At 41.9% G+C, this 864245-nt stretch overlaps 17 protein-coding genes and 1 long non-coding RNA gene across 35 annotated transcripts in view; 9 read left to right on the top strand and 9 right to left on the bottom strand.

Moving 5' to 3' along the window:
• CDC14A (cell division cycle 14A) overlaps positions 1-10613 on the top strand; it is a 69690-nt gene extending 59077 nt beyond the window's left edge. The window contains exon 15 of the mRNA XM_064455597.1: positions 8841-10613. Coding sequence (XP_064311667.1) covers positions 8841-8889 — 49 coding nt within the window. The 3' untranslated portion in view covers positions 8890-10613. The remainder of the gene's footprint in view (positions 1-8840) is intronic.
• A 3177-nt stretch (positions 10614-13790) lies between these two features.
• GPR88 (G protein-coupled receptor 88) lies at positions 13791-14885 on the top strand. The gene has a single exon (XM_064455599.1). The coding sequence runs from the start codon at positions 13791-13793 to the stop codon at positions 14883-14885; it is 1095 nt and encodes a 364-aa protein (XP_064311669.1).
• A 36242-nt stretch (positions 14886-51127) lies between these two features.
• On the top strand, positions 51128-59258 carry VCAM1 (vascular cell adhesion molecule 1). 2 transcript variants are annotated; one of them, XM_064455594.1, is made up of 8 exons: positions 51129-51316; positions 52018-52296; positions 53019-53336; positions 53910-54182; positions 54819-55085; positions 55516-55782; positions 57325-57591; positions 58317-59258. In XM_064455594.1, the coding sequence occupies exons 1-8, from the start codon at positions 51253-51255 to the stop codon at positions 58475-58477; spliced, it is 1896 nt and encodes a 631-aa protein (XP_064311664.1). In that variant the 5' UTR covers positions 51129-51252; the 3' UTR covers positions 58478-59258. The 2 variants fall into 2 exon arrangements, with proteins under 2 accessions (XP_064311665.1, XP_064311664.1); XM_064455595.1 differs by lacking the exon at positions 57325-57591 and having other exon boundaries at positions 51128-51316.
• A 23395-nt stretch (positions 59259-82653) lies between these two features.
• Positions 82654-91656, bottom strand: RTCA (RNA 3'-terminal phosphate cyclase). Its single transcript, XM_064455587.1, has 11 exons — positions 91189-91656; positions 90959-91059; positions 89974-90117; positions 88369-88492; positions 87800-87858; positions 87135-87276; positions 85866-85990; positions 85671-85729; positions 84958-85052; positions 83652-83756; positions 82654-83295 (listed from the first exon to the last, which is right to left on the bottom strand). Exons 1-11 carry the CDS (start codon positions 91231-91233, stop codon positions 83197-83199), a joined length of 1098 nt encoding a protein of 365 aa, XP_064311657.1. The 5' UTR covers positions 91234-91656; the 3' UTR covers positions 82654-83196.
• A 92-nt stretch (positions 91657-91748) lies between these two features.
• Positions 91749-104020, top strand: DBT (dihydrolipoamide branched chain transacylase E2). 2 transcript variants are annotated; one of them, XM_064455581.1, is made up of 13 exons: positions 91795-91854; positions 94357-94480; positions 95164-95228; positions 96226-96349; positions 96517-96592; positions 97512-97693; positions 98055-98182; positions 98871-99114; positions 99891-100057; positions 101063-101140; positions 102065-102256; positions 102436-102507; positions 103375-104020. In XM_064455581.1, exons 2-13 carry the CDS (start codon positions 94393-94395, stop codon positions 103540-103542), a joined length of 1584 nt encoding a protein of 527 aa, XP_064311651.1. In that variant the 5' UTR covers positions 91795-91854; positions 94357-94392; the 3' UTR covers positions 103543-104020. The 2 variants fall into 2 exon arrangements, with proteins under 2 accessions (XP_064311652.1, XP_064311651.1); XM_064455582.1 differs by lacking the exons at positions 94357-94480; positions 95164-95228 and having other exon boundaries at positions 91749-91854.
• A 136-nt stretch (positions 104021-104156) lies between these two features.
• Positions 104157-117340, top strand: LRRC39 (leucine rich repeat containing 39). 3 transcript variants are annotated; one of them, XM_064455593.1, is made up of 10 exons: positions 104157-105219; positions 105976-106032; positions 106572-106618; positions 108836-109036; positions 109946-110051; positions 111126-111282; positions 112032-112168; positions 113689-113834; positions 114212-114364; positions 115412-117340. In XM_064455593.1, the coding sequence occupies exons 4-10, from the start codon at positions 108912-108914 to the stop codon at positions 115608-115610; spliced, it is 1023 nt and encodes a 340-aa protein (XP_064311663.1). In that variant the 5' UTR covers positions 104157-105219; positions 105976-106032; positions 106572-106618; positions 108836-108911; the 3' UTR covers positions 115611-117340. The 3 variants fall into 3 exon arrangements, with proteins under 3 accessions (XP_064311663.1, XP_009498795.2, XP_064311662.1); XM_009500500.2 differs by having other exon boundaries at positions 106572-109036; positions 115412-115551; positions 116581-117340; XM_064455592.1 differs by having other exon boundaries at positions 106572-109036.
• Positions 116704-124470, bottom strand: TRMT13 (tRNA methyltransferase 13 homolog). 2 transcript variants are annotated; one of them, XM_064455583.1, is made up of 11 exons: positions 124320-124470; positions 123846-123892; positions 123691-123757; positions 122781-122843; positions 121858-121927; positions 121294-121400; positions 120175-120342; positions 119800-119872; positions 118754-118828; positions 117439-117853; positions 116704-117117 (listed from the first exon to the last, which is right to left on the bottom strand). In XM_064455583.1, the coding sequence occupies exons 1-11, from the start codon at positions 124437-124439 to the stop codon at positions 116922-116924; spliced, it is 1401 nt and encodes a 466-aa protein (XP_064311653.1). In that variant the 5' UTR covers positions 124440-124470; the 3' UTR covers positions 116704-116921. The 2 variants fall into 2 exon arrangements, with proteins under 2 accessions (XP_064311653.1, XP_064311654.1); XM_064455584.1 differs by lacking the exon at positions 116704-117117 and having other exon boundaries at positions 117444-117584; positions 117710-117853.
• A 22-nt stretch (positions 124471-124492) lies between these two features.
• Positions 124493-138031, top strand: SASS6 (SAS-6 centriolar assembly protein). The gene is made up of 17 exons (XM_064455580.1): positions 124493-124596; positions 125567-125627; positions 127405-127484; positions 128613-128717; positions 129671-129842; positions 130797-130874; positions 131836-131955; positions 132061-132252; positions 132459-132653; positions 133038-133127; positions 133215-133394; positions 133979-134060; positions 134517-134626; positions 135511-135633; positions 135964-136052; positions 136545-136636; positions 136742-138031. Exons 1-17 carry the CDS (start codon positions 124529-124531, stop codon positions 136825-136827), a joined length of 1923 nt encoding a protein of 640 aa, XP_064311650.1. The 5' UTR covers positions 124493-124528; the 3' UTR covers positions 136828-138031.
• Positions 138032-138666: 635 nt separating this feature from the next.
• MFSD14A (major facilitator superfamily domain containing 14A) lies at positions 138667-155428 on the bottom strand. 2 transcript variants are annotated; one of them, XM_064455585.1, is made up of 13 exons: positions 154915-155428; positions 154759-154828; positions 147897-147992; positions 146700-146762; positions 145977-146104; positions 144753-144867; positions 143377-143595; positions 142981-143094; positions 142429-142500; positions 141701-141813; positions 141444-141541; positions 140690-140853; positions 138667-140021 (listed from the first exon to the last, which is right to left on the bottom strand). In XM_064455585.1, exons 4-13 carry the CDS (start codon positions 146724-146726, stop codon positions 139815-139817), a joined length of 1257 nt encoding a protein of 418 aa, XP_064311655.1. In that variant the 5' UTR covers positions 146727-146762; positions 147897-147992; positions 154759-154828; positions 154915-155428; the 3' UTR covers positions 138667-139814. The 2 variants fall into 2 exon arrangements, with proteins under 2 accessions (XP_064311655.1, XP_064311656.1); XM_064455586.1 differs by lacking the exons at positions 154759-154828; positions 154915-155428 and adding an exon at positions 152423-152654.
• A 453-nt stretch (positions 155429-155881) lies between these two features.
• Positions 155882-182930, bottom strand: SLC35A3 (solute carrier family 35 member A3). 3 transcript variants are annotated; one of them, XM_064455590.1, is made up of 8 exons: positions 182653-182930; positions 169792-169996; positions 168751-168905; positions 168547-168669; positions 167267-167438; positions 163956-164074; positions 163320-163453; positions 155882-161068 (listed from the first exon to the last, which is right to left on the bottom strand). In XM_064455590.1, the coding sequence occupies exons 2-8, from the start codon at positions 169976-169978 to the stop codon at positions 160978-160980; spliced, it is 981 nt and encodes a 326-aa protein (XP_064311660.1). In that variant the 5' UTR covers positions 169979-169996; positions 182653-182930; the 3' UTR covers positions 155882-160977. The 3 variants fall into 3 exon arrangements, with proteins under 3 accessions (XP_064311660.1, XP_064311661.1, XP_064311659.1); XM_064455591.1 differs by having other exon boundaries at positions 182615-182870; XM_064455589.1 differs by lacking the exon at positions 182653-182930 and adding an exon at positions 178382-178681.
• A 10900-nt stretch (positions 182931-193830) lies between these two features.
• LOC135314126 (loricrin-like) lies at positions 193831-267238 on the bottom strand. The gene is made up of 58 exons (XM_064455784.1): positions 267125-267238; positions 265734-265839; positions 261121-261416; positions 254788-254867; positions 235095-235290; positions 232767-232903; positions 232369-232460; positions 231181-231289; positions 230523-230549; positions 230131-230169; positions 229452-229496; positions 228012-228053; positions 226576-226617; positions 225657-225692; positions 224765-224800; positions 223508-223546; positions 222835-222852; positions 222240-222275; positions 220777-220815; positions 219761-219790; positions 218832-218867; positions 218454-218495; positions 218134-218163; positions 217205-217240; positions 216769-216810; positions 215454-215486; positions 213941-213973; positions 213648-213686; positions 213487-213528; positions 213122-213160; positions 212733-212777; positions 212097-212126; positions 210421-210459; positions 209754-209795; positions 209514-209555; positions 208572-208613; positions 208009-208050; positions 205677-205718; positions 205537-205575; positions 205086-205127; positions 204944-204982; positions 204583-204624; positions 204442-204480; positions 203992-204033; positions 203851-203889; positions 203681-203725; positions 203181-203222; positions 202298-202336; positions 200706-200744; positions 199977-200015; positions 199667-199705; positions 199337-199375; positions 198960-198998; positions 198179-198208; positions 196864-196905; positions 194984-195022; positions 194204-194242; positions 193831-193914 (listed from the first exon to the last, which is right to left on the bottom strand). Exons 5-58 carry the CDS (start codon positions 235288-235290, stop codon positions 193831-193833), a joined length of 2496 nt encoding a protein of 831 aa, XP_064311854.1. The 5' UTR covers positions 254788-254867; positions 261121-261416; positions 265734-265839; positions 267125-267238.
• A 1010-nt stretch (positions 267239-268248) lies between these two features.
• AGL (amylo-alpha-1, 6-glucosidase, 4-alpha-glucanotransferase) lies at positions 268249-306487 on the bottom strand. Of its 6 annotated transcripts, none has more exons than XM_064455569.1 (34): positions 306334-306487; positions 305647-305784; positions 302907-303117; positions 301823-301989; positions 301183-301386; positions 296665-296846; positions 296324-296435; positions 295903-296023; positions 295618-295720; positions 295430-295527; positions 294711-294850; positions 292079-292266; positions 290891-291014; positions 289664-289827; positions 289031-289132; positions 288641-288793; positions 288410-288560; positions 287153-287277; positions 286941-287053; positions 286681-286815; positions 286043-286173; positions 285425-285561; positions 283831-283964; positions 282529-282704; positions 280645-280747; positions 278949-279174; positions 278395-278506; positions 277890-278025; positions 275930-276042; positions 273913-274124; positions 273474-273571; positions 272844-272931; positions 272619-272752; positions 268249-271429 (listed from the first exon to the last, which is right to left on the bottom strand). In XM_064455569.1, the coding sequence occupies exons 2-34, from the start codon at positions 305726-305728 to the stop codon at positions 271312-271314; spliced, it is 4593 nt and encodes a 1530-aa protein (XP_064311639.1). In that variant the 5' UTR covers positions 305729-305784; positions 306334-306487; the 3' UTR covers positions 268249-271311. The 6 variants fall into 6 exon arrangements, 5 of the variants coding, with proteins under 5 accessions (XP_064311639.1, XP_064311635.1, XP_064311636.1 ...); XM_064455565.1 differs by lacking the exon at positions 290891-291014 and adding an exon at positions 290405-290528 and having other exon boundaries at positions 306334-306486; XM_064455566.1 differs by lacking the exon at positions 290891-291014 and adding an exon at positions 290405-290528 and having other exon boundaries at positions 306086-306449.
• A 100-nt stretch (positions 306488-306587) lies between these two features.
• FRRS1 (ferric chelate reductase 1) lies at positions 306588-338837 on the top strand. 5 transcript variants are annotated; one of them, XM_064455573.1, is made up of 18 exons: positions 306588-307012; positions 307133-307219; positions 317236-317390; positions 323911-324106; positions 324338-324474; positions 325679-325773; positions 327551-327701; positions 328523-328702; positions 329618-329716; positions 330264-330411; positions 330944-331060; positions 331843-331958; positions 332241-332327; positions 333290-333387; positions 333558-333616; positions 334408-334551; positions 335733-335794; positions 335900-338837. In XM_064455573.1, the coding sequence occupies exons 3-18, from the start codon at positions 317340-317342 to the stop codon at positions 335990-335992; spliced, it is 1833 nt and encodes a 610-aa protein (XP_064311643.1). In that variant the 5' UTR covers positions 306588-307012; positions 307133-307219; positions 317236-317339; the 3' UTR covers positions 335993-338837. The 5 variants fall into 5 exon arrangements, with proteins under 5 accessions (XP_064311643.1, XP_064311646.1, XP_064311642.1 ...); XM_064455576.1 differs by lacking the exon at positions 317236-317390; XM_064455572.1 differs by lacking the exons at positions 306588-307012; positions 307133-307219 and adding an exon at positions 311844-311883.
• Positions 338838-341594: 2757 nt separating this feature from the next.
• On the bottom strand, positions 341595-371152 carry PALMD (palmdelphin). The gene is made up of 8 exons (XM_009502192.2): positions 370793-371152; positions 365295-365375; positions 359699-359829; positions 350334-350448; positions 349426-349459; positions 349226-349336; positions 347377-348474; positions 341595-343136 (listed from the first exon to the last, which is right to left on the bottom strand). Exons 1-8 carry the CDS (start codon positions 370835-370837, stop codon positions 343093-343095), a joined length of 1659 nt encoding a protein of 552 aa, XP_009500487.2. The 5' UTR covers positions 370838-371152; the 3' UTR covers positions 341595-343092.
• A 2734-nt stretch (positions 371153-373886) lies between these two features.
• On the top strand, positions 373887-657867 carry PLPPR5 (phospholipid phosphatase related 5). The gene is made up of 20 exons (XM_064455578.1): positions 373887-373973; positions 378005-378120; positions 379679-379772; positions 407047-407167; positions 408355-408500; positions 416874-417031; positions 418370-418515; positions 474177-474356; positions 486768-486858; positions 500793-501031; positions 527830-527924; positions 543718-543792; positions 563619-563807; positions 584570-584702; positions 587118-587368; positions 595760-595936; positions 597590-597709; positions 612717-612818; positions 648537-648604; positions 653869-657867. Exons 11-20 carry the CDS (start codon positions 527853-527855, stop codon positions 653954-653956), a joined length of 1275 nt encoding a protein of 424 aa, XP_064311648.1. The 5' UTR covers positions 373887-373973; positions 378005-378120; positions 379679-379772; positions 407047-407167; positions 408355-408500; positions 416874-417031; positions 418370-418515; positions 474177-474356; positions 486768-486858; positions 500793-501031; positions 527830-527852; the 3' UTR covers positions 653957-657867.
• Positions 466481-500118, bottom strand: PLPPR4 (phospholipid phosphatase related 4). The gene is made up of 7 exons (XM_064455570.1): positions 499647-500118; positions 485622-485807; positions 481275-481404; positions 479358-479553; positions 474677-474734; positions 473211-473384; positions 466481-471268 (listed from the first exon to the last, which is right to left on the bottom strand). The coding sequence occupies exons 1-7, from the start codon at positions 499722-499724 to the stop codon at positions 469931-469933; spliced, it is 2160 nt and encodes a 719-aa protein (XP_064311640.1). The 5' UTR covers positions 499725-500118; the 3' UTR covers positions 466481-469930.
• Positions 643135-673488, bottom strand: SNX7 (sorting nexin 7). Its single transcript, XM_064455577.1, has 9 exons — positions 673000-673488; positions 667215-667397; positions 665288-665398; positions 664713-664877; positions 663547-663748; positions 661402-661601; positions 657865-657951; positions 651696-651848; positions 643135-643539 (listed from the first exon to the last, which is right to left on the bottom strand). Exons 1-9 carry the CDS (start codon positions 673471-673473, stop codon positions 643459-643461), a joined length of 1656 nt encoding a protein of 551 aa, XP_064311647.1. The 5' UTR covers positions 673474-673488; the 3' UTR covers positions 643135-643458.
• Positions 673489-803677: 130189 nt separating this feature from the next.
• LOC135313983 (uncharacterized) lies at positions 803678-847661 on the top strand. The gene is made up of 3 exons (XR_010373501.1): positions 803678-803998; positions 844674-844804; positions 845402-847661. It is a non-coding gene; the product is annotated as an uncharacterized LOC135313983 (long non-coding RNA).
• Positions 847662-864245: the final 16584 nt, after the last annotated feature.

The following is an 864245-nucleotide window of genomic DNA, read 5'->3' as shown; positions in this document are numbered from 1 at the left end:
AACCAGGAACTGAACAACAACTTATACAACAGAAACAGCAGTAGTGGCAACAACCCGAGCAGCCAAACCAGTTTTCACAGCGCCGTGACAGATGAGTTCGCGTCAGCCTTCCTTTATGGGCCTTACAACTCCTCCAGCACGATACCAGACTCAATCAATTCCTGTAAGTCACAACAGCACCTCCAGGCATCTGACCGAGGCTTATCTTGCTTCTGCGAGCAAAGCTGTCGCCAAAAAATCTTAACCTGGCAAAATTCTCTAATTTCCTTTAATGTTTCTGAACAACACCTTTGTCTGTTACCTTTTTAAGCTTTTTTCTGTCTCTCACGCATGTAGATCATGGAGGGTTCGTGAAAATAAATCACTCCTGAACTTATACTAACACTTTTTCTGATATCTTTATAATGGACCTTCTTACCCTTTAGATTTTTTTAATTCAAGTTATCCATAACATACTTTAAGTTTATTATGTATCTTAATCTTAATGCAGTAACAGGTCTAAAGCAGCCTTTGTATGTATCATACTAAACTGAGGGTACAACATTCTTAAAGATAGACCTCATCTGAAAGATGAGTCCACTTGGCTTGAAACCTAGTCCTTTTCTAATACCAAATGTGAAAAGTATTTTAGAGCAAGATATTTTCAATGGTCTCACCATTTTAGTTTTCATTCCTCAACAACTGTGCTGCCTTGGGCTTATTTTGTGCCCTTCTTCTGTGTGAAAGAGTCTGTATCAGGAGGATGCACGGATAAATTAATGCAACTTGAAAGTGATTCTATACAAAATGCAGAGAACACAGAGTAGAGAAACTTCAGTTGTGAAATCAGAAATAACTTCAGTTATTTTAGGGAAAAAAATGAACATCTTTACTACTATAAATCTAAAAACAATTTGAAATATCTGGTTTCCAAGGATGTGATGTCCTACCAATTATAAAGATTAGTGCAGTGTTTTTAATAGAATATATTGCCTACAATTAATTGAACCTGTCAGCCTCTGTTTCGGAGTACTGACACTTCAGATTTTTATTTTTTTAGCTGCTGGAAATAAAATTACCTTCATATAAAATTAACTTCAGAATATTACACCTTTCTTTTCTGTTTCCTTACCACAGATAGTGTTTCAGTATAAGGAAAGCTTTAGCATTATACCTGCTACTGCTTTTGAGCATGGTGAGTCCCCCCTCTTAAAACAGTAAAACGCACATTGGATGTAACGAGGATGTCAACCAAAAGATCTTTCACGGGTGGCGTTTTCTTTTTCCTGAGGAAGTGGGGGAACTACCCTCTTGTTAACGGCTCATATGCGGCACTGCTTACTGTTCGGAAGCCACACGTTTATAGCTTGGGAGTATGAACTGCATTTTCTGAAGATAGATGACAGTAGGAAATAAATTGTCATTGTTCCATTGTGGAACTGACTTGCGTGTATGACTGAAACCTAATGAGTATACAACGTACATTGAAAATGAAGTTACTTGAGGGAACTTTGATTCTGTATTCTCATAAATTCAATAGATGCTTCCACTGGAAAAGGAGTAGAGTTACCGTGTGAGGATGTGCTTGACCAAAAGCAACTCTAAAAATACTTGAGGCTTTCAGACTCCTTGCTTGAAAGTACATTTAGCTTCTTATCCACTACAACTTATTTGGAAATAAATGTTAATATTCTGTCATCTTAAGATCATGGAGTGTTCTGAATTGAGTTTAAATTTTACTTTAAACATCAGCAGCAATTTATTTGCAAGGGGCTTTTTGAATAATGCCACATCCTTTCAGTTTTTTGAAGTTGTTTTACCTCTTTATTTTGGCTGGTTTACCCGCTACATGGGATTGAGGTAAACTCTATATAATTGAGATTTTTCTCAAGTTGGATATAGAAACCATCTCAATTTGCTTCTGATGAAACCAGTTCTAGAACAAGAGAACTGTTTAAGTAATTAATTTGGTTTAATTCCTCCAGGCGTAGAGATGAGGAGGGAGGTGAAAAGCTGTATAGCAAGCTGAGGATGTTTAATTTGAGTAGTATCCGTGAGTCTTTCATTTCTTCATGAATTCTGACAGTTCTGAAAGTCAGCCTTTGTAGGTGTTCCCAGTCTTTTATCCAACACACCTACAGAAGCTCAGTCCTCAGGAGGACTGACAGAGGCTCCAGTTGAGTATACGGGAACAAAGTCAATATACCAGCAATGGTAGAGAGCAGTCAATCATCTGAATAAGTGGTAAAGGGTCTGATTTTTTTTTATTTCTCACCTTCAATATTGTCTTATTTAGCATATTTGAACAATAATTCTTTGGAAGGTCAACCCATTCCCATTCTTTTCTATGGTATGTTCTATAAATGATATGCTGCCAGCAGCAATTCCTAGAGTTTTTCCCATATTCTAGTTACAGCTGCGTATTATGCAGGCATACGTAAAAGGGAAGAAATGCCTTATAACTGTAATGTGGCTCAGTCATGAAAATAAGCTGACATTATTCACAGTAGGCCAAAAGTTACAAGAGTACCAAATGATAATATAAACCTTTAGAGGAACAATCAGCACGTTTCCTCAAGCAGCTTAACAGGTTGACTGAAAACATACATTTCCAAAGGAGATCGGTTTTGTATTTGCCTTACCTTTATGCTACAAATAATTTTTAACAGCAAAAGCAAAGCTAGAGGGCTTGTTCCATAAGCACAGGCTAAGAAATTAAGTAATGGTTGACACTTTGTTTCTTATTTATGTCTTGATATTGACAGATTTCTGGGTTAGCACTATGTTTCTATTTAATTTCCTAAAGCTTCAAGAATTGACATAAAAAATCCCCAAATATATGTGGGGAGAAGGGCTGGATTTACAGCATGACTGTCTCTTCTGATATTGTAGCACATATTTTCTTCTTGGAGAAGGGTGACTAAAATACTTAGGAAAGGGGAGAAAAGCAAAGTGTGTTGATTATTGCTGCATTTAAGAGGGAGGAAAAGGAGCAATTCATGCATAGGTGAACAGCCATCTTGATATCAGAGAGGGACTAGAGCTATTGCATCTTGGTAAAGAGGGAAAGGAATTGTTCCCTTGCAATAAAACTTAAGTGACTTAAAACAGTGACTTAAATGAAATATGTTAGGCATAGTATAAGTTAAAGGCTGAACAGGAAACATTTGTGCAGTAGCTTTCTAGAATGCATATTTCTCCTGTTTTATGAACATTTTGAATCTTCTCCCTACCTATCTTAATGATTTAGTAACCCATTGAAGGTGTGACCTTTGAACAAGTTTCAGCTTTATATCATTTGCTGAGTAAAGGTTATACACAGTCAAATACAGCAAGATCTTTAAATGATATCTATGGCCAGTCTCCTCTGGAGAGTAAAAGAAAAAGGGTTTTATGACTGTGATGTGAGAAGCACCATTTCTTACGAAGAATCATGCCATGCGAAGTCTCTGTAGCAAAATACAGGTTTCTGACTTACCTGCAAAGTAATCTGATTTCTGTATGATAATGGTTAAACTGCTTTCCTGCTTGGGAAGTTGTTTTTCAAACCTGTCCTGAATGTTGCACGGGTTTCTGAAATGGCCTGTACGGCCCCGTGCATCCATCGCAATCACAGGGAGCGCACCGAAGTGTTACCCGTTTTACACCCAACTGAGTCGCGCGCAGTTACTGCGATGTCGTGGTCTTTAAAACAAGAGTAGATCATCTGATTATTTAATCTCTGCATGCTGCCTGGTAGTGAGCCTCTGACTTACTGGCTAATATAGATACATCTTGATGGTGGTTTATTTTGAAGACAATATAATTTTTCTTGATAATTGGTCCCAATGGTTGAATACAGTCATGTTTAAAACCATTTAACTTTTTATCTGAAACTTGCTGGATCTCTTTATTATGTCACTGTTATAGTCCTTTATTGCCTTATTTTCTTGTCATGAAGATACTTCACGCTAGTCATCTCACCTTGATTGTCTTTTTATAAGCTAAGTTGGCTAAGAGAACCTTTTGGAAAGTGTTAAAATCCTTTAGTTTTTTAAAATCCCTTATCAAGAAGTAGATGCAACACTCAACTCATTCATCTTTCAGGCCCAGAAAGCTGCTACTTGGTGCTGTCCTGCTTATAACTCCATAGCTTGTGTTAGGTTCTGTGACTGTGATGCATTGGGAGTTCATGGGGAGGAAAAAAATAAGTTAAAGTTATTGCCATCCAAGATGCTGACTTGTGTTTTAGTCTAATGTCCTGCATTCCCTGTTTTTTTTTAATGTGGAATTCTCCATTTGGGTCTATAAAAGCATCCTCCTTTTTTTCTTCCCCTCTTCATAATGGGACCAATTAACCAACAAAGGAAGATTGTGCTGTCTTACCATTTCAACCACTGAGCATCCAGCTCTTTTGCTTTTGGTGATACTCATCGGTGGTCTTAAGCTCATGAGCAAAAGAAAATATGGAGTAGCATCAAGCCTTAATACCAGTTCTAGCAGAATTCTGTTAAATACAGAATTCTATTTGATTTCCACTTCACTGCTTTAGATGCTGAACTTACTTGGAAGCCTTGTCAGCCACATCTCAGTCTTGTTGCAAGAAGTGTTTGTATTACATTGCACTTTTTTCTAATTGGAGCACATCAGAGAATGCACCTGTCAGAAGCCGATTACATATACTGGTGGTTGTGTTTATTCATTTAACTTATCTCAGCAAAGAACTCTTCAGTGATACGAATGATATTCCCTCTCTTTTTGTTTGCAGAGTCTCACTTACCCGAGTTAGATACCAAGCTAACCATCTGTACTCATATAGGTACTCTGTTTTAGAAAATCACCTTGTCACTCTTATTTCTAAGCTTGTTAATTATCAACATGAGTAGTGCAGGAGCACTTTAAGATGCTCAGGACAGTAAATTTTCGGTTGTAATTAATGTTCTTTAATCTCATTAGTGAGGAGATTGGGAACTTCATTTTTATGCAATGCAAGTACAAAATCCACCCCACCCCCCCAATTAGGAAAAGAAAGTTACTCAATACTTTTTCTCTGTTTTGTAATGAAACTTTTAAGGAGACATTTACTAATCTTACTGTTCCACATTCAATTTAAAACAAACAAAAAATAACCATGACTATGACTCTTGTTGTTGTCAGCCACATATATTTCCCTAATGTTTTTTGTTCTTCATCAGTATAAGCTTATAATCCACTTGCTTTTTATCGTGTTTATGCTGTTGTACGCTGATGAACTAGAATAGAAGTTTGATTTTTCATAGAACAGACAACTTGCCATTCTAGCCAAATAGAACAATCACTTTATTTTCAAATTTTACATATTGGATGTTGGGATTAAACAGAATCTCTCACAGTTATAACTTGCAGAAATATTTGTATCGAGTGTAATCACATTTAAGTTACCACACCAAGATTTTTACTTTGTTCTTACAGTAGTTCAAAATCCAAATATCACTCTTCAGAATGTGTTTTTATTGAGGAGTACATAACTGGGTAGTCTTAAGATGAGTCACCTTTTGCTTCTGTAACTGTCATGGAAACTGGCAAGATGGAAAAATTTAAAAAAATGGAGAAATGTAGCAGTATTTTAAATTGCATATACATGATCTTTATACTTGTAGAATAGTTTTTCATAGTAAGAACTTACCATTAATGAATATAGGACAGCCTTTGCAAAAAGAGAGACAAACACTAGTGCATCTTACTGATCTGTATATTTAGCAGGCTCAAGGATCACTCCGAGTGCGTCTGCATTTCCTATAATATATCCTGACTTATTTTAGTGGGTCTTGAGCATTCACTGTAATTCTGGCCTGCTGCAACACTCCTATTGCGACAATGTTTTGGGAGAGTTGATGCACAATTCAAAAAACTTAAAATACTTTTTGCAGTTATCTGGAAGAAGTGCATGCTCGGAGTCCTCGCAGCTAGCCCTAAATGCTAGAGAGCTGTTTCCTCTTAAAAGTGAACTTACAGCTCACTCGGCCCTGAAGTTGAATGCAGGCGAAAACAGTTCTAGTGCCCGGTCTGATCTGTGGCTTATTTTCTCTTCCAGGAGGCTTTCTGTGCCTCCTGTTGAAGAATAAATGGTAGCAATCAAAGCGGTTGCTTCAGCATGAACTTCATTCAATATCATTAACTCCGGCTAAGCTATCTAACTAGTACTTCTTCCTTCAAATGTCTGATACTTGGGTATAAAACTCCAAGGTTGACACTGCCTGGGACCGGTGTAGGAGTACACGCTGAAGATGCTACTCAATTGATTTTATACTCTTGGTGTTGCAATTCAGCAGTCAATCTTGGTTTTTTCCATCTATTTTTACCTCTCTTTTAAATAAAATTTTGCTAAATACCTGCATATGACTTGTAAAGGTGGATTGGGGCTTTTTATTTTTAATAAAGCTTTCAGAATCACAGGCCATATTTCGAGTCACTCCAGATAGGAGATAGAAATGTAAATTTTAAAATAAAACTTCTCAAAAGATTTTTAAGGGGGGGGGGGGGGGGGGGGGGGGGGGGGAATCACAATCCCAGGCTTTGAAATACTACAGTCAGTCTCTTTGGACAATGTGGAGAGATTTAAAAGCACAAATTACTGAACTGTAAAAGCAACCCTCCCCAGCTATAATTTAATTTTCAAACTCAAAAACCAGCCTGTATACTTTACAACAGCTCAGCTGTTACAGCTGTCACCATGGTTTTAGTGGTAGGAACTTTCTGGGAAGTCACATCAATTAATCTTAATCTGAGAAAAAAGCTGCTTAGATTTAATTCTTCCCTGCATTCAGAAAAGGCTTTGAAACATTAGGAATTGCTGTGTGAAGTAGAGCTATGGTGAGGGTAGGAACGCACTGAAAACCACATTTCTTAATCTGAAAATAAATAAAAGAAACCCTGCCTAGCCATCTGTAATGAAAATTAACAAAACATGCTATCTTGTTTCCAAGCAATCTGTGCTGCGTGGATATTTGTTCTTTTTAGATGTCACCATTAATTTTTTCCCCTATTTTTTTTTAACCTGGCTTCCTAACAATTTTAAGAATTTTAGTTTAAGCTTCAGAATCTTTAATGTATGGTTTGTTTATTTAAATTATGAGGTCGGATTCCTGGCTACTACTGTTTGCTAAGTAAAGGGCTGCTGTTAGTAGTCCCTTGTCAACTTAACGCTAGCCGTTCCCAAGATCACCAGAAGTGTACAGCGCTTTCCGGTCACCTTTCAGCTGTCCAAGCTTAAAGTAATCTATCACAGTACAACATAGGAAAGTATATCATTAAATTTCACACATTGTTTTGTTTGTTAATCAACTTTACTTGGAGTTCAGCGTGAAGGATCCCTTTCAAATACTGCTCTAGTTAAGCGTAACCATCTTTCTGATTGTTAAACTACATTTCTGAAAGTGAGACAGCTTTGAGGATCATTAAGAGAGCAGAAGTTTGAAGTGCTCGTTAATGAAGGGCTGTTCCTTCTGCCTCACTCTTACACGTGTAATAAATGGCTTGACAAATGCTCTCACCAAACCTAATAATCCAGAATGATTATTAGAAAACAGAGTGGGGAAAAATAAACTTCTGTGATTGTGTGTTCCACGGTGATTCTGAGCCTATAATGAAAAAATGCTTGTTACATCTGTTTACTTTTAAAGTATTTTCTATGAAAATGATACCCTTCATGTTGAATCCATTCAGTACTAAAGAGAGACCCTTTAATTCAGTAGTTTTTGAATCTTTATATGCTGACAGCACTTTTTTTTTCAACCTAGGAAAGAATATCCAGATGGTCTCAGATCTTAAAGATGTGAAAATGCATTTAAAATACAACTGTGGAAACATACACTGAGACCTAAGATAGAGAAAAAAAAGGGGGTTTGTGATATCAGAGCTCTAAAGATTTATGGTTCTGGTCTGTCCTTTTAGGACTGGATTTCACTAAGGATGCCAAAGAGCATTTCTACAGTGACTAGTTAGGAATAGTGGGGAAATGAAAGAGATGACTCCAAGGTTCTGAGCTTTCTTGGGATTCATGTTGTTCTCCAATAGTCCTCTCCAACTGATGCGGTTTGAAAATATGGTTTGGGGTTTTTATTTGGTATTTGTTTATAACCATACTTGTACAGTGAAGAGCACTCTCAGATAAGACTTTTTATGCATCAGAATGATTTCCCGAACATGTCTGTATAGGAGGCAATAAGATGTTTGAGTGATGTCTGAACTGATTAATTACTTTATTATAAAACCTTAGACGTCAATAGAACCAGAAATGTAAATAGAGTAGACCAGGTTATGCTTTCCTCTTAATTACACTGACTGCTTGATAATCCAGATGAACAATTTGCCGTGCTTCATTTTCATCTGGTTTTAGTAATCATACATAAATTTATTCATGTGCATAATTGTACCGCTGCAGCGTTTTTCTCAGTAACTAGCTACACCATATATGCTTCCTATGTCAGTACCCGAATGAACATCTGAAGTGTGCTCTGTCTTTTACAGTAGCGCTTTGGTTCTCATTCAGGACAAATGGAAACGATTTGATTATAGTACCTGCAATCATGTTCTTCCAACAGATTTTTAAAGTATTTTAAGGTGGTGTGTTAAAGGACTTGTAATACTTTCTTCAAGAATTCCTAGAATTTGATTTGGAAAAGTAACAGTAGATACAGGAAAGTTGATGGACTTATTGTGTCCAGTTTTTGAGTTTCTTCTATTTTATTCATCTTTTCCTATGCAGAGGTTCGGATCCCCGCCAAGACTCCATTTATTTTTCTTCTTCCTGTCCTTCCTCTACTCCTTAAGTGCAAAATGCATGTTATATAAAAGTGTAACCTCCCCAGTGAGTTTTTAATCCCTTTTTCTTCTCTGCACAGTCCCTTCAGTCTGAGTATGTTCAGTACTAAGGCCTTGCCGCTTTGGTGAAACCTGCTGAGCTCTGAACATCGAAGTCCTTCATGAAGGAGAACTTGAGGAAGGAAGCTGCTCATTCAGCAGAGGAATCTTCAATACAAAATGCATTAAAACCGTAACACCAAGAGGAGACTTCTTAACAGGCAGAAATTTCTTGTTAATGACTACTGCAGATGCACTGATTTATGGGAATTATTTCACCCCATGTTATATACAGATTTAAATTTTTAACGCTGAGACAGCTTGAATATATTTCTAATAAGTTTCATGAAGATGTTTATTAACTTGTGTACAGTGTTAAAGTATGTATTAAGAGAATATTTTGGTAAGCTATATAAAATTATGTAAAAATTAGAATATATTTTAATTTAGTGTTCACTTCTTTGCTACAAAAATGTGTATTTTAAAGAATTTTTACATGTTTATCAAAGATGAAAATTTTTTTATCAACAAGAGGTTTTTCTTGTTTTATGGGTCCATTATTGCTAAAAGCCTAATGTAATTAGTTTTTCACTAATTGATCTTCCGGTAACTTAATGGAAGTCTAACTAGCGAGAGACTAGTTATCACACTGTCAACTGAAAGCACTTGATTCACAGTCTGCTTCCCACTTTCAGCTGCTAATGTTTCGTAAGGAAACACTATGAAAGAAAAATAAAGGGAAAATATTTGTTGAGATGTAAATGTAACTTACATCTTCCGTTGCAAAGAGAAATTTAACCGATGATTCAGTTGTACAATTAACGCTTTATTTCATTTTGTCTTAAAAGGAATGTTTTTTTTCTTTTCAATGTAGAATGTTACATTTTGCTATGCAATATATACTGCAGAAATGAAGGCAGACCAAACTGAGGTTGGTAAGAACATGTACGTACAGTGAATTTCGTAGCGCTGCTCACTTACATGTGTTTAACCTGCCATTGGCAGTATGTGTACAGCTTCACTAGAATACTAAGGTAAATGTTGGAAGTTTATTAAATTTTCACTTACCAGTTGGACGCTTCATGAACTTTTTAATTTGAAAACACTGTTAAACATACAGCTAACATAACCTCCCGTATCACGGAATGTTTTCCAGTAGTAAAGATGCTCTTTAACATACGGTTTAATCAGGCGTGGTTAGGAATGTGACTCAGGATGAAGCGGTATTACAGTGAAGTACTAGAGACCACCTGTAAAATTTTCAGAACTCCACAAGCACATAGCAAGCAAACAAATGTAAGAAGCTGTGGGGACCTGATTCTCCACTAATTCAGATGACAAAACCAAATCAGGTTTGTTGTCTGTGAGTTTTTCCAATGTCTATATGGAAACTTGAAAATAAAACTTGGTTGTCAGCCTTGAATGCTTTATAACTGAAGTTAAGATGAAGTGCTACGGTTATTTTTCAAAAAGATCAGATCACAAGTTGCTATGGAAAGTTGTACTGAAAGTGTTAATAAGCAATACTGAGAGCAGCTGTATAAATCACTGAATAAAAATTACTTGCAATACTGTACTTTTTTCACAACTGTGTATATGTAACATATACACACATGAAGTAGCATATGTGTGTGCATATATATACAATATACTGTATATGAATTATAGATTAATGGTAAGGTAATTCTACCTCTTATAATTTCATCATGTACTTTGTTATAAATAGTTTTTCTTAATAAATACTGTTTAATTTTGAAATGTAGATATATATATACACATACAGCTAATTGATAATAAAATGCCTACATCAGCCAGCTTCCTTGTTTCTTGGCTTTTCTTACTCGGATCCCTTGACGTAAACTAACATGATTAGATCTCTAATTGAAGAGCAGCTCTTCAAAATCACCTTCTTGCTTCTAAAGCACGTAATGGGTTTATAAATAAGATGACATTGCGAAAAGACATTAGCATGACAGGTACCTTTTATAACTGACCTCCCTAGCTAACCTTCTTGTATTGGCTTTGTATAACACCAAATATTTAATTAACGTGTTGATATTATGATGCAAAGGTTATATTTCAAAATATAATTTAAAAGCTGTGTCTGAATTGATGTAACTTTTTTTTTTGCTGGACAAGGACCCTTGTTTAAAAAGGTATATTACACCTTGTCTTTTTCGCACGTGCAACAGGATTCTCAGTCTCACTAGCAGCAGGGTCTTTCTTTGTCCATAAGAACCTAAAAGATCATGCTTTCATTTAGCTTTTTATCCTCCGTTCCATTAAAATCTAGTCACAAATGGTTCTAACATTGTTTAACTCTGCCACTGATTTTCAGCAAATTTGTTGCATTTGTTGCATGATTATTTATCCACGGTGCTCAATATTCGTCTCAGGTAAGTCTGTACTGCAATAGATGAGGTGGGCAGTCTGTAACTGTCACGCAGCCGCTCCCAGGGAACGGCAAAGCCAGGAGTTGAGTTGGATGCTTTAGGAGTTGCCCAAATTCTAGTGACAGTCTAATCTTAAAAACACAATAAAAGGCTTCTGCCACTACACTCAGACAACTAATGGATGTTGCTTTGGTTGGGTAGCGTAAATAGAAAGGAAGAACAGCTAATTAAAACATTTCTAGTACACAGGCCTCAACCTCTCCCTTAGCCTTTTCCTAGACTTAACTTATATGGATTTATATATGAAATCCAGTAAATGCCAGCTAATATACAACACATTTTTTGTTCTTAAAAATGAATGATAAATATAGGTAGTATTCTGTAGCAACTGGCTTCTTAACACCACGTTTGGGACAGAGAAAGATAAGGGAGGTCTTTAGAGCCTTGTAGCTTTTAAGAAATTTGTTTCGTGTCCTCTGCTCATTTATCCCTGAACTTTACCATTTCTGTTGCTTCATATATAAATACACGTTCTGGGAGAACGAGCCGTAGCACATGAGATCTTTAAAAAGAGGTTTGATAAACACGAAAGGATGGATTAAATAAATCTAGAAGTCTCTACTGGGCCCATGATTCTGTGGCTAATGCCTTGTGAAACTGTTAATCATCTCTTTAAAGTAGGCTTTATGAAGCTTTTTGGTTAGGGAGATATTTCTTGTTACAGATTTAGAGAATATTTTTCAATTACAGTACTGCAGAAAGAGGAGGATTTTAGTTTCTATAATAACCGTTCTCTTCTGACAGCTAAACAATGAAAGGCCTCAAAAGGTTTGACACTTGATTAGATCTACACTGTGAAGTGCAGCAGGCAAAAAATATGGTAATTAAGGGCCTGATCAAGTAAATCACTCAGGTTATATCTTCAACCTTAAGCACATGAGCAATCTAATTAATTAAAAAATAACACAGATATTCATGTTTGTAACAAATCCACGCTTGGATCAATAGTCCTGTCAACTGCAAACGTGAGCCTTTCTGCCGAATCAAAGATGAGCCATGTTGCAACAAAATAATCCATTGACCCACACAAATTAACTTCATTATCTTAAAGAATTTACCCTGTAACTATAATTACATCCTAATACATTATTTTCGTATGCTCAGTTGTTAGCATCGCGCTTTTAATAATATCTAAACCCACCTTATACCGCTATCTTTGGTCAACGTACAGATCATACCTTACGAGCCGAGATTGCATACTTCTGTAGCCCACGTACAACCCACCTGTAAAAGCAGCGTTTCTGCTAAACTCACCACAAAATTAATCGGCATTCCTTTTCTGGAAAGCTTTTGAGAGGAAATTTAATTTCTTTTACTCAGTTTCTTATTAAATCTTGTCCGGGATAAGGACAGCTAACATTTTGTCCCTGTTTGAGTAAAGCATGCGAGAGCTCCCGGGAGAATCCCACTGCTAACTCCTCCACTGGGGAAGGGACTGTTAAGCCCTACTCTTCAACCAGCTTTTAGTCCGCCCAAGAACCTGTCATTCACCTCTGCGGGAACTCGTGCGCGGAATTAATTGTGGCGTGAGACCGTTCCAAACGCTGCGCGGCTGGTTCTGATTTATCTGTGTTCTTTCTGGCACCAGCATTTGCCTCCGGCAGGTGGGTGATGCGGGATTTCCTGCGGGCTGAGACGGGCTGAGTTTTATGAAGAAATGCAGAATATGTAGATCGAGGACCAGCTTCCTCAAATAAGAAGTACTGTCTCACCAAGGATCTGCGTATCTATCATGTTTGAAAGATTTCATTTGGAAAGTATATTGTTATAGACCAGTTCTAAAATTAACTTGAAGCCTGCAGAAGCACAGTGCGCTTTCTCTTAACAAAAATGAGAAAAAAATCAGTTTAAGTGAGCATCTAGCAGAGGAGTTTCTACAGTAAATGGATTGCATTTCAGACAGAAGTGACTGATACCGGTTTGAAAGCTTGCTGCAAATGGAAGTTGTGTAAATGGGTTAGAACCAGGAAACGGGTAAGGCAGAGAGAAAAGAGTCAGACTGTAGTTGCAGTATTTCTGGAGCATGATAGGGTTTGGGTTTTTTTTTTTCTTCTTGATTTAACAAGTTGAAAATCTGCTGAATAATTCATGAAGAGTGGAAGGGCTGAATCTTCCTGGAATGATATACAGTGTACGTACTGTGGCACAGGAGAAACTGCAAAGCTTTGTATCAGTTGCTGCCGTTTCTGCTGCCGATTGCAAGGTGCTGCTGCTTTTGGCATTTTCACAGCTACAGAATCCTCAGTCGTGCTCTGGTCTGCTAACAGCCATCTGCTCCCTATGGACCCACCTTCGCTAGCTACCGTCTGTGGGATCTCTCGCTACCTGCCTGCCTTGGACGCTGCTGCTCTTTGGATGCTTACTGCGAACTGCGCTTTCCGGACCTGGCAGCTTGTATGACTGAAACCTGCCCGAGAGTCCCTCAGCTGCACGTCCTCCCTTGTGCTTGGCGGGGGGACTCCTGCCGAGCAGGATCTTCCGACCCAGACGAGGATGGGATTTACAGGGAGAAGTCAGAACTGAGCTGCGTTCAGCGAGATGCCCAACGCCTCTTCCTGGAGTGCTAGCTCGCCTCTGCTGCTGCTCTGGGAGGACTCCTCCGGGACCCGCATCTTCCTGTCGCTGCTCTATGCGGTCTTAGCCATCTCAGGGACTTTATCCAATGTCATGGTCATCTACTTAGTCTTCTCCTTCAAGAAGCTGCAGACGACCAGCAATGCCTTCATCGTGAACGGCTGCGCAGCGGACCTAAGCGTGTGCGCCCTGTGGATGCCCCAGGAGGCCGTGTTGGGGCTGCTGCCCCCCAACTCCTCCTCCCTCGGCTCGGCCGAGTACCGGCTGCTGCGGGGGGGGCTCCTGGGCCTCGGCCTCACCGTCTCGCTGGCCTCTCACCTGCTGGTGGCCTTCAACAGGTACGTGCTCATCACCAAGCTGCCCAGCGCGTACCAGGCCCTCTACCAGCGGAGGCACACGGGCTGCATGATCGGGCTCTCCTGGGCCCTCGCCCTGCTCCTGCTCCCGCTGCTGCCGGGGCTCTGGACCCCGGGCTCTGCCCAGCAGCCGCCCCCGCGGCAGACGGACGGCGGGCCTCGCTACACCGCCCTGCTCCTCGCCCTGGCCCTGCTGGGCCAGACCGCGCTGCTGCTCCACTGCTACCTGGGCATCGTGCGGCGGGTGCGGGGCAGCGCCAAGCGGGTCAGCGTCCTCAACTTCCACCTCCTGCACCAGCTGCCCTTCCCCGCCGCCCCGCCGCCGCCGCGCCGCGCCCAGCGCCGCCTCAGCAGCGTCTCCGTCCTGCTCCTCTGCTGCGTCTTCCTGCTGGGCACCCAGCCCCTCGTCTGGGTGAGCCTTCTGGGCTTCTTCCTGCGGCCGGCGCCGCCGGCGCTGCAGGCCGCCAGCTGGCTGCTGCTCTGCTCCCTCTCGGCCCTCAACCCGCTGCTCTACACGTGGCGCAGCGAGGAGTTCCGCCGGGCCGCCCGCTCCGTCCTGCCCCGCGCCGAGGGACCCGCCGCCGCCCCGCGCCCCGCCGCTGCCGCCGGCCCCTCCGCTGCCTCCGCCGCCCCGCCCTGCCCGCAGCTGCCGCGGCGCCGGGGCACGGCGGGCAGCGCCAGCGCCGCAGCCGCGCCGCGCTGAGGGGCCGCGGGGAGGGCGAGGGACCCCGGGCAGCCCGAGGGGCCCCGGGCAGCCCGCGGCCACGCCGCCGGCCGGGCGGGAACGGCCGCGTCCCCTCAGGCCGCTCCGCCGGCGGCCGCCTCACCTCAGGGAGCCGAGCCGGGCCCGGCCCCCGTGCTGCTGCCACCCCGGCGCCTCGGACCCCCGCCTCCCTCTATACCTCCCCTGTTGCCCCTTTCCCGCTCGTTCTGTCACCGCACCGGCCCGCGGCTCCGGCGCGGCGGGACGGCCGCTGGGCCGGGGGTCTCCCCCCCGTCCGCTCCCCGCCTCAGCCCCGCTCCCTCTCCCCGCTTCCTCAGCTCCCTCGCCTCGGTCCCTCAGCCCTGCTCCCCGCCTCAGCTCCCTCAGCTCCATCACCCCGCTCCCTCAGCTCCCTCAGCCCCGCTCCCCGCCTCAGCTCCCTCAGCTCCATCACCCCGCTCCCTCAGCTCCCTCAGCTCCCTCAGCCCCGCTCCCCGCCTCAGCTCCCTCAGCTCCATCACCCCGCTCCCTCAGCCCCGCTCCCCGCCTCAGCTCCCTCAGCTCCCGCGCAGGACTCCAGCTAAAAGCGGTGGATTTAGAAATCCAGGATAACTGGTAAATATGGAAACATACGTAACTGTTGTTATGCTTTAAAAAATTTCGATGTGAGACAGGCACCTAGACAGCTCTTTCTGAGACCTGCTGCAAGTTCGTTTTTATAAAATCTGTGATTCTTTCGGCATTTTAAGTTATTATTTGATGCGAGCTCCCCGAAAACTGGCAAGTGTCTCCTGACACACACACAAATCCCCCTCAAAATCTACCAGGAACTGCTGCCTTTCCCCAGGTCACCTAACCTCGGTGCTCCATGCAAGACCCCATTCAGCATTCCCCTGGCAAACTTCCAGATGATGCTGTCTGTGGAAACTGTTAAAAAACAGATACACCTTTGTGATGGTCTGGTTTGGATATTTTCTTTTCAAATCTTGTTATATAAGGCCTCTTTTGACAAAGGCCTCTGCCCATGGTAATGCACTCGATAAAATAAAGTGCAATAAGGAGACCACCGTTGTCCATCCAACCTCGTCACCTGTCCGGTTACCAATGTATTGTGTTTCTATTAAACACGTTATTGCTGAAGTGCGATTCCACAGCCTCTTCTAAATATAAAATGACAGATTCTGTGTGGCATTTGGAAAGGCGACAGCTCCTCGCGCTGGGGGAGGCGAGGGAAACAAACTGCGGTGGTGAGCGCTGCAGCCTCATTCCTGCCAGGAACGGACCTAAAATCCTTGTGTTTCCTTCTCTGTTACTTGACCACCTCCTTCCTCTTTTCCAGCGCAGTTGCTGGTGTTCTCGTGGTGATGTTACTTAGCGCTCTGTTTGCCTTTTGCCACAAAAGGCTGGAAGAAGGTGGTTGTTTTCTGAGTCCATGGGTGTTGCTCGTTGAAACAGAGCAGCAGTATTGCCTAAATTGTGCTATCTTGAAAAGAAGAATGGGCACATGGGAACATAGGAAGGATCTTCACGACAAGAATTTCTTGCATTGGGTGACAGGTATTAATACGAGCTCTGCAGCTCTCTTGAGGATATTTGAATGATGGGAAAATAGCAAGGAAAAGACAAGCACGATGGGTGTAACACAAAAGGTCCTATGGCCATGTTCTGTAGTGCTCCACACTTTGCTTGCCTTACTTGACGGGATTTGAGTTTCAACAGAAATTGCTTTAAGAGGAATTAACAATTCCCTTAAGAGGAAGGGAAGAAATTGCCCCAAGCCTAAGACCTGTTAGGCATCTATGATACAATGGTGTATCTAAAATCCCCATACCGATATTTTATTTTTCTAAATAAAAAAAATTTGCAGTCACAACAGAAAAGATTCTTCTTGAGGTCAGGATTTGACAAAGACAAGGAACCAAGGCCTCAAAAGGAAATTATCTTGACATCCTGAAAATGTATCAACATCTTGAAAACAGCTTTAGCCACTTACAAGGACTTGTGGAAAAGTAAGACAAGTTTCCTAGAGTCTGAGGCTTACCGAGAGCTTCTTCCTCCATCTTGGAGACACTGTGAGAGACAGTGTACTACTGAGGGACAGCATCAGAAAGACGGGGAGGACTGGCAAGGGAACGTGAATATACAAGATATGCAAGCTTTATTTTTATCAACACTGTGCACGTATCTTGGAGAGTGGAGGAACCGCGATATCCTTGTTGTAATCTCTCATCCTAATCACAGCGACTGTGCTTTTGCTAGCTTTGTGCAGCAAATGGAGAAGGAAAACTGTTCCAACCACACCTGTACCAATTCTGGAAGATATTCTGGATCGCTGCCTAAACAAAGCTAAACCAAGGGACCCCAGGGGTAAGACCCTGTTCTACTATAAAGTAATCCTTAGGCTGGAATCTACAAAAGGATGCACATCGCCGCATCCCACCATGGCTAAAGGAGCTGAAGATACTTGGTAAAGCTCGGTACTGGGCCCATAAGCAGAAGAACAAACTTTAAAATAAAAAATTAGACAACGTCCCCCCTGGTTTTCGCTATGGAACATGTTAGTCTGGAATTAAAGCAATAACCTGTTTCAGAATTCAATGTCCAAACATCAGATAACTGGAACTTCTGGGCTTCTTCCTTTATGAAATAGCATGCAAGTTAAATCTGAAATGCCTGTATTTTATATAGACTACGTTTTAAATGCAAACATGTATAAAAAAATGCTATCATGTACAAAACTCCAGTCAGCTATCCTTATGCTATGCATTGATTCCAGAGAACAGCTGGAAATCCCTTGGAAAGTTTGATGTAGTTACATCTGACTGTAAACCTTTGACTGTTTTAATATACTCAGGTGACCGAAATAGCATTACGCAGGAAAGAATTTTAAAGTAATTCAAAAAGAGTAATTGTCTCAACTTAAGATGAGTTTCTCAGACAAATTAGTGCTCAGAAAAGTCCTGTATGCCTTGTTCTACAGCCATATTCTTTGTATTCCCACACTGTAAATACTCCACGGTAACTTGCAATGGAAGCTCGGCTTAGCTCAACTCCTCCTGGCTCCGTGGTACTGCTTCTTAGTTGAGAAAATTGATCTGACTCTCAGTTTTTGGCATCTGTGCTTTACTTTTACAGCTGATTCAAATGTGTCCACTGCTAGTTTAATGGTGACTTTTCTTCAATATGAATTTCTGTCATGCTCAAATGACTAATTTACAGATGCAAGGGATATGTTGCCAATCATCCTTTAAAACGTCTCAACCAAACAATCTCTCAGGAGGTGTAAATTCAGGTGGTGGGAAATCCTGTCAGCAGTTCAAGCAAGGTTCTCCTTTGCTCTGGTGTTGTGCCAAGCAAGATGTCTGAGCAGCATGGCCTAAAGCTGCCCTTCCTAGAAGGGCTGGTTAGCTGGCTTCACATGTATTAGATGAGGGGTGTGATCTCATTAAAGCATTCAATTTCTTATACAGTGGTGCAGATCAGACGCGTTATTTGTGTGCAATAGGTGCCTATTCCTTTGCTATTTTCTCAGGGCTTCTGGAAACAAGAGCAGCTAGGAGTTAGCAATAGGCTGGATGGACTGCGGCCAGTTATACTGCCGTGGCCTGACGACAGCTGTTTGGCGTATGATGGCCTAAACAAATCTGCCACCCGGTCTGGGGTTAGCCCATGCAGAAATACGTGTGGGACCTGCTTTCTGAAGGTAAAATTGTGATGCCTCAGAATAACAGTCTGAGGCAGAAATATAGTTATTTGTGAAAATTGCTTGCAGAGGGCATTCGTGAAGTTATAGTTTGGGTTAAATCTTTTGAAGTTACCTGTAATTTAAGATAGGTGTTAAAAGCCATTGAGCTGCTTTGTGGAAGCAGGTAGCTACAATAATATGGGCCTCTACCAAAGCTGGACAATCATTGCCCTAAACAAGGTGTGTAAAAGTACAGGCAGCAAAGTGAAGCTGGGAAAATGGGACAAGAGAATCATAGAATCACTAAGGTTGGAAAAGACCTCTAGGATCGAGTCCAACCGAGGCAAAGGCTAACAGGGTGACCTGAGAAACAACACAGGGAAGCCTGACAGCTGAGAGAGGCCTGGGATTATGATGAAATAAACCATCTCAGATTATTTGATTCTTTATATATGTGAGGAAACAGAATTCTGTGCTTTTCTTAATAAATAAAACCATGCAATTGTATTCTCAATTTCTTCTTTTAACAAAGCATTCCACACACCAGCAAAGTTTCTTTAACCTCTGGAATCAAAAAAAGACTAACGGTATGAATTGCATCGGTGTTCTTATGGAGGCTGCGTTCAGCAGCATTACTGGACTTACCGGCAGGGATAACATCTTAGCTAACCTCCAGATTCAGTCAGCCATGAGCACGCTGTGAATCTTTTTTTCCTAACTACCAAATTGATGCTATTTTTAAAAAAAACCCACATACAGATTATTTTCAAATGAAGACGTTTAAGCGTAGCATTTCATTAAAGAAAAAAGTGACAACATATACTTTAGCTTTCTATTTCATCTTAAATCACATAACTCGATTATTGCAGTTTCTTTAAATTCAGAAGTCCCTTTCCCAAATGGCAGCTAAAATAGCTTTTCTCGTGACTGTTTAACTTCTAAGAAAGCTACTTTTTTTTTGCTTTTTTTAATGTCAATCCTTCCCATGCACTGTCATCATTTTACCAGGGTAAGAGTCTATTTTCTTTCTTTCTTTTTCCCTTTCTTCAGTAGTTTCTCTAATTTCCTTCACTAAGGGAAAACTACTTGACCCTGCTGCTCAGGGCATGGCTCCTGGAGCAAAGTGAGTTTTGGGAGACAAACGCAAACTGAAACTAAATAACTGAGGGACAAATCCCACATGCTTAAATTTCTAGTAGGTTTTGCAGGTGGGTTTTTTCCTGTGTGGAGTAGTGGACAAATACGCTGTCTATATTTACAGACACTTGCATTTCAGTAAGGCTATGTAAATACCAGGGGTAATATAGAAAAAAGTCACAAATAGTTTGAAGGCTGGAGAATAAAAACTTTGTAGCTGAAGAGCTCGTTATGATTAACTTATCAAAAGTGACCTCATTACAGAACACACACCCTGACGCAAGCATTCAAACCTCTCTCTTACCATACAAGGTGAGGTAATGATCTCTTCTGGCTTGGAAAACATGACCTTAAAGGAAAATAGCTCTGCTTTAAGAACATGGGCCACCTTGATAGTTTATTGGCAACGAGTTCAATATGGCAAGGCTTCCTGTCCAGTCTCTGCCTTACACCTGGTCTGGGCAGGTATTCATGAAACTGAAGAAAGAGAAACAAAATAACCCTGAAGAAAAGCCACCTATGGCAGCTTTCTGACCTGAAGCTTTGGGTTTCTGAAGAAATATAACCACTCCAGGAAGGTATATAATAACCACTCCAGGAAGGTATATAATAACCACTCCAGGAAGGTTAACTGTTTCGTGTTTAGGGCAAACTATAGGGTATCTAACCTCAACCCCGCGCCAAGCTTATCATAAGTATAAAGCTGAGCTTCTGAGAGTTGTTCAGAAGAAAAGCAAAGTGCTTGTTGGAGGGGGAGCTCAAGCCAAACAAGGGAGCTGTGTAGCACCGTAGGTCTCACCATGCAGAACTATGCCTTTGTGGGACAACGGACTGAAATAATGAATAACAAAAATGTGCCTCAAAAGTTTTCCTGCTGCTTTAGAAGTGACAGCAGATGAAACCCATATTTAGTATTAAATATTAGAGAAACACAAAGGAAGAAAGAATAAATCTCATTCTCTCTGGACAGGACCAGCTCCCGTGGATCAAGGACCAAGGTACAAGGCACAAAGACGGAGCAGCTGTTATTGAAAAGCTTCACTTAGGACAAAAGACGCCTTGTGTTCAGGAGCAGCCCTACAAAGTGAAAGGCCCGCTGGTGAAAAATGCCGTCACAGAGCCATACCGTAGGTGGTTGTCACATTAGCTGTTTTCTGAATGGACACCCTGGAGGTGTTTGCCTGTGATATTGCCCATAGAGAAGGCATTAGTATTTGTGAAAAATCACTGTGCAGCTTGGGCTTCTCAGTAAGGCCAAATTTCGGTTACGGCAGCAGGACTTGGCCTTTCTGTTCCCTCTCTTCCTGAGGGTTCAGAGAGCAGCTGAGTGGGAAAAGTGAGAGTGCAGTCCTGGGGGGAGAAACAGCAGGAACTACCGTACCTGGAAGAGATATCTTTGATATCTTGTTATTTTGTTCATAGCTTCACAAACCTGCCATCTCAGATGGAAATTTCTTACTAGCTGTCTTCAGGCTGTCTGGAGTCTTCACCTGTCCTGTGACAGTCTCAGGGCAGAATTAAAAATGCAGATATGCTTCAGGCAAGAGCTGCATCCATCCTGATCTGTTCTAAGCTCAGGATGTGATGGAGGTGCAATGCCAGTCTGAAAGCAATGAGGTGAGCACTAGCAACAGAAGGAAACTATGAAAGGGAGAGCTCGAGAGACAAAGTTGATGAATCAAACAACAGCCAGAGTTTTGCAAAGCGTTACACACACTTTGCTTCATGTTTGCTCCGCTGAGGTGTCACAGTGACATGTCCTCTTTGTTTTCTTCTGCCCTCTTTCTCTGCCTTGCCTCAGTGTACCGCAGTGCTGGGATATCCACTTTCTTCTCACCCTAGAGCCTCTGACACTGACTTTGATGTCACTTCATAAATCACTGTTTCTGCGATTCCTTTATAAACTTCACATCTTTCATTCTAAGGTTCAGTGAAATAGCTGTAGCAGTGTTGTAGCTGTGGAGACAGGAGCAGCGAGGTTTGAACAGAGGCAATAACCAGAAATATTGTGAAGGTATATGAGTATCTATGTTCAAGTATTGCTCCTTTGTCTTCTGTTGCATTTGATCTGTTGATATCTACGCATATTGGAATAGCTTCATTGCAGCAGTGTCCTTTTCTGTAAAAATTTCTCTTTCGACTAATCCTTTTTTATAAAGGTAGTGGTAAAATCTTGCAGGATTTGAAATGTGCGGCCATGTTAGCTCCTCCAGTGAGCCTAATTGTCCCTCTTTCATTCCATACAACAACTTCCTTTACTCGAGATTAGTTTTTTTCAGTTATTTGTGGCATTATTTCTCTCAGGCTGATTAAATGAGAGAGTTGGTAGACTGCAATATGGGAAAACAAAAGAACAGCCTGACTACTGCTTCTCTTTGATTTCAAAGCAAAGGCACTTTTTGTAGCTCTGTCTGTGGCTATCAGCTTTTTTTTTTTTTTAATGGTATTAAAACAAGATGGGACAACGAAAGAAAACAGAGATAAATAGGAACACAAACATTATTAATTGTATATGACAAGTAAATGTAAGCTGCCTGGATTCTTCAGCAGATATCTTGCTTGGCTCTTTGCTGTTTATTGTGACTGTTATGTACACGCTAACAGGATTAGGAGTCATACACAAATATAACAAATGATGGCTCTAAGCTGAATTAAAGGCATGAATTAATTTTCTTCTATCTCATGCATCATTAAATATTGCTATTGTACTGTCTACCGATTATCTATATTATACCTGTCACCTGATAGCAACCACGGTCGTTATGGTAATGTCAAGATTATAATTATAGTCCCTTCTGCAATGTAGTCATACTATGCTAAAAAATGTATCTTTGGGATGGTAGTGTCCTATGCTTGGTCTCAGCCCAAACATGAATACATTTTGAGATTTTTGAGGGGAAAAATATTTTGTTTCTGGGTTATTCACATTCAAGGAAAATTATATACTTATTTGTACATATATGTATTTCTATTAAAATATATATAGCCTTTTATTAACATTCAAGGAAAATTATATACTACTATGTACGTATCTGTGTATGTGATTACAAAATATGTAGCCTTTTGAACTATGGTTTTACTTCATTTGAGATAAAACTTGTCACAACTTCTTATCCCTTGCCGAACATCTCTTTGGCTGAGTTTGGCAATTCAAGAACATAAAACAATGCAGTTATTACTCAGAGATCAAAGAAATCCTGTGGAAGCTCGTCTGGCAGTGCGTGTCGGCGTGGTAGATAGGCCCATGCCCTTTCGTGGCACCACGCACGGTGCCCCGGGCATTCTGGCGGTACCTCCCAAGGTCTCCCTCGTGGCAGAGGCTGGTGTCCTCCGACGGCCAGAGGCTGATCCGGGACCCAGAGCCAGGGCTGCTGGGAGACGCGTGTTTGCGAGGCTGCAGGATGAGGGTGGCAGGCCGGGGGTGACTCCCCAGAGAATGGAGATCACTCTTTCAGGGAGTGATCGGATCTCTGCAGAAGGTAAGGGAAGAACTCTGAGAACAAACCTTAAGTCATTATCTGATATCTTCGTTAGGTTTTATTACTATTATTGGTCTATTTTCTTTTAGATTTGGGAGACAATAGTTCTTTTAATTCTAAAGAGAAATATATTGTCTCATAAGTATACAAATGTATAAAACAATTCTCTTCCCAAATGTAACAAAGTTCTCGGGAAACCATGTGGAGGAATCTGTGACCGCACTTGGGGAGCAAATAGTTTGAAATGAAAACCCACTGCATGTAGAACTAAGAGTCTTGTAACCGTTACCTCATTTAGTGACATCTAACACTGTAAATATTATGTTAACCTAATGAATAAAATAGCTGATTATATGCTGTTCTTAACTGTAGTTTGAAAATAATTATGATCACCACAATCAGGATAGAATGGCACGTACAAGTCTTTAGCTTTAGATGAGATATCTGCAGAAACACTGCAGTGTTGTTTTGTTTCCTCTTCTCATCACTTACATAGTACTGTATTGAAATACTGCTTTTTATTAAGTGATTTTGAAAACAAAGTTGGTGAGTTGTTGTGACATATTTGTGGTAATATTTTGATGTCAATATTTGGTCTGAAGCATGAGCGTACAAAGCGGTTTATGTGCCAGCCATTCCTAGGCTGGCATGGGTACTCATTGTGTAAATACCTTTATTCAGACAGTCTGTGAACAAACTGTTTCCAAGAATGTCCATTAAAACATCCAGTGATGGCAAAGCTGTCGGTAGATGTTAGGCAAGGGTGTCTGATGCTCGTGGGTGCTGTCGGCTGTGCCCATACACTCTCCAGGAACAAGAAGGCTGCTAGACTGAAGCCTGCTCTTTTACGATGGCCAGTGCTTAGTAGCACATTTATCCTCATTTCTTCACAGCCTTGAAGTGGTTTATGTGAAATGGAGTAAGGGCTGTGGAATCTCAATTAGTTTGTTAATTATTTAGGGATTAAGGCCTTATTATACCCTAATCGTTTAAGAAGTTTGGTTGATTAGTAGAATTTCATGGAAAATCTTTATCTTGCTATTGAGCTTGAAGTGAGAGTTTGTAGACTCGTCTGTTTTACTAGTGGACATTTGTGGTGAGAAGTTCGTATAATGATGCCAGTTGATGGAAGCAAACCATGATCGTGAGACACAGCAGGAAGTAGCCCTCCTAGCAGTAAAGAGCATAGCACTGAATCTGAAGGAAAGATTAAGAAACTAGACTGCATCTTGTGTAGTCCTGGCTCACCAGAAGCTGCCAAGGACGTGAGCCAGGCTCAGATGTGGAAGAGGCTTTATCTGCTCTTCTGCTGCAGCCTTTGTTACGAGGTTACACCTTTGTTAAGGGGTCTGGATTGGTTGTATGCTTGCATATACGTAAGTCCTGCATATTTTGTAAAAGCAAATGAAATCCAGGCATCTTTGTGTGGGTCTCAGATTCTGGGTGTATACAAGGAAATCTGTTACCCAAAAAGGGTTCCCATTTCACACAGCTTTTTACAAGGAGTTGTGGCAGACCATTTCATGTCTGCTCTGCTCTTCTCATAAAAAAGCCTTTGTTACTAAAGGAAGAGACACACACACACCCCCAGTCATGTGAATGAAAAGTATCTTTTTCTAGCTTTTTTCCTTTTTTGGCACTTCAGGGAATTTTCCATGTCTTTTCAAATATTGCTCCTTTGAGAGTGGGTATTTTTCTTCAAGAGACAAATGCCTTCAGCAATGTGAGAGGATTTAGCCATGTTGCCCCTGATGTCCTGAAGTGTGTATGCTTATTGGTATGGTGCCAGTGCTTTCACAAAGGCACAGGTAGCTTGCCTAGAGCATTGGTATGGATCTCGATCTTCCATTTTGGAGGGAAGGAATAAGACCTGTTCCAAAGGAAAATATGTACTTTTGTCTCCCATTTTTGAATGGATGATCCAAGAGGAGTTTCTTGCGAGGCTCAGTGAGTAATTACTTCCCCTTATTCAGCTGTATGTGTAGATAAATAGTCAAGACTAGCTTATATTCACAATAGCTTCTTGGACCTCCTTTTGCTACATCACACAATTGTGTTCAGCACACAGAATTACAAAGGTCAGGAAAAGAGAAGCTAGGTGGCACTATGGTCCAAAGAGATCATGTGCTGCTGGTGAACGAGATGAAGCTGTGCAAGTCATCTAGTCTAAAAAGCCTGTAGAATTTGATAGATATCAGCAAAACCAGGGTAAGAATTCCTGAAGTAGAATTACGGAGAGAACAGGCTTTCCACTCGTACCATTATTTAGCTGCATTTTTTTTTTTAAACACTAGCAGGCTTAAACTTAAGCATACAGACGTGAACGAGATTACAGATGTAAAATGGCTTTAAGATTGCCTACACAGATAAAACTGTAAGAAATAGGTTGTGCATCATGGCCTCCACATATCTTAAAAATATTTATGTTTTTTAAGCATACACTCAGATACTTCTGCTCAAATATGATCATACATATGAAAGTAGATAAGCAATACACCACATCTGTGCAGTTAAAGAAAACCAATGCCTTCATCTTATTGGGTCCAGGAAGCCAGAGGGGAAAAATTCCACCCTGGTCCACTCATGAAACTTTTCTTTGCTGATTTTTTAAGGATGGAAGTAAAGGGACCTGCACTACCAAAGTATTGATTTTGTACAAGCAAATGTCTGGGGTAGTTATTGTATGACACTCCTGAAGTTATCTCTATATACAGGTATTTCAACTTTCATATGTCAGTTTTCCTCATCTCTATTTTTAGAAAAAAATCTTGTTTTACTCAGTTATGTTAGTTTTTAGTTAACTAATATATGTAATTAATCTATTTTTATTTTTATCAGAAATAAAAGTCAGACGAGAATATATTGATATAGTTTTTATTAAAACTATAAGGCCAACCAAAGCCTTTACTTCACCAATAATTAGTATTTAAGAGTACAAGTAGTCAATTTAAGCTTAAGAATTCCTTAGAAGAATGTCAAAGTTATTCAAACACAAAACAAATAACCAGAAATATCCCTAAGCATTGGAAGTCTGGGGAGGTCTTATTTAATAATGAGTTTAAAGAACAGAATTTGAAAGTAAATAAAATCCAAGCAGCCAGACAACTTGGGGTCTGTAGTGAAGCCAGCCTCTAGGCTTTTTCATTAGTGTACTTTGCTCACGCAGCGAAGGGGCCTGCATCGCGGCATGCTGTGTTTGAACCAAGGCCTTCTGCTAAGGGAAGAGCCCCCTTTTTTGAGAGGACTTCAACAGTCGTTGGTTCAGAGGGAAGGTGTTGCTGTACAGCCTGGCAAGTTACAGAAACACGCGTCTGTCACAAAACAGATGCAATAAATGGCTGATTTTGTAGTGTTTTGTCATGGCAGAAGGTAGCCATAGAGTACTGTACTACTCCTTTGGGCTTCGGTATGTCATTAATGTGACGGTAAGGGTTACACATGGGCATGTCACTAATCTGGAAATGCCAGAAGAGTTTCAGGGTTAGTGGCTGGTAGGCAGACACTTGAGGCACTTCTGGGGAACCTAACAAAAAAAGCTAGTGAGATGAGATGAAAAGCGTAATATAATTTGAGGATTTTAATACTTACACAATTGCAAAATTGCATATGAAGAAGGTCAGCGAGGGAAATTCATAGAATAGCAGTGCTATGAGGACAGTGTTAAGGCAGTAGCAGCTGGAAAAGAAACAGAGCCTATGAGTAGGAATGAAGTTGAGAAAATGGGGTTGGAAGGAACAGGAGAACAAGACACCTCCTTGGAAGTAGAAATGAGGTAATGGATACAGCCAGGATGAAATACTGACAAGGAACTAGGAAGTTTATCAAAGATCCTTTGAGAGAGGCTAGAAGAGAGGCAGTCTGTGGACAGAAGGCATCATGGAAGAAGAAGGTCAAAAGTTTTGTAGAAAGTCTGCAGAGTAGCAGGTCCATATTAATTGGCACCGGGACGGGAAATCTGAAGAACCAGGCTATTAGAAAAACCATCCACTGGAGCAGCAAAACAAATTTCCCTTGGGCTAACAAAGTCAAAAAATCAAGTGCTTTTAACATGGCACTCTTTTTAAAAATAAGGAAAAAGTGAAATTAATTTCACAGCAATTATTTTTGAGCTCTACCTCCCATTTCAAGATACACTGAATTTGCCAGCTCCTGCTTTATCATCTATTTGATGATTCAGGGGTCCTTTTTAGCTCCTGTGTTTAGTACCAGTATGCTAGGAGGGCATACTTCAAGTATAAATGGGAAAAATTACGCTTCCCAAGAGGTGGAAAACAGAAGCCCTCCATGACCAAAATGGCTACGTGGAGGGATTTAGGAAGAAAATTCAGAATAAATTATAACAGATTACAAAAACTTTGCTTTCTCTCAATCACACATGAAAAACTCTAGCTCCTGTTAACACCTTTTAGAAACACCAGCTACTTGCTGCTCTGCCCTGTTTGTGTTGAATGTGCAGCTGCCATAGATTACCCAGAAAAATGAGCAGCAGCCAGTAAGTGGTATCGTTCCTCCAATTTACATTAAGACAGATCATGAGCCTTGTCCTTAATTAACCATGGATTACTGCTGTTTTATTAAATGCCAGTCTTTATGGGTTTTATTTCTTTTTAACCTTATGGGAATTGTACACAGTTTTTTCCATCATTGGGGCTGGCCTGGACAGTTTGCCATTTGGCTCTGGGCTTCTGAGAACTCTCTATAGATTTCAGGCTCCAAAAGCCCTAAGAAACACGGTAGTCCTGATACTGTACTTGTATAGCTGCGTTTTTTGCTTTGTGCCGCCTCAGCAACAAGGAGGAGGACAGTCCACAGAGTACTGTCTGACCTAACGACGTTTCTGTTCTTTCCTTTTTTTGCCGTTCAAGTGCTTTCCCCCTAGAATTCAAGGAAACTCAGATTTTCTTTTTTCTGATGATGTATCAAATCCTTTTAAAGTAGCGTGGATGCTGGCTGAACCTTCTGCAGGTTCAGTCTATGATGGCTAAACTGAATGAAAGCCAAGACGTTCTCCAATGTCTATTATAAGTCAAGGGTCATGTTGTATATGGAGCAAAATGCATGTATAGTGTCAGGAAGCAGACTTTTCCCTATGTTTTAAGTAAACAATAGCATGTACAATTTCTAGTTATTGGTGATAGGAAGATCTCCTTGTTCTATCAGATTTCTGTTTCCTGTGACACTCCGTAAGGTACATCTCCTTCATGTTTGCTGGCATTATTTGTATTTTCTAAATGTGTGATGCAGCAAATTCTTAAAAATAACCATCAACTTTGTATCTGTTTTCAAGAAAGTGCTGATGTTAAAAAAAGTACTAATTTTGGATTGCAGCAGCTACCCTAAAATGAGCACACTCAGCAAGAAATCCAACATGACTATGTTTTGGATTTAGTGTCATAGGTGAACTGAAGAAAGCACGAGATGATAAATTCAATGTACTTTAAATCTGTGAGAATGTTTAAAAATAATTTCTCTAAAAATTAATTTTTAATTTTTAAAATTGCTTACCACACATTGAAAACATTTATTTTACTTCACCGTCCTTGGATGACTTTATCCACAAGATGGTTCATCAAAACAGTATATTTTAGGGGAAAACTGCAGCATATTTGTATAATACTAAAAGTAATAGGGTAATTAAATTTTGGCTGGTGACTGTTCACAGAAAGTCCAAACAGGGCTTATGAAACATTGTGAGTCTTCTAGAGGAAGATGCCGACAGTACATGAAAATATTAACAATTCTTAAAGGTGTTCATTACAATGTACAATGTACAATTTACATTTGTACAATGTACAATGTACAATGTCTTCCAGGCTACCTGCTGCAGAAGGGAGGCTGGAGAACAGAATAAGAGCTGAGGTTGAAAGACCATTTTTCTTCTTGCCCCTGCTCAGGATGCAAACCCCAAGCCTGCTACTGCATTTGCAGATAAACAGACAGCTTGTGGGAAGCTACACATCTTTCTCTTCATCTCCTGTTGAAACTCTTCCTTTTGCTGGCTGTGGTATTAGCTTCTGTGCAAGTGACACCAGACTGTCTGCCCAAGCTTTTCTTTCCTTTACAGCTTTGAAATCACCTGCAGCTTCCACAGTTACTCCCCACCCGCAAGACACCTTCCCAGGAGCATCAGCCTTCCTTCCAGGGCCGGCGGCGTGGGGGAAGGACAAAGGTTCCCGCTTGCTTCTCACTTGTGCACCACTCTTTTGCTTTTCTTTCTCTGTTTTCTCTCTGAGTTTAAGCTTTAAGCAGTAATGCAGCTCTAAACTACAATATTTCTATCAGGAGCAGGAATGCCTAAAAGCAACTTGCTCCAGCACAGGTGAGGTCTAAAGAAAAAAAGATGAAAAAATTCATAACCAGTGGAACAAGCCAGAGAGAAGAGCCTCACCTCCATGCATCTGCTCTGCTATCTGCAGCATTTGGGTGGAGCAGGTGTTAGTTTGACCATGGATGTTCCTTTTCCTTTTCTTTCTATTCTAGTCTAGTCTTGCGAAATATGACAGTTGTTCAAAAAAAAATATGAAGAAGGGACTGATATCTAATAAAGGCGAGGGTTTTACTGGGAAAGAATAGTTATGAGGAGGAGATTTTTGGAACAACACAGGCCGCTGCGAATCTTCACAAAATATCAGGAATGCAGGAAGATTTTTCCATATACCTAAACATTCAGCTTCATCCATGACTTGGATATTAATTTTATATAAATAGATTGTTGAAGTAATAATGGTATGTGGGGGGATTTCCATTTCCTCTCTTTACAAGGGTATTTCCACAGCTTTCAAACCCTCATTAAACAGCTGTCTGCTCTTAGTACATACACACAAAACATGTTCAGAGCTATTAGGATGGGAGCTATAGTAAAAACTTGTTCAAGTTTTTTTACACAAAGCCTATGAGCCTCTGAGTTCCTTGATTAATGCTCTGCCACCTAAGGGGAGTGTCTTCTAACATTTTTACACCTTCATTTACACTTATTTAAGGATGGTAAAGGCTCTTTTAGCAAAGCTCTTAAGCATATATGAGAGTTCAGTTACATGGTTAATTGGAACTAGTGCCCTCACTAATGTTACATATATATTTCAGTATTTTGGCGAACTAATAAACAAAAATACTTACCTGCAGAGTAACATCTAAATAATATTTTTTTTGGTTTTGAGAGTCTGCAATGTGCTGAGAGCCTACACTGAACTTAGCGCGAAGAGTATTAAGTGTTTTTTTTAAAAGCCTCCTTTGTTTTGTTTTGCAAGTAAGAGGAATTGCTTTCCCATTTTTTTTTCTGTTTTATTCTTCTACAGAATGTTTCAGTTTCAATATCTCAGAAATTTTTTTTCAGGTTTCTAAGCAGATGGGGCATTTCCAACAAGATAACTGAAAGAAAGAATAGTAGGAAATCTTAATCAATTTAATTCTACTATTTTTGTACAAATGAACGGGCTAGAATGGCAGCAGGAACTAGGTGGGAAAAGAACAATAGCATGGTTACACAATACTAGCGGGTAATATGAGGCTGAATTTGGGAAGGATTTGGAAGCAGTGAGTTTGAGAGTTCAGCTAGTATTGGAAGTTATAAGAAATGTAATCAGGTTAAATGCCTGCAAATATTATGCTACAAAACATTTAACAGTTCTGCTAGTTTTAGCTATCAGAGCCATTGCAGTCTACATTCCATAGTGACTTGAACCATTAATGGCTTGTGAAAAACTAGTCGGCTGGTTGGAGTGCTCGTTTTGGGCAAGGATAAGAGATCTAGCCATAATTCAAAATGTTAGAAACTGACTTTTGGTAAGGCAAACCAAAGAAATGGAAAAGAAATGAGAACATTTAGCCTGTGATCTTGAGAGGACTGGAAAAGGCAGAAGAACAGTTATGGTGATAGAAAATGTGAGAACTGTCATTTTGGAAGAGAATCTTTAAAAGAACAGCAGGTTTTTGAAGTTACCCTCTGCATAAATGAGAAGAGCAAATAAATACGCAAAGGGAAACTGGATGCGCTGAAACTAGTGTGTAAAGTTGCAGATGATTTCCTAATTAAAGAGAAAGATACTCAAACTGAAATCTTGAAAATAAGACGAAAAATTAATTACCAGCAAGAAGAGTTTTAAAATAACTCTTAACTTACTGATAACTGGAAGGAAATTGAAAGAGGAGAGCCCAGGTTCTTACAGAGGCACTTCTGCAAGAAAGGTTCATACACCTGATGTAGATTTAAATGCTAGCACTGGCAACTGTTCTGTCACAGTAGAATAGCCAGGGTTCGGTATTGTACAGGCTTGTAAGGCTAGAATGACAGAGCAAGTTAACTTTGTAAGCAGATTGTCTTCATCATTCTAGGTTATTGCCGTTCGCTTGGACAAAAGCGCTGAACAGTTAGAGGGAACCAGAGGCTGCTAAGGCATGTGATAATCAAGAAGGAAACATAGGCATGTGATAGTGAAGAAGGAAATATTTTAAGTTCCTTTGGGCCTGAGAACAATTTTCTGTACATGGAGAACTATATGCTTGTGAGAAGCAGATCTTCTGGGTGCTTTTCAAACAGCACTGCTTGAAGTGTTTCGGTGCCTTGTGCAGTGGGGCTTCCCCAGTCTTGAACTCACCAAAATAACTTGGGGCATTTGCCATTGCAGTAGTCCAAAAATGCTTGGCAGAGAGGCAGCTTTCTTCCCCAGGGTGAAATTCTCTTTGTAGCTATCTTTTTGTAAGATACTGGTTCTTTACATGTATTTGTGCCGTGACTTCCTATTCCCCACTGCATGAGGCCATCAGCACACTTGGAAGGAGTTTGCATGACTTCTGATTGCCCAAAAGGAAAAAAAGAAAGAGGAAATTACTGCGGGAACATGACCTGGAGCTGTCTGTATGTCTGAATAAGAAAACTATGCACTTATTCACACAATGACGAAGTAGTCATTGGGGTCAGTAATGGATAATTGATCAGGAAGGAGCTCCATTGATGTACATCAATCTATCAACAAGTTGTTAGTGAATGTACGACTGTGGGCTGTTTTACTTTTTCTGGCTGTAGTTAGAGCATTTAAGAAAAAAGGAAATTTAAAAAAGATTATGACCATCTTCTGCATGCTATTTACAAAATATGCTATTATGCAGAAAATTCTAGAAAGAGCAGCAAATTGTGTATGTCGTGAACATGTTAAAAGGAAGACTATTATTTTTGCCATTGTATGATGTAGGCTATTGTGCACGGGACATCTAGCTGGGAATGATTTGTACCATTGCTCGATGAAACATAAGATTTTAGTGTGAGCAAAGCTTTCCCTAACATAGGGCCATCCACGCTTGAAAATGGAGATGATAACAGTAATATTCTGAAGCTTTTGAGACCTCCAGAGCATATACTTCTGTATGTTTGTTGTAAATAAATCTTTTTAAGTTTACAAGTAATATAGTTATCTGATACTAAACAAGCTCAATTCCACCCATTTTTTTCCACTGAAACTCCCTATGCCTGTTGTGATATGACAAGTGCTACACCACAAAAAATCCCCCCAATGTTAGGAATCATCACTGAATCTAAATTCTGCATGAGATCTTTCTCTCCATAGTCCGAACATTGTTCTTTGGTTGATGAGCTCTCTGGATAGATTCTTCATGGTTGACTTTAAGACTTGTAGGAGCCTGGAGGCACCTGTGCTGTGGAGGGGCTTGCAGCAGACACCGCTGGCTGCTTGGGATCGGACACCTGGGTTCTCCACATGTGCTGGACTGTTATCTGTGAGTTGCTCCTATCCACACTTCACTAATCTCATTTAATACTGTGTTTTATAAGATGGACTGTCACACAGCAAGTTCTTTGTCAGGCCCATTTCCAAAAGGAAGTGTTTTCCTGATATAACTGAAGGACTTTGTATGTCTCCTGCTCCAGGGACTAAAATCCCAGTCTCTGATCACGGGTGTTATTTCCCTCGAGTTCTCTGGAATTTAGGCGGACTTAGTAAGAAAAATCCGTGAGCTTCTCATGAGATAAACTGCTCTGAGGATCTGGGTCTCGCTTGGCATTCTTTCCTTTTAGAAGTGCATGTGTCTGAAGGAAATGAGACAAATGGGCATCGCTTCCCATGTAAAAACTGTCTAGAAGGTGGTTATAGCCTGGAGTTGTTTTTTCAGTTGCTCAGTTATGATGCCTGCTTTTCTTAGTCTGTAATCTCAAAGCATTTCCTAATAATCACAAGGATATTATGGCAATTTCCATTAGTAACAGGATTTTAAAACTTTCCTTTCAGTTGCAGCTGATTCAGAGGCTAGTAAATATACTAAATTGAATGCATGTATTTTTATTGTACCTGCACCCACATAGTTGATGTAGATTCCCAAAAAATGGAAGACAACTGCCACTGATTAATTTATTGGTTTTTTTCAACCCACTTTCTCAAACACTTCAACTCCATTAACTCTGAATGCCTAATTTGAGCACCTGAGTTTTCAGAGTAACAAGGATTCCTCACTACTGTAATTAGGCAAAAGATAGTTCTCACTAACTTTAATTGTGTCTAAATGAGGTGAAGTTCAGGTACAGGGTCTCCCTTGTCCTCCAACTCCTCATTCATTCCCACAGTCAATCTATCTTCTGCAGTAAAGGAAGTGAAGGTTTCCTGGCAAAAAAAAGTATGTGAGCATGTAGGTAAACTTCAATTCTCTTCTTTTGCATTTTGTAGCATGTGGATTTGCAACCTTAATAGCATTTTAAAACATAATACCTTATTGCAGAACTTCCATCATACTGTGTCATACTGACAAAGACCATGGGAATGCCTTAAACATACAGTTCCACCAGATCAGCTGCACTGCTGAGCTATGATGCATGTGCATTTAGGACTATCCTGAGTACATGCAAGCAAGAACTGAAATGTTTATTCGCTCTGAAGGGATGGTATGTGTCTGTTTTGGGCATACACAATAGTTACAAGGGGCGTAATACTTCCATTTGGAAATAGCTGAACTTTTTGGTCAAAAAATTTAAACAAATTCTTAAAATCTGCAGAGTTGTAAGTGCTTTAAGGACAAATAACTTAAAATAAACTTAAAATAAGTAATGTGAGCAACTATATATTTTTGGGTGCAGGATGTTAAAAATGATATCGTAAGAGCAGCATATATACCATGAAATCCACTGGAGACTTTGCTATGGCCAGTCTGTTTTATATGGAAGCTGCTAAAACACTGGTGATATATTTTAAACTATAGTATGGTTGAATAAGCAAGAACCGGAAAATGTGTTTTCTATTGTATTTATAAAATGTGTACGTATGCAGGCATTCATATGCGCAGGGAAGGATCACGCCTCAAAGCTTAACAGAGTGAAAAATTTTATAAAAGATCAAAAGTGATGTTGAGAATTTTGAGATTTTACCTAGGAAATGATTCTGTGGTGATCTTTAAGGCTGTTGGTAGCATGGAAGATTTGCACAAAAGGATGTTGTGAGGGGTGCAGTCGTTTTCAAAATAGCCCTAGCTGCCAAACAAGATCTCAAAGCCAAAAAGCTTTTATAGGAAAAATACAGTCATTGCAATCAACCTGCTTTAGCTCACGTACTGTAAAGACAATGAGTGGGTGCTGGTGAGGCTTTGTATGTCCCGATCAAATTTAATTTTTTTTTTGGGGGGGTGGTGTGTTTGTCATTAGAGTCTGAGAATCCGATCAGTGCAGTAAAGCAGCACAGGTCTAATCAGATTTCATGCTGTTGCAGCCTGTACTTCAAAAAGCATTGCTTGAAATATTAGCAAAAACCCAATACACTGATCAAATTGAGAGACTCTAGAGCAATTCCCTTAAGCAGTACTCATATTTTACCAGAATAAATTTCCAAGATCATTAGAAAGTATCTTAACAGCTTAGACAGCACTTGGGAAGGTCTGTACTTCCTAAACACTTTGGAAAAGTGTCTATTCCCCAGGTTGCTTAAAAGTCTGACTAATTCTTTTTTTACCAAAGAGAGAAAATGGACTGACAGAGGAGATATACTTAGGAAGGGACCCTGAGATGGATTTTGTTTTATCAAATGATGTCAATACAGAATTTGACTATGTAATTTTTTTTTTGTTTCTACATATAGCTATTGATGTGGGAGTTTCTAAGAAAATGTTTTGATCAATAGTCATCTTCACTAGAACAAGTTTGGAAGTACAAAGCACTGCCATTTTATTAACAGTATTTGATCCATGACTAATTGCTTTTCTCCTGTGAAGCTGTGTTTCCGTCAATGTATCTTTGTGGTCTTAATGAGCATTTTTAAAGCCGAAAGCTAACCCTACAGCTGAATGAACAAACTCATCAAGAACAAGGAAATTAGTTCAGTTCAATGGTTCGATTTTCGCTTTTTGTGTATTTTAAGACTTTTTATTATTACTATATCACCTCAGAAATATGAGGTACAGTGAAAATGAGAAGAAGCATCCTTAATTCAGTCGAGTTCAGATCAGGCTGTGATCTGGCACGTACGCAGTGGTCAGTCTGCACAGAATTCACAGCTTAATGGAAGCTTAATTTCAGTGACTGAGAAGATTTACAAAGAGGGCATAGGGGCTCTAACGAGATGAACAGCATTAAGGTGAGTCATTTAGCATTAATATCTGTAGCTGAGGTTTTGAAAAACAGGAAACTGTTTTAGGGTGGGGACTCCTAAAGCACCTACTATTCTTAAACTTAATTGTGTGAAATGCCTACGTTTCTGTAACCTCTACACGGGCAATTGGGGTTCTTTCTTTTTCTTCTTTTTGCTTCCTCAATTTCAGCTTCTGCTGATGTTGTCAACTAACTGCCTCTTAGCATCTTTCAAATAGACACCAAAATGAAACAAAAGCTTGGAAATTACCTTTAGCAAAATATTTGGAAAAAACGTGGCCATAGCAGAGGGAGGAATTTTGTCATGCTCCCATCACAGAGTCGATTCTCAGTACAGCCATTACAAAGCAAGGCTGACTTAAGAAAGAAATTTAAAAATGATTGGTCCTAAAAGCTGGACTGAAAACTAAGATTAAAATTATTCTGCATGTGGGAACTGGCTGAATGTTAGCTTGATGTGTATCCATACCCAGTAAAAACGCAAAACCAACCTAATTGCAAAAGTACCATTACAGCACGTTGACTTGCCCTAAATGTAAGAGTCTTCTCTCTTAGCTAAAAAATTCTTAGACACTGCTCCATTCCACATGCTGTGGCAGAGCATGACATATACTGGAAGCTATATGGTATTGCAACATACGTAAATGCTACTGTATGTTTTGTTAAAATGTGTCCTACCTGTTACCTTGGGCTATGTATTTTACCAAAACCAATTTTTTTCTGCTTGTATTTCATATGGAATAGATGATCCTAAATTGTCTAGAGCTCACCCAGGGGCATGGTACAAGCCACAGTGCATACACTTACAGCTGCCCCAAATATTGCCCTCCGAAACAGAGGAAAAAGTCATTCTTCACTGCTGTTGCTCCAGCTGTGATAGTCCTGGAAGATTTTCATTCAATTAGGGACACACAGCAGGGTTGATTAGAGTAATGTTGTTTGTCAGTTAAGACAACAGACGGTAACAGCCCAGTGCTACATAACAGTAGTTAGTTTCCAACTCTCCTAAGAATATTTTTCCTTTTAAAAGATATTTTAAATCTTATTTAGCTAGGTTTCATTCTTTCAAACGTAAGGCCCTACCTCCCTCTGCTCCCCAAAAGGTAGTGATAAAAAAAATTTAGAGGAAAACTTCCCATGACCTATTGCATTGTTTTAATGTTACTTTTCCTAGCAAAGGCTGCTTGTCTTGGCAGTCATTTATAATTCTGAAGTCCTTCCAAAGGAAGCCAAAGCTCCATCCTCTTTGAACTGGTTCAAATGAATCAAAATTCAATAGCTAGTGCTAATTCCTGCCAATAATTTTCTGAAATTATTGCAAATAAAGAACTTGGAATGCCTGATTAATGGCAAGATTTACAGGGCCCACATGAAGAAAATCTCATGAATATTTTTGTGGCCAAATCACTCTGGTCACATATTTTGCTGTAGAGAAGCAAAATAGTGTCTCTTAAGTCCCTTAATTTTTTTTTTAAATGAGTACTATCACTATTATTTTAATAACTCTGCCGCTTTACTACATAGCGACGCTGGATGGACATTTATAGAAGTATGACTAGAATGTCAACTCAAAAAATCTATAATAATATGATAAGGAATGGAATGTATTACAAAGAAAAAAAAAGGTCAAGATACTGAAAGCGATTGTGTGTCTGCATCAGGGAATGACTTCTGTGTTCTGCTGGTGAACACACATGACAGTTATGTCAAAATTGAAACAAGACATGGGTGAATTATTATTTTTTGTAACTGAAAATGTTTTTTCAACCATTTTTTGAAGAAAACTAATATTGAGATTGAGTTACCTATTTGCTTGTATTGGACTTTATGTGCCCTGTAGAGAATCCAGTACTTCTGAAAGGTGACGTAATTCAACATGTAGATACTTTGGTTCAACATCTGAGTTGTCTAGAAAGATTCCAACAGAACTTGGAATTTCGTATTATTTTTCTCTCCCTTTAATACCACAGTAAGGTGTTTGACTTTCCTGTGTGGTTCATTCACAGTGAGTATTTTCCATCCCAGCTTGAATAGCAGCACACATTTCCTCTGAGCTTGTTAGACAAAGCCAGATAGCAGTTTCCATCAGGAATGGTAGTCCACAGCCTCCATTTGTACACCTATAGATAACCTGGTGATAATGGTGTTCACCAGCAAGGCGAGAAAAATGTTTATAAATGAACTTAAATTTCAACAAATCTGGGATAATTTCAAATGTAAATTCCTTGTCTTATGGAGGATGGGACTAAGAAGTTCATTGTTGAAATGAGTTGAGTTGCTTTTCTCGGTATGGGGTTTCTTAATGCTGAAAAAATAAATGCAGGTATAGCACTCCTTGTGGCACTAGGAAGCAAATTATTTGTACGTTATGTACCTTTACTAAAAGATACCTTATAGGAGACATTTTCAGTAAGAATCTGCAGTATACACATAAATCACTAAGTAAAAACTTATTCTAAAAGAAATTATATGGAGAAACAGGTGTGTATTTTCTCTTTCACATATGGTTATTTAGCCTATATGTCACTTAGATATCTGTAACTTATTATATTGATATATCTGCATATGTTTCACATAACACAGGACATCTTTATAATATTAGTATAGGCCATACAGATTTGTGTTGTAAGGAGTTTTAAACTGTAACTGGGAAAGAATATCTTTCAAAGGGACAGGGTGGGATTAAACTGCAGATATAAACATCTAATTGTAGGATACCTGCAGGGTATCTAAGTCTTACAGATAGTCTAAGTCCTACAGCTCGGTGCCATGTATACAAAATAAAACTAAAAAATCAGTTTTCGCATGGCAATGGTTTTAACTTCGAGACCATCACAAACCTTAAGTTCCTCTTTTTTCACATTTTTTTCTTCTGTCTTTCTATAATTTATTTTGATTAAAGGTCAAATATTAATCTCACAGCAGAAGCACAGGCAATTCCGATGTTATAAATATCACAGCATAGATGAAATGAGGAAGATTGCTTTTCTTATCTGGAGAATAGCAAGCACTGTGCTTTGATAAATGAGAATTCCTCTCATTTCCAGTCAAATGTTTCACATTTCCTTGAATTAAGTAGCTTTTGATTTCAGATAATGATACTGTCTGATTATGTGGTACTTTTTAGTTGGGAAACTTTCAGGAAGTTTCTTGCTGTTTTCAGAAACAAAATGCTGGAATTTTACACAAATTTATATGCTCCAGTATTTACCACTCTTGGTATGTATTGTTTCTTCTGCATGGGTTTTGACTTTTTTTTTAATTTTTGTGTTTTTTTTCACTGTTGAAAGCATATTTTTAGTAAAGTAAGCCAAGCTAAAGAAGGAAGTTGTACCTCAAGTAAGGGGACATAATAATCTGTGCAAATAAGGAAATTATCTAAAGCTCTGCATGATGAACTTGGCCTTCCGCTGAAGCACCCGCTGTTGACTATCGCTATAAGTTAGACAGTGGACCAACAGTAATGCTGCTGATGTGGCAAATGGACTGTTCCTCAGGCAGATTTTGCCAGAGTACACTATAGTCTTGCACTTCTGGCCTGAGAACACGGGTCTCTCTGTCCAGGTGGCCAACTTTGTCAGGACAATAAATCGATGTTCTTTCTTCTCTGTCTTGGAGGAAGTGTGGAGGAGGGAAGATGGTCTTCCTTCCAAAGGATATTTGCCTTTGCCATAGTGATAGAAAAAGCTGATGAATAAATCAACCAGAAAAACAAAACAAAAGGGTCAGAAAACTTATGGCAAAGGAAAAAACAATGAGAATATTGTATATGTCAGGACTCTGGTTGCCATTTCATAAACAAACTTCTTCCTATTTTTGTATATTTTACTTGGATATCCTGTTTCTTTCTTTATCCCCTGTGTGACATTGGGGTTTTGAAAAGGACTGAAGCCATAGAAAGGTTTCATCTATGGTATATTTGGAGAAGGTGGAGATTTTTCTGCTGAAGGTGATGAATGTTTAAAGAGTGATAATAGATGCTACTAAAATGGTAAATGCCAATTGTCTCCCAAGAGGAGAATGGAAAGAAACATATCAGAAAATAAAGTGATTTTGAGATCTACTTATTTTAGAGATGTACTATTTCATGTTTCCTTTGAAACCTCTTTGTATTTTGAAATCGGTTTTGACATGTATTTTCAAGTTGTTTTGCAAAGCCAACTTTCACTCTTTAGATAAAGATGTTTATTCTTTGTGAGAAAGTTTGCTAACTTTTGTACTAAGGCAAAGACACCCTTCTGAACTGCAGCCCTGCTTTGTGCTTGAGCCCTGGGATGAGTGGCCCCTCATAGCAGGAGCTCACCTGTAAAGTACTTAAGAATCTTGTTTCTCATTATTTCAGTTACACAGGTCCTTGGCAGCAAAGTAGCTCTTTAGTCTTTCAGTCATCCCAGTTTTTAGTAGTAGTAAACGTGATGCTTTCGATGTCAAGAAATCAATATCATTACACAGCTGCAGGGGACAGACAATGCAGTGTTAAGTAGTATCTCTAGAAGATTCTCTATTTGACTCCATTGGGTTTGATTAGGCCAGAATGAAAACCTATGAAAGAAGGTGACATGATTAAGGTAAGGGAAAGCTTACCTTTAGAGATGGATGCCAACAGGCAGCTTTGTAACAGCATGTAGTGTGAAGTCAGCGGATGGAGAAGCTGCTACGCTGTAGAGGCAGCCAAAACATGGTAACAGGACTGTGAGATGGCCTGGGAGTAACACGTTAGCAGCAGTTGGCAGACGGCAGCAGCTGGTTTGCAATGCAAAACTTAGGCAGAGTGTGCAAAATTGGGATGCTCAGAAGAGCTCATTTGATAAAGCTCAGTAGCATTCTAGACTTGGGCATGACTGAGATTGTTTTGCAGTTGCACCGAGAAAAAGGGGTTTTGCAGTAGTAGTGCAGAGGAGAGCTGTATACAGCAGCAGAGTTGGTTTTAGCGTGGCAGAGGAGAGCGGGTGATTCCAGACTTCTAAATGAACTAGTGTTAATTAGTTCTACTAATTTCTATTTTTCTGTGCTGTTTTGGATAAGATTTTCAAAGGCTACAAGCTTTAGGAATATCTCAGTAGCTTGTATTTCAAAATCTCTTCGACATTTCTCAAGTTTCTTTCAATTTGCTCGTAGGATTTTTCTAGTATTGAATTATGCTCTCAAAAACACAGACTAAATGCATAGAAACCACCTCTCTCTGAGTCCATGTGTAAGCAACTGTGCCACTTGTGCTTCTCCATCCTCAAGCTTCCATCTTTTCGTCTGCTTTTGGCCAGTGTTGGAGGTGGGATTCTGGCTCGATAAAATTCTGACTGATCCGCTGCAGGGGTTTATATAATGTGATAAAAATCTAAGTTGGATAAACCAAAACCTCAGTGGCGTGTCAACGCCTGGATAATGCCATCTCTCTTTCTTTATAAAAACTACTCTGATGAGCAGATTCAAACAGGATTTGAATTCAGAAGTATTGTAAATGGGGGAGGAGGAGTGAGATCTGGCATACTATGTATCCTCTGGCCTACTTCCCATGATTCTTACAAAGATTCAGAGGAATAGTGAATTAACTGGAAACACCCTCTTTCTTTTACAAAATTAGACCTTTATGTCAAAAGTTTTGGTGTCGAGTTGCATTTCTTTTGATGTGTTATGGAGAAGATCACAAGCAAATAGTTCTAAATGTATGGGGAAAACAACAGCAGCAGAATTTATGGATGAAGAAGGTTCCTTTTTGTGTAAGAAGATAAAAAGTGTAACCTGCAACCCAAAACACACCACGTGTTTTATAAAACATGAAAATAGGATTAAGAGAATAAGAATATTCCCTATAATATTTTAGTCTGAGCTGTATGTGGTAGCACCATTTGTCTGTCCTTTTGAACTACTTGAGAAGACAAAACATTTTTCCTAAATGTGTGACATACTGAAGACTTCAGACCATTCAGTAATGTTTCCAGAGGAGCTTTCTCCTTAATATCCATTTCCTGTTTTCAATTTTTTTACCTGCTTTTTGTTCTTTTGTCTATTTGCATTGTGTTTTGTGGAGCAACTGTAAGTGATTCCTGAACACAAAGCTGGGGTTTGTCAGGAAAGATTTTAAGTTTTAGAGTAAGAAGAACTTATGGTGTTTGTAAGAATTTGGTTTACTACTATTTCAAATAGTGGCTCACTGTGTGGGTCCTGGGAATTTTATGAAGCAGCTCGTGGCAGTGCCTGGCATTCATGCATACGTTGAGTAGTACATTTCTCAGAGAAGAGCCTGTGAAATTTATCCCTGTGGAAAGCACTATTACACTGGCAGGAAGGGTAGATTTCATTCCTCTTTAACAGCAAGATTTTAAAGCTGCATTGGGCTCCTGGGCACTTACTCCGTATTCATTTGGGAAGCACAAAGCCGCTCTCACTGTTACTGAACACTCCTGTGTGTCGTAAACCCAGATGTGACAATGCAGACGACACTCGCTTTCACTCCAGGCTCTTGACATTCCATGTACTTGAGAGAGCTCTTTGGAGAGCCAGCGAGCAATTAAAGCCAAGATAAAACTGAAAGTTCTTTATCACATATCATTAGGTTTCCACAGTGTTTCACTTTCAGTGACCTTAGAGAGTAGCTATGACATTGTTACAACCGATATAACTTGGTTATTATGATATTACCAAGAAATTACAGATGACTTCTTGCTTGGTTTTATGTCCTATTTCTTCTAATTAGATCCTGCCAGGATTTCCAGTTATTCACAGTGGTTTGCATTATAGCTTTTTGCCAGAAAAGTGCCATTCCCAGTCAAGTCCAGTAGATAATTGTATCTGCTAGTCAAAGCACTGAACTTGGTTGTTTGAACTTTGGTCATCTAAAAAAGGATCGGAAGGATAAAGTGAAGCATGTTGTACCATAAAAATCCTGGCAAAGACAATACCATAGTATGAAATGCATTCATTAAAACATAAATTTTCTACAGAAGAAACTAAAAGATCAAGGTAAGTACATAGATGATTCACCAATATGAAACTAACTTCACAAAGAATGTTACGCAAAATTGCCAACTCATTGTTTATTCATCTTTATAATAATCTGCAGCGTTAGTCTAAATTAATGGTCTTTTTCAACTGTACTGTTGATCCTTTTGATAACTTAGAAAGCAGTGTTATCACTTGTATTAAAATATGATGATGATACAATGATCTAGTAGGCACTAGTAGTTAGTGGAGGTTAATTCAGTAATTGCTTTCCCCCTGGGTAGTTATGGATTTTTAAACACACTGGTTACTTTTCAACCTTGTGATAAATTTCTGTTCATTCTTGTAATCGTTCTGGACTATAGACTCCACCAAAAAAATTAGTCCTCCATTATGTTAAATGTGAAAAACGTCTATTAATCTTTTAAAAATAAATTTTATTTATTAATTTTCCAATTAATAAATTGCATATAAAGATAAATTAAAATTAAACATTCCAATTAATAAATCCAATTTGCAGGGTAAAGGGAAACAATTTTTTCCTAAATTGTCTGAGATCCTAAATTGTTAATAGAATATATTTGCTATGTACAAACACATTTTCTGAAGCCATAAGCTACCGCAGGATCCATATGCTGACCTTAGAGGTAGAATGAACATCTTTTCATGCCACAAAATTCAATACAGTCAAGGCACAAGACACCTGGAAGTGCAAGAAAAGCAAAGTCAGCAGCTGGATCTTGGCACCAAGCAGATGAATCAGGGTAATAAAATGTAATAATAAATAATTTAAAGGCTGATAGTTTTATATAAAACACTTTAGATCAATAATACAGAATTATTAGGGAGGGTTTCTTTTTAGTGTGAGATAATTGTATTAATTCAAGTAATCTAAGAAATTTAGCGTAAGATAATTTGCTCAAAATCTTAATTAATTCACCCTTGAACATGCCCCTGGAAATTCCTATGCCTTCATCCTGATGGCCTTGCAGATACCAAGTCGCCATGCTACTTAATACCCCAAATACAGGAAGACATTACAGAGGTAAAACTAATCTCAAGCTCATGAGCCTGCCAGAACTTAAGTGGGTTTTGAAGCTGACCAGATCAAGATCTTGTCCTTGATCCACAAAAGGGTTCAACACCGTATATGCAACATCTACGTGTCTTCCTTATCTTTTAGAACTGTGGGCTGCACAGAAATGTTTTGTTTCCCATTAGGATATCCCAGCTTCCGAGTGAAAGTTCTAGCAGTAGCTGCATGGTCCTCTGGCCCAGTCAGTCACCCAGCAGGGAGAGAACCCTGGCTAGGAGGCCATATAGGTACAGCATTTGTCTGAAGCTGAGATCGTGTCTGTTCCTCATGCTGTGGAGCTAATTATAGTCAGAAACTAAGTCAATAGAAGCAAAATTTATCCAACAAAAAGGGTCATTAAACCATCTGTTCCTTATGAGTTGGTGTTCACATACAATTCTAGGAAATTTCAGGAGGCAGCCTTGACTAAGAAGCATGGGAATGTTCTCAAGCTCATTCAGCACAGACCTTTATCCTGCCTGACAGCAATTTCAAACACGCGTCACATTTCTCAGGTTGCCTCTGTTATCACTAGAGAGTAACGTGGTCTATGATAGAAGGTGACACAACTATGAAAGTCATTCTTCCTCAATTGTCTATATCAGACAACAAGGACTGGGGCTTTGATGCCTAGCCAAGTAGTTGTCTTGAAGGGGAAATAAATCCCAGCAACTCATCTCTTTCTTACCCTTGCTTGGCTAGAAAAACTCAGCTGGCCACAGTTTTTATCCCTCAGCTACTCCTACATTAGCATATTCCTTCCATGAAAGTGTTAAAAAGCAAGTAGTTAAGATGATATTTAACTCTGTGGGGAAAAAATGAAAGAGAGAAATAGTCTAAGTAATAAAAAAGCACGTTGTGATTTAGGGTAGAGCACATTCAAGAGATAGAGGAAAGGTGCCAGATCCTTAACAGACTTGCAGCTGGCTTTACGTGTCACTCAGTTTATTAGCATATGTGCACACACACAAACACACATATTTTGCTACTGCAAAATGCGTTTTGCCATTTTGGCTTGATGGAAATGAAAATCAGTTCATTCCTTCTTGTTTCGATTTGGAGGGTCATTTCCTTTAGAACTTTCAGTCCACTTCCAGAGAGGGAAAAGTGACAATATCTAGGGACAAAAAAAAAAAATATTTCTATGTCTCTTAAAAAAAAAAATTGAGCAATCCCTGTAAGATCTAAAATCTTCCAGATCCCGGGAAGATTTAAAAATTATGATTCTTAAATCATGCAATGTTAAGTGATTTAATTCCTTTCTGATACCTGTGCAATATTTCTACCTGTTAGTGAGCCATTCCACTGTGGGACTACAAAGATAACATTTATATAAAGCAGTGCAGCAAAAATAACATCTATAGAGCTGAACACAGCTCTTCAGAATATGAACCATTGTTAGAGAATAAAGAATATTGTCTGTGATAGACAAGTTGAAGGATAATCAATTAGTAGCAGCACAGTTTATCAGTAGCCTATCTAGAAGAATCCAAGTTCTGCATTTGCTCCAGCTGGGATGGCCTGTTACAGACCTTGCTCTCATCTCCCCTTTGTCTTTCTGGGTCCATAGGGACATACACGTACCACATGACTGAAAAGCAGGAAGGAGGTGGAAAATAGGAAATTCACTGATCTCCATTTTCCCATAGTCAAACCCCTTGGAGAGCTAGTGAGTAGTAACAAAGTTTGGTTAAAAAGTTCACTACCCCTTATACTTCACAACCCCTAATACTTTTTTTTTTTTTTTTTCCCCCAGAAATAAGATTTGGAATTTCCACAGCTTTTTTTTTGCCAGCAATAAGAGACTAAGATAAAAGGTAGGGACTTTTTTTTTCTGTAGTGGCTCCTATTTACTTTTTAGATTAACAACTTCTTCCTTCTGTGAAGTGAAATAGACAATGCCTCTGAACAGAAGAAAGTAAGAGTTTAGCTATTTTGTAGTCTTTGCAAGCTATCGTACTTCTGTATTATTTTATCTGGCACCTTCTGTGGATTCTGGATGCTATCAGACTAACCAAACAGGAAGCATCATAGCCTGAGAAGGATAATGGAGGAAGTAGATGCGTTTATTTTTATATATGTTATTTCAAAAATTCCAGAAAAGGGAAAGAAGCAGATGGTAAAACTTCTTTAAATTGTTTCTTTTTTCCCTTTTGTCAATAGATGACAAGTTAGATGTGGAGTGCAATTGTAAGGTGTGATGTGGGTTACAGGGTAACGCGTTGGTGTTCTTTTTGTAGCTGGGAACGAAGTTAAAATTCCTGAAACAGACACAACCCTTTAAATAGTTCTGCATGTAGATCTCATCCTTCCCATCCGGAGATGAAAATTATAGGGAGTCAGTGATGCTCTCCTCCCCCTCTTGGGGGCTATACCGAGGTTGTGTTATTGTCAGGTAGTGAGAAAGAAGGTGGAGGGAGTTAGGGAAAGCAAAGGGTCAGGGAAGCTCTGGGAACCCAAAAAGCCAGTAGGCCCTGAGAAAGGAAAGACAGTATATAGCCCATATAGCAGGCTATTGAAGTTGCTGAGAGCTGAAGATTTTGAGACTGGCAGATCATTATCTGCTGTGTAAGCCATATAGTCAGCAGTATTCACACATACCCTCCAGGTTCATGTTTTAAAAGTTACTTGATCAAGATATGACTGTACTAAAGGTGCTACCTTGGATATGGTGCCTGAAGGGCATTCCTTCTTTGTTGATGCAGAAATGTTTTCCCTGTGAGAATTCTTCAGGCATGATCATACTGTAGAGGCATTGGACACTCTTTGTGTAGAGTGACAGCACTTCATCCCAGCTGCTTCCATAAAGCATCAGAAGACAGATACTCTGTAAGAGGCTTTCTTATACTCAGACATCCAGAGCATCATCCCAAGGTCATCTTTCATGAGATGGGTGAGGGCTGCAGTTTGAATGGGGGGGCCTAAGTATGAACTTGCTGTAATGCCTCTATGATCTGAGGCTGAAGAATTGTGGAGTCAGACTTGGCTGCATCTTCTCCCCTGAATGCCATGCTTTCCACAGAAGGATTCCGCCTTCTCAAGCGGATGGGACACAAAGATGCTTAGTAATAAACATGTTGTGTATGTTTCTGTGTTGGGCCCCTGTGGGGGAGTTATTACTCCAGCACTGGGTATTTTAGCAGAAATCCCAAATGGTGGCTCTAAATGCAGATATGGGGTGAAGTGCCACGAAGCATTTTATTGCTGGCACAGGAAACAATGTCAAATTAGATGAGTTTCCTTCTACCTTTTTCTAGAAATCTCTGGCAAAAGAGAAGTATCGTTCATAAATCACAAAACCCGTGGTGAAGGTTTTAAGCGACCATATTCTGCAAGAGGTTTAGCCTTTCAGCTTTCCTCTAATAACCTCCATGAGACAGTGCAGTACATTAAAAATGCAGGAAGAGGGTTAGAAATGTTGGATAACTAACATGTTGCATAATGTGTATTTTGTTCAAATAATCATTAAGGTATCAAGAACTTGTTATGTCATTTGTCTGGAGGAAATTACTTGAAGTTCATCATACAGGTATTTAACAGGGATGTAGAAGTATGAGTTAAAGCAAATATTTAGCCCACTTGTGAAATGCTTTGCTTTTCTTACTTTTCAGAAAAGTCTGAAAAAAGTTTCACTTTCCTGAAGGGCATTTGTATTCTGATGTCAGGCCAAAAATGATGTGTTCAGTATTTCCAAACTCCTTTCTGACACACACAATTGTTTTATCTTTTAACAGTGTTGTTGAAGTGTGAGTTAAAGCAAATATTTAGCTCAGTTCTGAAATGCTTTGCTTTTCATACGTTACAAAAGTCTGAAGTAAGTTTCAGTTTCCTGAAGGGCATTTGTATTTTCTGATGCCAGGCCAAAAATGATGTGTTCAGTATTTCCAAACTCCTGACACACACAGTTGTTTTTTTCTGTCTGTCAAAGCCTGAGAAAAGTCTCTTTTGATTACTAGATGTATTGGAAAACATATAATTACATTCCAGTGCTTAGTTCTTTTAATCTCTTTTGCCTTTAGTAATATTTTTGTAAATCTCGTTACATTCCAGTCTTCATTATGCTCTGCGTGTGTCAGAATTTCTTCCAGTTGATCCTATAATACTTGATCTCACTGTGAGTCTAGATGCATTCTCTATTTTTATCCCCAGCATCCTCCTCTATGCCATTTGAATAAAAAGCTAGATTACCTGAACTCTTGAGGTCAACTGCTAAAACTTGTCAGCTGAACTCTATTTGTTTCCAGACTGAACAGCCAGTTCTGAAAATAAGCAAACTTGATACTCATTGGCCTATTTGCAGGTTAATGTTGAAGATAGTAGGAGCAACAGTAAAGGACGTGTTCTTTTTAAAATACATAAAAGGCTTACATTTCAAGCTGGGTAATGAGCAATTTTAAAGATTTTTTAAAATTTCTTGGCAGATCTGACCTTCCTTTAATAATTGCTGGCTAACCCTGCTGTTACCTATACTTTCTGAGTTAAACTTTTCTGATTGCTCAGTACAGTAGTCCCTCTGGTGAGGATCCAACTCCAGTAAACTTAATGGCAGCTGTCCAGTTTAATTAACTGAGAGCTGGATCAGAGTTATTTCCTATTTCATATTATCTGATGAAGGACTTGATTATGATTTTCCCAGTGTACGGATATGGCCTCCCATGTTTACATCTTTTTGTGTCTAGAAACTGGTTTCCCAGAAATAGGGAAATTCTGCCTTTTCTCCTTCATCTTAGCCTATGATTATTTAATCAGTCAAAGCAGAAGAGTTTCATTTCTTACTTCTCCCTGCCTATGATTAAGAAGTACTTATTTGCAACTTATCTAAGAGAGTATACCATTCGCCAGCAAAACCCTCTTCTGTGAAGTAAAATCACATTCTGTAGATGTTGTTACCTACTCTGGATAGAATCATAGAATCACAGAATGCCCTGAGCCAGGAGGGACCCACAAGGACCATCGAGCCCAGCTCCTGTCCCTGCACAGGACACCCCAAATTCACACCGTGTCTCTGAGGGCCGTGTCCAAGGGCTTCTGGAACATCGCCAGGCTGGTGCCGTGATGCCTCCCTGGGGAGCCTGTGCCAGGGCTCCACCACCCTCGGGGGGAAGAACCTTTTCCTAATGCCCAGCCTAACCCTCCCCTGAACTCCTGATTAACAGTGCCAGGGCACGCTGGGGCTCGTGTTCAGCTTGCCATGGACCAGAGCCCCCAGGTCCCTGCAGAGCTGCTCCCCAGCCCCTCGCTCCCAGGCTGTCTGTACAGCCAGGGCTGCCGCGCCCCAGGGGCAAAACCGGCACTTGCCCTTGTTAAGCGTCATAGGGCTGGTGGTTGCCCAGCTCTCCAGATCCCTCTGCAGGGCCTCTCTGCCCTCCAGAGTGTCAACAGCTCCTCCCAGTTTTGTATCATCGGCGAACTTAATTTGGGCTTCTGGATTTGATAACAGGACTTCTAATACAGTAGTCTACTTGCATTTCCTGAGATGAGATTTTATTTTCTTCCTCCTCTAATAAAAACAATGATGATGATGATGATAAAAATAATACATTATGGGAGAATCCACTGTGGCAGTTTCAGTGAATTTCAGCTTTAGGGACTTCTGGTTAGAATTGCTAGGTGCTTCAGATTTCCCTGTTTTATTGTATTCTGGGTAATTATTTGTTGTCTTGTTTAGTTTTTCCATATTTCTGAATTTTGTTGTTATTAATGATAGTTTTAATATTATTCAAATATTAATTCAATATTCAATAATTCAAATATTAATATTATTTTGAAGACATACTTTCTGCCTGAGATCACCATTTTATCTTCCCACAATCATTACATCCTTTTTATATTTATGAGATTATTATAAGTGTATGAAAAAGTGGTTGATGCTTCTTATTTTACCTAGTGTAAGGCCTTGACAGGGTCATAAATGTATTTATTACAATGTGCTTTGGTGTTTCTGTAGCAGCTTGTACTGTCCAGCTATCCTTTGATGAGGATTCAAATGTAGGGGCAGCTGCATTCAGGGAAAAAGCAGAATAAAATAGTTCCTGAAGAACACACGCTGCGTGCCGGCCACTGGGAGCCGTATTCTCTCTGGTACTACTCTCACCTGAACAAGGTATTTTGGAGGTAGCATTAGGTTATTAACCATAAAAACTGCTTGACTCAAAAAAGTGTTAGATTAGTGTAGTGCCAGCTTCTCAGCAATTAAACTTCTTTAGCATTTACAGCATTGTTACTTCAGCCTTTGTTTTTCCAAGTTATTGCTCATTTACTAGATATCTGAAGCTGTGCTGTTTATAAAATATACATATGATAACAATATTTCATAGACATCAAATGACCAAACTATTACATATCAAATGATTTGCCAGAGACACTTTAAAAGCTTATATGTTTTGATTTTAGTTTCTTGCTGCTTTTATTTAGTGATTCATAATTGACCAATGTAGAAGACTCAAGTAGTTGAATAAATAAACAATTGAGATTTGGAAGCCTTTATCCATTCTTGGCATTCGTAGCATCTCCCAACTGAAAAGTAAACACTGAAAATGTTATTTTACTTTTTCATAACGTTGTCACTATATTAACCAGTAAGAGTTGTCCTCAGAAATATTCCAAACTGGATTTGTATTCCCACTGGAAACCAAACACTGAAAAGAATCCCAGAGCTGTATTATCAACTGCTATACTTCAATTATACATAAATAGGAAATAAGAGACCTGAGAGGCCTGTCAGTAGTGTAATGCATACCAGTAGCATCTTGAAAGAGGGGCATTTTAGATGCATTTTTAAAGTGGAATTGGGAAAATTGGCTCATTCAGATCCTCCAAACAGGATGAGCCTGATTCAAGTCGATCAAGTCAGATCTCCAGACTTCTGCTCTCTGACTTATTTCTTCATTCTTAGGGATCAAAAATACTTAGGAAGGTGAGTAACATCACCTCTTCAACTGGTAGCACAGTTTTCAAAAGGAATACCGAGTTAGGTAAAGGCATTTACAGAACTGAGTATTGTTAGAAATATTCTCAAGATGCAACCCTACAAAAATACTCGCACTGAAAACAAACTTGAGTAACTTTTCCATCCGAGATATAGTGCCATTCACTTACTTGGGATTACCCACATTCTTTTACTTTATCTGTTGTTTGCAGGATCAGATCTTGGCTTGCTCTTTTTAAGTCCAGTAGGCATTGTGTTACAAGTGTTAATAGTTACTTTTTTCCTGGACTTTAAATACTGTATCAAAAAAGCAGCAGAGGGCGCTGAGCCGCCCGGACACAGCCCGATATGGATCCCTTCCTCCCTGCTCTGGATTTCCCCCTCTGGGGGGTTTCCTGCTCCACCTCGAGTACAGCCTTTATAAAGAGCCGCTGGCTCTGTTCTAATAAACTGTTGCAGAGCAGCAGGGTCTCGCTGTGCTTCTTCACAGAAGACAGAAAGCAAGGCTTTTGAATTTACTTTCTTCACCTAGTAACAGCAATTACAAATGTTAAAACAGATGGGAAGAATAAGCCAAGCTGTGCTAATGATTTTGTGTGCGTTAATGACTGGTAAGTTGGAGGGGGGCTTATTTGCTTTATTTGTTTTTAATGTTAAGTGCAAACTGACCTACAATTTACTGTTTGATCTTCATTTCTCTTTGTTCCAGTTGCTTTTACATTTCAGTGAATACAACTGTCAATTAAGTAATTCTGTCAAAAAGTCATGAGGCTTTTTTTGACACTTACTTTGAGCTTTTCTGTGCTCTGCAGTGACACAGTCATTTTCCTGCTGAGTTTGCTAAAAGTCAGTCTAGGAGACGATGGCAATATATCACTCTGTGCTTTATATTTACTGCCATCCCTGACAGTACCAGTCAAGTTTGGTACTAAATGTCCTGTTGGAAGTGATTCTGCAGTTGTCCTTGCTGTCTTACTTACCACTCCTCCCCTTAAACGTTACAAAGTTTTAGAACTAGATCCACCTGACAGAAGAAGTTATATTGTGCCGATGCTTTTGGGCTTATGCCATTTTATACATGAGAACTGTCTGCGAGAGTCATCTGACTCTCTGTTATTCTCTTTGACAGAAATAGCAATCGTTATGGGGTATTTTGGAAATGTAAACCACTGTAAGAGTTTTTAATAGTTTAACCTCCACATAACTGTAAACTTGCAAAGTAATGACCTTGTGTCACAGCAGGACATGAGAAGAAATGGGAAAATAGATATTGAGAATGCTGCTGACTTTATGTATGTTCTCCCTATTGTAGTTAAAGCTTTTGAAATGGAGATTATACCTGCCAATAGAATTGTTGCACAGATTGGAGAAACACTCATGCTTACGTGCAACACTACTGGCTGTGCATCACCAAGATTTTCCTGGAGAACCCAAATGGACAACCCCCTTGGAGGAACAGTGAACCACAACAGGACATACTCTACCTTGGCTATGAATCCAGTCAGCATTCTGAATTCTCATGATTATTTGTGTACTGTCTTCTGTGGTGAGAAAGAGAAAAAAGAGAAAAGTATCAAAGTTGAACTTTACTGTAAGTAAAAATGTAAAATTCTCTTTAGTACATGTTTGTAAAAAGTCAGTAATTGTTTGTAGATATCATGATTGGTAGTTAAGTGATAATGCTAGGATAATGAGCCTGCTATATCTCAACATATATTTCCTTGTAAGATCCCTTTGTCTGCCTGTTTCTATCAGCCCCTCTGCTTAGCTTTCTGCACTGTAAGGCAGTATGTGCTCGTCTTAATTGTTCTTATTCTTGGTAATACTTGAAAGGCAAAACATAGACTCCCCAAAACATTCAGAGCTTGAAAAAAACCCCCACCCAGTGTGGTTGAGACGGATGTATTTGGGAAACCTGCAAGTGCAGAGCACCTAGTCAAAGCCTTTGCAGTCCTCAGGGGAATGATTCAGATGTCTAAACCTACCAGCACAGAGAGCAGGATACCACCAGTGTATGGATAGCACTGGATGCCTATATTTAGGCAGCTGTATCACTGCCTAGGTGCCTTGCTGAGTCTTATTAGATCATTTGTGATCATATTTCAACAACTGTACAAATCTAATTCTTGTTAGCGTATGAACTGCTTATAAAAGACCTGTATGTCCTCATATCAAGATGTGTTGTAATGAAGTTGACATAATGTCATGTTCTGAATGCCTCTAAACTCAAGATGTTTGATGGCAGGATCTTGCTCTTATGTTGACCCTAGAGCTCATCTCTGCTAGACTAAAGAAATGGATTTTTTCTTTTAGCTTTCCCCAGTGATCCTATCATTGAGATAAGCCCATCCTTAGTTGCTGGAGAACCAGTCACTGTCACCTGTAAAATTCCTGATGTGTACCCTTCTGATCACCTGGAAGTAATCCTAAAGAAAGAGGAACATGTTCTTCATGAGAAAAATTTTTTTGAAGATGACAGCACAAATACAGAGACCAAAACTGTGATTTATTCATTTAATCCCACGGCTGAAGATATTGGGAAAGAGATCACCTGTGTGGCCAAACTGCTAATTACTAACATGGACTTTGAACCCAAAGAAAGAGTAACTTCTCAGAAACTGAATGCAAAGTGTAAGTATTTTTATTCTAGGGCTTTCACACCAAGTACTGTTTAATGTTAAGTGTCATGGAATGGGTTTACAAGTATCTGCTGTAAATAATTTCTAATCTGCACTTCTTGTCTATATTATTTTGTATATAATCTATTGTATTCAGTTGAATTCTCTTATATTCCGTAACAGTCATTAAATGCCCACTGTTGTTCATGACAGAAGTTAGGCAATGCATTAATAACTCCTGTCTCACTCTCTTACCTTGGGTGCTGGTGCTCAGTCAGAAAGTAAAGACCAGAAGAAAAATGGCAGCATACAGATAAACAATTGGTTTTAAAATTGCCATTGCATGCTGAGCAGTTCAAGGTCTAAGTCCTAAACAATACACATTTTGTCTAGCTTAGCTTTCAAAGCTGCAAGCTAAATGTTTTATCAAGTCTTCAGGAATTGTTCCACTGTGTTACTGGAATACGTATTACTAATTTTTTTCTTGGTGTTGTGTGAAATGTACCTCTGGAGAAACTAGTGTTGAAGACGAGCATGTCAATCTCCATTAACTTACTGACCTTGTCCCTCTTTTGTTCTGTTCCAGTTGGTCCACAAAATACTATCATTTCTGCATCTCCAAGCAACTCTCCAATGGAAGGAGAACCTCTAAAGCTCACTTGTGTGACTGAGAGTAATCCACCACCGCAAATAGTGTGGAGAAAACATCTGGCTGATGAAAGCATTCAGCATCTGGTAGAAAACAATGTCCTTTCTATTCCCCATGCCCGTTTCACTGATTCAGGACTGTACATCTGTGAAGCAATTAATCTGGTAACTAATAAAACAGAGGAAGCGACAGTGGACATTGTTATACAAGGTACAAGTCTGCTTGAATTTAACTTGCATCATCCAGTAGACAATTGACAGCTGCCTGTTGGGTTGGAGGATGCTGAAACACTGAGAATTAGGAAATTATGGGGCCTTCTTTGTTACGTATTCAGGATTTTGCTTTCAATTTACTGCTGCTCTTCATGGGCTGTGCTTTTCATTTCTATGCTTATTTTTCAGCTAATTGTTTCTCTATTTCTGTTGGTCATGCATAGCTCTATACATTTCCAGCAATGCAACATTCAAAGTGATAAAAGAATCTGAGAAAGTGGTGGTGTGGGGGACACTGTTATTTCCTTGAAATGCTAACGTGCATAGCAATTTCACAGGGACATCACAGTCTCCTTCTTTGAACTAGTAGTTTTAGTCAGTAGTAGTAGTAAATTTAGTAGTCATTTAATAGCAAAACCATTTGGGACATTGTTGCTGTTGTTGTTATTACTACTACTACTACTACTACTACTGCTGCTACTGCTGCTGCTGCTGTTTCAATGGAGCCAAGTCTCAGATGGAGCCTAGGACCAAACCCAAAATGAACAGATCTTTGGGCGAGCAATTCCTGCTTTCTTAAAATCCTCTCCATCTTCAGCACTTTCTTATAACAGCCTTTTCTTTCATCATGCAGGTGCTCCGCACATTGCAGAACTCTCCATTGAGCCTTCTACAACAGTTCAAGAAGGAGAAAATGTTTCCATACAATGTTCTGCTGAGAGTAACCCTCCTCCCAAGATTATTTTAAGGAGAAAATCTGACAGTGCAGGCATGGGGCCTTACAGTGAGGGGGGAATTCTCCTTCTTCCATCTGTGACATTCCTAAATGGAGGAGACTATGAATGTGTAGCAGAAAATAAGTTTGGGAAAAGAAAACGCGAAATAACTTTTAATGTGGAATGTAAGTATGTGTAACATTTTCCCAATAATTTAAAAATAATAAGTTCATTCTCCACTTACTTCAGTTATAAATGTAACCGTCAAACTTATCAAAACCCTGTGAGTACAAAAAAACCAGCAGCATCCTCTGCTCTCCCCCAAAGAAAGGAGCAGTGCTGACGAGCAAAACAAAAACATGAAACCTTTAGTGTAATGACAGCCTTAAGTCGGTATCTGAATGAGCGAGAAACTGATCTACCTTCTAAACATTCTTGGTTAGAAGTACTTGGTTAGTACGTTTAGGCTATAGAGAGCTCTGATACTGTGTGCTTTACTTCTGAGAATGAAAAAGAAATGAACTCTGGGAGGCCGACAACCTGGCATCCAGCAGGACATGTTGGACCTATCTCTAAAAATCCAAACGTGATTACCTACATGATTCTTCCTTTCAGATGGACCGAAGAATACAATGATCTCTGTTATCCCTGCTACTGTTGTTAAAGAAGGAGAAACTGTGACGATGACATGTATTAGTTCTGGTAATCCAGCTCCAGTGATCTCTTGGAAGAAAAAGGCGGCAACTGGAGAGTCTGAGAAAATTTTTCAAGATGCAACTTTAACTATACAGAACATAAAAAGTCATGACCTGGGGCTTTATGAATGTGAAGCTTATAACCAATTTGGCAAAGAAGAAAAATCTGTGAAATTACTTGTTCAAGGTTAGTAGAACAAGACGGAACACAAGTTTTTAATGTATTTTAGGTCCAGATCTTGTTCCGTGAAGGATGGGGGAATTCTGTCTTTGATGTCAATGGAGTTAAAAGGTGGCCATAATGTCATTAAGTTATTTAGGAAGCTTTAAACAGTGAAGGATGAAATCTGCCTTAGTACAGGTAGCTTATGCAAAGTTCTCATGTCAGTTGAGCTTCCATCACTCCTTAAAATTGGCAAATGTATGCATGAGGCAACGAAGCTATGCAGTGCCTTTGTTTTCTTCCAAATAAGCCTCAGTGGAGGATCCAGATACCTGCATACAAAAGATTCAAAGAGAAAGTACATGCTGAAACTTCTCTGTGGAGGAACTGTATTACAGCCCCTTGGCTCTCCTTCAAGTTATGACTGTATCCTGTTCTCACAGCCACATTTAAGCTATACCAAAAGCTGATTCCTCAGCCCGCATGTAATGATAGCAAACTTTCATTTTCAGGAGTGAGCGGACTTCTCTGCTTTAGCCCTGCTGCTCCTGCTTATTGCGTGGTAACAGTGTATTGCTTGGGGATCACTTCTGCCACTAATCCGTCTCTCTTCCTTATTCTTTACTATTTTTGTAGCTGCACCAAAAATACACTTTCAGTTTTCCTTTCAAGTGCAGTGATACAAGGAGAAAGTGTTACCATCTCTCGTACACCTGCAAATATCACATCTGTTCAGAGTACTCTGTGAAAGAAAACAGGTGAAGGGTTCACAACCCTTGAAACAGTAGATGGCAAATATGCCATAGCCAGGGCTCAGCTAAGGGATGCAGGAACATATGAATGCCTGTCATTAATGACCTGGGAGAGCAGTCTCAGGACATAGTACTTTATGTCAATTGTTAGTTAAAATAACTACCGTACAGAGTTAACATCAGGATTTGTTTTAGACAGAGAGAATAACATCGTCACTTCAATCCCATTAAGAATTTTCTTTAAGGAAACTGAGATGAGTTGCACGGGTTCATGTCATAAGTGGTAGGATCTTAGTGCTAATGAAAACTTCTGTCCAAAGCGGTGGATGCACAAAATAATTGCTGCTTCAAAATTTTTCATAGTTCCACTTCCAGCTTTGAAAACAGGATGTAAAATTGTGGAACCTAGTGAAAAAAAAAAACCAAACTATTCTAGGACTCCTTCCTTTGCCTTTTCTATTTCTCTTTTGTTGAAAGAGGACATCAAGCTCTGGGTCTGTTGGTCTGTGTCCTTTCATGAACTCAAATGAATAAACAGTCAATTTAAAACAAGAAAAGAAGAAAAAGCTCCATATAAAGTAAAAGATATGCAACATACTCCACCAGTTGATAAAATGTTCTTTCTGCCAACTGCTGTTGGCTGCAGTGTGTGAAGGATAGGTAGTGACAGAGCAGCGTCTAAAGCTATGTGCTCAAATATTACAGTGAATCCATTAACTGGATTAGTACTTTGTGTGTACAAGCTGCTGATACCTCATGAGGTTTTCACTTCTGTTTGTTGCTAAAGCCTACCTTGCGTTTCTTTTCTTTTCAGTTCCTCCCCAAAACATTACTGTGTTAGTATATCCATCAGAAAATGTCAAAGAAGGCGAAAATGTCACTATTACATGTAGCATATACAGTAACCCGCCATCACAGATGGTCCTGAAAAAAGTCCATCAGGAGAAAGAAATTATTCTACCATCAGTGAATGGAACCTTTATACTCTACAATGTCACCAAAAATGATACAGGCAGATATTTGCTTGATGTTTTCAATGAGGTTGGAAACAACGTCAAAGTGATTGACATAGCTGTTGTAGGTAGGTAGATCTATTGCCTTAAACTTATTTTGTTCGTACTTTCTAATGAATTTTGTGTCAAGGTGAGCACAGCTAGTTCATGGCTGGTCCTTGTGCAACAGTACTGCAGTTAACCTAAAAACAAAAAACAAACCCAAAGTCAAACCAAATAACAGAACAGCTGGTGAGAATAAGCTGTATTTAACCTCCTTTCAGTGTCGATGTTATTGTCTCTCTTACCTGAGTTGGTGCCATAGCTTTAAGAATAGGGCCAGAAAAAGGTGGATCCTGGCTGCATTTCTGTCTGCGTGCATGAACAGTGAGACTAATCCAGAGAAAGTTGTTTCACAAAAAGATCTAAAGATTGGGCTTTTAAAACGTGGTCTTCTCCTGAAGCATTTTTCCAGGAGCCAGAAATGTCCCTGAATGTTGCTGGGGTGAAATAGATTCTGTTCTTGTATTCCTCATGAACTCTGTGGTATTCTTCATTGTAGGTGATATCAGAAGGGTTTAAACTTGCATAGCAAATTCAAGACCAAGATAGTGGCTAGGAATTAAATTGCATAATATGGAGTTACTAAAGAAAAAAGCATAAGGAAAATGTTTTGAAATGTGCTTTGTGCAAGAAGAGAGAAATAGTGTTCCAAATGAAGGTCATTAATAACACTGCTTTTACAGTAATATACATGTATCTGTTTCAATCAGTTTTTACACAACTTTTTTTCTTCTTTTGTCTCCATTTTCAGGAAGATTGGAAAAACCAGATCAAATGATACCACTGATTATTGCATTCTCCTGTGTAACAGCAGTAGCAGTACCTGTAGTTGCAATTTTGGTCTACGTGTCAAGGAGAGCGAAGATAAATGGATCCTACAGTCTTGTGAAAGCACTGAGGCTGAAAGTGTGATCGCACAAATAGAAGTCTGAGTTCATAAAAAGCAATGATATTTATTGTTGTGACTGGTTCTACTCTTCTGTAACATATGGTAACAAACAAGTGACTTAACAACACTGCCATGTGATAGCAAATGGATTTTTTTCATGTTTTGATAAGTATTTCAGTATTTAAATTAAATGGAAAGCTAGCATCCTGCCCAAGAAACTGGTAAATCACTTCTGTGTTGAAGCATGCTGAACAAAGAGTTCCTTGGAGAACTGGGTTTGTACATAGTGTATAATTTGTATTATAAGTATGTTCAACTGAGTATCAGTTTGTAAAATTGCAGTCTTACTGCAACTGTACAGAGAAATGTTCTTAATTCAAAGTTAGAAATCAGCATTACTTGAGCTGATCAGATGAAAATATTTTATTTTGTATTACCCTACAGAGTGAATGTTTTTAATGTAATTGTCTGCTTGTGGTAATGTTTGGAAAATGTTCTCTTTGCACTCATATTGTCATAAACTCTGTACCTTCAATGAAGTTACACAATCACTGGGCTATGCATTTCTAATTAATTTAAATTAATTTAAGATCTCAAGGGTCATTTGTGAAACATTTTATTTTAAATATTAGTCAGAAAGTGCCTGGGATTATAGTCTAGTTGGTTTTAGGACAGCTGAGTTATTTTTGTAGGGTTTAATCATTCTCAAATCAATGTCAGAATTCTGTTATTTCGTGATGAGCCAAATCAGACCCTTCCTTTAGAATATAATCAGCCAATAAATACGCTTTACAGATTTCTACTGCAAAATAAAACTACCAGTAGGTTTCTTTGACTAGATCCCCCTTGTGATTCTTGCTTAGAGATTTTCTCACAATACACGTTCCTATGGGAGGAACTAGTGAAATCTATTATCCCTAGCAACAGCAGATTCAGGTGTCTTGGGAAGCCCTAGTTGTAAAGGCACAAGCAAGGCAGGCAGCGACGCAAAGGCATAGGCAAGGGGGAGAGGCAAAGTCTATGCAGCCTCAGCAATGGTGGTTGAGTTGTTTCTGAAGAAATGCCCTTCCCAAGCTTCTCACTGTGGAAAACTAAACCACTTGCCTGACAACTTGCCTTTTAATAGACAACTGGTGCCTGCAAGCTTCACCCTGGTCAGCGCGTCTTTTCACCACATGCTCTCTCCAGTGTTGGCAAAATGGCTGCGAAAATAGTGGGCCTTCTGTGCAGAGACAAAGATGAGGGGGCAGAAGAGGTAGAGTTGGATGGTATTCTCCCTTACATCCCTTCTCCTGGCTAGCAGTGCTGCTTTGACTCATCTGGTTGGTGATGTTCAGCACTGAAGGCAAAGTAGTGGGAGGTGCAGGCGCTGTGGCTGAGGTGCTGAAGTGCCTCTAGTCTCAGCAGCCCTGAGCCACTGTTAGGCACAGGAAGGTGGGCTTGGCTCCCCCAGGGAGGTCAAGCAGAGGGATGTAGAAAGAATTTCTTTATATTATACAAGGGGTAACAATGGCCCCCAACAGTAATACAACGGTAGATGTCTCTTGGTAGCTAGCTGTAGGATGAGGCAGCGGTGCAGATCTCCCATAAATTTTTCACAGCATGTTCAGCAATGTTTTGTGCACAGTCAATCAGTGTGTGCAGGGTCCTGTGCTTATCTACAGTTGGAAAGGGAGGCTTGGAAAGTGGGGGTGTAGCAGAAAAAATGGGAAAGCAGTGTGGACTTGGCTAAGAGGAATGTGAGCATGCAGTAGGAGGGTGAAGAAAAGATTGAAAACAGAAGAGGAGGAGAGCTTTGACAGGCCCATGACATGAATTTCTTGGAGGTGGTGCCAGGCAGATTTATTCAGAATAATGTCAGGCCTGTCTCAGTGCTGTCTTGTGAACAAACCAGAAAACATGATTTTTTCACTGTGCAAAACTTTGGTGCTCACACATTTTTCCTACTGGGTATAGTTCTGGAATCTGTATTGCAAGGAGGAGAGTTAGAAAAAATACAGAGGAGGAATGGAGAACAGGAAAAATGAAAATGCCTGGGACTTTCCAGTTTGGAGAGAGAATTCTGAAGGAGGAGGGGATGTGGCTGACGTTTCCCAAATTGTGAAGGCAGTTGATAGCAAACAACAGATGCAGAACTGCTGTTTGTTAAATCACGCAATGCCAGAACTGCAGGGCACGCAAACTAAGGAGAGGGCGGTTTAACAAAAATTATAGAAAGTACATCTTTACACAGTGAATGGTGAACTACTGGAAGCTGCTGCAGAAGGTTGTGGAGGATAACGGTATTGATTAGCTCAAAAGGGGATATGGAAAAAACAATGGACTAAAGGTCCATAAACAAACACTAAAGTGAATAGGCAGAAAGGTACTGTATAATGTCCCTAATCCAATGGCCATTGATGCTGAGCAATCCTCAGGGATTATATGGCAGAAAGTGGCCAGGTTTGCATGCTCTCCTGAAATAGGGTCTCCCACTGCTGGAGGCATACTGGGGGAGTTGGATCATAGGTGAGACCCAGTAAGATACATCTTGCCTTCTTATGCCTTCTCTGAGTGGTCCTGGGCCAGGCCTACTTAGAGAAGGGGTTTAGCAGTTCATGTGCTGTTTTTCCCTCTCCTGTAGTCCCTTAGAAGGAATAAAAAGAGTAAAAAGATGAGTGGGAGAGAAACAGGAGTCATCCTGCAACAGCACTTTGGTGCTTGTGTAGTCTTTCCTGGAAATTCCTCCATGGGTTCCCGGTATCCTCTCTGCTGTTGGTTTCATGGTATTTGTGCTATAGATGCAGACCTTAATGTCTACATGGCTTGCCTGCCCTCTCAGGGTCACCATTAAGTCATTTAAGTCAATAGGAGTTGGCCCGTGATTTCAAAAGGGACAGTTTTTAACCCAGAAACACCATGTGAGCAGATAGAGCTTGTAGTGCTCATTTTAGGAGAGGCTGCTCTTGTGTGGGCAGCAAGCTTCTCCTCTGTGAAATCATGAAGAAGGACCTTGCCAGGGGATCTCCTCCCCTACTGCCTGATACTTGGTATTTTCCAGGACACTTAATGATTTGGGCAGAAGCTTGTTCTATGAGGTTAAAAGTTCACAGTCAAATAACTTCTCTTTTTATTGACAGTTACAGAAGAAGTATTGTTTCTCCTTGCGCTCTTTCTCATCAAGCAAAATGCAGAGCCTCTGCCCTGGCAAAAAGGCATGCACAGCAGCTGAAGCGCGTGCTTTCGGAAGGGGTCAGAGCCACCTGGAGGTCTAGGTAAGAGTCTGCCACGGGCCTGTGTTTATGAGCAAGAAAGTGGTCTGTAGAGCAAAAGGTTGTGATAGGTCTGCTCAGGTTTCCTCTACAAAATCACCCCACAGATGTTAGGGTTGTGTCTTCCCCTGCCTGGGCCTGTGCTCAAGTACACCAGTTGCCCTTGTGTCCTCAGAGCAGGGGTTTGTCTCTCAATACCACGGGGCAATGCTAAATGCTAATTCTAAAATGAGCCTGGATTTTAAAAGGTGATTGCAAAATCTCACTCCCCGCAGCCAGGTCAGGATGTGCTCTTCCTTAAAATGTCAAGCTCAAATAGAAGTTACGTTTTTTAAACTTATCCAAAAATGCTTTCAAATTATTTTGTAGGTATACAGAAGGGAGCGGTTAATATATCCTGTGACAGAGGTGCTGTTGTCCGCTGGAGATAACACTGGAGGCCCTGTGTTTGCAGGGACAGGCTCCCCCTGGTTTCAGGGACTAGCAAGGCCTGACCGTGATGTCTAGGGCCAAATGATGACCTGGTGTCTCTGGCTGCAGCAGGCCATTCAGCTTCATTGGCTTGCTGCTGTGCTGGACCAGGTAACTTCTCTGAGCAGAGCATGTGCCCCTGTAAGGTATCTGATTTTGAGTGGAAATTCCTTGCAGATGAAGAATATGCCATTGTCCTTGGCAATTTGCTGTGCCCTTTCCGTTGTATATACACACCCACTTCCTTGTCCAGTCTGTCTGAGCTTTTATGCCTTTCTCCCCACAAGAAAATTGCATACTGTAATCAAGCCATCTCTCACTTCTTTGATAAACTAAACAGATTGAGCTGCTGTAAGCCTACCTTTCTCTATAAGGCATTTTCTACAGCGTTAAGTAATCCTTGTGGTCTTTTCTAAATCCCCTCCAGCACTTCAACATACCCTTTAACATGTGGAAAAAGATCTGCACATGATCCTCCAGTGCTGTTTCTGCCAGTGTCAGGGGAGATTTTGCTTCTTTACTCCTCCTCTGTACACCTCTGCTTCCATAAACAGCCTTTTTTACATTTGCCATTTTTTGTCAGGGAATCACTGCAGGGAATAAAGAATAAGTCAATTCCTTATTCCCATTATGGTTTTTCAGTCCTTTGTAGGATACAGTCCCTCAGAGCTGTTCTTAGTACACTTTTTTTGAAACAGAAAGCTGTGTGATACAAAGTAAAATGCCTCATGAGTCCAAATACCTTAAATCTAATTTGTCTGATAACACCTGTGTTCCATAAAACCATGCTGAATGGTACTAATTATGTAGACTTTCCCATTATTTAAAATTTTGTCATACCAGCCAGTCTGAATTTTACCCACACCATTCAGCCTATCACACAAAAACTGAGTTTTTGACACTACTTTATACTCAGTTTGAAGGCCACTTCACATTTAAAAAGGAACTGAGCCGCAGTTTTGCCAGGGAAACTAGCTCTCTGGTTCTATTGTCTGTTGTGTGGCTCAGCAGCCTTTAAGCCTCACGATCTTTTGGGGTCCACATGCTATATATCCTGCCACCGAAGTGATGCAAGTTATGCTAACAGAAATATGGAAGCGCTTGTACAAAGAGTGATGTGCTTTGCTGTCAGCTACCAGGCATCTTAGTAGTTCAGCTGTATTGTTCTGAGTACCTGGGTAGCCACCAGGTACCAAAGCAGGGGATCTCCAGTCTGTCCCTCTGCCCTTCCCACCTGCGGAGTCCGTCTTTCTGATGCCGTTGCATTACACAGAATGGCCAAATGTTTGTCTACGGGATACAGAGGTATGAAGTCCCCCATCCTTCGTGGTTCCCCTCAGTGATTCTGCTGTGTTTAAGGTTTGTTGCAAATGAAAGAAGGGGAACAGTTTTTTGACAGATTGAAAATTTACCCTTACAAGGGCACCTTTTGCTTTTTGCAATGCAAAGAAATTTAGACAGGTAAATCCTAGGATTTGTGCCAGGACTAACTGAAGATTATTTTTTTAAAAATGCAAATACATATTTTATAAACAGAAGTGACAGAGGGTCTGGGACTCTGGGCTTATGTGACCTGAAGTAGGACAACAGTGACTTTTTTTTTTTCATGGCAATAATAGAAACTATACCTGTATGTGTTAACTGAACCAGAAAGGAGCATATGAGGAAACCGGAATGACTTTACTGCTCTTTGCTGTGCTTAATTGTAAAAACCAGAATGTTGGACCGAATGCTGTTGATTTTTTTCTCTTAAATATGTTACCTTTCCTTTGAATGAGAGGCAGATATGGGACATCTGCTCTCAACATTTGAAAGAAATGGTGCCATAGATGTTGAATGAATTAATGTTCCCAACACAGATGTCATGTCTTGAACACTCCCACCTATTTCAGACTGTTATATTTTATGTTGTTCTTCCATATTTATTAAGGGCTCAGAGACTTACAGTGATGAAGACTCTCAGTTTTAACAGCGGTATAATGTCAAGACTGCTACCAGTTGAGTCACAGAACCTCTTTGCTTTGGCTCATCAGACCTAGTAGACTAAACTGGCCTTTTACATTCCCATGCACGTGGTGTGCATGGAAAAAACGAGCGCTGGGTCCCTTAGCACTACTTCTAGCATGCAGCTGAAGAGAAAACTTCCGAAAATGAGGCTGGCATTGTATTTTTAACTGCAGCTAATGGGCTTAAGCAACAAAATCTTCCTGCAAACGGTGCATTTGTTTGCTTGTTTCAATATCAGAAATACATATTAAAAAGAGCTAAAACATAACTGTCTGCAGTTTTTAAAATTACATCAAAAATGTAGCTGCTATTGTTTCTATTGATTCCCTGTTCAACTAAAACTCAGGAACATTTTGTCCCTCCATCTAAATCCAAGCATCATAACAGTAGAGTGAGGCAGGACAGTGTGATTCTTCATTATTGAATAATTCATTCAAGCAATCTTATCTGAAAAACATACAGAAATAAACATTCTAGGGAGATAATTCAGGTTTTGTAGATAAGCTCAGGGAAAAAGGAAAGAAAAAATCCTTCTCACAAACAAAACGCAATTCAAGCGCGGCGTAGTTGTTGAGGTTTTGTTCTAGTTCATAGTCACAATGGCCTTGGTGCTGATAACAGCAGGGATGGAGCAGATAGCAAGATTTTGTTTGTATTGATTAAACAACCTCCCTTCTTTTGAGAAATTGTGACATGATGGGCATAAACCACTCTTCCCAAGTTGCTGAGTTGAAGTAAAAAGCAAGAACATGGCAGGATAGTGCTCTACTTGCTTTGTCTGCCGGCCAAAAAGTGGTATATCTATAGAAGCAGCCAGAGATAGGTGTAGGATACAGCAGAATTTATTTCCACATCTGAAGGTAAATTCATAGGCTGAAAATTCTGTGTTCAAAATATAAATGTACTAAAAGATCCTGTTTATTATTCTATAAACTTATTGACAGAACTTAATTCTTCTTTTTCTTGTTCCCTGTTTTGTAGCGAGGGTCTGTAGTAGCAAGGAGTTGAAGAGCACACTTTACCAGCAGTCTGCATGTATGATTATTCCTTTTTGTTCCCTGTGTTGAGCTCACTGTTAATTCAATAGAATGAGGCTGTATAGACCTCCAAGATCTGCACTTCCTGGAACATGAAAATCCACCTCCTAAAAGCTTTGTGGTTTCTGTTAGCAAAGCCCTCTAGCTGCAGAGAGGAGAGACAGGTGAGTAGATAGGAGTTATGACTGAGGCACCTGTTTAGCCTTGGGCTTGATTGAATAGGGAAGTGACAGTAAATACCGGGTGAGATTAATGCTGACTCACCCCAAGGTTTCTGTGGCCTTTTATGAGTCTGCACACACGTATTTTGGAACCAGATCCAGGTAAGGAATAACAAGATAAACATAGAAAGACCCAATTAAAGGGATATGAGGTTCGCTCTGATGTAGAGCCTAAGAACGACCACACTAGGTCAGACCAAGTTTTTTAACCAGCAGTGGGTAAAAGTTAATGCCTAAAAAATGCTGTAAAACCAGCAAGTATTGTAATATGTTCTCCAAATGTACTCCCAGCCTCCAACAGTTTTGAAACTCAGGAGTTTCCTGAGTCAGAGTTTGCTTCACTGCCTTTAGTAACTTGCAACGGATTTGTTTTCTGTTTGTTTTGTCCCTTGAAATTAAATAAATTCATAGCATGCACAACATCCTTGTTTGCAAGGAATGAAGTACTGCTTTGCTGAGTTTGAAATCTTGCGGTGGTACGTCTGGGAGCTTTTGAAGTTTCTGCTTTTTACTCTTTTGGTTGGTGTTCTTTTCAAAATGGAAGAGAGCAGGAGAAAGTCTGAGCAATCTTTCAACACGGAGCTATCTAGATTTGTAGATAATGCCTGGGCCAGCAGAGACTGTAGTGTGAAGAACTCTGCACAGCGTTGCCACAAGCTGTCAGCAGCGGGAGGGAGGGAGGGATTCGGCACTGGTCCCGCAAGTTATAGCTGGAGGGCTGAACGTGCACAATCTATTAAGGAGTAATTCTGTATGAAGTCTGTATTGTCAATTACTGTATTTAACACAGTACAAGTGAGAAATCTGTTCCTTAGAGTTTGAAGAGCTCTCACAGATATTTAACATTCAAATGATTATTTTTTAAAACAAATGTAAGCAGATTGGATAATTACTTTAAAAATCAGGTCAAGTGTTTCCTACAGAATTAGGATTGGAAGAAAATCTGATTTTTTTTTATTTTGGGGAGGGTAGTCATTCTACTAATGTAATAGTATTTTTATTAAGAGTTTATATTTGAAACAGAGTAGAATGTTAAAAACTCAAAAAATCAGTGTTTTTGTGCTGTATCTCTTTGAAACAAAAACTGAGGTTATTTCTTTGGAAGAGTGTTGCAATCACATTAAATGAATGCTTATTTTTAAAACCCTAGCTCAGTCACTTTTTGGACTGGTTAGAATGTTGTGTCAGTCCACAAACTTGCTTTTCACCTAACAAACTTAAAAGGATTTCTTGTCCAGAAGGTGTACAGTAATTTAGAATATTGCTCCTTTGTGAGGCCTGGGCCCTTCTGAGGAACTGAAATCAAGGTAAAGAAGGAGGACAGGTTTGAGGAAGGTGGAGGAAGCTTTTTTTTTTCTCCTTTGACTCATTGAAGGACTGAAGAAGAGTCCTCTTGGGTTTGCTGCAGAGGGATTGTTTGACTTCTTTTATTTTTTTTTCTGTTATGCTGTGCTACCCTGTTCCTTTTTTTTACAGCGAAGCAGGGGACAGCTATGGCAGTCAAGCTCAGAACTGGCGGGAAGCAAGACTGGCCACTGCATCTTCTCTTGTTCATTGCAAACAAAATGAAAGCCTTCACTATGCTTTTCACCGCAGCCCTGGGAAAAGTTTTGATGTAGGTTATTTGGATTCTAAGAGAGTCTAATGTTTTTGGTATGTTGAAATCCTGACCAGAGAGTGTTAAAGAAGAATGGCTGATACATTGTTAAATGTCCTAAACTGTAAAATAAGAGTAATAATAAAGGAGGGTAGAGAGTAGCGATAAAACAGATATTGGAAACCTTACTGAATTGGTAGAACATTTTAAAAATCTCATAGAATTTTATAAAAGATTGTTTACATAGGTATTGCTTCCACTGTTAATGACAAAAACTTAATTTCAAGGTAGCATTTTGTATGATTTATCAAAATGAATATGTGAAACAATAGACCAACAGCATGAAGCACAGATGAAATGAACTTCTTTTGTTGGAGCCTGTGAAGAGTGTGTAATCAGCGCTCAAGTCTATGACACTTGAAAAGAAAAACTGTCAGTTCTGAACCACAAGATTAACATCCCTGCCTGTACTTAAAGGATGAATACCTCTCTTTAGCTGCATCTTTCCTGCAGTTGAACTGTCAAGCACAGACATTTTGAAAGCATGTTTTCTGAGGGTCTTAGAAGAGCCATCCTTGGGCTCTTGGCTTTTTATGGAAAGAGACAGAAGTCTGCAGCCCAGATTAAGGAATGTAGGACAGTGCATCTTCTAGGTCACCCTGAGATTATGGCCCATACACAAGTTGTACAAAGAAACACCTTGAATTTCATATAATATGCCTGATCAATTTAATTCTTGAGAAACTGATTTCCTAACTTTAAAGAGGTCACCACTAGATTGAATTAAAAGGATAGACTTTTTTCAAAATATACTAACGGCAGGTTTAAAAGCCAAAGTATGAGAAATTTTGTGGCTAATGTAGGCCTACTTTTCCATCCCCTTCAATCTGTTTTGCAATTTGAAGTTTGGAATCTGCAGATATGTCTAAATACTGTTGCCAGATAAGAAAAGCACCTTAGAAAGGCAAAGCGTATTTCTGGACTGATTGTAGTTTTTCAATATGCCCCTGCTTAGCAGGGGTTAGAGAGAACACAGAGCCAGTCTCTTCTCAGAGGTGTACAATAAAAAAACAAGAGGATACAGTCAAGATATACGACAAGGGAGGTTCCAGTTGTATGTGAGCAACAAATTAATGGTGAGGGTGGTGCAGCACTGAAAACGGGTTGCTCAGCAGCTGTAGAACCTCTGTCCTTGAGAATTTTTGAAATTCGGCTGGAAAAGACCCTGATTAGCCTAATCTAACTGTGAAGTAAGCCTTGCTTTGAGTGGGATGATGGACTTGATGATCTCCTGTGGTCATCCCCACCTACATTTTCCTGTAACTGTGCGTGACGGAGGCTTCCATGAGATACTGTTGCTTGTTTTGTACAGAGCAATATAATTCCTGTATAAGATCAAAAGAAAAATATTCACACAGTTCAGTGCACTGGTCTTTGGCAATAAGCAGCAACCAAAGTTTCACAGGAGGATGTAAGAAACACCCTTGAAGACAGATTTACAAACAGCTTCTGCAGTATTGAGCTTTTTTTGGCATCTGATATAGATTGCTTAAATGTAAGTCTGCAGGCATGAGAGAGTCTCTCTTCCAGTGGCTTTAGTCATAAGTCTAAATGTCCAGTCATTTCATGACTCCTTTAAAGTGCTGTCCCAAATTGCTTCCTGTGGAAAAGAGTTGCATGGTTTAATTAGACACTTAGTAAAGAGTATTTCCTTTGACTGATTTAAAATACTTCTCCTTTTTGTCCCCTTATTTTTGAATTATGATGCAGGAAGATTAAAAGTTTGTCATCTGCCATTTTTCTACAGATCATTAATATGTGCAATTCTGTCTTGCTCATATCTTTTCTAAATGAAAAAAAAAAAAAACACACCAAAATATCACTTTTTACAGTGTTTATATTTAGCAATGCCTTTTACATGTCGATAGTCTCTGTCACCCTCTCCAAAACCTCTAGTGCAACGTCGCCTTTCATAGGCAGTGATTGGCCTGGTATTTTCTATTCCAAATGAAGCTCCATTAGGAGCCTTAAAGGAGTTATAATGCTTCTTGTATTATTCTGCAGATCCCAATATTTTTGGATATTGCTGTCTTAAGCCGACAAAGTCTGGCTGATACCAAAAGAAGGTATTTCGTGATTTCCAATACCAATTGCCCTTAGTAGGCCAAAAGGAGAGTCTGCTCTTACTGAAAACTAATTTCTCACACTCCGCCCAACCTTTTTTTTTTTTTCTGGGTTAATTTTTGACTGGATCAGGTACTGAGTCCAAATTGTTTTAGGGTCTTACTCATATTTAGCCTGGTGCAGCCAAGCTAGTGGTGGTGGTCATCAGCATGATGACAAAGCCATCTCTCCCACACCTGCATCAATTGAAAGTGTCTGTGAAACCAGTTACTCCTGATTGCTGACCTTTTTTTAACCATAGATTCACACTCAGCCGAGACCTTTACTGAGCTTAGAACAGAGATTGTTAATTGCCTGCTTAGTAACATGCACTCTATACTTAGAGCATTAACTTCATCCAAGTGGTCATTGTTCAGCATGTCATGCAGCAAAAATTTCCTGTAGGAAGTCAAAAGCAGTTAGCTTGTCTCTGGAAGTCTTTGGCATTTATAAAGCCTGTCCTGGATTTTCCAAGTTAGTTGACTGAAAAATAATTTTAATTTCCTGAACATCTGAAGTGTATTCAATAACCATGTTTAGGACTTCCTTTGGAGTATCCTTGATTGGAAAGTGTATTCAAATAAATCTTTATTCCCAGAAAGAGCTTAAGGTTATCTTAACATTCTTTTAAATGCAAAGACCTGTACTGTAGAAATAAATGAGACTTGTCAGAGATTACCATGGCCCTGCAGTGCTTTGCAGCCATATCCCTTTCCTTTTCAGGTTATTTGCAAATGGCATTTAGGACCAGCCATCCATAAATCACCAATGTCATCAGAAGCCAATTAAAATATAGATTTTCTCACTATGGAAATTTATAAGAACTTTTGATGGGGGGGAAGGTCAGTTTCTGTTTTTAATGAATAAAACATTGAGTAAAAGAGAGAAGTTTTCACTTCTTGTTAGTATTAGTTATAGAAAACACCTCTTCTGCTCCTCCCCTGTTTGAAAGTTCTCATTTGTACATGTGTTCTGGATTACCTGTCTAATGACCACATCAGCCACATCCCAGGTGCAGCCATGACCTCCAGTACGTGCTTTCCTCTCTTGCTGAGATAACACCTCTTTGGCCTTCCACCTCAGCAATGGCATTAACCAGGAGTCACGCTGGGCGGAAGATGAGGCAGCCGGCGCACGGGACGAGCCCAGGGCTGCGAGCTGCATCAGGACGGTTCGGTGTTCACGGCCCCTGGAGAAAGCCTGCAGTCTGGAGCCAGGCGCTTTCCCTGAGGAACCTGGTGAGCAGATCTAAAATGTAGATGAACATGCGCTCTGGGTTACTTTCAGCAGTTTTGCCATACAAGTGATAAATATGTGGTATGTCAGCAGCTTCCCAGCATTGTTTTGGAACAGCAAGTTGGTTAAGAACACATGTTGTTCCTGTCATCTGGAATTATCACCCACTTGCTCAACAACAACAAACATCCCCCCACCCCAACCCCAAAACTTTTTGTCAAAATCCATGACTCAAGAACAAAAATTTACAAATTGCTGCTGTTTGTCTACCTACTGTCATCTCATAAAGAAATTGCTTAGGAAATAATTTTTCCATGATAATCTAGAATCATCTGGTTTAAACACATATCTGTGCAGTATCAGAATTCATGTAAACCAACAGCTGTGCCTTTTTAGAGAAGCATAACTATAATGTCAACTAGCAGCTGTCCTCGCAGCTCTTTAATACCCTGACCTAAATGTGGGGGTTTGTCACCACTGCCAACACTACTACTGTTTGCTTCTAAGGTTAAAGGTGAAAATGTCTCTATCTGTGTGCAGTTGTAAAGCTGTGCCAGAGTAGGTTTTACCCTGTTAATTGCTAAAATCTGTAAACTGTTTAAGTAAGAGCTGGTGCTGTTTATAATGGCATTTTTGGATAGTAGAAGACATTATTTTGAATATTACTAATAGCTGCAATTTAGTTTGGTGGGCCTTTAATTAAACTTTGTTAATAGATTTGTCTCCTTTCTGAATGGTTGTGTTGCAATGGTATCAACAAGGTAGGAAGTAACTAAATAAATTGATCCCATATCTTTTTGCACCAGACATAAGGCTGTTAGTCTTTAAAAAGTACTATGATGCTCGTATAAAGTGATGATCTGAGCCAGAAAATCATGTATTATTAAAGACAATGCTTTTAAATTCAGTGCACTTCACTGAGGCTTCAGTAAGTCTTCTCAGGGCTGTGACCCAACCCTGTGCCATGTAGGGTCGTGCAAGATGTGTGTCCGTGGAGCTGTGGGCTTGTAACTGCAGAAATGTTGTGGAGAGGAGACAGGGTAGCAGCTTGTGAGACAGTGGAAGGATGGCATGACGGTGCCAGGAGACATGAAGCACAGTGACCTAGGTTCTCAAAAAGCTTTCCAGATGCAGCAGTTTCCCTGCAAAGGTTTTCCTCCTGATTTTCTCCATAAAATCCAAAAAATTGCACTTGATCTTAAGCTGAGGCCCCCCAGATTCATAACTGAAAGTTGTTTCTGAGTTATTCTCATCCTGTTTTCATGCTGCGTCATCTGTAACAAGGCATTAAGTATGTTCGTGTGCTGGGGAGTGTTAGTGCTCTGCTAGAACAGCTGTGGTACTGCACAAAGCCTGGGTACCAGGTTTTGTTCCAGAGAATAAAATGGTGCTAAATTTGAGCAGTGTATGAGGCACTTTTGGACTTTTAAGAGATCTGTTGGCATGAAAATACCTGAGAGATTTAAAATATCGTTACCATCAGTGATGTGCAGAAACCTTCAAAATAGTTATAAATTTCACAGCCGTGACAAAATACGAAGAGCCATCAGGCAGTGCAGCAAGGAACTGAGAACCAGGGATCCGGAAACCTACTTTTTGCCTCAGACTTTTCTAATATGGCTTTTAACAATTTATTTCACTTGTCCATCTGTCCTGTATCTTGCCTTGTTACGCTGTTTTATCTTACAGGCACGTAGCGAACCTTAATTCGCGTGAATCACTTTGTGACTACAGGGAGAAAGATGCTGGGGCAGGAGAGTGCTCTTCCTCATATGGTGGTAGTTTGAGTGCGGGGTAGGTAAAGCATATGTGGGAGTAAAATGCTAGGAAAGACACTTTTCTAAAATTTGATCAAGTTTTCCTTAATCTGTTTTGTTTCTGGGCTTTTTGTGGATTTTGTGTATCTTGGTTTAATTGAAGGTCAGTCCTACATTTGTGTGAGAAAAGCCAGTCTCGTTCTTTTCCTGGATGAAGTTGGAAAACCTCAGGAATTTCATGCAAGTCACGTTGTGAAATTTCCATCACAGCTTCCCAGCAGTTGGGATGCAGACTTAGGCATACTCTGAACAATACTCTGTCACCTAAACAAGGAGAACTAAAAGGAAAACCACCTTCTTTCAAAGACGTCTGTTGCCTGTGGGCCAGTAACTGGTATTTTGCGAAGGACAGGGAGGTAGTTGCAAGCCTTCGCAAATCTCCACGTATGCACGATGGGGATCCTTTTTTCCTGGAATGGTATTTGACTACATGTTTGTCTAGTCTTAATTTTTTTAGCTTGCTTGAGCCGGACCTCCCAGATAATCCATGCTGCCTACATGTTAAATCCCACTTTGTCTAAGTTGGTTGAGCCAAGGGCTCTCCAGGAAGAGTGACTCAGGCATGGGGACAGCAGGGTTCACATGAAAGTCCTACCCGCCCCAGGCTCTGTGGGTGCAGCTGGCTCCAGGAACCTGAGCATAAACTTAAGCACAGCTACTGCATTACGTATGTGCTGCAGCTATATATGTGAGCTTAATTTGCTTCAGTTTCATGTGGTTTAAAGAACAAATTGTTTGATAAAAAAAAAAAAGACACCCAACCAAACTCTGTAGGAGGATGTGTCTCTATTCATGCAGAAATAAGGTGAATCACATATTCCAGTGTTCCTTCTGTTTCACAAGGTATCAAGAACCACCACTTACTGTAGGTGTCTCTGCAGGCAGAGGCTAGTGCTGCATTCATGGGAACTGCGCCTCTGACCAGTTAAACCATAGGAGGGGCTCGCAGTGATGTCCTTGAATGCTTTCTGCATCTTCAGTTGTAGTTTGCAGGAAGTAAAATGGTTTTGCGAAGACCAAGGTTAGCTGGAGCCAGACTGTACTTCTAATTCTGTAGTTTAACAATACTGTGATATTGTAATGCCTCTGTAAGTAGATGTGAATGTGAGAGAAGGGAGGAGAACGGAAATAAATGTAGATTTGGAGGGAAGGTGAGGAAATGTGCATAAAGCAGGAAAGAAACGAACTTCAAAGCAGAGCATAGAAAATAGAAATAGAAGTGGAAAAGGAAGTAAAAAACCCAACAAGAAGTTAAAAAAAGACAAATTTGTGTTTTTTTATTATTTTTATTTATTTTGATCCTATTTGTTGTAAGTACCTGGTTCCACTGCAACTGAGTCTGCAAGACAGAGGTGCTGGTAGTCTGCAGTGCAAAAAATGGGCACTGAGTTGCTTGCTTCTTCACATGTTCCCATGCTGCAGCCAGTGATACAAAGAAAGTGAATAGTGACTGGGGAGAAAGAATGAGAAAGAAGGTAAAAGAAAAGCTTAGACCAGTCGGCTGAGACTGTCATTTAGATCTGCTAAGTATCAGAGGTTTTGTAATATCTGTCATGAGATCGTATGGAAAACTGTGCAGGTTTTGCTGACATTTCTTTATTTCCTTCTGCTGAATTTTGAAATTATTTATCTTACCCATACTACTGACATGTCCAGGGGAGTAGTGGCCCCTGGAAAGTAGGCTGCATATGATTTACTGGAAACTTGAATTTCATGCAGTCACGTAGTAGGAGAAGCAGCTTTAAGGAAAAATGGTTTGATTGCAGTGGCTGGCTCTGAGACTCAAATTCCTGGACAGTGGGAGCCTGGGTTTGCCCCCAAGGCTTGCCGTGGAGCCCACGAGGAGTGGAGCCCGGAACCATCCAAATTCTTATTGATTGCTGTTGGGACCCAAGCAGTACGCGGGTATGTTCAAAACCCAGTTCTTCCCGCAGGGGCATCTTTCCATCCATTTGTGAACTTGCAGTGTGAGAGACCAGCAACCTTTTCATCAGAAAGACAGCATGAGTCATTTAACAGTCAGGACAAGGGGTAGTAGGGTTTCCTTCTTTTCACAATGTGTGAGCCAAAGCGTTATCCAGGAAGTATGAGATCCAGGTTTAACTTCTTCCTCTGCCAGAAAGAATTTAAATAGTTTTCCCGCCAAATTGCAGCAATCGCTAGTTATCCAATTTGCTGTGGGAGAGATGCTCTCCTCTTTTCCTGTGTGATACCCAGAGTGGTGGGAGCATTCATATGGAAGAAGGTTTCAGGATCACTAAATAATCATTGGATAAACCATATATCTAAATTCTGTCTAAATGTGGGCTTGGGTTTGACTCTTGACTAAGTGGCAAAGCATTTGAATTCTGCTTATTTTACAGAGCACATATTAAATAATAAACAGGATACAGGAATCTGGCCTGCAGTCAGAGAACATAAATCTTGTGGTCCTGGAGGTCACCATCTTCTAAGACGGAAGCAAACAAATCTATATAAAAGCAGAGTTTCAAAATTATTTGTGCTGACTGACCAAAATATGTTAAAAGCAAGGTAGTTCAACATTGCATTGACCTTTTCTCTCTGGTGGTTGTGATCATTGATTCAGTTACTTAATTCCTTTCTGCAAGTACAATGGGTTAATATATAAAGTATTTTTATTTAGCGTATGGCTTTTTGGACTATATTAACCCATACTAAATATTCTATTAGAAATAGTCTATAGAATATAGAATATTCTAATAGAAATATTCTATTTCATTATTACTAATCAAATCTGTCTTCAGTTGTGCAGGTTTTACAACTGATTTTAAAAAAGTGAAAAAACAGCAAAGAAAACTTGAATATGTCCTCGGTGTCAGAGGAGCTGAGCCCATTGCAACAACTGTAAACTTGAGTGGGAGCACAAGTAGCCACTTCTGCAAGTAAGACTCTGTACAGGTACGTGAGTATTCTTTGCTTGACCTGGAAGCAGGTCCTGTCCTATTGATAGATAGAAACTTCTAAATCGGTTAGTCGCTTTTAAAATTTTGCTCCAGCAGTCCATCAAGTTTGAAAATTTGGTTGCAGTTGTAATTAATAAGGTGAAGGAAATCAGCACATTTGAATGTTTTCATCAATTAGCTTCATAGGTCTTTTCTCAACTCTCCAGGAGCAGTAGCAGCTTAGACTGATTTTGGGTTGTTTTTTGAAATTGTTCCCCTCTTTTAGCACTGAAAAACAGAGAAAATAAAAATATAGGCTTATTTTCAAGGCCTTTTGAGACCAGAGACTTTTACATTTTGGAATGGAAAGAGGAAAACCAAAAACCATTAGTGGTACTATTAAGAATGTTTCAGCTGAGAAGTCAAATGTGTCCCGCAAAATCACTGGTAAAGCTGAGGCGCTGTAGTTTAAAGTCTGGAGCTGTGATGTGGGGGGTAATAAAAAGATGAAAGGCTTGAATGGATAAAAGGCCCAAGATTTGCTGGGCTTTATGGAATGTAATTAATTTTTAAGTCCTATTTTGAGCTCATGCAGTTCAGCTTAACTCGCAGAGGCTTTCCTTACAGTTTTACATCTGATAATTTGATTATGAAAATGAATTCTCCCACACAGAAGAGAATGCCAGCAATCTTGTTCCGATAAGAGATATTTATACAGCGCCACCAAATCACTTAAACATCAGGGGCCATGTGCTTATCCTCATTTCTGATGACGAGCCCACTGTAGCTATCTAAGGTTTGTCAGCATGTGTTGATATTCCCTGTTCAGCTGGGGCCAGTGCTTCCCAGTGCTACTTCAGAGTAACTTTGATTTACTTGGATATTCTGTGAATTTAATTCCTCTAAATTGAGAACCTTTCTTTACACTCACATCTTAAAACGGTACTGGTAGAGGACCTAACTTTTAACCTATCCTTGATCCAGGAGAAAGGAAAAATCTAAGGAATCTTGGGAAACGGGGCTGGGGAAGAAAGGACTAACTTTTGTGAAAAGCAATATAATTGGTGAGTTTGCATAGCTGAAAGATAAGTGAGTGAGCGTAATCCGTTTGCTGTGGAGTACTCACTAGCAAGCCATTACAGCAAAGTATAATTCAAAACCAGAGCAGTGTGTGGCTAAGTTTGGGGGGATGATGGTAGAATAGGAACAATGGAAATGCTGTTTAGACTCACTGCTTACTCTTCCCTCCTTTCTTTGCCAAATGCTGCAATCTGATAACCTTTTTCATTTATGCATGTAGCCCAAATTCCATCTTCAGTTATACAAATGTCAATTCCCTTAGTGGTGGTTTCATCATACTATAAGGAAAAGTTTGCTATTGTATTATAACAGCAAAGTCTTGGCCACTGTTTCTAAAATACAGTTTACTGGAATTAGTCTTAGTCTGCACAGCCTTTTTGTATAAGCCCCCATTCTGATAAAAAGCAAATATTTTATTCATCACTGTTTTTTTTTAATTGAACCTAATACCAGTATAGGAAAGAAGTCTGGGATTAAAACAAGCCTGACTCTGTTCAGATGCTACAAGCATTAATGGCTGAGAAAACATATGATCTACCAATATATTCCTGGGTTGCAAGAGTTACATAAAGTTCAGATCAGCTGGAGTTGTAAAAACTGGAACAGTGCCGTGCGTGTAAAATTCTCTGGTTTTAGGGAGGTTTCCATGTGGAAAAATCATTAAACCCTTTTACAAATTGTCTTTTTACACAGGAATCATTCATCTGGTAATGGAAGTCCTAAGTGGCTAGACAAATATATCGAACTAGAGAAAAAGAAAAAATTCTAGATGTTTTCTGGGGTAACAAGATTTGTTCTTTTTACAGATCTTTGAAAACTTGCATGGTGTGGCAGAAAATTTGTCTAAAATTTCATCCTAAAATACTTGTATGTGAAGAAAAAGATTCAGTTGTTATTTGAAAGTGGGATTTTCAAATCAGAATTCCTTGTCCTAGCAGACACCTATCATTACGGGATTGTGGTATTGGATTTGGAAAGCACTGGGCAGAAAGCCTCCTGGGCAGAGGAGAGACTGAAACACCCAAGAGGCAGCTGGGTGGTACAAAAACTCAAAATCACATAGCTTATGGTGTGAGCTTCTCCATATGTGTACTCCATAAGAGCTTTTAGCTTTTAAGTGGACTTATCAGTAGGTTTCCTAAGCCTTGAACTCTGATCTTCAGTGCACTGGGATTAAACGAAAAATTCTGGTTCTGCCTAAGTTTACACAGGCCTGTGTTCCCGCTTGTTTTACCTCAGTCTTCACAGACTTTTCTGCAGTCAAATATTAGGGAAACACTTTCCAGCTGACCTATCTTACTTGATTTTTAGAGACTGATACCACTTCCCATTCTCTCCTACCACCAGCAGATTGAATTTCTGGGTTTGCATTCACTTGTTTTTAATTCAAGGAGGTGTAGTTCTAATTCTAAAAAACCCCCCAACTTCTCCATTGTTTCCATTGTAAAGAACTTAGTTTGACTTTTTTTTCCCTATATGCACCTTTATTTGGTATAGTGTTTTATTTAACCTCTATTTTAACGATGTCAGTTATAAATAACTGGAATATTCTGGAGAATTCTTCCGCCCTGTCTTCAAATGATTGTTAGTCGCCAGATAGGGCATTCAGGATCATGGGGTAACTGAGGTGGGAAGGGACTGCAGGAGGGCTCTAGTCCAAGCTCCTGGTCAATGCAGGGTCAGCCAGGAGCTCAGGCTGAGCTGGTCAGGGCTTTGTCCAGCCTGAGCCTCTCTTGTTTCGGCTTATCCCCGCTGTATCTCACCCTCCCACCACACACCAGCATGAAGGCCCTGGCTCCGTCTCCTCCATAACCCCGTTGCAGGCACTGGCAGGTTGCTGGTAGGTGCCCAAATCCATCCCCGCCCCACGCTGAGCAAGCCCCCTTCCCTCACCCTCTCCTCACAGGGCTCCAGCCCCAGACCAGCTCCACCACTGGTGTCTTTCTTGTATGGAGGAGCCCAAAACTGGATGCGCTATTCTCAGCATGGCCTAGAAGATAGTAAATGCTTTACTAATACTTTCGTGACCAGAATGAGACGCACGGGCTCAGAAGAGGAACAGTTACCAGCTGAAGTAGATTTAAGGGCAGGAGAGGAGAAAAGTTCCAAAGGTACTCCTCTTGAGAGGAACAGAGTTGAGTAGAAGCAGAGCACAGTATTTCCTGGGGAACTTTTTGTAACTGCCGGCATATAATGCCCTTATGATTCGTCTTGAGACTTCAGTCCCCGCATATCTCAGTGCAGTGCCTTCCTCTGATCATCACATTCATCCAAACACAATTCTCCCTCATGGAAGTACGCTAGGGACACGCGGTTTGAGAGGATCAATCCCATTTCCTTGGTATATAGATCTTGTGAGTCACTGCCACTACTTGTTTGAGCAGTATTAGATGTAAGCATCTTAGTTGTATCTAAACACCCACACCGAAGTTTTTATATAAGATTCAAATGTGCCTGATTAACATAAGAAAACCCAGTGTGTATTTGTAGAGCAGGTGCGAGCAATGTCTCATCTCTTCCTGAACAAAAGGTTTGTACATTCCCACAAGTGACTTAATCCAACCTGATGGCTAAAAATGATATGATTGTAAATGGATATAACTGAAAGTTAAAAAGCTTCAAGTAATCCTCTGTAATTATTAGTTATTACTCAAAAAGAGCAGGAAGTTTAAAAAAAAGAAAAGTTACACCACTAACTAGCAACAACTGATTTGCACACGCTGCATTAATTTTAAGAATTAGTTATGTTGTAAAATTTAAACTTAAGTACATAGGGCACGTGCAAAGTAGGAGTGTGATGTAATGGGATCTGCAGCTCATGTTTTGGCTTGTAGGTTTAAAATCTAAGTGAGCTGAAAGTAAACATAAACCTGGAGGATTTCAATTTTGTGACGCGGGACCCTGTTGAAAAGGGAATATAGTGACTTGGTAGAATATGAATGATACTGGTAGCCCCAAATTAATTTTATGAATTTTATTAGCTCGGTTAAAATGTGTTCAAGTATTTATGTAATGAAGAGTAATTAATTATTGTATATAGAAAGAGAACAGGAATTATGACAAACATCTCCTGGTAGGAGGCCACCATGAGGTGACAGGATGTGAATTGGGCCTAGGTAATAAAATTCCTTGTGTGTATGCGTGGACAGCAGGGAGTCAAGATTGTTTTGGGAATTTAATCCTATTGAAGAGTAAAATCTGCTGTGGATGTCTCCCTTCTAGAGACATCTAGAGGAGCAGAAGGCTGCATGTGAAGCCTGATCAAGTCAGCGCCAGGTTCCTTCAACGCGGGAAGCACTGCCGGGATGGCATAAGGGGACAGCTGCGACGGCGGCAGAGGCGAGCACGGAAGGGCCGGCACACCAGCCTCCCCGGGCGCCTAGTGGTGGCCCCAGTGGCCCTGTCACAAGACGAGGGGGCTGGACGCTTGAAGGGGCCTTCAAGGAAGCTGCCAAGGGCTGCCTGTTGCTAATGACCAGCTGCTCTTTCGAACACGCTTATGGAGAGCACGAGGTGCAGCAACAGCTGTCAGTACTGCGGAGCTGCCAGGCAGTGCACCTTTACGGAGAGGAGGTTTCTTCTGGTAAGCTGGATTTTGTTAATCTTTGTTAAATACGTTGGCTGAGCATTTATATGCTTTTGTCTGTCCGTTTGGAAGACGGGAATTGCATTTCAATTTTACGATGGGAATTTTTTGTTCAAATGAATTTTGTTTTGTTCATTTTTTTTTAACTTAGAAACAAAAAACCTGCACATTTTAAAAATTCTTTCCAAAAGAAATTTTTAGTTAGATAGACCTGATTTCAGGAAGCGTTGGATAGAGCTAGAAATTCTAACCTGAGATAATTCTCTCAGGGTTTCACTAGCTCTCCTGTTTTGCTGCAATTCTTCCAAGACAGTTTCGGGCATTTGTGAGTGTGGGCATAATTTTTGCAGCACTGCAGACATCTCAGGTGTGCAAACTGGTGTAGTTTTTTCAGAAGCAGAGAAAAGCGATGAAAAAGCCTTGAGAAGTTACTCCAGCCAGCCTTTGAGACCAGATATAAAATCATGCTCAAGCTAATCCTCTTTTCCATACTTAATGCAGTATGTGTATGAGCACAGATACATAAAAGTCTGCCTAAATTTAAAAGATTTAATTTAGCTGTGCTTTTATTCGTAAGGTGTTCTTAACATGACAGGAGCTAGTTATGCTGATTTTTTTAGTCTTTAACCCACCGAGGCATTAACATCTAAGCATGCTTACAGTCCACAAAGAATCTACTCGCCAAAAGTGGGTCATTCTTATCTGATCACTAAAGTGAAGCAGCGATTAGAGGGCAAGGAGGCCAAGTGTGCAAGGCGCTCGCTACAGATTTTAAAACCTAAAGGGAAGGCGTTAGTTCTGGATTGTAATTTATAAAGATGTATGCAATGTTGGCTTACTTTGAATAACAGTAGAGAGTGTGTCAATTTTATTATCTCTCAAGGAGCAAAATTTCTACAAATGTTGGAGTTGCATAATAAAAAATAAATTGCCTGTAGTCTGTGAAAGTTGCTTGATTGGATATTGGTAAAAAGATATTAAACTACAGAGAATCCAATGATTGAACTTCAAAGGTAACTAGAAGGAATACTTTAACTGGGTAGGTAACAAACTGTATTTGATGTGCCTTTCTGTAGTCATTTGCAGCAAGGATCTACAGCTATTTGTAATTAATTCTTGGTTTTATTATCTTAGTTCTAAGGCTTACTGAAGCGTCCTTGCTCTCAGCTGCCCGAGGAACCCGGGTATTTCCCACCCACCAGAAATCTGAGTAAGGTAAAACTGGTTATGTAATTTTCTTCTGCCGTGTTTTCTTCTGAAGAAACAGTGAAGAACTCATATACTGGTAAGCTCACCTTCCCAATACGTTTCCTATAGCAAGAAGTAATTTCCATTTAAGAAGCAGACCCTCAGCTTAAGAAACAAACCAACCCCCCCAGAGCTCCCCCAAAACCCCACAAAAACTAAACAAAAAGCCTAACCCTCTTGCCTCCTCACATTAAATATCAGTCCTGGGAGCGGTTAAGCTCTATTAACAAGTTGCCCAGAAAAATTGTAGAACCTCCACCTTTGAAATGTTTCAAAACCGGAGAGGAGGAGGCTCTAACGAACCTGATGTAACTTCTAAGTGCGGAGCGCTTTGGTCAGGAGGTTGGAATAAGTTACGCCCAGCCATCCCTTCAGCAGGAATCTCTCCATCAGAGCTTACATTAGTCAAGTAGATTAACTTTTTGAGTTGTGGAAACAGGCAAACACCCATTCAGATGTGGTTTAGAAGAGCTTGCTTTTTTTAAGCACAGTCACTCTTTGGGGGCTTGCTTTCAAGTTTGGTTTTTTTTGACAAATCCCTTCTGAGTTCTTCCAACAGGAAACACTGAACCTCCTCAGCAGCGCAGAGCGGCGACGCGGCGAGGTGCTCGGCAGCACAAACGTGCTTCGGCGGGCACCTGCTGCCCCCTCCAGAGCATTCCCAGCGTTACCGACAAAGAATTCCTGTTCAGCCACAAACTAACGGCACCCCGTTCTTTTACACTCGTTTTCGGGTGGTGAGAGGGGAAGAACCCCAAGAACGATATTGTTGAGTAGATAGTTGGTGAACGTTTTTCTATATCAGCAAAGGATTTCTTTCGTGTTAGAAATGCAGTGATGCAATTAATGAGTAAGACAAGTGATACTTCATTGTCCATTAGCTGTTACGTTCAATAGTCACAACTGATGGAAAAAAGATCTTAGAGCACAGGCTGCAGACTGGGCTGCGGAAACAGCTGGGAATTGATTCAAGCTTCCAGAGTGCTTTTATGTGGCTTTGGTGAAGCGATTCCAGCTCCGTGATTCAGTTTTTCATGTGCAAGCCCAATTATGCCTGCTCTCTACCTTCCTTTTACTTCCAAACAAGCTTTGGTAGCACAATCAAGGCCAGACTGGCAGGTGGTCTTCCTTACCTAACCCCAGGTGGTGGTAACGCAGCTGGATGTGATATGCCTAAATACACCTGTGCGCATACGCAGTGCTCACGGACGTATCTGCGTGTATATACATGCGTTCAGCAGCTCCCTGATCTCAGCCAAAATGAAATACTCCCTTTAGGAAGGACAATGAACAGCTCGGGGGAAGCACAGGCCCAGCCAGAAGGCTAACAAGGACAACTGTAGATAGAAAATCCAGTCCTATCATAAAGTTAATATTTTGTGTTTGGGATATAGCGTGGTAGGTTGCTTTAGCTTGCCTGAGGAAGCTTTTTTTTTAAAATAGATGAAAAGACAAAGGAAGATTATTTTATGCATTGAGCATTCTTTCTGTAGGGAAAGAAATCGCGTTTCTGCAAAGTTACCTTGCATCCCTCTCCCACTAACACACCCCGCTGAGGTCACAGCAAACACAAGCACCAGGCTTTCACATGGTGATATCGCTTTATTATTCCCTCACGCACAATTTAAGCAAAATGGTTACGGAAGAACAGCGATACAGATTTGATGGTGCACTTCATTCCGTATGCCTCGTAACATAAAGGTGCCCAACGAATAAAACTTAATTTTTTTTAGAGGGGAAAGAATGTATCAGTGTGTTTTTCAAAAAGTAAACAGTTATTTTCTACTCTGGTGAATCTGAATTTTCAAAGCTCCTAACTGAAGCTCTCATATACATACAACATGTTTATTTGCTGTCCTGTCTGCGCTCATTTTGCTGCTAATAGTGTTAAAAAAAACAAAACCCAAACCCAAAACATTTCCATTTCTCCCAGCACAGATTCTCAGCACACCAAGGAAAAGCTCGACATCATCCTTGAAGCTAAATCACTGATGTGACAGAGGGCTCCTCCTGTTCGCGCACATATTATACACCCACTGAAATGTAGTGCAATGCATCACTGAGGTATGTGGAGTTTTGCTTTTGACAGCTTGCTGCTTTCTTTTCTTTTCTTTTTTTTTAAGCCCTATAGGTTTGGGTTTATCATCCCCATTCCTTGGCACTCAATGATGTAGGCATCTTTACTTGGATCCTCCTCTTCTGATTTTGTCACAGTAAATTTGGCCTAAAACAGGATTAAAAATATCACTAATTAAGTTATAACATACATAAGTTTAAATATTCAATATCCGATGCCAACAGCCATATTGCCACGTGTTTATGTATATTACAGCTTTGACTGATTTCATCACAAACCATTTAAATAAAGGTGGTAGGAGTACCCAACCATTGTACAGGCATTTAACTCTGAATATGTTCGCTTTCTACAGGTAAGCTCCCATATAAATACTGTAGCAACTACATTCATCGATGCTTGTCCTCCACGATCAGTTCACAGTGCCCGCTAAACCGCCCTGGGCCTAGTTACCTGGTTAACGGATGACAAGCCAGAGGTAAAACTTGCTCGACTTTTGTACTCACCTTTGTTAGCTGCTCTGCAAAGTGTATCGCCGTTTGAGTGTGGAGTGTAATGGGCCCACTTTTCACTCTAGACACTCCCTTCGCTAGAGCCATAAAAATGATCAGCTGGAAGGGAAGGAAAGGTAATTATGAACTAACTCTTCAGATCCTTGGTACTTACTGATTTTAGGGAAAAAAAAGGGGGGGGAGTGCAAAATATCTGTAGATGTAAAAATGGGGCTGCCAAGTTTCATGGAAGTTCATGATGCTGAGTGATCCAATGCTCAGGAAGCTTGGAATCACTCCTGCAATGCCTATAACAAAAGGGCTGCTACTTTTCCACAGTGATTAGAAGTGTTTTCCACAGTCAAGTTTACCAGTGAATTTCTTTTACTACATTTAACTTTGCTCTCCCCTACCCTCCCACCCCAAAATTCCCCAGTCATGCCAGACTCCAGATCAGTAGATTTCCTTTACAGACAGGAAAAACTCAGGATAAGGTTTTTTAATTCTAACACTTTCTGATTACGTATTTGCCAGGCAGATGTTTGTAAATCAAATCAGATTTTTTAAAAATATCATTGTGACAAGTACCCTGTAAAGTGTGACGATAACCCTGAGCAGTTCCTCCCCACACCGAATCTAGCTATGACATGTTTCCACCAATTGTACTGTGCATGATCTGGAAAAAGTAGGGTGAGCCAAGACCTAAATACTTCCTATTATACTACATACTAGTAATGTCTGGCCAGGTGTTTACAGCTAAGAGCTGATGTCACCCTATCTAGAACCGCCCAAGATTCTTATCAGGCTGAAAGATTTATTGAAAATAAGATAGTCAAGGGTCTTAATTCTCAAATGAAATTAGGTGAGCAAGACAAACCCGAGCACCTCCTAGACACTCTGTTCTCTAACAGTTTCACTTTTAATATGTAATAGTTTCACTTTTAATATGTGACCAGGGAGCCGGTTTTACTCCGCTACACGGAGTACCAAATAGAAGCAAAATCCTACCCCTTTCTTCCACACCTACTAAGACTTACAGGAAGAGAAAATTTAAGGGTGTTGGTGCAAAGCCAGGAGCATCTGTGGTTCCCAAGAACTGTGTGCAATTTGCTAATCCCAGGGATGATGTGACCACACCTGGAAACCTCTTCAAACTTCTAATTATCAAATAATTACATAAAGCCATGCCTCCCTGTGGAGATACAGTCTGACTTTGACATCTACATCTCATTCTCTCCCTGTTCAGATTTATATTCTTTACAAGTAATACATGTGTGTTCCTGCTACTTCAACTTCATGTAAACGCGTCCAGCAGCCTTACTTGGTCTTGCAGAGAATCATCCACAGTTCCACCATGTTTAAGATTCCTAAGCAGTATCTCAGCTGCTTCGATGCCAACTTTGTCAGAATTCTTTCCTAACAGAGAAATTCAGGAGATTAGGAAGCTGGCAATTATTATTTAAAATTTTAAAAATACAGAGGGAAGAAAAAAAATCAATAAAGAATCAACTTTTTAAGCCTTACGTCCATGCTCTTGCCTCAACTACCTGCTTAAAAAACCCCTCCCATCTTATGACACACGTTCCAAGCAGTGGAAAGAAAGTAGCCCTACTTACTTACTCAGAGAAACATTGTATTCAAACCATTTAAAACCAATATCGCTTCTATTCCTTTGAATCTTGATACATATCTAGGTTTGCTGCTGAACAAAAACTTTACAGGTAAACCACAAAGACTGTGCGTTCCTGAAGTCCAGAAGCGTTGTCAGCTCGGTGATCCTTACCAATCCATTCCGATGAAAGGTGAGTTTAACAATTTTGTAATTTTTGTCACTATGCAGAAGCAGCTTAGTACAAAGTGTAAGATTCCGTTCACCACGTTTAAAATCTGCTCATTTCCACTGTCCTTTATCACTAAACAACATCTATTTTAAAAATATAACACTCAAAGCATCAGATCTTTGAATATAATCATACTTCAGCTCCCTCTTTGTTAATAGTACATTAAAGCACACCTGAAAGAGGGAACTCTTACCTCTCTTGCCAAGTGATGACCCAGCTAACAAACAACCTGTTGAGGTCTCTGCAACAACGCTAAGGAGAAAAACCAGAGTCAACATTAAGAACAAAATCACTCGCATTACGTTTTATTTATCAGCTATGTAATCAAGACCTAGCTGATCAACCAGCAACGTTACAGGTATCAACAGGACGTTTGGGCTCATCTTACATTATTCCGCTTCCAGTCCCAAAGGCTTGATCATCAGGTTCTCGAACAGGCTGAATGTTAATGTAAAGATCTCTGATTTCTTTTCTGATGCATCTCACTGCTGCTGCTGCCATGTCTTTTGCGAGCTAACAAGGTCAGAGGTAAAAACATTAAGTAATTTATATAACTATAGTAATACTTTTTCCTCTAAGTCTAATTATTACAGTGAATCTCTGAATAAAGGGGCTACTTTATTAACTAGAAAAACCAAGGACTGTTATAAGTGCCCTGCAAGCAAGCACTGAACATCATTTCCTCTGAAAACTTTCCCACAAAATTAAGAACATTAAATGCTGAACAAATGACAATTAGTGATGGATGTAGAAGCTTCAATATAAATTCAAGAACTTTTCTCCATTCATAGGGGGAAAGATTTGATTTTAGTCTTGATTATCTCAAGACATTAGATTGTTTCTTTTTTTGTTGTTTTTACAAACAAAAATCCACCACCCCATAATTATTACTTAGAGGATACGCTCTATAATATATAAAATTTTAAATCACAGGCAGGCGGGGGCAGATGAAGCTTATCCCACTCTTGTGATCCAACATTCATAGATTTGGAGATTTTAAGACCAAAACCAGCAGTCCATAGCTCTTCAAAAAGTAACTTGATTTCTCCTCTTCCTTCCTCTGCTAATTCCTAGCCTGTGTGTGAGAAGGAGCCTTATGGAGATCCCACCACTACCTCTCTGTAAACACAGACAGGATAGGAATAATAGCAAGAAGGGGGTACAAAGGAGGTACAAAGTTCTCTGTTTTACCCCTGGCTAAACCTACCCTTAACTTGTTCTGTCCGATACCCTTGGCAACGGTTGGAAAAGCTGATGTAGTCTGACCTCTGCCTATTACAGTGCACCATAATCTACCCATGAATCTATGAACGAGGGCCATGATTTCAGATTTAAAACAATCCACGTAAATATGAACGCTACGTAAATCCCCTCAATATATGCTAAAGACATTTCAGCAGTCATATGAAGGGCATTGAGGATACCTTCTCATTTCCTGTTTTAGCTGTTACCATATTGCTATGCAATAAATGCATTTTAGAAATGTCCAAAATTCTATTCTACGGCCTAAAGAATTGAAACCGTTTAATAAGGCTACTTAGTTTGTGTGTGAAAGACTGCAGAATACAGGAACAGTAGAAGTATGTTAAGCAGATTACATGCAATTTTATATAGATATATGAAGTTGGGTAACACCAGAGCTATTATCAGCACTTACTTTTATAGGCAGTGCTCCAGCAACAAAAGCCCTTCCATAGATCTTTGTCACCGTGCCACGTTCTGTTAAGTTTATAGGGCTCAACTCTTTCACTGGTGACATCTGGACTACAACTTCACCACCTCCCTGAGGATAGTAGCCCCTATTTAGAAACAATAACCAGATATAACTAAATGGAAAGATCACAAGGAAACCAAGAAAAGAGCCAGATGGCTCTTCATAAGTTTTGTTATACATTTTTATGTTCCCTGTTACTGTACATGTGAATTTTCTTCATGCGTGCCTTAGAAATCTTTATAATAGGATTAGGCTCTCTAATGGTACTACATCATAACACACACCTTATCAACTACCCAACACTGACAGAAGTGGCACCTCAGAAGCAGCTCAGTAATGTACTGCCTGATCAGCATGCGCTTCCCTCAGGCGTAGCCTACAGGAAACATCAAACAGCAGCTGAAGGCTCAGCAGTGAAAGAAGAGAGAGGGAAGAACCATCTCGCATTCATCACATGGTGACAGTCCTCACAGAGGCAGCTCGTGCAGATGAGTTCATGTATTATAAACTCATCCCTCAGCTTGACTGAGGGCACCTTGTGTGTGTGCCTCTGCACGCACACACTGGTTCAGGAAGGCCTGCCTCCACCACGTGTCTCCATAGCTCACCTCTTTTTTATGTCACAATTAAATGTGAAATTGAACTTTTCAACTATTGGCTTGAAAACCTGAAAAACAAGTGTATATAAAAACACAGAGTGAATCTATTTTGCATTTAGAATTTCCCACTATTTTATGCAGTCTCCCCTTCCTCCCCCCCCAAAGGAGTTCAACAGAAAAATTCCAGTTGCATTTAAAAAACCAAAAGTTAGACAGTCTCCTCCCTACAGCTTATTTGACATTCCTCATACTTCATTCTGAATGACACTTTGTGTAAAAGGATTTTCTTATGGCAAGAGGAGGAGAAATTCTTAACGATTCACAGCACTTCTAGAATAAAGACTATAGTTTAAAGTGACATTTTCTTCAGTAATTAAAAGCAAACAGACTAGTTGCTCTTTCAGGGAATTCCATGAAACACTGCTTGCTCTCTACATACAGTACACCAACAGTGTTGTATTCCCATGCCTAATTCCATAATACAAATAAACTTGTACTAAGAACAACATGAGTACACTAGTCACATTGCATATACATATGCATGAAAGATGCACCAAGCCAAAGAAATTTTTCCCTACCATGACTGTGTAGTCTATCTGAGGAGCCATCTCAGCATTAGTCCCACCTTTTAAATGAAGCTCTGATGGGGAAGCAGCAAACAGCACACAGGGCATTGCTACCTGCATCAGTAGACACACACTCCTAAAAGCAATTATAAGATACTCAAATGCGGTGCAGGCATAATCCATAGAATTCCATAGAAATATTACATATCAAAGACAAATGACTTTGCAGAGCATTTACGTATTTGATTTTGAACATTATCCATAATGTAAACTTATTAGTCTTAAACAAATACTAATTTAAAACTTCGTGCCCTTAGCAAGCCTAAATATGACGCGTTTTGTTTCACAATAATTGCATCTTTAATATTCCTGTCTGAAATAAAAGTAATGTAGCTTACTTAGTATAGAGTGGGACTGTGAAAACTGTAACTTTAGCTAGAAGATGATAAAAGCAGAAAAGGCGTAGGCAGCAATTTTAATATTTTAATACTTATTTAAATAACAAAATATTTAGAAAACTAGAAAATTGCTTAGAAGCTGGTCAGCATCCTGTGCAAGGAAATTCAGGGGCATAGAAAACATGCTTCTAGATACTAGATTCCCCTACCACTGACTCTCTCTACATTTCATAGCTAACAAAAAACTTCCAAAACAGACTTTCCAAAAGTAAGTTTGTTCAGCAAAACAAAGCAGTTATCTCACAGGGGTCTCAAACCTCATTTTTGAATTGTGGAAACAGTAGTCACCACTGAGCTGAAGAAAACATGGTTGTTTTCTTAAATAACTTCCAAATGTTTGTGAACCATACTGTTTCTTTTTTGGCTGTTTATTTGTGCTTTATTACTAATTCTGCCACATTGTTGCTTACTCAAACCTCTCTGTGATAAGTAAAAGGCACCAGCTTGGTTGTTTATACTATTGCAGCTAAAAAATATTTCTTTTAACTTAAAGGAAACTTTAACTTATGCCTAACCTGGCTTATGCTTCCAAACAACTGGTCACACCAGCCTTCGATTGCTAAACCCATTCACTCAGTTTTGCAACAGATTCCAAGAACAAAGGACCCAACACAGAAATATAGGATAAGAAACACAGGCACAAAGAACTGTGGATAGAATACATTCCCAGTTCCAAAGACTAGCATCCCACACTGTGCCATTATGTGCATCACTAAAATCTCAACATTTACTTTATTATATGATGAGGATTATTTTAGATCTCATGGATTTGAGCTACTTATCTAATTTGATGCATTTGAGCTGATATGTAATGTATTAATTTGAGAAAATAACTGATAGTTTTAAATACATGGGCAGCTGCTTTTTGCTTAACATTAATTATCTTAAATTTCTATACCAACTATAATTTTAAAACTATTGCATTCATGTGACTTTATTCATACATATCCTGCCTACATTAAAGGCTCTCTGGTCACACATACCTGGCTCAAGCAGCACAGATTTTGGCTCATTACCCGTGTATTAACGTTCTTTTTTTTCCCCTGCTCTTTTGTGATAATTTTAAAGTTACCAACATGTCTTCTGCCACAATTTTAAAGTTACCAAAACCACTTAAGAGCAGTTAGTGGTCAGTCATCATCCATGTACAAACACATACCCTGCTGTTTTGGTATCTGCTATGTGAGTTCCACCTTTGATCTTCCCAGGAGTGAAGGTTATTTCTGTTGAGCCAATTTCTCCACCGTCCAGCTTCCCCTCACACAGATCTCGAATGACCTCCAACCCAGACAGATGCTGAGGCCTTGGAGTGAAAACACGAAGTTAAAGATACATGCAAGCAGACTACGTATTCATGTTACATTAAAAGAACTACTAAATGCCAACTAATAAATACTACAATTACAAATTTCAGATCAAACAAGGATCAGAAATTCTGGTTCCTACAGTGCTTCTCCCGAGTTCTCAGGAGCTAAAGCAGCAGTGCTCAGGCCGTTCTGGAATTTGCAGGATTCTGGTGTGTTTCCCATTAGAACAGGTCCAGACAGATGAGATGCGGAAGCAGTCGCTTGTCCTAATGTGATAAGTGCTTGGACAACAACGCAATGGGAGAACAACGTGATACTGAACTGGAGCCAAGCCAGTGACTGGACGCCAGTGGCCCCAGAGAGCTAACAGTGTGCGATGCCTCTGTGTTGCTGTGCTTGCATTTCCATTTGAGTAGTTTAAATAGGAAAGAAACGAGCTGTTCTTAACACTATATGCTCGGTGAACCACGTTCGTTGCATGACCTCAGCTGCATTTCATCTTTCAGACCGGGCAGTCTGCTGAGCACCTTGGAAGCTCTGTACGTCTGTGCTGCCTGACGGGGGGGGGGGGGCGCAGAGGCGGGAACGGCGCTGAGAGGAGCGGGCGAGGGGCTCCGACCCCTCCCGCCGGGAGGCCCGCCCGGGCCCTCGCCTTCCTCTGCGCTCCGTCCCTCCACGTCCCTCCCCCACAGTCGGGATTCTCTGATAAAAAGGCCCTCTTAGAGCAACGGGGACACACGGGGTTTGCTCCCGCACGGCGACGCCCGCGGCCCCGCCGACCGCCCCCACCCCCTCCCCCCGGGCCAGCGGCCGTAAGGAGGCGGGAAGGGCCGTTACCTGAGGCCGGGCTGGCTCCTGCCGGCGCGGATCCGGCGCACCCGCAGCGGCAGGCCCAGCAGGCAGCTCAAGGCCGTGGACACCCGCAAGATCTGCCCGCCCTGCAGGGAGGAACGGCGCTCGTCAGGCGCTACGGCGCTTCCACACCACATACCCACCCGCCCGCCCGGCCGGCCGCCGCCGCCACCCGGGGAGCGGTAAGGTGAGGCCAGCCCGCCGCTGAGGCTCACCCCCTCCATGATCCCGCCGTCTATCTCCACCCGGTCCCCGTCCATGACTGGCGGTGAGCGGAGCTCTCTCTCGCAGAGGCCCCTGCCGCGCCAATGGGATCCCGGCGGGGCCCTGCAAGCGGCGAGACCCCGGCGAAGCAGCACCCCCCGGGGCCGCGGACGCTGGGTGAAGGAAGCGCGCCCGAGATGCGGTCCGGGGCCGGTGGCGGTGCTGGAGCAGGCGCAGAGCGGAGCCACCGCCCCGCTCGCCCGCCCGCAGGGCCGGCTCCGCTGCGTGAGGAGCAGCCGCCGGGTCCTAGCGCCCGGGCAGCCGCGTAGCAGGCGGGGAGGAGCGCTTCCTTCTCCCCGCGTTAGCGACCGCGTCCCAGCAGAGGTGCGGCGGCCCGGGGGAGACAGTGCCTCCCGTTACGTCCCGTGGGCGTGCGAGGGCTCAGAGACACCACACGGGCACCCGCAGCGACGGCCAGGACCCGCCGCCCCGCTCCGCCGCCTCCCTGGTCCCTGCCCAGAGTGGCCGCTCGCCGCCTGGTTGGCTGCGGCCGCGGCGGCTGCCCTCCGGTTGGCTGGTCGGTGGGAGGTGTGCGGGGCCCGGGGGCTGCCTCTTCCCGGAGTAAGATGGCGGCGGTGACCGCTCTGAGGAGCAGCTGGCGAGCGGCGGGGCGCCTGGTAAGGGGAGCGGGGAGACCCCGCGGGTGGCGGCGCTCCCGGTTAGCCGGTGAGCGGGGTGGGCGACGCGCGGCATCCCCGCCTCGGCGGCGGCGTCCTGAAACCCTGTTGCCTCCCTCCAGCGGGGAGCGCGACAGACCCTCGAAGCAAACATGACAGACGCTGGCGGGCTTGCCGTCTCCCCTCAGCCCTCGGGGCCGCTGCCTCCCCGGCGGCTGCGGGTGGGCAGTGCCCGAGCTATCCTCCCCACCTCCCCGCAGCCTGCCCGGCCGCCTCAGCCGCGCCTCCGGGCGGGCAGTGCCCGAGCTGCCCTCCCCGCCTCTCCTCAGCCCGCCCGGCCGCTCTCGCTCCCCGGGAACCCCGGGGCAGGCCTCCGCCGCCCCTCGGCTGCCTTCCCCCCTCGCCCGTGGTTCCTGTGAGGGAAACGCGCGCCACCTGTAACAAGCCACTGACATCCTTCTCTGTTATTTCTTAGCGAGGTGGTTCATTGCGTTGCCTATACGTTACGCTGCCGTCACCGCTCCTCTGCCCATATGTCAGCCCCCTCTGTGTGCCCTACCTGCACAGGGACGGGGTCCTTACACACAAACGTATTTCTTTGAATCCCGGGAGCCCTGATATTTGTAGATGAAGTAGTTGACATACCTTACCATACTTCGAGAAGTTAACCTACTCGGTGGCCTTTTAGGACACTTAAAATCTCATAAACCCATACCATCGTGAAGACTTACTTCACGCTTTCTTCTGCCTTCTTGTGTTGTAGCCTTCCTGCTGTAGTCAAGAGTGTTGGCATCCCATTATGTCACTGCTGTTTTGTGGGATGTCAGAAAAATAAGCCTCTTTTTGTAAGATAATCCAAGTGAAAACAAAATTAAGAATCAGTTCTACTTTCTGTTATTATTGCTTTTAGTAATAATTGATATTGTATTGGAAAGCATAGTGAGGAGTTTTTTTCAGTGATGCTTTTGTCGTCATCTAGGTTTAGGCAACACATAAGTAATTTTACTAATTAAGAATATTAAAAATAGCAGCTTCTTTTTAGTTTTCTTTCTAACTGAACCATCTGCTCTGAAATCCAGAGGGAGATTCTGATAAGATGAAATTGCTCATCTTATCTATGTGCATGCTGAACTACAGAACTGGCTATTTATGGTGTGTGTTCCTTGCAAGCACATTTTGAATTTTGCTAGCTACTAATTCTTCTTGAGACCATCTACTGTGAAACAGTGATAAGATCTAAGAAATAATATGGTTATTACAATATTAAAGGATTTTATTTTAATATTCTCAATGTTCTTGTAAACATTTTGGCTAGTAAAAGGAAGGAGGACAAAGTAATGGTGGTTGTAGGTTGCGAAGAAGAAAAGAGCCTGGGGGTCTTTGTGTTAAGTAGTAGGGAAATAACCTAGATACTGGGACACGGTGCCAGTTATTTAGGTGAGGAATAATGTCTGACTGAAGCATGCTGCCAAGGACACTGGATTAGTATATAGGCAACTATATAGTTGGTAATAGAGACTATGTATGCAAAACAAATCCAATGTAAGCAAGTGTTCATTAAAATGACTCAACATGACAGCAAGTCAAGACACTTCTATAGACCAGTATCCTTTAATGAGAAGTCATTGCCTTTGAGCACAAACTGTTCAGTTTGACTTTGAAATTCACTGTTCCTTCGTCAGGTAATCAGTTGCCTGCAGGGTGCATAAAAACATTTTGTTCTGAGGCCAGCGCTAGATTTTCAGGATCAGTGGTGCTTTAGAAAAGCACAGTTGGCTTCTTTTTAAGGAAACAATCAAAACTGAACTGAACAGGGGCAAGGCAGTTCTCCCCCAAATAGCATACAGCTCCCATGATGTCTTGGTCCAAACCACAACTCTTACTCACCCAGGTATCAGTGGCTGGTGCATCCTCAGTATCAATGAGGGATTGGAGTGCGCCCATGACTTCTTCTCGCCACACTAATTCTGCAGTTTGAAGACTTGCGCAGGAAAGGTGTTATCTTACTGTGGCATTCTTGCTTTTAAATTGTCATCTAGCGTAACAGTGGTGACATAAACGTAACTGCTAGTACAGTGCTTGCTGGGATTTATGACTCTCTTTTTCCAGACACCACAATACGTAGATGGGTATGCTATGGATATTAGAACTAGTTTGGTCTTTTACATGCATTATCTCCTTACTCGGCATTACACAGAAAATAGTATTATGGTGATTAAATACTGAAATTAATAAGCACAGCCTCTTTATTTCATGGATTTTAATTTCTCCCCTTGTTAGGAGGTCCTATGTCCACATCCACACTGTCCTATGAAGAGATTGGGTACTGTATTATTGCTTTAACATACTAGCACGCCAACTTTTTAGTAGAGAATGTGCAAAACTGCAAAACAAAAAGATCCCATTTTTTAAAAATGCAGTAGTTTTGAATTATTCCTACAAATATAATTTGAAACAGTTTTTAAACTCTTCTGTAACAAAACCAGTTTGTTTTTTTGGCAGTGGCATTACTAATTCACTACCTGCATTGGTTACCAAATGCTAAAAACACATGGAAAGCATTATGAAACTTCACATTTAGAAATAGTTCAGAGATTTGATGTGCGCCTTGTGATCATCTTCACAGGTAAATATTGAATGTTTTCCATGTAGGGTCACTTAAAGAGAAAAGAGTTTTATTGTAAGTTTGGGACAAAAAGGTCTGTTGGACAAAAAAATGTAACCATGGACTCAAGTGGGAAGAAAAACAGAATTAAAAATAGGAGAAAATAAGCTTATGAAGATGTACGTTATATACCAGTTTCGTAATTGAATGAGAATTTTAAATGTGTTCATACAATAAGATTTGTCATAGCTTAAAAATTACCATTTAACCTGATTTTTTTTTTATTAGGGAAATTGTTTGGAGGACTAAGGAAAAAGATTTAGTGTTTGCTCATGATAGGAATTAGAAAAATACTTTTTTTAGATTACTAGATACAGTCTTCGTAGCAGGCAGCTGAAAAGTAAGTCAGTGTAACTTTGTTGTGTCCTTCGCGGTAGTTTGTATTGTATAAATATTTGTTCCTAAAAGAAAGGTGATGTTAAATATAACTTGCAATGCCAGATTAAATAATACAGAAAATGGGTGTGTCATCAGTTCGGAATTGTAGTGTTTTCTGAATAATCTACTTTTTAAAAGTGTGATATAAAATCAAGGAGTTGAACAGTTTGGGGGGGCAGGGAGGGCAATCAGGAAGTTTTGTATGCTCTCTAATTACTGAAAGGAATTTTTTTAAAAAAGAAGTTAAAATGAACTTTCCCACGCAGGTGTGCTGTTTTCTGGCTCCTCTAAGAAGATAATTTCTAAATTTTACAGTTTTGAGCTACTTGAGGTACATTGTAGCACCTGATTTTTTTTTTCTTATCTCTAAATTAATTAGAGATAGCATCTACGGAGAAATTATTTTTATTAATTTTACATCTAGACAACATAACACCAGAATTACATTAGATTTAAGAAATTTTAAGATTTAAGAAAACTTACTAAATAAGAAAGGGTCTGAACTAACTTCTGTTGAGATTAATGATAAAATGCCTGTTTATGTCAATGCGAGTGCTACTGGCTTTGCTTTTGACCAAAATCATGACTGATTACATGATGCTTTAAAGCATAAGGTTTTGTCTGAAGAACCTTTCAGAAAATTCTGTTGACCCTTTAAGTTGATTTCTGAATAAATACAACTGTAACCATGAAATAAAACTATTTCACATCCAGTTCTTAAAAAATGCCATTAAAATTGATGTAGAATGATATTTACTTGAAGATGATTGCTTCCTATATATTAACAGAAATAAAAGGGCAACTACCTGTGCCCTCTGGTGTGAATTTCCTTCCAATTAGTACTTCTGATTGACCTGTGATTGGAATAAGAACTGACAAAGAAAAATCTGCTGACTTTTTTTTCTGCAGTCTAGGAGAACCTTCCAACATCCGTTCTGGATAAGAATATTTCAGATGGCTGATGTAGTTGATATTATGTATGCTCTTTGTGTGTGTGTCCCAATGAAACTAATTGCTTAGAGAAACAATAGCAAGTATGAATCTCTCACCAGATCTTGTCATGATTTTTGTTAATTGGTTATGTTATTGTGGCTTTGATCTCCCCATGTGTTGTGTTAGCGAAAGAAGTTAAAGACCTGGCAAAGCTTATGCTAATTTAATGGTTATTGTACATTCAGAATGTATTGAGTACGATTGTGTTTCCATAAGAATTTCTCTTATATAAACTAGAATTAAACTATTTTAGTATTACTGATGCATCAAGAATGTTAAATGAGCTCTACATTCCTCAGTCCATTATATTAACACTTGAGACTTTTCTCCCCCAGGTCTGCATTCATCGTGTTAGATCGTGCAGCAGCATTCGATTTATAAAATCAAAATATGTGTGCGTGTTTGACAAATCTGCCCTCAAGTTTAGTCATCAACAGCGATTATTCAGAACATCTGCTGGTAATCTTTTTCGTAATAAAATAATTTATTTTGTTATTTTATGAGTGTTATGTTAATGGTTTGTATATGACTGGTATCTAGACTATTCTTGATGCATTCAGATTTTTCTGTCTGATATCTTATATTTGATATTAAATGTGCTGTATTTCATTATTGTCTTTTTTAAGTTTCATGTGGCCAAATTGTCCAGTTTAAGCTTTCTGACATTGGAGAAGGGATTACAGAGGTGACCGTAAAAGAATGGTAAGCTCTACTTTCTTAGAATTATACCAAGAAATCAGCAAGTAGTTTAACAGCTGTATTATCAGTTATTTAGCTGAGAGTATGTTTTCTGGGTTACTAGTGAAGTTTTTCAAGTCTCACTTTCCACATTTTGAAACCCTGCATATACTGAGTTTTCCATTTTGTTTATTTGCAGTCTGGTTTATTTGGGAATGGAAAAGATGGAAGGAATGGGATGCCCTAACTGCACCTGTACATAGGCTTTCCTTCAGTGGTTAGTGTTTTTAGAGTACAGGAGGTCTGTCTTTTATTATACTTACTTAGGCTTAACTTTAGAAGTAAAGGACTAATCTGGAGAATCCACATAATTTTATCCTATACCGATTCTCTGTTGAGTTTATTAAAAAATTTGAACATCTAAATTGGTTGCAAAAAGCAAATGATGAATGGTTTAAGCAAAATTGAAGTGTACAGTGAAGGAAGGCGGTGTTGAAATGCCACCTTCTTTGTACAAATAGGTGAAAGTACCTCTTTTTGCATAGAAGACAGTGTTTCCCACATCAGTTTCTTTTCTGAAACTGATCAGATACTGATCCTGGAAATTTGAAACTAAGAACTTTTTCAGGTTCACACTAAGATGGGCTTGCTCTTATTTTTAGATGGCTTATAATCTGTCAAAAAAACTCTGCTTTGCTAAAGTAATAGTGAAAATATGTGTGATGATATTCTAAATCATTGTGTCATTTCACACAACAAAGGGTTCTGGAGCAGTCAGGCAAAAGGTATCTATATAGTAAATGTATCCATTATGAAGAATTTGTGTTCTTATCTGGGATGCGTTTTCAAGTTGGGACGTACAGAACTGAACTTACCGAAAGGATATACGGCATAGATTTTTACACTTAATGTGTTTTATACCAGCCCGTGCCTTTTCTCTTAGGTATATAAAAGAAGGTGATAGCGTGTCTCAGTTTGATAGCATCTGCGAAGTACAAAGCGATAAAGCTTCCGTTACTATTACAAGTCGTTACGATGGCATCATTAGAAAACTCCATTACAATTTAGATGACATTGCTTTTGTTGGAAAACCACTAGTGGACATTGAAATCGATATTTCAAAAGGTATTGTAAGCCATTTTTTTCCCTTGCATATTTTATGTTTGTTGTCATAAAACCATCAGCAACAGAGGAGTTTACTTTTTCCTTCTGAAAATCTTAAAACGGAAATATTTTTTTCCCTTTATAAAATCCAAGAAAATTAAGTAGAAAAAGCTGTGATATTTTATTAGGATTTTAAATCTCAAAAGCCATACATTTCCTATTGAAAATCTAGCTTAAGCAGCAGCCTTTAGCATGCTACATTCCCGTCCACAGTAGCTCAAAGTAAATGTTTAAAAACTTCAGCTGTCACAGAATCACAGAATGGTTGAGGTTGGAGTTTAACAAATGCATATAAAGTTAAAATTTTTCTTTTTGTTTGCAGGTGTTGCCCCAGAAGAAGATGTTGTTGAAACACCTCCGATGTCCCATGAAGAGCACACTCACCAAGAGATAAAAGGTCACAAAACATTAGCAACCCCGGCAGTTCGTCGTCTGGCCATGGAGAACAATGTAAGTTTGCTGAATCAGGTCCTCCTGCATTTTATCCATCTTTTATATCACACTTTGACTGGCCAGGAGAACACTGATCTAGAGGAGAGTGCAGTGAGAAATGACTTGTTTTCAAATACCTTTCAAATGTGTAAAAACCATTGTACAGATGAAGAGGATTGTGCTTTTCTGATGATTATGGTGGATAAAAAAAGAATTACTGGGCTTAAAATGCAGCTAGGATGCTTTAGGCTGGAGATTAAGAAAACTTTTTTAGAATAAAAGTAATAAAGTATCAGTATCAATTCCTGGCACAGAAGAAGGAGGAGGGAAAAATGGAATCTCACCTTTAGCTACTTTGTTCTGTTTTTCAGGTTTGTGTTAGAACAGAGAATGTGTTAGGTGATCTTTTAAGTGCCTTTCTAATTCTTCCAGTGAATCTATGAATATTCCGTTGGTTTTGAAAGCTTGTGGTACAATTTTAGGAGAAAACTAAATCAATTAGTAGAGAAAATTAAGTAAGTAGTATTCATAGTTCCTCCTTAAAGTATGCAGTTAGACACCTAGTGGCCTTCTGGATGATTTGAACAAGAGCACTGTAGGTATGTTAGATCAGTAACTGTAGTAATTTTTAGCCGTAGCTCACAATATAGGATATTTTCATATTGGTGTAAAACAAAAGTTTCATAGCTTGTTATGTACTTTTCAGATTAAATTGAGTGAAGTTGTTGGAACAGGGAAAGATAACAGAATCCTTAAAGAAGATATACTCAATTACTTGGCCAAACAAACAGGAGCTATTTTACCTCCATCACCGAAGGCTGAAATTATCCCACCTTTGCCAAAATCAGAGACTGTGCCAGCTGCTCCAAAGGACAAAGCACGCAAAACGCCTGTGCCTGTTTCCAGGCCCATTGTGTTTTCAGGAAAAGATAAAACTGAACCTATAACAGGTAAATCATGACATATAAAATCTTGAGACTGTGTTCACAGTAGACTACCGGTAAATGTTACTCAGTGAACAGTTGATTCCTTCTGATGGGAGTGTGTTTCATGTCACTGTCGTGCAAGTGAGCAATAGGAAAGCATGCTCTGTAAGGAGGTGTTGCATGAAATTATTATTTTATGAGATAATTGTTCACGTTTTGGTTGGATGGAGTTGGGCTGCGAGTTGCACTTGTTCATTTTTAATCTGTGTTTCTTCAAATGTATGCTGAAACAGGTAGGCATTCTGAAACACAGGTGAACTTTTCACAATGTAAATCATTACGCAATTAGTGGCAAAGCGCAGTGAATTTAAGGGTTTATCAGTGCTTAATAATAGCGTCCTTCAGCATTCACACTTCTGGAGAAGAGTGCAACAAAAGACACTAAGGTAAGAAAAATCATGTTAAAAGGGGAAAAGGTTTTTGCTTGCTTTTCAGGCAGTGTTTATGTGGAGAGGTTGGAAAGAGCACTACAGGCTACTGTATTAGGATTTCAAATACACACATAGGAGAGAGATGCAGGAATACAGTCTGAAATATTACAATCATAAAAATTGAGTTGCATGTGCTGAATAACTGTTGATCCTAAAGTGAGCTTTACCCTGTCCTTTTTTTGTTGTGGTTGGGTTTTGGTTTGTTTTTAAGTTGTGTAATCTGTTTAATGGAAACAAATAATTGAAATTTCACCATAACTTCCCAGGAGCTTATTTTGTTGGCTTAAGAAGTCAGTGATTATTTTCCAGGTTTTCACAAGGCAATGGTGAAGACTATGAGCGCAGCCCTGAAGATACCTCACTTCGGTTATTGTGATGAGATTGATTTGACTCAGCTTGTTGAGTTGCGAGAAGAGCTGAAACCTGTAGCACAAATCCGTGGAGTTAAGCTTTCCTTTATGCCTTTCTTCATAAAGGTGAGGCGTGCAGCAGAGCACCTTTTTTTGCCAAACTCTGATCAGTGATTGTTTTAGATTTGGAGCACCTCTCTATCATCTGAGTAATGACAGGTCACAGGAAAAGTCTCAACTTTTCTTGTTTGTGGAACCACTTACGAATTTACCGTTGGAGTTGTAGTTAGGGTTATATAATATCATGGAAAATTTTTGAAATATGAATGGGGAAGGATAAAGCAGATAAAGCATTGTTTATTAGAGGGGTAAGTGTCACTGGGCGTTTGAATTACACAGAACAGGTTTTGGAAACTGTCAGTATTTTTTTGAGCTCCATCAAAATGAACCTCGCATGAAATGCATCATTATTATTATTGTTGTTGTTATTATTATTATGTTTTTGTTGGTAATGAATCCCTCAGGTGCATCAGTATGTCTCTTCTGTTGGTCAGAAGACCAGACACTTGCACTCATTTAGTTGCCATGGTTCCATTTCCAACTGTTGGCATCAGTGAAGGCTGATGCGCTGCCTCAGCTACATACTGAATGCATAGCTTAGTCTGAAACCTCTGGTAGTGCTATTTCAAAGACAGTGCTAAGTAAGCACTCATTCTGCTCACTCTTTAGAGGGAATTAATATTGCTTCCTTGAAATAGTTGCCATCTCAGTGGAGAGCTGAGAATGACATTGCTGCTGAATCCTGTAACTTCTGTCTTGGGATGTTTGATTTGAATTGTGGAACAGAAATAACAAATGCAGGTGCAAATTCAGTTATACTTGGGAAAGGGATTATCACTTTTTATATGTCTGTCTGATGTATATTTGCTTTTTGTAAGTTGTCTTTTTCTTTCGCTATCCTAATAGAATATCAACAGATAAGTTTAGGAGAGTTTAAGCCAAATTTCATTGCATTGAGGAAATCCATATTGTTATTAATCTAAATTGTCTCCCACCATTCCTTCCTTTCCATGCAGCTCTCTGGTTATAAAACGTAAATTTTTATCTCTTTTTTTGTTTTATATTTAACAGGCAGCCTCTCTGGGGTTACTGCAGTATCCCATTCTTAACGCTTCCTTGGATGAAAGCTGTCAAAATGTCACATACAAGGTTTGTAAACTACAGATAGAAGTTGTGAGCAGAAAACCCAAACTAACAGCTAACAAGGGCTTTTCAGAATGTCTGAGCTAATTTTAAGAACCAAAATGATTTTCCAGCACAACATCATAATTTGCGTGTCCAGATTCTAAGATTAGGTTTGATTTATGATTGATTTTATTTCAGCAGTTTGTTTATGAGAGTCACTTTGTTATTCAGGCTTGCCTCAAAAATGCATATTAATATAGTGATCTCTGATTTTTCACCTAAAGGCGGGTCAAGCATTTCAAATGATAACATTTAAAATCTAAACAGTAATTTTTTAGTAAAGGCACAGTAGTTCCACACCTCCAACGCTCCACCCTTTTGTATTAAAGTTACATTTTAAACTCAGTTTTGATAAAAATTATCTAATTTTCATACAAGTTGCTGGATTGATACTTCTGGGCAGTGAGTGTTTATTTTCTTAAGCAATGTTTACATACTCCTTGCAGTACAAACTCCTTTTGTGATGTTTTATCAGTATCTCTCAGATGAATCCTTATGTATTCCTTCTAGCAAATGAAGGGCAACTCAGTTTCCTTTTTTTTTTTTTTAAATTTCAGCATTCTCTTTAAAAACTGCTAGTCATATTTTGTTACCCATATTATCATCCTAAAGTGGAATATTTTCACCGCAAAATTGATTCCAGGGTTTTGTGTTTCTGTGATGTGAAATGGCCAAAATCAGTTTGCACTTTGCAGATGTAGAAAGCTAATATTTAAAAATTTACATCGCCTTCTCCTCTGAAGTTGTATAGAGGAGTTGCCTGATACAGACAGAACTTTCTAGGTTAAAAAGATATATAAAGAAGACATTATTCAAGCGCTTTTTTATGTAAAATAAGTTTTACATTGACTGCTTATGTTAATGTCCGGTTAATGAAACTTGTTGCAGGCTTCGCACAACATTGGAGTTGCTATGGACACAGAGCAAGGTTTAATTGTCCCAAATGTGAAAAATGTTCAAGTCTGTAGCATCTTTGAGATTGCTTCTGAATTAAATCGCCTGCAGTCCTTGGGCGCTGCAGGCCAACTGGGAACAAATGACCTCACTGGGGGAACGTTCACCCTTTCAAATATTGGCACAGTAAGTACAGGAAAAAAATGAGAACTTACGTCTGAAAACTGCTTCTGAAATGAATACCTTAGTCAAGTTTAATATGCAATGAACAAAACCTGTAGCAATTAATACAAGGGTTATCTCTGCTGTAAAAAAGCAAAACCAACCCAATTGTTAACTAATATCCTCAGCTTTTTCTTTTCTAGATTGGTGGCACTTACACCAAACCAGTGATACTACCTCCTGAAGTAGCTATTGGAGCACTTGGAAAGATACAAGTATGTTTAACTTTTTCTCAGTGATGTGAGCCTTTAACTCTAGTAAATAAGGTCATCTGTAATGAAAATGAACCGTGAAGTGTCCGTTTGTTTTGTTTTCTTATATAAACGTTTACTCTTTGTGTTACAGCTTGTGATTTTGTGATGTTTTTAGATGGTTGTGCAGAGACACCAAATGTTTAAATAAGTTTCTTATGCCAAAGGTTCAGATTTCTCTTCTAGAATCCTTTTCTATTTCACTCACACCTACATTTAGCATTCTAGTTACTAAGGAACAATGTAAAGATATTTTTACAGGTTTTGCAACATGGCGATAGCATTTTTGCTATCATCAAGGAGGAAACTGTTCTGATAATGAAGTTTAGTTTCATAAGGCAGCTAGCTGAATCCATGCAGAACTCTGAACGGTGAAGGCAGTTTCATATTTTCTGAATTTCAGGCTTTAAGTCTTTAACACAGATGTTTGAGATCAATGCTGGAAATGAAATGAATACTAATTTAAGATGTATTTTGTATGTTCTTCCTGTGAGCCTATTGTTTAGGGAATGCTTTAAAGAAATTGTCACTTTGAGCACTAACAGTGCAATAAACTATTCCGGAACTTTTGAGTCAAGGAAGGTTTTCACTACTCCAGTATTTCCATGATGGTGGAAACAGGATAAGACCGTTTATTATGTAGGTTTGAAATATGTTCTAATCTGCACCGCAAGCAATAATGGGAAGGTCTTTGTTTTTTGAATGGCGCTGCTGCTGTCTAAATTAGCAAAATGTTTAAATTTAGATTAACAAATTAACAAAAAAAACCCAACCAGATTTGTTATTGAAAGTATGTAATATTTCTGCTTTTTTCCTTCCTCTGATTTTTAGGTTCTTCCTCGGTTTAATGGAAAAGGTGAAGTATTTAAAGCACAGATAATGAATGTGAGTTGGTCAGCTGATCACCGCATCATTGATGGAGCTACAATGGCCCGGTTTTCAAACTTGTGGAAATCTTACTTGGAGAACCCTGCTTCGATGCTGCTAGACCTTAAATAAAGGAAACCACGGCTAGAATATGCCTTTAAACTTTGTGTATTAGACTGAATAATTACAAAAGCTGGCTCTGCTAGCACGTGCCCTTTGCTACTCACATTATATAATAATTCTATGTGGTTAAAAGCTCTCAACAGCTGATACCAGTTATCAATTGTTACTTCTTTTAATTAGTAGTGCTGTAACTTCCTCTACAGCAGACTGTCAAACTTAATAGGTCATGGCGTGGCTTCAGAATACGGTGATGGAATGTCTTTATTTTGCCTTTTCTACTACATACGGTTGGGAGGCTGGCGTGACTGAATGACACTGATATACATCTGCAGTATTTATAAGCTGATGAACCTGTTTTGAAGGGAAATACTCACAGTTCTTCCTTGTTGGACACATAAATTTATTTTAACAAATAATATCCAAATTCTCAAAAGAAGTTATACAAGAATCATATACAAATAAAATGCCTTTTATGCTTCTGCTGTAAGATGTCCAGAGAGCTTTTTGTTGTTTAACTGAGTAAATCTCTCAAGTCTTTTGCTAGCCCACTTTTTCCTGGCAATTACTTGCACAGGTACTCTATCAAATTTTAAATGAAGAGGCTATATTTATTAAAACACTTACTGATAACATTTATTGATAACTATCGTGGCCTTAATACTCTCTAGAATATAATGTATTTTTATAGGATGGAGGTAGTTACAGTCCTTAAACACTTCCCAGTTATTTTTGTTTATTATAGAAAGTATCTGTCTGTTTAAAAAAAAAAGGGGCGGGGGATAAAAAAAGGAGGATCTCATTTGTTATTCTGTCTTTAGGTGAGCCCAACGGTAAGCAGAACGTGTTCTAAAAGCTTGCATCACCTTGTATCATTGATGTTCCGATGACAGATTAATTAGGTACAACAAAGAATTAATATTAAAAAATACTATGTGAGATAAGGACTTTATAAACCGGATACGAGGCACATGACTAGGTTCAAGTTAATGCCTTCAGAACAGACAACAGTTAAGTGGCTTTAAGGTAAACTAAACAGATAATGAGGATTGCACTGGTTATTTAATGGGAGGTATGAAGAGAACTGTTGGATATAAATCCTTTGTGAAACATAAGTTGAAAACAGACCCAAGAAAAGACAGTTACATGGCCTTAAAAATTAATTTGTGAGGCAAATGGACTTCCTCTCCTTTCTTTAGATATATCAAAAACTGCTTCCACAGGAGCATTGTCCAAAATTGTAGACCAAAGCAGTCTCTTGCATTTAGCTGTGAAGATGCAAGACAGAAGCTACCAGAGGTAGAATCTCTGCTCTCCTTGATGCTGAGACCGAGCAAGGGGAAAGCTGGTAATGTAGGGGAGGGAGCGTGGGAGTATACATGTATGGTGCTATTTATATTTCTATTGTGGTATAAGGGTCTTTTATATATAGGTCATTTCTTGCAAAGTTTGACTAATATATCTTGCTTATCACCTATTTCATTTTTATCAGATTTATTTATTCCTAATAAAAAAAATAAAAGCCACAAAGAATTGTAGTAATATTGTTTCTATTTGTCAATTTTATGCAGGCGATCCTGTACAGGTGACTCAAACTTCTATTTCTTCTTATCTTAAAGAACCTACTGCACTCGAGACTGCCAAAAGAACACAGCCTAAAGGCTGCTTTCCTACACGTATATTGTTGTGGTAAGGGCTTAGTCTGAATAGTACATTTTTTAATCTGATGACCATGGAGAAAATAAATCGAGGAAATATAAGTGTATGATAGAAAGCAATAGTGATTTTGAAATATTTGAGACAGAATAATTTTGCCTACACAAGGAGCCTGAAATTTCTTTGCTTCTCAAAACTCTAATAAAAGGGAAGGTTATTTTTTTTCTTGGTTCTAATTATCTGTCTCTTTTAAAGAGGAGGAAATTAAGTAGTTAGGTTCTTATTTATGTCTTTTTTAGATCAAGAAAAAAACTGATTAAAAAACACTGAGGGGGTTGAATCTATACCAAAACTGAAAGAAGAAATACCTATACCAAAGAACCTGTTGGATAATTTTTGCTTTTGCATAACTTAAAAAAAATAGATTAAAAAAGCTTAGAAGCTTGAAAGCTAAAGCGGTCAGTGTCTTTTTAAATAGATATTGGTGTTCCGGTAGTTGGTTGGTCACGGACTGGGGAGCATTTTTTTGGTCATAAAGTTCTATGTGGTGATGCTAGAATCAGGCTAATAATGAGGAAATAATATTTCTACTGAAAGAGGCTTATAACCAAATGAGTGGTAGTTTTAAATTGTCATCTTCACATTTTATGATCCAGTGCAAGAATTTGTTAGAATTATCCAGTTTTATGGCTTCTGCCTCAAATAGTCACCTGTGATTATTGCTGTCGTCCTTGCATTTGATCGAAGAAAAAGATTCTGACAGAGTTTTCTCCTTTTATCTTCTCCAAGGGCCCTTTGAGGAAATAGAATGTTAAAAATATTTCATGATCGGAAGCATGCAAAGGGGTGAGTAGTAACCCCTCTGCACATTCTGGTAAAGATTACTTTTCTGTCTGGGCTTTGGTAATCTGCACTGAAGTTCTTCAACAAGAGATTCTTCAGCGTGGGCAAAAGTAATGAGTAAAATACTTAGTGACATTATACTTTTTCTAGTCTAACTAGTCAATGGTGCTATTTAGTAGCGCCTTGAAGCTCAGTTATCTTTCAGAGAAACATGACTAAAGCAAGTCATTGTCATTTTGAGTTCAAAACTAGCCTATTTTTCATTGTGGAGCACAACAAGTACTCCTTTGTTCTTTTTGTTTGCAATTTTGTTAATGGGAGTCCAGGAGCTTGTGGGAGTCCAGTCATGTTCAGCAAACTGGGAAGACATCAGGAGTGGGGAATGCTTGGGGGTTTTGCAGAAGTGCCTCATGTGATACCTTCTATTCTCAGCATAGGTTAAAATTAGAACTAGACTGACATTGCATTGGAGTCTGAGTGAGAGTTCTAAATGGTTTTGGTAGTACAGACAAGATCTGTAATTTATCTCTGCTCTTGCCCAGAAAGCAATGAGTCACAGAAAATCCTTGAAAACAACCAAATAATTGAGGTAAGTTGTTAAAGTCTCAGATGCTTGGAGGGGAAGTTGTTGGGAGATCTGATTACTTGGGAGTAAATTTGCGGTTGTTTTATAGCCGCCCTTGGGAATTCACTTCTGAATTGTTGGCAGTGGTGGCATGATTATTATGGTTTTTATTTTCCTGACAAATAATAAGATCTATGAACAAGAAGCTTTTGATGGTAGTCCCTGTTATTTAATTAAAACTCTTTGGAAACAAAGTCATATACTTAGGCCCTCTTTCATATTTTATTGTTCTAAAACAATGTTTATTGAATAATATGCTTTCCACAGCAAAAGGCAGTAGCCCAGTGTAAGCTTTACTGTAAACAAGTATGGTTTTGACTGCATAGTCCAATACTGGGTTCAGTAGTGCAAGTATTAACAAATATCTCTTTAGAGATTTGCACTGCAACGTCTCTTTTCTGCACAATTTATATGAAAAGATTTCTAATTTTCTACCTAAAAAGGCTTATAGTTCAAAAAATGCCTCTAAACAACAAGAATGGTAGATCAGGTAAATCACTTTATCTCAGTAGAAGTTTAATCCTGAAAAATAAAGCCATTTATATTGTAACTGCTAATCAGAGCAAAAAGCCTCTGTGACAATGTCATAGTCATTATTGTTGCATATCGGGATGAGGAGTGGGAAAGATAATTACAGTGAGGACTGCTGAAAGAGACGTTAATCCTTCAAACTAGTAAATGTGATCACATTTATGGGGGGAGGGAAAGAGGATACAAGCCTCTCTTTACAGGAAAAAATTCAATCCCTTTTTAGGAACCCAAATGCCAGACTGCATTGTGCCACACTGTGGTTGCCATTTGTGTCACCTGTCAAATCCTGCCATTTTTCCTTAACAAACAGCATCCGTTAAGAATCCGTAATATTAAAAGTATTGAACCAGATTCTTCTTTATTCAAGCATTATAATTTGATTTTATGCTGTCTTTACAACAGGAACCAGTCCTGACAATCTATATTTCTTATTATTTGTTGCCTATGCCTTTTTGAATTTGTGATTTCAGTATAACGAGGCTTTACAAATTACTGCGTTAGCAAAAGACGTGGTAAATATAAAATACAATGATTGGCAGTTTGAACACAAAATGTTCACCAAGCGATTGTGGTGTATCCATGCAACACAAAACTATAATGGAATAAGTATGATAGAAAAGATTGCTCTAAAAGACAGACCTGCAGCAATGATTGTAGGGAAATGTATGTACGAGAAGACCTGGAATTCCACTTACGTTGTTTTCTACCCACTTGTTTCAAAGTAAGTTATCCTCACTTCTTCAGTTGGAATGGATGTGTAAGACATTTTTCTTACTTGTCCCTGCACTAATTAGTAAAACGTTTGAAGGGGGGCAGTCAAATCATCACTGTTCAGAGTACGCTGCTGTTGGCACAAAGTTTAGCCCCCCAAGCTTATCTGAATATCAATATCTTGGCTCCAGTTTATTTTTTAAAAAAAACCAACACCTTCCCCAAATGGCTACAAAAATGGCAATAAGAATGCTTTTTAGAGGGATGCACTGATTAGGATGACTGAGTATCCTGCTTTGCTGCTCTTCAGGAAAATATGTATTAATTATCTCACTAAGGAATAGATAACTTCAAAACTCTAGGCTGAATTATTTTTCCAGTGTGGATCCTGACACGCAGCAGGTCCACAAGAAAATTCAGAGAGAGATCTGAAGAATTTAAAAAACCTTTTCTTGAAGGTAATGCATTACTAACTATATATTATAATGAAGAAGAAAATGAATGCAAATAAAGTATACTACTTTATTTCCAGCAACAGTTCAGTTTCTGTAAGGTGCAAAGCACCTTTCGTTACAAGTGTTTATACCAGGTAGCTGCCAGGATGCAGCTACTGGGATTTAACTGCCTTAAATTGCAGGTAACAGCTTCATTTCTTCCTGGGAGGGCAATGAATGCTTATATCTGCATCTGATAATTATGATCAGTTCTCAGCCTACCATTGAAAGGAACTGAGAGAGCAGTTGTTCACTGACTAAGAATGCCGAGAGACTACAAGAATACCATTTCTTATTATAAGAAAATTTAACAATTATCTATTTTTATAAAGAGAAGATCAGTTGGTAAAATCCCTGTCAGTTCTAAACATTAACTAAATTTAATAATATAATCAAGTGGGTATTGCAGTATTTTAGTTGTCACATCACTGTCCCCATCTGGTAGCTGATCCGTGCGCTGATGCATTGAGCCTGAAATTCACAGTCCGATTCCTGTGACTGAACCTGAATATGTAAGGGTCATGGCCGAAACTGCAGTTTGCGTTGGAACGTTCACTGCTGTGAAGACACTTTGGGAAGTGAGAATACACAAGATAAATGAAGAATTACAGAGAGAAAAGGAATTCAGACAGAGGTGTGCAGGAAGGTAGGTAAATTGTAGATCTTTAAGTATGTGAAAAGCTAGTCTATATGTTACGTCTTAGGAAACTATCATCGGTCTTTTCAAACTCATCCAGAGTCTAATTCTTTAGTCGTTACTCCAGCAGAATTCCTTCTGGTTAGAATCTAGCAATATGCTCAGGTCAAACCAAGAATCATGTTCTGTGATAAAAATATTAGCATATAAATTAAATCCCCTGAATTCAGACATTAAAATCCTCTCCTGTGTGGATATTCCAATCAGTGGAGATTTAATTTGTTTTGCTTTCTTCTCAATGGAGGCATTAACAGGGTCGCTTGGTCTTCTGTCTGGCCAGCAATTTCAAGAAACGTGAAGAAATTTAGCATTCTATTTTTGGAACCCTTCTAATTTGTCAGAAGTGTTTGAAATTGAATAACAAATTCAGAATTTACTAATGGAAAATACATAAAGAAAGAGAATTACCCCAATTTTCATAGTTGTTGTTTAAGTCCCCTTTGGAAATCAAGCTAGAAGGATCCCTAGCTGAGTGACCTGTTTTGATTGCACTGACATTTGGTGGAACTGAGGGCTTTCTTTTGAGGAGACTGCTTCAAAATTAATGGCTTCGGAACTTAATTTCACATGATTTTATATTCTGTTGCCCGGCTGCAACATGTTGACAGTGAATGAAGTTATGTCTTCCTTCTGACTGTAAATTTGAAGAACTGTAAAACAGAATTCCTATAAATTACCTCAGCCAAACATTACTTTGTGTCTTCTCTCAAACCGATAGCATATTTAGCATCCAGATCTAATAAATGTTGTTCAACGTCCAAAAAAGGCTACTGTCTCTCTGTTCTGGAAAATCGAGTGGATAGTAATTATTGCCTGCATTCATTGCTGCACCACTGACAGCTCTTCTTTCCCTTGTAGGCTACTACTTGTCTGGGAGGAGAGAGCTGCTTTAGCAAAGCTCAAGGAAAAAGTGATTAATGAAGGTGGAAGAGCAATTTTAAGGATAGAGGAAGAAGAATGGAAGGTAGCGTTGATAGGGATGAATGTTGCTTGGATTGAATGACTGATGCATTAGAAAACTACTATTTACAACTTTACGCTCACAGTTGTACTATATTTAATCTATGAAGTGCTCGCTGTGTGCTTTGCGAACAATGAATTAAGACACACTGTTGTGAAAGCGTAAAAGCAAGCTGATTTTTTTTAGTCCTGAATATTAAGCGTTACTCTGCAAAAACAAGCCAAAATGCTTTCTGCATTAGAAATTATTTACACTGCAAATTATGAGTTTAATTACATAAATCCTCGTTTAACATTAGCACACCAGAACTACTTAAATATATCAAGGTGAACACCCTCTGTGCTTAGGTGCGTGAAAATATTTCTGTTTTTTACTTTCTCTTTCTAAGAGTGAAAATGAGCCACTAGATTCCCCGAATACTACTATTGTTGTTTCTAATGTGTGGGGGGAAGCGGCTAACTGTAGAATCAACAACAGAGCGGAAGCTAACGGTCTGTTCAGAGCGACACAGAAATGCAGATGCCAGTTCCTATGAAGTGGAAAGAATTAGCCCGTGTTGAGGCCGGAGAGTGACAGCCACACCCAGCAATACCCTGGTGGTCCATAGGCCAGTGTTCCCGGTGCAGAACCCCTGGCATACAGACATCATAGTTTTCTCTGTCCCTCAGCTCTTCTGCTCTTAGATGCTCACTGTTTTCTTAACAGAAGAGGAAATACAATTTAGATCACCATTTCGATGCAAAAAGCTATTTATAGCGGTTTCATCTTCAGTTGTACTGGTTTGTTTAAAAAAAAAAAACAAGAAACAAACAAAAGCAAGCCTGGGGCTTTTCAAGCAATGACAGTAGTGCAGACGTAAATCCTGGGAGCAAAAAGTGGGCAGGTTAAATCTGTGGTCAGAATGACCCACATTGATGGTGTTCGTTTTGGGATGTTACAGTATAGCTTGAGAAAAAGGAAAGATTTCTTTTTTTTCATCATAAAATTTTTAACTGTTTCAAATAAAACTTCTACCTAAGCCCGTATTCTTGTTGTATACTAAACTGAATTTCTTCTGGTTCATATTTCTTGCCGTAGACACTACCTTCGTGCTTACTGAAATTAGTCCATCTCCAGGAGTGGCAGCTTCACAGAACTAGTTTGCAGAAAATTCCTCAGTTCATTGGAAGATTTCACAATCTTCTTGTTCTCGATCTATCCCGGAACTCAATTGAAAGTGTACCTAAAGAAATTGGTGAGCTGTGCTTTCTTTTATTTAAGCTGCTTTTCTAAGAAAATCAATCTTACACAAACATGCCATTTTTGTGTACTTTGCCTGTCTAATAATCCCATTGAGTAGTTAGAAAAAAGATTATTTTAATCTGACAGTGAGATAGAGATCTTAAAACCATGGATCCCCTATAAAAGGAAAAAGGTGGGTGGGTGGGTGGGTGGATGGATGAATGGGACTAGGCTCTTTTCACTAGTGCCCAACGCCAGGCCAAGGGGCGACGGGCACAAGCTGGAACACGGGAAGTTCCCCCTGAACATGAGGACAAACCCCTTCCCTGTGCGGGTGCCAGAGCAGGGGCACAGGCTGCCCAGAGAGGCTGTGGGGTCCCTTCCCTGGAGACATTCACCCCCCGCCTGGACGCGGCCCTGTGCCCCTGCTCTGGGGGTGCCTGCTCCAGCAGGGGTGGGACGGGGTGAGCTCCAGAGGGCCCTGCCAGCCCCCGCCAGGCTGGGGTTCTGTATCCTATGTTTGTAAGGTTTCTGGGTGGTTTTTTTTATTAAGTTTTTGGGGTTTTTTGTGGCATTCAACTAGAGTGCAGTTTTCTGTACTGAAGAGTCTTGAAGTCCTACTCTTTGAATTTCAGTGAATCTTTTTTTTTTTAAGAGAGAACACAGAGCACTTCTATAACAGTGTAACACAAAGGAAGTAATACTGTATTTCAAATGGAATGAACGTGGCCATTTATCATTTCTGATTTGTGCCCTCCGCAGGCCAGCTGACTCGCCTTCAAGAGCTGCTTCTCAGTTACAACAGAATAAAGTCTGTTCCTAAGGAAATAAGTAACTGCGTCAGCCTGGAAAGATTGGAACTGGCTGTCAACAGGAGCATCTGTGATCTTCCTCCTCAGGTTTTGACAGACTCTTTTGTTTTGTTTAATGCACATTTTGAATTTATCCAAAAGCCGTTATCATTAAACATTGCACTCCATGTTTTTAGATTTGCTTTGATATTCTGATTTCACAGCTACTCCACAGAAACACCTACGCGAACAATATTTGTGTGACTAGTCAAACTGAAGCCACATGAGAAGGGTGTACATATACCTGAGTAGTTGAAGGAGCCAGTCTTTATTTTGTGCAGATAAATGACTTGGTAGTGCATACAGGACAGTGATACACTTGATGTTAATTTGTTTAGGCTGAAGGTCTTCACTGATTTACCTCACTGAGGATCTGACACCTTAGCAGAGAAGCTCCCTTTCATGGGTGAGAATACAAACGTATACCATGCGCCAAGACACAGCTGTAAGCGTCTTTACCAGAGCTGCTCGCTGTGAAAGGGTTTGTGTGATTTATACAACTGCCTCTGCACAAAGCGTTGAATGAATGTTGTTCTGAGCTGCTGAAAGCAATTAAGAGAGAATAAAAACAAGTGATTTAATTTCGACTGACCTAAACGTGAAGAGATTTGCATCTCTATGTATCACTCTCTTAGAGATGGGAAGTATGTAACTGTTTACTTGTTCTAATTTATTTAAAAAAACAGTAGTGGCAATAGTTGACAGCAATCAGTGCCCTGCAAAACTGAGTGAGTCCAAACAGAAATACCTAACAATAGCAATTCAAATGAAAATATACACGATGAATCAGAATCTAGAATTTACAAAATCTGTGCAGATACTGGTTACATGGTGTAGAGTGATAGCTTTTAAATTAACAGCTCACAGCACTGTCCTGTACATACATAGTTCTGTCCTGTTGAGACCGTGATGTGAACACAGTGAAGCTGTGGTGATGTGTACCTGAGTGGCGTTCAGTGTTTAGACAGTTGGACTGATTTGCAACAGAACATCTTTGCATCACTTGAACATTGGCGAGTCATGCCTTCAGGAGCTTTTACAAAGGGCTGAGGTGTGTAATACTGAATGATGCCATGTTTAATTTTTAGGATGTCTTGCTATAGTAGTAGGCTTCACAACAATGAAAGCGTCTAGGTTCTCTCTAAAATACAGTCCGTGCAATTTGATCCATAGAAATTGAAATATTTGACTAATGAAAAATGGCATATTGCATGGAGAAGCACCGCTGAGTATGAAATACTAAGGACAACTGTGTCTTGAAAAATCCTTTTCTTCTCAAGGCTTGGGGTATATCTGCGTTGTAGCCATGGCACTCAGCTTGTCAGCAGTTAGGGCACTCACTACTGCGTGGGAGATAAAGTTCTTCTGCCCAATTGGTTTCAAACCTACCTGCCTTGCTGGGGAGCACTGTAACTGTTGGGTAATATCAGAAACCATTCTGTGTTGGCTAACTCCAAAATGCATTGCAATGTTTTCAAACTGTTTTTTTTTTTTCAGTCAGCATTATTACTGCACTGGCAGTATCAAACAGCTACACAAACTTGCATGGAATCTCCTTTTCTTTTCAGCTCAGTGATTTAAAGAAGCTTTCACACATAGATTTGTGCATGAATCAGTTTACTACCATCCCTTCAGCTCTTCTCAACATGCCAAATCTAGAATGGTTAGATATGGGGGGGAATAAACTCCAGAAGCTTCCTGATGCAATTGACAGGTAAATAAACCTCAAAGCTCACATCTTAGTCTCGATTCTGTAACACTGAAATTCTAATTATTAAATTCTACTTCAAAATATGATTTTAATGTTAACCTCCCTGCAAACTTAAGATTTATCAGCTCTGATGTGATATTTTGGGTGAGCTGGAATAAGCCATTCCACAAACAATAAATTCAGTATCAAGTTAAATATTTCTTGCCAATGACATTTTCAACTAGAGGTTAGGTGATTATCTTGGATATGGGGTTTTCTTTGAGAATTGTTGTATTCTTTATGCGAGTCCCTTATGTGGCTGTAAGAATGTATCAATTACTTTATATCAATAAGATTAATTTTCTAAATCTTGATTGATTGCACGAATACCTGTTTTACAGAATGGAAAATCTCCACACCTTATGGCTCCAAAGGAATGAGATAAACTCTTTGCCAGAAACCATTGGTAATATGAAAAATCTTAGTACTCTTGTTCTTAGCAACAACAAACTTAGGGATATTCCAGCTTGTATGAAGAGCATGGCAAGTCTGAGGTAAGAAAAAGCAACAGAAATACAAATAAAAATACTAAGATTTAAAGCCTCCCTTGAGTTGTGTATCATAGAGTGATGCTCGGGAAATGGAAGAGGAAAGGCATGTCCACAGTTGTACAGAGGAACACAATGCTATATAAATCAGCATAATTACATAGATTCGCAACAGCTGAGGATCTGGTCAAGACAGCTTCGCGTAGCACAACTCATTTAGAAGTAAGCTGTGATAGTTACAGTCCCAAATGTAAAAGGAAGCTCTGTGCTACATTTTCTCATTTCTGAAAGGTCCAAATGCCCATTTCTAGTTGGCCTTTTCTATCCCTCTCTAAAGGCAGGAGCTAGGAGGAAAAAAATGCAACAGGCATAAAAATGACAAAAAGTAGAACTTTGGCACTGAAAAGTCACACATTCAGAATTAAAAAGGATTAGGTACAGGGAGATGGATGAAACGATTTGAAAAAATAGAGAATGAATGTAAATTTTTAATGGGTAGAATCGGAAATATTATTTTGTATCCTGTGACAGAAACTCTCCTGTTGTTTACATTTTCATTTGCATTACTGGATGCTGTCCATTTTAGCACAAGAATGCTAGTCTAAATAAATCACATCTAACCCAATAAGATAATTCCTGTTTTCAGATGTCTTGGAAGAAGCAGCACCTTTTTAGACAAATATATACAAGCATAGGCCCAGGGATGGACTAAGAACGGAGGGAGACAGGGCTGGCTGTTGCCTTGCAAAGCTGGGAGGATGCAGGCATTTGCACTCTTGTTCTCAGCTGTTCAACTCAGCTGTTGGTGGAAGCTTAATAAGGCTGACAATGGGGTGAAAACCTGAAGAAAAAATGACAAGGACTGCAATGTTTTCCCCCATCACAATCAGCTACTGTTATTATAAGGCATCTTCTTTTAATACTACTAATATAGTGGTGCATTTAGTATAAGAAAAGACTTGCTTTGCTCAAAATACTGTTTGAGGAATCTAAAGAGTTGTTCTCCCTGGACAAAACCTATTGCAAGAGTAACCTTTTCTGGTGAACTGTCAGATTTGTCAACTTCAGAGACAACCCGCTGGAGTTAGAGGTAACGCTCCCTCCATGTGAGAACACAGAAGAGGAGGAGCAACGGGAAATGTTTGGCATTGAATTCATGCACATGTATATCCAGGAGTCACTCAAGAGAACAGGTATGGATTTTTTAATGAATTCTAATCCCTCTGTAATACAGGGAGGAAGGCAAGGATAAAGAACGCTAGGATATATATACAAATGAAACATGAATAATCTTCTTAATAAATGATTAATATTTTCCAAAAATCTGTAAACAGATTTTTACTGAGGGCAGGGACACTTTTGTCTGGATTTGGCACATTAGGTCTTCACACAAACAGCATCTGTTCTAGTAGGAACATACTGGGACCATGGAACATTGGAATACATGTGCCTGAGTTACCTACAGCCTGGATAACTCAAGTTGATGACTGTCTCTTGCATTTGCAATTTAACCAGAGTTTACATAGTGTAGCTCTTCCAGCACCATTTGTCTCATGAAGCTCAACTTTCCCTATTTTTGGATGTTGTCCAGACGGCGACTCCCTGAGGAGGATGTAAGGGTGAGATGCCTATGTTCCCAACATACAACATTTTTTAGCAATGAATTATCAACACCTGATAAAGAGATGTTTTTCACAGCCTGCTTTCCCAGATAGAAAATGCAGTTGCCTGAACAAAACACCCCCACAGTTTCATCCCATCTCTAAATCACTATGACAAAAACATGCTGTTAGCAGTCTCAAAGCAAACAGCTTAAAGGTTGCAGTAAGAGACCAAAAATACGCACTTTTGAACACATGTGCAGGTGGCAGCTGTTACTTGCAGTAAGAACTTAATTCACCACAGATATAAAACGTTCTCTCTGATATTCGTTCTATATATTGTGAAGGCTTAAAAAAAGGAATGACTGAAATGCTCTTGATTCAGAACGCTAAGCCAGCTTTTTTCTTCTCACTATTTCATGAATGATCAAATTGGCAAAATTATATCACGATGACAGTTTACAAACAAGTTTTCTTCCTTAACAGTTCCCGTAGCAGCATGGGCTGATGGAATTACCTAGGCCTACTTAAATAATTTAAGAGGATATACAAAGCTATCCTGAACTTCAAAGGGAAAATAAAGTATGTTAACTTCCCTTATTTTAATCCATTGTCTTTCAGGAAGTCTGGAAAGTTGTACTTCTGGTCCTTCTCCTATCATAAATGCTAACGAATAAAGAACGTAACTGTGAACAGAAGAAAAGATCAAGTATACTTCTTCCTAACAAAGAGGCGTACAACAGGTTTCAAATATTCTTAGGGATTTTATTTTTCCACTGATGAGAACTGGTTTGCATATTTGTAATTCCCAGTGAAACTAGGAAATATAAGACCTTTCCTGGGTATAGGAAAGGCTAAAAGAGTTTTGGGGTGTTTTTTGTATGCAATAATTAGCTTTTTAAAAAAATGCAGATAAGTTTTATAGTTTTTCTTTTCCCTACCAATGCCAAATCTATCTCCTGTCATGTAGTTGGCTCTGGTATCCAAGATGGACTTGGGACAGCTGTCAACAGGACATTCTCCAAGGACACAGCAGACTCTGTATAATACTGTAGTGCAGCCTTGTATCCTCGTTGTTGTAAATATTCAATCCGTCCATGATCAATCAGCCGTTTACAGAGGCAACCTATCTCCTTTCGTTCTTCAACAGTAAGTATCCTAGTTTCACAAAGAGGAGGAAGAGGAACAACATATGCCAGAAGAAGAGTGTTGTTAATTAACATTAGTAGTTAAGCTTAGAAAAACTACTGAAATCACTAAGTTCATTTCAATTCAGGCCAGCATGACTGTTTAAATATTTTGAAACATATGTCCATGAAAATTGTTTGTTTTAAAGTAGAATATTTTTATAAATTTAGTAATTAAAGCATTTGATAAATGAGTCATTTTGAGGACCCAAAACAATTTCATATACCACTCTACATTAATTTTGCTTTTCTGCAGGAGTCCATTTGCTAGGAAAATGAAAAAATGACATACCCTTGTAAAGTATCAGAATCACTCTCTGTCTTGCTGAATGTGTGCTCATGTTCCTCTGTGATGTTAGTTTGATCCTCACGTTCGTCACTTGTAGAGGCTTTGGTTGTGGTTTCTCGCATGCCACAAGTGGCCCAGCTACTCATTCTCTGAAAATAATGAAATTCTACTGGTCCAAGTCCTACTGATTTAAAGAACTCTCTGCCTACATAATGTGTCCAGTCACACTTGTGATGGCAGCACAGCGCAATAACAATTCCAGCTACAGGCTTACAGTCGTCTTTGTTGCTTTCAGTATTGGCAGAACTGTTAGGAGCCACCTCTGTCTTGTCATTCCTAGAGCGTTTTGGTGCAGGCTCTTCACTTTCTCCATCGCAGCAAGTTGTATAACTTTCAACCAGACATCTCAAAGCAAGATCTGGGAAAAAAACAGATACACCCCCCCAAAAAAATAGCGGTGAACACCATGCCATTATTTACACAGGCTCTATCATGGTTGGGAATGTACTTCCCACTGAGAATAATAAAAGGGTACATTACAAACTAAGCCAAAAAGCAACTTTAAGGATAACTAAAAATTACAAGCATGCTTTGAAACCATGAAAACCCTAAATGCTAAATGAGTATTAAGAGACCTCTGGAGCTACTATGGGCTTATCCTCTTGAATATTTGTTCCACACAAGTGAATTTCAAATACTTCGGTTAACAAACTGGCATATTGTAGGAGGATCTCCTCCCTGTAAAACATGCAAGTAAGTGCTCTACAAGTTTGATATCTAGGACGCAATCTATTTTATATGTACATGTACTTCCTAAATGCTTAACTGCGTCATCTTTGTAGCAGCACCTATATGTCATATTTGAGATGTCTTTCTCTACTTAGCGGACACATGACATTAGAAAAAGTTAGTTGAAAATTATCAGGACAGAAACACATTCTGCTCATCTGTTTGCTTGGGATACATATTCAGGCAGCCAAATCAAATTTAGAAAGGAAAATATTTCAGAGGAGAGGTAACTGTGTTAAAAAAAAAATTTATTTTCAACAGTTTACACATAGATGACCTACACCCGCATACACTAATCTTTCTGTACTCTATAGAAAACAAGAAAAGTTTTACTTCTGTCTAAAGTAGCCTGGAATTTATTATCCATTTACTATTCCACCGAACTCAACTTAGAATGTAATTGCTACATTTACCAACAAAGGGTTAGAGGGCAAGAAAAGCTTAAAAGGGCAGTTTGGGACATCAGTCCGTTCAGACTGTAGTATTTAGTATCCTAACTTTCTGCAGTGAACCCACAGATAACTCGTACCTGTCGCAGCACCACACAAATGCTTCCCAATTCCTACCACTGGTAGTTTTTTCTTCTCCAAAATAGGTACCTTATCTGGAGCGGGGGGGGAAAAAAGAAAATAAACACACACATCCACAATAACCCCAGAACCTCTATTATTATAGTTGGGGCAATATTTTTTTCTGGATAATATAACACCTGCACACCTGAAAAAAGAAATAAATATTTACCACTACTAAAAATACAGTAGTCTGTACACAGAGTTATAAGCTATTAAAAGGAGAGTTTTTCTAAAACAAATGAAGAGAATCAGATGCTGTGGCTGAGAAGCATATTCTTCTTTTTCTTAAACAACTCAACCTTGTCCAAAGGCAAAGAATGTATTTTCATGCTGTTATGAAGCAATATGAAGCAACACTACTACACAGCAGTAGAATGATTACCAGAGAACACTGGACTGATTTTGCTTAACAGAATTATCTGCGGGCCAGGTATTAGCTCCAGCTAAGTACTAATGTAAATACTTTGCCTTTTATTAAAATGAAGTATTAGGAATACAGGATTTTGCATTTAGGCTAAGATGGTTACATTTATCTGTTTAACCATTTTAGCCTTTCTATACTGCCTATGAAATGTAAATGTGACATTAACGCATCTCCTGATGACAGGTGTTCCCACGAATTCTACAGTGGTGACATACAGAGCATATCAATGATATGCATGACTTGCTTCCTTCTGCACAGCTAAAACAAACAATGCAAAGGTGTTTCATCCTGCAAGTCCTAAAAAGCCTTTTTAGAAGTTTTTGTTTCAGTATTTCTCACCTACAATAACGTCCTGTAAACGTATAAAGCAGAAAATTTAAAGCCCCCATTTAATATATATATGTGTGTGTAAATATATGTGTATACACACAGCATTAACGTGTCTAAGCAACTGCTGAGAGTAATCTTCAAAGCCAAGTACATTTAAGCATGCTGCACACAAACTGATCTGAAATTGAGGCTTAATTTTAGATTTTGAATACTGGAGTTCAAAATTATGCAAGCCAAGAGGGAACTTACTTAAACATAAGTGTTGAATATCAACTTGAAGCCTTTCAAATACAGAATCTCTCCTTTTGTGTTTTCCATCCACCTGTATAAACAGAACAAGATCATTAAGTAGGGCTGGCCACCAATAATTATAATTTTGCTCCCGGTATTAATGCTGGACTTGTCCTGTCAAGATAACATCTGCACATTTCCAACATTAGACGCCAGGGTTTTCTGCTAACAAATTTGCTATCAGCTAAGTATGGAATGAAGGCAGTCACTTCCAAACCTTCTAACATTTCAAAGGCTTTATGTTATTTTTGAAGATAAAAAGCGAGTACTAAAAGCTTCAATGACCACAGTTTAAAAATTATACTCCGCTACTGTAACAATATCCTCTCTTACCTTGAATCTTGTAGTTGCCCTTTCCACAAGCAAAAACTGAACATTTTCAACATTCTGTAAGGCGATATCGACCCAGTGAGACAGCTTTCCCCGCCCAGCTCCAAACTCAACAAAACATCTTCCGGGACCAAGTAAATGTAATTTTTCCATGTTACCTAGAATAGAAGCCTACAAACATCAAAAGATTATTTACAAACCAAGCAAATATACACACTGTGTATTGTAATGCCTGATAGAAAAATGATTGCTTCAAACTGCAGAAGGCTTTTTTCGAGCCTTCCCTTCCATGAGGGATTAGGGAAAAGATCTTCTGTGTACAGAGGAAAGGGATTATGAATTCTGGCTAGGCAGCATCACTGTGCCCTTCTGCTGCTGCTCACAGAACTCCACCCAGAATTTTTTGGAATGGATTTTTTGGAGCAGGCACATATTATGTTGTCCTCAGCAGCTTCTCAAAGTAACCACATCCAAAATACAGGGACTGTACTGGATTTTCTGTGAAGCATCAGTGCCTGCAGAGCCCTCTCTCTCTGCTGCAGTCCCACATTTTGTAATATGTAGGAAAGGAAAGCAGCGCACCGGAAGAAAGTGCAGAAAGCAGGCATTTCTCACTTTTCAAGTTTTCTTTCCGAAACTTACTGTTTTGCTACAGAATGCAATCCATCTCTCAAAATTCCTGCTGCTCAATATACATTAAAAAGGCAGAAGGTAAACTCAGGCTCTCCAATCCTTTTTATGCATCTGTTACACAACCAGGAAATCTAGTATCAGCTCTTATAGAAAAAGCAAAAATTCCTTTTGCTTCTTAGCAAATACAACATTTTACCTTTTGTAGCTGAGATTTATTATGAGTTAATATAAAATAAGTAAAAATTCAGAAGAACAACACACAATTTGTAATTTATTTCAGTATCCTAATAACGTTTTGTTACTAACACTTAAAGCAGCCATTCAAAGGTTATATATATGCTATTATTTGAAGAGCAGAGAGTTATAGAACATACCAGATTTCCTCTACACGAAGTGACTAGCATTTTGCATGCACAGTCACTCGCATTTACAGCAGCAGAATTCCACGTTTAAAAGCATCTATAGCTATCAGTAAAGCAGTGACCATACCTGTTGTTTCAAGTGTTTGAAAGCAGATTCCCCATTTTTTGGGTCATTTAAGGCTTCTTGTAAAGCCTGGTGGGACAGTATTTGTTCTTCAAGGTGAAGTTCCAAGCCTGCATGCAAACGGAAAACTTTTTAGGTATAGGTTTCCAGTTTCAAGACTTTCTGGTTTTGTAACACACACATTACAATAGTCAGACATGAGCTCAATTTGTAGCACTAACAGAATAGTCTGTTGGGAGCATAAATCTATCATCACATGTTCATAACAGAGCCATATTGTTATCTGTAGTGATATCTGAGTGGGAAACAAAAAACAGAAAAGGAAGGGAAATTAACTATATGAACACAAGATCAGTGTTCTGTCACTGTCAATCTAGTTTATTCTTCTAAGTAAAGTTTAGCTATTGGAGGACTGCCCACATCCTGATGATAATTACTTCAGATGTGTTTCATGCCAAATGTCTCACATTTTCACAGATATCTAACAATATTTACAAAATAACAAAAATAACAATATTTAATCAATTCAATTTAAAACATCTCATTTTCAGTATTAAGTAAGCTCACCATTACTTGTTTTTTTCAACTTGATAATTAAGTTCTCCAGCTCTTCTTTGGATAGAGAAGAGATAGACACCTTTTTAAGGAAAAAAAAGCACCACCCATAAATACAAGAAAGTTTTATTTTTGCTAGTTCTTTAGTTATACAATAAATTCATAGAATCACCGAGTCATTAAGGTTGGGAAAAACCTCCAGGATCATCAAGTCCAACCTCCAACCCAACATGCCCAGGCCTCCTAAACCATGTCCCCAAGTGCCACTTCTGCATGTTTTTTAACACCCCCAGGGACGGTGACTCCCCACCTCTCTGGGCAGCCTGTGCCAGGGCCCGACCACTCTTGCAGGGAAGACTTTTTTCCTCATATCCATCTAAGCCTCCCCTGACGCAGCTTGAGGCCGTTTCCTCTTGTCCTGTCATTAGTAACGTGGGTGTAGAGACCAGCCCCCCCCTCGCTCCAGCCCCTCTCAGGCAGCTGCAGAGAGCGAGAAGGGCTCCCCTCAGCCCCCCCTTCTCCAGGCTAAACCCCGCCAGCCCCCTCAGCCGCCCCCCAGCACACTTGTGCTCCAGACCCTGCCCCAGCCCCGCTGCCCTTCTCTGGACACGCTCCAGCCCCTCCAGGCCCTTCTTGTCCCGAGGGGCCCAAACCTGAGCCCAGCACTCGAGGTGGGGCCTCCCCAGGGCCGAGCACAGGGGCCCCATCCCTGCCCTGCCCCTGCTGGCCACACCAGGGCTGACACAAGCCCGGGGGCTGGTGGCCTCCTTGGCCACCTGGGCACTGCTGGATCATGCTGAGCCAGCAGTGTGCCCAAGTGGCCAAGGCAGGCAACAGCATCCTGGCTTGTACCAGGAAGCAATTCTATCTATTGATAGAATCAATTGCAACATGTTATGTAGGCACTGAGCTTTAGATCAAATAAATGTACTCACTTGTTTTTCTGGTATTTCTGCTACATCTTTTAAACCTGCATTAATATCTTGAACAAAGTAGACCTTTAAAAATCAAAAGAAAAGACATCTGATTCTGTTAACTATCAGGAAGCAAAAAGCTAAATTCCCCAGTGTTTTTATCATAAGGTACCTAGCAATGGGAATCCACTGCAAAAGAAGATATTCCAAGTACATTTTTTTCTATAGTCTGATCCTGGATCCCTGGCAGAAATGACTGTTTTGACACATTTTGACAAGATTGAACACGTTCATAAGTGTTAAGCTGTCAATGCTTTCTAGACTAATCCCAGGGACCATTTTAAGGTTTCCCAGGTAATACTAAGGATGCAATATCAATAAGGCAGAAAGGCAGACAATAAAGAAGCCATCTTCTGTCTTCTTGAAACAGCTGTTGAGACATATACCCTATTCCTTCCCTCAGCACCGGCTGCAACTGTCAGCCTAGCTTTCCGTACTTCACTGCTGGCTTGAGTGAAGCACGCAGTTGGCTAGGGCAGCAGACTGCCAGCGGCAGGAAAACGCCTAGGGCCTCCCTGCTAGTTTTGCTTTCTGAGGACAATCTCTCACCAAGCCTCTAACACGAATGGCATTGTGAGAGGCTGATCTCAGAGAATCTTTCTGAAGAAAGATTAATTCAGCGATTTCATTTTCAACTAAGAAAACTGAAAACTTGTACCGAACTACAGTGATATGGAAGGAAGAGAGTGGAACGTGAGTTCCATTTCAGCAAGTACTTATTCAGCTGCATAACTGCCCTTGCTGAAGTGCTTGCTAAGTCTGCTGTCCTCCAGTTCACAGCAGCTGTCAGCACAATAAATTCTCTGCAGAGCTGTAATGTTTAGGGTCTTAAATCTGAGAGGAAGTAGCGCTGAATTTACACTGCACTTACTGGCTTTGGCTTCTCTCTTGAATTACATTTTTTTAAGTGTTTTTGTAGTTGGTCTTCATATACAGTGCTAAAATCCAAATGGAAAGAAAAGTAAGTAACAGCATTTATCACACACACTCTGACAAAGAATAGGAAAAGCATTTACATATACTTACTGTTTTGGATCAAGAGGACACGGAATTCTTTTTCTGCCATTTTCTTCCTAGTTATAAAAGGAAAGTTTCAGACAACACTTCAGCACTCATTCAGTGTTCCTGTTTCAGAAAAACTGCTGAGGAATACCCGAGTTTCATAAAACATCTATTCTGATGTAGGTGGATTAACCGGAACGGAGCAACTGAGGCAAGAATTTAATACTTAAATGGATCCTAAAAGAACAAGCTTATAACGTAATGGCAGCATGACTGCTGGGCTGCACTAGCGACCTTACCCCACCCCGGGCCTCCACGGAAGGCGCAGGCACTACCTGCCCTGCGGCAGTAGGTGCCGGCTGAGGCGGACGAGACCCCCGGGCCCGCCGGGGCCTCCCGCTGCCCCTCCTCGGGGAATCCAGGGCTCCCTGGGCCCCCCAAGCCCGCCTTCCCAGCCGGGGAAGGGGCCCTGCTGCCCCGCCCGGAGAGGCCCGGTACCTCCTGCTGCCCGTGCTCCCCGCAGAACCGCCTCCCAGGAGCCGGGATCATCTTGCAGAAGCGCTTCTTCCTCTCCACGAAGTAGGCACATCGCCCCGGCGCCGGCTGCGGCGCCGCCATTTCCCTCCCAGCATCCCCTGCGGCCGCCGCCCGGCACCATCTTGAGGCTCCTCCTCCGCGGGAGCCCGGCGCCAAACTCGAAGCGCAAGATGGCGGCGGAGAGTATGTTCAACCGGCCGGTGTGCATGCAAGTGAGGTGCCAGGGCTGCGAGGAGAGGTGAGGGGCTGGTCGGAACGGTGCGGCGGGCTCTGACTGGGCTTCCTCACTAGCTGCGTGGAAGCTTTATTGCATTCTTTAGGATGGGCTGTTGAGCGATGGGCTTTTTCCTTCTCTTTTCCTGCCCTGTGCTCTAACAGCCGCTAGACGAGAGGCGAGGCCCTGCGCGTAGCGCGGGCGGTGAGCTGAGGAGCTCTCGATTCGGGGTGCTGGTGGGGGGTTGGGAGGGGAGGGGAGTCGGTCGTGGCAAGGCTGGGGACTGTCAGTGAGGGCTGCCGTGGGTGCCTCGCTGGGTAGAGGGGCGGGGCGGGGGTCTTGGGTAGCGGAGGGAACGCACGGCGGCCTCGCAGGAGGGGTCTGGGGCTCCCCGGCGGCTGCCTGAGAGCCGGGGTCGCCGCCGCGGGCTGGGCGTCTCTCCCGGGCCGCGGCCGTTGCCCAGCGGGCAGAGCCGCCTCCTCCTCCTTTTCCTCCTCTTCTTCCTCCTCCTCCTCCTCCTCCTCCTCGCAGTTCGGATAGCTTGTGTTAGAAAGCACGGAAAGGCTGATGCCTGGGGGTGTGTTTTGTGATGGAAGTAACTTCTCGGATTACTCAACGAGAAGTAGACGAAGGGAAGGGTAGCACGGTATAAATGATTATCGAAAGTTTCAGCAATCGTAAATAAATGTCAGCAGGCTTTTTTCCCAAAGGTTTTAGTTTCTGGGCAAAGTTTCAAAACTTCTGCCTTGCTATTTAAAGTTCGGTGGATAACAAGCAACAAAAAACTTGAGCTGACTGAAGAGCTGTAATGATAACTAAAACTGCGGGGCTTTCAGATACCTTAGTAGTAGTCATCAGTGGGAACTTTCTCCATGTTTCTGTCAAAATTTTTGTTTTCTAAATGTCACCTGATTCCTATAATGTGGCTATGAACGCATGTTATTTGGAGAATGATTTCTTGACTTGTTACTAAGTTTCATCTTTTTGTACACAGGAAATTAAATGTTCGAGTGAATATTGAGCTACTGTCAATTTCTAATCCTGTTCATAAAAAGGTTTGTGGATTAGTTGTATTTGTGTCATTCATTAGGTATTATCTGAATTTCATTGTATAAGAGGACAAATAGACAAAGGAAAGGCAAAATAGGATTTTGGGATGTTTGTCACTGACCTTATTTTATTTTTGATACAATTTCTTGAGTAATTTAGTTGGTTTGGTATAGTGTTTTTTTCCTAGCCTTATTAGCTCTCTTTTTTAGTTTGGCTGTTGGTGGATCTTAGTAAACTTGCGAATTAAAAGTATTGGGAGACCTTCAGAGGAACCTGAGTTAGAGCTTAAGAGCAGTCTCGCTTTAAATATACTCAATACTTAAGAATGTAGAGCAGCAGTTGTCTGCAAAATCTTCATCTTAACTAGCAAAAGTGACAGCTTGTATGTGGATGTAACATTTTGCTTTTTATTTGTAAGTGTGTTAGTCTTTGAATGTTTGGAATTCATCCAGTGGGGGCAGGAAGGAAGTAGAAAACTTGTGGTAAAAAACCACCACCTTTCTCAGGAAAAATAGTGATGTGATTACTACGGGAGGTTATAAAATCTTTTTTGTTGTATGCCTGATTTGCCATTTAAACTGCACACGCACCTGCCATGATGTTAAGATTGGTCGTTTGTTGGTTAGAGTGTTATTGAGTAAACACTTTTTTGTAAAGGAGTACAATGTTTTTTGGGAAGAGTCTGCTTACTGTGACAATGATAATATTAAGTGTGAAGAAGCAGTTCAGTTAAGAACTGTGTGCCAAGCTGGAGCCTTTGTTGGCAGGAGTGTGGAAATCCAGTTGGGCACATCTGAGTGATCAGTCTAAAAAGACAACTTCAGATGCTTGGATCAGTTAATGGGACATCAAACCAAGCGGGCGTTCTTTTCCTGCTCAACAGCCTGGTTGGTTTGGGGTGGCATTAGTTTTAACACAAGCTAGCTGGGCATGTAAATCCCAAAGCTTTTTTATACATCTCCAGCTGGGAGTTTTGTTAGTGTTACTGGTATTACTGAAACTTGTGCTATGGTCACGCTTTAGTTAGGTTGGAAGAGCTATCAGGTTTCAGCTTCCTTCCTTTCCTCTGCTAGGGATATTCTTCACGCAGGTTTGAGCCTCGTTATAGACAACAGGTGCCCGGGCCTAATGTACCAGGTGTTTTGCATAACCCCAGCTTTGTAGTAAAAACCTAACGTTTGCAGAGAAGGCAGTTTGTCCAAAACTGTGTAGATCTCCAGTGAACAAATTAGTTTATTTTTAAAAACTAAGCAGCATAATGCTACAATTTTCCTTACGGACTTACTAGACCTCAGCTGAATCCATTTTATGTTTGCTTTGCAAAGTTCTGTATTCCGTTCTTCAGAATGTGGTTTCTTAAACTTTTAGGAGCAGTGTGCTCTGACAAACTTCCACTTATGGGAATGATGTGTTTGTGATTCATTACAGTGGACTGCAAGTGCTACACTCTATTTTGTGATGGGGAAAATAGCAAATTGTTTTATTTCTGTAAAATGATGAAGCTATGTTGGATTTTGAAATCTTTGCTGCTCAGAGTTGAAGGTCTTTACTGGGTTTATTTTTGTGATAAAGAGGGTTCTTGGTTTTCCCACTGTAATATTTGAAGTTGTGTTCAACGTTGATGTTTTCCACCTTCTGAATTAGTTGCCACAATTCTATCTTATTTTTCGTTAAACAGTGAAAACGTTAAATACTGTTTGCAGTATTGGTGTGCAATACTTGAACAGTCCTGCAGGGTGTCTTATAGTATTTTGAATCTTATTTAAATGTCTGTCTTTTCAGGATTTAGCTGTTCGATTGACTGATGATACTGATCCTTTTTTCCTTTATAACCTTGTCATATCTGAGGAAGACTTTCAAAGGTAAGTGGAATTATGACATTTTGTCTGTGAAACATTTCTAAATGGCAAAAAAAATATGAAGGGCTATTTTTAGCTTAGTCTATCTTAGAATTTAGGTTTTGGCATTTTTCACTTGTGGAATTTTGTCAGTATTTTGGTAGTATCGTTCTCTTTGACCAGTTGGTGGAACAGCCAATACAGGAAAGTGATTGGCTCAAGGTTATACAGATGAGTGACAGAAACCTGATGTTAAACTGTGTTACTGTAGCTATGCAGGCAACTTATGTTATTACTTGCATCTTCTGTTTATAGTAACTACTTATAGACTGTTGTATGCGTATGAACTATTTCAAGAAATAATTGCAAGAGGAAGGTCTGTTTGCATCGACATGGATTCGCAGACCTGAGCCTTTGTCCTGTCAGTTTCTTGCATACTAATTGTACTCTTGGGTCTCATTTTACTTGTTCAGAAGTTAATCATCAAATCTGGGCACCAGGCATAATCAGCTGAGTTTTCTGCTTTGTCGTTTGGGGGTTTTGGTTTTGTTTTTACGTGTGGATTGTTTTGTTGGGAGTTGTTGTTTTTTTGAGAGAGATATGTCATCAGTGTGTGGAACAAAAGGCCAGAGTAAAATAGTATTTGTAAAACAAACGTGCGGAAGTGTTTTGTTATACAAGGTATGGCTTTGTGCGTACACTGTTGAATGTCTGTCTCTGTCTTTGAGTTTACTGTGTCTATGGTGAAGGTGTGCAATTAAACAAGTAGGCAGATAAAAGTCCTGATAATGGTTGAGTCTCCCCTCGTTGTCCTTCCCTTTTTCCGTGTGCCATTATCTGATAACCTTACCACTCTGTGCTGTAAGGAAGACGTCTACTCAAAGGAGCATGTTTGTTCTGCCACAATAACTTCTTTTTTGTCTTAGTGCAGTCCATTTGCAAGAACTCTTGAAATCAAAAATATCCTCTGGTGATTATTATCCAAGACGTGATCACACTTTTGCTGTGTTCAGGATTGAAAATAACATGCTAGTGACCTTTAATGCCATGATCAGAATTAGTCCTTTCTACTAGTGTAAACAAAATATTTTATAGGAAATAAATTACACTTATGTCTTGTTAACTTTTTTTTTTCCCAATCTGTTTCTGTAGTTTAAAATCCCAGCAAGGTCTCTTGGTAGACTTCTCTGCTTTCCCACAAAAATTTATAGATCTGCTTCAGCAATGCATTCAGGAACAGAACAAAGATATCCCAAGGTATGTAATAAGAGAGTGCCATATTACTCTGTGTGTGCGTGTTGCGGTCTTAAAATACTTGCCAGCCACTCAAACCGAGAAGAGGCAGTAGAACAAGAATAATTTATCCTTCCCCTGGATGCCTCAAGATATTGGTGGGTGGATGTTGCTGAAAAAAACCCGAAGTCTTGAGAGGATGGAGCAGCGGAATCGATGTCTAGTAATATTCTCCCCACCTGAGTTGAAGAAGGCAAGCTTCACAAGCTAGCAGAAGTGCAAGGATGAAGCCCTTTTTTTTTTCTTTTTCATTTTTTTCTTTTTTAACAGTTTAATGTTAGAGAGCTAATCCAAATTTGATGGACCGAGGTATAAATCATTCTATTTCACAGGAGGAGGCAAAGTTCCAAGGCATTCAGACACGGATTTTTTTTCCTTTCATGTCAGTGTTCAGATATTAATATGCGAGGGGGCAGGCCTGAGGTCCACCTTTCCCTGTAGGGCTTTTTCATCTGTTACTTTTGTTTGTGTGGGTACCGAGGAAGGCCCTGCCCAGAGTACCTAGCTCCGCTCCAGTAGCTGGGCTGTTTCCTGAAGTATGTACTGTGGGCTGTGATTTTTACTGGGTTTTAGTACACTTAAAAGTCGGGAGTCTATTTTCCTTTTGAATTTGGTTACAAAGGCCTTACTTGGTTTTGGAGTCCTAAGTCTAAGATGGGCTTCTGAAAGTTTTACAGATAAACAAACTGATTAGTTTGGTACATTTCTTATTACAAGGTACAAGTATTTTAGTTGATATTTGTAGTATTAACTATAACACAGGGATTGAATTTCATAGTTCTTTTCAAACAAAATCTGGGCAGCCTTTTATTGCACATATAAGAATGTATTTTATTTGAAAAAAGCTTGTGAGATCTACAGATAGTTTCAGGAAAAGAAATATGCTGAACATTTGGTTATTTCTGATTTTTCCCTAGGTTTTTGCTGCAGTTAGTTTCTTCAGCATCTGTTCTAGATCACACACCTGTCTCTCTAAATGTAGTGGAGACCAACCCTTTTAAACATCTTACCCATCTCTCTCTAAAATTCCTACCAGGAAATGATGCAGAAATAAAGAAGTTTCTAGCCAGCTGTTTGAAATGCCTTAAGGTAAAACGAAGGCTTGTCATAGCTGCAACTAGGCCTTGATGCTATGGCTACTTAAGCATTTTTTCCATCTTAATACTTCAAAAGTATGTACCAAATTGTATGCTCTGGCTCATTTTTTTTGTTTTGGCTCCTATATGTCAATGCATGCAGTTATTTGGGTGCGTGTTATAAAACTAAATTGTTACTGTCACTCTAGTAAAGAAAGTATTACATGTATATTCAACCAAGTGCTATAATTTGAACTGGCAGAAAATCAGGTATTTTAAACATGCAGTGCATGTAGTATGCAGCTGTTGAATGCTTCTCAGTGCTTCAGGGTCTCGTGCCTTGTGCCGACTGCCAGAACAACTGCTAAAGTAAAATACTGTAAGCTTTTGGTGTCTTTGTTCTGCTGTTGGGTTTAGGAAAGCATGCGCGTGTGTATAATTCTAAGGCTGGATGGACTTCAAAGGGCTAGTAGCTATAAATAGTAAATTAATATTGTAATCTTGATGTGTTTGGTAGCATGCTAGGTTTTATTTAATGAGAAATTAGTGGTCTCATAGTTTGACTGTTTTGCCTTTCGGTTTCATAGCCTGGGATTTGTGTGTCTCCTACTGTGCTGTTGTGTCTATAACCACCTAATAAGCCATTTTAATACTATAAATTTACAGTATTCCCGTTCATTTGTTGTTCATGCAACTCCTTTGTAAGCAAGTCTTTATGATAAGATACTATTTCCTTATAGAAACGTGGTAAGAATTTAATTCAGGGTTTTATACCTTGTGAGCGAATGCCTTTTATTTTAAATTTATTAATTAGATCTTATTCAATATGAAGTTTATTAAATAAGATTATTTTCCACAAATATAATGGGTATGTGGTTACTTAGGCAGGGTATGGTGATAAAATGAAGCTAAAAAATCCTTAGCTCCCAAAATACAAGTAGTAGACTTGATGTCAATGTGTGCGTAGGAAGAAAAAACAATGTTGGAAGAAAAGCTTAGGAGAACTGAAGAGGATCTTACCAGACAACTGAGCTACACTCAACAGGTAACGTAAATTTTTAACTTTCCTGTTGTAAGTTGCACTTTTTTTAATCTGTGGAAAAATGTACTCCTGTATTTGGGAGTGAGTGAAAAGTAGTAGTCTGCTGCATCTTTTCTTAAAAATGAGTAAAATGTGCAGCTGAAGACAATAAGTGAGTTCTTACAGCACTAAAGTAGCACTTCAATCTTTGTGCAGAGGTCTGTCTGTACATGCGCACACCAATTCTGTACTAAATATATGGTAGTGTGAAGATAAATATACTCTGTATTCTGTGAATGGCTGGAAATGCTTATATTGGGAAAAATTGTGAAACCATGATAAATAAAACAGAAGTTTTGGACTTCCTGTTACTCTACTACTTCTTGATCTTTGCAGTCAGCCCAGTAATGACTTCAGATCTGTGTTTCAAGAGGATGATTTGAGTCAAATTCTAGAATTATCAAGGTGACATTTTTGACTATCATGAAATGGAAAAATTCCATTAAAACTCCTATTATGGCGCTTTTTTGGAACGAAATACATGTTTACCTCATCTTCGCAGTTTCAGTTGGAGTTACTGGAATGTGTTGGCTGAATTGGAATGCAGAATTACAGATCGGAAAGAGGAAAGGACAGGAAAGGATGCTGCGGAAGAACTCCCTCCCCTACCCCCCACCCTCCCCCAAGAGCACTTTATGTTGTAAGGGTAGGGAACATCAGCGGACTGTTTTTTCACTCTTAAGTAGTGATTGGAAGAAAATACAACTGGAAATGAAGATTATTTTATCCACATGTCAGAAAGGTGTTCTTCAGCTTTTCAGTGCCTTACTTCCCCATTTACAGAATGAACAGATATTTTGGCATCTGGTGCTGAAATTTAGACTTCTCTTAATAATTCTGTATCCTTTTAAAGAAGTAACAGTGAAGAATGATTCAGTATTGACTGAAATGCTTACATTTTAAAACTGTGTGCTTTGTCAAACAGAGCTTGTCAGAGAAGAGCCGAGAACTAGACAAACTGAAAAACGAATGGACATCATACACTACAGCTCTAACAAACAAACACACGCAGGAGCTGACCAATGAGAAGGAAAGATCTCTCCAGGTACAGCAACAGGAAAGAATCTAACAGTATTCTTAGATGTGAATAGTTTCCTGGCTTAATTTTCAGATTCATCGAATAACTACTTAGTTTCTTTGCTTCTCGTAGGCACAAGCTCAGTACCAACAGCAGCATGAACAACAGAAAAAGGAATTAGAAAACTTGCATCAGAAAAGTATTCAACAGTTGCAGAACAGACTCTCAGAACTCGAGGTCATCAATAAAGATCTAACAGAAAGGAGATACAAAGGAGACTCCACAGTCAGAGAACTGAAAGCAAAGCTTTCTGGAATAGAAGATGTATGACACAGTAATTTCCATAACCAAACTTACTCCTTTTAGAGCGTTAACACTGCTTGCCTGTGCATGTGATAGAAAAGAGAGCATATTCAGTTTGTTCAGCTTCTCTTTGTTCCACATTATGCTTACTATTTAGCTATATCTGGTTAAATTACTATTACAGGTTTTCTTAAAAAATAAAATAGAATTCCTTCCCAATGTTCTAGGAATGTCAAAGAGCAAAGCAGGAGGTGCTGTCGCTGCGTCGGGAGAACACTACTCTGGATGCGGAGTGTCATGAAAAAGAGAAACTCATTAATCAGCTACAGACACGGGTTGCTGTTCTGGAACAAGAGATCAAAGATAAAGATCAGCTAGTCGTTAGAACAAAAGAAGTATTAGATGCGACACAAGAACAAAAGGTTCCTTCAAGTTTCAAAATAACTTTAAAGCTTTGTAGAACCTTCTCAATTGCAGTCTCTGTAGATCAGCAGCTGACCAGCTTTTATGAATACAGCAAGAAAGCTTTCAAATGTAGTTAAAGATTCTAAATTATGGCATCAAAACTATACTGGTTTTAGTTGTACAAAGGCCGCTACTGTCTTAATATTGTGGTACTGGAGTACAGTTAGTGGTAAGTTTTGTAAACAAAAAAATAGGTGAATTGAGATTCTGTGTAATTTGACTGAAAAGTAAGGGCTGAATTTCATGTAAGGATTAGTTCTCAAAATTGCTGATGTTCTGCTTGAAATCGTAAGCGATGTCTATCACATCTTTATTATAATATTTTAAATGTTCTTTTAAAGGTAATACTGGAAGAGAGTACAGAGAAAAAACAAAGTCATATTGAAAAACTAGAGGCAACCATTAAGTCGCTGTCAGCTGAACTTCTTAAGGTTTGTTTGAAGGCGCCATTATCCTTACGAAATACCTTCCTAATTTTTAGGTGTTTATTTTGAGAATATCTGACTTTCTTTTTATAGGCTAATGAAATTATCAAGAAGCTACAAGGAGATTTGAAAACTCTAATGAGTAAGTTAAAATTGAAAAATACAGTAACCATTCAGCAGGAAAAACTGTTGGCAGAAAAAGAAGAGAGACTTCAAAAAGAGCAGAGAGAATTGCAGGAGACGGGCCAATCCCTTCGAATGAAAGAGCAGGAGGTACCGTGATCGCTGAACCCTCTGCCCCGTAAATGCTGTTGTATGTAGCGTGTTGGGGTTGTGCGCGTTCACTCATTTATTTACAGCAATGAGGTCTCGAATCTTTCCATGGAGTAGAATGTACTCTTCTACTTAGTTAATGCACTTATTCAAATGTATAATCAACTTCTCGTTTTTTTTTAATGTTAAACTGGTTCGTAAGAGCCAGCCAGCCATGTGGAAGAAAGCTAAAACTGTTAAGAGCGCAGAGCAGTACGATGGAGGAATCGATGTGCTTTAGAGGGCACGTTCATGTGGCAGTTGGTGAAGGAGGCAAGAGCAGGACCAGAGTGAACTTCTTCCCATAAGCGTATTCCCCTGCTTAGCATGCTTGCATTATTTAATCATAGAAAAATTAAGGTCGGAAAGGTTTCTGGCTGTCATCTTGTTGAAACCCTCGCTAAAACTAGTGCTTGTAAAACCTGAGTTCAAACCTCTCTAAATAACAACTTCAGAGATACTTTTTGTTTATTTATAGTTTTTTTTTCCTCCATTTGTAGTTAGTAGTAGCTCCTGATGGTGTTACAATTATGGGAATATTGCAGGTTTGCAAGCTACAAGAACAGCTAGAAACTACAATACAAAAGCTAGAAGAAAGTAAGCAGTTACTGAAAACTAATGAAAATGGTAGGTTTATACAATTTCATTTCTCCCTTTGTAAAAATGACACAGCTGCTGCTGCAAATTAATGGAAGCAACTGTATTGCTTTACCTGTGCTCTTTAGAAAAGAGCTGGGATTATTATTGTTGTTGTTTATGGAAAGTAAGCTTGTCTGCAGTGGGTGTGCAACAACCTAGAGCTGCAAGCAGAGGAGGCTTCCTTCGCAGCTGGGGCCTGTGGTTTCTTGGGGTGGGGTGCGTGTGGGGGGCTAACTCTAGAGGAGGGAACAGGGTGGCGTGGTGGGGGGAAGAAGCTTGAACAGAAAGGCGTTTCATGAGCCTGGGTCTTCTGGTTGTGCTTGAGCTTAAGGAGGAAAAATAGCCCTCCAAGCTGTTGCTTTTTCTGAAGGAAGGGCTACTTGCTGTTTTAAACTACTTCTAAGAGGTGGAAAATGAGCTTGGCTTTTTTTCTTCTCTCTTCAGTAATCACATGGTTAAACAAACAGCTGAATGAAATTCAGATGGCAAAGAAGCTCGAGACTTCTGCCAGTACCCATGGCAGCGTTAGGACTGCCATTTCCCCTCATGGCATGGTAAGAGACAGCTCTAAATAACATGGTTACGATGTTGTCGTTATTTCGTGAAATGTATGGCCTTAAAAGGTGGGAGGGAGGAAAAAAAAAGTGCTTTCATCATCTTTGGGCACTACAGTTTTGGGCGGGTGTGGGTTTTTTGTTATTTGGTGGGTGAGTTTTTTGTTTGGTGGGGTGTTTTTTGGTTGTTTCATTTAGGTTTGTTTTGTTTAATAATACCTGTTGGGTGCTACCTGATGCCCTGGCCTTCTCAGTGAGAATTTTCTAAGCTCTCATGTATTAAAATACACAAACCAATGCAAAATTAGCTTGGAAAAGATGAACTGCAGGTGAAGAGGAAAAGAAAAGGCAATATTTTTGTGCTGTGAGGCTAACTTACATACTAATTACTTTTGTATAGGTTGAAAGAAGAAAGTGTACTGTTTGAATGCTCTTATTAGTGATATTTAGAAACATGAGAACAAGGGACAAGAAACATCACCTACTATCTTTGTTAAATACTCTATAGCTTATTGGTTCTTCCTCTTTGTTGTCCCGGTGTGTACAGATGTCTGTTGTCACCTAGCAATTGATGGGCTGCTTATTCAGTAGTGGAACAGCACATTCGTGCAAAGAGGTCTCTGGTTTATAGCTAGATATGTTTACTACGTTAATCAGTTACAGGGTGTGTAGCTTATTATTAGGTAAGAGCGCTCACCTTGTCTGACTCTGAGAGTTACAAGTTTTCCTCAAGAAGCGATGTTTTCTTCCCACCAGGAAGACTCGAATGAGCGTTAGCTTTGTAATTGCGGTTAGTTGTTCATTCTGGAGTTTTGAATCTCTACAAACAATTACTTCACTAATTGTTTTTTCTCCTTTATGGCTGTCTCCTATTTCTCTTACAGCCTGACCGACCATCCTTTCCCAGCTCAGGAATCGGTCATCCCATTTCACCTCTGTATGCCTTCCAGAACTTTCCGGACCCAGCACACAACAAAAATCTCACTTCACAATGCTCAGTACCAAAGGCAGGCCCTTTGACTTTTCTTTTTAGTTAGGAATGTGATGGCATAAAATATCAAAGCTTAGAATTTTGAATATTTCTCAAAATGCTTAAATATTTGCTGTATGTCCTGGTACTCTTAAACTCCCTGTCCTGAACATTGTCACTATTAGTAACAGCTGATGCTGTTTAGGTTGCTTATTCTTGCATGCTCCGCTGCACGAGGGCGCTATGTGACATGTAGAAACATTAATCCCAGAAAAGCTCGCTCTCTGAACACACTGATACGATGATGGCACTGGGCTGTCGTATCTGGAGTCGCGCTCTCTAACCCGCAGCTCTTGCCTTTCTGCAGATTCAGTTTAGCACCCAGCTTTCTAAAATGAATCGGTGTTCAGATGGTCAGGCAGTGACTGCAACTAGTCATCCAGCAAATAAGGAGAAGTAAGTGTGTCACCTACTGCATTTTTAGTGTGGGGTTTTTTTAAATTATTATTTTTATAGAGCTGTTTGCCTTCTCTGTGTGTCTGAAAGTGAGCAAAACATTTGCAGTACCAAGCTAGGCCTGTGAGCTGCCCGTCTCCATCGCCGTGGTAACGAACTGTAAGTTGTGGCAGGCTTAGCTGCTCACTAAGCATGGTTTGCAGGTACCAAACAAAGAGCCGTGCTTTCAGGAGCGGGTTCCAAGGAGCGAAGGTTCATTGTCCCTCCAGGTGACAGATCTAAGGCTAACAGCTGATGGGTCAGTCCAAAAACTAGCTCTAGACTGTTCTTAAACCCACTCAGTGATGATTTACCTTTTAAATGACAAAATTCATAGGAATCCAGTAGTCCAAGTTAAGATTTTTCTGAATGAGTCTGTGTCCACACTTGCTGTTAATGCACTGCTAAATAACTACATTTGTTTTAAATTTTAATTAGCCTTTTTATTTCTAGTGGTGATAACTTGGGGCTGGAACCGAAGTATTTCAAGAAAAAAGATGACAGCATTCCTTTACGAGGGCTTAGTCAAAATACACTTAGCTCAGGTATGTATGACAATAGTAAAACAAGATGACCTTGTCTGACATGTACTTAAAGGGTATTAAGAGTTGTGGTTCTATGAACACTGTCTTGTTTCTGCCGTTCTGCAGAGTATCTGAAACCGACCTTACCGACAAAAGCCCAGCCATCACCAAAAGCTGCAGCGCCGCCAGCCTCGGCTTACTTCCCTGGATAGTAGGCAGGGCTCTTAAAGTAAGCAGCCGCTGTCTTTTAACCATTTGGGGGATTTTTGGATGTCCTGTAATAATGCATTATTAGTGAAGTATCAGTATGAACTGACATAATTTTCTGAGTCTGAATCTGTTTTCTTTGAGAAAGCTATCTTGACTGACACGGATGACTGTTCAGGGTACTTGAGCCTGAAGAAAAAGCTCTGAGCAGCCTCGGCCTCAGCGGGAACACCGCTGTAGTTAAGGCACGGGGGCTGTACGGAATGGTCCCTCACAATATTGGCGACCCTGCAGTCTTAAAAAGCTGTTGAAGTGCCCTGACTCTCTTGTTACAGGCATTGACAAGCGTGGCTCTCTAATGGGGAAATGTACGGGCCAGTATTCCCTGGGAGAGACCACGTCTCTGTGGATGCTTAACCCCTTTCAGAGCAAGGATGACGCAAACAAAGTGCTGGAGAACAGGGTGATGCCGTCAAGGTTAATAATGGTCAAGCTTGTAATTTAGCGTGACTGCCTTGCTAATTCGCCCTTACAGTTTTAGTTTTGAAAACTTGCTTAATTTTGGAACCAGCTTCTTTGAATTGCATCTAGACTTATTAAATATATTTAATATTAAAACTCCAAATTATTTCACCAAAGATTTAAATTATAATTTAAGATTCTCACTCTTGGTTACCCTGACTTTTCTATTCATCTGTCATTCTGTATGTTCCACCGCACCCCCCCCCAACACAGTTAAGGGGCAGTAGCTGAACAGTCAACTATTGAAAGCATTGCAACATCTAAAAGCTACTTTATTTTTACTGATCGTACTTCATGACTGTAAGAAAGACCACAGGGAAATCTAAGATACTCTTAACACAGACGTTTAGGTGGACTGAGCCTAGTCAGTGTGTTCTGCTACCTGGGCTCAAACACCAGAATCATGTAAAACGGCTTCATTCCGTGCCAGCTCTTGTGTGGTGTCCCAGTGAAGGACGGGCATGCAAGTGTTTGTAACATGCAAAATATACTTTTTTTTAATGGCTATTTTACAACAAAAGTCGGTAAATAGCTTGACGTGCATCCAGAGGATTGTATATGTAAGTGGTTTGTTTTGCAGTGCAAAATGTGTATATTTGTTTATAAATCAGCACCCTGTTAGCGTGCACTCACTTGTTTTGGCATGTGTAAGTTTTGATGGAACGATTAAATGGTTTTTATCCCAAACGCTGCTCAGGGATGTTGTACGAGGTCTCCACTGTACCGCCATGCCAGGACGAGGTAAGTGCCAGAAGGGTACTGTTGTAGTCACCTTACCTTTTCCTGGAGCTTTCTTCTCAGCTCACGCCTTTCCCCAGGCCAGGCAGGGCCCTGGGCCAGCGCTACGATGCACGCACAAGCCCCAGCGGGCCGCCGCCCCGTCTAAGGTCTGCGCTTATGCTACTGGTTCTAGTTAAGTTGTAGTAGGTGTGAAGACGGTGAAGTTGGTCTGGTCTCTGAGAGCACCTTGCCTCTACTTCAAGACAGGAAGCAGGTCACTAAAATGTGCTCCCAGTCCTCTTCAACTCCGAAATGAAACCAAGCTGGCTGGGCCTGGGATGACTAACAAACAGCAGCAGGAGGCAGAAACTGCCTGCTGCCGGCCGGTTTCTTGTAGCCTGTATCTGTTGCGGTCCTGATCCGTCAGGTCCGTGGCGCAACAGGCGGCAGCTGCCTGTGCTGCTGCGCAAAGGGAGAAGAGCAACGTGCTCGAGGCAGCCCTGTCGCTCAGGGGGCTGGGGCTGTGCGCCAGGCTTTTTCCCCATACCTGCTGAAGTGTAACACACAGACACTACAGAACTTCACCTACAATTATTTAAAAATTCATTAAAATATTCCACTTTATTAACAGTATATTTACATAATTTTTTTTCCTGCTCTTGGTCAACCATGGTGCATGTTGAAAGGTAAAAAAAGCATTAAGCAATAACCACAAGATGAAAACATTTTAAACCTATACAATACCTTTTATACACAAATTTATACAAAGGAACACTTAAATAATACAACTGGACACAAAAATATACACTTTTAGAGAAATTCACATCAGTAATTGTATAAAGCTCTCTTCTGTACTAAGGGTCCTGAAAATCTCGGACTAAAACATTAGCTCTGTAATGCAAAAGGGTTACTGTGACAGTCCTCAAAGGCCACTATATCGCACACGGGCATATTCAAGGCTATCAGCTTATAGTTCAGTCTGTGTATTCAAGTTTTGAGGTCCTTTATGATTACGCAAACATCAGAAATATAGTGGTATAATAAACGGTACGTAGGAAAGCAGCGTTTTAGAGCCAATATTAAAATCTGTAGGCTCAAAACGCCCACTTTCTTAATACTTAAACAAGTGTTTGATACTACCGTTTATTCAAAAATAGAAAGAGTAAATGCACTTACATAAAAATAACTTTTACTGTTCAGCAAGCGTGCTCATGTGATTTTTATATTAGTACAAACTTAAACAACAAAACCTGCCATATGACTTAAAAATAAACAATACCAACTCACCTTCTCCCTACTTGAGTACATTTACATTAAGGCTTTGAATCATCCGACCCAAGAGTTTGCGACGTTAAGAGGAACGGGTCGACAGGGATGCCAGAATGTCTCACTGAGACTTCGTAGCATGGCTAAGTTAAAGCTCGCCACCTTAAGGAAACAGAAGGACACATGCTCATGCCTTGATGCTATGCCTTGTTGTCGCTGAACTAGGCTGTAAAGTGTAGTAACAGTATTTCATGGCAAGAGACACGTATGTAACAGTGGTTTTAAAATCAATTATTAATTCGATGGCAACATCTTTGGAGAAACTCCTTTTTTTTTCCTTTTTAATTCTTACAAGTTTCATGCAGAAAGATACTTCTTAAGAATGCCTTAAGAAATGAAATTTTCTGACGGAACTGGAATGTGTATCCCAAACTGCTGCTTAAAAAAACAAAAAAAAAGTCTAAAAGCTCTTGCTGGATTTTTGTCATACGTTTGTATCTTGCAATAATGGTTCTTTAGCTTCGCCAGGAGCCTGCGGGCTGTGGGGGTGGCCGTGGCTGCCACAGTGTTTCTTCCAGTTGCTGGATCGTACGTTTAGGTTTGTATGTTCGGGAATGAACAAGGCAACAAGTAGTGCCAAGAGCACAGAGCACGCTCCAAACAGGAATGGGGGACCGGGAATGATGGCGTTCTGAAAAGAACAACAGTAACACCACAATGTATTAACAAACCTTTAGACACGCGGTAACAGGCTGCAATAGCTCACTGCACACGTTTCGAGCGGGAAGAACTTTTGCTCCCCTCGCCAAGACAGTAGCTGGCCCGATACGGAGTGTTTTTGGGGAAACAGGGCAAGGACGTGGCATCCCGAGCCTTGGGAGAGGGAGCACAGGGTTCTTAGTAATGCAGGCCACCCTCCTGTTATAGGGCGAGTTCTTGCTGCTGAGGTTCCTCAACAAATCAGTATCCACTAGGAACTAAAGAAATATAGAGCCCTTGGTTAAGAGACTAAAGCACAACAAAACAAAAACCTGTGAAAGGTAGCGACCATGTCGGGGAGACAAGGCGGGTGCTGTAGTTACTCAGCCATCCTCCCTCAGTCTAGTCTCCTTACAAGGGTCATCACTGGTCTAATTACAATCAATCAGCTGTAGCTCTTTGGAAGTTAAACTAAGCCTTACCATCCAGTTAAAAACAAACAGCCCCCCCCACGAGCGAGTTCAGAACCTCTTTTTACACACTCCATTTGCAGCTAGCGTAACGGGATGTACTGCCGCAGCGTACGCAAGGACTGGTGGGCACACGAGCCCTGCCTGGGTTCGTTCTTTTTTTTTTCTGGCATTAGCAAAAGACACGTACCTGTTGTAAGTGGTATTGTGCGACCACACCACCTCCTGCCGGGGATTCAGGCATGGGGAGTTCGTTCAGTTCAACATGAAATATGTAGAATATAAAACCATAAAGTGCTGGGCCCAAACCATTGCAGAGTCCTCGAATCCCTGTTATCATCCCTTGAACAACACCTGGGAAGAGCAAATACACTGTTTGCTAGCTGTATTTAGCCATAAGCCATTAAAAACTTAATTAGATATGAACAGCTCAGTAACACCTGATTCGTGTCTTCAAACCAATGGAGGCAGGGAAGCTGCTCTAAGCGGCGGTGCACATGGGGCAGCCGTAAACAAGGGGTGCAGAAAATAACGGCCACGCCAGTACAGTCGGGCGGTTTCCCGTCTCCCTCCAGGCACAGGGTAGCACGCATATAAAGATATAGATACAGACCCAATCCCCTTGCCGGCACTGTCTCACACAGGGGAGAAAGCCCTGGCTGCAACCTGGGCAACTAAGCCAACGTTCATCAAAAGTGAGGAAAATAAACAGCGTATTAAGTCTGCGAAATGTTCTGCTACTGTTGGGCCCCGGTGACTGTTCCCCCTCTGTGCCAGAAGGCTGTGATCCGCATGGATTTTAACATTCTGGGGCCTGGGCTCAGGCGCGTGGGCGACCCCGTGCCAGGATTCAGCCTGACCACCTGGCGCTATTACATCACCCTGACATGTCCGTCTGCACAGTATTCTCGGACTAGAATTCATAGTATTAGGACAAAACCCACCCTGCTGGTCAGCATCAGCCGTTCGGGAAACCAGCGCGCTGACAGCTGGGAAAGTAATACTGGACATGGCTGCAACGGCTCCGGCTGCCCACATCATCCTGCAAAAGACACAGACCCGAAGTAACCGCTCTGCCCTTGCCACGCACCGACGCGCCTGTGGAACGGACACGCGCCCGCGCTTCCGCGTCTCCCCTGGATCAAGGATCCAAGGTAGAAAAACAGCGTGTCGGTCAAATAGGGAAAAGAAATGTACATACCACGGCTCTGATCCAAAGCCATACCACGCCAGCTGTAGTATTTGAAATCCCAGGCCCAGTAGGATGGTATTTTTATTTCCAATGGACCGCATAAGTAAACTCAAAACTATTGTCTGACATGGGGGGGGGGGGGGGGGGGGGGAAGTAAAAAAAGAAAAATCAGGAGAAAAACGGTTTATTCGAAACATTAAATACATGCAGATAAATTAATACATCTAAAAAGCAACAAAAGCACCTCAGAATATTTTATTCTAAATGTTAAATAAATGCAAATCAATTTTAAAAAGCCAAGTAAAATGCTCCAAAAGCAGTATTTGCCAAGTATTCAGGAGCCTCCACCAAAACACCAGCGCAGCAACCATTTAGCACGTCGTATGAACAAACCGCCGCCCCAAAGGATTTCGCTTTCCTGCCACAAACCGCTTTGGATATTAATGGACCAAACCCTGGCTGCCGAGCTGATTTTTTCACCCAAGTGAAAGAGCGAGCGTTCGTCACTTGTTAGGGGCTTAGGAAAGCAGCCCGGGGAAAGGCGAGTGCCCTGTGAGGTGCCCCCTGCCCGGGGTGTCCCTGCTCAGGCGGGGGCCCTGCACGAGATGAGCTCCCGAAGCCCGTCCGACCCCCGCCACTCTGGGATTCTGGGATTCCTGGAGCCGCAGCGTTAGTTCCCCACAGCGCTTGGCTCTTCCGAAGTTACCCGATCCAGGGCAGGCATAGCAGTACCTCACCTGTGCAATAATGGAGAGAATCCCCAGGACTGCTATAAATGCTGCAACGCTTTCCGATGAAAATCCCATTATCTGTGTGGAAAAAAGGCATTTTGATTATTAACGGTAAACCGCGTTTGGGGATGTCGCAAACATCAGTGGGAGAACACACAATGACCAGGATTATTCAACTCCTCCCTAACTTAAAAAAAAGTTGTGTTTTTTTTTTTTTTTACATTAAATCGAGCGAATATACAAAACTAAAGGGGCACGAATAGAAAACGAGTAAATGGTTCCCTCAAAAAATAAAACACAAATTTAACATAGTGAGTCTCGTAGTCCAAGGATATTGCAAATGATAAAAATACAAGAAACTCATTTTTATGACTCATTCATCTCTCCCTTCTCTTTTTGTTTCTCTAAAAAGAGACAAAAGCAGAACAGCAAGAGAACTTATATCAGCCGCTGGAAGCTTTTAAATTACACTAGTTATCTCTACTTTCTGTACTAATTCAGCAGGACCGAGAACCTTCTATAAATTTTGTTCCCATGCGTATGAAAAGGTTAAGTTACCTGTCTGAGGTATAGGAAGAAGCTGGAATATTGACCTGCCTCTGGGAGGTAGGAAAGAAAGACTGTTATGCAGATGAGCAGCACAACTGAGTCCTGGCCGACCTTCTTCAGTGACTACGGCAAGAAAAAAGTATTACAAAACATTTAATCCTCGTATTCAGAAAAGCATACCTAACAAGAACCTGAAAAGTATGTCAAATCAACCAAGCTTTTATGGTTAATGGTGGTACCACCAGAACAATACTTAGCAAAAGCATTATCAGCAACGCGAGGTTAAACTTGAAAAACACATGGGCTTTGTTTTTCAAGCTCAAGACATAGTAAATTCAGTCTGTTCCCTGACTGGAAAGCTCAGCATTTCCAAGTAACAAAATATTCCACATTTAAATAGCGTACTGCAAAAGGGTCGGCCTGCTCCCACGAAATGGGTGCTCCCCAGGACGCCGGCCTCATCTTCTCTGGCAGCGATTCTGGTACAGCAACAAGAATGAAACAGATGTCCAGCAAGGCTATTGCCGTGGCCAGGACTACAACCAGGCTGTCTCCGTAGACACGACCGAGGTAGGCACCGATAGCGGGGCTGGTAACTAAACTTGCCGCAAAAGTTGCTGAGACCTAGGACAAATAACAGCTGGTAAGATTTCCAGTGACAAAAGCCCACGGTATTATTGCCCACTTCTCCTCATTTCCAGAAGCCCAACCATTTTCAACAGGTAATGATTAAAAGTAACCTTTTCCCTGCGACCGTGCGGTAGCAGCTGTGTATTCCAGAGACATCTTTCAAGAAAAACAATTTTGGGTTGGCTTTTTTTTTTTTGGTAACTGGACAGCAGTGCAAGGCCCATAGAACTCCTGCATGTACTGACACAATTAGGGTTAATTAACTACACTCTGCTGGTATCTCGGGGAAGCAATGAGCCACATTCAATCTTTGTATTAGTGAAATATGCGATGGCTGTTAAGAAAACCGTCACACGTGTCAAGGGCATATTAAATTTAATGTGCTGGCTAACCCGATGCAGTACAACGGATCCGCAGAAAGCAGTTTTCCCCTAACCAGCTGGCCTCGCTGTGGAAGCTGTTAACTTTAAAGCTAAAGGAACTTTCTCAGCAAATCTCAATCGCTGATGTGCGCAGGCAGAAGGAAACTATTTAGTTCTACACCCGTTGCTTTCGGCTCTTCCTGCTGAACATGATCGTGGATTCTGTATCCTGAATGCAACAAATAGTTCTGCTAATCCGTAACGCGCAGGGCTGCGAGGGCTCCCGAGATCTGGCAGGTGCCTGGGAGGCAACGGAGGAAACGGAGGCGAGCTGTGAGAACTTCAGGCAGGCGCGTTACTCAGCTACGTTTGTTCTGCACAAAGCGCAGCGGCGTGACTGGAGACACGGGCAGTTGCAGCCAAGGTATCGTACAGTGGCAGCTCCGAAAGGATCGGGAACAAAAGGTTTTATTTTTGAAAAGATGGCAGAGTGGTGCTAGTGTGAGAAACTACGGAGGCATAACCAGAGCCCCTCAAATTGCATCGGCAACACTGATGACAACTATTAAGACAGCCTGAAAGACACCTTCTAGCACGGTCATATTTTGTTGGGAGCAGAATAATCAAGAGATAAGGGCTGGATGGCAAGGACAAGTAAACAGAAAGCCCTGACTCCAAACTAAAAATCAACCTGCCAGAGAAGAAACAAAAATACAGTCTTGAAAAGATTCACCTACTGAAGTGTTTAACACTGAATAGCATAGGAACAGAGCCAAAAAAAATACCTACCAAACCATAGGCCATGCTTCTTTCATGTTCTTGGGTTATGTCTGCTACATACGCAAAAACCACAGAAAACGTCACTGCAAAAACTCCAGAGACAGAGATAACGGCGAAGTACCACCTAAGAACATCACAGAAAAATCAGAACAGCTACGCAGAAACAACAAGTCGCGATTTACAATCCAAGTACAGTTCAACAGTAAGTCACCCTGTCCAGTTTTTCCTGACAAATATTAAGATAAACTTGGACAAAGGCAATGTGAATGTGTCTCGATAGCGGCGTGCCGTTCCCCCTTAGCACACCGCACACGGAGATAAACAACAGAATTCTGTAACATCTACAAAAAGCTGCTGCGATTAAGTCCTTCTAGGAAACGAGGTGTTAGGCTAACTGATGGGACCTCTCTCACCCAGAGCAAATTAGGAACCTCAGTGTGTTGGGAATCTGGTCACCGAGAGGTGTCAACGCGAGCCCCGCCTTTGCGCTATAAACACTAGCGCTCATCGTGTGAAACACTCACCTACCCTTAGAAACGAGCTACTTCCCAGAAAAGGGATGAAGAATCCACGCACGATCCGCGTGACCGGCGAGAGCACGGCAAAGGCTCGGGGAGCTGCCTGACCAGCCGGCTCTGCCCCGCGTCAGCGCAGCCTGGGTTATTTCAGCTACGCCCCCGGGGGCAGCGGGCGGGCGGGCCAGCAACACCCAGAGTTCTGACGCACGCACTACCTGGGGAGCCTACATGCCAGTGAGGAGCTTACCGAGTCGCGCACAGCGTGAAACCTGCTGGATCTTAAAGCCTGAGAAACAGAAGCCTAGAACTGCAGCAACACTTCAGGTTACACGTGGTCGCCTTCTGCAGCAGCCAGCGCTAGGAAGACTTTTTGTTTCTGCACAGCTGGTTAGTATTGGGGTGATACGGCCACAACAAAGACCTGCACAGTTTACTGGACAGCATTCTAATATCTTTTGCAAATGTGCTGAAGGAGGAAGCGGGGCCTAGAGCAGAGCTCAGAAACAGCGGGTCCTAAAATCCTGACCAAGGCGTTTGGCCTCATGGCAGCTCCTTCAGTTTGACTCTGTTCTCCCAGCTTTGAACCAAGTGATACAAAAGCCTCAACCTTCCACGAAGCCAGAAACAATATTTTAGCCACGAACCCAGAAACAATACGCATTTTACAGCAACCTTGACAAGGAACAGCAAATCCAGCGTGAAATGATTCACTAACCATGGGCTGATCTTCATTAGTGGTATCGGTGCACAGGTGAAAAATACTGTTAGCAGCAAGAAGGACTTTCGCCCCCACACGTCGGACAGGGCACCTATGAGCGGGGCACTGAGGAACGATAATAAGCCCTAAATGAAACAAAACATTTTAAGTTAGTACTAAGCAGTTAGAGTTGTGATAGCCGACCGTGTCACAGTCTGACAGCAGGCTGGGCTCTGTTTTTAATTAAGTTGACAATTACAGTGCAACACATCACAGGCACTATGGTCAAGCGTCACTGATCATCTGTCCCGTGCCTGGTTACATAAAATTTGAGATTTGTTACCTCAGAGCCACACAATCCCAAATGCAGATGATCCAGTCATTCCAGCAGTTTTATAGTTTGTAGAATTCACAGAAACATAAGTAATTGGAAATACCCTACTGCAGCAACCAGCGCCACGTGAAAAATTCTCAAATTTTAGCACCGTGCCTGTCATTTGGGATTAATCAGCCACCTTTTCATTTGCTGAACCCAAACAGCAGGTACAGACCAAACAATCTCTTACTAGAATTAAAATTATACATATTTGGCGTTTTAGCAATGATTTATTCCCGTTTTATTTATACTGTGAAAGCTATATTGAAAGACCTCTTGAATGCCTCTCTCAGCTGGCAGTCACCCCTATATTCCTCCCACCATTCACTTTAAATTCTACTTGTGATTAACTTTTGCCACCTTACCTTTACTCCTTGAATTAGACCATTCATTAGAAATGTATGTTTTGGGAAGGTTTCATGCAAAACCTGGGGAAGAAATACAAATGCTGTCATTTACACAATATTAACCATAAATATTGCTAATGATGCACCCAACTTCTACCACTTGTGCCGCTCACACCCACGCTAGTTTTGTATTTTCACAGAATGTAGAGAAAGAAAAAAAGACACACCATAAATAATCTATTTCATCTTTAATTCCCATGGGAGGTACTTAGAGTTCAGTTTTACTTGTCAGAGGCCTCAGTTCTCTCAGCACTCTGGGAAGGATTCACGTCATCCAACTTCAGTGTCTGAATCTACACAGACCACAGAGAACCCAGAAAATGACCTCAGCCCATGATCTCCACGTGTCATCTGCCGGGCGCTGGGGGGAGAGAGGAGCGACACCACCACCACTCCGAAGAGCCAAGCTACACAGGTCAAGCAGGCACCTCTCTCGGCCTGACCTGCGTTACGCCAGACGGATTCCACACGCTGACCGAAGTGCGGTTTGTGTCAGAGAGACTGGTCGTGGTTAACAGCAGCTTACAGAGCCGCACCGCGCTGCCTTTTAGGTGGGGTTGTCTTGGAGATCTTTAAGCCTTCGCTCCTTTTAATTTTAAGCATGTGTCACTCTCAAAGATTAAATCCAAATGGAAAGCAACCAACTACACTGGAAAATAATTTGGTACGAACACACTGGTGTGACTGTCTCGCTAATCACAGGGAAGCCCCGACTGGTGTAACAGGGTCTGCGCTCTGAAGCTTGCGTTCGAAGCACAGCTGGGTCAGCAAAGCCAGGTCATCTCCCTACCTACACACACCCGCTTGCGTAATTTTACCAAATTTCAAGTGCATTTTCCGTCCTTATATTTGTAATGTGCCAACTTTTCATAGCATCTTGAAAGGAGAGATCATTTCCTTACTGTCATACTGGTTTCAAGTCAGAAAATACTTCCATGTAAGCTTTAGTGCTAGCAGACTTGCACACAAACAGCTGTGCTGCATCCTTACACTGCTTTAACGAAATAATGGTAAATTCCCGATTCCATGTAAAAACACAAAGCTTTTCACCAGCACAACAGAGCAGCTCAATGATACGTGATTTTCATTTTCAGCGCCTTTGCAGTAACTGCCCCACTCCCACACCGCCAGGAAAAGCTCAAGCGCGTCACTCACCACCAGCGTGGGCGCCGTCAAGAGTCCCCAAGCAAAAAACTCCAAGAAGATCACTATAACGGCGTGGTAGACACTGGGTGAACCTATCCCTTGAGGCTAAAACAAGAGAAAAATCAGGTGGTTAAAACATCGAGCAATCTATCACAGTCCTGAGAAATGCACCTGAACACTAGAAGCAGAAGGATTAAGAAATGAAACAGGACTCAAACCGTAAGAGCAGGGTTACTCCTTACTCGAGCTAACTGGTACTGAGCGAAATTCCTTTTTTAACCCTTTGCTCCTAAAGTCCTGAAGTGTCTTAATCCTCCGCAGAGTACAAAGCGTGCTCCCATCTTGAAAGGAAAAATAAACTACTTATAGTGCCAGTCTGGAAAACAAGGATGCTACTGAAAGCGGAAACAGACTCTTCTTTGGATAATTAATTTCTTTTCCTTGAGAAAAATGCTTAGGCCCACACAATGCTGCATGGAAATAAAGTTTTCATTATTTCAAAACATGGTAGCGTTTACACTCGGCTTCCCCAAAGTCTAACTACCTGGCCTATCAAACATCTTTATAGTCCTTCTGTTACTAAAAGGCACTGTGGCTACATACAAAGCTTGGAGAGCTCTAAACCAGGAAAGAGAAACTGAAATAACAAACGCCAGAAGCGAATCTTAAGAACAGCACCGACTTCCCAAATACTCAGCGCAGGCCTGTTCGCTACAACGTGCTTCAGTTGTAGGAAGAGATCTGGGTAGAAGATGTGAAACAAGGAACTTCCAGTTCTTCCGTGATTTAGTATAATCAGAGGTAGATTTTGAGGAGAACAAAAAGAGCATGGGCGGGACAACCGGCTCCACTCACACGGTCTGTCAATGCCACCCTGTCAAACAACATGCCACAGCTCATCAGCTGCAAATTGAGGAAACGGAGCATGAATTATTTTCATAGGAAGGTAGGATGAATAACTCATCAGAAATCTCATATGCATTCTTGAAGCTTCGAAGCGCTGCCTTAACATCTACTTCCCTGGCTTTGCGCACGGGTCAGTTAGTAGGAGAGCGGCACCGATTCGATTGGACCTAGGACTCATACTGAGCAAACACACGCAGGCTAAGGTCCTCAGCTGCTTTTCAGGAGGGCTCAGGGCGATCTTACCAACATGCGTAAATATCTGACAGGAGGGTCCAGGCGACACAGCCAGACTCTTCTCAGAGGCCACAGTGACAGGACTGGAGGCACACACTGAAATTCTACTTAAACCTTGAGCAGAACCAGCCCCTGGGAACAGGGCACCCACTGAGGCTGTGGAATCTCCACCCCACAAACTCTGACCGACACATCCCTGAGCAAACGGCTCCAGCTGACCCTGTCCGGGGAAGAGAGCAGGTAGTGGGGTTAGAGGTGTTCACAAGTGCTCTCCAACCTCAAACACAACACAGTTTTAAGCTTCAGTTTGGTAATACTAGAGCCTTTCTTTTATTACAAGATTTATGCAAGCCATACCCAGCTCTTCTTTCCATATTCCAATATTTCCAAGACAGAAACAAAAATGAGCCTTCTTAACAGCTGTAGGAAATAAACACAGAAAACCACACTGGCCATTCACCCCTATTGCTAGAAAAGATCATACTTTTCAAAAGTAACCATATCAATACATAAAAGGTGAGCTACAGAAGCACCTCAGCACTGTGCTATATATACAATTCCTTTCCCTTTCCACCCACGACCCTTAACTTAAGTTTCATGTTAAAAATCCAGCTCTGCACAAACCATAAGTAACAATGTTAGCTGTTTGGCTCAGTCTGATACAGAAAATCAGGCTCACTCTGACAGTCCCCAGATTCCGACAAGCTAATGGCTTGTCACCCCCCAAGGTATTACAGATGGTGAGGTGGGAGTCACGAGCCATCCCTGTCCCTCCAAGCACCAGGGGTCAAAAGCACCTCCGTTCTGTTCACATAGAGCAAACACGGGCTCACCAGCCTACGGCTGCCCCTACGCCACCTGCATCCCCTCCGGGCAGCGACTCAGAGATCACACGCACAAACCAGAGCAGCAGGATGAAGCCAGTGGCTGTCCTGCACAAACCATCGGTGATTTTAGAGGCACCCAAGCGGGCGACTGCCGCCCTCTGCCATGTCATCCAGCTGTAAGCAACACGATCAGGGGTTTCCATTACACTGGCAGAGGCAAACAGGAGTGACATTTAGATCACTAGGGTTAAACTTCCTTGCTTTCTTGTTGCTAATGCTCACTTATCACAGGTACTGTTACTTGTTCTTATGTAAAAAAAAAAAAAAAAGTAATTCAGTCACATTTAGATCATCACCTCTATAGCTGTTTTTAAAGATGGCTGCTACTATAAAGTAGCAAAAATACTCCTGAGGTGGAAGGGAGAAGGAGATTAATAAGCGGTTACATCAGAGTGTATTAAGATACGTTATGCACACTCAGTCCGCAAGACTTAAGTGCCAGTGTGGTGGCCCGTCCTACCCCAGCACGTAGAGCGCAGGTGTGGGGTACTCAGCTCTGCCCCGCTGCGCTTTACAAACTGGCTGATGAATAACCAAAGTGCAACCAAGTCAGAAGGCCTTACACCTGGGGATAAAAGGCGCAGAGCCTTTGTGTGAACAGCCTGCAACTGAGATGTTCCGTCACGGTAATGGCAACCCTCCTCTGCAACCGCATAGCCAGAGCAGAGTATCTGTGTTTGGGAAAATCTGTGGCACAAAACAGCACTCAAGAATGGCCCTTTCTCTCGTTAGGGAGAAAGCTTCCCTAACTGAACACTTTGTACTATCATCAGTCGTGCCAGTGCCAGAGAGCGTATGTGCCAGGCAACCCCCTGAACACCTTCTTACCACTTATCGCCAATAAATTAAATGGACCGAAGTTCCCCATCAGTAAACTCTTTCTGCCTGTGACTCTGCCTCATTGATCAGCTGTATATTCTTGCTGGCAAGAGAGTCACACAGTTTTCTGTGATGTCAAATAGTTTCAAAATAAACCAATCAGGCTGGAAACTCTACACTTGCATGGTTGATTAATTTGATTTACATTACTGGTTTGCCAGCTGGAGACATTCAAGACACGGGCCATCTTCATTTGCCTGTTTCCCATAATGTCACATAGTGTGTTGGGCAATCAAAGAAACTAAGGAGACTGAGCGCTGACAACTAATTAAACGTTTCAGCAAACATTAAAAAAAAAATCTAAGCATAAAGTTTTTGCTGCCATTATAAAGAATACTGTTATACCAGACTTCATAACTTTAAAAATTAATTTAAAACAAATAAATTTCCAAAACATTTATTTGAAGGCAGAAAATATCGCAAGCTGGCATTTTTGTTACCTAACACCAATCCACGTACCTTCAACTAATGTTTAAAGCCCACTTTTCCACTGTTTTAGAAACAACTGAAAATCGTACAGAACTCATGCCAGTCTGCACTCTGCTTTTGAAACTGGTGGTGAGAAACACTGAACGCAGCACCGAAAGCATCACCAAGTGCAGTTATTATAACATCCTTTCTCCTCTCTTGGCAAAAGAAAGTTGAAGTTGAGAGAGAAAGAACGCTTGGAAATGTGTTGTATTTTAATCAATGATTACTCCAGAGAGAAATCCTGAAGCACCACGTCCCCTGGGTAACAGCATTTCCTCTGCTTCTATTAACTCATTCTAAAATATTTGCATTTAACATTTGCACACAGCAATCTCGTGTGTTTCTAGCTTTACAAAGAGCACGAAAACCTGTCCTGAAGAACATCAGCGTCCATCACTGGAATTGGTTTTGCTTCTTACCATAGAGCAATCCAGACAGTTGGTCACCAGCTCGACGGCCAGCTCTGGTGACTCTGACACCTCCCTCCTTTCCATTATATACAGACCGAAGGGACACCGGCAATTTGGTCTGGCAAAGATGCCTCTTTATTTGAAGAGCGCACATCAAAGCCACACAGTTACACAGTGGAAAACAAATCTATGGGCGGCGGTACATAGGAAGTAACGCTCCTCATCCATAAAAAAACCAAGCTGCAACAGCCCAAACACTTGGCAGCTTCCTTTCTTTTCAAAATCTAGGTATTTAAGAGGAAGCAATGCAGTGGGAGGGCACTGCAAGACACTTTTTCCAGGCACCCCTCCTCTGACGCAAGGGCTCGTCCCGTTCCGTCCCGGGCCGAGGGGACGCGGCTGCTGCCGCCGCGATCCCGCAGCCCGTCTGTCCGTCCGTCCCGCACCGCCAGGTCCTCCTCGCTCCCCCTCCGCGCGGCACGGTCTGGGCCGAGCCTGCCTGAGCCGCGGCGACCTGTGTCCAACTCCCGAGGCGGCACGGCGGTGCACGCCTGCTCCCGAGCCCCCCGAAATCGCCGACAAAGCGCGTTCGCGGCGAGGACGGGCAGCAGCCTGACACCCCTACAGGTGTCCGCAGGGCTGCCGGCCGGCCCCGCGGCTCCACAAAACAGACCGAGACCCGCGGCCGCGCGCAGCCCGGACCCCCGCCGCCGCCGCCGCCCCCCGGCCCGGCCCCGCCCGGCCTCACCGTCCCGCCGTCCTTAATGATGATCTTCTTGGCCAACATGATGCTGCGGTTGACGGCGCGTTTCTTCTTCTTCCCCCCCTGGGTCATTTTACCATCGTACGGCCCCGGGGGGGAGCGGGGGCAGCAGCGGACCCTCCCGGCAGCCCGGCCTTCCCCTCGCCTCGCCTCCCCGCGCGGCCGCCGCCTCCCCTCACGCACCCGGCGCCATCTTGGCTGCCCACCCCCGGCCACGGGCGCTGCCGGCGCCGCGCATCACGCGATCACCCCATTGGCCGGCGCCGGTCACGTGGGCGGGAAGCCCCGCCCGCCCGCCTCCCTTCCTTCCTTCCCGCGCCACGGGCGGGCCCCGCCGCCGCTGGGCAGAACCGAGCACCGTGAAACATAAGGGGAAGCGGCCGCTGCCAGGGGCCGGCGGCTCGCGCTGCCCAGAGCCCCGCCGCCCCTCCCTCTCCTGACACACGGGGGGTTTCACAGAACCCCAGACTGGTGGGGGCTGGCAGGGCCCTCTGGGGCTCACCCCGTCCCACCCCTGCTGGAGCAGGCACCCCCAGAGCAGGGGCACAGGGCCGCGTCCAGGCGGGGGGTGAATGTCTCCAGGGAAGGGACCCCACAGCCTCTCTGGGCAGCCTGTGCCCCTGCTCTGGCACCCGCACAGGGAAGGGGTTTGTCCTCATGTTCAGGGGGAACTGCCCGTGTTCCAGCTTGTGCCCGTGGCCCCTTGGCTTGGCGTTGGGCACCGCTGGAAAGAGCCCGGCCCCATCCCCCTGACACCCGCCCTTCAGGTATTGACAAGTATTGACATGAATTAACAAGTGTTCTGGGCCACTCCCGCCCCTCAAGAGCCCCCGTGTGTCACAAACCTCTGCCAGCATTGACCCCCCAAGGTTGTAGCCGAGCCTGACGGGTGATTCCCAACCCTTTCCTCCCACCCTCTGCTGGTTGCAGGGCCTGGAAAAGGGGCCAAAAAAAGCAGTTCCTACCAGACAGACCTGCAAGACATCAGAAGACACTTCTAGAGCCAAAGTACAAAAGCACAGATTTAACCCATCTTAAAAATCCAGCTTGGAGACATTCTGCTTTCTTACTCTCAAGTTTTAAAACTGAGCTGATGAAAGCTTTGACAGCTTTCAAGGGGCAGGCCGTTTCAGGTTCCCATTTACCACGCAGCCTGCACATAATAAGAGGGATCAGCTTTCCCAAAGCATTGCACCCACTAGCAGGGAAAATCTTTTAGAAACATGTACTATTATTGTTAATTATTCTGTACCTTATAGTTTAATTTCCCTCACCCTGATGTCTGGCAGCACTAAGCAGCAACACCTGTCCACATCCTGTCCTATTATGCTCATGGTCCCAGTCACAACTCCACAGCCATAGCCACATACCAGTCTTTTCCAGTTCTCCTTCACTCAGTCCACCTTCCAGCCCTCTAACTGCACATCCCTGTCTCCCCAGCTCCCGCAACATCCCAGCTTCCCCCAAAACCTCAGCCACGCATTAACATCTCCCCCGTCCCTACAGGCCGGGCGGCTGCTACATGGAACCTCAGCCGTAACGAACCGACCTCTGCACTGGCTCCCCTACAGCGCAGGTACCCCCATCACAACAAAGGGGTGTAAATCGCTGCTGGAGATCACGTGGGCTTAAGTTAAACTGTCAGCCTTGAGACCAAGGCTCAAGGCTTATCTGATCATAATCCAGCTTTTAAGGAATTTAGAATTTCCTGAGGCGTAACCCTACTCCGGCCAATGGATCTACTCTGGTCTCACAGCGAGACAAAGCCAAGGAGGCTCTGGCTCACGACATGACAAAGTGTGGATCTACAGGGCTACACACAGGGAAAAAGGATGTTTGCAGCGATTGCTATTATCAGTCACGCATTACAAGTCTTAATAAGTTACAGCAAGTATGTGACAGTTCTGTTCCAGGGCTTCTCACCCCTTCTACTGGAAAAGGCGAGGGGTCCTAAAATTTTGGCATGGTGTCAAGTCTGCTCCTTGGAGAGAGTGCTGTTACATTTTGGTGGGAAAGGCGCGTACATGACGTGGGGAACTCACGAAAAAAGTTAACACAATACGCCTCACAGAGACGCTTTGTAACTAGACTGATAAAACAGCTGTTTTTCCATCCACACCTTTACATTAGACCAACCCCTGTTATTGATGTCAGTATCCCAAAATAAACGCGTCTTAAATATCAAGTTTGCTCATGTAGGCTGAGCAGACAATTCAAGAAAGAATTCCTAAATTTAGAATAAACTCCAGATAAATATGACTTGCTTTTGCTGTCAGGAATCTCAGCCAGCTACACTTTTTCAAATATCAAACCCCACTTACCTACGTAAGTCCTGACATAATCCGCTCTGTCATTATTTAACTGAGAGACAAACTCCTGATAGTTAATCTCCTGAAGAAGAGAAACAAAAATTGTCTGTTATATCCAAACACCTGTGGTGTTCAACCCTCTATACAAAGTAAATGCAGAAAAAGTACCTGCTAGCTGTAGAAGACATTACCATCTCTTTGGAAGCAGAATGGAAACGGACAGAGTATTCATCATCTCCCCGGGGAAACCCTTGATTCTAAAGCAAAGACAGACGATGAATTCGATGGTTTCAGCTAAGACTCCTACAGATTGCTTTTAGGCCGAACTCAAATAACGCTGTCCCTAGCATCCCAGTACTCCGTACCAGCTATGATCCTTTGGTTAGCTGATGAATAATTCACTTCTGTCACCTACTGGCCAAAAAATTTCAGTTTAAATCAGGCTGCATGTGATCACTAAGACCAGAGCAGAACTGACAACAGCAACTGACAGAAATGAAGAGTCCTGAAAATTATCGCTGCACAGCTGGTGAGATGACCTGATTTTAAGATATATATCTCTGGAAAGGACAGGGAAATTTGTTATCCACCATCTATAGCAATGTGTTTGTGAACTCTGTTCGGGTCTTTGAGAGGTTATAAATTATAGCTATACAGAACCTCAGCTTCTAAATCGTAGCCTGGATCAACGGATTGTGTTGTATTCTAGAGGGTATATTGTACAGTACTTTCCACTGCTATCAAAATTAAGTATTTAAAACGGGTGGAAAAAGCTACTGAATCACTAGCGTGTGGCAAAACTCTTCTACAAAGGATTACAGTGTTTTACAATTGCACACCGTACTTGATACCCAGACACTCCCTACCACCTCCAGCTCAGGAACCGCAGTCCTGAATACGGAGATGAGGGGTTTCCAACCAGAAGAGAGCAGAGGCAGTCAGAAGAACGCTGCTGGAATGCGATTTACAAGAAGTCATGATACAGAGGTCAAAAAGAAGCACTTCTCAGTCAAAATTAAATTTCTGGCAAAGTTCAGTAAGCTCTATGTTAAAAGACCCCACTGACAAACATCTCACAATAGCCTTCTGGAGTTTATAGAAAATTACGCCCAAAATTATGTTCTGAAATAATAAATGTTAATTAAAACATTGTTTTATTTCTGCTAAAATATGCATAAGGCAAGCCTCTCCATTTACAAAGCTCTCAAACAGTTTTATATCATATTCTTAATAAAGCCGATGCCTAATTTTACCCAGTTGATTACTATAGAGGCATTATCTACACATACAGGAAAAAAAAATTACAGTATTTACCTCAGTATGGATTAAAAAAAGACTATTAGGTCATGTAAGACACATTCTGCGGTTCAGCAGTGTTACACCAAAAAAATAACCTGTTTCAAAACTGCCTGGAAACACCATATATTGGAATCATATTCAGCGACATCACACACAAATACCAACATCAACATATGGAAAAAAAAAACCTAAGACCACCTTAAAAATTTTGCTACAGTGTTTGAATACATGATTTATATTTGGGCTCATGTACTTAAAACTAAATTTAAAAGATATTGACAATAATAACAAACTTCTAAAAATCTAAAAAAAGTGTTACTCATGGCAGCAAATATAAACATATGCTTAGCATATAAGCAATTCTTACTGAGCTATAACTTGCTAATGAAATTAATATGGCTAATTATAGTCAGAACGATGGCGGAACGTTGAAGGCAAGATTTAAAAATGTCATGTCTATTCCTGGATACAAATGTACAGTAGATATTCAAGAATAAGCACTGAACGGCACCTCAGGACAGATTTTTTGCTTCTAGAAAGAGTTATAAATTCACCTAGTGGGAAATAATTAGAAAAGTTACAAATTCAACTGAATTTGGATTCATAGTAATCAGAGCAGAAGGTAGCATCTAATTAATTCCACTTATTTTGCTGCATTTTCCCCTGCAGTTTTTTTCCAGTAAAAATATCTTAACTCTAGATAGCTAAAAGCACACAACGAGCTTACCTGGAAAGAGCAGAACTCTTTAGAAACCTCCTGCGGAAAATAATCAGCATTAAAAATGAACGGAACAATGAAAAAAAAGGCAAGGAAACACTTCTTGGACTTTCTTACAATAGCTGAACACCGTAGGTAATGATACACTACCACGTATATGGTATAGTGCCATGTTATGTATAAACATTACCTTTCTAGTACACAAAAACCCACTTAATATTTTTTAATATCTCATTCTTACAAAACATGGATTTCAGAGGTGAAAATGAATTATCTTCCTCATTCACAATATCCAGCAAGACACACTGTCAACAGGAGGAAAATGAACAACTTCAGATTTGGAAAGCGATGATTGCTTAAATACAACAGAACGTGCATGGCCGGTAAGGAAATATATTAAAATATGAAAGTTACTGACAACAAAAAACAGAAGAAATGCAACGTTTCATTTATCAATTTTAAAACAATTTAACAAAATCATTACAGTTTTTTAATTACAGCCATAAAAATAAGTTAGGAACACAAAACAATTGTGTACTTCTAAAAAGCTGTGAGAGGACTGTACGAGTAACTGAAACTCAAGCATATGCTACCAAAGTAAGATTTTTTTTTTTTGGAGGAAAAATAAAATAATAGTTTCTAAAAAGTTACATTAAAAACCCCAAGGTGTGATCTTGTAGAGGCCGGTTCTAGAGCATTAATCTACCTATTATTAAAGCAAACAAAAAGGGAAGTTTTCTTACCGTTTGTCTAAAACAAAGAAGTTGAAGAGAACTATAAAATTATCTGAATTCTTTGAGAAAAAGATTATTGGGCACTTGTGGATAGCACAGAAATACAAACCTTAAAGAAAAGTTTACCTTACTTTATTAGACTCAAGATTTTGGGCCACTGAACGGCTGATTCATTGTGCTCTGAAGATAGTTCTAAGATCATTGTTATTTGACCATTTATCTCGTATCCCAGAGACTCTCAAATAAAACTACCAAATATCCAAGTATTCAATAAATACTCCCATTATGCAAATCTTTAAAAAACCCCACATAATTCAAGTTATTGCAAATAAATACCTAGCTAAAACTTTATAAATATTTAAATAAAATTCTGCTAAGTATGGGTTAGCCTCATTCGATACACAACTAAACTAACCAATCCATAGTCTAAAAGTCATAAAAATATTTCAGAAAGACAGCCTTGTTTTTGGAAAGTTATGACTCCTAGATTGCTTTTAGGACAAACTCAAAGCACACTACTCCCTACTTCCCCGTGCTCTGTGCTAGCTATGCTTCTTTGGTTAGTTAATGAGTTATAGACTTAACCTGCCTCCTTTTTTTTGTTGTCTGTTTTTAATTTTAAAATCCAGATACAAAAGTATCTCAATGAGAAAACGTGCATATGCTCTGAGATTGCAAGTGTTACAGAAACCAGTAAGCCCTCCTCGAGCCCTTCCTGTTCTCAAGAAACACACGCCATCCTCCCTCTGCCTACAATTACGCTTTTCAACCTGGAGGGTCTCAGGCCAGAGTCCTTCGTTAGCCTGTAAAGGAAAGAGAGCTAAAAATGCAAATTCGTATTTCCTTCACAGCAACAGCGTATGAAGAGATCTACCCCTCTACTGGAAAATTTAACGGAACTGCAAATCAAAAGGATGGAAGAGCCACCGATCTACAGAGCAGTTACTGTGCCTTAGTGCGGTAGCTACATCGTTCTCCAAAGCTGTACGGCGCCCTATTCAAAAGCTTCGAGCACCCATTCCTGTTCTTGCCTTTAAACCCATCAGTATTACCAAATACTGACGGGTGCACCTGGAAAATTAAACTGGGTTATATGTAACAGAACTCCAGCAACCTGCTGATTATTTGGTCTGTTTGGTCCCTTCCTGTGCAACTGGCGTTAAAGTGTTCTCAACCCGCTTCTTATGTTTTCTGGAGAAATTCTTCAAGGCAGTAACCAATTACAACATCACCTGAACGTTTCCACCACTGAGATTCATGAAATTAAAAGCACTATCATGTAGGCCAAACTCCATCCCAGATATCACTACCAACGCTTCTCAGCTCCTTTCAGAGCCACGCCGCGAGCCACTGTTCTATGCGTCTTACCTCATGCTGTATTTCAGAGGCAAAATTTTTCAAAGATTTTGCCACACTGAGTGTTGTAGGCAAAAGATTTAATATTAACACAGAATGCCAACTTAGGGTAATACGTGATAATTTTGACTACCAAGTAGCAGAGCTCCCGCAATTACGGCGTGCTGGGATAGATTCACAGTTCACAAAGCTTATCAAGCCCTTGGCATAACTCCGAAATTTCTTTGATGTCTTGCCCTTCTACGATAAACAAATGAAAAGTTGATAATCCATGTCATTGCCAACAGAAGGAAAACACGATTTTTACGTGGCTGACGTAAATGGAATTTTTCCTTTCCCATTTACAATGCTTCATTAAAATTCTCAGAGCACTCTCACAGGATCTCCTTGTCAATCCACCACTGAAAGGTGGAAAAGAGGATGAGGTACTTCGGTAAACAGTTTAAAACGCCTCTCTCTTCTCAACGTGTTCATTAGCACAAGACAGAATTGGAAAAAAAAGAGCTTGAGGGGGGGAAAAAAGGAAATCGTACATTTTAACCTCTTGCCATTCTACAGGTAAGAGACTATTGACACGTCTTTGTCTGTACCTTCACCAGTGTAATGTGGATACGAAGTCACTCTACATGAATATCCACTGTGAACAGGTTTCCTGAAAACAAGTGATATTTAAGACAGCATTTTTGTTTCTTAATTCTGCTTTTTTTCTTTTTTGTCGTTTCTGGCTATATGCTAATACTCCAACAAGTGAAGTGCCCGTAACAGTCTAACTGAGCTAACTCCTAACTGCATCTAGGTTTCTTTGTGAAGTTTCTTTTTGGTTTAAAACAGAAGAGCATGCTTTTATATTTACCTATTGCACAATTAATAACTTTTTCATTATGTTTCCTACTAAAGTAATTCCACTAGTAGACTGAATACCTCCAGAGAACCCAGTTTCGTCTGTTGGCTCAAGGACTCCCAGAACAAAGTAGTAATAATAATGGTGATAATAATGGAAAAATCTCTAATCAAGCCATTACAGAGAATCGGACCGAAAGCGCCTTGGAGAGTTCATGAGTAAACAACACTTGTTTAAAAAAAACACCTCTGTAATAAAGTACAGTACAGTGTACAGATGATATACCATAATAGCTCCAGCTGGAGCTCTTACAGACAATAATGCATTTAAAATGTTTATTATGGGCTTTTTTAAAATTGTGATTAAAAAATCCCCAGAGGATATTTAAAGCACAAAAACTACTTCAAAGGTTCTACCAACAAGTTGATTTATAATCAATAAAAATGAAAAGAATGCACGTTACACATCTGAGCAAGCACTCCATCACAACCCTCCTCTTAGTGCCAGGGTAGTGCCGCAACCTCTGGCCTCCGTTCCCAGAGTTATCGCCTCTGTCGGAACACTACAGGCTATCCTGACGAAGGCTGGCGCATCAACACAGCTCTCCAGCTCTGAATTTCTCCCTTTGTGTACTTAGGTGAGAATGTTAACATTCTTACAATAGTTTTATATAAGCAACAGAACACAGATTTCTGTTATTAAATCGCCCTTCTAAAAATATAAAAATATTTGACATTGTGAAAGTGTCTTTCGATCATACTTCAATCTTCACAGTTTTAATAAGGAATATCTAATCAGAACCATCACTTTAGAACTATGATGTGTGTATTCAGCCGATTCCATGTAAATAGACAGTTAAAAACATTTACCGAGATTAAATAGAGTCAAATTGCAAAAACGTACAATCTGACGTGTGCTCTTTCAAAGAGTGCATAGGACGTATTTCTGCAGCAGTCAATACAGTAAATTCTTTTGATGCAATCCCAGTCAAAGCTGTAAACATTCCAAATTGCAGTTTCTTGGAAACTTTTTGTTCCTTTCAAGTTTTTATTAGCAAGGTGCACCGGGCCTTCCCTTGCCATTATTTTTTTTGTTCATCACTTTCAGACAGTATCATCATCCACCTTTAACCCCTCCGGCTGTTCAAAACTACTCATAAGCATTTCTCCAATAGGTTCTGGCAGCAATCCTTTCCTCGCAGTGCAGAGTGACGCTTCCCACACACCGCTGTTAGCGAGGCCCCCAACGTGTGGTCTTGAGAAGCAGGTCGTTGAGGAAGTCTGCTATGCCTTAATGGGGTTTCCTGCAGGTTTGGGATCATAACCGTATAGGAAAGTAGCTGCTATTACAAGGACGGCTCCGAAGAAAAAGACACTGAATAGAATAGGGATGAAGACATAAAATTAGCTTGTTTTTGTAGATGCAATTTTATTTACGTAATACAATCACAGGAGAGGATATTTTTCCTGTGGGAACACAGAACGATAAATTATATTTGTCCAATTTATAAAGAACAAAATAATTTCATATATTTATTGTAGAAGGATGCAGAAAGAAGTCGAAATAAGAAACTTCCGTCCACCAAGTAACGTCTCATTATACTGACACATTCTGAAAATTATAGTTTCAAGGAACCATTGTCAGAAGTAATCAGACCAATCCTTTTCCCCTCACCCCCCCCAAAGCTCTGTGCAAACTGCAAGCAGAAGCTGAAGAAGTGCAATTACTCCAGCCACTTTTGACACCTTACAAACATCATGTTGCTGGAGTTGTGTTTGCGTTGAAGTCCAAAGCTTATGTCAAAACAAGTCACTGCTGCCCAGTTTGCAAGTCTGTACTAACTAGTTTTTGGCAGATACTTAAAGATCTTTATGTAAGGAAAAGATAATAAAGGCATCTTTTGTCTATTGACATAGGGGCCTTTCAAGCTGTTTTGATAGTTACACGTCTGTAACAAAATATCCAATGCCAACAGACCATCAGTATGCATTTTAGAAAAGAACCTTGCCATAAAGACGTGACAACGTTGACAAGTTGATCTTCTGAACCAACCACTAAAGAAAACCATAGCGCACAACGTGATAATCCTTCAAGGATACAGTTAGTCTGTTTCTGGACACGAACCATTGCAACACACGCAAGCACTTAAGTACTTTACATCTATTAGCCCAATCAAAAATGCTTGTTGAAGTGAGAGAAGCAATTACTCAGTTTCAGTTCAAATAAATTCAGTTGGCATAAGCAAGGTACTAGAGATCAAGTCTGATTACCTCAAGTTAATCAAGTTTTTTTTAAATGAGATGGCTTCAAGTTCTACATGCTGCTAGTTGCTCCATCTCAATTAATTATTTACCACTGTTTCCATTTTCACCATGTTTGCAGAAGCTGGTAAGTTACTTATTAATTTTCCATTTGAGCACTCAGAAATTCTTAAACCCACTTTCTACATTTGTTTTAATGGGACAAGTATGGGCTACTTATAAATGAAGTTCAGTGTCTTCTACATTTTAAGCCTAAATAGTTGTTCTATTTCCTTTTTTGAATGTTTACGTAAACTCCTGCTAACGTTGCAAATACTACTTTTGGATAAAAAGATGTTTCCTTCTATCAGATCTAAGAGTTGTAAATAGTATTTAAAATATTCTTACACTAGGTGTGAGGAGCGTAGGTCAGTTATAAGCAAAAAACCTATTAATATATCTGAAAGTTGGAATATTGCTTCTACACTCTGTATATTAACACGCACTGCCAAGGCAAGCACTCTCCCAGGACCTACCCTGTCCAAAACCCGCAGTGCACAGAGCTACTGAAGCCTGATTCACAAAACATCAGGGCACGGTGTATGGGGCCTAGAAGCATATAGCAAGAGTCTTCCCCTCTTTCTTGGTCGAGTGGTTTTTTTCACTAATAAATATGGTATTGTCTTTAGGAAAAAAAGCTCTGCCTTTGGGCTTCTGGGTGTCCTTGGGCAAGTAATTGCCGTAGCGTGACTTCCATGTGCGCGTGACTGCAATTATCGCTTTTAGAGAGCCCTTGGAGATTGGAAGAGAACCGGCATAAAGAGATCATCATCATTACCGTTGCTCAGCCGTAACTCCGCATGCAACGAGGTGCCTTGCAGAAGATCCGTCCATTTGAGGACAAAAAAAAGGGAGGAGGCAGGCAGCCCCTGGTCCCGACCCTACGCAGGGCCACCAGCAGAGGGGAGGCTGGTGCCACGGGCAGGGCAGGCGGCAGAACTGGGAGGGCTGGTTCCAGCACCAGAGCAAAGCGGGAGCTGAACGGGACAAGGGAGATCGGGTGGGGAGGAACAGAAGAGAAAGGGACAGCGAACTAAAACACAGAGCCTGCGTTGCCCAAAGCCAGGATCTGAGATTCAGTCGTTCCTGACCGGTGGGAGACTGTGTCTTACAAAATATTTAATCTGAAATATATTTTCAGAATTAAATATTTTCAGATTAAAAGTTAAGCGTTAGTTATGGTACATTACGAAACTAAACTTTTATGTGCACTTTTATCTAAACACTCAAAGCGTGGCTTGGACTGCTTTTTATTTATTTATTGAGCTAAGCACTAACTTTTCAACTGTTTTTATTTTTCAGCACACACAGAAAGTAGTTCTTACCTTGTAGGGACGAAATCTTGCAGCCAGAAATAGGAGATCAATGTTGACAGTATAATAGAGAGAGAAGTTGCAAATCCCTTTAAAATGTTGTCCGCGTATTTTATAACGGCAGCAATCACCAGCCCTCCAAGTGCCTGAAAAATATCGAGGTTTGGATTTGCAACCTGATAATTCCACTGAGAGCATCCGTTCTATCAACATGCACTTACTTTGGGAAAGGCTTTTCTCTATGTTTAGGAGCATCACATTTGTTTTATGTTATGGATATGCCCTGTTGAAGATAAATCTTGGAAGAGTTGTTCTTTCCCCATTAAAGAAATTGGTGATCATATTACCGTCATTAAATTAGTGGCAATGCTTGTACCATACATTTTTAGCTGCAGGAGGAAGGGGGTTTTTTTTAATACATCACAAAAAAAAAATAATGCTTACAGGCTTTTATGTTGCACAATACTCAGTCACAAACTTGCCGTATGCTTTCCAGGTTTTTTAGAGGTTTATTCTAATAATGATAGACCAGGCTTCTGACTACAGAATTCTCAGCAGCTCCAATGACGCCCATTAGTTTCCCCAGTGATTTATAGAAGAGTAAATCCCAAGTGCCCTCACAGAAAATTGTGATACAAGGTACCTCACCTGTAAAACAACAACTATCCAAGTCAGTTTATTGTATCCTTGGAAAAATCCATTCTTTGACAGTTGTTCTCCATCATAAATGTACACACCCATCAGTCCGAATATGCTACCAAAAAATCCTGAAAGTACAAGATTGATTTAAAAGCTTCAGGTGAAAAACACGCCAACAGGTTCCTTGTCCTCAAGGACTGCTCACATAGATCTGATTTTAAAATAGGACCGCTACTTGCAATACCATCACGTTCAAATGCACTCAGCGTTCAGACTGACACTCTCTTTTAAAAGCTGTTTTCCACACTTATAACAAGTTTTGTCTGTTCCCATTAGGACATTCTTATATACTTATCTTCCATTGCTTTCTACTGGGATGGGGTGATTTTTGCTCACAACATATAGCAAAATTGATGTAAACGCAGTTTCAGTTTTCCTGAAACTAGCCATGCCTGAAGTCATGCTATAACCTGGAGAGAAAAACAGGGAAACCTTCAGTGGAGGAGGTGGTCACCGGCATAGCAAGAGCAGGGCTTATCAGTTTGCCAGTTCAGACAAGGAGCTTGGAAGTGGGATTCTTCTGAACCAGTCTCAAACACAACTAACGTTTACCAGTAGAGACTTAATGTCAAAAGAAGAAATTGAGATGAGATTAAAAAGTTTATCACTGGGCAAGTATAGTGTTGTTCTATCAAACGGGAAGCTTTTCCTAATCCCCTCAGGCAGGGAAGTAATGCAGGCGCCTCCTCTGTGACTGACATTGGCTGTAGTCCTGAGCTGGAAAAGGGGGAACCTTTTTTCCATTCCTTTTCTGTGTAAAGCTGACCTCTATTTTCATCACATTTTTTTTGCATCTGAGAAGAGCAGCATTGTTTTGAACAAAATAAAACCTTCCATTTGACGAGAAATAACCACTTTTGTACACATAATTAACAATCTAGGTTTCATTCAGATTAATCCAATTACTTCTATCTCCCACTTGATCACTTCTTGATTCCCACAGAATCAATAAATACAATCAGCTATTCGTACATCCCTAATATGGTACCAGTATGCATTAAAACCTGAGTTTTTCAACAATTATTCAAATATATTTTCCATTTTTTCCTACAGTTCTAATAATTCTCTATGGATATGAAAATGAAAACCAGGTTGGTTTATGGTTTTTGCTGTTTGTGTTTTAAGAAAAGCTGTTTTTCAAACCTCTTGCTTATGCCTGACTTGCTCCTGAATGACACAATGTCTTAAGCAGGCAACTCTCTTGCACTTGCAGAAAGGATACACTGTTTTTGAAATTGTGTTTCACATTTTAAATATTTTCTGAGAGCTGAATCAGGAAGCTCTCTGAGAAATATGACAACATTAATTTCATTTTTGAACTGAAAACAACCTCAATAGTAAGCATATTCTACTGAATTTTGTACTGAGGCAAATTAAGCTCACTAACAAAAAATAAATTAAAAAAATCAAGGGGGTTGGATTCCCACTATTATCACTATTGTAGAAAGACATTTTTGTCTTCATATATCACAGCCCTAGTTATTCACTACCTTGAACAGCTTGTGTTTAGGAGCAGTCCATCCTGATCTCTATGACTTCACAAAGCCATTACTGGAACATTCAATATACGACCAGGCCAGCTATCAAAATTGTGATCTCATTTGTTTTTCTACATACTTTTGTGCACTCTAGAAAAATCTGGAAAATGTTTTAGATCATTGATTTTTTCAACAATTTTGAGTGTTGAATTGGAAATCGTTTCAGATATCTGCATTGCTGCCCAGCAAAGTGCTTTTAGCATAGACATGGAGAGTAATAATAATCAGCTTTCCTCGGCCGTGGATTTTCCATTGTGGCTCCATACAAAGCACCAAATCTTACCTTAAATCCTCGACTGTGCCCCAGCTATCCACCCTTCTCTGCCTCCAAAATTCCCTAAAGTAACCTTTCCTGACATATCCCCTACACCCTGTTCAAGAAAACTTAGTTTTAATATATACAATTTCAATAAATACTAGCGGAAAATAAGTAGAGGGTTTGATTCCCTTCTCTGTTGTCATGTTTCAAAACATTATGGACATGTAAAAATATTAAAATGTAATCAAAATACAGTTCTGAGTTTTTAACTGAAACCATTTATAATTAGAACACAGCAACAGGAAAAGAAAGGAAAAAATATTGCTTGTATTCGGACATCTTTGACCATACCAGTTTTTAACCAACTATGTAACTACAAAAAAACACCCACACCACCTCCTGTTTTTATGGTACTTCATTACATTCTACCAGACGCGGTACACAGCCCTGATCCACTGTCTTCCTCAAGAAAATTCTACAGTACTGTGGATTTGATCAAGGGTCTGTTCTAGGGTGCTGGAAAGCTCAAATTCTGCTGAAAGCATTTCTTCAAATATGCAATAATTATTGCCTACAGGTGAAGACTAGAGGGATTCCATTGGAGGAAGAAGGGCAACTCCAACAGTAAGTTTTGTTTCTGTTGCAAAACAGGAACAAAAAGATACTGCTGATGTCACATTTCCAATCCTATAAGCTGGACATAGTTGCTTTGAGGTGAGGGAAAACTCATTGAGGAAAATGGATCGACTCTGTCGCCATTAATAGCTAGCATCTGGAAGACCCAGAATTACTCTGGAAATAAGGGGTATTCTCTTACCAATAGGTGCACACGAGGTAAGGACAACAAAGCAGTTAATATGAACTGTCTTTTGCATATGCCCCTCTCCAGGGATTATTCAGACAACCAAAACAAACTGACCTTTGTACTGAAATAACGGGAATTCGTTACCTCAACTTTATTCATGGACAAGGCAGGTTTTTTGTATTAAAAGTGCCAACCTATAAAAACTGCCTACCCAGACACAAGAGAAAAAAAAAAATGTTAATTTTAAAACACCTCAAACATATTTTAACGTTCCTATATTCTCTAAAAAGAAGTAAAAAAGGAAAAAGGAACATTCTCTATATTTACCAGCTCTTATGAATTAGAGCAAAACACAATTTTTAAACACAGAGTCCTGCATTTTTAGTAAATTTAAAATATAAACTCAACCAAGATTCCGTACAACCTTACAGACTTTCTATAAGCAAGTTAAACCAAGAGCTAGGTTGAGATCAGAAAAAAACCGCTAGAATTCTATCTAGCGGAGTTTATACTCCTGCTTTTAAAAGTACACTTATGCAGAACAGTAAAACCTTGGTGACATTTTTAATTTTTTATATATACATATTCTACTATTTTCACATTTATCTTAATTCTTCAGAATGCAGTACCTCTAAGAGATGACTAAAATCAAACTTACCAAGCTGAATGTTTCTGATCCACACAGACTGCTTCGTTTCCTTTAATATTTTTTCAAAATAAACCCCAGCAAATCCGCTAGAAAAGCACGCTATAAGAACTGCGATCAGGCCTACAAACTGAGATCCTGCTGAATGTTCCTTAGCAGCTGTCGCTTGAGAGTCTGAAGGCCACTGGATATAAAAACAGTTATACAAGTTTCACTGATAAAAAATCACGCCACGAGACTAAATACAATCACGTGCCTGTAAAGTTTTGTATTTTGCACCATAAACACTTTTAAAGGACTGCAGAGCCGTAATTTTTCTTTTTACATATTTGTAATGTGTAAAATTGGGCCTGAACTGGGAGAACGCCCACCAATTCAAACAGGTCCCGGATCTGTGTTTTATAAGCCGGAACTGTTTCCAAACCCCTGCACGATTTATCAGGGCGGTTCAGTCACCAACTTTTCCCACCTGACTAATTAGTTACCTTACAAATACAAGCACAGTTTGAAACCCACTTACACCAGCTGTCTTTAAGATGGGATGAACTGCCTTTTGCATGTGCCCCTCTCCAGTGATTATGCAGACAACTAAAACAAGCTGAAATTTATGAAGCTAAATCCTGCAATATAGCTAATGCAAACAGAATAAAATGCAATGCCATAGACAAAAACATACTGAAGGGTCTGTCAATTACTATCAGAACGTTTTGTTCTCATTTTTAATTATTAAATTTGAAAAACCTATAAAATTTAATCCTCAAAGGTTTTTTCAAATCCTTAAGTTTTAAAACAAACGTTACTAGGATATGCTAAAATCTGCTAAAAATTCTTAGAATAGTCTCTTAGCCCACGATCCTGCCCTCTGAAAACTACAAACACCTGCACCATTTAGAACAGAGGCCAAGTTTGCCTCTCAAAGCAGTTCAAGTAAATTTGCCATGCTGAAACCATCTCACAAGGTGAGCAGCAGGTCTGTGCTGGCAGAGAAGATCTGTGAATCCCTAATGTCTGAAGAAGCATGTTAATAAATACTGCTATCGCTGTTACTTGCAGGTTGCTCCAGAGGCCCTGTCCCATCCTACAGTAGAGCACTGGGACACAAAAGAGGTGTTATTTTCTGCCTATGAACCACTTCAGGTGTCCTCTAGCCCTGGCCACTTGTGATCTGTAGCTCCTGACCACAACTCCGATGCTCACATGCAGCTGGTAGAATCAGAAAGCCACATAATCAGCATAGTAATCTGTGTTCCTTGAATAAACACCTTAAACACAAATCACCTGTTAATATTTACCTGCACAAACGCCACTCCTGTCATCAGTAGTACTAATGACAGCCACTGGTATACACCCAACTTCTTGCTCAACATGGACACAGAAAACAATGCTGTGGTAAGAATTTTCAGTTGATACGTAACCTGGAAGAACCCAGAGACAGTTACTACTGCATACTTCGTGGGGTTTTTTGAAACTTACAGAGCAATCCAGATGTACAATACCTGGTATGTGGCTGCGTCTAGGTTTGACAATGCTACATACAGCAAGTTGTTCTGAAGAGTATAAATTCCTGACGGAATAGCAAGTTTAAGAGTTTCCATGGGTTTATTAAGGATTTCGTCGTGTAGCACTCTGTTCAGAGTCCGTAAATTGCACTCTATCCGAAGAAACAACAAAAGAAATAGACATTGACTGAAAGGAGAGAGGAAAAATAAAGAGAGAGCGCAATGTTCTGTTCTTAAAAATTGCTGCCCCCTTTTTATAGCTACCACTGCTATCGAGACCTCAAAATACTACCTATGTTTGACTTTCATGAGCCTCATATATGTGAGAAAAAGAGGCTGCAAAGTGTCTTCCTGTAGCTTGGAATATCAGAAATTATTCAAAGTACTTTAAGTAAAACTTATCTAAACCATATTGATGTTTGAAGATGATACATTAACGAGTATCACCTAAGAAGTGCACATTTAGAAGCCTACAGATTCCTTAATATTTATGTACATATAATGATATTTTTAAACTGTCGAAGATCAACTATATATGTCAACAAACTGTATAAACTCAGTACAGAATGTACAAAATAAGAATTACAGTAATTCTGAAATATTTCTTTGAGCTTAAAACTGTGCTTCCTCCTGTAGTAGTGAAATTGTTTCCTCCCTTCTGCATCTGCTGTTTATTATAGGCTTCTAAATTATCATTCATGCTTTGGACACACTTAAAGCTTTTCATTTTTTCCTACTTCTACATACGAGTTTCTTAAAATGCCTGAGCAAACACAAGCCTCAAGCTCTTAGAAGATGATTTATTCTTGCACTCCTCAGTATCCACGTTCTTCAAAGAGAGCTCTCTTCAGCAAATATGCAACGTCTTATGTCACGTGCTGAGGAGTGAAGCGTGATCAGTGTCTTTCCAAGAGTATTTCTTAAATGAGAAGGGAAACGCTTTGTGGTGCGCCTGTACTCAGAGGGCTGCTTTGCAGTTGCCGCTACACTACAGCACATTGCTTCGCAAAATGACTTGGTGCAAAATTTGACACCTACTGCTGTCTTTGTAGACCAATAGAACACAGGCCAAAATCTTCAGTAGTTCAGCAATAACTACTGCAGTAGAGGATAAGTAACGAGGCCCTTCTTCTTTCAGTGTCCGAGAATAACGCATGGTCAAGACTAAACTCGTGGTCTGGAAAACCAGGATGCCCAAGGAAAGGTATTTTAGATTGGTAGACATTTCTTGACTTTCTTCTTCCTGAAACAGAGAGAAAAAAAAAAACAAACCCTAAAATGCAGACTTAAAAGGTAATACTGCAGATGGATGTTTCCCTTGGGGATCAGCATATTAAAAAAAGTTATCCAGGGAGCTTAGCCAAAGGAAAACAACAAACCTAATCTGATATTTGTCATGGTTCAGCCCCAGTTGGCAACTAAACACCACATAGCCACTCGCTTACTCCCCCCACCCCTGTGGGACAGAGGAGAGAATCGGAAGAGCAAAAGCAAAAGAAAAAAACTTGTGGGTTGAGATAAGAACAGTTTAATTAAAATAATAATAATAATGATAATATAATTAAAAGGAAAAGGGGAAAAAAGCCAAAACACAAACAGTCCAACAGCTCGCCACCCACTGACCGACGCTGCCCGTCCCCGAGCCGCGATTGCTGCCTGCCTCCCCCGGCCAGCCCCTCCCAGGTAACACACTGGGCGTGACGTTACATGATAGGGAATATCCCTCTGGCCAGTTTGGATCAGCTCTCTTGGCTGTGCCCCCTCCCCTCCCGGCTCCTTGTGCCCCCGGCAGAGCCTGGGAAGCTGGGAAAGCCCTTGACTAGTACCAGCACTGCCCAGCCACAACTAAAACATCGGTGTGTTACCAACATTATTTTCATACTAACTCCAAAACACAGCACTATGCCAGCTACAGTGAAGAAAACTAACTCTATCCCAGCTAAAACCATGACATTATTTAAAAAGAAAAAGGAGATTATATACTTTAAAAATGTTTTTCAAAAAACTATTACAAATGGGGAAGCATGTAATAATATTAGAAGTGATAACTAACAGAGAAATGAAATATTTCTTATCTGTAATAATAAAGTAAAATAAGGACTACTGACTAATAATTAGCTTTCCAATAACTGGTTTCACAGAAGAAATCTCCCAAGTTAAACCCGTCATGGCTTTCTTTACGTAGGCGAAGGCTCAGAAGGTGTTTCAAAGTGGGAGAGCCCCACACTGTGGCACCGCAGAACGCCCAGTACTCCCGCTGCGACGAGCGGTTCCCGGAACGAAGACATCTTCTCACTCCTCCACCTCTCCCAAGTTTTTCGGGTTGCAGCCTCTGCCTTGCCAGATGACTCCGTGCCAGCACAAGACAGGGTGAGGGTTGGGCTGCTTTAAATGAAAATGAGAGGCCTGTCTGGCGCTGAAGGAAAAGGAGAGTTGTGGGGAAGCAGGGTTGGATTGGAAGCCGCGGGATGGAAGAGCTGCAGGGGAGACTGCACTAAACCTGTCCTGCTGATTATCCTGCTCAGAAAAAAATTAATTGACTCTAGATGACTAAGTCACTGTACTTACTTTCTCGCGCTGCACGGGCTACCACAAACCTTACAGTAACAATGCTGAATCATCCTTATCCCTACCATTAACTTTCACCAAACTGAGGTGGTTTTCTTCGCCCTTTGTCACTGATTAAAGCATTAACTTAGCGCAGGAGACTAACAGGGAAAGCAATATTCATTTTGCAAGCACAATATGTTATAAGGAAATTTTTAAAATGCATTACTGCTATTCAGATTATATAATTTTCTACTATTCTTCACATTAGGAATTTCCATGCACACAGAAATTAATGCTTTCTATAGAAAATTAACTACTCCTGCTTTCACTGCCCACATATTCAAAAACAGAGCAGTGTTTTATAATGCCAAAGTAAAATCAAATCAGTAATTAGAAGTTAACACATATGTCTTTAAGTAAAAGAAAAGCAGTAACAAGTCAAGACAATGAACGTGGCGCCCACTTTTAGAAGCCTAGAGGTGGCAGAAGCAGTCCTTACCAGATGCACATGCCCGAGCCGTCCCTATGCCTGTTTCACACCTACAGACACACATAGTTTTGACTCATTAACTATCCAGTTTTGTACACACTGCTGAAGGGTCCGCTGCTACCTCTAAATATTTGTAGCTGAAACCGAAGCTGTTTCTTGCTGACTGCATTTCTCTAGCTCCAAATGCATTTCGTAACAATTTTCACTGCTGTTGTTTCAGAGATCTGCAGAGCTGTGCTATTCAAATATTTCTGACTTGCCTCTATCTTGTCTCTAAGCATTAATAGATTTTCTCCACTCAAGTATACAGGGTAAAATTAATACCTGTATGGCACGGATACTAAAGAGGCGTTGCAGTAACCTGCAAACAAATATGAAATGCCAACAGCCACAGAGGTATGAAGTACACATACTCGTATCCTACAAAATAAACTGGTTTATCTCAAGAATCGTACCACTGTAAAAATATCTGTAAAAGCATATTGGCAAAGGAGAAAGAAAAAGATGCCAGGATGTAGCAGCTGAGGAAGAAATACACAAGGATTCCTTTAAGGAGCCTTAATAGAAAAACATCACATTTAACTTCCCGAAGAAACAAGTACTAAAGATGCAACTGCACTAGACACTGTGAATCAGACAAATGTAAAGCACAAAGGAGAAGAAAGCTGCAGGCAACATTCAAAATTTGTGTTTTTTTTCCCCACAGGTTCCGGTGGAATAACCCTTTACACGAGGATGTTAACTGGGGAGTTATGCATCCCCAACAACAAAATAGAGATCGGTTAGTCAAAGAGGAATATCTTTGAAGGTTAGATTTGCCTTAGCTGAGAACAAGGAGGAGAAACAGAAGAACAGTTCCCGTGAAGGGATGCAGAAGGGACACGCAAGATCAGAGATCACACCCTCTGGAGAAATACCAGCAGCACAGACAAGATAGAGGGGAAAAAGGGAAAGAAAAAAAAAAACACCCACTGAGAGAAACCACAGAACTGAACTTTGTGAAAAGGTCTGCCTGTGCTACTGGAGAAAACTGACATCGCAAAGCGCATTTATGGGAGCCAACCTGCGCAAAGAATTTCTTCCACCTTATCCATCTACCTCATTTTCTGGTATTGTGTTGCCAGATTGCCAGGTCTCAAAGAGCAATATACGGTTAAGATGAACAACACAAAATTTCATGAAAGCACACTTCGAGATAAATAAGTTTTTAAACTTTTTGGTTTTCAGTTTTCAAAATGCTTCTGAAAAAATACAGATAATGGGAACACACATCTCTCCTGAACTCAGACCCAAATTTTTTTCACAAAATTCTGTGAGCCTGTGAAGTGCCAAAGGGTTTTACAAATGTTCAAAACTCTCAGAGATCAATTCCTTAACCTTCAAAATAGGTCACATTATCAGAAAGTAACATTCACATTAATTTCTGGCTGAAATACAACCATCTATTTACTTAAATAACTTACTAAGCAACTTAAAATGTAATTTTAAAAGTAAATCACTAATACCTTGTTTATGAGCAAGTATCAAAGCATTCAGCATGAAAACATACCAACAAGCACAACAGTTTAATAAGCCCATAAGGAATACATGCCACAGTACTGTCTTGAACTAGTCTCGTTATATCATCTTGAATTACAGATTCTTTAGTAATCACGATAAAAAAAAGGGAACTTCCCCCAACGTGTCTCAAAGAGGTGCCAGTAGTAGGAATCCTTTCTTTACCATAATTCACTACAGCTGTTTCAGAGTTTCCAAAATTCACACAAAATGGACTTTGAGTGTCCAGTGTGATAGCCGAAATAAGGGTGTGTGTTAGAAGTCGTCCTGTCGGTGGTCAGCAAGCCAGGCTTGTAGAGAGCAAAAGTGTGAAGTTTCATGCTGTACTTACAAATAGTTGGTTCACAGATGACGAACTACAGAGTCCTGAACCTTACGCACGCCACTAAAATAATCACCCTCTACTGAGCACCCATAATATCTTATCAGCTTTCCTGGTCCCTCCTTTCTTTCGAAAGAAGAGCTGCATATCCGTTCGTAGAACCTCGCGCAAACTGGGGACTGGATCCAGAAAAGGAGCCAAGTACTGAAGTTCAAACAGGTGAACTGCCTTCAGCTGCAGTTTCACAGCAGGTTTAGATTTAGAGCTTACTACCAGAGGTGTAGTCGCTCTCTTCTAGCCACGAGTTTCTGCTGCACTCACTGCAACAGACTGTGCAGTCATATACCAAATGAACGATCTTCTCCAGTAACAGCCCACACTTTGTCTTAAACCAATAATGAAATGAAAGTTCCCAGCGCATTCCCTGAATGGGGTTATAACCGGGCTTAGATTTCTTACTGGACTTTGGACAGACCACTCAGTACTCTGCAGGATGCATCGTTCCAAAAACCAGATTTAGGTTTGCTAATTCAAAGACAAAGTTGAGTGGCCACCCTAACTCAGTGACTTTTGAACTGACTCTTACAAGGCGAGGTGTTAAGTACCTGCAACTCCTTGATAGTAATGTGCTGCCACATCAGTTAACTCAGTGACTAGGCTCGTTATTCTTTTCTTTTATTAGCTTAGGTAAAAAAAATAGTAAACTGCTTCCATGAGGTTGATTCAGCATACCACGTATGCTACACCCTACAGCCAGCAATACAGAAGGCAGGGGAAGAGAATAAAGGCAGGTCTATATGGGAAGTCAACATGCAGTAAGCCAAGATGGTATTTACAGCCATCTAACGCTTGACGTCAGTACACACAGGCAGACCAAATGCAGATGGATACTACGTGAAGAGTTGTTCTTAAAAGGATAAAGGAAGAGGACTCTGGAAAGCTTTTACACACTTGGAAAACAAAACAATCTATACAGAAAGTAATACCTTTACCTCAAGGTATCATACCATGCAAAGTCTGAAAAATACCCGTTCAAAGGAAGCAGATTTTTTTTTTTGATGTGGAAAATCATGTATTTCATAATACCCTTTCAGACAAAATGAATACATTTCCAACTTGCAGATTTTCACCTCCCTTAGTAATTTCTCCACCACAGGCTAAAATTTCGTATTTTACATTTCATTTTTATAACATTCCTACAGTTTCCCTCCTAAAATATTGGTAAATTCTAATGTTTGCAGACAAAATATATTAGGTCAAAAGGAACATAATCAGTTTGACTTAATGATCAGTAAACGTACCATTTATATCTTATTTTCTTCCATCCATTCTTAACAAAACTTGCTAATTTAATCAGGATTTACTACATGAGCAACAAGAAGATTACAGGACTTTTCTTAACCTTAAGGTTTTGTCTTTAAAAGATCTGATGATATAAACCTTTGAGCTTCTCAGCTGCTAAATATCTACAGTAACAGAATCTTGTGCAAAATTAAGGATTGGTTTAGGAATTTATCCTATTCGTAAGTTTGTAGGACGTCTCAAAATCTGACAGAGTTACTCTAGTTTGAGGTATCTAAAACACTAAAAAGAGAGAACTCTAGAAGGAAACATGACTAATTTATTTTAAACACTTTTTAGTTAAACTTAGAGACCGGAGATGCCTTGAGACATTTTCCAAAGAGGGTTGGAGTTATACTGCATATTACAGAGATCCTTCCAGCAAGCATGGCTTAACACCATCTGCAAGAACAAAAGAACAGGGGCAACTCCACAGATCCAGGCACTCCCACGATACAAATATATTAAGACAAAGTAAGCACAGAACTGTTAAGACTCAACTTTGTCTAACACCAAGTATCTAGCTGATGAGCATGTTTTAGACTCATTGAAATTTTAAGGTTAGGGTGCCTTACATTTTCACATATTATTTTATAAATAAAAAAGATGACAGCTCATGCACAACTGATCCAGTATTCTGCATTGTTTTTCATTAATTCAGCCGGAGTTACTGATCAGCACCCAAAAAACCCCAAGCACCCAACACTGTCTCAAGAAGTAGCTAATACGACAAAAGAACAGCAAATAACAATGAATTCCAGTAAGCCGCATAACAAAATCAGATTAAATTAACATATTAAAATAACAACTTGCTCTCTGTCGAGCAACAGAGCAATCCACAGCAGAAGTCACTTGTGCAGCTACTACCAGGCAAGGGATGTGGCAGGCTACGTTATAGACTGTGAGTTGCAGGTACTTGGCACCTCTCAGGGTAAGATACAGTTAAGAAGTCACTTAAAACAGTTCTGGGGTAGCTATGGTTGTGATATCTATCAGCCAAGGCCCATTTACCACTTACCATTGAGGGATATTTAGAACAAGTCCATACAGATAAAATGAGAGGACTTCCTGACAGAGGGAGGGTAAAAGGTACCGCTGGTTTAGGCTCCCACCCTGCGATTCACACCTGGCTGGCAGAGCCTAGGATTCTACACGTGCACAAAAGCAAAAGCCGTCCTATACCATGGCCTGGGGATGCACCAGATCGAAACCAAACACATACCGAGTCACAGAAACAGTGAAAGGAGGCCTTTCCAACAGGCTACAGACTTAACGTTTGTATTAATTTCTACCTATTTACTAAAAGATTTGACTGGAAAATAATTTCTACTGGAAACTGTTTCTGTATTCCTCCCTACTCTGTCACAAGGAAAGTGAGATTTAAAAAAAAACAACTAACTACTGTTATGCTTCCAGTCTTCACACTGATGGAATTAGTGAGTTACATTCCTTCCAGCCTAGCTCTGAAATATTTTCACCACTGATGGTCTTTTAGAGTAAAAAGCCAAGTTACAGGAGTTATTGCTATTGCCAGCTCTTATTCCATCTTATGATTAAGGAGTTTAAGACTGCTTAACCAAACAAAAGGCACTTGCACGTTAGTTAAAATACAAACCGAAGCAGACAACCAGCCTTTTAAAACTGCAAAAGGCAAAGTTTTGTGTGCCAGCACACCAAGTTCTACATCCGGGATCTGCCAGAAAGCAAACACTGATTGATCCTGCCTCACAGGAGGAAGAACAGAGGGTAAAGTACACCGTTTCAGTGGAACAGGTATGGACACACTTCCTGGACAGTTGCTTTGAGATCAAGATAGCAGATTAAAGAAACAGAACTGTGTTCTCATAGTTCTCAAATGAAGCGTGAGTCCAGTGCTGATGCTACACCTGTATAAATATAATCAGCTGGCAGTGAAGACGAAAAGCACAATTGGAAGGCGAGGCAAGAGCTGACTCACACAACCTGAACAACATATTTTTATATAAGGCTCCCTTCTATGCTTTCACATGTGCGTTGCCCTCTTCCCTGCGTTGGATAACACACAAGCAATGTGCTACTTTCTATAACACAACTGCATCCTCAGAGAAAAGTTCTATTCCATAAATCTTCATTCTATTGGACTCAATATGGCCTTCTTTTTACCAAAAGTAGTATCTAATACAACAAATAGTTATGTATAGATATAAATGGATGGAAGGAACCTCATGAAGTTCAACAAGGCCAAGTGCAAGGTCCTGCACCTGGGCCGGGCCCAACCCCCGGTATCCGTACAGGCCGGGCAATGGAGGGGCTGAGAGCAGCCCTGCGGAGAGGGACTTGGGGGCACTGGGGGACAAAAAATTCGACAGGAACCAGCAAAGCACAGTTGCAGCCCAGAAGCCAGCCGTGCCCCGGGCTGCATCCCCGGCAGCGCGGGCAGCAGGGCGAGGGAGGGGGCTCTGCCCCTCTGCCCCGCTCTGTGAGACCCCCCTGCAGCGCCGCCTCCAGCCCTGGGCTCCTCAGCACGGGACAGACACGGGGCTGCTGGAGCGGGGCCAGAGGGGGCACAGAAATGCTCCGAGGGCTGGAGCCCCTCTGCTGCGAGGCCGGGCTGGGGGAGTTGGGGTTGTTCAGCCTGGGTAAGGGAAGGCTGTGGGGAGACCTTATTGTGGCCGTCCAGTACTTAAAGGGGGCTTTTAAGAAAGACAGAGAGATGTTTTATCAGGACCTGTAGTGTCAGGACAAGGGGCAACAGTTTCAAACTGAAAGAGGGTAGATTTCAATTTGATGTAAGGAAGAAGTTTTATATTATGAGGGTAGCAAGACACTGGCCCAGGTTGCCCAGAGAAGCTGTGGAGGCCATGTCTCTAGAGACATTCAAGGCCAGGTCAGACAGGGCTCTGAGGAACCTGCTCTAGTGGAAGGTGTCCCTGCCCATGGCATGGGGTTGGACTAGATGATCTTTAAGGTCCCTTCCAACCCAAACCATTCTATGATAAATATCCCAGAGGTCAGTAAGGGTGCATAGACCATTCCAAATCTAGTAAGTGCTGCTAAACTGGGTTATGAACAAGATTTTACATACGTATGAATATTTTTAACTGCCAAATATGGACCACTATTATTCAGCAAGGCATTTCTTTCTCTGCACATCCCTCAATATGTAACCTTTCACGTCTGTGTATTTTTTTTAATAAACCATAATGTTATAAACATTTCTATTAATCTTAATCCTTGTATTTCTCACTTTAAAATGTCACTGCTAATGTTTCCCTTTTCCTCACACTGGATACAGACTTCTCTGTTCCCTCCTATAAGCTGTTCCTCCCCAAATACATGGCACTTTTCAACTAAACCACTGCAAATCACTTAATTATTTAAAAACTTACCTTGCCCTTTCTTTTGTTTTTCAGTTTGTTACTAATTCTTGTTGGATACATTATAATGTGTATTAAGTACACTATGGAAAAAATAAGCGATGTTTTTCTTGGAGCCTCTATTCTTCAGAAGTGTTATTAAATGCAAATTCTCTAGCAGTTTTTTCCTTATTTTTCTGGCAGAAACTGAGTAGCAAAGATTTTTTTCCACATGAAGATTTCCTTCAGACAGTGTTTCTAATTTTTCCATTTACATTAAAAAAATTCTTAACTGATAGAAAAAATTAGCTTAAAAAAAAAAAAATCAATCTCCCCAGCCACAACCTGGCCTTTTTAAAACCATGCAGATACTTTTTAGAAATGGCAAGTGCACTTATGCACCTAGCAGTTACTTATTAAATTGTAACTGCTAAAGATCAACCAATGATTTCTTCCCAAGTTTGCTCCAAAGGCCTAGGCTTTTGCCAAGGATAGTGGAGGCTGTGTCAGTGGTTCGTGGCCTATCACTCAATCGGGAAATCCCACCATTGACAAGTCTAACGAAGGGAATGCAATTACATATTAACTAACATCCAATCTCGGACAACGCTATAAATTGCCTGGGACTCAGGAAAGGTTTTTTTACAGGTTGATAGAAAACCTAGCAGACAGGGAACTTAACACTGCTGAGTTTTTTTTAAGATCTCACAAAGGTTTTTTGTTTGGCTGTTTGTTTTTTTTTTCTTTTGGGGGCAAGAATCACCATTCTAATCTACGTATCAGACAGGAAAAGTTGGGCATTGTGAACCTTAAACAGGAAATCTGTGGCTAAATACTCTTTAAGCCTATCCCACCTCCTTTACCCTTTACAGCAAACCTAAGAATCCAAAGATAAGATTTCTCTGACCGATGAAAGTTTGCTTTGATGAATATTACAGAAATCACACACTGAGCATACATACTCAGCATTCAGTAAATTCAGGCCCTCACTGAGCTACATCTAACACCAGTATTTCTTGTAAGATGAAGACTTCAACTCTGTGCACAGTGGTGCAATAGTTCTATATTGACATAACGGTCATTAAGGCAAACTCTGCCTGCCAGCACAGAAATTTGATACAGCCTGCCTTAACGGCCTCCCTCTGTTCAGACAGTCCATACACTGCGTTCATTGTATGGATCACAGTACAGAAAGATCCTCCCAGTCACGTTGCGATTCTCGAGCAAGGAGGCATTCAGGTTTTAGTTCAAATGCCTGTCCCTCCCCAAGCATACAGGAGTGCAATGCCACGAACTGAAGCACTGCTCGAACGCAGCTCCTGCAGATGCATCAAGCCAACGAAGGAGCTTGATTTAAGGTACCGAAAGACTGAACGTTGAACACAGCTGGGGTTCAGCTACAGCTTATACTTACGCTGTTTATGAATCACTAATCAAGCCTGGGTGCTCGAGGCAATGCAGCCACCCTCAGTCAAGGTGACCTAGTTTGAGTACAGTCACACAAAGTAGATACTACTGTGAAAACAGATCTGTAGACACTTATTGCAGAAAGCTAGTAAGTACAAATAAGAACAGCATACTGAGGGCATATGAAGACAAGAAGGTTTAAAAACTCAATGGGAAAATCCTGAACTCCTAACCATCTTACATTATTATGCTAGACCTTAAGGGGTACAGACCTTAAGAATCTCTCCCTCCCTCCAGAGACACCCTCTATTGATGTGATCCAGCTGCACAGCCTCCTGAGCTCCAGTGAAGGCACCAAGCCCACGAAAGCAGCATGCATATGGGTGTGAACTGAAGTAACTGGTAAAGAATAAGCCCAGGTGTCAAGCACTTCAAGAATAATAAGAGAGGAGTAACTATATCTAGCAAGCCTGTCCTGAAGATCAAGTATGTGTTGCCCTCACATAAAACAGTTCCAGATTTGGCAGTGCTAAGCGGACGCATGTGATTTGATTTCCCTAGGTACCTGGTTCAAACGATCCCTGCCTTTTTCTTGTTATCGCAAACAGCAGCATAACTAGCATAAGGAATTCGGCTGTGTAGGCAGCCTGTAGGATTATTAAAGACATACAGTCACTCCTAACAATACGTTGCTCTAAATAAAACAATTTTATACTTACTACCACCAGTCTTTCCCGAACCCAGTATTCTTGTCACGCATTCTATTTCTACAAACCAGAACATCACGCATCCCAAACCAATGGCTCGTTATCGCCCAGAACTGTTAATTTTCAATCACAGGTTCTCACAATGCCTTACAACATACAAGGGAATCATGAGCTACAGTTACTAAAGGAAGAGGTTATTGTAAATCAGTTTCTCCACAACTATCATTTCCCTCAAACTCACCCTGCAGCCTCTGAAGAAATTCAATGGTGCTTATTCTTTTATAAAAGAAAAGCACGCATCACAGAGCTAGAGTCTACTCTGGCAAACTGTCTACACAGTCACAGCTTTTGTGGAGCAGGTCCTTAACAGGGGAGAGCTGAACAGGTCAGGCTCAACTCAGTCCACATACAAAGATTTCAGATGAGTCAAGTGCAGCACCTATGGAGAAAGGCAACCCCACAGATTCTGGGAGAAGCCGTTTGTCACCTAACGTTCATTCTAAAACCTATTCTGTCAGTCTGCACATATGTTCTTTGAAAAGCAAGGGCTGCCTTAGATGCCAACTGTCCTGTGGAGAGGCCACAGTGGAGATAAGCTTCCCATCGTGGGGCTCACTCAGTTTTAGGAAAGCTTGTTGCATATGTTCTCTATGTCCCAAACTACACATCCCTCCATCATAGAAAGCAGTCTGTCTTCTCCACTCAGTCATTCCTTAAAAATCTTTTCCCTGGTATCCAAATCTTCCTCACCCTGATTTAAAATATAGTTTATAGGATTCAAAGAAATGAAACAACTTGGAGTATCTTTTGGTGTTTACCTCTTACCTTCCAGTCTATTCCATAATATGTATTATCTTATTATGTTCGCTACCTCTGCATCTTCTGGTTTTGTGCCTTAATCCATAACCTTTGTACTGCTAGAGCGTTTCTCATTTCAAAAACCCAGTATGGCATCAGTTTCATGAAAATACTTATAAAGTGAGTGTTTCTGTTAACTTCACACACAGCACCGCATCAAGCATAGTGAGCACCTTCTCAGCCAAGCACCAGCCGCACCTACACCAAGAAGAAACCCAGCAAGTGAGGCACAACCTTAGCAACGACGACACAGCTGCTGACCAGATCTTAGGATGGTTTGGGCTGGAAAAGCCCTGTAGAGGCCATCTAGTCCAACCCCCTTGCAGTGAGCAGGGATATCTTCAACAAGATCAGGTTGTGAAGAGCCCTGTCCAACCTGACCTGGAATGTGTCCAAGGACAGGGCATCAACCACCCCTCTGGGCAACTTGTTCCAGCATTTCACCACCCTCAGTGTAAATAATTTCTTCCTTATATCTAGTCTAGATTCCCCTCTTTTAGTTTAAAACCGTTACCCCTTACCCTATCACTACAGGCCCTACTAAAATATCTGTTGCCATCTTATCAGCCCATCCTCCCAGCAGAGGGGCTCTTCTCTCCTCCAGGCTGAACAACCCCAGCTCTCCCAGCCCGGCCTCGCAGCAGGGGGGCTCCAGCCCTCGGAGCATTTCTGTGCCCCCTCTGGCCCCGCTCCAGCAGCCCCGTGTCTGTCCCGTGCTGAGGAGCCCAGGGCTGGAGGCGGCGCTGCAGGGGGGTCTCACAGAGCGGGGCAGAGGGGCAGAGCCCCCTCCCTCGCCCTGCTGCCCGCGCTGCTGGGGATGCAGCCCGGGGCACGGCTGGGGGTCTGGGCTGCAACTGTGCTTTGCTGGTTCCTGTCGAATTTTTTGTCCCCCAGTGCCCCCAAGTCCCTCTCCGCAGGGCTGCTCTCAGCCCCTCCCTCGCCCGGCCTGTACGGATACCGGGGGTTGGGCCCGGCCAAGGTGCAGGACCTTGCACTTGGCCTTGTTGAGCCTCGGCAGGCTGGCACAGGCCCGCTCCTCGGGCTTGTCCGGGTCCCTCGGGCGGCTCCCCACCCCCCAGCCTGTCAGCCGCCCTCCCAACTCCACAGAGCTGCTTCCCCGCAGCAACTTCACCCTCACCCCTCCCTCCCTCCTCCCCAGACCGCTCCCTTCACAGACATTCCCCTCAGGGTCCCCCCAGCCCCGCTGTTCCCCTCCCCAGCCCAGCCCCGCGCCTCTCCCCCTTCCGCACCGAAGGCCTCCCTCAGGCTCCTTCCCTCACCCGCAGCCCCTCACCTCAGCGGGGCCCCGCTCCCCCGGCCCCGGCCGCCCACCTGCAGCGCCCGGCCGGCGGCCCCTCTCGCCCCTCGCCGCCGGCCCCGCTCCCGCCGCCGCCGCCCGCCGTTTCCGGGTGCCGCGGTCCCGTCCCGCAAAGGCTCCGGCTGCAGCCCCGGCTCCGCCCACTCCGTTCCCAGGGCCGCGGCGAACGGCGCGCCCCGGCCCGCCCCGGGCCCCGCACCGCCGGGGCGGGCCGGGCCTCGGCTGCCGGGGGCATCCCGCTCACCAAGGGGGAAGCTACCGGTACCGCCGCCCCGGCATTGGGGCGGGCGGCGGCCGCCCTCCCCCGGGCTCCTCCCTCCGGGGCCGGCGGCGGGGGCGTTCCGCCCCAAAACGGCCGTTGGCGGGGGCGGTTGTGCAGCCAGCGGCACGAGCGAGTTGTCTGAAAGCCGTGATAGATTTATTGAAGTGCAAGGCTAGGTGGAACGAAGAGATGGACGTCTCCGAGAGAGCCACATCGCGTGCTCCCAAGAAACACAACGCCCCCTCCCCCCAAATGTTGAAGACCCCATTTAGGCAAAACTCATTTATGCTTCAGTTACAGCTTAAATTCCAGCGTCAGATACTTGGGCTGATTTATCGATGGTTGGCAAAGGATAGCGCGGCCTCCGCGGCGTAGCAAAACCGGGTGAAATCCTCGCCCCCCTGAACCTGGTAGCAGAACGCGGATGGAAATATATTTCATCGATGACAAGCGTAAACCACGGGAGACAAGCATATAACTAATAAATGTAATTTTAATACCAGGCACACGTTCAATAAGACATCAATTTGAAGTACGCTTTAGGAGAATACGCTTTGCTAACGCCGAACGAGCTTAGCCAGCGGCGGCTGCTAGTGCAGGAGCGGCCGTGCAATGGACACGCCACCGCAGGCAAGGTGCCAGAGCAAGGGTTGCTGCACCAACAGCTCCAGGGGAGGTTGCTGCAAGACGTGGAACTGCTCCTGAACGCAGAAGTGGGCCACGGTCTTCCTGTGACCACATTTACTCTACCTGCTCGCAAATATCAGCATCATTCTTGAAAGTAAACTTGCAGATATACTGGGTATCACAGGTTAGATTAAAGACTTGAGAAAAGGAGCAAAGATACCGTCAGTTTTATGAAAGTAATTACAGTTCCATTCCTTCCCAAGGGAAAATGCATCATTTTTCAGCAGCTTTTGGACTATCAGCCTAAGCTGGGGTGCATTGCCTCAGATGCTCCTCTACAGAGCTCTAGGTATTTGCAATCAGTTTGGTCGGAGTTCAGGATTTCTTTGCTCTGAGGTATTTGGCTTCTCTCATGAATAAACTTTAATTAAACCCCCAAAATATCAGTCCCATGGAGGTTTTTTTTTTTTGCTTTGCAACCTCCATATTGAGCTTGTAATCAAATTGTAATCATTAGACTTAACACCAATAATCTGATATTATTTTAGCATCTTCTTTTCTGTCCCATGGAGGGCTGCTTATCGGGTGTTTACGTTAGCCTTATTTTATACGATGATGACCAGGCACAGTGCTCAGTTTGCATATGCAACAATTCATTTGACCTCCTCCGCTTTGATTAAAAACCAAATGTTTTCTAAGTATTTGTTTGTCACCCCAAACAGATATCAGGTAGGTGTTCATCGCATTCCCCATTGGAAATAAAAATAAAAATATATAGGTAGGGTTCAATATGCTCACTTAAAATGATGCCTAAACCACTGACAAAACTAATGATATCTACTAATGACTAAAACCAAAGGGAAACTAATGAGAGGCATGACATACTAGCTAGACATACAACATAACAGCCAAGTAGCATCTGCCAATTTGACTTAAGGGTATTTTTTTTTTCTTACATCAAGTAATTAAACTAATATTGCTGAATATAATCCATGTCTAGGCTGCCAAGCATCTCTTCAGAAGTTCATATAGACCATTTTGATGTAGCAGCAGAGAGAGCAAAGGCACTCAAAACACTGAGCAACAGCAGGAGTCGGGAGGTAGAGTGTTTCCCAGCAGAGCTCTAAACAAATAAAAGAGAGAGCAATTTGATAAACCCCATTCAAAATAGTTCTATTTATCACTATTATAAAACCATAGAAAGTTTCAGAGTAATTTTTTCCTATTAGCCCCCTTCTATTATGTAGACACTTCTGATGTTAATAGATCACGTGCCACATCTGTAGCACACACAAATCAACAGGTGTTGAGTTTTAAGGTGATGAGCGCTTTATACTTTTGATCCTGCCTATGTGGTCCCACTTTTCCTCATTTTTGTTGATACTATTCCCATTTATTAGGTTGCACATGTATTCCCACACATTTATTCAGATGCAGGAAATCTGCCAGACACCTCCCAGTATGAACAATGTGCGTAGGAAGAAACCAGTAGAAATGACAGAGGAAGAGTGCTTACTATTTGACTGCTGCCCGAGGAAGGTGAATTCTGAAAACAAAACAAACAAATCAGTCTAGAAGTGTTCCCACCCGATGGCTTTGAACACAGTTTTGCCTGTGACCAACAAACTTTTAATAGCTTAACCCACAGCATGGCTTTAAGTTGTTCAAGAGGAAAGTAGCTTTGCATAGATAGTTTTAGTTACACACCCTATCTCATCTTACATCGAAAATCTCAGCTAAAACTGATGAAAGGGTAAAAGTCTATTTTTCTCTCATTCCATTATCCTATTCCATACAGAGTTTTCCATCACTGTAGCTGAAAGAGGGTGTTAAAAATTGATAAGTATTAAAAAAGAAAAAAACACAAAACAAACCCAGGTAACCTGCCAGTGAAAAACTCAGCAATCCAGCTTATTAAAAGAAGTGAAGGATTAACTGAGTAGGGTCTGAAAAAATCTACACACAGAACAGGAATTTAAAATTAGAGGAGAGCAAAATGTAACAAGGCCACTAACTGGAATGTGAAGCAAGACAGATTCAGATTTAAAATATAACCGACACTGAAATAGCTTTCCCAGGCTGAGGCTGTGTTTTCCACAGTAGGTTCTTTAAACACAAATGGAACTAATACAGAATGTTCTCTTCAGACCAAATCATCCCAAAATTGCTCTGTCAACCAGCCAGGTTCTTTGTTTACTAAGAAAAGAAGATGAAAATGCTGTGATGAAAGCATTCTTACCTGTTTTCCAGAATAAGTGCTTCCTGAGCTAGACGAGCCCTGTAAAATAATTTCAAACCATTTATTTTTGTCCTACGAGACTCCTAGTGAGTTGTGTCCAAAGAGCACTCAGCACTCTTGAAGATACCCTAGGTATTAGTGATACTGACTTTGGTTTTACCTTTTTCCTTGCACTTTCCCCCCCTATTTTAATTGAATGGTCTCAAGGACGCACAGCTATGTCCTCTTTACTCCATGAACAGTTTCAGAGGACTTTCAAAGCATGGAATCATGGACTGAACTACGAAGTTTGAAACTGAAACAGTTATCCTGATATTTGAATACATCATTCTTAATAGAATGACCCAAGCATGTTCCTGTAAGTGACAGAGTATATCTAAACTTTGCTGTGGGAGGAATGAACACTGCCTCATCCCTAGGTTCAAGTTTGAACAAAATACTCCGATTTTTATTGGTCAGTTTTCTCAGACATTTATTGTAACGTACTTTTAAATTTCACCTAATTTAGATTTCACCTACTTTGAAGTGTTGCCTACTTTAAATACCTATATCCACATTTCTACCCTGGTTGTAGAATACTATAAGAAGAATATCCTTACTGGCTTTCCTTGGTGACTGCCTCCTGAGGAAGATGGACCCTGAAAAAAGATACTAGTTTTCACCTCTAAGCCTATTTGTACTTCAGCATATTCTTGCTATCTGGAATAAAGGGCCACAGGAGAATGAACACTATTTTGTGTCCAGTCATCCAAAAATCCCAGGGAAAAACTTATTTGAAATACAAATATTTAACATCTAGTTATAAGTATTCTTTTGAATGATGTATTTGTCAGAGAATTTAATATTTAATTCAGAGTTCTCAAGAGGAAAGAGCTGTTTTGTAGTTATGATTGTGTTTAATATATAGAAAGGGAAAAATAACAAGGTCCTAGTAAACATTAATCCACCTGGAATTACTCTACAGTTAGATTTGGGCAGAGGGGGAAAGGGGGTAAATGTTAGAGTCCTTTACAGCCCTATTTGAAGAAAGCTTTAATTACAGGAAGGTAGCTGAAAATTAAAAATGGATACTGAAAAGTTAGATATTCTACAAGAACTTTATTCAGTTTTCTGGCAAAGTTGCTCTGCTTATTTCAATGGCATTGCCAACAGGGACTCTTACAAGCACTGACGCTTACATACATGCCATCAAATATGGTACAGAAAATGTCTCACCTTTATGATTCTTGTATAAGAAAATGCAACATTTGTGCCCACTCTTTAATAACAGGTGGATACATCTTATTTTCTACAAGAGATAAGCTAAAACACTGTGAGTGCTGATTTATATCTCCTGCCATTGAATGACCACAAGAGGAAGGTCTAAATTACATAGTAGAAAAAGTGGTCTGAAACAGAAGATGGAAATACGTGTAGTCAAATATCAACTATTATTTCCTACAAAAAGAAAAAGCAAGTATTTTCTTCAAAGCAAGCCAGAAATACTTAGGCAAATGCATATAAAATGAATTAAAAAGTGAGCCCTCCTGAGCACGAAGTATATGATTGCTCTGAGTTTAAACAGAAATAACTGTTCAGAAGTCCCTTACAAAGGAAAAAAAAACCCTGTGATCTCATTCTGTGACTACTAGAACTGATCTAGAAATCAACAAGAAGTTCAGTTACAGAGTAAAATGCTGGCTCAAATCTAGGGACCTGTCTGGAAACAAATATTGTCTTTGCATTTGTTGAGATTGTCCCAGGTAAGTGAATCATGTGACATTTCCTGCATATTTAAGTCATTCTCAGAAAAACGTCTAATCCCTAACTAACTGGATATAACTTTTTTAACAGGCTTATAAGGAAAAAGAAACGTAAACTTCAAATTTTTATACTTACGGGGTTACCAGTTTGTCTGCCTCCAGAAGGATATGAGCCCTGTAAGAAGTCAAACATCTATTAATTGAATGAAAAAAAAATCTTCCATTGCTGTCTTGAGACATTTTGTGCAGTAATTAGACAAACTTATTTGGATGTTCTTTGAAGAAAGAGTTCCTGGGGTACCTAACACATAAGCTATCGATTGCACCCCAAAACAATGCAATTTGTTATTCTGAATCAAGAAAGCGGTGTTACGAGATACAGTACAGTGATTGTAGTTTTACACAGAGCAGTAATTAATTGTAACCAATTATTTTATTCAGCTTCCTGAAATGGCTTTAATTGATACTACCTCAACTACTTAAGCTCAGTAAAATGGCCAAACAAATGTATCTTTCAGCATCAAGTAACTGACCCGACCCAGACAGCACAGGGAAAGAGTTCGGAGTGATGGGGTGGGAAGACGAGATACTCACCTGCCCACTATAGTGGCTGCTTCCTGAGGGAGATCCCTATTAAAAAAAAAAATAAATCACAAGACACTTAAGTGCTTAAGCATTGGCAGAATAACAGCAGTTACTTGACTTTTCTGCGAGAAGTAAATATCCCAGAGGAACCTTTTGACAGATCTTGGTAGGAATGTGGAAAGTATATTACTCTAAAAAGATGCAGTGAAAGGCTTCTGACTTAATTCCTCTAAGTTCCTTAATGATTGAAAGTAGTAAATTTATTAGACGGCCACCCATTGCGTCTGTTACCTATTTGGGCTAGTAAGATTCCTCGATTAATGACCAACTACTAAGTCTACAAAAGGTACATGGGGAGCTGCTTACAGTAAAGGACTCAAATTGCAGCTGAAGATGAAGAAAGTAGCAGTATTGCGGGTAAAACACCAGAATTTATGTTTTCAAAGCAACATCTATTAGTATATTTTGTACCAAAGCTCTGAGTATTTAAACAAATGCAAAAAACAACCTTGGATCATTTCAATATAATTGAAAAATAACACAGAAAATATGTTTTGCACTGGTGTCAGCGATGTGAAACTGAAATAAGAGGCATTCTGAAGTAAAACAGCTAAAATTATGATCTATGCAGTTTCTTTAAATTGAAGCTTGTTCATGTTACTCCATTTCAGTTACTGAGAAATGGTCCCTGTTTTCAGATAGTTATTGAGAGTAAAATGACTCTGAAAAAATGACTGGCAGTATATGTACTGCATCATATTTTCCTTTAATAAATAGCAAGTGGGAAGACCATCTTGGAAGCAAGGAAAAGTTGCTTGCCTGTCCGCCATACTGACTGCTTCCAGAATACGAAGAACCCTGTCAAGAGAATGTGGAACTTTTGTAAATAATTTTTTTAAATACCACCTGGCATCAAAAAACCCTGGACTCATGGCACCGATTAACGGTAAGAACTTTACACATTTCTAATGCAGTGGCAAATGGCTGCTTATCTGCACATCATATTAGTCGTTTATGCATTGAGATTAACCCCATGAATTAGTCTTCAGTATTTGCTCAAGGTAAGAAAGCTTCTATAACAACAGAGCAAAATCTTGGCCATAGTATATAGAAAGATGACTGAAATATCAACAGTGATTCCATAAAAGCCACATGCACTCTTTGGAATTATTGTCCCTATCTCTGTGACTAAACTGAACTCAATATTTGGTGACTTCTGGGCAAATATGGCAGCTGAGCCATGTTTATTTGGGAGGAACTAATCAATGTAAATGTTAAAGACGAATTGCCTACCTGTCCACCTTGGTAGCCGTTTCCTCCAAAATAGCCCTGTATTCAACAAAAATAGCCATGTTTACTCTGTATTAAATTCAATGTCATGTAGAGGAAAAGAAAGAGAACATATTGCCCTGCTTCAGTGATCAAGTAATTTACACTATTACTACTACACTCTTCTGTTTGGTTGATTCAACAAGTAAAGGATTTACTTGTTGACTTTACTAAATCAATACTTAATATTGACAATGTGATTGATAGTAAGTCCCTTGTTGACCGATTTATGACTGCTTTAAATTGAATCAGTTTTGATTCGTCCATATTCCTTCAGATTATCTGCTTGCAAGGAGAAGTAATTCTCTTCTGGTTCTCAGAAGTGTCATATATACCACGAGTGGTATACTTATGGCACATGGGTTTTGCTTGATTTCATAATCTGAGAAAGAGAAGTAGTAGTCATGTAAGCAATTTTGACTATACTGGGACATAGTCTCAAACCCTCCCTCAAAAGTAAGTTAGCTTCATTTCAGCAAAACCACCTGTTTTATTATTTATGGTTGGTTTGGTTTTTCTGAAGTATTTACAAAAGTATAGGGAATACATGAATTAGAAAAATGGAAATAGCTGGAAATAGCTTTAACTTTTTAAATGCGTTACTCTGCTCCCACTTGGAAGCATTTTGGGCCAAGATTTTAGATTTAAGTTTCACTAGTTCAATCTGTTAATAACTGTTAATAACCATCGTAAGTGCAGCACTATTATGCACACATGTCCAAAACCCAGCAGATATACTATAAGATATTTGGGAAGCAGATACTTAGAAAAGTCCCAGGTCTCTCTTATAAACCAAAAGAAATTAAACACTTTGAAGCAGGTTTTCACATCTGGGTATTTTACAGAATCAGCGCTAATCTTCCAGGAACTGGAGAACATTACTACTTGCTTAATCCAGTGTGGGGAAAGTGCAAATTATTTCCCATATATTTGTTTGAAAATAGAACTGCATCTGGGTAGCTAGTTTTGAATACAATACTACAGTTGCAAGTCACTTAATATTTTTGTCCTTAGCAAGTTCCAATCTTCTCATTTTAGCACAATGTGAAAAAAAACTTTCATCACAGAAATTCACAGACAGAATTATTTCAAGAAATGTAGTTCCTTGGGAATTTTCCAGTATGTATAAACTCTATGAAAACTATACAAAGACAATACTTACTGAACTTCCACCGGGGCACACACATCCACCCTGTGTAAAACACAACCAAAACTTAGAGTCTATGACTGGAAGAGGCCTCTGAATTAGAAAATCAAGCTCACATTCTGCTACTTCAAGAAAATGGGCTATAAAATCCTGCTCGTAAACGCACCAGGCTCCATCTAAAAAGTAGATTCTCTCTCTCACCACTGTCTTTTCAGGTTAGCTGTGCACTTACTGATCAAATTTCTCATTTAAAACTTACAGTAAAAAACCTATGCACCAAAGGGACAAGTAAAAAATTCGGAGTTATACTAACTTAAAGCAGGTTTTTTTGCCGCCCTAGAGAGGTCAGAGCACGTGGAATACATGCCGTACTCTCATGCCACAGGTGTAACAGAAAACACTAAAGATGACTTCCAGTGGAGGCCTACTAGGTGATTTCTACCCTGATCAAACCAACTGAGAGGCGGCCAGGGGTTTGCCGTTCAGTGCCTCACTTTCCACATTCAAACTGCACAAAGTGTGTAAGAAGAAAAATGTTTAGCAGAAAAATGTTTAGCACAAAAGCAGGTGCAGCAGCTCAAATACAACTGCCCTTCAGACAGTTACTGCTGGCTGCTCGGAATGACAGGGAAAAAGAGAACAGCGTGTTGCTGAGGCTTTGGGCAACAAGGACATCGGTGAAGGAAAACAGTTCTTGTGAAGGAAGGGTATGCAAAGTAGATTGTGAATGGCTGACACGGGCACAACTGAGCAGTGTGGAGAAAGAAAAGCGTACCTGTCCACCAGACTGGCGGCCTCCTGCATAAAACCCCTGGAAAAAAATTAGTAGCTATTTATTTCTGTGTTACTGAGTAACATTCTCACTGGTTCTCTGTGGTCCTTAGTCTTTCAAATTGCTTCTGTTTAAGCATAGCAAAAGTGGCCTTCTTAGAACTGCCACATGTTTAAGGAAGCATTTCCATGCAGTCACAAAAGCCCCTGTATCATTTGCTCATATCATAACCTGACACACCAGACAGACCCAGACTTAGCTATCCTCACTCAGTTTGGCTTAAAGCTATTCTTTCTTTCTTAGAATGTTCCTTTTTTTATTTGCAAACAATACAGGTCAGTTTTCCTAATGAACTGTGTACCAATACTGAAAATACTATGAAAGTAGAAGTTTTACCTGCCCACCATACTGGCTGCTTCCTGAAGAAGCCATACCCTAAAGAAATGAGAAAGCATTTATATTCGTTGCACATTCTTTAAGTTATGACCTGTCACAGAAAAACACACTTTTATTTGTCTTCCTTGGATTTAAGTGTCACAGCAATACAAAAACTTCAGTTATAACCATACTAAAACCTGTTGGCCTTTACAATGGCTACTGTTTAAACAGAAAAAATAAGGTTTAAATCAGTGTCAGCTTCAGGCAGGTGTGAGTAGTGCTGCTGCACTGGGTTGTGAGCTCAGCGCAGCCTCCTATGTTTTACTTTCCTGAGTGGGCTGACACAGCAGGAGGCTGTATATTCATCTCTTCTGCCTAAACACTGTTTTGCTCTAAGGCAGCCCTTTATAAAATACTCTGTTTTTCACAAAACAGAAGAAGAGAGAAAGGTGAACAATGGAAATAACAACCCATAAATAGAAAAACAATTCTCACCTGTCCTCCGTAACGGCTGCCACTTGAGAAAGATGGACCCTGGAAAAAAGCGTCAATTATTTCTCCATCAAAAAGCTTATTTAAGGGTTTTTGAAAGAAAGACTATTTTCTTCCTCGGTTGTACAACGCAAGGTTACAGAAAGATAAGCACTCAACGTATTCCTTTATGTGTTCTATGCAAATTAGGTATGGTCTCTATCATACAAATTGTCCATAACACTGAAAATGAGATATTAGGATTATATACCTAGTTTTGGGAGACTGTATTTGGACTGAAAATTTCTTTATCCCCTAATTCCTTCTCCAACAAATCTGACAATAAATGTTTTCAGAGGCCAAGGATGAGTTTGTCGGGGGTTTCACTCCATATTAAAGGATACACCACTAGGCAGCACTAGGAACCCTATCAATCATCTTTCCCTTCACAAGGGCATGGAACACCTTCTCTTAACACCTTCTGACCTTCTCCCTTGTTCCTCTCCTGAGACATACTGCTTCTCTGATATCAACTCTGATATTGTGTTTTGCTGAAGAAAGTGCTATATTCCATAGGTTAAGGTAGAGGAGGAATGCAATCTGCTTTGAGCCTCTCCTTACTGTTAGAGTTAAGAAACCACGACAGCAGCAGAAGGGAAATGGCTCCAGAGTGAGGAGGGCAGGTCAGACGGTAGAACAAGGCCAGAACTGCACTTACTGTGGTACAACAGAAGCACTGGTCCTTCATAGTTTTTGTATTGTTTCAGATCATATTATCTTTAGATACCTGATCATCTACTACCAGATTAACAGAGTTTACTCAAAATATTATTTTTTCAGTCAATAGAAAAGTACCCAGTTTTGACGTGTAAGCTGGGTGTTAGGGTAAGGACTACACAGGAAGTGATTCTCACCTGTCCTCCATACTGGCTGCCTCCTCCTGAAGAAGGTGAACCCTGAACAAAAAGAATTAAATGATCCATGTCATAATATTCCTTTAAACCATGCTCCATATGAAGGAGAGGTAGCTAATTTCTTTCAGAGCAAAACAGAGTTGACAGAACCAGGCTGTTCAAAAAGGAGTGAGACTCATCTGCATTTACCTTGATGCTTCAGAAATTACATCTCCTAAAAACTGCTTTGTATCACATACATTTTAACTACTATATGCCTAGCAGCAAATTAAATAAAACATGAAAAAAAAATCCATCACCTTGAAAATGTTCTTTTAGACAGAGAACTACCAAGTCTCTCGGATATAGTAGTAAATAAAGGGAAGAATTCTCACCTGTCCTCCATACTGGCTGCTTCCTGAGGAAGGTGAACCCTGAATAGCAACAAAAGAAGAAGCTGAAACTTCTTTACACCCATTGCATAGGCTCATAGAATCATTTCATGAGGCTTTTAAAAATTTTGGTCAGCTTCATGAAGTCTAATTTATGTTAGAAAGACATGACCTCTAGTCCTGCAACTTTCACATTCTATTTTTGCTTAGCCTTAAATAATAGTCTTCATCTGAACCTGTTTTGTTTAATCACAGTAGCACCATAATGCTACAGAAAAATATGTACTGAGAAGGTTTTAGACTAAGATAAACAAAGCAAGGTAGACAGCCAGGTAGGTAATGAATAAACTACAAGTTAGCATAGGTTGAAACTACAAAAGTGGGAACTATTAACGCTTACTTGTCCACCATAATGGCTGCCACCATAAGATGATGACCCCTGGAAAAATATTGAAAATCAGTTATTTCAGATTATCTAATACATGGAGACAAGCAGAGACATCTGTATTTTGTTATTTGACTGTTTGAAATCTTCCCAGAATAAACTCTGTATTTTTGTCTTCCTTGAATTCACAATATTGCTACAGAGAATAGATCACTATAAAGTTTCTTGAAATATTCCTGGATATCCTTTACTTGATAATCCTTTACTGGATTATCCTGGATAATCCTTTACTTGATAAGAGTCAAATTATGGTAAAACAAATATATAAAAAGTAAGAACTTACATGTCCGCCATACTGGCTAGATCCAGAGGAATATGAATCCTGTAAAGAATACCAAATAAGTGAATTACCTGCTCTAGGAATTCCTTAAATCAAAACATGACTCTCACAGGACAATAGGAGCAAAAGAGCAAGGTAAGAGTGAATGGAGGTGAGCAGGACTTTCAGCATGCTTTAATAACTAGAGTTCAAGCCTTACAAGGTAACTTGGGGAAATACCCGAGTTTCTAAGCAAGGGTGGAAGGCAAAAAAACCTACTGCTTTGTCTGTGTGACTTGTTGGGAAGGTTAAAGCAGCCTTCTTTCAAGTTCTTTCTCTGCTCATTTCTGGAGAATGGCATTTGTTTATTTAGAAAGCTGAATACTGGGCCAAAGCTAGCAGTAAGATTGGCTGCCTAACAGGACTCTGAAAACCAAACTAAGCAAGTTTACTGAAACCTCATACAACAAGAGGTCTCTTAAGAGGGGAGATGGGATTTGGTTTCCCTTTTGATGGAATTAGGTCCACTAGGAATCAAAAATGCTATATTTGATTCATTATTTCCCCACAACTATTTTTTATGTGATCCTCACTGTGCAAGTTTCAGAGAACAAGGGCACTATTTGCTAAAAAAGCCACCATGTATACGTTTTAGGACATATCAAACTCAATTACATATTTGATTTACTGAGTTTTTGCTCTTTAAGCATAGTTCCCATATCAAAACTGAATTTAACTGAGTTTGTGAATAACCACCATTTTCAGAAGTGGCAAGCTGGCTCTCCTTTTGGAGTGAGTGCTTACTTGGCTACTGTAGTGGCTGCCTCCTGAAGAAGATGAACCCTGAGAAAGAAAAGAAAAAAGAGTTACTTTTAGCTAGTAGAACTATTTTAAACCAAAACTTCTTGAAGGACAGCAGTATATAAATTTCCATTTTAACCTTTTCTGCTTGGGTTTAAAATCCACTTAAGATGTAAAATCTAGCCTTCCCTACTTTGTTAATACACCTAAAATGTAGTGTGCACCCATCCACCAGAATGGCTGCCTCCAGAGACCTTTCAGAAAGGAAATACTAGTTATTTCATTTCAAAGGATCTGACTGAAGATAGGCAGCTTATTTCTTTCAGTTTCACATCAGCACACTGAAGAATGACATCCCCACAAAAAGCTTTTAATATTTGTTCTTGCAGAGTACTACAGACTTTGTGAGTACTTTGAGCTTCCACAAGGTCTGCTAAGCTCGAGAAGAAATTGTTTTGTGTTTAGTATAAAGTGTCCAGCATCTATCAGAAATGTGTCCTTCATAAGGAACCTTAATTGTGTAAAATGACTTCTCCATTGCCCTGTAAAGAAAATATTAAAGTAATGTTCTGGGGTAGACTGCAACACATAGTTGGGGGAGAACCAAGATCTACATTCAGTATGCACAAGCCATTCTCCCACGCTGAGGTACTGGGTGCACCTACGCGTTAAAGTACAGAGCAGGAGTGTGCCTTTGAGACAAAACTCCTGATAGTCCCCACTTGCTGTAGTTTGGTTTGCATCATGGAGTGGTCTCAGACTGACTTAATTGGATGCCTTTCAGATTAAACTGAATTGTAGAATGCCCTCCAGGAGCACACTTCATGCATTCAGGTAGTAACAGGACGTTTGGCCCATGGGGCCAGACCAGAGCAAACCCCTCCTGAAATGCGTACAGTGTGGCCATCAGTTCATCAGCGCTTATTGTTTCACTCTACAGAGTGAAACAATCCTAGCAGTTTGCAGTACTTGTCGATATAGACAAAATCACTATGTTCCCTCAATCTTTATATGCAATCCCCCATCCTGAGCTGCTGTCCAAAGATGGCCAAGTCAGTAAAAAACTAAAACCTCAGTTCCAATTGGAAGTTTCAAAGGAAACAAATCCCAACATCAATAATGTGAAGGATATAGAACACAGGCGGGTAAGAATATTTTCCTGACTGTAGATATACATACATTCCTCTTTCCTACAGTGGAGTACAAGACCAGTCCTATTTATCACGTAATATTAATTTTGTATCATACGTTCATGTAGCTGTGTCCAAGGCAGCTTTATATCACTTAGCAGGCTGGTAACAGTGCCACAGGCTTCTGTGCTAGATACAAAAAGACCCAAATGTTTTTTTCTCCCTTTAGTGCAGGACATACAGAGCTCCAGTGATATATACTGCATGACTCTAGCGCATGATGAACAGAACAGGTCTTGGGAATGCTATAAACAGGCCTGTCCTGCAAGAGAGTTCTTATTCATATGAGAGGGCTAGCATCATTAAATTACTGATCTATGAATACTAACTTTTCTTGCAGTAAATGATCTAAGAGGAATACAAACACATAAATCCATGTCCTTAGGGGATATTTTGACATACTTCCAAGGAAGCCAATGGAACTGACTCCACAAGTAAATATTTATATTGTTATGTACCTGCATTTGTGCCAAACAACATTTTTCACTGAAAGTCTTTTCTTTGAATGAATTCTGTTTCAAATGGAAAGAGAAACTGAGTGCTGCATGAACATCCTGTGGGTATTTGTAACTGAGGTAGGTTTTTTCACAAGTGTTTAACTTCTATTAGGTACTGACACTTTTTAACCTCTCTAGCCATTATATTGACAACAGAAACACAGGGCACCCTTAAAAGCTGATGAACATCACTTACATTTGCAGAGGAATCACTTCTGACTAAGGTAGGAGATCCACTCTGTGAGGAGAAAAAAAAAGGAAAAAAGAAAAATTAGCCTTTGTTTTAGATCATAAACTAAAAATGAAACAAAATCTTAGAATGCTTGTTCTATGGTATTTTAAAGGAAGAACATCACAGTCTGAAATTAAAATACACTTACACTTCACTTACTTTTTTTAATTTGCCAAGACAGGAAATAGGCTTTTTTGGCCTGGAAGACCATAAATCACTAAGTATCATTTTGTATCTACCCGTGACTCATGGCCGAGAAAATACGAATGCTACTCAAGGTGCAGGAATTCCCTTAACATATTACATATTGATTGACCACATATTATTTGCTTCGGAAAGCTGCATTACACTATTTCACAGTCTTTAAATAATTTCATATGGACTTAAAAGCACAGATGAGTACTGGCTTAGAGGTTTTTTTTTTTCAATTTGGTAAACATTGATTTCTGAAACAAATTTTTATGGTTGGCAATTTTGTAGACTTGATATTATTTTAGTTTCCCTTCATGACAGATCTTTTGTTACTTAATTCTGCTATTTAATGCAATAAATTTTTTAAAAAAACTTTTTTGTGGGAAGAGATACACACCTTTCTAAATACTGCATAGTAACTGAAAGTCCCTGCTCAGAGAATAGACCTTGCTGCCAGCTTTAGGCGTTCCTGGCTTGTGTCAGCACTGGTGTGGCCAGCAGGAGCAGGGCAGGGGTGGGGGGCGGCTGAGGGAGCTGGAGAAGGGGGGGCTGAGGGGAGCCCTTCTCGCTCTCTGCAGCTGCCTGAGAGGGGCTGGAGTGAGGGGGGGGCTGGTCTCTTCTCCCAAGTTACTACTGATAGGACAAGAGGGAACGGCCTCAAGCTGCATCAGGAGAAGTTTAGATTGGATATTAGGAAAAATGTCTTCACTGCAAGAGCAGTCAGGCATTGGAACAGGCTGCCCAGAGAGGTGGGGGAGTCACCGTCCCTGGGGGTATTTAAAAGACATGTAGATGTGGTGCGTGGGGACGCGGTTTAGCGGTGGACTTGGCAGTGCTAGGTTTACAGGTGGACTTGATGATCTGAAAGGTCTTTTCCGACCTAAATGATTCTATGATTCTGAATTCTTCATCTTGGCATAATGATAAATAACTCCTACCACATCAGTAATATATAAGTCAAAGGAACAATGAATATAAAATTAAGAGTACATTCAAGCAAATAAGTTAGAAATAAATATAGCCACAGATAAATTTCCAGTGAAATAATTTAGGAATAGAAAATGTGTAATGAACAAATAACACTTACAGAACTTCCCCCAGAACAATCACATCCACCCTGTAAAGAATGTAGAAAACATTTAAGATACCAAGAGCACAGGACTGAAAAGGACACCAGTTACAACTCAGATTACTACTTCTACCATCCCAGGTATGCAAGCCATAAAATTACATTCATAACTGCCCAAGTGTCTAACTTATAGAATTCAGTCTATATTTTGTTCTCTTCATCCTGTGCAACTATTCCTGCGCTTATTGCTCTGATGGGGCAAAAGGCTTCCAATTTTGTTATATTTAAATTTATGTCTATAATCTTTACGATATTACTCACCAAAGGGACAAATAGAATTCTGAGTGGCATTAACAGAAAGCAATTTTTTTTGCCTAGAGAGGTCAGAGCATGTGGAATACATGCCGTACTCTCATGCCACAGGTGTAACAGAAAACACTAAAGATGACTTCCAGTGGAGGCCTACTAGGTGATTTCTACCCTGATCAAACCAACTGAGAGGCGGCCAGGGGTTTGCCGTTCAGTGCCTCACTTTCCACATTCAAACTGCACAAAGTGTGTAAGAAGAAAAATGTTTAGCACAAAAGCAGGTGCAGCAGCTCAAATACAACTGCCCTTCAGACAGTTACTGCTGGCTGCTCGGAATGACAGGGAAAAAAGAGAACAGTGTGTTGCTGAGGCTTTGGGCAACAAGGACATCGGTGAAGGAAAACAGTTCTTGTGAAGGAAGGGTATGCAAAGTAGATTGTGAATGGCTGACACGGGCACAGCTGAGCGGTGTGGAGAAAGAAAAGCGTACCTGTCCACCAGACTGGCGGCCTCCTGAAGAAGTTGAGCCCTGTAAATTTTATATTTTGATTTAGAAGATCTTTATGTTTGACATGTATATTTTAATACAATGTATTGTCTTTTATTTTCTAAACTATGTTTGAAAAAAATCTATCTGGTTAAGAATGCAATTTTATCTACAGAAAGATTAATGAGGATAAAAAAACCCCAAGTAGCCTGGAAACTTAGGTATTCCCAATCTGGTAAAATCTCCTTGCAATATGTGCATTGGAAAAAAAAAAAACACACAAAAACCCCACAAAAACCAAAAACAAAAACACCCCAAACAAACAAACAAACAACAAAAACCACCAACAAAAAACCCAGCACTGAAGAAAACTTTCTTACCTGCCCACCATACTGGCTGCTTCCTGATGAGGGTGAGTCCTGAAAAAAGAAACCCAAATGAACTTGGTTTATATTTTAAAAATATAAAGTAATACCAAATATTTATTACTTTAATTTGTTTCTTGGTGTTAGAATGTCAGTTAATACATGAGTTGTATTTTGACCACTCTGCTTACACTTCGACTTTTATGTAGAGTTATATAAGGAAAAGGTATTTGAGTACCAAATGAATTTTGCTCACAGATAAAAGATTACTGTAATACAATATGAGGACTCAAGGTTTTATATCACAGATACTTCAGGTCAAAAGTACAAAGAGTTAGTATTTACCTGTCCACTGGAATAGCTACCACCTTGAGAAGATGAGCCCTGCAAAAAGTAGACCCCAATTATTTTTGTTTAAAGTGGCTTCTGGAAAACAAGACTAAATTGTTCAACAGTCACACACACTTGTTTTTTTACATTTTTTATTTATTTATTTTTTAAACAGTTTGCTATTTGGTTTCACAAGATAGGATGCCAGATGTCATGAGAAATTCTAGGAGATAAACAGTTGGGTATAATTTACTCAGGATAATTTTAAAAGTAGAACAGCCATTTTGAAAGGGAACTGCAAATAATGAATAAAATAGATGCTTACATGTCCACCTGACTGGCTGCCTCCTGGGGAATAAAAATCCTGGAAAAATGTATTGAAATTACATGAAAAACCCCAAAACTTCCTTTCTTTTGTAGTATGGAAAGAGCAGGATGGAAGCTGAACACTTGCTTCTCCACATTCCTTAAGTTTTTCTCATAGATTGTTCAAGAACAACAAAAAAAGGTCTTTCTGTATAAAACATCACATGCCCCTTTATGCCTGTTGATAATTGCTCTTTTGGTGAAAGATATTCTTTTGGATACAATGATTAATGAGTTCTTATATCTCCAACAAAATAATTTCTTAGTCTGTGTCATTTAATTCTCATTGGAATAAATAAAATGGGTGCCACGTAAAAATGGCAGGAAAACGGAAACCCTCCTAAGTCACACAGCACAACAAAGCAAAAGGTTTCACTTAGAATAAATGCTGCATAAATCATGGCGTTGAAGCCTTTTGCAATCAAGCAATGAGAAAAAGCGCAGGAACCTGAACAAGTAAATTGTGGTACCGTGTTTGTAATGTGAGTTTGAGATTTAAGAGCACAGCTCAGCATCCGTTGGGATTTCTATCAGTACTTTAACACTTTAGCCATATCCTCACTCCCTCAGTGCTTGAGGAGTTTCTATCCCACACTGGAAGCTGCCACACCAGATGTAATTTAGGTGGCTAACAGTTGCCAAGCACTGGGGCAGGCACCCTGGCAATACGTAAGGGAGGAGCACTTACCCGTTCACTCTGCCGGCTGCCAGATGTTGAGGTGGAATCCTAAAAAATATTAGATTTAGTTATTGCATAGCAAATATTTCTATTTTCCTTCCTAAGCAATGCTGGAAGTCAAAGAAAACTACTGCTTTTTGCATGACTTGTTGGGAAGGTTAAAGTTGTAGGCTGTAGGATAAGCAGCGTTCTTTCAAATTCTTTCTCTGCTCATTCTGGAGAATGGCATTTATTTGGAAAGGCAAATCCTGATATAGCTTAATAAAAGAATGAGATCACATCTCAATTTATGTTATTTCCTCTTAGAATGCTATAGGGGAAAACATCAGCACTTTAAAAGCTGTCTTGGTACTTATAAGACCTCAGTGGTACACATCAATGTTGTTAAAACTTAGTTTCTTTCATACTTTAGTATCCACAAGAAGATTTTGATACAGAAACTGCATGGAAACTAATGACACACTGTACTTGTGGCTGAAGTACACAGCTGAATATATGAAAATTTGTCAAGAACAATTTCCTACTAACCAGGACACTGGAAAGCAGCCTTCTTAGAAATCCAGTTAAAGTTCAATCAATTACTCAAGACTCTGAGAAAATGAGACATTAAACTTGGAAAGTTTTATAAACAGCCTCACTGAATTAATAAGAAATCTACTTCAGTCAGGAGAAAAGGCATGTTCTTGAACAGAAAAGCAAGGAGTTCTCACCACAATGCATAAAAACAAAGCATTCCTAAGCAACGTATGGATGAAGGAACTTGAATCTTATATGCCTGGCATTGGAAAAACACAAATGAAATGTAGTGTGAATAGGAGATGGAAAGAGAGTGTGCTGGTCTGTGCAGTAATGATAATGCAAGTGGTATTGTAGAAAAATAATGAGATAACGGTTAAGGGTCAGATATGATGTGTTTTCTGAAAAAAACAAGGAATAGTTGAATTTTAAAATAAATCTGTATTTTAACAGCAATTATTTTGAAAGTCTTAATTTGTGGGAATCATTAAGAGAGTCCAGAATAATAAACATATATGGAATACACTCTTAAGGAGATAAATCAGGAAAAATAACCCTTAAGAACAAGAATGGCTGATCTGACATACGGCTAGTACTGTTGTTGTAGTATTAAATTACTGTTACTGTATTAAATTAACTCAGTGAACAAATTAAATTGCTGGAAGTAAGACATATCTGGGGTTTTTTGTATAACATGAGCATATACTAATAGTGAGTTTTGATAGAAACTGAAATAACGGAAAAGACCTTCCCTTGTGAATGCCACTTCTAATAACTGACTGAAAAAACGTATGATTGTTACAAGTCAGAACTGTTGTAACTGCAGTTTTGATTTGCCAAGTCCTTATCTGACCATAGCACAATAATGTGACATAATTTAAGTCAACATTTTCCTTTATCTATAGAAGCAATATAATTTCAGAGAAGTTATTGCAGAAAATTACTAAACAGCAGAGATAATTGCAATGTAATGTAAAGGAAATCTTGAAGATAAGATGATGAGAAAAGGTGGAGGCCATGGAAGCACCAAATACTTTAAAAGGTAGTAAATTCTGATATTGATATAGTAGAGAAGAAATGCTTACATTGTCTTCAGTTTCAAGGCCTCCTATAGAAGGTGAATCCTGTAAAATAATGGAAAACCATTCATTTTCATATAAAAAGGACTATTCCATAATCTTACTTGCAGAGAATATAAAATAGAAAAATAAAAATAACCAACCACTTAGAATCTCCAATATTACCTAAAGCAGGGAACGTGCAAGGAAAGAAAAAATACATAGCTTTGCCTATTGCTTAAATAGAAGAGGTTAAAAAACCACCTCCTTGTAAATATGCATTTTTATAAGAAAAAATTTTAGATAAAGTTGATTTGCAACATTAACTGTTCTTTACACTCAAAAATCCCATTATCTGTGCTTGCTTTCCAGGTCCTGCACTAGAAGCAGCAACACAATTATCTATGAAAAAGCAATCTGGGTTGTATGTCTCTATTTTTAATAAATAATTCCACATGACTTCAGCTGGTTAAAATGCATTGCTAAATAAAACATAAGACGGTCCCTACAGAATGATCCCACAATGAGATTCACATCAATAAATACAGGCTTCAAATATATGTATGTGCTTTTGCCTAGACTTTCAACAGCTTCTGCCTAAGTAAGCGCGTAAAGTAAATGCACAAAATATTTTCCTTTTGAATGAGCCAGTGCATAAACAATGAAGTAGTTAAAGCACTGAATCCTCACGGTGGCACACTAAGCAGGATAGTGTATATAGCGCATCACCTTCCCTCCATTATGGAAACTTTTGGAGTTGTAAAGGGGTAAATAAAATTAAACAGAAACAAAAAGTAAAATGGAATTTCCATGGTCATCTCTTAAAAATGATGGAAATATAGAACCCAGCGCACATGAGAACCAGCACAACAAGCTTAAGCGTTTGATGTATGAGACAAATAGTATTTACCTGGCCATAAGATCCAGCATCACTATATGTGGAAGATCCACCCTGTATAGAAAACATAAATAGTTTTCATATTGCAAATAGACTTTCGATGTTTTTGGATGCTTACTGTAGGGATCCCCTTCTGGGAAGATTTAAAAGATATTAATATTTACTCCATTGTTGGAATGGCTATTGAGCAACTCCAAGATATGTCCCTGTAAACACTAATCTAACATATTTCTAACTCAAAATCTATTTCCACTTTTGAAGAGACCTTCCTCTTGCAGATAATTCACAGCTAGCACTGTTGAGGAGAATAAGCTTTAAAAATTGGAAGCAACTCACTTTTTGCTCCCCTATAAACTTTCAGGCTACTTAGTTAAAAGTATATGCAAATTCACTCTGCAAAGAAAAAACTGCCTTCATAAAACTATTGTAAGATTAAAATACAGAATACAGCTCTATATAGAAGCCAGGGTATTTCCCACAGTACTCACAGAAAGAGAAAACAGAGTATTTACCTGTCCATAGGATTCATTGCTGCTGTCATAGGCAGAAGACCCTCCCTGTACAGAAAATAAACTTTTTTTTAATGTTGGTTTCATCAAGAAAGAGTTTTCCTTCTTTCAAGGGCAGTATAGGAATGAAGATAAGAGAAGTCTTATTTTTAGAAACATAGAAGAATGCTTACCTGTCCATAAGATCCACCAGGATAGTTGGAAGACCCTCCCTGTAGGGGAAACACAAAAATTTACTGCTTTGTAGTTGAAAAGGTCTCTCAAGGAAGACTTTTAGACTGCTCCTGTGCAGGCACAGTGCCCAGAATATTTACCTGGTTGCCAGAGTAAGAGCCGTACGAAGAACCTGGGCCCTCCTGAAAGGAAAACACAGACTAGCTATTTCCTTGCAGGCAGGGTGAGTGTTTAAATACCAGTGTATCCGGTTCTCACTTTACACCCCATTCTCCCAGTTTTGAGCTAACTTTTGTGTACCTAAATAAGAATCAAGACCAATATTGTTGAAGTGGAAGAAGCCTTCTGGCAGCAATCTTCTCAGCCTGCTGAAATTTGAATTCTGCAAGGAAACTGCAGATACTATCCTGCACTGTTCTCTGCCAAACCTCACACCACGAGGTTACATCAGGCTTAATTTAAGTTTTCTACTCTAGAGACAACTGTCAGGTCTATAATTACAGCGTGCTGTAGCAGCCACAACACCAGGACTCTAGGAAGCAGGATGATGGGAATCTGCGTTATCCTGATAAGGGAGGAAGAACAACTACCTGTCCATAGGATCCTCCGGGATAGAAGAAAGGCCCTCCCTGTGCAGGAGACAGAACAGGTTACTGGTTTATATTTGGCTGCTGCTTCAGGGAAGGTTTTGGATGGAGCTTCTGAATAGGGCATTTTATCTGAATGTTTACCTGGTTACCATAGTATGTGCTGTGTGAAGAACCTGGCGCTCCCTGAAATGAAAACACAGGCTAGCTATCTTCTTGCAAAGAGGATGGTATAAATAGCAATGTACCTGCCTCTCACTTTAGGCCAATATTGTTAAAGAACAAGGAAGTTTTTATCGCTAATTTTCTTAGCTTGTGAAAATGTCATTCCATGGAAGTTGTAAACACAATTTAATCTTTTCCTCTGACAGACTTTATGTTTTAAGTTACAAATGGTTGATTAAATTCTTGGTTGTTATATTTCACAACAGCTACTATATGGGGATTATAGGACTGAAGATAACAGAAATCTGTCTCACCTTTGGAAACATAGAAGAATGCTTACCTGTCCGTAAGATCCACCAGGATAGTTGGAAGACCCTCCCTGTAGGGGAAACACAAAAAATTTACTGCTTTGTAGTTGAAAAGGTCTCTCAAGGAAGACTTTTAGACTGCTCCTGTGCAGGCACAGTGCCCAGAATATTTACCTGGTTGCCAGAGTAAGAGCCGTACGAAGAACCTGGGCCCTCCTGAAAGGAAAACACAGACTAGCTATTTCCTTGCAGGCAGGGTGAGTGTTTAAATACCAGTGTATCCGGTTCTCACTTTACACCCCATTCTCCCAGTTTTGAGCTAACTTTTGTGTACCTAAATAAGAATCAAGACCAATATTGTTGAAGTGGAAGAAGCCTTCTGGCAGCAATCTTCTCAGCCTGCTGAAATTTGAATTCTGCAAGGAAACTGCAGATACTATCCTGCACTGTTCTCTGCCAAACCTCACACCACGAGGTTACATCAGGCTTAATTTAAGTTTTCTACTCTAGAGACAACTGTCAGGTCTATAATTACAGCGTGCTGTAGCAGCCACAACACCAGGACTCTAGGAAGCAGGATGATGGGAATCTGCGTTATCCTGATAAGGGGGGGAAGAACAACTACCTGTCCATAGGATCCTCCGGGATAGAAGAAAGGCCCTCCCTGTGCAGGAGACAGAACAGGTTACTGGTTTATATTTGGCTGCTGCTTCAGGGAAGGTTTGGATGGAGCTTCTGAATAGGGCATTTTATCTGAATGTTTACCTGGTTACCATAGTATGTGCTGTGTGAAGAACCTGGCGCTCCCTGAAATGAAAACACAGGCTAGCTATTTTCTTGCAAACAGACATTTAAGTAAGTGAGTCCATTTCTGAGTTTCTATTCTTTCAAAAGATAGCTTTCAAGAAGGACGTTACTGTCTTCATTAAAAGAGAACACTGGTTATTTTTGTTAGAGATAAGGAAAGCTTTAGCAGGTACTTTTGTGTTCTGGTTAAAGACCTGAAAAAAAAAAAACAACTAACTTGTCATTTTACACTTTCTAATCACAGAATCCTATGTCATACCTGCCTGCCCCGTATTTTATAGATGATCATGACCCTGATTGTGGTTTTAAAAATTGCTGGAATAGTAAACTTCCAGAGTGTAAATAGGGCTTAGGAGAGGAGATTTTTCAGCTTGTCACTTAAAGGAGAAGACTTTTACCAGTACATAACATCCATTAGGATGGTCACATCCCCTTTATATACAAAATAAAATATTATTCTATGGTTAGACTGCTTCCTCAGAGACTGTTTGTTGACTGAACTCTTGTCTTTAGATGAAGCTTAGAAAAAAATTGCAGCGTGAGGAATTTGGAGATCCACATAAGAAAATCCAATGTTTCCTTTAAAACAAGATGGTTTAAGTATGTACAGCTTTGACTCTTCATTTGTAATCTTTTCTACGTTTGAAGATACCTTCATGTAACTTACAGCTTTTATGTTTAGAAGAGAGCTTTTTGCAGGAATTTTCCTCCTGGGCTGAAGAATATTCAAGGAAGTAAATGACTGTCTCCTTTAGATAAGATTTGTGAATGCTGTTTTTTTATACATATACATCTACCTAAACCTTGCTATTTTTATGCAGAAGAACAAACCTGCCTATCATGACCAATGTGTTTACATGCTAATCTTAAGCACTGCTACTGCCATATGTAAAGGATTTACCCTGGACAGAAAATGAGAGTAAGTCTGGTTTTTGATTCAGTCTATTCCTTTGCAAAGATCGCTGAACTTTACTGTGGGCTGAAGGCAAAGATCAAGACTGTTTCTACCTAGTTATCATAAACTATTTGTATCAGCTGATACTACCACAAACTGAATTGCAAGTCTCTTTTGTATCAAAGTGGACTCCTCTGCACTGAGAACTGGTTTTCTAACACATCCAGTTTAGATGTCGTCTTTTCTTCATGTTGAAAATTATTGTTTGATAGCAACTAAATACATACTCCTCTGCCTGGCCAAGCTGTGGTGGCTTGCTGTTAAAAACTAAGCCTAGCCTCTTTTTGACCCAATTTAAGCGTGCAAAGAAAAAAGCCCTATGAGAATGAAAACTTGCATAAAGATGCCCATCTTTTTCCTTGGAAAAGGATTTGCTTATCCAGCATTACAATCACAGGACAAAAAGTTCTTCCTTGATGAAGTTTCAATATTAGTTGTTTTAATATACCAGCCTATATTTTAAAACATGCAGGTCATGATTACTGCTCAGCCTCAATTATATGAAAGAGGTGGTATTTTACCTGACAGAAATGACTGTTGCTATATGTTAATGACAGTTAGGTTCAGAAAGCAGTAATTTCTTTATACAAATAGTTTGCCTAAATAGCATGCTTTTTTATAGAAGTAATAATCCACAATATGATTTGTGTTGAAATTGAAAACAAACAAAAAAATTACACCATTCTAATGGGTTTATGTAAGTATAGCCTCAATAAAAGCTTCAAAAAATTAGATTTCAGGTAGAAGAGAGGTGACTCTAAAGTCCATGTTCATCTGGCAAAGCCGGGTGAAGCTAGCCTGTAATGCCCATGTAACTGCATTCCTTGCACTTTTTTCTGGCATAGAGGCGTTGCCTGAGAGAAAAGTTTATTCAGTGCCACTGATGGTGACATTGTAGTTGTTCTCTTTATGGGAAAGAATAGTTTAAATATTGATTTTAGAGATTATCTTTTGAAATAGTTATCAGATTTTGACATTTTACAATACTTTATTGCACCAGTGATAAGAACAAGGAGCCTAAGACGGATGCAATTAAATTCTGTGGTTAGTACATGGCATATTGACTCTGGTTTTTTAAAGAAATGAATAATTAGCGCATAACAGCCAACTGACAGAGCATCTGGGTTACCAGCACAGTTACATGAAGTTAATGGTCAAATGGTAATTATGCAGTTAAGGTGTGACTCTTAGTTCCATTTCATTGTATATAATTCTATCCATACTAAGGAAGTTATCAATAATGTTCAGTGTTACCCAAGTGCCCATCCTTACTAGGTGATTAATTCAAAATACTCTGTTATGTAGGTGAAATATAAACTCAGGAAAAAGAATTACCTGTCTACTACCACTGCTTCCATCAGGACAAATGCAGCCACCCTAGAAATGAAAAAAAAAAAAAGGAAACAATTATTGCTTTGTAGAAGTTTAAAATAAAATCTTGTTTCAGAAATGAAACTGTTTAGGGGAAGACAGACTGTGGGACTACAGAGTAGCTGTGACCTTTCCTATCCCTAGAACAAATGAGTGGACACCATAGCTCTGTACGTTTAACATGTGCTTTGGAAGTTACACTGATGCTACGTCTCTTAGTGCTATGTCTCAGTGACAGATGTCTCATCAGGAGAGAATTGTCTGGGTAGTCAAGAGTACAGAGAATCACCATTGTTCTCTCACCAATAAACTGTGTGTGAAATTGAAACAGTGTTAAGAAGGGATTTCGGAGAGCCATTTCAGATAAATGTAATCTGAACAGGGTCACTTCATTTACAATTTAATACGTAACATCACCAGTCCCCCATGCAAAATTACTGGGCTTAAACTCTGACTCCTGAATTTAATTAGTTTAATTACCAGGAAGCTATCTGGACAGACTAGATAAAAATAGAGAAAATCCTGACCTGGCTACTTGATCCACTACCAGTTGCAATAAATGATCCACCCTGTGAAGAAACCAATTATTTTTTATAGAAGCATTTTATCAGAATCTAACATGTATAAAATTATGTAGCAAGAAGTAAGGTGAAACTCTTTGTACTACTTCCCTGCAGCAACAACCATTATCTGTTCAGAACTCTCTATGGATCATTATGAAAAGAAATTTGGACAAAACTTAATTAGTGACTGGATACAATACACAGGGAATCAATATCAGAAAAACTGATTAAGACTCTCTGGAGCTCAGAGATTTGACTGTATTATTGAATTAGACTTCAAACTCCGAGACAGAGGACCATGCTAGCATTACATGTACATAATGCTGGGCATAGTGGGATTCCAGATCCCTGGGAAGCTGACGGGTACCAATACAGTACAAAATATTAAGAAAAATAGGATCAGGTGCCACTCTGGATCCGTTAAATTACACCTTAATTCTATAACATATACACTGCTGCAGGAGAACATAAGTCTACAGAATATGAAAATTGGACCTACTGTTGTAACAGAAGGACATAATCACTAAGATATACCTTGTTAACAAAATTCTAAGTGAAACAGAGTTATATATCTGGCCATTACCATCACTAGAGCAGGACTGTTTCTGAAAAAAGATTCACAAAATATTTTGTAAAAGTTGTTTGCAAACCACAAATTTCATGTAAAGAAACACCTGCACTGCTTACCTGCTTAGTGGAGTGAAGGAACAGAGGAGACAGTAATTCTGGGCCCATTATCATTATTTACAACTGTGCAAAATTATAACATTATAGGGAAAATGCTGCCAAATCAAAATAGCATCCTTCAGCTCAGATAAATTAGTGGAACCTAATTTTCAGAAATTAAAGACAATTTATCAGGAAGTTCCTTGCAATGAGTTCAAGCAGTAGACACCACGTTATTACCTGGAGGTTAGTGTGACTGTTGTTTGAAGAAGACGACTCATTCTGTGAAGAAACAAGAAATTACTAATTTTTCTGTAAGGGTAATAAATTAAAATCATTAGTTCTATTGAGAAAGGACTACTTAACTCTAAACAGAATACTCTGTTATGGAACAAGATCCTTATTCTTCTTTTTGTAGGTGATGCACCAAGGAGGCGTAACACCAGCAGTAGTTCAGAAAAAATGACAAGACTGGTTTACCTGTACATCATAGTCTCTTTTGCTCAAAACATGTGATGTATCCTGTAAAAAACAAAGACATTTACTGTTAGAGAATGAAAACTCTATGATAAGTGACAGGCCTTTTTTTTTTCTGTATTATAACAAATCCAGACCCTTTAATGCAAACATTGAGTAGGAATGCCTTATTACAAGTAAAAGGTTATTTGCACATAATTTTTATAGGCTACTGCCGAGTCTGACTTGAAGCTGTACAATGCACATATCCATATCTCCTCCACAACATGCTGAGCACAAGAAATTACCAAATATTTTTCTTTCTTCCTTCATTATTCTATCTTAGCTCAGCTAAAATTGTAGCTGTTCTCTGTTTGCATGACACTCATTTAGTTTTAACTTTAGCTTGCACCAAACCTGTATATACTTCCTGAAGAACAGGAACTTGAGCTACCCTATACCTCATAGCAGGATCTTAATGTCTTTTTTTTCCATATATATACTTACTTAAAAGAAAATTCACCCAAAGAGCAAATAGCCAACCTATTTTATTTTATTTTTTCCTTAAATAGGAGAATATTAGTTAGGACAAACATCGTTAGGGAAAAATTAGGCATATCTGGGACAATTTAGGTATAGTTAGGGCAAAAATCCTACAAGCAGTGAAAAAAGAAAAAAAAAAGTTACTTACTCGGGCAACAACCATCTTCTTCTTTGCACAACCAGAACTCTGTAAAGAAGCCAGAAGCCAGTTATCACTTTGTAGCTGCAGCCATCCACATAAAATACTTTCAGCAAAAATCTACCTAAACTTGTCAAGGTGGCATATTTTGGGACAGGAGAACATCCAGAGAATTGACCTCACTTTCACTAAATAACACAGTGGAAAATATTGTATTAGAGTTATTTGAAAAGAAAAGTAACTAACACTGATAGACTAGCTTTGGAGCAAGAGAGGAGAGCGTCACTTATCTGCTGAAACCCTCATATGGTACAGATAGGAATCCAAACCCCATCAGCCTATTGCTGCGGAACCAATACAAAATTCTGACTTAACTGCACCGTAAAACACATCTACTAAACAGTGAAGTAAGGCAGCAAGGTCCCCCCCAGTTCAGCATGAAATTGTGAAACTCTAAACCAGTTTGTTTACCAAGCTATGTCCACAGTATATTCAAAGGGTGATTCCAGTTTGGCTTGAGTATCAGTAAAGGTTGTAGTACAAAAGCAAAAAGTTTGTGTCAAGCTCGTCGCCTGAATTTCGGCTAGTTTCTCAGGAGTTCTGCATTACGCCATCAGCAACACGCTGCCACAGCTGTCATTTTACTCTCAGTGAGAGTCTTAATGATATTCTTCATCCCTTTTCACCTTATCACCCCTTCATCAGAAGTTCCTGCCTAGTGGAGCTTCCCTCAGCTCAACAACTGCGGTTTAGAGAACAATCTGTATCATGAGATTTTTTGGGCTGTTTTTTCAACATTCCCCACTTTCCTTTGTGAGAATGTTTAGAAATAAACTCTTTTACAATGAAGTCCAGCGTCTTTTGTGAACAAAGGAGGAAGTGATGAGACTTAAACAGGGCTTACTGCTGAAGGATTTTTTTTTGCAGAACCTTTTGCATTGCACCTAGTGCATGCATTCAAGGTAAATACAAGCAAAACCAAAAGATGTTTTCAGAAGGCCTCCTTACTTCCTAGTATACATTTGGTACTAGGGAGGAAAAACAGGGAAAAAAATGAAGCAGTGAAGTATGTGGCTGACAACTGAAGAAAAGGCAAGTAGGTGATGGCAGAAGGTTACTCTAGATGGCAGTAAAACAAAAGGAGGCTGTAACAGATGGAAAAAAGCTTTTCTATGAACAGAAAGAAGTAAGGAAAAATGTCATTCATTTACACAACAGTATGCTTGCTTGATTACAAACTACCCTTGTTAATCACAGTTTCTGCTTGTAGGACAGAGGGGCAGTTTTGACAGAGAGAGTATTACCAGGGGATAAATACTAAGTATTACAATACTAGCATATATGTAAGCTTAAATTAGAACAAGTGGAAAAGGCTTGAGGCAGCTGCAAGCCTCACCTACACAGATGGTTAATTCCCAAATAACTATCCAGTCAAGTGCATACACTACAAAAAACCTGTGTTAGTATATATTCTTAGAAGTATTGTGCAGTTTTAAATAGTTGTGCAGCAGCCTTGAAGGGACTGAGTACAGAGAAATGTCTCATTCTTTAATTAACTTTTGGAAGGGTATTATAAAGCAATCATACACTACAATTAGGAGTCCACACGTCTAATGTAGCAGTGTTCAGTTACTAACACTGTCATTAATCATAAGAATTTGAATACTGCAGAAAAAAGCACTTACCTGACCATTGCCACTATAGGTAGTGTCATTCTGGAAAAGAATACATTATTGCCTTCTTTAAGAATTATTTAAATAGAGTAACCTTACAGAAACCTGATACTTTTTATTACGTCTGTATGCAGTGTCAGAAAGAATTTGTTGCTCATATGCTCTACAGCCTTGTCTAAATTAGGTTGAAATCCTACTATTTGAGTCTGAAAAACATTTTAATAGCAGTTTTAGATTGGTAGAAATGTAACATGAAAAGCTGTGGAATATCTGCCACTGTATTTGATCTCTCTTCTTTCTTTAATTGTATGTATTTAGAGCTTGTCTATGGGATTTTTTTTTTTAATTACTGTAAAATATAACCTTAGATTTTGGGCAAAATCTCCTCTTACTGCAAAGCCACTGAAATATTTTTATACATATTTCATGTCATCAATTTAAATGCATTTAAAAGCACAAAATGTATCTGTAAACACTTCTATGACAATTTGCAGTAAGAAACATGCAGTTGCTGAAACAGCAACTAGTGTTGGAACTCAACATTCTTTCTGGATCATTCTGCTCAGAAGACTGCATCTGGCAGTGCAATGTTTTCCCATCTACATGAAAAATGTTGTGATTAAAATACCTTAGAGAAAGCATACTCACATCTTCACAAGCGTTGGGATTACTGTCTGAGGAAGCTTGTGAATCCTAGAAGGATGTCAGACACCAGTTATTTCCTCGCAAAAAAGGATTGTTAAAAATACACTTTGATGTTGTACTCTGCAAGGCAGAATTGAGGCTCATGCAGGGAAAAAGCTGAGTTAAAGAAAGATCTTGACCAGGAAAATAAGGAGGCAAATACATGGCTGCGATAGTTGCTTACAGGGAATGTTCTATTCTTCAGTGAAGAAAAAACGAAAACCAATCCAAAACAAAAAAAAAAACAACACAGGAACTATTATGTTTTAGTACATCTTTGAGAAATATGATGCAGGGTCTACAAAGATTAGCATGTAATAATATTTAACTAGGAGAAAGAAATAACTAGTTACCTGATTATCATAATAGGTGTCTGAGTAGGACAATCCACCCTTTAAAAGAAACAAACCAACCAAAATCAGAGAAAATTAGGATATAGATTGAGCAGAGGCTAAAGCTTGTATGAAGTGACATACAAGTAAGGCAAACAGAGCATTATTTACTTGGCCACCACCATAGTTTTGGGAGAAGGATACACCCTAAAAACCAAACAAATATAAACCCTACTTCAGCAGCAACTGATTTTGTTCAGACACTATAAAGCCGGAATAAACAATTGCCTGGGATTCCTTTGAACAAATACAACTTTCTAGACATCTAGCTAACTTATCAGGTATGATAAAAATTCTTACCAGGAAAAAAAACAAGGTCTACCTACCTTGTAGCCACCATAACTTTGTGAGGATGATGATCCACTCTGCTAGCCAAAAAAGAAATTAGAATTAATATTGCGATATTGCAGATTGGCTGTTGATCAGCCATCATGGAACCTGTGTGAAGTAAAACCTCAGTGGGAGAAGACAGTAATCTAGGACTTACTTGGCTACCACCATAGTTTTGTGAGGAGTATGATCCACCCTGTGAAAACACAACAGCAACAGTTATAATGCTGGAGAGCTGAATTTGATCAGAATCCAGAGCTAGCTTTATTAGGTTGCCAAATTCTTTCTACGTAAGTAGAATTTCAGGGCTGGTAAAAAGTACATTTGAAGAGAATAAGTTACAGGCTAGAGCTGGGGAAACTCTACAAAAGTCTACACCCTCATGAGCAAAAACTCTGGATTAGAACTGTTTAGAAGGTTTTTACTAATGAATAATAAAGAACTACCTACTTGACTGCCCTGTGATCCCCCCTGTGATCCACCCTGTAAATTAGAAAAAATAATTACACATGCTTTAGATACTTACTCTTTGGCTATGGAATATTTTTTATGAAAGTTATGATACTTGCTTGGGAGCAGTATGGAGCAGAGGCAGATAAGCCATATAGGAAGGATTTCTAACGCAGTAATCATGGATTGCCAATAGTGCAAAGATAAATACTAGATGTGACATATATCAAGGAACCATAAACATTTATGTTTAAGTAATGCCTAGGGCACAGATGAGTTTCATTCTGAACAACCTCTAGAGAATGCATCGTTTTTTCTCCTGTAGAAACCTAAGTTATAAAAATGGAATGAAAAATTCCCTTAGTAGCGTTATTACACAGATTGCTGTGAGATACAGTGGCCTTGAGGAACAGGTTTCAAATAAAACACTCAGCATGTAACTCCTCAAGTGAAATCAGAAGAGACGTTTGTAAAAGTATTAGTGTCAGAAGTCATAATGAGAACAGTGAAATCCTAAGCTATTGAAGCGAGTGGGATATTTGCCTTTCACTAAAATGGGGCTGAGACTTCATCCAGAAGAGGCAAAGGAAAATGAAGTGAAATGAAAAGTATTATCTTTCAATATTCTAACAGTTTTTAGGACAACATGTGTTTCCTTTAGTCTTAGAATGAAATAGCTCCTCTTTATAAAAAAACTTGAAAAGCTATTATAAAATAATATATACCTATATTATATATTATTCTTTCAAGTTACAATAACATATGACATAAAGTGCATTGTATATACTATACCACATTATAGTAATATATTACAGCAACCTCTGTTGTTTTTATATTTATATAGTATATATTTATATTGCTAAAGCATAGTATTTTTTAATACAATGAATGTATCAGATTTTTCTATTTCTTGTGAAAAATCAGTAAGAATCAAGAGAGGTATCACAAATAAAAAAAAGATATAATCTATTACTGTTTTCTTACTGATTTTTAACATTTACAGAGATTGTTTCTTTATACATAGCAGATGTCTTTTAGGATAGTGGGTTTTAGCATACCAAAACTGAAACTTGTAACAAATACGCATGTAGCTATCTATCCTTCACAAACTGAATGAATTGTTAAGCCAGGCTCTTTCAGGAACCTCAAGTGGCAGTCCAAACTTATTTTCTGACTTTTGATGGGAAAAGTTCACAGAGAGGCTGGTGAGCTCCAGCCCCGATTTAAGCAGTGCCTGTTGAGCAGCTCTGCAAAGGACTTGTTCTTCCCAGAATCTGGCCTTAATATCCTATAGAGCTATAAATTTCACAGGCACAATGCTAGGAAAAAGAGGGGGAAAAAGACCTCCAAGCCCCTGTGATGCTCCTGTGTATAGGAAGATAGCGAGCTCTAATCTCACAATTGGTGAGATTATATGGATTTGAACTCTGTGAATCTGAAGTCGGTACTAATTGAGTTAGTGGCAAAGCTAATTTTGGATGCATCTTACAATCAGAGGAGAAAGGCCATTTACCTGGTGGCAGGGATTGCTATCATATGAAAAACCCTGTTAAAAAAAACCAAACAAACCAAAAGGTAAGTGCCCCAGTTTTCATTTTCTTGCAAAGTAATTAGCTTTCTTAAAATGTCTTATGCAAGGATTAATATCAAAAAACTCAACATAAAACTTTACAGAGGGTGAGTTTAATTTTATTTAACCCTTCAAGTCTGTGCCTTTTCCCTCTGCATCTCCCATACCCACATACTCACAAGCACCAAGACACATGCACACAGATGATCAAAGCAGGGCTACTTCTGTGCCACAGGGCAAGCTAGGTAGGCTGGCAATTGGTGTGTCTCTGTATCATCCTAGCTCCTTTTGACTGGTAAAGATGAACTAGGTTGGTGGTTTTGGACAGCCCTTTTAGGAATCAACTGTTACTGTTGTATGAGCATCTACCATAGAACCTCACTAGATTCACCCATCATAGATCCTAGGCAACGCCGCTGCCCAATGCCTTTCATTTCCCCGTTTCGAGTATATTTTGGCTACAGCCTGTCTTGCTGTTGGGATAACAGGATGAGAAACAGTACACACAATTAGTTCTACCCTGGTTGTCACCCTCCCATTATTAGAGCACAGGTCTCCTGTTGATAAGTCAACCTGTGACACAGCTTTAGTAGAAGTAACACATTTTCCAGTGTTTATCAGTTTCATTGCTGTTAACTGTATCCTTGTTGTACTGCTTCTTATGTTTTCAGATGCATTTCCATTCATACTTAACTCATACCAATCCTAATACTTCTGCTAAAAATTTCTGTATTTATACTTCTCTTTCATTCTTGTTGCTTTCCCCAATATATTTATTTGAACATGTGTTTACTATCATGGCCTCATCCAAGCTCCTTTCACCTGGGACCTCATCATTAAGGACCCTGTCTTTACACCGTTGTAGGCATACACAAGTTGAAATGGAACCAGAATGAAAACTACTAATCTATTTCTTATTCCACAAGAGCCACTCTCTGATCTTATTGCTTTCTATAGGAACTAAATAGAGCAACATCCAAAAATCATTCCTAGGCAAAGACTTTATCTGTTTACTGAGGAGACAGACGAATGGCTACTTGTCCACCTTCGGTGTGTAACACTACATGGGAGAAGCCACTTCATTTTGGTTACAACGACCAAAAATATCAGCCTTTCTTGTTCTCTGTACTAGATAATTCAATGTACCAGTGAAAACAAAAGATTCCAACTAACAAACGTATAATGTACTGAAAAATACATTAATACTACAAAAAAAGCTGGGTCCAGTTTTCAAATAGTTTGGAGAAAGAGGACTTACTTGTCCACAACCACTGCTGCCACCTGAAGAAGATTGACCCTGCTGGGGGAAAAAAAAAGAGCAGCTGAGTAAACCACGTATTCCTTTTGTCCATTTCAAATAGAGAAATAAATTTTAAAGGGCTTTAGCTGCCCGACGGCTTAAAAGATAGAAGACCAGAGCTACATCATACTGCAAATTTTCTTGTAAAGTCTTATGTATGTTAAATATTACAGGGCATCAAAAAGCTGACACCTACATGCACTCATTTCTAAGTCGTAAGGAGTTGCTTCAATGACCTATTGTTCGCAGACCCATATGAAAAATAAGTTCACAACTCTTACTTCTAACGAGAACTCACTATATTGTTTCAAGAAACAAACCACAGAGTTCTCAATGCATACATGGGAAAGTCACATATATGTTGTATACTGACTGGTGACTGACTAATGCTTACCTGGCCATAGGAACTGCCACCTTGAGGCTGGTAGCCCTGCAAGAAAGTAAATATTGATTCATAATTATTGTATTTGTAAAGCAGATATCCCTCTCAAGTTTGTGTCTTTGTGAAGAAAACTGTTTCTCCTATTTACATAAAGATCCTGACAAAATGTGTAGCTATCTTAGGGCTGCTTTAGTTCACATAAAAACTGTAAGGGGAGGGAAATATCCATCAGCTGCAGACTCTAAGACCAAATCATCCTGCAGCTGCGGACTTCACCCAATGTTCTTCAGCTCCTCAGCACTGTTCCTCTGTACTGAGACCAAAGGAGACAGCAAAGAACTGACCATATGTTTGTCTAGCACTATGTAAATCACTTGGAACAGGAACACCACCAAGTAGATTATTCCTAACACAAATTTTAAAATTCCATAACCATGGAAAAGATCAGATAGCAATGGGAACCCATGCTTCCTGCAGTTGTCCATTAAAAACACAACCCATTTTAATAAGAAAAAAGTTGAAAGGGATTCAGGTTGGGGTTTTTTTTTGTAGGAACTCAGTATAAATTAAGAAAAAAAAATTTAAATCTGCTACCTTTTGCAGTACCATGGCACTCCACCTTCTTAAATGCTGTATGGTGACTAATACCTACCTGGCCATAGGAAGTGCCACCTTGAGACTGGTAGCCCTGCAAGAAAGGCAAGAACTCTTCTGTAAACAAAGCCATAGTCTTAGCACAGCTGCGACAGAAAAGCCCATTTCCACCAGAAGTCCCTCTGTACTATGTTCTATTCCCTTCACAGTAATTCAGAGGTATGAACCAAAATCAAGGACCACTCAGCAAGGCCAAGAAACAAAAAAAGCCCAACCAAAGTCCAAAGTCCATTTCCCAGGCAGGTCCCTACAGAAAAGCCCAACACATTTCAGCAAAAAAGGCTCACCTGGCCATAGGACTGGCTGCCTGGGGAACCCTTTAGAAAAAGAGAATGACCACCTTATACAGAGGCCTTGACAAAGAGCAAAATGTTTATGGAAATGCAGGTGCACAAGGGTTTCCCCAAAAGGCCCTTCCTGAGCCAAAGCAGACAGAGCAGTACGCTAGCATCTGTGCAGCGGGCTGTCCTAGTCCCGGCAAAAGCCATGAATGGCATCGAGATGCAGAGTGCCAAAGGGAGGGAACACCTCTCTCAAAATTCTGCCAGTTGTGCTGGTCACAGAGAGATCAGTGAGGAACATCCTACAGAATCCCCAGTGTGCTTACCTGGCCGTAAGAACTGCTGCTGCTCGAGTAAACTGGCCCACCCTAAAACAAGGACAACATTTGGTTACTTCCCCCTTGTGAAGGATCCAGCCTGCGCTAGGAAAAGCAAGCAACTACCTCCTAAAGGTATGCAGGGCAGCATGGAGAGCCTGGGCTTCCTTCTGGCCCTCACAACGATGCTGACTGCAATGATTTCACATGCTGGGATTCCAGATAAGTAAGTAGCATGTGGGTCATTTTTGCATGTAAGAAAACACTCTTTCAGAGAAAATGTCCTTTGCAGTTCAAATTCTGAGTGACTGCCAAGTGCATTTGCAGTGCCATAGCACTTCACTTTCTCAAATGCTGTGTTCTGACTGGTGACTGACTGATGCTTACCTGGCCATAGGAACTGCCACCTTGAGGCTTGTAGCCCTGCAAGAAAGTAAATATTGATTCATAATTATTGTATTTGTAAAGCAGATATCCCTCTCAAGTTTGTGTCTTTGTGAAGAAAACTGTTTCTCCTATTTACATAAAGATCCTGACAAAATGTGTAGCTATCTTAGGGCTGCTTTAGTTCACATAAAAACTGTAAGGGGAGGGAAATATCCATCAGCTGCAGACTCTAAGACCAAATCATCCTGCAGCTGCGGACTTCACCCAATGTTCTTCAGCTCCTCAGCACTGTTCCTCTGTACTGAGACCAAAGGAGACAGCAAAGAACTGACCATATGTTTGTCTAGCACTATGTAAATCACTTGGAACAGGAACACCACCAAGTAGATTATTCCTAACACAAATTTTAAAATTCCATAACCATGGAAAAGATCAGATAGCAATGGGAACCCATGCTTCCTGCAGTTGTCCATTAAAAACACAACCCATTTTAATAAGAAAAAAGTTGAAAGGGATTCAGGTTGGGGTTTTTTTTTGTAGGAACTCAGTATAAATTAAGAAAAAAAAATTTAAATCTGCTACCTTTTGCAGTACCATGGCACTCCACCTTCTTAAATGCTGTATGGTGACTAATACTTACCTGGCCATAGGAAGTGCCACCTTGAGACTGGTAGCCCTGCAAGAAAGGCAAGAACTCTTCTGTAAACAAAGCCATAGTCTTAGCACAGCTGCGACAGAAAAGCCCATTTCCACCAGAAGTCCCTCTGTACTATGTTCTATTCCCTTCACAGTAATTCAGAGGTATGAACCAAAATCAAGGACCGCTCAGCAAGGCCAAGAAACAAAAAAAGCCCAACCAAAGTCCAAAGTCCATTTCCCAGGCAGGTCCCTACAGAAAAGCCCAACACATTTCAGCAAAAAAGGCTCACCTGGCCATAGGACTGGCTGCCTGGGGAACCCTTTAGAAAAAGAGAATGACCACCTTATACAGAGGCCTTGACAAAGAGCAAAATGTTTATGGAAATACAGGTGCACAAGAGTTTCCCCAAAAGGCCCTTCCTGAGCCAAGCAGACAGAGCAGTACGCTAGCATCTGTGCAGCGGGCTGTCCTAGTCCCGGCAAAAGCCATGAATGGCATCGAGATGCAGGGACCAAAGGGAACCTTGTGAATTTTGAGTATTTGTGATGTTGTGCACTGGCCTCCCTGTGACCTTGATCCCTCCAAGTCATGCCTACCTTTTTGAAACATTTTCCCTTTGCATGTATTGGTATGAGGAATATTGACAGAGGCTTGCCTCTTTCCCACTCCCCCAAAGAGGAGGAATTCTGAGGAGCCATCCTACTTGAGTTTATACCATGGATATTCTCAGGTGTTACTCCGCAGCAATTTATGTTATCCTTATGTCAGTACTTGGTAAATTCAGACATTTGTTTTTAACACAATAGCTTTAATAGAAGATCCCTGAGGTCCCTTCCAACCTGTGATTTACCTGTATGGCTTGACATAAAGCTGACAGATGTTGCACCTAGGTCCACAGTTACGATGCTCTGTCGTTCTTGATATAGATAAGCAACTTTCACAACTTTTGGAAGTTTGAGATCTAATATAAATGGGGTCTGAATCTACCAGTATGGGATTTATGGTGTGATACTGAGCCTAGAATCACTTCCTGTTTTGTACAGCTTTTAAAGGACACATCGAGTGGAATGCAGTCATTTCACTTCAACTAGTCACATGTGGAAATACATTTATGAGCATTCCAAAAACAACAGTTGAATCCCAATAACAGATGACAGTTTTATGAACAAAAATTAGAGAAATAGAAATATCTGCACCCTGTGAGATACATTTAAAAATGAAAGAAATTATTTTTTTCCAATTTGTGCTGACCCTGTTCTAGTGAAGTCTGCAGGAATATTTCTAGTCCTCTTTAAGTTCACTTACCTGAACGTAAGTACTGCTGCTTTGCTGTCTCTGTGCACCCTGCACAGGAACAAAACCATCGATTATTTATTTTTAAGAGGAACAGCTTCCGCACTGAGACATTTCAAGAAGCAACTCCATCCTTATATCTACTACAGTTTGAAAGCCAGAAAGAGTTCCTTATGCCCTTTCTTACTTTATTTATGCAATCTTCATGTGCTACAACGTTCAATACTTCAGTATATAACTGTCCTTCATAAATATCGTGCTAAAAGTATTTCTACATCTTGGTGTCATTTTCTTAATAAAAATTCATCATATAATACATCGTTGTGTCATTCTGTGATATCTCAAGTGAGTATAAATAATTTTGCCCTTCAAAGTACCACACAAACTGCCATTAAACTCATATCCATTTATATTCTTATTATGACTGTTTTTTTCATGGATAAGCACAACAAACTTTAGACAAAGGCTTTGTCAAAGCAAAAATTGGAAAAGCCACAGTTACAATTTAACCAAAGGAAAAAGTCACCGCAGAAAATCTTTCCATTTCAATTTTGAAAGCAATCACATATTCTTCAGTTTTATTTATATACCCATATTGAAAACATTTAAAGTGTTTAATCTAAACACTATACATTTAAAGTCAGAAATATCATAATATCATCTCACTTTCTCTGCCAGCACTTGTCACTGGTTATGGAAAAATCCAATTCTATAATGTAATGATTTTCAAAAGACAAATTCTACCTGGGTTAACCTACTACTGATCTTTCAATGAAAGTGTGAATTTGTTGTCACAGTTTGAAGGACTATCATATGAAGGAAGGAAAGCCTAAATTGTGAAGAGTGGCAGGCAGGTTAAAATTGAAAGGACACAGAAAAAAATATGCCTGCGTGGTATCTGTAATACTTCACAAATATACTCTTACTGAGATTGGATTTTTATCAACTTTCCGAGTGCCTGGTTATCAAGAAGCAATGTTATATATACAACAGCAAACAAAAGTTCACCTAAGCACTAACCAGCAGGGTTTTAAAAAATGTAATGCTGAACCAGTTGTTTCCATTAAAGAAATACTGTTTAAATGAACACGGAACTGTGCAGGTTATGATTTACGCATGTTTGATTTAACATCAAATAACATTCAAGCTTAAGTTCTAGAACTCCATCCACCTTCCTGAGCAGATTGAGCTGGTTAGATTTTGCGCGTTTTGAGAGCGCTATGGAATTAGCATACAGAGGTTTTAATATTTTATGACTATAGGAAACAGCTGCAATGGTGTTTAATCAGTAACCAAGTAGGATATCCACTTTGCTGTAACCACAGAAATGCCCCACTCCACCACGGTAGTTTGTGGATATCTAAGATACCCGTAAGTTATCCACACTTACTTATTCTGAAAGAGGTGAATCATTATTTAATTACTGACACAGAGCTTCAATTAAAACCAAAGTATAATAGAGAAAGAATGTCTACCTGTACTATGATCCTAGTAGCAGAACTTCCCAAACTCTGGAAGAAGAACAAAAACAAAAAAACGCAGAGAACATTTAATTTGACTTGTTTAAATGCAATGCAGTTAACCAGAAAATACCAAGTTGTACTATTTTACTTGGGAGAATAAAGGGAAAGCTGGTACGTGTGATGTACTGAGTATCAAATTCTTAAACACCCACCATTAAACTAGTTTCTCCCCAGCTCTGAAAGTTTAGGGGGGCAGCCTGACCCCACTAACTAATTTTCTACACTTGCATCTGCTTCTATTACAGCTTATGTGGAGAGCAGCAGAGCACAGGCCATGCCCTTTCTGTGCTACCAGTCAGCTTGGCTTTTCTAAATGTGGTGAGTGAAGCGAAGACATCGTCATCCCTCCAAGCTGTCTTGCAATCACCTGCATTGGACATATATCACCACGCATACAAATTCAATTCCTGATCCAGTCATCTGTTTGCTGAATTTTGGGGCATGAGAGACAAATGTAACGGTAGCAGACACCATCCTGAGGCAACAGGTTTGATCCCATAAGAACTATATTACTCCTATAGACATCATAAGAAAAAAGTATGCTTACCTGGGGGTAGGTATGACGCTGCAAACGAAACAAGGCAATCTTTAATTATTTTGCACAAGGGCTTGTCCAAACAGAATATTGCAGCAGAAAAAAAGGCCCTATCATTTGGATGCAGTACATAATCATATGTGAAAGAAAGATGCGGAAAGTATAGCGTAGAACAAATGCATCTTAATCTTCATTCAGGTTAGAACACAAGATGTTTGATTAGAAACTAAACTTCAGAAAAACATATATATCAAATGTTACATCATACAAACTCGCTTTAATCACCTTAAGGCTAAACTTACTTTTGACTGACTGTATGAGTTCCAGGTAAGCAGAGGGGAAATTTAATAGTTTAAAAATGAGAATGGAAGTGAATTTACAGTCGAAAATTGCAGTAGAAGCAGAAAATCAAAACTATTCAGGAACACAGAGGCTGTATGCATTGAAAGGTCTGGAGTCTGCAGCTCCTCCAATATCTCTGCAAGTACTAATAGCATTCAGAACCACGAGATTTGTTGCTATCTTACTACTGGCTTTCCCTGAAGATAATGGTGCATCTCAGGTAAACCCCGCATGCCAGAGAATTGTCTCCATACACCAGGAGTGTTTCTGACAAAGTAAGCATGTAGATATTTGAAAGCTTTTTGAGTCAAAATTCTGAGCATTATAGGGAAAAACTACTTACCACAGGTGGAAAAGGGTTGCTGTTGGCAATGACCACTACCTATAAAGAAATCACAGGAAGCTGTTTACTCATCACAGAGTTTATTTAAATAGAGAAATATGTTAGGAAAATGAATACTGACTTCTCTAAATTTATAAACTCTAAATAGAGAAATATGTTAGGAAAATGAATACTGACTTCTCTAAATTTATAAACTCTGATAGTATTATTATGGATGACCGCTTCTATGAAATACTATTTTAATAAAAATTTCTAATGTACATTACCAAGCAGGGAAGAATGTGTATGTATACATGGTCTACACAAAAGTATAAGGAGGTAAAAGACGTGTGCCCAGGCACACAATGACTCAGCTGCGGAGGCAGAAGCAGGATTTAGTGTATTGTACCATATCCACTCTCCAGCCCAAACTGGAAGTTCAATTTCTTTTCTCTTTGGTTCAGTATTATGCTAAAAAAAGGCTTAATATTGAGTTCATTCAATAAAACTAAGCCAAATGTTATAGTAGTACCTTCTCTTTAGGTTTTAATATTTTCCAATTAGAAGCAATTTTCCTCCTTTTTTTTTTTTAAACCAAAAGCAGTTCATATTATCAAGTGGAAGAGGAGAGTTGGCGCTAGCAAAAGTAAAGAATTCTAGTATAAAACAGGGAGAAGTATTACATCTTTAAAACCAAGTTATTAAAAAAGCCAATCTAGCAGTATGTTTTGAATTCTTAAAAAAATGGGAAATTAAAATGAAAACCCCATCTGTGAGGACGTGAATGGGTACACCGCGTGCTTACTGAACACACTTATTGTTATTAGCCCTGAGCTTCCTGGGGACTGAACTGAGAGGAAGAGTCCATGTAAATATTATGAGTCAAATTCAGCAGTAATATGAATTCTATTGCTTTCATTTGCTTTGAGTCACACTCATTCAGCCCCATGTGAATAATACTTACATAATCTGTATCCTTAAAAGTCCTAATTACATCACTATCCTAACTTTTTTAAAACAAATCCTCATAAACATCTATGAAATTCTATTTTATATACAGTTAAGCCAACTACCAGCAAAAGCCACCACAGCACAGCCAGTTGGTGTAAGGCATCTAAGAACCAAACTGCCTCAAATCATACGAATCAATCTGGGTTAAAACCTTGAAAAGCCTTAACTGATAAAAGGAACAGTAGTACCATGAAATAAAGGGAGTCACACCAAGTTACAACTGTAAGAATTTTTTCCCTTAGAACTGAAAGAAAAAGGAATGCTTACCTTCTTACTGGAGTCTGAACTGCTAGAAGGGACAGACTGTAAAAGAACACAGAATCCATTTTTTCTTGGATAAATGTATGACAAATTAACTACAGCAGTATTTTCCACAAGAATGTTATAGCTAACATCATTTCCCTAAAGTACCAAATAAAATAAGATTCTGAAGGAAAATATTAATGTATCAGCAATTAGTAAATGAACAACTGAAATATATCAACAGGTTTAATTTTTTTCCTACAAACCCCAATTATTTTGCTAGTTTTACACAGCACTGTATAAAAGCTGCAAATGATCCATCTAAACCAAATTAGAAGTTTGTTTATAATAAAAATAATCTATTGGTAGAAAAAATTAACCTCTTCTACATTCATCAAAAAAGAAACCATCCCAAATTCCAGAACCCATCCCCCCAAAACTAAAAAAACCTACCATTGAATTATGAACTGGAATAAATGGGATGTGACACAAGAATAGGAATGTTTTAAACAAAGAATAAAATCATGTGCAGCGAAGATCTCCATTTCATCAACCCATATCTACAACTGCATTGGCAAAAGCCACAAAAAAGAATTTAAATTCTTTTTAACTGTCAAAGACAGCACTGGCTTTTGGAAAATCATAATAAAAGTAACGTGTTCATTTACAGAATAAATATAATTGAGTTTCTGTGCAAAACAGAAGTAAATAACTTCCAACAAAGTTGATATTACAACATACACTAAACTAATTTGTTGAAGTTATTTCCGGATATGATTATCACTTAACCATTTGAAGACAGTGCTCCTTGATGCCCTTCCACAAATTTTATTATTCTTTGGTAAAAGTTGGGCATAACCGCTTAGTTTCTGAGTAGCTTAGGGAACCAAAAACACGTTGGAAAGCACATAGTTACCTGGCCATAGGTAAGACCACTGGATGAGTATGCACTCTGAAATAAAAACATAAATCAGGTATTTATTTATATAATAATTTGTTAAGGATATCTACAAGTCATTGCTTTTTTTCTTAGAGGATATACATTTAAATTCAAACTGATTTCATCTATACTTAAATCCAGGGCAATAGTAAAGTATACTGACCTTGCCTGAAGATAACGGAAGTAAAATTTTTCCAACATTCTACTACAGTCATAAGACTAATGTTCCTCTATCACAAATACAGTTTACATTTACATATTAAGCAAAGATAAAATATATTTAATATTTAGGAATTAATATAACTAATGATGTATTTATAGTTAAGCATATGATTCAGCAGTTTCTTGGCTAGGGTTTCAGTTCCTAACAGGCATTAGAGAGTGTGTTGTCTTTCTGATAGATTCTTTTGCTTTCGTGATTTTAAAACATGTTAGATCTTAAAATAAATCTGTTTTCAGGTTCAAATGAAATAAATGAGATTGACAATAGAAATTTCTCTAGTGATTAAAGAATTATTGGATTAATGCACAGACTGTAAAAACCCCCAAATAGTATTGCACAATATGCAATATCCAAAGACAATTACTCTAATGGATAAAAAGCATTACACAGTAAGAATTCTGACATTTTAATAGGCTAACAAATTAAGTGTTTATAATAGGTGATCTACATCTATGATCTAAATGGTTACACTTTAAGGAAGTGACAATGTAACAGCTTTTAATTTTGCTTTTTAATCTCAGAATAAGACTTCAGACTACCACCATTTTCCTTAATATATTTAAGAAGAATAATATAGCTCTGCAGAAGAGAGTCAAATGCAATTTGCAATAAGGAGATGAGTCGAGAAGCAGAGTAGTAGACAATCAGCAAATACATATATAACCAGCTTACATCTTTACAGGCATGTTGACTATATGCACCAGCAGCTCCTCCCTAGGGAAAAATTGAAACTAGTTATTTCTCTTCTATAATTGCTTAAGAAAAAAAGGCACCCTTCAGACACCTTCATTCTGACCAACCCTTATGCAGAGTATGTAAAGAATAGATGATAAGGAGAGTATTGTACTCTCCACTATTACTGCGTGAATATAACAGCCAGGCACATTAGTCCTTTGGTACTCAGGAAATGTTTTAAAACAGACACTATCAAAACATTATTTTAATAGAAGTAAATGATAAAGGTTTAATAAATAAAATGTTTGTCATTTAAACATATTATGTATGTAACATGTACATACATATATATGTAAAAATTAGTAGGTGGAAACCAGAAAGAAACAAAAGTTAACACCTTCCTGATTTACAGTGAAATGTGAAATATCAAGGCCCAGCATAAATAGTAATAGCTCCTTTTTTTAAAGTAAATCGCACTTGTTAGTATTAATACAATCAATAGTTTCCCCCCAAACTGTAATTTTGTTGTTCTTTGCAAAAACCCAATACACAAAGTACTGATGACATCAATGTTTTACATTTCTGGAAACATTGTCCTTTTTGGTGCTGTGTCATCCCCACTTCTCTAGTTTGAAGAGACAACAGATAGAGCTTAGCAATAGAACTACGTGACTAACTTATTTTTGCTTACTTGCTCTACTATGAAAATCAAGCAAAAACCCCTGTCATTGACATAGAAAGAGTAAACGTGACCGTTTCCTTTATGTTTCAAGTTTTTTTCTCCTTTTTTTTGTATTGAGTAAATGTTTGAATAGTAACTTTGCATTAAAATTAAAAATCTTATCTTGTAAATGCTGAAAGGAAACCAAAATAATGACATATATTTCGCATAAATCTGCAAATATTTTAGTCCATACAATTAGTCACTATCTTGATAAAACCGTGTCAGCTAAGTAGCATTAGAGCATCCTTGCATCTTTCACCTCTTCCTGGATGACCAGCTTGACCTGTCTAGGATTCATAGCTTCACAAGTACCCCTGCTACATGAAAAACTGAAATAGCCTTAGTTACTGTAGGTATCTGTGTGATTACTTGTGAGAGGAGGAACAACTTAGAACACGCAGACCAATTCTCACCAGTCTTGTCTTGGGTAGAAGGGGAGAATAGATAACCAATATAGTGAGTGTAACCCCTTCCAGTCCTTTTTGCATGATTCTATCATCTGTGTTTCTACTTTAACATGTCTGTTTGCTAACTACTTCATAACATTGAATAAACTGTAATACTAATCTTCTAGCTTTCTCCATTATTTTCTATTTGCAACAAGAACTCCCACATGAACAATCATATAAATAATGCAATTGAAGGCTAGGGGTTACTATAAATATAGTTATGTTGGGGACAAAAAAGTAAAAGTAAGAAAAATGCTTACAGGGGCACATCCACTCTTGCTTATTGTGTAGACTGCTCCACTCTGAAATAAAAACAGAAGTAAATTATTTCCACATAAAAAAGGGGGGAAGGAGGCAGAAAGAAAGGAAAAAAAAAAAAGCAGCCTTGCTGTTTATGGCAAGAGAAGCTGCACAACTGACAATTTGTGTGTGCAAATAGGGGATAAGCAAGTACAGAGGTTACCAGCTCGCTTGCAACTGGCTGTAACGATTCTAATGTAGTATAAGACATTAGTCATCATCTAATTTCATGTAACTGTAGGATTTCATGTAACTTTGTCATTGGTCATGTAACCTTTCAAAATCCACACGCTGTTTTGCTAAATGGTCTATATTTTACAAAAATTAATAACTTCAGGTAATTACGTGACAAGATTAGAAACCCAACACTTAGCAAAGAATATGTATTATATATGAAAGAAATACAATGAAGAAAATCAGTATTTAGTATATACATCAAAATAATTGGTACTCTCAGAGTCTGGTAATTCTGCTTACAAGCAGTGAAGATTGCACAAATGGACTATTACCAGATAATTCACTAATAAATATAATCACTAGTAAGTAGTAAAAAAATACATCCTTGAGAAGTGCACTTCAAGAAACTTGACACATACCAGAAAGCGTCTGACAGTTCAAGGCAAATAGGCGTATTATGGTAGTGGAGATAATTAACTAAAAACCAAGTATACATTTCTGTGATTAAAGAAGTGAAAGCGATTGGTGAGAATGCAGATATACATACTCCAGAAGTTTTAAAAGGCTAACTAGACAGTGAAATCCCCAAATTTTCAACTGCACATATAATCTGGAGTTAACAGTGATGCAGACATTGTACTGGAGCTTTAATACACACATGAATATCTGGTGAAGTTTGGAGAAATTTTGCGAATTTTTTGTGGACAAGACAGTGAAACACAAGTATAATTAGTCCTTCCATTTTGATTATAAAAAAAAAAAGAAATAAAAATGCCTAAGCAATTAATAGTAAGCAGTTTCATTTTCATTATGGCAGATGTCTCTAAAACTAAAACAAATGGTTTGTGACTGTGTTTGCATGCATATGTACACCCACAGGTAGGAATCATCTAGGAAGATGGAAGGAATCTCCCCTCCCCTCAAAAGGGTCAAGTTAATGCTTGATAAAAATGCATAATGTGTGAAATCAGAGGCAGTGAAGCATCTCGAGGGTAAGAATACTGACAGCAAGCTATTGAGTTCAACAGAGTATAGGTAGTTGAACCTAGTCCGGGTACTGAACATACGGTTTACTGGAGGAATAACTCTGGCTTTCTGCATTAGCTAGCAGAGATGGTATTTCAGTAAGGACCAAATCACCTCAGTACTCTGTAGTTATGGAATTTTAGATGTTCAAGGTTACTGAAGGAAAACGTACAAATGGTGGAAGTTAGGACTCTTACCTGACTGCCTGAATAGCTGCTCTGAGAGGAACTGGAAGGTCCCACCTGTAAAGTAACAAAAATGCTATTTATTATTTTGCAGTAAATTAACATGCTTCTGCTGCTTGCACCCTTTTTTATCTGGCCTCATACACTTGATGTCCATCATTGAGGAGGTGGCCTACGCTGTCAAAGTGGTTAAAAAGTAGATGCACACTTTTTACTGATCTGACTATGTAATCACTAGACACTATGAAGCGTAGGGCATATTTGATAGGGGGGAAAAGAAAGAAGAAAAAGAGGCTTCTTCACTGAGCGGAAAGTGATAGTTTTCAGAAAGATAATTCAAAATTAAATTTTATATCTAGATTACAATTTGCAAAAGGCAAGGTTTCAGAGCTGTTGAAATAAGTGATCTTGAAAAGCAAGCAAGCACTATAACAAAAAAGGGAGGAAAAAAGAAAACTTCGTTTAGAAAGTTACTCCAGATTAGCTAGAGATAACTTGCAGGAGGAAACGGTAACAAGGCTGACAACCATTATGGAAGTTTGGGATGTTAATCAGCCAAGGTAAATTGCCAAAAGAAAACTAAATTGAGCGGCAAGAGGGATAAAGATGTGACTAGAAGCAGCTTTTGACTAGGTCTTGAGATTTTGGGCAATTAGCAGTATGTCAATGTCTTTGGAAAAAGAGTATTTACCATGATGCATCGGCCTTGTGTTGTGTAAGTCCCTCCACGCTGCAGGAAAGTACAGGTTCCAGTTAGTGTTTATTGACTGGTATATAAATACCAAATTATTTTAAACAGTAAATCAACTGAGTTCACGTTCGTGGACTGAGTGAAGAAGTGTTTAATTGCTTGCAATACTTTACACATTGTAACAATCTGATCTGAGAACTGACATTAATTAAAAATAAAAATACCTTCAAAACTGCATACAAAAATGTAAGTATAAATGAGATCTCACTAAGAAATTAGTTTGAATGGTATGATATAATCTTCATGCTACAACCATGAAACAACTGATGGGACAGGAATTCTAAAAATTGAGGTAACAGAAAATTTGGAAATGGAGGAAAAATTGCTCTTACCTTGTTACATTCTAATTCTATCATAAGCTGTGAAAAAAAAAATGAGGAAACATTTACAAGTTATTTGCTGGGAAATAAAAGCAGCTTCTTATAGGAAACAGGAAATATATTTGGTGAAGTGGGGGACAGAAGACAGGTGTTCACTCCTGGTTAGATCGCCAGATGATGTAAATCAGTGTTGCTACAGTCAAGACCTGATACAGTAGATTTAAACAGACTGTCTTTACTTTAGCTGCCTATTGCATTTAAGATTCTTCATATAAACATAATTTTTGGTCCCAAAATAAACAAGCTTATTTCTAATAATATGCTACACAGCTATAGTTCGCAGGGACTGGGGCAGCAGTTAAGAAAAGCATGGTACACCAGATGTACAGTAGAGTTCTCCTTTTGACCAATTTTCTTTTCTTTGTCTTTACGCTATGGGTTGTTTTGATAACTATATTATTAGTTTCCTTATTTCTGTGGGGAAAATATTTTTTTTTTCATCAGTTTAGTAGGAGGATTGGGCAGTTAAATTAAGAATGTTGAAAATATCTAGTGATTTGGGCCATCTTAGTTAATGAATACATGACCACGAATGTGTGTCTTGTATCAAGTCAAAGTTATTCTAATTTACTGTATTAATTTCTAGTATGCAAATACACCCAAAACATACCTTCCTTTTACTTTTTCCTGTCCCATTAACTGACTCAGAACGCGTAGGTGTGAGAGTTTTGCTTTGAATTCCAACCCAAAATTTCTCTAGGTCTTGAACGACAGTTGCACTGGAAAGAAAACAAAATGATCATTATTCTTCTATCAAAATATTTCAGTATAAAATACCAATAAGCTTTCCTCCCCCCCCAGCCAAGAAAATCCACTGTAGTTGGATTTTAAGGGTTTACAGTACAAGTTTGAAAAGAATTTTCGAGAACATTTTTCTTTTCCAGTTGCTGTATTATCATCCAACATCATTTTGAAGATAAACAAGATAGATGCTAAGAAGGAGCAGAAGAGGAATGGACACTGTTCAAAGCAGCACTGACTCCAGTGGGGAGTATCAGCTCAATTGTCCATAAAAATTGTCACACCTCTTTCCTGCTCTGACAATCTGTGTCTATGACAGTGAACTGATTTTCATGGCAGTAACAAGTAGAGGTGATCGTGGGTTTAATTTGTGTTCTTTTGCCACTGTTTCTGTTCCTCAAGATTTAATGAAACAAGGCCAAGATGCCCCTATCATAAGTCTATACTTCAAACAATATCGAACTATCAAAGATTTCATTATTTTCCAATTACTTCAAGCATGCATTTATTAGACCAGGTGATATTTTTTACAAGCTTCAGATCTGCAAGAACAGTAGCATTAAATGTAAGATAAATTTGCCTTCTGTTTTCAGTAGTTAGTTCATGGGTCATCAGTTTGTTCATTTAAATTTATTTTTAAATTTATCTTACAAGCATTTACAAACTACAGTTCTTCTGCTCTTCAAAATGAAAGAAGTTATAACTGAATAGAATCTGAATTTCACTTATTCAGGGAACTAGTTACCTTCATATTATTGCTCTTGTAATTAAAGGGGTCAAAGTGTAAAAACTGGTTACTCCAAGATCCATTAATAACACTGTGCTTAATGGAATTATTTACATATATTAACATCTGCATGACAGTGTTTACCTTTTATAATTATACCTTGAGATGCAAATAATGTTGTTTAATAGACACAGTGGGAAGTTATGAAAAACTATGAAAAAAACATTATTGTGGCAAGACAAGAACATCAGAAACAGCAACACAGAACCATGTCAAAATAATCCATAGAAATAAAATTTCAAGGCAAAAAAAAAAAAAAAAATTATTTACATAAATTGTAGATCTCTAATATCATGGGGAGCAATCCATGTTGTTGTGACTTTCTGCTTCACATCTGAATTTGCATGACTTACTGCTGAATTCTGCAATTAAAAAGAAATACATATATAATTATATAAGACGCAAAAGTGACTTTTACTTATAGTATATGGGGAACTCTCTCTACTACAACAGGTAACACTGAAGTCCTCCGAAAAAGTGCCAGGTTGCTTCTACATTAGATTCACATCACGTATAGAAGATACATGTATTTCTTGAGAAAGTCTAAATTTTTAAACTCTACTGATGAAACAACTTTGTCATACAAAATGCTCACTTCTATCAATTCTGATTGAAGTATTTAAAAGGAAACCGAGCTTAAGTAGGTATTCCAAAGACTGAACACATACCGTCACGTTATGACATTCCAAGCCTTTAGTGTTTGGATCTGTAATTTTAAAAGTACCAACAGGAACATCTTCTCCTATTTCTCGAGCTTGTAGATTAAATTCTTTAAAACCAACATCTTTAAGTGCCTCTAGACTCACTGTGAAAACAGACGTTTTGAGAAATTTAAGTTTCATAGACAACTCATACCTCTAAAATGTTTAACAACTAATTTCCCTCACTCCAAAGCACAAGACTGCATGTGCAGAAATTACCTAAAAACTTTTAAATTTTTTAAAAATGTTGGGATTTGTTACCATTTTCATTAATTATCAAGAGAATGACAAAAACGGAAAAGAAAGAAATCTGGAGAGGCATTTCTGTATAAAGTAACATGAAATATATGATTTACTGAAAATTTTATAAGTAATTCTGCCCTGCCAGAAGATTACAACTTCCTTATTAATCCATTGCTCCCCACACATACTCAGAATATTGGCCAATGGCCCTGCTGACCCAAAGGTTATTTATTTTCTGTCTAATTAGGCCTATGAAGTCAAGACACCTATGGGAGAAAGAGAATTGCATTTCTTTCTACCTCAGTTTCGAAAGAAAAGATTAACATTTGCCTAAGGCTGAATTGCAGACAATTTTTTTTTACATGTTACAACTGGAAAAAGAGAAACTAGACAGCTTGGCTCTCATGTTCTATACTAAATATGAAAAATTCATTAAGTGCAAACTACTCAATTTTACTCAAATTTTGTTACTGAATGAGCTCAGAAAGATATGGGAGAGAGCTGTTTCATGTTTTGTATATATCTAAATTGAAATTAAATTCAGGAAGCATAATCAAATTTGGTATGATCTGTTATAAACTTGCTCTGCTAATGCCAATATTAGGCACTTCCACAAATAAAATCAGAATAATGGTTTATGCCCAAAGGTATGTGTAGTCATTAAAAATAAGGACGGAAAAACTGGGAATGACACAGAAGTCAAGGCAAGGACCAACCAGACCATGACAATTTAACATTGAAAGGCTAATTATGCAGGGGTTTGGCAATTTGTCATCAACTTTCAGTCCTAATTCGCTACCTTTTTTTTCAGGTCTTACAGGAGGGGTGACATCCAACACTCTAAATGCAGTGTTAAATCAGCACAGGTGCAACTGTAAGAGTGTTGGCTCATGGAATGAAATGGTGTAGCCAACCAGAGATGCCTGAGACCAGGTACTGGATGCTTACAGTTTGAAGCAACAGAAAAGCAGTGCTGAAGCAAGAAAAGTATGGTTAGAAATTAAAAGGGGGGGGGAAGGCAAGGTTAGTAGCATCTGGAGTCAATATTTTGTCATGGTAAATCCCATATAACCTCACAGAAAGTTCTGCATATATTTAAATCCACCGATCATTTTGCTGGCAATACTCTTTTAAAAATAGCTATCAGTAATCAAACAGCCCTTCCATCCTAGGAGGAGTTATTCACACATGTTTTTCCAAGAATGGCAGCTATAATAGGACTCTGACGCTTCTCCACTCTCCATGGAAGCGCATCCATGCTACTAGGTTCAGGTAAAAGAGAACCCCAGCCACACAGCAGCTACTTAGTGAATAATGTTCTTTTTCTGCTACTGAGATACAACAACGGACATGTGATGCGTTACAACTCACTTCTGCCTCCATGCTTCTAGCAAATGGCTAGAAAAAGAAGCATTCACAAGCCACTTGTGACAGCACCATGAGATGGCAGCACAGTGTGGAGAGACAAGGCTGTCAAGGTGTTCTATCCAGACAGCAATTTGGGATTAGGAAAACGAAAAGGTGTTGTAAACCACAATAGCTCCACCTCCTGCAATTCGATAAAATCTGGGATGCAGCTTTTAGAAGCATGACTCAGTGTGTCTCACTCCTGAGTTGTCTTATACTGCATCCTGAATTTTTATTTTCCTGTAGGATGACAGCATGCGAACATCTAATGAGTAGGATCCCTTTGTATTGCAGAGGCTTGATACAACAGCAAATACCCAAGTATGAAGCTAAAGAGCAACTAATTATTAATCTGGTTTGTCCGGCTGTCCCATTTCATTTCAATCTTGTCACAAAAATTAGAGCATGAAGTTAAGACATGTTTATCAGATAGGGAAAAGAAAAAACAGAGAATATATTTTCAGTTATACAAATATATACATACATATATATATAAAAAACATTTCAAAAGAGATTAATATCTTGGGTATAGATGAATGGGATTGAACTAATTAACTAGACTAAGAGGGAAATAGGGGAATTTTGGTGGAGACTGGTAATTCTGGGAGACACAGATAAAGGTTTTCAGTCATTCAGATTATTTACCTTGGATTTCATTTCCTGGCTCAAATTTATCAAAAGATACAGCAATAAGATATGGTGGCACAGATGTCTGTGGTTCATCTTCATAGTTCGGTAACAGAGAATCACAATCAATTGAGGTATTTGTCTGTGGAAAACCAAGGATTCTGGGCAAAAATATCCCACAGAGCAAAAAAACAAAGCAGGAGCGTCTCCTCATCTGCGGAGGAAAAAGACAATGCAGTTTATAGTAACTTTTCTTTAGTAGTTTTCATGCTTGACAAATACCTGCATTTCTCCAGGGTAAGAAACAGAAGAAGCCTAGAAAGCTGGGCTTACATTGCCTTAATGTATTTTGAAGAAAATAAATTAAAATGAAATACCTACATACACTGGCAGAACAGTGCAATAAATGACACAAATATTTCCATTTCAAAATACTGAATTATTAATGGAAGTTTAAATTCTCTGGTTACATTGCAGCAATCCATTAACAGCCATGTCTGCTGCATTATGGCGTTGGACTAGAAAAGGCTTTAAACAAACTTCCACGTTGATAAGCCAGCAGATTTAGCTTAGATCCTTCGATATTCAACAACTAAGACACAATCCTTTGTCTCTCAAACTGCTTTTTGTAGATATAACCATGACTAGCACGCTGTCTTTTGTCTGCTTTGCCTACTCCCACTTCCAGGAGCCAGCCAAGAAATCTGTTGTTAATTGCCCTGGGGAACAATTGAAGTTTTTCAAAATATTTCTTTCCTGAGGGAGTTAACAAAAGCCTTCCGCAAAGTCCTTTGGAACTTCTAAGCAATTCAAAAACACTGAATTGTTTGTGCATGCTCCCTATGGGTTAAGAATAAATCATACCCAGTATGGAAATCCACAAAAATAACTAAGAGGCAGGACTGATGTCCACTCTTCAAGGATTGTCAGTGGAAAGAAAATGTATTTCTTTATAATCCCCTTGTAGTACTGACACTGCTAGTAAACCATTTCCAAGAAAGAAGGGAAACACTTCCCAGCAGTATTATCAGGTGTTTAATACCAAATTTTATGGCCCATGTTCAAAGACTCAACATTCAACCATGGCACCGCATAATTTGTAGGGCCATTACATTTTATGAATATCTCACTGTTCCAGTTACAAAAATGCTGATACAACTGTTAAATCACAAGGAGTATTTAATAACACCGTTTTTCATGCCCATCTGCTACAGGATTGCCTTGTGTGATATAATATGCTGTAACAGAAAGGATGGAGATGTTTGCTGGAGAATTTTTTTAAAGCATTTTAGAGGTTCAGTTTGTATCATCTACCTGTGTACCTTAATTTGTGCATGAATGCATAGGTTTTGTATGTGCTAATGGAATAAGTAACAGAAGGATCTGGAAGCAGCGGGGAAAAAAACTTCGGAACACAATTCCAAGCCCATGCACTTAACTCTGAACTTAAACAACTTTTTAAAAAGGCACTGAGTCAACAGATAATAAAACAGGGGATTGTGAAGTGCTGAAAGTTTTCCTATAGGAAGATGATGAAGGTTTGCATCGTGTCACAACCAGTAAGCGCAGCAATCAGGGAAGCTATATCTGCAAGTTATCGTGTCTTTAAAGCAGGTGAAGACTATCCCTCCCAAAAGTCTCATGAAAATGTCACTTAAACGGGATCCTGGTAAGTACTATGTTTTGGTATCAGTACGCTGGGCGCGGTTATCCAATCTCTCGTGACGATTTTGACATGGCCCACCCGTAATTACATTTTAAATACAGCATGTAGGTGCTATTATATTAACAGAAGTGGTAAACAGTGATTTAATAGGAACCAGTCTATGTGTTGTTGAAATCTTCATCTGACTCATGGAGAGATGGAAAAAAAATCTTTTTCTAATTAGATGTTCTATTTCAAAGCAGAGTCCTTAGCACTAGTTCAGCTGTGATTGGAAAATTGTCTGGAGCTGCACTCTGCTGTGAAAGCAAACTAGTCTGAAACCTCCTTTCCTCTTTTTCTGGCTAGAAGAGAGCCAGAAACATAAGCACAACAAGTTGAAGCACGTCTGAGATGTCTCCTCTTTGCATCAGCTCTCTGATTTAACAGTTCAAGAGCTATCCTAGCAGTCTCATCCCGCTGTCCTTTGGAACTAGCTTTGGATGGGGAAGAGAGAGGTATTAGCATCTTACAAAATTCCAAGTTCAGACTTGAGGAAGAAGCAGAAAATAATTTCCATGGAACTTGAGTTCCAATACATATTCAATGCTACCTTGCATCACAAGTTATCTTGCATCACAACTTTACCTTTTCTCCGTGAAAAATGTAAAGAAACTATAAGTAAATATTTATAAAATAGAAGCATAGGAAATTCTGGCAAATATTATTTGCAAGCTTCTAATGGGATATAATTATGAAAAATTAACTGCATCTTCAATTCCTTCATCCGATGGAAAAATTCTAATTCTTTTTTTACCTCAGATATAATCCTTTCTTCCTAAGAGCCTATGTGTACCTCATCTTTGCAGTACCTGTGCTGCTACCTGAAGAATCCTCTTCCACATTTAGTCTAACAGGACTTCAGGCCAACAATTAAATCCCTGGGCGCTAGTTAGTTAGCTACTGCGTTTGGGACTCGGGAAGAGACACTTTGGTGGTTTGCTTCTCCAGAGCCTTGGGCAAACTTCTGAATAGAGACAAAAGTTGTTTTAAAAGCCTTTAAATATAGAGCATTTAATTAATGTGATAAATTTCTGTAATTTGAAAAACACAGTCCTGGCAAGTTCACCCTGCCAACAGTTTAAGACTCAGTCCTGGATACCCCTTTCTGCTCCCATTCTTTATGAGTATTTTTCTCCTTTCTTTTCTCCTCCTAAATGCTCTTGAGGAGCCACAGACTTACTCTTTAGCCTTTGAGAAGAAATACCAGCAGCTAGCAGGCACCCTGTCCACCACACCCCCAACAACACACCTTATCGACCGAGTGCTGCTGCATGGGCATCCTCCGGTCCCTCTATGGTCAGCGGGGAAGAGCCGCGGCTGGGCAGTGCAGCTGCCCCAGCAAGATGAGAGAGAGGAGGCAGAAGGCTTAGCCAATCAGCAGCAAGGCGGGGAGCCAGCGTGGCCAATCAGGGCTAAGCATGCTTCTGCCGTGGAAATTAGGACACCGCAGGTGGGACTCTCCTGCCCAGATGGGGCGATGACAACACACACACCTCACGGGTGAATCATGCCCCCTCTGACCTTTACCCAGGCGTCGGGGATAGGTAGGGCTTCTGAAGGTCGATAACCTAAACTAGGATGTTGACCAAAATCTACAGAATCACGCCATACAAAAGACTTGCTAATATTTTATGGCCAGTTCTGGCAAAACATGCTACACTGGTCTGTTTAATTTGACCTCGCAGTATTCTGCTGTTAGTTTTTCACTTTTTTACTCCTTTCTTACAGTTGGAAAAGACACAGAAAATTCCAATCATCATAATACTGCCAAGCATTTTCTCAAAGCAAAGCATTAATGGGAAGAACCCAAAGTGATTGCATCTGACCTGCATTAAAAACTAAACTTTTTTTTTTTTTTTTTTCAGAAGCATTTTCACAAGGTCTCTGCTGAAGACTGGGAGAAGACCAAAAGCTGGATGACATATAGAATAGAGTAGAGTAGAGTAGAGTGGAATATTTGCAGTTGGAAGGGACCTACAACCATCTGTCTGGTCCAACTGCCTGACCACTTCAGGGCTGACCAAAAGTTAAAGCATGTTATTAAGGGCATTGTCCAAATGCCTCTTAAACACTGCCAGGCTTGGGGCATCAGCCGCCTCTCTAGGAAGCCTGTTCCAGTGTTTGACCACCCTCTCGGTGAAGAAATGTTTCATAATATCCAGTCTGGACCTCTCCTGCTGCAGCTTTGAACCATTCACATGCATCCGATCCTGGATCCCAGGGAGGAGAGCTCAGCACCTCCCTCTCCATTTCGCCTCCTGAGGAAGCTGCAGAGAGCAATGAGGTCACACCTCAGCCTCCTTTTCTCCAAAGCAGACAAATCCAGAGTCCTTCGCTGCTCCTCAGAGGGCTTTCCCTCCAGCCCTTTCATCAGCTTTGTTGCCCTCCTCTGGATGCATTCAAGGACCTTAACAGTATGACAGATATTTCTATTTAACCAGGAATACCAGGAAATCCATGAACCAAAGACTGTTCACAAGAACCTTCTTCAACGTCCTGATGTTTGTACACTGAAAATGTAATCAAAATTCAAAATGCTGACAGCATTTTAAGAACATTATCTATTTTTAAGATTTATTGTATTGAACTGTATTCTTTCAGTTAATCACCTTTAATTAAGGAGTAGCATTTTATTTACATTATTCTATTATGAAAGACATTACTTCCTATCTGCTACTACCCTATTAAGAGATCATAATCTTCCTTTTCTTTCTGTACCACCAAACTTACCATTGATACCAATGTCATAAAGAGTAATGAAAATGCATACTACCACAAATGCAACAGCAAACTGGCAACACCGTCAAATAAATGACCCAGTAAAGGAATGTCAACTGATTGCACTAGAAACACATAAACAAGAGATGGGATCTTACAAATGCATATACGCAAGACCTCCTGCACTGCCAGCTAGGAGATACTGAGAGGTAACCAGAGGGATCAGAACTATTACTCCAGGCTACTCGGAGCAGCAAGGAATACTCCATGAATATTTGTTTTGACAGGCAGATATATAAATGTCAGGCAATGTATTGCTGTAATCTCAGTAATATGGTTATAAAACAGCATAGATAAGACAAGCAATATGCTTATGTTGGCTGTAACACTAATAAAATACTATATTGAATAAGCTGGTAAAGACTCAGACCATGAGTTTACAACGTGAGAGTTGTAAACCTGCTTTCCCAGCTCTTACACAACATATTGCTTGCGGTTTATTTCAAAGGAACAGTATTTCCACTGAATCAAACATAGGACACAAATTCAGTATTAATTTACCTGTACTCCAGAACTGCCAGTTAAAGAAAAAAAGGCTTTTTCAGGTCTCCACACTTGAAATGACAATTTTGAGATCATAAATTAAATACCGACAGAACTAGTGGTGAATTCCTGACTCTGGTGAAACCATGATTACAAAGTTTCCTACGTACTGAAACTACTGTGCAAGTGCAGATCAGCCCTACGCTGTATGCACATGGAGTTCCCTAGTGCTTGGAATGCCTTCAGTGCATATTCCTGTGGGAATCAGAGCCACTGGTTTTTTTTTGCTGTTGTTGTTTAGATCTCTGATTGTATGGTAGCCCATATAGAGTTAGCTGCTTTTTCTTTAAAATAATCACATTAGAGTTGTGCCACCAAGGGTGAGTCAATTCATTTTAGGAAAAAGCCAGGGAACATGGAGGAGAGGCCAGAGTCCAGACCACTGAAAGGAAGGGGATCCATACTGGGCAGTGGGTGAGAATTTTAAAGGGTACATGGTGGACAAAAGGGAAGCCAGCTGCTCACCTAAGCGAAAGAGTATCTTCTTGAATAAAGGGTTGCAAACCCTGGCAGAGTTCTAGAAGTATTTTGTTTCTATTCAAAGCTGTTTAAACCAAATCAGACCAAGCAGCCTGTTTCCTTTTTCCTCATTGACACTAGGACTTCTGACTGCTTTCACGGCCCTCAACAGCCTTCCGCTTGCTCGCTGCAATTTCTGAGCCAAAGATCTGGTAACTTACATCGCAACTGGAAATGCTAGAAAGCATAACAAAGCTTCGGCTAACATCAACTTACATACCTGTATAACAAGGTAAAAGATGTGAGGGCTATTTTCATCAGGGTCTTGTATCCTTATCAAACAGCTTTGATGTTTCCAGTAGGCAGTATTGATATAGCACTGAGTCCTGGACTTTGCAGGAGAATTGACAAACTATTTGCTTGAATACCTCAGGTGTGCTGCGAGACAATGAATGATAAAACAGTAACCACTCCAAAACTATTTCAGAGAAAATGTGCATAAGTGGTCTTGCAGATATGAAGAGCTGAGATATATGTATACCATATATATCTTTTGTTGAGTACTCCAAACTGACTCTATGAAACAACAAAAGTGAGTGAGAATGGAGAGAAAGAAACTTTATTTCTTCCAAACACTATTTTCTGACAAATTCTGACAAAGCAAACCATTGTTACAGAGCATCCTTGCCTCCTCTTAAGTGCCAGCTGCCTTCCCAAGCTCTCCCTGTCCTTTTCTTAGTTTCTTCTTTGCTCAAAGAGGGAAGGCCAGGAAAAATTCCTATAAATGTTAAAAAAAAAATTTGCTTTCCTGACACCTACTTTGCCAATCAGAAGATATTTCTGTAATATCCTACATTTCATCTCCAAATGAAAGTGGTTTGCTCAGCGCACAGTTAGTGCTATTGGGCGGATGTTATCATTGCCGCAATCCTCCAGCATACTTTCTGTAGCTCGAAAGTACTCAACTGAAGTTATTTTGAAACACATTCTAGTCTAAATTTAGTGGTGAGGATTCTTAATAGGCTATGTGATTTGTATCATAATCATTATATGAAGAGATACATTTATTTACTTTTCCTTCAAAACCAGTCCTCCTTCTGCCTTATATTTGCGTGACAATATTTATACCCTATTTCCAAGGCCTTTAAGTATTGCCACATTTTTTATTTATAAGGGAACGTTATATTTCCTACGTTCAATAATTATATTTCCTCCTTAAAAATACGCCAAGATATAATACAGTAGGATTACTTACAGCTCAAAATAGCTCTAGCTGTAACTATAGTGTTGTTCTTCAGAAAAATAATATTAGATTATAACAGTACATTGTAAGAGCCGACTAAAATTTACATCATATATTTTGCACTCTTAAGGAAATATATTAAATGTACTCTCAATAAACGTGTAACTATCTGATAAGCCAGCAAACCTTTAATTTATACATTTTTTCTAGAAAAAAAATATAAAAATTATCCTTTCTTACATATTAAAAATGTTCAACTCCTTGTCTTTAATTTCTTGCCTTTGCTCATGTTAGCGCTTTGCTCGTCTGATTTAAACGCTGCCAACATTCGTGTAAGTCTGGTACTCTATAAATAACAATAAGAGTCCACACCCCGAAAGTCCTAGTTAGTTGATGTCACTGTGAGCCTCGCATGACAATTAGTGAGCAAAAAAAAGGTTTGACTTGACTACAGAAGCATAGAAAGCGAGAGATCAAATGGATTACTTCTACTGATTTTTTTTTTGCCACAGTAGAGATGAGGGAAAAAAATTCTGTGCATGGCTTATCGATGCCATACACTTACGTGCTGCTCAGGAGAGGCGCCTGACATGAACAGCGCATACAACAGCAATGGCGTATGAACATTGCATCATCTTATCTTATGCATTGTGCAAGCTAACAAATAGTATTGTCCCTATGTGCTTTTAAGGTGAGTGCTCGGGTGTGGCTGCAAACATATGCAATACTTCATATGAGCCACAGTGACTACCCTGTGTTAGTGATTTAACAGACTCTATATTCAGACTTAAGTAAATGTAAACACCTCTTCACGGAGTGGAAGGCATTACAGAACAGGGATCCCACTACCAAAATATACAGTCCAAAAGAAAACCGGAGCCTTAACATTAACAATCAAAATTCATGGTTTTCACAGTCACAGAGAAGCTAAATTGTCTCTCTTACACATCCCACCTCCTGGTATTACTGAAAAATGCTCTTGGTGTGTAATTTGTGTCTATGGATCCAGAATACTTCAAGCACAGTTGAAATAGGTTTATAGGCTATTTGTAAGTCCCTGTGGCCTAGAGGATTCACCTGTATAGTGGAGTTAATGCAATGCTTTGTGTGGTCCACTCATGAGTGAGCAGCTAGGGTTCATTAAAGTAAGCTTAGCTTTAGAGCTTCTACCAATCTGACAGTACTGGGTCAAAAATACTGTAGCTACATGCTACAAAACACTGAGTGCTATAAACTCGCTTTGCTGATGCACTCTCATTCATTCAAAAATTTTGATTGCTTAGGCTAATTGAGTTTTGGCTAATTTGAGAGAAACATTGTTGCATGTCCATAACTGATACCCACAAAATCTGCCCTACTCTAGGGTCAGACAACGCACAGATTTGGTATTAATAAGCAGAGCTGCAGCTTATGAGTTTCTTTCAATCTCCTAGGCCAAGAGGGAGACGCTCGCAGTAGTGGACATTCCTTTGGACTTCAAAATAAACACTTGGAATCCACTTCTTTGAAACTGTAACTAAAGGCTGTTTATTACTTATCTGTATGTCAATCTGTACAAGGATGTTCTTAGGTAAGAGAATGCGATTATAGCTTGGGGGGCTCTCAGGTTCATCATTTATAGAAGCCCAAAAGCAGCCATCATAGAAAGAGGCATACTTTTCTGATAGGCAGAGAGGTTGTCTACTTTTGCCTAACAACGTGTGCACAACCACTTGAATACAAAAGCATAAAGGAAGCAGAGGAAAGAGGGAAGGTATGATGGGCTCATGTGGTTTCTGCTAATATCAGATTCTCAAGCAACAGCCAATTAACAATACATTTTCCAGGACATGATCAAGAAGGTATTTGGTATTGTACAGGTTTCCAGCAATAAATAATATCACTTCCACCTCGACTTTTCTATTTGTCTCTGAACACGCCTTGCAAGCAGTAGTGAAGTAATCCCCACAGCTCCTTCTGAGGCAGGGAAGGATTATTATTTGTACCTAAATCTGCAGATGAGGAAACCAAGTCACAAAGGGATTAAGTGACTCGACCAAGGTCATATAGAAAGTCTGCTGCCACTCATGCTATGCGTCAGTCCTTGTCAGCACTCAGTGACACTCCCTGAAAAGTTCACTCAACCCCTTTCTCTGCATAGGCCAGCATCTTTAAGGTTTCATAAGTATCATCTTCCACCCTATCCTCGACTGGAAGAAGAAAACTCATCAGCCCAAGTCAGAGTGAGGCTGAGCATGGTCCCCAGTTAAGGGCTTTCCTGCTGTTCCATGTAGGACTGTCAATTATGTCCAGGATTCTACTTTATTTTCACTTCTGTCAGGAATGCCTCCTAATGGACTCCTCTAACTTAAAACTATGCAGCTATGCAGGATAATATTGCTCAAACAGACCACACAATAAATGCATGCAGTAATTATTTTCAAAGATACATACCTATTCCTCTCAGAACACACACAGGACACAAACCTCCCAATTTCTACTCCTGCTCTTAAAAAAAGCCACCTTCCTCTCTACACAATATAAATCAGCTCAAAGTTTCATACAATTCATGTCGTACTATATGTGTGTATATATAGGCCTACAGACAGTTCACAAATAACATAATACGTCTTCTACGGATGCTGTTATACTATGGATGGAAATCTCTAAGTATATAATTCTTATAGCAAAAAATAGCAAGAATAATCTTAAAATATTAAAACCCACATGCTGAAGTGTTTAACTTTTATAGCAACTTTCCAACCAAAATCTCTGATGCATTTTTATGTGTAAACATTTATGTGATACCATTAACATATTATTATTTCATGTGTGTTTGTGTATCAGAATAGCTAGTGTACTTAGTTTGGGTGATGTCTTTGGGTGATGAAAAACTTAAGTGCACATCATGTCCCTTTCTTCTTGCTGGTAAAGCAGAAACCTGAGCTTCATCTTAGATCTTCAGTTCAGGAGGAAATTTCCTCATATCTTCCTCACATTAATTCTTCTGCTCCTGAATTTGAAAAAACACCCTGAATCTCTTGTTTCAAAGTTTCAAAGCTCTACTTTGTGCACATAACAGTGGAATAATGTTTGGGGTTTTTCTTTTACTGTTTAATAGTTTGTTAAATTATACACTTTGACATTTCAAAAGACCCTGATAAAACAAAGACCTTTTGTAATTTAATTGACTTTTAACTTACATTATGTTAATTTGCATTTCATATGCAACTTAGGAAACAGTCTTTCAACTGAATGGCAGTCTTTTTGTAAGATCAGCATGGCAGACAATAAATAGAGTAACCAACTCTGTGAAGTAAAGAAATAGCCAATGTGAATTTGGGGGGATTGTGGTTAACCCATGAGAAGTTAGCTGTGTTGGAAGGGGAAAGAGAAAAACTGCTGAAATCCCGCTTCCCCTCCCTCACCTTCTTCAAATTCAGGTCTAGGATTCTTGCATTCTTTATAACCTGTCTCTATTTAAAAGCAATCCTATACCAAGAATAGCTCAGTCCCTCCATTATATTAGTAAAAAAGAAGCAGAGCTGGTCTTGGTTTTTTCTTTCACTGATTCAGTAATCCACTTTTCAGTTCATGCATTAGTAGTGCTGCTTCATAACCAGGAGTGCCTTTTCTTTGAGGACAGAAAGAGTCCTTTTGTAAATGAAGGAATAGGCAGGAGAGCTGGGGGAGCTGCCATCTATTCCTTGCTCTGTCACAAATTTCCTGTGTGACTCTAGCAAGTCATTAATCTCTATATGCCTCATCTAGAAAATGGGATAATGATATTTAACTATTCCATTGGGAGGCTTAATGGTTGTGAAATGTGCTGAGCTCCTTGGATGGAAGGAAGCTGCTGTCAGAGTAAACAGTAATAGTGTGATTACATTTGGTGGGGAGGTTTTAGGAGAGTCACTCTGTAATATCAATATCACAATTCTGCATTACACAGAGAAGCCTAGCCGATCAAGTGAGTTACTTATGGAGAAATTTGTGTTTTACTTCACTTGTGCTATCTATGCATACTGTCTGGACCCCAAAGTCAAGAAGAATTGTTAACACCCAGTAAGCCTGTGGAAAGAGATACCTTCTTTAGAGAATGACACATCCTTTCTCTAGTCTTAGAATCTAACTACCAGCATCAGCCTACAAAAGATTTAAAAACATGCCTACAGGCTTTGAAATCTGCTACAGACTTGTAAATCCCACCATGTGACAGATCAAAGTCATAGACAGTGGCACAGATACTAGTTCCTTATTGATTTTTCCTCTGATATTCTAAAAAACAATGGGTCTTGAACTAATGTATCTGGCATTCACATATTCTTAAATGGGAATGCAGCTATGGATTCTGAACAAATTTGTGAAAAAATATCTAATTCAGTCAGTCAGTGGGAACCACAGAAGCTGAGAATCTCTAAAAAAACCACATCACCTTTTTTTGGAACTTCTCTATGGATGTAGGTACCTAATGTTAGACACACATACTTGGCAGTTCTAACTTTCCAAAGCCTCACCTCCCTCCAGTGTCCCATCCTCACCCTCCTTCTCATCAATATTTCCTGGTTTTAGGTTTTTTCTAGGTTTATATTCCTTTAATTGAGAAGAGGACGTGACATCAAATACTCTTCTATACTGCTTTTGGCCAGCATAACATGAAAAATGTCATGACTATCTCCTACAACCTCAAACAAGTCATGCTGTCAAAATGACTGGCAACTTATTTTTGGGCAACTTGAAACTCATGCTTCTGCATCCACCACAGCAATCCTCATTTCATTTGTGATAAAGGATTAATACTGGTCACCTAAATCCTCTGTGATGTTTTAATGTTGGTAAAATGTCGATGAACATGTGTTGTTTTTCTCTTCAAATTAAAAGGTCACCTGAAGAAAATAGATCTGTTTATACACACTGTTTGTAAATACCTAATACCCCATTACTGACACCTTAAAAAATTCTTGATGTCCACAGCCAGTACCTTGACTACAGGAAATAACAAGCCACTTTTTCACTCGAAAAAGAAACTTAATCAGGCATTCGCTTTCACCAAATGCATGTTACTAAATAACGATGAATTAGAACAGTGTAACATAATAGAGAAAACAATGTGTAAGAGACAGAGAAAACCATCGTACCACCGTCTACAGAACACGTCCTCAAAGGTAAGGCATGGCTTTCATGGGATTACTAGGAATGTTATTACAATCATAGCAGGCATAGCCTTCTAATGGTAGTCATGCTAGCATTGGTCCCATCTAATCCATTCAATTCACAAGTCTTTAGGAATGTAACTCAATTTTCTCTAGGAAACATTAGCTGGCCACAAGAGATCCGGATTTCAGAAAAAAATATGAGATCTTGGGACAAACATGAAGTTCACATATTGTTCTGTCAAACACAGGGCAACTAGCTAGCTAACCAATGTTCAAGATTTCATTACACCATTTTGCAACCCCTCCACAACAACACAGCTGAATAAGGAACCTCTCCCAGCCAAGTCACATTTCATGGTTTCATATCTTAAAGATCAGGAGATTCTGCAACATCACACTAGTGTCTATTGAACTGCCGGAACAACTTTTCGTTGGAAAGTGAGCAATTCTGAGTGAAGCCAAAAGACATCATTTAAATACATTAGTAGGTAGCTGCCCTTTTGAGTCCATCACCAGATGACCCAATTTGTGTCAACCCAAGTAAAACAAAAGACCAGTTATGATACATAAGTGGCCAGAACTCATGTAGCGGGTCAACAGGTTAAAATATTCATCCTGCAGCCAGCACCTTGTGAAACACACATAAAATTATTAGTTGAAGTCCCCAAAAGAAGAAAAAAATTACCATTTACTGTAGTAATTTTCAAAAACGCAATCACAGATGAGTGTGGAAATAGGAATTGGTAACAGAGGACCACTGTGGTTGTTTCTGCTTGGCAGTATCTGAATAATGCAAATTCTGTTAGTAGCAGTACCTGAAGTAGATGACAAATTACGAGTTGTTATTATTATGTTAAGGTTACAAATTGGACGTAGGAATACCTGAATGCACTCCTGTTCTCTTACTGTTTTCTGCCTGTGTCTGTGCTCTGGTAAGACTTTGTGACAAGAATAATTTTAATATATATTGTCTTCTAAAGCGCTCAGTACAGACCTTTGTAAGACAAACCATAGCAGATATGCTACAGGAGACAGCTTTAAACCTCTGAAAACTCTTGGGTTAACTTTACTTCAAATTTTAAAAGAAGAAGCATTCACCTGTTTTGCAGATTGCTGAAAAATAGATGTACTGTGATAAAGGCCTACCCAACACCTAGAACTGATCATCCACTAAAGCTGGGGCTTTTCTAGTATGTGTTTATACTCTAGCATCTGTGAGTTTAAAGTTAAATCGGGGCACATAAGTTCCAAATATTGACTTCCAGCAAAAGGAATGCAGTAACCACACTATAAGCTGATCTCACTGACAGGCCCATACAAATCTTCACTTGCTTATAACAACACAGAGATTTACAGCTGTGAATGAGCCCTACTTTTAACTCAGAAGGCAGCGTCTGCCAGCAGGACCTAACACTCAGTGGAGAAAAATGTGAGCTTGGCATGACTAAGGTAGGCATTAGAAGATGTACAGCTGGGAGTGGATAAACTGGAATGGGCAAGGTCGAGAGTATTAAAATTTGGCCTATTTCTTCTACTGAAATGCTCAGTGAAGGATTGTACAAGGACAAGGTACCATATAGTTGGTATGTAAAAACTAATGAAAATAAACCACTCTTCAAAAAGAGTGTTAGGAAGAAGAATGTGTATGACAAGTTCATGCAAATTAGGAATTAAGAATATTTAGGAAAATGTGAAGAGGTATTTAAAAACACTAAAGGAAGAAGTTACAGTTACTTATTTTCCCACAGATCTTGCTCTTGATATGTATTTGGCAATATGGGTGGAAAAAAAGGATATAATATTGTATATCGTGTTCAGCTCACTCTCAAACTCCCCAGTTGATTTTCTTTCCATCTGATTTGAACCGTGTGAAATTATAAAGGACATACCGTACCATGCAGCTACACAAGCTACCGTGCCAAGACTGCAGAGCTCTCAAATTGCACAAACTCTTGTGCCTTGCTAAGAAGGTAGGAGCATATAATAGTTGAAACAAGGAAAGTAAAAGGGCAGAAAGGGAGCCAGAGGAGCAAGTCCTCCACTGGACTGAGCCCCCAAAGTAAGAACTGTAAACAGTATGGATTTCCAGTTTAACGTTTTCAAAGCTTCACGTGTGAGTGACCCTGAAGTAGCTCTAAAGGACTGAGAGGAATACTAACCACTACCTTCAAATGCAGCTCTTTCCCATTCAGCTTTTGGTAAGAGCAATGAGAGGTCTTTGAACGTCATAAGCTTTCTATTTGCTCCCCATATAAACCCCTCATTCAGACAGTTACATGAGCGAGTCATAGGTAACCGGCAAAATGATCAATGGCCCAGCTACCCTCTGAATGAAATTTACTCCTTTTTCCTACATGAATATTAAATGTTTAATGGGTAACTATAGGAAGATTATAATTTCAGAGCATAAAAATTAACTTTCATTATAACTCATATTTGTAATATATGGTGTTAATAAGTTTTGAGTGGAAAAATTAACTTTCTTTATAATTCATACATGTAATAAACCTCAAATTGTAATGTTTATGTTTATGTGGTTAGCTGCAAGGTACCTAAAGTTTTATACATTCCTAATTTTTACTTTGAAAGTGTTTAAGTGTCTTTTAATTGTAGAGGGCCACTTTGTTGGAAGGGTGTAACCCAAAGTTCAAGGGCTGACACTGACTGGTGTGGTGATGACTTGGAGCTCTAGGGAACTGGGACGTCCCTCAATTTATATTGATGCCAGTTAAGACACATCACAGACTTTTCTGGCCTCTTGGCTGGTGGTAACCTTGATTCTTATTCCCTCGCTACAGAAACACAAGCTAGTTAGGATATATGTGTTCCTCAGTATGCTGCAGCAGCTTCACACAAATGAAGTCGAAAGCAGAAGAAAAAAAAAAAAACAGAAAAAAAATTATTTGAGCAACACAGTATTGTCAATTCTCGTGATTCAATAACAAGTTTCTTTAGGGCCAGAAGAAAAGTTATTACATAGGAATATCTGCTTCCTTTTTTCACTCTAATTATGAAAAAAAAAAATACTGAAAACATCATCTCTGTTTTAAATACTGAGAATAATGATGATTATTTTTCGAACCTCATAGCTCCATATGGTTGAATTTGCAGTCCTGGATCTAATCTCCGTGCATTTGCTTTTCTAGCTGAAGGGGAGACTCTGCTGCTGTAGAAACCCCTCACACCAAAAATGAGATTGGACCAGAAGGTAACATTCCCTTAGCTTTGGCTTAGGATGTTAAAGATGCCACAGCTATTGATCTATAATGCTGCTTGTGGAAATGACAAACTAGACTTCCTGTAAGAGGTTGAGAGGGACCTTTCACAGCATTAAGTAACAATTTCTTAGAACTGCTAATATGTTTAAGAAATGCTAATAATAGTAAATTAGAGCAGTGTTTTCCACTTACCGCTATAACAGGAAGCATATGTTCAAATGTCTTCAAGACACAAACTTCTAGGTAGGGTCTTACTTTAATCAGAGCCTTTTGACCCTCTTCTTGATATCAGAAATCTTGTGGAATAAAGCTTTTTGAACTTTTGGGTAATACAAGACCTAGATGCTCTACACAGGCTGCAGCATTGCTAAGCCAGACATTTTCCACTGCAGTGAAAAGTTTGGAACAGGGTGCAACCATGAGTATACTACTGCAACATGGGAGCAGGTTTAATAGTCAAAGTCCTAAAGAAATACTGGTCCAGTACTACCCTGATTTTCTATCTAAGCAAACACAAATGGTGGATAACAACTGACATAGGCTCCGAAATCAGAAAAAGAGCAGAAAGATGGGAGATGGCTGAAAATCACAATTATGTAAGTCTCAGTCTCCAGTATTTAACAAGCACAGCAACCCAGAAACTAAAATGGAAAGTGTAGCATTCGTGGCATTCTGATTCCAAATAGCCACAGCTATTTATTTTGAGAGAGAATACAGAAAGAGGTGGGAGGGATTTGTGAGGGAGCTGAGGGAGTGCTCTGTGTTTCACCATATCCTGTTTTGAACAGTTTCATTAGGCTTACCCTACAATTAATTTTAGGAACAGATTCGCAGCACCCTAAGGATATCTACTCTTTCCTGGCTCTGTGCTCCAGAAGCACACACTAAACTGATGATAATTCCAGACCACAAACTTCTTCCAAGCTTATCAGCCATCAATAAAACAAATTATTTGTTGCATTTCAAAGTTCTAGATGATAGCATTAATCTTGAATTGGACTGTTGGGGAGCTGGTAACACACCTTAGTAACCTGAGTTACTTCCTACTTAATGACCTATGACCTGCTGATATTATTTTGAAGCTTAGAATGAGAAAAAAATCAAACCTTTTAAGAAATTTTTCAGCTGACATGCAGAAAACCAGTGGATCCTACAAAACTGAAGCACTAAAGAAGAATGAATATTAAAAGCATAGCATATACTATATGAGGGCCTACTGTAATTTTCATTAACAAGATTAAAACTCATAAACTATCTGTAGAGCACATTCAGCATATTGGAAATACTAGGACCAAATTTGTAAGTTCAGAATCTACAGTTATTTCTCAGAATATTTTTCCTATCAAAATTTTCTTCTAAAGAATAATAAAAGTTTGAATTGAATGTGAGAGAAAATATATCATTAACTGAGATGAAGTTTTAAGTAGCTGTTTTTTCCTGGTACTGAATAAAACCAGGTTCCTAAAAATGAAGCTTGGGAACCAGTAACAGCAATGTCACTGATAGTACCAGCAATGGTAATTATCCTCTCCACTTGCAAGCATATCAAAATGATACCTAGTGTTATGAAAACAGGAGGGTGTCTGCTTCAATCTGCCTGCTAATCTAGGTGAGGGACCCTTCTTTGCTCAGAAATAATGGGACAGGAGAGGTGTGGATACACTTATATATGCAAAGACGACTATTTATTTGTATGGCCTGGGAAACAAGAATTTAGGTGTGACAGGCTTAAGCAATGCCTATTATTGTTTCTGCAGGTAGCTTGCTCCACTGAAATCAGTCCTGTGATAATTATGTCCAAGGCCTTGATTGGGTGGCATTGCATCATAACTCCATTTTCAACTTTATACCCGAACCATTTTTGCAGTTCCCAATATATTCACCCCAAAGCACTTGCCAGTTATATGATGGCAGGAAACGTACTTTAAGAAAATGATGAGGAAGAACAGAAAGGACACAGGAAGAAGCAGGCAATGCTGATCAGCAGCGCTGCACATGGCAGGCTTATTCTCTATTGATAAACTATGAGAAGTCTGATGCATATCAATATCTGAATATGGTTAGATTGGTAACCGAAAAGGACAATGATTGTTTCATCTCCATTTATTCATCTTTTTTCAAGCAGCAGAATAGAAGACTTGCTGGGTGGCTCAACTAATGTCTAACGATGCAGATTTCTCAGTGACTTGGAACTAGAGTTATTTCTTGGATGTGAGCTACTTTCACATTTTAGGCACGAGTACGTCTTAGCAGAGCTAAGATTTACTATTGCTGGCAGACAATAATTTCCTTAGATCCTCAGCTTGTGAGCTACTTCTAGATTACCCAAAGGGACATACATTACTATGCAAGAAATCATATACTAACACTAATCTGACATATTCTTAAAACCAGTGTATAAAATGATCAGCAGGAAATACAATTTCTAACTGTATCTTCGCCAATCTTTCAGAAGCCAAAGAGAACTGAAACATATAGACTTTTTTTTTCTATTTACAGTAATTACTATTGGATTACTTCCAGAATTTTTGATGCTCAGAACTACAACATTACAGGATCTAACTTAACATTTTTAAAAGATGATCATTTAGATGGTCATCTGTATGACAGTGCAGATCTTGTCATACAAATGCAGCAACTGGAACTGCAGAGGAAAGAATAAATGAAGAAAATGTTTTTGTTATGGCCTTCTTTCTCAGAGAAGAATTCCATTTTCATCACAGTAACTATGACTTTTTAGAAAAAAATATAGAAACAAAATAACAATTACAACAGAGTAGTCCAAGAAAGACAGCATCCAGAAAAGGTCTGGTCATACATTAGAGATTCTGGGAATAATGCTATCATTGTTACCTGGTTACTTCTGATAAATTAGTTATGCTAGCTTCATTGTTTTAAAAGAAACAATTACCAGTAGAATTTGTAGCCTTAAAAATCAAGGAGATTCGTAAAGGTGCACCTACTCCTAAAAGCATCAGTAGCTTAACTTGAGCTTAATTAACTAAGAATTTAGTAAAGAGCTATTGATAATTGCAGTACAAAGAATGTGAATGTGATCATCTAAAAAGACAGTCCCTATCACTCCTGTTCTCAGAAGTCCTGAAGAAGTTGAAAAATTTACCTGAAAATTGAAAAAATCTCCCTCATGACCTAGTCTGCCTGCCTTGGATTGGATGAAGGAAATATGTTTTGTAAATCTGAGTGTAGATTAAGAATTCCAAATACCAAAGACTGAGCAAAAGCATTTTGAAAAATTTGTTGGACAAACCCAAAAACTGTGTCACTGTCAAGTAATACTTCTGACAAAAAGGTAATGAGGAGATTTTAATGATCCAAAATGCAATCTGAGAACGTGAACAGCAATCCAGAATAGACAGCTGATTAGGACAGCTGGATCTCAGACTGTCCTCCTGATTCCAAGCAAAGTCTGGCTGTACCTATACTAATCCTACAGTTCAGGCCAGGAGTACACTTTCACAGCACTCCCGAAGCGCTCATATGCTTTATTTTAGCAAAATCTATCTTATTCTGTTTTTTAAAATGCTCTTCACAGCTCTCATTCCAGTGCATCTAGCCTAAACTGTGCTCCATTCTGCCAGATCCACAAGGTCCTTATTTATGCTGAGTCAGCATCCCTCACTAACTGTTCACTCTCTATTTTATTAAGAGGCAGCTCTCATACCATATCAAGAAGGAATCTTCTAAGTGTAAATTAAATAATTTTTGGTGGTAATCTATTTCCATGTTTTGTGTGAGTGTAAATAACTTCTCACATATTTTGGAGTCTGGAAGTTGCTTCATTCGTTGATCTAAAATAGGTTGGGTTTTGTGTCTTAGACACAGAGCAAAAGATTTCTCTCATGTTTTTTTGCCAAAGGCTATTGCTGAGCTACAGTAAGTGGGTAACATGGAGATGCTGCACACACCTGTTGGGCTAAATTCCCACTAGACTGACTAATCTAAAGAGGTTTTAATTTCACTGGATAATTAACATTTTCAAGCACTTAGACTCTTTAAATATGTAAAAATAAAAAGACATCTATTAAATAGAAAAAAAATTATGTTTGTGATCGGGGTAGTAGGCTTACTGGAGCAAGGGTTATGACTGCTTATGTCATCATACCCAACACAAGAACACCTTCTTGGGTCTTCTAGGTATTGTTTTAATACAAATATCATAACATCCTGATAGGGAGTTGGAAGGCACAGGAGAAACCCACGAAAAAGCTGTTTGCCTATGGCCTTTCTCAGTAGAACCAGCTGATCCCTATCATCCAATATTCAGAGATCTCCTCCAGATGTGCCAGGACTGGGACATGTGTCTTAGCACTCAGGACTTGTCAGTCAATCAGAGTCTAGAGAGTTCCAAAGGCATTCCCTGACTGTTTCCCAAGCCCATCCTTTCACTCTGCATAGCAGTGAGAAGTCACCGCAGGATGTGTTCTCATGGTGATATGTCACCAGGGCTGCACCGAGTTTTCACTTTCAAAGGCAGAAGCAGGTGAAGTCCCACCCCTTCAGCAGCTAACCCTATAAGGAATACTCAGGTAACAATTTCTGTTCAGTATTCTTAACATTTTTTCATGAGGAATTTGAAATCTCTCCACTGTAAGGAAAAAAAACAACTTACTTTCTATAAGGTCAGTTCCCCGGAGCTGGAACAACATCTTCCATTTTGTTTCAAAATACTAAGCATGCCTGGAATCACATCTGAAATAAATAGAAGTGCAGTAGATTTAGTATAGCTACATTTTCAGGCACACCTATACTCACCAGTCTGCAACTGATTGGGATAGAGTCTGTTAACGCCTACCGACATCATCCCCCAAATGCCCACCAATTCATCCTCAAAACAAAAGCATGTGGCTTCTGTTTGGCATTCCCTTTGCATGGCAATAGATTGAAGTGCAGTAATGGATAAAATTTGGAGCAGGTAAAGCCTCAGAACAGCTAATATATCATACATGCTTTGTAGTGTGCGTAGCTGTAGAGCCTGATTTGCCAAGACCACTCGTTACAGATAGCATAATATCAGACAAACAACATAGGGGCTGAAGACGAAACATTTCTACTGAGGCCTCTTAGCCTTTCCTTTTGACTTTTTCTTCTTCACTCTTGATCACTTTCCTACAGCATCACTGACTCCTCCATCAGACAGGGCATGGTCTTCCTGCATGAGCTGTAGCTTATACCAATTTCCCGGCTTGCAAAGTCAGTTTATAAACTTTCATGTCCTTCTGGCAAAACTGTCTATCCTTAGGCTTGATTAACAAAACAGGCCTTGGGACATCCAAAACTCTCCACCCAAGCCAGAGATGACATAATTTTTACTAGACTATAGAATCTTTGTTTTCTTAAGTACTTGACTGTCAGGTACTTTGGTCTCCCATGGGGTATTCAAGGTATGGCAAAGTGAGTGACATATCAACAACGACGTGTTATTTCCTAGATGGAGTAATAACATGAGAACACACACAACTAGTATTTTGAGAAGGAGAATCTGTTTTGGAGGACAGTGGGAATGGAATACACAAAGAAGTCCAGTTCCTATCAGTGTTTCATTTTCATGTAACCCTGGGTACAAGGGGCACACAGGGACCTGAGCCCAGAAGAAAGTACAGAAATGGACTGACGCCAGCATAGCAACAAAGAGCTCTGAACCGGGGAGGGACAGGCAAGCCAACAGAGCCTGCTTACAGGAAAGCATGGCTTATAGGGCACCTTGCTGTGAAATGGAGGAGAGGAGTCCCTGGTATGTATGCAAGCTATTCAGTTTACAGGACCGGTGAAGGGCACATGCTCTATACATTGGATAAATACAGCTGCCCTCAAAATAACACATCATTCTTAAATAAATAAATAAACCACTTCACACCAGTAGCGTTCCCTTCCATATACTAGTCATGAAAATGGTTTGAACTCAGGGTTCACTTAATGACAAATACCTAGCTAGTTAGCTAAGGCAAAGATCATGTGTTTTTGAAGTGGTCACTCTTGTCCTTCCATCTAATTGTCCCCTTGTCTCTTGCTGTTACTCATGATGTTAAGCTTAAACGTAAGATTATCGCCTTTTGGAGGCAGAGACCAAGTATTAAGTCTTTGAAGCACAATGAATCCTAATTAGGTATAATCAATTATAATTATAGTTATGTAATGGAAAATACGAAGGTGAGGAAAAGGAAATGGCTGAGATCATAATAATTACTTTGTATTAGGACTGATAGGGAAAACTAGTGTGAGATGCTGTTCACCTGAGGAAACAGATACTGATTTGGGTTTTCCTTAGAGTTGAAATAGCTAAGTTAAAGTGTACTAAGCGTCACATGAAACATGATTTATATCTTTAACAAGCTCTGGAAGTGAAGCTATACTTTCTTTCTACTTCAGGTACATGTATCTCTGAGGGTTTTGCTGTGGTAACCCCTTTGGAATGCAACAATTACCGCTTACGTGGCAAATTGGAAGTGTTACATTCCTGCGCTAGTAATCCACACCTCCATTTAGCCAGAGGACAGGGAGGAGGAAGAGGTGGCTCTATGTGGAGTTAACCCCACAACATTAAGATTTAAAAGCCTTCCACATGGAGTGTGAAAGCCCTGTACGCCCATGAGATACAAGATAATTTGGACAAAAACGGAAATTGAGCTCCATGACACTTCTGATATAATGCTTTGTGTTACTACTGACCACTGAACTCTGGCATTCCCAGAAACGTTGCTCGATGCTATCTTCCTTACACAAGATAGGGGTTTTTTTGTTTGTTTTCTGATAGGCTCACAGTTAAATACTACACACTCAAATAATTTCACACTACAGCTATTTTTTTTTGCTTTCCAGTCCAAGGAGAAGTTACGCTACATCTGTGTAATGGTATACATATGTAAATAAATAAATAAATATTGGCTTGTATCCTCATAATGCTACTATTTCAGGGCTCAGGTTTTACAAGTAAAATAATGCTTCATCTCCCAAATAGTTGTGGACTTTCAGAGTGGATATGTACTTGAAAGGAACAGAAAGTAGTGCTGCACAGACATAAGCTGCTTAAGTCATTTTAAGAACCACTGTGTTATTCCGACCAAGACGGGAGAGCAGCAAGGATTTTGTGCATACTAGTGTTCCTCCCAGTCCAGTTAAAAACAAAAAAAACCCACCACACCAAGAAACAACACCCACCCCCACCCCCCATAACACATAAATCTCAGTCTTTTGGTTGCGGTTCAACAACCTTATGCAATCTGAAGACCAACCACAAGTGCTCTTAATTCTTTACCTATTTTGACACCTATGTTTTAATCACCATAAAAAAATCCTATGTCAAATCCACGTTTTCTCGGCTGTCTTTATTACTGTTGGCCTGTATCTAGATCTTACACTAACGAAGTAACACTCACGTTACATTTAAAAAGCGTGTTCTGTATTAGCTTTCCCTATTGCACAAATTCCTGCTCTTGCTACAACCTGTAGACTTACATTAATGCTAAACACAGCACTTTGAAGACCCAAAAATATCACATTCAGTTGTGAGTAGGTGTAAGATGACACAGTGTTCTGAGCTTTTATTAAGGAAGATAAATGGTAGCAAGATGGTGATGAATAGCTTACTACTAAGCAGCACAAATCAGGCTTTTTATTGCAGTGCAGGATTGTGCTCTGAGTGCAGGTCATAGGCCACTTCTGACCTTCAGTGGGATCTTTTTGTTACGATGGTTTTGCAGAGAACTTGCTGACCATCAAGGCTGTTGTTGGTATGGGGTCCCTCACAGCTGTACTAGACCTGTGGTGGGCGGACACACAGAAAGCACGTCTGGCAAATAGAACTTTTAAGGCGTCTTATTCTTCCAGCATTCTTTAGTATTTTTGCTCGACACTAAGAATCTACTGCCCAGACTTCTTTGGGCCACCAGATCACTACGATGAGGTTGAGTTCCTGCTCACGCAAATTAATTTTCTTGAGTTCCTTCAATCTGATGTTCCATCAATTAAATGGGTTCCTTACAGAATGCACGATTTTTTGGCAATAAATTTGAATGCAATTATAATATATAACCATTGTTATGGAGAAGTATTCATTTACTATAATCCGTTAAAGACTTCCAAGCTTAGGATGATGGTATCCACAGTATGAAAGACAAAGTATTTGTTAACATCATATCACCCTTTCACGAAAGAATAGCATCCTTTTAGCAACTGTAATTATAGAGAAACAGCAATATAAATATCCTTAATAACTCTTTTAATTAGGTTTAGCAAGTGAAAATATTTCGGAGAGTCAACTCAAGGTCAGATGCTTAAGGACCACCTGGCAGTGATTCACCACCCGGCAGTGATGCACAAAACACTGACTAAGAATTCTGGCAGTAAGTCAAGAAAATACATTATACTATCTGCTATAGCTGCATACTCATACTGTTCTTTGTACTACCGATATATAAATGCTCCTTTGCGTGTCTGCTTTAAAAGGGTTAAACCACATCTACGTCCACAGTGTAAGACATTAATTAGATCCTTGAATCTAGGTCACCACGTATAGTTTTCAACATGAATTCAAATGAAGTAATACAAGTGGGAATAAAGAAAGAAAGGTGGAAAACAGCATAGGAAAAGGGAAAAAAGGAAAATACAAACTCATCTCAAGTCACAAAAAGTAGCTGAGGAAGAACATACATCTCAACAGTAGGTAGCCCACAGGATTTAGCTGGGGAGTCAGATACTTCCAGCTTCACATCATTAAGAAATCACTTATTTTTACATTTCCAATGCCTTTTCCATCAATGTGGAAGTAAAACAGAGTCAGGAGCGTGCGGCTTCCAGTAATAGTAATAAAAATGGGTGATCTTATCATAGTCTGTAAACCTGTGGTCTACACATCCAAAGAGCTAAATTATGCAATAATCTTTAAAACAAAACAAAAAAAAATTCAGCCTGCATTGAAGTGATATATAGCTACAACTTTCATTTATCAGTTCCTCACATGCCATGTAATTTTCAACAGAATGCAGCATGGTGAATAACACCTCTGAAGGCATTCAATGCATATTTGAGCTGTTTCATTACATAAAGCCATATTACGATCCAAAGAAAGACCTGTCCTGGACTTTTTGAAACCTTTGTGACACATTTCAGAACTCAATTTGGAAATCGTGCCTGAAACAGAGCCCATAACGCTATGTACAGTTAGGTCAGAGATAAGCATAGGCTGTTAGGTTTCCTGATGGCTAAACGTGATATGGTGTGACAGATGTGAGAGCAAAGGAGCTGTAAATTGTAGGAGATAAGGTGTTCTGTAAAACCAAGTATTTAACTATAGGTACTGCAATCTAAAGGCACATATATAGCGGACCTTCTGACCTACTGCAAAGCATCGTGAAATTGGGCATGGTGTAAACTGCTGTATAATCCCTGGCACAGGTACAGTCGGATTACATATCAAGCACATATGGAGGGTGAATCCAAGGCCTCGCCACTTCTCATGGCAGTCCTGATGATAGGGCAGATATAAGTAGTTCCTGATGAGTGCAGTGCGCAGACGACTGTTAGTGTTACTGATACACTGTGGGAGTGAGCTGAGCGGGCAGGATTAACACTGTATGGGCAGGAAACTAATTCTCGTCTTCCTGTTTTTAAATGTCCGTGTTCTGCTGAACTTGACACTCTGTAGGAATATCACCCACTACCAGTCACCCCTCATCAATATATTGAGAAGAGGTTTTCTTCTGTTAATAGAAACACCAGCAACAGAAGCAGCAATATTTAGGGACCACATCCAACAGCAGCAGCAAAATTGACGGTTCTTTTCTTACAAGATACCTGTTCAGCTAAGTAGGAGTTCGGCCAGCAGCATTCTTGTTATCAGCAGAAAACGATTACTGATTAACTGGGGAGGGCAGTGAAAATGATGGAGCAGGAAACCAAAATCAAAACTTCCCCAAAAGAAGTGTGTCAACCAGCTAGTGCTAGCTGTCATCCACTTCTGCATGTCCTGAAGCTACCGAAAGTTCTCAGGGCACAGCAGTCACCGTTTTCCGAGATGCCACAGAGCCACCTACACACTATGCAAATGGCTCTTCATTTAATTCAGAGCAGTCTTTAAATTCTTAGCATTGGAAACAGACTAGTGCGAGCGGTGGGTACTGGTCACTGTCACAACTGTTTAGTGTTTCAAAGAATCCCCATGTCCAAGTTTCATGCCAAAATCGTTATGTAATTCATTACTTAATAAAGCATTAATACTAAGAAATGTTAAAGATGATGTAGTATCCTTGACTTCTACTGCTTTCACCCATGTTTGAAAACATATATACATGTTGAAAGATTATATTAGCAGTACATTGAGTATATAATTATAGCAAAATAGAGAACGCTGAGAATAAACTTTATGAGACAAAAGTTACTATTATAGTAATTACTATTACGAGCTACTTACATCAAAAGACTATAAAATGTGAAGTTCAAGCACATAAAACCTTAGTCTGATGTAGTACTTATGTTTCCAGTGATTCTGATGATTTCTGGGTGAAATTCACGTTTTATCTGTACTGAAGAAGGGTGAAGTGAAGGATTGAGAAATTGAGAGTCCTCTTTAAGACACCAGAGTGACCTGGCTGAAAAGCTAGAAATAGGGCTGACAAAATAATGCAGGATTTTTACTGCAGTTGGGTAGAAAATGATTTTTTAGTCTCTACAGGAGTTCTTTCTCCCCTGAGATTTCAATATTAAAAAAAGCATCTGTTTTTCAGAAGTGAAAACCAGATGGAAACTGAAATAAGTTTGGAAATGCATCCATGGTCACAATTAGTTCCTCAAGCCGCTCTTCCCTTCTGTGGTCCAGAATTCCTAACCAGACTACTGTTCCATTTTTGTATGTCACTAGCGCCCTGTGACTGCGATGCCTGCTAGGACACACTGGGGAGTGGGGAGACAGACAAATAGGACATAATGTACTTAGGAGTACAACTCTCACCAGGCAGTTGGCAGTATTTCCAAATCAAACCACATTTCCACCACCATCTCCTCCATCTTCCAGGGTCTGGAGATACAGTCCGTGGACAGCTGTGGCCAACAAAGAGACTCTTCAATTCTTGCATTTATTAACATCATGGTAACAGACTGCAGATTACTTTTGCTGTACAGCCTCAGCCCATACTTTAATGGACACTCCATGAAAACTCGAGACTATAATTTTTCTTCTTCATTTTACTGACTTTTTCTTGAGTCTTACATATGAATTATTTTATTCCAGGCTGAATGGTGTGTTTCCTGTTGAACAAAACAGTATTTTGTTATTTGCTTACAGTATAAGTAAAACTAGACACCCCCACTAAATTAACTTCTACCCATATTTTAAAAATAAATCTAAATTTTTAAATTGTTGAAAAAAGTTTATTTGCAAAGGTTTCTCATAAACTGTAACCCAAGTCCCCACTTTTTGCCTTCAGCTGCCTCATCTCAGAATTAATCTACTAAAAAATAAGATAAAAGTGATTACTTCAATGCAACATTAATACAGGCAGTTTAAGCAATGTCAGTTTAATAATTTCAGTGAGGTTATACAGGATTACAGAATTCAAAACGGATACAGTTAAAGAGTTAAAAATTGGAAGCTAATTTACTTGTCAAAATCTGATCAAAGGTTTTGTAGCATGGAAACAATTAAAACCAGATCCCTTGTTAGTCTCACAGAAACTGTTAAATTGTTTTTCTTTTATAAAACATTAATGTGATGAGCTAAGAAGTTACTGTACAGTTAAAAACTACAAAACCCACTTAAATAAAATGTTTAAAAAAGGTTTTTCCAAAATTTCTATGACATGATAAACCTGTTATAATACTGTTGAACAGTAGGCTATTAGATTACATTTGATTGTTTTTTCAGAAGAGGACCATGAAAAATCAAGGCAAATGGTACAACCTAGAAAATATTCTTGTTTATTCAAAAAATACCAAAATTTGAAGAAAAAAAAAGATAATGTTGGCAGTGTTCCTGAATCCTTGGTCTGCTGTGGATCAGACACTGTCTTTTAAAGAATCTCTCCAACTCTGAACAGCTTCCCCCTTTTGCCTTCCTGAGAGACAGGGCCATTCAGACCATCTGGTAGGCCCAGACTAACGTTAAACTGCAGCTTCCCCCCTCCGTCATCTTGTGCTGCAGCATGCAGCCACACAGGACACCAGAGCTCCCTCTTTGTCCTGCCTCCTCCCCTTGAAACACTCCAGATCTGAGGAAACATCCTCCTCGTCCCTCTTTGGTGTCCTCACAGAAGTCCTTCTCCCTTTCTCTCATGCCCTTCCCTTAACCATCACCATATCTCCGACTTCCCTGAACGATTCACCAGCCACCAGGCAGAAGGTTGCTCTCCAGACAATCAGGCTGAAGTTAAAATTGAAGCGCTGGAGCGGGGACTGAAGCAGAGAAAGGTTCTGCCTTCCAAGAGATTCTTTTCCACAAAGCAATGCTGTGGCTCTCCCTCTCGACAAATATTTTGGTGTTTTATAATTTCAACGCTGGCAACAGGCAGAAACGCTCACCCCCCTGCAATTAAATGGGGCCTTTTATGTTAAATGACATCAGGGAGAAGGACAGGAAGCAAGATGACACTTAACCTTCAGTTTAGAACAATTATTTCATCACTGATAAAAAGAATGTGATAAAATTTGGAAAAGAGGTTTAATTACCTGACTGAAGGCTTCTTATCTCTGATACTAAACTAACAACATTTACTTTTTGACTATTATAACTTTCAAACTTCTCTAGGCAATCTTCCAGCACAGACAGAACAAAGCTTTCTAACAACACAAGCACAAAGTCTCCAAACTTCTTGTTTTTAAGGAATTTTTTGTGCGAAGTTCAGCTTTGAAATAATGACAGAAATAATCAGGTGAACAGCTGTCTGCTCCTAATACATATAACCTATTATCAAATAGCTTTTATTTGCTTTTAATATTCTTGCAGAGAATGTTTTCTCCAATTTGATAAATCCAAAGTACAAAATTCTATCAGCTTTTCGGGAATACAGCAGAATTTAAAGTCTGTTCTGTTAAATTCCAACAAAGATACTGACTTTTTATTTCAAGGAAGGCAAAACCCCCTATGTATGACTATTTTAAAGAGTTTATTGTGACAGTGTATCCAGCCACAGTGTAGGCTCCCTACCTTGGAACATACAATAGTTTATAACACTAATACTTCTGATTTCTACTTCTAATTGCTGTTTGTAAAGGTATATAAGCTGTCTAAAGCCAAAATTATGCAGAAGTAAACCTGCAATTACTCTTGGCATGGAAATTAAATTACCCTATATTTATTCTGATCCAGCTGATAACAGAATCTGGTGCTTAAATTTAACTGAACAGTGCCTGGAGGCCTTGGGAAAAGCTCTGGTGTAACCTAACAGTACCAAAGGCATCCCTGTGGCCCCCAGCGGAGAGATCTGGAGCAGGAGTAGCCACACAGCCATAACAAGAAAACAAACCACCTCTTTAACAGCTGTCACAGTAGGTCTGATTACAGCCTTTACAAATTACAAAATTGTCTGGAAAATGCGGTGTTCCCACCCAGCTTCAGCAACTGGAAAACCTGCTAGAAAATGTAGCCCAGTAAAAGCAGGTAAAGCTGATGGCTAGAACTTAAAGCTGTAGGACAGAAGCATCTGGATTTTTTTCAGCTATAGATTCCATATTTTTTCTTTTGTATTGTATTTTTCGTAAAGCTGTTCTGAGCCACTTAAAACGATCCACCATTTCATATCACTTTTTTTATCCTTTTTTTTTCCTATCGTTGTCTCAGTGCCTGAGTCAATCTAGATTCCTTCCTACTGCTGGTATCCTTACCTAGACTTCTCCATCAGTGGCTTTCGTTCCTAGAGTACAGCCTTACAATTATCTTTAACGATATCACAACATAAATCTCAGGCCTGTGAGTTCTTCATACTCTCTGAGAACGAAGGCATTCAAAGCAGACCCTGGCAACTAAATCTAAGCACTGTGCAATTTTCCTGAGTCCCAAATTATTAATCTTCAATTAGTTTCATAATTTTTAGCCTCCCTGTTTGTAATTGATTATCCCAGAAATACGCTGTGTGCAAGTTGAATGCCATTTAAAAATCCATGCAACAAAATACTGAAATTAAAATAGCCACAGCTGTAGTGAAAGATCGCCCAGGCAGAATTATTTTCACTTTTCATGTTAAGTTTATTTGTACATAAACAAAACATATGAGGAGACAGATACAAATTGTTAGATGAACTATAACATAAATAATAAATAAATGCCTAACATTCACCCGGTTTCATATCCTAGCATTTCCCATTTTTTAGGAGATAAAGAGATTCTTGAACTTTGCAATAAAACAGATAAACAGATTCCCAAACTTTTTAGTACTGGAACCTCCTCGTTAGCTTCAGTTATCACTTTAAAACATCAAACTGTCAAAGATGTATTCCTTTCCTCTTCCCCTACACGGGAATATATTACCGAAACATTTTCTAAACGTCTGAAAATATCATTATGGTTGTGATCTGCGGGAATGGAGACTTCAGCCATTAAAACAGAGACACACAAGTGTGGCCGTACAGAAACGCACAGACTTTCTCGGAAGGAAGAACCGAAGGACAGAATCACCCAGGCCTTAGCTGGGTTGCTCTTAGCATGAGCCTGAGCAATGGAAGGTGGCGAACTGGCGACACCCTCTGCTATGAAGTGGGAAATGTTAATTTTTCAGCTATGAAAGAAAGCTGTGTTATTCTTACACGATCTATCATCCCCAACTTTCTACTGAGATGTTTACCCCCAGCCAGCCCACAGTGCTAGTCTCCAGGTTACCATACATTCAAGTAAGATCCTAACATGTCACCCACAGTGTTTAAATCAATCATTCACATCCACAAAATTTATATACCAACTTATTTCAAAATCCTACTCCAAACTCTCCTTAGGTATAATATTACAAAACATCTCGACAATAATTAACCTACTAATGCCCTCCCATGACTGCTCTTGCTAAGACAATATTACCTCATTATTTTGCTACTCTTCAGGGTATTATGCAATCAGTTGTGAGCCTTACTTTTGCAATTAGAACGAATTTTTCATTGCATATTATTAGAGCAGATACCACTCTTCAGGTCTAGGCTTAGGCTGTATGTAGGACCCTTATAGACAATGGCTGTAAGAACAATTACAAAGAAATTTAAAAAGCAGCTCCTAAATGTACCCCACATTTTGTAGAAACCTTTCCCTTGAGATGTCACTTGAGAGAAATAAATCTTTCTTTTGGCTTTCCTGGCTTTTTATACATGATTGCGACTCTAAAAAACACTTAAAAACCAAAACCCAAAAAACTTCCACTATCATTATTTAACCCCACTTCAGAACATCATACTTTAACTGTTCTTAACAGGTCTGAGTCCAAAGTGACTGCAAATACCTTTCTTTCTTTAGAACTGATTAGAAGACTTTATCTTATGTTTCTCATCACTACATAAAATAAGGCTGCAGTTCATTTACCAAAGTCAGACTTAGAACTCAGAAATACAGGACCCCATGTTTGTTAGAAAACTCTAATACGAGGAACTTACCTCTATTAGTACTTGGAGCCCAGGTCATCCAACTTAAGACCCTTGCCAGGCTGCAGCACAAGTCTCCTCTTTCGTGGCCAGCTTTTGTTCTCATTGCAAAAAGGCACTATAGGGAGAATAGTGTCTCCATCTCAGGTTGTACTGAGATATTGTTGTGGCACACACGTGGACACAGAGAAGGGAAGCACTCCTGGGTCTCACAAATTACATAAGCTTAACATGTCTTGAGGTAAAAAATGTGATTATTTGTCAAATATAGTCAGCGATATCAAACTTCTTTTCTATAGTATTGCCAGATTAGTATACAGGGTGAACAGGCACGTGGATAAAAGGTTGTAGACAGCACAGACATATCACAGAGAGATAAGGAATTCTGAAAGAAACGATTCAAGGAGGCTTTACACAATGAAACAAACGCATCTCAGGCAACAGGACTGTGCAAGTGCCTACAGAAACTCAAGAGAGCGCACCAGCACGGACAGCTAACAGTGCCACCTGACTGACCTCCAGGAACGCAGCTTTCTTCTATATTGCGCTCAGGTTCATTTTCCTACTGCCACAACTACTGGCAAGTTTGCACGCTAATTCTGCTCCGGAATTTGATCCTGTGAGAAATAGTGATCTCTAAAACAAGTAACGAAGAAGTTGCACCTTGTTCAGGATTGTACATGCTGCTCATGCTCTGAAATCAACATTTCCTTTCCCCATTTTAAAAGGACATTGCTCCGCTTGGACAGCTGCACTTTTATGCAAAACTCAGTTCTAGGAAGCTTCTGGTTTAATTTAGTAAGCGCCTTTTGTGAAATACCAAATGCACAGGTATATCTCACAGACTGTGAATAACTCTCAGGGTTGAGCTCTCCCTCATGCTGCTACATGAAAACAATGGGTGTATAAGCTCTGAAGTTTGCACAACAAACAATACTCATAGGCAAATCTGTTTTCCTTCTTAGTGTTTACAGGCACGTTTAAAAAAAAAAAAAAAAAAGCTTTCTGTTGATCAAGGCAAGTTTCACCTGTGTTCCTGACAGAGGTGGAGCTCCCCTATAACGAAAGGCTTGTGACGCCGGCCGGTGCTGCACCCGCTGTTGGTGTTTGACAACCCCTCACACGTTTTTAGGAGGCTTCTCCCAGTGACTTGGCTCGTTGTGCTCTGGCAGGGTTGTGTTTTGCCAGTCGTTGCTCCTGAATTATGAGGCGCTGCGCTACCCAACGGCTGGAGGGAAGGTAGACGGGCTGTGCTACAAAGGGACGTTCGCTCAGAAGGTAACCCAAATAAATGACCGTGTAAAAGTGAACTAATACGCCGTACGCAACAGCCACAGTATATGCCAGACGCAGTTAAAGGCTAGTTTGAGCACAGGATTATGATTAATCGTATCTCTACCAACCTGATCATCACGCACTCATGCTGCCCCCCACGCCGCCGACCCTGTGGCGCGGCTTCCCGCCCTCTGCCCCACTGAGGGAGAAGGCGGCCGGCGAGCCGACCCAGCCGCTCCGGTCCCCACGGGTGAGGAGCTGGGGTGCACACCGCCATGGCCTCGCCGCGAGGGGGCTCACAGCACACGCTCGGCCCTGACCCGGGCCCGTCCTGCCCCCCGGCAGCCTGCGCCCCTCCGCAGGCAAGCGGGCCTGCGCGCCGCTGCTTCCCTCAGCAGCCCCACGCCTCTCCCGCCACAGCGGGAAGATCTCTCATTTCCTGACTAAAGATGTTTCCCAAATTGCTCTCTGCATCTCAAATGGGAGCCTTCAGCAGAAACCTGCCCAGCCACCACTAACACTTCTTCCATTTATTCCTCAGTTTAGCTGCCTGAGGTGCCGTGAGGCTTCAGAGGTGGCAGCTCTCAGGTTACCCGTGCCCCCGCCGCCACCTTGGCAACTCAGTGACCTGTCATTTCTACACTTAACAATTTTTCAATAGGATATTTAATTAAAATTATTACACAATAATAGAAACTACCTTACAAGGCAATGCTTGAACAGAGGATTAGATAAATCCTGATTTCATAAAGCACGCAATGAAATGGGGTAGCTGCAAAACATGTTCTATCACAGTCACCTGTGCTGTGAGACCTTGATTTGCAAAGCAGAGCTGGAAAGTGAAATCCCTTCTCTCTAGGGAGAGAAATTTTGCACAGAAAGCTAACTAATAACTGCGTAGCAGTATACCTTAGGACTGTTCTCTTGGGGAATCTGCAATACCATGACTTAATGCGTACCACGACATGCACTATCGCTGACATAAATTATAGAATAATTTATAGCAGAAGGGACATGCAGAGCTCTTCAATCCCACTCAGAGCCAGCTGAGTCCGTAGACACTGACACAAAACACAAGAATCTGTGTACAGGGCTCAGGTTTATGTGTTTTTTTTAAAATGAATTTATTATTGTTGTGAACACTTTTTGGTATTAATACTTGACCTGGGGAGTGTGTAAAAATTGCACAAAACTGAACAAACAGCAGCATCTCTAGTGTTTGGCTTTTTTTGCAAACAACCACGTGAAAAGGTTAACTGTCTGAATTAAATAATTTTATTTTGTGCATTTCAGAAATAAAGGAATAATGACATTTCCTAAATTGAGTTGGTGCTGTGCTAGACAGACACATGTAAAACTCAACTTTCCATTTTACAACATGCAGTGTGAGAATGATACATTGCCTTTAATTCTCAAGTTAATCATATTTGAATGAACCAAGAGCTATTAAATGTACAAACACTGGTAATAGTCAGCATTATTTCAGCTGGGAGGAAGAAAAAAAAAAAGTTGTCTCAATGCCATATAGATCAATTAACACCAAGTGGAACACAATGGATTCACAGTTCTTACTAAGTTCTTTCATTTATTTCTAAAACATATTTTACTGATTATAACTTTGCATTACCAGAATCTTTTGAGTCTATAAGTGATACTAATGAATTAATACAGTTCACGTTCAGTAAGCGTTAAGTCAGTTATCTTTAGAGGATAATGACTTTGGTATAGAGTTTATCTAGATGAATACCAGCTCATGTTAACTGTTAGATTTAACGCTGCTTTCTTCCGTCTTCGTTTTTGAACCGTCTGGCTTGAAAAAGTGTTGAGTAGCTTTGTGACAGAAAAATCCAAACAACCCCGTCCCCAAACCAAACCAAAAACCCCCACCACCCCCCCCACAACAGTTATAACCTCAAGTCTTACTTTTGTTGCTGTGTAACAGCAAAGTCAACCAATGATACGTATTTTTTCCCATTTAAAATATTTATCTGTCACTAAAACTATGCTCAACTAATCAGTGCAGAAGCAACATTGTATATGGGCATATTTAGAAGTTCCGTAACTTCTGTATTTTTGTGTACACAGTGGTGATGTATCTTTAAAATTTTACTATTAAATTGAAAAAAAAACAACCTAGCAGTAAAAAAATACGCAATCTCTATCAGCACTGCCGTTTGCAAAACAGCAGAAAGTAATCTGTAAAAAGGAAGGTTTTGGTGAATAATTTTTCATGTGGTTTTGTTTATTTTTTCCCAACACTGAGTGTTATTGCCAATGTATATAATTTGTGGAAATCTTTTTAAACAGTCATAGCTCTTAAGCTGCATTTCCAATTCTAAAATGTTTTTATCAAGCAAGAACAATTTGTTCTGCCATATTGTTCCTGCTTCCTAAACCACAAGAGCTATAAAATATATCTTGAAATAATAAATGAGAAATAATTATCTAGGAAAACAGTAAAACTTAGTGATACAGTAGGACATAAACCACAGTACCATTATCAGGAATTCTGGGAAGGTCAGTACATGATGAGAAGTACTTTATACGCCTCTTGCACATTAAAAAAGTGCTATATAATCTGTGGCTGACATTTCAGTAATGTTTTTGATCAAATGACATCTCTCATGCATTTTGTCAACAAAATAAAAATGTCCCAACCCATGTCCTGCTGCAGCTCAGAAGCTGAGGTACCATATAGACCTTCCCTGATCATAGCTTCTAAGTACTGAACACTTCACCAAGGGAGTTCAAACACTTATTTAACCTTTCAAATAAATGGTGTGAATGTAGCCGCTTCTTACAATTCCTCTATCTTCAGCCTATTAACTTGCCCTTAAATGTATCTGGCTGTAACACATCTCCCTGAACAAGACAGCACACTTGCACTGTACTTTAGGCAGGGTACGGAAACTTTAAAATACAGATATAATAAAGCCTTGGCCTACGTGTTGATAGTGCACTGTAATTACATCCTGTGTATATTTTTTCCAGCATATGTTGTCTAACCTTAAGAAATGCAGTATCAGTTTTGCTTTCCCTGCCGTGACGTGGGAAGCGTTGTCAGTGTCACTCTCGGCCTGTTTATTGCACCAAGGTGGAGAAATCACATGAATAGAGATTGAGAACTGCCAACTGCACTTCTGTCACCCACCCTTGAGCTTGGGAACACTGAACTCACTACGGGCATGCAAGCAGCCAAATATGAAAGAACATACGTGGTTTGCATCATGTTCACTGGATGCTATTCCCAAAGAAAATGCGTAGAGGCACCATGCTTATTCTTACTGGTGTAATTTCAAAAGGCCTAGAAACCTCATCTTCTCTTCTCTGGTGGTAGGCCAGTATCTCTTCCCACTGATGTTAAGTGTTCCCACCTGCTTCAATACAGCTAGGACTTTCCTAAGAACAAAGGGCTGAGGTGACCACATTAATTTAACTAAGCAGTCAAGCGCACTGACTTCTGTATCTTTGGCCTCCCCTAACATATAGGCTGTGCATTGTATGCACATTTCCCATTAATTCTTACGAATTCCTCATGGTGAAAACCAGTTTTAAATGAAGAAATAGGTTTGCTTCATGGCCCGCAGTATTTAAATAAATGGATTAGCATAGGATATTGCTTCATTATTGCTTAACTTTCAAAGTAGTTTCAAGTTTTTGAAAATTTTATATTTAACTTCAAAGGTTGGTTTATTACAGTATTCATAAACTTTATTTCTGTGGTTGCTTAATGAAGTGTTCAACTGAACACACAAAAAAAATCCCTGTAATACAGTTCAGAGAGACAACATATTATGCCTTTATGCTTCATTAATGTATGGTGCTACAGCACAAAGCATACCAAACTCAGAAAAGACTACTCCCCGTTAAGCATGCATTTGCAAAGCATCCATTTACTCTTTAAGAGACAAAGGGAAGAAAAAAACCTAACCATAAGAGCTGTGCTACCTATTTTTAGCTCAGGAAAGAGCCACCTCACTCTGTTACATTAAGATTTTGATTTGAAAAATCTAAAAAGCCAAAGCTACTTAAAATTAAGTTTGTGCATATTGTTAAAATTGCTCCTTCCTGAAGTTTCTGCATCAAGTGTGCACTGCATTTTTATTTTATTGTCATGGCCTGATTTTCAAAGAAGAACCCAAGCCCCAGACAATTACAGGGCAAAGGAGCTGCTGGCATTCAGCATCTTTAAAAGTCAGGACACAGCCTAAGTGATTGTGCAAACAGGACATTTCCCTTGCAGTGTAAGCCAAGTGTTCATTTATGCCCAATAATAAGACCACAGAAGTTTCATCAAATCAATCAAAATAAACTTTTACAGGTCATAAAGGATTTCAAGGATAACACCAATCGACCAGGCCTGAGTTTCACAGCTGAAAGGGCAATACTGTCCATTTTCATTGGTCAGTTCTGGAAGCCCTTTCCAGGATGATCTGATGAAAGAAAAAACAAATTAGTATTGTTGTTAGATTATACACTGAAATGAAAAGAACATTTAGTTTTAAAACCTTTCAGAAGGTTATCTCGGTAGGAAACTGGAAACCATGAGTGTAAGTCTGTTGTCCTACAGGCACAGTATATGCTTTAATAACTGAGATCTAATTAATTTTTTCCCCCTGCAGCTGGGCATTATAGTTTTTTATGGGGGTGCCTCTTCTTCAGAGTAGACTCTGCTACTAATTATATCTGGACTTTCACTACCAGCATGTTGCTCCCTTTTCTCATTCAGGTAGTTTTGCAGCTGGAAGAATACAAATGATCTTTGAGATAACTGCACGGTACTCCATCTACACCTGAAATTGGATTGTGGTGCTAAAAAGTGAAAACGGCTGGAAGACAGCATGGACTACATCAACCTTTTTTTCCTCCATAGGAACAACCCCCCCAGCCTAATGTACTTGCAGAAATACTCGTAAGTTGAGCCTCTCGCTACATTAATAATTCTGCGCACAAATGAAACACTAAAACAGAGTAAAAGTACACAATTGAATTAGTAAGACAGAAAAAACCCAAAGAATGTTACCAAACCGCAAGTTATTTGGTAATCCTACTGAACAAGAGACTGGGGCAGGACACTATGTAAGGCGAAAAGTTGCTTAACAAATCCCTTTTCTTCCTCATGTGGTCAGATAACCCTTCTGTCATGACCAGTCCTACTCTTATGGGTAGGATTCTTACGGGTTCCTCATTTACAACCCAAGAAATCCTAACAATACTTTGCATCAGCTTATCTGCCACAATTTTAATCTGTCACTACTAGCCCTTTAACTATTTTTTTCTGCAGGTTGTTTTGAAATATTTTTATTTTTTAAAAAAACAACTCACTAACCTTTTTTTCTGAATTTTTTTTTTCACATGAACTTGGATCCTAATTTTTACATTGTGTTTATTTCACCCATTCTTCACATGGGTAAGTACTAGTAATTCTGCAATCTATAAAAAGCACTAGATCTCGATACTACTTGGAACCTGACTTGAGATCACAATAGCACATGTAGCAGTGAACTCTGTGTAGAAAACAGATGCTGTTTGTATTATAGATTTGTACTTTTACATGCAGTTGGGTAGTGGATACCACTGGCTTGAATGAATATTTTGAATCTGTGTTAGTTGTTGTCTTACCTTTCAAGGTGAACATAGTGTCGAGAAAGAACATTCTTAATCATAACTACAGTTTTTGCATATATCTCTGGACCAATCAACTTCGAGAAGTACAATTTGGCACGAAGAAAATATCCAATTGGCCACAGCCATTCCTAAGCGAAGAATGAAAAGAGATTATTACTACAGCTCTCGGTTTGAATAGGCGACAGCACTTTTTCTAAAACTGAAGAAACTGGCTCTTACAGGTCCTTGGTGATAATTAAAACCTCTGGCTACATTATAGTTGTCATTGTCAAGAGCATTATCATACACTCCACAGTAAACCATATCACTGCAAGAAAGAAAAAATAAATTATTCAAACAAAGCCTTAACAAAGATGATACATAAAAATGTAAAGCAGAAGTGAACCAAAAACTCGTCATGGCATTTCATTTAATGACAGTTACGTTGGGGAAGTCTCCACCAGGTTCTGTATTTTTCATGACAGTGGAATTCCAGATATGATTTAAACTAGCAGGAAAATGGTTAAAGCCTTGGAATGGCTTGAATTCATGATTTTGCCCTTATGCTTTTACTCAAACTGTAGTGCTGTGCACTGTATCGTATGTAAGTATGTATCAAGATGCAAATTCAACATCTCGATTTGCTTCCAGTGTGGCATCCAAAACCACCCAGCAATTGTCTACGTAAATAAAATCAATTGCATGGACTTCTAGAACAGCAAAATAATTGATCTGTAAGTATTTATTGCAGCCTTATTTCACAGGTATACATGAGGATTTTAAGAAAAAGAAATACTACCCCCACGTGACAAATAACTCCTACTGTCGTATTCTGTAATTAACACTTATTCTCATCGCTACTGTACTTACTCTGGGTCTAAGGTTTTCATGCCTAATGGCCCAAGCAGTTTTTCCTCTGCTATCTGCAGAGCTTTCCAAGCTCTCTCAGGTGTGAACAACTCAGGGGCCTAATAAAATAATAAAGAGTTAATGAGTAAACTCTGCATATGTACATGCATAAGACTAAGCCTAACCTTAAAAGACATTCTGAATACAGTGAGCACTGCAAATTTATCCTAGCCATACACTGGACAGCAGCCTCATTTAGGTAAGGCCTGTCAAGGATGTATTTTTGGGAGATACTCCTAGATGGATCAATAATAAAAGCATAGAAAAAAAAAAACAAACTTTCAAGAAGTTACTCTAAGCAATGCATGTTCCTGATACAATGCCATGCAGATGAACCCTGCAATGCAAGCTTAGTTCTATAACAAAGAAAATTTTAAGTGCAAATGCTTCCCTCACTTACCACAACCATCGCTATTGTAAAATTTGGCCTGAGCTGGTAGTCACACCATGGACTTGAAGCTCCATAGCTGTCCTTATAAATGCCCCGTTTGTGAACGAGATTTGGATGTTTCTCATTAGGATCTGCTGGGTTCTCAGAGACAAAGAACAGCCTTTCAAAATGCCCTTGAATTTTTCTGTTCCACTCGTCATACGTGATAGTCTCCTCCTTTCCTGCAAGATGATACATACAGGCTTTATTTGCTGAAAACAGCCACAGAGGTAACACCAGATGCTTACGTCTATTTTTACCGTTTTGCTTATTGAAGTTTTACTTAAGATACTCCTAACACAATAAAGGCCATAGTAGCACTGCAAAAAGTTATTACCTAGGAGTTGGAGCTGATCTGCAGTATAATTCAACACATGTGCAACTGTTTTACATGACATTTTCTCATTGCAGTTAGCTACAGGCAAGCAGTATGAGGTACTGTGATCTACAGTAAATATTTTATGGAGCGAGTTTAAAATTTATAATTAACATTTCAGCATGGTAACATATCAACTCTTTTATAGTACTTGGTATACATATTCTTCCTACTCTTCCTATTTTGGAGACTTCAAAGAGAGTGTCAAAATGTTAGGATAAGTGTCACTTTTAGAAGCTTTCTCTTCCTGAACTCCTGACACTTAATGTAACAGGAGCAGACCTAGGATCACCTCTGTCCAGCTGGTGATTCCCCACACTTAAGCCAGTTCTACAGTTCACAGGAACAGCTCAAGTGAGACTAGAAAAACATCAGGTTTTAGTCAGCAGAACTGTGCTAGGGATATATTCCGGACTGAGATACACATACATCTTAAATATGCAATGCTTTTATGAAAAAAGCAAAAATGTTAAAGAATTATACATTAGTTTTCTCTCAGGTTAGTACAGGAGTATTACTTCGTTTTCCTATACTACAACTGGAATATAGCAAAGAGGACATTGCTAGCAAAATTGAAATATAGTATTGCCAGAAGAATAAAAAGCCTAGAAACGGTAACACTAAGCCTATTCTTAAGAAATAAGGCATAGATCATGAATAGGAATTAAGGCTGGTTTTAAAATAGATTAAGCAGTAGATGAATGAAATTTAAACTCGGTCACATAAGATTAACAACAGAAAGGAGTACACACACATCAAATTGAACCTAAAAAAATCGCTTATGATTCTGAGCAAAAGAGGTAAGACAAGGCCTATAAATATTATTTCCTCGTTTATGGATTATAATATTGCTGTGTACTGAATTCTAAATTGTCTTACTTTAGCCACAGATTTTAAGAAATCCTGCACTGACAGGGAAGTTCATGACAGTACTGTCTAGAACAGACAGGAAAAAACAAACAAAAAAACCCCAACAAATCAACTTACATTCACATTTTCTAAAACAGATTAAAAGAACCATTAAGTTAATTGCTTTCCAATACTGTCCTTTACCGAACAGTAAAAAGGATTTACAGGGCACGTATATTCACTTGGGCTGGGTAAGCTCAAAGCAACTTTGTAAGCAGAGCAGTATCCCTCTGAAAGGTACAGGACATCTACAGATATTTATGTAAATATTCACAACAAGTGGTTTTCTGTGCTGTGAATATTGAAGGAAAAAAAAAAAGAAAAAAGAGAAGAAGCATCTTGTGTCATTTTACTTCACATTCTTGTAATGAATGATATGTGCCATCGTAATACGTAATGATCTTACCACTTATATCCATTTTGAAAAATGGTATTTAGGCTCCAAAATTCCTTTGTGATCCAAATCTTAATATGTGGAATAAAATATTTGAAATATTCACAAGACAGTAGCAACTCTTAATAAATTTTTGTAGAAACAAAAGATTTTAATCATACAAGGTATGTTCCCACATTTTATCCCATTTTCCTCTAAACCTTCTTGAGTAGCTTGATAATCATCCCTGATGTTATATGGCCACCATTTCACCATTTCAGTTATTGTTATATTCCAGTAATACAATTACAAGATGTGCATGTTTTTACCATGTCTTTTTACAGTGACTCCATGGAATGGAAACAGGTTTTTCCCAGATAAATCCAGCAACCATTGGACAGCTGACTTGCACAGGCCAACAATTTCCACAGCAGAGCCATCTCTAAAATAATAATGATTAGGAAAAAAAGCCCAAGAATTACTTTAAGAAGGCTATTAAAATTCAATAAGTAACTGGAAAAAAACCAAACCTCTAAGTCTCTCATTTAGACACTTTATTTTTCCCTATTCTCCTACTATTTCATTGTTCCTCCTGTATGAGCATCCCAAAGGTCTACAGTACTGCAGTGTTTTGTGAATAACAGCTCCATCATCATCACTACTGTCACGGTTTTCTAAACTTCAGTCACACCTCTCACTCATATTTTCTTCAAGTCCTTAGACATTCTTGTGTCTCCTTGCAAGGCAGCTAACTCCATCCCTTTGAGTTTTAGCTGCTCTTCTCTGTACCATCCGTTATTGTGTCCTTCGAGACTAGCACTACACATAACACTCAAGATCCAAGTGCATCTTGCAGGTGCAAGGCCTCACAAAGAGGCAGAATTATGCCCTCTGTGTTGTTCTAAAAACCCTTACTGAGGACACCCAGTATTATTATTTTTATTAGCTTTTTTGGCTGCTGCTGTACATTACAATTTCAGAAAGCTACCAATGCCTCAGATTTCCTTCCTGTGCTGTAGCTCAGTTCTGGCAGCATTGTATAGGTATGGTTTTGACTATTTTTCCCCTAGATGCATATCTTCATTTTATCTACACTGAAGCTTACCTGCCACTTTTAGGCACACCGAGTTTTATGGGGTACTTTTGAGTTTCGTGAAGGGCCAAGAATAAGAGAAGAGAACATTAGCATAAGCAGACTGTGTCAATTTACTTTTATTTAGATCAGTAGGGTCCCACCTGATAAAGATACAATGGTGGAAAGGGTGGAAAATAAGTGAGGTTTTCTACCAGCTAACAGTCAGGAAATGAGCTTGATTGTAAACTGGCCAACAGATTCTTTTTCTTCTGTACAATGTACTAATTTGAAGTGGTATTATCATACCCAGCTGATTTGCACAGATTTAAAATAATCTTATACCAGTGATGAACACAAAAAAAGGATAAGCCCCAAACAACTTGATCCTCTGATGTAAAACAGTTTCCAATACACAGGTTCTCAACTGCACAAGCACTTTTGTGATTTAGATAATATTTTGGCCATAATAGATTACTCAAGTCAAAAGCGAAGCATTAAAACAAGCACTAAATGCACTTCTTGGCTTGCTTCTTTTTTCAGGTGATACTCAGATAACCATCATAGGCACACATTTCATATTATATTATATGGGGTATTACTGCCTGCCTGATTTAAAAATTTTTCTCCAGGATCACTGATTTAGTCCCTTTAGGGCAGGCAGCTCAACCTCTCTTGGCTCCCCATTAAAATGCCTGATTTGTCGAGCAAGATGATGTTTTCCTTCAGTTCTGTCCCACAGATGGCAATCGATTTAAAACCAATGCTGTACTGAACTCAAGCAAGGATGCCCCCAGCAGTCTGCTAGCACCTAGTAAAGAGCTTATTTTAAAAAAACATTTAACCTCAATTTTAAAAACTTAGATGTTGTAGGTATTTTTGAATTCTAAATAAGATGTATTCAAACAACACAATTATCAATAGGTGTCTCCTACAATAAGTCTGAATAACAACATACTGTTAGTACAACAAGTATAGTTTTTCCTAAATTACATTTTACCACTTGAATTCAAAAGTTGACTGTGCATGAAGCCAAGACCATGCCAGAAGCTGAGCACTTCACCTGCTCAAAACACATTCTATTAGGCAGAAACATTCAGAACATTTCTGAGATGCATTCTCAGATGTGTTAATGGAAGGCACAGTAGTTCTGCAGAAGAATTTCAGTTTTAAAAAAAATATTTAAAAAACACCCCCCCAAAGCCTTGATTTTGTACCTTGGAGTAGCAGGAATTCCTCTGTTGCGAGCTCTGTCACTCTCTCCCATTTTATCCATCCAAGTGCCACAATTGAAGCGGTTCCCTCCGAAGACAAAGCCAGTTTCACGGTCAACACCCGCAGTTACATTAAAACCTGCCAAGCAAGAATATAATGTGTGAAGTCTATATTTTAAACAAAACAAAACTTCAGCTGCCCCCCTCCTGCCCCAGCCCAAGCCTCCTAAATAAACAAAAACCTCTCCAAATGAGAGGTCTGAGGTGGGCTTCTGAAAACAACTGTACTTTTTAAGTGAGTTTTTATTTAAGGTAACTTGTACCACAATATATAAACAATTGCTGATAATAAACAATTAGGCACTTTTTAAATATTAAATATCTTTAAAATAATGTAGTTTTAGCTGCATGGAACAGGTCATTTTTCAAAAATATACTCAATAGGTAGAGGAAAAGAAATATAGTCATCATCTGTTGACTTGCATAGCAAGTGTTCTATATATGTTACCTTCATCTCTCATGTTTTGATCTATCTGCGGACCAGCATTCCTTTCTCGGAAATTAATGCCTTCCATGTGTCGCTGCATTGCTTCCTGTATTACTTCATAAAGTGGCTGATCCTACGTTGATTGCACGTTCAGATGATATGTGAAAGGCAAGATGAAAAACAAGTACAAAGACTCTATGTAATGTGCAAATAGTAGCAATTTGAGCCTCTAGTTTATGATATTTCAAAAGAAAAGCATCTAACATTTTCAGTAGCATCTCTGTCAATGGCAATACACTACATACAATTTTTAATATAAACATTTATTTCAAGACAAAAAGCAAAGAACACATTTAGAGGCTGATGGAGTTTTTTTCTCCTCCATCCGTAACCCCCTGCACCTGTCTCATCATGTGATGTAGCGAGAAGTGCCTAAAATATGGAATTCTTGTGCTATCATCAAATTTCACCGTAAACAACAGAATAGCGACAGGTTCTTGTAGCTAGAAAAATTATATCCTTCCGTTGAAAATTTATAGTTGTGTTAAATACTTAAAATCAGAAGTCATCTTTACCACAGCGCCTGCAGGCTGAGGAGAAGAGTCATCTCTTGGGTACATCCTAGAGACAGGACACCTTAGAATGTCTAATCCATTTGGAACAATTTTACAGTAGTCCTGGATACACTGAAGCCACCACCACACAGCATCACGACAGTTGTATCTGGCGTGTGTCCCCTGGCCAAGCAGATTGGGAATGAGACCATGTCTTAAAGTCCCACCAAATGCTAAAATGATGTTTCTAGAACAAAAGAAAAACAGTCTTGACTAAGTTACTTTCAAGGCCATTATTGGACGAAGCATGAAGTACAAAGTGCACAAGTTTACCATAATAGCAAGGTAAATCAAGGAGACAAACAGGGTGTTAAAGACATGCCAAAAGTTTGCTGTTGAAAGTTACAAATTACTTAGAATCACAGAATCATTAAGGCTCGAAAAGCCCTCTAGGATCATCAAGTCCAACCCCCAACCCAACACCCCCAGGCCTCCTCAACCATGCCCTGAAGTGCCACGTCTACACATCTTTTAAACCCCCGCAGGGACGGTGACTCCCCCACCTCTCTGGGCAGCCTGTGCCAGGGCCTGACCGCTCTTGCAGTAGAGCGGCACTTCACTTCACATGAACTTCTTTTACAACGAAAAGCCATTTATTCCCTACAAATTCCCCGCCATGAATACACTTAAAACAGTCTGTATGAGACATCCAACACTTGCTAATATGGAAAAGCCAGTTTGCTTTTTCATAGGTAGTGATATAGAGCCTAAATCCAAATCCCACTGCGGACACAGGGGAGGCTGTTACTGACACTCTTTATGATTACCCTGGCACCCATTCTGATGGGTGGGGTGGAATGGGGACAGAGGGCAGGAGCAGATGGGAATTTCCTATTAAAATACAGAGAGGTGACAGCAACTGAAGTGATGAGAAGTTTGAGAACGGTTGCATGTGCCTTGCAGAAAACAGATTCCAACTAGCTTGAAAAGGGACTATAAACATACTTAGCAGACTGCAGATCCTACTGTATGAGAAAGGTAATAGTTGGTCAAATGTACAACTGCATAAATACATGCCAATTTAAAACAACTAATATTTATGTTTGTGTCATGTGGTGAGCTCCACACAAATTAGAAGATTAATGGAAATATCAAATCAATAGATCTGGCTTATATCTGGCTCATTTGTCAGGTTAAATAAACATCTACATATATCAGATTGTAAGAATCTAAAATTATCTGATTTCTAGTATTAGTAGAAAAATACTAGCAGCTACCAAAAAAAAATTCACGATAGACATGCCATTATACCTTTCTGATTAAAACAGTATTCTCTTGCTACTTCAAATTTTTAAATAAACAATTCTGAAATAATTCTGAAATAATTCTGAAATTATTGCTCAGCAACAATGATGCAAGCTCACGTGAAAAACAATCACTGCATATAAGGACAAGCAGCAGTGTTACAGGGGTTAAAATTACCTTATCTATACACAACATCAGCTTCCTATCAGTGCTCAGAAAGCAAGAGAGAATCATTTAAGTAGTATTTCTAATTCCACCTAGGGAGAACTCCCAAATCCATCTACGGCCATTAAAGTTTCATACTGCACATCAACTGTTTCTAACAGCTTGTGTGTCATCTCTGGTTTTGAGAGCATGCCTTCTTCCTAACTACCTGCAAAGCCCATAAGAACTAAATGTAAGTCAGTCTTACCTTGCTTCTAGATAGCGCCCAGTAACTAACATTAGACCTCTCAGTGCAATAAACGTATCCCTTCCCCAAGAGCGAAAAATTCCAGACGAGAAGTGAGGCAGACCTAAAAAGAAATGTCATTGTTCATTTCCTTTATTGATATGGCAGAAAATTCCAAGCACACATGTAAGCATAAAATAACCAGAAGTAAAAACATATTCACATTTCTGTTTTTTTCCCTAGATTAAGATATTTAACCAAGCTTCTAGACAAAGTTCTTGATAAAATGAAATAAAACCTCATTTCAGAACAATTATCTTCTAGAATTTCAAGACCATGCAACAGAATTTCTCCTATCAATAACAGTCACATTTAAATTTTTAATAAATCACTTTGTAACTTAACCAAATGCCATCCTTCAATTAAAAGAAGCAGAAAGAAAACTAACAAACAAAAAGCCAGAACTATGACAAGATTTAGTGCTTTGTTGGCAAGAGTTTATGAATGAGAGCCGTGCCATCTCAGTAGCATAAAGGGGATAAGACTGGGGACTACTAATTTCTTCAGCCCAAAATTGTTCTCAGCCACTATTAAAGGAATTCTGCTTCTCTTTTCCAGCAGCTTCTAGAACTACATCTTACTGCAGACATTATCACATGTAACTTTAATAATGATTCTGATTGATAAAGCATAATAATTACAACAATAAGGTCCATCCTTGTCTTTTCATCCATTTATTAACTTTTTCAATCTAACAAACAAAAAATTCCATCTGGTAAAGTTTCAAACCAGCAATCTCTTGTGCATCCTTGATGGAACAACATTTTAACCTCCATCACTTATTTTTCCAAAGTATTTGCTAATACTCAAAAATGGCCTCCGCACTTTGCTGGTATATGGTGATAGGATGATCCATGTACGAGTTAAAAATCTCAGAGACAAATACCAGTAAATATGTGAAGGGAATATTTAAAACCAAACCTGTTAGTATAATTAATCTCTATGACCAACTTAAGGGAACATTGTGCTTCTGTGTTTCTAGGTGACACTAAAGCAGGCAAATGGAATGTTATTAAAATGAGAAACTAAAAGCAATAAAGTTCTATGAGAGAAAGACAGATGGCAAAAAGAAGAAAATAAACACCCCAGCGAGAAAGATGCCATAGAATCTGTAGATGTTAAAAGTTTCTATGGTTTCAGAAAACGAATGGGCCAACTCAGAACAAAACCAAATTCATTCTAAGCCACTAAACACTGAAGGTAATACTTCTGACGTGGGAAAGTGCCCAATTCAAAGACTGCCAGATGCTGGCAGAACATTCTGAGGTATAAACACTATTTGCTGATTGCTTTTATGCTCTTTCCTTTTGGAGACAGTTTCAGATCAGGCATTCTTCTGGTCTGCTAATGGTTCCTTCTTTTTCTGAGAAGTTGTAAACAATAATTTCACCCTTGTACTCAATCACAATTCAGTTCTTAAATTCATGTTTAAAAAAATAAAATGAAACCTATTATGCTAAGTATATTTATCTCAAGGAAGTCTTCTGGAAAGTAAGAGAACATACTTGTGAATCTCCATACATAATCGAAGTGGTTATAGCTAAAAATCTCTCTAAATAAAGTGTTTATAAAGCCCCCCCAACACCCTCCAGGAGCAGTAACAAAATGGTTGTCCCCAAGAAGTATTGCTGGACAAAACTCCCATATTTTTTAATATGGGCAAATCTTTTATCTTAAACACAAAGTTAAAACACGGGAAAAGTGAGGAAAATGACTACCTACATTTTACACATGGCTGCTGACATATGGATCCCAAGCACAATGGAGACAGTTTAAACACAGTGACTAAAAATGGTTTAACTATTTTGGAAGACTTTTTATTTTTTAAATGTTGCCCTCACTCACCAGCTGCCAAGGAAACACAACACTGTTCTTTCTCATTTGTAATCTCATTCAGCCTATAGGGAACATCAGGTAAGGAAGGAGACAGATCCGGCAGACAAGAATATCTTCCTATCCCACACATCTGGACTGAACCCAAGGAAAGGTGTTTAACAAATGTCGATCCATTCTGCACAAAGCTGTAATTCAACATAATTAAATTTAAATAAATTATTGTTCAGCAATATTAGTCTATAAAATGTACCCTTTTTCATTTACAATTATTATTATGCATAATATAATGAACTGACAATGAGTTAATATTAGTATTTTGCATTAACTAATTTTGTGCATAAGCTTTAATTTGTAAATCACTTTTTTCCCCAAAAGGGGTACACCCAATGTTAGCCTTAAATTTTAATTTAGTAATGCCAACAGGAGCGTTTACGTCAAATACTTCTAGAGAAAAGGGTTAAAAAAAGGGAACTGGTTTGGTTTACTTGATTCCTACATACAGATTTAAGACCCCAAAATATGATAAAAGATATTTCACTATGAACAAAAGTTTGCCAAACCTAGCATTTTTAAAGGTTGCCACATATTTATACATATTCATATATATAAGGTAAATTAATAATCAGTTAACACGTTGTCTAAAACAATGCAACCCGTACTCCTGACTAGTTCATCACGAAGCACTTCTTCACAAAATATACTACTTTCCACACGATATCACAGCCGTACCCAGTTCTATACCCGTTTTAACATCTGTATTTTTACAAAATAATACTGACTTGTTTAGAATGTTCATAGCTAGAATAAAGCCTCCATTAAAATCCATCTCTCCCTTTTCCAAGAAACAAAGAAGCAGCAGACACTGAGGATTAAACAGTTATTTCAAGAACTAAGCAAAGTGCTCAGATAAGGAAGGATATTTAGCTGTGTTAGAGAAGAAATGTTGGACAAAGCATCAGCATCAAGTACAATCTGATATTTTCTTTTTTCCCTGAACTTCAAAGAATCATTGTGGTTGTACTAAAATTAGAGCAAAAAAAGTTTCTGAAGCCTGGCAAAGAAATGCTGTCTTAAGGCTCCTCTTCCTACTCCACAATGCCACTAGTAGGTATAAATTCAAACCATTCATAGGCATCTGAACTCTCATCCTTCCAAACCACAGTTAGATGATGGACTTGATATTCACTACCAATTTTACCCTTTTAAATCGAATGAGTATGAAAATATTCAAATTACATTCTCCAGCAGATAAAACTTAAAAAGGTCCAAATATATACAGACACCTCTATCGCTCTGATACGCCAAGCATACCTAGACATCTGATGCCATCCCACATCCAGAAGCGTCGTGTATGCACCCACTAATATGGCATCAAAGTAACATGGGATGAGGTAACGTGGAATTCTCTTTAGGTAGACAAACATGGCCTTCAACCATTTACCAACCTATTAATATACAATATAATTAGAACTTGATAACACTAGGGTTCAAAAAACCAGTGCTTTCAGGATCCATGCAGCTAAAGTATTTGTCACGGGTTTTGTACATGTATTACACCCAAGTTATGTCTGACCACCACAACGATGAGGTTATCTTCAGTTATTAATAACACCACTAGCGTGCAACCATTTGTGTCTAAGAAGTTGTCTGTGCTAGATATTAGTGGTAGAACTGCTGTACCCTTCTGCTCCAATATTTGAGCCAAGAGAGATGAACTCTAAGAAAAGAACTAGGAAAAAAATCTGTACTATATCTGTACTATGACACAAACGGGCAACAACATCAACTATGGAAAGAGATTATATTTTGCTAGGTTTGTAGGAAAAAACCAAAGATTGTCACAAAGAATTTATTCAAACTGAGTAGCAAAGGAAAGCTGCAACTTTCAAAATGCATCGCTACAACACAAGTGTGGGGAGGAGGTTTCTCATTGCTCAAGTACTGAGGAGATGAAGCTTGAGATCTGGAATAGAAAAATTATTAGAAGGCTAAATTATGTACGGCCACTAGTGAAAATGACTGCAGATCTGGGTCTAGGACTCAGGATTCTGGAGCTTCACCATCCTTGTGTCACTGTAAATGTTTGAAACCTGGGAAGTGTTTCTTTTCTTTCCTTCTAGTACTGTTTAGGAACATTATGACAACATACTAGGAAGTCACTAAAGATTTAAACCTTGCAGATGATGAAAGTACGTGTCAACACATTACATGATGACACTATACTTTTAACCTGGAAATTATGAAAGGAAGGTTACTTATGTAAACAGTGAAATTGTTCAGTTTCATGTGACTTCAGTAAGGCTATACGTACTTTGTATTTTCTGCAAAACAGAATGAGGTGTTACAAATTAAGAACTCAAAAAGCACACAGAAATAAATAAGCAGTCTGTGAAGAACAGTAAATCTGGCAAGTATCAAACTAGCTTCCCTTCTGCAAAAGCCCCGTCTCTGAGGTCAGATTCAGCATTCCCTTCAGGACAACATCAGATTGCTTTATCCATTCTTCTGCTTTATACCACTACACTCGACTTCAGGAACAAAATGAATTAAGAATGCTAAAGCCTTTACTATTATATTCAGTACGTAAGTTACCCAAATCAGGTCTTCACCTTGTGAAATGAATAAAGCAGTTGCTGTGCAGGAAAATAAGATACGGCAAAGAAAGAAAAGGACTGTATTGTAACGCAGCTATACAGGTAACTTGAACCTCAGTAATTCCCATCTTCTCAGAGATTGAATATGCAATCTTACCATAACTGTATGATAACCTTGTACGCCTCAATAGTATTTAGGCCCTCTTTTGAAGTCATAGAGAAGACTGAATTTAAAAATACACCAGTAATTGAAAAGGAAACAAACTAGTAACTTAAAACCCCCAAATCACCAAATAAGCATTTTTACTCACTTCTGCACAGGCTCCTGCACGTGAAATCAGACGATTACTGACATAATCAATCATCCAGTCTCCGGATCTCAAATTATCACAAAATGGATGACCCAAATCATTCTTTGGTCTAATGTCTGCCATCACTGACATTAACCCTGAAGATACAAACCCAACTCAGTATTAAAAGACACACCATTATCACAACCAGCAATTACAATTCAGGAGGAAAATAGTACATAGCAACCAATGCTTTAATTGGATTTAACTCATGTATCATACATCTGATAAACGACTGACACTCCCCAGTAATCTAGTAATGCCTAGGGTTTAATTAATGTGACTTTTCACTGGAGGTAGACCTATTTTCTTTTTATTTTAAAAGCAAGGGCATTGGTGTTAAAACACATACCGACATTTAATTCTGCAGCCCATAGTATCGAGAGAGAGGCATGTTGTTTTAGGATGTCATTTCCTGCGTACAGCACTGATTAGTAGCATGACCAAGCAGGAAAAACCTTACTGGTTTTTATCCACACAATGGCACTAGCCGTAAAATAGCATTAAGGTATGACCTAGATTGAGCAGCTCTATTTCACTTTTTTACCTTCACAGAAAAAAGAATGCTGAAACTATTACCTTGGAGGCCTGCATATTTCAGCGGTGACCAGTTTGGTATATTGTAACAACCTCCACCGTCTTCTTGTTCTTCTGCCTCACACCTGTACAGTACTTGATTTAGGTCAGCCAAAGTTAGTTTAGATGCAATACTGAAAAAAACAGTGGAGAGAAAAAAATTTCCAGACCCAAAAGCAACATTAGTAGGGAGATGGAGAAAGGATTTCACACATACTAGTTCCAGACTTACATTAAAATAATTAAACATACAAAACTCTCTCACCACTCAATCTTAGAAATTAAGAGCCTGATTTTTCAGATGTCCTGGTCCGTTGTTTTGGTATTTATTTAGAAACACGGCATTAAGCACAAACCCCGAACAATCATACCCCAGCACTGACAAGCACTCCATGTTAGTAAGTCTACTTTAAGCAGCAGTTACACAGAACGTGAGCAAAAGAGCCTGGGAAGTTTTTAAGTTCTAACCCTGCTTAGTATTATACATATAAAAAGAATATCTCAGAGTTTTTATTGTATTCTGACAATCCAAATATATCCATAGTAACAAAAAACCTCCCAGACCCTCGCTTTAAACGAACTGGTTTTTGCTCCCATTGTAGCTCTCTTGGTTCTACTTCAGAAACTTAAAGAATACTCACGAAGAAAATAACGTTTTTAATATAGGTGCTGAATGATCATCAGGAAGACTTCCAGACTTAAAATGGGGGCTGAACTGGATCAAATGATTGCGGAGTACACCAACAGCCTCTTGTGCCTTTGGGTCAAGACTAACTCTGTAAATATGAATGCATAACTTGTCAAAATGCAGCACTTGGGAATAGTTATTTTAAGTTTCAAAACAAAGAATCCTATCATGTATTTTAACCAACACAGCCACTTGGCAATCATAACAACGTACCTGAACACTATTACGCTTCCTGGTGTTAATTTTTCAAATTCTATTTCTTGAACAAATTCATTTGGCCCTTTTACGGCAGTTCCAGCTTGCTTTATAATTTTACTGTCTTTAATCTTAGAAAAGAAGACACATTTGCAACTGAAATTTAATGTCTTTTTTTTCTAATACAAAATATCACAAATTACAAAACATGAGTGAGGGAGGCTAATTACCTGGATATGCTCTCTGAGTTCCATTGTGAAATTAGGCAATCCATTTATAAAACGTTCATCTTTTTTGTAAGGACTAGAGTTTCTCTCAATAGTCCTAGCCTCAAGTACTACTTCTTCAATTTTTCCTACAAAAAGTTAAATCATGTACCTGTTAAGATACTTTAAAAAGTGATTCTCTTGAAAACGTGACACAAAACCTAAAACTAAAAACCTAAATATTCAAAACTACAAGTCGCAGTTGTACAACTAAAGAACAACCAAATGTGACAAAACATATCGGAAGTGTTTTAAAATATCTTATAAACATTCATTACATGTTCATTGGCTGTATTGTATTTAAAACTGCAAATCTGTTATTTTATAATAAATTAACCATAAAAATCAGTCAACAATTAGTGAATTACAACCTGTCTTTACTGATCACCAGCTCTGTTAGTTACCTTATTATCTTTCAGGAGACTGTATTAGATTGGTTTAGACTGTATTAGATGGTTCATCTTAAAAGTGTAACAACTTACATTAGAATATTTTAATATTAATGTTCTCTATCCTTTCAGTAATCTACAAACTGAAGTATATGAGTTTTGCAGCCACTTGTGTCTTAACATATAATGTGACAGACTTAAAAACAGGCACGCACATACACTCAAAGGATTGAGTATACTTAAAAAGCCAGTTTGGAAAGCTGCTCTTCAGAAATATGGCCAGGTAAGGTGTAGAAGTCGTTATACTTTGCTACTATTAATTATAGTAAATGCTTTGTATATTTAATTCATATTATGTATTTATTACCTATATATTATCTTTATATTAACTTATGCATTAAGATGTTCTTATTAACATCTATTTTAAAACCATTGCTGAATAGCAATGACATCAACAAATACGGTAAGATTTTAGCCTTTTCCCCCATATAACACTTAACAAACAGTAATCCCCCCCAACTCTGCACAATTAACCATCTTGCTGTTAACTATTTCTTCCTAGTTCACAAACAAGACAGTAAATAAAACCACACCCTCATGGGGAGCTTACAGCAGGAAGCACACTCAATATACTCTGAAAGCCCTAAGCAAGGTTAAGTTTGGCATTGTTTCTTTAACCACTTCTGGTGCATGCATGTTAGTACATATAAAAAGAGTGATACCTACTGACAAATCTCACATTGATTTCATGTATTTGAAGCTAAGAAGTATGGAATTAGAATACCTTGAATTTTTCGTACACCTGCCATGTCTTGAAAAGAAATCTGATTACCTGGGATACACATTTCAGGTACTTCTTTACTGTAGAAGGAAGTTTTAGGATCCCTGAAAGCAGTTCGACTTACAGCCACCACAGACTGGTGTGTGTTAGGACAGTGTCTTGTCACTGCCACTATATCTTCATCAACTTGATCTACATACACCTAGAAAAGACATACCATTGCAACTGTGCTCACTCAGAACATAAATATGGAGCCATCACAATGCTACCCTCACTTCTTGCCTGATTAAAGCCTTTAGCCCCCAGCTCCTGATGCAGCCTGTTTATGGCCAGCCTTCCTGCTAGAATTCCCGTTTGGAAATTAACTTCACCAGAAGTCAGGTGTGCTGCTGGATTCCATTTTGAATAAAACCTCTCTTCAGATACTACAGAGATCTGTAAAGAAATGAAGATTTAAGCAAATATCAACTACTCCGAAACAAAAAAATCCTCCCAGCTGGAGGTCGACTATATCAACAATTCAAGTTTCATATGAAATTGGACAATCTGAAGTAACGCGAGCTAGTAAACTGCTTGGAATTGCAAATAAAATAAATAAAAATACATGCCCTAGGACAAGAATAAAGTTTACATTTTAAAAATTAACTTCAGAGTTAAACTGTAGACACATACCTGGTGTGGTACTAGTTCATCGTAGCCTTTGGTGCTTCCTGTAGCACAGCATGCCATGGAAACAATCATTGCACTAGGAAGAGCATCATATGCAGATCGGTGCTATGTTAGAAAAATAGGTAATAAATAGTGAAACAAAGGCATAACTCACCCCTCCCAATTCAGCTACAGAAGATATACTCAGTTTAGCAGAGGAACTGCTAATCACATGACCATCATTTTCTCAATCACAACAGAATTATTGAAAGAAGCTACTACAAATGCACCAACTAAAGCAGCTTAAGAGAAACCCTCAGAAATAAGCACTCCCATTCCCAGTTCTCTCATTCTCTTCTGTAAAAGAGGAGCTTCGGAGAACAAGTTAACCAGCAGAGACAGAACCACTTAGAGTAGCTGGAATGAAAGATTCAAAGCAGATCTTTATATACTTTTTCCCTCGAAAGACAAATTCTTGAACATTTGAAGGAGTTGTAAAATTTTATTCTCCGCATGAAAACTTGAAGATCTGAAACACATTCTTCCTAAACATCACTCAGGAAAAACATCCAGATTGCACCAAGTCCTTCCATGGTTCAGAAATATCAATTCAGAAAATACTAAATGTAAACTTTGGGTTTCGGTTTAGGTGCTCACCTGAATTGGACATTCATTATCATGTGTAATATCCATGAACAGTGCATGAGCAATAGCTGGCATCAACGGCCTCAAACGTGGCTGAACAAAAGAGCCGACAGGTTCACCTCCAAAACGATAAACTAACCTTCCCTCTTCATGGCTGTTATAAGCAGTCATTGCCTCTAAAGAGCAAAATAGGTAAGTGTTTGCATAAGAATAACTGCCATGGAGTACAGCATGCACAAAGATGTTAATGCAGCAATTTACAGTTGTTATTTTGGTTGTTCAATCATTTAAAAAAAGAAAAAGGTCACATTAAAACTATATTCTCCAACGTGGATACACAGCCTTGAAGTATTCTATTTAATATATTATAGCAGAGAAAGCTAAGGGGGAAAAAGGGAGGAAAAAAGCAGAGATCTGAAACTGTTTCTCATAGGCTTTAAGAAACTCATGCAACAAAAATCAAACATGATGCAGCACTCGCAGAGCAGAACTGTGCTACTACTTTTTTCTCTTGCTAGAGTGAAAAGAGTAAAATATTCAACCTGTGAACTAACGCAGGATGTCTTCTCTTATGTTACAGCTAGTACTGTATTTTCTGCCGAGTATAAAAAAAGTCACAATACAAAAACTGTGCTTCTGATTACACAGAATATGAAATTAAAAGTGCAAAATCCAGAAGAAACCTTTTACTTGGAAAAAACACGTCATCTATAATCTCTCGTTGGAAAGAGACCACACAGACAGCAAGCCTACCTCTTATTAAGGAGGTAATGCCCAGCCTATTCACAAAGATATTGTCCAGCTCCTCATTTCCTGTGAACAGTTCAGCCACTACATACAAATCGGCTCGCAATTTTCTAGCTGTGTCCAGCATGTACTGCAAAAAGCACAGCCAAAAAAGCCACAGAAAGGGGAAAGGTAGGTACAAAAAAGGACAAGTTTCAAAGCTAGGCAGGGATTGGACAATAGGAAAATGCCATGCAGCAAAGACAAACAGAAAGGCAAAATTAAGGAACAAAAAAAGTTGTTACACAGAAAAGGACACACAAACACAAGCAAAAAAAAGAATTAGCACACAACACAGGAGAAGTTAAACAGAACATGAAGAAGAAGAGGTAATTGCATAAGCGAAGAGCATGAATATGTAAGAAAAATAAAAAAGCATACCATGTTAGTTTCACATTAAAAACTCCAAACCATACATGACAATCCTACGTAATTTTCAGCTGCTTGTTGTACCTCTAATCAGGCTGGTAATTCCCAGGCGGTTGACAAAAACATTGTCAATGTACTCACTGCCCGTGAAGAGTTCAGCTATCACATAAAGATTAGGTCTGACTGATCTGGCTGTTGCTAGCATCTCCTATAGATCATAATACATTTTTAATGCAAGACATCCATCGTCAGCTACGTATATGCAATCATTAACATGATTGTTAACCAAACATAAACGAGTTGTTCATATATACAGTTCATTAAAAAATATTAACAACCAGTAACATTCACAAAAAACCCATGTTTATATTTTACACAGATTATTTATGGACTGAGTAATTCTAGGACATTCTCCGAAGACTTTAAGCTAATTACAACTTTGTTTTTAAACAAAATCTTAACTCAAAATGCAAGAACAAAGGCTGGATAGAAGAGATACTTGTTAAGGTAAGAAATCTGAGCATGACTTCAGTTTAAGCCTTCAAAGTTACCATTCCAAAAATAGCAAAAATAGGTGAAAGAATGGCAGAAGTTTTGAAACGGCTGCATTTAATTTCACGTGGGCAAATCAACTTGTTTTAGAGAGGTCTTCATAGATTTAGGTAAGCTCCGTAACCAAGCTGAGACTAAGTACTAACAAGCTGCAATACTCAAACTAGTGCTAACTTATGAGGTAAGTACAATTTCTGGATGTAGTCAGCTCCGTGGTAAAAAATAAGCATTAACCTTAGCAATACACCTGCCAGACTAAACTTTCTGCAGGTGTTCTTTACCAACTTTTTAAATTCTGGGAAGTGCAACATTTCCTGTTTAACTCAGCAATAGGAAAATAGATATAGGAAAGAAACACCAAGACTTTCAACTAAGTCTTGGAAATGACCACAGCTAAAACTAACATACTGGATACTGGCAGTCAGCACACTAAGTCCATCGCTATGTAAAGAAAAAGTTATTCAGGTCCGTCCTCATTTGCAATATTTCAACCAAAGTGGAAAATTAAAAGATAAAATAGCTACACCAGTCCAGTAACTGCTTAAAGTAGCCGAAACCTTATCTAAACATCACCAGTCAGAAAACCTCGCTTATGATGTGAGGAAGATCCATTCACACCTGAACTCTGCCATGTAGATCCTGCAGATTTTGTGGCAAGAGTGCAGGACTTATTTTGCAGACAGAAGCTGCTTTATAACAAACATGCTTAATTTCGCGTACCTCAGCTACGTGAATTGGCGTTGAGTGACAGTTGTCAAGACGAATACCATGGAAATATTTGGCAGTGATTTCCGTGTATTTCTTCATGTGTGCCCAGAGGTACGGGCAGTCTTCAGGTTTATTACCATAACGCAGTTTCACACTGTCTCCCCAGCAAATAAGCTCTCTTCTCAAGTAAACATTTGAACCTGTAAGGGAAGTAAATTCACCATAGTGTATGTGTGTGTGCATATATATATATGTAGTATAGAGTATGCATCAAAATGAAAACGTTGTGTTTCATTTTCTATTGCTGAAGACTAGGAGGACACAGTGATGAAGAGTAAGAATTCTAACACCAACCATATCAACGCAAAATCTATATAGCGATGATCACTACACTGATGTATAATTCCAGACTACTCCAAGTGCATATTTTATTTTTATAGTGATACTGAAATAATTCTTCAGATTGAAATAAAATTCCTTTTAATTCTTTAAAGTTGTATAAAACCTGTACTTGAGAAAAAAAGAAAAAAAGCAGCAAACAAAGGAACAATATCAGTAGTTCGGTTGTTTAAACTGGCCAAATTCAAAAAAGCATCTCACTGTGTTATCGTAAATTGCCACAGCACAATTTAAAATTGTATCTTCTGTTAACAGCAGACGGCGATGATGTAAGGCAAATTTTTGAAGTATTTAGGCAGGTAGGTCACTTAAATGGACAAAGTCCATAAATAATTTTTGTGTGTACAAAAATATTCACCCTCCATCTAGTCTAGTTTCATATACTATTTTTTGCCTTCTTTTTGATGCAATCGATATAAACAACACCATCTTTAAATCTGAGTTCACCTGTAATGGGCTTACTGCACAGAATATACTGATGGAGTTTTAACTATGACAAAGATTTAAATGATCAGACATATCTAGAAGTGACTTCTCTCCTATAATAACAATATCAACAACATAATTTAGTATCAGTAATATCATTCAGAAGACAAACAAACCAAACCACCAAAACCCCATGCTATTTGCACCATGCAATATCATGGAACTGTCAATCATCAGTCCCCTCATAAGAGAAATACAATTATTTTTGAGCCATCAGTCTTCTGAAGGTCTGTTTGCATTTATCTTATCTAAACCTGATCAAAGCACGCACAGGGTCACCACCAGTACGACACAGCTACTCCACTGCTTTCTGCTGCTCCTGGACCAGCTATACTGATGCCTCACCACAGTTAATTTAGCGGCTGAACCTTGATCAGGAAACTCTCCAGCTGAAAAGTACTCCTGCCTTAGAAAAGAGATTATTTTTCCGCCAGACTAATTTCCTGAGGCTCACATTATGGACACCTAAGAGATCTGGCCCACACAACGAAAGACGCACAAGAAGAGTAAGCTGCTAGTAAGTAAAGAGCAGGGACTGTAAGTCACCGCTACTTCCAAAAAATATTCACTTAAGCACAACCTACCTTTTATCTTCACTAACACCAACAAAGCTACATGGACAGAAAAATTGGCTTTCTTTGGATGTACACCATGATTTTTCTAAGGGCCTTTTACAGAACTTGCAGTTCCTATATTTATCCCCTTAGGCATCATCTTTTCCCACTGTATTCTCAGTCAAAATTATCTGTAGCATAGAACAAAAGGTATAAGAGAAGCATAAAGCACTCAAAAATCTATAGGGGAATTAAGAGAGAAAACTCAGTAATAGCGGTTAGGTATGCTAACTAAAGCCAGTGACTGAAGGAAAAAAATACAACAATCTGCCCAGAAGAAAGGGCAGTTGGCTAAAAGGCAGCTGAACAAAGACACCCTTGAAACATGTATTATCTTCATCCTTGTGAAGGAGAAAAAATAAAGTAAATGAAAAGCAGTGAAAGGGCTGTAGATTATTTTGCAGGAATGAGGTGTTTGCTAACTCCAGATCACTCTGTATCAATCAGATTAGCTTTTAAAGCAGACTCAAACTCGTAGATAGATGTTTTTAATTAGAATTAAACTGGCCTTTGATTCAGTTTACAAAGTGAATGACTACTCTGAAAACAATAGTTGTCCAATAAAAGCAAGGCTGACATCAATGCTGTCCCCGAAGGAGTTAGGTTAGAATACAATATTTTAGTGCATGGTGAATTAGTGCCCTATTTTACCTTTGGAAGTAATCTGCATACTTCTTTTGGATTAATTGGGTCACCTTTTGACTGCCTGACTGCTGCTCACTGGACCTTTCAAGGATTCAGTTTTTGCTCACAAATGCAGTAAAATACTATCCACCTTTTTACTGCATTAGTTTTCTGCCACACTGACATTGTCTTACAGAAATGCCAACAAGCAGTGGCGTTGGAACAAAGTACACAGCAAGCAAAGACAATGACAGAAGTGGGGAGGCAGGATGTCCCCATTTTGGTGGCAGAAAGCCACTAGTTTCCCTCTCAAATCTTGCAAAACTGTACCTCAAATCCCAGTTCTTGCAGTTGATATTTATTCTGAATGGAAAATAAAAGTACTATAAACTGAGTATCTGTCTGCTATTCTGCAGCTTCATTGGAATATATCTGGAAAAAAGATGGATTAAATGAAACCTTTTTTGCTTTGGCTAGAATATCAAAAGGTTTATAAGAGGATTCAAAGTTCTTTTACAAACCTGGTTCTGCAAAGTTTCTAAGAGGATCATCTCCCATAACCCAGCCATTATGAGCCATGAAATAACAAGCTTTATCTGGCTGATGCATCATAGTTTCTTCTTCCTCCATAGTCAGCTCTTTGAACGGATAAGTAAAATACCTACGGAATAGACCAGCAAGTAAAAAAACCAAAGCAACACCATAAGGTAGGCTAAGCTGAAATTGTCTTTGAAATGAAAATACCTGCTATGAACTGGCTTGTAGATAAATCAGATGCAACCCCCTCCCCCAGCTGCTAGCCTATAAATGGTGAGGAGTTTTCTATTTTGTAGCATGTCTTGAAGGAAAAAGGACAGGTGTTGCCACTATCTTGGTGTCAGCTGGTAGCATAAGATTAAAGCCCTAGCCCTTCAGATTCAAGTTTGATGTACTCATGCTACTCATGTAAGGTGTAAACTTTCCTAGTTCCACCCCTCTTCCTCCCACAAGAGCAATTTGCACTATGTAAGGTTTCGATGTGCTCCGAGTATTGTTTCATGTTCTCTGGTCACATTTGTTTATTAAACACTTATCATTGTTCCTTAAATAAAAGGCAGTCAATTCATTTAGTGGCATTTGTCCATGGGAAAGAAAACAAACACTTGTACATAGAAGCGTATACTTTTAATAAACTTTGAACTCACTTTCCCTGGACAGATTCTAATAGTTTCCAAACAAAAACAAACAAACAAACAAATACCTGGTAACTAAAGGGTATTTTCTAGTGACAGGACCCAGCTTAGGACCGTTACCAGCCAGTCGTTCGTAAACCACAGTCCCCACAAGGCAATTGACAGCCTAGAAATAATTAAATGACACATTATTGAAATGCCTACATTTATTTGCAATTTAAAACAATTCAGCATTAAAACACAGTGATTATAAGACCTGCTCTTGGTGGTGATTAGTTTGTCTGTATTTTTCAGCATTCAGTTCCTCAATCCTCTTGCGAAACCAGTTACAACATTCTTCTATTGCAGCTGGTCCATTGCTTACCATGAGGACATTAAAAGCAGAGAACAATTAGAATAATCTATTTTTTAAAAAGGCAATATAAATAACTAAAAGGAATGAAAAATTAAGTTTTCCCCATCTCTGAAAATAACTTCATTTATTTGGTTTTGCAAATCGAATTTCACTTGTGATTTTAACTTATAATTGTTGATACAATACCTGTGTGGTATGAATGTCGCCAGTGCTATATTCATATCTACAGTACAGCCAAACCGTTTATAATCAGGGTCCTGAACTACTTGAAGATGTTGATTTCGATCAGATTTAGTGCTCATTTTGCCTAAGAACAAGACAGAAAAGAGCATTCATAACATAAAAATAGGAATTACATTTAAAAAGACCTACAACTTGTATAATTCTAGCATAGCAAAATATTGGTAGATAAAGGCTTTAAAGGTGTGCAAAGTCTTCAAACACTCTACTACCCCTCAAAGCATTCTTGTACACTTAAATCAGTGCAGTAGATTTCTCACATAGCAAAAAATGGGATTGCTTTCCAGCTTATTGTTAAGTTTACCTCTAAGTTTCCTGAACTATAACTACATAATCCACCTCCTCCAGCAGCATACTCATCCTTTACCTTGAGTTAGAAGGGTTTTAAATTCCTGCACAGCTTTGTTAACATCCACTTGGAAAAACTCCCATAGTTTAATTTTTGGATATATATCTTCCCATATTATTTTACGGATACACTATAAAAATAAAAATAATGTTAGTTAATAATGTTGATGATTAATATAATTAAGAAAAGCTAAGTGCTCATATGAATTGTTCAGAAAAAAAATATTGGGGATTAAAGGGTTATTTCACAAAATATATCTGCAAAGTATATACCACTTTTTGTGCACTTCCACAGCCTTAGAAATAGTACAGGTTTATTCAGCTATTTATGGTGTTCATTAGCTTATCTCGTTCACTTACATTCAGGTGATGATCGTTTTCAATCAAGGCAGGGATCCCTTTAGCAGTGTACTTTCCATCAGCCACCATACAGGTCAAGTGCCACAGAGCTCTATCCAAGACCCAGGCTGGCTTCAGGTGAGGCGAATTTACAAGGTTGTAGCCACATTCTGGATGCATCCTGAGCCAATCACTGTTAGAAGCTTATTCAAGAAAGGGAGGGAGAGGGGAAAAATAAGCGTACAAGGTGAACACTTAGTTGTTTTGTGCAAACATCTCAACACCAAGAAGTCAAGGTGCTATGGCACGTATACTAAGTGCACATTTCGATTAAAGTTTTCCATGCCAATAGAAAAACGTGCCTTACGCAGAGGACTGCCTTACTGACAGCCATTTGTTTTGCAACAAATACAGTTGCAGAGACTGCAGAGAAACTTTTTGTTAGTTTCACAAAAATATGCAATAGTACCACCAATTCTAAAACACTTTAAAAAAAAATCACATTTTTGTTGCAGGAAATACATCATATAATGGACATGAAATGCTCTTTCTGTTTTGAAAGCCAAACATATACCCCAAACCAAGATGTAAGATGGCCCAGGTTGGTTATTTTTTAACATGCTTAACCCTATCAGATGATACACACAGCCAGAGAAGGAGCCTTCACTAGAAAATGGGTGTAATAGTCCAATACAGAGAGTAGTGCACATGCAGCAGCGTGAGTAAGCACATACATAGCAGAAAGAATGTTGATTGTGAAAGTATGACAATGAAGAAAAAATCTTCAAGAGTTAATTTCTTTCCATTTTTGGAACCGTCCTAAACACAGTTTATCTGAAAATAATTTTTTTTTACTCTCTGCAACTGAAAAACTAAATGTAAAAAAAAAAACAAACCAGAGTGCTTAAGAACAAAAAATTATTACTCAGGTTTTACAAGGGTTTACTTTCAAAAATTGTTTTTCATAGAATGTGTCTTCTCAATCCATTGTTTTAGAAAAGCAAAGAAAAATAGAAATAGTACTTCACACAAGGGAAAATATATCACAAATTATTATATTGGAGACATGAAGAAAGAGCCATTAACATGCCCAAAATTATAGCAAAACAATTAAGACCTAAAACCCGACTTTGCTTAGTTCAAAGAAGTTCAAACAGAAATGTCAGAAGGAAAGAAACGAGTCTACTCTCCCAGTTTGCAGTATGAACAGCTCTTCTGAACACCCTCTTACATTACATCTCAAGACCATTATGAACATGGCAAAATTCCATGGTTATAAGGTCAAACCATTTGTGGAAATTAAGATCTTCGTGGCTTAAATGCCACCTAAACTCAAAACACCATACTTATTTTAAGGTTACAAAAGCAATAATAAACTCTGTCTGTTAAAGTCTCTTCTAAGCCAACCAGTTCTCCCCCCTTTTTTAATACATATACTACTGAATAAAATATTCTTCTCCAAAAAGCAAAACTAGCTTACTCGATTCATCTAGCAAGAACCAGAATTTACTATAAAGGATTTTCAAAAGTAAATACAATTAATTCTAAAAAGACAATATGTAATTTAAATCTAAGGTGTTATCATGCAAAAAAACCCAAAACCCAAACAAAAAAAGTCAGAAGGCATTCCACTAATTCTACAGAAAAAATGTTTTCTGATCAGAAGGTAAGCTCCAATGGTTCAGAACATCACACCGAAGTATATCTAATTCTTCAGGAAAAAAAATTTGCCCAAAGCATCACTTGTGATTATATTTGTTACAGCTTGGGAGAAAATACACCTAAGTACAAAAATATGGAAATACTAAGATAAGGAATTACAGCAAATTGTTTCTAAAATTCATTACATTCTTATTTAAGAAAATACTTTCACATTTTACAAAGGACTAATTCATTGTTATACAAATTAAGCACAAACTTAATATTTAGTAGTGATGCCCACTACCCAAGGCTTCTCGTTTGTTTTTTGTCCTCTCCTTTATAAAGCTGAGAAAAGTTGCTGTTTGATGCAATTAGTCAAGTGCTTGGAAGTACAATATACTGAAGTGTTAAACTTGCAATTAGACAACAGTAGCCTCTCCTGGAAGATAAAATATAATTTATTTCAGTTTATTGTATTACTTCATATGATTTATTACAGCCACTGAAAGCTGAGAAAAGAAAAAAAACAACTCTCATTTTTCTATCTCCTGGTGAAAAGTAAATGCCAGCAAACACAGTATTTCTTATTTGAGGGTGTCTGGACACCCTGAAGGAAACGGCAGCCCAAAAAGGGGCACGTCTACCCAGTTACTAGACAGGGTTTGGAGTTTATCTATGATACTCCTGCTGACAGGCCAAAGGTGCATCTATATTTAACATTAGTGCATGCACCTACTTTACTTTTAAAGTCAGGCCATAGATAGTGGCTTTCATCAGAGACTAACCAACCCATTACCATAAAAAACTGATTCCCACCGTTCTCTGCTGTGCCAGCAGTCTGTTATCCATTCCAGTGTAAAAAACAAACACTTTAGCTCCACTGCTTAATATTGAAAGTGAGCTGCCTGACTTGACCACAGGAACAGAGGGGAAGCGCTCCCATTTTCATGCAGCGGTCTCAGCCAGAAGGCAGAAACGACCAACAGATACAACCACTTTAAGCTCAAGGCTCATGAGTTGTTAGAATTACCAGTGTTAGAGGGTTTACTGTGACACGACTTCAGCTTTTAATGCAGACATGCTGCAGAATTAATAACAATGTGCAAGTATCCATGATCTGCTCAGAATAACTGACTCTATATTGTGTGTCTTTTATATTCAAATGGGTATTTGAAACATGTTTTACAATTAAGTCACCCTAATGTGCAGGAATGAACTAATTTAACTACTAGAAATTTCTGTTCAATTAAAATACCAGGAAAAAGTAAAGTTAAATATCCACCCAATCAAGATCCAGACAAAAAGAACCCCAAAAACTATTTGCCTATCTTCTTATTTCAAAAGGACCCAAAACATTGTACATCCACAGGCATACACAACATTATTGCTTACTCAGACATTTTTCAATGTATCTTTCTGCTTATGCTTATGTTAAACTGAGCATTTAACAAAGTGTGGAGACAGCTGTAAATCAAGAGGGTTTGATTATAAGCAAAGGGGGGGGAATCAAGTTTCAAAGTTTGAAAGCAGGCAAGAAAGCCATCGAGTCATTTGCATATTTCTATCTTGTTAGAAGACACTTCTAAGCATCCCTTCACCATACTATAAATGTTTAGTCATCCATCCCATTCCTTTGAACTCTGAATGTAGCCAAGTAACAATGTGACATTTTAATTCCCAAATATATTTTGGAGTCTAATAATTAGTTTAGTCGTAGGCACGTCTGTCCCTAAAAACATCCTCCTTGGTAGCATGCAAATATACACAGTAAAGAGATGACAGGATCTCAGGCACATGTGAAATAGGACTTCTAGCTGGTAAAGGGCAAGAAATTTTTTACCCGAAATTGGGAGAATGTTTAAAAGCCTAATTCCCTCAGACACACAGCCAACAGCTATACTTAGTAACTTTTCAACATAGAGATGGGGCAAACAAGAGGGCCCACGCTGCATTGCAGAGGGACTGAATAGGAATGTTTGGCAGCAGTCAACACCAAAGAACTAAAGCAAATAAAGCCTGAAATTCACAGATATGCATGGTTAGGGTTTTTTTAAGCCTCAAAGGACTGTAACATCAACACACAGAACCATTTGTTGTACACTCTGCTATGAGAATGGTAATTATTGTGGCCTTTAGGATTACAGGGTAAGATGAAAGCTGCATCATAAAACATAATCAAAGTAAACTCATTAGCCAAATAATCAGCAAACTTACAAATGATGAAGTACTATAATTTAAATTTCATCACTTCATCCTGAAGAAAACCATTGTGCCTCTCTGCACAACAGACAACTTTAGCTACAAAACGCAATTAAGGGAAGTAAAGCCTTCAACGCACTGGGGTATCTATGCTTAAAAAACCCCCACCCCAAACACAAAGCTATCTCTTTTTAATTCCTTTACCAACAGACTGAGGTGTAATATTTCCTCCGTTGCTTAATCCTAGCCTCTTGTCCCTGTTCTGTTTTGTCTGCATTTTAGATCCAAATTAGAGCAGTTACTTTTAAGCAGCTACAGGAATAATAGCCCATTTAACAAGAAAGCACCCAGCGTATCTTCAACTCATAACGCAGATTCCATTCATTTATGTGGGAGCTGCACACCGCATATGATAAAAATAAGCATATAAAAATACAGACACACGCACAGTTCATGAATTCTCTTTAAGAAAGGCTCTATTCACTCTTTCAGTAACAAAACAAAATTCTTTTACAACTGTTATGGAGACGTATCAGTTATAATTGTAAAGAGTTGTCCTGGATTTGAGAGATTCAAAGACAGACAACTAAGTTGTGTAAAATGGCTACTAAAAGATGGGTTCAAGGGGGAAAAGTTAAGGGAAATAATGAAATACAATTTTAAAACCAATCTGGTTATTCACACACACAAAAATCATACCAGTGTGATTGTAGACTACATCTGTGATGCAAAGCATGTTCCATTCATTTTTCAGTTTTTCCACAAGAGCTCCTATATCGCTCCAAGTGCACTTTTTACTATGGCTTGAAAAGTCAGGATTTACTTCTAACTGATCAGCCAGAGAATAACACGATCTAGACAGTCCAAGCTTCTGCAGTGGTGTAAAATGAATCATGTTGTAACCTACATAAAAAGAAGCCATTATTAGATAGAGTTAATTGAAAGAAGCACAATAAGTTACAGCTATAACATGTACTTAAAGCTACTGTTTGGAATAAGCAGTGCAAATGAATCTGAATCTTTCCCTTGAAATTCTACATAACAGAAACTTTAAAACAAATAACCCTGTCAGTTCTACAAACTTCCCAGTCGATCCAAAATCAAAACAATAAAGCTGAAGTGGTTTCCCGCATCAGGAAATAGCTGAATTTTTGCACCTCTGCATATATTTTAATCATTTCATTGACTTCATCTGTTACCTAAATTGAATCTAGTGGGACATATTTAGTCTACAAACTGAAGAACAAATGAGCTGTTTACACTGAGAGCCTTCAGCATAACATTGGTTTTTGATCATAAGACAAAAACCTATATCCTTTAATATGTGTACTGGCATTACCTGTTTCTTTTGCAACTTTAAGCCGGTCTTCCCATTCATGAAACGGTCCCAGACACTTAGCGAGGAATGTCTGGAGTGTAACACAATCCAGAGGTAACACATGATTATCGGCTCCAACACGCAAAATAGGATCCACAACTATGTAACCTCCACCACTTTTTTCATTTCTAGGAAAAATTAATTTTCATTGGTATAGTAAACACCCACCAGTCAGTTTCAGAAAGAGAATCCAACAAGCACAGCTATTTCAAAAACCCGGTAGCCCAGTACAGTGGCTGGGGGGAGGTGGGGAACAGGACTGCAGGGCACCTGAAGAACCCAGGAAATGCTGAAGAGCTGTTCATCTCTCAGGCATCATCTCTCTGCTGGACTTGTGCCAGTTGCTTACAAGAATACAATTGGGATACAGAGCTTTAAGCTCTTTGCAGAAGTGAGATACCTTTGTTATTTCCCAAGCCAGAGTACTAGTTGCTCTTTTTAGGACATGGGCAGAAGCAAAGAAAGCATGACTGCCCATCTTTAATACAAAGACCTCCATTTGGAGCACCATCATCACAAAGAGATCTGAGCTAAATGCCCTTTTAAGCCTGAGGGAGTTTAAGCATCCATTTTCCAGAAACTCAGAACACCAGACTACAATCGTTAGGGATACCAGCATTCTCCTCTGCACTTGTCCTGTTGAAATAGAGGAGGAAGTAAAGAATGTGAAGTAAAGTATGCCAGAATCTCTGTGCTGGAAAGAAAGAAAACAACCCTCAGAGTCAATGAAGAAAGTGAAAATTAATCATTCAGACACTTGGAATGCTGATGACTTTGAAACTTGTAAACATGGCTTGCCTTTTCAACGTTTACAGAAAATTCATCAGCTTTGTTCTGTATATTGTCCAGAACATATTTGCATCCAGCTTTGCATCCATCTTTGCACAGCTAGTGTCTTTCATGAGCAGTTTCAGATAGGCCCCGTGTTTGCAATTTGAAAAATGCATGGAAAAAATGTTTTTATTCTTAACAGTGATTTCTTCAGGTTAAAATGTAGACTAAGGGAGCAGACTGCATTTGGCTGTAAGTATAGTATGTCACTTACCCAAGACTGAAATAGTACTGGTATGACCCAGAAATCTGGAGATCCAGCTTGCAGTATTTGTCAGAGTCATCTTCTTTTCCTGTGGGATTGTGCCACGATAGTGTCCTGAACTTGTGGCGATCAAATACTTCTCCAGAAGCTGGATAATTTGTGTACACTGTAACAGGCTTGCCTTGAAGAGTTGGGCCCAGTCGGAACTGTAGTTCAAAACCTCAAGAAAAAAAAAAAAAAAAAAAGATAAAAATTACTTTATCAGGAGTGGATATTTATGTACTGTAATTACAGATCATAATTTGATATTATGATAGGAAGAAAGTGCACAAACAGATATCTGCCAAGAATTTTGGCAGAATGGTCTATTTCTATAGCATCATCTCACCCTACTTTCCTACCATTGTTCTTTGCACACTTTGCTTGCAGTCCTTATCTTATAATGCATTATTTATCTCCTTTCCAATTTGCTACATAAAAAGTCTTAAAACCAAAATACAGCAAAACATCATGATCATCGGACTACATACAATTTTATGCAGCTTTTAGTTTATGTAGTATTTAAGTATTTAGGTTTACCAAGTCTATATATTAAGCTGACCAATGAAAAAATCTCAAAAAAAAAATCAACACATTTTGAAACAGAAAATATTTCAAATCCTTTCATTCTCCATTGAGGGTTCAGTAAACAACACTGAATTCCTTATGTTTTTAGCTATAAAATGATATACCCTTGTGTGTAATCTACAACACACAAACTGTTAAACTTACAGAGAGCTCAACAAATCAAAGGGAGTTTTGTGTATGTGCTGCAGGTCACACACACATAGGAAGAGCAGTATTAAGGCTTAAGATATCCATGATAACGAGGACAAAATTAAGGCAGAATATTAGGACTTAAAACCATACTATAGTCTGTTTAGTTGGATATGAAAAATTCAGTTTAGTCAACAGGTTTCAGAATAGGCTTCCACATGGCAGGTACTAGGGCCACCATCACGCGTGCGGCTACATACAGGGTCCTTTCAAGTGACTGCAACAGGCACAAGTGCTTGCACAATACCTTTTACTACATTACATGCCAGTCATGTAGTTAATGGGAGTAACACACTTACTGGCCCTAGCAGTCTACAAAATTGGGAGTAAAAGGAACCTTAGATTTTGTCAGAGAAGAAACTTATTCACGCATAGATAATTAATTATAAAGTGTAAAAAAAAACTGAACAAAGGCAAGTTCCAGTACCTTATATTGAAAAAAAACCAAACCACTTGCTTACTAAGTGGAATCGTGGGTAATCTAATATCAGAATTCGATGTCTGAATACATTTGAAGTCTCACCAAGCTAACAGCTTCTCTTATTAACATAGTCACCACTACACCAAAACCACCATGTGAAGCTGTGGTTTCAGGACCTGAATGTCTGCCAGGTAAAGTGAAGCTCATTTTTGCCAAAAAGAAAAAAACACCGAAAAAAAACCAAAACAAAAAAACTTACATTAAAAAAACTCACTTTTGCAAGGTTAAGTACACTCTCCCCAGTACTATCCTGACATTTTATTACTAAAATTAGAGCACAGGGATATATGGCATCGATATCTTATTTCCTGTAACAGTTATACTGACATCAGGAATGCTGTGCTCAAATTAGCTATGTCCTAGCAGAGACTGCTACCAGCAGAGGCGCTTTGAATGTCTGATAGCCATGCACTTCTGCGTGGCTCCTGCTAACAGAATTTATGCAATTGGAAGGAGGAGTTAATAACGGAGGTTACGGTCAACTCTGAACTTCTTCACTACTGACATTTTCTCAGATTGCACTTTCAGAAATTTTTGAAATTGAATATAGTTGAAGAGAATTCTTATTCTCAAGAACCAAAATCTGGCTCCTCTACTAAACCACTTTGGTATTAGGTTCCTGGATCAATAACAAAGTAATAAAACCCACAAAATTTCATGAGTAATAAAAATTGTTGCAACATTAAAAATGGTTTCTAAAGACAGTGGCTTTCGTTTTACAGTTTGGATTTGCTGACCCAGCTTAATAGTGGGGTGTTTTTTTGTTTGGTTTGTTTTTTTTGGGGTGTGTTGGATTTCTTTTTTGCAAATAGACTTAAGAACACTTTCAGAGACAAAGTCAGTCAAGTTCTTAGAAGTATGCGGCCAGAATACTAACCTAGCAGAGCTATAAAGAAATCTGACAGGCAAGATAAGATTTAGGAGGAGCTAAAGACCTCCTATACCGAAACATTACCTCAGACTTTGCAAAATGTTAGCATTACTGATATGTTTCAAAATTATAATATTAAAGATGGGGTGTTGTGTAACACGTTGCAGAGAAATACTAGAGAGCATGACTTAGTGAGGCTTTTTTCAGGTCACTGCAGTACAGGTTATAAAAGGAGAGGACCTGTCCTGCAGGGCCTGTCTAAAAAATGCTTTGCACTTTATCCATGAAGACTGACAGCTCCTAGCTGACTTGCTCTTCATTTCTCAAGAGTTTTATAAGCCAGAGCAAACCACAACTGGAGCCCACAGAGCTCTGCGGTGGAAGCAAGAATGTCAGAATTCGTTTCATATTAAAACAAGGAAAAAAGTTTTTAAAAAAATAGAAAAAAGCACAGCGCTGCAGGCTGAGTTCCCTTTCCCTTGCTGCCCGAAGGTGGTGAGCTCCCGGCCCCTTCCCCCTGCCCCGGGGGATCCCCACCGAGGAGGAGGAGGCTGAGGGGCAGCCCGCCGCCCCCGACCCACCTTGCTCCAGCCTGAAAAGGGTCTTGTCCAGCTTCTCCATCTCGCCGAGGTGCAGCAACCGCGTCTCCTTACCGCTCGGCATGGCTGCGGCCGTTCTCCCGCACCAGCAGACTGACTTCGCAGCGGAAGAAGCGAGCCCTGCCGTGAGGGAACACAGACAAAAACCCACAGGTCAGCGGCCACCCGCGGCGGGACGGCGGCCGTCTGGGAGCGCCTCACGCCGCCGGTCTCGCTTACATGTTCCCCAGCCCCGGGGGAAGAGCGGAGCCGCGGCAGGGCGGGGAGGAAGCAGCCGTCAGGAGGCAGCCAGCCGTCCCCCGCCCGCGGGCCGCCGCCGGCAGCACCCCAGCGCGGCTCCCGGCCCGCAGCCAGCGGCGCCGCGGCGGTGCCCCCAGCCCGGGCCGCCCCCGGCGGTGAAGGAGGGGGGGGGTGCTGACACCTGTCACTGGCGCCGATGCTGCCGGGAGTCACCGCCGGGCCCCTTCCCGCCGCCCTGCCGCCGTGAGGAGCCCTGCCCGCCCCGGCCCTCCCGCCATACTCACGAGCGGGCCCGGAGAGCGGCGAAGCGCAGCTACCCGCTGAGGGCGACGGCTGCCGAGGCCGACCGGAGCCGGGGCCGGGGCTGGCGCAGCCCGACCGCTCTCGCCTGCTGCGGCAGCCCGGGCGGGCAGTCACTCACGCACTCACCAGCAGCCGCAACAGATCCCCCGGGGACCCACTTTCTTTTTTCCTCCCCTTCCTTTTTTTTTTTTTTTTTTTGTTTTGGTTTTTTTTGAAGCAAACTTTATTGGTTCCACCGCGGCCGCGCACGGAGGCGGGCAGCGCCGGCTCAGCTCCCGCGAGAGCGCAGGGCCCGCCCCGGCAGCGGTGCGGGGCGGCCAGGCCGGGTCTGCCCCGCTCGGCTCCGCCCCGCTAAGCGCAGCCTGAGGGGCGAGGTTACCTCAGGAGTGATCCCGCAGCACCCCGGGGCTCTTGGGGAGCGGAGCACGGTAGTACCTGATCCCCTGCCCTTAGAGCCATACCAGCGCCTCCATACACGCCTTGTGCGCTGGGCAGCCCCCGCCGAGGGGGCTCGGACACCGAGACTAACTGTCTGGGTGATTGAACTGGCATTCTGCTGAGGAAAATGTGACTTTAAAGGCTGCCTGAAGTAGCTGGTGCCCGCGGGCCCAGCCGCTCCTGGGCGGGATGGAACCGCCGCGCCGCGGGGCTTCCTCAGCCTTCCCGCCCTGCTGCCTCAGGGGCGGGCGGGCAGCCGGCTCCTTCCCGGTGCTGTGGAAAAAACACGATGTCAGCTAGGGTTTAAGTGCCATATATAGTATGTGGACAAGACTGCAAACTCCGGGGATCTGTCTTTGACCAGGAGGTAAGGTGGTTTAAAAAAAAAACAACCCACCAAACCATGACCCCACCACCCTTGTTTTGAAGGATACTGTACCCTGAACCCCTGTCACCACACAGCCCTCACCATTGCTTTATATTGCAGAATACCTGGGACAGTTGCTCCAGGCCTCTCACCACCGAAATCATTAACTGCACCCCACTGTAAAGGTCAGCCTTGCAGCTTTGGAAGGTCAGTCTATTTTTGTTACCTAGAACTACATTAAAAAAAAAAAAGTTGTACTTCTCAATTTACAGTCACTGTGTTATACCGTTTATTTTTTCTTTTCAAAGGTGGTATATTTTGTGGAACTGGGAGGATGCAAAACAGTTTAGATTTAACTATTTACTCCCAGTCATCCCATGCATACCCTTATAACTGTGTCGTACTGCAATGTCTTCATCCAATTACAATCCTTTTAGGGGCAGTCCAAATGCCTTGATATTCATGGAAACGCTTCCACCCATTTCAAACTGAATTTGTTATCTTTTGGTAGCTACCTTTTCTCTTTTCCCCTTCGCTTGCTCCTCCCTCTGAATATTTTAAGAAATCTCTTTGTCCCTCACTACAGTTCACATTTTTTGGTATTGTTGAGAAAGGTTTTCATGTTGGTGTGCCTATGTCAACTTTTATGTCTCCTGACAACATTAGGATCCCTGAACAGGCTGGGGGAAAATTCCTAGTAAAAGCCCCTCTGTGTTTGTGTAGTTCCCCTAACATTCACCTCAGTGAGACTCATTCCAATATGATTAAAACATGATACTTCCAATCTGGATTATTTTATATTGATATTTCCACGGGTCCCAGCAGGTTTCTGTCATCTTCCCTGTCTTTCCTAGCCTCCTTATTCCTTACTCAGCTTGCTGGCCTGCGTGCTTTGTATACAGGGCAGACTTACACCTAGCGGAAGCCTCTGACTTGGACGTGTCCTAGTAGAGAAGATACAACATAGGAATGGGAAATATAAGAAGCTCCAACAGGTATGGGGTTGTAGGGGCAAAACCAACAGACAAGTCGCTGAAAGAGATCTGGACCATCTCTTTGCTGTGGTCCTCACCAGGCTTCAGTATCCTGAAGTGACTTTGCAGTACAGAGCCTTGCACAAGTGCCTCTTCCTCCAGGCTTGCTATTGTCCTGTCATGTACTGCAAATGGGGCGGAATTTAGAAATTTCATGAGCTGCTTACTCAGTGAACCATTCTAAGGGAGGAAGAGCAAATAATGCCCATGTGGCCAAGTCCTTTGCATACATAGTTACCCTCAAGTGCATGCTGAATACCTTGTGAAAAGCAAGAAAAACCCAGAAGGGTATTACTGAAGGCAATTTCACTGCTGCTACTAAGTTTTAAAATGTGGCTCCTTTGTTTTTCGCACTTAATAGGGAAACTCACCCTACTCTAGCTACTAGGTTTGCACTGCCACATCTCCACTAAACTATGCATTTAGACAGGTGTTGAAATGTATCCCAGTTTATGAAAAAGGATTTTTAAGTTTCTCAAGACAAAAATCATTAGGAAACCAAACTAGCATACAGCCTCCTGATCCCAAATCCCGAAGGAGTTATTTTGACCAGCATTTGTGACTGTAGCTAAACCTGATGTCAACAGTCTAAAATGAAGGGATTGAGCCACAGCAAAAACATACCTGAAGTACTTATTAAATCATTTAATAATTAGAACAGTATCATTTCACTGGCCTTCTATTCAATATAAAAAAAATGAATGTTGTAAAGATAGTGAATGAATACAGCAGGTCCCTTGATGACGTTTAATCAAGAAAGCAGAGCAGACGGCTCTGATCTTTTCTCCGTCAACATCACCTCTTATGCTGGCACACCCCTTACAGACTTTGGGCCTGTGTGAATTTAGCAGATGTAAATAGAGCAGGCTTTCTGTGTATGGGAACCACACCGGCAAATTATCAACACACAAGTGCTGCCGCTTAGCATTGCGGGTACTGTGTAGGACACAGCCAGCAGTGGTCATGCGTGGCACTTGCTATGATGGCGTCTGAATGGTGGGTTTCACAGGGCCGTTTTGTCTTCAGTTTGTAGTTGTGTGTGATATGCTATACCCCAGCAGGAAAAGATTAATAGTTGCTTCAAAGTAAGAGTGGACACCATATCAATGCCATTATCAGGAAATAATTCTCCAGCTTTTTCAAATGCATTAATACCAGAATTCTTCAGTCCTTTTACATACACCTTCCTAGTACTCCCTCCCTTCCCGCTTTCTGGTCTGCAACATGGTGTTGCAGAACACTTATCCTAGCAGTGGCCTCAATGCACTTTGGGGAGCCTGTTCACCAGGGTTCGGATCACACTCACCATGTTGCTTATGACTGTAAGGTGTAGGGACTTACAGTACTTACATGACTACTCTTTTTTTTTTTTTTAATTTGTAAAAAACCAGAACAATAGCTCCCAATAACAACCGAAAAAGCCAGCTGGCAGAGAGACAACTTAGCTGAACTTGTAACTAGAATTAAAAGCAGGTTCCTTTGGCCTGTATGGAGGAGATATGCAGCTTCATCAAATTTAAAGTGATAGCACAGCTTTTCTCAATGCCCCACACTCCTGACCTGTAGATTCATGAAATACCGCTGTGCTATTGTTCAACAATAGGAAGCTTCAGAGGTGTTGAATCTTCTGTGTAGCTTTTGTCTTCTAATGGGGAGGTCTCATCTAAAAATGCAAACCTAATTTTGGAAGAAAGCTCATTTTCTTTAAAACTGTATCTCTGCAATTTGATTAGACTCCAGTCTGGAGTGTGAGTTAGATCTTGGCTGCGCAGTGGCTGAAAACAAGTGCTGTTCTTAGACACATTATGTGCTCAGCAGGAATTTACATATGGCCTTGGACATTAGACTCTACGAATGAGAGAAAATATTAATCAGAACATTGAAGTAATCACCTGTAGCCTGTTTGTTTAAAATCCCTTCTAAATAGCTAAACAGATTACAGTAGTACAGGGAATAAATAGTAGACTGGAATAAAAATGTCTATATAAGAAAGAAGTGAAATGAGATGGAGAGGCTAGGACACTAGCCTATGGAGTTTGTTCTTACTGAACATGTAAATGCCCTTTCCTCTATTTAATTGGCAGTGTTGGTTTGACCTTTTAGAGATGAATTTGGTGTCATCATGAATTTTTGGATTGTTTTTAATCCCAGCTCGGCCATTCTTTTCCTGGGTGGCCTCAAATAATCAATGCTCTCTTTTAGCTTCTGTATAAAGTTAGACCGCTATTAATTTTTAATAGAAAATTGTAAAATTCATTGCATTTATCTTTAAAGAAGTCCAAATAAAATTTTACTACAGTTAAATGTCGCTTTTCACATAATTTCTTAAGGTACATTTCATTGTCCTTTAGCTAACAGCATTGCATTAATTTGATGTTAAAAATCTTCTGCATATGTGGTGACTTGGCAAACAAAATTTTAAATTAAGTCTCTGAAGAGCATCCTTTACCATTTAACTTAAAGTGTAAAATAAATCGATGTGTACTTGTGCAATTTTGGGTTTATAAGACCATATTATGCCTGTTTGCTAAATCACTACCAGCACTTTTATCTTCCTGTAAACTGTTCCATTTAACACTAGTGAGATATGCTGAGATTGAAGACTTTGGAGTAAGCAGATCTACTCTTTCAGTTTTATATTTTCTCCTCAAAAATAAATATTTAAAGAGTGTCTCTTGCACTCTCCATTTTCTCTATGATGCTCTTTTGTACTGCATCAAACTATAGTGAGAATACCATTGATATTTTCCTGGTCCATTAAAATAATAATCCTTAAGTCTTATCTAGACAGCTCTTCAAGCTCAAATAGTAAACAATTGATTGGACTTGTGTCTGTTGTATAAAATTGGCATCTGATTTTTAAGTGAAGAAATAACTACGTACCGGCCCCACATAGGCTGAGGTTATCTGAAAGCTTGTACCGAGATCCGTGGACCTGCTTTGTAATCTTTCAGTGCAGACGGAATTCAAGCCATACTAATTTAAGCAGTCTAATGCGCTGCAGTATGTTGCGGGAGACTATTTCACCAAATATATGACTAGAGCAAGCATTTGCTTTAAAAGATTAAAAGAATTTAATCTCTTCCTCAACATCAGGCCTTGGCAGAAATTCCCAATTTCTCATTGTCAAATCACTTTCTGTCCTGGGCCTCTTTTCAACCAGTTTTTGCATTCTACCACCACGTTAACCATGAGCAGGAAGAGCAGGGAAGATGATGCAAGAGTGGTCTGCACTAGAACGCTACAAAGCTGAAATTCAGACTGACAAATCTTCTTTTGCTCTACAGCAATCAGGGCACCTAATTCAACATTTACAGTTGAACCATCACCAAATGCTGCTACCAGAACTTCAAAGTCCTTACTGAATGTTTGTCTTATTGATACCGTCAGATCTTTTGGTTAGCCATGAACTTGAGTTTAGGATTGCTGGTCAGAAGTAGCTTGCCCTTAACTGGGCAGTAGCTCCTGTGCGAACTCCTAGGAGCTAGGAATTCCTGTGTGTTGGGGCAAACTGCTGCTGCTGCCTAGCTCTAGGATATCTTACCTCCGCACAAACCACTGGCTCTCCATTCGAGCTGGCTCCTTGTGGGTGGAGGAATCGCTGTCTCATGCAGTAGTGCAGTATTGGTATTTTGCCTCCGAGTAGGTCAGTGGCATATTTGTTGGGTCACTGCAGGTGCTGTGCAGTGATTCCCCCGAAGTTTGGAACTTCCCTGGAGGAGGTACCGGCTTGCAGAGAGGCTTTGTACTAACCTGCCTCTGCAGGAGACAGCTTTCCATAGCATCTCTGGACTGGGTCACTTCACACCTCAATGGATATTCCTCTGCGCTCATCAGGTGAGGATTGCTGCTTATAGGACTTGAAAGCTGCTATGAAACAGTCTTCCCTCTCTTACTCTTCTCACAGCTGTCCTCTGTTGGATATGCCTTTACCAGCTCTGTTATAGTCTGGCCAGTTTATTAGCCTTGGAAAGTGTCTGCAAGCACTTAGGTGAGACATGCTAAAGTAAGAGCTAAATCCCAGCAAGCATTCCTACTGAGCGTACTCAGACATCACCACATGGTTCCCCCACAGGGGTACTGGGCTGTACTGACTAGCACGTTGCTACAACTAACCACATTGCCTGTTGTGCATCATCCCTATGGAACGACTGCTTGTGCTTGAACTCAGAGAAGCCACAAAACCCACGGACATACCAGGTCTGAACAAAGAATGCGTTTATAAGCCATGAAGGAGATCAATTGAGAGCTGCTGAGAAAAAGGCAAAAAGCTGGAAATGGGTTGTCTGTGAAAGGACCGCTGGGATGCGACGAGGAAGAGTGGGAAAATTAGTTCCTAATCTGGGTGAAAGGAGAAAGGGAAAAAGCTGTGGGGCAGGGGTAGAATTGAGATGGGCTAGCAAAGAAACTGGTTGGTGTCTGGAAGAGCAGTGTACTAGATTTCAATTAATCTTGTAGTTTCACATTACGAATTGTGTAATCAGGCCTAAATTGCCTTAAACTGCAGCACTTACTTAGAGGTCAGTGCTTTTGCCAGCAAGCTCTTTGCTCCCCCTGAAATGGAATAACAGGATCTCATCACATCTCACTGACATAATAAAATTAAAAAGCATGACAAAAACGGTGAAGAATATGGAAAACTCAATAAAGTTAGTAATTCAGTTCTTCTATCAGATAAAACTTCAATAGTGTGCATCAGGTAAAGCGATGGCTCTCACCCCTTGAAGTGGGTGAAGTGATTTCACTGCAGCCCTTTATCCATTGATGTAATTGTGCTGTGCACTGAATTAGGTGGAGACGCTTTCAGGGAAGTGGCAGGTGTCTTTGCATCATAGCACCCCTACACACCTGGCTCCAACTGACAGCAGGGAACCACACTTAATTCTTTCATTTCAGATAACCAAGGAAGTATTTTTTTGAAAAAAGTTCTTTTTAAGTCGAAGTCGATGCACATTTTGGTAGAAATCTACTGTGCGCATATTTCAGCTGTTGTGTCAGAGTAGAGATACAAAAAGAAAGGTTTCTGTGTACTCAGAAGTGGAAAACCTTATTTTACTTAGTGGCTAATGCCACCGGGTGGCTAGTTAGTGTAAAAGCTGTAAAAGGCGTTTTTCTTTTACCTGTAGATAAACAAGTATTTTTGTATGAATACGTTTCCAAGTGTGAATTTTTATGTGTGACATAAAAAAATGAAAAAATAGTGAAAGTAGAAAGGGCTGATCAGTACAGAATAATAAAGACCAAAGAGAAGCCTACATAAAAAGAATTTTCTGGAGGTCAGTGGAATATATTATCTAGTTTGTAGGTTAACAGTAAGTCAGTTGGTAAAACAGATAAGTATGAAACAGTGCCAAAGGTCAAAGGAAAAGGATTAATTAAATGTGGAGAAAAATATGTCATCCTACATTGTGACTTTTATGATCATTTGTCTCCTTTTAGCTGGTTAGGATTGTTGCAATGATTCAACATTCCCCTGTCTTTGGGCAAAAAAACATATGGAGATTGCTCTGGTAGGAAAAATTCTTCCTATCTAAGATAATTATTGTTATTATTTCCCAAATACATATTTAGCTGAGATGTTAACACTGAAAAGCTTGAAAATGCTGAAGTCCAGTATTGTAAGTGTAGGATATGCAAGAGGGAGGTGAAAACTACAGGTGTCGGGACTGTTGTCCTAAGAACAGCAGTCTGCTGCACGTGTTCGGCCAAATCTAATGCTCTCTTTCAAACACACGTCAACGTATCAAAACAGAAGTAGTAACAAAAACTTCTTAGATCCAAGTTATCTATCATCAAAACTATCTGAGGGGGGTGCGGCCTTATTGCACATCACTTGGTTTGAACTCAAGCGATGTTTTACCCTGATAATCTTGCCAGTAACATAGAGAAACCATTTGCCTAGTGCACACATGTGGGAAACTTGAGCAAGGGTTGACCTTGTAGAATACCACAGTTTTGCTATGTTGTTAGCTTCATACCTAAGGGGAAAATCGATTATAAGGAACCACAGAATAACACAGGTTCCCTTCAGACCTAGCTTCAATGGCTTATTGTTTTCCATATTACTCTGAGCTTATAAAATAGCCTAGCTATCAGCATATGCCTTGGCCTGCACAATATGTAATTTCCAAAATTACAGATATTTTACTTTATTGTTTCTTCAGTTGTTAAGCAACAGAAATTCCCCTTTATATACTCAGCATGCAGTCTCCTCTATGAAATTGCTGTTGCTTGCAAAATTATGAGCTTTCACTTACTTCCTTGAAGTCCTGTAACAAATGGTACAAAAAAGCCATCAGCTTCTTTTCATGTTAGATGTTATGTAGTTAATTTCCCACTTGATGTCGTCATCCTCTGACATAGTTCAGCAGTAGATTACATGACTTTATCTCTCTTGGGGCTTGCAGTAAGATTAAAAACCAACCCCCATCCCTCTATGTCTCCAACCGACCATTTGGTTAAGCTAGAAACTCCTGCTTGCAATAGACACTTAACAATTAGCTTGCAGTACTCTTTCAGAGAAGTATTTTCATTAAGGCTGTAGAACTGTTGATTATTAATTTTTTTTTAAGGAGACTGGTATGTTTGAAAAGATTCCTTCCAGGCAGACTGATGATTGCCTCTGCAGAAGGAGTATGGGTACTTGTACCCAGCAGTTAGAGAGTAATTATTTTTTTCCTGGTTCTCTTGGTTTTTTCCTGGTTTTCATGCTTTATAGCTGTTTGGCAATAGCTAGCACCTTCTGAAATCAAAGCAGCTATAAAATGAGAAGCAATACAGTGTTCCCTCCCTTTCACAGGTAAATTAATTTATTTTCTTAAACTCTGATTACAGTTTCCAACAGGATCGCTGCTTGCATTTTCATCTCTCTTTAATGAGGAAATTACTTCCATAATGAGAAAATTAGAGTCCTAATGAGGAAATTACTTGCATATATTCTTCCATTTATAACAATGTTTCAGAAGCAGAGACCCCATTCTGTCACTGGGTCAAGACCCTAAAGTAAGATCTTAAAAAAAAATTGCATATTAACTCCTACTATAATCTGTGTGAGTTAGGAGCCTAAATATTGTCAAGAATTTTGGTCACTGTGATCACCAGAGTTTTCATACTGTAAGTGCATTTATGTCATTATTTGTCATACTAATAACATCTGCAAGGAAGGCTGCGTTTAATAATCCTAAATTAATTAGCAACACACGAGCACTTAATAAAGCATGTGTGTACTTGGGCTTAAAATTTTATCAAACTCTGTCATATTTTAGGGACTTTGTGAATGGCTGTTGTAAACTGAATGGGCTTTTTTTGCCCAGCTAGAGGGAAATACCCGTATTTAATTCTCAGCTATTGATAGTGCCTTATGTTTCTTCAGTTGCCGTACATTTAGCGAAGTCTCAGCTTCCAGGGCCTTCTACTGGCAAGATAACGCAAGTGAGATGGTCACAGCATTTGTCTGATCAGGCAAAGTTGCTCATTATTGGTTTTCACATTAAATATATCTTAGAATATGCTATTCCAGAGCACCTCTAAGGTTAATGCTACTTTAATAGAGACTGAGAAAGCAGTAGATCACTAGCAGAGCATTTGTAAGTCTGCCATATTTTAGTAGATAGTACTTTTTAAGAAAATATGACAAAATTAATAGTATTGAGATCACTAGAGCTGCTCAGACCTACTAATAAGCGACTGAATTGCCAGACCCCTCCAGTCAGGGTGTTTGTTAACACAAACACAATATTTTCATTATATCAGAGGGCAAAATTCCCACTGGAATTTTATTAAATACTTGTCTTTGCTGCTTTGATTTGTGAGCAATTGAGGACTTGGAAAAAAAGTAAAGAAAACCAGACCTCTCAGAAGCCCGTGTAAGTAACTGCATTTGCTGCCAGTAAAACCCCAGTTACGGCCAGTACTTATTTGCTTTCTTGATAAGAAAGCCCTGGTTTTGCAAGCCGGTGTAGGTGAAGGCCTTTAGGCGAACGAGCAGCGAGCAGCACGCAAGTGAGCCCTGCAAGCCTCGACAAGGACCAGCCTCTCCGTAAATCCCACGGGCGGGACTCGAGTCGCAAACCCAGGGCGTCGATCAGCAGCTGCCGCCTCCCCGGGGGGGAGGATCGAGCGGGAGGGGCCGCCCTCTTCTGCGGGAGCGGGGCCGGAGCGGCCCAAAGCCCCTCCCGCAGCCGGGGCTGTCCCGGGGAAGCTGCTGTAGCTCCCCAGTCCCTTGGTTAAACCGGCGCCAGTGAGTGCTCGGAGTGTGGATACTGCGGGCTTTTTGAAAACTCTGTGTGCTTAACAGAATTATTATTCTTCTTCATTAATATATTAAACAATATATTAATAACGTGGTGGTTTGTTACTGGTGAAGTTTTTAAAGTACCTTGTAGCTGCTGCCATCCATGTAAGCGTTTCTGACTTCATTTAGAGAAAACTCTTAAGCCTGCTTGCCTTAGTTAAGTGAAGGTAAGCTACGGCTTATTTTATCTGGAAGCCGCATCAGCTATGTTCCTTTTTGCGTCTTGTTTGCTTCTTAGTGTTCTGTGACTGTTATTTGCTTGTTTTGTTTCTTCGTTAGTGTGCGTGGGAGATGGCTGTATGGTAATTTACAGTAAATGTGCTAATCCTGTAGCTGGATTGGCTTGCTGGGGTGGCAAGCAACATTGTTTTTAGGTCAGTCTGCAACTTTGGGTTCTTTGTATAGGTACAGTTTTTTTAAGGTTGGGGCCTTAAAGATTATATGCAGAGCAGCTGCCCAACAGAAAGTTAAATAATCAAATTAAGCAACTGAGCAGGGCAAAATCCTTGCCTTTTGTTCATTCTTGGTGGGCTATATGGAAAGAAGACAAACTTGTTGTAATCTTTTGTAAGATTGCTTATCCTTCTTCTAAAAGAAAGTGTTTCTTTGCTAGGGAGTAAATGGATAACAAGCTTTAAAATCATGCTGCACCCCCTTAAACTGCACCAGAAGATAATTAAAATAATTACTTAATAGGAAACTCTCTGAGGTCTGTGGAAGTAGGTGTCTGACAAAGCAAAGGAAGCCGTGTGGCCAGTGCTTCATTACAACTTCATGCATTGCAGCTGAAGTGTAGGGTGTTATGGGCTTAGCTTGGGAAGCAGCATAAAATATGTGCCTGAAGTCAAGAATGCTCTTAAGTGTTCCTTTTTTGTGTGTGCTGTTTCTTCTTTCAGACAAACTTCCTCTGATCCTGGGTGTGATAAAGGTTGATACTGTCAGATGCAAGTCAAATAGAAGAGGTTACAATGTAATATGTTTTACTCTAAGTAGAAAGCCAATGGCAATTTTACTCAGGCTTGGTCACTGTAACAGAAGGACTGGCTGTAAGGTAAGTACCGCCACTTAAACTGCTACAAAAATTCATTTTGAAACGCACAGGACTTGAATTTCTCTTTGAATGTACTCTGAGTAGAAAGACCAAGTGGCTGAGGGGTGTGTGTTTTGTCATCTTGTGGGAATGGGGGCATATGTGCGTGTCTGTATTTTAAAAGTAATAAGTAACTGACTGCGAATGCTACTTGTTTTCTGCCCTTACCCAATCCAGCTAATGTGATATGAGCACATTTAGATGAGTGGGAGAAGTTAACCAAAGCTCTTTTTCTGAACTTGGAGGGAAGGCGACTCTGGGACAGCAGGGTTGTCCGCTTTTGCTTTGTAAGAGTGTATTTCTAAAGAGATGCGGCGCAAACACCTCTTGTTAATGCAGCTTATTCTCTTTTAGATGGCTTTTTCCTTTTCTGCTTGCCCTCTTGTCTGATGGTGCCCAGGAGAAAAGTTCTGGCTCTGATAGTTTTCGTGCCTTTGAATTGGCAATATGTTTGCCTTGCATCTCCCCTCATCTCCTCTTCTTCTCTGAAACAAGTTTTAGATTTCATACTCTGCAGCCAATGAAGTTCTGTTAAACAGCTGAAAGAAGATAATTTCTGTGAAGAGATCCTGAGTTTGCATGTGAATGTTGTGCCCTTGAGGAATTAGGCTGCCTGGGCTTTGTGAGCTGTTTGATACCTGCGGGGACTGTAGGAGTAACTTGCTGCTCTCCCATTTATCCAAACACAGTTACTGTAAGACTGTGAGATGTAATCAGGAGAAGAAATTCCCATGTATACTAAGTATCATTAAAAGATTCTTACTAACTTCTGGTATGGTAGGTTCAGGCTTTTAGAGATTCTGTTCCTGAAATTATACCAACCATTTCTTATTCTTTCCTCCTCCCTCTGTAGGAGGAGGAGGAGATGACTCCTGAATGAATGGGATGATAAAGTCTAAGTGTTCAGACAAGTGTACTTGTATTGCATAGAATCTTTACAGAAGCTGGTAGCTATTATGAACAAACCTGTCTTTTTGCAATCTGCCCTGCCAGGCAGAGCCTCTTGAGGTTAAGCCACAGATGATCACTTTGGCCTTTAACCATTAATTGTTTGAATTATCACAGAGGTGTTCTTGTCTTGTCATGCTCTGTCATAAGTATGAAGAAATGCTAGCTACTTCAACTCCATGCATACTAACTGAAACGTTTGCTTCTCGTTCACTTTTTAAGGAATATCTGTTGTGGGATTTCGGTTTTTTTGGCTGCCTTTTCCTTAAAATAGCTGTTCTGTGTCCCATTACTGTTGGAACAACTGGCTACCCATGGTGTGCCTTTGGGACCCCGGTCTAATTTTTCTATGTGACCTTTCTGCAAACTTCTGGTGGGTTGTATGCAATGTAAGTTCCCCAAAAAGCATGCTCTGACAAAAAGCTCTATTTTTGTCTTGAGTTCTGACCTGCCCAGCAAACAACTAGAATAACCTGGTAGTATGGCTCGAGAAATGCTTGGCTATGACTTCAGGTTACTGTAGAAGTCAGCTGTTGGTATTGAGTAATCTCTGTATGAAATTGAATTTTATGGTTATAATCAAGTTCCATATGAAATAAATATTAATTGACATTCTGATTACTCAGCTTCCTTGGCAAAGCTTAACTACTTTCTGAAGCATTTTGCCCCAGTTAGGCAAGGCTGATGAGGTGATGACTGTCACTCTGTATTTTTTTGGCTTTCTATTAATTAGAGGGCCGTATTATAAATGGCTTTGAGTCACAATTATCTCCCTCCCTCCCTCCACTCCAAAAGTGACAGGGTATTTGAAACACCGTTAGAATTACAGGTAATGAAGAAGAATGAAGAATTAAACAAATGTATTCTGAAGCTTTCTTTCCTGCCAGGGGTGAGAGTCCTGTATTATACGGAAGATTTAAGTAGGGAGGGAATAACAAATTTGCAGTCATGCCTCAAACTAATAAGTGTTGAAGTATTTTTTCCATAATAACTAAAAGTATGAAACATAACAGTTTGAATAACTGTCTCACACTGTAATGGTGTGGTACGTGCTAGTATCTATATCTGTAAAGGAAGGACTCCTGGATCTTTTGCTGTCTTTGGTCATATATAACATATTGAAAAGTCTGTGTATAGTACAGAACTAAGTAAAATCAATGATCAATGCTGTGTGATTGTGTTCTGACTATGAAGCTAGTATGCTCTGTAGCACATCCTTGTAACCTTGACGGGGGGGGGTGTGTGTGTTTGCTGATGCATGCTGCCGCATGGTGTGCAGCTGGCATGCAGGCAGGGCAGAGGAAGGACATTATATGTACCCTCAGGCCCTTGGTTAAATCAAGCATTTCAGTGTAATGCATTTATCTTGGAAAACAAGTCACTGGATAGCGCAGAAATCCTTAAATTCCCCATTGTTCTTCCAGGCTGTTCAAACAAGTTTGTAAGGTAACAAAAACAGGGGATAACTGCCAATTGAAACATGCTGCAGGAATTAGCTTTTATGGTTTTTTAACATTAGTGTGCTTCAGTCCTGAAGTCAATCATTCCTGTTCCTCTTTACTACAGGGAACCTGACTGTCTGCTGATTCATTGGCAATGAGTAGTTGTATTTCAAAGGGTTATAAATAAACCACTATGGCCAAAGCTTCTTAATACAGCTTGCAACTAAAATCTATCAAGAGGGACAAATCTACAGCTTATAAGCATGGTGGAAACTGAGAGTATTTTCAAATGCTGTAGCAATAGCAGGCTGTTCCAGAGCTTACACACCTCAGAACTTGAGTTAACGTTGATTCTCATGTTGAATCTAGCTTTAATGGCAGTACTTGATGTAGAGTTTTGACATAGTTTGTGATGTTGTTCTTATCTAGAAAAGATGATCTTGCAGAGATCTGCTGATTCATCTTTATTAGAATTCAAATTAACAGTGGTTTTCTTTTTAATTCAGCCATGTTTCTGGGAAGGGTAGAATAACAGAGTGAGTGACAGTTCTGTAAGATGTGATAGCTTTGATCAGTCTCTCGGGTCCTCCTTGATACAGGTGGAGAACTGTTTTTATTTTTACTTTATTCTTTAAAAGGCGTTTATTCTTTTGTGGTGAGGTTAAGCATGATTCACATGCCACACTTCAGCTTTCCTGAACCTAACCACTCCATAACAAATAATTTCCATGACAGTAATCCTAACGCTTTTTGTTCAGGGTTGTACTTATGTATGTAGTTGTGAGATTTAGTTGCCTTCCTGTTTTTCCTGAGAAGGGGAATATCAGAAAAAAGCCCTGTATTCAACAGTTTATTGTACGGTCAGTAACTACAAACCTTGATTCCTTTGCCTCTGTGTGTGATGAGTTAAATTTGTAAAGGTAATTACTCCTCTAATTCTAAATAACTGTTCTGCATTGAGGTACGTATGACATGCTGAGTGTCTAAAAAATGCAGTCATTCCTGACAACATCGCTTGGGAGGAAATAATGCAATCGTGGCTGTAGAACACTAATCAGAGGGAAGAGGAGACCATGTAATCTTACAGAAGAAGAGGTGGCTGTTTCATACAGAAGGGACTTGTTGCTTGCCAGTGGCTGGCTTTGCTTGGGTTGTTTTTTTTTGTTCAGCACAACAGGTGATCTATTGTGCAAATACTTGGCTGAGGATGGATGCAATTGCTTATCAATTTTCAGCTGGAGTATAAAGAGACTTTTTCTTGTCCCTTCTCAGAATTGCTTATTGCTGATTCATTAGTTAAATTAAGTATCTTCCTTATTATTTATTTAATGTTGTTCATTTTTGAACTACTAATGATATGTGCTTGGCTTTCCAGACTGGTTCACTTTGCCTTCTGCTGGCCAGACTGTCATATTCACAAGGGCTGCTTTGTGCTCTTGTAACAGGTACATTTTTAGAGCTGAAGGAGACATCTTAACCTGCTTATGCAAGGAAGTTCTGGGCATCTCTTGGATTTCACCTCTTCCTTCCTGTATATTCAGATTTTGTGTCCTTGTCTTTCTTGCCCGTTATGATTGGTATGAGGCTTGTGTTGAACAGGTTCTGACTGCAGGCAGAGGGGGCGTGTGCACGTGGCAAAAGGGAGTGGGGAGGCACAGTGAGATATTAGCTGAATTAGGGGCAGCAGATGAGTGATTGTAAACTTCTATTTTTGGCTATTCCAAACTGCAACTTTAAATATGAAGTTCTACTGTGTTATAAAAAGGGTTTTATTGTGGTATTTGCATTCAAGTCCAGAGTTCTTTGACATTAAGGAATAATTTCTTAACGCTTGACCTATCTGTAGTGTTGACCTATTGTACTGTTTTGTCTACAATAACACTTTAGGAGACATTTTTCTAAAAATGCAAAATGAATCTTTAACCACAGAATGATTGATGATAAAAAAGTGTTTCCCATCTTCCCTCTACCGCTTTTACTGTGTAAGTGGGGAGTACAGAGTGCCACAATGTATGTCTGGATTAAAGGAGGAAAGGGACTTCTGAAGGCAGTTGAATAACTGTTGATTGAGGAAGGCTAAATTTTAATATGGAAGTGACTAATCTTTATAAGATCTAGCCCTCATCATAGAATGTGTATAGGGAAGATTGTTCTTCTTACAGTTAACCCTGTTTAAAAAAGAAAAGAGGTTTTTAAAAATTGCTGTTCAGTACAGTACTCCTGTTAGATTTTGGTCTTTTTCATTCTTTCTGTCTCTGCTTCTTCCTCTTTCTCTTCTGCCAGCTTTTGAGTTGAGTCCGCCAAAGAATATTTCTTCTTTCATTTTAAATCCCTACCACATCCTCTGGCTACTTAAACTAGAATACTAACCTACTCTTTTTCTTGTCTCTGTGGTATGCAGCCTTATCTCTTCTGGCAGCAACTTGTTTTGAAGATTTCACTGGTACATATAAAAGCTGCTTTAATTCCACCCTTGTACTGAACCTTAGTTCTTAGCTTCCTTAAATTATGGAAAAAAAATCATGTTGATGTAGATTTGTGGCAGTTTGGAGAAGGCTTGGAACTAGAAGGAAAGGCTGGCTTTAACTAGAAGTTATAGATATTATCATAATGTTATCTTGACTGTTTCAGAGGAGGAGTTGTTTTTTTTTCCTCTAGTTCCTGAAATGTAACTGTTCAACCCCCTTTCCCCTCTGTTTTTCTATTTACTGGTGTAAAGTTGTCAAGGAGCTCTTAGGTTGAAGTACAAATGTAGTATCACCCTGGATATAGTGGATTTTAGCACTGAATGTGTGAGAACTTTGGAAAAGTTAATATTGATGACTCTTAGAGAGTGTGTAAGACTAGTGACACGCCTTGTCTTTGACTGCTTTTTAGGTAGCAGAGTTCAGTCTGAAATGGCTCTGCCTTTTTTATCTTTGCGTGCATGCGTGTTTTCAGGGAACTTCATAACCTGATACTTCTTATCACTTGGTGCAAAATGGGCATGGCTCTGCCAGAAGGCAGACCTACTTGCCCAGTATATATTCCACTACAGCTGATAACCCACTTCTGGTGCCTAAGGATTGAAAGGAAATTTATCTCTGTTCTCCCAGCCTTTTGGACACGCAAATGCTTTTTCTTGTTGGCTAAGGCATTCTGTAAACAAGGCTACAACTGTAAACCCTGCATGCTGCTGAGTAGCAAAACAATTACCACAGCTTTTTTGAGAAGGGTATTGTGGCAGAGCAAGACATTCTGTGATGAATGCTGGGATTAGGGGTTTGTGTAACTGTTTCAGGCTCTTTGGTCTTACTACCCTACATGCTTTTCATGTGTACTGTTCCCTTAAGGAGAGTGTGACAAGCAGGGATATTGTTTGACTAATTGTCTGGAGGTCCAGTGTTCAAAGGGAAGAGTTCAAAGGAAAAGTCTTGTGCTAGTCTGCAACAAACATATATATTTCTTTGTATAAATCTTTATACCAAATTCCCTGTCTTTTGCACGTATAAAATCTTTTGCTGACACTTGGCAACTTTAGTTTCCATACAGAAAGAAGAACTTGTTACTGGGAATTATTTGTCAGATGTAAAGAAATAGACACGAGTTGTGGAAACAAAAGGCAGTGTGTAATGATGCGCAATTTGGAGCCATGATTAATAAACGAGTGGCCTTGATGCTAGCTATGTAGTTCCTCGCTATTGTGGACCTTTATACATAAATTAAACGTGTTTTAAGATCTGTCTGTCCTGTGCAGATGTTTAAGGAATTTGGATTTTTTTGAGAGAGAGAATGGGAGAGGTATAAACAAAAGTAATGTCAAAATGCACTGACAGAAATAATCCCCCCAGTGGAGGGAGGGATCCATCTACTATCTATACTCTTGACAGCCTGAAACGTGATACCTGTGAACGTTCTTTCAAAGTCTGGCAGTTATCAGAAGCACACGTTATGTTTAACTTCTGCAGCTGGGAACGATGTCTTCTCATGCACGCTTTTGTTTTAAACATGTTTTTAAACTTCAGGATTCACCTGACTCTTCTAAGATGACTGTTGACATGTAATTTAAATGTTTCTTGTAATTAATTGCCTGTAACTCCTACTTTATATAGATGGAGCTGCCTGGCCTTGCTTTTGCTGTTTGGATGTTTATTTGCTTCTGTGCATCTGTGGATGGCTATCCAAGTGGAAAAGTAAAAGAAGCCTGTGGTAGCATGATACCCTGTCACGGTAGCTCTCCACAACTGTCACCTGAGCACACCATTACAGTGAATGGGACTGAATTTAAACCAGGGGACAAAATAGAAGGTATTGTGTCAGTTACAGCTGAAGAGTTTAACTTGCTGTTTCTTTGTGTTGTAGCATGTCTTTACTCAGCTAGCTGTACTAGAGCTATCTAAGCAGTTGAATCTTGTTCAGGTGGTCCATTTAGCAGCCATTCACGATTTGTAAGATGAGTTTCTGGTGGTCATTGTTGAAATATTTCATTCTTCCACTGGAGAGTATATCAACTTCCTTTTATTTTTCTGCTTGCTTCAGTTCATCTGTCTGGACCAGATTTTGAAGGATTTTTCATACAAGCCCGGGATGCAGAACACCTGGATAGCCCTGCAGTTGGCTCTTTCGTGTTAGTTGACCGGAGACTTTCTCAGCTTCTGACATGTGGCCGTACCAAGGTATAGTCCAGTGTCTTAAAATGGGAGATCAGGCACTGAGGTGTTTGTACTAGACTGTGTCTGTAAGGGGACAGAGCTACCTAATCTTCTTGGCACTCAGTAAGTCTTCCAAGAAATTGGTCGAACTTGCAGTATAGAGGCACGTCTCACTGCAACTCCATCAGACTGTTCTTACAAGCCATTTAGACTACCCTGGTGGTAGAAGACTATTAACTGTGGCAGGAAGATGCAGCATTCATAACACAATTTTTAATTGTGCACAATGAATGTAGGGTATTCCTAGTTATTGTACTTAATATTAAAAAGAGGAGGGCGTGCTCTCTACTTGCTTTGAGGAGGAGAGTTATCAATAATTTTCCATGCTTGGGAAGGACAGAGAAAATGTCTTACAGCAAGGAAAGTTTAGGTCACTTATTGTGGTAAACAAACACTAGACTATTATCTTTGGCGTTGCTGTGTCAGTTACTGTTAATGGAGCCTTCTTAGTAACAAGTTAAATCACAATCTTCAATACCTGTTTTAGATAAATTTCTGCCTCACGTGCAAGAGATGTGAACTCCGACAAGTGTTTCAGCAACCAACTTGAACTTTGTGAGCATGTATAGTGTTATCTGAGCTGGTGTGGACAAAGTTCTCAATCGGCCTAGATGTATTTTTTCCTTTCTCTCTGCTTCCACCGCTGCCCCCCAGTGGCACCCAGTTACTGCATTCATGAGTGCTGTAAAGGCATAGGGATGTCTGGATTGTGCCCTCTGTGCTCTGGGGACTTAGTTCAGTGCTGTGTTTGATCTGTTTATCTTGTACAAACACCTCTCTGATCCCAAGACTGCTTTTGGCTTTTGTCCTCTGGAGTACTAGTTCTGTTCTCTCTGTATGGTCACTGTGCTGTCCCTTCATGCTCCTACTATTGAAAAATGGAGCATTACCACACCATTTCTGCATAAACGCTGCAGGGACTTCTGTCTCATCACTGGAGTCTTCTGGAATAAGAGACCTCTAGTTGTTTCTTTTAGCCTTGAAGTTTGTTAGTATGTTTAAATTTCAGCAGTAGACTTCATCTGAGTTGATCATGACTGATTGGGGAAGAGCCAGTTGGAGTGGGTCTGTGCAGTGTCTGTTTAGGATTTAGCTGCAGACTGCAATGACTCTGAAACCTCTTTAGTGCATATCCCCTGTGTAACTCTTTATATATGTGTGTTTTCAGAATTCAGCTGTCAGTCACACAAGTAAAGCAAAAAAGAAAGATGTAAAAGCTTACTGGATTGCTCCTGGAGATGCACCAAAACGTGTACAGTTTCTGTAAGTAAATTTCATATTAGTTCTTGTTTATTAAAATGCAAATGAGGTAAACCTGTACTGCTGTCTGTGTCATAGAATCACAGAATCATTAAAGTTAGAAAAGACCTCTAGGGTCATCAATTCCAACTGCCAACCCAACACCCTCAAGCCTCCTAAACCATGCTCTGAAGTGCCATGACTACACGTTTTTTGAACACCCCCAGGGATGGCGACTCCCCCACCTCTCTGGGCAGCCTGTGCCAGGGCCTGACCGCCCTTGCAGTGAAGACATTTTTCCTAATATCCAATCTAAACCTCACCTGATGCAGCTTGAGGCCGTTTCCTCTCATCCTATCACTAGTAACTGGGAGAAGATACCAACCTCCCCCTCACTCCAGCCCCTCTCAGGCAGCTGCAGAGAGTGAGAAGGGCTCCCCTCAGCCCCCCCTTCTCCAGGCTAAACCCCCCCAGCCCCCTCAGCCACCCCTCAGCACACTTGTGCTCCAGACCCTGCCCCAGCCCCGCTGCCCTTCTCTGGACACGCTCCGGCCCCTCAAGGGCCTTCTTGTCCCGAGGGGCCCAAACCTGAGCCCAGCATTCGAAGTGGGGCCTCCCCAGTGCCGAGCACAGGGGCCCCATCCCTGCCCGGCTCCTGCTGGCCACACCAGTGCTGACACAAGCCCGGGGGCTGGTGGCCTCCTTGGCCACCCGGGCACTGCTGGCTCATGCCCAGCCGGCTGTCAGCCAGCACCCCCAGGGCCTTCTCCGCCGGGCACTTCCCAGCCCCTCTGCCCCGGGCCTGGGGCGTTGCCTGGGGTTGGTGTGACCCAAGGGCAGGACCCGGCACTTGGCCTTGTTAAACCTCACATAACTGGCCTCGGCCCATGGATCCAGCCTGCCCAGGTCCCTCTGCAGAGCCTTCCTGCCCTCGAGCAGATCAACACTCCCACCCAACTTGGTGTCATCTGCAAACCTACTGAGGGTGCACTTGATCCCCTCATCCAGATCATTGATAAAGTTATTAAACAGAACTGGCCCCAAAACCAAGCCATGGGGAACCCGGCTCGTGACTGGCCACCAACTGGATTTAGCTCCATTCACCACAACTCTTTGGGCTCGGCCATGCAGCCAGTTTTTACCCAGTGAAGAGCGCACCCGTCCAAGCCATGAGCACCCAGCTTCTCAAATGTCAAGTGTCAAATACTGGCCAGCAACTGAAAAGTATTCTTGGACTAAATGGCCTGAAAAGTTGATGCCTCTTGCGTGCTGCAAAGTCTACATTAATGCAGACACTTGTTCTTTAGGGAAAGCTTGGAGATGATTAGTTAGGTTTTTGCAGGGAGGGTAGAAGGGGATTTGGAAGCTCCTTTCCTTAGTATTTCTGGTTAACTGCTCCATTCTCATGCTTGTAATATACAGTGGTAAGTATCATCTTCTGTGCTTGTACCTAACAAAATGGTGTGTATATCCTCCTGTTACACTGCTAGCTTTTGGGAACTAATGGATAAAAATCTATGTGACTCTTCTCTGAGGCTGTAATCTGTGCTACAGGTGTGAATGTTTCTTATATCCAGGAGAGCATGCAGTATTACACTTGAAAATTATTTTTCCTCTGAGATTTCTGCTATTTTCCTACTTTATGCAGATCTCTATCATTTTAGGTATTAAAGATGGGGGTTTTATAAATAAGTCGAACAAACTATAGAAGCTTTTCATTTTTCCTTTTTCTTTTTAAAGTCACAATCAGCTGTTGATGTGTACAGTAATGACTCTGTGTGTTGTGCTTTTTTTTTTAAAGAGCTACAGTTGTGAAGAAATACAAGATTTTCTGGGTGAAGATTCCTGGTCCTATTGTTTCTCAGCCTAATATACCATCCCCAACAACACCCTCGCACGCAACATCCCAGGCTATATCAACTTCACACCCAATTTCGTACTTATCAAAACCAGTAAGTAATTATAAACCTAAATAATGCTGTCTTTAATGCTTGTGATCAATGAAATTGAATGAAATCACATTAATGCAGGCTATTGACAGAAAGGGAGAGATGATGGATGAGTGTAACTTGGATGTCAGAGACCAAGAACATAGACAGCTACCCTGTTGTGTTAGTCGAGTTGCCTGAACTTGTGTGGGTTAAATGTTGTCACGCCACACACAGGTGACCATTTATAACTCAATGGTCAGAAAATATTATGCATACCTGGGAAGAGAGATGAGAAAAGACTTGCTCTGGTCTTGACTGATAACTTCCTATTTGGTAACTGCAGGCTCAGAAACTTCCTTCTACGAATTCATCTGTGTTACTGACTTCTATTACCGATTCTTGAATGGGTGGAACAAGCATCGCTTTTTGACCCAGAAGTATAACTCCTAATCCATGTGTTTTCTCATTTGTGTATCAGTGGAGTTGCTGCTTCAAAAATGAAACAAAAAGCTGATTTCCCATCTTTTCTCCCTCATCCTACAGCTGATATTACCTCTCTAAAAATTAAACCAAAGGAAGTTTCTCTAAATTTTTTACTTTCTTTTCAAAATTATTCTATTATAATGTCTTTGAAGTGAAAATTCAACTTAAGTAAAAGTACAGCTTGGAACTTGCCACTGTTTTAGTCCTAGGGGTAATTGTAGGGTTAGGTTAAGAGATTGGTACGTAGACATAAATGGCATTTTTTTGCTGTTCCGTGTATGGTTTCTTCTAGAATGTGGTAGAAAGGGAGGAAAAGAGGGGAAACTCGTTGCTTATGACTTGTTTGTTTGCTTGTCTAGTTTAATGCATCAGGTTGTGGAAGTATGAAGTTCTGCATTAGGAACCCTTCAAACTGTGATCCTGAAAGTGCTTCCTGCTTTTTTCTATCCTTCCAACAAGAGAAGAGTTCAGTATTTATTGAAATGAGTGGTCCAAGTGAAGGATATTTAGCATTTGCATTGTCCCATGACCAGTGGATGGTGAGTGTCCTGTTCTGCTTCTTTAGTTGCTTTTGTGATCTTAGTAAAGTTTGAATGGTACCCTAGCGAAATGTGCATATGGAAAATGGAAGTGCTGCCAGATGTCACACAAAGTAACTTCTCTCCCACAGTGCTGAAGCACAGGTTGTCTTTTATAGGTGGATATTCAGTCTTAGCTCTGGACTGACTATCTGCAGTAGAATTTCCCTGTGGATATCTGTCTTAGAACCCAGCCTGTCTGATTGCGCAGTAACTGACTGGAATTACTGGTTAGATCAATCTTTCTTTGTTACTTAGCCAAAAACCTTCCTGTCAGAGGCTGAGTTGCTATGCTTTCTGAAAACCATTTGCATTTCATTATTGTTTGTACAGGAGTGACTCCAATCTTAAACTGTTTTAGAGATCCTTTTATCTAGTTGATGTTAAAGTGGAGGCCCGATGCTGTTGGCAAATGCATAATCCATAAACTAAGTGTTGCACAAAGGAGATGCTGTTCGTATTCATGACCCTAGTGCAAAAACACTTGGTTCTTAACAATACTTTGTCTTTACAGCTGAGAGGAAAACTAATTTTTAACTAAAGAGGGTTTTAAAGTAACATCAATGTCCAATTCTGTCTTGTCTGGTTAATTCAGGAAATTCTAAGTAACTAAAGAAACTTCTGATAATATGGTTGTTACCCTTGGTGGGGTGTGTGTGTGTGTAAAGCATAATATGCCTTACTATGCATCATCTGTTTGTCTTAGTGCAGTTCCTTTGTAATACTGAAGTGTTTGAAAGCTGGGAAATAACAGCTTGACAGCCAGAGAAATCTGTCTCAGGTCTTGTTGCATATATTAAATAAAAGAGCTTTTGGAGACTGCCAGTAGTGGTTTTTATTGGGCTTATAAATACCTTTTTCTTTTAAACTCTCCAGGGTGGTGATGATGCGTATCTGTGCATTAATGAGGACCACCGTGTTCATGTAAGCACTGCCTATCTGAAGGGGCGAAGTCCTCCTGTTTTGGATTCAGAGGTATGTTTGAAAACAACTAAGATGCTTCCACAAATGTAGGTTTGAAGTAATGAATAGTGTGCTGCTGCTTTGTGCGTTTATTTTGCACAGCAGCTGTAAATAGTAAGGTGGATCCATAATTCTTTAAAGTGAGATTGGTTGGGCTCTTGCTTCCTGGTAAATGTTACCTTTGGAAGTCTAATTTTTAAAAATAGGTCACATGGTGGGGGCTTACTGTGTTGAGGAACTGTGTGCCCATTATTACTCTGTCCCTTTGCTAGGGCTGCACTTGCAAACAATGTGTCTTGGGTTACAAGTTGGAAGGGAAAGGGAGATTGTTGTTATGAGCTGGAAAAATTGGTGGTAGTAAGTCCAACCCTTATGTTGCTCTGTTGACTTACTGACAGGAAATTGGTATGCAAGAGATTTTTATTCCCTTCCCTGCCCCTGCTCATTGCCATTCATTCTTTGTGCAGCAGTGACACTCTTGTCTGTTGCAGGGTTACTTTTAAGCCTATTACTCTGCCAGTCTGAATAGACTGGGTATTGAATGCCTCCTCTTTCACAGAATGCCCTTGAAGATGTGTCATGGAGGCTCGTGGATGGTGTTCTTCAATGTTCTTTCAGAAGGAGTATTCGTCTTCCTGCTTATAAAGGGAGATTTAATCTGGATGCCAGTTACTACATCTTTCTGGCAGACGGGGAAGCTAGTGGAGGTAAACTCGACTTGCACGTGGTGACTTCTCTTTGAACAGCTCTAAATGAGTTGGTAACACCTAGGTAGGATATGGCTTAGCTGAGAATTAGTGTCTGACCTAAGGTTTTCAAGTTTGTGGAGCTTAGTCTAGTCATCTTCAGTGCCTCTCTGGATCATGGGTTTGCTTTTGGAAGTTGTAGTAAACTTACTCGTGTGTGTTGTATGCCCACTTGATGCTAGGAAGCGTCTTGAGAGCTGGCCACATCTTTTTGAAATGGAGACTAGCATCAATGGAAATTATTCTTCACATCTTGTGTGTGGTGGAGGAAGGTATTTTCTGTAGAGGGGTGAGCTGGTTCTTGTCATCTAAGCTGTCTTGCATACTTAATGTACATCTTAGGTTCTTACCGTATTGTGTGTCAGAAATTTAGTTTGTATGATTATGCTGAGTGGCCACAACAAGGCCTGCATTCATAAATAAGAAGTGGGTACACTTACAAGTGCAGTGGCTTTCATCAGACCTAAACAAATCACTTTGTGTCACTGCTTAGGTGGACTAATACACAAACATCGTCGTCAGCCTCTGATCACCAATGGAATGTACAACGTCGCAGGCCTTCCTCAGGATGTTGGAGGCTCCCGGTCCCCACGACTTATCAAGGCTCATGGTAAGCTGCAACTTCTAGTTTTATCTTCCAGTTCTAGACTTGCTGAGACTGGAGAGCTAAGCTTTCCTTGTTATTACAGAGTAAGTATTTCCTCTTGTCTTTCTGGCACTCCTGTTATATACAGTGTTGGCTAGCAAGAGCTGAGACTGAAGGCAGAAGAAATTTTTAATTTCGAGAACAGTGTTGTTAGATTCCTTTGCGCAGGAAAATTAACCTGGATTTGCCTTTTCTCTCAAGTTTAGAACTAGGACTTGTTTCTGGTTACCTCTTTTTCTCTGATTTAATTTGTTCTAGTTGCATTATTGGTTTAACTTTATTTGAAATGAGAAACCCCTCGACTGACAGTCCAGAGCCATTGAAGTTAATGAGAACTCTTTCTCTGACAGTACTGACTTTTAAATCAGGCCTATGAGAGAACTATCCCTCATTCTTTGTCAAACAATCTGTAAAAAATGTCACCTTTCATCCTCTGATGTCTGAGCTGGAGACAGGACAGCATCTCTCACCAGTATGTACTGACTGTACTAGCACATAAGAAATGCACAGTAGCCAGAGCTGCTCTGTTGTGCTCTGTGGGCATAGCATGATTACCTTTTATATGGATGTTTCTGCCCTCTAGCAGGATAAATGCTATAAAGCTGTAATCTGAACCAGGTGATTGAAAACCTATCACTGGTAAATTCTGACCAAATGCATACGGACTATAATATTGCACAGTTTTGAAGCTGCATTCACATGCAGCTAAATTACTTGTGTTTACCTTGTATTTTTTCAATTTTCAGGAGCGCTAATGTTTGTGGCCTGGATTACCACAGTTAGTATTGGAGTTATCGTTGCACGATTCTTCAAACCTGTCTGGTCACATTCATTCCTGTTTGGAAAGGAGATGTGGTTTCAGGTGAGCAAAATCTCTCCATATCTCCAGCTGTATTGTCTAGCTTTAGTCTAAGCAGAATTATAAGACCACTAGATCCAAGAAGAGATTAAAGAACGATAAAAACATGCTAAGTTTAATCTTATAAAATGGAACAATTACAAATCAGAAATTCATCTACTTTACTAGTAAAGCCAAGTTTAAAGAGGACACTAAGAACATCTTTAACTGGAGATTTGTTAAATATATTTTAATGGCATATTAAGAAAGCTGTAGTGTTTCTAAAAACAAACTTAACTTTTCTAGGTGCATCGTATGCTTATGTTGACCACAGTCATGCTTACAAGCATTTCTTTTGTGTTGCCTTTTATATACCGAGGAGGTTGGAGCCAAGTAAGTAGGTGCTTTTGTTTGTTAACTCAAATGTAAAGGTTGGACCAAGTGAATGAGAAGCAGGTCCCCTGATGACTTCCTCATTACAACTGTTGTTGAGGAAATTGCTGTGAAAGTTTCCCTTGAGTAGGCTAACTTCAAATCCTAGTGACGCAGAAGAGGAATGTTGCCTTTTTAAACTACAGTTGAAAAACTTTCAGTACTTTCCTTCCTTCCTCTTTCTCCCAAATAAAGTCCTTGTTCAGTTTATGTACTAAATCAGCCTTCTTCCCTTTTCCTTAGAGAACGTGAATTTGGGAGGGGACTGAGGATAGGATGGCTGACTTGTTAATGTGGTAAACCTGCTGGGAATAAGTGTTGTTACGAACTTGGACTTGAGTTACTGTACCCAGTGATTAAGCTTAGTCTGGAAATTTAGATAGAGACTGTATACCTGTTGCAGTTACCTGTATAATATTTGGTGCAAGGTGATACCAGAAATGGGAAAGTCTAGAGAGTACATGAATTAAAGGTGGTAGAAGAATGTGGTCGAAGAATGTGGTCACAAGTATGAGCTGTGGAAATTGATTAAAATGTTTTAGGGTTAAGATTAGAACAGATTGGGTGAGCTGGCAGTAGTTACGAAATAGGCCTCTCCTGAAGACGCAGATTGAGGATGAAGAGCTTGGAGCATAGCTTCTACAGTCATATTGCGCTCTGCTCTTCAGCTGGTAGAATTTCTCAATACAGGAAAAAGGCAGGACAAACCCTGGGCAGACTTCCTGGTGTCTCATGCTGCCAAGGAGAACCGTCTCCACCCAGCTGCAGGGCAGCTTGCTGTCTCTTGCCTCTGCCAGCCTAAACACAGTGCTGCTCCACCATTGTAACTTACTAATACAAGCATAAATAAAACTAGCAACTTTCTGGTATCTTTGTATGTCTTTATGTAGATGTGATATTAAATAAAAATGTTCTGTGTTTAGCAAGCAGGTTTTCATCCCTATCTTGGCTGTACCGTGATGGCTCTGACAGTCTTTCAGCTGCTTTTGGCAGGTTTCAGACCATCTCGTCATGCCCCAAGGTACTCGCAACTAACTCATTGTCACAGCCACAGGATTTAATATGCCTGTTTCTTTAAAAATTTTTTTTACATTGAAAAGATATCTTTAAAGTAGAAAACAATGTTCTTTGATTTATTCCCCCTGCCTCCAAAATACGTAATCAATAAAATGTTTTTTCGTTGTTTTGTAGGAGGCAATTATTTAACTGGTTTCACTGGAGTACTGGTACAACAGCTAGAATACTGGCTGGTGAGTAGGAGTAATACTTGTCACTCCCTTTTAAGTGATTTCATTGTCTGGGCTATTGCTAGTCTAAAACATCTATGGACATCCAGTCCAGGCATCTCTGAAGACTCTTTCTCTTGCTGGCTATCTTCTGTGTGAGTTATGAGTGGCTATGGGGTTCAGCTTTAGGGAGAAAAAGGGACTGTATAAAACCAAAGAGATTATAGAGAGACCTGAAGGATCTCTGTGATGAGGACCTTGAGTAATTTCTTTTTGTCTTGGAAGATTTGAGGATGGTGTTCTTGCAGTAGCATAGTTCAATGCTATTTAATGGGGGAGGGGAAACTCACTCATAGAATCAGAAGCTGGGCTTAATTCTATTAATAGTGACAAGTTTCCACAGGCAGCTTAAGCACAAATGTTGTGGTGACTGTGGTCTTGTTGGTAGAGCCACAAATGCTAGTGTTTGTGTGACTGGGATGTGATAAGGCACCAAGCAGGACGAAAACTGTCTTGGCCTTCTCCTTTCCTCCCTGCCTTCCCCCTCATGCTGGCCAAAAAAACCAACCAACCAAACAAAAAAACCCACAAAAAAAAAACACCACAAAAAAACCAAACCACCAAAAAACCCCAAACAAACTAAAAACCAAAAAAATCCAAACCACAACACTCCAACCCAAAACCTCTTTTAACCTCACCCCCCAAGCAGTTGTGGGCAGTTCATGGGAAATCTATTGCCAAAGGTGTTGAGAGCATTTTTCAGTTACCCTGATACAGTGCTCTTAGTGTCTTTTTATCTTGTTTTTGCTGACTAGTGGTGACTATGTTCTTGGGAATGGATCTGCCAGCACTTGACCTACCAGACCCCTGGGACACCTATACAATGATTGGTTTTGTAGCTTGGCATGTCAGTATTGATGTCCTTCTGGAAATACACAGCTACTGTCTCATACGTAAAGGTACAAACCCAACAAAGCTTCTTTGTTACCTTGCTTGCTGACAATTGTGCAAAAGAATGTAACATAGCGGGTTGAATTTCTGGATGTGTTCTTTGGCCTCTAACTTGGAAGCTGAAAGGGAATACCCCTCGAGTAATGGTGGTGTATTATCTGTAATGGTGTTTTATTATCTGTACAAAGTAATATGGGAGTAAACCAGTTTTTAAGACCAAAGTGTTTTAGAAAAATTGGTTTTGTGCTATTTTAAATAGTAGCCTCTTATTTCTCAAACCACAGTTCATAGGGGCAGACTGAAATGTGTAAGTATTTTCCAAGAATCTGTCACTGTCTGCCATGATTTTGATCCCAGGTGGGTAGGTAAAGTCCAGGTTAATTCATGCAGATTTAGTCTGCATTTGATTGTGACAAACTGCTGGTATAAATGGCTGTTATTGCATGAGCAGAATGATCAGAAACTTAAGCACAAATGCTTGCAGTTTGGAGTGAAGAGGGGAACGAAGGTGAAATCCTGACTCCAATATATCTCGTGAAGAGACTGGTAGTAACTTCGTTGGAAATTCATAGCTTCACTGACTGGTGGCACTGAGAGGAGATCACTGTGCACATGTAAACTACCAGTATCTGAGGCAGAGATGAGACATCTGCAGAATTGAAGAAGCATGATTAGTTAAGAGGCTGTGTAAGGTGGCACATGAAGAAGGAGTGATTATAAAAGATGTGAATGTAAATTTGGCTGCAGTAATTACTTTCTAGAAATAGAGAAATGAACCTGAAATGTTTGAACAATGAATGTTCTTGTGTTGGCTAATGACAAATACTTCTTAAAGAAATCTAGTTATCCTGAAATGAAAAGGAAAAGGTTTTAGGTCAGACAAATGTTTTGTTCAGCTCAAAACTCAGTGTTTTGATGATTCATTCTAGCAAAAGAGACAAAGGCTTTGCCATGTCAATGTGCAGAAGTTAATTTTTGTAGGCCAGCTCCAGAATAATTTTTCACTTGTGCTCTAAGCGTGATAGTACAGGTCATGAAAAGTCAAATGAGACTTGCAGGTGCTTCTCAGATTTGATGCTGTATAAGACTTAGTTACTTAGTCACAGGATCAAGACTTCTGCAGTATAAAAATGAAAAACCCCTTTCCTCTTAAGAGCCGGCTTAATTTTTTTTTTCTGCCCACTAACAGTTGAAGTGATAGAGGATGACAGAGTGCAGATACTGCAGTCACTTACATCTGCAGAGGCAGAGGTAAGTTGCAATTTTGTAAATAACTACTACAAGATGGGGTGATTCTTTGTTTAAACCAACAAAAAGACTGACGCTTCTATGGCTTTTCTACCCCTTCTCTTGCAGGGTCGTCTGTTTAAACAGATTGTGTTAACCATCTATATCTGCGGAAATATAGTATTCCTCATTGCCTTCCTGGCAGCAATCAACCAAATATGAAATAAGTCACTGAGAATTTTATGATGAAATATTGTGCAGTTGAAAAACCTGCGAGGGATGCTTTCTGTTACAACTTTTCCCTCAGCGCTTCCCTGGAGATGTAATTGAAGAGTAATAGCACACGTGTGTCATGCTTGGTGTTAGGGAGAACTTGAACTCAAATCTGTAGGATGCTGCAGTCCTGCAAAAGCTGTCTTCTGATGGGACTTTTAATGGGAGCCTTTGCCTGAGTAAGGAATTAAGTCTCTGTTTTTTAAGTGCGGTAATTAACTTAATTGAAGCGTATAGGTTAAGATGACTGAGAAGATGTGCTGAAAATGCTGGTTGGATAGTCAGTTCTCTAAACCTTTTGCAAATACTATTGGGAAAACTGGAAAGACTGTTCCGGAATCTTATCGTATCTGTACACTTTACTGTGTTCTAATGGCACGTGATGTGACAACTTCCTGCTCATGACAGTTTTGTGCATTACAAAAAAAACCCCCAAACAACAAACAAAACCCCAAAGAAACTGCAGTGAAAACTGTCACAAATGCAGGCTGATGCATGAGCTAAATGCTGTTGTCTGTCTTTGCAGTTAAATGCAAAAAATACTCTCTCTGCTCTAAGAGCAGTACAGTTACACAAGCATATGGGTTTGGGAACTTCAGTCCTCGAGTACAACCACCATTTGCCTTACTCAAAATATTGTTCTGTCCCGTCCCCCTCAGTGCTCCTAAACCATAAGGAGAAAACATGTTTGCCATGTAAGTGCATTAAAACCAGTTGTACTTATCCAAAACTCAAACAGTAAGAACCTATCTGTGTCTATGGATTTCTGTGTTTTGCTGTCTTTGGACGCTTGTGGCTTCTGAGTTACTTCTTTGTATGAATAAGATGGATTTATGCCACTTGATGCTTAAATGGAAGTGAAAATATTTGCTCAGGAATGTTGCAGTTGTATTTGCACTATTGAGCAAAATGTAGATCAGGAGTTGGTTTGACTTCAGGAAAAACAGCTTCTGTTAATGTTAAGGGAAAGTCATTTGAGCTGGCTTGTCTAGGAGACAGGACTGTCTAAGAGTATGGGAGGGCATTTTTTTAGTTGTCAAAAGATTTATCAAAATAATGAACTAGCTACAGGGAATGGAAAGTGACTATATTGTTTAACTTTAGTTTAGTATGGAAGTATACTCTTGAAATGGCATCTCAGAATTGAACCCTTAATATGCCATGCAGTGCAGTGCTTTGCATTTGTGTTTTTGCAGCTCTGAGCAGTTTGCTTCCATGCATCTTCATTTTTTTGATACTGGAAAGTATCGGGTTTTAGTTTTAACACTTCAAAATATGTCTTCAGGCTAGGGCTACTAAGCTACCTGGGAATAAAGGTGTTGGAGGATTGGAGAGAATAGTAAATAGTGAGCCCTGGCTTGGTAAAGACTATTACAGCAACATCTCTCTACTACCTGACAGCCAGCTCTAAAATACTCGTATATGTGGGTCAGGTAGTGGTTCTTTCTATTTACTAAAGGTGTCTGTTTCTGTCTCTTCCTTCATCTCCCCAAATCCACAATGCAGCCCATTGCAGAGACAAGTCATATTCAGAAAGCTACAAGTTTGTAGTCAGTGATCTTCTTTTTTGCTGCTTTAGTAACTGGTTTAGCCAAAAGAGTGTTTATAGAGCTGGGATTAATCCCTCTGTCAGCAGCAGAATGCATGTAAGTATAAGCTGAATTGTCCCCCTTCCCCCTGGAAGCTGGAAAAATCACGTGCAGATTGGCAAAGGGGGACCATGAAGAAATATGGCGAAGCCCAGGCTGAAGGGCAAGAAGTATATTGTGAATTGTGTGGGTTTGGGGTTTTTTTAGAGAACTTTGATCTCAGAAGCCTGGGAATCACAGGCCCATCTAGTGCTGGAGTTTTGGGGACTGTTTCGTATACCATGAGTTTATAGAAGAAAGTCTCTCAACCTAGGCACAACTGATGGCTTTTTAAATTAAAGTCAATGCCGGATTCTTTCTGTAATACAATAGCTGTACTGTGTGTTGTTTCATTTGCATGTGACAACGAGCACAGGGTTTTTAAAACATGAATGTAATTATCTTAAAAAAAGATTTTCTCTTTTATTAAGGTGGAAACACTATCAAATAGAAACTAGAAAGAAAAGTCTTGCCTAGCAGCAAAATGGATCGTCTCTTTTCTTTGTAGATGACATTTTATAAATTAAAGCTATCTAAATGCTTCCTGCAGAAACCTGTATTGATATTGAATGTTAAAATAGTTTCTCTCTGTAATGCAGAGTTTCTTTTCCTCAAGAAGGAAAAAAAAAAATAATCCTTGTTCAACATCTAACAGAGCTTCAAAGTTGTCAAAATTGTCAGTTGCTGTTTGGATAACTTGGTCCTTCCCAGCGCTAGCAATATTGCATAGTTTCTTACATGAGGCCGTACGTGCATTATTGTAACTTATTTGATTGGAAAAACCTGTTAATTTTGCACAGTGTTTGTTCATACCACCACTCCTGCCCTCGTCCTGTGTGACTAGGAAGAGGAAGCAGTGTACCACTGTATTCTACTGACTTCCAAAATTTCTGGTATACGCCTTTGAGAAAAAAGAAGAAAAAATCTATGGAAGTGTTAGATATCAGCAGAAAAATAGGTGACAGGCAGAAAAACCGGTTCTAGAGACACTGGCAGCTGCTGTATATTTTTTCTTGAGTGATAAAAAATTGCGTAGAAGAAAATTCCCATTGCTTCACTTCATAAAGGAATACCACTGAAGTCAAGAAAACGTCTTCAAAAGAAGACATCAGGAAGATTTCAGTGTTCTCTTTTACTCTCTGATTAAACTTGCGATGACAAATCAACATTAGCCTGTCTCTTCTTGGGTTCTTCTAGACAGGGAAACGCTCCCTGTCCAGTCTAAACCTGTGATCAGTCTCACAACAAGTAGTTTACTGTTCTGAGTTGTTAGGTACAGCCTCCAAACACTGGTCATCTGCTCTTGACTTAACTACACATCATGTTTCTTGCATATGTTTTGAATGAAAACTGATGCGAATAGCTCGAATGCACTGGAATTCACTGCTACTTTGCTTTACTTGAAATTTTTTTTGCTAGCTGGCATGTAGGCTGCTGAATGAACTCAGAAAAGGTGTGCTTTGTTTCTCTTCCTTACACGGAAGGCTACACTGTTTCCTGTTTTTTGTCAAAAAATCTCAAGATGAGGAGACTTCATACTCGATGTAATGACGCCCATGTTTTTCCTTTACCCAGGTTTGGGAAGGCTAGAGCTAGATTGCCTGCCTTTTGTTTTCCATCACGGTTTGTAACACTACGTGGCGCTCTTGTCCAAATAACAGCAGTTTTATTTTGCTTGCTTTCTTTAATCTGTCAGGTGGTTGACACAGGTAAATGATGTCCGGAACAGGATCTGTTCCTAGATGAACTAATAAAAAAATTCTCAAGCTTTATTAAGAAACTCGATCTTTACTTTCAAGCCAGTTCCTACAGATAGACATTTTGAAATGGGTGTTTACTTGACATCTATGCTTAAGCTTTTGTTTAAACAGTTACGTCCTGTTTTCTTGTCATGTGTGTGAACTGTGCTCTACGTGGGTACATCCCTTTTCAAACAGCAATCATTGAGGAAAGACTGCAATCTTCTGCGTTTCAGTGCAGAAGTTAATATCTCGGTGATTTTTAGACCTTCAGCACAGAGTGAAGTAAGAAAGACTCCAAGTGAACAGAAGGATGATTAAGAGGGATGGTCTGCTAGTAATTCTGAGAAATTTTTTGCTCACATCAGTCTGATCTCCACCTCTCTAAGGGGTATGTGTGAAGGGGAGAGCTGTTGTATTCACTTACCTGAGGGAGCGGCACAATAGGATTGACACAGGACAAGTGCTTCGGAACATGCTTGGTACCATCTGTTTTAGCTCATACATGAGCTAATTCAAATCCCCATATATCTTCTGCTGGTCTTCCTCACAGTGTGCAAAAGTGACTTTAAGTATTTCAAACCACCAAAGATGAACATCTGTGTGACACTGAACCAGGTGTCTGTGGTAGTCATCCTGGTCAAGTGATACTGTGCTAAGAGGGACCCCAGCTTCGGCTTTGTTTCCGAGAGACTTTTGTTCTGCTGGGCCCTAGAAATCGTTCAGCTTTAATGATGAATTGGAATTTTGCATGGCATCTGTACTGACATGTGAAAAAGATGATTTGCCTTCTTGTAATTCTATTCTTGTTGCTCTGGGATGTGGGAAAGCTCTGGGCTCAGACGATGAACCTCTCTGCTTCCCAGAAGAACACAACTCTTGAATGCTCCATTTTGTGTCTCTGCTCCTCCAAATTAATGACCTGATATCCTTGCTGCTACGATAGCTAGTGTATTAGTGTGGGACACTAATAGTTCAGATTCATCTGGCACAAACGGAATAGTTTTAATACACGTGACATCAGAATTGCTACATGGCAAAGCAGAGCCCAGGACTGTCCCTGGAAGTGGTGGTAATAAGTGCTTAGAGCAAGACAGTGATGATATTCTCTGTGCAGCAAGATGTCCTTGCTACTTGCCAGAATCTGTGCAAGGATGTCCTAAACTAGAAACTGCAGCTGGATCATGAGCTTTTGTAGTGGTTGGATTTTATCTGCAAAATGTACAATTAATTATTAAAAAAAAAAACCCTGTTAATACTTTTGCCCTCCCATTTAATCAGTCACTGTGAGACAGTGCTCTTGTTTTTTGTTTTAAGCCTGCTTCTTGGTGCTGTTGTTTACTGATCTGTATTTTGTTTTTTACCTTCCTGCCTTTATTGCAGTTCTCTAGGCCTTTCATGTCCATGCCTTTCTGCCTCTTTTCCCTGTATGACTGCTGCTGGATTTAGCCATTTCCCACTTCTGATAATCTTCACTACCCTTCTCTATTTGTCTCTTTGAGGTGGGGTAACCAAACTCTACTCAAGTTGTAAATACAAAGTGCTGTTGCCACAGTTGTGTTTTGATTTGTTTTCCATGCCTTCCATAATGAGTCCTAAAGCTCTCTTTGCTGTTGTGGTTTCTGAGCATGGAGTTGATATTTTCAGAGGACAATATAAAATAATGCCAAGGTGTTTGTCTTCCCAGCCGAGAGGTTCATGACACCAGCTTGACAGCTAGTCCTTGTGCTGTGTGTGGTTAGGGTTATTTCTGTTTTTTTAACATTACTTTTCACGTATTGGTAGTGAATTTTACCTGTAGATTTACTCTGCATCCCCTATTGTGAAGTCTCTCTTTGGTCTCCTTTCTTTTAAACTACTTGGAATAACATCATGTTGGCAGCAGCATTTTTGACCCCTTTTCCAGATCGTTTAAGTTTATTGGGGAATTACTGGGAAAGACGGGGTGAGAGTCCATAGCAATCTGCCGCTGTTATGAAAACTGCTCATGACTGCTTCATATCATTCTCTCTCACTTTTTGGTGTATCCTGTTAAGGACCTTTAAGAAGATATTAAAAAAAAATATTGAAGGTAATGACTTTTGCTGCTCTCAGAACCCACAAATTACAGAAGAACCATAAGGAGGAAAAAAACCCCTCACTATAAAAAAAGAAACACAGAAGCCAGGATAGACATAGGGAAAGTTGTAATATAGCTAAATTTATTTGTTTTTATCTACTGTTCCAATCTCCAGGTAACCATCTCTGACAAGTCCTAAAATTTGAGATTATTACCCACTTCAGACTGGGAAGCCACCAAGTGTTCAGAGGCGACAAGTCAGCTGATTACTACCATCGGGCCTCAGTATGAGGTAGTAGCTTCAGTTTCCTGCTTTGAAACGAGGAAGACCAGCAAAAAACTTACAGTTGTTCTTTGCTGGTGCATAATTTGAGTCAGCTATATTAGAGTAACGCAACCTGAGCTTTATCTCTTTAGTGATTCAAACCAGGCTAAGACCTAGTAAAATAAAGCTATCATACTGATTTGAATACACGGATGTAGTGCTATGAGGCACTTTTTCCCCCTTCCCAAGGACTATGTACTGGAAGAATCTGATTTGCATGTGATTTTTCTAGGTGTAATTGTACCTTATGGCTGCTTAAAGGCCCGTAGCTCCTCCTTTGTGTGGGAAGAATTAACCTGTTCCTTGGTGGGAGCCTTGGACCTTGCTGGAGAGCCTGTGCCCAGCAGTGGCTGCACCTATAACAGACCTTCTGTTGCAACTGCAAGCCATTGGCAACTCAGTATTTCTGATGGGAAGCTTGCACTAATTTTAGCTCCCTGGCCAACTGAAACTTGTATACTAAGTAGTATTTTTTTCTTTTTATTGATGGACAGGCACTGCCTGTCTGGCAACAAGTCTCCTGGAAAAGCAGGGCTTTTTGAGCGAACTAGGAGGTGAAACGTTGCTTGGCAGGTCAGGCTGTTCATAGTGATATGCACAGGATTCATCTGCAAGGTTACGGGTGGGCAGCACGTATGTGGCATGGGGAAGGGAGCAGGGTCTGAGGATGGCTATACTGTCCTATGTAAAATAGAAGGGTGGCTGGACTGTGGAGCTCTAGAAGGTGGCTAAATATTTAAATGCTGACTTTACTATTTTTGGTTTATTTCGCTGTCACTTAAAAAGGAATGCTTTAAATTCTGGCCAAGGTGGTATGCTTGGAAACCAGCTTTTCTATTTACATTTCTTCCTGCTCCTCTCTCATGTTTAGTTTTTCTATTAATCAATGCTTTTACCAGAAGAATGCTGGGACAGTGTTTTCAATCAAGAACAGGTAGATTGGCACACTTTTAAGTGAAACAATTTCCTGTGAAGTTCCATGGAGATGGGTGTTTATCTGCTCTGTGTGGGAGCAGGTACGCACATGTCTTCATCCTTAGATATGCGCTGCGTTTATGGTCTTAGGTAACTTTCCACTACTTTCAGCAAAATCCAGGATGTGATTTGTCTGTGGCAGGTGGTCAAATCTAAAAGGTTGTTAAAGTCCCTTGGATTATGCATAGGGCAAAATAACCCGGATGCATAAAATGGAGGAGCAAAACAAGCATTATGATCAAAAAAACAGGTGTGTTGAAGAAACTCTTCTTAGCTTTATTCTGCTTTGAGTAGTAGATTTTAATTCCATGTCATTGCAGCTGTTAAATCACCTTTTTCCCCAGCTTTGCCATTCTCATCCTCAGAGCTGAAAAAAGAAAATAAACAAAGCCATTGCATTTCAAGACGAACTTTCTATTTCTGATGCTAAATTTATTTATTTAGAAAAATGAAGAGTACACGTACCTCCGGGGGTTAATCCAGCAGAATAAGCATTGTTTTAGTGTTATAAAAAGAAATCAGTAGAAGGTGTTAGTTCTGGTAATTTTGCAATAAAGTGAGTATATTAAGAAATTACTCCATTATCACTATTTGAAAATTAGCACAAATCTCTTCTGTTTTGATTCTGTTACCTTCACTAACGCGTTGCAGACAGATGGTATTGTCCTTGACTAGATGCTGACAGATTAAAAGGATGCATGAATAATTAAACAAACTCTTTGTTTAAACTAAACTCCTCAGTGGGAGCCGCAACTGTTTGGAAGCCTTTTTTCTTTTGTGTTGATGTTCATGCAAAACTTTCCTCTGTTCCTGGTGCAGTGAGTCAGTGGGAGCTAGTCATATTCCTGATTTGAGTCTGACGGGGTAACTTAGTACCTATATAAACATCAGTATGGCTCCTGTCTGTAGCTGGGTATAGCGGGGGTTAGTTTGAAAGCGACAGTGCAGGGCAGATGATTAAATGTTAAGGCTATTTTTAGAACATCAATATAATGCTGCTGTTTGATATGTAAGAGCCTCCCCCCACCACGTAGTTGATCTGAGAATGCAGTGGGAATAATCTCTAGCCCTCTGACCTCTTAGTTTGAAGAGTCACCAAAATAGCATGTCTCGTTTCTTCATCCTGCATATATCTCTGTACTGAGAGACAGGGGGTCAAAGCAGCTGTTTACTTGATTTATGCATGTCAGCAAATGTCCAACTCCAGCTATGTTTTGAATGCTGAGGTTGTTGCAAATCACAGAAGTATCCGAGTGTAACTTTATATCATAGGGCCACTGATATTAAGCTTGGCCCTTGCAAAGACCCTGGGTACTGTTTGCAGACCAAGGAATTCTGACGGATTCAAGTCCTGGCTGTGGTCTGAGAGAACAATCAGTCTGATGCTTCGCTTGTAGCCAACAGTCCGTTTTTGTCTTGCTCTGTGTGTTACAGACACAGATGACATGCGTGAATTTTTCCCAATTAAAAAGTTTTGCGGTACATTGCTTTCTTCAGTGCCCATGGAGCTAAGTCTCCATTGTGTTTTTTGAAGGTTGCACAGCTGCCAGTGGTAAGGAAAAAAATTAGCTCACCTAGTCTAGCTACCTGCCAAAAGCCTCAGACCCTCATGTACCATGAGAGCCTGTTCCATACTGTCAGTAGGTTTTACTGCCTATTCAGCTTCAGTTTTCCCTTTCCTTTTTCTTCCCACTATATCTAGCCTTTATTCCCTGCCAAGGACTTTTAATTTCCCTAATGAGTATTGAATCTTCAAAAATGTTTGCACACTAATTCATTTGACTGAAACTTAAAGAAGAAAATAAGCTCCTAATAATGCAAAACACTGGCGTCCTAATTACAGCACTGTCATCCTTCTCTCTGTATGGTTTTCCTGAGGGCACATACCTTGAGATATTGGTCCCCCACCAAGCTCATGGGGCAAGGAAAATTGCTGCCACATGGAAAGAGGTTTGCCCTACATTTCTGTCAGTTTGGGGCATGCTGAAAGCTCCTAATTTAATCTGATATTTCTCTATATAGATTGGCACACAGAACAATTCCTCTGGCTCCTAGTTTTCCTTGGCCATCACTAACCTTTTCAGTGACTTGCTCTGAAGGTTCATTTCTTTCCCAAAGTGAGATTGTTACGTAAGGGACCATCTCCCTGGCCTGTCCTGAGCTTCCTTCCTTTCCATTCTTTTTCAGAGTCTCCTCGGTGCCTGTTTAATGTTCAAATGCTGCAATTGCCTCCCAATGCTTTCATTTCAGAGAGGATTATTTCTTCTGTTTTACAGTTTGTTGTTTCAGTAATGAATGATGAGGTACCAAAAATAATTTCGACTCCCCTCTTTTCACTGGTGGTGTTTCGTGTTTGGCCCTCCCCTGCTAGGCTGGGCATCACTGGCTGCTTTGAAAACAATTTATTTCCCTAAGAAACAGCTCTGTGTAATACATTGTTCTAGATTTAAGAGGCTTTCCTGGTTTTGTTTCCTTTTTAGAAGTCTCAGTAGGATTACAGGACTGCTTGGGAAAAACTGAGTCACTTCCTGGCTTTTTCCACTGATCAAAATGTCCCAGGGAGTGGCAATAAATCGGTGGAGGGATAAAGAGGAATATGGCTTAGTTCCAAATTCTCCTGGGCACTTAAGGCACTCTCTTGGAGGCAGTGCAGACTGTTGGGGTGTATTTTTGAGGCAGTTGCCAAACTGCTTTTAATTTAATTAGGACCAATTTTTCCTAATTGGCTATTTTCTCCTTTGTAGAGTACTTGTAAGTAAACGGGCAAGACCAAATACAGATTAACAGAATGGATTGTCAAATGTCTTTGCTAAATTTACACATATGCCCCCTTTCCTGAAAGTCAGTGTTTGTTTTTCCTCTAGCCTCAAAAAAGAGAGAACCCAGATTGTTCGGGGAATGTCTATGACTACCAGGGAAGAAGTTTCAGACGCTTCTTTCAGGAGGCAAAATAAGCAAAGATTGTTACAGGTAGAGGTGTGCAGCTAACATCTCATGGCCTGTATCTGGCCCGCCCAAATCATACTGCCAGCTCACAGTTCCTTCTTGGAAGCCTGTTTCCCAGGATCTCTTCAGGAGCACCCACGCAGCAGGCTGTAGGTTGAATGAATTGTTTCAGCAGCAACCAACTGGTGGATGAGTGTTGCTTCTCCATTACACGCATATATGTATGTGATGGGGGAATTAAGGAACTAATCGCAAAATATAATGGGCTGGAGCAGTTGCTGGAGTGGTTTATCTTGCCTGTATCGGCTACTTCTGCTTTTAGTTGCTAGCATAAGAGTTGCTGGCAGTAGCCTTTGGCCCTGGAGGACACAGGGAAGTGCACAGATGGCAGGCTTGCCTCTCAAGTGGTAAGAAGTGCAGTGGCCTCATTGATCAGAGAGGCTGGGCAGGGCCGCTGGAATATTTCAGGCCAATGTGTGCATCACTGCACGAGGTTGATACTCCTACAAACCGAGAGCATTATTTACTGAAAAGCTCTTCCCAGTCAGCATGTGCTGATGCAAAAACACCTGAAACTCCTTACGTGACTCAATGACCACCCTCTCTCCTGGCTTTACCTGTATTGTAAAGAAATGCCAGGCTGCCAATGCAGCTTTAGGCAGGGCCCAAATTTATACTTTTGCTGCCAAATTGAAAAATTATTCAGAATATAGTCTGGAAGAGGAGCAGGGAGAGAATGTAGGATCAGGACCCCTGATCTTCCTATAATTCAAGCGCAGGATTCTTTCCTTGAAGTGGAGTGTGACTACTGCCTGAAATCTGCTGCTCTGTAAATATACTTAAATGCAGCTTAATTGTGTGTGTTAAAGTGCAGCAAAATAATAAAGAGTAGCTTTCCGTGTTTCTGGAAGATTTTGCTATTGTCCTTTCAACCTTTTATTATAAAACATTATACTAAGAAATAACCACCTTGAGTATTAATGGAATATAAAAAGTGTTTAAAAAAATAACACTATGGACTTTATGGACTAACCACCGGTAGTGATGGAAACTGTTCCATTGTGTTTCAGAGGCTATAAAAATATCTAACTCAGGTTAACAAAAAAAAATGTTAAAATTTGCATAAACATTGTCAAGGCAAGGTTGGCAATGCTGATTCCAGAAAAATGCAGAGTAAAGCTGGCTATTAAACAGCCATTCTGATTTAAGGAGCAATTGAAATTATCTAGGAAGTAGTTAGAATGCAGATAGGCACAAAAACATTCCAGCGAGGAGACAGTGTTAAGTAGCAATGCTGTTAGTTACCTGGTAGAAATGAAAACTAATTCTGCTAATTGAGGTAGCATTAATGGAACTTTTAATTGTCACTTGAAAGAGAACCACTTTTAATCTTTGAAGGTTACAGAAATGGCTTTTCTGAGATAGTTTATCTTCCAAATTTGGATATGGTAACTAGTGCATTGCTAAGGATGTAATAATTCAATAGTACCAAAGTGCAGATTGGTGTTTTTTAACAAACAAGAGGAAAGAAATTATTAGTAATTTTATATTAGTCCATGAAACAATCCAAACAGGAAAGCGGAACAGTTGCTAGTAGACAGGAGTAGTGTCAGTTTGCTACATGAGCAAACAGCAGTGACATGATTTCCCTTTTCTGTTACCTGTTAGCGAGGGATCTTCGGTACCGTCTCCAGATACCTGGCTGTGAAGATGAGCACGGTGTGTCGGTGAGCTTAAGCGTTCCTCTTGTTCTCGTAGGGAGATGGAATTTTTGTGGGGTACCTTGTTCAGGCTCGCGCCCAGATTGCTCACAGGGTTTGTCTGTGGGACTTCTGTGATTTTCCTGCTCGGTGGCTGATAAACCTGACTATAGTGGCCTATGGGATGATATGCTGGTTTCTCAGATTTGCTGTCGTCGTCGTCGTCATCATCAATGATAACTAGTTCTGCACGGATAACCCCATCGTATCGTGACAACTTCTGGTCTGCTTCCACATCATCATCATCAATGCGCTGATAACCCATGAAAATCATGGTTACTGGTTCCGAGTCATCCACGTAACATGGTACAGCTTGGACAACGCTGTGTTGAACATCTTCCTTTTCTTGAGGTGCAGGGGATGTGTCATTAAGGTGGCACGGACTTAAAAATCTTGTCTCCTTATGTCTTTCTCTTGTGTTCTGGTAAGGTTTTAATTCCTCATGTGCATCTTTTCTTTCTTCATTAGGTATCATCCTGTTCTCAGGATTAGTGTGCGCTTTCTTCTCTAAATGAGAAAGCACTGGAGAGGGAGACTTGGGCTCTGTTGCCTTTGGAAGGTCAAGCCCATTCTCTTTACGTTGCTGCATAAAGGGCTCTGTTTTGGAGGAAGGTTCTGTCTGATGATTGCTAAATCCATTCATTTCCCTTCTCTGAGTGTCTTCCGGTTTTGGTCCAGGGACTAATTTGTCTTTCTGAGGAGTAACTGGCCTGCAAAATTTGTTTGCAAACACAGGCTCGTGATACTCTGTGGGAGACTGGGAATTTTTTTCAGTTGCCTGTCGTAGCAGGTCCTCCACCTCAACAGGAGCAAGTTCATCCATCCCATTTTGTGTTGTGCTGCCATTTGTGGACACTGCATAGACTGACTTTCTGCCATCGTCATAGACTTTAATTCCTGTCTCTTTAAACTCCTTTGAGGGAAGAGGTATTGTTGATAACACTGTGTTTTCTCCTGTCTTCATGTCTTTTTCAACTTTAATTTCCATGGCAAACAATGCTGTTGAAAGAAACGAGTGCTTAAACTGATAATGCAGCAGCTGAAAGAAATATTATAGAAGAGTTCTGACAGTGATAGAGAATGACTGTCAGAATGAATTATCAAATATGTGAAATTATCACACACATAACCAATACATTGGATTCTCATTTTTTTGAATGTCCCCTCCTGTCCTGTCAGAACTTGAAGTGGAAAAAAATATTTTCATTTGGCTCTAATTCTGTGAGGAAAAAAAAAGCTGTTGAGGAGCCAGTTTTCATTACGTGATTGACTGAGAAAGCCAGGTTTAACCTTGGCCCCTGGTGTTGCGCTGGGAAATAACAGTTAAAGGAGCAAAACGTGCTACAAGACTAAAGAGTCTTGGGCACTCAGAGGGTTTAGGAGGCTTTGCGGTAGTTGGGAAATAACCGGGCTACCACCGGCTGCTGAGTAGGCGTAAGTGCGGATAGAAAATGTGAAATGTATGATATGAAGGGAAGAACTATTTAAAGTTATGCCAGGTAAAGGAACGAAGGGCTGGAAAGAAGTGTCAACGCTGGAAGCACTTGATCCTTATTCTCAGTGGCACATACCTCGCACCAGTGTCCCATCTCTGTTTTGATTACCTCACTTGACAGCGTAACACAGCTTAAGTGAGAACAACATTGGCCCATATCTGTAATGTTTATCCTTCCCTTGAAGTGTGTTAGATTCAATTTATAGCAAGTCTTTGCACATATGGATGCCCTTTGGAGTTACTAATAAGCAGTACCTTTTCTCTTGTCTTCATCATCGGTGGCAGCATGTGCTGTACTTCTCAGTGTGGAAGGCCTGAAATACTTGGGGAGGTCAGGTATGCTGGCATATATGTAGTCTGCCGCCTCTGAAGAAAGAAGATCCACAAAGCATTTGGTATGTTTTCACTGACTTGTACAAGAACCTTTTTAAAAAGTATTTTTTGACTAAACATACCTTTTTCAACTCCTGCTTTTTCAGTCTTCACAGACTAGGAAAGAGAACCATTGATAATAAACGTGATTAGTCAGTTTTAAATGTTAATTAGGCAGTGCTTTGTTTTAACTTTTTATGTGCACGTTCCATACTGAGAAGGGACTAAAAGTGGACCTGCTCAGTAGGACCATGATAAGGGAGAAAGTGACAGTTTTCTGGTCTCTTTTGCCAATATGATTCCAAGTCACCCAGGGAAGGACAGGACGTTATAAAGTGTTAATCAGTGACAGCCTCGTGCTGTGGCCTGAGCTGGTTGGCTGCAAAAATTTTCAAAGGCTCTACTTTGGTTTTCCAGTCGTGCTTATCTCCCTGCGTATCTTTAGAGTGAGAGTGTGTGTGTGTGTGTAAGGAAAGCTGGAGAACTGAAGTTTAGTTTCATCACTATATTCTTGAGACCGTTTAAGATGATATTCAAATATCAAAATGGTTTTTTTTGACAAAGACTAATAACTGGTAATATAAAGTCATGTTTCACTACAACCTCTCTCAGGGACTTGGGGGAAAGCTATGATGCAGTTCAGCTGGACACCTCACCTGAAGGAGGATGAATACGCCAGCCTCTCTGCCTGTTATGGCTGTCCCTGGCTGAGATGCAAAGTTGCTGGTTGGTGTCTGTGGCCGTGCTATTTTTTTGAGATGTGCTATAATAGATGAGTAATGATAGGAATTGCTCCCCCACCCCCATAAACAAGCAAATGGAGACATTTGGGCACTTGAACAGTGTAACATCTTGACCCTGCGTGTGTTTGAACTACTGCCGCTTTATCCAGAAGCTCATAACCATTCACAGGATCCAGCTAGTTCCCCTTTCCCTGGTTATGATGATGAACAAGTAAGAAATTCTACTTCTGGAGTAATTTGGCACTAACCTTTATGATGTCTTCTGTTGTTTTCTCAACAGACTTAAGTTTCTTTAAAATTGCTTCTTCCTTAGCCGAGACTTCCATTTCCTCTCTTTCCAGAGCCTCAATTTCCTTCTCCAGTCTGCAATCACAATTCCCTTTGATTTAATTCCAGGCAGAGACAACATTGCGGACTGAGTACATTGTGAATATGGACATTAGTGGGGCTGATTCTACTTACCCTGACAAATTTTGCTCTATGAGATCAATTTATAATTTCACATGCATCAGGAAATACTGTGAAATAGTATTATCTTTTTTTTTTTTAAATGTACCTGCCATAGATTCCTTCTGAGCCTACTTTGAAAACAGTGGCTGAATTTAACGTATTTTTTCAGTAGGGAATAGATAAGGAATACAGGCCTCCACACCAATTCCTCATCTCTAAGCAAATTTTCCCTCCTACATTGTCTCAAGAAATGTGATTAATCCCTTGTAATTAAGATATAGGAATCTAGTGTAGAGACACCAGCGTTATGACTTTTTGTCTCTTAATTTTGTATGTGTACTTGTACACATGATGAAAAGAAGCAGATTCTTTTGTTGTAAGAAAGTCAGAAGAATGTTTTTGTAACTGGTAGTACTTAAAGGGCTCGAGTACATCATGTCATATGCTATAATTTAATATATGTAGGCTAACTGTATTCAGATGGATCCCCCATGGAGGAGAGTTCTAGTCAATCTATAACTAGAAGCTACAATTCCAGAAGAACCGCCTCTTTCGATGGAAATCAAATTGCATTTGTATTTCTGAGGGGTAGAACAGGTATAATTTTGGGGAAAAAACAAAAAGGCATGTGCAAGTACTTTTTGTAGATAAAACAGCTCTTAACAGATTTTCTAATATGAAGATTAATATAGCTAGAAATCATAAGTGATGTGCTTTGCAGGCTGCATTTATGAAGTGATAACTTAATTGTGTGGATTTTGAAAACTAAGCAACCTGCATAGTGGGAGGATGCTCAAGAGACTAAAGTCTGAAGCTTTGTTGTTTGCCAGTCTGTCTGGCATCGAGAATGAAGAATGTACAAACCCGCAGGACGGTGAAGAGGCTTTCTGAGGGGGGTGCGTGTCTGTTCAGCTCCAAGATGCCAAGACAGTTCTCTGTGGTTTTGCATGCGTGAATGTGGGTTCTGGGATTTCAAAAGTCTTTGCTTTGGTAAAACAGGTGTAACAGTGCTTGACTGACAGCCTGAAGTGTGATTCTTCAGGGGAAAGCATCTTGATTAAAAATGCAAGATATTGCTGATGTGGGTGTTATTGTAGCATTCCTGGTAGACTAGACCAGAGGTTGTGTAGCTACAGACTTAAAAATACTAGTAAGTTTTAAGGTCTCCACTTCAGGGCTGCTTACTAAGGCTTTTACAGACATACACGTGTCACTCATGGGCATTTTGTGTACTTAATTCTCTGGGAAAAGTGCTGAAACCTTGTTTCTGGAAAGCATTGCTTTTCAGCAGAACGGCAGTCACGTAAGACACGCTGGTTCAACGCACCTAGGACAAGCAGCTGGGAAGGTTACTGTTTGCGGTGTTTGCTCAAGTGATGTCCTCACAAGTCTTAACAAAGAATTTGCAAGAGACAAACTGAGTAGCTGACATAGGTGTGATACCTGGTGCATCAGGTGCTAAGAGCGATCACTTCTAAGATTGAAATTAGGTGAGATTTCCAAAGCTAAGAAACAATTTTAAAGGGTCTGTCTGTTAGAGGAGGAGCTTTGATGGTACCCAGGGCTAGTCAGTGCGAGCTTTGTTTTACAAAGACTGCAAGCTGACCTCTTATGAGAACCAAAACGACTAATTTTGGATATTACCTAAGACAGCAGGATATTCAGCAATTCACTTACCTCTTTCAGATTTTAGCAGTGCGAACCAGAAGTATTTTGCCATTTAAGACTTGGCTGATGGGCTATTTTCTTAGAAAACCTTTACTGTTGTGTAAAAGGGAGATTGAAGCTCATCAGTCAAAATTTCTTTTGGGCTATTGATTTCTGCTGTAGGTTTGTACATTATTTAAAAGGGGTCACAGCTCCCTTTCTCTCCCCTTTGTGTTAAATGTGACATCTATGTTACATGGTTTCTTGCATGTTAAAGCTGATAATGATGTTTAAGGCATCTTCTTCCTAATTAGATTTTTTATTTTCTTAGCACTAAGATGTTTGACGAAACACTTCAGACAGAAAGGTCCAGGATGAAATACCTAATCTCTCTGTATGTGAGAGAGGGAGAAAGCTAGACCTGGTTAAAGTACACCTCTAAGGTAAATTATCTCAGTTAAATTCTTTTCTCTGTTGATTAAGGCAGTGACTTAAGGAGGTGCCCCATACCCTATTTTTTTTTTCCTCTTTCTAGTCAAGACTGTTCCTTTCCATATAAGGGCATAATATTTGGGCTTTAGATGGAAATTTTCTGCCTTAGCCCAGTAGTTGGGAAGTCCATGAAGATCTAGAATCAAGTCCAGATTTAATTCTGAATTGGGGCTTGAACTGGATCTCTCATGCTTCACTCTTCTGGTTAATCTGTGTTTTAGTTTTGAATTGATTTTGGAAGAACTTCTTTTAACTTAAAGGAAAAAACAATAGTAAATTTCCAAACTTTCCATATTTGAGTGAAATATTTTTGAATCCTTGTCAGAAACTGGTGGCTGTAGACTTAAGGCAACTGCAGCTGATACCACTAGTTGCTGAGATCTGTCAGAACAGAGTTAAAATTAGATGATCTGAGACAAAGTTACAGAGTGATGATGGCCTATAACCCTGATAGAAAAAATTGATTTATGTTTTGACTTATTCTATGGTATGTGCTAGGATCCACGCTATTACACCAAAGTCAATATCAATAACAGAAACCTGGCCTCCCTTTACAGTGAGCAGACCAGAAAAGTTGAATGCAGGCTGGCATTATTTATCTCCTCTGTGTGACCGCTTCAGAAGTCTGAATAACACCGTTGCTCTTCCCCTATTTAAACTTAGATTTGTAGAGCTACAATAATACAATACTAGGTGGACTTTTATCCGTTAGTGAGAATATCCTCTCTTTTGAAACTCAAAGGTTTCATGGACCTCAGAACTGAGATGTGAAGCAAAATGCATTCAGGATGAAAGTAAAAGCTTAAAAAAAAATAAATTAAAAGCAGTTAATGCTTTGGACCTGAGCTCTGCAGGATGCCCTTAGGACCCTCCTCAAAGGTACTGATTGTAGTGCTAAAATTTAAAAAACATAATGGGGGGCATGAATATTCTTGGAGGGCTATAAAGGAAGCTAATGCAATTACCATGTGCCATATTTATGCACTTCTTGCAGAATAATGTTTAATACATTGAAATGTTGGATTTTTACGTGAGACTTGATCGCAATATTATTATAATACGAAAATTAATAATGAAAAGCTCACAGAAGCATAATGAACTGAAGAATCATTAACCTTTTACTATGGGCTTATTTCAGTCTGGGCTCTAAATACTCCTGGACATACGGGTGGAAGAAGAGGGGGAAAAATCCTGGATAGGTATTAAAAAAAACGGTGGGGGGAGGTGGGGAGAGGGAAAGGGAAAATGCAACCGCAAATAAGTCAGAGATTCTAAACTCCATATGGTTATCTGGGAGATCAAGAAAAGTATTATTTAAGTTTATATATGCTCTCACACCCATACCAACACCCACTTCATATGGTAATTAAGAGGGCTGATTCAGAGCTCAGTGGGGTTAGGGAAAAATTCTCATAGCCTTGTAACGGGAATTGCATCTAGGCATCAGGTATCGCTTTTGCACTCCTACTTGCACATAGACACAGATTTGACGGTTCCTTTTTAGAGGATGTTCTGAGTGTGCGTGCTGGAATTTGTTGAAAGCAAACTTTCAAGAGATTGTAATCCGTATAGTTCAAAGAAATCCAAGTCCTTTTGACTTCATGCAGTTGAAAAGTTAGGCCAGAATCTTTCTGGTGTGTTGAAGTCTTTAGAAACTTCTAAGTCAATGAAATTTTTATGAAGTTACATCATAGTGTATTTGTCCTGAAAGGGTCTAGCAGCTATACTAGCAGTTATAAGAAACTACCTTTCGAAGGTGCTGCTGTTTTGCAAAGAAGTGGAAGTATGACATAGCTGCTGTATTTAATCAGTCCTCTGGGTATTTGTCCTCTCCTTGAGTAGGGTTTATTATTTGAGGGGAAAATAAGTAGTATGGAGGTGTGGATGAAAGAAGGAACCTTAGAAGCCGGGATGCTACAGAGGTTTCGCTGCCAAAGTAGTAGCTGACTTAAGAAATTCTACAGAGTAAACTTGACTGCTGCTGGCCACCAGCTAATCTGCTGGGGTTGGCACCACTGCCATCCCAGAAGAAAAATAAACGGCATAAGAATGAAAAGCAGATAGGAGGATAACACCCTGGAGAATACCTAACTGAGGTGAAAAGGCAGTTTAGCAAGTCCTCACATGTTTTGAGATGAGTCAAATGCTTTAGCAGCTCTGGAGTCCATCTAGCCTTAGTGTGCCTTTGTGTATCGCATTACAAACTATTGAATAGATCTTGGTTAACTGTGATGTTGTTTAGCAACTAATTCCATCAAGAATGAGTGTGATTTGCTGAAAATTACATGTGAAAATGGAACTCCTAATTCTTCATCCAGCTTGTACCCTGACTGAGTACGTGCTCACTTGGCTCACTGCAACTTCTAACATGTAAAGAGGGGGAATGAATGGGACAGATAATGTAAATGCTGGTTTGGCCTGTAACCAGGGAGCTCAGCTGTTTGTCTGCAAGGTGGTTCAGGTCACTTGCTATTCACTGATTATGATTGATACGAAGAATGGAACTCTCCCTTTTATTAAAAAAAAAGCTCAAATCTGAACTGGCTAGCAGACATACACTAGCTCTATTTGACACCCGAGTAAAGTTTCAACACAGAAGTCCCGTTTAGGAGGGTGACGGAAAGGCCCATGCCACTACTGGAAATAATCTGCCTACGGTTACGATTGTCCTCTCAGCAGAAAGAAACAAAGACTGGTCTAAGGGTATTCAAAAAGTCTTTAAAGTGATTAATATTTTTTAACTGGTGCTAAACCCATGAAGTATAGTCATCAGAGTGGACAGAATTTATCTGAATCAAGTGAAGTTTAATAATCAGATACCCAGAAGAAAGAATTCTGCTGAGCTTCTCAGTAATATGTCTTCCTGCATGACATGTGTCTGCACGGTCAGTTTAGCGGTCTGATTTGCAGGGCAGGTCGGAGGCGTGCCTTCACATGTACGTATGTAGGCATGCAAGCTGTTGTTAGCTCGGGTGCTGTCTATGGCATAGCAAAAGTACTGTGCACGTACTGTATGGTGCGGATTTTGTGCTTTTTAGTGGACGTTGTTCTTACTGAACTCTCCATTACTAGGCTTCTGTATCGCTGCTGGCTGGTTTGAAACTGGGCTGGGCATGTCTAAACAAAGCGCAATGATATGTGGAAGGCAGCGTGGATGTTTTGCTAGCGGCCTTTGCTAGGCAGCTAGTGAGGAGTGGTAGGAAGTATAATTTCTAGCAAAAGATGCTTAATGTGGATAAACCTGCTTAAATTCCTAGTTCAGAGGGAAGTTACCACATGACTCCAGGTATGTTCTTCTGCCTCCACCTGTAAAATCCAGTGTCCTTGTCTCAGTCCTCTGTGTGTCATGAAGATAAAAGCTGTCAAAGACTCCAAGGTGTGTAGATGGTTTGGTTATAAGAGTAAGTATATCAGTAATGAAACTCTTTCTTTTGCTATCAAGGCCTTACAAACCTCCAGACTGTGTTTAGAACTTCAGCAATGGTGGATTAAGTCCTCTTAATTCAGAGTGGCTCAGGAATACAATTAAAAGCATTTCTGTACTGATTTTCATTTCTAGGATGTGTTATACCTGTGAAGTTGTTATCGTAAGAGTGAAGACAGTGTGTCATTTTGTGTTATACTTCCTCTGTCAGTTAATCTTTTCAATTTTTGCTAATGTAATTTGTCTGATTCATATCACTACAAATAAATCTGAAGTATTTCAGATGTATGGCGAGAAGTAGGAACCTATTTAAGGAGGAAGCAATTTGGTGGAGCTTCCCAGGAGAACGTCAGAGGCAGGAAAAGTTAGTTGGTAACGCTGGTATTAACAACAGCTGGCTGTGGAAATACTTAGTTCGCCATGAAAAAAATCAATTGCCATGAAAGAGCAGCATATATAAAAATAGGAAAGGAACTATTCACAGGTTCCATTAACCAAGTGTAGTAAAAGAAATAGCCTTATGTTCTTGGAAAAATAATAATATTTTTAATAAGACGAGAAAGGTCAGCAACTACAGTCACTTGCTGCATTTTTTTCCACTGTAGCGCTTACAGTCGCAAGTAAACTTATTTATTTCATTTTCATCAGTGTTTAAACTGCTGGTTTATGGTCAGAATGTCAGCCATCTAGATATACAAACATCACCTCTGTTTGTAATTAACTGAATATAGAACTATGTAGGGAAAGAATTCATACCTAATAAATTTCTCCTAAATGCAGGCATATAAATAGAAGCTATTAAAAACAAAACAAACCCAAAACGACCCAAAGCCAACACAGCAAAGCAAACCTGTCATTCCTGCATCCCACCTACATGGGAAAGGAAATCTTAAAATGGATTTTTTTTTTTTGTACATGCTGAATGTTAACCAAATCTTTGATTTTGGTTAAAAAATTCTAGTGGGAAGGTAACAGGTGCATTTCTGCAGTGAGGCTGTTCCAGGCTCGGGTGTACATCAGGTGTAGGAGCTGAGGAACCTCTGCCTTGTGTGGTGTAATACGTGTGCTCTTGGCTCCGTGATGCAGTTCTAGATGTGCAGTCGTCCCATTCACGGTCTGTCTGCATCTAGTCCTTGTAATTATCAAAAAATAGAGATGGGCCGAGATGTTACTCCAGGACCCACGTTGTGATTTAAGAAAGCAATCGGGGACAAATGGTGGGTTTGGTGCTTTCATTTCTTCTTCCTTGAAGCACAAATGCATTTAGAAATCTACCTTTAAATGCCTATGGGCATCTTTTAAAAGACCTGGAAGCTCTAACTGAGAAAAACTTTAAAATTTATAACCCCCTGCCAACTTTTGGATCCAATCTAGAATTAAAGCAGAGGGAATATTCTTCTAATTTACCTATATGAATTAAAGGAAGTTTTTAGGTTTGAAGCTCCAGATGGATTACTGTTCTACTATTTGTGATAGCAATAAATTCCAGTCATGCTAAAAATAAATTTATATGGCTATATTCAGAGAAGTAAAGCTCACTGTGTGACTGCAGTTTTGGTCTCAGGAAATAAAAATCAAGGCCCCTGAGCTGACGACAAATTCAGGACAATAATTGCAAAAACAGTATCGAAAGACTCTACAACTGTAGCTACAAACCCAGGATTCTGAGAGACATGGAAATGACATTATGTAGGTGAATAATCAACCCTATTTCCTGAAACCTCTGAACTAGTATGATAGGAAGGTTTTTAAGTTCTAATCCTGCATTCCAAGACTTCCCAGGGGTAGGACAGGAGGGACCCGCTGCCAGTGTTGCTGTGAGGTAGCTCAATTACAATGACTCGGGTGCAGAGAGCTGTAAAGGTGTGTTATGAGGTGACAGACTAGATTTAGATGCTGGACATACCGTATACTTCCTGCTAAAATAATTCACTGTTTTTAATGCAGTCGGCATGTCAGGAGTTCAATAGCTTTCCTTTTTAGTGGCATAGACATCCACAGGCTTCTACTGTAACATTGCTTGCTCTTTGCTTGGGTGTCAGCAAATGAACTGGAAACAGTGTAGGGGTAGGTGGCGTTGGGAGAATAAAAGCATCCTTCCCCCAACATAGCCACACACTAAATCCAGTTCTTGGCTTGGTTCTGGGACTTTAAAAGAAAAAAAAAAAAGTAGATTTAAAGATCTCCCATCACCAACTTTCTTAGGACATAAAGGAGATCTCAGCTAAACCTCCAGCTCTTAGTCAAAGTCAACAGGGCTTTGAAAATCTAGTCTGTCCTCTCAGTGCTTGGCAAAGGGCTGAACTTCCAGTGGGCTGGTGGGGAGCTGCTTGCTCAGGGCAACATCCCTGTAGCTCCTGAGCCAGTCCTTCCCCACATGGCTCTCTTCCCTGGTGACCACGCTGTCGTAGGGACCCCTCTTGCACAGCTTCGTAATTACATCCTACCTGCTGGGATGTTCTTAGAGCACACTGTCTACCTCCTACCGTGGCAACAAAGAATTCCAGAGGTGCGTGAAAAGCTGTTCTGTTGAGGAAAGTGTTTTCAGACAAGTCACCATAACGATAGGGCAAACTAGCACTAGGCTAGCTGCCTGTCAGCCAAGAGAATTATCGTTTGTGTCAGAGAGATGGAGTAAGGAGGGAAGTGGGTGGGAGATAACCAGAGGAGGTAATCTTGGTGACAACTTTGCCAAAAGAGTGTGTGTAGGAGGGCAGTGGAGGAAGAGGAGAGTAGGGAGGAAGGTGCTATTGAACTGAAATAGAGGAAGAAGCCTCATAAAAGGTTGACAAAACTTTCCAGAATCTAAAGAAGCAGGAACATTTCATGTTTTCCCATGGGTGCTAATGGGTGGTACCAGTCAGTATGCCTGGACCCAGGGAAGGAGCTGACCATGTATAGAGCCTTCTGGTATTTGGGAAAGGCTAACTGGAGCTCATAAACACCTAGAATCATGTCTCTAGTAAATAAAGAAGTAGTATGCGAGACTGTGCAGTTTGATGCTATCCATACGTGGTAGGGAGGCACTAAGGCAATGAGATTTATAGGAACATCTCTAATAAAAGATAGAAAAAGGCCTTGGCTATAACAGGCTTCTGGGAATAAATGGAGGACAAAACAGCATGGAAGACAAGTGAAAATAAGGCAAGTGATACTAATGGGTTTGTACTGTTCTGAAGTGCTGTGTCATGGTAGAAGTCAGGTATTAAAGGCTATGCAGGACCTAGTGAAACTGAATAACTTTTAAAACTATTTACTGTAGTTTTGAAATTCTGATTCAACAGTTGCTATCTCAGAGCAAACCCCATACGTTGTGGCTTACATCTATTGAGTATAGCATGAAGGACGTATCTGGAATTAGAGAAACAGATACTCTGCAAAAAGATTATTATGCAGTTTGATAAAATTCAGGGTATGGAAGCTTGCGTTGTGTATTCTCTAATTCTAGCTGACTAGAAAATATAACAAGATTGCGTTGCTCTGTGTATCAAACAGCATATGTTTAGCCCTTGCTGGCATTTTAATCTTTTACAAAATAAGGTAGGACTTTTAAGAAGCGACCATTTTAACCCAGAGAGAAGGGCAGGGATACTACCCTACCTGAAAATGTCTCGTTCCAGTTCATGAGTCCGTTGTTGGTCCTCCTGATTCTGCTTTTGCATTTCTTCTTGCTCTTTCGGAGTGAGAGAACTAAGGCCGTCCAAGAGCCATTTTTCTCGCAAGGCCTTTTTCTAATGGGGGGGCAAAAATACAGACAAGTAAGTGCACTTTAGAAGTTGCGCTATTCAATCATTTACTGTATTTGTCTTGATGCAATAGGCGTGATCCACGTTCTTGTGCTGTATCTAACATAAGGCAACCTGACAGCGGTGAGTGCCACTGAAAGGAATACTAAAAAAACATTTCTGTTTTGAGATTGGCTTAAAACCAAACTCATTAAGAGCAATGACCCATCTTATTCGTCCACCCAACAAATATGTAGGGGATATCAGTTGCTACTTGTAACAGATAAATATTTATAAGTGGATCCAGTGGTGTGTTTGTCCTCAATAAAGCAAAACCTTTGTCTCAAAGCATATGTATTACAGACACGTGCAAAAGGCCCCAGTCAGAAGTGCTACAGTTCTGTTTCAGTAGCCCTGATTTCTGGGGTCATGGTGTTGTATAAATTCTGGGAGGGGGTGTAAAAGGTGAAAAGTTTCTGTGAATAAGGTTTTATAGGGGGAAGAGGTCTCTAGGGAGTTAGCGATGCAATGGTCTCCCTGGAGTTTACAAAGAACTTGGGTAATTATGGTAGTGAACTCGCATTTCACCTGGTGAAGATGTGTGGAGTAAGAGCGGGTCTGGAAAGGTGGAGGAGCGTGGGTTGCTGATGTCTGGTTAGTGTTTCAGCAAATCTGCTAGGTATTTAGAACTGCCATTGTAGGGGTAATCCAGGGCTTGCATATTTAGGTCCTAACCTGTTTAGTGCCTTTGGAGTTCTTTCTGTACAGTAGTGGCTTATACGTGGATTTGAAAAATATGGCTGTATGCACTGATTGCTTCCTACAGCTGCTTTACAATTTGAAAGGTGGAATCTGAAAGTCATCAGAGCTCTCTAAAATATTCCTGGTGGGGCGGAAAAAAACCTTTTCATGGGGATAAGTTCATATTTGCAGGCTAGAGGCTGTAAACCATGCAAACTTTCTTGCACTCTTTTTATTCCCTTCAGTCTAACTGAGGAATATAAATCCAGTTGCTGCCTTGGGGAAGAAGTGGGAGTCAGGGCTCCTTTAGAAAAACTCTTTCAACAGGGAAAAAAAGCATGCATATAAAGTTTTTTTTAATTAACCATGAATTTTCCATTTGTAATTGATTTTTTGAGCTGTCTGATTTCCATGTTGGTCTTTTCCCTATATAGTTTTGTCAACTGTAGGATGTGGATGAAGATTAAATTGGATTTTGACTACTGCTGCTTTCAGGCAGAGCCGTGCTCAGCACCAGTGGGAAGGCTGCATTAACCTCAGTGCTGCTTGCTGCGGCTGTTGGAATCCCTGCCTGCATCCTGTGACGGGTCACTTGAACAGTTGCTTCCTACATTTTTTCTGTTTACTGTATACTTTACATGAGGTTATTACTGAGGCCTGACTGGTGGTGGAGGACGAAGCACGTAGGACCTGATTGCAGCTAAATGCAATTTTCAACTTGCTTGACGTGTGACATACATAATGCAATAGAAACTGTGGCTAAAACAGGCTTGTTGGGAATTCTGTGGCACTCCATGGTAGTTGGTTTTGGTTGTTTTTTGTTTTAATTATTGATTTTTTTTAGATGGAACCTAGGAATAATGTTAACAGTTGCCTTAGCCCTGCAGGGCAGTAGTCTCTTTCTCAACAGTGGATCCTAGGAAATCTGTGGGAAATAAGGGCAGCTCAAGACTGATGAATCTGACCCTTGAATCTGGCTGTAGGATCACTTGGCAGCACTTTCTGGAGTTGCGTCTTAGGCTCAAATGAAATAAATGCAGATTTTAATGGAATGTTTTTACCTGATCCGGTAGCAGCATGTAGTCTGGTGTCAGCACAGCTCTTATTGACCACAAAATACTGTTTTCTCAAGTTGGAGGGAACACAGTTATTAATTCCCTTTCAATCAAGCTATTTAGTTTTTAGTGGTAAGTAGGGCTCCTAGAAAAGTGAGACTTTAATTCTGGCTGGAACTGAATTAGTCTAGCGTTGCTGTCTCCAGAAATAAATCTACATAATTCCTTGTGAGAATTACAACGGGACTGGCACTGTAGACCTCAGAAACCGATAACACCCATTGAAATCAACAAAAGCTTCATGTATGTACAGGGTTAGGCCTAAATACAGGCATAACACAATAGTGTTACTTTTGCCTTTTCCTAGAATAGTTTGCTGCTGCTCCCAACTAAATGCCATGTAATCTTTTAAATTTAATTAGCCACTTTTGAAAGAATGACACATTGTGTAGTTTGGAAACAGCCTTTGAACAACAGACGGTTTCAAGGCTGGTCCACTGAGGCATTGGAACAAGCCAGTGCAGGAGCAGCTGCTTTGGGGCTGTCAGGTTCTTTCTGCTGTCAAGCATTTCTAGCTCAGTACTAGGTTGTGCATGTGTTATAGCACTTATATGAAAGCATTTTCATTTTGCATTAGGCTCGGTATGCTAAGGGAAAGGGATACTTATACATTGCGATGTGATAAGACCCTGGGAATGGCAGAGTGTGGAAAGCAATCACTTTCTTTTGCGAGTTCATGGTCACATCAGGAGTACTGTGATAATATTCTGCAAATTCTGTGAATAAATGGCCTATGCGTGCTCCAGGTATAACTCCACTGTAATCCTTAACAAGGCTGGACTAACACTGGAAGATTCATCCTTCCCTGGAAGGCAACAGGTGTTTTAAGTCTGTGGGTCTTGCTCTCCCAATAGTATGGCAGTTCACACTATAGCGTGTTGGGGGAGCCCTAAAACACTTTCGCAGTTTTCACAGAAGAGGTAGTTCAACACTGATAACTCCTGGAATAAAGGGTGGTGTGTGACCAGCACCTACAAGGTAGCACTAATGGCATTCAGGACAAAAAACTTAATAAGTTAAACTGGAAAAGGTCTTGGAAAGTACATGCAAATCAGTACTGCCTGCACTTTTTAAGCAACTCCAACTGGCCTTTTCCCTTGTAGCCTCAGTGAGGATTCCAGGTAGGAGGAAGAATTAGTTGCTGGTGCATCTAGAATTACTTGAGGATGAAATTTCCCCTGTACCCTCGCTAGCAGCCTGTTACCCCTTGCAGTTCCATGAAAGCCTCTCCACACAGGGGTCTGTATTTGCTTGCATATTCTCCCCATCCTGTGGTAGAAGTGCACATGTTAGGGAATAAATATTCCGTCTCCACTATGGTTTACCAAATAACTAAGACCTGTTATGATACCCTATCTGTCTCTTTCTAGTAAGAAGTTAGCTTGGGGACAGCGAACAAAGTCGTTGGGAAGCCGGAGCAGAGATTCCTATTTACAAAAAGGAAGTTTAAAAAAAAAAAAGACACCAAGAGACACCACAGAACAAAACAACAACCTTTTAATAAACCTGTTGCTAAGGGTTATAAATAGGAATGAAGGACAAAATAAGGAACAGGATAGTGATATCCAGCTAACAGGAACAACTATATGACAGTGAGATTTACTAACCTGCAATACTTTCCTAAGGGACAGGTGCAAGTTATGTTGGATAGGTCATGGAGCTCTAGATTTCACCGTGTATAACTGGCAGGAGTATAAATGAGTGAAATCAACCTGACTCACTAGGGAAATGAGCCCTCAATAAAACTTACAGACGTGCCTAAAGGTTTTAGACATCTAAATCAGTGTTAAAGTGATTTCTGCATTAAATTCTTCTGTTATTTGACTCCGCTGAACTACCTGAATTAGTCTGAAGCATAAATGTTCATTAAAGGACAAGGCTTCTAGGACATCAAGCAGAGGTGGTTCATATAGTAATGTTGCATCTGCTACTAGGTGCCTTAGTACTCAGCTGGAAAAAGCAGTCTCCATTTTGGGTGCTCCAAATAGCTAAAGATACGTATGTATTTATACACCATACATAATATATATATTTAAACATATACTTGATTCCTCTTTGCAAAGTGAATAAGTTCCTCTACAGATCCTTGATTCACCTCATATGCAATATGACTGATTTTAATTTATAAACTTTTCTGTATGATATCTGTACTATTTTTTTTCATAGAACAAGCAAATGAATTACATCCTCTGTCCTCTTCCAAAGGAAAGGAAGAGCATTTTAGTAATATTTTTTTCAGGAGTGTTTTAGCTTCTGTAGAATTCCATAAAACATCTTCTGAATAAGTACAAGGTGGGGTTTTGTTTTCTTAACTTTTTAACTCAGTGGAACATATTAAAGTTAGATGAAGGCTTGTACTAAATCTGTGAGGAAACTGCCCTAGGCCTCTGCACACAGCAGTAGTGAGGATTAGCTGGTTGTCTAGAACAGATCAGTTTATCCTTCTTTTAAGAAGGGCAGAAGAATCATTCTGAATTTATAGACATGGAAACTTGAAACATAAATTGCAGTACTCCATATAACCATGGAAGAAGATGGTCACACATTTGCTGCTCATTAGTTACAGGACTTGGAAGAGATATTCCCCTCTCTTTTAGGCAAGATGTTACACAATTGGTCAAGTCTGTCCTTATGGTCACTATCTTCCAATAAGACCTAAGCATGGGTGACTTTTGCATTGGCTTGCCTGGCCCAGTGAGCTAGTTTATCATAACTTCTCTTTTTTTTGGCTTGACACAAAAGAAGAGGGTGGATAAAACCCAGGATCAGGAGTCTAATTTGAAGAGGAGTCTCTTTTAAATATGCTGCTTCCACATTTGCTCAAGGATACACGCCATGCTCCTGGTATTGCATTCAGCATGTCTGTCTTGAAACTTTATCCACTCACGTAATTAAAAGTGTATGTAAAATACCAAGTCTTGCATATTTCTAGAAGCGTAGATTTTTGTCTCATTTCCCTAATTGACACAGACTGCCGAACTGCAGTAGACATTTAAAGAATGGTGGTGTTGGGTAGAAATCGCTGCAATTCCAAGTGTCTACAGAGGTGGATCTTTTGGTTTCTTAGTAATTTGGACTTTGTAATCCTGAGTTTACCAGGCCATATTTCAGCACAATATTTGCAGCGTTTGTATATTTTAAAAAAAGCATAAAGAAACATCATTATTTTACTAGAGTCATTAAGCAAGCTGATAAAAGGCTATAGCTGAATAAAAATAGGCTGCTTTTTTTTTTTTTTTCCCAGAAGAAAGTGCAATTAGATCTCTCGATTGTGCTGCACCCTGTACCAAGTGAGGTTGCGGTAGTGGAATTAAGGAGTGAACACACCCAGTCTGAAATATGAGGCTTAATTTTCAGCTGTGAGTTATTCCTGGTTATGATCTCATTTTATGCCATGAAAGTGATCAAATAACATTAGCTTCTGAGTGTAATTTTTTTTCAAAGAGTGATGCTTATTAAAGTCAAATGGAGTCCTGGCAAGACTCCAAAAAGCTGTGAAAATTTGACAGTAAAAGCACGACTTAAATGCATGAAGATTTGCATTCCAAAATCCAAGACCTTTATTCATGCTGAACGACTTGAGGCTGTCTTTAGTTACATAAATCCAACACTTACCTTCAAATGTTGGTGTTTCATTTTTTCCTCTTCCACTTTTAGACGTTTCTGTGTAATTTCTTCTTGCAGTTTTCTTTTGTCCTACAAATTAAGAGAACAATAAAACCTTGTTTAGAGAAATGACTTGTTGCTAAAAAATACCATTTAAGTGTTGTTTAGGAGAGTGAAATCAATCCATGCAATAAAGCCTTATTTTAAAGCTTATATGGTGCTCAAGCAGTGCATAATTCTTAGCTCCTGTGTCTTTTGCAGGTACAGTTTCCATTACTCTTTCTCTGAAGTACATTTAAACATGTTAATGACCACAAAGCAGGGATGAATCAAATTAAAAATAATGTACTGTTGGGAAGGGTAGGGGAAGAAAACAGGAAGGAATTATATTTGAGCACACTGGTACATGCAAAATGAGGTTAGAAATGGGTCCTGACCAAAATTCCTAAGGCATCATTTAGGAGAGGAAAGAGTCTGCATGGTCTACACTGTGCAGCTCTGATACATCACTAAATGATATGGACTGTTGGTGAATCCAGCACTGAGTTTATGTATCTTGTGGCTAATAGCTGAAATAAATAGCGATAAAGATGTAGAAAATTATTTCCTTAGTCAAACAGTGGTAAAGATGAACACAGAAAAATGTCGTATGCTTCATGTATGTTGTTGGAAACTCTCAATTTAAAAAAAAATTGTCGTGCGAAGGCTGTTTTCATGGCTGCTGAACTTCCGATGGAAAAACCTCAAGTAGTTCTGATCTATCACAGCGCTTCCTTCATCCTTTTTGCTACAGCTTATAGAAAAAGGGAAATGGGTGAACAGTCTCTGAACGCTGGCAGCGCTTGAGCCTCTTGTGTCTTTGGATAGCTGCTGTCACGTGGAGTATCCTTGTGGCTCCTCTATATGAGGCCAAACACTGATTTGGTACTATGTGTCCTTAGAAGCCAGTGAGAAAGAAATTGTGCTAAAGGAAGCTAACTTTTACTCTTACAAGCCGTATTAATAGGCTATTCTCTTGGTTAGCCTTAATGCTGTAAAATCCTGTTATTGGACGTGGCACCTTTTGCACTTGTTTCCTGGTATATTTAAGGGAAGTAAATTAAATTGTCTGTTGTCCTGTGCAGTTGTGTTTGCTGACTGGAGGCTAATCCCCCTTTCCTTTCAGTTAGAACAGATTACTGATAGTTGGTTTTTTTTTTAACAGTCTATTTTCAGGCGAGTATGGTTTAGGAAGGAGTTAAGTCCTTCACAAACATGGGAAGAGACTTGCCCTTTCAGCTCATCTGAGGAACCAGCTGTGTGTAAGGAGTGTAGAAAGTCAGCAAGAAGGAAGTGCTGGGCATAAGGCCGGGAGTTGTTCTCCACTGGTTCCCTGGGATCTGGGATTTGGAAACAGGAAGAGCTGTAGTGTGCTTGGCTGAATCACCTCACCGTTACTGGAAATTAGTAATTAGCAGAGGGGCCACGGGCTGTAGGGACACTTTGGAGGATAGAAAGTAGCAGAAACCACCTAGCCTTGTGGAGATCAAGGGCAGGACTCCGAGCTGCCCAAGCACAACTGGTGGTATGCTGGGGTTTAGTAGATGAATGAGTGTCAGTGGCCTCATCTCTCCTGTAAAGTGCAGTAGCCATCTACAAACACAATCTGCACTTCACAATTTTTCCTTGATGCTGTTAAGTCTGCCCCATTAATACACAGAGCAGGTAGGGATCTTGCCTTAAGATACATGCTAATTTCATCTCCGTAGGGGTTTTGAGTTTTGCCAATGCTCTTTAATACAGTTAACAAAGCCACCGGTTTAGGATCACCACAATATGTAATTTTTCTGCAGTGTCCCTTTTTAAAGACTTTATCCAAGAGCTGCTACGCTGGATTTTACTCAGCCAGTCCTGATTTTGAAGATGTAGCATCTGGTCTTTGACCTTCACACCTTTCCTTAATTAGGAAATATTCTGGATCTCATTGTATAAATGGCCTTTAAATGACCTACTGGTAGATGAGCAAAGTGTGACAAGGGCTTGGGTTTACAGATTATTACAGTCCTTGAGGAAACAGCTCTTTTTCTCTACTGAAGTTCTGGGTAAGATTCTTAGCCAGAGAATGAACTTTTACTTGATTTATACTATTAAAAATATTCTAAGTCAATGCAAATATTCTTTTTATATAAGTGGAGATGTGTAGCGTTTGGGCAGCCTGAAATGAGAAGTGGTACACAAAAATACTGTGCAGAAGGAAATCAGTGTGTAAAGGCACAAACCCCTGCATTTTAAATTAATTATGTAATAAGGAACCTATTCAGTAATGAAACTTTTGCCTGTTTCTCTTGTCAGGGGTCTATGTTTCTTTTGCATACCGTATTTATTCTCTTAAAGTTTTCTACTTGAATCCTTTGGTGTTCTAGCATGTTTTAATTTCACTGGTTAGTAATAAACATCCATTTTACAATTATCCAGATTAAATAGGTTGAAATAGATTGCCTTTTATTTTTATATCTAGTCAAAAAAAGCTGAAAGTCTAATGCCAGAAGCTAAATTCAAGGAAGATGTATGAGGAACCTTTTTGAACCTTGTGTCGCCAGAATAATTTTTAAAACCTGTTAGGACACCTCCTACGGTGTATTCTGCTATGCTTTGTCTGCAAATCGTGTCTTGCTGTACAAAGCTTTGACTATACCTGTAATGGAATAAATGTTTATTCCTAGATAGCAGAGAGATCTATGCTTCTGCTAACCTTCATACTCTGCCCCTGTAGATACTCATGTTGCCGGCAGAAGTCCGCTAACGCTCTCTTGCTATGCCCGCGTTAATGTGGGCAGGATTGTCTTTTTATGAAAGAGCCCCTTCATCCCTTCCTCTCTGTTGTGCATCAGTGCAAGGTGAGGCTCGAGCCTTGGTCCTAATTTTCACACCTACTGAAGCATGTAGGAACCTTCCCTGACTTTTGAGTGTAGAAAAGAATCATATTCTAAATTGGATCTGTCTAAAAGGAGGGGAAACACATCTATGGACCAGTCTTGCTAGGTATCCCCTGTGGCAGATCCATCAGTTTGTGTCAGTGTTCTGCAGTGGTGCCGGTGTTGGGCTGCTTGGGCCCACGGCAGATGCCATGTAGTGTCAAGGCTAATGGAGCAGCTAAAGTTAGAGCTGATGTATATTTGTTTCCATGTAATTGTCCAGAGGTAATGCTTGGTTATTGAGGGATCTTATCTAGAGGTATGGACACTGATGTCACGAGACTGCAGAAATGTCGTAATTCAAATCTTTAATCATAATTCAAATCTTCTATCATTTTTGTTTACCCATAGAATGGAGGATTTAATGACAAAGGATTAAGCCTAAGGTTCCTTTTTGACTGTTTGGCAATGTTTGCCACAGCAAACATTAGAGCTTTTGTATTTTAAGACATGACAGCCTCTCTAACAAAGTGGATGGCTTTTATTTTTTACTTGTTATATTCTGTATGTACCAGCAGCAGGTGGAAGCTATGTAAGAGAGAAAACTGATTCCCTTTCAGAGCCATGGGAGTGTCGAAATCTTAAAATAATAATAATTATTATTAATAGGGTTTTCCTTTTTGCTTTGCTACATAGAGAAGATATGAAACAGAATTTGGAAATCCCTCGTGGCTCTGTGAGAGCCAGATGCTGTAAAGGAGCCAGGCATTTAACAACAGAAACCGATCAGGTTTTAGTGCAAGCGTAGTTCTTCGCAGCTCTGAGTACCTGAGTGCCCCCTGCCATCCTCTGCTAGATTCTTTACAACATACATCTTGTAGGTAGCACTTGAAATTCCTAGGTATGTTTCTTAGGAAAAACCTTCCCAGAGCCACTGAGTAACTTGCAATTTTAATTCTAATGCGTTGTTTTCTAGACAGCTCGTTCTGCAGACTCTTAAACCTGATGATAACGTCACCCTATTTAGGCTCCTTCATTTCTGCAGTGCATTATGACAAATACACTGAGTGTTTCAATTAAGTGCTCTCAAGTGATAAAAGTAGAGAGCAAACAGATCCTTTACGCAGCAAGTGTAATAAATGAAGTCATGGCCAGAACCCAGCTATGATTTCCTAGTTCCTGTAATGCAAGACACTGGAAGATGTCACCGTTTCTTTAAAAAATACTGCTCCAGTATTAGTCTGGAGGCAAAGATGCAGCCAGAGGACGCTAACGCTAGTATGTTCATAGGAGTCCTCACCAGGCCAGCATGCTGCCCCATTTTTCCTGCAAAATACCAGGAAGTATAAAACACGGGAAGACCCAGGCTTCTCTGGAGCGGCAAAACATTTCTTATCTTTTGAGCCCATACGCTGGAGACAAAGTCCAGGTTATGAGTCTGGTTCAAACACCATTACAGTTAAACCCAGAAATGTACTCTAAACCCTCTGAAACACTCCAATTTGCCTTCTGGTGGGCTTGGGTCAGGTCTCAAGTAAATATGATAAATAGGCCTCTTGGCTGTTATCAAGTGTCATAATTAAAACCCAACCAAATTAAGAAGCAACCTGTTCAACTCCTGTAGATTTCCAGTTACGCCTTCTCACATTTATTTTGGTTCCAGTAAGGTTTATAACTCTGCCCACCATTTATTCAGCCAGTAGTGTTTGTTTCACAACTAGTTTATTGTGGAAAGTGGGTGAAAACCACCTTTGTTCCCAATGTTTGTTTTTAAAGATTGGCCGTGACAGTGAGTGATCCTTCTGCACTTTTCCTTTCATCCCAAAGGGACAAATTTTGTTTCAGTTTAATTCTTTTGTAACCAAATAGGTTTCAGTGGAGATCAGATCAGAGGAGAATTTGGATTCGGCTGTGTTTGTGACATCATGTTATATTCCTTTTAAAAAAATAACTCAGTAGTTCCTTTAAAACACAAAATCTTTTGAATCAGATCTCCCTTTAGAGGAGAAACTGAAAATGTTTTCTAACATCTTCAGCATAAACTTCACTGAGTTTTTTTTTTTCTTTTTCCTCCCTGAGAACCGACAGGTAGGAATTTACTGAACCCAAGCTTGTCCTTTTTTACTTTTCAGACAGCAATACTTATGATAAATCATCAATAATTCAGAAATTGTATTTAATTCTACAGTGCAAACCCCCAAATATTTCATCTCTCCGTTTTGTTGTGCAATGGGGAAATTGATTTGTTCTGGAATTCTCTAGCTGCCTTTTGACCTGCTGTCCTTCAGGCAAACATTCAGTCAGGATGATAGTAATATGTATTTTAGACTGTCCACTAGTGATTTGCACACATACTTTCACTGCTTTGAATTTAATTTCAAAATGCAATACAACCCATAATCGGTACCGGCAACTTTGCTGTCTTAAAGCAATAGCTTATAAACCAAAATTAAAAAGTAACAATTTCAAGCAGACATAAGCCTCTCTCTTTTTCTGCCCTGGGATAAATCATTCTTCAGAAAACACACAGTAGCTCATTAACCCAATGCTACTTCTAAGCTTTTTTTTTTTTTTTTTTTTTTTAAATAGCGAGTTATAACTATAAGCACTTACTGTTATGGCCTGGAATCTTTTTTTCAGCAATTCGGCTTCCTCCATTCTAGAAATCAAAAACAGACAAGTAGTGAAGGAAAACAGAACGAAACCATAAGCAAAAAGCCTCCTGGTGGGGCTACAAAAAAAAGCTGAGGTGACTTGATCCAATTCCAGAGCAGAGAGAAGGCAGAAAGGCAGAATGTTTGACTTGTCAGGAGAGTCCCTGAACAGATGAGCAGATCAGTCCAGACAGACACATGTAATGAGGGTGTGTAGAAGAGGCAGACGTGGAGAGTGCTGGCATGAGTTGACTGACAAGTTGGAACAGTGGAGCACAAGCCCTTTTCCTTCAGAAGCTGCCAACTCTTTGTTTTAATGTGCTCAGTTAGCATGCCATTGCTTCTTTAACTGTTAAATGCCCAAACCAGAATCTGCCAGGACCATGGTAAAAGTAAACATTTATTATGTTCCTGTTTCTCTTCCTTCCCTTCGTGTATGCTCTGGTGACAAACAGATATTTTGAACTTACTAAGTATTCCTATTATGAAACTTATTTCACTTGTGTGTTTTAACCTGCTGTAATGTTAGCGCTGTCGGTGGCATGGCTTTTTTTGAAATGGCAGTTTTAATTTAGTTTCCTAGATGAAATTTTTAGGGAAGCTGTATTCCCAGCTGGAAGAGTGTTTTAGAACTGCTAACCTAAAGTAAAATAAACTTTAAGCAATCAGGTCTGTCATTGAATGCAAGTGTTAATCTGTGCAATTACTGGTCAGCTCTCTAGGACTCAGGGGAAGCTTTGTCTAAGTAAGGATTTCAGGATCATCATTTCAGCGTTACCAAGATGAGTCTAAAATGCCAGTGGCTCTCACGCTGGGTTTCCATTCAGCTGACACGAAGGGTTTTTGTGCTGTGGACTTCTGCTGAAAACAGCATTACTCTCCTTAAGGGATGGCGGACGTTTTGACCTTTCCAATGACATGAGTCGGAATCAGCCTGCCAAAATCAATCTAGGAAAGTCGCATAAGGAGTGGAACTGCCTTAGTAAAAAATTCTAAGCAAGGTAAAGCTGATTTCAAACAGCGTAAATATGCAATGTGGATCAGGAATCCCTTTGCTACCCTCAGTATCACGTATCTTAAGTAAGGACACCGACAGGAGAGGCAGTCGTCATGTTTGGGTTTTTTCCTGCTAATTCATTGAGATGACTGAACTCAGCAGGATTTGGTGAGGGGTTTTACTCTACGTGTCAGTACAGTGACCTGAATCTTGGTGGCAGATCAGGCTCATTACTAGCAAATTCGAAGATGTTACAGAACTGAACGCTCGCTGGTGAAGTTACATCCTCATAATTCAATATGAATCAATATTTCATTTCAATTTCCACCTTTCTAATATGTCATCACCCATCCGTCTACACAAGCAGACTGTCCCCCTCCACGCTGGGTTTAAGGATGCATTAATGTTTTGTTTATACTGTGATCCACCCTGAGGTTTTGTTTCAACTTGCAAAGACCCCATGTTTTATTCTCCAGTGAAGATTTTTAAAAAAATTATTAATATATGCCTCATTTGGTCAGCACCTGAAATTAAAAAAATTACCACATAAAAGCAAATGTGAAGTTCAAAGGCAAGTGTGCTGAGGTATATCAAGAGACAGGTTACATGGGAATTTAAATGCGTTCGGTTTATGGATTTGAGAATAAATTCAACCGTCCCACTGAAATAAATACATTCTTGCTGCAGAATCCAATAGAGAGCCAGTCTTTCTGTTGAATCTTTCATAAGCTAGCGTAGCCTGCCTTATTATATTTTGAAAAAAAAAACCCCAAACTTATTTCATCTCTGTCTTCTGCAAAGTTAATCTTAAAATTTAAGTGTGTATGTGGACTTCAAAATGTGTAAAAATATTTAAAGCAGCCAATGATTACATCAGAAATAAGGAAGTCTGTTTTGGGCGAGAATCTGTACTCTGGTGTAAACGGGGTTCCATTCTCAGTGGATGGAGAAATGAGATCAGTATTTCAAGTTCAAAATAGAATCAATGGGATTGCAGTGCTTTGAATTTTTATGACCTAAAATATTTTTCCTAACTTTATGCTCCAAAATTATTTAAATGCTTTCAAAAAACCTTACTCATGGATGTTATATATACAGACCAGGAAAGTATTTAACATGCCTTTCCCTAGTTTAAACCCCCAGATTGTGAAGTAACCTGAAGATGATTTATAAAACGTTGCTTCCCTTTTTAAGTGATCATTATTAAGAAAGTGTTTAAAGCCCACTTTAAACATTTTAAATTGTTTAAATCATATCTATCCCCTTGCTAGGCAGGATTTGTTGTTCAGTCAATAGGTTGTTTTCCAGTTGTCTTAATCCTATTCTAAATGGGATTTACATGCAAGAGAAGAAATGGACCAGCTGTCATTTTGTCTGCCCTTTAAGCCTGCTTCACCAATGGGAGTATCCACGGTGTTGTAGGTTAGATCAGTGAATCTGAACAGCTGTGCTTTCAGTCCACAGGATTCTTGGAACAAGGTTTTCTAGAACTTGTCTGCCAGAAATACATCCAGAGGAAACTGTCTACCTATTCTGCAAGTTTAAGGAAAAAAAAAAAAAAAGATACCTTTTGGAAAAATAACCTGTTAGCCTGCGTTTCTGTAACTGGCAACTGTCTATATTTCTTCTGTTAGAACAGATTCTCTGAGCTGTGCAGAAAATGTTTGTCATATCACATGATGAGTCATACAGGTTGGATTTTTTTGGCCTCTCTTCTTTTGTTCTTTTCCATTATGCGCTGGATACCTAATGTAGGAGTAATAATAAGAGTCTAAAACACAGGGTGAAACAGTTGCATTCTGAAGTCTTAAAGAAAAACGGGTGGGAATTTTGAAGAATGCAATATCCTGAACCACAATCTAGAAGCAGGACCACGGCAGCACTTTCGCAGCTGGAAATGCAAGCTCTGTTGTCCATTTCTGGAGCAAAGTCCGGGTACTGGCACAGAGCAATCCTGTCACTTTGGAACTGTAGCGGCTGTCCCTGGCCACACTGTACAAACAAAACCATCCTCCGTTCTACTCTTACTCACTGCACTGGGATTTCTTTTGAAGCAAATCATTAACCTAAGGTAATACATGTACAGTAAGTTATAGATTATTGCGGTAGCAAACAATTGCTTCTAAGAAACCTCCCGTTGAAGGTAAGGAGCAAAAAGCTTTCATTCTGGAAAAAGTAAGTTAGAAGTGAACGGAGTTGATCAGATTGTTTTCGGGTGAAAACATAGCCTGTACTTTCTGGAAAGAGCAGTTACTGAGTACATGAATCACCATTTTGTGCGTCTTAACTAGTCTGATTATTTTGCTTGGTGATGAGCTGCCTTTTGTAGCTGTGTTTGAAACAGGAAAAGGGTGTTTTGGATGTGGTATCAAAGTGAATTTTATATTCTTACGGCGAGCAAATGTACTGCCACTGTGCATCTGTCCGCATGTAGCCTTGAATCTCTGACAGCAGAAGAATGGAGGGGAGATAAATTTTATTGAAGGTCCCTCAGTGAAAATGTCTGCTGCAGCATCCTGTCAATTGACCTGAAGGTCTGGTGTCTGGGAAGCCTCAGCTGATTGAGGAATGGTCTCTTCTCCAGCTAGAACGAAGGTTTTGCATTTTAAAGGTGAAAAACAAGCCAAAAAGAAATTCGAACTTGAGACCTGAAAGCTTTTGTTTATTCCAGATGAAATGCATACAGACAGACAACTAAAGCCTTTGGGCAGTTGCTCCCAAAACACTTTTTTCCCAGAGATTTCTCTCTAGCTGTATGTTATTTCCCAAAAGAAACAAGGTTCGTTCGTCTCGCTCAAAGGTTGGTTTTGAAGGTTGTTTCCACCATTAGTCTGCAAAGTACTTCCAGCTGCTTCAGTCAACAGCACGTTAATGTTGCACAATAAGCAGCAAGCAGCTTTTGTCTAGAATATATCCAGCTAAGGGACTCTGCTGGGGTTCATCATGGTGCTATTGTTTTTGGCTAAAAAGCTTAAGACAGTTACACTTAGCGATGGAAAACTCAGCAGTAAGTAAAAGGCTTGAAGTCCAGGGAAAGAATACTAGCCAGATGCGGCACCTGTTGCATTATTTTTTTTTACTTTAACCTGATTTCTTTCATATTATACATAACATATTTTCATGTATCCATCAAGTCATAAATTCCAAGCTAAACTGGAACGTGTTTCACGAAAAATGTGTGCGTTAATAACGGGGGAAGAGGCTTTAGAGTGAGGGTAACCTAGAGAGATGAAGTTAAAAACTATCCCCAGAATATAATTTTGTATACATGAACATGTGTATATATGCAAATATATATATAAAATAATTATTAGTAATTGGTAAGGATATTAGGAGTCTTTATGGGTACTTGCACATGTCTGGCACCTAGGGGTACCAGACTAGCTGTGCGCAACATGTCTATGGGAGACTTTCTCATTGCTTTGGTTTCCTTCTGTGGCTTGTACATCTATAGCTTTCTAGCCTCTCAGTTTCTGTTGGTCACTAAATCTTTAATCAGCTGTTTAGCATGTGGGATTCCCTGACCCTTATCAGGTGAATAAAATTTAAGATGTCTTTTTTTTTGTACTTTAGTCAGAGTCCAGGTTATATTTATATGCTTAAAGACATGATAAATCGGGGGGTGGGGAGGAGGAAGAAAAAACCCCCTCATATCCGTCAATCAAACTATACAATATTAGAAATTATTTTTAAAAATGTACACTTTTAGGATCTTGGAGGAAGTTCATAACAAAAACTCTGCCAGCTCTCAGGAGGGATTGAAATTTTGCCTTGAAGGCCAATTTTGGAGAAGTAATTCCATACTAGGCAGGTCCGTTACCATAATTAATTTCCTGGGTCCTCCGAGTATCTCAGTTTTATGAAGCTAAATTCTACCTTCTTTACTTGTTTGAGGAGACACACCCCCTGAATCTCTGGGAGGAAAAAGCCTGGAACTATTATGTTTCTGTTGGTACAACTCCCTTCCTGTTGCTATTCATAACTATGAATATATTAAGTCTTTAAAATCAAACTAAAGAAACAGCTGTTGGGCATTGCCTTCAATTGTTTTTAAAACATTGATTATTTTAATAATATTTTATAATAAATCTGCTTGTCAGATATCTTTCAGTATTACAGAGAAGTTTTAGAATGCAGCCCAGGCTCCGCCGTCTCTTCCATGTTACAGGCACAGTGGAGCCTAGCTATAAATGCTCTTGTGCTAAATACACATCATCTTGCCCTTATTTTCTAAAATGACACAATAAACTTTGTCAAAGTCTATTGAGTATTTCTTAATCAGTTAAACATGGTTTTTTGTTAGCCTTTTTCACGTTCCCAGACACTTGTCAATTCTTGGCCTCACATATTTTGGAAATGTTTTATGAAACTCTGAACATGGGAGGCTTTCCAAAGGAGCTGTAACAAACTCTGTTGTCTCTCATTTAAAAATCACACTTCGGTGAATAGATTAAATGTAATTACTGTGGTGATATTAAATGTGAGATTCTTAGCAGAGTGGGTTCAGGTGCCTAGATAAGCGATAGGATTGTGTGTGTTTGTTTTTTTTTCTTAAATGTAAACTGAAACCCACAGAGTCTGAAATACTCGGGATCAGAGCCTTAAACATGTTGTGGAATGCACTGCTTGCAACCCAGCATTTTCCAGCTGCTGCCGATACACACTTCTAAGAATAGTGCAGAGTTTTAAATCCTACCCAGCCAACTGTGTGGGGAATTTTTAGCAGGGCTCTGAGAACCAGCTTCAGTTGTTGTGTAGTTTCGCTGTGTTTCATTAAGTGAAACAAAATACCCCATAACCAAGGCCAAATCCTGGGGAAAGTAACAAAACCCCCACGGGTACTGTGCTGTCCGTAGTAAGGTAAACTGCCTGACATATTCTTCTGACTCTTGTTTTCTGATGCTCTCAGAGAACACAAAGAGAACAATAATGGTGTTTGGGTCTAAGAGGCCTCAGTAGGATTACAGAGCAAAATTAGGGCCTTGCAGTTATATTTTTATGAACATTTAGTGCCAGGTGTGCTTTCTCGGAGTACAAGTGCTGCTGGTGGAAGCCTTGAAAGTATAGATGACTTGGCCTAGAAGACAGAGCTGAAGTAGGAATTCCTTAGGAGAAAATCTTCCTCCTGCAGCTGGCACTGGGGGCGGCGCAGAAGAGGCAGGGACAAGACTGGAGGTTGCGAAGCTATTCAGCAAGTTCCCCTAATGACCAGCCTCTTGTTTGCAGGCTGAAGGATGGGAGCTGTGTAGGTTGATTCCCATCTCCTGAGGCGTGGGCAGAGCACTCACTCTGCTACCCCTGGGAAGCTGCCTAACTAGCCTGTGCTTGTAGCAAGGACTAGCCTGAGACTGGAGCTCAGGTGTTCTGCAAGACGGATGAACCTTATCTGATAGCTCTCAGCAGAGCAAAGAGGAATTACTGCTTTCTCCACCCACACTTCCAGCCACATTTTCCAGCCACTTTTCTTCCTCTGACTACTCTGTGAACCAATTGAATTTGCCAATCTGTAAGGAAAGGAATTTAAAAACAAAACCCGAGCCTAAACCCCCAAATCCATGAGTGTCTGCCATGCCAGCGAACGGAATAGGCTCTGTGGGAGACGAGAGGAGTAAGAAGGAATGGGATTCTGGCTGGGGGATGAGCAGTGAGGGAAGATGGAGGAAATGTGACTGGCAGCAGTGAGTTGCTAAATGAACCTAGCCATCTTGCAGGCCTCAGGCTTACCTTACCACAGTGGTCCAGGGACCACGAGAGACCTTATACTGACCTGTATAATAAGCATGTATGTTTAGCTATTTCTCTGAAACTTGAAACTGCTGTGAAAACACGATGACTTCAGCCTCTGGCATTCCTTCCTGTGCTTCTAGATACTCAGTATCCTGCGCTGTGGGTGGGCAAAAAATATCCCACATACAATTTGTTTTGCATAAGCCCTTCCAAGTATTAATGGAAAAAAAATATGTGATAAGATTATGCAAAACTTTATTGTTAGCAGAGCTGATAAGAATATTTATGGCAGATAACACTTGTTGCAAATACAGGCCTATTTTCCCCAGTGAAGACGACCTATATTTTTGCTGAGGAGTTTGTTATTTGGAAGCAGCGGCTGAGAAAAACTCTGAACCTGTCAGTCATTCAAACTGTTAACTTCAGCTGTCCCCTGTTCGTTTGCAGTGCCGGGTAGGTCATCTGAATAACACGGGGACTCCGACTGAACGGCTGCCGCGCGGAGCGCCAAGCGATGCAGCGCAAGCAGCTGAAGCTGGATAGTCATCCAGATGCCTGTGAGAGTATGTCACCAACTTATGTTTTTCAACAGATTCAAATATTTCATTTCTGTTTCTCACAGCACTGTACGTTTACTTAACCCCTTACCTTAGAGCGGTGATTATTAACTGGGAGCAAAAAAAAACCTGGTCTAATATGGTTTCCTTCATTTTTCTTGTAAGATTTGTTTTGATTTTGTCAGGATTTCAGAGCTGTTTCATAGCGACATTTTATTACCAGAAAGGTAATGTTATCTTCTTTCTTTTCACCTGAACATGAAGTGGTTCCTCTGTGTGATATTACACAGTTTGCTTGGTGTTCACTTAGGGTGAAATGACACGAGCAGTTTGAACTGATACAATGGCTGTGTGGTGCTGAGAAGAGGCACCCTGCTTCTTTCTCAGTCTTGGACATGTATTCCCACAGCTTCCTGAGCTGTCTGCTCGCTGAATCTGCTCGCTAAGCTGGCAGGGAACTAACCAGGCAAAAAGGTGGCTATTGCTGAGCTAGTGAGTCAAATCATTGCCCAGAGAAGTCTGATGAGTGCCAAAATGTGGTAAAGGAAGAGGGCAGAGGGTGGAACTGCGGCTGCTGGAAAATGCAAAGGAGGGGGGAGGAGGAGGGAGGAAGAAAGGGAAGTGCTGGCATACTGTTAGATAAACTAAGCTGTTAAATGTAAATTTACCTTTACAGAATATTTAACACCATGTGGGGAAACCTCCCCCCCTTTTTTTTTTCCTTCCCCCTGAAGGCTGAATAGGCCTTTCAAACACTGTTGGCAGATCAAAGGTTAATACTTTATTGCCATCCGTGAATAATGCAAAAAATAATCTGGCTGCAAGTTGTATGAAATAATATTTTGGGGAATATAAAAGCTCTTTTCTTGCCATATCTTCTCAGCTGTGAACCAGTTCTTTACCCAGTGACATCAGGAAAGCCAAGCTGATCTGCAGCTCATGCTACTGCTTATTTAGATGTAATATCTGAAAAGTGTCTTCTGCAATTTCTTGTCACCCTCGCAAGCAGGATCTTTGGTTGGTTGGGAGATCCATTGCAGTCCATTATGCACCTGGAGACTCACGGCCTGAGAAGGCTGGAGTTGGATCCTGTTTTAATCATCTACTTTAGCAAAACATTTTTGCCTTTGAATATAACACCATTGCCTTTAGCCTGTAGGCGAAAGGACTTTTTGAAAAGGGTTTTGTTGCATAGTGTTAATCTGGAAAAGGGGCTTGTAAGGTAATTTCCTGTTTCACAAAGCATTGTAATAGCTTCTTGTAAAGAGGATCGAGGTATATATTGTCAGACTTACAGCCAATGGAGTTAGGAGTGTTCAAGAAGCCAGTTCTTTGGGTTTGGATTAGAAACCTAATCCACATTTCTTGCTTGTAATCATCACTGGATTGGGCACAATTAATTTTGGTGTTTGAAGGAAAAATCAAGAACATTCTACTATCATCCTTTAATTTAGTTGGTCTGTTCTCTTACTTAGTTTGGCTAATGCAGCTCAGGATTGTAATAAAAAATTGTCATTATCTCATGGTTTGCTCAGTGCCTGTATGACAAGTTTTATATTCTCAGTTTCCAGTGGACCCTCAGCAATGGGAGAAGAAGCAAGGAATGAGTAGCACATACAGTAATCTGTCCTTTCACTGAAGGAACACCACATGTCAGTGTAAGTATCAACTTCTTTTCATGCAGTCTACACTTCAAACACCAGTAAAAAGGTAATAATTTTTTTTACATGCCTATTTTTTTTTATGCTGAGCTTCAAGAATGTTCTTTATGTAAATACCCTTTCTCCAATGGTATGAAGTATATGTGTAGGTTCATATTAACACTTGATTCTCTTGGGGGATAGCCACTTATGTAAGTATTGCTTGGAATTTCTACCATAAATCTCAGTAACTGTTGCACTGATTTATTGTTGAGTTGTTTGATGTTATTGCTCAGAAATTGAAGAGCTGAACTTAGGTAGATCAAACAACTTCAAGAACATCAATCTGGACCTCCAGCTAGCAGAGAAAGGCACTTCTGGGGACCTAATGATCTATCTGAGGGAAGTGTCGGTTTCAACACAGCTGAGGGACCTTAGCTCTCTTTAGTACTCAGAAATGTCCTACAGCAAGGTCATATTATTCTGAACGGATTCTTTATACCAGTATGGAATTTATTTAATGGTTGACACAGTTTCATTTCATGTGTGTTGCTCATATCTGGAGAACTTCATGCCTGTTAATCATATAGGCATGTTTCTTATATCATCTCCAAGCCCCTCATTAATTTAATAATTCCGTAAGTATCATAATTAAAAATACTGGCAGACTGTGATTTCAGGTTCCTATTTTTAATACTGGTTGTAGCATAGTAGATTAAATAAATTAAAAATGCTTTTACATTTTGAAGAGAACCCCTCCAAGACCACAGACTGAACATCTTCTGCAATTAAGAGCTGCTACCTGTTTTTAACAGAGGCAGAAAATGGCTTTTGTAGTAATCATTTTGTTTCACAGAACTTCAGAAACAAGTTCTCCTTATTGGGAGAACTGATGACTGGCTTTCTGAAGCTAGGTTAAAACAAATTTTTAGGGTATGTTCATGAATTCTCAAGAAGTGCAATATAGATCAGAAGAGGAGTGATTTTGGCATGTTATGACCACAACTCTTAGCTACCATTAGCTTAGTTTGTCTATGTTCAGATAGTGTCACTGGGACCTGTCCTGAAAAATAGGTGAAGGTGTGTGGGAGCTTTTCAGAGCTCTGAGTGTCCTGTGCTTGCTCTAACTGGGTTGTCCAGAGCTGAGCTAACACTGCCAGTTGTGCACTACTGCATGCAAATTAGCAATTATAACTGATGACGCAGGTACTGGAATGGGTTTGTGCCATGGCTGCTGCTAGGGGGTTAGAAACAATTCTTCTAAGCCCTCATTCCTTTGACTGCAGCCTTTTGTCTTAACTGCTTTCTTGTTATGACAGCTTCAGCAAAACCGACAGCACCACCTGAGCTGCTGCCTGGTACTTTCTCCAAACTGATAGCCTCTGCTTTCCAAAAAACCTTGTGTGAGCCTCAGCCTCTTCCACCTCCTCCTCCCACTTCTGCTAGACATTATCCTAATCCTCAGTCTTTCTCCTATCCTATATTAATCGTATAAACCCTGAGCAAATCTGTCTACTTCTGTCAGTGTTTGGTGAGGAAGGTCCTGTTCTGCAGGGTGACAGCTCTCAGTATGCACAGTCTGCACTGACAGGCTGCAGTCAAAACTGACCACAGTTTGAATCCCCCGGTTTAATTGTCCCTAACCTAAAGCGATTACGAAATCCTCAGAGCGGCTTTTAAGTGCTCATAGGACATTCTGAAAATATTCCTTACATACTGGTCCCTTAGGTTGTGTTGTATATAACGCTTGTGGTGTAGGACTGTCTTTGAGTGAGTGAAATTAAATGCCAGTTTTGAAAACATGAATAATAGAAGAATAGATATAAAGGGCAGACTTTGAAAGATCTTGAGCATGGCTGAAGCAATCGGGATTTCATTCTGGTTACACGGAGCTTTCAGAGAGAAATGTGAATCAACAAAACATCTTGACTCTTGATTCTTCTTGTTTCTCCTCTAGAAAATTACTTTAAATTCTCTAATTAACCTTTCCTTGGAAGTACTGATTCACTTGTGATTTTCTGATTCCTGTAGGTAAAAGCTATTTGTAGTACAGCTTGTCAAAAACATTTAGTATGAGAGGCAAGTAAACTAGAGACTGCCGCAATCCTCCTGTGCTAAATCAGTGCTTTTGGATCCAATTTCTGTTCTGCTTTTTTTTTTCATCCCACATACTCCTATCTGCATGCTGTGAATGAATCCTACAGTTATTAGATCCTACAATCTATTATCCTATATTAACCTCTTCGTTGTATTTGTTTTAATCTAGTTTTGCCTTTAATTTACTTAGTTGTCCTTTTGAGTGATTAGCCAACAAACTTTGGTCTGATTTGCAAGCACACTCCTAGCTGGTGAGACAATGACTAATCTCTCCAATTTACAGTTACCTCTAGTATCCAGATACCCTCCGTTTCAGAATGGAAGTGGGATAAGAATTTTTTTAATTCTTTGGTTTGTACATCTTTGATTATTCAATTATTTTGTCATTAATCATTCTAAATAATTGGATCCCCCTGAGAAATGAAAAGGTTTACAACTTACGAAGAAGGTGCCATCTCCTTCTATGGAGATATAGGATGATTAATAAACAGTTTGAGATCTGTCATGTGTTCTCATTTATCTGTAGGCTGAATTAGTAGTCTGCCTGGGTTAATCTCAGCACTTCATAAATTTACAGAGTCTCAGATGGCATCTGCCTCCAATCTGTGTAATAACAAACTAGGTAGATTTGCTTAATCAGGCTTTTGGTTTTTTTCCTTTCAAACTCTGGTTTGCAAGGCTCATATCAATAACAAGGCATTATGAAGGAATAGCTTAAGATCTCTGTGTTCCTTTGGACTTCTGCATATCGTAAGAATTCTACATTAGCGGTGTTTCCTATTTTTTTCTCTGACAATAATGCCTACACGTTGCAAATAGACCTTTGCAGTGTCCCTCTGCAATTAGAAATGACAAACTGCTCCATATATGTTTTGTAGATACAAGAAAGGGAATCTTATTTTTTTCTTAAGGCTCACATGTATGACAGGCATATAATGTACATGACAGTACTAGTTTACAGTTATTATAATTCAAATGCAGTACTGTTTTGAGCTAAAACAGCACTACTGTATTGGGATTTTGATGTGCCACTGTGCAGTTCGAAGGCACCACTTGTTAAATCAAACTATAAGTGCTCTTTGCATAGAATTACAAAATCATTAAGGTTCGAAAAGCCCTCTAGGATCATCAAGTCCAACTGCCAACCCAACACCCTCAAGCCTCCTAAACCATGCCCTGAAGTGCCACATCTACATGTTTTTTGAACACCCCCAGGGATGGCGACTCCCCCACCTCTCTGGGCAGCCTGTGCCAGGGCCTGACCGCTCTTCAGGAAAGATATTTTTTCCTAATATCTGATCTAAACCTCTCTGATGCAGCTTGAGGCCATTTCATCTCATCCTCATCCTCTTGGGAGAAGAGACCAGCCCCCCCCCCTCACTCCAGCCCCTCTCAGGCAGCTGCAGAGAGCGAGAAGGGCTCCCCTCAGCCCCCCCTTCTCCAGGCTAAACCCCCCCAGCCCCCTCAGCCGCCCCCCAGCACACTTGTGCTCCAGACCCTGCCCCAGCCCCGCTGCCCTTCTCTGGACACGCTCCAGCCCCTCAAGGCCCTTCTTGTCCCGAGGGGCCCAAACCTGAGCCCAGCATTCGAGGTGGGGCCTCCCCAGGGCCGAGCACAGGGGCCCCATCCCTGCCCGGCTCCTGCTGGCCACACCAGGGCTGACACAAGCCCGGGGGCTGGTGGCCTCCTTGGCCACCCGGGCACTGCTGGCTCATGCCCAGCCGGCTGTCAGCCAGCACCCCCAGGGCCTTCTCCGCCGGGCACTTCCCAGCCCCTCTGCCCCAGGCCTGGGGCACTGCCTGGGGTTGGTGTGACCCAAGGGCAGGACCCGGCACTTGGCCTTGTTAAACCTCACACAACTGGCCTCGGCCCATGGATCCAGCCTGCCCAGGTCCCTCTGCAGAGCCTTCCTGCCCTCGAGCAGATCAACACTCCCACCCAACTTGGTGTCATCTGCAAACTTACTGAGGGTGCCCTCGATCCCCTCATCCAGATCATTGATAAAGTTATTAAACAGAACTGGCCCCAAAACCAAGCCATGGGGAACCCGGCTCGTGACCGGCCACCAACTGGATTTAGCTCCATTCACCACAACTCTTTGGGCTCGGCCATGCAGCCAGTTTTTACCCAGTGAAGAGCGCACCTGTTTAAGCCATGAGCTGCCAGCTTCACTTGTTCTTTTATTCTTCAGTGTTTTGATCTGTGGCACATTTTCAAAGACCAAAAACTGATTGAAAGCAACTAAATCTAAACCCATTTGATTCAGCTGATAATGGCTTACTGTCAGCTACCTTGATCAGACAGTTCTTGTCTTGAGGATTAATACATTGGTTGGGAAAATAATGTAAACCATGCCAATTCTTCTTTGTTCCTTTAAACAAGAATTAAGAAAAGCTAGCAACTTACAACTTACCTTCATTGCCACGTGAAACCTATTTGCAAGAGAAACTTGTGATATAGAATTAGAGAATAAATTTAAAACATTTTGAAGAAAAGCTGAATGAACACCAAAATTAGGAGGGTTTATGTTTTTTCTTCCCCCTCAACAGCATGAGGGACCAGAATTAGTGTTCACAGGTCTGCATTAAATGAAAACCGAGCAGTGCTACACAGTCAAGAAACAGTTTGTGCATCTACCACATTGTATTGAAGTTTGACAGAGTTTCTAGTGACATCTAACAAACTATGTTACTTTCCAGCTGAACTGCTGTGATATCTGAGGACAGTAAGAGCTGCTTTCACAAAACCTTAAAGCCTTGGCTGTGGTTGCTCTCCTCTGCAGAAGTCATTTTCTCTCGAATGGAGAGGAATAATTTTTTCTTAAATGTTCTTTAGTACAATAAGTAGCAGTGTTCAACTTCAACAGAAATTATTGACTTAATCTGTAGGATATACTGCAGCTTAAAATTCCTGAGGGAAATGTGCATTGCTATTAAAAGAGGGAGATAGTATGACCCAGATAAAGTTTGGCTTGTCAGTCCACCAGCATCAGTTCAGGCAAAGCGTTGGGTAGGCCGATACAAGATCTAATAATACATTAAAGGAAAGTGATATAGTGAGTACCAATACGTGGAAAATAAATTCCATCAGTCTCATTTGATGTTACTTCTGGAAAAGGTACTAGAACAGGTATATTCTTTTTATTGATACCTTCATTAGGAACCAAATTTACATAAAGCCAACTCCAGAACACAGAGATTGTGAGAGCTAAAAAGTAAAGATGGCAGTTCACCGGCACGGGCTGATCTGGAACACTGATAGACTGTGTGGTCATAACCAACATTCATTTCCATACTCTCAAAAGCAGGCCATATGTTTAGGAAGGACGAAATTCCTCAGATTAAGGCTCTGCCTTTAAACCTCATGGTGCTGAGGAGATCTTGGGGGTCATGCCGGATAATCAGATGAATATTAACTCTGACAGCAAACCCGTGGCTAAAAAGGCTGATGTTCTAAACAGATTCAGAGTTCCTCTGTATTTGGGAATGAGTGCAACTGTTGTGGGGAATAAATTGTCCAGTTTTGCTGGCAATGTTTCAAGAGGGATGCCAAGACCTGACTGGAGTGTTACGAGAAGAATGATAAAAGGATTTAATAGAAACTCTATTCTGCAAAAGGAGCGTAACTTATTGAATAGAACGTTAAGTGGTTCTTCAGGAACTCTATAAGAAACAGAAATTTTACAATAAAGGACCTCTTACTTTAGAAGAATGATAATGAAATTCAGTGACTGGATGTTGAAAGTTGAAATTTCTGCATGCTAGAAGAGATTTTTAACAGGGATATTAAGCAGTTAATGCAACAGGGTCAGAGTGCAGTCTCCATTGCTGCAGACTTTAAAAAGTGGATTCCTTTGACCTTATAACCAATGGACAATAGTGCTGGAGGAGTGGCAAAAGCAAAATGATGACACCTCTGACAAATCTGACAAAGTTCTTAGCATGCCCAGGGAAGTAACAAATTAAATGGTACAGAAAGGGCTTAATCAAGGGTCAGCCAAACTTGTTAGTACAGTTTTGGGCATTTACTGAAACAGGAGCATCAAAAATCCCTGATACAGGGTGGGTATTTCCTTTTCCCCGGCCATTCTGCCACCCCAGCCATCAGAAACACTCTTTGCCCTTCCACGGTTTCTCTGGAGCTGTTTTTGGGTTCTGAGAATGCCTAAGCTTTCCTTCTGATCTCGGACAGCACTTTCTAGTTTTAATGGAACAGTTCCATGTTTTCCTCTGAAGATAAAGTTTCCTAGTGGTTGACAGACACAAGTAGGAGTGCAGGTGGGAGTAAGACTCGTCCCTTACACTAAAATTATTTAAGATTTGTATCTAACCAATATACTTATATTCAGCTCTTTATCTACCACTTTTTGGTAATTAGTATTGGATGAATGAAGACAAGTAAAATTATTCAAGTTATTTAGAAACAAATGTCGTACTGAATAATTAAAAACACTGCTTAAAGGACAATTTAAAAAGATTTCTTATCAATATTTTTTCAATTTTCTTCTGACTTTTCACATTACTGGAAGAAATTTTGAAACAATCTCACAGATCAGAATTTGCTATTTGTCACAAGTAGGTGGTAGTTTTGGCAGTTAGCTGTCAGTGTTACAGTAACATCTGCAGTCCTACTGTACCGGTTACAGAACATATTTACAGAACATATTTGTGACAGTTGCTGGGTCCACTTGCTCGCAACCTTCCTTTTGGTACTTTGTACATTTTGATCTGTCTTCTATAACCCAGAACCAGTGACTTTCAAACGGGGACTGGATTTGCAGGTTGTCTGGTAGCCTGGGTAATGAAATCTGACTATAAGGACTGTGTCTCCTCACAATCTTATCATAAGGCTAGATGAAGGGTGAATGAGTTTGTGTAAATTGGAAGGTCAGCCCTGCTCCACTGTGTATTTCCTGCTTCCCATCTGACAGATGGGGAAAGTAGTACTTTCCCAGCTCACAGGGAAGGAGCGCCATTACTGAACATGGGCTACTCCTTGCACAACCATTTATCACAGAATGACAGAATCCCAGGTTGGAAGGGACCTCAGGGATCACCTAGCCCAACCTTTCTGGGAAGAGCCCAGCCTAGACAAGACGGCCCAGCACCCTGTCCAGACAAATCTTAAAAGTGTCCAACGTGGCCGAGCCAACCCCTTCCCTGGGGAGATTATTCTCACAGTGACTGTCCCCACTGTGAAAAATTTCCCTCTCGTGTCCAGTCGGAATCTCCCCAAGAGCAATTTGTGTCCATCCCCCTTGTCCTCTCCATGGGACTCTGCGTAAAAAGGGAGTCTCCATCTTCTTTGTAGCTGCCCCTTAAGTACTGGTACATGGGGATGAGATCCCCTCTGAGCCTCCTTTTTAGAGGAGATCTGACTTCAGAATCTAGCTAAAATGATGCTTGGTCATTTAGTAAAATAAACATTGGAAAAAAATCACTTCAAACAGCCTTCTTGACTTAGAGATGTCCATGCAAAATAACAATTGCGAGCAACCGTAGCAATAATGGAATATTGCCAAAATTGTGCTACCAAAATGCAGGCCAACCCAGCCCGGAAGAGAACTGAAACAGCTGCATGATTCCTGTTGAAAACCCTGGAAGTCATAAGCAAGTGCTCACCATGAAGTACGAGCTGCCTATGTTTCAGAGGGTGTCTGTTCTATTTTATTTCTGTTGCAATAGGCTGCTGTGCCTTACTAGTCTCTGTAACTTTATCTTTTAACAAATTATTTTGGATGGCACAGACCCAGAAACAGGCTAATATACTACAGTCATCAGTAGCAAATGTGATTTGCCCTTGAACAGTCTCCTGTGCTAATCATTTTATGCTATCACCATCTTTTTTCAGGAGTAGCTGTATTTGATAACAGCAACCTGCCCCTGTTGATTTGCCAAGGGAAGGTCCTGTCATGTGATTTAGTACCTCTCAAAAACTGTCTCTGTGCGGCTTGGCTGACTTCTCAATTTTTTGCTTGCTGAGACTGAATGCAGCAGCCTGACTATCTATGCAGAGGGCTGTAGTTCAGGTTTCAACTTAGTGCCCCTTCTAAATCGGCAGCCAGTCTGATGTTATGCATTAGCAGATGACAGTGCTTGGTTTGGTGATGAGGAGTGGCATTTTTCACCCTGGGAGACTGGAGGCTGAGCCGGGGGCTGCCATCAGATTTCTCCTCAGTCACAGCTTGTGCAGAAGTCCCTGGCTGTTTTGATACACAGCAGAAAATGCAACCAGTAAGCAGGGCTTCTGGTAAATCCCGTGTCTCCTTGCATTCAGGGTTTCCTTAGGGGTCAGCCCGATGGCATGAAGATGAACTATCTGGCAGGAATACTACTTCTCCCACTTGGCTGAAGCACCATCTCTGTTATATTGCAGCGGTATCTCTGCCTCAGTTTAATCTTTGTGACAAGGACGTTTGCTGCAGCAGGCACAACTGCTCTTTACAAATGTGTTGCTTGTGTAACAGGCTCAGCACACTGGGGCAGGTTTTCAAGAGGGCTCAGTCGGCTCTTGTGAAGACCCAGGACAGTGAGCTCCGAACAGAGAAGAGCTGTAGAAACTCTTCCTCTGTCAGCAGCGTGGGAAGTTTCTTTCTGTGTGCAGCAAACATCTGTGCAAGGCGCAACCACAAGTTCTCTTGTTTTCAGAGGGGCTGTTTATTGGCTTTTGAAAGGAAAAATATGACTTGTCAGCAACTGAGCTTCTAGTTGGTATTGAATTCCTTCTGCCTTGATGAGTGGTAGTCAGTGGCGATAGGTTATTGTATGGTGTATATACAGCACAAGCCACAATGTTGGCAGAAGAGATAACAACACCCCCCCCCCCAGCTGCCTACACATATCAGGGAAGTGTGTGTCTATGAATGTAAAACCCACAAATCCAGATATTCCTCTTATGCACATCTCTCTATAAATAACCCCTCCCTCATTCAGAGACCGACCACTGACAGAACACAGTCTGTGCAGTCTTTTACAACCAACGAAGAGTGTTGTGCTCCAGCCATACTCGGTGTTTTACAAACCCTTGGGCAGGCAATGGTGCCAGCAGTTTACTAAGAAAGTAAAAGGGGCCTTCATGAAAGGTTTGGCTTTGAATCTGTGATGCTTTGTATGTGCTACCTCTTCTGATAAGGTTAGAGGCCTTATCTATACTGGGCAAAGTGCACTGTTGGAAAACACGTATTTTAATGTACTTTAAATAACATAACATGATTCAGTGCTTACTGTGACCAAAGATCATCTAAAGCTAGGTGGATGACCTACTTAGCCTTCCACTCCCTTAACTTTAGTTGTAACTAGGTAACTCATATATATACACACACACATATACATATATATATTGTATATATATGTATTTAAATATTTATAAATACAGCTGTCTGTTTATTCTAGACAATAGCCTGGTTTAAGGTATTTATAGTGTTGTTTTTTTCTAACAATATGTTCCAGTTTGGGAAAGATACAGAACATTTTGCTGCCTGAAACGTTAAAAAATTTAATGTGAAAGGTAGGGCGTAGTGGATCGTGGTCCTGAACACTCACAGTCACACCGATGTTTCTGATGAGCAGTCATAGGGGATTGGCAGAAAACCACATCTGGTAGTGGGAGATTTCTCTGGGCTGTAGTACTGACAATGAGCGAAATGAGGGGAAAATTAACCCCAGAGGGGTATTTAAGACCAGAAAAAAAAAAAAAGAGAAAACCATGCAGGAAGCCCACTGTTTTCTTTTGATTAGTTTGATTTCATTTTACTTTTGGTACTATTTCATGTCAATGACTAACTTACAGATGTGCCTTAGCACTTCTGGGAACATTCACATAGATCATGCTTGAACTTCTGGAAGAGATCTTATTATAAAGGTAGCCTCAAGAACACATAAAACAGGGGAGAGATCGTGAGGACCAGAGATCCTGATGAACACTAGGAAAAAACTGATACATGAGAAAGGAAGTTGCTGAAGAAGCAGTATTCATGATCTATAGTTTGGTGTTTTGTCTGGCCATCAGCAGGTATATAATAACAAAGCTAGAAAGCTCTTTGATCAGCAGATCGGCTCCCACGCTGGGAATGAGGCAGGGCTTGCTCAGCTGATACCTCATCCTGACAAATAAATTGAGTTACAGGATGGACGTAGAGCAGGAGCCAGTGTGGCATCAGTAGGAACAGAAAGAGAGTAAACCTCTACTCAACCACTGTTTGTAGAAGTAAGAGCATGGAAAGGTTCACCGGCAGCACATCTAGTATTACTTGTTCAGCTGGAGTAAAGGAAGCACTTTCAAAAAAAAGAGAGAAGCACAGAAACTGGCCTTGCTCCAGAGGTGAACCTGCTAGGGCTTGTAGATGCCAGCTCTCTGTAGTGGGTGCGTGGATTCTATACAAGTTTCATCAGATCCTGGCAGGGTCTGCGCCGCCTGCGAAGAGGGCTGGGTTGTGTTCTGGCAGGTAAATATGGGATGACACAGTGGCTTAAGTGTGGAAACAACACAATGACACAGTCGTCAGACTGCACAAAACTCGGGGAGAGCAGAAGGACACTCCTTGAGCTGGGATTTGAATGTAAGAGAGAGTTCTCCCTCTTCTGAAGTCCTGACATAATAATGGTTCTTTCTGAGGATACCAGCAATTCCTTTTGCATGTTTTTGTACTGGATGAAACTAATGTTGCCGAGGCAGTGTCCATAGGTGCTGGCATGCCATGGCTCTGAGAGCCGTGAGTACTAGCACACACTTCATAGTTACCGATCGTGATCCTTCCACCTGCAGCACAGGGAAATGAATACTGAAAAGTCAGTGTGGTTAGGATTTAATTATATGGAACCTGATCCTCAGTTTATAAAGCCTGATCCTCTGTGTCTGTTCACCAGTTCAGGTCTAGTCTAAGTCCCCCAATCTGACGTGTAACCGTAACAGTTTCTTCAGGTTTCTGTCAACAATGCACAGAATCAGGCCTGCTATTCACGAGCAGCTCTGGGCACTGTTGACCAACACGAGGTTCCAAAGAGCTTTAGTCCTCTGACTTACAGCACACAGTTTGCCCCTGGGGGTGAGGTGGGGGGGAAGTAGCTTTCATTATTTGCAGAGATCAGATTTGTTAAAGAAGGTTCTGGCTGTGCAATGTAATTTCTTTATAGCATCTGCTGGGATATTGCATGCTCGAGCTGAAGGAGGGGCCAGCCAAACAGCTTAACATCTCATCTGCACTGAGGGAGCCAGCCAAAAGAACATTACTCTTGTAATGCTCAAAATTGACTGGAAAGCCAAAAGTAATTTTTAGTGGCACGCATAAGGTAGGTTTTGGCTCATTCATAGACCCCTGGGGGTAGTTTTCTAAAATAACATTTCTTGTGGGTATTTTTCTAAAGACACACATACAATCTTTATTCCCCTAGCATTGACTTTGTAAGGAAGATTGAGTGTCATTGTCTGTTATTTTGATGGATGTTGTAGAGTTATGCTAGGAATAATAAACAACCTGGATTTATCTCCTACCTGGGAGCTCTTGAAAAGCGCTGTGTAGATGGGAAATATAACTTCTTACTGCAGTTCCATTCTCACCTTAAAGAAGGTAATTTCTGTGTACTCTGTGAATGTCTTGGAAAGAATGTGTTTATTTTGAAACAAAACATTATTGAAATCCAACCGAAAATACCAGTTAGGGGAAGCACTGTGTCCATCTTTATGCTCAGTTTTGTGTGGATCACAGTGCAGGTCCCAAAACAGCAGCCATGCATTATTAGTTTAAGCATCCCTAAAATCTAATTCTTAAGTAATATGTTTGTAGATAGATACAGTTTAGTTTTTGTTTCACTATGTAAAAGAACATCTTGAACTATAAGGATTGATTAGAAAAATTTCTCATCTCATTATAAGGCATTTCGCTTATGGAATTTGCTGACTCTTTTTGGACTCCACTGAGCAATCCCAGGGCATTGTGATCTCTGCTATGCAGGGGCTGAGGAGGCAAAGAGCACCTAGAAATGAAGTATTTGTAGTTCAAAACATATAATTACAAGCTCTGTCTGGGCACATTCAAGGTCAAGCTTGTTGCCTTGAGACAGAGAATCTTTATGGGAAATGGCAGCTGAGGATTAAGTCTGTAGAGGAATATATTTGCCCTCTGCCCAAATACAAGACAAATTGCATTAATGTGCTTCAGTACATTGAATTACTCTGCCACACAATTAGGAGTATCTGCCAAGAAGTTTTTTGGAGAAGATAAATCTCTGATTTCTAGCAGCAGCATGTGGACGAATGACAGTCAAGACGTACATCATCCTGGCTGTTCTGCAGTCAGCTGGGAGCTCTGCGCTCACTGCATTAGGGAAAAAGTAAATAAGATTGCCCTGGCATTTCCTGTGTCTTTTAGCTTTCATTTTTGGCTAGTCAGCCATTACCCGAACAAACAGGGCCAAATTCATTCTTTGGGTATCTTTGAAGTCAGAGGAGTTATAGTTGTACTAAGTCCCAAGCTTCTTAGTATAAAGGCTGTGTTGAATCTTGCAGGAGAATCCCCTTTTGAGAGCTTTTCTCTAATGGAACGCGGTGTTTAGCGTGGCTTTTCATTATTCATCGTGAATCACCTTGCTGCCTGCTCAAAAGCTGCATTTGCAAAGAAGCGTTTTGGCCTTTTCTCAGTTTTCAGTGAAACATGAAAAAAATCTCATGACAACAGTCAAGAACCGTGCTTAGACCCATCCGTATGCTGTGGGTTAATGAGGAGATGGCCCAACTAGGGTAAAGGTCATTTCAGTGACAATGTTTTGTTCTATTACTGCATTTGAAGTCTCTCAATGCCCAAAAGACTTCACTGGGTTCCTTTTGCTATTGCAGTGCTGTCTCTTCACCTCATCCTACCTGCTGTGTGGAAAAAGTCACGCTAGGCCTGGTGTCTTTGCAGTCTTTGACCTGGGCTACAGCCAGGGGCACTAGCACAGAAAAATGCCTGTTCTCCTTTCCCCTCACTCTTAATGTAGGGACTGAATTTATTTACCTCTTAAGTTGATACAAAAAGTAGTAGAAGTTGTTTGCACAAATGTTTGCATGATCCCCCTAGGATGAGCATAACCCACGTTCAGATTTTTGGCACTGGCTGCTTCATATTCCTTGTTGTGGCTTTTTCCTGGGAGAGCGAAACTGGTATTTCTGCATCTGATAATACCACAGTAGGTTTTCCCCAATACTCTGACTTTAGCATCACATTGTCATGATTTCAACAGGCCTGACTCACATCACTTGCAACTTAGAGCAAGTTGCAAATACTTGGTGTTCCAGTCTATGTAGCAGAAAAATACCTTTAAGTAGTTGCTTTTGTGGGGCCATCACAATGAAGTTCTAACGGATGGACAAACCCAGGCTTGGAGAGAAACATTTGTGAGTTTTCCCACTTTATTCTCTTTCACGTAACAGCTGCTGTATTTTTCAGCTTGCTGTTTCCTCAGCTAGCCTTGCCAACATTAGCTGTTTCCAGACTAATGGAAACTTTCTTCTGAATGAAGCAAGTTGTACAGCCATCTATTTGAAGGTGGAAAACATTTGTAATCTTTACATACAAAGAAATAAGATCTTACCATAAATATAGAAGCAAAGCACTCTCTGTGCTCAGATCTCAAATACATCTTTGAAATAGCTGTGAGCTGGGACAACGTTTGGGAATGTGAAGGAAAATGAGTGCTCTAAAATTCTCATCATGAAATGCAAAAAGTGATTCTTTTATTTTGCTTCTTGAGCTCTCTATTCCCACAGGAGATGGCCTTTTGAAAAAGGAAATGTGGCAAACAGGAAAAGAAGGTATTTAAGGAAGAAGCACAACTGTAGCCTGAATTGTTGGCTTGGCCTTATCACATTCTAGATAGAGGAATGGAAGATGAATGGATTCACACCCAAATTCCACTGCAGTCATCAGCAGAACTTTTAGAACAGGACTCAGGGGCCACATGTCCACCTGATTGTGCAGCTGTCAAAGCGCAGGGATCTCTGAGCTTGTGTCCTGACGTACTTTTAGTTGGCTGATCCTGTTCTATAGATGGGAGTGGTCAGGTATTATGGGTGCAACCACAGTGACAGAGATGTCTGTAACCTACCTAAGAGAGGTCTTGTGTAAGTTTTGTGACAGGCCTTTTTTGTTGTCTAGTCAGCATTTTCAGGCCTCCCTAAGGAGCACGACTCTGTCTTCATTCTTTTTCTGCAGTCTGCAGCCAGAGAGGTGCGTGGTATTTTGCTCAGGATACAAAATGCTGATCTCTCGAGTTGATTCTCAGATTTATCTGGTGTATGGAACAAGTTTATAGTTAAGGCAGTTTTGCACATTCAGAAAGGCCTCAATTAGAAAATAGGCAGAACTGCAGAAAAGAAACTACGAGTAAATGGACATGTAAAAATATTCTCGCTTTCTGTAACAAGCTTTAGACAGACCAGATTTCATAGTTAAATATTAAGATATTGTGATCTCCCTGTCTTAAAATCAGGTTAGGAAATGGAAATGGATTGTCAACTGAATGAATCGATTGTTGCTCTGCTTACGTAGATACGTGTCATGGAGGGAGCCACGCTTTTCTGTAACTTTCATGTGGCAACTGCCAGAAAAGAACAAGTAAAGAAACCAGCGAAAAGTACTGGTTTATATAATTTTATTTGCATATTTATAGAGCGTATTTATTTCTGCCACTATGAAATTGCCAGAAATGGTTGCTTTGCAGGCATGACAAGCCATCCATCACTTGGTATCTGGTCCCCAGCAGACATTCTGAGAAGTTAAGGAACTCTGCTGTAGCTTCTATGGGGTTGTTTGCCATTCACTGGCAGGCCTGTCGAGTGCTTGCTGGGTCAATGATCTCCCCAAAGTCTGTCTTATATTTGTTAATTGCCTGAAAATTGCTATGGTAGGCTCATTTCAGGGATTTTATTACAGGCCAAAGGTAAGTACGGTGTTATAAAGTAAACCAGGAAAAAATTTACCTCTTCTCTCATGATTTAATTTGTCCAGAGGTCTATGTTGACTTTTTCATTCACTGCCTGTCTTGTCCGAAGTAGAAAATGATATATGAATTTGAGAATTAAACTATCAACATAGCACCACTGAGTTTTGGTTGATTTATACCACAATGAATCTATAATCAAATACTTTTGAACCTGTTTGCACTGCTCAACACTCTTTAAATGTTAGATTTATATTATTATTGCCATCTATTAACCGTGAGACCTTCCCATGCTGGGAATATCCCTTATCAGATCTGGGTAATCTTCCTGTTGAAATATGTCTCAGTCAACAGATGGAGTGGGAATCTCCCTATCTAATGGCTAATAGATAAGTGCTGCTTATCAGAGGTTTCCCTTTCATACTCACTACTTGCCATCTAGCCTTTGGGAAACTTGATTCTTGTAATCTCATTAGTAATCAGTGTGGACAAAGGTACTTCGAGGTGCGCAGGAATTAAATAGAACAAGAGAACTGTGTTGGCCCTAGCACAAGCCAAGGGAACCTTTCCAAAATGATAACAAGTGAAGGTTTGGTGCTATGGGTAGAAAACCATAGTTAGAAAAAAACCCTAAAACGACACCTTCGTAGCATTTGCCAGGAATCACATTGCCTACTGGCGTGTATGGAAATACACAGTAGTGGAGAATCTGACACTGTATTTCCGTAGCGGGTTGTGAATTCCCCCTGGAATTACAGAACTTGAAGCGTCTTTAAACAAATAGAAGCAGCTTTCTTGTGTCCTAAGTCACGAGCACTTTCCGTGAGTACCGGTTTACTCTGATTCAAATGCCTCTGTAAAGTTGCTCTGTTCTGTTACAGAAACTACCACCTGGAAAGAGCTGGATAGGTGTTGAGCTATGATTATTAGCACTGAGTCCTGCTATGTAGCACTGCTGGAAATTGTGTGCACTGATAGACCGTAGTCAAACAGGCTGTTATTGCTGTCACTCTGAGTCAGTCCAGACTTCCCCATAACACCCAGCCTTCCTACCCTCCCCTGAGCCCTTCCACCTTCAGACTTTCATAACATGACCTATTATGCCTTTTCTTTGCTGCTTCCAAGTACTTATATTAGTGAAATCGTACAGGCTCCTGTTGCTCTGTGCGCAGATAAACCTTGCTATCAGTTGCATAGCTGGTTGCGACTGATTTCTACAAGTCCCAGCCTGAAGGTGATACGGGCAGTGCCAGGCAATCACAGCGCTGCTGTTTGCTATCTGCCTTTTGCTCTATATAGCCACGTTCTGTGCACTTCTGACACAGTCACACCAGGAATTTTTTAAAAGACATCTTTCTGACGCAAACTGGAAGAGGAATGGCACTAGAGCACTGCTGAAAAACTGGGAAACCTTTAAGTTCTTTTTAGGTCCTGGATGTCTGAGAGGAATTTACCATGACACTTCAGCTAACAGGAGCATGCAAACACTGGGACAACTTTATACGTCCTTTCTTCAGGAAAAAAGCTATAGAAATCAATGGCCGTTTGTTGGACTGAGGCTGCCAGAATTTGGTTTCAGCCTTCTCTGTGCCTGAGGTTGGATTAATTTTCATTTTTAAAACGAGTGGTATTTTAAAAATCAAAGTCAGTGTAAATCTTCACTATGTATTAACTTCAGTCTGCTTTTTACCTCTCACAGGAGGTTAGCAGAGCAGTTCTTTGTTGAGATAGACACCCTGAGTTTAAACTAATTACGCACCAATACTGTTTAGAAGTTTGTGGGAGAGTGTCATTCCACTAATTCCACATACAAGTTTCATGATAAATGTAGCATAGGCTTTCGATTCCCTCTGCAGTCAGTGGAGATGGGCATCTCCAGAGGGCACTTTGGCCCTTCCTGAAATAGATGGGTTGCTTTCTGGAAGCAGCTGACTCCCTCTGCTGACTACAGAGCCTCTTTCTGCTGTGATAGTTTTCCTGTTGACGAAATAATGTTCTTAATTCTTTGTATAATAAAAACCAGTGCAGGCTAGGACAAGTCTAATGTGTGGGAAATGAAAGTCCACAGACTTTGAAAATATATTAAATCAATGTTTTAACACAAACAGGAACATTTCTGTTGCATTTTCATGTTAATGTACATTCTTTATCCCCCCTAATATGAGCACTCAAGAGTGTTACCTCTATGGGACTGATGACTACTGTCAAATCTAGGAAAACTGAAATGCCATCCTGGAAGGGCACCAAGCTGGATCTGTGTCTATTAGCCCTTTGCCAACGCTGCACAGCCCAGTGCTGATGCTTCTGACAACACAGGAGGCAGATAAGGAATAATCTGCCCTTCCCTCTTCCCTCATGGGCCTTACCTGACCTGTAGTGATTAAAGATCGGCTTGAATTCAGACACATTAAATAATTTTTCTACCAAGCTGATACCCTAACTGTACTTCAAAATTCTGGAAATAACTACTTAATCCCTTTCTTAATATTGAATCACAGGTTTCAACAGCCTCCTGTGGCTCCAGGTGCCACAGTTTGATCACATAGTGAGTGTAAGAGTATTATTTTGATTTTCTACCTTTTACTTTTATGTTTTTGAAGAGAGTTGCACACAGATTAGGAGATTTCATCTTCCTTACTTTGTCTGCTCCTTTCTGCATTGTTTCTAAAATAAGTGATTTTAATGCTCTCTGTTTCTCAGGGAGTAAAGTCTTTTTTTTTTCACCCTTCCCCAAGTCTGTTCTAATTCTCCAAAATCCTTTCTATAGATGCACAGACCAGAGTGCCTACAATATTCTAGACAAATTTGTGCTAATAGTTTCTATAAACACATTCTAATGGCCTTTATATGTCTTCCTTGCATTTTTGGCTACAGCTGCGTACACAGTTACATATTCCCTTACCTAAGAGAATGCTGGTGTCCATTTCTTGACCAAATATTGCCGTGTAAACATACCTACAGCTAATTCAGAGTTCAGCAAAGCATCCTAGTAATTCACACCACATTTATCAGCTTTGATTTTCCTTTCTCATCTTTGCGTCTATTCAGCTAGTGAGCTTGGATCCCTTTGTGCACTAATTTCAATTTTTATTGTGATGTTTGTGGTGCATTGATTGATAGTGGAATGGAGGTTCTACGTTCCTAGGTAGAAATAATAACCCATGGTAATCTGGTGGGAAAACTTCCATTTCTAACTAAGCATATTAAGGAAAAAAACATCCATATATTATGTTCTGTGGACTATTTAAATGAAATAATGAACACTAACAGCTACAGTTAAATGAGTGAGAAAGAAAAAAGCATAGGCAAAATTTGGTAATTTCTAAACCAGTTCCTTTTTTCTCTAAAACAGACAAATGTCTCTACCAAAACAAATGCAAAACTATGGATGTCCAGGGTTGTAATTTACTACAAAGCAGGCAAAAGTGACCAAAAGTGGTTAATTTTCTTCTCTGAGAGTTCAGTCTGAAATTACTATTCTGAGCATCGCTATTAAAGCAGGATGTGAGAGAAAGGTAAACAGCCAGGGGAGACTTCTCTTTCATGCAAAAGGAGAGCCCCTTGCATTTAAAAGAAGCTCCATCTGTGCAGGCAGATTCTATAGGCAAGGTGGGGGCTAGGGAGGGGAGGGGCAAAACGAACGGGGAAAATTGGAAGGAGAGAGGTTGAAATAAAAGGGCAATCTGAGGATATAATTTAGAGAGGCAAGAGGCAGAAGATTGAAACTATCTGTTTTCAGCAACTTAAAGAGAAGATTAAGGTGCCAGAGCGTTTGAAAGGTGAAATAACCAATTCTGAGAGTGAGAGAAGCTGAGCAGGAGTTATAATTTATGGAGGTTAGGGTCTGAGAAGTTAGGTCAAACATGAGCTTCATGAGAATGCGACTTCTGGTAATGGAATCGTCACATAAGACAGCAGAAAACTTGGTGTGGGGGATATTTCAGGCAACCCATTGCTGGATATAACTCTGATGTCCGAAGGAGGTGCACAGAGCAAGGCAGAAGTTGTCTTTGTTCATACTTGTTTCTCAATGATGGCTCTCCTCACAAGGCTTTTTGCTGCCTTTCCTGATCCTACAGAATGTTTAAACTAGACCTGGCTAATTCGACTCACACTTCAAAATAAAGAGTTCTGGTTCTGACTGTGAAAAGTTGTGGTTCGAATTAAAGCCAGACCACACAATCTGTGTCACACAATCTGTGTGTCGATGTAAGCCGTGATTATTGCTACGCATGGCTGCTTTGCTGATGGCCAAACCAGCACAGTGACCACAGCGTTCATCTGCATTCCAAATCGCTCTGTAACACTGTTCAATGTCACAGAAGTGGGTTTAGAACAGTTGCATTACATTTAATACATTTCAGTAGTAAGTATTCAGTGTTCCCCTTTCTTCTTCACGTGTCTTTCTACCCTCTCTCTCCCCGTTTGCCCCTTGTCTCCCAAGCACTGCCACAGTCACAGTCACACAGCTATTTTAAGATTTGCATACTTCTAACTTTGAAATAGATACTCATCTATCGTGAACTGGCACAAATGCATTGAAGGTATGCTGGCTTAGTACAAATAGCTCTCTGTCCTGTCCTCCCACCTCTGGAAGCGCAAGAACTCATAATCCAGATCCACACCATAACTGTAGATATGCAAACCAGGAATATTTTAAAGAAGTAAGAAAAGCAGAATGAAGAGCTATGGAAAAGACAGATACTATGGAAAGACAGATTTTGATAGTCACATTTTTTAAGAGCAGTATGCAGCCTAAATAGATTTTAAGAAATTGGGTTCTTACCTTTTTTGCCTTTGATGTTCAGAAACCAAAGCGCCAGACTGCATTTTGATGTCACATTTATCGCTACCTCTTTGCAAATGGCGACAAGGTAGAGGACTGAAAGAAGTACAGTCTGAGATGATAAATCCTTTTGATGCTGTGTTACTGTGCTTTATTCATGCACATATCCATCCAGGTGAAGTCTGACCTTCTTTGTGGGGTTAAGAAAAGCAGATGGAAAAAGATGTTTTAGAAATGTCTGTGGCGAGGCTAAGAAATACTTGCTAAAGACTTTTCCTCTGATAAATCAGCTATCATCTAAGGGACCTACTTGTGTTGTTTGCCAGTTATAATCTAGTAAATATTTAACTTGCTAAATAAGAGACTTAGGGCTGCGTGATTTGTAAGTGGGTGTAGCCCTTACTTTGGCATTTATTGTGGCCCTTTGTTCTGGACAAAGCCTAACTAAATTAGCAGGTGAGGTAAAGATTATGGTGATTTACTGTAATTTCTGGGTAGATAAAAATGCTAGGCAGGTGCTAAAGGTTGCTTTTAACAAAAATTATAAACTTTCATATAATAAATTATTTTAAATGAAGTAAGTGTGTTGACAGTCTTCAGGAAAAATCACAGCAAATGCATTCTAAAATTGAACTTCTGTGATCAGGAATGCTAACTTTTCTTAGAGATACCACGAGAGTGCTTTATTGGATGTGGAATCGATACATGTTTTGTTTCATGCAAAATTGCTTTGAAAGCAATAATTTCATGGCACCTGTTCGATTCTCCTGTGCCAAGTTTCATGAGACCTTGATTTATCAATCTAGTGGTGTGTGAAGAATGGAAGGAAACGTGGCTCTGTGTTTGACAGGATGCCGTACTTGCTCCCTGGGCCGTATCTCGGACTGCGCAGGGTTCAGCAGGCGTGATGCAGAGAATGTCTGCATCAAATCTGCAGAGAATTTGGCTACAAGAATGTGCGGTCTCAAATGTTCAAGCTGTGTATTAGACAAACTGAAAAACCTGGAAAAGCCACTTCTCTAAGCGGGTACATCAGGAACAAAGAGTTGAGGAGGCAGGAAGGTTGGGGACAGGTCAGAAATGTGAGGGGCCATTGCCACCCTCAGTGGAAGTTTCAGGAGCTGGGGAATCTGGCACGTAAACCTCTGAACTATCATAGAAAGAACCGGACTTTTTAGTCCTTCGCATTTTGGCGATGTGAGATCTCTTTGAGACGTGGAAATATTCAAAGGCCAGCTGGGATATTGTTCTGTGTTTTGTAATATAAGTAAAGGTAGGTTGGCACAGGCACTGGCTAGCACAGGAGCACCGGCTGCGTGGCAGTCCGGGTCCCCATTGACGATACTTGTGCTGGCTGATACAAGCTTTGTTCTGCGGGCAGTGTACCCCGTTTCCCCGAGGTGGCTCCTGCTGCAGAAGGTTACCAGCTAGAAATAAGGTCTGCTCTTTGCTGATGGGGAGATCTGCTGACTTATGAGATTCACTAGTCCCAGCGTTTTGGCCTCCTACCAGCAGAGCTGATGGCTGGTGGACTGTGTCATGGTGCCACCTGCTAGCCTTTGTTTTTGACTTGTGGTGCCATCTTTTGGGTAGGTAAACATAAATGAACTGAAAAATGTAATTTTGTAAGTGTCCTTCCTACACTTGGCCAGGTAAAACTCCTAAAAATCCTTTGCTTCTTGTGTATATGTTGCCCGAGTTATCTGTCATCAGGAAAAGATAAGTAAAATATGTTAAGTACTAGAGAGGAAATAATTGTAAAGGAGATTAAAAGTAAAAAACTTTAACTACAATGACTTGAGTATCAACTCCTTTATGCAAGATCTGCATCTTTAGATTGCATAGGAACACAAATGTTACGATTTAAAAAATATTTAATTTAAAAAGAATTCTTTACATCGAAATCTGTCCAGAATGTCTGTAGCATACCTGGCTGCAGGGTGGATCAGGCCTTGATAAAATAGTTTCTGGGATTTGCATGTTAATATCTCGCTGACAAGGTCTGGTGCGATAAAGTCGCTCTTACGGGATCTCTGGCGCTGCGGGGACTTGCACAGGTTCCCCGTGGCGGGGGGCGTGGGCCGGGGCACGCTGCCGTGCAGGGGAGGGTGAGGGCCGGGGGCTCTGCTGAGCGCGGCTCTGCTGAGCGCAGCGCGTGGGGCAGCGCGGCCGCGACACCTTGTCCTCGTCCTCGGGTAACCGTGGAATGGCTTGCGGGAAGTCGGCAAGCAAAGGTGGCGAGCATTGCTTCAGTATCAGATAAGAAAGAAAACCAGAGGCAATCCCAAATCCCCTCTGCTGCTCATTTTCTTGACACCTCAGAAAGGCAACTACCAGCAGGAAGAGAGCACAGTTCTGCTCTTCTCTTCTCCACTGCTGAATCTCAGGCTTGATTATTAACTGTTTAATGCCTCGGGACACAATTATTTTTAGAGCAATGTAGGACTCTTAATTCTTTAAAAAGTTTGAGCTTCTTACTTGGACAGTAGCAACACAGCTTATTTTTGAATATTTCTTTTGTGTTGTTTTTTATGGTCTCTAAAAACATACATGGGATTATTTTGTGCTATGGGCCCATCGCCCTTTAAAAAGGGGGTCAAAAGTGTAATTATGGTATTATAATAATATAATTTATTATTATGCATCCCCTATATATATATATTTAATAAAGGCTTACTGTGTGCTATATTCAAGCATTATTCACAATGGTTTAATTGTGGTCTACTGTGAATGTTTCGCTCAAATTTGGGTAAACCTGTACCTGAATAGTATCACTAAAATGGGATGGGAATGTAAGGAATGTGCACAAATATTTAGAAAAGACTGGACAAAGCAGAGAGGTACCGGCCAGAGTGTGACTGGTAAGAAAGTCTCCCTTCCTTCCTACCAGAAAAATTCTCTTTATTCATGCAATGCAATGCAATTCATGCAATTCATCCGGGTCTATGTGATGCAAAAGACAGGCAGTTTGAGCTCTGAAGGCTTTAGTTTGGACATTCAAAAATACATGTAGATGTACATTAAGGACCACTGGCCATGTTGGCTTTACTTTATAGAGACTTTTGTCTTCATATAGTAGCGTCTGTAGCTTGAAATTATCCTAGTATTCTTTGTTGTACTACAGAAACTTTGCTTGCCTGAAGAGATCATTTTGTTCCCAGAACTGCCACATGTATTACAGCTGTGATGACACTTCCTTGATTATTTTCTTTTGAATCTTGCTGCTATTGAATTTTAACCCAAACAGCTTTAAAGCAAAAGGGCGGCTTTTCCTCCTCTGTTAAGATATCATCTTTTTCACTGTTGGTCACTTTAACCAGAAGAAGCAGTAGCATGGTGTGTTGGCAACTGGAGCTCAGGGCAGCTGATGGATTTATGCTTTATTATTTTTTGTTCAACTGGTCATATATGAGAGGCAGTAGCAAAGTGTGTGCAGTCCCAACTTTTCTACCTAGTTCTCATCATGTGCCACCTAAGTCAGTCAGGAGCTGTACGGACTTAGACTTCCTTAAAATTGAGGTGTTTTATGGAGATGTTTAAGTGCGTATTTACACCTTGACTTGAAGTCTCTACAGATTTGCACATATCACCCATGATCATTAAGGACTGATCCATTGCAATGGATAAAAATTGTGTTTCATTTGGCATTGCATCACCTTTCAGATTAGTATTCTTGAAATCAATTGAAATTATATGTTTAATAAAATATTGTTCAATTTTGCATTGTATGAAAGTGACCCACCCTCCCTGTGTCATTTCCTACGCATCAGGAGGAAATTTATATGAGGTATTTAAAAGACGTGTAGACGTGGCACTTCAGGGCATGGTTTAGGGGACATGGTATTTTTGGGTTAGGGGTTGGACTTGGTGATCCTAGAGGTCTTTTCCAACCTCAGTGATTCTGTGATACACAAAGAACTGACAAACTTTCACCTGAAACACTAAAGTGCCACTCTGAATTTCTTTCCTGGCATTAGAAAGCTGGGCTAACTTAGTTGCCCGCTTTTTAAACGTGTTGTAAACACTTCCAGACAAATACATACAATTGTTAATGTCTTCTAGCCCCTCACAGAGTGCTGAAAATAGATTGCTTTGAAGTTTTGTTACTATAGTTAATTTTCTGTCTGAATAAAAATAATTTTCTTTCTATTTAGGCATGTCAGAATGCCTTTGGATCATTTTGAGTGACAAAGCCTGGGTACAGGAAAGCTGAGAGTGTCAAAGGTCTTAAGCCTGTAAAAAAATCCTGATCTTTCTTCTGTCGTTTGAAAGTCACTGGAGCAAGATCCAAGGCACTGGAGGAGATGCTCCTTTTGGTGCTGTGGCTCGTGCCGCATAGCTGCTCTCATTCGCTTAAAATACAAAAGCAAATTTTACTCTTAAAGGGAGTAAAATGACTTTAAATCGCCTCATTCCATTATCTCTAATTTAAAAAAATTGCCTGCCCATTTGTTTGTCTTTCACATAGCATCACCTCACTTTGGAAGACACATCCTGATGCCACTTTTCTGGGGTGCCTTTCCGGGCATAGCACAGAATGTATTTTATTCCTCTGTATATTCTGCGTTAGGGTCTCATACAGAAGAACTCACAGGGTGTCTAGATTAGTGGTTTAGTTCAGATCAGGCATGTGCTTTCGAAGCTGATCTGTTTGTCCCTGCTACACGTGCCTTGATGCACATTGTGGAGCAGTCTTGGGGTACTTTATTGGATCCCATTCGGATGAAACTGAAGAGGCGACGTGTTCCAAGAGCACATTCAACGCTTGCCAACTGCATTCAGCCCCTAATGGGACCTGATTAGATCTTGTCTGAGGTAAACCCCCTTGAAATATGCATAGTGAGGATGTCAGGTCATCAGCACCAACTGTTCCATGGCACAGCTCTGTTTCTAGCGAACCCCAGGCCTTGCTGATGTGTACGTGGCCTCTGTCTTGTTAGTAGGATTCCTTTTAGCAGAGGTGGTATCTGCCTCTTTGGCCTTGGAAGTCCTTGTGGAAATGTGGCTTAACAATCACGTTTCTGTGAGACCACCCATCCAATTGCACTTCCTTTATTTTGGGAGGGAAGGAGGAAGGCAATCGGTTCTTTGCCAGAGCCCAGTCTGAGGTTTTAATCAATATACGGCAGATTGCTCAGTGCTGGGGTTCTGCTTTGGCTAAACTAGAGAAGCTGGAATCAACTGCGTTTGGGTTCAAACAGCCCCAGAACCAGAGTCTTCCTCAGGTACTCTCTGGAGCTTAACTTCAGGCTTGCCCCTTCTACAAAAGCAGGGGAGTGGAGAGAGACACAAAGGGAGGTTTGCCAGCCAGCAACAAGGAAGTGACAAAATGGAGCGTTCTCTCCTTACGCCATATAGATAACCATTTCTGGAGTCTTCTGGGACACATTTTCATTTTCTTTCTTGCCTTCCCAAAAAACTCCTCCCAGAAAGAAGTGGTAGAGGCTGACCTTCAGATGTCGTGTTTCTTCATGTGGTATCTTTTTTGCGAAAGCTTGACTCCAGTGAGACTAAAACAAAAATAAATTTCAGTAATGATGAACTAATGCAGTCCTAATGGAATGCTCCTAGACTGACTGGGATTTAATGGCAGGGCAGTGTAGCAAATTTCTGGATTTTAATGAGATAAGCAAAATAACTGCCCTTTACATGATCCTATTAATAGGCTGAACTTGATTAAATTAGAACAGAAGCAGTGTGCAGACAGAGGCAGGTATGCTGTGGAAACACTGAGTTTAACATCAGCGACATAGCAAAGATCTTTAGGTATAAACCACAGCCATAGGAACCTAAAAAAATTTAATTTGGAGAGCCGCACACATTAGCAGATTGGGTTGTTGATGCTTCTTCAAGACTTTTTTTTTCTTCCCCCACTTTCTTTTTCCTGCTCTGTAAAAGCTCCGAGTTCTCTGTAGGTTGCAATGAACTCTGGAACAGCAAGTGCATAAATGTCAAATCTGAATAGTTTGAGATGAAATATCGTCAGTGAGATGGGAATATTTGGTGCTGATAGAACACTTCAGAGCAGTTTTGAGGTGGTCCTGGTTTTCTGATATCTACCATGATTTGGCACTTGTAATTCTATATTAGGGCTGAAGCTGGCATTCACTGGTGTATCTGGGGTTGATGTGTCCCTAGCACGTAGGAAAAGGACGTGGTCTTCCTTAAGGGTTTGGGCAGTTATTCTGTGGAATTTAGGTAAAAACGTTCTCCAGTTAGAATTTCAGTCCAAGCAAATGGCTTGAGCTGAACTCACAAAATACTTGATGTGCTTTTCAGATATGAAACATGCTGGTCGTTTTTGTTCCTCACTGGGACTCAGAGGCAGGAAATAAGCTTCAAAGAGATGTTAGTGTAGCAGCGTGTTATTAACTCCTCTTTGCAGTTGGATGAAGCCTTGAAGAATTTGGGATAAAACTGAGGTGTCTTAATGAAACAGCATTTTTAAAAATTGTGTTATGTACCAAGCTAATAGCTGCTTCAAAATTTTGCTTCATTAACTGGGAAGCATTAAAAGCTCAAAACCACTCTGAAGGATGTGTTAATCAAGAATATTAATGAAATGTGCTGACCTCCAGATATATGTTCCCATGCACAAAAATACGGGCTCTGTAATTGAGACCCATTAAGTATTGTGGCTATATTGGCTGAGTTAGCAGCCTCAGGTGCTGGCTGGCATTCAATATTGCCAATTTTTTGCTCTGTTAGCTATATAAATGGGGGGAAAAAAGAGAGCCTTAACAGCAATCCAGTCTTTACTAATGGGAAGGTGCTTAAGATGCAAATGAAAAGCTCTCCTATCCCCTCTTTCAGTATATACAGTGAGAGTGTTCAGTCTGTCCTCGCTTTCCTCCTGTTAAAAGAAATTTATTATTTGAGACGGAGCTGTGCAGATTTCTGTGCTGCTCAGTGGTTGTGCTACAATACAAAGATCATAGATCTCATTCCCATGTAAGGACACCTCTTTCTTTTTGTAGTAGAAACTCATTAATTTTAATACACACCAGTGAAGCAGCTGAGTGGGCTTTGAGGTCTCCTTCACAGCAGCATGTTGTGTTGCTTCTGCACCACTGACTTCATTATTCTTTTATTAAGAAAGCAGGGAGGAATACAGTGTGTACAGGCCTACTGCTATCTTGCTCAGATATCACAGGGCATCAGCACTCTCCAGAAACATAGAGAGCCTGCTTGAAAAACAAAATGAAGGATTCTTTGTTTTGTTTAAATCATAAGTGAGGAACATGGGGCACATATTTCTACATGATCTGCTCCTTCTCTGTTTCCTTACTCTAAAGTTAGGCAGATCAAGGCTAGGAAAATTGTCAGTGTAAGAAATAAATGCCAGTGATGTTATATAGGGCCAATAAAGGACTTGTCTGCATTTCCTCTGCAAACAACTGTATGTAAGGTATTTTCTCAAGCCTCCAATATTTAACTGTGCTGGCGTGACTGCTTTTACAGAGGTATGCATTTGCTTTCTGTGTTGCTTCTTTAGGATTGCGACTTCTTTCAAGCCTTGGGAGCCCGGTAGCATTTCTGCCAGTTCCTAAACAGGTCTGAAAGTCTCAGCCCAGGTCTGCCAGGATGCATGAGGGAGGCATTCATCTAGTACTCAGGTCAGTGAAGGTTTTTGGGGGAGGCACACAGTGGTGCTCAAGACCTGCACGTATTGATTCAGGTCTAATTCAGGTTTGAATTCAGAATGGAGGTTTGATCCAGCTGTCACATCCTCCAGCCTCTTTGTCCCACGTCTGTTCTGTCAATACAAAAATAAATAGCAAATAGAGAATCTGTACATTTCAGCATACTGTCATTTGAAATTATTACTCAGCCAGAATACTTGGTCATCTCTGCACATCCAATATTAGCCCTGTTTTTACTTTGTTCATTAAAGAAGTCTGTATTTAATTTCAGTTTTGATTCAGCAGAATTTCTCAGGACTCAGCTGCAGGGATTAAATCCAAGCAGCTGTTCTTAAGGTTTCTAAGACCAAGTCTCCCTTCTTTTCTCTTTTTGGGTTTGTCTCTCCTTACTGTCCCTGTGTAAATATGCCCTTTTTGTCTCATTTGCCCCAAGACTTCTTAATGCTAATGTATAGGCCCGAAAGTCTCCTTTGTATGCAGTAATTCCCATACTCTGAAAAATGTGCATCCCAAGCTCCCGCAGAGCCTTACCCAACCCACCTCTCCTGGGCAATCGTTCAGGAAAAAGAATGAAGGAAAGCGAATTGGAATGTCTCCCAGTAACGCCATGCTGTTGTCTCCCTGTGGTGCTCGCTTAGTGTCCTGCCAAGAACTGCCCACATTAACTGCTGTGCTGTGTGATAGAGGGTATCTGCTGCGTTTGCTTATCTGCAGTCCACGTACAACAGAAATGTTCTATAAAGTGTCTTTCTGCTCTGCAGTGGGAACTGGGGTGTGGCTGGACAGCAGAGAAGCAGGCAACCTTGCTTTCTTCTCCTTGTTACCTACATAACAGGTTGGGTGAATCCTTTGGCAGGAAGACAAAGCAGCTGAGCATGTTTTGCTAAGCAGACTTGTCTGGCATGCACAGAGACTAGGGGGTTCCTGTGAAGAACAGAGAGTAGACAAAATCCCAAGCGCTGGGAATACTAAAAGGAAAAAGACCTTTCTGATGACCCAGAGTGGTGTGCTGCGATCTAAAGATGAAGCAAAGTTTATTGCATGTACTGCTCTCCCCCATGTCTACATTAGTGTCACTGCATTCATGGTTCCCTCAGAGTTCTATCAGCTGTCAGAAATCCAACTTTTAACCAGATCAATGGTTCCGAATCTTTACACAGTACTCTGGCTGCCAATCGAACAGGAAGGAGGCAAAGGCTGTGATCTCTTGGAAGCAGTGTGGCCTTCGATGAGTGTGGGCTGGCTGGAAAGATTCTCTCGCCTTTCATCATTGCCCCGTCAGGCAGAAGATAATATTTGCCTCAGAGTAAGTAAACAACCTGTTTGTGTTTAAGTTAATCGCTGGAGGAGCTGGTAACACCCTGAGTTTTACTGTAGGAGGAAGGTTGTTTTCCATGACCAGCCGTCTGCATTCCCTGGTTAGGAGGACGTAGTCAGGGCCCTGGTGGCTGGCATGCTGAAGGTAACTGGCTGCTATCAAGAAAGCTCTGGTGGATGATTGAGGAGGATTGGAATCGGAATAGTAGGTCTGAGTATGAAAAGACACATAGATCAACATCCTCCCTCTATCCTGAGTGCTCAGTTAGGCAAAGGGAGCTGGATGCCTGGCCAAGAGGCTGGGTAAATATTCTGGGAGCGTGGTGGCTGGAGAAGAGGCTTCTTGCTGCTTGGACTAAGGCAAATCATTACTGTGAAAAATCCTCACCAAAAGCATTGAAACTTCCTACCCAGAGAAAAACTCAGGCCTGGAGATAACTGAGATTTACAAAATGTCAGGTTTTATGAGAAGGGCCAGATGATGGCAGCATAGAATGCAAGAGAAGACTGAGAAAATTCCTGGGTTAAGTAGCAAGAGACCTGCCCTTGAAAACCGAGCCAGGGTTCACCTTTCCATCTCATCCTCCACTTCAGCGGTGGCTTTTGAAATATAGGTTTATGGTTCTGGGAAGAAGGGGAGAAAACAATGAATTTGTTCTGTGTACATGTGTTGATCTTTCATAAGCTACGCAATAAATCAGCTCAGAATTTTTTCTGTGTGGCAACAGAGATAAACAATTCTGCTTCATCCTTTCAGGCCCAGAAAGCTTGTATTTTTTCCTCAGCTGTATAAATTCTTCTAGCAAGTCCTACCCTCTACAAATAATACCTTCCTAATTCTTTTAATCAAAAACCTAATCTGTAACTACTGCAGCCTCCAAGACAGAATTCAGAATATAGCTCTGGATATAATCGAAAATACAGGCCATGTGCATGTTAGTTTTTTAAGAGAAAAGCTTGACTGATGTCTGAATCAAAGATGATTGGCTTGGGCACCTAAGAAACTGCTGTCTTTTTGTTGTGTGCTGAAGAAGTGCCGTCTCTGTGGCAAAACACCAGCCTGTGTCTTCCGAGAGCACTGTTTACTGGTATTGGCAAAGGACAAGATGATCACTGTGCAGGGGCTGTTTTCTCTGCATCTACGGGTCTGTATTGGTCACAAAAGCAGGGAGTTGGGTTTTAACAAAACCCTTCAGGATTGCTTCCGCAGAGGTAGCCATACGGTCCTGGGGGAAGCAAGCACGCGGCAGAGCACTTTCAGGACACGTACCGCTATGAGGTAGGAAGGGAAGATGGTGAAGCAGCACAAGGTCACAGCGCATTCACAACTGCTGTGGATATGCTTCGCCCCTTCGCTGGTACCTTTTGGAAGTGGGACTGCCAAGCTGCTCCAATGGTTTTATTTAATGTTTATTGACAATGTTCCCCTCACAAGCTTGTAGAAGTAGCTTCCTGGATAAGCAAAAGATAAGTGGCTGTAACGCACTTGAACGTGGAACGCTCTTCTGGCAAGAGAGACTACTGAATTAATGCTCGTTACATCTGCAAACTCCGCAGTCTCCTTCGGGTTTACTTCGGAATTTCAAGGACATGGGGACACTACTGAACACTTAGAGAAAGAAGAGACGCTGCAGAGAGGAACTGGGACTGTACCAGCTTCTGAGTTTCTGGGCGGGATGGGAGTGCAATACGGTTTCAGTTCAACTGTCTCCTGGAATGGCAGACTCTCATTGCTGCTGTGACAGGCTCTGTCCCTACCAGTCTCAGTTATTGTACAGTTGGCCCTAGTTTGTAGAGCAGAACTGACTCTCTTGCCTACACTTCCTGCACCTGAAAAAGAGGTGCAATAAAATAGGAAGGGGAAAATACTTTAAGGGAGCCAGAGGGAGCAAGATACCTGCTGCTACTTACTGTCCAGTGCAAGCTAAAATCCTTGCCAATACAGACAAATTGCTTAACATCCATCCATCCCTTTGAAGATCTAAAATACGGTGAGTGCTGTTATTATTATTTTACTACAGAAGCTAAGATTGGTCATCTAAATAGATATACTGGAGTTTTATCTTTAAAATATTGTATTAAAAAAGGCCTGTGTGAAATTTTTCTGGAAAGGAATGAATGATACGGTACATTTATCAACACAGTAATAAAGGATTCACGATTAGGCCCTCCACTTTGTATAGGCTTGGAGGAAAGGAATTTCTGAGTCAGCATGTGGTGCCATTAAACATATTTAAGGTAGTTTAATAATGGTCTTTTCACATCCTTTTAGCATGTATGACTCTTAGTTTAAAAATAAAAAGCGCAAATTGCTCCTGGGGGTTGAGTGCACTGCATTCACGCTGTTCTGCCCCTCTGTAAATACTACAATCAGAAGGGTGAACAAAACATGACCACGAAAATGGGCATCGTAATTGTGGAGTGATACTGCTAGTGCACATTTTCCAGGAATGATAATTAGGCGCATGTCAGGGGTAAGCAGGCAGAGCCTCAGTACAAGGCTGCTCTGCTCCCCCTCGCAGAGCTGCCTTTCTATTCAGCAAATCTTTGGTGTCTTTTCTAACCCATAATTTTCAAGACAGCCGTGTATTGGTGTGTCTGCTGTACAGTCTCTGCTGTTATTCCTTTGGAGCAAACAGGAATATCCTGACACTGTATCCTGTCAGAGTCAATCTTAAGGGTTTGAACAGCTCCAAGGACACGCTCAGCTCCTAATTAGCAGCCACCTTAATACACAGAAGTTCTGCAGCTGTCACAGGGCTGTGCTGAAAACGTCGCGCTCGTGGTTGCAAAAGGCCGCAGCACTGGAATGAGGACAAGACCTGCTGGTCATTTCCTGTAGCATCAGTAGCCTTGTCTTTACATCTTCATCTTTTCTGGGATAGGGAGGACCACTGTGGCTAGGTTACGAGGATAAACGTGATCCTAAGACCGCTGTGACTTTGTGTGACCAGGCCTGGATTACTGTGGGTGGACAGCAATTCTTAGAAAGAGAAAATCGAATGGTAGGAGCTGGCAGCTGGACTTCCTGGTTTTTGGTTTTTTTTTTTTTAAATCCTCATCTTAAAAACATTTCCAGTTTCATTTGAAGTGCAGCGAATGATTTTGTAGTAAGTTCTGGGAACTCTATAAATACACAGCATAAATTAAATTATGTTGTATGTCTACTTAATATTCATTTGGTTTGTTGAGCAGCATTTCGAATTGCCTTTTTACAGCACAGAAATGTAATATGAATATAGCTACAGGAGGTAAGACACATTCTGGGCTGAAAGAAAGTGTCAGTCTGGAAGTGGTAGAATAGTAACCAAAGAAGCTAGCATTTTCAAGTAATAGACCTCACTAAAGCAATTTTATGTTGTTTCATTTGGAAATTGAATACTGACTGTTTTCTTTCCTGACACTGATGCATGTTGCACTGTCATGTGTTCTTTCTCCTACTGTTCATTTTTCCCAAGACGAATAGAAAGAAAATTTTATTGTATTTGAAACAACCACTTTTTCTTGATGATTCTAACTTATGTAGTGATATGCACGACCGTGTCAGAAACCATGCAGAGCCTCCCACACTACCTCCTAATAACAAATACAAAAAATATAACTTTTCTTGGCCACATTCCCATTTGGGGCATCGAGATTAAGATGATGTATGCACATTTACTGTACACATGCAAAACTAATATAAGTTAGTCTTGACTTCTGTTTTCAGTGTCTATATTTGCAGATTATTTTAAGGGTTGCATTTATCAAACAGAAGAAACTAGTTTTAATAAATTATTGCTTCACGTAGAGGGTGAAGCTGTGCAGATTGCAACTGATTTGTAACTATAATTTGTCTGCCTATGTTCCTCTCGTGATTTCAGTTTGCTATGACTTCATTCTTCACAACTAGTTACAGATTGTTTCATAGCATTACTGTGCGCTATTATGCATTTGCCAAGTTTTACCCCAAAGGTATTTGTATTTCAGTTCTGAGTGAAATTCTTCCTGTGCAGTAGGTGATTTGCAAGGTGCTTTGTGATATTTGGTGATAAAAGGTGCCATGTAAATTATCTATACCACCATATGGCCTCTTCATGTTCCCGAACCAAATCCACTGGGAGAAATCTCTCGGCAACATCAACGGAAGCACATCTGGTCCACCCGCAGCCCATGACAGAGTATTCTTTTGGTTTGATTAGTCCTTCTATGGAAGTTCAAATGTATTAGGCTTAAGAAGAACAAACAAAGCTTCTCAAAAATGAAAACCGCTCTACAAAGCGATTGAGATATGCCAAAAGCTGCTCTCAGTAGGGACGAGCAGAACAGATTTTGAATTATCTTGGTCAGAGCGACAATCACTTGTAAGGGCACCGCTTGCAAGCCGTCTGGACTTTCAGGTCATTAGTTTGCTGCAGAACTGCTCCAGACCCTGCATATTCAAGCACAACAAGCTGGATTTTACTAAGCTCTCCTTTTCCCCTGTTGCTGACCACCGGTGTGCTGATATGAAAGTAAATGATGGCTGTTGGTGCAGCTATGTTCTGTGTTGCTTTCAGATGAGGGAAACAAGTAGTCTTACCCGTGGGATATGCTGATTGTCATGCCTGCAATGCAGGCAGAGTTTCCTTCTCCTGCTTACAGAAAAGCATGCCAAATTTGTGTCAGAGATTCTTTCCATTGCAGCCTCTTGCAATCTGAAAACATTTTCAAAATAAAAATGACAATGCCAGTGAGAGTGAACTTTGACAGCAGTATAATGAAATGTGTGGGAGGGAGCACTCAATCTGCAGGCTTTGAAAGAAAATCTAATTCCACCTCCAGTCCTGCAAGATGTGGTATTGGACCAAGGACTTTCAGTACAAGTAGCAACAGCGTACAGTCTAATTCATGCATGGTGAGAATAATCCCTTCTGGTGCATGCAATATTGATACTCCAGGGTTTTCTCCATCTGTTGTCACGTATGCTTAAAGTGTAACCTCTCTGAGGCAGGCAGTCACTTTATTGTTTCATGCATTTACTGTGCCTAGCACAGTCAGACACTGTCAGGGGGATATAATCACTATTGTAGTACAAATAACACTTTTTTTTTCCCTCTTGGAGAAGTCACAGGAACGAAGGAATAATAATGACACTCCGAGGTGTATAAACTCCTTCCTAAAAATAGATGTATTTTTTATAACTGAACGCAGGTATAAAAGTTACCTTATTCCTTTCCTTTAATGAAGGTCCAGATTTTCACATAATATAACTTGTGGAAACCTACTGACAAATGTAGCAAACAGCAGCAGCAGAAGAGACCTTCTGTACTGGTAGGAAGATAAAACTAGTGATCGTGGTGCCTATGGTGAAGGTAGGAAGAGGAAACTGGGCTCCCTGATGGCTCTTGGTTCTGAGGGCACGCGCCACCCACGTGGTTGCTGAAGTGCGATCTCTCAAAACCATCACCTCTGCTCGGGCAGAAGCATCCACTTCTTTGTCCCCGAGCACTGAGAAGCTGGAGGGCATTTCTACAGCCGTGTTAGGAGGAGCATTCCCAATTGTTATCCTGCTGCAGTAAAGAAGGCGACTCACAAGATTATATCAGTGGTGGTCTATAGTGTTTCAGGTGAAATTTTTGTAAGTCAGACATATTAATGACTGGAAGGAACGAGGAAAGGCATCATGGACTTTCCATTGCTTCAAGTAAAAAATGGGTGGTTATTGGTTCTGAAGAAATTCTACAGGCTTCTATATGCAAAGAGGACTTCATGACCCTTTGTGGACCTTATGTGCTAACCGTATTAAAGATTTATCAACGATTAAGAAGTAGGTGCCCAAAAGGAAGATTCTGTCTCTATGTAGCAACTTCTAGAAGAGAATTTGATCTGAGGCTGCCTTTTTTTTTCTCTTGGTGTATTGAGTATCCTCAACAACCAATTCCAAGCTGTTCTTTTTTAGCTTATTAATAGGTGATAGATAAGAAATAGATGAGACTCATGTTTGCGTATTTACTTATCCTTTATTGTCCTGCTAACAACCTGCACTTTGTGAAGCGAGCAGTGAGCATTTCCCAGCAGCGTGTGCTGGAGAGTCTTGGGGTAAAAACTATGTTTTAGGAGAATCAAGTTGGCAATTTCAGTTGACCTTTAGCTTGTAACAGGCAAGACAGCCGCCTCTTGGGAACAGCTGTATTTCTCAAAACTCATTCAGTTCTCTCATGCAAGCGCTTTTTAGCTGATGATGTTTTTCTTCCATTGTAATTTTGACCATCTCAGGTAGTTAGCCAGGGATGGGTGTGATTACGGATGTGAGCGGAAGGTTGCAATGACCCATTTCGCTAAGGAGAATTCCATTTCAACTTGCTCAGACCGTAAGGGATCACACAAATTTCAGAGAACTGCTAGAAAGAAGTCCCTTCTGCGAGCGGGGAAAACCAGCACTTTTCATCGAGGAAAAACAGTGAGCTGTTGTCATCCTTAGAGCACCGTGAGTTTCACGTCGTTGGATCCCAGAAAATGCCCTGAATTTTCTCTTTATTGGGTTTCTCCGTACTGGGTGTCTGTGGTGAGGTGCTGGCGGCGGGGGCTGCAGGGCGGCCCCTGTGAGGGGAGGCCTGTGGGGCCGGGCACAGCCAGCTCCACCAGCCCCACGCAGGCCACGGCCCAGCCCCTCGGAGAAAGCTGGCGGTGCCGTTATGAAAGCATATTTAAGAAAGGGCAAAACTCCGTGAAAGTGGTGATGAGCGAGGAAAAAAGTGAGAAACAGCGCAGGGTTGGAGAAGGGGGGGGGGAGGAGGCGCTGCAGGTGCCGGAGCAGAGATCCGTGATGTGAAAGGGATGAGAGCCCCCTAACAGAAGCCAGCAGGTTCCCTCGCATCTCTCCAATGGAGTGATGCAAATGTCTTTCTAGAGTTTGCTGGCTGCAAGCCATGGCAAAAAACATCTCAGGTAGGGGAGAGCACATGCCTTTCTGAGGGAAATAATAATGTATGTTTTTGCCTAATCTTTTTGTTTGTGTTTTTGTATTTTAGATCTTCTGAAACAAGAAAGAAGAGAAGAGTAGTTGCTTAAAAGACAGAAAATATACAAGTATTAGTGTTTAATTCTCTAACTGGTCATTCACTTTTTGGTCCTAATGCCTAAAGCACATGACTGGAGTCTGAAGTGGTGGGAAACCTGACCATCCCCACTAGGCACTGCAACAAAACCTCTGCAGGGTGTTTTTGCAGAGGGTGAATAGCGCTGCCAGTCAGGCTGCCGAGAGCAAGAGCCCAGCCGCAGACCACAGCGCGCAATGAAAAGGCAAAATCATTGCCCTGTGCTAGAAGCAATGCAGGTTCCTTAGTTACAGTTTCTGGTCACTGAGCTGAGTAGAGATGGCCTTCTCAGCCTCCTTTTCTTCTGTTTGCTTTTCCAAAGGCAGTGTGATATTTAATTAGCTACAGTTTGTTTCTTTTTATAGTGAAAACAAATATTTACAATCTACTTTGTGCAGTACAACATGTTATGTCTGATGCAGCCTTACAGAACGTCAGCTCAAATGGATTTTTAAAATTTGCACAACTGGAATTTGTTTTTCTATTGTTTCTCTGGATGACTGGTACTCTCTTGCACACACCTACAAACACACATACACACACACAGAGGCATATCGATGGTTTCTGCTGTGCTAAAAACTGATTGAAAATACAGATGTTTTGGGCTTTTTTTTTTTTGTGTATTTGTGACATGTACTTTGCTGCTTTCCTTTAAGCAGCTTAAAATCCTGCCTGGAAGGGCAGGTAACCTACGCTGGCGGCATCCTGGGCACAAAGAGCAAGTCTTCTAATGGTGTCACGGTGGGATGACTGGGACTGCCGAGCAGCATGTCCTCCTGGAAAATGCGCTCGGACACTTGACCGTTATACGGAAGCCATTTAGTGCTTATATAGAAGAAATCTCTTCTATAGAATTCCTCAAAATTCTAACAAGATCACTGAAATATCTTCCTACTCTAGGTTCACTTCCCTCTTCCCCCATTTTGGGTTGAGGGCAAGAGTTTGTGAGGCTATAGAAACTGTTCTGTGTGATGTCAGTGAAAGGGGACTCGTACAAGTTTTGCAAGGAGTTCGCTGCGCGCTGCTTAGATGAGGGGGGACCATGAGCAGTCCACAGCAAAAACTGGCCAGAGCCAAGACACAGGCGCCGACCAGTCCTATCTGTTAAGGAAATTATCTGTGTTTTCTAATGCCAGAGGTTTTCTTTCACTCAGATAACTTTAAGTGCTTGGTCAGTATGCAAGATGGATAGGCAGAGGTGATACCTTATGTTAGACCAGTTTCTTGGAAGAAGGTGGTTTTGGGCCCAGAAAAACCCTTAAGCACCATGTGTCTTGAAAACTTGTCTTTTTTTTTTTTCCCAGCTGTATTTTTTGGTTTGATGAAAGAAGTCAGCTTTGCTGGTCAGCAACCCCAGGATGTGACGCAGCATGCCTCGGAGTTATGTCCGAAGCCTTTGCCACCTCCCTTGCTTGCCCCCAACTCTGGGCTTTGGGGCAACAACTTTGGAGCATCACAGCAGGTAAAAGGAGAGGTGTCACACAAAGAGGTTTCAGGGAATTTCTTCCATTCTGCAGCTTCTGCAGAACTTAACACTGAGGCTGGTCCCTGAGGGGTCTGTTGGGTGGCCGAGAGGTGGGGCAGACTGTGCTACCTCCAGCTTGCTTCAGAAAGGTTGCTCCAACTCACAGGCTCTTTGTGAGTAAGCAGGGTTTGGCTATCTGCCTCTTCCCTGAGTGTGTCAGGAAAACTGCCTATGGGCTGCATGGCCCAACCAACCAACTTTAAGCATGGTAGTGTTTTATAACCCAAAGTACTGCAACAAATAAGATGCTTTCTTACCTTGCAAATCTTCCTGCTTATTTATTTACTTGCTTCTTTCCTGTCTGCAGTTAGAATATTAAAATCAGTGTTGTTATTCACCTGAGTATATCCTGTTTGACACAAACGGGGATTGCAGAATCAGGTCCTCATCTGAATTATTTAGAATATAAATTTGTATAAATCTGGAACTAAATCAATTACAGTCACTGGAGATGAACCAGAATCCTTTCTGTGTTTCAATATAAACAGAGTGAGAGCTCTCTTTTTTAATTAGACTTTATAGCACCAACTTGTACCCTTGGCAATTTAACTGAACTTAACCAAACCGAGATCTCATCAGGCTTTAAACGTGTGATTAGAGCATTATTAAAATAAGCCATCAAACAGCCCTGAAAACACAATCCTATGTACCCTAGTACCCGGGGTTCATAAAGATGTATAATCCCCAAATGCCTGAGCACAAATTAGTCTGGGTTGGATGGATGAGTAGAGAAAAGGTTGTCCTGTGGTAATACACAGTCACAAAAAATTGTCCTCTAAACATTCTGGGTTTAGTCTGCAGCTGGCAGTTCATCTTCATCTGCAGCCTACCCGTTCTCACCAGGCTTTTGATCAGTCAGGGGCATTGTGTAACTGCGTCACGTAGCCTGGGGTGTTTTCTCATGCCTCTGCAGGATAGACCAGTCTGATTGCAACTTGTAAATTCACAACTTAGGCAAATTATTATGTAACTGCAGCAAGATGTCTAATCTCCCTTTGCCCAAAGCTGTCACACATGGCTGGATTCTTGGTGAGTGCAAAGCAGTTAAGTTGAAGGCAGTGGAAATTATGCTGCTCTGAGAATCCAGGCCACAATGTATATGGAAATTGTAAAGCTTCTGCTCTGGTTTCTGGTATTTTCTAGTATTTTAGCGTTTTCTTCTCACTTATGCCTCTGTAGTTCTGATTTCTGTTGTCTGCGAGAGAACAGGACTGAGCTTTTCTATCAGCTCGCATACATATGTATACTTTAAAAAGTAACCCTTGCTCTCTGCAGCAGGAAACCAAGGAAAGGTGCAAGAATCCATTTGTTTTTTGGATAGATGGTGCACCTGAAGAAAGCAATGTGGACGGGGCTCTGGACACTGCTGAGACTGTTCTGGTTTATCGAGAGGCCTCTGGTGGTTCCTGGAGCGTGAGGAGGTGAGTGTGCTCCAGTGTCCCGCCTTGGTCATGCCATTGTTGTTGCGACGGTGAGCCCTTGCAAACGTTGCTGCCTCAAAGGCCCTGGTGTGTTCAGAGACCGCAGTGCTGGTGTTCTCACTGTCAAACGTTCAGTGAACTGAGTGGGGCCGAATGATTTTTCGCACCTCCACTACAGCTCTGGCGGAGCCAAGAGCAGAAGGTGCTGCCTGCAGCCATGAGAGTCTGCAGCACCCTGGGTTCAGGGCAGCAGCCAGCTGAAAGGCCAGCGGGTGGCCTGGCTGCCTGAGGGAGTTCCTGAGTACACAGAAGTATTTTGAGCAGAAATGGGATGAAGGAATCGAGGTTGCAATACAGATGTGTCAAAAAGAATCTAAACATGGCTGAATGTGCTGAAGAGGTTAAAAATAGCATTCATCTGTGCTGGTAGTATCTTATTTTGTAACTCTTAGAGGAGATAATTCAGTGAGCTGAATTGCAGCAGTTAAATGGATGGCAAGCGTTAACATTTTTAAGGCCTTAGATTCTGCTTTCATCCTTCCTACCTGTTAGAACGACAGTACCTTTTCAGCTACCAAGCTGTAGCCCGCAGCAGGTCTGTGCTATCATCTTTGTTGATCCTTCTAGAAATAAAAAAAGGATTTTATGTAATCTGTAAATAAACAAACTTTCTCTTGTGCTATAGATGATGCTGTATCTTGAGCTCTTACTAAAACGCTATTGAATAGTGAACGTTGCATGTTTTTATATATATACTTACTATCCATTCTCATTTAATTGTGACTATTAAATATCTGTCTAGAATAGAAAGGATGTTTATTTCAGCATCGTGAAAATTCTGCAGGTGCTGTGCTAATTTTTAGAGAAATCAACACGCAGCCTTTTATTAAATAATAATATTGTATTTCCCTTAGTATTTCAGGAAACCCTTCCCATGTTAAGTTACATGCATTCTTTTTCACAAACGGCTGTATGAGAAAAGCGGTGTAATTTGGGGTGACATCGCAAACGCGCCTGTGTGAAACCAGCAGACGGCGGCCCTTGCTCCCACCAGGGGGCAGGGCGAGACAAAAATTAAGGAGCATTGAGGGGAAAAAACCCAACAGCCCTGCTTTTATTCCCCCCCTCACACCCCCCTTTCAATTGCTGCACGAGCACAATCTCTGCAGCTGTACCACCACCTCAGAGAAGGCCAGTCTTATGTTTTTTTGGGAGGGAGTTACGTAAACAATGCTTGGCTTCTGCTTCAGTGAATGGATATATTGCTGCCTCTGAGATGCTGGATGTCCTCACAAACAGAAGTCCTATGAGCTATTTGCAGAAGCATTTTTAAACTATATAAAGCTATATAATAAATCTGTATGTCTCCTATCTTGTAAAAAGCGGTGCTGTTTTAAAGCCCCTCTGCAGCTTTTTCGCTATTATTTTTCTTAAACACAGTTTGAAGATAATCCTAGACACTGCAATTCAAGACTCTAGCGTTATATTGTTCTTTGTAAAAACAACGGAGCAGGAGCCTGAGGCTTATGCCGTGCCCAATTACAGCAGAACTCTGACGTCTTAAGTGTTTCTTGTCTCTAGGAATAATGCAGAAAGCAGCCTACTTTCTAAGATATTGCAGTGACCCACTTGTGCAATGATGGAAGGGGACCACTAACTGAAGCCTGTTCAGCCCAACCATAAGTCAAATAGCTGCGAGGAGCAAAAACTATCGCAAAAACTAGGTTTGCTCATAAAAGTGGATGTGCTTGTAAGGAATGCTGTTCATAATTAATTATAGCCTAATCCCAGATGATTTGATTACTCATCTCTGAGCAAGCAGATCGTGAAAGACTTTTTAGTAATTACACCACAGAATTTAATATCTGTAAAAGGAGAGGAATCATCTGAGAATAGAAAAGTATCAGCTAGTTCCCAGGCCACTCCAAACCTACAGCTGAGGTGCGAAGCCTGTAGCTGTTACCTGTGGGTTTCTCACAGCCGTGATTTTACATGTATGCTACGAGAGGTACAAATCACCCGGCACCAGAAACCGTGGTAAGAGTAACAGGGTTTTCATTCATCATAGCTTTGTATAGGAATGCTCTGGCAGGGAAAAAGCAGCTTCAGATTGACAGTAGACTTAGCTTTGCTGGAGGATCTCCCAGGCTTGAGGTATGTGCCTCAGCAGTTACCAGCAAAGCAAGGCCTCCCTCGCTTAAGAGAAAGAGGCTTTTTTTATGACTTGCAATTAAAGCCTCTACTAACCTGATCTAATCTCTACTAATCTCTGGAGATTTTGTTTTTCATTTAAACTTTACGCTTCGGTATTGCATTTGGCTTGAGAGATCGGTTATCCAGGTAGGTCAACTGGGTCAAACAGCTAGTTAGAATAAATACAAACAGATGCAGAAGGTGTGAATGCTGGGAGGTGTAAATAACTGCACGGAGGCCTGGCATATACTGTTTCTAACCCACCACTTCTGAATCAAAACTGTGAATCTCAGCATGGTCCTCTGCACTGTCAAAGCTTAAACCATGGCTTTTGGGTGGAGGTGGGTTGTACTGAAGGGTGCATTTACAGCAAGAGACCGCAGCGCAGGGGTCGAGTAGCAGCTCCGTCGCAATGGCATCACTGTGATCATCTGCCAGTTCTCTTCCAAAGCAGTCAGAGACTTCGAGTATGTTTCTTGTATATCCTTGGGATTTCTTTCTCATTTCAAAAATCAGAATAATAGGGACAAAAATTAAAAGTCCAGAGTCTGGAATGCTTCAGAGCCTGTATGTGTTAGAAACGATGCTGTTGGCTTTTCCATGGACGCGTCGTAGACTCACAGGCTCGTGCAGGTTGGACCTGCACGTAGGCTGGCCATGCAGCGTGCATGTTGGGACCCAGGATCCAGTCCAACCCGCTTCTAAGAGCAGGGCCCGCACTGCATTCAAAGTAGGTTTCTCAGGGTTTTGAAAACCTCCGAGTGTGGAGACTTCTGGGCAACCGTTTCACTGCTTCAGAGTCCCGTCACTGTCAAAAACTATTTTCCTAATGTCAAGTCAGAACCTCCCATTTTAGTTCAAGTCTGTTGTCCCTCATCCTCCTGCCAGGAATCTCTGTAAAAAGCTTTATCTTCCCAAGAACCTCATTGCAGGTCTTGAAAGGCTCTATTAAGTCGCCCTAAACCTTCTGTATCGGTGCTGTGGAGGTGGGTGGTTGTGGCCCTATGTTTTCACTGTGTCTATGACACTTACATAACTGTCATACCATCTTTAGTCATTTTCTATACATGTAGATGGAATCCAAGATACTCTTAAAGGTTATGGATCAGATTACAGTAACTTCCCCTTAAATAGACACAAACAGATATATTTTAATATAACTATACAGTGTATCTATATGTATAACATACAGGCATATATTACTATATTAATATATAAAATTATATTTTAAGCAAGATAGAAACTTAATTTATATATCTATATATTATATATAGTTTTATATAATTTTATTTCTAACATCTGCCAAGTGCTTTAAGCAATTTTTGTACTACTATGCTAAAACCTCAGAAATCTCACGTGTTTAAGTGCAGGGAAGTAGTAACGTATCAAACAGCTCTGCTCTGGTGGGACTAGAATTGACAATTTGCGGGCCCTATGAATAGAGTGAGAATGAAATATTTTACTGTTATTACTGGCCTCGTTCATTCCAACATCATCACTCAGCCCCCCCAAAAAGAGAATAAAAATATTTATTAAGATTCTTTTTAGTTCCCTTCGTTTCTGCTTACAGTTCTCTTTGTTTCATGTTTTAAGCTTTCCCCACTGGCTCCTGGAGTTAAAAGCTTAACAGTTTGCTGCTGCTGCAGCAACTTAAAGGGGCCGAAATGAAGGGGTGGTGGGGGAGTCTCTGAGTACTTTATTTCAAAGGGAATGAGTTAGCAAGGAACAGATGAACGTCTGTGTAAGGCAAACTGAAAAGAGCACTAAAGGGAAAAACTTCCCCATACTAGGCACATTAGTATGCACTAACTTCCAGAGGTATAAAAATCCACACAAAGTGGAAGCCAGAAACAATGCTTTAACTAATTCTTTCCTCAGTAGAACAGTTCAGAAAGTGGCTTTGTGTGGGGGACTTTCACAGTTGGCTGCAACACAAAAGTCAGAAAGTTTTCAGCTAAACACATTTGGCAGAAATCGGATATTTTTTTAAAGCAGCTGCAGAGGCAGTTCTGTTTCGCCGGTGGCATATGTCTCATTTTCCTCCCCGGGGCTGTCCGAGGCGTGGTGCTCCTGCAGTGCTAGCACGGTGGTGCTGCTCGGGACGCTCAGTAAGCGGTGGAGGCCGCCCGTATGTCTAATTGGTCTGTATTTCCACATCAGATGCTAAGTTAAACCGGGTAGTATATGAACTCAGACGTACTTACGTACAGGGCAAATACAGTTCTGTGTGTGACAGCGAAATATATTAATATGACTAACGCATGCTTAAATAATAAAAGTCCAAACTCTGAATTAAAAAGCTAAAATCAGGCTCAGGTTAGTGAAATAAATCTGTGGGGTTCCCCTGGATGTAACCAAGGTCAGAACCTGCCTCAGATTCAGTGGTAAATAAAAATCAAGAGAATACGGAAAGTGTGCACGCTGTTGTCATAATTGCATGTATTTCTTGAAGGTGCGTACTTCAGTGACCAGACCTGCATTTTATCCTTCTGGAAACTTTTTTTTTTTAAAGGTAATATCTTGGTTTTAAGTTAATATCAGAATATTAAGCTATTTAAGCTTACTAGCTAATAATCAGCTGTTCAGAAAGTTAAAACAAGACCATCTATTTTTAATAACGGTCTGTAATCTCTGATGAATCAAATGTCATGATCTTAAATTCCGCGTGTGATTCTGCAAATTCTTTATCTTGCTGTACCTTATAAGATAATTGTTACAGACACTAAACGGATGTCTCTCAGGAACACTCAGTTAATAACTTTAAGTAAATGAAAGGACTGTCTTTCCACTGAAAACTGCCAGAAGGAAGCCAGCATAGATTTGATCATTTGATGTACGCAGTATAGTAGAGTTGAATTTCTTATTTTTCTTCCCTTTTTACTGTTTCTTAACCCACATATTCTTGATTTTTTTTAAATATCTAGACCCTATTTTATAAAATAATTTCTTACTCTGTTGTTAATTCAGCATGATTGACAGGAGACCGTATGGGCTGAAGGTCAAAGTACGTAACTACAGGGACAGGAAGAGCAGGGTAGGTTTAATACATGTTGTTGTGAGTTGCTGTTCCCAGTGAGCAGATCCCGATGGGGTATCTGGTTGGTGTCGGGAGTTAAGGAACAATTCTGCTGCTCTGCACCTTTTTTGGTCTAATGTGGCTGTTACCAGGAATGAAAGAGGTGGCAGGTGCTGAGTCCACCTCTTTGCACAGGGGGAGCTGCAAAAATATGATCTAACCCCACCTGTGTTGCCTGGATGCAATTGATTAGTGTGTGATGGATGCAATTTACATTTTTTTTTCTAAAGCGAGATATACGGAGGAATTTTGAGTCAGATAAGATACTTTGCAGCAACTGGCAACTTGTAGGAAAAAAATAAAATAGTGAAGTGAAGAAAAGAGAATCTGAGAAGAACAATATAAAACTTCTCCTTAGTTTAATTGTGATTATGACAGTGAATTCAAAGTTTCTTCAAAGCCTTTCTTATAGGTACTGCTTTTTCATCTGAGAATCTCAGGAGAGCTAGAAACATTAATTAATTAACCTTCTTCACCATTCTGTGAAAGAAGATTGGTAATTATTATGAGACACTTGGGGTAGTAAGACAAGGCACAGAGAAGTAGAGTAGTATACGTAATGTTAAATACTTTGGTAGTACCTGAAGTGGTTACAGTGTGAATTCTGACAGGTAGAGTAGGGATCTGAGAACAAGCTAAAAAAAAAAATAGCCACCTTCAGGATATCTTAGACTGAGAACAGAGAATAATTTTCTAATCTTGATAGTCTTTTCTTCCAACTATTGGACCTAAAAGCCGTCAGACATTAGTTGAAGAGCAATCTGGATTTCAGTACCTACAGGTGTAAATACAAATATCTCTTATGATGAGTTAGCTTCTATTTGGTATTTTTCTAAAGCTCTTTGGATCAAAAAATTCCAAGAAAATCTTGGCCTCTTAAATATTTTTCTGACATTTATAGTACAGAGAGAAGCCTTAAACAATGAGTACAGCTAATGGCTTATGTACTACTAGGCAATCTTTTCTTACAGAAGTCTTTGCTTTAGAGCAGTGTCTTGAGGATGCCTAAGTCATTATTTTTAATGCTAATGTTGATGCTACTCTGAACTGTATGTGAGAGCAGTATTTTGGATCATAAACAAAGAGATTTACATGTAAAAGATGATGTGGAATCTGATGTATTTTAGTGAAGAAAAATCTCTTGGCCAGCACTCAGTGCTTATGTGAGGAGAGACCAGATCCGACAGGAGCACGGAGGGGGAAAGGAGCTCCAAAAATACCTGTAATGCAGCTAAGAATAATTATTTAAATGTATTGCTCTGTTCAGTGGCAACTATTGTTACACTGAAAAGAAAAAAACAAAGCAGCGATTACAGTTATTTCTCCTTTGTTGGGTTTTGATGTGATGGTTTGACTCGCTTCCTCTGTCCCCCAAGCTGCGGGCAGGTTGTACAAGCCCAGCCAAAGGAGACGAAAGGCAATCCCTGTTTATCCCCATATCTGTAGACTGATCTTGGAGTAAGGAGACTCCTGTAACTTGGGACTAGCCATCTGCAGCTTCAGTGGACAATGAAAACGATACCAGCTCGCAGTTTGCAGGGAGGGCCTAAAGCCACAGTATTCCTGTGGCCAGGAGGAGAAAGAGGGAGTGCTGGACCCCTCCAGTATACATGTACCCCCATTAATTTTGGGATCATGAGGGAACCGGGTTCGGTAGATTTCCAGATTATCTTTACTAGGCCCACACGTGGAGCATTATCTTTCCGTTGCTGAAAGACAAGTGGCTGGACGTTCGCTGCTTTCCCCTGCGTGCAGATTCGCACTTGGCTAGGCTTCGCCACATTCAGTTCCTCCCTTCGCGGTCTGATGAGGCTGTTTCAGAGCCCTTCAGCTTTAATTTCACATGTATTTACTTTTTTCTCCTCATCGAGGTGCGAATCAGAACACTCTTCATTAAATACCTTATACAGATGATTAGCTCCAGCCCTGATGACTAAGGGAGAATTCTTCCTTGGGTGAAAAAAGTGCAGTGTAGATGCAATGTACTCGTTCCTCAGGGCAAATGGGAATGCAGGATGTGAAGATAATACATACATATTGCGGAGTAGGAATCCCCTTCAGTTTTTTTCCCCTGCATCTTTCATTTCTTTTATAACTTTAGTTGTGTGTGTAAAGTATTTTATAAAATAAATATACTTAATGTTGGTTTAACCTAGAAAATGGAGGGGAATAAATAAAAGACATAAATCTACCAGAAAGGCTATAGATATCTTCTTGGCTTGCAGATATCTTCTTCAGCGCTGTTTCCATGGAAATTATTTATAGTGCCTGGAGGGAGTGAAGTGCAGGTCACAGATCTGCAGAGCTACAGTAGGCTCTCAGCCCGGTTAGGCAGAATCTGACAACAACAAATGGGACTGTCTTTGAATGGAGCTCTTCTGCTTTCAGAGGAAAACGTAATCTCTTATAAAAATGTGGTTTTGAAAGAAAAATATTAATCTCCATGGCAGTTTGGGGTGAAATTGGAACCAAGAGCTGTCGGTTTTCATAATGAAAACAGCTTCAAACTCTCTTCCCTCCATTCCCCCTCCCCTTACTGCTTAAGTCATTAAGGGCTTCATCACATTTATTAGAGCAGCATTCTAAGTACCATTTTGGATAATCACCATGTATTCCAGTTTGGCTCATTATTTTACCTCTTGAATGTCTACCTGGGACGTGCTGAAACAGAGCACAAAAGACAAATCTGGCAAATTCTGTGGATGTTGCCAATCACCAAAAAGCACATTCTGCATTTTATTTACATCAAAAAATATTTTATATGAAATATCTAAACATGTACGGAATGGTTTTACGTATTATACTTATATATGCATTTATATATATTACATATATGAACGTTTTTCTTCTCCAAAAGTTATAAAAATACTTTATATAGCAGTTTGTGTGACAGCCTTTTGTGGAAATGAATGCTTCCTATAGAGAATTTGTAAAGAGGGGTGAGCAGGTATATGGACCGCAGTTTGAATTAGAATATCAATCTCTCATTTTGTCACAAATTACTTGGCAGTGTTCATGCAATATTAAGGAGTTTCTTACCCCTTTCTGTCAAGAAAAAAAGCCCTTAGGGGCATTTTAATTCATACAGTGTATATGTATGGATTTTAATCCACGTGGTGTATAACCAAGACAAAGGTATAGATCCCCTCTCGCTGCTGTGGAACAGAACAGGGTGGCGACCGGGGTATTGGGGCCGGCGCTGATTTGCAGTCAGAACTGTGTAAAATGGGATGCAGCTGGGTGTGGCGTCATGGTCATTAGTTCTCAAATACACTGCAGAAAGATGAATTTTAAGCAAGGGAACTGTATGACCAAGGCAGAGGTCCTTCCCAGAGCATTTGTGTGTCAGCTATTTATAACTGGCTTTCGGTAGGCAAGGTCTAGTGACCGTAGTTTCAGTCTGTGGCTACCACAGCATGCATCTATTATCGGTCTGGTAGCAAAAAAAGTGAAAATGTTTTAAATTTTTCCCTTTAAGAATTTTGAGAACAAAAGAAATTTGTTACTCTCATCATTAACTATTTTTTTTTTTCAAGAAGGAGTAATTAGTTTCTTAATCTCTTTCTTCCTAGTTTATTAGAGAATAATGAATACTCCCTATACTCTTCAAAGATTAGGATACACCGTGGCGTTACCCGTGGTCTGTGCAGGCTCTCTGTGAACCAGATACTGTGCGAATGGCTACAGTGTGTGACCAGGCACTGTCTTTTTCCATTTTGTTGGAGAAATGCAGAGTGTTCACTATGACAGTAAGTCACTTCTGGATGACTTCATCTGCATCCCAGGAACATCCCGCTCTGGGGGTGCCTGCTCACGCAGGGGGTGGGACGGGACGATCTCCAGAGGGCCCTGCCAACCCCTGCCGTTCTGGGATTCTGTGAAAAAAATAAATGCAAGAGGAAGATAATGAAATGGAGCATCCTAATGATTATTTTTGCTAGGATGGTAAATATTTACCTTAAGAATGTTAATAATTCTCATTTGATTTGGTTCTCATTCAACTTTGAATTCTTGTAGATACTGTTGTACAGTGCGTTTCCACTAGTTACTCCAAAATATAAATGGCAGTGAATATTAGTAATCACTCTGAAGTGTTTAACCAGCACCTCTACACATGTAAATCCAATTCAATTTGTTTTAGCCACAAGCCCTGGCTTTAGGTCTTGCTTACAACTATTTTTCAGATTTAGTTTAGTGTCTGGAAGGTTCTGTCTACTGTAAAATGATACACTTTCCTGTAACTTCGTAGCCGAATGAACTGTGAAATATTGAGAGATACTGGGAGGTATTGAAGAGGTATTGAGGACATGCCGTGTCTGCTGGTTACATCAAGCAAGTAACTTTTATGATGCCCTAAGTGCTGTGACAAGAGGCATTACTGTAGATGAACTTTCTTTTGGTTTGGGTCTTTTCTTTTTTGGTAGAAAGGTAAGTTTTTACCTTTCTAAAATTTTCTAGAAATGAAGGGAAAAACCACATATCTTACTGATCCTTTTCTCTTTCTTCATTTGACTGACATACCATAATATGAGCTCATCTAGTCTGCGGATCTCTCTTCATCATAGCTTCTCAGAGGGGAAAAAGTATTGAATTTCCAATTCCATAGCAATGTTGTGACAAAGCCTCTCTAATTCCTCCCTCCCCCCTTACCAATATCTAATTTTTTTTTTTTTCACTTGGAAGATACTCTTGAAATTAGCAGTGTTTCCAACAGCTCAATTAGGTAGGCCTCTTCACCACTCAGGTGTAAAAATCTCAGAGGTGTCTGCTGGCTGGAGGTTAAATATTAACCACAGCCTAGAAACTCAGCACTCACCTCATTAGTCCATTTGAAACCATCTGTCATAAAAAGATGCAATATGCCACATCACTTTTTTTCCCCTTTGGCATCTGCCAATTAATATTTAATCTCTGAGAAATATGTTGTTAAATTGAGTAATTTTGTGGCCGTGCTTTTGTCAGTTTGGATATCTTGGCTGATATTTATTAAGACTGCTTCCATTAGAAGAGGCTCAATTTGAAATCTTTTCTATGTGGCAGTAAACAATTCTTCCCTTGGTGTCATCTTCTCTTGTTGGGACGGACTGTTCTGAACAGCAGCATGCACAAAGCTGTTCTCGCTAGGAGATGCTCTTGGGGGAAAAAAAAAATGAGCAAAACAAAGCTGACCCATATGCTCCCTTCTTGTGCAAAATGTGTTCAGATTCCCACAGCAGTGTGGAGTGGGTATGGAATGAAATAGCTTAAATATGCTGGGATCTGCCCATACGTGGTGTGCTCCATTCCTATAGGCATGGACTGAATGCAGTGAGCAGTGAGAGCCGTGAGCCTTTCCCAAAAGACATGGTGAATGGAAGATCGAGCACGTAGGTGCTTTCTGTAGTATTAGAGAGTATTAAATCTGTGTGCATTTCTGGGACATCATACTGTTACCGACTGAATGCCGGACTTCTCTCTAACTGTGGTAAGAGATTCAGCAGGGGATAATCTCATCTATTGTTACCTATGGTGGTGTTATGAAGACATATACTAGTTCGCTCTCAAAGATATAGTTTTACATTGATAGGAATAATTGTTGCAAGAAAAAGCACTGAGGCACCTTTTTGGCTGCCTGCACTTTGGTATTTCAATATTCCTTCTTGACATTCAGTAGCGTACTTAGATGCATGCTGACCCTTTTGCATAGCTACTGAAAAGATACCTTATGTTTCTTCACAACAAGCAAGATGGACTCCTTCGCTTTTTGAGATGTGCTCATTTCTTCTCATTGTGCTTTGAAGCTGTTTCTTGGTAAGAGAAGGCTTACGTCAATGATGGTCTTGTGAAAAATAAATTTTTAGCAGAGCGTTAATCAGCAATATTGTTTTTGCTGCAGGTCTAGCACTGTAGAAAACCCTTTTTTGCTTTTGCAGATGGAAATAAAGAGAAACTGTTTCTGACTAGATTTTGACCTCGAATTCCCATGCATGTAATTGCAGTGGTAATTTGCTAATTGCTTGCTTGTTTTTTTGATCTACAAAAATCCTGAATATAAGCAGTCAGAACCCAGAATATGTGTCTCAAGAGAAGCTCTAAAATATGATTTCATAAGAAAGAATCAATATTTTAACCCCATCGGATCCTTCTATTCTGATGGTATCCCTATTCTTTCAATTGTATAACATCTAGGTTTGTGTTTGAATATAATAAAGCTGGGTGGTTTCAACTCCATTGTCATGAAAATGTTTTGGTATAATACAGCTTCTTATTTATCTTATAAATTACTAAAAGGTGGTTTTTATTTGATAATTGGTTAGCAAACTGGTGTTTTAGGTTAGTAGCCATTGTCTGCTCTGTGTAGAGGCTGACAGGAATTGCCTGCTAGAGATTAGTACACTGGTTAGCTTCACAGTTATGTGAGAAAAGAAGAGCGCGTCTCCCCTGATGAAAACCTTGCACTGAATTGCTTTTTCCTGAGGTGCTAATTGAAGCTTAGCAAGGAAAAAGGATCAGATTGGCAGCGATTAGTGTGAACTCTCACAAAGACCGTTACCCGCTTCTGAAAATTTTACTGGTCTAAATGGCTTCCTTGGCTTTTGTTCTCCATTGTACCAAATTAATGTCATTAGTTTATTTCACCAAAGTGAAAAAAGTAACAAAAAATGTAGGGTAAATGGCTTCTTTTCAGCCGATGAGTAGCCACATGCTTCTCCGCCAAGCAGAAGAGCACTACCCATTAACATGAATAACGCTTCTAGACTCAGTTTTGCACTGTACCGTCTTTTTTATCATTACTTATTTATTTAGGCAAGCAGGCAGAGTGAGTCTCCTGAAATACATTTCACAGAGATTACTTTATAAATTAATTTAACACAATTGTCCCAAACCTGTTAAGAACTCGGAGATGGACATCCCTGATGAAATAGGAGAGATGTGGTTGTCCTGTGCAGTTCTCTGCTAGCCATTACCATGCCGTAGCTCTACAGAGGCATAAAATATACAATACTTGAGTTTTTCTTGTAGCGCTTCAGCTTCATTACTCTTTCTCTAGAGCTTATTTCACAGCACCTTGTGCAGAACCATTATGAATAAACACCTACTCCCGTGTTTGCATAGCCAATCCGTGCAAGCATGAATGAGAAGAAATGCTAATTCTTCTGCAGTTTACTGCACTTGCAAGGGCTACTTGTTTCTCTAGTCCTTAGTCTACCTTTTTTACTCTCTAGGATTTTAAAGTATCAGTGCAGTAGCTTGTACACATGGGGAAGATGATATACAATACCCGCTGAAGAATTCTAGGCAAATAAATTATCAACTGTCTTTGGCAGGAAGGTGTATTTGAGAGGAAGAGCCCTCAGCATAAGCTGAAGTGACCACACGTAATGTAGTTACACGGATGTGTCAGTTGCCTGTTGTCCTGTTGGCATGGAAAGCTTAACATTTTCTGTTACAAGTCCAGGATAATTATGCAGTTCCCTGACATGAATGGATTTGGTCAGTCCCTAAACAGAGTATGTTTGCAGTTGAAATCAAATGCAGTCAATGCTGTTGGATTCTGTTAATTAAGGCTGACACTGAAGTCATAGGAGAGAAATGTGTAGATAAATTGTGTAACTGCCTTCCACTCAGATCTGGAACAGTAATTACGTATGGAAGTGCACGAAGCAGAATGATTAATTTTTCTTATTACGACACAAGCCTCACTCTGGACTTGTGCTAAGGACTGTTTTGTATGAGCTATCTGCAAATGGGTACCTGGCCATTTGGCCTGGGGAGGCAAAAGCAACCGGATCTGGTGTTAAACGAAACCATTCCTTTAGGTGGGGTTGGCTATACAAGCTGGTGTGTCTTAGTTGTACTAGTCTAGTGATCTAGCTAAGATCAGGAGGATTTTTGGCCTTTTGAATTAGAATAGAATATTTCAGCTGGAAGCGACCTACAAAGATCATCTGGTCCAACTGCCTGACCGCTTCAGGACTGACCCAAAGTTAAAGCATGTTATTAAGGGCATTGTCCAAATGCCTCTTAAACACTGCCAGGCTTGGGGCATCAGCCGCCTCTCTAGGAAGCCTGTTCCACTGTTTGACCACCCTCTCGGTGAAGAAATGTTTCATAATGTCCAGTCTGGACCTCTCCTGCTGCAGCTTTGAACCATTCCCACAGGTTCTCTCGTAGAAAAGCTCAGCACCTCCCTCTGCATGTCCCCTCCTCAGGAAGCTGCAGAGAGCGATGAGTTTGTCTCCTAGTCTCCTTTTCTCCTAACCAGACAAACCCAGAGTCCTTCGCTGCTCCTCAAAGGACTTTTCTTCCTGCCCTTCCACCAGCTTTGTTGCCCTCCTCTGGATGCCTTTGAATACCTTCACATCCTTCTATAAACTGTGGGGCCCAGAACTGCACACAGTACTCAAGGTGAGGCCACACCAGCGCTAAATGCAGTGAGATAATCACCTCTTTTGACTGGCCCAGTTATGTATGGGAAAGAAAACTTCGATGCGATCTTTACATCTGCAAAGGAAGGACCTTGTCATCATAGCATCTTATTGCAACGATTAGGATTATAGAGATATCTAGTCTAACCTCAAAGCATGATTAGCCGTTGGCTCAGACCAGGTTGCTCAGGGCTTTTTTCAGTCTTGAAAACCTCCAAGGAGGGAGATGACACAGACTCCCTGGGGCACCTGCTCCACTACCTGACTGCTTCACCGTGGAAAAGTCCTTCCTTACAACCAGCCTCAGCCTCTCTTGTTTTGGCTTACCCCCGCTGCCTCTCGCTCTCCTGCCATGCACCAGCGTGGTGCTGGCCCTGGCTCCTCCGTAACCTGCCAGGTTGCCAGGGAGCTGGAAGATACGTTCAAGAGCCGGAAGGTACGTTTGAAGCACTGTTTATTTATTTTACCTGTATTTCTGCATTCCTCTTGAACGTTTCATAATAGTACGTGAAACAGCATTGAGCTCCAACAAGAAGTATTGAAGCATCCCTGAATATTTTTGCTTGTGAAGTCTCAACTTTCATAAATGCAGATTTTATGGGAGGAATAAGTTTGCAGTGTTGTTTGGTTTTTTTTCCTTCCATAACTGACTTTTAAAGCTCCTGGAGGTGGGGGGAAGAAATGAAAAAGAAACAGGAAAAACAAAACCCCAAAAGGAAAAGGTAAATTTTGATTTTTCTTGGATTTGTAATTCCGTTTACCCTAACATTCAGTCTTGCTGTGCAGTGTGCATGAGAGAGTGTTGGTGAAACTCCTCTCCTAACAGAGGCATGGTGTGTTCACAATCAATGAAGTCTTAATTCTTCCCTTTCACACTAGGTGCACCTGAATATAAGGCTGATTTTTTTTAATTAGGACCTCAAGTATGGCAAAGTAATGATTAAAAAATGTATGGTGAAATAGAAATAACACTTATTCCAGGGCTGAAATCTGTATATCTTTGATGACAAAGAATATTATTGAAATCAGAATGCGACAAATTAATTTCTGTCACACACCAGTGGTTGACTTCCTAGGTCTATTTTTAATGAATTGCAACTGGTTAAATCAGCACTAGGTGTGGTGACATGGATTTTAGAATTTATTTAGTAAGGGTAATCAATATCTGTTGTTCTGATGAAGCCTCTTAGAACAAGATGATAGACAATGGAAGGTAACTCTAGGAGTTCTTGTTCAGCTAGCATCACTGGGGGCCTTGTCTGAACGAAGAGGGAATTCAGTTCAAAGATCCGCAGAGGTGTGTCATTTTTCTTCAATATGTTTGTGCTTACAGGTTGGCTGTAAGATGGCCACAACAGGCACAATGAAATTGCGAGGAAGCCCTGGAAAACAGCGTGCTATGTGTATGGCTTAGGAGCACTATAATTTTATGCGAGCAGTAAGAATGCTCTCTTGCAGCTCTATTCAAGTTGTTTGCTTTAAGGAAACGATGTGATGGTTATTTAGTCCACTGGCTATAGACACATCTCTTGCTGCACTTCGTAGCCATGACAAAGAAGGGGAAAATTGACTCTCAGGACTGTAGCAGATAACATTACTGCGCTGGCATCGGGGAGCACACCACCAGGCGCTCTGCCTGGACTCTGCCCCCTTTGAGACGCTTTGGTAGGAAAGGAGTGGCCGAGAGTCAGATTTAATTTAAATGCTCCTACATTTACATTTCAGAGAACTGATTCGTGGGTTTGTTGGGTTCTTTGACTCCCTCTTCTGGTTGATTGCTCTTTCATTTTTAACTCTTGTGTTCTCACAAGTTCCTGTGACGTCTAATAAACCTGGCAATGAGAGCACATTACTGTCAGGAGCACAAATTGCTTAATTAAGCATTACTTTTATTTATTATTATTATTTATTAATGCATGCAGTAAATACCATAGTCTTTGAACGTTTGTGAGTTCAATGGAAAATCCCCAAGGATTCATCATATAAAGAAGATGAACAAATTGTATCACACCGGAGTTTGGATCACTTTTTCAAGGGCACAGCAGGAGCCTCACTGTCCTACTAACTCCGACGTTCACGCATGTCATCGCACATGTGTGGTGCGTGTTGGCCCAGCTTTGGTCATTTGCTTTGTGCATATAAGTTCAGTCATCGTACGTACACGTCAAAAAACCAGAGCAATGAAAATAGGGAAGGCTTGTAACAAGCAGCCCCCACCCTGTAATCATTGCAGCGGAAGCAAAAATTGGGGGTGGAAGATGCTCTCACTTCTTAGCATCTGGGCTTAGACCTGGGTGCTGATCGTTTAGATGTTCTTGAATGGAGGTTTTCCTTCCGGTCTTCAGCTGGCTGCAATTATATTTCTGTCATTTTTCATTTTAATCTGTGCTGATTTTTTTTTTAAAATCTTACTAAATATGAAAGCAGAAGCAAGGAAGAACATCTGCTGTAGAAAATACTCTGAATTGCAGTTTAGAGAGTTTGTGAATACTCTAGGCTTATTACTTGCACAAAAGTGTGAGAGTGGCACGCTGTCAAGCGCAGACAGCATGGTGGGAGATCCCAGCACGGAAATCTTCTTCTAATGGTAGTGAAAAGATGAAAAAAAAAAATAAATTGGAGGGAAAAGGCTTGATTTGGAGGGTGAGAATGGTATGTTGGACACCAGTTAAATTACTGACTGGATTTAGACAGATATGACGTGATTAAAAATCCATGCGCTTAATCCACCAAGTCTTTATAGAGCTCGTTACCATCACGTGGGAAAATTCCAGCTGAGAACTTGGGGCTGATTTAGATGAATAAGTATTAACTTATGGATTTCAGGGAACTGGCCTTGTATATCTAAAATCTAAATTTCTCGTGCTATGCTATGAACCAGGAAGGATTTGGAAACTCAGCTGTGCTTTTTCACTAATAAAACTGTGTGTTTTCCGATTCTATTGTAATTTTCAGCTCTTTCGTTAGTGCTTTTACCTGGCTTTAATGTTGCTGTATCTACCAGATGAGCCTCCAGCTAACTCGCAGGAAACAGTGACAGAAAGTGTTTGAGGAATGGATGACTGGGCCGTACAAAATAAATATTGTGGGCCCTGACAGAATGTAAAAGATTGTACTTGTTAACAGAACGCTTCTGATTTCCAATACAAAAGCCAGCTAATGTGTGTTCCAGAGACCTGCCTGCCAAATACGTTGGATTTGGAGAAGAAATTTTCCTGCCAATTGCTGTATGCTTAGCCTGCCCGGCATTATCCCCCTCAGCTGGTTTTTTTTTTTCCCCAATGATTGTGCATTTTACACAAGTGCAAAAGAGAAGCAATTTAAAAGGCTTTTTGTGTGTAAGATACTCTACAGGCAACTCACCTGCTGGAAATGGAACAGTTCTGCATTTGTGACAATTTTCTCCCCTGCATGTAACACTTATCCCACAAAAGGCATGATTGTGGAGGCAGAGTTCTTATTTGCTGATGCATTAGTTAAAGTGAATAAAAACACGATTTTGTGTATGGTTTAAACCAAGCCGAGCAATTTTTAATAAAAGCAGTTTCTTTACAGCAGGGCAAGAAATTGTTTTCTCATCCTATAAATATTCACTATTTAAATACCTTTTTTTTTGGTAATGAAATTTGGGCCCTTGCAAATATTAATGAACTTACACTACGGAAAAAATGCAGTCAGGGAAATTGAAACGCAATTTAAATTATTTTGGAATATTTAAATTTTTTATCCTTAATTTATATGATAAATTTATATTTTCAGCTATAAAAGGAAATTCTAACGAAAAATAGTATTTTCTGTGTTTTGGAAAACCAGCATATGCTATTTGGATATCCATAGAGATTTTTACATTTCTCTTGAAAAAGAAATCTCTTTCTTTTCCACTAAATCTTTTAGTTCTGACAATGCCATGTTTTTAATTGAAAATATTTCGTGAAATAATTCTCATCTACCTCCAGGACAGACTTTATCCTTATATCCATTTCTGATCCGACCAATACGAGGTTTGTTTACTCCAGTTTAATTAAAAAGACAATGTAGGACATTTGTCACATTTTAAATGACTTCAGTAAACCGAGCAGAGCCAGTGTTTTATTGATGTTTGCAGCAGTATAGGCACCAAAATACTATCACGAAAACTTCTGTAAGAGCTTTCACATCGGCACTGTGCCGAATTAGCTTGGGCAGGCTATGCCTATCCTGAGAGCAGCCCGTACGCTGAACACAAAAATGCTAGTGCTTGACATATACAAAGTAATTTAGGGGTCAGAATCTAATCCCATCTATAATAGAGAGCACGGGTGCCCCTGCACTCTATGATTTTGCCATTCCGAGTGAATGTCCTCACAAATAACTAAACAGGCACTTAAAATTTTAGTGGCGGATGTGTTTCCAGCTCAGCAGCTTCCATGGCCAGCGTGCCCTATCAGGCACAGCAGCAAACGGCCAGGATTACCGAGCAGCAAGGGGATGCACCCCATGCTCAGCGCTGGCCACCTAACGTAACTGCTCGCTGAGCTGTCGGAGCTCCACAGGCTCCTGGTATCCTCCGTGGGGAGAGGTCAGGTCTCCCAGGCAGCACAGAATCACAGAATCACAGAATGGTGGGGGTTGGAAGGGACCCCTAGAGATCGTCTTGTCCATGTTTGAGCACGTTTGAGGCAGGACCTCAGGGGCTCAGAACTCCCTACAGTACAAACCTGCATTTTTGAATTGTCTGTAGAAAGTTTAGCATGATCTGGTAGAGTTAGGAGCCCAAAGGTGAGGGAATAAATACACCTATAGGGATTGCCAGGCATCCTGCTGCAGAAGACCCTGACAGACCGAGAGCCTTGGGGGCTTTGTCAGTAGGTCACAGGAGAGCAGGCCCACGTGGCGTCCCCCCCACACGGGATGCAGCCTGATTGCACTTGGCAGGCAACTTATGCAGTACAGGAGCAGCTTCTCTGGGCATTCACTGTAGTTATCTTCTAGACAAGCTACTGCTGCATCTCTGAGGCACGGGCTGGGTCCTGGAGGCCTTTGACACGTACCGTGAAGCAACCCCTTTTTCGCATGATACTGTCTGGAGCTCAGCCATGGCTTCATGTTCTTCTAGGTAGCTACTGGGATTGCTAGTTTAGTTTTCAGATCCTTGCTAGTGGAAACAAAGAGCCAGAATTATAATTGTATTCTTTGTGGGTATTGTGTAGCTGTATACTGCGGCCTGCAACCCACCTGCATACAGAAGGCCACCCACAAACTAGCTCTACAGTCTCTGTTGTTCTGCTACAGCAGATATTTCTGCTAGTTCAATTCATAAAGTCCGTCAGCTGTCATAATTTTTTCCTCACTTGTTTTTTAAATCATGGTACTTCTAAGAAAAGTGAAGCTTCAGGCTCTTGCTTAAGCATCCATGAAAGAAGCATCACCTAAGAATTTTATGGGGGATTGGTTGCGTGAAGCAGGACAAGAAAGCGTCAGACATCCCAAATGTGTTCTGCTTCCGAAATTTATTGTGTTTCTGAGGCAGCAGTGCTTGGTTTGTGTGGCAATGCTGGGTTCTGGCTGTCTCTATAGTCGTTTCTTACAGCTCCCTTAGGCACTACGCCACGCCAATGCCGTGCTGGTTGTGACAAGGGGATGACTTCTCCAGGGAGCGTCTTTGTGGAAGAACAGTTGTAGGGCAGCACTTTGTCAGGGTCCATGGGCTATAGTTTGAGTAGGTTCTCTTCAAAACACACTACACTGGTATGGACCTTAAATTAGAAGTTCCCAGACAGACTGATGTCAGTTTTTCTGCCAAAGAATGGTATTTAATGAAAGTTTTGCTGTTTCACACCATAACATGGGTAGTGTTTTGTAGGTGTGACAAATCCTGATCTTCAAATGGATTAAATTTGTCTCCTGGACACCGTGGGTCAGAATTTGTTCCTCTTGGCTTAGAATTAAAATATTAGGGGGAGGATTTAATGTAAATCCTTACTTAAGGGTGTTAAAGATTAAAGTGAGTTCTGATTACCATAAATCTTTCAGTCTCTGCTCCCTGGCTCCTCTCAGCTGCCCATAGGTACCATCTTCTAAGAAACAGCACAGAGAGTTTTTATTAATTCATCAGAGCTTGTTGGGACAGCCCACTGTGAAAAGCAAATCCGTCATGACTTTAGGCTATACAGTCCTGAGTAGGGAATCATAGTCATTGTGCATTTGCCAAGTGCCTGGGAAAGTCCTGTAATGACTAAATCTTCTAAAATTATTCTAATCTTTCCTCCTTTGTTCATTTCTTCCCAATTGAGATAGTCCTTTGTAGTTTTTCTTAAGTCCAAATTCATTATCTTCCAAGTTAATGCACATTCAAGTATCTAAATAAATCACGTAAATGTCACCCAGTGCTTTCAAAAACTTCAACAGAAGGTGCAAGCATCTAGTGCTTTTGAAAATGAAGGTGTGCTTCACTGGAATTGGTAGCTAACATGTAATTGCCTTTAGTTGACCCAGGAATCCAATCTGGATATTTAAATGGGCGTTACGATAGAGCCTGGACACCAGCTGTCTGTGTGCCATTTGTGCTTTAAAATTTTGGCCTCGTAGCCCAGTTTCAAAAACGCAGGTCTGAAAATGTGGAGAGTTTTTCCCAAATGGAAGAACAACCTACTAATTAAATACCTAAAAGTGGGCTTCCAGGTTAGTGTTCTTCAGATTTCAGAGCTTTGGTACAAAATTGTCTCAGTATTAAACCAATACTAATTGAAATTTTAAAGAATATTCGTTTCATACCACATAGTCAGGTGTGGTATAGCCGTGGAGATCTTATGGCAAGGTACTGCCCTGAAATATAAATGCTGTTGTTACAATCCCATTTATGGTTAGTTTAAAATAAGCATTTATTCCTAACTGTTAAGACACCAAGGGTACACACGCACGCGTGCACACGTACACACACACACACACAAAGCAGTTGCTAGCATTTGTAAATGCCTCAAAGTTCATTTTTAATTACAGACTAAAGTATAGTAATGTTTTGTCTTTTGTTCTGATCAAACCCAGCATCTCCATTTTATACTAATTGTTCATTTTGGTGCTTATATATGCTAACATGTAGATATCATGTATATATTATATGTATATATTTGAGGAAAAATAAGTAAGACTTCAGGACTTATAGCCGGCCTAAATCATGTTCCTAATGCCTCGGGTTTTGATCTTTCTGGTGTACCTAAAATCCCCTCTCCACTTTTCCCTTATATTACTTATAACATTCTTTACATATATTGTTAGTGAAGCTGTGATAAAAGGTAGCAATGGGAGGTGACACTGCTGATAGATTGCTGGCTCTTTGGGGCATTTTTTTTTCCCAGGGAACTGAGATTAAAAATTCTTGGCTGTAAAAGTGTCCCAAGTACTCTCCTCTTCAACCCTTGCTCCTAAAAATGGGCTTATATTTATTATTAGTGTCACTGCTGCTGCTTCTTCTGCAAAAAAAGTCTTACCGGAATCATAATCAGCGTCTGTATCCCCTTCACAGAGAGAATTTTGGAGTAGCTCCGTCCACTGTCTTAAGGGAGCATTATTACATCCCAAACAGAATTAAAATTTAGGATCAGGTACTTCAGTCTGTGACAACTTAGACCAAAGACAACACTCCTCCTTAGCACAACATTTTTCTTAGATTATCAGGGTGATCCTGTGCCCTTTGACCAGTGCCGGGAGGCTTACTGTTACCTCTTTTATGGAGAAATGATCAAGGGCAACCAGCTGTATCTTAGTGCTAATATCGAACAGTTTGGCTGTTAAATTACGTTTAACTTTCCCCAGTGACTTTGACGGAAATAATCAAGGCTCTTAAGACATGCCAACCTAATAGAATATTACTTTAGCTGTGATCACTCCTGTGGTTATGAAGAAGAGAAGGGAAAACACATTGCAGGCTCACAAAAGCAGAAGGGAAAATGTTTTTTCATTGGAATTCTGGCTCTTCGAATGAATTTGAGAACAGGTGTGTACTGTAAAGAATTCTGGTTTAACTAGTTCTTAACATTAAGGCTTCTTCAATTATGTTTCCTTCTCCATAAGACATTTTAACAACACAAAATGATGTTTTAAAAATAATAATTTTAGGCTGTGTCATTATGGATGGGTGGATGGATGAATATCTGTCATTGCGTATGACAGGCACCTACTCTTACGGAGCTGTCAGGCTTGTGCTTTTAGTGTTATTGTTTCCAAGAAAGGCTGCTGTCGTTAGGAGAGTTCTTACAGCAGAAGGCAGAAGAAAAGGCATTTAACATCTCTTTTTCAGCAAAGCCGAGGTTTCATATGACAGGGTGCCAAGTAACTCTATGTGTAAAGTACTGGACGCAATTTTTATTGTTAATTTTTGGAGAGAAATATTGAAGTATTGAAAGCCTTGGTGTTCCCATCAACATTGCATCTGGTTTTCTATTGTGTTGTACTTTGTGTACTCATTTATGAATATTTTATTCAAAATCTGTGGTAGTTACTCTTGACAGCTGCTGTGTGACAGTGAGAGAGATGGTACAAAGTGCAGGGAAAAGGAGAATTGCTTACCTTGTTGTTTAGAGACTGCACGGCGGCCATGCCCTATTTCCTCATTCTGGCAATACTGGGAACATTGTTAGCGTAGGATTATTCAAACATGAAGTAATCCTTAGGTAGCAGTTTATATTTGGATTGTGATGTTGTAAATCACCTTGCAGCGGAATGTCAGTTATCAATAGCTACATCCTGGGCACTACAGTGTTCTGTCAACTCTGTCAATTCTCACTTTTAGGTGACGTACCGTCTTTTAATGACCACATGTGAGTAACACACTCTGACCAAGGGGAGTGGAGAACAGACTACAGCAGTTTAGAATACTCAGACCACACCTGCACTTCCATTTTCCAAGGCAACAATCAAGAGGGAGAGGTATCTAAATGAGACGGACCGGTGGTGTGCCGGTGGAATACTGTTCTGGCCCTGATTTTCCAGCCATTCTGCTTTAACTGAAGCTACTCCAAGTTTTAACACTGATGGAAGAAAATTCTACCTATGAATTGTTTTCTGGTTTATGTTTAATGACCTCCGTATATCATTTCACGGCAGCCCTGTTATGCCTGTATGTGGGCCCCAGCCTGTCCTTCATGGATGAGATCCATGGGGATACATTATGGAATCTGTGTGAGCCTCTGGAAGTGCTTAAAGAGCTTTATAAATTAAATGTCATTTCTAAATGAGCCATCTGGTCTGCCAAAGAAACAACTCACCTTAGTGACTGTTTTATTTAGAACCACTGAATAAAAATATTAACTCTGTGTTATTCTAAAAGTAAAGGAAGAACACGAAAAATCACCCTGAGAAAACCAGAAAAAAAGTTCTAAGTGAGAAAAACACACACACAACTAATATATATTAAACTTGGGTTATTTTGGAATGTGAATGAAAGCGACCATCATGAGTTAAGATTTGTTTCTTTTTGCCAAAGAGGGAAATATTTAAATAGATTTGTCTGAAGTTTTGAGCGACTTCAGTGTGAAATTCACTGTTGAAAAGCAAGAAGAAATGCAGTATGCCGAAGAGAAGGAGGCAGAATTCCTCATTCTCACATTACGGTGTGGAAATACTCTGCTATAATGTGGGAACTTCAAATCATGGCTGCCTCCCTGTATTGAACGACAACCCATCTGAAAAGTGTACTTCTGGAAATTATGGTCCTGAATCTTGTGATCAACGTTGCCAGTGGAAGCGCGGGGTTGGGATGAAGCTGGCAGCTGTGGAGATGGAGTAGATGGAGGGAGAAGTAAGAAACCAGAAGAGAAATCTGTTCAGCAGTTATATGAAAATGCTGGCTTTGTTTTGGTTTTCTGCTCTGTAGAAGAGAGTGACAAAGCCACGGGGAAAGCAAATGTGATTTCCATCTATCCGTTATGAAAACACATAAAAGTGTTTTCATCATTACTAATTACAGTTAGAAACCATTTTAATCCTAAGACCAGTTAAAAGATGACAAATGTTGAGTTTTGTAGTTTTAACTACAAAAATTAATCCCATGACAGATGAGATTTTAAGATACAAACCTATGATGAAGATATGAAATGCTCCATTAAATTCTTGCTACGTAACATTAATTCAATTCTGAAACATCTCCTAAAAATGAAAAGGAAGAAAGAGTACAGAAATAATATTGGTAAGGAGCACGTTACCTCACATGAAATCAGCCTTCTGCACTGACAATAGCTAATGTGATTATGTCAGCTAGGCTGAGGTAGAAGGTTACTAGACTCTGTAACAGCACTGAATCGTTGTGTGCTCTCCTTGTAAGGCATTTTTTTTCTAATACAAAGTTGTCTACAGGGTTGCTGTAAATATTTTTGGAGAATATTGCTTTTAGCAGTCTTAATGTTGAGTCTGAGCAAAAGTCCGGAGGATTTTCTATTCACTATCTTACATTGATTTTTAAAAAAATCTGATAATTTTTTTTCTCTTTCTTTTAAGTTTATTTCATGAGGGATGTTACAGAGTTTCAAGCTGAATCTGAAGGTCATCCCATACTGTGGGTGAGATAAGGCATGCGGTGGGCATACTGCCCATCCTCCTAACAGCGAATCCGGATGCGTTTCCCCACAGTGCAGGCTGTGGTTATTCTCTGATACTCCAGAGTAATTTTATTGACACACGGGACATGAAGAGTGAAGTTATTAGCCAGTGTATTTTATGAGGATGTTTAGCACTGGTAACACATGCTATAAAGGTGCGACTGGGATAGCTTCTCTTTGAGATTTCCAGACATGTGAATGTTTTCCTAATAGAACTGACTGGATTCCTGGGAATTCTGCCTGATTTTGCAGGGAAATACTAGACAGGTTTTAGAAAAATAAACTTGTGCTCTTTCTTTAATTTGTATGAATTTTACATTGTAGCGATCATAGGAACGCACACTATATTTGCTTTTAATCTAGTTTAATGAAGCTCTGTCTTTTAAAGAGTAACTGGTTGAGGTAATTTTCTTGTAAATCCTTAATTTGTCAGGCACTCAACTGCTTTTAATGTTGTGTTGCTGCTCCAAATGAGACACGAAAACCAGCTTTTTAATGTTTTGTGTTTCCCAAGTTGACTTTTAGAGGCTTTCTGCAGGAGGATCTATAAACAAGGTCTCATCTGGAACTAGAAAAGGGAAGTTAGCATTAATATTTTGATGCAATCCTAAAGCAGTCTGCATTTTTAACCATTAGGAATCATGCAGAAGTGTAATGTCAACCTTGCTCATTTTTATCCCTAGTGTCTGTCTTCTGGGTGCTTTGCGATTGCACTTTGGAGTGCAGGTTATCACCAGAGTAGCATGGGCCATCAGAGGTATCACAGATGTCTCTGTGAGTTTGTTCATTTGTAATGGACATGGGTGAAAAGAATGAAAACAAAAATTATGGCTTCATGGCTTGTCTGTGGAGAGGTGCGATGGGATATTTAAGGACAGCTGTTTTACGAAGCCTTAATGTATTCACAGTGGCAGCTGCACTTCCCTTAGAACAGAATAGCAAGCGTGTAAGAACAGCAGTGCTCTATGTTTTCAAGAATAAAGCTTTTGTCATCTTTCCATCCATGACCAAACTGTAGATGATGATAAATTGCATAGAAAATGTCAGGAAACTGAATGGTAGATGTTCTTGCAAGGGCTCAAATCAGCTGGACCTGTTGTAAAAGGTGGCTCCGGTTGAGGATATCACAGTCGTTTAACATGGCTGCATTAAATCCAGTTTGCATCAGGCGCCGTGTATTACCACAAAGGCATTGTTTGAGAACCATCTGAACCATGGACAGTTGAGCTGTTGAGGTTTTTGTCAGTCAATACAATAGTATTTCTGCTTGGTCTTCCATATCCTGAGATACTTTTGTCCATCAAGCCATTCTAGTGCTAATTATTGAACACTTTTGGTTTTCACTTTAAAGCTCCGGTCAGTCCTGACTGCAAGATGCACAAGTGCATAGGATCATTACTCTCAGAGAACTTTATCGAGAAAACAGGATATGGTACATCAGATGTGTGTTGTGTGTATCAGCCATAGCTGACAGTAGAGATCGAATTCCATAGGCTTTGCTTGTTTTGCTGAATTACAGATTTGAAGAACCCTGAGGCGTGGTGGTGAGTGAAAGGGGGAGGTGAGTCCGGGATTTACAGAACTCTTGATTCTTTTATGTCTCTCGTCGTAGCCAGCCGGTAACCACAAACACTGGATGTGCAGCCTTACAGGCTTATGCCAGGCTTACATTTCAGCTAAAGCACCTATAAAAACGTGTTGGTACAATTGTAGGAGGATACATTTTAGTTGCTGTTTTCATATTGTGCTGTTCTTTGTAACTCAGAAATAGTTGGTGATATAATTATTTCAGCCGCCAGGTGGACGTGCAGCCACCTCTCTGTTCTGCCATCAGCCAGGCTGCTGCTAGAGGGCTGCCTACAAAGGGTTATTTTTCAATGAGCAACCAATGCCTTTCCTCTTTCAAACTGTCCAACCTGTTTCAGAAACCAGTTTGTTTTCCTCAGACCATTTTGTGAACACGCAGTAGATATTTCCCATCGTCAAGTGAACTTGTTGGGAAGGGCAAAGCTATGCCATCGCAGACTCTACTTTTGCTTTGACCGCAAGCAGAAATGTGCTTTGAGCAGGTTCAGTAAGCTTTCTTTTTCCACCACACTGCACTGCAGTATTATTTTTTTTTTAAATGAGGACAATAAAAGCTAGGTATCATGGGATTTTCTCCGTCTTTCTGATAAGCTGCCTTCCCAGTGGCCTTTTCCAGGAGTGGAATCTAGACAGCTGCTGCCGTTGGCTCCGTTGACATATTCAGCAGCTGCACTTGCATTTAGTGTAGTAGAAGTCTGAAAACCGCTTGAACGTCACCTAGACTGAATTTGGGTGTGATCGGCTTTGGCACTATTTTTGTTATTTCTGATGCTTAAGTTAGTAATAAAACACAAGATGTCATGCAGTAATACCAGTTAATTATTATCTTAGCCATATGGGGAGGTACAATATCTGGTAACTGCATTTCAGCTGTATATTAACGTTCACGATGGCGCAGCTTATGCAGCGCTCTATCCCAGTCTCTTGTATAGCCCCTGCATAGCGTTGGCTAAAGCTCTGAATTTACGTTGCAGAAAGGAAAGTGTGTTTTGATTTAATATTAGTTTAGAACAAAGCAACTTCTAAACACTTTTTCTACCTAATGGAAATTCATAATATTTAGTTTTAGCATTTAATTTTGAGGTTTTGAAAAGGGATTTCAAATTATACCCTGCGACTATTTTTAGTATATCTGAAATAATAGAGAGAGAGAGAGAGAGATATGTATATATAAGAATAACAATCGAAAATAGCAAACATATAAATTCAAGACTAAACAACAGTTGGGAATGTATATATTTTTAATTGATTTTTTTTAACAGACCCTTTGTCTTTCTAAAAAGAAGTTTCGACAGGAGAAATTAACTCATTTCGTACTGAAATAACAAATGAGCTGTTAATGGAATAACCCAAATCAGAGGTTTGCTGTTGTGAATTCTGATGTCATTCCACGTGAACTTTTTAAGGCAAATGTAGCTTACTATGCTGCTGTCCTGTGCTCTATAATATGATAGTAGACCACGTACTTAAATAAAATGCTGTTTGAGTGCTTCAGAATAACCCTCAGGATAAATACTGCTTTATTTTTTCTTATGTCAGCACTGGTGTGGCCAGCAGGGGCCGGGCAGGGATGGGGCCCCTGTGCTCGGCCCTGGGGAGGCCCCACCTCGAGTGCTGGGCTCAGGTTTGGGCCCCTCGGGACAAGAAGGGCCTTGAGGGGCTGGAGCGTGTCCAGAGAAGGGCAGCGGGGCTGGGGCAGGGTCTGGAGCACAAGTGTGCTGGGGGGCGGCTGGGGGAGCTGGGGGGGTTTAGCCTGGAGAAGGGGGGGCTGAGGGGAGCCCTTCTCGCTCTCTGCAGCTGCCTGAGAGGGGCTGGAGTGAGGGGGGGGCTGGTCTCTGCTCCCCAAGTTACTAGTGATAGGATGAGAGGAAACGGCCTCAAGTTGTTCCGGGGGAGGTTTAGATTTAGGATTTTTAGGAAAAATGTCTTTCCTGAAAGGGCTGCCAAGCCCTGGCACAGGCTGCCCAGGGAAGCGGTGGAGTCACCATCCCTGGGGGTATTTAAAAGATGTGTAGGTGTGGCACTTAAGGACATGATTTATGGTGGGCTTGACAGTGCTGGATTAATGGTTGGACTTGATGATCTTAAAGGTCTTTTCCAACCTAAATGATTCTGTGATCGTAAGCTATGTGAAAATGATGGAGGCTGTGCAAGCTAGGTGTTGAACGTGATGCCTGATAATTTACCTGGACCTGTGCTATCGCTTGCTTTTCTTGCGGGTTACCTCCTGTTTTCTCATGAACTTTAGTTAAACCATTCCAAAAAGCAAACAGATGGCTCTTTCTACAACTCTTGCTGGCTATGAATCTTCTTTATATTATGGGCAGTTATAATTTTATCATTTTGTACTAAAGCTGCAGTCTGTTCTTGTTTTATAACTTTGGATTCTGCATACTAGTGGTATTTCAAATCACAGAACAGTAATAGCCTCTTTTGTACCTTTGTATTATCTGCATGCGTTACAAAATATTATCATGTTTTCAAGTGTCCTTAGTGGACATTCTCATATACGGTCATTCAATGTCACAGAGGCGTATGGGCTTGTTGGTAAGGTGAAATGTGGCTGGGAGAAAACAGGTTGGTTGTAGTTTGCCAGCAAAAGGCACGGAAGAGAAAATAAATCAAGGGGGAGCAGTTGAGGTGAATTTTTTTCAGGGGGAGGGAGGTAAAGTTTAATTGATTGCGTGTTAAATATTAGGTGTGCAGAGCTGCTTCTCAGGCAAACAAACTACTTCAGGTTGTCCTTTTGGCTCTGGGTAAGTACTCATTTCCACAGTACGGACTCAAAAATAACTGCCGATGATTTCAGGTAAAATAAAATAGAAAAGTATCAATGAAATTAAAAGTTCATTGAACCCAAGAACAATTTACATTCGAGTTTTTGCTTTGAGTTGTACAAAATGGTAAGGTTTCTTCAACTTCACGTCTTCTAACCATGTACATATAGGCTATATGCTAATGACTCAAACATGGATATAAAGAAAAATCTCCTCTAGTGCAGTAAAGACAGTGAACAGATGGAAATTTCATTGAAACTGATACTGTGGATGTTTCGCAATGATGCAGGACACACGGATCCCAACACAACACTCTGTTAATTTATTGCATGACCGAACGTGCTTTATCTACAGTTTCTTTACAATCTACGGTATAATGTAATTTTTAAAGTACGGACGCTTTCTCGCACCCTTCAGAAACATTTGCTTTTCATCCCACAGTCCAGAAGATCGGCTTGTTCTTCTCAGAGAGACTGAAGTGATCAGAAAGACTTTACAGACCAGCCTAACATTTCCTATATACCACGTGCAATGGGAAAGGACATGCAGGAAATTTGTAGGCTGCTGCTCTGAGCTTCGGTGCCCAGCAAGCACTTGTCCTCTCCATTTGGTGTGTGTGAACATGCAAGCAGAAGCACGTGGTGCTGCTGTAGCCATAGCATAGGAAAGGAGATAAGCAGCTGCGGACTGTATTTTGCCACTCAGTTGATGTCCAGGAGTTATCGCTATTAGCTGGATCCCACTGTTGACGGTGATGAGCCAGAATTGGTGCACAATTGTTCGTTGCTGGCTGTGGTCTCATATGCATAGTTCTGTTGAGAACAATGTTTCCAAGTGCATATCCTTCTAAATGGCAAAACATTAAAAAAAAATCCGCCTTTTAATGGAATGAGTTGTCTCCATGCCAGTTCTCTTCTTTGGATCAAGTTAATCAAAACACTAGTCCCAAACTTGCAATTTATTCTGTTAGAGCAGCCTTTCTACGTTCACACAAGCCCCTGAAAAAGATGTTTCCTAATTCAAGCACAAGTGACGTTCGCAGCTAATGTTTGCCACCTGAAATACAAATAAGAGGATATAGGTTATAATGGTGAACAGATATTTCTCTTTTTATAAACACTTCTTCTTTTATGCACTTTATCTTTGACAGGCCGTCTTGCTAACACCCGCAGGCTCCATAGAATCACTGTTACAAACATTTAGAAGTAATGAATACTTACTGTTTAATACATCTGGTAAAGAAGATTATGATGAGAAAGTAAATTAGAAGAAGAAATGGAAAAAACAGTAATTGGCCATGAACTGTGAAATGAAAGAATCGGTGCAACAAGGAGATGAGGTGATGTTAGTGAAGAAAATGACTTGACAAACAATGAAAGGTAATTGTTTGGTCATTATTTGACAGATACGAAAAAACCATGGAGGATGGAAGGATGAAGACAGAGTGAAAGGCTTGAGTTTATTGGAAGCTATGAAGTTGCACTGTAGCACACCTGTGAAACTGTCTGGTTTTCATTTCATGATTGTTTAACGTTTTGTAGCCGGCACATCTGCTTTTGTCCATTGCCATCTTTCTTTTGAATCTTACTCAGAATTCTTCCCTTATGTGGACTTTGTTCAACGCAACGCCATCAACTTCGGTGTAGCGAAGTATCCCATTGCACTGTGGGTGCTTCATCTCATGGAAGTTTTTCAGATCTTTGTGTGTTTAAACTGGACCAGGCTGAAATTCTTTGTGTAAGGTACAATCCAGTACCCTCTGAGACTGGTGGATTGGACCCACGCTGCAAACAATGAAGAAAAATGAAAAGACAAGGTGTAGGTGTGGTGCATGGAAAGATGTAGGAGAGGAGATGAATGCCCTTAACGCCCAGCGATGACAGCAGCCTGACTGCAGAAAATTATAATAACCAGAGTTTACATTTAGACAGGGGAAAAAATGTATAAATATATAACTGGCTATTTTACAGGTACTCATAGTCTATCTATATCAAATGAAATTAAGTTATAAAACTTCATCAGCCTGTTTTCCCTTCTGTACCTTCAGCTTATTGCAGATGACTGCAGGGCATTTCCTTTGAATGATAACTTCCATCTGTGTATCAGGCTACCAACACAGACAAGCCACATAAAATATACAGGGTCTTGATTCCTTTTATTAATTTCAAGATCTTGCCCACAACAATGCGTATTTATTTGACTGTAAAACCTACAGTCCCTCAAAAATCTTTTAAGAATACTGTAAACCCACCTCCTCATTAGCTTATTGTTTTTAATTGCAGTATGAGCACTGGCTTCTCAGTAACTAATACTATTGACTGATTTCAAAGTTTGAGGACCTGGCCTAGATCCAGCCTTATTTTCCTCTTCAAGAACAGGACGCAGAAGTAGGGCACATCAGACTGGGCTCCCGGCGGGGAGAGGGAAAACGTGTCATGGCTTTTCTCGGGGAATGCGAGCAGTGGCACCTGGCTCACTGAGTTCACTTCAGCGCAATCAGGCACGGTAGCAGGTGACCTGCCGCAAAGTTGCAAATTCAGCCTTAATTAGTTTTCAGGAGCAGACAAAAATCTGCATTTGAAAGTAGTCATCTGATGTTTAGCTTCCTGACATCACTGCAGCTGGCTGTGCTGTATAAGGACTCTCAAAGGAGATGTAACTTGTAGGTATTCAGTGTTTGACTTTTTCTGCGAGAGGGACATACCTGAATCATCCCTGGCTCGTCACTTCAGTCTCTTACAAGTGGGACCACAGCAGCTAAGGCAAAGATCTTCAGATTCCATTCCCTCTCCCAGCTCTATCCATGTAGTCTTAACATTTTGAGCAGGCTCCAGTGCCTATACTGTAAAGAAGAGGAGGCTTTTGCGGTGAATAACAATTTTTGGTAGCAATAATATAATATACATAATGCTTATGAAATAAGTGATATTAGCATGGCTACTGAGCATTTTGGTGTGCACGTGACTCAGAAGTGACCAATTTGGAGTTGGGATTTTTGTTTTGTTGTTAATTTAACTTAATGTGTTGAACCGATACCATGCAGGCTTTGATTCCTGGCATTCAGAGGTGTGTTGAGGACATGCAGGAGAGGAAGGTGGAAAAAGGGATATATAAACCACATATTGTTGTTTCTTTTCCCAAGCAGAGGAGCTGGCAAGCGAGCCAAAGTGAATGGTTATGTCTGTAAATCTAAAATAGGATTTCTGCAAAAATAATTACATTTAAATTGATTAAAAAATATCTACTCTGCTGAAAGTCAATACAAAGATTTTAAACGGTAAGGAAGGAAAATATTCTACTCTGGGGTCCTTATGCCTACATTTTCTTTGAGCGAGGGTAATTACACAGAAGATGCAAATGCTGTCGATAACGCATTATGAAAATCCACCCTTGAGTTTGCAAATTTGTGCATGAACCCTGGGGCATCAGCTTGAAAAGGTTTAGCTCACAATGACAACTCTGAACAAATGATTAATAATAACAATAATATTGAGCTGTGCTTGGGTTGGATATAGAAATCTGGTCCGAGAACCAAAAATGTGTGTAAAATGAATAGCCATTAAAAAAATCACTGATTAACACTTATATTGGGAGTCTTTCTGTCAGACTCCAGAAGACAAAAATCAATAACATTTTAGAGAAAACAATGCTCAGAGAGCTGCCAGTGGCATTTTACTTGTTAGGTGACTAAATGAAAGTGACTGCAGAATCGTTGACCATGAATCTGATATAACAGCCACTCTCATTTGTAGGGCTCCATTGACTGCATTGAAGTTACTTCAGATTATGCTGGGATAAATTAATTCTTAATTTGGCCATTGTTGTCTGATTTGATTCTTAAAAGATCAAATATTTTATACTGTTCGCAAGATGGAAGACTTGTATTTTCTAGGCTTAGACAAAGCAGCGACATCTGGCGTGGCACACATCTGAACCAGGATTTCTGTTGTGTCCTTCACCTATTCTGACCTTCTCTAGTTTTACTTTTTACTTCTGGAGGGTGGTGACAATTTTTACTACCAAAAAGCCCCAACGTTGCAGTGTGGTGTCGTGAATACATAAGCCACTGCACGTGCTAAGGATTTTTGCCAAAGTTCTTCACGGCAAATGTACCCTGGTTTAATCCGTGGCTTTAGGGAGGTCAGCATTGCTTCTGATTACAGTAAGTAGGTTAAAAAGCAAGTTGTGTGGTGGGGAGGAGGAGGTGAAAAATGCAAGTAGGGTTATAAATGCAAGAGGAGGGACACTTCTTTCATTTGGACTCATACTGTATTTATTGGTGCCAGATAGACTGCTCCTTGAATACCTTTATTTTGATCAAGTAGTGATTTCCAGACTAAAGGTGAGGATTTTAAAAATAAGCCTATCAGTATGTCCACACTATAACTGGAAAGTCTAACCACAGTATGTATGCTCATATCTGAGCTAGCGTTAACCTAGGTCTGGCCGCCATACCTGGGTACAGACTTCATCATGTGTTGAACAAATCCATTGAGGTCAATGCCCTTGAGCAAATATTTGCACTGAGATGTACGTCTCTGCTTTTCCCAACATCTTCTAGAAGGAGACACGGAGAAGAATGGGAGGAGGAGCAGCAGAGGACCCTTATCCCCGAATAATATTCCTCAGTGATGACAATGGAAACAAGCCATGAGATGGGGTTTTCATTTTTGTAGCAGTCATCATGCTCTCAGCCTCATCCCTGCTTGGCTGCACCCACCCTCTGGCTATGGTGTAGATGCTTTAATGCAAGCCAGTCTTTAGTACGCAATGGGATTTGTAATACTCGGTGGTAGATGTTTCACTATGACTAATTCAGTGTCTGGGATCTGATGGGGCCTCGCAGACTTTTGTGACTGAGGACAAGCATAGCTTGAGAACTCAAAGCCACTGTGAGAAGCGTAGGTTTGCAACAGTGCACATGCAGACACTGAATAATTCTACGGAATTAATTTGGGTTCCTATTCAAACAAGTCCTGCTGTCAAAAATATCACTGAGCTAACCCGTTTCTTGAGTTCACACAGCTTTATCCAAAATTCCTTTCAAAAGCTGTTTACTTTGACTTCGCTGGACCTTCTTTGATACTGATTTACCTACTTATATTTTGAGATTTGAGGATTTCCATATGATCTCACAGTACTCCTCGTGGTTTCATTCTTACAGCTGGAACGGTCGGTGTTCATTTAGCACAGCCAAATTACCTCGAATCATGAGTCAAACCCAGATGCGTAAGAGTGGGATCATGTTTTGACAAGAGCAAACTCCCACCCTCCTGCTTGGCCAGTGTAAAGTGACTCGGGCAAGAGGAAGAAACATGTTGCACTTCTGGATTTTGTTGTTAGCTCTTTCTTTCTTGTGTATTGGCTTTAGTAAGTGCTAAATTCCATCTCATTGAAATGACAAATAGCTTTGTTTTCCAGCTGACAATCTTTGTTATTTCTAATTTAAAAACCTGAGTACTTTATGCATGAAAGAGAATTAAGAGTCCTTTCTTTAAAATGTAGTGACATCTTTAAAAGCTTCAAGAAAGTTGAGAACAGAAATAGTGCAGCTGACTTTAGTCAGTGTAACCCAAGAGAAGTAGAATAAAAATGTAATAGCATAATAATTATTAGTGCTTAGTAGATAGCTATGCTACAGTAACCCCTGGAAGTCTCGATAAGGTTCATGAACTCATTGCACAAAAGTAAGACAGACTCTGCTCATACTTGCTCGGAGCCTAAGGACTGAACTGCAAAGGGATCTTTACACCAAAGTTTCTGTGCCTTTGCAGAGGCCCTGCCTACGCACGGAGTTCTGCTGGTGGAAATCCAGCTGCAGGGTCACAAGCAAATCCAAGGGCAAATGGAAGGCTTGACACAGACAAATTAAATGCAGGTAGCTCCGGAGAGTTCGGCAATGCCAATGAGCAATCCCAGAACGCTGGCCCTGGGATGCATCGATATTAGAGTTACATGAGTGGGAGATTAGTCTCTATCTGTCCGATGCTTCACATGCTGTCGCTGCTTGTCTTATTGCACTTCAGTGCTCATTCTCTTGTATTTATTGTGTCTCACTGCATGATGCTGAATGTATTCCATTTAATTTTCCTATACCATAAATGCCAGAATTAGATATTGCTTTCATGGGTGTTTGCTTTTGCAGGCAACCTAGACTTGAAGACCTACAGCTTTCTCTCAAACCTATGTTCCTACAGGGTTTTTTCTTGTAGGTTTTTTCCCCTCCTCTGTCCCAATCTAGGCTTTTAAGCTGGCAGATTTTTTGCAAGTGTCACAGGAGGAGTGGGTAGCGGAAAGAAGGGGATGAGGCTAAGTCCAGAAATTTCTGCCCGGTTCACTTGTTTTTTACTTCCTTGTATTTTAGTGATTGTTTTAAGTGAAGGGAGCTATTAATTTTAGAATTTAAATCAAAAAGGAGAATGTCTTTGCTGAAAAGCTCGCACTGACTTTCTGCTACTTTAAACTTCTGTCATGCGCCAGTATCTTTCTGCCCTGCTGCTGTTCTTCTCTGCATAGCGGGTTATAGCGACTTCAGCAGAATTCAGAACTCTGAATTAGGTAAAATCCCTAAGGCTTTTCAGTGGTAGCTGATGATCTGCTGTGGTTGGTTCTGCATCTCCTTCCTCTTTTACTTGGGGGAGTGAAAACCACCATTAAGTTGATGAGTAATGGCTTGAAAAAGCATGGCACTAAGTTCCTACGTGGTGAGGAAATAAGACGACCGAGAGCGTGGGGTTCAGTGGTGGGAAGCCACTGCGTGGCCAGTACTACGGGATTTTTTTAAACTTCTGTACCAAGTACAGCCTACATTATACCTGTGTGAGAGGTAAGCCTCTGAGCTGCAGAAGAGAAACTAAATGATCAGGGGTCTGAGAAGACCCTGTAAACATAGCAAGCCTCATAGCTTGCTCTCCTTGTTTATTATTTATATATTACCTATGTAGAGGTATCGTGATCCTTTTTTAGCTCACCGCTGTGCTGCGAGGATCAGATAATTATGCTACACCCGCGCCTTAGGGTGCAATGTGCTGTAGGCATTGCTGCGTGGAACTCACCTGCTTTCACACGGGGCGGTGCGCTCCTACCAGGCAGCGTGCCCTCTGTGCGTTCACACTGGCTTGATTTGCGTGAAGCTGTCGGTGTCACAGACAGCACAGATTTCCTGCAGTGTTTTTGTTCTAGGGTTGTTCTAGAACAAGTCTAGGGATGCAGAGGAGTTTTACACCGTCATCCTCAAGGGCAGACAGGTACGTAGGTAGTTACTTTGGTAAGTATTAAGCTTTCACTCCTTTGAAGGAGGATGTAGACATTAAGCCTTCTTCAGCTGGGGAGCAACAGCACAAAGAGGGGAGCCTTTCTGCCATCACGGAGTAGGAACAGATATTGTGGCAGAGATCTCTGATACCAATACCACAGGGAAGTCGTGGGTGAAGTGAGGAAATAAGTTTGAGGTTGGTGCTAAAATTAGCAAATGTGGGATGGAGATGTCAAGTCTGGAGTCATACTTCTCCGTAAATAATTTAATCCTGAAGTAATGTCTTCTGTCTGAAAATAGTTAATCGGCTATTTAAGAGCAGCAGGCTAACCTATTCAGAAATAGAGAAGGTTGGGTTTTTTTACTTTGTGCTGGGTGACTCTATACTCCTTATGAGTGTGTGTATCTGTATGCTGTAACTAGAACATCTAGCCTCTTAATGAAGCGTATCCTGAATAGTTTCCCACCTTTTGACTTTCTTAGGAGGAGTTTAGAAACATAAGATGGAAGAGTTGCTAATATAAGCGAAAGAACAGAAGAAATTTTAGTTATGTAAAACTGATGCATGTTATTAGCTCTTATGCTAAGGGGGAAACCAGTGCAGTGCAGGCCAGGCTGGGGGACCTCTCATAGCCAGTTGGTGCTAAGTAGATATTGAGAGTCTTGTTCACCCCACTGTGTGAGGGGGGGTTCAGACAGTTGAATAAAAGCCCTGCCAGGAGCTGTATTTTGGTGTTTTTTTAATAACCAGTGGTACTAGCAGAGAAAAGCTTTTGCTGTTGAAGGATTATAATTGCAATAATACCAATAACTTACGTGGAAGTCCAGGACTGACTCCTAAATGGGAGATTGGCTTTGGAACAGGGAATTTGAAACAGAGATAAACCAGCCTTTGAGCTGCTTATGAAGAAACGGATGGGAAATCTATCTCAGCTTTGTAGATGTCAACATTCTCCCTCACTTTAAAATAAACCTTACTGTAAATCTACATGAGATGAGTCCTGGTTTGAGTTTGAAACTGTATTTAAGAACTAATTGGGTACCTACTTCTCTCTTCACTGAAGAGAGAGGTGATTTAGCTCCTCTACAAGTTGTCGGGCAGACTACTTTGGCAAAATCATGCTTGTCGCTTTAACAGTCATATACTTATGGCTGAAGTATTCCTCTGCCTTCGCCTGTACAAAGCCCTGTACATGTCAGTGTGATTGTGTCAGTGTAAGCAAGAGCAGAATCTACCTCATTCTTGATTTAATAGGAAATACTGAATTACTTAACAGGGATTTTTTCTGGTCTCTCCTTCCCCACAACCCTGCTAATAAATGATGAATTTCACATGACCAAATGTAAAGAGTAGCCTCATCAGCTGTAGTGAAATAAGGTACTCTGATATTTCCTATATTGCTGGAAGAAAGAGTTGTTAAACTAGACTTGGTAAGAAACTCTTGGCTCTGGAAAACAAAATACCACCACGAAAACTGGTGCTGCAATAATGTTGCCTGCGCGCATGAATATTTGGTCTGTTGGGCTGCTAGTGGAGTGGTTCATGTACAAAGATTTCGTCTGGGCTTTTGGCTTTTTCTTAAGACAAAGATGAGGATTTTAAGAAAAGCCACTTCTTTTGCATGAGATCTGTGTTTGCCCTAGTGCCGTAACGATACAGTTTTGGGGTCTTGAGGGCATTAGCATCCAGCTGTGCCTTTCTGTTACTGATGGGACAAAGTGAGGTGGATTTTATTCAATGGGATTTTCCCCATTTTTCATGTTCTCCAGCTCCAAACAGGCAATGTTACGGCCTGTGGCCCCGGGACCAGGAAGTATTAGCCAAGTAATTAATAACAGCAGCTGTCAATGACACAGAGTTGGTAAATGATGTTCTTAAGGACAATGCCTTTTAGTTCAGAGAGCAAATTGAGCCAGTTTGTCCTTGTTGCTTTCCTTATATTTATGTGGAAACAGAGACCATTTTACAGCTGAATTTCATTTGCAGTGTCTGCCTCATCCTGAGCACTGGAACTTGGACTTCACACTCATTCCTCCTTCCCATGAAGTAACTCCCATTTCTGCGTTCTTGCTGCGCCAGTTATCCAACCACTTGGCCCTTTCCTCCACCAGCCAGCCGTGTATTCCCCCTCATCACTCTGGGACGCCACGTTACCCGTGCCTGCCACCTGTGATCACGTTTCTTCCACAAGGCAAAGCATAGGCTAAGATGTGCCTTGCAGGTTTCCCATGCAGTCAGCTATATTGTCTCCTTCTCTGCTCTTTTCTAGTATTTCCTCAGCTGAAGTCTATTTCCTTTTCTAGTCTGTAGCCTTAAAGGACAAGGGAGCAAAAATGGGCCAGAGGTAAAAATGCCCATGCAACAGCTCCCGTTGCTGCATTCACAGTACCCAGCACAGTGAAACTTGGGAACCTGTATTCGATTGACAGGTTATGTGTTATTTCAGCTCAGGCTGATTTCTTCACAAAGATGGAACAGCAGCCACTAAAATGTGAAAGGAGGAAATTCTGGCACACAGATTTATTTTCTTCATTGTAGCTTGATCCTGTTCCCATTTATATCAGTGGCTTTAGATCAGGCCCTATTGCTAATTTCTGTTCCATTCAGTTTCCCTGGTAACGTTTTATTTTTAGCATCATTATTCTTCAGAGATCTGGCATGGAGGGTTCATTTTGAATATGAACTATTATAATTTTATTTTTAATGTTTAATTTCATGGGCAAAAATGGAAAAAAACACCCCTAAGCTGTTCCACACAATATCTATATATATCTGAAAAATGTGGCCATACCACATGGTTAAAACCTTTATTTCTCCCCGCCCGCCCCGCCCCATGGCTTCAGTGGAAGATTTTTGGAGGACAGGTTGTTATACATTCATGTATTTTTAAACCTCTTAAAAATCATTATCCTTTTGTACACTAGAGGTGTGTTATTCTGATTTTTCAGATCTGTTATCATAGCAGGCCCCAAACTGTCAGCAGCACGGTGATTCTAAAAATAATTGGTCTGGCAGTAAAGGAGAAATACTTCTCTCATTCATCTTCAGCACTAGTCACCTTCTCTCCCTGCAGATTGGCAGGACAGAAGTAAAGCTGTGGAGAGTATATCTGTTTCCGTGTCTAGGTTCTATTTAATGACATATACTTGTATAGTCATCCGAGTGCCTTGCCTAAAAACTTCTTTGGTGGAGAACTTTCTCCTTCAGGAAGGAGACTACCTGAAATTCTTAGTTTGGAGACTCCAGAGATCATTACGTCATGGGATTATAGTTGGAGGTTGCAGAATTATCTTTTTTTTCCTCCAATATTACTAGCTTGTCCATTTGACATTGTCACAATGACTCTGACTAAAGACCAATTGTAGCAGTTGGTAAGAAATTCTCTACTAAACAATAACAGGTAAAAAAAAAACCAACCATACAAACCCCTCCCAGTCCTATGTCAATATGATGCTTCAAGTTCAGTGATACTACGTCACTGACAGAGAGACAAATGTAAATTAACATTTTAAAGCTTTCAGTATTTTTCAAGGGAGTTTGGATTTAGAGTGCTGTTTGCCCATTAACAGATCAAGGACTTTCTGATTATGTCTTTCACTCAAGTTGCATGGGAACGATGATCTGTCGAAATGTGTCAGCAGATGAATAATTATTTATCCTCTTATGTAGGCTCCTATTTATAGTATTTGTCAAGCAAGTTCTCTCCTAGAGAGGAATTATAATATGAGCACTACATGGTGTGATGAAAGCCTTCCCATACCTGAGGCTTTGTAATTTCCTTTTATCTGAAATAATTGCAATAATAAGACATAAGGTCTAAAAAGCTCGTAGGGTTTTAACTGAAAGTCCTGTGCTATTCAGAAGATGCCTTAGTTACAAGCAGATGCTTCTATTTTCTGGCAATCCTGAAATCAAGGCTCTTCTATAAATGAAAAAGAACCCCTCATTTTCTCTGTTGCTAGGGAAATGGTAAGAGAGAAATAATCCTGCCTCTTCCTTGAAGAAATGACCAATTCATGTCATAAAATGTGTCGCTCCCCGTAGTTTTTAGCTCCGTATCTTCATCTGTCCAAACAAGCTTGACTAAGTCTGAGATAAGATAGTCTGACAGGACTTAGACGCTAATTGGAACAATAAGATCTCATCACTATCTCTCAAGAGGTTAAGTAAAATGATGAGAAAGTGGCTAGTTATGGCCATTGGCCCATCCCAGCTGCCATACCCAAGAGTAGTGCTAATGGGAGTTGATGGGTTGCTTTCTGCCAAATTTACTTGTTCTCTTCACACAGACACATTTTTTCGCCTCTTACAGTGAGCAGGAATGAAAGGCTTTCTAAAAGAAGGAATTACTGGAGCTTACACGGTACAAAGGCTCACACAAATTGCCTGTCAGTCAATTGGATCTGACGGGCAGGAAGGACAGATTGGTGAGGGAGAGGGTTAGGGCATTTGCTGGGTTCCAGCTAGAACATTTCTCATTTTGAGGTTTTGAATTTTAACACTAAGGGGAGAGCTGAAACGCCGCTGCTTTCATTTGTTAGCGCGGGTTAATAATTAGGCCCTGCTGGCATTGGTGGTTTTGTTAATGCTGATTATTTGATCTGCTTTGGAAGACGCTCTCCTGTTTTGAAAGCCACGTGCGATGGTACTGCACATTATTGGCGCTTCCCTTCTGTAGAGTCTTTTTGTCCTTTCTTAGTAAGGAGGGAAGGAATGGAGAGCATTAAAAATAGGTACCTTGAAGCAGTATCAGCCTGCTAGAAGTGTGTGTCAGTCAGCTTTTGTTTCTGTAGGCGGAGGGGCTGCCAGGGATTCGTGCTGCCAATGCAGTAGGGCCCAATACTCTGACGGGCTGTGGTACAGCAGTTCACACGGGGTTATGCAGTACCTTCCCTGGGGTCCTGACTGCTGGCGCATAAATGCTTGCCGGAGGTTAGCCTCTAGGGTCACTTCCTGACATATATATTATGGCGATCTGTATAGGTTGCAATCACTGTCTTTCTCACTGTGTAATGGCAAACACAGGGAGCGATTGTGCTTCCCAGAACATGTGCCATCGAAGGAAAGAGAAGTAATGAGAAGGAGAAATGAAGAAATGGGTAAACACAACCTACTGTATGGAGTTGTAGTTTTTGTGAGAAAAGAAGGGAAGCTACTAGGACATGGCATGAGTGCGATGGTGAGGAGTGCCAGATGGTATAAGATTTTAAAAAATACCTGGATTTCCACTTTTCTAAGAGCATTAAAGGAGAATGGAAAAAACTGGAGGCAGCAAGTTTTCCAGACCATTTTGTCTTTACCTCTTGTCCTTGTTCTGCTGCTTGACAGCAATTTCCACGCTGGTTAATCACTGACCCCTGCTGCTCCTGCCCCAGGTTTGTCATTTCCCAGGCTCTTATTGCTAACGATTTTCAAAGCTCAAAGCCTCCCACAGACTACTTAGGCTGGAACAAGGACAGCGAGGGCTGCACTGAGCCTGTGTGAATCCACATGTTCTACATGGTCATACTAAGGATAGTGCATCTGGTTTCTTACTGGCATTTGTTAAATAAATCTGGTCATTTCAAGGGAATATTTCTTTTTATTTTTTAATCTTTTAGAACTTAATTTAATCTACCCGTCAATCATATATGTGTCCATGCGTGTGCTCTATTTTGACATGTCATGTCAGGATTGCTTACCTGGGCAGAGCTGTAAGTGGTAGTAGCAGCAGCTAGAAGATTCCCTGTTAGATTTCAAGTTATGGGGTTATTTAATCCTGGGTTGAATTGGCAGCATACATTTCCCCCAGATTTATCTGGTTTCAGTCAGTTCAGTGGAATTCAGATCCTGAAAACACTGAGTGATTATGGTAGCTGACATACAGAGTTGCAGAAATTTTTAACACCCATGACGATAGTTAAAGGTTCTTGTTCATTTTAACTGGGTCTTCGCTGTCCCAGGAGACACTACATCCTTTTTTTTTTTTTAAGGTGATGTAGATGACAGTTTGAAAAGAAACAGCATACAATACACAAACCTCCTGTCCTTTTGTCTCGCCTTAACTAGCTCTCATCATTACCCTGGCATACACCACGCGCTCTCAAGGAGTCAAGGCCAACCCAAAAGGAAGAGTTTTCTTTCTTAAGACTCATTTCAGGCAGTTAGGATCAGAAGACTCATAGATTTGAATATTGTGTTGAGTGGAGAGACCATATAGTCAACAGAGAGGTGGCATAATATGCTCCTAGAAACCAACACTGCTGAGCCAGAAGGCAGTCCTTCTCTCAGCAAGGTGAAGAGTCACCAGAATCAACTGGCTGCTCAGCAAAATGTCTAAAAATGTGTATTGGTTCCATATCGGAAAGTGTATGTCTTCTTAAAAAGACATAGATTGAAAGTACTTTCAAAACTTCTATGCTTACCATGATAGCTCTGTGATACTCATATCCAGGGGCTTCTGCTTGCATAGGCTGCTCTATGGTATTGGTACCAGAGATGTGGAAACATTGCAAATATCTGAACTTCGGGATTGAATTTGGAAATTCAATTGAATTGAATTTCCTGTTCTGGAAAGATGAAAGATCTTTTCATTAATGCAGGAAGCAATTACTGCAGTTTACATAAGGTCAAGTTACGCTTTTTAATACAAAGCATCGTGACTGTGTGAGCTGCTGCCGCTGAGTCCCATTATGCAGTGAAATCCATGCAGGAATGCATTTAAATGGAACACCTTATTCTGGTCTCACAGAAGAGCGCAAAACTGAATGATTTCCAAACATATCATTTTTTTTTTCCCATTGAAGTGATATTATCAGAATCCTACCAGGAACTGGGAGCACTCAGTAAAGATTAATACAGTTGCAGGAGGTTATAACATCTACCAAATGTCATCTTTGTGCCCTAAATATAATAGCTGTAACAGATACTACATCTCTCCCTGTAAGTGATTGTACTACTAATTTGTTTCTTGTAGTCAAATCCTTTTAAGGGAGTGAGAATCAGGTGGGCTTAGAATTCAATATATCCGCTATATATTCATGCTAAACTCTCTCTGGATATCCTAATGCTTCATGGTGCCATAACTTTGAAGCACAAATACATCTGCACTTCACCATAGAATTATGAATAACGAGATACGGACTACACAGACATAACATTTAGCCCCGAACTGTTGTCATTATCATTTCTTCTAAAAGTAAACTTTAAAGTCCAGTTTCTACAGTGATTTAGACAGTGGCTTTTTGTTTGTTCAAAGAGTTCATTGATTCCACATAAAGCAGTTGCACTTTAGGTGAAACAGGCTGGCAAGTCTTTACAGGGCTGGTACAAGACTGGCTATATAATAGAAGATGAGATGCGCAGTGTTGCAGCGTATGGTTCTGGCAGTTGGATTCCTTATGCACAGGAATGTGCCATCGACTGGAATAGGAGAGATGGTCTTGCATTAGAAACATGGAATTTGAACTTTATTCTGTGGGAGATAGGTACAAACACTGCCCAGGTAAAGCACCCTGTAACTGCTGTAGGGCTATTGCCTGGGTAAGAAACGAAGGATCAGGCACTGTAGCTTTTTATCATTTTTCTGAGCATGCAAAGCACTCTGGACGTCAGATTAAAGTTTCTGAATGACATTTGGTCCTTAATTTTTTAGAGTTTTCCATCTCCAGTTTTCCAGTCATTACTAAGTCCTGTTAGTATGCCAAGTCTGTGCAGTTATGTTGTATTATGTATAATAATTGATCTTCACCATATCTGTTTCAGATTTTAAACTCTTATTGAACAAAGCAAGTTAGATGCAGTTCATGGTATGCTGCTGATCCATGGTTTGTCCTTAGTGCAGCAATGAAGCAGTGTATCTAGTGGCTACATTTGTTTCTATGGCAGCAGATCTCTTGCCACGTCTCTCTACAGGTTTTTCTTTATACCAACGGACCATTTATACAGTCTAATGCTGCTTAGTGGCACGCAACTGCTGCTGCCCGACTCACCATCCTTGCTAAAAACCCGCTCCGTGAGCTTGACCTGGCAATATGCTCCTCTCACGAGTTCTTGAAGTATTTTGGTTGTGCAAGTTCCATGTCCAGTGTTGAATTAGCTACTCTTCTTCCTTGCTGTAATTTTCCAAATTCTTCATCTTGAATCTCATAAAGTATTTATGTAGCTTTTGTATCATTTCACAGATTAAAATACACTCTCATCAGTTCCTTTGGTTCTTCTCCAATGTCCCCAATGACAAGAGCTCGGGGGGGCTTTGTAAATTAGGCACATTTTGTGTCTTAACTATGGAGGAAATTAATTGTTTTACAGTGACCCGGTCTTCAATTATTTGATGAATAATTGAAGATGGATTAAGAAAGCACTGATTGTACTGATTATCTGCCTGTTCCACTTGATGATAAGCATCACATAGAAATTTACAAAGGATGATTTTGTGCTTTGTTAAGTGCTGCTTAATCTTGCATTTTGGAAAGAACCTTAAACTTTCTCCTGACTCATTGTTAGAACTTTCTCCTGACTCATTGTTAGAACTTTTGCCTGACTCATTTTCTTTTCCTGGATAAGTTCAAAGACTTTTTTTTTTGCTAAGTTGTATCTGAATTCTGCTACTTGCCTCATAAAAAAAGGTTAGTGAAAGGATGACTCTTTCATAAATCTAATTAAAAATGAAAGCATTTTAAGAAACCTTTTCCAATGGTCTGCCTTGGCGTAGCACATTAGACAAGTCTGCGATTTGTTAGGCATACAGAGCTCACAGCGCTTTTGTTTTGTGTTACCAAGCAGAACGTGATACCTAAAGTCTTAGCTGTCCTGATCATTTAAACCGCATGCTTCTCTTCCATTTTTCTGCTCGTTATTAAAAGGTGGAAACCTCATTGTCTCTGGTAGTAAACCAAGGCATTAATTTGGCATTGGACCCATGGTAGTTCTTAGGAATCTAAAACCTAGAAGTGACCAAAGCCTACACCTAGTCCCCTGCCAGGCTGGCACACTCTCAGGGTTGGGAGATACAGGTTGCTGGAACCACTTCTGCGAAAACTCTCCTCGGGTAAGGGTGAAGGTAGTTGTCTCAGACTAGACAGAAAGATAAGAACTACCAGAGGCCACTGCAACTGATCCCATGCAGAGGTTTTAGCTAATATCTCTTTTGGGTCTGGGAACAGATTTTGAGCCCCTGAGGATGCTCTGCTAGAAAAAGTGTATACCTAGCGCTCTGCTGAGTGTCCACACCTCTTCTGGTCTAAACCGAACGAGTCCCAGGGTGGCTGGTCCTCAGGGTCAACTGTGTACCTCAGGCAGTGAACATATTCGCATGAATACGTACATGAAAGAACACCAAAGAATGCATACTGAAGACATTGATAAACACAGGCTGTACTAATTGGAAAAATATTGTAGTTAGTTTTAGGGAAGACTCAAATACAGCTATTGTTTGTAAAGCATTGATTATATTGTCATATACCTTACAGGTAAAAATGAGCAAAGCTATTGCTCCCAATTGTGTGATGTTATTCCCTTAGCAGAGCTAGTTTTCTGGCCCCAGTACAGTGTAGGAACAGACATTGTAATCAACGAGCTCAGTTTGAAGCAGGAACAGAAATAGGAAAAGAATCAAATTCTGTTGAACCCATTGCACCCAGATATGCTCCAGTCTCCTCTGAATGATTTGGGGGGAGAGCAGAGCTTTCCATTATGCATCATTTAGCAGCTGCAGAGGCTTGACAGGTCCACAAATCCCCATGACTCTCATTTCTCTCTGAGCATCACTAGAAAAGTAATACTGTTGGAAAAAGCTGAATGACAGTTGGCCTCTGAAGGCAGGGAGATTTTTCGGGGGGGGGGGGGGGGGGGGAAGAGAGAAAAGAAAAAAAAAAGCTGTTTTTTTTCTTTTCCTTTTTTTCCTCAGACATAAGAGGTGCTTCCTAGGTCTGAGCACACTTGCTAGAAGCTCTGGATGACTTCTCATCTTAGCTCTGTTTTTTTTAGCAGGGCTATGCTGGTAAAGCCATGGAATGTGTGAGTTTCCTATTATCCTTTATGGCAAACCATCGGAGGAACAGATTTTTTCTATGGGAGGTATAACTAAAAGACGTCTTTATGCGATTTTGGAATGCCTGAAGAGATTACTGCAGGCAAAGCAGACAAAATTGAGAGAGAGTATTTCCAGCCTTGCCACAATTTATTCCTCAATTTAAATTATCTGTTTAGCTTTGTCTTTCTAAAGCCTGGCTTGAACATGGTAACTTTGTGTTATGTGTGCATATACAGATATATGCAGCTGGAGTTCCCTTACTTTCATTTAGAATGTGCAGTATGGAGCCACTTGTTAGTTTTGTCAAATGCTTGATACCTTGTGAAGATATTTTATTCACAATTTTATGAACCTGGGTTGTAATGCCTTTAAAATGTTCCTGCCAAATTAGCTGTGCACTGATCTGTCGTATAAAATGTCTTCATAAATCTACACCAAACTGATTATGGTACAACCTTGTCTGCTGTGGCTTCTTATATCAAGACCTCTGAAGCTCTTTTAAAATCCAGCACAAAATAGATTTAAGTTTCAGTTTTATCACTCATACCGTTGAAAACTTCTTTGCAGGATTAGATACAGTCCTCAGTCTGGATCACAGTGAGCTCTCCTGATTTAGTGACAGTGCTGCTGACAAGGTTTGTCAGTACAGGTGATTTCCCGTCTTAGATCAAGTTTTATAATATAACCTCTACTTTAAAGGTACCCTTTAGAGAGGGACTTCATGTTTAGCCTAGCTTTAGATGTTTAAAATGTGCCTTTTAAAACATTTTAACTAATTGTCTAGGCCCCTTTGTAGTCTATGGAAGGGGCTGTTCCCAGAGAACTCATCAGGTTTGTATTAGACGTCAGCTTTGAGCGGTTGTACCCCAGCAGGGTCTCGTGTACTCTCTTGCACTCCCTCCCAGGGTCTCTCTGAGCCATACCCGGGCGATCGCTCCCTGTAGCTTTCCCAGGCCACCAAATAAGTGTCCTGGAGGGTGGGACACCATAACCTTGGTCCTTGTGCTTCACACAGCCTCCTTCAAGGCAGCCGTCTGCTGTGGCGGTAACCTGCGGTGGGTCAGGACATTCTCCAGGCCCAGCCACAAGCACAGAGCTGCTTCCCACGGAGGGAGCGGCATCACATCTATACCTACGCTTCCCTGTCTCTGAGAGACAACATACTGTTATCTGATTCTTTTTTGCCCGAGGGCCCATCTTAAATTGACATGAAAGTCCCGGGACAAGTGACCGCAGCGTGGGGTGACACCAGCCAACCCCAGCATGCCTTCGCTGGGAGCACGGCACGCGTACGGCGTTGTTGTGCCACTCAGCAGAGCAGTGCCTGGCTGGAGCCAGCCGTGCCCCGGTCCCTCCACCACCCCCAGCCCAGGCGGCTCACCGGCCAGGAGCACCCGCACGAAGCGGCAGCCTCCACAAAGGCCCGGGCACACCTGGGAGAGCGTCTCCGAGTCGGTTTGCTTTGCTGCCGCGTATTGCAGGGGCCCTGCTAGGCCTCATTATGCCACCGGCAACGCCCCTGCACGCCTCAGCTGCAGCAGCGTCTTCCATCCTGGGCACTTAAGGCCCTGCTGTTTCCCTGTTCCAGGGTGTTTCAAACAGGCTTGGAGACTGTTTTTGACAGCGTAATGTTTTTCAGTGTTGCCAGCAAAGGGTGTATGTTGACTCCTGCACCCAAACTTCTTCCCCTGGGGCGAGCCCTTCCTCTCAGGTTTGCTCCTGACACCTGCCCTGTTCTCACTCACAAATCCAAGGTGGGCCTCACCGCGTCCGGCAGCTCTGCCCAACACTGGCAGGTGGTTTAGAGGCATCAGGCTTAGCAATGCCGCTCGTCCTGCAGAATGATCTAGCAGATGCGTCCTCATGCGGCCTAAAGTTCCCAATTCCCTTCCATTCTTTCTCTGTAAAATGCTTTTGGATAGACACAAGCTTCTTTGGACGCTGTTCCTCATACCCGCTTACAACTACGCAAGGTTCTGCGTTTCCCACTGACGACCACTTTTACGTGTCATGAGATACCTGATACAGGAAAGTAATCTGGGGGGAAGGAGACTTTGCTTCGCCACAGAGACGACTGAACATCAATGAGGAATTTTATCTTTATTTTCATAATGTTAGCACAATAAACTCACACAGTAGCATTGATCTGTACTTATTTAACAAAATACATTTATAGCAATTTACAAATTCTTTTCCATTTGAAAACATTGCATAACATTTTATTAAACACAATACTTTATATAGAGAATTCTCATTTAAAAACATATTTTATTTTTGAGTATTTTCTCAGTAAAGCACAGCCTAACAAAGAAATTCGTGCCTGTTAGCAAGTAAGAAAATCAGAACACTAAGAAGATGTCACCTGTCAATTTATTTGATTAATTTTAAATTAAGGTATCAGTGGAATGTAAACAAAGAGTAATTTTACAAAAGGCTCCTTATCAAATATACATGCAGAGGTCTGAATTCCAATGTATATATTATTACATTTCTGCTCTCTAATGTAATATAATTTGATAAGCCATTATTAAAAACAGTAGCCTTTGGCACTTTGAGTAAAAAAGAATATATCAATATTTATGTAAAGAACACAATTTCAATGATTACACAAGAGCTTTAAAATCTTTTGTTAAGAAATAGGAAACCTTAGGAAAAATATCACACTGCACTGGAAATAGTGCAGCAAGTTTTAGAGTAATAAAAGCAACACATATGCCAATATATATCTGACTAAAACCAAGGAATAAAGAACAAACACTCCCACCAGGAATCCTGCTGTTTCCAAAACAGCTACATTGCCAGAGGGAACATTTTCTAATCTTTGCTTTATTGCCGTTATTCTCCGTTTCAATTTTCCATTATCTCCAGGTTCATCTACTTTTGTTCTTTTCCCCTGCACTTACAAACTAACAAATGATTGCATCTTATTTCCCTGCATTGATAGGCCAACAGTGATTGTGTCTTACCCATTCCTTTAAAGCTAATCCTACCTGCTTTATCACGTACCTAGACTGAACTAAATCCAAAGGGGTTTCTTCATGACAATCCCAGTGTTTGTAATTCCTAGGAACCTTGTACAAAATTTGATATTAAATACCAAGGACTAAAGACTCATCCTTTTAAAAAGAACAAACAAATCCTGACTCGTAAATACTAGAGACTGAGAACATATTTCTAAAAAAATTACTCTTTTTCTTTCCCCCTGGCATCTATGATTATTTCTCCCAGCTCATGTGCCTTAAAGTGTGTCTTTAACATACTGCGCCTTTAACATACACAATATGCTGCAACCCTACCGGTTAGCTTCTTACGTGTACCCCGCAGAATACTTCCTCCCAATCATCGAATGTACGATGGGGTCATCTTCTATTACTAGCAGGAAAAGTGTGGTCGTCTCCTTAAGGACCAACCCTCTTCCACAGCACTGGCTGACGGGCAGGTGAGGGAAGCGTTGCTTGACAGGGTTGGCTGACAGCACTCAGCTAAGCCTGGAGCACCTGTATAACTGGGAAGGTATATAAAGCTTTCCATTGACTCTGAATCCCTTCTGTACAAACGCCATCCTCGCACTTCTGAAATTACTTAGGATTGGGGTTAGGTTTGGGCTTTTGTTTTGCTTTTGAGGTTTTTCTTGTGGTTTGCGTTTTTTGGTGGGTTGGGTTTTTTTTGGGTTTGGTGGTTTGGGTTTTTTTGGTCTGCGTGTGTGTTGTGCTATTTATCTTCTTGGGCTGGGTTGATTCTTCCTTCTACCTCCTACTTGGCTGGGGTAGGGTGGGAATTTCCTCACAGTTCTGTGGGGTAGTGTCTGTAGAAAGGTTCTGACTATGTAGTATGGATCTGGCTCTCTGATACCCTAAATCAGAAGAGGACTTAGAGCAAAACACTCCTCTTAAGAAGCCAGAGAACAGACCTGATCTGCTACTACTTACTCAGTGAGGGGACTGCTAAGCCATTCCCTCCCCCTCCTAGCAGGGATGCTGGGAGGTGTCTGATAGTAGTTCACTTTCAGGTGCAAAAAATCTAGGAGAGCGTGAGCACTGCCCCTGCCTTCCTTCATGGTTTTTAAGTTAAGTCAGAGCCAAATGCAATGAGGCATTTCTTCTAGCACGCCCAGGACATGCTATGCTTACTCCTTTCAGAGCTTGTCCTTTCAACAATTTTTGGCAATGGAGATTTTTAGCAGGCAAGTTCATTCCTTATAGTCAAAGCTCAATTTACTAAAATAATCCGTGTTCTCTCAGCTGCAGAGACCCTCCATATTCTTAAGTGGCAGTGGTGGGGAAAAAATATAATGCTTAAGAAGGCTCTGGAGGGTGTCTCAAGGGAGGTGAACAGTAGTAGTGGCACAATGCAACACTCATTCAGTGATTCCGCAATACCAAGGCATTCCATTTTTAAAGCGAAGCATAAATCCCCTAAATGATGGTGACTGGGGTGAAACTTGTGATTGTTCTTGTGGCATACTAAGCAAGTGAGGTGGATGACTGCTTCTAAGTGTGAGCTATGATATTAATTGCTGTCTCCTTGGAAGCTGGTCAGGAAAGCGGTCATTTATTTTTATTTACTCACGGCTCACCTTTCACATCGGTGTCCTGCGTTATATGGTTAAAAAGTAATAGAAAAATGGAAGGGTTGCTGAAGGGCGGAATAAGAGGTTTAAAAATGTAAAATCTGAATTACTTGTCATACTTTAAAAGACCCCTTAAAAACCATAATTTAAAACAATTCTACAAGTTAGCCCACTAAGAAGCAGCCTCTTCATTAGTAGCACCTGTTCTTAAACAAAAGTTGAGCAGTAGCAGCAAAACTATTCAAAATAGATAGTTATTCCATTCTAATGGAATGTCACCCACACATTTTTTTGTTGCAGTAGACATCTTAAAGAACTACACAAAAACCTTTGCAATCTTTGAATGTGACAGATCCACTATAACAAAGCTGTAAATATTTCCTACGCTAAATGAATGCAGCCAGCATCGTCATAGTATTAGCAATATTACTTTTAAAGTAACTGCACATCAACGTGTCATGTGTCTGTAGAGTCTAATAAGTATGCGATTTTTGAAAACATGTAAAGTTATCATCAGCACCATCCTGTATTAAAGATTTGGTGCAAATTCTGCAAAGGTGAATATATACCACTGATACAGCCTTTGCTGTGAAAAACTTCAGTCGATTTTGGACGCAAATATAAATAAAATAAAAAGTTGGCACATTCAGGAAATAAAGTGTCTGTGTTCAAGACCATTGTTTTGATTGACATCATCACCCTCAGATAAACGTTTTGAGTCTGAAGAAACAAGTTGCATGAAAATGTTTCACATTAGTTAGGTTCTGTCATTGTGCTTTCCCCCCCCACCACATGCTTTCCACAGGCTCATGCACATTGCACGTCAGCAGTGTTCAACAACAGCTGGGCTGCTGGTCGATGATTTGGCACGTCAAAGGTCAACATCAGCTCAAAACAAGGAGAGCAGAACCTGTGTCAAGATGTGTTTCCTTTGTGGTGGTACGGACCAGCTGATATGTCTCCTCTCATTCCTTGTACGCTCGCGTGGGGGATGTGCCTTTGTAGAAGATGTTTCTGGTGTTCTCCGGACTGCTCCCTCTCTCAGGGATTAAAATGATGTTGCCTTTTCTTCGAAGTGTTGAGTCCCGGCTAGAGGAAATGGACAGAGTCTCTGAGCCAATCTCACTTCCCTCCACTGGCGTGACTCTTATCGTAGTGATTCCATGATGGTGATGCTCACTGTTATCTATGTTGCTCCTTTTCCTGTCACCTGACCCGTAACTGTCTTTTAAGGAGTCACAGCTCTCGGAGTCTCTGTTAAGATCATTTAGCTCATATGTCTGACGAAGGGTGACTTTTTCAGGACCTTTCCATTTCCACGACCCACTTCCTTCACCTTCCGATGGCATCTGAATCACAGGTCTGTTATTTTCTGGATGGGCCTCAACTCTGACAATGCTGCTTGGCTCATGGTCTGTCAAGGTTTTATATCTGATGGCTCCTGTACAGGTGACCGTGCTTCCCTCTGAACCCTTTGGACTGCCCTGAAGCACTCCTTGCTGCTTAGACATGGCTATTACTTGCATGATTCTTGGCTGGCTATTGCTTCTACATGCAACGCTCTTCTCGGCAGCTTTCAGCCATTTAGCTCTAGCTGAACTACTTTTGGGTGATGTGTTCACGTTCTCCTGAGTCTCTTCAGGAATATGCACTAGCTGGGATGAGCCAGGACGTGACTGAATAGAGACCCTCGGCCCGCCAGAAAGACCCGAGTTGTTACAAACCGGTACACTGCCAGGTTGGATTTTCAGGTATTGGCTCGTTGGGCCGTGATGGTCACCATTTACACCCACTCTGGAGGGTTCTGAGCTTGACCTCATTTCAATAGCCCTTGGAGGTGACTGGCCAGATTCGGTCTCTATCACTTGCAGCGACAACTTTCGACTTTCATTCTTGTTCTTCCACTGGGAAAGCAGCTGCTTGGAACGGGCAGAATCCATCGATGCATGTATTGTTGCATTTCGTCTCGCTGGATCTTCCAAGGACGGTGTGTTGACTCTTGGCAAAGTGTTGCTGAAAGTCACCATATTTTCCTTTCCCATTGGGCTTCGTGGTGTTATTATTTCTACGTCAGCATTTGCTCTCTTGATATTGGTCAGAGACCCTGAATCTCTGTGGTTTCTATTCAGGATACTTTCTGTACGGTGAGAGACAATGCCGTCACTGCTGCTACCATTTTTACCTGGCAGGATTCTGTTGGCATCTTGACTGAGGTCTGTCAAAGACCTTAGAGGTTCTCTGTGAAAATTTGGGTGAAACACATTCTCATCACTTGGTAAGAAGTTCCCCACAGCATACAGGCCCTGATATTTGAAGAGAAGCATCAACAATCAGTTATGGAAAAAAGAGACATTGTAAGGTATTTTAATTATATGCTTCTGCCTTTAAATAAATATTGAGCGATAGAATTAGTCCAGCTTAACTGACAGGTTATGCTCACTTTCCTTTCCCCACCAGTATATCCCGATTCCAAATTCTGTCCTCAGTCTGGTACATCTAGGTATGTATGAAGTAGTCTCAGGAGGATGACTAGGGGACGTAGGTCATGGCAATAAAGAGTTGAGGAAAAGATGTAGCCTCCTTCAGTTTTCTTCATTTTATAAAGCAACAGATACAGCTGAAGAAAGAATGTTTTCTTACGAAAATAACAAAATCAATGTTTGCAGCCTTCTAGGCAAAGCTCTTTTACAGCCACACTACCGTCTGCTCTGATTTACGGAACCTTGTTACAGCTCGAGTTGTTCTCTGCTCTGTGATTCTGCCCTTTCTACTGAATAATAACCATGTAATACAATATCTACATGATAGAACAATTTATCAACTTTAAATCAATTGCTTTCCAAGCTGTGCAGAACGGTAACAAGATTTAGTTGTACAACATTTTCTTATTCAGCAGACTCACTGTAAAATGCTGTCATTTTAAAAGACTCCACTGAGAGAGAATATTCCATGAAAGGGTCAAGTGCCTGACTCAATCACTTCGGTTACTTTACACTCCTTCCAGAGTTATCTGTAATTTCCCATTATTCCCCCTCCCCTTCCTCATATTGGTGTGTAGTTTTCAGGGCACAGTTACTGACTACTGGCTATCGAGGACAATGTACTCTCTGATGTATGTTGTCATGCAACAGTATACGGAGAAGGCCTAACAAAGAGCGTACTTGTTTGTGGATTTCAAACACGGGAACAACGGTTCCATTTACGAGAATCTACAGCAGCTTAATAATTTGAAATAATATTCTCAACAGAGTGCCTTTCTGCTCACAGTGCAATCACAGAAACTGACTTTAGTAGCTCATGGGGTTTCTGTTATCTACCCTGGCTGCTGTTTCTTCTGCCACTGTGAAAGCCGTTCTTCCCCCGTCACCTTTGTAGACCATCCGCATGTACCTTAGAACATCTTATCACAGAAAAAAGGGGGATATGAACTTCTTGTAGTGTTATACTAAAGTTCATCGTTGACTTCTCGGGGTCACAAACATCCCACACTGGGGCAAAAATGTCAGTAGAAGTTCCCGATTGCTCGCAGGCGCCTGGGCTGACACGGTGCTGAACAGCCAGGGCAGCACAGTCATGTCAGAGCAAAAGCAAATACCGGCAGACACCAACAGGCCTGTCCTACATCCTCCCTTACAGGACCCCTCCAAGGTGCTCCTTCTGTTTCAACCCAGTGCAGAGAAGCATAGGAATAACCTGGCTTGGGCATCCTGTTTGCCCTGCATAATTTCCCCAAGAGCTCCAAAGAATCACAAAGGTGTAATATTGCCTCTGAATTTTTTTGTAGGTTCAGCAATTTACTCAGCTGAGTTGCTGCATATTAATTCAACCATTTTTTTGAGATCATAAAGCTAACGTTGGCAATATAAACTCAGGCTGGCAACAAATACCAATTAATTCAATATTTTTCTTGCATTATGCTTTTAAGTGTGGAGTAGAAGAGATGAGTATCTTTAAGTATTTAATGAAGCACATAATGTTAGAGCTGTTTCTGTATACAATGCCAGATGATTATATACCACTTTGTGCACTGTTATGGCACTTTAAATTGAAATACATATTTGCTTTTTCCTGTTTATTTTTAAAGTGATTACCCCTAACATCATCATCTGCAACACATTTCGACTATAGTTTTCATTATGGCATGTGACCATGATGAAAGGTTTTCATAAAAAATACCAGTAGTCTTATTACAGCCTTACCAGTATTATTTGCTAAAACTTAATATCACATGAATATTATATTTACCAAATAGAGAGCAATTCCTCCTCCTATAAGAAAGCCACAGTAAACATCAACTGGGTGATTCTTATACTGGGTGATACGAGTCAAACCACATATAATTCCGCAGATGATGAAAGCAAAGACCAAGAGGGGTTTGAGGAGTTTTGAGGAGTCTGTTAATGTAGAATTGAAGTACATCTTGAAAAAAGAAAGAAATTAAGAAGCAGTTGAAGAAACTTAAATTTATCTAAGAGGATATTAATTTCTCGCATTCCATGTTTCTTTTACACGTAGATCACTATTATACAGTAATATTGCAAATAATCTGTTTAATCTTATTTTACAGCCCTGTTAAATTTTGCCCACTTACTGTAGGAAGATCTGAAATCACAAGGAATGGATTTCCAAAAAACATAGGCAGTGTTGCTTATTGACATCAATTAGCATAAGGATTTTATGCCTAAATACCGTTCACAGTCAGAGCCTAACTGTGCTGTAAATGTGACTAAAGAGCCACCGCTTCTGAAATACAGAAGCCAGATGTGGTGCCAGATGAAAGCAATAACCTGTTCTGACAAAAGCTGCCACCAGATGCTTTAGAGAGCCATTGCTCAACTGGGGGCCATGATGTCAGGGAGGTCACAAAAACTAAGTGGAGGTGGTTCATCAAGTATTATTCCAAATGTTGGCCTTTCCATGGGCAGAATAAGTACTGGCAAGCTCCCGGTACATGCACAATTCCATTATCTAATTTGATTAACTGGTTGTTATTGTTGTTTTCCTGTTTTTTACAGCATGAGTGATGGAATTACTTTAGTTTTTTCTTGTTTTTTGTTTTTTAAACTTCAAGTAAGCAGTCACTCATACAAACACTGTAGCCCGTACTGAAGACACGTCATTGGTCAGGCGTGGAAAATCAGCAGTGATCGCTGCAGCATGTCCTACAATTCCCTGCCAGTTACTGATGGTTTTTATTCACTTGCTTTGCAGCAGCACCTTGGAGGCCTCTGGGAGTCATTGTGCCAGTTCATCCATGCTGCAATTCTATGGAGGTCAAATGAAACTACATCACATAAATGTTTGCTCCTTAATGCCTCGAGTTTAAAAGCAGGGGGTCAAGTGAAGACGGCAATAAAGAAAAGGCAGAACACATAAAGGTTAATTTGAACGGTAAGTTAAAATATCACCCTGTAAGACAGATAAGCACTGCATTTTATATGTGAATGATATGAGGCATCAAATATACTTTAACATTACACTTTTTGTTGCTTCTTAACAAAGGATGTGAAGCAGTTGAATCTTTTCTGTATTCTTAATAGAGCTGGTTTTATCTTAGCCGTTAGTAGTTCTATTTTGCTTTCAGACAAAGGGAGGGTAAAGACTTACATCCATCCCGCATAGCCAGGCAACACACCACTTCACAGTATACACCAAATGACTTTCTGACTTTTGTCTCGTATAAATGAAAAAGAACAGAGTTGGTTACTCACCGAAATGTACACCGCTGCAAAGGCTGCCAGGGTGGCGTGTTGAGAAGGGAATGACTTTCTGCCAAGGAAGGACACTCAAATTATGCTTCTCAGTTCAAATACACTGTGCTAGTGTTCACTTGAAAAAACACACTGGGTGGTACAGTCATTTTCAGCTTACGCTTCCTAATGTTATTTAGAAATATTTAATTTCTAAATTTCTTTTCTATAATCTGGAGAAAGGACAAATGTTAATGAAATGCCTTTGTTCTGAAGTAAATATTGAGCGTGAAATTCTTTTTGTGTACCAAGAAAAGTGTGTGTACTAAGAAAACAGTGGGAATGAGCTAAAGACTGAATGCTTGATTGAGAGAAGTATCTACACATTTATTTCTATAAATAAATTTCCATAATAACTTATCAGTAAGCACCTAATTATACAACATATTTAATACATGAACCTTGGCCTTATGATTATTCTCACCGACTTCAAACTCCTTTCAAAGTAAGGACTCCGACACTGGGATCATCAGTCCCGAACTTCGGCAACTGAATTCATCATCTTTGCGCCCCTGCTTTGTTGCTCTAATAACGGGGGATGGCAGGGAGACATTCTTCTCAGAGAGAGGCAAACTACATCTTTATTTGCTATGTCTTCAAGTTTATTTTTTAAATTTCATCACTTTATAACATGATCGGAGTGAATGGAGCACAAGGACACGGAGAGGACATTTTAAGAGTTACCGGGTCCCTTCCTAAAGCCCAGAACAAGAGGGTAAATGGAAACACATCCAAACTGTGTGAGACAGTAGGCGGTATCAGGGCTGTTCTTGGAATTGTGGAGGGCCGCCTGCTCCCATTGAAAACCTGGGGACTTGAATGATGTGGACTGCGTCTAGAGTCAGAAACTACAGACAGGAAAATTAAGAGTGACAGCTTAGCTCCTACTTCTCTGACCAAGAAAAGGAGGCTTTGTGTAAGTAGCAGCTACACAGAACCATCACACGAGACCCTCTAATATTTTAACATTATTCTTCTTACAGACCCATTTCAGTCCTCTAAAAACAACAAAAGAGAAGCGATGGGAACATGAAAGAGAGGTTTTTACACAGTAGAGGAAAAAACTTAGCTGGGGGCGAATTCAGTAACACCTGTTCTACGGTGGCGATCTAGTTCATAGCTTATAGAAACCCCAAAAAGCTTTTATAGCCTCTGAGCTCTAGAAGTGAGTAAGGTGCAGTGAAGATGTATAGCAGTTCATACGTGTACATTTACCTCCTTAAAATGGCATGGTCGTGTAATGCAACATGCTGGCTGCCTTGGTGAAGAAGGGTACGTCTATCTTGCAGCCACAGGAGCCACTTTCACCTGACAAAGCTCAGCTTGGGCTAAATATTCGAACAATCATTCAGCGTCGCAGACAGGTCGTGCCACGCTAACGGGGCTCCGAGTACAGCCTTTTTCCTGAAGTTATATTTCCTGAGTTACAGATATTTCCTGAGTTAGCTAGTTTAAAATAGCAAAGACTGAAACGTAGTCCTTTACCTTTAAAGACATTTTTCTGCAAAGCAGCAGAGTCTACTTTCTAAATTTCTTTCCTATATATTTTGCCTTGTCTGTTCTAAATAATTCATTGGCGATTACGTGTGTGCAGGTAGTTCAGTGTGCCTGCCACGCTGCTGACCTGAATTTGGGCCCACGGCTCCGGCAGGTTCGTGACTCTGGCCAAGATGAAATCTGCATGATTCCTTTTTCATTTCTAAAGACAGACCTAAATCGTTCTTCTTTGACTTTTTTTTCTTCCTTTTTTTTCCCCTGAACAAACCTTTCACAAATAGTACCCCTGGGGAACAAGTTCAGTGTTGAGGACAGGAGGATAAAGGCATGAAAAAAATATAGATGTTTATAGTGGCTAATCAACTCCTTTACCCTGTGCAGGTTTTAGTGCAAGAATAAATCTACTTACAATCTCTGTGGAGCTAATGTGTAGATTTGACTCTATGAAGTTTAGTGCCACTCAGAACTTAACCTTAATTTGATGGCATTTTTATAGTATATAAGGTGTGTCACTACGCTACAGTCAATTTTCTCTTTATTACATTTTCTATTCATATGCTTTCAGGGCAAGCACAGCATGTTACAGGCTAAATGCGCTCTGTGTACTCTCTAATGGTGACACTGCTTTTGTTCCTCTATTTGTTATCTTTTAATCTAAAATGAAAATAATTCAAGCTAAAAATACGTAGCCTTTTTGTATGGCTTTGTATTGAAAAGGTGAACAAAGGTCTCAAAGAAGACACGTCCTGAACTCAGATGACAGTGTATCGCTCTAAAAGCTCATGCATGAGGATGTGCAGAGGGGGAACAACGATGAGAGAGAGTCATACTGAGAGAGAGAGTCATACTGAGTCAGAACATCAGCAACGACAGAGGATAGAGAACTCACCGGAGCTCTGAATAGAAATGACTGAAAAGGCTCTTTGAAGATAAACAGAGGAAAAGATGGACAAAGGAAACCACTGGATATTTGGGGATGTTGCAGAAAATGATTTCATACAATCAGCTGGACAATTATGTGTTCTTCTCTATACTTTTCATAGGGGAGTCTAGAGGCAAATTTCAGGAGCCAAAGTTTCTTGGAAGTACAAATAAAAAATGAAGGCCATTAGCAATCTCAGAAGAACGAGTCCCTTACAAGCTGAAATTATTGAAGTCAAATTAACCTCCTGGGCTGCAGATGTTATACCATAACTCCTATAATAGGTGACTGAAGGATGTATTGAACCAGTAGCAAGTGCTGATCGCTTCCGTAAAGTTGAGACAGGCATAAGGAAGCAACAATTTATTAAAGGATGAATGCAATAAAATTGAATTAAGGAGAAACTGAGGGTAGTGCCAGAATATTATAAATCATCAAATGTATCCTCTATGATGGGAATAAATTTGAGATATCAATATATGGTCATCATCCTAAAGAAACAGAAACACACAACCTGATTGTTTAGTCTTAATATGTTACAACTAGTTTTGCTATTTTTTGGAAGTGATGATATTTCAACTTAAGAGTGATCAGCATGTTTGGAATGGCACCAAATTATTGGGCCAAACAGAGCTACAGTCCTCATTCCAGCTCCAGATCATGGCCACATACATAAACTGAAAAGATATGGCAAATTAATCAATGTTTATTATGAGTCTTGGCCCACTAGACATATTTAAGACCAAATACATCAAATAATTGTGGGTCTTTAAACATCAGTGAAATCGGTTTGGCCCAGAGAAAGGAGATAGATTATGAGATTTGCTGGAAGATACTTAAAAAGTGAATGATTTTATGACTCCCAAGTGTGTCAGCCATTGAAATAACGGAAAAGCAACCAAACTGGGGGAGAGGTGCCTCAGTGGACAGACGGAACATTTTAATAATATCCTCATGGCAAAAATGTAATGCCATGAGGCATAAAGTTAAAACCAGCTAGCCCCTGGGGCTGCGTACAGAACAAGAAAGGAGTGCAAAGCTTTAGTGAAGTGGATGTGACTGAAGTAACACAGCTTCATGTCTACTAAGCAGGTACACGGAGAAAATTACGCAGCTGAGTCAGAGACAGAAAATTGTAGTCATTTCTAGCATTCTATAATTTTGCTGTAACTTTGCTGGAGAGCAGGAGATTTTAAAAAAGCACCACAATTTTGAAGGATTGCAAAACATTCAGTGTTGTGACTAACAGGCAATAAAGGTTAACCTGGTGTGGAAAAGATATGGAAGACTACTGTCGTATTCAGTGAAGAGCTTCGTGATTTCTCAGTAGTGTAGTGCTTATATTTAGGACACTTCATACTAATGAAGTCCTCGAGCTAACGAGTAGCAGATGTATTGGAACAGTACAACTTACTGACTTATACCTTCAGATTCCTTGTATAAATCTATGACCTGTCATCAGTAATTGAATTATCACTGTTTTATCACATCAAGCTTGTTTAAAATAAGATATATAGTCTGGTTTATACCTCAACTTGACCGATATGCATGTCCAAAACCTGCTATTACAAACAACATTAATTTCTCTCCTGGCAGTCTAAGTAGGGAGGCTGAAGACTAAATGATCAAGGAGAATAAACCACCAGTTAGAAACACCATGAAAGAAAAAGCCCGTGTTTGGGAACACACAGATTTGCACTGTTCTCATCCCATCCTTCCTCTAATAAAGGGATTTTTTTCAATGCTGTCAATATAAAAAGCTTAATCAACTAGAGAAACAGAAAGCAAACAAACTCCTCCAACAAATCCCAAAACCACGCCTCACCAACTAACACCAAAATGCCAGAACAGTAACGTATGTTATACAGAGGGCTCAGATAAAGTACTTGCGTGGCCTCTTCCCCTTCCCTGTTACAGGGAACGCAGTAGAACCTATACATATTAATAATTGTATAGGAAATTGTCTCCTTTGAAGGAGCGGAAATAACTAACTACTAACGACTGTGCTTCAGAACCTGACAGAGTCTTCCAAAGCCCACTCTTGGCCTAATATCTTTATACAGAAAACTGAACATCACTAAAAAGACACTTATGCTCTCACCTTTATTTCAAAAACCTGGCAAAAGTAATTCATATTTTAACTAGGAAAACAAAAAATCTTGAAATTGGGACAGAAAATAAAAGGAATGCTTAAAAATGTACGCAACGAAGGACAGAACCAACCTTCCAGCATTGATAATATTGAGATCCGCTCCTGAGCAAATATCTTCCACAACATATGAATTCTCTGAGCAGGATACATTTAAGGATGTATAGTTAGGCTTGCAAACAGTCAGGAAATATGGTGCCTGATATCCTGTTGATAGCTGTATAATATCAGTAACAAGAGCAGTAGAACAAAGACCAAACACGTGAACACCTAGGAAAGAAATCAGTAGAGCTTGTTAACTTTATTATATGCATAATTTAGATGAATTCACTGTGACAAAATACATTCAACGGAATTCTGGTGGCTTGTGTCATTGGACTTGTGAGAATTTAACTGAAGAATAAGATGCATTCTTTTTTTTATGAAAACTTATTGCAAAGTTGAATTCTTTAATGTAAAAAATTTAAGATTATTTATGCTTGTTTTCTTCCTGTTGATACTAACATTTCATTTTGAAGGCTTGATGCCCTCCAACATCTTTTCATAAACTTTTATGACACCAGAACTGCCTCAGTTTGGAAAGCAGTTTTCTGAACTGCCTGAAGGACAGCCAGCTCTTTGAGGAGAGCACATGTGCTCGTCCAGTCCTTGGACTTGCCCACTGGGATACAGGCTTTTAACAGCATGGACAGCTGCCCTTCAGATCACCGCTCTGAGGATCTCTTATTACCACCAGGGACTCATCAGCTGGCAATAACTTTGTCTACCTTCAGATCTCTGATATTTCTTGAGTACCAAGTTCTTGCCATGAGTCCAAATACTTAAGCCTTTTTGGTAGCAGATCAATGCTTCTGTCTGATTAATAACGCCAAATTCACAAGGCAGTCGAGGTAAATGCAATTTTTTAAGCAAGCATTTTGCCCTTTTAGTGAGCTTCTCCCCTGAAGATTTACCTCTAATTCTCTATTTGTATTCATATAAATAAATTTATTTTTTATCTTAAAATTGAAAGAATGCTAAAGTCGCTAAAATAGGAAAGAAACTGCAAATTCAGAGTATGAATCCAGAATCAAATTCACGCAGCTTTGAGCTTGTCTTTTTTGGAGATGGAATGGGACACCGTATAGGAGCAGTGGAGAACATGGGGTATCTCTACAGTCCTCCTTGCTGATGTTGTAATCTACCGTCCCCCCTGCTCACTTCCCCACTGCTGCTCTCAAGAGGATGCTTTACTGGTCATCGGCTGTACCACCTCTCCTGTCATTCCCTCCCGGCTTGCCAGACTCCAGAAATCTAGTGTCTAGCCCTCCTCCCAGGTTTCAGCCTGCTGTCCTGCAGCTTGTCTTTGCCTAGGCTGCCCTCTCCAGTGAAAGATTTCCAGAACAGAAAACCTTTCCTTTGGCCACTCTTTGGTAGAGGAAATTAGCTGCAAGCCGGGGAACAAAGTCCAGTTGCCTTTTCAAGTTTGGTTTTCATAAACGACAATTAAAACAAAGTAAAATAAAACAATTCAGCATGTTCCTCTCTATCATTAGGCTGCCAGATTCTAGCCCTTTTCCAAGAGGTAGACACGTCCCAGAAAAAGAATGTTAAATCTACTGACAGTTTCTGACAAGTTGTTACTGTCGTGCTGAACGCTGTGTCAGGCGGGTTGAGCCCTTGTGAGGTGCTGAAGACGGGCAGGGGAAGCCATACACTGAGACCATTAAAAGGAAACCAGCTCAAGGTGGGCAGAGAAGGAAAAACAAGTTATTCTTTTAGAAACCCTGACAATAGTACAGGAGAGGAAAGGGAAAACGGGGAGCGGGGATGCTGCGTTACTGAGAATGGGGCTGCTCGCTCGCTCCATTTGACAGTTTCTTCTTGCAGAAGATGATCTATGCCAGTGACAGCCCTGCACTGCTCTGAAAGGCTGTTTCAGAGGAAACCTGCATGGTGAAAATCGAATGTATATGGAAAGCTCTCCTTTGTGACTAACAATTGAAACCCACCAACAAATCTGACAGCTCTTCTAAGAAAAGAATTGAAGTTGCATCCTCCTGCATTAATATTGGCCTCTGTTCCAATCCCATTTCTTCTTTTGGACAGGCAACAGTAGAGGATTCCTTCTCCTATCATTATCTGCAATGACAAAGGAGCTGTTAAATTAAATGTAGCAGTTACTCAGAAGACACGGATTGAATTTAAAGGGCTAAAATACAACTATACCACAAGCAATGTCACCCACTGACATGTACTCGCCTTTAAAAGATTTTTATCAATATGTAAACATTCGGTAATGCAACTTAGCCTGAGCGAGGGCAGGCGAGAAGGTGGCGCTGAAATTAAATGCATACAGTATACAGTGCTCAGTGGAATCGAGGTCTTGATCCACAGCTGCAATTTGACGCTTCTACAACAAAAAAGTAGTAATTAGAAAACCTCCCCTCTAAAATAATCCAGAGCCACTGCAATATCGTAGTGTTCCTGAGGTGGTTTTAGCACTCAGTCTTGGCCTCAAGCCTAGCAGTCCCTAGCAGCTTCTAATTACGTGGCAGCCTGCTCCTCTGTAGTCATTTAATTTGGCTTGCGTTTTAACCAGATCCACAGCAGCAGAAAAAGTTCTGTCCTTACGGTCCCTCTGAACACACCAAGCAAAAGAGATTATGAGTGAAGCCCTAGACAAGAGTTTATAATAGAAATAAAGAGAAGAACATAAATGAAAAGTGGTGTTACTTGCTGGAAAATCCAGATCCATTTATACATTTGCAGTCTCAGCTTTGATTGTTTTCCTTGTTAAACAGTGCAACATCTTGGAAATCTGTGCAGGGCTCGTACAGAGTTCAGAATAAGGGTTAGGCTGAACTATTGAAATTAATGAGGCAGTTCTCACCACCAAGAGGAGATTCACCTTGTCTACCCACAGATGCACTGAACACTAATACACGCAAAGCACAAAGCTGACAGTGCAATGAGATGCTGAAGCATCTGAATTCTGCTGAATTTGCTGTAATTACCAGTGAAGTTTGCCCATGCTAAGACCCCCTCACCCTAGGAGATGGGAGATGCAGTGGACAGGCTTAGTCCAACTCTTTTTTAGCAAAAAGTTTAATATATTGAAATTTCCTTTCTTTGCCAGGAAAACGGAAGTAGCGAAGGTTGTCTCATTACATGGGAAAGTCAGTGGTAAAGGGTTATTTAAGGAATTTTATTTAGATGAGAACTATGGTCACTATTATCTGTCTCTACTTGATCAATTTACAGCTGAAACTTCCCAGAGAGATCAGTAGTATTTCAAACTTAAAAAACAGAGAAACTAATAATTTTTAGGAAGCTCTAAGGAATGTCTGACACAGGGAAAAAACAGCAGAGAAACGGATTAGCTTGTGTGATAGAGGAGAAAATTGGGAAAGAGCAAGGGCTATGCCAAGGAAAATTCAGAGGCTGGTATTTCCAAGGAAACTAACTCCCACAGTAGAGGAGGCAGTAGGACTGAAACTGCCAGCAGTGAATTTCTCTCCTTGCTAACTGATTTCCCAAATCAATGTGATTTACTTTCCTGGTGATCACTGTCAGAAAGCACATTGTTACCTTTAAGTAGGTTTTTAGTCAGTGGCTGATAAGGGTTTGAACCTACACTGATATGATTAAATAAGTGGTCCTAATGTTTTGGAATGACTAACTACAGAGAAAATATGTCAGAGGATTGGATTCAGACTTCTTTAAAGCAAATTGTAGTCGTGCTGGAATTCAAGTATATCAATATTCCACGCATAAATTATCCACGTTGGTAATTTCATACAAGTCCAGTTGTTCCACACTGAAGTCTCCTGTGGTTTATGAACACATATAGAAAATTTCATATATGCCACAAGCTATAAGGCATATGTCAATAATTCAGATAGTAATTTACTGTAGCATTTCAGGGCTACAGAACAGACCTGGTTAGAAGCAGTTGCTGCTCACCAACAATGAGCAAAAAACCCCAAGACAAAAAAAACCCAACACCTATAAAACCCCAAATCCACACAGATCCTTCTGTAGTAACAGTTTGGGGAAATAAATTACAAAATGCTAGATTTGTTGTAACAAAAAATTACTACAAAGTGAATAGATTTAATATGTTCTCCAGTCTTGGGAAGAACTGAGGATCTCAACAGAAATAACATTGAAAAAAATTAAGTCCTATTCTAATACTTATATAAGGCTTTAAGGAGGGATTGAGACTGGAATTTGCTTGTGTTCTCTCCACCCCCCTTTTTTAAAAATTTTTTTTCTTATTTACACTTTTTGGTAATATTTAAAATGTGGCTTGATGACACCTGTATTTTATTGAGTCTTGATGACCCTCTGCCTCATGCTGCAGTAAGTACCTGAACTGCAGGGAGAGGCTAGCATACGCTGTGCTACTGGAGATCCTCAACTCCTCACATAGCTCATGCTTTCTTTTCTGTATTTGACAGGTTTTAGAAAGTGTGTAATTCACTGAAATGTGAATTAAAACTAAGTTGTAAAATGCTAAACTCTACAAGATGACAATGGCACAATGGTCATCTTTCTGCATTGAGCTTCATTGGCCTATTTTTCCAAAGAAAAGGGGAGGAATTGGACAAAACCCCCTTAGTTTTTTACTTCAGAAGTGGTATTTAGTAAAGAGCTGATGCTCTACACCATCTTCAGTGCCCTTTATTAAAGGAGATGGTGTATTTCACATTACCAGAGCCCACTCTCCAACTAATACAAGCATCACATCCGTGCTTACATTAATACAAATGAACTTCCTGAGGCTTGCAGCTTTTAAGCAGTTGTATTTTGAAGCTTCTGGATTTACTTTCCTGACTGATCTTATGCTTGATAGGCATGCTCAAGTGTGGTTTGAGTTCCTCACAGGGCACGGTTTCGGTGAGTTGGCTGTACTGCTGGTAGGAGAATGATTCAAGCATGAATAACATTTCCTATTGCAAGATTTCACGCGCTGCTGAGATAATTTAGCTGTAATCAAATCCCTTAATAAACACTCCATAGTGAAATGGGCATCCTTCATCTCAAGTGAAGGTGACTGATATCACCTAGACTTGACATCAACCCTCTGAAGTAAAAATCAGCTTTTACCCCTCTACTGTGCCCCAAGTGAGCCTATGTAGATTCCTTCTGTTGTTTCAGGGAAGTCCACTTTGTTGTTATCAGAAACACTACCTAAACTTAAGCAATCTAAACACAGCCAAACTGTGATACCAACAGGTTTTGGTTTTATCACAGTATTTGATATTTGCTGCAAGCATCTGCACCAGGAACACCGAGAGTCTTAGCTCCCAGTTCCTAAATGAGTACAATTTTTATCCCTGATGGTTGTGCAAAATCCTTCACAAATGGTTTCTAAAGCAACCAAAATCAAATGCAGTAAGAAGAGTTCAGTTTAAAAAAAGACAAACAGACAAAAACCATCCTGGAAAGCAAAGAGAGAACAGCACTTGATTTTTATATGGGCATCACATTTTATAGATTTTGTAATTGCCAATTGGCTAGTATTATAAAAGGAATGAACTGGTTGAATTTAAGGGAATTCAGAGGAGCTGGCAGCAGAGATACATTTGCAGCTGGCCTTAGAGAAGGGCCTAACCGAGATGCGCAGTCATTGCTGTCAGGGGAGAGAAGAGACCCTTTCAGAAGGTTGATTCAGCTTTTTAGGTGCCTGGAATCACCCATTCGAGGTGAATTTCTCTCTCCTTTTGCCAAACAGGAGTGGTGTGAGAATAAGGCTCCTATGTGACCTGCCTAAATTCAGACACAATGAATTCCCTCTAGTATATATATAAAGGGAAAGTCTTTAGATTTCATTTTAATTTGACACAGTAATTCCAGCAGGGACAATACTCACCTGTATGGGACAATTTATATTTCTTTTCTGTAAAATAGTGACCAAACTGCTCATATTCTGACAGGACACTTCTGTTCTGTTGAAATCACCTCCTCTCTTTGGGTGAGTGATTAAACCAGCCTCCTTTTGCCTACACTGGGAAAGCATAATTGATTTCACTGACACGGCTGGTATACCTTCTCACCGAATAAAGCTAGTTCTAACAAAAGCGGCATGTTCAGGGCTGTATATGAAAGGCTTCCATTTCCAATAAAACCTTGAATTTTTGGTGTATCTCAGAGTATGGAGATGTCCTGTCTGTAAAAGTTCAAATATTTGTACAGCATAATACAGAATGACTCAAGCATTCATGATACAAATCCTAAGGTAATTAGCCCAGATGACACTCTGCAGCCTAAATGAAACCAAAGGAGGTATTTTCTTTATGCCAACTGAAACGGTTCAAAATCTTTAATAAGTGACAGTGGCACCTCAAACTTACCGTAATTGATGGTCCAGCAAAAACCAGACTAAGCAGCATCAAGAAGGGAACAGACTCTTGGGCAGGTTCAATGTATGGCATACTCAGGCTCTTGTCATAGCAATTAAATCCAGAGTGAACTGGCTTGAAGACATCGGTAAGTTCAAGAAAATAGAGGCTAACAACAGAAGATGCCAATATGGGCAACTAGAAGAGAAGAAAGCAACAAATTACTGTTTGGAAATGGAATAGCAATGCTTTTGCACAGACAATACGGTCTGTTAATAAATCTCTGTCATGTTTGCTATTTACATCTCACTGCTCCTTGTCATATCCATTTTACCATCTTTAATTAATTAATTCTCTAGAGATATGACACTATTCAGTTGATATCAAATAACCCTGCTGTCTACCAAGCTAGTCAAAACACCCAATCCAATCTTCAGCCCACACGATTTAGCCTTTTCATCTATGAAACATTAATAGACAAACTTTGATTTTTTTGTTGTTGTTGTTGCTTTGAAGAGGCAGTACCAGGACTGCAGCCTCCCGTGTGGGGCCTCAGCGTTCTGCGGCTCATCACCAGCTTTTTCAGTCCTTCAGCAACCCCCTTGTCATGTACATGACAGCATTTATATCAAAGCCAGTTTGTATTAAGTTTCAAAGTAACAGTTAATGAAAAAACAGTATCCAGTGCTTCCCTAGAACCTAAATATGTGATAATACAGTGTTCCGCCTTCACGCATTTAATTTTGTAATTCTATCAAAAAAAGCAATTAACTTTGGCAAGACTGAGTCTGTTTAGAACCACAGTGACTATGGTTCACAATCCTTTCATCCTCTAGCTATTTAGTGATTTTTACCCTTTGCAATTACTTCCAGTAATTTACTAAGAGCGAAGTTGGCCCCTCTGGGGATGAATTCACCCCAGCTTGCCACCAGCTCCTGAAAGCACAGACTCCACCAGTAAACCTCTGTGGAAGGAAGTCGTTCAAGAGAAGAAAGAGCAAAAAGGCATTCTGAAGCCATTGGTTTGTAAGTGAGCAGAGAGGGCAGCCCTGCGCCAGGGTGGGCATCGGGGTGTTCAGAGGTGACCAGCAGCATGTGGTTATTCTCTGCATCCTCCTACTAAATGCTCAGAAACGGTTTTTGTTTGTTAATTCCCAGAGTCCTCACGGAACAAGGCAACATTAGAACAACCGCCTGCTCCTCCACTGAGATGCAAGGACTCCTTCCCTGTGTCTCTACTGCAATGAAGGTACCTATGGATAATATGATGTGCACTGCCTGTCTGCTTCCTTTTCCTATTTTTCTTTTTAAGATGGCTGTTTCATGAGCTTTTCCTCCCTGTTAGCTGCAGCTGAAAAGTAAAAGCTTGCAACTACTAAATAGATTCACTTAGATAAAATCATAAAAGTCTGATAAGGCTGTATCACATCTCTAGAGAAAAAAACCCTCCTCTTTTACACGAAGCACCTCACTCTGTGAGAAACAGGGACTGGACTAACATAATTTCAGGCATACTTAGATTGTATTATTCTTGCAACGTTCAGCACACATTTCCAAAAATAATTGATAGATCAAAATCAACATCATTCATCCTACTCTACAATGGAATAAAAAAGCAGAAGTAAAAGTGGATAAATATGTATATTGGAAAAACGATGAATAAAACCTCCTAGGCATGGCAGAGGGACAATGGTTTTTTGCATTAACTGGCCATTTTCATACACAATATGCAATACACATAATGTGAATACATAATATATTACTATTATATAAATCTCACATACAATATGTATGGAATAATTCTATACAGTGTAACTAAATTGAGTCCTGCTTCCTGCCCAGCACAGGAGGAAGTCCAGTTCTTTAGCTGGATGTATCGTATAATACTTCTCGCTTCCTGCTGGATGCAGTCCCTGACTGACCCTAATACAAGCATGCAGGATTCGTCTGTTCCTAGTCATTATACAGCTGCGCAGGGATGACAGAGGGCTTCCCTCGAGTCTTCATACCCTAGGGATAATTAAGACTGCTGCACCCAGTCTCTGCTGCTGTCGCTGGGATGCTGAAATTCTGCACAGCATCTGAACTCACGCGTATTGCGACTCCACGTCTGCACAGCATTTAACTCTTGGAAGGTTTGCAATGTCTTTCATTATTCACTATTTGAAAGTCATACCTAATGACTTAGCCAGGGTCCAGGTCCCATGGGGCGCAGCGTCTTATAATGGGACACAAACCTCTTCTAACGAGCTAAAATAGGCCAAGTGCCTATTGCCCTTCTTGTCAGGAATTATGCCAGTTTATCTAGATGTCCCCAAAGGTTCATTTCCTAGAATGGAAGCGCAGGGCAGGCAGGCTCAAGGAACGCCTCGCCCTCAGTTTCATCTTCCTTGCGTGTTCTTCCCTTTCCCTAACGTCAAGAAAAGGAACGTCTCTCCTTGAACAGGCTCTGCGTTACCCACAAGTCCACCGCTACTTTGACTCTGGTATTCTTAGGCAGGCAACTGTTTTAAATGGCGATATCGAACTATCAAAAAATAGGTGATATATGGAGTCATATTTTCTTGTGAGACACTAAAATAAAAGATGGGGATAGCTTTTTTTTTTTAAACTACTGCATGTAAGCTATAATTTTATTGTTAATTACAAAACCAAGGAATTGTAAGAATTGCTTTCCACTGTCTTATGACTTCACTACAGGACTCCCATATTATTTCTGACTGTAATTACCCATTCTGCTAAAAGAAAAGAAATAATTCTAAAGGACTATTAATCTCCAGCGTAACTGCTTACAATACTAATGAATAGGTTTACAGTCAATTTGCTATATACAGTATGTCAGATCCCACAGGACATTTTTCTTCCTATCTTTTTAAAAATACAAATATAAAATGTGCCTTCTAAAAGTCTTAACGTTTCTAAAAAAAAGCAAACACTTCTAAAATCTTCTAAACAGTATAACTGGCTATTTAATATATGAATATTTATGGAGTGTTCTGCTTAAGGCAGCAATAGTTCTGTAATTATAGACTTCGGCTCCCAACACCTTGAAAATGTCAAATATAATTAGATGGTGGAATGTGTATTGTTTTAATTACATAATGGAATAGGAATTTTCCGGTTCCTAATTAGAATAATAAAACCCCCAACCTCAGCTCACATATCTTGACTAATAAGTCTTTATACTCTTGCTTCCTTGGCTGGCTAATGGAGAAAGATCCCTGTTTAGCTTGTAATTTAGACCTGTAAATGTAGAGTTTGACCCAAGCAGTGAAACTCTCTTTGCCTTAGAGTCTTAAAGTCAGGACCATAATCAGCATAACTGCTGAAAAGGTTTGATTTGGCATTTATTTATTTTTTTAAAAAAAGATTTTGTCTTTTTCCTCCTGTTATTTTCTTAAACTGTATGTTAAGAGCCTTTATTAAGCTGCAGGACTTTGCTATTAATAATAATTAATGTTATTAATACTTAAAAAGATTTTGCTGTATTGAGCTAGGAATTGTCCAAGCACGAGAAAAGACAATCTCTATTCCCAAGAGCTCAACAAGGGTGTAAGTACCTAAAGATCTTGTAAGGAGAAATATAAAAGGTGAAAACCTCCTGTATGTTACAAAGCACAGGACGAGCCAGAAGGGCATGTGGTAGCACAATAACTTCTCTGAACTGATGGGATATGTAACAACTCTCCCTTCTGGCCAAGAGCCACAAGACATCTATCACACATTGCAGAGAACTGAAAGAAGTGGCCGTGAGAGGAGTTCAGAGGTGGGAGATAACAGTTCTTGAGGTTGCCCATCACTCCTCTCTGTGGGACATGCTGTGATTGCTCCTGGGGCCGTTTTGGGGTGCTCCTGGTTTACTTGTGAGGATTAAGACTATCCAGGACCCACACTGCCAGCACAATTTGTTACTGGCCATGAGATACAGCCTATGCATGGACCCATGCTGGTCCTGCCCCAAGCCCACAGGTTGCCTACCCCTTAACCACCAGGCCCAAACTTGCTGGGGCGCCCCCAGGTAGATGGAAACGCTTCTATTAAACTTCCCTATGATTAGTTTTCCATGGCTTCAAATGCATGAAAAGAGGAACCTGTAGAGCTGTAGCCCACTGAATACAGTATTGCCATTGCTACTAACAAGCCACAGATTTTGCACTGAGTTTGCAAGGACTCATGACTGGGACCTGTTAAACATGATTTGCCTGTACTTGTCTTGACCTGCCTGGAGCTTCGTTTTTATTTGGTTTAATTGTAACAGCGTTTTTTTTAAGACCTTAGAAATTAGGCTATGCCTGATTTGTTTTACTTTCACATATCTTTGTATGGTACAATTCTGCATGATTTTTGTATCTATATTTAGTATTAATAAGTAGTCATTCTGTATAAAATGAGCTATTTATGACTCTAGCGTAGTGCATCCCAAAGCCTTTGTCAGCAGTATGATATTGATTGTGATTCTTCCTCACTCTAGGAACCACTTGGGTTCATTTTTAGGTTTGCTAATGCGCTTTTCCACCTTGCTTTTTCTCTTTTGGTCTGTCTTTTCACTTTACATCCCAATTTACTGTATGTGGCATGGATTACATATGTTGGGTGCTTGTTCTTTGTGCTCTTTGTTACCCGTGAAATCGGTTTCACCAGCTGCAGTCCTGCATTTCTTTATCTGACCGTTGGGTGAGTTGTTTATAGCCTTGAGGTCTCCAGTATTAGCAGATGTCCCATCTGGTTTCTTCCACCTGTTAACTCTTCCACATTGCACCCTGTGTAATGCAGGAATACAGGTCTGGTGTGACAGCAGAGGTCTTGCAAAGAGGGCAGTGGAAGGCCAAGCCTTAGCAGGGAAATCATATTGGAATGGATGGAACCCTAGAGAGCACAAGATTGTCCTTCGGATAGCTCAGCATCTGGGGCACGGACTTTTGTCGCCGGCCTTCCATCAGGCACACAACCTGTTGTTCTGAAGGAAATACTGAACGGCTTGCTCTTGAGTTAAAACGTAGGACCTTTAACTTTGCTATTCCACAGGGTCTCTGCAGAGCCCTAAATTTCTAATTCAAGGTGCTCCCTCCCCTTTGGAGAATTTCTACATAATCAAAGCTTCACTAAAACCACATTCTCTCTGCAAGCGTTACAGGCAAGTCAGCAGCAATCAGATATTGATGGTTTCTTAAATGATACCATGGAGACAGTGAGGCTGAAACTAAAAGAAAGGCAACAAATAAGCACACCTTCCCCCCCCAGTTTCTCTCTTACCTTGAAAGAATACGCAACTGGATACACACATAATTCAAAACTCTCTGGGAATCAGCAGCTTCTATAAATTGCCTTCTTCTAAAACTGTACACTGTTAGTTATACGTCTAACTCTTCTATTTGCCAGCACTTAACTAAGCAAAGAGTCCGTATTTATCTTCAGGAGAACATAATCTTAAAATCCATGGGCTTTGCGAGAGTGCAGCCACGGAGCATCATACAGTCCAATGTCTGAACCTGTTTTGCAGGCTGCAGTTATGTGACCCCTCTTTGCTTTGCTTAAAATGCACTAGAGGTGTTATCTCTTATCGTGAGCTCATATACAGATCCTGTGGTGTCGTACTGGGCTGCCGTGCTGCGTACCAGCAGACAGCCTTCAAATATGGGTTACAAAAGTGATCAGCCTGGGCTATATTTCAGTCAGGCTAAGTAGGGGGAAAAAATGAAATGCCTCTCTTGTAATTATAGCTGAATACTGAAGTCACTGCTCAGTGTGCTGGCTGGAATGACTTGAGCATTTTTCTCTGAGACTGGATGCAAATACAAAGGCTGTGGAATTGATCAGTTTTACCTGCCTGTATAAAAGATAGGCAGAAAAGAGAGAAGCAATACGTACGGAGCTTTCAGAGGAAGTCAAGTCATGATTAGTCAGATGCAGAATAAAGGTAGTATGACTAGCCCACCTGTCAAAAGGGTTAAGGGATGCCTGATACGCTATTTGGATCTTTTATGCGTTGTAAATAATTTTTAGACTTGGATGGTCAGGAAATTCTTAGACCCATAGGTCATTCTGCAACCCTTCCACAGCAAGTAAAGAGCTCCTGAGCACAGGAGCTGCCTCCTGGTGTATCGCTTATTTTCTGAGAATCAGGGAATCTTTGTAAGCAATCAAGCAAACAAACAGGATTGCCTCAAAGAGATAGCTAACAAATGCCATCGGTTTCTCCTCACGGCAAAAGTACCAGCCAAGTACTTGGGAGAAGGGCGCCTACTTAATAACTCTGTTGTGCTCGCACTGCAAGGCTGTGGCATTGTGGAAGATTCTATTAAAATGTATCATAAATACCAGTGCTTGTGCCAAAAAATTCATGGTCTAAATGACAAGGCACAACAGATGGATGAGACAAAAAAGAGGGCTGTGGTGGGCTGGAGGAGACAAGGTATCCCTATTCTTAGCCAGCTACTAACAGCGACTGCAGCGCTCGGCCGCCCTGGCTGTTGTCCTGTTGCACTTGGCTGTGAGACTCACAAAAGGCAGGAGGAGAGAATGGACGGAGGACAGGTCTCTCTTATCCTGACAGGAATGAACACTGAGGTCATGACTATGACTGAACGCCTTCCAGAAACAGGCCAGGAAGAAGAAACGGTATCAGCCCAAATTCTGCCATTTTCTCTCGTTTTTGAGAACCCCTGGCTCCTGCTTAGGTACACCAGTGCGGTACCTTCACCCTCCGTGCAACTGCTGGGCAGGGCTGGGATTAAGACCAAGCACCTGCTGAAATGCATTGCAAACTGAGCTGTCGTGAGGACTTTTGGGAGACAGTACTAAGCACAGGATGGCTGCAGAGCAGGGGACTGGCTTGACCTAAAAGTCAGGGTTGTAGATTTTTTTTTTTTTTTTAATGTTCTAAACTTAATTCTCAGATGCCTCAGGCTGATAAGAGAAGGCACTCAGGCTTTTCAGAAGTCTAAGATTTGCATCTATATAATGGCTTTTTGCTTTTCTCTCTGAACTCGAGTTTCTGCTGCGCCCTGTCCCTTTTTCGGATGTAGGTTTCATCTGGCCCAAAGCTGTAAGGAAACAGTCTTTAAAGGATTTTTACCTCACCACTGTCTAAGTTTTGTTGAAACTAATTGCAGAGATGTGATACAATGGTCTTTCTTCTCCTAGATTTAACACTACTGGATTTAATTTCAACTCACAGTTTAATTTCAAATCCCAGGTGTCGCTGAAATCTATTATTATTACCATTTTGAAAAATTAAGTTATCCTTATTTCCAGCATTGACTTTAGACTTTAATTTAATTGTTCGGTGACTGTCAATTAGAGTCTAGCTTTAGAAGTACAACAGATATCTTCGTGCAGCTCCTCAAACCTCTTGATCTTTTGCCAAATCTTAATAGAAAACCTCTCAATATGTGTAAGACCAAAAATAGAGCTGATACATCAGTGATAAAATTCCTATTTAGTTCAGAAATCTCAAAGTCATGCTGAATGCATGGTAATCCTAAAAGTGCTTTTTTTTTTTTTTTGATAAATATATGTGAAGCAGCAATTACACAGAGAGAAACCACCAAAATAAAAATTGTTTAACAAAAATATTCTCAGGCAGGAGTAACCTAAAAATACTCAAAAAATATTTCTATTTAATTAAGTGTATGTGCTGAAATAGGAAGCAAATCCTTAGGCAGAAATTCTACAACACAAAAAATACAATTAATGCACTTCTTTTCAGTGTGACTTCAAACGTAAATGACTATTCATAATTATGATTACAGCTAATTATGATGATTAATTAAATCAATGATTAGTTATAATCAATGAATAAATACAAACAATGAGATTTAGGATATTGCACGTCCTGTCGATTATAAAACTTCTTTTATGCTCCTTCTGCAAGGTTATGGTAAATCAAGAACAGCAACACATCCAAAAAAGGCAGGTTTTTTCGGGTCAGAGCGTTGCCAAACTTCAGCTAGAAGTTTCCTCAAAACCCCCGTCTCCCAGGGACAAAGCCGCCAATCCCTGCACTATACTACAATTTATTCTACTCTCTCAAACACACTGGAAAACCATTCTGTGGCTGCCAACCCTTCTCCAGTGGCTTAGTCCCGTGCTGTTTTGTCACTTCTGAACTCCCTTCGTACAAACCGGGCTTTTAGGCGACAAGACCATCAGTCAAGATGCGATGTTTGTATCAGCTCAGCTCCTGCGTACGTAAGGTTCCCCAACAGGCTGCTGATTGATTTTGGCTGCAGAGCAACAGATTTTTAACAATTACAGAAGAAAATCACAGAGGTGGGCTATAAATTTTTGGAAAAATGAATCTCCTTTACTTTCTAACGTATTCAGGCCTCCTTTTACTATTGGGGTGTTAGGTCAGGAGGATGGTGCAGGGCCTTCCTTCACGATGAACTACTCAAACTCTACACTTGCCAAGCAAGTAGCCGAACACAGAGGGAGATCTAACGTGTGGCATTTCCTTTTCTTCATCCCAGGACAGCCTTGGCACAGGCCTGACACCTCCCTTTTTGCTCCCTTTTTCCGCTCACCTGCTAAAGGCTAGTAGTGTGCGGCCCGTACGACTCTTCTATAAGCACAGAAGCGATGCGGAGGACGTAACGTTGATGACTTGGCCAATGAGTTACCTAGCTGCTCTGAATGCGTAGCAGGCTCCTCAAGGCTCAGGTAGCCCCTTAATATTTTGGGGACGCTAGTCTCTAATGCACGGTTCTAATCAAATCTGACATCTATCCTTGGTGAGTCAGCCACAAGACAAGGTCAGCTCAATGAGCAGTCTGGGAAGTGTACTACTTCTTCCCCTCCCCTCACACATGGTTGACTCTTTTGAGAGGAAAAGCAATATATTTGGAAAGTATGCTGCTTCCACGGTATGGGGGTAATTTCATCTTCTACAGTTGGGATTTTTTTGTTGGGTTCCCCGCCCCCCCAAGGCTAAATTAAGCATAACAGAAAACCTGTCTAGGGAGAAATGTGGCTACACTGTGCCTCCAAGACACAGCAGTATAGTTTAACTCTTACACTAGATCCAAACACCCTGTTCTGAGGAAGGAAGGCTTAGCCCCATAGCCTGCTCTCCCTCTACTCTCATTCTAATCACTGCACTCCATGGGTTTTTGCATTTCTTGCCATCACACCTATCACTTGCAGGTGACAAAGTGCATTATTTAAATGTGGGTCATGCATGGCTGAACATCTGAAAAAAATTCCTGAGGTGACTGAGAGGTAGCACTGAGCTACCAAGCGATGTGTACGAACGTTTGACATTTCAAACCTAGCTCTGTCAGTGTATGTTAGAAACAAAAGGAAGTATCTGGTGCTGAGACACGGTCTCTACATGCACTTATTTCAAAGGAAGCTGATCACCTTCTGCATTTTGCAGCCTGGACTCCTACAATGGTAACAGATCTTTGTGCTTTCTACTGGTGAGAATTCCAGGTCCTTTGGGGAACAAGAAAAATAAGTAGTCTTCCAGTACTGAAAGAAGTGTTTCCAAACAGTCCTGGTGTGATTAACTCCTGGCTGTGCTTTGGGAAAGGTAGAAAAAGAAGCTACCTGTATCCGTATGCATGCATCATACACAAGAGTCTGGAAGACAATGTAAGGAAAAAATTTAACTGTACAAGGGACATTGCCTGAAATGTCTCTGATTTTAGTCCCTGGAAGTTAAGCAGCCAACAGATGAAGGCAGTGCTACAGCAACACAATTCAGCTGGAGAATTAGTGCGCCAAGTCACTCAGATTGACACCACCTTGGCCTTTTGCATTCCCACATCCGTGGCACTGGATGAAGCAACAGTGCCACTGAAGCCAAAAGCAAAATTCACAGTGACTTCTGTGAAACCAGGATTTAAACCGGGAGTTTCTGAAGTGGGATAGGAAGGGTGAAGAGAGCCTTTTTCCTTCACCAAGAAGAAATGTATCTGTCTGTCCTGCCTCCAAAAAGTGACCATTCTGCCAGGAACAGAACCTACATAACCCTGGAAGTTTTCCAGATTCATATTAAAATGCGAGACATACATATTTCTCTCTAAGTAAATATACTTATAATACAGAATAGAATCATAGAATCATTAAGGTTGGAAAAGGCCTCTAGGATCATCAAGTCCAACCGTCAAATAGACTCTGAATATGCTGAAAAGTCAGTGAACAAAAAGCAACACTTATTCCAGGAATACCTATTTTCAATATCTCGCAGAGGGATGTAGACTTTTTACCATGAAAATGAATTCCCACTAGACCAGCAGGGCTATGAATTTTCATGACAAGTTTCATCTTTCTCAGCTATGCAAATGAAGCTCCGATAACCCATACAGTCTACAGAACCCTAAAATTCCACAAGCATAATTAGGGATAAAACAGGCCAATGTTTTAAAATAACCTCTAAAACAGTCTAATGATATATAGGATAAATCATCAATTTATTTTATGAATCATGAAGCTTGAATATATGTAACTGAAAATGTGTTAAGATTTCTTTCATAATGCTCATTTGTTTGCCTCTGATGATCTTAGAGAATGACCCATCTGTATTTTTCAGAAGCTCCACCTCTTCATCTTATTTCCTTTTCGTTTCTGTGTCTTCCAAAGCTCTGGCCTGATCCTCCTTTTGCTTCTCCAGTGTAAATGAAGAAAAGCCCTAGTGATTTACGAGGAGCCTATTGTTTTTATGTCTTAGCTCTGCTGCTGGTAAAATCTGCTAGTTTGACTTAATTCTTAAATTAAACCAAAACCAAAACCAGAGTATTTCTTTGGAAGTCAACCATCAGTTGGCCTGCATTCATTCTGTGTAATCCTATTTTATCCAATCCTGAAAGTTGCTGCCACCAAACACATTTGTTTGCACGAGTTAGTCTCATTTGTAACACATCCTTAAGGATCTTAATAGCAGAAACCCCTCAGTGTCAGAACCATATTTGTTTGCTGCTATTTCTAAAGATAAGGTCCTTCTGAAGCAGAGAATCTGCCTTTACTTGTTCTGCATGCTTGAATTATATTAGTTATTATGGATATTTTTTCACTCTTTAACTGTATAATATATTTCATCTGTATAGCACAAACACATCCCTTTCCTACTGCTTTGGAATTTTGACCTCCTCCTTGACCCAACATCCTTTTTTCCATGTCTTTTCTTTTGTCTAGTGTTTGAGAGAAAAAAAAAAACAAACAGTATTTTTTTGAAATGTATTTTCTAAACAATATACTCTTCCTTTGGCTTAGACCTCCTAGGTCTTGATGCAAAGTGGATGACAGCATACCCTAATTTTCTTGTTTGAAGGTGCAAACTTAATGTGCTGTGGTTTTTTTGTTGCAGTTCAGGGTGGGGAGGAATGTCTGCTATGAATGGGACAGGGAAAATTAAAGTGAATGAGTGGCAGAAGGAAAAAAACCATAACTGACAGCGTTCAGAGGAGGGAGGCTGAAAAAGCCTATTTCCCATAATCTGTTCAACCACCGTTCATGAAAGTAAAAGCTTTAAAATTCAGAGAGCTTTAATTAAATTGGGCAAGTTTTTTTTTAAGTAGTTGGCAGCTGTTGGATCGCACGAGGAACTTACCTCCTGCTTACAAAGGAAATCCATGTGACAGTAATGCCAGTCAACCACACTGGGTGACTCCTCTATCCCTTACACCTGCGAATGTCTCACTGCAGTTAAATTATCTTTGATTAAATCCCTCCTTATGAGGTACGACTCAACCTTTGCTTCTCCTTCAGCCAATCAACGGAAGAATCTAAGCCATCGTCTCCTTTTTCTGATGCTGTTGAAGTGCTGGCATCTGCCTGTGCTACAAAGCTCTAGAAAGTCATTCTCATTAGTCCGATTAGAATTAGCGTGTGTGTGGGTAAGCGTAGGGAGGGGGGGCGGGGTTGTACACAAGTAACACAACCTACGTGTTTCTTTCTAAACGTCATACGAATCGCTGTCACCCTTTCACTCCAGTGGTTTGAGTACTCAACTTAATGTGGGAAATGGTTTCAAACCCTCCTGCTGTGTAATGGGAGAGGGCTGATAACTCAACCAAGGAGTTGTTAGACTTAGGTCTGTTGCAGTCAGTTTCTTCTCTTGATGTTGCTTTTACCTGTACCGAATACCTACACGTTCATCGGTTCAAGAGGGGCCATAAGTCTGCAGCTCAAGAATTAGAACTCTATCCTGGCGGAGAAGGGCTCATGTAGGCTCTAGACTCTGCTCCTGTGACTAAATAACATAGAAGTCCTAAAAGTTCATGAGGAGACCATTCTGTTAAGCGAGGACTCTGACTCCCTCTCAGAGCAGCTGCATGTTGGAAGAGATCTGCACCTCATTTTAGATCTAGCTGTAAATGACTCGCTGAAGGTCTTAAGAGTCCACACCAGAGTGGAGAGCTCGCCTGCTCCACGTGAGAACCATACACAGAGCTCAGCCTAAGTTCCTCATTGCTCGCAGAATCCTTTGCCTTATTCCTCATAACAGCTACAGGGTGCTTCCAGGGGAACTACAAATGCGCAATTAACATTCTATAAGGCAACTCTTTGGAGCACGTTTTGTGCTGCTGCTCTGTATTTCATCCCATTTCATCCCCTCTTGCTGCAGGCCAGAGCACGGCCCACCAACCAGCACAGTCCTGTCGCGTCTTGCAGGATCTCTCCATCGTCCCCTGCGTTAGTCACACCCAAGGTGAGGTCCAGCAATCTCCCCTCCTGTTCGGATTCCCGAAGCAACAAAGATAGCATGGGGAGTGAGGAAGCCCCCACCTTTTTTTTAGGGGCTTCTCCAGGCTTGACCTCGCCCTCGTATGCAAAGCTAACCTAAGATATATGGCACAGCAAGCGCCTTCCATCAAAGGGCTTTTCTTGAGCAGGCCTAATTACACCGACAGGATGTGCCTGGTGCTTCCGTATAACCAGCCTCTGCAAAGCTTCCCAGCTGGTGCAGCTACTTCGGGTTAGCTCCTGTCCATGCCCCGGTGCTTAGGGAGCGCAGGGGACAGAGACACCCCGCTGTTACCTAAAATCCCTCCCCTGCCACCTCCCAGAGAGCCTCCAAAGCCCTTCAGGTGCACCTGAAAGAAAATAATTTTTGTTGTCTATCTCACCCAATATTTAATATTTTCTATATTAATATTGTAGATCTTTTCATGCTTTTATTTAGCGTACCAGTTAACTTACACCGTATTTTACCATTAAATTCATCACGTTATTTTCACTGTCTCTCTTTGAGGTAAGTTACACGGTGCCTCAAAGAGCCTCAGTCACTTCCCTGCGAGTGAAACCCGGAACGCTTTGCTCAGCCCATAAAACGTTTTCACCTCCCTCTTACTGCAGTGCCACCGAACAAATTCACATCACACCAACTTCCTTCGGCTTAAGCCGTGTCTACTCCTGATCTTACCGAAGTACCCAGGTGACTGAGCTTCCAGGGGGCTGCGTGCCTCCGAGCGACACGCCAAGCGGCTGGTGCCTCTGCAACCCCACCTGCCACCGGCTGAGCAGCCATAGCAGGTTTTGCTCTTACAAGATGTGCCGAGAACCTAATTCCATTTTCAAAACAGGCATTTTTAGCTCTGTTAGAGGAAGCGCGTAATCCAGGGGTCCATAAAAACATACCGCCGGTTACCGTTCTGAGAACATTTCTGGTTTCCTAACCGTTCCCTTAAAAATGTCTTTTTTTTTTTATTTATTCTAGCAAAGCAACGCGAGCGGCGTTTGCCTGGGAGCCAGCCCTTCTTGAAACATGTCTTCCTCCCCTGAGGTGCCTGTGCACATAGCACGCTTTAGCTGAGCAACCCTTCACATTTTTTCCCGAGCAATTCTTAAGGAATAACTCCCCCTTGACAAGCCTGACTGCAAAGAAGAGGTTGATGGAGGTGCTCCCCGCGGGGCGGGGGTTGGAGGTGCCGCTTTGGGTGAGGCACAGCAGCACGGAGGGGGTTTTGCATCGGGCGGTGCGGACCCGGTGCTGAGGCGAGGCGAGCCCCCTTCCCCGCTGGGGGGGGAGCGGCGGCGTTCCCGGCCCCCCCCCCCCGACCCCCGGCGCCCCCCGGGGCGAGGGCGGCCACTCACCTCCACGAAGTAGAAGCAGGGCAGGAGGGTGACGCTGTCCTTGGTGACTTTGCCCTTCGGCCGCTCCTTCGCGGACATGCTGGCGGGGGCTGCGGGCGGCGGCCCGGCGGCGCCGCGCTCCCCGGCCGCGCTCTCTCCTCCTCCTCCTCCTCCTCCTCCTCCGAGCCCCCCCCCCCCCCCGCCCCGAGCAGCCCCGAGCCCGCCGCCGCGCGCGGCGCTGACGTCAGGCGGCTGCCGTTCGGCGGGGGAAGGGGCCCGGCCCCGGGACCGGACGCCTTAACCCCTTCGTGGCGGCGCCGCGCCGGGGGCGGGAGCAACCGGGGGGCGGGGGGCGAAGGGGAGCCCGCCCCGGCCGCGGCGGCTCTGTCAGCGTGCGGGCCCCGGGCTGAGGGGCCCCGGCGGGACCCCGCGGTGCGGGCCTGGGGGTGCGCAGGGGGAGCCCGGGGCTTTCCTCCTCTCTCCGGCAGACCTCCCTGTGCGGCGGGGCGGCCCTGGGAAGAGCCCTCCCCTACGGCCCGGGTTCTCCTGCAGGTGCGCGCTTACTGAGGTGGCACCGCACCCCGGCACCAGTCAGGGCGGCTGGTGTGACGGGGGCCGAGCGAGGCGGGGCCCTCCGACCGACCCCATGCGCAACGCCTGAGGCTGCGACTTCTGTGTGGAGCGTCTGGTGCGGTCCCTGCTACCGTCCTACAGAGAATTCACCTGAACAACTGTTTCCATGGTGAAAGGGGTTATTTTGAGATCCTGTTTAGGGATCAAAGTTTGCAGCCTTCTCTCCGGCGAGCTCCTCTCGGTGGCAGAGAGGCGCCCGGGTGAGGCCCGCAGGAGCTCTCTGGACGCGGTAGCGATCGCATTCTTTCATAGCACATGAATAACACCTGCAAAGGGTGCCCTGCGCCTCTAAGCTTATCCCTGCATGGTGGCGTTCAGCTTTAATGTTCAAGGAGGGAAGCGTGACTCAAGCAGTCATCGTTTATTTCCTGTCCCTCCTTTTTGGGGGGAAACATGGAAAATAACCTGCTGATATCGTTCAGACGGTCGCTAGTATTTTGGCTGCTGTAGCCGGTGTGCTCTGGCAATGGAAGGGAAGATTCTCACCAGCCCCTTCTTCTTTTCTACCCTTTTCTTTTCTTCCTTTACCCACAGAGGATGTGCCCATCCGTGCCCTGCACTGAGCAGACCAGCAAAGAAGTTCCATAGGAGGGCAAAAGCAATAAACGTACTCAAGTGCCTGCAGGCAGGTGTGGAAGGCAAATCTATTCTCACTCCAAATCATTGAAAAAAAGACTTTTCAGAGCTGCAACAGGTTGCGAGTCTTGCCATACCAACGCGGAGTGTTCTCCTAACCCTCTTAGGAAGGATTTCCAGGGTTTGTGCTGACTCAGGTATGGGCGACTCATGGGTACCCCTGTGAAAGGGAGGTCGGAGGGCTGCAGGCACCAGAGGTGGCTGGGAGGGTTTCTGGGAGCAGAGGATGTTTGTGCCTGACTATCAGCACCAAATTCCTGGAAATGATTTTGGGTGGTGTGGGGGTGTCTGGTAGTGTGGTTCTGACCCATCAGCGGTCTAGCCTTTGTGTAAAAAAACCAGTCGCTTTTTGTTAACCTTGCTGCTGGGTTATTCCAAATAAAACAGCAAGAGTTGAGGAGCTGTGGCAAGACTTTGCTGCTGCCAAATATGTGACTACTCTTGGGCAGAGCGATTAATGAGCGATGGCCACTTCGAGTTGCATTGACTGTATCAGCCTTGCTTGTTCAGAGCTCGTGAATCTGGCTTGAAAATAATTAGCGCACACCATTAAAAATTACTCTAGAATGCTTTGTCTGCCTGTTTCACACATGACTGCTTCGTTCTGGAAGAGCAGGGCCGTTAGGGTGCTTCTCTGGGAAAATGAACGAAGAAACTCACATCGTGATGTAACCAGAAACTGGCATGTTTTATTTTTGTCCTGCCTAAAGGCCAATTAAGAGTGCAGGTGTGACAGTGAGGTACAGTAAAACACAGGGTAACCAGTAACCAGTCCCTGTTCTACTAGTTCTTGCTATAAAAAAGTGTCTGGTGGGAAGGGTGCAATGCAAGCTATGTGAGTGCTGTAAGGGCAGGAAGACTTGTGCTAATTCTCTGGGTTTATTTCTATTTTGTGAATGTACTGATAGAGAGAGTTAGGAGAGGGGTTGTACAGGGTTTAGCTGAAGTGAAGCAATTACTTTTTTGCCAGTGACAGACCTTGACAAGAGCTTCTGCCCTTTATCTAAGTCAAATAGAGGAGGAAAAGGATCATCGATGCCTGGGCCCCAGAATGCGGCAGGTCTGCCTCGCACTAGTCTAAAGGTGCTACTGATGGACAAATCTGGACGTGGCTAGGGTGCATTTCCCACCCTTCTCTCTGGGCTTTCACTGTTCTCTGTTGAGATTCTGCTGTAGCAACCGCTTTCTCAAGACTAAGTGACCACGGTACGGCTAAGGCGCCGCTCCATCACTGCATCCGCGCCGCGCTGCAGCAGCGCGTTCCTAGCCTCCGCCTTCCCTGGCCGAGCCTCAGGGGGCAGCACCTCGAGGACCCTGTGCAGAAGCTCTGTATCTTCATCTTGCAATATCCAGAGAGGGCTGCGGTCACTTGGACCGTATGGCCTGGACTAACATAATGGAGTGAGAATATTTCCTCTCTGCTTCTCAAGACTGACTTTTAAGTTCTGTGTGTCGTCTTTCAAGCACAGGAATATTGGTGGAAAAAGGGGGAAATCCCTTGCTGAGTGTAATCATATGGCTTTTGGACTGAGGGGTTCATCTATATATTAACACCTGGAAGCACACAAGTCCCCCCAGTGCTGTTGCATTCAGCTCTTGATTGGATTGCTTTAGAAGTATAAGCAGCCTTTGTCTGGGTATAACATACATTTCTATCCCTATTAAATTCCCCTAATGTTGATAGAACAGTATGAAACAGCTTTTGTGTAAAAGAGTATCTCATCTATAGGATCTCCTAAAGGAAAATGTGTTGGTGGTAAAACATTCAGAAAACAGATTTCAATCAAGGTGGTCTTAAAAGAAAGTGGTGATGCATGGCTTGTGAACGCCTGTTATCTGTGCAGGATAGTCATGTGTACAGGATCTGCTGGCAGCTTTTTTTTACCCACCTTCAAGCAATCTCTCTAACAGCAAAGTGTCATGGAAACACGTTAACATGAAGCATAAAACTGTTTACGCTTTGCTTCAGCAAAACCAACTGAGTTCAATTTAAAGAACTTTGGGAAGTAAAAGATAGAATTCATAGATCTGGAGTATAGGCCTCTTCTGACTCATCTGGAATAAGGTTTTAAGAAGAGAGATATATTTTTCCTTCAACAAAAAGAAAACTTGGCCATTAGTGGGTGCCACTGGTGATTCCAAGCTGATTTTTAAGAGCTCAGCTTGACACAAAACCTTGTCCCCCTAAAGAAGTATTATCGATGGAGCTTCTTTAGGTGAAGAAGGCACCTGTCTTTGCACTGGTCAGGCAGACAGCAGCTGCCACAGTTATTAGAAACATGAGTAGAAATTATTTTCCAGCACAGCCTAGTGTGTTGGCAGAGCTGCACTGTCTGAAACGTGACTGCAGGTCATCATCTCTTTATCCAGGTGCTCTCTTCCCTCTGGAGCAAAGTCTGCCTTCATTCCCAGGCTTTGGTAAGTGTTGGACACAGGCAACGGCTGTGGTTTCACCGCTTCCATGGGAACAGAAAGCACACCGCAGGGACCTGTGCTGTATCACTGAATAAACCCCCTTGCAAAAGCAGGATGAAATAATTTGGGAAAGAATTGAATTGGCCGAGAGCCGGTGGGTCTGTGCTGTGCAGATCCCCTGGTCAGACCATGGCACGGGGTTTGTAGCAAGCAGAAGTTTGGCCAGAGGCTGCAGCAGCAGCTGCAGTTGCAGTTACCGTTGCTTAGTAGCCTGAGAAAACCTGCTTTCCCCTGGGCACCACACAATTTCCCTACATAAAGGCCATTTCTGGGACTGTGTGTATGGATCAGGGTTAACTCTTTCATATTATAATGGACAGATATTTTTTTTTTCGTTTTGCCCACTGAGCTTGGAATAGATGATGTGAACTCACCATATTAAAGCTGTAATCCTCTTCTGGAGAAAGAGTGGCATATGGGAACTGGGCTCTGCTGTGTGGAACTGACAGATGATTTTTGTTCTGCTTTGCTTGCCATATCAGAATTCAGAAATGCAGCAGCGTGTGTGTGTGTATATATATATTTATATATGTCTTTCCCTCCCCAGTCCCTCAGGAAAATGTCTGGTTGGGGGAATTTGCCGTGTGTGTTGAAGTCACATGTTATTCCATAAGTAAATCTGGCCTGAGCAAGTGAGAGGACATTGCTTCTTTTACAGTCATCCATTTAAAAGATTGTTGTGGTCATAAGACAGATACATTTTTACAAATATTTTGTGAACAGGCTTTCTAATCTTTGGTGCAACTACTTTAATATAGTCTGTTACTTGGAGAAAAGAAAATGGTGGCTCCCAGGACAAAGTCCATGTCAGACAACAGGGCAACATCTTTTCTAGTATCCTGACAAGGTGCCCGACATAAAAACCTGGTAAATGTGATGAAAGGGCAAAATGATAGGATATAGCAAAATGATATCAAGGGCATCCCCTTAATTATTAACATTTGCATTAGCTTTTCACAAGTGCAAGATTATATTTTCTGTAATTTTTCACATTAGGGCAAAATTTTCCCCCTTGCCCCATCTGCGGCTCCCATGTGAGCAGCGCACAGCGCTCTTGGATAGATGGCATGTGACAGCACTGGGAGATATATGTAGTGGAATAAGTTCAAGACATATAAAGGAGATCCACAGCGCAGATGGGAGAGTTAAATTCTGCTTTGAAGTTGTAATTGCAACAAGCACAGGTTTCTCCACTACGCCTAATAATGTCCTGTTGCTGTAAAGATCTGTCTTCTAATGTCTTGTCTTTGGCTACTCGATATAGGTCACAGCTTTCAAGTAGCAGATGATTCTGAAGGATTCCTGGCTTTCCTGCTGCCTTTTGCACTGCACTGTTTGGTCTAGGAAACAGCTTTTGCATGTTTTTAGTGAATCACGCTAGGATCATTCTTCTGAATCTGTGGCTTTCAATACTACCTACGAACACATCTACGTAGTATTTTGCAGACGTATGTGCCCGTGCTTTCTGGCCTTCGGTGAGTTTTGGGTTGCAAGCTATGTGGCTGCGGAAGTGTGATGCTGCACCGTGCTTTGTACGAACTGCTTCCCCTCAAGTCAGATTTAGCACTGGGCTGAGTGGCTATGTGGCTTTGGGTGAAGCTGCCTTGTGGCTGGCTGATGTGGAAAAGGAGTTTATGTTTGTTATGTATGGTGCCCAATTAATTTTGCTACTTAATGCTTTTATTTTGATGCTGATAATGGCATGTTCTCGGTTACCTGCATACATCTGCATTTAAGATCTTAGTTACAGGCGTGAAGGCATGAAAATGTCAGAATGTGAAAATCCCAGACTGTTTCTGGGGTATCAATGAGTCTTTAAAGCAACTTTGTGTAGGTATCAGTAAGGCATAAAGCTGGATTTTTATGCGGTGACCTGTCACAGAGCTCTTGCTTGAATCTGGGCAAGTTACTTACCACCAGCTAATTAAACATCAGCAGTTTGGTGCATGAGCTGAGGCAGAGGTCGAGTGAGGAACTGCGATCATGCAATTAGCAGTAGAACCCCTTTGTCTACATGGAAACGCAGAGTCCCCGCAGGAATCCTGTTTGCCCTGCAGTCTGTATGAAACACCGTGTCAGAAAAGGGCTGATATACATCTGGCGTTTTGAGGAGTACTGCTGCTATAGCCTGTTGATAGTAATCCATCCCTTTCTAACCACTGCATGTATTTGCATCTGAACTTGGTTTTGCCATTTCCAAGACTCTGATGTCATGTTTTTCCAACTTAAATAACCTCCTTCTCAATTTTTTTTCCTTAAAGTAATATGCATAAATGCAATATTATCCAATATATTTCAATTAAAAAAATGTATCCTTCAAATTCCGTGAACAAGACAAACTGCGTGCATGGCTTTGAGAAGGAGATTTAGCAAGTGAAGGTAAAAACACAAGATGGTGACTTATTCATAGGAAGTGGCAGGAAAACCGTCTAAAATACTAAAATATGTATTTTTCAGAGTTCCAAATTCACAAGAGACAAAAATGTTTTATTTTTGCAATATTGAAGTTCAACGCTAATTTTCCTGTGAGAACATCAATTATTTTGGAAGTCTATGATCATAGTGCTTTTGGTTGCCAAGGGCACAAATTAGGTGGCCTCAGGGCTGAAGAAAACTCCTGTCTCCAACCATTAAATACTCGTTTTCACTGTTAGTTATTAAAACTGAGGCATAAGAACCTTCCCTCTGTGTACGTACCCACATAAATATGTTTTTATGTACTTATGAGTTCTTAAGGCTTAGATGCAACGTGGCAATTGAATGAAAGTATGTCAGCTAAAAATGACTGCAATTCCACAGCAGCACTTGATATATATCAGCATTAACTACACGGTATAGCACCAGAGAACTTTATCACTGAACTAACAGAAAAGGGAAAACCATGAAATGCGTATTTTATTATTCCTATAACATTTTCCTTGAAAAAATTGTACATCATCAGGCCGCAGAAAAACTCATTATCAATAAATGTTATGCAGAGATAGCACAGCACAAGAATCAGGCTATCATCTTATTAGGCTAAAAGTGAAGAAACTGATCTGTGAGTAGAAGCTGCTTCATTGTAAAAACTAGTTGACTATTCATGGAGAGAACATTCTTTATAAAATTAACACTTGGGCAAAAATAGAGGAGGCGATACAGTCATTTGGTATCTTGGTTCTGGCACGTGAGACTGAAGAGCTGCCGGGTGGCTTTCACCCCTTTGGGGTCATGCTTAGAAAGCTGTTAAAATCAACCGTCTCTAATTTAAACGTGGAAAAGTTTATTAACGGTGGGAATGTAGATGCAAACAGTCAGCAGGTGTTCGCCATAGAAAGGGAACAGTAACTGAGTAATTATTCCTTGACGTAGATAAAGATATAACTGTACAGTTTGCATTAGCATTAGTGAAAATAACTGAGGATTTAGCAGTTGATGTGAAAAAATTCTATCTAGCGACAGTGCCTGCATAGCAGAGGTATGCCAAATAGATGTACCCTGCTGCTCTGGAGAGCTTCTAGCACTGGACATAAAATGGCAGTGGCAGAAATGGATATTTAGCTCTCCAAATAGCCACAGCTGTAGCGCTCAGTCTTCATCCAATGACACGAGAAGCTGCAAATTGCAATCCTTGTCTTGCCGTGTGACAGGTTCTACTGTACATTTATTTTACCGCCTGGCTGCACGCGTTCAATAGCTGCGGTGCTTCCCAGGAGCATGGACTTGCCACGCATATGGAGGTCAGCGATACCGCCCGTGCACAGGAGGTGTAGTCTTACGGACCGTAGCTGCGCACGGAGTTAACTGGAGGCACCCCAGTTTCTATACATTCCCAGTGAGCAAAAGCCTATGCAGCCAGTTAAATATTATCTTTATATTACACCGAATAATTTGTTCATTGTTTGTAGAAACGTCCGGACTTCTGTCTGGCAGAAGTGTATTGCTGAAGCTCAGAGTGCAAATCCTGAACAGAGTTGTTACACCCGTGCATTTCTTGTTCAAACACTTAAGCCCGTACTTTTGGCCACATCGATTTTTCTAGGCTGCTCCTGCCTTTGCAACTAAAAGGAATGTGTTTTTCAGGATGTAGTTATGATTGCCTGTATTATTGTTGATTGCTGATATTTTGGTTTCTGAAATAATTGAGCTTTTTTTTCCTTTTATCTATTATTCAGATTTTCTTTTATTATTTCAGATATTTTAGGAAATATTAGTAATTAGAAAAATTTAGGAAAAAGGAACGAATGAGACCTTACATAAAAAGCGAGCTGCATATAGCTAGCAAAATATCACTGGGCAGTTAGGAATGACTTTCCATTAGTGTTTGAATAAAAAGTTAGTACTTTGCTTATGTAGAGGACACAAAGTGGAGTGGTTGATTCAAAATTATGCACATTCAGATGCAACGGTTGTGAACCAGTTCTCAACACCACCTGTGTGACATTGTTATAGTCAAACAGGTTCTAGAGGAAGTAATTTGGCTCCACGAGTTTGTGGAATTTGGCTTTGGGATTTCCTTAAAGAGTCAAAATGTCTGTTTGTTGATCCGAACGTTCCCAGGGTGGGCTCTGCTCTCTATTCCTATGTATAAATTTGCCCTTGTAGAATTATGCTTCTGCAGAGAAACATACGAGCTCATGACACACGTACAGTGTGTTTATTCTTACCTAAAATGTGGCTTCAGTGGAAATACTGTATAGTTTACAATAATAGAGGGTTGGGAATCCTTGCAATATAGTGATTACTCTCAGCCTACTGAAGTCAACTGGAAGTGAAAGGCTTTAGTGACAAGTACCCGAGGCTTGCTTTCCATCTGGGAAAGCAGAGAACTCCGGTCTTTCCTGTTCAGTATTGGGGTTATTATGGTTATTCATCTAAAATACTGATTTAGCTTATCACAGTACATGAGCACCTCATAATTTAAGATATTTATCCTTAATGTATCCCTATTTTGTAACTGAAGAAACGAAATACGGAAGACCAAGACCATTAGAAGACCTTAGCTTTGCTGGAATAGCTCTTTGATTAGACGTAACTGGCATAGTTAGGCTAGTAAGAGCTCAGTATGGATTCAGTGATATTGACAGAAAAATTCTCTTTATGGCTTTTCACTTGGAGAATAGGAATACATTATCCTAGTTATGAGACTTACTTTGTCGCAGTATAAAATACAACTATCTGTAAGGCTCCTAAAGTAAAAAAGTCACACTTTCCTCAACAAAATGACGCAATCGAATTTTGTAAGCTGTGCCATGGCAATTTGCCTGAAGGGAAGCCGAGAGCTGAACTAGTATCCTCTGAGTCTTGCCAGCGCCTTAAACCGCTGGACCAAGCTTCCATTTCTTCCTGTGCTGAAAACTAAGGGCAAAGAATAATAATAAAACACAGACTGAAGGAATTAGCTTAATAACTGAAGGGAAATTATCCTAAGTGATGGTGACAGTTATAACAGGAAGATATCCATCACGTAAGGGAGTGTTTTCTCTCGGTGCAATTCTTCATTTTCCCTGACTGGAATATCTTAAAGACGTTCAAGCCATGATAACTTTTCACTGAGTTTTAAGGATTGTAACTATTAGGTGTTAACTTGCAGGAAAAAGTAAGATGCTTGTTTGTAACTTGAGTGATGTGGGCCATATTCTGCTTGGAGGCGTGCTTGTACAGTATGTGCTTGAGAGTTAAATGGGTGGCATTTTCTATGATTGTACTCATTCAATAACTTGGGGTTTTTTTTAAGAAAAATTTAATTACTGATAATTAATTCCTTTAAGTAAACAGACTGCTTTAATAAATAGATATTTCTGCACATGCTTGGGAGCATATGTGTATTAGGATGTATAATTTCCAAGTTGTCAACTCCACATCTAAATTCAGTCTGTCTTCTGGTACATGCCTACAAAAATCTGCAGATTTTTCAGATAGCATTTGGGAGTAGGCAGTTATTGCTGATGGTCCCAGATTCAGTCCCCAGATAACTGTCCTGCAACAGCTTGTTCTGTTTACAGAACGTGTGGAAAATAGAAGATGATTTTGCAGTAGGGCAAGCAGAAGTGGAGGCTGTGCATCTGCTTGAGCTGTGTGCAGCTCACTGGATAGTGTGGCAGTAAGTGCGTGTTCTGTGTAGCCGCTCCAGTAAACACCGATGGTAGGATAAAAAGAAATGGGGAAGAGCAGGGAATTAGACATACCTGATGACTTAATGAATGCTTTTAGCTTCGTGTTCTTTCATTTAGCACCTGGCTTTCCCTGGGTGGTTGTTCCTGAATTTGACACAGTCTAAAAAGAAAATGGTTTCATAGAAAATGCGGGGAAATTAGGGCTCAAAGTATTACCTAACATAATCTGAAGTAGCTCAAGTGTACCTCAACTTTGTTGCCTGCACAAGGCCCTGTGGAAGCGTTCAGGAACACCTAATACTTGAAGTGCTCTGGTAACCGTAGCTTCTGCAGGCCTCTGCCTTGTGGGCTGGCTGGCGGAGAGTTCTCCTGCGGGCCTTGTATCTCTGCACTGCACCCCTCGGCCTACTGCCATGTCTCCAGAGGGAGGTCCGACGTCTTTATGGCTTCTGTATAATGAGAACGGTAAGAAAGTCCCAAATGAGGGACAAAGGCTTCGCTCATATAGTTTGAGAGGAGTTAGTCTTTATCTTTGATTTTGTAGATGTATATACTGAATGTAACACCTGCATTGATTATGTGAGGCCAGCATCACTTCATGGAGTCGTAAATTTTGCCTAAGTGGAAGGGTTGAGGAGAGATTCTGTTGGTGTTATGTTCTATTCTTCCTGGAACGACAATAATTTATATGGAAATCCAATACTATATAATTGCAGACGTAGTTACAGATACATACTGCCAGAAGATTTGCTATATTATATGTTTGCATGAAAAAAAACACAGACCAAAGTCGTCGCCTTTCACATCCAATATTTGAGCTGTAAGAGAATAGAACTCACTCAGTGCATAATTAAATGCATTATAAGGCATCTACTGGCTCGCTTGCCTCCTTGCAGCGTGGTACAGGCATAGTTTTAAATAATTATGCGCAAGTATGTAATACAAATCCACATTCATTTGTTTATTGTTTCTGCAGCTCAAACGCTGCACATTGGCTTCTGCCTGTAGCCTGACTAGATACATGGATTTGTTTGCAGGATTTTTATTTTGTTTCATTGAAACAAGAATCTCTGTGTACAAAGATGAAAACAGGATTTGTACAGTGAACTTGGAAATCTAGATTTTTTTTTTCAAGGCAAACTCCAGTCTCTCAATAGTTTTAAATAATTCAACTTCGATCACTTTAATAATTCTGTAAAAATTTTCATTCGTGCTTTAATAATTCAGTAACATAAACTGTGATATTTTCCACATTTTTCCAAGATCCCATTCTGTGTGTATTATAGTCCTTCTAATTAATGTTTTATCCATAAATTCTTCAATGACTTAGTCATTCAGATGGATTGAAACTTATACCTCGTTTGTTTCGTAGCTGAAGTTCAGCAGCTTAGATACTTTAATGCCCCAGCAACTCTGAATAAATCAACTTTCCCAAGTTCTCTGTGGTCTAATGATTACAGAAAAGCTTAATGCTAAATTAAATCACATTGACTCACTGTTTCTGCACTGGTAGAATAGCTCAAAATGTCTCTACAACCTCAAAATCTCAGAAAAATACCTTTTGTGACTTGGACGTATGAAGTTAGCTCAGCAGAGGCTCTCCAGTCTGCCTTCACAGAATCACAGACTCACAGAATGGCGGGGGTTGGCAGGGCCCTCTGGAGCTCACCCCGTCCCACCCCCCGCTGGAGCAGGCACCCCCAGAGCAGGGGCACAGGGCCGCGTCCAGGCGGGGGGTGAATGTCTCCAGGGAAGGGACCCCACAGCCTCTCTGGGCAGCCTGTGCCCCTGCTCTGGCACCCGCACAGGGAAGGGGTTTGTCCTCATCTTCAGGGGGAACTTCCCGTGTTCCAGCTTGTGCCCGTGGCCCCTTGGCCTGGCGTTGGGCACCACTGGAAAGAGCCCGGCCCCATCCTCCTGACACCCACCCTTGAGATATTTATAGGTATTTATGAGATCCCCCTGTCTTCTCTTCTCCAGGCAGAACAAGCCCAGGTGTCTGAGCCTTTCCTCATAAGGGAGATGCTCCAGTCCCCTGATCATCTTTGTACCTCTCTGCTGGACTTGCTCAAGGAGTTCCACATCCTTCTTAAACTGGGGGTCCAGAACTGGATGCAGCACCCCAGATGTGGCCTCACTAGGGCAGAGCAGAGGGGGAGGATAACCTCCCTCTCCCTGCTGGCCACACTCCTTTTCCTGCATCTCAGGACACCGTTGGCCTTCTTGGCACATTGTTGGCTCATGGTCAGCTTGTTGTCCACCAGCACTCTCAGGTCCTTCTCAACGGAGCTGCTTTCCAACAGGTCAGCCCCCAGCCTGTGCTGGTGCGGGGGGTTGTTCCTCCCCAGGGGCAGGACCTTGCACTTGCTCTTGTTGGATTCCCTGAGGTTCCCCTGGGCCCAGCTCCCCAGCCTGTCCAGGTCTTGCTGGATGGCAGCACAGCCTTCTGGCACATCAGCCACTCCTCCCAGCTTGGTATCGTCAGTGAACTTGCTGAGGTTACACTCTGTCCCATCATCCAGGTCATTGATGGATATTTTAAACAGGACTGGACCCAGCACAGACCCCTGGGGAGCACCACTAGTGACAGGCCTCCATCCAGACTCTGCCCCATTGATCACAACCCTCTGAGCTCTGTTGTTGAGCCAGTTCTCTATCCACCTCGCTGTCCTCTCACCCAACCCACACTTTCTTAGCTTGCCTGTGAGGAGGCTATGGGAGACAGTGTCGAGTGCCTTACTGAGGTCGAGATAGGCAACATCCACTGCTCTCCCTTCGTTGACCCAGCCAGCCACACCATCACAGAAGGCTATCAGATTGGTCAAGCATGGTCTCCCCTTGCTGTAATTGTACCCAAACAGGAACAGACAAGAAAGCAGGAAGCCTTAATTCTATTCCTACTGAACTCAGTATCTAGATGGAAATTAAATTGACAGAGATGTACACAATCAAGTGACAAACAAGAGCAGTATCTACACCCTGGAATGCTCTGCAGGGTGTTCCCATAACCAAGTGCTGAAAGTCCTTCAGGTATGTGAAGGAAACAGATGTGTAACAGAGATGGTGCTTTTCTGAATGCTTTCAGTTCCAAGAACCTTGTTCTGCAGTATTTTCTAAAAGAAACCCAATTCCTCCAAGTAAATGGTGTCCCCTTAAAACCATAAGAATTCTTTATTTTCAGGAAATTCATCTATTACTTCATTTCTTGTCAGTAGTGGGAGTAAAATGGAGGGCAACTTCTTTGATGAATTGGAATGAATGAATGCCTCCTCTACCCTGACAGGCCTGCTGAAGGCTTCATCCTGCACCACGTGAGCTTCTCCTTTCTTCCTGAACTCCCCCTCTGCTAAGTAGGGCTTGAATGCAATAAGCAATTTTGGAACTTGGACTCGATGTTTCTTGATATCAAGAGTTTTTATCATGGAGAAGTTGATGGTTGGACTTGATGATCTTAAAGGTGTTTTCCAGCCTCAGTGATTCGAAGTGCAGGACGCCCCTGCTTCAGCAGACGCGTGGCATTAGCAGTGTAAGGAGGACAGACACTTAGGAAAGATCATCTGCATAGGTTTGAGAGGGGGAGATGCTGCGTAGCCTAGCAGAATTCAGCTGCCATTCCCAGGGAGTTCCAGCCTGAGGAGGGGCTTTATGAATTAGGTGGCGAGATCTACAAAAGGGGAGAAACTCTTTTTGAACAATATGGAAGAAAATAAGAAAATGCCTTCCACGGACAGACAGACCTTTCGCCTGGGTAAGTCAGCTGCCAGTTAACTGTGGAGCAAGGAGCTGTGCATTGCCTGAGGCAACAGATCAGTGTACGTTAAGGGAGCTCTTAGTGATTTGCTTTGGTAAAAACTGTTATTGAGCTAAAAAAGTTGTGTCACCCAACCACTTGTAAATTCATGAAAAGCAAGGCATTGCTTCTTTGAAATACTACTTCAAAAAGCCTAGAGCATTTTATGTACTAGGATCTCAAATTGATGTGCAGCTTAATTAGGTACCAGAAATTGTTTAAAATCTCTTTTCCCACTGTGACAAATGGATGTTACCCTGCCCAGTTTTCAGCAGTGCCCCTGAATTGCACTGAAATAGAATTATTTATATCTTTAACTCAGATTAAAAGCAAACTTGGATTTTGAAAGAAGCAAAAGCCTTACAAATATTTTCTTAATTCCAAATTAATCCGAATATACAATAGTGTAGTTTTCTTTGTCTTTCCCAAGAGTCCACTTATGTTGATTGAGGGATTTATTTGTTTGGGATTTAAAAGGCTTTGATAACAGAACATCAATATAAGCACTTATTCAGTAGAATGTAATTTTCATGTGTTCTTCATTACTATTATTTGCCTTCCTGCCCTGGCAGAGTGATTTCCGGATGCAAATTCTAATGATAAATAGGAAGCTGTGACCAATGACAAATTACATGTCTAAAAAGAGGGAAAATATATGAAGGAGGTGATATTTTTGTTACTGCTTAATAGTTAATTTTTGTGTTCTTTGAATGGGCTCATCTATCTCACTAATGGCAATAATTTATTCTTACTATTTTTTCTGCATCTAATAAACCACTTTGGCAACAGAAAAGTTTACCATTTTGATGTAAAATTCTACACTTAAATGACAATAATTAAATAAGAGTGTGGGAATGTTTCATTCACATTGGAGTTAAGTTCAGTTAGCCTGACCTGCTGTTAGGAGATCCAAATGGTTATGAATTTCACTACAGCAGAAGTAGGGCAAGTAATCAGCAGAACTTTCTTATTTACCTGCATGCCACTTGATGAATATTCAGATGAACCATATCACCATCTTGGATACCAGATGGAAGTTGTTTATGACTCTTAGATATGATCAGCTAGTTTATTTATGATGCAAAAGCAAAATTAAAAGCAATGACTGCACCTATCATCTTAATTAAACCGGTTAAAATGCTACATTTTTAATCACTGTGATGTCAAGATTGTGATCACTGTTAAGAGGATAGAAAGTATTAACGCCTTCCCAGGAGTTCAAGTGTATCCATTAATCTGTTAATGGATTGGTGGCTGAACCAGTGAATATTGATTTGTCTTGGGATACAGACGTAAGGTTTGGAGGCTTGAGGAAGGATGTGATGCTCCAGAGGCAGGTAGCACTGCCCATAATATGGGCTGCACATTCCTCTATATTCTTGCTACGAATTTTAGTACATTCTCCTTTTATTTTATGCTCTTCAGATGCTTGTGCATCTCGTTCATGTCTCTTACATATAATTTCCCATTTTCCTTGCCATTTCACCATCCCAGTTCTATCGCTCCAATTTCTACACACCTTTTCTTTCTTATATTCTATCTTAATGTCTTGTTCACTCCCTCCTATAGTTTCTTACTTTCTTGCCTGCTCCCCCATCCTCCCTTCCTCATCCTTTTCTTTCATCCAGCTCTTTCAGCCTTCCACTTCAATTTTCTCATCCTTTTTTGTTCACCTTCATCACATCTATTTCCAAACTCCCTGCCCCTTTCTCCACAGTGCTCCACTTCCTTGCTTTTCTCTATCACGCTGTCTCCTGGGTATTGCCAGCCAACCAGCCTTGCTTAGGGCAATAGTTAATTGAGCCAGTAAGCAGAAACCAGGTGTCTAAGCCCTGAGGTGAGGAGCAATGTGACACCCTTCTCTTTACCTGTGTCTGCGCCCTGTGCTTACTGTAGCCCTCTAAATATTACCCATACCAAGGCCATCGCTGCCGGCGTGACACCGTCCCATTTATGCAGGCAGAAGTGACGCTGAGGAGCTGTCCAAGGTATGGCTGGGGGCCCCATCTGTCCTCTCCTGTCTGTCTGTCCTCTCCCGTCCCGTCCCATCCTGTCCTGTCTCTTTCCCCTTCAGTATTTTAGCACTGAGCTTTTCAGGAAAGTGGCTGCAGGCGTAGCCAGGCAGCCTCTCTTTCTGTCATCCTAGTAACTCCACTGCAGTCTGTGGAGAGGTATCTGTTGATCGGTGACTGGCTAATAGAATCCTGAATAGCAATCTCAAGGTCAGTGGGATGTTGCAGTGCAGACAGCTCAGACACCACTTTAACTGAAGAAGATAAGGAACACAGTGGAAAGCGGTATCTCTTGTTGCAAAGTTTGGCAGAAAGAACACGCGGTTTCTACATGGAGATGGAATTACAGCTCACCAGTGTCCTGCTTCCCTAATCGCTTGCCTATGCATATATGTTGGGTTTTTTCTAGATCCAATTCATACCATCCAATTTGATTGTTTTCAAATGTTTGGGAAAATGCATTTAAAATGTGCTTCTGTGCATTGCTATCAATATTATGAACTGACACCTAAGGACACTTTTCCAGTCTGTTGACCTAACCTTTCATTTAGAATACATGTAATGGATATCTGGTGTATCAAAGATGTGCTGAGAGACATTGACAGGTACAAAGGATCAACCTTTACCTCTCCTTGCTCCAAACAATACTTTGTTTTCATGGACATTCTCAACTAAGTAATATTTCTTGCCTGGAATATTTTCATCATCTCTTCTAGGAAGTAACATCTCTACACAGAGGTTTAGAGAAAGTTTGTGTATTTTTTAGTTTGCTTCATTTGTACATCTGAGAATTCTTTGTGTGTATTTAATTTGTTTCTCCCGTGACTCAGGTTTCCTACTTGTTTATGTGACTCTTTCCAAGAGTGCTTGAAGAGGGACTATTCCTGAAACCCAGGAAAATGGGATCACAAAATCGCCCTCCAAAAAGCTCAGTGCATAAAATTTCTGTTGTTTCTTTCATTAACTTTTTTCCACGTTTTTTTGGATCTCTCATAAACTCTCCATGCTGAAGCCTCTGCTTTTGTGAAATGGGGACAACGTCCTTTTCAGTCTCAGGAGATGATACGAGGGTTATGTAAACCATAATTAAATTCAGTGCTGTAAGATCATTGGAAGAAAGTCTCTTGTTGTCACTGTAACTCTGATCTTTAAAGATGCTCATTTGGGTACAAGTTTGAGCAATGGTGATGGAAGTTAGAATTTTTCATACTTATGATTTTTGCCTCTCTCTACATTTTGATTACAGACTGAGTCCTCTTCCCAGAGGAGCTATGGGGATCCTCTACTGTCCCTAGAAGTTTTAGAATCAGGTGTGATAACAAGAGCTTCACCCCCTGCTCCATCTAACCTCTTCCAATCGTGCTGTTCCAAAATGGCAACACAGCAGTTGTTCACTACTTCTGTGTCTCCAGAGGAATACCCATATAATACATTAAAGTTCCTCTAGGAGGTAGTGAACCTGGGTTTGTGCCTTCAAATGGGTATTTTCCCTGGCTAGTATATTTTTTAATGTAGTGACACTTTTTTAATGGTGCAAAGGGATGACTTTTCATGGAGAAATTTCACAGAAAGCAAGAAATATGGGTTATTATTAGTGCTGTTCTAGGAATTATATGTCACAGGTTTTCCTTTCAAATATAACACATAAGATTATTATATAAATGTAAAAATTTATCATCTTTTACTATACTTGAATTCTTAAGTACTTTTTTCCCTCAATCTTTTCTGGGTCTCCAAGGAGTATTTTAAAATGTAAAATGGGAAGGAAAAGAAATGAGGGCTGGCAAAGCATTGCTGAGATTTTTTTCAAACGCAGTAGCTATTTTTCCAATTTCTTCCCATTATGGAAATGTGGTGAGACAGTAGTATTAGCCGTGTAATGATCAAATGTCATGGAAATCAATTCTGAGTAAGATCAGCTTGTGTATTTTGGAAAACTGGATTGCATATGGGAGAAATGGAAGCTGATTCTTACGCAGTTTCGAACAAAAATCATAATCACCTGTGATTTATATAAAAGGTGTGTCTAAAAACGCACCTCTGGCACGTGCAGGAGGGCAAAAAAGCAGCACATGTATTTGAAGAGAAGTTTGCCAGGTTACGTGTAATATTGCTCTGTGGGTTTTTACTTCAGGAGTGGTGTGGACTCTAGGGATAGGCGGGAGGAGAGTCCCCACGTGGCTCTGTAGGTGCAAGTTGCATAGATTTTCAGGCCACCCCTGCTACCGCAAGGTCTATAGTAAATAGATTACTCTGTAAAAAAAGGGAAAGAGAGAGCATTTTTTCTGAGTTATTTGCTGCTAGTTGATCTACCCCTAGAGAGAAGATTTGCAATAAGATACAGAGCGGAGAGGTGCAGATTATACCTGATATAATGCGGCGTGCATTAATTTTGCATTAAATGCAAAAATTAAAATGAAGTATTCATAGCTGTTCCTCACCCCTGCCCTCTCCCACCTCCTTCAAATAACCTACTCAACCTCCTGGGAGTAAAACGCTACTCTAAGTGCCACTTTTATCTGGAATGGATTTTACAGTAGTCAGCATAGCAGGACAACATCATTCCCTTCAATATTTTCCCTGAAAAAACTGTCAAAACCCATCAGCAATCGTTCGTCCTCACCGCCGGCCTTGAGCACTTAACCTTGGACGGAAGAATCATGCTGAGTCCTTTCCTCCAATGAATCCTCTCCTGCAATTAAAACGCTGCAGACTGTATTAGTTACTCCCTTACACCTGGTAACATCAGTGCCTTCACATTACGCTGAGCTGACCCCTGCGCTGTGCTCTTTGCCTTCTGCTGGTTTGTGAGTTACTGATGAGAGGGAAGCCCAAGCAGCTTGTTCCGTACAAGTGCCCAGTGCGTGGAAACACTGGCTACTGCGCCGCTGTGCCCTCTGCTGAGCCTGGCTTCTCTTGGCTCCCGGCTGGTGCTGCTCAACTGCCTTACAACTTCCGTGGCTAAATGGCTCCAGGAAGGCAAAAGTGAAGCTTAGGTACCTGTGTGTTCTGGCCTCGCTCCTTTGGCCACTTGCATTAAGTTGTCTTTACTGAGAAGGCAGAGGTTTCGCTGAGATGCCCAAGAGAAACCTTCACAGCCTCCGTAGTGACCCTGCCCCCAGAATTTCCAGGTGATTATGCTGTATTTAGGACCTGGGGACACTAATGGTATTTAGCAAAACAGCCACAATCTCTTTGAAAATGTGTTCCTTAGAAAATGATCAGGCTGATCAGAGAGAAACAAACAAACAAAAAAAGGGTGTTTGGCTCCTTCATATTTTTCTAGCAGTTAGAAGGAAGTAAAGGAGATAGTTTTGTGACTGTGGTCAACAGAAGTTACCCAGTGTTTCAACAGAAGTGATCCACCATGTAAAAACTGACTATTTTAACATAATGACTTTTCAGATTAGTATTGTACTTAAGAGGGAAAAATCCAGGCCCAACTGAAGTTAATTACTTCAGTCAAACTGTAATTTAAAGTATTTCATGGGGACCTGCGCTCCTTTGTTTCTCTAAGGAAACAGCTTACTGAAATGAATCTATGTTCCTTTTTTTTGGGCTGAAAAAAGGATGCAAGGGAAGAAAAAAATTAAATCGTACATCCATAAAGCTCATATTTGTTTGTTGTATGTACAGGGCAGTTTTGTCTAGAGTTGCCTGTGATTTTTTTAAAGATATCTTTTAAATGTTCTTTCTGAAATTTTCATTCATTTTTCAAAGCACCAAACTTTGGTATGTTAATATTGATATTTCCTGCCCCGCTGACATGGCTTACATTATTTCAGTACCATATAATGTTGGATCATTACTATAAAATACATCTTTGTGAGCAGAAAGAGAAAGAAAAACTCAAGAGGGGCATAGCCAGGAGAGAATGGTTCTGTATGTCTGCACGAATGAAGGGAAATGTCATCATAGATCAGACATTATGCACTACACATGCATAATGTGTGTATATCTTCCTCCCATTTTCTCTCAGTCACGTCTGATTATGAGGGGAAACTAAAAAAAATAATGGAGAACTGGAAATTGCTGGAATATGTTGTTATAGAATGTTTTGAATATTATTAAATCAGTTAGTTATGCCATCGGGGGGAGAACAGCTGCGTTCTGAACCAGGAAACAGCCTGATTCTGACTTCATTTTTATTTCAAGCCACTGAGACTAGCATATGACTGAAGTCAATGGATCTAATGAATCTGTCAAAATATCTTCCCGGTACGAACTGCTCAGAACATAACCACCTTGTGTGCAAAAGCCGTTAGAACCAAATACTGCTTCCCAGTGTTTCAGAGTAGCTCCTTTCGTTTTCAGTAGGATTTGGGAGCATAGTTAGTGCTTTATAGCCTTAATATACCTTTATGGGCTTTATGTCTCTCCAAACTATAGATTGCAGAGAGAAAAAGGTTATCGTTTCAGCTCCACTGAGTGAAGGTGCTGATTCAGTGTAGTTGTAAAATAGATCGTCCTTTTGGAACACTTTGCAGGAACAAAAACTGCATTCCCTTACAATGTGTGTTTTAGACATTTATTTATTGTCTATTTTAGGTCAAGTTGTCTCATTAATTTTAAAACTTGAGGTAGACCTGGGGGGCTGTGAGACCATATTTCTCTGAAAACCCTCTGTGCTTGGCCCAAACTTCAGATCTTGGAAAACTGGGACAGTCGGTCCGAAGATGTAGAACCAAAGGGAATATGTGCTTTGAAATACGTATAGTTGTCTTCACCTTCCTCTGCCGGGGTTTTCCCCCTCCTACTTGGAAAGGCAAGGCTCTCCTGGCACCTAGAACGCGAAGATCGTTGTAGTTTTCAGGGATATGTGCTGTGGTGAAAATACATGAGGTGGCATGGAGACATGCATGGTGGCATTTTATCATTTCTATGAAGTCTGTTAATTCTGGAAAGAAGAATTATCATTATGGAGTGTTGTATGGCTGATTGATATTTTTTTAATGCTATCAGCCCAGCAGTGCAGTGATCTGTGGTTAACGAAAATAGTTGTATAAGGAAAAAAGGAGTCATGGTAAAGCCGCATTAAATGTCTTTCACGGAAGACAAGAGGGGAAATTTTGCTGCCTCCCCAGTGAGCTGGGGAGTGTAGAAGCTGCGCTGTCCTTGGATGCCTCATGGGGACTGTGATCTGTCTGTTCAATCATTCTTTATATGACGATACTCTCCCTTAGGGCTGTATTCTTCCACATCACACGGAGGCCACAGACGCCTGGGCCAGATATCTGGGCACAGATTAATTCTGCCCAAGTTTAGGCGCTCAGTCCCCAGGTTTTCCATGTAGTCAATGGAGAGAGTGAGTGTGTTTTGTGAGAGACAGGCATCTTCAGAAGGTGATCCAGGTTTTGGGATGGCCAGATATATTCCCTGAGGTTCTGCTGTCTTTTGGTGTAGTTGGAAGCTCCTAGCTGAGGTACTTCAGTTAAATAACTAAATTTGGACTATTCCGGGCCTTGGCCTGTATTTTATCCCACAGGCTATGCCAGGGAAAATCCATCTCTTAGAGTGTCAGGATTAATTTGAAACGAATGGATTTTACATATATGGCATTAAACTAAGACCCACCGTGAGCTGCAATCTTTAGAATGTATCTTCAACTAATGTCATGCCAAATTATGTTTGTGGAGGAAACACACGTATATGAAATTTCATAGGAAATACGAAATCGCTCCGCTCTCTGAGCAGAGTCCTCCTTGTTACAGCAGCAGGTGTTTGCACAAGGGCCTGTCTGCGCTCCGGTTGCAACAGCACACCAGGCAGGGCTGATTTCATGGCTCAGCTTTGCTCCACCATGGGAACTGATAAATTTGGCTCAATGCAGAGACATCCTTTCTCCAAAAGGGAGAATTTTGTTCCCCATAGACTTCACTGGGATAAAATACATGATAAACCTGTAGGGTTTAAGCTTCCTGTCCTTGCTTGGTAAGAGCTAGTTATTTTAACTGCACTCCCAGGTACTAAATCCTCTGTTCTCCGATGCAGGGTTTCACTGCAGAGCTACGTTTGCTCTGAAATATCTAATAAACAGTTACATTTCTTTCTTACTAATAGGATAATGGACCCCTTGAAAAGGAGTGACTCGGTCCCGATAGTTTTCTATTATTTAAAAAGGTGAAGAAAAATCTGACACCCATTATCACAGAAACAAAGCAAACCAAAGAGGAGAATCTGCGTGATATGGCACTGTGTGTTTTTAGCACCTCTCGTCCTCCTTTAGGTCTAAAATGAACCTTAAAATGCACTTTAGCATATGACAGTCTTCAGTCCTGAACGCACTACCTTGTAAAAAGCCGTTGTGACTCTATTCACTCAAAATCCCATTTGCACATGCATAACTCCCTATATACCCTTTCCATGGCCTACTCCAGACCTCCCTTTTTTCTTAATAAAAACCAGCCAGAGAAGGATAGGGACACACATTTTAAGAATGGTGTGTTTTAAATTAAATAGATTTCTTGAAATAAATGGAACTTTCAGGCAAGAGTGAGGAGTCTTTGTTTATAAACTAGAAGTGTGCAAGACTTGCAGCATTCCCTTAACTTCACTCCCACCCCAATGCTGCATTTTACCCTTTCTGGATTAACTTCCTTCTGATCTTTTGTATTCAGCAGGGAAATAAATATACAGTTGTCCCCCACCTGTAGTCTAAAAGAAAAAGGATGACAAGAATACCAGGCGTTGCATGGATGGCTGTCAGGAGAAAGCCGGCTCTTTCTGGACCGCGGCTTGCCTGCAGCTACGGTTGTGAGATCAGGGCACCTTCTGTCCGCATGTTTGTGCTTTACAGCACCACCAGCACAGTGGCCTGTCATATCACGGGGCAATGAATTTGCCACGTGTGTCGCTGAACGTCACAAGGAGTAAAATCTCGGTATTTTGGACAATGTCTCTACCAGAGAAGAGCTTCGCCTCCAGGGTACTAGTCATAACCTGAGAGTCTCCAAGAGTGATTTCAGCCTTGCCAGCATTTCTGTTGAGGGCGGGAGGGTTGTTATTTACAATAAATACTGAAGAACAAAAATCTTATATTATCAATAAGTTATGCCAAATGCAAAATTCTCTAAATTTGGATAAAGCTGAAAACTTTTATATATCAAGTGGACAATTTGGTAGAGAAAAGGCATAAAGATCTTACAGAATCGAAAAGCAAAAATCATGAGAAATTCAGTAGGAATACCATTGCTGTCCTATAGTAAGTACTACAAAACAGTACAAAGCGTGTTCGTATACATTAAATTCAATGAGATTTTCTCATGGGGGATCAACACATCGTCGGAATCCTTGGGGTCTTCTTTAGGGCTAGAGCTACAGACAGCTTTCAGTTCAGATAAAGCCCGATGCCTGCATCTGGAAGTGCTGTGACGCGGTTGCGCGCGCTGTATGTGACGGTACCCATGTGCACTGCGCTGGGTAGCTGTAGGCCCACGCTTTCAACTAAGCACGCCCCTGTGTAACCTTGCCCTGTTTCATGGGTATCAATCCACGTGCATATTCATGCACTCACAATTAGTCTGCTTGTTGGAGACCTGTGAGCAAAAATATTAGTGTTTGGGGGGAAGGGGAGGAAAGGATGTACGATAGTGCAATGGTCCTCTACTGTACGATTATCCTCTACTGTATGATTATCCTCTACTGTACGATTATCCTCTACTGTACAACTAAGGACCACAGAAATAATCAACGGATGTACCACTAGCTGAGTAAATATACAGTGCTAAGCACAAAGAAACCTTCTTTTTTAAAAAAAACTTCTAAATATGACTGTAATAAAAAAAAAGAAGTAATATTTGTTTGTATTACCCTCTAGACAGCACATATTGCAAAGCACTATATGAAGGGTGGGGTACGGACCTGACTACCATGAAGAGGGTTTAATTTAGAATAAGAGCTGCTCTACTTGCGGTGGCACACTTCAGGAGCGACTGTGCTGCAGTGAAGGGAGTAATCCCAGCACACGCTCAAAATCAGGCCAGTCAGATTGCTTCTATATTTCATGTTAGCTCAATTAAATTGCTGTTTCGAATGTTTGCACTTTGGGGTAGTATTATCAACAGCTGGAAAGGTAGTGCTGCTCTTCAGTACTGAGGCTCAGTTTTGGCTGTATTTGACTCCCTCAGTGTTTTTTCTATAGCCTAGAGAGCACTCAGCAAAGGAGAAGATGGGAGCAGAGCTGACATCCAGGCATGTTTTTTAAGAACATCTTTAATGAGAGAGAGAACAAGTATTTCACTCTGTTCACTCGAGCGGAACAAGTGACGGTATGTCACTAATACAGAGTGCATGGGCGCACGAACCCAGGCGTGCTTTCTGCTCTGCTGTCTGCTTTTTTTCTGTGTGGTGGATGTTTCACAGAAGCTGAAAGGACATGAGCCATTTTATTTCAGTCCCTGCAGCTCCTCAGTGCAGGAACATCATAGATTTTTTTTTTTCTGCTAGGAATAATGATGATCTCCAGACAATGGTATGAATAGAAAACATGAACCCTATTTCTGCTCCTTTCAAGTCAACAAATATCTTCACCCTAATTTCAACACGGAGGTTTATATTTCCCGTGATTAGACAAACTGTGCGATTTCCCTCTCGCGCGTGGGCTGCGGCTGCCTGCGTGCAGGGCTGGAGCCCTCTGCCGAGCGCTGAGCTCTTGCAAACAGAACGGCGACATTGGTCTCCTCTCCGTGTTCCTCTGTGCATTTATTTTTTTTTTTGTCATTCCAGGCTCTGCTCCTTTTCTCTTATTATTTTCTTTTCACGGTGCAAGAATGTGTCCTTAGTATGTTTACCCAGGTTCTCATGTGCTGCTCTGTGGGACCCGCGGGCAGGAGGCAGAGGCAGTGGGGACTGGCCTGGGCCTGCAGTTTGGGCAGGGCAGCGAGGGTGAGGAAAGGGGGCCCGGACAGCGCTGCTGCAAAGCGTGGTGAGCCCGGGCTGGGGCTGCAGGGGATGGCCGTGGGCGGTGGCGGCAGCGGCTGGGACACAGTGAGAGTGACACCAAGGGCTGCGTCCGCTTCCAGCCCTGGGGTCCGAACAGCCAAACAGGAATTCTGCTGTAGGAGAGAGAAATATGTTGTCTTTTGAGCGTAATTGATCTGTAAAAATCAATCAGCAGTGATTTGCATTGCTTCTTCCTTAGCTACGAGGGGCTGTCAGTCATGTGTGCACAATCCTGTTTCAGCTGGCACCGGCAACCCCTGCTGGGATTTTCCACTGCACCGACACAGTGCATTTTGAAATTCAGAAGTGAAAATGCATCAAACTTCCTCAGTTAAAAAAAAAAAAACACAACAACATTTGGGCTATTTTTTTTTCCCCCCAGTGAGTCCATGTAATCCAGAAGCAGTCACATGCTATTAGAGCTTTTCATTTTTATCTTCTACTTCTCTCCTTGCAGCGGCTGCGAGCGGACGGCCACGGCGAGCAGCCTTCCTCCGTGCTCGGAGCCCCCCTGTGGGCACGCGTGTGCTGCCAGGGCCCCGGCGCTCCCCAACCCAGCCATCCCCCAGCTCTGCCTTTCGTTGCCTTTTAAAAATAGCTTTGGCACTATATTTGTCTTCAACAGAAGCATTTAATTTCACTAAAGCATGTAAGGTAGTGTGTTTACATAGATACCTAATGCATAGGGAAACTTCCTCAAGACTCTTGTTCCTTTGCACCTGCTTCTATTACTGTTGATTTAACAGGTGTAAAGAGTACCTAATGTTGCTAAGAAGGACAGTAGTACTTTTAAATGTTTTTAATTACCTAAAATTATCTATCCTCTGGAAGCAATGAACCAAAGAGATTGAAATATGCAGTGAAATGCTCTTTAATGCATTGGAGAACTGAATATATTACAAGAACTCACATGAAATGCTGATTAGTATTTAGGAAGACTAATTATAAAGATTGCTTTACTGATCACAGGCTGATATGCAACCTTGGTGTGTCTTCAGAAATCTTTAGAGCGTAGGACACAAAACAGGCTTTACCTTTTTTGAAATCTGGTACGTGTGTATTTGTACGGCTTACAAAATGCTTTTTGTATGCAGTGAGTGATGGATTGGTATGTAAATAAGGAGACAAAGCATCACACAGCTGTAGCAAAACTGGATACAACTTCCCTGGAAAAATGGAATCTGATTTCTAGGGGCGTTCATCTAACAGGATGAATCTGTGCAAAGCTTGCAGGATGTAAACAGTAATGTTTTTGCTGATGTCAAAGGCTTAATGAGTGGGGAATGAAGTGTACTGGAAGGCAATATAGGGGTTTTAAAAGTAAAATATATATTTGCACATTTTTTCCAATACATTTTTCTTCCAATATACAATTCCAAACTCACAAATGATTTGTGGATGTTGACAGAAGGTATTTTCTGCAGTAGAGCTCTTCCATTCAATTTATGAGGGTACGGTGCTTTTCCATATTGAACTTTCTATACATTTGCTGGGGTGTGCCTTGCTGCACTGCAGCACCAAGAACGTTTAAGCTTTGGGGCATAAAATGATCAGCTACTCAGAATGGGAAGAAGTTGATCCTTCTGTCCAACAGCGCATTACTGGAGTTTATTGTTTTCTGGAGCCGTAGTGGTTGTTCAGGAAAGATGTAAAGCTAGATGGATCTTCAGTCCTTTCCTGTATAGTGCTTCTAATGGTCCTAAATTGCTATGGATGGCTAAAATCAGAAGAAATATTGCAAATATTGGTCCACTCAAAACTTGCTTCCTTTACGCTAACTGTCCCACAGAAGGCCGCTGGCTCAATCTCCAAACTAGCAGGATTTGGTGCAGAACATTATTTGTTATAAAAGTGGCAAATATTGAATAGGTGTTCAGTATTATTTATCAGAAAAAAAAAAAGATAAAGCATATTTCATTCTCCAGCCACCAAAATTCCCCTTGGACAAAATCTTCTGCCTAATGTAGCTCCTCACTCCAAGCTAGACACCCAGGATGGGACCTAATAAGATAGTTTAAAGAGGAAAAGCTTAAGGTGGTTACTGAAATACTTTTTCTACCTGAAATAATGGTCAATAAAGTGACCAAAAACAGGCCAAATGGGCATATTCCTTCTGGTCAGGTTAGAGAACAATTATGAGGTGAAATAATGAGGTGTACATCCAACACCAGATGTACCATTACCATAGTCCTGGAGTGAACAGAATCTAACACTTCCCAGATTATGACAGCAGCTAAGGTGAGGATTTTATTTGTGTCTACAACTAGTTTCTTAACATTAATTATTAAAATTCTCATTAGAAACCAGACTAAGAGGTCATAGAAGGAGTGATTTCCACTAAATAGATGTATCACACATCTATTAAATTTTTCTCTAGGCTGCATACACGTACAGGACCATTCCTGTCACACAAAATGCCTACCTGCCCGCTGTTTACCCATCTTCCTACCCCACTCAAACATGCTGTACTGATTTTGTACCAGATTTCACCCACCATAATCATGCTTGGGAAGTTCTTCTTACGGGATGGGGCCAAACGAGGAAAAGACATGCAGCTTGGTTTGAGGCAGGCTTCTGCGCAGCCTGTTAGCTGTGGCACAATGTCACAATGATGGCCGTACTCTTGATGGAAAGTTAGCGTGTGGCCTTTGGCCTGTGTGATGGAAGAACGTAGTGGTTGGTATGCCAACAGCTGAGACCTCTGAGAAACAGAGGTTCCTTTGTCACAGTCTGAGTACAGAAGGAAACAAAAGGTACCTGAGATCATGAAGAGATGCAGGTATAGATAAAAGTAATGGATGGAAGTGCAGAAGACCCAGGTACCAGCTCCTTCTTCAAATTTACAGTTATGTAGCGATAGCACAAAGATCTTGAGATCTTGTGTGAAGTCTTTCTTGAGCCGCATCCCTCACCCTTAGCTTCCTGGGAAAAGATTTTCAATAATGAAACTGAGGGGTGCTAAGTATGTGTGAAATACAGGTCCATGGGGTACTAAAACAAGTGCCGTTCCTTGCAGTAATGCCTACTTGAAAAGTACGGCTGTAAAATTTTACAGAATTTGTTTCTGAATCCCTCCTGCCCGGCCCCTTCCCCAAGATATTTCTACGATACCACGGTATAACACCTTGGGAAGGAAACAACCTTGACAACATCTTTTATTTCCTAGTAGTGACAATGTAATCTTTGTTTCTGGTAAAGATATTTCCTAATACGCGTCGTTGTTGGTGGTGTTTTCTGGCTGTGTTTGTACACGATTCATAAAAATCAAGCACAAATAGGTCTTCTTATAGGAACTATAACCTTCGGCTTCCTAGTAGCTTTCTACTACTTATCTACGCTGAGGTCTCTTTTGTGTACATTAGAAATACTTAGGAAAACTTATTATTTTTGGAAATCATCAAGTACATATTTATGTACCTTTGGATAGCTTGAAAAAAGTAATTATGCAAAGAAAAATGGAGAGACATCTTGGTAGAGATTGACCAGTGAGGAGGTAATAGCGCAATGAGTGACCAGCCAGTGAAAGGTCACCCAGAGACATGCTCAGCCTGGTGACCAGTGGGGTCAGATGTCCTTATTCCCGCATAAATAGATTTTAATTTCCTTTCCTCCGTTGTTTTTAGTTCTATGAGTTGTTCAAAATGAGATGTTAAGTGACAGTGGACCTCCAGGCACTTCAAATAGATACACCAGAAAATTTTTGCAGAGCATGCAGCAGGTAGGAATGGATTTTAGTTTGCCATGGCGGTACTTATATGTGTTCATATAGGTGCTTCTGAATTAATTTTTTTAAAATTGCTCCTGACATTGAGTGCTGTAATCAAGCAGACGAACTCTCTGTCTAGCCAGTCATATTGTCCAGGAGGAATGAGACATAGGCAGATTTTCAGTACAAAGGAGGTTAAGAGTGCTCACAAATTCGTATCACACTTGGAAGTGAAGGCAGGCTTTGTGCCAGGGTTCTGCAGGCAAAGAGTAATGGCTTAATCGATTCTGTTACATCCTCCTCGCCAATTTACTTCACAGTTTTTCCTAAACTCATACTTACACTGTTCATAAAAATTCATCTCAGGTTTACTGGATTCCAAAGATCCACTTGCGTATTAATTTTTGTGTGCTGTCCATTTATCTGGTGATTCCGTAGTGTTGGTATTTTAAACCTGACATCGTTTACAGGATAGATATCTGTTGATTTTTAAGTTATATGACAGAAAATGTAATGACTTTGTGTTATGCTTTTTGGAATGCTTTGTAAAGGCATTCAAAGAGAGACAGTAGCATGACTTATGTTGTTTCAAATCTCAAAAATATCCCAGGCAAATTAATATGGCTTTTACTGCGTAGTTCTCAGCTGTTTTCTTTTGTGCCCTATGTTACTGTCATCACCGGAGTCTGAAGGCCTCTCAGGAGATTAGTGGACCGTGTAATTATTTTCTTCTGAACCCATGGCATCAGTTCATTCTGCCTCATCCTTTCCTTCAGGTGCAGATTGTACAAGGTAGGCATTATACAAGGGAAGCAGAGAGCCTACACACACTTAGGCTGCTCTAGATTTATCCTGGAGCGGGCAGTTCTCCTGCTGAACTTGGAGCAGGGGGTAGCGAGGCTGGTGAGGGATGAGCATTTCTGTGGTAGTTCCTTCAAAGCCTTCGACTTGACTGGAGAGGAGTTCTAGTTCCTTCATTGAAAACCTGTAGATGGTAGAAAAGTCCATTGTGTCCCTGTCTTTATCCCCAGACTTACAGCAGACTTCCACAGTTTTGACCAATGTGTTTAACAGTTTGAGGATGAAGGGTGAGACCCAGGACATGACTCAGTGCTTTCAGGGTGATAGCAGGAAGCTTTGAAGCTTTGCAATGGAGAAGAGCAAAAAAAGTCTGATGTACTTGCTTTCGTCCGTGTTCACAACACTGAGTTAGAGCTCTGTAAAGACTGAGAGCATCGTTGCTTAGAAGTCATACGTAGAAGTCTAAGAGGATGAGAGGATGAGATGTGAATTCACGGAGGTAGATTTACACGTAGATCAGGCAAATCTTGCAAGAGTAAATTCTTCCTTCTGTTAACTTACAAACACACTTTAAAATTTGCTCTCTATATAAATCACAAGCAGGTGTTCAGGACACCTTAAGCTAGCACTTTGCTGACTAGTAAGTCTGGATGACACCAGTGTTAACATTTTCAAATACCATTTTTAAAAAGGTATAAATCATACCTAAGTATCTGAAGTTATACACAAAAGTATACAAAGTGTTATCCCCAAAGTAAAGGCACAAACCTGTTCAGAAAACAGCAGGATGTTGAGATCTGTTTTTCTGCACGTTAAGGCCAAAAGTCCAATGCATTTCAACAGAAAAAGGAAGGATCATTGGTCTTTTCTTTCTCTCTTTTTTTTTTTGTTTGCGCTTGGAAAGAACTGGGAATAGCAAAAATAAATCCTTATCAAGAACCATTGAACTCTCTCCCAGAATCTTTCAAATATCACAATTCAAGTTATCCTTCAAATGTCAGTCTCAGACTTCACTGTCAGGTAGTCACCGCCTGTTCTATTATTACTACTGCTGCCTACCTTGAGAAGTCTATTCACAATACATTCTTTTTAAAGATAGGCAGCAAGCTGTTATTCTGTCGTTCCATCTATCTCTTGTGCTGTGTTTATTGCACTAGCATTTGGGCCTCAGGAACAGACACTATATTAATGTCAGTTAAAAGAAAAACCTGGAAAGAATTTGTGACTCTCTGAGACAGCGGGATGCATTCGCACCCTATTTTACCCTGCGATATTTACTGTTTATGCATTTCTTTCAGGGAAGTTAGCCAGAAGCCTAGTAGAAAAATAAATCATAGCTGTAGCTAAACTGAAGATGGATCATGGCTATATCCATAGTTACAAACTTTTTCAAAGGTCAGTTTTCAATACAGTGTGTGCTAAATTATGAACTGTGTGCTTAATTGCCCAGAAGTCATTTTAGGTTGCATCCCTCTTTGCCCGCACAGTTGTTCTTCCAGAGTACGCTAAAGCTTTCAGCGGTTCATTCAAATGAATATAGGTCATTGCACATTTTCAAGTATTGCCGTTGTCCCAGTAGTCTTTGTTAGCTAACCTAAATACTTATAAAAATATTTCAGCTAAATATTTTTCCTTGTGAGTGTGGACAGTATGACAATTTGGGCTCACACCTTTGATTTCCCCTTATTCGTTGACACTGATCTTAAATTACAAGCTGCTTACAGCTGTGACTATCTTTCGCCATCTGCCTGGATAGCAGCTAATACATTTGGAGTATTATTGAAACTTTAATGAATATTACTACTTACGCAGCTTCTTTACAGGCTTCAACAGAGCGACATGGCACTGCAACATTCATTATCTCAACGGAACTCACGTAGTACATAAAACATCTGCAAGATGCTTTCCAACAGGTCCCAACCGGTTGAAACACGTTTGACCTAAATGCTTGAAAGTCTGTTGACTGTGAGGGAAAAACGCACAGTTCTTCAAAAAGAAGAGAGGTGTTTTAATAACATTACGGTATTCTAGTAGCAATGCTTTAACTTTCTTTTGATCTGTATTAGATTATGTGACAGCATTGGTAGGCAAAAGAGCAGATTTTTGATAGCAAGAGAGCCTTGCTCTTCGTCTGTACAGTATAAGCTTCCTGTAGGAAAAGGTTGTTTCATGTGGTAAATTGCACAGCAATTAAAAATATGCAGCAATCTCCTCATAAACAAAAGGTAACGCACTGTTGGTGAAATAAAATGTTAATTGGTGACTGTTAGAAAGAAGCTTTTCTCAGCATGTCTTTTATGGAGAAAAGAAAGACATCCAGGCTAAATAGTAGGTTAGCATTACTTTTTGCCAGGGCACACAAACGTCACTTTTCAGTCACTTTTATGAATCACGCATATATTCTAGGACGTCCCTTTAGACTGTGCCATCACTTCATGCAGTGAAGTCCTGGAAATAGCCATGCTGGAGACTGTAACTTGCAGACAGCTTTCCGACTCTCAAGTCTTCTTTTCTCTAAGAGTGTGGAGTAGAAGGGTTTTTTCACCAGTACCAAATTAAGGCCTCTGGCTCTTTGTCTGCAAAAGGCTCATTGATCGCTGTGTCCCTACCCGTGCTCCGTAGGGTAAAGAAATCAGGCAATCAGTAACAGCGATGTAAATGTTCTTATTCCCTCTTGTTCCATTACAAAGGCATGTTTCAATCTCAAACACAAAGCACAGGCACGCTGAGTTACAACAGAGGGCCATCTAGCCTGTCTCCTGATTCTAACTGTGGCCATTAAAGGTTGCTTAAGGAAAAAGCAAAAGAAATAGAGAGTATGATTTAATGATCCTTCCCCTGAAAAGACATCCTGAATTTAGTGATTTATAATCTGAAAGTTCGTCTCCATCATCACGTTTAAAACTGATCGTGTCCCCGGTGAATGCATCTAAACTCTTTTGGGAGCCCTTTCACAGCTTTAGCTTCCACAAGAATATAAAATTTCCCAAAACTATTCTGAAACAATGCATTTCTTTTCTTAGAGATTCATTTCTTAGCACTATAATAGCAAGATAAAGAAAGGCCGGACTCTGCTTCTCAAGCTGAAAGCTGCGCTGGAGCTAAGCTTTCACTGAAGAGCAGGTAGCTTTTGACACCACTCGGTAGGACTGCTTTTACACACTGATTTTGACCCACCTAGATTCTGTTTCATCCCCAGTGTCCCTTCTTATTTCTTTATAGCCTGTCACATCTTTACTGTGAAATGACATCTTACTGTATTTAGGTTTTTATCCCTCTCCTGGCCACAAAATTCTTTTTGATGCTGGTATCCTCATCACAACTGCTATTTCAGCATGCTTTCCCTCTAGAGGTTCTTTTCCTTTATGCACATACATTTCAGGTGTTGCTTACTGCCTTTTTTTTTTTAACGACTTTTTTTTTAAAAGCCAGATTTCTGCAGCTTTGTCACTGACTCACCTGATGTTTTCTTTAATTTTTTGTTTTTCCTTACTGTCCCTTCCTTAAAAAGTCCTCCCTTCAGAAAAAAAAAGTCCTCTATTGATTGGGCAAGCAACCTAATTCCTTCCTTCTAAGATTAGTCATTGAGTCATCTCCCAGTTTATTTAATTACGTATTTCATACATGTTTCTTCTTCTGGGGCTGGAAGAATTCCATTAAAGACCAGATAAGTGAGTCTTTCCCAACTGGCAGCTCTTCGATCCTGTTCTTGATGGAATTTTGCAGTGGTGTTTTTCAGCATGAAGTAGGATTGGTGGGTTCTTCTGTTCTCCTGTGATGAGTTTTTGTAGTTCAGGACAACAGGTATTCTTGCTCCTGCCACACCACATATCTTTCTTTCCTCCAGATCAGCTCTGATGACTTCCTCATTGCCTCTTTAATGAAACCCCCCAATCATCCATGCATCTCTGGTTTTCATGTTGCAAGTGCGCATCTTCCCTTATCCCTCATGTGTTATTTCTTTATCCATTACTTTTTGTCCTTTTCTGATCCATGTCATGATCTTCTGTATAATACAATTAATTTTCCTCATGATCCAGTCCCTGCTTATTTTCATTGCCCCTTTCTCTCTTCTTAACGGAGCTGGCTGTTCTTCCTTCCCCCTTGGTGTGTCTGCCAGTTCCTTCTCTTTACTTCTCCACCTTGATCTTTCAGTTGGCTGTCTTTTCTCTTTCCTTGTCTTCATGGCATGAACAGCTACCTTTCTTTTCTGGGTCTCTGTGTCTCAGATCCCAATTTTCTTCAGGGATCTACAATTCTTGAATCTTCCATGCTGTCTTGTCTTTTCTCCTCTGTCATGTCCTTAAATACCCTTTAAAAACTTGATTCTATGTACCCATGGCAACAGTCACTTCAGATTCTGTGACCAAAGCAAGCACTGAATTAATTCTGCAGTGCTTTTCTTGTTTACCATATCGCATACAAATGGGAGAGCTGAATTTTCCTATCTGATGACTCATAACTCTCCACTAGAGCTGATGTTTGAGCCCGTTTTCTTAGAGCTGAGTGAACAAATCCTAAGGAACAACTCATTTAGGGAAAGTAACCTGTTTTTTCCCTGTTACCATGAAACAGAATCTGTTGGATTTTTACAAAGAGTAAATATTGAATGGCTGGTTAGGATGTGCTGAGCTTTGGAATATTCTTCCCAAAACCTTCAGAGAAGAAAGACAGCAATGAGCAACACATATCTGGGATAGTGAGGGAGGAAATAGGATAAACCAACTTTGTTAGCAGCCATCTGTTACTCCCACAGCTACTGCCGCCTTGTGCATGAGTGTTCAAAACCATGTGAAAGCATGCCGTAGGCTCGGTCTGAGGGGATGGCTTTGCAAACCTTTGGCAAACGCTGCCAGGAAGCTGCAAGCACCCCTCAGTCAATAAGAACAGCTACTGATAAGCTCATCACCGCATCGGATTTGAATGCTACGTAGATGGAGAGCACCAACTAGCATGTTAGGGAAAGTACACGGGCGTTACGTATGTAACGTGCACGTTACCAGCTACAGAGTTAGGAGTGAAATGCAGAAGTGGCTATGATACATAGAAGGATGCTTAATACTTAAGGAGGGCTGTATGTGTATACAGGGTTGATTGATCTTGCGAGATAAGGTGCTGGTGTGGTTTCTCATGTCAGCAATACTAGAAAGAAGCTGCTTATCTGATTATACAGATTGTGGAGAGGACTAGTTCTCTTGTGCAGAAGACTCTCCTACAAATAAGATGCATCTTGACCATCTGTTGCCAGATGGAAGTGTTCTACTTCTGAATCACTGGCTGCAATGACATATTTGGAAAATGAATCTTTCATGGAGAGATCCACAGCACAAACTGTTTGTGATGAACCTCACATACACACGCTGAGGTTATATTTTCTGTTTACTTGGCCTTAAGTTATAGTGTGGCTATATACTCATGGGAACATATTGTTGGTTAGTAGATAGCAAATCCTGCAGTTCGCACCCACCCTTTGAGAGGTATCCCGGTTGCCTGAATAAGAAGTACATAATTTATCACTAAAAAATGCAAATACAACATAAAGGTCCTATTCCACTTTTATTTTGAGATCTCTGAATTTATTTGTGGGGTCTGTAGGATTCAACATACGTACTTAGGTGGCCGGTGCGGGCAGTGTTTTGGTATTCAGGCAGGCCCAGAACACCGCCAATCGACTCGTACGCCTTCACTTACAGGTCTGTACTTAAATTTCCTGTGAAAAAAAAACCAAAACCAAACCCAAAAACATTTTTCCTTTATTTATTATTTATTTCTTTAAGATATTTACTGTGATTCTTCTAGTGAACAGATTAAGAAGAAGAAAAAAAATTGTACATAAGCTAACTGGGAACGTTATAGTTGTGCAGCAAAATTTTAAGTCATTACTTTTTTAATGAAGTATAAAGATGATTATTGTGCTTAAGTTCTTTGAAGTTTAATGTGGCTTTTTACACATATTATTATGCACAAATTAGGTCTGATGCAAAAGCTGAGAACTGTCCCTGAGTTTTATCTCGACAGAAATAATTCCAGGTTTGAGTCTTACATGAGGTGAAATGAACTGAGTTTCTTTGGGCAGAAGGAAATAGAACAAATAAGTGGAATCGGAAGAAATAGCATCTAGGGAGTTATCCATGCCAGCCTCCATCAAATCTGTCTAAACGAGAAATAATTGATAAACAGATTGTTGCCGTGTCATAGAGACTCTCACACTGGTGACATGGTGCGCCTCTTTGATTTTGAAAAAGAAGAACCATACCCACTCCCATTTGTAGCTGCATCACATCTTTTTGGCAGAACAGAATTTCCTTAGTCACATGAGGAAAGTACTCAACGTATTTTAAGATACAGTTTAAAGAAAAGCAGCAGCTGAAGGCTGGGAGGAAAACCATTACAGTGTGTTCAGCCCAGCTTCCCAAAACTCCGTCAGGCGATTCTGCAGACCAGCAGCTCAAGACAACTTGACATGCAGCTATTACTGAATAAAAATCAGTTTTGGTTTACATGTGACCGTAGTGGCTTCTGCTTCTTCTTTGTATCTACTTCTGGTGAACATCAGAGCGGTTGATTTTTTTTTGGTGGCAAAAAATATTTAGAAATACCAAATTTCACAGGCTGGTGTCTGAGCTAACTTTAAATTGATGCAAGGTGGAATTGATCCTTGTAATAGAAACAGTAATGTGTGATACTTACATCTACTCAAAACTAATCAGCCTAACTCAAAATTTGGATATTGGCAACAATGAAAATTAAAAAATCAGGAAAGAAATGTCAATACTGAATAAGTTTGAGGAAATCACAGTATGACCTCGCTTACTCTGCTGTTATTTCTTTCTAATAATACTGTTAATGAGACACACAGAAAGTATATTAATCAGGTGGGTAAGTTTTACCAACAGCTGTTTCACATCGGATTCCAGATGAGGCTTTATGACAGATAGGTCATTGTCTGTTGCTTCTGGTGGGCTGACTCCCCATCCATCATCGATAGTGACTGACTGATCCCACAGCTGAAATAAGCAACGCACAAATGTCCCTGCAGACCCTATAGGGCAAACTGGAAAGCGAGGACAGAAAGTGTGGCTGGCCATGAAGTACTTCAGGGACTCTGCATACTCAGCTGAGCACCGGGAACTGCGGGACAAAAGATGCTTATCATGTGCAGGTACAATCATGGCTGCATAAAGCAGGCTTGACTCACCCACCACCTCCACAGCACTACCAGCCTTGACTGCGAGGGGCTCTCAGCAGCAGTAATTCTAGTGTCATCAGTGTGCAACTGAAAAAAAAAAAGTTTAAATTCCCATTGTTATGCTATATTTGTGAATTATTTGTTCAGAACTTTCAGGACTCAAGACTTGGTTCGCTGGGTTTAAAACAGACCCAGTATTGCTACCCCATTGCATGGCCTGTGCCATTCATAGCTCACTGGCCATTGGTAATACTGGGAGAGCTGCAGCTGATTTTGCCTTGCCTGGTAAATCCATTCCTGACTGCAGAGCAACCTGCAGACCGAGACTAGCAGTTTAAAACATTCCACATATTTGAATATTTTAATTCTAAAGCAGAGAGAAAGCCGAAGACAATAAGCTATTCCAAGATCTATATGGGGAATTTTTCCAGACAGTTACCCTGTACTAACTATTCTAGTGAGTGTCTTGCAGAGGTTCCCACAATCAGCTGGGAAGGTGTCTTTGTAGGTACCTCCTGAGGGGTGAGGCCTTCCTGTTGTTGTGGTAGAGAGCTGTTGTCCCAGCCGTGTTGGGTGGAATTTCATGTCAGCACCAAAATTTTGCTTCTTCACTCTAGTGGGGTCTTTTTTTAAGTGCAAAGCTTTAGGATTAAGATTTGCCTTGATTTCACAAATGAAGTAATTTTATGAATTTCTTGTATTGGTTAATCCCATATTAACTTGCCTGCTTGCAAAACAAGTGCATTCTTCCCTCATCTTCTTAACATAAAAATGACCTTGTTATTTCTGATAATGCAGCTTGTTGGGCAAAACTTAATCCTGTCACTACAAACATAATCCAGTGAATCCTCTTCTTGCTGATAACACTTTTTACTATCTGAACTCCTGTGGGAGCTTTGATTTGGTGTTTGGCAGGCTTCCAGGTCCTCCTAATGTTAATCTTCAGATAATGAGTAATCTAAGAAAGAGAGGGATACAGCTTCTCTGGTTCCTAGCTTTCATCTTTCATGGTAATTTGATTGTTTCTCAATACTGTTTCAACTGTTTTACAGTCTTTTAAAACCTCATTTTATTTAATTTCAAGACAGGAGAGCACACCTTAGCTCTCAATATCATCACAAATGTACACCCATCAGAAGGCTGGCAAAGCATGAAGAAACAAGAGACATTTGTGCAACATGTCTGGAAATCACTGGGGAAAATACTGTGTTGGTATATGTTGCACTGCCTCCAATCTGCTGATAACATTCTCCTCCACATTTCACTTACTCTTGACCTAGATGTTGCTGTCCGTTGGCAATCACTGATGGCCCGGCAGATGCTACAGGGACCTTGTTGGCTATGGATTAATACACTTGTGAGGTGGAAGGTTGTTTGGAGGAAGTGGCAAAGCGAGTAACTGCCCTGGGCTTCAGAGCGAAAGAGCACCTGAATTCATTACTAAGGTTCACCAGTTAGTGGCACTCGTGAATTTTCAGGTAGCAAAAGCAGCTAAGAGTGCCTTTTCCTGCTCTCAGCAGGGTGATCTGCAATTGTTCTTCTCTCATGTGTCTCTCAGCTGACAGCAACCTATTGCACAGTTTAGATTTCATTGGCTTCACACTTTGCTTTTGAATATATGTGAAAATGTTGACTTTGACCTGTATGATCTGTGCCCAAGTTATCTTAAATAGTAATTTCTCCCCCAGCATCTCTACCATCAGTATGACCTGTGCTACTTCTGTTCCTTTTTCCCGTTACACACCTAAGAGCTACATTCTCTCTGCTACTGGGGAGAATTAGCTCTCGTTATTTCTTTTCTTACTCTGCCAGATCTGGAGCCTGAAATTCCCGTCATTCCTATTTTTTCATTTTACGGTATTTTCATAGGAGAAAAGGAGTTTGGAAAAACATCATATATTTGGCTGAGAATAAACTCCCTAGCATTTTGTGTGAAGAAGGTACAGACATTCATGTACAAAATTCTCCACTTCATCACTCCTATCTGAAGATGAGTTTTTTAATATTCTGTAGTTTGGCGTGATATTCAGGTTACATTAGATATGGGGGTCATCTCTCTTCTGTCAGTTATTCAAAGCGCTCATTTGCTGTTCATAGAGTTAGAGTTAGCTTCCCCTTGCTTTGTCTGTCCTCTCTCCTCAAACCCCAAGATCAACACTAATATCAGCATCAGGGAAAAGAGACTTTTAATTACTGCAGCACCAAAGCTTAAAATATAAGTGAAATCCTCTTGGAGGAAGAGGAAGAGTAGTGGGAAAATGTGGAAAACCTAATGAACTGTGTTACTTTAGATTGTTCTGAATATACATTTCAGAATTTCCACCATGAATATGGTTCAGATTATTACAATATTTTTCTCTGATTATTTTTCTCAGCCTTAGAAAAGCTAGAAAATCAGCTAAAGCTGATTTTTGTCAGCTTTAGATCATGTAAGAATTCTTTCTGGTATAAGAACAGAGACTTCATTATCTGTGAAAGCCTGAGCAGAGTTAGAAAAAGGAGCTGTCTGTGCATATGCATGCAACAGAGAAGTGGCTGGAACAGAGGTAAAAATAAGAAGGGAAATCTTCACTAACAGTATTTTTCATTAGTAGAGTATCAACTACTGTAAAAATTAACTTTAAAAAGTGTTTTTTTCACCCCAATGAAATTCAGCAGTGACAAGAGCTATGACATTTAAGCTGTAAGTATGAAACTCCTCAGGTTTGCACTGTAATTCTTCTCTAGCTGGATATCAGGGCTGTGCCTTTGTGCTCCTCAAGGCAAGTCCGCTGAGTGGTGCAGGAACTCTCAGCCTGGCCATCTGCAGGGACAAAATAGTGGACAATCTGAAACAATGGACTAACCTGATACAAATTGATTGACTGAATTCTTAGCGACCTTCACAGCTAAGTGTTTGACTAATTGGTACAGGAACTATCAAGGTGGGAATTTTGGAGTGTCCTGAAGGCTTTCCTGGGCAGCTCCTACCATGCCCAGGCCAATTTGTGTGTTCCAATGTGTGGATTAGCAGCCTGGGTGGACAATCTTGACCATCCAGGGACTCCCCAGCTGGTTCATCTTGGAAAACTGATTAAGCTGTATCTAAATATCCTTTAGGCCACAAACTCTAAGCTCTCATACTTTACATTGGTGGAGGACATTCACCCTCCATAGGAATAGATACTGATGATAAATAGATGGATACAAATGCTACAAATGATAGATATAAATGCCAGTATCTCAGAGGAATGTATCTTCATTGTTTTTCTCTCTTTTTCTTCATTAAAATGTCATAATCTTCTCCATTCTCCATTACCTCTATGAAGACTATATAGATTTGGCATATAAAAATGGTTTCCTATCACGATGATTTGTTTTCTTCATAGCACAGTGACCTTATTTTCCTGTTTTCTTGACAAATCCAACACTCCCCAGACACATTCTCTGTTTACCTTCTGGCAAACCACTACATTTTTACCACACTGGGGAGTATAAGTGCTACAGATACTTCTAGTGAGCTTTATTTGCATTTTAGTAGAATTTTTTTAGTTCAGAGCATATCTTTACATGTCCTGAATTATTGATAAGTACTTCTTCCTTGGTGTAGGTGAACTCACACAGAAGTGGAAAGAGACAAATGAAATAGAATATGGCATTTGTATTTCTAGCTGAATCCTAAGTTACAGGAAAACCTGTGATGGAACATACATCCTGTAATGATACAGTAGGGTTTTGGATCTGCTTGGCACTTGTATAACAAGCTATTGAAGATAGAATCATAGAATCATAAAGGTTGGAAAAGCCCTCTAGGATCATCAAGTCCAACTGCCAACCCAACACCCTCAAGCCTCCTAAACCATGCCCTGAAGTGCCATGTCTACACAGCTTTTGAACACCCCCAAGGACGGTGACTCCCCCACCTCTCTGGGCAGCCTGTGCCAGGGCCTGACCACTCTTTCAATGAAGAAATTTTCCCTCACACCCAACCTAAACCTCCCCTGACGCAGCCTGAGGCCGTTCCCTCTCGTCCTGTCACTGGTGACCTGGGAGCAGAGACCAGCCCCCCCCTCACTCCAGCCCCTCTCAGGCAGCTGCAGAGAGCGAGAAGGGCTCCCCTCAGCCCCCTCTTCTCCAGGCTAAACCCCCCCAGCCCCCTCAGCCGCCCCCCAGCACACTTGTGCTCCAGACCCTGCCCCAGCCCCGCTGCCCTTCTCTGGACACGCTCCAGCCCCTCAAGGCCCTGCTTGTCCCGAGGGGCCCAAACCTGAGCCCAGCACTCGAGGTGGGGCCTGCCCAGGGCCGAGCACAGGGGCCCCATCCCTGCCCGGCTCCTGCTGGCCACAGCAGTGCTGACACAAGCCCGGGGGCTGGTGGCCTCCTTGGCCACCCGGGCACTGCTGGCTCATGCCCAGCCGGCTGTCAGCCAGCACCCCCAGGGCCTTCTCCGCCGGGCACTTCCCAGCCCCTCTGCCCCAGGCCTGGGGCGCTGCCTGGGGTTGGTGTGACCCAAGGGCAGGACCCGGCACTCGGCCTTGTTAAACCTCACACAACTGGCCTCGGCGCATGGATCCAGCCTGCCCAGGTCCCTCTGCAGAGCCCTCCTGCCCTTGAGCAGATCGACACTCCCGCCTAATTTGGTGTCATCTGCAAACTGACTGAGGGTGCACTTGATCCAGATCATTGATAAAGATATTAACAGAACTGGCCCCAACACTGAACCCTGGGGAGCCCCGCTCGTGACTGGCCACCAACTGGATTTAGCTCCATTCACCACAACTCTTTGGGCTCGGCCATCCAGCCAGTTTTTTACCCAGTGAAGAGTGCACCCGTCCAAGCCATGAGCACCCAGCTTCTCTGGGAGAATGCTGTGGGAGACAGTATCAAAGGCTTTACTAAAGTCCAGATAGACAACATCCACAGCCTTGCCTTCACACTGGCTTTCACCAAAATGGGGACATGCCAGAAGACAGTCATACAAATGGCCGCTGTGGATAATACAAGCAGTAAAATAGTGAGAAGATTAGGGGACTCCCTTTCAGAACTAAGGATATTTAAGTTCATTTTGTGGCTTTGGCAGAAATGTGGTATTAAATAAATCACTTGAAGCCACATTCAAGCTGTGAGCCCAAGTACCTCCTCTTCTGTTTCCGAGCAATGTTGGAAGTGCTTAAACTCTAACCGTCTTACTTTTTTACATTAAAAGTTGTTTAGAGTTTCCCGGAGCTCATTGCTGATGTCACATCTGAAGAGGAGGCCTCTCTCAGGAAGTACCTGAGCTAGTCCGCATGCCTAGAAATCACCTGTAGAATTGATTTCCAGGCAAAACATTGGACAGTAACTGCTTTTTATAAAAACATTCTGCTGATTTGACCATGGTCTTGCTCCCAAACTCCTACCCCTTTTACACAGTAACTAAAAGTTTAAAAACCCCCACCCTAGAAACGCTGTTGTCCAGAGCTCCTCCTGGAGATGTGCACTTCCAATCTTTCTTCCAAAACCACAGAGAGCACAGGTCTGAACACGACTGCCTAGTCTAGCAGTGAGGCAGAGTGGTGACGACATGTGGCTGGGGTAGGCTTGTCTGGAGCATCATCCTGTAGGCTGCTGTTGGGCATACCCCAGGAACAGCAGCTGGAGGGAGGCAGGCTACCTAGCGCATGCAGCGGGGTACTGCCAGAGAAACGGTTTCATAGGCTGCCTAGTGACTAGTTCCATAAAAAGATTTCATACTGCTAAAACAGAACTAGTTCTTTGCCAAGAGCTATTTATAGGGATGCTTGTAGCATTTCAGCCATGCCCTCACAGATGGCTTCTGGATGCCTCATCCAGGCTCACTCATCTTCTTCCAAACTCACAGCAGCAGCCTCTAGAAAGGTAATTTCACATATAGTATGTATTTATCCTGTGTAAAGGGTGTTCCAGGCTCCAACCAGTGTCTGTCTCCATGTTACGGAAAAGTAAATTCTGGGACACACCTCAGGCTCTACAGTTCATCACCATTTTGGTGCACTGAGAGCTTTAGGCATTGGCAGACACCCATCTGCAGTATTTATGCAACATTAACAAGAACATGTCTTTCCTTTGGTGCTGTGCTGGAGAAAAATCTTAGGCCCTTTTTGTTCTTTGTATTGGTCTTTAATGCTCAGAGCTTGTTCTCTTTTCTTCAGTGTACTGCTAGCGCTCAATAAATAATAAATAACTGCTATGTTGGTGTCTCTTTAATGAGCTGAGCCTATAGTCCCAACATGCAGTAGCTGTGCATGCACATCTCCATATGCAATATTAATGGTTATCTTATGTAACCGTAAAACGGAGTGTCGAGGAGTCCCTGGGACCCTTGCCTGAGTGAGGATTGCAATGGAGTATGAACAGGGTTGGCCCTGGATGCATACAAGTACATTGATCAACAGCAGAGCCACCATTTTCTATTTGCTTGATAAATAAGTTCAGCCTTTAACAATCGGAGAGATATTTCAAGAACATATGCCCTGCTGCTTGCTTATGAAGCAATTTCTTGTCTATTGCTTTGGATAAACACAAGCTGAACGCAGATAACCACTGCTGTGCTTGATAGCCCCAAAGACTGGGCTAAAAATGCCCAGAGTGGTGGGGTCCCAGCTGAAAAGCTCCGAGCTGCCGGAGGGACCCCACCTGGTGCACGCACATCTCACTGAACAGAGCAACAGCTCTCTTCCCACACTTGTGCTGACTGGGAAGGGGAGGGAGGCACAGTGTCTGGCTCCCTCAGCCACCTTCACGAGGGGAGGGGACCCAAAAGGGTGCTCAGTGCATTGCTGGGAGCCAGGCTGCACACACACATAGCCGAGTTTGGTTTTCCGATATTGCTTGGAAGCATCTGCTTTCTCTTCTCTTGAGTTTGCTGCCTCCAAGTAGTGGTGGGGTGTTGTGTTTTGTTTTGTTTTGTTTGTTTGTTTGTTTGTTGGTTGGTTTGTTTGTTTAAGGAAGAAGAGAGCAATCTAGAGGGGCTGCCCAGCATTTACAAGTTTTCTAACACTTGAAGACGCTAACTGCACTGGAGATTTTGGTCAATTTACTGTTCCAGTCATGGGCTGATTCCCAGGATTGTTACATCCCCAGGGCATTGCTTTCTGCTCTTCTTTTCCTGTGGCAGAGATTAGCAGTGCAGGTTTTTCTTCCAGGCGGTTATTGCTGTTTTGGTGTAATTTTTCCAGCAGGTCTAATAATTTTCATGCAAGGGACTAGGAAATGTTTTCTAGCAGTGGTCTTGAGAGTAAATATTCTGTGGGTCCTTCAGAACCAGAAATCTACTGTACTGTGATCGCAAGACACAACTTCACAGCTTGGTAGTTCCTTCTAGTCCTGTGCTCCCATGCTTCTGTAGGAGCCTGGTAGATTAAAATTCTAGTTTAGAAAACTTCTAAGCCTTCAACTGATGCCCCTTCAGCAAAGCCCTCTAGCATAAAATTTAAGAACATGCTTAAGTTTCTTTGAAGTCAATAGAATTAGAAAAGCTCTTCTGAAAAGAGATAAAGGATTTGTTTTCTTGGAGTATGCAGGGATATAATTAAAACAATTTTAAGTACAAATCTTTGTGTAGATACTGTTATTTAGAACAAAAATGGCTGGAATCAATTGAACAAAACAGTAAAATCTAAAGTAAGTTGAAGCTCTTTCATACCGGAATAAAGGAGCACACAGGAACACTTCTCTTCCCTCTTGTAATTCTCACCAGTCGTATTTTGGTACAAATTTGTGTTTTAAGCAGGCCTTTTATAGTTTGCTGTGGGCACGTTATTCTAAACAGTGCCAGCTTCTTACAGATGGACACAATAAACTCTGTTTCCTTCACAGGTGAACATGATTTCAAGCAGCAGGCGTCAGACTCGGAGAAGCTACAAGCCGTTGCCGTGCTTCATGTTAGCTGAGGTAAAAAAATATTGCAGATACGTTGCTAAGTTCTTGGGTGTATTTTTTAAGAAAATGCTCTCAGCTGCAACAGATTTATATTTTACCAACATATTTATGTTTATCTCAACACGGACTGCTATCTGCTAGTTGGCAATCACTTTCGGCAGCTGTGAATAAAATTTCTGTCCCCATACTGTTTTTTTTTTTCCCCTAGTTATTTCATGACAGGGAATGAAGGGGGTCCCTGTGCCTGCAATTTCATTTTAAGTGGATGTGATGTTCTGCAGTGCCAGAATCCAGGAGAGTGATGTACCTCTGAGCTGGACCCGTATAGATATTGGTGGTTAAATCCCCATAATAATACTCCATCAGTCTAGAATTCTTTTCGTTCATCAATCTTAAACCGCCTTACATTTGAGAGTAAATATCATTATTTTAATTGTAAAGATAGAGAGCAGTGAAACAGAAAGTTACTTTACTTGTTCAAGGTCATTCAGTCCGTCAGGAACAGGAGACATTTTGCAGTAATGCATACTGAATAAGTTAAGCACCATCTAAGCCCGTTTGTGTTTCTTTTGCTTTTATTTTTGAGACTGTTCTTACTGAGACACTATAATCCATTCCTTTTCTTTACTCTGATGCTCGTAGATCATGCTCATAGCAGAACCGATCCCAGTTAGATCTGCCCTGTAGTGGAGCTGGACCTGCAGCCCGGCATTTGATCTGACTTTAAGGTGCCTTGCTTCAGCCCACCAGGAACTCAGCAGGACTTGCCACCTGCAGGGATTTTGGAGTGCCTGGCTGCTGGGGCTATATTCCCACTGTTAACCTAATTATGCCAAAGCCAGCTTAGCCAGGGTTAGATCCAGGGGGGTATGGATAAGGATGCTGCCCAGCCATAGCTCTGTGGGCAGCCAGGGGCACGCTCATTGCACCTCTGGTAAATCTGGTGCAAGCGTTTAGGTGTAAGTGCACTACTTTGCAGTCACGCAAGGCCTGCGGCGTGGAAACGTCCCATTTCTGGCTTCGTGCAACTCACTTCTAGAGAACGGACCAAACTATATTGTAACAAATATATTATTTCATAGCAATACATATCTTGTGGAACCCAATAAAATATTGGTGTGAAGGAGAATGTAATTTCTTCGTAGGGCAGGTTCAACGCTGGCAACTCAGTTCAGAGCAGTTGTGCCCATTTACATCAGCAGAGGTTTTGTTCCCATTTCTCTTAAGGCATTTCTACATCCAAAACAGTTGGATCACCTATAAAATTCAGGTAATATTTTGCTTATCTTTTAATGCATGTTAATTGTAATGAAAAATCCCGATAGTTCTTCCAGGGTTGCCAGATGATTTGGGAGCCTGAGGGAGTCGATTAAGCTGTGTTTTGAGCACAATCTTGCCGGACTTACCTGTGCACACTGGTATAATTGAATTCTGTGGACCGCATATCAAAGTATAACATCTTCAGATAAATGTTGCTCAGGCTGAGTGAGAGTGGGAGCACTCTCCAAGCATCAATTTTCTTGTGCACTGTATTGAACGTGCTGCTTGGGCCTCACTGCAGAGGCAACTGGGCATTGGTATGCCTGGATTTTAAGCAATCTTTTGGCAGCTTCAGTTCTGGGGGCTTCAGTGGTGCTTCATATTGGACTTCAGAAGTAAAACTTGAGGAGAATTAATATTTCCTTGTGGATCTAGTTCCCAGACTCTCTGTGTCTTGGTACCCATCTCCTCACCTCACACCGGGACTGGGAAACCAGTGGTTTGGTTGCTGTAGGATGCTTAGACCTTTCTGTGATACATTTGGAGATATCTGATAAATGGAGAGTGGAGGATGTTGTAAATGGAGGGAGGATATAGCAACAATCCAGGGAGAAGTTTTTTATAGTGTAAACATTATGACTTAAGTGACCTTTCCTGAAGAACTTTTCATCCCCCATGGGGTCTTTCTTCTTTGCCTTTTAAATTACCGTAGCTTTTTTATCAGCACATTTTGCAAGTTGCTTCCATGTGGATAGAAAATTGCTTCATTGTCTGGCGTAATTTCTGTCAGCTAGTTTTATAACTTGGCAACTTATGTTCACCGTTTTCAAGTAATGTCTGTGATCCACTGTGGCACAAATCACTGCAGATCCGCTGGCTTTTCTTGCCTGTGCTATGTCACACCGAGACAGCATCAAGGTGCATGACCTCTGTATCGTTAAATCTGATGGCATTAGGGAATCCAAAACTCTGATGGGGCCATGATACTGTGATGTAAGTTTATGTTGTGGAACTCATTAGGGAAGTGGAACAGAGCAGCTAGAGCTGTAGATGGGGATCAGGAGACATGATTTCTGTTCCTGAATGTTGGGGGGAGTCGCTTAGCCTTATTCAACTTCTGGCTCGTTTTTGTAAAATCTGAGTAGCGATTCTACACCCACATCTGATAAGATACACAGCTAGAAGACAACAGATATGTTGTAGCAGTACTGTATTCTATAATCACTTGTTATTGTCATTGTTCTCCAGGATCAAAAGGTGATCCAAATGTTCTAACAGCTGTAATTCTTATTTTAAAGCAACTGGATAAGAGAAGCATGCAATATTTGAGCACCTGGGTTTAGGTATCTGAGTGATGAAAGGTCTGTGAGCTTTCTCAGCCTTCCTTTAAAAGCCTCATTGTATGTTCCTCACTTCTCTAGCAGAAGAAATTAGTCCACTCACATACACAAAAGACGTGATAAGGCAATAATTGTGCTTACACTTAGGCTGCAGCTGGAAGGCAAAAGAAGGTATCTGGTATGGGCTCAAGTATCTGCAGCCGTACAGCCACAAAACCGAGTCCTTTTCACTGATAAAAGGGAATAGAAGCCACGAGGTGCCAGTGGCAGTAACGGTGACTGTCATTTGGTGGTGATGGCCTGTAGAAACCAGACGTGTCTGCGAAGTTTACAGGACTGGGCTGTCCGTTGGAGAAACTGTTTATCTGCAGAGGCACAGTAGTAACTAAGTGGCTGTGTGTGGCTTTGCCAGCCTGTATTTCAAGAGTCTATTTTGCATGGGACACAGAAAAACATCTGCTTTCCTGAAAACCTGTCAGCCTTTATTGACTTGAATATTAGAGCATTTGAGCAGACGTAAATGGGATACAGGGACACAGGACTGTACGCAGGTCCTAGCTTGCTTCTCAGAGAGCTGTGTCTGAGATGCTGTGGCTCTCCATGCCGCTGATGTCCTGGTAGCACTTCCTCCTGAGCTCTGCAGTCGCCGGGAAGCAGGGGCTTAGCCCTCAGCCAGGGCTCATCCCGGCACCCCTGGCTGGGAGGTAAGCAGGGCAGCAGAGCGCAGCACACCTACAGCTATGTGAAGGTCGGTGAGTACCTTAGCCCTGGAAGGAGATGGGAGGGTGCTTGCTGGGAGCTACGGCAGGGAACAGAGATATACACGTTAGTCAGGTTCTGTTTCACTCTCTTCAGAAAAATATACCTTTTTAATGAGTCACCTGCAGGTTAGGAGCAAAAGAAAAGTTGGAGACCAGAGTGATTTACATTAGAGGAATGCTAAGAGTAGCTTCTCTCTTGCAACAAGGCAGAATAAGGTTTTCTGCACTTCTCAGAGCTTGCCCGAGCATAGGCTCAGCTCTGCTAAGCGATGATGTTACATCAGGAGATAATTTCTTCGGAAGATCTAGTTTCTGTGCTCTTGGCCTTTCTAGCAATATTTAGTGGAATTTTTTTCCTAACTTATTTCTAACCTTGGGAGAGAAATTATCTAAACAGATAAGATGTACAGAAACTTTCAGTGGTAAGAAAACCAGGGTCTCTGTAGACTTCATTCTTCTGGTGGTACTAAGCTCTATACCTTTCAAAATGTCAGCTTTCTTCTACATAAGTCTTGTAAGCTACTATTGTCAACCTTTCCGAAGTCCTCTGTCCTCTTCAATTCACAAATGATAGGAAAAATGCACCTGGGTATTGTCATCTGTTCCAGATACTTTCATTAGTCTAATTCAAAGAGATGAACCTCTTTTTATCTGTTGATCCTAGTGGATGGAACTAGGAGTTTGTATCTGACTACCCAAGCTGGAGGAAAAAATGTGAATTCTGTAAGGCTTTGAAAGCTCAAAAACCGAATCCGCATGGCAGAACTTGAGCCGTGCAAACGTCTGTTACATGCTATTGCTGTCAAGAGCGTCTGTGGTTCAAGGCATCGTTTACGCAGCCTCTTTTACACTTGGTTTTCTGTATCAGGCATTGAATTCTTATGGTATGTTGCTGCACTTGTTTATTTCTTGTTTTCCTGCTAGTACTTTTTCCATTAAAGAAGTTAATGTAAGCACCAGATTTTGAGATTGATCTCCTCAACCAACTCACGCAGCTGTTATAACAGACCATACATTTAGATTCCAAAGGCCAATTATTGTCCAAGAGTATTGTTCAATTTTCCTTTGACTGAAGTTTTCCCTACCTTGACCGTTCTTACACAAAATCTGATTTATTTCCCCTTTCTCTGAGATGTTTTAACCCATTTATTGTTTAGCAAAGTATCTTTTTCTAACATGTAGGCTGAAAACCGCTGCCCAGGTAACAGCTGTGAGGTAACGGTAGCTATCTCTCTTTAAGGGAGATACTTAAGACATTGCAGTTAGCTGTCAAGAATGCCTGCTGGGCTCAGTCTTAACTACCCTAAATCTAACTGTGCTAATCTTGTAACTACTTAGTACCACCAGGAGCAAACTTTTGCTAATCTTGCACACTTCTGCAATTTTAGACTTAGGCATTTTCCTACTTAGCGTTAAGTGGTATTATTTAAACAATCTATTCTACCTGTTTTTTCTGGTTTTCTTTTTTTTTTTTCCACTTGTGCCTATAAATATACTCATGGGAATCTCTAGAGAAGATATAATTCTTTCACCTGGCATTAACTGTTAGAATTTAGTAAACTTACCTTTTTTGGGGTGCAGGAATTAGAATATTAATAACTCTGGCAGCAGGCAGATCCTTTAATATGGGTGGCTGTGAGAATATTGACTTCTGTGTACTTCAGATACTTCAGACCTACATTCATCGACTGCCTATCTAAACCTTGTGAAAAATTTACCTTAACGTGCAAGGGACTTCTGACTTCTTAGCTAGAGCTCTGAACTGGGCTTAACTACGCTGATAGGCTTTGTTGTTTTTTAGTTTTTGTTGGGGTATGTTTTGTAGCAATACAGCAATGGCTTTTTTATGCTTCTCAGGAGATCCTGGCTGACATTTATCTCTGCCTTGGTTATGCACTCTGCAGAGCTCTTTATGCAATTTATTCTCCATTGAATTGTGAGCTTTCTCATAGCTGAGAATCAAGATGACTCAGACAATTTACAGCTGATTCAACAGTAGGAGGTCAATCTTAGTGTCTCCTTTACCCTTTGGGTTCTCAGGATTTATTTTCTGCCTAAGAAGGACATTATTTATAATCTCTCCCTTGTGTAATTTTCTCAGCCTACCATTTTCTTCTCCTCTTTTTTTTTCCCCGTTGCCAGTATCTAAGTAGCTTGTCAACAGTCTTAAAAAACCGGCCAGTAAGGCATTCAGCATAGGATGCAGAAACTGGCTGCATGTGAATGACCGAACTGCAGTTGTGTGAATTTGTAGTGATGCTGGAAAGCCAACAAGGACGGAAATAAAAAGCATGTCACATCTCCCATCAAAATAGCCAGCCTTCAAAATCTCAACTTATCAAACAATCTTTATTTTAATTTATAACTCTCAAAATGTATTTTTTTTTCTTTAAATCTAGGATTATTTTTTTTTTTGCAATGGACCTTAAAGATATTGCACTGAAGTGAAATGCTTGATATACATTCTGGAGCCTGCTCTTAGATGAACAGAGTTAGAGTGTGGCTTCTGTTTCTACCAAGTGTATTTGTTGGTGTTCTTTTATATGTGTATTTATTTCCATTCCAAGACTTGTAATCCCCTTTAGGTATGGCGCAAGATGCCTGATAACTTTTTTTCTTCAATGTGAAATGAATCAGCACATAAGCAGGGAAGTGCAATATTAGAAGGCCATGCAGATTTGTTTCTAATAATACTGCCATGTATTGTTGATCTCTTCTCCATGATTTAGCTCTTAAGGCTCTGCATAGCTACCTGTGTGCAAAATGTAGGTCCTGAAAGGAATTATAGAAAGTATAAAGATTATTATATCAGTTATATAATAATAATAATAACAATAATAATAATAATAATAATAATAACAACAACTACCACAAAAACAAACCAACAATAATTAAAAAATCTATTCAGCTGGTTTTTTTAATTACGTTGTAAGAAAATGAAGACTGTTTTAAAGCAATGCAGGGCTTTAAATACCACAGGTAAACGCAAAATACCAGGACAGGATCAAATACACACATTCTTTGGTGGAAATGAAGTTCTAACAGAAATTTAATAGGGAAAATAAAATAAATAAATAAATCGTAGCTGAAAACCCTACTCCATAGCTTTCGGTGACTTCGGCTGTCCTTGGCTTGCTGCTTGGTGGAAAGCTGTTCCTTCAATTACAAGCAGCCCTTTGACTCATTTTGCTTAGGGAAAAATCTATTTTTGACTGTCCTGCATATTTCTTGGAGCATCTGAACTGGGGGAGGTGATTGTTTTTTCCTAACCTTGCATCCCATTAACTACTCCTGGCTTATGGCTGCAGATACAAATACCGTTCCTAATAGGTGGCACAGAGAAGTTGCTTTAGGGAAATACATGAGCTTTGAAGCAGGAAGTGAATGGCTCAGGCCGTCTTCATCATGGAAATTTGTCCAGGATGTTACAGAGATCTTCTTACAGAGCAATTGTCGTGACTGACTGTCCTCTAATGCCATTCCAAAACCAGACAAAAAAAAATATTAGGGGTCCTTTTAAGATCTTGCTGAATTTGATATATCAATCCTTTGATAAAGAGCATGCAGGGAAATACATCTCTACATAGTGTGTGTAAGTCTCCCATCCCAATAGATTCTTCTCTTCCTTTGTGAAAATAGAATAAGTTTACCGGCTCAGAATCTGAGCCTTGTGAATGTTATTGCCACATATTGATTAGCCTACATCTACTGGCTGTTCATTTAAATAGCTTTTGGATCGGAGTTGCCTTGCAGGAAAGTAATCCTTTCACAGTTCTTTTCAATTGCTAATTTCTATAATTCACTTCAGTAAGGCTTTACAATAAAAAAAATATATGTGCCACAATACGTATCTGCTCTGTCATTGCTCGACAGGAACAGGCCGCTGTTAGAAACCGTCCCCAGGGGGGCTCTGGCTATCTGTGTAGTATTTTACTTTCAAGAACAGCAGCGCATTTTATTTGACAATGCCCGGAAAAATTAAACTTCCAACCGTATCTAACAGGATGATAAACATGCAGAGAGAAGAGGATTTCAACAGTAATCATTCACTGAGAGCAATGCAACTGAGAGAGAACTGAAGCTGATGAAAAGCACTAATTGTGCTAATGAAACTTTTTAATATCTTCGACTGACAAGGCAAGCATTGGAAAGCTGCTGCTTCTTTGAAATGGATAAAGCATAGTAATTCAATAAATGTTCTTTATTTGTAATGTAATCTTCCCAAGCCATTTCTGAGCTTAGCTCTCATAAACCAGTAACACCCTAGTAAGCAATTTCACTGTAGCAGATAATTCTTTAAGGTCTTGCGTAATAGAGAGCCAGATGCAAATAAAGGGCCTTCGTGTAAGGGTTGTGCCAGTCACCCCAGGCATTGCAGAAATGAGCCACCTCCCCCTCTTGGGTCACCTTCACCTGCTGCTGCTGAACGTGACTGTAGTAGCCAATAATGTGGAGCAGGTACCGTTTCTCCTGCTTTTCATAATGCCCGTTTTATGTACTTATAAGAAATAGATCAAAGCACAAGAAGGCAGGGAGAGAAGATGCCAAGGACAGCAGGATCCAAGGGAGCTCTAATCTGAGGGAAACTAATCCAGGAATGATTTTTTTTCTGGACTTGTCTTGAAGTCTGAAGAGGTTTCCAGAATTTTTGCTCTTCTCTCTGATGCAGTGACCTTTCCAGCCCTGAGAAATGCAGGGAGAAAAAAACTCCAGGCATCCGGTGAATGCATTGTGGTTTACCTCTCCAGCTGGCTATCCTAGAAGAAGGGAGGGCGTCATGAGTTCTGTACCTACTGGATATGAACAAGTTGAACTTTCCTTTTTCTGTGGGATATTTTTAGTATGCTTAGGGATGTGTTTAGACAGTGGAAGTCTTTTCTAAGAACTTGTACAGCATAACTATCCCAATTCGTTTATACGCTTTATTACTCTATTTCTTTAAAACACCCACACTGGTGATATTTTTCTTGAAAACTGAAATGAAAAGATTATGTAGAAGTATCTATTCATTACATAAAACTAGTAAGATACAGCTACTGGCGCAGGATTAAATTGCTGTGTATCAACAGCAATGAAAATTTCTCCTTCCAAGACATTTTTCTATCTTTGGGGAAGATTATATGACAAAAGCTGCTCTGCGTCCCCATTTTCATTACCCTTGTTTCTGGAGTTGCCAGTTGCAATGTTACTGTGAGACAGTTGAGATATTAAGTAGAGAGTGCATGATAAAAAACCTGTGTGGATGGTATGTATTTTTTAGAGTCATACGCAATATACCGTACCTGGTTTTCCTAAACTTATTGTTGACTTTGGCTGGGTAACACATGCAAGGTCAGCTGGGATAAATCTGATATTGTTCCCATTTCTGTGGTATGAGGTTATTTTTTTTTTGCTAACTGAAATTTTAAATGTTCATAATGGAATTAAACACTGGACATTCGGATGCCTAATAAGCTAAATAATTGCTTCAATCCAATTTGGATACTGTCCTAGTTACTGTAGAAGCAGCATTCGGCATGCTGGATATTGGCATTGCTCTATGAAGAGAAGGTTAATGCCATAAAAATTATGTGTCCTAAGATGGTTGTATCTTTTTAGCAACTGCCCACTCCATTTCCCAAAGGTTAATTTTTGTGCTGGCTTAGTGAGAATCTGATTCCACAGCCCTTATGTTCTGTACTCACATCTCCTACTGATTTTAATTTCTCTAAATTAACAGAATTCTTGGGAGGGGGGAAAGACCAAACACTAATAATATTTTAATGTCTCTCTATTTCTGAGGTAGTTGTACTTCGTATTTACAGCTTGACCACACAGCAGTCAGTTCAAGGTAAATGAGCCTTATGTGCTTCGAAGAATGAGTTTCTGGCGATGTGAAGAGTGTAGAAACCGCATGATGCTTTAAGGCCATAAGAATAAAGTCACTAGGCACTCACAAGAGAGAAAAGATACTCATCTTAGTTGTGGCAGATATCAATTAGCCCTCTCCCGAAATGAATCCTGAAGATATTTTATATTCCTTGGTTCTGTCCCAAAGATACGGTCCTCTTACCCCTCCACCACCTGGTGGGCCTACGAAGAGCCAGGCTGCCTACGCGTAATCAAGCTCTTCGTATTGTCCTGCTGTCACGCCAGCGTACTCGCTGCCTGCGGGAGCTGTTGGGCTGCTACCTTGTAATCCTTTTGCTCTGGCAGGAGCCTACAGAATCCCCTACTTGCTGCATTTTCCCACAAGAAACCTAATTTCAACTTCTGATGTTCTTGCCAACTTTGTAAATGTACCCTTGCGCAAATCTCTCTCCCCAATTTTCCTCCTTTAATCGCTTTTCCCACACGATCGCTTGCCACTTCTTTCTTTTGGTACCGTCGGTCGTCTGGAGTTAAGCCGGCTAGCTGGGTGGGGAAGGCATCGAACAAGTGAGGCTTTCCAAGAGCAGTGACCAAAGTAGAGAGTTGCGTATTAACCAAACAAGCACATATTTTGTAACATAATAATTTGACGGTGTCCCCTCTTCTATCAATGATATTCATATTCTAATCTAATAAAGTTCTTACCCTTTAGCCTAATGATTTGTTAAACACAGAATATTTTTAAATGGGAAATAATCTCAAGTAAGTTAATTTAACAAAGAGCTTGAAACCTTTTGGTTATTAATAATTTATGGTACCGACGATAGCAAGTTACCACAAAGGATCTTCAAAAGCTGGTTTATTTGTTATTTTATGATCACTCTGGCTCTTTACCTTTCCACTTGCTCCTTGCAGTTCAGGATTCACTTCTCAGAGCAGCAAAGGCTGTTGCTGTGTCTCTCAGAAGTGACTTTGCAACTATTTAGCTTATCTCCTCCTTGCTGCCTTCCTGAGTCTCCTGCTAATGCTTGACGGTATACTTTTTGCCTGGAAGGTAATTATGATGAGAAATGATGACCAAGTCAAAGGGGCAGGCACTTGGATTATTTTTTTAAGGACCAAACCTGTAACAGGTTTTATGTAGGACCTTATTGGAGCATATACATATATATATATATGTGTGTAAGTCAGTCCCTTTAGAAAGGGGACAATTAAGAGAAGTGTTTGTTGCTACCGGTGTAGGTAAACAGATGGGCAGTTTCACTTTGTACCAATTCACCAAATTAGAGGAAATATTATTTTATTGTTAGATATCAATTACAATAATTGCAGTGAATCCCTATTACAATGGATTGTAATCATCAAGACTAAAGACTGCAAATCTATGGGTCAGACTAAATCAGAAGTAATTCACAGAATCACAGAAAAAATTTAGGTTCGAGGGGACAGCTGGTGGTCCTGTAATCCCCCCGTGTGTTCAGAGCAGGGCTGGCTTCAATTTCAGGTCAGGTTCCCCAGAGCCGTGTCAGTGAAGTCTTGAATATCTCCAAGGATGGAGGTACCTTGATAGGAGGAAAGTATCTGAGTAGTGATGGATGGAAATGGATGCTTCCTATGATTGTTGTGTGGGAATCCAGTCATCCGGAGAAATGCACTTACTGACTCCAGTGTGAGCAGGCCTAATGCCTTAAAGGCTGATTGTTGGTCCTGCTCTGGGCTTAGCCTTGTAGCCAGGAGGAGTAGTGTAGAGGTGGTGTTCTGTGGAGGTTAGGGCTTCTCGAAGTGCAGAGGGGTCTGTCCTGCAGCGGGCATGAAAAACGTGGCTTTGTGAATAAAAACAGTGTAGGAAATCCCTGTAAGGCGAGTGCCCACTGGCCTGGTGACGGTGTCCTTCACGGCAGTATCACAGGGCTGCACGAAGGCTTCGTGTCTCTGAAGCTGACTACTTTTGGTCACTAGACTTTAAGTCTTTCTCTTTCTTGAGGTTTCTGTGTTCACTGCATGCTCATGTACAACCTACAAAAGAAAACGTGTTTTTCAGGACATGTGTGAAAACATGAACATAACATGAATGTCTTGGTGTTGACTGGAAGTGTGTGATACCCGTGTTTCTTGTAGCTCTGTGGATGGTGAATGCTGAGGGCTACACCAGGGTACAGAAGAGCTGGGTCTGCGTGATGAGTATTATGAACTGAACTTTAAATATTTTTAATATTTAAGATTTTCAAACTAATCTAAGAAAATCATCGGCTCTATTTCTAGCTTTCTTGAACAATTACCTGGTAGCAATGAATAGAGTCTCTAATTCTGTTCGGTAAATTCTGTGGGCTTTTTTTCCCCCCTTTTTCTCCATTGAGCTACTGGCTAAAAGTATCCTGAACTTGCTCTTTCTATGCTTTTCATCTTAATTTTATGAAGTAATGGATAATATTCAACTTGGGAATGGGATTTCAGGTGTAATGCTAATGAGAAATGTCAGGTATAATTTGTAAGAACATAGGTAGTGCTACCGCACAACCGTGTGTGAGCTTATCCAGCAGAAACTGTTACAGAGGATGTATTGGACTCCTGCCAGGATGAGTTGCATACATTAAACAATAACCTGAGCTGGAATTATGCAGTGATTAGGGTGCATAAATTATGATATTAGCCTATTTGTCTTTCTCTTTTGAGAGAAAGTTAGTAAGTAAATTTAATCGTATGTACAGAGTTGTGCTTGAAGGTATCTTTGGAGTCTTGTACACCTTACCTGTTCATGATACAATTGCTAAGGGCCAAGCTTGCTTATGGAAAGAGGTAACTCTGCAAGTTTTACTACGCAGCTGCCCCTGAACTGAAGAATCCTCAGTGTTGGAAGGAAGACCTCACAATTCCATGCACAGTCCCATGCCGAAGTGACAGGCTGAGTTCTTTTACATGCTTTTGGATGGTTTTACCTTTCCCACCCTCAGTATCTCAGAATATTTTATTCCCCAGGCACAGAATTAGGAAAAGATAATGATGGCAAGCACGCAGAGCTAAAAATTAGTCACGCTTCTGTTTAAGTGTGGAATTTAAAAACGAGAGGGTGGATTCATCCGTGTAGAGACCAGGCGATAATGCATCAACCCTACAAGCAGACGGGGTGTGGTTTTTCATGCAAGTTTTCCTGCAAATGAACACGGTCTCCTTCCGTTTATCTCCCTCTCTCTGTTGCTCGCAGACCTTTGAGCAGTGTGTTTACAGTCTGTGTGAAAGCACGGGGGACTCCAAGAGACCAGTTCCTATAGGCGGCTAAGCTGTGGTGAGAGCCTAAGGAACCACAGAAAGGTGGCTGGAAGGGCTGGCCGTCTCCTTCCTTCATACTTCTGCGTTTTCAGATTGATGAAAGTGTTATACTGGCAATGCAGAATCTTGAGGAGTGAGTAAACATTTACTTTAAGCGCGTCCCCTCCAATGCTGTACAGAATATTTAGCTGATAAACTGTATTCATTAGTCTCCCTATTTATAATAAAAAAGGTACAAAAGAGAAGGCAAGTTGCGACGCAGCAAACCGCCACGTTGAAACATAAAGGGAGTTTTAGGGTTGGTCTGTAAAACCTTCAGGCATTGTACAAATGTCTGAACTAATTTTGGATTACGTACAGAATCGGCTGTGCAGATACACAGAGCGTACTGCACAGGGCAGGTCTGTGTGATTATTTTTTTTTTCCACTTGACTACCGCTAGTGCTCTGCTTATGTCAGCTACTGCTCAGTAACCTGCTGCATCAATCTTCCAAGGTATTGCTGATTACCTTGGAAAGGGGTTTTCTTTCATCAGAAAAAAAATTTAAGAATGATGATATTCTTGGTGAATGAGATGAGGAATTTTATTTCAAAATCCTGACATTACCCATATGATTTTTACTGAACCAATTCTGCCAAAGATTGCCAAGTTTACAGTGGGTTTGGATGACATTGCAGTTCTGGGAAATGTGTCTACTGATGAAGATAACTTAGAATCACAGAATCATTAAGGTTGGGAAAGACCTCCAGGATCATCAAGTCCAACCCCCAACCCAACACCCCCAGGCCTCCTAAACCATGCCCTGAAGTGCCTCGTCTACAAGGTTTTTGAACACCCCCAGGGACGGTGACTCCCCCACCTCTCTGGGCAGCCTGTTCCAATGCCTGACCGCTCTTGCAGCAAAGAAATTTTCCCTAATATCCAATCTAAACCTCACCTGACGCAGCTTGAAGCCATTTCCTCTCATCCTATCCCTGGTAACTTGGGAGAAGAGACCAACACCCACCTCACTACAAGCTCCTTTCATGTAGTAGTAGAGGGCGATAAGATCTCCCCTCAGCCTCCTCCAGGCTAACCCCCCCCAGCTCCCTCAGCCTCTCCTCATAAGACTTGCTCTCCAGACCCTTCACCAGCTTTGTTGCCCTTCTGCGGTAATAATTTTCTAAGTGGTAGGCTTTTTCCTAAGTTTATCTTCAGTAAGATTAAACACTCACTAGTTGAGCTTTTTAATATCAGTGTTTCATTTCACATTGACAAAACTGTGTTCTGTATTTTTTTTATTTTGACAGTGTAGTGGTAGATATGTCAATATCTACCACTTCAGTTCTCAGGATGTACATGTCTTAGGTACCCGGTGTCCCTCTGGCATCCCAAAGTTCTGTTCCAACCTATGGAGAACTTGCATGCAATAGTACTTCTTAATTTGAAGACAGCAAGCAGTTTTAAGAAGATTGACTATCTTATTGGTATAAACACTGACTAGGCAACTAAAGTGCTGTGACTGCTACTCACTCTATCAAACTCAATCATTTCATTGTTGCCTTGTCCTCCTCCTCACTTGTTTCATCTCCGTCTGCTCACCCTCTCATATACTCGCACTGCATTGTAGGAGGTGCCCAAGCTTGCTGGGGCAAAACATTGTCTTCTAGGGAAATAGTATCGTAGAATCATAGAACGGTGTGGGTTGGGAGGGACCTTTAGAGCCCATCCAGCCCAACCCCCTGCAGTGAGCAGGGACATCTTCAACCAGAGCAGGTCACTCAGAGCCCCGTTCAGCCTGGCCTTGGATGTTTCCAGGGATGGGGCATCGACCACCTCTCGGGGCAACCTGGGCCGGGGTTTCACCGCCCTCATTGTAAATAATTTTCTCCTTATATCCAGTCTAAATCTCCCCTCCCTTAGTTTAAAACCACCACCCCTTGTCCTGTCACAGCAGGCCTTGCTAAAGAGGTTGCCCCCACCCTTCCTATGGTTGCCCTTTAAGCACTGAAAGGCTGCAATAAGGTCTCCCCGCAGCCTTCTCGTCTCCAGAATAGGGGTCTAGCTCTACATAATATTGCAATACAAATGCAATATTAATGCTTATGCTGCTACGAATTTGACTTTTTTCTCTCTGTGTGACTCTTGAAAAGTATAATTCCTATTTTGGAGCTAGTTCAGCTATGTGCAAGTGAAAGTTAAGAGTAAAATGGATCACACCTCACTAGAGCCCTTTAAAAGAAGGGTGCTAGTTTAAGCCAGTCATCAAAGCTTGTTCCATTATTGTTGCAAGTGGTATCATCAGAGACTGGTATTTCTTAGGATGGAATGAATGACATTTTCAGAGGATGATTCATCCTGCCCTAATGTAGTAGAGCTTAGTCACCTACTGGAGTTGTCTCTCTCTGTGAACTACATACGAAGACCATATGAAAAGCTGAGATTTGGTGTCTAATTTGTTTGAATCATACCACAGGTGTTCTGGGCAAGCCCCCATTTCTGATCCTGTGCTGTGCTCCAACTGCTAGAAAATTCATTTTCTTTTCCATTATGACAGTCCTACAAGCGTAAATTTTAGCAGTAAATGCCCCAGGCTTTAGGACTTAAATGACTGCATATCATTAAACAATTTAATTAGACAATTAATATGTCCTTTTAGTTATCTCTTAACAATATCTGTTATTAAATACAGAGGAAGAGACCACTGTGTATCGACAGAGTAAAGCTTGCATCAAATAAGTATTACACAACGTTCTTCTGAAATTTGTATGCAAGTAAATCTCTCTCTCTGTTTGCCAAATTAGGGAGCTTCTCCTAATTTTCTTCCTGAATAAAGCCAGGAGGTCTCTAAAGACTTTAGTTCATTCTGTCTCTTCCCGGGTGCTGTGCCATCAACACAGACACAATATGCCCTTCAGAAAGGGCTGGTTTAGTGTGGTAGTGTGAAGTCGTTACAGGGCAACTGCCATGGGGTTGCCAGCTGCTGTCACTCTGATAAAGCATGAAAGAGGTAAACAGAAAGGTAAAATCAGTGGGATCATTTGGTATCAATTCTTTTTTCTCTTCCCATTGAGAAGGCTTTGTTGGGTTGGCTTTGTTTCATTACTGCCTTTTGCCACAGCGATGTTTTATAACCAGACAATACTGTAAGAAGTGGTGATGTAAGCACACGAAAGGTTAGTGAATTTGGTTTGGCATTAGAAATATCTCTCTGTAATGAAGGTCATGATTTCAAAGTATTGCGAAACAGTGCAGCTACAATTTCTCTTTGTCTGCCCTGCTCTACGTTGTGTCTCTTGAGCTGATATTTCACTTAAAATTAGGCAGCAAATGGAAAGAACAAGATAAATCGATGAGGACTGTCAGGGGAGCTGCTGCTCTGAGACCAGTGGCATTATTCCCAAGAAAGTTAGTTTCAAAACCAGTCCGTCATCTGAGTTTCAACTGACAATTTTACCAATAGCCTTCTGAAACAAAAATTGTTGGTTCTGGGCTTTTCTCTGCCATTCTACTGTCATTGCATATCACCGATATAAATCAGCAGGGAATACTGTGATTGCAGAACCTATTTAGCTGGCTGCATTAGTCACTGGGGTTTGTGTTCTTGTGTTTCTGTTTGTTTGATTTAATACATGTTTGCGTATTCAACCGTGCGGCCAATAAGCATCATGTTCATTCTAATCAAAAGTATAGCTCTGGTTTTACTTCATCAGCTAACTGCATGTCCACGAAGGTGTGCAGGCCATGCTTCTAAAATCCGTCTGCCACAATGGGAATTTGTTTAGGAGTATTAAAATAAAGCAATATTTGGCATTATTGTCTTTTTGCTTTTGTAATATTCTCAGCATCTTCCAGAGCTTGGACCTGCCTTACCTATGCATTCCTCATTTTTTTACCCCATAGTAGTCTGCATAGCGCGACGGTCAACTTCTAGGAAGACAACAGTAGCAAGCGTCAAGTGCGTGTGTGTTTTTCAGCTGGTGCAAGTCAGACAGAAGCTAATCCAGATTTTAACTTTTCAGCTGCAAGAAACCGAGCCTTTCAGGCTTGTTCTAAGGAAAAAAAAATCTTCAAAATGGGAGAAGAGGAAGAAGGGGCTGAGAAAGGATGAGAGTGCCAGAGCCGGCCTTACCTGTATAAAAGTAAATACACAGTTCATGATTATTTTTAGAAACAGTCATAATCTTACAGAGCTTTCAAAGGAAGAAAATGATGGAAATTTTTATATAACTCTGCTTTAATTTTTTTTGGCATCTGGTCACCTACTCTGTAGTTGAGCCCCTTGCTATTCAGTAAGGTGACCCGACTACTTTTCTCACCTAATGATCTTCACTCTAAAAACCAGAGGCTGGAGAAAGGGAATAATTAATTCCCTTAATTCCTCAGCAAAGCATCAAGTTGACAATCAAGCAATTTGCCTATGTAGCCCCATTCTTTTGAACGAAAAACAGAGCCTGGCATTTTCATGTTTTAGTTTTTTTCCTTGGTGACCTGACTTGACTCGGATCATTCTGAGCTGACTCTGAGCTGACTACCAATGAAGCTCCCCTTAAAACTCCTTTTTGACTTAAATCCTTTATTCTCTGCTTTGTAACTCTATTAAATGGCCAGTCCACCTGTAGTATTTGAAGCATGGGCGGTAGATTGAGCCAAATAACGCGAGTACTGTAACTGATAGATTTATTCCTGCCTGTTGCACACCATGTTTTGAAATGATTGGAAGCTACATGTTAGAGCTTAAGTAGTGTCACTGTTGTAGAGTAAGAGAAAAGCATAAAAACAAACACTCATCATTTAGTGCCCCTTAACAATTCCTTTAATAGTCTTATGCTTCATTTAATGGCACTAAACTTGTTTCAAGTTGTAAAATTGCTAGCATTTGGGTATCAGCAGAAAAGACCGAGCACTCGGGATACAGATGTATTTCGGTACCAGCAGAAATGTTATTAATTTGTTTAGCCTTAATGAGAGAAGGCCAAGGGCGTTGCTTACTGTTGCTTACATGTACCTCGTGGTGGCTGTAGGGAAGGGAGGCTCAGATTCTTCCCTCCAGGCTCCCAGTGACAGGAGGAGAGGCAGCAAGCCCAGGGTGGAACACAGAGAGTTCCAGCTTGGTGTAAGGAAAAAATGTTTTACATGCGGTTGTGGTTGGATGCTGGCACAGGTTGTCTAGAGCGGCTGTGGAATCTCCATCCGTTGAGAGACTTGAGAGTTGACGGAGCCACCTGATGGAATGGGACCAGTGTTGAGCACGTGGTTGGCCTGAGTGGCCTATGGAGATCCTTTCCAAAATCTACGATCTAAAATCCTTCAGAGATTTCGAGAGTAGCCTCAAAAAAGTTTTGTAAAAACAAGACTTCTTATGTCCTCTAATATGCGATAGCTCCATCAGTATATCTGTAAATAGAAGTTGGCCTGTAACAGCAAGATGCAGGAGTATTTTATTAGCCGGTTACTGGGAAATGGCTGATTTCCCCCAATACCAAATTTTGAAAGGAATATGTCACCAGTGTTTCTCTGGGGCATCCACTCAAACTGAAAAGCTGTTTCTAGTGCTCGTTGCAGTCCTGCTGTTGACTTCGGCCGTTGGATCCGGCCTTACGTCCTAACAGTGCGGGGTTTTGTATGCAATCTCCAGGGTGAAATTAAGATTATTATCTGTACGGTAATGGATATTGGACTGTGCTAAAGAAATGGGCAAGACAAACTCTGCGCTTGGCAGAATTCACCACAAGATGTCTCTTGTCTCACTAGGTGTTTTTCACGAAGGTAGGGAGCCATCCAGCCAAGCCTGGGAGTGTGACGGGAGTGACACCGCGTAGGTTCTTCTGGGGATCACGTTAAGACCACGTAACTCTTGGCCCCTCTAGTTCCCGGCAGGAAAAGCTAGCTCGCCAATTATCAAATCCAGCTTTCTTCTCTTCAGTGGTCATTGGGCATATGTTTGCTAGCAAAACAAAAACCGTTGTAAAATCTCAGTGTTTGATTTTAAGTGTGTTACGTGATGTTTTTGTAAATAAACTGACCCTCTAAGACGAGAGCCGGACCCCCTGAGGCTACTGAGGGCAACAAAAGCTTGTGAAAAAGAGGGTGAGACGTAAGTAGGGACTAACCTGGGCTCGGTGTCATGATGCATCACCATTCTTGCCAGAAATGACAATGCTGGTCTTTCCCAAGGTGGACGGGCCACCTATATTTAACCCCGGAAAGGAACATGTATATAGTTATATGTTCAATTAATAGCGTGGGTGTGGAATCCAGGCACAAAGAGTGTGTTCTTCAAGGGCTGATGAAAAATAAATGCGCGGGCACTAACAGCACTGAATATGAGCAAAATTCTCCAGAAAGGGGAGGGAAACAAACAGTTGAAGTCGACGTACAACACCAGGAGAATGATCCCACATTAAAAACAGGGCGCTCGAATCTGTTGTTTCTCACAGCCTTTACTCGTTTGTTATTTCTAACAGCCTTTACTAAGCAGGCCAAGTGGAATCTTTAAGGCTAAGGTGTCCCTTTAAAGACTCATTCCCAGCCATACAACATTTTGGGGCAGGGAAGTCACCTTTAAGTAACTTTTTATCTCTTTACCTGTTGGTTTTGGGAATCCGGACTAGAGCCCGCGCCCAGACAAACCTCTACAAGCCCGGGCACGGCCGGCTGTGCTGCGGAGCAGGTGTACGCGCTACACCTGTTTTAAGTGGAACTCTCTTGTGTTCACACACGCATGATTTCTCCAGGCCCTGGAGCAGACTCGGGGTGTTACCTGGGCGAGGATAGCTCCGCGTCCAGCTCCCCATGTTCTTTAGAGCTGTTAATAGCTTTAAATGTTAATTGCTTTAGTAGCTCCCCATGCACGAAAGAGTATTTCCACCGGAGGCCTTTAACCACCCGGCAAACAGGCGCCTTTGGGGGCCCGGGCACGGCCGAGCTCCGGCTGCTGGCGGGGCCGAGCGCCCGGCGGCTCCGGGACGGGGCGGGGGGGGGCTGCGGGAGCGTCCCCGCGTGTGCGCGGCCGGCGGCCGGGGCCGGGCGGTGCGGTGTGAGCGAGGGACCCCCGGCGGGGCGGGGCGGGCGCCGGAGGGGCGGGGCGGGGCGGGGCAGAGCCGCCCCCTCCCGCCGCCGCGCTCCGCCCACTGGCCGAGCCGGTCCCCGCGCCGGAGCCGGTGCCGGAGCGGCGGGCCGGGCCCCCGCCTGCCCAGCCCAGCCCAGCCCAGCCCAGCCTAGCCCAGCCCAGCCCGGCCCAGCCTAGCCCAGCCGCCTCCGCCCGCGGTGGATGCCGCCGGGGAGCGGGGCGGGGGGGGGCCGCCGCCACCACCACCACCACCGGAGCCCCCGTCCATGCGAGTGCCCTCTCCGCTCACCAGCATGCTTTACTTCCAGATGGTGATCATGGCAGGGACCGTGATGCTGGCTTATTATTTCGAATACACGGACACCTTCGCGGTCAACGTGCAAGGCTTCTTCTGCTACGAGGGCGCGTACCGAAAGCCGTACCCGGGCCCCGAGGAGCGCAGCGCCGTGCCCCCGCTGCTGCTCTACTCGCTGACCGCCGGCGTGCCCGTCCTGGTGGTAAGCCCCGCGCCTCCCGAGGTTATTTTTAGCCCCGATTTATGTAACCCGTATTGCCATCCCCGTTCGACTCCTTTCGGTAAAAATCCTCTTTTCTTCATTTCGTGGTCGATGCGTCGGGCCCGCGTGGCGGTGGCGGTGGGCGGGCTGCCCGAGCGAAGCCCGCTTGGGAGCAGCGGCTGCCCGCTCGATTCGCTCATGGCGAGTTACAAAACCCCGCCGTCAGTTTATTTTTCGGAAAGTAAACCACAGTTCTGCTTGGCTTCGTTGTCTCCCTATGGCACAGCCCCTGACGCGTGTGCGAGCTCGGCCGCCGTGTCTCGAATTGAATATGATCTTCTGTCAATCAGGTTAAATCAGTGTGTCAAACGTGAGATTCATTTCCTTGGTTTTCTTTGGGGTTTTTTTTTGTTTGGTTGGTTGGGTTTTTTTGGGGGGGTAGGAACAGCTAAAAGGGAAAAGCAGGGAGATGTCTTCCCTTCAAGTTGTTGAATGTGCTATTTGTGTTGTCGGATAACAGGGGTATTAACATCATTTAATAATCCCTGACCATACTGGGGAGCAAAGACTGAGAGGGAATGAAACGGGAGTATTGAACTAGCAGGGGTGGATTATATATAGACTCATGGGTGCATGCACAGTTACACAAAAACTCCTTGTAAAGACTTTATTTTAATCAGCTGTAAGCATTAGAATAAAAAATATTACAATAAGAGGCCTCTTAAGACATTAATTATTAGTTTCACAGATGAATTCCTTTTCAGGAGAATATAAAAATTATGAGAAGAGAAAGCTTCCTCAAGGTGATACTGTGGTAATCCCAGACGATTCCCTTCTGCACTGTAGCACCCTGAGGTCTCAGCTGGTATCCAACATAAATCCTCAGGGTCAGGCTCAGCCTTAGCCTATGAGACTTTGTTCTTTTGTTTCTAGGGATTGAACTACATCACTTGGCAAAACATGTTATGTGGCCTCTTGGTTTTGTTTTCCTTTTTATTTCAACATCAATTCGTTGACCCTTTTATTTGCTTGTTTGCTCCTTTGAACCCCCAAATGCCGTTGAGATTTTAAAGGGGTTTTTTTGGTGGTGATGCTTTTCTGTTGTTTGCATGTTATGATTGTTTTGCTTCTAATTCAATTTCTTTTGTTTGACTCAGGAAGTTATAAAGATTATATCAGATATTCATGATGAGCATCTCTTTTTTTTTTTTTTTTTTTCCTCCTAATATGTGTCAGCAAAATGGATTGGTAGTTTCCATTCATTTCCAGGGTGCTAGATGATTACGTCAGAGAAATCACCATGACATTTTGGGTTGGCAGCCTTGTAATTAGCCTTGCTAAAAAGCTAGTAATAGAATTTAATGATATTTAGCTCGGCTTCCTCTCCCAGTCACCTGTCTCTTGGGCAGATGACATGCATTGGGAGATCAGGGCATGGAAAACCATGTTCCAGGTGCCTGTGGTGTGCCTTTTATTTTTAATAATAATTTTTATTTTCTTTTGTTAAATGGAGAATACAGCCCCATGGAATCTCGTGACTTCACCAGCATTAAGTCTAATCATTAGCATCATTGAATAAAGGCGATGTTTTTCAGGCAGAACTCTGTTCCAGTTCTCCTTGGGCAGTCCTCCTGGGCTTAGCATTTACACGGGATAGCTCTTGCCCAGTCGTGCAGGGTATGGACGTTGCCTTTGCTCGGTCTTTCCGCTGAAAGAAGTGGTGAAGATGGTATTTCTTCACCAAAAAAGCAACTTGTATGCTTTTAGCAATGGTAGAACTTCCTTCCCAAGATTTCAGAGATGAATTAGATTCTGCTCTATTTCATTTGTTTCTCATCTATGACAGTTTGAACAAAGATGCTCTGTGCAATTTTTGGTTTTTTCTATAAATGAAATATAAAAATGAATGCTGTAACAAAGCCATATTTCTGCCTGTAAAGATACAAATGTAGACCGATGAAGGAAGTGGATCTCTATGAATGAAACAGTACTATTTTTTTTTTGTTTTTAAATCACTATTGTCATGGAATATAGTGTATTAAATACTGTGACTTCTGGGAGTTAAAAAAAAAATTCCTCTTTTTTTTTCCCTCCCCTTTTTCTTTCTGTTAGTTTGCTGTGTGGGGTTAATGCTGTTTCTGGAGTTTTGAGATAGAGCAACAAAGAGTCTTTACCTTGGTGTTCAGGGTAACTGGGGGTTTTTTGAGGGATGGGGCTTGTTGAACTGGAGTGCTTCAAGGTAACCCAGGTTCTCTTAATGTGACTCAATCAATGGCTCTGTTGCATAGAGTTTTAATGAAGTTGCTTTAAAATCAGAGAATAAATGAGTTATTCTAGTGAATTTATTTTTTCCAAGTGCCTGCTATTAATAAACTGAAAAAGTAAAGTACCAGCAGCTGGATCTGTCTTGAGCACCTCATCAGCAATGGGTCTGTTGCTGCTGTGAGGCTGCCACATCCAAACCTCCTGTGTCACATCAGGGCTGCAGCAGCGCACCTGAGGGTCAGGCTGTGTGATAGAGCCAAGTCTCTGGTCACAAGGCAGCAACATGCATGTGCTGAGATGTAAATAATGAGCTGGGTCAGTTCACAGAGATGTACCTGTGAGCTCTGAGTGAATCCTGGAAACTTTCAGGTTAGTCTTTAAAATGCTTCTCCCTGCTAGTACATTCCTGTAGCCCCAGTGCAGTATTGCTGCCACGCTTCCATGCCTGAAGCCATCTGCTTCCCTGTCCCGCCTGCCCCCATGCAGTCCAAGGACAGACGCAGCTGGCTGTCGGGTCACAGGTCCTCAGGAGCCTGACCTGGGAAGTGGAGTCCCGGGGCAGAAGCCGGGACCGCTTGCTCCGCTGGAATGCTTGACTTGCAGGGGCTCTGGAATGGGAAAGGGAAGCTGTGGCTGAAGGAAGGGGGTTTTGTACTCTGCGCTGGGCACTTACCGGTTTGCATATCTACAGTCTTAGTCAAGTATTTACAAAGTATTAACCAAGTATTTGGTCCGCCCTGAAGTGGTCAGGCAGTTGGACCTGTAGGTCCGACTGTAGGTTATTGTAGGTCCCTTCCAGCTGAACTATTCCACAGTAACTCCTAGGTCGTGTAGGAGCTTGGACGTCAAACTCTCGTGCTGTTCACTTCAACAGTAATCAATTTATTGTCCGCTAACAGGCCTATCTGCTTGAAGTCCCTGCAACTTCAGAGTTGCCCAGAGAAGCTGTGGGTGCCCCATCCCTGGGAGTGTCCAAGGCCAGCTTGGATGGGGATTTGAGCAACCTTGTCTAGTGGAAGGTGCCCCTGCCCAGGGCAGGGGGTTGGAACTAGATGAGACTAGGGACTCTAATATTCCTTCCAACCCAAACCATCCTGCAATTCGTAAGTATGACAGCAATTGTAGGAAACCTGTAGAGGAATCCAGCAGCTGTTCTGTAGGATGAGAAGAGCTTCTTCCTTTCCCTTTTTCCAGTTGGTTTCCCAGCTTTTACACAGCCTCCGTGAAATGCAGCAGGATGTGTTACAACTAATTTTTCTGTGTTCTGTGGATTATCTCTAAAGCGTATATGCACTGTCCCTTATCTCTTAAATCTGTAGCTCATCAGTTCTTCCACTGGAGAATTTTGAGGGCCCAAATGTTCGGGTTTGTTTTGTTTTCTTTAAAAAAAAATTGCTGAAAGCAACTGCTGCTTAACATATAACAAAATATATGGTCCATTCCAATATTAGCTGATTATCTGTGGAAGGTCTCCTAAGTCATACCTTTAGCTGCAGGTAGGGTAGTGCGTTGAGTGAGTAGATATGTTTGCATAAGGAGCATTAGGCAGACTAACAGTAAAAGTTCTACAAAATGTAGGTGAGGTTGAAATTGCAATCAGAAGCATGTAAAAGCCTGAAGTGTGAGACTCTGTGATGAGTCTCTGCAGAGAGACCCCTGCAGAGGCAGTGCCCCTGTGGGCTCCCTTCCTCCCATTTGTCTTTGTGACTCAGGGTTGAAAGAGCACCACTGGCCCTGCGGTCCCGTCCTTTTACTGTCTGTAGTGCTAATATCCAGAAATCGCTGGTATCCTGAGGAGTTCTCTATATGCTTTTTCCTTTTTTTTTTCCTTTAAGTCAAATGTGAAGGTGATAAGAAATACGCTCTTGATTTGAGTCTATTCAAATATGTAATAAGCATAAAAGTGCTAGTTGAGAGCTCAGTGCTATTTAAGCTATTTCCCAAAGTGCCAGTGGGCTGGTTGCTTTTTTAGACTTGTTATGACAGATGTAGCTTGGGAAATACACGTCAGTCGGATCCTTTAGCTTCCAGTAGAAATGATTTGTAGAACTGTGAGGCTAGTTCCTCATGTTTTCAGAATCTATAGAGTAACCAATTCTGCATGATTTCTTTCCAGTAGATCTTAATAAATTTGACCTCTCTAAAATACTATTAACTCAAGGATTCTTTTGATGAGTCCACACGCTAATATGGATTACTTAATGTCAAAACTGTTTAAGCAATAATTGGTGTAAAACTCAATGTACTGGACCTAAAATGTATGCTGACTGTTGTATAAAAGCCAGGAGGAGATAATGACACACTTTAAGATGTGTAAACAGTTTTATTATGCGAACATTGTTTGTTTTTTACTTCCAAGTAACAAGCGGATGATTACAGTACTTATTCATGAAATAGACACTGTTCTATTTGCCTAGATGAATTCCTAGCATATTCATATTTCCTCTGTAAACCAATTAAAGACTAATTTGTTTTAGGATAATCCTCTTAATGTCATCGTTGAAAAAAAAAAAGTCTGCCATTCAGACACAAAATATTGTATTCTAGTTTTTAAGTAGTCTGGGTGTATCTTTAAATTTTCACATCCCAAACAAGGAGTGGATGTCAAAAATCAGGTATTTTGCTTTCAGCTTAGCTTTAGTCAGTAACTTTCTCCTCCCTGATTATTTGAGGAAGGAATTTTGAAACCTGGCAAAAAAGACTGAGAAGTGAGAGATGCAACGTCATTGTTCATGTAGCGAATTTACCGAACCCTGATGCTTTAAGAAAAACCAAGATTATTCTGGGAGTAAGGAGAAAGAGAAGCTACCTTATGAAATCTGTGCTGATCTTTCAAAAGTCTATCTTCTTCAGGGTCTTTGCTGATCTCTTAATAGTTGCAGGTCTGAGGAGCTCAAGAGAAGTTGAAGGATATGCAGAGACCTGAAGGAGATGCACCGCTGGTTTCCAGCACATAGACCTAGCTGGTGTGATCGGGCATGCTCTTATCTCGCTCTTCCGTTTTGAACCTGATAGTCCCTGTTTTCCTTCTGGAACTAGTCATTCGTGTGCTGTGGCATCAGGGACTGATGGGATTTTACCAGATTGAGTTCTCAAAATGCTCCTGTCAGAGTAGCTTTTAGTTAACCTGCAGCTCACTGCAACTATTCTACTCTGATGTAACTCAGTGCTGTACACGAAAAAGGTGCTGGACTGTGATCCATTTCTATGACATCAAAATATTCTGTTATCTGTTTGGTATCACTTAAGGAAATACACAATTTAGAGTTAAAGTTCTGAAAAGGAAATATTTCTGGAACTGTTCTCTGAATTTGCTGTGCTAGTAGTCTGTAAACTTGCCGCATACTTAAGAACCCAGATGCTTTTCATTCCTGACCTTAGCCAGAAAAAAAACACTACCTTCACAAACACTTCTTCCATGTACTTTAGGCTGATTAATTTTCTACTTCATGGCTGGTACCAAGTCGCTTTAGCTTCTATTGGAAAAAAGTAAAGCACAGAATCACAGATTCTTCCTGCTCCGCTACTCGAAGTAGAAGCGACCTGTGAGCATCTTGAAGGAGACTAAGATGTTTTGTCACTTCTGCCAGGAAGAGATCAAGGAAGGCTGATAAATAATGCAAGGATGCCCAGTTGCCAGCAACTCTGTGTTAACAGGGCAAAAAGAATAAGTAGTGAGGTAGTCAAGCGTTCGTTTTTATGTACATCTTCTAGAGCAAGTTAGAGGAATCACCCAGCAGTGTTCGGTGCTCTTTTTCAGGAGCAATAAACTGCTTTGCGAAGTAGGTAGCTGCGATATTTGGACATCTCCCGCTGCTGTTTTTGAAATGACAATGGTAACGCAACAGAAGATTAGATTTGTACATCCAGACTCGTATGAATTGGGTAAACCAAACTTAGCCTGTGAAATCAAATGGAAATGGTTTTACTTGTATGAGGAACTCTCTCTAGCTTCTTGATATATGACCTATTTCAATAATCCTGGAATATCTTTGATTAGCTAACGCTTATTTATGTGTCCTTTTCTTCTTGGCACATCTGACAGCCGTTAAGACTTCATGTGAAGAAGGAATTGCCAGAATACTTTATTTACTCTGTGATCGTGTTATTGAAGGGCCCGTTTGGTCTCCATAGTTCTGTTTCAACCTGTGTGCGCAGCTGCAACTTCTTTTCCTTGGCAGTTTTCTTCTTCCATTCTCACATTTGGGAGGGGAAAAAAATAAAGACATGTAAAACTTCCTGCCTTTTTATTATTTTTTTTTTTTAATGTGCAAGCGCTGGGAACTTCAGAAAGCCACTTTTTTGGAAGGGGGAGTGCCAGCAGGAGATGTTAAAGCTAAGGGACAGCTTATGTCATGTTCCTCCTTTGTGAAGGGATAATTGCGTTGCAACTTTACTTAAGAATAAAAAATAAATCACACTGTTAAGGTCTGCAGTAACTTTGTGTACCAGATGCCAGTATTGGCCTGTTGGGACACATAGCAAGATAAATACATGGTTTGATAGTCTGATGCTGTTTTTATCCCAGCATAAAACAGCTAATCCAACCGAGCTGTAACCAGGAGAAATAGTAGAAGATTCGGAACTGTTGTGGGTTTTCTTGGGAATTCTTCTTAATCTGTCTGTCTTCCTCTTGTGCCATGATGGTTTACTCGAACAGTGCCTGCAGAAGTTATAATTCCAACTGAATGTATAATTTCTGCTGGGCTTGCTGTGCCTGCTATTTACAAACACTAACAATACCGAGGCCATATGCTTCATCCCTTGATGGGCTCTCTGGAAGTGAAGTGGCAAGCAGATGTGAACAAGGCAGACAGGGTTCTGTTTGCAACAGCTGAACGCCTGCTTGTCCTGTAAACGATGCACTTAGGTTTAACTGAGAAATTGTTAATCCAACTAATCCCGCGCGGTTAGGGAATTTGTGTGCATTGTTTGTAATCTAAAATAGTAGGCTTGAAGTAGTAATCAGTTTCTCAACCAAACAATTCTCGCTCATTGTGCATCATGCAGGATTGAGGAGATGGGTGTCCATATGATACACAATAAAGCACAGCCAAAGTAGAATTGTAAGTAGCTTTAGTTGTGTTTTCAGCCTTAAAAGCAGTGTGATGTTTAAAAAGCTTTACAATGCTCTTACAGCGTCTCTCATACGTTGGAGTGAGTGATGATCCAGCTTTCATCATAAATGGTTCTTATTTAGCTGAGGTGTGGTACCTCACAGACTGTAAATCAAAAGCCTAGCTGAGGTGGGTATACCCCATCTCCAGCACTCGGAAGGCATGTACATGTGGCATACTGTTTTAATGAGGAATATCCACTGTGAACACGCTAGTCCTTAATATTCACGCACAGTACAGTGAACATGGTATTGGAGAGGGACGAGGCGAGCCACAGCTGTAGCACTTGCTATCTCTGATCAGCCACCTGGCTTTGCTAGGGTCAATTCTGCTCACCAACAGGTGGCAATAGGTTTATTTTCAATGTAAAGCACTAAGAAATCTGCTGTAGAAAAAATTACTGTAGGTATTAAGTTTTTTTTTAAAAAATCTACTATTAATCTAATAAATTGTTCAGTATTGCTTCAAAATGGACTTTCTATCCTGGATGCCATTTCCTGGGGTATAAGGCATCCTAAAAAAACCCCAAACCAGTCCCTCTGGTTATGCTGGGTAAAAACTCAGTAGGCTGTGGATTCCACTTCTGCTTACCATTCTGGACAACATACACCATTACCTGTCATTTTGCATGTATTGTACAACACTTATACAACAGATAACTATGATACATTTATACATTTTGTATTTATATGAAAATTACAAAGAATGGTTTGGGTTGGAAGGGACCTTAAAGATCATCTAGTCCAACCCCCTGCTATGGGCAGGGACACCTTCCACTACACCAGGTTGCCCAAAGCCCCATCCGACCTGGCCTTGGACACTTCGAGGGATGGGGCATCCACAGCCTCTCTGGGCAAACCCATTCCCGTGCCTCACCACCCTCAGAGTGAAGAATTTCTTCCTTGTATCTAATCTAAATCTACCCTTTTTCAGTTCAAAGCCATCACCCCTTGTATTATCACTACATGCCTGTGTAAAAAGTCCCTCTCCAGCTTTCTTGTAGACTCCTTCAGGTACTGGAAGGCTGCAATAAGGCTGCTGTATTTCATTAACCTTATACTTATTAATGTACAACCAATTATAAATGCAATATAGCTATGTTTTAAGGGCTTTCTTCTTTACAAATAGTATTTTTCATCTCTGCAGATATTAGTTCTTGGTCTCACCCCTGTAGGGTTAAGGAGGATGTATGAAGGCATTCATTCCTAAAGTAGAGGTTTTGGTTTTCTAAATTAAAAAAAAAAAAAGCCGTCAAGCTCAGAAGTCAGCCCAGCAGTATCCTGCTGTTCCGAGTCTTATGTCTTTCTCTACATAACATTTTCAAACACCCATTGTTTTAGGCTGGTAGGTTTCATGCTGTCTCTAAAAGGGATCTGAGTCATACTCTTTTTTTGTCATTCAAATTCTGAATATTGTTATGAGGGCTTTCTTCGGTCAATTTGTAGTTTGCCTCTTTATAAATCAAGTATTAAATATTAGAACCAGTAAGTGGAACTCAGCTTCCCCGTATAGTTATTTTTGGTAGTGATAGGGATTTCTGTGACCTGTCCAAAGCAATTTAGGGCTCAGACATGACTGAATTAATCCTCCTTAAAGAATTGTTAATCACAGGTCAGCTGAGCTGCAGTCACCGACCATGGGCAATTTGCAGCCTGTGGGGAGCAGGAGGTGAAGCACTTGGGCTTGACATGCTTTAATTAAGACTTAGGCCAATACACATTACATTTGTGGATTTTTCAGAGTGGGTGCAACAGACTGTCCAGAACATGGCTCTGCTGACAAGTGGGGACCTCATACGGTCAAACTGCTGCTGGCTGATGTCTGACGTCTGACCTCCCCCATTGCAGAAGTGCATGGCTCTGCATAAGTTCATCTCTGCACAGCAACGTGCAGACGTGCCCCAGCTTCAGCACACACTTAACAGTAGTTTGATCATACTTGTATAGATTGAGCTTGGTGTCCAGAGCCTCTCCACTGTTCAGTTTCTGCCTCTCCTGTTCCTACGGGGGTTGTCCTTGGACTTGTTGGGGTGTTTCTGGGCTCTGCGATGAGGCCAGGCTCGAGGCTGCTGCCATCGTGCATTCAGACTGCACAGACATGAATCTGAGCGTCCGAGAGGCCCAAGGGAGGAATGAGGAGCTTGTGCTGCATCGTGCTGTAGGTGACAAGCATGCTCATGTGAACGCACGAAGTGGTGAAGACAGTCCGGCTGTTAGGCTGGTCCTCCTTGCCCCTTCGCCAAGTGCTCACGTGCGGCTGGAGTCGGTCACGGGGACTCTTTCCAGAGCATTTAGCAAAGGCAGATGAGATTTGTAGGCAGACTGACCTTGGGGTATGTAAGTAGTTCGCGGACATCTGCAGCTGGCAGAACGAATGTACAGAGCTGGGTTGTGAGCTCGGTCAGGCTTTGCCTTGGTAAACGGCTCTGGCCACCCAAGCAGGATGTACAGTTAGCCTTCACTGCCTAGCTGTCAAGTGATAGTTGTGAAACCAGGCTTCTCTGTAAAGCACCAAGAGATTTGTGCATGAAAAGAATTATACAAGAGCTAGGTATGTACTAATTGTTAATTCATTATCTTGGTACTGGTGGGGTTTAATCACATGCTTCAGTGCAACTTGAAATAGCAAGGCTTTCCGGAGATGGAACAGTGTGTGTGAATGAGCATGGTGCTGATAGAATCTGTTTATTGAACCACATTCATTTCAAGAGTCAGGATTGTAGTTTTACTCAGCGTTTCTTATGTTTATGAATTAATTGTGGTTGTTGTGTGATTAGAAGTAGAAGGAAATCATAAAGCAGACACTCTTTCTTTGAAAAAAGTCAATATATTTACATATGCGAGTGTGTTTGCGCAATGTGCTCCCCGAAAATAGTCACGTTTACATGGTCGATTTGTACCCATAGTTTAGTTCATATGTGTTTTTAACCTTGAATGCCAGTGGCAAAAAAGTAATGCCTGAAAGAGTGAGTTCCCCCACCAGAACACCCTTAAGAGGTTATCATATCACCAAATGTGTGAAAGCACCTTTCAACACAGCATGCTTTGAACTTCTCTTTCTAGTAATAACTTAAGTGCTCAAAGAGTGAGAGATTACACACAACACTGATTAAAAACACAATATAGGTTCATACATTTACATAACAAGTATGTATTTTATCTGACACCCCTTATTGTCTTCACAGAGAAGACCGAATGCCAGCTCTTACAAAGTCTGCCTTGCAGACAGCCAGTGTCAAAGCTTCATAGGATCTAAAATTTTTAGACTCATTCATCCTTAAAACACTTCTCTCACTAGTCGAGTTTTTTTGAAGACAGCTGATAAAGCCAGCAACACGTTCACTATTATTTTACGGTTCTCTGCAAAGGAGGGGATCCTTGTTAAGGTAAACCATTATGCCCTAGTTTATGGGTGGAAGGAGATACAGTCACATATTGAAGAAGAGTAGCTGGGCTTACTTTGGCCTACAGACTTCGCAATTAGTTTTCAGAATACCACTGCATGCCTAAAAGAGCTGTTTTTATACTCTGCTGTCTTCACAGCAAAGTATACAATCTCCCCTCTGTCTTGTAGGCATTTCCTGTACTAGGAATTTTCTGCTAAAATTTCCCACTCTTGCTGCTCCTGTTTCAGCTCATTGGCTGCTGTGTTAATGAGGGCACTTGGGACTTCCTCTTAATTCAAGCACTGCATTGTGTAAACTCCTAAACAGGGTCAGCTAACATAGTGTTGCCAGCTGCACATCTGCAGCCATCTGGATTTGTGGCAGGAGCAGTAAAATAGACATTGTGTGGCAGAGCTGAAAGAGTGACAAGAGTGGTGCAAATCATATTTGCAGAAAACCATAAAGTAAATGCCCCATAATTGATTTACAGGATATAGAGATTCATTATGGAAATGGTCTTTCTACATGTGTATGTATCAAATAAAGACAAATGGGATACGCTACTGCTATGCGCTGTTCTGTGAAAAAGCTTGCTGGGTAATTCACTACCTTTGTTAAGAGAAGAGGTAAGTAATTATTAAAACTCCTGATGCTCAGAAACAGTTCTCTGCTCCCACTTCTGTGCCTTCATTAAGATTCCCTTTCTCATAAACATCACTTCAGTATAGTAATTTATTATAATAACATTCTTAAGGAGAAAGAACTGCACACTGAAATTACAGCTTTTGAGTGTGAGGAGAGAGATGCCAGTGAATGATCACATGTTGTTTTGTATCTGGGGGGTGTCTGGAAGAGGGACTTGTGATCTCTTTCTTTCTGATCCTTTCTCACTGACCAGCATCTCTAGTGACCATTCCGGGAATAACATCATGGGTCTGCCTGAAGTCACTGAAGCTTCGGAAGTTACCTGTGGTAGAGCCACGGTTTCATTTGCGTTGACTGTGTCACTGAAGTGTCAAGACAAGTTGAGACTCTACTTTTCTTTGAAAACTTTTATTTGGTCCTTTGTTTCCTGGATTTCACAGGAACTAGAACTGTGGATTGATACTGTCAGGGTTTGTTACCCTGCAGTTTTACTGCTGGTTTTATGCTGAATGCACATATTATGCCCAAGTACCCCCGATGTGAGACAGCTCAGAATAAACTTGTAGTTCTAGATCAGATGCTTCCCATGCAATGGCTTTTACAGTGTTTTTAACTCATTTTTAATGACACCTGGACCCTTTGCAATAACATTCATAATATGAAGACTATAAAGTATTATGTAAGAATAATGACTTCAAGGTAATACGTTCAGGAGCGGGCATTACAGTTTTGGACTTTTCTGATTTATCTGACCTGTTAAACCTCTTTCCTGAATATTTAGCGCTACTCCTCTGTAAAATTGGCTTGGCTTCCTGGTTTTGTTTTATTATCTTATTGGGATGGCATTCACAGCTAAGATCTGCTTCCGCTTTCAGGTATTGCTCTTAATCTAGAGTGCCATAGGTTTTCACAACCAATCCAGCCCCCGTTGAATTTAGTGGCGATGTTGCCTTTGATTTCAACTGGAAAAAGATAATGACCTTAATGTATTTGGTGGGCTGGCAATTATACTGTAGCCTAAGATAATTGGCAAGGAAGAGATGCTTATACAGAGGCCATTATAATAGGATGGAGCTAGTTATGTGCTTTCAAAGAAAGCTATGTTATTGTGAAGAAAATTTTTAATAAAAAGGTGTAGAACTGTTTTACTGAGCTGTCGTCTTAAATTTATCATTATGAATCAAATCTAATTGACAGTAACGAACATAAGCAAAAAACAATTACATCTGTATGTTTTGAAAACACATGTATTTTGCCACAAAAATCCAGAAAACAATTTTTGTGGAAGCTTATAGGTATTAACCGTAGGTGCAGCCTGTTTTTCTCATCGTTATATTAAAACACAGGGTGCTTACGCTGGTACAGTGTTCGGTCCTTCAGTTTCAGTTGTTTGATGACGATGGCATTTCAGTGAAAGTGGCCTGCCTTGAACTGATCTCGGGAATAATGTACCTGCAAAGTGTGGCTGGCCTTGAGCAGAAGTGAGATAGAAGTACAACAGTGTGAAAAGTGGGAAATTAAGATATTCTCCTTCCTCCAAGCCTCTGAGAACAGTTGGCTCCAGTCATATACTGACTGTAAAACCACGGCTTTGTGACCAGAATCTTTAAGAGATGCCTTTTATGTGATCAGTTTTTATTCAAACAGGGATGAAAGACCGTTTATGTTGAATTTTGCAACTGAATGTTCATCCTGGGTAGAAAAGTGCAGTTGTGTAGATCACCTAAGGTTTAAAGCATGAAGTAACATCGCTGTTGGAAATAATCATTGGTATGGCTGTCGTAAGCATTGGTGGTGTGCTCATCAAGGAATAATGTTTTCAACATGCACAGAAGGGTTAAGAAACTGATCTCCCTCAACAGACAGAAAAAAGTACTGTTTTCTTGGATGGGCAATAAACAAAGGGATTACCAAGGCCAGGCCATAAGGAACCATGGTCTTTTTCACATGTATCACTTGAAGCCCAATAGAAGACTTCCTAGATACGGCTGAGTGCAGATCTGAACATGCTGTATGGAATTCACCTTCTGATAGGGAAGAAAACTGGTAGGGCTTTGAACATTTTGTTTGCCCTTTGCCAATATTATGGTGTTTAAAAGGTTGAAGCTAAGCACCTGAGAAAAGAAACATTTTGATGTGAAGTTCTTTTTCAAAATCCCTAATGAAGTAATTATATGTAACAACAACCTTTTTCAAGTATCACTCGGAGATCAGGAGACTAAAATTAGTTGATCTCCGGTCATATTACAACCCATCTTCCTAATGAGGTGAAGTGTGAAGCTTGGAAACCTTGGATGTTGGCATCCTTGTTTTTGTAAAAAGGAAATGAGCATAACTTAAAACCCTTATGAATTCCGTGTCACAAGTACCTTATCTGGAATATTTCAGCCTGAAGTTACTTAACCTTTTGAAATGTGCATTGATGCTTTTGGAAGGCACTTTTGAATCAACTCTTTCCTCTTCCCCTCTCCATTTTAAAATGAAAATTACTATTTTTTAAGATGTTGAGAATTTTCCCTAGATTAGTTCCTTTTTTCTAGCTTTTGGGTGTTATTTTTTTTAAATTAGAAAAGCTCAGTGCATGGGCAAGAGTTCCCACCAAAGTCTGTTATCTACTAGCTCTTGGAATGCCATCACCAAGAATACTTGCCTCAGTATTGGGAAACTGTGCCAGCAGTTAGATAGTTTTAGAGCCAGGTGCCAGACACTTATTTGGCCCCCAGACTGCCACGTTAGCATTACTGAGCTTGTTTTCCTAATGTCTTGGCCGTTTCTAATCCCCTGGAGAACTGCCGTGCACGCAGCTGGATACCCGTCATCTCACAGCGATATAAAGGTTTAGTAGACGTGAGTTAGGGGATGTAATGCCAAGCGCAGGGGGTGAAGCCGGCTGAGTGCGGGCCGGAGCTCCCCGTGGGGCTGCTTGCTCGGCCCTCGGCTCCTGTCACGGAGCAGGAACCGCAGGGCCCCTGTCAGGTACCAAGCCTCGCCCTCTCTGGTGGCGGCACAAGGCCCTTCTCTTAGTCGCACTCAGAATAGCTGGGTCCTGGTAACTGTTTCTCAAAATGATCTTTTATATAACCGAGGTTTGCTCCGGCGTTGTGCGATTCCGGCCCTGGTGCCGGCGCTGCTGTGCAGAGGCCTTGCCTGTTGGATAACGCAGGCATGCTCTGGGGGAGACGCCATTTACGTGCACGATCAGTGCTCAGTTAGGGGGAAAAAAGAAGAAAAAGGGCAGGGGGAGGCAGCTTTTAGAGACGCTGTAATTTGAAATATTTCACTTTATCTCTCATATGGTAAATTAATGAATGAAGATAATTCAGGAAACGATGTTGTCCGTGTCTCTCTGGTTATGTGCTCATGGGGTTCACTTGAAGCTCGCTGGTTATAAATGTTGGGGTCCTATGTGCTGCTTGCTTTCAAATAGCAATAAAATCTTCATGAAGTGAGCAACCTTTACCATTGTTACATACTGACTATGAGCACAATGGGCTACAAAGAGCAATAAAGAATGTTTGTCGCTGTCAGAAGTAACGTTAGTGTTTAGTAGCATATAGCCATACTCTGCACTACAGAGAAATAAGTAAAGCAGATAGTATTTGACTGTTATAGCAGTATAAGATTATATATCTTTTTCTTCTGTAAATGGCCGTGACCAAACACGTACCAAGCATTCTATTAAGATGTTGATATTTAAAAAAAAAAAAATGAGAGTATGTACTTTGAAAACAAAATCTACTGGAAAAAAAGGTTGCGTGTTTTCTTTCCCCATCTTTCTCTAGAAGAGCAATTTTCTTTCCACATCTTTTCTCCAGACCTTCAGAAGCTGCTATGAGGTATGGTTCTGCATCTCCATGCTGAATGCAAGGCAGGGGGGGTATTTTGTATTTACTCAATAGCAGGCAGATTTATCTAGGATTTATTTTTTTCATTTTCCTCAAAACTACTGGTCATTTTTTACTCTAGAGAATGTACTTCTGTGAAAATCAACCGGGGCACTTGCTGTCAGTTTAAGCAAGCAAGAAGCAATGAGGACAAGAAAAACACAAAGAAAATGGCCTCAAGGGAAAGCTCTGCATAATAAACTTGAAATTGCTGCTTCTGGAAATACTGTTGCTGCTTTTCCTGCCAGGGCTGTCACCTCACGCAGCAATTTTAGCTTAAAGCGGAGAGTGGAGCTTATCTGCAGCATCACTGAAGACCAAGGTTTAGGCTGCTAGATTTTTACAAACTCTAGACACCGCTATGCTTTGTGGTGTGTTGATGGTGTTTTTAAAGGGGAGATAGCAAGACAATGGGCTATTTCTGGCCTAAAAGTTAAGAAGAAAAGCTCAAGAACAGGAACAACAAAGCCTATGGAAGCCATATTTTTAAAAGAAATCTACCCAGCACATTTTAAGTGGGAACTCACAAGTGAAATGAATGGGAGGCTGAACAACTTAAATGAGAAGGATTTGCCTAGATGCACAGAGATCACCCCCAAGATTCTCAGCTCCAGTTCCCAGCTTCCCTTCCTGGCTGATAAGGAAGTTCATTCTAGAGAGAAAAGCAGAGCTGTGGACTGCCAGAGATGCTCATTCCCTAAAAGGACAATCCCTTGCCATGTTATTGCTTGAAGACGGTCTCACGGAAGCCTTGGTTAGGGTTCAAGTCATGCCTAAATGAGAGAAATACAATGAATGAGAAGCCAGAAGAGAAATTACAGTGTGCAGTATTGTTGTTCTTAACTTGAAGTTCAGAACAGGGATGAATATTTAGTGGTCTTTTTAATGCAGTCACTGCTTTTCAGTGTTACTCATCTATCGGAGCCGTTGCTGTAGCTACAGCATAACCCTGAGAATTGGCAGAGAGAGAATCGTGTATTCTGCCACGTTCCCTGGCCCATATGAAATATTTCATGAACACTTGTATACCCTAAAATAGGTGTTAGCTGGACAGATCTATGAATGTGTACACAGAAATTTCTTTCCTAATCCCAGATAGAGATTGTCAGCCCTAAATTTCAGGATTTATCTTGTTTAAATGCGTTAATATACCCTCAGATATCTTGTCATCCGAATGAATGTTTGACTTGAATCCTGGGCTTTTATAGGAAGTCATGTCATACGTGAGAAGGTAGTCCATAAAATAAACCTCATTAGTATTTCAGAAGTGAAGAATTAAGGTCATTTATTTATATAAATAGGGCTGTTGTAAACCATACGTGACACTAGGGGAAGTTTGTTTATGGAGTCAGTTTACTGGAAAATCAACAAGGTCGGAGCTGCTCTAGCTCTAATATTTAGAATGAGTCAGGTTTGACATTTCAAGTTGAAAAAGAGCTCAGAATTTAGAACCAAGTTAAGAATATACTGGATGGATGATTTTGGGAAGGACAAATTAGATTTCCAAATTGACATGCAGTGCTAAAACTAGGAACAGCTTGCCCGGATTCAGAAAAATGACTAATACAGAGAAAAACTGAACTTATTTGGGAGGAAGGAATCAGTGTAGGGAATGTGTGCTAAACGCCGTAAGTATCCTGTACAGAAAACAAGGAAGGGGGCAGGTATTGGGTGGTTGGCAATAAATATATTACTAGTACAAAACCACCATGAAAATAACCAGCTAATAAATTAATCAGGAGCTAAGAGGTGAAACAAGAAGAAATATTAATTTTAGGTCTCACCCCTCCCAAACTCTGTTCCTGGCTGTTGAATGGGTTGTCACATCGCAGACAGGAGACGATTGCCATGGAGATGGTTATAAGAACTTTTCCTGTAATTTAGGTTTTGCTGGGTTAATATTTCTTTGCCGTGCTTCCACAAAAAGAAAGGATTATCTAGGTGCTAGTTATGAAGTATGTAATAATATGAAATATCTTTATGCAGGGTCACTTTTGTCTTGTTCCTGTCACACTTTATATTGTGAACCAGGACTAAAGGCCTTCCTTGCAGTTACAGAGGGAAGCTGTGGCAGAGCAAGGACCTGATTACTGCCCGCCAGAGCTTAGGCTGATACCTGAAGGGCGATTGTTCTTGCCTTGCTCCTTCTCGTAACAGTATGTACGCTGCATTTTTATCTAAGGACCGTGAAAATTATGTATTTACATGTTCTTTAGAATACTGGAAAGCCTGCACTCTGTATTGTTAGTCTTAGGTGAAAATTGTTCTTTTCCTTGTACTTTACATGCTGTAATTATATGTCAAAAGGTTTTCTCAGCCTTAGGGAAGGACGGCTTCTGCTTTTAACAGCTGTTAAAATATCTGTGAGCTAAGAATTTTAGTATCTGTCATTCTTCAGGAAATATGTACAGTGATCTAAAGTAGAATAAGATAAAAGATACTTCTAATATTCTCACTTTTTTCATTGCAAATTATATTTCTATACCTGAATTTGAGTAGCTCTGTCCAAAAGTTTGTTGTCAGAGCTTTCAGATTCTCCATTGCAATCCTTCCCTCCCAGTTTCAGAATATTCCAGAAACTTTTTGCCCCAAGACTTAGCCAAGAAGCACAAAGTAATTCTGTTATATTAAAGGTCACTTGTTGACAGGTTGCAACTCTCCTACGCGGTGGAAGGGGCAATGGCGGTCCCTGCGCCAGAGGGAATACGGAAATTGTTCCTTCCTGAAATATACCAGGCATGCAAATTATGGAAAAGGGCTAGAGGGAGATCGCCCTCCCTTTCCTCTACCCTGTAGAGCTGATTATTGCCGGTGGTGCTTGAGAGAAGAAGGGGAAGGAATTGCACTGGGAAGTGGAATCTCTCCTGGCACTTACTGAGATTGAAAAAGATTTCTGGAACATCAATAGGCTGATTATTGAGATGAGCAGTGCTTGTGCTGAAGGATGGAGGAAGAAGAGCTTTAGCTGAGCTGCCAGTACAGAAAAATACAGAACCTGTATTTATTGCCAAATTCCAGAGGGATTCTATCAAAGTAAAGCCACAGAGGCACAGAGATGAATGCCTGTTGTGCTCAGTGGCCTATCCCACTCTGATTACTTCTAAGGGTAGAAAACTAGGCCTAGTATAGCGAAAGTTTTGCCTTTAGCAGAGTTCTGCATCGTTCTGACCCTTGCACCTACGTACCCAGTCTAAGAGTATTTTTGTTCAGCTGAGAACTTGAACGCTGCTCCCTGCTATTCTTGGAGCAGAGGGTTTTCTTCATCCAGGTCACTATCAAAGACAGGAAACGTAACAAGGAAAAATTGTTGCCAGCAGCAAGGACCTAGCTGCAGCTGGTGAAAACAGGTCGCTGGACGTGAGGATCTCCTTTGCTGAAACTGAATGAGCCGTTCTCCCGTTTGCTGGCCCCAGCTTCCCTACCCGTATTCCTAGGTCAGCAGATTCCGAGGCTCTGCTCGGAGCTGGAGAGTTGATCTTGCTGGCACACTTTCTCTTCGTGTTCTTGCAAAAGGTTGAGAAGTGTGTATCACAGGTGCTTCCCTTGTGCTGGGTTCTGTGTTTTCCTGGAGTTTGGAAATAATTTTACTGAAATGTATTGAGTTAATCAGCAGAATCTGTGTTCAAATCGCCTGGTCCTTGGTGTTTCATTATTCCAGAGGAAAGAAGGGAGTTACTGTGAGTCATAGTAAAAATCTTAGTTTTCAGTTCTCACCTTTATGAATCATACTAGAACTGTTTTTGTTTTGTTTTTTTTTTTTTAATGAGAGCTGAAGGGGTCATTGGGCTGAATTCTCCTTATCATCGTCATAATTTTGATGACCTTGAATTCAAGGTTGAGTTACATTTCATATGTATACTGATGATTGGTTAATTATAGATGAAGGAGTTGTACTTCACTATGCTGAAAATTTGCTTGCATCAAAGTGTAGAGAGAATACTTGTTAGTTCTCATATCTAAATTTCTGTTTCATCTAAAACTTCCAGTAGGATGTGAAGCCGGTCTAAAGTAACAGATGATGACTGTTTCTGTGACAAACTGAATTTTGCTTTTTGCACCCTTGCCACCACCGTTATTCTTGTCATTTGTGGCACATTATTTATAAGAGGCACTTTCCTCCTTTGTGTGGTCACAATTTAGGCCAAAGTCATCTGTGTAAATCTGCAAATAACTAAGGCAGGCCATTAATTGCGTTTGTCCTGTTGACACCAAACTGTGCTTATGAGCCATCGCCCACAGGGGGTTTTTTGTACCCAGTGCTGCGTGTGGAACTGTTCCGACCTATTGTGATAGATGAAAAGGTTTATAATTTCCTGTTAGGTTAAAGGTTTAGAAAAACATAGGCAATGAATCAGACTTGATGGTGTTACTCCTTGTATTTGTGTAGTATTAAGACTTCAGTTTGCTGGTCTATATTCCTGTTTGTCAGAGAGTGATGTACCTCTCAATAAGCTTTACTGCTCTTCATATAGAAGAGAGGAAGAGCCTTGCCTTTAAGTCCCACAGTGAATCAAAGTTGGAATACAGTGATCAGTATTTGACCCTTCTGCTCTAATCTTTTTGATCATACCTGCGGTACCTGCCCTAAAGCTTCAGTGTCAGAGGTTTAGATAGACACACGCTTGAGGCTTGGCTTTGGCTATTAAGTCTCAAGACCATAATTGCCATGAGTAAATTAAAGGTCATGTTTTGCTGTACAGGTAAAAAAACCCGTTATTTTACATTCAAAAATTGATATTTTTCTTCTTCTATTCGTGGCTTTTTTTATTTCGTCAACTGTAATGTGAATGATCTATAGATATGAGAACTTTATTCATTTTAGTAAGACGAATGTGAAACAGGTCGTGCTTAATGTTAAAATATCAGTGGTGACATTTCATTCATGCATGAGGAACAAAGCTAAAGCTAGAGTTGATAAACTTAGCTGGCAAAATGTGAATCAAACCCTGTTAAGTACCTTCTGGCAAACCAATCCTCTGATGTGAACAGCTCTGTTGTGATTTTTTTTCTTTTATTTTCTTCCCCCTTCCTATTCCAAAATTCAGAGCTCAACCCTGAGAAGTGCTGGGTGTCAGTGAGAGCCACGTGGGAACTGAAATCTTCAGCATCTTCCAGGATTAGGCCTTTACCTTGGTCCACACCTTGTGCATTGTGCGATCTGTTGTTCTTGAACTAACAGATTTCATTCTCTTTCTCCTCATTCTGAAAATTAGGTTATGTTATGTTGATTCCAAGTCCTGGTTATAGAAGTTTATTCTCTTTCAATGCAAATAAAGAAAAGAAAGCCGTAAGGCATAATTCCCTCATAAGAAGATTAATGTATGGAGCTTGGTTCACTTCTGTTGTCTGTTGTGCTGATTTGGTCTTGTTTCCTTAAGATGAGATAGCCGTCTCTGTAATATTAGTTTATTTTACTTGTTGTAATCTCATGTACCATTTCTCTCCCCTTTTTTCTCCTTCCCTAAGATTATCGTTGGAGAAACTGCAGTGTTTTGTCTACAGTTAGCTACAAAGGATTTTGAAAACCAAGAAAAAACAATATTAACTGGAGACTGTTGTTATATAAATCCACTGGTGCGCAGGACCATCAGATTTCTTGGTATGAGCAAAATTAATGCTTTTGTTTTTCTGAATGGTGAGAGTGACCAATTATGTCTTAATTTTGACCTGGGGCAAATATTCAGGTAACTGTACAGCATTTCCTGTGTAGTCAGCTCAGGTGCAGTGAGTTCTCTCCTTTTGGGTAGCAAATGAAGCTTTTTGGAAGTTTGGATAAAAAATAGTTACAGAATCAGCAGTAAAAATAGAAGAAATTAGGACCACAAGGGAGAAGAATAACCAGCAGGCCTGGAGTAGGGTGAAGTCAAGAAAGGAGATAACCTAGTGCTGTGTCTGTAGTTGATAGTTCTTTTGGTTATGTGCACACGTGGCAGCGGAAGTTGATGATACTGGGATGTAACGTGTGTTTGGAGCCAAGCCTGGTTTAGGCGCTTTCTTAGCCTTGAGGTTGTATTATAGTCTCTAGTAGAAAACTGTACAAAATCCATGCTCCACTGAAGTCAGCTGGAACTTCCCCATTGACTTCAGTAGATACGAGATGTCAACCTTTCTACTTAGTTCATTGTAAATGTGTTTGGAGGGGGAAGTGCCACCGCTCAAAATGGCTATTGACTATTGCCAGACGCTGCTTTTTTCATACATGCAGGGATGCCACAGCAGGGCTCAGTTCTGTTGTTTGCTTCTCACTCACGGCTGTATCTAAGAGAAAAAGCTGGAGGAATGAAGCCTTGGGCAGCTAATCCTCCTGCATGCCCCAGTCGCAGGGGGAGGGAGGGGATGTGCAGCTGTGTCTGTATTTGCAGTGTTTGTGTAACAGCTGTGCCTGCCTGCTGAGAGCGCGATTGCTCGCTGTCACGCCGGAGTGCTACAAGTCCTTAAGAATGAGACTGTCATGCATTGCATCATTAGGGTGGGAAAAGACCTCTAGGATCATCAAGCCCAACTGTCAACCCAACACTACCATGTCTCCTAAACCATGCCCTGAAGTGCCACATCTATACGGTTTTGGGTAGCAAACAAAGGTCCAGAGGAGGTGGGGAGTGATGATAAGGCCCTCATGCTCCAGTTGCTCTGTGTGTAATCAGTGCCTGTGTTTCCTTCCCTCTTGGTGGGCCCTCCTTGCTCACAGAAGCAAAAAAAAATCGGGAGGGAAGGGATGGACAACGGCCTCTGCACTGTTCTACCAGATAAGGCATCACGGCCCGCCATGCCTCACACAAAGTGATGTGGCTGCCGATGCCGCAGCAGCGTGCGCCCTTGGGGCTTGCTGGAAGGGCCCTTCTGTGCAGCAACTCGGCTAGGCACAATCCGCTGCTCACCGGTCTCTGGCAGCTCAGGGTGAATTAATGTTAGTGTGACGTTGCTGACCAGCCAGGATCCCAGAAATCATCCTCGGTCCTCTACCTTTGCTGAGGAGAAAACCCTGACCTTTAGAAATGCACATGTTCCTGTGGGATCATGTCTGCTGTGGTGTATATGCATCCATTAAAGTCCTCATGGTGCCCCATGAAGTGGGGAGCTGCCAGAACTCACGCTATACTCGCAGTGAATTGAAGTATGGGAAAGGTAAGGGGATTTGCCCACGGAAATACAGGAGGAAATCTGTAGCTCAGGTGGAACTTGAACACGTACCTGCTGGCTTTGCCTCCCAGTCAGGGTGCTGTGTTTGCATTTCCTTCCAGAGCTCATTTTATGCTTCCAAAATTTTAGAAAGAGACCTCAGAAAAGCAGAAATCTGTTTTCTTTTAAGTAATCAGATACATGCGTTTCCATTCTAATGAACGAGTACACGTGCCTAATGCTCTGCTGATATGTCTGATAAAAAACCAATAATTCTTTAGCATAAGTAGCTCCTCAAATATATAGATCTTCAGCTCACTGTCTTGCTGGTGACTAATATGCCATACATAGAGATGTACCCAGTAGCAGGCAGATGAAGACAACTCGTGCATGGCAATGTTGAATTATTGAGTAGTTCAGCTTCTTTACAGCTGCGAGGGGAAAGAAAATATTTGTCCAGTATGTGCTATGGCTTTTCAGGTTACTTCTCCATCAGAGCCTGACTTCCTTGGTTCTCAAGCAGATTTGTAGGGTGAAGAATTTGCCTCTCACATCTGTTTAGTGACCATGGGCAAAAGTTAGGTACCAGTGTAGCTGGCTGCCCCGAACAGTGGAGATTCATGGCTAGGGGCCTAGGAAAGTGGGCTACTCGCACAAGAAGTGAGCGTGCTCCTCCGAAGGATGGAGAGAGATCAGGTGTGCAGGTACATTGCAGTTGCAGTTGTGTAGGAAAGTATCACCTCTAGTGTGAGCCAGGATGGTTAGGGTACAACACAGGTGAGGGTTTTTTGTGTTCTTAAATGGAAGGAGCTGGTATATTACTATGATAAATACTATAATATGTTGCCCTGGAGTTAAAATGTCAGGAAATTTAACTCTCTGTTTCCCTCTTTAGGAATTTACGCATTTGGACTGTTTGCTACGGACATCTTTGTAAATGCTGGACAAGTAGTAACAGGGAATCTTGCACCACATTTTCTTGCACTTTGTAAACCCAACTATACAGCACTTGGATGTAAACAGTATACACAATTCATCAGTAGCGTACATGCCTGTACTGGAAATCCAGACCTTATCATGAAAGCCAGAAAGACATTCCCATCCAAAGAAGCAGCACTAAGCGTATATGCAGCTATGTATCTGGCTGTAAGTATACTGTACTGTTTAATGTCACTATATTTTTGAGAGCAAACAGCTCGCACCATGAGGGGAGGAGGGAGGAATGGGGAGAAGATAAGACAACTATTGGCTGGTTTTATATATGTAAACTTTCTATGAGTTACTGTGAGGCCTTTGAGAATTCGATTCATTGGACTTAATTCTGGCAATTAGAGATGTAGTGGTTCTCTGAGCCTTGAAAGCTAAGGCAATGCTGAGAGAGGGCAAGTTGTCCAAAAGGGGTTATAGATCTAGGATAAGCAGGTTCTTGGTTTACTTCTTCCCCATTTCCAGAGAATGTGGGAAGAGGCTTTGATGGGTGGTAAAGAATAAGGGTAGGGATTGCCCATGATGGGTAGTGGTTTCTTTCCATGTTTTACTCTAGTACAGATGATTAGAATTGCACATGGCCGTATTCTTTGGTGGGGTGAAGCAGAAGAGTGGGTATATGGAAGTGTCTGATCTCTGCAGGTTTCCTGAGATCTGTGTGTGTCTTTGGGTAGCAGAATTGGTATTTATAGGTACCTCAGTGCTCATGCAAAGTCAGTTTGGCTCTTATTCTGCAATGAAGTGGGCTACAAGACAATCCAGCCCTTCTTCCCTCTCTCCTCTCTGATACAGGGAGTGATGAGCGGGGCTGGGATAAAAACTGGTGTTCACTGCCTGGCATCAGAGCTGTTCTAGAGGCTATTGAGGAGTCCGGGGGGCAGGTGAGAGGCAGAGTGACTGATGAATCTCACTGGGGTAACTTTGGAGCACACATTGTTCTAGTCTTAAGCAGAAGCACATCTTGCCCTTAGTAAAGTTGTCCCTAGCACATGCCTATGGGAGTCTTTTACCCGACCTGCGCTGGTAATCACAGCCCTTTGTAGCGTCGGTGGGAAGCCAGGCAAGTGTGTGTGTGCCTCTGGGGTCACTGCAGCAGTCATCCCTTAAATTCCCTCAGTATTTGAACAGCGGCCTGCCTATACATACATCTGCGTGTGTATATATATGCATGTATATAAATGCGTGCAAGTGTGTATTGCTTTTGAGCATATATTTAAGGCGCTGGCTTTTAATTCCCGATTGATCTGGAAACTGATACTTGCCACATGGCAAAGATCCCGACGCCATCCACAGACAGTGTGCCAGCTCTATGCTTCTGAATGTGGTTTTAGAACCAGCTGCTTAAAATCCGCAGCACTGAGAGTACCATTTACCACAAGTTCCTTGTGAGCAGTGTCTGTTTAAGAGATGTGGATCATCGGTTAATGCAGGCAAGTGTTATCTGCAAATAAGAGATGAGCGATAAAATTCTATTCTAACTTGAGGCAAGTGTAAGACTCCTAATAGTATTGTCTTTATTTGGGGAGATATCTAAGGCTTTGCTTCACTGAAACATACCTCTAAATTTGGCGCAAGCTATTTTAGAAAATATTCAGCATTCTTCATTTTAATTGCTCCTATTTTTCTCATCCATCTGTAAAGTTGGATTTCCACTGTTGCCATGACTCACAGTAACTAAAGGAAACCAACTGTTCAGCTACTGCAAAGCAGGAAGGAAAATAGTATTAATACATTTTAAAAACAAAAAGTAGATGTTAGTAGGGTCTAATAACCTTGTATCAATGGCTTTTGACACGAGCAAGAGTACTTTATGCAAACTTCATATTGTCTGTGGTCAAAACAGCAACATCAACAATTAAAACTGCTGTCATCTGTTTCATGGCTTCATAATCTTTCAGCAACTGCAGAAATTAATATATCCTATGACATTACTGTATCGCTGTGTGATGCATGACACTGTCATCGTTTAACTAAAGCCCTATAAATTGCTCTCAGGTTTTCTGAATTCTTATAGGCTGCCTACTAAAGTGAATTGCTATGATGTATCAGCTGAGTTGTAGCCTCCAAATTTAGGTCCTTGATGCAATATTGGCAGTCCCTTTTTTTTTTTAATCCTATTGTATGGTTGTAGCTAAAAATGCTGTTTATTACAGACTAGGGAAAGAAATGAAATGTTCCAATATTTGGGGTCATGTCCTTACACTGTCATGATGTTTATCAGGATAGTTGGCCCCGAATAACAACTTTCTCATCACTATTCACTGGAGTAGAAGATTTAAACAGTAGCCTAGTCTTTGCACAAGCCGTAGTACAACAGTTATTGAGAGCATGGACATAAAGACCTCCATATATTACTCAGCTGGTATTTCATGAGCATATAATCTCTCATACAAAATGTGCTTTCTTTTGGGTTAATAGAAATATTTGGGAGAGAGGGAAGGATTGTCACAGAATCCTCCCTGGACATTTCAGCCAGCTGTGCACAAAAGGAAACCAGCTTAAAGACATAAACAGGCAACAAGCTGATCCAGAGTCCTTGCTCTATGAGGGGGCGAAGTAAACAATGTCAGACTTGTGTGATTTCACCAATCAACCCATTTAAAAGCAAAGCCTATGCTTTATCTAATAATTCCCCTATCTCGTTCCATTTAAGTGTAACCATGTCCTTATCACCTAGCATCTGTGCATATTGTCTTGTTAACAATAGCTTCTTTTTTCATCTAAGTTCAAGAGTCTTCCTTTTTTTTCCCCCTCTCCTCTTTTAAGAGTGGGTGGCTGCTATGGTAACTCTGAATTTCCCTCCTGCTGAAAGTACAGGCTTTTCCAAACAGTTGTATTGCTAATATTTAGACCTCTCTGTAATGTTTGCCTCCATGACTTTCTCTCAGCACCTATCAAGAAAGACGTAGCGATGGGAACATTGAATGGCAGCACTATGGTTAGGTGTTTTCTCTACCCTGCTCCAAACACAGGCCACTCTCAAGGATGCTGTACCTGTCTTCTTCAGACTTTAAGGTTTATTTTTACCAGTGTACCAGAGTCTTCAAAATGAAATGCTGTAAAACTATTCCAAAATCTCTAACCAAGAGGGCTGCTACCTGGATTTCTCCCGAGGTGTCTGCTCAACTCATCTTGGATCTCTTGCTTATTTGCTTTTGCTTCAATTGGGTTAATAAGTTGACTTCATCTGCTTTCACTTCTTATCAGCATTGCAATTCACCCTTTCGCAGCCGCAACATCTGCTAACATAGGTATTAACGCAAATGCTGCAAGTTTATTAAATAGAATAGAATTATATAAGCCACGTTTTGATATGCATAAGATGACACAGCCCGTACAATTAGAGGTATATTTTGAAGCAGCCAAGTATGCACATACTTGGGGTTTTTTCCACAACTCAGAGAAATGAGAAGTCTTGAGTTGTCGGGATTTTGTTTTTTTGGGTAGGATTTTGGAGTGATATATGAAGATTTAGTCAGTCTTATTCCCATGGATTTAAATGTGAGACTCGTGACTAACGGTTGTCCTTCGGCACTGCAGACCTAGGGGATTGGTTGGTGCTAGTTTAAGGCTCTTGCTCAGTGGGCATCTGGCGGAGGCATGACGGGCCTCTCTGATAGGCTTTAGGGAGTGTTCAGGAGGAAAGGGAGTCAGCTTTGTGGTCCATTGTTAGGAAATTGAAGAATTAAGGGATTCTTTTGGATGCTTTTCATGGGCAGTGTTAGGAAAGCAGCATTTCTTTTCAGTGTCTGGTGCAGCAAGTAAAAGTATCCCTTGATACTGATTGTACAGCATGTAGCATGGGCTTCATATATTGGGTGCATTAGTTACTTTCGGGCTGGATAGTAAAATAATGCTACAATTTGATCTAACGTTACACTTGATTTATCTAAAGACCTCCTAGATATTTCTTGTCAGTCAGTTCTTCACTGCAATTCAGTTATTCAAGCTAATGACCTCTGTAGGCTGAATCAGCTTTAATCAATATTTGGGCATATCTTACAGCCCTGGTACATTGAAGGATACCTCTTTCCTCCTCCAGTTGTTCAGAGTTACAACTGTGTGGAGCTCATAGTGGGAAACTTAACAGTAAGGTCCAGCATTTCTAGAGCTTTCTCTTCCTTTCGCCAACCCAGACCCCTGACTTGAAAGTTGATTTTCTTCTAGGGTCATCAATAATTACTGCAAAACTTACGGAGAAAGCTGGAGGAGGCTTCAAGAGCACTAAAAAAAAAAAAACCAACCTTCAGTGGGCAGCTGCAGAAAGGCCCAGATGATTTGAGAATATGACTGTGGTTTGCTCTAGAAATCATTTGACCCAGTAATTATTAATGAAGGAACTGAAGCACTTTTAGGTTGTCAAACAGGATTCTAACTAAACACTGAACTTGGTTATAGACTACCATCTACCATAGCCTACTATTTTTTCAGCTTTTTTATCTCCAAGTATCTCTTTTCTTGTAGGTATGATGAATGTTGAAAGTTGTGCATTCCTCAGGTGGAACATCTATAATGTTACTTATTTTACTTGAATAGTTCAAGATTCTTTCTTTAATGATAGCACATTATAAAAGCAAAACAAAAATGAGAATTCTTATTTGGAGCACTCCCTGGGATAGGTGCCTGTACAGTGATTCCTTCCTCTTTCTGCTTGTCGCTTCATGAGTCATTATTCTCTGCCCACTAATGAACTGGTCTGTCTCTTTGTCAGTCCCCCAGACCATCTGCTTCAGGGAGGACTGAAACAGCAAGCACAGAGGGATCTTCCTACCCGCATCCCTGGGCCCCAGGCTGATGAAATCAGCTAGGAAAGCTAACCTCCCTCCTGGCTGGTGCACGCAGCCTGATGACTAGTTCCACTCTAACTCAAATGGGACTCTGGGACCTGTTACGTGTGTGTTTGTGTGCATAGACGTTTGTGTGGGTGGGCCTAAAGATAGCTGAAAGGAGGTGACTAGGAAGAGCTTGCAGCATAGCCCAGGAGGCCACTTTGTCCTGCACTTAATATACAATTCCCGTTCTCCTCTTATGTGTTTTGGAATTATATTGTTTGTACTAGATTTAGGACATATTTCTCATGAATCAGACTTGCAACATGACAGTTCTGAAAGCTTTCCCAGTACAGGCTAAGTGCCAACACCATGATTATTCCTTATATTACGACCTGAGACAGCCATGTCAGAAACCTCACAGGTAGCTTTGTCTTTGGTGGTGGTGATTCTGATTCTTCCAAATATGTGTTTTTGAAACCGCTTCAATTAAAGTTATTATTTCAATTTGAGGTTCTCTGAAGACTTCTCTTCCAGCATCTTGAAGACTGAAGGTCAAATGTTTGTGTTTTCCTGAAAATCTAGTAAATATTGGTATTTAGAACAATCAGATAACATCTGCCTCCTTATATGACTCTGCCAGTGTCTACTTGCTTGTATCACCTTTATATCTTTTAATAATAAAATATTATTTCAGGAAAAAGGGAAAGCAATAGCAGAAGTTCTTCAAGAGAAGATTCATGGCTGATCTGATGTTGCAGGAGAATGTGCAGCCTGCAAAATTTATTCTAACTACTGTATCAATCCTTGAGCTTACATACAAAATCTCTGCTGTTGGTCTTGCTGTTGACTAATTTAAAAGATTTCCTTAATTAGACGACTCCTCTCCCAATTTCTGTTCTTGAAAGGCATTGAGATGGACTTGTTCAGTAAACATCTTTAGTCATGTAAAAATTTATATTGTCATTCATCCTCACTAATATTTTAAATCACTGAATTATTTTCCTTTCTTGATACTGCTTTTAATATTTATGAAAAGTGAGAGAAGAAAAATGCTGTCATCTTTTGAAGACGTTTATTCTTTGTCAACTACTGACTCTGCTGGTTTGTAGCTTTCCTTCCAGAATCAAGAAGAAAGCAACTGCTTAATTATATCTTATTCTGCCAGGTCTTATTCTACTCAAACCAGGTCTTTGAGTTGACTGTGTTAATATATTGTACTAGAGCTGCAAGAGGTCAAGTTTAAAAATGGACATCTATGAATCCTGCCTTGGAAGAGTCCACATCTGCTATGGAGAGCTTTGCAAATATACAGACTTTTCACTACACTATTTCAGGAAAAGCTTACTCTATTTCTATTGATTCTTTAATAATACTTTAATATAATACTATTCTCAATGTCATTGGTGTCTCTTCTGTAAAGAAAAGATAGAAATGGTACCTATGCTGGCAGGTCCCCCGGGTTATTTTGAATAATGGACTGGGGATGATAATCTTGACTGCACACATAGAAAGGGACTCGTCAGATGGAGGTCTTTATTGCTCACGTGAGGCACAGCGTGAGTCTGCAGTTGTTTCTGCTCACTCAGTACTTTGAGTAGGGATTTGAAGGACATGCTTGACTGTAAAAAGGTTCTGAGAATGTTCTGCAGAGAACCTTTAAATTTAGTTTTTCTATTAAAAATGTTGAAGTTTGAAGTACTACAGAGTCAAGTATTTGTATTATAATGTGTTTTGACTTCATAAAAATTGAGATCATCTACTTGGATGATGACCAGATGTTATAAATAAGTGAAATATATCACCAAGACCTGCTTTAAACAAGCTAAACTCTTATTTTAAGTTGATTTTTTTTCCTTCTCAGTAGTCATTTTGATTTATTATGCCACAGTACAGAATTAAATGCAGGATAGCTTTCTGCCAACTCCTCTGTGTCAACTTCACCCAAGCTGTATTTGAAATTTGGTGATCTTGCTGCATATTTGAAATATTAAATATTTTCCCTAGCACCAGATGTTCTAACATGTAGTGAGAATGCAGATAATGGCAGTAGCATCCTGGAGTACAATGAGACTCACTAAAATAGGGGGTTGCTGAGTAACTCAGCGTGCCCTGCTCTCTCTGTAGCTTGAAGAAAACCAGCGGGGTTAAAAAGCTGGAAAATAAAGTTGCAGTTGTCTTATCAGCATTCCACATGGTAAGAAAAACTCACTGAAGAGAGTCTGCAAAAATGTAAGGAGCTGAGATAAAAGGATAGTCAGCAAAGGGAGGAACGTTCTTTCTGAAATGGCCGAGGAAGGAGAGGAGAGATGTGGATTGGAGGCACACCCCAAAAACTTTTTTCAAACCTTTGCTCTGTCTGCATTAATTGAAAGCTTGCTGCTCGTTTGCTGCTCATCACGCACGCTGCACTGAAGAGGTATGCGTTGCAGTGCTCTGCTGTGATCTTAATTTAAACTCTGATTTGTCCTCTAATCCATGGATCTTTCTCTAGCGTTTTGAAAAAAATTACTTTCAGATGTTGCTCTTTTCAGCCAAGCTCTGACCACTACTTCCTTCTCGTAATTTGCAGTAACTGTAACTATGCCTCCTAAACTTGTTGACTGGATTAGTGCAGCACTTCATAACTGATCACCCAGTAAATTCAGCTGAAGATTCAAAGGGTACAAAAGAACCAAAAGTCCTTTGGTTTGGCTGATTTGTTGGCCAAAAAGGTGCGGGTTCTTCAGTGCAGATTCATCTGTTCCCTTTGCAGTTTGAAGTGATGGCATTACACGCTTGGAGTCTCTAGTGAAAGTCCAGAGAAAAGGTTTCAATTCTTCAATCTAAAAACTTCAACTCTGTCTAAAAGTGAAGGGTTTAGGGATTTCAGTGGCTTAATTGCAGGAATATCTTCTGCGGAAAGTAAATACTTTTTTCTCAAAAATCTTGTTAGTTGCAGTGTGATTTTTCAGGGGGGAACTTTCAGGCAGCCTTAACACCAAGATTAAAGAGAATGGAAATTCAATTATTGGTATTAATTTCTTCCGTTGGCCCATCAGAGCTTGGAAAGCGCTGCCTTAAACCTAGTAGTCAGTAACACGCTCTTAGGGCAGAAGAGCTGCTCTGTCATCAGGCAGTGCTTTTAATTCAGTGGTATTGCACCGGGCGAGTTCGACTGCGAGCAGGGAGATGGGTTTTTCGGAGTTTGATGCATAAAAGTTCCTGCGTTTAGATTGGTTTGTGTGCTGGGGTGGGGTTGGTACTAAACATCCTCAGTCACCATCAGTGAAGTACAGGGGTGTGTTGGTTCAGCACTGGCTGAAACTATTGCACGTTATTTATAAAAGTAGATGCTGGCATTTGGTTCAATTTTCACTGCTTTTTGACAAATTTCTAGGTCATCACATGGAGAAGTTGTGTATGAGGAAGAAAGGCATTTGCTAATAAAAACAAGGCCTTTAGGGTAAAGACCTTTTCCTGTTGTTGTCAACACTGTGTAGTGAAAAATCAGTCTCTCTACCTCTTTGCATAAATAAATGCATAGTTTGGGAGTAATCGGATAGGATTGTCTAACTTGCCTGTTCTTTTGGGGGCTTTCCAGATTCACATAAAACGTAATTTTGCTGCATGGTCTTATTCTTTTTCTATATCCCTAGGAAAATGGTGTGATGACTTTATCTAGTGCTTTATTGTTTCTTTACCAAAAAAACCCCACCCTGAATACACATAGTCTGTTCAAACCAAATGTAGAGTGGGAGATATCCATCAGTCTTCTACCTTCTTCCTTTCTAATTTTCAGATGTATATCACCAACACAGTAAAAGCCAGAGGAACAAGGCTTGCAAAACCTGTTCTGTGTTTGGGCTTAATGTGCTTGGCTTTCCTTACTGGAATCAACAGAGTAGCAGAGTATCGAAATCACTGGTCAGATGTAATAGCAGGATTTGTAATCGGAATATCTATAGCAGTATTTTTGGTAAGTGTATATCTGTGTCACTTCTGTTTGAAAAAAATCAGTGTATAACTTAGTATCTCTTAAAAAAAAATCGGTCGCCTTGAGTTTTCAGACAACTAAATGACAAAAATGGTGTTTCTAATTTTTGTCTTTATCAGTTATATTTGCATACACTCAGAAATGTGAAGTTGAGAAAGGACCGATCAAATGATCTCTTTTGACTTCCTGATAAGCCAGATTGTAGCATTTCAACCAGTATTTTTTGCATAAGCCCCACTTCAAGCGAGTGTATATCCTTCAGCATAACACCTCGTTCTGATCTAATGTATAAAGTATTAAATTCAGTATAATGATACCTACACTGATCAGAGAAGTAGCAGCATTTCTTTTCCAGCTTTAAAGTAACTCTTTTGAATTTCTTTCATGCTAATTCAGGTTTACATTGAAATTTTCTGTAATTCTGTGTCAAAAAATCCTTGTTTAGCCTTTCCCTTCGCTGGAGCTGTGTTCCAAAACCAGATCGTTAGTCACAGTTTACAATGACTAGATTCTGTGTCAGAAAGGCACCACTAATCTGTTACTCACCTTCGCAGATAACTTCAGTGCAACGCTATGGCATAGAGTAGTCACTGCTGTTTACTGCCTGTGCCTTTGTCTGCCAGGCAGCTTGTGATAGTGCTAAATACACCTTTGAATTTTTTCCCCATGAGAAAACACTTTTGAGCTTTATTCTTGGATCTCAAGGTCTTGATCTCAAGGTCTTGGTTCTGAAGACTTGGCTTGGCTGAGAACTCTCACAGGGATGGCTGAGGTGGGTGTTTTCTCTGCCCTGAGAAATGTGAGGGCAGCTTTAGGTCTCCTTTAAAATATACCTGCTCGCACTTCCAAACACTCCCTTCCACACAAGGTGTGTGGGACTTACACTGGGTTGTTCATTTTTAAGTTTTTCTATTCTGTTTTTGCCCTTAAAGTCATAAAAGAGAACAGATTAGATATCTGTCACAGCATTTTTGTTCTTCTGTTTTGGAATGTATATTGCACCAACTCCTTTGAGTATCGTGACATCAAATTTAGTTGTTTTGAAGAAAATACAATGGGCAAACAGTACTGCTTGGCTACAGTACTGCTTGGCTGAGTGTCTGTATTAGTAGAAACACTAATAAACTGGTATATATATCACACTCCTAAATCCCTGTGTGAGAGTCACTGCTGCCCTGAGCAGGTTTAGAGTTCAGTTCACGCTTGGGAATGGTCCTTGCCTTCTTGTTCTCCCCTTCTCACTCTCCATTTGGGAAAGTCTTTGCTGGTCAAACTTAGGTGGTACTGGCCATTCACAGGAATTTAAGGTTATTGCCGTATTGTGTGGCACGTGCTCTGGACATCCCTTGCATTACTAATAATTGGTATTTTATTATTCACCATCAGTAATGGATTTGGTGTTAGATAAGAGGGGTTTTTTGGTTCTCAGGTGATGCCTATAACAATAAATTAGTTGAAAATCTTTTGTCTTGAAATATTAATTAAGGATTTTCTGTAAAACATGAGCTTCACATTTCTGTGTTTCTACTGTAACTAAAGCTGGTGTCAGTTCTGCCTAATTATGGATGTCAGGATCAAAGCTCAAAAAGATGAGTTGTTCCTTAGCTATTCTGTTTATCTTCTACTCCCTTCCAGGTTGTTTGTGTGGTAAATAACTTCAGAGGACGTCAGCCAGAACATGAACATTCTCATATGGACAATCTGGCCCAGATGCCCATGATCAGCATACCCCGAGTAGAAAGCCCCTTAGAAAAGGTAATGTCTGACTTTTTTCAAAACATTTAAATAAAATGTAGCTTTCCTAGAAGGATGATCCCAAACTATCTTGACAGGAGTGCCAAGGTAATCAGATTTAAAGTAAGGAGACATGGCAGTGAAGGAGAAAAAAGGGAAGAATTAATTCAGAGACACTCTTGGGAGACTTTCCATGTCACCTCCAAGCACAATCACTACATATCAGTCCAGTTTACTGCTGTAGCCACTGCTAAGTCCATGGAGTCAGGCTGAGTAGATCTGTGCCCTTCTTTCCTTGTGTTGCTCAGGTTAGTTTAACACTTTGGGTGAGAGCCCACAGAGCTTGAAGTGCTTAGAAAGAAACTCTAACCCCTGAGCCCAATGGGGCTTTGCAATTCAGGTATGAATTTATCCTATTTCTCTGGGGTATGTCCCCAGGCTAGAGTAGAGCATGGGATGCAGTCCCTTCTGGTTTAGCTGTGGGGCTTTTATCATTAGGCACGTGCTAGCCCCAGGACAGGGCACCCACCTGGAAACACCAGGGACCTGACGTCTGTGCTAGCAGGGCAGACAACTTAATGAACGTGATAATAAGGGAGTAATGAGTCATACAGTAACTGCACAAAAGCCATGATCTCTTGGCAAAGCAAATGGGATTTTGGACTAGGACATGCTAGTGATAGTCTCTTGGGTATGCCAAGACTTTTCATGAGGAAGTATTGTGCTGTGTTTAAAACTTTAGTTTCCTGTCATAAAAAACTATGGTTTTTTGATGATGATGTTTACTATGTAAGTGTTAGGTAAGATTATGTCTGAACAGTTTTATGAGCAAACAAGCACTGAAATAGGTAGCATAACCAAATAAAGAAAACATTTTAGGCATTTTTACCAGGGGGAAAGTTTGAACTACTAATGCAAAGTTTGAAAGCAAGTCTACTTTTTCTAATTACTTTATCTGGCATTATTTGTTAAAATCTCTTGTGTTAGGCCCATATTTGAGGATAGTAAACAATGCTACACTGTGTAGGGCACCAAAAATATGTTTCTATGGCATTTCTTAAAATCCAAATGAGTCCTGATATTTTTTCATACTGAACTTAAGAAGAAATATTTTTAACCACTTCCCAACCTGTCTTAATCACTTGGAAGTAGTGGAAGTTGTCCTTTGGTAAGAATTGCTGCTAGCCCTGGGCTTGTTATTCCTTTCCTCGAAGGGAAAGATTTCTTTCCAGAATGATCAAACATGCCTTTTTGAACCAAATGCGTCTAAGCTACTTCTGCTGATATCTTGTCATAAGGAGGTCAGAGTCTCATCTGCTTGAACAAGCATTTAGATGATGAATTTGTATCTTGAAAAGAATCCATTCATTAAACTTTCTGTAAAATGTCAAAACGAAACAAGATGTCAGCTGGCCTAGGACATACCACATTAAGAAGAGCATGTCTTATTTACATGCTGGGCTGTCCTGCAACAGAAGCCATTTCTGTGGCTCAAAAGCCATCACAGGTAATAAATATACATTCTCTGGCTGTTGAAATTTTTAATTCTTTTTTTCTGGGGATAAAGACTTTGTGTTAACTTAGTGTTTCTACCTGATTTGACACCCTCTCGCTCATGACGAACGATGGTCTTTTCCCGAGACTTGGCCTAGGCCAGACTGACGTGTGGGGAAAGCTGTGGGGGAGTGTGGAAGGGTGGTGGCAGGAATAATATTTGCTCTGCTTGGGGATGACCTCTACCACCTGCAAACTGCCCACGACTCTCTTGTATGAATGAGCTGCTTTCCTTCTGAAGCCATATTCTTATGGCAATGGAGGAGTAGCTGTTTGCTGTCATGGAGCTTCTCTCTAGACAATTAAATTGGGGACTGTCCGCAGGGTGTTACACTTGGTGAGATCTCCGTGTATGGGTTCATCTTTGTCTATGCTGCAAAGCCTTTCGCCTTTCCAGAGAGGATGAGACAGGAGGATGATAATGTGGAGACTTTGCTGTTTGTTGGGAAATGCTTTCTCCTGCCTCCACTCTCAGAAAGCTTAAATTCGAATTTGCAAATAATTGATAAAAAAATTAATTACATGTGAGTGCTTTTTTTGAGTGTTTGTGGATTTTTTCTCTTTTTTAAATGTTTAGACTAAAGTTTTAGATAGAAGCCAGACTCTGTTAAGTATAAGGCACTAAGAATAATGCTTATGTGGAGCTAAGGTCTAAATTGAGCCATTTCAATTAACTACTATCACTACAACAATTTTTAACTTAGTCTTTGCTTTTTAACTCCCTCTTATTTTATATCCTTTGCTCTCCTCTGGAGAGAGCGGGTTGCTAAAAAATTTGTGCGCTACTTGCCTTTGCCTACTTTAGCCATGGGCAAGTTACTTTTCACTACATTTCAGTTAGGGCTGCTCCAGTTCCATATCCTGAATGCACATACATTTACATTTGGCTTATTTTAAATCTGGTTTTCCTTATTCTTAGTCTGCAAGCTCCTGTGCCAGTATTAAAGACAGCTTACTGTCAGAAATGAGTGGCACAAATCCTGAATGACTGAAATTATCATAGGCTAAGGCAGTGCTAGCAAGAAGCAATGCAATTCTGTTATTGGTATTTAAAAAAAATAACTATATGGGTATCTGGGAGCGAGCAATTCAAAGATACTGTCTTAAAGAATGACTTCATTAGAAATACCTACCAGATGGGACCTCATTACAATGTTGTTATAAATTCACCTGTAAATGAATAAGCGCATGGTGCGTCACACAGACCTGGAAGCACCTTATTTATGTGTTTCCAGACCTGCTACTTGCTATTCCAGTGTTTTTTCCTGGTGGAGAGCAATGCTCTTGGCATGCTTGGCATGCTCTCCATGCTGCCACTGTCTGAGTTCTGGTGGAGGTCAAGAGCTACATTTGAAGTGCACTTAAATAGGAATATGTGTACTTGTAATATTCTGAATTGAGCTGCTGCTGGTTAATGACAAGGGTAGATCACTGTTTGTGTGACACTTCTGTTTAATTGTGGTGCATACAGATGATTAAGCTGTTCTGCATGGGTACCCACTTCTCATGCACTCAGATAAGCCATAGTTGCACAGTGTGTCCTTGAAGAATCCTTGCCAGGTCTGGCTCAGCAATGCAGACTTATTGCTTTCACCTTAACTACATTCATCCTCAGAATTAATGAAAAGAGTGAAAGCCAAGAAACTTCATCACTCACCCACCTGCTCCTTTCTCTCTCCTGTCTCTGACCTTCTTCATCTCTTACAAGACAATTTGTGTTTCAGTTCATAGAATCACAGAATGCCCTGAGCCGGGAGGGACCCACAAGGACCATCGAGCCCAGCTCCTGTCCCTGCACAGGACACCCCAAATTCACACTGTGTCTCTGAGGGCCTGGGCCAAGGGCTTCTTGAACATCACCAGGCTGGTGCCGTGATGCCTCCCTGGGGAGCCTGTGCCAGGGCTCCACCACCCTCTGAGGGAAGGACCTTTCCCTAATGCCCAGCCTAACCCTCCCCTGGCACATCTCCCTGCCATTCCCTCGGGCCCTGGCGTTGGTCACCAGAGAGAAGAGACCAGCCCTGCCCCTCCTCCTGCCCTCGGGAGGGAGCTGCAGAGCGCCATGAGGGCTGCCCTCGGCCTCCTCTGCTCCAGGCTGAACAAACCAAGGGGCTTCAGCCACTCCTCGTACGGTTTCCCCTCTAAACCCTTCCCCAACTCCGTGGCCTCCTCTGGACACTCTCCAGTAGCTTTATACCCTCAATGTCCTGCGGCGCCCAACACCGCACCCAGCACTCGGGGTGAGGCCACCCCAGCGCGGAGCAGAGCCGGACAATCCCCCCCCTCGCCCGGCTGCGATGCAGGGCTCGGTGCCCCCCAGGGCACGGCTGGCCCTCTGGGCTGCCAGGGCACGCTGGTGGCTCGTGTTCAGCTTGCCATGGACCAGAGCCCCCAGGTCCCTGCAGAGCTGCTCCCCAGCCCCTCGTTCCCAGCCTGTCTGTACAGCCAGGGCTGCCGCGCCCCAGGGGCAAAACCCGGCACTTGCCCTTGTTAAGCGTCATACGGTTGGTTAGACGGCACTCTCCTACAGAGAGGAGGCTCTTCCTTCCACAGTCAAGGTTAGAGGCTCCTGTTCTTTTGCAAGAGTTACTGGGAAACAGGGATATTCTGGGTGGTACCTGGAAGAGTTTAAAGTTCAGCTTCATCCAGTGCAGTCACAAACCACTTTTTCCTCTCTTCTGTTGCAGGGGAGACTGACATTATTTCATGCTAGTCACCTGAAATTGGCCAGGGCTTACAGAGGGCTGTACACATCTTGTACTGGCTGTTACCTCTGCTATAATTTTTTTAAAAAAATAAGTATTCTAGCTTTGAAAAAAATCAAAGGGAACATGGAGCATTTCAGGATTGATTGAGGCAGTAGATAGAATACTGAGGTAAGAGGTTTTAGAAGGAGGTGTTGGGTTAGGAGAGGCACTATGGTTCATCTCCCATGGCATGGGATGATTACCATGCCTGATCATAAGTGCTTTCTGTAGCTGTTCAATATTATTTCTACAGTGGGTTCTTTGCAGTGCTGTGTTTGACAGCTAAGCTGCGTTTATCCCCGAAGTCTCTGCTTGGCATTCCTTCATAGTGCTGCTTCTGTCAGCAATGGCCAAACCATCTTCCCAAACACAGTCACCATTCCTTGTTACAATGGGGTTCCTTATGCTCCACCCCTAGGACTGGCCCTCCAGCAGTTTAGGCTCGCTCGCTCTCTCTGACATAGCCATTTCTAAGATCTAATGGTGATAAGTATTCGGAATTCTTCTCACAGGGTTAATCGTCTCAAAAATCTTGAGTTTGACACTCTGAGTCTTGTTCTCATGTGTATGTGCCAAAGGTAATGGTGGTGATAAAACATTTTAACAATAGGAAGTATAGGTATTGCAATGGATTCTGATAATATTTTAAGACTAGGGAAGCTTTCCCCTTCTGTTTTTAAGGTATAACATTTCTTCTATTTACTCCATCTTGATTATTCACAAGACACAGAACAGCTTCTTCAGTGTCAAAAATAGGTATTTTTAATCTTAATTCTCAGGGTTACTGTTTTTTCCTTGGTCGTAGGCATTTTGGTACTAAGACATCTTCCATTGGTATGTGCACTTGTGTACACACAGCATGGCCTAGGGGTCCCGGATGGTCCCCTGGGTCACCATCCCCTAAAGATGTTTTAGCTCATCATACTATGGGCAAATGGGGGAGAGGTTTTGTGTCTGTTTCTGTTGCTTCAAAATATTTTAGTTGGGCATCAAGCACAAAGCAGATACTGTTGTGCTTGATGTCCAAAAGTGTGTCCACACAGGGTTTTAGGACGGCTTGACTAGAGACCGTGTGCCTACATTAGCAGGTTTTCAAATTTCTGTTGTCCAAACAGTTCTCTCTTGATAATACAGTATATTAAAGGAGATATAATACAACACAGAAACACATACCCAGGAGAGGCAGCTCATAAAAGATCATAAGCAAATTTGTTTCAATGTCACGCATTTGAATTTTCATTCATGTCCTACTCTTCTGCCTACATATACTTCTGGGGGATTGTACAAGAACTATTTCTGTTCGAAGGCAAGCTGTGATCACCACCTCTAATCTTCAAATAAAATAATACTTGAACGTAGGAAATGGGACAAATCATTCAGCGTGACCTCCTCAAATATACGTGTTGTAGGTGTTACGGAATCAAGGTATTAGTAATGATGAAGATGATCCTTTGCAACGGAGCTCCCTCAAAGCATGCATCATTAGGTTCTTCTCCTGGATACCAGGAACGGACAGGTTTGAACGTCTTCCTATAAGGCCACAGATGTATGTGCGTGAGAGCGTGCACGAGTGTTGGTGTGTGGAATGGAAGCGAAGGCAGATGCAGTGTGGCGGCAGCGTTCTGTGCAGGTCTGCCACGCTTTAAATGGGGAATTTCACCTGAACACATTACTTTCCCTAAAAATATGATTTGCCCAGTAAAAGCATAAAATATACTTTGCGGACCCAGAGAATTGTATGATAACATTGTTGTATGATAAATTATCATTTGTCTGAACTACTACAGTAGTATTTTTCTATCCCTTTTAACAAACTCCGCTGTGTGAAGGGCTACAAACAATTCTTCAAATTCCTTTTTTCAAAAATGGAAAAAATCTTTTTTTAGGATGATGACTGTTTTTATATATTCTAATTGTGTTCATGAGAGCAGAACGAAAAAATTTCAGGTGAAAAATATTTTATATATAATGAAATCTGCAAACCACAAAAAGGCGGTAATAGATTTTTTTTCACTGCTTCAACATTATGGAATCGCTTATAAAGAGAAATTCGTTAAAATCTTAACAGAAGGTAAATAGGTATGGATCATTTCCTCCCAGAAACCTGCACTCAAGGCTTAGCCTTTAGCTTTCATTTTTCTGTTAGTGGTGTGAGAGCACGGTTATGAAGCATGCTTTGTTCACATGGTGCTGCCACCAGGCTGATACTGTCAATTTAGAATGAATAATACAAAAGCTGGTGTGCCTGTCTGTGAAACGGCTGCCGTTGAGCAGACCCTCAGCATATTCTAGTTGAGTACTGTAGGGAAAATAATTTCCCATTGGGCTGGGGAAGCTGAGGTCTTGTGCATGGTTTTTTGCTCATCTCCTGCATCCGTGTGTATCTGTTTGCTGGCGGTGGTTAGTATGAGACACTGACCTCTCTCACAGTAAAGCTACGCTGAAGTAAAGAGCATAGTAAGAGAGGTGAAATGCAGGTATTCGAGAGGGCTGCTGTTTGGTTGTTATTTTTCTGTGAAGAGTCTGAGCAAGGCTTATTGTAGTTTTGCCTGAGATGGTAACGTATAAAAAAGCATGAATACCCAGACAGCTGCGTGCATCGGTAATCAGTGATTCTTGCCATCAGCAAGTGATTAATTTTGACCTAGTTATGCATCACCCTGCAGAGCCCATTGGAAATGAATTGACAAGTCTTCACTAGGGTCCAAATCAATAGCTCCGCCATCGGTAGCTTAGCAGTGCTCTCTGAGAAGGGGGATTTTCTTCTGTATTATTATATCCCATGCTCCACATGCCCTTCCAAGGACGGTGACCTGCTCGTTTTGGAAGTACAGCTGGCAGGAGCCTCCTTGCCTCACTAATGGTTATCCAGTGCTGAATTAATGTGATGTTAAAGAGCATTTGGTTCTCTGCATCACAGACAATGTGTGCTGCTTGGAGAAGGGGATAGCGTGTAGCAGGGCTTGAAAGAACTGATTAGAGTAAATAAGGAGGAATTTTTCCCCTCTAATTCCTCATTTTTAAACCATCTTACTTATCAACAAAGTGAATAGTTTTAGGCTGATGCTAGTTTAAGTTGGCTGGATAATTTTCAGGTCTAAATAAGGAAAAATAAATACGGTAAAGACAGTGTTCTAGTAGCCTCATAGCAACTCGTCATTGAGGTTGCCCAATGTGTTGTCTTTCCTGTACTGAAAGCAAAGATGGACAGTCAGCTAAAATGCTTTGAAATGTTGTTTTGTTTTCTAATTAGGAAATCTAATTTTTGCTTTTCTTCTGCAGAATCAAAATCTGAAAGCAATGACATTTGCTAATATAGTTCATAGAAAACACTTTCACACATAGTTGCACAATGATTCTTTTTTTTTCCCCTAATGCTTTTTTAAAAAAATGTGCTGGCTATGGTTTAAACAATGTTATTTATTTAAAATATATTCATTCTGCTTTGGAGAAGCATGTACATGGTGCTTGCTGTTTGGTGGTGTTCTCTTATGAAAGCTGTCATAAAATACAGGAAGAACATTGCTAGAGCTAAAATGCATATTACAGGGGAGGGGGAAGAGAGCTCCTCCTCCTGGACACAGCACAGTGACGGCACAGGGAGAGAGGGAGCAAAGCTGCAGCTTTGAATGGAGAGGGGGGAATAGGAGGCAGCTCTCCTGTGCTCCTGCTCCAGGGTACTTCTAAATTCCTTTCTTTAATGAAAATCAGAGATGCCTGCCTGCCTTCCCCCGCACAGACTTGATAGACAAATAACCAGACAGTTTAAAGAACAACTGAGAAATACAAACTTGTGTGGTGGCCACTCTTTCTCTCCAGCACTTTCTATGGTGTGTGATAAGGGATTTTCTGAAGGATTTAGAACAACTTCCCTTAAGAAAAAAAAAAAAGGTAGATCTATCCCACTCTCCATGAGTTATCTACATCCCTCCTCCCTTCTGACTTTGGCCTGCTCCAGGAGGGGAGGCGATGAGAGCAATCTGCAGTGCTTTGCGTGGTATTATTTCCCTCTGCGCACAGCTCCTTTGGATCCTGCCCGTCACTGAGCAGTTGTGTCCTCACCTACCAAACGCGTGCAGCGGCGCTTGCTTAGGTTAGAGCACGGAAACGTTGCAAAGCTCTTTGGGATGCTGCGGTTTTACTGTGTAGAGTCACGCGTAGTGTATTTATGTTCTGATACGCGTCTTCGCGTTCGTAAGAATCACCCCATTGAAGGGAAAAGGAGAGTAATGTTGCAAATGAAGAGGACAATGTAGTGATTCTGAAAAGGAAGCTTTGAATGTGAGTTCTCAACTGCCGAATGCAATTTTGCCTTTGCATTTTGCCACCTGATTCTGTGCCATCGAGCTCATGGGGAGAAATTAATCTTTAAAGAAGTGCAACATTAAAATTGTATTAACACTGAAATAGAATATTATAATCTGTCAGAAACTGTCATTTTAATTTCTAGGAATTTTTCTTTAAATTATGAACAAGGTAGCAATAAAAGCACAGCCAACTCAATTATTCACATTGTTACTTAATTTTAAAAACCCCATCTAAAACTAAAATACCGTAGAACCATCGCACCTAATTACTTTGTTGAGCATTCTCACGTATCCAGTCTTGACCAAGAATTGCATGGGAGCGAGCGAGAGCACTGCAGTGAAAACCAGTTTTATTTACATCATCCTGCAATAGTCTCCAAGCGTAAGGCTGTCCCTAAAGCCCAAGAGGCAAGACTTTTCACAATGGTGGCTGATGTCTGTCTGTGTGGTTTCTGGTTTTTTTTTTTATCTGTTTGTTTTTCCTTTAACTCGCAGAACCACATCACGGCCTTTGCAGAAGTCACATGATGTTGACGCTGATGTGTATTCACTCCATTGGACTTCATCTCTTTTCACAGCCCACACACGATAATTGCAGTGTATCAAAAATAAGAAATTTTTAGAGGTCCTATTTCTGACTTGATTTTTACATCATTAAAATGATACCAACATTTTGAAGAATTCTTAAATATTAGAACGTCACTTTACTTTCTAGCAAAAATATTAACTGTTTACTTTTTGATGGAATGGGACAAACTGAGCACTAATTATATTTATCTGACAATACCCTCTATTTTGACTTCTCATTGTTTTTAATGGTTCATGTACCTATTCGAACAGTACTTCATGTTTTGATTTGACTTTGATTTTCAAGATCTACATTTTTAATTCAGCATGAACTTGTTTCCATTTGAGGCGATTTCAGTGTATAAAAACTAGGCGAATTACGTTCTGTATGAAAATGCTGTTTGCACATTGTATTACGCTGTATTCCATGTAAGATATCATTCAAAACAGTACATTATATGTAAGACTGGTGCTTCTGCTTTTGAAGAGGAAAAAAATGCCAATTTTTACTGTAATAGGTATTGTATCATAATTAAAAGTTTATTTATTTGGATATTTTCCTGACATAATTGTAGTTGAATTGTTGTTTTGTAGTTCTTGAATGTCTTGGATGATATATATGTATCTAGGTTAAAAGAAATGAAAATAATGTAGAAAGTTTGATCATTGAGATATTCTTTATTACTAATGCTGTCCCTTGAAAGGTTAAGGGCTCCATTCTTAGCTCAGCGTATCTGATGGGGAGCTGTGCTGTTCATAAATCATTTAAACAAATTATTCAAGGAAACCTGCATCTTCTCATATTTGTTGAACACCCTGATAGTATGCTGAGAGAATGGGTGCTAAGATAAGAAGAGGGTCACTGGCTTAGTGAGGAAAAGTGCATCTGAGTTTCTACTCTCCATTTTCACGTTGGAGCACGCATGGGAAAACAAAACGGCTTCACTAATTTTCTTCAGCCTAAACGACCAGGACAGGTAGACTTTCTCTCTACAAAACTTTCTACCTTTGTATGTGTTTCAGGGCCATATTCTTGCAAAATAATCCTCTGTCAGACTGTGCAGTGTTGACGAATTGATTTTAATTCAACATCAGGCAATGTTTTCAGAACTCTGTTATAGCTGTGAACAGTCAAGTTGAGCCTCCCCCTCCAAAGACAGCCTTGCTGACTATTCATAGCAAAGTTATCCTATAATAATTGAGCACCAAATGGGTCTGAATATCGTAGATGTTGAAGATGCTCTTAACAGCTGCCAGAAAGTTCTCCTCGGGCAGCAGCTGATCAACGCTAGCCCTGTAGACACACTGAGAATACTAACGTTCAGTACAGGCTGTTGAACATTGTAGGCCTTAAATTTTCCGTAATTCAGAGTATTACCTGTGTATTAATCATTGTTAGATTATGTCTGAAACACAAGGCTGTAGAGTCAGGTATATATTTCCTCTGACGGATTTTAATGCATTCCCACAGTCATCCAGGTAACACCTGCTTTTTACTTTTTATTTTAACCTCTGCTTTCACTAAAACACAACTACCTAAATAGTGCTTGGCAAACAGGCCAAGTCGCCTTTGAGTGCAATAGAGCATATCTCACAAAGTCATTGTGCTAAGCTGAGAACTGAGAATGAAGAAATACATCAGTGGGGAGAAAAGTCCTCGAATAGAGCCCTTAGCTACAAAAACATTACTTAGGTGATTGAAAATCCACCTTCATTAGACTACCAGCTGTGTTTACAAAATTGTGGTAGGTCCAAAGTTTGTATCACCATGTTAGGCACACTTACCCTTCTCTTAGTCTAGCTATTTAGGGTCCAAGGTACTAATGATTTCTCTGTGTGCAGATTTAAATGAAATCTTCACTCATTTTTGCATGGTAGCAAACCTGCATTTTTTTATATCTGATTTATAAGATTACCAAGAGATTCTTTTATGTTAAAAGAGATGACTCTTTTTCAGTGTACTGTATATCATCAGCTTGTAACTGGTCTCTTTCTCTCTCAGGATCTTTCCCAGTCAAATATTTGGGTTAAATTTATCGTACTATCTCTCTGAACCAGCAGTGAGAAAACAAAAAGAGAGACACTCTGCTGTATAATGTATTTTTAAATAAAATAATTTTTCATTCATATGTAGTGTATTTTTTTTTAGATATCTGCTCTAGATATATTTTGGTTGATAGTATGCATATAATTAAATGATGATTTTAAGTCAACTGCATATGGTGATGTATTTTCACAATTAACCAGGAATTCCCACAGTTAACTACTTTCCCTTAGAGGTGGTTCTGGTGAAACTGAAAAGCAGGAGAGGAAGAGCTGTACAGCAGAAGAGTCCGCAGCCTGCTGGTGAAGGACTCTCCCAGGATGGGGACCCGCCAAGCTCCAGACACTGCTTTGATTCATTTTCAGAAGTGGCAAGAATTTACCTCTCCCACACCTGTACCTCTCCACTGCCCTGGGCCTTGGGCCTTCACTCCTCCATTCCGGACCTGAGAAAGCTTTCAGTAGGAACAGTTTGCCAAAACAAAAGTAAGTTGGCGTTTTTCTGACTAAAGTGACTTTTTGGGGTTGTTTTTTAAAAAAAACCCAGCGAGGAGCCTGTGACAAGCAAGCATCCTCCCTCACGCAGGGAATATTCTGGTGCAGAGTGGTTGCTCCTGAAAACGCTGTGGTTGAACCGTTTCACTGGTTTTGAATGCAGCTGGTTTTATGATCCTTGTGGACCTTTTCTGTGTGTACTTCCGTGAAACAGCTCCGCTCTATTTATAAATAAGATGTTTAAGAAGTATCTCTAAAGCTATATGCTGTCCCTAAAAGTGGAATTCATAAGGCATATGGGGACACCAGCTGGGCTCGTATCCATACCATTTTAGATTCCCTTATATGTATTCTGCTGTTTGTTCGTAATCATGAACTGCATAAGACATACGGTGATAGCATCTGGGCTCACATCTCTTCAGCTTTTAAAAATGTTCCTTTTAACAATATGTATTAAAAGAGGATAATGTTAGTGTTTTTCAGCTGCAATTTTCTTTGCTGTTTGCTGTTGCCTTCTAATTTTGTTGCTGTCCACGATCACAGTGAGCGCGACAGTCCATTTGCACATTACGCTAGCAGTGAGCTTTTTATACTCTTCCGAAGTCTAATTTTGGTATTTCTGAGGCTTGCCATGCAGAAAGCAGAGTGCACTACATTTTAGGAGCAGATGATCTGGCTCTGTTTTGATCAAATACATCCCTGGCCATCTGCATAGCCTTGTCCTTGGGGACACTCAGGAGCATTTGGAGGCGGAAGGGTGAGCAGACCTCCGGACCCCTCAGCCCTGCAGCACTGCCCTCCAAGGACTCCAAAAGCATTTTCACCAGGCTCTGCCTCTGACAGCTGACTCGACCCCAACACAGCAGACTTTCCTGCTGTACACCAGCACTTTTCATCTCCCCTCAAGCACCTTTGTGAAGCTGGACAGATCGGGCAAGACACCATGCCGTCACCCCAAAGCGTACTACAAGCATGACTGCAGCTAGAGCCAGCGGCTGCCCACCTCTCTCTTGGACAAGTGGAAAGCCAAATGACTGGGGACTTACCAAGCCTTCAGCTTTTGGCCTTCTCCTCCACTTTCTAGGCCTTTTGGTTTTCAGGGACTTCCACAAAGGAAAGTAAAGGAAGGCTTCCCAGTCTCTCTGCCCACTTGAACCTCCGCTGCACGCCTAGGCTTGTGCAAGCTTACTCTTGGCTTTTGGCCGCTATGGACTTTCCACTAAAACAGTGTTGCCTTTTTGTCATCCTCTCCTGAGTGAGGATAGCTGACAGAGCTCCTTAGGTTTTCCAGGCTTGACCTGATGTTCTGAGAAGAGGAAACTGTGAACAGCCCAGAAATCCTCCTGTCAGGGTGGGAACTGGAAGCCCTAGTGCGACTGTGTGATAAGCCCGGTTGTTTCCTTGGCACTCGCTGAGTTGCTGTGCCGAGGTATGACTCTAATAGCTTTGCCTTTGATACTAAACTGCCTCTATTTGTCTCATCATGAAGCCCCAGTCCGCCTCCAGCACAGAGGATTAAGTACTTGATGCCCGGCTCAATACTGGAGCTTGTTCTCTCTCTGTAGAGAACCCTGCATACCCTGTATGAAATTTGTCCCCAGTACCTGATGAAACCTCTCCCAGACAAGTTGGTGGTAAGATAGCTGTGATGAAGGCTAGTTTCAAAGATGCTTGGCTCCTACTTGCCCAAAAGGCCATGTCTGATGATCATTCTAGCTGGGAGCAATATAACCGCCTAGTGCCCAGGCTCCAACTACTTTTTTATGGTGACATCCAATTTTCTGCCTACCATGTCCTTGAACTCAATTTCTTCCATTCCAGTTGTCAGCTCTTGATACTACCTTCTGCTGTGACATGTGATATTCATGAGGCATAAGGGGAGAGCGGCTGTGTTCATTGGCAGACCATTTTAGATACCCTTACATGTCGTCTGCTCTTGGTCTGTTATCGCTAGCTGTGTAAAACACTTGGAAGTAAGTTCATCTAATTGAATTAGGACAATTTAATTCTGAATAAAAGTATACACCCAGGGGTTTTATATGATTCTAACTAATCCAGAGCAGATCACTAGCTAATTCAGATAAACCATCCTGAATTGTCCTATGTGGACAGGTCCTAAGCCCTTTTTTTCTCCCAGGGGAGCTCTACCATTGTAATATCTTCCCCCAGTGACTACAGCCAGAACAGCGTGTGGCAGCCAGTTTCCTGAAGCGATCACATCAGCAGAATAATCATCTCTAAATGATGCAGCTGCTTGTGGCTTCATTAGTGGACTGGGTGCAGAGGACTGTTCTTGTGCTCTGGAAGTGGTGAAAAATGGCCACAATGGTAATCTCCAACTGTGAAATTACTGAATCTGTCCTCTAAGACGGGGGTTTCAGTAGAAGCCCCAGTAAATAGTTTTAGTCCCCAAAACCAAATTCTTTGCACCGTTGTTCTCATCTGACAACATGCAGATCTAAACAAAGACATGAAAATAAGAAACGAAACCCTTTTTCTGACAGATCTCTCCCTAAATAACAGTGTGACACCTAAATACATACTCTCTGCAGCTATGGGGAACTTGTAGCCTTGCTGGCAATCTTTAACGTGGTTCTGAATGTGAGATCCTTGAGTTGTGAATTCCTAGGATTGGTCTGAAGTAGGCAAATAACCCTATAAAAAAGAGGGGAAACTTCCAACCTGTGATTCTGTGGTTTGTCTGCAACTGTAAAAGAAAAATTAAAGAGCTACAAAAATGAGAAGGGGATGAATTTCAGAAGCAGGGAAAATATGACTTCTTATGATCTTCAGCAAATGTGCCAATTTGAGGTAGATTTGCTGTATTTTTCTAACTTAAAATATAAATACTTTAGTGGGTGGCATTTCTACATCTTTTAAATACTGCAGCAGAAGAGAACTGCTGCTCTTAGTCTGCTGTTTCTGCTAAGAAATCATCTGCTGTTTCATCTTCTCTTGCTCCTGTTGCTTAAGGAAGCAGCACTGTTCCTTCCTTAGCAACCTCTATTTATACAGTAGCAACTGACAGCTTAAAGATATTCTATTCAAATATTCTAAAAATAAGTCTGATGTGATGAGAATGAAGTGCTTATTTAGGAAAACCAAAGAAAAGCCCCTTTGGCTCTTGTTGAAGACAGGAGACTTGAAGCTAATCCTAGTAGGAGGTACCAGGAGTAAAACAAGACCCTTGCCTTTTGGCAATAGTTTGCATTGTTGTCAAGACAAGGTGATAGATCTTTTTTGAGATTGTATATGTTTCAGTCAATTACCATTTTGCTTAGAAGAACAGATAATCACGAGATGTTTGATCTTCAGTTCTTTGTCAGATTAAGAGAAGTTGGTACTCCCATGGCACTGGACGCTATGCTGCTGCTTTTTATTTGCTGCCTGATGACCTCCCTTCCCTGCGTACTTAAGGTAAAAGGCTGTATACTGCATTTTTTTAATGAATAAAATTGAATTTTTCTTTAGGAGTCTGGTGATCTGCATGTAGGGGTTAAGAAAATCTCTCTCATGGATGTAATTTCTTTTCAAAATGGGGCTTGTAAACTCGCTTCTACCTGAATCCTGCTATAAACCTGAAACGAAAAGCTTCTCATAGTCGAGGGGAAGGGTCACCTCTACAGGCTCAATGGAGCAGCCAGCTTCTACAAGTCCTGAGCGCTGTGGTGGGAGATACCACAAGGTTTTGGTTACCTTCAAGGCTCTTTATGACCTGCTTGATCTCAAGTGCGTGGTTTGATTTCCAAGCGTACTGCTCACTTCACTATGGTTGTGGTTTCAGCGGGAAGGAGGATTGCTGAGAAACATACATGTCAACACAAAAGAGAAGTACTAAAACCTTCCTCTTGTGCCTCGCCGGCCTTTAGCATACCCGCTTCTTTTGTTATATGGCTCTGTGCTCTCTCTCCGCTTTTTCACTCTGCTTCTGGCAGTTGTCTTTCTCATTTGATGTTACGTGTTGCTGTGTCGCATTGTGCAATAGCCAGCAAGTGTAGTTGGACGTAGGCCTTTGCCAACATAAAGTGGATTTTTCAGGTGCGGATATAAATACAAAAGTATAAAAAATGTGATGAGGTACCAATTATTTTAATGGGAGTAGAGCAACAGCAGAAAATGAGATTTTTTTTTCAGAAATAACAGAAGGGTAAGGAACATTTGATAGTAAACGTGAGTGAGATCATCAAGCTAAAGGCTTAAATCTGAATACAAGGGGAATTTCAAAGGCTATAATGTGCAATGACTTTACATCCAGTGGATGAGAATTTCCTGTACAGCTGATGAAGCAAACAGGTCATACCAGATTAACTCAGGACACTGCAGACCCTACAGATAGTGGTGTGACAGTCATGTTTACAGGCACAGATATGGCCTGTATTTGTGACGAGTCACAAACTAATGGGAAAGCAAAGATGTGCAGGGCTGTGTGTATCATGCCTTCTGCAAAGGAGCCGAAAGGAAAATTGGTCAAGAAAGGACTAGATACTGATCTTGTCCGTTCTGGTTTGTGTAACTCCGGGTGGGAGTCAGGGGACTTGTTCCAGATCTAAATAGGAGACAGCGGGGGGTGGGAGGGTGGTTTTGTATCTTTACAAATCAGACCATATGTCTGTTAATACTTTTAAATATGTGTGGTATTTGGGAGCAGCACTCCAGATATGACAGCTGGCCCTTTCCAAAGCAAGCTTCTTATGCGGAGCTACTCAAAGAAAATCACAGAATCATAGAATGGTTTGGGTTGGGAGGGACCTTTAGAGCCCATCCAGTCCCACCCCCTGCAGTGAGCAGGGACATCTTCAACCCGAGCAGGTCGCTCAGAGCCCCGTCCAGCCTGGCCTTGGATGTTTCCAGGGATGGGGCATCGACCACCTCTCTGGGCAACCTGGGCCGGGGTTTCACCGCCCTCATTGTAAAAAATCACCAACAAAGATTTACAGAAGACAGCAGTAAAATCCCAATCCCCATCACTCCCCTTCAGCCGCCTTGTGTCCTCCTGCTTTGAGAGGTCCCCGTTCTGAAACTCATACCCCGCCCTGATCAGGCTTGGAGTTGGACTTCAAATGTGGGCCACCCGGAGCGGATCCGGTGCCTCCTCTCCAGCACACCTCTCCTCTCGCCTGCGCTCACAGGCCATTAGCAAGGCTTCAGACACAGCTTTTGCATTAGCTGTGAGGAGGACGCAGGAGAGCTGCGCCTTCCCCTGCCGCTGCTGTTCAGCAGCTAGAGCTGAGATACACAGCCGTGCTCCCTCCCTTGCTGATGAGTATTTGCACATTTGTATTGTTATGTTGGTATCGTTCTTCCTGACAGACCGAGTTGTGACAGGAGGCTGCAAGCTCGCGTACATCAGTGGCTAGCCCTGGTACAGGGAAAGGCTCTTTCACCTGCCAGATGGAGAGTGGCATTATCATGTGAATTTATCAGCAGTGTTTCCCAGAAGCTTTAAGACGTCCTGGTGTAGTCCTTTTCCAGGACGGTATGTTATCAGAACAGGCCTTCAGCTCATCATTTCTCATTCCTGGAGTAGGAGATGGATGTGATTTCCATTCATTCTCTGCACCAGATGCTCTCTGGTTTGTTTTTTTTTTCATATGCCAGTTTCTTATTCTTGATTACTTTTTGAGCTTATTCACTCTTCCATATTGGCCTTTTATTGTTCTTATTACCAGATGGCATAAAGAGCTTTGCAGCATACATTAATCTAGCTTTAAAAATTTTCCATTTCTGTCCAGCGCCATTCCTCTCTGTTGAGTTTTACACTTCAGCAGTGTTTAAGCATCTCATCTTCCTCATTGTTTGGTGTTGGTTTGCAGTTTAGCGTTTGGCTTAGAACATATCCTAGACATTGGCCTTGCACTTTTCAACACCCAGGCTCTCGTCTCCCCGTGGAAGTGGTTGGAACTAGGGCAGTCTGCCCTTTTGGGCATTGTTGGATGTGATCGCTGGTTTCAGTGCAGAGGTACAGGCAAGGAGAAATGTGAGACTTTCCAGAAGCAGGGAGAGACCGCCTGGTCCAGGCAGTGGTGTGCTTGTGGCTCTCCCTGCGCAGTCACTCATGAGACTGAGGAAGCTCTGTCATAGGCCCGGTCCTTCTGGAGCCCCGTACTCATGTTCAGTGCTAGTGTCACAGTAACAGCTGTATTTTGCTGTTTTGCCCGTACACTTCTGTTTCTGTATCAGCAGGGTCAAAGCGGATTAAGTTACTCCAAAAACGCACAGGCTCCCTGACGCATTTTCATTTTCTGTTGTCTGCCTCTTCACGCAAGTGGGCAACGTGCTGTTGTGTAGGGATCACCTCATCTGTTGCCACATCCATCCTTCAGATACGACTGACCACGTTTTTACCAAGGAAGCAATACAATATCGACTCTTTCCTTGTCTTCCTTCCTTCCTCTAGTGACTCCCCACTACTGTTAGTCACTTTGGCTGTGATTCTATTTTAACAAAGACCAATATGCAATAGAAGTAGCACTGTTTATGGCTGTATTTGCCTTCTGTCTACATATCTGGCTAAAAGTGTGATGTGATTTATATCTATGAGACTGTAGATTCTTTGCATTATGAATTGTCTGTGTCTGGGTCTGCAATGCACCTCATCAAATGGAGCTTTCATCCCAAATGGGACCTTTAAATGTCATCCATGATCTTCTATCGACACTTTCGTCTGTTGAGGAGACATCTGGGATCCCACTGCTGAGCCTGTTATCTGCAGGCCTGGAACAGTGAACCTAGCACTGAGGTGCTCCAGCCAGCCTGTGAACATGAAAGAACAGGCCAGGATATACGAGCATCTTTTACGCTGCTGATCCGTGCTGCTTATGACTTAACATCGAGACTGCTGTGAAAGGGGGAAGGCATGAAAACAACAAAAAAAAAGGAGAGGGAAAGAAATGTAGCTAAAGATTTTAAGAGCTATTTAGATATTAAGATTCTGAAGGGGAAAAGTTGCTCACTGCAGTAATTATTAAGCATATCAGATGAAAAACTACCAAAGAAATCTCCACCGAAAAGGGAGCTTTCCAAATATTTAATTGAAGAAACCGTGTAAACACAAAGAAATGCAAATAGATTCCTGCCTTTTTTTCTGAGGCTAAGCCTTTTGCTGTGCCATCCCATGCAGGAAATTGCAGTCTATGATCAGTGTACAAAAATATAAATTGACTATATTTACAGACTATACTTATGAAACAGGGGTTTGTTTTCTGACCCGCTGTTCCCTGAATGGAGCTCATCACGATCAATGTGTGCAATCAAGTGGAGTTTTGCTGAATCTGGGTGTGCAGCCAGCACTTCGGATATCAGCTAGATAAAAAGCAGCCTAGGAGCTGGAGGTGATGGCTACTAAATCTGTCATTCACTGATTCCCTTATCACACACCCAGGCTCCTACAAAGAGAAATTATAACCAAATCACTCAATTTATGACCTTAGCAAAGGAAAAAAAAAAAAGCGCTGCTGTTGGTGGTGGCATTCCAGTTTCTAGTTACAGCAGTTGAGATGTTTCTAGATAAATGAACAGGCGAATTAGATGCAGTTTGACTCTCGGTATCAGAGTCCTGATGTTTCTCGCTGCTCATTTATTTCTGGAGAGGTCTAGGAGAAGGATTTTTCAGGCAGAGGCCGAGGGGACATGAAGAACGTAGTTCTACAGCTGTGCAAGTGCTAACTCAGCATTTTGAGCAAAGACAGGCTTCATCTATCAGATAAAGTACTCGCCCTTACAGGACTCTGTAGCTATGAGAAGGGGCTATAGGAGGTTTCACACGCATCGTCTATTAAAGCAGTTATTCACTGTGGTATCAAAAAGCAAACTCATGGTAAGAGACCTTTATTTCATCCTAGTACAGTCACCTGCTCCCTGCTACACCTGCCCAGCCCACGGATAGGTCTGAAGCACTTGGGAGACTCCATAGAAGGGAAAGTTTGCTTTGAAGGAACTGAGGGAGTTTTAATGTTGTTTTTCTCTGTTATAGTCGTGTTGTGCATCTTTTAGTGCCTCACCCCAGAGTTAGCCTAATGAGACGAAGCTTGGGGAGTGGAAGTGCAAGATCCTACCAATGGAAGATCTTGGCGTGAGCTGGCAGATAAGTAAACCCTTGAGAACTAGTGGGAGACAATACAAATTACTGGAGACACATCGAATTTTCTTGAAACTTTAAAAATAATGCATTTCTCCTTTATATTGATTTTCTAGGTACACTGGTGGCAAAGACTAAGCATAGGGGAAACAGTTGAAGCCGTATTTCCTCAAAACAAAAATACCATTTAATAGTTGTTGTATTTTCATGTGTTCGTATTTCTTTCACCTGACACAATCCTAAAACAATTGAAAAAAACCCCTCAAATATGTGCTCGCTTATAAGATTCTTAAACAAACGTATAAAAAATGGCAGGTGATTTTGGCTTCCTGGCTGTTGACCAATGTGGTCACCCAAGTAATTAGAACACATTGCAGTTGGACTCGTTTTCAGCCAGAAGAGCCAATTTGATTCTTATGCATTAGTTTTGATAGAAAAATGCCTGGTCCCTTGGCTGGTCTTCCCTGACTCTAATTAAAAACTGCTCATCGCCCTGGGGAATCCACTCCTCGGGAAACTTGCCCTTTTCAGCAGCAAAGAAGCCGGTGTTAGAAGTGAGCATAACTCTGGTTTCCATTTCTCCGTTCTCCTGGTCTTCCTGTCTCAGCTAGTAGCAAAGAAGCAGGAGGTTTCAGACAGCAGTAAAAATAAGACCTAAGCCCATCTTTCTCTTCCCCTATTCTTCAAAAGTGGTATTTTAAAGGTCACCTTTGGTGCAGATATAAATTTGTAGCTATGTCTTGTTTCCTTTTCTAAAGGGAGTTTAGTCTGAGTGGTAGTCCAAGATCTTAGCCGTTTTGATGAGCAGGTCTGTAGTGCATTTTGTATTCTGGCTAACCTCTAAGTTTATTCTGCCTGGCTTGACTTACTCAGTGCCACCAACAGACTGATATAGTCCTCACTCCCTGTTCTTCAGTTTGGAACTGTGCTGCTGTGCACCACTAGAACAGCCAATCCAAGGGACTGGCAAAACCGGTAGCGGCTAGAGGCTGGCTGTCCTGGGGGCAGGCACCCAGTGCCCAGTGACGCGGTGCTGGACGGAGGACTGGGCTTGCTAGCATAGAGGACAGGCAACCTGTGAAACAGGGCAACCTGCTCCTCACTGGCCCAGGTTGCCCAGAGGTTGTGGAGGCCCCATCCCTGGAAACATCCAAGGCCAGGCTGGACGGGGCTCTGAGTGACCTGCTCGGGTTGGGGATGTCCCTGCTCGCTGCAGGGGGTTGGGCTGGATGGGCTCTAAAGGTCCCTCCCAACCCAAACCGTTCTGGGATTCTATATTGTCATCAAGGTCCTTGGACAACTTTCAGAAGAATGATAGATGCATGAACTGTGTCCAGGCTGGTTTTTGAGTGTGAAATTTGCCTCATTTTCCTGTTTGGAAACACTTTCATGAACCATGAAGGAGAACCGTGAGGAGAAATGTTACACGGAAAGCTCCATCTGTGGGCAAGGAGAGCCATAAATTCATTTTGAAAGGCAGCTAGTAGTTTACTGTGTCTCATATTTGCATATTCTTTAGCCTACTTAGCAGTGCCTTTCAGGGTTTGGTTGAAGTCTGTGGCAGAGATTGGTGGCTAAGATTTCTCACACCTTAGTATCTGTCTTACTATAGAAAATAGAATCAACTGAAGGACAGTGAAATAAATACATGAAACACATGTTGTTGTGAAGTGTGAAAGCACCAGGGGAGAGATGGGAAGTACAGAGTTGGGAATAGGGAAAGTGTGTTTGAAGCAGGACATTCAGCCTGGAAAGCACCAAATATAAGAATTAGGAGCCTGTGCTTTGAAAGTCATTCTTCATAGAAGAACCACATTTTAATTTGTATTTTTTATGGAGTTGTTCTCTTTTATTTTGTAAACTCAAAGTTCTCTAAGTGCTTATTAGGAGTTATGTTACTTCTAAAAGTGTATAATTTTATTGGATAGCTATTTCTATACTGATGGACCTCTTTTTGATTACCGTAATCTTGCATTTAGGCCTGAACAGATGCTGGCAGAGCTACCTTAGTAGAACTAGCTTGGTAGAGCTATGGCTGAATTGGGCTTTTCCAAAGTGTAGGACGCAGTTTTACCTTTCTGTGTCCTTGGGCCAAAATTTTCAAATGCATTTTAACTTTCAATTGTTAGTATTTTTTCAAAGGTATTAACTGGCCATAGCTACATGAATATGCCTATGTCTGGATGAAGCCATCTAATATTAGGCTGAACACTTGGATTTGGGCTTAATGTACTGGCAGGTATGAGCTGATGCTGGAATGACCCTACAAGCGTCAGCTTGAAAGTCTTATTTTTTTGGCTCTATGCAAAGAAATATGATCACATCTGATGCTGAGCTGTGGAAATATGTTACTGTGGGACAGCCACAGCAAAGGGCTTTCAGACATGCTGAGGAGCTCAACTTGAGCTTTTGGACTTGTCTCAAGCTCTTGATGGGCTCATTGGACACAGCCAGCAGGAGATGAAAGCAATAAGTGCCTCATCACTGACTTAGCGGGGGCAGAGGCGGCCCAAACAGTCCGTGCAGAACAGATTAGCCTGGAAGGATTCCCAGGAATGAAAAGTATAAAAGCAGAGATTATACCTCATTCCAGCAGGGTGGTGGAAAAGGCAGACCATGAGTTCACCCTTCCAGCGTCCTGCCTGAGTACAGACACGGCAAGAAGTGCTCTCCCCCATGGCGTGGCCTTGCTTCTTCCTGCTGGGGCATTTGTGCCGGCCGTGGTGCTCCTGCTGCCCAGCTCCCGTTAGGCCATCAAATAGACTCTGCAGGAGGCAACTTCTTTGGGCCAGGAGAAGGTGCTTATATAGCATCGCTGAGGGATTTGCTTAAGAGTCTTGAGAAATCAAATGTCAAATGCTTTATCTTGCAGTGGGAGTTCAGGGGATTGGCTTTTGGGTGCCTTTGAAATGCACAGTCTCTGCTATTCCTTTGAGAATTTTAAGTGGTAGATTCATAGATTTTGACAAGACCTTTCTTGAAATCATAGTTTCTGGATTTTATAAATCTATTAAGCCCCATATTGGAATGTTGCTTCTGAAGCAAAGAAATCTTTGTTTTGCCTGGACTGTGTGTTGAGAGATTTCCTCTGCTTACAGGGCAGCAGGAAAGATCTCTGCAAAGTTCAAGCTGGGAAGCCTAGTTCTGCCGCATACAGCCACCGCGCACTTAGCACGTGTTATCTAGTGACACCTCTGCCCCTACTTGTCATTGAATAAACCAGAAAGAAAACAGCGCAAGGCTTAATTTGCCAGTATCTCTGATGTTGACTCGAAACTTCCAGTTTAGACAAACAGCTTTTGGAAGGAGGAGGGAAGAGAGAAGGAAAGGTTTGGCGAGCTGCATTGGTTGGCATGCAGGCTGAGGGCTGGAGGGTTTGGGTTTTCTGACATAGGTTATCCGAGGAAGCCTGGGCAAGTCTCTGGGAAGTGCAAGCCTGTGGCTCATCCCACAGCGAGTGAGGAGGCGTCGAAGAGGAGTTGCTGGAGGATGGATGGTCCTCCAGAGGACAGAGACCCTTTGTGCTTTAATCGCTCCCGCGTTGCAGCATGGATGATCATTAAGTGGTTTCCCAATAGTTTTTCTTAGTGGTGAAATAAAGCAATGGCTCCTACATGCAGGGATGGTGATTTTTGAGGGCCAGGCTGGTAGCATGGTGCCGCTGAAAAGGTAATATTGCTCCAGAGTGCAAACTGGATTTTGACCATCCTAGCGGTTCCCCATGCATCTTGAGTGGTTGTCACGTGCCGTCACGATTCAGTCACGGAAAAACGGTTTTCTACTGTTTTTAAAATACATACTTAAATGTAATTTGGTTAAATGAAGTCCTTCCCATTAGTTCTTGAGAACCATGTTTTGGTCCAGGGCAAATTTATCAAGTTACACACCATGGAAAAAACCAAATTTTTAAATGAAAATGCTGTCAGGCAGGAACTGTGAGAGCACCGATGGTTTTGCTGTAATAAATTTATTTTTGTGCCTGCAAGCAGTCTTCTAATGGAAAAAAAATATTAAATTGTGTTTATGACATATTATGGCATTTCCGTCATTCCGTTGCAGAATAATACTCCCATGTTAGGGAAAAATCTGTGTGCTTGCATCTAAGCATGAGAAAGTTTCTCTGATGTTCAAGAGTTCATTTTAAAATGAAATTTTACAGACCCTGGCAGGCTTTTAATAAAAATACTTTGTAATGTATTTGTGATAATTTATGCTGCTTTGTCAAAACAATTGAAAATTTTATTCAACTTAGAGAAGCCTACAATGGTTAAAATATGAAAAACCCAAATAATGCAAAAGCTGAGCATCTTCTGTAGTGCGATTAATATAGAGAAATTCCTTCTGAGATCAGGGGTAGGTCCGATATCGAGATCTCAATATTTGTCATTTTTTCAGATAACAAATTAACTTCCATAAACTTTATTAAGATATTTTAACTACAGAGTTATTCTGTTTATCCTTTCCTGGTTTCTGTGCAACCTACCCACTGTGCTGTGAATAATATGAATGTGAATAATATGAATAATACACGTTATTTTCTTTTTTAATCTGGTAATGTGTCCACATTTAAAAGTAACGGAAGAGCAGTTCTCCAGCACTCATCGGCGATTCAGTGCAGTGCTCCAAAGTGTACTTGCAATTCAGTTCTCTTAATATCATCTGCAGCTGTTATAACGGTGCACCGTACATTTGCAGGCTGAGATCACTTAGAAATAAAACCAAGATTTAAAATACTTCTAAGTAGTAAATAAGCAAAGAATGATGTTCTTCATGCTCTTTACTGCAGATGCTTTCTCCTTTTACAGGTTATTTCAGAACACCTCAGGGCCTGCCTAGTAGTTTATAGGTAATAACACCCAATTAAACTCTATAGTTTTCCTCCATACATCACCCCCCTGAAAGAGTCTGGTGGGTGAGGAACCAAACAGAGCATGTGGAGGTTTTGTTTTTATTGACTCAGTGTCAATAAATTCTCTCTCGTACCAAATTGCTACCAGGTGAATGATTTTTTTTCCCCTTTTTTTCTTTCCCCTTCAGGAATTAGAAAACAAAATTCATTTTTTAAGGGTGCTGCGAGTAGAAAGACCCTTATGTGCAAGAAATGAGGTGGGGAAATTATCCTTACTCAATCAGGCACCTTGCACTCTTTTTACAGCTGTTTCCAACATATTACTGAGTATTTATTCTAATGGCTACTGCTGACCCTTGTGAGTACTGTTCATAACCACTCCTAACTGCGTCTGCAGTACAGACGCCTCCCTTCTTCTACAGAGGTCATTTGGGGCTTCTGATAGCTCATTTTTCTGCCCTGGTGATCTCCCTCTGCCTCCCCTTCCCTCCTGCTGGGTTTGGAAGCAGCTGTGTGCCATGACCCGAGCCGTCACCGCGCCGGCTTCCCCTCGCCCTGCCCAGCAGTGCAAGAAGGGCCGTTCAAAGGACACCCCTCTGGCTCTTCCTCGGGCTCGGAGCAGTCCCGGCACCGGCGCTTCTGGTGGAGGAGCTATCGTTTCAGCAGGAATTGCACCCCCCACACACCCCCCAAGTTCATTAGGCATTTTATTGGGAAGATCTGAAATACTGTCTCGCAGAAGTCATGTTCTGTTGGGAAGAAGGGTGGCTCAGAAAAGTTTTGGATGGAATTGCAAGTTGAGGTTCACCCTTTTCATTTCTGAACGTGGAACTGGGCTCTTTAGAGCCGCCACTCCCCTTTGCGTGCATTTCAGGACGAACGTCTTTGCTCTGTGAGGCTTTTCTCACTAGGCGCTTATTCCGATGTTCAGCACACTGCGAGGGGCTTGGCACTTTGCGTATTTTCTAATAACTGCATTTCCTTTAGAGAGATTAGACAATACTGTTGAAATATATGTTTTCCTCAAGAGCAGCAGCAGCATCGTCTGTGTCCCTGATTTCTGACGGATGAGTAGCCAGGTACGGCGGACGTTCTACCCCGTCGCTCTCCACAGAGCACTGCCCGGCGCTGGGGCTTGGCCTAAGTTCAAACAGAAAGTGCGGGACTGTGTCGAAGCAGGTTTCCAGCCACTGGAAAACCCCAGTGTTAAAGCCAGGCTTTTAGCAGCGCCGTGCTCCCTTTCACAGCTGTGATGTGACTGTGGCGCTACCTCTCTTTCGATGTGTGTGCCTTGCTCAACAAATGAGGCTATAGGGGAAAAAAAAAAGTCATCCTCATAAGGCTGTTTGGGTTTTACTTCAAGGAAACAGAAGCAAAATGATTCATCAAGAAAACTGAATATATCTTTATTTAAAAAAAAAAGGGAAAAATATTGAGTATTGTGTTGATTAGTAATAATTTCACAAAAGAGACATTTTCTTCCAAAGGGAGCCTGAATCTAGTTCAGCGTGGCAACATGTAAAAGAGGCCGTGGTGAAAGTAAGCGGGTGAGGAAACGAAAAGCTCCAGCTCCTCGGGAGCTGTCGCCGTCCCTCAAAGGATCTTGTCTGTGAAAGACGCTTAAAACTGATGACTTTTTAAATTAACTCCAGGCATCTGTTACCATAGGGTTCTGCCGAAGCTAAGAGCTTAGTAAGATTCAGAAAAAATGAATTAGATGTATAGATGATGGAAATGTTCATTATTAGTGTAGAGCGGATTTCAAGCTCTTTACAACATAATTAAACCGTTAGGCTAAGGAAACAACCGTAGTCCTGAAGAGAGGACTTCGCCTGTAGGACTGTTATTTCATATTTGCTCTTACCCAACCTCGTGTCAAAAGTCCAGTGCTGATCCCCACCAGACACCGCCTACTGGACTAATCGGATCTCAGGTTAAGTCTACACTTACAAGTCTCCTCTCAGCTATTTTATACCTGTGAATTGGCTACAAACAACTTAATAAAAACATGTAGTATGTACAGTTTGAACTGTTGAGATTGGAAGTGGCATCGTTCTGCTTTCTGCCTGGCTAAATATGCAAGCGCTTCGTAAAGACAGAACCTTGGTTTGGGTTGTTCTGTCAAGGTGGTTTGGGTTAGTACTAAAATACAAGGTGATGTCTTGTCGTAACGGGGCAATAACGTTGCAAGTTTGACAAACGTGATTTGTGTAGCTCTTAAATAGGGTGTGGGACATAAGCAGCTCAGGAAAATAGCATAAATCATGGCAGGGCGTAATGTAAGGAGAGGTTGTTGGCTCATTCCCATGGTGTTTCCGTACCCTTCCCCTTGACTTTTGCGACTGTTAAGGTAGACAAGGTACAGCTGCTCCACGTGTAGCAACAAGGCGTACAAATGCCCCTCTTGATTTGTATTTCAGAAATAATTCAACTATTCATTCAACGAGTAATCACAGGGGAGTATTAATTTACATATGACCTGTAAAGGAGCCGGATGTGGGCATCGTCTGATCTTTCCACATTCCACATTGGTTTGCTCTATTAGTGCTTTGCATGTGGTGCAAAACCTACCTTCTGTCTCTGTCCATTGGATAAGCAGGTGTGGGAGTGGGCTGCAGTCTCGACATGGACTTCTCTAAATTACTTTGAACTTTTGTTTGTTTGTTTTGCATTGCTACTTCTTAAGATTTGTTTTCTTTGCCAGGCAGAATTCCTTCCAGTACTAAAAACTATGGAAAACTTTTTTTTTTTCCCAATAGGAGTGTGAACAGTATTGAATAGTAAAGAAATTACAGTACAGTGAGAAGACATTATTTGTTGCAGTGCTAAACACAGAGAGACAATAAACACATCTATAGATTGCAAGACCGTGAATCACCGAAAAGAAATGTATCAAGACTGTAGTGCAGTTAGTGACAGTGTGCTTGCAGGGCTAGAGGTGTTCAGCAGGTGCTAGAAATCAGCTCTAGCGTTAATATTCCCTGCAGTGATTTAGTTTAAGTTGTATAACATTTACACTTGCTCCAAAAGGAAGATGTATGCTGTGGGAAGAGACTGGATCAATTTTCATATCGATCTGCCGTTCACTCGGGGGTTTTGACCGCACCAGGATCTGATGCTTTTCCAATAATTCATAAATCAAAAGTAATAAACTGCAGTAAATCTGATTAACCCCAACCTTAGTTTTAGGAGGATCGGGAGTATTTCAACAAAATAAAGTCGTCGTTATCTCTTCCACTGGGGTTTTTCATTTGGAAGGACACAGCTATCTGAGTGCGCTGTGCTTGAACTGAGCAGATCCGACTCTAACAGTTTAGGCTTATTATATAACAAATAGTTTGCCGCAGGACCCAAGAGGATGATGTTTTGGGGCAAACTGTTGAATTCCTGTGGGTTGTCATTCTGACGCGGTTAATTGCATGTACAGTTGTAAGCTTAAGGAATTCTCTTCCTTTCAGCAAAGATTCATCAGTGCATAAAATTTGTACAAAATACCCTGGATTTTCATCCATGAGATTTCCTTGGTTAGTTACTGAATTTGAAAAGACCTTCCTCACTTGTATTTCCCTTTGTAATTGTCTTTGCTATAGGAAAAGTAGCGTGTTCAAAGGCAGTCGTTTAATGCTGATAACATCAGAGCTGTAATATTTTTGTCTCCTTGCGATCGGGTCTGTCTGTGTCTCTTAGGTTTTTGATGGAACACAAATGCCCATAACAAATGCCACGGGCTGCAGAACCCTTGACGTTAAGATGTTGCTCTGATTAAGAGGTAGGCAGCCAGTAAATTAGAAATGCTGATCCTCAGATGCCGAGCTGGAGCTTTGATTAGTCACTAGCAATAAATATAAAAGTCATATCCAAATATCTTCCTCACTCATCGATAAATATTATGTGTCATGCCTGTCTCTTTTGCAGCGATACCTCCTGCAACAATGACCAGCAGCCAAAATCTGGCTGCAAGCAGCAGAGAGGGCCATGAAGTGTGTCAGTTGTGTAAGATGAAGGACATAAAATAAGACGCAGATCAAGCGCCTTGTGTAGGCAGCAGTAGCTGCAGCTTACCTGGGCCAGCCTGTTTAATATTAATCTTTCTCACAGCGTGTACTGATTCGTAGTGGATAACCTGGTCTGTGTGGCTTCGCTAAAGCGCCGTTCAGCTGGGGGATCTCTCCCAATGGGGTGCACAGGCCGATGTCAGCGTGTTTCTCAGATGCTTTTGCAAGCGCTGTCATTGCTACCCAACCCACAGCAGCACGCCAGGCGGGAGCTGCAGCCCCGGGCTTCCCCTCGCACGGCCCGGCGTTGGAGCACGAGGCGTTCCCGCACGGAGAACTGAGGCGGGTCCGCAGGAAGAGGCTTCAAAGTGCCGCTGCCCACCCGCAGCCCTCCGGGGAACGCGCCTGGCTCTCGTGCGGGGCTGCAGCGAGGCAGGGCGTCCTGCAGAGCCTTGCGGGGTCCGTCGCACGCGGGCGGGCGATCACCAAGGGGCGAGGGCCGTAAGGGCTGGGCCGAGATGGCTGTGCAGAAGGGCTGTTGCCCTCCCCCGAGCTGGAGCCCCCCTGGCAGGGAGAGCTGTAACCCGGAGTACGGTGCCAATGGACGGCTCTGCCGGCGAGGAGGGATGACGAGCTGCCTAAGCTTGGATGCCTCAGGAATCCCCGTAAGTATAAACGAGCTGTTGGCCATAGCGATTATATAAACATTGATTAATTGTTTTCATAGTGTTTTTCAGCTATTTTTGATATTGTATAACCGAGTCTTAACAGTGATATCGACGTGAAAAATAATCAGTTCTGTTCTGAACAAAATCTAATTTCATAAGGGATCTATTTTACAGTTTAATTTTAACCCTTAACTGCTTGATTTACTTTCTAGTAGGAAATCCGTCGTGTACTCAAAGAGCAAGTACTGTGAGTTTCGAGACAAGAGGAAAAAAAAGAAAGAAAACCACATTGTTCACATAAATAATGAAGTTGAACCCCTGATTCCAATTCAAAGCTCAATTCAGCCTTAACTATAGAGCTGCAGCTGGCGCCTCCTAATAGAAACACTTAAGTGGCCTGTTGAATTTATCCCCAGTGTCCACAAATGAAGTTATAAACTTTCTTTAGAGCTTCGCTTCTGCTTCAATGCCCGCCTGTGGTTTTAGATCTTCTGTGGACCCCACAATAGCCCAGTGTTTCCCTGGCTGGTGGAAAGATCGATAGCAAACCTGCAGACATTGTGTATTTAGGTCTCTGCAGCTGTGCAAACAGCACAATGTATTTTCAATATTCTGCTTTAAACACGCACATGGATAACTGAACTTCAAAGCAACAGCTCTGCTAATTCTTTTATGAAGATGCAAATTACGAGTGTGACTTCTCACCAGACTGGGAGCTTAGCGGAACAATCAGGCTGATCTAAACCCGCCCCGAGGCATGAGCACGGCTGGGGTATTTCTGGGAGTCTAATCCATACTTTACTCACTGGCAGGGTGCAAAACTAATCATAGCCTGGAGTTAGCAAAGTTTTCACGTTCAAACCCCAATACTCGAGTTACCTCCCCTTATAACCTACATTATTTCAGGAACAAGGGCCCCGATTCTGGTAGTATTTGCCGGGATCAAGCGTGAAGGTAAGAGTTTAACCAGGGAAAAGAATTCAATGTCTTCCCAAAGATTCAGTGTGGAAAGACGGAATGTTTGTTAAAGCCAATGTCTTCCCTTTCAGCAAAACCATGCTCAATGGTTGCTAAAATATGTGCCATATTTGGCTCCAGTATACATATTTCCTAGTATATTTTTTTAAAATGAGCCTTAACTTGATAAATGGTTGGCATTTCCCCCTCTGACCGTTACCGTTGTACAGCCAGCTTTTAAATGAAAGGCTGAAAAATACATTAGGTGCCTCAAAGGCAGCCAGAGCGATTTACCATCTTGTTTTTCAGTTCACAGAAACAGATACCGAAGTTTAACTTCTAGCTCTTGGGAAGTCCAACTCTAATTAATTTGTTATAGAAAGTTAAGGCCCAAAAGGAATAAATGGCTTCGGTCACGCCTTCACACTTTTGCCTGTCTCCACACGTGCACCTAGATGAGCTGAAATAATTTGTGTTATTTAATTTAATTTTTAAAAATTAATTTTTTAAGAAACAAGATATTGTCAGCACTTGAACATAAGTGGGTGGGATTTTCAACTTTGAAATGCAATTTGAATTCCCATGGCAGGCCACACACAAACTTACAGCCTATATTTCCAAGCAGCTGGTGATCCCCAATGCGAGAAGAGAATGTTTTTTTCAGGAAACGCCAAGGATCTGTGGGCTGAAATCTTGCACCGTTTTAGGTCTCTCCATCTGAAGTGCGCGTGTGGAGGGAACGATGTAGCCAGTTCTCCAGTTTTGCTGGGTGCTGGGTTTCGTGCACGGTTTGACAAGTCGCCGACGTCTCAGAGGGGACGCAGACAGGACGGCAAAGGGTGAAGCGTGGAAATGAGAGTCCTTTTTCACGGGGCGGGCGCAGCAGCAGAGCTGCTCCTGGCAGCTCCGTAGTTGGCACCTCACTTGCGCTCGTGCTGGGGCAGTAACAGGTTGTCCTGTATAAGCCCATTGTCCCCCGTGAAAGCCAGTCCGATTTTACCACGGGGAAGAAACTTCCCCTCCCTGTGCTGCGCCAGTTCTGTGCGTCAGGGCCAGAGTGCCGCTGGGCTGGCACCGAACCCGGGGGTTGGGCACGTAGCATTTGCTTATTTATTCATTATCTCTTTTTTCTCTTCTCTCTACTCTTTGATCAGAGACTCTCTACAGTTTTTTATTCTACCTCCTTGTGTTCCGTTTCCCAGTCGTCTTTTCTCTACTGAGTTATTTCCTCTGGGTCTTTTTTCCCTGTTCATTTTTTCACAGCGTTTTTGAAGCAGAAAATGCACCAAAGATGCTTCGAGTTTGAGCTGAACTTTAAAACCCGCAGTCTTTGAGGGACTTTGGGGCTGGGGTGGATTCACTTCCCTGCGGGGTGAGGAGGACAGGGTGGGCTCAGCGTGTGCGGCCGGTTGGGCAGCCCCAGCGGGCAGGGCAGGGACCGTCCCCAGCAAGGACCAGGACGAAATAGGAGCGGTCTGGTGGGAGCTGCGAAAACAGCACCACAACCTGCCACCCAACCATTGATCCCCCTCATTGGTGGAAACGTGAGTGCTCTAAAGTTAATCTGAAATTTTCCAAAGCCTCCATATTTGGTAGGTGAACAAGAGAAATGCTGTGAGTGATAGAAAAAGCCTGGCAGTAAGAGTCTTGTAGCATCTTACCAGCAAGCAGCAGGGAGGTGAGCGATGGTGACCTTCCAACGCCGCATGGAAACGATGGGGCAAGGCCATGGAGAGCAACTGTGTGAGCGGGGGAGAGGGAGGCTGGGCAGAGGCGATTCCCTGGGCTCGCCCAGGAGCTGGCACAGGGGTGAGTGTCCCACTGCGACCACGTGTGCTCTCGCTCCCTTCCAGGAGTTTACTGTGCCTCCAAATTATCCTCCTAATAGAAAGGAAACGCTAAAAGCCGGTGCAGCCATGTGCAAGCACCCCTGAAAGACATGGCCTGCTGGCACTTCTTTAAATCTGGCATTTAAAATTGCTCAGACAGATGGAACAAAAGTATGCGGTAAAATGTGACATTTTGTTTTATCATCTATATTTGTTAAGTTAATTCTTCTGATCATTCCCACTGTCAGTAGCGCTGAATGCGAATCGGGTTCTGACAATCCGCAGTTTATAAAAACCAACTCCAGGGGTCAGACAGAAAAAGAATAACTAGTAATTAACTACAGGGTGCGCATTCGTGGCTATGGTGGGGGACAGCTCAGCCTCGCGGAAAAAAATGACACGATTCCAAAAAGTCACAGCTTCTCTAGCCCATCGTTTACAGACCGCTTCTCAGTAGCAGTTGCCCACTTCGTGGTCTTCCTTCTTTGTGTTTCTGCCTATCAAGGTTTTATTAGAAATTGAGAAAGAAAAAAATATTTGTTTTCCTCACTGTCTTCCAAGTTAGTCCCGCTTGTTTGCTTCGGTGTGTAACAGAGCACCTTCTCTCTGTCCTCTTCAAAGCACGGCTCCATTTGATACCCGCTGCCTCTCCCGCTCGGTGATTCAGTCCCTGCTGCCCTGGACACCCTCCCAGAGCCTCTGCAGAGCACAGGTACGGCTGGCAGCGCTCTCAGACCGCAGCGGATACCCACACTGAGTTAACTTCCAAATCGTTATTGCAGAGAAGCTAACCCTGAGGGTCAGCACTCCCTGCTAAGGAAAGGAGGAGGTGGAAGATTGGCCTAAGAACAGAGCGAGCCCTGATGCTGTCAGAGATTGCCCCCCACCTCTCCTCTTCCAATCTGGTCAGGGCTTCAGCAGCAATTGTATCACTTCATGTTCATTTAGTGCTAAATTGGGAATATTAAACTGTAAATTATTGAACTTTTAATTAGCAATTAAATTAAAAGCAGCCTCCTCGCTGCAAAAGAAATGTCATTGAGAACTAACTTCATATCTGACAGTATTTTGCAAACAGCTTTACTGCATTTTATAAGTGATGCTTTTTTTCTGGCTGAATATCAGTGAAGCCTCTTGCTGACATCCCTCCAGCCCGGGATCGATGCTGACCTCTTGCTGCTGCCGGCCGCGACGCTGCAAGGGAAACTCCCCAGCACTGCTGTTGCGCTTGGTACCAGCGTTACCTCTTTCAGGCTTCCCAAAGGCTGGATATGTATCGTGTAATCCCAGAACGGTTTGGGTTGGGAGGGACCTTTAGAGCCCATCCAGTCCCACCCCCTGCAGCGAGCAGGGACATCCCCAACCCGAGCAGGTCGCTCAGAGCCCCGTCCAGCCTGGCCTTGGATGTTTCCAGGGATGGGGCATCGACCACCTCTCGGGGCAACCTGGGCCGGGGTTTCACTGCCCTCATTGTAAAACATTTTTCCTTATACCCAGTCTAAATCTCCCCTCCTTTAGTTTAAAGCCACCACCCCCTGTCTTGTCACAGCAGCCCTTGCTAAAGAGGCTGTCCCCAGTGCAAGTCATACCCACCCCATTTCACGTTGAAGGACCTTGTCACCGGGGTTAGCCCATGCCGTTGGAGGGTGCTGAGGAGCAAAGGGCGAAGGGGGGTGAGGACGGCACGGGCAGCCCGTCGGCTAGTTGGCCAAGCAGCGCGCTCCCTGTCGCCAGCACTCTCACTGCTGAATGCGTTCGCTTGCGCACCGACTCTCATGGCCTTCCTTTCCAAGTAGACCAAAATGATGCACTTATTCGGTGGCTATTTTTTTTTTCCTGTATCAGAACTGTTAAGTGAACCTTGAGGAGTATTTTCAGGAAGCCGCTTGCGAGCGGGGACATTTTCAGCAGACGCACCAAACACTGCGCGAAGCAGAGCTTCCATCGGGGGCAGGCTGGATGAAAGTGTCGACTCGTCGCCACTCGGGCTTTCGTTTGCACCTCTGAACAATACACAGGCCGGGGAGTATTTGCAGAAATTATTCAGCAACGCATTTCAAATAATGAATATTTCAAGTAAATCATTATGGGCCATACTTGAATAGGAAAAGAGGCAAAATAGCTGATAAATTATTCATGCAGCTTTAGCACTAAAATAATAAATATTACATAAATATTACATGGTGTTGGAGGGAAATGAAGGATTGTGAAACGAAGAAGGAAATTAACTATGAAGGAAAAGCACCTGAAAATTGGAGAAGGTGAATACACAGATTTGAGGTATCTGAATAATAATGAAGAGACTAAGGGGAGAAAATAAAAAGGATAACTGTGAATCACTTTGAGAGGCAAAATACTCTTCCTCTTCAGTTCTTTCGCTACAGAGAATATACAAACTTCTCAAACTTCCTTCAGCTCTGTTTAAAAACAAGACAAAGAAAACAAAAGAGCCCCCAGAGTTAGCCAGGTGGGAAGACAGCAAGGTCCGGCGAAAGGGAGTTACAGGATCAGAAGTCCTGGTTTACAAAAGGGCCGTAACATTTGGAGAAAAACACCATTTTGAACCTCAAATAAGGTGTTACTTTTATTTTGCAGAGTGACTATTCTCACCAGCTTAATGCTGAGTTAGGACAATAGGACTGTATATGTTTAAGGGCAGAACCAAAAGGCTTCTGTTGCCACTGAGCAGCACTGGCTGCTGTGCCATGACGCGCGTCCGAGCGGTCCGTCAAATCTGCGCCGACCCACCGCATCACGTAGCAACGTCATTAATTCCTCATTTGCTGCTTCGCTCAGGTGGCGCGTGTGCAGCTTCTCACTGGTTTTATCAGCTTGGCTCTTCGTTTTAACATGTGAAAACTTGATTTTTTTTTAAATCTTATTTTTGTGTGAGAGAGGGAGTTAGCATTTTTTTTTTCCTTCCAAATCCCTTCCTCTTTACTTTCCTTTTCAACAGTAAGTATAAAATGGGAGAGAAGAGAGGAAACAAGTTTAAAAACCCCAACATATTCCAAACAGATTTTGAAAAAACTGATCTTTCTAGAAGTGGAAACGGAGATACGCTACACATTTTCTTTCCCAATGGACAATAGGCTTGGGCTTCTTTTAACCTCAGGAATAACACACTAAAATGACATGTTTTACGTTCGTCACTTCCGTAAATGTCTCATTTACAATTTCTGTCATGGGCACACCCGTCTCCTCCTCATTGGACATCTACCAGCCTTGGCATATCAATCCATCTTTTGCACATCTGCTCAGAAAATGTAATTAGTTATACCCATATGCTGCGGAAGTACACGATAAAACTTAAGAAACGGAAAAGGCCAAGAGACTCGCCAGCCTTTCTCCTTCCTCCTAGGTGTGTTTTGCTGAAGACAGAAAAGCGAGCAGCTTTCCTTGCCCTCGGCCACAGGGTGGGCTATCACTGTGTCCTACGCAACTGCAAGAGATGAGGCAAAAGCAACTTCGCGTTTATTCTAATACTTTTGGCTCTATTCACTTGACAGTTATAATTTGTACCATAAAAAGACATACTATTCCCCAAATAGACGTACCTTCTTTTCTCTGGTCATTAACATACTTATGACCATGCCCTTGCAAAGAAATTATAAATAAGGCAGACAGGGAGCCTCACTCGAGGGTTTGCGACCTGGGAGAGACCCCGATGGGAAGCGCTTGCTACCCAAAATGATGCTCATACACAGCAAATATGGAAACTCTAAGCTTTTTGAGAGCCGTGCTCAGTTTTGGTGGCAACGGAGAGCGGGACTGCAGTCCAAAAACCGAGCTACGCCTCAGCAACCAAAAGCTGGTTCAGTGGCATCTTTGTGCCGCTTTGGCTTGTGGGTAGAGCCGTTCCTCGGTCAGCCCGTGTCCGGTGGCCATGCCGCTGCCAAAGGGCCGAGCAGAGGGCTGGTGTAACGCCCTTGGCCTTCACTCAGCCGCAGGAGCCGCTAAAATTTGCTTTTTCACTAAGCAACGTTAATGACCTTGCACACATATTAGGCTCTTCTTTCTTACGACGCCATGGTTCAAGGCTATAGGACTGGAATGGAGCTTTATCCATTAATCCCAGCATCTTCAAAGTTAACCCCAAAGGATGACATATGCTCCGGATACACTATAGTCCCATCTCCATGGTGAGGGCTTTGCAGCTGTTCTCAAAATCTGCTGTAATGAAACGTTAGTTTTTTCCCCTGGATGGTACATTATCAACCTCAGTCGGTGGCATGTTTAAAACCCAAGATTACAATTCAATTCACAAGAGATTTGAGCTTTCAACAGGACCTCACCAGCACAGTGTGGAGCAGAAGCCGCTGCTAAATGATACGGTGCAAAACAAGCTCTGAAAATGCTGAAGTCTGTCAACTCTGTTTTCTTACTGAAATGCAAAACAATGTGTCGCTGTTCACTATCTGAACTAATTCCTGGTGATTTGGCATTACAGAAACACCATTTTGGTTCATCTCTGACACACCACATTTATTGTGTGTATGTTGTTTAATGGCTGTACGTTTTTCTTAAAAACAAAACAAAACAGAACAAAACAAAAACCCAAAACAAAAGCAACTTTCAAATTATTAGCATCCTTTTACTTCAGTAGGGGGTTCAAAATCAAAGCTGCCGTACCTCCATCCTCCCACTTTTCTTTTAGGGTTAATTTGGAAGAAAGAAAAGCTCTCCTAATCATAGAGATTTAGCTTTCTTTATAAACTGGCTATTTTAAGATCTGTTTACGAGATCACAATATGAAACATCATTCAAAAGCAGTGTGAATTGATTACATCCTTCTGAAGAACATGTAGCAGTAGAATATGCATTTGTAGCTGTTACACTGCCCTATAATTAAGGCTTTATTGCTTCCCTTCTAAACACACGCTGCTGCTGCTGGAGAACAGCTGAGATACTTCAGATGAGACAATGGAAAATGCTCCCCCAAACGAAGCCCGTCGCCCCCCAGCCTTCTAGAACCAAGGGGCAGAAACACCGTGGTCACTACCAAAATGTAAGAGTAAAGTCAAGATGCTGATTACGTTTTTCTGCTCCATTTCCTTTTTAATTAGCACATTTTTCCCAAAATACTAGTAATAACTTGAATGTTACTTAATTGGGAGACTTCGTATTAGAGTCTTTGGTCTGAAACAGAGTCTTTGGCTGAACAGAGTCTTTGGTCTTTTCATTCATTTCTGTGGATGCTGGATCACAGCGTAACGGTGTCGGCACTCGCGTCGGGAATATTCACGTATCCCACAATGAACGAACAGAGCAAAAGACAAGAGGCACCGTATAAATACATTTGCATGGTTAGAGTTCTTCAGGGACCTCACTCCTGCTCTGAACTGATCTCACTTTTTTGGAAAACTGGGATTAACACTGCAAAGCCCAGCTCCTTGCACTGAGCAGCTCTGCGGGCAGCTGAGCGAGCCGAGTGGCAGCCGCCAGCCCCGCGGGCACGCGGCCGTGCCTCGTGACGCGGCGCGCGCCCTGCCGTGGCGTTGCGCACGTGCGCCGACACCCTTGCTGTATAACGACATAAGGAATAACGACTTGGGGCACCCGAACGTCTGGATCGGTGTTACTGGAGAGGGACGCCCAAGGAAAATCGTCACAGCCTCGCAGATTATTTGTTTTGAATAAATACTTTTGATGAATGAGATGACGTATTAAAAAGCAGATATGAATTAATATTGTTTTCCTTAAAGGTCATCCATAAGACAAATGCTTCTGAGGGCACGCGGACACATAAAGCAATAATGTTGATCGGCTTCATCAAGTTGCAGACGACGACTTTCTGAGCAGTGAGGCCAGAACTCCCATAGCAACCCTCACAAACTTGAGACGCAGCACACGTTTGGTGTATGTAGCAAGCCGTATAAAGCACGAACGGGAACATTTCGCGTTAAGGATTAAAAACTAAGCTAAATATAATTTAAATCATAAAAGCAAATATCCTTCTCATTGTATCCAAGGCATTTTTTTCCTTCCGTACTATTTTTTGGCCTTCTATATTCTGAAATCTGTGTACAGACTGCAGTCCAAGTGACAGATGACAGTTATCTTTGCACCGCTCCCAGCATCTCTTCTGAGTAACGAGACAAAGTGCAGCAGCTCCTTTTGCTCCTCGGCCTCTCTCAGCCCTGGCGCTGGGGCTAAGCGCGCCGGGGTTACCTTTCCCAGCGCCTGGCTGGCTCCCAGCCCTGTGCCCCTGCTCTTTGCCAGCTCCTCCGTCGGGGGCTGTGTGCCCTGGCCTAATGTGGCTGTTAGAGCCGGTATTAAACCTGGGTAAGGTGCTCAGCGGGTAAGCATGAACCGGTGTGGGACCTGTCGGAAGCGGCTTTGCAGCTCTTATGGGGAAAAAAAAAACAAACCACAAAACAAGCTACAAAAAACCCCCAGGGAATGGCTTCTATTGGTATCTGCATTTTAGCCAGAAAGGGCAGGCTTTTTTCACCTCAGTTAAAAGAAGCTGGCTAAGACTTGCCGGTTTGACCCAGTATAGAATCAGAGAGTCATTAAGGTTGGGAAAGACCTCTAGGATCATCAAGTCCAACTGCCAACCCAACACCCCCAGGCCTCCTAAACCGTGCCCTGAAGTGTCACATCTACATGGTTTTTGAACACCCCCAGGGACGGTGACTCCCCCACCTCTCTGGGCAGCCTGTGCCAGGGCCTGACCGCTCTTGCAATGAAGACATTTTCCCTCACACCCAACCTAAACCTCCCCTGACGCAGCTTGAGGCCGTTCCCTCTCGTCCTGTCCCTGGTGACTTGGGAGCAGAGACCGACCCCCCCTCACTCCAGCCCCTCTCAGGCAGCTGCAGAGAGCGAGAAGGGCTCCCCTCAGCCCCCCCTTCTCCAGGCTAAACCCCCCCAGCCCCCCCAGCCGCCCCCCAGCACACTTGTGCTCCAGACCCTGCCCCAGCCCCGCTGCCCTTCTCTGGACACGCTCCGGCCCCTCAAGGCCCTTCTTGTCCTGCCTTTCTGTATGGGGTAATCTGGATAGGGCTGATGCTGGGCTGTACCTAGAGTCTCGCCTCTTCAGTGAAAACTCAGAAATGAAGAAAAGGCTAATATTAAAAAAAAAAGTTCTAGGTTTAGTCTGCAGTAGAAGTGTTTTTCTTCATTTTCTGTACCCATATGTGACAAAATGAGGCACAACTGTGTTTGTATAATTTTCTTAAAGGCTTGTAACAGTTGCATGCCATAGTGCACAATCATAATCACGGAAGATTATATATCAGTTGCTTTTTCTGCTTTTGCGCCCACCCTTTTATATTTCTCCATTATTTTTCTTTCCTCACAATAGGACGGTAAGAAAATATGTGCAATCGCAGGAATAAAGCATCATGCTGGAGGGCACCAATAAATATTGAACAATTTACTTCCCTACGTTAAGCTGTCACAATTAATTTCCCTATGAAATTTGTACTGTCCTGTCAGTGAACGAACACATAGTCTCCCAAGACCTACTCTCGCTTAGCTCTTTTCGCTCAAACCCGATTACAAAGCTTTCGCTAACCTTGCGTTAGCCTCGCTTTTATGTCAGCAGGGTGTCTGCCAGGCTTTTATTTTGTTTATTGCAAAAGGAATTGCTGGTGGACAAAAATAGGGGAGGATGTATTAAATTCCTGCGATAGTTTTTCTCTTCATAGACTTACTCTCGATTTTCACTTTCACAGACTCACAGAATACTTCCTAGGTTCGAAGGGACCCTCATGAACTTCCCTCTTTTGCTTTTATTTTATAGAAACGGTGTATATTGAAGTATCAAGCAGTAAAAGGAGATGAAAAAGCATTAGTGATTCTGAAGCTTCAGCGAGCTGCTCCTCATGTAGGGAGTCCCTGCCGGCCCTCAGGGCTCCGTGCCGGCTTCGTGGGGCCCAGGCAAGGCTTAGGGGCTCCTGGGCAGGAGCTGCAGATGGTCAGGGCAACTCTGGCTTTGCCGTGTAACCCAAGAGCCAAATAACGCAGCGCCCACGTGAACCACCAGTTCTCCAGTTAGACGTACGGAGCGGGGTCATAGTCGTGCACGCATGGAGCGCCTTGCTCAGCTCTCATTTGACATACTATTTTTTACCTCCTGTTGAAAGCTTTGTTTGTTATTTAAATGAATGCAATTCCAGAGAACAAATTGAAAACATAAACATCTTATTTCTTTTCATTTGCAGAAGAGCCTGGTGAGATGATCTACTTTCGTTAAAAAAAAAATAAAATTAAAAAATCACGATACAACATTGCAACCACTTATTTTTTGATTAAAGCAGCTCACCCAAAAAGGCAATTCAGTTGCTCCTTAAGCTGACATAGTGCTATAACAACCACTTAAAGAACAGTGAATCTTCCCCACACTGTGTAATCAACGTTGCCTTGATTCCAAGGAATTTCCTTAGTTTGGCTTTGACAGTTAATGGCTTGCTGGCAACTCTGGGTTAATTATTAATGCAGACATAATAATGCTTATTCCTTAAATAACCTTCTAAGCAATACAATTCTCAAAGGACTTATTCCTGCTGAAAACTCAGTGTCATGTCACTGTCTAGATCAAAAATTTTAAACCTCAAAGTAGGGCTTTTTGCCTGTAGGAAAACTAATACAATGGTTTTTGATCCTTTTTCCAATCATATTTTAAATGAGGCTATCCTTTTACAGTTCTGCATTTCTTTAATTGTGTATCGTACCTAAAACAGGCCGTACCATCACTTTTCAGGTCCCCAGAACCTCCCAAAGCCAGCGGAAGTTTGTGCTGTCCCTTTCAGGGCCGGATGAGCTGTCTGTTCCTCCCAGCAAGGCTGAGCCACTGCCAGCGGTGGGGCTGCACCCAAACATCGGTGCAGCTTGGAAAAGCAATGCAGTAGGTTTCTGGAAGGAGTTTGAGGTTCGGTTTGATGGCCAACATTTCTTTTAATCAGGCTGTATTCAATAAGCAGCCTCTGTGGGATTGCATAGATAAGGCTTTTCTCTCCCCGTGATGATGGCGGGGCTGGAGTCAAGGCAACAGGAAGCCCATCAACAGGTCGTAACTGGGTCACGCACTAAAGCGGCAAAGCTGTGCAGAGCTTTATGAACGTTTTTGCTGCCCAGGTGCTTTCTGCTAAGGCTGTACAATTTGATCCCGTAGCCACTTGTGTCAGACCCACCAGCGGCCAGGCAGGAGCTCCTCCATTTGTCAGAAAAGGTTTATTTAGCCATTTTCTTTGAGTAAGCGTAAAACATATCAGAGGAGCCGATTACAGACACCTCTGCCCTCATCCATTCTAATACCAGCATTATCCTTATTTTAGTGATGCTATTGGTGAAATCCTGCCCATGGCTGTCAGACAAATGAAAGCATTTCGATATGTAAACTTGAAATCTTTTTGAAAAGTCACTACTTTGGGTGCAAACTGGCAGCAGCAGGGGCCAGCAGCTCTTTTTATATGCCCATTTTTATTTCCTTTTTCTCTGGACATGCATCTTGCCACAGATGACTTGCAGCTTGCCAGTCGATGGAGCGTGCACCAGGCAACCATTTAAAATCATTCAGTGCTGAGAGCCACTGATGTCTTACCCATACAAGCCAGCTCTGTTTTACCTTTATTACCAGCAATTGGCACTGCTGACAGGTTTTGTTCTTGTCTTCCTACGTGGTTTCAGTCTAATGTGAGAGAAGCGCATTGTTTACAGGCCCTACGTATGAACCAGTAACTTATAAAGAGGCAGCATGTTCTCAACAACTGACTTCTTCTTCTGTCTTGGAATTGTTTCCTCTTTATGGGCAAGACACAGACCACAATGACTAAACCTTGCAGCCCTGCAAACTGCAATCCTGCATCTCTCTGAGGAAGTCGGCTGCGGGTAGCCAGGAGCTGGGGTTTGCACCCTGAACTCTGAGCAAAAGGAGGCCTCTTTTCCTTCTTTTCAATATTTATTTGACTTGTGCTTCCCAGGTACCCGTACGTAAAGTCAGAATGCTCTAACAGGCACTTTGAAAGCATTTGATGGGTAAGTCACGACTGCCTGCCAGTGGTCCCATCTCTGGCGCTGGGCAGGAAGGGCGACGCTGTGAAAACGGACTTGCCAGGCCAAGAAAACACCCTGGGTCACATTGTCTCTGGCTGCCCGAGGAAGCTGATGAGCTGTGCCGGTTCTGTATTCTACAGGTGGTGATTATCTACCTAGGAAACTGCAGCTGCCGTTTGAATTTTCTATTTTACAATAAAACACTGATGTCTTTAAAGTGCTCTCACCTGAAGTTTAGAACAAAAACCACACAGAGCTGGATGGGAAACTTTCTGCCGCTCACAGCTGTTGTTTCATGCTCTCTGCAGGCAGACACACTAAAACATCGCACCATTTTTACGCTGGTTTCTTTTCTTGAAGATCAGGTTTGCCTTTTAAGTGTTTCATTAATTTCAGTCAGCAAATCCGCAGAAGGAAGTCGAGGCCTCCAGACAGACGCTCTTAGCTGTAAGCAGCTGAAAGTTGAATTCCTAGTCAGACCTCTGGCACTTCAGGAATTATTTAAAGTGGTTGGGCTCTAACAAGCTGGACAAAGCTATGTGAAAACAGCAGAAAGAAAATCCAGTAAGAATAGGCAGGTTGATTTTGAGTAATCGAGTAGTGTAAGAACTCTCCAAGCATCAGTTTAAGGAAGGTGAGACTCCATAAAAGAAAAAATCTTTGGAAATAGGTCTAAATACACAATAGATTTTTCTAAAATTATGAGTTTCAGAAGTGTTGTTGCACAAAGCAAAAAGGACGATGTTTGACTGTACTTAACGATGGGCCTCGGTTTGGCGTGATAATGCTACTAGAAAATCGGAAAATTAACATGGTCACAAGAAAACCTTTATATAACTGATTACTAAAGTCTTTCCCCCCATATGTTATGGCCTAGCTAAAGAGGACAAGAAATTAAAAACAGCTCATGAACATAATGAACCACAGCCCACATTTTTACCAAGGATGCAAAATCCCCGATGGTGCGTCTGCCTTCCCAGCGCCTCAGAGAGCAGCTTTCTGCTCCGGCAGAACGCCCAGGTGACAGCGATGCAACGCACACCGGCGCTCCCCATCCAGGCGCTCCGTTTTCTTAGAGGAGGCTACATTAGAGGCACGGGATTTCATTTTTGGTTACACTTAAATATTCACAGCCTTCCAGGTAAGCCTGTTCTAGCTCAATTTCTTGAACTTTCGCTTGTCTAGTATTTAGAGTGTTACTGCTGCCTGTCTTGCTGGAATCCTGTTTATAGGACTGTACACTACCGAGAGATTAGGAGCCGAAAACAGCAGGGAAAATTGAGTATTAATAAAAGCAAATTAATGCGCCACTGGGTAAAAGCCAATTTTCTGATATATACACACAGCGATAGAAATTAAATTATTTAGTAACCTTCAGAATAGCTCTTAATGTTAGTGGGCAGTTCTATGGAATGGCAGCTCAGCGTTCAGTGGTATTTTAAAGACTAAATTAGGACTTAGTACGAAAGAATGATGAAAAAAAATCAAAGCGTAATTATGACAACGTGCACATTTCTGGTGTGCCTGTGTTTTGAACACCGGTTGCAGCAGCACTAGAAAATATAGAGAAAAGCAATAACAATGAGCACAAATGTGAAATGCCTTTTGTACAAGACGATATTAAATGACAGCTTTACCTCTGGGAAAAGCAGGAGCACTTGGAAGACACACTAGAGGTTGTAAATTCTTGAGTGGCACAGGAAAGACAAACAGGAAACAACTGTCCATCTCATCTCATGATTTAAGAGGCAGCGGGCATTACCTGAAATTACTGGGTAGCTGGTTTAGGCAGTCGCAAAATGAGTTGATTTCTCCCTGCAAATTAAGTTGTGGAAGCCATTGATATTCGGCATGGTAAATACTAAAAGTTTAGGCAGAAAAAAATAAAATTAAGCCCAGGGAACGGCGTTAAGGGCTGTTAAGCACATTGCTAGCAGCTCTGATGTTAAAACCGAGAATCAGCGGGAAGGCTACAACGGAAGAGCAGCATCGTCCAGCCACAGTGGTCTTCCCTGCCTCCTGCGCGCATCCGCCGCCAGCGCTGCTGGACGGGACACGGCGCGGCACAGCCCTTCGGCACCGCACCGCCGTCCTCCGACCAGGGACTCGCCTCTCGTCCGTTAATTGCCCAAGGTGGGAGAGGGGCATGCTTCCGGCAGTATTTCAGAAGCATCTGAACTGCTGTTTTATCGCTGGGAAGCGAAAAAGAGAAAAAGCTGACCGTTGATTAATACTTCATAGGGGCAGCATGAGAGCAGGCTTCCTTGCATTGCCGAAAGGCCGTGCTGGTATTCCAGGTCTCACTTGTTGGGGTTGTTCAGCCTGGAGATGAGAAGGCTGCGGGGAGACCTTATTGTGGCCTCCCAGTGCTTAAAGGGGGACTGTAGGAAGGATGGGGGCAACCTCTTTAGTAAGGCCTGTTGTGACAGGACAAGGGGTGATGGCTTTAAACTAAAGGAGGGGAGATTTAGACTGTGTATAAGGAAAAAAATTTACAATGAGGGCAGTGAAACCCCGGCCCAGGTTGCCCCGAGAGGTGGTCGATGCCCCATCCCTGGAAACATCCAAGGCCAGGCTGGACGGGGCTCTGAGCGACCTGCTCGGGTTGAAGATGTCCCTGCTCGCTGCAGGGGGTTGGGCTGGATGGGCTCTAAAGGTCCCTCCCAACCCAAACCGTTCTGGGATTCTGTGATTCTTTCCATATTTCAGACCTGGGCTTGCTCAGACCCTAACTGCCAGGGAGGACACCTGCAGGAATTACACATGCAGACTGACAGACCTTTTGGGTGGAATAATTCAATGACTGGATCACTTTAATGCATATTGCATGGGCAAATCAGCTCATCACTTTAATGCAAAACTCTCTTCTCCTTTCTTATCCCTTTCTCATCCACACTGGCTACCCGAAGAGGGAGGAAGCGAAGCATTACAGGAGGGTCAGCCACGGGCGTGAAAGGCTCGGTCCTGCAAGCTTTTTGATTGGCAGGATCAGGGCTGCGACTGACATTGCATCATTGTAGAAACAGTCTGTTTCATGAACTGTCAGTTTTTTCTTTATCCTTTAAAAAAAACGCCAAATTGAAAATGTTTAATAGACGTGTAAATACTGCAAAGTGAAAACTGATTTAACAGTACTTCAAAGCAGCATTAACCTCACAGAACATGTTCAGCGTCTTTCCGTACCACGTTGCCACCAGGTGACTAGCACGGTCTATTAAAATAATCTTAAAGAGCTCCTTACAGACTACGCTAGGCAATTTTACAAGTACAGGAAATTACTCAACAAAGAGAATATAACAAGCATGCTACAATACCAAAATACTTATCAAAGGCTGGGATATAGAATGAAGACAGGCTTTCCTTATTAAACTTTTTATTAAAATTGAGCTATTTTTACATATTTAAAATACTTTATATCCAAATTAGGCTATATTTATGAATACAATTGTATGCAAACACTTGCATAAAAATATGTAAAATCACAGCTAAGCAATATAAAGCAATATATAGCATGTGCCAAAATGTATTTCAGGATTAGAATACCTGAGTTTTCAATAAGCTGGTTTCCTGCATTTCACTGATTTTTAACAGTTAAATTTAATAATGTATCTGATCTCGTATAAAGCACTTTGGTTGGGAGAAACTGCATGGAAAAGGCAGAGATGGAGCAGAGAGATTGCTCAAGGCCTATCTTCAGAATCTTCTTCCACATGAAGATCCACTCTTTGAGATGCTAGGAAGGACTCCCATGTAGCAAGGCACTTGAAAAAAAAAAAACAACAAACCACAGGTACATATGAATATAGCAGATAGATTTCTGTAAAACTATAGCCAAGGGGAAAAAAAAAAATGAAATAAGAAAAAAAAAATAGCAGAATACTTACACATTGTCACAAGCTGCTTTTGTGGGACTATGGTAAGAGCAAAATGCGGTTTCCTAGGCAGCTCAGTGACATGCAAAATGTTAGCCACCACGCTGCGTGAGCCGTAAAGGTCACTTTTACATAATGGCACGCGACAGTGTGAGCAGCGTAACTGTACGTGTTAGCATGGAAGATGCTAACATTAATTACGCTCTTCTTTAATCTCTCCCTTTAGTTACAGGCAAAGATCTCTTCCGAATAGAAAGCGCACTGTCAGGCACAGTTCCCTTGCAGTCTCTGCGGATCCCTACTGTATACTCAGTTTTCTTTCCGAGTTAAAACAGTTTTTTTTCTAAACGCATGGAGAATTCGTGTTTCCCCTGAGTAATGGGAAAGAAATGGGACCAGAAAGGCAGGGGCGGGGAGGGGAGGTGGGAAAACTGTCCCCCTTACAACAAGTGGCATTTGTCTCCTCATGGAAAAATGTATTTCTAATTGTACAAACTCATTTTTTGATTTGAAGCACCAAGACTGTAGGTAGTAAAATGAAAAAAAAATCCCCAAATTACTTTGGTTCGATTTGGCTTAAATGAGCGCTGGCAGCTTGGCAAACCAGTATAAATCAGAGATTAGTGGTGAGAGTCATGGCAAGGCTATCGCCAGGCAACCCGTGGTGTGCCGATCCTTGTTACTCAACGTCCCAGGCTTTTAGAACAGGGCAGGAAAATTAATGCAATAATTTTATTGTTTTGATGCTATTGAAAAAAAAAAACCCACGTTGAAATGGAACTGTTCTACTAAAATTTTGACTTATACCCTCATACCTATCGCTCTTGACAACGCAGCTTATTTACTACTTACTGTACACAGATTTTTTTCATGAAGAATCTGAAATATTCACAACAAATATGCTGGAATCTCCCAAGAAATATCTTCTTTTATTAAAACCTGGACAGCATACTCTGTTAATCTGAATTTAAATTAAATCAGCAAACGGTATCATTTCCTAAGTGAAAACTTTTGCCACAAGCTATTCAAGCCACAGAACTTTGCTGTGCCCAGCGACGGTGAATTATCTAGCATCCATCCGGCATTGCTTAGGAAACATGGAGAACCCGCTGGCATTCCTGCTGCTTGAACTTACAGCCACCTAACTCTGTCTTATGAGGCATTTCTAGTGAATGGCGTGAAAAATCTGCCATTAAATATGTAGATTTAATCATATTACATTAAAGATCCCAGGTCCTGGTATTATTGCATATCTATGTGCAAGCAGATGAGTGGCAGGATCTGATAGTCACAAATAATGGTAAAGTATAAGCTTGAAAGGCAAAACGAAGACGACGCACAGGATGACCGGAGTTGGGGCAATCCATGATGACACAAGGGCACGGAACCAGGGATAGCCATAAAATTACGGGTGACGAAAGTAACACGAAAAAGCAAACAAAAGTCAGCAGCGATTATGTCTCTGAAGACAAAAAAGTAGAAGCCGTGGGTCTTCTAAGTGGTTGAAGATAATGTGAGAACTTAAAACAGCTAACTGACCTAAGAGATCACGAGGAAAAACGTATGCGGGAGCTAATTTCTGCATAGATTTTTGGTTGTTATCAGGCATGTTAGAGACCGTTCCCATCCTTCATATATTGTCCCCTAGACTATGGCTGCCATGAATCTACTCCCCCAGGGCGTTCTTTTCTGATCCTGCTGACAAAACCCCCAACTAACCTCTGCTGCTTTTGCATACCACATTACGCTGCGGTTCAGAGCACATCTAAGGTTGGAATTACTGTGAAAAGAGAGGAATAACGGGACAAGATTCATGTGGAAAGCTGCTTTTTGGAGAAATGTTAGTTTGAAATGGTAAATATAAATGGTAAATATAAAATTGGAGAAGCGGTGAAACAGTGCTACCATGAACAGTGATCTGCAAGTGTTGCAAACTGATTTCTGGCTTAAAAGGTCTTTTTGACCTTTTGTATAAAGCCTTTAAGGTTGGCTTATTAGATTCTCCCCTAGTTCAGCTTAGTCTATCTGAGATGCTTGCGTTGGAAGGCGGCATCTTGGTTTTAGACTGGCAATGAGGCAGCTGCCAGCGACGTGCCTTCGCTGTGGCGCTCGGGCTCAGATTTGGGTTTGCTAGAGCCCAGCCTCGATGGCCGTCCCGGAAAGCTGCAAGGCACGTCTGTTTCCCGAGGCTTTTTCTAGGTCTGGGACAAGAAATGATCGCGGCTTCTTGAAGAGTCTTTTGCTGGCAATGACTGACCTTTTTTTTCCTGAACGACAGTTAAATTTATTTATACTCTGTAACTCCATGTTTTGTAATTTCAGTAATGCGAATTAAAATACATATATTGGCACTGGCTGGACCGTAAAAATGGCTTTCCGTTATCTTTGCAACTCTGAGCCAAGCTGCACGTGTTAAAATGCATTCGCAACATGTTGCTTAACCAGATAGATACGATCTACTGAAGCTTTTCCAGACAAAGATGCATTTTTTTTTTCAGTTACCCAAGTGATTCAGTTTTTAATTTATCCGCATTTATATAACTAAAACGTTTCCCAAAACGTACGAGCAATGGTGGCTCATTTCACTGTCAGACATCACACTGCCGCTACAGCTGACAAGTTTTATAATTAACCCTACCAAAACAAAACTAGGTCTCTGTGCCTTAGGCACAAGCTTTTTATATTGTGAAGCGTGAACTGCATAAACGACATTTCGTTAGCGAGGTATACTTCAATGTTATTAGAGAATGATTTTAATTCATTCTCCTGGGAGGCTGAAAACGGAGATCTAAATAGGGGATCAGCCAGCTTTCACAAAGGAGGCAGAAAGAGGAAAAAAAATAGAAAAACCAAACCCAGGAAATTAAATGTGCGTGCAAAGGACTGAAATTCATAATCCAATTACTTGGTAAAAGCCTGGCGGAAGACATAAAAAAGCCTAAATACACAAAATTAAATAGCAAGAGCTTAAATAAGGCTACTCTGCCTAAAATATTCTGATTACTACTGCAGGTCACACATCTCTTCTGCAACATCATTTTTAGAAACAACAGCGGAAAGGTTTCCATATTGTACAACTGCATATCTAGCGAAAAAGGAGATACACAAATAGAACGTGTAGTAGGGATGAGAGCAGGAGCAGCGTGCCACACGCCGTGTGTGTTTCTGTTCCAGTTCCCTGTTTTCCGTGGTTGATACCTTAAAAATATCATTTCTGATGGCATTTTCTGGAGTAGAACCTGAAAATGAAGTCTTGTGTGTGGCCGAGACAAAAAATACTCTCCTAGTTTCTGGGTGCAAGGAGACAAAAACCAGAGGGCATAGAAATAGTCATTCCCACTCTTGAAAAAAAAGTCTTCCTGGAAGTATTTAGAAGAAATTTTTATGGCTGAAGTGAATGCGGGTTCAAAGATGGATCCTGGCTTTGAAGCAACACGCACAGAGACAAACTGGCTCAGCCATGTGGGAGCTTTTGAAAATCACATGAAGGTTGTTAGCTGAATTCCCAGGCACTGCTAAGGTAGGCTGTGCTCAACATGCATGAGCAGCTAACGTCTTGCTACGCAACCCAATGACTAGTCAAACACACGACTACCGAGGCCTCCAGGGCAAACAACAGATCTCATCTACTTCTCTACAGCCTACACTAGATGAAGAGGTACATACGGGCTTTGGAGTTAGAGGGAAGTCGTTCTAATGGGGAAGGAGTATTGCTTTGCCCTAATGAATCTTTTGAATCCGTTTATGCCTGTACAACAATGTAGGTCACAGAAATAAACTAAATTATGCTTGAAATAGTTAAGAAAATCAGGAAATTATTTACCTTTTTGGAAAAGAGTAAGCTGAGTCAATACCAACAAGAATCTCACTATATCAAAGATGATTTCAGCTGCAAAGGTTTAACAGGATTAGTATGACATAAAAATAAAACTAGAGGCTATGCTTTAAAAAAAGGCTCATCCATGCACAAGAAAAGAACATGTTATTTCAATGCCAAAACTAATTAAGTATCACCCTACATTATGAAAAAAAAAAACCCCAATCCTCCTGCATTTACTAAAGTGCCTCATGAGCAGTGGAAAATGAAACTCTGATATATTTGCTAGATTTCTAAAGTCTAACTAGTCTTTGGATCGTGCTGCAACATCTAGCCACTTATTTTGGTGTTTTTTTCTTAACAGAATAGGTTAACGAAGTTCTTTGCTGAGAAAAATGAAAGTGTTTCTTTTGCTTTGATGCTGTAAATATCCTAGAGACTATAGCAAACTCGTGAGAAAAACAAAAGGAAGAATTTAGTAAATGTTTTAATTGCTCTTTGAAGCCAGAGTTCAACATTGCCTGGTTTGGCTTTGCTAATTTGTACCAGGAACACTTTGGACATGGTAGCTAAATAATAATACCGCCCCCACCCCCACTAAAACTTTGTATCTGGTTTTGGCTTTAGTAATGCTGCATCTTTAGAGTTGTGCAGAATATCTATACCTAACGTAAAGGCAGTGCTCCTGGTGACAATCAGCTTTCTCAGCTGTAAGCTCCACCCTGTGGACAGTTTGTGATTTCAGCTGTTTGGCAGATACCTCTTCTGGCCTAAGGTGTGCTAATTCTGCCAAGTGTCGCGCCTAAGGCGTGGGGAAAGGGAATAAAATAAACGGCACAATGTTAACACATACTTCATTCAAGAACTTTTCTCTGTAAGGCAAACAAATCACTGCTATTTACTTCGGAAGTAGGAGTAAAGCTCCGATTTTTGTAAAAATTAAGACCTTTTCAGAAAATCCTCCCTATTTTAGCAATGCACTCACAGCCATTATTAACACAGTATGTTATTGGCCTTAAGCCGTTGTGGACTACAGAGAGACTTAAGCACGCATTCAGCTCTTCTCCAGAAGCGAAGTAAAGGGAGTAGAGAGCTCTGTGAACTCCTGAGACCAGCGACAGGAATACCAAATGGTTGGTCGGTCATGGTAATGCTTGGCTACTAAACGACCTTATATTTAAATGTATTGTAGCACAGCTTGTACGTTATCACAGGCAAGCCTTCGTTCTCATAGGTCTGCATAGATTGGTGATTCCACAGCTGTAGAAACAAAGGACCACTTTTATTTCAATTCTATTAACTGTAGATAGTCAATAAACTGGAATGCTACAGAAATACCTCTGCTTGCTTTGAATTAGTAAATCCAGAGAAATATAATTACAGGTAATGCTTTAAAGTAGCGCTGCAGGTAATGCAAACATTAATTCAGCTTAAGGGAGACATACTCTTTTATGCTACCTAAGTGATGCTTGACAAGTTGACAGCAGAATCCTTAGGCAACTACAATTAAGGAAAAAGCCAAACAAATACAAGGTCATACTCCTTCCCCATATTGTGACAGAGAGGAAATAACATTTTAGAGATTCTAACGTACTTTGACACATTGCTATGTTGTACTTGATCACACTGGCTTTAGTTTTATGCAGCCTCGAAGGACTGCATTCTCTGCTGTGAAAGCTACCAGAAAACATGAGATGTCTGGCGTTGCTCTATAGTTCTCAGAAATTTAAGGGATGCAGAGAACGGCCACTAACAGGAGTAGCTCCTGGTTAGGTTGTGTGCCTGGGAAACGAAGTCAGCGAGAGGGGGGAGTAATGAGGCGCAGAGTGAAACGCTGCCGTACGAAGGGAATGGGGACACTGCTCGTGGGGAGGAAGAATAGGGGTTGAACTGCGGAGGGGAGAAGCTGTGGAGTTAGAAAGCAGGAGGTGATACCTCACAGGAGATGGACAGAAAAGCTGGGCAACCGAATCGTATCCACGGCATCCCTGGTGCCTGGGAGCATGCACAGAACATGCTTTGGGGAAAAAAAAAAAGGCAGGAAGTAAGCTGAGGGATACCTCAACAAGAAAAGGCTTAGTAAGGGGTGCATCAAAAGCATGAACGAGTAATTTAACCCTGGACATGCGCAAGAACATTAATGATGCAAGAAATGACTGAACAAGTGAAGAACACTGTACCAGGCACTGTGTTTGTGCATGAGTTTCATGAGTGAGACTCAAACGGTCATCTTTAAAGTAGGATTTTGCTTTCTGCTGAAAGCATAAAAATCATATTCTGACTCTCAGGTTTCTCAGATTCTCTTCCTGAAGTTTCACTTCCACATAGCAGAAGCAGATGCGAGGGCTGCTTCTTCTGCTGGCTTCAGGAGTGCATTACACAACCGTAGCTGCTCATGGAACGGCTTCTGACAGTAATCACTTCTCCAATAATTAACCATCTGCGTTAACTGCAGGTCTCAAATAAACATGCATATTTTAGATCAAAGCTCCCAATCTATTATTAATTTTATCAAATTCTCTTGAATATCAGGATTAAGATAATGGTTTTCTAATAAAACAGAAAAAAATTTGGTAAGCCCTCACTTTGCACACAAGGAGTGATACAGTTTGCACCGTGTTTTCCATTATTGCAACTGCTGCAGTAAGAGAAGGTGGTTTTTTTTCTAAAATCCAGATCTGCCAAGAAACAACAGCAAAAACAGTCCGTGCAGGTTTCAATATGCAAGAAAAGTGCCAACAAAGAATAATGTCTCAGTGTAAACCGATTTGTCCAGTTATTTCCGAGGCTGTTTAAGACCCACAGGCAGTTACAGAGATAGCTGAACCATTTTCTGCAGTTTCTGACTTAATGACAGTAATCTCATGTACCGTACGAGCTTTGGCTTTCTGAATTAAAATTCTAATCCAGCAAAAAGCATTTCTAGACAGGAAAGAGAACCAACAAATTATTTTTGTGTTTTAATTTAGCTAATCGTTCATTAACAAAATATTCCAACATATTTAGCATCGTTTTAACATACGTATTGCTGATACAGAAGTCAAGAGATCATCAATAACTGAAGAAAATGTGAGATGATGCCAAAAGCTTGCTGCCTGATTTCAGGAAAATATTTTGATCTTAATATGTAACAACAGATTGTCAATGTCCGTGCATCTCACAGACTGTATGTTAATTAATTAGACTTGATGATCAAGAGCTCTGTCTTTTCAATTATGTTTTAACAAAATGATTCGTAAAATCAGGACACTGTCCCTGGCTAACGGGCAACCCATAGAAAGTTCAAAATACAGGACTGGAAGTTACAGATGTCAGCATGTATCTGCGAAAATTAGTAATTTATGATTAATAGATGGTTTAGTGTACTCCAAATTTTATCCCGAAATAAGGAGAAATTCTTTAAAAAAACTCAAGACATGGGATATTTCCAAAATGCCCACTTCAGTCAACGTGTTCTCCACAAAGACACTTCACAGAACGCTTAACATATTCTATTATATGCTTTCAATTCCTCTTTCATTGTATATATTCTTGTAAAAGAGAATTCTCACCAAGAATATTAGCCGTGGCATTTGAGGTGAAAATAAAAATCTACTTTCAACCACTTTTCTTTCTTTCTGAAGTAGCAGGTTTCAATTATAAAGAGATTCAATTTATTAATTGTATACACTTGCAGCATTTATATCTTTTTTAAAAAGTGCCATAAGCTTTTCACACTGACTTCTCAAAATTGTATTGTCCTTCTTTCTCCTAGTAAAGTCTGATTGTTTCACAAAGACAACTCCTCAGAGAAATAAAAAGAAGGACTTCCTGAATGTGCTGTCTGAAATGGAATCACATTTCAATGTTTTCCCCCTACAGGATGATTTACACAATGTTTGAGCTTTCCAGAGCGCTTCTTCATGCAGTTACAGCCAAGGTTTCCAAACTGAAATATAGCAGCTGACATTGAACCGAATAATATGTTCCAAATTGTTGTGGTTAGTAAAACAAGAGTGCCCTCTGTTGTTGATGAACTCAGGATCAACCACTTGGGCACAAATAAAACACGTTTTGCTCTAAACGAGTCAGATGAAGGATAACTGCCTCCCCCTTCCCGCAAAAACCGATTCTGAAATTAACACAGGTTTGAACTAAAATGCAAGAATTCCTCTTTACGGACAACCCACGGACTTCTCCACTGAAATAATCAATGAAAAACTAACATTGCTACGAGAAAGTGGTTTACCTCTTCGTAATAACGGAGATTATTCTCAGCCACATTAGTGAACGTTGATCTCATGTCACACCGCATGTTTTGCTTCCACCTTTCCCAATCCGCTTTCAGAGCATTATTGGCACATTCGACTTTGTCTTCAAGTTTCCCTATCTCTTCTGAGAACTGAACGTGAATAGTAAAAATTAAACAGTATTAGTAAAGGTTAGAAAGTCACTATTTCAAAAGTGATTGGAATCAAGTGACAGTAGTGCAGATGAACGGAACTGCAGAACCAAGGTTGGTATTTAACTTAGCACAGAAAATCATTCCCCAGGGATAAATTTAAATTTTATTCTTAATGAGTAACTGGGTACAATTTCTGAAACATTAATAACAGACATTCTAGACCAGAATTAAAGTGTTGCTGAAGGTATTTATATTAACTGAGAAGTTACAGACTCTGGCACCTCTCCACTAGCACCTGACAGTAATGCATCTAAAAAGGAAAATACAGAGGCTTTACTGAAGCAGAATCAACTACACAAATTAGATTTGGCCAGAAAAACTGGAAAAAAAAAAACCCTGACAGAAGCTTTGATAACCTCAGGACAAACCAGAATGGGGAGAAGACAGCAGAAATCAAAGGCACAAACTTTCTGATTTCTTGCCTGTCACCTTGCAATCTTTTCTTGCGGAACTAACCTCTGTGTGACCACGTGAGAGAAAGAGAAATACAGAAGCAGAGAAAGAAATAAAACCTAAGGACTTCTGCAGAGAAGAAGCTCTTTCACAGCAATCCAGGATCAAAAACCTTGAGGGCTACTCTATAGACGTTATTTTCTTCTAATTACTGTAGCTGCACGAAGTGACTTCTCAGCTAATGGGAATCAGTAAGTGGACAGAGGCCCTCTCTTTAATGAGTCTTCTAGTCCTCTCAATAATTCTGTTACCTATTGTCATTTACTCATCAGCTGTGTGGGTTCTGGCTGGCACCCGGTCACGGAAAGAGGTACATCTTCTGCAGCCACAGTGCAAATTCGTCTGCTGGGACAGCACAGCGACTGCCTGCACCGCGTGGCAGGTCCGGCAGAAACACCACCAATAAGGAACGTCAAGCAGGAAAAGTTAATCTCCTCGTATTGTTTCCATTGCAACTCAGCCCCCAGACACCTTCCTCCTCTTCCTCGTACTCTGCTGGCAGGCAATTTGTTTTGCCCTTATACAACGCCCCTGTAAAGTTGGATAGGTCCTCTGCAGAGCTGGTGCTTCCATTGATATGAACTTCAGGGTTCCAGAATTAACTTCCAGGATTTCCAGGGACTGCTTAGGCTATTGGCGGAATGCAGAAGTGTCAACATTCAGAGCGGGATGCGGGAAGCCTTGGCTTTCCAGCCTGAACCATGCAGGGAGGACAGTGGTCCAGCGCAACAGCCCGCAGTCCTGCCACCATCAGAAACGAATTAAGCAGCACTGCCCGAAATGGTCTCAGAAGCTCAGCCCAACGCTTAATTCACAAACCACGGATCCCAGTTCAATTTCCCCTACTAGAATCCTTCAGCTCTGAAAGTACCCAAAAACTCCTTACCTAGTAAAACCGAAAATTTAATCTGAATAGATTTTCTCCACGTTTCACGATACACAGATGAATAAACATTTTTAGTTAGACTTGATTTCTACACTGATTCTCCTTGCCACACTTCTAGATTAATGAAATACTGGTTATTAATCCAGAGCAAAAAGCAAAACATTATTTGTGTTTTACTGAAAAGCCCATGTTCAATTATCTAGCCAGACCAGTAATCAAACTATGGACAAGGGTGAGTGTAACTACCAACACTGTATTTGACAGGAAAAGGTTAATCCAAAGTTTAAATGTGGGGAAATTACCTTTAAAAGAATTACAGGCAGCTGGATTCAGTATCTTGGGCATGACCTAAGCTAATTGCCCTTCCTTCAAATACCAAAAATGAATGCACACGGAATACTGAAAACAGTGAATATTTTTAGATGATTTAGAGTAGGGAAGGCAGTTGAATCTACTTGCTGCTTTTGCAGGAAAAAAGTCCCTATATGGGAATAAGCTAGGCTACACACGTAAAGAAATTAAACTTAGAAGTCCTGGCTGCAGCGGTTTCCCCTTATCTTGTTCTTTGTATCTTTAAGGCATTTATTTGAGAGTTTGTTTTTGTCTTGCCTTTTCTAGGAACTACGCAGTTCTTCCACAGTGTAGTCACAACACGATGTGGACAGGCAGACTTTGTTCTACATCCCTGCCTGGATATGAGGTTTAAACATCACCCTCTAAAGCCCAAAAGAAACTGTGCGTTGTATCAAGGCAAGGGTTGGACTTAAGGTCTAAAGACAGCATTATGCCACGCTTCATCTCAGGTAGCGAGGTTCAAGTTCTACTTTTTCACCACTGAAGAGAGACACAAATGCCACCCTCTTCAGCTGCCGTGAGAGCAGAAATCAAAGAAGAGTGGCTTGGTCTCGACAAAAACACCTACCTAGCGTGCTCCTCATTTACAAGGTGTAAATTGTTACAATTTATCCTGCAAATTAAATATGATTCTGAATCCATTTTCTTACATTGATCTCACTGAGGCAGCTAGAGTGATAAATTAAATCTCACATCAGTGATCCCCAGAGGACAGCACGGTGCTAATCAGGCATCGGCCCACGGCACCGGGCGGTGGGAGCCAGGCACTGCCAGGGCGGCGCGCTACCAGATGTGAACAGTGCGACCTGTAGCCAAAGGGACTTGGCCCAACAGCCAAATTACTTGGTAAGTGACACAGCATTTTACACTATCTCGCTATGCCAAATAGCATGAATTTCTATCTGCTACATGAATTAATCCTACAGCTTGGTGATACTAACCCTTTTTAGCCTGGAGTTAAAACATACGATATATTCAGAACGTGATAGATTCAGCATTTCATCGCTTTACTACTTAGTTTCAAGGCTGAACACTAGAATCCTTAAGTTAGCATTTAATGCTTATCTGGTTCTGTCAGAGCACATTATACCAACCTTTTGTCAGAACTACTGTTAGCGCTAGTGGCAGTACCAAAACTGTTGAAACCTCCCAGCCCACAGAGGATGCGCTAGCGTTGCTGTGTACGCCTTCAGAATGGAGCACGGGAGCGATGGAGCCACAAACTCCAACGTCTTCACAGCCAGAGCTCTGCAGGTAGGAAAGGTCTAGATAAGCAGGAGGACACCAAAGTCCTCCCAAATATCTCTGTCAGAGCCTGCATCCAAAATCACAGGCTTCAAACCTTCCATACCCTGAACAACTGCCTTCTTCGTAGATTAAATTTCGGAGTGAGAGACAAGGTTTTGGCTTTTTAGCAGCGCCACAAGCAGCCGTCTAAAAGCCCAGTGGTGGAAGCACAGCTCAAGAAAACTTCTTTTCCCAGCCAATGAGCCTGACATCTCGCAAGGTTTAATTTGCGATTCCAGCCTATTTCAGCCGCGCTGACCTTGGGGATGTTTTGTATTCTCCTGCTGTATAACCTCCTGTTTGTTAAATCATTTAATGTTTGCTGTGACCAATGCTAAAGATCTCACAGCCTTTTATCAGCTCTAATGACAGTCTGAGATTCCTTATCTATGGTGGAAATGTACTTCAAATGAGATTAGAGTTCATGCCACTCATTGTCAGCAGAATTTCTGGCTACTAGATTGCACTGACAAGTTCAATCTGACATCTATGAGATCATTAGAAGCTACATGAGTTCTGCGTAGGAATAGAAATGTGCAAACACAGCCAAACTCAGCGTTTGACACCGATTCCAATAACGGTGCCTGTGTTATGACCACCTTTTATTCTGAAACCAGCCAGGTTAGAAATGTCAGCAGAATATTTCGACACATAATAAAAATTAAAACATAGTAAAAAACTGATTAAGAAAACAGTTAAAAGTTACTTGAATGGGTAAAAATAGCAGTACACCATTCTCTGTGGCCAAACTGTCATTAATAGAAAAAGCCTTCAACTTCTAATGAAGAAAAAGTCTTCCGGATACAGCTGCTACTCAATTAGAGAACACAGGATTTTATGATCAGATTAGACTAACAGACATCTGTTTTACTGCTCTCGTGAGACTGCAAGGAGCATCAGGCTCTCAGAAGCAGGATTTTTTGAAAGGAGTAAGAAATAGAGGAGTTGGAAAGATAAAGCAAAGATCTGGACACCTGGGTGATCACACTGTGTAAAGGCTTTTGCCAAAACTGTAAACGCAGTTTTGGAAACAGTGAAGAAAGACCAGGTTGTGCAAACTCATCTCAAAGTTTTAGTGGAAGCAAGTACAAACATCTCATGGAGTAAACCATCGTCAATATCACATCAACGTGGTATGATTAGTGCTATTCTAAGGGGAAAAATATTCCTTTCTTTCCGTAACAGCTCAAGAAAAGAGAGGGCACGCACCTTGTCTGAGGCCTGCACCAGATGACAGCAGAAACACACTCCAAAAAGACCACGTCCTGCCTGGCAGCGTTCCCTTCCCTACGCTGGGCAGCAATAAGACTAGCTGCTAAACGAGCTGTACGGCATCGCAATTCGTCGCCGAATCGCTCTGCGCAAAAGCAACTGCTTTTTGCCGGTTGCCAACAAACCATACAAACTTGAAGTACTGATTAAAAGGGACGCAACGTGGAGAAGTTGATATGACTACAAATAACGTGCAAGTAACTTCCGCAATGACTCCTTTCTGCCGGAATAAATTCTTAAGGCTCATAGAAACGTAGAGTATCTCAAGTTGGGAGGGACCCGTAAGGATCATTCTTAATGTATACTGTGCTTTTACACGCAATGCAACTAACGGGTGCTGCCGGCACGCGGGGCACCCGTGGCGCGGGGTGCTGGGGTCACGGGCAGGCTACGGCAGGAGCCTGCAGCGGGTCTGCCAGTTCCCCCACACGGCAGCACGGGAATACTGTGGCCAGCAGAGGACTAGGACCTGCCACTGCTACCCCAACCCCAGCCTAGGGGGCTTCTCCAACGTACCGCCCTCCGCGCATTTTATAACAGCTTCAAACTTTATACGTAAACTAAAGGACAAAGGACAGGAGAAGCGGCAGAGGGAGGAGGGAAACAAAAAGAGACTAGAGAAAACACAACGGCAGTGAAATGAGAGGACAATATAAGGCATAAGTAATCAGAATTTTACTTCAGGAAAAAACAAAACCAGAGGTATTTACTTACTGTCCCACTGCAGTACGCGGAGGCAAATGGTTACAAAATACACCATAGCCATCGTAGATATCAGACAGTGATAAGATATTCTTATTCAGCTCAGTGACAAGAAATCAAATAAAAATATGCATTTCAAGTGCCAAAAACTATCTAAACAGCTCATCTTTACATGGAAGCTAATTATGACAACCTTAATAAAAAGTATCTGAAATGTCAAGGACTTTCTCCTTTGATGTTCTAAAAAGTTAGAGTCATTATTATTTAGTCATTTTTATATACCATTTATCCTCTATAACACTTTGTGTTAACACTGTGCTAAAAGGCTGTTATTTAGGCTGGCGAGTTAAACAATCAAAAACTGAAAAAATGCCAATGCCCATCCCAGAAGTTGCTTTTAATGGGCCTGCAGAGCCTCGCTGATGGGTTTGGGGGTGCCTACCCCCATGGGCTACCAGTTATGGTCTGACTTCACCAGAATGAATACAGGTGTCGTACTGGAAGTAAAAAATGTCCCTGGGCCCAACCAGTTAAGACAGAAACCTGAAAGAATAGAATCCAGAACTTTTAATTTTAAAGAAGTCTAATGAACAGCTTTGCTCATTCTAATCACCTCCTCTCCCTCTCCTACACCAATGCAGCAGCAGCTACAAGAGCACTGCAGCAAGTCTTACTTTCTTTTAACTCCCGGTGTGGAAGTAAACAGAAATGCTAAAAATAAGCCGTGGTACAGTCTGTGTTGACAAAACACAGTGGTTGCCCACTATTACCACTCCTTTGCTCCAGCCGCCTATCTCGTGAAGTTTTGCATCTTCCTCCTGATTGCCTTCGCCTGGCACGCACAGCTACAAAGACCAAGCCTTTTCCGATTATGTGAGAGAATTACAGACACACCATCCAGTTACAAAGCGTGGCTTCGGAGCACGCGCTTTCTTCAGGGGATCATCTTTTGCAGTTAGAATAAGGCCTGGAAGATTTCAGCTTTCTGTACATACTCACCAGATCTTTTTCTGTCTTTTTATTGGCTAAAGCATCAACTTTGGAGTCGAGCTCGCCTTGAATTTGGTCTCTCCTTTTCAAAACACCCTTAATACAGAAGACAAAAATACAAAAGAAGTAAACCGCACCAAATTTTAGCCATCTATTCAGAAAACCATCAAACATCTTGGCTATTTAATAAGTTAAGCAAGATCACAGAATGATGCCATTTAATGATTTTGACATGATACATGTACTTTCCTCAACAAAAATCTTAAAATCATGTCATGAAGACTTATTTTGCAACACCTGTACTTTATCTTATGTGTTTTTCAAGAATCTTAGTAAATCCAGAATCAGTTGTGCAAGAATCTGCCATTCACGGTAAAGATACTAGTTGTATAAGAAAAACTGCAACAGCAGTTTACTTAGTATCAGCTCAACGTACTAGATAGTCATATTTTAAACCAGCAACATGAGTTTGCCAAATTTCATGAACGAAAGTATCTTCTCTTAGTAAAAGTTACAATATAAAGTAGAATAAATGACTAAAAACGGTATACTAGGCATTATTGAAATTGTGGCTTTACCCCCCAGTATTATTTTGTAAGTGCCAAATGTAGTTCAGTAAAATCAGATAAAATTATCATTAAAATGATAGATGTTCTGACATCGATCTATGTGCTTATTTTCAGCATACGTAATTATTTCCTCCTTTAAAACTCTCTTATCAGGTATTGGATTTTTAGCATAACGTCAAAAAATAATTAGAACGGGGAAGGAGCGTTACTTGTTAAACTACAAAACAGGAACGGTATTAGAGATTAAATTTCTATTTCCGATGCTGATTTGCTCGGTAGCCTTGAAGAAGCCTTACAAATTTCTCTTTGCCTTAGTTTCCTCCCCTGTAAAAGCACACTCAGGTGTGCTTATGTCGCAGAAATGTTGCAAGGCTTTAGTCCTTTTAAAAAGAAATCAGAAGCAGGACATATATAATTACAGATCTCAAAACCTTCTTTTACATTACCTTGCCACAACTGGTTTTACTGCTTCTTCTCCATATACTAGAGAGATTTGCAGTATTCACCTCTAGCATAGGGCATGTTGAAACAGCACAGGGCGCAAGCAGCTCTACCTTCTCTAGCTGTCTTATTTGACTGAGTTCTCTTTGAAATCTTGTCACTTTAACAAACACAATAGAATAATTTAGGGGGTTAATTTTCAAATAATTTCTTTTTGAACAGGTACTGACTAGAAAAAACTGGTAAACCTGACTTTGGACAAATCTGGGTAATAGATTAGCAATACATACTAATGCTCATAAATCTGTGTTTCAATTGCTCAGAATATCTTTCGGTTAGATAAATACAGAAAATGTTTAGCTGTAAGCATAGAAGCAAACCAAATATGTCTGGAACAGCTTTCCTTCATATTACAAATGCTTTGCCTTTTTTACTATTTCTTTTGCCTTTTTAAAAACTGTTTTAATGACTATTTGTCAAATTTATCACAAATACTCCTTAAATTACAAGACAAACACGATGATTTTAATATTAATGAGGCACAACTATAGACAAGTGCTGACTACTAACGGCAAACAGAGGGACTGTGTTTTTAAAACATGTTATACTTTTACAGTGTTTTGGTATAATACCTAACGGTACTCTGCCATAAAACCCTCAAATAATTGTATGTGGACTCATAACCAATTTATTGCTGCAATTTGTACCCTGAGGCACAGCAGTACTCTGCACTCCCCAGATTTGTCCCGTGAGTTAGTTAGGAGGGAGCCAGTCCAGATGTAAATATTTTAGCTATGAATTCATCTCTTTCCCTAGTTTAAGGCTGAACTCCCAAGACTGGAAAGTACAAGGACTGTATTGTATTGACCACACCTTCTTCTGCACATTGGCACGTGATCTGGGCAGCACCGCACAAAGGTCCCTGTGATGAGGGGTTAAACACACCTCTGAAAGCAGGTTTTGCTGGTGTGTGACTTCCCCTATGGTATTTTTATCCAGACTAGCAGTTCCCTCTCCAAACTGCGAGAGGGGAGTAAACTGTAGGACAAATAAAAATCCCTGGCGAATGAAAGGAAAGGAACAGTTGCAGAATATGAGCTACTGGAGGAAGATTTTCCTTTGGACAGGACCTCAAGGCAGCCTAATGCTGCACTGCAAGCACTGCATGAAGAACACTGCAAGCAGGAAAAAAAAACAAAGGGCAACAGCTACTGCACGAAGAGCCAGGTAGTCTCTCTGGGGTTTGTCTGCAGAAACCTCTCTGTGCTCTGGACAAAAGAGAAGACCTGCGAAAGGTCTTCTCAGGTAAGCCAGGCTGCAGACTAGAGGCAACGGGCAGGCAGCATCTCTTCAACAGCACAAAGGCTGGGATGGCTTATGGGTAACAGATTTAGAAATTCTGAAAAATAAGTTTGGAGGTGGGGGGGAGGGAGACCTGCAATTGCTAGGTCAGTAATCTCTTCAGACCTTGAAGCAAAGCAATACCTACCTCCATCTACCTGCACATATATGTAAATAACGAGGCCTATGAGATACAGGACATTTTGTACGGTCCCTCTTTCAGTGAAGCTGGTTTTAAAGACAGCAATCATTGCAGAAGCAATTCTTAACCTCTCAGTAGCTAAGCCTTACTGAGAAACTGGCAGCGCTCTGCACAGTGCCAGCAAAGGCCGAGTTAACTTGGGTCTTGCTCTACCCATGGCCTGAAACACACTTGCAGCCCTCAGAAACCACTGCAGCAGGAGCTGGGCTCCCAGCAGAGAGGCAAGAACAGATACTGCAGCATGCATTGCTCAACACCTAGACAAAGAGGGGTTTGTACACATTTTCTGCTTTCTGGAGGCAGCAGAGTGGGAATTATGACATGCTGAATTCAGTTCCTTAATTATGTTGATTATCCATCAGCATTAAGTTTATAAATTCTGAAGTCTGGTTTTTTACATTCTCTCCAAGTGTAAGAAAAATACGTACATAAAGGGAACTGAGAGCATCACCTTATGGCAAAGACTAACACATGCTTATATAATGGCACAGGGACTGGAAGTTCCCTGCTGTTCTGGAAAAAAGAAAACATAATTTAGGAACATCTCCTAGAAAGGGAAAAACCTCTCCACTCCTTTTCCCCCACACAATCTGTTACTCGATGAGTTCATATTTCAGCAGTGTCAGAAGAGGTCTTTCTCAGCTGCTGTTCCCCAAACCTTTCTGTGCTCCCACCTCTCTGCTACAATGCAGAGCTCTCTGAAGACGGCAAAACCAGACACCTTAGCCCAGCTACCAAGGGCTGCCTGCCACCCAAAACTATCAAGCTCTTCTCCTCTGGAAGGGGTCCCTCTTGCCTGTTTAGCAAGGGAAACAGGACCAACAGGATTCCCTGCTAAGGGACAGCTGTCCTACGCCGTGCATGTTTAGTAACAACAGTAAATAGAGGGTCTGCAAAATCATTTTCATCGGCTGCAAATTCTCTTCTAGTGTTTGTCACTGGCCTAAACCAAACTTTATATACAGCCATAAGCAATCCTTAAGGAAGCCTTACCATCAGAATTTCACTGTAGAGAACGTATTCGTGTAAGATCGGCAGCAGATCTTCGGAGAGCCCTGCCATTCGCTTCTCCGTAGCCTTGCAACACTTGTCGATGCAGCTGGCAACGCCTTTTAGGGAGTCTGCTGTGTCTTCTTCTGATGCTGACCAGAGTGTGTAGATGGGGCCGTATTCCTTCATTTCATTAAAATACTCTTAATGGGAACATGTACACGTATTAGTCTTTTGTTCATTAATAGATGTCTAAGTGATACTATTTGCAAATTCATGTTTACTGTGAACAAAGCAAGAGATTGAGGCTAATGTTTAAACTTGCTCAAATGACCAAGATAAGTAAACCGTGGCTCATTATTTATGAATAAACTAATCAATGAATGTATTGTAATTAAGCATTTCTTCGAAACCTACCAGCAAAACTGCCCCAGTCACTTTAAAAGGACACACACACTCTGAGACTTCATGGGTTGTATTCAGTTCACCCCATGATCTGAAGTACTTCACGTTGTCTTCCTACAGCGGGACATGAGCCAGAGCATGTTGGTCTGCTTTGGTCTGACAGTGCAGCAGTTGGTCTGACTTGCTTCTACTGCCCTGAATTCTTCTGCTAAAGTAATACTCTGAATCCCTTTATTAAAACTAGCAGCCTCGGTATGACCCAAAAGCTGCAGAAGACACACTGACATTCACTGCAGTTCTGCACGTGTTATCTCCTTTAGTAGGTTTTATTAACCCAAATAAATGGATATCCTATGAATGTTTTCTCTTACGTCTCTAGGCCAAGTGATAATCTGTGAGCAGAAAGAAAAAGGGCCAGAATTCACCGTGCCATTTGGCAGGACTAAACTTGGGCAAGGCTGGATATGACCTGGAAGGTGCCTGTGCACAGGAAGGTACTGTGAACGCATTGGTCCTGCATTGAAAACACAATTTCATCACGGTTGAATTTATAATGAAAAAATGTCCAAGAAAATATGCAAAGCAGACGTGTGCCACGAAGAGTGCCATGTTTATGTTGAGATTAACTGGACAAAAGAAACCTCCATTGGAGGTTTCTTCATTCAATTAAGAATCCCACGTTAAGCTATTGCAAGCAGGAACGTTCTCTGAATCACAGCTATCAATAGCTCATATCCAGGACAGTGCAGCCCGGCACACAAGTGTTCTGCCAAGTGCTATTTGGAAAATCTAGAAAGAAGATATACCCTATAGCATTTGGGAGCATGTCAAAATTCACGTTTTCCAAGAAACACTTTGGCACTGATGCCTTGAACCTACAGACCTCAGCCAGCTATTTCCACTGAAATGAACGATATCAAAAGGAACTCTTTTCACCAGCATGTATTTTCCTTTTTTAAGACCCCTCCAATTTAGTGAGGGCACGCTGAGATCTGGTACCACACAATACAGCACAAGGGCTCGGTTATTAAAGAACACAGCGCAGCTCTTCAAATTATATTATATAGACAGTGACATCCCTCTGGTGCTGACCAGCGGAAATTCTACTGAACAGGCCTAGTCTGGAATCAGGGTCAATCTCAGAAAGTCAGTAATTTAGTGTTCCAGGTAGGGGTTCAAACTGCTGTTACTTAGGGAAAAAAATGAGATTAAGTCATCCTTCTTAAGAAAACTCTAACAGGCAGAGTTTCCCATGACAGAAATCATGGCCAACAGTAAAGTTATTAAAAAAAAAATAATAATTCTACTTGGTTAACACAGAAAAAAGGTACAGAATGAAAACGAAAAGGAGATCTGGAATCTAGACAGCAGTATGCCAGCATGAGACAGCACAGAAAGCTGTGACTATTTACATTCCACTGAAAGTTCGAAACAAAAGGTCACGCAGCATTCCAAAAAAAAAAAGCACAAGTAACAAGATAGCCACCCTTGCTACGTTTTCTTCTAAATTGTTTATCAGGTACTTTGATTACATGTTAAAACTCATCCTATTAACAAGCTATTCAAACTAACTTGAAGGTCTGCCAGAATAATGACCATTATGAAAAGCAGAGCGTAAACACAAATCTCCCGTTTCCCCCCCACTTGCTGGAAAGAGTATTTTGCCTGGCAATGTGCGCTAATTTACCTTTCCAATATATTAATTGCTTTAATCAATAAAACTGATACTTGTTTTCTACTTACCCCTTTCTTCTTTGTAAATTCGATGAGCTATTTTGTCTAGTACGTTTATTTTCTGACTAAACGTTTCCACGTAATTGTTCATTTCTGTAAACATTTCAGGACGATTTTTAACTCCTCCTCTTACTGAGGATGCTACAGCTCTGACAGTCTGTCCCATCCTGCTCAGCAAACCGGGGCCCTGCTTCTTGTGTGAGGAGAGCTCCTGTAGACAGAACAAGCCGTGTTTACTTCCATGAACCTTTTTTTAATTCTCTAAAACTAATGCACACTTAAGCTTTTTTTTAAAAAAAAAAAAAACAAAACTACATACATAAACCTCAATGTGTCTTTTTAGTTTATAAATCCTACTTTAAAATTATGCGACCAGTGTCAGAACCGTCCCTGTCATGTGCATTTATTAGCTAAGCCTTTCTGGGCAAACGCGAGCACGCCGCGTATCACGCTCTCACAAGAGCGATTAAAGATGGCAGAGAACCTTTACCCTTTCATTCCTTAGGGTGAGTTAGCTAGTTTGCAGTTTAGCCTTTTGAACAGGAAAGCAGAGGCAATGATTGCAGAAATAAGTCGTTGAGAAAAGCAAACAACGTTCCTACTGGAAGAATTAATCTATTTTTTTTTAACTCCTTTTATATGTTGCTAGAATAACCTTTGCTGAAGTTCACAGGCAGGCTTTTCTGAGTACAAAACTCCAAGTTTCAACTGGATTTATCTTGCAAAAATACACCAGGAAATTCAAAGGCTTTATTTTTCTTTTATGAGGCTAGTATAACTTTTAAAAAAAAGCAGATGAAAAAGACAGTGCCATACCAAAACAAGAATTAATTTAAAATACTACTTTTCATGTAATCTCGGAAGCTTATATATACACCAAAAAGCACGCAGAGTTGAAATATTGTCAATTTGCCACAAAAACCCCAAACGTGGTAACAAAAACTGCTTTGGAAGGTGCAGGAATATTTACAGCCACACACATGATTACCAAAAGCACAGAAGAAAAGGTTGTCTCAGGGGATGAATATTCCATAAATCCCCTGCCTTCTCCTGACGCTTCTGTAACAAGCCGTGGGAGGACACTATTGAATACTGAACTAGGGAGACTCCCGATATACTCTACTAACACAAGACGTGGTTTCACATAACCGTAAATAAAAATAAAGTCACTTTACCCAGGCCTGTGCAGTAAGAAAAATTTTGAAGTCTTCATTAAAAGTTAAAGTTGGATGATCAGCAATACGGTTCAAAAATTTATGTAAAGCTTTTCTTCGCGTCTCAATGAATTCATCACTAAATCGTTCCACCATTCCTTTCATTATGAATTTTTCAGGCAATGGCTAAGGAAGAAAAGAAAAATACATTGTATAATTTGCATAATACTACGGGGTTTATAATAGTTCTTCTACTTACTAAAAACCATAGGTATACCTTGTAGAACCCACCACGCAAAAAACAGATTGTTATAACGTTATCACATTCACAATATGGCTCTTGTAGCACACACTGCAGAAGAATACAAGCACCACTAAGAAGGAAGGACATAAATTACTGCAAATGGCACAATTACAAACGTAAGAAATACCTTTATGGGATTTTTTAATAATCACATATGCGTAAAACCAATGAAACTAGGTTGGTTTAACCTTTGTGAGACTTCAGAAACTGAAGAAAGACCTCAAATATCTCTGTGTAAAACTGGAGCCATCTTACAAACAAATAAAAATAACTTAAGTTTTAGCAAACGAACAGGAATAATCAGTGTTGGATGTGCTTCTTCAAGTCTGCTCTTCAACCAAAGGAAATCCTGATATCGCCTTCGAACTTCATATTCGCTGGAGTCAAATTCACCACGAGATGTCTGAAAACCAGAGGCAGAAAAAGCAGGCCTGGGTGAGAATGTCAGAGGAAAAGAACAAAATAGTTCTAGATTCTGGAGAAAAGCGAGTACTTGAAGGGAGTTCATACGTGATTCTATTTTGCCCGTGTTACTTGCTTGCTGTTTTTCAAAGCGCAGCGACCAACTACTTGAAGAGATAAAACACATCCCATTTTAGCAAGAAATCAAACTTGTGACTTGTAATAACTAGCCTACCACAGTGTTTCCAAAAGATTTCAATCATTTAGTGTGGCATCTTCCTTTTAACAATCACGGTTATGTTCGTTACTTTTAGGGCACTTCTTTTAAAGCGATTAGTAACCTACGAGTGAGGAGAGTCCATTTTTTAGCATTCTGGAAAAAAAACCAAACCCAAATAGCTGATGTAGGTCCTTGAGACCTGCTGACACTGGTCAACAATCCCCACATTCAAAACGTGAAAATTTCAGCATATCATAGCACCAACACTTCCTGCGCTGCCTAATGGATTCCGCATTCCATCATCAATTCCAGTTTTGTAGCCCTTTGTTAGAACTTGCCAACAAACCTTTAATGCCTAGAAAAAAATGCTTATTACAGGGTTGCAAAATTGTCAGACCGTGAGATTTATTTGATCGCTGCTCTATCTTCTAGAATCAAGCCACAAAGAGCCCATGTTTTCATTAATGCGCGCTGTTTAGCATTCATTGTTGCACAGAGATTTATAATGCGATGGAAGCAAATTCTAAAAACCTCAAAACACGCTTTTGTAATCTAAACATTTTTGAGGGTTGAAAAAAAATTTTTCAGGGTATGTGGGAGGAATGCTATTACTTTATCATCAACAACCAGCACTTCAAATTAAATACGATAAGAAAGGATAGAACAGATAAAAAAAAGCAAAAGCAATCCACCTTACAGCCCTTCCATACTTGCCTGAAGAAAAAACGTTCTCTCGTCTACAAAAAACATATAAAGTGAACATTACTGCTAGCAAGCTAATGAAGATAGCTCTCTTCCTACTCTTTAAATATTTTATGAGGAATTGATATCTCCTCTTATTTAAGGATGAATAATTCCCATTTGAAAATTTGGTTTTAAATGAGTCTTTTAAAAAGAACTCAAAGTAAAATAAATTAACAGTGCAATTCTCAAAATGCAGCCTGCAGAATATTTGCTGGTAATCCCAGAAGAGCTGGCTAGTCTCACAAGGCTGGCTTTCTTCCCTATTTCCAGTAAATAACTTGCATTCAGGACAGCTAAAAATACACTTAGTTGTTTCCTAATATTACTTTTTCATTGGAGAATTGTGGCAGTTCCCCCAGAAATCATATGCAACTGTAAATGCCACACAATCGTCCCTGTGACAGTGGACGCTGTAACTGCAAAAGAATGGAACTGAAAGACTTTGTAGCAGGTAACATTTATGAAAGAGAAAAGGCTGCTAGCCTGCAAGTGATCCAAAAGTCGTAAATACTTGGGCTAACACAGTGTCTCTGAACTCAGCCTTTCTGCTGTCTCATATTCCTGCTGAAGGTCCCAACAGAAAATGCTATTCTCATATAGAAGTGATTTGGCTGTTGAAGAATTATCAGCTATTTTCTCAGTACAAAAAACCTAAGCACCCGTGTGTGCAGACTTGCACTGAATCTTCTTTCAGAATCTACTGCACAGTTCCATCCAGGTTTAGTGCTCTACAACTCATGGCAAAATCAGGGTATAATATAAATTTAGTAATATCCCAGAGAACGGTATGGAAGAGCGAAAACGCTCCTTCTGTTATCAATGGAAGCCTTTATAGCCATGGGTAGACGCTTACCTTTGTGACTACTCTGTATGTAATAAATGTTTCAATGGCTGTAATGTGGCTTTCAGGATCATCGACTGTAATGAAGAGATCTCTTAATTCTGGTTCATCTTCAAATTTATACTGGTTTATCATTGATGAGGGGGATATTGGCATTGAAGGACTGAATGAGTTTACCTCAGCCAGCGACGTATCCTAAGACAAGACATGAGAGCATCCATGTCAATACACAAACACGCACATGCAAACGCATGTGTCTCAGACGCTAAATGGCAAGCTTTTAAATAGACTGGTAAAACATAAAAAACATAGAGCAGATGGAAGAATTGTACTGTACATGGCAAATCTATTATCCTTTTCAGTATTTGCCTCAGTGAGGATGCAAGAAATAAGAATGAGGTTTATTCTAAAACTGAGAGGGAGCAAAATGCTACCATTTGACAAGAATGTTATGCATAGCTAGAAAGAGAAATTACTTAGGAACACTAAAATTAGTTATGAATCCAAGCAGCCAGTAATTGTATAGGATACTTACCAGCTTTATTAAAATCGTTAGAAACCTGTTACTCAGGACTTAGGAAGTTTGAATTATCTCTAATAACCTGAACAGGATGGATAAAAAAATACGAATTTAAATGAAAACAAGACAAAATCCAAATGAGAATTTTTATTGGAATTGGATATTTCCATTTGCACACATTTTCAAACGAAGTTTGAAGTGGAAAACTTTTACAGAGACATAAATTTAACCTTTTAAAAAAGAAAAACAGCAAGTAAGGATGCAGTACAAATTTGCTTCTTAATTTCTATAAAAAAGTCAAACCACTGTTTTGCTGAAGTGGAAGACCACTTTTTGATAATATCAACTACTTCCACCACAGCTCTCTAAGAATATGCCCCCACAGCAGCTGCTTCTGCTCAGCGCGTTCAGTGGCGATCACTCAAATGCTGAGAAACAGAGGAAATCAGAAACAGGCAAAAAAATTTCTCATTTTCTTTCTTAGATGCAAGTCTGGAGGAGATCTGCTAACCTGGAATCTTGAAGGATACAGTGACTAGGAAAATCAAATTCACTAACACCATAAAAGAGTGTAATAAATGAATAAATCACTGAAAATAATAAATTTGGGCAATTAGAACCAATCACTATGTTTTAAATATCAAACATTTAATACGCTGCTTCTAATATATCCAGTCTAATGAAGTATTTTTATAAGAAACTTTAAAATTAATCTGTTTTCTAGAAGTTTTCCAAAAGCATAGTAGGCTACGCTAACTCCCAAGAGGCAAAGAGTCGCCCTTTCTGGTGCCTCCCTAACTATGGAGCAAGGAGAAAAGGGATGCTGCTAAAGGGAAAACCGCGCCAACGGTGGGAGTGGAAACGTGGGAGGCCACAGAAACCAGAGACACGGCATCGTCCCAAGGCTGACCTCGTGGGAGGGAAGAGCACACCACCGCAGCGCTGCGGAGCGTGGCGAGGCATGCCTTTCCTCCTTTGAATTCAGCTGGATCAAAACTTCCTCTGGAACATGCTCTCCTCTCTTGTTCTTTTCCTGCCTTAAACTGCGCTGCTTACTGCCAGCCCTCTCCTTTGGATTTATCAACGTACTCCCACAAATACGGAGCAGGAATTTATATCGAGAATTATGCACGGAAAGCACTGATGTACCAGTCCTTCTCCCATCACTTTGGCACAGCTCTTTGAACAGGGAGACAAAAGCAGGCTGGAAGACTAAAGGCAACGTTTTAAATATTATATAGCTGCTGACTTGTACACCTGTAAGTCTTTTTATTTTTACTCGGTGTGTTGCTACGCATTATTTCTATACTGGTAGCCAGCCAGCACTGTCCTGAGTGGTGGGGGATTAGCAGAGAGGCTGCCTTCACCGCCCGCTGGCACGCTCTACATGAAGAATGAGGACCGCTAGTTCAGAGCAGCCCATGCGATGCAAAGTGCTGAGACAGCGGGAAATTTCCAGGCAAGGAAAAATGCATGTGAACATGTTCAGGACCTGAACAGCCATATAACTGGAGGAATAATGACTCTGCAAGGCCTACACTGGATGAAGGCAAACGTGTTTAATATTTTCTCATTTTCCATGGGTCATTACAACCTTAATGTTTTGTTCCTCCCTCTAAGTTGCTACTAAGAATTGCTCTATACAGGCAGGTTTCTGAAAGTATATTTTTATATGGAAGCGCTTATGAATATGTGGCTTGTGAAACAAAACACAGGCGATAAAAATCTGTAAAATAAGCAGGTCTTCAGTTCTGCGGTAATGCAGCTCTAGTGTTCATCTGCACAGGAGTGAATGCATGCGAGTTTTAAACAAGCATCTGTTTCTCTTTCTTTATACTCATGATGCTTCATGTTTACTTCCAGAAGTTCCTGAAGTTCATGTGACATTAAGTCTGATGTCATCATAGAAACACGGTAAAAAAAGATGATAGTTTTCTATTTTCTATATAGCTGTAATTTTGTGGTTGGAACTATGTTTTTGTGTGCATACCCTTGAGGGCAGAAGGATTTTTGTGGCATAGGAAAAGCAGACAATTCTTCTAGCTGTTGGGATGAGGTTCATGCATTTTGATTTACTGGCCAGGAGAGCAAACAGATGGAAAATCAATGAGCTCCTGGCAGCACGAGGGCCTTGTTCGGGGTCTCCTTCCTCTAATACTTGCAGTTACCCACCATCTCACTCTCACGTTTGGCTGCAACGGGTCAGTAAGACTCCAAAATAAATAAGGGAAGGAAAACACTCGTATTGCCAGAGCAGCCTCAAAGTAGGCTGAGCACACAGCTGAGCCTGCAGCTCCCTGTAGAAAACATTAAGCCCGGGGGTTTGCCTCAGCACCACTCCTCCTCAGGGCACAGGTCCCTGACTCAGGGTTGCGTCTATGCCTCATCCGTCCAGCCCTCCCTCCCAGCGAGGATCCAGAGCTTGCAGTCTTCTGAGGCCAGGGATCCAAAGCACGCCTGGAGATAAAGGATGTGGTAGGGGAGTTTGTCTTGTAAGAGAATAGCTTAGTTATTGAAGCATTCTTCAACAAAGCAATGACATTCAGGAAGACAGAACAGTTCCTTGGCCAAAAAAAAATAACTTATAAATCAGTCTCAAATCCTTGATCAACTTGTTTTGGAAGAAGAATTAGCCTCTATGCAATTCTGAAGTGGTATATTTTCCAGAAATACCATGAAGTTTTCTATAATTACAAAATGGAGACAAAACACTGTAAAACAGACATTGAAAGAAGAGCCGCTAAAGATTTTAAGTATTAACCAAGGCGCTGACAGCTTTGTCAATGCCAGGTCACCGAATCGGTTAGCAAGGAAGGCAAGGATTAACGGAACGGGCATTGCCATACATGTGGTAAGGTATACTTTGAAACTAACAGAAGAAAGCAGGTTGAAAACATTGTATTTGTGTGACTCATAACTCAGCCCCCAGAAGTTGTCTCTGCTGAAAAGGCCTGAGAACTTTTTCCATGGTAACGGAAACTAGGCTAAAGTGAAATACACGTCACCTCATGAAATGCTTTATCAAGAGTTACCGAAGAAGATGCTAGTCTGTAATATTTGAGATATGTCACAGGATACCAGGCCAATGGTTTATGACACTATCAGGTTAAACGTCTATGAATTTCCATAAAAATAAAAGCCCTGTGTTTACATCTTGAGTAATAACTTAGGGTATTGAGGTTGACAATTTTTAAGAATCTCATTTTTCACCATTTTGGTAGCTGATACATTTCATTGACTGAACTGAGAAAAATGAAGTCCATGTCAGAGACAGGCACCAAACGCCAGGCTGCCGCTGCTGTCCCGCTTGGCCCGCAGACGCTACACCGCTGCCCTAAAGACAGGGGCATGAGAAACCCCATTAAGATACAATTTAAAACAAGGTGATCCTAGAACAGTGCGTTATGGAAAAATCAGTTTTACAAAACTTAGTCTGAAGCTACATTTAGCTCATCAGTTTCCCTTGAATATACGGAGCAAATGGGGTGGAATCCCCAATCAACCTCACAGATTTTCATCAGCTCAAAAGTTCAGCCCTCAAATTGCACCTGAAAGCAAACTGTGAATTTCTGGTCTATATACAACCACTAAATGCAGGTGTGCAAGCTTTGGAAAGAATGTATTTTCACGGAGTACGACAAATTTTCTTGTTTGCAGGAATAAGTTATCACGCAGCATGCATTAATAGGAATTAAGATTTAATATCAGTAAGAAATATTTGACATGAATCCAGGTTGCTTAATTTAAAGATATAGATATTTGCCACGCAGCAGCAGTAACTCGTATCAACTACACTTGTTCTTATTTTTCATTCCCAAGGAGCATCGCTCCTGACCAGCAAGCAGCATAACTGGTGATGCGCTGTACTGACAGGCAGATACCTGCGTGCAGAACTGCCTCAGAGGATTCAAAGTAAGAAACTGACAACTAAAATTATATTTTAGCACTGCTTTTGCATGCAAGTTCAGTGCATCGTTCGTGTCTCCATGTCAAATCAAGGCTGGTGCTTTTCTAGAAAATAGGATTTTGCTAGACCCTAGTTTTGCTTCAGAAAAACACAGATAACTTGGTGAAATTTAGCCAGACCTCTTCTATGTTACGGACCATTAAATCACTTAGTAGTCCCTTCTGGCCTTAAAATACATGAATTTCAAGATTTTTACTACGAAGTTTAAACACACAGCTCCTGAGAATGAAGCTCTCATTCCCATGTTTTTATTCACGCATATCAAAAAATGCATCTAATTTAAATATAAAAAAATACACATTTAATTCATAAGACCATCGGTCCTACTGAAAATAGGTTTGGCGTCACATGGGAAAAGTATCTGCTGCATCTCTCCAACACCCCAGAGCCGTCCAGAAGGCCCAGAAGGTGAGCAGGGTCTTAGCCCCCTATATATATGTTTTCCACCTGAGCTACCAGTACATCCTTATATTTTAGGATAATATATATTATTTTATATATACAATATATAGTAGGATAAAGTATGTTATATTTCAGACACTGCCTTGGTAAGGCCAATAGATCCACGACATGCTCTCTTCTTCAATGGCTGAGAAGGCAAGAGGTAAATCTCATCTTAACCAAATCCGTACAGAATGAGAAACAACATACACGGCAGGCAGAGCACACTTGGTCGGGTTAATTAAAGGCAGCAATGCGGGCGCCCACGTACCCAGCTAAGCCTGCGCGCCTTCGGAGCGGGGACCCTGATACACCGGCGGCTACACTCACGTTATTCCCTTCGTCAAAATGCAGGTGTTGCCTTCTCGAACCTCCTACGCGAAGGTGCTAGACTTCATCTTTTAGAAGAAAACCCTGAAACTTGGAAATAGCTATTTATATTTAAATACAGCTGCAAGTACTAAATACGAGTGGTTTTTTTAATTGACGGGCACACGACACAGTCGGCGAGGTAACACCGACTCCGGATCTCTTGGCAGACTTCGGGCAGGAGCCGGCACGACCCGCAGCGCTCGCCCGAAGCCGAGCTCGGAGCGGAGCCCACCGGGGCCGGGCTGGGCCGGGCCGGCGCGGCGCCCTCGGCCCCCCGAGCCCCGGCTGGGCCCTCCGCGGGCAGCGGCGGCGGCCGGGCCTGCCCTGCCCTGCCCTGCCCGGCCGAGCGCGGGGCAGGCGGGCAGAGCCCGGGACAGAGGCCGCGATCGCCGCCGCCCGGCCCCGTCCCGTCCCGCCCCATCCCGCCGCACGGCAGGGCAAAGTACCGGCGAGCGGCGGGCCCGGTCCGGCCCGACCCGGGGAGGGCGCTGCCGTACCTTGCTGAACACCTCCAGGTCGTCCTCCTCATCGTCCAACGCCAGCACCTCGGCGGCGAGCAGCGGCCGCCGGGCCGGTGCCGGGGCACCCGCCGCGGGCTGGGGCTCGGCCCCGGCCCCTCTGCGGCTGTCGGGGGACGGCGGAGGGAGCGGCGGCGGCGGCGCGGGGCCCCGGCCCTCTGCCTCCATCCTTCCCTGCCGGCGCGGGCGGCGGCCCCGCCTGAGCCGCTCCCCGGGGGGCCGCGATCGGCCGCCCGCCCCCGCCTCGCCCGGCCCGGCCCGGCCCGGCCCGGGGGCGCGGCCAGCGCGCAGGACTGGAAGCGGCGGAGCGGGAGGAAGCGGGAAGCCGAGGCGGGACGGGACGGGGCGGGCCTGCCCCTCGGAGGGTGGGGGGGCCGCGCCTGAGGCCGCCGCTCCTCTGAGGAGGCTGGCGGGGAGGCGGCGGCGGCTCGCAACGCCCACAGGCGTTTTCATGGAGGTGTCGGGGCCGTCGGGCTCCTTCGCCCGCCGCCAGCACCCCGCTTTGGCCGTCCCCGGGGCTGCCGAGGGACCGGGCGGGCTCGGGGAGCCCTGCTGCTGCTGGCCTGGGAAACGCGTGTGCTGTGCCCGGGGTTGGAGAGCCCCGGGGGGCCCAGCAGCCGTCAGCGAGTCCTCGGAAGCGCCGAGGGTCCCCAGCCTGGATGGGGGGGGGGGTACCCAGGCGTTCCCGTGCTCTCTGGGATGGTGTCCAGGCTGCACGCCCCGCGTTCCTACCGAGGAAACGTGCCTTGCTTCTTGCCTCTGGTATGCCTTGGCCCGTTCTGTCATTTGTAGCTGGGGTTTGTCGTTCGTACCTTCATCCTGGGGTGCTCTCTGCTGCTGAGGCCGGGGGTTACACTGGGGTCAGAGATTGACTTGTGACAACAGATTGACACCACATGACACAGAATCAATCACAGAATGCCCTGAGCCGGGAGGGACCCACAAGGACCATCGAGCCCAGCTCCTGTCCCTGCACAGGACACCCCAAATTCACACCGTGTCTCTGAGGGCCTTGGCCAAGCGCTTCTTGAACATCACCAGGCTGGTGCTGTGATTCCTCCCTGGGGACCCTGTGCCAGGGCTCCACCACCCTCGGTGGGAAGAACCTTCTCCTAATGCCCAGCCTAACCCTCCCCTGGCACATCTGCAAAGGAGCAGGAGGAGGGATGCCAAACATCTAAAAATAGTAAAGCCGCAGAAAGGAAAACCATCAGAATTGAGGGGTTTTGAAGTTGCCAGCATTGAATAGGAACTAACGTGCAGTGCTAGTAGCTGCAGGAGCCACGGACATGTAGTAAGCAAGTGGGCAGGTGGAGGGACGGGAAGGACCTGGACAAGCTGGAGGCGTGGGCCTGTGAGAACCTGCCGAGGCTCAACAAGGCCAAGTGCAAGGTCCTGCACCTGGGCCGGGCCCAACCCCCGGTATCCGTACAGGCCGGGCGATGGAGGGGCTGAGAGCAGCCCTGTGGAGAGGGACTTGGGGGCACTGGGGGAGGAAAGGCTGGACACGAGCCGGCGATGTGCGCTCGCAGCCCAGAAGCCAGCCGTGCCCCGGGCTGCATCCCCGGCAGCGCGGGCAGCAGGGCGAGGGAGGGGGTGCTGCCCCCCTGCCCCGCTCTGTGAGACCCCCCTGCAGCGCCGCCTCCAGCCCTGGGCTCCTCAGCACGGGACAGACACGGGGCTGCTGGAGCGGGGCCAGAGGGGGCACAGAAATGCTCCGGGGGCTGGAGCCCCTCTGCTGCGAGGCCGGGCTGGGAGAGCTGGGGTTGTTCAGCCTGGGGAAGAGAAGCTGCGGGGAGACCTTATTGCAGCCTCCCAGTGCTTAAAGGGAGGCTACAGGAAGGATGGGGGCAACCTCTTTAGAAAGGCCTGTTGTGACAGGAATGGCTTTAAAGGTGGGTAGATTTAGATTGGATATAAGGAAGACATTTTTTACAATGAGGGCGGTGAAACCCCGGCCCAGGTTGCCCAGAGAGGTGGTCGATGCCCCATCCCTGGAAACATCCAAGGCCAGCCTGGACGGGGCTCTGAGCGACCTGCTCGGGTTGAAGATGTCCCTGCTCGCTGCAGGGGGTTGGGCTGGATGGGCTCTAAAGGTCCCTCCCAACCCAAACCATTCTGGGATTCTGTGATTCTAAGGCTGGCCTAACCTGTGGTGGGGGTCAGCGCCACCGTGGGCGACCAGCTTCTGGGCTCGGCTGCGGTGCTTGGCATGTCACCGAGGCCCACATTTAGACCCAGTGTAGAACAAGGCACATCTTTACAGGCTCTATCTGAAACATCCGAGGTCAGTGGAAACTTGGTTGTTAAGGTCGGGTCCAAGAGTCCTGGGCGGGCACTTAAACCGGCAGCTACAACGTAATCTCTGTGTACCTTGGGTCCCTTGCCGTCAAATTAGAAAAGGCAAAGTCCTGATCAAAGTGTTTTGAAAAGCGTTCATTTGTGAAACACTCCTGGCAGTTGACGAGGAAGTTCGCTTGGTATTTCATGTGTTTCGTGGGAGGCCTTGAGCCACAACTTGAAAGAAAGAGGTATAAAATAAACACTAAATATTCACTGAACTGTTCAAAGAGAAGAATAATATGCCTGTGTAGTTAGAATATGTATACAAAGATACTTTCATGGTTTTTTTTAAAAAAACCAAAAAACCCAAAACCCACAACCTAAAATTGAGAGGGAACTGTGGGTTGGGGGGCAGTGGACCTTTCCACAGAAGCAATCGCGTACATTTTGGCAAACAGCAAGCGTTTGCCATAGTAGGTTGCTCTCTCCCGTGGACCAGCCACCAGAGGGAGATGGGATGCACCTTTCCTGGGGTCTCCGACGCTCGCTGATGGCAGAGTATGTCTCAGTAAGTTAAAATAGGCACTTTCTGAAGTTTTAAAATAACTACCGGCCCTGGTACGAGATCCTCAGGCTTCTTTTCCTTCTGACCCTGTGTAGGCTGTCCCTGGCCTGCTGCTGTTTGCTGAGCCCCGGCCCTGTGCCTCCGAGGAACCTCGGGTTTCTCCGGCGCGCTGCCTTCCTCGCAGGCTGCTGCCGGGTGCTGCTCACCTCCAGTGTCTGCAAGGTGCAGGCTGGGGTTCCTTGTGGGGTTCCTTGTGATCCAGTGCCAAATCTACAGCTCTTCCCACTTCTGTGCCTTTTACAGTCCCTTTCCAGTGTCCTCGCTGCTCCTGTATCCTCTGGTTACCCTCGGGTACCGGATACTGATGAGAAGTGAATGTCAGAATATAAATTTTCTACTCTTTCTACTCTGTCCATTGTGCATCAGTGATAAGATGAAGGTAGCTAGTTTGTTTTGTGACTTTATACAGGTGATGGATGACTGTTGTTTCCTCTGGTTTTGCCTTTATTTCACTGTTTCTAAGTGCCACGCGTTGTGCCAGAGGCCTACAGGTTTTCTGAAGAGAGTATTGTACCTACCACCTGTATAATGCCTGCATTTTTAATATGTCTGTATTTAAATTCAGATGTTATACTTGCAAGGCAATAACAAAGTAAAAGAGAAGTCATTGAGGATCAGAATTCCAGACAGCACGCATCAGAGATGATAAATAAAGGACAGCCAGTCAAAGAAAGTATAAAACTGATGTACGGTAGGCTTGAATACTAAGGCTGTCATCTGGATCATACTAATTTTTCAAAGTTTTACCATTCTCTTGGGTTCTTTATTTCTGTTTGAGAGAAATCTCACAAGATGCTTTAATTGGATTTTTTTCTTATTATAGCTTTTTATTAGCTCATTAATCAAGCTTAACAAGACATATTTTTAGATTCCTCCCTGCCAGTGCTTATCTTTCTGTGCTTTATATTTGAAGTACCAATCTGTGAGGAAAAGGTATTCATTGTCCTTCGCTCTGAGAAAATATGCATTATGTTTAACAGTTATTTGGAGTTTTAATCATCGCAAGGACTCATGCTAGATCAAAATAGGAGACCTTTCTGCCATCCCTTTCAGCTGCCCTCCGCACCCTCTACCCCAGTTGTCTCTAATGCCTATTGAAAGGGCCCAGGGAGTAAATGTGAGGCCAGGGCACCTTCCCTCCCATGCCGAGTCCCAGAGGCATTGTCAGCACCTCTGCCCCTGCGGTAATTAGCAAAAAGAGCTTTTCACAGTCTCAAGAATTTGTTGCTCATTTTCTGCTGTAGGACCAGAGACAACTTTAAACAGTGGAATAACTGTGCTATTCAGAGATGTTGCAGGTAGCATAAATACAGAGCTGCGCTTACCGGAGGGGATTGACAGGTTTCTCTTGTACTGTTGTTTCAAAAGTGCATTGCTCTAGATCTTGGTTATTCTTCATTTCAATGCGTGTATGTGCACACATATGCCAACAGGCTCCCTGTTTCCTGAGTGCCTGGGATTTACGCATTTAACCACAGATATCCTTCCCCGAACCTATGGAATTAGATCTTGGCAATAATTAAGGGTCAATATATCAGATGGTTTTATGCTGTGAATATTATTGCCCCACTTATTTGAAGAAATAGCTATGGCACTGAGGCAATACTCAACAATATTTTGCTAAATAAATCTTAACATTTCGTAAAATATGGTGTTTTCTAAATACCTATACCATCTTCATGAAACACTCAACCTTTCCAGGCCCTCCTACTCAGGAACACCGAGTGGAGTGTTCACATATGCCAGGGCTGAGCTGCAATCGCCTCCGACTTCTATTTATTCACCTAAGCCCAAAAAGCTATTTTGTATTACAAAAATGTCAATATTATTCCTACTTGCGTTTTCCCTTTTTCTTTGGTAAGAGTGTTGATCCTAGCTAGTAATCCCTTCCAGAGTTGCTTTTTCTTGAACAAATTAAATTTACAAACACCGAAGCAGAACCAAGCTATTCCTTCGCTCTCGTGTGCAGGCTGCATGTGATCCCTTTAGGCCACAATACCACTCTGAATACCTAATGTTGACTTGTCGAGTTTCACCAACTGCACAGTGACTCGGACAAGATTAAATCTTGTTTTATTTCATCGGCTCCCTATCCAGGCAGTAGCGGGGTACGGCGGGCTCATGGTGGCATGCTCCGTTCCACCACTGCAGTGCAAATAATAAGCATATTAGTGAATCTGCTGACATTCGGCACCTTGACGCAAATGAGAACATTTTTCTAGGTCTGAAATGCGTTGTCAAGTAGCGTTCTTGTCAGGGTTGGATAGTGTATAAGCAGAAGTCATTACTTTTACGCCCAGAAGATATTTTGATGGTGAATTAAGGGCTGACCTTCGTATCATACCATTTATTAGGGGAAGCTTTATAGTAAGCTCTGTGTAATGGCTCCAGATAAGGTTAACTATTTGTGTTCCATGCCTGAACTGGCAAAGGAGTTGGAGCATTAAAGCTCTCAGATAAGTTGTGAGCTGCTTAGCTTTTCAGCTGCCCGTTGTGTTTTGGTTGAAAGGTAACTGCTAAGCTCTTCTGTTATTTTTGTTGTTAATAGTTTAAGTTTGGAAGGTGCTTTAATTTGAATATTGTAAAATGATTTCTCTGTCAGTGGATATCTTCCAAGCTTATTTTTTTTCAGAGGCTATCAGACTGTCTTTGCTTTCTGGCTGCCCAAAGGAAATTACAGTGTGGTGTACTCATAATCGTGTTATCTCTTTTATAGCTGCAGATCATTTTTATGGCATTGTAGATGTACAAAGCCCTGATCAATATCTAGAGACTTGCTATCTTTTTAAGTTATGTGACTCTGCCAAATTTTAGATGTGAAAATATTCCAGGTGAAGCGTTATTGGGTTTCATAATTTTTATGATATCTAAAAACAGTTGCCAAGCTTCATTGGGTATGAAAGCATTGATTTTATTTTTTTTTTAATACTTTGCACTGTTGTCGGATAGAGTCCATCTGCTCTAATCTAGCATTGTCTCTTCTGCTGAAGGAATGGTTTCATGTTTCCAAATAATTGCTGCTGTTCTTGTTTTTTGATGAATAGTATATTTAGCAATCTGTACTTCATGGCATGAAATATGACAGTAACTCCTAGTCCAAGAGTATGCAACAAATATATTAATATTTAACATAACTTTAAAGGCTTGTTGAATTAATTTGATATATGAATCTGAGTCCTTTCTATTTTTAATGTTCCTGAGGCCTAGTTTGGGACCTCTGAAGTTCAGCTAAAAGGAAGCAGATGAATGGTGGACCTCAGTTAACCTGTTTATCAATGACCAGGTGTGGTCCTGTTTGTTAAATGACTGGAAAGGAATGACAGTGACTGATAGGAATGTTATTAATTTACAAATGTCTCTCTATAACCTGTTTAAATTGAAGAATTCTGTGTTTCATCTGTTGCAGTGTAATGCACAGGCTCTGAAAATAATGTGCAAACCTGTGATCGTTGTTTGACCTTTTAGGCGCAGGGCTGGCCATTGTTCCAAAGATTATTAGGCTTTACAGAACTGCTTTAGTAAGATTTTGCTATCTTTTATTGTTCACCCATGCTTTCAGTGACCCTAAAAAACTCTACCAAAGGGAGCTGGCAGGTAGATGAGCATACTTAAACCAATCCAGGAGGCACATCGTGGTTGAATTAACCCTCTGTCTTCATGATGTTTTAATAGATTATTTTTTTTTTTAGACACAAATTTTGTGCGCCTCTTGCCTTAGTTTATTACTGCAAGGATGAATATTAAGAAAGTTTTTATATGAACATTTTTTTTTAGTCCTGAAATTCACACCTGAACTATTGGCATAAAATTGGGATCTACGTGGGACCTAATTAACACTTTAATCACAGAATGACAGAATCCCAGGTTGGAAGGGACCTCAGGGATCATCTAGTCCAACCTTTCTGGGAAGAGCACAGTCTAGACAAGATGGCCCAGCTCCCTGTCCAGCCAAATCTTAAAAGTGTCCAACGTGGCCGAGCCAACCCCTTCCCTGGGGAGATTATTCCAACGGTGACTGTCCCCACTGTGAAAAATTTCCCTCTGGTGTCCAGTCGGAATGTCCCCAAGAGCAATACTTATTGATAGAAAATTATGTGCATAGTCATTCATAAAGCATGTGAAAAATTCATCCTACAGCTACACTGCCACAGAATCTCTCACTTTTATCTGCGTCACCGAGCTCTTCTCTTCCGTGAAACTCCAGGCGATAGTAATGGTAAAGGACAGTGGTTCAAGGTCATTCTTGCTTAAAAACTGCCCCTTTTTGTTCTACGGAGATCAGAAAATGTAAAAAAAGACCCATTATCATCATAATTCAGACATAAATATATGGTCATGGGTAGTAGATTATGACCCAGAGGAAAGAATGTGAACAATGCGGCTGCAGAGAGGAATTTTAAGTGATGTATGTGAAACTGCCAAAATGAGAATTGCAGCCGAAGGAAGCGAGCCAGCAGTCTAACTACAATCAATACCCAGGTTAAGTAAACAATTACAGTCTGCCAGAGTTGGAAGGAAATCCACGCAGCCTGACAGGGTAACTGCAGCGTCCGCAGGTGTAAATTCTGAACTTACTTCATGGATACCTTTCTTGTCACTTACACAGAATGTAAGCGATTGGGTTCTTTGCAACGTATCGCACAAAGGCTGCTCTCAGTTATGAAGAGCTGTTGTTAAGTCCTTGCAAACAAAGGATGTATGTCAATTAAGGGTGGAGGTTGTTTTTAAAATCTGAAAACTGGCGAGACCCCGAAGTGCCCAGCAGGACAATGTCTGTTATCGGACAAGCACTGAGCTTGCCCAACAGAGAAGACTTCAATCCTAGAATGGAAACAGCTGTGTTTACAACATTTTAGGATAGTTTTCTTATCAAATATTAATATGTGGAAAAGCCCTTGTGTGAAAACTTGGCAGTTGGTCCAACAGAAGATTCTTCTTCTCCTTGCAATATTTGCTCCAAAGTTGCTAAATATCTCAAAATAGTTTCAACACGGTTAAAAGAGATGCCTAAACCCAAAAAAGAGCTGAGAGAGATTTATAGATGAAAGAATTTTTTATTTTACATTTTGGCTTGATCTCTTACTTCTTACTTAGGCAAAACTTCATGGGAAACCTCAAAATTTTCCTGACAGCATTACATACATATGAAATTGATAGTGTAGTAGACAGCTGTTCTACTATCATCCCCTTATTTTAACTCCCCCAAAATATCTTTATGCTTTAAAAAGATCAGGTGCTCCTAGTGGATAGTAAAGTGCCAGAGGGTATTTGTTTCCCTGTGCTCAGAACAGATGAGAAGCAACGAACCAGCTACTGCCTGTTCTCTCACCGCTGCATGTCTTGCTTAGGATTAGCTAAGGCATGCAGTATATCCTCGTGGGAACGCTATCTAGTGAACGTGGGAGTGAGGTGTGGCACAAGAACACAGGAGAGGAGACTCCATTGACTTTGTAGCCCAAAGAAGAATTTTATTTCCTCTTAGCGTGTCCTGGTGTGTTTGCACCGTGTACAATTTTGGAGACTCTCTATCCCTCTGTCTTCAAAATTGAGAAGTATTTGTCTCCGAATACTGAGAACAACCATTGCCAAATTCTAGAAGGGAATAGCAGAGGAAACAATTTAGATTTCAAGTCTTTATGGCGATACCTAGTCCAAGATGGAGCGACTTTGGACAGTGTGGTCAGACTGCAGCTGCACGAGCTCTAGGTCAGACAGGCAAGGAAGCATTCCAGCAGACGTGATTTACAGTAGCGGCACAAGCAAGCATATGCTTCCTGCAGTTTCCTCTTATTTAATAACTATTAGTAGTTTTGTTTTGGGTTGTGAGAAAATGAGAAAGGCCAGATTGGTCTGTATCTTAGAGGGGAAACAGTGGGATTAATTAGGTCCCTGTTTTATTCAAGTGATGTTGCACTTGCGATATGCGATATCAGAACACTTAAGACATTGACCCAATGGCTTTGCGAGAGAAATTGTGTTTAAAATGAGGTTTGTGGATGGACTGTGGCATTGAAATACTGTATTCCAGTGAGTTACAGTGAGCTCTGTAGTTAGGCAGCACTGGCACTTGTTTTCCACTGAGAGAAAGAGAAAAGTTGTTAGGCAAGATGAAACTGCAGGGACGAGTAGGTGTACCTCCCCAGCTCCTAGGAATTAAATCCCTGTCATGTTAGGTGGAAGCTTTAATACATGAAATTTCTCTTCTTTATTCATCTTTCTGATAACTGATTGCTAGAAGGGTGCTATAGACTTAAGAAAATGGAAGGAATGTAGAACTTCAGAGGTGTGTGGTATAATATTTACACTTGACCTACTCCACATTGAGAAAGAGAGGTCAGTTCCTTCTACTTGAAGTGTATAACTGTGCTTGCCTTATCTGCGAAGCTAAGCTGCATACTGTTTTTGGCTTTACTGAACTTGTGAAGCCTTAACAGAATAATATGGGTTTTTCCATGTCATATCACTTAAGACAGCAAATGACTGCCTGATTGCATTTTTCAGCCTGTGGCCATGTATGCTGCAGTAGTTGATCTGATGTTCTGTAAGAACACCTCTTTGAATGGGCTTAATGATTTATACTACCAAATTGTTCACATTTCTAAACTGTATATGATCCTAATGAAACAGGCTAGAATTTTAGACCGGTGACCTTTCTTGTTCTCACGTGATACACACAAGGAAAACAGCAATGATCAGGGAACAACTGGTGGAAGGGTTTCATTTTCCATATACAACATCTCTGAGAGCACCTTTGGCGTTGCTCAAGGGGAAACTCCAGTTTATCCATTCTAGCATATCTTAGACTGCCTTTTAGATGGGCAAGCTCTGTTGATGCTGGGCTCAGTAGCTGAGTGAGTGTACAGGAAAGGGCCTCAGTGGTAAACTCATCTGGTTTTCAATCAGCTGGGAGTTACTTCATCTCTTTAGCAGGTTGGAATAGCTTAGGAGCGCCTTCACGTGAATTCGCATCTCTGTGATTCAGAAAGCCATTCAGGCTGCCAGGAGGAATGATAGAAGATGTGGGAGACTTTGATTTGGTTCCCACTCTGCCGAAAATATCTAATATAATTCCCAATAAGCTGTATGGTTTCTTTCTGAAGCCCTATGCTGATAAAGCAACACAGTATTTTGGCCATTCTTGCCTTCAGTGATCCTCTCTGCTTGATAAGAGTTACTGGGTAGACTGGAGCAAATCTCCTTTGGTATCTATCTGCCTTTTTAGGGCTTTTGGAGCATTCCCCAAGAACATTCATGATTCCCGTGCTGCAGCAGAACCAATGCGAGTTACTGAGAAGGGAACAAAGAAATTGGCCTAAGGTTCCCATGAAAATGCGCTGCTGGTGTGTGGATGCCTTTTAACTTTATCCCTAATTTTACATGCACACCTGAATGCAAATACATGCCTCGTAGTAGCGAGGAAAGGAGGTGAAAGGAATCACAGAATCATTAAGGTTGGAAAAGACCTCTAAGGATCACCAAGTCTGACCGCCAACCCAACACCCCCAGGTCTCCTAAACCATGTCCTGAAGTGCACGTCTGTGTGGTTTTTGAACACCTCCAGGGACAGTGACTCCCCCACCTCTCTGGACAGCCTGTGCCAGGGCCTGACCACTCTTGCAGTAAAGAAATTTTCCTAATATCCAGTCTAAACCTCCCCTGATGCAGCTTAAGGCCATATAGAATCATTGAATTATTAAGGATGGAAAGACCTCAAGGAAAGAAACAATAAAAGCAAACATAGTAGCTATGAACTTAAACCCAGATGAAAAAAAGGTTTGAATAATCCTCTGATTAAGCAATGTATTTAAAAGTATGATCTAGTTTATAAAGCATTTTTTTTCTCATTATTATTTTTATAGTACAAAAAGGCAAGTATTGTACAGATGAGTACAGAAGCTGAAGGAATGAGTCTCCAGTAAAAGTATGGCCTGAAACGCTAATGGCTTTCAAACAAAATTACGCCTATTTACAAATGAACCAGTCAATTTTTAGGTAACCAAAATGCAGAATGGAATGGATACAAATTATCTCACAATTGATCAAAAGGTAAATAATGACATGTACTGCTGCATACTGAGGAAGCTGAAAATAAGGAAATAGCATTGGTAATCTGCCTCTGGGGACTGAGATTGGCATAATTGGTAAAATGAGGCTGAAACTAAGGAATGAGGGGTAAGGCTGAGAGTTTTGGACTGCCCAACTTGTCTCCTGTAAACAGAAAAAGTGAGTTCAAGTGTCTTCCGATGACGATGGCGTTAGCAGCGAGCAGAAACGCAAGCAGCGGGCAGCGGGAAGCGCAAGTAACGATCCACTAACAGTCAAGTAGGCCAGTCTGCTCCAGCCTCTGCAGTGCCAGGGATGGGTTTTCCTTGCTGGGGCTTGTCCCGTGAGCCCCGCACCGACGGGTGCACCCCGCAGGGAGACGCCTTGTGCCACCGCTACCTGCCCCTCCTCGGCGGCTGGGCAGGGGTAGCCGTGTGTCCGGCTGGGAGGAGACGGTCAGATGCTCGGCAAGGGAAGCGCGGCCGTCCCTGCTGGAGGGAAAAGCAAGAGGCCAGAGCAGTGCTTCAGGATCATAGTTAGGTGCTGTAATCAGCAGAAGGATTTTGATTAATCTGGGTAAAATTTGATGGTCGGGAAAGAGTAATTGTACGTAAATATGAGCCGGACCAGCAAAATGTGGGATGTTAGATGGCTTACAAGAATGTAGTAGAAAAACAAGTGTGGAACAGGGTGTGTTAATCAAAAAAAGATAGAATTGCACATGAATTTATGAGGCAGATTAAAGAAAGAAGTAGCAATAGTGCAGCTATGTTCTTTGAATCAAAAGCGCTTCAAAATCTGGGAGTGATAGAAAAATTCTATTAATTTTGTGAGTCTGTAGGATACTGTAGGGCTGGTTTTGGTTACTAAAACTGATCTTTTTAAAGCATTTTATGTTTTAACATTTTGTGCGTGGTTAAAGCTTTAAGTACTACCAGGAGTTGTGACCATATGGGTGGGCAGCCCCACATATGGAAGTATTTAACTTCTTCTGTATAGCTTGGAGAACAAATGCTAATAACACTGGTTATTTCTGCTGGTAATAGCTGACAATTTTTTAACTTCTTTGATAAGAGGCCAACTTTAGGGTTTCGTTTAAGTAATGAAGATATTCTAGATGAGCTGATTGAAGAATGTATAATGTGTGATTCAGATAAAATTAAATGACAGGAGTAAAACAAATAGGTATGCAACTGGGGATTTCAAAGCTCAGTACTCTATGGATGTGAATGATTAAATTGATCTACAAAAGAAGCTCAGAAACTAAAATGTGGAGGAGATCTGGAACTTTCTTACTCAGAAGTTTGAAAACTATCTGGAATTAAAATCCGGAACAAAGAAGGAGACACTGTAGAAAGAATCTAACTGGATGAATAGCCACATAATTAAAAATAAATGAGCAGAATGAAAAAAAAAATGCAGAAAGGACTGACAGGCAAAGAAATCTCTGCAAAAGAGGTAAAGAAGCATAGGAATAAGGTGAATTGAACAAAAGTCAAGCAGAGCTAGACCTTGCACTGGCTATTAAACATGATAAAATTACCCAGTCTTAAGCAAGCAGTTTCAGAAACAAACCACTAAGAAGAACATGGGGTCACTGTTCAGAGATTAAATGCATGACCCTAAAAATAAGAAAAGGTTTTATTCTGTCTTCATTAGAAAGGCTGCTGCTGACTGGGTGGGAAATTGAGGTTGCCTACCAGCAATGAATCTACAGGCTTTAAAATCCACATCATTGCAACTGAGATACAAAGGAAACACAAGCAGTCTGAAGGGTGGTGGTCCACAGTGTCCTGACCAGAAGGAGACCAGCTCATGAACTCCTGTATCTGGTAGCATATGACAGCAAATACACTGTGATGAGGGAGAAGGAAATATGATCCAGCTGGTTATAGGTGCATTAGTCCAACCTCGAGGCTTTAGAAGAAATTTTGAAGGGAATCCTTCCTGTATATGCAAATGCTTGACTCGTACCAGCTTTGGTTAGAAGCGTTGGACCATCGCAGGATTGCTGCAGGCAGCGCGCACGTGCCCACTGCGCACACGCTTGCCCTCGTCAGGGACCCGGCATTCTTAGGGGCCGGTTTACCCCGCCTGCGGGCTGAAATGCTTCTCCGGAACACATCCTACCTTTAGGTAATGCTGGACATCTTTTTTAAAGTGTCTGAGCATGGGTCAGTCTAGTGTTTCTTCTTAATCCCTTGACTGTAACTTAATTTTGATACGTAATGGGCAGATCAAGATTTGCACAAGCTTGGATTTCAGTTGTAGGCTGCAACTTTCTCCTACAAAGTACCAAAGCTTAATATAGGTGTGGAACAAAGACTATGGAGTTTCTGTGAGACTCTTCTCCAGCTGACTGATGAATGCAGCTAACTCTGTGAAATGATCTTATCTTTCTTCTTGAGGATGAGAGAGAGAGATTGTGAAGAACACATTTGAGTCTACAAAGATTTTCCCATAAGAATCAAGTCCTCTACATGAATTTCAATTTTTGTCCTGGAAGGTAAGTGCTTTAGACCTCTTCCTAGCATTAAGCATAAATTAAGTTGTAAATTGCAATCTGTTTAGAACAACTAAACGTATTTCTGAATTGTATTTAAGCAATGATGTTGTGAATGAGGCGAAAAACCACAACAGACCTTTCCCAATAGGTTCCCTAACAAAGCAATTTCCTTCTTGACCCCCAGAACCAACAGACTGACAAAAAGCATTTGAAATACTGCATTTTCTGTACTACATCTACAGAGACTGCGAGAAAAATAGGCTCGACCTAAATATCGGAGAGCAAGTCACTTACACTTTGCGACCTATGCTCTTCCCCACCCTTTGGGACTGTCTGTTGGACTGAGGTTTGAGCAGTTCTTCCCAGAACGGAGACGAGGAGGTGGTGGGCATTTTTACAACACAGGACGTTTCAGTATTTAAATTAGTGCTTGGAGTGCTTACACTGTTAAAAATAGTGCTGGAAGAGGACTGTGTCATGAATAATAAGTTTGGGCAATGCTGATAAATTAAAAATAAAATGTGGCTTCAGAGGTTGCTCAGAGGAGCTTGTTTAATCTTTAAGTTTTCCGAAAATTAAATATCAAATTATTGGTAGTGCCTGGCATCCTTAGCAGGAATGTAGTTCAGACACACTCATCAAAAGAGCTCATGTCATTAGAGGGGTGATTGTGTCATCTCCGGTGGAATTATTCCACACCATTGGTATTTCTTGGCAGACTGACATGTTTTCACTTGACATTGCTGTAACCCCTGGGAAAGAAAGCGAGTCCTACCTTTCTGTGAATAATTCATTAGTGAGCCATCACATTGAGGTATTCCAAAGAAGTATTCCCTTCTTTTGTGGAGGAGGGGAGGGATACCAAAGCTACCTAATTTTTTTTTCCACTTTTACTTTTTTTAACGCTGTCCTGCAGCCTTACCACTTCCTAGGCCTGCTTCCATAGCAAGCTCCTCTCCCAGCAAAGAACTAACTCACAGCTCTGATCTTTTGGTCTGTAAATTCATCCATGATATTTTTCCAAAGGGTTCTGCAGCAGAGCAGTGGAAAGCTGCTGATGCAGCGTAGCCTTTCTCAGAGTGCTGGATTGTCTGGAACTGGACAAAAATGCTGGTAAATCAAGCTTCCTATCAGAAATACAGCCAAGAAGCATGGCTGGCTCTTTGGTAAAATGTTCTTAAATATGCTTTCTAATGACTGGGCGGACTGACAGTGGTAGCAGTGAGCGTGCAGACCACATATTAAACACCTGTAAATGTAAAAAGCCTGGGGTTTCCATTTACCTGGATAAATGTTCCTATTGCTAGTAACAAGTTTAAGGAGCGTAAGTTGAAACAGAGGACCCTGTATGGCATATTTTTCCTTATTTTAAGTAAGCCTTTCTTAGGTGTCCTGTTTGAAGGCTCTACCACTGACAGTTTTTTTCTAAAATTGTATCAATAGCAGGTGTTCACTTTATTCTTTACTTTTTCACTTCTAATATGTATTTTTTTCATGTCTGCTAGAAAAGCTTGGCTATCAGTTTAAAGCATGTTCTTGATAACAGGCAGGCAAGGCTGGATGAGCCGTTCTTTTATTCTTATGTGCAATATCTTGGGTATTCGAAGGGCTCTTTAGTGATCCCTTCCTCTAAGAAGCTCAAATAATTCCTGGTATTTTATTAACCTGTCAGAGCAGGGCTTGCTTCTGAATTTATCTTGGTATTTCTGTCTGAAACAGCTGTGCAGCCTATGCTTCAAATTGCCAGCATTAAATCAACATAGTTTTCCTCCTCATTCTTCATCAATTTGTCATATAGATAAGCCCACTACCTGCACTAGCAATCTTCCATTATCCACTGTTCTTGCTGGTTTCTTCCATATACTTCCATCAACACCCACAAAGGCTTTTTACCCTCGGATATATTCTGTCTTTTTCTCTCTAGGTTTTTTAACTCCGCTGCTTAAGACAATGTCTGCAGATAGCTAATGACGCTAAAAATCGAGCATGTCATAGGACTTCTTTTGCCAGTGATATAGCTGGGTGGCTTGGACCTTAATCCCTTGGGATCACATCAAGGAAATAAAAAAAGAAAAATTATAAGTCAGATAAAAAGAAAAAAAAATGCACAAGAGAAAAATGCATCTTGATGATTTGTGTTATTTATGGAAACTCTAGCATCCAAATTTCTTTTCTAATTACCGAAACTGAACACACTGACAATGTACACGTTTGAGGAACGTAAATGAATACACCGTCCATTATGCTCTACGCAGAAAGCGTCCTTCATGATCGGATTTTTACCCTGTGAAATTTAATCATCATTCAGATTCTTCTGGTTTTTTTTCATCTATTTGCTTGCCCTTAAACGTGCTTCTGTGACATGTGTATACGTAACCTCCGTAACTAAGATGCTCTTACTTGCATTGTAAAAGAGTAAAGCATTTCCAATGCCAGTATTATAATGAATACTGTATTTAAAAGATCATGCCTCATTTTTATACGTGCTGTATTGGCAGCAGAGTGTTATAGTCTGTCCTGATATTTCACTGTATAAATTAGACAGCTAAGGAAAGAAGAAGAAAACCAGCAGATACAGATTAAGTGACCTGTTCCAGATCACAACACACAACTTTGACAGCATGAGAACTAAATTCCCAGCCCAGCCTACTAAATTTGGAGTCATCAGACTTGTAACCCTGATTTTTAGGAAAAGCTGAGGGGTTTGGAATTGGCTTGAATGTTGGTCTTATCCTTTTTGTGCTTCTCTACAGAATTAATTGTAACTATTTACAGTGGCTGTTGTAAACCTCGTTGAAATGGTTTTCAGAAATGACTGTTTCCAATTGTCATTTCAGCGATGTTTTTCTAAAATGGAAAAAATGAAAGCAAATTTTTTGCATAGGAAGAAAGGCGTTTCAAAGACTCGCTGCTTTTCTTCTATTAGAGCACAGGCGCAAGTTGAAAAGGGGCATATGTTTTCCGCTGTGTAACCTCCATGTGTGGGCTTGTTGGATACTAAAAAAAGAACTGCTAGACTTTTTTGACAAGGAATAGATTTATTTGCAAAGGAAAAGATTAGCAAAATCATCAAAACACCTGAACAAAAAATAATTCAGAAATAAAACAAATGGGAGACTCCTCTAGAATTGTGCGAGGTGTTTGCAAATAAATACTTTAAAAGAGATGTTTCCTCTTTCAAATCAGACAGAAGCTGCTGATTCCCTCTGCCTCCCTGTTGCTGCTGCGGGTGCCCCAGGCTTTTTCCTCTAGTGCAGCTGTGCTCCACTGAAATAAATGGCACTTCCTGGGGACTACATCTTTAGTTACTGGTACGAGAGTCATCGTAATGTGCAATGAGATATTTCAGTAACGCTTTCAAATGGCTATTAAAACACAACACTGCATAATAAAATCACAACTGCATGGTTGCAGATAGAGCTACCAGCAACACAGCTACCTACATATTATTCCCTTCAAAGAGGAGCTACTAGAAAAATTGTAGGGCAGCAAGGAAAGGCGTAAAAAACCCCAGACGCTCAGTGGTGTCGTCTCACCGCTGCCTGTCTTTTCTTCCCAGCTCCATCCCAATTTTCTGTTTTGGTTCATAATCTCCAAAGTACTGAGTTTCCATAGCTCAACTCATTTATTGCCTCACATCACAGGGAATAATAATTCATGCCTAACAGTGTGAAATCTGGAAGAGCGATTCAAAGTACGCCTATGTCTTCAAGGAGATCCCAGTTATTTCCCATGCAAAGTAAACATCTCGCTTGGGAGAGTAGATGTTGTGCATTAAAAGAAATGCTTTGCCTTTTCTATAAGAAAGGTCTCTTAATTAAGGATTTGTGCGTTAAAACAGGGGTGAACCCAAATGATGATTGCTGCATCGTAAAACTTGCAGCCTGTTCTGCAGAATAGAAATCAATAGGATAAAGAAAGGAGTTAAACAACGTTGAAGAATTGTAGCAAGAGGTTGACTTCTCTTTCCTAGTGTCCAGCAGTAAATACTAAAAATGAATGGCATTTAAGTTGGTTCTAATGCAGCCCATGTTGCGGGCCTCTCAGGACCCCATCTGGGACACGCGGGGTTTATCTGCCAAGGGCTTTGCAAGTGTCGAGGCTGTTGATCTCAGAAGTGGTTCAGGACCCCTCCCCTAACTCTAAGTACTCGTGTGTCTCATGTAGGACGCCAGCGTGCCAAGGCATAGAGGGTTTCAGGAAAGAGCAGTGCACACCTCGTGGGGCAGGGGAATAGGGGCTTACCGTTCTGCTGGGTGCTTGGCAACTGAGCCCCACAACGGCCAACAGTACCTGGCCCTGGGCTTTTTTCTTTTCATATTTTTCTGCTTTTGGTTTTGGTCCTTAGCTTATTCTGCCCTTAAATACAGTTTGCAGCTTGTAACTTTTTTCATTTGGGGAGCTAAGCTTGCCGTCCTGGGCCCATGAGGTTGTACCTATAATATGAACAGGAAAACAGTAGCACTTCAAACACCAGCATGTATTTCAAGCAGACCCTGTATACTCATAAAACATTAGAATTTAGGACCTTTCCAGTGACAGCCATGACTGCCTTGTTTAATGTCAGGCTCTGGAAGGTCCTTTCCTAGCCAATGCTGTTTGGCCATCTGTCCCTTAAAGAGAAAGGAGGCATAGGTCTTGGCTTGGAGTTACTCCCTCTCCGGCTGGAAGCGTCGTGTATTTTATTCTTCGCTGTATTTATTAGAGTATGTGGTACCTGCTTGCGTATACAAAGACCACGTATTTGTATTGCTTTGTTTGTATGGTTCGTGACATTTGCCCAATGATGGATAATCAAATCTTCCTGAAATCTCTTATTTCAGCAACAGAATTTCCGTCTCATCTTGCATTTCTGTACTATTTATTTTGTCATCAGAACCGTTAAATTCGTAGCGAGTACTTTGGCACTCTGTCTGTTTGTTAGCCAGTTTATCTGGGAACAGTTATGGTTATCCCGTAGATATTTCCAGCATGTTTTTTTTTGAAAACAAAGCCTTTGTCTCTGCACTATTTGGGAAAGTCAGTAATTGAAATCTGAGCTGTGTGCTGCTTTGATAGAAAGTGTATTCTGGTTTTGTTTTCTGCTTGGGGAGGAATCGGGTTTCAGCTCGAATGGGCTTGTGTTCTCCCTCTGTGTTTTGTTTCTGGTAGGTTGTTCTACAAGCCTACAGAGTAGTGTTATAGGATAAAAACCTCCTGAACACATCCTAAATATGTTTACATGTATATGCTCTATGGATTTGCCAGGTTAGAATATTGGTAATTTAAAGGATTTTAATTTCCTTATTGTTTGGATAGGATTTGGGAGTGTCAGAAAAGAAATGGTCGTGTTTACCTTCAGCTGATTCTGTGTACTAGTGTAAGGAAATTATCCTCATGAAGATATTTGGGAAAAATAGTCTCCTTTGATTCTTTAGTAGCTTAAAGGCTTCACTTGACTTCATCTGCTTCTTTATATATATATATATATATATATATATATGAATACAAAGCCTGAAGATTAACATGTTTGGGAAAGTTAAGAGCTGCTGGAAAGGGGACAGTTGAGAGTTATTGAAATTCAGCATATTTAAGACTAGAGATGCAAACAGCTGCTCTTAATATTGATAGCAGTACCTAACTTTCTTTTGATTTTTTGTGTCATTTCAAAAATATGTGATTTTTAAAGATGAAGCTCCCTATGGAGCTGTCAAAATCTTATAGTTCCCATTTCTGAAATAATCGAATTACAACTTCTTATACTTCACTAGAGAGACCAAAGTACTTTTCACATGCAGTATTGCGCTTAGCACAAAAACAAATGCTAATGTGACTATCGGTACAGGACCAAACTTTATCTGAGATCTGGGGTGTTGCCATGGCAATTCCAATTGTTGGAAAAAAATTCCCTTTTGTGCTTCATTCTGACATTATATTGCAAAATGATGATTATGAAGAAACATGCAACCCAAAAGGGGGGGAAAAAAATCTCTTTCTGAAGATGTAAAACATACTTTCTATCCCATTTACTTTTTTGTGCAACACCGAATGTGTGCCCAGATTGTTATGAGCTGTATTTTTTTGCAGATTCAGATACATTTTTATTTCGCAAACTGCTATAATAATTCTGAATGTTATTTCTCCCAAATGTAATAATCAACATAATAAGGATCTCAGAGACATAGACCCCATTTCCTATGCAAAATATCAATTTCTAGTGTATTATACTGCTGACGTGGACCTCTTGCTTTTAACAATACTGCCTCTGTTAGTTGAAGCATATCTAAAATACAAAACTTGCCTATGTTATTTTTATATATCCACTATGTAATCTATGTATAATATAGTCAGAATAGCTCATAATAGCCAATAGATCAGTCATTTCTGTTTCTAGTTATAAAATTGTTTTTCTACCAATACATCTCACTGTGAGAAAATTGATGTGGCTATTACCTATTCCTTGCTAAATCAATATACAACAAGCTTTAAATAAATAAAAAAAAAACAACCCACACAGTACTTCCAAACGAGAAAAAAACAAAGGGGTACAGTTAAAGCGTGGTTTGCGCTGCAATTCACACCAAAGTTTATTGTGCGTTCTTTTATGTAGGAAATGCATAAAATGGGAACCATTTCCAGAAGATAACTAATTCTTGCAGTGCTGCATCGCTGCTTTATAAATAAATCATTGCCCTTTCTCTATTGATCACTGGAACAATCCAGTCGAAGAATGCTGACTATGTGCAGCCCTTCTCAGGAGTGCTGGAGTGAGAGGAAGCCATGGAAGCGGGACCCGGCGGCTGGGAATAGGGAAAATCCCATACTGGTTAGAGATCAGGTTTGGTGCATAAAATCCAGCCCTTGATTTATTCCTTATTTCCAAAAAAAACTTGACAGTTTTTCTTTCCTTCCTTCTTTCCTTCCTTCCATCCATCCATGCATCTACTGAAATATTAAATATAAGACAATACTAGTTGTAATTACTGGATGCTGAAGATCTGTGTATAACGTATTGTGAAATTTTTGCAGAACATACTCAAAAAGACCTTCTGAATTTAATCCAGCCTTTTACTGATCCCAATTATGATAATTATTTGTCAAGAAATAAGGGCTCAAGCCTTCCAGGAATACGTTGGAATGAGTAGGTTCTTGGAAATAGTACTGCATTCCTGTGAATTGAGGTGGAATCTGAATTTTATTTGGTTATCTCGAAGATCACAGCTTGCCAATCCGACAATTTTGTGATGTCTAATTTTTCAAGATTGCTGGTATCAGGCCCCGAGGCTTTTCTGGGAAGAGGAGTAGCCTGTTACAGCAAGGAGCTGCAAAACGCTCTAGCTGGGCTTGCGTGTCTGGCTGTATGTACCTGAGTACGGGATCTCAGAGGCATATACCTTATGAGACGTGGCTTTCGCCAAAGCCTGCGGTGGGTGTCCCTATCCAGACTGCATGCTCCCGATGTCATTATCCAGAACTTACAGCTAGTTCTAGAACATAAAGTACTTCTTTTCCATAAAATAAGATTTACTGGTAGATGTAGGGCTCAGCTGACGGCAGGTTATTCAGGGCCATGGTGACGCATTGCTTTTAGGGCACGTTGTCATCACATCATTTTTTTTCTGCTTCCCATTAATTACGAATACTTCCAGGATGCAGGTCTGTAAAACGTAATTGTCTATTCCACTGGGTGTTTTGTCGCTAGCGTCGCAATCGGAGGCAGCACACGCTCGCCATGTTCTCACCCTGTGCGCAGTTAGCTGGCTGTAGGAAAGGCAGTATTAGCAAGCTTGCTTTGACACGGTCGAGGCGTACGGCATTGCGCAGAAAAGCTCGATGCGAGGGACCGCAGACTCAAATGCGTGAATTGATCTGCATTGCTTCAGTCATGCCGGGGGCGGCCGGGGGTTTCGGTTCCCCGTTCGCTCTCGGCGAGGTGAGGCTGTGGAGCAGTCGGGGGCTGTGCGGCAGCGTGGACCTGCCAGGATCGGCTCCCCGATGAACGCGCCCAGCCGACAGCGAAACTTCCCCCAGCTTGAAGTATAAATCTGGACCAAAAGGACTACTGGGAACAAATCTGGAGGCAGAGGAAGGGACTAAACGTGCCGTTGTCGCTAACATGGCAGAAAGCACCTGGCGCAGCCCTAGTTCCCGTTGGACGGGCAGCTGATAGGCATTCCCTTTCCTCTCCGGGTGTCCAAACATCGGTCTGTTCATGCCTTCTAGTAGGCTGAAAGGCCCGTCGCTAACATGAACGTAATAAACCATGAAGTATTTTGTTATGTGAAATAATGCAATGAAACAAACAATAAACCCGGGGGTGTTATTACTTGTCTTTTTGACCGGCTCCCTCTTCCAGCAGAAGCAGAGTCTGGCCGCTGACCACTAGATGACAGTGTTGTATAAGGACTTGTTCTGCATAATGGCTCAGACAATAACTAATTTACTTGGAGAACATGTATGTGTATAATTAGGAGTCATCAATGTCTTTCTTTTAAAATAAAATAAGTTTACCATATCTAATTAGATATTTCTTATAAGATGGATTTCATTCTAATTGGGTAAAGCTATGCTACTGGTTTAAAATATAGCAAAGGACGTATTTGTATTCACTTTCAGTTTCCGTAATTTTTTTTAGTCCTTGCAATAAATGGATCTGATTACACCTTTTAAATCGATGTTCTCTCAAACTGGTATGACATAAATGATTGTTCTGTCATTGTGATTTTACTGCCGTTGTTTTCAGCGTGTGAGGTTTGTTAGTGATATCTCTCTTAATCTCCTTCTGTCTTTCCCCATCCTCCTGATTGTGATCTTGAATCTGCATGTTCTTTCCATCCAAACTGAAGCGATCTATTTAAAGAGCCAACAACTGCCACCACGGACGACTCCAGCCTGGCCATGTCGGTGCAGGCGTTCCAGCAGCAGCCAGCTCGGCTAATGAACGAGAGCTCCAAAATGCCTGATGTGCGAGGGGCTTCTTTAAAAGCTCGGATTTCCTGTAACTGAGTGTTGCCAATGGGAAAATCTAGTTTTTGCAGATGTCAGACCAGATTCAGCCGAGGTAAACTTCAAATTCAGTGCCTTTCTGTAGGGAGGATCAATGCCTTTAAGCTTCTGTGTGGATTCAGAAGGGCTGGCTAGTCAGCGCCACACCCGGCGTGGACAAGGCTTGCATCCCTTCCTAGAGAAATTCCATTAGTGCCTGAATTCGCTGCGCCGAGTGAGTTCTGGGTATTCCCACCAAAACGCTGTGTCACGTGCCCGTGTAAGGACTACGTGCAATTTACAGCGTAATGATTCTTTCCAATCCGTGAGAGTTTTCATACAGGTGGTCTTCCTCGGCTCAGCTCCGGTGATGCCAGGCCGGGACAGCCGCCGCTTTCGCCCGGCGAACGCTCCCATCGGTCTGACATGTGAGCCACTCGTAACCGTGTTTCCCAGTTACGGCTGCAACTTGTCTATTAAATCCTGATGGCCTCTTTTAAATGAATTTAAATTCTCTTCTGAGGAAAAAAAAAAAAGCTACTCCTGCAACAAAATCGTGGCAGTCATTTTAGAATAATTTTCAAAACATGGTTTATAAGTACATTGTACCTCAGGAATAGCTTGCCTAACTCTCCCCGTGGTGCGCGGCTTTCTCTGCTATCCCTGTATCTCATATACAAAATTACGGGCTATTATACAAAAGTCATATCTCTGTCTTGTTTATTGAAGTGATGGTTCACTAAATAAAGGATCTCAACAATGATTTGAGCTGGCTGAAAACCTGCTTGAAAATTATATATTTCAGCAAAAGGTTTTCAACAAGCTCTATTTCTGAAGCTAAAGTACTTCAATTCCCAATGACCAAATTCATTAAAATATAAATTAGCCTAAAGAAAGAGATGAATTACAATGGTATATTTGCATATCATATATTTGGTGTGAATATAAGTGTTTCTTCATGTAGACTAACAGCTACTGCAGTCTTCACAACCCCATCGTTGAGTAAATGACTGTGGGGCGAACGAGGAAGCACAAAGGACAAGGAATAAAATTATTTGCACTGAATGGGGAAGAATACTGCAGAGTTTTGCAGTCTGAATTAAAAGCTATGTTAAACCAGTTTCCCCCCACTAAGACATATCTTAGCTCATCAATTAGCATAGGAGGTATATGCACGTCTCAGTGTTCCAATAATAGAAAGGGATTTAAGGAAATGTCATGTTTCGATTGTATTTTCAGAATTGTAGATAATTAGTGGTTATTGCAACAAGGGTGAATGTGATCTAAGAAATAAAGGTGAAGAGCGATCAGGCTGGATGGAATTAGAAAGTCTTATCTCAGGGGAGTTAAATGATCCACCTGCGGTAAAGACCTTTGCATCCGCAAAAGGCAGCAACAGAAATTTCTCATAAAGTTTGACCTGTTGTTCTGTAAGTAATATAGCAGAGACTCCGATACAGAGTATCTTGTCAATTCCTTTTAATAAATGAAGCTGAACTGATACAGCGGCTTGTGTAGTTTCTCTGATCTGTACCAATTCTCTGCTCTATTCATGTGTGTTTCTGTGAATTGCTGATGCACTTGGCCAGTGAGTTTTCTGTGACTTCAAAGCCAAGCCTTTCACTTTGCCTTGTATAAAATATGCCCAGAAGCTGGGTACTGAAAAAAATAAATAGGGAGAAAAATATTGATTTAGATGTTAGGATAATGTAAGAAAAATGGTTTAAAAAAAAAGGGGGGGAGGGGGCGGGAAGGAAGCCCCTCTCTTCTTAATTTTGGATTTTTTAGCTTTCTCATCTGTTGCCAATAGTTTCCAGAAAATTCTTTTCTAGAGAAGCAACGAGCTCCATATAAATGCAAACGATAGCTGCGAATATTGTGTTTGTAGCTTCTAGAAGGTGCTGTGATATTGGAGGATATATTCTTAAGAGATGCTATTCTGCATCACTTCAGCTTTCCGGGGGAGAGGATGAAGAATGGATTGGTTACTCGTCAAGACTGATGGGCATCGGTGGCTTTTTGAAAAGGCTTATGGTTGGCATCATAGTGCACAAACCTGATTAGCTCTAACGTAATTATCTTTGTTAGCTTTTGTGATGTAACTCCGTGTATGTCACTGTGCATCTCTTTGACGAAGTAATGTTAGGGAGACAGTCAAAAGAGCCAAACAGTCCCAGATTTATGCCCTTTTTAGAAGTGACTAAGACATTTTGAATCCTATAAGTCAATAGACCTTTAGACTTCTAAATCACCTGGAATATCTTTGAAAATATGACCTTTAATACAGTCCCATCTTTCCAAACAGCTTTCAGGGGTCACCCCAGAGTTTCCAGATAAATTTGGAGGCAAATAAAATGAGGAACTGCTGAGTGCAGCTTCAAACTGAGAAAGAATAAATCACAAGATGTGAAGGAAAGAAAGTTCCAGGACTGAAGCTTTTCAAAACAACGTGCTTTTATTGTATTATCGTATCCCACGAGTTCTTCAGTCACATGAGAACTTGAAGCATGTAAGTAATCTAACTGACTAAGTGTGACTATTGCTACTCGTTAGGAGAATGTCTCAATAACTCATTGGCCTGCAACTGTTTAAATTTATTGTCTAAAGTATCTTCCTCCTTTTTCTTGATATTGTCAATTTTTTCCTAAGTGGAAGAATTTTTAATACTCACCTTTGCAGCGTTTGAAACCAGGCTGAAATAGATGATTTTATGAGAGTTTTATAAACTTCATTTAAACTGAATCAAGGAAATGGGGAAAAAAAGTGTTGCAGATGAATAATTTTTAAGGGATTGGGAGGAAGAGACACCATTATGTAAGGGAATGTTTGGTATCAAAGCATATAAATAGCTTTAGCTGACAGCAGAACAATAACTTCAAAAGATCACAAATTATTCTCAAATTTTAATAAAAAAGGAAGCTAGTTTTATTCCATTCTGAAGATAAGAAAGGATGGCTTAATTCTGTTCTTCTTTAAGCATTTTTCAGACATGCTTAACTTTTGATTTAAATGTGTTTAAACCTGATTTGCACTAATAAAAACTAGGTGCAAATGAGTTCTGATGAGTCTGTATTGAAGTTAAAGGAATAGTTAAAAATGTCTATGAATATTCATTTAAATTTAGAAATGAACTCAAAATTGATCATGTCTATGACTCTTTGTGAATTTGCTCTCTATGAGCATACAAGCACTTGAAATTATCTTTCATGAATATTTGCAAAAGCAAATTTTCAATTAGACTTTTCAGATACTTGCAGAAAATAAATTTTCAGTGATATATTTAATTGTGAGATTTGGATTTCACATGGTATTTGCGACCTATTCTATGGGACTGCGTACCTAGAGGACTTCAGGAAGGCTTCGGCCGGATGGAGCACTTCGGAGAACATTTACCTTGTGAATTACAGGATTCATCGAGAAGCAGAAACAATTAGAAGAAAATAAGAAACTGTGCAGATTTCAAATTTCTATTTGAGGAATTGTTTGGGTGGTTTTTTTTAGCGTATTGAACATTGTACTTCAGCAGAAAGTGAATCTTAGAGACCAGTTTCTCCTCATCTGTGCTGTCAGGAGATTGTTGCTGGCAAGTTCAGTGACTATGTCCAAGCAGAATAATTCTAAGAAAGTGATTGGGGTTTTTTTTAACCATTTAAGACACAAGAATCATGATACAATGCAATGGCTGATAGTCTGGGGTAACTTAGAAAAAGTGGTGTACGTGCAGTGGGTGTCATTGGAACTCCGAAATGTGATGTGTGGTTTCAGTTAGAAGCTAACTTCAAGAAGCCCCAAGTCTAGTAAGAAGTTTGTAGAAAACAGTTCTCATGGCGTGTTAAGTTTAAGCATAATCTCAAGTGTCTTGTGACTTGCAGGAAGACCTGAAGCTGAGAAGAACATTCTTACTAAGGAATATGATAGAAATGACAGCTAGGCATATCTTCTGTAGCAGGAGAAGAAACCAACCCCACAGGCGAAGCACAAGGACGGGACGTGTCCTGCTCGGCACGTGTACATTTGTATTCCCAGAAACAAGGAGAGGAAGGAAGGACGCCCAACCCCACCGTGGGCCCAGCGGGATCGGTTCTGGCCCGAGCTGCGATGCGCAGGGATGCTGGGAGGAGAAGCCGCTGGCAGAGGTGCCCGCAGGAACCCCCGGGCTAGCCCAGAGGAGGTGAGCTCATCCGCCTTGAACAAGGGAAAGGCACTGCTCAGAGTGAGCAGCCTGGGCGAGGTTTGGACCTGAAATCGCCAGCCCACTGTGCTGCTGACCTTGCAGGGGCTAGGAGAGGTCCTTATCGGTAACTGCAGTCTAGAAACATGCTTTTTAATTTTGGTTTAGTTTTTATTTTGTGAGTTTATCCAACATTGTGCACAAGAGTCTCATCCTTTATTTTGCTGGGCTAAACATGTCCTGGTTTCATCTCTTACCTTATCAGGTGAAAGGCACGTTCCCTATGGCCGATTCAGGGCACTTTCTTACTTGGGGGGCAAAGAACTGAAGTACATGCTAGCGCACAGGTATTCCCTCGGAGCACGGGAGTGGTGCCCACCGAGTTACTAGAGTTGGCTTGAGGGCAGGCAACGGGCGGTGCTGGGTCGGTCTCCCTTGGCAGGCACAGCCCGCGCCTCTAACAAGCAGCAGGCGAGGGGGAGGTTGTTTAGGATGCGTAAGGTACTCTAAGAGGGTCGTACAGCTCAAAAGAAATCAGATCAGGTTTCTGAAACTGAGACAGCTAAATTATTCAGTTTGAACAGTCTCTGCTTGCAAAGGTGCCCGAGTACCTTGAACCCCATGTTCAAATCTTCTGCAAGCTAAAATACTATTTATTGGTAGAAATTTGTGAGTAATTTAAAGCCAGGGATTATTTGGGGAGTTTTCTAAGGGATTTGGAGACTATTTATAAACAAGAAAAGATGGATGAATAAATTATTTTGTTACGTATTACTTCTTCGTCTCTAGTTTTGATAGTGAGGGAATCCAGCCCCGGTGCCTAGAAGGCATACGTGCCAAGGATTGGATTTCCTGTGTAAAAGTTATACAATGTGATAACACAGTTGTACTGCATATTCAGTTTTGATATGTAACCTTTTAAATAAATTGGAATACTCTTTGTGCCTATACTGGCAGACACGGAGAGATCATAAACAATAATTTCATAAAGGTCACTTCCTCACTAAGCGCTTAGAGCTCATGGCAAGAGCAGTATAGGGCTATTAAAGGACCTTTATGCGTCTGTTTTTTCGTGGGTGTTAATATTTTTGCAGCTTTGAAGCTCTGTTTAATATAAAGGCTCTGTAGTACTTCATGCCATGGCTCTGTCCATGCAGCCCTGTGCCGTGGGCCCCTGTGCTGCTTTCCCATGCTGCAGGGCTGGCAGCGAGTGCCCGCCCTGGCTGTAGGCTCCGGGGGGTTACTCAAGGAGGCAGCGTGATGTGCTGTGAATTGAGGATGGCAGCATCCTTCCTGCTGCGAACGAGGGGGAGCACAGCCAAGTTCCAAACCGTGGAGGGCTGCTGACCTTTTGTGTCAGTAGCATCTCAAAACAACCAGGTATCTCACCGGTTTAGCGTCCTCAGGACACTGGGCAATACACGAGTGCCAACAGTGGCTGAGGGAGACCTGCAAGAGGTACCAGGTGCCCACCGAGCTCAGTCCTGCTGCGTAACACATTGCTCAGCTTTGCCTGCTGTTTCCTTTGAAGGTGCTAATGAAGTTGTTGGTGGAACCATTCTATTTTGGTTCAGTGGAAAACTTGTTCTCTTGGTCTTGCTTGTCTCCAGCAAAATATTTTGTCTCAGAGGAAATTTTTGGAAGCTCATAGTCTGCCCAGTCAACATTAAAACCAGCTATATCTGATGGTGTTTAGAAACAAAGGCACATTTTGTTACAAACTCCTCTTATATTATACCTGCTGGGCTGTTCTTCTTTCTTGTGATTGACAAGATAGCCTAAATCAATATCATTTTATTTTCAGACCTCAATTATTTTAAGGAAATACACATCTGTCTTGCTGACAGTGTAGGGGAGAGTTATTCCCCACTGTAGTGGCATCAAAGGACACCGCAGCAGGGTCGGGGTAAGCGGAGTCCATCTGGTGTCATTAAAATAGCCGCCGGCCTGTGGATGTGTGTGGCATTCGGGGGCCTCAGCCCCACAGGAGAGGTGAGTAGGAGGCTGAGACGGTGCGTTTTAACTCTGAGACGTTTCCTCTCCAATTCTGCCTGCTGGTGTAAAGCCACTGTGGCCCGCAGAAAGAACGGGATGTTTGTAAGGATATGGGCAAAATGCAGAGGTGTAATTAGCAAAAACCACAGTGTGCCCAGGGAAAGGATGCTTGATGTTGCAGGCACAGCCTGTCTAGCGGGGAGAGGTCGGTGCTGCCTGCCTTCCACAGGAGACAGCTTGTCCATCTGCTCACAGGGACACTCCCACGCCTGCTCCGCCGCAGCTGGATTTGCCCCCCACCGCAGACACGGTGCTACGCGGAGCCGGGGCCGGAGCTGGGGCGGCAGCCGGGTACCCGCCAGCTTCTGCTGCCAGTATCCGTGCTGCTGTGGTGTTTATTCAATACCTGGGAATTTTATTTAAAATTATTTCAGTTCTCTCTCAGTGAGAAGCCCTTGAATGTATGATTCAAAGCTTTGATTTTCTCTTCCGTGGAAGACCCGTTCCCGGCACCAGTCTGTGATCTCAGGGAGGTTACATGGGCTCAACAACAGATTTGTGTCAGCCCGAAAGTTTAAATTACCCAGGTGACTCTCATCCTGGAAAATCTCTTCACTACTTGTGTGAGCAAGCTGATAAAAATCAGTATTTCCCAAATTTAAAGTATCAGTCCTGCATAAGCATGGATATTCCTCTCAATAGATTGTCTATTTTATGGGATTCTTAATAACGCACCTAAATTTTAACACATTTGCATGACAGAATTTTAAACAAGGTCATATTTTCTATGGCATTCTAAAAGTATGTATTTGCACTTGTTCCACATCACTCCACAGACTGTAACTGGTTTTTTCTCAAGCTGATGCATTGCGGCTAGTAATTTTATTCCTTTGGCACCATTTGTCTGGCCTCCCCATGGGCCCTGATCCCTGAATCGAAAGGAATTTTTGGTAAGGTGCTACCTAATCTTCCCAGAAAAGGGATAGGACTTCAGTCTCATAATAAGGAATAAAAGATGTAATTTCCCTTGTGATTGATAAGCATCATTTGTAAATGAACCTGCTTTGTGGAATGGTGAGAAATGGTTGGGGCAGTTGAAAAATGGGTTGAATATGGAGAAAATATGTTCCCATAAGAAAGAATATAAATTTGTAAATGGGGAGTACAAAATGATTTTTAGACATTAAATTAACAAATTAATTTGGCTGACATTACCTCCAATTTACATAGAAACCATTTTTCACATTTTCCATGTAGACCATTTTCTATGTTCTGCTGTGACTGAGGGAAAAACAAAGCAGATGAGTCCTTTAAGGCAAGAGGAAAACATCCCGAAAGTCATTTTAACTCATTCCAAGAGTTGTGCAGCGGGCAGAGATTCAGGGAATGACAAAGGCATGCACAGAGGGAGGCAGCGATGCCAGGGTGACAGCTGGTATCTGAAAAAGCCCAGTTTGCTGTTCCCGTTAGTACTCTGCGTGGAGGCTGGGGTGGAGCCGTTGCTGATCAGGCCAGGCTCTGGCAAGGATGCTGCTGTGGAGTTGCTGGTCTGAAACTCATGGCTTGCGAGGCCCCAACCGTTTGGGACTGAGAACAGGAAAACCAGATCCTAACTCCATGCTTCCACAGAGAGGTGGAAAGCCAGTGCCTCTCTTGGCCGCATGGACTCGGTGGGAACGGCTGCACCGAGGTGAGGTCTCTGGGATGGGCTTGTTTCAGTTCTGCATATGCGGTAGACAATGCTGCTAGGCTGGGTGGACACACACGGGCCCATCTGCTGTCTTCTGTCTTCTATCACAAGACTCTGAAGCTAATTTTTAATTTGTGGCTCTTTGTTTCTCTAATTCTTTCTGAACACCCCAAAGCTGAATGGCTGGTGAAGGCCAAAGGTACATGTTTAAGGCACCAGTTCCACAAACAAACCACAACATGATTACGTCATGTGATAACAAAATCCAGGGTGTTTTGGTGCAGGAGGACCCCGGTGAACATATCGGCAGGTGCAGCTAATTTGCACAAGCAGAGTCCAGCTCCTGAGCCCCACCGAATGGCCGGGAACAGCCACAGGCAGCCGCTTCTTTTGAGGCTGAGGATGGTGGCTGTCTGATTCCTCCTGCCCCTGCTGCACCCTTCCCCGTCTTGTAGGTCAGGAGAGTAGGAAGCACCCATTTACTCTTCCTAGATCAAATTGTAACTAGTCCTTAATGAGACATACAGGTATCCTTTCTTCCTGCTCAGGCATATAAAAAACTCAGTGAGTTTTTCCAGGCTGAAAAACTCACTGAGTTGAGCCTTGCGTGGTGACACTACGTGACCAAAACCAAAGTGCAAATATACCTAAAAATCAGGACCTCAATTTAACTCACTCTTGTAGGGGCATTTCAGACAGAGGATAGAGAATGATACATGAATCCAAAAGACCATGTATGTGTTAAAAGTTGAATAAGTATTTCCGATTTCTTCCACTGTTAAAACAAAATGTTCAATAGCTCTGCCATCGTGTTCTGTTTCGACATTGAAGTTCAGTAGCAGACTGTGTGAAATCGGCCATTCACGTTAACTGTGTCCAGGGGAAAGAAATGGTAGCGTGAAGTTATTAGGAAGAGAGAAGCAGAAAAATACGTTGCCCGTTCTTCTTTCATCTCTTGCACAGTTTGGCAGAGAGTTTGGGAAGGGGCTTTTTGCCTCTTCATGGAGAGACATAAACTTGGACCACACAGTCTCAAACCCTGCCAGGTTGTCATTCAGCTCATGCATTCAAGATGTTGCATATTAATAGCACTCCCTGATGGCTGGTGGATAGGGGTCTCCACCTATACAAAATAAGCCTCTTGGCACAACAAAGTACAAAAAAGGCCCACGCAGGAAAAAAAAAATGCACTTGAGAACTGGTTTGGAGAAACTCTGCACAGATGCTCATGTGCAGATGCATATTTCAGATGTTCTTTTTCCTGATTAGCATGCAGCAAACTCACCTGTTTTGCTGCCGAGAGAAGTCACAGCGAAAATGGAGAAACACCTGCGTGAGTTCAGTTCTTTCTCCCTGAGAATCTGATTTCCACAGCACCCTTTTTCAATTGCCCTCCTATGTAGCCACTGATACCCTTTTCAATCTCCCTCTTGGCCATGCCTAAGCCAGCAAACAGAGGGTTGTACATGAGGATGGAGACAAAGCGTGAGCAGTGCGGGGAGCTGCACGTTGGGAAGGGGAGAAGGGAACGGTAGATGGGCTGGTCGCACCAACTCTTGCTGTACGGGCTCTTTGGGGATGCTCAGGCCTGACGGGCTCCGGCATGGCTGAGTTCGGAGGGTGAGCTCCCAGGACCTGGGCGACAGGCTAGGGTTCCTGATCTGCAAATGATCTGACACTCAGCACATATGTAGCCTTACCTAAGGTCTGGTCATGGGATCTAAGAAAATGAACCAGCCTGCTTCCCCCTGGCCCCGGCAGTGTGCTGGTTACTGTAAGTGTCTTCTCTTAATTCTCACACTGAGCTCTACAGGCAGATCCCACGTACGCCGGGGGAATAAATTTCCTTTGTGCTTTGCTCCACTGTAGCTTACTCCAGTGGCAGAAAGCACAGCTCGGTTCTAACCATGTGTTTTGTAAAAATGAGCCTCGGGAGGAGAAGGCGGGGAGAGGGTTGCTTATACATGTGTGGGTATCTGATGCAATCCACAGTGTGAGCCACGTTTTTCTGGATATTTCAGCATATACTGAGAATGACACATGAGCAATCCAAGCTATTTTCAGAACTGACAGTTTTTCTTTTCACTCCAACAATTGCTTCTTCAATACACTAGAGTATGCAAAGTGCTTCAATAAACTTCTAATTAGGAACAGGAGTAACAGCGAAACTAAGAGAAAGCTTTGGCCAAGACGAGAGCTGACCTCAGCTCATGCCTGTATTGCAGGCTTTTGATAACTTTTTTGAAAGAAATCACACACCTTGGCATTTGTTGGTTTGCAGCAAGGCTGAAAGCAAGAGTCCTGAAACAGCCTAAGAAAGACTGGTTTTATGATGCTCTTGACCCAGGAAAGACCCAGCAGAAATCTGCTCTGATGGGAGTCACAGGCTGGAGCAGTCTGGATCTATTTTGATCTGAGCTCTCAGGTACTTCTCTAAACCAAAATATTCAAAATGTTTGAGGTTTTTAAAAAGCCTAAAAACTTCTCAGATCCTTACAACAGAGAACAGATTAAAAGCAGAAGTCTCCAGATAAATCTGAGATGGGTTTTGCTGCAGTGGCTCTTTCATACTCTTTGACTGAAGTCTGCTGACTGACACCAGCAATGCAAATACGCTCTGGAAGGGGTCTCTATTTTTCTTAAGCTGTCTAAATCAATTAGGTGTTCGAGGCGTGGCAGTGTATTTCCTAGGAACTTCATTTCTTTCTGTTACCCTCCTGACAAAAGTAACCAATCCCTTTGGAGTTTGCAAAGGAAGATGCTAATGCTGTGTGCACTACATGTAGAAAGAGATGTTTAACGAAAGATGAGAAATTATGGATCAAATAATGATGTGGAAGCCACTCTCACGAACAATGAAGATCATTCTGGACGCTCTCCAAATATCATTACTATTCTTTAATTTCAACTCCAGTCCTGTATCTGCTTAAGATAGTGTCAAAGATGATAATCTCACCAGACAGATACAAAATACAAAACTGAAATTACGTTGCTCAATTATTTTGTTTGCTAGTGGTGTTAAACCACTGGTTTTGGCTGAATCATGCAGGAGAGCTATGATTTTTACTTTCAAATTCCTCTGAAAAGGCAGTGGTTTAGCATCAATACCTATTTCTTTCCAGATTATGCTATATGAATGAGTTTGACAGGAGTCACCATGGTGAGGAAAGGATAATGGAATTTCAGGTAAGAGTTCTTCATAACGAATTCATTCCTTACACCACGTTAACACCCACACATGGAATTAGGGACCTTTGTAACACAATGCAACAATTTACTAGAAATCACAAAACACCAATTATAGAATTGGACTGAAATTGGCTGCCAAATCCTCCGTCCCTGATAAAAAAAGGATAGGTAAAGTCATGCCAGCACGTTTTAACTCCTTCCTAAAAATTCGCTTGGGTCCATTGTGTGCTTCCTCAGTGACACAGAAGTAGATTGACTGCAGTGCTATGTGTATGACATGAAATGCAAAATAAAATAAAAATGAATAGGTCATGAACAGCATGAACAGCAATTGAGCATGAACTCAATTTGGATCATATTTATTTAAATAATTATGGCAGATCGTTAACTTTGAAAATCTCCTGATTTACGCAAGTGAAGAAGGAAAGAGAGTCGGCTTCTATATTGTATATTTAGCTTGATAAAAGAAAGCCAGTCTGTATGGAAGACCTGTATGTGACTGAGGTTCCTCAGCTGATATTTTATAAAAGCACAATTAAATGTCAGTATTTTACAAAGGACTCTTAAATCCTCAGACTGAATCTTGTCTGTTTTCACTGGTAGCAGAGTACCAAACTGTAAGCAGAACCGAGCAGGATCTGACTTTCCATCACAGACAGTTAATAATTAAATCAAACATTATATTCAACAATAGAACATATGCATCAGCTTCTTTCAAATTGCATTTCCTTCCTGTTAGATCCATTAGTGTAAACCAGACTGCCTTTAGAAAACCCCTTATTGCTGCTGTCTTTCAGCACAGTTCCTGAAATGGATAATGTGGTGCATATTATGGGCAATTACACAGAACTCCCTAGTGATAGGGTTTTAGAGTTTCAGAATAAAACAGCTGGAACTACAGGGCTGTAAACTAATCTGAAAAAGAGACAATAGTAAGACATTTAATGCATGTTGTTAGAACATGGACAAAGACTAGATGTGAAATACTACATATCACCATACCTACTGTATTGCACAGCATCCTCTCCGCAAAATCCTGTTTAACTCTTGAAAGACAAGGCAGTCAAAAGACAAAGATTTTGCCATGAACAAATGCACACACAGCTGTATAACCCCAGCTAATTGGAAACATGAAAGGCAGAAGTCTTGATCCAGAGCCCTGGTTCTCTTAACGTCAGTAGAGTTTGAATCAAATCCAGAACCCTGTTCAAAAATGATAACTTATTAATGAATGCATGATGAATATATACCTAGATATGCTACGAAACTGTCTCCACCCCTCTTCTACTGTTTTGATACACTCTGAAAATTCAGTGTTTTCGTTGCAAAAATTGCATTTGCTCCTGGATATATCAAGACTAGTGCTACAATACATAGTGCTCGATCCTCCACCGGTTCAAACTGACAGCAAAGCTCCCATTAATTTTAGTAATACAGCAGCGAATTTTTAGAATAGCGCATGCATCATTTGGAAGCACAATGACCATGATTACATGTGTAATCACAGTAATTGTGCACACAATTACTGGTTGGGTATCTAACTGCCTTTCAAAAATCAGTTGCTCTACTTGCATGTATACTCACAGCAGTCACTTGTGCAAATACAGTGCAGCCCAGAGCATCCCTACCTCTGTGCTTGCCACTGAAATAATACAGAAGAGGGCTCTGTCTGCAGCAATAGGTATGTGGGATCGCGGAGCATATGTTTATGTTGTGGTGGTGTGAACAATAAATAAGAAAGGAAGAGAAATGGTTGCAGTGTCTCTTTGGGAAAGTAAAAATGTGAAATTACTTCAACTAATTTTTCAAAAGGACAGAGACTGATTTTCACCAGCTCCTTTCTTGTGAGCCTCCTTATCAGCAGGGTCCAGCAGGCATCAGCAAGTTAGCATGTTGTAATGCTGTGGCAAAATGATCAAATAATTTAGCAAATAACAGCACCATACTGAAATAAAATGAAAAATAATAAAAAAAAAAAACCCAAAGCTGAGTAAAATATTGCGGCTTAAAAAATTCAGAAAACAATTCAGATTTTCAACATACTGTGCTGCGAGTTTCTTATGTTGCAGAACCCCAAAACCAGCTGTTGTGGCTACCTCTAGTTTAAAAGGCGACTCCTTTTGCTGAGAAGATTGATTTTTATAGTCATAGCTGTATATAAAAGCCCATCCCCTGTAGATAGCGATAAGACTTCCAGATCCATCCTTTCACTCAGCAAAATGGTAGCAGGAGAAAATTTGACACAAACCGTTTTATTCAGCTGTCCCTTACAGTCCTGGCTTCCCTCTTTCCCAGGAGAGCGATGAGTCCTCTTTCCTTTCCCAGTAACAGCTTTATGACCCAACATTAGAGGGGAATGAGGAGCTGGGCAGGCTGGCCTTGGGTGCCCAGCGTTTACTCTCCCAAGGAGCCTGTGTGAGGGAAGGCTGGGCCAAAAGTCAATGCAAGGGGAAGCAGATGTAAATTAAAAGCCAAGGAATACCCCCTTTCTGGGGGAGAAGCGGGCCCTCTTTTAGAGGATAAAAAGGCCAGGGGTTGCATTAGGGTGAGCACAAGGTCTTCGGGAATGGCCCCTCACCATGCAGTGACAGGGGGATGGCGCTGGCACCGAGGGCCTGGGGCGGAGGGTCGGGGGGACGTGATCCCCGCGGCTCGTGAGCATGGGCGCCCCGACGTCGCCGCCTCCGGCAGCCCTGAATCTAATGTGAAATGAAGCCCTCTTTCCATATGGGAGACTGCTAAAAATGGCTATGTGAACTTTTTACTAGGCTGCACGTCGCCGGGGGAGAGCAGCTAGGCGGGAGGCCCTAGCGGCCTACACCTCATATGTTTACCAAGGCGGGAAACCTTGTAAAATGTGCTAGGGTGGATGTAATGATTACAAATTACACATGTCATCTAAATAAGATCCATATATGAAATACCATAATGTTTGGCAGCATTTGGGTCTCGACTTTCCTCCGTTTACGGCGGAAATTTTGAAGCTCAGCCCCGTATGTGGGATTTTAGTCCAGCAGCCCCTCCTGTTAGGGTTTGGGAAGTTTGGCCTGGGGCTCTGGTGCACTGAGGAGACGACAAATGGACAGTCTCTGTCAGGTGGAAGAGGGAACAGTGTTCAGACGCTTTGAAAAACATTTGCTCTGCTACAGGAAAGCTTCAGCATGTTCCCTGCAAACGGCGTTAGCTGGTCGCTGCGCTCAAGGCCGGGGAGCATTGCGCCATGTACACGGCTGCGCTTCCTGGTTCCTCAGAGCCCATGGTCATGTTGGCTTGAGATGTTTGCAAAATATGTAAGTTAATCCAGATTCCGTGCCCTATTGCCTCTGCACAAATAACAACCTTATAGTTTTTTAAAACTTTATTGCAGTACTTGACTCCCCGCTTGATTCTCTGCAACCACCCTGCTGATAATTGCAGCAAATTTAATTCTTAATTTCATTAGACTAAACATGAAGTAACCTTACTGAAGTCCAATCAGATGGAATTTTGGCTCTGTACATTGCTTTGGGTCTGCAGTCTTGTACATATGAGTTGTGCATGTGGACTGAATTCAGTATAAAGCATTAAACACTGTCTCTTTTGTAATTAACATTAGAGAACTGTATGAAGTCTTGAAGCTAAGAAATCCCACAAGCCCTGTAGAAGACGTTTCTTTATACAGATCTCAAGTGTTATTCAAGGGAATTCACCCTAAAAGATGGAGAAGTGCTGGGACATGAAGAATATAAAGCTCTAAGTCTGTATGTTGGATAAAAGTTCCCTCAGAAGCGTGCATTTAGTCGGTGATACCTTCGGTGTTACGTGCTGCCTCGCCTGCCATCTCTGCAAGTGTGGCCTCACTTCCACTGTTATTGCAACATGCGTCGAGTGAAATGAAAACAGAAATTTAGGAAAGGATATAATTAACCTACTTGTGAACATTAACCTTCAATATCGTGCTAATTATCTCACTAATTTAATCACTGCAGATCTCAAACTTGTTAGTTAAATATTTAATTCTGCAAATTGTTTTTGATACAGAGGTGTGGGTAGCTTTCTGTAAATGTAAGTTACTCGATAAAACTCTTTGCGAAACCACTGTATGTTCACATGTTGGTGAACAAACCCCCAGTGTCAACAAGACTTTTAAAGGAAATCATAGAAACCATGCCCTGAGGCTAGGAGATATAGTGCCCTATTATTTTTAAAATCTAATGAACACATAGTGCTGGGAGTAGACCGGGGTAAATTTCTGCCTGCACATCTTCAGATTTGATTCCATGGGAGTCTAGACTGGAAAGCTCTGGTTTTCCTTGTTTCTTCGCTTGCAGTGCAGCTGTACGGTTGTTCCTTATCTATTCACCTCTTGATTATTTGAGTAACTCAGCAAATGATGTCCTTGATCTTCAGCCCTTCTTATCAAGTGACTATTTTGTGCTAAAAGTAACCTAAAGTGTGTTTAAATGCTCCAGTTACAATGCTGCCCAAAGTGGCTCTAATTATTCCTGAGAGGAAGCTTTTGAATTTGGGAGTGTTTGTTGAGAAGATGAAAGCTCAGTGTTTGTTCAAGCCTCCCCGAAGGGAAGGGGGCCGTGCTCGTGCTCGGACTACCTCCTGCAAACACCCACGAGGCTCAGCTGAGCACAGGGATGCTCCAGCTGCTGTGGCTGGGAGAGCAAACAGCCAGGCTGTGGGTGCCGGGGAGAATCCTGGATGGAGGAGACAGCCAAGCCAGGACGATCCCTGGAGGCTGGGGGCATCCGAATCCTCTGTCCCATGGGAAGGTGGGGGCTCTCTGCTGCATGGTGCCTCCCCTCCCTCCATTCCTCCCCAGGGGCTTCAGCCAGCCCCACGTTTCAGGCTGTACCCACACGGCGGTACGTCTTCAATGTTATTTTCTTCATTTTTGTTATCTGTGTCTCCTTAATTGAGGAAGAAGGTGAAAGATTGGGGTTGACATTGCACTGTAATTCTTACTATCAGAGGAAGGTGCAAAAGTATGCTAAATCTGGGTGATGGCTCACAGCAGACCTCTGACAGGAGCTATTTGATTAGTTAGTTGTCCATATAAATACCTATTTGGGACTATATTATTACCTTATCATATATTATTCAGAATTTCATCCCGATTGCCTCTATTTATTTATTACGCGCTTACACACACAATTCATGCTGTTTAGTTCATCCCTGGCATAAGAAACAAATTTCTGTGAATTTAGCTGAATAAAGCTGTGTTTGTTCTCATTAGTCATCAGAAGTCTGGTTCTTTCTATGCATTATCTCAATTTCTGGGCATTTTTTCCCTTCATTTACTCCAAAAATGACTTCAATACTAATGAATACTGTAAGACAGCCAAGACAGGATGAACTTTTGGACAATTTATGCAAACACGACAGATGAGAATAGATTTACTATAAACATGTCAGGCACAAAAGACTTGACTGCTTTTTAAATACAGTGATACTGGAAGAGATTTATGGATATTTTCAACTGTTCATTAAAGAGAAAAATATTTTGAAACTATAGGCACTATCCTTTTATCCATTTTTGCCTTCCAGGCTGAGTTGCAAACCTTTGATGTTTTCTTCACCACAAAAAAAAAAAAGTAGTTATGAATTTATTTCTCCCAAGCACTTTCATTTTTGTGTCAATTTACAGTTTTTATTACATTCCTAGCAGTCCAAATTATGGTGTTTGGAGAGCAGCTAGAGTCCACAGCTCAGAGTTTTCTGAAAATAGGGATGAAGTTCACTTAATGATGCTTTCTGGCCACTGCATTTTTTCTTCTCCTTTAGTAATAAAAGGTTAATAAAATCTATGAATACTTTAACTGCCTGCTAGAGTAACCAACCAATTAAAGGTTATTCTAATCTAAATGACTGGAAGCCGCTTGAATTGAGAAAGTTAACACGCAATAGCTAGTACCTGCTGGATCAGATTAATAGTATGGGAAGCCTTAGACATGAAAATCATGTATAACTGTAGTCCCTGTAGTTGACTGAGGCATCAATTCTTACAGCCAGAGAGGCATATACTGAACTATACGTTTTCAGAGTCTGCTTCTGTGCCCTTACAAATCAATAGTAAGCCTTGCTTTCAATGGCAGTGCAACTGAGGTTGTTGTCAGTCAATGGTTTTGCGAGATGGGACCGAGATATTGGCATAGTTTCATGGAATTATCAGATTCTTGCTTTCTAAAATAGTGTTAAACTCGTATAAGTAGTAAGGAATTTCAACGTGAAAATATGTGCTCTTGCATCGCTTCTTAAAAACGTTGCATCTTGCCAAATCTCCTATGAAGTCAAAACAGTGCGCCTGAATGAAGGGCTGTGTGCCGCTTGAAGATCCAATCCTGCATGCTCGCGGTGCTGACTGTGCTCTTGCTTTTGGAGAAGGGGGAGAGATGAAGAAAGAGCAGATTTGGGTGGGAAATAACACAGTTTTCATCGCGACCTTAGGAGGATATTGGCAATTTTGTAGCAGAACGATTTGAGCATTTTGAGACCCTTCAAAATACGGCAGCAAGCTTAATAAAGGCTTCATTTTGGAAAAACAGATAGCAGAAAGTAATATTTTAACAATTTTTACTGGACCTGCATTTCCAGCCTTTTTAAATTAATATAAGAGCCACAAACTAACACACATTTATAAATAACATAATGCAGTTGGAGATAATGCAAATGTCTTTATAAATAACACAGTATAGCTTAAATCATTATTTTTAATGCCTCTATTTTTTGTTCCTATATAAACAGGTCTGTGCCGGTCTGCATTAATTAAATTTAAGTAGGATTTCTCAGGCCAGACCATCATTACTTCTGTGTCCCTGATTTAAATCTGCAGTAAAACATTTCTCCATTTAGTTTGGTGCTTTTGTGTCATATTTCATACACTAGTTGTCTCTTAATTAAATCCATGATGGCCCACCAACACAGACTATTAAAATAACTATACTTTGCACTTGACATATTTATGAGACAGATTCATAAGAGTATAGACTGATACTTGAACTACTCACTGAGAAATGCTAATAAGATTATGATGAAGGTAAGATTAGAACATTTGTCTCCTTTTCTCTTCTCTCTTCTTTTTAGAAATTTATTTTTATAACTGCAATTCACTACTATTTCAGGCTCTTTGATGTTGTTGTATATACCAACAGTTCTTTCTGTGTGGATTTATTGTGGCAATGAAGAGTGGGAAACTGCTAATTTATATCACACCAGTAAAGTGCATAAGTATTGTGTTCCCTGAAGTATGAATGTCTGCAGATGTCTCGAAAACCTTCACATGGGGTTGATGTGTTCAAGATAACGCATATTAAGGAATTAGCCTACCTTTGGAATTGGGTGATCTAAAATATGGATTACCATGAAGTGCCACATTGTTTTACCTTTATTGCCTTACTCCTTCAGCAGTCCTGCTGGCGTAGGGCCGGCTGGGTCCGCTCCTGCGTCAGGGAGGAGGCAGCGGCGTTGTGCCTGTGTTTGTTTGCTGCGCGTTGTTATACCGGGCGGGACGTGGCCTTGCCCATCTCCCAGCGTAGCACAACATTGGAACAGGCTGCCCAGGGAGGTGGTGGAGTCTCCATCCCTGGAGGTATTTAAAAGAAGGGCAGACGTGGTGCTTGGGGATACGGGTTAGTGGTGGACTTGGCAGTGATAGGTTGGCGGTTGGACTCGATGATCTCAAGGGTCTTTTTCAACCTTATGATTCTATATTGGCATGTCATGGGCCGTGCAGTTTGCTCAATGTGGTTTGCCTGCTGCTGCAATGCTTGAAGTTGCGCAGGAGTATAGCCTCGGAGGTTACGAAAAAGAGAAAAGGAAGCAAATCTGCAAGTCATATGATTTGAAAGGTTGCCTGACATCTGCACTAAGATTTGATCATTGGCGTGTACGCATATCTTGAAATGACCTTCTTAGCATCATTTATTGACTGAGTTGCTGATATCGTTTGTTTGATAATGTTTTTAATAATTTGGATGTGGAACGGTCAAGGAACTCCATATTTGAGAAGGACGTTGCTAGAAGTGAAAAAGCTGCGGAGTGAATGATCTAAAAGCAGCAAGGATTACTATCACTTTTCAGAACCAAGACGTTCACCTCTCAGGGACCTTCTCCCTCTCACCCTTTTCTCCCAGTCACATCCGTTTGGGGAAGGGCTCCTGTACATCGCTGCATCAGGGGTCCAGGTGTGGGTGTGTAAAGGGCTCTAAATACATGCAGTTTGAAGGGTGTTTGTGTTACAAGTGTGGTATATAGAAACCCGAATCTACATGATGTTCAGATTTTTCTGGTGATAACATATCACTGTGCTTCATACTGGTATTCTCTATGAAAGTGACAAAAGCATCAAATGTTGGGGTTTCGTTAAGAAATAAATACAGTATTAGAAAGTAAGAATAATAAAGATATATTAAATATTTCATTCTCTACAGAAATAAACCAGCTACAGTTCAGGGAGCTTCACTAAACACATTAAGTCTAATAAAATCGCCTACATGTACTCCTGACACTAGTAGTAATTAAAATAACTTGTTTCAAAAAACTGGTCCTATACATGAATACTTATTGGCAATTATTTCTAAGTTCTTCATACCAAAGATAACGTAATTTGATTCACACACAATGTGCTTGTAAACGTGGTTCATACTGGGTTTTATATGCAGCTTAGGGCTGCTAATTGCCATTTTGAGCCTCACAGTAAAATAGAGTTCAATATGTCGCTTTTTCTGAGGTATTGAGAAATGTTTGAGAAATGCTTGTCTTAGTCTAATCAACCGTGAATAATTTATTTGAGTCCTACTTTTCAGTATAAGTGGATCTGACTTTTCTCAGAGCTTCTGAAGTCTAATCAACTTGTTACATTCATTTAATTAAGGAAATCTGTAACGAACTGTGAAGTATATGTACCAACAGGCTTTTTTTGTGGTGTAAAATCGGTGTACTTTCATCGTGAATGTGATTGTGTTTGTTTATACTGACAGGTAGCCTCTACTAAACAAATCAAGTTTTTTCCTACATGTATAGGTCAATAGGAATAGCGTATAAACTGCTTTCCGAACTGCCTCTCTCCTGGTGGACCCAGCACCCAGCTTCCCAAATTCATGCAGCTGTAGCTTTCAGGCAGTTCTCATTTCTGGAAGGGTTACAAGTACGTAACCGTTCTTCTGTGCTTCAGAGAGAAGGAAGATGTAATAGAGGTGTGACACACAAGAGTGCGGATAAGAGACTGACTTTTTCAGTCACAGTTAACCTGAAAAAGGTCATCCCAGTAGAAGATTAAAACACCGACACAAGCTTGTGGTCAGGATCTGCGTGCCACAGAGTTACCGAGAGGAGCACGCACAAAGGGCTGAGCTAAGGATGCTGAGTGAAAGTCCAGCCTGCATTTCCCAGCCCGAAGTAATTCTCATTTCTCTGAGAAATCGGCATCATCGGAAGGAAGTAGCTGGTAAAATAAAGGGCTCCTACATCATATATGCATTTTTTAAAAAGGACCCTGTATTTATTTGTTAATAAGTGTTTAGAAGTCCATCATTCCTTCCATCATTATGTGACATGAGAAACATTCTTTATTAAAAATAAAGAGAGATGCTGTGGGGATTGACACATTTTATTTTTTCTCTTTATGCTCAGACAAACTCTTCAACCTCAGAGAAAAGCTCCTTGACCCTGGTCTGAAATACTGCCCAGTGCTTATGGGATGTAACATGAAAATCATCAAAACTGTCCTTGGCAGGATGTTTCTTTCCATTAGTTGATTAAAATGGTTTATTGTTGCCTACAGCATCATTGCTTGATATGTATTTTTTTTTTTTTTACAAAGAGCAGATGTGCCCATGTCTTGCACTGTTTCTCTGTGTGTTTTTTTGATAAATACAGAAGCGAGATCACTGCCGGGGCAGATCCCCCCTGCGCAGTTTCGGCGAGGGAGAGGAGGGAAAGGTGAGGGGCTGGGCGCTGGGGCTGGGGTACTGGCTGCATGGCGAGCGGCAGGGGAGGGCGGCGTGGCGGCAGCACTCGGCCACGGGGCATTGTGCGACGGCACCGCAGACGGTGGGAGGAAAAGCATGCAAACCTGCAAGCAGCAAGTGCCCGCGGTAGGGAAAAAACCCAGATCTGGACCCATCCGCCTGCCAATGCTGTATAAACTCTGCCCTGACAATAGCAAGAAGTGGGGTTTGGCATTTTTTTCAGACTGGCAGCTCTAAAGTTTCAGTTAGAATATGGAAGTGGAGAGTAGCTGGTCCTAAAATGCTAGACAAGGTTGCATCAGGATGAAATCTTACCTCTCGTTCTACTATTACAAAGAAAACTGGAAAAGTCCAAGTCTTCGAGATGAATCTAATGTTTCCTGGTTTTCTCGCTCCACCCGTGTTTGACGGGGGAGCTGAAATCTCAATCCAAACGCGGTTCCCGAATCTCGGGGTCATTTCAAGCCGTAGTTTTGATACAAACACCTCCCTCTCCATCCCCCCAAGCATGTTTTTTTCTAAGGCATGTTGTCATCTAATGGTAATAGGTCTTTCCTTACAGAATCACAAATTATTGGGCGTGTGACCTTGTGTTCAATAAATATTTATTTGAGAATCGTAGGTTAATTAATTTCCATTGTTTCTGTTTCAATTCTATACATGCTTACCCTATACAATTAGAGAAAAACACGGAGAGCCATGAGTAAATGTTGCTCATACAAAATGTTTCTATTACCCTTTACTTTTAAAACCATTAATAGATTATTAGGAGATATAAACATAGGAGACCATGGTTCATATTTGCATGTTAATGAAATCCATGAATTATACATTATTTGCTATGGAGAGTACTAGAAACGGTATTCCTCCTTTTCTAATAGCTATAAAAGCTGGCGCTTTCCTGGAGCACACATCACATCCCCTCTGCAATACCTTCTAATAGAAAGAAAGAAATCCAGCTCTTCAAAGCAATCTCTCACTAAATGAAATAGATTTGTTTGTGTTGCTTTGCAACACACAAATGTGACAGTTCATTTTAAACAAAATAGTTTTAATAATGTCATTACTAATATCTAGTTGGTCATCTCTCTGAAAAATGGTGTTTTAATAGGAATGTTTCATTTTAATAAATGGCAGAAGAGGCAAGCTGCCCTGAGTCAGCAGGAAGTAGATATACACCAGAGAACAGGCTGATTGTGTTAGATTCATCCAGAACATTGAACAGCACACAGACAGTCCAAGAAAAAGCAACTGGCTTTATTCAAATGATTAGTCTTACTGCTACGCTGTAGCACAGATTCACACATTCTTCTATTATTCCTTGACCTCGTGCCAAAAACTCCCACTTGAAGTAATAATTAGAATTAGTGTTTCCAGTGCATGCTTCCATCTTCCTAACAAACAGTAATGAAATGTGGCTTTTACAAAATATGCAGTTAATTAAACTTTTTTTTTTTTTTGAACATTGTTTGATTAATACAGTTCCCCTGTGCTAGCCCCTCATTATGCCCGACTACCTCTACCTGATATCAAGTGAATCGGAAGAAAAGCACCGTCAATAGGATGAGCGAAATTTCAGAAATTTGCACTGTAAATTGCTTGGGCTTTTTGTTTTGGTTTGTTTCCCCCCCCCCCCCCCCCCCCTTCTTGTTTTGTCTCTGTCTTGGAATAAACGAGAAAGGTGGCCATTATTTGTAATCCTGTTTTTAAAGTTGAGGACGGTATCTGTATTATATAACTACTCTACAAATACCCTCAGCATGAATATGAAGAAGACATATATCAAGTGCTACAAGGTAATGAGCGGATTTCTAGGCAAGCTCTTTGAAAAGGTGGCTCAGCGCTGTATTGCTTAATAACACTATGCAAATAGAAATTCTGATTTCATTTTTTTAGTATTATTTCATGCTTTTTTACTGTCTGCCTTAATTATCCCAATGCTGAACAAGTATAGTCTTTTGATTGATGAGAGTTCCACCCCTTTATCCACACCCCTGCAGATATGAGGCTCCACAGTTTAGTACCATAAATCACTGTGATTGTATAACTTAACTACTGTATGATCAGAGATCACATACAGTGTTAGACTGAATATGCATTCATCCTTCGTTATGAATGTTTTAGGGCTGAATTTATTCCGGCTGTTTGGAGAAATATAAGTTTCTTCACATAAGAAAGCAATGCATTTTAAATAAGCAATTCTTTCAACAACTGGAAATAATCACAAAAGTCTTCTATTTGCAATCTTCATTAATGTGAGTTATTTCATCACTTTAGGAGAAATCCTTTCGGAGAAAAACAACAATTAAACACCACCACCACCCCCCCGGCTCTGACAGCTAAGAATCTATGGATCAGCCATTTTAGTAATTAACCACAATTCCTCTGATTTGTGAATTTCCAGATGATGAGGCAGGAAGCAAGTTACATCTTGGAGAAATTGCCCTCAGGAGAGAGGAAAAACTATTGCGAGGTTGACAGCACAACCTTGTACCGGCACAGTTTCCCTTCCCTAGTGGTTCAAGGAGTTCCAAGCACCCTCCTGTAAATCATCAGCTCACATCTATTTATTATCTTCCAGCCCAGTGCACAACACTATCTGTTACACACGGATACCAGCAATATTACAAGGTGGACTCAAGGGATAAGAAGCAGCAAACCCTGCACACCTCCTACGCCTGAGTCACACCCGTATGAAGTCAGGTTCTGTTCATAAAGTACATACTGTTGTCAGAAATAAAACAATATGAATTATTATGTTTCAGAGTTGGGGGGGGTGTGGTTTAGCGTTTCTCCAAAATACTTGATCTTATCTGCTTATCTTTGTGTTATTATACAGAGACAAAATTTATCTGCATAGCGATGGTCAAAATGGCTATGAAAATATCGCTATTCATTCACTGATTGTTGTTATATTTGGAGTAGGCACCAGCTACACTCTGCAATACTTGTCCTGGAATACCAATAAATAAATCATAAAAGCCAATGCTTCAAATATTGAAAAATTCACACTTCAAACTGTGTTTTGAACTATACTGAGAGCAATGTCTCAGATTGTCCTTTTGCTTTATACGAACAGAGGAAATTCAAAGTAGGAGGAACTCTCTCCCGGGATTTGGCATAGGGGAGTGCCACAAACCGTCAGCCTTCCTGTCTCTGCTGTGCCAGAGAAGCCTCTCCTGGGACATACCATGAGGAGCAGACAGTGTGTCTGGGGAGTTAATGTGGCTTCAGATGAAATTATCTCCTGCAGAATCCATCTCGCCTGGTGGCTGTGTGCATGCAAAGGAGCCAGGCGGTGGCGAGGAGCCAAGCCGCAGCAGGGCAGGTGAAGGCTCGGAGAAGAGTGGGCGCACCTCCCTGTGACTCTGTTGGGGTAAGGGAGGCTCCTTGCACCGCAGACTTAGGGCGCTGATGAAAATGGGATGTCACGACTCTTTTTCTCCTTCTGTCTGGGGCCCAAATTTGGTAAGAATGAACTCATCGAAGCCCCTGCCCTGAAGCCCGCTTCCAGTGCTCACTCGTAGCAGATGTCTAAATTATATGCTGTGAATGACAGCATTAAAAGGAGAAATGAGGGCGAATGCCCTTCTGAAAGGTACACACTATTTCAAGCACAGGTTTTTGGGCTGTTGCCCAAGACGCAGAATGAATTTCCATGGTTTGTTTTGTGTGGGGGGGGCCCTAGGCAATTCCAATGGTTCTTTTGCTTTAAAAGCATTGAAAGTAGCTGAAAGGTAAAATTAAGAATGGTATTTTGTAGTTTAGTTGTGAACGCAAGGCTAGCCTAGCACTGGAAGTCAGTCAGGTACATCTACTCAAAGGCCAGGAGAAAAAGCACTGCAGGTATTCAGTGCTTTATCTGATTAGAAAACAGCCTGGCACAGATGTGATTTCTGCTCCATATATCAAGCTATGGCAGGCTTTTGCTGCTTCATTATGAAAGCATCTGAAGTAAAATAGGTTTTAGAACATAAAAAAAAGACAAATTTGGAAAAATATCTATATGCCAGATGGGTGTAGGAAGAATCCTTGTGACAAATATATTATTAAGGGAATATGCATAAGGAAAGAAACTGTGCCCAGCTCTTCCAAGGATGGACAGGCAGGAAGGTAGCGTCTCACTGTGTCTAACGTATTCTCATCTAGTCTCAATCTAATTAATTATGTTGCATCGCTGACATAAAATCTAGGCAGCGCACACAGTAATGGTGAGCTGCATCAGGGCTTCGGCAGGACCTGACGATTGCTCTGCCCTCCCTGCTTTTGTTTGCTTTCCTCGGGGGCTGTGGGTCAGAGTGACGACATCTCTGCTGAGGAAAGGCTAATACAAACAGACGAGGCTTTTGCTGCACACCATGGGCGGCACGGCATGAGCTCATCCTCGTCTCCTGTGTTACCACGCTGTGTCGGCCTCTCCAAGGATGCTGCTGGGAGGGGTTTTATCGCAGACCATGGGTGTGCTCCAGCACAGCTTCTCCTTGCGCCTCGTGGAGAAATGGGAGCATTTCACTAGTTGCTGACTTCCTCCACTCATGCTTTTGGAGCCGAGATCGATGTCCCAGAGGCAGGGCCTGGGCTGACCGGGCGGGCAGCTCAGGGTACAGCTCCTGGCGGTTGCCTTTCCAACGTCGGAAGGGGTGTTATCTGTAGGTCGCCCAGCTGGCTCCCAGCTCAGGACAGACAGGTCTGTGTGGGACATTGCAGCACACAAAGTTGGGGGGTACTCTGGTGCCAGGAGGCTGCTGGACAGGCAGCGGGGTTGGGGGTAGGCAGCAGCTCCGGTTGTGGGGCAGGGCTGGGGCACGGGGACCCTGGAAACTCTAGCTTCGCAGTGTGGGGCCAGCGGGGTCCTTCAGCCCAGGCTGGTGGAGCCAGGCGCACTCCTGTAGACCCTCGAGGCGAGGTTGCTGCCTCTTGCTTGGAAGCAGGCAAGTCAGTGTTTCAGCTTTAGCGTAAAAAAACCTGAAAGGACATGCATGCTCCGGCTAGCCCTGCATCTGGGTGGCAGACCAGATCTGGTACAGTCCTAGCAGCAGCTGGAGGAGCTGCACGCAGATATTGCACACAGTTGAAAGAGGCCTCAGCCTTGGGTTCATCCCAAAGATGGGATACACACCTAGTTTGGATTCAAGGTGTAAATGATCTAGCCATGATTAATGCGCTCAGAACTGAAACAGAAATGGAAGCAGGGAGGATGGTACGGCAGTCTTACCATATGGCTTCACAAAATTTGATTTCACTGATGCCCCATCCACTATTTGCTTGCTCTTTTCCCATTTAAACCCAGCCAAACCAGGAGGCTTTTGCTCACAGGCTTTTAGTACTATTTTATTTGGCAGTTATGGAATAAAAGAATTTTAGTATTGCCTTAGAGTTTCTCCTGACATCTATCACAACCAATCCAGCTCATATGTGGGTGAACTGTGTTTTGATCCAATTATAAAATTCTATTGGAGTCTTGTTACATTCTTATCCCATGTGCATGTTGAAAAATTCAAGAGCAAAAGAAAATTCTACAAAATGTTTCTCATTTACTGTAGGCTTGGAGACACAAAACTGCATCACACAGCCATTTGTGGAGGCTAATAGCAAACTAGAAAAACAACATATTCTTCAAGAAAAAAAACCCACCCTGTTAATCAGCAGCAAGATTTAGAGGGGGAATAGTACAATGGGTGTGGAGATATTATTGTAGATAGTCTCCGGGGACGCGGCCTTACTTTTGTTAATTGTAGCAACAAGCACTTTGTTGGTGTTCATTACAGCCGTTACAATGACAAAGGATCTGCCGATTTGAAGACATTTCTGAGGAGGCATAAAAATGACGGATTTGATGAGAACCCAGACACAAAATGACCAAGGCAACGCAGCTAACATCCCAATGGATTATAGTGACTATAATATTTAAAAACAGAGATACTTTACACACTCTTAGTATCTCTATAGCAAAAATGCATTATTAAATCAACAACCCATGCGCTATTTGATTACCATGATGCAGAAGTTGATCTAGGATATTTCTGGCTCAACACTTCCACTGTCTTCAGGCTACAAAACATAATAAAGGGAATTAGGTGTCTCCCTTGCTCATCTGCTGTAGAAAGCCATGCAGAGGCGTAGCTTCCCAAACAGAGTGCTGCTCCCAGCAGAGGAAATACACTTGCTCCAAAGCTTTGTGGCTCCATCCTGGTGGAGTCTCCTGCACACCTACAATGAGAATCCCCATCCTAAAGCTGTGTGTCGAGGGAGATGCTAGGACCAAGCTGGCAGCCTTGGGCAAGCGCAGGTGGCCCTGCAGCCAAACCACAGTGACAGTGCCAGGGCCAAGCCCAGAGGTCAGAATTCAGCTTGGAGCAGTTCAGCCATGCGGAAAAGGCAACAGCTCTTTGAGTTTCCCGAATATTGCTTGTAATTCATCCCTTTCAGGACTGCAGTGATCTAACCTGCTGCAAAAAAGGTCACACCAGCTGCCCCCAAGAGCAGCTGCTGTGTGAGCACTGTTTGGATGGACCTCTCTCTCTTGCCCGGATGAGGTGAGCCCTCCGTCCTCCCTCCAAGGCAGCAGCAAGACGGTGCTGGGGTCGGCAGCCCCACAGGGTGCTGACCGTGGGATCAGCCTCCCCACGCCAGCACGGTGAAACACGCAGGGAGAAGCTGGGAGGGGAGCACCCAGCAGCGGCCACCAAGGCTGAGCGACCCAGCCGCTTGCAAGGGCGAGACGAGGGCAGCATGCCTGCAGGCTCACAAAAGGTGTTAGACCATTCCCAAGGCTGCCTGCTCTCGGTTACATCAGTTTTGCCTGTCTGTGATTCCAGCAGCTTAACAGTTAGTCCCGTTTTCCTTCTTTCCGAGGGTACAGACAGGTTGTTGGTCTCCAGCTCTGGAACGCCGTCTGTGTTTCTGCGCCCCGTGGGAGGCTGACAAACGTGGCACCTCTCCCCGTGGCTTCCCCCGGTCACTCTGAGCCCCGTCATTAAGCTCTGCCACAGAAATCTGTTTAGTCACAGAAGCAGATTGCTTCCATGAAGCGCAGAAATGTAATTTGCCAGTACTTACACTACAATATTAAATACTAGCATGTAGCTCTTTCACCTTTTCAGTTCTTTATAGCAAAAAATACTTGGTGTGAAATCCTGCCTCTACAAGGGTCGACGATAAAATCTGCATCAGCGACAGAGCAGCTTCTGCCCTTCCTGTGGTGAGTGGTTTTATTGGTTTTGCATTTAAAGCTGTTCCAATACATCACTGCTTTCATTGCCAGTCCAGAGCACTCGTACAGTCGCAACGCTGGTGGAAAGCTCATCTCCGTACCTCCCTCGCCCCGGACGTGTCCCGTGCAGAGGGACAGCTAGGGCTTAGTGACAGCGCTTGCTTGGGTTTGTTCTCCCGTGGAAATGGATGGCCCTTTTGGCTCTGAGGCAGAGCACACTCCAAGTGCAGCCGTAAGCCACCACGCCTCACCCCAGGCTCCAGCCCGCTGTAGTTAATCATTAAATAATTCCCCTGGTGATGTTATCCAGTGCTGATAAATTACAGATTTCATTGTTTTGCCTGGAGCAGCTTTAAATTGTGTTAATTTCATCGAAGATTGACATTGGCTTTTATTTCCTTTTGCTACTGTTTTGTCCTGTGAAGGCGACGCACGCTACAGACTTCAGATTGCTCATATAATTGGTACAATAGATTTTTTTCCTCATATTTTGAGAAAATTGCAGTCAGAGCCTTTGAAATACCAAGAACTTTTACATCAATAAAATACTAATGATAGTGTATTCAAAGAGGAATATTAGCACAAATCCAATAGCTTTTAAAACAACCTTATTGTTGACCATGTTTGTTTTACATGTGATCTCAGAATGATTTCTAATTTTATAGAGCAGTGAATTTATTCCACCTACAACACACGTTTCTGACACAGGGTTTTCTCAAAAACTGAAGATAAAATACATTATACATCTTCCTGATGAGCCAAACCATCATCGGTCTGATTCTCTCTTTTGGCAGCGGAAAAAATATCCCCAGGTAGTCCTATTTTGTTCACACAGGAAAAAAAAAAAAAGGCAGTTTTAAGTTAGTGGGATCTTGATCAGACTTTTTATGGCAAATTCCACCTATTTTGGAACAACGAGCATAACAGTTCGATGTGTATTGGATAAAGCACGTGGAAAATTTCGGAGCTGTAATTTACAACTACAAAACTGATATTAAATATCTTGTGTACCAGCAACAATGCGCCGCAGTACGATAGCCCGTTGTGGTAAATAAGAGGAGGTTTTGACCGTGCACTACTGTAGCTCCCCGAGCAGAATGCTGAGTTCAGCTAGGAAATATTGAATAAAACTTCAAATCCCATCTGAGGCTCCATAGCACAGCTGGTATTTTTAACAGAGGCCTCTCTCAATTTCACTAGGGTGCCTGGCATTTATTTTGGTGGGTTTTGGTGCTTTTTTTTTTTTCCTTTTTAGGCATATGGTTTTACACAGTCTAAACCCCCACTTTGCTGTAAATGTGCACAGAAATGAAATGAAACAATAAATCAGGTGTCAGGTGCCCTGAGGCACTGGTAGGTGTTAATGGCCCTGATGGGCCTCACCTGGGGTCTCCCACCCCACCCATGGGCCCAGGAGCACTATTTAAGCTCAGCTCTAGGCCTCCCCTCTCTTTCTGAGCAATGCTGTGGGGGTGCTGGTCTCCAGTTCACTGTCCAAGTGCTCTGCTGATCTGGGCTCTGGCCTGTGTATGGGCCTCCTGGCTTGGTGGCCGACCTGTCCTGTCACAATTGATCCATCTGGCAACCTCTGGAATGTGTCTGATCCTGACTTGTGGACTGACCATCAGGCTTGTCCTCAGACCTCTGTCATCATTATGAACTTGCCTGATGTCGGGGGCTCATGGTTGAAGCTGCCCTGCTCTCCTTCGCAGCTGCTCTGGGACTGGCTCTGCCCTCAGCTCCTGCCTCTCTGTCCTGCTGGAAGAAAACATGGATTAGTCAAGGTAAATAAATCCGTTAACAGAGCTTACTTAACCTGGAGGAACCTCCCCTGCCCCATATATCTGTCCCCTATTTTGTATTAGAAGGCTGAGCTTTCTTGGGAGAATAAAAAAGCAGCTAAGTTTAATATCCATGGGGAATTGCTGTGTCCAAGTCAGCTCATGTGATCATGAGCTAGTTTTCCATGTGGCTGAAGCTTCAGCTGATATAGGGCTGCTGCTGAACTTGTGCTCTCCATCGGTCTCCTGTGTGGCCAAGGGGTTTCAGTGGAGATCAGTGCTGACCTGCTTGCTCACCTCGTGTCTACCTATGCTGTGAGCAAACCCAAGTTATTGCTCAGGAATTTCATAACTCAAAAGGTGAGCCTCCCAGTGTCCATGCCTCTTGTGTAGGTCATGGTAAAAGAGATGGTGTGGTGGTGGCCGAGAGCTGAAGAGAAGCTTCATGGTTTGTCTCTGTTTGCTCTCTTCAGGAGAGTGCTTCAGGCAATGAGTTGATCCAAATGCCACGGAGTCTTTCAAGAGAAGAACTACAGTGATTTGTGGCAGAATGGATCAGATTAAAATTCCCCTAAATACCTGTCCTCAATAAATATCCAGCTCTTGAGAAACCTGTGGCACTAGTTCAGATATTAAGCAGAACAACTCAAATGCTTAGGCCATTTAAAGAAATGGAAGGGAAAAAACCCACCTTACGTTGAGTTTTGCCACCATTTGGAAATAATATGGACAACGGTGTCATCTGTTTGACCTATACTCTAAAGTATCTCCTTCTGTCCAGCTCCACACTGGGCTTGATCTAGCCTCCAGAGGAAGACAGAGGAGAACTGTCTATTGGTTTCAAGGATCACACTCGGACAGTTAAAACTACTGCTCTGGCAGATTTTCCAAATTTCCTCTAAAAAGTTTTGGTTTCTCAAGAACTGTGAAAAAAGTCTAATTTTTGCCAGATTCCGATAGGGTGAGTTTGAGGAAGAGGCAAGTGTCTGCCCATCTGGGATAGGTGCGGCGTTCTCCTTCAGGGTGCCTACAAGTGAATTTGGATATCTCTGTTTAAATGTAGTGTTAGTGTGAAGGTAATAGAATATGGGCCTCATCCTACAAAGTCATACCCTGGAGCACCTGCCAAACCTGCCTTTACGTGTGGCGTTAATTGGCATTATCTCTAAATGGTTTTTTGTTTCCAACTTTTCTAGATTAGCCTAGCAATTTAAAAAAAAAAAAAAGTGGGTCCCTCCAAGCACTTGGGATAATATATTCTTATTTTAAAAGTACTGTTGAATATGTTGACTAAGGGAAAGAAAGGCATGAAAACAAGACTTTGGAAGCAAGGCAAAAAGTCACAATGTTCATTTCATGATACATCTGGGATCTTACCACCTGGGTAGGCTTGAGAAGCAGACCTTCCAAATAAAAATAGCAGGATAATAAAACAATAATAGTAAAAAGCAGTGGTGAGGTACTTCAAAAAAATCTACATTTTACAGAAGTGTAATCATGATTTAAAAATACAAAAACACTGTGACTCAAAAGAGGGAGAGTGTGGGTGTTTGCTGGGGATGAGTCAAAAGAGAAGAGATTTCAACTCCAGAAAGCAAATGCAAAAGATGAAGCTCTGTAAGTAGAGCCTGCAAAAAGGCAGACCAAATTTATGCATTTGTTCTGCATCCAGAGTTCACCTCCATGCTATGCAGAAGTCATTGATTAACTGACATTAGATTGAAATGGGGCAATTAGACAGAGTACAATGTCTACAGCATAAATTATACAAAAGTGTCTGAAGAGAGCCTCCCCTTTGTCTTTAAGACTTGCCAGCTGTTCCTTTCCTGCCTTGTGGTTTTTACCTTTCCAGATAAGCATATCCCTGTTCCCTAAATCAATCTGACGGAACAGAGTTAACTGTACATCACAGCGTACAGCTGTATGTCAGATACATTTTTTAATAGGTCAGCCAGTCCAGTGGCAAAATAGCGGTGAATCATGTTAGCAGGTGAGGAGGCTGGAGGGCAAAGCAAGCTGTGGAAGCACCTGCAGCAGACATCGCTGCACACCTCCTTGGCCCTGATTTCTTGGAACAGTTTGTCGTGTGCTTTGGTCCCCCTTGTAGTCAGTGGAATCAGGTGCTCAGCCTTATACAGTATTGAAAGATAATTACAGGAGTTAGAAATCCTGTTGTTTTCCAGTGTAAATAAGAACAGTAAATCACAGATTCCTTGAAAAAAAGAAAGCCTGGGCAGTTTTGTGGCTATGCTGGTTCACTGCTCTTTGCTTGTAAAAGTACAAAGTTTGTTTTAATGCTTTTTCACACAGGGAACAATGAAAATGTGGGGTTTTCTAGAAACAAATTGCTTTAAGACTCCTTTGGTGGCTGTGGCTAGCATAGTGTGATCCAAAACCACCTTAGGAGTGAATTTAGCTTGTTCATAAAGCAAACCGACTCTTCGCTGTGGTCTTGGGGTTGTGTGAGTCTCTGTGCTGGTAGCATGCTTTTGCTGTGCCTCTCATCACACTGCCTCATCAGGTGTGAGGTATTCACGGGGCCACCTGAAGTTGAACTCTTCTACAAAAGCACAGAGTTGTTGGAGATGGACACAAGCTGCCATTTTCAGCTGCAGCTTTTACAGCCCATCTCCATTTACCCAGTGCAGACCTGCCTGAATACAGATGGTCAAAGCTATGGAAAGACCAGGTATAAAACCCAGGGTTGTGGCTGTATTTTATCGGCACTGAGCAGGCTTTAGAAGTGGGGGGTTTGCTCAGGCCTATGTTGGGGGTGGTGTTTGACTTGTTGTCCAGGTTATACCTTGCTCCTTGTAAGGCTGCTGTGAGCTCCTCAGCTGTGGGAGAGGCAGCCTGCCCTGATACATGGGGTCTGGGAGGTGGGCATCCGCAGCAGTGCACTGAGAGCATCTGATGACAGGTTTGGCTTTTGTCCAGTATAAGGAAAGCAAATCTTAGCATCCACCTGTTTGAACAACAGAAGATCCAACGGCTGTGCTATACAATAATGTGTGTTGGGCTGCTGGAAGTAAACTGGGCATTCTGATCCTCCCTTTACTCATGCGAGCAAGATTAATGCCTGAGCTCTTCTGCTCTAGAATAATGCACAGTCCATGGAGTAGCCAAGTGAGATGAAGAACTGGTCTTGTGTAAAGCCCAAGTTACTGTTTACGAAGTGGGGAAGGGGGAAAGGAGTGTTTAAAATAGCTATTGTCCCCTGCACACTGCTTCAGCAAGCATATTCAGCCTTCTCCTTGTGTTGTACGCAAGATTTGACAGTGAATGGGCTTGAACTGGTGGTGGCTGGATGACGTCTTCAGTTTTGCATTTAAAGTTCAACATATTGTCCGTGTAATTCAAGCGGTATTTTCATCCATTCTTTTTAAGTACTTTCTGTGAAGAGAGGCTTGTTATTTCTGTGGGATACTAGCATGGCTCTGGCTGAGAGCCACCCAAATCTGATGGTATGTCCCCTCTTACCTGCAGCAGTCAGTACCTGGTGCCAATTTTATTGGCAGGACCCCCTCAAGCATAGAAGCTCCACAAAGATCAGGGGTTCATCATATTTGTCCAGGTTTAATGTGCAGCACTGCTAAGCCCAGCCAAGCAAAAGGAAAGCAGGTGAACGTTTAGCTAAATGGTGTTTACCTTATTTTTTATGCTGGGCTTTATCTAACTTGTCAGACACCCACTTTATATTTTACAGACGTGTCTCCCAGCCTTCAAAAATGCAGATTTATGATTTTGAAAATATTTTACCTAAGCTGAGAGCATTTAACATTTCATAATTGGGTTGGAGGGTTGTACATATCTCACCCAGTCCAATCTGAAGGAGAAGTGAAATGTTTCAATTTTTCATGGATAGACCATGAAAATGTGAAGGCTGTCTCTAACGATAATATATAAAACACAAGAGAAGTGTAAACCAATCCTGCCTCATAATATATGTGCTTGTTTGGTAATTTCTTGGTGGTAAGGAGTGTTTATACAGCACTGAAGTTAAAATAGCCGAATATCACCCAGCGTGATGATTTTGTACAGTGAACTCTTTTATAACTCATTTGAAATGAACCTGTCAGTCATCATTAATGGTCTGTGAAACCCTGTCCTAAGCTGGTGCCAAGTCTTTCCCACAGAACAGTTACATCATGATAAGCTCTGCTGTGTTCACAGTAAATCAGGGACTTTCACAATGGAGCTACACGATAAGCTTTGCTGTATTGCCCGGTAAATCATTGTGTTGAACAATTACACAATAAGCCTTCTTAGTGTTTTTCTTTATGAGAGCATCTCTCAGTAATGGATAAAAGTCAATATGAATATTTCTCCCCCTTCTACTGCCTACCTCAAATACAATTTATGGACACTTCTTAAGGTTGGGGAAAGACCAATGCGTTAGCCTTGTATGCCTGCACGTGTGATGTGATAGTTAATAAAGCACTGGCGGACAGCGCATAAGAAGCCTAGAGAAGTCTGAAGGCACCACTGGGGCTGGCTCAGTGACAGGAAGGGTATCCTTGGCTTTCAGTGGAGCTATGCCAGTTGACACTAGTTGAGTGTCGGCCTTTTTCTTTGGCCTCCGAGACGATATGTACTAGAACTTCCTGTTTATGCAGTGATTTGTATTGCTTGAAGGCTCTGTCTTGGTTTTCATTGTCCCATTCAATTTTTATTAGTCAGCATTGCTATAAGCAGCATCTTCTCTTTAAAACTCTATTTTATTGATTCTTGTGGTTTACAGGACCATTTCCCTACCTACCAGCTCCTCTTCTGTGATTTAACCTGCTGCCCCTATTTGACAGCTCCCAACTCAATCAATTTATTCTTTACTCCACCCCAAATCTTCAGCTCTGCAGCTTCAACTGTCTCCAGACATCTCCACATTGATGTCACCTTGCCTTCCAATGCCACACACTGGGACTCAGCTTCTTGCCTTTCCTCCCAGGCTAACGCCCTCTGCTTCTCTCTGCCTGTCTCCAGGGCTCGGACTTGTCTTGTGATGCCTTGGTTTCATCTCCCTCTCCCTCCCCATGCCTCGCTGCTTCCTAGAGACTTGCATAGCCTATTGCCAAGTGCCTCAAACATGCAGTTTGCATTCTCCTTCCTTGGCAGAGCCTCTTAAACTCCCACTACTACAGCCTTTGTGTGCCACTTCAAAAATGCGCACCTTCTAATCTTGACAAGATGAAATAATAATAAAAAAGGTTCCTGTTGCCATTTCATTTGGGTCCCTTCAGGTGTATAAATTGCTGGAGTCGGACTGTAGATGTGCCTGCCTTTCAAAGAGCAGGGAGTCATGTCTGCATTAATACTGCCTCCATAAAGCATCGTGTGCTGAGAAGGGCTATCGTGTACACCAGACCTGCAGGAGCCAAATCCCCATCTGCAGCATATCAGGAAAGCTTCACTAACATCAAGGAACGTAGCTTGGGTCTGTGCTTGCTGGAGGTCTGGCCTTGAGTGGGGACTGTGTAATGTAAGCAAGGAGGTGGATGATGAGGCTGTTTTACCTCTCATGGAAACCCACTGCTGATAGAGAAGCAACATGAGAGGGGGTCTCACTGAAAAGAAATGAGAAATCTGGGCACAATGCTTTGTTTTCAGAACTACCCTTCACGTTTGCTTTATTGGTGGATATTTTGTTAGAAAAATATTGCTTCCCATGAGCTTAGAGCTTCTCCTGTCTTCTAAATCCTAGCATGAGGCATCACGCTGTAAGTACGCATGAGATTTGCTGGTGGTAGTCTGTCCTGTGTAGTGGAAAAGTCCAGGAGCTCAAGTGTCTGCCAGCTAAGGTTTGTTGCGGTTCCTGAGACAGTTTGCTGCTTCTTTTGTCTGTTCAAAGTCATTGTCTTCTATAGAAGTTCAGCTGAGATGGCTGTGAGGTTAGAAGAGGGAAGGAGAGGTGAGAAATGTGGGATATTTTCTAGTCCGCATGCAAGGCGGATCACTTATAGTACGCGTTGCTAGTTTAAAAGCCCTCAAGAGGATGTTACAGGGCTCTGATGTACAAAGATATGTGCAAAATCAACACTTGCTGCCCTTATTTAAAATGTCATAAAATGGGATGCCTATGCATTCTGCAGGAGCAGGCCGTGTAGCTTCCAAGAGGTATGTGAAGGTATATGTTATGGCCCTTTTCCTGGTATGTGTCTGTTATGTGGCCAAAAGACAGATTAAATCCTGTCTTGTTGCAAGGACGCATGCTGTAGCTCGAGCAACCTCCAAGCACGGCATAGTGTGTGTGTTCCCATCGTGTAGGGGAGGTGCCTTTGTGTTGGGATGCAGGAAACCTGCAGATGGGGGAACCCAGAAGGCTCCCGGAAAGCTGAAATGGGATAAGGCTGTCAGAACTGTCCAGCCGGCATGTGAATCCTCACGTTGCAAGTGACATGTATGTATCGCAACTAGCTTATTAAAGCAGACATTTAGGAGTTAAGAGGCAAATTTACAGAAGGGTTTCATGCTTGGGAGCTGGGCCTTTGAAGCTGTCGTTCCTGTCTTTTATAAAAATCAGGAGACATGCTGAAATTGCAAACTGCCTTGTCATCCCTGGAATCAAATCTTCAAATGAAGAGGAAATCTTTTCTTTTTCCTAGAAAAGATGCACTCACTGAGTCTTTTCAGATACCATTTCTATTTGTGACAGTAACTTTTTCAAGGAAATGAGCAGAAGATAGAACAGCATGCTGCTTCTGATTGTACATTTCTTAATACGCTTTAGAAATATACACACTGGCAACATTTTTACAAGAAAATGCCTCATCTTTCATTGAAGAATGACTTACAAAAAAAGCCTTGACTTTTGTATAGCCGTGCATTTCATTAGGCATATTTCATACTTCTTTAACAACTCCTAAATGGCAAATAATCCTGAGTAATATCTGGGAAAGCAAATTGCTTTAAATGGTTCATTTAGGTGAATTTAGCAATTTTATTTTGTATATAAACCAAAAAGCTTTTCTTAGCTCAGCTTTTCCGCTTGCCAGAATACAGGTGTTTGGTGGTTGAGTGAGATCGCGCATAGGAACATTCTCTGTAAGACACTTTAACAAAACCAGAAATACTTGCTTCCCAAATTATATTTTAATTACTCCAGAGATACCGTGCCTAGACACCACCACGAGCAGGTAGAATTAGATTGTTTGGCACTAATGGGGAAAGCATCTGGTTTTGTCAGCTTTCCTACAAGCTATTGAAGAGGAGCTGTATGTGCCAAAAGAACTGTGAATGCTAACTCCAAGATAGCACCAGGAGTGAAGTTCTGAATATTTTAGCTAAATGTTTTTCCTAAGAGTCATCTTAACTTTGATACTCCTTACGTGCCGCTCCTAGCACAAATTCCTTTGACGCAGAACAAAAGCCCTAAGTAAACAGAAAAGCCAAGCCCAAAAAGTTTCACATCAGCAGGCTTTCCAGTGATGACATAATGTATTTTCAAGCAATGATTTCTTACTTCCTTCTCCTATTACCCTTATTTACTCTTCATTTACCCTGATGGCTGAATTACACCAGTATACAAGTGCTTTTCTTCTCTGAATGTCCTTTGACAGCCTCACGGCCTTGGTGCCCTTCTTTGCCAAATATTGCTTTTTCATAGATGCAAGTTAATTCCTGTTGCACTGTGTGCCAGGGTTGAGCACAGTGAAAGCCCAGCTTGCAAACTGCCTCATTTCTTTCCAGCCCCTGAGGAATTCTGAATGTGTCAGTAAAAGCAGATAAAACCATCAGCGTGTTCCTTCTGTTTTCTTACTTCTGAACATTTTTGTCAACCACATCCTAAAACATGGGGGTTCGTCTTTCATTTTCCCCCTTGCCCCATCCAACTTCTTTCCCCCTTCCCCGTTTCTCACCTCCCCTGTAGGAATGCGGTGGCCTTACATATTCGCTAGTCTCCTTGCTGCAATTTGTTTGCATGGCTGGAAAGAAAGTACACTGTCACTCATGAGCCTTTACACCTGCCAAAGCTAATGAGCTGAGTTTGACCCTCATTCTGGCTGGTTATTTAGAACTTCACATTCCTAGCAGATTTCTAATGTCCCAGAGGAGCATCTGAGGTGCAACTACAAATATTTCTATTAACAAAAATTATATTAATACTTTCTATAATATAAACATGATGGAATATATTCTATTTCATATCTAAATTGCATTTTTGCACTGAATACAGTCATAAAAGTTTCAATAGCAGAAATAAAATGAAGGTATTTTTATTGATAGATGTCACTTCAAAAGTTTATTCTGAGCAACGGAGGAAATGCAGCAACAGCGGTTTTTTAGCAAAGGTGTTTCTACCCAGCCTAACCCTGGGGTCTTCACCTTTCTTTTTAGTGTATGTCCTCATCGTGACCCTGATGAGAGTGGCTTTACCTCTGAGTGATGGCGACTGAGGTGGAATCAGAATTGAGTCCTAAAACTTGTTGTTTTGGTGACAACTCAAAATGATAACAAATGGGAAAAGGAGATGGGTAGTTGCCCTGCAGACATGAGGTGGTTGGTGGTGGGTGAACATATTTGTGGTCTGGTAAGAAAAGCACTCTGAAGACTAGATATGTGTTTCCCCCAGCTCTTGTCTGGTGGGGAAGGGGTGAGGGGGGCTGGCGGTGTGCCCTTGGGACCCTCTCCGGGTCCATCTGGGTCAGCAGCAGAGGGGAGGAGTGCTGCCAGCACACCCTGCAGAGGTGCTGCTGGTGTCCCCAGCCAGCGGGCAGGCTGGCGCTCGCCGGGGAGGGTGTTTACCTCTGAGGACAGCATGTTATTTGATAAGGAATTTTCAGATTAAGGCCTAGACAACCTAGAGAGCCTTTCAAAAGATCCACAAGCCCTCCCAGCCAGTGTGTTGTATTTCTCTCTTAAGGAGCCTTGTCATTAGGCTCAAATTAAAAATGAGCTGTCACTTTCTATTAATAATTAATGCTGAAATGTTAGCACTTTGAAAGACTGTTTCAAGTGCAACACATTCCATTTAATGCTGAACAATTTTATATTTACAGTAATTCCACCTTTCATCCCTTAATGTCAACCTCTAAATCTTTAATGCTTTAATCACACTTCTTATTTTGATATCCCAAGCGAGCTGTTCTAACCTGTGTCCACTCCCTTTCAATAAGGTGAACATTTTATACTGGAAGGTTACTCAGCAGCACTTGTTAATTATTAAGGAAAACAAAATGCTACTGCTGGAAAATTATGTTTGTTCCCAGCAGTATGTGTTACCTTTAATCTGTACTGACAAGAAGCAAGAGGAATCATAAAATAATCAGAGGAGCCAGGAGAGAGGATTGTTTGTGAAGAACATTACCCAGCAGAAATGTAGACAGCCTTGATTTGATTCCATAAATGAACCTAATTACCGGCTAATGTATTGTTCTATGGAAATAACATATCTGTAAAATATGTAGTTAAAAGAAGGCACTGTGAATTCAAAGGCAGATGATTTCTGCTTTCGAGTTGTGCTCCCTATAGCATTGTTCCTGGACGGCACTAACTGAGCTTTTTGTCTTGTGTGTAGACAAAGTGAAAAAAAACCCCAACCTACCCAACCTGCAGCATATGTCTGTGAGCCAAGTTCGTCACTGTAGCCTTCCCATTGTGAGTAGGGGAGAGTTCTGCAGAGAAACAGGCCACCTAACGTGTTGCCGTGTTTTCTTTTAAAAATTCTTGCTTTGTCTCCCTGTACGTATCCCAGAATATAATAAGTACTTGGGATTTTCTTAACTGCCAGGCAATTAATGAGTATCTTAGAGACACTAGAAAAAGCAGTTAAATGGCTTGCAAAGAGGAGACATTTTTGAACATGTAGTTATAAAACATTGTTCCGATTTGTTTGGGTTTTCCTTGCTGGTTCAGAATAACTCCTTGGAGTGAGATGTATGTATAGTTAATGGTGTTTGTAACCCAGTTTACGTAACGTTAATGGGTTACGGAGGGATATTAAACTATAACCTACTGTTTAATTACTGGGATCAGTAGAATGAGAGTCTACGTTGGGTCCAGCAGACTCATGTGCTCTGAGGTACCGCTGCCAATTTATGTTACAAATTTATTATTCAGGTGCACATTTTCTGGGATAGATGCTTAAGACCAACCCCATTATTCCATCTGTTTCCACTGGTGCTGCCGTATGGAGAAGGCAGATAGGTGTTTCCCTATAACGGGCACCTCAGCTTGCCCTTTCCTCTGCAGAGACTGAAGAGGAGGTGTGGTGCTGGGAGGGACCTGCTGTGGCCTCTGGGCCCCGTAAGGCTGTCCCTGTACGGGACCATATGTTAACGTGTATCAGCAGGAAGATATCCAGCCTGAATCTGAATGCTAACTGTTCTTTAATAATGAGTGTCATTTCTTGTATTCCCCCTGCATCATAAAACATGTACTCATCTTCTTTCATCTTGTTTGTAGGCAACTTTCTCATAGCCACCCTTGAAAAGCTCTCCTTTGGCTTTGCGTTGATAGCTAAGAGATCAAATGCTCCGTGCAACTGGCAGCAAACAGTACCTCGCTGCGTGGATATCCATTTGAAATCAGGAGCTGTTAGACTGAGACACCCCCAAAAATATCTCCACCCTGTTTGGCCAGGCCGTTCCCACCCAGGCGGAGTGCTGTGTTGACCAGGTAGTATTTTGCACCCATCTCCCCCGAGAGCTAGTAGAAGCATGGTGTGCAAAGCGGTGAAGGATCAAGACTGTGTTATGGTCAATTCTAGCAGCGTTTGCACCTAGGATGTATGTGTTACAGTGAGATTAAACTGGAGTGAAAGAAAGTAGGATTTTCTCAGCCTCTGAACTTTTGCTTGTATTATCAGCTCTCAGCAATATTATCGGCTTCTTTTATCAGGCTCCCATTGACTGGGCTTTTTTCTAATTACACAAAGAGTGGATGAAGTCCTATTAAGTTGTCTGTGACTAGAAAAAATTACTGCGCTGATACTTTCAATCCTCCCCGGCTAGTAAAAAAGGCATTTGGAGTTTACTGAGCCTCCACCTTGCACATCAAAAAAGATACAGAAAAATTCCTGCTGCTGCATTATCATGCAAGCATCCAATTCTGTCCTTCTGTACTGTGGAGAGAGACATGCACAACATGCAGGAAAGTGTTAAAAAAATATTTATAAGATGCCCACCAGGATAAAACAAATGGACATGTGTAGTATATGTACATTGTTCATTACAAACATGATTAGTGTGTGTTTATATAATAGATGTGTTGTTAAAGCACAGTGGGTTCTTTGAAGTTTACAAGTTTGTTATGAATTGATTTATTCATGAAATGCTTTGTTTCTATGACAACTTTATTGGTTTGCCTGTGGTCTAAATACATATAGGCATGGCAGGAATTCCTCAGTACAAAACAAATTACACGCTACCACCTGAATGGCTTGATGCCTTTAGGGAATGTACAGAAATAGTCCACAGTGAGGGCAGAAATCACCATAGACTGTGCCAGTATGAGAAGGCTTGCTTAATAAAGAAAAATGCTTAAAGGTCCTCCACAGCTTCCAACTCTGCAATAAAAGGGAAAGATGGAAATGAAGAAAAGAATCTGGTAGGAAAACATAAAAGGGACCCAAACCCCAATTGCAGAGATACTAGCATATTGAAGAAAAAGCCACAGATCAAACACCAGCACTCTCTCCCACAAATAATAGAGCTTGCAAGAAGCTATTAATATTCATAACAGATCGAGAGCTACAAAAGAAACTGGAGAGCTATTGTTTAGTGAGAAATTAGTGTGAAAGTATAGGGCATTAGTTGATAAAAGGATAGGGAGGCTCGCTGGGGCAACACAAAATGGGATCAGAGAAAAAAAGTCAATGAGTGGGTCCAATTACGAAGGGACAAATGCTACAGTAAGGAGCAATAATTAAGACAGGGGCTGGGAAGATGACAACTGTTATGGTCTGAGACCTAAACAGGAGAATAACACTTTAAAAAGTATGGAAAAATGCACGTTATATGGCAGGGCTTCTATGACTGGCCCCTGTGACATACGGCTCTCTCAAATGGTATCCTAAACTATGGTAAAACAGTGGTGCTTTGGCTGCTTCTGTCCTGTGTGATACTAAGCTCTTGGGCAAATGACAAGCAAGAACAGGGGAGTCTGAAAGAGGCTCTCCTGCTCCATCACCCACAGTCTCTCTGCTTTTCAAAGCCATAAACATCAGAAGAAGCAGAGAGCACACTTCCATTACAAAAGCAAGATTTCTGGCAATGTTTTTAAATCTCAACAAAGATGCATAGCATTCTGGATCATTTTTAGAAAATCGGTATGAGAATTTCAAAGGGAGGAAGGATCACTCATAATCCTCTGCCTAGCCTGAAAGCTAGCATGCAAATACCTTAAATTAGAGGAAACCAGGGCAAACGCAAGTCCTTGCTTGGCAACCACAGACTGCCCCAGCAGCTCTTCTGCCTCTGCGAGGGCCTGTGCTGTGGTGGCGGTGACAATATCTTCCCGTGCTCACTTGGCTCAGACCAGGCTTGTGCCTTGTAATTTGGCGGTTGGGATGTTGTGTGTTAAAGTGCTATTGATTTCACCTCTTCTCGTGGAGTCTGCAGAGCCTGGGGGTGGGATGGGCAGACTTTGCAGCACTGTGGGCTTAAGGATGCGTTGCCTCCCTTGCACTGCAGCGGAGCCAGACTGCAAAGCTAATGGGATTCAGTCACTATGATTTGGCTCAATGACGAGTTCCAGATGGTGCCTTAGTCAAATAACTTTTTCTCATTTATTAACTAGGTAAACCTAATCACCTGCTCTGAAAGGGGACCAGATTGACACTGACAGGAGCTGCATGAGAGCTAGGGTCCCGAGTCCAGAAAGCAAAGGGAGAGAGATGTGAAAACACATGTGGCTTTGTGCTGGGCAGGCACGCAGCCTGCATACTTCACTGCCACTCTGTAAGTGCCTAAGCCATTTGACTAATTTGACATGGAAGCACTAATAAAATAAAAAGCTTCTCCAATGAGTGAATACTCTCTATTTCTGACTTGTGTTCTGACCCAGTCCCTTCCATGCTCCTGACTCCCTGTGCTGCACTAAGTGACATTGCATTCCACGCTCTTTTATGAGCTGTGGTCTCCTGCAAGAGAGCATTAGCTGTATCGGTATCTGTGATAGATCTGAAATTATTCTGGTCAAACTGCATATTTACAAACTATGGAACATTTACAGAAAGGTTTCAGAGGGAGGGAGTGGTCACCTCTTTGGATGCCCAGCTGAAGCTAATGTCCACCATCCTTTTCTATAATGCTTGCCTCAAAGCTGTTCATACTGTCAGCGTAGCAATGGAACATCAAGCCTCCAGTAGTTATTAAAATAAGCCCATACCTAGAAATTAAGAAAACCTAGAAGTCGTCTTTACCCTGTGGGTTTTTTTTTAAGGCTGGGTGTAAGCCTTAGGAGGAAAGGAGAGTTGGCATCAGTTAAGTAGCTTCTGACTGCATCGGACCTTTGGAGTCTGAAAAAATGCTGAGGTAAAGCTTGGTGTCTTGAAAAAATAGAGATTTGCTTGTTTTTCATTTGGTCTCCGTTTCTAGATATCGAGTCTTCTGCCTGTAGAAAGAGCAATTGCTCTTTCAGGTTTCGGTCCTGATACAAAAAAGGTAGTGGAGAAACTCTTTCATCAAGAAAAAGGTTTTGTGGTTATTTTCTGTGTTACTTAATTTCTTTCTCACTCGTTTGACCCTTATGTAGCAGAAATAACGCATTTTCAGCTCAGCTTTTCTTTTAAGGAAGCGCATAGGCTCAACAGTGGGACAGGGTATCCCTCAAGTCTGACTTAAGCTAAGGCAGGGAGCCAAAAGTAGTCCTAAAACCTCCCTTAATGGGCTGGTGGAGGTTCCACTCAGCATTTCTGAAATATCTGCTGGCTTTCGAGCACTGTTCCCAAGAAACCTGGCAAGTAAGGACTACTGGTGAAAGACAGCTAGCCGAGGATGCTACTTTGCATCAGATATTTGGCTGCCAGAACCACCCCAGGAGCCAAAGTACCTGGCCAGAAGCCACCTGGTGCGGGCACCGGGGAGATGGGCAGCCTGGCAGTGCCTGCACCACCCGGATGTTTTGTTACAGTTCTTTGCACATCACCTTCTCATTTTCAGGATTTGGGAGATTTCTGGAACGTGCATTAGAGGGAGTCATGGATCTCTAGCATGCAAACAAGGTTATGGCCCTCACATGGTGCCATCAGAAAAACCCAGTCTGGTTGTACCCCATCAGCACAGCTCCTGGTACCTGGTGCGTGTGCTTCAGTAGAGTGGCTTTTGATAGACCCACTTGGCAGTGGATTTACAAACAACTTTTGGAAGCCCCCCCTTCCTTCCCTCTCATAAATGCTTTTAGGGCCCTTTCAAATGTTGTCTGAGCTACATAGGAAAATGTCATAGTTTATCTCTTAACTAAACACAATATTTAATTAATGATGGCTATAAAAGTATAACAAAGGGAAAACTGTCCTGAACTTTCTTGAGACCGTATTCAACAAATACTTGCTCTTTATCTGACACACCATCACTTACTCCCTCAGCCCTCAGAGAACAGCAGGATAGCTGAACTATCAATATATTAGAAGAAAAATCATAGACAAGGAAAGTAAATTCTGACATTTTGTAACGAATGGTGTAGTTCATCTGATGCACGGCGTGCCTAACACTCAATGAAAAGTCTAGAGGGAAGAGCTTAATGCACCTTTTAAAACCCTGGCATTTCAGTTGTAGATTGTGTGATGTCACATTTGTGCATATATATGTGTATGCATAAGGGTCTGCCACACACGATTGCTTGAAGTTTATGCAGGCAGTACTTCACATGCACATATTCAAATGCTTAATAAAAGTGCCTCTATCTGCAGCCTCTCTGGGCTTGGGCGCGCGTGTGTGTGTGTATATACATGTGTACAGAGGGGTTATGAACAGATACCCTTTTTCATTAAGCAAGTGACATTTTCACGCTGGTGCAGCATCTATCTATCTTCTTTCTGGCAAAGCTGCGTGCCTCTCAGTCAGCATCTGACTAAAGATCAATGAGAGAAAGCTTTTTTGAAGGCGCTTTCAGGTCCTGCGGCAAGGGAGATGATCAGAAAGCTGCCATAAGCTTCAGACCCACTTGACAAATGAGGAACTATTTTGGCGCTCTGTAAACTGCTGTCACATCAGTTAGAAACACTAATTAGAACTACTTTGCTATCGAAAGTGTCCAGTGCATTAAATACCACTTCTGCTTATTGCAATTAGCTTATCCATTGACTTACACTTCATACCACAGGACTATCAAAGATGGAAATGCATAAGGGATTGTTTAATAATTTATGAGGGAAATTAGAACTGAATGGCAAATAGCTTTTGCCTGCTACCCTTTGACCTTTCATTCCTCACAGAGCATGGAGCTCACATGTGCAATGTGCTCCTCCTCGGTTTTGCCTAGCTGGAGAAGAGTCAACAACCCAAGGTGCACAAGTAGCAAACATCAGATTATGTCACCTTTTTCTCAGGGTGATGTGGAGATGAAGCTTCGGAGAAGCTATTGGACATCGTGGTACTACACAGTCTGCAAAGCGAGAGACTTTCATGCTCTCCCTGTGCTGTTCTGCAAAATGGTTCTTATTATTGATAAAGCAGCAAGGCTTTGTTAAATAATCTATACCATGCAGAGTTCAGAAGAGGTGGTGATGATTTTTTACGCCATTTCCTTTCTTCAAAGGGCAAATCTGTGGATGATAGAACCTAGTAAAAAAGTGAAGGTGTTTGTAAAGACTGCGACAACTTCATATTTTTGTTTTAAAGTTTGAGTCCGTAATATTTCAACATGCCTTAAGAATAAGAAAAAGGAAGCACAAAGTTTCCCATGCCATAAAAGTGGCCCAGACACTAAGGATGCTATGACTTTACACTGTACACGGATGGTTTTAGCTGAGAGAAGAAGAAAATATCACTCAATAGCTGGCTTGCAATCTAGCACACGATATAAAGTCGTGAGGCTGCACTCCTCACCCTGATTTTGTTACCTTGGTCTAGGCACTTATTCTTTCTGCTCAGATTCCCACTGATGATGTTCGTCCTTAGTTCACTTGCCAGGGTGTTAAGGAAGATCAGGATTTGTAATTTATTGTTTTAAATAGAAGACAGCAATCCTACCACCACTCGTACTTCTCAAGAGCTGGAATGATTTTCTCCTTAAGTGATTTTTTTTGTTGTTAAATTTTTTTTTGTTCTTTGAGACCAGCTCAAAAAGTGCCTGTTTTGTTCTTCAAACACCAGCGAGGTATAGCTGTAACGCACGTGTTCTTCTAAAAGTGTTCATTTAAAGAAGCAGATGGAAAACATAAAGCAGCAATGGGGCAGTTTCACCGAAAAGCTTCTAAAAAGAATAGTCTTCAATGACCTGATTCCAAATATATGAAACTGTTCCTGGTTTCAAATTCTTTTGTATGCCCGTTCAGTGATCAAGGGAGAATATTGCTCGTCTGCCTGAAGTCCTGCATCTCACCACACTGCTCCATACAGAAATATTTTTGAAAAAAAGAGTAATTACTACTTCATTTTCAAAGTATTTACATGATAGCAAGATAAAATACTATGAACAAAGGCATGAACTCACCAAAATGCAAGTACATATTACATTATGAAACGGTTTGGTTCTTTGAATATATTTACAAGTTTGGGGTTTTTTTAGGAAAGAAAAGTCTCTGGAAGAGCAGGATGGAATTGCAAGGTCTCAAACCATACAATGAGCCTTCTCAGTCTAACAACACCAGAGGCCAAAGCAGTGTCCTCATCTGTGCCCTTCAGTTTTGATGCCTGTAACTGGAAGAAGGGAGAGAATTGGTTTGTGTTTTGTTTTTTTTTAATTAGATAAATTTGAAAACCAAAGAGGATGCAACAGAAAATATCTCAGCATGGCATGCCGAGTTGTCTGGGTCCTGCCTTGGTTTGGAGCAGATCGGCTCTTTGGTCCCTGGGGCGAGCTGCTGCTGCGAGTGGCTCTGCTCTTCCAGCTGCCATAGCAGGAACGTGACCGAGACATTAAATTTTGCTGAAATTCACTGCAATATTGACAATTTCTGGCCATTATGGAGCTACAGACCTGTACAGGAGCCACAGAAAACTTCTGAGGTTCAACTGTGACTCCACCACCAGCAAAGTTGCTGTTGATGCTGGTGGAGCCAAGGGGCAACACCTGAGCAGGAGGAGCGGAGGCTCTATGTACATCCCAGCCTGAGGCTTCGCTTTCCTTCATTTCTAATTGCTGCCTTCTTTTAAGACTGGAAACCTTAGACCAGAGGGAAAAAGCAGATTATTTTTAAGCATGATGAAATTTAACTTGTAATTGCTGTTTCCACAGCAGCCAATTGAGAGGTAAGAGCATAGCTTTACCAAGCAGCTCCTAATCTCTAGGATTTACAGATGCTGAAAACGAGCAGGGAATCAGGGCTGTGGTGCAACACACGCTCACCCATATCCACACTGAAGACACAACATTCCAAGCAAATTTTGCATCGCCTGCACGTCTTTGAAAACCCTCACCATTTAATGTTTGTGTCAGGTTTCACCTAGTATTAGTGGGACCCTGCATCATATTTAATGTCAGCTTTGGTTATCTGCCTGCTTGAGCCAGGGTGTCACAACATATTCCGTTGCTGGCAAGTTTCAACAGGGAAGCAGTAACTTATACGTCGACTGTTTCCCATGAGGTTTCATGTTCCTGTAAAATCAGCCGTTCAGGAGAAAAAAAAAATGGAGTATTAGTTTAACTTGCTATTTCACGTGAAACTGCTAAGACAATCCCTGTAAAAGAACAGCAGTTCTTCAGCTGTCCAGTGCTACATGACACGCAGATGCTGTTCTTTTCTCTGACGGTATTTTAACAGCCACTACTGATTTAGGTTTTTCCTTCGTTTGAAGCCCCTCTGCGGTAGCTGGCCAAAATTCTTCAATTCTAAGAAGGGATCTGGTTTTCCGATACACCAAGTAAGTAGGAAGCGTGCTGTCACGTACGTGGTACCTACTGAAAGCCTGCCCTCACAAGAAACGTGCTGTACCAAAGAGTCCACCCCCTGTTCAGCCTTTTGCTCCTCAGAAGCAGCAAATGCTCCCAGCCCCGAACACAGGGGTGCATGGAGCTGCTCCCTCCCCCGAGCTGGTTTTACTGCCCGCTGTTTGTTGGCAGTGCAGGAGCAGCACACCGGCTGCTGAAGGCCAAATCTTAAACATGTTTGTGTTTGTAAAGAGTATTGATTCAGAGTCGCTCTGGCACCGGCGTAGGATTTACTATACGAGAGCATCAGTAATGCTATTCAAATTCACATGCGTTTTTCAGTGATCCCAGAGCAAATCCTTAAGCACATACCAGACGTAGTTACAATGCACTAGAAAAAGGGTTTGTTGTCATTCTGTTCGCTGACCGCTCTTCTGCCTTTGCGTGATCCACGAATATATAAATGAAGTATTGACAGTATCTTCTTCGTGAAATCCTAAAGAAACCCTGAAAGAGGAAGTTATAAAAGTGGCTTTAGATACTTTCTTTTTCATGATACCAGAGACGACATTTTTTGGCACCTTTTTTGGGGGTAGAAGATTTCTAGCCCACCAGGTAGAGTTTAGCCTTTCTGTAGAAAAAAAGGTTTACCTGCCAAATCCCTCAATTAGGGTGTCCTTCCCCACCTGCTGCTGATTTTAACATGCTCCTCACCTGAGAGGCATTAAACCTTCAAGTGACCTCTGTCTGTGGGGCAAAGCCATGTCTTAGGGCTGCTGCAGGGAGGGGGGAGCTGTGACCGTGCAGGTTTGCGCCTGATGGGGGGTGTCTGGGTGTGCTTGGCCCCTTCCCCCTGTTAGAGGGCAGGATGTTTTTGGGAACGACGACGACCTCTATAGTGCATGTTCCCCTCCTGGCTGCCCCCAGGTCTTGCCATGGGGTGCTGCTGGGGCTCCCAGCCCTCCTTGTGCCCCAGCAGCCAGCAGGATTCAGCTGTTCTTGGTGCCAAGGGGGCAGAACTATGCAATAATGTGGTTTTGGGTTTGGTTTGGTTTTTTTACTCTGATAAAAAATAGTTAATGCATTGATTTTGTTTCATTTAACCAATGTATGTATTAAAACTCCCAACAGATGCATGTGTGGCTAGGACAGGCGAGTTGAATGCAGCTGGCTCAGGAGGCAAAGGCTGTTTCTAAACTAGGACCGGGTTGGGGGTAAGTCGTTTTGTGCTCTGAATTAGTAGGGCAGCCAAATTCTTTGTATCAGCTTTCCTTACCTGACAAATGCTCTTGTGAACTCTGGCTGGACTTAGTCCCTTAAAACTTCTGCAGATGGAAAAATTCCAGCGAATATTTTAAAATGGTATTTGAAAATAAATATGGGGTGTATAAAAATACTCAATAAGCAGCTGAGCAGGGGAATACTATAAGAAGAATTGCTATTGTGTAAAGATATATAGTTGCAACAATGGACTGATATCCAATAATTTACTACTACTAAGTTCTAAAAAAACCCAGATGACTGAAAAATGTTTGCTAAACCATTCTTTTTCATCTGATATGTGGTTGGATTATGTGAACTGACTCACCATTTAAATGGGGCTACTGAGATTGGTGTGTTATTGATTCAGACAATCCTTGACCTCAGGGATAACACTTGCTGTAACAGAGGAAACTGGCTTTTAGGCTAGAATTCTCCATCTCTGCATCTCTGTTATTTGACAATCCTGAAAACAAAAAGATTAGGGAAGCAAAGCATGAGTTAATGCCAGCAAAGTCAAGTAGCTTTCCCTGGGCTGCTTGTTCTGATGAAATAGTGCTGGTGCTCCCCAGAAGAAAAATCCAGAGGTGCTGAGACTTTAGTCCTTTGGATTCAAATTTTTACCCAAGCTGCTCTGTGCGTGTGTGTGTATACGCACACATGTATATAAACATATACATATCTTAAAGCAACCTTTTATTTCATTGGGATTGGGTTTTTTTTGTATTTTTAGACTTGCACTGAGGTGAAGCTCCAGATGCAAAATGCTTAAAGTCTCCCACTCCCATTTTTCTTCAGGGCAGACGCAGGATTCCCATGCAATCGCATCAGGTCTGTGTCTGTACAATAAATTGGAAGTGCAGCCGCAGCCCTGCAGCTGAGCAAGGAGCAGCCTGGCAGCACGCCGTTCGGGCCTCAGGTCGGGGCTTCGGCTGGTCCTTGCTGATGACTGCGACACCTTTGCGCCATGCTCTGAGGTAGCCCAGCTGCTGTAGGCACGGGCTTGCCCACCCACGCACAGTCAGAGCTTCATTTTGCTAGGTAGCCCTACTGAGCGGGGAGCCCGCAGTCAAAGTCATCCATGCAAGGACTGCACTCAAGCCTAAAATAGGAGTTTAGTCTCCTTGGGCTCCCTGTGGAGTCAGTCAAGAGGCGCAAACTCTTCTGCAAGGCAATTTAGAGCAAGTACCTGTGGAAGGGAAGGAGCCTTCTCTGCTCACGACGTGCTAGGGAGACCAAGTCTCCCCAAAATGGCACTTACAGAGCCATCAGTCACTTAAGGTATCCGCTTCATCCCATCCACAGAGCAATAAGCGCTACTGGTTTTTAATGTCATCAGTGTCCTCTGCAAAAAGTACAGCTGTGTTGTTGCCAGGGAGGGGAACGTCTGTCTGTCCAAAGCATCGGGGAAGGACAGCAGCAGCCCGGGCTGGCTCCTCGGGAGCCTGTGGGGCTCAAAGAGAAATACTGGTGGGCAGGACAGATTCTGGACCCTGCACTCGGAGCAGAGTCATCGGAGGAGGGCGGGAGTTTGTGTGTGTGTGTGTGGTGGGGTTTTCTGTTTTGTTTGTGTGCGTGTTCCTTTTTCCTCTCCAGTCCTTGTGCAGAACACAAATGTCCTGTGTGTCGCTGAGCAGGGAATTAGGACTAGGACGCACGAGAGAAAGCCTGGGAGAAAGAGGATGAGAATGAGGATGCCTGGGATGTATGGGATTATTATGAGATTTGGATGCTTCAGGTTTCTGTGGATATCTCAGGAAGGACTTTGCCCAGAATTTGTCAAAGACAAAGACAGTGGGCACTTGCCAGGCTGCCTTCAAGACCTTTTTTTTCAGAGAAACCCCAAAATAACAAATGAATAACACAGCAGACTGTTCATCATGGTCTTAAATTAACTTAAAACTTGCACTTGGTCTTTTTTTTTTAAAGGATATCATCCGTAGGCCTGTCTGTAGTCCAGGCACTGCATGTACCTTTTCAACCTGTCACTTGTCAAATTCCTGGCAGTTATCAATCTCCAGGCGTTAAGCAGGTAGCCTGGCATTTGCCCAACAGGTACTGCATGATGCTGCAGCTGTGGAACAAGTACTTTATCAAAAATGATTTTCTGGCTTTTTATCAGCTATTTCAAATCCCAGGTTGCAAATCAGTTGCTTCCTTTTTAGTTACATGGAAGCAAAATGAGATGCACCTGAATGCTTTTAAAAACAATTACTTCTAATACTGTTTACCAATGCAAACATCCATCCATTCTCAATCCTTCCTCTGCAGGCTATAACACTCACTCCTTTCTTACTCTTTCATATGCAAACACTACGTCTATGTTATAATCACTGAGCATAAGTCAGATAAAAGCAAATCTGATGTATTAACAATGAAAATGTTCTTCTGAATAAAAACATGGATTACCATGGGATTTTTCGTAGGATTATACTATATTCAATATGATTAAGGGCCTCAGAACATGTCTCTGAAAGACATACTCTTCTGATCAAAGTGAACATCCCATTTTTCTGTGCCCATTTCCTAAGCAGGTTGAAGAATGATCTCTTTATACGTACGGTTTTTCCTAGGCACAAAATTTCACTAAAATCATTTGGGGAAAGGGCAATTGGCAATGTCTTACGGCTGATCTTCCTGTAGAATCTCCAGTCCTATTGAAACAAGATGCAGAGGGAGTTGGGCTTTGGGAGCTTGAAATCTCCCCCTGTGAATGGTATTGTGAAAAGAAAACCCTTTGGCGTGGGAGTATCTGCGCGGAGCGGGCTGATGGGGGCTCTCCTTGCAGAGCGGCAGCTGCCACGTTCGTGCTACATGGCTGGTAGGTTCCACGGCGGGAAGGAGTCGAACACAGAGCCCTGTGGGATCTATGTATGGTAGGCTTTGGAGATATTTCCCTTGCAGTTTCAGACAGATGCGAGCCATTTGCTGGCCTTTTGAAGGTTTCCTAAAGCGGTGAGTCAGAAAGCATTGGTGTTAGACGTTGACAGCATTGAATAGGTTGCATGCAATAAATTTCATTTGTTTTCATATGTTTAGGTGACGGTTCACTAGCGCCAAGTGGTGGCAGCCAAAAAAATATTTATCAAAAATGGGTATGACATGGTTGCAAGGAAATTCTATGCACGCAGAAATGTTACTTTCCTCTCAGGACCCAGAACTGTGTCACTGAACTACTGGCATAAGAAGTCATACGACAGGCCTGCCCATGCTCAAAAAATGCAATGCCTGAGTCCTACTGAGGTCTGTAACTCAAATCAAGGTACGGCCAGACAGCACAGCTTAAGTGCATTTTTCTCCTAGCAGCAAAAGAAATCCAGTAAAGTCTTCACAATTATTCCTAGATGGATCAACATAGCATAAAATAGTAGTGTACAGATCGTATGAGTCGTATTGAAACTGAATCCATGCTGGCAGAGAGATGCTTTTGCTTCCTCAAGTTCTTGAAGCACCTCATTTCCTATGAGCTAGATTATTTTTTCATAAATTGTGGACAACAAATAAGATGAGTTTAGCCCTTGCCTTTGTTGCTGAACGTAGCAAGCTGATCTGTGAGTAATGGAGCAAACAGAGCAATCTGTTCCAGAGCCGTTGTGAAATTTTCCATTGTTTGGGGAACGAATCAGTCCATTCTCTGCATGAAAGGGAAAGTCACGCTTAGGAACTTGATTTGTTGCAATGATCTTCTTTAATGCATTGCATTACTAGTGACATTCTCGTTGATATTGGGGTCCTTTGTGTGCTTTGTATCAGTTTTATTTTCTTGCCAGGAAATTGAAACACCTATATATGTAAGGAAGTCACTCTCTGATTCTTTTTAGCCCAGAAGCGTGCCTGCTAACATGCTTCACATCACAGATCGCATTTGCACTGACAGAGAACCAAGTTATGAAAAGTTTGCTAATGATTTTACCCCATCTTCCTATTGCAGCATTAAGTTTTGTCTTTAAATTATCTCTGCTTAGTTATTAGGGCATGAGGAGTCTTTCGGGAGCTCAGAGCGGCGTTTGGAAGGGCATGGCTTTCACCACGCTCACGTGGTTGCTAGGTCTGAGCTGGTTGGATACTTCCTCTAAACTAAGACAGGACTAAGAGGAAAATCTCACTTGTGAGTTCATGTGATGTGTTCAGTACGATCTGGAATGCCCTCTTCTCCCCAAGAAGAAAGATAGAGTTTTACTGGGAATTCCTACCTTGACCACGCAATTCTGAAGTAAAGAGTAGGCATCTGTATCAAGAAACCTTTAACCAGGAGAAAGACGCTGGAGGCAGAATTGAAAAATAAAGGGGAGGAAGAGGGAAAGGGAGAGAAGAGGAGATGAAGTTTACCAATGAAGGCACCTCTGTCTACAAGGATGGGGAAATGGAAGGTGCTGGAATTTCCCTTCTGATGAAGAGCAGGTTTTCCCTTTCCCTGTTTAAAGGAATATATCACATATATAAGGTCATTCACCATTGCCAGGTGTTACTGTAGCTTCTGGATGGACAAGAACTCATTCCTCCAGATGCCTCAGGACTTTGAAAAGGGCGTGTGAAGAGGGGCTCTGGCTGTACGTCCCTCAGATGTGTGGCAGGGAGGCAGGTAGTCATGGACTGTGATGGTAAGGAAAAGGTGGTAGACGTGCCACCTTTCTTCATTGTCTGGCAGCATGGATCGCTATAGGATCAGAGATAAAGGCCTTGCTCGGTTCAGGGGCAGGCACTAAGACTGCATTTTTGCCCTCTTGTATAGGACTGATGCCTGAGGAAAACCTCATTGGTCAGGTGTTGGAACAGGCTGCCCAGAGAGGTGGGGGAGTCACCGTCCCTAGGGGTGCTTAAAAGACATGTAGATGTGGCACTGTAGGGCATGGTTTAGGAGGCCTGGGGTTGGACTTGTTGATCCTTGTTGGACTGGTTGGTGGTTGGACTTGATGATCCTGGAGGTCTTTTCCAACCTTAATGATTCTATGATTCTAATAAAATATTTCTCTTCCCATGGCAGCATGCTCAAAGGCTGTGAAGACATGGCAGACACAACAGCTATCCTCATACCGTTATCCTAAGGTCCCTCTAGAGTCAGCAGATCTGCAGTCACCAGTGCTTGCCTCAAAGCTTTTGTGACCTCCTCGAGGATCTTGCCATTCTGGGAGACTTCTGGCATGGTCACACTAGCTGGGCGCAGGCGAGTCCCAGAGGTCAGGGTGTCATACAGCACCTGCCCAGCGGCTTGGGGAGAAGAGTATGAAATCTCAGCCTAGTGGCTGAAAAATAGCAGTGTCAGGAAAATTAAAAACAGCAGGACAGAAAGGAAGGCAAAATTATAATAATGATTAAAAAAATATACAAAGCAAGTGGCACACAATGCAATTGCTCACCGCCTGTTCACCAATGCCCAGCCAGCTCCTGAGCAGTGGCCATGGCCCCCAGGCCAACTCCCCCCAGATTTTTGCTCAGCATGGTGTCATATGGTGTGGAATATCCCTTGGGTCAGTCAGGGTCAGCTGTCCTGGCTGTGTCTCCTCCCAGCTTCTTGTGCACCTCCTTACTGCCAGAGCATGGGAAGCTGAAAAGTCCTTGACTCGCTGTAAGCACTGCTCAGCAACAGCTAAAACATCAGTGTGATATCAACGTTATTCTCATCCAAAACACAGCACTACACCAGCTACTAGGAAGAAAATGAACTCTATCCCAGCTGAAACCAGGGCACTCATGTTACACCTTCTACACATTATGGAGTGTTTCTGTTCGCTGGGTGCTATAGAAATGCCCTGGTTTTCCAGTGACCAGAGCCCTGCAGCTCCCTGCACCTTGCCTACTGATAACCCAGCGCGTGCCTCCTTTGGCGGGGGCAAAGGGGCTTGCCCAAGGCCTCCCACCTTATCAGGGGCTGTACAGAGTTGGTGCAGGGTCACTGGCATAAATCCCAGGTGTCCTCTGGGGGCTGGAAATGCCTCCCTGAGCTGCTCTGGCCGAGATGCAGCTGAGTCCGATTCCTCTCATCAGCCTAAAAAGGGAGTGGGCAATGCTGGTGAGAAGTTGCTGCTGCTGGAGAAGGGGTTAATTTTTTCTCTCTGATTTTTCTTGTTTTAGTCTTTTCGCTCCTCAGAGAGGAATGTGGGCTCAGCTTACAAGGAATGAGGACTAGACCAGACTCTTTTTAAAGAAAAGCCTGAAATTCCAGGGAAGGATTTTATCCCTTTTGTCTGCTTTTCTGTAGAAGATGCTCATTAAAAGGAGAGGCTGAGTTTCAGCTGCAGGTCTATTACAGAGGTAGAAACCAACTCTAAAGCTTGACTTTGGATCCTGATTTCCTCCGGAGCCTGTGCTGAAATTCAGATTTAGGCTGGCCTAATGAGCACTGCTTAGAAATACGCCATGCAGAATATTTCTGGGCTATACCTGGGCTAAATTAACTCCTGGCAGCTTTCGGTGGTAATGTTTAGGAGTGCAGTCAGTGGGGTGTTTTTTCAGGGGTCATTCAGCAGTGTCTCGCCGCAGAGAACACTGCTATTGAACTCCTTGGAAAAGCTATGAAATTTCATACACTGGATGCAACCCCAGGAGACTAATCCAGCCCCAAACACTATCACTCTTAGATTTGTGTTTCATTCAAGAAGTCATGAAGCAATCTATTTTGCTAGGGAAAAAAAAAAATCATTATCATCATCCTGAGTACTTTCCATGAGAACAAAATTTATCAAAAATGCTTGAGATCTTTGAGAAAAATCTCAACTGTGCAGAAAAACATTGCATTGATTGTGAACTTAGCCTTCCTTTGGATTTCTCTGCTTGTCATTTTTACTTAAATACAAATATTAATGAATACCTAAGCGTGGCCTTTCACTATTGCCCTTTATTTTTCTATAAAGATTGCTCATAATCCTACAGCTATCTTTTTTCCACTTTAAAAGGTTCTTGCTGCTTATTGCTCTCAGGATAATGCTGCATCATTCCACCTAACTACCAATAAATAGAAATGCAGAGCCATGACTTCTATTCGAAAGCATGCAGGTTCCTTTGTACTGTTTCTGTGTATACAAATATATCTTCCAACTTGTAGCTGTAGTACAACATCTGAATTAAATCATGACTTATTCTTTCTATTAAAGCTGTGTTGTCCTTGCCATTATCCCCTTTTCCAGTAAATGAGTACAATGAAAAATTGATTCTAGCTGTATTGGACTGCAGCAAAATAACAAAAGAAGATTGTTACATTATCAAAGTCCTCTCTGCTTCCATAATACAGGAATCGAAAACACCTGTCTTTATCTTCTCAATCAATATTGCACCTGAGTCACATTTTCCTGGAAAACACTTTAAAGGTGTCCACTGTATGTTATTTAGATTTAGCAAATGCATTATTCAGGCTGTCTTCATTTATTTTGATTACCTGAGATTGCTCTGCCATCCCTGTGAGTTATATAAAGCCTAATATTAAATGCCACACTAGACTAGTATGTCAGTAACAATATCAGATGACTTCTCTTATGTGAAGCAGTGTGACAGCTGAACAAGTACACTCCGTAAAATGTATGTGGAAAACTTGTGTTCAACAGGGACATTTCATTGCAGGCCACTCTCTCTCTAAAAGGTAGAGCAGGGCAGAGGGCTGCAGTTAATGGTCGCTAGAACAGAACGACCTAATTGGAATCAGATTTGGGGAGAGTGGCCGTGAGCATTAGAGTCTGCGTTTCCAGCAAGGATAAACCAGTGTCGGGTGCCTAAAACTGTCAGCTGTGCTTTACAGCCATGCTTTTTAATATTTTTAACAGGCGATGCTTAAGAGCAGCTAATTTACTGCATGTTTCGATAGCAGTCTGAAACTATCGAGCATCTACTAAGAACAGAGAAATAAGTGAGCAGCTCTAGAGACGCGGCCATCATTTCAACGTGTGCATTTGCATATTCCATCTAATGCCTGAAGTCAGATGCCTAAAATTAGTAGATTTATTTGGATGTGTGGAAATAATTGTAATTTGTTTCACAGCAATCAATTTGTGATGCTTTGATTTCCCTTTCTACAGAATTAAATTATTAAGGGGCAAATATGATTTTCAAGATATTTTTTATCATTCCCTCTGCTTGAAGTTTTGTCAAGTTTGACACGCCATAACCCAACGTTCAGCCATGAGTAATAAATATTTTAAAACCCCAATCAAATAAAAAACAAATTAAGTATGAGAAATGCAAAGAAATGAGGGACGGTGGGGCAGTACCTTGCCAGGAAACCCGACCATAATAGGACCTATTTCCATATCCACTAATTATCTGCATCATTTCTAGGTGGCAACGGTGGTCAAAGTTAGGAGGCTGTGCCTGTCTGGCTCTCTATGGGGCCATGTATGGAGGGCAGGGAGCAGGATGAAGGGTTGGGGCATTCTTCAGAGATGCCTCCAGTAAGGCATGGGCTAATTGGAGCTGCAGCAGCCCCGTCCCAGCAGAGACAGCGAGGGCTGATGCACCGGTGCTCAGCAAGGGGCGTCTGCTCCAAGGTCTGAGGCTGGTAACAGTCCTTCCCGAGGCAACGGGGTGGGGGAGAGATGGCCCTCTGGGTCTGCTCCAGCTCCTCAGCTCCCTAATCAGAGCTCTGCTAGGGCAGAAAGGATGTCTTTGGTGTTCACAAGAGGTCTTGTGCTACTCCTGAACAAGGAGATGCTTGTATTCCCCCTGAAGTGCCTGGTGGTGACCCACAGCATCGTGACGCCCACTGAGGAGAGCAGGACAAAATGAGCCAAGGGGTTCAGATTTTGGTCGGTACCTGAGGCTGGCTCATGCCAAGCCCAGGGAAACCTCTGCGATCCCCTGGCCCTGCACACCCAAGAGCAAGAGCCCACTCCTGTGCCAGCAGTGAAAGCGCCAGGGTCCCTGCCTATACTTCTCTTGCTTTTGGCATGAATACCGGTGTTTTTCCATCCCCTACCCTCACTTTGTTTCTCTGTTTAAAAACCTTGCTTTTTATTTCAGCAGAGGAAAAAAATCTCCTTAAAAGTTAACTTCAAAGCCCCTAGTCTGTGCACAGCTACAAGCACAGAAGTATTCCCTCTCAATCTTTTTTAGTCTTGATTTTTTTTTTCCCTTTTTACAGCTGGGCACAGAAGGACTGGATGGAGCCGAGTATCCCCGTAGTCAGCCCCTGAGCTGTGCCATGCCTGCACGCAGCCACGTCTGGAAGCGTGCCTACTGCCGCAGCATGCCCTGGGACAGCGCTGTTTGTGCAGTGTCTTTCCATGATCCAGCAAAGCTGCAAGACTTCGGCGCTAGCTTGTGTCCGTTCCTCAAGCCCCGGTGGGGCCAGTCATCGCTGTGGCTGTACTTATGGGGGCACTGAAATGGAGGGCGGAGCAGAGGCATGGAATCATTAAGGTTGGAAAAGACCTCTAGGATCATCAAGTCCAACCCCCAACCCAACACAACCGTGCCTCCTGAACCGTGTCCCCACGTGCCACGTCTACATGTTGTTTGACCACCTAAGAAGAGCCGGTGCAAGTGCAAAGCCACCCTACATCTGTCCTGGCTAATTATGGGGATAGCTCAACATCTGAGGTTTGCTTTGGCTCAGATGAGACCCTGAGTGCCAGGATGCTGACGTCAAATGTTTTTAACCTTCAATCAGCAATATCGCTTTGGTTCCTTAGCAAGAACGGTTTTCTTAGGAGCTCTGTGCATCTCTGCTGCCAGGACAGCTTTGCTGGTGGCATTTCAGAGCTCTACTTCTGATCCCAGGCAGAACAAAGGGAAGGAGGAGAATAAGAAATAAGAAATGATGTGGAAAAAAAATGTGCTGGACCTCGGTAAAGGCTATTCCTATTGGAAGTTGACCTCCGTCCATCTGTCCATCCCACCCTCTGCATGGCCGTCCCCTGGGCAGAAGTGTACACAGAGGATCTCTCAGCTGCGTTTCTTCCTCTGCTCCTGCCGTGAGTGCTCAGCAGGCTCTGCCTGCGCCGGGGCACCGTGGGGTGGCAGGAGGGGGCTTTCCACCGGGGCCCGTGAGAACCTGCAGTCCTGCTGTCTGCAGAAATGAGCTGCAAAGCTGCTGCTTAGCTCCAGGCCTTAACACGTTCATGTTTCCTCATAAAATAACTAGCAGGTGAACTAAAAACTGAGTTTATGGTGGGATTTTAGCTTTCATTAAGGAGTTTTGTACCTATTTAAAAAATATATGCAGGAGCATGTTGCTGATTATTTTAAGAACCTATGCAAATTTATTGATTTGCAGTAGGAAAAGCTTGCTGTGATGTGTAAATTAAGCCATTTAAATCATCCTGTTTGGTAACCGAAGCACCAGCCCTGTTTATTCAATGAGTTAATACCCTATTACCCACCATAGTTTTATAGTTGTCCTTGCTGGCCCAAAAGAGCTAGCTGGCTGCCCCCCTGCTTGTCTTTAGCAGCAGATAACCCTCCCACTGTCTGGGCTAGGTTTTGGTTGTTGCTTTTTTGTGGTGCCCCAAAGCGCACCCAAAGCTGCCTCGTTGGCCAGGCGGGACCGGCTCTCCTGGGTAGGAGAGGACCCGGTGGCCTTGCGCGGGGGGCAGGTGCAGCCAGGACGGCAGCGGCCACGCCAAGCTCTGCTGTTGATTGCTACAGGTGCCTTAACAAATATCCCTCCACAGGCAGAGTTTTCACCTAAATTGCAAAGTGCAACCGGGGATATATTCTGTTTTACTCCCACCCTGAGTCAACAGTGGGTCAGATGTAGTTGAAGATTAGACAGACCCTAAATTTTTTTCATATCCATGCTCATGAACGTTTGGAGGCTGCTTTAAGAATAAACCAAGGGATATATTAACACATAAATCCTGCAGATAGTTCTGTTAGTTCTCAGGCAAACACGCACGAGCACATACAGCCCCCTGGATCCGTTACACCAGCGCTGGGCAATTGCTACCTGAAGTACCTAGGTGTGCTTGTAAATGTTTGCGGGTACAGGGGGTTGAGGTCTGAGGTAGCATGAGAGGTTCCTGGGAATCCCTAACTCAGGCTCAGCCCTAAAAAGGGGCTCTGCACAAGATAACACATGGGATAAATGAGGGCTGCATTAATGGGTGCTTTTAATTAACCAAAAAGTGGTGGCTTGGCTTTCCCCTTCGCCCATGTTTGATGCTAACGTCATCATTTATGCTTTCACTGAGTCGTTCTCAAATCTGCTTTTTCCTAAAAATAGATAAGAATCATTCAATAACTGAGGGGTTATCCGGCGCAGGAGTAACGCGCACATCGTCCACCAAGGCAAAACCGCCCTGACTTTTGAAAGCCTTGCACACAATGCGTGTAGCATTTGCCCATTTAGAAAACTACGGGCTTTTAAGACGACAGACCATTGGCTGAACCAAGTGATGGTAAGGCGAGTGGCTCAAAACCATAACGCAGTTCTGGCAGGCAACGCTGCATCCTTTCAGGGAAAATACAATGTTCTAAAACTTCCAGATGAAAGTGGAAAAAAAAAAAAATTAGATTAAATGCAAATGTTAAAATGCATGTTTTAGTTCTCACATTTTACAAATTTAAGAGGTGCTGAATCTTACTGACAGTTTTCTTGGCAGCAAGTGGATTCCAAAGATGCACATGCAAATATTTGTCAAAACTGAATTTTCAATTTTGCATGCATAAGGATTACTCCAGAAGTGCTGGCATACTGGCCTGCTCGCAGCAGAGAAGTAGTGTCATGTGGCACGTCTGGCCAATCACAGGGAACCTGTGTACTTTTAATTTTAAATATTCTGATTAATCCATAGAGTAAAAAAATATAGTGAAAAGAAAGTCGCTGAATATATTTGAATAACAAATAAATTCAAGATGGTGTGATTGGCTTATATATATTCCCCGAGCAAGGAGAGACAAAATTAATCAAATAAATTATTCATTTTGAATTATTTGTTCAGCTCTGGTTTTACAAGTGGAGGCCTAATACTGATGTCTGAATTTTGCAGTTCGCTACAAAAGCTCTTGTATCGCGTGCCCTGTCCTCCCGATAGCCACCGCTTTGCTTCGGGTCTGACTTCTTCACGCATGAGCACCGCGTTTGCCGCGGTGATGTATTTTCTGTGAAGGAGTTGCTAAAAGCAATTAGGCCTTGAGTAGCAGGCACTGAAAGTCCTAACGTGCTCGTTGACCAAAAGGCATTAGAAATGTAATGTTGCCCATTTCTACTAAATCATTACAACGCAAATGGCGTTCCTCTGCCTTGGCCTTTGAGCAGAATTAGATTCAGGTTAGAGTGCATCCGTACACTTACCCCGAGAAGCACTCAGCGCGGCTCTCCTAATTGCACCCCAGATATCTAGACCGTATTTAGATAGAGGATTTAATGGCTCCACTACCAAAAGTCCGTTAGCCTTTATTACATTTATTTTCATCCGAAAAACTAATCGTTGTGTTCTCTGAGATAAATACAGTAATTAAAATATAATTCTTCTTTCTTTGATAGCGATGCGATGTATGGTACTTGTCTACAGTCTTGTTCCAAGCTCATACAGGAGGGAAAGCAGAAAGTTGAACTATTTAAGCATTTATCAGTCTCCTGATGCTGATAAAGCGCTGTACTGAAAACCAGAAGGGGACAGCGAGTTTTTAGGCAGGGCTGCGCGCTTCCTCACCGGCACAGCTCTGGGCTGGGGATGGCGAGCCGTCCCTCGTGGTCGATGGGGAGGTGAGGGTGTGCCAGGGCTCGGCGGGCGCCAACGTGAAGGGCAGGGTCTGCAACTCGCCCGAAGCCCCGGGTCTCGCCATCTCCATGAAGCAAAGCAGCGAGGTGCCAGAGCATCAGTCACCTCCGTCCGCTACGGACAAGCAGCGGAATGACAATTGATGCCGCAACCGTCTTGCTGAGGGGAATTTAAAGTGCTAAACGATCTGTCTCTGCTCCAAAACCTGCGTGTGAGGCTCAGGGCTTTGCTCGGCGCCTGCCAGCCGTGTCCTGCTGCCCAGGCAGCGGCCGGGGCCGCGCGGGTGCTGCCCCAGCCTGGGCAGGGGCCAGGGCTGCTGCGGAGGGGGATTGTGACCAGGCCCGCGAAACCCGGAGCGGTATGGTCAGCTCGTTTCATAAAAACCACCAGATGATCGTGAATTTGGTTGCCAAACCTGACTGTATTTGAAACACGAAAATGCACGAATGTAAGTGGCACTGTCAGCTCCCTGAAAATCACATTTTCTGCAGTCTGCAATACTCGTTCTGTTCCATATGTGGAGGGATTTTTATGAAATGTTCCAGGCAGAAAGTGAAAAACTCTGCGGTGTACTGGCACGATAAAGCTATCTTGCATGAATGCAGTGTTTTCCACTTAAAGTGACTTGCATAAGTGGAAATATTATCCCCATTTTGCTGATGAAGAAACTGAAGCCCAGCGTTTCCTTTGAGTCACATCCAGTGAGCAAGGATAAAGCCAAGAATGAATGTGCTGACACGCAGGATTTCCCATTGCCACCAGACAGGTTGTCTCCACCGAGAATATTTCATTCTGACTTTATAGTCGTCGCCTCCCTGATTAAAGCACCATCTTACTAACTATTTTATTTCCACAGGATAGCAAAAAAAAAAACAAACCAACCACCATCGTCTGTGTTTGCTCCAATCTGCTCACCAAAGCGTCTCGTAATGTGGTGGGAGACTTTGCAAGCTTTACTCGCGACGATCGGGCACAGCTGGAAGAGGCCATGTCCTAAATTAACCGACGCAACTGGTGCTTGCGCTAAATCTGTGTTTGTGCGGGACTACAATATATGGAAGCCAGCAAAATATGACTCCTGGAAGGCTTATGTTGTCTGTAAGGAATCAGTATAGCTTTGGTTGGAACTGTTAACAATTCAGCAAAATGATCCGAGACATAATTATGTGAGTTATCGATCGATGCAAATTAAGAAAGACCTCCATTTATAGGTCATTATGAAGCGTTATTGGGGCCTCCAAGTGCATCAATAAAATCATTTATTTCTTCACATGGATACTAAAGAAGACTTAGAAACATGCCATGTGCAGAAAGCTGCTTGTGCCAGTAAATTATATTTACATCTGCTGCATATGGATAGACGGGATACGGGCCAAGTATGTGATGGTGGGAAGCAGCTTGCTGCTTCTGTTTTGGGAAAGTTCATCACGGTTGAAATTCTGGACAAATTAGATTCTGAATCAAACTAGAGAGAGAGCAGTAGATGAGCTCAAAACTTCGGCTGCTCCAGAAACTCCATTCAGAATAATATACTATCTCACGTGTCTCATCTCTCCGTCAAAGTTTTGAAGATGCGTTCTGGCTGCTGATGGGAGGAGGGAAGAAGAGGGGACCTTGCACTGAAATGGAGAAAAACATGCACGATCCGTTTCACTCTGAGTTTTGTGATTAGAAAAAGGAGGCCGTGGAAGAGGTCCATCTTTGCTGCAATTTGGACGCAACTGCGACAAAAATAAAAATAAAGAAGGTTTGAAAAGCAAACTAGGCCAATGGTGAATCTAGCCTTCCGCACCGGTTTGTACCCAAACTCAACAGAGAGTATGGACAAATCCAAAATCCAAAGAGGGTTTTTGGGCAAAGTGTAAGGCCTGGAGATGAAGGATACAGATACAGGCATTTTGTCCACAGAGGCAGATGAGGGTAGTAATTTCCCTGGCACAAACCCAGAGCTGAGCAGAGGCCTCCCAGGAAGGTCTCCCTGCCTGGTTTTGCACCTTTTTAGGTCCCTGTCCCACTGCCACCTCCTTCCATCTGGCAGTGGCCGGGGGCTGGCAAGGAATAACTTGGGGTGTTGGCATCAGGGGCCGAGGTCCGACCTCCACCCCAGTGCTCCCCTCGGGGAGGAGCTTCCCCTGCAGCAGGAGGGGTCCGGGCAGGGGCTGCGGAGGCACGAGCAGCTTTAGCCTTTGCTGGTTGTGCATTTTGCTTGTCTGGAAGAGGAAGACCTGTCTCCTGGTGCTGTGCCTGAGACGGAGCGAGAGCACGCCTGCCAATTCCTGATGCGAATCAGACCCTGCCATTATTTTGCAGTGCAGAAAAGGCGGCCTTTTCTTCAGAGAACAAGATAAAAATTGGCTCCTGCCTAATCTCCAAACCACCTGAGGTTGGCTTAGTGACTCGAGCAAGCAGAGGCACTGCCCTGTAACCCAAATGGTGTCTGGAATGAAGCTTGGTGGAGAAGGTTGCGCCGCCCTTCCCGCCGGGGAAACCTGACCGCAGGAGCGAGGAGAAAAGGGAGGACTTTTCAGTTGCTGTGCTGATAGTTTGTTAAATACGGAGAGCTGGATAAAAGGGTGTCAGGTGCTTTCAGGCTTGGCTGCTGGCGGGTGAGATCTGTGTTAGTGTGACCACGCTGTGCGTAGCTGTCCCTTGTTTGCTGGGAACGAAGGCCCCACTCATGGGCAGCGATGGCAGAGGGGTTCAGTGGGAAGCAAAGCTCCTGAGCATCGCTGCTGGTGGTGGAGGGTAAAACGGGGCGCTTACACGGCTGCCTGCACCCTGCCCAGCCAGCAGCGTGCCTGGCTTTGTCGCAAAGTCAAGGACGCCTACGGATCCCTGTCATTTCCCTCATCAGGGAGCCTCTGATCCCAGCAAGGAGCACCCTGCCAGGACGCCACTACCAGCCTTTGCTGCCCAGGACGTACCTGTGGATTGTCCCACAGCATGTACCTCTCTTTCTCCCACAGCGATTTCACTTTAATCTGTGTCCTGAGCCAAGCCCAGCCGGTGACAGCTCGGCGTATTAGACCACAGTGAAGATTTTGCAAATCTAAAATAACATTTTCCTGCTGCAGGTATGGAGTGGAGACGGGAGGTGGCTGAAGACCCATTCCCAAGCCCTGTCAGGGCACCCGTGGCAGAGGCTGGAGCAAACCTGACTCTGCAGGCAGGCTTCTGCCTTAAGCTCGGTGACTCCCGGGAAGTAAAACTACAGCAAGCCCCACGGCGGTTTGCAGAGGTAAATACATATTTCACTAGTAAAATGCAAATGTGCCTGGTGTAGTCCCCCAAAGTGCACACTCCTGCAGCTGTCACTTGTTTGTGTCTATCCAATTTTGGATTATGTTTGCCTCTCAAATTTAATAATTTTGACAAGTTAATTTCAGCCTGTTCTTGACAAGGAAAGTAGCTACAAGGAATAAAAGAAAAAAAAAAAAGCCGAGTGAAATGCTGCGGCAAGGTAATAGCATGATATTGCATGGCAAGCTACTTACATTTTGAGACTATTGAGAACGTTAATATCGAAGAGTGTCCTGTTTGCCGAGAGAAAGGAACATAATGTCTCCTCTGCTGAGAAAGGACTGAAGATCCTGGAGCAGCCCATTTGTGTGCTGCTGGAAGGTGGCACATTTAGGGTAAACCAAAGGGCCTCAAAAGAGATAAAACAATAATAAAACTTCCTAGATTAGCAATTTAAGAATATTCTGGGTGTTTCCTCTCTGGGTCTTCAATACAATGGCCCGGTACAGGTTATGCAGCCAGAGAAACCTCTAGGCAGCTGATCCTGCAGCCTGAGCTAGGGCTGAGGTTGGCTTGTTGGCTCTGCTCCACTCTCAGATTTGCTCGGCCCTCCCTCCCCTCGGCCTCTCCGGCCACGCTGTTCCTGCCAAACCCTGGGAACAAGTGATATTTGTTTTGGTTCGTGGCGTCTGGATGTGTATCGGTACCAGCCCTCGGCTCTGGAGGTTATCTGCGAGGCTGTTTCTTTCGGTGAGCTGCACATCCCCTCTCCCTCCCAGGCTGCTGCCACCAGAACAGCGTTCCTCTTTAGGAGGAGGAATAGTTGAGCCTGTGACTAAAATCCATCGCACCAGAGGTGGGGGCAGCTCCCAGCAGGTCTCAGAGGAGCCGGCGTGCACCCTGCCGGGCTCCGCTCCGGTTTCGGGGCTCCCTGGCAAGCCCCCGCTCCCAGCGCCCAGCTCCCCCGCGGCCGAGCACCCCAGGCGCCCTGCCGCGCGCCCCTGCGTTGGGGATTGCTGGCTGCGGAGGGAAGAGCTCTGCAGCCTACCCCAGCCAGCCCCCTCCTCTACAGGTGATGAATACTTTGGTGCGTAAGTTAAAGAAAATTTAAGAAAAATTGGCTAGAGAAATTAAAACTGCCTCAGGCAGCTTAACTTGTACAGTGACACATACAGTACTTAGCACCCTAGATTTCATTATTCGTAACAGCATAACTGGAGTCCTATTTTCACACATTAAATATTCTTGGATTATTTTTTTTTCCCCAATGAGCAGACATACGATTTTTTTCTCTGCCATCAACATGCATGTTTTGTCCTTTCAGAGGCTTTCTTCAAATTGGAATACAGATTAGTTTTACCTATGATTTAAAGAGCTCTAATACTTGGTAAGGCCTCGATTCCTGTTTTTTATGGAAATGCGTAGCTGTGGGGGCTATGGGGAGCTGCTCTCTGCTTAGCACTTCTGAGAGGAGAGCTGTGCAAGACTACACTATTTTTCACATCTCTTGGATTTCACATACAAGGTGAAATTTCACTGTTTGCCACGAAAAAACAGTGTTTCTTATGTAGGGATGGGCATGCTCTTGTGCTCTCCCAGGCCGGGTCTGCAAACCCCTGACAGCATGGTGGGAAAGAAAATAGCAAAGCCTGCAAGAGGCAGGGACCCAACTACCAAGGCCAGTTGTAATCTGCCTGAGCTGGAGGCTAAGGGTGTGTAATTAGGAGACTGGCAATCTTTGAGATTTCCACTTGTCACTGGAAGCAGTGAGGGGAAAAGACTTTCCCAGCAAGCCCTATGGCAGGCAATATACCAAATAAACTACCCGCCGTGTAGGCGATAACTCTCCAGAAAGCCATTTGCTAAAGCAGACTCGGGGAGGCTGTGGGCGGCCAGTGTGGATGATGACTTTTGGTGGGTCCTGTCATGGGTTTTGCTGGGGTTGCCAGCATTGCTGTCAATATTATCTTCATATTTCTACTTCTTGAGTTAAGGCAGGGTGTCTAACGAAACCTTGTGTTTCCGGGCTTTCTTCAGGCACCTTCACGGTCTGGGAAGGCAGTTTTTTCATGCACACATGCCTGCCTAGATCTTGCTGGGCTCTTTGTTTCTTTGTGTCCTCCTGAAGCCCTAGAGCCTTTCAGGGTGAGGTTTGGGCAACAGAGAGCTAATCAGCAAAGGAAGGAGCCCAGGGGGTGTGCCAGCTCACCAAACATTGGTGTCTGCATTTGGGGGGGATGAGCAGCTTGCTAGGCTTCTCTGGTGTATCGTGTAAATCCCCACAGACTGCAAATGAAGCCCAGAACCACATGTGGGGCACCTAGACTTAGGTGTCTTGGTGTGGGGCTGAATCCCATCCTCAGGACTCAACTGCCCTTTGTCGCTGCCTCGCATGCCCTGCCTTTATCCGACACGCCTGGGAGCGTGGGTCCCTGCTGCTGCTCCGCCGTCCTGCATTCAGACACACCAGGCTACCTCACGTGAAGTGTCAAGTGGCACTAGACATTTACGGTTAGGGATCCAAACCCTTCCTTAATTGCCCTGGGACCAGAGTGGATGAGTGCTCTGGTGCAGAGTATCATCATTCCTAAGATCATCTTTGGGTGTCTAGGTCCTACTGCTCATTAAATTTAAGCCTCACCTGCTGGGACGATTGAGGCATATCTCATCTAAATAATTCTTTGCTATTGCAGGGGGTTTAGGTATTACTGGCAGCTTTGTCTTTCTTGTTCTCAACCCGTGGAGCACAATTTAATCTGCAGACTTGAAATACTTTAGTCTAATGAAGTCTTTGAGTTTAGTGCATGGGTGAAATGTAGTAACGTATACGGTACAAGAGGTCAAACTAGATGAACTAATAGTCCCTTTTGGCCCTAAATTATGAAATTCACAGAATGATTTCTAATAATGAACGCATTTGTAAAACTCGGATGCCTTCTCATGAATAATCTGCAAACAGAAAAACGACTTGTTTTGTTAAGCAGGCTGCGACAAACAGTTCTTCCAACTTTATGCTATGCAGACGTGTATTTTTGGATATTCTTTGGGGGAAAAAATCTACCGCAGCCAAATCTACATAACCTGCAAGAAAAAGAATCTGAAACAAAACAAAAGATATATGTAGATTATGAAAGATAGAGAATCAAGTTGGAATTCTAATGTAAATGTATGTCATTATCAGTAGAGATCACTTGTAAAGCACTATTTTAACTTGAGGAGCTGAGAACTGGAATATTAAAGCGAAAGTCTTTTTACATGTGCATTTAGAACAAAAGCTACCCTGTCATTAGAAATGATATATAACAGTTGGATAAGGGTTGTTGTTTTCAGTGTTTGGTTTAAACACAATAAAGACGAACAAAATTAAAGTGTGTTCATTGATGCATGAGGATGAAGTCAAGATCAGAAGTACAATTTCCTAATTTTTAGATTTATTCAAAGACTCTTCCTTTGTATTAACTCCTACAGATGTTTAATGAATGCTTAAAACCAAACACAGTTTCCAACACCCCCCACCCCCCCACTGTGTTCAACGTATTTCGTACAGGCAACCTGATAAAAAGAATATCTGGGAGGAGGGGAAGGCAAAATCAAAGTTGATGTATCAGAACATCTACTGCATGTCTAAACACAATGAAATTTGAACTGTGTGGGTGTATTCACTCATTTTAAAGAATGTTCATTGATTTTAGTTTTATTATGTTTGGAGTTGTGGTATGTTACACAAAGACCATTTTACTGATCTTTATGATTCCATAAAAGCCTACAACAATTTGGATAAAATTGGCTGCACTTTTTTTTTTTGCCTTTGTTTCTGCTGTTAGACTTTGTGCTTAGCTGTAGGTATAATGAACACATAGAACTTTGTCCTCATCTCACTGAAAACAATAGGAACATTGCTATGGACGCCAAGGCATTCAGCCACAGGGTGTATCTTGGACTGTCCAGTAGAGGCGCCTGGTTTGGCCATGTGTGGAGTTGGTCTACGGACAGCATGAAGCTGATAAGGAAGTGAACCTGTGGTAACAACAAATGCAGAGTGTTGGAAAGGGTTATCGATGTCTAGCAGATAACAGTTGGTAAAGATCTGTGAGCAGATTTCCATGAGATTTCAGAGGTGCGATGCCCTCTTCTGATGAGATTCCTCCAGCTGCCCGTCCGACAGTCAACTGCCTGGTGTGCTCTTGGAAAGAAGGATAAGCTTGATGAAAAGGTGAGCCAGTGTCCAAGCAAAACTATGAATCTTTCCTTTTTCCTTAGAGAGAAGTGAATTGTAGTCAGACGAAAAGTAAGACACAATATCCAAGAGTGTCAGGTATAGCCAGGGAATGGTAAGAAGGACTTAGATCAGGGGAGTGGGAATCCTCAGAGTTGGGGTCTATTTATAACTCTGTAGAGATCCCACTGTGTGGACTTGGGCAAAGCGCTCCAGATTGATGTGAATATCAGTAGTGATACATAAGACCCCTGTTGGCTTCCACAAGCTTTGAAGTATGTTTGAACCAGACTTCAGTGGCTCAGTACGTACTGCACTACCTGCTCCTGTTCTCCCAGGCTGAAGCACAGACCTCCTGCATGGAGCTGTCAGGCCAAAGCTTTTTCTCCCCAAGACCCAGAGGAGGCAGAACAAAGGTCCAGGATAGTGGACAGAAAGGCTTTAGTGCTGAGAGACTGGAATTGCCTTCTGCCATCAGGTGAGACCTCCTGAGCCTTCCTCTCTCTTCTGCAAGGAGCTGGCGGTCAGGAGAGCCCCAGCGCCAGGCACTGCGGGGTTTGCGCCCAGCCACATCCATCGTCTCCTTCATCTAAAGGTGGGTGGGCTGCACCTCCAGCTACAGCCAAGGTCTTTAAGGCGTCACTTTTGAGGGACAAGACCCCACCTGGTTGGGCACTCCTGTCCTTGGGTGCAGCACAGTCCGTTGGACACACTACGACGTGGCAATTAAGCCTCCTGTGCCAATTAGCCAGTACTTGCAAGGAGGTTTGATGGGACAGGGACACCATGCAGCTGGAAGCCAGAGGGGACAAAAGGCCAGTTGCCAGCAGGCACACATGGACCACCAGTGTAACCTGCACCTTCCAACCTGCTGTTTGACGCTGTGGGGCTGCAATTGTTTTTCTTTTCCATCGCTGAGGTTTCACTCTACAGTTTCACTTCACCTGATGGATGAGGCATGTTTCCTATAGGAAGTTTAATAGACATTGTATCACCCTGGCTACATTTTTCAAGGGTGTTTTTAAGTTTGTGCCCACATGTTTTCCACGGGGACCCACTTTTCACTCACATTCCCTATTTGTTAGGTGATAGCAATGAAACCGTACTACGTCCAAACCCCTAAGCACTGAGATAAAAAAGATTTCCTGGGGAAGGGAGCTTACAGTCTAATTAGCTGATGGCGTTTCTCCTCAAACCGTTTGTACTTATGGATCGAAGGTTCAGGTGAGTTAAGCTCCAGCTTTCACCACAACAAGCACCCAGAGCTCAGCTAAAGTCGGTCAAAGCCCAGGCTGCCCAGCCCCAGCTCGTACGCCCTGTTACACCAACCACTATGAAGATGGAGACTTTAAAACTGTTGCTGTTATTGCTGATTCCAGCTGGAGAAATTTCAGGGTAAGAAATAAGCTCATGTTTAAAGAGATTGTTCTCTAATCCTGGCATCTTTCAAAATCCTGGGTGAGATTTAGTTAAATCCATGAAGGGGAAAGAGATGAAATTCTAACCTCGGTATCCACAAAATTCCTAAACCAAAACGGGCATCGCACAATTGTTAATGAGCTTATCTCCATCTGACAATGCGCCAGCACACGCACACGCTATCTGTGTGTCACAGGGAGGTGTTGCACACCGGGAAGCTGGGTGACATGTCGGTGTGCTGGGGATCCCCATGGCTGGACACTGGTAAACCTGTGCCGGCGTGGTAAGTGCTCTTGCTGCCCAACCTGCCTTGCTCTTCTTTGTATTATTAGCTGAACACGAGTCTTTGTACAGCTACTATGCCAAGGCCATTGGGGTCTGGAGTAGAGGGGATGCAGGGACCAACCATGTGCTACATGGGAGATGGGGCTGCGTGGGGCAGCAAGGGGTTCCCTGCCTCCTTACCATCAACGGTGCGCAAAGTCATGACTAGTTATCATCCAGATTGCTACTATTGACAGTCTCAACTGAATTACTGTGTGAGAATGGGCCTGAGAAGGAAAGTTTCTGGTTACCCAGAGAGGTAGTGGAGTCGCCATCCCTGGAGGTATCTAAAAGACTTGTAGACGGGGCACTTCAGGACATGGTTTAGGAGACATGGTGGTGCTGGACTGATGGTTGGATTTGAGGGTCTTGCCGAGAAGGCCAATAGGATGCTGGGTTGCATCAAAAAGGGCATCACCAGCAGAGATAAAGAAGTCATCATCCCGCTCTACTCAGCGCTGGTCAGGCCACACCTGAGCGCTGTGTGCAGTTCTGGTCCCCGCTGTACAAAAAGGATGTGGCCAGGCTGGAAGGGGCCCAGAGAAGGGCCACCAAGATGATCAGAGGACTGGGAAGCTGCCATACGAGGATGGGCTGGGAGAGCTGGGCTTGTTCAGCCTTGAGAAAAGGAGGCTCAGAGGGGATCTCATCACCGTGTACCAGCACTTAAGGGGCAGCTACAAAGAAGATAGAGTTTCCCTTTTTACAAGGAGTCCCATGGAGAGGACAAGGGGGGATGGACACAAGTTGCTCTTGGTGAGATTCCGACTGGACACGAGAGGGAAATTTTTCACAGTGAGGACAGTCACCGTTGGAATAATCTCCCCAGGGAAGGGCTTGGCTCGGCCACGTTGGACACCTTCAAGAGTCGTCTGGACAGGGCGCTGGGCCATCTTGTCTAGACTGTGCTCTTCCCAGAAAGGTTGGACTAGATGATCCCTGAGGTCCCTTCCCACCTGGGATTCTGTCATTCTGTGATTAATGATTCTATGATTTTGTGACAAAAACCTCCTTCAGAAACACTGGTTCAAAGGGCAGGGTTGGCAGTGTAAGTGTGGGGGTGAGGAAGCCCATTGCTGTGGTGCTCCTGGCGCTTTGCCATGCTATTCTTTATCTTTCCCAGTCAACTTCTGGAGTGCTCTCACTACAGCGGCACCAGTTCAGTCGCTGCGTGTGGGGAGTCAGCAGTCCTGATGCAAGAGCACAGCAACATACCCCCACTAGATTTTCCAAAAGAGACTCTTCAGGCTTCAGCCAGAAAGTATTCATGACTTCTTGTAAGTGAACAAGTCTCTTTCAAGACTCTGAGTTGTGTTCTTCAAAAATGTCCCATTTAACCCCAAAACAATGAAGCTGAGGGCTACAGGTTGATTTAACTCACTCGTCGATGAATTCTTCACCACCACATTGTTCCACACATTGTCAAAACAAGGAGCTCATGCTTCAGGGGGAGGCTGGGTCATCCTAACGCGAGACTTCCAACTGTAATTTTAAAATTTATTGAGAATATCAGTAATTTTGTCTGTTTTGAAAGGATCCAATTGCATTTTTTTTTGCTTGTTCAGAATGCTGCTGATTAACCTCCACTTTTTCAAGTCGTTTCATTACTACATGGATTTAGCATGTGTGTGTCCCCAGGGTGCTCAGTTTCCTTTTAGAGGTGCTTTCTATTTTGCAGGGCATGAGCCACAGACCCGCCATGACTTTGCTTAATTTTTAGACAAACAATCTTGGCTTGCGTGAGAAATACGCTTGTCTCAGGTGATGTCTACCTCAACGGCCAGTAGTATAGTCCGTAAAAACGTCAGAGCTGTGGCATATGTGAATTGTGTTCTCTGACTGGCCTTGGTCTGCAGGTACGGTCAGAACCCGGGCTTGTGAGCGCCAGAGGGACACTCTCCCCTTCAAGCAGACAGCTCCCATGGCTGAAAACTTTCCAGTTTCCTTTTCCCTTGCTGGGAATACCACAGTAGTCCATGACTGCCTGAGAAGCCAAGGATGGGAAAGTCCTGGTGCAAACTCTATTAAGCAGTTTTCCAGGGTGGGTTTTTTTTTTGGACAACATTGTCCCTTGCATTCCGTTGTCCTCTTCCAAAGGCATGATGCTATGGAGAGCATTAGAAGGTAATATCTGTATTAACGTGATTCAAATACCCTCTGGCTTTTAGTCTCAGTTTTGCACCCACATTTAATTGTTCCCAGATTTTTGCGCCTGACTATAATTTACTGCTGGTGTGAATGTCAAGATGTAGCTATTTAGCTCACTGATTTGTGGGAGCAATGAGGTAATTTTATGCCTAGGTCCTCTCATTTGTACCTGCCAGAAATGCAGAGGCAGTCTTTCCTAATCAGGCATTAAAAGTTCTTCTTGATTAATCTCTGACTTTGTTGGAGCCATTCCAGATTTAAGCCAGTGTAATTCATTTCAGGATCCGACCCATTAAGCGTTTTCCAATGAGGAATATACTGTGTCTTTCTTCTGCTCTTAGGGACTGCTAAAATCACAGAAGGATTGATGCAGATCTGGGAGATACACGTCTCTTCTACTCCACTGGCACCTTCTCTCCCCTTCCCTGACTTTTGGAGATTTGTCTCTAGGTGAAATTTCTTTATTTCAATTTCTTTCTGCATTCAGCTGGAAGCATTAACAAATGGTGAAGTGTGATACTGTCGATCCAGTGCTCTGTGTGGCCAGGCAATCAGGACAGAAATAATTAACACAGAAAGTGGCCTGCCAGTATCCTGCTGAATGAAATTGGAAGGAGTTCAAATACAAAAAGATTTTTTAGCTTACCACTTCTGGGCTACACGTAGCAATAGCCATTTGGAAGGACAACTGCCAGCTTCCATTTCAGATTGCTTGACAGCACTAACTAGAGCACTAAGAGCATCGCTCCATTTCAGCGGGAGCCATTAGCCAGATTTGGGATGCGGAACGTTATTTCTGGACAGGAGAAGAGATCAGAGAGGGGATCAGGTGCTGCTCTGATGCAGTGTAAGAAGGCGAATGCCTCTGAACACGGGAGGAAATGTGGTATGTGGAGTGCCTCTGGTTTCCAGCCTGCCAGGCAGCAGCTCGCGATACCCTGGGGCATCCTGGGTACCCTGGGGACAACGGCTGGGCTCCTGGGCACGGCCACGCACCTCCGCCCCAGCTGTGTTGTGGTGCTTGTGCCCATAAGGTGATACAGGGACGCCTGCAGCTCTCTGAAGACCACTTCCCCCGTCTTCTTTCCACCACTTTCAAAGATGGCTGATGCAGCGTGAAACAACAAATGGTGGCTGTATACACTAAGAAATCTTCCTTAGGAGCAGGGATCTCTCCTGGTGGAGAGGTGACGTCAGGTGATGATCCCCTCTTCTACCGTTGTGTTGACTGAGCCTCCACAACCAGATTAAAGCCATGTATTTGTATGACACCACTGCCCTTCAGCTCGTTTCTCTGGCTATCCCTCCCATCATGCTTACAGAGCCATCCTGCTACAGCAGGGTCCCGTGCAGAGAGTAAGGAAATAAAGCAGAACCATAGTGTTTTACTTGCTGTAAACTGGGTATCTACACTGATAAAATTGCATCTGTACAGACTAAAATTAAGTCTGTCCTGGCAAGCCCAGAAGCTGCTGCGTACCTTTTGTGCCCTACAATTAGCCGTGCATCGCTTTGTTTCACATCTGCCTACATCAGGAATATACTTGCTGCTTTCAGTGTTTTCAGAAATGACAAACGTGTAGAAGAATAGGAGAAACAAGGGAAGAAAAAAAAAAAAAAATTGAGAGCGGCAAGCCTCTGAAATGGTTTTCCTCTGGAAATTGTTCAGACTGGTGGGCTGCGACGCCTGTGGCGAGACTGCGTTGCTCCGCGGTGCCTGCCAGTTTGCACATACAATGAATCGCACAGCTTTTCTTCCAGGATCCCCCGTTCTGCCTTCTCACGCTTCGTGATCCTGAGATGGTCCACTTGTACCTCTGCCACTGCTACATACCGCGAACAAGCCATCGCCCCAGGGTCTTATAGGCCACAACCTACTCCGTAAAGCCACTGGACAGTTAAAGAGGAAAATCGCCATGCAGAAGCTCTGCATTGTTCGTTTTTACAGGTACGTCTTGCCCTTCCTTTACTTTTGCTCTGGGGTTTGTCTTGTTGGGCACGAAAATGATCATCGGCCTCCTCTCTCTGTTGTGAGGAGGAGCTTTGATGGAGGCCCGAGGAGAGAGGAAGGAGCACTGGGATCTAGTTGATTATTAACTTCAGAAAACGGCTTCATTAGCTCCGTGGGAGAGTCGTGTTTCTCACTTGCTTCCTATCAGACAAGCTCTATCGTCTTAGCCTGGAGGTCTGGGGAGCCTTGCCTCTTCTTAGAGCCAGGCATGGCTTGAGAGGGTTTATTAAAATAGCGCTGCAATTATTATGAAGAATTTGACTTGAGGTTTTACCATGACTTCCATCATGTCTCTTTTTTCCAAATTTGTGCCGAATACGTGTGTTTGATTTTTCTCATGCATCCCGAATTCAAGTTTTAAAACTGACCTTGCTTAATTTGACCTTATCTAGCTAATTTATCATGGGCCTGCGTTTCTAAACAATGTTAAATGGAGTACGTTTCCTTGTATCTTCCCCAGTAACTAAGTCTCCTGCAAAATTCAAACCATTAGAAGTGAGGGTGATAGGAGAAGCTCCAAGAAATGAGTGAACTTAATATAAATATTCATAATCATGTCAATCCCACTTTTTAAACAATTTCTGAAATGTTAGTTTGCTCTAACGGCTGGTCAGAAGCACAAAGGTTAGGTTAAGCTTCCTTCGTTAATGGTTTGGCTCAATGCACCCAGCAGTATAATGTATTTTATCAGTGAGGGAAATGATATTGGTTTAAGAGGTTTCATGTAACAGTCATATCCTGGCCAAATGTAATTTTGAAAACAATCAGGGCCATTATGGCTCACACAGAAAGAAAGATAAAGACAGATAGCTGTATATGGGTTTTTAATAAGTAATTCACCCTGGGTCTTGAAACATCAGATTGCCAAGTAATATTATTAATGTATAAGCATGTTGGTAAAATCATGTATTCTTTCCCATTGGTTGACTATAGATATGTTTCTGATGCAAATATCGTGTAAGTGTATTGAATCCAAGCTATGTAAATAGACTATATAGTACATCCATCAAGCGGTTGACTTGATTATTCCACACACTAAAGAGCATTTTCTGACATCAATCTACATTCTGCCTAAATAGAACATTTTTCACCAATGATATTATGCATCATTTACTGTATATTTGATACTAATTGTTCAGCATATCGATCACCTGTCACTCTGAGACTTCAGCGGTCTTTGCAACTTGTCCTGGCAACTTGGAAGTCGCAGGCGGTTGGTTACCCATCGTCCGTAGTAGCGGGCCGAGATTCCCTGGGTGGCGCTGAAATCTTGCCGTAGGCGGGCAGCGCAGAGGGAAGGGTTAAGTGGTGGGAAAAGGCCTGCCAGATTGGTACTTGAAAAGGGAAAACGGCACCATTTTGATTTTCATAGAGATTAGGCTACGGCAGCACACAAACACACTGCAGAGGTTAACAGATGCCACTGAGCCTGCACCTTTCCGTTTGGAAGCAGTATTTTGGACTTGATGGTCCTAGAGGTCTTTTCCAACCTTAATGATTCTATGATTAAAGGGTCAGGATGAGGACTGAGCAGTGCAACAGGAGGACAAGGAGGGATGTGAGGTGGTGGTTTGCCCTTTATACGGATGTCCTGCGCCATCGTGTTCCGTGAGCGCAGGATGCGGAAGCTCTGCGAGCTTCTCTTGCAGAAGTGACTAAAAAGAAGGGGGATATCCAGGGAGTGAAGGCCCTTTTTTGCATGCAGAGTCTGCGTACGTGGCGATCGGTTACCTGTCAAAGGGCAATTACATCAGTAGCTAAAGGACGTGGCTCTATCAGAACAGTTTCAACGGCCTGATAAAACAGGATCTGTTTTAATACAAATATGTTGAACTCTCTGATCAGTTTTAAACATCTACATCATATATGGAAATGTGGAGATTTTAAAATAAATTTAACTGCAGCTGGAGGGGGGCTGTTAATATTGACTGTTCTGTATCTGTCACAGCACATACATTATTTAACTAGAAAACTAGTGGAAGCAAAGGCTTTAGAAATAGGAGAAGAATATATTGATTTAATCATTGCATTCATTCAGCAGTTCTTTTACGACATTTTTTTAAAGTATGGAGCATGGACTGTCTACTTGCCACACACTTTATTCATCGAGCAGGTCATGCCTTTACTGCATTTCCCTTTATAGCCCCACTGTGTTCAAGGCTTTTCCCTCTCCAGACCATCAAAGCTCTTACCCAGGTTCTCATCCTCTCCTGGCTCAACTACCCTCCATGGCTGTCGCTGTTATCCCCCTCAAGCCTAGTCTGCAACCAGCTTTCAACCCGTCCCTTGCCTCCTCATCCTCATGATCTGGCCACCAGCTTGCCCTTCTTCCCCAGGGAGGCTTCTCCCCGCTAGCACCCAGACTCACGACTCACCCCATCGCTGTTCACGCTTGGCCGCAATATTCCCACCCAATACACGCAGCACAAAAAGAGCTTTCTAGGAAAATATCTCAACTTGCTAGCTTTAACCCTCTCCAAATCTTTGCTTGGGTTTCAGGAGCACTGAAACGCCTGCTGCCCAGCAGGGGGGGATCAGGGGCGCAACTGGGGGCAGCCAAGCGTGGAGGGACTGCGCTGAGCTGCCCGCAGGAATGGGGAAGGAGGGGCAGATCGACGTTGGTTTGTCACAAACCGTAAATTTTCCAAGAAACAGTGATTCAGGGGAATCAAAACTGTTAACAGATTAGGGTCAGACTCAACAAATTTTCAGCCAAGGGAAAAATATCCGAGAAGTGGCAGGTGGCAAGAGGTTTTGAAAACCTTGAGACAATTCACTCCGACATTTCAAAAAAAAAATGAGCCTGTTGACTCTTGGCTTTGAAATGCATTTCTCAATTCCAAACTGAACTGAAAGAGGGGGAAAAAAATATGGAAAAGGATTAAAATAACCCCAAACTTGAAACAAAATTTTGTCTTGAGTTGAGTGACAAGATCTGACTGATCTGAACTGGTCTTACCCCATGGGTTTTTTCGGTTGCAGAACTCAAGGTTGAGTTATTTTCCCAGCTTCTCCCAGTGAGCCACTGGTGACATGCACCAACTGTATTGAATGTACAGACTGGCAGTTTCTTTCATAGCCTGACCCATAAACCTTAGTCATCTGCCTCCGCTCCTTCCCTGCGTGTTGCCTTTTTCTTAGAAGATCAACTCTTTCAGATGAAAGCTATAGCCTCCTTACCAAAGGACTGTGCATTAACTCAAAACCTGGGCGAAAATCAGTAATTAAAAAAAAAATAATAAAATTGGGCCAAGTGATATTAGCAGAAAAGCAGCTTTGCCTTTCTCAAAGACACAGTCCTACGCTGCTTGTTACGGGGACGTGGTCCTCCTCCTGCTCCGGGAATGGGCAACCTCGGAGTCGCCCAATCGTCTGTCCATGTTTCTCATGAATTCCTGACTCTGGAGTTTCAGACTCCTCCAAAAGGCTTCTCTGAGTCATTCTAGGGACATTTATGACCCACCATCAAGCAAGTAAAAGAAATTCTCATATTCAGGAACAGAACTGCCTCGCCTGTGTATGTTTTGCTTTGGATCTTTTCAGCTGTCATTGTGGAGACCTTCTTCCCGGGGGTTATTTATAAAAGGTGCTTTGATTCGGGCGGCATGTGGGTTGTATGCGTGTCAGGTAGCGCACACAGTGCCCTCCCCGCAGCAGCTCCTTCCTTCTCGCTGCTCTCCCCTCCCATCCTCGGCGCAGCGCCTCGGCTGTCCCCTTCATCTCTGCCCCCCCGCTCCCTCCCGCCCACCCGCTGGCTCCGTCTTCCAACACTGAAGGAATTTGCTGGATCCGCAGCTGTTTTGGGAGGGAGAAAACTGTGTAGCAGCAGCTGCGGCAGCAGTTGTAGCAGCGAATTACAGGAGGATACAGACTATCTGAGCACTTGTTTCAGAGAGGTACAGATTATCTAAGATGTAGACTCTGCGTAAGCGGCACGGCGATGGCAGCAGCCCAGCGTGACGCTGCTGGGTCGGTTGGTTTGGGACGCTCCCTGCCGGGGCCGGCGTGGGCTGTGTGGGGAGGTGGGCGCAGTGGGGCCAGGGGCTGCGGACAGACAGTAGCCCTGCCTGCACCTCTGCCTGCCCAGCCGGCCCCACGCATGGCCCCAGCACCAGGAGCAGCCAGCGTAAGCTCCTCAGGGCATGAAATGTTTCCTTTACTTACCCATGAAGCACCATGCAGAGCAGCGGTGGTTTATAAATAATAGATGTTTAGAAGCACTCAGGGGAGAAAAAAACCCCATCCTCTGCAGAATATACACAGCAAAACGTTACCGAGGCATCCCTGAGTCTGCTGGAGCCACGGGCACGGTGAGCGCAACCGTGATGTCCCCCCATTCATCTCTCTAACAGTCATCACTCTCTGCTTTACATAGCTGTTTACTTTTTCAGGCTTCTTATGCCACAGCATTAAGACACGACAGGGTGTGCTTTACTGGGACATTAATAATACATCGGGTGTGTTGTGAGCCATGACTGCAAAGGCTGAATGGCTTCAATAGCCCAAGAAATGTATTAATGCTCCAGTAAACCACATCTGAGAGTGGTAATTCAAGTTTTATTTTGTCATTTTATTAATGACGCGAGTTACATGATATTATATGTGATGCCGTCTAATGGCGTGCGTAGGCGATGAGGGGACAGCGGGCCCACGGGCAGCGCTGGGCCGGTCGGCTTCGGTCCCCTGCGCGCAGGGAGGGCAACTTCAGCGAGGGGATTTTAACTCGCTGCATCTGCTTTGGGGGAATATCACGGCAATAGTAGAGAGAGCCTGTGCAAACCTGTCTAACCTATGTAACAACGAGGGTGGTGATGTTATGAAGGGCACATATACCCACTAGAAATGGGAAGACGGATGATTTGCACGTGCCTAATGCTGCAGCTAATCACACCCTTCAGAAGGAAAAGCCGGGCTCCTTGTTAGCAAGAGAAATGATGAAAGATAGGAAGAAAAGGAAAGAAAATTACATCCCGAAGAGTGTGAGAGAGAAGGAAAGGCAGGCGCCAGTTTGTAGGAAGCATCTCACCTCATTAAGCATCTTAATTCCCTTTTATTGTCCACACTGCACTGAAGCCTACAAGATGTGTGCATGATTTATAAACGGTGCTGCGCATCAGCTGAGCGGTTTTATACAGGGCTCTGGAAGGCTGAGGCACGTGTCGTGCTCGGGTTTGGGTGGGTTTTTCTGCAGCGTTCGAATCTTGCCTGCTTTCATTCGTGGTGGTGCTCGGCTCTGCTATGCCTGCGTGCTTTTATTTTGATAAATGTTTAAACACCTCTTTACCAAATGAAGCCAGGTAAATATGAGCCTGCTTTACCCTGACATAATTTTAAAATTAATTCATACCTGGATAGACCTGCATTTCATTAAAGTCCACTAAATAAGAGTCATTGATGTTTATTCAGAGCCAAGAAAGCTTCACGGATAATTCTATAGTCATTTAATAATTTTATTTGTTCAACTTAGCATATTTTAGATTTTCTTATACTCTTAACTCTGTTAGCTGTACAATCATGAAGAAAATCTAAAACAACAATGAAAAATGCCGGTGTTCAGATTCCAAGATAAATCCAATAACAACTCTGACAGGATTGATTACAACAGAATCAGCAAAACCTCTAGACTCTTTTTAATGTGGTTTGAGACATAAAGAAGATAATGAAAGATGTTACTTGACAGTAGTAGGATCTATGTTTAGAGCTAAAAGCAAACCACTCTGAATTTTTGCTTTTGTTGTTGAAACATTTTTCCACTGCAAAATATGATTTTTTCCAAAATTGACATATTCATGAAATTACATTAATTTTGATGACATTTTCTGCAAAAAAAAAAAAAAAGAATATTTTTCAAATTATGCTTTGGAAAATTCTATTTGGGAAAACGAGATATAATCACAAACTAAAAGCGATTTCGAAATGAAATTCTTCATTTTGTATTTATTTTTTTAACCCCATTTTACTGTGTGTCACCAGCAGGATTATTTTCTGCGGTGGTTTTATAGAACCTAGTCCTCCTTGCCTTCTCTCTCTGCACCTTTCTGCATCTCTGGGTAATTTCAGCTGCAAGCACACAACCAGCTACCGTCTCTGCGCGGCCGACTCGCGGACCTACCGGTGCGCTCACGACGTGCCTCCTCCGGCCAGCTTCAGCTCTGCGTTTGTTTCCCTGCCATTTCGTGTAGGCGACCGTCAGTCAACTCAAACTCAATGTGGATGAGACAAAACTTTTCATCTTCCCCCATTCATGTCTTCCCTGCTAGTCCCCTCTCTGGTCACGGCGGACAGCCTCACCACCCTGCCTGTCGCTCAGGCCCATAATTTGTGTGTCATCTTTGACTCAGACCCTTTCTCAGGTCCTCGCATCCAGGCTATGGCATAATCCCACTCCTGCTCCTGCTTATCGTCTCTAAGCTGTCGCCTTTCCTGTCCCTCCCCATGGCTAAGGCCCTCGACTAGCCTCTTCTACGTCTCAGTTAGTGCAACACCTTGTTTTTATCAGGCCTTGACAAATGCGACTGGCCTTTTGGTGCCCACTTAAAATGACACTGGAAATACTCTTTTCTTAGCCCATCAATCTCCCATTTTCTGTCCATCCCTCCTCCATCTCCTCGTTCTGTATTGCACCAAATGCTATCTCTTTGTCCTCATTTCTGCGCTCTGTCACAGTCCGCTTCCACTTTCAGTTATCAGCAGCTACTTAGGACTGCCAGCTGGGGTGACCTGATGCCAGCTCCCATCACCCACGCGCTGGGTGCCCAGACTCGCACCCCCAGCTCCCCCCTCCTGCCTCCCACTTTTGAGAGGACCAAGCTGCAAGCTGCCTCGCATCCTCCTCCCCATCCCGCAGTGAAACTCTACGTGCCACCTTTTCCTAACTCCTCATTTGCTGCCTGCCCTGTTGCGCGATATCATCCTTGGTTCCCCTGTACGCCATCATCCATTTTTTCATGCCCTTCTTTTATCTCTTGCCTTATTCTTACGTCGTAAGGCTTTAGGAGCAGGTGCCACCTATTTTGCCTAATACTTTGAGGCTCAGCCACAGTCAGGTCTCAGGGGGCAGAAGTCCGTTATACTCACACGCGCGTGCGCGCACACACATACACGTTATGGCTATATAAACTGGTATTCTTTACCAATATTATTAGTATGAGAATATGGCGTGGCATATATCAATTCACGCATTTTTATGGCATTTAAAAGTCTACTATTTTATTGTCCTTGACTTTTTATATTATTATTGTTATTTGAATAATTAACTTTGCCAGCTATTAAGTACACATTTGAAGCCTCTTATTTTCTAGATCAAAGCATCTCTCGCTTCTGTTATAATGAAACACTTGAATTCTTGGACAGTCTGAACAGGAAACTTAGGTAAGAGTCAGTGTTTCATTACAAACAAGCAAGAGATGCTTTGATCTAGAGAATAGGATTTTAAATATTAATTTTTCATCTTAAAGATAAGATCTAGCACAATAAAGTGCATTGTAAATCTAAAGCGAAATCACGGAAAAGTTCAGCTGTTGTATCGCATAATGTACGTATGGAATACGCCGGGGAGACTCGTTCATCACACGAGGTGTGGCACGAGGCTCCCCGGCCCCCCCAGCTGCTGGGAGTTTGGGTATTTAGTAAGCAAACTGTCCACTGACAAAGCCAGAGTTTAAAGCTGCGAGGACATCGCTGGGAGCTCGATGGGAGGGAAAGGTCCGGTCAGGCCCACGCCACAGCTCGAGGCGGTGGTGCTCCCGCCGCGCAAAGGGTGACTACAGAGGGTCTCCGTGGACCCAGCTAGTGCAATGCACGGCTGCTGCTAGCATGACACTAGGGCAGATCGCAGCCTGTGAGGGAGGTTTGGGATCTTTCAGGTTTCCACTGTTTAAAAAAAAAAAGTCAGTTCAAAGCTAATTTTTAAAACTTCTTTCTATTCTGGCACATTTGGAAATGTGGCTTGATGCTTTCAATTATGGTGGGTGTGAAATAGCTGCCTTTCCCATGAATAGTTGTTCAGATTCTGGGTTTTGACCAGCTCTTGCAAGTGTATCATTTAGATTTCCACTTAAAATACACCATTTTGCTATTTTACTTTGCTAACAGAATGCACTTTAGTGTGGATGTTTTGCAGTGTCACCGGAAAGCAGCAGGAGAAAAGTGCTAAAAATTGCCAATGAAAAAAAAAAAGGAGAAATTACAGTGAAAGATTTATTCACCGTACACACATGTGAGAGCTATCTTTGCCCAGAAATTTCCCCTAAGCCGTGGCAGAGATGACCATTTCTTAAAGTCTTCCCTGTCCCTGCTGTGAAATCCGGAGCTATCGCCTCTTTCAGGGCCTGTGAGCTGCGCAGAGGCGCTGAACTCCCAGAGATCCTTTTGGGAACCGATAAAGGATGGATCAATACACTTCATACCAATCTCCTTGGAGACCAAAGCTGGGGTGGCACCCCCCAAGCCGATAGCGCTAGAAACCCCCCGTTGGCGATGCGGATTAGCGGGTGCGCCTCTCGGAGTCACGGGCTACCCCGGATGATGTAGTTTATCTCGGTGTAAATCAGATGTGACTCAGCGGCAGCCGGCGCACAGCCAAACGTGCAGAAAGCTCACGTCAGTGCTGAATCAAAGCCTGAAACACGGACTATTATTTAAAGAGAGTTATGAGAATGCCACGAGTTTCGAGAAGATCAACACTGCTGAAGAAGTGAAAGCCAAGAATTATAGATATAAAGATAGGAAGCCCTTAGGATTTATTAACTGTTTTGTTTGGACTTATTAAAAAGGAATGACACCCATTAAAGTATATCACAAGAATGAGCTATCTAGCAGCCCCAGGGCTGTCACTGGAGGGGAGCTCTGCGATAAGGTGAGGGCTCTCTATCGCTTTCCAGTGACAAGGCACTCAGTAAGACAGAGATGGTCTTGCTTTATAAATTGTTCATTCAACTCAAGAGTTTTCTCAAACAAATATTGTTCTACCTCTAAGAGCAAATGGCCCAATTCTGATGAAATGCATATACTTAGGCAGCAGCCTGAGACGTTTCTGATGTTTTCATGACAATTCAAAGCACTCTACAGCCGTGTCGTTGAAGGAAGACGTGCGCTGGCACGGCAGGTGGCTGCTGGCTCACCGCACCGGCCGGGGAGGGCAGGAGCCAGCCCTGCCGTGGCAGCACGGCTTGCCGCCTCGCACGCCCGCCCGGCATTTGCTGTTGCGAACTTGGCAGTACCCAAAGCGTCAGCGTCGGTGCGGAGAACGCGGGCAAGCGGTGCTGCTTTGGCGATTCCTTTTGGCTGCCTCTTCACAGTGGTATTTCTTCAGGTTGCCAAACTGCAGGCTGGGCCCTACTTCTGTATTTCTGTAGGTACCCGTGTACTCCAAGCGCTGTAGGAATCAGCCGTGCTCCTCTCCATCTTCCCACCAGCCTCTGCATGCATGTCTTGCAAGCTTCGCATAAGCAAGAACGGCAGCTGACGGGGCTGGGGCTGCCCCCGCCAGCGGGAGGGTCCCTTCCCGTCCCTTTCCGTTCCTTCCTGCTGTCTGTCATCTCTTTCAGTGTTCAGTCACTCGTTGGTGTCAGCAGCTTTATTGCGGAGCAGATGTGAGCTGGGTACTCAGAGGTTTGATTCGAGAGCTGTGCGTGCACGCTCACGGGGTCCTTTCAAAGCGGGGTTTCTAATCCGCTTTCCATGAGGGTGTGTTTGTCCCCCGCCGCTGCTTCCCACCCACCCATGCCTCCCCGGGACCGTACTGCGTCTGGGGTTTTCTGCTGTCTTCCTTAATAAGCAAGTACAAGTCACAAGCTAAGATAAATCTCTTCATCTTTTTTTTTTTTTTCTTGTTACATCTGTACCAGGCTTTTCAGTCATGTCAAAACAACTCTGGGATTATTTAACTGCATTCAGGAAATTCTGCTTTACCGATGTACATTTTAGGCCATGTAAAAACAAGGCTGTTTCTTTTAAATAGTGGCTGGGAGTGGGGACTTTGAAACGGAAAAGTTCCAAACCTGCTTTGCGGGAGCTCGGAGAGTGTTTCTTAACAGGTTATAAAATACTTCTGCAGATGGAGTTCCAACACCTACCTGAGCTATCTGACCGTGTCCCTTCAACTCACTGTGTCTATAATTCAGACCATTTCTCTCTTCAGTTTAGAAAACGCAATATGTTGAACCTAAACAGGAGAACTGAGACGTAACCTGGGGTAACCACCTTTCTATTCTGGAAAACCATCGAATTCCCCTCTGATACGGCAATAGGAGAGCGTCCGATTAGAAATCCCATCTCACCGTTTTCTACCACCGCCCCATGAGGACGCTTGGTCCTTTGTGCATACGTCCCTTTTTTATTTTCATTTGGGTGATCTTCATTGCAGCTTATTATTACCGAAAGTAAGAGAACAGATTGAAGACTGATTACGAGGATATGGTGTACCGAGGGAAAAGCCTAGTTACATAAAAGCTTTGCCTGAGACTCAACTACTCTGTGTTCTGCAAAAGCTACTGCAGATAACCCCGTTGTTTTTATTGATCTTATAGATTCAGTACTGGGGCATTTAGGGTTTAGCTTTGCTTTGGAGGCTTGCTTACTTTACTTGAATTTGCTCGAAATTCAACAGATAAAGAGATCTGACAGATTTTTGAATGCTGGCCTAGAAAAAGAAAGAAAAATGTTTCTCATATAAGGTGAGCCAGCTGCCTTCAGAAGAAGAGTTATCACTCCACACTGTCACCAGAGTTCCTGATGCCCAGGAACCCTGCTCGGGCAGAAAGCCTCCGCCGGGGCAGGCAGAGACGTTCCCCCGCTCCGCGGGCAGGAGCAGCCACGAGCGCCACGCGCAGCCGAAGCGGTTTGGCGTGACGGGGCCGAGCCCTGCCTGGCCCAGAGCCCCCCGGTGGCACCCCACCTGCCCGCGGGGGCTTCGGCCAGCTCAGCCCGAGCGGCTCCTGGAGGTCAGCTGGGAATCCGGCCCCGACCTCCCACGGCGCCTGCCTCGCTCGCCTTCCCCGTCTTTGCCGCCATGGCATTTCCTGTGTTTTTAAGAGAAACCTTTTAAAACTGTGATACTCCCAAGGATATAGAAGAGTGCTGTAGTTGCTATTTTACTTAATATTAAAAGGTTAAAAAGCCCATGAAAACATATAGCTATGTGGAAATTAATGATGGTATCTCTTGTAAACTAGTGCTGGGTATGTACCTCTCCACTCATAATGTTTTAAAATATACATAGCAGAGTTCAGACAGTGATAACACATTTGATTTTATCCGCTACAAATATATATATATATATATATGTCAGACAAATAACTTATCTCTCTTCCTACTCTCTGTATTGATAAAATCCAAAGAGGATTTAATCCATCCGAGTGTGCTTCTCCATGTTATTCATCTCAACTGTGCACTCAGAAAGCTCAAATATTTAAATTGGTTTAAAGTCAGAATATTAATGGCTGTTCTTAGAAACTCAATAACAGTTACATTTTCCCAGTTGATGGATACTGTCACAAATGGCTACTGCAGAAGTGTACGTAGTTAATTACTTCGCAACAATTAGGATCTTAGTCCAAGTGCATGAAGACTTTTACCAGTATGTGTAAGGAGACCCTCTGAAGCACTCTCAGCTCCTGATTGCTGGAGGAGTGCGCTAACGATCCTGGCTCATAAACCTTAAAGCAGCTCATGACGAGCAGGACTGTGCATCACCCAGGTGCAAGGTCTGGGAGACTTCAGGTTACCCCCCTGCGCAGGACACTGGATTTGGTGTAGATGAACATCATTTACTCTTAAAATGTCAGTCCTGGTGAAAGAGAGGATTGCCAAGTAGAAATACAGCTTCTCTCCAAAGGTGCAGGTTTTCAATTAAAAATACAGAAAGAGAAACCACACAAAACTTACAACGATAAGTCAGCAGGCAAGGAAACAAGCCCTGTGCAACAGTACCCTGCGACTAGCCACCTCCTCTTAGTGCAAAGCCAGAACATATGCTTCATTTCAAGCCCATCTTTAAATACACCCCGAATTATGAAATCATTGCAAGAAACCTGCATGATAAGGAAAGAAGAATTATTATATTAACCTGGGGTCTTCAGTGCACTCGGAGGCATCACGAAGCAGCTCTCCTGCAGTCAAAGCCTGCGCACTCCCGCTTTCCTCTCATCCAGTGAGTCACTTCTTCCCTTTAATCTCCCATTAAAATTCTTTCTATCCTCTTCAATTTATGACTCTGTTGCTGCAAGGTGGTTTGTGGCACTCAGTATGGCTAATCCTTGGGATCGCAGCGTATTGAGAACTGAATAATTGAAATCAGCTTGAAGCGGTTGTAGTTAGGCACACAAATCAATGACAGATAATCATTTAAGCACAAACCAAAACAGACATTTACATGGAAAACAATCATGGCCTTGGAGTTACACCGCGTTCTTGCCATGCAAAATCTTTCATGGATTTGGCAGAGTACCCTCGGAAGATAAATCCCGTTGCCAATGTGGCCATCCCCTTGAGATGGCACTGGCAAACCCCTGCCGGAAACCTAAGCTCAGCTCTAAATAGGTTTGCCTTAGCAGCCGTCCAGCTTCGGGTGACATAAAACTGCCTTGCCCCCCGAGCTGTGGCAGAGTCGTGGTCCGAGAAGAGCAGCCCGGAGCTGTGCAAAGCCACGCAGCTGAGGAGAGCGTGGGGCTGTGACCCCCTCTGCGGGGTGCTGCCCCCACCCCAAATCCCCGCAAAGGGAGGTGGGTCATGCACAGGTGCACTGCAACGAGAATAAAGGAGAACTCCCCAGGTGGACTTGTTTCCTGACTTGATAGTGCAGATGGCAGCACGTATTTGCCTGTCATTTTCTGATGACAATCATATTTATACCAGCTGGTTAAAATGTTTTAATAAATGACTACCTGATGAGAACACTTTCTCATGGCTACGATGCTGGGGTTTGCTCATCTTTGCCACAATCTGAATAACCGTTCAGATTAAAAAGCAGAATAAAACGACAATTTTAGATCTTTCTAAGCATCTTGAGAAAGGCACCTGGAACCTGAAATCCCAGCTCACCTCAAGTGGTAAGTTGAAGAAAACGCAGCAGGGATGTCGTATGCTGCCTGTTGTTTGTCCTGGGGGGCTGGAAGAGGAACAGGCTGCCCAGAGAGGTGGGGGAGTCACCAGCCCTGGGGGGGTTCAAAAACCACATAGACGTGGCACTTCAGGGCACGGTTTAGGAGGCCTGGGGGCGTTGGGTTGGGGGTTGGACTTGATGATCCTAGAGGTCTTTCCCAACCTTAATGATTCTGTGGTTCTATTCTACGATATGAGCCGAGCCTCCATCCCTGTCCGAGGACCCGTTCCATAACCAGGTGAGTGAGCGCTGATACTTGTGCGGCTCCTCTAGTATTGAATTTCTCTGGGTGAATTTCTCCATAACCATCCAGTTTAGAGATGTAGGAAACTCCAGAGTGAACCCGTCCCTGCTTCTGTGTGGGGCTGGGGGTTACGGCTTGCCCTGTACCCCCCGGCTCCCTCACTGCCCTCACGGCTGTGGTGCCTCTGCCAGGCACCAACCGCCCTGCTGCTGGTGCAATGCACGGGCACACACAGAAACCAGCCAAAAAGGGCTGGTGAGCTAGCAAGTCTTTATTATTTGTATCTATTCATAGGTGGGTGAGTGGGGCTTTTGTCCTATTTAACCTTTTGCTTTAAAACCAACGTCTTCACCAGAGAAGTTTCAAAAGTTTAGGTGCCAATTTTCCTCCCACTTTCTGTGACCCTGGTGAAAGGGTATTATTTATCAAACTTAAGCGTATATTATAATCTTTGCAAAATGGTAAAGATCAAAGACTACCTTGCATCAAGCAGAATTACAGTGCCATAACATTTTATCTTGTTACAGCTGATATCAATCACGGTGTGACAGCAAGCTACAGAGAAGGGCTTTTTTTTCAGTCGGTATCACTGACATGCTGCAACATCTGAAATACGGCAGCCAGCTAGCATGTGCTCTGGGTGTGAAAGGGAAAAACCAGCAGCATAAGTAAGCGCCTTCAGTATCCATGTCATTAAGTGCGGCCATTTGGCAGCAAAACACGTGCACACGACTTTAATTCTGCCTGCGGCTGTTGCATCCTCGTAAGGGAAGAGATAAAAGCCTCTACGAGAGAGAGGGCTTGATTTCAAGTGACAGTGGTGACATTTTCAGCAATGTCCCCCGAGTGCGACAGAGTCCGCCATATGATACTCCTGCCCCAAAGGCACGTGCATCGTCCTCCTCTCGCTGGGAAGAAGCGGGAATCTGGGTGAGCAGCCAGGGCTGCCCGGCACTGGGCGGCGAGGCACCGACCCGGCTGCGCCCCGAACCGCGGCTGGCTCCGCACGCAGTGCCGCTGCCAGCACGGGTGCCCCGCAGCTCTCCTGTGCCAGCCGCGAGACACTTGCTCTCTCCCAAGGCTCGAAGTCGTCTCTTTGTTTAATTTAGGCTTGAGAGTCTTTTCACTGTGGCTACAGACAGGGCAAGGAAAGGAATGAGGTTTCCTCCGCTCCTCCCCAGGACCCTGCCAGGCCTGCCAAGTTTTACAGATCCAACACTTAAAGTACCGCACGCGCTGTGTCCCCGAGACTTATCTCTGGGAACATCTGGTGGAGAAAGGGGAATTATAAGACATCTGTTCTCATACATATCTGCTTCCAGTGGGGATGCATCCCTCCTCTGCATGCCCAGAGCCAGCCCTATCTATTTCTCCTTGTAATACACATGAGTCCGACAGCAGCATCTTTCCACGCCGCGCTCTCAGGCAAACTTCTGCAAAGCGCCACCTGAGCTCCCAGCCCGTGGAGGCCCCCGAGACCCCGCAGCAGGAGCCTGCACCAGTGGGTGCACCCCCAAACAGAGCCCACGGTCATCCGGCACAAGCAGGAGCAGCCAGGACCAGCCTGCTGAGCCGGCGCACCACCGCACGCTCGTGGGAGCCCTGGGGCTCCAGGCGGAGGGAGGCTGTAGGTATCTCGAGCAGTATTGGTTCTGGCCATGGTTGAAGCACTTTGGTTTCTGTATTTGCGTTATATTAACGTTATAATTTCATAACAGGCAACTTCACTTCAAACGGTCCTGCAATTGTTTCTCAGAGGCTTCAATCCAGAGAGGGAACCCTTTCAACATAGGAAAGAGGAGAAGAAGAAGGAAAGCAAACGCAGTCTGGAAGGTACAAGGGTTGGACAGTTTTAAACATCTTGGGTTTTCAGGATTCTCCTGCTATTTGAAGAGAACACTGCATTGTTTTATATAAAGTGCCCATCTTCAATTTTTCAGTCTCCTTTCCCCCTGTTGTTGAGAGCTACAAAATTTACTTCCCCGCCACTTACTAAAATGCTTCTAAAAACTTGAAGAATTATTTGAAAAAGGGCATTCCTATTCCTTATGCATAAAACATGCATGCATATTCATATAAAACATTTAGAAAAATTTGTACCAGTTATAATTAGCATGTTTTGTGCATCTATTTTCTTTGCTATTAAATAACAAATTTGTGGTAACCATAGCAACTGGAACATCACATGGTGCTGGTGCTATTTTGGGGATAACATAAGTACCTTTCTTAAAGAAGCATTCACACCTCTAAGCTATGAATTTTAATAATTTTCATGATAAAATCTCTGTTGGGTAGATTGTATTCATCCCTCACTATTATGTTGATTTAATGTGGAATGCACTACCTTGTTTTGTAGTGCCTATGACCACTTAAAAGCACTAATGAGTCCTCTTGTTTTGCAAAAAGGCAAGAGACTTTTGAGAAAGGCAGAAGAGAAGCTATGTGACATATTGGGGGAACTTGCATTGAGGGGAAAAGTACAATGAAATGAAGGATTTCTGTTATTGTTTCTGGGGAAGGAGCTAACATTGGTCACAGAATCCCAGACTGGTGGGGGTTGGAAGGGCCCTCTGGAGCTCACCCCATCCCACCCCCTGCTGGAGCAGGCACCCCCAGAGCAGGGGCACAGGGCCGCGTCCAGGCGGGGGGTGAATGTCTCCAGGGAAGGGACCCCACAGCCTCTCTGGGCAGCCTGTGCCCCTGCTCTGGCACCCGCACAGGGAAGGGGTTTGGCCTCATGTTCAGGGGGAACTTCCCGTGTTCCAGCTTGTGCCCGTGGCCCCTTGGCCTGGCGTTGGGCACCGCTGGAAAGAGCCCGGCCCCATCGCCCTGACACCCGCCCTTCAGATATTTATAGGCATTGATGAGATCCCCCCTCAGCCTTCTCTTCTCCAGGCTGAACCAACCCAGGTCTCTCAGCCTTTCCTCACAAGGGAGATGCTCCAGCCCCTGACCACCTTCGTAGCTCTCCACTGGCCTCTCCAGCAGTTCCCTGTCAGTCTGGAACTGGGGGCCCAGAACTGGCCGCAGCACCCCAGATGTGGCCTCAGTGGGGCAGAGCAGAGGGGGAGGAGAACCCCCCTCGCCCTGCTGGCCACGCTCCTTTCCATGCACCCCAGGGCACCGCTGGCCCCCTTGGCCCCAAGGGCCCGGTGCTGGCTCAGGGTCCCCTCGCTGCCCCCCAGCACCCCCAGGGCCTCTCAGCAGAGCCGCTCTCCAGCAGGTCCCCCCCAGCCTGTGCTGGTGTGGGGGGTTGTTCCTCCCCAGGGGCAGGGCCTGGCACTGGCTCTGGTTGAATTCCATGAGGTTCCCCTGGGCCCAGCTCTCCAGCCACGACCAGATGGTGTTCAGTAACTCTGCCTTCTCTGTACTCTGCATGACCAGGGCCCCCACCTCATTCAGCAGCAGGCCCAGAGTTTCCCCAGTCTTTCTTTTACTAGTGATGTGTTTGAAGAAACCCTTCTTGTTATCCTTGACGTCCCTTGCCAGATTTAGTTCCAAGTGGGCCTTGGCCTTCCTGCTCCCTCACATAAAGAGCAACTCCCCCACCTCGCCTTGCTGCTCTATCCTAAAAAGTACGAAGCCATCCATGACCGCATTCCAGTCCTGTGAGCTACCCCACCATGTCTCTGTAATTGCAATGAGATCGTGGCCCTGCAACCACACACTGATCTCTAGTTCCTCCTGTTTATTCCCCATGCTGCATGTGTTGGTGTCCAGGCATTTCAGAGAGGTAATTGAGCACGCAGGTCTCCCTGGAGGGGTGCACGAGGACCCACTATCGCCATGCACACTCTTGAGGTGTTTGGTCTACTGATTGTCATCTTGTGAGGCAGCTAAGGCACCTTTGCACTGCTCTGGTTGGCTTATTCCGCCGTTGGATGTGATGGCATTAGCATTGCCACTTTAGCCATCACCCCCCGAGTCCTTCAGTTTAAAGCCCGCCTCACCAAGCTGGCCAGCCTGCTGCCAAAAATTCCCTTGCCCCTTCTAGGCAGGTGGATTCCATCCCTCCCTAGCAGACTACGGTTCCTGGGGAATGTCCCATTGTCATAAAAGCCAAAACCCTCGCGACAGCACCAGTCATGTAGGCAAGAGTTGATTTGCATTATTTATCTGTTAGTGGCTGCCCATTTTTCTCCAACTAGTAAAATGGAGAGGAAGATGACTTGGGTGTTCGTCGCCGACTGGTCATGTAGCTATTCATGCTCGAACGGAGGAAAGCAGAAGGAAAGAGATGCTTTCATCTTGGACTGGTATAGCTCCTATTGGAATAACCAAGAAGTGTTGCATTAACTTTACTGGAAGCTGGGAGGGGTCCTTGGGAACCTCATATGGGAATTCCCGATCAGAAGAGACCAGCTAAGCCATCGAGGCCAATTCCCTTCCACTGAGGTCAAGCATCTTTCTCTACAGAATATCTGCCATACACAACACCACATGCCACGGGCCTTCCAACCTATCTCAGAGCCTTGTAGCTGATGAGATAAAGAGCAAGAGACCAAATGCCAAAACAGTAATGAACCATTAAGAAAGATTAGGTGGCAACAAGGTCAGTATCCATGTGCTAGGCTCCCACTAGGGCAGGGATTCTCTTAAGTAACATTTGCTGGAGCACCACATTAGAGATAAATACAGAGTGCCTCAAGAATCCCTGTCAATGTTGTGATGAATTGAGGGAAAATGGAAAAATGTGGAAGAAATTCCCTTCGGTCTCTGAAATTGGTAATTCAGTTAATCGTGAGCATGTAAGTAGGATGAACCAAACAGGCACCCATGAGAAATGAATGCTATTAAAAATATCCTGCCCACACTGACATACTAATGAAAAATGCTGGGTGACATGATTAATTGTTTTATCATGAAAGTGTCTGTAGAGATGAAACCCACCCTGAGCTATCAGGACGGTGTTATCCATCTCCCAGACCAGAGGTAATGAGGGATCATTCACCCTGGGTGGCTCCTACACAGGTGATTTGGGTTAATACACGTACTAAAGAGGCCATTAGGCTGGGAAATGACTCAGACCAAGTTTGCCTGCTGAGGTGGAGTTTGGAGCAGAGGAACTTTACCAGAGGGTGAAGAAAGGCGCTAGGGTTGATGTGAAGAGCTGTGACTCTGAGCTGCAAGACGATGCAGTAAGTATGTGCAAAAGACGAGGGTTCTTGGGGGTGCAGGGCCAGCTGGGGCCTTGCCAGCAAAAGGGTGGGATGCTCAGGAAGCGCCTCAGACCTGAGGCTGGAGCCCCAGGTGCAGGCAAGGACTTGCCAAGCTGCGGGCTGGCTTGTGGCAAATTGCAGGGAGTAAAAGTTAATGAGAAACTTAATTTTATAAGCTCACCTAGACCAAACCTTGCAAATCTGAGCCAGACTCTGGGAATTAGCCTGGATAAAGGTTCAGTAAGTGGTGCTTTGCCTCTGCCTTCCTTGCATTTTCCCCCATCAGGTGTATCCTTGGGAATTTTTTTGTAAAGGTTTATCTTTACTTACTGCTAATTTTTCTTGGCATAGCTTTTGTGAGAGAAAGCTTATTTCTGTTTTTCCCCTATTTTAGAAAAGTAGCTTTTTATTACTATGAATAATTATAAATTGTCAAAATGCTCCTTTTCATCCATTTCAAAATGAAGGACTTTTGTTTCAAAAAGTGTTATGGTAAACAAGTAGATTTTAAAAAGTTAAAACAAACATTCTTATATCTCAAAAGTAGAAAGTTTTGCTTAGCCTCAGTTAACCCTCAATTATTTTTTTGTGTTTCACCTGCCCAAAAAGAAGTAATCCAAAATTGAGAAATCCTTTTTCACCCCTCTCTTGCTGAGCCTTCAGGGACTTGCAGTGCTAGCTTCAGGGAGGATGTCCCATGGGGAGCCTGCCTGAGAGAAGAGCCTCTCCCAGTCCCACCACGCTCACTCCACGCATCGCATTTTTGATCCTTTCGGACTTATCCGCTGCGTTTTCCCTTGCTGCAGCTCCCGCTGCGCTCTGCGTTTCTCTGCCCGCCCCCTCCGCCGGTGGTTGGTGCATCTCCTCGCTTTGCCCGTGCTGTGGAGAGGGACTGGTCCTCGGCTCGGCTGAGAGCAGCTCTGCTCCAGTCCTTCCCTCGCCTTCCAGTCTTGTTCTCCTCCAAATACCCGCTTCTTAAGAAAAGTCTTGGGGAAAGGTCTAATGAGGCAGCAGCACGGCGTTTCAGCTGAACACATATGCTTCCAGGAGCCCTGAGGGGTGAAGCAAAAGTAAACCCATTAGAGGCGAAAAGGGAAAGTTGCACAATACGCTTTTTTTCTTTTCTTGATCCATGCTGTGAAATGGGAACTTCCCATTCTACTTTCTGTTTGGAGGGGAAGAGAAGAAAAGAAAAAGATTTGGAAGATGCTGGCAAGCGATAAAATACAAAGAAGTTCTTTTTCTGATATTGTAAATGAATGGCTTTCTGCCTTGCCTTTTGTTAAAGCTCTTAATCCAGCCTGTAAATAGGAACTTTCCCTTTGGACTGACTGTTTAGATATAAGACTTAGAGCTGATCTGAAGTAATGGGATCAGAAAATAGAAGATATATATCAAAGAGAATGATACATATGCTCATACCAGTGAACTTTCTTGCAGCGCTCCTCGTACACTGTATGCAAATGTTCACAAGTACAAAGCCCGCTTCATTTTATTGCAGACCTAAGCTAAGACACCCGCTTGAGAAGCCTGCCTGTTTGATCCCCGGGGGGCAGCCTGCCTGCCTTCGGGCAAAGCACAGATCCTCCTCAGTCAAGCAGAACGTGAGAGGTAACTTCGTTGCATGGCCTGACTTGGCTTTTACTATATGCTGGAAGAACTCGGCATTCAAGGATGCTGGAAGTGGAGATTCACACTCCCAGATCTCAGAGGTGGCAGTAGTTCACCTGAACAAGCAGAAAACCCAGCAAGACGGGGACTCGGGATAGAATGAACCCTTAATTAAAAACAAGCTGATCTTCAAAGAAAAACTATATTTCACATTTGTGAAAGAGCTTTTTACCCTACTCGTTACGCTTACCCAAACGTTGACAATGAAGCTGTAGCCCTCCTGGCCGCTTCCTCGGGGCTGTGCCATGGCTTTCCATGAGCATGGCCGTGGCAATGTATTGTTCTTCTTGCGTTTGGAAACCCTCCAACTCGTATTCAGCTGCCATGGAAAAAAATCCTGAAAATTCACAGACTTGTCGTGTTTCCAAAGACACCTCTGACCCAGGCAATGTATTCTAAAATCCTCAGTCGTTTTCTACTTACTGAAAACCCTCACTGAATGAATAGGAATTTTTCCCAAGCCAGAAATTAAGAGAGAGATGGGATTTCTGTTGTGGTTCCTAAGGATTAACATTAAAAGTATATTGAGAATATGAATAGAAAATACGATGCATATATTTTCTATTTATTTTAAAATGCATAAATAGGTTACTTGCCTTCCATTTTGTATTTAGGAACATTTGGATGCCACTTGATACTATTGTTATTTTCCAGGGCAGTTTTTCATCAGAATAATTTCTTAAATAGGTGTTACTACGACTATATTTTAGAAGATATTTGAAGCAGTATAAAAAGGTAAACCTCCAACCAGCACCGTCAAGGTAGTTTGAAAAAGTGCTTCAGACTAGAGAGCTCTAAAACCAAACTTGGTTTCTTCCATTTCTTGCATTAATCCTGTGTAAACCAAGTGGAACTTTGCAGATCAATAGTTAGACCCAAGGAAAAAAAAAAAATACCTAAACAAAATATCTCTTCTGCTGATGTGTAAAGCACATCTGGGCAGTAGAAGTAAAGATCAATATTTGTGAAAGCTGTTGGCCTGAGCAGATTTTCTTCCCCATTGAAAAAACCGTGACTGAAGCAGGAAACGTTTAGAGGAGGCAATGCAGGGTCTGCCCCGTGCTCCCAGGGGCTGAGGCCGTCGGCGCAGAGCGAGGTGCTTGTGACGATCCCAGTTCTTCCACCGAGCGGGGTGAGTGAAGGACCGACAACCCAGCTGAAAGCTGAAAAAAAAGTTTGCTTTGAATTCATCCCTAAGGGTTCCCTTTAAATACCAGTCGAGGGGATGTTTTAATTCTACTACCCAAATAGCAGCCACTTTATCCTTTTTTTTTTTTTAATTCCATGCTTTAAGCAATGCAACCACTTTAATATCTCCTACTTCAAATACGAAACCGTAATATTTAAAACATTTGGAAAAAATACTTTATTTGACTCCATTATCAGTATGACAATTGCTGAAAGGTGTGTCCCTCACTGCTTGTTTCAACACTATACTGAAAGGCCTTCATTTCAATCGAATGGAAGCTCAGCTAAGTTAACTAATAAACAGGAATATCAGGCGATGGCACAGCACCACCCCAGCCGCTAATGCGAAACGACGAGCGAGCGGTGAAAGGTCAGCCCCAGAACCGGGGCCTGCAAATGCAACTTGCTTTTCATATTGATTGTGTTCTCCAGTGGGCTTTGGGTCAGGTGCTGGGACCTCGGGGCTCGCTCTGTCTGCAGCTGTCTCGCTGTTTTCTTACCTTACCTCGAGCAAGTTCTGCAATGTTTCTGTACTGTTCCTCCAAGGATAAGATAGGTCTAACGTTTATCAGTGCTGCAAAGGCATCTATGCCTCCGAAAGGGTCTTTGGTGTTCCCTATGAGGAAGATGCTCTGCACAATAAAAGATGCACTCTGTGTGTGTATATAAAAATATAATCCCAAGGGTTAATGTTTCTCTGCAGGATATTTAATTTTTACCTATTATTAAATCTATTGTGAAATAATGCTTTTGTTTAGGTAAAAATGGTTTTACAGCCAAAGAAAGAGAAGAATAGGCACCTGGTTAGAGAGAGGAGCCACGTAGAACTATATATGTTTTACCAAAAGCATTTGTTGATACAGAACAGATCGATGTGTAACTGCATAATAAGGTGGAGAAAAGATGAGATTAAATGTTCGAATACATATACTAATTAGAAAGGACACGTACATCCACGTAGAGAGAACCTGACAGTGAGAAAATGACAGAGACTCAGCACTACAGTGAATTATAAATGTCAAATTACAAGGATGCATGTAAAAAAAGCTTGTAACTGTTAGGAACTAGACTCTCTATTCATGTGAAAGCTGTTGCCTTTATCATCTTCTTAAATCCCTCTAAGGTGTTCTGTCATTCACTGTCAAATTTTCTACGTAAGATAATAAGACGTGTGTCACACAAGTGTCCAAAACCGCTTCTCTGCCATTGCCAGGACACACTAATATATTTGGGGGTTTTTCTTAAGCAACAAGAATATTAAGCAGGAGATCTGCTGAAGCATTAGCAGTCAATTACAGAATGTTTTTTTCCCCTTAGATGTGATAAAATCGAACACATGATGCCCAAAATATAGGGGAAAAGGGAACCAGCAACGTGTGTTCAGATTTGGCTGTGCACTCTCTAGGCTGTCAGAGAGCCATAGGATGCACAATAAAAATGGATGCTAACTAAATTTCGATGTGCAAGAGCATGTGTTTAATTTGCAAGATGTTTTGTTTAATTAAAAGGTAAATACCATTTGTAATTCTTCTCACAGACTGTTTGAGAGCAGCAACAACACCTACAGAGCTCTCAAGCTGCCTGAAGAAGTTCTTTGATGCATCTGATCCATGGGGTAGGTACACTTTAATGAGAACAGTTCACTACTTTATTAAGCAGTATTTTTGTTTTTATACAATATTGGTTATTGCTTCTAAAAATTTCTAAACAGCAGTTACAAGACGATAGCTGCATGAAGCGTGTAAAATGTTCTGTCATGGAAGTGTGGTGAAAATCCCTCTGCAAATGTAATTGACTCAGAGAGACAACGTTCACCCTGGTGCAGAAGGCTTGCATCAAGCCAAGACGTCGCATAAATATGAAGGCATAAAACCTGTCTGCACAAGCCATGGTCAGACCCCCCTGCATACAGGGCAAGCAGAGCTTGCCGCTCAAGCCTCTTTGAGGCTTGCTGTTCTTAGCTACAGCCTCTGGTTCCGTACAACCCCCGAGCTTGCAGAGCTCACAGTTCCTTTTCATTTCCTTTGAGGTCCTGAGACTTGACACCCCATTATAGCTTTGGCCCCATGCTCTGCTTTGGGCTGCTGTGGTTCCTTCAGCAGAACCCATCGTCTGCCTGGGCTCCCCCTCGCTCCCCACGGGCTGAGGGGAGTCCGTGGCAGGAGCTCTCTGGAGCCATCACACGTTTGACAAACAGAGCGGCTGAAGCCAAGAGAGGAGCAACGGCATGAAATGGAAAGGCAGCACCAGTGCAGCGATGGGTGCCGCGCATGGTCGCGTCACCCTACTGCGTCCATGCAGTCGTGCTCTGAAACCCGAGTATCTTCTGCCAGCTGCTCAGCAGCACTTCTTGGCTACAACTGCTGATAGGGAGAGCCGGCTCCGAGAGCGGTTACCCCTCCTACCTGCTTCAGGGCAGCTTTTCCGGTGGGGAGCCCAGCAGCTCTCATTTTTTGGGTTGTTTTCACATGAGAAGGATGGCTGGGAAGAGGCGCAGGCTGCTGACACCCAGCTCTCTAATATGCTGAAGTTGGATGTTGTTCTGCTCAGAGGGTCTGATGGTATCAGCCTCTAGAGAATCAGTGTCTGACACTCCCAGTCTGTTGTTCATATTGGTTCGGTCTCAGCTGAGCTATTTCTAACAACGAAGAACATATCTGAGAGAGTTACAATTTGCTGTAATCATATTTTTCCAGTTTTTCTCTGTGATAATTACTCCCATAAATATCATTGCTTCACCTCAGCTCAACAAAGTGCTCTCTATTTCCACACTCAGTCCCAACCTTCCACGCTCAGATTGCCAGGGAAGGACGATGACAGTATTTGTTATTACCAGGACTGCTCCAGCTATGGGGCTGCCAGGGCTTCCAGTTTTAGTCGAGTTTCTGTGCTGTATTAGCTGGTCAAAAATTGCTGTTTGAAGTGAAAACCAGCAAAGAAAATGTGTTAAATTGTGCATGTATTTAAATAGTATGTAATAATTATAAAGCTTTGACTTGGTCTTCAACTTGAAAGACTTGAAAACCAGAAGTCAGGACGCAGTTTTGCTGTTAAATGCCTCTGACTTTACTGCTGGCCCCTGGGTTTAGTTTAGTAACAGAAAAGGTTTTTAACATAATCAATGGGTTGTGGATCTCAGGAATTCCAGGTCCTACTGCGCTTACTGGCTACTAGCTTTTAGGATAGATCCTTAAAGTAGATTTTATAAGAGTAGGGGTTGTGTTTAACTGTCAACCTCAGAGTCCCAGACACACTTGGACTTCAGAGTGCCAGGCATTGGGAGCACCCAGAAAGGAGGCACTTTGGCTGAGCACAAGTGGGTATGTGGGAAGGAAAAAGGAGGTGAGAAAGAAATATTGCTGTCCCTATTTTAAAATTGGTGAAATGTGGCAAAAGCCTTAAAGGACTCACCAAAGCTACCTCTGTTGCCTATGTCAGGCCTGGTGTCCAAAGCGAAATCTCCAGATTTCTAATGTACCCTCTTAACTACAAGGCCGTTCTTCCCTTCCAGAAGATGATATATAGGTATATAAATGTGCATTGATGTAATGCCAAGTTATAAACCACAAGCCTTTCAGAACTCATGTTCCTGATAGATTGTGAAAGAACTTGAAGTCAGGAGAATTGTGGTTTGTCTGACCTTATGCTAATCATTCTCCCTACTTGTGTCTTGGTCAAACTGAAAATGGATAGAATAATGAACCCTTTTGAAAACTGTAATTTCTGGGTGTTGGTCACGACCCAGTTTTCATAAGTTGCTAGGATATGGGGATAATCAGGGAAATGAAGATTCTATCTTATGAGACAAGACCGAAAAGCTTGATTTAAACAAAAGAAATGATGAGAAGCAATATTAGTACACTGTGAGGGGAGTAAATATCAGAACTAATTAAGTTCAAGGACAAAATTGGCATCTGAACAAATGGATATAAACGGGGCCCTAATAAATGTAGGCTGGAAATCTTACGAAGCCAAGTTATGAGATTCTGGAACAGCTTTCCAAGGGGAATAGTAGGGCCAGAGAAAGTGAGTGCTTTTTAGATGGATCTCTATCAGTTTATGAACTGGGTGTCATGCCAGAGACAACCAGAGAGCTAGGATCTCTCAGGCCACACATGTCCAATATTCCCAGGTAAAAGCCAGAACGTCACCAAGCGAGAATGTCTTGGTGATATTCTGGAGGTAGAAGTAGCCAGCACAAAGTATCTCACATTGCATCATGTATATTTTGGGTTTTAGGCTCCTCCGGTCAGAGAGTCTCTTAGAATAGAATCGTAGCATCATTAAGGTTGGAAAAGACCTCTAGGATCACCAAGTCCAACCCCCAACCCAACACCCCCAGGCCTCCTAAGCCGTGTCCTGAAGTGTCATGTTTACATGGTTTTTGAACCCCCCCAGGGACGGTGACTCCCCCACCTCTCTGGGCAGCCTGTGCCAGGGCCTGACTGCTCTTTCAGGATATCCAATCTAAACCTCCCCTGACACAGCTTGAGGCCACTTCTCTTTCTATCACCAGTAACTTGGGAGAAGTGACCAGCCCCCACCTCACTACAGCCTCCTTTCAGGTAGTTGTAGAGAGCAATAAGGTCTCCCCTTATCTTCTGACTATCCCACCAACTTGAGGTGTTCTCCAGGTGATCCTTCCCTGCTCTTGAGTGCTAATGAAGGAGTAGAGATGAAGCTGCTCAAGGTGGTGTTGAATGTGGAACTCTTTGTGCTCGCTGTTGAGGAGGGGCAGGTAGCCGGGCAGCACGCATGGCTGGAGAACCCGTGCCCCATCTGTGCAGCCCCTGGGGAGGGCAGACCCTGCCAAGAGCCTGCTGCTGGTGTCTCCCAGTGCAGTCGTTTCTGAGGGCCGCCATCCCGTCCTGCTGCCGCAACACGGGGATGCGGACGCTGGCACATCCCCTCCCACCCTACCGTGGGGAAGGGCTGGGTGACCCCGCTTCTCCGAGACCAGGAGCCTCATCTGGAAGCAGCCCGGGCTGGAGGCACCGTCTCACACCTCCAGCAGGCTCTTGGCAGGGGAGAGCCAAGTGCGCGGGGCCAGCAGGGAGCGCCGCTGCTCCGCACCGCTCCGCGCCGCGCAGGCGGGCTGGGGCCGCGGGGAGGGGGAAGGGGGTGGCCGGTACGGCCCCGGAGCCCCCCCGCCCTCAACCGGGCGCTGGCCCGGCGCCTTCCCGCAGCTCCGCGGTGCCGGACCGGAGGCCTCCGGCATCCCTCCCACACCTCTCTCGCATCCCTCCCGCATCCTTCCCACCTCCCTCCCGCATCCCTTCCCACCCGCCGCTGCCGGGGAACGGGGAGGCGGCTACCGGGAGACAAAAGGCCGCCGTGTGTCCGCCTCTGCGGCGGCGCGGGGTGCGCGGCGGCTCCCCCTCCCCGGGAAGCCTGCGAAAGGGAGCGGGGTCTCCCCCCACCACCACCCCCCGTCTCGCCGCAACGCGGAGATCCCAGAAATGCGGGAGGGCGACCCGGCGGCTCCGGAGCGGGTGCCAGAGCCCGTGTGAACAGTGTTAACCCCGGGTAGAAAGAGGAGAGAGGGAAGGAAGCGAGTCCGTGCAAACCGGTGTTCAGGTGTGGTGGGGAAAAGAAAGGGAGCGGCCACCTTTTACTGGGCGCCGAAGGTCCTGATTTATAACTAACAATAACTAGATAGTTTTAACATTTGGGGTTTGCGGGGGGGTCTGTTTGCTCTGGGACACCATTTGGTGCGTTGCCGTGTAAGCGACGCCGAGGCGTGCAGGAGCGGCACCGGGAACCCCAGATTCCCGCTGCACCCGCAGGAGCAGAGAGCATCCTTTCGGTGGGAGGGAGGAAGGGCAGCCGCCGCCCGCAATCCGCCCGGCTTCCCGGGAGGTTTCCCTGGGACCGGGAAGGAGAGAAACAAACTCTCAAGTTGTGCCATGGGGAAAAGTTACCCTGTCTGGGAGGAGGCGGGCGGGATCCTGAGCGCCGCCCCCCCCCCCCCCCCCGCGGTGCTGGGTTCTTGCCCCGTTCCTCGGCAAACCCCGGGAAAGGGCAGGCTTTGCCTTAGGAAGGCTGGCGTAACCGTATGGAGGGACAAGAAAACATGTCTTCAGAGCGGCACCTCGCCTTGTGCTGTTCTCTGCTCTTCTGGCCGGGGCTGGGAGAGGGACGGAGGGGAGCAGGAGCAGCGCTCCGTGCCCTGCCCGGCGCCGGCTCTCTCCCCTCGTAACCCCACCTAAAGAAACACGTCCAAGCCCTCGCGGGGAAGAATCCAAAGCAACAAAAAGTTGCATCTTTTCCTCTAAAGGGAGCCCGGGGAGGGGGCGCGGGGGGGGGGGGGGGGGGGCTGCTGCCGCCTGCCGCACGCTGGGAGCGGCGGGGACTTGACCTGCAGAGGGCAATAGTTGGACGCGAATGGTAACAAAGGCGGCGGGGCTCCGGGCTCGGCACCGGCCGGAGCCCGGGAACGCTCGGTGGGTAGGCAGCGGCGCTTAATTAATGTATATCGAAACAAAAGATGGGGTAAATTGTTTGGTTTGTCTTTAGGCTACGTTTTCGGGGCTAATCTAATTCATAACTGTTAGATTGATTCTAAAGAGATTAACACAAACTTCCAGGAGAGGCATGCAGTTAACTCCAGAATTACCCTAAACACTAATTGTTTACCGGAACATTTACATCCAGCCGCTTGGATTCGTATTATTAGCGTTATTATTCTCTGCTAATCAGATAGGCGAGGTGGAAACGGACGGGAGCTTTCCTAATTGTTGTAGCGATTGACAGGGCGACCGCGCAGACTTTAGAGGAGGAGGAGGAGGAGGAGGAGGAGGCGGCAGCCGCCCCGCCGCCCTGCGCGGCGGTGATGGGCGCGTCGTGCCTGGCCATTGTCTGCGGGGACGGGCCGTTCAGCACCGGGAGGGCGGACAGCGGCCGGCCCCGCTCCCCCGGTCCCCCCCGGCCCCGGGTCCTCCGGCCCCGGTCCTGGTCCCCGGCTCCGGTCCCCCTCCTCCGGCCCCGCTCCCCCGGGTCCGTCCCCCCCGACCCATTCCCCCGTTGCCCGGTCCCTCAGCCCCGGTCCCCCTCCTCCGGCTCTGCTGCCCCGGTCCCCTCCTCTGGCCCCGGTCCCCCGGTCCTCCCCCGGCTCCGGTTCCTCGGTCCCTCAACCCCGGTCCCCCTCCTCTGGTCCTGGTTCCCCGGCTCCGGTCCCCCGGCCCTGGTCTCCCTCCTCCAGTCCTTGTCCCCTAGCCTCGGCCTGGCCCCGATCCCAGACCCGGTCCCCCTGCCCCTCCCCGGGCTCCGCTCCCTCGCCACCCCCGACCCCGGCCCCTCTCCCCCGCCGCCACCCGGCCCGGCTCCTTCGCCCGGAGCTGGGGAGAAAATTCGCCACCCATTTGTCGTAGCAGTGCTTTTCTCCCCGCCGGTGATGGATTTATTAGGGAGCAGAAAGGAGCACCCCGACGGGCGCACTTTGTCTCCCCGTTTGTGCGTGTAGACGCGGCTGCCGTAGACGTCTGCGGCTTGTGTACATATACTGCTTTAATAATTACATATACGTCTCTATAACCTCATTATTCAGGAAAGGCTAGAAAACGCGAGCAAATTGGAGTGCTGGCAGCAGGGGTGATTGCAGGTCTGGATGCACACTCCGTCTCTTCCCAACTCGCCGCCCCCTTCCTCCCCCCCCTCCCCAAATCATATTTATCTGAGATTATGTCAAATTTCAGTGATCGGAAATGTCTTGCCCAAAAGCCATTCCCGCTGGAAAAAGTCAAAAGGGTTCCTGGCATTAAAACGACCTTGCGTCATTCCTGATGAAATTAGCAGCGCTGCATGTTTAGAGCTTTGCTATGGATGCACTTTGGTCCCAGTGAGAAGGAAGAGATTTGGGGTTTAAGCCCCCCCACCCGAGCAGGAGCCGTCCGCTTTCGCGAGCTGCGCACCCCGAGACCGGCGCTGGGAAGCGCCTTAGACCCGCAGCCCAATTTTTTTTTTTTTTTTTACTTGTCTTTAAGTGCAAGCGATGGGAATTGCTAACCTCGGCTAAGAAAATTTCATTTCCCCCATCCTGCTAAACGGTTCTGGTCGACATATGTTTGTTATCAGAGAGAGGTGCTATGAACACAGAGCCATTTTCTTAGCAGCTCTTTGACTCTGTGTTACCATAGTCCCACACGGCATTGGTCCTTTCCCGTTGGGAAGTCATGAATAAGAGACTATGAAGCTTGCACGTCAGATCTTCCTCAATTAATCCACCATTAGCATGTTTGGGATCCTCTACTGGATGGTTAACAGCAGCTTTGGTAACTGTATGCTGTCCATACCCAATTATGCTCTGCTAAAAATGAACTCTGCAGAACAACCTTCCTGAGCTGTCAGTGTCTCCCGTTTTCCTATTTTAACGCTTGTGTGTAGTGGCAGGCGACAGATGGTGTAGATCAGATCGATTTGATTGCATTAGGCGATTTTTTTTTTTTTTTCCCTCCTCTTCCCCCCCGACTCCTTTTCTGGAAGCCCACATTCAGCTGAGAGCCGATCGCCGGGGACATGGGAAGCAAGAGCAGCCGCCGATGTGTGAAAGCAAGGAGACGTGGCCAGCCAGAGGCGCCGGGGTCCCTTCCCGGGGTTTGTTAACATGGTAATCCGGCACCGGGAGAGAAAGCTGCTTTCTGCTGCCCAGAGCCCGTTCCCCAGCGCACATCAGATGACTCCCTGGTTTTACACACAGTTGGAGTTCTGCTCGAAACCTGGATTTAAAGGGTAAGCGCTTCAATAGAGGTGGATTTCTGGTGGTTACTCGGGTAGGTGGCGAAAGGAGCGAGCGCCCAGCGGTTTTTCAAAAGAGGCTGCCTTTGAGCGGGAATGAGTATTTTCTTCCTTCCTCCTTTCTTTCTTTTCCCTTTCTTTCTTATTTTTTATCCTCCTCTCCCGCGCCCCCTCCCCTTTTCACCAGCGACCCCCCCCCCCGCCCCCCCCAATTCCGAACAATTTCTCGCCCGGAAAGACATCGCGCCTCTCGATTGACGGATGGGATCGATACTCCCCCCTCTGAAATTTGCTTTTTCGTGGCACACCCGAGCTCCGCTCCAGAGCTCCGCTCCTGATAGCTTAATTGTTTAATTCCCTCCATCCCTTCCCCTCCCTCCCGTCGTCTCCCCCCCCCCCCCCCCCGCCCCTCCCCGGCCACGGTGGAGGTGCCCCCCGGGGCCCTTCGCCGGCCCCCCCGCCCGGGCTGGGGCTCCGGCACCGGGGTTCTTTCGGCGGGGGAGCGGCAGAGCCGATAAACATGGCTCTCCGGAGCCGGTTGAACAAAGGTATTTAACGGCGAGGCGCGGCGCCGCGGGCACCTCCCGCATGCGGCGGGGAAGGTGCGAGGCGGGCGGTGCGGCGGGGGCTTCGCTCCCGGGTACCCCCCGGGGCGGCGGGGGGGGGGGGGTGGGAGCGGCGGTCCCGGGGTGGGCAAGGGGTGGGCAGGGACCCCGGGGTGGGCAGGGGACGGGCAGGGACCCCGGGGCGGGCAGGGGGGCGCGGGGCGGGCAGGGGGGCGCGGGGCGCGGCGCGGCGGGGGCGGGCGGTGCTCGGCGCTGTCCGGAGCCGCCGGTGCTGAAAGGACCGGCCCGTGCGGGGCCGTGCGGGGCCGGGAAGTTTCGGAAGGCGCCGTACTGACGGGGGAATTGAGGCGGGGGCGGGGGGGGGATGCTCTTCAGGGAGGGGAAGGGCAGTGTCAGGAGGACCGAGCGAGAATAAGGCTGGTGCCGCGCGGGTTTTCTTTTCCCCGAAAATCGCATCCTTTAATATTTTAAACACCCACCCACACCCCCCCCCGCGCCAAAGTTTGGATTTCTGCCTAATTCTCGATTCATTTGTGGAGCGCCTCCAAATTTCGGAGAACATCGGCCGAGGTGTCTCGCTTTCGCCACGATTCGGTGCTTTTTTTACTTTTTTTTTTTTTTTTTCCAAAGGGCTTTTGTTCCAAGTTGAAGGAAACCCACCGCATCGGTTATCTGAGTTCCAACGGCAGCTAATGGGGTTACAGCCTTCAATTGCGCAGCGGGAGGGGGAAAAAATTACGGTGTTTGTTATTTACTTTCTATCTGCCATTTAAAATGCGACTGAAAAGCTTGCGGTGTTGGAGGACTATAGGAAATTACAGGGGGAAAATGAGATTAAATTAGAGGAGAGTGAGTTGGAAAGATTTGTTTTAAAAATTGGAGGCAATGCGGCTATCAAAGAATTTCTTTTCTTTCTCTCTTTGTTATTTTCTTTTTTTCTCCCGTAATTCAGACAAGGGTCTGTCTTAGAAAACAAATGCCGTCTTCTCGTATGTTTTCCTAGGAAGCGTGGCGGTAATACGTCAAGGAAGGCAAGGGCTTAAGGAAGGAATCTGTAGGGATAAAAACAAGCATCTTGTATTAATTTCAGTCGGAATCTAATCACCAAGGCGGTCAGTCACCGGGTGCCGCGGATAAGGCGAGCCGTGCGTGCTGCAGAATCGCTGCCGGCTGGGGAAGTGCGGGGGCCCCTGCGATGTGCGGGGTTTGGCCGTGCGGTGCCGCCCCCCCCCCCCCCCCCCCGCCCTGTCACTCACACACGGGCTGTCCTCAGCATCAGGAGCCGGGGGGTTGGGGGGGGAAGAAAATAACCCGGAGAAGTTCCTCGTCGCCGGGCGAAGTGTGCCGTGCCATGACGTTGCAGAGATCCTTTCTATTTAGTTGGCGAACAATAAAGGTTTATTATCGCCGCGGCGGATCATCAGACAAAGCTCCCCCCCTCCCGCCTCCCCCAAGTACGAGCGTTGCTGATAAGGAACCGCTCCGGGTGACAGGCAGAGCCGCGGGCGCCATTTGGAAATAACTTCTTTTATTATGATGATGATGATGATGGTGGTGATGATGATGATTTCCCGCCCCCCCCCCCCCCCCCCCCGCCCGGTTCGCCCCTTTGCAAACACTTGCAGGGAGGCGGCAGGTGTGGGTGCGGAGGTGTGCGGGAGCCGCCGCCGCCCCCGCCCGGCTCGGCTAGGCTCGGCTCCGCTAGGCTCGGCTCGGCGCCTGGCAGCCGCCGGGCTCCGCCGGTCGGGCACACGCGGGGGAGCCAAGTGCGGGCTGAATATGTACTTTGAAGGCTTTTTTCGCCTTAGATTTTGATGGCACTAGGGAGGCCTGGCAGAGGAGTGCCTCTGCTGAGCTCGGAGCCTTTGCTATCTCTTCCTTTGATTTTCTTTCTCTTCATCGCTTTCCTTTCCGCCCTCCCTCCTCTCGGTAGCACATCGAGTCAGTGTGAGTCAGGACTTGTAAAATGCGCTTCCAAAGCCCAGATGAAAAGTCTCTCAGGCGTGGCTGCCGCTTTATCGGAGCTCTCCCAAGCCCACCTATGCAAACAGATTTGTAGTATTTGTGTGCTTAACCGTGCATCTCTTTTACAGGAATCTGTTGCTGCGTGTGACATCTCTTGCAAGCTCCCAGAGAGAATTGCTGGAGCATACAGCTAGGGAATAGGATGCCAGAGAAGCACAGAGGAAGAAAGCAGGCAATCGCCAGGTAAACTCAAACCTTACTTTGATTTATTCCCTTTCACCTCGCCTGCAAGACCTTGCCCGCTCCAGGAGAGCGGAGGGACTGTACGCGTGTGTATTAATCTCCTGCTCCTCTCCTTTGCCTCCGCAGGATGGGAAGGTTCTGCCTCCATTGGATATGGGACGAGCTCACTCGGCAACCCTTGTGGATTCTCCTTCTTCTAGAGGGGAATTATAGTTATGGATTTATTGTCCCGCTGCAGCACTTCCACCACCACCAGCAGCAGCACCAGCAGCAACAGCAGCTTTCTGACTCTCTTCGGTGACGGGTATTCTTGGGTGGATAATACGGATTACGTTGTTATTGCTTAAGAATACGCGTAGTCGAGGAGAGTACCGGCGGCGGGCAGGCAGGCAGGCAGGCAGCGCGACCGCCCCCAGCCCACCAGCTGGCTCCCAACCTCCTCTAGTTGCCAAGGTAGCACCTTTTCCATCTTTTTCCTACGCTTTGCAATGTTTCGCTCTGTCTGTGTCTCTGCCCGGGCGGGGGGAGCTCGGACGACCCGGCCCCTGCGGAGGGGAGGGGGGCTGGGGGCGTGGGGGGGGGGGGGTGCCCACTCGTGTGTGTGTGTGTCTGTGTGAGCGAGCATAAGGCTTGGGGGGGGGGCGGGAAGGCTTGCTGAGCCTCGCGGGAACGCGCCGCGGGTGGTCCCGGCCCTGCGGGGGGCTGCGGGCAAGGGAGGGAGCGGGGGAGATGCGGGGTGCGCCTCGGTGGGGTGCCACCCCGCGGCCCCTCGTCCCTCTCTGGCGGGGATGGGGGGCGACGGGACACTGGCCCCGCCTGCTCGGGGGGTCCCCCCCACTCCCGGGACACCGGGGTTGCTCGCAGGGCCCCCGGGATGCCCCCCCTCTGGGTGGTGCGGGGCTGGGGGGGGGCTGCCCGCGGGCGAGGGGGTGCCGAGCACCCGTGCTAGCGAGGCAAGGGGCACCCCGCACGGCAGCGACACCCCCCCCCCCCCCCGGGAAGCCCCCCTTCCCTGGCTGCTGAGGGGTCCGTGGCCGTGACAGGGGAGCGGGTTGTGGCCGATTGCTCCCGGGGGGTGACGCCCCCCCCTTTGCCCCCTTGGCCTCACCCCGCAGTGCCAACCTGGTGAGGGCAGGACTAAGAACCCGCCTTCACACCAGCCCCAGCTTGGCAGGTCGGGAAGCAGCCGGTGGGATGCAGAGCTCGTCAGCCTCCGAGGCCCTAGGTTGGGACAGACGTTCAGGGCCAGGGCCGAGGGGTTGCTTCCCCCCCTGGAGCTCAGGCAGTGGCTTCTTTCCCCTCCCCAAAGAGCTCAGGACCCCCCAAATGCTACTTGCAGCTGGGCAGGTGGGAGGCACAACCTGGGGAGTGTCGATTCCCATTACCAGCCAAGCCATGCCCCATCTCTTTAACACAGAAGAGGTGCATCCACGCATCTCTCTAATCCCGGCATGGGCTTTGGTTAAAAGCCTGGCTAGCCTTTCAGATGCTGTGCTTTGGAAAATCTGGGCACAGCATTTGTACTTCCAGTCTTTTTTTTCCCTGCTCCTCTGCCTCCAAGACTGGCAGAGACAAGGAGCAGGGTGTGATCAGCCCTACGTTTCCCCGTTCGAGACCTCGCCGCACGCTCAGACGATCCCAGGTCTTGTCGCCACGTAGCCGCAATTGTGAGACCAGGTTTCAGCCTTAAGTGAATTAGATCAGAAGCCATTTTAAAGCAAGACCACGAGCGCTGTGATGAGATAGCCTTTTTGAATGGATCCTTCCCCAAGCTCAGCTATGATGAGGCTAAGAGCGATTTTTAACATGGACGAGCCAGACACGGGGTGATTGTTAGGCTGTGAGTGCGAGGTGGGATGATGGAGAACGTCTTTCTCTCTGTCTCTTGCTTAGCGATTGAAAGGCCATCTATGTTCTGCTTAATTATTTCCAACAACTGCCAAAGGAATCTTACTCAGTTGCTTTCGGTAGCGAGCGGAGCGCTCGTTGTTACACAGACGTGTGGATCTGTTATTCTTTAGACACATCTTTGATGCTAGCACTCTGATCTTCGTGTTTCTCTAATACCACTTGAAAGCAGATTTTTTTTTCTTGTAGTTTAGTATGTTCAACAGCCTCAGAAATAACGTTAAATTATGCTTTAAAAAGACACGATCGGCTGCTAAATCATAGTCAGTTCAGCACAGTAACAGAGCCACATGCACGAGAGCTGCAGGAGCAGCGACGGAAACACTGGTTTAAACATCCAGGTTTGTATTACAAACCTTCCTCTGATCTGAGCTTTTAGTTGACGTTTTTCCCTTGAGTCATGACTTAGAGTATTATCAGGAGTTCCCGTTTCATCACATAAAGGATGCGGTTTTGTTTGCTCTTTGCTCGGTTGAGTATCTCGTGCAGGACGGATTGGACTGGTACCCAGAAATACAAGCTTAGCATCTTTATACCTGGTTTCTCCTAGTTGCTTTCTGTTTAGCATGATGAGCTGGTTTTGCTGAATAATGCCTTAACGACAGGGCTGCTGCATTTTTAACGCACGTACTCTTTGTCATTGTCAAAATTAACATTTTTGATGATTGTAGATATCTTTTCTCTAATATCTTTTGGGAATTGCTATGATATGTGGGTTAAAAGAGTGAAAGCGTAAGGTCCGATTGGAGAAATACTGGATGTGCTCACCAAAATAATTATAAATATTGCGTAAAGGCTCAATAGCGTAAGTGCTCTTAGAATGATGTTTCCCAATTGCACGAGCTCGGAGCGGCTCTCCCTGTTCATTAGCAGTTCCTGGGCTCTGTCACATATGTATAGCGAAGGACAGAAGCAGTCATTTCTGAACAGCAGATCTCTAAGAAGAGCCTATTTATACTGCTCCCGGGCCCGATCCTGGGAATGCACGTAGCTTCCACGGGACTGCTCAGGGGAGTGAGGTTGCTCGTGTTAAATCCAAAATATTTGGGGCCAAATCCTACCGTTCAATGCAATAGCAAAGCCCCAATTGATTTCACTGCGGGAAAGATTAGACCCCTAGCGAAAGGGATTTTTACAACACCACGCTTCCTTTTTTTTTTTTTTTCTTTTCTTCTTTAGAAATTGCGGATCCTGTGTGCTAAAAAATGAGTCTAAACCCCCCCTCCCTGCCTCTAATAGTCTAATGATATTTTATTAACGGAGAAAATTATACTAAAAGGCTACAGTGCAACATAATAAGAAATTACTTTATAAATAAAGGGCTTTAATTGTACCAGTACGAGTATTTTCTAAGACAACATTTTAGAATGAGGTTTGTGGCAGCACCAACCGTGTGTTAACAGCTATTTTGGCGAGCGCATATTTAATTGATTTAGAATACAAAATTTCTGTTCGAAAATTGCTTTTGTAATCTGCACCCTGGTAGAAAATTAAATAAAGAATTAGCCCAAAAATAATTCCTGGAACTTAGCCTTTTTTTAAAGGCCATAATCCTATGAAGATTTATATCTCTGGGTAATTTTATCCGCTGGAGTAGCCTCGAAGGCTGCTCCCGTAGGTAAGTCTTTGTCGCGCCAGGGCCCCCGTAGCAGCGTAGCCGATGGACGGAGGAGCGGACCCTGGGGTGGCAGCCGCCCTGGCGCAGAGCAGGGTGCTGCAGGGCCCCCCCCCCCACGCAGCCGCCCGCCACGCGGGCTGCTCCCCGCCCTGCTCCGTGCCGGGGAGACGGCGACTGCTCGGGCCCTCCCCGAGCCCCCAGAGCGGGGGGCTGCCGAAAGGGCTGTGCCCCCGAGCGCCACGGGCACGAGTGGGAGCAGGAAGGGTGCGTTTGGTGCCTCTTGCCCTGTGCAGGCGGGGGAAGAGCCCTGCCTGGGTCTGCCTTTAACACGAAGCATCGCTCTGCTTAGCAATACCCTAAATTCCGTGATGCGGACTGCTTGATTTCAGGTGCTCTTTCCCCAAATACTTCAGCCTACAGCCCCTCTATATATACATGCCCCTCTATATATACATGTCTCTGAAGGGAGGGAATATATTTAAATACACACACATATATACGCACACATCCCTGAAGGGAAGGCCACAGCATAACATGAAAAGCCCCACTCTCCCAGACCTGACAGAAGCACAACTCCCACCCACCTCCGCAGGGGCCGTGCCGTTGCAGCGTGTATTTATGACCGGTGGTGTGATTCCTCTTGCTGCCTGCAAATTTGCCTAAAATAAATGCACGCAGTGGTGCACGTACATACGTACGGTTATGCAGATGCCTTTCCTTGGGATCGGTTCTGCTTGCTTTCCACTTTTAAGACTACATCTGATTTTAAGGGGAGCGTAAGATTTCTTCCTATAACAGGTTATTGCCTTTTGTGTCAGTTTAGGTGGCTTCTAGCGTTCGTAGGGTTTTCGTTAGGAAACTGAAACCAGTAATATCTACGCAGCCACACAGCTATACACATACTTTGCAGCTGTAAGAATAAGCTAACTGGATTTTTTTCCTCTGGGTTTTTACATCACACTAGAAGTAATGTACACAACTGGATTTTCATGCTGCTTTTTTTTTTTTTTAATAAATAGTGTCTTTACACACACAAAAGGCTTTTTCTTCTCTTCCTTTTAAAAGATTACTCTTTTTTCCAGAAATCTCAACCCCCCTCAGGTATTACCCTTAGCTGCTATGACACCTCACCATTTAGTGTCCTAAAGGTAAATTGTAACACTCATTATTATTAATCATAATTTTTTACCAGATTCAGCATCTGTCTCCTGAAAGCTTTAATGGTGGAGACATTTCCCGGGCTAACGCCCATGATGCTTGCATGCTTTTTATTGCTATCATTTCGTAAGCAAATTGCTCAAAAATCAAAGGACTTGATTATCACATACCTGCAATGCATAGAGCTGTTTAAGAATGTTGTCCCGATAATAACAATGACTCAAAAGACATTTAAATGACAGGCCAAAAATAAGAAGTGTCCAAGGGAAAACCCAAGCCAAGAATTCATGGAAGTGATGGAAAGAGTCTGACAAGGCAGGACAGAGAGGGTGTTAAGGGAAGGTAAAGAGAAGAGGCCTGGAGGTGATGGCAGAGGGTAGATGTGCCGCGGCTCGCAGGGCCGGAGGGCAGGCGGGAGGAGAGGCGCCGGGGCGGCAGGCAAGGAGGTATCGCGGCGTGGCGTGGGGCGAATGCGCCAGAAGCGTGGAAACCGGGGCTGGGAGATCACACGCATTGGGTAGTTTGCTTTCTGGGAAAATAGTGGCTAGTTAAAAGCAGCCAACAGAAATTTAGGTGAAATGTTCCAGAAACTAGAGGGGTCGATCGATGGGGAAAACAAGAGCCCTAAATACATAGCTGAAAGGAGGGCTTTATATATATATATATGAATATATATGAATAATCATACCTAGCCGAAATTATATAATAAAGCCCATATAGATAAATGAAATTAGTATCCTGGTTTTGAAATCGTTCTCCCACAGAAGCCAGTGGGAATTTTCCATTGATTTCAGTGGGGCCAGAATTTCTCCTGTCTTCAGGAAAGCGATGCAGCCTGGCGTGTGCAAATAGACCTAGGAGCTATGGAGGGAGAAAATGCAGCGAGGCTATCAAGAAACGTTTCCTTTCAGTGAACCCAATACCTCTCTAGCCAGCGGGGATGATATAAAGTAACGGAGCAATCTCCAGGCAGGAAAGGCCTTGCCTGGGAGGTATAAAATTAGCTTGGCCAAGACACCGCGGGCAGCGGTCACCCGGCGAGGGCTGGAGAGCCACCTGGGGAGGCCTTCTGGCCTCTGACTTCTGCAACACACCTCCACGGCGCTGCAACGGCTCTGAGAACTCCCCGATACTTTATACCACTAGAAAGAAAGGGGTAGGCCCATACGAGGCTACTTAAACTTTCCAAGCTACTCTCGCCGAGTACTGCAGCTTAAGCCAACCTTAAATCTTTGCTCTCTTTCAAGGTCAGTTGCCACCACAGTATTGTCCTGTATCAGTTTGGCTGCGTCGTGTGTCAGGCACGCCCCTTTCACCCTATTACATTAGGCGTGAAATGTAGGAAAATGTAGCTGACTTTTTTGTAATATTAAGAATTGCTGATTCACAACCTTGTTTGGAACATTAGCAGTTCTCTTACTAAGTCAGGACAATATCACCAAGTTTATTAACGTTCATAGGTCAAGCCTACCTTTTAAATCACTGAAAATCAATGGCAAAGTGATCGCCATGGGATTGGTCTTCTCTAATTGGAGAAAGAGGGACATTCTGAACCAGAACTGTACAGCATTTGATTGTGCAGCCTGTTGCCAAAAAAAGAACCATCTCACTGCATCTAACAGAGCCATTTACATAGATAATGTAGATTTCATATGACTTCTTTTAGACTATCTGATAGGAATAGCTTTGCCAGTATTCATGTTCTCCTAACAAGAAGTTGGTGGAAAATTCAAATTAAAAGGCCTCACTGTAATTCCTGCTTTATTTTATTTTTTTAAGTTAGGTGGGAAATAATAAGAGCAGGGAGGCTTGGTGCATTAATGCTTCACACCATCTGGAGACTCATCCTTTAACAATCGTTCTTCAGGAGATAACTTACCTGGTGGCTTCAAGAAAACGCAGAGCATTATTACCTCTTCATCAAATTGCCAAAAACATTCTTCTGCAATTCAAAATTATACAGTTCAATGCCTGCTGGTTTACTGGAGCAACAGCTATTACAGTCTTGATGCTCTGGCTGTTGAAAATGACCACTACAGGGAAAAATTGCTTCTTGTTCCCCTACCTTCTTTCCTCCACTGCCTGGCTGTGCCCCTTCCTCTTTATGATACATGCAAAAGGTTTGAGGGGATGGAAGGGTTTTTCTTTCTCAATATGTTTTACTTTAGAAATGTCAGGATCATTTAATTCCCTATTTTTTTTTCTGGATGTCTTGCACTATAGAGAAGAGCAGTGGAAACCTCAGACTTCAGTTTAAGAGGTGGTGATTTTTTCCATTTTTGGGAAAATTCCCTTTTGCCCCGTGTGTTTGCCAGGGGTCTGAGTTACGCAGGGGACAACAACAGAATTACTTTCAAGGTTTCAGTGCAATCCTTTTCTTTTCGACTGCGCAGGTCGTACCGGCCTTCGTCGTGCTATGGCACCGTGTGGCTGTCGTACGCGCGATGACATAAAGCCATTTGCCTTCAGCCTTTCATAGAGCCCTTGGTGAAGACAGGGTCTGCAAGTCCTGCGCTAGGAAGCAAGACACAAACCCACGCCCTTTTGCTCTCCTGGTTTAGGTGCTCGTCACTTCTGTGTACGTAAATTCTTACCAGTGAAGAAGGCAGGACCAGCCCAGACCCTTGGTTAGAGATGAAAATAAACATGTTTAATTTTCATTTGCTGGATCTGCAGTGAGTCAGTGCTGCTCGCTCTGCTCCAGCCTCCCTGGTACAGAGGGAGGAAAAACTCCAGCAAGGGAAAGGAGGCTGAATGGGTGTGATGTGAAATCCAAGGAAAGCAAACCAACACAAAAAAAAAAACCCCACAAAACACTTAGCTGGAGATTTTATGTTTTAATTTTTACCAAATGCCACTCTATTTAAAGTATTCCACATTCCTTGGATGCAAAACTTAAATACGTGGTCCGTAGAGGAGCTCAGAACAATAGCTCTGCTTTCTCTAATAGAATCTCTCTTCTGAGATTAACTCTGGAGCTAGCTGTAAGGTCAGTATTTCATTTCATAGAAGTCAGCTCGCGCTGACAAGGGTTTGGCCTTCTTAGTGATGGGCCGTTTGCTGCTCAGAAGTGTGAGGAATGGCTTTCTGAAATATCGATAGCTTGCCTTGGCTGGAGTTCATGACCAAATCTAGCTGGCGAGTATCAATGCGCTACAGCACCCAGAGTGACGGGCCGAGAGGCTTGGGCCGGCCGCTAAGGTTTGCTTTTTGAATCCGAGGCAAACTCTTCCATTAGTGTAAATCAGCGGTTTATAACAACATCAAACAAGACTTGTGTCAGAGTAGCCGAGACTACAGCCTGGTCTTGGGACTTGAAAAGGAGTAGAAAAACCGTACTTGAGACCATTAGTGTTCTGTTTTGGTTTGGGTTTGGTGTGCGCGTGTGTAAATGTGCCTATACGCACACACGGAGCTCAGTTTCCTTCCCATGGCCGTTTCCCATGGCTGCGCGGCTGCTGTTTAACAAGGGCCTGAGAGCACAAAATCTTCGTCCTCGTGTGGTTTGATTGACATGTGGAGGGATCTCACATAAAGGCTCTGGGATCCCGCTTTTCATCCATAAAAGGAAAGCAGGCAAGCTTCATCCCCGGCTAAACCCTTCGCACAATATACATCAATAATGAGGCGGCATCTATTTATATATTGCTCACTGGAAACGACTGAATTCAGACAGAAGTTGGTGAGGCAGCCTGAGCTCCACCAGCCTCCCTGGAGTCTATTGTTAGCACCCAGGATGACTCCTCAGGCAAACGGGGAAGAGAGGCACGATTTGGAGCCTACCACGCCACGAATATCAGCTTTGGCACTTGGCAGGTGGTGTCTCCTCTCAGAGAATGCCTTCGATGGCTCTGCCAGGACCCGGCAGTCACGGAGGAGGAGGAATGCAGGCGAAATGGTTGCAAGAGCGCAGCCCCCATTGCTGCTACCTGGGAATCATTGATTCATGGAACGTCCTGGAAGGGACCCACAAGGACCATCGAGCCCAGCTGCACAGGACACCCCAAATTCACACCGTGTCTCTGAGGGCCTGGGCCAAGGGCTTCTTGAATAGCGTCAGGGAAGCAGCACGCTGACCTGGGCTTGCCCACAGGGTGAGGGCTCCCTGCCTTTCTTCATGAGAAAAGGAGATGTCCAAGAGGGAGTGGGAGGAAGGCGGAACTAGCTTGACGCACACCGATGCCTTCTTGCCATGTCATTGCAGAAGGTTTTCAACTATATTTCTTCTTTAGGTAGATTAAAAAAAAGGAGCAGTAAAAAAGTCCCATCCAGCATTACGACGTTGGTTAGGTAGAGCCGTGTGGCTGATGAGGCTGAGGAGCAGCACCAACACATACGATGAAAACCCGCTTGTCTAGGAGATGTTTAGCATAAATGAGGCATTCAAAACCCCTTAGCAAAGCACAATCCAGACAGTGCTTTTGCTCTGTGTCCTTTTTTTACTCCTCCTTTCCTCTGTGGCTCTGGCGTACTTTGCCCATATGCTCTAAAGCTACTTTGTTTTCAGTTTTATGTATGTTTTATGTAAATGAGAAGAATCAAGCTCCTCTGCTCACTAAATTATAAATTGAGTGGAAATTGGCCGACTCTTTTTAGACTATGGCTATAAGTTATACAAAATGTAAGTAATCAAGCTGAGCAGGCTGGATTGGGGAGGGAAAACATGACAATAGCGTGGGGCACGTGAGCTGCGACCACGCATCCCTGTATACTGCCGCTTCCTTGAATAGCTCTTTAAAGCGCCGATCTGACCCCTTTTGGACCATTCTCTAAGATGCAGGTTTATTGCCTCCTTTGGTAGTTTGATGAGCATATTCATTACGTCTTGTATAAAGGAACTGCTCTTAAATGCTTGTTTCCACTCTCTTGCTTTAGGACCAGAGTAGGTCCAGACCGCCTCCTCTAGCAGCACTGATTCATTTGGTTGCCCTTCTTCCCCTTGTAAGTCAAAACGCCTGTTGGTTTTAGTGTCTTTCTCTTTGGCTTGCTCCCTGCTTTGGCTCCACTCCCCCTATGCCACGCTAATTTTTGTATGCTTGAGCTTCACCTTGGCTTATCTTTTCTGTAGTAGCCCACTGCAATGCCACGGAGTAGGACAGTGGTGTAAGAGCAGGAGCCTGGCAGAGGCTGGCAGCCTGACAAACGCTGCCAGGAGAGCTAGGGAATCGGCTGGTGTCTTGGGACTCTCCGAGATGGTGGAGAATCTGCTACAGGGCAGAAAAGACAGCCTCTCTGTGGCCTGGTACTGCACAGTTAGACCAAGTTTTAAGAAAAAGGGGCCTAAAATCAGACCCCTAAATCTAGCTTTATGCATCTAAAAGTAGGCTGAGATTTGGGAGCTGGGTAGGACCAGCGTTATCATGAGCAGATATGGGCATGGCCCTGCCCTACAATCTAAGGGTTCCTCTTAACGGTGTCAATTTTCAGACAATAGTGACAAACCAACGCGCCCCTAAAAGAGGAGGCCGATTGCAGCCCCAGCACCGGCAGGGGTGTCTGGCAGGCGGTGGCCGTGCCGGCGTCCGCGCTCCGCCGCCGTGACCGGCAGCGCTGACCAAGGGCAGCCTCGTGCTGCCGCCGGCAGCCCGCCCGCCCCGCGAGCGCTGAGCCACGTCGGGGGCAGAGCTCGGCATAGCTCTGCTCTCTCTGTCCTTTACTTCCACGCCAACTACAGAACAGGAAAAAATCTTCAGAGAGGCGGTGTAGCGCAGTTCTCGTGAAACCTTGACCAACTTTTTAAGGCCAGCATCGCGGTGACTGTGAGTGCCATTGCCATGGCGAATTCAGGTTGGAAACAAGTGGCTGCGGGGGTAATTGTGGGTGCTGGGCGGGCTCTGCAGGCACGGCCCCACGGGTACAGGCCTTTGGCGGGCTGCACGGTCCCAGGTAACGCACAGCCCTGCGCACCTGCTGGGCCCTGGGGCGCCTGTGCGGGTCCCCAAGCCCTCCCGGCCCAGCCTGGCTGCTGAGACGTGCCGCTCTTCGGGCACGGGACGCTCTGCTGATTCTGGCGGGGTTGAAGCACGTGCTCTGTTAAAGGGGATCCCAGTCGAGTCGGTTTTGCCTGGGTAGACAGATGGCCTTCAGGAGTCTCGGGCTGCGACCTGCAGGGCACAAACGGAACCCTCCCTGCTCAGGCTCTGCCCTGCAGTTGAGTTTGGGCTCTCTTTCACTGGGTTCATAAAATACGTGCCTTTTTTTTTTTTAATTCACTAAATACTTTGATTCAGCGATATACCGTGAGAACATGCTTTATCCTGTCCAGTGAAATGTTTACAGAGAAGTGATAAAAAATATCCAACCTGCCTTTTTAGAGGTGCTTATTTTGTTTCAAAGGGAAGGCATAACCTTTCATTTCCTGGTGTGATTTTTATTAAACCTCTGCCTATTTTATTTGTCAGACCACATATAAATTCACTACCGCTTGTGTTTCCAAATAAAAGACTTATAGGTTGGTAAGCAGTCTATAAGTCAAGCTGCTATTCCTTGAAACTCATAAAAGGATCTTTTTAATCCATGGAATTGCTAATTAAAGCTGCTTCTCAATACACAAAAATTAAGTTAACAGTAATTAATGTAGCCAGCCTGGAACCTTAGGAAGCTACTGCCAGCAAGTGTCTTTTGGTGCACTCAAGAGGATGCAGTTTGATTGTTGGCACCAACAGACAGGTTGGGAATTGTAAACATGGTAATTAGCAGTAAGTTTCTGGATCTCAACTTGCCAGACTGGCAGTCTGATTCTTGGAGTAGTTGTCGCTTGGGAGGAGGGAAAAACAAAGTAAGGGAATTAGAGCAACCTTGCATTGCTCTGCCAACATATGCCACCGGACCAATGTTTTTCTTGGCAAAGATCTCTGACAAGGAGTTTAAAAGCAGCGTTGCAGCCCTACTGCAAACTGTGAACCTCACTGCAGGCATCAACCAAGCAACTGCTCTTCTGCTCAAACCATGAGTGTTGCTCCATGGAAAGGAACTGCGGAGTCTGAGACTGCCCTGCTCCACCTCTATGGTGGGGCACAGTGTTGATAAGGTTATCAACAATAATGGGATTAAAAGAGTTAAAATCCAGCTTTTGCAGTAATCCTGGAGTATTCTATTGTTGAGCTATCAAAGATTAAGGTTATAGTAACCTTATTAACCCTTGGTGTAGTGTAAATAAAAAGGAAATGTCAACCTTAATTCCACCATGAAATTAAATCTTCGCTTCTCTAAACGATGACTCAAACACAGCTTACTCCTGCCAACGTGGTTTATGAAAATACAGAACCCACGTGAACTTAAGGAATCCTGTCTGAGAGAAAGAGAGAGAGAGGGAGAGAGGGGCGATAAAACATGGACTTGTTTTGTTTAAAATAAAAAAAAAATAACATTCTTCATGTATGTCTGCAGGAACTATACCTAGAGCCAGCCAAGTATGCAAAGAATAAGGTAGGGACCAAACGCTCGTGGTGTAAATCCCTGTGACGCAGTGAATGCAGCTCCCGCAGGCTGCAGCAGCTCAGGCTCTGAACAGCCAGCCCTGTGCCGGCAGCAGCCACAGCACTGCTGGCCCTGTCCCCATCCCTGTCCCCATCCCTGTCCCCATCCCTGTCCCCATCCCTGACCCTGGGCACCCTCGTTAGCGCTGCCCCAGGGACAGGGTGCCCCGACAGGAGAGCTTGAACCGAGCGTTGCTCCACCAGCGCTTTCAGTGCCAGAGACGAGGTGATGAAAACAAACAAACAAACAAGTCAGAAATAAAATGGTTGCTGAATGTTCTGGAAACGGAGAGCCAGGTGCCGGTGTGAGGGGCACAGGTTTTCCTGGCTAAGCTGATTTCCAGGGGGTGGGAGCTGCCTCTTTCCACAATGGACGGTTCCCTCCTCACCTGTGCTGGGCACAGCCCCCCCCTTCCCCTGCCCACAGAGGCTGAACCTATAAGTAGGTCTGAAACTGCCCCCCTGGGACTGCTTCTCTTACCTGAAGAGAGGGAAGGATAGACCTATGGACTGGGCTTTGCTTAGAAGTCAATAGGATGTGGTCCAGGTAAATCTGTATTTCCTTGCGGGGAGCAGGAGGGGAATTACAGTAGGCAGAAATGGGCTCTGCATCCTTTGTTATGCTTTTTTGATGGGGAGGAAAAAATAAAGTAGTAAAATGGGATGAGTCAGAATGATTCTGCATGTTAAATAACTCAAACGCTCTGAGTCTCTAGCAGAGAGGTAATTAAGTATTAAGGAGCTGCCTATAGCAGCAAGCGAGCTCTCTGGAGGGTGAGAGGCATTGCCAGAGAAATGAGATGGCTTTAGTGGGGCTGTTCCCAGGGAAAGGGGCTTTGCCGCTTCAGCAAACCCCTGTCTGCCCCGTGGCATTGGCACCTCCTGGAAATTACTGGTTCTATGGATTCGTACAGCTGGGGAGTGGGCATGTTCTGCCTCTTCGTGACGCCTGGCCCAGTCCTCGTGAACTCTGGTGGAGTTGCATTGCAAAACTCCGACTCATAGAAGAGCTCAGCCTAGGATAGCTTCTTAGGGAAGAGTCTGACGGAATCATACTCTTCTCTGGCATAAATCATCACAGCTCCGGAGCGTGCACCAGTTCAGATGTGCCCGCTGGGTCCTGGGCTGCCTCCATACCCACTCCTGCTGCAATCGCTACCGCAAACTCAAATTGGCTCTTGTCTTTCCGCAGTGTAGGAGTAGACAGTGGGCCCATGGGGTTGTTCAGAAATATTACTGGTTCCCAGTGCTGGCATAGTGCTCCATTCTAGGTAGTATCCCTTTTCTGGGCATTTTCCCAGTAAAATAGTAAATGGCAACTGCAGAGCAGTAAAGGCGATGGCGTATTTGTTTGATTGACATTTCAGAGCCTGCAGAGCAAATGCAGTTAGGACCCACATCGTGTTGCAGATTCTTTTCTTCATTTCCCTACCCTGGAATAGCTGCCTTTAAATTCAGCTTAAGCTTAGCTCCTGCTTTATGTCAGCCTTAGAGTGGAGGAGAGGCTCCGGGGAGGGCGGGCAGCATGCTGGCACCCTCTGCTTTGGGAGCAGCCGGCATCTCGCAGGGCTCGGGTGGGACAGGAGCTGCTGCCGGCACTGCAGCCCCAGGCAGGAGAGGAGTGATTTTTGCTTGTAGGTGTGAGTTTCCCCTGGACTCAGCAGACCTGGCACTGGGGAGCCCCTGCAGCGCTCAGACCGGTGCCCCTCATCGGGGAGAAATCCCCACCAAGCGCCAGTGGGTCCTTGCCAGGCAAAGCAACCCAGGGTTTGGGCTACCCCCGTCCTCACCGGGAGCAACGCTGCTTCCTTTGGGGTTCTGCAGGGTCAACAGTTGATGCACTGTGAACGCTTTGAAACACACTTGGCATCAGAAAAAGGTGGCAAAAAAAATGGTGGTAATCGTTCAGATTTGTCCGAAGGAGGTAATTGAAAACAAATTGCTACCAAAAGCCAAGGGCCGCAGTTAATTGTGGTGGAGCACCGCGGGTCGCTCACCTGTAGGGAAAGACTGCTAGAGAACAGGCAGGGGTCAAATTTGTTTCTCTCCTGGTGGGGAAAGAGCATCTCAGCCATATAATTTGGTCTGTAGGGTTATTCTGTAGCTCACAGAACCTGACATGAAAATCCAGGCCCACAGAGCAGTGCTTTAATCACTGGAAATAGTGCAGTCGGTGAAGGCGGGGGCAGCCCTGGCTTGCCCTGGTGGCAGGGGGGTGGCCAGGCTGCAGCATCCCTCCTGCCACGGGCAGCCCCGAGCTGGCCCCGGCAGGAGAGGCACGGGCAGCTGCCGAGCCCCCTCTCCGCTGGGTGCTACCGGAGAGAGGGGGCACGTAAATGCTGGATTTCTGAAGAGAGCGGCGTGGTGGAGGTGGCAAAGTGCGCAGAGCCACCACGTTACCAGCCCGCTCCACCCGGGAGTTTTACCTTTCAGTTTGAACATCGCTGCCATGCAGTGTTTTATTTGTTAACAGGTTTAAACACTGCAAATTTTGCTGTTCCTGGTGCTGCTTAGATGCCCGGACTCAGGCCCATGTAAACAGGTGAATCATTTTGCAGCGGGTCCTCTGGACGCAGAGGCAGGGGAAGCTGGGACACAGGGTGACACGGACCCACTGCCTGGGGATGGCAGGAGCGGGTCTGCCCTCGCTGTGCAGTGGCTCCCCAGGACAAAACCCACTCTGTCTCTCAGAGAACCTCTTTCCAAAACATAAAAGCTATTGCAAGGATTCAGGAGATGAAAATAATGGTGAAAAAGCTTATCTAATTTTTACTAAACTGCACTTTTTCTAGATATTTTGATTCAGAGCTCCTGCAGGGTAAAAGAAACATTTCTTCAACTACCTGTATCTGGTGACAAATTCAGTACCACCCTCTTTCCAGGGCAGGTCCTTCCTCCTGGCTCTTGCACCTTTGCTTTGTGCTCAGGCAGCCGAGTACAGGAGCGTGCTACAGCCTGCGCCGCTCTGCGTCTGCTCCGTGCGCCAACGCTGCAAGGGGCGAAAGCCAGGACAGCATGAGAAACGGGAACCCAAGTTTCTTAAAGCGGTCTAAATGCAGGGCAACCCCGCTGAACTTTGTGGTGCGATGTGAGCGTTGGCTGTAACAGCTCTGAGGGTTGGGCCAGCCCAATTAGAGCCTGGATTCCAGCGCTTCAGAAAGGACTTTAAATTATACATGTGTAGCACAAGTATTAGGATATTAATACCCCTGTCTAACCTGAGATATGGGAAAAGCGATTGCCTGGCTCTCCTTGGAACCTACATCCTTTGATAGCTCAGTATAGCCTTACATAGAAAAGCAAATCAAATGCTGATTTATTTGACTTAGAATCACAGAATCATTAAGGTTGGAAAAGACCTCTAGGATCGTCGAGTCCAACCCCCAACCCAACACCCCCAGGCCTCCTGAACCATGTCCCCAAGTGCCGCGTCTACACGTTGTTTGACCCCCCCAGGGACGGTGACTCCCCCCCCCCTCTGGGCAGCCTGTGCCAGGGCCTGACCACTCTTTCAGTGAAGACATTTTCCCTAATATCCAGTCTAAACCTGCCCTGACGCAGCTTGAGGCCGTTTCCTCTTGCCCTATTGCTTGTTACTTGGGAGAAGAGACCAACACCCACTATTACTATTAAGGACAGCTTTGGGGAAGATCAGTGATAAGGCCATTCCTCCTCTTCTTTTACAATGAAAAACCCAAACGTGGTCCATGCAGCAAAGTCCGTCCCCAAATAGCAAGCCCAGTGCGGCAGCGCTAGTGACACGCTCCCCTCCGTGGGAGCCGTGCCTGCGCGAGGGCCGCGGGCTGTCCCCACGGAGGCAGCAGCTTTGCTGCGCAGGGCACGTGAGCAACTGCTCTTGTTTTTAACGTGTCAGATCATAACTTGCTCATCCGTTCAGCGTCAGGGTTGAAAAATACTGTTGAAATGAAAATGCAGGAGCTGACTGAGAAATCAGCGAGTGTGCTATCTGGGTGCTCCAAATTTAGCCGTCGTGATTGGTAAAGGATAGAAGATATGTGACTTTTTTCCAAGCGAAAAGGCGCTCCGTTAATGTTATGCAATTTGATCACGTTTGTTTTAAGAATAACAACTCTGTTTTACCGCAAGTGTGCGTGCCCGTGCGTGCAGGTGCACACGTACACGCACACTGCGGTAGTCCAGCAGTGCGTGGAGGTAGCTGCTGAATTAAGCCGGTGGTATGAAATACATTATCAGCTCCCCACAGGGTCGGGCGTAGTACCTGTACACCAGGGGCAAAGCTTTAGTAGTACTGGGTGAGAATATTTTCCTAGCTAGATTTGCTGGTGTTCAGTTTGTAACTTCACTATCCCCTTCTTTTTCGTTATTTCCTTTTATTTGTATAAACTGAAGGGAAAAGAGGGGGGGAAATGGATCTCCCATGGAAGGAGAAGGTCTTGGCAGGACAACAGATTTGTGTATGCTGCTGGACACCAGGAGCTGCTGAACGTAAGGTGTATGTGGTGAATTGAAGGAGTTCACAGAGGGCCAATGTAGCTTTTTTCATTATAACCCCAGGGCCGGGGGGGGTGTCCTGGGGCCAGGACATCCGGGAGCTCAGGGAGCTTCGGTGGTCAGGGTGGTGGATTATTGCGATGAACAGATACATAATCCCCCAGAAAAATAACACATAACCACATGCTCAAAGCCTAAAGCCGTGCTGAAGCCACGGCTGCCTGGGTATCATAGAATCACAGAATCATTAATGTTGGGAAAGACCTCTAGGATCATCAAGTCCAACCATCAACCCAACACCCCCAGGCCTCCTAAACCGTGCCCTGAAGTGCCGCGTCTACATGTTGTTTGAACGCCCCCAGGGCTGGTGACTCCCCCACCTCTCTGGGCAGCCAGTGCCCGACTGCTCTTCCAGTAAAGAAATTTTTCCTAATATCCAACCTAAACCTCCCCTGACGCAGCTTGAGGCCGTTCCCTCTCATCCTATCACTTGTTCCTTGGGAGCAGAGACCGACCCCCCCCCCTCACTCCAGCCCCTCTCAGGCAGCTGCAGAGAGCGAGAAGGGCTCCCCTCAGCCCCCTCTTCTCCAGGCTAAACCCCCCCAGCTCCCTCAACCTCTCCTTGTCAGACCTCCTCTCCAGACCCTTCCCCAGCTCCGTTGCCCTACGTTTTGCCCCCCTCGGGGTGCGGTGCTGAGGGCCGCTTTGCCTTGGCGTGGCTCCCTGCGCGGAGGCACGACCGGCACGGTGCGGTGCCTGGGCACAGCCAGAGCTCCAGCCCTCCTGCTCCTTGCTGGGGTGGGAGACTCCTGCGAGGACCTTGCCTGGGTGGGCAGGGATGCCGCCCGCGAGGCCATGCAGCAGCAGCTGGGCTCGCCGGGAGGTTGCGCCGAGCTCCCCAGGGGCAGCGCGTCTCCTGCTGCCCCGCTGAAAGGATGCGGCTCAATAGCATCAGCAGGGCCCCTGTGCTTTTGACCTCAGATTTTTCTCTTGCATATGCATAAAGCACAGTGTGGTGTTAGAGGCTTTTAATGGAAGGAAATTGAGGAAGCCAGTGAATTGTTTTTAATGGTAAATGTTTATATTCAGAATTTTAAAATTCAGTGGATTTTTTTCCCCCAGAAATTTAATATTGCCCTTAGAATATGAGAGCGGGAAGTGACTGGAAATCATAAAAAGGGAGGGTCTCTGTTAAAGAAACCGCAACTAAGGACCTCTCTCTAGCAACCCTCAACAGTTCCACTGATGGATTTCCAAATAGCTACTCGAAAGCTCTAGAAATCTGAGTATTCTTTCCAGAGGATATATCCATACCATGATTTAAGCCTGATATTCACAAGACAAAAGCTGTTTGTGTGCATGAAATGAATCCCTGCAGTTCAGTCCCTTCTCTGGGTTAACTCAGCTGCCTCAGTGAAAAGCTAGGGATGCCAGATTGCCAAGGGGGTGGAGAAAGGTAGAGGGAATTGGTCTGATGAGCCCCGATCCCCTGGTGTAACCCACGCAGCGCCCTCCGTGCCCAGCACTGTGCCTCCAGGCAGGACTCAAGCCTCCGACACCTCAGCGTTCCTGCACAATTACATGAAACGAGATCAGGAAAAAACCTCTTTACTACAGCATGGTCTACTTTTTAGATCCAAACAGATTGCTGTACATCGGGTGTGAAACTCCCTAATGTTTTAGTAATGGTGCTGGAACCTCTCTGACAGCTCGAAGCAAAGCATGTTCTGAGGTTATATAAATGCCTAAAAAGAAATCTAACCCCAAATCTTAATTGTGTAGCAGATTTGAGTCCTGTGAAGTCTAGGCACTGCCAGATTTTAAAGCCGTGCCGCTACCTTACATAAATACTCATAAATACTTACAGTAAGTGTCCTAAAAAGATCTTTGGCTCACCGAGTGAGCTGGACGGGGGCGTTGCAGGGCCGCCCCGGCTGCGAGCGGCGCGCGGTGCTGCCCAGGCCCGCTGCGGCGAGAGCGGGGAGCCTGGGTCCCTTCCAGTCCAGCCAGAGCTGCGGATACCAGGGATCACGTCCCAGGCAGAGGCATGGAGCTACTTCCATTTCGGATGCCCGCTAACAGGGCAAAGGGACCTTTCCTTGTGCTTCTGGGCTCTAGCCTGGCGCAGAAACAATTATAAAACACATTTATAAATTCCACCCGGGTGTTGCAGCCCTTGCTATGAATCTCAAAATATATTTGAGATTTATTAGCGTTGTGCTGCTTCTGACACAAAGGATGCGGGGGACAAAGAGCAGCAGCTTCTGTGCTATAAGGAAGCACATAAAAACCTATCGGTACACTTGTAATTTGATGCTTCTAAACGTTGTTATCCAAACGTCATTGTACTCGCAACTATTCCGTGTGCATTAAATCCGAGGTGTAAAATACTACCTGGTATTAAAAATGCAATAGTAGCGTGGCTGGTTAGAGTACGTGTAACGTTTCTGTGAGGGCTCTTGTTGGCTCTCATTGCCTTGTCCTTGGTGCGACTTAAGGGAGAAAATCGAGAGTTTACTGCCTTTAAAAAAATGTTCAGAAAGATGTGCTTAAGTAAATAGATGTCTTTATTTTCAGCGTTTGAATAGGAACGTAAAGAGAAGGGGATTGAATAAAGGCAAAGTCCATGTGATAGAGCTTACTAAATAATGCCTGTGATTAATTTTGCAGATTTGTCCATGAATAACTGGCAAAATAGGTTTCCCATATCCCACACCTGGAACCGGCTGACTCATTGCACTCAAGGAGTGGTACCTTTGAGCTGCGGCCTGATGCATATTGGAAATTACCATTGATTTATTTTTTTTGGAGGGATTGAGTCAGGGTCCTAAAGGGCCTGTGACGTTTTTCAAACAAAATACTTGTTACATCCTTTTTTCGTTGCTTATCCTAGGGTAGGCGAGGAATCGGTGCTAAATCACAGCGGTGCCTGCCTCTCCTCTCCTGGAGGGAGCAGAGGAGAGGGACAGGGCACCTGAGCAAAGGGAAAAGGTAGAAGAGGGAAAGCACAGACGGGAACGACTGGAAATTGCAGAGGAAGGGCAGAAATAGGAAAAAGCAGGAAAGAAAGGGAATGAAAGAGAAACAGGGGAATGAAGAGAGGGGAAAAGGAGGAGAAAATTGAAATCAAAAGGGAAGGCTGGATAAACATGAGTAAGCTTAATAATTAATTCTCAGTCTTAATCTTTCTGCATACTCCTGAGGCAGGAGCTCAATGTGATTTGGAGGCTGGGGGGGCTTTTTGAAACAAGCCCCACCTCCCCCTGCCCCCGCCCCCACCGCCAGCGCTGCCTCCATTAGCTTTGACCCTGGCCGGAGCGCGAGGGCTTGCACAGCTCTGTGGCGGCCGGCAGCCGCCCCGCGGCCCTGCTGCTGGTCACGGGCTCTCTCTGATGCTCATCCACATCCAGCCGACCCAAGGTCTACAAGGAACATGAGTAAGCACCAGCTCCCCGTTAAATCTCGGCAGGTTTATCATCTACAAAACCACGACAAAAGATGAAGTAATGTCCTATCTGGCCACATACTGGGCTGTAGGTCCTCCTTTTTTTTCTAAAAGGAGAGTTATCTGATGTGTCTTGTTACTGTCAAAAGAAAAAATCAGTTATTGAGATTTAGAGGAGCTGTGTTTAAAATAAAGTATATGTTCAGTGCTTTCAGACAAAGATTCAGTGATAACCAGGTGACTCAAATCAATGCGCTCTTATCAAAGCCTAAAGATTATTTTTTTTTTAAGGTGTTTATAGACTATCTCTGCTCTCATTGTGCCCTCTTACAATTACGGATGGGGACAACGAAAACACATGTTCCCATGCAATTCCTTGCTGCTACCTTATAAAAAGCCAAAGCCTAATGAACTTCAATAGGGAGCAAACTAATAACGTCCTTGTGAAAGAGCAACCTGAGGAGTTTTGCCCTACTACTGACAGTGAAAGCAGACCTGTCGATCACAATAAGCCTTTGTGAAACGCCAGGTTTAAGCTGAGATTTGAAGGAGTTTGACTCAGCGTTTCTCACCTGTTGAGAGTGAATTCCGGACCTGGGCTGGACAACAGTTACACTCACGCCTTCTGTAAATCTTTACCTTGTGTTTTGGAGAGACCGGTACCTTGTCCTCCGGTGATCGGAAGCAGCGGCCGTCCTCGCGCAAAGAGCAGAGCTCTGATAAATGCTCGCATCCCAACTTGTGCATTGCTTTCCAAGTCATCAAAGCAATTTTAAAATCAATGTGTTATGTTTAAGAGGGAGGCCACGCGTTCTGCTCTGGGCAGGAATAACCCATTGAGTCTGCATAGGGAGAGTTAACATCCTAGACGCAGCTTTTTCTACAAACCAGAGAATATAAAGAATATTCCGGGAAAGCCATAAAGGGAGATGACGCAGTAACGGTTTCTGGGACGTTAAAAATACGGTTACGCTTATGAGCTGCTGCGTGAGCCTGGCTGCAGCGGCTGACGGGGGGTGACCCTGTGGATGATGGAGAGAGCTTCGCAAATGTCGGGAGCGCGGGGCTGAGCCCCAAGCAGCTCCTGCAAATTTAACATGTAACGAGGCCAGAAGACAGCTCGGTGCAGTGATATTAATTTAATGCAACTAATATATGTAAAGATGCTTCTGAGAACGTGTTGGCAAGCCTGCCAACAGCACTGTTAGGCACCGCAGTGATCAATCTGGGGTGGGGGTTGTAGGCTTCAGCACAGGTCTGTGGGATCCAGCCACCAGTTTTTAATGGGTTTGAGCCCTTCTTAAATAAACCTTCATTAGTTAGGGTGGCACCGCTAAGTCTGCTTCCTACTGAGTAGCAGGAAGACAGAAAGAGCATCTACAACAGTAATAGTTTAACACAAATTGATTTAAAGACTGGAACAATAGGAAGCTTAGCGAGCTTGGATGAGGGATGGAGGAGTTGGGCAGAAAGAGGTGGAAGCAGAGAGGAACAAAGAGCCGGCTGTGGACGAAGGAGGAACGTGGCTCCTGTTTCCTTCTGTCCGGACACGCGAAGGTTTGCGGCGCGCCTACGCAACCGTTCTCAACATTGCGACCTGTTTATAGTGCCAGGCGAGCGGCCCCTGGGCAAACTGGGTGCGCTGCCTTTCACGCCCTTCCAGCTTCCCGCCCCACAACTGGGACCCACCGCGGGGTCGTTCAGGCTCTGGTTTTCCAAATGATCTGCGAAGGGGCTTGATTATGGCCTCCAATTTCACAGAATCACAGAATCATTAAGGTTGGGAAAGACCTCCAGGATCATCAAGTCCAACCCCCAACCCAACCCCCCCAGGCCTCCTCAACCATGCCCTGAAGTGCCGCGTCTACACGGTTTTTGAACACCCCCAGGGATGGTGACTCCCCCACCTCTCTGGGCAGCCTGTGCTCCTTCAGTAAAGGAATTTTTCCTGATATCCAATCTAAGCTTCCCCAGAGGTTTTATTAGTCTATCCAAAATACTTAAGCCTGCAACATCTTAGACCTGTCCATATCTCTCTTTTTGCCTGCTGGGTATAAAGTAGTTTGGCTTTTACAATGTCTGTGTACAGAGTTTTAGTAGCTTGGATTGCGTTTATACATTTATAATGAAAGTAACGGCCCCTTAAAAAAAAAAAATCAATTATTGATCATTGGAAGGCAGTGGAGGTCTTTAATCTTTAGAAGCTGAATTACAAAAAAAATCAAATCATTATTTTATTTAAAGACATTTTATTTTATTAAAAAACACTACATCCAGTGTTTGTGGGAATGGAATACATTTTGTTTCTTCATATGAGGGTTGAGAAGAAACGATGGTGGGAGTTCACCCTTCTCACTCAGTAACTGCACTGATGTCAATAAGTCAAAATTAGACTCTTCCCAAATTGCATAAACCACTGAAAGATTCGAAAGCAAGGATCTGGAGGGCTGTAAAATCCCCATTTCAGTTGATAAACTATCTGCAGGAGTTGAGATCTTTTTGCAGACTCACACGATGCCTTCTTTCTTTACTGAAAATCTAAGACTAGCATCGCGTGTGCCCATACGTGCACCCATACACATGTATCACGTGTAGCTGAGCATGTAGGTGTGTGTGTATATACTTCTAAAATGATATACGTATGTCACTGTGTTATGAAGAGCCAAAGGTTGCTTTTGGCCATGCAACTGTGCCATTTCTGAGCGTGCAGAGTCCTGCAGGTGCCTGTAACAGCCTCTCTGACTGTCCTGCTCAGCGTGCGGCTCCGGCTCACCCTGGCGATGATGAACTGCAGCAGAAAACTCCCTCCCTGTCCTTGTCGTGACCGGGTGCCTGAATCTGGGGGCTGGTTTGCGTGATCGAGAATAGTGGCTCTGCCAGGTGTGACCACGGGAATGCGAGGCCAGCGGGCTGAGCCTCGTGAAGCAGAGAAGAGCTGCCTGGAGTTTGCACCTTCCACCATTTCCAGGGGCTCAGCAGGAAACTGGTTCCTCCCTGGGAGAAGTCAACCGAAGAGGCGTTACCCATTCAAGGAGGCTGGTGGGACTGTGCGAACGCCGGTGGTCTTTGTCATTAACCAGCTCTCTTCAAGCTGGCTGAGGAGCCGAACGGTTCTGTCGATTAAATCCCATCCGTCAAAAGGCAGGAGCAAAATCACCATTACAATATTTTGGCAAAGCAGAACATATTTATTTGCTGGCAAGGGTTTAGCTTGTGTGCAGCCGTGCTCCCTGCTTAGGATGTCAAAGAAAGAGGCTTTGCTAGTCAAATGCCGCCTGCCTTACCAGCCCGCGTTACCCCGATGATAAAGTGCTCCAGTGACAGAAGTCACCTTCTGTGTTCAGCTGAGCTCAACTGGAATCGCGCTCCGTAGCTGTGCCGTTAAGTGACTCTGAAGACGTTGCGGGTGCAGAGCTGTGCCGCTGTATTTCAAGTGACGATAAAAACTCACCGGATAAATTGAAGGAGCGTGGCTTTTTGTTGCAGCAAGTTGGGACCGTATAAGCAACTCTACCATTGTGCTAAGGCAGCAGATGCAGTCAGTGTCTGGAGGAAATGGCCCAATGATGCTTCCCAAGAGATGCAGCCAGGAAACGAAGGCACTGGGGGCCCTTCGGGTGGGAGTGACACCGACAAGGGAGGGCGAGGGAAGCAGGAGGATCAGACGATGGGAGAGGGTGAGGAGAAAGGTGCGGAGCAAGAAGAAAAACCCTTTGCCATGCTTCAGGCTCGCTCTTGCACACAGAGCTGTGGGGCAAAAGGCAATAGCTGGGGAAGAGCCCCTTACCGAAGACCAGCAGAGCATGCCAGGAGGGTGCTGTCACCACTGTCTCTGCAGCAAAAGCAAGGAGCAAAGCCACAATCAGCGCAGGCAGAGACTGCTGGGGTCAGATCTAGGATCTGTATTACGCTGAGAGTTGGATCCAGTGGGTCCTTGGAGCAGGGGAAGGCTTTTGCCCCACACAGGGACCCACAGCCCACCGGGACAGGATGCTCACCACACAAGCACATTAAAGATGATCTCTGGCCAAGCGAAAGATGATGGGGCATCACTGGAGTATTTCAGTCCCTGGGCGACCAATCCTGAGAATACATGAGCGGCGGTGCCCCGAGTGCCAAGCACGACCTGGCTGGGGGTCCAGGGCAGAAGACCAGGACGCTCCCCCAGGGGCTGTACCCCGAGGAAGGGCAGCCACGAGGCTAAGGGGAGAAGCTGAGCCAGCCTCATGCAAAGTCTCCAGTGGTTCAGGCTGGCCGAGCTAAGAGGGTCCCTGCCCTTGGCTGATGTCGTGACTTTGAGGGAAACGCCTGGGGCTGGTGGGTGAGAGGCAGAGCTGGCTCCTGGCTGCCCCTGCACAGGGCACTTGCTGCTGTGGGATGACTGCGCTGAGGGCGTGCGGGTCTGGAGCCCATCCCTGGCAGGGCTCGGCCACCACCCCCGGCGCTCTCCCACCTGGGTAACTCACCGAGGAGCCCCCGTGGGCAGCACCCTGTAGCTGTCACACCTGACCCGTGCAGGTGGACGTGGCCGCACCGGCGTGCACGCGCAAGCGAACCCCGCACGCGTGGTACGGCCGTCATCGCCCCCACGTACAGCCGTGGCCATCACCCCTTCGGGAGGGGTCCCCAGCACGCAGCCGTGGGCATCAGCGCTCCTCTGCTCGGGGCACCGGCTGCCCTCCTCCCCCAGGCTGTGCCCACACGTGCAGGGCAGTGAGGGGGTCCCCAGCCCTGAGCCCCCCTGCTTCAGGAGCTCTGCAGTGGCACTTTTAGTCCAGCTGAGGGTTTGCTCCCCTTGTCTTTGCATCAGGTGAAGCCAGCTCAGCTGCACCGGTGCAAAGGAGGGAATCCATTTTAAGAAAATAATTGCAAAGTAAAGGTGTAACGAACAAAGATAAAAATGCTGCTAACGAGCCTCATTGACCACGGCATTATTTGCAGCCATCACCTGGAGGTTTTTGAATTTAAAAAAATTAAAAAAGTGAAATAAAGCTGGTTTTGTCGGCATCCACCCCTGTGTGGTTCTCCCCTGCTGCGCTCTGTGCTTCCCCGTTGCCTGCTGACCCGCTCCACCTGGGGGGCTGTGCTGGGGAGCCAAGCTACGGGCACTTTGAAGCCTGCTGGGGCCACAGCTGCTCCCTGGAAGGAGGAGAGACAAATCAGAGGTGGCAGCACTAAAGGGAGGGGAAGAGCGTGGGTTTGGGGGAAGGGAGCAGGTGATGAAACAGCTCCTCGGTGCAGGCTGGCGTGCTGCTGCGGCGAGGTGCGGTGCCCCACAGGACTTGTCCCGTGCCGAGGGTAGGTCACCTTCCCTTGGACTCCAGCGGGCGTTGGAGTGAGCGTGTGTGTGTGTGTGTGTGCTGAGCCCAGAAACCAGTGGGTGCCATGCTGGGTCTTTTCACAGAGAGTCGTGGTATTCTCTGCTGCCCTGTGACTTGCAATATCTGTTTTATTATTTGCTTAAACTCATGCTCTTGCTGTCTTCAGGAAATTTCACCCAAGTGAGCGTTGAGCTAGTTTACCTTCAAATCCATAAGCACAAACACCTTTGAGTAGTTTTTCTGCTACTGCGATTGCTCGCTTTGGCTAGTTCCTGTTGTAAGAAGTTAATAAACCTGTCGCTGCAAGTCCGTTGTCTCTCAGTAGAACATTTCCTTCATTCCTGAGGTTCCCTTTCATAACCAGTTTGCATATTAGCACGGTTTGTTAGCATCGGGCCAGCTTTTCTCGTTGGTATTATCGTGCAACGCGCTTTCTTTTGTAGCACCTGAAGCTCACAAGGCGTGCCTCCTGACGGGGGAGGAGGTATCTGTAATCTGTGTTTCGCGTCTTGAGTCTCTTAAAAGGACTAGAAATCCCAAACGCGTTCACTTGTGGGTTTTCTGTCTCAGAGAATTAGGATGTCTTTGCATTACTGAGCAGGCAAACATTGAGCAGTGCTTGATCAATAAGAGGCATTGCCAGAGGTCTGGTATAGTCTGGCACAGCTGATGGTATGTGTTGCTATAGGCTATGGAACTAGGGATGTAAAATGTCGAATGACGGTAATAATTCATGCATCCTGGGACATATAAAACCAACAGCATGTCAATAGCTGCGGCATGCTCTGCAGAAAATATGCAGGATATAGATGTTGCAGGAGCCCGTGTTTTTATTTTAAACCACACTTTCCTTGGTGAAATATAGACTTTCCCCGTTTGTTAAAAGCTTTTCTTTTTGGTTTCATGTTGCTACTTTTCTATTAAGATTCGAAGAGCTGCGTAGCTCAAAAGGGGCCCCAAGATTCAAAAACCAAAATATACGTATTTATTGAAGAAAAACACATAAAAGATTTATAAAACAGAGGGTGCAATACTATTTAAGATTCATGGACCATTTCAGCATTCGTAAAAATGTACATGGTTCGCACGTTGGCTTCACTGGGAATCGGGCTTTGCTGGATGAGTTACCCAGGAGGCACCTGGCGTTGCCTTCAAATGAAACTTATTACAATCGCTTTGCATTTTACTTGGAAAGCAGAATATCCTGTGAAATAAGTAAAAACTTCTCCAGCATTCATCCTCTTAAAAGGTACTTCTGGATAATTAATATTGGTTTTCTCTTATGGGAAGCTACTGCGGAGGGTGGATTCTTGCACCTGGGGAGGGCACAGCAGGCGAAAGAAGAAAGACCGTGTCTATGTGATACACGTTCTCCCCCGTGCCGCTATTGCGCTGCTGTTTGGGAACCTAAAAGTGACGAGCGCTGTTTTACTGGCGAAGGCTCCCACAAAAAAATTCTTCAGATGAAACTTTAATGAGAAAAGGAGGAAAAAAAAAAAAAAAAAAGCTGTTTGAGCAGCCCCATGCTTATGCTTTCAGCTGCGTGCTCCTGCGCACCTCAGCCGTCTGTTGCCAGGCCTCAAGTTCTCTAAACCTGCCTGGAACTAGAAAGGCGAGGCAGAGAAGTTGCATGTCACTCATGATTATGTGAATACAGGCCTTAACGCACAGGTAACACTTCTAAAAGAATGTAAAATATTAACAACAAAAGAAAAGAAAAGCCTTACAAAGAAACCCGCCCCGCATTATTTAAATCTTCCCGTGAGAGGCTGGGGACTCGAACGCGTACGAATTGTCTGCTCTTCCATACGACAGCAACCCCTCCGCTTCAGAGTCGCCCGGTCCCAGCTCCCAGTTGCCTACTCGGGGAGAATTTGGGGTTTTTTTAAGGTGCATACTCAAATAAAATGCCTTAAATATGATTTATCTTTTTTGAAGACCGTAAAGCCATTTTGGTGCAGTGGACAGCACCTACAAACCAGGCACCGAGAGACATTTCAGCACATCTTGCTGAAGGTAGAGTGAGACAGAGATGATGATGATAAAAAAAAAAAAAAAGAATTAAGCCTGCTAACTGTCTGAGACCTATGAAAAGGGATGTCTTTGTTCGGAGGAGAACATCTTGTTCGTTCTGCTCCTTCGGCTTGGTTTGGAGAGGATGTATTTTACAGTCCTCCCGTGATACTTGGCAAATCTAAAGCTGTCACTGTTGATCCTGCTTCTCTCTGTATTAAAAGAATGTCTATGGTGTTTATATTATGGGGAAAAAAACCTGCTATTTCTACTTATTGTATTTTCATTGTCTCCTTTTTCATGACTGTACTGTTTGCCAACAGCTGAGGGGCCACTTTGATGCTTGCTTTGATGCCGTGGTTTATTGTGTTGCACAGTCCGAGCCTACAGTTTTCCTTTCTAATCGGAGCTGGCATACTGGGTGGGAAAAAAAAAAATAAAGCTTTTCTATAATTATGGTTATCTTACAGAGTCTGCATTTGTTATAGCTGCTGGGGTGCTGGAAACCGGTATTTGTAAATACCTATATATATTCTGATTTGTTTTCAATCTCAGAGGTCTTTTTGCCTGCTTCTGCTCCTCACCCCTGGCCACTCATGCGAGCAGGCTTGCGTACCTGCATGCCGAGTGGCTCCTATTGCCTCGGGAAGATACCGGCCCGCGCGCGTTACCTGGATGATGCTCACGGTGCAACCTCCACCTTGCTCGCTCTTCTCACTCGAAGGGCTTAGCAGCCAATCAAGAAAAACAAATGAATCTCGTTTTAACAACTCACCCAGGGAAGCGAGTAGCCAAAATCACCAGAACGTTAATGCTGGCAGCAGGGACAGAAGGCAGCCCGGCTGGGTTTGAGCGTGCTGCCCACCTCCGCCGTGCTGCTCTGATGTACACGGTCCCGACGTGGGTCCTAGTACGTGTAACCAAGACTCTCCTGTGCCCACAGAAAGGCTCACTCGCTGGCTCCCTCCTTTGCCCCGTGCTCCATGTGGTAATGCCAGGCAGGACTGGAACGATACCCGCTCCGATGTAGCTACTCCTTTTCTCCCCGTGCCTCACGGCCATTTGCGGACCGATGAGGAACCATTCTGTTCCCATTTTACAGATGGAAAATGAGAGACTTTGAGGGGCTGAGTGATTTGTCGCAGATGATGCAGCAAATCAGTGGAAGAAAAAGGGATCAGGCCAATCCATGCAGTTTAGGAGTGCCTTTAACTGTCCCGTGGGCTTTCCGGGGGAAGGCATGCAGGTCCCCGAAGAGGACCTTCCATCGCAGGACTGTTCCTCCGTTACTTCTGTTAGATGATTGCTGCGAACAGTGGGGAAATGCAAAATGTATTATTCATCTCTCCTACTCATAAAATCAATACCTATCAAAATACAAATACAATTTAAATCAAAGGGCACTTGTTGAGTGCAGATCCTACTAATTAGGTATGATTTCCCAACAATTTCTTAAATTATTTATCCAAGGGATGGGTAGCAGGCACTTTATGTGCCCCAGCGTGAATATTATAAACCTCTTGTCATGATACAGCAAATGTGAAATGTAGTGCAATGCAGTGTGATTTGTAGCCTTCATGAACTAATGTAATATCAATAGACATCAATGTGTGGAAAAAAAACCTGTTTCATTGAATACCTAACGAGATACGTTGAAAGGCAATAACCTTGTGAAGTGGACGTGTGTGTCAGTGAAGGATACAGACTGTGCTGCCAGGAATCGGTTAAAAATGTAATACCCACCTGCAATGGAAGTTACTAAACCACCATCACCAAAAAAGAGGATTACATCAGGCATGGACATTTGTCATGAGAGCAGCTTCTTTGGCCGTGTAAGCAATTCTGCTGAATACCTGGCCTTTCTTATGCTGGTATTGTTTAGTCTAGCCCCACAGATAACATCCAAACAATATTTATGCTAGTTAATTACACTTTTAAAACCTGTAAAGAAAAGCCAATGGTTCTGAAGATTTTTTGTGTACAAATTAGGAAGCAGGTCTCCTGTGAAATGAAAGGTTTTCAATTGTCAGTCAATAACGTAGATCAAAGCCCTTCAATTTTTAATCGTAAGGATTTTTCTTACGCAGTTTCTTTGGATCTTGATTTTTCAAACGTGTACTCCCGTCCGCACAGCAGATCTTAATATTCCATCACACCAGCCATGCGTCAACTGAAAATCCTTGGTCCCATCACATAAACATCATACCTACTCACCAAATCGTTTCGTATCAGGGATTCAAAAGAACAGCGTGAAATATCAGGTGTGTTTTCTCTGCAATTTTTAAAATGGATGGCTTAAAAAGCGAACATTTTATCATTTTATTTTTTCCTCCACCATCTGACAACAATTTAAGGGCAAGTGTAATTTTGAGGCCTAAACTAAATAGTTGAGTGTGGGGCTGCTGTGACTTCAAAGACAGCAATACATGAGAGGCTGAAGGAAAACCATTGGAGTAGTTCAGAGCTTAAAGTTCTTACTCAGTGCTTTCCTCCCTAGCCTTAATGGTGACCAGGCTCCCAGGAAAGCCATCAGGAGCCTGAGCAAAACGCCGTAGCGGTCCGAAGTGCCCGCGCGTTTCAGCTGCTGCAGGCTGCCTGTGATCTTCCTACACCGTTGGCAGTACTTAGGTGCAATTGTGCAACCAGGGAGGCAAGGCAGAGCCTTAATTTGGGATTTCATGGCATTTTAAAGTACAAGTCAGAATTTTAATGGTATTTAAACCTTCCTTATTAGTTGCACAATAAGCGGCTTTCAGCTAGTGTTCTGCAAAATCTTTCCTGGTGGTCTGTAAAAGACACGGTTTGAAAGTCAGAGAGCTGGAAGTTGAATGCTGGGTTTGTGGAAATGGATTTCCGTGCCTGAACTGATGGGAGGAATAAGGGAGTCTGAAGAAGCACTGCATTAAGGTATCGTGGGCTAATAAGGGTAGTAGCACAAAGCATAAAAAGGCATGGTATGAATACGTGGGTTACACAGGACAAATTCACCCTCTGCTATTCAGCTCTCCTGCTTGTCTTTTTGTTTTTGTAATTAACGGCGGTTTGTCTGGCAGGTATGGAACAAAGTTCAGTCTCGGAGTGTTTAAGTGCTAGCTTCATCGAGTGAAAACAGACAACCCTGCCTGTAATATTTTGCATTTTCTCGTTCCATTTAAATGAGAACGAGCTATCTGGAAGGAGCATCAAACATTGCAGCTACTGGTTAGCGGTATTTTCATTTTCTTCTTCTGCCTAATTCCTTTCATAGGTGTTTAAAAAGTGTGTTGTGTATTAGTGACTGCAAAGGTCACCTAAATTAACACCGTGCGCTGATTTTGTTTTAAATGGGAGGTAGGAGCACATCTCTTTCGAACAGCTTTGCAATATGCCTTTTGTGAGTTCAAATCACATCCCGTAATGGACACTTAAGTGAGCTCCTGCGTGCGCAACTACTTATTTGCAGTGGTACTAACCAATGCATCTATAAAATGGGACTAGTATTTTGGTGCACTGGAAGAGGTTCCTCCTCTCCCCTCCCCACGAAAATTCAGCCCTGGGTTAGTGTTTAGCGGGTACCAAAGGAAAGCGTGTGTTCTTTCCCATGGCAGATGTGTTATTTACTGTATAACTGTACGGGCTAGGTATTTTATATTTTGCTTGCGTCTCCCTTCGAGAGAGGCATGACATTTTTTTGTAGTTGTAACCAACGCTATTTTTCAGCCGCGAATTGTTATAATTATATAACATTATAAATATAATTGAGGCAATAAAAGCAAAGCAGCAGTCCAGATTATATCTCTGGATTGTATTCAGAGGTTAAAAGCATGTGGTTTTGGTGTACATCACGCTGGTTTAGGAAGGATATAGTTTGGAAATGATCACATATGGAAGACACCAGCTGAGGGGCATATACCTTATATATGAGCCTGCGTCAAATGGCTTGCTTAAATAGGGAAATACGCCTTTCTCCACAGATGTCCTTTCTACAGATAAAGGTGCGTACAGCCCGCGGATACCTACAGTGGGCAAACGGAAAGTAAGGGACGAGAAATGGGATCAACTGACAAATTTCTAATGTAAATGATTTTGCCTTAAACTGTGGAAGGATCAAAGAAAAGCTGTGCAGAACAGATCCTCCGTTGCGGGGTAGGGAAGCAGAGGACTGCAGTGGCGCTGCCTGGCCTCTGGTGTGGTGCAATCTGTGATGCATCTCTCCTGTGAAGCAGGAAAGTACTATTACATTTATTTTTCAAAGAGAGAGCTAAGACACGGACAGAAGCTACGGGACTTGTCTGCACGCATAAGAGAACTCTCTAAAAGCTGAAGGGTGGAAGAAAGCTGGGGGGGGGCTTTGGCTGACACCCTAAACCATTTAGACCATCCTCGCAAAATTTATGTTGCCAAATCTGTTGCCACTGAAATCTGAAAGCAAACATTAGCGGCCAAGAACATCATGCTAATTAATTGCCTCAAGAGGACACAGTTTCCAAGATCTAATGCAAGATGGAATCCAGCTCCCATATGTCCCGTTTGATAGCCCAAGAAAACATGCCCACATTTTTTCACAGAAACAGTGACAAATGTCCGACTACTTGTCTCTCGGCTAAATAAAACTAATCGCCAGGCCCAGAGATGGAAACGGCTGCTCCACAGCACCCAGCCCGAAAAGCCAGCCCAGGATCTGTCCCTGAGGAACCGTTTTGATTCACCAACGGTGAAGGCAGCTTCGGAAGGTGACAAGTGAGCGCCGGGGCACCTCTCCGTGCTGCCGTGTCAGCCGACAGAACGGCGGTACCCCTACCTCGCACGCGGCTACCCTGGCACTTTGCCGGTTCATTCAGACAAATAAGATCATAACAGAAAGAGAAAAAAAGTTAGCGTGTCGTGTTCTTGGCAAAATACTGGAAGGAAGAGAGAGGCATCGATATAAATGCAGTCCACAGCATGTTCCAGCACTGCCTTGCTGTGCTATAGGCTTGTTCTTGCTTGAACTTGAAATTCCTGTAGGTGGGACGGTCACGCCAGAAAGACACCGGTGCGTAGTCCCAGGGAACCGGCGAGCGCCGGAGAGCCTTGGCGCTTCCCTGGAGAGAGAGGCCTGTCTGTGGGAGCATAGCCCGATTTCCAGCGGGGGTCTCCTGTCTCTGTGTGGCTCTAAGGCACACGGAAACGTTCAGCTGGCCTGAAGACAATATGTTTCTTTTTATTATTTATTATTTGAAGGATGTGTCTGTTGCCAAGCTGGCTCTCCCTTGCACACGCGAGGCAACCTTGGACTATGTAAAGACCAGCACGTTGCTGTGCCGGCGCTGTGGCTGTACCCACGGCCTGCCGTGTTCAGGGAGGGGCAGGTGTCATCTCCACGCACGGGAAGATGGTCCTGCTTTCCCGGTGCAAGGCGTTTGATGCAATTCCCAGGTTCGTTTGAATAAGTTGACTGATTGGGTTGTTGCTCTGCACACGGGCTTGTTGTAGAGCCCCGACCCTGCGGTGTGAACATCTTCCACATGCCACAGCAACGGCCCCAGCCCAGCTCGCTTGCTCAGAGGACAGCAGGGAACATCTCGGTGGCCACCGAGCAGGCCGTGAGGCTCAGTGCAAACAGGGAAGGAACGGGTTGTGGAGATTCGAGGAATGGTAAAGGTTGGAAAAGACCTCTAAGATCATCAGGTCCAACCATCAGCCCAACGCCCCCAGGCATCCTAAGCCATGCCCTGAAAATGGACCGTGGCAGACCTCGGTGTATAATCCAGGTCTTCTGAGCAACCCCTTATCCACCCAAACATCATCAGTATTTGCTAAATGGTCAGTTTTTGGGAACACCCCAAATTTTTATTTTCCTCTTTCATCTCTTGTACATAATACGTGTGAAGCTGCTAATCTGAAAAGAGTATCTTGACACCTTGTGTAGTGAAAATGGGCACAAGGAAAGCAGGTACAAATTGCACAGCAAATTTTTACCTTAAACGTTGAAGAAACTATGTTTTATCCTGTCTACCCTGAGATTAAAGAGCAAAAACAATATGAAGGTCAAAGTAAGTAATTGTAACACACCAGCTATTGTGTATTTCCTCAAGATCTCTCAGGTTTGTACAGAATAATGACATTTCTGAACTTCAATACCTTCCACGCAGAAAGGCACATCATTTTGACAGGCCTCAGTAAATCATTTAAAATCATAAGGGCTGCCATTATGCAGCCTGTGGGATAAAGTTAGACATAGGGTATTTTTCTGCAATTGGGCTTCAATTTCACTCTAGATTTTAGGTGACATAAAGCTCAAAAGGAGCTCCTGGTACTACTCTCCCAGAGATGAGATCAACACTTACGAGCACATGTTTTGATGACACAGCGCAAAAAATGGAAGCGATTATTATTATGGAAGGACCGAGGTGATAAGTACCATGTTATATATGAATAACTGTCAGTCAGACAAGCCAAGAAAGGTCATAATCCATTATATTAATGTCATAAATGTTATCGTAAACTGACATCAGGATGGTAAACTGGGATTCTGGCACTTCTTTTAATTTAAGTGCTGCTGTTCTTAAACTTCACCGTGTCCCGGAAAGACAAGTTTAGTATTAATTTTTCTCTCAAAATAAAGGACTTCTGTTATGCTGAAAATCTTTAGTTTTTCAAACATCCACATATATTTATTTTTATTTTAAAGTAACTGGCTGAAGCGTCACAGCAGAATTCAAGGTACCACGAGGAAGGAGAAACCAGCAACGCAATAACTCCTGACTATTTAGATACTGTCCCCCATGGCTTTATCTGAACCGCAGCTGTCCCACCTGCATCACTCGGGCATCTCCGGGCCTCTTGCCCACACGCTGGGGGCTGCTCCAGCTGCGGACGGGGGGAGCAGGACGGCAGAGGTGGGAGCTGCTGGCCGTGCCAAGCCAGGCCCGTGCCCTTTTCCAAATCACACCCTTGACGTTCATTATTTATTTTTTTTGTATCGAATAGGAACCAGGGTGACACTCAGGAATTTATGACAGTGGAATGAGAGAGTGTAAATCATATTTTATGTCTTTTGTGTTGCTGAGCATTTCCACACCCACAGAGGGCAGGCAGCTGAAGGGGTGTCTCCAGCGCATCACGGCTCCTCTGAATTCACCCCGGGCTCCCAGAGGAGTATCCCCAGGCACAGAGAAAGCAGGGTGCTCTCTGATGAGACCTTCTTTTGCCGGCACCAAGGGGTGCTGCATCCATTGCTGACCAGTTGAGAGCCAGGAGTAAATTGTTGTCACGTGTAAATCTGTTCCCAACACAGGCTCCCAAGAGAGGGTAAGGGAGGTGACCCCTGAGCCCATCCGAAACCAAAGCCTTGCGTCTGCACTCAGGAACTTGACAGATTCTACAAGGGAATGGTGTCACCCTGAAATGGGGGTGCACCAGAGGTGGAACAACTACCCAGTTATGGCTGGAAAACTTGGTTTTCAGCGTGTGGGGGAACGGTGTGGTAAACGCCAGACTTGCAAGAGGAATTTAAGGTGAGTTTTCACATCCCACGCAGAGTCCAAAGAGAAAAGCGGGGTAAGTACTTCTGGAAAGTGCCGCGCTGTATTTACTGACCACATCAGATCAGAGCTGTGGTTTTATGACAGGCTTAAAATCCAGCATTTCCAGCAGACTCATGCTGATGTACGGGTGCGATAACGTTGACGCAGGCAGGAGACAGCCACCAGTGAGTCACCGCTCCGCTTCCTCCAGTAGCCGGCTGCCTACGGTAGGCATCCCATCGCACTGCTGATCTAGTCTGGCTTGTGAGAACCGCCCATCTAGCCTTGCTTGTACAGTCTGCAAATAAGCCGTGTTTGCACCGTGCAGGTAAATGTTCAAAGTGAAACCAATATGGGCTAACTTGAATTGTATAAGATAACTGCAAATCATTACTTCAAGTGAGAGCATAATGCCTGGAACCACAGGCAGGAAAATACATTTACAGACTATCAAATTATCTTGGGATAATAGTGTAATGCTTTTCGCTGCTGTACGGTGTGTTCTGATAGCTGAGCAAATAATACTACAGCTGGAAAAGGCTCAGAATTTCAAAGAGAAGAGATTTCATAAGCAGAGTGCTTCCACAGGAGAGGCTGGCTTTTCTGTATGATTTGGGGGGGAATATTAAAAAAAGCCCCGAAAACCAAACAAGCCCAAAAAGTAGTTATCTTTTATGACTCAGAACTTCATAGAGCAACATCCTGTGACAAAACCTTTAGACAACTTGCCTATTTTATAACGTAACCTGCAAAGCGCTTCCTTGTTCACCTGAGGTTGCGCCTCTCCGTGACTGCACCAATATTCTTTCGAGCAAATGTGTTTTCAGAACTGGCACAACCACACCAAGTAGCTAAGCAACTATAGCAGCTTGCGTGCACGAGCCCTGTTTGAATATAGAATTTTTCAAGCACATTTTTAGAGAAAACGGAGCGCCCCTTGGACTGCTGGAACTAGAGCTACGTGCCGTGGTGCTGTTAATGCTGCCTGTAGAAGCGTATGACACCCAAAGCGCTTTTAGGATGCTCCGAGGGATATCAGAGAGCATTAACTTTGGCACAGCTGGGAATTTCCCCAGATTCACTTCTGGATACGTATTTCTTATATCCTGTATGTTAGCTACAGTTAACGTAGCCTTGGTCGTTGAGAGTAATCCACGGAGTAAGCCTATTAGGTGAGATTTAGCATCTGCATCTTTCCGCTCGCGTCTCCTCGCCTGACATATGTAATCTGCCTGGATGTCACAGTTTACATCCTATTTTCGTTGGAGGATAATGAAACTTGATCAGGGTCTTCGTCTCCTCCTCCATCTCTGTAAGAAGTATTTCTGCCTGTCAGCTCCTCCTTACCAGCGCTCCTCGGTGTGATCCTTAGCCAGGCCCTTTGCTAAGGGGGAGTACCTGCGAGCCTCGCAGGCGACCAGGCAATTTATCGTTCTTTGTGCAAAATGGGCGCAGAAAGTGTTGCTTCAAAGACAGAAAGAAAATAAAAGTGATGTAGTAATTTCCTAACCTGAATTTTCCGTACCTCCTCTCACGAAGCTCTGGCGTATCCCTGTTTTAGCAGCAATCAGTCAGTAGTAGCTTTCTGGAGACTTGTGTTTCCTTCTAGTGCTTACAAAACTGAACTGTAGGCACTTCGGTAATTTGAGAGCAGCCCGGTCCGAGAGGTAAATTAAAATTAGGGAAAATGAGACCATTTCTAATGAGATGGTTATTGCACTGAATAATGATGATTATTGGTTCTGCTTAATAAAACTGTCAGCCAATGCAAAATATATATTAAGCGAAATTACATTACATTATATTTCTATCAACTCAGAAATTCAGCGCATTGCTTTCCCACAGACCATGGGCGTAACGAAACGTTAGACAGCGCTTCCTTTCCCAAATAGGATGAAACGTGGAGCTTTCAAAAGCAGCCCTTTAAAGCCCTGATTTAAAGCCCATTATATCTAATGTGGTGAAGATTCATGCTGACTTCTGCGCCATGTAGATCAGGACTTCACTAAAACGAGCAGTGTTCTGTCCTATTGTCTGTGCTAAATATCTGGAAAATACTACTGCGGTGAATATTTTATGGTATTATTAGCCTGCTAAAGAAAAAACTCGTCGGCACACGTTCCCGGCCCCCTTGCCTCACCGAGCTCATTGCTCGCCGGTGCTGATTTACCTGGCAAATCAGGAGATGGGCTTCACAGGGTGAACTACACTTTTCATTTCCAAGGTGAAAACAATGAGGAAAATTATCTGTTAGCTAAAAATGAGATCCTGCCGCGCAAAACCAGACACCGGAGCCCCGAACACTTAGAGGTGAGGCAACTCCCCAGAAGCCTCTTGGCTGTCCAGAGACATGACTGGCTGGGGAATCTGAAGGCTCAGCAGTTGGGGTTTTTTTTGTTTAAAAGCAGGACGTAATAGCAAACCTTGCCTTCAGCAAGGACCGCTGTGCCGAGGAATGAGAGCCATCCCTCTGGGAGGGCGACTGCCTGCCTCTGCACCGGGAGCCGACGTGACAGCGCTCTGCCGAAGGGGGAGGAAGGAAGGGCGGGGGGAAGCCTAGAGCGCGTTCCTGCTACCACACCTTCTCTCTGTAGGGTTTCATCTAAAAGGATATGCTTCTGTGGAATATTTTGGCATAAACCAAGCCACGTTTGTCTTACGGAAAAGGTGCTTACTGCAGCTACAGTGCCAATATATTTTATAGATTCTGAGAGAGACGACGCAAGGGGTAGCAAGAGCATGAGCAGATATGCCCCTATGCCGACTGACGCGGTGACCTGGGGCACGGAGGCGAGCAAGTCTTTCCGTGGTGCACGCTGAAACCTGGAGAAGCACAGATTTTCCTCCACAATTTCATTTCTTTGAGAGCGCTATTGCTCTTACAAACAGCGATGTATTCTCTTAAATGAGGATGATAACATGGTTAATAAGTCGCAGCACACGTGGTTATAAGGTTTTTATCATGCTTTGAAACATTTACTAATCAACAACATTTCTCCTTTTATGAAGCCCGTTTTGTAGAGTTCCATAAACAAGGTTCAACAGTCACAATTTCATTAGCATTATATCGTTGCCATGGTAATGTGGTACCAATTCAATTGATGGGCTTTTCATCCTGGGCTTATTACAGAATTGCTCTTCCCGTCAAAGATATGTCTATATGGAAACAGCGAACAGACCTTATCATCTGAACGTTAGCGCAAAATTTCGTCGTATGCTAATTTGGATAGGAACGTATCACGTTATTGGCACCGGACCCAGAACTGATCAGAGACACGATAGAAGTTACTAAACATCGTTCGTGGCAAAGTCGCGCTCCAGAATTAGGAAAATTGCTCGCATTGTTTGCTGCGGTATCTGAATTTGTTATCGCAGAAGCACTTGGCTCTGCCCGCGATCGTTCCCTGCCGTGCGCGGTGCTGCAGGTGGTAACGGCAAAGGAGAAAAAAGGGGGGAAAAAAAGCAGTAACAAACGCTAAAGAATAAACCGTGAGCGGAAGGGGGTGTGGGTCCTTCTCCTGTCTGCACGTCCTGCCGCCACAGCGATGCCTTGGTTTCCCGGTCTGTAAAACGGGGATAATGACCCCCCTCCCTCCTGTGCGGAGCACCTGGCGTATACCCAATAACAAGCGATAGCTGGTACAGCTAAACATTGTTATCAAGTAAAGTAGCAATGTTTTTAACAGCTCCAGGAAAATACACTGCACAGATCTGCAATTTGAGAAATGTCACTGGGAGAATCTGGACTCACCCAGGGAGACGCAGAAGAGCTGGCAGACCGAGCGGGAGGCAGAACACGCGCGCTTGCGGAGGGAAGATACTCGCATCGTTAAAAAATCATGACGGTCTGTAGTTTTTTTTCAGAATAAGAATATCGTAGGCTACAGGAGAAGCATCTGCAGCAATCTGATCGAGGAGAGCAACAATACAATATAAGGCAACAGCGGGGTGGCTTGTTTATTGTATGTTGAAACATTTTCTTGTAGATTTTCAGTGGGTTTTGATGATTGTTTCCTATTTAGATAGGAAATATCTTTTTCCATCCTGACACATAACGTTCGGTCTATCATTTCTTAGCTTAATCATGTTGCGTCCTTTGCAGCAGCAAGGGTAAATTACAGACAGGATAGTATTCAGTATAATCAAAGATGTGTTCCATTTTACATGATAAGTTTTGTCTGATTTACAAAGGCAGTATCTTCTCCAGCTGAGCAAGGAAAGAGAGACCTTCACTTGCAGATAAAAAGCACCTCAGAGGAGAGGCTTCTCCTCCATTAGGATCCTATTGTTCATACAGAAAAATAACCATTGTTACTACTATTTTCTATTTATTTACTTGTACCATGATATAGCCACAGGAGCCAGCTGAGACTGGGACCTGCTCAGCACAGCGAAACCACACAGAGAGCCACGGTCTCTTCTCCACACGATTTTTAAGCTTAATAGCCATGAGAAAGACCAGAGAGGACAGAAAAATAGAAAGAGAGGGAGAGGCAGCTTCGGTAACTGTCTGAGGGTCAGAGAAGGGATCAGCGCCAGCAGCAGTGCCGGTCTCCAGCCCCGGGTCCCCGCATCGGGATGCCTGCCCCGCTGGGGGAAGGAGATATTTGGAGATATCTCCCCCAAATTTTGAGGATTCAGCCTGTAACTCATACACGGAGCCATGCTTTACCCCCTGTTTTCAATGGCTGCATCTATGTTGCTGAGCAGGGGCAGCCTGAGGCAAAGCTTGGAGTCAGCTGTGCAGCCCACCCGTATTACCTATTAAAACACCTTCAGGCTGGCTCCAGGGCAACCCTGTTAATCCTCCCAGGGACAAAGGCTCAGGAATACCCTATGTTTTCAAACATGTTCAAGGGCACCAGGGTCAGGGTACCTGCCAGAGGAATATTAATGGGCTTCAACACCACAAGCGAGGCAATAGGGACCAGGCTTTCTTCCTCTGCGGTAGGGACTTCCAAATCCAAGCCTGAACAGATGGAGGGGGGGGGGGAAGAGGAGTTTTTGGTTGCAAGAGCAAAAAGTCAGTTTGCACCAGAATTTGAAGGCTTTGATCAGGAAGAAATACAGATGTCTCAGATGAGGAAGGCATTGGCTTGGAGTTTTTCTTGCTTTCTCTGCCCCCGCCCCCCCCCCGCCCTCTCTGCCTGTCTTAAAAATCCATATAATGTAAAACCGTTAAACTCTGGGGGAGGAAGAATTAATCTTCTGATCAGTAAATACTTCCTTTTGCTGTGTGGTGCCTGCTGACTTTACTGCTGTTGCAACCTTTTAAAATGCTTCCAGGAAATCTCATTAGATTTTAACTTTTTTTTTTATTATTATTATTAAGGAATCTGAAGCGAGTTTATAATAATCCCAATGTAACTTTTTAATAAAAACTGCAAATAATACGCTAGCATGGATTTGATCTGATATACATAGCTGATAAAGATTCTGATTCGTAGTAAAATTCATTAGCCAGGGTTCTGTTGTCGTCATATTAATGAATATAAAAGCTGGCAGCTTTAAAATGGCAATATTACAGCAAGCCTATATTTTTTTTATAATGGTTTTGCGTCGTGCATTCAGTATTGGTGAAGATTAAGATTTAGCATGCAGAAGTAATATCCATTATGATGGGATTGTCCACAGCGAATTGAGTAGGACATTTGCTTAATTAAAAGTATTTATCTTAGATGATTTAAGAAGTATGTCCTACTGCTGATCTGATGATGTGAATTAGTTTCCTATAATCAGTTCACTACTGATGACTCTCCTTATTATACTAAACAGAAGAAGAAAAAGGTAAAAGAAGAGTGAAAGTAAATAGATCCCGTTGTCTGAGAATTTAAAGGAACTTTAGAAGTAATGATTAATTAACACTGTGCCACGAGCAGGAAATATCACAGCCGAAATGCAGACAGAGAAACAGAGCCCTAAAAGGGTGCGTTTCTAGCAGAAAGTCAGGAAATAGGAACACGAACAAAAGCCCAGCCTCCCGGCCCTACCCGCTGGACCTGTCCTACCTAACCTTCCCCTACGAGGCCTCGGAGGGCTGATGTCTGGAGAGCTGACCTCGAGGATGAGGGTGGAGGGGAGAGCCAAGGCAAAGGCCAGAGCTACAGGGAGGGCAGGGACTGGGCTGACCTGCTCCCCTGGGCGGTTTTAGGCATCTGTTTATAAAAACATACCTTTAAGGGAGAGCTCTAACCGGTGGAGTGTTTCAACCTATCTCAATCTTACAGCCGTACAGCTTAAGTCTCCTGGACTAGCCCGTCTCCCTTCCTCGCCATGTCAAACGACCCACGGAAGGCTGTAGATCTTCAGGCTCTGGGGACGACCTAACATCAGCAGCTTCTGGGGGTGCTGCTACAAGGTAGGGCCACATCTAACTCCTTCAAACCATCCCATCAGCTAGGTGTGCTGCTTGCGTGAAAAGCTCCTACTTGTCTGCTTGGAAAACCCTCCTGCCTGCAGGGCAGCCCCCAAGACAACCGGACCTTCCACCAGCCAGACACATAAATCACCCGCTAACTAATTTTGGCTGAGGTTGTTGGACAAAATCTTCATAGACAGAGCCAAGAGGACAGGCAAGAAATATTTCTCTTCTTCATGGCACAACTTGTCTTCTCATTATTTCTCCTTGTCTCCTTTTTATACTCCAGGCGTTTTTTTCTTTCTGCATATGCTAATAGAAAGAAATACTGTGCCCTACTCCAGTCATTTAATTTAAGTAATTTATTTTAATTCTTATTAAGAGCATTCAAATAGCAAGTGACATTTATTGATATATATTACACTCCTGAAACACTAGAAAAAAATTGCCTGGCCCGTTCTCTGCTGATGTTGCCTTCGACGATGCGTTAGGAGCCGGCACCGCCCTGCAAAGGGCTGGGCACGTGCACAGGACGGGGGCTGCCTGCGGCGCGCGCGGCCGCCCATCTGGTTTTGATCTGTCCGTGTGATTTTCCAGGTGAGCCTCGGACCTCGCCGGCGGTCTGTGCTCCCGGACGTCGGCCCCGCGATGGCAGACGGAGCGATGCCCGGAGCCCCGCTTCCCCCGGCCGCTGCACTGGGCGTTGGCCGCGGCCGGAGCCGCCCGCGCACCGCGGGACACCCAGACACCGGACCCAGCTCGGCTTGCTGGTGGAGACGCTGCTGGGGCCGGCTTCGCCCTGCTTGTGGCTGCCTGCCTGTCTTATTCTTCTGAGTTATGCCCCAGCCCGCTCCTGTCCTGTCGTGCTGTCGCCTCCGGGCTGCGTCGGGTTTTCAATTATCACAATATACAGTGCAGATGCTATGTAAAACAGCTAGCGTGACTCGAGCAGGCTGAGCTCAGTAGAAATACGGTTAAATAAAAAGGACTGCTATAATACCAGGAGGCTGATTGGAACCACAAGATAGCAGTGTCATATCCTGTGGCTTTTATGTTGGTAGATGTAGATTTTAGCCATTAGAGTCTAGCCATCCAACAGATAACAACCAGAGGAAATGGATCTGGGGATCTTCAATTGTGAATAACTGATACACTTTTGCCAATAAATGGAGGACCTGGTAAACTGCCAGAAGAAAAAAAAAAACCTTTTGAGATGCCTACAAATATAATCAGGCACGTAATATGTGGCAGCTTCTGCCCATGTGTAACTTAAACTCCCTGATTACTCCCAATACATTTAAAATGGTACCTCGAGAGAGCTCTGACCTCAGGGAACCAACGCGTGGTTACGTTGTCAACCCCAAATTCAGGCAAGGAAATAAATACCAAGTGTAGGTCTCAACTCACACAAACAGTAACAAACCCGAGATCAGGTATCGTGCTATTCAAGTGGGGGGGGGGGGGGGGAGGTAAAATGCTACGACAAAAAAAGGGAGAAATAAGAATAAAACACGATAATGTAAAACGTGCCTGTTATTAACTTCTAGAAAAGCTCAGCAGCCAGAATTTTAGAATGTGACATGCAGACAAATGTAAAGAGAGCAACACGTTGTGTTTTTCTCCAGAGCAAAATGAAATAGGCATATGGAGCAAATTATAATATTTAGTTCTTTCAGGGCAAATTCTAGTTGAGGATCATGAAGTAATTTGAAAATATTAATGAATTAGCCTCACAGCTAGCTGTCAGGTAGATACTAATGATAATTATTACTATAAATAAATCTTATAATTCTTGCTGCAAAGAAATGAAAGATGAGGCATAGAGGCTTCACGTATGTCTCCAAAGTCTCTGTTTTACTACTGTAACCATCCTTCTATAGAACTATTATATAGCAAGTTTATCCTTTTCCAAATGCTGTATGTGATATACTATTCAGTTTATGAGCTCTAAAAACCAACCAGCTGAGCTTCCTTATGAAACAGAGCCTGTGAACATCTCCATTTGCATTTGAATTCTCAAGCAGCGACAATCCTGCTGAAAAAAAAATATAAAGGAAAAAGGAATCATGAAAATCAGTAGAAAATCTGTCAAGGCCCCATCTGTGACTGGGTATCAGAATATCGCTAAGAAGCTCTGAGGAACAAAGTTCATTCCAAGTCTAACGCATAGTGCTTTTTGGTCGATGAAATTAATTCAAGCAGGGTGAAATGAGGGCACACACCATGAAAAGCTCCGTTCCTCCACTGAGGAGGGAAGGCAAGCAGCACCTCCGCTGCCTGCGTGTGATCTTGGGTTTGGAACATGTGGCCATGCTTAAATACTAAAGGTTTTACATGGCAAAATATTCAGTGTGCTCACGTCTCCTTTTGATAGCCGCGTATACCTGCTGCTTCTCTGAGGAGGGTCAGGGAATGAGGGATCTCTGGTTCTGACAAGGACTTCGATTGTGTGTGCTCGTTGCAGGAAGCAAGCTTTCACAGCCAGCTACCTGAAGCAGTATGGAAACAAAATGATAGATTCCACCCTGGCCTTGAAAATACCCCTACAAACAGGTTTACTTCCTTCTGAATGGGAATATATAAAGGTTAGGGACACTTATTTTTAGGACATTTATATAACTCCTCTTCAGGATCTGAATTCCTAAGAGTCTTGGCCTTAGCTTTTTGCTCTCACACATGCAATAATTGGAATTAACCACAGGAAATAGGAGAACCACAGCATTAACACCATTCTAACGCACCATATTATTTTTCTTTCCCTTTTTTTAACTGTTAGAGTATGCAAATGTTGAGTTAACTGGTCCCCATGTTGTTATTGAATTGCTTTCACTATGGCAAATAAATATTCATAAAGAAATGTGGACAATAAATCATTTCAAATAGTTCAAAGCCATTTTCCTTCTAGACTTCATATATATTCAGCTGTGACTCGCCTTTAATATTTCATTCAAAAGAGAGACTTGTAGAAGGACAATAGAGATAATGTGTCAAGTAGTAATTAAAACAGGGGGTAATGATTAAAACCATTTCAATCTACATTGCGCTCTGTCAAATTCATGATCTCCCGTGTTTGTTAAGATGACTTCCTGCTCGCTTCGTACAGAAACTCAGAATAACCTTCTGTTTGAAGGCACCGCACAGAACAAAAGGTTTCGACCCTGAGCTTGTGGGGTGCAGAGCCCTTCCCAGCTCTGGAGTTGAGGTGTACCTTCTGTACCCCCCCAGCAAGATAGAAGTGAGGCAGGCCTGTCCTTCCTGCTCATATTGTGTCGTCTCTGGGATGTAGATCCAGAGGCAAGGGCAGAAGACAACCAAGGGCCGCCCCAGCGTGTCCAGGAACGTGTAACCTGTCTCACCGTTTGGATTGAAGCTAAAAGCGCCGAAAGGAATCAAAGTTAAAGATCTGGTTAGCTTACACATTTGGGGATCTTGGTTCAAACCCAAGTAACGATGATGGTCCTTGTCTCATTATATGCGTTTCGGCTCCTGATACACATATTTGGCCCAAACTCATTATCTTTCCTGATTTGTTGCTGACTTTAGGCCCTGATTCAACAGAGCACTTAACATACAGACTTAAATAAATTGATTTTAGGAAAGCATTCCCCTTTGCTTTAAATCTTGGGCAGACATTCAACTTTGAAATCAATGGGACTTATGAACAGCCCTGACCTTGGGGTCTAAATGGTTGCTGAATCAGTGCATTGACAGAAACATACTGGAAAAGATAATATCCATGTCTAATCAGAATTATAGTCTCTACTTTCATGGGAAATTACCCATAGATAACACATTATTCTGCCCAAGAAATCCATTTTATAGCATTTATTAGAAAGCCTTAATTCACATTGTCTGTTTATGCCAAAGATACCTGATGAACAGTGTCATTCCTTGATGGTGTACCTATAATATTCTTAAAATGAAAAAATAAAATACAGGAAAAGGGGCCATTCCTAATTATTTTCTGAGACTTTCTCAATCGCCTGCCACAACAGCAATCCTTTGGGGGATGAGCAGACGGAAGGCGAGGCAGAGTGGTTCTGAAATCCCATGGACTTGAAGACAATTGCATGTGAAATACCATGTTATGCAGTACCTAAAGATGAAAATCCCCTTTAAGAATAGCATTTACAAGGACCATCTGCCCAGTCTACGTAGGGAATTTCAAGTGATCACGTGTTTTTATTACACAATGAGAGCAGCAAGAGTAAAAAAAGAGGACATTTCTGGTATCATGGTATACAGGTTATACAAGTCCAACTATGGCCAAATCTATGTGATTACAAGAAGCAGTTGGTAAAACAATTGATGCTATGTTGCATGAAATAAAGTAGTCTTCTTTCCGTTCTTTAAAATGTTTCACACTTAAGTCTTATTTATTATATTACAAAGATGGCAAACAGGGGCTCTTAGATGTTGTTTTTAGGGTTGAAACAGACACAGAAGGGGAAATAAATTATGATGGGTCCCCTCACATCATCTCATTCAATGAATGAGGAGTATGAAGATCATAAGAAGACGCAGGAATAGTCAATGGGTGCTACCTCTCCGTACAACCATAGAGGGATACTGTGATCCACATTATTCCACTGGGTTCTGGGGGCAGAGTTTGGGGGTAACACGTAGAGAACAGCCGTACAGAGCTCACGCGGCTCACAGCGGTGGGAACGCCCAGTTACCCGTATCTGTCCTAACGCTGCCGACACTTGCTTTAAAGGTGATGAGCCAGGAACATGCAGCTGCTGCATTGTGCGCTCTTTGCGTCGTAGGTCAAGCCCTATCTTATCCTCCCGTATAATTCCCAAACTCCCCCAAAAAGCTGAAGTTCCCTTTTCTGTCCTATCATCTACTCTGCCCCAGGAGCAGGTGAGGTTAGAGCAAATCTGCATTCTGAAACAGCTGCAGCTTCTGATAGGCATTTCCCTATATGGTCATGAATTGGACCTAAATTTGCTTAATTTACAATCACCTGCTCTCAATGAAATCAATTAGTGCCTAGCAGGAGCAAAAAGCTTATAGAGCTTAAGGTGAGCAGGACCAGGTCCTTGCTGGATCAAAGGCTTTTTCCAGTGTGAAGCGTCACTAGAGGGAATAACGGATCTATGCTGTGATGTTAGGATCTCCTTAATCAATTCTTTAGTTTCTGCTGAAATCTTACCGATCTAAAGAACTTAATTACAGAGGTGAGTTTTGTAACTGATTTAAAGAGTCTGGGATTTCACTTTTTCAACTTCCCTGATAGGTATGATTAGAGTGTAGTAATGATTTTTCTATGGTGTGTGTCACATAGAGGTCATAGGAAAAAAAAATGAACATGGTTCCCCTCTCACTTCACTGGTATTTACACTGTTATATTTTTTGAGTCACTAGAAAGAAGTCACCTGCCCTGTACCAAACAGTATCCCTGTATGCCCGTTAGTCACAGTTATTCTCCTTTTTTAACTTACGAAGATTATTATTTGTATCTGAAAGTCCTTTTGATGAATCTGCCTTTTGGCTTTATTTTGTGGTTCTGCCTGCCAATATTGGGCTGAATTCTTAATTAGTATTAATTTGCCCTGATTTTGCCAGAGGCAGGCTAACTTTCAACTGCCGAACTGCTGGCCACTTCACTTTACATCCTAATCACTTTAGCTTTCTTCATTATCCTTCACTTACTAAAGAAAGGACCAGTTTGCTCCTTCCTGAACACGTAATAATAAGAAATGTGCTAAGCCATCCTGATCACAAGGAAGTGCTACAGGTGCTCAGAATTCATATGTTTTTAACAACAGTTTAGCACATACTGTTTGTAGTTTCCCCCCCGGAGCAAAATAAGTTCGTCATATGTTATATTACGTTAACTTCACACCCTGCTGCAGCACTCGAGCTAATGTGAGGTGAAATGCAACATAGAGTAGCGTAACTTGACATGGAAGAAATTCTTCTTAAAGCTCACCCACGGGAGGGAGGGGTGTGATATTTCCCCCTATCAGTGTATTTCCTTTTTTCCATAATTACCTGGAAACCGTGAAGTCACCCAAGACAAACTGTGTGGCAAGGACTACTATGCAACCCACGTTGCCGTTTGATTAATTTTATTATGTCCAAAGCATCTTTATCAGAAGGATGTTTGGTTTTGAGTTTGTTTGTTTTCTTTTCCAGTGTTCTGGCTTTTCTCCAAGCAGGAGGATAGTTCCAGCTCGTAACAGATGTAGACCATCCCCTAAGACTCAGGATCAGTCAGACAGAAGGTGACTGTTGTCCTTAACATCTTAAGATTTACTTGGGCTTAGAAGTCTGTTTTGTATCCTGCAGACCCATTATTTACTAAAGTAAAGTGCTACAAAGGCAGCCATAGTGTGCTTGAAAAACAACTAAACTAGATTGAGTTTATACTCAAATGTGAACTTGTTCATCACAGAGGAATAAGGAAAAAAGCCTCCTGATGCTGTGACTGAGTTAAAAGCAAAAGCTCCACATGGTAAAAAGGGCAAGTGAGAGGAGATGATGAAGAACAGGTGGTAGAAGAAGGAGGGGAGGGGACAACAAAACAGGGGGAAAAGGAAGAAGGAAGAAGCTTCGTCCAAAGCAGCATGTGCAGCCCCAGGGGTATGCTCGTGGCACTTGACAAAAAGGTCTTACTAACTTTCAGAGATAGTAAAAACAGAATGAAAAGAGGAAGGGGAGGCATGACAGCCTGTAGCATAGAGTTAGAAGAGAACTGAGAAGAAAAACATAAGGCACGCTCTGGTTATTTATACATCAACCCACGCTTCTTTCTTTGTATCCTATGGCTCCGTTAGGAAGAGCACAAGTGGATGTCATGGCTTTATGTTGCTGATGTGTCCTGTGACTAAATAGTTTGATTTAGGATATCGGTGTTCTGAACATGAGCTACAGACCATTTATAAAACTATAAAAGGGGGGATCCCCCCCGCCCAACCCTACTGTGGTGTGCATACTGGTAAGAGAAGTGATATCTGTATTGTAGAAACTTCAGATGCTCAGTTACTCAAGTAGGAATCAAGGTTTTACAATGTTAAAACTTGGCCCAAAGAGACCCATATTTTGAATACTTTTCTTCACTCTTTGTATTTGGTATCACTGCCATCTTTTATGGAAGATATGCAACGCCTTGAAGTTTAGATATGATAAACTTCAGGCACACATTGGTTTAGAAGAAAATGCATGTGCTGTTCTATGTAATCAAAACAAGGAAAAAATTGAACTGATTCTGTCTTCGGTAATATAAATAGTTCCAGAGTCTGTTTATGACTTTGTCTGCAGAAAGTTTAAAGGCCTCTTTTGAGAGACTATGTGATAAAGTTTAGCTTCTGCTGTGTGTACAGCTTTGTCTGTCCCTTGAGCAGGCTTCTGTCAGCACCTTGGGCTTGCTAGTCACAGCCCTGGGTGCATAGGCTTTCTGAGAGAGTGTTGTAAGGAGCATGTGTTGCTATTGCATGTGCGGAAGTTGTTAGCTATAACCGTATTTTGGGTTTAAAAACTCCATTTACTGTGGCGGCTTTTAAGGTTAGAGATGTACCCTTCCTTCTAACTGACTGTTTCAGCATTTACTCAACAGGAACCATTTGTGATATAGCAATGGCTGCTCTAGATCATGTTCTGAACTCCTTTCATACAGCACACCCTTCTAAGCACTCCTTGAAGTTGGTGGGGCCTGAGCGTTTGTGTAGTCAAGGGCTATCTAAAGCCATCCAGAAAGACGGCTCCAGTCATCTCGGACTCATGCCATAGGCAACAGCTTCCTCATCTGAAGAGAAACCGTTTGCCCCCTTGCTTGGGATGGCCAAAGGCTTCTTCATTGGAAGACAGCGCTCTGTTGCAGCTAATTATAGATGACTGGGCAAAGCCCCTCCAAGTTCCAGCAGTGAATGCCTTGACTTATGAACATGTGCCGCGTTTTGCAAACAGCAGATATCACAGATAACGACCTTCAGTAAACAGAACATCAAATAATGATGTTGGCAGACTTATAGAGTTTTTGATATACAGAAATTAAATACTTTCAAAGCAAGATATATTTATACTGGAGAATGCAAATCACATACTGTAGTCCTGCAAGAAGATGTTGCAGAAGAGGTTTTAATCCTTATTTCACTGATGCTGAGCCTGTGTATAAATGCTATCCTTTGCCACCTCTGCTGCTGCTGCAAATGAGGCAAGGCACAGCTGATGGGCGCTATGTCAGTAGAAAACTTGACCCATGGGGAAATCTCACCTGTATTTTGAGGCTTGTAGGGTAGAATAGCAACCATTACCTTAGCAGCCTCTCCAGGCTGCTGTGGAGAGGTACAACCGAGCCCTAATGTAGTCAAGAATCTGGCCTTAAATGTTCCCTTGGAAGAAACAGGCACATGAATGGTCTGGTTTGCCTTTTAAGTTGGCAAGAGTTAATAGAGAAAGACTTCAATCAATAATTTATGTAATTGAAACCTGATGCAACCAAGTAGTCTGCCTCTGAGAAACTTTCCAACAGAGGTCTGCAGTCTTCCCAGGACTCAATGGTGTGAATAACATTTCTAGCAGGCTAATTTTCTAGCTAATTATCATTAAACACCTAGACAGGCTTTCTGCAATATTATATCAGTATCAGAAATGGTTTCACTTGGAAGGGACCTTAAAGATCATCTAGTTCCAGCCCCCCTGCTATGGGCAGGGACACCTTCCACTAAAGCAGGTTGCTCAGAGCCCTGTCCAGCCTGGCCTTGAACACTTCCAGGGATGGGGCATCCACAGCTTCTCTGGGCAAACGCATTCCCGTGCCTCACCACCCCCAGAGTGAAGATTTTCTTCCTTATATGTAATCTAAATTGCATATTAAATAATAAATTAGTTATAGAAATTTTAAATGGCAAACCTTCTTTTCCTCCAGCCAAATAGGTTTTGGCCAAAGGGATTCTATGCATTTTTGGTTTTGTTGAAGGGTGCTTTATTTCAGCCTTAAAGTTAAAAAAGAAACCTGCCAATACAGCTTACCAGAATTCACAGATCTATATAGAATTTACAGCTGTTATCTCAAGTGTATTATTCCTATTCCAAAACACTTTGAGGTTACATTTACTCATAAATATTTCTAGTCTACCAGTCCCTTCTTCATTTTGTTCTGTGGAAATAGTATGAGATGGAGGTACAGGCTTAAAAGGAAAAAAAGTGTTAGTGGAAGAAGCAAAGCTAGCTCTGACTCTGCCTGCCAGACTCTGCACCCTTTCGGATTAATTGTGCTGGTACTAAGGCTTGTCCCTCAAAAGATCACAACCTACAGCTGGAGTGAGTGGTACTTGCTCAGTGCTGCGTTACTCCAGCAGTGCAAAATCAGATCCAAGGCTTTAATGGGGGTGGGGGGAGCTCATTGTCTTTACATGGCTGGTATGTACTTGCAAAGCGCATAACCCAAAGCCAGAGCTGACAGTTTAAGTATATGATGGGGGAATAACAAACAAGCGTAACAAACAGATGGGCCAGCCAGTCTGTTACAACGTGGTTCAACTGCAGGTCTGGCTGTGTGTGTGTGTGTGGGAGCTCCTTAGTCAATCTTAATTGTCATAGCTCCATTGACTTTGGTATTTACAATGGCTTTATTTATACGATGATGATTAATTTCTTCTGTGATTGAGGAAAAAGAAGAAAAACTAAAAAGGCCTTTTAAATCCTAGGATATTTTGTTCCTTTTGGGCTTATAGTGAATATATCCAGTGACAGTGATATAGGTTCTCTCTGCAATAAGTGTGAAATGACAAGTACGCATATCTATATGTCTCATTGTCAGTATTTGACAAGCTTAAAAAAAAATGTTTTGGCTATAGAAGCTATTGATGTAGGTGTTATGAAGCACGTGGGAGGGTTCCTTCAAGTTTTTGGAATGTTTGAAGCAGGAATTTGCTGTGTGGGCTAAAAGGACTATATCTGCACCCCCCTCTCCCTCCATGAGTCCCAGCCGGGCGGAGATCACGCTTTCCCAGCTGGCTGCTGCGGCTGTAGGCCACCCAACCGCAGGCATTCTGCAGGAAGGTGGAATGCAGCTTAGCCAAAAGTTGCCATAGCAATAGATTATTGTACAGTTAGAGCAAATTCTTGGACACGTAGGTGCTGCAATGAAAAAAAAAAAATGTGGTAATTGGTACAAATTTAGGGAAGGAGCTCTACTGGACATAATCTTAAAAGCAAACCAAAAAAACTCAACAAAACCAGCTAACCAACCACATCAAACCTTTTGCTTTGCTCCTTTGTGTAAGAAGTGGACAGCTCCACAAACACCATGATCTCTTTTTTTAAGCTCTAACCCTCTATGAGGTAAATAGCACCCAGCATAATACAGTACATTTTTCTTAGGCACACATTTCAGTATTCCATGAAAGTTGTTGTTTTCCTGTGTGAGACTTAAATATAATATATGGCAAAAGAAAACCCCTCCCAAACATGTAAAACAAGAGATGACTGGAGAAGTGATGGCATTGTGTGCGCAAGACATTCATCTAGAAAAGCTGTTGTAAGGTCGACTGGTATTATGGGCTAATGGTAGGTAAAGAAGGAGAGAAAGGTAGAAGAAATAATTTTGGAGGAAATCAAAATAAAAGCAAGAATCAAATTTTTGAATCTGATCAAAATCTGCAAATTCAGGCATGAGGTTAGACAATGTAATCTTGTTTAATTTGGTGGGAGAGGGTTTATTTTTTTTAAAGCATGGTCTGTGCTCTGTAGTAGTAGCTGTTTTCGGTGGAAATGAGATGGTCTGCATTGATGGATAATATTTGTGAGAAAGGGTTAATTTCCAGAAGGGAACTGGTTTAGCTCAGGTTTTTTTTTTTATCAAATTGACTGTGCTTGATTTGATGTAGTGATCTAATATGACCTTGATTAAATTAGAGAGAAAATGATGATGCAGACTGTTGTCCTATTGACAATTGCTACCTTAGGCTAGGGAGGCAGAGAATTAATGTCTTGCATGTATTTTTGAGGGACCCTGGGTAAGCATTAATTTCTATTCATTTCAGCCTTGCCAAGAAGGCAGTAACTGTTGCTGATTGTAAAGTTAGGTATTTCTGAAGTGGTGAAATAGGCTTCAGGAATTTGCTCAAAACAGTCCAAGACAGATGAGTAGCTTGCCATCAGCCTAGTAGTTTAGCAAGGACATGGGGACGTGCTACAGGTTGTTTGTATTACCTGAGCACCAGTTCTCCAGTCACCAACCGAGGCTGTGGATAGTCTTTATCGATCACCTTATACCAACAGTTTGGGGCTACCGGCACATCTGAGACTTGTAAGTGGAAATCAGCTTTCTCCCTCAGAGAGAGGTCCTGGGTAAAAGTCAGGTCTATAGCAAGGTAGGGAAGAGAGATTTTCTTGAACTGTCCTGTGGAAAACTTAGTCAAGTTTTTGTTCGTTTTGCCTTATTTGCTGGAAGCCACAGAGCAAAAGGTGTACTGGCTACTGCTTTGGGGCTTCCACTTCATGTTTCCAGCCCAAGCACTATGTCACCTCATAGCAATTATTTATGCAATGTAAAGCACCATAGAACAGCTTTTCTCCAGCAATATTTCATTGCTCAGCTTAAACAAAATATTCAAGTTAATTACTTGTGTCTGTTAAGTGTTAATGGCTGTTGAATACTATAAAATCCAAGTTATAGGTGGGATCCGTTGCACTGAATACTGTAAAGACCTGGAGAAGACAGTACCTTCTACTAGAAGATGATTTTCAATGTACAGCCCTTTAATTCTGCGCTTAAATCTTGCAACAGGACCAATACATTTCACTGTGTATGGCCACAACTGTTGAAGTTACAGGCAGGTGTAAATGAATCATTTGCAAGTAAACGCAACTCTCTGTAGGAAGCAACTCTCAGGCATGCGGAGAGTTGGGTTAAAAATGTGCAAAGTCCTCTTTAGTGATTACACAGAGCACTGGTGGAAGGAGAAAGCTTCATCGTTATAATGGCAATCCAGTATGTATTTAACATGAAAAAGGAAATTTTAATTTTTGTGTACTATAATAACTAAATGGGAAGATGTCTGTTAATATAAAACTAATACGTGCTCTTACACAGCTAAACAACTAATGTCACTTGTAAATATTCATCTCTAAGCAAGCAGAGAGTCCTCTGGGAATGTCACGCAGTATGCGTACGCTAGGGAGAGGGAAAGGGTTCACGTTACAAAATCAGACACGGTAACACGGTAACTCTTGTTTTGCCTTTACTGTTTGAACTAGGATTTCTCTGGCAACCCTGCCTACCAAGTAGACTTACGATGAGGCCAGCATATAGTTCCTATCGGTTGCTATCTGTGGTTTTCCTTTTGCCGTGCTCTTATTAGTGCTTTAATAATAGATTCTGCAATGACTGTCAGATTTTTTTTTTTTTGTTTGGTCACAAGATATAGCTGAAGGTGTTAAAAAGGTACTAACCTCGCCTAAAGCTGCTGTTGCTGGTGGTTGGGCAATACCAAGTATGGCTGGGATTTCAGCCATGAGAGGAATGGATGTATTGCAGAGACAAAGGACGAATTGCAGTTATGTAAAGGGACATTAAGTTACCACCAGTTATTGTATTATTTTTTAGGAAAACACAAGCCTGTTTGTTCCTTTTGAATTACTAAATAAGAACAATTCAAACACACCAACAATTTATTTGTTTCAAGGGTGCTAGCAGTCTTTCTTTACAAAATAGCCATTTTAAAAAAGCAATCAGTAGCCATTTTGTTCCTCACGTGTTTTTGTGAGGCATTTGAAAAGCTATCAAAGTTGAAACCAGTTATGCTGCAACTATGGAGATCAATAGTAAATAGTAGTAATAGTGGTACAAATAGTAGTACAAAATAGTAGTGTTTTGTAAATAATTCCAGAGGCCAGTTTGTACCTTCTCGGTATCTCTGGAAAGCAACACAACTGCAGGATCCCTATTTTAAACAAAAATATCTCCCCTGCTGTTGTTGGAAGTGGTGAGTTCATACCACTAGTTCAGTGAATATATTTGTGGTGTCTGTCTATTTCAGAGGCTGATCTTCTTCTGATCTCACTTCATGCTTCCCTTTGAAACCGCGAACACAGAAGTAGATAATTTTGCACGGCCATAAGCTAGGCAGCAAGTCGCCATCTCTAACACTTACCTGAACGAAGAAATACTTGCTGTTGGCAGAAGTTAGGTATGCAGTAAACTTGTTCTCGAGTAGCTTGGCAGTCTGACTTCTTGGAGCCTTGGAAACCTCTCTGCACAGGGGAGGGAGGGCTGGAAGGTCAGTTTGCACAGACGCCAGCCAGTTGACATCTACAGGAATCTCGGGTGAACTCAGCATCAGTTTGTCCTACTTCACTGCTGCACACTGAAATGGCTCCAAACCAGGTCTCATTCAAAAGGCAGACCTCACCCTTGTCAGAAACTTGCTGCTGCAGGGAATGTAGAAGATGCAAATAAAGCGCTGTACCGGGCCTCGGCACAAACGGTCTGGTCCTTCAAAACAACACTGATTTGTCACTCCTCTCATCCCAGAGGTGCATGTGTCTGGAAAAGAGCACCCTTTGCTTCTAACACCTAGGGCTGAAAGAGACAGCTGTGACACCTTTTCCACCACCACAACCATTAGACGTCTCAGAGGCAACTAAGTGATATCAAATTTTCAAATCCTGTAGCAGATTTCTTTTTTTTTTTTTGTCCAGAAAGGATAATTTGGTCTGAAGTGACGGAGTGGCTGCTCAGGATCTCTAAAATTAAGTCCAACATATTCTTCTGGCCTCTTCTTCCTCAGGTTCAATGCTCCAAAATCCCATCTTAATCCAAGATCTACAATTGCTTTTATCCAGGGAAGACTTGTCTTAAATGTGTATATGTTTTAGCTTATAAACACTCAGATTTCCTGACTATTCTACCTAGCTAAGGTCCAGCAACACGAGAAGCACATTAAGAGACTGAAAATAAGTCGAGGCATATACCGAGAAAAGACTCTTGGACCAGCGCAAACCCAGGACAACGATTTAGCAATACTCAAGCTTAGTAATAAACATAGGATTTGTCTACAGATGTCATCACTGGAGACTGGAGGGGGGGAAGAAAATAGCCAGATTTTTCCATCCCCTAAAATATCCTAAAGAAACATTTGGTGGCATTTAAATAGGAAAACATTATGCTGTGCCAGAAACAAGTTTTACTTTTTAATATTTCTTTGAATTGCACGATAGTAGTTATCAGAAGATGTTTGTGGTGTGAAAATATGTGGGTTCTTTCTGCTTAATTTTTTTTCCCCGAGATGATCATGTTGAAACTTGTGGTCCTCGCTACATTTCAAAAATTATAAAGCAGTTTAGGAGACAAGCTTTTGTTTACACTGCCACAGATGGCTGGAATAAATTAGTGGACTCACTAAAGAACAGTTCATTTTAGTTTAAAATGCATTTGGCCACTTATCAAAGCTCACATGGTGGCCATTTTATGTTATTTATTCTGCTTTACGATTCCATCCCCAAAGGCTATGTCTAAGTATTGGTCAGAGTTTCCTCCTAACAGCATTTTTAATTATATATCTCGCACTTCAAGCACATTTATACTCCTGTGCCTTGGCATATCCTGGGTTATCCTGTGCAGCTACTCTTTCCGAAGGGTGCTGCAAATCCAAACGGGAACAAGCAAATTAGAAAGGCAAGGTGAACTACTTCACTAATGTGAAGATTTTAAGTTAAGTGTTTTCCCTAAACTGGTGAAGAAAAGCATAAAGTTGTAACTATATACTTCCTTCGACATCAACGCTGCTATTTGGGAGAGGTAATGAGAGCAAGACTTCCCAAATTAACTCTTGAATTCCAGTGCCCCGGATTGGGTTAGGATGAGGGAGGACAAAGGATGGCATAGTTACTCTACGGCTCTTCTCGTTCAGACCTTTCAGAAACAGTACAGTATAAACCCCTCCCTCTCACACTTCAACTTTTTCATGTGTATACACTTGTTTCCTCCTTGACACCAGTACAGTGAAGACATGCAACACAGATGTCTTCAGAGTTGATGAACCTGGCAATGGAGTCTGTGGGGCTATGCAGAATCATGCAGAATCACAGAAGGTGGGGGTTGGCAGGGCCCTCTGGAGCTCACCCCGTCCCACCCCCCGCTGGAGCAGGCACCCCCAGAGCAGGGGCACAGGGCCGCGTCCAGGCGGGGGGTGAATGTCTCCAGGGAAGGGACCCCACAGCCTCTCTGGGCAGCCTGTGCCCCTGCTCTGGCACCCGCACAGGGAAGGGGTTTGTCCTCATCTTCAGGGGGAGCTTCCCATGTTCCAGCTTGTGCCCGTGGCCCCTTGGCCTGGCGTTGGGCACCGCTGGAAAGAGCCCGGCCCCATCCCCCTGACACCCGCCCTTCAGATATTTATAGGCATTGATGAGATCCCCCCTCAGCCTTCTCTTCTCCAGGCTGAACCAACCCAGGTCTCTCAGCCTTTCCTCACAAGGGAGATGCTCCAGCCCCTGACCACCTTCGTAGCTCTCCGCTGGACTCTCTCCAGCAGTTCCCTGTCAGTCTGGAACTGGGGGGCCCAGAACTGGCTGCAGCACCCCAGATGTGGCCTCAGTGGGGCAGAGCAGAGGGGGAGGAGAACCTCCCTCGCCCTGCTGGCCGCACGCCTTTCCATGCAGCCCAGGACACCGCTGGCCCCCTTGGCCCCAAGGGCCTGGTGCTGGCTCAGGGTCACCTCGCTGCCCCCCAGCACCCCCAGGGCCTTCTCAGCAGAGCCACAAAGCTCTAGTTGAAAGCTACGCCTTTCAACTTTACTCAGTAGTGATTTGCCTTGTCCTGGGAAAGCCAACACTGCTACTACTGTGAGTCCTAGTGTAAGGGAAGAAATCTAACATCCAAGTAGCTGTTGGGAGCCTTCAGGAGCAGCTTGTCATCCCCATGGCATTTCCTTGCTAACACCATTTCTCTTGGACCCTTTGCGTACCAGATATATCACCTTTAGTCTGCTGCACTTGGGAGCTGACAAGCAAAACCGAGAAGGCAGAAGCAGCAAATAACTGAAATGTAAATCTGTGCACTGTCACAGCGAGGTGGGCAAAGGAGGTAAAAGAGCAGCTTGGGTTCATTTCAGCCTTTCCCCAATCCCATGAACTTGCTTAAGTGTAATGAGCAATCTGGATTGCTAAATCAGGTGTTCAGATGCTGGGAGATGTGAGCTGTGAGATGGTAACCATCGCTCTTCATGATATGCAATAAGTGAGGAAACTGGTCCTGGAATAAAAATAGTGTGTGATTGAAGACTGCCAACCAGACCCGAGTTACAACTGCACAGAAAATTAAGGGCTTGAATGTCCTGCCTTTCTAGTACTTGAACTGATGTGAATCAGAGGCAGTTTTGAGGAAGAAGTGGGGAGCTGCTCGTATGATACATCAGTACAGCGAAACCTCTGGGCTCCCTAATACATCACTGCCAGCATTTGAATGCTGAACTTTCAGAGTTTACAGTTTACCCTTTAAACTCGCAGATTAACTACTGCGATGGCTGGAGGAGGAATCTTTTGGTTTAGATTGCAGGTTGCGTTTCTGGAGCCATTTGGATTTGAAGGGCATGGCCTTGCTCGCTGCCTGCTGCCCTGCCCTGCCCTGCCAGCCAGGCAGCCCTTCCCAGCACAAGGCTGTTGCTGCTGTGGTGGCAGCGAGTGCCTGGGGGTTTTCTGAGAAAGTTCACGTGCAATTATTTCTTTGGCATGTGAGCAAATTTTACCTGAAGAGCAGAAGGAACAGAAGGTTAATGGCAATTTTCAAAAGCCTATAACTCAACTAAGCCTCAACAGCGTTTCATGCCAGAAATGAAAGTTAGGTCGTTAGCGTCAGTGCTCTGTTTCTGCTGCCTTCAAAACCCTACTAGGAGGGGAGAAAAAAAAATATAAAAATCAGAGGCTTAGCACTTCCTCAGGAAAAAAGCCCAAGCTATATTTAGGCTGCATAATGCTTTTTTTTTTAAAAAAAAAATTAAGATTTATATAACTTCTGCTTTAGAAAAGTGGGAATACTTGTATTCTGATGGATGTTGTGCATGCCTTCCTGTTTCTGCTCATTTATTTCCTGAAAAAAAGTTCAGCGGAACGCTTTCTCAGTGCTGATAAGAGCACTATTTGCCACAGCTGAGAATCCAGAGATCAGAAGGGTGATCCATGGAAGGCCAGCCCTCCCGAGCTGCTGGGGGAAGCTGGCAACTGCAGCAGGCTGACACAGACAGGCTGAACGCCATGGTTTGCAGACAGTAAGTTGATACCTGGGAGAAATGTGTGAGAGGGGAAATAAGAGGAGCCCCCTCTACCAGGAATACAAATTGTGAGGTAAGGCTGGGCCTGGTTAGGTCTCTGAATCTCTTTCTCTGGCCTGTATTTATTGGCAGAATAACTCCTGCTTTATTTGGAGGGGAAACCCCTACGTCTATGAAATTTAGATGGTGTTAATATTTGCTGGTTTCCCAGGGCAAAAATCCTACAAGTGTCAGGTTTATTTGGCTTGGTAGGTAACACGGGGGTAACAAAGGTTTTATAACCGGCAAAGCAAGAAAGAAAATGTTTGTGATGACACTTTCCAAAAAGAAGTGGAACTTCCTCCAAAGGGCATTACCCGTAACTGAATAGTTACTGCCATTGTATATATACGTTACTATATGTTAGTAGAATATGTTCGTGAAAGCTGAAAACCTGGCAGGACAGAACGAAACCGGAGAGTCCAGTGGCTGCTGCTGGTCTCATCTAATGCAGCTGCTCCTTTAGAGCAAATGGGTGCAAACTGTAGACGGTTGGACACAAAGCAGTTTATTTCATACACACGGCAATATTCTCCTTGAAAATGCCTTATGGGCCTAATGCACTTGTGGAGTCAATACACCGCTGTAGATCAGGAGCAAACACAACTAGAAAACTCCCCAGCTAGCACCAGAGACCACTGAGCCGCTGAGCAATGTCACTGTTAATGGAACGAACCGGACTCTTGGATTCGTTAGAGATAAGTACTAGCAATGCAGGGGATCCTGCTTCTGATTTTCCTGCCAGCACTTTAACCGCTTTGCATGGGTGATTGTAATCAGCAAGAATTGTTATGCGATAGTGCTGAAGCAGAGACTGGAGAAAACACAGCTTTCACTTGAGACACAAAAGACCACAACCTTATTTCTTCGTTTCTTACACGGTAAACAAAATCTCCACTGGGCATCTCAAAAGTGCTCATTTACAGAGATGGAAATAAATAAAATCATTACAATGCAAAGAAAAATTTCCATGCTATTCTGTGAGAGGTATTCTCTCCGGAGACATGAAAGGAAGAGAAAAGGCAAACCTATTCTCTACCGCACCCAAAGGGTCATCAGTGTCCAGAAGCTACTTACAGTTTTCAGGCTTTTTATAAAAGCAAATAAGAGTTGGAAGCCCTTTTTTGGTCCTTTTTATGCTGTAATAAAGAAGGGCAGAATGAAAGCTAACTGGATAAAATGAGTGCTGTAAAGAGCATGTCAAAGAGCAGATCTGGGATTCTCTTTTGAGAAGGGGGGAAAGAACCCAAGAAGATGCCTTGCATGCAAATAGGAAAGGCAAAGACTGGTCAGGATTAAAACTCCACTATTCTTGAAAAATGATGAGAAAAGCACTCGTATTTTAAGGGATCATAGGTGTGGCTACTTGAAAGTGCTATTTGCAAACTGATGTTATGGTGTTTGGTTTTTTTTCCACATGGAGAATACTTGCTTTTTCTGTTTTTTAAGGTAGTAGGGAAGGCACAACTTCTTTGTGGGCATGCTGCAGTGGGAATTTTTATTTCAATGATACCATAAATATCGTGTTTGCGGTATTAAACAATTGTGATGTTTGGGAGGAAAGAAACTTTAAGAGGCTGTGTGACCTGTCCTGCTTGCCTCTGTGGCACTCCCTGCGGCAGGCTGGCTTCTGTGGAGGGGATTCTCCCGAGGGGATGCAGGTGGAGCGAAGGCTCGCTGTCCCTGCGGGGAGCAGGGTGAGGGTTCAGGGACAGCCCAGGCCAGCGATGCCGGGAAGCCATATGTGTAATCCCAGAATGGTTTGGGTTGGGAGGGACCGTTAGAGCCCATCCAGCCCAACCCCCTGCAGCGAGCAGGGACATCTTCAACCCGAGCAGGTCGCTCAGAGCCCCGTCCAGCCTGGCCTTGAGTGTTTCCAGGCATGGGGCATCGACCATCTCTCTGGGCAACCTGGGCCAGGGTTTCACCGCCCTCACAGTATGAATTTTTTTCCTTATATCCAGTCTACATCTACCTCTTTTACTCTAAAACCGTCACCCCTTGTCCTGCCACAGCAGCCCTTGCTAAAGGGGTTGCCCCCATCCTTCGTGTACCCTCCCTTTAAGTACTGGGAGGCCGCAATAAGGTCTCCCCGCAGCCTCCTCTTCCCCAGGCTGAACAACCCCAGCTCTCCCGCCCTGGCCTCGTAGGAGAGGGGCTCCATTAATCAACCCATCATTAAG

The sequence above is a fragment of the Phalacrocorax carbo genome, chromosome 6 (genome assembly GCF_963921805.1).
Source record: "Phalacrocorax carbo chromosome 6, bPhaCar2.1, whole genome shotgun sequence".
NCBI classification, from domain to species: Eukaryota; Metazoa; Chordata; class Aves; order Suliformes; family Phalacrocoracidae; genus Phalacrocorax; species Phalacrocorax carbo.
This window is presented reverse-complemented; position numbering and strand designations above follow the sequence as displayed.

Coding starts and splice junctions, on each gene's coding strand:
- GPR88 (XM_064455599.1), top strand. CDS start 13,791: ATGCCCAACGCCTCTTCCTGGAGTGCTAGCTCGCCTCTGCTGCTGCTC.
- LRRC39 (XM_064455593.1), top strand. CDS start 108,912: ATGGCCGAAACTGCAGTTTGCGTTGGAACGTTCACTGCTGTGAAGACA. Junction 109,037..109,945: donor AGACAGAGGTGTGCAGGAAG/GTAGGTAAATTG, acceptor TTTCCCTTGTAG/GCTACTACTTGTCTGGGAGG. Junction 113,835..114,211: donor CTTCCTGATGCAATTGACAG/GTAAATAAACCT, acceptor CCTGTTTTACAG/AATGGAAAATCTCCACACCT.
- AGL (XM_064455569.1), bottom strand. CDS start 305,728: ATGCCGAGCGGTAAGGAGACGCGGTTGCTGCACCTCGGCGAGATGGAG. Junction 295,721..295,902: donor GCGACATTCATACCACACAG/GTATTGTATCAA, acceptor CCTCATGGTAAG/CAATGGACCAGCTGCAATAG. Junction 288,794..289,030: donor ATGAACTAGTACCACACCAG/GTATGTGTCTAC, acceptor ATTTCTTTACAG/ATCTCTGTAGTATCTGAAGA.
- SASS6 (XM_064455580.1), top strand. CDS start 124,529: ATGGCGGCGGAGAGTATGTTCAACCGGCCGGTGTGCATGCAAGTGAGG. Junction 125,628..127,404: donor CTAATCCTGTTCATAAAAAG/GTTTGTGGATTA, acceptor CTGTCTTTTCAG/GATTTAGCTGTTCGATTGAC. Junction 134,627..135,510: donor CCATTTCCCCTCATGGCATG/GTAAGAGACAGC, acceptor TTTCTCTTACAG/CCTGACCGACCATCCTTTCC.
- LOC135314126 (XM_064455784.1), bottom strand. CDS start 235,290: ATGAGGAGACGCTCCTGCTTTGTTTTTTTGCTCTGTGGGATATTTTTG. Junction 205,719..208,008: donor GAAGCAGTGGTAGTAGACAG/GTAATTCTTTTT, acceptor TTTTCATTTCAG/GGAGCGCCAGGTTCTTCACA. Junction 199,706..199,976: donor GCAGCCAGTCAGGTGGACAT/GTAAGCATCTAT, acceptor TACTTTTTGCAG/GGCTCATCTTCTCAAGGTGG.
- FRRS1 (XM_064455572.1), top strand. CDS start 311,859: ATGGATATTCCTCTGCGCTCATCAG. Junction 325,774..327,550: donor CCAAAACGTGTACAGTTTCT/GTAAGTAAATTT, acceptor TTTTTTTTAAAG/AGCTACAGTTGTGAAGAAAT. Junction 330,412..330,943: donor AGACGGGGAAGCTAGTGGAG/GTAAACTCGACT, acceptor GTCACTGCTTAG/GTGGACTAATACACAAACAT.
- PALMD (XM_009502192.2), bottom strand. CDS start 370,837: ATGGAGGAAGCCGAATTGCTGAAAAAAAGATTCCAGGCCATAACA. Junction 359,830..365,294: donor TGAAACACCAACATTTGAAG/GTAAGTGTTGGA, acceptor CCCCCCCATTAG/AAAAAGGCCTTGCGAGAAAA. Junction 349,460..350,333: donor CAACAGAAGACATCATAAAG/GTTAGTGCCAAA, acceptor TCTCTTTCCTAG/TCTGTGAAGACTGAAAAAGC.
- PLPPR4 (XM_064455570.1), bottom strand. CDS start 499,724: ATGTCCGCGAAGGAGCGGCCGAAGGGCAAAGTCACCAAGGACAGCGTC. Junction 485,808..499,646: donor CCTGCTTCTACTTCGTGGAG/GTGAGTGGCCGC, acceptor CTTCTCTTCTAG/TTGCCCATATTGGCATCTTC. Junction 481,405..485,621: donor TTGCTGGACCATCAATTACG/GTAAGTTTGAGG, acceptor TTGTCATTGCAG/ATAATGATAGGAGAAGGAAT.
- TRMT13 (XM_064455583.1), bottom strand. CDS start 124,439: ATGGCGGCGCCGCAGCCGGCGCCGGGGCGATGTGCCTACTTCGTGGAG. Junction 123,893..124,319: donor GGGAGCACGGGCAGCAGGAG/GTACCGGGCCTC, acceptor TTTTATAACTAG/GAAGAAAATGGCAGAAAAAG. Junction 117,118..117,438: donor GATTCTGATACTTTACAAGG/GTATGTCATTTT, acceptor TTGTGAAACTAG/GATACTTACTGTTGAAGAAC.
- SNX7 (XM_064455577.1), bottom strand. CDS start 673,473: ATGAAAACGCCTGTGGGCGTTGCGAGCCGCCGCCGCCTCCCCGCCAGC. Junction 663,749..664,712: donor TTCTTACTGCACAGGCCTGG/GTAAAGTGACTT, acceptor TTCTGTCTACAG/GAGCTCTCCTCACACAAGAA. Junction 661,602..663,546: donor AATTTACAAAGAAGAAAGGG/GTAAGTAGAAAA, acceptor GTTCCCATTAAG/AGTATTTTAATGAAATGAAG.
- DBT (XM_064455581.1), top strand. CDS start 94,393: ATGCTAAAAACACATGGAAAGCATTATGAAACTTCACATTTAGAAATA. Junction 96,350..96,516: donor ATTATTCAGAACATCTGCTG/GTAATCTTTTTC, acceptor GTCTTTTTTAAG/TTTCATGTGGCCAAATTGTC. Junction 100,058..101,062: donor TTATGCCTTTCTTCATAAAG/GTGAGGCGTGCA, acceptor TATATTTAACAG/GCAGCCTCTCTGGGGTTACT.
- VCAM1 (XM_064455594.1), top strand. CDS start 51,253: ATGTTAAAACAGATGGGAAGAATAAGCCAAGCTGTGCTAATGATTTTG. Junction 54,183..54,818: donor AGTGGACATTGTTATACAAG/GTACAAGTCTGC, acceptor TTCATCATGCAG/GTGCTCCGCACATTGCAGAA. Junction 55,086..55,515: donor AATAACTTTTAATGTGGAAT/GTAAGTATGTGT, acceptor TCTTCCTTTCAG/ATGGACCGAAGAATACAATG.
- SLC35A3 (XM_064455589.1), bottom strand. CDS start 178,432: ATGTATCCAACAAGAATTAGTAACAAACTGAAAAACAAAAGAAAGGGC. Junction 167,439..168,546: donor CAGGAGTGGCGTTTGTGCAG/GTAAATATTAAC, acceptor TTTTATATCCAG/TGGCCTTCAGACTCTCAAGC. Junction 163,454..163,955: donor GGATAGTTGTTGTTTTACAG/GTGAGGTACCTT, acceptor GATATTTTTCAG/GCACTTGGAGGGCTGGTGAT.
- PLPPR5 (XM_064455578.1), top strand. CDS start 527,853: ATGTTAAGTGACAGTGGACCTCCAGGCACTTCAAATAGATACACCAGA. Junction 584,703..587,117: donor CAGGACCATCAGATTTCTTG/GTATGAGCAAAA, acceptor TTCCCTCTTTAG/GAATTTACGCATTTGGACTG. Junction 612,819..648,536: donor CCCTTCCCTGCGTACTTAAG/GTAAAAGGCTGT, acceptor GCTCTTCTCCAG/AAGCGAAGTAAAGGGAGTAG.
- RTCA (XM_064455587.1), bottom strand. CDS start 91,233: ATGGACGGGGACCGGGTGGAGATAGACGGCGGGATCATGGAGGGG. Junction 91,060..91,188: donor ACGGCGGGATCATGGAGGGG/GTGAGCCTCAGC, acceptor TCCTCCCTGCAG/GGCGGGCAGATCTTGCGGGT. Junction 85,053..85,670: donor GTCATCACTTGGCAAGAGAG/GTAAGAGTTCCC, acceptor TTTCTCTGTTAG/GAAAGAATTCTGACAAAGTT.
- MFSD14A (XM_064455586.1), bottom strand. CDS start 152,509: ATGACCCAGGGGGGGAAGAAGAAGAAACGCGCCGTCAACCGCAGCATC. Junction 141,814..142,428: donor TTCTCTCCATTATTGCACAG/GTGAGGTACTGC, acceptor CCCCCATGTCAG/ACAATAGTTTTGAGTTTACT. Junction 140,854..141,443: donor GGCTGATGCTGACCAGCAGG/GTGGGTTTTGTC, acceptor TGCTCTTCCCAG/GTGTTGTTCAAGGGATGATA.